The 1,026,370-nt window shown below is 42.0% G+C and overlaps 4 protein-coding genes and 1 long non-coding RNA gene across 37 annotated transcripts; 1 reads left to right on the forward strand and 4 right to left on the reverse strand.

The window, feature by feature from the left end:
* Positions 1 to 9,548: 9,548 nt before the first annotated feature.
* FARP1 (FERM, ARH/RhoGEF and pleckstrin domain protein 1) lies at positions 9,549 to 352,577 on the forward strand. Of its 6 annotated transcripts, none has more exons than XM_073348144.2 (27): positions 9,549 to 10,100; positions 66,440 to 66,635; positions 222,991 to 223,095; positions 231,828 to 231,870; positions 233,187 to 233,265; positions 247,665 to 247,762; positions 259,443 to 259,557; positions 261,326 to 261,473; positions 265,065 to 265,160; positions 266,339 to 266,502; positions 269,398 to 269,466; positions 270,324 to 270,399; positions 271,814 to 272,054; positions 289,462 to 289,652; positions 291,152 to 291,241; positions 293,684 to 293,817; positions 315,263 to 315,344; positions 324,687 to 324,924; positions 328,011 to 328,141; positions 332,050 to 332,118; positions 337,025 to 337,114; positions 338,215 to 338,297; positions 338,655 to 338,767; positions 341,476 to 341,612; positions 343,055 to 343,162; positions 349,659 to 349,810; positions 351,000 to 352,577. In XM_073348144.2, exons 2-27 carry the CDS (start codon positions 66,465 to 66,467, stop codon positions 351,079 to 351,081), a joined length of 3,105 nt encoding a protein of 1,034 aa, XP_073204245.1. In that variant the 5' UTR covers positions 9,549 to 10,100; positions 66,440 to 66,464; the 3' UTR covers positions 351,082 to 352,577. The 6 variants fall into 6 exon arrangements, with proteins under 6 accessions (XP_073204245.1, XP_073204235.1, XP_073204213.1 ...); XM_073348134.2 differs by lacking the exon at positions 341,476 to 341,612 and adding an exon at positions 339,531 to 339,694 and having other exon boundaries at positions 9,551 to 10,100; positions 270,324 to 270,387; positions 289,465 to 289,652; XM_073348112.2 differs by lacking the exon at positions 341,476 to 341,612 and adding an exon at positions 339,531 to 339,694 and having other exon boundaries at positions 9,552 to 10,100; positions 289,465 to 289,652.
* Positions 352,578 to 364,514: 11,937 nt separating this feature from the next.
* STK24 (serine/threonine kinase 24) lies at positions 364,515 to 500,680 on the reverse strand. Of its 6 annotated transcripts, none has more exons than XM_073348324.2 (11): positions 500,351 to 500,680; positions 477,251 to 477,481; positions 419,842 to 419,898; positions 413,598 to 413,706; positions 413,320 to 413,477; positions 392,974 to 393,159; positions 385,642 to 385,787; positions 377,941 to 378,079; positions 377,138 to 377,230; positions 374,824 to 374,960; positions 364,515 to 368,139 (listed from the first exon to the last, which is right to left on the reverse strand). In XM_073348324.2, the coding sequence occupies exons 1-11, from the start codon at positions 500,390 to 500,392 to the stop codon at positions 368,103 to 368,105; spliced, it is 1,335 nt and encodes a 444-aa protein (XP_073204425.1). In that variant the 5' UTR covers positions 500,393 to 500,680; the 3' UTR covers positions 364,515 to 368,102. The 6 variants fall into 6 exon arrangements, with proteins under 6 accessions (XP_073204425.1, XP_073204377.1, XP_073204395.1 ...); XM_073348276.2 differs by lacking the exon at positions 500,351 to 500,680 and adding an exon at positions 480,064 to 481,747; XM_073348294.2 differs by lacking the exon at positions 500,351 to 500,680 and adding an exon at positions 480,064 to 481,746 and having other exon boundaries at positions 377,138 to 377,206.
* An 11,809-nt stretch (positions 500,681 to 512,489) lies between these two features.
* On the reverse strand, positions 512,490 to 540,152 carry SLC15A1 (solute carrier family 15 member 1). The gene is made up of 21 exons (XM_078851132.1): positions 540,078 to 540,152; positions 537,235 to 537,354; positions 535,725 to 535,824; positions 535,331 to 535,437; positions 534,505 to 534,508; positions 533,944 to 534,001; positions 532,203 to 532,285; positions 530,834 to 530,920; positions 529,212 to 529,301; positions 528,513 to 528,557; positions 528,371 to 528,403; positions 528,160 to 528,248; positions 525,709 to 525,790; positions 524,320 to 524,445; positions 520,233 to 520,379; positions 518,283 to 518,332; positions 517,797 to 517,904; positions 517,557 to 517,653; positions 516,924 to 517,070; positions 515,756 to 515,863; positions 512,490 to 513,150 (listed from the first exon to the last, which is right to left on the reverse strand). Coding segments are annotated over exons 1-21 (1,878 nt in total). The 5' UTR covers positions 540,080 to 540,152; the 3' UTR covers positions 512,490 to 512,955.
* A 78,479-nt stretch (positions 540,153 to 618,631) lies between these two features.
* DOCK9 (dedicator of cytokinesis 9) lies at positions 618,632 to 954,133 on the reverse strand. 23 transcript variants are annotated; one of them, XM_073348386.2, is made up of 56 exons: positions 919,135 to 920,214; positions 860,552 to 860,668; positions 834,283 to 834,372; positions 832,528 to 832,610; positions 828,716 to 828,785; positions 823,487 to 823,582; positions 817,966 to 818,100; positions 802,245 to 802,419; positions 800,904 to 800,971; positions 784,323 to 784,397; positions 784,094 to 784,234; positions 783,471 to 783,674; positions 783,170 to 783,292; positions 778,258 to 778,340; positions 777,642 to 777,764; positions 772,759 to 772,838; positions 772,490 to 772,677; positions 772,297 to 772,362; positions 765,856 to 765,948; positions 765,153 to 765,276; positions 764,601 to 764,722; positions 762,184 to 762,270; positions 761,133 to 761,222; positions 755,828 to 755,943; positions 755,591 to 755,660; positions 755,356 to 755,481; positions 755,056 to 755,127; positions 736,996 to 737,142; positions 734,596 to 734,679; positions 733,788 to 733,899; positions 727,003 to 727,181; positions 725,103 to 725,219; positions 723,602 to 723,722; positions 711,846 to 711,979; positions 709,211 to 709,325; positions 707,145 to 707,211; positions 694,947 to 694,994; positions 692,932 to 692,970; positions 692,337 to 692,473; positions 675,044 to 675,159; positions 673,978 to 674,115; positions 673,243 to 673,425; positions 666,513 to 666,626; positions 666,153 to 666,368; positions 662,313 to 662,370; positions 659,514 to 659,620; positions 642,398 to 642,520; positions 638,367 to 638,480; positions 637,621 to 637,656; positions 636,646 to 636,792; positions 633,691 to 633,901; positions 629,110 to 629,300; positions 623,639 to 623,739; positions 623,296 to 623,434; positions 620,639 to 620,681; positions 619,882 to 619,984 (listed from the first exon to the last, which is right to left on the reverse strand). In XM_073348386.2, the coding sequence occupies exons 1-56, from the start codon at positions 919,294 to 919,296 to the stop codon at positions 619,971 to 619,973; spliced, it is 6,330 nt and encodes a 2,109-aa protein (XP_073204487.1). In that variant the 5' UTR covers positions 919,297 to 920,214; the 3' UTR covers positions 619,882 to 619,970. The 23 variants fall into 23 exon arrangements, 22 of the variants coding, with proteins under 22 accessions (XP_073204466.1, XP_073204439.1, XP_073204477.1 ...); XR_012159418.2 differs by having other exon boundaries at positions 619,898 to 619,984; positions 620,357 to 620,681; positions 919,135 to 920,215; XM_073348365.2 differs by lacking the exons at positions 620,639 to 620,681; positions 919,135 to 920,214 and adding an exon at positions 953,822 to 954,132 and having other exon boundaries at positions 618,632 to 619,984.
* LOC140912993 (uncharacterized) lies at positions 936,547 to 939,424 on the reverse strand. The gene is made up of 2 exons (XR_012159435.2): positions 936,894 to 939,424; positions 936,547 to 936,764 (listed from the first exon to the last, which is right to left on the reverse strand). It is a non-coding gene; the product is annotated as an uncharacterized LOC140912993 (long non-coding RNA).
* Positions 954,134 to 1,026,370: the final 72,237 nt, after the last annotated feature.

Below are 1,026,370 nucleotides of genomic sequence, written 5' to 3' on the forward strand. Positions count from 1 at the left end.
CAAAGAAATGTATATTTAACTAGAATGCCTAATTTATAATACATATAGGAAACCATAGTAGATATTCTAACTCATCCTAAAACAAAAAGGTGACCATAATCAGTCATAAGGATTGTTCTGGTCTGTCCCTGCCTTAACATCAGTACAGACGCTGGCAGTCTGTCAGATGCATTTCTACCAATGTCCCAGAGGGTCATTCCTTTCTGCTATTCAAAAAGGGTGGCTGGCAGGATGATCAAATCATACATTAATATCCTGCTCCTACATAGGGAGGGCAGACACCCCATACCGTTGACTCTGGTTCCAGCCTTGAGGCATCCGGTATCAATGGAAGCAAGGCCAGTACTGACAGCGTCAGTGGCATCAGCGTACCAGGCTTCGGCAGACCTACTCTGCCTTTCAGTCCCATTCTCGCCACTGGTCCAAAACTTCGTGAGGCTGGCGTTTACAATGACCCCTCAGTTGGAGCATATCGCCAAAATCTTGGCACGGCACCATGAAGTACCCCTTGCTGGGTTAGTATGGACATGGTTCCTGAGACAGGACAAGGTTCTTTGCTACAAGGCCCTTCCTCTGCATTCCTCAGTTGCAGATGATCTCATGGAGGTGGAGGCACGTGGGTGCTCCAGTACCATCGTTTGCACCAGGACCGATCTTGCCTGTGGCACCAATCTTTTCAGTACCTGTAGTGCTGACTACATTGGGGGTGCCCATTGTGACTTATTCTGGGCTCTGGCTGAGTCAGATTGCCTGTTGGCTCCCTCTGGAGTTGCCCCTCACATGACTCCGAGGTCCCAGGACTCCTCTGCTTCAGAGTTGAGCTCCTTGTTTTCCCACTCCACTTCACCTGAGGAGGTCTGGAGGCCACCAGCGTACCAACACTGCTACCAAAGTTGGCATATGCACTCTGAGGCCGGGATGGAGGTCCCTGGCCTGGTGGCTGGCCCTACTGGCCACCAATGCCTTATCCATACCAGTGGCTACCTTGCTCTCAGTGGGAAGCCCCTTGTTCCTGGAGGTCTCGCTTGTTATCCAAGTCAAGTGCGAGATTGACTGCTCATATAGCATTGGTGGCTGTGGACCAGCCACAAGTCCAGATGCCTGCAGTTCCCCTTCCTGTGGAGTCTCCAGAGTTTCTCTATCCAGAGATGCTGCCTCAACCAACAGCCTTGTCCTCATCCCCAGATGATGCGGTGTTGTCTGCTTCATCCCAGAGGACTTCAAGGTTTATCAAGACCTTTTATATCTGGTGGCCTCATTTCTGGGTATTCAGGCAGAGTTTCTCCTGGAGAATACTCATATACTCATGGACGTATTCTAGCCCTCGGTCCCTGGGAGGGTCGCCCTCCTGATTAATGAGTTGCTCCTTGAGGTACGCTGGCCTTGGTACTGCTGGTGGCCAAGCACTTGAGGAAACGCTATTTTGTGCCAGTACTGGGATATGAAGGGTTTTATTCCCACCCAACCCTCAACTCCCTGGTGGTCACAGTGGTAAATGACAGGGCCCAACAGGGCAGGTTCAAGTCCTCCTCCAAGGACATAGATTGGAAGTGCCTAGACCTTCTAGGCAGAAAGATGTACACATCATCGCTACAGATGAGAATTGTGAACCAGCAAGTCCTGCTTGCATGGGCTGCAGGTATAATAGACCAGGGGAGGCTAAGCCTCCCAAAACCCATGCCATGACCTTGCCCATGCTCCACCCTAAGGCCCTGCTCCTGCATCCTGCTGTGACCCACACTGCTCCTCTTCCCACCGTCACTCCATCTCCCCCAAAGCTGGCATGGGCTCGGGATGGCGTGGGCTGGGGCTCAGGGTTCCTAGGGTGGGCAGCTTGGGTGGGTGGCCCCGAGGGTTGAGGCGGGCAGCCCTGGGGCTTGGGTCAGGGCCCGGAGTGGGTGGCCCCAGGCGGCTTGGGTGGGGCTGGGGCCAGCAAGGGCACCTTGGCTGGCCAACTGGGGTTCCTCTGGCTCCAGCAGGCCCGGCCTTGAGCAGAAGAGGCAGAGCAGGGGTCTAGCCTTCCTGAACGGGGTGGAGAGGGGGGTGTCACGCTGCCCATGCCTGCTGGCCAAATATGACTTCCTGAATTAGTCCACTATGGCCAAATTTGAGGAACAGTTGTCCGAGGCTTCCCAGGATGAGCTTCAGGCATTTGTTGCTGAGAGTTTCTCAGCAACTACTATGAGGGCTTCCTGGCTCCAGAACTCAGGAATTGTGCTGGAGGTCTAGTAAGCCATTGAAGACTTGCTGTTCAGTGGCCAAACCTTGTTTTCAGACAAGACTGAAGAAGCCCTGGTTTCCTTTAAGGACTCGAGGGCTATTTTAAGGTCTCTGGGTGTGTATACTCCACCTATGCAGAAATGCCATTACAGAGTATAGCAACAGCAGCCATACAGGTCACAGCACCCCTTTGTGCAGTCCTTCCCCACCAAGACTACCGTAGGAAGAGGGATAGGTCTCACACCAGAAGAACTCGAGTTCAGGGCCCAGTCGCACTGCACACCTGGTGTTCTTGCAGAATCTTTGGCACCCACTGAGCACCATTTTGACTCATTTGAGAGCACTTTTCCAGTTGTCCTCCTTCCTCTCTGTTCTTTCAGGGACAGGCTGAACCGCTTTTACAATGCCTGGGTCTTGATGTCGTCCAACAGCTGGCTCCTAGATACTGTCAGATTGGGCTATGCCATCCAATTCCTCTCCACGCCCCCTTTCTACTCCCCCTTCCTGTCCCTCTTCACAGATCTCTCTCACGAGACATTTCTTTTCGAGCAGGTCAGCTCTCTGCTTGTGTTGGGAGTGGGGATGGAAATTCTGCAAGAACACCAGGTTTGTGCGTTCTTCTCCTGGTATTTCCTGATATTGAAATCCAAGGGTGGGATGAGGTCCATACTCTTACTTCCGCAGACTCAAGTTCATCAAATATGTGAGCTTCTGCATGGTCACTCTTATCTGCTTTCCTCCTTGTTTTGTCTCAGAATGACTGGACCATGTCTGGACCTTCAAGACACCTACTTCCATGTGGCCATTCTACTGAATCACAGGAAATATCTTTACTTCATGGTAGGAGACTGTCACTTTCAGTACAGTAGAACCTCAAAGATATGAACATCAGAGTTACAGACTGACTGGTCAATTGGACACCATGGGTACCGAAAGTAAGCTACCAGGCAGCAGTGGAGACAAAAACAAACCAGCAAATACTGTACTGTGCCTGTTTTGCATCTTAAAGTTGGCACATGTGAGTTGACTGTCCCTACCCCTTGCCTCTACTTGCCACTGCGCGGGGCAGTCATTTACAGTAGGAGGTGGTGAATGCTGTTTTCCCCTCTCCCTCCCCGCTGGCTGGAACAAGCTTGCAAGTTCAGAGCCTGGGAAAGAAAATTCCCGAGCTGCTACTGAAACCTGGCCTGGAGTGTAATCTGCTGGAGTCGGACTCCGAGCACCTGCCTGCATACTGCACTCTGGAGCAGCAGCTCAGTTTCCTGATTCCTGAAGGTGTAACAGATACTCTAAGGTATCCTGGATGGAAGCCTCTGCTGAATGGGTCCCAAGGGCCAAGGACTATATGGAAAACCTTTTCCACTTAGCCAAGTAGACCATCCTAGTGGAAGGCTTCCTACTGTTAAGTAGGATCTGTTGGACAGCTCTTAATAGTCCTTTCCTGTTGCCACACCCAAAGTTTGTACCCAAGTTGGTCTCTGTTTCATTTGAACCAGGCAGTATATTTACTTTTATTTTTCCCTAAGCTGCATTCCCACCCGGAGGAGCAATGCCTCCATATGCTAAACATTAGATGCTGTCTAGCCTTCTATCTGAACAGGACTGAATAATTTTGTTCCTCACCTCTCCTGTTCATATCTCATACAGACCGCATGAAGGGTCAAGCAGTCTTTGCTTAAACCATCTCTAGTTGGATAACGTCTTGTATCAAGGCTGCATATGAGATAGGGTTGGCTAAGGCTCCTCCGCAGAGACGGCCACATTTGACAACAGCACAGGCTATGCTGGTGGAATTGCTCACTGATATTTCAATACTGGACATTTGTAGGGTAGCCACATGGTCATTCATACATGCATTTACGGACCATTACGCAATCACTGCTTCTTCCAGAGCAGATGCTAATGTTGGAAGAAGGGTCTGCGATCCTTACTCAGGTAGACTTTGAGCTCTGCCTCTAGATAGGTTACTAGTGAGCAGTACCCCTATTTGGAATACACATCTATATGTACTGGAAGAAGAAACGGTTACTTACTGTAATTTATTCTTTAGAGGTGATGCAGATGTGTAGTCTATGATCCACCCTCTATCTCGTGTGTCAGAGCCTTCCTCTGGACGTTTGGTGTGAAGGAATGGAGGGGGATCAGGGGGGCCTGCCTTATATAGCCAGGGAGTGGCTATGGGCACTGCTAGGTAAAAATTTCTGGTGCATGCACACACCTACTTGGAATACATATCTGCATCACGTCTTGAAGGACCACCATTTCTTTGCTGTTAAGCCTTCTCAGTTTATCTAATGGGGTCCCGCAAGGGTCCGGCATGGGGCTGGTACTAGTCAATATTTTCACAATGTCTTGAAGTGGAGAGGATGTTTATAAAATTTCCAGCTGACTCCAAGCTTGGATAGGCTGCAAGCACTGTGGAGGACAGGATTAGAATTCAAAAGAACATTGACAAATGGGAGAATTGGTCAGAAATCAACAAGATGAAATTCCATAAAGACAAAAGCAAAGTATTTTACTTAGGAAGGAAAAATCAAATGTACAACTACACAATAGGAATAACTGGCTAGGAGGTAATACTACTGAAAAAGATCTAGGGGTGATATTGAACCACAAATTAAATGAGTCAACAATGTGATCCAGCTGCAAAAAGGCTAATATCAGTCTGGGGTGTTTTAATGGGGAGGTAATTGTCCTGCTCTACTTGGTACTGGTGAGGCCTCAGCTGGAGTACTATGTCCATTTCTAGGTGCCATACTTTAGAAAAGATGGGGACAAATTGGAGAGAGGAGAGCAACAAAAATTATGAAAACTTGACCTATGAGGAAACGTTAAAAAAATGGGCATGTTTAATCATGAGAAAAGAATATAACAGGAAAGGATTATTAAAACACTGCAGAAGAAGGTTAATAATCTTGAGGAAAGATCAAGGAGAAACAATTGGAGAATTGTGGGCCTCCCCGAAGGGCTGGAAAAAGGGAGGCCCCAAATGGAGTTTCCCAAACACTTCAATCCAAACATGTTGGTTTAGATAAAACACTAAAACAAATGTATTAACTATGGAAAGATAAATTTTAATTAATTACAAGTAATGAGGCATAAAAGTCACAATTGGCTACAAAGAAATAAAAAGTAAAAACACAACTAAGACCTAAATGAATTCAGAGCAAAAGTCTGTCTCATCACACTTTCCAACAATCTTACTTGCTGACTCTTTCAGTCAGGATCTTCCTCCAGTCTAATACCGCTTCCTTTCTTCTTCAGGTGTTGATGCCAGTGGTAGAGAGAAAGGGAGAGATGTTTTGGGGCATCTGCTATGTCCCCTTACAGTCATTTCTCTTGCACAAGACTAATTTCCAGTTGAGGTTCAGGAAACAGTCTGGGTGGACAGGAATCTCAAGTTACTTCTGTCAAAATGTAGATTTTTGTTTTTTGCCCACATCTTCTCTCCTGTTGGAAAGTGCCCACTTAATCAGGTGATGGTCCATTTGATCTTATTGACACCTGGCTGAGGCGTTGGCTAGCTTTTTGGCTCTGGGGAACTGGTTTGTGACTGCCCACCAGAACACGTTGGAACATGTCTCAGTAATATCACACAGTGGAATGTTATAACTTTACATACAATGTTGTCACACATATTTTACTAAGACAATAATCAGCAAATCATAAGTTTTCACATGATACCTCACAAGGCATATTTTCTACAAGTTTCATCATAATCTTCTAAAAGGTACAAATTGTCACATGCTCCTACTTCTCATGAGACCGTATTATTTCAAGATGGGTCCCTGAAGAAGGATGGGGAAAGTAAGGGGAAAAGGGAAGAAAGTGATTTGGATAAAATCTCTCCATTATGCACCCACTTATCTGACATGATGCTTTTTGTACACTGTTTCCCACAATTCTTGATGTCTGGCTGCTCTCCTCTTGCTGCCGCTCATGGAGGTGGATTTGAATTTTGGAATTGCAGGGTCTGGCCACACCATCTCAGCTCTTGCTTGCTTCCAGTTTCTCTGTCTCTGTGGCAGTGTGGGGTCAGCAAGTTTTACAGCTCCTGCCTTCACATCTGCCTGAGGGGATTTTTTCTGGTCAAAATTTAAGGAGGCGTGAGCAGTGATCTCCCTCCAACCTCCATCCTCCTCATGGCCGGTTTTTTAGAAGGGTGTTAGAACTTCCTGGAGCCTAGCTGCAGTGTCTCCCTGCTGGCTCCTCTGCACCTTCCAGGTATGGCAGAGCAGCCTAAAAAGCACTGAATGAAATCTAAACAGTGCTCTAGCTATGTGACAGCTGTCCTAGGCTTGACAGATGGTGAGCTGTACCCAGCTTGCACACAGCCTTCTGTCCCGAACTCTGTTAGATCCTGGGGCTATAATTCAGATAGGTATCACGGGAGCAGCTGGAAGTCTGACATGCGGAAAATGGAGTCTATGGGTGGAACAGTGAGAGGTTCCAAGGACATTTACATCAATGATTTAGAACAGCGGTTCTCAAACTTTAGCAAGCCAAGGACCCCCATTTTGATTTAAAATTTTTCAAGTTCCCTGCTCAGCCCCAGGCCCCCTGCCTCCACTTCCCCAAGGCCCCACCCCAGTGGCATAGCCAGCATGGGATATTTGGGTGGGCTCTGACTTCGGGTGGGCAGGTAATTATGGGGGGCTGGAGGGATGGGGGTGCCTCCATCCCCTGTAGCTGGTCTTGGGGTGAGCAATGGATGGACCCTCTGGCCAGAGGCTCTCTAGGACCCTGGGCATACACCTGGCTCTGGAAGGAGATGCTGCTCTCCAGCACGCATGGCTCCTGGCTTCCTTTCAGGTCCCACTGCCCCACGCCGAGCCCGGGTCCCACAGGTGCCGGGCCTACCTTTTTTTAAGATCTCCTCTATTACCGCTGGCTGCCCTTCTCCCAGTGAAGAATTAGCCACTGGGGCAACCTGGGGCTCAGGAAAAATGGGTGCTCCCATGCCCCCACCCTCTCTGCCCAACGCTCCTGCTGGGGTGTGGAGTGGAAGTGCAGGGGCTTGCTCCACTGCACCCACCCCACCAGCACTCCAGCCTGGGAGTGGGGTCAGGACACAGGAGCTTGCCCTACTCCGCCTGCCTGCTGCTCCAGTCGGGGTGCGGGGGTTTGCCCTGCTCCTCCCACCTGGCCCCAGAAGAAGCACCAGGTGGGTGGAGCAAGCTCCCGCACCCTGACCCCACTCTCTGGAGCAAGCGCTGGGGCCAGAGCAGAGCCAGGGCTGGGCCTGGATGCTAAGTGAGTTGGCCACGGCCCACCCAGGCTATGTCCCTGACCCACCCCCATCCCCACCACTTTTTGCCCCTGCCCCTCCTCTTCCCTGCCTCTTTCCACCCCCTCCCCTGAGCATGCCCCATCCCCGCTCCTCCTCCTTCCTCCAAGCTCCTTCTGCATGCCACTGAACAGCTGTTCTACAGCATGCAGGAGGCACTGGGAGGAAGGAGGAGTTGATCAGTGGGGACGGCGGGCTCAGACATGACTTGTGGACCCTCTGGAGTACCCTCATGGACCCCAGTTTGAGAAATGCTGATTTAGAAGAAAATATAAAATGATCCCTGATAAAAGTTTGCAGATTGCACACAAACTGGAGGAGTAGTAAATAATGAAGAGGACAGGTCAGTGATAAGAGCAATCTAAGGGTGAGATTAATTAACCATTGAAACAATTTACCATAGGTCATGATGGATTCTCCATCATTGACTATTTTTAAATCAAGGTTGGATTTTTCTCTAAAATACATACTCGAGGAATTATTTTGGGAAAGTAAATGACCTGTGGTAGACAAGAGGTCAGACTTCTGACCTTGGAATCTGTAAAATCCACCTCAGGGCCGAGGCCATTTAAATGGATTGTGTTCTCTATATTAAGAACTACTATTTGCAGGCAGGTAGCACATAGCCTTAACATCCCTTTCAACCAGAGATAGGGATCTTTTGTGTATTTACTCCCTTTCTAAAATATGTATAATAATGTACTAACATTCCCCTCACAAGTCAGTAGCTAGACTGGAGGCCTCTTTGGGAGAGCTCTGAATCCCCATTTAAGTGGAGATTATTACTACTTGTTAGGTCTATAGAATTAGTGATCTGTTTAAGTTATTTAATGAGGGAGAAAAAGTAGGTTACTTACCAGCCAATGGAAAATGTCAGTATATTACCCCTACATCCATCCTCTTCTGTTTCTTTGAAGCCTCTGACTAATCTGGACAGGCATTTAGGGAATGATAGAGTGGGGCCATGCCTCTTGATAAATTTGGCATTTATCTGTTCATGCATTGCAGTGTGTGGCCTTCTTTCAGTGTTAAAAGCTAGTGCTTTTAATGGGTTCCTAGATTTGCATGGATCTACTGAAACAATATATTAAGGGAGTCACCAGGAACTGGAGTATCTATTTTGAACAGGCTGTAGGGTTTGCTCTGGAGGATGGTTCCTGGGCCCCACTCCAGGCAATGGGCAACTGTTCTGCCTTATTTCAGAGTAGCAGCCCTGTTACTCTGTATCCGCAAAAAAGAAAAGGAGGACTTGGGGCACCTTAGAGACTAACCAATTTATTTGAGCATGAGCTTTCGTGAGCTACGGCTCACTTCATCGGATGCATACAGTGGAAAATACAGTGGGGAGATTTATATACACAGAGAACATGAAACAATAGGTGTTACTATACACACTGTAAGGAGAGTGAGCAGGTAAGGTGAGCTATTATTCTCTCCCCCCCCCCCCCCGTAGCTCACCTTACCTTAGTCTCTAAGGTGCCCCAAGTGCTCCTTTTCTGTTCTGCCTTAGCAAACCTCAGCCCCTGTTCTGAGCAGATGCGCCTGGATCTCCTACCTAGCACACTAGCCCTTACATATTGGGGCCCCGATTTTTGTAGCTATTCTTGATCAACAATCTGAAAAGGCTGGCAAATGCTCAAACCCGCAGGTGCCTAAATCAATATTCTTCTAAAGGAGCTAAATATTTTCAGAGATGGCTCCGTGACAATCACCCCCCAGAGCCCTCACTCGCGGACCAACCCCTGCCTCCCTTAAAAAGTGCTTTCCTTGCAGGCAGGGGATGGCTTGGAAACCTGCTTTGTTACCCGCCCCAGTCCTTCCATTCACACCGCCTCTCCCGTGTTACCGGCTCTTTGTTACCGCGCCCCGGAGTTAATCCCCATTTAACCCCTTCTCTGCTACCTCCTTCTCCAGGGCGCGGGGGGGAGGGCACAGAGCCAACGCGGGCACGGAGCCGGGAGCCTTCCCCACCCCCTTGGATGCCCGGGGAGGGCTGAGAGGAGACGGACACTTCGGACCCTAGAGCGCCCAGCTGCTCAGGAACCAGCCCGCCAACAACGGGCAGGCGCCGCCGCCCCCTGGGGCGGCAAGAGGCAACTGGCCTCTCCCTGCCGCCGGGCGGCACGAGTCCCCTTCGCCGGGCGCTGCGGGCCCCGGGCTGCCGCGCCAGGGGCGGAGAAGAGCGGCCGTGGCAGGCAGGGCGCGCTGCTGAACGCTGGGGGGGGCTCTCGGCCGCCGCCTCCTCCTCCCCCCTCTCTCCACGTCCCCCTCCGGGAGGGGGCAGGTGTAGGGGAGGGGCGGCGGCGGCAGCAGCAGCGAGCGGCGTCCAGTTCCCGCTCCCCCGGTCTGCAGGAGGCAGCGGGGCTCCGGTCCCTCCCTCTCCCCCGCGCCCAGCCGCCGCCGCCGCCCTCTCAGCGCCGAGCCAGCCAGGCGGACATGGCGCCCCTGCTCCAGCTGCCCCACTGCTGCCCCGCCGCCTCCCCCCCGCGGAGCCTTTAATGGCTCGGACCTCCGGCGGCCGAGCCCGACTCCTCCTGCGCCAGCCAGAGGGAGCCTAGCGAGCGGGAGCCGAGCAGCCCCAGCGCCGCGCACGGTGAGAGCCGCCCGGGGAACAATGGGCTGCGGGGGGGGTGGGGGGAGGTGACTGCACCGAGCGGCCCCGGCGGCGGGCGGGCTGCGCCCCTGCGGGTGTGAGGACCGACCGTAGCCGGGTGGGTGGAAAGAGTCTCCTCGCCCTAGCCGGTGCCTGCAGCGGGGCGCTGGCCGCGGGGGAGAGACGCAGCCCCTGCGATCCGCCGGGGGCCCCGCCGGCGCACAGTTGCTCAGCGCCGGGCTGCGGCCGGAGCAGAAGTTGGTGCCTTTTGGTTGCTCCCCGCTGCGCGGGAAGTTGCTCGTGGGAGGAGGGGGCGGCTGCCCGGGGCTCTGCGTGGCGGCCACCCCCCGTGGCTGCAGCCTCGGGATGCGGGGGCCCTTTGGAGACCCCGCCCCTTGCCCCGGAGCGGGTGCGGAGCTGCTGCTAGCCTGGCGGGATGTGCTCGGGGGTCGGGCTGAGCAGGGGGTGGGACCGACGGGGGCAGAGCCGCGCTCACGTAGACCATTGACCGTGAGAGGGGCGCGTGCAGAGCCCCGCTCCGGGAGCAGCGCGACCCGGGTAGGGAGGCTCCCTGGGGGAGTAAGGCGCTTTGGTGTCTTTATTGAAAGGCCTTCCCACCCCCTTCCCAAATCCTCGGTGTGATAGGCGTCGCCGCCTGTCATGCATCTGCACATCCAGCCATTGATGGCCATGCCTGGGACTGGGGTGTGCGTGTGTGTGTTAAAGCAGGCTTGACATTCACCCAGTATCTAGTGTAGTGTGTTCACCCTCCGGTTCCCCGCTCCCATATGTCTTCTTGAGCAAACGCATAACAGAAGTGCAGGTAATCTCATGTATGGTAAAAGGCAAAATGGTCACCTGCAGATAGCACTAAAATATGTGGTGACTTCAGCGGCCTCCTTTCCCTCTAGCTCTGGGGAATATATATATTTATAGCCAGAAGTTCTGCCAGTTTCAAAATTAGAGATGAAGTTTATTGTTCTGCACTGTTTCTGAACAATGTTAATAGTGCGTTAACTGTCCAAGGAAGGTTTAAGTAAAAGGAGCTCATTTCCATATGAGCAGCGTTTAGTTTCTTATGTTAATAAAAAATTTAGGTTCTTCAAACTGTAATTTGTGAGCAATAGGGTTTAATTTTTATGGTTGTTTTAAAAACAACAACAAAACAAACTTAGGAGCTGTGTAGTACTTGGCTGTTTTATTGCTGAAATAAAATAAATGGAATGTTTAGTGTTTTTCAGTTATGGTCTCTTTACAGACTTGCCTTCAAGTAGATTAGTCCCTAGGGGATGAAAAGATAACTGTTTAGGGAACAGTATCACTCAGCTGTTACATTATTATTTTTATCTCTTAGGTATGCAGAGTTTTTCTCCTTGTATTGCTTCCAATTTATTTTTACAGGAAGCAGTTGATATTGGAGTTAATCCAACCAAAATACAATTCTTAGACTACATCTTTGAAAAAAAAAACCCTAAAAAATATGTTTTAGTAAATCTGTTTGTTCTAATGAAGCTTTCTTCAACATTTCAGTATTCAGATGAGATGTGGAGGATACTTTGTTTTATAATTGGTCAGATTATACAAAATATGTTCAGCTGTGGGCTACATTGGCCATATGACAGAATCTTGAAGTCCTCACCCAAATTGAACTAAGGTGAAGCAGGTTAGTTGTTTGCGCTGACCAAGGTGGAGCATTGCATGCTGGGTTTTGTGGTTTCTGTGGACTGAACCTCATTTCCAGGTGTGGGTATTTGGGGACCAGGCTGTTAGGTAACCTCACTTTCTTCTGTCCCCTTATCAAATAGCAATCTCTTCTCTTGTTCTGAATGAGACCTACTTTACCTATACTCTGTTACTATCTTGTTTAATATTTTTGCCTTGTGTTTATGAATTAAATTCTCAATTATACCTTTACTGCAGGATCAGATAGGAGAATTGCATGATGGGATGTGGAAAATAGCCTTTTTTTAAAAGGGTCTTTTGATAAGTAGCAAAAGGTTTAGTGGAAGTTATTAAAGAACATGTTAAAAGTACGTGATTAATGTCCTAGGAGAGACAGACTGTATCTGAAAGTTTCAGCACTCTGTCCAAATATCTTTTTAGCTCCTGTCTTTCACACTTAAGTTTAGGTCTTTTGACAGAAATAAGAAACTTTTATTATCTAGTATTGTTACAAGTAACACCGAGTATTATTATAATGGAAAGATAGTGACCCACATAAACAACAGGAGTATGTGACTTTAAAACCACAAAAATTGGTAGGGGAATGAGGGATAGCACTATAAACTATTTTTAAATTACTTCATTTCAAGTTTAAAATGTCCCTTTTGAAGTTGACATAAAAGTTACACAATGAATAACGTACCTTTTTAAAACCAGCTACTAGTAACCAAGCTCTTATGACAGTTTGTAATTGATAAATGTCCAAAGAATAGAATACCAATTAGAAATGATAGTGAACAAGATTTTTTCCTTAATGCAATAGTAGGTTTACAAAGATATTAATAAGACAGTTTTAGTGTACCAAGTAAAATTTCCTCCCAACCCTGATGTTAGGTCAGATTAATTTTACTTTACAAATAAAATCATTCTTTCATTTTGGAAATCAAGACAGTTAGCAATTCTATATTATCTTGGGCCTGGCATTATCCAAACACAAATCTTAAGGTCAGAAATAAGTTTTGGTAATATGGTAGATTTAGTTCACTGAAAGGTCAAGGTTTATAGTTTTAAGGGTTTGTGGGTGTTTACTAGATTCTGACATTTAAAGTTTGACTATTGAATTAAGGTTGGGCTGAAGGAGAAGTTCACTTTTCTGGTAGTGAAGAAGCCAATGAGGGACTAATTACTGGTGCTTATAAAGGTCATCAGGCTCAGTCAGCTTTAAATTTGTGCAAAATGTCATTGTTTGGCCCATGGAAATGCAGATGAATTAGTCAGTTAGGTCAGTCTCTTCATTTAATGTGTATGGGGGCAAGGGTCCACTGCATATGGGAATTTAGACCTTGGCTGTAATGAAGTCAAGCTGGTTAAAAGCAGAGGTGCTGGAACAAATTTTATAGTGGGGGTGCTGAAAACGATTGAACAAAACTGTAAACCCTGTATATAATGGAAACCACTTCAAACCATGGTGTTCTGCTGCACCCCCAGCATCTCTAGTTCCAGCATCTGTGATTAAAGGTTATGAAAATGAAAACATGATATGCTTGTTTAGGGAATTTAGGAAGTAAAGTTTAAAACTAAGCATTGTCTGAAACCAGAAATGAAAAGTTGTTTTAATCTTTTAGCCTGAAAAAAGGGCTTTGGGAAGAGAAAAACATCTGTCTTGTGTGATAGCTAGCTAAATAAAGTTAAAGGGCTTGATTTTTTCAGAGGTGCTGCCTCTGCTTTTATTGCCTTCATTTGGAGTTGTGGTTGCTTAAACTTTTGAAAATGACTGTCAGTGAATTCTATAAAATAAAATCAGTGTTGTCTGTAGATAACTATGATATATAGAATGGAATGAACCAAATGAAAATCCTTGAGTTTTGAAATCTAAAACAAATGTATATTTTGGATAGATTTTTGCAGAGTTTGTATTTTCTGATTTATTATATCACTGGTCTTCAGGAATAGTTGCAAGTGAAATGGTGATTATTTAGTACAACTGTGCAAAAATGGGCAGAAACTTTAATGATGAGTTCATTCTCATTTTTCCTCTGCATATTCCGTTGACTTTGCTTTGAGGCCAAAATAAATGTGTGGAGGCTCACTGAAATTACCATAATGACAGAGCACTAAGAGCGAAGACTATGCCCATGTTTCTAATGTCTTGCTTTAATTTTTGAATTGCCCTTTCAGGCTCATGCTCTCACTGGCTGATAACATAGAAGTAAAAAGGAAATGTTGCACAATCCATGTTGAGCTTTTTCAGAATGAACAGATAGTTTGTAATAGACTCCCAATAATAATTCTTCAGTCACAAGGTATTACTGTAAAAATCTTGCAGCAGATTTGTCATATGAGCATTGTCATTAACGAATAAGCCTTGTTGGCATTCAGACTGTTTTAATTTGAGATATTCTTCACAATCTAACAGTGCTAGAAATGATACCATGATTTACAAAACCCAGTCTGTGTACTCTGTGATGTACGAACAGGGGAAGTCATGGCCTTTAGTCAAGGAGTATACATCCTAAATTATGTATGTACCCTGTTCGTTTTGCACAAAGTATAAGTGGAAAAAATTATGTTTAACAGCATTTTAAAACAGAAAACCAGAAAGATAACATGCTGATAATTAACTTAATTCATCCCAAAACATTATATGGAAAACAAACAAATAACAACATGAGTTGGTATGTCAGGGTTTCAATGTAAAATTAAATTAATGGAAAATGCCATCGCTAATGATTTACCTTATTCCATTCTGCGGAGAGTTTAGATCGCAAACAATGTAAGAAAGAAGAGTGATAAGAATATTGAACAGAATTTTCCATAATGCACTGGTCTCCTTTACACTTTCCTTTTAAACAAAAGGAAAATGTGAAGCCTAGGCTCCAATTTGTGTCTTCCCCTCCCCCCCGCACACCCAAAAAAAGTTTATGTGGATGTTGTCAAGAAGGGGAAAAAACGGAAAAGCTCTGGTTTTAGATGGTTCTTCAGTTTTCTATCCCCTTCTCTCTCATATAGTTGCCTTATATCAGTTTGTGCACTGACTTCTTAACTAATTGTTGGGTAGTGGGGTTTGGAAATTGCAAGCATAGACCCCAAACTTGCAAAGTGTAGCATTTTGGTATACAGATAGTTGTGTTTGGAGCTCCAGTGAAACCAGCAGGCTCTGTTCAGGCACTTCAGATTGTCCTCACGTTCCATGATGCAGGGCCTTAGTCGTGGTTCTTTGGTCTTAGTTTGAAGCTTGAAAATAGGATATATAACTTTGTAATTTTGTGGCCTGAAAATTAATCTTGTGATGTCTACAATGAGTGAATCAATAATATTTATAGTAAATATTTTTAATATATAAATAATACATATTAACATAACCACTGGAATGTATACATGTGTTGCTATAACTTTAATCTTCCTGCATTTCTGCAACTCTACAGTTTAATGGCATTCACTTGTGTGTTGTATAAAATTTTTATTGTAAATGTTTTAGTGCTGGGGACATCTTCATGTCCTTTGTGAAATGTCTAGTATAATTTTTAATGCTATGAAAAATAAGTAATACTGGAAAACTGAAAAGAACTAGAAAATGAACATAAAAGGGAGGATCTGAAAAATGTTTATCTGCTAAATAATGGAAGGGGAGCATTAAATATCCTATTTCTTGAACCAAGCAGAGGATATCCTGAAAATGCCTCAACAGCAGCTTTAAGAACAAAGGGACAAAGCAGGTGGGCTGCTAGCCTAATGAAAGAGAATAGTCAAGTGATTCCACTATTTAAAAAAAAAAAAGGCATTGCAAGAGAGCACTACTCGCTGTTCTGCATTTATTAATACATTTGAATTGAGAAATAAATCACAAGCTGAAAAATACCTAAAAGGAATCTATTTGATCAAAACTTAAGAGGTGGTAATGTGGTTATGCAGGAAAGGCTTCAGACCTGTAAGATTTCACTTCCAAATGATTTAGTTTTTCTTTCTAAGAAGAAACTGAACCCAGTACTAACAAAGGCTTGCCAGAAGAGGAAGCCCTACGAAAGGCCTTGTTGACATTAAGGAACTTTGCACCCAGTGCCATTACAGGGGGGCAAACCCCTCACCTAGACCTTCTGCACTGGTACAGCTTAATCTGGTAATGTACCAAAGTAAGCTACACAAGACCATTGTATCCACACTAGGGTTTGTTCTGGTTAAATACAGTGATGTAACTACCTCTGTACTAATTTCCTTACTGGAGACAAGGCCAGTGACAGAAGCCAAACTAAGAAAAGACAATGCATTGTATCAGATTTCAGAGTGGTAGCTGTGTTAGTCTACATCTTTTGCGTAGAGATTGTCCGGTTTGGCCAATGTACAGGGCAGAGGGGCATTGCTGACACATATCACATTGGTAGATGTGCAGGTGAACGAGCCTCTTATGCTGTGGCTGATGTGATTAGGTCCTATGATGGTGTCCTTGAATAGATATGTGGACAGAGTTGGCAACTGGCTTTGTTGCAAGGATAGCTTCCTGGGTTAGTGGTTCTTTTGTGTGGTATGTGGTTGTTGGTGAGTATTTGCTTCAGGTTGGGAGGCTGTCTGTTAGTGAGGACTGGCCTGTCTCCCAGGATCTGTGAGAGTGTGGGAACGTCCCTCAGGATAGGTTGTAGATCCTTGATGATGCGCTGGAGAGGTTTTAGTTGGGGTCTGAAGGTGACGGCTAGTGGCATTTTGTTACTTTCCTTGTTGGGCCTGTCCTGGGGCAGGTAACTTCTGGGTATTCTTCTGGCTCTGTCAATCTGTTTCTTCACTTCAGCAGGTAGGTATTGTAGTTTTAAGAATGCTTGATAGAGATCTTGTAGGTGTTTGTCTCTGTCTGAGGGATTGACTAATCACCTCAGGCACACCGTAAGAGGCTTGTTCACCTGCACATCTACCAATGTGATATATATCATCGTGTGCCAGCAGTGCCCCTCTGCCATGTACATTGGCCAAACCGAACAATCTCTATGCAAAAGAATAAAAGGACACAAATCAGACGTCAAGAATTTTATAACATTCAAAAACCAGTCAGAGAACACTTCATCCTCCCTGGTCACTCAATTTCAGACCTAAAAGTCGCAATTCTCCAACAAAAAAAACCTTCAAAAACAGACTCCAATGAGAAACTGCAGAATTGGAATTAATTTGCAAACTGGACACCATTAAATTAGGCTTGAATAAAGACAGGGAGTGGATGGGTCATTACACACAGTAAAAACTATTTCCCCATGCTAATTTTTCCCCTGCTGTTACTCACACCTTCTTGTCAACTGTTTGAAATGGGCCATCCTGATTATCACTACAAAAGTTTTTTTTTCTGCTGCTGATAATAGCCCACCTTAATTGATTAGTCTCCTTAGTTAGTATGGCAGCACCCATTTTCTCATGTTCTCTCTGTGTGTATATATCTGTCTATCTACTTGCTGTATTTTCCACTACATGCATCCGATGAAGTGGGTTTTAGCCCACAAAAGCTTATGCCCAAATAAATTTGTTAGTACTCCTCATTTTTTAATGCATTGTATGTAATTCCTGCTTTAATTTAGAGAGCATGAATATATACTAAGGCATTAGATAAAATACCCAGAAATGTTTCTGCCTGCAGTGAGGCTCCAGGGGTCAAACAAGTTTTGGAGGAACAACTAGCAGCTGATACTTGATGGTGGTTTTCTGCTTGGAAAAACAAATAAAATAAAGCTATTCCAATCTCTATGAATGCAGAGAAAATATTTGGTGGAGCAGAGTGAGGTTACATCTTACCTAATTGTTTACTAAGGTATGGACTAGCTGTGCATTTCAAACAGTGGATATAAATAGTTTACCAGAATCATATGGGAGGAGTGTGGGTATGAAAAAGAGGTCAGAATCATTCCTCCCTATTCTGCAAGTGAGGCAAAGATGCTTTGTCTTGTTCCTTCAGTTTAGAGCAAAAATGGAGAATTCGGACATGTAACCCCTGGTAAGTGCATGTTACAGGAGCCCTTCTGTGCTGATTCAGCGGGAATATAATATAGTTCATGCTTTTACCCCTGGAGGACCCTGATTCAAACCCCCATGTGTCACCAAGAGAGCAGCCATCACCCGTTCATGTAAAACACTTGAAACCAAACACACAGGGCTTGATCCAGCTCCTTTTGCTGTCGGGGAAAGTCTCCTGTTGCCTGCAGTGGGAGCTGGATCAGTCCCTAAATTCTAGAATTGCCCTTTCTTCTGCTGTAAAGAGTGAGCTATTTGGGACTACACCTCTCTTTAAAGTAATCCCTAGAAAATTTAATGTCAGGAAACTAGAATAGTGACCAAATGGGAAAAAATGAAACGAGTAATTCAAGTGCGCAAAGAAATGGGTGAGATGATTGAACAAACTATTAATGGAAGAAAATATTAGGACTACATTTTCATTCCACTGTCATGTAAAAAAATAGCTGGAAGAGCTGCACACCTCTTGATCTCTAAGCCAGGGACAGTATCTGCAAGAATTTGTCTTGTCTGCTAGGATGTTTTTAGTCTTAGTGTATGACAGTTTCTCTTTCAAGTAAACTTGAAGGATATTCAGAGCTATCATAAGAAATTTATATAGCCGAGGAAACAACGCACATTATATTTCTCTACAGCATGCGCGCGCTCTCTCTCTCTCTCTCTCTCTCAAAAAAAAAGTTCCATACATTTAAATACTGTTGACTCTCAGAAATCAGAATTACAGCTTTAGATGTGGGCCATGAAAAAGAAAATTCTGGGTAGAAAAAAATCTTTTAGGGAAACTAGTGTGATTTTAAATAAATAAATAGATCCATCCCCCAACAACTATGTGCCAGACTCACAATACAGGTGAAGGAGACAGTAAATTTTAAAATACGTGATCTGAATACAATTCTTGCTTATTGAGGGAAGTGTGATTTGCCACCTCTAATGCTGGTGAATTGGAGAAGTTGGAGGAAAAAATAGTCAAAAGAATAGTTCTGTCTTTTTAAAGGTAAAATTAAATTTAGCTTAATGAAATTAATACCTGAAGAATTAATTAGAGTTAGTATAATAAAAAGACACTCAGAGGATACTTGAAAATCTATAAGGACTCCCTGTATTTTCCTACAGGAAAATTCCAGGAAGGAATTAAGAGTTTCTACTTTGTGTTTTCCCTTAGTAGAATATAGAATCATAGAAATGTAGGACTGGAAGAGACTTTGGTAGGTCATCTAATCCAGCCTCCTGCAGTGAGGCAGGGACAAGTATAGCTGAATTAAAGTAAATGTTGTGACAGGTATGGCAACTTTCCTGCAATATCCTGAACAAACCTTAGTGAATTAAATTTAAGTATTTTAGGAGCTTATTGTATTCAAATGCAAATGTTTATGGGTTATTGTGGGATTGTATGTAACTTGTCTAGGAGACATGACTAATGTAAACCTTGGGAAGTGTTATGAGTTTCAAAGGACTATTTGAGACAGTGGGCTGAGATGAGAATGAACTTTTAAAGTGAAGTTGATTTCCCAGGAGATCTCGAGGAACAGAGGTATGTAAATGTGTCTACTCTGGTTATGCAAGAATTCAGCCTTTTGAAGCTTTACCCTGACAGAGGCACCTTTTTTCTGCTGAGGACAGGTTTTTTAAAAAAACATACTGTATAAAGAAGGGACTCAGATTTATGAGTGTTCTTGTTCTGAGCCTAAGGAGTGATGAACTGGTAATCAAAGGAAAATCACCGGAGTAGGGTTTGAAGGACTGCTCACTGGTCAGAGCCCTTGTTGAGGTTGATCTCTGGTAAGCTTATTAGCACATGTGTAGCTTCATTAATTGTTCTTAATATATTTGCTCTGTAATGCTTTTACCTTAAGATTCAATGTGCTTTCTGAGAAAGAGCTGGCTGGTAACTTAAATGTGGCAATTTAATTGTTTACTGTCTTAAAGGGGAAAAGTAAAGCAGGCCTGCTTAGGTGCTATGGTTTTGCTGGGGAATTCACAGTATAGGCAGCCAGCTATGCAGCCTGGAAGCAGTAGTAAGGAGGAAGACGCATATCTCTGCCTAAAGTGGGTGCCCTTGAGGGGGGACTGTAGAGGAGAAATACAGGTGCAGTTGCCTTGAACTATGGTGTGTATCCTAGTTTATTTTTTAATACTTGCTTTCTTGTGCTGTCCCATGCAATGAAATGATTATCTGGCTCTACTTGGAAATTGTTACAGGTAGGGCTGTCAAGCAATTAAAAAATTAATGGCGATTAATTGTGCTGTTGAACAATAATAGAATAACGTTTATTTAAATATTTTTGGATGTTTTCTACATATTCAAATATATTGATTTTAATTACAATACTGAATACAAAGTGGTACAGTGCTCTGTTAATATTTATTTTTGATTATAAATATTTGTACTGTAAAAAAACCAAAAGAAATAGTATTTTTCAATTCCCTCATTACAAGTACTGTAGTGCAATCTTTTTAGCATAAAAGTTGAACTTACAAATGTAGAATTATGTACAAAGAAACCTGCATTCTAAAATAAAACAATGTAAAACTTCAGAGCCTACAACTCCACTCAGTCCTACTTCTTGTACAGCCAATTGCTCGGACAAATGTTTTTTTACATTTGCAGGAGATAATGCTGCCTGCTTCTTGTTTACAGTGTCACCTAAAAGTGACAACTGGCATTCGCATGGCACTGTTGTAGCTGGCGTTGCAAGATATTTACTTGCCAGAGGCGCTAAAGATTCATATGTCCCTTCATGCTTCAACCACCGTTCCAGATGACATACATCCATGCTGAAGATGAGTTCTGCCATTCAAAACCATTCAAAACAGTGCAGACCAATGCATTTGCATTACCATCATCTGAGTCAGATGCCACCAGCAGAAGATTGATTTTTCTTTTTTGGTGGTTCGGGTTCTGTAGTTTCTGCATCGGAATGTTGCTCTTTTAAGACTTTTGAAAGCATTCACCACACCTCACCCCCCTCAGATTTTGGAAGACACTTAAAGCTTGGGTCGAGTGCTGTATCTATCCTTAGAAATCTCCCATTGGTACCTTCTTTGTGTCTTGTCCAATTTGCAGCAGAATTGTTTTTAAAATGAACATGTGCAGGGTCATCATCCGAGACTCATATAACATGAAATATATGGCAGAATGCAGGTAAAACACAGAGCAGGAGACATGCAATTGTCCCCCAAGGAGTTCAGTCACAAATTTAATTAAAGCATTATTTTTTTTAATGAGCATCATCAGCATGGAAGCATGTCCTCTGGAATGGTGGCAGAAGCATGGGGGGGGCGCATACAAATGTTTAGCATATCTAAATATGTAAATACCTTGCAATGCTGACTACAAAAGTGCCATACGAACGCCTGTTCTCACTTTCTGGTGACGTAAATAAGAAGCGGGTAGCATTATCGCCCATAAATATAAACAGACTTGTTTGTTTTAGCCGTTGGGTGAACAGGAAGTCAGACTGAGTGGACTTGTAGGCTCTAAAGTTTTACAGTGTGTTGTTTTTGAGTGCAGTTATGTAACAAAAAAAATCTACATTTGTAAGTTGCACTTTCGCAATAAAGAGATTGCACTATAGTACTTGTATGAAGTGAATTGAAAAATACTGTTTCTTTTGTTGATCATTTTTACAGTGTAAATATTTGTAATAAAAATAATATAAAGTGAGCACTGTATACTTTGTTTCTGTGTTGTAATTGAAATCAGTATATTTGAAAATGTAGAAAAACATCCAAAAATATTTAATAAATTTCAATTGGGATTCTATTGTTTGACAGTGTGATTAAAACTGAGATGAATCACGATTAATATTTTTAATAGTGATTAATTTTTGAGTTAATTGCGTGAGTTACAGGACACAAAATGCATGAGAGTTTGGTTATATGATACTAACTAGAAAAAAGAAACACTCTCAAGTTCTTTCCCCCCCACCCCCCATGTCTTTGGTTTGTGCATGAGAGAAAACATGATGTAATTATTTATAATTAGTGTGTTTTAACTAATGATCAGATTACATCCAAGTGCAAACACATTTGTTGCTGACAAATCCTAGAGTAGCTGTGTTTCTGTAGTAGACTTCAGAGCTAAACTTAATAAGAACCTGTCAGAAAGAAAAGCTAGTTTGGTCACTTTTGAATGAGTTTAAGACAAGTTTCACAACTCTTTCTTTGGTTTTCCTCCAGTAAAGCATGACCCTTTTTCTGTGAGGTTTAAAGCTTTGAGGGCACAATAATAACTCAGATCAGTTGGAAGTAATTGCAACTAGATCATCAGCACATCAGCATAGTTTTTTGTTTAATTTACAGTGTTTATTTAGTCTTTTCATGTTGGGGAAGTTTAATCAAATTCTTTATGCTCTTGAAGACTTGAGAGAGGAATAGCAATAGTTCGGGCTTATTGTTTTGAGGATTATACTTTATTGTATATGTAGTTTTTGGGTTCATGATGGAAACGTCTAAGTACTCTGTGGGTCATTCAGAATATTTCCTCTTTAAAAACAGGTCGTGTGCACAAGGGATCACTTTGCAGCCTGTTGCTTTCAGTACTGCTAAACTGTGTTCTGCATCAGTGTACTAATGCATTAGAAGAAAGGAGTTCTATTTTTAAATTAGTCACATAATGAAAGGGATTTGAAATGAATCCTTTGCTGAATGTTAATTCAGTGGAGCTATTTTGTTGGTGACATATCTGTGGAGTTTTAAAATCTGCAAAATAAACTATGAAGGCTGCTTGTTAATTTTTTTTCACCTAGATTTCTTTAAGCTGTTTTTCTGTTTTAGGTGTACTGAGGACATTACACAGCTCATCCTTGTGGGCTGGATTAATGGTGCCTGATGGCTGTATGTGCCCGAATGGCTGTAATCCTTAACATATAAACCATGTGTGCTGTGGGGGAACTTCATGCTCCTTTCCCTAGGGAATAAGAGTTGACAGTTGCAAATGAAAAACAAAAATGAAATCTTGACCTTTTGAATATTTTGAAACTGTGTGGGGATTACCCAGTATATAATTAGCTTGCAACTAAGGTAACCAGAATCCTTTTGTGTGTTTCTTCACCCTTCGTCCCTCTCCCTACAATTTTGCAGTTTATTTTTTGACTGACTCCCCCACAGCTGACAGGGTTTTTTTGTTTTTTTGGGGGGCTGGGAAGTGGGAAGGGTGTGATATAAGCTAAGGTTCTACTTGCAATAAAAATCAAAGCTTACCTGCACATGGTGAGTGCTTTTGTTTATAGTTCTGGGAGGCAGCCATTATACGTTCTTAATTTTATGATGCTTGATGAGCAAAGGGAAATCTAACAATGTAGTTCTTATTAAAAGATCTAAACTTCAGAAAATATAATTAATCACCATATCTACATAAGTAAAAGGATTTTTATTTTTTTCTTACTAAAGTAATGTGTGAGCCAAGAACTATAAAGAACATGAAATGGTTCAGAGCTTGAGAGTCATTAACAGAGATCAGGAATTCTGTTGATATGACATATTCTGCCCTCATGAGTTTTCATGTCATTAGAATTATTTGATGTTGCCTAACTTGGTTAGTCATGTAATATGTTTTTCTTTCTTGAAGTACAGTAGAGCCTCAGAGTTACAAACACCAGCGTTATGAACTGACCAGTCAAGTACACACCTCGTTTGGAACTGGAAGTATGCAGGCAGCGGCAGAGACCAAAAACAGAAAAACCCTGGAGAAACCAGCATTTTTCTTCCGCATAGTAAAGTTTCAAAGCTGTAATAAGTTAATTTTCAGTTGTAAACTTTTGAAAGAATAACCATGTTTTGTTCAGAGTTACGAACAACCTCCATTCCCAAGGTGTTCGTAACTCTGAGGTACTACTGTGTGTGTGTGCGTGTGGACACACACACACACACACACACACACACACACACACAGTAGTACCTCCTATATATACACACCTTTACCCTGATATAATGCGGTCTGATATAACGCAAATTTGGATATAAAGCGGTAAAGCAGCGCTCCGGGGAGCAGGGCTGCTTTACCTCATTATATCTGAATTCGTGCTACTGCAAGCGGTTCCTCTGCGCCCCCCCCACCCCCTTACTTGCTACACCCCCTAACAGCTGCGTGGGAAGCCTGGGGTGGGGGAGAAGTGGAGCTGCTGCCTGCTTGTGGGAGGAGGCGGAGCAGAAGTGAGCTGGGGCGGGGGGGCTGGAGCAAGTAAAGGCGGAGAGGTGCAGAGGAACTGCTCCCTGCCAAACAGCTGATTGGAGGGAGGGAGGGAGGTAGAAGTGGAGACGCGACGGCACGCTCGTGGGAGGAGGCAGAGAGGAGGTGAGCTGGGGTAGGGAGTGGTTCCTCTACCTACCCCGATATAATGTGGTCTCACTTATAAAATGGCAAGTTTTTTTTTAGTTCCTGAGGACCATGTTATATCGGAGTAGAGGGTGTGTGTGTGTATATGAATGTATTGATTTGGAAACCAGCATACATTTTCTTTCTAATGTTATTGCGGTCTGTGGCACATTTCTTCAGTATCTATCCATAGTACCTACTTTTAACTCTTCTTTTTATTGAAGAGATTAATTTGATGGAAGCAGCTTTCAATTTGTTTACTTTTTGTTGGGTTTTAGTAATTTTATAGCTAAAAGCTTTTGCCATTATAGAAACACGCAGTTGGCTGTCAGTTCGTTTATTTTTAACAAATATTAACACAGGAAGAACCTAACATTTTGATCCTCCAGCTTTCTCACACCTAAGTGGTGAAGGGCTGAAAATCTAGGAGGGAAATCAAGGGTTTGGATGTCTAGGTAAAATTAAATTGCATTTTTTTAACATAATTTAGATGTTGTGTTTGAGCACCAGGTATCAAGCTGTATGTTTGTCCTATGTGTAATTTAGAAGGATATAAGATAGCAAACTCAATATTGCATAGTAATCTCTTTTTTTTTGTTGTTGAAGCTTTTTTCTTTTTACTTATTCTGGAGTACCACGTGGTTAAAAAATCCTGCTATGAACATCACAGAATTCCAGCTTCAAATTATGTATTATATTCCTTGTAGGAAGTATCTTTCAGGATATTACCAAACACTTTTTTGATCATACAGAAGAATTATTCTACCAGATAAGTCTCCTGTCTTCCAATAAAGAGTTGTTGGTGCCCTTGCCTCCTTCTGTCATTCCCTTTGCATTAAAGGGAACCCCTCTGGACTATTTTTCACAGATATTTGAGGCAATGTGTTCTGTTTTAACAGGATAATATTTTAAATATTAATGAGGGTAGCTGGAAGTGTGGAACTGACGGTTATTTAGGGGATTGCCCTCACAAGCATATGACGACTGTTCTGATAGCCAAGGTGAAAGAGACCATATATTGGTCCAACGGCTTGAAAAGCAGTGCAGCAACATATTGTGGAAGGCAAAAGGCATGATGGGGCACTACAGAAGTCATGGCTATCCACTGCAGCTAAAGAAGCCTCCAGTTATAACAACCTTTGTGCCACTGGGCCAAGCTTCAGCAGCCGAGAGAATGGGATTGTCCCAGTGCAACGACTTTCCCATTTTAAAGGAGTACTTGTGGCACCTTAGAGACTAACCAGTTTATTTGAGCATGAGCTACAGCTCACGAAAGCTCACGCTCAAATAAATTGGTTAGTCTCTAAGGTGCCACAAGTACTCCTTTTCTTTTTACGAATACAGACTAACATGGCTGTTACTCTGAAATCTCCCATTTTAATCAACCTCACGCACATGTCATTCATGCACATCTCTCTTCAAAAGTCCTGTATGATGGGGGAGTGGCAAAGTGACAGATGAAGATGATTACTGGCAGTCATAGCCACAAGCCTGCACGCAGGTGTCCTGGGACGTTGGTCACTCATCCCTGACCCAAGGGCAGCAGGGAAGCTTGGCAACACTCCAAGTGATACAGAAGCCCTTTTTAGGACTGCACTGCTCTCCCTTTGTAAAAGAAGGGGATAGAAAAGGTGCCTCAAATGTTGCCTTCCCAAATTAAATCCTGCCAGTTTACCACAGCTGGCAGATCATCCTCAACGCGGTCGGAAACCAAAGATAACGAAAAAAGCCCTAAAGATTGCTGCTTGGAACATCAGGACTATGATGGACAAAAATGATACCTCTCTATTTGAAAGAACAGCTTTCCTTTCAAAAGAGCTAGCTCGGTATGACATTGACATTACAGCACTCAGTGAAACTAGATTGCAGATGAGGCCTTTATTACAGAACTGGTTGGGGGGTTACACCTTCTTTTGGAAGGGAAAAGAACCAAATGAAGATAGAATCCATGGAGTGGGAATTGCCATCAAGACCAAACTCTTGCAGTGTCCTGAAGACTTTCCAGTAGGCATTAACGAAAGACTCATGAAACTCCGGTTACCAATAAATAAGTCTCCATTTGCTACCATCATCAATGCATATGCGCCCACCTTAACAAGCCCTGTTGAAGCTAAGGGTTGGTTCTACTCTGGTCTTGACTCTCTCATCAAGTCAACACCACAAAGTGACAAACTAATCATCCTACGAGATTTCAGTGCAAGAATAGATAAAGATAACAATAACTGGCAAGGTGTCATGGGGGAAAAATGAACGAAAATGGTCTCCTACTCCCAAGCAAGTGTGCAGAACGTAGCCTGCAATTACAAGTATCCTCTTCAGACAGGCAGACAAATATAAAAATATATGGATGCACCCCAGATCCAAACAATGGCATCTAATAGATTACATTATTGTCTGACAGTGTGACATAAGGGATGTCAGGATCATCAGAGCCATGAGCCAGAACGTTGGACGGATCATAGAATGATTAGGTCAATACTAAATCTATACATTGTATCCACTGAAACACCCCAAAACAATCGATGTCCACTGATATTGCTAACCTAAACAATTCATCCTATTGAGACAAGCTACAAAGTGTACTAAAAACCAACCTTGGTGATAACCCTGTCTCATGGGAGGAATTCAGAGACACAGTACAAAAAACTGCAACTGACGTCCTCGGATGGAAGAAAAGTGCTCACTATGACTGGTTTGATGAAAATGATGAGGAAATCACAGTACCCTTGAAGAAAAAAGGGGACTTTCCAAATCTGGCAAGATGATACTCAGTCCACCTCAAAGAGAGAGTCAAACATCTGCAAAGCAAGGCACAAAGACAACTATGTTTAATACAAGATAAATGGTGGGTGAAGGTAGCAGAAGGCGCTCAAATGTTTGCAGAAACAAATGAAACAGAGAAGTTCTTTGATTTCTTGATGCTAGTCTATGGACCTTAAAGGTGGGCACAGGTTCGTTCATGACGGCTGATGGCAGGACAGTCATCAAAGACAAACATAGCATGGAACAGAGATGGGTTGACAATTTCAGCCAGCTACTGAACAGGCCATCCTGAGTTGAAACAAGTGCTATTAATCAGATGCCTCAAAAGCTTATTCAGCACCACCTCTACTCACCACTCTCACTTTAAGAAATAGAAAAGGCAATCAGTATGATGAGCTCAGAAAGTCCTTGGGCACAGATGGAATGCCGGTGGAAATATATAAATCTACATGTCCAAAGGTGGTAACAATACTCCAGAAGATCCTTACTGACATCTGGGACAACAAAGAAATGCCACAGGATTTCAAAGATGCCATAATTATTCCTTTATTTAAAAATAAGGGCAGTAAAATGGTCTGAGATATTCCACAGTAGTTATCTCTCCTATCTGTTGCTGGAAAAATCTTTTGCTCATGTCCTCCTGAACTGACTAATTTCATCTGTCTCAGAAGCCAATCTACCTGAGACTCAGTGTGGATTCAGACCTGGTCGTAGCACTATAGACATGATTTTCAGTAGTAGGCAAATACAAGAAAAGATGTACCTAACAAAACCATGGATCTGTTCAGTGTCTTCATTGATCTGACAAAAGCATTTGATACGGTCAATAGAGCAGGATTATGGATGAGCCGCAGCAAACTTGGATGCCCCACCAAAACTGGTAAAGATCGTTTGTCTATTTCATGAGGGGATGCAAAGTCAGGTACTTTTTAATGGCGAGCTCCCTGACTCCTTTCCCATTTCAAATGGAGTCAAACATGGCTGTGTCCTTGCCTCTGTACTGTTCAATCTCTTCTTCACCCAAGTTCTCAACCATGTTACAAATGGGCTCAACAGAGGCATATACATCAGATACAGACACGAAGGCTCAGTTTTCAATCTTATAAGTCTTAAAGCAAAAACAAAAGTAACAAACCACAGCTAAGAGAAGCACTTTTTGCAGATGGTTGTGCCTTCCAAGCACACCCAGAGGGAGATCTCCAGTGCATTGCAGATCGCTTTGCTTAAGCATCCAAATTGTTTGGCCTCACAATCAGCCTGGACAAAACTGTGGTGTTGCATCAACCATCTTCACCACTCTGTGCCACATCCCCAAGCATCTCCATTAGTGGAATCCAAGTAAAGCAAGTTGATAGTTTTATCTATCTTGGCAGCAACATCTCCAATGATGGATCTCTTGACAAAGAGATCACTAACAGGATACAGAAATCTTCTCAGTCACTAGGAAAGCTAGGCAATAGAGTCCTGAAATCCCACAACATAACCCGCTCAGCAAAAATAAAACTTTACAATGCTTTTGTGTTCACATCTCTCCTCTGTGGCTGTGAGACCTGGACACCGTACAAACAGCATATCAAACAGCTAGAAGCCTTCCATGTGCAGTCTCTGTGCGCCGTTACGGGGCTCTGCTGGCAGGACAAAATTACCAACCTGCAAGTTCTCTAAAAGTCAAATGCCACAAGCAAAGAGGCCATCCTGATAAAAGCCCAACTACGCTGGGTTGGGCACATCATTAGGATGGCTGAACATCAACTCCTCAGAAAAATTTTCTATGGAGAATTGGCATATGGACATCTGAATCAAGGACATCCCAGAAAGTGCGACAGGGATAGCATCAAGAACAGCATACACTTTGGTGCAATAAAACCAGATGATCTTGAGAAGGCTGCGTTAAATAGATCAGCATGGCAACACACAACACTCAAAGCTTTCCAAGTCTTTGAAGAGGACAGAAATAATCAATTGTTAGCAGCAAGGAAAAAGCGTCCTCCTGCTATAGCTACCAAGATGCTCACCAGTGACTGTCTGCCCAATCTGCTTATGAGCATGTGCATCACGCTTTGGACCTCAGTCACTCCAGAATCCACAAAAAGAGAGCGCATGAAAACATCATAGTCATATACATACCATATTAATGAGGGCCTATTATCTTTAATTAGGGCAGAAACTAATGTATTGTGAGGCTGCAGGTTCGTCATGGTGCGCAACACCCTCCCCCCTCCGACTCCCCGGGAAAAAAAACAAACATACCCATAATCTCACTGATGGAAGTAGGAGTCTTGGGCCAGAGAGTACAGTAACTCCTCACTTAAAGTTGTTTTGGTGAATGTTGTTACATTGCTGATCGGTTAGGGAACATGCTCGTTTAAAGTTGTGCAGTGCTCCCTTATAATGTCATTTGGCAGCTGTCTGCTTTGTCCACTGCTTTCAGGAAGAGCAGCCCATTGCAGCTAGCTGGTGGGGGCTTGGAACCAGGGTGGACCGGCAGCCTCTCTGTTCCCCTAAGTTCCCTGTGCAGCAGCAGCTCAGCTGTCCCTCCCCCCGCTGCCATGTGCTGCTCCTGCTCTCTGCCTTGGAGCTGTTCCCTGGAGCCTCCCGCTTGCTGTGTGGAGTGGGGGGAGGGAAAGAGGGGGGCTAATGTCAGGGTGTCCCCCTTCCCTCTGCTCCTGCATCCTGCTTACCACATCTTCCATAGAGCAGGGGGGACACATGACAGGGCTCAGGATGGAGGGAGCTTCCTGGCAGCAGCTGCCATCTCAGCTTGCTGATTAACTTAAAAAGGCAGTGTACTTGGAGTGGGGTCAGCATACTTAAAGGAGCCATGCACATCTCTTTAACAGAGAGAGTGTGTGTGTCTCTGTCTGCCATGCTGTCTCCCCTCCGTCCATTCGTGCTGCCTTGTAGAGTGTGAGGCTACATTAACAACAATGAGTTAACCCTTAAGGGCTCAGCCAACTACTAGTTCATTTAGCAGTAAGGCATCCTCTGGGAAATATCCCACCCTCTGACTTCACCACCTCAACCAAGCTTCACAATCATCATCTCTGTGTACCAGTATTAAATTGTTTGTTTAAAACTTATACTGTGTGTGTGTGTATGCGTATGTGTATATATATAATGTGTTGTGATAGAGCTCTGACCTTGTCTCAGTGGGTCCCATGCTTCCTGGCGGATTACGCTAGCCTCAGAGGCTCACTGTGACCCTCTGCATAGCCCTTCTCCCTCTAGAGGTAAGGGTCACAGCCTACTGAGCCATTTTCATCATAAGCCAGCAAAGAGGCCAGTGAGAGAACTCCTGCAGTCTCTGTTGTCCCTACAGGCTTATTCCAAAACAGTTTAGCCTCCTGTCCTGACAGGGGCCTCTCTTCCCCTCCCAGGAGGTGTTTCTGTAGTGGTGGGTTGGGAGGAACCCGGGTACACACTCCATTCCGGGTTCCGGTCCAAGGACCCTAATGGCAGCAGCTGTTGGCAGATGACCTTTCACTGCCAGAGTTGCTACATTTCCCTGGGCCACTTCTCCACAGCTCTCCTGCTTCTCTCTCTTAATGTCTCCTTTGTCTTTACCTTAGGGCTCCCTTCCAGGGGCTTGAGGGTGTATTCATTACCCAGCCCTTCAGCCGCACTTCCTCTCCTCTGGCTCTCTCCGGACTGACCAGAGTGAGCCCTTTTATAGTATCAGAGGGGCCTTAATTAGAGTCAGGTGTTCACATTAGACTAACGGCTTCAACTGACTCTGCAGGCTAATTGGAGTCATGTCCACCCTAGCCTGGAGCAGCCCCTGCTCTGGTCAGTCAGGGAACAGAAAACTGCTTATCCAGTGACCAGATATCTGCCTTCTACTACTCTGTTTTACCCAACTGGCCTGGGTCCATCACAGTATATAATATAGTCTTTTCTCTGGTGAAAAAAATTTCCCTGGAACCTAACCCCCCCACCCCCCAATTCACATTAATTCTTATGGGGAAATTGGATTTGTTTAACATCATTTTGCTTAAAGTTGCATTTTTCAGGAACATAACTACAACATTAAGCTAGGAGTCACTGTATTGGAATTGGTCATATAAATGGCATTAAGTCATCCTCTGTTTCTAATCCATCCCTCTGCCGAAGCAGGAGTGTTCTCTACAAAATTATGGCTATGTTTGAGCTTCTTTAAAGTGCTCTAAACGATGCAATTGCCATCCCTTCCGTTAGAAAAGTTATTCCATAATGTAGCTCTCATTGTGAAAAAATTGTTCCTAATGTTGTGCCTAAATAAAGTTTCCTTTATTTTATCCAAGCACTCATAAAATACTGTACATCTTCATGCCATTTTAAATTCTACACTCTACTTGGTGCTTACAACAGACTCGACAACAATTTAAAGGATGTATCTCCCCGTCTCCAACCTCCTCACTAACGTGCCTTGGAATTCCTCAAGTCTTTGATACCTTTATTTCCTATTATCCATTTCCAGAACAGTGCAGTAGTTGTGAGTTTTTTGCCAATAGCTCTTTGGGCACTGCCTATGAAAGCTACAGCAGCTACTTCTTGTTCATTGTATTTTTCAGAGGAATTGTGTGTGACTTAATTATTGTTCTCTTTGATTCCCCAGCCTTTTCTTCCCTTGTGGATTTTAATGTTTCCTCCCTTGAAACCATGCTAATTAGACTTTTTTTTTTTATTCTCTAAACTTTGTGGCAGCAGACTCTGCCAGAACAACTGATGCAAAACTGCAGACATAGCCCCACTGCTCTGATAATTCATACCCCCATCAATACACCTTTCAAGATCCATGGGTCTTCCATATGCCTATCAGAACATGTAGTATATCTCATCCAGTGCATCAAATGCTCCGTCAACTACTATGTGGGTGAAACCAGACAATCACTGTGCTCTCAAATGAATGTACACAGAATGTTTTTGGTCTTTTATCATTTTTCTATTCCCAAACACGTTTCGCAAAGCAGTCACTCCACAGCTGACTTCAGTCCTTATTCTCAAAGGAAACCTGCACAAAATCTTCAAAAGATGGGCCTGGGAACTTAAATTCATAACTGCTGGATGCTAACAGCCATGGACTTAACAGAAATGCTGGTTTTATGGCTCATTACAACAGTTTGCAAGACAACCTGCTGCCTGCTAAACCATAAATGCCCATTCCATTTTAAGTGATCTCCTACAGCATATGTGAAACCCTTATGCTTGTATTTAGCTCAGACACTCTGGTTACATTTACAATAAAAGACCTGTGATACCAAGTCTCAGAGCTGGTTCAGTTGACTCGGGCTGCAGGGCTAAAAAGAGCAGTGCAGATGTTCCCACTCAGGGTGGAGCCTCGGCTCTGAGACCTACCCCTCATTGCAGGGTTTCAGAGCTCTAATTCCAACCCAAGCCAGAACACCTGCAGTTTTTTAGCTCTGCAGCCTGAGCCCAAATCATCTGATCCGGGCCAGATGCATCCATGCCAGGGGACTTTTATTGCAGTGTAGACGTACCCTCTTGTTACTTTCTCCAGACCTGAGGAAGAGCTCTGTGCAGCTAGTCTGATAAAAGACATTTCCTCCACTACCTTGTCTCTTCTAAGTCCTTTCATTTTGCCGTAAGTGGAGAAGATCTTAGAAAAGGTTGAATAGTCATGGGTAACTTTGGCATTGTTTTTTTCCCAGCAAGGCAGATTCCCAGTTTCCCATTCTGAGAGTTTGGAACAACTTTTTATCATTCTTATTTATCTACCTTCTCCCAGTGTGCCTGAGTACTTCAGACAGACCAAAGACATGGTTCCTGCCTCCAAAAAACTGTCTACATTTTAAACATAAGATGACAAATTGTATTCCAAACCCTTTGTTATGGAGAGGATAGAGGTGACAAGGATGTGATCATATGGTGCTTTGCAGTGTAAATATCCTCAATTATTCTGCTAGCAAAGTAATTTCATTGTAACTTGTTTATGTGAATGGTGCAGTGAGATAGTATGTGGGGGTGGGTGGATGGTGGTGATACTGGGAGAGCAATACAGCAGTGCACAGATAATCCAGGAAGTTTTTGGAAAGTGTAGGGGACAATTTCCTGGTGCAAGTGCTGGAGGAACCAACTAGGGGTAGAGCTCTTCTTGACCTACTGCTCACAAACGGAGAAGAATTAGTAGGGGAAGCAAAAATGGATGGGAACCTGGGAGGCAGTGACCATGAGATGGTAGAGTTCAGGATCCTGACACAAGGAAGAAAGGAGAGCAGCAGAATACAGACGCTGGACTTCAGAAAACCAGACTTTGACTCCCTCAGGAAACTGATGGGCAGGATCCCCTGGGAGAATAACATGAGGGGGAAAGGAGTCCAGGAGAGCTGGCTGTATTTTAAAGAATCCTTATTAAAGTTGCAGGAACAAACCATCCCGATGTGTAGAAAGAATAGTAAATATGGCAGGCGACCAGCTTGGCTTAACAATGAAATCCTTGCTGATCTTAAACACAAAAAAGAAGCTTACGAGAAGTGGAAGATTGGACAAATGACCAGGGAGTATAAAATATTGCTCAGGCATGCAGGAGTGAAATCAGGAAGACCAAATCACACTTGGAGTTGCAGTTAGCAAGAGATGTTAAGAGTAACAAGAAGGGTTTCTTCAGGTATGTTAGCAACAAGAAGGTGGTCAGGGAAAGTGTGGGCCCTTACTGAATGAGGGAGGCAACCTAGTGACAGAGGATGTGGAAAAAGCTAATGTACTCAATGATTTTTTTTGCCTCTGTCTTCATGAACAAGGTCAGCTCCCAGACTACTGCACTGGGCAGCACAGCATGGGGAGGAGGTGACCAGCCCTCTGTGGAGAAAGAAGTGGTTCGGGACTGTTTAGAAAAGCTGTACGAGCAAAAGTCCATGGGATCGGATGCACTGCATCCAAGGGTGCTAACGGAGTTGGAGGATGTGATTGCAGAGCCATTGGCCATTATCTTTGAAAACTCATGGCTATCGGGGGAGGTCCCGGAAGACTGGAAAAAGGCTAATGTAGTGCCCATCTTTAAAAAAGGGAAGGAGGATTATCCTGGGAACTACAGGCCAGTCATCCTCACCTCGGTCCCTGGAAAAATCATGGAGCAGGTCCTCAAGGAATCCATTCTGAAGCACTTAGAGGAGAGGAAAGTGATCAGGAACAGTCAGCGTGGATTCACCCAGGGCAAGTCATGCCTGACTAATCTAATTGCCTTCTATGACGAGATAACTGGCTCTGTGGATGAGGGGAAAGCAGTGGATGTGGTGTTCCTTGACTTCAGCAAAGCTTTTGATACGGTCTCCCACAGTATTCTTGCCAGCAAGTTAAAGAAGTATGGGCTGGGTGAATGGATTATAAGGTGGATAGAAAGCTGGCTAGATCGTCAGGCCCAATGGGTAGTGATCAATGGCTCAATGTCTAGTTGACAGCCGTTATCAAGCGGAGTGCCCCAAGGGTCGGTCTTGGGGCTGGTTTGTTCAATATCTTCATTAATGATCTGGAGGGTGGTGTGGATTGCAGCCTCCGCAAGTTTGCAGATGACATTAAACTGGGAGGAGTGATAGATACGCTGGAGGGTAGGGATAGGATACAGAGGGACCTAGACAAATTAGAGGATTGGGCCAAAAGAAATCTGATGAGGTTCAACAAGGACAAGTGCAGAGTCCTGCACTTAAGATGGAAGAATCCCATGCACTGCTACAGACTAGGGACCAAATGGCTAGGCAGCAGTTCTGCAGAAAAGGATCTAGGGGTTACAGTGGATGAGAAGCTGGATATGAGTCAACAGTGTGCCCTTGTTTCCAAGAAGGCTAACTGCATTTTGGGGTGTATAAGTGGGGGCATTGCCAGCAGATCGAGGGACATGATCGTTCCCCTCTATTCAGCATTGGTGAGGCCTCATCTGGAGTACTGTGTCCAGTTTTGGGCCCCACACTACAAGAAGGATGTGGAAAAATTGGAAAGCATCCAGCGGAGGGCAACAAAAATGATTAGGGGACTGGAACACATGACTTATGAGGAGATGCTGAGGGAACTGGGATTGTTTAGTCTGCAGAAGAGAAGAATGAGGTGGGATTTGATAGCTCCTTTCACCTACCTGAAGAGGGGTTCCAAAAAGGATGGATCTAGACTGTTCTCAGTGGTAGCAGATGACAGGACAAGGAGTAATGGTCTCAAGTTGCAGTGGGGGAGGTTTAGGTTGGATGTTAGGAAAAACATTTTCACTAGAAGGGTGGTGAAGCACTGGAATGCGTTACCTAGGGAGGTCGTGGAATTTCCTTCCTTTGAGGTTTTCAAGGTCAGGCTTGACAAAGCCCTGTCTGGGATAATTTAGTTGGGGATTGGTCCTGCTTTGAGCAGGGGGTTGAACTAGATGACCTCCTGAGGTCCCTTCCAACCCTGATATTCTTCACCTTGTCATAGAATTCTACAATAAGAATATGGTCAGATAGTTGCAGTGTGCACCTGGTGCTGTTGGTGACTGGAGACGTTCCAGGGGAGTTGGGAGCATGTATAGGCTTCCCTTGGAAGGCTCCTGCAGATCTGGCTGCCCCATGTGGGGTGGGTGGAATACAGCTGTTCTTAGTGCCCAGCGCTGTTGGAGAGATGAGAAAGTGGGGCTGGCAAGCCTCTGCCTTGGTGCAATATGTAGTTTCTTTGTTGTAGTTCCTTGCGGCAACAGTTTACTATGTTAGAATGCATTTACACAGCAAAGAAACTCCATGGCAGTGAGTCTTAGAGTTCAAATCAATTGGCTTGGGCTTCTGGTGCAAGGATAAAAATAGCAGTGTGGATGCTGGGTCTGGAACCTGGGCTCTGAGACGTTCCCCCAGTTGCCAAATTTTGGAGTCCAGGCTCCTGTCTGAGCCTGAATGTCTACACTACTGTTTTTAGCCCTGTAGTGCAAGACCTAGTTAGTTGACCTGTGCTCTGAGACTTGCTGCCGTGTTTTTGTTTCGGTTTTTTTTGCTGCGTAGATGTAACCTTAGGGGCTCTTCCGTATTGTATTACCTACTATTCTTGAGCAAAGCGAACACCAAATTTTATTCCCCTGACTGTTAACAGTTGGTAGAGCTCAGTAAATTATTTCAAGGCTCAAAAAGTAGGGCACACAGACTGGTGTATGTTTAGAATTGACAGGTATTTTCAAATATTCTGGTGTGACCAATTTGTTCTACAATCTAGTTACTATAGAAAACTAGGGCTCATCTACATTTTGCAGAACTCTGATTCAAACCTCTTTAGAATAGTAAGTAAATAAGTAAAACCTTTATAAAATTGCATTAGTTGCCTTGATATAGAATCTTTCATAGATGTCTAAAGAAAGTTTACTTTTTTTCTGGATGAAAATATTCTCTCCTTATATTTTTTGTAAAAATTGCTTTCACACTGCATTTGGAGGGTTACTCCAACATATACTTTATGCTTTTTATTGCTGGATTAATCAGTTGACTGCAAGGATACTTGTTTGCTGTGGGAGTGGAAATATTTTCTTTAGCAGTGTCTCTCTGAAAGGCTCTACCAGTAGGAACAGCACCTTCCCCTGCTTTCAAACTGAATGTTCATATTTATATGTAAAATACTTAAGGTTACTTGAGGAGGGAAAAGCATTTTTAAATGTGTAACTACAGAACTTGAGTACTCTAACCTTTGTGGCCAGGACCAAGGAAAACAGCTTCTTTGTGAAGTGTTCAACACTGTTATCTGGTAAGGTGGTTACATTTTTTTTTTTTTTTTAACATGAACCATGACCATCCTGATCATAAAGCAAAATGCTCACTTACTCTATTTTTCCTTAGAAACAAAGCTGTTTTTGGAGGCGACAGGACAAAAATACTAGCTTTAGATCTTGCTCCTGCAATGTGTGTGGTACCTCCCTTGAGCCTCATTAAAACTGTGTTGGCTTCAGTGCAATGGTGTAGGCAGCAGATTCCACTTGTACAGAGCTCACAGCAGGATTGGGCCCTTGGAAAGCTGTGAACATGTTGTTAGACTAAGAAAACTGGATTACGTGGTCACAGTTTTAAAAGAGAAACTAAAGAAATTGTGTCCCTAAATCTAGACTCTTTGAAATGATATTTTACATAATAGCTGTAAATACTCTTATTATATTTCACTGGGTTTTGGATAAGTATTACAGGACTGAATAATTTTAAAATAATAAAGTGCAATATTAGCTCTTTTCTTGCCAGATTCTGTGAGCAGGTCTTGCCTCATACCGGGCCTCTAATACAAGGGCTTATATCTCAGGCTCTCTTCCTATTACAACTGCATTTATTCAGATTTTAAATTTATGTTGAGCTGTATCCTCCTAGTTAGCAAAAAGTACCTAATTTAGTGTAAAGGTACAATATTCAGTTGCAAAATGTTTTAATTGTGTTACCAACCAATGAATGAACCTTTCTTTAGGTAAAGAACTAAAAAAGTACAAATGCAAACCAAAATTAGAGTTAGAATTTAAATCAAGGTTTCTGCTTGCTGATTTAAATCAATCCACAGTGGTTAACACCCACTTTGTCTAAAATTATATTGCAGATGCTTTTTTTAATACTCTTGAACTTTTCATTATTTTTTAATATACCTGTGAAGATAGCAGCATAAATACACACTGAGCTCTAAAGGTGAGCCAAAGGGAGCACAGTTAAGGTACACTGGAGCAAAGTTTGACTTTGCTTAAAATGTCAAATTGAATATGCTTACAAATGAAGATTTATTTTCCTCTAGAACTTCCTCTGATACTAAAGGAAAAATATATCCAGCCTCTCCAAATGAGGCTACAGTGTGTGACTGAATTCTAAACTGGGCAAACCAATATCTCAGGGTGCCAGATACCTGAGGATCACAGATTTCTCTATGTTCACATCCCCCAGCTCTCTCTGCCAATTTTATTTCTGTAAATTGGTGGAGCATTGAAATGACCAGATTCCTTCCCCCTGCATGTGAATTTGAACTCCTTCCCATTTCATTTAAATTAAATTTGGAGAGAGAGCAGAATAGTGTGCCTGAAGGCATCTCTGATCCTCAAACCCACAGCTCCAGGACAGCAGTTGCTCAGCCTGGCAGTTGTATCCCACATTTTATTTTTTTATTCCTCTCATTACTGTTACAAACTGTGCTTTGTGAGGAAGGGACCCGCTTGAAGGAAAACATTTGTTTAAAACCCTGTTAAGAGTAAAACTTCATTCATATAAGGACCTGCAGAGCCCTTTCTGCTTCTGAGCTTTTTGTTTCCCTTTCCCTTTCGTATGTGACACTGATTAGGCCTAAAATTTAGGCTTCCCTTCCTGTGATATTATGTGCTCTCTTAGTTGTTCTTTCCCATATACTTTACGCCCAGAGCCATAGAGAAATCAAAGATGACAGAGCTTGAATTTTCCTTGTCATACTTGTGTGGACTTGGAGTGGATTTCCAGCATTTGTCAGTCATCCTTGCAATCCAAGGCAGGCTTGTCCCTCAACTACAGACCGAGGAGAAATTTAATCACTGAGACTTTAGTTTCTTGGAAACACCAGGGCTTTGAGATCACAAATTTGGCTACTTTGTACTAATTTCTGCCAGTCAGATTCAATAGCATACAAAGTCTATAGTTTCTTCTATGACTAGAACTGGAAGGTGGCTGTTATGCTGGAGATTGGGTGATTCTCAGCAATCATGTCTTCGATCTATGGGCAGTCACAAGCCTTGCTGAAGCTGGTGGGTGTGATAAGTCTTCCATTCAGGCTAAATGAGGGAGCTATTATATCCCTCTTTTTTGTTTAGTAATAGCTGAAACAATAGAAGCCACTGCCCAAATCACAGGCTGGATTAGATCATCAGCCACTGGGCTGAGGAGTCTTTCCCGGGGATTGAAAGCAAACACAGGAACTGGTTATTATTTAATTCAGTTGTATGTGTCCGTGAGTGAGAAGCAAACAGAAGGCAGCAGAAAAGCCAAAGAGATATCAAGGAAAGCACTGGTAATGTGGCCTTGAGGGAGAGTCAATAAAAGTGTTTTTTGTTTTGTTTTGTTTTGTTTCGGTTTTTTTGTGTGGTTTTTTTTTGTTTTTTATGCAGAGTGCTAGCTTGAAAGTGGGTGGAATTGTGAGCAAAGAAACTTCCTTCTCTTTCATTTCTGCTGTGTTCAGAGAAACAGGACTTTGTGTACATTATTTGTAAATAAACAGGATTGTATCAAAGGAGGAATACATGACTCATAAATATTTCAGAATTAAGATAATTTACAAGGCTCTGAATATTGGCTAAAGGCTTGGGCTAAAATGGGTAACAGTATTATGACATAGTGCTGAGGGAAATGTCACTCCTTGCTGTTACTTTCCAGGAATCCTCCTGTGGACTTGCAAAAAGTGCTGTTACAGTATGCAAACTTTGCATCTTTTTGTAAGCATAATGTGTAATATATTAAAAATCCAACAGATTAGTTATGCATAAAATGGGGCCACATTTATAATGTGACTAAGACCATGCAAATAGGCACATGACTTATCTTAAGAGGTGGCTGCATACATCTGTTCATGTCTCCATGAATCTTAAAAAAAAAAAAAAAAAGAAGAAGAAAAAAAGGCCATTTTCATAACATCTAGATGCTTAGTCTGCCTGTCATTTTAGGAGCTTCACAAGAAGGGGGTCTGTGTGACTTGTAGTGGCATGAAAGGCAGAAGATGCTTAAATGCTGTCAGAAGTGCCTTCCCCAGCTACGCAGCTCCTAAATCCCCCAAGAATGGAGCTCTGCTCTTCTGTGATTTAAAAGCCATTGACAGCTCCTCATTCTCTATCCCATGCTCTCATCTTCTGGGACCAGGGGATAGAGCTGTGCAGTTTATCAAATGACTTCAAATCAGTTAACATTGCTGCATAATTCAGCTGTGCCACCTAAAATAGGGGAGGGGGACCTTTTACTCATTTAGATTTAATGAACCTCTTAGTACAAGTACTCTGAGCAGCATAGAAGTAGATAATTGTATTTGCATTAGACAAAAAGATGATTTAAGGGTTAGTTGTTGTCAGCCAGGAAACAGTTGCAGAGCAAGATCCATGGTTAGATACCCTGTTCAGGTATGATCATCCAATAGGAAATGACACCCTGTCTGCCTCATGGCTTCCAGAAGGAACTGCCCATAGGTAGGCAGAACTAAAGGGAGGCTCACATGAAGGTCCCAGAGAGGTCAGGCTCTAAAAGACAAATTGCAAAGGACTGGGCTGCTAGCTTTCTCACATCTTACTTGTGATTGGGCTGCCAAATTCATGTGTCTCACCTGCCTATATCTTTGAATCACATGTGTCCAGCTGAGCTGTGGGCAGGTGCATGCAGTTTCAAGGACTTCTCACCTAGGTCTGCTGCTTCTCATGGTGCATCCCAGATGCAAAATAGCAGCTGGGAAAAGATGATGGATGGTAATAGGTGAAGGTCCCAGGCTCCTTAGCCCTGCTGTGAGCTTTGTCAGGCTTCCCACCCTCCCCTGCAGCAGTACATCCAGCTGCCTTCCTCAGCTTCCTGTTTGAACTCCACCAAGCAGCCTGTTGTGCTCCAGAACCCACCCATTTACCCATCACTTCCAGATACCCTTCAGCACTGACCCATCTGTCCCAGCTACAGCTGCCAAGTTTTGCACAGCTCCGCGTCCCTACCTTCCCACCGCTGCTTGGGATAGGATGTGTTGACAATAAGCATAGGTTTCCAGGTATAACCAGATTATTTGCAAATATGCAAATTAACTGATTAAATAAATTGTCTAAAATGTCAGGTGCAGAATGGCACAGAACTTGGCACCTGTGTCCAAACAGTACACACACAGATTATCTTTACAGTTACATATACAGCAAAATAAACAAGGTATGCATTAGTAGGCTGTTGGTGCATGGTTTACTGGCACGTAGCAGTTCCAGCTGAGTGGGTGCTTTGCCATGGCTTAGAGCTGTTGGTATATGATTTTAAAAAGAAACGATGTCAAGGTTTTGTACAACATTTTTCACTGTGAACTTTTGCATAGTATGAGAAAATGTGAGGGAAAAACATAACGAGAAGACTTGAATAGAACTACTCATGTGGGTAAAGAAACCTTCATAAGTATTTGCAGAATCAGGCCACAAACAAAACACATTCACTGTCCTGAAAAGTTTAATCTAGATGAAATTAGAATATAAAGGCCAATTAAAATTCAGTGTTTGATTTCATTGAATAATTACAGTATGGAATATTTCTGATTTGTTTTGCATTCCTTGCTCAAATCTATTTTCGACATAACTTAGATGAAAAAAGCGTGGTGTGTTTTCTTAATTCTTCACCTTAGTCGGAAAGATTTCACATACAGACATTGTTCTAGTCTCTGAAGTTCTGGAATACAGTTAGCCTGTTTTCCCCCCGTCCTTGCTCATGTCACGCTGTCCTTAATCATCTCCTCCCTCCCTTCCTTTTTTTCTTTGCCCTCCTTTTGTCTCCCTTATGATGTACTTTTTTCTCTTTTTAACATTTTCTGAACCTTTCGTTGTGTGAGAGGAAATTTGGCCTGTTTGTGTGAGATTTCCACACCCAACTTCATGTAGCGTCTCCCTTTTTCAATGACTTCTGCATCAACTTCCATCTTCCAAATCCGTTCCTGAAGCAGAGAGGTGTTGCTTAGCAATGCCTAGATACTGGTACTGCTTACATGATGTATGTGCTGTAACTATGGTGGGGATAGAGTCTGTTTGTGGTACAAAGGAAAAATCCTCTCTTCTGATCTTTAACACTGTAGCTGAATATATTTCTAATTGTCTTCTTTCTGAATGACAGTTCTATAGACTACTTGGACAATCTTACAGATATGTTTATGCATGTCTATAAGATTGTGTATATAATTTGTGGGTAGTATATAATTACCTTCAACATTTGTTTGGTCTTTAAATATCTATGTATCTAATATAACTAACTGTCCTTGTGCAAAGTTCTTAGAAAGGTATGTTTCTTTCCCTTTCTTCTACATTCCAAATGTAGCTGTTTTGGAAGCAGAGCCTGAGTAGACGTCTGCTACCTGAGCTTTACAGGATCCTCTTTGATCCTAAAGAGCTACATAGACTGACAGCAAATCTATCATAGATTGCAGAGGGTTTAAAATCAGGATGTGTTTGATATCATCAGCAATGTGAGACGGTGAAATGAGTTTCCTTGGACCAAATTCTAAGATGTAAGTATCAATTGTTAGTTTTAAAATATCCCACAAAATGAAATGGAAATTCTCTGCTATTTAATGGAATGTTGTAAATTATCAGCTGTAGACAGATATTTTGAACCTATCCAAATGGCCAAAAATAAGGATTAAAGTATGTTGCTTGAAGGATCAGTCATTAATTTTATTAAGTATGCTTTCCTTAGCTTTGTTCAAAAACAAAGCAGAAAGTATACTCAAGGAAGCAGTGGACGCTAATAGTGTGCTGTGTTTTATCTTGTCTCTTTAAGAAGCTTTAGAAAACAGTCTACAGGTGTATCAAATATATCTTAAAATTTAGTGAATCTTTTAATTAGATTGTGTTTTTTCTAAGTCTGCATATAACATTTAATAGGTTTTATAAATAAATAACCAAAACTCCATATTTTTCTTCAGAGGTGTGATCTTCTAAAGGAGACCGAGAAGCGTTTTTGTGTGTTTTTAAAAGTGCTTTTGGAATTATGGCATCTTTTAATAAATACTCATCACAAATATAGCAAAATGTTAATGAAACATTGCATTCGCTTTGTCCAAGGTTCTGTGTATAACTAAATATTACCAATTGTGTTAGTGGTTTTATGTGTTTGTTTTTAGTGAGACCATACACTTCTTAACATGTACAGATCCATCCCTTTTTAAGAAACCATCTCTATGTTGGGATGCTTGTTAATTTCCATTGAATGTCAAATGGTGGATTATTTTTTTGGTAAGGCAATTGAGAAAATGGTTTCTCTTCAATGCCGGGTACAGCTGGACACCAGTGACCTCCTAGAGTAGACTCGTTCTCTGGCCCTCCTTGAGTGTTGCTTATCAGGGGACATAAATAGATTTGTGCAAATAAAGGATTTTTTTCAATTCACTAGCAATCCCAAAAAGTTAAAAATCATTTTAGGTCAAAAAATGTTTTGTTTTGTTTTTTCATAAAATTTTCTTCATAAAATTGAGGAAAATTTGTAATGAAAAGTTGATTTGAACCAAAGAACAAAATGTTTTATTTTGACTTACAGAATTTTATTTTTGTACACAAACATTTTGGCGAAACATTTCGATGTCTCTGAATCTGCCTTTTTTGGGGGGCGGGGGGCTGTGAAAAATTCTGCCCAAAATATATCATCCAGCTCTAGGCAAAAATCTCTTGCTGGTTTTTAGATCAAGGTCAGTTGATAACTTTGGTCAGCTATTTTGACTATATGTGACTATAGGTGGTGGTTTTGGTAGATATGGGTCACTGATGTGCTAAACAACTTCCAGTGGTAGCAATCATGACTCACTCAATTGGTACACAATTGTACATCACCCTCTACTCTACAAGGAAATAGAAATGACCTTTCTGAGGAATTTATACGATGGTAATGACCCTGGTATAGAGTGCTTTATGTAGTCCAGCAATCAGTAACCTTTGGCTCGCGGCCCACCAGGGTAAGCCTTCCTGACGGGAAGCGGTGCGTTGTACTGGCCGCCGCTTCCCACAGCCTCCATTGGCCTAGAATTGTGAGCCGCTGCCAGTGGGAGCTGTGATCAGCCGAACGTGCAGATGCGGCAGGTAAACAAACTGGCCCGGCCCGCCAGGAGGCTTACCCTGGTGAGCCACGTGCCAAAGGTTGCCGATCACTGATGTAGTCTAATAAAGACAAAAGGAAGGAACTCTTATTTTTCCATCTTTTATAACCTAGGTGGGATCTCCTTTTTGTGTGTGATTGTTTATTGTTGTGGGTTGGTTGTGGGTATTATGAGACTGATTGGTCAAAAAAACTTGTTTTACATTTTGATTTGAATGAGGCAAGATTCAGGGTGATTCCTAATACATCTGGAGAGTGACTTTCACAGTTACAGACTGGTTGCCAAGAAAGCCCTGTCTCCTGCTCTCATGTCTCTTAAACTTGTACTGTTCAAGTGGAATGTAGCTGTGTGATGGTAAAATCTTAGAGTGAGATGGTTCCTTAGGTAGCTTGGGCCAGTCCCATGGAGAGCTTTGCTGATAAGAACCAAAACCTTGAACTTGACTCTCCATTTAATGGGGAAATAACATGCAGAGCACCCCTTAGCAAAACTGTAACTGAATAACGGTGGGTGTTTTCATTCATAGGTGCAGTGCAATGCAAAGATCCAGCTTAGAAGTCACAAATACATTATGGATCACTATGACCAAGTCAAGAACCAGACAGAATGTGGAATCTTTTTGACCTTATCCATCTCCATCTCCTTCACGCACCCCCAAGAGTATCTAATAGCAGACAGGAGTGTGGAAGAACCTGTGATGGGTTGGATCATAGAAAACCTCTTGGGAACTGCTAACTGATGTGCTGAGACTAATTCTAAGTCTCTTTTCCCTGACAGCTTGGGACTTCAGTGCCCTGCCTGGTTTGAGCCAGACATACTAGCCGGTTGCAACCCCAGACCCAGGTCTGAACCATGTCCCCCAAAAGCTGCAGGCTTAACTGAAAATGGCTTAAGAAGTGTTCCTGTCTCCAACACTCAAATGCCCAGCTCCCAATGGGGTCTAAACCCCAAATAAATCCATTTTATCCTGTATAAAGCTTATACAGGGTAAACTCATAAATTGTTTGCCGTCTATAACACTGATAAAGGGAAATGCACAGATGTTTGCCCCCCCCCCCCAGGTATTAATACATACGCTGGGTTAACTAATAAGTAAAAAATTATTTTACTAAATACAAAAAGTAGGATTTAAGAGGTTCCAAGTAATAGCAGACAGAACGAAGTGAATTACCAAGCAAAATAAAACAAAACAGCAAGTCTAAACCTAATACAGTAAGAAGCTGAATACAGATAAAATCTCATCCTCAGAGATGTTCCAATAAGCCTCTTTTACACACTAGCTTCCTTCTAGTCTGGGTCCAGCAGTCACTCACACCCGGTGGTTACTGTCTTTTGTTCCAGTTTCTTTCAGGTATCCTTGGGGGTGGAGAGGCTATCTCTTGAGCCAGCTGAAGACAAAATGGAGGGGTCTCCCAGGGGTTTAAATAGACTTTCTCTTGTGGGTGGGTCTCCCAGGGGTTTAAATAGACTTTCTCCCCCTGTGTAGAATTCCAGCTACAAGATGGAGTTTTGGAGTCACATGGACAAGTCACATGTCCATGCAAGACTCAGAACTTACAGGTAGCAGCCATGGTCCACATGCTACCTTGAACGACCTCAAGTAGACTTCTTATGTGGATTGGAGTCTTCCAAGATCCATTGTCCATTAAGTTTTTTTCTTGATTGGGCACTTAACTTGCAAATTCGTTGCTAAAGAAGCTGCCCAAATGCCTTACTAAGGCTACTTAAAATCAAACCAGTACACAGCCAATATTCATAACTTCGAATGCAAAAATGATACATGCATATAAACAGGATAAATAGATTCAGTAGATCATAACCTTTACAGATATGTTATATGGCATATGTAGCATAAAACATATTCCAGTTATGTCCTATATACATTCATAAGCATGTTTTCATAAAGCCTTATCGGGTGCAACATTCCAAACCCCAGACCAAAAACACCTTGATGATCACAGGGCAGACCTCTTTGAAGGAGGTTGAAAGTATGATAGTGGTATGTTCTTCTAGGACTTTCTGGCCTCTCCAGCTTCATTACAATTTTGCCTGGGTCTGACTTACCTATCTTCTGTCGAGTTCTCCACCCAGGGCATGTTGGGTATTAGTTGTAAAGAAGGCATAGGCTCAGACAGAGAGAGAGAGGCTCTATGTTGTCTCTTGATCTCCCCTAGCACATTGTCATAAATCTTAAATGAGATGAGGGAGAAGATGGACCTTTATGGAACTCCACAGGTGAGAGCTCTGGAGGCAGTAGAGCTGTTGTGCATCACTTCAGTCTGGGTATGGTTTGAGAGAAAAGGAGCTACCCTGGTGTTTTCCTGCTGCCTCTAGGGCAGGATGGCAGCATTTAATGAACAGCATCCATTGTCGCAGAGAGATCCAGCAATGTCAGAATGAACGTATGGTTCTGTCTGTGGCCAGGAGATGATTATCCTTGAGTGCTGTTGGTTGTGCTGACATGTGGAGTCTTTCTTTCCTGTGTGCTGACCTGACTGGGAGAGATGCAGGCTATTGGCAGTAGCTGTGTTGGGTAGTAGACATTTCTCAGTTAGCTTGCTTAGAAAGGGGAGGCTGAACATTGGGAGGCAGTTAATGAGTTATGTTGAGTACTGGATGGACTATTGCTGGCTTTAGGGTGGGTGGTAAATTTTTCTTTTTTCCCCTCTTCAAAAGAGGTGTTGACTGTTTCTGTTAATAGGATCCCCAGATGCTCTTAGATCTCTCTCGCTCGCCAGACAGAAAGGGCATTGATTGGAATCACATGTGGTGGCTTAGATTTCCTGCATTGCTTCCTGTTGAATAAATGAGCCAAAATCTGAGAGAGTGGGGGACGCTATTGTGTTACAGGGCCTTTGTTCAGTGTGAAGTTCCTGGTGTTCTCTGGGTGCATGTCCTTTTCCCAGTGCAGCAGCATGATAGTTTCTCACAGCAAAAGGTGATGGGTTATGGAGTACAGTGGAGGTGGTCTGGGTTGACCAAGCAATTTTCAAACTGGCAAAGTTCTGGGGATGTGATTTAGCGGCTGCTATGAGAAATGAGGAGTAGGCTCTGCTAGCCTCTTTCATGACCAAGGCCTAGACTATTCAGACTTCCTTGTGCTGATTTGCTTGTATGTTTTGTTACTGATGTCAGAGTTTCTTACCTTCCCTCTGCTGCTTTTGCAGTCAGAGAAACATGAGTAACTTTGGGGTGGATGTGGGGGTAGAGGTAGAGAGATGCTTTGGTGCCAGAGTGCCAAGGCATTAGTTAGTGGATGGCTGCAGTGTATCATGATTTCTTTTATTCGTTGGCTTGTTTGTTGATGAGAGAATAATTTGGAATTTGACTTTATCCATTAACTTTTTGTGGGTGAGTTAAGACTGTTTGTTTTTTCTGAAAATGCTAGAGCTCTGAGTCCAGGGTGTAGAAGGTGATGCGGGCTAAGAGGGAGAGAGTAATTCTTCTGTTCTTTTTATTCATAGACAATCTACAGATTTCTTAAATAACATAAGGGAAGACTGCTGCTAAAAAGGCCATTAGGAAAAAAACATATTGTACTAATATGAAATGTTTATGTCAAGAGAGACACACAGTTTGATTATCAGGAGGAATTTGGGTCGGTATTACTGCTGTTTATCGTGTGAAATATGATATTCCAGCACAGTGTGGCTTTTTCCTAATTTCTCTTTACTTATTTAGAGGACTCCATATTGCTACAATTAGATTCTGTGTACTTTTGATTGTTTCTTTTATATGCACTCCTATTTTATCAATAACATCAGTGCTGACACAAATTGATAACTTCTCCTGTTGATAACCAAATTGTACATCTGTTTATACATCTCTTTCCCCCCTTCCACCACCCCAGAAGAAGTAGAGTCAAATATCCACACTATGTCCTTGTGGAAACTAAAGTATTCATGTTCAGGAAGTATAAAATTAAAAATAGCCTCATCATCTGAGCCATTCAAGTTCACATCAGTCAGTTTTCCCCTTGATGTTCTTTAACAAGTCTCAGCCTTTTAATACTTCAGATATAATTACATGCAATAAATAAAATTATACACCAATAACTACATTAAAAGAACATTGGGGTGAAAAGTGAAATGGGAGAATTAAGGTTACCCAGACTACCTTAATTCAGGCCCCTTGTGCGTATGCATTATGGTACAGTCTTTAGTTACTTGATCAGATACAATTTTTTCCTTCTCATTCTCATATTCTTGCATTTTTCAGTGCACGGGATGGCCTAGGCCTTATTTACTGCACACCATTTCAAACCAGGGTGGATAAAAATCAATGATATTTAAAAAAATTTTTTTTAAATTTAAATCAGGTTTATTCCTCAAAAAGCATTTTATCAAAAAAATCTGATCTAAAGATAGATACATTATAGCTCAAAGATATATCCTCATGGAATTGGGATTATAAATTCTATTTCTATAGTATGAGACAATGTCTTCATGTAATGGTTAAGAAAAGTTTTGTAAATGAGTTTCCATAGTTCATAGATTTGGGACCCAATATTATGAATTCCATAGTTCACGGGGCTTCTGTATAGATTATTTAGGTTAATCTTTCTATCTACCCAATGGGACTCTGTGCTAAGTCTAGACGATACCATCAGGAATGCTTAGTTTTGCAGTTCTTAAACTGTAGATTTGTGTCTCCAGAGATCACATGCTTGTTAACAGCAAAAATGTTTTAAATAAATAAATATATAGAGGTGAGAAATAACAGACCTCAACCCTATTGTCCCTCTGCAAATTTGTGTACACAGAGTCAATCCCTTACTTCTCTTTAAAAGTGCAAAGTTTCAAAAAGTTCAGTAAATAGAAGATTGTTGGGGGCAGAATAGATCTGGACAAGGAGGAGAAGTCTGGAGAGAAATGTGAGAAGGGAGGGACAAGAAGTAGAAACAAAAGTGAAACTATTTGAGCAGCATATTCCAGAAGTTTTGAGATCTTTCTGAGTGTAGCCTTCATTGATTTGAGATCTACTATACCATTCTCTCACTAGAAGGGAAAACCTATAATGGCAACAGGCCGTAAAAGAGACCCAGTTTGGGTCTCCTCTATCTCTGAGCTGTGAAGAATATGTATTAAGGTTATAGCAACTGACAAGAATGCACTTTTATGTAAAAATCCATGATTAAATGGAGTCTTCCTGACTAGTGATTTAAATCATGATTTAAATCAAATCCACCCTGATTCAAACCCTTCTCTGAAGATGGAATTATGAATTTCCTTAAGAGCTTTTCTGTGGCACTCACCATTATAGTATCAATGTGCTTCACAAACATTAATTTACTTTCACAAACCCCCTATGAACTATGGGGTTGGTGGTATCCCCATTTTTATAGATGGGGAGCTGAGATACAGAGATTTAAAACGAAAAGTATGTACTGATTTTTGGGTGCCCAATCTGAGATGCGTAGGATGGGATTTGGCAGAGTGCTCGGCATTCTATAGCACTCTGTATATTCAAGCACAGCTCCTGTTGACTTCAGTTGCAGTGGGAGTGCTCAGCACTCCCGCATATTGGACCCCAAGGTCTCTAGTTGTGTATCTTGAAAATGAGGATTCTGCAGTTCGTGACCACCTCTGACAAATTTGGGTTAAGTTACTTGCCTAGCATCACACAGAACTCTGCAGTAGAGGCAGGGATAGAATCTAATTCTCTAAAGCAGCATTCCCCCTGCTTAACTAACTACAAGACCTTCTGTTCTCTTCCTGCAACCTCCTCCCTCATTCACTACTCATTTTCTGACTTCTGCAGCAAATGAGGCAGGGATTCTACAGTCAACAGCTTCCTTAACTACACAACCCTGATTCATCCACCGAGCAGGTTCATCTTGTGTACTGAATGAGGCAGGGGTCCTGTTGGGGGTGGGAGGGAGGATGTATGTGATCATGTAATTAAAGACTATATCATAATGCATATGCACAAGGGGGGGTGAATTAAGGTTGCACGGACAGCCTTAATTCTGGCATTTGCTAACTTTTTGGCTGCTCAACTCTTCAGCCAGAATGTTCTGTTTAACCTAGGGTTTTTTGTGTGTAATTTCAAAGATTCTTAAAAAAGCAAACTTAAAAAAAAAAATAGAGATTTCATCATGTGCCAGCGTATTTTCTCCAACATTGGTCATCAGCAGGATTGGAATTTTTAGTGACACTATAGTAAAGAATATGAAACTATAGTAAAGAACAAAATTGTCAGACACATAGATAAATGTAATTTGTTGGGGAAGAGTCAACATGGTTTTTATAAAGGGAAATCATGCTTCACCAATGTACTAGAATTCTTTGAGGGGGTCAACAAGCATGTGGACAAGAGGGAACCAGTGGATATAGTGTACTTAGATTTTCAGAAAGCCTTTGACAAGGTCCCTCACCAAAGGCTCTTAAAGTAAGCTGTCATGGGATAAGAGGGATGGTCCTCTCATGGATCGGTAACTGGTTGAAAGATAGGAAACAAAGGGTAGGAGTAAATGGTCAGTTTTCAGAATGGAGAGAGATGAATAGTGGTGTCCCCCGGGGTCTGTACTGGGACCAGTACTATTCAACATATTCATAAATTACCTGGAAAAAGGTGTAAATAGTGAGGTGGCAAAATTTGCAGATGATACAAAACTACTCAAGATAGTTAAGTCCCAGGCAGACTGTGAAGAGCTACAAAAGGATCTCACAAAACTAGGTGACTGGGCAACAAAATGGCAGATGAAATTAATTGTTGAAAAATGCAAAGTAATGGACATTGGAAAACATCCCAACTACACATATAAAATGATAGGGTCTAAATTAGCTGTTACCACTCAAGAAAGAGATCTTGGAGTCATTGTGGATAGGTCTCTGAAAACAGCCACTCAGTGTGCAGTGGCAGTCAAAAAAGCAAACAGAATGTTGGGAATCGTTAAGAAAGGGATAGATAAGAAGACAGAAAATATCAAATTGCCTTTCTATAAATTCATGGTACTTGCATATCTTGAATACCGTGTGCAGATGTGGTCGCCCTATCTCAAAACAGATATATTGGAATTGGAAAAGGTTCAAAAAAGTGCAACAAAAATGATCGGGGTATGGAACAGCTTCTATATGAGGAGAGATTAATAAGACGGGAACTTTTCAGCTTGGAAAAGAGACTACTCGGGGGATATGATAGAGGTCTATAAAATCATGACTGGCGTGGAGAAAGTAAGTGTTGTTTACTCCTTCTCATAACACAAGAACTAGGGGTCCCCAAATAAAATTAATAGGCAGCAGGTTTAAAACAAACAAAAGGAAGTATTTCTTCACACAACGGACAGTCAACCTGTGGAACTCCTTGCCAGAGGATGTTGTGAAGGCCAAGACTATAACCGGGTTCAAAAAAGAACTAGATAAGCTCATGGAGCATAGGTCCATCAATGGCTATTAGCCAGGTTGGGCAGGGATGGTGTCCCTAGCCTCTGTTTGCCAGAAGCTGGGACTGGGCAATAGGGGATGGATCACTTGATGATTACTTGTTCTGTTCATTCCCTCTGGGGCACCTGGCATTGGCCACTGTCAGAAGACAGGATACTGGGCTAGATGGATCTTTGGTCTGACCCAGTATGGCTTTTCTTATGTTCAGATCCATCACACAGACATGTGCCACTTGAACTAATAGAGTAACTAATAACAGTAATAGTTTGTCTTCCTCTGTGTGGATCTGCCCTAGAGAGGAATGAAATACATACTTTGCCAGTGGGTTACATGGATATTTGCTGACAGCAGAGGAAAATGAGACCCTTAAATCTTGGGTTCCATTTCAGGGTTTGGCAGGGAGTATATTTTAGTGGGTTGTCTTGGGGCAAACTCACTGCGAGAGCACCTTCTTGTGCTGCGACGTGACATTGCAGGGGTGGTTCTACTCCAGTGCCCCTTGCTGTCTATCATCTGGTGCTGTAGCCATCTGCACCTTCCCTGGCCTGGCCCTTCGTGTTCAGTCTCCATTTCTGGGGTAACAGAAAAGTCTACACAGGTAAAACTCAAAGTCTAATGGCCCTTATGCCAGACCTTCACCCTCCATCTCAGACTCCTCAGTCTCTGCTTCTTTTAGTTGTGAGGCTAGCCCTGTTGCTGGGGATGGTGTCGGAGAGTGGACCCAGGCCTGACTCTGCTCTTCCCTCACCTCTGGGTTCTGGACCAGAGACCCTATGTTAGACAGCTAAGGTTTGCTCCGTACAATCCCTTGCCACCTCTCAAGGGGGTGGATTGACCACAATGACGGGAAAATCCTTTCCACTGCTCTAGCAGTGTCTGCACTAGGCCACTACAGCAGCACAGCTGCAGTAGTGTCTGTAGTGTATTCGCAAAAAGAAAAGGAGGACTTGTGGCACCTTAGAGACTAACCAATTTATTTGAGCATGAGCTTTCGTGAGCTCATGCTCAAATAAATTGGTTAGTCTCTAAGGTGCCACAAGTCCTCCTTTTCTTTTTGCGAATACAGACTAACACGGCTGTTACTCTGAAGCCTGTAGTGTAATCGAGACCAGCCGTTTATGCCAGCTGTTGCTAATTGGCCGTTGGAGGAGTAACTGGTCAATCTGTTAACATTTTCCTGACTGTCTGTGTGGGGGTCTGTACACCCCAACACATGAGCACAGATCCTTTTGTCTGTTTTCCCCTGGCCTTGAGCCCTTCTGCCTTGTCCCCTCCAACCTGACCCTGTAGCAGCCCCAGTCCTGTCTCTTCCCTACCCCTTGATTCTCTTCCGTCCCATTCATCTCACTTACTGAGCTCCACTCCTCAAGCTTCTCATCCCAGTCTCCTTTCCCTCTCCATCTAAGTCCCCACAACTCCCAGTCTTTCCCACTCCTCACACCTGATCCCAGCCTCCTTGTCCTGCCTGTCCCAGTTCTCTTCAGGCACCCCAGCTCCTTGTGAGATCTGTCTCCCCTCCTCTCTGTGCTCTCCCCCTGGTTCCTAGTCCCAGTCTTTCCTCTTCAATTGCCCGTCATAATCCCTTCCCCTCCCTTTCCCAGATCCAGTTTCAACAGGCTCATTGTCACAACGTAATCCTTTCCCTCCTTATCCCCCACACTCCTGGTCTGGTGCTTGTTCCCTCTGCATTTGAGTCAGATGGCTTTCTCCTCCATGTGGGCTTGGTGCCAGTAGTAGGATCATTGGGAACTTAGGAGGGACAAGCTCCCTCCTCTTAGTTTTGATGCTTGTCCAGTAGCGGGTGGGAGCAGCTGTTTCAGGGAAGATCCTTTTCAGATGCCGTTGTCCTGGGCTGGAGCCTGCTCCGTAGCTCTGTGGGGATGCTGCATGCACATTTGGGTCAGCACTAGATGCTGCGAGAGGCTTGAGTGAGGATAGACACTACAGAGAGATTTTAGTTAGCTCTCTAGCTCTTGCACATCTCTGAAAAATCACAGTTCACACATGTTCAGTAGAGGCTCAAAATTTAGCCAACTTTGGCTTAATTTTCATGGGAGCTGCAGAAAGCACATACTTGACACACAGGCTACCCCCATGCCAAATTTCAAGTCTGCTCTAGAACATGGAGCATTTAAAAAAAAAAATCACCAGAATTTAACATGGACAAAATGTATCTTTCCCTCGCCTTGTTCTTGGAAATGTCAGGACAGTTTTAGCTGAAATTTTCCAGAATGTCAGCGCAGACTCCCAGCCTAACTGGTTAAATTTTGGAAAAGTTATAAGCAACTGAAAGCAGAATCGTATATGGGAAGTGTCTGGCAACCCTAATAATAGGCAGTGTTACCAGCACTGCCTATAATATATTTGTCTCTAGCAACAATCTGGAATTTAGATGTGGGAGATGAAGGGAGTTACTGAATCCTTGATGCCTAATGAGAGAAATTTTGAGCAAAGCTACAAAAATATTTTCTGTCATTGAGTGGACTTGGCTAGATTTAGAATATTAATTTTTTCCCCTTCACATTTTGAAATCTTTTGAACTTTCTCACACTGCCTGTATGAGTTTCTCTACAAGTAATAGACACAAAAGTCACAAACTTCTGCTTCAAAGAAGTTAGTTAAGTTGGTTTATTCTTTAATAGGCTTCTAAAGTTATTTAAGAATCAAGAGCCTAGAAATAATTTCAGCATATACTATTCTAAATATTAATTGTTGTTGTATCAGAAAAACTAACACAGGAATGTTACTTGCCAGGGTATTTTACAGTAGCTGAAGTGTATCTTTGATGAAGTATTTTCAATGAAAAACAACTTACAATCTTTAAGGTATTATTCTGTTTGAAGTCATGCACCATGTTCCAATTGTTTAAACATTTATTGGCAGCTTCTACATATTGATCTCTTCAGTTTTTTTTTGTTTTGATAAATCTGATTCTATTGAATTAAAGTGGAAGTGCAAAGCCTGTGTTCAAGTAAAAGCCTTAATAAGTGTGACTTTAGATGCCATTTTAGAAAGACCGATGCCACCCTCATAAGCAAATTAGGGCAATATGGTCTGCATGAAATAACTATAAGGTGGGTGCATAACTGGTTGAAAGACCATTCTCAAGTTTGCTGTCAAACTGGGAAGACTTACCTAGTGGGGTTTTGCAGGGGTCAGTCCTGGGCCCAGTAATAGTCATATTTTTATTAATGACTTGGGTAATGGAATGGACAGTATGTTTATAGAATTTGCAGATGACACCACCCTGGTAGGGCTTGCAAGCACTTTGGAGGACAGGATTAAAATTCAAATTTACTGTGACAAATTGGAATTGGTCTGAAATCAACAAGATTAAATTCAGTAAAGACAAGTGCAAAGTACTAAACGTAAGAAGGAAAAATTAAATGCACAACTACATAATGGGGAATAACTGAAAAGGTGGTGGTACTGATGAAAAGGATACGGGCGTTATAGTAGGTCATATATTTAATTTGTGTTAACAATGTGATGCAATTGTGAAAAAGGCAAATATTTTGGGGTGTATTAATGGGACCACTGTATGTAAGATGGGAGGTAATTGTCAAGCTCTGTTTGGCACTGGTGAGGCCTCAGCTGCTGTACTGTGTCCAATTCTGAGCACCACACTTTAGGAGAGATGTGAACAAATTGGAGAGTCCAAAGGAGAGCAACAAAAATGTTACAAGGTTTAGAAAAACTGACCTATGAGGAGAGGTTTAAAAAAAAAAAAAGTTTGGGTATGTTTAGTCTTGAGAAAAGAGGACGGGAGGTGCAGGGAGGGCGGGGAACAGGAATGTGATATGTCTTCAAAAATGTTAAGATCAGTGATCAGAAGAGAATGGGTTAACACTGACTTGAGCTGCTGCCATTTGCAAAGGGGGCATGGCTTCCATTTTCAATAGAGTGGATTGCAGATGGCTGGGATAGAGAGAGCTGAGGAAGTTGTCCCATGGAATTGTAGGATACTTCCAGCTGACTCCTGGGACCTGAGTCAAGCAGAGCTGCATCTACACCAGTGATTCGCAAACTTTTGTACTGGTGACCCCTTTCACATAGCAAGCCTCTGAGTGCGACCCCCTCTTATGAATTGAAAAGACTTTTTAATATATTTAACACCATTATAAATGCTCGAGGCAAAGCAGGGTTTGGTGTGGAAGCTGACAGCTCGTGACCCCCCTACATAATAACCTCACGACCCCCGGAGGGGTCCTGACACCCAGTTTGAGAACCCCTGATCTACACTGCAAAACAAAGGGGCTCGGACACTGGGTCCCAGCTTAACTCGAGCTCAGTGGCCAAGGACCCTGGGGCATTGCAATTGCAGTGGAGGCGCAAGGGGGGTTAAGCTTGAGCCCAGGCTCGAGTGCAGGCTTACATTGCAGTGTAGACATACTCTAAGAGTAGTTAAGCACTGGAATGTGCTTCCAAGTGAGGTTGTGGAATTCCCGTCATTGGCAGTTTTTAAGAACTGATTGGACAAACACTTGTCAGTGATGGCGTAGATATACTTGGCCTTGCCTCAGTGAAGGAGACTGGACTTGATGACTTCTGAAGGTCCCTTCTAGTCCTGCATTTCTATGATCTGGTAAGCCACTTTGGCATCTTTGTAATGCTTGCAAAAAGGAATGAAAGAAGAAAATAGAACAAGAGAAGGTATGGTTATTCTACTGTTCTCTGTAATAGTGTTGATACCACATATTTATCTATGCTTTTACCTTCTTTGTTCTTCAGGGTAAGAGTAATCGCATCTTTAAGTTTAACAGAATCAATAGTGTGTGTATGGAGAGAAGAACCTCCATTTATGGGACTAGTCAAGTCTACGCTGAAAAAGGCCTATGGGTATAGCTATACCAGAGTCCCGCCAAAGCCTCCTAGTGTAAATGCTGCTTCTGCCAGCAGAAATGTGCTTTTTGCCAGTCTACTATCTTCTACCAGTTCCCAGAACTGTACTGTCAAATAAGCTGTACTTTTTACTGATATAAAGCTTCTAAGCTATGGCTTTTGCTGCCATAAACGTTAAAAAATATCATGCCTCAATTGACATTATTACACTGGCAAAGGTTTCTAGTGTAGACTGGTCTTAGATGGGCTGTAGAGTGCTTATAATTTCCTCAGGTATAAAATGAGGAAAGATCTGTTTACAGCAATATATCCGTATCCCAGCCTCAAATTTTCCCTAGTAGCTATTCACAGAATTATAAAATAGGCACAAACCATTAAATTTCTGGATAAATTGTTGAGTCAAGTCTCAAAAGGAAACACGTCCTCCTTTAGCTTGCATGCTATCTTTTCATGTATTTTAAATTGTTTTACTGTTCTCTGTGCTTCAGTGGGGGGGGGAGGTGTTTATAGACTAAAATTATGTGGATTGCACAAAAGGCAGGAAACTAAAAATAAACTATTCCACAAGCAAATGTGAATTGAACCTCTTGCACAATATAACATTTTGTGTTAATGTATACGGTCTTAATTTCAAGGTCTTTAAAAATATGTAGAGTATGAAATGGGACCAAGTTGTAGTTTTCACAGCAGCTGTGACTTTGAATTTCTTGACTCCTGAGCATTTAAAATCATAAGCTAATGCAGGATTAAAGGTTAGGGTTAAAATTTTTAAAAGCACCTAAATGACTTAAGTGCCTTTATTCTATTTTCAAAAGGAATTTAGGAGCATAAGTCCCATTGATTTTCAATGAGGCAGGTGACTTAGGAACCTAAGTGCTTTTGAAAATTTTACTCTAGGTTTTTTACACTTAATATCTGGATATTTTGGAAAAAAGAGAGATCAAAATAAAGGCATACATGTTTATGAATTTTATTGAATGTGTACTTTCGGATTCAGATAATTACATTTTATGACATGTTGATATACTGGTGTATTTGTGATGCAAGGTGTCTTAAGCTGTTTTCTAAACAGTTATAACTTGGTGATATGTAAAGCAAATTTCTTCAGACAGGGTCAGACAAATCCTTGTTGAGTACTAATGTCAGGTTTGAGGTTTGTTATCTGAGCGTACACAAGGCTTCTGGAAAATGTCTTACTGAAAATTCTTCCTTAAACACTCAATTCTGTTTTGACAGTTTTATCAAACTTTAAAGTCCCCTGTTTTTACATGTAGGGTCTTCAATATATAATGGAAGTTCTTTCTTGGCCAAAAGTATAGCTTTGTATTCTACTATTAAAATATATACTATGTAAATAAAATAATTTTGTGGGAATCTAGTCACAAGCTTTGGGTCAGGGTCTCTGTGCATTATTATCATGGCCTAGACTGACTTCACATTTTTGGTAGGCTTCAGTGATGCTGGCTGACCAGATGCCAGCTCATGCCAAGGCCCCAGGCCTCACTGAACACTGACAAATGCATAGCTGAAAACCAGTCTGGCAAACCTGTGTGTTAGTTTAATTAAGATAGATATTGGAGTTACGAGAACGTATGTGGTGTTTAGACATTATGGAATGTTTGTAAGATGCTGCATGTATTAATCCTATGTATAATAGCTGTGTCCTGTGTTATAAAGTAATGTTTATATGTTTTGCTCTGAAAAGAATCCTCAAAGTAATGAGAAAGCCCTGCAACAGACAGCAGAAAAGGAAAAAAACAAAACAAAACAAACTTTTGTTCCTAACCAGTTCTGTGAACAAGGCAGTCCACACTGTTTATGTACCTAGCCAAACTGAAGGCACTGTATAAACACAGTAGTTTTAATTACTCTTGGAAGGAAAGTTGGTCTCATCTACTGGATACAGTGAAGGTTTACTTGCTCTAATTGCTCAGTCTTGACTCTCCCAATGACTGTTCAGGGCTCATTAGCTTCTGTTTTCCTTTACAGAATATGGACACTTCACAGCAGAGACGAGCTCTAGTCCATATATTCTGCGTCCCTATCACATTTTAGCACAGGGGACGGACTACATGATAAAAATACTTATTTCGATTACATAGATTAGAATTTGACTGAAATATTGGCCTAGACACTCTACACTGAACATAGACCATACACTATTCAATTATGTACACCTTTGTAATCTTCTTGTTTATACACGTCACTAGGCAAGGCACCTGTATTAAGTTTAAAATGCCTTCCTCCCACTCCACCTCCCCTACTCAAATGGAGCAAGTTCTTACAGTACGGTTCACAAAATTTCTACATTGTTGTAGGAGAGGAAAGCTTTTATTTTACTGTGATGTGTACTGGCTGCTTCTTTAATCCCTTTGGGTTTATGTTTCAACAGCCAATCTGAAAACTGGGTTTTAGGGCAAGTTCCAACTTACTGATATCTACATTTTGTTTCCTTGAGATGTATTATGTTCTTGCAGCGCTAATACTCATGCCTCTTTACTCATAATAGGTGCAAAAATGAAAGTTTAACAATGCACTGCAGCTGACAACATAGAATTAAAAAAAACAAAGATGCCTCAAGAAAATAAAAACAGGAGTTTCTTGTGAAACACACACACGCACACAGTGTTCTGCAGGAATGGTTAAATACACTGTAGTATCACTGTTGGAAGTTGTAGTGGTTTGGGACGATTACTTTGGAATGCTTGTAGCATTTTTTTAAAATAAGGGTACAACTGCATCATAGGGGTTATAAGCACATCATACCATTGCAAGAATTATAAAGGATTTATATTACTGCTGAAGTCCTATAGATGATCAAAAAAAGAACTTAAAGCTTCTAGTCTCATTTTTTCAGTCACAGCCCAAGCTAATGATCAACTAGGTGACCAACACTACCCTTGGTTTGTCATGTGAAAAGCGTGAGTGAAAGTGGGTAAAATCTCAAAGAAGGTTTTCAGTTCAATATTAATATGGATCTCTTTTGATGCAATTAGAAGTTCTTTCCAAAACTCCTGTGTGCTCTTTCATGCAGTCACTTTGCATAAATAAAGCTATTGCACCAGCTGGAATGTTCTATGCTCATTCACCCATACAACTCCTTATGTGGAGCCAAGTTACAGAGGGGAGGAAAGGAAAGAAATGAAACCTGGAAGGAAATCAGATTAAGCAGAATTCTGAAAGTATCTGGAAATGGAAAGCCATACCGAGCCCAAAGTACCAAAAATGTAGACATTTCCCATGAGATAAAAACACGCCAAAAGCATACATAAGAATACGCTACAATTATTTACCGCTGCTATACAGCAGTTGGGGAAAAACTCTGAAATAGTCCCGTTCTTAAGAAATAAGTAGCTGGGTTGAATACTGGTACACAATGTCTGAAGCGAGAATATGTGGCTTGTAGTCATTATTAATAAAAAAAATCACAGAACTACAAAATAGAGGCTGATTCTGTGTATATATGACACACTGCAGAAAAGAATGGGCTCCCAATCTTGGCTGGGGGTTCACAGAATCGTAGACTATCAGCCCCTCATGTTTAGTTTGCAGGTGCAAGCCTGTGATGTAACTTCTGCTTCTAGGACAGGGATGGGCAAACTTTTTGGCCCGAGGGCCACATTGGGGTTGCGAAATGGTATGGAGGGCCAGGTAGGGAAGGCTGTGCCTCCCCAAACAACCTGGCCCCCACCCCCTATTCACCCCCTCCCACTTCCTGTCCCCTAACCCTCCCCTCCCCTCCCCAGGACTCCCAAGCCTATCCAACCCCCCCCCACCCGCTCCCTGTCCCCTGACTGCCCCCCGGGGCCTCCTGCCCCTTATCCAACCCCCCCCACACTCCTTACCCTTACCATGCCGCTCAGAGCGGCAGGACAGGCTTATTTTGAAAGCCTGGGAGGTGGGCGGGCGCAAGGTGCGCTGCCCGTGCGGCGGCATTGCTGCTGGGGAGCGCGAACGGTGGGGGAGGGGCCGCGGATGAGCCTCCCCGGCCGGGAGCTCAGGGGCAGGCAGGACAGTCCTGCAGATGTGGCCCGCAGGCCGTAGTTTGCCCACCCCTGTTCTAGGACCACGAAGTTTAACTTTCAAATTCAGTCATTAATTTACATACTACCTATTGAAACCATGCATTTGTTGAAAAAAGCACCAACAAATCCAAAACTCTATTCACAGACCTGGTTAACTTACTTATATATTTGGAAAATATCTAGAACACACAAGATCACCCTTGTCTGATGTTTTTGCTTGTTTGGGGATGGGCAGGTGTGTGTGGGGGAGTCCAAAACAAAAGGCTTTAAAAACAACAAATGGCCTCTATCAACAGCAGGTAACATGGAAAGCTCTAGGTCAAGTAAATTTGTACATAACATGGCAAAAAAAATATGCTAAGGAATATGAATAACACAGACAAGTTCTTCTGAATTCAGGGAAAGTCAAATATCCTTGGAATCAAATGTTTTGTGTAGCTTGCAGAAAGCACAAGAAGCTTTCTGATAAGGGCAAACCTCTTGTTATTGTGTTTGAGGATGTTAATTAATCTCCTCTACGTGTACATGACTGCTGTGCTACTCGTGTGAAATTCACGGAAGCAAAAATGCGTCCGTGTCTGCAAGACATTCCCAGTTGTAGATTGCTCTGAAAAACATACCATGAGGGGATCAAAAAAATCTGCCAGTTTAACACCAATCACACAATCATTTAACATAATTTTAGTTTTAGAGAATTTGAAATACCTTGCAACTTACAGACCAAAATATTAATACTCATGGAGTGCAACACTCGGCAAGTGTCTCAAACACATGCAAAAATCTGTTTATTATTGCACTTGTTGATGGATTCACTGGCAGGCACGTAGCTGAGCAAGAGATAGCAGACTTTAGATTTGTGTAGGATGGGAATCCTTGTACTCTGTGCTAACGTACAGTAGGAGACTTGGAATCTGGGATAGCTTGTGGTAAATTGTAAACGGCTTTAAGACTTGTGGTAATGAAGACAACAGAGCTCAAATTAAAACTGTTTGGCCTGAATTTAGATGTAGTGGTAAATTTAGGATAATAGAATGGTATACAAGGTAAGTATAGACAAGATACTTTGTGCTTGTTGTTCTGGACCACAAAATAGACTATTGCCATAATGAATAGCTTGAGTGTATTTTGAAAGACAAATTTGACTTTGAGATGACTGTGATCTATTTTGGCACTGTGCACTGGATTGCTAATCAAGGCAGAGCATTAAAGATAATGATAAAAATTTATCATTTGAGTATCATCCATTTGAAACGTTGCAAAAATTGAGTCAAGGTATAAGGTAACACAATTGTATTCTGAAGGAGATCAAGGCAGGGTGATTGGGTGAATTCTTTCACCATGGCTGACCTCTGTTTCTTCTTCAAGGAAAGGATCTCTGAAGCTTTGTAAAAGCTAGAATGTGCGGTTCTGGAAATTGTAGCAGTATGAGACTATCTTGGCCTTTATGTCTGAAAAATTATCCTTTGGGGTGACAAATTTGAAGGGTGTCAAGGTTCCTCCCCTACTCTGAACTCTAGGGTACAGATGTGGGGACCTGCATGAAAACCCTCCTAAGCTTATCTTTACCAGCTTAGGTCAAAACTTCCCCAAGGTACAAAATATTCCACCCGTTGTCCTTGGATTGGCCACTACCACCACCAAACTAATACTGGCTACTGGGGAAGAGCTGTTTGGACACGTCTTTCCCCCCAAAATACTTCCCAAAACCTTGCACCCCACTTCCTGGACAAGGTTTGGTAAAAAGCCTCACCAATTTGCCTAGGTGACTACAGACCCAAACCCTTGGATCTGAGAACAATGAAAAAGCATTCAGTTTTCTTACAAGAAGACTTCTAATAAAAAATAGAAGTAAATAGAAATAAAGAAATCCCCCCTGTAAAATCAGGATGGTCGATATCTTACAGGGTAATTAGATTCAAAAACATAGAGAACCCCTCTAGGCAAAACCTTAAGTTACAAAAAAGATACACAGACAGAAATAGTTATTCTATTCAGCACAATTCTTTTCTCAGCCATTTAAAGAAATCCTAATCTAACACATACCTAGCTAGATTACTTACTAAAAGTTCTAAGACTCCATTCCTGGTCTATCCCTGGCAGAAACCAGTATATAGACAGACACACAGACCCTTTGTTTCTCTCCCTCCTCCCAGCTTTTGAAAGTAACTTGTCTCCTCATTGGTCATTTTGGTCAGGTACCAGCGAGGTTACCTTTAGCTTCTTAACCCTTTACAGGTGAGAGGAGCTTTCCCTTGGCCAGGAGGGATTTCAAAGGGGTTTACCCTTCCCTTTATATTTATGACAAAGGGGTAAATGTTTCTGGGTCTTTAGAGATAAAGCTATGGAAAAACTAGGTTTATGTGCTTGAAGCTGTTGCTGTTAAGGGCTTGTTACTCCAGAATCTATATGATTTGGGTTGTGATCTGTCAGAATAGAGTGGCATTTGATTTTATACTAAAGCAGGGAAATAAAGGATAAGACCAAGTGAAAACCAGACGCACTAAAAACAACTTAAAATGACATCCTGGCTCAGTAATCCAAAACAGAATAAACGGAACACTTAGAAATGTGGTTGGCAATAGAAGCATCAACAATATTTCATTGAGAGAATGAGAACAGAGCCTGCAAATTGGGATAACCACGTTTTCTTGTCAGACAACCAAATTTGAAACATTGGGTGACAAAGGATCACACCCACCCCCTTCAAAATATTTCTCCATTAAAAGAATCCTCTTAACTTTCAGTTTCTAAATATTCTGGTAAATCTTATGCTTTTCCCACATTTCTCTTTTAAAAATGCGGTCATGTACTTCATTGCTTTCCACAGTCCTGTCCACCAACCTAATGAAAATCTGCTGGATTTCTGTCAGTGTTGAAATGCAAATTTTTTGTTTTGGAACCTTTTTGTAGTTATAAGCATACATGAGGAGAATTTTTGAATAACACATAATATGGTGCATGTACATTTATTAGTGACCTAGATGTTGATGGTTTGAAGTAGCTCTTTAATTTTTTTTCTGTTTGCCTTTGTTATGATAAAAATTAGGAAACTGACCCTCTTTGATAGGAGCATCTGAAAATTCTCAATTTCTTGATAAGGAACAGTGAAAGACCAGCAGAATCATGGAACTATTTAAAAAAAACAAACAAACAACAAAAAAACTTTAAAACAGAACAGCTGGTCTGCTGTAGACTTCCCTTCACAACTCCTTCTTTCCGAATGTTTTTATTTTTTATTTTAAAAAATGTAAATCCCTCGTCTGGGTATTTTTAGTCTGGATTGTCCTACCTGATGAGTGGTGACTCCAACTCAAGAGATGAATTTTGATTACTTGTATTTTCTCTAGTCTTCACTTCCCAGACAACATAGTTGATTTAGTCACTTCACTTGGCATGGCTTGAACATTTGCCACTCGCTACACTGACTTTTAACCATATGCATTATGTCTGAATTACATCATGGGCTCTTTCATCACTGCTATGCCTATAATCTCCAGTTACATATAAATCTACTATTGCACTTTGTCCTTGAGCAAGCATTTTGTGTGTGTGTCTATGTGTGTTTGGTTTATTAAAATAAATCAGCACAATACTTTTTAGAAATTTCACTTTCTAAGTACAAATAGGTTTAATATCACTTGAGTATGAAAGCAAACAATTAACCAATAAATAATGTACAACACTTACATTCAGAAAAGGTATCTTTCTTTATTTCAAATGGATAATCTGATTTCTTACTGTTGCAGAAATTTTTCATTCTTCTTGTTACTCCTAGTTATACCTTTTTTGCTACTCTAAACAGTTCACTATCTTCTTTAACGTTTACACCATTTCTTTTCTTTTCACCTTTCTTTGTATATCTTTTCTTTGCAAATTTAAACTGGTTTTGTATCTGTCTAAACCACTATAAATTCACATGATTAAACATGGTTTTTAACATCTTTTTGTTCTTAATGTGTGGATGGAAACAAACCGAGGCCCTGGTCCCGTGAACACTTAATCATGCGCTTAATTTAAAGTTAAGCGGGTGGGGAGGTGTGTTCAGGAATAAGGTGACAGTTTGTAACTGGGATAAAATGCATGATTACTAACATACCTAACTGCACCTGTCACTACTGTTATCTTGTCCCCTCCTTTCCCTCAATTTGTTTAGTATTTACCTCTCTTACTAGCCAAATTCTAGACTGTGAGCTCTCTGAGGCAGGGACTGTTTTTGTTGTGTTTGTACAGCACCTACCATAATGGGGCCCTGATCCCAATTAGTAGTACCCAAGGACCCTGAAGTAGAAATAATAAGTATTTAATGCTTTAGCTCTAGGCTTCAGCAACATTAAATAACCAGACAGAAACACTTAGTTTCATAGTGTAGACAGTCCATTTATTTTCCCCCTTGTCCTTTATAGGATAATAGCTCTCTAATCTAGGAATTTATATTGTACTTATTGCTGTGGTGTCAGAGTACCTGTTGTTGAGCAGATTCTCCTGGAGCTATGTTGGCTGCTGTTTTTTACTTTTATTTTCTCCCCGGAATAATTGTTTTTTCCATAAGAACTGTAGTCCTGTTATCTTCATTATGGTGTGTGTGTGTGTGTGTGTGGGTAAAGGATTTAAAATCTACCCTGGTAATAATGGAAGCATCACTTGGGTAGCTTGTACCTTCTATATTTTGCTGTAATGTTGCATTTCCTGTCTCATGGAGACACTTTCAGATCCTCTATTTTTGAGGAACACTCCTGAGTCATAAATAAATTTGAAATGATTTGGCTCATGTTAACATTTGGCTTGCACTTGGTTAAATTATATATTAACATCATCTCCGTACTGACACTTAGCACGGTCTGTCCCTTCTGTGTTCCATTGCACAAGTTCTCAACTTGTTGTACAGACAAAACTGTATATTCCCATAGGAACATCTTCATAGAATCATAGATGATTAGGGTTGGAAGAGACCTCAGGAGGTCATCTAGTCCAACCCCTTGCTCAAAGCAGGACCAACACCAACTAAATCATCTCAGGATCTTCAGGTGTGCTGTCTGAAGTTTTTTTTTTTTTTTTGCTTATATGCCCCTCAGTTGTACCTGTTCAGTTGTAAGGGTGGAATTGTGTTCTCCCATAACCCACTCTTGCGCTGTCCTCCCACCCAGCTTACTTGCCACATTTGCAAGTTGGCACTGCAGTGTCTAATAATGGCATTTTGAAGTTGGATCACCAGGCCACCTTATGCATATGAAAATATCAGTGTGGACAGTTTATTTGGGAAGAGGAAAATCTCCTCTTCACTGCAAATTAAGTGTTTTTAAGTACTTGGAAAAGTGATGTGGCATAAAACAAGTATTCTGCATGAGCAGAACTGTTTTCACTCCACTCATCTGTTCTTACAGAGCTGATGGTATTTTATTTTGATATTCCAATTTCTTCTCAATATTTTGTGGCACTGGTAATATGTTGTGCTAATATATCATTTGTAGTTCCTTTCTGATATTTTTTCCATAAGTTCTCCAGCATTTTGGCTCCAAGTAAAAATCTGGAGAATGATCGGCTCTGTTGCTGCTGCATGTTTGTTCAGCTGTAAAGTTACATTTCCATTCTTCCTGTTTGTGACATGCTTGTTAATGGTCATTGATCAGCATATAAAAGGCATGAGGAATGGAAATGCAATTACCAAGCTAGACAAATAGACATTAGCAGCAGGCTCCATCAGAAACCCAGTTAGATGTCACAAGACAAAGGAAAAGAGTGAAATAAAATTCTAGAATGATGTGAGGTTTGCCAAATAAAATGAATGACCCTTGAATTAAATAAGAAAATTCAAAGTCATGCAAGGTAATGAAAAATCATGCTGTCCCAGATCATCACCGCTCTTGTCCTTGTAGAAAAGGACAGTTTGTATGCTAGAAGTGTGCTGTTGTAGAGTAGTGTGGCAGTTGAATGGAAACTCAAATATCAAGTCTCTTAACATCTAGTTCACTGGGGTTGACCTGCCTTAAATGCAAACAAGAAATTGTAATTTCTGTGGGGGATTATGTGAGCAAGAAGGTACTGGCAACGTGTGTCTTTAAAGTAATGTGGCAAGGTCTTCTCCTTGGTCTTCACTCCTATTCCCAGGATCCTATGAAAGATCAAAACTGACACTTGCTTGGCTATGCCATGGTGATTTTGTTTTTTCAGATCCGTTGCTACTGTTCTAATGCTACAGCAATCTGATTCCCACAGTTCTTGACCACCTTACCCTGGGACAGCACCAACATCCAAATCTTAGAGCAGCTGTTGCTGTCGACAGTCTGGCTCATAAGACCATAGAAATTGCTATAATTGTTTGAAGCTTTGCTTTTTGTGTCTCTCTCTCATATATCCTGCTTCCAGAGTGGGCCTCTAGAAGAGGGTGAAAGTTGTACCTTGTGCAGTGCTGTAATATGGGGTATATGGGATACATTCCTAAAAGTCGTCTTGACCCCTGCAGGTGATTAGCTTATATCCTAAAGCATGAGATTTGAGTATTTTTGTTCCCCTTTGTGTCACTGATTTAGCTTGTAGAGCGTTACATCAAATGTTAATTGTTTTGCAATTCTCCAGTGTAAATGTATGTACTCTAATGCCTTTGATCAGCTATCTTTAGTACTGAGTTTTCTGTTTTCTTTATCCTTCTTCCTCTATCAGACTTAAGAAACGTGTTTTTTGAAACATGGGTGAAACAGAGCAGAGACCAACAGCTGGATCCCGGTTAGGAGCTCAGGAAAATGCTGGGATCAGTACGTTGGAACATGGACAGAAACTTCCTATGACACTTCCAGGAAAACTTATCTCTGTCAAAATCCAGATGCTGGATGATACCCAGGAAGTTTTTGATGTTCCGGTAAGAGTTTGAAAATGAAATGATCATTCAGTGATTTTTAAAAGTATTTTGTGAATTGAATCTCCAAATACTGACTCTGTGGTTCATTGATGGCTAATTGGTTCATGTTGAATTGAAACAATTGCTCCTGTACCACCATTATTTGTATGGCTGTACAGTAGAGTAGCATTAAACAATGTAGCAGATGGCTATCCTTACTCTCATAGTTATGTCTGTTTGAATAGCTTCAAACAGTTCAAAGCAGTCATATTTTAAAATGTTGTGACAGTGGTTTCTTCCACATTCTAAGCTTCTGGTATTTTTCATAAGTGCTGGGTGATAGTGCTGTGTATCTTGCTCTTTGTTCACCTAAACTATAGATCTCTAATGATGATGTTTTATTTCCTATATTCTAGCAGTGGTGACTGCTACAAGTATCAGATTTTTCATGAATTAAATTGCTACTAAAAATAACAATGTAAAAGACATCCTTTTATTGCATTCACATGCAAGGAAAAGGATTTCTCTGGGCATAACTGAAGTTTCCTTTCCATGCATTAATTTTTGTAATTTATCTAAGTGGAAATACAACTGTGTGTGTGTGAGAGAGAGAGAGAGAGAAAAGTGTTCCTAGTTTTGTTTTGAAGACCAACCATCCTTTACATGTGACTCGGAATGACCCAAAAAAAAGTTAACGTAACTCTGTGATCAGTGATATTTAACAGGCCATTGAAGATTTGTGTGCTTATAGCATTTAACAGTGAAATATCTTAAATATTATTTTTGTGGTTAACAAAGCATACCAGAATGTATGTATTTTTTCAGAGGTACCATAGTTCAGTGAGTATGAAGGAAACTTGGGTTCTGTTCTCAACATTCAAAAACCAGTCGGGGAACACTTCAACTCAATGAAGTTCACTCATTGAACTCAATTCACTCAATTTCAGACCTAAAAGTTCACTCAATTTCAGACCTAAAAGTCACAATTCTTCAACAAAAAAACTTCAAAAACAGACTCCAACAAGAAACTGCCGAATTGGAATTAATTTGCAAACTGGACACCATTAAATTAGGCTTGAATAAAGACTGGGAGTGGATGGGTCATTACACAAAGTAAAAAACTATTTCCCCATGCTAATTCTCCCCGCCCCCCGCTACTGTTACTCACACCTTCTTGTCAACTGTTTGAAATGGGCCATCCTGATTATCACTACAAAAGCTTATGCCCAAATACATTTGTTAGTCTCTAGGTGCCACGAGTGCTCCTTGGATTTTTTGCTGATGCAGACTAACACGGCTACCACTCTGAAACCTGAGATGCTATGTGGCCTTGGGCAACTTCCCTAACTTCTCTGGCTCAATTTCCTGTGTATAAAATTGTAATCTATTAATTTAATGAAACATACTGAGATTTCCCTATGAAAAGCGCTATGATATAGTTGTCCCTGATTTAGAGATGTGGGAAATTTGACCAGGAAACTTTCATGATTCACCCAAAGAGAGAGAAATACTGTTGAAAACCACCTACCTTTTTTAGCTTTTGGTGTTTTTGTTCTATTTTAGCTGGTTGCTAAATTAGTTTTTTGAAGTGTTTTAGTTTCAGTTCTTCCTAATTTTGGAATGTTCTCTGACATTAGTATTTATGAACTGATCTGCTAAATAAAGTAAATTACTAATCTTAGGAAATGTGCTGTGTCTAACTCATTATATTGATATTCCCTGTGTACAGTTTAGAAGGTTTATAAAAATCTGACAAGCACAATATAGTAAATATTTTTCAAGTCCCCATCCCAGTCCAAAGGAGATAGTTTGAAATCCTAGGAGCTAGTTAAATGTATGCTTTTCCCCATTAAGTATAGTGCAAGCTTTACCATCATTCTAGAAATTCATTCTTCTTCTGACTGATAGCATCTCTGACATACAGAACAAAGACATGGGTTGTGAGAAATCATACCCCATATTTGTGTTGCACATAAGCATTCGCTAAGAATTATCCTGAGATCAAACTCCTCTCAGAAGACGTTTCAGAGTTGAATGTGGGTAACAGCCTAATGCAATAAGCTATTACAACTCTAGCTTTCCCTCCAGCAATTTTAGAAACCAATATTTTTCCAACTGCTGTATCAGAAGACATGCAGTTAGGAAGCATGACCTGTCTGTGCTCTTTACGCTTCACTGACATTTGGAAGAGCTAGGTCCATGCAACTTTCTGTGCAGATTGCTTCAAAACAGGTGTATTTTGCGGCTTTGATCTTGCAACTGCATCCACTGAGGCAGACCCCTGCACTTGCATGGAGCCTTATTGGCATGCTTGCACAGGGCAGCTAGTGGGATTTGAGATTTTGCAGGCCTTTATTTGTAAGGTCTTTGGAGGAGGTGTCAAAGGTGGTGGTTTTTTTGTTTTTGCCTTTAAAAGAATTTATATACAATTATAGTGCTGTATAATCAACCACAACTCCTCTCTAAACAGTGCTTTCATTCTCCTCCCGTGCTTCAAGAACACATTAATTTTTCAGTCCCATCTACATACATGCCAAATCCTTTTTACTATTTCAGATGGATTTTAGACTCCACTCTACATCATTTATAATATTTACAATACATTTTAACTTAGTAAACAACATTCATTATATGTTTCCTTTCATGATGATAAAAATCTTAATACCTCTCTAGTTTGGGATGTTTGCTCCTGCTGGGAAACCCATTTTCCCATTAAAATTAAAAAGCTTCCCAATTTAACCAAATGATGCAATATGCATTTAAAAGGAAAGTAACTAACAGCATTTTAATAAACTACTTTTTATAAGCATGGAAGCACAGAAAAAGAATGGAGTACATGTACACTTCTGTGTACACACACAGCTTGAAATCCACCGCACTTGCTCTTTAGTGTCAAGTGGGAGAGCCCTCTTGTGAGTGAGAAAGGCCTAAGCCACTAACTTCTACAAAATTTAAGCTTTCATTTTAAAGAGAATTAGGTTCTAGCCTTGTGGTTTGGAGGACATCATTCCAAACTGAACTGAGCATAAATTGATGCAATGTTTAATTCCGGAATCAAAGGATGACAGTTCCAGCAGTGGTGGTGTTCATAGCATTGCCAAGCAACAATAGCAGCAGCAGACTGACAAGATTTTGATCAGTTTCAGTGCTGCTATTCAGAATCATATGGGAAATTGTGAAACTGTCAAGAGTCATGTCCATTTGATGCTGCTGCTATGGAAAGCTGAGGAGCAACAGAGCAGAGCTTGGAGTTATTCATTGGGAGGCTGTGAAAGGAGTAGAATAACTGAGATCTTTTCCTGCTTTTGCAAGGAGGATCTGTGTTCAGGATTCACCCCAGGGCTGAAAGAGTTCCCAATCCACATCTCTCTCCTGAGAGAGACCTCAAGCAAAACAGGGAAACATAAGACATTACTGATGTTTTACGGTAAAAAATGAAAACAAACATGCAGAATTCCTACCTTCCCCAAACACATGCACACTCCCCTTCAACCTCTCTGACTTCCTCTATATACCATAAAAAAGCAAAAAGAATGCAACCTTTATGCCCTCCCCCACACCTCTCTTCAAGCAAATGCTTAAGAAGCAAAATAGTTTAAAGGAAAAACATTAGAGACTCTTTGTTCTTTTAAGGTAAAGGTTAATTTTTCGTCCCTGTGAGAGCAGCTGTAGAATCTATACCAGGCAACCTTAGGCACGCAGCCCAACAGGGTAATCTGCTAGTGGGCCACGAGATATTTTGTTTACATTGAGCGTCTGCAGACACGGCCCCCCGCAGCTTCCAGTGGCTGCGGTTCGTCGATCCTAGCCAATGGGAGATGTGGGAAGCAGCACAGGCCACAGGGACGTGCTGGCCACTGCTTCCCAGAGCTCCCATTGGCCGGAACAGTGAACCGTGGTCACTGGGAGCTGCGGGGGGGGGGGGGCGTGCCTGCGGACGGTCAACGTAAACAAAATGTCTCGTGGCCTGCCAGCGGATTACCCTGATAAGCCGCGTGCCGAAATTTGCCGACCCCTGATCTATACTATTCCTAGCTCTGATTCAAACTGTTGGTTTCTGAACGGTATAAATATTTTGGTTTTGTTTTTTAAATGAAAACCCAGGAGAAAAAAGATCAAATAGTTTACATAGTGGATAGGGATGGGGGGAAGCAGCAGACATGATATATCTGGACATTAGTAAGACTTTTGACATAGTTGCATGTGACATTCTCGTAAGCAAACTAAGGAAATGTGGTCTCGATCAGGTGGGTGCCCAAGTGGTTGAAAAACTGTACTCAGAGTAATTATTAATGGTTTGCTGTCTAACTGGGAGGATGTATATAGTGGGGTCCCACATGGTTCTGTCCCTGGTCCAGTACTATTCAACATTTTTTATTAATGACTTAGATAATGGAATAGAGAATATGCTTATAACATTTGTAGATGATACCAAACTGGGAGGGTTTGCGCTTTGGAAGACAGAATAATAAATCAAAATGACCTTGACAAATTGGAGAATTATTCTGATATCAAAAAAGATGAAATTCAGTAAAGACAGGTGCAAAGTACTACACTTAAGAAGGAAAAATCAAATGCATAACTACAAAATGGGGAATAACTGCCTAGCAGTAGTACAGCAGAAGAAGATTGGGAATTATGGTGGATGACATTAAATATAAGACAACAACATGATGCAGTTGCGAAAATGGCTAATATCGTTTAACAGGAGGGTCGTATGTAAGACAGATGAGGTAGTTGTCCTATTCTGCTTGGCACTGATGAGGCATCAACTGGAGTACTGTGTCCAGTTTTGGATGTCACACTTTAAGACAGATATGGACAAACTGAAGAGAGTCCAGAGAAGAGCAACAAAAATGATTGTGGGTTTTTTTTGTTTTTTTTTGTTTTTAAAGAAAACCTGACCTATGAAGAGGAAATGTTGTTTAAAAATAAATAAAAACGGGGCATGTTTAGTCTTGAGAGAAAAAAGGACTGAGGGAGGATCTGATACATCCTCATATACGTTAAGGGCTGCTGTTAAAGAGGATGGGGATCAGTTATTCTCCATGTCCATTGAAGGTAGAAGAAGAGGTAATCAGGTTACTCTGTAGCAAGGAAGATTTAGGTTAGATATTAACTATCCTTAAAGTTAGAAAGTTTTTCTTAAGTACTGGTGTAAGTTGCTAATGGCGGTTGTAGAATCTCCATCATTAGAGGGGTTTAAAAACCATTTAGAAAAACACCTGCCAGGGATGGTGTTAAGTATACTTGGTCCTGCACAGGAGGATGAACTAGGTCCCTTGCAGCCATATGCTTCTACAATTCTATATACAGTAGAACCTTATTGTTATGAACACCAGAGTTACGAACTGACCGGTCAACCACACCCCTCATTTGGAACTGGAAGTACGCAGTCAGGCACCATTAGATACAAAAACAAAAAGAGCAAATACAGTACAGTACTGTATTAAATGTAAACTACTAAAAAATAAAGGGAAAGTTTTTTTGTTTTTTTTTTCTTAAATTGACAAGGTAAAGAAACTGTTGCTTGTTTCATTTAAATTGGTTAAAATCAGCATTTTTCTTCTGCATAGTAAAGTTTCAAAGTTTTATTAGGTCACTGTTGAGTTATAAACTTTTGAAAGAACAGCTATGTTTTGTTCAGAGTTATGAACATTTCAGATTTACAAACAACTTCCATTCTTCAGGTGTTCGTAACTCTGGGGTTCTTCTGTAGATGCAAATTGCATCTTTGACAAAAGCAAATGCGAATGTATGAAATGGGTTAATATTTGAGATTAAAAAAAAAAGCTGTTCAGAATTCTGAAAAAAACCTTAAATTTTTGAAAATAAAATATAAAGGAGATGTGCAGAAGAATACCTTGCACTCTAATTGCTGTTAACAGTCAATATTCCATTCCAGATAGTTTGAGGGAGTGGTATTTGCTGTCTAAAAATCTCAATAAAACTTGAACAGATAAGGGTGGATCATTAATATGAAGCCAACTTGAGTTACTACTGCAGATAGCTGGCATGGTGGTTTACTTGCAAACACATTTCTGGAAAAAATAGGCACAGTTTCTTTCCAAACAATTTATTGAAATGTTACTGTGATGATCTTTAACAGGTTTTAAAAGGATTTTGGTAGCTTTCTTCTTGTATATTAGGTTGAAGTAAATCAAATACCTGGATTAAAGACATTGGCAACTGACTTTTCCAGAACAATTTCTATTTGTTTTTATTTGGGGAAAATACAAATTAACAGATTAAAGACATTCTCCTCCACACTTAGAACTCGTTTATGATACGAAGCATCTGGGAATCTAGTGGGCATTTGTTATAGTTCTGTTTGCTGATGCTATATTTCTGCACCTTCTTAAAAAAAAAATCAAACTGTTGGCGCAGAAGTGCTAATTTCAGGGAGAGTTGAGGGTGCTAATCACCTCTGAAAATCAGGCCATGAGTTTTCAGTTAATGATTCTCTCTGTTTGTTCACTGCTAGCAGCTGTTAGTCACGAGTTTGCTCTATCGACAGATTGTGTGTGAGCATTACAATAGAATGTGGGAATTTGGGTAATATTTATATGATGCCTGGATGCACCTCAGTTTCCCCTCTGGGCTTTGCATAGCTATGCACTAAGTATAAAGGGAAGAGATGAGCAGCCTGTTCGGAAACCAGTTATTAAAGTCTACACGTGAGCATGGAGGATTCAGAGAGACAGTGGAAACCCCAGACGGCTCAGACATTCACACACTGACTGACCGCCAAGAGGAAGGAGGCTTTCCCCAATCTCTGTGCAGGTAAGAAGACCAAAAACCCAAGTAGGAGAACAAAGTGAACAGATGTCAAGTGTCTGTGTTAAGAGCTGAGCTCACAGAAACTAGCACACAAAAACCTGGAACCAGGGACTCAGAGAGAGGAGGCCAAGATGGCTTCTAAGGAAGCATGCCTCAAGGGAGGTCTGGCTTGCCATTGGCCAATCTAAACTCAATCTCAACCTTTGCCTCTGTCTGCTTACGTAACGATGTTCTCAATCTGTATGCCAGGTGGCAATAAATTGTTACCTTGTTTGAAAAGGCTGCCTAGTGTCATTTCAGATTCTCACTGAGATATTGCGTCCTGAAGGAGTACAGGAGAAATCTCCCGCAGGAGTCTGGCTTGGCTGGATTTGCTGCAGGGAGCCACAGAGAGAGACTGGGATTGCTGGTGCCCAAAGGCCCAGTGTCAGAGTGTTGGAAGTCATAGGCCTGTCCCTAGGGAAGTGTATGGATCCTTGGGGCTTGGCACACTAAGGGGGTCGCACTTAAGGAACTGTTATAGGCTGGGGCAGAGGCCAGATCCAGTGAATCCATGACAGTGAGCAACTGATAGCAATGACTAAGTATAGCACAGGTGGAGGGAGGATAAAAAGTATAAAAATGGGTCCACTTACAGTAGAGAAGAACTAACAATATTTTGTCATTATTCAGTTCTTTTCATCCACAAACCTCAAGTATTTTACAAAAGGTGGTTGGTTAATTATTCCCATTTTACAGAAGGGATAACTAAACTATAAGCTAATATTCCAGCATTCCACTTCTCTTCTGAGCAGAGTAGATATATTGAGTTCCCAAATAATTCAAGGTCCTTGGTCAAATTTTTCCGTACTGAGATTCCTATCGTAGAATTGTGTTCATTAAATGGCCTCCTTTAACCTGGTCTGTTAGAGGAAAATAACACATTTCAAGTCTCCCTCCCTCTCCTTTAGCAAAGAGAGCCAACTCTTCACATTCCCAGCACTCCTAGGATTTGCATTCCCTCTGCTTTTCTAGCTCTTGTAACAGATGTACGTGTGCCTTGTAACAAAATCATACAAGGACCTACGTTACCCTCTTAAACCCAGCCAGGTTCTAAATGCCTTGGGGGAAAGAAATGCTTTTCTTTAACATTTATGGTACATGGTAATTACTTTATCCTACATGTTCAGCTCTCTCATCAGTGTACAGATTATAACTATTAGAGCTTCTCGGTTAATATGAAATTTATTAGACGAAAGCTAAGCAGAAAATATGAAACAATTGTTTTGTGCTTTTTCCATCAGCTTTAATGATTACGTGAATTACACATGCGTCCAGCTTAGGAAATGAACAGCAGGTCAAATGTGAGCTATTCATCAGTCTAAGGCTTTATTCTCTTCTCATGCCTGAAATTATTTGGCCATCACTGTTAAACTATTCCCAATGAAAGTAGGGCATTTAAATATTCACAAATTGTCACAACAGCCTAGCTGGGTCTTCTGGAATTATGAGAAGAGAAACCCTTTTTTTTTTTTAATAACCCTGAAATGCAACAGTTACAATTCCCAACAGAAAATTTTCAGCAAAGGCTCAGTAAGCCCTGATTTTAGTTGAAATAGAATTAGATTATCCTTGTTGAAAAGCAGGAATTTTTAGTCATTTGTTTTACGTATTAATATGCTTTTCAAAATGAAGAAAAACCTGAGTTCCGTAATCTGAGGCGGCAGGCTGTTAAACAGCTAATGATCTTTATCAGAGTATTATCTCAAACAGGTAGCACCAGGAAGCACTGTGTCTCAGAACACAGAAGTAGGAGGAAGATTAGAAAGGGGCAGTGCAATCCCCCCCACCCTGGCTGGTTGGATATCTATATGGAGCATGTAGCCAGATAACTACTACAATAGTGTGACAGTGTGGTGGGAGTACAAGCTCCTATCAGAGCTCCAGCATGTCAAAGCTCACTCCACCATACTCAGGCTTCAGAACAAGAACATAAAGGTTGTTTCCAGAGCAATTTTGGGTTGTGGTTGTATTATGAAGAGCAGTGAGTTAATGGACTGGCCATTCAGTACCCCATGAGAATCAGTAATATTGGTAACAAAATATCTCTCAAGTCGATAACAAAAGAACCCTTATCATGGAGCCTGCAGGTTCCAGCTGCAGTCTCCTTCATCCATTATTACAGACTGAGTAGAAATCCACTCATAGACTGTGCCCTTCACCAAAACAAGACAAAAATTGTGCTACTCATTTATAACTTATTCAAACCAAGTCAACTTTTCCTTTTTCAGTTCATTTATAGTGGAGTACAGTAGCGTTACTGAGAATTTCTCTTTAGCACTATCTGTCCTCAAGTGTCAATTTCCCTCTTGTTCCAAAAATAGTCTAGTGTCCGTTCCTTACCTCGTTCCCGAGCCCATGTCCTACCTTTTCACAACAGGACCTCATTTTCTCCTTTTTTCAATTAGAATATCCAAACAGTCCTTTTTCATCTCCCTTTGCATGTCCAGGGTTAGGTTGTATTGCTTTTTCTTCTATTCCTGGACCTCAGGTTTGTCAGCTGTTCCACCACTGTGAACCTCACCTGCAATGGTTGTGGACATAAGTGACGCTGTACTGGCCATTACAATAACCTGTAAGAAATGATAGAAGTAATAGCTATGGCAGCAGCTCAGCCATACTTTGAACACCAAAAGTAACAGCTTTTGTTCAGTTTCAAATTCTAGTGCTTTCTTGGCATCCCCTTCTATAGCCCCTGCCCTTTCAGCTGCCATTTTTTCCTGGTCAGGGCAGAGGTGTCTGACTTGGTACTGTGCCTGTCACCTTTGCAACTTACTTTTCCCCATGCCCCCACTCCACAACTGCTGTGCCCCTCCCAGCCCATCAGGTTCCATTCCCTGGTACTTTTCTAGTTTTGGCCTTCTACTGAAGAACTGGCTTGGCCCCAGTCTCGGCAGCCATATTTGGCACTGAACAAACAGATCTTGAGATCCTGGCAAGGTATTCAGTATCTCCCATTCCAACTATCAGCTGGAGTTTGCTAGTGGTCTCCTCATACCTCACCAGACGCACTGCATTAAGCCTCTGTGCTATCCAGTAGCCTTTTGGCTGTGCTGAAGAGTTCAGTCCGTCAGGGCCTTGTCTACGCTGCAAAAATAGGAACCCTCTGTTTTGTAGTATAGTAAAGACCTCTCACACAGCAGCAAACTCTACAAATGATATGGACGACTTGCAGTTTACTGAAGGAGGGAGATGCCATCTGCATTAAATCTAGTCAGTTTAAAATTGATAAAAGTAGTATAACCACAACCGTGTTGGAAGGTTCATTACAACAACGTGTTCCCTCTTGTACCATAAAAGCAGCCTTAAAGGGACACTGTCAATGTGCAGAGTTAAATACAAGTCAGAAGCATAATTAAGTTGACAGCTTACTTGTAAGGTGCTGTCTGCATTACAAATGGAACATAGTAAATGGGGTTCTTGACGTGGCTATGATTGGCATGTAGATAAGCAATGGTTAATTTCTCCAGGTGTGCTTTATACAAGCAGTGTCATGTAAAATACCTGTAAGTGTCCCCTAACCTATAAATACAGATTTTTGCAAGACTTGTGCATTGAAATTACTCTTAGAAAAGTTTAATTTTTGAACCAAATATGATATATCAGACACACCGTGTGTAAAAGATAGCTCAATATGAGGACCCCAGCAAAACAATAAACAGCAAAAATAGCCTAAAGAGTTTTTCTTCAGAAAAGAAGCCGTTGACTGATAGAAATTGCACAAATGTGACAGCTACAGTACAAATAGCAAATGTTGGGTTATGATTCAGTGCCAGTTTGCCTTTGGTGGTCTGCTGGCAGATACACATATTAGTACAGTGTGAAATTTTATAATGGAAAAGGGGGCAGCAGCAGGCGCATGTTTTTCCCATTCCTTTCACTGCTGCCTTCCCTTCTAAGTTGATCAGTACCTCAGCCCTCTCTCTCCTGTCTTCCCTCCAGCTGATCGGGCTTTCTCAAGTTCCTCACCCTCTTCCTCCACCCCAGGGACATTGTACTTTTTTTATTGAATTTATTTTTAATAATCTGCTTGAAGAAAAAGTGTGTGTGTGTGAGAGAGTTAGTGTTGGGGGGGAGGGATGAAGAATTTATGACAAATATTGGGTAGTATTCAGTGGGCCGTTCGTCCTGCACAGGATGTTGTTCTGTTCTTAATGCATTTTTCACATGCACTTCGTCATTATTTGGTATAAGTGTTCTGATTTATTCCTCCCCTTCTCCAGCCCCTTTTTAAAATCATATCAGTTTTGTCTTGTCTCTGAATGCACCCATTTTTGTGTCCTACATTCAGAACTTGTATAGATCTTCATAATACTTCTAAAAAGTTATAGAAAGATCTTTGTTTTCTTGCCAGCACATTTTGACAGAACAAAACAGGTTATACCTGAAGCCACTTTAAATTCAGTTAAAATCTCCTTTTCACTCTTAACATTCATAAGACAGGTCCTCAGCTGATGTAAATTAGCATAGCTCCACTGAAGCCAATTTACACCATCAGAGGATCTGACCCAGTATATCCACAGCTAAGTAAATGATGTTCCCATATTCATCTTCAATCCTCTGAAGTCTCAACATGGATTAACAAAAGTGAAAAAATAAAGGATTTAATCAGTGCTGTTTGGGAGAAATAAAAAGGATTATAACTTTGTGTATGTGAAGGCATTATAGTATTACACTGAATCTTAAATAAGAAGAGTTCTCATAAACAGTAAAAGGATGCTCACTTGACCTCTTTTAGTCTAGTGCTGAATTCTCACTATTGCCAAAAAATATGTATAGGAAAATGTTTTAGGTTTTTAGATGTTCCTTAAGGACAAACTTTGGCACTGGAAAGTTAGCAAAGGAAACAGTTTCCTACCAAAGCAACTTAAGAACATTCACTCCCACAAGAAGACTTTGGGAAGCATTAATTGTCAGGATTTGTGGTAAGACCAGTTGGGGTTCTCAGTTTTCCTTGACAGGTTTAGTTGAAGTTCAGAGTTATCAGTTTAAGATGACCTATCACTTTCAAGTCCATGACCTGTAACTCTGAGGTAAAAAGCTTTGGGTTTCTGTTCACTGGCAAGCAACTGTTTGTGCAGCCATATGCCCTCTTTATAAACAGAGGTCAGTCAGCACTGAATTTAAAAATCTGAAGTATTGTAAATCATGAATCAGTTTCAGCATTCTGTATGTAGGGTTCACTAAACCCTGATGTAGATTCATATTTTTATATCCTGTGGAAGAGGAGCTGTATGTATGTGTCTCTGCTAAAGGCCACGGCAGCTGTTAAAAACCAAAATTTAAGTAAGAAAAAACAAACCACATTTTGTCAGACTTACTGGTTATGTCCCAATATGTTTTTTTCTTAGTAATTCTGAAAGCTGCAAAAAGAAACAAGTAAAAGCATTGGTGCTTGAGGAGTGCACCCTTTGTAAAAAGTGAAAGGGATTCATGAGTGAAGCCTTTGTTTAAATAAAATAAATAAATAAATAAACTGCATGGACCCATGCCAGATGTGAAAAAACTAGGCCTTTAAACTTTTGTACCAGGCAGGCTGGACTGTGCCCATTAAAAAGGAGGGAGACAAGATTAAGAGTAGTTAATCTTATTCTGACAGGTTTCAGAGTAGCAGCCGTGTTAGTCTGTATTCGCAAAAAGAAAAGGAGTACTTGTGGCACCTTAGAGACTAACCAATTTATTTGAGCATAAGCTTTCGTGAGCTACAGCTCACTTCATCGGATGCATACCGTGGAAACTGCAGCAGACTTTATATATACACAGAGAATATGAAACAATACCTCCTCCCACCCCACTGTCCTGCTGGTAATAGCTATCACCAGCAGGAGAGTGAATTTGTGTGGGGGGGTGGAGGGTGAGAAAACCTGGAGTTGTGCTGGAAATGGCCCACCTGATGATCACTTTAGATAAGCTATTACCAGCAGGACAGTGGGGTGGGAGGAGGTATTGTTTCATATTCTCTGTGTATATATAAAGTCTGCTGCAGTTTCCACGGTATGCATCCGATGAAGTGAGCTGTAGCTCACGAAAGCTTATGCTCAAATAAATTGGTTAGTCTCTAAGGTGCCACAAGTATTCCTTTTCTTTTTAATCTTATTCTGTTAACATAAACAGAACACAGTCATTGTATTTGCTTTTTATAATCTCTTCCATGAGATAAATAATAACTTTAAACAGGTAAGTGTATTTCAGTGGAAAGGTAAACCTGTGCAGGACATTCCAGATCTGTATCCCTTGCATTTCATTACAAAATAAATTGCATATCTCTGATTTAGCCAACCAGATAATTGTTGATGTGATGGAGAGTTTCGTGGGAGATAATTCAACCATGAAGCTTAGTGGAAAAAACCACGAGCGGGTAGAGGGTAGTATGTTAAAGTTGCTACTTCTAACTCCATTGTTATGCTACTTCATTACTGTATGACTGCTATATACATTTAGCACTGTCAGCATCATGGTATCAAAGTTGAAAGAGAGATGGGCACACTGCAAAGTGAATGACCTCTTGAGGTGAGGGAAATGGGTCAGAAAGTTTGACCTTGCCTCTTAGAAAATATTTTGTATTGCATATTAGTTTAATTACTATTTCTTGCAATCTGTAAAATATTCTAAAAAATAATTTTAAAAAGAAATAAAATGACTGACTGTGGGGAATGTGGAACTTTTGTTAACGTCCCTGACCTGAAAAATAAGGGCTTCCTTCTTTCTTGGTTGACTGTACATATTAAAATATATAATCTTTTGTTTTTCAGAGCTTTTGCTATTGGGATGGATGTGTGAGGGATGAGGAAAACAGAGTTCTTGAGTCCTTCAGTCACCTTTGTAAAATTATACTGGGGAACTTAAAGACTTAAAAATCTTGTATTTTCTCCTTTTCTATTGCTCTATTTTCAAGTAATTCATTAATAGAAATTACCATTTTCCATTTCTCTAGTTCCAGGTAATTCATTAAAAGAAATACAATGAAGTAAAGTTTCATAGAACACAAAGTGAAAGTATAAGTAAAAAATTATATGCTTGTGCTTCGTCAGTGTCTGGAAACCTATACTAAGTGAACTAAACAAAGTATGTATTAGCATGGTGCTCCAATAGCTTGAAAAGGACAAGCTGGTTCACATAAACTGCAAAATATTTTGAATTCTAGTGATAAAAATCTAAATTATAAAATGTAAACAATATTTCAATGAGGAAAAATACTGCAACAGAAGATAATTTCAATTTGGGGTTCTGGTTACTCTGGCTGCACTCATTATTTTCCATAAGATAAATAACTTTCATCTGCCACAGAACTCGTGTTGACTTTTGGCAGTTCACCAAGGGCTTGTCTACATGGGGAATGCATGAGGAGAAGTTCGTGCAAAATACCTAGCTTGTGAATTAAAGTGCAGTAGCTATTCCACACTACCTCTCATAGAATCATAGAAGGTAAGGGTTGGAAGAGACCTCAGGAGGTCTAGTCCAAACCCCTGCTCAAAGCAGGACCAACACCAACTAAATCAGCCAACCCCAACTAAATCATCAGAGGGGATCACTCTGAGAACTATTTCAGTCCCACCTATTTGTGAGGGTCTCCAACAATGAGAACTGAAAAGCAGTCCCAACATCTTCATGGAGGGAGGGAATCAGGGAGAACTGAAACTACAAAAGGAAGAAGAAGAGAAGGAGGAAAGAGAAGGAGCAATGTATAAAACATTCAGCTTGTGAATACCTGGAGGATGGAGGGGTAATCGCTAGCAGCCAACATGGATTTACTATGAACAAATCATAGAATCATAGAATAGCAGAGCTGGAAAGGACCTCTGGAGGTCATCTAGTCCAACCCCCTGCCCAGAGCAGGACCAATCCCCAACTAAATCAAGCCTGACCTTAAAAACTTCTAAGGAAGGGGATTCCACCACCTCCCTAGGTAATGCATTCCAGTGTTTCACCACCCTCCTAGTGAAAAAGTTTTTCCTAATATCCAACCTAAACCTCCCCCACGGCAACTTGAGACCATTACTCCTTGTCCTGTCATCTGCTATCACTGAGAATAGTCTAGATCAGTCCTCTTTGGATCCACCTTTCAGGTAGTTAAAAGCAGCTATCAAATCCCCCCTCATTCTTCTCTTCCGTAGACTAAACAATCCCAGTTCCCTCAGCCTCTCCTCATAAGTCATGTGTTCCAGACTCCTAATCATTTTTGTTGCCCTTCGTGGACTCTCTCTCCAATTTTTCCACATCCTTCTTCTGGTGTGGGGCCCAAAACTGGACACAGTACTCCAGATGAGGCCTCACCAATGTCGACTAGAGGGGAATGATCACGTCCCTCGATCTGCTGGCAATGCCCCTACTTATACAGCCCAAAATGCCATTGGCCTTCTTGGCAACAAGGGCACATTGTTGACTCATATCCAGCTTCTCGTCCACTGTCACCCCTAGGTCCTTCTCTGCAGAACTGCTGCCTAGCCATTCGGTCCCTAGTCTGTAGCGGTGCATTGGATTCTTCTGTCCTAAGTGCAGGACTCTGCACTTGTCCTTGTTGAACCTCATCAGATTTCTTTTGCCCCAGTCCTCCAATTTGTCTAGGTCCCTCTGTATCCTATCCCTACCCTCCAGCGTATCTACCACTCCTCCCAGTTTAGTGTCATCCGCAAACTTGCTGAGGGTGCAATCCACACCATACTCCAGATCATTAATGAAGATATTAAACAAAATCGGCCCCACGACCGACCCTTGGGACACTCCGCTAGTTACCGGCTGCCAACTAGACATGGAGCCATTGATCACTACCCACTGAGCCCGACAATCTAGCCAACTTTCTACCCACCTTTTAGTGCATCCATCCAGCCCATACTTCTTTAACTTGCTGGCAAGAATACTGTGGGAGACCGTGTCAAAAGCTTTGCTAAAGTCAGGGAATAACACGTCCACTGCTTTCCCTTCATCCACAGAGCCAGTTGTCTCGTCGTAGAAGGCAATTAGATTAGTCAGGCATGACTTTCCCTTGGTGAATCCATGCTGACTGTTCCTGATCACTTTCCTCTCCTCTAAGTGCTTCAGAATTGATTCCTTGAGGACCTGCTCCATGATTTTTCCAGGGACTGAGGTGAGGCTGACTGGCCTGTAGTTCCCAGGATCCTCTTCCTTCCCTTTTTTAAAGATTGGCACTACATCAGCCTTTTTTCCAGTCTTCCGGGACTTCCCCTGTTTGCCATGAGTTTTCAAAGATAATGGCCAATGGCTCTGCAATCACATCCGCCAATTCCTTTAGCACTCTTGGATGCAACGCATCCGGCCCCATGGACTTGTGGACGTCCAGTTTTTCTAAATAGTTCCGAACCACTTCTTTCTTTCTTCTTTCTTCACCTCCTCCCCATGCTGTGCTGCCCAGTGCAGTAGTGTGGGAGCTGACCTTGTTCGTGAAGACAGAGGCAAAAAAAGCATTGAATGCATTAGCTTTTTCCACATCCTCTGTCACTAGGTAGCCTCTCTCATTCAGTAAGGGGGCCCACACTTTCCTTGGCTTTCTTCTTGTTGCCAACATACCTGAAGAAACCCTTCTTGTTACTCTTAACATCTCTCGCTAGCTGCAACTCCAGGTGTGATTTAGCCTTCCTGATTTCACTCCTACATGCCCAAGCAATATTTTTATACTGCTCTCTGGTCATTTGTCCAATCTTCCACTTCTTGTAAGCCTCTTTTTTGTGTTGAAGATCAGCAAGGATTTCACTGTTAAGCCAAGCTGGTCGCCTGCCATATTTACTATTCTTTCTACACATCGGGATGGTTTGTCTCTGTAACCACAATAAGGATTCTTTAAAATACAGCCAGCTCTCCTGGACTCCTTTCCCCCTCATGTTATTCTCCCAGGGGATCTTGCCCATCAGCTCCCTGAGGGAGTCAAAGTCTTCTTTTCTGAAGTCCAGAGTCCGTATTCTGCTGCTTTCCTTTCTTCCTTGTGTCAGGATCCTGAACTCGACCATCTCATGGTCACTGCCTCCCAGGTTCCCATCCACTTTAGTTTCCCCCACTAATTCTTCCCGGTTTGTGAGCAGCAGGTGAAGAAGAGCTCCGCCCCTAGTTGGTTCCTCCAGCACCTGCACCAGGAAATTGTCCCCTACATTTTCCAAAAACTTCCTGGATTATCTGTGCACCGCTGTATTGGATGATTGGATCAGGATGATTGAAGTCGCCCATGAGAACCAGGGCGTGCGATCTAGTAGCTTCTGCGAGTTGCCGGAAGAAAGCCTCGTCCACCTCATCCCCCTGGTCTGGTGGTCTATAGCAGACTCCCACCACTACATCACCCTTGTTGCTCACGCTTCTAAACTTAACCCAGAGACTCTCAGGTTTTTCTGCAGTTTCATACTTGAGCTCTCAGCAGTCATACTGCTCCCTTACATACAGTGCAACTCCCCCACCTTTTCTGGCCTCCCTCTCCTTCCTGAACAGTTTATACCCATCCATGATAGTACTCCAGTCATGCGAGTTATCCCACCAAGTCTCTGTTATTCCAATCACATCATAATTCCTTGACTTTGCCAGGACCTCCAGTTCTCCCTGCTCATTTCCCAGGCTTTGTGCATTTGTATATAGGCACTTGAGATAACTCTCCATGTGGACTATCTTATTCTGCACTAAGTATGCCTTTGTGCACTGTAGCTTAATCTATTTTTAACTTACCCCACACAAAGGCACTCATAGTGCAGAGTAAGAGTGTTGAAACAGAACTAGCACAATTAGCTGTTCAACAATAGTGATTCTGCACTAGTGATTCTGGGCTTTTTCCTTGTGTAGACAAGACGTTAGCATCTCCGTGCCTCAGGTCTATAAAACTGGGATAATACCATTTCCTTGCTGCTTGGGAATGTTGTGAGGATAAATATTTAGCGTGTGAAGTGCTCAGATATTAGTCATGGGGGCCATATAGATCTAAAAAAATTTTTTTCACCCATAGATTACTGTGGTGTTATAAAGTAGTATACATGCATTAGTGTTGAACTGCTATCTGTTGCCTTGCCTCACATGGCAGCAATTGAGACTGGTGCAGCTGGGTCTGTCTACTGGTTTGGGTACCTTTTTGTGATGGAGCCTTTTTGCTCTTTCTGAAACTGTTTATTTTGTCTCTGCCTCGCACACGGATGATGCCACGTTCAAAGTTCTTTATAAACAGAATTGTTATTAAAAGCGTATCACAGAAATGGACCGATTAAATTCATGGGGGTGTCGTCACTCTAGTGAATAACATGCCTTCACTTACTGAATGGCTGGCAGAGCAGTAGGTGAAGAAGAGCAATGGCTGCTGAATGGGAGGACAAGACTGCTCTGGTGACAGTTCACCACCCCCTCTCCTATGTTGAATGTGGTGAGGAGGGAAAAGAAAGAAGGGTATGGTCACGGGAGAACAAAAGCTGCCATGAAGCTAATGGAAAGCAAATGGGGAGGGAGATTGTGTAGAGAATGGATCTAGGTTTGTATAAAATCAAAAACTTGCTAGGTTTCTAAAGCCAGAACTTTCTATAGACCCTACAAAATGAGGATATTGTGACCCAAAGGATCTTTTGATGGCCACTGCCAGAAAGTATAGGGGTCTAGGGATTCCCCTGAGTTCACCAAAAGGCTTAGTTTGGGAGAATAATGTAATAAAATCTCATTCCGTGGGCAGGTTACTGGAAAGGTAAGGGAAGTGTCAGTCCCTCAGCAAATCAAATGCTTGTGTGGGAAAACTAGCTGCTCACCACACTGCAAATGTTTGGCCATCAGCCTGCCTTGTACAGAGGTGTGTGTGGTGTGGATGAGGCTCAGTATGCCAACATGTCTAGCAGTAGTGCCCTAGATGGAGACAAATGATGGCTTTGATGTATTGATTTGGCTTTGATGAATAAATGTTTTCATTTCTGCACTTCAAGGCTAACTTTCTTGGGATTACCAAAGATCAATGTCTTTTATTTAAGCAATGCAACCCTGTATTAAAATATAATTAAAGAACTGATGCTTTTTAAACATTTTCTCAAATATATATCTACATAATAGTTCTAGGTTTGTCATGTTTGGTACCATTGTGTTTGTGGGAGAAAGGACTTTTGAGTGGTACGGAAATAGACCTATTTCTGTCAACGTTGTATTATCAAAATTTCCACCAAGCAGAGGACCGGGAGCTGGGGTACAGCGAGTGCCCCTGCCACACTGTAGAGGATGACACCATTGAAATTATGATTTTGTAGATTTTTATGAGTCAGATGACACCTCTGGTACCTTTCTATCATTAACTTGCCAATGGAATTACATGTGCTCCCAGACTAAACATCATGTAAGGTCGCTAATGAAAGACTGTGCCACACTGGTCATTATAACCATTGGGAGATGTATGTATGGAGAAGATGTGAGGAGTTGCGTATATATACTAAAAAATTTGTTCTTTACGTCTGTGGGTTAAGACAGGATACGAAAAGGTAATCCACATACTCCTGGCAGGCAGGGGGCAAGAGACACTTATCTCACTCTGGCTGGTCATGTGCAAATTGAGATTGTATCATTCCCAATGATCCCCCATTTACAGTCTGAGCAAAATGGTTATGAATATTATGGCAGCTGGAGGGGAAAAAACAGCAGGGGTTATCCTGTTTAGGTATAAGACAATGAGATCTGCAACTTTATCTGGGGAGCTGTTGAACCACCAGTTATTCCTTCAGCCCATGAGAATAAGCTGCTAGTAGGCTTGATCTAATGAGAAGGGCTCTTAACCAAATGATGAGAAATGCTGGAGAACTTAGAGTAAGCGATCTTGTAGGAGATAGGGGAATGCCTTGTTAGTTAAGTTTAGTCTCTAGAAAGTGTGTTTTTGTTTTTTTATATGTAGCCATTTGTTTCCATTATTCTTACTCACTTTCACTTGAATCTGTTGTTTGATCATAAACTTATTCTTGTTTTCATTTTATATATATAAAAAATAAATAAATGTTGTGTTCTAAACCGAGTGGTGATCCTGAGTTGAATCTTGCAAGGTAAGGTGCACTATTCCTTTAGGAGTAGTGATTCTGAGAGATCTGTGAATATTCAGTGGAACAGGCGTTGGGCACTGCAGAGGGTGCTCCGAGGACTCAGGGGTTGATGTGTGCCTATTGCTAACCTGTACCAGAGAGAGCAAGGCCTGCGGAGGCCTGGAAGGCAGTGCCTGTGTAACGTGAACAGACCCCGTCGTCATCAGGCAGGATTGAACCTGGACCCTCTGGAGCTAAATGCATAAGCCTCTACTACATAAGCAAAAATCCCCATTGCCCTTAGCTAAGGCTGAAGCAGACTCATTAATCTCTAAGTGGGCTCAGTGCCACTAGAAGGGACAGAACACCACACCCAAAAGGTGTGTGGGTTACACTTGTGTTGTCAGAGGCTGGGGGTTTCAGGGAGCTTGACCCATGGTAGGCACAGATAAGATTCACTCACGATAAGGGCAGGTAGTAGTGAGGTGTGTCACAACGTTGGGTACCTCAGGAAGTGTCCCAGATATGAAAATGCTTTACAAGCATTAGTGAATTTAGAGCATCACAACACTGCTCTGAGCCAGATGAGGAAACTGAGACACAGAAAAGTGGTGGGTTTTTTCCCTAGGGTCATAATTGAAGTCAATGGCAGAGTTGGAAAGGGAATCCAGGGGAATCTGACTCCCATTTCCTGTGTGTTAACCACAATCCCACCCTTCCTCTCCTCACTCCATTGTCTGTCCAGCATTGCTTTTGTCATTTAGCATCACTACTATTCCAAACTATTAGGAAAATGAAAATTGTGGCATTTGCAATACTTAACCATTGGTTCTTGCTCCTATTTACTTGTATTGTTTCTCTGGATTTAGCTTGGACAGGGTCCTTGTGCGGGATTTTCAGAGGCATATCAGAGAGCTAGTTTCCCAACTTCAGTGATATTATAGTGCTTAACTCCTTTCAGTCTCCTTTGGAAATCCCAGTAGTTGTCTTTATATCGGTCTGTAAATGCCCAGCATTGTCTTGGCACTCTACAAATAATAAATAGCTCCTTGATGGAATTATGACCCCATCACTCCCAAATGCCTCTTATTTTTATTTTAACTTTTATGAACCCATCTCTCCAGCCTCTGGGTGTGTTTTTATCAACAAAAATATAAGGTTGCCTATGAAGGGCAACAGCGACACACTATCCGTCAATCTAGTGATTTACTATATACTCTAACTGAGGTATGACACACAGCACTTAGTTGTGATATCAGGGATCCTAGACATTAGTTTGCCACGGAAAAACGCAGAATCTGTAGTTTTTACATGTTGTAAAAAAATAAAAACATATATTAAGTATTAACTAAATTTTACTGAAAGTACCTGTGTCACTTATTCAATGTGCGCAACCTCCCCATCTTCTGAATGATTTTTTGAATGCACTTAAAATTTACATCGCTAAACATCCTTCAATAAACTGTTTCCAGGGTATAGAAGTTACTCAACAGTCTATAGGGATTGGTGTTTTAATGCATCTCAAATTTCACTTCACCCTCCAGACATGAGTAATTAAAATTTCGATATATTTTCACAACTTTAAAAATCATGCCTAAAAACAGTGTTGCTGAGTTTGGCATGGACAAATTTCATGTTGATAATAACATGCTGTTCTGTAATGTATGCAGCAAGGCTGTAGAATATGTTTGAAGGTAGAGAACTGTATAAAACATGGAAAGTGCTAAACATAAAACCGAATGAAAAGAAACAAAAACAAGAGGCTGAAACATCAGGGCCATCAACAATAGTAAAGAAACAATGCACTATGACAGGATCATTCCATTAATTTTATTTTATTGTAATGATTGGTGGCATTGGTAGGCTTCGAACTTGCTTAAACTTTGTAAATATATCAGTAAAACAGTGTGTCCAATGGGGACATATATATTGTGGCTAGGAAAACAAAAGCTCAGCATTTCATTTTAATCACAGGAAAATGTGGATTTGTTTTTTTATTGAAGAATTTTTTTATCATGGAAAACTACGATCCCAGATGATCATGAACAACCAGTGGGACTTCTTCCTCTCTTATACCGTCCTCAAACAAGGGCTTGAGTAAATAGTTGGATCTTGCACTGTGCCCTGATGGTCGTCAAGTTCCATCTCTAGAAGATTAATAAGGAAAGCAGGTTCCAAGGCTGAGGACTAGAGCTGGTTGGGAATTTTTCCACTCAGCATCTTTTTCAGAAAATGCTGATTTGTTGAAAGTGAATATTTTTGTGGAAAAGGGACAGATTTGAAAACTTTTGTTGGCAAGGTTTCTCAGGTGGAATTTCTGGTCAAAATGGGAGAGCATTTATTTTGGAGTGAGTGTCTCTGTCTTCCCTGATGGTGCTGTTTAATTTTTCATTTAATTAAATATTCATTGGGCCAGAGAGAGCATGACTCCATAGCCCAGTGGTTAGGAAGGCGAGAGACCAAGATTCTAATGGAATAGCTCCAACAGGAAAGATTGAGGGAGAACAATCCCAAAATAGCCAATATCCTGGTACTTAAGGCACTCAAGTGGGCTGAGGGAGACCAGGGTTCAAGTCCCTGCTTCAAATCAGGCATTGTGAAATATTAATATCTCAGTCTTCCATATCCCAGGTGCATGTCCACCTGGCCATTGAGTATTTTGGAATGCAGTGGGCCTCATTTTTTTTGGGCCGGGGGGAGGGAATCGAAGAGTCTTGGGTTTGTCCCAGTGTAGAATGGGAAAATGTTTGAAATCTCAAAAATATTTGTGGATGGGAAAACCATTTCCTGTCCAGTTCTGCTGAGGACCTGAGGGTATTATGCTGGGGCTCCATTTGGTGAATATGAGAGAGACACTATGGATTATATGATAAATACTTCTAATTGGCTGAACCAGGGTCGTGTGACCTAAAATAGTTCAGCTCTTTTGTCCTCTTATCTGGCCAGAGGTGTTTAGTTATCAAACTGTGGGCCTAAGTAGGCTCTGACTGAGACAAGCTCATGTGACCCTGTCGGATACTTCCATCATACCTTGGAGTATATGATCTAGGTTCTAGTGACTCATAGAAATGATCAGCTCTCATGAAAAAATAAGTGCAAAAGTGCAACTTGTTATACTGATACGATCAATCTGGACCAAGATTTATAATTAAACCAATACCTAAAATGTGGCCTGCCTGTGTGTTACATGGACCAATCAGAGTGGAGCACTTTACGTAGCAATAAAATTTTGGTCAGGCTGCTCTTCTGATTACTTATCTGCATCTCATGTAATGAGAGAAAATGACTAATCTTTTTTGAGCTAATTCAAATGTATCTTTAAAGAGAAACTGACAACTTAAATCATTGTTTGTTAAACACAGATGTCCTTTCCTGTATTATAACATGTCAGATGAAGAGTAATTACTTGAAAAAGTCCAATATGCTCTTCTCTATTTATGCTGTTTTTGTTTCCTTTTTACATTTCTCTTAAATTCAGACAACGAGGATCACTTAAATCAGCTTCACTCTTGTTTATTGCATATAGTCTTCCATTTTCAGATTCTCAGTGGTTGAGTTGCGAACACTGATGGGGAATGTGTATATTTTAAAAACAAGTTTGAATTTGTTTTAAATGCTTTTTTCCTCATTGAAATTATTTCTACTAGTTATAAACATTTTTACAAAATCTAAAAAGTAGTACTCTCACAAAGTTCACAGGTTTTGCATAACTTTGGTCATATTACTCTTAGTCAAACTGAAATAATCTCAAACAGGATAAAGTTAAGACAAATTATGTGACATTGTTTGAAAACGTAACTTGAAGCTTGCATTAGTACATGCATTCTCCCATTCTACCCTTTCCTTCCTTTTACCAACAAGTCTATCATCTATTCTAGCTAGCCTTCTGCTAGTATGCCATCTTTTCAGAAAGAAGGGAGAATTCTCATAGAATAGAATATCAGGGTTGGAAGGGACTTCAGGAAGTCATCTAGTCCAACCCCATGCTCAAAGCAGGACCAGTCCCCAACTAAATCATCCCAGACAGGGCGTTGTCAAGCCTGATCTTAAAAACTTCAAAGGAAGGAGATTCTACCACCTCCCTAGGTAATGCATTCCAGTGCTTCACTACCCTCCTAGTGAAAAAGTTTTTCCTAATATCCAACCTAAACCTCCCCCACTGCAACTTGAGACCATTACTCCTTGTTCTGTCATCTGCTACCACTGAGAACAGTCTAGATCCATCCTCTTTGGAACCCCCTTTCAGGGAGTTGAAAGTAGCTATCACATGACCCCTCAGAGTTCTTCTCTTCCGCAGACTAAATAATCCCAGTTCCCATAGCCTCTCCTCATAAATCATGTGCTCCAGTTCCCTAATAATTTTTGTTGCCCTCCACTGGACACTTTCCAATTTTTTCACATCCTTCTTGTAGTGTGGGGCCCAAAACTGGACACAGTACTCCAGATGAGGCCTCACCAATGTCGAATAGAGGAGAATGATCATGTCCCTCGATCTGCTGGCAATGCCCCTACGTATAGAGCCCAAAATGCCATTGGCCTTCTTGGCATTCTGTTTGAGGAAGGCCTTATAGAGCTCTGTCTCTTACCCAACAGCAGCCAAATACTTTTTGGAAATATATTAAGCCTCTTGACAGGAGAAGGTAGCCAGCTGGCTGATGTAGCAGGATGTACTTATTTTCCCTCCTGTCCAAAAAGAAGGAACTGGTAAAGAGCCAGCTGAGCGTTTGCTGGGGAAGAGGGAAGACAGTGTCTTATAACATTCTTTTTTTCTTCAGTCTCACTAGGTAAAATACAAAACATTATTCCCGCACATTTCCAGCCTGCACCAACTGAAAAGTGTATAAAGGTTAACGTTAATCTGAATAATCACCTTTCAAAGCTCTGAGACAATTTAAGAATTTGTCTGTCAGACATAAAAACATTGTCAGTATCTGCATCTCTCTTAAAACAACATACACTGTTTTGTTTCACTGTTTAAACTAATGATGTGGTGTTTTTACAAAATCAAGAAATGGTATAATCCTTGAAGTGTCATGTTTATTTAAACATAAAATATCCTCCCAATTTCTTTCAATCATAGGTTTAATATTTCTCTAGCACCTGTTTTTAAACAAAGCACACTCTCAGTAAAGTTTTTGGCCACAAAGGTTTTTTGAGAAATATATATTTCCACCTGCACAAACATTTAAGATGGTAAATGTGTTCAATAACTTAATGAAAGAAAAGTTTGTAATTAAAAAGAAAGTTAATGCTATGCTTTAGAAAGGTGGTTGAGGGCGGGGCGGGGGAGGACAGAGTTAACCTTGGTTTGATTAGTGCTTCCTGAACCCAATGCAGGTAAGCAGTGTTAATGTAGATATTTGTCTGGTATTTCAGCTATTTCACAGATTTTTTTTTTTTCAGAGTAGCAGCCGTGTTCGTCTGTATTTGCAAAAAGAAAAGGAGTACTTGTGGCACCTTAGAGGCTAACACATTTATTTGAGCATAAGCTTTCATGAGCTACAGTTCACTTCATCGGATGTGAGCTGCTGACAGTGAAAAATATTGTATGCATATGTAAATTCCCTTCTATATTCTTTGTGGAACATATGCAAAGTTGTTTTAGAGAAAGTGGTTTGTAGACAAGGAGTTATTTGGTATATCTGATGTCTGACATCAGGAAAGGTGGCAACGAGGGGAGTAGAGGAGGGTGTCTAGTCTGTGTAGCATGGTTAGAAGGTATAGATTAGATGCTGTGTGGTGATTTGCATTACATTATGGAATGGATTCTCCACCCCAGATTTTTCACAAGTGTTGAATGATGAATTAAAATAAATTCAGTTCTATATCTATCTGGGTTTGTGATAACCTAATTATACGCATTTAAAGGTTATTGAAATAAATATGTGACCGCTTAAGTTAAGCATATGATGAATTCAGATAAATAGAGCCATATTTATTTGAATGCATAGTCATACTAAACTTCCATGTGAAAGGCTTTGGTTCAGTTACTGAAGGTGGTTAAATTTCTGTCTGTGTCCGTCACTGAAACAATGCTCTAATCAGGTTAGAGGATGCTGCTGTAAATTGGTCCCTTGACAGCATTGTTTTTGTAATGGGGGCAGGCCTCTTAGGGGTGGGGGAAAGACACTTTTAGGAAAACTACATGTAGCAAACTTTTATATCAAAGTAAAATGAGCGGTATTCTTTGTTTGCTACTAATCAATTAGTCAAATGTATGTATTAAAAATAACTCTTAATAGGTTGTTGTACTTCCACGGTATGCATCCGATGAAGTGAGCTGTAGCTCACGAAAGCTCATGCTCAAATAAATTGGTTAGTCTTTAAGGTGCCACAAGTACTCCTTTTCTTTTTGTCATCTCTAAGTGGATTAGTTAAAATCCTGGCTTAGGTTAAAAATTAAAATGATTTTTGGTCACCTTATCCTCATCCCCATCACATAACTACCATATGCTTTGGCACTGATGTAATAAGGAATTTTCCCAGGGCTAGCAAAAATATTGCAGGTCAGGACTGAGGAGTATAAGCTGTGCTGTGTGGAAGCTTATCTTGGCAGACCTTGTTATTCCTGTCTCCAGTCAGTGCCATTGGTACCCCACTTTCATTAGAACTATAATAGTCTCAGTTTCAATAATAATAATAATAATAATAAAAATAATCCTGATCTGTTCTTTAGTGTACCAAAAGCCATTAGTGCAAATGTAACACAGTTCAATCAAATAGAAAAAATAAGATACATAAGTAAGATAAAAACTTGAAATTAATTTTGGCTTCTTGTAAAATATACTGTATCATCTTTGCTTGCAAACCAATTTCCTTCCAATTACTAGCAGAATTCTGTGGGCAAAGGTTAGCCAATTAGGCCAGAAAACTTGCTGTGTTTTTTTCAGTTATCCAAAACCAAGGAAAAGAGCACAGATCAGGTTTCTCCTAGCCCTTTGAAGAAATTCCAGCCTTTGTTTTCAGACTCTTCCAACTGCTTGAGGCTGCAAAACAAGTATAAAGTATACAGTGTGTGATTTGGAGGAAGGGCTGTGTGTGCATCTGTAAGTGTGTGTGAGAGAGAGCGCATATGCGCAGAGAACATTCAAGATATATTAATGTATTTTATTTTCACAAAAACAAGTAATGCATCATATAGTGCCTGTCTTGTTCTCATATACATCTGTAAACATATCATGATGTTTAAAAGCTTTTGGTTTCAATTCAAAGGAGATGAGTGCATTTTTCTGCAAAAACTGTTTTATAGCCAGGGAACAATTTATAGTTAATGCACGATGAGAAGAAAATTTTGAATAATCCATTATAAAAATTTGAGTTTTGACTATTTTTTCCCAATTACTTGTTTACCTTCCCAATCTCTTTCCAAGAGGGTTAGAATTTGAATTAATAGCTCTTTTTAACAGCCTCTTCAACTGCTGAGAGCTCTTAAATGTATTTCCCTGCCTGTTTTCACTGTTTTCGGACTTTTGAAGTCTCCAGCTGAAAGAGGAAATTAATCTAGAATCCCAAGTCTGTCTGTCATCTTGGGTAGTAACTTTTCCCACAACAGGGCAGCAATGTGAAGCTCAACAGGAATGCAGTGCTTGTTAATTTTAAAATCCTGTCAGCCACATGGGAAAAGCTCAAGAGCATGGCCAGAATCTGTGCCCTAGTCAGTTCTGTAGAGTCTTCCTTTTGAGAGGGGGCAGAAAAAGCTATTGCAGCTCAGAAAATTTTGATTAGTGGGCCCTGCAATTAAAAACTGGTCTATGTGTCTGAGAATGGGGTGGCTCTGTTTTTTGTTTTTGTTTTTAAACACATTTAGATTTGCAGTCGGTAGAAATACATTCATGTATAACATCTGGGTTTGCTCAAATGTCAGCATTTTCTCTCCTGCAGTTTTAGTAGTCTGGATTGTCTGCTTCCAGCTCAGACCACTAAGCAATAAAAATTGTTTATCATATATTGAATTGCCAGGTCAGAAGTCAGTGGACATTTGATTGAAGCCAGGATGATAGCAATGGATAAGTCCTTTAAAAAGTTGAAATCATATGAGAAAACTCAGAGAGAAACTGAAAATAAAATATTATCTCTCTGTCTCTAACAGGGAATATTAAAGTATTTGAAGCAGTGAGGACCTGCACTGATAACCTGGAGAGCCTCTCTGTTTAGTAGATATCAGGGTACCTGATGATCCTGAAACAAGGAAAGAGAAACTTATTCCTTGTCTCTCCCTCCCCCCATCATCACACAATTGATCATAAACAGGCTAGGATTGTTACCTCTAGTATATTGAACGTTTAAATACTATGGATAGATAGACACTATTGTGGGGAGAAGAGTTAAAATGGGTTTTATAAAGAGAAGTCATACCTCATCCATCCACTAGAATTCTTTGAAAGTATCAGCTGGTATGTGGATAAGGGTGTTCCAGTTGATACAGTGTACTTGGATTTTCAGAAAGCCTTTGACAAGGTCACTCACTGAAGGCTCTTAAGGAAACTAAGTAGACATGGGATAACAGGAAATGTTTTCTCATGGATCAGTAACTGGTTAAAAATAGGAAATACAGGATAGGAATAAATGGTCAGTTTTCACAATGGAGGGAGGTAAATAGCAAGGTCCCACAAGCATCTGTACTGGGACCTGTAGTGTTCGATATATCCATTAATGATCTGGAAAAGGGAGTCAACAGTCAAGTGGCAAAGTTTGCAGAAGATAGTTATTCAGGATCATGAAGTCCACAGCTGAGTTACTCCTGACAGAATTTTGCACCACTGCGCTTGCACAGTTCATGTCCCCCTCAGATTTCTTTGTTTCCCCGCAGAAAAATGACTTTCTGATGGGGAAGCAAAGAGAAGCTGCAAAAGCAGTCACCCACCCCTCCCCAGCAGCGCAGGCGTGTTGTCAGGTGCCCAGAGCAGCTGGCGGAGAGGTAAATCACTGGTGGGTAGGTGGGTAGGGCTGGGGATGCCCTGGCCAATGGCTTCTACCCTGCACTGGGCTCAGCTGCTAGTCACACTGGGCTGGGGGAGGATGGGACGACTATTTCCCTTGCAAGGAGTGCCCAGGGCTGGGTCAGACCCACCCCCAGAAATCTCCCCCCTGCTGCAGGAAACTCTCTGCACTCTACCCTCCTGCTTCCTGCCCCATTGCTCCTCAGCCATGGAGGGAGGGGTCACTGTATGGGGAGCTGCTCCCCTGTCTGCCCAACCCCCTAAATCCAGACTCTCCAATATCCTGACTCCCTGCCAAGCTTCACCTCCCCCACCCCGACGAGCCTCATTTTCTCCACCCAGGCACACCCTGATGAGCCACTCTCCACCTGTACATGGACCATGCCAATGAGCCCCTGCACCTGGATTCCCACTCCACGAAGCCCCACTCACCTAGCCCTCCCCCTACCTTGGGGTATTTTTGGGCAGGTCCAGCCCTTGTGTTGTGTCAGGGTCGGGGTCGGGTGAAGCCTCACCACTGAGTCAGTGTCCCTGGAGGGTGATCTCCTCCATGCAGCCAGTGGCCTGTGCTCCCCACTGCCATGCTGGAGCCTCCATATTTATTTGTTTATTGACCAATAAAATTAGCAGAATTTTAAAATGTGTACAACGTTTTTATTTTTTTTTTTGGTGCATTATTTTTGGTGTAGTACTCCTGACGGAATTCTGAGTGTGAAAAGTTACAAAGGGATCTCACTAAACTGGGTGATTGGGCAACAAAAAGGCAGATGAAATTCAACATTAATCAGTGCAAAATAATGCACATTGGAAAAAAAATCCAATCTGTGCGTGTGTATTTACTTACACACACACACACACAAAATGTTGGGTTCTGAATTAGCTGTTACCACTCAAGAAAAGGATCTTGGAGTCGTTGTGCATAGTTCTCTGAAAACTTCAGTTCAATGTACAGCAGTGGTCAAGAAAGCTAACAGCATTAGGAATGGGATAGTAAGTAAGAGAAAATATCACAATGCCACTGTCATAAATATAAGCGGAAGGGTAACCACCTTTCTGTATACAGTGCTATAAAATCCCTCCTGGCCAGAGGCAAAATCCTTTAACCTGTAAAGGGTTAAGAAGCTAAGGTAATCCTGCTGGCACCTGACCCAAAATGGCCAATGAGGGGACAAGGTTCTTTCAGATCTGAAGGGGGCGGGGGGACAAAGGGTTTGGTCTGTCTGTGTGATGCTTTTGCTGGGAACAGATCAGGAATGCAGCCTCACAACTCATGTTAAGTTAGTAAGTAATCCTAGCTAGAAAATGCATTAGATTTCTTTTTGTTTAATGGCTGATAAAATAAGCTGTGCTGGATGGAATGTATATTCCTGTTTTTGTGTCTTTTTGTAACTTAAGGTTTTGCCTAGAGGGATTCTCTATGTTTTGAATCTGATTACCTTGTAAGGTATTTACCATCCTGATTTTACAGAGGTGATTCTTTTACCTTTTCTTTAATTAAAATTCTTCTTTTAAGAACCTGATTGATTTTTCATTGTTCTTAAGATCCAAGGGTTTGGGTCTGTGTTCACCTATGCAAATTGGTGAGGATTTTTATCAAGCCTTCCCCAGGAAAGGGGGTGTAGGGCTTAGGAGGATATTTTGGGGGAAGACGTCTCCAAGTGGGTTCTTTCCCTATTCTTTGTTTAAACGCTTGGTGGTAGCATACGGTTCAAGGACAAGGCAAAGTTTGTACCTTGGGGAAGTTTTTAACCTAAGCTGGTAAGAATAAGCTTAGAGGGTCTTTCGTGCAGATCCCCACGTCTGTACCCTAGAGTTCAGAGTGGGGAAGGAACCTTGACAGCCACTATATAAAGTCATGGTGTGTCTACATCTTGAATACTGTGTTCAGTTCTGACCAGTTCTAGTGGAATTATAAAAGGTTCAGAGAAGGCAACAAAGATGATCAAAGGGCATGGAACTGTTTTTGTAGGAAGAGAGACTAAAAAGATTAAGTCTGTTCATCTTCGAAAAGAGATAATTAAAAGGGGATATGATAGAGCTCTATAAAATTATGAATGGCATGGAAAAAGTGAATAGACAAGTGTTATTTACCGTTTCCCACAATACAAAAACCAGGAGTCACCCAGTGACTTAATAGGCAGCAGGCTTAATACAAATAAGAGGAAGTACTTTTTCATACAATGCACAATTAACCTATAGAACTCATTGTCATGGGATGTTGTGAAGGCCAAAAGCATCAATGGGTTCAAAAAAGAATTTGATAAGTTCATTGAGGATAGGTCCATCAATGACTATTAGCCACTTGGGGTGACCCGAAACCTCTGACTGCCAGAAGCTGGGAGGGGAAGATAGGTGAATCTCTCCAGAATTGCCTTGTTCTGTATACTCCCCCTGAAGCTCTGGTATTGGCCACTGTTGGAGACAGGATATTGGGATAGATGGACCATTAGTCGACCCAGTATGGTCATTCTTCTATATTCCTGTGTATGATGATGTGATGCTTTGGAAATACTTACAGAATTTCACAGTGTAAGTATTGTAATTTTCATATATATCTGTGATAAATGAAGCGGGGAGGGTAGCTTCCTTTTATGGACACCCAGCCAGCCAGTAGCTATAAAATCCCTCTTAGTAGCTGTTCTCTAATTGCTCTACCTGTAAAAGGTTAAAAAGTCTCTCTGCTATGCATAGGTAAAAGGAAGTGAGTGGGCCCTGGCCAAAAGAACCAAGGGGAAGGCTAGAACTTTTTAAAAATTGAAACAAGACTCCTCTTTTCTGTGTGGTGGTTCTCCGGGGAGAGGTAGACAGGACAAAGCTGTAAGAGCTTGGGTCAGGTCTGGAAAAATTATCACCTACAAGTGCTTCTCCTGAGCAATGCAATTATACAACCTAACTCCTGGCAGAGATAGTGCTCCATAAGCAGGGGGGCTTCTTCCACACAGCTACCGCCTCTTGGGGAGGTGGAGTGCCTACGCTGACAAGAGAAGCCCTCCCATTGGCGTAGGTAGTGTCGTCATTGTAGCAGTGAAGTCAGAAGGGACCATCATGATCTAGTCTGACTCACTGCACTATTTAGTGTGTTTTCTTATTGGGCTCAGCTTGCAACCTCCAGCTTCTCCCTAAATCTGCTCCAAATACTTACTTTATTTTTTAACATCATCCTCTATCAGTTTAGCCTAAAACAACAAAAGCCAGGAAAGACAAAGCAGAAACCTTGTCATCAAATGATCTAACAAACCACTTGAACAGCAATACATTTTCACAGCAAGGAGGATTAAGGACTGAGTTTCACTCTACACTCTAGATTTTTTTTTTCCTTTATGTTCTTAATGTTGTATTAGTTTAGGCTTAGGCATTCCATTATTTCATGTTCATAGTGTTCTGGTAACGTAGGTGAAAGAAGAAGAGTCACTCTTCAAAATTCCTGAGGTAACACGAAAATATAATTATGCAATTTACAGATCCCTTTCCCCACAGTAGTCCAGAGAACTCTTAATATAGTCGTACACCCTTTTTATGCTACTGGAGTGGAGGGGGGAAAGTATATGAGGCTTTTCCCCTGTATCTTCTTCCACTACTGCTGCCACTGTTCATCTCCCCTGGTAGTGGTAACAGTGGGAGCGCTATTGTAGAGTAGCTGTTGGTGTGTTAACCACTGTCATCTACTCTTGCCAAGACAGTTATAAAAACATCAATAGTTGTTGGCATCTTGTCTACACTTGTTCTTCCTCCAGTGGAACTGCACCAGTTCTAACACAATGGTGGGACATTGCCTTAAAACTGTCAGAGAAGACTGCTAGATGCAGTCCCAACTGTGAAGGTGTCCTTACAGTCAGGTTTTCAATACCCTTCTTCCAAGTCTGTACTAATTTCTGATAGACCCAAGTGAATGATCTTCTAAAGAACCTGATTTTTGGTTTTGTTTCCAGGACTTGGGGCTATTCCTAACTATTCTCTGCCCAGTTTCCAAGTGTCTCTCCTCTTCCCCAAATGGAACAGACCTAAGAATCTAGGAAAAGTTCAGAATCCCCCATATTAATGCATAGATTGGTAATAAAGGAACAGGACATTTTAAGTGGGGAATGCTCAGATCCTTAGGGCATATATCCAGATTGTAACATAAGATCTGTTGATAGTGAAATTGTTTTTGTTTGTTGGTTTTTGTAGGTACACCAGTGCAGGCCCCTTGTGTGGATATGCTGCACTGAGAAATTGACTAGGGTAAATCTCACTAGAGAGAGCCAAGTTTTGTTACAGGTGCAGTGTGTCTACATTAGTAGTTCTACCAGTGAAACTTCCATAGTTCAGGCACATCTTAAGGACCCTGTTTGTTTTGCCTATTATTACCTAAACATTGCTGTATGTCAAAATGTGAGCTCTCTGTACAAGAAACAATGTTCTGAGGAATTTGGGGCACTCCCCTCTTTTCATACACACATAATTAAGAGGGTTATGATGCTTGTTATGTCTTGTCTTGTCCTGCAAAGTCTTAGTATGCTCCTTTTAACCTCAGACTAGATTGGTTTACTGTGTTCCCTAGTCAATTACTTTCACTTATCCACAGCTCTTTGTATATGTCTGTCAGTGGGTCATGTGTCCTGTGGGTACGTCCATGATTTCAGGCAGATGAACTGCTTTATATTGGCATGGCTGGTGTTACTAGGAGGCACTGTGGCATACAGTCTCCCAAGTTCTTTTTTTTTGGGTGTGTGAGCAAAGCTTCAGTTTTAGGAAGACATACTGAGGTGTCTGTTTTTATTACGCAGGGTTCTGCATAGAGGAAGTGGTCTCTGGAGAAGTTGCTGTGTGACCAGCAGGAGAGTTTGCTCTCTCTTATGCTTTCTGATGGGAGTAATTTCTTGAGGCAGAATTGCTGTTTCGGAGCCAGGCATTGGTGTGGGGTTGAGATGACTGAAAAAAAGAATTGCCTTGTATGTTCTCTGACCACCTGTTTTCCAGGACTGGTGTATATGTATAAATAAAACAAGCGACACCCAGCGTATACCCTTACTCCACATCACTGATTTCTCTCCAGCCGGAAAGCTGACTTGCAAGGTCTCCAACATCTGCTGCTGCTTGGCAGTGGGGCAAAACTGGTGTTGGAACAAAAGTTAAAACTGAAAAGTTGTTCTAAATCCATTACATTATTCTTATTTGCTAAAGGGGCCAAAATTCTCAGAGGGCCCTGGCATTGGAAGGTCTGCTCATATGAGGGAGGAGTTGCAGAGAAGCAAGGCATTTTCAAATCCTCTGCTGTGGGAGAGGATGAGAGGAAGGGGGTTCTCTAAGTCACCAGGAGTGGTGCATGGATACATCGTCTAGGCAGCTTCCATTGGCAGGGCTCTCGTTGAGTCCCCAGTGGAAACAAAAGCTGCTTTCCCTGAAGAGAAGGTCAGGTGCTGGAATGCAGCGCGTCGGGCTGCTGCAGGGAGGTGCCCGCACCTGTGCGTGAGCCTGGGCCGATACATACAAAGAACAAAATCTCAAATATTTCAATTATATTATATATAAATATTATAGTTATCGTTTATGTAAGCAGTGGAATGTTTATAGCCCAAAATAGTTGGGCCGCTTCTGAAGCCTAAAAATGGACTAACACAACAGGTGAGTTGGTATACACCCCTTTCTGAGCCAGAGACTTCTCTTTATCTTGAAGATCGGGTACCCTAATTTGTTTTGTATGAAACAAAACAAAGCTGCCACCAGGAAGAGTCTTTACAAAACTGTCTCTCTTCTCTTCTCACCCCCACCCCCTTCCCTCACTGAGCCGTGAAATCTTTAGGGAGCATGTTTTTACAACAGACCAGAAGCAAGTGAGTAGGAATGAAGATCTTAATTTATGACTTGACATAAGTCATCAAAGCAGATCAGCGTATCCTGTTAGATTTCACATCTTTACACTAGCATCTTTGTTGGAAGAAAACAATGATTGGGGTGACAGCCCAGTTGGTGTTGCTGCAATTATAAACACTGTCAGTCTGGTAACACAGAGCCACATTTGAGACTAGGATGTCAGGATGAAGACTGCTACTTGTATTTCAAACTTTGTTTTTCATTATTTGTGTTATGGTACCATCTAGAAATCCCAAGTGAGATTAGGAGCCAGTTATGCTCGGCATTGTACAAACACCTAGCAAGAGAGAGTCCTTGCCATGAAGAGCTTACAGTCTAAATAGACAAGACAGACAGGGTGGGAGAAAGGAAGTATTTTAATTCTGTGGATGAGAAACTGAGGCATAAGAGATCAAGGAATTTGACCGAGGGTCACCCAAAAAGTCTGTTGCAGAGCTGGGAACTGAACTCCGGTCTCCTGACTCCCAGCCCAGTTCCTTGCCCACAAGATCATGCTCTCTCTAGTCTGAAAAATTATATGAAATCTAAAGTCTAACGCTCATTAGTTAAACATTTTCTTTCACTTGTGAAGCTAGTGCTCTGATATTTAAATCTAACCAAAGACATTTAGAAGAATTGGCATGAATCCTCATTTGGCCCCATGTTACCTGGTGTCAGGTTTTCCCAATGTGACATGCTAATGATGAGACCCTGCAAGACCCTCTGGTATCTTAGGTTTAGATTTAACAAGACTCCAGCAAATAGAACCATATTAGCTTCAGGGCTTATCTCGCTTACTTATTATTTGGGATGTATTTATTAAATTACCACACTCTGCTTCACCATGCTGTTGTTTACTCAAAGCCATGATTTGTAAGACTCTTCCAGGATTTTCATTTAGTGAGACTGTAGAGCAGTGGTTCTCAAGCCGTGCGGGCCGCATTTGTCCCATTTGGCACACAGCTGCACTCCAGCTGTGTGCTAAAGGGCGGTGGGGTCCAGGGCCGGGGCTGCCGGGCGGCAGGGTCTGAGGGTCCAGGACCAGGGCTGCTGCCCAGTCCCACATAGCAATATTTGGGGTTGGAGCTGCCGCCCAGCCCCCACAACAGAGTCCAGGGTCCCTGCTGCCCGACCCCGCCACTGGGGTTCTGCTCCTAGCCCTACACTGTGGAGGGGTCTCTGGGCTGGGGGCACTGGGCACAGTGGTGTGTGTGAAGGCTTGGGGGGGTATTGTAGTTCTCAACCTGCAGCCCAAGTAATACATGTGGGCCACATATGTGTTGCCACAAAGGTTGAGAATTGCGGCTGTAGAGCCATGTAACAATACAGGTGCCCTTTCACTAGAGAAACTGTATGCCAGAAGCCCTAAGTTGAATAGCTCAAGGAGTTCAATGCCAACCATTCCAGATACCCAGCATTATTGACCGGTTATAATAATTAACTCCATTGATTATTTTTGTCACGTTAACCTTGAACCTCTGAATAAGCCAGTGATTGCTGCTGTTTTTAATGCAAGTGACAATAACGTAACTGGCATTGGCAGCTACCATGCCACTTCCATCTCATGCCCCAAAGTACTCTGATTCTTCTGTTTTGCTTTGGTACCCAGTAGGGACAAATTCTTCTTGAAAGGCGTGTACAATGTGGCTGTCACAAAATATTATAGATATTTACAATTATTAAACATTTAGAAGAGAGAGTCCTTTAAAATCCTTACAACTAAGAATATCAGGGTTGGAAGGGACCTCAGGAGGTCATCTAGTCCAACTCCCTGCTCAAAGCAGGACCAATCCCCAATTAAATCATCCCAGCCAGGGCTTTGTCAAGCCTGACCTTAAAAACTTCTAAGGAAGGAGATTCTACCACCTCCCTAGGTAACACATTCCAGTGTTTCACCACCCTCCTAGTGAAATTTTTTTTCCTAATATCCAACCTTACCCTCCCCCACTGCAACTTGAGACCATTACTCCTTGTCCTGTCCTCTTCTACCGCTGAGAATAGTCTAGAACCATCCTCTCTGGAACCACCTCTCAGGTAGTTGAAAGCAGCTATCAAATCAAGAAATACTAAGCAAAAACAGCCCTACAATTGAATAATAAAGGGAATTGCTGTCAATCAGTTTACATGATCAAGTTTATCCAAAGCTAAATGCATTTTAAGCCCCCTCCCTCCCACTAATGATAAATTACTTTTTAGAAGATAGATAAATCAAACAGTAAAAATGATCAATTACTGTCTTTAGAGGTATCTGGAGCGAGGTGTTGCAAATGATTACATTTCAAGAGAAACTGAAATAAATTTTAAACTCAATTATTCCTGTATTTTCAATCTTTGTTTTTTAAGACGTTCACAGAAAATATTTTTGTTAATGCTCTGAGCATTATCTGACTTGTTTGTGATTAAGGGGAGCTCCTCCTGTTATTGACCTGCTTCTTTCTGTAAACTGAAGAAGAAGTGATTAATCTCCAAATGAAATAACTTCAAAACTAAAGTGAGAGAGAAAAATAGCTGTAAACAATAACTTGTTACTAAGTGGATCTTATTCCGTATTCCAATGTCTGCCAAACCAGCAGTTTCCCTCCATGTATGTTTTTTTGAATATCCATCAGTTACATGTATTCCCACTGCTGGCAGTAACATATACATATGTTTTCATTTAGTGTATTATGGGTGTTCTCTAGACAACCAGTCTGTTGAAAAGAAATTAATCCCAGCAGTGAACTAGGATACTGAATTCTCAGCAGTTTATGAATTCATGTTTTTATATTGAATCTATTTGTATCAGGATTGAATTAATTTGAATATGTAACCAGCTGGCTGTGGTTACATGTTTTATTATATATTTCATGTGAAAAGTTAATATTAATACAACATCAGGATCAGAGGGCTCAAAAATCAGGAAATTTAGAATTGGTTGAAAACTCAACCACTACTTTGCCCATCTGTGTTTATGATTTGGAAAAATCATGGAGCAGGTCCTCAAAGAATCAATCCTGAAGCACTTGCATGAGAGGAAAGTGATCAGGAACAGCCAGCATGGATTCACCAAGGGAAGGTCATGCCTGACTAATCTAATCGCCTTTTATGATGAGATTACTGGTTCTGTGGATGAAGGGAAAGCAGTGGATGTATTGTTTCTTGACTTTAGCAAAGCTTTTGACACGGTCTCCCACAGTATTCTTGTCAGCAAGTTAAGGAAGTATGGGCTGGATGAATGCACTATAAGGTGGGTAGAAAGCTGGCTAGATTGTTGGGCTCAACGGGTAGTGATCAATGGCTCCATGTCTAGTTGGCAGCCGGTATCAAGTGGAGTGCCCCAAGGGTCGGTCCTGGGGCCGGTTTTGTTCAATATCTTCATAAATGATCTGGAGGATGGTGTGGATTGCACTCTCAGCAAATTTGCAGATGATACTAAACTGGGAGGAGTGGTAGATACGCTGGAGGGGAGGGATAGGATACAGAAGGACCTAGACAAATTGGAGGATTGGGCCAAAAGAAATCTGATGAGGTTCAATAAGGATAAGTGCAGGGTCCTGCACTTAGGATGGAAGAATCCAATGCACCGCTACAGACTAGGGACCGAATGGCTAGGCAGCAGTTCTGCGGAAAAGGACCTAGGGATGACAGTGGACGAGAAGCTGGATATGAGTCAGCAGTGTGCCCTTGTTGCCAAGAAGGCCAATGGCATTTTGGGATGTATAAGTAGGGGCATAGCGAGCAGATCGAGGGACGTGATCGTTCCCTTCTATTCAACATTGGTGAGGCCTCATCTGGAGTACTGTGTCCAGTTTTGGGCCCCACACTACAAGAAGGATGTGGATAAATTGGAGAGGGTCCAGCGAAGGGCAACAAAAATGATTAGGGGTCTAGAATACATGATTTATGAGGAGAGGCTGAGGGAGCTGGGATTGTTTAGCCTGCAGAAGAGAAGAATGAGGGGGGATTTGATAGCTGCTTTCAACTACCTGAAAGGGGGTTCCAAAGAGGATGGCTCTAGACTGTTCTCAATGGTAGCAGATGACAGAACGAGGAGTAATGGTCTCAAGTTGCAGTGGGGGAGGTTTAGATTGGATATTAGGAAAAACTTTTTCACTAGGAGGGTGGTGAAACACTGGAATGCGTTACCTAGGGAGGTGGTAGAATCTCCTTCCTTAGATAATGACAGGTTTCAGAGTCCTTGCCAGTCCTTGCCTACAGACAGCCCCGCAACCTGAAGCAAATACTCACCAACAACCACATACCACACAACAGAACCACTAACCCAGGAACTTATCCTTGCAACAAAGCCCGTTGCCAATTGTGCCCACATATCTATTCAGGGACACCATCACAGGGCCTAATAACATCAGCCACACTGTCAGAGGCTCGTTCACCTGCACATCCACCAATGTGATATATGCCATCATGTGTCAGCAATGCCCCTCTGCCATTTACATTGGTCAAACTGGACAGTCTCTACGTAAAAGAATAAATGGACACAAATCAGATGTCAAGAATTATAACATTCATAAACCAGTCGGAGAACACTTCAATCTCTCTGGTCATGCAATCACAGACATGAAGGTCGCTATCTTAAAACAAAAAAACTTCAAATCCAGACTCCAGCGAGAAACTGCTGAATTGGAATTCATTTGCAAATTGGATACTGTTAATTTAGGCTTAAATAGAGACTGGGAGTGGCTAAGTCATTATGCAAGGTAGCCTATTTCCCCTTGTTTTTTCCTACCCCCCCCCCCCCCAGATGTTCTGGTTTAACTTGGATTTAAACTTGGAGAGTGGTCAGTTTGGATGAGCTATTACCAGCAGGAGAGTGAGTTTGTGTGTGTATGGGGGTGGGGGGTGTGTGAGAAAACCTGGATTTGTGCTGGAAATGGCCCACCTTGATTATCATGCACATTGTTGGGAGAGTGGTCACTTTGGATGAGCTATTACCAGCAGGATAGTGAGTTTGTGTGTGTGGTTTTTGGGAGGGGGGTGAGGGGGTGAGAGAACCTGGATTTGTGCAGGAAATGGCCCAACTTGATCATCATGCACATTGTGTAAAGAGTTGTCACTTTGGATGGGCTATCACCAGCAGGAGAGTGAATTTGTGTGTGTGGGGGGGTGGAGGGTGAGAAAACCTGGATTTGTGCTGGAAATGGCCCAACCTGATGATCACTTTAGATAAGCTATTACCAGCAGGACAGTGGGGTGGGAGGAGGTATTGTTTCATATTCTCTGTGTGTATATAAAGTCTGCTGCAGTTTCCACGGTATGCATCCGATGAAGTGAGCTGTAGCTCATGAAAGCTCATGCTCAAATAAATTGGTTAGTCTCTAAGGTGCCACAAGTACTCCTTTTCCTTCCTTAGAGGTGTCATAAATATAAAGGGAAGGGTAAACCCCTTTGAAATCCCTCCTGGCCAGGGGAAAGCTCCTCTCACCTGTAAAGGGTTAAGAAGCTAAAGGTAACCTCGCTGGCACCTGACCAAAATGACCAATGAGGAGACAAGATACTTTCAAAAGCTGGGAGGAGGGAGAGAAACAAAGGGTCTGTGTCTGTCTGTAGTCGTCTTGGCCGGGGACAGAACAGGAATGGAGTCTTAGAACTTTTAGTAAGTAATCTAGCTAGGTATGTGTTAGATTATGATTTCTTTAAATGGCTGAGAAAAGAATTGTGCTGAATAGAATAACTATTTCTGTCTGTGTATCTTTTTTGTAACTTAAGGTTTTGCCTAGAGGGGTTCTCTATGTTTTTGAATCTAATTACCCTGTAAGATATCTACCATCCTGATTTTACAGGGGGGATTTCTTTATTTCTATCTACTTCTATGTTTTTATTAAAAGTCTTCTTGTAAAACACTGAATGCTTTTTCATTGTTCTCAGATCCAAGGGTTTGGGTCTGTGGTCACCTATGCAAATTGGTGAGGCTTTTTATCCAACATTTCCCAGGAAAGGGGGGGTGCAAGTGTTGGGAGGATTGTTCATTGTTCTTAAGATCCAAGGGTCTGGGTCTGTAGTCACCTAGGCAAATTGGTGAGGCTTTTTACCAAACCTTGTCCAGGAAGTGGGGTGCAAGGTTTTGGGAAGTATTTTGGGGGGAAGGACGCGTCCAAACAGCTCTTCCCCAGTAACCAGTATTAGTTTGGTGGTGGTAGCGGCCAGTCCAAGGATAACGGGTGTAATATTTTGTACCTTGGAGAAGTTTTGACCTAAGCTGGAAAAGATAAGCTTAGGAGGTTTTTCATGCAGGTCCCCACATCTGTACCCTAGAGTTCAGAGTGGGGGAGGAACCGTGACATGGTGGCACAGTGGTGGGATTAACCTGAAATCATTTTGAGATCCAGTTGAGATTTTTTGAACTAGAAATACAGATTTTAAAAAGGAATTTTTAGGAAGTCCAGAAAGCAGCTTTGAAACTGAAAGCAGCTTGGTTTCTCTCTGCTTTGTGGCCAAGCAGAGACAAAAGGGGATTATCTTGTGAATTGCAGGTTTTCTTTGCCTGGAGGCAGGGTACTTAACTCCTGCAGGGAAATTCACAGTCTTCCAACCCAGAGGGTTTTTTTTTCTTTTCTTCCTAAAAGTAGATAGGGGGTGTGTGCTCTACCCATTTGCCTGGAGACAAAAGTGGCAGGGTTTTTTTTAGGATTTTGATTTTTTTTTTGTTTTACAAGGAGCACAGGTTTGAAAAGAAATTTTTTTTTCTTTGGGCTGGGTAAGCAGGTTTCCAAGTAGTTGGAGGTTTTTTGCTTTAATTTGGGCCCAGAGCAGAGACAAGGGAATTGTCTTTTTCTGTAGGCTGACAATCACTATCAGAGAATAGGTATTCTATTCCAGCACAGCAAAATTTTACAGCCAAGTTTTGTTTGTTTATTTCTAAACCTCGGGTGTAAAGTTAGTTAAAAACAGAGAGGTTAGAATGGCCAAATCCTTGGCTCGACTACAGCTGGAATTAGCCAAATTTCAGGCTGAGGAAAAACAAAGGGAACATGAAAGACAGATAGAACTCATGCGGCTGGAGAAGGAGGTACAGGAGGCTGCCCACAAGAGGGAAATGGAGGCAAGGAAGCATGTGGAGGAGATGGAGAGGATAAAGGCCCAGCAGAATATACCAACAAACCCTAGCAATCCTTCTCCAGGTACCACTTCCCATCCCAGAAAGTTCCCCACCTACAAGGCAGGTGATGATACTGAGGCCTTCTTAGAAAACTTCGAAAGGGCCTGCCTTGGGTACAACATCTCTACTGACCAATACATGGTAGAGCTGAGGCCGCAGCTCAGTGGACCCTTAGCTGAGGTGGCAGCTGAAATGCCTAAAGAACACATGAACAAGTATGAACTGTTTAAATCCAAGGCGAGAGTCAGAATGGGGATAACACCCGAGCAGTCTCGTCGGAGGTTCCGAGCCCTAAGGTGGAAACCAGACATGTCATTTACCCGACATGCCTACCACATTGTGAAACATTGGGATGCCTGGATATCAGGAGCAAGTGTTGAATCTCCAGAAAATTTGCCCTTCCTAATGCAAATGGAACAATTCTTAGAGGGTGTTCCTGAGGAAATAGAAAGATACATCCTAGATGGGAAACCCAAAACTGTAATCGAGGCAGGAGAGATTGGAGCCAGATGGGTGGAGGTGGCAGAGAAGAAGAAAACTGGTCACAGTTGGAGCGGAGACCAGAAGGGACCACCCCAGACCACACCCTATTACCGGGGGCCGCCCAAAGCCCCACCTACCTCCCAAAGAACCCTCCAGACCCCTTATCGTCCCACCACCCCGTTCTCCAGCAACCCACCTCGCCCCGGTGACCCGTCAGCTGGACGATGTTTTAAATGTAACGAGCTGGGGCATGTAAAGGCCAACTGCCCCAAGAACCCCAACAGATTACAGTTCATTGCACCGGAATCACACCAGAGGTCCACAGGCCCAGATACCTCCCAGATACCCTTGGAGCGGAGGGAAACTGTGAGTGTGGGCGGGAAGAAGGTCACCGCGTGGAGGGACACTGGAGCACAAGTGTCAGCTATCCATGCTTCCTTAGTGGACCCCAATTTAATCAACCCAGAGATCCAAGTGACGATTCAACCCTTCAAGTCCAACTCTTTCAATTTGCCTACAGCCAAGTTGCCTGTCCAGTACAAGGGCTGGTCAGGAATGTGGACTTTTGCAGTCTATGATGATTATCCCATCCCCATGCTGTTGGGGGAAGACTTGGCCAATCACGTGAAGCAGGCCAAGAGGGTGGGAACGGTCACCCGCAGCCAGGCTAAACAAGCCGTGGGGCCTAGCTCTGTTCCGGAAACTTCTATCAGGGCCCGGTCAGAGGTGATGGACCCGGACCCCAGGCCAATGTCTGCAACAGCAGTAGTGGATCCAGTCCCAGAGACCCAGACGGAACCAGTCCCAGAACCGGAACCAGCCGAACAACCAACACCAGACCCCGTGTCAGCACTGAATCCAGTACTTGCAACCTCAACACCAGAGGGCCCCACCGAACCTGAACTGGCAGCAGCCGATAACCCTACACAAGAGGCTCAGCCGGAGCCTGAATCCCAACATAGTGCACCAGCGGAGAGCGGTTCACAGTCAACAGAAACAGCTCCATCCCCTATATCGCTTCCAGAGGGACCAAGCCTAGGTCCACAATCCCATGAGGAACTGATGTCTCCAGCATCAAGGGAACAGTTCCAGACCGAACAGGAAGCAGATGAAAGCCTCCAGAGAGCTTGGACGGCGGCACGGAGCAACCCACCGCCTCTCAGCTCTTCGAATCGATCCAGGTTTGTTGTAGAAAGAGGACTTTTATACAAGGAAACTCTTTCTGGTGGACACCAGGAAGACTGGCATCCTCAGAGACAGTTGGTAGTTCCAACTAAATACCGGGCCAAGCTCTTGAGCTTAGCCCATGATCACCCTAGTGGCCATGCTGGGGTGAACAGGACCAAAGACCGTTTGGGGGGATCATTCCACTGGGAGGGAATGGGCAAGGATGTTTCTACCTATGTCCAGTCTTGTGAGGTGTGCCAAAGAGTGGGAAAACCCCAAGACCAGGTCAAAGCCCCTCTCCAGCCACTCCCCATCATTGAAGTTCCATTTCAGCGAATAGCTGTGGATATTCTGGGTCCTTTTCCGAAAAAGACACCAGAGGAAAGCAGTACATACTGACTTTCATGGATTTTGCCACCCGATGGCCGGAAGCAGTAGCTCTAAGCAACACCAGGGCTAAAAGTGTGTGTCAGGTACTAGCAGACATTTTTGCCAGGGTAGGTTGGCCCTCCGACATCCTCACAGATGCAGGGACTAATTTCCTGGCAGGAACTATGAAAAACCTTTGGGAAGCTCATGGGGTAAATCACTTGGTTGCCACTCCTTACCATCATCAAACAAATGGCATGGTGGAGAAGTTTAATGGAACTTTGGGGGCCATGATACGTAAATTCGTAAATGAGCACTCCAATGATTGGGACCTAGTATTGCAGCAGTTGCTCTTTGCCTACAGAGCTGTACCACATCCCAGTTTAGGGTTTTCCCCATTTGAACTTGTATATGGCCGTGAGGTTAAGGGGCCATTGCAGTTGGTGAAGCAGCAATGGGAGGGATTTACACCTTCTCCAGGAACTAACATTCTGGACTTTGTAACCAACCTACAAAACACCCTCCGAACCTCTTTAGCCCTTGCTAGAGAAAACTTACAGGATGCTCAAAAAGAGCAAAAAGCCTGGTATGATAAACATGCCAGAGAGCGTTCCTTCAAAGTAGGAGACCAGGTCATGGTCTTAAAGGCGCTCCAGGCCCATAAAATGGAAGCATCGTGGGAAGGGCCATTCGTGGTCCAGGAGCGCCTGGGAGCTGTTAATTATCTCATAGCATTCCCCACCTCCAACCGAAAGCCTAAGGTGTATCATATTAATTCTCTAAAGCCCTTTTATTCCAGAGAATTAAAGGTTTGTCAGTTTACAGCCCAGGGAGGAGACGACGCTGAGTGGCCTGAAGGTGTCTATTACGAAGGGAAATGTGCTGGTGGTGTGGAAGAGGTGAACCTTTCCATGACCCTTGGGCGTATGCAGCGACAGCAGATCCAGGAGCTGTGCACTAGCTACGCGCCAACGTTCTCAGCCACCCCAGGACTGACTGAACGGGCATACCACTCCATTGACACAGGTAATGCTCACCCAATTAGGGTCCACCCTTACCGGGTGTCTCCTCAAGCTAAAACTGCTATAGAACGGGAGATCCAGGATATGTTACAGATGGGTGTAATCCGCCCCTCTGAAAGTGCATGGGCATCTCCAGTGGTTCTAGTTCCCAAACCAGATGGGGAAATACGTTTTTGCGTGGACTACCGTAAGCTAAATGCTGTAACTCGCCCAGACAACTATCCCATGCCACGCACAGATGAACTATTAGAGAAACTGGGACGGGCCCAGTTCATCTCTACCTTGGACTTAACCAAGGGGTACTGGCAGGTACCGCTAGATGAATCTGCCAAGGAAAGGTCAGCCTTCATCACACATCTCGGGCTGTATGAATTTAATGTACTCCCTTTCGGGCTGCGAAATGCACCCGCCACTTTCCAAAGACTTGTAGATGGTCTCCTAGCGGGATTAGGAGAATATGCAGTCGCCTACCTTGACGATGTGGCCATATTTTCGGATTCCTGGGCAGACCACCTGGAACATCTACAAAAAGTCCTTGAGCGCATAAGGGAGGCAGAACTAACTGTTAAGGCTAAGAAGTGTCAAATAGGCCTAAACAGAGTGACTTACCTTGGACACCAGGTGGGTCAAGGAACTATCAGCCCCCTACAGGCCAAAGTGGATGCTATCCAAAAGTGGCCTGTCCCAAAGTCAAAGAAACAGGTTCAATCCTTCTTAGGCTTGGCCGGTTATTACAGACGATTTGTACCGCACTACAGCCAAATCGCTGCCCCACTGACAGACCTAACCAAAAAGAAACAGCCAAATGCTGTTCAGTGGACCGGAAAGTGTCAGAAGGCCTTTAACAAGCTTAAAGCGACACTCATGTCTGACCCTGTACTAAGGGCCCCAGACTTTGACAAACCGTTCCTAGTAACCACAGATGCATCCGAGCGTGGTGTGGGAGCAGTTTTAATGCAGAAAGGACCTGATCAAGAATTCCACCCTGTAGTGTTTCTCAGCAAAAAACTGTCTGAGAGGGAAAGCAACTGGTCAGTCACTGAAAAAGAATGTTATGCCATTGTCTACGCTCTGGAAAAGCTACGCCCATATGTTTGGGGACGGCGTTTCCACCTGCAAACCGACCATGCTGCACTAAAGTGGCTTCACACCGTCAAAGAAACTAACAAAAAACTTCTTCGGTGGAGTTTAGCTCTCCAAGATTTTGATTTCGACATCCAACACATCTCAGGAGCTTCTAACAAAGTGGCTGATGCACTCTCCCGTGAAAGTTTCCCAGAATCAACTGGTTAAAATCGTCCTTGAGATGTGGAAAATATTGTTAGTCTTTATGTACTTGGTAGTATATTTAGAGATGCATGTGTCTTATTAACTCTGTTTTCCTAGAGCTCCAGGAAGAAATCCCAGCCAGTGTTTCACCCTAGCTGAGATTTGGGGGGCGTGTCATAAATATAAAGGGAAGGGTAAACCCCTTTGAAATCCCTCCTGGCCAGGGGAAAGCTCCTCTCACCTGTAAAGGGTTAAGAAGCTAAAGGTAACCTCGCTGGCACCTGACCAAAATGACCAATGAGGAGACAAGATACTTTCAAAAGCTGGGAGGAGGGAGAGAAACAAAGGGTCTGTGTCTGTCTGTAGTCGTCTTGGCCGGGGACAGAACAGGAATGGAGTCTTAGAACTTTTAGTAAGTAATCTAGCTAGGTATGTGTTAGATTATGATTTCTTTAAATGGCTGAGAAAAGAATTGTGCTGAATAGAATAACTATTTCTGTCTGTGTATCTTTTTTGTAACTTAAGGTTTTGCCTAGAGGGGTTCTCTATGTTTTTGAATCTAATTACCCTGTAAGATATCTACCATCCTGATTTTACAGGGGGGATTTCTTTATTTCTATCTACTTCTATGTTTTTATTAAAAGTCTTCTTGTAAAACACTGAATGCTTTTTCATTGTTCTCAGATCCAAGGGTTTGGGTCTGTGGTCACCTATGCAAATTGGTGAGGCTTTTTATCCAACATTTCCCAGGAAAGGGGGGGTGCAAGTGTTGGGAGGATTGTTCATTGTTCTTAAGATCCAAGGGTCTGGGTCTGTAGTCACCTAGGCAAATTGGTGAGGCTTTTTACCAAACCTTGTCCAGGAAGTGGGGTGCAAGGTTTTGGGAAGTATTTTGGGGGGAAGGACGCGTCCAAACAGCTCTTCCCCAGTAACCAGTATTAGTTTGGTGGTGGTAGCGGCCAGTCCAAGGATAACGGGTGTAATATTTTGTACCTTGGAGAAGTTTTGACCTAAGCTGGTAAAGATAAGCTTAGGAGGTTTTTCATGCAGGTCCCCACATCTGTACCCTAGAGTTCAGAGTGGGGGAGGAACCGTGACAAGAGGTTTTTAAGGTCAGGCTTGACAAAGCCCTGGCTGGGATGATTTAACTGGGAATTGGTCCTGCTTCGAGCAGGGGGTTGGACTAGATGACCTTCAGGGGTCCCTTCCAACCCTGATATTCTATGATTCTATGATTCTATGATTTAAAGTATGGTTTCTTTTGCATCATTAAAATGATCAATTAGTACAAAATATAATAAACTGGGGTAAGAGCCGCATGGGCAGCTGTGGGGAGCCAGCACATAGTTGCTGACCCTCCACCTGCCCTGGGCCGAGCGGGGACAGGGGTTGGGGGCTGCTCTCAGCCCCCCTGAACCCTGGCAGGTGGAGGGTCTGCTGCAGCTCCACAGCTGTACTCCATGCTGGCCTGGCTGGGGGGAGTGGGGTCTTGGGGGGGAAGGGGAGGTGAAGGGGGTGGGATCCACCTAGGTGAAAAGTGGACGAGCCAGGCCCCGCCACTTTCAAAAAGTGGGAGGGCCCTGCCCCTCTCCCCCATTTCCAGCACCAGTGCTCTGAACTGTTTGCCATTCCTTTCTCCAGGAGCATGGAAGCAGACCAATAGTTTCTGCTGCATGCAAGGGGTAAGACTGCCCCTTCCTGGAATTCTCCAGAGGGCTCTGCCTCTGCTTTGAGGATTCTTTTTAAAACTTATTTGCAGTTTTCCTAATTTAGAGCAGGAGGGATTTAAAAAGAAGGGGGAAAAGTCTCTGAAATTCTTTGGCTGTTTCTATCCAAAGGCTTCTCAGAATTAATAGTTTCCCTTTGAGCAGTGATCCTTGGAATCCACTTTGTGTGCATATTAGCCATCCTCTAGATAATAGTTTTAAAGCCAGCCTGACTTTCTCAACTACATTACAGGCCATGTAAGAGAAAAAATTGCTACAGTACTAATAATATATGTATAGTGCTTTGTTTCCAAAGAACTCTATAAACCATGAGTTTAAGTATTGTTGGGTAATTCAGTGTGGTTAGTGTTAGAAAATGTGCATGGCTAGAGAATCTAAAAATAGATTTTTCCCCCCAATATATTGATTTTACACATCCTTTCTAAGAGCGTGTGTATCTATATAAATATAAATATTTGCAATCCATCACATCTGAGGCAATATTTATTTTGTGAAAACAATGTTTCACAGGCCTTTCTGGATTAGAAAGTTCTTTAGAGTTTGAGTCAATTCACAGAAAAGGGGAAAACACTGTATCTCCTATAGAAAAAAAGCAAGCTTAAGCCACTGCTTTGATGTAGAGAAACAAAATGGCTTTTTTCTCTCAAATACTAAAGACATTTAAGACATTAGGAAAAACTGTGTATGGAATTTTGAAAATATCTATTAGTTTAAAAACCTCTGACATCTCACAGAAAACTTTGAAATATACGAAGAGAAATTTATAATGTGGTGTTACTTTCTTCCTTTGTGAATTACTGTATTTATATGGAAGCAGGATTGTTATTTCTTAGGCATTTATCTGCTCCTGTTTATTCCAAATTCATAGTTGACTTCAGTAATGTCCACCGCAACCATTTTTTATGCCACAGCAGATAACATCAAGCAGAGAACAACTACAGTAGAATGTGCAAATTAAAGCTAAAACAATAAAAGAAACTGTTAGTGTAAATATCTCTGTATGAACTGCAGTGAGGGAGAGAAACACAGTTAACAGATAAGGCATGCTTTGATCTGGCCACATCGACTGGTTCAGACCTCCTTCAGGTTGCAGACAATCCCAATCAGGCAATTTTGTGCCTTTAGGACAGATCTACACTAGCTTCTCCCTACCCCTAAAAAATTCCCCAGAGTTGCTAATGCTGCATCAGTAGGAGTGCTAGTATAGACAGGGGACAGACAGTGGCATTTAACTCTTCTCAGAGCAGGGCTAAGCAACATACTGGTAAAAAGCCTAGCAGCCAGCATAGCTGCTAGTGGTGGAATGGAGCCAGTGGAAACAACAGTGGAAAATTTTTGGCAAAAAAGCCTAGTGAACACAAGCAAGGTCTTGGAATTTTCCTGGGTATGTCCTTACTATGTCTGTCCAGCTGGGGTAATAATTAATCCATAATGCTATCTTAAACAAAGTTTTAGTCAATGATACTAAAACTAAGGACTAATGTTAGGGAGAGGTTCCTGAAGAGGGTAAAGGGATAATTGGGTCCAAAGATCTTACTTTGAGATGAAGATAGAAGGCTACCTTCAGCATATCCACTGACCCCACACTCCTAACAAGGCACTGATTGATTGTGCCAAAACCCTGAGTTTGCTAGTGGGATAACTTTAATGATTCTGTGAACTACCGTCTCACTTGCTTACTGCTCTCATTCTTCTCTTGTCACTACCTTCTTGAAACTGCCAAAGCACTCCTGTCCAGTTAAAAGTGACTGTCTTCAAGGGTTTTTATTGCTTTCCTTACTGTAATATCTAAATGCTGTTACTTACCACAAGTCGATGCAGTAGTTAAAAATGTTTCTCAGTAAGTCTTGTTTTCTCAATTTTGTAGTTTCTATGGGAACACCAATAGGATTTGTCTTCACATTTTCTGCATGTGAGAGTGTATGTACGATATACTAAACCACTTCCTGGAAATACAGTACAATGTAGAACATATGCAGAACAAGAATGTCTGTCTTGTTTCAAGCACCTGATTCTTTTCCCAGATTTACAATTTATTTTCGATTTTGGGCTGTTGTGTCAGTGACGTGTTAGACCCTTGAATTCTGGATCAGCTTCTTTCTTAACTGACTTTAATTCAGCCTATTTGCATTTGAAATCTTGCAGATTAAAAATCAAGCCTTCTGCAAAATGCAGCTTGATTTAAAATACACTACAGTAACCAATTATCTGATCCCTGTGACTAAACGTAGGTGTGTTCTTCAGTCCTTTGCATAAATACTGTACACAAACTGGTGGGATGGCACAAACACACTACTGTACCTCACAAACTCCATACTGAGAATCTTTTATACTGCAGAAGTAAAGCTCCGTCAGTCCCCTTAAAACTGTAGACAACTAGTATACAATTATCATTAACAATAAACAATCTTTCTTAGTTTTCATCCTTTTTAGTAAGAGAGAGAGTACTAGTCGAGAGATCCAAATGAGATATTATTTATGTATAAAAATGAAGGAAATACCAGTTTGCCCTGAAGATCAGCTAGGAAATTAGAAAAATATATTTATTTTTTCCTAGCAAATTTGTATACTTTGGAGCTGGTAAAAACTGTGCCTTAATTTAAAAAAAAAAATTCTCTAGGTTGTTCTGGTGAAAATGTACTAATTGTGAGCTGAAATGGCCTATTTCATATTAGTTGAGTATCATTTTGTTTTCTAATCAGCAACTATCAGAGCAAAAAGGGGCTTTCTTAATTTGTTTATTTGTGTTGGATAAAATCTTACTGCAATACACATCTAGAGGAAAATAATTAACTGAGTAGTTGTTAATCTCTTTTGCATAAGAGAGATTTACAACTCCTGTGTTACCAGTTTGATTTCTTTTAAAGGATACTTGATTTGAATGACTTGGAAATGTTGGTTGTGGAAGAAAAAAAAACTAATTGCATTATTGATGGAGTCATTACTACTAGATTTTGAATTTCATAGGAAAAAGTACAACATACCAGTGAAAAGAATAGAATTCTCTACTATGTGAAATGTTGTTTAATCAGATAGATAATTATTATCAGATAGATAATAGATAATATGCTATGCATTTTTTAAAAAATCAGAAGCTTAAAAATAACCAAATAATCTAGCTTATTCATTAGCTCACCTAGCAGTAGTGCATGGAGAGAGAATTCTCATCACCCATATTACTTTCTTCAAAAGAAAGTAATGTGCACACCATGTGATCAACAAAAAACACTGATATTTTTAAAATACAGAATACTATTTCTCTTGCAAATATCTTGGCTGAATACTTTCTAACTCATAGTTTTTTCCATGCATCACCTACTTGAGACATGGAAATGTCAGTCAGCTTATGCAAACGTAATTATCTTCAACTACAAAATATTGCACCTGTCTTTAAAAAAAATGTGTGTTTTCAACCTATCATCTTACCACATTTTTATAGTTTGACATTTGGGGTTTTCTGCTCTTGACAAAACATTACAGCATTTACTGGACTACTTTCTAAATAAAAATTGACAGAATGGTAGCGGTTAACTTTATTTTTATATATAACTAAAAACAGATGTGTGGGAGTTGTTATGACGTGAATTGGTAGCTGACATTCCTTAATGATACTGTCTCTCGGAAACAGCATCTTGAGGATAACATTTCCTAGTAAAATTATATTTATTTTTAAATAACCTTTATTATTTTGCCTACAATAATAATGAAATGTATTCAAGGGATTTTTAAAGACAGTTGCATCTTGAACTAATAAATGATACATGTGGTATGATTAATGGTGTGAAGGAAAAGAGACAGCTAAATTCCCCTCAGGGTGTTTACAGACAATATTAATTGATACTCACGATCTCATACACACAAGCTGAAGAGAGCCAATTACTATTCAGAGGGAAAGTGCAAAGGCTTATGTTTCTCTGGTTTCACCACCAGTAGAGCAAGAGACTAACGCTATTCCTATATGTAGGCTTGCCAGCCATTCACTGAGCACTCTCTGTTAAACACCGTATTGATAATGTCAGCTGCTCAAGAGTGCATTGGATTATTTGTTTTGCTGAGCCTGCCAGCTAGATGCTTTTGAAAGGAGCCTTCTAAACATTCAGCCAGGGGGAGTGACTAGTGCAGGCGTACAGTTCATGTTTTTATGTGTTCTTACAACTGCTCATTGACTAGCAGCTTCAAATAAACCCTTGGAAGAACTGAAAATTGTTAGGCTAAACCATAAATAATCCTGAGTTTACAAGAGTAGTTGGGTCCAATTTAAAAGGGTCAGTTACATGCAGTTTTAATCATTATCAGCCAGTAAAGCACGTTTTTCTCCTCATTCCAGTTTGCACATTAAGAATCTAATCTTATAGGCCAGCTTGAAAAAGTCAAGAGCAATCAAACTAACTTTTAAAAATCTTGTTTTAAAATTAACAACTAAAATGTCAAACATCCGCCCCAGACACTTGGGTAGCATTTCCATTCATTCTGTGCTTGCCCATGTGACAGTTTGAAGCTGAAGATTTTCCTGACTCGTTTTGGAATGAGACAGTGGAGCGCCTGTGCTGTGTTGTTTATTTTTCAAACACTCCTGTCTGCCCTAGTAATATGCTCAGAGCCACTTCATCCATAAAGAACCGGTTCTCTCCTGTGTAACGTGCCTCTAAGAAAATGCACCTTTAAATGTGAGTCAAACAAAGATCTATATTCAGTGACTGATCAGTGTGGCCAGATGTCAGTGGGGCTCTGTGTGTGCGCAAAGTCTTCCTGTATGGATCAGCTTGTGGGATTGGGGTCGAAGAGAGTTCTCTCTATTAACAACATTTGAATGCTCAGATCATATGCAGTGAGAAACATGAAATAAAAATGGAAACTACAATTTGAAGAGAGTGGATTTGTTCACTCTTTTGGCAGGAGTTGTTACAGAAAAAGGCTTTATGAGAACCTATTCTCGCAATTTGATTGACCTAAAATCATGAGTTCTTTTTTCAAAAACAATTCATTTTTCATTGTTTCCTGTAGTCTCCATCAATGCCCTTCTTCAGACTCTAGCAGCAGCCCCCTGTCTCCAGCCTGCAGGAAAGAGGACTTCCCCTGCACTCTTATCTCCATTATCTTTTTCCTTCCTGCACTGTGGTTAGGGGCAAGGCCAGTGCTACAAAGCTCAGAGGAGGGGTAGGTCTACTGTGCTATGTCTGCTTGGGAGGATCTGCTTGCCTTGGGGTTTGTCTACATGGGAAAGTTTTACCAATTATACTGGTGCTGGTTATACAGATATAAAATGCCCCCTATGGGTGGACACCTTGGGAAGGGGTTTAAGCTAAACCAAAAAAGAGACATGATTATACTGGAATAGGAGTGTCCCCATAATGAGTAACTTTTTCAAAGTTCATGTGCGTTTTCCCTATGGGAGAGACTGTGAAACTATTCTTGTTAGTCTCCCTCATTTAAACAATCTCCTTAAACAAATCTCATCTCTTCCTGGCTTGGTTTCCATCATGTCTCTTGAGGGCTACGAGAAAGTTTGGTCTGCACTTCTGCTCATTCTGATTGTTCACTTACAAATATTCTGTCTTTTTTGCATATGCAAGTTTATATGGAAGAGTCACAGGGGCTCAGACTGTGTGGTTCTGAGAGATTTCATCCTGTGGGTTACTTTTGTGTGGTGAGAACAGTATTGTGGATGCTTTGGACAGTAAGAAGATGTGGTCCCTGCCCTAAAGAGCTTTGTTATGGTGTGCACTCACCACCAGAACGCCTTCTTGTGTCAGGATCCAGTGTTTCAGTGATCCTTCCCTTTGCTCCCCCTGGCTCCACAGCCTTCTGCTGCTTTTGTGGCATAGCCCTCTGGCCAAGTCACCCTCTCAATCTACTCCCCTTCTGGGCAAAACAAAATAATTCCAAAATAGGAAAACCTAAACCCTAGTGGCCTCTGTGCCAGGTCCACAGCCCCCATTTGGGACTCGTTCTTGGCCTCTTTCACATTTGGAGCCTGTACTTTCTCTCATGGTCTGGAGCAGAGGATGAGAACCTAGGCCCGTCTATTTTAAGTGGCTAAGACTCTTCCTTCAATTCCTTACCACTTCTCTGGACTACTCCTACCTTTCCGTGCTTGTTGGCATCTTCTAGAGGTCTGTGAATACTGCAGTTTGCTCCTGTGGATTTGTGGCTTCTCATGGCTGATTCCCAGGTACATACCAAGGAGCTTCCTCAAAGCTGCTCCCAGCCTCTCTCAGGCAGTAGCTGGGCTGTATTTCAGATAGCCATCTGGCTCTCTCCTCAAGACAGGAGTTCCCTCCATCCCCACTCCGTAAAGGCAGTCAGTGTCTCCCTCCTTCAAACAGGAGGCTCTCCAATGCTGCTCCAGGGACCTGGGGCTGTGGTTTAGACCACCAGTAAGGTCTCAGCTAGCCTCTCCTTCAACTGGTCCCTTTCTTCCAGTTAGTCCTCTAGCTTAGAGGGTTTGCCAGGCAGCCTTCTCCTGCTAGTGTCTTCCCTGCTATGTGGGAGCAGGCAGCATTTATCCTGGTCCCCTTCCTGATACTCATCCCAACAGGCTAGGGAGCGGGGAGACTTACCCCACCCACTCTGCCAGTTTCCTGGTCCGAAGTCCTTAAAGAGACAATAACAGAATTCCTCTCAAACACCATTTATTCTCAGGACTATTTCCACTCTCAATATCTCCTTGGTCTTTGTATATCAGACCTCCTAAAACAGGGACCTCAAACTCAAATTACCTGGAGGGCTGCATGAAGACTAATACATTGGCCCGAGGGCTGCATCACTGTCGCTGCCCCTGGCCCTGCCCCTACTCCACCCCTTTCATGAGGCCCCACCCCGCCCTACCTCTTCTCACCCCTTCCCCGCCACCATTCCAACCCCTTCCCCAAAGTCCCCACCCAGCTCCGCCCCCTCTCTGCCCCTATTCCAACTCCTTCCCCAAATCCCGGCCTCTTCTCTGCCTCCTCCCCTGAGTCTGCGGCTCCACGCTCCTCTCCCCTCCTAAGTTTCCAGGGAAACCACTAAGTTTCCAGGGAAGCACCTGGAGGAAGGTAGAGGAGTGGGGATGAGGCGTGCTGGGGGGGGGGCGGCGGGGGAGGGGAGCTTGGTGGCTGCAGGAAATAACTGGGGCGGGGGCGCGGGGAGCTTGGCGGGCCGCAGTAAATAGCTCTGCGGGCCACGTGTTTGAGACCCCTGTCCTAAAATCTTAAGGGGCCACACCACTTGATAGGGATGGACTGACCCTAGGCAGCGCTACACTTAAGGGGGCAGATCACCCGTTACAGGCTTATAGTCGAAGACTCTAAAAGTAGACTAAGTACAAAGGGCTGGGGATGAGATGCAATAAAAAGCGAAGGAATTTATTCTGCAGGCATTACTTATGCAAGTTGACTAGTGTCTTGATTTTGATGGGACTACTTGTGGAGAAACTACAGCTTAATTAAAAAATGAACTTAAAATAAAACGGGCTGGAGACATTAGAGGAAGTGATGCCTGCGGTCAAACACTTACAAAATGATAAAGCACCTGGTCTTGAAAATATTTAATTAGAACTGCTAAAGAGTGGAGTAACTCACTGGCTTCATAAAGTTGTCTTAAAAGTTTGGTAAACCGGTCATGTTCGAGAAGATTGGAAAAGGAGCTGTATCATCCCTTTTTTCAAAAAAGGGGAGTGATCAGTTTGCTCAAATTATAGGGGAATTAATGCTGTTCTCAGTCCCAGGGAAGGCGTTTACGATCATACTACTGAACTGACTGTAACACTGTCTCAAACCCAAAATGAGAGACAGTCAGTGTGGTTTCTATACAGGTTAATCTGTGGTCCATGTGGAAGGCTATTGAAAAACGATTACAGAGACAGAAGGAAGTTAACAGCCCTTTTATAGATGTTGCAGCTGCTTTTGACCTCGTGCCTCACTCAGCACTGTAGATACTGCTACACCAGCATGGGGTGCCTGAGGACTTAGTGTACTTCAGGGCTAGGAGCTGTACCGTGGTACATTTAGCGGTGTGAGGGTCAATGGTTGTATTACAAACTGGTTTTCAGTAGAATCAGGGGTATGCCGAGGATGCATTAAATAACTTACGTTATTTAATGTTCTACTATCTTATGACAAAGCTGATTGAGGCGTGAAATATAAAGATTCATCTTTAGAGGATCTTGAGTATGCAGATTATATTGCCTTACTTGGAGAGACTACTGACCAACTACAGCTAATGCTGGGAGAGCTGTGGAAAAACTACAAAATCTGTAGGACTGGATCAGTGGGGATGAAATCAAAGCTGTGCATGCCTCCTATAAAAACAAATGAATGACCTGCCAGTGCTGCAGGTAGATGGCAATGACTTTGATTGGGTGAGTAGTTTTATCGGTCTGTGTAGTCTGTTCACAGCAGGAGTTGCACACATCGGATTGGTCTTGCATCAGTGGCATTTCAGCATCTTCAAGAGCCTCTGTTTGGGTGGTGGGATGTCTGTGTGACAGCTAAGATACGAGTGTTTGACACAGAAGTGATCACAGCCCTGTAGCATGGAGTAGAAACATGGCCATTAAAAAGAGCTGAGGAGAGGAAACTGAACAGTATTCAGTATCAGCAGCTGTGGCCATTCAGCAGAAGAAACATTTTATGGAAGGTTTATAGAGCTGAGGTTGAAGTAAGCAGAGGATGAGGCTGATCACAACTGAGGTTGGAAGATGCAATTTTGAGGGATTTAGGAAGCCTAAATCCTCCCATACTGAGTCTTACTGAAGGAAGAAGACTTGCAAGGGCTCATTCAAGATGGAGTCCATTCTATACACTGCCGTGGCAGCTACGTAAACATATGTTGCCAGCTGCTGCTGCTGCTACCTGTGAAGGAAATTATTATTTAATGAAGAAGGGTAACTGGATTTTTGGGCCCAAAATGATTAAAGAGTGAAGTGTTAGCATGCGGCTTGTTCCATGATATTTTTGGATTAAAAAAAAACAACAGCAAACTTTTTGATCACCTATTTAATGCATGTTGCTGATGTACAAAGTGTCATTGGGTCTCCTAACAAAGACTTTTTTTAAAAGAGGAAGTGGAAGGAGAGGGTGAGACAGCATGGACTGGGTCAGGCAAGTCAGTCAGTCAGCAGTGATAGGCTTAATTGGAGAAGGAATGGAGACCAAAGACACTGAGGCCTTGTCAACGCTACAAAACGGAATCATTGCTGATGGCTGTGTGAAACATTGCTGCAAACAATTTTTGGTTTGGGCCACACTTGCAGCTAAACTGTGTCTGGCACCAGTTCAGTTATGACTGTAAATGACAACAATTCTCAGCAACAATTTAATTTTGTAGCATAGACCAGGCAAGACACCAAGGGTGGCTAATTGAGCATCTTGGGTGGAACCAAAGAAGTTGGGGAGAAGTCAAGTAGCTTGTTTTGCTACTTCTGGTTTTATGGGAGAATTAATCACCTTCCATTGACCAGTAGTTTGTAATTGCTTCATAGACATCGAATACAGGGGCTACTGAAGCTCTTTGCAGTCACTTGGGCCCAGATGACCCCAAACCATATGTGAGTCATAAAAATATCTCTGAGAGTATTAATTAAAAATGCATTCTTTCCTTCCCAGATGCAAATGGCTTTCAATAGGTTTAATTCTTACTGAATTTAAAAAAGAAAAAATATTGTACAGAGAAACACGGCTTATTGTCACAAAGTTTAATTTTTTTCATAAATGTATTTCACACTAACAGACAAAAGCTTTAAACTTTCCATACACTAGTGACAGTAGAAGTGATATTGATAGTACTGCCTATGCACAATAATGGTAAGACACAGCCTAAGAGTATTTCAGAGATAGCAAATGTTCTGACTCCATCAGTTCTGACTGCGTTATAAAAAGACTTGTTAGCCGTGGTGGTATAGCCATGGTGGTCCCAGATGAGAGTGAGATAATTCCTTTCAAGCTCCACTCTTTGACCAACAGAAGTTGGTCAAATAAAAGATATTACCTCACGCACCTTGTTTGTTTCTTTCATAAAAGGGCTGTCTTCCAGATTCTATCACAGTCACTCCTGTTCTCTCTGCATAAATATGAAGACAATCTACTTAATTTAAAAAAAAACAAAAACTTCACACACACCTATAAATGAATTATTTTGGGAGAGAAGCTTCGGAAGACTGAACTCTGGATAAATATTTTGAAAGAACTCAGTTACTCAGCTAAAGGCAATTTACTGTGTTTTTAATGCCTTTGGCTTAATAAGATACTGTATACAGCAGTAGGAAAAAACAGCACAAAGATCTGCTGGAGATCCAGCTGGTGAATGATCTCACACTGAGATTTACATTTGTTTTTGTTTTGTTTTGTTTTTTGCTACTGGCAATGGAAAAAAGACCTGTTTTAAAAAGAGGAATGAAGCTGGCAGCAGGTATTCCATGTATACTGCACTACAACTGTGGATCTTTTATATCAGCAATGTTATAAACCAAAATGTTCTGAAAAATATATGAACTAGGAACTCGTATCACTTGCTATATAACAAAAATCAAAACAAAACCCTGATTATAAACCGTATGCGAAGGCAAATCTGCATGTGTATTCAATGAGTCATCTTTAATGTTGAGTGAGTTTTTTTAAGAGCCTGCAATCTAAATTTTCTCAGTTTCAATTTCTGCAAAATATTGTTCCATGCCATTTTCCTCTCACCCCCAAAATCATTACATTTGGAAAAATTCAGTGTAAAGACTCCTTGAGGCTGCAGTTACAGAGAAAAACAGAGTCACTTGTATGACTTTTTGCCATTTGCAGGGCTCCTGAGGGACTCCAAAAATGTGTTTCCATTATTAAAGATGTTATGAACTGAGCCCTCACAAACACTGGATTGTAACTAGAGCTGAATTTTCAGAGAGGAAAACAAATATGAAGTTTTTTCTCATACTAGCCCTTGGCCAGATTGTTCTCCCAGTGAACTCAATGGGAGCAGCACTGATCCTGCTTTCAGCAAGTTACTACTTTCACCACTTCGTGAAATTCAATTCTAGTTCTAACTTGGCAGACAATGGCTAAGCCTGAGCATATATATTTCTAAAAATCTTTTAGGGGAAAATCAGTTTTTAATATTAAAAACTTTAATAGAAGTGACAAAATCCCCATATTATTATTTCATACCTGCATCCTCTGAGACTAAGATATTAATGCTTAAAGTTTGGAGGGAGTGTGTTTTATATAGCTCTTTGACTGATTCCTCTTTGTCTTCTGCCCAAGGAGCAAGATTGCCCGTATAGGTCTTGTCCACAATAGAAATATGAATAACAACTGCCATATTATAGCAACTGCCAGCAATGATGCAGCTACACTGGGGGCAGAAACAACTTTAATTTAGGCAGGGCTCAAGTATTTTTATCACTACACCTAGGGGTTGGTCATTTGACAAGTCCAAAAATAATTGGTCAGATATTTGAAAGCACTAATTTATTAAAATAGTAACAAAAATTAAATAAAAAAACTTCATGGCCTCCAGTAGGCTTAGCCTTAGATTCTTATGCCTAATTATAATAAACAAGTTACTTAACCAAGTTATTCCAGCTGAGAAAAATGTGAAATACAGTGAAATGAAGTTCTAAAAAATGAAAGAATGGCACCATGATGCAATCAAAAGGTAGGCTGCAGCCTCTATCAGAGCATTTTTTTGCTGGAATGTTTGACAATATTTGACCAGGGTCAGATAATAGGCAGTCAGTTGACAGGCTGTAGCTACATGATGAGAACAGATAGCACTGCCTCCTCTACTAATTTTTCTGCCATGGACACCCATAGACTTGGCTCTTAACTTTATGCAATCATTCTCTCAACATGGCTCTTCGATACAGCAGTAAAACAATTCTGCAGTTACGAATTTGGATATGACCAGTCCCTGTTTATCTCTGAAGGAAACGTCAGATTTCCTTAAAGATACTTATTGGAAGTAAGTTTTAAGGACCTTATATAGATGTCAAGACTGTCAGGCATTCTCCATTTTATTATTGAGACTAGGGAAGCAGAATGAGAAGCAAATGGCTTGATTAATGTGGACCAGTAAAAACACTTTAACTCTGAAATCCTCTTAGCATAAAGTTAACCACATTCTTAACCACTGAGGTTCTAACATGTGGGTTAAGATAGGTTGTGACTTTTAGAAACTAGGTAATTAAACTGTGATAACTAAGAACTTTCCAGTGCCTTACTTATTTTCAAGGGAGCTGAAGGCTGGGTCTTTTCTCAACTCATCCTGAAGAATTAACAAGACACATGGTACATTTTACTGCTCAGTCATGCATTTTATTGAATCCTACCTACTCTTTCATCTGTGTTATGTCTCTCTAGATAGTAAGCTTCTCTGGGCATGGACTTTGTCTGTAAATCATCTGGTAGTTCTGTGACTATATAAATAATCACTATTTTTGACCTATTATGTTGCTGCAGTATTCTCTCGAGATTATTTTAAAAACAACATTTTTAATGCTCAGTTTGGTGTTTACATTAATTTGAACTGAAGATGTTCCCTGGATTTTTGATAGCAGCTATTTTTTTAATAAAGGAAACTGCTTTGTGAAATCTAACAGATAAAGGCTGTGTTTCTCAGATACATAAAAGACACCGAACCTGTCAGTGCCTACATGTGTTACTGAAGAGGGGGGAAAGGTGATGAGAAATAGCAAAGGTTCTTTTCAGACTGGAGTCTGAGTCTAGAGAAACAAGTGGTCTCAATTATTTTTATGTGTAGTATTTATAATAAATTTATAATTTATAGTATGTTCTGAAGAGCTAGAGAATCTTTTAGAAACAGACTACACGTACCTACTGTTATGTTTCCTCCAGTCCCATATATTCATCGTTTGGTTTACTTACTCAATGGGAATCTGAAAGAAAGGAGGGAATTAAGACCAGATACTAGTTGTGAATAGTTACAGAAGTTAAAGATATTTTTCCCCTGATTCTAGCTACTCCAAAATCAACTCAGGTAAGAGATGAAAGACAGTACCTAATAACTCCAATGACCATTTAAAAAATTTTAAACCCATGTTTCTGCATACAGTTGTGCATATGTGCCTAATCAGAGAGTAATTGTTTGGAAAAGTTTGTTTGATAATTGGACAGATTTTTTTTTTAAATATGTGAGTTTCCATAGTAGAGGTTTTTAACTATTCAAAAGGGGGTAAAGTCTGTATGGTCTCTGGAGTTTATAAATTTCTTGATCGATCCAAGGGCTATAACATCAATAAAGGTTAATCAAAAGATTCAAGGACGTTACGAAATGGACAGAGTTTGCAAACTCTGCAAATTAACACTTGTTGCCTGATCTGTTGATTAGGTTATTGATTTAAGTTTGCTCAATTAGCATTCTGTAATTTGGTAGGTTCTTGTCCCAAGATGAGGTCCAGTATTGTCAGAATTACTGCTTTGGGAGCCTCGTGAGGCATAGCAATAATATCAACACCTCAGACTCAGGGAAGACCTTCTGTGACTGTAGCATTTTTATTATTACAATCATTAGTCCAATAAGTAAAACAATCTAAAGAAGTAAAGTGGTGTCATATAATGCTCTCAGAGTGACTGGCAGAGTCACAAGCTCTCTCCTCGGGGAGAGCGCTAAAAGGTTGAAACACATCTTGGTCTGACCCTGACATGCTGATGAAGAATTCCAACAGTTGTACCTGAGTCAAGATGTTTTGTAGGCCTCAGTGTGTCTCATACATATTATTACTCCTGCGGGGAATTCTGTGCTTGTCCCCCACAGATTTCTTTGCTTCCCTGCAGAAAAATGACTTCTGACGGGGGAGCAAAGAGAAGCTGCAAGAGCAGTTACACAGCCCTCTGCAGCAGCACAGGTTGGTTCGGGCGCTTGGAGTAGCCAGTAGAGATGTAAATCACCACCAGGGGTATGTGAAAGGGTGGGCAGGGAGGTGTGTGTGTTTGTGAGAGAGAGAGAGAGAGACACACACACACACACACACACACGCTCTGTCCCTCTTGCTCACTATGCTGCACACTGCATGGAGGGGGCGGGCTTCAGGGTATGTCTGAGGAGGTAGGCATGGTGCAGGCTGTCCCCTGAGGCAGAGCAGAATGTAGCAGCCTGCCTGCTTAGTGTATTGTTCCCATTGTCTTTGTGAATTCCCCCAGGAGCATAAAACAGGTGTAAAAGTTTGAAGGCTCCTTTATATGGCCAGAGCGGTGTAAAAGACAGTATGGGCTTATAAATGCTCATGGCACTTTAGTGATTAGAACTGGTCTACATTTTTGGACTGAAAAAAATTCTTATCAAAATGTGCTCCATGAACTGTTTGCTACTAACCATTCTGGAGATGGTAAGTAACCAATATAAACTGAGTTTGATTTCCCCAGCCCTCACTTGCTCTTCAGTTGCCTATGATGTACCACTGAGCCTATGGCTGCATATATTTGTTGACTAATAACTAGAAATAAAAGTTCAAACCTAGCTACATTACTATTAGGCAAGAGGACTTGAGGATTTCCTCCAATGCTCCCCACTCCCATTCTCCATCCATTGTATTGTAGTTTAATTAAATTACCTAAATAATTGAAACCAGGGTGATTATATTGTGGTATTTTGATAAATAAAATTTGCAGAATTTTAAAATATTGTGTCCAGAATTTTTAATTTTTTGGTGCAGAATTCCCCCAGGAGTAGCATATGTATGCATAGCTCTTCCCTCCTTTACCATATCTTAACGTCTTCATCCTCATCATATTGGGGAACCCTTATCCTACAGGTTAGTACGTTAAGTAGCCAAAGCTCATTAACATGTACATCATTTGAATTACTATGGTTACCTGCGGTTGAGCATCTGCTGACGTTTCCCTCCAAAAATTCTCTAAACTGGTACAAACTGCCTTCTTGCAATTACCTACCAGCAATTTGCAACATTCTGAATATTGCAAAACAATAAACAAAGTCTTATGCCATCTTTTGACTTTATGTGAATGTTAGTTTAAACACTTATGGTAACCTATTGAGCAACTACTACTCAGGCTATAAGGCCTTATATTTACACTAAGTACTTAAGCTATTCCTATATGTTTAGGCCTATAGATCTCTTGCGTTCCTGGTATCAATTCCTTACCTCTTTATCTTATGACTACTGCTGTAATTACTACATAGCTACACACTGTGGTTAAAGGAATTTACAAGTTTCATACATTTCCTGTACCATTTTTAAGCTCCACATCACAAAACACTCTGATTTGAAGAAGTAAATAGAGTTTATAAACTATGAGAGCAAAATAGTTGCTATTGAAGAAACTGAAATGCTTATTACTATGAAGCTTTAAAGATCTGCAGGTACAGATATATAATACTGTGGTTATACACAGACCAGGAAAGGATAAACAGTACTGGTAGTCATTGAAACCTTAAGCAGATTGTTTCTGGCAGGGCATAATTGGAAGAGTTATCTGAAGCATTAGTGTTTTCCGTGATGACGTTGTATCACCACCTGAGAGAGAGAGAAATTGATTATTTGTTATAAAGTTAGTATTGAATAATGCAATTTAGGGTTAAATGGCAATCCTTTGCCATATTTACTAGAGGAATATTTCCAGTCTATATTAAAAGGCACATATCGAGAAGCATAAAATGGTCTTGCTAGCTGTGCTTATCTGAATGAATAGGAGTTGGATCATTGTATAAATTAGTATGTCAGCTGTGATGCAGTTTGTTTTAAAAACTGAGAATATCACCAGTGAAATCTGTTGTGCCTTAATCTCCAAAGCTCATTCTCGGAGGTACCTGCTGTCTGTGGGTTACATGCATGCCTGCAAACAATGACATTGTAGTGCCAGAACATTTCAGTGTATTAATTCTCTCTCCTTTTTTCTGTAGAAAATATGTATGTATTTGTCTAGAAACAAATTCACACAAACATTTCCATTACAAATTGAGGGCCTCCACCTTTGGCCTGAGTTGGTGAATTCTTCTGCACAGAAGGGAATTCGAAAGTCTGTTTGTGGCAGAGCAGAAAATCAAGAAAACACTACTCTTGAATTCCCCTATTTAAAGCAGATTAACTCTTCAATTTTTAAATCCTGACTAAAACCACTGCTCACAAATCCTTAATTCTGCTAGTATAGCCATTAAACTTGAAGGAGGGCTGGATAATTTGTAATGGAAACTTTGACATAGTACACTAGTCAGTTAGAATGCAGAAAATTGGGTCATGTTTTCTAACTAAAGCTGATTGTACATTATCAGTTACATAGTTAATGATGGTTGTAACATGCATAATAACCCTTCAAGCTTTTGACATTAATGTAAAGAAGTATCTGCATTTTTTTTCTATTTCTTATCTTTACTATTTCCTATATATTTAAATGCATTCACTGTATTTTTTGATAAACCACACAATTTATTAAGTGTCAAAAAATTAGTCCACCTGTAGTTGCATACAGATGAATAAACCATCAAAGATCTAATTTTGATTTGTGAGCTTGTAATGCTGAACAAATGAAAATGTGGGTGTATGTTTTGGTTTTGGTTGTGGTGGGGAGGGTAGAAGGGTATCTATTGCTGGCCTGGTAAACATGGAATAAATGAGCCTAGTGGACAGTCTAAAATTTTTACACTTGAGAAATGGTGAATCTTTGTTTTAAAAAATACTTGAACTTTTATTTTAACTCAAAAATTAGCCTCTCAAGTTTTCTTTACCACTGAGGATCCAGGTTTAATCCCCTGCTTTCTTAGGGCAGCGGTTCTGCCCCTACGAAGAATGAATTGTTGAACAGCTTCCCCTCTGGAAGACAGCTACCTCTGAAAGGGCTGTAAGAAAGTCATTCTTTGTAGATTCCAGCAGTCCCCTTTTGGCTGGGAGAGTCCCAGGTTTTCTCTCTGTTACAGAACACTGTTGTCCTGACTAATCTTCAGCAATTGCTGGAAGCTGCCTTTTCCCTAGTTTTCCTCTCCAGGGAACCAATTAGCAGTTCCTCTCCTGGGCCCAGGAGCTGCTGGTTATTTTCTTGGAAGGTGACGGAAATGGAGATTGGCAGGGAAGCTGTGGAGCAGGAAGCCTTGGAAAAGATGGAGGTTGGGAGATGTTGTGCTGGGGCCTTGGGAACTAGGGAAGTGGGGCATGCTCCTTCTCCTTCCCTCCAGAAAAACAACTCCCTGCTGCCTGGCCTGGGGCGCTTTAGTTGTTTTACTGAAGGGAAGGGGGAACAGAGAGTGAGCAGTGTATGGGTATGCCTGGGGGAGGACATATGTATGAGTGTCAGTAGGAGTATGGCCTCTGGCAGCTGTCCTGGTGCTTTGTCCTAATCACAGCAGTACCACCTCTTGCTGCTCTAGGGCACATGCTGGATGCTTTGCTCTCTTGCAGCCAGTAGGCTGCCCATTCACAGTGGAAATGAGAGGCAGACAGCTGCAAGTCCTGGAAGGATGGCTGAGGAAAGCTACCTTTGATGTAGATGAAGAGATCAAAAGGGGTGAGGAAAGAAGAGTGGAAAAATCAATGTGGGTGGGTTTTATGTGCATTCAGGTGAATATTGGGTTACGTTTCTCTGCTTTTTGTTTTTGTTTTACTTTCACCTGGCTAAAAAGAAAACCGAAAATTCCCCAGAATGTTTATACAGCCATTCAGTTGCCAGAGGCCAAGGAGCCTCCGTCTTAGAAAAATTGTTCCTGGCAATGTTTTCCACATACTGACAAATTATGATCTTTGAGGATGTTGGTTGCAGCAAATGGCGTGGAGACTGGGCAGAGAAATAGGATTAATGTGAGGGGAAAGGGCAGACCTGGTGCCTCAATAAGATACATAAAGGGACACACAGGAATCAACCCAACCTCTTTTCTTCCCTGAGAAAAGTATCCATGGATATGAGCCCATGTCAGCGAAATCCAAGCAAATGTAGTTCTAAAAAACAAAAAGTGGCTTTTTCAATATGAGATTTTAAAATGGGATGAAAGTAAGACTGTTTTTAGGTCTTCTGATCTTGCTTGTGTTCTTTTGAAAAACCTTACTTGCTACCAAATATAATAAATTGCACATATAAATACTAGCTTTGTTCAAGTAATTGTTTTACAATTGTTTAATTTAAACTCAGTTTTTTACATGTCTCAAATTACATGTTTACCTGTTTAATTTGTCTTTAGGGAAATGTATTTGCATAAATGCTTGCAACTTATATGTTCATTAATTACATATAAAATTAAATTAATATTTTTCAACAAACAGTTCTTCTATCTTAAAATTTGCATATTTTAGTATAAATAGTAAAAACTGTATAAATACCAGCAAGCAGCAGCTCCATTTCATTTCAGATGTGAGCACAGATTCAGACTGATGAGACACAGACAAAAATAATAATAAATAAAATAAGATTCTTGGCCAAACAAATCACTGAGGATGTATTGGTATTAACCTCACATTTTCTACAAGGCTTAGTGTAGTCGTAGCAGAATATAGAGAGAGTGTGTAAGTATCCGTGGTTAGCACAGTAATGAGCAGAAACAGGGATTATAGGAATGAAGCTTTAACAGTCTTGACTAACATTTCATTCACTAATTAAATCCCCTTCTCAACCTCTCCCAATAGGCTCATGAAGCAAAAGATCCTTTTACATTTAAAGTACTTAGTGAAATTCATTGTGTGGCATTTCTGTGGATACACAACTGCAATATTTATTGGACCAAAATTTATATTGTGAGGCCACAATTTCTTACAGTAAATGTAAAAATCTGAAAGTAAATTCCAGTTGTTTGTTTTCCCTCCATGTATCAAATGTGGATCTCCCTCTCCCCTGTTGGTTTTTTTACCTTTTTTATGATTATTTATTATGGTCTCTGCTCCATAATAGAAGGGCCAGTCGTCATACCCAGGTAATACAAACCAGCAAGTTGTAAAGCTATCAATAGCAGCTACTTACATTTAATGCTATTAATTCAAATCCGCACTTCACAGTACGTTAACATGCATTCAGATTGAAAGAAACATCAGTCTCAACACTGGGAACTTGTCTGACAGATTCATACTATTCATACGTGGCTATGGTATGCATTGCTGTAGGAGGTTGTGGAAGCAAATACTGAAGCTGGATTTTTCTGAGAGCAAGATGAATTTTTTTGATTATTATTAACTATACATGTTGAGAGAAGAATAATCAAATCTCATGTTTCAGGGAATACACTAATCACCCTAAGGCGACCGAGAAGAAATTTATCTTCTCTCAGTCTCCAAGCTCTCTATATATTAGTGCACAACTGTCTGGGAACATTATTGGAGGTGGTTGAGGATTCTGCTTTCTCTAAAGGGTCATGACAGAGCAACGATGCTAGAATGAATTGACTGGTGATAGGACTTGCCATACTGCATCACATCCAACTGTATGTTGTCTCCTCCACAATGCTATACGCAGGCAGTCTGGACACAAAGACTGTTTTGAGATGTAGGTTAGCTAATGTACAGGACAATAGTTCAGACTAGCCTCAATTTTATGAAAAGTAAAATCAGACTGTATAGTTTCTATTATGTCACCTATTATATTTCTTGCTAGGACATTTCACTAGAGGTTTCTAAGTTTTTCTAAAGATTAGCAATAGCAGCAGCATAAATGCAGATCTTGAACTGATGTGTTTGAAGGTGATTCCTTGGTACTGGAGAGGAAAAGGTGGTGGAGGAGGGGGAAATAACAGAACATTGTACAACTAGCAGAGGAAATACTTGCTATTTCTTGGCACTTTCTGCTGGGATGCCATACATTACTAGTTGTGGCTTTTAAAATAATTATGTAATGTGTATAAAACATAGTAGATAAAATAACTGTTCTTTGTTTTGTTAAAAATATTTTTTTGAAAAATTCAGGACCAGCACATTCTGAATATAAAAATAAATATTTGAGGAGAGCAGAATCTCACTCTTTTTTTCCCTTTTATCTATAAGAATTGTTTTGCCAGCTCAAACTGGTCAAATTGTAAAACTGGATGAAATTGAGTATGAAGCAAATCAATGCAAAGTAAAATCAGCTGACTGGATGAAGAGTGGGCAAGATTAGTGATTACTGTTAGTCTGAGCAAGACCAATTATTTGTACCAGCTGGGTGGTCAATCTCTCTTCTTATGTGACATCTTTTATTGTATGTGAAGCTTTGTTTTATTCTTGTATATGTGTTTTCATGCATTTGGTGACCCCGTGGTTGTTTCATCTGTATTTTTTTGTAACTTATTTATGTTTTTTCACCCTTTAGTGCAATTAGATATTGGTAAAATGTGTATCAAACAAATGCTACCACATTTTTTAGAATTGTCAGTGACATAAAAATATTTGGTAGTCTTCTAAAAATTATATTCAAATAATATTCTAACTTCCAAGTTTCTGGAAGCTTTGATCTTGATGCTTATTTTGTGGAGGCTTAGTGATAACCTGAGCAGTCAAAGAATGAGGAAGGAACAAGTGGCAACCACTAGAAATGGGCTTGCATCCTCAGCTGCACTAATAGAAGCTACAGATTTGAACGCAGTGTTGCCACCTGACACTGATGCATGGAACATCGTGCCCAAGGCTGTAGAGATACAAAATCATGACCTGGTTCTAGATGCTGTAAACTGGTAGGTCTGGTGTCACCTGAAGTGTTGTATATTCAAAACGAAGACGCTTCTAGCCACAACTGTGACTAACTAGAGTGCTGGTGGTGATATTGTCAAAGAAAAAACCTTTAGCAATTCACTCTGACATCCAGCATGTTGAAAGTATGAGGCAAAATGTTTCTTATGCCAGATGACAAATGGCTATCTCAAAGGCTAAAATGCACATGAGCTGTATAAATACAGCAGTCAGTGTAGTATGTAACAAGATCATTAGATACTTGGTTAGTGCTGTTTTTGTTGTGCCTACTCAAGAGGATACCTACTGTTCCATTCTATGCATCCAATGAAGTGGGCTGTAGCCCACGAAAGCTTATGCTCTAATAAATTTGTTAGTCTCTAAGGTGCCACAAGTACTCCTGTTCTTCTTTCTACTGTCAAAAGTGTCTCAAGAAGTGATGGACTTCATATGGAGACAGAATATTATGAAAGGAAAAGGACTGCACCCAGCAGACCCTTGGATTCATGAGAAATAATTCTGTTTATACTGGGGTGCTACCCAGGATTATTTTGACCAAAGGACTGGTGGGGACATAGTATACAGCAAATTGGTGTCAGTCAGGAAATGTTCACTAAGTTACATGACAACTTTGTATTGACATTTCTCTTCATCACTGTGAAAAAGAGGAATCTCTTGTCCTAAGAGATTTTGTTAATGTACAGGCCGTCCTTGACTTTACGACGTTCGACTTAGGATGAACGGCACTTCTGACATTTATAAACGGACACCCTGTTTCGACTTTACAACGCTCGATCTGACATGTGAAAATCGAGTTACAACGTTTCTACTTAAGATGCAATTTTCAGGAACCAGTTGTGTTGTAAGTCTGAGGACTGCCTGTATAATAAGCTTTTTGAGGAAAATCAGTTGTTAAAGGCAGAGATGAAAGCGATTTGAATCAAGAATATAAAACCTGCAGTGTCTTTGTCTGAAGCTACCGTATAAAGGCAGATAACTTATTCCTAAAGAGGTGGGGCCCAAATTAAGTGTAGGGGTCAGTCAAATAAATAGAACACGCTGCATGTCTCATATTCTTCCCCTCACCCTGCTGCTCTACCATCCTTCCTAGTTTTATCAGTTTATCAGCTCCTCAGTCACCTTCATGGCTTCTTATGCACAGATCCCTATGCAGAGTACAGTGTGCCATAGTTCATCCACAAGGCCCCTACCCTGTCTACATTTGTTACTCGTAAAACTTCCCATGTGCCATGCTGGATACTTTGAGTTATGCAGTCTATAAATTGCCCTATTGTTCCCCTTCCCCTATCCTCTGTCTATCAGTCTATCCTTAGATTCTGGACTCCTGAGAGCAAGGATTGTCTCATCTTGAATGATTACAAAGAGCTTAGCACGTGGTGCTCCCAAATTATTAACTGTTGTGAGCGATGGTACCTGCCAAATGACTGCAAAAGCACACATCTGAGGCAGCCATGGGGCATAACTGACCTGATCCATTCTCAGTTTAATCAAGCAGACCTGCGGATGCCCCAAATCCAAAGACAAGCTGTTGCTGAAGTCTTGGTCACTCTGCTAGCATCCCTTGCTTGTAAATTTGAATGAACCTGCCAGCTGCAAACCAGATAAATGAGGAAGAGCAGAATGTGCAAAATAAGTTGCATTAACTCCAAGGCGGAGAATGAAATTAGAATAGAGATGCATGTGTTAGAATAAAATACCACTCTATTAAAAAAAAAAAACAACAACAAAACCCTTTTCTCACAAGTCTGATGTGAAATCACACATGAATACAAGAAAACTGTAAAATGATGACACTGATAAATAGTAACATTTCACTTGTTTCTATATCCCTTCAAACTGCCATGGTTCATACAGGAGTCATCATGGCTTCAGGTTGACTACTTATATATTGGTTTCAGAGTAACAGCCATGTTAGTCTGTATTCGCAAAAAGAAAAGGAGTACTTGTGGCACCTTAGAGACTAACCAATTTATTTGAGCATAAGCTTTCGTGAGCTACAGCTCACTTTATTTGAGTATAAGCTTTCGTGAGCTACAGCTCACTTCATCCGATGAAGTGAGCTGTAGCTCACGAAAGCTTATGCTTAAATAAATTGGTTAGTCTCTAAGGTGCCACAAGTCCTCCTTTTCTTTTTACTTATGTATTGGAATGCCTTAGTAGCAACATGCTCTGCAACTCCCAAGAGCTCTCATTTTCACCTTCTTTTTCAGTGTGAGGCCAGCGTTTTGAATGTTCTGTGGTTATTAATTCCCACGTCCTGATAGTTGCTATCTCAGTTCACTATTGAGTCCCTAACTCCCACTCAGAACAAGCTCCCTTACTCATTGGGCAGACTCTGTTGTTGATTGGCCCCTTTCTATCTGACGCTCTTATATACCCTTAGCAAATAATTAATCTCCTTCTCCCATACACAGCCTTCCCAGCCAGCACAATCTTTTCAGTTCACACCATAGTTTAATGGACTGAGCAGTAGGATGAACTCTCACAGTTTATAGCCTATACTTATTGTTCTCTGAAAAGTGTTTCCATTAAAACACTCATTACTGTACATGTCCGGCCTCCTTTTCGGATCAACTCCCTTAGTTTTTACTTTCACTCTCTCACTGAAATGTTTGTTGGCCTCTCAGATCTTGAGGACTCCTCTGTGTGACATACTGCACAAGGATTCCCAGTTGTCTGCACTCTATACATGTTGTACAACAAGCAGCTAAAGAGCGTATTTTACAGTGTGCAGGAATGTGATGTCAGGAAGTCAGAACTGACTTACTTAAAAAAAATAAACCAGGAAACAATTTTTCTTGAAGTGCAACAAAATGAAACTTGCTGGTTATGGGGTCGAAAATCCCACAGTCCTTGCTCAGGCAGAAACTCCCATTGACCTCAGTGACAGTAGAGGCTGTGTAAGGACTACAGGATCCAGTGCAGTTTTAAAGATGGTTACAGGCAGGACTAATTCATTTTAGTCTGAAGCAATTTTAAACATTTTTTTGAAGTAGGTATCTAAGCAATAACGTCTCCTAATCCAGAATTTTCTGTCAGTTAATGACTAGCTGGAGGAGGGGACAGCTTTGGGCAGAGCAGAAGGATCTTAACTCAGCCAGCCAGTAACTATCAGGAAATTTTGACCCAGAGGTGGTCATGGCTATTTTTTTTTTTAATCTCCTAGTGATGAACAGATAAAAATTAAACTTCAGTTTTCTGTTAACAGTACTGTCCTCTTCCCATCAGTGAAAGAAACAAACCTTCTTTCTCTACCTTTCATTACAGATATAAATGTCCATTTAAGTATATATTTAAACAACTGTTTTAGTGGAATATTAATATGTCCTGAAAGGCCTTCCTGTAGCAGGCCTCGGCATGACAGGCACACCTGCTTCAATTTCCCTTTTTGGAGTTCCTCATAAGTTCTCTTGACACAATAGTAACCTCCTTGTGGCTGGTTTATTTTAAGACATTGTGGAAATGGTCCAAAACAGTGGTTCTCAACCAGGGCTACGCTGATGTCAACACATCTTATTTGCCTAGTTTTACAACAGGCTCTAGAGCCCTGCAGCAGGACTGGGATCCCATGGGTCACTCAGGACCCACTGCCAATAACAGCAGGAGAGGGATTGCTAATTCAACAAATAATGCAGGAGAGGGTGGGAGTGGGTATTGCGGGACGGGATGGGAGCAGGATTAAAAAAAAATAGTCTTCCCATGCTGCAAACAACACGAGCATCCCGGCCAGCAGCCGCTGCTCTCCAGCTGCCCAGCTCTGAAGGCAGTGCTGCTGCCAGCAGCAGCGCAGAAGTAAGGATGGTAAGGTATGGTATTGCGTCCCTTACTTCTGCGCTGCTGTTGGCAGCACTGTCTTCAGAGCTGGGTGGCCGGAGAGTTTTTAAGTGAGGTGAAACTTTGGGTATACAAGACATATCAGACTCCTGAAAGGGATACAGTAGTCTGGAAAGGTTGAGAACCACTGATCCACAATAATAGGTCCCAAATACATACAATTCATTTCTCAGCCCAGTAGAAATAGTCATTAAGATCCTCTTGTCCCATGACACCCCACGTAGTACACATCGGCGCTGTTGACCATGCCAGACTCTTTGGCACTCCATCTCTCTTCTTGTACCAGGACAGCCACCTCAGCCCTTCCTGTCATTCCAATATATTTTGTGCCCTGTTATTACCATGTCCCATTGATTATCTTTCTGCCGTGTTTCTGTGATGCCCATTGTATCAATATCCTCATTTAGTAACAGGCACTCAAATTCACTCATCTTGGTATTTAGACTTCGAGCATTTGTATACAAGTACTTAGAAAATCTGTCAATATTTACTTCTCTGCCTTCATGTGATGTAATTGAATGGGATTGTTTTTCTTCAGTTCATACCTGTACTTTATGAACTTCTATCTTCTCCTCTTTACTAGGATATAGATTAACAAAGGAGCTTTTCTTCCAGTGGTTCAAAAATATTTGACTTAAGAATTACCAAACCCCTCTTCCCCCCTCAAAAACACAAAACATTTTGAACATTAATATTTGTGAAAATGAATGGGGGGGGAGCAAAAAGCTCTTCAGCTTACTTAATACATCATTTAAAAAAAAAAAAAGAAAAAAGCAAGCCCACAAAGGCACAAACACAATTTTGTCTCCTTGTGGCTAAAGTCCAAACATCTTTTAGTAAGCCAACTTTCTCTCCCTCCCCAGTGGTTGTAATGAAATTAATAAAATACCTTTTGAGTAGACATTTTGGAGATAATTACACATGTTCTAGATGGAGTTTTAATGGAAAAGTGAGTAAAAATTTCTTCTCTATGTAGTATCTTTGATTTCATGGATACATTCCATGATCAATGAAAGAACAATAAGGGTTGAGAAGCACATGATTCACTCAAGATGTTATGACAGATGCATTCTTATTCTCTGGCCGGATTAGGGTTGCCAACTCTGACTGAAGGTATTCCTGGAGATTCTTCTCCCCCCGCCCCCCCTGACATAATGCCATTTTCTTAAAATATCCTATTAAAATCTCATGGATTGCTTTCAGTTGTCACTGGGAGATCGATGCTGATTCCGGGAGACTCCAGGCCAGTTCTGGAGGGTTGGCAACCCTAGTCCGGATTTCACTGTAGTCTCCTTAGTTAGGATTTTAAAAGACCGAGTCAGTAGAGTGCTTGTCAGTGACAAGACTTTTTAGTTGATACCAAGTCAGGTGGTGATGGTTTTGCTCACCATCTCTCTCAGCCAGATATTTTGGCTTCTGGAAACAAAATGTTGAGCACCACAGGACATTTTATACGTTTTTTTTTTTTTTTCTGCTGGATAACGTGGCCTGTTCTCTCTCCTATGCAAAGTTGATGTGGGCTAATCAGAAAGTAATCCATGCATCTGGTGAAGGTTTGGTATGTCTAATCAGGATACAGGTTCTCTCTCTTCTCATCATCAAGTGAGAAAGTGAAGCCTCCTTTATGTCTTCATGCAACTTTGTTTGGAAAATTCCAGTATCTTTGTGCAAAACATCTTGTCTCAGACCAGTTTGTGAGAGAAGATGGGTTAAATACTGTTTTTTACCAAATCTCTACAACAGGAAAGGCTGGGTCATATGTTGAACACCGGCTGGCAAGTACCATAGTTGTTTTAATTCACAGACCAAATAGAGGAACTTAAAAATATTTACCTTTTCACTTCTGAATATTTATTAATACTGTTCTGTACGTCAGCTGAATATCAAAGTTGTCTTCGACAGGAAAGTCATTCTCCATATAAAATGTCTTATGTCTTCCCAATATTTATTTAATTAATACTTAAAGTCTTACACATTACTCTTGTTGGCTATAATTTATTCTGTAACTTAATTCCTTAACCACCCTCCTACCCTTTCTTAATGTAACTATTATTTAAGAATTTAAAGTCCAATGTACAATTTTCAGAAACTTCTAAGTCCCACTGCTTTTCAAGGACCTATAGGCATCTAAGTCCTTCTGAAAATGGGATTTAGTCTCCCAAGTTACTTAAGTGATTTTAAAAATGTTACCCTCCAGTCTCTCATGTCAGGTATGCTTTTACTTTGACTGTAATACTATTGAAAATACCAATCTTATACTTCCATTCTGAATTCTGTATTTGGAGCTCAGTGTAATGGTTTTAAACTGTTTTTCCCTGCCCTTATGTTTTTCAAGGTAAAATCCTACTACTTTGCATATTATGTTGAGGGAAGAGGAAGAATCTGGGGCAAGATGACTTTGGGGATGGGGACAGTCTGTAACCACGTGTACAGCCTCCTTGGCTTTCTCAGTACAATTGAGGGACAGCTCCTTGATCAGTGAGAGGAGAAAGAGCAAGGGATTAAAGTCAGAGAGAGTGGGTCCAGGGAGGGAGAAAGAAGATTGGGAGCAGGTGAAGGAGCCAGGAATCACAGGCCCAAGGAGCATTAAAGGTGCTGGGAAGCTGAGAGGGAGGAAATTATGACTAGCCTGGCCGAGGAAGCTGGTTCACAAGGCCTGAGACAGTTCCCTTGTACAGTTTGGCAGAAATTCAAAGCTTCTTCCTCCCCCTATTAGTTGGTGTTGCTGCCCCCGGGCTTCCCTTCCAGGGTCCAGTCCACTTCAGGGACCTCTCTACCTCCTGTCACAGGCATGGAGGTGGGTGCAACCAGTGGAAGGCAAATAACAATAACCCAACATTTATTTATTTGTAATCGCATGAATTTTTGGGCCTGATTCATGTTGATTATTTTAACATTTTGGGGTTGGCAGTGCTGGCAGGGTGGCAATCACTACCCTTTTGGAACCCTGATTCAAATGCTCTGTATTGCAGAATGGGAGCATTCCAATGTAGAAAGATATCTGAATGACTGACATGAAGTTGTACTGAGCTGGGCAGGGTGATTTCTCTCTTATTCATAGATTCATAGATATTTAGGTCAGAAGGGACCATTATGATCATCTAGTCTGACCTCCTGCACAACGCAGGCCACCACTCCTACAAAAAAACCTCACACCTATATCTGTGCTATTGAAGTCCTCAAATCGTAGTTTAAAGACTTCAAGGAGCAGAGAATCCTCCAGCAAGTGACCCATGCTACAGAGGAAGGCGAAAAACCTCCAGGGCCTCTTCCAATCTGCCCTGGAGGAAAATTCCTTCCCGACCCCAAATATGGCGATCAGCTAAACCCTGAGCATATGGGCAAGATTCATCAGCCAGATACTACAGAAAATTCTTTCCTGGGTAACTCGGATCTCACCCCATCTAATAGCCCATCACAGGCCATTGGGCCTATTTACCATGAACATTTAATTACCAAAACCATGTTATCCCATCATACCATCTCCTCCATAAATTTATCGAGTTTAATCTTAAAGCCAGATAGATCTTTTGCCCGCACTGCTTCCCTCGGAAGGCTATTCCAAAACTTCACTCCTCTGATGGTTAAAAACCTTCGTCTAATTTCTAGTCTAAATTTCCTAGTGGCCAGTTTATATCCATTTGTTCTTGTGTCCACATTGGTACTGAGCTTAAATAATTCCTCTCCCTTTCCGGTATTTATCCCTCTGATATATTTATAGAGAGCAATCATATCTCCCCTCAACCTTCTTTTAGTTAGGCTAAACAAGCCAAGCTCCCTGAGTCTCCTTTCATGAGACAAGTTTTCCATTCCTCGGATCATCCTAGTAGCCCTTCTCTTAGTCCCTAAAGTAGATGTTGCTATAGCTTTTTTTAGCAAGTGATAGTTATGCCTACCAGAGTTCCTCACTCTACCACCTGTGGAAACATTTGGAAAATTGCAATTTATCTTAGAAGAATTGCTGGCTGTCGTCCTGTACAGCTGAAACTACTTTCACTTGCTTTGGAAGAATTATGCTTTCCATTTCTCTCTTTCACTCCCTCTGCCACACTCATCTGGGCTATATCTACACTAGAGACCTTACAGCGGCACAGCTGTATCTCTGCAGCTGTGTCGCTGCAAGGTCTCCTGTCGGCATAATAAAACCTTCCCCAACAGCTGCGGATGCAGGCTCTGGAGTGGAGCTGGGGATGAGGGGTTTGGGGTGCAGGCTGCCCCGGGATTACAGCGAGGAGAGAGGACTCCCCTCAGCTCTCTCTCCCCTCAGTAGCACCTGGGCTGGGGGGCGCCTCTCCCCGCTGCGGAAGCTCCAGGGTTGGGGCCACAGGATAAGTGCCTCTCCCCCAGCTGTGGCAGGGCCAGGCCTGGGCTGGGTTGGGGCACCTCTTTCCTGTTCCCGAGGAGCCCGAAGCGGCGAACCGTCCCTCACTGGTGGCCTGGAGGAGTGGCAGTGGCTGTGGGCTCCTTTCTGTCTGCTGTCCCCCCCGCCTCCATCACTGGCAGGCCTCCAGTGGCTGCTGCCTCTCAGTGACAGAGGGCAGGGGCAGAGAGAGGAACCATCAGCCGGCCAGAGGAGCGAGTGGAGAAGCCTTGGGCCAGCGGGCCTAGAGGAGTGCAAGGGAGGGGCTGGAGAGGAGAGGAGCCAGCACTGTGGCCGCTGGACCACAGTGCAAGTGAAGTGGAGGGTCAGGCCAGAGGGACCCCTACTGAACATGGGTCCAGAGTCATGGCGCCATTATAAATCTGGTACTGTCCGGTTCGGGCTGGGTTGGGGCCACGAGTGGGGTTCCTCTCTCTGCCACGGCAGATCCGGGGGTTGAGGGGAGGCATCTCTCCCCGCCGCAACCCTGAGTGCCTGCACGGCGCTTAATAGGCTGCTGCACAGCCGCACAGCTTAGAGGGAACTTAGGTTCTCGTCTTACCTGTTCAAGGAAATGCAAGAAGTACATGGTGTTACACTAGCTTCTTTAGTCTTCTTTATCTTACCTGCTTGACCAGGAAATTCCTGGTGCTCCTTCTGTGACTATCAGTCTGGCCTGGCCTGGCCTGGCCCAGCCCAGTGCTGCTCCTACAGCTCTCATATCAAAGTGGTTTATTGCAGCTGATCCTGGCCCCCCAGCACTTCAGGTGCTAAGAGGTACCAATCCTGAGAGTGGTCCATGAGAGACCAGACTGCATGTATACCTCTCCCCTTGCCAGGCAGGGCTCAAGGGTGGGTACAATGTGCGACAGAGACCCAACATGAAGAAAACACAAAAATTATTCATGCAGGAAACTTAACGCTGGGGGATTCCTTCTTTAAGTGTAAATAATTTGTATAACCTCCATTTCTTGGTTCTTTATTTTCAACAGTGAAAATGAAGGGACACCAGCCCTGTTTAGAACAGGGGTAACTTGGGATCAAAATGCGTGATGTCCCACAAAATAAGCGACATTTGAATTACGACCTTACATCTCTGACTGACACTGGCAGCGAAACCTGGCAGTGTCCGTAAAGTGGGGTGGGTATAGGGATTTTTTGGAGGGAACTAGGTCTTGGACTGGGTGTGCTTGTGAGTCTGGAAATGGCCCCTTGTCCCTGAGTCAGATGTCCCCCACCGTCTAGGATGGTGGTTTTCAAACTTTCTGTCCTGATAACCCTTTTCACACAGCAAGCCTCTGAGTGTTCCTCTCTTCCCCTCCCCCCCCGCCCCTTATAAATTAAAAATGGGAGAGGGGGATTTAATTTGATGGGGGCTCGGGGCTGATAGCTCGCAACCCCCATGTAACCACATTGCAACCCCCAGTTTGAGAACCCCTGATCTAGGAAACCTTCCTTCCTTACCTACCCCAGCATGTCTGAGCAGCTTGCCTTACTTCTTGTCACTTCCAACTCTCACCTGGTCTCAACTCTGACCTGGAAATAAGTGGCAGTCATTTTTTTAATTGATAATTTCCGGAATTTTTAGGTTTTGGAACTCTTTTCTGATCAAGTCAGTTAAGATTTTTATGTAAGGCTCTTTATCCTGACATCGGTATTTTTGTTTCAAGAGCTCAAGCTATTGTAGATATTTGTAAGTATACATTTTAAAACAGAGGTTTTTAAACAATTTCTGACTTCTCCAAAGGGGGCAAATTAGCAAAATAAGCAACATGGCAGGTGAGCTTATAAAATGTTCCCTGTACTTCTGATATACTTATATAAGAATATTAATAGCCCTTATCCCAAAGACACTTGGAAAGGTATTTGCTATTGGAAAATGTCTGAATGTAAGAGGTACCCTGAGGAACATTTTTTTATTGGGGGTCTGATAAAAGAGTGAGGAGGAATGCTACAGCAAGGCGAAAGGCAAAATTCATGCAGTGAACGGTCTTCAAGTTTAAGAACAGTCATTAACCCGGTCACCGCAGTACTCTTGTCTGATAGAAAAACATGCAGCCCTATTAAATCCCAGGGAAAAGCAAACAGTGGGCATCATTCTGAATGGTGCTGAGTTCTGGTGGGAGTTGCTGATCCTCAGAAACTCTCAGGATCAGACTCCATGTTTATAAATGCAGACTAAAAGAAAAAGAAAGGGAGCCTGAAAACGTTATAACATCAGTGAGGTAATTTGTAAACAAGGGTGTCATTTTAAACTAAGCAAAAAAGTAGGAGCAGAAAAATGTAATTCCAGGAATTCTAAAATGATTTTTGCAGCACAGGATTGCGGAGTTTATTTGTGATTCTGATCCCGGTGTTTTACATCTTTGAACATGACAGCCAATTGATGGTAGGATATTTTAAACTTACATCTCATTTAAACATTGTGCATTTTCTGAAGTGGTATTGTGATAATGCAGCATTTCCACAATGCTCCCAAACTCTCTATTGACATGCAAAGAGGTGCATGCCCTGACCCTGTCTGGTGCTGTCTCCAGGACTGCCCTGGAGATTCATGGATTCTCAGGATTGAGGCACATTTGGGAACTTCACTGTGTGATGCCTTGTGAGACATCATTAACCATGATCACTCTGGCTGGTGCAATGGTTCTCAGTACATGTGTGTTGGATAATGATCATGAGCATTTCCAATGGTGCTCTGTGTGTATCTTCAAATTTAAATGTATTGCGTATGAAGAAAAAAATATTGTCCAATGTTTTTTCTGGATGCCTGCTGTGATTTCAGAGCTGGGATAGAATTGTTTAGGAATGTCCGAACTTGGCATGCAAGCCCAGTGTGTGTTTTGGTCTTTAAAACTTTGAAATGCCGTGTCCTGTATCCTTGGTTTCTGAACTAAGTCCCCTCACAGCAACCCAATACATAGATGGATGAGCATATATCTGCAGTGTCGCTTTTGCAATGGGAAGCCATATCCTTTTGTCAAGTGCACTGCTAGCGTGAGATAATTTTTTATTGAACAATGGTTTCTAGTGCTGCCAATCTGATAACTTTCTAACCGCCATCCTGATTTACAGAGATCACCATCTATTTAGTGTTTCATGTGCTGTCAATCTTTTGCAAGTTTAAAAACCAAATAATATTTATATATAGAAACAAAGCAGGAGAATAATTTGTTCCTGTTGGATAGATGTCAGTTATGCTACAAAATGTCATGTTTTTCCTGCAATAATTTTCTTTCGTGAACTAGCTGGGGAAGTGCTGTGCAGTTTATCTTGTGCCGAGAGAGTGGCATGTTTACGCTCTTGAGCTCATAGTATCGCCTGGCAGTGCCACATCGGATGAGTTCCTGTCGCCTTTCCCTCTGTATAGTCCCCGAGTCTGCAAATATACATGCACAACTTCATACACTTGAGTAGTCTCTTTGACTGCCCTTTTACTGCATTTTTCTGTTCCCACTTTTGGATTTCAGTAGGGCTATTCACCTGAGTAAAGTTAAGCCCTGCAGAAACAATACATCCATGAACTAGTGAACTAGGGTTCTTTTCTAGCTGCTACACCATCAACACAATTAAGAATCTAAAGCCCCAGTCCTGCAACTGCCTTTGTATGTAGGTGGTCTCCATGTACGAACATGGAGACACTTGCAGGATCAGGGCCGTCATTACTATCGGTGGTGGTGATGCACAAGCCATTAGAGTGTACATTGCCAATATGTAGCCAAAGTTTTATGAGGTGAGTGGAGAAAGGAGCAGGAACTGTATTATAGATCCAGTAACATGGGACTCAAACCATATTTATTGGTAATAATGAAATATTTTAAAATTAATTCCTAACACAGAGGAAATTAAGTTTAAGAACACTAATATTGAAATGGAAATAAGGTACAGACCCAATGTAAATAAACTAAGGCAAGAAAATGACAAGTGAATTCTTCCAGGCTTTCTTAAGTATTATGATATTTCTGCATACCTGTTGGATAAGGATTGCATTGGATAAGGATATGGCCCATGCTGCATAACATCAGACACTGATCTGAGAGTCTTTTGTAATATCAAGGCATGATGTGACAAGTTCAGGACAGAGGGCAGCTTTAACTCACATTCCCCTTATTTTCTTTGTCAGGTTCCATAATGGATAAAATAGTATTTAAATTTTGGTGCTGTGTAATTTTTTTCTATGTTTAAATACAATATAGAAAATGGATGGTACATCTTTGCAATCTAAATCTAATTGATCTCACAACAGTGTGTGAGGTTTTTTTTGTAATTTTGTTTAGTATACTTAAGGAGGTCTGCAGGAGAGATGGATTTACTATCCTGGAGGCTAAGTAGTTTAACTTAATCCTGAATAGACAAACAGATGCTCTCACCAAGGACCTAGCATCTGGGGCTGTCAACATTTATTACTGTGAGGCTCAGATGAGACAAAATTATCATTAGCCCTCACGAAAAGACCACAATATGTTTAGAAAGAAATATGCTCCACAGTACAAACCAAATAAAGAAATAAATTTTGTTTGTGCTTGGGGGGGAGGGTGTGCGCATTTACAACTGGGTGTTTGTGCATGTCTGTATATAAACTCATAGTTTGACTACAGCTTTATGGTGGCATTTTTTTCTGAAACCATTTACATAAATGAGTTAAAGGTACTGGAAAAACATCTTGTAATGAATTGGGGTATGTTGCGTGTAGGGCAGCCAGACACCTGTGTGCCTGCATTCTACTGTAAACAACCAGACCCATGCACAGTAGGCGTAGTTTGTCAGTTTCCGTTATGAGTAGGCAGTGCTTCTTGATCATGTTTTGGAGGGGAAAAGAATAACTGGTTCCAGGATTACTTAAGCTTCTAGGCCAACAGTTTCAAACTTGTGTTCCTCAAATTAGATGCCTAAGTCCAGACTTAGACACCTACAGGGAAATGGCCGGGCCTGCAGTTGAAGTCATCTGGTTCACTTGAGCTTTGTTTTTTTTCACTCTCATTCTCAGCAATGGCTGAAAGATCCAGAGAACTTTGAATGCAGACTGGGAGCCAACATGCCATACATCAGCCCCCCAAATAAAAAGTTTCATGGCAAAATTATATAAGCATTTAAAAATGACCCTTTTTCGTGAAAATGCTTGTGTAACCTTAACTATTGGTGTGTGTCTGCCTAAAATAACAGAAATACATGGGACCCAGCTGCTGAATTGCATATCCCTGGACCCCACAAGCCTCGGGTCAGGGGGGTTAGACTAGATGATCCTTGAAGTCCCATCTAACCTGATGATTCTATTATTCACACTATTATTCCTCTTAAAGATAGAACTTTTTTAAATGTCTTCCTCTCCCTGCAGCTACCTGTATTCTCCCTGTTTAATTCATAGATTTAAGGCCAGAAGGGACCATTGTGATCATCTAGTCTGACTCCCTGTGTAATACAGGCCATAGAACTTCCCCAGAATGATTCCTAGAGCATCCCGGCCCCCCCCCTTTTTTTTTTTTAATATAGTAGGACTTGGACGTTTCCAGATTATCCCAGGCCACATCAAACCAAAAGTAAAGCTCAATGGTCAGCAGAAGGAAAAGAAATCCCCACCCATTTATATGCATATATTTTATACTCTCACTAATGATGACGTGCATTTTCTGTCCCATGCATAGCTACCATCTGATTCAGGCAGTAATAATGGGCATAGTGTGTGTTCATTTGCACCAGCTGAAGGTATGTCTCCATGTTTATAGCAGTCCTTTCCTAAATAAAGAATCTCAAGGTAGCTTACCTCTCCTACCTTTCCAAAATTCTCAGTATGTGAGTATTAGGATTTTAAATCTGATTCTCCAATATTTAAGTCTCGATATGGAAGGCTAAATTGTGCACAAGGGCAGAAAGACAACTCTGTTTACAAGAGTATCCATTCAAACCATCAAACTTCTATCATTAAGTTCAACTGGTTTGACAGATTGGAAAATACATTTTATTACAAGTTCTCCACAAAAGTTGGACATCATCTTCTGAGAGAGAGATTGTGGTATGAGGCTGAGATCACAAGGTTAGTGGGTTTCTGAAATGTATCTCTACACCACCGTGGCTCTTGATTCCCACTACGTTTTAGGTGAAAAAAACTTGTTCTGATGTTTTGCTTCTTCAGACTCCTACAGGGTTTACCTTAGACACTAAATTCTGCCTGGAGAACTAAAACACTGAAAACGGTAAAACACATTCAGAAGAAAGAACTATGTAGGAGCTCTGTTTAGGCATCTTCTAAGAGTCAGCTGGTTCACTACCTTTCTCACATTCAAAAGTACTTTACACCATAGATAGCCTTATTAAAATCAGTGGGCTAGAGATTGTCCCAGGAACACAACCCAAGAGGATAAGTCTACACACCAAGAAAGAAAAACAAAACAACCCACAACCTGTGGTTCGGAGTCTGAGTCCAGATCAGCTGACTTGGGCTCATGGGGCATATGCTACGGGGCTAAAAATAGCAGTATAGACATTCCTACTCCCTGGAGTCTGGACTCTGAAACCCTCCCCACTTCCCCAAGTTTCAGAGCCAGGGCTCCAGCTTGATCCCGAATGTCTACACTACTATTTTTTAGCTTGTAGTGCGAGCCCCGGTCTCTGAGACTTGCTGCTGTGGAGTGGGGTGTGGGGTTTTTTTTGTTTTGTTTTTTGTTCTGTTTTGTTTTTTTCCATATAGACTTATTCATAATGAGCACAGTGTGTTGCTGAACAACCCCAGAAACATCCTGGGGAAGGAATTGTGGCTCAGAGGTTAATAATTTCCTGCTGGCAAATTGCTACTCATCAGTGTCTCTGATGCCAGCTCAATCCCAGGTTCCCCCTGTTACCTCCCCATCTGAATCAAGAGGTGAATAGTTCTCTGTATTCCATGTTTGTGAACCCATATTCTGGGTGGCTTAGAGGGTGGGACTCATTCGCCAGTGTACACACTATTACGTAAATATTCAGCTAGTCAAAAATCTAGCTGAAAGGTACTGCATGTAGCGTAAGATGCTATTAAGTTTCAGTAATCATATCATCATCTGGCCCAATGTTTTATAAAATGTATAATTGTTTACTGTAGATCTAAGACACAATGATATGTGTGTTTCACTTAAACAGCTTATTTGTATGATTTTTGTATTCTGTAATTCACTGTGTAGTGAACTGGAAAGATGTCTTATTCTTTCAAGGCCAGATTCTATTACCATCATACTTAGCTTTATGAGCAGAGTAATTATTACAGAATAAAATCTTTAAATGCGAAGCTGTTCTGAAATAGTTTATTGTGCATTAAATATTCTCGTCAATTTCCCTGTAGACAGAGCTTCATGTCTAGCATTCCCCAGGAACTTAAGGTAAATTCTGCTCTTGTAAAGAAACAGTTTGTAAAACTACCACCATGATGGACACATGCAGTTAATCCAAAAGAGCTTCAGGCATTTGTCCACAGGAATAATTTAAATTATAAATAGCTTCTCCAGAAGAATCTTTTTAGACCTTTTAATTTCTGCAAATAGTAAACAGAGGTTTTGGGGCTGTCTTTCTCATAAACTTTGCAATGATTTACCATGCAGACAAGCAGTTTAGCAATAGGATCTTATAAATTGAAAAATAATCTTACAATAACCCATAGTGTATAATATTACTACAGAAAACTAATCTTCTTTAAAATAATAAAGTGCTATTTAAGCAACTAGATTGGTTAGGGCAGGGGTTCTCAAATTGGGGGTCATGAGGTTATTACATGGGGTGGTTGCGAGCTGTCAGCCTCTACACCAAACACTGCTTCACCTCCAGAATTTATAATAGTGTTAAATATTTTGAAGTGTTTTTAATTTATAAGGGGGAGGTCGCACTCAGAAGCTTGCTGTGTGAAAGGGGTCACCAGTACAAAAGTTTGCGAACCACTGGGTTAGGGTTTTATATGTAGTGGCCATTACAAAGCATCTTTGTAAGTCTGTAACATTATAATTTGGAGTGGTTTATGTTTGTAGCATCTTGTAGGACCAGATTTTTAAAGTAGTATCTTAAATGACACCTGCAAAATCTGCATGTGCAATATGGGTGAAATTGCCGAGGGCCAGCAGGAGGCCTGTGCACCACTTCAGCACCCAAAATGAGACTTAAGAGGTGCATTGGCCTTGTGCCCAGGTGTGAATTTCACCATAAGTACATAAATTTTGAAGTCAGCCAGTTTGGAAGGTATAGCGACAAACTAAAAAGAGGTCTGTACAATAATATCTGTAATGCAAAACAGCAAGTCCAACAGTGTTCCATCTTAACTAATATTAGAGCTAAACAAATAATGCTTCCAGCCCTTGACTAAAGAGAAACTAACATATTATTGATTGGAATCCTTGGTGAGATGGAAAAAGTCTATTAGGTCATCTAGACTATCTCCCTGCCAATGCAGGATTGTAAAATCATATAAATTGAAAATGAATTCTTAATCAGTGAATGCTGCAATGCATCCAACATCAGTGAGATGTGGGCTGGGTTTTGCAGAACTGCATGAAGTTCTGAAGGTTAAATTTGTGCTAATTGCTGTTCATTGCTCTGATCATCCAATGAACTAGCATTGTATTTTATATTTCTAGAAATTAGCGGTTATTGTGAATCTGTTTGGTGACTGGCTGTTAATCATTAAATACTGTATCACAGAAGGATTTGTGAATCTTTAAATGATCAAACTGGTTTTATCTTTAGCACTGTAGGTTTGTCTATGCCTATTTTACGTGGAAAAAGTCAATTTCACTGGCCTAAGGGCTGCAGGGCAACCTGTTACTGCCTGCTGTCTCATGCCGCAAGTTTCTATCTTAATGTTTTTAAGTATGAAAATCTCTAGATAGGTCTTTAAACTGATACAGTATGGAATGGTGTTTATACATGTGCAGTGGGAGGAGGAGTAGCAGTGCCCTTTGTTGCTCAACTTGAAATAGTCTGTTTACTGAGTCAACACAGCGTTAATATAGTTAAAGCAGCTGGTTTCAGAAAAGCTGCTACAGGCTTTATACCTTAGCATTTTAAGATGAATCTCTTCGCAACTAATCAAATGGGTAACATTCTGCATTACAGAATTTTGTGTGTTTGAAAAGACGCATGAAACTTCAGCTGTTGAATTCAGTACTGGCCATCATGTGAATTGCATATTTTCATTATAATATGACTTTGGAAAGTGATTGTCCTAAGCCATGTTCTGATTTATGGTTTGAGCCTTTGTGCTATTGTGATATATTCAAGTTTAAATCCCACTGAGAAATGTTCATAGAACATCACTGGGTTGACAGGTCCTCATCTAGTAGGATTGTTCTAGTGTCCTGTCCTTGGCAGTTCTTCTGAAATATATTTCTCCTATTTCACCTTGGCTTGCCCTTTCCAGGAGCTCAGAGTCAAGCTCTAGGTGGGCTCAGCATAGATGCAACTGCAAAGCATACTGTGATGCAGCAAGCTGAAGTAGAAGTGGTGATTTGAGGTGGCCAGGGGACTTGCAAAAGGAAGCTGTAAGATGTTTGGGGAATTAGGACACATCTGCCTCCATCACAGGTTTTCCCCTTGCCCCTCCAAAACCGTTCATTTTCCAGCTGGGACTGGTCACTTGAGCCCCAATCTCCCAAACCCTCCAGAGTTTGCCAGCACATCCTCAAGTCCTTCCACACCTCAAGTTGACAGAACTCTCCTGCATACTCCTTCCAGCAACAACCTTTAAAAATGCAATTTTGCCCTTTGGAAATCTTGGTCAAATTAGAATTTGGTCAGTTTAGATATCACTAGCTCTTGTTGTTTTGTGGATCCGTATGCTCGCTGTCTGAGAGAGAGGGGAAGGCTTCAAGATAGACACTTAGCAGTAAAACAGCATTGGCAGATGAAGGCTGTAGGCGGTGTTTCTCCCGCCTTCACTCCTCCTTGTGCCCAGCTGCCTCTAACAACACTTCCTTGGCAGCCTTTTTAACATCAAGCTCTCTTTCAGATTTAGCTTTTGTAAAAGTAACTAAAGGTTACAGAGTTGGCAGAATGCTAGACTAATGTTGGCTACAGTGCCTGGGAGCAGATGGAAGCTTTCCTGATCTCTGCTTCTGGCCATTGGTCTCCAGGCACTTCCATGGTTGTTGGACTACTTCCATTTGCAACTTTTAGTTAGAAAACGGTAACTTGGTCACTGATTGCTGTTGTCTCGTGCCTCACCATCCATATGAGGCATGTAGCAATGAATCATTAAAGCATTCCCTGTTGTGAATGCTATAGTGAACTAAGGTTTTGTGAGTACCTAGTCTACATCTGCAGAAATATGAACAAAATCAAAGTTTGCAAACCAAGTAAGACACTAAGATCTATTAAATTAATAGTTTTGATTTGTGCCGCACAGTTTAACCTGTTACTTCATGATTGATTCTAGACAACTTTCCAAAATAGTCAACACAGGATTACGTATGTTTGTTTTTAAATTTTCATTTATATAGTGCCAAGGCTGTATGTTGCATTTTACAGATCTCTAACCTGAGAACTGATAAACAGAAATATTTTCATATAGATTTGGGCAAAGCGTGCTTCATCTTGGGTACTTACACAACAGTTCAAAGGTCTGAGTTAAAGACAAAAAGATTCCTGAAATATAAAGTGATACCTCTGCTTTTATACAATTTATCTGAATTTGTGCACAATGAGGATTTCCGGAGCGAGTACAGTCAAACTTAATCTTCCCTCAAATTAATTTCTACAGATTCAGGGGGTATAAGAAATTAAACCAAACACAATTAAAAATATCCCTTGTTTTTCATTGTTTTCCTCAATTAACACCAGCAAAATACCTGATGTTCTTAGTATGGCTAAGTTTTGAATCATGCAGTGTGCCTTGATTTCATGGACCTTACATGAATGACATAATCCCTTCTACTCCATGTACTTGTGGTAGCTCAGATACCACTGCGTGTGGTAACTGTTGGTACATGGTGGCTTTTTAAAGGTGAGCCATGTATGACAAACTTTAATCATTGTATTCTGTGGTTCTATTGAAAATCATGAATAAAAATTACATCTTGTTCTTGATTCTGTTTGTTATATACTAATAGCTGTGTGCTGTTTCTAGATGTTTGTCGTTATCAGACTTGTACGTTTGACACTTTCTTACAGTTAAGAGTGGAAAGTGTGGAATGGCTTCCTAGGTAGAATTTAATTAGAATTCTGTTTCCTATTCAAGAAGATGTTATACCCCTAATCATTTAGAATCTAGCTGCAAGAGAGACTTCTAAGAAAACAAAGTACTATTGGCCTATGTCTGTATCTAGAAGTGCTTTGAAAGATGCCACTCTTCTTCTGAATACTAGAAAGAATTGGATAATATTGTCCAAACTGTATACAATGAAAGCAGGCAGAGTTTATGAACATGTATGTTCAAGTAACTGTACATGAGATGGAAGAAGTTATGTAAAATGTTTCCAGCAATTGGGGAAACAGCAGCCAAGTTATGCCAGCAAACGGCAGCCATAGGGTCAGGCATTTCACATACTGGAAAGGCACTGGCTATGACCAGGGCTTATTCAACTAGTTGCATGAGTGAACTAAGCCAGCAGGATGTGTCTTTATGATAGTTCACATTTACAGCTGAGAGAACTTGAAGAGCTCATTGAAGACAAATTCTGGAGCATGACTATAACCAACCAATCAAAAAAGTAGCTACAGCAGTGTGAGGCCCAGCCCCTCATTTCTGATAAAGCTTTCCCACCATGACCAGAACAATATTCACAATGTCAGCCACTCTTATACTGCACACTAACAAGCTGCTTACATTAAAAACAACAAGCCCTACTTCAAGCAGAGTTTTGTCTCTGGAAAAGAGAAAAGAGCCAGAGACTCCTTGAAGTCCACAAGGGACTTGACAGTTGTCAGTCTGCTTCACATGGAAGGTGCTTGCTAAGACATCAAAGGAGGGGGTGGCAGTTCAACCCGCGCCCCTCTCTCCTGCAAGCCTATAGGCAAGAGGTAAAGAGAGATCAGTTCCAAACATGGAGCATAATCAGGATACACAGAGTACATGATTCACAATGACAAGTAAGTAATGTTTTAATTTTTGTTCCAGTTTATCACCCATAATCCTCCCTGAATCTATTCTAACTACAAGGGCTAACTTTCTGAACTTACTGATTCACTCAACCCTTTGCCCTCAGGTATCAAACACTGTCCCTGGCTTATGTGACTACAGTATTTGGGAAATCTGTACAATTTATGAATTTTGTATGACAGTATGAATTCTTTCTATGTATCTTTTCCAAGCTGCAAACTCCATTTTGAATATAGAGACTAGTTGCCTTATTTGTTTGCTTTTGCCTCCATGTTGGACTGAAATTCCAAAGGTGGGTGGCAAGGACTGACAAAAGAGAGTCGTTGACATAAGATGTTATAAAAGAGACAAGCTGCTCTATTTGCTCTCTTCAGCTGCCCTTTTATGAGTTTAAAATGCCGGAAGTTGTTGCAGGAACTAGATGAGGTGGTGGGCAGGAGACCTGCCCTAGCTGAATGCAGATGGATTCCCAGGGGAAGGGTGAGCTACAGTGAGGGGAAATGCATGCAGGGTTTATTATTTATCAATGGGTCTGTATAAATCTAGTGCTATTAAAGAGCAATGCTGTGTTCAAGACCTGTCAAAGTCCTGCATGTGTTATGTGGTATACCTGCCATGTGGCCCCTTGAAGAGGTAAACCAGAAGGCTCACACCTTTGGGTAAAATTCTGGGAGAGGGTGTGTGTAAGATAAACAGGGAGTCTGAGGGCTGGGCAGGAACCATAAAGTTGCAGTTCTTGGGAGCAAGTGTTAGAGGGTCTGTGCCATGAGAGTATGCTTAGAGACCCCAGGGCTGGGGCAGTGCCTGGGCTCTGTTCAGATTCCAGAGGCTTATAACACTAGGGGATCCACAGGTTTGAATTTCCCCACACCAATCTGCCAGAAGAGGAAGCTGCCAGAAGTGGAAGCCCGAGTGGTTCTGTGACAGCTTCGGATAGTGGAAAATTATAGGAACAAAAATTGAAGAATCTGCTGACTTTACCACATCTCCACAATTTGAACGTGTATATGTGTACGTGCGGGATATCAGCTTTTATTTAAAAATGCATTTATTTTGTCCTAGTGTGGAGATAGTCATCCCACTGTAAATTAGTGCATATGTTGCCTTAGCCTAGAATTGCTAAAATAAATACCAAAACCACTGTCTCCAACCACATAGTACCTGTGGTATGATGTAAATGTAACAAATCCCAACTATGGGTCACAAATGAGTGCTGATCCCAGTTCCTCACCCCTTTAGCTCACATGTTAAACTGCAATAGGTGTTCACAGTAGAAGGCTATTATCTTCTATATGGACAAGCCACTACAGTTCCAGTGTATGCTTGTCACCCTTTTAACTCAAGTTGTAAAGATCTGTGCTTTAGTGCTGAAGGTCCTGGGTTCTGACCTCACTGATAAAACCTGTTGGAGTGGGTTGTTATAAAGTGGTGCCCACAGACATAGGGATTTAAATTATGTGAATGACAAATGCTCATAATGAGGCTTCCCCTGATATGAGGATGGTGTAAGATGCTGGCTACATTGTTGTTCCTCTAGGACTGATTTCCATAAAGAATAAGAGTCTACCGCTTTTACTAACTAGCAGAGTTACTCCTATAGCTCATGCATAGAGGCCTCAGCTTTTGCTTCTGAAGGTCCTGGGTTCTAACCTTGCTGACAATATGTAGTAGCAGGTTATTACTTAGTCAGCAAGGAGTTAATTAAACGTCTGGTTGGGACTATCTAAACGCTAACGTTCTTTAAGAAGCAGCATTCTAAACAAACACTGGGTTGAGGTTAAGGCACTTTTAAGAAACAGGCTAAAGTTTTCAAAGCTAGGTGTCTTAAGATAGATGCCTAAAATGTGAACTTAGGCACCTTAGTAAGTGTCTTACTATTTTTTAAAAGTAACAAATACCCCTTAAAAGTGGGATTTCATTGGGATTTGTGGGCACTCAGCACTTTTGGAAATAGTCACTTGTCTTTATGCACCTATATATGGAGATAAGAGCCTAAATTTAAGCCCCCAGCTTTGAAATGTTCGTCCTTTGTCTTCATGCTCTTGTCCTCCTGTTCCATATCAGGAGTTCTTTATTATCCAGCTTTCCAGTTTTGAAGATTGAGATTTCTGTGCCAATTCGTTGTTGGAATTTTCCTTTATTTCCCAATCTCTTCTTCCCTGCAGTAATTGCAATGGAAGATGGACATATGTTTCAGTTCTATTTTCCTAAAATCTGCCATACATATTGCTATGGTTACCTTAATCCAGGAATTCCTAGCAGTACCTTTGCAAGGTTTAGGTCTGGTCTACACTACCAGTTTATGTCGGTATGGCTACGTTGCCTATCCGTACCCCTGAGTAATGCAGTTATACCAACCTAACTCCAGTGTAGACAGATCTATGTCAATGAGGAGGAAACCGTCCCGTGGTGTACGTAGCATCTTCATTAAGCGCTACAGCGATGTAAATGTAGACAAACCCTGAGATCATTGCGCACTAGGGTACACAATACTCGGTCCAAATCTTAGCTTGGATCTGGGGTTTGTTTAGTATAAGAATCCCAAATTACTTTTTTTTTTCTTGTGCCCTCTACCCCTCAAGTGTGAGAATATCACATAATGTCCCTTCAGCATAAATGCAACTGTGTGCTTGCTTAATGTAACTTTGATAGTGTTGCTATAAGAAGCAGAGTGAAACCAATGAACACTGCAGAGTGGTCAGTTTTATGTTGTCACCAGATCTGCTAGAAAAGGCCTAAATACAACGCTAATGCCAAAGAGCGCTGGGCTGGAAGGAGAAGGTGAATAGACAGATGTGCTACCAGTAATTCAACGTATTCACAACACACTGCTTCATTTTTAAAAAAATCATGCTCCTCTTATTTTCCTTACAAACAATAGCAGGCAGATACAGCTGATATAATGTTTAAGACAGTGATGCTGTGAAGGGAAAGAGAGCTGTCGGCTCTGCTGAGTTCAATTTACACCTCAGGATTGCAACTGAATTTCAATTTCCAGCTAAATATAAACATGAAGATTCAACTATGTCAGTCCTAAGTCTAAAGTGAATACAAACTCAGCAGTTCACACAGGTGAAACAATAAAGCAGAGCTATCCTACTTTTCTTCCAAAATATGGGCAGGGGGAAAGGGAAGTAATGATAAAACCTGAAAGAAATCTATTGACAGACTTATTGTGTTCTGAGGTTCCCCCCTCCTTCTTTGCCATGCTTCTTTCAAAAGCAAGGCCTCTCTCTCTTTTAGATAAATCTAATTCTGTAGCTCTGATAGCTACAAAAAAAATTCTAACACAAACTTCCCACAGCCTAGAGTGTTAAGAAATGGTATGAAAGAGAATCCCTGCCCCACATGGGCGAAACTGAACCATGATGGATCTCACACTTTGCTGACTCATGGAACTAAACAGAGATTCTGAATGGTTGCTGTACTGGGTTGATTTTTTGTGTGAATGTGCCTACTTGCTTAGGCAGTTTGAGAACCCTATAGAAATTTGGTTTAAGTAACTACAAGAATGTGCAGTATACAGTTATTTATTATTTTTACAGTGGAGAAATGAGTGCTGAACACCTCACAGCACAGGTGAAGCAACATCGTCCTTGCCCTAGAGAGCTTGCAATCTAAATTTATACATTGTGAAATGGGAATGAGGAGGACCAAAAACAAAAAAACACTAGGGTGAGAATGGGGAAAGAAGGACTCAGAGTTGCCCAAAGAACATTACAACTTAGTCAGTAAAGGCATGTGCTTGGCACAGTGATCATTTTATTTTATTAATAAATATAAAAATAAATGTCTTTGACTAATTTTTTGTGGACAGTCTAGTAAAAGTGATTATTGAAGAAGGACTTAAACAAGCAGAGGGTAATGGTCTTGCAGATAAGCTCAGATGTGGCGTTCCATACATAGAGGAAGGTAAGGAAAAAGAAGATACAGGAGCAGTTGTGGGAGAAATGAGCAAATAGGATATTGAGGCTGACAAGAATAGTGGAGCCATATATAGAAGTCCCTAGATAGAGACTACTTACGTTTTACCAATATGGGTTTGAACAGTGAATCATCATAGCTTCTAAAAAAAGGAGTACTTGTGGCAACCTTAGAGGCTAACGAATTTATTTGAGCATAAGCTTTCGTGAGCTATAGCTCACTTCATCGGATGCATTCAGTGGAAAATACAGTGGGGAGATTTTATATACACAGAGAACATGAAACAATGGGTGTTACCATACACACTGTAAGGAGAGTGATCAGGTAAGGTGACCTATTACCAGCAGGAGGTGGGGGGCATGGATAGGATGGTGTTTAAACATAAACATATACCATATGTTTAAACATTATGTTTAAACACCACCCTATCCCGGAAACCTACTGACTGCTGTGCTTACCTACATGCCTCCAGCTTTCATCCAGACCACACCACACGATCCATTGTCTACCGCCAAGCTCTACGATACAACCGCATTTGCTCCAACCCCTCAGACGGAGACAAACACCTACAAGATCTCTATCAAGCGTTCTTACAACTACAATACCCACCTGCTGAAGTGAAGTGAAGAAACAGATTGACAGAGCCAGAAGAGTACCCAGAAGTTACCTACTACAGGTCAGGCCCAACAAAGAAAAGAACAGAATGCCACTCGCCATCACCTTCAGCCCCCAACTAAAACCTCTCCAACGCATCATCAAGGATCTACAACCTATCCTGAAGGATGACCCATCACTCTCACAGATCTTGGGAGACAGGCCAGTCTCACCAGCAACCACACAACAAAACCACTAACCCAGGAACCTATCCTTGCAACAAAGCCTGTTGCGAACTGTGTCCACATATCTATTCAGGGGACACCATCATAGGGCCTAATCACATCAGCCACCCTATCAAAGGCTCTTTCACCTGCACATCTACCAATGTGATATATGCCATCATGTGCCAGCAATGCCCCTCTGCCATGTACATTGGTCAAACCGGACAGTCTCTACATAAAAGAATAAATGGACACAAATCAGACATCAAGAATTATAATATTCAAAAACCAGTCGGAGAACACTTCAATCTCTTTGGTCACTCAATTACAGATCTAAAAGTTGCAATTCTTCAACAAAAAAACTTCAAAAACAGACTCCAACGAGAGACTGCCGAATTGGAATTAATTTGCAAACTGGACACAATTAACTTAGGCTTGAATAAAGACTGGGAGTGGATGTGTTATTATACAAAGTAAAACTATTTCCCCATGTTTATTCTCCCCCCACCCCACGCTGTTCCTCACACGTTCTTGTCAATTGCTGGAAATGGCCCACCTTGATTATCACTATAAAAGGTGTCGTCCCCGTCTCCCGCTCCCCTCCTCCCCCGCTGGTAATAGCTCACCTTACCTGATCACTCTTGTTACAGTGTGTATGGTAACACCCATTGTTTCATGTTCTCAGTGTATATAAATCTCCCCACTGTATTTTCTACTGCATGCATCTGATGAAGTGAGCTGTAGCTCACGAAAGCTTATGCTCAGATAAATTGGTTAGTCTCTAAGGTGCCACGAGTCCTCCTTTTCTTTTTGTGGATACAGACTAACATGGCTGCTACTCTGAAACATAGGTTCTAAATATATGTCAGGTGTCCCCTTGAACTTTCATAAGAATTTCCCCCCACACTCCCCGCCTCACTTTTTAGCCTTGTTTACTGCACTGCTTTAATTTCTCTTTTTAGAGCACCTTTCCTGAGAATGACAGTCCTGTACAAAATTCAGTTTTACTCTTCCTTCTATGATTTCTTTAGTCTCAACATTCTCCTGACTAAGTGTAGCGTATGTTAGATTTCTGTTTGTCCCTTTGGGCCTCATCTTGCAAGGTGCTGTGTGCTATTACTTCCCTTGATTTCAAGGGGGAGTAGAGGGAACAAAGTGTCACTCAGACTCAGTCTATTTACCAGCTTGTGGTGTTGAACACTCAGAGGTGAACTTCTTTTTACAGAATCTCTAGTTACTCAGCTTGTCAAAAGTAGCACCACATCTTGCATGCTGGGCAATAAGCCCTTATTGCGCAAACAGCATTGCAGAGCTTCAATAGAGTAGAAACATTTATTTGGTGTCAAATGTTTGCCTACTTTATATGCAACCTCCATATGATATTAGTCATATCCTCAAATGATCTGGGTTTACTAATTTTTAATGTTCTTAAAAATATATTTGTCAAAACAGTTTAACTCTCAAAATGCTATGAGAAGTGTGTTTAACCCATTGGGCAGCAGAGTTTTGAAAAATTTACTTAGACCCTTTCTAAACAAGAGAACTAAGCCTGCTGGCTATAGATAGGTCTGAATGATGGTGGGGCATAGAGGATGTGCATTTTTCATCTTCTCCCTTCACTAATAGATGTCTGATGAATTTGAAGCTTAATCCCCTCTAGCTGCTGGGGGACAGAAGGAGTATTCTGTCTGTAATTCTTCCTGCACTTTCAGGACATGTATACACTGCATACTGTACCTGTGCTGGGCATCCGCACGTGCAGACTTCTTTGGCTGATTCACCTGCTCCAGAATTTTCACGAGTAAGCAGCCCTTCATGGAATTTTGTGAGGTGCTTGCCCTGATCCTCCAGCACCACACACACGCATGAGGAAGGCTGTGCCAGTCCAGAAGTGGATTGTTACCACCATCTGGAAGCTGGCTGCGCTGGATTACAACAGGTGCATTGCTAACCAGTTTGGTATTAGCAAGTCAACTGCTGGCATTGTAGCTGTGGAGGTTTGTGAAGCAATCAGGACTGGTGTTTACCTAAAGGTAAACAATGGGCATAAACAATGTGCCTTAAATAACTGCTGGTTTTCAGAGATCCCAAACTGCACTGTTACTTTGGGGTGTGCTCATTTATTAGGGTTACTCTTTGGGGGGGTTCTGTAATTCTATCAATGTACTGCTTGTGTCACTTGTGGTTTCATATGGAGTTCTACTTCTCCCTTCTGCAAGTTCCCTCCCAATGGAGCTATCCTGAAGGACCTAGGTTCCCCAGGGCTGGGTTCCTCCAGCCCAAGAATCAGACGTGTATGCACACACATTAACACAACGCATCTGAGCGGACCGGGTCAATCAGCACTCCCAAGCTGACCCTTTATATGTCCCTTGGATTCACAGGCTGGGTTGAACAGCACCTCCAAGCTGCCACCCTCATATGCCACGGGCGCAACCGGAATAGAGTACACCTGAGCAGGCTGGGTTGAGCAGCTCTTCCAAGCTGCCACCCTCATATGTCCCAGGTTCAGCACGTCCCTGTCCCCACTTTCACGTTACAATTGTTCTGGTAGTAACCCAGTTGATGAGCAAACCCCACAGGATTTTTGGGTGTTACAGGGATCTTTAGCTTAGGTAAGAGGAGCATTGCTGCTGAGCAAATGGGGAAGCCAAACACACACACACACAAATAGAGAGAGAGACTGAGAGGGAGGGAGGGAAGCAACCAGCTTAACCATAAAAGTTATTTATTGCCAGGTAATAACCATACAAGGAGAGCCAAACAAACAAAACCGTTACAATATTAAATCTAGTTTAAATTTGATTACAAAAGTCAGGTTTAGAAAACTATAGCTGATCACCCAAGTCAGGGTCCAAAAGGTATACTGAGAGAGAGAGAGAGAGAGAGGTTCTCACCACTCCGTGAAGCTTGAACCGGTCAGGGTTCCTAGGTTGTGGTGATAGCTTAGGGTCGAAAGTTCTGGAGACAGGCAGAGCCCCAGCACAATCAGTCAGGAGAAGATGAAGTCCCAATGGAACTGATACAGATTTTGAATCCATGCATCAGAACACTTACTTGAGCGTGGGTAGGGTTTTTTTTGTAGGGAAACAATGGTTCAAGGGAGAACATTAGACTTGTTTATCGGTAAACTGATGGCTCAAGGGAGTATACCAAAGTTGTTTGTTCAGGCTAGACAATAGGAACTGATCATTTCTGGTAATGGGCGCTGTTCCTTCGAGGGAGCTCACAATGCAATTATGCAGCTTCAGTATTTTGGATACCAATAAAGGATTTATTACTAGAATTGGTCTATAACTACTGAGCTGGGTGTGTGCAGGCATGGGATCATTAACATCTGGAGCAGAGATCCCCCATCATGCAGTGCTTCCCTGCTTTTCTGGTCCCAGAGTTCAGTGTGGTTCTTGCCTTGGAATCTCTGTTCTCCATTCTGTATGCTAATGGGGATGCCTCCCTGTCGCATCTTCGATGCAAATGAGGCTAGAGGAGTTGCCTTAATCCTGTCACACTTGTCCAGAGGGGTTTAGGTGTATGTCTCCCTGCCTTTTCATTGCTTTTTGTAAGTCTTTCTTTTGATCGGCTTTGGTTCAAGCAGAGTCTGGGGGGGGAGGAGGGGGGTTCCTTCGTGAGTCAGACAGGCTGGATACTGCACCCTGGTTCTCCAAGAACACACAGCTGACAGGTAACAGCACTGGGGCCATTGATGGTGCTGATATGCCCATAATTTGTCCTCTATAAGGAGCAAATAAATATGCCAGCGACAAAGGATAGTACTCCATTGTCATGTAGGCCTTGGTTGACCACAGAGACAGGTTCATGGACACCCAATGTGAGATGTACAGGAAAAGTAAATGATGCCAAGGTGCTGGAAGATATGATGTTTGCCTTTTTGGACAAGCGGGAACCTTGTTTCCTCAAAATGACACTGTTATGAACAAAGGCTCTGTGCTCACTGTAATTTGAGGGGTTCCCGTGTTCACGTTCCTGCCAGGGCTCCTGAATCTGTCTCCTGATTGCAGCAAAGGGGACCATGTGTGTCTTCCTACTTTACTTTTCACTCATACTCTGTTTTTGAGTCCTTCCCCTTCTAAGTATCTGTCTGCCATCACTAATGCACATACTTCGCCAAAGAGCATCAGTTTGAAATTGATGTGCTTCTTGACAGTTTCCCTCTTTTCTGCAGGGGTCTGAATAGCAGTAGTGAAACTAACCACAATCTTGTTAATTTCACACTGCAGCCCCTTGGCAAAGCTTTGATCAACATGGGAGGCAGTACAGTTGTCTGTCAGGAAGTCTGCAATGCATTAGTTTACATTTGATTCACATTTTAGACAGCCATCTTTCCAACTAGAAAGTCCAGAAGCTTTATTAAGAATGAAATTTTAGATTCTGCAGAAATCTTTCGTTTAGGCCACTATACTAATCTTGAAAAGCATCACAAATGTCACTGGTCAGTGATTTTTTCATGCACTTCTTGACCGCATATTGTCTGAGGAAAACCTTCACAATATGCAAGAATAAAAACTAAGCAATGCAGACAAAACAGAAAAAAAATCTGTGGCATTAAAGACAATCAGTTCCTCTGAAATTTAGATCACTGGCACTTCACACATTCTAAATGGTTTACTTTGATATTTAACTTCACTAATGTTGTTTAAATGGACTCATTTAGGCAGGGCCTTCATTTAAGTACATTCATAAGATCAATTCACAGTTTGGTCTGATTGTTCTCAGCTAAGTGAATTGCTTACTTTGGTCTTTGTGCAGGCAGAATGTACAGTAATGGATTTGTAACAATTAAATAGACTGCAACTTATTAACACTGTGAAATCTCCAGTACAATAGGTACGCACATCAGCTGAAATAAATTGATACCATTAGATATTGGATCGCTCCATTACTTCAGCAGGTGTTCATAGGGGAGTTGAGGGATCAAGGGTTAGTGATAAGATCTGAATCCACTCATCACTAGGGCACTGGTTTAAATCTGGCCCAAAGTGTTTGTTGATCTATATGGTATGAATTTAAAAAAAAAAAAAAACTATCATCAAAACATGGCACCCTTTTGTTTGCAACATTGGCAGAGAATTCAAAGACTGAGTAGACTTTTGTAGTCTAAATACTTCTTCAGATACTTCAGACAGATGTGGTCCCTCCAGATTAGCAAGGCAGTGTGAGAAAATGTAGTCACTCAAATTGTCATTCAACCCATGGCTGCAAAGCTTTCTTCCATTCTGTAACTATTTAAACATTTCACAAGTGACTTAGGGTTGTACAACCTCAGAACACTATGATTATGACTTGGTTCCAAAGGACAAAGTTGTGAAGATGGCAGTATGAAAACCTTCAAAATTAGATGGGTGCTCTCATCTTGCTTGTAGATAATCGCTCTAATGAGCCAGATTTTGAGCCACACAAATATGCACAAATTAATAGCTGATTTGAGTGCACAGATCCCCAGCTGTAGATGCACACAGCTTAAATGGCTGCTTTTGTGCAGGCCACATCTGCATGGAGATGTGCAGATGCAGATCTATAAATGTGAGCAGATAAATGCTTTCCTTCTTAGGAGCTGAAAATCAGGCCCATTGGCTCTGTTTTGTTTCAGACGTGCACTTCTTCATTCTGTCTGCCAGCTGTGATCATGTGAGTAGACAGGATATTGGAATGTACAAGAATCGTGCTCCCTGGGAGATCACAGTCACAAATGAACCTAGCTCCTTAAATTGTTAGTGAGTGAGTCATGCATTGGAGTGTCTGACAGCCCTTGGTTTTGAAAAACTGACAGGTTTATCTTCACAAACACAGTTTTGCTAGATTTACAAATCTTACAACAGTGTATAATTGTAGAATATTGTTCTGTTATACCTAAGCACAAAAGTTAACGAAGTGGCATACCTAGTGTGGTTCTTATCTGAAAAAAAAATTGTAAAAATGGCACCTTTTCACACAACAGATCTGCTGCCTGTGTATCTTCTGAGACCAACTCTATGCTAGAAAAGTTTTGCTGGTGTAATGATACTGGTAAACCAGTGTATGCCAGCAAAATAAAGGTTTAGCTGGTATAGCGTATACCATTATCTTGAACAAAATAAGCACACCAACAAAAAAACATTTTTGCTGGTGTAACTACATCTACATACAGGCTTCTACCAGTGTCAGCTATGGGTGTGATTTTTTTTTTTAAATGACATTATTAAACCAGCAAAAGTTTAATGGTAAAAATGGCCTCAGTTGTTATCTGCTTACTTACATGATACAAATAAGTTTTTACTTCTCTCAGCCTTGTGCAGCCAACAGAGCTATGAGAAAGTAAGCTGTAGTCTGGTATCAACTAAATTGTTAACTAAACTCTAACTGCAGGGCCAAATTTTGCCTGCATAGGTGTATTCAAGAATTTGCCTTATGAAATGTTGTATGATGATGTGTGAATCAGAAAAATCCCAATTTTTAAATCCCAGGTTGAGTTTGCAGGGCTGGAAGTTTGTTTTTTCTCATCTAACGGCTTTTCACTTGAACGAGCAAACTTGCCTTTGACATCATTGAGAAACAAGAAATGTGGAACCCCACAATGTGACCTTGATACAGTCTCTTTTCAGAGTAGAGCTGTGGTTAAGAATTTCCTTGGTTTTTCAGTTTCATTTAGCCTCATTTTGGGTTAAGCTAAAGAGATGATATAATAAATAATGCTACAGTATTCTTCTTAAGCAATTATTGCTATGGGATAATAGCCAAGTATTGAAGAAAACATGTCCTTAATGAATTAGCCTGTTACCACATGATTTTAAACAGTAAAGGTTTTGTTTTTGATAGATCTTTTTGTTAGGTTTGAAGAGGGTTTGTCAGCCCCATTTTTGTCACAGGGGGCATCAACTTCGGTCGAGCCTCTGAGGGCATAAGGGCCTGTGTGGATCAAATTGTACATTCAGAGCCTCAGTTTGAAATACTGTGTGGTCCTTACACTGCTATCTAATGCAGAGAATTAAACCCAGGGTATCCTTCTTATCTTAGTACTGCTCAGATTATTGATATTTTATTGTCCTAGTGGTGGATCATTTCTTGTTTAGGGTGAAACAATCTCCTCATAGCAAAGCTGCTTCAAATGGTTGAGTTACAAATAAACAGCTGAATTGACCCTTAACTTCCTGGCAATAATAGTCAGGTAGTTTTAAACCCTTTCCTTGCATTATATAGCTTGTTTAACCTTTTCTTTGTCACTCCCCATCTCAGCCACCTTTCTCTAAGCATTCTGATTTGTTTGTTTTGGAAGACTTCATCTTGAGGTTGTCTTTCACTTTGCTCATGTAATTGGTGGTGGTCATTTTTTTCCAGCTCCCGAAATTCTTAGGTGTTTGTTTTATCTGAATTGATAATCTATTGGACACTTTTGATCATAGGCTCTGGTTCTCTGTGATGGAGAATTTGGTCAGTCATTGCCTAAATTTTAGGGTGTGCCTACATGGAGATTTGTCTCTGTAGTGTAGGTCTATACTACGCTAGCTGAGCTACATCGGCATGGCTATGCTGACGTAACCCTATAGTATAGATGCAGCAAGGGGTTTTTCCATCAGGGTAGAAACACCACTTCTCCTAACAGAAGCATTCTTCCATTGACCTAGCTGCATCTACACTGGCAGTTAGATTGGCATGACTACATCAGTCAGTGGTGTGTTTTTTCACACCGCAACCGAGGCAGCTATGTTGACCTAACTTTTTAAGTGTAGACCAAGCCATAATCTGTGGTCAGCTGGGGTGTAAATCTACAGAACACTAGCCTGTCATGCACTAAGTGGCTGTTTCCAACAGCAGTAGATCAAAGCACAGTATGAAATTTTTAATGCATACTAACAGGGTCCACATGATCACTTAGTGCACCCCAGACTACAGTGCTGTAGATTGACTCTCCAGTGTACACTAAGTCTCCACATAACAAGCCCCTGTACTAGTGAGATATTGTCCCATTAGTTGCTGTCATTTTAGGGAATCTGGATTATTTTAAACAGGTTTGCTAGACACTCATTATGAAATAAATTAATGGATTCAGCTACGTAATACTGCTCTCTCCACTGCATGTTTTAGTTTGTAAGTTCACCGATTTAGGAACTCTGTTTTCCTTTATACGTGTACAGACTTTAGCCCATTTTGAGACCTACTGTAATAACATCACTATTACTACATGGAATAAACTGCTTTAGATCTGTTTAACGTTGTTTTGTTTATTTTTACCTTTCTTGATTTAAAGGCAGTTGTGATCAGAAAAGTGCCTGAGTTAAAAATCACAACTTCACATTGAAAAGTGCTCCTTCTTGTCACAGTCCTGTCCATGCCCTTTACTGAGTAAAATAAGTCTACTGCTTCTGTTAGCCAATATATCTGTGAAAGGCCAAACTGGATCCTTCCCATAAGGACCACAGCACCTTGCAGGGTCATTCCCTAAATTGTAATTGCAGACTCTTTTATTATTGGCCATGTCATAGCTGGGGGGGTGGGGTAGGAGAGAATAAAACATCATGACTTTCAGATCTCAGGTTGTCTTTGCAGGGCAGGGAAGCAGAAAAACACTGTTAATTTGTAAACAGCACAAACTAGATATAGATGTAATTGAGGTAATAAATGTAGAACCCCACTATGTTGTTCCTAGAATGGCTTTGAATATAACTGACCTGTATGCATCCACTTTTCAGATGCTATGGTGATGTGAACTCTATCAATTTGGATCTGTTACTTTTTAATCTCTTTTGGAACTTTCTCCTCCTGCTGAGTCTCTACTTTAAAGCAGTGCTTGAGTCCTAAAAACAGAAGTGCCAAAACACACCATTTCGCCTCAGAGGTGCTGACCATGCATACTGCAAGGTAAAGAATGAAACCAATGGCCAAGTACTAGAACACCATTCCCGCTCCCCAAAATAGCTCTGGGATGGCATTCTGGATCTGGAGCATCCTTGCTCGAGTCATGCACTGCTTTAAAGGGGCCTAAGGATCCTCTTGAAAGAACCACTCCTAGACAAATTATGTCGAGGGCTCCAGCCCACATGGTTCTCTTGAGAGGAGAGCAAAGACTGTTGGGGCCATGTGCCTTCCAAATACTGGCTAGTAGGGTTAGGGGAAGCTTAGTCGACCCCTTCCTCTTGTCCCCTGGTGCTGCTGGAAACTGCCGCTAAATATCATATGTAGCTGAATGTCAAGTTCTGTTATCTGTTTTACTTTATCTGATTTATTGTAGCTTCCGACACTGTTAGATCATAAGCTCATATGTACTGTTTAATTGTTTATATTTTCTTTTCAGCTTGGTGCTCAAGTGCTTTGAATTGTATCTTCCAGATAGTTTCATGTGTTTGTATGGCAAGAATTCATCTCCAGTTTATTATTTAGATATAAGCGTTATTTTTAGGTTCCTCTTTTGGCCCTTTGCTTTCTTTTATCTATACCCTGTTAAGGATTTAATAAAAGCATCTGCCTGGATTTCAGTAATATCTCTGTGCAGACTGTCTTCCGATCTTTATATTTTCCAGTCATTCTGAGGCTCTCTTTCTGCATAACTCAAATAGTCTGTTTGACTATCAGAGTGATATGTTAGGCTTTTCTAATGCTGCAAGTAGGCAACAGAAAGGCCATGTGCTTGGGTTCAAGTATACAGATCTTGTCCTTTATAGATAAGCTTCCTGTGCAGTCTAATCTCTGTGTAACAAGGTATCTTGGTACTTGTTTGACTCCTATATCCTATGTTCTTCATATCATTTCAGTTGTAAATGATCTGGATTTCACTGGATTAAAATATGTAACTTTTATTTTACTACAAAACTTTTGCCATGAAAGATGCGGTGCATACCATGGTCATTTCTTGGGATGACTATGCTCTTGGACTGTATATATGGGTTGGTCTTTTGTTTTCTTTTTTAGTTTATCCAGTATTCTGCTGCTTGTTATTTGCTGTAACTCTTATTTTCATGTTACATCACTGTTTATGCCCTGAGGATGTCCCTCCTGGTCCGGCTCATTGACCCACTCTTCTTAACCAGTCTTCTGGGATGTAAATCTGACGCCTTTTGTAGCAGTACAAATCATTTAAAAAAGGAAAAAAGGGAAAACACTTTTTGAATTGCTGATATTTTTACAGGACTGGTTTGTAATGGCAGGGTCAGTTTGATAGATTAACATCAGACAAATGTATCTAGCTGCTAATCTTGGGAATATGTTGAGCTGTTTAGCAGTGTTGTCTCAGTGAATCATAATGGAGCTGAATTCAGAATGTAGGTTTTATGCGATGCCTCTATTTTCATCAGAATTGTTGTGTTCAGAAGTGACAGTTGTCAGAGACTGTGACGAGGGCTGTCAGGCCTAGTGGTTGGAGCAGGAATCAGTAGCAAGGAAAAGGAGCCTAACGTCAGAGCTGGAATCAGAAAGGAGGAATCGGAGCCAAGGGTTAGAGCTGGAGTCAGAGGTCAGATGTCAGAGCTGAAGTTGGAAGCCAGGAATCTGAGCCAATGGTCAGAGCCAGGTATGCTGGAGTAAGGCAGGGCAAAACAGGAAGGCTGGGAACAAGCAGAGGCAGGAGCTAACAGCCATGGGCAAATGCTTTGAGCAGTGGCTGAACAGTTTCTGGGCTTAAGAGCTGTTCTGATGACTGTTCCTGCCAATCAGGCAGCATACTGCAGGCCAGCTGCACTAATTAGGTTGCCTGGAGACCATCTCTGCTGCAGGCCCTGATTCCTGACAATAGTCAGCTTGACTTACAAATATTGGCATTAGGGTCGGTGCCCTGCTTCCCCATTCTTAGTTATCATTACAGGTATAAGAGTAGCAGCCGTGTTAGTCTGTATCCGCAAAAAGAAAAGGAGGACTTGTGGCACCTTAGAGACTAACAAATTTATTTGAGCATAAGCTTTTGTGAGCTTTTGTGAGCTTTTCATCGGATGAAGTGAGCTGTAGCCACAAAAGCTTATGCTCAAATAAATTTGTTAGCCTCTAAGGTGCCACACGTGCTCCTTTTCTTATTACAGGTATAGTTACATATTGTGTGTATGTCAGGATGTCAGAAGTACTGAATCAGTTATTTTTCCTTGCTTCTGAATTCTTGAAAATCCATGCTGAGGACTGCATTAGGAGATAAGGAAATCTCTTTCTTCTTCTTTTACAGTGGATGGATGGGTGTAATTACAAGTTAAGATTCTCCAGCTGTTGTCAATTTTACTATCGGAAAGTTGAAGAAAAATTCCTTTGACTCTAATTCCAAGGAAAGCTAAACACCATTTTGAAGTTGGAGGTTGGAATGGAAGTTTGTATTTGACAGGATTACATGTTTGCCTGCTGGATGTGTCCCCCACATTAGGCTCTGGCAGTATCTGAGTTATCAGGACACCAAGTCAACTGTAAACTGCAACACTGCTAATTACATGGTGCCTTTGGTATGGGTTTATAAATCACTCTCAGAAATCTATTTAACTAGCTGCTGATCCTTAGTTTTGTTTCATGACCTTTGTTCTGGCAGGTTATTAACTGTATGTGAATTTGACGAAACTGTGCCATTGTGGGGAGAAACAAGACAACTTACTTCTGTGAAGCAGTGAGGATTTAACAAAAAGCCCAGCCCACACCTTTTTTTGTGTTTTACTGAATCATTCTCTTTTTGTGCCAGCCTCTCTCTGTCAGAAGATAGTGTAATACAATGAATTGGTCCCTTTGCACTGCAGCCAGCATGAGCATGCAATTTATAGGAGCAAATTAATCTCCTGTTTGTTTTGGATAGATGACAAGTTGAGTCAGTTATGTTACTTTGATACTGGGATATTACTGAGTCCTTTCTATAATGATTAATTTTAGTGAAACATCATTACCATTACCTTTTTTCTCCCCTCCTGAAGACGCTTCCTACACCATCACAGGGCCTAATAACATCAGCCACACTATCAGAGGCTCGTTCACCTGCACATCCACCAATGTGATATATGCCATCATGTGCCAGCAATGCCCCTCTGCCATGTACATTGGTCAAACTGGACAGTCTCTACGTAAAAGAATAAATGGACACAAATCAGATGTCAAGAATTATAACATTCATAAACCAGTCGGAGAACACTTCAATCTCTCTGGTCACGCAATCACAGACATGAAGGTCGCTATCTTAAAACAAAAAAACTTCAAATCCAGACTCCAGCGAGAAACTGCTGAATTGGAATTCATTTGCAAATTGGATACTATTAATTTAGGCTTAAATAGAGACTTGGAGTGGCTAAGTCATTATGCAAGGTAGCCTGTTTCCTCTTGTTTTTTCCTACCCCCCCCCCCCCCCCCAGATGTTCTGGTTTAACTTGGATTTAAACTTGAAGAGTGGTCAGTTTGGATGAGCTATTACCAGCAGGAGAGTGAGTTTGTGTGTGTATGGGGGTGGAGGTGATGTGAGAAAACCTGGATTTGTGCAGGAAATAGCCCAACTTGATTGTCATGCACATTGTGTAAAGAGTTGTCAGTTTGGGTGGGCTATCACCAGCAGGAGAGTGAATTTGTGTGGGGGGGTGGAGGGTGAGAAAACCTGGATTTGTGCTGGAAATGGCCCACCTGATGATCACTTTAGATAAGCTGTTACCAGCAGGACAGTGGGGTGGGAGTAGGTATTGGTTCATATTCTCTGTGTATATATAAAGTCTGCTGCAGTTTCCACGATATGCATCTGATGAAGTGAGCTGTAGCTCACGAAAGCTTATGCTCAAATAAATTGGTTAGTCTCTAAGGTGCCACAAGTCCTCCTTTTCTTTTTCCTACAAATAGTAGCCAACACCTATTCCTTTGTGTAGCACTTAACAGTAGATATCACACCCTATCTCTCACTTCCACTGCAAGACCTAGAAATAATGGAGTGTGTGAATGATAGAATGGCATGTCTTGTTCAACAGTTATAATCAGTGTTGCCTTTAGACCTTCAATTTTTTTTTCTGTCAGCAAGTTTTCCCTAGTTATCTTTTAAATAATCTGTGGAACCTGCTTGCTTAATTTTGTCAGTGAAGCTGGTAAAACAGCATACAGGGCCCTTACAAAATCCTCTGAATATATCATGTCCTTCCTGACATAAAAAGAAGAGAAAAATGTACAAAAATATATAGCCCTTGAGATTACATCTCCCATTATGTCTCCCAGTACTTACAATATAAAGTTTGTGGTATTATTTTATTTTCCAATACTATGTCTTAAAAATGCAAAACTCCTTTACAAACTTCTCCTTTGCTCAGTGAGCTCAAATGAGGTTGCCAGCCAAATAGCCTGAATGCTAACCTAGGGGCAAGTTTATTGCTTCTTTGACATCATGTGAAAGACTTTTCCCTCTCTTACGATGTTGGGATATATACACACTTCCAATGGCTGAAAGCTGAAGCTAGACATACTGAGACTACAAGTAAAGCACATATTTTTAACTGTGTGGGTAATTAACAATTAGAACAACTTACTGAGGAAGGCGGTGGATTCTCTGTCATTTGAGATCTTTAAGATTAGATGTCTTTCCAAAAAAAAATCATGTAGGTCAATCACAAGCTATAGGTTTGAGGCAAGAATCATTTGGTGAAATTCTGTGGCCTGTGTTGTGCAGGAGGTCAGACTAGATGATCATAATGGACCCTTCTGGCCTTAAAATCTATGACTCTATCTTGGGAATTACATCTGTTTACCATGACCACAAATTGTGGTTTCTTTTGTTGGCATGGAAAACTTTGAAGACCAGTTTTGATATGTTGTGGATCATTGTGAATAGCTTTATTCTGCAAATATCTTGTGTGCTTTTTAATCCTCCTAGGAAAGTTACATGATTCCTGAGCCTTTGGTTTTTAAGTTTGAAGGCTAGCTGATGATGATGATGTGTTAGTATTTTTTATAACAATTTTGATAAGCGTGGCAGGTGTTTGTAAAGAAATAGTTGTAGGTCAGCATTTGCTCACCACTCTGACAACATCATAAACTGTAGATTTCCTTTAAATCCAACTTCTCTGTGTACCAAATGAGAGTGGTTATATAGTAGAATGCTTTACTGTGTATTCCGCATTTCAATCTTCGTTATTCAGCAGTATTTTGTAAAGCAATTACTCTGCTATTTGTAGCTGGTTAGTAATACAAAAAAAAGGAACATTTTTTTATATAAGGAAAAAAGACTTGTCAGACAAAAGGTAAAATACATAAGTGATTTAGCATCCTCTTTTTAGAATCATAGAATCATAGAATATCAGGGTTGGAAGGGACCCCAGAAGGTCATCTAGTCCAACCCCCTGCTCAAAGCAGGACCAATTCCCAGTTAAATCATCCCAGCCAGGGCTTTGTCAAGCCTGACCTTAAAAACCTCTAAGGAAGGAGATTCTACCACCTCCCTAGGTAACGCATTCCAGTGTTTCACCACCCTCTTAGTGAAAAAGTTTTTCCTAATATCCAATCTAAACCTCCCCCACTGCAACTTGAGACCATTACTCCTCGTTCTGTCATCTGCTACCATTGAGAACAGTCTAGAGCCATCCTCTTTGGAACCCCCTTTCAGGTAGTTGAAAGCAGCTATCAAATCCCCCCTCATTCTTCTCTTCTGCAGGCTAAACAATCCCAGCTCCCTCAGCCTCTCCTCATAACTCATGTGTTCCAGTCCCCTAATCATTTTTGTTGCCCTTCGCTGGACTCTCTCCAATTTATCCACATCCTTCTTGAAGTGTGGGGCCCAAAACTGGACACAGTACTCCAGATGAGGCCTCACCAATGTCGAATAGAGGGGAACGATCACGTCCCTCGATCTGCTCACTATGCCCCTACTTATACATCCCAAAATGCCCTTGGCCTTCTTGGCAACAAGGGCACACTGCTGACTCATATCCAGCTTCTCGTCCACTGTCACCCCTAGGTCCTTTTCTGCAGAACTGCTGCCTAGCCATTCGGTCCCTAGTCTGTAGCTGTGCATTGGGTTCTTCCGTCCTAAGTGCAGGACCCTGCACTTATCCTTATTGAACCTCATCAGATTCCTTTTGGCCCAATCTTCCAATTGGTCTAGGTCCTTCTGTATCCTATCCCTCCCCTCCAGCGTATCTACCACTCCTCCCAGTTTAGTATCATCCGCAAATTTGCTGAGAGTGCAATCCACACCATCCTCCAGATCATTTATGAAGATATTGAATAAAACCGGCCCCAGGACCGACCCTTGGGGCACTCCACTTGATACCGGCTGCCAACTAGACATGGAGCCATTGATCACTACCCGTTGAGCCCGACAATCTAGCCAGCTTTCTACCCACCTTATAGTGCATTCATCCAGCCCATACTTCCTTAACTTGCTGACAAGAATACTATGGGAGACCGTGTCAAAAGCTTTGCTAAAGTCAAGAAACAATACATCCACTGCTTTCCCTTCATCCATAGAACCAGTAATCTCATCGTAAAAGGCGATTAGATTAGTCAGGCATGACCTTCCCTTGGTGAATCCATGCTGGCTGTTCCTGATCACTTTCCTCTCATGCAAGTGCTTCAGGATTGATTCTTTGAGGACCGGCTCCATGATTTTTCCAGGGACTGAGGTGAGGCTGACTGGCCTGTAGTTCCCAGGATCTTTTCATGTGCTTGCTCTGTCTGTGTACATTCTAATTATTCTTTTTCCTGCATATTTTACAGTGGACTCATAATTAAGGCTACATTTTAGTCACCGGTATTTTTAGTAAAAGGTCATGGGCAGTAAACAAAAATTCATGGCCCGTGACCTGTGCATGACTTTTAGTAAAAGTACCAGTGAATAAAACCTTTGGGGGAGGGCTGCCCAGGGGCCCCATGGGTGCTGGGGGAGGGTGGCCTTGCTTCTTGGGGTGGGGGGATGGCGGCGTGCAGCCTGGGTCGCCTGCTGTGCTGGGAGAGGGGGGTATTTGGCGGGGCCAGTAGACTCCCTACCTACCTTTCTCCACGCCTCCCTCCCTCCCAGCAGCAGCAGAGTTTGGGTGTGGGAGGGGGCAGGGGGTTGGGGCACGGGACAGGGTGAGGCGGTCTCTGGGTGGCACTTACCTGGGGGGCCCCCAGAAGTGGCGACATCCCCCTTGCTCAGCTGCTAGCCAGAGTCTTGGCCAGGCAGCTCTGCATGCTTCCTCTGCCAATAGCACTGGCTTCGCAGCTCCCATTGGCCTCCCATTGGGAGCTGCGGGGATGGTGCCTGCAGGCGGAGGTAATGTGCAGAGCTGCCTGGCCACGCCTCTCCCAGCAGCTGAGTGAGGGGGATGTCGCCTCTTCCGGGGATCCCCCAGGTAAGTGCCACCCAGAGCTCGCCTCACCCTATCCCATGCCCCAAACCCCTGCCCCGTCCCACACCCAAACTTTGCTGCGGGGGTGATGTTGGGTGTCAGGTAGAGTCTACAGAACATGGAATCATAGTGGCAAATTAGTGCCTTCTCCGTGAATACAGAAGCAGAGGTGCGAGCAGCACATTATTGTCCTTTAACCCTCATTCCTTTGTAGGAATTACGAGGTTGCCAGGGGAACCTTAGGTGCCTTGGAACACATGTGAATTGCGTTCTTAATACATCACTTGCTGTAGTCCTATCTGCTCTTCCAGTTTGGACTGAGCACAAAACAAGCCTGCTTCTCTTCTTGGAGTGGGGATAGGTGGACGTACGACTGGATTCATAAAGCATGCACAATAACTAGGCTGCTGCTGTCAGACTCTGCACTTACATTTCTCCCACTTATGGTGCTCAGAATGTTCAGCAGTTTTGGCCTTTCATAGTCCAAATACCAGTGAAGAAACATTTACTATAAAAGACAAGGGCACTCTCTTCCTGAATACAACAGATTGAGCTGGGTATGAGTACAGTACTTCTATTGTTCTGTACTAAAAGCCTTGAAACAACATTTGTGTGTAGGTGTCAGTTTTCTAAGCAGTTTTTTTTTCCCTTTCTTGTTTAAAAAACTGGCAGCGATTCTTTAAAGTTGGCAGTTGTTTGTTTTATATTTTGTATAGGCCTCCAGGCTTTTCTTTGACCCAGCTGTTTAACTTCTTTTCTGTATTGGATCAGGATCAGTGTTTACACAATGAACTAGTGCTATCTGCAGGATTTTGTAATAAAGGGTGAAGGCAGGAACTTAAATATAAGAACTATTGTTGATAAAGTATTTTAAGGGTCAGTGGGTTTTTTTTTTTTTGTGCCTGCATGAAAGCAAGTGACTGATAACATGGCTAGAGTGTAATGTGGACAGGAACTGAAGAACCATGGCGCACAGTGTTGCTATTGCACCTCAGTCATACGCTGCAACTCCAGGGCTGTTTCTGAGCCAAGCTTTCCTGAGTAAGGGCTATTAGGCCTTGGCTCCAGTGTAACTGTGTCACCATTGGCTGTTTATAGATAAATCCCCACTGAGTTCTAGGATGAAACAAACCTCATTTTATTTTGACTGAACCCAGATATGAATTGTAAAATATCCTGAATTTGCCAGATGTACTTAACACACTGTACCACCTAATCCCCTTCCTTCCTTTTCTTTCCCCAGACTACTGACCTACACGTGGCTATGCATTGTGAGAGTATGGGGAGCACGCAGCACCATTTGGGAAACTAACAAAATAAGCTTGAGCAAGAGTGTGCCCCCTCAACATCATATTGCGTGAAATGTTATATCCTCTTTTTGCAAGTGGAAGAGCCTATCTGCAGTAGAATTTACAGCTAACTCTTTACTGGACAGGAAGATGCAAATCAGCCTGCGTCGGAGCACTGTATCAGAAATCCCCGCCTTCCCCAGGCATATGCCACTTTTGCCCTCTCAGGAGCCAGGATGATCTGGACTGAGTTATAGGGAACAGATGAAGAATGCCCTCTCTCTGGTCAAGGAGCCCTGGGGCCCTGAGGGCTGGGGGAGAGAGATGTTGTTGTTGTCGTTGTCAGGCACTTAGTAGCCAAAGGTTATGAAAGATGGAGTCCCCAGGCTGAGTTCAGGTCTACTTATCTGGACTCTGGGAAGTAAAGGCATAAACTGCAGTTAATCCTCCCAAACATCAGGGGTTCAAGCAGGCAGCCTGGTGGAGTCTCTGCCTCCCCCTCTGGCTGCTATTTACCTTTTCTGCTAATTCCCAGCCTGCATGGAACAGCAGGTAGGAAAGACACCAAGACTGCATCAGTGCCCTAGGGGCAGGATAGGCGAGGGGCTTGGGGGAACAGCAATTGAAGAGGGACAGGATTGCATTAGGGACTGCACCAAGGAGAGGACTAGAGGCTGAAGGGGCCAGAGACATAATCTGAATGGGGGAGACTAATGAGGGGCAAGGGCAAAAGGGGAGACTCCCCAACTCCCTCTCCGATTCCAAACAATCCTCACCACCCGAGCTGCTTCAGGCTCCCTTTTGCATCCTGTGAGGGTATGTCCACGCTGCAGTTAGACACCTGTGGCTGGCCCATGCCAGCTGACTCAGGCTAAGGTCTGTTTAATTGCGATGTAGATGTTCAGGCCTAGATTGGACCCTGGGCTCTGGGACCCTGCGAGGTGGAAGCATCCCACAGCTCTGGCCAGCTGTGGGTGTCTAATTGCAGTGTAGACGTACCCTTTACTACTTCTTAAGATCCCACCCACCTTTCCACTTCACTCCAGTAACCCCAAGCGCTCTCACACCCTGCAACCACACCTCCTACAAACTCGCCCGGTTACCCTAACTCCATATGAGCCTTCCCCACCTCTTTTGAGGGGTGCAAGAAATCAGGTCCTCCTTCCCCACAACAGCTCCCCCAGTCTGGTAGAATTCGGTGAGGGCAGTCACACATGGAGCTGCACAAAACTTGGCAGCTACGCCAACACCCTATTTCTCCTTTCTAACATGTCCCATGATCTCCCTTATTTTCCCAACTGCATACATCCATGGAAATGCTCAGACAAAATCCGCTCACACCCCTCACATATATTGTGGGGCTTGAAAAATGTACCAGATGCTTAAGAAGCCAGAGGAATACATTAAGATGTCCCACTGTGCAACAGTAACACACAAGTGAGAAGCCAAGTCCAACCTCTTGAACAAAAGGGAAAGTTACTGGGATTCATTCCAGGGTGCTGTTCCCAGCATTGCCATGATTTTATTATAAATCTAGCAATATTTGGTGATTTTCTTAAAGTCCCAGCTTCTGGAACCATGTCATTACATAAAAATCTGGCCTTCAGTTTTTTAAAAAAGGTAATGTTCCACCACTTATGGTTGCAGAGAAAAGCTTGAAAACATGATCTAAGTGCACCCTAAAGGCTGGAATGCAGATAACAATGAAAAAAAACCAAGCTTTAAAAAACCAAAAAACAATTATTGTTAAGCTAGTCTCATGATTTTTGAATGTTTGAGTTTGGCAACACTGGAGAGTGGATGGTGCTTGAGGGAGGGTGAGAGAAGAGAGATGCTGCAGATGTGAGTATCATGTGAAATGTATAAATTTTGGCAGGTCAATACTGAGAGAGAGATCTTAGAGCAGGGGTGGCCAACCTGAGCCTGAGAAGGAGCCAGAATTTACCAATGTATATTGCCAAAGAGCCACAGTAATATGTCAGCAGCCCCCCATCAGCTTCCCCCACCCCGCTCTCAGCACCTCCCACCCACCGGCAGCCCTATTGATCAGCGCCGCCTCCTCCCTTCCCGATCTCGCACCTCCCGATCTCGTGGCATGCAGGAAGCTCTGGGGCTGGGGGGATGAGCGAGGGCACTGCAGGCTCAGGGGAGGGGGCAGGAAGGGGTGGAGTGCAGGCAGGGCCTGTGGCAGAGCCAGGGTTGAGCAGTGAGCACCCCCCCAGCACACTGGAATGTTGGCGCCCCAGAGTCGGTGCCGATACATGGAGCCGCATATTAACTTCTGAAGAGCCGCATGTGGCTCTGGAGCCACAGGTTGGCCACCCCTGTCTTAGAGGGAGAGGTGGGAAGGACAAAAATTACAGGGATACAGGTACAGAACATAATGGGGGGAGAGAAGGATGTGTGAAGGCCGAAGGAGGGGGGAAAAAGCAGAAACAGAGGCATACAGAAGACGATGCACTATAATTTAGTACAGAAAATAGAAAGCAGAAAATAGTAGAAACCAGGAAAGGAAAGAAGGTATAGCAAAAGCAGGAGAAACACAGTAAATATACATTTTAAAAATAAATAGAAGGTTAACAGTATATTAGTTAAAGATCTCAAACAGTGAATTGAGGTCACTTGGCACCTTGAAGGATCAGGCCTGTTTATTTGTAACTGAATAAACAATGCATATGGCTTCCCCTGCTGCGGTAACCCTTTCTGAATAGTACAGAGTAAGAGACGGAGTTGTAAGGAAAAGCTTTTTACTATCTCTTTCTGCCCCTTCCTACTTATATGCTGTTATGCAGAATGTGGTATAGCCCTTCGGTTGAGTTCCCACATGCTGTTCGTAAAACAGAAGTGTAGATTTTCTAGTTTAGCTGTGGCTGGACTGCTATCATGGAGTAGCCATCAGATAGAAAAATGTAAATGCTTATGGTATACGAAAGACACAATGTACAGTTGTGAGAGAGGGTCTGGAACTTTGTGCCTAACTGATAACTCATAACAACAGAAAGTTTGTGTGTGGAGGCGGTATATTGAGGAAAATGCAGATCTATGTATTTCAAAGGACAACACAGAAACTGGCCAGGGCAGAGATGTGCAGATTTGACAGTGATGTGCAATTTTTAAACTAGGTTGTTATGCCTTTGAAAGGCTGCTATTAAGGGTCTTCATATCCTTAGTGAGGCATGTCTCAGAGAAAACAATGAACTCAAAATGCTATTATATGTAGGTTGCTGTAGGAAATTGGTTTGGAGAATATGGGTGGCTGTCCTAGATCCAGGGCAGTGTGTTGGACATGCAGGCTGACCCAGAAGGACACAAGAAGAAAGATCACTGCAGTATGTTGGCCAGTTGGGGAAGCGGAAAGGCTGACCAAAGTAGTCAGAGAGGAAAGCGCCAGGTTTTTCATTTTTCTTTATCTTTGTAACTAAGCTGAGAAGGTGTTATCTAGCTTAGTTTATAAGAACTGTAAATCTAGATATGTTAAGCAACCTAGTTTTTGTTTTTAATTTTGTTTTCTCTCAGGTTTTTAATAAATCTAGTTTTTGTTAAGATTGCTGTTTTATGGGTAATTTCATGCAGACTTCCCCAGAGAAAAGAGGACCTCATAACTTTTATGGAGAGGTTCAGAAGAGTAAAGAGTGTCTGGAACGTAGAGTCTATTCTCAGGCTTGGTCAAGTAACTTGGACAAAGATGTCCTATCTCAGAGAGTTGTGTTACCATCAGACTGCAACAGGCAAACACAAGGGTGCCTGAAGGACTAACCAGGAGATAAGAGTTGACCGTGGTATTGTTTACAAGAGTTAGATACTTTAAAAGCCAATCTTGAAATAACTCATTTTGGTGTGTATTTTACCTGTTCTTGCAATGGCATGAGAGAGCTGTCTAAGATACATCACTCCTATGTCTATACTATGAGCTTTATTTTTACATTCAGTGATTGATTTTGCTAAAATATTCAGCACCAGTAGGCATTTAGTTTATTGCTAAACAATACACAGGTTTTTTTAACTCGTGTTCTGTTATATTTTTTTCATAAAGTAGATTACAAGTAAATAAGTACATATTCTATAAAGAAATAATTGTTTACTTCTCCTTTCTCCATATGCTAATGGAAGGGAAGATTTCATTGTTTCTAGTATGGCAATCACAAAATTGATATATAGAAGACTAAGGTGTTCACTTTTTAGTTTGCCTTTTGGAACATTGAACAGTTTTAGGAAAAGTTTAGTGTCTAACACACTGAACTGGTAAGAAATGTTCCCAGTAAAATTTGTGTCCCTACTTGCATATTTCTTATTGGCATCTTTGTAACACACACACATCTTCATGAGATATTTAACAGTAATCGTAATTTTATTTTCCTCTTGGTAACTGGGTGAGGAGTAGTAAATTAATCCAATCAATTATGTTAATTTTCTTTGCCATTAGATAGATGAATTAGATATTGATAAAGATCTTAAGTGTGTGATATTTCCTTTGGAGTATGATTCAGCCCTTGGAATGGTAGAAATCCATGGGCAGTTAAAGGAATATAAATATAAACCTTTCAAAAGTGGAGTGTAAAATACTTTTCCCAGAACAAATCACTTGAGGGATCTGGCGAGGCCAAGGGAGCAAGTCATTTGCAGCTTAGAGAAAAATCTCTTGAAATTGTCACTTGGTTGTTGGCAGTTCTATTGCTACAGAGCTGACTGGTACAGATTTAGGGCTCAGTGCCCAAAGAATGGCCCCAAGAGTTGTGAAATGTGGCTCACAGCCAGTCACCTGCCTCCTCTAATTGTAGGATGAAGAGGATAAAGCTGTTCAACACCAGGATTTATTTCTCATGAACAGAAGAATCAATTTATATTAATCTGTCAAGGAAAATTCAGGTACAAGTAAATATTAAGTTGTGTACATTTATGTATGCTACAATTTGAAAACAAGGTGCAGCCCTTGGACTCCTTGGACTGTGTGAGAAGCTGGGAATAATTTATATTTTATTGAGGTATTTTTCACTCCTACTGATGCCTTATCAGTGGCTTTCATTTTTGAAAAAAGAAGGAACTCCACTATGCACACAGGTAGTCTGATAAAAAGTAAAGGAGTACTAGTGGCACCTTAGAGACTAACCAATTTATTTGAGCATAAGCTTTCGTGAGCTACAGCTCACTTCATCGGTAGTCTGATAGTTATTTTGGTTACCCTGCTTTCTCTCACTTCCATAACAAGATCCTCCCCACTCTCCATTGATGCCACAGTATGCAATTATTTCTGTGTATCTTAGATAAGTGGGGAGAGTTGTATTCAGCTTTGGGAATACTGTCTTGAGTGCAGCTGCAGAGCCAGGAGAAAGAACTTGCATACAGTTTGATTGCCCCCACAAAATCTATTGATCTGTTCTTTGTATTGAAATGTATTGAAAGCCACTCCAAGGTTTAGCTGAGGGGCGGAGAGGCTTCCCCCTCCCAGCGCTTTGCCTGGGTTTGGCACACACAGGGCTTGGCTCCTCCTGGCCAGCGCCCTGGGCCAGAGGGTCTTGAGCTTTCCTGGGGTGTCAGCCAAGCCAGAGGCAGTGCTGGGGGAAGGAGGGAGCCTGCTGACCAGGCTGTTGGTGAGCTGAGCACTCCGACCAGGGGCTGGTTCTCTGCAGAGTGTTGGAAGCAGGACGTGTCCCACTGGGGGAGATATGGAGAAGTAGGGGGCTGCGGGGGGCGGGGTGAAGGAGCAAAGCAAGGAGGACAGCGAGACAGGGAGCACATAAAAGGCCGATGGGTGGGCAGCAGAGGCGACACATAACCAGCCACCTGGAGCCTGCCTGCACTCACCAGCCACCGCAGCTTGCAGCGCCCAGCCAGTACTGGCTGGAAATGGGATGGAGGGGCAGGGTCCTGCTGTCTGAGAGCTGGCACGCAGTGGGGCTGCGCTGACAGACCAGCAAGGGGAGTGGCTGGCTCCAGGCTCTGCATTTTTGCCCCACCACCAGCCTTGCACACCTAGCCTCATTGTCAGCCACTGGACTCCCACCTACCCCCTACTCACTGCTGGTGGGCGGGCAGCTGGCGAGCAGGGATCCAGCCAGCAGCAGAACCTGCCAGTATTGATGGGGGGGGTGGGGAAGAGAGAAAATACAGGACAATTTTTTCATTTTTAAGAAAAAGTTGGGACACCTGCAGGAGGACTTAAATACGGGACAGTCCCTTTAAAAATGGGCTATCTGGTAATCCTAAATTAGCTGCTTCAATAGCTTTTCCATCAGTATACCTGCCTCTTCATTGGGGTGTTTGTCGGCATAGTTGTGTCAGTCAGGAGTGTGGTTTTTGCCCCCCATCCTTGACTGATGTAGCTTTGCTGATGTAACTTTTAAGTTGAGACCAAGTCTGAGGCAGAGAGATGTAGATTTACACCTTCTTGTGGCAGGACAGGGTATGGAACTCCTCTCCTGGTGCTCAGACCTGTGCTTTAATCAGAAGACAGTCTTGCACCAAGTCTGTGGTATTTTTCAACAAGCTGGAATAATTCTACATCTATTCCATTTAGTCCTCAACAGAAGCTGCACAGAAATGCAGAATGTACAGATTCAAATGATTTTAAAAAATAAGGATTGATGTTGACTGAAGGCCTTCTGATTTGGACTACTTCCAGTGCCCCAGAGGTTATAAATGGAGAATATAATTCCAGTAGAATGGGAAAGAGAGTCTGGAGGGAGGTTGAGGAAGTGTGTCAAAGGGTCTCAGACTTCCTCAGCTAGTTGCTGCACATGCTAGAAGAGAAAGTGCTGCTCGCTAGTTATAGAGACAGTAGCCATGGGAATGTCAAAGATGTATCGAACTTAGTGGACTGGTATTTTGTTGTAGTTGGCTTTTATTTTACACAATTATGCATATTTTAAAAACTCAATGTACATTTTAAAAAGTTCACAGCATACTAATGTGTTACTGGATGATGTTAGGCTTTTGATAGAAAACAATTCATCCAGATATCAGCATCATCCATCCCCAGGACTGAGGAGTGTTTGCATGCTACTGATTGTGATCACAGACTCACAAACTAAGTATTTTTTAAGAGTTACAGGCAAATAGTACTAAAAAAGTCCTACTTTTTTTTAACTTTAAAGGACAAACAGGATTCTAGACAAATATCAGGTTCTGTGGAATATTTCATTATATTTTAATCTGTCTCCATATCCAGCATAGTTCAAAACTGTTGTACCTTTTAAACTTTATGGTTAATTATAGATTAAGAATTTTTCAAGATGGTTATCTGATTTTTCTCTTCTACTAGTAATACAGTAATTTTGCTTTTCAGATTGGAAAGAATAGACAGGATTATTCGTAAATAAGTTTTCTTCCAGCTGTGCAGTAGGAACCATTATTAGGATTTTTGTTTTGAGGTGTTTTTATGGAAAGGGATTTGAATTCTCATCTATTAGACTGTAGACATAATTACCTAACATAGCTGTAGAGACTTTTTCAGTAGTAGAGTTTGTTATGGAAAAGTTATTTGAGTAATTTATAAACAAAACCCAGGCCCTTGGAGTAATACAGTAAATTCTGTTTTTAAAATATTCCTCCTAGGGTAGTTGTTTATTTAACACTAAAATGTTTACCCATTTTCTGTACACATCCAATTATTGACAGATTCCCAAAGTATGCTGCAGCAATTCTGTACGGTGCTATGAGCAAGGTGATTGTGACGTTTTCGGAAAGCTGGCAGTTGTAGTAGCATTTTCCACACCCAGTTCATACTTAAGAAATAAGCAGTAAGGGTTTTAATGTAAAGGGTTTGTTTTCATGATTTTTATCATAGCTTCCTGAAACAGAGACACAGGCTAGAGGGTCAAAACCTAGGGGTTACAGTGGACAAGAAGCTGAATATGAGTCAACAGCGTGCCCTTGTTGGCAAGAAGGCCAAGGGCATTTTGGGCTGTATAAGTAGGGGCATTGCCAGCAGATTGAGGGACCTGATTGTTCCCCTCTATATGACATTGGTGAGGCCTCATCTGGAGGACTGTGTCCAGTTTTGGGCCCCACACTACAAGAAGGATATGAAAAAATTGGAAAGCGTCCAGCGAAGGGCAACAAAAATGATTAGGGGACTGGAACGCGTGACTTATGAGGAGAGGCTGAGGGAACTGGGATTGTTTAGTCTGCAGAAGAGAAGGATGAGGGGGGATTTGATAGCTGCTTTCAATTACCTGAAAGGGGGTTCCAAAGAGGATGGATCTAGATGTTTCTCAGTGGTATCAGATGACAGAACAAGGGGTAATGGTCTCAAGTTGCAGTGGGGGAGGTTTAGGTTGGATATTAAGAAAAACTTTTTCACTAGGAGGGTGGTGAAGCACTGGAATGCATTAACTAGGGAGGTGGTGGAATCTCCTTCCTTAGAGGTTTTTAAGGTCAGGCTTGACAAAGCCCTGGCTGGGATGATTTAGTTGGGGATTGGTCCTGCTTTGAGGAAGGGATTGGACTAGATGACCTCCTGAGGTCCCTTCCAACCCTGATATTCTATGTTTCTGTGAAAACAGAAATTACACATTTTGCTATTCACAATTACAGACTAACGTGATTCTTTATTCCAAATTCTTTTTTGATTTAGTTTGTTGGGTGCTACACTTAAAGTAGGAACTAAAGGCTCAAGTCATCAGTTAATAAAAGGTAGGGCGTGGAGCATTAGAAGCCTATACAGAATGTGATCTCTTTCAAAAAGAGAAACAGACTTAAACCCACAGGTTATCATTGTTTGGCTGACACATATATTACTTAGAATTTTTTTTCTGTGTCTCTTGATTTACATAGATTTAAGGTTTTCATAACTGACTGAAATATCTTCTCGAGAGCTTTCTGTTGATATGTAGGTTCCTCTGTTTGTTGTCCTGTGTTTTTGTTTATTTAAATTAGACTAAGATTTGCATGAGACACTTTCCTTTGATGCATATTGCAAAAGTTATCTTCTAATTTATCAAACATAACTGATGTGCAAAACTTCAGATATGATGCACCTATATTTTATGAACTAGTAACAACAACAAAAGGCAGTTGAGCCTCTCAATAAGCACAAAAACAAGTGGGAAGGTTTGGTTATTCCTTGAAGCATGTAATTGCACATTAAGTATAATTAGGCTGTGTGAATAATGCAGCGCATATGCAGGGTGTGCGCAAGGAGGGGCACAGTCCACCCAATAATCGGTGGGGGACTCAGAACTCCTCGTACCCCGGGGCTGTGGCAGGGAGAATGAGAGAGCTTCTCTTCGCCGGGACTGGAGGAGTTCCACTCCCTGCTGCTGCCTTGAGGCTGGAGGAGTCTAGGCCCTGCGCCTGGGCCCTGGGTCTGGAAGAGCTCTCTGCCCCCCCTTTTTCCCCTACTATGGTATTTCCTCCCTAACATGCAGTGTGCAAACTCAGCGAGGTCACACACGTATCCCTATAATGTGAAGTTATGGATGCATGTGTGCCTATAGTAACTCCTCGCTTAACATTGTAGTTATGTTCCTGAAAAATGCGACTTTAAGTGAAATGATGTTAAGCGAATCCAATTTCCCCATAAGAATTAATGTAAATGGGGGGGGGGTAGGTTCCAAGGAAATTTTTTTCACCAGACAAAAAGCTATTTTATTTTATATTACATTATATTATATTATATTTACACACACACACACACAGTATAAGTTTTAAACAAACAATTTAATACTGTACACAGCAATGATGATTGTGAAGCTTGGTTGAGGTGGTGAAGTCAGAGGATGGGATATTTCCCAGGTAATGCCTTACTGCTAAATGATGAATTAGCATTCAGCTGATCCCTCAAGGGTTAACAAGTTGTTAATGTAGCCTCACACTCTACAAGGCAACACGAATGGAGGGAGGGGAGACAGCATGGCAGACCGAGACAGACACACACCCTGGGGAGAGAGAGAGAGATGTGCATTGCCCCTTTAAGTACGCTGACCCCATTCTAAGTACATTGCCTTTAAAAAAAAAAATCAGGAAGTTTAGACAGCAGCTGTGGCCAGCAAGCTCTCTCTGTCCTGAGCCCTGTCCTGTACCCACCCTGCTTTATATGGAGAAGGGGTAAGGGGAGGCAGGAGCAGGGGGGAAGGGGACATCCTGACATTAGTCCTCGTCTTCCCCCCTCCCCTGCACAGCAAGTAGGAGGCTCCCAGGAGCTGCTCTAAGGCAGAGGGCAGGAGCAGCACATGGCAGTGGGGGGTGGGACAGCTGAACTGCCGGCAATTGGTAGCCTGCTGGAGGGCTGCCACACAGGGAACTTAAGGGAGCGGGGAGCTGATAAGGGGGCTGCTGGTTCACCCTGGTTCCAAGCCCCCACCAGCCAGCTGCAAGGGGCTGCTCTTCCTACACGCAGTGGACAAAGCAGGCGGCTGCCAAACAACGTTATAAGGAAGTACTGCACAACTTTAAACGACCATGTTTCCTAATTGATCAGCAACTTAACAACGAAACAATGTTAACTGGCACAACTTTAAGTGAGGAGTTACTGTACTTGATTTGCACATGTTCCCCCCATAAGTTTAAGGAGGCCGTGTTGGAGGTTGATTAAAGGTACAGTTCATTGAAATGGTGAATATATTGCGGTTTATTTCTTTGTATATGATGTATGGGCGTGTGTTATGGTTTAATGTGTATAATATGTATATGTTTACTGTGCCCCTCCCAAAGCGGTAAAATTTAAATTCCTGCACATGCCCAGGTGCATACGGCTATCAGCATAGCAAGAGGCAGAATCCTGAAGCTACTTGCTTTTACTGTCAGAGAAAAAGAAGGTTGTAGCTCTCTTTGTGTGATGATGCTGTAGGCTGTATAGAGATTCTTGATTCTATGATATATCATGTCAAAGGTAACATATGGTGTGAAAAGCTGTGCGACTGGAAAATTAGCAGGGCAACACAGAGGGATAAAACCAAGGAGGCCAGAACAGCTGAAGGACAATGTGTCCAGGACAACAGACTAAGGGGAACAGGTCTTGAGCAACCAAACAGCTGTGGCTGAAGTTCATATCTGCTCACAGGTCCAAAAGAATAGTCTGAGTAGTCCCATTGGCTCTAGATAACACGTGTGCCTTTAATTCTTTGTCCAAAGTTGAATTGCAGCTCTCAGAAGTCTATTGAGAACAATACCAGTTAACTTTTAAATTGTGGCTGGTAAAGTTCTTTAAGTGTTATAGCAATATTAGGATTTTAATTAACTAATTAGTTACCAATCCTTATCCTGAATGACAAAAGGGACCAGATTGTTTTTAGGAGTTCTGAGCTGCTTTTTAAAAACTGAGCTGATAACTTGTAAAAACTTGTAAAAGTACTTTTTCTGTTACACTGCTCAAACTCTTCAGTGTTTCAAGAAAATAGCTTGTTTAGGAGAGATTAATACAGTTACTGGTCTAATTCTGTCCATTGATGCACACTGTAAGGCTCCGGTTGACTCCATTATTTGTAATATTTGTTACACTACTCCCCAGAGAGCCCAGTCAGGATAATGGCCCCATTGTGCTAGCCATTGAACAAATGTATATGAAGACAGTCCCTCTCATGAAACATTTATGAAGTTAGCTATGGGAGTTTAATTCAAATGTAGAAGGCAGTGTTTGGCCTATAGTTTGCATGAGATGTGAACAGAAATTATGGGGAACCCCCCCCCCTTTTTTTGTGTGGTTGTTTTTGATTACATTTCTGAGACAGAAGACAGTTTTGAAGAATGAGAAAATTTAGTATGGGCTCCTTCCCATTGGGTTCCTTCCCACTTTACACTGCTTTCCTGTGGGCTGACAATCCCAAAGGTTCAAACATCATGAATCAGGCCTCCTAAAATTGGCTTAAAAATCAAGTGATTTTTTTTTAAAAAAAACAACAACAACAAATGTTTGGTTCTTTTTATTTATCTTCTGGATTTTAAGCCTGTAGAGTTCATGTTTCCAGTTTTTCTTCGCTACCCTAAGAGCTATTCTCTTCCCCCTCCCCCCTTTTAAATTATAGCAGCGATTCTCTCTCTCTCTCTCCAGCATTTGGGTGCTTTAAGAAAAATACCAAAGACTCATGAGAAAATCCTGGGTTTGCACTGATGTGCTCTCTTGGTCCCATTAGTTTGTCTTTAAATGACCCAGCGTTAATCTTGCAACTTTTCTCCATAGTCTGTCCTGCACATTTGTCAATGGCTGAATGGTTGATGTTCATTTTTGAGTGTTTGGTTAACCTTCCCTCCCAAACCTTGCTTTAGTATGTATGTTGGGCTATGCAAATTGACAGTTTTATGAAAACAGACCTTAAGCTTGTCTCTCTTGTAAGCCCGATTCTCAGCTCTTTTCTTACTAACACAAATATTGGTGGTTGGGGGGGGGGTTGTAGTGAGTTTGATTGTTTCCTAAAACTAGCCTATTCTCTGTATCACTGTGTTAAATTATTCAGTAGCACTGATTTGAATTTGAATTTTAAAGTTGATTCATTCAGATGCAACAATGGTCACTAATAATGGTGCAGTCTAGAGGAGATAAAAAGATGAAGTGAGCTGTAGCTCACGAAAGCTTATGCTCAAATAAATTGGTTAGTCTCTAAGGTGCCACAAGTACTCCTTTTCTTTTTGTGATTAATGAGTTAATTGTAAAGAATTAATAGAATTCAGTACACAAAGTGATTTAATGGCAGTGTGGGGAAAAATGCAATGATGACATACTCGTTACATCCTGTTCATGTTACATGCTCATTCTATCTAAATGAATTGCGTGAGGAAAATAAATCTATGTACAGTATAGTTGTTTCTGAAAGTATTGAGATCTGCGACCGATCATTTGGGCTAAGATTATCCAAAATGGAGAAAACAAAATAGTTACAATGTTATACGTGTTATACATGGATTGTAGTTAATATTAGTTGCTTTATTATTATGTACTGTAAATCCTAACCTCATTAGTCTCTGCAGCTGGGGTAACTGATGACGGCAGGAAAGTTACAGTGGAGCCAATGTAAATATTCAGTCAACATCAATTCCTGGATATCCTCTAGGGGTTATCATAACTAATCATTATAGATTATTTTTATCTTGAATCCAACTCCTGCCAGGCTTATTTTAAAAGGTCAATTTTCAAACTTTGGGGTGTTTAAAATTAGGTGCCTACACTTGCATTTTAGAGCCTTAAGTGCCAATCTGTGTGCTGATTGGAAGCCAAAAATCATCACTTCTGTTCCTTAAAATTTTTGTTTAAAGTTTTCTCTTCTTACCTAGGCCTTGCATCTATTTAATACAGAGTGTGACATACAGATACATATGAAGTAATATGCACTCTCTTCTCAATGAGGAGAAAAGCTGAATGATTGGTGTCCATTTTGAAAATCTAAAAGACTGGATGGCCGAGGTTGAAGTAATGGTTTAAGGACCTTCACCTCCATGTCGCAAGTCAAATTTGGGCTAGTTTGGTGGTAATGAAGTCCAATATCTTTGCATGAGTATTTGGTATTCTTGATGAAATGGTATGTTGGTAATCCAGTTCCTAGTGGACAAGTGTCTACATCACAAATGGCAATATCAACAGGATAGAATGGGCATAATGAAGGATTACAATTGCCTATCATGGGTTTTTTTTGGAAGGGCAGAATGAAAAAACAGGTATTATTGCAACTAGTGCAATGCCTGGTTTGACTTCAGTTTCCACTGTTACAATATGACATCTTTCATGAGCATAAAATTCACTTACAAAATTAATTATGGCTTTAGCCACTAATTAGGTGCATTTGGGTTAGATGTGTGTTAGCCATTCAACAATTAGTAATCGAAGATCTGCTGATTTCTTTTGTTGCCAGACTCTTTATCCGGAGTCTGAAAAAGCTTGATGATTTCCCAAGAATAGAGGCAGATTATATAGTTGCTAAATAATGGCTTTTAGGTACAAGAACTGCAGAGTGTTTGTGATTGAGGGCCTTGTTGGGTTGCCATTATCACCTACAGCTTCAGAAGAATCCCCTGCAGGCTATATTAAGGCTGTGTTCGACCTTAGGGTCTTACTGGACCTGAAAAGTGTGAGTAGTTTATTTACTTTTCAGAGACTGCTTCTACCTTGATTGGCTTTAAGAGCTGGTAGTGGCTGAATGTATTCTCAGAGGCCTGAAGGATTTCTTCAGTCTTGTTTTTCTGAGGCAGGAATCTCTCCAGCAAAGGGCTGAGGGCAAAGTGGTGAGTTTAGGAACATTCACAAGAAAATACTATGCATGTTTTGCTGTGTGAGTTTTTGTAAATGATGTTTGCATAGTGTTTAACTCCCTGTATATTTGTATTTTCTTGTCAGTAAATGGACCTTCTCTGAAGAATTGCTTGAACATTTCATTCCCCTTCCTCCACCCCCAGCCTGGAACATTAATATTGCCACAGTATTTTGGTATGTGTGCGTGTCACGAGACCTTACATGGGAAAGAGCCTCTTCTGCTTCTGCTGTTGAGGTTTAGCAGCAATAGTTAGAAAATCTGGCAATCTTCCCTGCACTTTTCCCTCCTATTTAGAACCAATAGTCTCTGAATACATTGATTATCTACCCAACTCCACGCAGCTGGAATTAGTTAAGAGGTTTATTGTAGCCTTTGAGGCAGAGTCTGTTTTTAAAATTGGCCATTTGTGAGATGGGAGGGGGGGAAGGGGAAAGTAGATCTGAACCTGAACATTGTAAATTAGCTCATGTTGCTTTGTCAGAGCTCCAAGTTGGACTTCTGTTCACCTTTTGGGGAGCTGCAGGCCAGTAAGTGGTCACTTCAGGAGTAGAATTCCAAAATTAAAAGCTTTGGGGAAAATATCAGGAATACATACTATGATTCATCCAAGATTTAATTGTCTTTTTACCTTTTAAGTCTTCTCCCCTTAATTGGGTACATAAAGTGTTGTTTCTAAAGCACTTAAACAAAATGCCAGTGAAACAGAAAAAACTTTTCTGAGGCTGAGGAAAATGGACTAATATTTACAGTTTCAGTCCAGTTTTACCATACAAGTTAGATTTTTGCATGTGAGGATTCTTTTCTTGTAGTAGGGAAGGTTGTCTGAACTCTCCATTTTTTTTATTCAGTTTTAAATTGTGTCCATTCCAGTAATAAGGAAACTTCTGTGGCGAGACTCACTACACACAATAAACAAGGATACATAGTTTAAAATAATAACTAAAAAAGCTGTTTCTGATCACATTCTTGGTGGCAGCCATCATACTGAAATTACATCATGACATTAGCCACGTAGAGTTTAGGGGAAGATGTTCAAAGGTGGAGAGGGAAATCAGGTTCCCACATCTAACTGCCCTTTCTGCCTTTCAAAATCTCCCTTGTAATGTAAGATTAGAAACCAGTTTCTCAATCAGAATTTACTTTAAATTCTGTTCAAATGATACCTACTAATGTCAACATTATATGAATCTAGAAACTAATATTTAAAATAGCATCAACTCCCGTAGACTTCAACTTAACCAGGTCAATGTATGTTGAAGTCTATACTGCCTTGTTGATATTAGTATGTTAGAACATGCTTGCTAAAATGTTCCAACGGGCATTCTAACAAAAGGCACCTTTTAAATCCTAGTTAAGACAAGGGCAAAATGACCTTTTGCCTAGTTGACCCTAAACTGGCAAATTGAAAAGCAGCTTTATAGTCTTGCGATCACCAGCACAATCAACACAAAATAGAATTTCTGCTAGACAGTCAGAAGGTGCCAACTCCACAATTCCTTTGTTTGCTTATTAAAACTGAAATGCCTGAGTAGAAAGTGTCATTTCAAGATGAGAAAGACTTCCCCACTGTTTGGCGGAAACTATGATGAAAAAATAATTTAAATACAATAACCTTCCAAATTATTCAGCTTCATCTGATCTAGCAGCCACCATGAGCCACTTTAACCATTATTGTCAGGTGTTGACTAATTTTCGGTGCTTCAGTTTTTTGGGGCCCATCTTGTGCCTGATTGCAAGAGGTGACCAAGACCTGCAATTCTTCTTGTTTAAATAGAGTTGCAGGTCCCTCAGTTAACTGAGGGTAATTTGGAAGGTCATTTTGTGTCTAACACGTTTGTTTGAAATTTTCAGTCAGTCTCTGTATAGACAATGTATTTATTACTGGCATTTTATGCTATCTCATTACCATCCTCAGTGGTTTCACAAGACATTGATCAGAACAGAGACAGGATTGAGTCCTATGGGATTCTGCAGAGGAGAGCTTTCCAGGGCTGGAGTAGTTGGCCCATCATGACCACAGGGATCTATCAGACCAATGCAGCCAGTTTAGAACAATTGGAACAGCCAGAAGCAATTTCTACAAAGAAAACAAAGCTGTCTCTGTTTGCTTAATTTTACTTCACTCTATAACTGACAATAAGCACACTGAACTAAAATGAAACAATTAAAACATATTCTAAACACTTCTGATTTTTTTCCATAGAACGCTTGACTCATAATAATTCTGTGCAAAATGGCTTGAAGGAAATGCATAAAAACAGATTTCATAAGCCACTTAGTAACAATATCAAATGTAAAAGTGCATTTTATGGTTTTTTTTTTTAATCAGAAGACTGTTTACTAAAGTATTTTATTCCTACAAATAGCAGTAGCAGATTTTGCCTTTGGCTGCATATGTTCATTAAAACGCCTATAAATTGTTGCCGCATACTTACCAGCATTATACACCATGGATATTTTCTGTTCTATTACCTTAAGTGGTAAAAGAGAAACAATTGTTTTCCCTATAAGTAGAAAATATTTTTGAAATTAAGTTTCATTTTAATGATGTGGCTATGTAAACATTGGGGAAAAATAAATATTTTATATCAGTTGGCTTTAGTTCCTTTTTTTTGTTTGTTTGTTTCCATTGATAACACCAGCTTTTAATAACTATAGGCCTAGGAAGATTAGCTAGTCAAGTCCATGTTGTTTCATTATTTGATTCCAATTTAAAAAATTTAACCAGCAGCCTGTGAGTAAAATTCAAATGTATTTTTCACAGTTGATTTTCTTCATTGTTCTTGAAGACTGTTCTTGCTGCTAGCAAAGATTGCCTTTGTAGTCACTCAAGTTCCATAAAAACATTGTGAGCTCTTCACTATGGGCCTGACCCTGCAAGCTGTTGTGTTTTTCCTAAGGGGTGCTGGATGCCTTCAGTTCCCCTTGACTTCAGTGGGAGGTAAAGTTACTCAGAACCTTATAGGATTGGGTTTGAAGGGTCAAATCTTGGTCCCATTTCTGTCTGACTAGGATTCGTCTCTAAGCTTCCTAAACCCATCATTTCATTTCTAAAAGATGACAGGAGTCTTTTCATTGATTAAAATACTTCTGCTCAATCCAACATTGTTGAGTCTTTGGTTTCCTTGCATCAAATGTTTTAATGATGTAAAGTTCTTATTAGCCCTTATTCAGTGTGGTGGGGTTTCATGCAGTAGAAACTCCAGGAGACTTTAAGGTCTGACAGAAAATGGTGTTAATAACATTCAATTAATTTCCATATAAATAAAGCAGTGTGCTTATGTTTGTTTAACTAGTTCAGACTTTTAAAACTGTGCTGGCTTGTATAATATTACAAAACCATAAAACACATTGTAGGATTTTACTGTTGTTTACAGTCTGTGCTGTGGCTAAGTTACAGGGACCTGTTCTCTTCATATTACTATAGTTACCCATGCCTAACGTTATCTCATTTACTTCTATTTTGCTGTGCCTGTTTGCGTTCCTGTGAGCTGTGTTAAGGCTGTTGTCATTTAAAAGGACTAAAAATTCACATATTTGTTTTTCCCGTGTGTAAAATATTTTCCCACATGCATGTGATAGTTTGTATGTAGTGAAATTTTAAAACTATAAGAAAGAATAATATTTTGTCAAATCTTTGTAGTCGTTTTAGTATTGATGACAGATGCATTACTTTGTACTTGATAAGTGATCTGTGAAAGGCTAAGGACAAAGATGAAAAATCTGTGCTAATTCTGCTAGGTCTGTCAGCTGCTGGACTACAAAGTAATGGTCACCCAGCTGCTATACCTAGTACAGGATAATTGTTCTAAACTGGCTGCATTGGTCTGATAGATCCCTGTGGGTCATGATGGGCCAACTACTCCAGCCCCGGAAAGCTCTCCTCTGCAGAGTCCCATAGGACTCAATCCTGTCTCTATTCTGATTCAATGTCTTGTGAAACCACTGAGAATGGTAATGAGATAGCATAAAATGCCAGTAATAAATATATAGTTCTATGTGTCTCTATGTGCAGTTTTCCCAGCTAATCCATTGTTCCAAGGAAGATAAGCAACTGAATGAAAGCTGAATGTCTCAAGTTAATCCAGGAAAGAGTGAAGTCTTGTTTATTGGAAGAGGAGGAAGCACTTTGATTGCCTGGCAAATGCCTTTTCCTCAGTTCAGAGCAAGTGCTGCTAATGGTCAAGGTTATGAACAGCCTAGAAATCCTGCTGGGCTCTTTGCTTCTCCTAGACATCCAAATACTTATAGCCAGCAAAATCTCCTTCTTCCATTTCCCGCTTGCTGCAAAGAATATGTAACACACTGCTCTACAGTCTATGTTGACTTCCCATTCAGGACCAGATTCAATTTAAGGATCGGAAACCAGTCCTTTCAAGTGCTGAAGTGACTAGGTGCGTGCTTTCGAACAAAGCCGCTCTCTGTGCTGTTCCATAGCAGTTATGGTCAGTTGGTATTCTCTGCTGATGTAGCCCAAGATTCAACTCTTAGAAGCCAGAGGCAAATGTTTCTTGGAGGCTGTGGCACTCCTTACAGATGGAGGGCGGGATGATCATAGGTTAGCCATGTTAAAGGCCATGCTGCAAAACGTAGATGTTCTATAAATAAAAGATCAGAAGAGTCTAGCAACCTTTTTGTAGAAACCAAATGACGAAGAGCTAAAGCAAGGGAAAGGTGAGTAATTTTGGTCCTCCTTTGAAAAATACAATCAGCACTGGTAAGGGGTGCTTCTGACCTATTTAGATAGATGAAACCATTACTCTAGTCCCCATTACGTTAGTTCCATTAATTTATTTTTCTTTTATCAGTTTTTGATATTTTGTAGCACCTCTGTGAGGCACAGCACTGGCAATGCTATAGAAAAATGATACACAGATAAGTAGTGAGGAGAATGCAAATTAGCCGTATCATGTTGTCAGTTTTTCTAAAGCCTGACTTGGAGAGACTACCTAGCAGTTAAAGGGTAGCTCGGTGTTCATGTGCATTCCATCTTAAGTTCTTCTAAGACTGCCTACAAAAGTATCAATTATGGTAACTTTTGTGTGCTGTTGACATGTATTCGCTAGGAATCAGATTGGAACTATCTGAGCATTTCAGATTGATGCTTATATTGAGCCTTCCCTCACTGCTGACCTACACTGTATTTGAACTGGTCATCTTGTACTGTAAAGTTCTGCGTCCTGTTGTTAAAATGCTCTTTCCTCCCTCTCATCCCTCTCTAAGTGATATGTTTAGTGTAAGTGAAAGCTAATATGAGATGGCTGAGACATGTTTATGCAAAGGAACTGGCTGGTTGCTCTGACTAGATGGTCAAGTCGAAAGATTCCAGAGGATTTGAACTGTCTAGGGTTAGTGAAGTAATGTTAAAATTGATCTCTGCTCATTCCTAGGCTTTGTATATTGTATTAATTGGGTTGTGTTTAATAGATTCATATTGCACCAGACTGTTATTAATGGTCTGTTTTACAATAATTTCTTTGTGAACCTAAGATTTCTTTTGTTCATGGGATTCCGTTTTTTAAGGTGCAATAATATACTCATGCTGACAGGACTGAACTGGCTTACAGTTTGCAATGAGAAATTGCCAAAGCAAAATATATCTGAATAAAAGCTATAAATAATCACTTTTGTTACTGTAACTTTGCACTCCTAGCTTGGTTTTATAGTTAATAATTCCAAGGCTAGTTGAATCTGCATGTGCTACAGGATTGTATTATTACTTATGATGACTTTAGAGTGCCTTATTTATTTTATTTCACCAAAGAGCTGTGTAAAATAGAAAAAATCAGGCTGGCAGAGCAAATAGGTCAGGAACAAAGAAAACCCCAAACTGTTAATGATCATGTGATTGTTCCTTTAGAAATATTTTGTCAAACATTAACTGGCTTTTTTAAAAAAAAAAAAAAGAGAGAGAGAGAGAGGAAAAAAAAACCCTCACAGAAATGCACCCAGGAGGTTTGTTCCTTTAGACACTGGGAGGGAGGGGTGCACAACGATTGGGCTTTCCATCCCTAATTACATAGTGGCTGCCGCAGAGCTGAATTACTCTGTGAGGTCTGAATGGTGCCTTTATATTCCTCTTCAAAAGTTGTGGGCTATGAAATTCAATCTAAAGTATTGTTAATGAGCATTCTGCATCTAAGTTTCAGCTCTTCTGAGGAAACAAGGAGCACAGTGTGCTGCTAAATAGCACTAAGGCCAGGGGTTAGACTCATTCAGTACTTGTGCATTAAGGAGGAAAAATCATATAATTTGTTCAGCAGGTATATGTTCACTTCCTGAATTGTGCTTTGGCAATTTAGTTTTCCAGGGAAAAAAAGCTAATTAAAAAATTAGGTTGCCACATTATATGCTAAACTCCCAATTAGTTTTTGCAAACAAGTGCTCTAGTTTCTTCAGCTATCTTTGCCAAAGGCAGTCTACATGAATCACATAGGCCTTGTCTACACTGGGAAGTTTCTGTTCAGTAAAGCAGCTTTCTGGGCTGTAACTCCCGAGGTGCACACGCTGCCAAGCCACTTAGTGCGCAGAAACTGCACAGTTGCTGTGCTGTAAAGAAGCCACCCTGACGAGAGGCGTAGAGCTTTCTGCGCCAGGGCTACAGTGCCACGGTGCCAGTGTAGACTCCCTGGTCGATAACAGCGCTGCGATTGGTCTCCGGGAGATGTCCCACAGTGCCTGTTCTCACCTCTCTGGTCATCTGTTTGAACTCTACTGCCCTGCCCTCAGGTGACCAAATTGAATTCCTTTGGAATTTTGAAAGTCCCCCTCCTGTTTGCTTGGTGACACGTGCAGTGGTCTCTGCGCATCTTTCCAGGTGACCATGCCTGCTCCACGCACCAGGTGATTCCCGGCTTGGAGCAATGCCAAGCTGCTGGACCTCATCAGCATTTGAGGAGAGGAGGCTGTCCAGTCCCAGCTGCGCTCCAGGCGTAGGAATTATGATACCTACGGACGGATTTTGTAATGCATGACAGAAAGGGACCATGACCGGGACACACTGCAGTACAGGGTCAAAGTGAAGGAGTGCAGAACGCCTAGCACAAGACACAGGAGGTAAACCACTGCTCCGGTGCTGCACCCACAAGTTGCCGGTTGTACAAAGAGCTGGACGCGATACTCGGTGGTGACCCTGCTTCCACTGCGAAGACCACTGTGGATACTTCGGTGGCTTGCGTGCTAGTCGAGAGTGGACCAAGCCAGGAGGAGGAAATCTTGGATGAGGATGTGGAGGGGAAGGAGAAGGAGTATCTAGAGGCAGAGGACAACTCGGAGGTCAGAGATGCATGCAGCCAGGAACTCTTCTCTACCATGGAGGAGGCTAGCCAGTCACAGTTCTCGGAGCTTGGTGAAGTGCAAACAGGAGAGGAGGCCCCTGGTAAGTGGCTTTGATTTTGGGAATCACTGAAGCGAGTTGTTGGGGGCAGGAGGGTTGCAGAAAGCAGGCTTGTGTCTGTATGATGTGTGTACCACCACATGCCTAGTCTGAGCAGTGGAACAGGGTGTTGATTGACTCCCCCGCTTCACGGGAATCTGCCTCAGAGTTCTCCAAGAAACTCTCATGGAGATATTGAGCAATCTGCAGGTTCTTTGGCAGAGCTACTTTGTTTCTTGTCCCATTAAGGGTAACTTTCCCACACCACTCTGCTGTCACTGGGATGGGGGACCATTGCTGTGCACAGGCGAGCCGCAAAAGGGCCAAGGAGGACTCCACAGTCTTGGAGAAGACCCTCGCTTGATTTCCTGCTCATCCTCAGCAGCGAGATATCTTTGATAACGAACACAGCCTGTGGAAAATGTGGGGACAGTAATGATTATAAGGCACCCCCCACCCCACACACACACAGTGCTGGCTCTACCCAAGAGCCATGTGCCCAGTGTATAGTATGGTCCTGAAACACTGATTTCTCCTGCCCCTGCGGTTACTCACCATTTTGGGGTGTCTTATGACTTCTGTGTGCTTGCCTGTGGTCAGCCAGTTAGTGACAGGTATGTGAATAGTGGCTGTCTTTTAAATCACTGAATCAGCGGTCTGTGTGTTGCAAACAATACTGCTTCTGTAAAATGTTGCATTCTGGCTTCACAGATATGACCTTGGGAGCCCAGCCGCCCTCTTTGTTATCGCCGGCTGAACGGCTGCGCAGAATTAGAAAGTGACCATGAAGAACTAAAGAGGACTTTCTGAGTGATGTCATGATGCACTCCACGGCAGAAAAACAAGAATTGAAGGAGTGGCCGGACAGTGAGATGAGGGACCTAAAGGAGAACGCGGCGCGCCAGCACAAAGCCGCAGAGTGGCTCTTAAATGTTATGGAGCACCAAGCGGACAAGCTCCAGGCAGTAATAGCACCGCAAACTGCGTAGCTCTGCGCCCACTTTCCCCTGAAGCTGCTGTCGCAAAACTCTTTCCCCTGCGCCCCACCAGACCCCACCAACACACGCTTATCAACCTCCTGGCTCCAGTCTGTACTCGCTGCATTCCACTCCTTCCCCCTCACAGTCCAGCACTGCGGACTCCCACTACCCTCTGCACTCAACACCCGTCCCTCTGCGGTTTGGCCCTGCTGAAGGACAGTACCCGCTGCACTGTACTCCAAAGGACAAGGTTGCATATGGTACCAGGACATACACAAATCTTTAACCGTCCTGGGAACCCACTTCCCCCTGGAACCCTCCCTCCCTTCCCCCATCCCCTACAGTACTGATGTGTTTTTTTTTGTTTGTCTCTCTCCTTCGGTTGTTGTTTTTTAATCAAATAATTGTTTATTCCATTAATTGAAAGCAAACAGAGCCCTGCAAAGCAACAGGCAGTTTTCTTAAACCTTCACAGTGCATCGTCTGGACCAATCACAATCACCCCCTAGCACTACAAGCGCTGCACTCCTGAGCATAGCAACAAATATTAGTGGATTTCAGCTTCAAATTGCTGCCTCAAGGCATCCCTGATCCTTATGGCCCTGCGCTGCACCCCTCTAATAGCCCTGGTCTCTGGCAGTTCAAATTCAGGCTCCAGGCGCTGAGCCTTAGCGGTACAGCCCCGAGTGAAGCTTTCACCCTTCCCTTCACAAATATTATGGAGCGTACAGCATGCGGCTGTAAGCATAGGAATATTGTCATCGGCCAGATCCAGCCTCCCATATAGGCAGTGCCAGCGTGTGTTTAAACGGCCAAAAGCACACTCAGCAGTCATTCTGCACTTGTTCAGCCAGTTGAACTGCTCCTTGCCTCTGTCAAGGCTCCCTGTGTATGGTTTCATAAGCCACAGCATTAAGGGGTTGGCAGGGTCTCCCAGGATCATAATGGGCATTTCGACTTCCCCTATGGTGATCTGCTCTGGGAAGAAAGTCCCTGCTTGCAGCTTCCTGAACAGGCCAGTGTTCCGAGAGATGCATGAATCATGCACATTTCCAGACCAGCCTGTGTTAATGTCCATGAAATGCCCACAGTGATTCACAAGCACCTGGAGAACCATAGAGAAATACCCACTGCAATTAATGTACTCGGTAGCTAGGTTGTCTGGTGCCAGAAATGGAATATGTGTGCCATCTATCACCCCTCCGCAGTTAGGGAAGCCCATTTGTGCAAAGCCATCCACAGTGTCACGCACGTTGCCCAAAGTCACGGTCTTTCAGAGCAGTATGCGATTACTGGCATGCGGTTGACTTTCCCACTCCGAACTGCTTAGCGACCGAGGAGTAGCCAGCTTCCACAGTGCAATCGCCAAGTGCTTCTCCAACGTCAGGGCAGCTCTCATTCTCGTGTCATTGCACTGCAGGGCTGGGGCGAGCTCAGCACACAGTCCCATGAAAGTGGCTTTCCTCATGCGAAAGTTCTGCAGCCACCGCTTGTCATCCCAGACGTACATGATAATGTGATCCCACCACTCAGTGCTTGTTTCCCAAGCCCAAAAGCGGCATTCCACTGTGGTCAGCACCTCTGTGAATGCCACAAGAAATCTTGTGTCGTAGTTACTACGTGTGGTGAGATCAACATCAAACTCCTTTTGCCTTTGTAGTTTAAAGAATAACTCGACCGCCACTTGTGACGTGTTATTGCGAGCAGCATATTGGTCAACAGTGCGTGATCCATTCCTGCAGACCGAAGACGCAGAGCGTGCAGTACAGTCAAACCGTTGAGAGATGGCTCCAAATGCAGACAGAAGCACAGGGATTACTGGGATGCAAAGCAATGTGTCACGGGGCATTGGTATAGGACCCAGGATGCTCCACGACCCCCTCTGCATTCCCTCAACTCTTAGCGGCAGAAGAGGAAGAGATGCTCTGTGGGATAGCTGCCCAGAGTGCACAGCTCCGAATAACACTGCAACTATGAACATGCTATTGTGCAGGCAGCTGACAGTGTGAACGCACAACAGCGGTTTCCCTTCAGTGCTCTCTGAGCGGCGCTTCCGGTGATGTTACTCTGCCAGTGTAGACATACCCTTAGTGCACAAAGATTGGTTATACTCAGTGTGGGTATACTCAAGGAAGTAACTGTGTAAAAGTAACATTATGTTCCATATTTCTCACTCATTGATTTACATAAGAAATAGTTTCATTTTACAGGTAAAATGCTGCTTTATTATAACTGCCAACCCTGCAATCTCCTTCTGGGATCTAAATTCAAGATGGGTTCTTTCCTTCTCACATATCATCATTCATGATAATGGTTCTGGACTGGAACTTAGCCATCCTGATGGTGCTGTGTGAACTAAAAAACAATCTGCTCACTCTCCTAGCTCTGTATTGGTACTGCTGTGCAACAGGAATAAAGAGCAGTAAAAAAACCCAAAACACCACCTTATTTTTGTTACTAAAGTAGGCAGTAGTTAATAGGGAGCAGATTTGTACCATAAGATGAAATTTTTACAGTAACTTTTTTGATCGTGCCTGTTCTTTAATGTCTCATTGGTCTAGTCCACATTGCAGCTTTTTGGTCTGTTTTAATTAAAATAATCCAGTTTAAAAGTGACTAACACTATCGAGAGGCTTGGACTGGAACCCTAAATCCAGATTTCCCCACCCTTCTAGACTTTGGAATACTTGGTATCTAAATTTTGCAGCTTTAAATAGTCAATTAAAAGGTTTGCATGCATATGCTGCACAGTTCTTAAAAATGTTTTGTAGCTGCATTAAGGAGTTACATCCTACTAGTAGTAAAGATTGCAGTACACATGGAGAATAAACAAGTCCTAAAATGTTTGATGATTGGACTAAAATTGTTCACTGCTCATTTAGATTGAATGGGGACACTGATATACTAATAAATCCTGGGAGATTTCTTTATTTGTCCATTGGAAAGTACGTCTGACCTAGTTCCAAAAGGAATAGTGTGTTTTAGTGTGGTTGATAAAACTGTTTAATTTGAATGCCACTATGCAACTGAAACTGTATTGAAGACACCATTTTCAAAAGGGTAGTAGATAGACTGGCTTCTGCATGTTGTAGTAATGCAGCTTGTAGCAAAATTAGATGTGGATTTACAACCTAAGTTAGACTGCAAAGCCTTGTTTATATTAGGAAACCAACCAGCAACTGAGGTCCCTCAAAAAGATGATGAAAATGGTTTACCTGGTAGTGTAGATGGGGGGCAAACACAGAAGTCTCAGTCATGCTTTCCATAGGTTTCAGAGTAACAGCCGTGTTAGTCTGTATTCGCAAAAAGAAAAGGAGTACTTGTGGCACCTTAGAGACTAACCAATTTATTTGAGCATAAGCTTTCGTGAGCTACAGCTCACTTCATCGGATGCATACTGTGGAAACTGCAGAAGACATTATATACACAGAGACCATGAAACAATACCTCCTCCCACCCCACTCTCCTGACAGAGACCATGAAACAATACCTCCTCCCACCCCACTCTCCTGCTGGTAATAGCTTATTTAAAGTGATCACTCTCCTTACAATGTGTATGATAATCAAGTTGGGCCATTTCCAGCACAAATCCAGGTTTTCTCACCCTCCACTCCCCCACACACAAACTCACTCTCCTGCTGGTAATAGCCCATCCAAAGTGACCACTCTCCTTACAATGTGTATGATAATCAAGGTGGGCCATTTCCAGCACAAATCCAGGTTTTCTCCCCCCCACCCCAAAAAAAACCCACACACGCACACAAACTCACTCTCCTGCTGGTAATAGCTTATCCAAAGTGACCACTCTCCCTACAATGTGCATGATAATCAAGGTGGGCCATTTCCAGCACAAATCCAGGTTTTCTCACCCCCCACCCCACACACACACAAACTCACTCTCCAGCTAGTAATAGCTCATCCAAACTGACCACTCTCCTTACAATGTGTATGATAATCAAGGTGGGCCATTTCCAGCATAAATCCAAGTTTGACCAGAACGTCGGGGGGGGGGGTAGGAAAAAACAAGGGGAAATAGGCTACCTTGCATAATGACTTAGCCACTCCCAGTCTCTATTTAAGCCTAAATTAATAGTATCCAATTTGCAAATGAATTCCAATTCAGCAGTTTCTCGCTGGAGTCTGGATTTGAAGTTATTTTGTTTTAAGATAGCGACCTTCATGTCTGTAATTGCGTGACCAGAGAGATTGAAGTGTTCTCCGACTGGTTTATGAATGTTATAATTCTTGACATCTGATTTTATTCTTTTACGTAGAGACTGTCCAGTTTGACCAATGTACACGGCAGCGTTCCATAGCTTGCTGAAAACATGCATTGATCCAGTCAACTGTCTTTTTATCACTGGTGTAGCGGGACTCGTTACAGATATAAACATTGTCTCCAGCAGCTAGTTTTCCTAGAGTACACGGTGCTTATTACAATTTGAAAATGAACTCTTTCAGCCACATATACAAGTACTAGCATAGATTGGGTCATAGTAGTCACTTTGAACTGAGAAGACCGTTTTAAGAGTGAATTTATTAGATGTGCGTAGTATTCATTTGCAACTGGGGAAAAAAAGTTTAATATTTTTTTTAAAAAATAAAGTTATAATTGGGAGCTAGATATACAAAAAGCTAATACATTAAAGTGAAGATAAAGGTATCATCAGTCTGGGAATATGCAGTCCATGAAACTAATCGTAAATTAGTTTGCGCAGTGCGTCATGCAATAAACCAACATTTTTTTTCACCATTAACAGAGTGTTATACAAAATTGCTGGTATACTTTTACCATCATGACCAAAGAGTAATTTTTTTTAGTGCATAATGCCAATGTTTGCTTCAACATACCACTTTAGCCTGTTCAAAATAATCCCTCTTTAGATTTTTTAAAACTGATTATAGCAGTACCATTTTTGGAAAAAGACTATGCGCAATAAACCATAGGTTTTGGGCATTGGGATTAAGATTTTCAATGTTTATCTAATAGTCAAAGTCCTTATTAGTTAGAGACCTTTTTAAAATTTTACTGCACATCTATACATTACTTTGGGGTTTTGAGGCACTAAAACCACCCATTTATTTATTATGGCCTGAGCAGTTGCTGCACCACAGACAGGAAAGATGATTTTGTTGTTAAGATACTAGACTGGGGCTCAGGAATTGTGTGTTCATTTCCCAACTCTGCGACAGACCTCCCGCATGATCTTGAGCAAGGTGCTTAGGAAATGTTGGAATTGCCATATTGAATCAGATCAGTGGTTCATCAAGTCAGTAGCCTGTCTCTGTGGTAGCCACAACCAGCTGGTTCAGAGAAAGAAATCCTGCCAGTAGACAGTTACAGGATTTTCTGCCCTCAAGTAAAATTTCCTCCTAACCCTCAATAGTTAGAAGTTGGCGTATGCCCCGAAGCTTGAAAGTTCTTCTTCGAGTCATGTCCCTATGGCACAGGACTCTCCTCCATGCTCATTGGCTGCCCCATCTTGGGAGGATGTGGAGGAAGACGAGGAGGACTCCTAGTTGCTCTCCTCAATTTCTGTTAGGGGTTCGACTACATACCCCTTTGGGAATCTGCCCTCACACAGAGAGGACCTTGCGGCTCACCAAGGATGGTGGAACCAACCCTGTATGCCACCCCCGCTCCCTTATGGACCCCTCCAATGCCCATACTGGGACAAATGGGCTGCCTATTGGCAACAATTTCAATAGACCAGTGGTACCACCCCTTAAGGATATGGGGGTTTCACATCCTCCCTCTACCCTTCGATGGCAGGAGGAGATGTTTGAGGAACTGAAGGTTAGGGCAGATGAGGAAGTCACACCCGACTCCCATTTTGTTGTTGTCACTGGATGAGGTGGTTATGCCTCCCTCTTTTTTCATCATCGATGACTTCAGGCAGTTCCAGGATCTCAGAGTAGCTGACACTCTGCAGATCCCTCTGGAGGAGGTCAAGTATCAGCAGGCTAGGCTGCTTCATATTTTGCAGTCAGCAACACCCTCCAGAGTGGCGCTACATATTAATAAGGGTCCTCTGGATCCGGCTAAGATGGTATGGCAGACACTGGCCACTATTTCTCCAACATTCAGAAGAGCAGACAAGACATGCTACGTGCCCCCCTAAGGGCTCTGACTTTTTATTTTCCCATTCCCCACCTAAATCTCTCCTGGTAGATGCTGTGAACGAACAGGGTAGGGAGCACTTTGAGAACAACTTCCTTTGACAAGGACCGAAAGTGATTGGATCCCTTTGGACAAAAAGTCTTACTCATGTGCAACCCTACAGTTTCAGATCACAAACTATCAGGCGGTCACGGCCACATATAAACCTTACTCATTACAACAGGCTCACGGCTTTTTATTGAACAACTGCCGCAGGGAATAATTCCATTCCACGGAATAATTCCAGTCTGTTGTTGCAGAGGGTTAGCTGTTGGCCAGAATGGCTCTCTAAACATCTCTAGATGCTGTGGACACTGCTGCCGGATCCATCTCCACAGCAGTAGTTCTGTGCTGGGTGTCCTGGCTCCAGCTTTTGGGGTTTCTGAGAGAGGTCCTCCCCTTTTGATCATATTCTGTTCTCTGAAACCATGAATTTACTCCCTGCATGTGCTCAAGGACTCCAGGGCTACCTATTCTCTGACGTGGGATGTCATGGACAGTCCCCTTGCACATAAAAAAAACCTCCCTAAACTGGTGGAAGGAGCAACTCCACATCTGTGCGGATGTCCCTGTGATGGGTTAGATTACAGAAACCCCTTTGGGATTGCCACCTCATGTGCCAAGACTACTTCTGCCTCTGCTTTCCCTGCCAGCTTGAGACTCCAGCACCCTGTTTTGCTGAGCCAGACACACCAGTCTGCTCCAACACAGAGCCAGGGTCTGAACCATGTGCCCCAAAGCTGCAGACTTAGCTGAAAGCAAGTTAAGAAGTGTTTCTGCCTTTAACACTTAGATGGCCAACTTCCAATGGAGTCCAAACCCCAAATAAATCCGTAAACCCAGAAATTGTTTGCACTCTATAACACTGATAGAGAGGTATACACAGAGGGTTAGCTGTTGGCCAGAATGGCTCTCAGTATACACAGTATTAATACATACTCTGAGTTAATTAATAAGTAAAAAGTGATTTTATTAAATACAGAAAGTAGGATTCAAGTGATTCCAAGTAGTAACAGACAGAACAAAGTGAATTACCAAGCAACATAAAATAAAACACGCAAGTCTAAGTTTAGTACAGGAATAATACTGAATACAGATAAAATCTCACCCTCAGAGATGTTTTAATAAGTTTTTTTCACAGACTGGACACCTTCCTAGTCTGGGCACAATCCTTTCCCCTGGTACAGCCCTTGTTCCAGCTCAGGTGGTAGCTAGGATTTCTCATGATGTCCACCCCCTTTGTTCTGTTCCACTCACTTATATATCTTTTGCATAAGGCGGGAATGCTTTGTCCCTCTGGGTTCCCACCCCTACTTCTCAATGGAAAAGCACCATGTCAAAGATGGATTTCAGTTCAGGTGACATGATCACATGTCACTGTAAGACTTCATTACCCACTTTCCAACCCACAGGTATACATACAAGTAAAACAGAGCCATCTACAGTCATTTGTCCTGGTTAATGGGAGCCTTTAAAATTCCAAACCACCATTAATGGCCCACACTTTGCATAATTACAATAGGCCCTCAGAGTTATATTTCATATTTTTAGTTTCAGATACAAGAATGATACATTTATACAAACAGGATGACCACACTCAGTAGATTATAAGATTTGTAATGATACCTTACAAGAGACCTTTTGCGTGAAGCATATTTCAGTTGCATTATATTCACACTCATAAGCATGTTTTTATAAAATCATATAGAGTGAATGTCACAGTCCCATTCTATCACCCAACCCTATCACTGACCGACAATATGTCCTGCATGTTTTACATCAGCAAGCAGGGAGAAGCAAGTTCCCCCTCCTTGTGCACCAAAGCCATAAAGCTCTGGAACAGGTGCATAACCAACCACCTCCAGGTTTCAGCAGCCTACCTTTGATGCATCCGGAACACCACTGCCAATATCCTCATCAGATGCTTCTCCCACAACTGTGAATGGGAGCTTGCCACTCAGGCCCTCTAAGACGTTTTCTAGAGATGGGGACAGCCAGAGATCAATCTTTTTGCCATCTCCAAGAACAGAAAGCATCCTCTCTTCTGTTCAAGGGGGAGTCTCAGTCATCATTCCCTGGGGGACGCCTGTCGTCTACCATGGAAGAGGACTCTGTTCTATGCCTTTCCCCTGACACTCCTAATTCTAAGGGTGATGAACAAGATCAGGCAGGACAAGGGCAGAGAGTAATCCTTAGAGTACCTACCCGGCCAAGACAAGCTTGGTACCCTTACTTGCTTCAACTCAGTGTCCAACCGCTGATCAAGCTCCTGACTATTCCCCATCTCCTGTCTCAGGATGAGGGTTTTGCACTTCACCCCAACCTGGCAGTGCTATGCTTCAGAGCTTGGCTCCTGGATGGTTCTGAGGATTATAATATCTTGTTCTGTGGAGGTGCAGCAGGTGTTATTAAACAGTAGAAAAACATCATCCTGCACGACTTAGCTGCAGAAATGGAAGAGATTTGCCCCCTGGTGTGGTCATCGCCGCCTCTGGCCTAACTTGGTTCCCCTGTCCCTCATCCTAGATTACTTGCTGGATCTGAAGACATCCGGGTTATCCATCAGTTCAGTCAAGGTACACCTGGCCACCATAACAAGCGACAGCAACTGCATTTGTGAAGAATGTCCCAGTACCCAAGATATGCAGAGCTGCTACTTGGACTTCAGTCCATACGTTTTCAAAACATTATGCCCTGTTCGGTGCCATCAGATCCAATGCAGCACTTGGCTCTGTATTTCTGGATCCTGTTCTGAAGCTCTGCCCTTTTTGTAGGGACACTGCTCGGAAGTCACCTGAAGTGGAGCACCCATAGGGATGCTACTCAAAGAAGAAGGAAATGTTACTCACCCTGTGTGGTAACTAGTTCTTCAAAAAGTGTCACCATGGCTGCTGGCTACTACCTGCCCTCCTTTCCCTCTGCTTTGGTTGTTTCCTATGGGATGATTGAGTAGAGAAGGAAGTGAGGGTGTTTTGCCTGCACACCCCTATATAGCCTTAATGTCTGTCACAAGGAGGAATAGGGTGCATGGGCAGGCCTAATGGGCACTGCCAGCTAGAAATCTGCAATCAAGTGCTTGAGAGGCACGTATGCACCTGAAGTGGAGTGCCCATAGGGAGACACAACTTGAAGAACTACTCTTACTGCATAGAGTGAGTAACATTTCCTTTATATCCTTACCAAATTTGGTGTGTAGTTTTAAATATCTACTCTTAGAACTCCAAATATTCTCCATTTACATGCATAATCCTTTTTTAAAATTCATTTACGTTCTTTGCCTCAATTCTGTCTTTTCCACAATCTAATTGTCTACCTTAATCTCGCTATATTTCACCTCCCCATTTGTGAAATGAAGGTAATGCAGGCTTTCTGCCACCCTTTGTACGTCTTATCTATTTAGACTGTAAAATGAAATGAGCAGGAACTGCTTTTCACTATTTCTAAGCTCAACTCCTGAAACAAAGGCACTCTGATCTTGGAACCTGTAGGCTCCAAGTAAAAATATTTTTTAATTTATTAGTATTTTGTGCAGTGGGTGCAGGACTAGAAATGTGGAAGCTTGGAAAAATGTAATGTTACTTTTTATGGTAGTAGCAATATTTAGATATAATGAATATTTATGACTATTTTTTAATGGCAGTATTTTTTAGCATATATATCTCATAAAAACTTTGAGAAGTTGCAGTAATTGAAAGGGGGAAATAAAGGCCATACTAATATAAGACATATAAGCATTATAAAGAAATCTTAGTGTCAGATCAGTGTATCTGGAAATGATTCGTTATACCCATTTGAAGTTGTCTGATTTGAAGGATTCAGACCTGAAGGAGTTCAATCTCTCTCATTATCTGTTCTCTCTCTATTTCTCTTCCTCCCAGGCAGTGCAACGTGTAATTCTATGTGAGCTGTATCTGCTTATTCAAATAAAGAACTGTTATTTGGTGACCCCTGGTAAAGAGATATTAAGCAGAACCCACAATTCCAGTAGCTTTATTTTACTGTATCTCTATAGATCTACAGCTATTTGTGGATTTAATATAGATAATTTTTATTAGTTCTGTCTCTGCTTTAAGAAAAAAAATCATGTTTAATCAAACATATCCTAAACAAGCAACTTTACATTAGCTTTATTATATCATCTCTTTCCCCCCCTACATACTATCAAACTGTTCTGGGGAATTATTTAGCAGCAAGTGATCTTCCCTCATTAAGGTTTTTAAACTGAATGTTATGATTGACTATTTCTGGTAAAGTTGAAGATGAAGGTAGGAAGAGAGATTGAAATCTGGGTCAAATGAATCCTTCTGCTTTTGTCTTTTCCTTTGCCTTTTTCGGAAAATATTCATTTTGATACAGACTGGTTTGTTCTAAGCAGAAATCCATGAATAGTGAACATGGTTACAACAGTGAAGCTTTGTAGATTCAAAAAGAGAAAACTATAGGTTTCCATGGAAGCGGACACCAAAAATAAAGTGAAGAGGATGGTTATTAAAACCCCTCTAATTTGTTTTGCACATATAACTGTAAATTCTTGTTTAGTTAAAAATCATGGTAGCTGAGATTAGTCTTCCTTTAAGACTTTTTCTTGCCTTGATCACATATAGCATTGGCCACTGTCACAAGGCAGAATACTGGGCTAGATGGACCTTTGGTCTGACCCAGTTTGGCTGTTTTTCTGTTCTTATGACCTATGATTAAAAAGTTTGACCTTCCTGCTGCTGAATATTGGAGGAGGAGGAGGATGTAAAGTACATCTCAAAGCCTAAAGCACATTTTTTCACACAATATGATGGCAAAATATGTGGTTAAAAGATCAGAAAGGTGTGCAAAAAGATTCTTTGCTTACCTAAAACTATATAACTGCTTTAGAGAGTATGAACACCACCCACTATGAGGAGTAGACAAAAGTACAAATGCATTAGAAACATCAGTGGCACTTTTAAAAATATTGTGCTTATATGTATAGGGGGTGAGGTGGAAAATCTGTCTGCTAAAATCTACCGAATAGTCACAGTGGGCACCCAAAGTGGGAGGAGTGTGGAGATATAGATATTTATTAAAAAAGCAGCTTAAAATGTTAATTATTCCAGTAGGCACCAGTCCAGCTTTTGATAGCATGCAGGTGGACTGTTGCAACTGTACAGAGCTTCATTGAAGTCTCTGAGAGTCCATGAGAGCACGGGGGTCCACCCACATGGTATGAGTAGCGGGATCCAGGCTTTCATCTGCGTTAAAACTGAAGATGGTTTTCAAGAAATGGAATGCATGGGGTAGCCAAAAGTGACACGACTTCCGCTCTTCAGAACTGTGGGTGACAAAGGGTGAGGTACACCTTGTACATGTACACACGAGTATCTGCATATGTGGGCACAGTCACCTGAATGTGTTTCTGCTCCATTGAGGGATATGACTTATGAGCCTCAGAGGGCAGAGACTGCACTATAAGTGCAAAATATAATTCATTCCTACCTAGGGTGACCAGATGTCCTGATTTCATAGGGACAGTCTCGATTTTTGGGTCTTTTTCTTATACAGGCTCCTATTACCACCACCACCCCCCAACCCCCTGTCCCGATTTTTCACACTTGTTGTCTGGTCACCCTATTCCTACCACAGGCTTTTAAACCATCCCAATCCTCCATCTCTCAGTTGGGCTATAACACATTCAGGTGACCATCACTGTGACTTGATGTATTGTGGCTGCCCTTCCTCTTCTGCTGAAAAAATATGCTCTCCCATTTTCCAGTCTTAACTAAAAAAGAAAAAAGTAACAGATCCAGATGAAATAAAGCTATTTTTTACACAGTTTCTTCTCTACTGAACTATCAAGGCCTATACTTTAAGGGTGGGGTTTTCAAAAAGCACTCAGGGTATGTCTATACTGCAGTTAAAAACCTGCAGCTGGCCCATGCCAGCTGACTCAAGCTTTGGCTAAGGGGCTGTTTAATTGTGGGGTCGATGTTTGGGCTTGGCTGGAGTCCGGGCTCTAGAACCCTGAGAGGTGGGAGAGTCCCAGAGCTTGGGCTGCAGCCTGAGCTCAAATGTCTATACCACAATTAAGCAGCCCCTTAGCCCGAGCCCCAGAAGCCCAAGACAGCTGGCACGTGCCAACTGTGGGTTTTTAATTGCAGTGTACACATACCCTCAGCTTCAGTGCAGGTCAGCCCCTGTTGAAGTCAATGTGAAAATTCCCCTTGACTCGGGTGGAGCAGAGTTATGCTAACACTGAGTGCTCTTGAAAATTCAACCCTTCAAGCAGTAAATTGCAAAGTAATTTCCTATTTATTCTAGGAAAGAGAACAGGTAGGAATATGACATTTGTCTTCATAGGTTGCTGTCATTGTTCTCCTCTGAACATAGTTTAAGCTTTCATTTGAAGTGTAGAGTTATGCTTAGGTATTTACATAAAATCCCTATTGTTTAATCTGATCCTTGAGGTTATTTGTTGTACTATTTGCTTATCACAAATACTTGTTTCTTTTCCAATGCAAATAAATATGTAGATATTTTACCACCTCGATAACTGGGAGAGAGTTCATGCTTCAAAGGATGCTGTATTTTAGTGTTGAAACGATATTGCTCACTGTGGTGAAGCTCGCCCCTCTGCAGAGGGTCAGCACAAAGCCTATATACCACTTAAACTCACCGAGTGAGGAGTCCGGGATTTTATCCTGAGAACTTAAATGGGACGTCAGTGATGCACAGACCTTGTGCTGACCCTCTCCAGAGGAGTGAAGTTTACCTATAGTGCTAATAGCATATACCAAACCTCCAAAAAATGTATGCAAGGGAAAGACAATAGTTGGTTTCATTGATTTGACTCAATCTGTTCTCCTACTCTGTCTTCCAGTGGCTTTCTGGCATGGAACACCCCCGATTTCCTGACACTGTTGCCATGTCTCCCAACCCTTTTCTCCCTCAAGCTCTTCCTTAAAGCTGAGTTCTTTTATGAGACCTTTTGATCATCTATCTTCTCTGAGCATTAACAGTTTTAAATACAAAACATGGAGTTAACAGAATGGGTGCTCCCCATTAATTACCTGTTTGTTGCTGCATCCAGTATTATTTCCTTAGTTTATAAGTTGTCTATTTAGATAGTCTTCAGAGATGGGACTTTTTTTACACTTGACTGTAAAGTATCCTCTGCAGCTTGGTACCATGTGTTATCCAGATATTAAATCAAGCCCATTCCCTGGGGGGCAAATCTTGAAATGTCATAGAATCATAGGACTAGAAGGGCACAGTTGCCAACTTTCACACGGTAAATAAGCACCCCAACTTTCACAATAAGCCAAAAATCAAGATGATCCCATTTCAAAAGAAGGCCAAAACAGGCCAATCCCTAAGAACCCCAACACTGTATGTGACTAGATTCCCCCCGGCAAGCAATCTGGGACTGTGGTGGGCCTGCTGTGCACCCCTGACTCTTTTCCGCTTTGCCCCTGCTTGCCAGGAGCTGATCAAAAAAAAAGAAGCAACAAGCTACAAGCCAAAAACTAACAAGTTAACAAGGAACTCACAAGCCACTTAAGCCAAAAACAAGCCCAATTTCTGTGGTTTTTTTCGTGGGTTTGGCATGTCTGCTGGAAGGGACCTCGAAAAGTCCTCTAGTCCAGTCCCCTGCACTAATGGCAGGACTAAGTATTATTATGTCTGCTTCTCTCTCTCTCTCTGTTATGGTGAGTGTGTGATGGGTTTCACTTGGAAAACTGCAAGATTATTTGATTGCTGTCTGTTTACCAAATCCTGCTATTGCACTCAGAAATGCTCTGAAGGCTGCATGAGAGCACATTCATGTGGGTCTGGGTGCAGCTTAGGGTGAAAGTTAACACCCCCTATGCTTTCAGTTCTAAGTGGAAAGTAGCTCTTACCTGTGCTCAAGAGAGCGACTGAATTTCAGTCTTCCAAACATTTCTTAGGAATGTTTAACTGAAGATCAAGATATTCAGTAACCTTAGAAGAATTTGCAGTGCAAAAATCTTTTTGATCAGAGATTAGTTTAGTTTGGTGGGTAAAAATTCCTTAAATAGCAAATTGTTCACTGTATGGAGATAGTTATTGGTAGCTGGGCTATGCTAAAGTGGCTATGCTAAATTGAAATAAAGAATTAAAATCAATTTAATCAATCCCCCTTCCCCCTTTTCCCCCCAAAAAAGGGGAAAAAAAACCTCAGAAGGTACTGGTTTTGTAAACATTACTAAACAGTTTTCTCAACAACTTCCATTCAAGATCATGCCACAGGAATGTTCTGTACAATTACTGCTCAAATAAAGGGAGGGATGATAGATTCATAGAGTTTAACGCCACAAGTTATCATTAGATCATCTAGTCTGATCACTTGTATTACACCCAGTTTCTGCTTTATTGAACGAAATAATTTGTGTTTGACTAAAGCATATCTTCCAGGAAGGCACATCACAGCCCTTGGTAGTTTGTTCCAGGGTTAATCACTTCATGTTGGAACTTCATGCCTAATTTCTAACGTGAATTTGTCTAGTTTCAACTTCCAGCAGTTGGTTCTTGTCATGGCTTTCTCTTAGAAGCCAGTATTTTCTCCCCATGATCAAGTCCCCTCAGTCTTCTTTTTGATAAGCTAAACAGATGAATCTCCTTCAGTCTCTTTCTAAGGCATGGTCACCATCCCCCAAATAATCTTTTGTGGCTTTTTTCTGCACCCAGGTCCATCGGAACAGGAGGGTCAGGGACCTATGACTATGCCCTCTCACTTTTTATCGCCATAAGGGCGGGCGAAAGAGGGGAGGGAGCGGAGAGGAGCGGGCGGGGTCCTGGGAGGAAGCAATGCAGGAGCGGGGCTTCTGGGGAAGGGGTGGTGCGAGGGTGGGGGGAAGGGGCAGCACTAGGGTTGCCAACCTTCTAATCACACAAAACCGAACACCCTGCCCCCTATCAGAGGCCCCACCCCTGCTTGCTCCATCCCCCTCTCTCCGTCACTCATTTTCCTCCACCCTCACTTTCACCGGGCTGGGGTAGTGGGTTGGGGTTCAGCAGGGGGTATAGGCTTTGGGCTGGGGGTGCAGGCTCTGGGGTGGGGCTGAGGATGAGGGGTTTGGGTTGCAGGAAGGGGCTCAGGGCTCGGGCAGCGGATTGGGGTGGGTTCCAGCTGGGGGTGTGGGCTCTGGGGTGGGGCCAGGGGTGAGGGGTGTGGAGTGCAGGATGGGACTCCAGGCTGGGGCAGGGGGTTGGGATGAGGGGTTTGGGATGCAGGAAGGGGATCCGGGGCTGGGTTAGGGTGTGGAGCGATGAGGGCTCCAGCTGGCGATGAGGGGTTTGGGGCTCATGAGGGGGTTTGGGTGCAGGAGCGGGTGAGGGCTCTGGCTGGGGTTGTGGGGTGGGGCTGGGGATGAGGGGTTTGGGGCGCAGGAGGGGACTCCAGGCTGGCTGGGGCGGGAGGTGAGGGTGCAGGGTCCAGGTGGCGCTTACCGCGGCTCTGAGGAAGTGGCTGCCAAGTCCCTGTGGCCTATAGGCACATGGGTGGCCAGGGGCCTCTGCACGGTGCACGCTGCCTTCGCACCCGCAGGCGCCACCCCCCACAGCGCCCATTGGTTCTGGTTCCTGGCCAATAAGAGCTACGGAGCTGATGCTGGGGCGGGAGCAGCGTGTGGAGCCTCCCAGTCCCTGGCTGCCCCCGCGCCTAGGAGCTGCAGAGACCTGGAAGCCACACAGAGCTAGGGCAGGCACGGAGCCTGCCTTAGCCCTGGGCTTAATGTCCCAGTCAGTGATGCCGACTGACGCCACCAGGGTCCCTTTTCGACCGGGCGTTCCAGTCGAAAACCGGACGCCTGGCAACCCTAAGCGGCACGGGGGGGGGGGGGGGCGGGACCACGGTTCAGGCACCAGTGCCCTCCCCCCCTTGCACTTTTAGGAACCTTTCGTTGGTCCTGCGTACATCATCTGTTTGTTCATTGGGAATTCTTTAAAGTTAAACATCTGTTAGAGAATTAAAGCATTTCCCCACTGAAGAAAGTATAAATACCCTTACCCTAAGTAAAAAAAGAGAGAAAAAATATAAGGGTGAATTGTGTAAAATGGAAATAACCAGCAAAGAATGGTGAATGTGCAATGTAATGTAAGTTACTTTGATTCAGTACCTTCATAGCTTGCAGCTAAGTGTGATTATGCATATTAATCGTAATTCAGTGTTCAGTGGGCTGACATTCCCTAAAAATATAAAGCGTCTTTTACAATGTAATTTCACAGAGCTAAAAAAGGCCAATTCAAATTCATTAAGCACTCAGGATGTATAGCTTGAAATGAGTGAGCTTGTTTTCACTGAAGTAAAATTGGAATGTCATGTGAGTGTTGCATAAGAGCCACCAGAAAAAGAGGAATAAGAATTATATGGTCCCATTAAGTGACTGCTATCCAAGTTAGGAATTTTTGTGTGAGAGGAGTTAATGGAGCTGCTGGTCTGTGAGGTTTTTCCTTCTTCCTCTCATACCTTATCCTTGGCGACGTCAACTTCCAGTCTGATGTCCCACTTGACTCCTTAGCCTCTGCTTCCTCCTCCGCATTTGATCTGCAGTGGTGGATCAGTTCTCGCACTCAGCACAATGTCCTCTTGATGTCACCACTAAATATTTTTTCTCTCATCTTCCCACCATAAAGTTCCCTTTCTCTGACCACCCCCTTGACACCCTGCCCTACCGTAACCCCCAGTCCATTAGTGGCTATGACTTCTTTCCTGTTTTTAATCCCTTCCTTCCTCTTCTGTCAGTGACATCACTAACTCCCTCTACTCCACATTTTCTACTACTCTCCATTTCTTCATACCCCCCTTTTCCACCTCAAAGTCTGTCCCACCAACACAACATCTCAGATTCACCCCCTTATCCGATGTTCCTGCATTTCTGAACACCTCACTAGAAAGTCCCAGCAGACATGAATTTCCTCCAATACAAAACTGTTTTCTCGTCCTTCAGTTCTGCCATCTTGCCAGTTAAACAGCCCTACTTCTCCAGTCACGTTGACTTTATGCCCACTGTCTCAGCTGCTAAGGTGACAACTTGGATTCCCTCCCAGCTCCTGTGCCCTCCTCTTCCACATAGGATCTTGCTGACTTTTTCAAAATCCAGCATGACTTGCTCCTTTTCCCATCATGCTCCCCTCCTTCTCCATGTCATGTACAGTGAAGTTTCTGTCCTCTTGGAGTGTCTCCATCTCTGCCTCATGATTTCCCCTTCCTTCCACTCCCTTATTCACCTTTCTCCTTAGCTTCTCACTCTCTTTTCACTCCTGCTTACGATAGAAGCATGCTATGGTGTCCCCTCATCTAATCCCTCCTCCCAGAAGTAAATGACCCATGACCATTTGCCTATACTCAGCTCATTTCTTGCCTCTGCCTCCAAGATCACCAAGTGCACCTTCTTTTACATCTGTTGCCACCTCCATCTCTGTCTGGCTTCTGACCACTTGTTTCCATTGCAAGTGGTCTTACCAAGCCTCCAATTAACATCTTTATGGCAGATCTCAACGATCTACCGCTTCTTCCTCTTTCTTGATCTCAATTGCTTATGGCATGTTAAGCACATTCTCCTTGATATCTTGATTTTCACCACTCCATCCTCTCCTGAGTCTCCTCCTACTTCTCTGGTTGTGTTTTCTTATCCTTTCACAAAGGTTCAGCTGCCAACACTCACAGATCTACTTCTCCCCTCTTGACTTGCCTCCCTCCATCCAGTCCCACACCCTAGTCTGTCTTTGACATCTCCTCAGATTCATCTCACCATTGGCTTAAACTTAACCGGGCTAAACTAAACTCCTTGATTTCCCCCCCCCTTCCCCCTTTCTCTGTGAGTGTTGACAGCACTATTATCTCAGTCATTCAGGCCTGGAACCTAGATACTGTATCATTCTAGCTTCCTCCTTCCCCCTTGTGCCACGTACCTAGTCAGCATTTGAATTTTGCTACTCACTTCTCCAAAGCATTTCTAATATCAGGGCTTCACTCCGTCCACACAGCTAACTCTTGTCCAGGCTGCCATTATAGCTTGTCCTGACTACTTCGGGGCCTCCCTGACACGCACATTATCCTCGTCAAGTCCATTCACAATGCAGCTACTAATAATTCCTTGTCCAACATTATGATCGTATCACCCTCAGTATGAGTTACTCCACTGGGTCCCCCTTCTCCATTCCATAAAATTCAAGCTTCTTGTCCTTCCTTCCAGGCTCTACACAACTCTGCTCCTCAATGCTTTCACTTCTCTTGTCACTCCTCTGCTCTGCCAATGATGCCAACCTTGATAGATCACTTGTCCACTCATTCCCCAAGCATCTTTGTGTTTTCTTCCTCATAACCCCTTACATATGAAATGCTCTCCTGGAAAAACTAGTGTGTAAGGCCAGTACACTGTCCTGTCTGAAATCCCCACCCCCCCACCCCTTGGCATGCTTCTCCTGTGGTGCCAATGGAAAATTTCCCCAGTGATAATGCCTACTTATATACCGGTGGGGCTAGACGATGTCTATTTTATTTATTCATTCATAGATTTTTATCTCATAATTTAAAACAAATAAATGTAAGACTAAAAGTCAATTTGTACTCATAGCTGGTCCATTTGACCACATGTTCCTGTCATGGTCATCTTCATCCTCTCTCCAACTTTGCCTTTTTTTTCTTTCTCTCTTGGCTGCACCAATTTGAGCCTTGTCTTAAGTTAGATTGGAGGCTCGTTTGAACATGGACCATGTCTTTCCTTGTACAGCTCCTGAAACAAGGGGCCTTGATTCTGACTGATGCCTTTTGACACTACCATAATACTTAATTATGCGATAATAACATCAGAAAACAACTGCATTTTTTTATTTATACTCAGATAATCTTTAAGTTGTATAATTCTCGATACCAACAATTTTTCAATTGCAATAAATTGAAATAAAATTAGCTTTTATTTTATTTTAGTGTTGCAATAAAATTAGCTTTTTCTGTTTTTCTGTTTGTTTTCTTACATATTCAAATATATGATGATGTCTGTTTATATTACAGTAGCAACTAGATGCTCCAACTAAGATCAGGGCCTCATTGTGCTAGTCACTGTACAAAAATGGAGTGAGAGATACTCCCTGCTCTGAAGAGCTTACAGTCTAAATAGGCAGAAAGGGAAAGAGACACAGAGAGGTCCAAGAGTGGTCAGTGTCAGAACCAGAAATAGAACCTAGGTCTCCTGACTCCCATTCCAGTGCCCTCTCCACTGGACCATGCTGCCAGAAGATGCCTGCCAGTTTCTGTTCAAAAGAAAACATGCAAGGTAGCATAAGCCATGTGTATAATGCCAGTGAGACTAAGTGATTTTAATGCAAATAGTATCATAAGTGCAGTGTGTTCATTCTTGAATGTTCCCCCCGAATATTACATATTTCTCTGTCAGATCATATATGTTGTGAGCTTAATTACTGCTCTTTGGGTTCCATGCCAAGTAACCTGCTGAATTTTTAGTTTATTGCATTTCGACTGTCATAAGAATATCATTTAGTTTATTGCCTTAGCCTGTCCTAAATTAACATCTATATAGAACTACCCACTTGCTAAGTTCATGTGTTTTTGAATTTTACACCTTTGTTCCCCCTTTGCTATTCTAGGAAGACCAGGACCATAGATGCTGAATCTTGGCAGATTGTAATTTTACACATATAATATCTCCAACTGAATAGATGCCAGGCTTCCTCTTGATTTAGACAGATCAAAATTGAGAAGAGCTTTAGAATAATGTTTTTATTTACAGATACTTGAAAAAGAAACTCTGTATGTTGCATAAGTCACACAATATAGAAAATGCAGAATGACAAGTGCAGTTACTTGGCTTTAGAGCTGTCTAAATGCATATGAGGACAAGTTAGAAATAAATTACATGAAAACTCACAGCTGCTTATAATCATTGTCTGAGGTCAGACACGCATGCTTTGCTGCATCTGTCTCACTCTGTGTGAGCAGTGCAGGGGGCTATGCCTTGTCTTTTTGTGTCTGTCATAAATCCTGACCCTTCCCACAGATGCCTGCTTTCCTAGGATAAATTATTAAAGTTTAGAACATAAGTACTTGGAGGTTTAGGGACATCCAGACCATGGGGTTGCATCCCTTACTATCTTGGCTGATAGTCATTGAATGTCCTATCCTCCATAAATTAATCTAATTCTTTTTTGAGCCCAGTTATTCCTTCACAACATTCCCTGGTAATGAATTCCACAGGTTGTCTGTGCATTGTGTGAAGAAGTATTATCTGATGCTTGTTTTAAACCTGCTGCTTGTTAATTTCATTGGGTGATCCCTACTTCTTGTGATGGGGTATTCAGCACTTCCCTATTCACTTTCTCCACACCATTCATGAGTATATTGACCACTATCATATCCCCCCCCCCCTTTAGTCATCTATTTCTAAGATGAACAGTGTCACGCTTTTTAATCTCTCCTCATACGGAAGCTGTTCCATTTCCGTAAGCATTCTTTGTCAATTGTAATATATCTTTTTTGGAGATGAGGTGACCAGAATTATTCAAGATGTGTGTGTACCTTGGATTTGTTTAGTTTGATTGATCTGATAGTCAGACACACATTGTCACTGGATGTTATAAAAATACTTGTAAATATGCATAATGCAATAGGTCTGAGAAGTCTTGATTCCCGTTCTCTGGTTAGTTAGGTAAAAGCAATGTCCTTGGACGCCTCAATGGGCAGTCATCCATTTTTAATAAACAGCCTTGTGCAAGCTGGACAAACCTTAGATTAATCTGGGGAAAAGGCCCAGGGGCCACAATTTGAACAAAGCCTCCATATTGCATAAGCAATTCTTGTTTTAATAGACATAATTTGGTGTGAGTGTTGAATTTTGGTAACATTCCTACTGTTCCATTGTCTCCAATGATATTTATCTAATTAGAGGTACCTGGAATTTTGTTCATTAAGAGAAGATTGCGTTCTGGCTATGTCTTTATACTACTCTTACGGGGGGTTATTGAGAGGATTTCTGTTTTAGAATGTGTGAATATGTGAATTGAGCGTATTCAGATATAATACTCTAAAGTATGGATGTGACTCACATCTGACCAAATACTCATTGGCTAGAACAAACTTCCTCTTTTCACACCTCTGCTTCCTTCCTCCCCTCTCACCACCACTTTATTTTGGTTGGGATGGGCTTTTGTACAGTTATTACTTGATATGTTACATCATGTTGGCAATGTTATACCAAATGTGCCAAACTTCAGTAACACTTTTTACACTTACTCTTCCTGGTGTATTATCTTGAATGATGTTTGTATGACAATTATTTGTTGTTGATGACAATAAAAAGTGGCTTAATAAAACAATGCAAGGTGATTTTAGCTTTCTGGAGCTGTAAATCAGCTAGAAACCAGTTAGAAGCAATCTGAGTCTCTGTTTAAACAGAAACCTGCTAAATGGGTTTACAAAGAGAGGAATTGGCACTTCTCTTCAGTCTGTGTTCTAAAACCAGCCACTTTTTAAGGATTCTACGTGCATCTTGTGTCTGCAGGTGATAGAGCTTTTGCTTTGGTGATAGCTACGCCTTGTGTACATTAAGGAAATTATTTTAATTTCTCTAGTATAGAATTCACTCCTCCTGGATATCTATTTTATTATTTGTTTTTCGTAACCCACTTTTTGGTAACATTTGATGCATACACAGCTGCAAAGGTGCATCATAATCTTTGCTCTGGATATGGATTAACTGGTGTGTTGATAGTAAATTTTCTATGGTCAACAGTTTTCATCAGTTTATTTAGGTAATGAATGTGCTTTTTGTAGTGACCCAGCCACTCCCAGTCTTTATTCAGGCCTAATTTGATGGTGTCAAGTTTGCATGTTAATTCCAGTTCTACAGTTTCTTGTTGAAGTCTGTTTTTTAAACTTTTTTGTTGAAGAATGGCCACTTTTAAGTCTGTTAATGAGTGTCCAGGGAGATTGAAGTGCTCTCCTACTGGTCACTACAAAAAGTAATTTTCCCTCTGTTGATACTCACACCTCCTTGTCAACTGTTGGGAATAGGCTACATCCACCCTGTTTGAATTGGCCTCGTTAACACTGCCCCCCCCCCACTTGCTAAGGCAATTCCCATCTTTTCATGTGCTGTAATATATATACCTTCCTACTGTATTTTTCACTCCATGCATCTGATGAAGTGGGTTTTAGCCCACTAAAGCTTATGCCCAAATACATTTGTTAATCTCTAAGGTGCCACAAGGGCTCCTCATTGTTTTTGCTGATATAGACTAATATGGCTACCCCTCTGAAACCTGTCACCACACAGGGACTTAGGTTGACTTAATTATGCTGCCCAGTGGTGTGGGTTTTTCATGCCTCTGGCTGCGGTAGTTAAACCAATTTTCTATTTTAGGCCAGTCCTAATTAACATTTGACGTTGGATTTTTACGTTGGAGGGAAAGAGGGATACAATCAAACATCTACGTTGTTTGTAAATAAATTGCCAACTAACCTCATCTACCCTTCAAGCGAATTTTAACTGGCTTATTTCTTATGTCCTGAGGAGAGGGTAGTGCCCTTATGGTTCAGGAATTTAGTGCGTAAGGGATGGTATGGAAACAAAGTATGAATATACCTCTTTTTCTCACCTCTATTTTAAAAAATTTTCTAAAAAAAAAATTAGGAAAATCACAGTTTATTTTTATTTGAATGATAAAAATCTCAAGTACTAGTCAAAGAGATACGGATATTCAAGGCTATAAGGATATTCTTAATCTGTTTAAAACTGATAGAATAATTGTCACCTTCATCTGAGGGATGATCAGGGCATTAGTTAGCTCATGTTTTGTAAATTACTTTGAAAATATAGCTTGTTCTGTATTGCTCAGCATTAACATTTTATTGTTTGCTAATAAAGCTACTCTTGTTAACGAACACTGTGTAACCATTTGTTGTTTCTATTTCCAGCAAAGAGCTCCGGGGAAAGTTTTGTTGGATGCAGTTTGCAACCATCTGAACCTTGTTGAAGGTGATTATTTTGGCCTTGAGTTTCCAGATCATAAAAAGATCATGGTATGTGAATGAGTTTCATTTCTTACTTATTTTCATCTACACATTTTATGTATATTACAGTCCCTCCTTCCCCACCTACCCCACATTCAGAAAACATTTTCAAATGTGGTTTTATTGAAGGTTTCAGTGGGTTTTGCTCGATGGGGATGATACGGAACTCATCTCAAACCCTGTTCTCATTTATATTGAAGATAGGAGTGGTGTTGTAACCATAATAGCTGTTGGTATAGAGACTAAACACCATTTTAATTTTTGATTGGTTTGGATTGTGATAATGGTAAAGTCCTGCCTGGTAGATAGGAAAAAGTCACCAATATTATGACACAGTTCCATAAAAGGCACCTTTTCTATCCAAGGGCAATAAAAACAAGTCACTGTCCTTTGTTTGTTACACTTTGCTGGTTGTCTCTGAAAATACATTACTTGACTGCAACAGGCATTTATCATTATATCATAGAGTGGGGGGGAGAGATTGCGAGAGTGTGTTAATAGATACACATCAGTTTTCATTTTTAAAATTCCATTTTGCTTTAAATCTTAATGTGTCACTGTGGCCTACTGAATTGTGTTCCGGTTAGTTGGATGCTGTGGTCATTGCATTCTTATGTGTACTTTGTTTTGCCCATATGGTGAATTCTGCCCCAATACACTAGACAGCTTAAAGGATATATATACATTGGGGCAGTTATTTTAACTTCCTGCCTGAAGGGAACAAGAGTTCTTAATTTAGGGCAGGAAAGAGGGTTTATTTGTCACTAGAGTAATCTGCTACCATTGTTTTGTGCAATTTTTTTATGCAAAAGAACAGAAATTAATATTACATAGTTCTGGGCTAATAGTTACTGAGAACAAAATAGAAAAGTGAACAGTAATATAAAGTTAATTTTAAAAAGTAATAAATCACAGACCTTACTTTGGATTTACTTGAAACATTAATTTTAACAGGTAATTTCACAATCTTCCATGCGTCCTCAGCTAACATTTTGGTAACTCTTATTGACAGTAGTTTAAAACAATGTATGAACATAGCTGTGCAATAATGTCACAGTGGACAATATAGCCTGTACAGTTATGGAAAAGAAATATTCAGATTTTTCACTTTTGTGTTTGTAAAGTTGCAAACATAAAAGTTATAGTCCTGACAGCATATGTAATTTGGCCTCTTTGTGTATATGCAGTTATTTATATAACTGTGTGGACTGTTTACTTATAAGCCATAATATCTATGTGCAATGTGGATGAGTTGAAGTTGCTTTTGAACCATAACTTTTAATTTCTTGGATTCTGTGGGGGGAAAAGCATTATCCACAATGTAAAATTTTATATCATGCATAACAGAGAATTTGCATTTAATTGCTTTGCTTTTAAAAAAGTGAGTGTATGCACTACATTTACATTTATTTGAATATGGTTCATTGCTTTTTCAAATAGTGTGTAATACAAGATAAAAATAAATGCCTGAGCATTTGTTTGGACATTATCATATGCAGATGAGATCATATATTCAAACACAGATCTACTTACTGCAACGTGTAGAGTTCTAGATCAAAGATACTTGTGTGTTTGTATGCCTGGCAAGCTATAGCATGATATGTTTGTAGAAGGCAAGACTGTCACTTGTCCTAACTTGGTTGCATAGACCAGTGGTCTCCAAATTGGGGTACGCAAGACCATCCCTGGGGGTGCATGGCAGGAGGAGCAGCACCCCTGGACCTTTGATTCTTTGGTGGCACGCCAGCAGCAGCTGGGCTCTCCCCACTCCGTCTTTGGCGGCACGCCGGCGGCAGCTCTTCTTTTTTTTTTTTATTTTTGCTTACCTAGAGCTGGCCCTTGGGGTGCGCGATTCAAAAAGTTTGGAGACCACTGGCATAGACAAGTAAAGATGACATTGCATGGATCACTGCTTCACACATTGGGGTGTGCAGAGCTGCACCTCTCTGTTGAAACACAAGCGCTATTGCTAACTCTTGCAATTTTATCACAAGTCTGATATTTGATGTTTTCCTCAAATCGACAGCTGCTGGGAGCAGATTTACTTGTGAATCTCTGCTTTCATTTAAGAAAAAGTTTCTGTCCCTCAGAGTTGCAGCGAAAAGCTTAAAAACATGAACCCTAAATGCTGTAAAACAGAAGTCAAATAAAAAGAACTCCCAATTTTTTTTTTATTTCCTGCTTTTAAAGCCACACCCATGATTTTAGGGGCCTGACTCCTGAGTTTTGAATGCATGCTGTTGGCAATATTGGTGAAGTCTTGGTTTTGCCCCCATTCCCCAACGTGCCAGTAAGCTGCACCTTGGAAGGTGCTGCAGTAACTCTCTGCTCTCCTATGACAAAGAGAAACTGGGGAAGGAATTGGGACTCTCTGGATACAGAAATCCTGTAATGACACGGCTATGCAACTCCCCTTATGCAGGGCTAGATTGCAACCTAGCTCTAGCCCAAAACAAATTGTGCAGAATTATATGCTACTGGGTAAAATGTGGAAAGCCCAGACTCTTGTGACTTGGTTATTTCTCAGTCAGTCTTTTTTTTCCCTCCAAACTTGGCAAGCACACATTCTTCACTGAGGGATTGTGTACATGCCAAGTTGTAACTTCTGAAACAAAACACTGAGTTATCAGAGTGCCAAAGAATGTTGGAACTAGCTTTTTAACAAGTGAAAAACACCATTTTTCCATCCTTGAGTAACTAATAAATGACCAAATAGATTTTCTTCACACCTTCCACAAAAAAAGTGAGGGGAGTCACCTTTTGAAGTGGAGCAGAAAGAGAAATTTCATCCCACAGGGAAACTTTTGTGAATATATAAGTCCTTGAATAATAGGGCATTAGGACAATAGTGCCTCCAAGGAGTTACCTCAGCTCTGTAATAACTATGAAAATAAATAGTAAGGGAACAATTTTAACAAAACCATTTGACTGTGTGTGTGGTTCCTGAGGCTATGATTCTATAATATGGATATTTTGAGGGTGTCCCTGGCTCTGCCTAATTAAAAACTGCTCAAGGTCCACTTTAATTTGTGTGTTCATATTAAAAATATATTGTGTTGTTGTTTTCCTGAGAGGATCTGCTCTTTGGGGCAAATTTTATGGCTTTTAGATTGTTCCGTACCCCCTTTGAAGTCTGTGCACCATTCCTCCCATAACTCTAGACGTGTATTTATTAACTGAGGGCTGAGATGTTTCTCCCAAAGTCCCTCCATCTCACATTGGTTGTTTGGCCTCTATCTTGTTTTGCTGCCCACTGTAGCCTTCTGCAACACACTGCACCTCTGTCTATGTCCTTTTGACTGAGCGTATGAGTGCAGTTTTCAGGTCTAGACACCCTGTTTTTGTTGACCACCTCCCCTTAGAGGTTGAAAGACTTTACACAGAGCTGGTCTGTGTGAAACACTCATACAATAGTAAAAATATAATTTATTAAGATAGAGAATAATAAGATCAAAATAAATAAAATGACGTGGCATAACATACCACATCTGAGTACTTTGCAAACCCAATGATGTGGGCTCTTCTTGCAGAGAAGAGAGAAAATGCTACATGGCTAGAAAGTAAAATCCTTTCCCTCAGACTTTGAGTAGTGTGTCTGCCTCACACTGCTGTGCAGACAGAACCCCTCATCCAACCGTATCCAAGTGGTTGGTGTTAGAGTTTGTTGCCCTATCATGGGGAAGTCCTCTCAACATTTTCACAGGTGTCTCCTTGAGGAAGAAATTCCCCATTCAGTGTCCCCAGTACCAGGATTATTGTCTCCTAATCACTCCTCTGAGTTTCCCAGCCTTCTGCTCTCCAACTAATGTCAGAAGCACCCATTGCCATGTTTCTTTAGACTAATCTAGGTGATAGTCTTGATTTGCGTTGCCATTGTTCCTTGCAATAGGTGCTGGCTTGTGTTCTCCTGAGGGGTACATCCTGTTTCTATCCCTGCTCCCTACAGAGGCACTCTAAGGAGACTTTTACATTTCTCTTACCAGTTTTCCCTTACCATGGTACACTGAGTTGTCTTTGAGTGTTGGCCCCTATTTCGCTATGGGGTATGCATGTGCAACATGCACCTGAGACTGGAGAGTTGCTTGTAGGCAGCATCCATGGGCCGGTGCCCCTGCTCTCCTTGTGCCCCACACTGAGAATATAAGGGGTGGTGCAGATCGATTGCCCCTCTAGTTCTTTCTTACCGCAATGCCTGCATTGGAATCTTCCAGTGTCTGGGAGCTTCTCCTTTCTCTTCATCCATATATTCAAAGTTACATTATTCTTCCTTGTTGTTAGGGTTTTGATAGGGTTGGCTACTTTTAGAGTCCTCACCCCAGGGAACCTTCCCAGTCTCCCAGTGCAGAATTTGGCTTATGCCCATGATTCTGGGCTTCAAAAAACAGTTTCTTGTCCCCACTCCTTTTCACTGAGTGATGACCACCAGCGCTATCTCTACTGCCTTGGGCAAGTGCACATCTCTGTCAAGAGCAGTGTCAGATGCTCCTCCCCCGCCGAATGCAGCAGGCATGAGAGCTCCAACTTCAAAAACACCCGCTGGAGCAGGTAATGAGATGTCAGGAGTGAGGCCCTGCAGCTGCGCCTGCTCAGTACTCCTGACACCATTATGAGCCAGCTAGGCTGCCTGATGGACCATGCTGTCAGATTGGCTGAGGAAGCCAGCAGTAAGTCAGTCATCTTATGCCCAGAAGCAGCAGTAGCTCACTGGCTGCTCAGTGCACGCCACCACGGACTCCCTGCTTCCCTGTGCTCGTCTGTCTCCAAGCCCTGCTCCTGCTTTGCTCCTCCCCAGCTCCAACCCAGATCCTGCTCTGCACCCAGCCTTGTTCCTGTCCTGATCCAGCCTTGCTCCTGTCTCAGAACCAGCCCTGCTTCTACCTTCCTTGACTCCTGGTAATCTGATTCCAACGCTTGGCTCTGACTCCTGACTTCAGCTCTCTCTTGACCCTGGGTTTTGTCATTCAGACTCTGTCTTGGTTGTGACCATCAGCCCTGGTTCTGACACTGTCGTGACCCTTGGCTCTGGCTTTCAGACTTCAACCACTAGGTCTGACTGCCACTCCGACCACTAGGAATGACCGCCTATGACCCAGTCCGCTGACATGAGACCCCAGTCTGACCAGGCCAGGGAGACCCCACCTGTACATTGGCCAGAGTCGGCAAGGTGCATGCCCACTAGCTCTGTGCCTAACTCCAGAGCCAAGAGTGGCAGAGGGAAGGACCCTCTGGCTGGGCTCCCTCATGAGAGTAAGGAGCATTTTTGCAAACAGAAAAGCTGATCCACTCTTAGACCCTCTTCTAAGAAAAGGCATCCCTCCTCGTCCTCATCCAGGTCAGGTGAGCCTTCAGGCATGGGCCACAAAGACTTAGATCGTTCTAAGTCACATGGGCATAATCAGAAGACACGTAGGTGCAAGACTTTTTCGGTGCCAGCTTTTGAATTGACCTCGACATCGACTGTGATACTATCTAAACCAAAGCACAGAGACCTGAAAGATCAGGGACCACCTGTACTGTCAGAGATCTTCAGAGAAAATCACTGGTAGTACTATCACAGTTCCATAAGGAACCACCACCTACTACCGCTTCAGTGGCATGGAGTGACAGATCACAACCTCCAAAGGTAATGGTCACTTATACCACTCCTGACAATATCTTCATCCTGCCAGACCCACGGTCTCCCTTGTTATCCGGACTGATCCTTGCCAGGAGGATACAGTCTTTCTCTAATGAAGAGTAATACAGCAGGTATCCCCTCAACATCATGGAAAAGGGTTCTACTCAAAGTATTTCTTAGTTCCCAAGAAGAAAGGAGGCTGGAGACCCATTCTTGCCCTGTGTCAACACAACGTTCTTGTTTGCAAACTGAAATTCTGCATGGTTACTTTGGCATCAATAATACCATCCCTAGAAAAAGGCACACAGTTCACAGCTCTTAGTAGATACTTTCATGTGGACATTCATCCCTCTTGCAGACGATTCCTCAGGTTTGTGGTGGGCCCCCACCACTATCGGTACAAAATGCACCAGTGTGGGCATTCACAGAAGTGTTCTGAAAAGTAGCAGCTTCGCTCAGACAAGGTGACACCACCGTCTTCCCATACTTGGACAACTGGCTTCTGACTGGCAGGTGTTGCCTGGAAGTCTCAACATTAAGCTTCTTGCTGCTCCTTTTAGCATCCCTGGAAATCAGTGTAAACATGTAAAAATCTACCTTGTCTCCAACACAGACCATATAATTTATAGAGGTGATATTGGATTCAATCAAGGTGAGAGCCTATCTTCCCAGGGACAGATTTCATGCCATAGGCGCTCTCATAGACCTGGTTACACACAACCCTTGAACATCAGTTCGAGTGTGCCTTGCTCTCCTGGACTGTATTGCGTCATGTATTTATGTAACGCCATTTGCCAGACTCCACCTTCGTTGCCTGTAAGCTTGGCTATAAGCAGTGCATATACCGAGCAAGCATTAGCATGAATACCATAGTAACAATTCCTTCTGAGGTGAGGGCCCCTCTGGCATGGTGGAGAGCCCCTTGATGTTTGTGTGACATCACCCTATTGGCAATATACCTCCCAGGCACCCAGAATTCCCTGGCCTCACTAGTGGCAAAATGCCTGCCGAGTCTGTTGAGTGGGAGTTACCTGATTCTGTAGTAAACACCGTCACTGAGTGGGGAACCCACACTTGGGAAGTGGAAAATAAACTGCTCCAGCGAAAGCCCAAGGTCAGTACTCTAGGACCAATGCAATACTCCTACCTTGGACCAATCACTTTGGTTATGCCTTCCCTCCCATCCTGCTACTACCTCGAGTTCTACAGAAATTCGACTAGACAGGGCACAAGTCATCCTCATTGCTCCCAGCTGGCCCAAAGCCAGATAATTTTGGTTTCCAAGCCTCCTCCAAATGTCATCCTGTCCACCTATCAGCATTCGGACCTGTGTAGATCTCCGGACCCACAAAAGTGACAGGGTCAGGAGTCCCAGACCCCATGCTCTTCAGCTTGTGGCTTGGTATTTGGATTGTCAGCGAGCCTAGAACACTCCCGCTCTGAAGCGATACAGGTCATCGTTAACAGTAACTGGAAGGACTCCACTAGAAAATACTGCCTGTCCAAATGGAGGCAGTTCTCTGTCTCAACCCAGCAAAGCCATATATCCCCAGAGACAGCAGATATTTCACGATTTTGGAATATCTTCTTGCCCTCAAGGTGATGGGCCTCTTCCTTAGCTCTGTGCACTTTCATCTGGCAGCAGTTAGTACGTGTTGTCTGCCAATGGAGAGTTATTTGATCTTTACCTACCTGGTAACAGCCAGGTTTTTGAAGGGCCTGATCAGAACCTTTCTGTCAGTCAAGAAACCAGCACCTGACTGGGATCTTGATTTAGTGCTCTCCATATTCTCTGAGCCACACTTTGAACTGTTAGCTATGTGTTCCATGTCTCACCTGTCAATTAAGTTTGCCTTCCTCATTGCCAGTAGGGTAGGTGAACTTAGAGTGTGAATGGTTGACCCACCGTACACTATATTTGATCAGGATAAAGACTTGCTGTGACTACACCCCAAAATTCATTTCTGAAACTGTTTCAGAATTTCACACAAACCAGTCAATTCACTTACCTGTAATTTTCCCGAAGTCCCATCCCTCTAGTGAGGAGGGGAGACTTCATTCCATCGAGGTGAGATGAGCATTAGCATTTTACTTCAGAGAATCATGTAGACTGTTTGTTATCATAGCATAACACATATGAGGTTAAGCTGTATCCTCTCAGAGAATCTCCATGTGAATCTCTGTCTGTATCCTACTCTATCAGTTAGTATAGCTTCCTCTCCCACATGGGGTAAAGGCTCACTCTACAAGGGCACAGGCAGCCTCAGTAGCATCACTTCAAGAGATGCCTCTGATTTATATTTGCAAGGCATCTACGTGGAGTTCCATCTACACATTCATGAGACATTACTTGGTCCAGAACACCTTTTGCATCCTCACACCCTCCTCCTCTCCGAGTACTGGTTGTCAGTCACCACCAGCAGAATACTCTCCAGGACCAGGACTTAAAGAAGAAAAAGAAGTTTCTTACCATATTGTAACTGGAGTTCTTTGAGGTGTGTGGTCTCTATCTGTATTCCACTACCCATCCTCTTCCCCTCTGGTTCAGCTCGGGATCTGATTTTCAGTAAAGAAGGAACTGGCGAGGCGGTCAGTCCGCCCCACCCCTTATGCACATGAGGAGAGCTGGGGCACAGACATGGGCCAACAGACTCTGCTTGCAAGAATTCTCCAGTGTCTGGCGCAGGAAGCACATGCGTACCCCCAAGGGAATACATATCGGGACCACCCATCTCAAAGAACTCCAGTTACAGTAAGGTAAGGAACTTCCCTTTATTGACTGCCCCTGAGACTGTGACACAGTTTCACTTTAATTTTGTTAAATCTGGGATAAATGAGGGAGAAATATACTCCTTAATCTGTGGAAGATACTGTTTTCCTCTATTTCTGAATGTATATTGTTTCTAACGACGAGGCACGGTGACAGCACATTAGGCATCAAATTCCTTTTGACAAAGAATTAATTATATGGAGGAAGAAAAGCCTTTGTGGATAACTTTGGGAGTGTATGACCATAAGCAGTCTGGAAAAATAATTCATATATGAATAACTTGGTATAACGGAGACTACTACTATGCTAGCAGTAGTTCATTCAGATTTTGTAATGCTTTCTTTTGTTTTTTAGGTATGGCTGGACCTTTTGAAACCTATTATGAAACAGATTAGAAGTAAGTGCTTTCTTTATGTCATTTACTGAATCAGTCCAAAAATACTTGAATTAGATTAGCGGTTCTCAAACTGTCAGTCGGGACCCCAAAGTGGGTCGGGACCCTGTTTTAATAGGATCACATGGGTTGGTTTAGACTTGTTGGGGCCTGGGACTGAAGCCGAAACCTGAGCCCCACCGCCCAAGGGCTTGGGCTTCGTCCATGGGTGACGGGGCTCAAGTTACAGGCCTCCTCCCTGGTAGGCGAGGCTGGAACTTTAACACAGACACACAGACACACAGACACACACACACACAGACACACACACACACACACACACACCCCGGCTGGGGCTGGCTCAGACTTCGGTGCCCCTCCTGGGGTTGTGTAATAATTTTTATTGTCTGAAGAGGGTCTCAGTGCAATGAAGTTTGTGAACCCCTGAATTAGATGAAAGGTGCTCTCTCAATTAGAACATTAACTTTAAAATTTGTTTGGGGTTTTTTTGCCATCAGATGTACACCAATAATATATATTGTGTGCTATTAAGTTGTAGTCATAGTGATATTTTAAAATCAAGCAGTCTAGTAATTAAAATTAATCTTTGGTAGCCAACCAATACTTTTGTTTAATAGCTAATATTTATACATGCACACAATACACCTTTGACCAGTGTTAGAGTTTATTACAATAACGAGGAAAGAATGCAATTTAAATGTTACCAATTTACATTTATATATAGCCTGCTTAAGCTGTTGATGATATCCCTTTGATATTGAGCGTACTGAGTCAATTTCTACTGAACACAATAATAATCATCGTGTTTCTGTATTTAAAGTGTTTTACTTTTGTCATTTCTGGTTTTAAACTAAACTTTGTGTAGAAACACACATGGGCGGTTTATTCCAAAGCCCACTGAAGGAGCCAGACAGTGACAGATTTTAGAAAGTTGTTTCAAGAACTAGACGTAACAACTTTATTTCTAGTGGCATCAAGGTAGGACTTGAGGATGTGGAGACGGAATATATGCTGAAAGAAAGAAAGGGATTAACAGAAAAGGTGGTTTACTTAAGGGTGCAAAATTGTCAGCAATATTCAGGATGGAGGAAAAGAAAGGGGGAAAGAAAGAGAAGGGAGTAGAGAAAAAGACATTAGTGGGAAGGTGTTTAGGCTTCCTTTTATGATCTGTTAAACAAAGGTTATTAACTAATCTGAGGAATATCAAAAATACTAGCAGGAGACACAGACTTAATGCTTATTATTTGAGACTTATTTCTGCATGAGAATGTGCAGACTGTTACAAATGTTTCATGAATTTTCCTTGATCTCTTTGCTAGGACCTAAGCATGTTGTCGTAAAATTTGTGGTGAAATTCTTTCCACCAGATCATGCTCAGCTGCAAGAAGAACTGACAAGGTTAGTGATTCTGTAATTCTGCTTTTTAATTCCTTAATGGATAGCAGTGGGGAGGAAAATGGGAAGCACCAGAAGATGAGGGCAGGGGGTCTATTATCTCTCCTTTCCTCGGGATGTAATTCATTGGAGCATGCTGTGCAAAGAAGCACCAGGGAGATGTGATGCAGGAGCCCACCATTTCTTATGCAATGCAGCAGGAGGTTTCCAGGAGGAGCAGTGGGATAGGGGAACTAGCCAAACTCCCGTACTTTCAGTCCCTAGTGGACCTGAGCAGTGAAGGATCCTGGCCCCCTTGAGAACTCCTCTCCTTGAGACCATAGCCTGACTATCTGGAAGAAGCTGAGGCTGCCAAGTGCAGCAGCTGGACCACACGATCACATAATCCTTTTGAACTCATAAGATTCACAAAAACGGTTTTATGACTGTTGGGGGTGTGTGTGTGGGAAAACTGTGAGGGAGCGGAGCGAGTAGGATGAGATATAAGAGGAAACAAGGGAGAAAACATATATCTACTACGGCTAAATTGTGTACTTAGATATGTGCTTAATTTTTTATTTTCATTAAAGTGGTGATTTAAACTTTATTCAGTTTGTGAAGAAATACACGCTAGCTCAGTTATCCTTCTATCAGAAAAAGAGGAATATTCCTATGTATATGTGTAGAATCATAGTATTATGGAATATCAGGGTTGGAAGGGACCTCAGGAGGTCATCTAGTCCAAACCCCGGCTCAAAGCAGGACCAATCCCCAACTAAATCATCCCAGCCAGGGCTTTGTCAAGCCTGACCTTAAAAACCTCTAAGGAAAGAGATTCCACCTCCTCCCTAGATAACCCATTCCAGTGCTTCACCACCCTCCTAGTGAAAAAGTTTTTTCTAATATCCAACCTAAACCTCCCCCAACTTGAGACCATTACTCCTCTTTCTGCCATCTGGTACCACTGAGAACAGTCTAGATCCATCCTCTTTGGAACTCCCTTTCAGATAGTTGAAAGCAGCTATCAAATCCCCCCTCATTCTTCTCTTCTGCAAGCTAAATAATCCCAGTTCCCTCAGCCTCTCCTCATAAGTCATGTGCTCCAGCCCCCTAATAATTTGTGTTGCCCTTCGCTGGACTCTTTCCAATTTTTCCACATCCTTCTTGTAGTGTGGGGCCCAAAACTGGACACAGTACTCCAGATGAGACCTCACCAATGCCAAATAGACGGGAATGATCACGTCCCTCGATCTGCTGGCAGTGCTTCTACTTATACTGCCCAAAATGCCGTTAGCCTTCCTGGCAACAAGGGCACACTGTTGACTCATGTCCAGCTTCTCGTCCACTGTAACCCCTCAGGCCTTTTCTGCAGAACTGCTGCCTAGCCGCTCGGTCCCTAATCTGTAGCGGTGCATGGGATTCTTCCGTCCTAAGTGCAGGAATCTGCACTTGTCCTTGTTGAACCTCATCAGATTTCTTTTGGCCCAATCTTCTAATTTGTCTAGGTCCTATCCTATCCCTACCCTCCAGCGTATCTACCACTCCTCCCAGTTTAGTGTCATCTGGAAGGTTGCTGAGGGTGTAATCCACGCCATCGTCGAGATCCTTAATGAAGATATTGAACAAAATCGGCCCCAGGACTGACCCTTGGGGCACTCCGCTTGATACTGGCTGTTAACTAGAAATGGAGTCATTCGCTACCTGTTGAGCTTGATGATGTAGCCAGCTTTCTATCCACCTTATAGTCCATTCGTCCAGCCCATACTACTTTAACTTGCTGGCAAGAATACTGTGGGAGACCATATCAAAAGCTTTGCTAAAGCCCAGGAATAACATGTCCACTGTTTTCCCCTCATCCACAGAGCCAGTTATCTCATCATAGAAGGCAATTAGGTTAGTCAGGCATGACTTGCCCTTAGTGAATCCATTACTGACTGTTCCTGATCACTTTCCTCTCCTCTAAGTGCTTCAGAATTGATTCCTTGAGGACCTGCTCCATGATTTTTCCAGGGACTGAGGAGAGGCTGACTGGCCTGTAATTCCCCGAATCCTCCTCCTTCCCTTTTTTAAAGATGGGCACTACATTAGCCTTTTCCCAGTCTTCCGGGACCTCCCCCGATCGCCATGAGTTTTCAAAGATAATGGCCAATGGCTCTGCAATCACATCAGCAAACTCCTTTAGCACCCTCGGATGCAGCGTATCTGGCCCCATGGACTTGTGCTCGTCCAGCTTTTCTATATAGTCCAAACCACTTCTTTCTCCACAGAGGGCTGGTTACCTCCTCCCTATACTGTGCTGCCCAGTGCAGTAGTTTGGGAGCTGACCTTGTTCGTGAAGACAGAGGCAAAAAAAGCATTGAGGGCATTAGCTTTTTCCACATCCTCTGTCACTAAGTTACCTCCCTCATTCAGTAAGGGGCCCACACTTTCCCTGACCACCTTCTTGTTGCTAACATACCTGAAGAACCCCTTCTTGTTACTTTTAACATCCCTTGCTAACTGCAACTCCAAGTGTGATTTGGCCTTCCAGATTTCGCTCCTGCATGCCTGAGTAATATTTTTATACTCCTCCCTGGTCATTTGTCCAATCTTCCACTTCTTGTAAGCTTCTATTTTGTATTTAAGATCAGAAAGGATTTCACTGTTAAGCCAAGCTGGTCACCTGCCATATTTATTATTCTTTCTACACATCAGGATGGTTTGTTCCTGCAACCTTAATAAGGATTCTTTAAAATACAGCCAGCTCTCCTGGACTCCTTTCCCCTTCAAGTTATTCTCCCAGGGGATCCTGCCCATCAGTTCCCTGAGGGAGTCAAAGTCTGGTTTTCTGAAGTCCAGGGTCTGTATTCTGCTGCTCTCCTTTCTTCCTTGTGTCAGGATCCTGAACTCGACCATCTCATGGTCACTGCCTCCCAGGTTCCCATCCACTTTTACTTCCCCTACTAATTCTTCCCATGTTTGTGAGCAGCAGGTCAAGAAGAGCTCTACCCCTAGTTGGTTCCTCCAGCACTTGCACCAGGAAATTGTCCCCTACAGTTTCCAAAAACTTCCTGGATTGTCTGTGCACTTCTGTATTGCTCTCACAGCAGTTATCGGGGTGATTGAAGTCCCCCATGAGAACCAGGGCCTGCAATCTAGTAACTTCTGTTAGTTGCCGGAAGAAAGCCTCGTCCGCCTCATCCCCCGGTCTGGTGGTCTATAGCAGACTCCTACCACGACATCACCCTTGTTGCTCATGCTTCTAAACTTAATCCAGAGACTCTCTCAGCTTTTTCTGCAGTTTCATACCGTAGCTCTGAGCAGTCATACTGCTCTCCTACATACAATGCAACTCCCCCACCTTTTCTGCCCTGCCTGTCCTTTCTGAACAGACATGAGGTTCAGAATGCGGGAGCCAGTCAACATTTTTTGTTGAGAAAGTTTTTAGGCTGAAAAATACAGTTTAATCTAAACCAGAATTTGTCATGGGAACATATTAGGGCTGTCGATTAATCACAGTTAACTCACGCGATTAACTCAAAAAAATTAATCATGATTTAAAAAATTAATCGTGATTAATCGCATTTTTTAATCTCAGTGTTAAACAATAGAATGTCAATTGAGATGTATTCAATATTTTGGATGTTCTTCTACATTTTCATATATATTGTCTTCTGTGTTGTAATTGAAATCAAAGTGTATTTTTTTTATTACAACTATTTGCACTGTAAAAATGATAAACAAAAAAATAGTATTTTTCAGTTCACCTCATACAAGTACTGTAGTGCAGTCTCTTTGTCATGGAAGTGCAACTTACAAATGTAGAATTTTTTTTGTTACATAACTGCACTCAAAACCAAAACAATGTAAAACTTCAGCGCCTACAAGTTCACTCAGTCCTACTTCTTGTTCAGCCCATCGCTAAGACAAACAAGTTTGCTTACATTTACAGGAGAGAATGCTGCCCTCTTCTTATTTACAATGTCACTAGAAAGTGAGAACAGGCATTTGCATGGCACTTTTGTAGCTGGCATTGCAAGGTATTTACGTGCCACATATGCTAACATTCGTATACCCCTTCATGCGTCAGCCACCATTCTCAAGGACATGCTTCCATGCTGATGACACTTGTTAAAAAAAAATGCGTTAATTAAACTTGTGACTGAACTCCTTGGGGGAGAACTGTATGTCTCCTGCTCTGTTTTACCCGATTTTGCCATTTATTTAATATTATAGCAGTCTCACATGCTGACCCAGCACATTATGTTCATTTTAAGAACACTCACTGCAGATTTCACAAAATGCAAAGAAGGTACCAATGTAAGATTTCTAAAGATAGCTACAGCATTCGACCCAAGTTTTAAGAATCTGAAGTGCCTTCCACAATCTAAGAGGAATGAGGTGTGGAGCATGCTTTCAGAAGTCTTAAAAGAGCAACACTACTGTGAGGAAACTACAGAACCCGAACCATCAGAAAAGAAAATCAACCTTCTGCTGGTGGCATCTGACTCAGATAATGAAAATGAACATGCGTTGGTCCGCACTGCTTTGGATTGTTATCGAGCAGAACCTGTCATCAGCATGGACGCAGGTCCTCTGGAATGGTGGTTGAAGCATGAAGGGACATATGAATATGTAGTGCATCTGGCACGTAAGTATCTTGCAACGCTGGCTACAACAGTGCCATGTGAATGCCTGTTCTCACTGTCAGGTGACATTGTAAACAAGAAGCGGACAGCATTATCTCTGGCAAATGTAAACATTTGTCTGAGCGATTGACTGGACAAGAAGTAGGACTGAGGGACTTGCAGGCTCTAAAATTTTACATTGTTTTGTTTTTCAGTGCAGGTTTTTTTGTACATAATTCTACATTTGTAAGTTCAACTTTCATGATAAAGAGCTTGTACTACAGTACTTGAATTAGCTGAATTGCAAAATACTATTTCTTTTGATTTTTTTACAGTGCAAATATAAAGTGAGCAGTGCACACTTTGTATTGTGTTGTAATTGAAATCAATATATTTGAAAATGTAGAAAACATCAACAAATATTTTAATAAATGGTATTTTATTATTATTTAACAGCGTGATTAATCACAATTAAGTTTTTTTAATTGCTTGAGAGCCCTAGAACATATGAATTCTGATGAAAAAATTAATTCTATGGCAAAGGCCATAATGACACGTTTTCTTTCATTTCAGTCAAAAACATTAATTTTTTTTGTTTCAACATTTCTGATTTTTAAATTTTTCAGAATATTTTTGTTCTACAAAATGTTGATATTTCAGCTCTCTGTTCTGATCCAGAACAGAAACTAATTTTGAAATGTTGACATTTCCATGGAATGAAAATCCTGGTTTCCAAAAGGTTTCCTCCTATCTGTGTAATCTCCTTTATAAAATCCATCCCCACCTTGGTGTTCCTCTGCATTTATTCCTGACTTCTTTTATTTTGGTAAGTGAACCATTGAGCAGAAAAAAAATATTAATCCCTTTTCCTGGCCTTGAAATTGAAAAAAACCCAAAGTGTTTATTTGAAAGGCCGGCTAAAAAATATTAGAGGACAGGACTAACTGAAAACTCCTAATATTGTGTGACGAGCAGAGAATTTCCCAGCTCTGAATATATTAAACTGAAAATTCAGTAGCTTAGTATGTGTACTGTAAATAGATTTTAGTTTATCTCTTTCTGCACCTAGAGACATGGTTCTGAATCTTGATTACTTTTTTTTTTTTTTTGTGGTTAATTTTAAATTTGCAGCTAAGAATCTTTTATGTGAATGTTAAAGCATATGTTTGGGACAGTGTCATTGCTGAGAACACATCATGCTGGGGGGGGGGGAAGCACTAATGTGAAGTTTGCATGGCTGTGAGAACACATCATGCTGGGGGGAAAAAAGCACTAATGTGAAGTTTGCATGGCTATGAAAAGACTTGGAATGTCAGACTATGCCTGTATCTTTTAATGGGTTTCATCATTGCTAGAAAAGGAGAGGACCTAGTATTGGTTTTAAAAGGAAATTGATGTAGAGCTAGAATACATCATTTCACTGTCTGCCATGTTTGCACAGTTCTAAAATCTAGGGGCCATAATGACACAATTCTAATTAAGATTAGCTACCATGTGATATACAGTATATTCAGTTAGGTTAGAAAAGCTAATTTGCCATCCTCTCTAGCTGTGTTTCTGTCTGTCTTCTTCCCTTTCTCCCCTGGTAGACTGCTCCAAAAGGTTACCTTCTTGCTGGACCCATTACAATCCAGGCTAAGTAGACAATATTATAGTCCTAGATTTATGGATTATACTGCAGAGTTTGCACTAGGGATTAATCTATTTTGTCGTTTTCCTCTGTGCTGTGTATATAATTTGTGTAATTCTAAGTAGTCTGCAATAATCCAAACCAAACCAGCATGATCATTGTACCAGATTCTGTATCAGTGCTGGTTAACGTCTCATTTTCTACACCCTCACCTGGAGCTATTACTTTGCTTTCTTCTGACAAATACAATATTATCGGTGACTTTTCTCATGATAAAATTCTTCTGCATGATCTGAAGTAAAACTGCTCTGAAATGTCTACATATTAAAATCCGATGACAGCTACTAGATGGCATAATAAGCCGAGGCCAGTTATCTGGTAATTCTGTGTTGATTTTGTGTGGTACTACTGTCCTAGTGGGAACTGGCATCCCCATGCTATCAAAATGCTCACATATATAAGCAAGATTTAAAAAATGAAATAAAACCATACAAAATGACCGTGCTTTCCGAAAGAAGCATCCCAGAGTGTGCTCTTTGGCCCAGATGTGTAATGCACATGTTTGCATGTGTGAAGAGGGGAGAGAAGAGACACTTCAGTAAGAATGTAAACATCTCTAGTTTTATAGCTGTTACGACCCAAAACTGGTCCATGGTTTGTCTTGTGCACAGCTGTGATATATCACAAGTCCAGTGTAATCACTTTCAGCCTACCTCCCTGTCTATTTTAGTTAATCCTTGTTTGCTTTGTAATGTCCTCTGATCATCAGTTTATTAAATAGTGAGTTTTTTAACTGCACTCTCCTGAGAATGTGCAAGGCTATAACCACAAAGCACAAAATGGCACCTGATTTTATTACCGGCTTTGTCTGAGCTAGTTCACAGTAAGTGCCATCCTCCCTAGAACCTTGCAAGCAAAGCATACGATTTGAAATAAACAAAATATGTGGATGCAGCATTAACATGGCATTGTTAAAATCACACACTGCATTATCAAAATATATGCAGTTAATTTGGTGATTCTGTTTCAGAGAAAAGAAAGCTGCTGTCAAGTTGCACACTTCTTCAAGGTACAATAAGTTTTGCCGTTGTGCTTCTATGGAGTGCTCACTCTTAGAGCTTGGTGAAATTTTTCAGAGACCTATGTAATTTGCCAGAAATGCAGTTTTAGTCTGCCCCGAACTACTCACAAATTTGAATAGTTTTGGACAATTTTTTCCCTCCCATCACTTAGATGGAATTCACAAAATGAGTGGTGGTGCCTTCCTTTATTATCTTTAGCTCAGTAGTTAGGGCACACTGTGATGTGAGAAACCTGGATTTAGTGCACCACTCTACTGTATAACCTATATTCTAGTGGTTAGGGCAATTCCCCCATCTGCCTGGTCTGGTGAAGGAATTTGAACATGGATCTCCCACACTGCATGAGTGCCCTGACTGCTGGGCTCTCAGATACTCTGGGGCATGGTTCTCTCAGTCTCTCCTGCTGAAGCTGTTCCATATTGTATAAAATACTTGAATAGTCATTGGGTCACACAGAGAGTGTGAGAGTGACTCTTTAACCTGGTGGCTAGGACACTCCCCTGGGAAGTGGAAGACCCGAATTCAAGTCCCTTATACAAGTATTTAATTATACATAGTAGAACAGCTGCAACAGGAGAGATTGAGAGACCTGCCTCAGAATACTCTATGGCCCAGTTATTAGGGTACTCTCCTGGAAAGTGGGAGATCCAAATTCAAATCTCTTCTCCGCATTAGGCAGAGGGGGAAATTGAATACAGGTGAATGCCTTAACGGCTGGATTACAAGTTATTAGAGGATGGCATCTCTACCTTCTTCTCTTTGGCCATTTTGTGAATCTTACCCTTCATTTCCTTTGATTTTATTTTAAAAATGGCCTGGAAACTAAACATTTAGTTTGACCTAAAATGACTTTTTTTTCTTTCTTCTTTTGATTTGCAAAGTGATTCATCGGTTTCAATTTGAGTCAAACCAAGTTTTTTGCAGTTTTTTGGAAACAATCCAAAAAATCAGTTATTTGTCCAAAAATTGCTTGAAATGCGGAAAATGTGTTTTTATATTTTTCAAATTTAAATTAAGCAAATTCTCTTCATGTTTTTTCTTTAAGTTTAAAAAAATGACTTTCAGGCTGACAAGAAGCATAGTCTTCTAAGGAAAAATCTCTTAGAAAGCTATGGAAAACTGAAATTAAAAACTCACTGGGTTTGTAAAAATGTTTTGTAATTTTAACTAGAATGCTCACTGCAATGTGCTTGTAGAAACAAATGAATTATCATAGCACCTTAAAAACATGAGTTAAAGCTGTCACAGCATGTGTCTCAGCACATTTGTGCTTACTAGGTGTACTGAAGCAGATGTGATAGCAAATTCACTGTTGACTAGGGGTCACCAAATGAAAGTAATAGGCAACAGGTTTAAAACAAACGAAAGGAAGTATTTTTTCACACAACACACAGTCAACCTGTAGAACTCCTTGCCAGAAGATGTAGTGAAGGCCAAGACTATAACACAATTAAAAAAAAACAAAACTAGATAAGTTCATGGAGGACAGGTCCGTTGGATGGACAGGGATGGTGTCCCTAGCCTCTGTTTGCCAGAAACTGGGAATGGGCGACAGGGTGGATCACTTGATAATTACCTGTTCTGTTCATTCCCTCTGAGGTGTCTGGCATTGGCCACTGTCAGAAGACAGGATACTGGGATAGGTAGACCTTTGGTCTGACCTAGTATGTCCGTTCTTATGAAGTCAAATTGCTCTGGGTGTCCCAGTGTATCTTGTTTATCTGCAATTGTCTTGTAGATTGAAAGCTCCTCGGGGCAGACATTGATTTTTACTAGTGTCTTGAACAGTATCGAGTGTGTTGGTGGCACTTAACAGCTGGTGGTGATGATATGAAATCTTCAGAGAACTATTTTGAAACTTATGGAGACAAGAAATAGAGATTTTAAGTGAAATGTTCTTGATCATATTTGCTGTTTGACTAGTGATCAGAGAAGCAAGGAATGTAAATTAAAATGTTTTTTAATTTTTTAAAAAGAAAGTACAAATAATTGCATTATAAAAGATTTAAAAGTATTGATTTTCTAAACATTTTGTGGGGATTTTGATGCAGGAGTCTCTGGTGTTAATACTAGTCCTGTGGCTAACTCTGTATCCCTGTTTGTTGCTTTGAAAATGTGTCCATAAGAATCTGGTTTATACCCACTAAAGCAAAGAGATGCATAATGAAGAAAAAAATCGGCAATATCTGAGCCTGATTCTGCAAGCGTTCTATGTTCAGAACTCTAATGGAAATCTGTGAGCTTTCCATGCCTGGAGGTCTGACAGGATCACATCTGCTAACTGTATTGACTTTTTATCTTATTGTGTGGCAGTATTACACAGTTGCTCTGTTGTGCCTTTGTATGGATGAAATTGTTATATATGCATCCTTCAGAGGAGATCCGTGAGAGGAGGGATTGTCCAGTCAGGGTGTTGTCCTGGGACTTAAGAGACCCTGATTCAGTTCCCTGCTCTGTCAAGGACTTCCTTTGTGACCTTGGGCAAGACACTAAGTCTCTCTGTGCCTCACTTCCCTTTCTGTAAATGGGGATAATAATGCTTCCCTAACTTGCAGAGGTGTTGTGAGGATAACAACATTTAAGATTGCGAGGTGATCAGATACCATAGCTAGATAGAGATGTTTAATCAAGGCCTCACTCCTCATTATCCGGCTAGGAGGGAGGAGGACAGGAGACACTGGATGTGGTTTAAGTAGACCACAACTTTATTCCTAAATGTCAGGGAGTCCCTGGTGGATAAAAGCGCTCAGTGCGGGTAAGTCCATACTCATTTACATATGCATGAGGGGAAGCTGCTGTCAGACCTCCCCCTGCACCCATCCTGGTCCCCAGCCAACCCGCTGCTGGGATCTCACCAACCCCACACTTGAATGAGGATTAAGGGGGCTATAAAAGAGGGGGGTTGGCTTCCTGCCATACTCATCATAGGAGTCGCAAACCCCCCCCCCCGGTTCCTCTCCTTTAAAGGATACGTCCTTTATGCTTTCCCAATCAATTTTATCTGATCACCGTATCCCTTATCTACAGAGTATCTACGCTGGACATCTGCCACAAAGAGCTGCCAGCAATTAGCTTGGCGCCCTCCCCCCGCACACCTAGCTGGGTTCCCAGAAATCTTCTAATGCCCCTTTTAATATCAGCCAAAAACGTGTCAGCTCCCAAGTCTGACAATAGAATCCCATCGTCCCTGAATAATTCTGGTGCCCCATATGCTATGTCTGGATGAGAAATTATTAACCCCCCTATGCAACATATGAATTTGATTACCTCCCTATTCACATACTTCCTAGCCTTGCTGACCTAAGGGGGCTTCACAGTTCCCTGCCACACTCTATGTTGCAACGAGTCTGACCAAATAATTTTTATTCCTGGGAAAAGTTCCAGGATCTGCCCCAAATCCTGCTTAGCTCCAGTCATTATGTCCACCCCTTTACATGTTCCCAGATTATTTTCTCTGAGGTGAACCACATCCTTTTTATTAGCAAACTCCTTCCCCAAATGACCATTGCAACCAAAATGGGGGGGGGGGGAATTCCAGAAATGTTTTATTCTGCACTACCCCTTTTTGTATCCAGGCAGAGGGGCATTGCTGGGCGCACCACCTGCCTGGGTAAAATACCCCAAAACCTGTACCTCCCGAAGCATCCGAGTAGATCTGTAAATCAGCCTTGAACAGCCTTGAACCGCCCTCTACAGACACTCCGTTAAAATGAAACTGTTCCAACATCTCCACGTCCCCAGGTCTGCCTTCGTCTCTCCAGTAAATCTTATAAAATGGTGAGGTCTGGCTATGCCTGTGGTGACCGCTGCAGGCCAGGCACAGTATGCCTGCCCCGAGAAACCACCTGCCAGGCAAAGTGAAGATGCCCAATAATAGATTGTATCTCATGGAGTAGTGTAACCTGGCTGGCTGTTCTGCTTCTCCTAATCAAGCCCCTAGTAGCTCCTAAAGCTTATCCTGCGGGGCGAGTCATATACCCACCAGAGTGTCTAGTTCAATCCCCAGGTAGGTCAGTGTAGCGAATGACCCTCTGTTTTTAACTTCTCTAGGGGTACCCCCAATTTTTTAGGCAGAGCCTGTCCATCAGGCTAATACACTCATCTGAATTCACCTTGCCTACAAACAAAAGTAATGTACTCCTGCTGTAAATCTGCTTCCTGCATCACTGCCCATGGTAGCACTGTACTAAATTTTTCAAATGCCAAACAGGATATTGCACATCCCTTGGGCACAGCTTTCTCAAAATAGAATTGTCTTTTGAAAGAGAAATCCAAAAAGTTCAAGTCAGAAGGTTGCAGCGGTGGAAAATCAGACTTGATATCACACTTGGTCATCAGCGCCCCAGGCCATAAGACCTAACCATGTGCACAGCCTCATCAACAGAGGAATAGCCAACAGAACACAAGACTGGGTCTGTTCCATCATTAATTGAGCTACCCCATGCATATGACAGGTGATGAATTAAGTGATAATCACCCAGAGCTTTCTTTGGCACCAAGCCTAAGGGAGAAACACGCAAGTTCTATATAAGTAGATGATCGAATGGACCTGCCTATTCTCCTTTAATTCTTGCATAATCTTTTTCTTTACAATATAACCCACTCCCACTAAGGACTTAAATTTTTTTGACATTACATGACTTCTTTACCCCATAAAGGGGATACTAAACACTGCAATAAACTCATTCAATAATATGCTCCATCCATCTTATTAGGGTAATCTCAATAGAGCACCTTAACACCTCCAGTTTATCTGGAGGTGGTATTTTTGTCCAACTCCCTATTTTAAGACCCCCCCACACACCCTTTCTCTGTGCTGGGCTCCATATCCTGCTCCTGACCCCAGGGGTCTGTGAGCGGCACAGGACTTGCCTCCCACATTGTTGTGGCAATTGCGGGCTGTATGGGCCCCAAAGTGCATTTCACATGCCTGAATTTGCAGATGCGATGAAAACGACTGCTTTCATTAAATGCCTAGCAGATGTGATTATGAGCCTCAGGCCTCTGGCAGGCTTGCTGCAGAATGAACAGGCCATTGTTAGTGTGGAAACCAGGCCTTCATAGTGTCTTCATATACCACGGTGTATAATGCGGTATGTCCCATCAGATCCCAGTTTGTGTTGCAACGTTCAATCTAAACAGTTCATCATAGTGAAACCAAGCCATGCCCCCAAACGTGTTCTATGCCCGCCTGATTATATGCATCTATTTGAACAATGCTGGGCTTCTGTCTGGATAGGCCTCTGCAGGAACTCCAGCGTAGATCAGGAAGGCGGCTTCCCAATTTTCCCCAGCTCTAACCACCCATGTAGCCCCCTAGCTGGCCCTGGGGCAGCAGTTCTGTCCTGTGAATTCACGTTCCCTATCAGTAAGTGAGTTGCAGGGTGCTTATAAATCACCCCCTCGTAAGGACTCTGCCATGTCTGCCTGTTGCCTGCCTCCCACGCTCAAGCCCATGCTGAGTTTCCATTGTTACCACTTCCAGATCCCCCCCACACACACACACCTGCCCATTGAGGCACCCAGCTCCTGCAACAACTAAAGGTTGGCTTGCAACAGTTGTGTAATGCCATTGGCTTCTGTAGAAGGTGTGTGTAACCCAGACATCCCAGACAAAACTTTAGGACAGCAGATCCCCGCCGTGGCCTATTTGCTAGTTCTGCTGCCTCTCTAAGTTCGGTGGCTGCTGCCTTCTGGTAGGGGAGGTGACCACCTTCTCCTCCTCCACTTAGGTTCCCCTAGAGTAAAAGGAGCAAAGTTCCCTGAACCCCACAGAGGTCCCCCCAACAGACACCCATTGCAGCATTGGATGGAAGGGATTCACTTTCACAACCTTCCCCTACAGCCTCCACCTGGTGCTGGTCACACACCCCCTGGCCAGTCGTGTTGCTGTCCTGTACTGAAATCTGTTCATTCAAATGTCCTGGCTCCGGGTGACCCACTACTAAACCTTGTGGTGCTGTGGACACAACTTTGGAAGCAGCTTCCCAGTCAATTCGCTGTTGGCTCCCCCACCTGGGAATGCCTCTAGTTCACCACTGGGAGTGTTTACTTCCCCAGGCTGCCCAATACTTCCCAATAGAGGGGAATCCATTTGGTAGACTGATAGACTAGCCTGGGATCTGCTCACTCCGGTCCTGGGTTCAACCTCTTGCCCATGTGGTGAGAATCCCAGCCCTGGCTTCACAGGACCCCTCGAGCCCCACTCCATCCCCTCTGAGCTGAGTTTGGACCTCCCTCCCCCATCTGCTCTAACACACCTGCTATGGCCAGCTGCAAGAGGGGTCCCCATCCCTTTCTTACTGGTCTGCCACAGCCCTGAACTGATGAGTTTGAAACACCCTCCCCTTCTCCTTCTCCCACAAAATGCCTGCTTCCAGCCCTGCTGACTGGAAGGGGGAGGCTCCCTCTTCCTCCTCCCCCCCCTTCCCGGTTCTCACCAGTCTACTACCATGTGGTGCCATGACTCTGAGAGAGCAAAGTTTGCTGTGCTGCTGTTCCTGCTGCTCCACCTGGTCCAGGTAAAAGAAGGCTTTTCCTGCACCAATGTAGTCTCCCCTCTCCCACAGCAAGTCACTCTCACACTCAGCCATCTATCTATCCCCTGAATGGGCCACACGCCTTTTCCTACACGCCAGACAGCAGCTGCCACCACTTACTATGCAGTGAGATCATTCTCTGGTAGCTGCCTAATTGGAAGTTCCATTGGCACCTTACAAACAGTAGGAGATAACTCCACTCCAGCGCCTTATCCAGCATTCTTTCTTGACAAAGTAGGCTCCAATGTCTAGGGCTGCTTGTTAAACTGTTGCTGAGCACATAATGGCGACCATGTTTTGTCTATGCTGTCATTTCAGTTCCCGTGCTCATTACTTTGTATAGACATTTAGGCTGTCTTGACTGTGAAAAGCAGCTGCTATGGAAAACTCTAAAGACTAACACGTTATTGTTATGCTTTATTCAGTCTCTAAAACTCAAGAAATTCAGATCACTTGTATAGATTCCAACAGGCAAAAGGTACCTATTGCCAGATTATGAATCATCATGTTACTGCTTTTTTCCTTAGCGCTTTGTATGTGACTTTCTTCACTTTTGTGTTTGCAGGTACCTGTTTGCATTGCAAGTGAAGCAAGACCTGGTAGAAGGCAGGCTAACATGTAATGACACCAGTGCTGCACTCTTAATCTCACACATAGTACAGTGTAAGTTCTGCTTTTTTCCCCTCCTTATAGAAACAGAAACGGGTTGGTGGGCAGGAGATGCTTTGTCAGGCTGTTAATCAGTAGTTGCCTGTGAACATATCTTCAGCATGTTAAACTGTACAGTACAGCATAAAAAGGCTTTACAAAGGCTACATGTTTTGTGTGGCACTGTGTGTGTGTGTGTGTGTATTTATATACATTTTATTATTTCAAGTAAAGAACAGGTGCTCAGAAATATCCTGGGCATTGAATCTGTATTTTGCTGTTTGTTTGCATTTTCAAAGAGCTGTGCTTGACAGCCTGCCAGGACTCTGCAAGGAGCAGTTTCTGCAGAGTGGCAAATGGGTTGAATTCTTCAACTGAATTCCTGTTTTGTTTTATAATTTATATTTAACTTTTTAACATGTCAGTAGAGTATACGATTCCTGGAGAGCTGTGTAGTGTCTAGAACAGAGTAAATAAATATGCTTAGAATGACAGACTAAATCATAGTCCTGATGGAAGTGATAGGAGGAGAAAAAACAATAGCTTTTAACTTGTTTTTATACAGACACATGAGAAAAAAGAATGTTTGTTCAGATCATACTTTCACTCATATCAGCATGTCAAAACTACTTTTGTCCTCCAGATATAAAAAGTAATCACTTAAAAGGGAATTCCTTTTTTTCCATTTCAAGAATTTATGAAAACCCATATCTAGAATAATGTTATAAAAATCGGCTTTGAAGGATATATAGATTGTGCCAGAAATGTTTAGCCATAATAGATCATCACTTTGAATTGCCATTGTAAAATTCAGCACTGCATATTTGTACTCACACACAGCCAAACATAAATAGAATCTTAGTTAACAAAAATTTTCAAAATTCTTTAGAGGTATATCCCTGGTAAAGATGGGTAGATCTCTCTATTCTGTGTTGTAGGTGAGCTGTTTCTTCCCATTATTACTGTTTGGACCGAAAGCATATGCCAACAGCTCTCCATTCACTTTGGCCTCCAACGACCTGTATGACTGAGCAGTAGTGAGAGACGAAATAAATAAAAAGAGCAGCCTCAGTGAAATTCTATATCCCTGGGACCATTTTGAAGCTGAATGTTTTTGCAGCCCAGACTTTAAGGGGAAAAAAATTCAACCTTTAAAAGGAAAAAGCTTTTCATACGTGGTTCCAAAAGGGACTGAGTCTCAACAGAATTGTAACAGAAGCAGCTGGTGAACAAGTACATAACTTTTTATTTTCTCAGCAACTGTGTTTACGCTTCTCAGGAAGCTGGGAGGAGTTTTGTCTGGAAGGTCAGTCCCTGCCTTCTGACTTCAGCCATGAACCAAAGCAGAGTTTACGGCCAGCTCCAGCTCTAACTGAGAGACTGTAAACGTGAAAAGAGAGTTATTCGAATAATTGTCCTTCTGGGTGCTCCACTTCAGATGTGCATGTTCCCCTATGGTGGGATCCCTGTGGTACAACCTTGCACTGTGGTAGCTCTGCGCCCCCTTAACTCTCCAGCCTGGGCTCTCTCTCAATGCTTTGTTAGTGAGAGGCAGAAACCCCCCTCCAGGTGCTGCTGTCACTCAACACAACAGCATGTGGAGCCCCGCACCCAGCGAGATTGCATGAATGCTCCCAAAGCCACTCACGAATCTGACAGAGAAAGACACCAGCCCATTCCCCACAGCTTCCCAGCCTTGTATCCCAGAGCTATACCATCTCGCCCTGGCCAGAAACCTGACCAGTGTAAGTTTACTGTAATGGGTAGGAATGTAGATGTAGAGAGGACATGCACCAGCCTTTGTACCTGGCTTGAGATTTCCCAAGCACTTCAACCAAACCACGCTGTTTTAAGTAAAATATAAAACACACACACACAAATATAAAAAATAAATAAATAAATATAAAATATAAAACTCTACAGAAAGATAGAGTTTAAGTGATTTATAAGTAGCAGGCACTAAAGGTCAGAGATAGTTACCAAAAGAAAAAAGTAAGCATACAGTCTAAATCTTAAACCCTGTTAGACTAGGTTGTATTTGGATCAAGCAATTTTCTCACCCCAATGGATGTTACAGTTCTTAATACACAGATTTACCCCTTTTAAGCCTGCAACCAGTCTCCTCAGTTCAAGTCTTTGTCTTCGCAGCATTCTTGTTGCTTCCAGCATAGATGGGGAAGGAGAAAGGCCAAGGCATGATGCCACTGTCCGCTGTTTTGTATCCTCAGTCCATGTACCTGGAAAACACTAGCTCAGACATTTCCTGGTGGGCTTTGCTGAGTCACAGGGTTGAGCAATCCCCCATTGTGTGATGCTTGGGCAGCCCTGTTACATTACAGTAAATCCCTTGTTTATAACTTCCCTGCTGATTAATGGTTGCTTAACACCCTCCTGAGAGTGGATCACCATCTACCAGTAGAGACTCTCAAACTTACAACATATTTCAGCAACAACCATACAGCAAAATTTCATAACTTCATACACACTGAGCATATACATATTTGGACAGAACAACTGGTTTCATCAGATCATTACCTTTCATATGATAACTTACATGGCACACTTTATATGAAATATATCAAAGCTATATGATGGGTGAATATGAGAGTCCCAGGGGGCTGCTTTGAGGTATAGAGCTCCACAGCTCCTGATCGGAGATTTTGGGTAGCAGTGTCTGCATGGTCTCCTCCTGCATACTCAGTATGCCATTGTGCTCTGATCAGAGGGCATGCAAGGCAGGGCGGACCTGCCACCATTCCAATTCCTTCTCGACTGCTCTGCAGTGTCTGGGATAGCTTACCCCTAGTCCTAGCTACCTTCCGTGCATTATTCTTAAGTTTTTCATCTTTATTATCTTTTTTTTTTTTTTTTTAAATTTTTAACTTTCCTTCCACAATTTTCATGTGGATTTTTTGGGGGAGGAGGCTCCTCCCTTCTTTTTGTGGTCCCCCACCCATAGGGCCTCTCTGTTGGTTGTAGCCTTCTGTTCCTTTCTTCTTGATGGGTACGCCCCAAGCCCTGAGTTTTAAATCCTGTCATACCTGTAGAAAGTCTTTTCCCTTCACCAGTGGTCATTCAAGCAGTCTCTGCTGTCTGGGGAGACACATCCCTTCAAGGTTTCAAGCTCTGCATAGGATTTGGGAGTAGATCCAGGAAGCTGAGCGAAGACAGACTTAAGCTGCTCCTCATAGAGACCCTCCCACAACTTGACTCCCCATGATGATGCCCTGCTAGAGCCAGTGAAAACAGTATGACAGTCACCAGCCGTTGTCCCATGCACTTTCAAAAGAGCAGACAAGAAATATTAGGTATCCTCCAAGGGTGCAGAATAACTATTCACCCATCTTGTCTCAAATTCCTTAATGGTTGATGCTGTAAATAAAGAAAACAATCAGCACCATTCCAGACCCAAACTACACAATGAAGAGCATAAATGGCTGGACCTTTTGGGGCCTAAAAGTTACTCTCTGTCTGCTTAGGATTCAGGGAAGCAAATTACCACACCCTGAGTACTAAATACAACTACACAAACTACAGTAAATTCACTCATTTTATTGAATATCTCCTACAAGAACAAAGAGGCCAGTTCCATGCACTCCTCACTGAAGGACAACTAGTGGCCATGGCCTCATTACAGGAATCTTTAGACGGAGCGACACAGCATCCTATTCTATGGCAACAGTCATAATAATGTGCCGTGTGTCCTGGTTTTAGTCCTCTGGTATCCCAAGGGAGATCCAGAACACATTGGAGAATTTTCCTTTTGAGGGCCCCAAACTCTTCAGCAGCAACCTGGATGAATCCTTCCACTCCTTAAGTCTCCAGAATGACTCTGCAATCCTTCGAAATCTACACTCCTGCAACCAAAAAAGATTACAGCAGATCACAAACCGCCCAAAGGTCCATCCCCCACCTCCCCCCAGTCCAGTTTCAAACATATAACAAAGCTGGAAAACTGTCTAAGAAAAGGCCAAAGTTTCAAATGAAAAGACCATCAACCTCCATCTCTCAGGTCACCTGGCCACCAGTCTCCACCAGGTGACCATTTGGATATATTGACGAGAACCACGATCACTCTGCCATCTGGATCTTGCACTGTACCACTCCTCTATTTCCCACTTCCCACCTTATGGGGGATTATCGTTTGCATTTCAAACATTCAATGGAACAAATCACATGGGACATCAGAAAAAAGAACAGGAGTACTTATGGCAAACTAACAGACTCCAACGAGAGACTGCTGAATTGGAATTAATTTGCAAACTGGATACAATTAACTTAGGCTTGAATAAAGACTGGGAGTGCATGTGTCATTACACAAAGTAAAACTATTTCCCCATGTTTATTCCCCCCTCTCCCCACTGTTCCTCACACGTTCTTGTCAACTGCTGGAAATGGCCCACCTTGATTATCACTACAAAAGGTTTTTTCCCTCCTGCTGGTAATAGCTCACCTTACCTGATCACTCTTGTTACAGTGTGTATGGTAACACCCATTGTTTCATGTTCTCTGTGTATATAAATCTCCCCACTGTATTTTCCACTGCATGCATCTGATGAAGTGAGCTGTAGCTCACGAAAGTTTATGCTCAAATAAATTTGTTAGTCTCTAAGGTGCCACAAGTACTCCTTTTCTTTTTGCAGATACAGACTAACATGGCTGCTACTCTGAAATTGGACATCAGAGTACACCATTCACTTCAGCTCTATCCCTCCCCACCACCCACCCTCCCTGTCCCTCTATAGGGCCCATTTCACCAACGTCTCCGAAGACAGGAAGTGAAATCCTTTCTAGAACTGGGGGTGGTTGAATCAATTCCCTCTCCATACATAGGGAGAGTATTCTACTCCAGATACATCCTCATTCCCAAGAAGAAAGGGAAATGGAGACTGATATTGAACACATTTATTCAGACTCAGACACTGCAGATGGTAACCTTAGCAGCAATTATACCGTCTCTAAATCCAGAGGATGTGTTAGAGGCCCTCATCCTCCAGGATGAGTACTTTGTAATGCATCCCTCTCACAAACACTTTCTGGACCAGGAACATTATCAATATCAGGTACTTACATTCGACCTCTTGATTACCCCGAGAGTCTTCACAAAGGTTCTTCCAGTGGTGGCTGCCCAGCTAAGAGAATTGAGAGTGGTGGTCTTTTCCTACCTATACAACTTGGCTCCTCAAAGGCCAATCCTACGACGAGGTACAGTCAGCAGTCAGAAAGGTTCTAGTTCTGTTCAACACACTGGAACTAAGACTCAACACACAAAAGCCCTTTGATACCCACCCAGTGTATCAAGTTTATAGGAGTCACCCTGGACTCCTGAACACTCAGGGCCTACTTACCATTAGATTGATTCATCACCTGGCTTCAGTTACGTCCTCAAACATCAGCAAAAACGTACCTGCACTTGTTGGGTCACATGGCAGGCTGCATATTCATGACGCCTCATGCCAGATTATGTTCCTGATGCCTTCAGGACTGTCTGTATGCGCAAAAAGCACAGCCTAAACAAACGAGTATCCATTCCCCAAAAAGTCATCAAGCCTTTTGATTGGCGGAAGGATCCCTGCTAGACTTGTGTGGGAGGTTCTTTTCATTCATCCATCCATCCTCAAAACCTTGAAAACCTTACAGTACAGGGCAAGTGGACCCCTCAGGAATCTGCCTTTCACATCCTTCTTCTTGAGCTTAAAGCAGTTTGGTATGCATGCAACCCATTTTCTACCCATAATCAAAGATTATCCAGTCAGGGTCATGATGGATGACAGAACAACAATGTATTACATCAACTGCCAATGAGGAGCAAGATCCCTATCCTTGTGCACAGAAGAAGTAAAACTTGGAAACTGGTGCATAGCCAACCAGATCAACATCTCAGCCGCATACGTACCTTGTCTACAGAACACCATAGCCAACAAGAAATTTTTGCCAAGAGCACAAGTGGGAACTGAGCAATCTGACCCTATAGGAGATATTCTTCACTGGGAGCTTCCCAGAGTTAGACTTCTTTGGAACATCATTCAACAAGATGTTTCACAAGATCTACTCAAAGGGAGGACATGGCTGCAATTGCCTAGGAGATGCTTTCCTTAGTTCATGACCACGATCCCCACTGTATGCATATTCCGCCCATCCCCTCACACTGTTGCTTCCCAAAGTCCTAAAAATGATAAAACGCAGGCAAAGTGAAAATCATCCTGATAGTGACATCCTGGCCTGAACAGGTATGGTTCCCAGATCTGATTCACCTATCACTTTTTCAGTAACGGAGATATCCAGACTTGCTGACTAAAGAATCAGGGAAAACTATTTGCCCCAATCTTTCCACACTACCTTTCAAGGCCTGGCTCCTGGATGATTGTTGAGCATAGAAATGGATTGCTCATTTGAAGTGCAGAATATGTTGTTGAACAGTAGGAAACCATCCACAAGGAAGATCTTCATAAATGGAAACCACTCCAGTTCAGGTGCATCCAGCATGGTTTGTCTCCCTCTGATTCCCACTAAACACACATTTTAGACTACCTGTTAAGTTTAAAGACCTTGGTTTGTCACTGAGTCCATCCAGGTCACCTGTTGCAGCCTCCAACTTACCTGTTGTGTGTTCTCTGTTTTTGCATATCCTACAACCTCTAGATTCATTGAAGGACTGGCCAACATTTTTCCACAATTTGGCCTACTCCGGTTTGGGACCTTAATCTTATCTCAGTGCACTGATGAGACCATCCTTCAAGCCCTTAGCAGAGTGCTCTCTCCTGCACTAATCTTTGAAATCCTCTTTTCACAGAGCTATTATGTCAGCTAGAAGAGTAAGGAAATTCTTAGCCCTTACAGCAGATTGACCTTACACCGTTTTTTATTGGGACGAAGTGGGACATCCTCGTTTTCTCCCCAATATCTCCTCAGACTTCCACATTAATCAGGACATACAATTACCCATCTTCTAAACTGCACAACTATAGATAAAATGCTAGTCCACACACTTTGGATGTCAGGAGGTCACTAGCTTTCCATCTAGAAAGAACTAGACCCTTCAGAGCCTCTTCTAGACTTTTTGTCTCCTTTGCAGACAGAATGAAGGGACCCCCTATTTCTGCCCAAAGACTACCGAAATGGGTCTTAGGATGTATTTTATCCTACTGTGAACTCTCTTATATGCATCCTTCCACCAGGGTGACTGCCCATTCCATCATAACCCTAGTCTGCCTCTATTGCTTTGCTCAAGAATGTCCTCTCAAAGACATTTGTAAATTTGCCACCTGATCATCTGTTCACACCTTTTCCCAGCACTACATCATAGGGTATGCTTCCAGATCTGATGCAGCCTTTTGGATGTCTGTTGTCCAATCTGTACTAGATAGAACTCATCAGCACCCACCCTCTCAGTTTGGGCACTGCTCAGGAGTTAGGTGAAGTGGAGCTCCCATAAGGACAATTACTCAAAGAAAGAGAGGTTGGTTACTTGTAAAGTAACTTGAGTTCATCGACATACTTTCTTCCTATGGGTGTTCTATTACCCATTCTCCTTCCCCTCTACTTCAAAGATCTGTCATTAGGCTGGATTTTGCAGTGGAGCGGGAACTCTTTTAAAGCCCTCACCGGAAATAGAAAAGAATTGATTGTAGAGTTAGGATATAAACAAGGAAAGATAAGTTGTGCAGCCTATAACCAGAAGACTAAGTAGGATAGAATGATCCATAGGATTAAAGCCATGCTAAGAGCAAGTTGAACGAGATGAGAGATCTGTCATCACAGGCAAGGAGTAAAATATTTACTCTTTTAGCCTGTTCATCATTAAAAAGAGATTTGCTAAGGGACAGAAAAACCTAAATTGATTGAGCCTTAGTGAACTGTTCCTCTTTCCCACCAGACTAAGACTGTGGTGTATGCAACAGAGTTTTTTAATTGCTAGAAGAAGCCGGTTCTTTTTTTTCACTGAAAAAGTCTTAAATAACATTTGATTAGGACTTCTCTGCAGATGAAGGTCTGGGTGTTGATTAAACTAGATGGGATTTTCCATATTGTTTTATATATATAAAATTATAATTTTAATTGTGCTTGTGGGATTTTTTTTATTATTATATGTGACGAATACCTGAAAGGTGTATGTATTTCCTTTTAAAAACAAATTTTCTGCTTGTTTTTTTTTTTAACTGAGAAATATCAGAAATGTGAACTCTGGTTACATTGATTTTGGTGGATGTCTTATATTGGAGACAAGGTGGTCAGAGAATGTATATTGTTCATTTCTCCACCTACATTGGAGGGTTTGTGGTGTTGAATCTGTACCAAAGATTTCTTTTCTTTTTTTTTCAAAATGTTAAGTAGTCATTGCAGTGAAATAGTTATGAACAAAAATAAGACAAAGTTTTAAACAGTTTTTAAACTAAAAATCCCTTTTCTCAGTTGTACCAGTTTCACTCCTTTGCCTCTGATAATGTTATTTAACTAGATCTTTAATAATTATAGAGTCTCCTAGTCTAGACAGAACCTACATTTCTGACAAGTTGAACATTTTAAAAATGTCTTTTATGCTAAAAATGTGTAGGTTCCTGTATAATATTAGGAAGTTGTGCTCTGAAAGAGGCTCAGTCACTGAGGGAATGAGATTCCAGAACCCTTTGTATTATCTTAAACTGGCAGAGTTTGATGTGAATGGGATTTATTTCTCTTTCCCTAGTCCTGGATCTGTCTATTATGTTTAGAATTAACACATAAGAGTCTGATTTATGAACCCCTAAACTGTGTTTAATATTATACTTGCATGTTATTTCTAATGGACTAGAGTTTAATATTGTCTGTTCCCATCTACAAGTGACCAAAATCCTGTATAATTATCTCACCTCCCCAGTGTAATAGTAGAGTTTCCAAATTTGTTGTGCTAGCAAGCCCTCCTAGGACCACATGTGACTATAGTTCTCACTGAAGATATCTTGTATCTCCTAAAATGTTTTCTGTGAGAATTGGCCCTGATAGTTCCTATAATGGGATCTCATCTGCTTTGCTCAATATTGTATTTAAATGGTCTCTGACATTTATTTATTGGCTAAAAAATTATTCGATGTATTTTTCCGAATAAATATAAAATCAGCAGCTGCTGACAGCAATGATATAAGAGCGGAAAGAGCAGGGAGGCAAGAGGTGAAGAATGGCGTTGTATCATCATGCTGTGTGCATCCGCCTCTGCATAACGGGTCTTTGCATGATGGGTTTCTGTTTCCAGGAATCCCTGCCAAAGATGTACCTATCACAGAGGATCTTCACTGATGTTACAGCCTGCTCTTAATACAAAATCCTATTTTGAGAGCAGCAAATGGGTTATATTAAAATTAACATATATCTTACAAAACAGATTATTTCATATGAAAGATGCTACATAAAATATCTCAGAACACAATAGAAAGTGTGTTAGAACAGAGAATGCTGCATATGCTTTAGTACTTGGATTCATGCAGAAAGGAAAAATGGGAGCTAAAAGGATGGAGCAGATAAAAAGAGAAGAGCTGAAACGTAAAAGCAATTAGAGATACTAGAAGTACTACTTCAGGCTAGTTACAGCAAGGAGAGAAAGGAACCATGTGCTAATGTGGTAAGAGAAGAGTGAGGTGTAGTTAAAAATCAACCTTTGGCTAAAACGATCAGGAAGGTACTAAAAGAGGGAATGGCTCAGAGGGAAAGTGAGGTCCAGAAAGTGCAGCCCTATCCATAGAGAAACACTAGAAAGGAGTCTTAGATGGAAATAGGAGACTGGGGAGGGAAGGGGGAAAAGTAGGTGGATATGAGGTCAGAGTGAACCGGTCCTGGTGAGTTTTGGAAGCCCCAGAGGGTGATTTGAAATGGATTTGGGGGTGGTAGATGCAGTGCAAGTGGCAGAAGTCATATGGCTGTAGGGAGAGAATAGTCTGGCTGCAATACGTTTGGCCTCTTGAAGTTTAAAGAATGTAGGGCTTTAGGAAAGCCCTACAAAAGGGAATTTTAAGCACTTGCATGGGTGATAAGTAAAATGTGAATGATATTTTCAGAAGAGCCTGGGTCAACTAATGTCAAATTTTCATGATGTTATGGAGATAGTGATAGGCAGTCTTCTTTCTTCCTTAAACATCTTTCCTTTCCTTTTAAATTCAAAGTCAAGGATGACTTTCAAGATTTATGACCTTGGGGACAAAATAGAAACCTGAGCTGTGAGCTACACTTCAAATGTTGATCGGCATAGCTGCATAACTTCTGCTGAGCACTGTAGTTACGCTGACATTAAGTGCTGGTATAGACACAAATAGGTCAACAGAAGATACTTCCATCACCCTAGCTATCGCTCCTCAGGGAGGCGGATTACTGGATGACAGTGACGGGGGAATTCCTTCCCTTGCAATAGGAACTGGAAGCGCCTGCGTTATGGTGCTCCGGCAACAGAGCTGGTGCACTGTAGCTGCACAGCTGTGGCACCCATAGTTCCGATGTGGCCTCCGTGAAAGGGAACAATGGACTTTCTGTGCAGGAGGATTCTCCTTTTTAAAGTATTCAGCAGTGGGAAGAGGTAGAGTATCGAGGAGCTGATGGCACGGCTGGCATGATCTTCTAACGTATCATCTGTTAATTCTTTTCAGAGGTGGAAGTCATAGAATTTATGTCTGCATATGATCCCTGGATTTTAATTTAGTCTCTTTACAAGGAACCGAGTTAGGTATAAAAGATTAATAAAGCTATACAGCTTGGATATTGGGGTGTCTTGATCTTTCACAGAGGGGTGGACAAAGATCAGTAAGAGCCTTCATTCATTGTACTGTTCCTAGGACCCTGGGGTAATAATGGGAAGAGGGGATATCATTTTACAAAGGAACTGATAGCAGAAACAGGTAAATAAGGTATGATAGAGTAGCAGGCAACATGCTATTAAATATTCTGATTCCCATATGTAGCTTGCCAAAAATAAGCAACTTCCCACTAATGTGGCAGAGCTGAAAAGTAGGTTACATAGCGAACTGTTGTATGCTTGTACTTACAGAACTTCAGCAGTTGGGGGCAACTTCAGTCTGAGAAATGATTTATTATTAAACTCTGTTCACAGAAACAAAATATAACAATAAGCCAGAGAAAAATGAAAAATACTGGATGTTTTGAAGTACTGCAAAATACGAAACAGACAAATGCTTCATAAATCTCTGGGTTGCAACATATGTATGTATTTAAAAACAAAGAAACCACCCCAAAAATGTGTCTGTCTTCGAATTTGGCATAATTGCATAAAACTTTGGGAGTGGAGTTCAGGGAAAGAAATGAACATTTGTTGTTGTGTTGAGTGCCACAATGACCTTGACAGAAGCTGATCTGCTCCAGTGAAATGTTCATCAGCAAATGGAAGCCCCTCCACCAATCCTTACCACACACCCAAATCAATACATCTTTGAAATTATTTCATTTGTTTTTTTAAAATCTATGTATAGGGTTGTGGGGAATGGGAGAACCCTTACTCTTGGGCTACTTCTCATTGTTTCAGTTACCTATAAAGACAATAAGGAATATGTGGAACATACAATAATGAAAATGAGTTATGAAACCATGTTGCAGATTTGGACAAACATACTTTTATTACTCTGTCTTTTGGGTTGTCTGAATAATAATACTTTTATTACTCTGTCTTTCGGCTTGTCTGAATTAAAAACAGGGTTTTGATTTTTCTGTCTCTCTCTAGCTGAGATTGGGGATTTTGATGAAACCATAGACCGTGAACACTTAGTGAAGAACAAGTATATACCTCAACAAGAAACATTAGAAGACAAAATCATGGAATTTCACCGCAATCATATGTAAGTCCCAGCTTTTGTTCTTATTAACTTTCCTTTTTTTCCTTCAATGTAATTCTAACTGTGAACATATATTGAGCTTTAGCTATAAAAGATTTTCAGGCCTATGAGTTAGTTACTTTTTGCCCTTTCGTGTCAATGTACAAGATGTTTAAAGAGCATTGGTTGATTTTGATTTTCTTTCTAGCATTCAATTATTTTGTCAGCCTGTTTCACACACAAGAATTGTCATTGAATATATCTTTCACTTCCATAGATGGGTGTCAAAGGGCTCAAAAAATAAATTTCAGGGGAAGCTTGTGAGCCGGGGGGAATCTGAGAGGTCCTCTGAATAGAAATGGGAGATTAGGTATCATATAACCTGAAGAAGCAATGCGTCTTAGAAGGGAGTTAAGAGATTGAGGATCAGTTAGGAGCAGAATGGCTGGAATTTCTGCTTCTAAGAACCATTCAGAACTCAAGCCATTGCATTTTGAATTAAGTGAGGTTTGGGGTTTATCGTTCGTGGGTTTTGTAACAACAATTATGTTAATCAGGACTGTATGATTTAATATGAAGAATTTAACATTTATGGTGCCCAAAATGTATGTTCACTGCCCTCAATGTCTTTCATCTTATTCCTTTGCACATTTCCTTTCTCCTACCCAATTATATAGTAGGCAATATTCATATAATCTTTTACTTTCATGAGCCCAGTAAGCCATATAATTTACTGTTCTGTTGGAATAATGTATATAAAATTCTGTTCGAGTTAGTGGTTGAAGATACACGCAATCAACCAGCAAAAATTCTTTGTGTACATGACTGTTTTTGTGTCCTCCCACACTATTATAATTTGGGAGCTAGAATTCTTCATTGAAAGAGCATCTATATTTGTGCTTTTAAGGTGGTATGCCCATGGTAGGGGACCTCTTACTTCATCAGCGGGGAACATGTGATTAAAATGAAAACACGTTAACTGAAATATGTTCTTTTATTTTAGAAAATATAGCAATGCCATAATTGCTAAAACGCTGATGCCCAGAACTCTGCTTCCCTGCTTAATTATATTTTAAGTGAAAACTGGTCACATATCTCTCTGCTTCTAAGGGAGGCTCTTTCAAGTTCTAGTTCTAGCTCTACAGTGCAGACTTCTGTCAGCATACCTTTGTCAGTTAAGGGTATGAATAGCTTTGCCAGCAGTAGCCCCTAGTGTAGAGGCAGCTATACAGACTAAGCTGTGCTTTTACTAGTATAGCTTGTTTCATTCAGGAGGGGTGGTTTCACTATAACAGTACAAAGCACACAGCTAGGAATGCTTTGCTGTCGCAGTATACTGGTGTAGATACACGGGTAAGGAGCTCCTAGTGGAGACATGGGCTCTGTTTGAGATAGACATTACATTTGTAAGTGGCTGTGATTTTGGGTATCTCAGTTTCTGAGTGTCTAACTAGAGACACCATAAATAGGCCTGATTTTCAGAAGATGGATGCTCAACACTTTTGAAAAGATCAGGCTTCTTTGAGGTATCGCAAGTTAGGCCCCAAAAATTTGAGGCATCCAGAATCACTATTTGCTTTTAAAAATCTTGGTCTTTGAGAACAGAGCTATTGTTCTAGCTGCTAGAGATTGGGTGACTTGGAGTGGCCGTATGGATATTATCTAATTAACAGGAACCAGTTTCCATGATGAAATGTCTTTTTGCTCCTTAAAGAAGTAATTTGATTCCAGTTTAATAGATGTGGAGAATTCAAGTCTCTTGGCTTTTCGTTTTTCATTTTTGTTTCTAAAGTGGACAGACACCAGCAGAATCAGATTTCCAGCTACTAGAGATTGCCCGTCGGTTGGAAATGTATGGAATCCGGTTGCATCCAGCAAAGGACAGGGAAGGGACGAAGATCAACCTGGCAGTTGCCAACACAGGCATTCTAGTTTTTCAGGTTAGAGCTGCTCTGATCATGGCTTTAATCTTTAAAACAGACTGTTCTTTTAGCAAAAGCAATTATTATAACAGTGGTGCAGCCTGTGTGTGAAATGTGTCTAGTTTGGTTTACAGCCACCCTCTCGGAAGATTAAGGCTAGCAGGCACCCAGAACCACCAAAATTTCAGGATGCTCCCAGAGTCACTTGCAATGTTGGCCTTAGACCTTTGTAACTGCATAAGGTCCCACACTTCTATGGTCCCCTTACTACCTGCACACACCTACCCTAGCAGCTAGATCTCCACCCCCTGTTTCCAGCCCATAGCCCTGTCTGTTTCCAGCACCAGCTATTGAAGAGACTGACTTCCCTAACTACTCTCCTCCGATCCATGGTCAGAAAGTTACATGTTGACTACAGCTCCTCATTACCCTGATGCACATTGAGGTGGGTCACCTGAGGCCACAGGGCATGATCAATTAGGTCAAGATTTGGTTATGGGCATTTTGAGTAAAAGTCATGGGCAAGTCACGGGCAATAAACAAAAATACATGGCCCGTGACCTGTCCATGACTTTTACTATGAATGCCCCTGACTAAATCTTAGCTGCTCTGGGGGGCCTTAGGGGACCACTGCTTTGGGAGGCCCCAGAGGCCAACAGTTGGCTCCTGCTCCGGCGGTGGGTGCTGCCAAGCAGCTGCTGGTGCGGCTGGCCCCGGGGCCACCCCAGTAGCAGCCACTGTGGCCAGGACCAGCTGCTGTGGTGGCCCTGGGGTCAGCCACACCTGCAGCTCCAGCTGCAGACGTCCCGGAGGTCCCAGAAAGTCACGGAATCCATGACTTCTGTGACAGACTCGCAGCCTTAATCATAAACAGGGAAAGAGGGTCTCAGGCAGGCATGAATTAGCAGGTTTTGGGAGTAGTGAGTATGTGGAGGTGGGGGAGTGGGTGTTAGGAGGTGTGGGGAGTGGGTCAGGAAGAGGTGGGAGAGAACTAGATGGGGCCTTTCCATAGAGTTCCTTGTGTGGGCTTTGCAAAATCTAGGTTAATCCCTAGTTGCTTCTCCCAGTCAGGGCCTTGCAGCAATCTCTTCATTCTACCTTTGCCCAGTCCAGCAAGCCTCTTCCTCCTGTCTCCTTCCCCCCAGCTTCATAGGCCTATCTGACAACCTGACATTCTGGCCCAAAACATCTGACCCTATCTCTGCATCAAAATTGAGGGTTAAAAAATTGAGTAAAATATGTTTTAAAACTTGGGTTACTGCAATTATTAAAATAACTATTCCTTTTAAAAGCAAAACAAAAACCTCAATTTTTGAAAGAAACTCAAAAGTTTCAAGCCTTTTTTTCAAAATAAAGAAATCGATCTTCTAGACCTTTTAAAAAAAAAAATCTCTGAGCCAGCAGTTCCAATGGGGAGACTTTAAGAATAATAAAAAACAAATCCCACCACAAAACTGCACACGTGTCCAAATAGAAAATGTCAGTAAACTCACAACTTGATCACTTGATCAACAATTGAAGGAATGCCTAAGAACAGTGGCTCTCAGCCTTTCCAGACTACTGTACCCCTTTCAGGAGTCTCATTTGTCTTGCGTACCCCAAGTTCCACCTCACTTAAAAACTACTTCCTTACAAAATCACACATAAAAATACAGAAGTGTCACAACACACTATTACTGGAAAATTGCGTATTTTCTCATTTTTACCGTATAATTATAAATCAATTGAAATATAAATATTGTACTTACATATCAGTGTATAGTATATAGAGCAGTATAAACAATACATTGTCTGTATGAAATTTTAGTTTGTACTGACTTCACTAGTACTTTTTACATAGCCTGTTGTAAAACTAGGCAAATATCTAGATGAGTTGATGTACCCCTGGAAGACCTCTGTGTACCCCCAGGAGTACGCATACTCCTGGTTGAGAACCACTGCCTAAGAACATTGAAAGCTGCTAAAAAAGAACATAGACTAAGTAGTTACACATGTGAGCAGCCACATCCACTATATACAAATTTTCCTTAGCCTTGTTTTAAAGCGGTAGGAAGCATTACAAATTAAGGCCCTAATCCTTCAACTAGATGTCTGTGGGAGGATCCCTGCACCTCAGCAAAACATCACTCACTTCACGAGGTCTCTGCATGTGTAGGGGTCCATCTAAGTAGATCCAGTTAAAAGTTCTGGGGGCATGGGCCTGATCCTGGAAAGACATTGAATACAACTGCCATTGACTGTAGCACTTTTTAGTGATCTTGTGTATGACCTCAGTGGGACTCCCCATGATAGGAAGCACTACTCTCAATATTGAGCATTTGCAGGATCAATCCCTAAGGCTCTGAATCGTGCAAAAAAATGTTTCTGTGCAGACTCTTACCCATTTCAGTCAACCCAGACCCACTGTAATCCGTTAGATTCCTTGGCACAAGAGTTCATGCAGTTAGTTCCCTTTGCAGGACTGGCCCTAAATTTCTCCTTTATTGATGTAGGTGAGCAAAATAAACTATAATGATTTTAAAATAAAAAAAGGAAAATAAAGGTTCATTCACAAATCACATAAATGCTGACTGCAAATGTTTATTTTTACTAGAATTTTTTTTAGAACCCATCTGCTGTGCTGTTGAATTTCCTAGCGGAGATGATTGACATTAATATAACTTTGTTAGACAGCAGGCTGATCTAACAAACAGCATCAGGCTTGTATATTTGTCCGATGTGGCAGATACAAAGCAATGTGGTTCTGTACATTTAGGAATCCAGTAGAAACTGCTTTTATAACCATAAGAAACTCTTAAGCAGGTTTATAAGGATATTAGTAATTAAGTTTTTATGACTAAGTTGAAATAGTTAATACTTTAAATCTTCCTCTAATTTTAGCATAGGTTAATTAGAAAATAATGTTCTGCTCAAATGGTGCAATCTGATTGTGAACATACACAAAGCCTTGCGTAGCATGACTCATAGCTCCTGACATATTGCTCCTGAGCACTGTTAAAAGACATTTTTTTGGCTCATCAGATAAACACCATCAAGTAATTTATATATTTTCCTTTTACTTGTATGAGTATATGTTAAAGATTAATACTGCTACTGCTTACTTCTGCATTTTTGTTCCAGATATTTAAAGGGATGCTGATTTTACTGATCAGATAAAAATAGAGTTTGGAAGTTTCTGTAGTGTGTGAGGAATGGAATAGTTTTTAAAATTCTCTGATAACTTATACAGTAAAACATTTAATAAGATCGTACTGTAACATCATCTGGGCAGACTGGGTCGACCTGGGGACACTGATCCTCGCTGGGGTATGTAGGTACTACTGCAATATAAGGCACCCAATCCTGTAATCATTTATGCATGTTCTTAACTCTAAGTACTTGGGTTCAGTGGAATTACTCATGTTCTTAAATTGAGAATGTGTGTAAGTGTTTATGGATTTGGAGCCTAAACAATTAGTAATAGCACCATTACAAGCAAATACATTTTAAACGGTGATTATGCAAAAGTACTTTTGATATCTGTCAAATTTACCTTACAGATGCATGCTTGGAATACTTAAACTCTTCATTTAATCTATAACATGACTTCACTTGGTTTGTCATCTTTAGGGTCACACCAAGATTAATGCCTTCAACTGGGCTAAGGTTCGAAAGCTGAGCTTCAAGAGGAAGCGTTTTCTTATCAAGCTACGGCCTGATGTGAATGTAAGTCCTTGATATTCTTCAAAGAAATTTGAGGATAGAGGTTCTCTGGTAAATTCCTAGAGGGAGACAAAATAGATGTTTGAGTGGCCTGGCTTGTAATCAACGGTATTTTTTTTAATTGGTCATTTACACTTATCTCTGGGGCTAGTGCCTTGATTACGTTTTCTTTCGTGTCCATCTTAAAATTGACATCCACGTTGGGCAGATTCAACGGAGAAGCTAAGAACCGAACGTCCATGAAAGATATCAAGTATTTCCATGGCTGTGGCTCCACGTACTAAAATGTTTGTCTCGATGCCATGCTGAGTAGGTGAGGCTTCCTGTTAAAGCTGGTGAACTCTGTGTAGTGCACGCTCTTAATAATTAACCTCAGATCGATGAGATAGTGATGTTTAACTATGGGAATACGCACCTTTGCTGTGGTGTGCAGTTGTGATCTTCAGTTTCCTAAGATGGAGTGCTTTTGCCATGGTACTGGGAATGGTCAGCAGATCTCCATTCCCAAGCTGTGTTTCTGATTGATGGGACTCTTAGTTCCGAGAGATATCCTGTCACGTATATTGTAATAGTGCACAAAACAAATGTTCTGAGGCTGGTATCAAATCAAATGAAAAGATTTAAAGCAGGAGTAGGGAAGCAGAAATGATTAAATGCTTCTCAGGAAAGGGAAAGGACCCGTTAAGCTAGTTGAAGGGCTTCCCGCAAGACATGCCTTTTAAAATGGCAGTTCAGAAAAGTTACTGTAGTTTATATTTGTATGTCTTGTTCAGGCACTGTGCTTCAAAGAAATATGGATGCTGCTGCCATTCAGTAAAATCCATTTGTTCTTTCCTGGCTGGATGTCACAGGATGGTAAAGTGTCAGCGGGTGGAAATATAAACTAGAATGAGGAGAAAGCACAAGTTATTCTGATTTAGTATACTGCATTCTTAAAATAATTTGAGGAGCCTTGTAATAGGTCTGTTACATGAGACAACAGGAAAAACTGTGGGGAATTGCTCTTTGTTAGTCCTGCTAAGAGTATATAGGAGGTTGTTGCGATGAATGAGAGGGCTCCTTGGGCCAGGAGACCAGTGAGTCAGGAGAGAGAATTTGTAGCATAGCATCAGTGTATATGTCCAGTGTCTTGCTCTCTCATTTGCTCACTCATGTGTAAATAATGCTATTACATCTTTTAGAATTCATTCCAGGACACCTTGGAATTCCTGATGGCCAGTCGGGATTTTTGCAAATCTTTCTGGAAGATCTGTGTAGAACACCATGCCTTTTTCAGGCTTTTTGAGGAGCCCAAGCCAAAGCCTAAACCTGTTCTTTTTACTAGAGGTTCATCATTTAGGTTCAGGTAAGACCTATTTTCCCCTTTCTGTCTCCTGCTATTGTTCCTCTCCGCTATTAAAATCACATTGTCCTTACTTTAATCCTAGATCTTTAATGTTTTTTCTTTGGCGTTGCAAACTGTTGCTTTATGATTGCTAACCCACCTGTTCAACCAGAGTAACAACCATAGTAATGCATGGGAAGCTGTGGAATAAAAGTCTAAATTCCCCTTACAGTAGGTGATGGAAAGTTGCTCCTAAAGGGCTAAGTTCCTTGTAAGCTGCGTGGCTATGCAGCAGCCTATTTAGCACCACGCAGTGCTCAGGGAACCCGCCCTGCCGCGGCCAGGGGAGGGGCACACTGTAGGTGCCAACTTCCCCTGTAGCTGGGGGGTGCATGACCCCCCCGCCCCAGGCCTCCAAGTCCCTGCCCCGCCTCTTCTCTCTCCCGCTCCACCCTCTTCCCGCCTCTTCCCTACTCGTCCCCCTCCCTGCACCCCAACCCTCTGCCTCAGCCCTGAGCCCTCTCCCACACTCCGAACGCCTCGGCCCCAACCCCACCACATGAATTTTGCTATGTGCACCAATATGGAGGTGACGTGTCACGCACCACCTCCATATTGGTGCACTTAACAAAATTCATTCTGTACATTTGTGGGAAAAATTAGATGCAGGGGTTTTCAAACTGGGGGTCGGGATCCCTCAGGGGGTCGTGAGGTTATTATGTGGGGGGTCGCGAGCTGTCAGCCTCCACCCCAAACCCTGCTTTGCCTTCAGCATTTGTAATGGTGTTAAATATATAAAAAAGTGTTTTTAATTTATTAGGGAGGTCGCACTCAAAGGCTTGCTATGTGAAAGGGGTCACCAGTACAAAAGTTTGAGAACCACTGAATTAGAGGGAACGCTGCTAAAGGGTATGGTGAAAAGAAGTCAATAGTGTCCATTGCACTTGTTCCACCCCAACCCCCACAATCCATCTGTGCACCAGACAGGCCCGCTAGTGCTACCTCCTGTGATTTGTCAACAGTGCCCTTCATGCTCCCAGGGAGAGAGTTCTGCTCTGCAGATCACAAGAGGAGTGGATTTTCCTTGCTTGGCCCTCCTGCAGTCTGACAATTGCACCCACGTGCTATTTAAATGCAGTGTTTCTTCTGCATGCTTGACCCTTCATGCCTGTAAGGAGGCTAACAGAGACCGAAATTCACCCTCAGACCAGGTCTAAACGTAAAACTTTGCTGGTGTAGTAATTTTTTTAAAATAATTTTTATACCAGCAAAAGCCCTCGCATAAATGTAGCTATACCGGCATAAAAGTCCTTTTACCAGTATAGCTTATTTCATTCAGGGAACTGGTATAAGCTATACTGGCAAAACCTCTTTTTTTGCAGGTATAAGTTGCATCTACACTAGGAGGGTTTGCTAATATAGCTATATATCTGTATGGCTGTACTGGCAAACCTTTTTTAGTGCACACGAGGCCTCGGTGTACAAAAATGCTGATGTGTCACTGCTGCTTATGTACACTGCTGGCTAGACTCTTCGCAGCATCTCCCGTGTAAAGCTGTTTGAATCCTATCGGGCCTGATTTTCCACTAACTGCATCTTGTTAGGTCATTTACACCTGTGCAAAGTGAGTTCAAAATACTACCAAATCAGAGACACCAGTGGACTCATAGAGGTAGGTAGTCATGTTGATATGTCTCTCCTGTCTCTGCCAACTTTCCTTTCTGGGTCTGAAAATTAAAGTAGGTGACATGGAAGGACCTGGAGGTCTTGGTGTGGGAGACAGAAACTGCAGTCTAAATTGTTGGATTTAATTACTGCTATAGTAAATGGAAAAAATTGTAGACATTCTCAACATACTAAATTAAACATGCACATAGTTTGGAGTGGAGCCATGTGCTGATTTCATGTCTCTCACTGTGATCTCTGCTGAGTTCAGTCTAGGAAAAGTGTTGATCTTCATTGTTGCAGTAGGCCTTGCTGTAGTTTGGCCAATTGACAGCTCGAACAAGTATGGAGATTTTTGTTCCTCACTGGACATTCTCCAGGGTGTAGGATATGCATTTCTAACTGAGTGTAAATCCTATTGCTTTCTTTTTCTTCTGGTATTCATGTCCATACACTGTATCAATATTTGGCATTGGCTCCCTTTTTATGGAATATATAAGAGCAAGGCTTGAAATCCATGTAAGGCTGAATCTGCAGAAAATGTTTGTACCTATAGTTAAATGTCTTTAAGATCAACAGTTGAATCCTGAAATGTATTTCCACTATCCTTCATACAGTACCAATGTTTACTGACACCAGTTAATAGAGGTAAGACTGAAATTTAACTTGCAGAAATGATTCAGATACATTTTTTCATAGGAGGAGAGTTGAAATCTCTCTTTCTTGCCTTTATCTTTGGTGACTTCCCAGTAACATAATTCAGCATAAAGGAGGCACAGTTGAATTTAGGCAGTGGTAAAATGGTCTGTAGTTTATCTAGCTAAAACTATTTTCATGGCAAAAAAATGCAAGTGACATTTTATCCATGGATGTACAATGAGATCCATTGCATTCTTATTGTGAAATGTGAGTTAATGCTTCTAGTAGAAATAATTGTGTTGTGGTTTACTATGAGTTCATGGGATACAGTATCTAAAACTGCACACCGGCATGCCTGGCTGCTTAGGTGCACCTCTAAGGTTGGTAGTGGGTGATGAAATGAGAATATGGACCGCATGAATCGGTTATCACTGACTATATGGTTAAATCAAACTCCCTGCAGACCAATGTGCATTTATGATACAAAAGATGGTTCACAACTTTATGCCATAGAAATGAAAAGTTACATAGTAAATCTGCTCTGATTATTTGTATTAAACATTAACAAATGTAATACCTTAGACTGGTGGCTTAAGTGTGGTTTTGTTACAGTGGCCGGACTCAGAAGCAGGTTCTTGACTACGTTAAAGAAGGAGGACACAAGAAAGTGCAATTTGAAAGGTGAGAGAAGGATTACTGAGCTGGTCTAATTTTTCTAATGCTATTGAATTTGGGACCATTAGAGCTTACCAGTTAATTATACTGCTGGGCCCTGACTCTGGCCTATGCAAAGTCCCCTTTATGTTGGTTCAGCAAACCGTCATTGGCATAATGGTCCCTAGGGGTCGGTTACCATCAGGCATAAGTTAGTGCCACCCTGAGATTTCTGTAAATTAAACTAGGGGCCACCCCAGCCTCCAGCCAGCCCTGTGAAACTTGATCAAATTGCTGCGGTTGTTATGGGCTTGTAACTCAATTAATAGGCTGGATACTTTTCAGCATTGCATATCCCACTGACAGATAACTTCCCCTCAGACTCAGTGAATATCAGGCCCTTTAGTGTGGGATGTGATTAATCTGCATAAATAGAAAAGGATTCAATTTTTTTAATAATAACGTACTCCTGAGGATTAAGGGGATAAGTAGCTTTAATTGGCCCAACTAACCAGTGGTTGTTAATTGAAAGCTGTCAGGGGAAGGCTTCTAACTTGGCAGTGCCAATTCTCTTTGAATTATTCTGAGTCCTGGTGAGTTTAAAGTCACTGCTGAAATGTACAATGAACCTGGCAACAGTTTGTGTTATGACTCATGTTCTGGTGATGGAAGATTTCTGCTTCAGTGGCCTACATTCTCTTTTATGGTGTTTATATAAAACATTCTCCATTTAAATTTTACTAAAAGAAAGAATGTGAATCTGTTTCAAGGCAAACATTTATAAAGCTGCCGTTTGGTGCCTTTGTTTCTTAAGGAAGTGACTGCTGCTGATTATTTATGAAAACATGTATATGGCTTTAACTTCTTAATGTGATTTCTCTCAGGAAACACAGCAAGATTCGTTCCATCAGGAGTCTGACTACACAACCTTCAGAACAGCATTCAGAGGTGCCAAAACAAGTCAGTAATGTTGATGAAACCCAGTCTGATTTGCTTTAAGCATTTCCTGTTGAATTACTAATTAGAGGAGTTTAATTTAAAACTACATGGGCATTCTTTTTCTTATATCTAACCTATTTTAAAGATTCAAATACCCTGGTACAGTGATTCCAAATCACTGGTAGGTCTATCCATTCTAATACTTCAGGATTTTGTAACTCGGGATCTGGAATTCCCACTCCTTATCATGGCTGGTCCATTATGTGTCTCTGGTGCCCATTTGCCATTCAGTTCTGAGCACATTAACCTACAATACAGCAAGACTAAAAGGTCTGCAGAGCATGTGTTTGAAGCAGCCTTATCCCCACGGTGGGTTAAAATGCACAGAAAGGATGGGAAGGCGCAAGTAGTAGGGACTACCTGGCACAGTCGAGCTCTCAGCCTGGTGAACTGATGCCATTGCCAAAAATGTGAAGAACCCTTCTCAGGTTCCGAGATTTCTGCTCCTGGTTGCCCCGAGTGAAGGAATGAGTTTTTTCCAGAGGTCAGTGATAGCAGAATTTCATTTGTCCTTGACAAGAAGTTCTGTTGTGTTGACCTGAGAGGAATTTCAGTTAAGAATTCATACGTTATTATCTTTGGTAGATCGCAAGCATTAGTTTTGTTTCTATTAACAGTAAATGGCTGCTGTTCAAAGCAGAAGTGGCAGGTGCAAGCTGCCTGGTTAATATATTTAAAGTGGCCCGCAAACTTCTACCTGCGCAACCTTTGGCTTGCCTTAGCAATTTGTATTGGTTGCCTATAGAATCATACCATCATTGCAAGCTGTTCTAATGAACTCAGGAAAGGTACAATTTGTAGTCCATTCAAAAGATACCTTAATATTTTTAACACCAAATTAGACAGAGGGAGCAAAGCACTGGATGTGTACTGCCTGGAATGAAGACAGTCCTTTGACTAGTGGTAGGGACTGCTCCACCAGCTGAATGTGGGGTTGCCCACAAACCTACTCTGGGAGTTTTGTTCTTGTATGCAATTGGGCTGCACTGAATTTAACATTTTTGATATTCATCTCCTTTGCCAGTCTGGCTTCTTTAAGTAGTGCAGGTATGCTGGTGTTTGTATAATGCTGGTTATTGCCCACATGTGTTGTATCATCATAAATTGCAATAATCTATAAAACTTTTTGCCCATTTATTTCCTTTTTCTCCAATGCTTAGCTCATGTTCTTTCCTGATCCATCATCTACTCTTCATGCTTGGAGGCTTCCATGTTTTTTAAAGTATGAGTTACCAGCTCTGTTGTCAGGAGAGTCCTACATGGGACCTATAAGTTACAGGGCATGATTCTGGTGCTTTTATTGTGAGCAGGCACTGAGATTTTTCCTTCTTAATGATCTCCCCTCTTTTTTTCTCTTCTGTCTTTCTCTTTCCAGAGCTGTAGCTTTACATTTGCAGATGATGCAGATTCCCCAGTGGTGCAGAGCTGCCGGCAAGGGAAGGAACTGAAAGCTTCAGCGGAAGATGTTGGACAGCGCAGGAGCCCTTCCCTGAAGAAGAGCCCTAAGGAAGGTGGAAAGGTGGATGGAGCGGCGATGGTGACAATGGAGGAAGAGGAGGAGGTCGTTAAGGACAGGACACAGCAGACTAGATCTCAGTCACAACAACCAAGCACAGGTCCAGCATCCAGGGCTGCTCGTGGCAGCAGCACCTCAATTCCTTTTATTGACTGCAGTGATGTAGATAGCGAGTATGACCTTCTCAGAGGACAAATAACCTGGTCACATTCCCAAACAAATGACAATTATGAGGGTGATTTGACCAGTGGTGCCTATATTCTCTGTAGAGATGAAAATCGTAATAGAACTAGATATAGGGATTCCTCAGCCTCTATAAAGATTTCCCAACATGACACTGAAGAGTCTATTGATGATAACCCAGCTAATATGTCCTTCTATGTTGGTGGGAGCCCCAGAATGCCAAGGCACAGCTCACTGGTTGACGAACTGTTTAGGGGCCCTGACAGCCGTAGTCCGTTGGCCACTCCACTGCCACCCAGTAGCAAAGGGTCAAGTCCTAACATGAGTTTGAATAGAACTGGCTCTCAGAGCTATGTCTCAGAGAATGGCTATGAGTGCAGGGCTAGGAGTGATGAGGAAGATATTCATGCCTGTAGCTGCCCTGGGTATGGCATATGTTCTCCGGGTTTGCAAAGGCCTCGTTTGCAAAAAATGCAAAATGCCCGTAACAAGTCAGAAACCGACCCATTTATCCTGAGTCAGGTGTCCTCAATGCCAGGTCAGGAATACAGATCAGAGAGACATTGTAAAGGGGGGCTTGTTAAAACGGTTCCTTTAGAAGGCAAAATGATGGCAAATGGGGTGTCAGGTACTGGACAGTCAAAGCAGAGTCCAGTCATGCAGTCTTTCTATGCCAGTGGCATGGTGGATCATATGGCTGCCATCCAAATGATGGAGGGCTCCACCAGCAGTGGAACAGAGTCCAGTGATTCAGACTCAGAAATAGTCAACCCATTTACTCACCCTCTTGTGTTTGGAAATCCCATAGTGCTGAGCTCCTCTCCTATACCTAGGAATAAATACTCCTTTGGCAGCCTTCAGCTAGATGAAGAGGTAGAGGAAGATGTGTCTGTTGGTCTTGGTGATGAAGATAGTGTGCATGTCTTTAGCTGCTAGGAACCTGAGCCTGAGTTCCAGTTTTAGACTGAGACCATTTATATGGTGGTTACTTGTGAGAATGATCTGGTCTTCTGGGGGCTGATGACAAGTATTTTGTACAAATGCACTAAGCGTGCTGTTTAGAAGGAGGGAGGATATGCAAGAGGTGTAGTAATAAGAATAGGTTGCAATGGAAGCCTAACAAAAATGTTGTATCTTCTCGGAAGGGTGGAAGGAGAAGAACCATTATTAATTTGGTTATCTTTGTGGTATGTTATAATTAGATAGAAAGTATACACTTGACTGTTCTTTATATAAAGTCACATGTAGGGTAGGTATGGTGGTTTCTGTGACAATTGAGTGCTTATTTTGGAAAAATATAAATGAAATCACAGTAGGCGCATTGTGCTCTTTTATACGAGTCAAATGATTTTTTTTCTCCCATATAAGGAGAGCTGCTCTTCAGTGCCTCGTAGGGTTAGGGGTGACATTTAATTTACAGTCAAATGCAGGAAACTTGATATTCAGGATCAAGTCTTAGTGAAACCTTGAACAAGGTTAACAAATCCTTTTTATAGCAAGAATTACATCGTTTGGCTGATCTTCTAACACATGTTAATTGCTGAGGTAAGGGTACAAATTATCCATGTACAGGAACTGTTGCAGCTTTGGCTTTTTATTTAGTGGGTTATACAGTTTGTCATATCTGGAGACATAGATTCTAGAATTCCTTCTCCTCCTCACCCTGAAAGACAGAGGAAGAGACTAAAGATGTGATTTAAGTGAAGAATCTTGATGAAAGTGGCACTGATTAAGAGTAGCATGGATTGCCTTTTCTGAAAGGCAGCAACCACGTCCTTCACAAGCATGTTACAAAGCATGTTTGCAGTACTGTTGTTTGCATTTTTCCTTTCCTTTATTTTATCAGCATCATGATACATAGCAATATCAAGGTTTTTTTTTCCATGAGTAGGAAACAAACGTTCATCTGAGCAAGATCTAGTTATTTTGTGGTAGCTTAATTATTTGTAATACTGCCAATATATGGTAATGGCTCTTATCAATTTTTTTATTGTGTGTTAGGGACCAAGACATTTTATCTTCATGGAGCCAGCCTCCCCACCCCCAGACTGACTGCCTTCAAATGTGTTGTACTGTACATAGAATAGCGTCATTTGTTGTGTGCACAGAGAGGGGATAAGTCTGTGAAAACTTTTGTTTCACAGATTAAAACATTTTAGATCTTAAGTATCTATCCAAAAACAATAAATCAGTAGCTCTTACATAACTAAGAAAATTTTAAGACGACGTACTATACAGCAGCTAGCCTGAGATAACTACTCTCATGAGACAGGATATGCTCTTCACCCTACCAATAGCCTTACTTTTATCATTAAATGTTCTTGGTGGAGGGAGGGAAATAAATAAATTTAGTCTGGCAGAAGTTTCAGCTGAACTGTGCGAGTCACAAACATTTATGTCCCCACTTGAATAGTGATGAGACAAGGGTTTTTTTAATCTAGGCAGTCAATTTCAGAATCTTGTTTTCAATTTTTATAAAACAAGGAAAACAGGGAAAGGTTTTATAATTTTTCTAATGCCTTGATCAAAACATATTTTAACAAGTGTTTAATATGAGTGAAGGATATTTTAATACCAATTTACCGTAGTTTAGAAATATATTTCACCTTTTATTTCAGTAGCCTGTAGCCTTGTGTAAATAAGGAGTTTTATTCTGTCCCGGTTCCTTAGTTTATTGGTTCCTCTTTTTTTAGTAATGGGTGCCCCTCAGCTGTAGACATAAGTGAAGTTGAAGCACTTCTTTAGGAAGTGGTGTCATAATGGCCGGTGGCCTGGAGTGATGGTTCCTGTGGCTGTGTGGTTGAAGATTTGAATCTAGAAACTGCAGACTGATAATGCTGAGGGAAAAGCTTGCTTGTATATCGTCCTTAAAGAAAGTTGTCCTTTTTTGGACTTAGAATAGCTGTAACTTGACTGCCTTCAACTTTTGTGTATTTAAGATGTTATATAGGTAAATGAAGTCCATTGTGTAGAAAATTGTCGGTGTGGATCTTGTGTGCATATGAGTTTCTTGTTGGCATTTGTACTGCTTTGTACTATGCAGTAGAGTAATGGCAAATTGGACATGCATTAGTTGCTTTGGTAGCCTTATGTCTAAAGATCAAGTAATGAACTCCCAAGATGAAAAGGAGGACTTGTGGCACCTTAGAGACTAGCCATTTTATTTGAGCATAAGCTTTCATGAGCTACGGCTCACTTCATCGGATGCATTCCGTGGAAAATACAGAAGATGTTTTTATACACACAGACCATGAAAAAATGGGTGTTTATCACTACAAAAGGTTTTCTCTCCCCCCACCCCACTCTTCCATATTTATAAAAAGTTACTAGATTTCATGTTGTTTGGAGATAAGCAAAAATCAGATCTTACAGGGTAATGTTTACACATATGCTATTTTCTGTCGTCACAAATACAACCTTAATGACCACTTTTACTATCTTGACATTTCTACAAAGAAAATGGTTATGTTATTTTACACCATAGTTGTGAAAGTAGCTCTAGTAGCCTGGAAATATTGACAGCTTAAGAGATAGGTTAGTAGCTAAATGAAATGTATCTGGATTTTTTTCTTCACCTTTTCCTTTTAAGATTGTTCCAAACAACATGGAGTTCAAAATTTCTCTTCAACCGTTTCCTTTTATCTGACAGTACTATATGTATTTAGTTTTTTTTAAATATACACTAAGAATTACTTCAGTTTGCAGAAGTAGCTTTAATTAATTCCATAGGCAATCGTTTAATTTAAACTGAATCACTCCGGTAGTTGTCTATATGGCCCCTGCAATGCCATTTAACAACATTAGACAAGCATTGAATTAAAACCTGTGTATGGGTCAGATTTTTCCCTCAAACACACTACTTGTATCTGGGGACTTGCCAGGAATTTAAACAGAGCTGTCCCAGCGAATAATATCGTATAAAACCAGGGGCCCATCACAATTTAGCTGTGGGTGGTTTCTGTGGGACCAATGCAAAAGGGTACTGGGGAAAAAGAACAGTAGGTTGTGAGGGGGAAAGAGGCTGAAGATTGCAAGTCAACTGGTATAAACTCTTGTTCTTTACCCAAAATGCCAAAGTTAAGAAAGACAATGGTCAGTATCAATCATGTGAGATGCTGATTAATCTGCAAGTCAGCTGTGGACTCTGTGAGTCTACCTCTGGCCTAATGCTGTTGTACATGTTGTTTGTAGTCACAGTAAATGGTTTAATACTTCTCAGCTTTTTCAGTGGGTTCTGGAATGTCACCCATCTAAATTACTCATGGTACCATAATACTTACAGTTCACACTTCTATACCTTTCATCTTTATTCATAATAATTAATTAAGCGTCAGGACACCCCCGTGAATATTAGATGGGGAAACTGAAGCACAGAGAGACGTTAGTGATTTATCCAGTGAGTCATTGTGAATAGAGGGACTAAGAGACAGTGGCAGAGTTAGGAATAGAATGGAGTTCTGTCTACTAGTCTGTTTCTCTAAGGACTTGACCACACATAGCCATTCACTAACTATTTATTGGGAAAAGATTTCTCCATTTCTCCTATATACTGGATACTGTTGGGGATATTTTTTCCTTAGTTTCTTTGGAAATCAGCATTTAGTAAAACTTAGTTTACCTGGAAGACCTGGGTATCATTGAATAAGTTTGGCTCATTTCATTAAAACAAATTGATGTAGGAGCCATGACTTTGCTTAGGATAACATTGAGCTTTGGATAACTGCAGGGACCGTGAGACTGTCTTCACTGGAGCCCGCAGTGCTATTTCCAGCTTGGGTACATGTACCCACAGTAGGTGTGATGGCACTTGGACTAAAAACAGCAGTGTAACTGTGACGGTGTAGGCGGTGGGATGTACTAGCCACCTGCATGAGCACATCTGAGACCCTAGGTATGGGGCAGCTAGTCCATCTCATCATCCCTGTAGTCATGGTTACACTGCTTTTTTTAGCACACTAACTGGATCAGAGCTTGCACTGGTATATCTCCTCAAGCTGAACTTGCACCTCCAGCTCCAGCGTAGACATACCCTGAGAGCTGGATAGTCAGGCTGCACTGAATTTGATTTAAACTGGTCCACATTCTGCACCTAACAAATACGTATTCCTCATAAACGGCAGAGTGGCCCATTTTCTCAGGATGATCTCCTGAAATGAAATTGTACTATCCAATTTCACCCCTGTGTGAACTGATATGGCTGCTTCTGCTGCAGCTCATCCATTGTATTGTTCATATGCGCCTAAAGCTTATTGTCACATTCAACATTATGATGTACATCAAATATAAATTGCAAAGGAAATTCATCAAATCCCTAATTGTACTTCATACATATGAAAAATGTGAACATACAACTGACTAAAACGATTTCTGTTTGCTTGTGTTTTATGCTTACTTTATGTGAGCTGGGATCAAATGGAAAATTGACTCATGATAACCATTATGAGAAGTAACGTTTCCGTAATTCAGAAAATTCAGCCAAACTTATAAATTTTCTAAAAGCTTAGAGATGATATGAAATTAAGGCAGTAAATTATTATAACACTTTCTTTTGGAACATTGTCGCGTTTGCCAGAACAGATCATAACTGTTAGAAACAAACAAAAAGTGGAAACGTATTTGTCAGTTAGTTCACTAAATGTGACTCATGATTTGATGTGACTGCTCCAGGGCCATTTATCATGAACATCCATGTTTCTTTGCCCAGATGTTTGGGGAGCAACTTTCATTTGTGCAAACAATCATATTTGTGCTGGAGGAGCAATAGTAGTCATGCTGCAAGTGCTTGTTTGGTCTCTCCATTTATACAAGGTATAAACAGTTTCGTCTCTACATTTATGCAAGGTAATAACAAAATGTTTTTTAAGTACATCAGAAGCAGGAAGCCTGCTAAACAACCGGTGGAGCCCCTGGACGATTGAGATACAAAAGGAGCACTTAAAGACGATAAAGTAATCACAGAGAAACTAAATGAATTCTTTGCTTTAGTCTTCACGGCTGAGGATGATAGGGAGATTCCCAAACCTGAGCCATCTTTTGTAGGTGACAAATCTGAAGAATTGTCACAGATTGAAGTGTCAGTTGAGTGTCAAGTGTCACTAGAGGAGGTTTTGGAATTAATTGAGAAACTTAACAGTAACAAGTCACCAGGACCAGATGGCATTCATCCAAGGGTTCTGAAAGAACTCAGATGTTAAATTGTGGAACTGTTAACAATGGTTTGTAACCTGTCCTTTAAATCAGCTGACTGGAAGATAGCTAATGTAATGCCAATATTTAAGAAGGGCTCTAGAGGTGATCCTGGCAATTACAGACCGGTAAGTCTAACGTCAGTACTGGGCAAATTAGTTGAAACAATAGTAAACAATAAAATTGTCAGACACGTAGAAGAGCGTAAATTGTTGCGCAAAAGTCAACCTGGTTTCTGTAAAGGGAGATCACGTCTTACTAATCTATTAGAGTTCTTTGAGGGGGTCAACAAACGTGAACAAGGGAGATCTAGTGGACATAGTGTACTTAGGTTCCAGAAAGACTTTGACAAGGTCCCTCACCAAAGGCTCTTATGTAAATTAAGTTGTCATGGGATAAGAGGGAAGATCCTTTCATGGATTGAGAACTGGTTAAAAGACAGGGAACAAAGGGTAGGAATAAATGGTAAATTTTCAGAATGGAGAGGGGTAACTAATGGTGTTCCCCAAGGGTCAGTCCTAGGACTAATCCTCTTCAGCTTATTCATAAATGATCTGGAGAAAGGGGTAAACAGTGAGGTGGCAAAGTTTGCAGACGATACTAAACTGCTCAAGATAGTTAAGACCAAAGCATACTGTGAAGAACTTCAAAAAGATCTCACAAAACTAAGTGATTGGGCAACAAAATGGCAAATGAAATTTAATGTGGATAAATGTAAAGTAATGCACATTGGAAAGAAATAACCCCAACTATACATACAATATGTTGGGGGCTAATTTAGCTACAACTAATCAGGAGAAAGATCTTGGAGTCGTCGTGGATAGTTCTCTGAAGATGTCCACGCAGTGTGCAGCAACCGTCAAAAAAGTAAATGGGATGTTAGGAATAATTTAAAAAGGGATAGAGAATAAGACGGAGAATATCTTATTGCCCTTACATAAATCCATGGTATGCGCACATCTTGAATACTGTGTACAGATGTGGTCCCATCATCTCAAAAAAGATATACTGGCATTAGAAAAGGTTCAGAAAAGGGCAACTAAAATTATTAGGGTTTTGGAACGGGTCCCTTATGAGGAGAGATTAAAGAGGACAGGACTTTTCAGCTTGGAAAAGAGGAGACTGAGGGGGGATATGATAGAGGTATATAAAATCATGAGTGGTATGGAGACAGTGAATAAGGAAAAGTTATTTACTTGTTCCATAATATAAGAACTATGGCCACCAAATGAAATTAATCAGTAGCAGGTTTAAAACAAATAAAAGGAAGTTCTTCACTCAGTGCACAGTCAACCTGAGGAGGTTGTGACGGCTATGACTATAACAGGGTTTAAAAGAAAACTGGATAAATTCATAGAGGTTATGTCCATTAATGGCTGTTAGCCAGGATGGGTAAGGAACGGTGTCCCTAGCCTCTGTTTGTGAGAGGGTGTAGATGGATGGCAGGAGAGAGATCACTTGATCATTACCTGTTAGGTTCACTCCCTCTGGGGCACCTGGCATTGGCCACTGTGGGTAGACAGGATACTGGGCTGGATGGACCTTTGGTCTGAACCAGTATGGCCATTCTTATGTTCTTACATGCATTTATTTGGTGGGAAAGTGACAAGAGAAAATTTAATGTAAAATCTGCTAAACATCTGTAAAATCTGATTTCTGTCTCTTCCTCTCCCTCAATTTTAAATTTAGGGGTCCCTATATATAGTTAAATATAAAGTTATTTCTTGGTCAAAAGAGGATGGGAAAAATATTTTCAACATTAACATTTTCTAGCCCTGTTGACTTCCAATTTGTGTCTCTGTAAAGTGTTTCCCACTGTCTCCCTGAGAGATTCAACCATCCCAATGATTCTTCAGGCAGTTCTCTTGTGTATAAAGGATAGGACATGGAATCAGGGAATAGACTATAAAATGTGACTTAGGCAACCAGGATTCTGAATATCAGATATTCAGTGGAGAGCTCACTAACAGTTCATAGAAACCCATAGGCCCAAATCTTGTTGAGCAGTTAAGAATTATTGCAAATTGTGACCCTTTAAAAGACCATTCTTCAACAGAAAAAGGGGTAAAATCTGACTAATAAATTGTTTTCAACAAGTAATAATAATACTAATAATACCTAGCTCTTACATAGCCCTTTCCATCATTAGCAAGACCAACCAGCTATTTTAAAAGCCATGATTGAACAACTCTGGGGCATCGTAGTGATATCCAAAAATGATTTCACAACAAAGTAAATTTTATTCTTAATGAAGAAAATCAGTTACTATTTCCATTGTTCCTTGGATTCTCTGCTCATATGTAGTAATCATAATGGATGATACTTACCCCTGTATAGTGGACCAGGCCAAGGCCTATGTACTAGACTAGTCCCACTTAAACCAGTAAGATTGTAGTTACTGGTTGAAATGAGGAATGAATGTGAGGGAAGAAGGTTCTGTGCTCAAATGTACATAAATTAAAGGTGCCCAGTGTTACTTCTAGTTTTCCAATGTGCTCCTCTTTTCAAAGAATGTAATTTCTTTATGCACCTTCTGTTCCCCTTAATGCATTTCTCTCCCAGGCTCTAAGAGTCTGGAAAAGTCCCTGAGGTGTGTGCGATTTTGTACATTGTAGAGCCTCACCTGACAAAAAAGAAAAAGTTTGTAAAATACCCTTCTCTAATTAAAAGTAGTTACAATAAAAAATTGTTGGTGCATAAGTAATGGAAGAACATGGCCCTTCTCTATTGGTTTTGCTTACTTGAGGATGTTAAGGATAAGATTATGTCACGAAGTCATGGAAGTCACAGATTCCGTAACTTTCAGAGACCTCCGTGATCATTTCCACTTCAGCCCTGTGTGGTGGGGCCAAAGCTCTCAGTCACTTGGGGGCAGAGCTGTCAGCCTCTGCTGGTGGGGGGTGCTGGGCACACCCCTCCCGGCATGGGGGCTCTGGATCTCTTCCTCTGCTTGGGCTTCAGTCAGGGCGTCCCCTCCCCCCACCATTATTTTTAGCAAAGGTCACAGGCGTTCGTGAGTTTTTGTTTATTGCCCGCAACCTGTCTGTGACTTTTACTAAAAATGACCATGACAAAATCCTAACCTTAATGATAGTAGTGTTTTGGATTTCTCATTGCAAATGGCTTAAGGCATTGCAGCTCCTGGAGCCGGCAGTGAAGTAGACAACTCTGGATTTTCTCACAAATAGGTACGGGACTGAAATCATTCCTGGAGTTAGTAACTCCATTGACTTTAATGAAGTTACTTCAGGTAAGAATTTTGCCTAAGCTGTCTTTTATCGGGAAGGGAAGGAAATACTGATTGGGAATTTAAACCAGTGAAATGTTGTCTACACTATTTCAATAAAGTATGTGCTTCTAAAGTCGATGAAATATACCTAGAGGCAGGCAAACATTTGTTGACTAATCTATAACAGACACTGGGTCTGCTGTACACTCCATGAACCATGAACAAAGACATCTGCAATCTCCTTTCCTACAGCAGGGCTATATTATGCCATTGATACTGTTTTTACAAGTGGAATTTCTGCTTAAAAATCAAAGGCATGATATACATTGAGTTTCGCTTAGGTTAATTATAAAGCAATTCTTAGGAGTGTTTTTTTTAATTCCCTATCCTATTCCTGTGTTTTCGTCTGTAAACCATGTGGGATTAAGTATGTGTGTGGGGGTGGTTTAATTTCTTTTATTAAAAGCAGTCAGCACTTTCTTTTACATTTTATGAAGTTTGAGAAGCCCTTTGGGCCTAGCTGAGCTGGGTGTTCATGGGTGTGATTTCAACAAGTACAAATGTAAATAAGGTGGTTGTTATTACACTAAAAGAAGAAAAACATAGGTGCATAAAAATATGACATTATAGTACTTCAAAAATGGTGGTTTTGCTCTAGAGGAGATTAGATTTAAAAAAAACATACTTGATTCCCCAAGAACAGTAAAAATATCAAAGCTCACACTAACAAAAGCTAGCTCTATAACTAGTAATATTCAAGCTGTCATTGATCGAACATGAAGAGATGATGGCACATGAATACTTTCACAAGACAAAAGCTTTCTGGTTTGTTAAACCAGGTTAGCAGTTTCCTTTCAAATGAGAGCAATTGTCATTTTGCCTGTGATAATTTATGAAGAGATCAAAGGTAGGTCTGTCTTAGTGCCGTGAATGTTAGCGCTGAAAGCCTGTTGCTTTTCCAGTAAGCACTTGAAATCTTTGATTAGCTGAATTCCTTATTTTTTTACCTTTCCTGCTGAGAAATTGACTTGAACCACTAACAAAAATTCACAAGCTTGACAGTATTTCATTCATCCAACCCTTTCCTGATTTCTATATGTATCTTTTCAAATAAAAGTCTTAATAGACAAAATTAACGTTTTTTTAATCAAAAATTGCTGGGGACTTCATTCTCATTTTTGTCATTTGTTTAATAACGTTTAAAGAGAAACATTTTTTGTTTCATTCTATGCACTGTTTTGTCAGCATGTACCTCTCTGGGGGGAAAAGCCTTTTCAATGTTCTGTCTTTATCCTCAAAGCATGATGTATCTTCTGTTCCTTGCATTGTTTGGAGCACTATCTCAATGTCCTTTTACTGCAGAAATACCTATTTGTACTGGGAATACCTATTTCCTCTTTTACAGTGATCCTGTTCTCTTAGAACACTCTTCATTTCACAATTGGACAATGCAAGATCTCTGGGTTGTGAGATTTCAAGAATAGAAACCACACCACGTTAGAGAACAGAAAAGGGGCGGGGGGGAGTGACCTTCACTGTGAGTACTTGGGCCCTGTTGAGCACACAACTGGTGTGCCCTACATTTTCTAACGAAGGCTGCACTTAGAATGATCAAATCAATATGCAATTGCTTTTAAGCAGGATCACTGCAGTCTTGAGGAGATGTCTTGTTGAAATGGACAGTATCTGTGGCATGAGCTTATATGGGGTGGATGCACTAGAATGTGTAGGTAGCTATTTATTAGTATTGTTTCATATGCATATTTTTAAAACTAATCTTTTTATATGTAAGTGTAAGGAGGAAATTTTATACAAACTGTTCTATTGCTGTCTTTTATGCAAAAATGGAAAGATAAAAGTTAGGAAAGAGGAATGTCTCATGACTTTGTATTTCTCCAGTTTGTAATGTTTGTTCTTTGTTTGTAAGATTTGAGAATACCCTGATGTAGGCCAACAGCAGCAGTTACTGTCTGATTTCACACTCACCACTGTCTAATACTACGGTATACCAATAAAGCATGGACTTGTACCAACTGGAGGGATTACTGGCTGCTAAACCAGTACCAAGCTCGATGACTATATAAGCATGTCAAGCCAAACTCATTTAACTGTGTATGCATGGTATTAATTTTTTTTTTGGTTTGTTTTTTGTTTTTGTTACCTCTGCCAAAGGCTTTTACTCATTCTAACTGGTTCTTGCTGTAAAACTGTCACTGGTTTAACTGTTCCGTCCAGCTGTTGGCTGGAGCTTTCTCCTGATATGAGATAACTTGTTTTTTGATTTGATGCACTATTCTTCCAAATCATTCACTACCAGTGCTGCCGTGGGCATACATTTTGCAGCTGTTACATAGAAGCAAAATTTTCTTCCCATCTCCTTCATTTTTCAAAGCAAGGCAGGTTATGAGCTATGTATGACATCATTTTTCTTTCTAAAATCTTTTGGTTTTGTCCTTCTCCAAATTCGTTGCTATTAGGTTCAGGGTTGTTTGCAGATGAGCCTCTGATTAATGCATAGCTGCGTTCTCAAGACCTTTATTCTAAGGAACTGTGTCCAAGTGAGAAACTTTATTTAAAAGCTCTATTAATCAGAATAGAAAGGTAAGCCCAATAAAGTGCCAATCATATTGCTGTTGATCCTGCTTTCATTGAAGTCAATAGGAGTTTTGCTATTTGTCTTAATGAGAGCAGAATGGGCCCTTCATCCAAAGTCTTTATAATTCACCAGCAGTAACATAACTTGTTTAGCTGCTACAGTTAGAACAGTTAGTTTTAGCCATATTTAATGCCATTCCAATTTAAAGCACTGCTGTTGTTATAAAAGTGAATATGCAAAACGGATACATTTTAATCTATCTGTTCCCTACGTGTTATCTGTTATTTTACTGACGAAGTTTCAGAGTAGCAGCCGTGTTAGTCTGTATTCGCAAAAAGAAAAGGAGGACTTGTGGCACCTTAGAGACTAACAAATTCATTTGAGCATAAGCTTTCGTGAGCTACAGCTCACTTCATCGGATGCATACAATGAAGTGAGCTGTAGCTCACGAAAGCTTATGCTCAAATAAATTTGTTAGTCTCTAAGGTGCCACAAGTCCTCCTTTTCTTTTTACTGACCAAAGAGTTTTACTACGGTTAGCAGTGCAGAGCCAATACGGCTATGGAAGAGTGAGCTGGATTTCATTCTGCCTTTATAGCAGTGACAGCATTGTCAGATAAATTCTGATCAGAGAATCTTCATTACTGGCAATGATGTAAGGGACGGAGAGAACACAGCTTGGTTTTCAGCTTCCAGGTTGTATCCACACCTAGAATTTAGGAAACACCCCCACCCCCACCTCCTGGAAAAACTCCAGTGGGTTTTAGATCAGGCCATAGGAGAGAATAAATATGGAATCCCACATTGTCACATGTGTTGTGACAGTCATTTTTCTGACTGGAATGCATTTTATGTAATTAAAGTATAAACCTTATAATGTAACTTTGATCACTATTTATGAGGGGGTGGGTGAGTCTGAGTGTTGGAGCTTTTCCAAAGTTTATCTAGTAATGCTCTGAATTTAAATCCCTTTCAGTAGAAAACATTTCCACTGGTCTTTCCATATTTTACATCTTTACATCATATATTTTTACATCTTCTGTATTGTACAGAGGAGGAGCACAAACCAGATTCCAGTCCAGTGCTGCTATTCTCTGCTACGCAAACAGAAAACATTTAGTGGCTGAGAGTTGCATTTGCATTTGTAACTGAAGTCGATACAGAACTCTATATGGCATTAGCTTGTTGTTTGCCAATTTTGGGAGGTGGGGGAAGAATGGCTTCAAGATGTGTTAAATCCCATCTGCCTCTCTCACAACTGTCTAACATGGACTGAAATACTTTGCACTGTTCTTTCAAGGTTAGGGTGAAATATCTTGCTACAGATTTAAATCTCTAGGATCAGATTTGTAGGCAGCTGTTATGCAGACATGAAAGGGCAGACAGGCACAGAAGTCTTCTACACCACCTCCCAGCCATTGTGCCCACACACGGACCAGGCACAGTTATAATCCCTAGTAGTAGGACTGAGACTTTCATCCTTAAAAGTTCACACGAGGGAGAGTGTTCCTAAATATTTATCATATGTCCCTGCTCAGGAATATTTGTAGGGTTTTTTTTTTAATTAATTATACCTGGTCTCATGAAAAGGATACTGAGAGCCCTGACTGTAGCCAAGTACTACTGTATGCAGCCTTTCCCACTCCTGCAGCTGTAATGTAGTCCAGCTCCGACCTGTCATATCATACCCCTGCTATACTAGCAATGGGCCTCTCCTAAGAGGAGAGTAACAGATAGTTGCGTATGTTCTGAAGTGGTCATGCAGCATATCCACAAAGTTCTTGATTGTGACCAGTGGCTTCATTTTGCTTTGTGTGTGGAAGATGTATTTTAACCTGGGTTGTTTAAGGTATGTGTAAAGGTATTAACTCATTATGCCACCTTGTCCTTATGTTTCATGAGACTTTAAAGTCCTAGTATCCTCTCATTGCTTATTCACATTCCCTTTCAGTTGATATTTATTTTCATTCTGAAATCCTGTCTCCCACCCCAGCATTTGTCAGATATCTCAGACTAAGCTGGCTCAATGCAACTAAGAAAGCGACCCAGATGTACTTGGCATTGACTGGCTATTCTGACATACAATGAAAATTCTGAAAGGAAACGAGCATTATCATTAGTTGCTGGAATGGTTAACCCTACATTGAGCCACTACCTTGCTTAGGCCCGGATTCCAGAAATAATTTAAGCACTTGCTGAATTCTTCACTTTCCAGAGCAGCAATTAAATACATGCTTAAGTGCTACCCAGAACAGGGATGCTTTACTGAACTGGGGCCTTATTGACTGCTAGTAATGTTAAGTGTGCCCTAAATAACACAGGAATGTTCTTGATTAACCTAATGCACCTCCTCTTGGATGACTGACCCTATAGTTCTATATATGCGATGAATGAGCCCAAGCCCGGTCTAAGTAAACAAAAATGCACCAAATTATGAACAAACTGGCAAAATTAATAGTAACCTTTTGGCTTTAGCGATACAAACCAGCATCACCTGATCTCTGACAATTGATATAAAGTGGCGAAGAGAGAACTACATTTTCATTAATCAAAGAACCTCAATGGATGTGATATGAGCAATTTTTGTACTATTTAAATAACGTTGGTCCTATCTCTTCTGCTCTTGTTTACTTGCTTTGTAGTCAATGAATAAAGTATATCTGGATTTACCCTTGTATGGTAAGAGTTCAGAGGAGATGCTGAGAGAAGACCCAAGACTAATGTAGGGTACTTACACCTGACCACCATGAAAAGATAAAGAGAAGGACCCACATGCATAATTGCATTTAACATAGGCCCTCATTTACAAAGAACAAATTTCTAAAAGCTCATCTTGCAAATATTGAGAAGTATGCTGCCCAGAGCACCAACAACCTGAGTAGGGAAGACCTTCATTTTCATTTCTTCCTGGCCTGTTTGCTTTTTCACAGTAGAGCAAGTCAATTACTTATTTTGACAAAAGCAAAATCCAGTCCATAATTCTTGAGTTTAGACTATATTTGTAGTAATCAAGACCTGTTAATGCATCACTTAGTGTTTGGGCCACTTTCATGAAATAACCACTCCCTTGGGCCTAGTTTTAACTTGTAGTTATCATTCAACATCTAAAATGGGAAACCATTAGCATAAATATGCTCCAGTCTGTGGGAGGTAGTGTTTGGATTTGAATTTGGTCATCATTAATGTACCTTTAATTCTCCGTGAATGAGAATGTAGTATTTTACTTTTCTGCAAAATACCAAATGGAATGGTGACTAAAATAAATAGTACTTTTTCTGCAAATCTTTCACTGATGGAGCAGCTGCTAAATGTTGTGCTCCATGAGGAAACTAATAACAATGATACTTCTAACAAGCTATGAGCACCCACATTGTAAGCTGGGAAGCATTTTAAGTTAATTCCTTCATCTGGTATTTTACAGTTCAAACCACATCAGTCAAATTGAGTTTGACATAGATTTGTCCCTCTATTAATGTTAGGGCCTCAGTTATGTCTCACAAGAGGTGGTGTTCAATTTTTATCATGTTTGAACACCTGAGGCTTTCTCACAGAGGCGCAAATGATCTATTTACTGTTGTGTGGCAGGCACAGTGCCAGAATTTCTCTGTTTTCTCACGTTAGAAGAGATATCACTATGTCTTTTATAAAGTGTAGTACAGTACTTTAAACCTACAACCTCACTACTAATCTGTTTCACTATATGATCAATTCCATTTCCTTTGAAAACATTGTATACAGTTGTGTACTAGTGTCAATAAAATTGACAGTTGTGTAACAACCTATGGCGTTTCAGATTTCACTGAGCAATGATTTAGTGTGGAACTGTGGGTAAATTCTTTCTTGCTAGTTACAGTAATATAAAAACTTTATTTCAGGCAAATATTCTTTTGTCTTTGTTTTATAATAGGGTACATAATTGTCATAAATCTCTAAACATATAACATTGTACAGTAAGATGAATATGCACACTTCTGGGATGCAAAAAGAAAGTATGGTGTAGCAATAAACCTGAAGCCTTTCATGAAATGTTTTGCACTCAACCTACTGGCCTAATTATACGTACTGATGCCATTATTCATTGGAGTGTCTGAGTTGTGTTGTAGTAACAGGGGAACTAATAGTTAAATAATATACTCCAGAAAAGTGCTCATGGTGAAAAGCCCTTGACCTTAAATATATGGATATGCAGACATTTGCATTTACTTTAATTCTGGTCAATGTAGCTATGGGAATCGATAGCTTGTTAGTTTCTCTGTTGAAGTTTTTAAGGTATGAAGCCCAAACAAAACAATATGGGCTGTAAACATTTCATGGCTTGGAAGATCTAACATAGCTTTTAACAGGTTTGACTTTTCATAGCAAGTCTTTAGCTTAATTGGGAAGATGCTGAGGTTTTTTTGGCAAGCTGTTTCATTTGCAGAGTCAGTAATCTGGTTGCCTTCCAAGAGACAAAACACTAATTTCAATACTAGTATATCTCAACCTACAGAAGTATAATTAACTCATAATTTTTTTACTATATGAAATATAATGGGGCTTTATGGCTGTGATCAACTAAAATTGTCGTACTTTGTGTGTTAAAAATAATACCTTCTTGTGTAAATGTAATGCTAGGATTTCCATCCCAAACAATCAGAGGAGCTTGGAATGACCCTACAAGGTATAATAAAATATATACTTCTGCTCTGTGTAGAAATGGGAAGATAGTAGTTTTCTCCCTCCATTTTAGATGTGATTGACAGTAGTACAATGTTGCCATAGAAAGTCCTAGTTTTTTCCTAGACTCCCTCTAGATATACTTCTTCTAATATCTTTCCTACAGCTTCCTGTGAGGTACTTTAGATCATTTGCATTTTGGAGTTATGTTGTAGGAGGAAAAACAGGAGTCATAAGTTGGCTTATTTATTATTATGTTCTTTGTGTTCTAAACTAATTGTAAAACTGAGAACATTCATCTGTTCTACACATTCTCTTTCATAGAGTAGGATGCTGTGGTGAAGAGCTCATCATGAATTTGATGTTTAATATTAACATATGCAAGTGAATTATTTGTACCTGTATCTTTAGTTTTATAATGGCTGTAATTCTTCCAGTTTCATCAACTTAGTGAGCATGGGGCCAGATCTTCGGCTGATATAAATGGTTGCAGCTCCAATGACTTCAGTGACAGTAACGTCCATTTACACGAGCTAAGGATCTGGGATCTTGTGCCTTTTAGCGTAATTTCCACGCTGTGGTTTAAGATTCTTACCATTTTTAGCTGTCTGGAGATGCCCCGTACTAACAACAATTTTTATTGTATCATTTCTTTAGCAGGTTCTCTGACTGGTAGCCCTCACCTTTCAGAGCTCTCAATCAATTCTCAAGGAGCACCAGTGGTGGCAAATATGTCATTATCTCCAAACTTGAGCCCTGATGCCAAGCAGTCTTCTCCACTGATCAGCCCATTGCTGAATGACCCGTCGTATATCAGGACTGATGATGAAGAAGAGGTCAGGAGAAAGGTATTGCGGTTGACTTCACCCTGTTCTCCCCTGGATGTTTCGATTGCTTGAAACGTGGTATATGGCTGACATCTCTAGATCCCTGACACTCTCCCATCCCCTCTTCATTTGTTACAAGAGAAGTAAAGATCTTGATTACAGTGAGGAGACAGGGGGCATCACCTCCACAATGTTCTCCACCCCCCACTTCTCCTACAGCTATAGGAGCACCTCTGGTTTTAGCCAGGAGCAGTTCTGAGCAGTTGCTGTTTCTTCCTTGCTGCAGCTGCATAGCAGCTCCCCTGCTGGCTGCATGCTGCATTGCAAGGTGGTGGTATGTCATGATTCATATTACCCTAGCACCTAGGAGCCCTAGTCATGGGTAGCGTAACGGGTGGCTCTATTGCTGACTGAACTGTGAGAGTCTCAGGAAGAGCAAGATAGGGGCTTGGCTGGCCCTACTTGAGCCTAGGGGATTGTCTAGGAAAAGACTACTTCTACACTCAGCTACACAGGGCACTGGAGGAGACATTGAGAACCAACACCAATCAACATCTTCCTGATTCTGTGCCCAGCCCCAGTTAGAGCAGCCTTGTGACTGCTCTCTCTTATGCTAGCTGGCAAAGGTTCCCTTGGAGTGGTACGCCAGCTAGGGATAGCCCAAGCTTTGTGTATGCCAGCCAATGTCCATCACTGCCTCTGACATGTCATCTACACCAACAGCAGGAGAGAGGGAAGCATATTAACAAGGGATTTGTTGATGTTTTTCTTTCCCTTTGTATCAACCGAGAAGCACAAAGGGAGCAGAATAGGGCAGAGAATCTGCCTGAAAGTACCGATTGTGTCTCCTTGACCATTTTGAAAGAAGATGTTGGATCTTCAAGCTGTAAAGGGTGGTCACTGCTGCTCTAACCTAAATGTCTCCCTAGTGTAAGATTGATACTGCTAGATTTGCCCTTTATGAAATAGGGAAGAGATTTTTCTGAAGTTCGAAGTCTATATCTTGCCCTTTCTCTCCCAGCCCTTTTGATCCTCTACCTGCTCCACCCCTTTGGAAAAACCAGTTTGGGCATTTTGGAGAGTATTGTGCAGTGAATGTTTATCATGTGAAGAGATGTGTATTGAAGAGTGAACACAGATTATATGATGAATAGATCACTGTTTGTTCATTAAGGTATTTGTTATGTTTGATTCTAACTGTTAACTGTCTACAAAAGTCGTCATCTCAGCTTCAAATACATCCTGTTCCAGGAATGTGGAAGAAGTTGAGAGGAATACTAGAAATAACTGCAAATAACCATGGCAGTAAGAAATCTTTTCCAAACTCCTAGACAGCTATTGTTTGCAAGGATGTTCTTAAGGCATTTTCCACAGGGAAGTTCCAGCAAGCAGTCATAATAAGCACAAGCAACGCTCGCTAGTTTGTAATTGTCCTAGTGATTGTTGCCTAGAATCTCTTTTCCACTGGAGACTCTGCCCCCTAAAGCAGATCAAAACTTCTTATTTTTTGCAATTTACAGAGATTTCCAACTGACAAAGCTTACTTCATTGCTAAAGAAGTATCGACCACAGAGCGAACTTACCTGAAGGACCTTGAAGTCATCACATCGGTATGTTTACTTTAGTATTACTCATGAAATATATGCTGCTGGAGTCAGCTGTGGTATTTTATCTGCCCCATTTATCCCTTAGCTGTTCTACGATAGTCTTATTTTCTATCCCCTATGCCAGGCACAAGTTCCAGTGAGGACAGAATTTCAGATTTACAAAAAAAGCAGAGGGTAGACATTTACAGTAGGGTTTGTCTGTAACATGTACAGTGACAACTTTCTAGAAACTGAAAACATGCTCGGACCCTGTGGCTTTAATTGGAAGTTCACAGATAATATTTGTAATGGAGTCCCCTGAAACAGTTGTAGCTCACCAAGAAAGTTGTATTTATTTTTTTAACTGGTTTTATTGCCTCCTGTTCAGTCTAAGAAAAGTTTTAACATTAATTTCATTGTGAGTTTTTCATGAATAGGGCAAGCAAGGCTTGCCCTTAAATAATGTTCTTTATGGACCTATAGGGGGACTGTAAAAAAAAAAAAAAAGAAAAGAAAAAAAAGCCTTTAATGTACAGTGGCACCAATTATCTGTCCTACCTGAACTGTGTGCAGTACCGGAACAGAGTGTGGACCTGGGCCTGTATTGTGGACCTGGGCCAGTTTAAACTGGTACAGTTTTCAAGGCTGTTCTAATTTACAGCCAGTTGCAACAGGCCCCTAGGAGCCACTGAAGGTCTATCAAAAATAGCTAAAGCACAGTAGGTACTGGGATCATCAAGCAGGGTAGGCCAGCTTTATGCCTTCCATGGAACCCCTCTTACATTGCTACACTGACAGCCACTTTACCATCACAGGACAAAGGGGTAATGGGGCAAAGCAGAATTAACCCCAGTGGATCTAAGATCCCATTATAAATTTAAACGGCAGGGCTTGATCCTGACCTACTTATACTTCTGCTTGTACCAGCATAGATCTTGAACTTCTGGACTTCCACTTTTGCAAGGCACACAACAATTCCCTTCCATGTATCTCAGTACAGGATCAAGTATTTATTGTGCCACACCCCTGTGAAATCAAAGGGTTTTCAAGTACTATCCATGCTACATTTGCAATGTACGGTTATATGTACAGGGCCAGATTTTAAAAAGTGGTCTCTAACTTTGAGTTAGACCTTTGAGTGACCACCTTCATCTATCTAGAGCAGGGGCGGGCAAACTTTTTGGCCTGAGGGCCACATTGGGTTTCCAAAATTATATGGAGGGCTGGTTAGGGGAGGCTGTGTCTTATCTGACCCCCCTGACGGCTCCCCCGGGACTCCTGCTGCATCCAACTCCCCGTCTCCTGGCGGCCCCCCCAGGACTCGAACCCCATCCACCATTCCCTGTCCTCTGACTGCCCCCTGCTGCCCCATCCAACCCCCCGTCTCATTCCTGGCTTGCCCCCCGGGTTCCCTGCCCCATCCAACCCCCCCTTCTCCCTGTCCCCTGACTACCCCCAGAACCCCTGCCTCATCCAACCCCCCCTTCTTCCTGACTGCCCCCCTGTTCCCCGCCCTCTGACCTCCCCGACCCCTATCCACACCCCTGCCCCTGACCAACACCACCCCAACTCCCCTGCCCCCTTACCACACTGCCTGGAGCACTGGTGGCTGGCGGCGTTACAGCCGCGCCACCCAGAGCACCGGGTCAGGCCGTGGCTCTGCAACTGTGCTGCCTGGCCGCCCACAGTGAGCTGAGGCTACAGAGAAGGGGGGACAGTGGGGGAGGGGCTGGGGGCGAGCCTCCCAGGCCAGGAGCTCAGGGGCCTGGCAGGAGGGTCCCGCGGGCTGGAGTTTGCCCATCTCTGATCTAGGGCCTGAACATCAGAGGTGCTGAGCTGGATTTGGCTTCCATTGACTTTGGACCGATAAGTAATCAGAACCCCAGAAAATCAGACTACAGTCGAACCTTCAAAGTCAGAGGCCAAATTTTAAAAATCAGTGAACCCGGTTATGAGAGCCACTTGCAGTAGCTACTTTCACATTTTAATAATTAGTTTAAGTGGTTGGAATTAAGTTTCCCACTTCAGTACAATGAAGTAAATGAATCTACAGTAGCTGAATTACCTGCTAAATTAATTCTGCAATGCAGGTTACTTTTCTGTATTTATCTTGGGACATCACATTTCAAGACAAATATATAAAGGAAGTCGAATTGTGACCTCAGATCCAGTATTACTGCAGTAAATTTATTCTGTATATCTCTTGAATTAGTAGATTAACTGTAAGAAAATAAATAACTCCTTTCACTACTGATGTTGCTACATTTATAGGGCCCAATTCAGAAGCATGTGCTTAAGTCTCATCAACTTCAATGGGATTTAAGTATTTTCTTAAATGTTGTCCTAAATCTGAGCCATACTGTAGTTTAGAGGCCAGCCAGGGTTGTAGGTAACTGCACAAAGATAGAGTAAATGACAGGCCCTGCCCCCAGCCTTCCCCTTTATCACTTTGTTCTTTCCTTCCAGTGGTTTCAGAGCACAGTGAGTAAAGATGACTATATGCCAGAAACGCTGAAGAATCTCCTCTTCTCCAACTTTGAACCTTTGCACAAATTTCACACCAGTTTTCTGAAGGAAATTGAGCAGAGACTTGCTCTGTGGTAAGAATGTTATTCATTACTATTACATCTCACAGTTAAGTATTTCCACATTCCACTTTGGTAAATTTTTGATCCATATGGGTTGACTGTCATGATTCATTTGGGTGGATCACAAATGTTGGCTCTTAATAGAATGTGTAAAGAAAATCTGCTTTGTGTTAATTCAATTGATGAGACAAACTAGTAGTTTCCTATCAGGTGAGATACTTTTCTATTCCTATAGTAACTCTGGAGGATGTCAAATACCAGCTACTAAATGTATACACTTTTACATCAGCAAATCCAGAGAACTTGCATCCAAGAGTTTTAAAAGAGTTGGTGTAGGTGTTCTCTGGACAACTGATGTGGATTTTCAATAAATCTTAGAACACCGGGCAAGATCCAGAAGCCTGGAAGAAGGCTAATGCTGTGCCAATATTTAAAAAGGGTAAACAGGATGATGTGGGAATTATAGGCCTGTCAGTCTGACTGATTCTGGGCAAGATAATGGAACAGCTGATGTGGGACTCAGTTCATAAGGAATTAAAGGAGGGTAATGTAATTAATACCAGTCAACATGAGTTTATGTAAAATAGATTGTGTCAAACTAACTTGGTATCTTTTTTTTAAATGAGATTCCAAGTTTAGTTGATAACAGTAATAGAAATCTTTACATCAATGCTATAAGGTATTTGATTTGATGTGGCACACGTTTTGATTAAAAAGCTAGAAAGTATAAAATTAATATCACACACATTAAATGGATTAAAAACTGGCTAACTGATAAGTCTTAAAATATAATTGTAAATGGAATCCTCGTTGAGTGGGTATGTTTCCAATGAGGTCCTGCAGGGATTAGTTCTTGGCTCTATGCTATTTAACATTTTTATAAATGACCTGGAAGAGAACATAAAATCCTCACTAATAAAGTTGTAAGATGACGCACAAAATGGGGGAGTGGTAAATTAATGAAGTGAACACGACACTGATACAGAGCAATCTGGATTGCTTTGTAAGCGGGACACAGGCAAACAATATGTGTTTTAATATGGCTAAATGTAAATGTATAGATCTAGGACAGCAGTCCCCAAACTTTTGAGAGTCGTGCCTCTCCCTACCTGTCTGTGCTTCCCCTCCCCCTCCGCTCCGGGGGTGGGAGCGACAAGGGGGGGCATGGCAACAGGGGCAAGGGGACCACAGCTGGATCTGGAATCCCTTCCTCCCTCGGGCCTCTCTGTCCCCAGAGAGATATCACCTCAGAGGAACTCACCACTGGAAGGAGTTTATCACCCGTCCCATACTCAGAATACATCTCCCCACCGATGGCACCCCCACTGGGACCAGAATCAGGCTTCTCTCCGTTGAGAGAGTCTGAACCACCTGATGAACCTTTCTTCCCCTACCCTACATGTCCACCAGGAGACCTGCACCGCTTTGGGATCAACCTCCACATCATCTGTCTTGGAGGTGCTGGTACCCCATGCTGTGAGGGCCCCCACAACCACCTATAATCCTTCCTTCTGGCTGTATTGGGGGTCTTGGGACCTGTGCTCTCGTGCAGAGTTGATCTGATATGCCAGGGAGTCACCACTTGTCTCCCCTCTAAGGGGATGCTCAGATCTGCCCCTGGATCTGCCAGAGGAGGAGGAGGAACATTACTCTCCAGATCCAGTGGTTCTGCTGGAACCAGCAAGACTCCAGTTGTCCTGCCCGGATGAAGCAGTGACTCCTAACTCTCCTCCATCCCTACCTTCCACTCTCCCTCTCCCCCTTCTTCCCCCTGATTACTTTAGGCAGTTCCAGGGGGACTGGATAGCTTCAGATTCCTCTCTCGAGGAGATCCAGGACTCCTAGCACAAACGTTTAGACATCCTGTATGCATCTGGACCCAGCAGAATAGCTCTCCGCATTAATGAAGCCACCCCTGCCATCTGTGCTCCTACCTGCAAAAGGACAGAGAAGCTCTATTACATGCCAGCCAGAGGAGAGGCATTTCTGTGTTCGCACAATGCCATAGATGTAAAAGGGATGTTACGGGCAATTAAGACGTGACCCACAGAGTTTACAACAAAATGACACAAGACTTTGGTGGGTACGAGGCAGAGAAGTAGGGTGTTGGCAAAAGACAATGGTAAGGAAAGCCAGTTTTTCAAGAGTGTGGTTTAGGCCAGCTAGCTTGGATGGCTTCTAATAATGTCATGGTTGTGGTTTTGATCTGCTCACTGGTTGTGTTCTGGGAGGAAAGATTGTAGTTTGAGACACCTTGGACCTACTTTTCAGAAGTGCTGAGCATTCACAATGGAATTAATGGGAGCTGTGAGATCTGGGGCACGGGGGAGGGATAGCTCAGTGGTTTGAGCATTGGCCTGCTAAACCCAGGGTTGTGAGTTCAATCCTTGAGGGGGCCATTTGGGATCTGGGGCAAAAATTGGGGATTGGTCCTGCTTTGAGCAGGGGTTTGGACTAGATGACCTCCTGAGGTCTCTTCCAACCCTGATATTCTATGATTCTACCGCTAATGGCTCCAGGTAGATATCCAAAAATGGGGGTACCTAAAATCAAAGGGCACTTTTGAAAATGTTGGCCTTAGTTATTCATTCTGCAGTCACCCCTGCAGGTGTTAAGAGTTTTGTCAGCCTACACTTACTATATTTTCTTCTGAAGATAGCATGAAGCTCAGCAAAATTTTCCTCACCTGAATGTAGCCTTGTCTTTTTACTTCCATGTACACACCTAACCCCTGAATCGAGACAGACAGTTGCTGCAGTTTCTCCTCTATGGACTTGATAGCTCTCCCATCACTGTAGGTACTCTACCTCCCTGAGAGGCAGTAGCTAGGTCAACAGGCAAATTCTCCCATCTACATAGCTCTGTCTACACCAGGAGGCAGGTTGGTTTAACTGCATCACTCAGCGGGTGTGGATTTTTCACACCCCTGAATAATGTAGTTATAGCAAACTAATTTTCTAGTCTAGGCCTATGTCAACTTCTTTAATTTCTGTCTCTAATAATATGTAGGAATGGTGGAACAGTTTCACTGAGGCATGAGACATGAACAAGCTTCATTCTCCAAGGGCTTTGTTACAGGAAAAGAGGGTCTTTGAATAAAAAGGTCTGCACTACATGGAGTTTCTAGAACTGTTTGTGGGATCAATATGGGATTTTATATTTCGTTGTGGTGCTTTTTGTGTTTCACAGCTCACCAGTGTGATGGGGAATGAATGAAATGGGGGGAGGGATAGCTCAGTGGTTTGAGCATTGGCCTGCTAAACCCAGGGTTGTGAGTTCAATCCTTGAGGGGGCCATTTAGGGATCTGGGGCAAAAATTGGGGATTGGTCCTTCTTTGAGCAGGGGGTTGGACTAGATGATCTCCTGAGGTCCCTTTGAACCCTGATATTCTATGATTCTATGAAAGGATGTTGGCAGTTTTTGTTCCCCATTGTCATCTGAATACTAGTCTGGAGAGAGGACCTACATTGGGCTGAAGGAGTAAAGATGTAGAGTGTGGTGTTGGAATTACATACTTCATTTTAAAGCACAGCTAGCTCCCTCCATTGATACGGACTTCTCTGTGTGAATTTTATGTGAGGACCAGAATTTAGTTTTTTCAATGCTGTTCTCTTTTTATTGCTTTGAAACAGAGCTAGCTACTTGGCTGTTACATATAGTATAGGATCTTGGGCTTTTTAAACTCGGAGATAAATGTAATTAGCTCTACTTAGAGATATTTTTTGTTTGTCTTTGGAAATGTTCTTGTGTTTTGGAAGCTCTTTTGCCCAGACAAGCTGATGCATTGCCATAGTGATATGAAGGGTTGTAAACCATCAGTTGAAATGGTTGCTATATCTGCCTGGATTTTTGATTTACAAAGAGAGAGCCCCAAAACTATTATGGTTTGGCTCAAAGAGGCCCTAACTGTGAACCTTTTTAAAATATACTGGGTTGTTGCAGCTGTGTGGGTGCCCGGATGTGGGAGAGACAAGGTGGGTGAGATCATATCTTTTATTGGACAGATTTCTGTTGTTCGAAGAGACAAGCTTTCAAGCTTACACAGAGCTCTTCTTCAGGTCTGGGAAATGTGTCACAGCTAAATATAAGGGGAAACAGATTGTTTAACATAAGTAGTTAACACAGTAGTATTTTATCACTTTCCTGTGTGAGTTCATTTGAGTGCACAGTGATTGTCTGGTTTCACCCACATAATAGTTGTTGGGGCATTTAGTGCACTGGATAAGGTTCACCACACGTTGTGATAGTAATCTTTAGGACCCATGGATGTTGAAAGATGTGTGGGGGAGGAGGAGGGATTGATCACTGTAGCAGCGGAGACGTGTATATAAGTCTGGTACTGCTTTGAATTGGTGGATCCTGCTCTGTGGGGAGCTTGCTTCTGATGATGAGGTTGGGGGTGTTGTTTGAAGGCCAGAAGAGGGAGTTCAGGATTTATTTCTTTCAGGATGTGGTCCCTGTCGAGTATGGGTTTGTAATTGTTTAATGATACCCCATATGGGTTCCAGTGCCGGGTAGCAGGTGACAACTAGGGGTATATGGTCGGAGAAGGTTTTATTTCCGTATTAAAGCAGGTTCTCTCAAGGTATTTGGGTGGCCTGTTCCATGATGCATTATGCTTCTCTGGTGGAGTGTCCTTGCTGGTGAAGGCGGCTTTAAGTGTGCTAAGGTGTATATCCAGGACTTGCTCCTCAGAGTATATTCTGTGGTATCTGAGTGCCTGGGTGTACATAACTGATTTCTTCAGGTGTTTGGGGTGGTTACTAGATCTGTGAAGGTAAGTGTGGTGATCTGTGGGTTTCTTGTATATAGTTGTCTGTAGAGTTCCTTTATTGAAGCTGATCATGGTATCCAGGAAGGTGATGCTAGTGTGGGTGTTTTAGAGAGCGTTTAATAGGTGGTGGTTGCTGAACTTGTGGTGGAAATCTGTGAGGGAGTTTAGGTCGTCAGTCCAGAGGATGAAAATATTATCGACGTATCTCAGGTATATTATTGGTTTTGTGGTGCATTTTGTCAGAATTTCTTCCTCAAGGTGGCCCAGAAGAGGCTGGAATACTGGGAGCCATCCTGGTGGCCATAGCTGTGCCCATGGTTTGGACAAAGTGTGTGTTGTTGAATGTAAAATTGTTATGGGTGAGCATGAAATGAATGATTTTGGCCATGTGTTTGGGGAGGAATTCTGAGTGTTGTCCATTGTTTTGTGGATATTTGAGGTGGGCTGTGATTGTGAGGGATGTTCGTGTACAGGGAGGTGACATCTATGGCAGCAGAATGGTGTTCTGAAGGAGGCTGTTAATGTTGCAGAGTTTGTGGAGGTAGTCACTTGTGTCCTGCAGGAAGCTGACCCTTTGTGTGGCGAGAGGTTTGAGGAGGGTTTCTAGGAGTCCCAATATTCCTTCCGTAAGAGTGCTGAGGCCAGCTATGATGGTCTGCCTGGGTTCCCTTGTTTGTGTACCTTGGGAAGCATGTAGAAGGTTCCTGGGGTGAGTTCATGGGGGATGAGGTTGTAGAGTTTCTCTTAGAATTGTTTGGGAAAGGATTTGCTGATATCTTTAAATTTCATGTAGGGTCTTTAATGCATCCCATCAATCCCCAGCCAGTGGAGCAATTTCCAATTTTTAAGGTCTCACATAGTATTCAATTTACCTTAGAATGAGGAAGGGCCATCTGAACCCTGCTGAGATCCACAAAGTCTGATACTGACACTGTTTCGACAATTCTCCAGCTCTAGTAAGTTTAGTGCTCATGCTAGCTAGTGGATCTCGAGTAATTTTTTCAACTCCTGTCATCTTCTATTTCCTTCTCAGTGCCTCATGTGAACCCGCCCTCTAGATGCTGAACTCTGAGAGGTTTTTGCTAACTACTGAGAATACATTTCTGAGCCACATCTGATAGTACTGAGAGAACAAACTGCAGACTCTAAAGTGCGTTAGAACTGGAAGCCAAATTTCTAGCTTCTCTGTGAAAAGATTAGTCTTCCTGTTTTTATTAAAAGTATCTAAAGCTATTTCTCTCTAGTATGTGTGTCAAGTCCGGAAGGCTACAAGATTTAGGATGTCTGTAAAGTATTTGTGTGGCATTAAACCCTAAATGCAGAAATAATTACTCTTGCTCATTCAGCTGCCAGTATCCTAACAGAATGCACAGTCAGCCTGTGGAACTCATTGCCATAGGATGTTGTGAAGGCTGATAGTACAACTGGATTAAAAAAAGAATTAGCCCTGGTCTACACTACGGGGGCGGGCGGTGGGGAGTCGATGTGAGGTACGCAACTTTAGCTATATATATTTAGAGAATAGCGTAGCTGAAGTCGACGTACCTAGATGGACTTACTGTGGCGTCTTCACAGCAGTGAGTCAACTGCTGCCACCCCCTGTCGACTCTGCTTGCATCTCTCACGGCTCTGGAGTTCCGGAGTCAACGGGAGAGCGCTTGGGGATCGATTTATCTCATCTAGACTAGACGTGGTAAATTTACCCCCAATATGCCAATCGCTACCCACTGATCCGGCGGGTAGTGTAGACCTAGGCTTAGATAATTTCATGGAGGATAGGTCCATCAGTGGCTAATAGTGAAGATGGTCAGGGGTACAACCAATGCTCTGGGTATCCCTAATCCTCTGACTGCTAGAAACTGGGACTGGATGACAGAAAATGGACCACTTGATAAATTGCCCTGTTCTGTTCACTTCCTCTGTAGCATCTAGCACCAGCCACTGTTGGAAGAGGGGATATTGGGCTAGATGGACCATTAATTAGTCTGACCCAGTATAGCCATTTTTATGTTTTTCTTGTTGTCCTCTGCAGTCATCGTCTACATTTTATACAAGTCTGTAAGCTAACAAGGGAAAGGTGCATATTTATGGATTGCACCAACCCTCCACTGTCAGAACTTATGAAAGCTAATTTTGAAACTACTTATACAAAACACTGGGAGAGGCATGAGAAGATGAGCTAAATGTCCCAATCTCTTGCTTGAGAGGGCGTACTGTGACCAGAATGAATAGTCAATTTAATATTTTACATAAACCGCAAAGGAAAACCAATCTTACTTTCAAATATGAGACTACTAACTAAATTCAGCTGGCTCTTCTCCTACTTGTATGTGACGGATGAAAGTCCCCAAGTTACAATACGTTTCCTCTCAAAAAAATAGAGCACGCACAAGTCTTCCTGATCTTCACATTATCCGTCAGCGCCACTGAAATGGAGATGGCTTTTCTGCAGTGTCTGAAACAGACCCAGTACGTTGTAATGCAGATTGCAGTTCTCTTTGCTGTGGCAAATATAGCATCACAACAGGCTGTGGGTAAAATTTTCCAGAGCAAAACCATAAAAAATGGTTATGAACTTTGGAGCATAAGTCTCATCAAAAGTCTCTGGGACTTAGGTTCCTGTGGGCTAAGTACACAAAGGGGACTAAAACTCTGTTGCAACACCTATGTTTAGGCACCCTGCTGCCCAGTAGAATCCACAACCCCAAGTTAGATTCCCAGGCTCCCCATACAATGCATGGAGAGAGTTAACTGCCTAATAATGGGATCCAGAAAAGCCAACAAGCTGAGCAGGAAGCTGCCAAGCTAACCAGTAGGAAATGCTGAGGAGAAGGTGGGGGGTCTTAGACCCTAAAAGGGATTTAGGTGCCTAAGGCTGGGCCAGAGGGAGGTGCCTATCTCCACTTTAGATTCTCAGCTGTGAACCTGCTCCTGAAGTCAGGGCCCCTAAATCCTTGCTCAAAAAAAATGGCGGCAGTGCCCCCCGTAACCCTTGGCCCAGTAGCTAGTTAGAGCATTCACCCAGTGTGTGGAACAGTTGGGATTAGTTCCCCCATCTGTGGAGCTGGGACTGGAACTTGTGACTCCCTCGCTGTAGACAAGTGCCCAAAGCAAGATGGGGGGGGGGCGCCTCTTTCAAACTCTCTTGTGAGGAAGATGGTCCGTTGTATGTAAGTAATTAAACAGTCATTGAAACAGGCACTTGAACTCCCAGGGAGTGCCCTAACCACTGGGCTATCGAGTCCTTCTCACGGTCTCTGTATATTTACATAAAGTGGAACAGCTTCAGCCACCACCACCAACACAATTTTGTGTGAGGCCTGATCCGGTAGGTGAAAGAGGCAGGGCAACACCTAATTTGAGGATCCCAACAGAGTTTAGGCATGAGCTAGACACCCTGGTGTCAGGACGTAGGTGGGAGTGTGCGTGCCTAGTGGCAGAAATTTAGGCATCATGGGACTTTATCAGCAGACATTTAGGTGCCTATAGGGTTAGGTGAGTTTTGAGGATCTAAATTTTGGATTTAGGTGCCTAAGGAAGAGTTAGGCACCTAAATCTCTTTGTGGATCTAGCCCGAAATGCCTAACTCAAAGTCCCAGTGACTTTCAGAGAGACTTGGTTCCAAAGTGCCTAAATCACTTTTGAAAATAGGACATATGCTACTAAGGCAGCTAGGCACTTTTGAAAAGGTCACTCTTTGTCTTAAATAATTGCACTGGTTTGACTAAATCGATTTAAAAATCAGTCTTATTAAACCTTAATGTAAAGGTTTCTTTACCCTTTAACCCTTGCTTAAAATGGTTTTGCTTAAGGATTGTCTGTGTACAGAAATTGTACTGATTTAACTAAGTCTGTTTCAAAATGGGTCTAGTGACAACAGTGCCGCCCCACTGCATGGGCAATCTTACCTCGGCCTAAGAGCGGCTTGTGCAAATTTAGCTTCATTCAGTTATCACAAGAGGCCCCGTGGCCTTGGAGCAGCCAGAGATAGAAAATGCTGGTATAAAGTTGGTGGTAGCAGTGTAGTTGCTGCTGCTTTCCCCCCCCCCCCCCAACAGCATAAGGGCAAAAGTGTTGCTGGGAAGGTGAGGAGGCTCTGCCATGTCCAGTCCTCCACAGGAGTAAGTTAGCCTCTGCTGGAGAACCGAGTGGCTCAGCATCAGAGAGTTACAACTGCTATCCTATTACACCCACATCCCCACTCGCACAAAATGGAGGATCAAGCCTTCTCATCCATTAGATTATATTAGGTAATAGTATAGTAACCCTGCTCTGGGACTAGCCCCTGCTGCAGCATAGAGAGAGAGAGCTCAGGAGAGGGCAGTTTGAGCTGGGGTGGGGGCTTGCAAACCGCCCGAAGGGGACAGCGGGAAAAGCTGTGAGAGAAAGAGGGAAGGATGCGGAGCTAGCAGATGACCTGGAGATGAGGGGATAAAATAGACCAACAGGAGACTAAAAGTAGGGCACTGGGAAATGCGAAGGGGGAAAGAAGGAAAATAGGAAGTTTCAGGTCAGGAGAAGCAGGAAGAAAACAGACGTGGGTATGCGAACAGTCAGTATTAGTAGAGGGAATAAAATCCACAGACATACTGGACAGAGAGTACCAAAGGAAAAAAACTGAAAGGAAATATAATTGCTGAAAAAGTGTATTGATCAAACAGCTGTGTTAGATGAAAACAGATCCTGAAAACAGTGAACGCAAAGCCCACCCACAAAGGACATGATGTAAATGACCAGACAGAATGACTGTCTGAACATCTGTTGAGGGAATACAGTTCAAAGGTGCGTAATGGACAAGTGAGGGCTCATGAACTGAAGAAACCCCACTTGCAGATAAACTTGGGGAAAAGAGGCACAGCCACAAGGCCATTGAATACAATGAGCACTTCAAACCAAAGAACATCAAAGAACAGGACAGCAGGAATGGAGCTGGACTTACAGCCAAAGAGAGGAAAAGTTGTTTTTTCTCTCAAGTGACACAGAGTGTTTGAGTAATCTCTTTTGTTCTTGTTAATAACAATGCCTTTGGTATTAACTGCACAGAGTGAGGAAGAGTAGTGTGTACAAACTCACAAAGGTTAATGTGTTGGTAACCTATAGTTTATTATTATAAAGGTAAGTACTTGGTAAAGTTGTATATTATTTATGCTTCTGGTACAATTTTTGGGGTTTCCCTTATAAAGTTCTAAAAATTTAAAATTCTCCGTTTTGTCTTGGTTTGCCTCTGTCTTGCCTCAACATTAGCAGAGCCGAGCCAGGTCACTGTAAAAGCATGGTAATATTTTCAGTTTTACTTTCTATCTTCTTCTTTTATGCACTCTAAGATCTTGTTTGTATGGAATGGACCAGCTGTATATTCAATCTGGTCCAGGTTTCTCACTCACAGGGCTGACTAGGGCTTGGCTTGCACCTCTTAAACCATGGCAGTTGTTGGTGGGGTGTGTCTGGCTGATTTAGTGGTGGCATTGTTGTCCTCTGAAAGATGTACTGTGTAATCTGTCTTGCCTTGGGAGAATAACTGCAATAGAGGTTAAGGAAGAGGAGGGGTTGACGAGAGGAGTCATGAGACAGCCTTTGGTCTAACAGCATGAGCAGGCTCTTTGTCATCATGTTTCCAAATTGTTTTGTTTTTATCTAATCTATGTTTTTAGTCTGCTGGGGTTTTTGTGTTCTGTTTAGAAGGCATAGTTTTGACTGGGAACCTTTATGAAATACGACACTTGAATAAGGAATCAGCTGAGAGCTTATATAGAGGCAGGTCTTGCTAGTCTTCATTTATGGTTTTCTGGGAAGCTAACTAGACCAGGTGGAGGTATTATCCCCAAGCCCATAATATTTTTTAGGTCAGTCTTGGGTGACTTTATTGCAAGCAAGGTCACTAACACAATGCTAATTGGTTTCAGAGTGGTAGCCGTGTTAGTCTGTATCAGCAAAAATAAAAAACTAGGAGTACTTGTGGCACCTTAGAGACTAACAAATTTATTTGGGCTAAAACCCACTGAATCAGATGCATGCAGTGGAAAATACAATAGGGAGATATATATACACAGAGAACATGGAAAAAATGCATGTTGCCATACCAATTGTAATTAAACTATCAATTAAGGTGGGCTATTATCAGCAGGAGAAAAAAAACTTTTGTCGTGATAATCAGAATGGCCCTGATTTCAAACAGTTGACAAGAAGGTGTGAGTAACAGTAGGGGGAAAATTAGCATGGGGAAATAGTTTTTACTTTTTCCCAGAGCTGTGACTGAATTTTAAGTTGCCTTTTAGGGAATGTGTGTTAATATTATTCCTGATTTATTTTCATCATCAAATTTCCATCATCAAATTTCCATTTCCTATAAGAGTATTCCCTGGCAGTTTGAGACAGTATGTTCTTGCTACAGAACATACTCTGTCTCTGAAGTAGTGTGGGTTGAGGAAAAATAGAGGAGCTCTGTTCAAAGACCCAAAATAGCTGCTTTCAGAGTCTCTGTATATAGAGCAAACTGGTTGTTTTTAGCATCATATAATATAATGTTAAAAATTGAATTGCTTATCAATAGAAATAAGCCAGTCTCCTCCTCCAGTCTTAAAATCTTCACAATGACACAGTACTCAGTGTTGTTCAGAATGAAATTTAAGAATATTTTCTGATGTGAAAGAAGTAGAAGAATGCTGCATAAATTTCCTTCCTTATGTTCCTGCTGGTGAAGTTTCTTGTGACCATCAAGCTGCTACACATAGTAACTGAACAGCCAGAACCAGTAGAATCTGTCTGGATACACATGGTCTTCTCTTTATTAAAAATGTTGTGTCTGGTGAGATGGGAGGTTGATCTTGCTGTGTTTGGAGACCTCATTTCTCCACATGCTGTGCACATATATCATTCCCCAGAATAAGTGTACCTTAAGTAAGTCACTTAAGGGCTGAATGTTTGGAGGATGTTTCTGGAAATTCAGATTCCTTGTCCAGGTTCTTCATTGAACATCTGGTCTTTAAGGCTGAGATGTTCAAAGCTACTTGCAGAATTTGGATGCTCGGCTCCCTATGATAATTGGAAGGCATCCAAATCCCACAGGCATCTTTGCAAATCTCAGCCTAATTGAATGGAGCCAAAATGTTCACAGGGGGAAAAGAGGGAAAAGACCAACCGGGAAAAGACAGACCCTATGCTAGTTGCTCCTTATGGCTGTCATGAACACCCTTACAGATTATGCCATAATTATAGTACTCATGGCACCAGGTTATTCCCATTATTTTCTGCTAGTGCCTAGAACATGCTGGGTGCTGCCCAGAGGCACAGAAAATACCCAGAGCTGAAAAGCTGAGAGCCAAAGACGGACAAAACAAAGGGAAGAGGAAGAGGTGCAGAATGAGTAAAGGGGATCACATGGTCATTGGCTAGAGTAATATAATGTTAACCACACAATTAATATTTTTTTGAATTGTCCCCTGGCCAGCTGCAGGGTTCTTTGAGCTCTTTTTTGCTACTACAGCAGTTGTACAAGGGCCGCAGTAGATGGGAGAATCCCTCCCATGGTGGGAGTTTTGCCTGCTTTATATTATATCTCCAATAAATATATCACCTTTTATTATAGGCCTCCGTCCTGCCCGCAGTACAGTCTTTGTCTTACAGCACCGGGTGTATATGGGGTACCAGCTACTGCCTATTATATAGAATTAAAAGAGTCAGAATTCACCTCCTGATGAAGACTCTTAATACCCAGGCCCTGAGTTGAGAACTCTATATCCTGTCATTGGCAGATCAATTCCGTGTTCAAACAGTGATCCGTGAAAACAAAGAGCAAACAGAACTATTTTGCTACTGACACACAACAAATGAGCCTCTTTTTCGCTCAGCAAACGATGAGATATTCAGAGCACAGCACAGGGAGGACTCTATTGTCTGTTTCTGTCTCTCATGCTGTGAAAGAAATAAGACAGCACAAGGGGTTATTTTTATTCTCTCTGCATTGTTTCTTTGGGTGGAGGGGAGAAAGGTTTACCATGGAGAAATCTTTCACTTTGTACACACTTCTTCCTGAGCGCATTTCCCTCCAGAGTAATTTGTTTATCCTGTTGACCCCGTAGCTGTTTCCATCAGACTTTTCTCCAGACTGGAGCAGCACCCAAAACTCATTTCCCTGAGATCAGACAAACACAGGAAACATTCTCTAAGATGTTTCATTTATTGTTATAATTATTTTATGTATTACTGGCGTGCCTTGAAGCCTCAGTCATGGCCCAGGACCCCATTGTGCACTGTGTGGATGGATTTAAGGTGTGTTGAGCTCTGAGGCGTCTGCTCAGTGCTTCTTGTATCCACAGATTGGTGGGTCTGTGTTTAGTCTGTCACTCTTTGTAGAGGTCTTGGGAGGACTCCAAACCCTGGAGTCTCCAGGGGAACTTCCCTGTTGCTCATCTGATCCGGCATGTGGGACAGAGAGGGCACCAAATCCTGGGAGCCTGTGGAAGGGAATTGGCAGGGAAAGGGAGCAGGCAGCATAGTAACCCATAAGTGAATGCTCTGGAGAGAGCAGGGAGAGCTAGTCAGGCAGTCAGGTGCTCTAAGGATCAGTAACCTCCTGACTCCATAGCAGCTTTTAAGACTTGACCAGAGCCAGTAAGGAGCTGGCTTCCATTGCCATCTCCTTCCCCTTTTCCTTCCTTGTGCGAGCAGCAGTGCTGCATCCTCCCCAAGATCTGTGTCTCCCTGGGTGGAGAAGGAGGCAAGAAGTCCCCCATAAAGAGCCACCGTAGCAGTAGGAAGGGAGAAGGGGGAAGCTTTGCTAAGGATGCCTGGTTTTGTTGGACATATTTCTGGAGGTTTCATCACTTGACATGATCTTTAATTAAAAATAAATCTTTAATTCCTGGCAACCCCAGCGTGATGCTGAGTTGGAGCTTCTCCATGTGTTCCTTTCTCTATGGGTCTTCCTGAGCCTTGAGGTTTGAAGGCTCAGACTTTCCTCGCTGAAACAGTGTTTATTGGAAGCGCTACAGGGCTCGCCTTGTGAGGTTTCTTGGAGCCTCTTTACCCTCATGTGGGTGTTACTGAAGGAGTGGGTGCCATGGTCCTTTAAAATAAACAAACAAATACTATTTGGAGGCTAGGTTATTAATACTTTTTCAAACCCATTGTTCTAAATACAACATTGCTTTCAGACCACTTAATAAAGTCAGAGAAAAGCAGCATCCTTAAGGAATTCCACTAGGTTGCTTCAGAGAAAAACACAAGCAAATCCCACTGTACCATGACACCTACTCAGTCAGCTCCCCACATTAAACAGGACAGGACAGATCCTCAACCCCTACTCTATCCTTCCTCCTACATGGACAGACAGGTGCTGTAACAGTGACTGGAGATTTCACTTGCACAGGGGAATTTCTGATCAGCTCTATGCCACCTGCTCTCACTGCTCTCCTCCCCTGGCACAGTGGCATTGCTGAGAGTATATCGGGACAGAAGGGAATGAGCCTGGCTTTGCTGTGCTCTGGTATTCTGGGATGGCTGAATGGAACTGTTCCAGGGGTCGTGACTTAGATAAGATTGCTCTAACTTGCACTAGGGGCCAAACGGATTTTCTGCTGGACTGAGAATCAGTAAAGGGATTGGGTAGAAGGCTGGCAGATCTGGCCCTTGAATCTCAAATTACTAAAATTTATGGTAATTAAATGCCCCCAAACTTGGTTATCCCAGAGTGAAGGTTCTCTGATGGTGCCACATGCCTTTCTGGAATGTCAAGTTCAGCTGTGCGCAAACCTTGGAAAATCAAAAAATACAACATTAAGGGATGTGCCACTCCCACAACACAACCTTAACTAGTCCCATGGATCTGGCAATAGCCACTGGAATGGTTCAGTAAGGGGGTGCCAGGGTAAGAAGACATAAAGAATGACTACGAATGTGCCATTGTTTGTGTGGTGTTGCGTTCCATAGATTTGAACTGCAGCATGTATTTGCCTGCACTCTGACTGCCTGTACTGTGTTAGGTGTAGCTGTACTGAGCGGGGGAAGGAGTAGTTGGAGCAGGTTACTGTGATCTGAAGAGAGGTGCATGTGTACTTCAAAAGATCAAGTATGCCTCATTTCAGCACTGAATTCTGTAGGTTGTATCAGTACTAGGCACGGGGTATGGCTTGTGTTGTGTACTGTCAGCATTCCCGATGGTAGACTCCAGGGCTCAGTGAGAATATAAGAACTGCCATACTGAGTCAGACCAAAGGTCCATCTAGTCCAGTATCCTGTCTTCCAACAGTGGCCAATGCCAGATGCTTCAGAGGGAATGAACAGAACAGGTAATCATCAAGTGATTCATCCCCTGTCACCCATTCCCAGCTTCCGGCAAACATAGGCTAGGGATACCATCCCTACCCATCCTGGCTAATAGCCATTGACGAACCAATTCTCCATGAACATATCTAGTTCTTTTTTGAACCCTGTTATAGTCTTGGCCTTCACAACATCCTTTGGCAAGGAGTTCCACAGGTTGACTGTGCATTGTGTGAAAAAATATTTCCTTTTGTTTGTTTTAAAACTGCTGCCTATTAATTGCATTCGGTGACCCCTACTGAGGAGTAACTGAAAGTAGTGGCTAAGACAGAATCCTCATGGCAAGGGGAAGGGGTTGTTACATTTAGCAAGGTAGTTGTTCTTTGTGTGGGGTAGGCTCAGTGTTTGAGTGTAGGCCAGGTGTAGGTAGCTCCTATTTGTTATACCTGATGTAAACACACGTTTTGCCTTAGCAAAGAGAAAGTTTCAGACTCTGTCCTACAGTGTGTGTGTGTGCTCTGTTCCCAAAGTGTTCTGTTGCTTTTGTGAGGGTACACTGCTAGTGTGTGTGTAATTAGCACATTGGGGTATTGCTCATTTAGGGCAGAGTTCAGGGGAGGAGGGCAGTGCTTTACCTTAAATCTGTATTTCCTGGCTTTCAGAGCTTTGTAGCTTAGCTAACTTTCTGGAAGTGCATAAGGCACCATTGGGCAACTGAACTCTGCATTAATGAAGATTTGGGGCATTTAATTTTCTTGGGTTTTTAAAAATTAATTTTCTCGGCATCCCCCATCTACCACAACCCAGCTCTCCCCCTCCAGTGCCTCGGGCTCCTTGGCAATGATCACGCCAGCCACAGGATGCACTGGCTGCATGCTAGTGCCTTCAGTGCCCCTGCCTCTCTCACCTCCTTACACATCTAGAAAAACCTGGTTTTCCCTCTTCTCCAGGGGAGAAGCAGGCATTGTCGGGGGTCACAGGGTGAGGAACTGGGGAGAGGATGCAGGGACTAGAATGGAGTCAGTGGGGTCATGTTTTGAAGGGGAGGGCAATCGTAGGTGGCATGGATGGTTGGGTGTTCGGGGGGGAAAAGAGCTGAAGCCCCACCAGCATCCCACACTGCACAGCTCTGACCCTCTCCTTCCTGTCCCATTCTGCCCTGCACTGCTTCAACACTTCCCCACACATTCCCCCTTACTGCTTCAACTCCCCATGCTCCCCTCCACTGTTCCAACACTGCACTGACTCCTCCCACATTCCCTCCTGGGAATGCCATTGCTCTGATCACCCCCAGGCTCCCTGCTGCTCCAAGCCCCAACACATGCATGCACACACCGCTCTGAGCCCCCCGCATTCATACCAACTCCACTTTCCTCCTTGGCACTCCATGCTCCTTGTAAGCTTGAGGAGGTGGGAAGGTGATGGAGTTGTGAGGAGTGCAAGGACCAGCTAGAGACAGAAGGGGCAGGAGAATGAAGCTGCAGAGTCCCTACCCCAGATCTGGGCTTCGTGTATTGGGAAGAGGTTCTACACATCCATCTGCAGCACAGGAGGCTCAGAGAGGTGTGAAGGGGTCCATTTATCTCAATTAGATGTTCTCAGATGAATGAGAGCATCCCATGGAGATGAATACAGTGTGAAACAATAGCTCTGAAAGGTGTGAACTGCTCCATTTTTCTGAGGGTGTTCTCATCCCCTCTGCTCCAGTTTCAGCACTTGTGGGCTTGTGCCATGCACTGGCCTTCCATAGCTCCTCACCCTACTCTCAGCACTATGTGCTTGGTGCATGCTTCAAGCAAACCTGTTCCCAGCTTCCAAGTATGTCTTATGGTACCAAGCCAAATGCTTTACAGAAGTCTAAATATATTACATCAATGCTATTACCTTTATCAGCCAAACTTGTAATCTCACCAAAAAAGTTATCAAGTTAGTTTGACAGGATCTGTTTTCCATAAACTCGTGTTGATTGGCATTAATTATATTACCTTTAACTCTTTATTAATTAAGTTCCATATCAGCCACTTCAGTAATTTGCTCAAGGTTGATTTCAGGCTCACAGGACTGTAATTACCTAAGTTGTCCTGCTAACCCTTTTAAAATATTGGTACACCATTCACTTTCTTCCAGGCCTCTGGAACTTTCCCAGCATTCCAAGCTTTATTGAAAATCAAAATTAATTGTCCAGAGAGCACCTCAGCCAGCTCTTTTAAAACTCTTGGATTCAAGTTATCTGGACGTGCTCATTTTAAAAGTGCCTAGCTTTAGTAGCAGCAGCTAAATATCTTCCCAACTTACTGTTGGAATGGCAAGGCTTTCATCATTATCATTGCGATATGACTACATCATCTGGCTTTTTCCAAAATATAGAACAGAAATATTTATTGAACATTTCTGCCTTATCTGTATTATTGACAATTCTTCCATTTCCATCTAATAATAGGGCAATACTACTGTTAGGATTCTTTTTGTTCCTTAATATACTTAAGGACAATAAGAAGTTTGTTTTGTTTTTTTAACTCTACTAACCTTAGATTTCCCCTTGTGTCCTTGTAATTTGTACATTGGTTCAATTGCTTCAACTACTGCAGGAGAATTTCCTGTGTGTTTAATAACTTAACAGACAAAATCCAGCACTTGAGCTCCATCAAACAATAGCTTTTTTTATACTTTTAAAAATAATCAAACAGTTTCATAATGGCAAAGAAATTTTAAATTTTGCATTTACAGACTATTTCTAATGAGAGAAGCTTTTTAGTACTCGGAGGAAGCCTTTTAAGACAGTAGCTTTAGGAATATCAGGGCATATAAGCAAGGTTCAATGTCATTCCTTCTCTGTTACAAAAAAACCCCTAAAACTAACTAAAAAAGGTGTTTTTAGCAGTTGAGAGGTCAGCTTCTTTCTGCCAGGCTCATATCTCATGTTGATACTGTGGTACAAATATCTAAACAGGCAGATAAAGCTATCTGGTGTAGGTATTTATAAGGCCCGTATTGTCTTTGTGGCTAAGTGGTTGTATGGTATCAGGTTTCAAGATCTAAAAGAGTGGTTTCAATAAAGTTGTGAATAATATGTTGCAGTTACTTCTATTTTGTAGAAATGTTATTGTTTGGAGGAGTCACACACTGTTAGAATCTTGATATTAGAGAACCACAAATGATTGTGTGGTGGGGATTTGTTTTTGTTTTTAAATCTTTAATTGCCTGACTGTTCAGAAATTCATTTTTGCGGTGGAAGATTTAACATCTGTGTGGGAGGAAGTTGCAAGCAAAGAGGATGGACAAGGGCTTAGGGACTGGCTGTTGAGCTATCCTATCTGCCTGCTTTGTAAGGCTTCACAACAGTCTAGGTTTTTTGTCCATTTTAGTGGGATGCCAGCTACTATTGAGATTATCATCATCTCTGTTGGCTTATCATCATCTCTTATTGAGCTATTGCAATGGGTTCAGTCCTTCGTCACGCTGCCAGCCTCTTTGGGAGAGAAATGCATCTTTTATGGACTACCTGTCCTACTAATCCCCCACCTTCCCTGCCACACTGAGTCAGTTCTCATGAGCTACACAGAAGGATTTGAAAACCACCAGGCTGTTGAGAGGAGCTTTGGGCAACTGTGGTGGTGAAGTGTAGAAAGGAAGTACTCCAGCTACAGGATTTGGGTTGTTTCAGGTGACTGAATAATGGAGCATTGGCAGAGTGCACTGGCTGTAATGGGGTAGGGATAAACTTTTAGGCTGCAAGGAGCTAACGTGTTTAGTGAAGTATTTCACCAAGGGCCCGATCCAAAGCCCAGGAAGTCAATGGGAGCCCTTACATAGATGTGGTCAAGCCTCCTATAGCTAGTGGTCAGTACATAAAGAAATCTTCCAGGGCAGATTTCAGCCAGACTAAGCATAGAATCAACTCCAGCAAAGCAATTCTCTCATCAGAATAATTCTGTAAAATTGTAGTTAATATCTATCTTGGCAATAAGCCAACAAGGTACCAAGCTGCTGATGTTCATTTAATTGAATTAAATGCAGGAACATGAAAAGGATTTTAAACAATGACAAAAAATTAGGGAGGAGAATAATGGTTATAAAGCAAGAGTTCTTCTGTTGATAGTCACCCAGCACCCACGTCACTGCTGGCAGTAATTTTCTTCTTTTGTTTTGGACATTTCTGAGAATTTTGTGTAAGTGTAAAAGCGTAGAACGTCCAAGCAAGCTTGCTGAGCGTTGCCTGCAAATTTAGTGCATGTCCCCTTTGACTAAGGCTTCAGTGAGAGAAAAATTTTAATCATAACTTGAGGAGAAATTTCAGCAGGGGAAATTGTTGGATGAAAAATAGAGTCAGGAAGGAGAACTATGTACTTAGGGAGGAGGGGAGGAGGAAGGGACTTGCTAGTGTAAAGCTCAGTAGAGAAGCAAGCTTGTATTTCTTTCCCTCCTCAGGTCATGTGGAAACTTTAATATTCTGATGGTCATATGCACCTCTATTATCTTTTGCAGAAGACCCCAATCTCCCAGATATTTCTGACAGAATGAAAGACAAGCTGATTATTTAAACTACAGCTTTTGCCAACCTGGCAGAGCTAATTAGAAGTCATGGTTACACAAGACTAACATCCTATTTCTCACCCCAGTGTAACTTCTGATTTCAAAGAACTTAAACTATCTTGTCATGAACTGCTGAAATAAGCATGTTCGCTTGAAGCTACTGCAGGGGGGAATTAATACAATAGAAAATAATTAAAGACAGCATATGAAACCACTCAATGGTGTTCAGTGCCACTTGAGACGAACTTGAAGCAATTTAACATAACCCTGTATAGCTATTTGTCGTCTGTGGGGTAGATTGAAGGATATTACTGTTCTGCATTATGTGCTGCACCCTCCATATTTTTCAGTAAGAGAAGAATGCACAAAAGACTATCCAGCGTAGCCATTAACCACAAATGCATACATCTTTACAAAATAATATCTCCCGAATATTTTTACATTCGATTATAATAGAGGGATTATGAAAAACCCATTTTCTCTCTCTATTCTATGGGTATCCTTTAGCTACACATACATCTTCAGTAATTCACTGATTGTAGAATATGTCTGACAACGCTCCGTTTGTTAAGGAATGCAAAGATTTATGATTTTGTCTTCCATTTATTCATACTTCAGTGTAAATAGAATTTTCCTAAAGTAAAAATCTAGATGTGTTTGAATGAGATGAATAACTACAGGTGAATGAAAATCGAGAAATGTGTTTAGTTTTAAAGCAGAGATCTGAACATTTCCTCGAGTTAAATTTGATCTCATCATTGTTATTTTAGATCTCAGATGTCTGTCTTTTTGGTCTGTGCAGCTCCTTCAGTAGAATTGTACAGGTTCACCTCAGGGATGAATTCGACATTCCCCCACCCCCCAACCTCACACTTGGTAGTTTAACAAAATTTAAAAATCTGAGGCCATTGAGTGAGAATATGCTAACAATTGAAGCTGCACTGAGGAAGACTTTGTTCCTTCTTCATTTTTTTTTAAGTAAGCTGTCAGTCTATTCTTCCCTCATCCCCCTAGTGGTTGTTCCTGTCTGTTTTGAAATGCTCAGACCAGTTCAATTCAATGACCATTAGAATCTTAAATTCATTAATTTCCTTCACTGTTCTTTGGGGTGATGTATTTTTATGATTTTGGGAAATTGAATGTGTAGCGCCTTTAATTCTGCCCCCCCCCCCCCCCCCCCGTCAGCCCCATATCTCTCTCACACACATTTAGAAACAAATAATCCTTTGTCACCAGGAGTTACGGTTATCCCAAACTGAGTGTCCACTGCAACATGCATTAGCACTGGCTAAAGGAAGTCTAGGCTGATTGGGGCAGTGGTTGCATTATTTTTAAATATGAAAAAGGAGAGACTTGACAGGAATATTCCCTGTGAATATGTGACACTTCTGTAATGAATCTGGATGCCGGGCAACCTTGAGGGCTGCTTCCCCTTCCAACAGTAGAAGGGTTCTTAGAACATACACATCAGCAGTCCCTGCTGGGGATACAATTCTTGGTTTTTAACAAAAAAATTTCTTCTTCCTCCTCTTTACAATCAATGCCCAATGAACTGCAATGGCATTTTAAAGTCTTCCCTATTTGTCCTCCTGCCCCCCAACTTTCCCTATTTATAGCTTTAAAAATGTTGGCAATTTTCCTTAAAAGCCTAATGGTTTTTTTTGGTTCATGCCCTCTCTGATGTTATTAGTACAAGCCAATTTAGATGAAGAATGTACTCTACATGGGAATTAACAGTACATTAAGAAGCTTCTTCAAGGGTTTTTGAGCTAGAGAATATAGAATTTTAGGATTTTGAAAGAAATAAGTTATTGAGTTTCTTGGTGCTCTACAAGTGATTATGCTGTTATATTGCATGACTGAAGTTTTGATATTTCTGTTGCTGACAGGGAAGGCCGCTCCAATGCTCACATTAAAGGAGATTACCAAAGAATTGGTGATGTTATGCTAAAGAACATTCAGAGTATGAAGGTAGGAATGATCCTAGAATGCTAAGCTTTGGTATGGGTCAGAATCAACGTGCTTTTCATGTAAATATTGTGCTGCCATTTGTGCTGCTTTTGACTATTGTGTGAGCTTTTCTTTAAAAGGTTTAATTGAATGAATTATTAGGCAATTTATTGAGTGTTGCAAGCCCTTTGATTTTTTAGTGATCAAAAAATCCTTAGGAGCATTACACACAAAATCAGGAGAAGATTTTCAAACACAGTAAACTTTCAGATGAGGAGACAAAATGAGATCCCGTTTTATGTGCGCAAATAGAGATGAGAGCACAGAATAGGTAATTGTGCCTGCAAGTAAGACACTTGCAGAAGCAACAGCTATACAGTGGTATATACCGACTAGACACATATTTGCAAACCTAACTTTTTGGGAAGCTGGTCCTAGATATTCTTCCCCCTACCCCCCTTTTTTTTTTCCTTTTGAAGCTTTGTTTGTGCTTCTACAATTCTAGATTGGCTGTGATACTTTTAATAAATGACAGCGTAGGTAACATTGTTTTTTGAAAACCAAAACAAAAAGGTCAATACAAGTCTCTGTTTTCTATAGTAGGCCACAGGAACATTTTGCATACCATTTTTATACAGTGCACGTCTACAGTAGCATTGTGGAAGTAGCATACTACTGATCGGTGCAATAAAAGAATACAGAGTTACATAAAAGCCTCTAAAGACACCAGAGAGGCCATTACAATCTAGGCCAGTAACACATGTTTATATTATTAACAACACATGTGGGTCCAGTTCTGATAATTGCATATCATTTTCTCTTTAAAAAATTGCTTTAGAGTTATCTATGTAACCTTAGCTATCCACCCTAAGCACTGTAATAGCAGAATGCCTGACAAAAGAGCTATGTGCAGTGTTGTTGTAGCCCTGTCGGTCCCAGGATATGAGAGAGACAAGGTGGGTGAGGTAATATCCTCTATTGGACCTACTTCTCGAAAGCTTGTTTCTCTCAGCAACAGAAGTCGGGCCAATAAAAGAGATTCTCTCTCCTACCTTTGACAAAAGAGAGTCACACAGGGCCTTTCATCCAAGGATCTTGAAGTGTTTTTACAGATATTAGCTAGCTCTTCCTGCTCATTAATCCCCTTTCTGATGCACTTGCTAGCCGCAGTACCAGACTTCAATTCCACAGCAGAGAGAAGGGCTAAGTCCCCATTGCCAAGTAGGTGGAGGTGATCACAATTCAGGGCAGCTGGACCTCTGTCTACCCATAGTGATACAGCAAGGGCACCCATTCTCAGGCTTCCAGCTCCCCAGCTGTTGCCTTTCTTGCATGGAAACCTACATGTCTCTCCCTTCCGAGCGGGGTATCCACAGGCTGCACAGTCCCCTGCCTTCACCGTGTTATTCCCAGCAGAGACAGGTTCCCTAAGCACACGAGCTTGCTTTCCCTTCAGGGACAGTTAATATCCACAGTTGTAAGTTACCACGCAGCTCTTTTTATGCAAGCCTATTTTATTCTTAAGGTAAAAGCAGTACAGAGAGAACACATTAAAAACAATGAAAGAATCTACACACATCCTAAGAAGCTTGCCAGCGATCAGTGCAACCCTAACATGGGCTCTGATTTACGCATCCTTCCAGGCCCCACCTAAGGGTTTCCTTGTGGTTTCAAGCTCATCACAGCTTCAGCTCAGAGGAAGCACACAGTCTTATGAGATCTCAGTAGGCCCAGTCTTTTCAACCCTTCCCTAAGGATTGGGGTCCTCCACCAGGGGTCCAATCTGTTTGCCGGGTCAGAAGAAAGGCCCCGAGCCTGTTTAAAACGAGGCTATTGATCCAAGTGTGATGGGTTGGATCACAGGAACCCCCTTGGGGCTGCCAACTGATGTGCCAAAACTACTTCTGTCCCTGCTTTGCCTGCCAGCTTGAGACTCCAGCACCCTGTCTCGTTGAGCCAGACACGCTAGTCTGCTCCAGCACAGAACCAGGGTCTGAACCACATGCCCCAAAGCTGCAGACTTAGCTGAATGCAATTTAAGAAATGTTCCTGTCTTTAACCCTCAGATGCCCAACTCCCAATGGGGTCCAAACCCCAAATAAATCCATTTTACCATGTATAAAGCTTATACAGGGTAAACTCATAAATTGTTCACCATCTATAACAGTAATAGGGAGAGATGCACAGCTGTTCCCCCCCCCCCAGGATTATTAATTAACCCAGAGTATATATTAAGTAAAAAGTAATTTTATTAAATACAGAAAGTAGGATTTAAGTGGTTCCAAGTAGTAACAGACAGAACAAAGTGAATTACCAAGCAAAATAAAATAAAACACGCAAGTCTAAGCCTAGTACAGTAATAAAACTGAATAAAGATAAAATCTCACCCTCAGAGATGTTTCAATAAGTTTCTTTCACAGACTCGACGCCTTCCTAGTCTGGGCACAATCCTTTCCCCGATACAGCCCTTGTTCTGGCTCAGGTGGTAGCTAGGGGATTTCTCATGGTGGCCGCCCTCTTTGTTCTGTTCCACCCACTCATATATCTTTTGCATAAGGCGGGAATCCTTTGTCCCTCTGGGTTCCCACCCCTCTTCTCAATGGAAAAGCACCAAGTTAAAGATGAATTCTAGTTCAAGTGACATGATCACATGTCACTGTAAGACTTTATTACCCTCTTTCCAGCCCACAGGTATACAGGAAGACTTACAAGTAAACAGAGCCATTTACAGGTAATTGTCCTGGTTAATGGGAGCCATCAAGATTCCAAACCACCATTAATGGCCCACCCTTTGCATAACTATAATAGGACCTCAGAGCCATATTTCATATTTCTAGTTTGAGATACAAGAGTGATACATTTATACAAATAGGATGATCACACTCAGTAGATCATAAGCTTTGTAATGATTCCTTACAAGAGACCCTTTGCATGAAGCATATTCCAGTTACATCATATTAACGCTCATTAGCATATTTTTATAAAATCCTATAGAGTGCAACGTCACACCCTCCTCCTGAACTCACTGCCAGAGGCTTGGACATTGATCATGGTGGAGGCAGTTTACCTAAAATTCGTTTTTGGGCTCCCCTCTGGGGCAGACACTCCTGTGTCCCCCAAAAGAGAAAGAGACCCTGATCCAGCTGTGGGCTTACAGCTACCAGCTATGACAGACCTTTCACTGGCCAGCAAAATCCCTCCCCCTTTCACTCAGGTTGGGCTTGCTTCCAGCTATAGAGTCCTTGGGGTTTGTTCCCACCGCAACAGTCACCAGGACCCCCACTTCCAGCTTCAGGATACATGTCTCTATGCACCTCTTCCACTCCATTACAGCCAGTTTGTGCTTCTGGGTCTCAATTTGCTTTGTCTTTTAAGTCCAGGGTTTGCTGGTGGCCTGCCTTTTCTTTTCCCAGGGCAGCCTTTTCCCGGGCAAATTGTACATCAGTTTCCATTGGTCTTTCCTTTAGACCGTCACTCGATGAGCTGGGATACCACAAAGAACCCCCTTCTGCCGGAACAGGCCCCCCTCCACTCCTGTCAGCTTCAGCACAGACACAGAGGTTGGGCCACACCTGTCTGCAGTTCACTGAAACTGAGATGCACTGAGCTCAGGGGATTCTTAGTTAACAGAGACTTTCCCAGTGCCCAGTGTTCGGCCTTTCTGGGCAATTTGCAACTTGTGTAGTTCTAGCTTCTTCTGATCTTCACTCTTTCTTACTTTGCTTCCTTTTCTGTCCCTATTTCCCTTACCCGAAATAAGCAAACAGAAAATAACAAACCAGTAACCACTTTTTTTGTTTTCCAGCCACCATACTTAACTCACTTAAAATCACTACTAGTATCTCAAAGCAATCAGCTGTGCACAGATCCTGCTCGACTACGCCATGGGGATAGGTTGGATCACAGAAACCCCCTTGGGACTGCCAACTGATGTGCCAAAACTACTTCTGTCCCTGCTTTCCATGCCAGCTTGGGACTCCAGCACCTTGTCTTGCTGAGCCAGACATGCCAGTCTGCTCCAACACAGACCCACGTGCCCCAAAGCTGCAGACTTAGCTGAAAGCAACTTAAGAAATGTTCCTGTCTTTAACCTTCAGATACCCAACTCCCAATGGGGTCCAAACCTTAAATAAATCCATTTTACCCTGTAAAGCTTATCCAGGGTAAACTCATAAATTGTCCGCCCTCTATAACACTGATAGAAAGAGATATGCACAGCTGTTGCCTCCCCCCCAGGTATTAATACATACTCTGGGTTAATTAATAAGTAAAAAGTAATTTTATTAAATACAGAAAGTAGGATTTAAGTGATTTCAAGTAGTAACAAAGTGAATTACCAAGCAAAATAAAACATGCAAGTCTATGTCTAATACAGTAAGAAACTGAATACAGATAAAAACCTCACCCTTAGAGAAGTTCCAGTAAGCTTCCTTTTACAGACTACTCACCTTCTAGTCTGGGTTTAGCAATCACTCTCACCCCCTGTAGTTACTGTCCTTTGTTCCAGTTTCTTTCAGGTACCCTTGGGGGTCAAGAGGCTATCTCTTGAGCCAGCTGAAGACAAAATGGAGGGGTCTCCCAGGGGTTTAAATAGACTTCACTTTTGTGGGTGGAGACCCCCTTCTCTCCTATGCAAAGTCCAGCTCCAGGATGGAGTTTTGGAGTCACATGGGCAAGTCACACATCCATGCATGGCTCGGAACTTACATGTGGCAGCCTTGGTTCACATGCTTCCTTGAACGTCCTCAGGTAGATTTCTTATGTGGATTGGAGCATTCCAAGATTCATTGTCCTTTAAGTGTTTCTTGATTGGGTACCTAATTTGCACATTCCTTTCTCAGGGAACTGACCAAAAGCTCTACTAAGGCTACTTAGACATCAAGCCAGTACACAGCCAATATTCATAACTTCGAATACAAAAATGATACATACATACAAATAGGATTAATAGATTTAGTAGATCATAACCTTTACATAGATATGTTACATGGCATATGTAGCATAAAACATATTCCAATTATGTCATATATATATTCATAAGCATATTTCCATAAAGCCTTATGGGGGCACCGTCACACCAAGAATCTTTTTTTTGTCTGTTGGTCCCCAGAGATTTCTAGTTTGTGTGCACATTTCCAGGGGGTGGCTTCAAAGAGCTGATAACTGAGGAATTACATTAGCAACCCCCTCCTCCTAGAGGAATTGCACACCGTTCTGTAATAACACATGCATCATTGCTTTTTTAATACAATGGACCTCAAAGGTATTAGACCTAGTACAATGAGATTTAACTTAATTCAGTACAATTTATCTTTAATGCCATAAGGTTTGTCCAGGATATTGTCAGTCAGTCACCATGGTATTCTAATTTTAGGGACAGATAAGCTGTGACACAAAGGGTGAGTGCCATGCTAAGGATCACACAGCAAATTAGTGACAAAGCTAAAAATAGAAATTGGGAATTCTGATTCACAATCCACTGCTGTAGCTAATAGGCCACTTTGTCACTGACAGACCTGCCATCATAACCTTTCCTCAATAAACCTACCACTGACTGCTTCATTCACCCAGACACATTCTGATACCTGGAAAAACCATCATGTGCACTTTCTAACACCAGTCCCTTATTCCCAGTAAGTATAATCATTTTCCTAAAGAGCTGTTGATCTCTAACAGTAAACTTATATTTAGAGACTACTCTGCTTATGTGTCAGGTGCCTTTAATCTCATGTTGTTTAGTCTTTGGTGCCCTACGATCCTTCTTTGACATAGCCCTGGAGAAAGACTGCAGCCTCCAGAGAAAAGAATCAAAACCCAGTTTGGATCAAAGAAGTCAGAATAGGAGACAGAAAAGAAAAATCAGTTAATCTTCACACTTAGCACGGGACCTATTAAAAGACCTGTAAATTGACCCTGTCAACTTAGTTAACATGGAGAAGAAGTTAAAAGTAATAAATAACTACCTGGCAGCCTCCATAGTAGCCAAGGAGGGTCCCTTTTAGTTCAGCTTCTCTGCCTGTCAGAATGTCCATGAAATGAACGTGTAGTGTGCCAAGAAACCACTAAACTAGCCTGTACTGTAAAGCTGTTGCAAAATCACGAGAAGGGGATTTGACTGGAGAGGAGTCAAACACCACATTAGATTTAGACTAAGCCACCCTGCCTTTTGAAGTCAGATCAATATACAGAAGTCCAATTTCTTCTCATTTTCTGCGACAGCAGATTTATTCATTTAGAGACTTCTCTGGCTCCATCAAATGAGCTTCATCAATAAAATCAATCATCAAACTACAACAGAACTCCCTTCTTTAATTTTAATAAAATCCCCATTAAAAAAGTAGGTTGGAAACTTGGCCAGTCAGATGGACCTTATGCTGCAACCTGACTGAAGCGGCTACAACTCCACTATCATAAGGCAGTCCTGCCTGAAGCACCCTCCTGCAGCAGATCGCAGCATGGCAGCTAGTCTGCCTCAGATTCCCATCTCAGGTGACCCAATAACTTCATGTTTTCTGGTCTCCATACAATCCTTCCTTGGGTCTGGTTCCTTACAACAATATAGTCCGAGTAGTCCATTTCTCACCTGAGGGCAAGCAGTCACTAAAACTCAAGACATCTTGTCTCTTGATGCCCCACATACCAGATGCTGGTGCCTTCGACCACATCTAGACTCTCAGTCCTTTCCTGTCCTTGTACTGGGACAGCCACCTGAGCCCTTCCAGTTGCAACCCCACTCTTCCCAGCAGGAACCCCCACAGCCTCTGCTGGAAGCATGTTTGCCAGGGGAGCATCCCTCACTCTCACAGTTCCTCTGGGTACCAGTCTCCAGCCCTGGAGAGGTCAGTAGGTAAGCTCCTGCGCTACTCCCCTGTCTTCAGCCCTCCCTGGCCCTTGGGTCCACCTGTCTGGCTTTGAGCTAGCAGCAGTTCCCTCTGCTGCTGTTTCTCCTGCCTTCAGCCCCCTCCAGACCTGGCTCTCTGGCTTAGGGACGTCAGCAAGCAAATCTGTCTTGGTGGTCTCCTGCCCTCTGTTTCCTTCCAGGACTCCTCCAATCCCCTCGTCTCTGGCAGCTCTCACCTGCCCTTCTGCTCTGACTCACTGGGACTGCCTGACCTGTTTTAGCCCCCAAATGCTGCCCAATTATCTTTATTGTGTGTGAGCACTATTTTTAGTGTGAGCACTTGTTCTGGCACAGAGGATCTGGACCTTTTTAATTCACAGGCGCCAGCCACGCTGTGATACCCACCCAGTATGCATGTAAATTACATCCACTCCCCTTCACTTCACACCACTTTACATCAAGAACATAAGAACAGCCATACTGGGTAAGAGTAAACGTCCATCTAGCCCAGTATCCTGTCCTCCAAACAGAGGCTAGAGCCACCATCCCTGCCCAACCTGGCTAATAGCCATTGAGGGACCTATCCTCCGTGAACTTTTCTAGTACTTTTTTGAACCCTCTTATAATCTTAGCCGGCACAACATCCTCTGGCAAGGAGTTCCACAGGTTGACTGTGCGTCGTGTAAAGAAATACTTCCTTTTATTTGTTTTAAACCTGCTGCCTATTAATTTCATTTAGTGACCCCTATTTCTTGTGTTATGAGGAGTAAATAACACTTCCTTATTTACTTTCTCCACACTTGTCATGATTTTATAGACCTCAATCATATCCTCCCTTAGTAGTCTCTTTTCCAAGCTGAAAAATCCCAGTTTTATTAATCTCTCCTCATACAGAAGCCATTCCATTCCCCTAATCATTTTTGTTGCACTTTTCTGAACCTTTTCCAATTCCAGTATATCTTTTTTGAGATGGGGTGACCACATCTGCACGCAGTATTCAAGATGTGGGTGTACCATGGATTTATATAGAGGCAATATGATATTTTCTGTTTTATTATCCATCCCTTCCTTAATGATTCCCGACATTATGTTCACTTTTTCGACTGCTGCTGCACACGGAGTGGATGTTTTCAGAGAACTGTGCACAATGACTCCCAAGATCTCTTTCTTGAGTGGTAACAGCTAATTTAGGCCCCATCATTTTATATGTATAGTTGGGATTATGTTTTCCAATGTGCATTACTTTGCATTTGTCAGCATTGAATTTCATCTGCCATTTTCAGAGTGGTAGCCGTGTTAGTCTGTATCAGCAAAAAGAACAAGAAGTACTTGTAGCACCTTAGAGACTAACAAATTTATTTGAGCATAAGCTTTCGTGGGCTCTAAGGGGCCACATCTACCATTTTGTTGCCCAGTCACCCAGTTTTGTGAGATCCTTCTGTAGCTCTTCACAGTCTGCCTGGGACTTAACTATCTTGAGTAGTTTTGTATCATCTTCAAATTTTGCCACCTCACTGTTTACTCCTTTTTCCAGATCATTTATGAATATGTTAAGTAGGACTGGTCCCAAGACAGACCTTTGGGGGACACCACTATTTACTTCTCTCCATTCTGAAAACTGGCCGTTTATTCCTACCCTTTGTTTCCTATCTTTTAACCAGTTACCAGTCCATGAGAGGACCTTCTCTCTTCTCCCATGGTAGCTTAGTTTGCTTAAGAGACTTTGGTGTGAGACCTCGTCAAAGGCGTTCTGAAAAATCTAAGTACACTATATCCACTGAATCCCCCTTGTCCACATGCTTGTTGAGCCCCTCAAAGAAGTCACCTCTGAAGTTGCCCACCTAGCGTTACGTAGATGAGATGATAACCTAGGGGCAGAAAGTATGAAGTGCTGTAATGCAGGTGTTTTGCTATGGAATGCACCTGTGTTTGTGTGTATGTGTTCAGAGTTTTCCAGGAGTTGTAGCTGCTTTTTAATAATAAATAAATGAACAAATGGCATTCCAATTGGTTACAGATAGGATCATCAAAGGGGCCTAAGGAATTGGGAAAGTCAGTGCCAGTTGGATGTTTAATTACCTTAGTCCTCTTTGGAGAGCCCAATCTACATTTGTTTCCTAACTCCATGCTGTTGTTCGTCCCCAAGATACATGCAAAGCATGAGCTAAGTACAGTGTAATATCTTTAACTTTGAATTCCTTGGCTGCTGCTAGACTGTCTGCCTCAATTAGTTTTGTTTTGTTTGTTTTACAGGGGATGCAGAGAAGGTCAGGGGAAGGGAAGAATTGGCAGAAAAGATTAAATTAATTCTGGACAGAGTGGGATTTTCCATCTTATTTATTTTGTAGGTTAATGACAGAATGTTAGTGTTGCACAGAGCAAATGACTGTGTTGCAAAAAAACTGCAGCAACATTAGCTAGATTTTATAGAGGAACATATTTGGATCAAATGACTTGGAATCCCATATGTGCAGTGCGTTTGCTAATGTCTCTGCCTCTTTTCTTTTCTCTTTGTTTTTAAGCAACTGACAGTTCATCTGCGGAAACACAATGAAGTTTTGATGGAGTTGGAAAATGGGATCAAGAACTCTCGCAAGCTGGAGACCTTGTGCAGGGACTTTGAGTTACAGAAAGTCTGCTACCTGCCCCTCAATACCTTCCTACTCCGGCCTTTGCACCGGCTCATGCACTATAAGCAGATAATGGAAAGGCTCTGCAAACACTACCCACCAAACCATGTGGACTTCAGAGACTCCAGAGGTGAATGGGGAGGAATAATCTAATTCTAGAAGCAGCGGACTAGAACACAGTCTCCTGATAGCTAGTTCCCCATTCTAACCACTAGGCATGCTGTAGTATAAATAATATTGCATCCAAAAAACTACATTAAAAGAGTGTTCAGCTTGCAGAGTCAAGCACTCAAAAGTCAGGAAATGTCAGAATTAAGGCTGTGATCATCTAGTCTGAGCTCCTGTATAATACAGGCCAGAGAACTTCCCCAGAATGATTCCTGGAGCATATTTTCTAGAAAGATATCCAGTCTTGATTTAAAAATGGTCAGTGATGGAGAATCCACAATAACCTTTGCCTCTTGCCCAGCTTTTGCCTCTTGTTCATGACGACTTGATTCCTGGCTCCTTTTTCTCCTTGGCCCTTACATATGATTTTTCAGGGGATTTGTGCTCCTAAATAAGTTGGCTGCTTTTCAAAAATCCCACCCTAAATCTTTGTCCTCATTGTAGAGCAGAAATCCCTTGCTGTAAAACTGACTCCCCCATTTTAGAGTAGACCTATAAATATTTGAGGATGGTTGAAGCCGTGTGCCTGGTTACATTTTCAATTAAACCATTAATTACTGGATATTGGAGTCCTTGGAGAGAACATAGTAGTAGAGATAATAATAATAAAGCACAACCGGACCAGATTCACCTTTTGTGGGCCCAGCGCCAAACACATTTGTGAGCCTCCATGTAGTCGTTATGGGCCCATACCAAGTGTGGGCCTGGCGCAACGACGCCCATAGTATACCTGGTACTGCTGGGATGGGGATGAAAACCTTTATTCAAAAACAAAATAATATATTTGAAGCCACACTTGATTGAGACTTCCACTCAGCCCATAGAGAACAAATTGGGCTAGCATCAATATACCCAGAATATTCTTGAATTTGGAGTATTTGTGTGGGAGGGGGTTGTTTGTTAGCTTTGTCTTTTTTGTTTAAACACTCAGGGCCTGCTGGGGGCCCTGAACACAAGTGCTTAATTAGCCGGGATGTAACAGTCAGTGTAGTTGTACCTGCATCTCCCCACCATCACCTCCTCCTCCACCCAAAGTTAGGTTTCGTAAACACATTTTTCGAAAGCTGGATTTTCTACTTTGGTACAATGTTTACAAAACTTTTTAGAAAGTTAGTTTTCTTTAACCTATTTCTCCCTTTGTCTCACCACCCCTCATGACTTGAAGTGAAACAGTAAAGTTACTGCGGGGAGCATGGGGAGGAAGATTGCTGATGTCCATCTTTTGCAGGGAGAAAGGGCCACTGAGACACACACACACTCTTTACCACCAAGGCTACCACAATCCACCTCAAGCCCCTACCTCAGCCTTCACACCTGGACTCTCCCCCGTCCCTCCTACTGCCCCCCCCCACATCCACAATTAACCCCCACCTTCACACAAAGGGCTCTCCTCAATCTCCCTGCTCCTGCCAATCCCCCCACTTTCACCCCAGGGCTGTCACCTCCCTCCCTTCTTCCCTTCTCCCCCCTCCCCTACCCAAAGCCAACCCCCACCTTCAACCCAGACTCTCCCCTCCCACTGCCCCTCCACACCAACCCCCACCTTAACACCCTGCTTCTCCTACCCCACCCCCATACTCCTACCTCACCACCAGCTCCCCCCCACATCACACCCAGACTCGCCCCGCAATCCACCTTTCCCCCCAAACCGCGCTACACCTCCTCCCCTCCCTGGAGTGCGGGGGGAAATTTCTGGGCATTCCCACTGGCAGGGGGCATGGCAGCCACCCCCACTGTCATCACCCCCGCCTCAGCCCCAGGGGCCACAGACAACCAGCCTCCCCTGTGCCAGCCCGATGGCGGTAGAGGTCCAAGGGCCCAAGCCTAAAGCCTCGTTGTGCAAACTACAACTCCCACCCCACATTGGCGGACTAGGGCTAGGGCTAGAGATGGATTAACCCTTCGTGGGGCAGCAGGTAGTCGTTATGGGCCCCTTCCAAGTGTGGGCATAGTCCCACGGGCGCTATTGTAAACTCGGTACTGAGCACAACGATAGTTCTGCACTTTAAGCCACTGATCAGATGATTTCTATCATTGCTGGAGGTATGGCAAGGACGGGTCCTTGATTTACAAACAGTCTGTGGTAATAGAAATGAAAACATGCAACCATTTCATCAGATTTCTAAATATGGGGGCGATCCCATGTGCTGTGATGGGTAGGGAGATGCATTTAATGAGCTGTGTCGGAGATATTTAGACTGATGAGAGAGATGGGAGCTGAAATGGATTAGAAAAGGGCCTACTATTAATCTATTGATAATGCAGAAACCATAATGATTTAACAAATGTTTTCAATGAGAGGAAACATGGCGAGACTGTCTCCATCAGCAGTAATGACACTTCAGTGCTGACAGTGCAATAGAGTCCTTGGGAGCAGCCTCTGACAAGAGTAAGTTTTGTTCAGGGAGATCATATCATCTCCTTGAAAATCCACCTTCTGGGCCGCCACCCAAAAGACATGCTGCGGGAGAAAGTAGTTTAAAAGTATTTTAAGAGAGAATCGGGGCTGTGAATCCCATTAAAAGAACATACACGAAGGCAACCCAGGCCTCTCTCTTGGCTGTCTTTGGGGTTTTGGTTCCCTGCAACTGTTAGCATGTTTGAAGCCTTGCCGAGGTGTGAATTCTAGCTAGCTCTCTGCACTTCCCTTGAAGTCTCATAGTTGTGGAGCCCTCAGGTACTATTTTAAAAAGTTCATTCTCTTATCAGCGCCATGAGTTGATTCTCCTTGAAAACCAATCGCTCTGAGAGTTACTGTAAAAAAGACAGGTCTAAAGTGTCGAATGCCCATGGAAAGCTTAGGTAAAAGCAGGCTTCTGTCTGTGGTGATTGCCTCTACCTTTATTTCAGTGCTGCCACCCTCAGTAAAAGAAGCTCGTGAATCTGTGTATGCAGCTTGAAGCCAGTTAGAGTAAATACTAGAAAAAGAGAATTATAACAGTCTTGTTGGGAGGGTGCTGTGCGTGAGCCACAGATGGAATAAATATTATGTACCTGCTTGCAAGTCTGATACGAGCATTGAAAAGATCCTTGTTTTTATTTACCTAGCTGCTCTGGCTGAGATTTCTGAAATGGTGGCTCAGCTCCATGGTAGTATGATAAAGATGGAGAACTTCCAGAAGCTGCATGAACTCAAGAAAGATTTGATAGGCATTGATAATCTGGCAATCCCAGGAAGGGTAAGTGACAGAGTTTCACTCAAGAGCAAGAGCTCTGGCTCTGAAATGATCAGCCAAATAGCTTTGGAACATGAGGTCTGGTTTTGAAGTCTGTTGGATTCTTTTAAATCACAGTTTATAAAATTTCTCTGCCCCATCCCCTTGGCCAGGTAAGTTATGTTTAAATCATGTTAGCCTGGGCCATTTTAACACGGCTTTAATGTGGCCATGCTATCAGTTTGTAGCAGTGTAGATGCGGCCATGATATATCTAAAGCTACTGGAGTTTGGTCAAGCTAACCCTAATAGTCACAGTATGCAGTTTCGCCTAGCACTGACCCTCTTTCCTTCACTAAAGACTGTGAATCAAATGTAAACACAATAATGTCAGAGCAAACTATTGATTATAAAAGGAGAGGGAAACAATCCTCTTTATTATGTCTCTCTTCTGCTTTGTTCTTCTGGGCTTTATTTTGTATACAATTTTGGATTGTTATAGGAAATTTTGAGCATCACATGGAACAGAGGCAGTAATATTATAGTTAGGTCCTACCAAATTCACGGCCATGAAAAACGCATCATGGACCGTGAAATCTGATCTCCCCTGTGAAATCTGGCTATTGCAGGGGAGACCAGATTTTACAGAGTTGGGCGGCCGCAGAACGGTGGCTGCAGGCCGGGATCCCAGCTCTGAAGGAAGTGGCAATACCAGCAGCAGTGCAGAAGTCAGGTGGCCTGGTATGGTGGTGGGGACAGGGCTAGCATTATAGCTGGGGGAGTGGGCGACCACCCAGGACCCCGTGGTCAGGGGGGTGCCGTGGTCTCTCACACACCCCCCACAGCCTGCACAAGGTCCCTTTAACCCCCAAGTCCTGTGCTCCTGCTGCTAGTCCTGGAGGCGCTAAGGAGGGACAGGACTTCCCCTTCCTCCGCACGAACCACTCCAAGGCCAGGTCAGACCCATCTCCAGGAACCTCCCCCGGCTGCAGGAAGCTCCATGGCTGCTGGCTAGGAGTCCAGCTTTCAAGGCAGCACTGCCCTCAACAGCAGCACAGAAGTGCGTGTGGCACAGTATGGTATGGCCACCCTTCCGTGCTGCTGCTGGGGTGACGCTGCCTTCAGAGCTGGGTGTCTGGCCAGCAGCTGCCCTCTGGCTTCCCAGCTCTGAAGGCGGCAGCAGCACTGAAGTAAGGGTGGCAATACCATGATCCTCCTACAAGAGCCTGGTGAGCCGAGGCCCGGCACAACCCCATTTTGGGTTGGGACCCTCATGGTTACAATACCATGATATCTACGATTTTTAAAATCCAGTGACCCTAAGGGACTATAAGTAAGGCTATGTTTTAGTCCTGGGTGTTTTTGGTAAAAGTCATGGACAGGTCATGGGCAGTAAACAAAAGTTCAGCAACTACTGCAGAAGTCCCGGAGATCCCGGAAAGTCCCAGAGTCCGTAACTTCTATGACCTCCGTGACAGACTTGCAGCCTTACCTATAAGACATTTGTGCTGGAGGAACTCATCTCTTCCATACTGGCAAGCATTGAAACAAGGAATCAGTATATCACTTTAGCTTTGGGGATAGTTGTCTCTGTAGTCCACATATAACAGGATAAGATAATTTTTGAGTCCTTGTTTTATACAGGCTTTTCTAAATAAATATTTTCAGTGATGTTACAAATGGGAATTTCTCTCCTTTATTTCAGGTTAATTCTCTTCCTCTCTGTTTTTTACTGGCTCTAGTCTATTCAGATTCTTGTGCCCATCACTGTGATTTCTGAGCATAGTTAACATGTCTATCTTTGCCTGCCTGTTTGTGTCTGTCTATGGTATCTATGTACTGTACTGCATCACTAAAAAGGTCATTTTTGATGGTTGTCATCTGCCAGGCCATTTTTCTTCCACAGTCATGACTGAGGGAAAGCTTGCACAAAGGGCTGTTTTGTGTCCTAAATGTGGTAAGGCATGTGGCAGCCTGGCAGTGTGGAATCCCACAGCTAAACACCCTCCACCAAGACAGTCCTATCGCTAGCCCATGAGAGTTTCCACCTGGGGACCAGCAGGTGTAATGTCTCTGATGAGTCTGCTGCTGAGGTGGGGTGCTGAAGAAAGGTAGCTCTAAGCTAGCTAGGTTCTAGCCATTTAAGACTTTAAAGACTAAGACAAGGACTTCGAGGTGCAATCGGTTGGAGAGCCAGTGTAGAGCACTGGTGTGCTGTGCTCTTCCTGGTCTTTCTTACCTGCAAGATGGACGGCTGAATGTTTAAGCAGCTGTCGTGTCCGTATGGCTTTCGTAGGCCACGTTAAATAGTGTTTCAGAGTAGCAGCCGTGTTAGTCTGTATCCGCAAAAAGAAAAGGAGGATTTGTGGCACCTTAGAGACTAACCAATTTATTTGAGCATGAGCTTTCGTGAGCTACAGCTCACTTCATCGGATGCATACTGTGGAAACTGCAGAAGACATTATATACACAGAGACCATGAAACAATACCTCCTCCCACCCCACTCTCCAGCTGGTAATAGCTTATCTAAAGTGATCACTCTCCTTACAATGTGTCTGATAATCAAGGTGGGCCATTTCCAGCGCTGAAAGTGGCAGTGTGGACACGACCTCAGTCTCCGCACTAGAAAGCGAAGGCTGAAGAACATTACCACCACCTGTGGCTGTGTGCTGTTGCCTGTGGGATGGTTGTATTGTACTTCTCATTCACCTGACTTGTGGGTCACAGGTCCTAGTTTGGCGGTGGCAAAGCACACATTCGAGATAATGGCTCCAATCCTAGGCTGTGTCTGAGCAGCCTTTAGGGAAGGGGGACAAAGGTGACTTTACCCTTGGGCCATTCTGCAACAGTGCCTATGGTAAAATAAAACATTCTCAGGACTGTTCTACTTTTAGATTGCTCTTTTGAGGCAGGAACTGTCTCTTCTTAGTGATTGTACAGCACCAACTGCAATGGTGCCCAGATAGGTTGTGGCCATTAGGCAGCATCACAATATAAATGTTTAATAATAATAATAATTAATAATATTCTGGGCTGACTGCCAAAAGTCCCCAAGCTAGGTATACAAGCAAGAGCAACTCTGTGTAAACTGGAGTGTTCCCCTGGGGAGGGGAATCTTCCACGAGCTAGTTTATTGGTGCTTTACAGACTGTCCTGCTGCTTTTTGTGTCCTTTGCTTGTACACAAGTGTCATGGGTGTTGGCCTCTGAAAGTCCATACAGAACCCATTAGGAACTGCCTGAAACAGGCTAGAGAGAGTGACTGGAAATGAAAGCTTTTGATTTGCTTTATGTGGAAAAGGGAATTATTTCATAGTTCAAAACAGCGAATGATGCAACTCACTATAATCCCAGAAAACCTGGCTCTCTGATAGTTTGGTTCCACTGAGAGAGAGCTCTCTCTTCCTGAGCTTACAGGCTTTAAAATAGTCTGATCTAAGTGAATGTGCTGTATTGCATGACATGAGCTGCACGGCTTGTCTAGGAGAATTCATGTTGCCAGACAAATCTCCCTCTTCTCCCATTGTTGTAATGGATTCCTTTAGATGATTTGATTTTGTGCTTACAGCAAGAGCCACGTCAGCTATACACCACATTATTCATGATATTTCAAGGAGGAGGGAAGCCAGATGCTGGTGAATAAACATAGACCTTTTTATTTTAATCAGCTGTTTGATTTGTAATAATCTATTAACTCAAAGCTGATGGAAGAGGGAGGTGTTTGAAGCAATCAATGTCAGGAAGTGGAAGGGCAGCTCTGAATAGGAAGAGACTACCTTGTAAATAAGATTTGAATTGTAAGTATTTGAAGTGTGTGTGAAAACAGCCTTAATAACTATACGATCAAGTACTGACACTAAGTACTTACAGACTTTCGACAAGATATTGAAAAGGGATACTTGACATGCTTGTTTTATGTCTGTTTTCCTACAGGAGTTCATTAGACTGGGCAGTCTTAGTAAGTTGTCTGGAAAGGGTTTACAGCAGCGGATGTTTTTTCTGGTAAGTGATGAGAACAGTTTGTATTGAACATAATGAAGTACAACTGTGTGTAAAAAAAATTAAATAAATCAATAAAAAAACTTTGAGAGTTTCATCAGGGAAGGAGTTAGACTTGAATTGTGAAAGAAATTACACATTTTAAAATAGTCTGATCTAAATGAACACAGTATCTCACCTGACGCAGCCAGAGCTGTTTATCAAGAATTCATATTGCCAGACATTCCTAGCCCTTCCATTATTGTCATTGAGTCCTAGAAAAATGAAACTATTTATTTTGACTTACAGTACTTATAAAATAATGCCTATTCTGGGCTATCTGTGCCTGTTCTTCACGTCCAAACCAGAAAGAGAGTTACCCTTGGTGAGACCAAGGAAAACTCACCATAACCCTCTGTCAGCTTCAGCAAATCCCCCTTTCAAGAGACGGGACTCTCCAGGCTCTCTCCAGGTGACATATCTAACTCCCCATCAAGTTATTGGACCTGCCCATGTCTGGAGCTGCATTTTGAGATTATAGCACTGGTAGAGATTAGCCCCTCTCACCATCACATCCAGGGTTTTCAGATGGTGACCAGCTGGTGCCCTGTTGTAGATCTGAGAGGGAACCAGCTGGGCTCCCATCTCCTATCTAACTGAGTAGATTTACTCCCCCTACTCCAGATTAGGGTCTTCAGGAAACAATTGCCCCAATCCTGCTGCTACTCTCCTGTTCATGTACTGGGGCTCAGATGTCCCAGAGTGTGCACTGGGCCAGTGGCCCTTCCTAATGGCCCCATGTGCAATGGGGCATCTCAACTTGAGAATTGTAAAGAATCAGTGCAGTGGCACAATGAGGGATGCTTTTTTGTCCTGCTGCTTAAGAGGAGCGGTTGCAGAGAGTGGCAGACCTCTTCAGTGCACTGGATATTACAGGACATTCTGCATTTTGTTAAATCAGGCTGAGGGAGACAGACCCACCGATATTGCTGTAGTCTAGGGCAAAAATGCATTGAGCTGGGAAGCCATTGGACCATTAGTTTAAATGTCACCTCTACTGACTTCTGTTTCTATTTTCTTACACTTCACAGCCCTTTAAAGGTTGGGGTCTGAGGCTTTGATCAGTAAAGACCCTCCCATTGTACAAATAAGTAGAGAGGTTACACAAGGTCATCTCAGGCAGAGTTGGTAATAAAACCCAGATCTCTAGCATGGCAGACCCAGGTGTTGTCCACTCATCCACGCTGCCTTTCAGATTGAATGTGCCAAATAAATATGTTTTATCTATCCTGTCTTTAGCCAATGCACCACATTCTCCCTACAGAGCCTGGATAAAATCCAGGAGTAGGGTGACCAGACAGCAAGTGTGAAAAATCGGGACAGGGGGTCAGGGGTAATAGGAGCTTATATAAGAAAAAGACCCAAAAATCGGGACATCTGGTCACCCTATCCAGGAACCCTAATCTCCAATATTCTACTCATGTCTAGCAAATAGTTTTCAGAGTAGCAGCCATGTCCCACCCAGCAATATTGTTAATCTATCCAACTATACTCTTGGCCCAGCAGAAGAATCTGTCCTATCTCGGGGCCTCTCCTTCTGCCCCTCCACCCCCACGAACATGATACAGTTCTGTGGTGACCCAGAATCCTATTTTCAACGTCTCCGACTCAAGGAATATTTCCAACACACCTCTGAACAACATACTAACCCACAGAGACCTTCCTACCAAGACTACAAAAAGAAGGATTCTGGGTGGACTCCTCCTGAAGGTCGAAACAACAGACTGGACTTCTACATAGAGTGCTTCCGCCGACGTGCACGGGCTGAAATTGTGGAAAAGCAGCATCACTTGCCCCATAACCTCAGTCGTGCAGAACACAATGCCATCCACAGCCTCAGAAACAACTCTGACATCATAATAAAAAAGGCTGACAAAGGAGGTGCTGTCGTCATCATAAATAGGTTGGAATATGAACAAGAGGCTGCTAGGCAGCTCTCCAACACCACTTTCTGCAAGGCATTACCCTCTGATCCCACTGAGGGTTAGCAAAAGAAACTACAGCATTTGCTCAAGAAACTCCCTGAAAAAGCACAAGAACAAATCCACACAGACACACCCCTGGAACACCGACCTGAGGCATTCTATCTGCTACCCAAAATCCATAAACCTGGAAATCCTGGACACCTCATCATCTCAGGCATTGGCACCCTGACAGCAGGATTGTCTGGCTATGTAGACTCCCTCCTCAGGCCCTACGCTACCAGCACTCCCAGCTATCTTTGAGACACCACTGACTTCCTGAAGAAACTACAATCCATCGGTGATCTTCCTGAAAACACCATCCTGGCCACTATGGATGTAGAAGCCCTCTACACCAACATTCCACACAAAGATGGACTACAAGCCGTCAAGAACACTATCCCCGATAAATGTCACGGCAAACCTGGTGGCTGAACTTTGTGACTTTGTCCTCACCCATAAGTATTTCACGTTTGGGGACAATGTATACCTTCAAATCAGCGGCACTGCTATGGGTACCCGCATGGCCCCACAGTATGCCAACACTTTTATGGCTGACTTAGAACAACGCTTCCTCAGCTCTCGTCCCCTAATGCTCCTACTCTACTTGCGCTACACTGATGACACCTTCATCATCTGGACCCATGGAAAAGAAGCCCTTGAGGAATTCCACCATAATTTCAACAATTTCCATCCCACCATCAACCTCAGCCTGGACCAGTCCACACAAGAGATCCACTTCCTGGATACTACGGTGCTAATAAGCGATGGTCACATAAACACCACCCTATACCGGAAACCTACTGACCACTATTCCTACCTACATGCCTCCAGCTTTCACCCTGACCACACCACACGATCCATTGTCTACAGCCAAGCTCTACGATACAACCGCATTTGCTCCAACCCCTCAGACAGAGACAAACACCTACAAGATCTCTATCAAGCGTTCTTACAACTACAATACCCACCTGCTGAAGTGAAGAAACAGATTGACAGAGCCAGAAGATTACCCAGAAGTCACCTACTACAGGACAGGCCCAACAAAGAAAAGAACAGAACGCCACTCGCCATCACCTTCAGCCCCCAACTAAAACCTCTCCAACGCATCATCAAGGATCTACAACCTATCCTGAAGCGACGACCCATCACTCTCACAGATCTTGGGAGACAGGCCAGTACTTGCTTACAGACAGCCCCCCAAACTGAAGCAAATACTTACCAGCAACCACACAACAGAACCACTAACCCAGGAACCTATCCTTGCAACAAAGCCCGTTGCCAACTGTGTCCACATATCTATTAAGGGGACACCATCATAGGGCCTAATCACATCAGCCACACTATCAAAGACTCTTTCACCTGCACATCTACCAATGTGATATATGCCATCATGTGCCAGCAATGCCCCCACAATGCTGCCATGTACATTGGTCAAACTGGACAGTCTCTATGTAAAAGAATAAATGGACACAAATCAGATGTCAAGAATTATAACGTTCAAAAACCAGTTGGAGAACACTTCAATTTCTCTGGTCCCTTGATTACAGACCTAAAAGTGACAATACTTCAACAAAAAAACTTCAAAAACAGACTCCAACGAGAGACTGCCGAATTGAAATTAATTTGCAAACTGGATACAATTAACTTAGGCTTGAATAAAGACTGGGAGTGGATGGGTCATTACACACAGTAAAACTATTTCCCCATGTTTACCCCCCCCCACACACACACACACACTGTTCCTCAGACGTTCTTGTCAACTGCTGGAAATGGGCCACCTTGATTATCACTACAAAAGGTTCCCACCCACCCCCACCCCCGCTCTCCTGCTGGTAATAGCTCACCTTAAGTGATCACTCTCATTTCAGTGTGTATGGTAACACCCATTGTTTCATGTTCTCTTTGTATGTAAATCTCCCCACTGTATTTTCCACTGAATGCATCCGATGAAGTGAGCTGTAGCTCACGAAAGCTTATGCTCAAATAAATTTGTTAGTCTCTAAGGTGCCACAAGTCCTCCTTGTCTTTTAGCAAATAGTTGTGTAACCTATTGGCAAAGTGTGTGCAAGACTCCCTCTAGTGGCCGATCCACCTGGAGGATAGCAATTATTGCTATAGCTAAGTGGCAGAGGTGTGTGTGTGTTGGGGGGATGGGGAAGGTCTAAAAGTCCAGGGTTCAATGTCAGAGATCTTTATGGGTGAATATGATAAAATTTGATTTTTCAGTTTTCTTTTTAAAAAACTGGTTTAGTTAAATGAGAAGATATTCTTTTAAACAAATTTTGTAGTTAAAATCTATCAATTATATTTTGGCATGTAACAGTGTTCATTTGTCACACATTTTGACGTGGTGTCCCATATGCGCAGTCTTTAAGATTAGGAGGTCTGGTGGGCAGGCTGCTCTTGAATATACAGAATAATGGCCAATCAGATGTCTTCAGAAGGATAGCTCTCTTCTGGGGCTGACATGCTCATCCTTCCTAGCAAGGGGCTGACTGGTAAGCCTGCTCCTTCATAAATCAAGGTAAAAGTGTTCAGGAAGCAGACTATCCACCATAAACCCTCCGATGCACAGGAACCAACAAAAACTATTTCTAACCTCGGTGCATTGGTTCATGAGCATTTTGAGGGCTGAGATCCCAAAGTGCACTGACCCCAGAAGAGAACTACAAGTAAGCGAGGAACTGGGCGAAGTGTCCTGGCACCAGTTGCAGAATGAGATTGGGGATGATCCTGGGAGTATTGTGTGGAAGCTGATATTTTCATTTAGATGATAGTCACCCAAATATTAGGGCCCTCATACAAACATCATTCCAGTACTTGACGCCCATTGTTACTGTTTGACCTTTGCTCAATAGTTTAACATACTACTGCTAATCTAAATCGTGTTCATTCTTGCTTTTTAGTTTAATGATGTTTTGTTGTACACAAGTAGAGGCTTGACAGCATCAAATCAATTTAAAGTCCATGGACAGCTCCCACTGTATGGCATGACAGTAAGTACAGCACTCCCATGGGAATTCAGTGGCTCGGGGCTTTAATGGTATATGTAGCGTGTCACTTGTTTGACTCCTACCCCAGGGTGGGGGAGACTGTTACCTCCATCTGGTGGCTGCTTTGTGGTTTATTTGAAATGTGTTGGTTGTCTCCATCAAGTTCTCAGTGGGTGCACCACAAAAGCCATCATCCTGCTTAGCAGTCTCAGCAGAGGCAAATCTGGGCCTGAATGGCTATCTCAGTCCTAGAGATACTCTCCGGTTTAAGGTTGAAGTACATTGGCAGCAGGTGATGCAGCTGCTCTTGTGTCTCTACTGCTTAGCAGAGTGATGAGTCACTGCAGTGTGGCCATAAAAAGACTGTCACTACAAACTGAGTAGGACACCAAGTTGATGCACCCACGTGGCTAGTAGCCTAAGATAAAGGGTCAGGGTTGTACTGTGCCTTGCAGGCACTTTCCTTTATTGCAAGAGATGCAGAAATGCACCTTAACTGCACTGGACTTCGAGGCTGCATGATGCCTCCTGGAGCTCCCCAGCTTGCAAGAGGTATGACTGGTATGTCACTCTTTAGGGCTCACCCTCTCTCTCCTTCAGCCTTGAATGCTGCTAGATTAGCACAGTCCTGTGCTTGTGCTCAGCTCTTGCTTGTGTCCTCCATTTCTTATACCTTTTCCTGTCCAGCAGCCTCACACACCCACACTGGGACAAAGCACAGGTTAGCCATTAATGTATTGTCAGTAGCATCTCGTCGTGTTATATTGGGAAGCTGGCAGAAAAATCCCAAACAACATACTGTAGTTGTTCTTCCTATTATTTTCATCATCACTTTGTTTAGTGTGTTCTTTGTAAAGGTACTTGAGGCCTATGTACAGTACTCTCAGCTGTTAGTCTTTGAGAGATTTTTTTAAAAAATTTCCTCTCCCTTTTTGGGGTTGCTTTAATTCCTTAAGTTGCTATTTTTTTTCTCCGTTTCCATGTTTGTGAATCTCTGCTATATTTTCTGTCTCTCCCCTCCCACTGTTCCAATCCATAAAATGTGTACTTCCTACAATCTGTGACTAATGCAATCTTACGGTATGTGAACCTTTGTCTCCTAGATAGAGGAAAGTGAAGAGGAATGGGGGGTTCCTCACTGTCTTACACTACGAGGTCAACATCAGTCCATCATTGTTGCTGCAAGGTAATTCATTGGAAATGCATGTCCGCAAGCCTTTCACACAGTTGTGCAGGAAGTACAGAGCAGATGGATAGAATTTTATTTTAATTTGCTCTTAAAATCATTCTGCACAAAAATGCTTTCTGCTGCATGAGTAATAGACTTGCTAAAAATGTGAGTAAAACAGAATCATGAATTTGAATATTGTGTGGCAACTCTGATTGTTTTATCCAAACTAAACTTAGAATCAGAAGAAACAGCCTAGTTAGACAAATGTAGACATGAGAACCTAGATTGGGTACCAAACTCAAATTGTGATTAGCTTTTAAAGTGCCTCTTAGCCCGGCTTAAAGCGAATGAAACCTGGATCTCTGTTCGTAGTACCCGTGCTGAAATGGACAAGTGGACTGAGGACATACAGATGGCGATAGATCTGGCAGAGAAGAGCAGTGGTCCCACCCCTGAATTACTGGCTAGTAGTCCACCTGACAATAGTAAGTAGTGTATGAAGAGGAGCTTTTTACCCAAAACTCACTAAAATTCAATGATAATGGAGAAGAAAACATGCCTTGAAATACAGTGCTGCTGTATCATTACCTCAGTGTTGTCATAGAATCATAGAATCTCAGGGTTGGAAGGGACCTCAGAAGGTCATCTAGTCCAATCCCCAATTTTTGCCCCAGATCCCTAAACAGCCCCCTCAGGGATTGAACTCACAACTCTGGGTTTAGCAGGCCAGTGCTCAAACCACTGAGCTATCCCTCCCCCCCAAGTTTTGAAATCTGTTATGAAATCTGCTGGCTGAAGGTGAAAGTAGGCTAATACCTTAGAATTAGGTTCAGGTTCCAGTTTAATGCTTTTTATTGAAGTTACCACTATTTCTGTTCCTTTTGTTTTAATTCAAATGTATAGCAGTGAAACTTAGCTGCATTAAGATAAGTGACTGTAAAACTGTTCTTGAGCATCGTGACTTCAGGACATGTTGTACAGCAGTGCCGGTCTTAGGGAAGTTCTGTTTCAGAACATTAATACAAGCAGGGTTAGAGCCAAAGTAAAATACCTTAGTGAGTGTTGGATGTGTTAGCCTTTTAAACAAAGTTGCCCCTTTTAAGCTTGTTATTTATAGAAGACTGTTGACTAAAATATGTTGATGGAATTGTGAAAATTTAAACCTCTTAGCGCACTGGACCTTCATGTTTAATAATTTTTCCAATCATGTATGTTGCAAGAAAGATGCTTTTTCCCTGAATTTCATAGAATCTCCTGATGAAACTACTGTAGACCAGGAATCAGAGGACGATCTCAGTGCAAGCCGCACCTCACTTGAACGTCAGTCACCACACCGTGGCAACACTACGGTGCACGTCTGCTGGCACAGAAATACCAGCGTTTCAATGATCGACTTTAGTATTGCTGTGGAGGTATCTGCCTCAGAACAATCTGAACTGCAGCTCCAGAGAATGTCTCTTCAGTGACCATCTTCTTTTTACTCTAGACATCGGCCGCCTCTCATTAAATTCAACACCCCTTTATTTGCTTTTTGGAGTTTCAACACAACTACACTAGTGATCCCCTTCTCACAGTCAGATAACAATAGTTTGGCAAAAATGTAAAATTGGATGATTTATTTAGCAATCTCTTAAAATCAATTTGATTCTAATTTCAGAAAAATAACCTGCATTTTTAAATGCTAACTTGATTTTGAAAGTCTTAACTTTCAGATCACACCAAAGAAAACTCCCTTTGAATATTTTTCTTTGCTAATATCTATTGATGACTTACTAGTGCTGAAAGGACATTGTCTCTGGCCTCTGCAGCCTTGTTTTTTGGTTTTCTATACTAACTTACTTTCTTTACTTTAGCCATCTTTCTCTAGGACCTTAATATGCTCACGGCTTATTTTTCTCTGCCTTATTTTTTATTTGCACTTTCCACATCACAGTAAAAACAATGTGATTTTATTTTGATCACAGTTAAACCAATTTCATACAAAATGTTAGGAATCGTGGGAATACTACCTAGAAAGGCCTCAGGTCTTCAAAATATTACACTTAATTACTTTTGTAGAATAGCTGAAATCTAAAAAAGTTCTTTTTCGAGTTTTAAATGTATTTTAAGAAGTTCATGAGTAATTGAAAGAGGATGTAAGAAATTTTGTTTATGGGTTCTGCTTAGGTGTTCCCTCATAACTCTCACTCCAAAACAGAGCAGAGAATGTAAGTTAGATAGGAAAGTAAAGACCAGAGGGAGTCCTAAATGCTATTATCTACCTACAGACCTCTTGGAAATTACGTTGATGCTCAAAGAAAACAGGGAAAACTTAATAGATTGTAAATTGGTTTAGCTTCTTGAAGGCAACGCTAGAACTCCCTTTTCATTGGAAAATGCCTCTAGCTTGCTCTACCTATGGTGAACTGTGGGCCAAGGACTATGCATACACTTTAACTGCAGTGTCTTCTTAAGCCATACTCTTCAATTTACAAGAATAGAGTTACAGCTAATGTAAAAACTTTCAAAAACTAAATGGGGCTAATGTTCACATTATTCATTTCTAGCTGTATTTTGAAACAGAGGGCCTGAAATGCCAGACATTTGACTTGGTACTATTTCCCTTGTACTAGAAAACCTCCCCAGGAGGTAACTAACCCATCTACCTACAAAAAAAAAAGAAAAAGAAAAAGAAAATTCACAAGAGCTTGATTTTGTCCCCTAGGCTTGTTTTCCTAGGATATCAGTATAGTATGTACTAACTAGATGATCTATCAGGCAGTACACAGCATGCAGCTGAATGTGGGGCAAGCCAAGACACCTAATGTTTAACACTTGCATGGTAACTTCCATGCATTTGTTATTATCACATTAGTGTATAAATGTGGCCATTTCTCAAAGCCAATTTAATAACATTTTATTTTATTTTTCTTAACAATTTTAATGGTAAAATATTTAGTTATGTTTTGAGGCCTAACTCACCACTGTACTACTTTTTCCTTCCCACGCTTAAAAAGTTACTAGCAAACAATGGAGACTAAACAATCTAGAGGCACATGTCATCGTGTATACATACATCTTCAGTTGCACAGCTGTTCCCATCCTTGGCAGGTTACCATTCATGCTCACATCACTCAGTGGATGGCTTTCACTTAAGCATTATCGTTTATTCTCTTTCTATGTTTCTCCCTCCTTTCTGTCTTTCTTGTGGTAGAAGATCCTCTAACTGTCAGTGACTGTTCTTCCCTACCTGCTGGACTGATCAGTGATCAGCGGCCTGTTTCCATTTCATATGTCTGCTGGTACCGAATGCAAAGCCTGTCCTTTTATGATATCATCCAGAGTAATGAGGTAACAAAAAAATTAAGGAATACAATTGTGTGTCATTTAGGTCAAACACACCGCAATTCAATTTTAAAACTGAAAAGAGAGAGGCGAGGAGGATTTAAAACAAGGTTTTAAAAAGAAAATTAAATGTAAACCCAGTGCAGGAAAGGGGGTGGGGGAATGCTTTAACATCTTTCCTGGTGAAATGTGTTTTACCTGCTGATTGTTTTTTCTGCTAGTAGCAGTTAATCAGGGCTAGTAGAATTAAATAGTCATTGCTGCAAATTCAGGGGTTAATTGACAGTATTATGTAGTAAGGACCGTGCAATACTTAACATTATACAGCTGTACAACTAGGGGCACAGTGTTGTTGAATAGCAGATTGACGCTTATTTTGCAGGCAGAGAATTGCTCAGCTGGTCCACTAGTACCACATCTGCATTGTAAGGGTATTGCACAATCAGCTCCCAGGCTGCTAAGTCCTTCCTGGGTGCTGTAGTAGCTTTGTTCTATGTTTAAAAAGAGCAGGTAGCAGTACAGCATGCAGAAGTCTTGTAGGAGCCACAGAGCTGTGGAAGAGAGCACTGATTGTACACGTATCTGTGGAGAATGGGTGGACAGAAATAACAGGACAAAAGATAGAAAAAAAAACATGGCAGTAGAAACGCTGCCTCTTGTTAATTATAAAAAAGGAAGCAGTATCTGAAAGAACCACCATTCGGGCACTGTGAAGTGGAGGAGGACTATGGGAGGCTGAGTCACCTAAGCAAAGGACATGGGATCACATTAAAAAGAAGACCAAGGAAATTTGTTCAATTTTTCATTATTAAAAAATCTAATTGCTTCTACTACCACCTCGGGCCCAGGGAGAGAATGGAACATGCAGGCTGAATGAGGTGTGGTACATTAGGCTCCTAAAAACAAACTGACAAAGGCCAAGAATTTTTTTTAAAAGTTATAGTAGTTTAAGACCTGTGCAAAAGAGGTAAAATATGATTTAAAATTTAATTGGTTTTGGTTATATTTCATAGCTTATGTTTAGCTAGTTTAAGAAAAATTTAAATAGCTATTAATAACTGTACATACGGGGCTTAATGCATTAGTGAAGAAAACTGCCCACTAACTGGCCTCTAAAAGAATACTAACTAGTGCACTAGTTTATAAGTAATTAAAAACTTAATTGAAATTATCGTATTAAGCTATCACATCCAACAAAAGGGTTTCTGCATCTAACAAGGTAACAGCAGATCATTTTTCGTACAAAAAATAAATGATAGACAAGCCTCATTTAAAGAATGAGAGGGATTTCTGATTCTGAAAGTTTAATACCAAGTTTAATGACCAATAGGAATAAAATATTAATTTAAATAGAGAAGTAAACATTCTTTACATGAGGTTTGGCTACTTTCCATCATTGTTTATTATTTGGTTGTGCGTGTCTATTTTACTACTTTCTTCCATTTCAGAATCAGCTCTCTGGAAACCTGTTAAGAAAATTCAAGAACAGCAATGGGTGGCAGAAGCTCTGGGTGGTATTCACCAACTTTTGTATGTTCTTCTACAAATCGCACCAGGTAAACAAATTGCACAGGTTTGAAAGGCTTATGTGTTTTAGAGTATAAATACCAATATAAGAATTTAGCAAAAATTCTGTTCTGTGGCAACAGGAAGGAAAAAACTGACATTGTCAGGAGCATTATAGGCAGGGCTGGTAGCATTGCCTATTATTAAAGTTGCCTGACTATATTATTAGTATATAGTTTACGGTACTCTCCCCACTCATTTGACAAGTTGAGGAAAAATGATGTTAGATATTACTACTCATGGTTTAGTGTATGGCCTTCTCATGACACTTCTGCGAACACGCATTGATACAGTTTCATAGGTATATGTCCTTGTGGTTTACAGGCAAATTAAAAAGTTACAGGTCCCAATCCCAAGAAGCTTAAAATCTAAGTTGTACATAGCAATGAATGCCAATTAACTAAGGTAAGGGGATTAGACATAGGCATCTAGGGAAGAGGACAAGTATCAGGGGGTAGCCGTGTTAGTCTGTATCCACAAAAACAACAAGGAGTCCGGTGGCACCTTAAAGACTAACAGATTTATTTGAGCATAAGCTTTTGTGAGTAAAAACGCCCTCCTTGTTGTTTTTTTAGGGAAGAGAACAGAAACCAATCATGAAATAAAACTGTTACTTACCTTACAATAACTGGTTCTTCAAGATGTTTTGTCTACATGGATCCCACTCTAGGTATGCACGTGCCCCAGGTGCACAAAAGGTGACTTTTGGACAGCAGTGTCTGTTAGGGTTGCCCGATCACCGTGCATGTCCTCATGCTTCTCATCTGAAGGTATAAAGGGGCAAAGCAGCCCCAACTGTCATTCAGTTGCTTCACCAATACAAAATCCCCAACGCCAGAGGACTCCACTTTAGTGGGGGAGGACAGATTGTGGGATCCCAGTAGACAAAACATCTTGAAGTACACATTTACTGTACGGAAAGTAACCACTTTTTTTGAGTATTTGTCCACACAGATCCCATACTAGGTGAACAGCAAGCAATGGGCTCTGCAAGGTGATGGGTACTGGAGTCCTATTTAAATAAGGACTGTAAGACTGGCCTGCATCTGATTTAGAGGCCGATTCTAGAGAATAATGGCTTGTAAAGGTATGTATGGAGCTCCAGCTAGTAGCTCTACCAGATCTCAGGTACAGAGATGCCTGGGAGGTTACTTGGGCTCTAGTGGAGTATGCCTTGATTTGAGAAGGTGGCATTAACTTACTGAGTTCATAATAAATTCTAATGCCGTCCAACACCTATTTTGAGAGTCTCTGTGTTGAAACAGCCTATCCTCTGGATCTGTTACCAAAAGATACAAGTAGTCTTGGTGATTTGAAGTAGGTGTTTTGTCCTACTGAAGTAATATGAGATAGCCCTTAATACATCCAAAGTGTGGAGTTTAGCTTCTGCAGGAGAAGAATGGGGTCTTGGAAAGAACATTGGTTACATGAATAAAATTATTTTTATTTGGAATCCCATGACTGCTTTAGGCAGAAATGTCAGGTGAGGACAAAAAGTAACTATTATCCTTGTTTGAGTGATGGCTCCTATGTGTATTCCACTTGAGGTGCACATGTGGGGGGGTATGCACCTGAGACCAGAAAACTTATCATGTCCATTGGTCTGTGCCTACATCTTGCACCATCTTGTGCTCTGAACCAAGGGCATAAGGGCAGAGGAGACTGACTGACTGCCTCTACAGTTACTTTCTACTACTTGTTGTCTGAGAAGGAAAATCTCTAGTGTCTGCTTCTTTAGCTAGCATTCTTTGTTTTATTAATATAAATAGTCCTCCTGTTCTGAGAACAGTTTGATTAATTTTAGTGTGAGGGTTAGTTTTTAGTGGTGTGAGTTAGTAATCCCCTCCAGGATTCAAGATCTCTGCATGGTTTCCCCTCGACTTTCCTGGTCAGTGATGACCTTAACATTTATGTATTGCCTGAGGAAAGCTTACGTCCCCTCCAAGCATAGTATCTGCCAATCCTTCCCTCTTGGAACCCATCAATCCTGTGAGTTCAGATTTCGAATGTTCCTGATGGATCATTTGATGCTGCTGCAGTCCAACCCTGGCCCATCTGGCAGAGATACTGAGAAGTGCTTCTTTGCGCATGGTTGTCTCGGGCTGCAGGACCACTGGGACGAAGTTAAGGACTCTGGCAGTAAACAAGGCAGACAAGGACACTCTCACAAGGACAAATGTGGGAAATGCCTCTTGTCTGAGGATCTCTCCCTGACCCATTCTAAGTTGGTTGAGATTCTGCATCCCATTACAGGTGCGTCAGGAGCTCAGAAGGAACATGTTACTGGTTCCTCAGCATTAAGAGAGCCCTGGAACTGTCAACAGCAGAACTAGCAGGACCATTCTTTGCACCAGAGAAGGAAAGGATCAAGTGGGTGCCTTCTATTTCATTGGTACTGACTCGTGTAGCGGAGGAATCATCGGTAATAAGAACCAATGTCCACTCTATATTAGAACTGCCAATAACAGAAGCCCTATTGTCCCACTAGCTACAGGGGTCAGATATTAAGTTCCTCTGGAATAGTATATTTATGCAGGCCTGGAATCAATCTGGACCTAGCAAGAGAGGTTCTGATACCAGTAGTTCAACACTCACCAGTACCATCCACCACTGGTATCAACAGTGCTGTCCATTGATACAGAGGCCTTGTAGTCCTTGGATGAATCTGAGATCAGTTGGAATGCTTTGCTGAGCTTATCGTCCTCACTGGATGAGATGGTCACACCATCACCACTGGATGATTATAAACTGTTCCAGGACATCCTAAGGAGAACTGCAGATATGCTCCAGATCTCCCTGGAAGAAGTACAGGGTACCTCATAAGTTACTGGACATTCTCCAGAATGCAGATCCTAGTAAGATGGCATTACCAGTGAGGCTTTAGTACTGGCCACTCGTCACCTACATTCCCACTATAAAAAGAATGGAGAAGAAATATGTTGTACTATATACAGGTGTTTAATAATTGTTCTTCAATCCCGCTCTGAATTCTTTGGTGTAGGCTGTCACTGAAAGGGACAAGCAACACCAACCCAGATCTACACCCATGGATAAAGAGACCAAACGCAAAGAATGTCGCTTCTGCAAGTTTACAATTCTGTATAGAAAACTATCAGGCTTTAATGACAAACTATGATTTTGTTAATTATAATTAAGTTCTCTGAATTTGTCAACAAGCTGCGTAAGGAACACAGGCTGCAGTTCCAAGCAATCATTGAGGAAGATAAATTGATAGTCAGATCTGCCCTTCAGGCTGCGGTAGATCCAATGGACACAGCTTCCCACCTGATGGCAACATCTAGTCATGAGATGGGCTTTGTGTATCCAATCCTCTAGATTCCCCAAGAAAGTCTAATCAACCATGGAGGATCTTCCCTTCAAGGAAATTAACCTGTTCAAAGAGACAGCAGGTGAATTATTACATACCCTCAAAGGCTCAAGAGCAATGTGTGCTGTCTGGGTATTTGTACCCTGGAACCATGGAGAAAATATCCTAAGACTGTCTTGCCATCAACAATGCTCTTCTCCTCAACCTTTCTACCATCTGAAGGCTTATGACCCCTTTCTAGAAAGCATGAAAGACTATAGCACAGCACCATATAACGTCAGACAGATGGGTACTGGCAATCATGGCCACTGAACACACAATAGAGTTCCTGCCAATTCCCACTCCCAAGCCCCCTTTTCATGGACTCCTTTCATGAGAGTTTACTCAGGCCGCTATAATGTTGGTACCACACCAGCACAGTGAAAAGGGTTTTTATTCAAGATATTTCCTTATCCCCAAGAAGAAAGGAGGCTGGAGGCCTACACTAGATTTCAGACAGCTGAATATCTTCATCCACCTTCCGAGATTCCAAATGATCACCCTGGTCTCTGTAATCCCCTCACTGGACAAAGAGCTATTTAAACTAAAGGACAAAGTTGATGCAAGAACAAATGGGTATAAACTTTAGATCTGTGTATCAACACACAACAGAGACAGCATAAACAAGGAGATTCCCATCCCAAAGGAGATTATGTCTTCATTAGATTGGCGCAAACAACTGGATTAGATATGCACAGGACTTCCATTCTCTGCATCTCTTCCTTTGAAGATTCTGATCATGGATGCTTCCATGCAGAGGTGGGGAGCAAACCAGGATCTACTGGAAAACTGTGGAAAGTAGTCACTTCTTGTAATCCCTTCATATCAATGTGCTGGAAATCCAAAATATTTGACTGGCATGCAGAGCATTCTTACCTCTCTTTGGGGGGCTTGCCATGTAAGTGCTTACAGACAATACTATGCAAATGCATTACCTCGACAGGCAAGGATGTTACCCAGAGTTTTGCTGAACCCAAAACTCTTGGTAACTTTACTCTTTGTGAGGCAGTGGCAGGAAATAAATAAATGGGGACACAGCCATGTGGCCGATAGGTCATGCAAGCAGGCAAACAAAAGTTCTTTCACTCAAACCGCCTACTTTATTTAGTCTCCAGCACTTACACACATTCTGCTTAGGAATTTATCATGGAAAGTACGTCAAGCTGTTCTCAATAAAGAATGTTATAAACAGGTGCGACACCAGACAGAGAGATTGAATTAGTCCAAACAGAAGTGGCCTATTGAAATGTCAAGGACTGGGGTGAGCTCATACTTGGTAAACAAGAAAATGTGGAAACAAGGTTACCTATGTCAGGTTTGGTCTTACAGAAATGGATTTAATTGATGGACAAAATAATGAGGGGATGGGCTTTTCCATTCATCGTGCCCCTTTTGGCATCTTAAAGATAGAGACTTTGTGGGGAGAAGGGCAGAAAGAGCAGATAGAGGCTACTGAAGCAAGCTTCACCATCATGGCTGCCACCCCTGCCATCTCTTGGGCCCCCACGATTTTCTCATGTTGATCCTGAGAGATGTCCTGACCAGACCAGGCCAGGGAGAGGGATCCAGATGACATCACCAGTTCCAGCTGTATCTCAGCACCATCTAGGATGAAACAGAATTGGACTCAGCAGCAGCAAGAACTCATCTCAGCTTTCTTCTTCTTTTACTCAAAAGGACATCTTTGATAGCATGTGGGAGAGACTGTCAATTAAGGGAGATTTTCCTTCTAAAACTCCCTCCAGCAAAAAGGGATTTTTGTTGCTTTACATTTCAAATGTTTTAACTGTTCCTTCTTTTCTGTATCTTTAATAAACTGTTAAAAGATGTTTTTTAATGGTGTATTTGCTATGGTACTAAGCAGCATACCAAACCCTGGACCTTATTTAACACTGTTTAATGTTGGACAGTGGCTGGGTTATATGAACACCTTTGACCCATCTAAATTCAGTCCATACATTAATTAATAAATGCAAGCTTTGGCAGAGTGGTACTCAAGTCAATATTTCAATAAGACTCTTCTTTCTTACCTCCAAGCAAGGATACCGCTTGCTAGTCACCAAAAGTGGAATCAGTGTGGAACCCATTTGAATTCTAGTTTTTCAAAATGTTGTATATACAGACTCCATGACCTGCTCTCTGGCTCTGCTACTCGCCATCCTGAAACTTTGGATTTTTACTATGAAAGGAATTGAGAGATAGTTGAGACCATCCTGCCCCTTAAATGCTCAGTTACAGGGGGTTGTGATGGCTCCCAGGGCATGTCCCCAGTTGACACTATTTAATCTTGTGCACCAAGTGTAGCAGCTGTGTGGACAGCACAAGAAGAATCAGTTAGTATAGTGCAGTGACTCAGAACCAAGGTAAATTTCCTAAAGCAATTTAAGCTTTATGCTAAAAAACTATTAACTACACCAGGAACAATAAGAAATCTCTGTAGCCACGGGGTAGCAAAGGAGTGAGGAAGTTCCATCTGGAAATGAGAGGTGATTAGGGATGTTCTACCCTTTATGCCCTTGGGACTCCAGGACATGTGTGGCCCTTAAAGCCAAAGAACTCTTATCTAGTGCATAAGCTCTTAGAGTGGACTCCATGTAGCCAAATACTCAAAGACGAAGTGCTTGTTACAGCCTGTAGCTACCTTTGCAGGTGACAGTTCAATAGGATTTTTACAGCTAGAAAGTAGCTTTTAAAGGATGCAAGGAAGATCGATGATGGGTGCTCTCTTTAGAAACAGCTAAAGCACCCTATGCTAAACACCTTTTTGTTGGGATGAGGCTATTTGAGCATAATAAATCTTTTGCAGAAAAATAAAAATCACAGCTTTACAAAATGCATAGGGCCCTCTCATTTAAGATGGGTTGCATGTAGCAAGAAGAGGGGGATTAGGTTTAGCACTGTAAACTAGTGAGTGAATGTTAATTTTGACATTACACAGTATAGATTTGTTCTCATGAAATACAGCATCAATTAAAGCCACATCTGTGCAACATGACCTGTTGATCAAACAAATATTTTTCTATATAAGTGTGGGAAATATTTAAATGTGTTTCTATATTTGAAGTTTTGCGGTGCAAAGTGCACTAGATGTCACAGCATTTTTCATCTTTTGTTTCTAGGACAATCATCCTTTAGCCAGCCTTCCTCTCCTGGGGTATTCACTTACCATTCCTTCTGAATCTGAGAACATTCACAAAGATTATGTTTTCAAGTTACATTTCAAATCCCATGTGTACTACTTCCGGGCTGAAAGTGAATACACATTTGAAAGGTATGTCAGTTTTCTGCTAAGTGGTGAGTTTGTGCCAGGTCATTCCAATGATGTTAGGTCAAATGCAAGCAAAGTGAACTGTTGCAAGAGTCAATACAGCCAACTCATTCATCATAGTTAGAAAATTATACTACTTTATCAAATTGAATATGCTGTTGCAAAGTAAGGTACCAGGAGACAGCAAATGGAGGCTAGTTCTCTGAGCTGCCATACATTTTTTGAGCAAAAGCTCTTATTCACCAAACTGTGTTATATACCAGAAATAAAAGTAAAGTTAGTTCACTTAAAAACTATCTGGCTGAATGTGCAGCACCAACACAGGCAGAGTAATGTGCATCAGTACATTTTATTTATGGAGTATAAAACAGATGAGAAAACAGGTGTCCACCTAACTAGCATTCAGTACTTGTGCAATATATATGCTGCCTTCACCCCAGATGTCTCTCTTGTTTTATACTTAGTTTGTAAATGCTTTGGGGCAGGGATCATTTTGTTATTGTTTGTACAGTGGGGTTCTGGTCCATGACTCCTAGGTGCTATGATAATACAAATAATGTTAGTTGCTTCACTTGCTATACCCATCTGTCTCTGTGTATATGTTACACAGTTTTGCACACCCCACAATTCCAAATCACCAGAAGAGAGACAGGGTGTAAATAGGCCAGAAAACTGGTACTAACCCCAACTCTCCACTGAATTTGCTTTCACCAAGAATAAGCTTGTTTTGGCTAAAGCAAAGATGTTATGTGTAAGATGATGATAAAGTTTGGAAGTGCCTCATTTAAAGTATTATATTGTTAATATGAATTTTTTATGTCTGTTGGGCTGAACATGTTACGGTGTTAAACAATTTAAGGGATTTTTTGTAATACCTGAGAATTATACCAACTGAAGTCAAATATCAACCAAACATCTAGTTTTTTTCTATAGAAAGTATCTTTTCCCTAGAATACTGCTTTAAATTAACCTGACTCAATTGGTGATGGGACTCTTACAAGAACTGTCCTACCTTCGTTTCAGAAGGAGAGCATGCATTGAAACCAGTTCACTACTGTAAACTGGGAAGAGCATCCTGTGACCCCTGAAAATAAGAATGTGCAGTGTAATGGACAGTATAGTGTAGTTTAACAGCGTATGTTTTCAGAAAGCCTTCCTCGGCTATTTACCTCATTTTATCTTCCCCCCACAGATGGATGGAAGTGATCCGAAGTGCCACCAGCTCTGCCTCACGCACCCGTGTTCTAAGTCATAAAGAGTCTCATGTGTATTGATGGCTAAACACGCACCAAGCTGACCATTCTAGCAGTTGCTGCTTTTCTAGAAGACATTTGAATATATTTTCTTCCTTAAAATTTAGTACAACTGTTTAAAAGCAAAAACAGCACCACAAGTGGTTTTGCAGCAACTTTGATTGCCTCAGCAAAGCTGTGTAAATCTTTCACACCTTCCAAATAGTTAACCATCATCCTGATGGCAGCAATTAGTTTCATGTCCTGTATTTTTTGTCATTGTGTCTGCTGTTTTTTAGCTTGTGCCAGTATTAAAATATTGTCCTTATTCGAGTGCCAAATGCCAAAAGACATTTCCTTGCCTCAAAGATTGCACCTGAAAAACAGTACAAACTAATTTGTAACTTCACAATCTCTTTTCATAAACTTTTTTTAACATGAATATCTGTAGACTGCTGGATTTTCACAGTATACAATACAAAGATACACAGTAAGCAGTCTAACAGCAGTGAGGTAATTTTCAGATTTAATTTTTCAGTCTTTCTACATACTATTCAAGGAATTACTAATTTTCTATCTTGAACAGTTTACAGCTCACCAATCCCATTTCATTTTGGGGTTACATATTCATATAGTATAAATGAACTATAGGATTTATCTTGCCTTTTTCTGGGTGCAAGTTGACCAAAATTGTGCGTCTGTTAGTTTTGAACAGGGAATACTACTTGCAAGATTAATAGTTTTAAAAATGATCAGTGCAATATTATTTGGGCTATTAATGTACTGTGAATGGTGTGTACAAGGAGAAATTAAAGGCTACTGTGGTGTTTTGCTGTTTGTTTTACAAACTTGACAAAACCTGTATGCTGCAAGAACCACACCTATTTGTGACTGAGTAAATTGAAGTGGTTTTGGTAATTAAAGTGGACTCAAACACTATAAACGGATGGTACTACTTTTCCAAGCTTTCATGATACCTGCATCTGAGTGCAACTGTGTTTCATTTTTAACAGAAGATCTGTAGTGAGCTACAAACTTTTTTGAAGCTCTAGTCCCTCTAGAGTGGTACTAATAGCTCAACAGATTATTGCTTTGTTAATATATAGATAGTGAAAGCTATACACATCCGCTGAGATATTTACTCCATTTGGCATAATTATCTATATATTTTATCTAAGAGCATGTTTGGATCATCCATTGGTCCAATCAGAATTTCAAGAATTTGTTAGTGATCAGTCAGTTTTCTTTGTTGTTTATATTAGAAACACAGGTTCAACCTACTAAACACACAGCTCTGTCCCAGTTAAGGGCTCCTTTCGGGGAACACTGCATGAAGCCAGAAGGGCTTGGATCAATATGGGAACCATAAAGAAAGGAGCTGGGGATTATTCTACCACCATTTTTTTTTATTGTGTAGCTACTGGATTTGTTAATCACTTGTCCTTACACTATGTATAAAATGGTTAAGTATTGCTCACAACAAAAGGGAATAAAATACCTCACAACACAATCAAGCATACTGCAATTTCAAGGCAAAACTTTGTCATTTGTCTTTTTTTCCCTAAAAATGTCAGTGAATTTTTAGTGCTCCCAAGAAGTACCAAATTGCTTCAGGTTAATGCTGAAAAGTTATTTAGATTTAATTTGTACACCTATGCCAACATTTTCAAAAATAAGAGACTTACATTCTAAATCCTTATTATATACATGGCTGGGTCCTCTTGAAAATCCCACCCAAGTGACTATAGTCCTACATCAGGGCTAGCAGTTTGAAGTGTGGTTGAATAATTTCAGCTTTCCTGATTTATATCAGAAGGCAGTGTTAGCTGCAAATATAGCACAAGCTAGCTGTTCATCAGTTTTGTGTGTGGTGTTCTCACTGCCAGGATGTTATAGGCCCAGGAGTTGTCTTTGTTGGCATAAATTTCTTAGGAAACTAGAGATTTTTTCTATTTGTTAGCAGACATATACATAAAGAAATAAGTACAAATAATCTTTACTTTCTATTTTATAATCTTACATTTCTAAGGAGCTAGCAATATGTAAATAAAATCGTGATTTAAAGTTTATTTTAACTACCCTGAAAAAAGTTTAGTGATTACTAAACACTCACAAAGTGAGCATTCAAGCAGTTACCTGTGCTTTTCCTTTGAGACCATACCTTTCTTAACATGCTCTGTATGTTGAACAGCTCAAAACTTTATCTTACTGTAGGGGATAATATCAAATTATTGTACAGACTGAATACCAAAAATATTACAGTAGGTATGTTTACAGCTAAAGGTTGTTGTTTTGTGAACTATATTTAGTTATAAACATTTTAAAAAGGTTGATTTAGATAAGGGAGAACAACTAAGCCACAGAGAAACTAAATGGAAAACTTTGGAAGTCTGGACTTTGGAGAACCCATAGTACTGACTCTCTGTTAGAGATTTAGACAAAGTGAAGAATACTCACCAACGCTAGGGAATCTGTAAAGAAGGTGCATTGCAATGTCCCAGAATTTATTTGAAATGTGAATATGGGTGTGTAGAGATAGGAAACAGAGAATAAATAACCAAACATAGGCTTGCGAATAATCAACAGCAGGTTTGAAAAATCCAAACAACATTTTAACACAGATTAGCAAACGGCAAACAGTATTGCTTGGACAAGTTAGGTAAGGGGTGAGAGATTCTAGGAAATCTTTATCAACTAGTACTGATACTTTTAAAACTACAATAGTTAGGATATAGGAAGGAAGGTTTAGTACCTTTACTTCAAGAGACCAGAGCTCAAATCCACCCCTAAGATTGCTGTAAACGATTTCCAGAGTGTGTCTAGGACATTTTTTATATATATATATATATATATATACACACACACACACACTATACTGTAGATAGAACAAGTGTGCGCTGTCAGCCACCTAATTTTCTACTTTCCAGTGGTCATTTTTCCCCTTCAAAGAGAAGATGTATGTGTGTTGAACCACTTTGCTGACCGAGTTTAATTGTAAGCAGCTTTTTATCTCAGTTTCATGAGCTCTACTGATTATACAGTCAATAAAATAATAGCTAGCTTACTCTTAAAGATACTTTTTTTTTAAATCAAATGCAGTTTTGATAATTTATTGTGGGAAAGGGCAAAATGCTTCAAATTCTACCTTTCATTTAATTTGTTTTCAAATTTAAAAATTCACCCACCACAGCTTCTTTAGGCAAATGTACAAACAATATTTAATACTGCTAAAAAGTAAACTAGACACCCTACATCCAGAATACAGCATGAACCTACTAACATTAGGCAAAGACTAAAAAGATTAGCTTTTCATAGTGCCCTGAAAGTTAAATTCAGGCTGGCTTAGAAGGAAGCAAATTACAAACTCAAGGCCTCGTTACTGAAAAAACGACGGTAGTAGCTGCCAGCCATTCAGATTTAGGGACATCACACATGGCTATCCATTATAAAATGGCGAGAGAAGGGGTTTCTCACATTTCTAGGGTTCAAACTTTGTCAAGATTTAAAGCTCAATATTGTATATGCTATCTGCCGTACATCTTCACACTTCTGTTTTCCAAACTAGTTTTTTTTAATCTCGCACATCTGATCTCTTATCAGCATGTGACACTTCTAATTTTCACTGTGTTCTCAGTATTTTTTTCCATTCTTTTAATGGTGCCAAGTATTTTATTTACAACTGCTGGGCACTGAGTAAAAAACTTATCAAACCAATCCACAAACCTAAGAGATCTGATTTGTTTAAAGAGTTCCTTCTCATGTGACACATTGCCCAGTGTCTTAGGGCCTTCTGAGGTAGCTCAGTCCCTTAGTTGAGTCAATAAATTGGCAACTCATATTCAGAGTATTAAAGTTATTTAATTACTATACACTAAGGGGCAGATCTCAAAGTACATCATAGCTACACCACAATTTACACCAGCTGCAGATATGACTGTAGGTTTTAGTACTGATCTCTAGGGCACCCCCATCTATCCTTTATAATAATTAAATATTTTTTCTTACGCTTTGCTTCCTTTATAATAATTAAATATTTTTTCTTACCCTTTGCTTCCTATGTCTTAACTAGTTTTAAAATCCAGAACAGGACTTTACATCCTATCCCACAGTTACCAAATTTCATTCATAGCTTTGTGAATGGGAGATGCACAAACCTTTTGGCTATCTAAGCATCCCATATTCATCAGTTTTATTTTATTCACTATTCTCTTAATGGCTAATAAAATGAAGAGGCACACTTACTGTTACAATAGCCATGGTAGATTGTCCGTCATGTAATAGTTAAGAACAAGCAGTCAGTGCTAGAATTTTAAAGCACCTATTGGAGAAGTATTTTGGCATTGAAGATTTAGGGAGAGATTTTCAAAGGCACAAATGGCAGTTAAGACCCTAACTCTATAACTTTCAGTATCACCAACCAACATTCAAGAATATATACAACAGAACTTACATTTTGGAGGCCAAAGCCTGCAGTTCCTCCCTCAGCTGAAAATAGAGCATTTTTAGCTGAGTTGTAGAGTACAGCATTTTGCCCCTTATTAGTAACTCAGCTACCTAGTTTGGTAGTTTGTTCTGAGCTCTTAAACAAATGTCATCCCAGTTTTATTACAATTTACATTTCTTAAATCAGTCTATGGCTTATGCCTCATTTTCTCTACCTAGGAAGAGTAAGCCCAGGGCAGAATTTTTTTTCATCAACCTCTGAGGAGAAGATCAACATATAGCACTATTGCTGATGCCAGCAGAGATCTGGCTAAATACTGATGCAGCTTCCCAGTATTTAACCTCCCCATCCAACCACTTCCCCATATTTTTTCCTTTTAAGTTTCCCTGCAGTGGTACAGAACAGAAGTTTAAAATGAGTGTTCTTACCTGTCAATATGATTTCTGCATCGACACATTAAAGCTTTTTCAAATAACCAGTCAAACAGGAATTGTCAACTACAAGAATAAAGAATTTTTGGCAACAGTTTTCCAGCTGTCGGTTCACCCAGAAAATACTATGAAATAAAAGCTAATAAAACAGGATTGACATTAAAGATGTCATACTATTATAACATGAATTTATCTTACACACAGTTAAATAATTTATCAACAGCATACTCAGTTGCATACCAGAATACTATCCACACAAGCCTAGGCGCCAGCAGACATGCCTCTTCACCAAAGACATACGCTCAACCACTTCAAGTGCTGGATGATGCCACTGTAATGACTCGGGTAGTTATTGAGATAGCTGTCACAAGTATTAATCGATTTGTGGTGGCAGGAAACAAGACAGGGAACAGAAGGATGTGACTCTATAGAGCTACAGCAAACCTATAAATTATAGGCAAGTTGTGGTGTGTAGCATTCCTTTCCACCCCTGGTTCAACTCAGATATCATAACTTAAAAATACAGACCATTTACCAGACAGGCCATGATTCTTTCAGCATTCCAAAAATTGTGGGCCAGGCTGTCCAAGATAATTCTAGTACGTTGGTATAGACAACAAAACCACACCATTCCCTTTTTCAAGCAATGGATGGAACTTTTCAAATTGGTGAACTAAAGAGGCAGTTTCACTTAACAGCCATTTGGCATTAAGGAAAGATTAATAACCATTTTTTCCGTAGCTGCTGTTCTTTTAGATGTGTTGCACATGCCCATTCCACTGTAGGTACGTGCGTGCCCCGAGCACAATCACCAAAAATTCCCCCCTTGGTCCTACCTATTGGGGCAGCTTGGGCGTCTTTTGGTGCCATGTGCTCATCACACCAGTACAAAGGGCCCAGCCAACCCTGTCCCTCCTCGGTTCCTTCTTTCTAGCCAACTCCAATGTAGAGGGAGTAGGAAGCTGGGCTGTGGAATGGACATGTGCAACACATCTAGAACAACAACAATTACGGAAAGGTTAGTAACTTTTTTTTCTTCAAATGCTTGCACATGTCCATTCCACTATAGGTGACTCCCAAGCAGTTACACAGGAGGTGGGATCTGAGTTCATGGACACGCTGACTGTAAAACAGCTTGGCCAAAACTGGTATCGTTCCCTTATCTGTTGAATAATGGTGTAATGGGCAGTAAATGTATGCACTGACAACTAGGTCACAAATGTGCTGAATAGGTACCTGTGATATGCCGCTGATGCTTGCACCCTTGTGAAGAGGGTGATCAGGATAGCTGGTGGGGGAACACCCACCACCTCAAAACACGTGTGAATGCACAGTGTAATACAAGACCAAATTCTCTGAGCAGGGATGAGGAGACTATTCTTCTGTCAGCTACCGCTATGAAGAGTTGGGTGGATTTACAGAATGGTTTGGTCCTGTCTCCATAGCATGCAAGGGCACATCTGATGTCCAGCGTTTGAAGACATTGCTCCTGCCTATTTGCATGAGGCTTTGTGTCAAAAACAGGTAGGAAGATTGCCTGATTGCTATAGACCTGGGAAACCACCTTCAGGAAAAAGCTAGAGTGGGGAGGTAGCTGCACTTTATCCTTAAAGAAGAGAGTGTATGGCGGTTCCGATATGAAGGCATGGATCTCCAAGACCCTTCTGGCCAAAGAAATGGCCACTAAGAAAGCCACCTTCCAGGAGAGGAATGACAAGAGGCCCGTTGCCAATGGCTCAGATGGGGAACCCATAAGATTTGATAAGATCAGGTTTAGGTCTCATGGAGGGACGGGTTCTTGAATGTGGGAGTATAGTCTTTCCAGGCTCCTTGAGGAAATGGATAGACATCTTGTGGAAAAAATGGACCAGTTATCCATCCAAGGGTGGAATATCGAAATCACTGCCAGGTGAACCTTAATTGAGGAGATTACTAACCTTGGCTGTTTCAGGCATAACAAATACTCATGAATGTCCTGCAGAGATGACTGCGTGGGCGAGACTTAGGGTTGCCAAGTTTGGTTGGACGAATTCCTGGAGATTTCATCACATGACAGTCTTTAACTAAACTATTAATCTTTAATTCCTGGACACTCCAGGACGGTTGGCAACCTAGCAAGCCTCCATGGTGGGAAGCCCATATGGAGAACCATTTCCATGATAGAAGGCTTCCTGCTACCTAATAGGACGTGTCCAAACAAGCCAGCTCTCTGGAATTTACCCATGGAGCTTCCAGACTGTCAGGTGGAAGGAGCTGAGGTTTGGGTGAAGCAGTCAACTGTGATCCTCAGAGATCAGGTCTAGATGTAGAGGGAGCTGAAATGTAGCCACCACTGTAAGGCCTAGCACAGTGACAAGCCAAGCAGGGGCTATTAGAATTACTCAGGCCTGGTCCTGCTTGATTTTCAGCAGAACCTTCTGCGCCAGAAGGATAAGAGAGAAAGTGTAGTACAGGTGACCTGTCCACGAGAGTAAGAAGGTGTCCATGAGCACACTGTGGCTGCGGCCTTGCAAGGAGCAAAACTACTGACACCACCTGTTGTGCCAGGTTGCAAACAGGCCTATCTAGGGAGTCCCCAACTGCTGGAGAACATCTCTCATTATGTCCGAGCGAAGGGACCACTCATGACTGGGGAAAGACAGGCTGAGGTGATTGGCCAGCTCATTCTGCACTCCCGGAAGGTGAGAAGCCTCGAGGTGGATTGAGTGGGCAATGAAGAAGCTGAATTGCTTCCTCACACAAAGGGAAAGAGTGAGTCCCTCACTGCCTGTGCAGGTAAAACATGGCTACCATGTTGTCCATGAGAACCAACATGCTCTTGCCCGTAACGTGAAGTAGGAATGCCTGACAAGCCAGATGAACTGCCCTGAGCTCTCCGATTTTGATGTGTAGTCATAGGCGCTTTTATTTTTCCTGGTGGGTGTTCCGCCCCTACTCCACCCCCTCCCTCGAGGCACCACCCTCACTCCACCTCTTCCTGCCCCACCTCTCCCCCAACGCCCCATGCCAGCTGCTGAATAGCAGCCCCGCTGAACAGCTGTGGCTGGTGGGTGTGACTACCCCCACTATTTTTTCCCATGGGTGCTTGAGCCCTGGAGGACCCATTGAGTTGGTGCCTATGCCTGATTCTCTCCTCACTTGTAGCAGTGTAAATCAGGAGCAACCCCAATGAAATCAGTAGCTCCAAACTCCTCCCTGGACTCAGCTGATACCAGTTCCTTGAACTTGAGCATCGAGTTCCAGGAGTTGAAGCTATACCTGCTCAAAATTGCCTGCTGATTGGCAGTGCTGAGTTGCAGCCCTCCATCAAGTACACTTTACACCCAAACAAGTCCATGTGCTTGGCATCCTTGGACTTAGGCGCTGGGGTTTGTTGCCCCTGCCTCTCCTTCTCATTCACTGCTGCGGGTGTGTGAAGAAATGTTCATACCCCTTCCACGGATGAAGTATTTCCTTTCAATGCCTTTGGCGGTGGGAGGGATGGAGGCCGGGGTCTGCCAGAAGGTCTTGGCATTGGCCTGTATGGCCTTGATGAGGGGCAGAGCCACCCTCGAAGGACCTTCCAGGGCCAAGATGTCAACCATCAGGTCCTCCAACTCCTCCACCACCTCAGCCTGCAGACCCATGTTGTGCACCACCCTCTGGAGGTCCTAGTGGGCACGGTTGTCTTTGTGGGGTGGTCCAGAAACAGAGGTTCCTGCAAATGTCCTCGTCCAGGGAGGAGGACGAGGAGGCTAATGGGAGAACAGGGTCCTCTTGCCCCTCTTGCTCTCCAGGGACCTCCCATCCTGTCTCGCTGTCTGGACCATGTAGATGCGGATCAGGTTCAGAAACTGGAGTTGGTTCCATGGTGGGGGAAGGGGGCGAGGGCACAGCACCTCGTCAGTACACCAAGGGGTAGGGTAACTGGTGGAAGCCTCAGGCACTCGTGGTTCTGAGGTGGCCCATCGGGAACCTTTAGATTGGGTGCTATGCTTGGTGGTATGCCCATGGGGTACAAGATGGACACTGCACAGGTCCCTGCCACTGTGCAAGCCATGACCCTGCCCACACCTCAGACTGTCTGCGGCCTGACTGGTGCCATCCCCGCTCGGAGTATCTAGAGCTTGTCTCCAAGTCCGGAGATTGGGATTGGGACCGTGATGGCCAGGGAGGTGCTGAGTGGAGCTGAACCGACGCCGAGCTGGGGAGTGGTGCTGCAATACCGGAGAGCAGTGCCATGATCTGGACCTTCATGGGGTCGCTGAATGGTACCGGCGCCTGGAGTGGGACCTCCTATGCGATGGGGATTGACACACGGATTGGCGTCGGGAGCACTGCCACAAGTCTGAGCGGTGCCAGGACTCCGAGCAGTGCTGAAGGACAGAGCATCGCTCGTTTCCCTCGACATGGTGCCACTCAATGTGGTACTGGAGGTTTGGCTCAAAGGGTGGGTGACCTCGGCGCTGTCATGGCAAGGTATCCCTTGTGGCCTCAATGGTAATTCCATCTCCTTGATTACCTGGGCTGGGGGGTCCAATGGTATTGGACTCGACAGTCCCCCTTGTGGGGCCGAAGTCAACGGTGCCATCTCGGCACTGGGTGCTCCTCTCAAGGACGCTCCCCCTTGGCCAGCTCCCCCTTGCCAGCTTGGCAAGCTGCTCCTCCCTTGCTTCCACTGCTGCTTATGCACCAGGGAGTGGGAGCGGTGCCGGGTCGATCCTGCTGGTTTCGGTGCCAGGGAGTGGCGGTGTCGTGGGTCTCTGCCAGACTCCTTTCACAGTGCCGCTTCCACCACTGTCGCCAGAGTGCTGCACACCGATGAACTCTGCACCGGGTCTTGCCATACCACTGGAAGCTGTGGTCTAAGTGCCACCTCCATAAGGAGCTGCTTGAGGTAAAAGTCTTGCTCCTTTTTAGTTCTGGTGTGAAACCCTTTACAAATCCTGCACTTGTCTGCTTGGTGAGCCTCCTCCAGACACTTTAAACAAGCATTGTGGGGGTTACCCGTTGGCATGGGCTTGCTGCAGGACTTGCAGGGCTTGAACCCTTGGGACTTGGGCATGTAAGCCTTCCCAAGGAAACCGGTCGGGATAGAGGGTAAACCTCCCAGCCCAACAGCTAACTAAGAACTAACAAATATGTACAGAGAACAAACAAAGAAACAAAGCTAGGGAAACACGGTAGAACTTGCAAAGCAAGACACCACAATTCCAATGACCGTCACTGGCAGTGAGAAGGAACTGAGGAGGCACCAGGTCAGCAGGGTCATATATTGACCTCCATGAAGGCACCACTCCAGGGGGCTCCACAGCCGACCTGACAGGTGCTGCTCGGGGAAAAACTTTCCAATGACTGTGCATGTGGTGCGCACACACCTAATTGGAATCTAAATGAGCAATCACTCGAAGAAGAACTTTAATTGCTTAAGGTAGCCCGTTCAACTGATGTAGGTCTAAAATAGGTCAGACACCACCCTTCGCTTTCGGGGTTAGGAAATAACTGAGTAAAACCCCTTCCCAGTTAAATCCTGTGGAACCTCTTCCATGGCTCCCATGCGGAGGGGAAAAAATGCATCTCTTGGACCAGAAGTTGCTGCTATGGGGTCCCTGAGGAGGGATGGAGAGCTGTGGGGGGTAGGAATAAATATAAAGGAATATCTAATTTCCACTGTGCTCTGCACCCAACGGTCCATGGTGATATGGGACCATGCACTGGTGAACTGGGACATGCAATCCACAGATAAAGGGGAAACAGGATCTGGCATCACAGCAGCTGGTACAACGTCCTCTAACATCCCATTAAAATTTCTGCTTAGAGCTCCTTGTGTGTCTGGGCAGGGCAGACATTATCAACGAGGTAGAAGGCGGTGGGGAGTTGTGTCTAAAACCCCTGCGGGTCTTGATGGGATGGGGGGGCGGAGTATCAGGAGGACTGTAGTGCTTCCATGAAGTCACTGGGGTATGCAATCCCAGGACTTAAGTTTCGCCCTGGAGTCCTTCAGACCATGGAGCATCGTTGGTCTACTCTGAAAAGAGCAAAGCTCCCTCGAAGGGGAGGTCCTGAAGGGTCTGCTGGACCTCATGTAGGAGACCGAACTGGAGCCATGAACTCCTACACTTGGCCACTGCGGAAGTCATGGACCTGGCCACCAAATCAGCCATATCCAGGGCAGTTTGCAAGGAAGGCCTGGCTATGGGCTTCCCCTCATCACCAATGAGAACTCTTGCCTGACCTCTTGGGAAAACATGTCCTTGAACTTCAACATGCGACCTGGAATCAAACACCAACTGGGAGCTACATGCTCCCTCCCATCCACTGGCACTGATGCCAAGAGCAGGTCCCTGATGACAGCAAACACCTCCAGCATGGACAACATCGCAATGGCACTCGTGCCTCGCTGTCCTTTCACCGCCGATGGTTTGTCTCATACCAGATTCAACATTGCCTGTGTCAAGGCCACAGTCAATGGTGCCGACTGTGATGCCAAGGCAGGAGTGACCTGACCTAGGTCGCACTCCGCTTTGCTCACCATGCCTTGCCTTCTTCAGAGTCATGGAATGTCCCCTCTCAGCCAGCTGCTTCCTGTGCTTCCTCGGCACCAGAGAATGCGAACGGTGCTGGGACTTCCAGACGGTGGGAGGAGCGCTCCTCACCAACATCAGGATGCTTGGTGGTGAGTCCAACTGGCTCAGCTTGTTGGAAAGTGTCAGCGCCACCATTAGAAGGAACTTTACCTGGCCTCCAGGTCCTCCTTCGTACAGGGTTTAAATTCATGGCAGATCTGACGACAATCCCTGAGGTGAGCATCACCCAAGCACTTTAGGCAACTAGAATGCAGGTCACTCAGAGGCATAGCCTTGTTGCAGGAGGCACAGGGCTTGAAGCCTGGTGACAGAGGCATACCTTCGCACTGGAACGGATGAAGCTCCTCTAATGGAAAAACAACTATACTAACTAATTAAGACAAAAACTAAACTATATACAATAATGAAGAAAAAAAGAAAAAATATACAAAGTCCACTGAGAAAAGCTTGGCACAGCAAGGAGAGCAGTTCCAGTGACCGTCACGGGCAGTAAGGAGGAACTGAGGGACTGCAGGGTCAGCTGGGCATTTTATACTAGCGCTATGACCACAGGGCACCAGAGAGTGCCCAAGCCACCCCAAATGGTACCACTCAGGGAAAATTTTCCAGAGACTGTGCTCGGGGCGCGCACAAACCTACAGTGGAATGGACATGCACAAGCTCCCAAAAAGAAAGCAAAGCTTCTCTCTCTGGCTTCTGACTATGGAATCAAAAATGGTAAGATATATCTTATGTCCTCATACAAACAAACACACAAAAAATGACGACTAGCCACTGACTCTACATGAGTCTACCAAAAGGGCAATCACCTTCCAAAGTTAAAATAAGGACAATACCCCACAATTACAGGTCGGGGGCAGGAACACCTGATAGAAATTACAAATATATCAGAATACCAAGCCAATCCCTTATCAACCTTTTCCTGTAGGAAACGTTAACCATTCAATTGAAAGCAGCCTCCACCCATAGGTCCTGTACCAGAAAACCAATTTCCCTGTGATACATGTTACCTAGGGTATGTCTACATTGCAATTAGACACCCCCGGGCCCGAAAGTCTACACCACAATTAAACAGCTCTTTGCCTGAGCCCCACAAGCCCAGGTCAGCTGGCATGGGCCAACAACGTGTGTCTAATAGCAGTGTAAACACACCCCCAAGGGCTTGTCTAGATTAGGAAAATTTCACCAATGTAACTACATACCACTGCAATCCCCCAATATAAACAATCCACACTGGTGCAAAAGAGGGCTTGCAAGATGGTAGCTTTTTAGAGGAGGAGTTATACAGGTGGAGAGTATGTACATTAGGGGTTTTCATCAGCATAACTACATCAATGTAGTCAAATATCACTAGAGCCTGGGCTACTCCCAAACTTGCAGTGGTTTCTAACTAAAGGTGTGATGAAGTACCAAATTTACCTACGAGAACTGATGCAACTCTGCATTTGGACACTTGCATCAGTTGCCCCAAGGACAAGCTAAACTGATGCAAGACAGATTAAAATTAATGAATGAATGTTTACACACAGCTGCAACGGTTTATCTAAAACAATGCAATATCACATCTTCTGTTAAATTGGTGCGGCTTGTGTAGACAAGTCCTAAAATTCTCCATCTCATTAGACCAGCTGTAAGATTATTGAATTTTATAAAGTGAAATTTATCATCATGCCATTACTGAAAGAGCTGCAATGTTATCTGTTTAGATGAAGCTGCAGTTTAATATATTCAGACTTCTTGCATGAGAAAACATCTATAATCCTCTCAAAATTAAAAAATCCATTTTTAAATGTTCTGTTTAACATTACTTAAGACTGTTCACACCAGACCCAAAGATTTTCCCTAACAGGGGATCTAGAATATCTTCTTACTGACCACACAGATGTCATAACTGCATTACATTTCTCCTTCTTTATATCTATGTCACATAGTTTACAAGGTGTTCAATACCTTGCAGAACAACAGAAGTGAAGTTTCGGTACAGTAGGTATAAACAGTCAGCAGTGTTATAGAAAACAAAATGTACACATTAGATTCTGTTTAGAGAACGATTTAATGCACGCTTAAAGAAGGGCAGAAACCCAATCACATGATAGAACTACTATATATGCCCAGTGCAACTGCTAGCACTTCAAATTTTATGCAGTCTGAAGAACTAGGCTCGCAGACTTTCTGCTACATTTTAAGATGTCCCCAAGTACACACACACAAATTACAAAAATAATTTAATTTCTGTGATCTTTATTGACCCTTGCATTATACCTATGCATATGAACACTTCCTGATGATCTCCCACTTTATTGCCGTATCGGTAGCTGAAATACATTAGCTATGTTTCTTTAAGACAGGAAATATAAAACTGTTACAAACTGACATCAGTACTATGTGTACACACACACACACACACAGTGCTATATAAAAGATCAAGAACTGATCCAGACACTTCACAAGTGTAACTCAAGGACCATTTACAAACTGTTGGAGCTTTCAAGAGGCAATGGCACTTGATTACATTGTGAGAAACAGAAGAATTATTTCATTATTTTACCAGAGGCATGGTGCAATGAATTGTTAGTAATGCCACCAGGCTCTACTAAACAGTGTTTATCAACTATGGTAGTGCAACTGCAAGGGAAATTAAGGTTAACTAAAAAACCCACCTTTCCATTTTAAAAGAATTTTTCTGGTTAACTTTTTTTTTTAACGGTTTATTTAGTGCCAAAGTCTCGCAACCTCTTACAAGTGAAGAGCCCACTGAGTTCAACATCTGCATGACTAGCGTAATACTTGTTAGTAAGGTAAATTTGGACTGAGTCTTCACTGTACTCAAGAGAAATGTTGAAATAGCTGCATTACCGGCACCAGAAAAACTTAGGTTAAGTGCAATATTATAATGTCAAGTTCTTATCAAAAGACATTTTCTCAAAAGAATATTAAAATTTTCTTAAGTATCTTGCCTCAGACACTGCTTACCTCATACTTATGTCAGAGACATACTGGACTCAAATGAAAAAAAAGTTTTCTATTACTGGTACAGATTTATTTCTGAAACTAACATTTTTCTCTAGCAAATGATTGTCATTTTACATTCAAGACAAAATGTTGATCTTTGCAGTGAATCATGGTATCTGAAGATTCATCTGCATTTACATATATATTATATATAAAAATACTCACATCTAAACCATAAATTAACAATTTTTTTCTTTTAAATCTTATGCTTTTGGCCAATGGCCTTCTGTGTTTCTGTTTAGTTATTTAATCAAAGGTTGCCTTCACCAATCATCATCCGTTACAATTATCCTCAATAAGTCTCAAATTGGGTAGTTTTTCATAACAAAATAAAAGGACAGGAGAGTGATTACACCTTCCGAACACCAGACAATTTTCTGACTAACTTCTGCTTCAGAAATTTCCAAGTTAAACCCCATATTGTCTTGTAAATCTGACTTGCCTACTAAATTTTAAAAGTGTGTTCTTTCCCAACTAGCTCATTTCAATTTTAAGTCATTCTTATAGTAATAGATGACACTGGGAAGGTGTCAGTAGTTCCATTTAAACTTCAATTTATTTCAGATGATTTCTATATGCCACCCACAACACTACCACTACATAATCTCAAATGGTAGAACTGACTCTCTGTTGATTTCTGTGTTGAAAAGGGTAAATTCCTCATTTCACTGCATCAAGATTCAAATGCACATTTCCAGTGCATTAAACTATGTCTTCATAGCTTTAAGAGCACACAAAATAGTACATAATCATTAAAATGATAATTACGCTGAGAGGGTTGAAAAACTGCACTTTACTTCTTTAAATAGGAACCACATCATTTAACAATTTATCTTAGAGAGCATCAGACTTTCCCTGGCAAAATAATGCTATAGGCTGGCAGGTATAGCGTATCTAAGTTATTCATTTATTTCATTCACTGCCAAGAGTCATTTGTTTTCTAGTTCTAAAATAATGTGAGAACAGATAACTAGAGAACTGGCAATTACATCGCATCAAAAATACATACCTGATGTGTAATTATCAATTTGTGGACTGAAACAAGACAAAATCCTCCCTCTCCTGCCTTCCAAGGAAACAAATTACTTATTTCTGCCCTTGGTAAAGCAAACTATACTAAACTGTATAGTAAATACGATGAAGAGCTGTCACTTCACAAAATACGTACAACTACCATTTCCAAGGAGACTGATTTCAGAATAGCAGCCGTGTTAGTCTGTATTCACAAAAAGAAAAGGAGGACTTGTGGCACCTTAGAGACTAACATTTATTTGAGCATAAGCTTTTGTGAGCTACAGCTCACTTCATCGGATGCAACACTGAAAATAAATAACTTTAAAAAGTTATTCAGAAGTGACCACAGCAGTGCTGGAGATTTTCATTTCAGCTGATCAAAATTCATGTACTTTTTTGTTATAGAAAGTATGGGATACTGACATCAGTATTACAGGATTGGGCCCAAAATACTGCATGCAGTAACTCCCATCAGTTTCAATAGGAGATGCATAGACTTAAGGACTGCAGGATTGGGCCTTTCTATATATTGATAAATTCAATTTTTTTCTTTTACTCCCCAAGACAATTTCATTTTATAATTAAAAACAGCAGCCATCTCTGACACATTTTCCACTCTCTGAAAGCCAAGGTTGTAAGATATTTCAATATTTCAAAATATATGTAGGTTATAAAATTTATTTATGTAAGCATTCAGATATGTTTAGATGTAAAAGATATTTAGATTTCACTATAAGCTTCAACAAATATATATTACTAAACCTGGACAATACATATGATTCAGAATCTGCATGGGCACAATTTAAAACTGAAATGTAAACATGAAAAAATTCTGTAAGGAAAAAATAAAAAATGTAAAGCTTTATAGGAGACAAGCTGTGTTAAATTTAAATAAACCAAAAGTAGTACCATAATCAGAAAGCCAGCTTCAGAGTGTAAAAAAAGAGAGGGATGTAGGACAAATGAGGAAATTTGGATACGCTGAGGTACAAATAGGAGGTTTCCATAATAGGGCATTTACTATCTTTCCATGGTGAACCCTTCAAATACAAAATCAAACCAAAATCACTTGTCACATAATTGAAATTTTACATGTAATAAAGGCAACGCAATACTCAGTTATGGCCTGTCAAATATTTACCTCACTAACATTATCTACAGAAGATTTGGCTGTTTTGTACACCTTATACAGGTTTAAAGGGTTTCAGTACAAAAATGACACAATATACAAATCTGTATACCAATCAAACAGAACATTTTTCTATTTCCCAAAGGAGTTATCTTAAAGCAAAATACCTGAGATTTCACAATATCTTCAGTGTCCTTATCACACACGTAAATATACATTGCAGATTTCATAAAAAGACACTTCTCCCTTAAATATGTGCATTATGGTTAAAAAAAACTATAGCTTTAAGGAGCTGAAAAACAACACCCCATCTGAGAGACTTCATTTTTGCTGTTGCACATTCAGGAATGTCCTTTCACTGAAGAGCACTCCATTTATTGAGCGGTAGATCAACATTAGAGAGCACTTTCCTCAGTGCAGACACAACAGGGTGGCCTGTTGATTTTGAAAAACTCAAAATCAATAGTTCAGTGAGATGAAGTACTTCCTCCAGTTAGTGAATATCTGGAGAAGAAAAGAAATGGTTATTTTTGGTCACTTTCAAACTCTTGTTACAGAACAAATAATGATTAAAAAGTCATTAAATTGTGCTGTAAGTAGGAACTTGAAGCTTTGTTCCTTTCCGAATCATACTTAGCATAACTGAAACACTGACTAAAAAAATAACCAAGCTACAGACCTGAATATCATATAAATAAGACATTGCAAGTGCATAACTATGGTTTTGTTCACCAGAATGGCATGGCTCTGTTCAACAGAATGACAACAATCAATCCTCAAATGTCTTTTAGTGGGTACACATTCATTTAATAAATCCTGTGTGTTTTCATTCAAAACCCATACTTTGGGAAACTTGGTATCTCAGCCACCTCAAAGTGTTCTGGGGCAGGAAAACGTTTTTGAACTAAACCTGCTTCCCCCTCCCACCAAAAGAAAAAATAGCTTTCCCATTCCAAAGCTATTAATTTTGGGGGGTGGGGGCGGAAGAAGAAAAGTTAAATACATTAATGACAGGTTTCAGAGTAGCAGCTGTGTTAGTCTGTATCCATAAAGAGAAAAGGAGTACTTGTGGCACCTTAGAGACTAACAAATTTATTAGAGCATAAGCTTTCATGACCTACAGCTCACTTCATCGAATGCATACAGTGGAAAATACAGTGGGGAGATTTTATATACACAGAGAACATGAAACAATGGGTGTTACCATACACACTGAAATGAGAGTGATCAAGAAAGGTGAGCTACTACCAGCAGGAGAGAGGGTTAGGGGGGGAACCTTCTGTAGTGATAATCAAGGTGGGCCATTTCCAGCACTTTACAAGAACAGTAGGAGGGGAAATAAACAAGGGGAAATAGTTGTACTTTGTGTAATGACACATCCACTCCCAGTCTTTATTCAAGCCTAAGTTAATTATATCCAGTTTGCAAATTAATTCCAATTCAGCAGTCTCTCGCTGGAGTCTGTTTTTGAAGTTTTTTGTTGAAGAATTGCCACTTTTAGGTCTGTAATCGAGTGACCAAAGAGATTGACGTATTCTCCGACTGGTTTTTGAATGTTATAATTCTTGACGTCTGATTTGTGTCCATTGATTCTTTTACGTAGAGACTGTACAGCATGTACAGGGCAGAGGGGCATTGCTGGCACATAATGGCATATATCACATTGGTAGATGTGCAGGTGAACGAGCCTCTGATAGCGTGGCTGATGTGATTAGGCCCTATGATGATGTCATAAGTATTCCTTTTCTTAATACATTAAGTTTCACTAAATTTTAAAGAATATTAGAGACCAGAATATGCTCTTTCTAATCACTACACCAGAACCCATGTTTAAGAATTTCTACTGTTCCTCGGTGCTCACCACAACTCTCTAGGGCAAGGTATTGTACTTTATAAAATCTTGTTAATGGCAAGAATTATTGAGATCACCAGTGAAAAGATAATTTTAGACATTAAAATGTGTAAAGAAAAGAACTTGATACTATAAAAGATGTGATCAAATGGCAACAGTATTTAATATGGAAAGTATACTGAAGTGTGCACAAATAAATGATATTTCACCTTCATAGCTGTGTTCGAGAGGAATATCTGAAATTAGTAACTTGGATGTGAAAAGCACCTGTGGGTTATAGTGGATCACAAACTGAACATTAATCAACAAATACAATGCATTTGCAAAAAATGCTAGTATCGTTCTGGGGCGTATTAACTAACAGGAGTGCAATACATAAGACATGGAAGGTTATTGTCCCACTCTACTCAGAACTGGTGACACCTCAGCTGGAGTACCCTGTCCAGTTTTGAGCACCATACTTTGTCAATATCTTTCTTACACTGGAAAGCTCAGGGGAGAGCAACAAAAATTATCAAAGGTTTAGAAAACCTGGTTTCTAAGGACTATTATACAGTGACCAATTCTTCTCCATGTCCACTGAAGGTAGGACAAGAAGTAATTGTCTTAAACTGCAGCAGGGAACATTTAGATTAGATAACAGTAAAATCTTTCTAGCTATAAGGATAGTTAAGCACTAGAATACGCTTCCAAAGGGAGGTTGTGGGATCCCTGTCACAGGGAGGTTTTAAGAACAGATTAGACAAACACCTGTCAGAGATTGTCTAGGCATATTTGATCCTACCTCAGCATGGGGAGCTGGACTAAATGACCTCTCAAGGTCCTTTGCAGTCCTACATTTCTATGATTAGCTAAAACTGACAAAAAAGATGAATATGCCTGAAAAATCCTGTTATTCAAATGCAAAGATGTTTTTCTGATGGGAGTCTAGTTTTAAAGTCTTGAAATAATTTTTTGTAAAGACTTTTTGGTCAACCTCTCAGGCTCACTCAGCTTCAAACTGGTAAGAGAGCATGGATAGCAGATTATCCTACACAGAGGGGGCTAAAAATTATGCTAAGGTTCTGATAAAGCTTTTCAACTTCTCTTATGACAGCAGGGGCACACAAGTGGTCAACTTAATGAAAATTACTTTAAAATGTATGGCATTAAAAATTGAAAATGTATTTAAAAGAAAGAAGAACTGGTTTTATGTTTTATGAATATAAGTTATTTTAAACTACAAAATCATTGTGTTAATTACAATATCATTAAATGAGTAATAATACAATGAATTTCTTTGAAGTAATTTACACAGCACCATAAAATTAAATAGCAATGTACAAATGCAGGTAAAGACAGTCCCTAATCCAAAGAGTTTACAATCACAGTAAGATAAGAAAAAAGACAAGACCCTGAACAACAGATAAAGTATTATTAAGTAAAGTAAGATAAAGCAAGTATTATTGATGAGGAGAGAGATTGCCTGAGGGTGTGAGTTTAACTGAGGGATTCAGATGAGGAGTTAGAGGGTTGGTTAAGGGATATGTATTAAATAGGGCTGTCGATTAATCACTTACGAGATTAACTAAAAAATTTAATTGTAATTAATCGCTGTTTTAATCGGACTGTTAAACAATAGAATACCAATTGAAATTTATTGAATATTTTGGATGTTTTTCTACATTTTCAAATATTTTGATTTCTATTACAAGAATACAAAGTGTATAGTGCTCACTTTATATTTGATTACAAATATTTGCACTGTAAAAATGATAAACAAAAGAAACTATTTTTCAGTTCACCTCACACAAGTACTCTAGTGCAATCTCTTTATCGTGAAAGCGCAATTTACAACTGTAGAATTTTTTTTGTTATATAATTGTACTCCAAAACAAAACAAGCTAAAACTTTAGAGCCTACAAGTCCACTCAGTCCTACTTCTTGTTTAGCCAATCGCTAACACGAAAAAGTTTGTTTACATTTACAGGAGATAATGCTGCCCACTTCTTAATTACAATGTCACCTGAAAGTGAGAACAGGCGTTCGCATGACACTGTTGTAAGATATTTACATGCCAGATGAGCTAAAGATTCATATGCCTATTAATGCTTCGGCAACCATTCCAGAGGAAATGCTTCCATGCTGATGACGCTCATTTAAAAAATAATGCATTAATTAAATTTATGACTGAACTCCTTGGGGGAGAATTGTATGCCTCCTGCTCTGTTTTACCCGCATTCTGCCATATATTTCATATTATAGCAGTCTCGGATGATGACTCAGCACATGTTGTTCATTTTAAGAACACTTCCATTGCAAATCTGACAAAATGCGAAGAAGGTACCAGCGTGAAATTTCTAAAGATAGCTACAGCACTTGGTCCAAGATTTAAGAATTTGAAGTGCCTTCCAAAATCTGAGAAGGATGAGGTGTGGAGCATGCTTTCAGAAGTCTTAAAAGAGCAACACTCAGATGCGAAAACTACAGAACCCGTACAACCAAAAAAGAAAATCAACCTTCTGCTAGTGGCATCTGACTCAGATGATGAAAATGAACATGAGTCGGTACACACTGCTTTTGACAGTTAAAGAGCAGAACCCGTCATCAGCATGGACGCATGTCCTCTGGAATGATGGCTGAAGCATGAAGGGACATGAATCTTTACTGTATCTGGCATGCAGATATCTTGCAACGCCGGCTACAACAGTGCCATGCAAATGCCTGTTCTCTCTTTCAGGTGACATTGTAAACAAGAAGCGGGCAGCATTATCTTCTGCAAATGTAAACAAACTTGTCTGTCTGAGGGACTGGCTAAACAAGAAGTAGGACTGATTGGATTTGTAAGCTCTAAAGTTTTACATAGTATTATTTTTGAACGCAGGTTTTTTTGTACATAATTCTACATTTTGTAGTTCAACTTTCATGATAAAGAGATTGCACTACAGTACTTGTATTAGGTGAACTGAAAAATACTATTTTTTTTACAGTGCAAATATTTATAATCAAAAATAAATATTAACAGAGCACTGTACCACTTTGTATTCAGTATTGTAATTAAAATCAATATATTTGAAAATGTAGAAAACATCCAAAAATATTTAAATCAAAGGTATGCTATTATTGTTTAACAGTGCAATTAACTGCAATTATTTTTTTTATTCACGATTAATTTTTTTAATCGCTTGACAGCCCTAGTATTATATATTAATTCTTTATACTTGTTTCTTACAATTATAGACCAACCTATTAGAATTCAAATTCTTCCTGTACGGAAATTTGGCTTATGTCAATACAGCACAAAAACTGATTAACTGATATACATATTTAGCTGTGAAATATATATTTTTCCAGAGGTTTTTATAAACAGCATTTCCTACTGTTTGAAATATTCTGACAGAGGATTGGTTTCTGTATGGCTCATCTGCTGCTGCATTGCACAGGCATAAGAGATCATGCTCAGCAACATCATTTGTCCTTAACAGCCATTTAATATGGCTTTTTTTTTTAAGGTGTTTTTGTTCTCTCTCTAGACAAGTTTCCTACTAATAAACTTGAACTGCATGAAACAGATTTACACTGGACTTTATAAAGCAATTTCATATTTTACCTAATTTGTGGTTGTTTTTAATTTTACTAGTAAATATACAGTGGTTGGTCCTACAGAAACTCTCTGCAACAACATGTATAATTCATCCCGTTACAGCCATGGATGTTCAGTTACTATCAATATATTTGGGGATTTCTGTAAAATACTCAAAACTTAATTTTAGTTTAAGTGGCCTTTTTAAAATTATGTAGAACTTTATTTAGAAAGAAATAATCAATTTCAATATACAAATTTAAATTCAGCCATACTTCCTCAAACCATGCTTCACATCTAGAAATATTAACTATTTCTTCATTAAACTCCACTTAAGATGGAACCCAAGATACATTGCCAAAACAGATGTGTATTATAACTGTAGGTTACAGGCATTGGGATTATTTTTAAAAAAAGTATATTATTATACAAACACAGTAAGGGCTCAATTGCATACCCTTAATCACAAGTGGTCTTTAATGAGATTGCTTACACAAGTAAGGACTATTTACATGAGCACCCAGGTCCTAAATACAAGAGTATCTACATTAAGGCAGAAGAATTGAAAAAAAATGAGGCAAAAAATATGGAGATCCAAAAATCAAGAGAACCATAGTTATTCATATCCACAGCTTTCTTCTTTTATGTTAAGATGGAAGACTTTTTGAAAATTTGTTGATATGCTTATACAATCTCTGTAATGCAAGACTGTTCCAGCAACAGTTTGAGGACAATAAACCTTGACACACTGTCTTAACCTCAATGAGCATTTTCCATGTGATGAAAGGGGAAAAATTTTATTAGGGTAAACATATTGGAAAATGCTAATGAACATTATTGTGCACTCTGCATAGTATTTTTTTAAATTGCTTTCAACTATTATCCTGGGTTTTTTTAAATATTGGCGAAGTGCACACAATTCATTAGACCACTTTGAAATGTATTTCTTTTGGGCACTAGTTATTTTAGCACCTAAAGAGATTTAGTTTGAACTTTTCCAAAATTTCACTTTTGGACAGAGCTCAAAAGTGGAAAGCGAATGTTTCACAAGTTCACAACCAGAAAAGAAGAGGGTTTTAAAATGCAAACAGTTTTTTCCTTTAACTACAGTGGGTACAAACAACACTTTCTATTTTATTTTCATGTAATATTTAATACACCCCCAACACACATTTTCATTGACCTAGAATCTTGAAATATGGAACCCGCATTCATTGTAGGCTAATGACTAAAGGAAATTTCCAAATTTAATATTTGATCTCTTCCTTTTCTACCAGGAGAGATCAGAGGTTAATAGTCATGAATGTAAACTATTCAAGTACTCTTTTTAAAATACATATATACACACACACACACACAGCCCACTAATCAATCTCTCATGGGACTATATCCCACATTACAAATCTCTGAGCAGTTTCGTATACCGACCATTTAAAAAGAAAAAGTTAATTTTTATGTAACTCATGGTAGTGCTCTTTTTCTGGTTTGGCTTTGCAGACAATACATTCAACATACAGTATGCAGTGTGTGTAATATAATGAAGTATATGTAATGAAGACAGGAAAAAGAAATTTAAGTTCCTGATAGGCTGAGAATTTGTTCTATTAAACAGTTAAATTTTCATAAACTAAGTAAAAGCACATCAGAAAATATTTTATCTTTATAAATACAGAAATATCGGTTTGTACTTGTATTTTACAAAATACTTGGCAAATATTAAAGAAAGTCTTGCAATTTTATGTAAGTCATAATGCAAAAGTATTTTTATTGTTACCTCTGAAGCCTCTGTACAAGCTGCGACACCATGGTATCTGAAATGCCTGGACAAGCCTCCTCAGCTAAATAAATAGCTTCTCTCAGTTCTTCTATGGACCCCATGTTGTCACCATATACCTGACTTTTCTCTTTCAACTAAAAAAATGACAAAACTACATTAACAATGTAATTAACAGACAAATTTGAACATGTAATGTGTGTTAATTTCTATGTTTCCACAGAACTAGAATCCTGAGAATTAGTACATTCATTTTTTTAAAAAAATTATCATAAAAAGTCTACCTGTAGAAACACACTATTTGTAATTCGAGATTTTTATCACAGGTCACTAACCGAGCAGTCTAAGCCTTCACAAAAATAAGGCGGTCATGTGGGATGTGAAACCCCGAAACCAAGGATCATCTGAGGTCAGCAGCAATTCTATTTTACTATTTTAGAAGGGTGCTGTTGCGTACAAAGTAAGATTCAGTCACTGCCCTGAATTATTTACTGCTACTAATTTTGTACTACACTTTGTACTTTCATAGCATCTTCCATGTGAGGATTTCACAGCACTTTAAAATGTTAGTTCACTGAGTGTCTGTTACACAATAACTTTGAACATTGCAGCTGACCAATTCTAAAATTTCAGTGAATGTTCTAGGTCTCAAGGGACAGAATCCTATTTATTTTGGTGCAAATCAGAACACTGGAAAAAGCCTAAGTCAGAGGAAAATCAGGTCCCCCACACTCTCTGATGCTGTAGGAATGGAATCTGCTGCTGCCTACACATGAGAAGCAGCAGCTTAACTTGCTGCATTGGGAGTGTCTGTAGCTTGGATTCTAATGGAAATCAGAGAATCTTACAGGCAGAGTGTATAAGGGGGTAAATGGGGATAAGAGTGGACTAGCAGGGAACACGTGAGGGAGAAGTGGAAGCAGGAGGGACGAGAGAGATGGGGCAGTGATGATAGGGGGAAGCAGGGCCCCAGAGGGGAGTGACGAAGTGGACTTGCTCTTAGGGGGAAGAGAGGATAGCTAAGCAGAGACCCACAAGGAAATCAAGGGGTGAGGAGTGGTGATGATGGGGGAAGCAGGGAGCCACATGTGTGGCTGTGATAGCAGGAAACCAGAATAGGGGGCGTGGAAATTGGGGAGGGGGAAAAAGCAGGGCCCCAGAGGGAGAGTAGAAATGGGATGGGGAAACTGCAGTTCTGGGAAAGAGGGGACACACACACTGCCCCTGCCATGAGAGGAATGGGATAAAACACAGTCCATAACATGGCAGGGGGAGGAGAGATGGGAACAGACAGAACCCCTGGCATGAGAGATGAGGTGAGGGGAGCAGCAGGAAGCCCCTGATATAGAGGGGCATAGGAAGGTGGCACACAGGGAACTTCTGGTGGGGAATAGAAGAATGGAATGGTGTGTGCAATTCACTCAGCGTACATAAGCATCCAACCCCCTAATAACCCAACACCCCCATGAGGAAGGAAAATGCTATTCACCATTTTACAGACAAGGAGGCTATGTCGACTTTCCACTGAGTCTGAATAATCTCTGGTGCAGAGACCACTCTTCTGGGTAAGTATCTGCTTACTGTGTTCAATATGCTTTCTATGTGGCATGGAAGCCTTCCAGGAGCCTCCTCAAGAACAGGGCTCCTTTGATTAGGAAAATACTTTTGGTGCTCTCCGTTTTTTCCACCCACAAGGGAAGCACAGTTGTAAAGACTGAAACATGGTAGGGTAGGAAAGGACTACTTAAATACAATTCTATAGGTATTTTTTAAGTAATTTACTCTACATCATGTCTGTATTCCCCTTCATTTGTAAATATACTTATAAAAAAATTAAAGAACCATTCCACCGAATATCTGCATAAAATAGTTTGTTAGATTCCAGTACAAGTTCAGCATTTATACTTCAAGGCTTTGAAACTTTTAAACTCTCTTAGCCTAGTCCACCAAGCAGAAGCTGGGGAGAAGTGAGGAGCTGAATGCAGATTCGACAAAAAAACCAATAATAGGAAAAACTGGTGTACGGCAGTCCAAGCAGCAACACACACCTCCCCTCTTTATTTAATTGTCTCCCAGCTTTATTTTCTCTCCTCATTCTCTTCCATTAGTGTACGTGATGTGGTTGTGCTACACAAATGAGCATTGCTGTAAACAAACTAGGAAAGAAACAGATGAGACACAAAACCAGAATGCTACTGCTGGACCATAAGGAGAGTTAACCTACCAGTTACAGTATCCTTGGATATGCCATTCCCCAAAGAGACATATATAAATAAAGATATCAGAAATAACTAAGTTTTCAGAGGCAGCTTACCTCCACAAATAAAGGAGATATAATTGCAGATAAACACTGAGACAAAGGACGCCTGGGGGTATCTTTTTCCTTTAAGAGAAAAATGAGTGACATCTGTAATAGAGTGAGTGCGATTAACATTTACATTGTAGCTTCAAAATAACCCTAACTGAGCCTGAGCTATTTGATTTCTGAAGATGCATCCTCTTTGTTTTCTGTATTTGTTTCATAAAAAACTAGTTCTGATACACTACATATAAATATAAAAATGAATATGTAAACATGCACACATATGAACTAATTCATGTAGTACATTACGTTTTAATACCATCTATCAAAGTATGTGTAAAGTGATTACATTATGTGTGGGTGTGAATTCAATATGAAGAATCATTAAAGATTAGGTTTTTGTATGACAAAAGTGCATTACAAAACAATACTTCTTGAAGAATGTACGGTGAAACTTACTAAAAATGTGAAGGGTCTGATCCCACTCCCTATGTCTTGACACATGCAGGTACAAAATGCTAAGTCAACCATAATAAAACATTTAAAAACAACATCACACATATTTACAAAAAATCAAACTGTAAGAGTGAAAAAGTATTACAGGATGAAATCATGTTGATAAGAGAGCCGTTCAATACAAGCAACAACTGTAATCTACATAATTTAAAAGACTTTTTGCAGATTTTTTAAACTGTCAAAGGAGTATCTTAAGTGAAACAAAATTTGAAAAAATGTTGGATGACTGAACTAGATTAGGTATGTTTACATGTATATCTGGCTAGTATTGCTTTTAGCATTAAACATTAATACAGTACCTTGTTACTTTCTTGTTCCTCTGGCTGGGCTCCTCCATTCTCTACATTCTTGGGGTCTTTTTCTCTGATTGTAAAGATCCAGTCCCCTGAATCACGGCCACCTGTGGCCTGGCCATCGGTTTCACTTTTAAAAAAAATACTAACACGTTTCAGAATTTTTCCTTTCCTACATTAGTAATATTAATTTAATAATGCCAAAATAAGCTTAAAACCTTCACATTTGAGAGTGAATTTAGAACACTATGCTTCTCAGGCCAGTGAAAACAAGGCATGTGATAAGAATGATTAGGTTGGGTCTTAAGTAAAGATTTTGTTTAAATATTGAACAAAGGTGTTTTTCTGTATATTAAATAAAGATTAAGGAGAAAGACAAACGTTCATTTACTACCTCCGACAATGGTTTCCCAAACTGTATGACACTAATGATATTCCTTTTCAGAAGTATGACAGATGCCAGCAGAGGGCTCCAAATTACTGGAAAGTTGGCAAAAGTTTTTGGAAAGTTTGAACACATAATTCTGTCAGTGCTCATTTAGCATTGTAGTAGGCTATGCAGAGAACCCAGACAAGAACAAAGTCAACGTCTAATGTATTTGTATTTCTTTATTTAAATTTAAAATAATAAATATACCTCTCCAAAAGTCTAGATGTCCTAACATAGTTATACAATCAATAAAATTCAACCTCAGCTGCATTAAAATCATCAGTTCCACAGTAACTTAGCCAACCACCAAGCAAATGCTCCCTTTAAGTGCACAGCAATCTGGTACGGCTGCGCATCTCAGGTGGCTGCGAGTGCAGCCAGTACCCATGCTGCCTGCCAGCCCCTCTTGCTGGAACTCATGGTGAGTCCTCTCTGCACTGCGGAAAGCCTGGGGCCAGCAGGAAGGGTAAAGAGCTTAGCGGGGTGCTGGGGGAGAGGCAGACACTCTCAGCAGGTAGGAGAGTGTGGCCCTCATAGGGTCTTGCTCTGCCTATTGGCCTCAGCACTCCTTCCGGAGCCCTTCCTTCCAGAAGCTCCTCTCTGCAGCACAGGAAGCCTGAGAACAGGGAGGGTAAGGAGTGGAGTGGGAGGGAGCCCAGTCAGCCAGTATAGGGTCCCACTCCACCTGCCAGGTCCTCCTGCTGCAACACTTGGCAGCTCCTCTCAGCCCAGCAGGGAGCTATAGTGCAGGGAGAGGGGACCTGTGCAGTTGCTGCTGATGGGGTAGGGGTGCCCAGTCCGAACCCTCCTACATGCTCCAGGCTGTGAAGGCAACTCCCTCCCGGGGGAGGGAGAGGAGAGATGAGAAGTGGGGTTGGGTCTGGGGCAGAGAGGGAGGGGAGCAAGGCTCAAGCAACAGAGATGGGTAACGAATGGTTGTGGGGAGGCAGAGAACTAGGGGAGTTCCACCAGTCCTGCAATTGGGAGCCAGGAGTTAGAATCCTGCACAGGTGATATCTTTAGGGAATTCTAAGATACTTAATTGGTGCCACAAGAAAAAGTATTGATTTCAATAGTTTGGCTGTGGCATGGTCATAAGTCATGTTACTCATTACAGCACAGGAATGTAAGCTACATTTAAAATAACTTGGTGTGATCTTAAACCTCTTCAACCCAATATTTAACAGAATGGAAGATGCCGTGACTAATTACAAACTGACTGGGCAATTTAAATGAATAGATTGGCAAGTCAAAGGTCTATGTAAACATGATAAAAATATGATATGCACAACTCAATACAAAAAAAATCTAGAGGGAATGTTGCTCCTGCCTCTTACTCATCTGGGAAACACATCCTCAGCCTTTTCTAAAATCCTTCTCAAAACAGACATCTTTTGCGGCATGCCCTCAAAGTTGCCAAATTAGGCAAGTTTTGGACCAAGGCAGGGAGCAAGTTCCAGAGCCTCAAAGCCCTCCCATAGAAAACCTTTCCACCCGCTCTCTCATAATGAGGGGATCTAGCTTGAGTGCTCCTGCTGATTACAGTTGTGGCAATACAGCACGGGAAGAGAGGCACTCTCTTATTTAGGGCTTTATAGTTTATAAACACCTTAAACTCCACCCAGACACCAATGGGCAGACGGTACAGATCCTGAAGCAGTGTTAGATGCTCCCAATACAATGCTCAGCTCAATAAGCAAGTTGCTGCATTCTGCACTCGCTTCAGTCGCCAAATATTTTAAGGTGTCACTCCCTCCCACCACACACTGAAGTAGTCTAATCTCAAATTGACAAAATCATGGATAATATTGGTAAGGTCCACATCTAAGTGAAAAGATCACTATCTCATAGCCAGAGATAGATGGTAAAATGCTGATGGGGTTACTGTTGTAATATGATCATCGAGCAGCAGCTGGGGATCTAAAAATCACCCATAAGTTGCAAACACTAGTAACTAAGTAATTAATGGCAGACAAACACCTTCAATCGAAGGGGCTGATACCTTTGAAATCTCCTATCACTGCTTCTCCCAACCCATCACCACCACCTCAGTCTTCTGTGGGTAGAGCTTCAGCCAGCTCACTCTCCTCCATGCCCCAATCTCAACTCTGGCTAAGGTGTTGCACTGCAACACTGGAGTCAGATGAGATGGAGACATACAGATGGGTGTCATTAGCATAATGAAAAACACCATACCCCATGCCTCCTTAGGGCCCCATATACATGTTGAAAAGGAGGGTGACAGAAGGAACCCCTCAGCACTGCAAACTTCAGAACTGTTCAGTAAAAGGAGCAACTCAACTACTCAATGAGAGGACTCACAGATGAAAAAACCGAAAGCCCTTGAAGACCTGCCCCATCAACTCTCACCAGGGTTCATCCTTCTGATCAGCTGACAGATCAAAGGCAGCTGACAGATCTAATACCACCAGCATGGACACTTAGTCTTCAACCATATGATTAGTTCTGTATCTGTGCCACATCCAGGTCTATACCCAGATTGGCATAGATCAAGAAGATCAAAGGCATCTATATACTGAGAGAGTTGTCTCACGACAAGTTTTTACACAATCTTATCTTAGAAAGGAAGATATGATACTGGTCAACAATTAGCAAGACTGTCAGCATCAAAAGGTGCCTTCTTAAGCCAAGGCCAAACTATTACTTCCTTCAAAGCAATGGGCAGCCTATCCTCTCTAAGAGAGGTATTGGCAATCTGCATAAGCAAGGCAGCCAGTACTTCCCCACCGACCTCCACCAGCCAGGAAGGGCAGCAAGGGCATGGATCCAAAGCACAGGTTGAGGAAACAAGTTCTCTCAACACCTCCAGTACCTCAGGGAGCATCCCTATCTGGAACTGTAACAGAGAAGACAATGTCTTTGTTCTCTCAAGACCTTGCTCTCCTACCACGGAAGCAGACAGCCCACCCAAATCTGATCAATCTTGCCCACAAAATAAAACAGGGTTACTTAACCTACAGTAAATGTAGTTCTTTGGGGCGTTGTAGACAGTGTGGATCCTACTCTAGATATACAAGCATCCCATGCGCACAAAACTGGATTTTTTTAACTAGCAGAGTCTGGCAGGGCTATGCCTGTGCCCTGTGCATCCTCATGCTCTTTTGTGAGGATATAAAGGAGGGAACGGCCCTGCCCCTTCCTCAGTTCCCTTGCACTTTGACGCCTGTGATAGCTGGGAAAAGTTAAGGGATCCACAAGGACAACAACAACTCAAAGAACTGATGTTACCACAGAGAAACTAACAACTGTATTTTCTTCTTTGAGTACTTATCAGTATGGGTCCCAACCTAGAAGACTGATAACCAGTATCCTCTTTGCAGATAGGAGAGGAGTCACAGCTGTATCAGTCAAAGAGTGACTGGAGCACAGCCTTTCTGAGGTTAGCATCGGCTCTTATCACTACATCAAGTGCATAGTGCTTTTACAAAGGTCAGTGGTTTACTCCAAATAGCTGCCTTAAAGCCCTTAACAATGGTACGTTTCTGAAGCAGGCCAAGGATGTCACCCAGTCAAGTGTGCTCTCACACTGAAGGAAGGGTCATATCAGCCATGTGGTAGCAAGTGGAGAAACAAAGAGTGATCCACTTTGACAATCTTTAAGAAGAAATTGCCTTATCTTTACATCTACCCAATAGAGCAATAAAGAGGTGGGAAGAGAGCCTGAAAGGTTTTGTCCTGTTCAGTCCTGGAGACATCGAGAGAATGCAATTTTTTTCCTCCAAAGGAGTGTAATTTTGAGAAGACCAATAAGGGGACTGATTAGTTCAAATGTAACTCTGACACTCTGCTGCCATAGGACTGGACAGAATGCTCAGGTGAAGGGGTTAGAGGGCTGATGTCCACTATTATAGCAAGGACGCTTCTTAGGTTAGTAGTTCAGACACCTATGGCAAGAGAGTGTCCATTGCCTCTGCTGGTGTTGCTGCTGTGGATGATCCTTTTTTGATACGTTGGAGGTGTGTATAAACAATTGTAACACACTGTTTTCTCACTAAATAGCGCTCAACTATCGAACAGTGGGTCTTCTATGATGGACTGTACTTCACAGAGAATGACTGAAGCCTGGAGCAATGAGGCCCTTCTCATGGTCATGGCTGTGGTCATGGTTCTGGGCTGGCTGCATATCAGGAGCATGCACAGCAGCCTATAGGGATGTTTTCACCACTAGCTGTCCCTCCTGCAGAATGCCCTTGATATCCTCTGTAGCTTCGTAGGGACCTTTACAACTAGTATCAAGACTCTGTGTCATGTGAGAAAACCATACTTCACTAACATGGCCTGAAAATTAGCTACCCTCAGGTGAACAGTAGGCAACAAGTACAATTTCTTCCCAAAGAGATCCAGTTGTTTTGAATCTTTCTACTTGGGAGTTCTCTCGGTTGAGAAGGACTTCTCCTGTACTACTGAAATCAGTATTGATCCAGGATTAGGACAGGTAATAAAAATTCTCTAATCCTGATGGGGACATATGGGTAGTGTGTCTCTGTCCATTCTGCTGTTAGAAGTGCAGTGGTCAGCATCTGCCATAGTGCCTAAAAGGGGTCCAGAACCCCATCATTTCTCAGAAAGGCAATGCGTGCTGGGCTCATTGCAGAAAAAAACCTCAAAAAGTGATTTCTCTGCAATGACAGAGATTTCAGTCTCCAGTGTGTCTACTATCTGCAAAGAGGTATTAAAAGGCCTTAAAATCATCTGGTGCTGGCGCCGGGGCCAAGGCCATTGCCTCCTCCTAGACTTCTTTAGGAGGTGAAGTGGAGCACTGGTGGGTCTGCACCTCGGATCCCTGCTCCTCCTGACAGTCATATGTCTGGGGTCTCACCAATGATGTGGCAGAGGGTGATCTTCTCCTCTTCCTCTTTGGGGGTTGCACAGTTCTTTAGAGCTTTAGCCTGTTTTCCACAAGTAGTCCCAAAAGGGCCACAGTGGCAACCCAAAAGGGCCACAGAGGGGATAGCCAGTATTCGAACTGAAGTTTACCCCTGGAGGAGAGGGGCTAGATCAAAGGCTACTGTGGGCCACACCAGCAAGTGGATGAACTAGAGACAGCCGATTCCCCCGGAAGAGGGGAGAAAGCAGAGTAGGGCACAGCTAGAGGGCCGTGCCCAGAAGAGGACACCGCCGTCCAGGGAGTGACGCAGGTCTTAGAGGTAGAACAGAAATGATGGCGGTGAGACACCACTAGAGGAAGGCGCACCAGCAACCAAGAGCTAATTCCCAGCACGGCCACCAGGAGGAGCCAAGGTGGTGAGTTCCACCCCATCACTGCCCATGAGGAAATTAATAATTTTGTCTTCAGAATAGGGTTTGAATAGTATGCAGTAAATGAGACATGGAATCACACATTGAACAATTAGAAAAAAACACGATATTGAACAGGTCAGAGAACCACAAACACAGTTACATGTGGGACAGAGAAGACTGTCCATGACCATTACGAGATATTGTATCCTTGCTTTGCACTGTTCATGTTTTTCAAATAATGTGTTAATACACATTGCTTTAAAGCTGTTAGTGACATGACAAATATGCTGCCACCTTACTCTGTCGTGGGCTGTTGCTTTCCAGTTGCTGTGGTTAACCTGACATGCTTTTAAGTTTGATTTCATTGTGTCTTTATATTGTTTGTACTGGCCACCATGAGAAAGGAGTTTGTAGCTGACCATAAAATATATTCTCAAGTATTCTCAAGTCAGCAGACCAGTCAGTTGAACTTTCATGAGCATGCTCTGAATGCCAGATAGCCAATGATTAAGAACTTTGATATTGAGAATCCTGTCCAACCATTTGACCATGCAGACAGACTGAAGACATTTTGAGACATTTACATTTACACTGAACAAGGCACGAGAAAGCATACAGTATCAGAAAATCCTGCACTCGCAGAGAGATTGACTAAATAATTTCACTTTAATATTTTTATTGTCTTTATAAAAACTTGAATACAAAATACAATTAGCTTTTTCAATACAAATTATTTGTTTAGGAGTACCCATCAAATGGCAGAATTTCTCAATTCAAATTACCTGTTACCTATTATCTTCTCCTTTCCATCAATCACAAAAAGGAGGAAGGCACTAGTAGTACTTTATTCTGTTCAGGTTCTTATACTACGTTCATCATAGCAACACCTGAACATCTTCACAGCAGTACTTGTAGAGAGTTTATTCTCCATGAGTTCCCCTCTAACATCTACTCATGGCTTCAGTGGATGTACCTACAGTGCCACCAGGAGCAACTATTAATACCCTCTGTTCAGGAGCCGAGCCAACCCAACTTTCTCCACTTCTCCCTAGGGAAAGGATGTCCCACCAAAAGACATATTTTCTGAAGGAATTTCTAAAAGTTAAGACACCAGAAAATGATCCTCCTCCTTCTCTTTCTATGTCGCAGAGTGAAGAAAGCAGATTTCCCTTCACCATCATGACCTTAAGTATATCAATTCCTATAGACCTAATGACCCTGTTGCCAATATTTGGAAGCCTTAATTGTGAATGTCCATACTTTAAAACTGAGCATCCATCCAAATCAGGTCTGGGGAAGTGCAAACCATGTCCCAAAGATCCCTAACAAATCATTCAGCAAAACCAAGAAAGATCAGACTTGATATTCCTGCTATTTCTAAGATAAGAAATAAGCAGAACAACACCTCCCCCCATCCCCGCTTTTTTAAATCTACTTTTAGGACCTCTTTAGACAAGAACATCAAAGAAGTAGAAGAGAGCAAACCCTCATTTTTTCTCCTTTACAAGTCCCATTTATCTCTAAACTTCTTGGTTAATTCTTGATTTTTAAAACATCAGGAATGTACTTGCACATTCTTTAGCTTTCAGTTGCTGATACGCACTCTCAGTCTTAACTTCAGGTTAACAGAACTGGTTTAATTTAGTCATGAACATAATTTATTTGTTATACTTTCTAGCATGACAGAAAAGAGTGTGTGCTGAGCACTGTATGACTGAAACTAACAGTTTGAGATGCCACAGCAGATGGAGCAAACTGCAGCATAAAATATTACAAAACACACCCTCCCTCAACAAAAAAATTATATATTTTATAATTAGTCTTCTTTCACCTTTCTGGGCTTGAAAGCCCTCAAAATATTTCAATTAAGTTTTTAACTTCACATGCCTGGTGAGCCCAACATTTTTTAAATAAAGAACATCAGCTAACTAGACAAGATGATACACAACTGCTTAAGAAAATTCTCCTCCTCTATTCCTGTGTTTACAATTATGTTATAGATTCAACAAACTTACGCATCCGATTCTTCAGAGCTGGAGTCATCATGACTCTGTTCAGACTTCCACCTCTTGTGCCTATCAATGAGCTCTGCCAGGTAGGATGTTTTCTTTGCATTTCGTATTATGAATTTGTGTTTCAAGAGCTCCTTTGCTGTCGGTCTCTTAAAAATAAAAATTAATTGTAAGCTACAGTCTAACTTGTTTCTCTATATTTGAAACAGTTGAGATGACTCACATATCGTGATTTGAAAAACAAAAGAGGAAAACTCATGACAAATAATATAAACAGAAACTTTGATGGCTTAAAACTAAACACAGAAACAAAGAAATGTAGGGCAGGACGGGACCTAGAGAGGTTATCTAGTCCAGTCCAGCACCAACCATACCTACAACCATTCCTGACAGGAGTTTGTCTAATCTGTTCTTCAAAACTTGCAATGACAGGTTGAAGCTTATTTCAGTGCTTAATTATTCTCTAAAGTTAGAAAGTTTTTTCTAATATCTAACCTATACCTCCTTTACAAGCTGATTATTTCTTGTCCGACCTTCACAACAATTGATCACCAGCAGTGCAAGTAGGCCGCTACACCGTACCAGCAACCTATTTATAGCCGGTATGGCATACCAGAAAGACAAAGCAGCAGCCCAGCCGGAGGAGAGAGCTGGGAGTTCTGCTCCTTTCCCTGCTGGGAGGAGCAGAGGGGAAAGGAGCAGAATGCCGGCAGCTCCTCCGGCTGCTGCCCCCCCACCTCCAACCTCGCTCCCGCCCCAGCCCTATCTCTGGCAGGGCTGCTGCTGTAGTATGAGGAAAGATGGAGATGCAGCTCCGTGCCTGGAAGAGCAGGGGGTGGGGCTGGGAGTTCTGCTCCTTTCCCTGCTGCCCCTCCCAGCAGGGAAAGGAGCAGAACTCCAAGCCCCTCTGCCCCCTGCCCCTGCCCTTCCAGGCATGGAGCTGTGTCTCTGTCTGTGTACAACAACAGCAGCCCCACCGGAGGAGAGAGGCTGGGGGAGAGGGGCTGGGAGTTCTGCTCCTCCGGTGGCTGTACTGCCCCCACCCCCCAGCCTCATTCCCCAGCCCTATCTCCAGCGTAGCTGGAGGAGGACAAAGCTCCCCTGCTCCAGGTAACATGGGATGGATGTGAGGAGGGGACAGGAAGAGCGTAGGGGGCCCGGACTGGGCGGTTAGGAGTCACATGGCGGGTCACTTGGGAAGGTCATGTGCCCCCCCCCGGACCAGTAAGACATGGATTTTACTTGCACCACTGTTGATCACTGTCCTCTTTATAATAGCCCTTAACATATTTGAAGGCTTATCAGGTCCCCCATCAGTCTTCTTTTCTCAAGACTAAACATGCCCTGCTTAACCATTCATCATAGGTCAGGTTTTCTAAAACTTTTAACATTTTTGTTGTGCTCCAATTTGTTCATATCTTTCTTAAGGTGTGGCACCCAAAATTGGATGCAATAATCCACCTGAGGCCTCACCAATGCAGAGTAGAGTGGGATAAGTGCCTCCTAAGTCTTACATAAGACACACTGTTAATACACCCCAGAATGACATTAGCCTTTTTTGCAACTGCATCACATTGTTGATTTATATTCTATTTATAACCACTATAATCCCAGAATGCTTCTCTGCAGTATTACTGCCTAGCTAGTATTACTGCCAACCTATTCTGCAGTTGCGTATTTGATTCAAATCCTATCTAGTTTATAAAGCTTAGATTGTGTTTTTGTTTTATTTCTTAGGTAATCTGCTTTGCTCTGTACATTTGCTACTTATAATCACTTAAAATCTATCTTAACTACAAAGGTAGTTAATACATTTGTTTTATTTTTTTTTTTACCTAAGCTAGTGTGTTTTGCTAGAAGTGTTTGAGGAACCTGCTTAGGAAAAAAACTGCTGCACTGTCCTCTCCACATTGAGGGAGGGATGGACAGGTAATAAACTTATATTGGTCAGACTTTTGACCAGGGCAAGATGGTACAGCTCTGGAATCCTAGGCTGTAGAGCTGGAGGACAGTTGGCTGGAGCCTCTCTATTGTTAGTTCATGAATGGTTGAGGAGAAGCATTCATATAACTGCAGCTGGGTGTGTCCCTGCCTGTGTAAATGTGTGTGTGAGTGCAGGACCAGGAGCGGTCTGCAGCTTCTCACAGCCTCACAGTGTGAGAGGGGATCCAGATTGGTATGTCAGAAGGCTCAGCAGTACTCCAGTTCCAGGTTGCACCACAGGGAAGTCCATCATACCTATTTTTCTGACATTGAAGCCTGAGGCAGTCTACTCTGTCTCTTCTCAGAGACAGGAGGCTGATTTGATCCCAGATCCAAGAACCAAGGCTCCTACGGCCTCCTCAACAAGAAAAGGCTCTGAGAGCCTCTGCTTTTTATGAACATATGATTTGTGAAGGTCCCAATAACAGAGCAGCACTCTGGTGAATGGGATTTCACAAGGCAGAACAAATAGATGTATAATTAACTGCTGACACATAGCAGACACACACTAATTAAATCCTCCATTCTTATCTTGATTTTTAGTAGCTGGATTAGCTGCATTAATGGTACCCCTCCATGCACATTTATTGGTTCCTTCCATCAGCTCAGCAACAACATGAGGTGGAACCACCACCATCTTGTTTATCTGGTGTTCTGTTGGGGAACTGATCAACCTGAGCCAAGTTGAAACACTCACAGATGAAGTCTGAAAAACAGCATCACATATGTGGATGCCAACCTATGGCCCAGTAGCACCAGACACATCTGCATCATCATAGTCAAGTTTGATTTTATCCCGAACACTAGCGATTGCATTGACAGAAATCTGAGAAGGCTAGGCTCTCTCTGAACCAGAGTCAATTAGGACTTCTATGAACTCTATCGTCTGTGATGGGATAAGACTATTTTTCATAGTTCATGAGAAGACCCTGCTGCTAGAACAGGTAAAGTGCATATTCTAGACTTGCTGCCAACTTCTGCTGGGTTCTGTCACATATTAGTCAATTGTCCAGGCGGGGGTAGATGTGTAAGAAGGGTGTCTTCTGCCTTAGTTGGGACTGATATATGTAAGCCTTCTTTTAGGAGTTCATAAATTCCCAGGGACTTTAAGGTAACCCTTGAGGGAAAGGCGTGCTTCATCAGTTCTCTGGCTGAAGAGGACAAATTTCCTCAAAAGACAAGTCCTCTGTCATGACCTTTATGCCATGTGGTAATCCCAGTGCCCACAGCCTTGAGACCCATCTCATACTAATGGCCTTTGCCATCAACCTTGCAGCCATACAGGAACCAGAGTCATCAGCACCAAACTATTGCTGCCAAGGTAATCTGTGCCAGGACTGTTGATGTGGGGGCTGTCAATCCAACTGGGGACTTTGTCAATGTTGAGGTGGCCGGCATCTACATTGTTGGTGCCGACTCTGCCAGTGCTTTCTTCACCATTCCACTGTCCGATCCCACAGTGTGATGAATGCTCAAGGGAGTGCTGGCTGATGCTAATTGATGCTGGTTCTAACAGTCGCTTCTGGGTCCAAAGTGACCTGCATGAACTGCTCAAATAAATGCATCTTGTGCATAGCATCCCTGGACTTACCGTGCAGGTCCTGGTCCACTTGCACACAAAGCACTTATCTAAGATGTGGCTCTCTCCTAGGCAGAAAAGGCACTGACTGTGTCATCCTTAATGGAGATCAGTCCATTGCAGGACATGCAGAGTTTGAACCAAATACATTTCTTCCTCAAATAGGTTGAAAAATCCTGGATTAAGGTCTCCGAAGACTAATCGGTCAGTCACTCGCTGGGTTCCATCTCACTGTCACAGGGCAGTAAGAGAGAACTGGGAAGAACCATGGCCATTCCACTGTTTATGCCCTTGCACGGGAGTATAGGTGATACAGGGTGTACACACAGACACCGCAATTCAAAAAAATCCAATCTCAAGCATTTGAAGAGCGTATGCTCCTACAATGGGATCTACACCGACAACAACAACATCTGACTGACATGTCTACACTGACATATTACAAGAAGAACACTCATTCTCATCCAGTGAAATTGGGGTAACGTCTGTAGGGCTCGGAGATGCCTGGAAGAAAGTGTTGGGGTAAGTCAAAGATGAAGAATGAGGAAATAAGATAACAGATTTTAACAGACCTACTGGATCAACAGGGAACCACACAGCTTTGCACTATGACAATTCAAGAAACATCAAAGTTAATACTGTCTATGAGAAAGAAAACTCATTGAGACTGTTAATACACCTGTATCACAAAGACACTAAGTAGTAACCTTTAACACATTCTAGAGGAAACAGAGTACAAATTCCCTGTCTTTCCACAAAGCCAAAGGGCTGAAGAAACAATATGAACACAAAGCAAAGGGGCTTTAGGGGAAGAAACAGGCAACCCAAGAAATCACTACGAGTATTGGAGAACCTACCAGGAAGAAGGCAAAGTAACTAAACAGGATACACAGTACTATCCTAAACAAAGCCAAAGGACTGGCTAAGAGCTGAAGCCTGCCAAGATATCAGTTCTGACTCAAAGCTCCTTTCCTGAGGCACTGGCTATTGGTCTGTTTTTGTGAGTTATGGTAATTCCCCCCTTTTCACAGACTGGACGCATAGACTTAACTAGATCAGATTTTCTCCAATATAATTTGCTCTGCACTGAGAGTTGACTATTCTAAACTTAAAAATAACATTCAAATACAGTCCCAAATTTGAAAGTGAGCATACATATGTAAAAAAAATTTGGCCAGTAGTTTCCTAAATCATTTTATAATGATGACCGTTTAAACAAGTATTTTCTTAACACTAAACTTCTGTTTTGTCCTACATGGACCATTAGGAGGACAAGTTAGTGACTCCATTGTTGAAGATAAACATTGGGGACTCTTCAGTACATATTTGGTCAGGGGGCTCCCTAGACAAACACCCCTTTCTCCACACACAAATGACCTCGGCCCGCGCCACTTCCCGCAGCCCCCATTGGCCGGGCACAGCGAACCGCGGCCAGTGGAAGCTGCGATCGGCCGAACTTGTGGACTCAGCAGGTAAACAAACCGGCCCGGCCTGCCAGGGGCTTTCCCTGCACAAGCAGCGGAACAAGTCTGGGAAACACTGAACTACAGAATGATAGATTTTAAGTGATTATAAGTGATAGTAAACAGATCAAAGCAGATTACCTAGCAAATAATCAGAACGCAAGATAAGTCTAAGATATTAGATCAGTGGTTCCCAAACTTGTTCCGTCGCTTGTGCAGGGAAAGCCCCTGGCGGGCCGGGCCAGTTTTGCTGCTCCAGGCCAAGGGGGGCTGAGGGAAGTGGCGCGGGCCGAGGGACGTACTGGCTACCGCTTCCCGCAGCCCCCCATTGGCCGGGCACAGTGAACTGCATCCAGTGGGAGCTGCGATCGGCCGAACCTGCAGACGCGGGAGGTAAACAAACCAGCCAGGCCCACCAGGGGCTTCCCCTGAACAAGCGGCAGAACAAGTTTGGGAACCACTGTATTAGATAGATGGGGTTTGAATTAGCAATATCTCACCCTGACTGATGATACAAGCAGGCTTGCAGATTCTTAAGACACAACCTGCATCTGCCTTGCAGCCCCTCCCCCATTCCAAGTCCTTTGTCTTCCACAGCTTCTTTCAGGTGTTGAGTTGTGGGGCAGTGAAGACAAATCATGTCGTCACTCTCCATCTTATATAGTTTCTCCATATGGTGGGAACCCTTTGTTCCAAGCTAAATTCCCAGCCCAGTCTGTGGAAAAATAGAGGTACCAAAATGGAGATTAGTATCATGTGATCTGGTCACATGCCCTTGCGTGCTCCCGAGTCAGAGCAGCCATTGTCCATAGGCTGTCTGCAGCATTTCCAGGAAGGCTCACCAGGTGGGGGATAAGCTTCTCCTAAAGCCTATTGTTTCCCTTAATGGCCCATTACCTTGAATAGGCCCTTCACAATCAGTTGTCTAGACTGGAAGCATCTTGCCTGGTGACTGTCATCCAGTTGTAACCACATTTGAAATACAGATACATAGTCACTACTCATAACTTCAGATACAAAAAATGATACGTGAACACAAGTAGGATAATCATATTCAGCAAATCATAACCTTTTCATAGACGCCTCACATGCAATATTTTGTACAAGATGCCTCAAAATTATGTCATAATCATATCACAATTATACCACTATGATGAATATGGGGTGCAATGTCACACAGACAACACTGAGAGGTAGAGCACCATGTCAGTTTCAAGTCAGTTTTACCAAGTGTTTTAAAATTGAAATTTGGCATGCCAACATTTGTGTGTATTTGGGGGTTGTGGTGTTTTGTTTTGGTAATCCTAACCTTGTTCTAATGTATATGTAAAGCCGCATTCTAAATTTTGGGAATTAAGCTCTCATGTTCTGAGAGGGCATGAACAGCACCGGGCAGCCTTCTGTGTGCAAATTTTACACTGTGCGCAATATAAATCTGCTTGCAACTAAATTATTGCGATGTCACACATTGAACATGATTTCACTCTCTGGGCTTGTTTAAATGAATAGTGTGCAGCAATCTGACTTGTAAATCTACAGCACATTAGCATACTAGGCACTAATTGTTCATGTGGACTCTCCTGTGCACATGAAAACTTCCCTAGTATATTCTAATTTACTCCCATTTACTGTACGGTAGCAAGGTCCATATGGACAGTTAGTGTGTGGCACATTAGTACACTGTCAATGTACACTCAAGCCTGAACATATAAAAAGAAACACTCAAAGCATTGCAGGGAACAGAGATCTCAGCAATTGTGTGCGTTCAGGTGATATCACCACCGAGCACATGAGAAACTAAGAACTTGCCACATAAGCTTTTCAGTTCACTTTTAAAGAAACAGCACTGTAGTATGTAGTAAAAAAAGATTATGAAAAAATGTTAGAAGTACTGTACTTCGAGGCTTTCAATCTAATTTATCTAAAAGTTTTCTTCACGGTGAAAGTCCTTTTTAGTACACATGGACAAAAAAAACCCTGTACATAACAGTTATATTATAACAGTTATATTCCCAATTTAGGCCTTTTTGGAAGAATTCTATGTACTAAGCTCCACAATTCATACACATTTTTAATTAAAAAAATCTTTGTTGTTTTAGCTAGCAGTCAGTCATCACTATAAAATGAAATTCAGCTTTAAATAAAAATGAATTTCCTTTTAAATGTTGTCCTGACTCCCCATGAAGTAGATTTCTATTCTAAAATCTCTTGGTGTAAAAAGCTCCTTACAAGGAATTCATGCAAAACACTTAGATTCTTTACTACATGTTGATAGTTGTATGAAAAACAGAATATATTTGTAAAACTCACGAAGCTTGGCTCCTTGTTCAAGCAGGCCTCAACAAACTCTTTGAGGGGTTTACTGTAGTTTTCTTCCAGTGTTGGTGGATTGTTCTTTGGAATGAGGAACAAAACCTTCATCGGATGCAACGCTGAATGCGGTGGCTTTCCTTTTGCAAGTTCTATGGCTGTTATGCCTAATGACCAGATGTCTGCCTGTAACACAAACAATATTTATAGATATATGGGAGGCCAAGGGGAGCATGTGAGGAAGAAAGAAACAGCTGATTTTACAACTTTCTTGCAAATTACTGCTTTCAAGAGTATGTTTTATTTTTGTCAAGAACCACTGGTTACCTTGTACCCACTTCCCCTATTCTGTGTCTCCTAGAAAAATGTAGTAGTTTGAACAAAACACAGAATTAACTCATCTTATGCTTCATTTACTGAATGAAAATACTATCTTGTTAAAAAAGACTGGAGTCTGAACCTCTTCCCTGGAACTCTGGGCATCTACTCTTCATATAAAATATACTCATTAGTCTCTTTTATTCAACAGCCTACTGCATCCCAAGTTTTAAGTATGGGACACAATAATTGAATAAAGTTTCTAGAAAAAGCCAAGACTACTTTCACATGGGTCAATATGATTTTTGGAACAGCGCCCTTAAGGAAGCAATACACATATGATAGTTACACCTGACTGACTAAGTACCATATCTGATTTGCATTTTATGTTATAATTAATAAAACACCACTTTCAAATCATGTTTATTTAATTAATTTAAACTCCTATCCAAACCTGAGGCCATATACAAGGATTTAAAACAGCAACAATAAAAATCCTAATACAACTAAGATACAAAGATCTTCAGCCAAGCTGCAATACAATATAGCCCATGTAATAATGTAAAAAGTTATAACCTTATATGTCCACAATCATCATCACATAAAACCCATAACATAACCACACAAAAAGCCTACTATAGGAAATAAAACCCCAAAACTATTTATCCCAAATCCCTCACCCACCACTTCCTGCAAAATCCTGGAAGAACAAATATGCCTTGTAGCATCTTCTGAAGATTACCAGATCCAGGCTCTGAGAGATCAAAGAGAAGTACGAGAACGGAGATCCAGAGCTGAGGATTCCTTACTGTTGCTGCTAAAACATGCTGCTACGACCCCAACCCCCCTTTTAAATCAGAGGACTGTATGCTCAGATATCTCTGCTGACAGCACAGCTTCACCCAGAGAAGCAATATTTATGATTTTAAGGGCCCCAAAAATTAGGACTCTGTAAGTCAAAATGCTTTAAATTCCATCCAGAAACTAATCTGAACACCATGCAAGTCTCAGAGCACAAGGATAATATGCTCTCCACATGCAGCACACTTAATATGCAGCTTTCCTAAATTTCAGATAGACATTAAAGTGCGGTCATGGTGTGAAAAGTGACCAACTATAAAAAGGAAGTGTAGGCTTCCATGCTGTAGGGGACTGACCTCAATATTGATGCAGAAATATATTAATAAATTATAGATAGACCATAGGTGAGGCAATATCTTTTATTGGACTATCTTCTAGTGGTGAGAGAGACAAGATCTTAGCTTACCGAGAACTCTTCTTCAGAGAGACATCTCACCAACCTTGTCTCTCTAATATCTCTAATAACATGGCTACAACAAACAGTGCATTAATAAATCAAACTTGTTGGGACTTTACTGAATAGTAAAATATAGCTACCAGTAGTTATAGCCAGGATGCTTGAAAATATAACAATATCAGACTATGTACCTTATAAAATGCTCAAGCTGACCAAAGGAATTGCAGGAGCTTCTGCTTTCTGTCACCCTGGAGACCAGCAAATGTCAGGAAAATAGCCCTCCTTAGCCATAAAACCATGCTTATACACCTAAGAGTGACTTATCTAGACCAAGACACCTTCCCTCTTATATAAAAACACCAGTTTGGTAGAAATGTAATCCTTACTTCAAGCAAACAAACCATGTATAACATTCATGATTTAGGAACACACCTGATTGTGAAAAAGAATGTAGGATTGTGTTATCAGAGCAAAAAGTGGCTTTTTTTGCCCTCCCAAGAAAAACTTCTAGGTAAACCTAGGCAAAAAATTCTAGAAACGTCCTCATTAAAGTGAATATTATAATTACTCTAAAAACTTCATTCAGAAAAGCTTCCTGGAAAAATGTGGAAGCTGGAAGTATGTTAAACCTTTATTTCTTAAATGTTGAAATGGCAAATAGTTTTGAATTACATATTCGTGTTTTAAACTAAATGTAAAGTGTCCAGTGTAATTTCCTAATATGATTGTTATGTACACGATAAAAAGGCTTTATGTACAAACACGGAATCTAACTATGTGTTTCATTCCTCTCTAGGGCAGATCCACACAGAGGAGGACAATCTACCACTGCTATTAATTACTCTATGAGTTCAAGTGGCAGATATCTATGTGATGGATCTGAACATAAGAATGGCCATACTGGGTCAGACCAAAGGTCCATCCAGCCCAGTATCCTGTCTACCGACAGTGGCCAATGCCAGGTGCCCCTGAGGGAGTGAACCTAACAGGTAATTATCAAGTGATCTCTCTCCTGCATTCCATCTCCACTCTCTGACAAACAGAGGCTAGGGACACCATTCCTTACCCATGCTGGCTAATAGCCACTAATGGACTTAACCTCCATGAATGTATCCAGTTCTCTTTTAAACCCTGTTATAGTCCTAGCCTTCACAACCTCCTCAGGCAAGGAGTTCCACAGCTCGACTGTGCCCTGAATGAAGAACTTCCTTTTTTTTGTTTTAAACCTGCTACCCTTTAATTTCATTTGGTGGCCCCTAGTTCTTATATTATGGGAACAAGTAAATAACTTTTCCTTATTCACTTTCTCCACACCACTCATGATTTTATATACCTCTATCATATCCCCCTTTAGTCTCCTCTTTTCCAAGCTGAAAAGTCCTAGCCTCTTTAATCTCTACTCATATGGGACCCATTCCAAACCCTTAATCATTTTAGTTGCCCTTCTCTGAACTTTTTCTAATGCCAGTATATCTTTTTTTGAGATGAGGGGACCACGTCTGTATCAAGATGTGGGCATACCATGGATTTATATAAAAGGGCAATAAGATATTCTCCGTCTTATTCTCTATCCCTTTTTCTAATGATTCCTAACATCCCGTTTGCTCTTTTGACTGTTGCTGCACACTGCATGCATGTCTTCAGAGAACTATCCATGATGACTCCAAGATCTTTCTCCTGATTAGTTGTAGCTAAATTAGCCCCCAACATATTGTATGTATAGTTGGGGTTATTTTTTTCATTGTGCATTACTTTACATTTATCCACATTAAATTTCATTTGCCATTTTGTTGCCCAATCACTTAGTTTCGTGAGATCTTTTTGAAGTTCTTCTCAATCTGCTTTGGTCTTAACTATCTTGAGCAATTTAGTTTCATCTGCAAACTTTGCCACCTCACTGTTTACCCCTTTCTCCAGATCATTTATGAATAAGTTGAATAGGATTGGTCCTAGGACTGACCCTTGGGGAACACCACTAGTTACCCCTCTCCATTCTGAAAATTTACCATTTATTCCTACCCTTTGTTCCCTGTCTTTTAACCAGTTCTCAAGATCAGTGAAAGGATCTTTCCTCTTATCCCATGACAAATTATTTTACGTAAGAGCCTTTGGTGAGGGACCTTGTCAAAGGCTTTCTGGAAATCTAAGTACACTATGTCCACTGGATCCCCCTTGTCTACATGTCTGTTGACCCCCTCAAAGAACTCTAATAGATTAGTAAGACATGATCTCCCTTTCCAGAAACTATGTTGACTTTTGCGCATCAATTTATGCTCTTCTATGTGTCTGACAATTTTATTCTTCACTACTGTTTCAACTAATTTGCCCGGTACTGACATTAGACTTACCGGTCTGTAATTGCCAGGATCACCTCTAGAGCCCTTCTTAAATATTGGCATTACATTAGCTATCTTCTAGTCATTGGGTACAGTAGCTGATTTAAAGGACAGGTTACAAACCATAGTTAATAGTTCTGCAATTTCACATTTGAGTTCTTTCAGAACTCTTGGGTGAATGTCATCTGGTCCCGGTGACTTATTAGTGTTAAGTTTCTCGATTAATTCTAAAATCTCCTCTAGGGACACTTCAATCTGTGACAATTCCTCAGATTTGTCACCTACAAAAGATGGCTCAGGTTTGGGAATCTCCCTAACATCCTCCGCCATGAAGACTGAAGCAAAGAATTCATTTCGTTTCTCTGCGATGACTTTATCATCTTTAAGTACTCCTTTTGTATCTCGATCGTCCGGGGCACTGCTGGTTGTTTAGCAGGCTTCCTGCTTCTGATGTACTTAAAAACCATTTTGTTATTACCTTTTGAGTTTTTGGCTAACTGTTCTTCAACTCCTTTTTGGCTTTTCTTATTATATTTTTACATTTAATTTGGCAGTGTTTATGCTCCTTTCTATTTACCTCACTAGGATTTGACTTCCACTTTTTAAAAGATGCCTTTTTCATCTCTCACTGCTTCTTTTATATGGTTGTTAAGCCACGGTGGCTCTTTTTTAGTTCTTTTAATTTGGGGTATACATTTAAGTTGAGCCTCTATTATGGTGTCTTTGAAAAGTGTTCATGCAGCTTGCAAGGATTTCACTGTAGTCACTAAAAGAAAAGGAGGACTTGTGGCACCTTAGAGACTAACCAATTTATTTGAGCATGAGCTTTCGTGAGCTACAGCTCACTTCATCAGATGTTTACCGTGGAAACTGCAGCAGACTTTATATACACACAGAAATCATGAAACAATACCTCCTCCCACCCCACTGTCCTGCTGGTAATAGCTTATCTAAAGTGATCAACAGATCCTTTGATCTAGTTGATCAACAGATCACTTTAGATAAGCTATTACCAGCAGGACAGTGGGGTGGGAGGAGGTATTGTTTCATGATTTCTGTGTGTATATAAAGTCTGCTGCAGTTTCCACGGTAAACATCTGATGAAGTGAGCTGTAGCTCACGAAAGCTCATGCTCAAATAAATTGGTTAGTCTCTAAGGTGCCACAAGTCCTCCTTTTCTTTTTGCGAATACAGACTAACACGGCTGTTCCTCTGAAAACTGTAGTCACTGTACCTTTTAATTTCTGTTTAACTAACCACCTCATTTTTGCATAGTTCCCCTTTCTGAAATTAAATGCCACAGTGTTGGGCTGTTGAGGTGTTCTTCCCTCCACAGGAATGTTAAATGTTAATATATTGTGGTCACTATTTCCAAGCAGTCCTGTTATAGTTACCTCTTAGACCAGATCCTGCCCTCCACTCAGGACTAGATCGAGAGTTGCCTCTCCTCTTGTAGGTTCCTGTACCAGCTGCTCCAAGAAGCAGTCATTTAAAGTATCGAGAAATTTTGTCTCTGCATTTCATCCTGAGGTGATATGTACCCAGTCAATATGGGGATAATTGAAATCCCCCACTATTATTGAGTTCTTTATTTTGATAGCCTCTCTAATCTCCCTTAGCATTTCATCGTCACTAATCACTATCCTGGTCAGGTGGTCAGTAATAGATCCCTACTGTTATTTTCTTATTAGAACATGGAATTACTATCCATAGAGATTCTATGGAGCATGTGGATTCATTTAAGGTTTTTATCTAGCTCAGCATCTTGTCTTCTGACAGTGGACAATGCCAGGTGCTCCAGGGGGAATGAACAGAACAGGTAATCATCAAGTGATCCATCCTGTTGCTCATTCCCAGCTTCTGGCAAACAGAGGCTAGGGACACCATTCCTGCCCATCCTGGCTAATTGCCATTGATAGACCTATCCTCCATGAATTTATCTAATTCTTTTTGAACCCTGTTTGAAGCACATCCTCTGGAATGGTGGTCAAAGCATAAAGGGGCCTGCAAATGTTTAGCATATCTGGAACATTAATACCTTCCAACGCCATCTACAACAGTGCTATGAAAAAGCCTGTTCTCACTTTCAGGTGACATTATAAGTAAGAAGCGGGCAGCATTATCTCCTGTAAATGTAAACAAACTTTTTCATGTTAGCAATTGGCCAAACAAGAAGTAGGACTGAGTGGACTTGTAGGCTCTAAAGTTTTACATTGTTTTGTTTTTGAGTGCAGTTATGTAAAAAAAATTTCTACGTTTGTAAATTGCACTTTCGCGATAAAGAGATTGCACTACAGTCCTTGCATGAGGTGAACTGAAAAATACTATTTCTTTTGCTGTTTTTTGCAGTGCAAATATTTGTAATAAAAAATAATACAATGTGAGCACTGTACACTTTGTATTCTGTGTTGTAATTGAAATCAATATATTTGAAAATGTAAACACTCAAAAATATTTAAATAAATGGTATTCTATTATTGTTTAACAGTGCAATTAAAACTAAGAATCATCATGATTCTTTTTACTTGTGATTAATTTTTTTAATCACTGGCAGCCCTAATTTGTTTTCACGTAGATTATGAGGTACATGATGCAAATAATTAATCATGAGCATTGGACACCAACTTTTAAAACATACACAATTATTACCCACATACACAATTATAGATTTATTTGCAAATGGATTAATGGCATAATGTCTGTGTTTTTGTTATTCTTAAATATATATTTTGTGGCTGCAAGGTATTTTTAGTGCATTTATATTTAATTTTTTAAGCAGGCTTTATCATTTTTTATTTTGATACCCATGCTTTTCTTGTTACCCATGCTCTGTGGTTCATGGGCTTTATTACTGTTTGATTACCATTAAGACCCCAGGCCAAAATGGGGGAAACCCATTTTATTTTTATTTTTGACATCAGCAAGACAAAAATAATGATTTTCCCAGATTTTTTTTTAAAGGTAAAATTTACCATTTTTTACCAGGATTGCGAATTTTTTTTTAGTCTGGACGGAATTTTTAAAAATAATGATCCTAATTTTTAATAGGAATATTCAACTCATACCATATTGTATTATGTCCTTTACCATATTAATAATATACATTTGTATTAGCATGCATGCTAGGGCCAAGGAAACATTACCCTGAAGGGCACCAACAGCCTGCAAGAGGCAGAGGTGGTCCTTTTTTGGGAACTGCCACCCTATCCTGTCTGGAATTTAGCTTTTTTAAAGATACCCTCAGGGGCGTTGCTAAATTTTTAGGTGCTGCCACTCTGCATTTATTTTATCTGAACTATTAGGAACCCCTACCCCATGCCAACTGCTTTTAATATGTCCCTTTTTGCCTGGCCTTTGCAGAGTTTGGGCACATTATGAAGATTAAATTAATTTTTTTAGCCCGTACGTAATGGCTGGGGACAACTTTTTGCAGTGAGGTTTTATTGTTGAGACGTTTGCTACAATAACCTTTTTAGAGTGTGGGTTGATTATTAATTACTCTTTTACATTGCTTTGAACTACATATGCCCTGAGCAAATTGATAACAGGTGGTTTTAGAATTTATATTTTTATACCTTTTATTTTGTGTTATTTTGGGCTGCAAGTTAATAATTATTTTATTAAGGCATTATTTAATTAAACTTTTTTTATTATGAATTTTTTCAGAACCTGGGGCCTTTAAAGTGTAGGGCAAGGAACTTTCCATTCCCCCTTTTGTTGTTACTACTTGTAGTTTTGCCTCCCTCAGACCTTTTTGACCAGCGTTTGGGGTTGAAAGCGATTGTTTCAGCCTAAAATGAACTGGCTTTCCCCCTGGAACTGTCTGCTTAGGGATTTCACTCCACAAGTGAATGCACTTGGGCTTACTACAATTAAACAACAGCCTGTCAGTTCCCCCCCAGCAACAACTGAACCCACCTGCATAGCCTCCAATTCCAAATCTGCTCCCCCACTAGCCTCTAGTGCATACATGAGGATGGTGCTGTTGCCACTGAAGTGGTAGGGATTCTCATAGTCGCCAGCATAGACCATTTGTAACTCAAACCATGATACATAGCCAGTTCTTATTCATTCCCATGTGTAGCGGGGTGGCTACTCCGCTCCTAAAATAGAAGGGGTTAAAAGCAGCCCTGGAGAGGGCTGAGGCTGGGGGTGGCTGATTGGGGAAGCAGCCGCAGCTGGGCCACGCCCCAATCAGGCCCCAGCTGGCCTGTATAAAAAGGCTGTGAGCCAGAGGCCTAAGGAGTCTTTCTCCAAGCTGGGAGAGAGCAGGGCCTGCCTGACATGGTACTGATGGTGGTGCAGTGTTGGGCGGGGATATAAAGGGAAGGGTAAACCCCTTTAAAATCCCTCCTGGCCAAAGAAAAAAATCCTCTCACCTGTAAAGGGTTAAGAAGCTAAAGGTAACCTCACTGGTACCTGACCAAAATGACCAATGAGGAGACAAGATACTTTCAAAAGTTGGGAGGAGGGAGAGAAACAAAGGGTCTGGTCTGTCTGTCTATATGCTGCTTTGTCGGGGATAGACCAGGAATGGAGTCTTAGAACTTTTAGTAAGTAATCTAGCTAGGTATGCGTTAAGATTATGATTTCTTTAAATGGCTGAGAAAAGAATTGTGCTGAATAGAATAACTATTTCTGTCTGTGTATCTTTTTATAACTTAACATTTTGCCTAGAGGGGTTCTCTATGTTTTGAATCTAATTACCCTGTAAGGTATCTACCATCCTGATTTTACAGGGGGGATTTCTTTATTTCTATTTTTATTAAAAGTCTCTTTGTAAGAAAACTGAATGCTTTTCCATTGTTCTCAGATCCAAGGGTTTGGGTCTGTGGTCACCTATGCAAATTGGTGAGGCTTTTTATCCAACATTTCCCAGGAAAGGGGGGGTGCAAGTGTTGGGAGGGTTGTTCATTGTTCTTAAGATCCAAGGGTCTGGGTCTATAGTCACCTAGGCAAATTGGTGAGGCTTTTTACTAAACCTTGTCCAGGAAGTGGGGTGCAAGGTTTTGGGAAGTATTTTGGGGGGAAAGACGTTTCCAAACAGCTCTTCCCCAGTAACCAGTATTTGTTTGGTGGTGGTAGCGGCCAATCCAAGGACAAAGGGTGGAATATTTTGTACCTTGGGGAAGTTTTGACCTAAGCTGCTAAAGATAAGCTTAGGAGGGTTTTCATGCAGGTCCCCACATCTGTACCCTAGCATTCAGAGTGGGGAAGGAACCTTGACAAGGTGAATCCCCTATTTTACCTTACTGGAAAGTTAGGAGGCATATGCCACAAGGCGGAGCACTGTAGCATGGTTCTCTCTTAGTACAGCTTCCATCCCCCTCTCAGTAGTTGCCAGTTGCAGCACAAATGGCTGTCCCACCCAGGGATATGCTAAATCTGGAACCTGAACCAAGGCCTGTTTTAACTGGACCATGGCTTCCTGCTGTAGAGGGCCCCAGTTTCATTGTATCCCCCTTTTTAATAATTTATGCAGCATGGTTGCCTTTTTTAAAAAAAGTCCTTGTTAATTTCTCCCAACATTTTATTCATACCCAGAAAGGATTTAAGAGCAATTACATTTGTGGGAGTCTGGAGTTTAAGAATCAGCTCCACTCTTTGTTGGTCAGGGGAATGCCTCTTCTTTCCCAGAGTTACTCCAAGTTAATTTACTTGGTGGGAGCACAATTGGGCTTTTGGGGGGCTTACAAAAAATTCAAAAAGTTTAAAGTTTGGGGTTGAATATAACACCTTGTTCAATACCTTTAGATTTTTTTCCTCGTGTAAGTGCAACCAGGATATTATTTACACAGGAAATTACACTATCCTTTTTAGGCATTCCATTCTACATCTTGATTACATGGACATGACAAATAATAGGGGCACTCTTCCAGTCCATGGGGACACTGGCAAAACACAACTTGAAAGGTAAAAGCAAATATGTAATAGCTGCTCTGATGTAAAGGGATAGCAAAGAAAGCATTGGCCAAATCCAAAACTGAAAACCACTGGGCCCCTCCTACAATGGAGGTCATCACCTCCTGATGCTTAGCCACTACAAAGGCCATTGGTAGTATCACCCGATTAAGGGGGCGGAAATCAACTACCAGCCTCCAAGTTCTGCCATCACTTTTAAGGACCAGCCAAAAGACAACATCATTGGGGCTTGACTGTTCCACTAAAATCTTGTGGAGGTGGATTACCAGGAGCACTGGGAGAGCTCTCGCCCAGCACTCACGTGCGATGACACTCACACTTCGGAGTGCTCCCGTGACAGCGCTTTGAAGTTTCCAGTGTAGCCATGCTCTTATTTTTCCTTTGGCTTGTACCTTAGGAGACATTTTTAAAATTTCCACCACCAGGTATTAGGGGCTCTGACTCAACTCTTGAAGCCTGTCTCCTTTCTCTTTCCTTTCTTCCCCTTTGGCCCTCGCCTTCCTTTAGAGTCTTCTTTGGGAGGGCTATTGCTTTCATGGGGTTGCTTTATGCAGAGCCACAGCTCCCCTTATGGCCATGAAAATAAATGGCAATCTTTGGACCTGATTTTTTTGTTGTTGTTAATTTACTACTTTTTTAACAACTATTTTTAAGGCAGTAACTAGAATCAGTAGCAGAGTTAACATTCCTATTGCTTAGCAATCACATTTTCAAGGACAATAAAATACTTCCAGTTGTGGCATTAACCCTTAACTTATAAAACAAAACACACAAACGCAAAAGGAAAAAGCAGTGGCTAGGGTAGGGGAGAGTGAATGGGGGGTGGGTTCATGGAGAAAGAAAAAGCGGAAGAGGGAGGTAGGGTTATGGAGAAAGAAGAAGCGGAAGGGGGAGGGACAGTTGTGGAGAAAGAAGAAGCCGGGGGTGTGTGTGTGTGTGTAAAGAATGACTTAGGAACGAAGAGAAACCTAAGCCAGGAAAAACTTTAAAATATAGCTGTCAAGGTTCCTTCCCTACTCTGAACTCTAGGGTACAGATGTGGGGACCTGCATGAAAACCTCCTAAGCTTACTTTTACCAGCTTAGGTTAAAACTTCCCCAAGGTACAAACTATTTTACCTTTTGCCCTTGGACTTACGCTGCCACCACCAAATGTTTAACCGGTTACTGGAAAGAGTTGTTTGGAGAAGTCTTTCCCCCCAAAATCCTCACCAAAACCTTTCACCCCCCTTTCTGGGGAAGATTTGATAAAAATCCTCACCAATTTGCATAGGTGACCACAGACCCCAAACCCTTGGATCTTAAGAACAATGAAAAAGCATTCACTTTCTTAAAAGAAGAATTTTAATAGAAGAAAAAGTAAAAAGAATCACCTCTGTAAAATCAGGATGGTAAATACCTTACAGGGTAATTAGATTCAAAACATAAGGTTTTACCTAGAGGGGTTCTCTAAGTTACAAAAAGACAAAAAAACAGGAATATCCATTCCATTCAGCACAGCTTATTTTCTCAGCCGTTTAAAGAAATCATAATCTAACACATATCTAGCTAGATTACTTACTAAGTTCTAAGACTCCATTCCTGTTCTGTCCCTAGCAAAAGTATCACTCAGACAGACCCAGACCCTTTGTTTCTCCCCCTCCAGCTTTGAAAGTATCTGGTCTCCTCATTGGTCATTTTGGTCAGGTGCCAGCGAGGTTATCTTAGCTTCTTAACCCTTTACAGGTGAAAGGGTTTTTCCTCTGGCCAGGTGGGATTTTAAAGGTGTTTACCGTTCCCTTTATATTTATGACAACAGGAAACAACAAAAAGTGGGGCTCCGTGAGCCAAAGCATCTGGGAACGTGTATCCTTACCCCTATCCTGGATCCGAGAGGAGATTGGCTGTTGCCACCACATCTGCCAGAGTTGAGACCAGGGGTGCCAGCTATCCTTGCAGGCCATCCCAAGTCCGTGTTGTGGTTTAACAGGCTAACTGATTTCCCTGCTGCCCTGACCTGCTCAGGGGAGAAGGACCTGATCTGTACCCATTCTTCCCCTCCTTGGTTTATTATAGAAGCTATGGGCAGGGGCTTCTGCAACTCTTCCAGTGTTTCAAGCAAAGGACCAAATGGGGACTGCTCAGAAGGACCCAAGGGAAAAGGAAGCTCTTGGGGATCATCCCTCTCATAATCATAATAGAAAGCATACAAGTCAGGGTCCTTCTCACACCCATCCTCAGACTGTTCGTATATAGGTTTGTTTGTCAGCCTGGGATAGAATTTTGGGTTTGACCTTTGATACTCTTATATCCTTACTAATATGTGTGAACAAAGACACTGTGTGCGTTGCTTCTGTCTGGCCAGATGGGTTTGCTAGCATAATGGGAAGAGGTAAGGAATTGAGCAGTTAAAGTGTTACAGGGCATGGTGGCAATGTAATATATGAGCACACTTTTAAGATTGCCTCAAGCCCTATCTCAAGGCAAGGCCAAACAACCAGTAGTGAGGGGCAAAGGGGAATTGGGGGGGGGGGGGAATAAAACACTAAAAGACCAAAGAAATGCCTGTCCCAAGCACAACCTCACCCCTCCCTTGGGATACAAAAGAGGTGGGAAGAAGACCCCAAACCCACAACCCCACAAAACGGAACATGACTATAAATTATAAGGGGTGGGACTGTAGGCATGCATTTCAGGTATATTTGGGCCTGCTAAGAAGGAGGAGGTGGGAATGGGGACACAGGCAAGGCTCTGTGGTGTCAGAACTGGGAAGGGGGACCTGGGGTAAACGCTCAGCAGCGTCAGAGCGGGGAACAGAACACAGGGGAACAGACTCTGCCCGTGTGTAAAGCTAAGGACATGCTTGCTTGGAACCCCAATAAACATTGCATTGCCTGCACTTTGGACTTCTAGTCTTCTGCTTTCTGTCTGCGTTACAAGGACCATGGGAGGGGACGAAAGGAAAGCCCCCTAACACAAACTACGACTTCTCTAACCACTGCCACTATTCACTTCTGCTCTCCCAACATGGGTTTGAGAGCACAACTTTGTCTTTTACATTCCCATGATCTGCCTGGGTCTTATCCTGGGATTCCTTCAGTAAGGCTCTAACCCGGCTTCTATCAGTCTGCTTTTTTAATCCAAATACCCCCTGCTCCAATCTGTCACTCTCTCATTGTCACACACCTGCATCTACACTGCTACTATATTTGCTGTCTGAGTCAGGTTTGTTGCCCGGAGGATGTCTAACTCACTACTTTCTTTTCTATCTCAATTTTATTTTTCTTAAAGGCAGAAGTAGAAGAGTTAAACTGATTTATCTCTTTCTCTGCTACCATGGTTACCATCTGCTTACAGAGCTACAGGAACGCCCTGGGTACAGTGAAGACTCCAGGCTTCCAAAGACCATTATCATGCTCATATATATCATCAGCTTGATAATAGTGACCGTAATATAGTTAAATTTAATATCCCTGTGGCAGGAAAAACACCACAGTGGCCCAACACTCTAGCATTTAATTTCAGAAAGGGGAACGATACAAAAATGAGGTTAGTTAAACAGAAATTAAAGGGTACAGTGCCAAAAGTGAAATCTCTGCAAGCTGCATGGAAACTTTTTAAAGACACCATAATAGAGGCTTAACTTAAATGCATACCCCAAATTAAAAAACATAGTAAGAGAAGCAAAAAAGAGCCACCGTGGCTAAACAACAAAGTAAAAGAAGCAGTGAGAGGCAAAAAGGCATCCTTTAAAAAGTGGAAGTTAAATCCTACTGAGAAGAATAGAAAGGAGCATAAGCACCGGCAAATGAAGTGTAAAAATACCATTAGGAAGGCCAAAAAAGAATTTGAAGAACAATTAGCCAAAGACTCAAAAAGTAATCAGAAGCAGGAAGCCTGCTAAACAACCAGTGGGGCTACTGGATGATCGAGGTGCTAAAGGAGCACTCAAGGACAATAAGGCCATTGCGAAGAAACTAAATGAATTCTTTGCATAGGTCTTCAAAGCTGAGGATGTGAGGGAGATTCCCAAACCTGAGCCATTCTTTTTAGGTGACAGATCTGAGGAACTGTCCCAGATTGTTCCAAAACCTCCTCTAATGATACCTCAGATTGATAAATTAAACAGCAATAAATCACCAGGATCAGATGGTATTCACCCAAGAGGTCTGAAGACACTCAAATGCGAAATTGCAAAACTACTAACTGTAGTCTGTAACCTAACATTTAAATAAGCTTCTGTACCAGATGACTGGAGGATAGCTAATGTGACGCCAATTTTTAAAAAGGACTCCAGAGGTGATACTGGCAATTACAGGCGTGTAAGCCTGACTTCAGTACCAGGCAAATTGATTGAAACTATAATAAAGAATAATATTGTCAGACATATAGATGAACATAATTTGTTGAGGAAGAGTCAACATGGTTTTAGTAAAGGGAAATCATGCCTTACCAATCCACTAGAATTCTTTGAGGGGGTCAACAAGCATGTGGACCAAAGGGATCCAGTGGATATAGTGTACTTAGATTTTGAGAGAGCCTTTGACAAGGTCCCTCACAAAAGGCTCTTACGCAAAGTAAGCTGCCACGGGATAAGAGGGAAGGTTCTCTCATGGATTAGTAACTGGTTAAAAGATAGGCAACAAAGGGTAGGTATAAATGATCAGTTTTCAGCATGGAGAGAAGTAAATAGTGGTGTCCCCCAGGGGTCTGTCTTGGGACCAGTCCTATTCAGCATATTCATAAAGGATCTGGGAAAAGGGGGAAACTGTGAAATGGCAAAATTTGCAGATAATACAAAATTACTAAAGATAGTTAAGACCCAGGCAGACTGTGAAGAGTTACAAAAGGATCTCTCAAACCTGGGTGACTGGGCAATGAAATGGCCGATGAAATATAATGTTGTTAATTGAAAAGTAATGCACATTGGAAAGCATACTCTCAACTATACTTATAAAATGATGGGGTCTAAATAAGCTGTTACCACTCAAGAAAGAGATCTTCTAGTCATTGTGGATAGTTCTCTGAAAATATCCACTCAATGTGCAATGGCAGTCAAAAAAGTGAACAGAATGCTGGGAATAATGAAGAAAGGGATAGATAATAGGACAGAAAATATCATGTTGCCTCTATATAAATCCTTGGTACACCCACATCTTGAATACGGTGTGCAGATGTGCTCGCCCCATCTCAAAAAAGATATATTGGAATTGGAAAAGGTTCAGAAAAGGGCAACAAAAATGATTGGGGAAGGGAACAGCTTCCATATGAGGAGAGATTAATAAGACTGGGACTTTTCCAAGACTGGGCTTGGAAAAGAGACTGCTAAGGGGAGATATGATTGAGGGCTATAAAATCATGACTGGTGTAGAGAATAGATAAGGAAGTGTTGTTTACTTCTCATAATACAAGAACTAGGGGTCACCAAATGAAAATTAATAGGCAGCAGGTTTAAAACAAATAAAAGGAAGTATTTCTTCACACAATGCACAGTCAACCTGTGGAACTCCTTGCCAGAGGATGTTGTGAAGGCCAAGGCCAAGACCATAACAGGGTTAAAAAAAGAACTAGATATGTTCATGGAGGATAGGTCCATCAATGGCTATTAGCCAGGATGGGCAGGAATGGTGTCCCTAGCCTCTGTTTGCCAGAAGCCGGGAATGAGCAACGGGATGGATCATTTGATGATTACCTGTTCTGTTTATTCCCTCTGGGGCACCTTGCACTGGCCACTGTCGGAAGACAGGATACTGCGCTAAATGGACCTTTGGTCTGACCCAATAGGGCCGTTCTTATGTTCTTATCAGTCAAGCTGTTTCCCAAAACCATGCCCAATGGTTCTTTCTTTCCAGATGTTCCCTTTCCTTCTGACATAATTTCTCACTCGACCAGGTCACCAGCCTCAACCCTGAGTCCCAGTAACGAAATTTATAAGTAAATTGACTTGTGGACTAGGACATGGGGAAATTACAGGCTTCTACCCTGCCACGCCATCCTCCCTTCTTGCACAGCAAATCGTTTATACCAGTTGTCCTCGCCTCTCCACGTCTCCTGGCAACTGGCTCACTAAATCTGTTACCATGCGGTGTTAGGAACAAATCAATGGGGACATAGCTCCTGTGTCTGATAAATGATTGGTATAAACAAGAGTGCTTTTACCTAAAACTACTTTTTAATGGGGTTTCAAGCAGACACACACACACAGACACTGTCGAAGTAAGTTCAGTGCATCCCAAACATTTATATTTACCCAAAGTTTGAAATGGTTTTGAGGAATCAGCAACCAGTCTTCTGTCCAGGGGCCCTCCTTCTGTCCAGTTGCTGAGGAGTTTAGGTGCCAGAATCTTACTGAAAGAAAAGCTTTCTCTGACTGCTCCAAAGTTTATTATTTGCCTAATTTTTTATAGTTAACTTAAGCAAAGCACATAACTCATAGTGACTCTTAGTGGGTCACCAATTTTCCTAATTTTAGCGAACTACTAATTTTTTATTAAAACATTTTTAGTTATAACAACAATAAAACTTATATATTAGGGACACTTAACCAAGGTTGACTGTCCAAACATTCCTTTTATTTTTATGGTATATTAATTTTTTTGTTTAATGTATTTCATTCTAATTAGCAAAACTCCAAACAAGGAGCTTTTAACCTTGCCTTTCAGAACCTAAAATTATCTCTAGCTATGTAGTATTTGGTTTTCAGCTAGCAATAGCTAAACACAGAAAAATGATTAACTGCAGTAATATCGCATTCTGGGATACATACAGTAATGTCAAATTCTGAGGTTACACATTGACCTGGATAGGAAAGCCTGACAGGCTAGGTGGACAGTCCGTAGCTCCCTGATGTTGATATATAGAGACTGGTCCTTTGAGAACCATAAACTCTGAGTTTGGAGGGGACCCAGATGAGCCTCCCACTCCAGGGCAGATGCATCCATCACCAATATCAGCAAAGGTTTAGGGCGAACAAAGGGAATGCCTGCACATACACTGACTGGGTCTGTCCACCAATCTAGAGAATACTTAAGAGGGCACATTCAGGACTGAGTTCACATGGTGACAACTTGGCAAAAAAACCAGAAGACAGTCAACTTTAAAGATTCCTCAGATGCATTCTCGCATACCTATGAATATGCAAAAAGCCATACGCCCCCAGAGCCTAATGCAGTTTTGAGCTCTTGTGACTGGGTGAGCCTTGAGATCTGCGACAAGAGATCAAATTGTTTGGAACTTTGTGTCTAGAAGGAAAGCTCTTGAATAGAATCCAGTACTGCTCCTATAAAATCTGTCTTCTAAACTGGACAAAAGAGAGATTTCTATAAATTGATCAGTAGACCCAGAGCTTCAAACGTTGACTGGATGAGAGAGACACTGAACAATAACTGAGTCCTTGACCAGCTTCTTACACTAGCCAGTCATCCAGATAAAGATAAACTTGAACTCAGCCTCCTCAAGAAAGCAGCGATCACTGTCATACGGTGAAAACCCGAGAAGTTGCTGACAGGCCAAAGGGCAGCATGGTGAAGGGCTAATGAGAGTGCTTCACTACAAATCTGAGATACATTCTGTGACCTTGATAAATTGCCACACGAAAATAGACATCTTTTAAGTTGAGGGCAGCATTCCAACCTCCAGGATCCAAAGAGGGAATAATGGAAACCAGGGTGATCATGCAAAACTTTTATCTTTGTGAGATATCTGTTCAGCTGGCACAGATCTAAAATTGGTCAAGACCTCCCTTTGCTTTTGGGATTAGGAAATAATAATAATAAACCTCTTCCCTCTTGAGACAGTGCAGAATGTCCTCTATGGTTCCTACACAAAGGAGAGAATGAAGCTCCTGGGGGAGAAGTTCCTTGTGAGAGTGGTCCCTGAAGAGGAACAGGCAGGGAAGGGCAGAAACAAACTGGAGGGTATATCCCACTTCCACAGTGCTTAAGACCCATCGGTCTGAAGTAATCCAGGACTATGCACTGAGGAAGTGGGAAAGATGGCTTACAAACATGAGGGAGACGGAATCTAGCATCCTGGAAAGTGGGGTGATGTCCTCAACCAAGTTATCAAAATATCTGTTTAGCACCACCTGGCTGTTTAGATGGAGCAGGCGTTGATGCAGATGCAGAAGGAGGAAGTGGTTTATTATAACCTCTACTTTTCTTTCTTTGCAGGTCCTAACAAGGAGCAGGGGCAGAGTAACAGTGGGTCTGCTGCAGGTAAAAATGTTTCCTAGACAGGGCTGGAATATACAACCCCAAAGACTTTAAAGTTGCCCTACAATCCTTCACCCATGGAGCTTGGAGTCTGTTTCCACCAAAAAAATGAATACTCTACAAAAGGCAGGTCTTGTATTGTTTGTTGGACCTCTTGTGCAAGCCCCAGGGCCTGCAGCCAAGAGCTCTTGTGCATGGAAACTGCAGAGGCCATGATGATCCTAGGAGCTGAATCTGCTGCATCTAGTCTAGCCTAGAGGGAAGTTCTCGCTCCAGATTTCCACTCATCATATAAAGAGGAGAACTCTACTCTAGCATCCTCCAGCAATATGTCCCTAAACTTTAACATGGACTTGCAAACATTATAATCATAACATCCCAAAAGAGCCTGTTGGCTGGCAATTCTGAGTTGTAACCCCACATTAGAATAAACTTTTCTACCAAATAAATCTAGCTTCTCAGATCTTTGATTTGGGGGTTCGCCCTGGAACTCCCTTTCATTCGCTGCTAACAGCAAAGGAGGGCGTGAGATGCCTCCTAAGGAAACTGCCTCATCAGGAAAAGAAGAGGATGAAGCCAGCCTAGGCTGAGGCTATTCCTCCTCTGCTAGCTGTCAAGCAGGGCCCTCCTGAACCATCTTTTCCTGCTCAGAAATGGGCCTGGTACCAGGGTCAGGAACAGGTGGTACCTAGAAAGTAGACTTCCCATGCTTCTCTGAGGTCACAGAGCAGGAACACCTCATGTATGACCTAGAAATCAGGGGGGATCCTCATGGGTTCCAACAGGGCCACTGGACCAATAGCAGAGGCAGCTCTACCGATTTTGCTGCCCCAAGCAGTCACCACCGAATTGCCACTGCCACAACAGCGGCAGAAGTGCCACCGAATTGCTGCTTCCCCCGCCCCCACAAACGCAGTGGAGGTGCCGCCCAAAAGCTGCCGCAGCGGGAAGAGCGGTGGAGCTGCCGCCAAACTGCCACTGAGGGACACGGACTGCCACCCCGTTCTGAATGCCGCCCCAAGCACTGGCCTGGAAAGCTGGTGCCTGGAGCTGGCCCTGACCAGTAGGAAGACCCAGTGACTCCCTGACCACATGCCTGATCCTCTTCCAGCTGGAGGATTTCAAAGAAACCTAGGGAAGTAACACCTAAGTGGGGAGTAGTGTGACTGGCTCCAAGGCTGGGAAATGTAAGAGCCAATCTTCAAATCAGAGGAGTACAAACCACCTTCTGCTGATCAACGGGGAGCTGCTCCTGATGGTGCCAGAAACCAATGCCCAGTCAGTGAAGAGTGGAGAGCAGCCAACGCTGCAGGCATCCCATTCAACAGTACCAACGGGCGTGAAGTTTGAGACACTGGAGATTGTTGCAGTACCAACTACTGCACCAACAATACTGGTGACCCTCTGGGATCATCCCATTCAACTGTACCTGGGGCGTGATCTCCTGCAGTGCCAGGGACACCATCACAGATAGGCTCCGCAGATCTCTGCCACAAACACCTCTGATGCGGTGGATGCCAAGATGGTCTCGGGACACTGTGGTACTGTGGTCAAGTCCAGGTGCCTCTTCAGGACCTGGACTTGACATTATTTGCCTCAGGGCTGGAGTCAACATTGGTGATTTTGGAGCTACCAGAGAAGAGTGCTTGGATTTTGGCTGCACTCTACTCTCATCCCTCTGCTTAGAGAATTTTGATGCCAGAGACCTTCCTCTCCCAGTTGTCTGTTTAGAGGTCTTACGCCTCTTTTTAGATACTGGAGAGGGTGAGCAGTGCCAGGAAGGGTAAATGAAAATAAAGGAGTATATTTGCACAGATAAAATGTATATCTGTATTTGGCACAACATTTATTAGACTAGTTTTCAAGACCACTGCCTTATATCCAAAGTCTGTTTCCCAATATGGTAAAGAAATACATAGTTCAACACATGTTACATTTGCTTTATGTAGAAGGTCTGGAGTGTGATCAGCACTTTCTACAGACATCTGTCTACACAGAATTTTCAAATCTGTGTCCGAATAGTGTGGTAACTCAAAAGCACAGCTGAAATCAGTTTAAATGCAACTATGTATTATAACCTGAAAAAAAATGTTTACAATTAAGTTAAAGTCACTGGAGTAGTTCTGAGGGAAAAAAGGAAAAATAAAAGACTAAGTGCATGAGCAACAGCAGTAATACAGGAAGTGGCTCAGGTGAGCCTCAGACTGCAACCATGTAATTCACAGCCTGCACAAAGCATTTAGTTTATCTAATAAATAAAATTGGAAGAGAAGGGGCTCTGGGTAATTCCCTAGAAATAGAAAAGTCTATTCTAATCTTACCTTTGAGTCATATGCTGACTGTTTTATTACTTCAGGTGCCATCCAGAATGGAGTTCCCACAAAAGTATTTCTCTTTATCTGTGTATCTGTTAGTTGTCCTGCTACTCCGAAGTCTGCTAATTTTACCTCTCCTTGTTCAGATAGCAAAACATTGGCAGCTAGCAAAGAAAAAAAGGCAGTTTAAAAGTTTACATTTTTGATGTTTCAAAGGTTTTCCTTATCTCTACTGTTTGAACATTTAACCAAAACTATTTTAAAAAAATGATTAAATAACTTACCCTTAATATCTCTATGGATTTTCTTTTCTGAATGCAAGTAATCGAGTCCTTTAAGTATCTCTCTTAATATTGTAGCAATCTGGATTTCATCGAGACAGCCAGGCTCTAACTAGGAGAAACACGCAAAAAATATTTGTAAATACCTGTAAACTACAAATGAGATGACACAGAAACAGTAGGAAAAAATAAACAGTAGGAAAAAATGCCATATGTGCTTGTGAATAAGTAAAAGTAGTTAACAATGTTTTATGTTTTATTGCTTTTGATGCTAATTTTCTCTCTCCTTCATTCATAGTGTAATCACCTGCTCCTTCTTCTCTCCCTCTCCTTCTCCCCCTGCCCCTGTTGTGCATAAATCTGCTCACCCAGGGGAAAGAGTTACCTGCATTCTAATAAATTGAGATGTTCAAGTGTTCAATTCCTAGTCACAACAGCAGGTGGCAATTTTCAAGTTTTGCTACTTCCTTTTTGCTGTCCAACCCCCACTACCGGACCAAATATGGGTGTATGGCATGAGGATTTAACAGGGATAAGAAATAGAGGACAGCCTGGCAACACAGAGCTGACTAGGAGGTAAGGTATGAGAGCAATGAAAATGAGATCAGCAGAGCACTAGGTGAGCAGCAGGGCAAACTGGGGCCAAGCTGGTAAGGAAGAGCGTGTCCATCGAGCCCAAACTACCTGGGGATCCAAGCCAGAGTGGGAGACCTAGACACAAGAGGAAACCAGGCTTGGCAGGAGATTTGACCACACTGGAGACAGCCTGGTGCCTTATTATACATCAGAGTGAGAAAAGGGAAGGGAAGAGGGGACAAAAATTTAGGACAGTATGGTGGTGGTGACCAGGAAGATATTTGTCATTCAGGCTGTCAGTCTACTTCCCATCTTAAAAATAGGGATGTAAAAGTTTAACCAGCTAACTGATGAGCCCAGTCTTATTGGTTTCAGTTAATGACTAAAACTCATCTGCCCCCCATGCTTGGGGTCCTGGCTGCTGGCCCCACACCTGGGATCCTGGTGGCCGGGATCCCACACCCAGGGTAGGAACCCAGGTGCGGGGAGGCAGCGGAGCCCCATGTAAAACGTGGGAGTCCTCCCCCACACACCACCCCTAGTTCCCCGCCTTTGTGAACTCCTTAATGGTTAACCATTTAACCGATAGAATTTTAATCGGTTAAATGGTTACTATTTTTAAACCCTAATTACATCCCCACTTAAAAAAACAAAAACAAAAAAATCCCAAATGAAATTAGAAATTTGGAATGATTTCATATGTTCATTGTAAAACAAATAAAAAACCTTAAAACGCACAAAAACCGTGTATGTGAGAGGATTCTTTTCCCCCCTTTTACACTTTCAGTGGTCTACAGACACAGTATTACCTTATAGCATGCATGCAGTGGGTTTTTCAAGTCATATATAAAACAACAAATAGTAAGTGTAAATGAAAGAAGAGCTACCCATTGCTCCCTTATGCAACCTCCCCTCAAATTTTTCACTGATACATTTTGCTTTCATCTACATTATTTGCAGTTAGTAAAAAACCAACATTTTTGTGGCAAAATATCACTGCCCAACTGCCATAATATAAAGGGAAGGGTCACCACCTTTCTATATACAATGCTATAAAATCCCTCCTGGCCAGAGGCAAAATCCTTTCACCTGTAAAGGGTTAAGAAGCTAAGGTAACCTCGCTGGCACCTGACCCAAAATGACCAATGAGGGAACAAGTTACTTTCAAATCTGGAGCAGGGGGAAAGTTTTTGTCTGTCTGTGTGATACCTTTGCCGGGAACAGATCAAGGATGCAAACCTTCCAACTCCTGTAAAGTTAGTAAGTAATCTAGCTAGAAAATGAGTTAGATTTTCTTTTGTTTAATGGCTTGTAAAATTTGCTGTGCTGGAGGGAATGTGTATTTCTGGTTTTGTGTCTTTTTGTAACTTAAGGTTTTGCCTAGAGGGATTCTCTACGTTTTGAATCAGATTACCCTGTAAAGTATTTACCATCCTGATTTTACAGAGGTGATTCTTTTACTTTTTCTTCTATTAAAATTCTTCTTTTAAGAAAGTGAACGCTTTTTCATTGTTCTTAAGATCCAAGGGTTTGGGTCTGTGTTCATCTGTACCAATTGGTGAGGATATTATTATCAAGCCTTCCCCGGGAAAGGGGGTATAGGGCTTGGGGGGATATTTTGGGGGAAGACATCTCCAAGTGGGCTCTTTCCCTGTTCTTTTTTTAAATCACTTGGTGGTGGCAGCATACTGTTCAAGGACAAGGCAAAGTTTGTACCTTGGGGAAGTTTTTAACCTAAGCTGGTAAGAATAAGCTTAGAGGGTCTTTCATGCAGGTCCCCACATCTGTACCCTACAGTTCAGAGTGGGGAAGGAATCTTGACACCAACCAGCTCTAATATTTCTAAACTGCATTTTTAAAATATCCATATTTGTAGCAGTAAACATGCAACAACCTGCAGTTTTCAGAAAGCTTTGCTTTCCCTGTTGAATGTTCAAGTAAAATGCCAAATTGGGTCTATCAATATCAAGAACAAAATTTCGCTAAGTTCAAAGAATTCATAGAAACATATGGCTAGAGGGGACCTCTTGAGGTCATCTATACCATCCTCCCCTATGCTGAGGCAAGGGATACCTAAACCATCCCTGACAGGTATTCTTCCAACCTACAACCTTGCTTGGCAACTTATTCCAATACTTAATTATCCTTATACTTAGAAAGTTGTTTCTAGTATCTAAGCTAAACTTCCCTTGCTGCAGATTAAGTTGATTACTTCTTGTCCTACCTTCAGTGGACATGGAAAACTAATTTGTACTCATGAATGAGATAGATGTATTGAATTAATGAAACTTGAAATGCTAATAAAAATAAGGCTAAAGTCAAAAATGTATTTTATTCATTTGTCAATTGCAGTTTACTTTTAAGTATTTATGATACCTTTAAATGCACTACTAAATGTACTTTAGTATATATTACATAATTACATTTGAGTAATACAAGATATCATAACAGCATCAGATATTACAATTTTAGAAAATAAGACTGGGCATACTGGGTCAGACCAATGGTCCATTTAGCCCAGTATCCTGTCTTCCGACAGTGGCCAACGCCAGGTGTTTCAAAGGGAATGAACAGAACAGGCAATCATCGAGTGATCCATCCAGGCGTCCACAGCTTCTGGCAAACAAAGGCTAGGGACACTCAGGGCATGGTGTTGCGTCCCTGCCCATCCCAGTTAATAGCTATTGATGGACCTATCCTCCATGAATTTACCTACTTCTTTTTTTAACCTTGTTATAATTTTGGCCTTCACAACATCCTGTGGCAGCAAGTTCCAAAGACTGAGTGTGTCTTATTGAAGAAGTACTTCCTTTTGTTTGTTTTAAATCCACTGCCTATTAATTTCATTGGGTGACCCATAGCTCTTGTTTTATGTGAAGGAGTAGATAACATTTCCTTATTCACTTTCTCTATACCAGTCAAGATCTTATAGATCCCCTATCATATCTCCCTTAATCGTCTCTTTTCCAAGGTGAACAGTCCCAGTCTTTTTAACCTCTCCTCATATGGAGGCTGTTCCATACTCCTAATCATTTTATTGCCCTTTTCTGTACCTTTTCCAATTCCAATATATCTTTTTTTGAGAGAGGGCAATCAGATCTGAATGTAGTATTCAAGATGTGGGCATACTTTGCATTGATATAGAGGCATTATGATATTGTTTGTTTTATGATCTATCCCTTTAGTAATTGTTCCTAACATTGTTAGCTTTTTTGACTGCTGCTGCACAGTGAACAGATGTTTTCAGAGAACTATCCACAATGACTCCAAGATCTCTGTCTTAAGTGATAACAGCTAATTTAGAAACTATCATTTTGCCTTTATAGCTGGGATTAGGGTTTCTAATGTTCATTACTTTGCATTTATCAATATTGAATTTCATCTGCTACTTTGTTGCCCAGTCAGCCAGTTTTGGGAGATCCCTTTGTAACTCTTCACAGTCAGCTTTGGACTTAACTTTCATGGAGGAAAGGACCATCAATGTCTATTAGCGAGAATGGGCACAGATGGTGTCCCTAGCCTCTGTTTGCCAGAAGCTGGGAATGGGGGACAGGGGATGGATCACTTGATGATGAAAACACTGTTTTGTTCATTCCCTCTGGGGCACCTGGCATTGTCCACTGTCGGAAGACAGGATACTGGGCTAGATGGACCTTTGGTCTGACCCACTATGGTTGTTCTTATGTTCTTGAGTAATTTAGTATTGTCTGCAAACTTTACCACCTCACTGCCTAACGCCTTTTCCAGATTTTTATGAACAGCACTGGTCCCAGTACAGATCCCTGGAGGACCAAGCTATTTACCTCTCTCTGCTGTGAAAACTGACCATTTATTCCTACCCTGTTTCCTATCTTTTAAACAGTTACTTATCCATGAGAGAACCTTTCCTCTTATTCCATGACTGCCTACTTTGCTTAAGAGCCTTTGGTGAGGGACCTTGTCAAAGGCTTTCTGAAAGTCCAAGTACACTAAATCCACTGGATCACCCTTGTGCACATGTTCGTTGACCACGTCAAGGAATCATAGAAGATTTGGGTCGGAAGAGACCTCAGGAGGTCATCTGGTCCAATCCCCTGCTGAAAGCAGGACCAACACCAACTAAAGCATCCCAGCCAGGGCTTTGTCAAGATGGGCCTTAAAAATCTCCACCACCTCCCTAGACAACCCATTCCAGTGCTTCACCACCCTCCTAGTGAAATAGCGTTTCCTAATATCCAACCTAGACTTCCCCCACAGCAACCTGAGACCATTGCTCCTTGTTCTGAGAACAGCCGAACTCCATTCGCTTTGGACCTCCCCCCTTCAGGCAGTTGAAAGCTGCTATCAAATCCCCTCTCACTTTTCTCTTCTGCAGACTAAATAAGCCCAGTTCCCTCAGCCTCTCCTTGTAAGTCATGTACCCCAGCCCCCTAATCATTTTTGTTGCCCTCCGCTGGACTCTCTCCAATTTGTCCACATCCTTTCTGTAGTGAGGGCCCGAAAACTGTACGCAATACTCCAGATGTGGCCTCACCAGTGCCCAATAGAGGGGAATAATCACTTCCCTCGATCTGCTGGCAATGTTCCTACTAATGCAGCCCGATATGCCATTAGCCTTCTTGGCAACAAGGGCACGCTGTTGACTCATATCCAGCTTCTCGTCCACTGTAATCCCCAGGTCCTTTTCTGCAGAACTGCCGCTTAGCCAGTCGGTCCCCAGCCTGTAGGAGTGCATGGGATTCTTCCGTCCCAAGTGCAGGACTTTGCACTTGTCCTTGCTGAACCTCATCAGATTTCTTTTAGCTCAATCCTCCAATTTGTCTAGGTCACTCTGGACTCTATCCCTACCCTCCAGCATATCTACCTCTGCCCCCAGTTTAGTGTCACGAACTTGCTAACAGTGCAATCCACCCCAACATCCAGCTCATTAAGGCATCATTAAGGAATTCTAATAGATTGCTGAAGCATGATTTCCCTTTACAAAAGCCAGGTTGTGATTCTTTGCTGCAGGGAGAACCAATTTTTGTATGGACTAGATAAAAAGCATGTCGTTCTGTGAAGTGTTTTATAGCAAGGTTCTATTGTATTTAATCACAGAAAATATACACATCTAACACCCACAATGCAAGATTGTTTCAAAGGACATATCTACCAACACTGCAAGGGAAGAGGGAAATTACATCACTACGTCCATTCAATGAGACTACAGACAGGGTGCTTTGTTTTTTAAAAAATGTGTACACTAAGAAACAAATGTACGAGTACCATGAAGAGCCAGCAGACAGTAACAACCTTCAGTCATTAATATTCTAGGGTTGGCTGAAGGTCAGAGTTTTGAGATGAAAGTTTTCATATCTCATTACTAACATCCTGAGTTACCTAGCCTTTTTGCACATGAGGTCATTTCATGGAAAATGTATTTTAATTCATATATGAACACAAACATTTTCTTCTAACTACTGGGAATTAATGCATGAAAACAGGGCTTTTGTTTCTTAATACATCTGGTTATGCTGCTTTATTTCTCTACTGAAGCAATAATCCTGTGTTTGACAGCACAACTGCTATAGCAATAATGATGTCCCACTAGGATTTCAGGTGAATTATAAACAGCAGAAATATTCAAGAAATGCATTAATGAAATTTTAACTAAGTTTACTAAATTAATGTAGTTCATAACTAGTTTACTTACTAGATCAAGAGCAGAGCCTCCACCAAGGTATTCCATTATTATCCATAATTTTGTATCCTGCAAAAACAGAACAGATTAAATTAGTAGCTTCACACTTTAGTTTCTTTCATGATTTGCTTCACACATTTTGCTGCAAAATGAATTCTGTAGCATTATTACAGTAAAGATGTAATGGCACAGAATTTCACTCAACTATAATCTGTCATGGCAGAAAAATACTGCCTCTGCTCCACATTTTTATTTATTTGATGATAACATACACTGACTTCATTCCATTTTATTCATTTTTTTCCATCTTAGATTTTACATCCTTATTTCCATACACTGTCTTGTCCTATATCTTCTAGGAACATAGGAACTACCATATCTGAATAGACTAGTGGTCCACATGAAATAGTCAGGTATTATGTTTCCATAACAGCCAAACACAGATGGATCAGAGGAAGGTGTAGACACCTTAACATTGCTACAGTATACCACTCAGGGGAGTAGGAGATTTCTCTCTAATGCAAGCTAATGAAAACCATCTGGAGCAGTAGGGAAGCCCTAGCTAGTTGAACTACACATATAAAGAAGAGTATTACAAGTGTCTAATCCAGTGTTTCTCAACCTGAAAAGTAGGGGGCACAGGACAGAAGAGAGGACTTGTGAACAATGAAAATAAAACAATACAAATATGCTCCAGAGGCTTGAGACAAAGTAGCTTATGGTTTCCCAAGAGTCATGTACTGTCCCTCCCTGCTCTTATAACAGCCCTTAACGTAGTTCATTGCAGAAGTAGCTAATATTCTTTGACCCCCCCAAAAAAGTAGTTAACACCAATTAAAGATGCCCAGTGGTATATTGTGCCTTCCCAGAAGAAGTTACTCACCTGGTGCAATAATGATGGTTCTTCGACATGTGTGTCCCTATGGGTAAGGGGTTCTCAAACTGAGGGTTGGGACTCCTCAGGGAGTCGCAAGGTTATTACATGGGGCAGGGAGGTGTCGTGAGCTGTCAGCCTCCACCCCAAACCCCACTTTGCCTCCAGCATTTATAATGGTGTTACATATATTTAAAAAGTGTTTTTAATGTATAAGGGGCGGGGGTCGCATTCAGAGGCTTGCTGTGTAAAAGGGGTCACCAGTACAAAAGTCTGAGAACCCCTGCTATGAGTGCTCCACTGTAGGTGCACTTGCATCCCTGCACTGCTGATTGGAGAAAAGTGCCAGCACAGCCTAATCCCCCTGAGGTCCTTCTCCACCGCAGTCATTGACAAGAACTCTGAAGCAGAGGGCAAGAGGGTGGGTTATGTGTCACCCATAGGGACACACATCTCAAAGAACCATCGTTATTGCACAAAGTGAGTAACTTCTTCTTTGAGTAGCGTCCCTATGGATACCTCACTGTAGGTGACTCCTGAGCAGTATCCCTACCAGAGGGCTGGGGCTTCGGGGTCGGGTCAGTTACAGATAACAATACTGTGGAGCCAAAAATGGCATTGGAGGCAGAGTCCCCAGTGATTGCATAATGTTCTGCAAAGGTGTGGATTGACATCCATGTTGCCGCTCTACAGATTTCTGAGATAGGGACATTCTAGAAGAAGGCGACTGATAAGGAGTTCGGCCTCGTGGACAGCGTGCAAATACTATCTGGTGGGGTAATGTTAAAGATCTGATATCATCTAAGGCAGTTTGAGACCTATTTGGAGAGTCTCTGGGCTATACTGCTTAGTCCTTAGATCTGTCTGCAATAGAGAGGAAAAGTTTAGGGGATTTCCTGAAAGCCTTCATCCTATGCAGGTAAAAGGCTAGGGCTCTCCTGACATCTATTGTGTACAATATAGCTTCCCTGCAGTCATGGTGAGGCTTGGGGTAGAAAATTGGAAGATGAACCAGTTGGTTCATGTGAAACGGGGAGGTTACCTTAGTGATTAATTTTGGTTGTGGCCAGAGTATAACCTTGTCCCAAAAGAATACTGGGGGGATGGGGGGGATGTGCGGGATGTGCCATCAGAGCTGCTATTTCTCCTAATCTCCTAGCTGAAGTGATTGCTGTCAGGAAATCTATTTTCATTGAAAGGTATGTAAGCGAGCAAATGGCCATAGGTTTGAAGGGAGGTATAGTCAGGCCTTTCAATACCAGGTTTAGGTCCCACATGGGAGTAGGATGTCGGGGTTGTGGGAAAAGGTTTACTATACCCATAAGGAATTGTTTACTGGTTGGCACTGAATATTAGCACTGAATATTCCTCTACTTGACGGTGAAAGGCTGCTATAGCTGTTAGGTGGACCGTGCGGGAACAGAGATAGTACTGAATTTTTTAGAGTTAGTACATAGTCTGGGATCTTTGGAAGAGTCAGGGGTGTCAGAGAGATATGTTGGGAGATACGCCATTTTCGAAACCTGGACCATTTACGTAGGTAAGTCCAGCATGTTGAGGACCTTCTACTATGTAATAATACCTCCTGTACCTCCTTTGAGCAGGAGCTCGTGTGTTCAACCATGAAGGAGCCAGGCTTTGAGGCAAAGAATCCTGAGGTTGGGATATAGGGTGCGTCCTTGGTTCTTCGAGAGGAAGTAAGAAGTGGATTGGAGAGAAATTGGTGGGCACGCCATGAGTTGTGACAGGTAAGGATACCAAGTCTGTCTTGGCCAAGTAGAAGCAATCAGCTCCTTCTCTTTTTATTATTAATAGGACTTTTGACAGTAGGAGAAATGGAGGAAAAGCATAGAGAAGGTCCCTGCCCCAGAGGAGGAGGAGAGAATCACCCATGGAGTGCTGTCCCATGATCGGGGTCAAAAGCATGGACATTTCTCGCTCAAGCAAGTGGCAAACATGTCTGTGGTCGGTGTCCCTCACTGCCTGAATAGGTTATGAAGTACCGCTGAGTTTATCTCCTACTTGTGGTCGAGTGGGAATTTCCCAATGAGACTGTCCATTATCAAGTTCTGAGTGCCTGGAAGGTAAGTGGCTGATAGTATGACATCCTGGGAGATACACCAGTTCCACAGTCTCATTGCCTCAGCATAGAAAGAGGGATGATCTGCCTCCCCCTTGCCGATTTACATAGTACATACATGCTATGTTTTCTGTTAGGACTCTCGTGTGTGATCCCTTGATCAGTCAGAGGAAATGGGCACTAGCATCTCTGAGCGCCCTTAGTTTGAGGAGGATGATGTGGAGGGATATCTCCATGGATGACCACCTGGCCTTTTGCTGTGAAGTCATTTAGATGCATGTCCCATTCTATGAGGGATGTGTCAGTGATTAGAAGCAATGACAGGGAGATTTGTGAAAAGGGGAAACCCTTGAAAACATTTGCTGGGTCTTTCCACACGTCTAAGGACTTTTTGATCCTGGTGGGGTAGTGACAGACATTTGTCTAGCCTATCTGTTTGGCCTGTACACTGAACTGAACCAAAACTGGAAGCATCGCATGTGAAGCGTCACATGTGGTATTACCACTGTGGCAGCTGCCATATGACCCAAGAGTTGCAGGCAGTGCCTGGCTCATATTTGTGGGCTGTCTATATGAGTGAGGCCAAAGAGAGGAATCTGGGTTGAGGTACATAAGAACAGAAGAATGGACCTACTGGGTTGGACCAAAGGTCCATCTAGCCCAGTATCCTGTCTTCCGACAGTGGCCAGTGCAAGGTGCCCCAGAGGGAATAAACAAAACAGTGTTTTCATCATCAAGTGATCCATCCCGTCGCCCATTCCCAGCTTCTGGCAAACAGAGGCTAGGGACACCATTCCTGCCCATCCTGGCTAATAGCCATTGATGGACCTATCCTCCATGAACATATCTAGTTCTTTTTTTAACCCTGTTATGGTCTTGGCCTTGGCCTTCACAACATCCTCTGGCAAGGAGTTCCACAGGTTGACTGTGCATTGTGTGAAGAAATATTTCCTTTTATTTGTTTTAAACCTGCTGCCTATTAATTTTCACTTGGTGACCCCTAGTTCTTGTATTATGAGAAGTAAACACCACTTCCTTATTTATTCTCTACACCAGTCATGATTTTATAGCCCTCAATCATATCTCCCCTTAGCAGTCTCTTTTCCAAGCCCAGTCTTGGAAAAGTCCCAGTCTTATTAATCTCTCCTCATATGGAAGCCGTTCCCTTCTCCTAATCATTTTTGTTGCCCTTTTCTGAACCTTTTCCAATTCCAATATATCTTTTTTGAGATGGGGCGAGCACATCTGCACACAGTATTCAAAATAAGGTTGTACCAAGGATTTATATAGAGGCAACATGATATTTTCTGTCCTATTATCTATCCCTTTCTTCATTATTCCCAGCATTCTGTTCACTTTTTTGACTACCATTGCACATTGAGTGGATATTTTCAGAGAACTATCCACAATGACTAGAAGATCTCTTTCTTGAGTGGTAACAGCTTATTTAGACCCCATCATTTTATAAGTATAGTTAGGATTATGCTTTCCAAGGTGCATTACTTTGCAATTAACATTATATTTCATCGGCCATTTTATTGCCCAGTCACCCAGGTTTGAGAGATCCTTTTGTAACTCTTCACAGTCTGCTTGGGTCTTAACTATCTTTAGTAATTTTGTATTATCTGCAAATTTTGCCATTTCACAGTTTCCCCCTTTTCCCAGATTCTTTATGAATATGCTGAATAGGACTGGTCCCAAGACAGACCCCTGGGGGACACCATTATTTACTTCTCTCCATGCTGAAAACTGATCATTTATACCTACCCTTTGTTGCCTATCTTTTAACCAGTTACTAATCCATGAGAGAACCTTCCCTCTTATCCCGTGGCAGCTTACTTTGCGTAAGAGCCTTTTGTGAGGGACCCTGTCAAAGGCTTTTTCAAAATCTAAGTATAGTATATCCACTGGATCGCCTTGATCCACATGCTTGTTGAACCACTCAAAGAATTCTAGTAGATTGGTGAGGCATAATTTCCCTTTACTAAAACCATGTTGACTCTACCTCAACGAATTATCTGACAATACTGTTCTTTATTATAGTTTCAACCAGTTTGCCCAGTACTTAAGTCAGGCTTACAAGCCTGTAATTGCCGGGATTACTTCTGGAGCCCTTTTTAAAAATTGGCGTCACAGTAGCTATCCTCCAGTCATCTGGTACAGAAGCTGAGTTAGAAGAGCTTTGGCCTGGAAGGACTCGAGGCTGGCGTCTAGGAATTCCAGGCGCTGCACTGGAGTGAGGGTTGATTTCTGGGTGTTGATCTGTAAGCCCAATTCTGTGATTAAGTCTATTGCAGATCTGGTGACTCGGCGAACCTATTGGAAGGACCAGGCTCTGAGAAGGCAGTCAGTAGGGGAAATCATGGTCCCTTGGGAGAGCAGGTGCACAGTCAGTACTAAAGAGAATCTTGGAGAATACTCTCTGAACAGATGATAGCCTGAAGATGAGTACTCTATACTGGTATGGGGTTTTGTCCTAGGGTAATCTGAGGAATTGTCTGTGGGATGGTAGGATTGAGATATGGAAGTAGGCATCTTGAAGGTTGTCATAAAAATAAAGGGAAGGGTAAACACTTAAATCCCTCCTGGCCAGAGGAAAAATCCTTTCTCCTGTAAAGGGTTAAGAAGCTAAGGTAACCTCGCTGGCACCTGACCAAAATGACCAATGAGGAGACAAGATACTTTCAAAGCTGGATGAGGGGGAAGCAAAGGATTCCCTCTGTCTGTGTGTTGCTTTTGCCAGGAACAGAGCAGGAATGCCAGTCAGAACTCCTGTAAAAAGTCAGTAAGCAATCTAGTTAGATATGCGTTAGATTCTGTTTTGTTTAAATGAATGATAAAATAAGTTGTGCTGAATGGAATGTATATTCCTGTTTTTGTGTCCTTTTGTAACTTAAGGTTTAGCCTAGAGGGATTCTCTATTGTTTGAATCTGATTACCCTGTAAGGTATTTACCATCCTGATTTTACAGAGGTGATTCTTTTACTTTTTCTTTAATTAAAATTCTTCTTTTCAGAAAGTGAATGCTTTTTCATTGTTCTTAAGATCGAAGGGTTTGGGCCTGTGTTCACCTATGCAAATTGGTGAGGATTTTTATCAAGCCTTCTCCAGGAAAGGGGGTGTCGGGCTTGGGGGGATTTTGGGGGGAAAGACGTTTCCAAGTGGGCTCTTTCCCTGTTATATTTGTTAGACGTTTGGTGGTGGCAGCAATACAATCCAGGGACAAAAGGTAAAATAGATTGTACCTTGGGGAAGTTTTAACCTAAGCTGGTAAAATAAGCTTAGGGGGGTTTTCATGCAGCTCCCCACATCTGTACCCTAGAGTTCAGAGTGGGGAAGAAACCTTGACAAAGGTTGAGGGCTGAAAACCAGTCTCCCTGTACCAATGCTGGAATAATTGTTGCTAGAATGACCATCTTGGATTTTTGAGCTTTGACAAACTTTTTGAGTGCTCTGAGGTCCAGTATGGATCTCCAACCTACCTATCTCTTGGGTATTCAGAAATAACAACCTTTGCCTCATAGATGTTGAGGTACTGGTTCTATGGTTCCTAACCGGAGTAGACTATCTCTCGTCTTAGTAAAGTCATGAGAAGAGTTCCTGAAGAAGGATGCTGTGGAGGGGACAGGGAGGTAAAATGGATGGAGTACCCATTGCAAACAATCTCCAAGACCCATCAGTCTGATGTTATGCATTCTCAGATGCTGGGGAACATTGCCAGATGGTAGCCAAATGGGAAGGAAGCACTGGTCAGCTGTAAGAGTTGGCGGGAGTGGTCTATCGTCACCTCAACCATCAAAATTGGAAGTCGACAGTTGGGAAGACTGCAGGCCAGATGGTTTATGACTAGAGAACTTGGTTTCCTTTCTCTGTGGCTGGTAGTAACATTGAGTCGAATACTGGGAGGTGCATGGTTTGTGCTGTGGACGAAATTTCCTCTTTTGTCCTGACATGTAGATGACCAATGAACGGACAGAGAGAGGCATCTGTCTTCTCGTGAAGAGCTTAGGGTCTTCAAAGGGAAGGTCTTCAACGGTCGACTACACCTCCTTAGGGAATCCCAACAGGTGTAGCCGACACACACACTGCCTCACCACCACAGTGGAGATGGATCAGGACACTGTGTCAAGGGCAGACTGTAGCACTGTCTTTGCCAACAGTTTTCCCTTCTGGATGATGGCTTTGAATTGGTTGTGATGTGACTCAAGCAGCTGATCAATAAAGTTAAGTTTTGAATAGGTGACAGTCACATTTCGCCATCAGGGCTTGGTAATTGGCAATTTGAAACTGTAGCATGGCCGAGGAATAGGCTTTCCTTCCAAAGAGGTTGAAACACTTCCAATCCCTGTCGGGGGGGAATGGATCTCATTTTGTGTGACGGCCATGAGAGTTCACAGCATCCATCACGATGGAGTTGGGTGGAGGGCGGGAGAAGAGGAATTCCATCTCCCTAGCTGGGACATAATATTTTTTAATCAGCCCTTTTGGAAGTAGGTGCCACCAATTTTGGGGTCTGCCATATAGTTTTTGTGGGGTCCAGGAGAGCCTCATTAATAGGGAGGGCTATTTTAGAGGATGAGGTGTGTAGTATGTCAATGAGCTTCTGATGGGAGTCACATTACAGCTACCATTAGAAGAAGTCAGTATCTGCAACTCTCTTTGCCAGCTCCTGGAAAAGCTGGACATCATCGGTCAAGGACGGTGGGAGAGGCATGAGAGCCTTGTCTGGGGAGGAGGAGGATATGTTGGTCCTCAGCACCTCTTCTTCAATGCCGCCCTCCTGTTCCTCCACGATCTCTTCTGGAAGTTCCGAGGCTCTAGATGCTATGGCAGAGGGGGAGCATCTTGAGGGTTCATAGGTGAGGCTAGAAGCCCAAGAGGCGTGGGTGTGCTATGCAGGCCAAGGATCCCAGTATGGCCACTAGGATGGTGGTGCCTATAGTTGGCCATACCATGCTGGTGGTGGGGCTGTCTGAAGGTATTCTATGGGGCCTTCCTGGTAATGAGCATGTCAAAGTTCCTTCCCTACTCTGAACTCTAGGGTACAGATGTGGGGACCTGCATGAAAAACTCCTAAGCTTACTTTTACCAGCTTAGGTTAAAACTTCCCCAAGGTACAAACTATTTTACCCTTTGCCCTTGGACTTCCACTGCCACCACCAAACGTTTATCTGGGTTTATTTATTAGGAAAGCGTTGTTTGGAAATGTCTTTCCCCCAAAAATCCTCCCAACCCTCGCACCCCACTTCCTGGGGAAGGTTTGGTAAAAAATCCTCACCAATTTGCATAGGTGACCACAGACCCAAACCCTTGGATCTTAAGAACAATGAAAAAGCATTCACTTTCTGAAAAGAAGGATTTTAATAGAAGTAAAAAGTAAAAAAGAATCACCTCTGTAAAATCAGGGTGGTAACTACCTTACAGGGTAAACAGATTCAAAACATAGAGAATCCCTCTAGGCAAAACCTTAAGTTACAAAAAGACACACAGACAGGAATATCCATTCTATTCAGCCCAACTTAATTTCTCAGCCATTTAAAAAAATCATAATCTAACGCATATCTAGCTAGATTACTTACTAAATTCTAAGACTCCATTCCTGTTCTGTCTCCGGCAAAAGCATCACACAGACAGACTCTTTGTTTTTCCCTCCCTCCAGCTTTTAAAAGTATCTTGTCTCCTCATTGGTCATTTTGGTCAGGTGTCAGCGAGGTTATCCTAGCTTCTTAACCTTTTACAGGTGAGAAGATTTTTCCTCTGGCCAGGAGGGATTTTTAAAGCTAGCATAAGAAGACTCCAGTGCTAAGGGAAGACTCTATGTCGAGATCCCATTACCAAGAAGAGAAGACTCCAGTACGTCAGATACATGGATGTGTCTCAAGTGCCGGAATTCCAATGGTACCAATTGACTCAGTGCCACTGGCAGTACCAAGCGGGTTGGAGATCTTGCCCTCACCCACTGCTCCAGTGCTGCATGGGGATCGGTGACTGTGCTGATGGTACAGCGCATATTGGCAGCATCTTCTTAGTGGAGTACTGCCTCTTGTCTTTGTCCTCTGGTGCTGCTGACTCAGTGCCTGTGCCTATTGGTTCCTTATGCATGTCAACAGTACCTGCCAATCCAGATCTTTATGAGCCATGGGTACCGGACTGGGACTGTCTTGGTTCCAACAGTACCAAGGATACAGAGCGTGCCAGAGATCATTTACAGCTGGCTCAGGGCTCACTGTGGAAACTTTCTGCTCTCTTTTTTAATGACTTGTGAGAGGGGTCAGCAACTGTTTTCTTTGACTCAGTCCCTGGATGATGAGAGCTGTGGAAAAGACTCACTTCTGCCAGGTGACTCTCAGTATGGGTCCGTGAAGGGGTGGAGGGCTGCCTCCATGAAGATAATCTTCTGTCTCAACTCCCTGTCCTTTCGAGAACTGGGTCTGAGCTGCTGGCAAAGACTATACTACTGTGGAACATGGCCTTCCCTGAGGTAGCGTATGCACTTGGAGTGCTTGTCTGCTACAGGATGACCTCTTTGCAAGAGAGGTACTTCTTGAAGCCCTGTGAACTGGGCATACCCTATTAGGGGAAGGGTCTCCAAAAAGCAGGGGGTGGGGGATAAAGTTGGTGTTTTTTGTTGGATGTTTATTCAGGAAGAAAGCAGCAGCAGAAGGTACAATTAAGAATGGGGAGACTAACTACAGAAAAGTAAAAGGTAATGGTCATGAAGGGATTGCTAATAGCTTTGTCTCTAGCCGGGGCGGTTGAGAAGGATCTGAGGGGGTTAGCCCGTGTGCATTGCCTAGCCTCATGGTAGGGAACAAGGAGAAACAGCGCATGTGTTGGCCTAATGGACACTGCTACCAACGTTCTCTGATCAGCAGTGCAGGTACTCAAGCATACCTACAGTGAAGCACCCATAAGGACACTACTCAAAGACGTATGTCAAGTTAAGCATAAAAACTTCTGAAAATCAAGAAATGAAGAGTTAAGATACATGTCCACACAACTGTAATTCTGTCCCATGGAGCTGACCATAGCCACTGGGAATTATTGGCATGCACTCCACCTGCATTCACTGCATACGTGTAGCTGTATTGAGTGCTGGAGGAATTGGCTGGAGCAGCTTAGAAGAGCTGTGATTGCAATATGAGGCCATCTGGGGGGTCTGTGCTCCTTCAAAAGGGGTATTAGCCCCTCTCCCTGACCCATGTGTGTGACCAGAGGAAAAAGATCCATGTGTATGTTGGGAGACCTAGTATGCCTTACATTGTGCAGCTCTAAGGAGTAGCAGGGCACAGGGGTCTTCCTGCCATGAGGACTGTCAGCAATGCTGTTCTATGCTATATAGGTTTACATACCACGCTTATTGTAGAATGTGAGCGCCTGCCAGTAGTGCTGCATTGAGCAAAGTGACTACACAACTGCTATGTGTGTTCTCTCGTCCTCTCTCCCGAGGGAGATGTGTGTTTAGTGGAGTGTCTTGTTTCTGTAGGGTTTTTGGGATTTTTTGTTTGTTTGTTAAATATACCTGTGTTTTTTATTAGAGAAGGCAAGTTCAAAGAAATGTGCCTTGCAGTTAGAATGGAAACTTTTTGATATTCCTTAGAGTGAGTTCATTCCAGTCTCTGACCATTCTCAGAGGAGCATCTGTCTTCTGCACAGATGAGCTTTACTTTTATTATTGAGCGTTCCATTTTGCCAGACAAGTGAAGTTGTCTGCCAAGGTCTCCATTCCGGACCTTTAGACCATCTTGCACTTAGGAGGAAGATGAGAGTGGTCGGTGTCTTTAATTAAAGTGGAAGTATAGCATTAGATGGCATCATGTGCATAAGAATAGAGGGATGTAAAAGACCATGTAATATGTAGCAGATATGATGTCCCTTCTGTGCAGTAGATTAAGTGTTTGACAGTAGGGCAGACATAGGTAGCTCCTGTCCAGTACAGTGCAAAGACAGTGTACATGTCATGGGTGTACTGGGGCCTCACTCAAAGAAGGGAGAGGTTAGGTTCCATGGAGTGTATTTCATGGTTTTCACAAATTTGAGTTTTGCTGAACCTGACATTCTAGAAGGGCACCACTGGGCAACCCTAACTCTGTGTGAAGGTTATGTTTTTTGTCAGTGAATTTCCTCAATTTTTTTAAACAGAAAGAAATGTTGCTGGTAGGAGTTCAGGGTCTTTCAGGCAGTTGTAATTATCATGTAGGTTTGCAGCTGAGTTGTTACTGTGGCCAGGTAATGATGATAATACATTACTCTTACACAGCACTTCTCATCAGTACATCTCAAAGTGCTTTAGTAAAGAGGGAAATGTTGTCATCCCCATGGTACAGATGGGAAAACTGAGGCACAGAGAAGAAGAGAAGTGACCTGATCAAGGTTATCCAGCTGACTTGTGGCATAGCTGAGAATAGATGCCAGGTTTTATGAATCCCAGTGCACTGTTCTCTCCACTAGGCCACACATTTGCAATGAGATTCCTAAATCCTCCCCTCATCTCTACCCTACACACTTTGTTATTGTGGCATGGGAATGATGGTTATGCTTTGAAATGTTTGGAATATGTAATTACTAAGACAGCCAGTGAAATTAATCTCAGACATGATCTATGCCCCCAAAATTTTAGTTTTGTGACATGGTAGTTTACTTTAAGCATATGGTATGCCTCTCCCCCTCCACCTTTCTCCCTCACCACCCCCCACAACAGAACTCCTGCCACCATTTCAAGATTGCCTTCCCCTTCCAGTCCCATTAAGCCATTAGCACTTAGAAGCCAGGCACGGACAAAAAAATAGAATCTGTGAACTGAAGGAAAGTCTATTTGGGGGTGGGGAGAAGAGTCTATATTTCATGGAACTTCTTGATTCAAGAGACCCAAAATTTGGATTACTAATCCTATCCCATGTCCCGATGAGAGAGAGCAAACTCCAGCAAAATCTGAATAAGCATGAAGATTTTAGGGTACTTAAAAGAATTGTCCTTTAAAACAGAAAAATCTTCATTTTAATTGTAGTGATTTGGAAAGTTGCTCTACACATTCATCTTCAGCATAGGAAGCTATGAGAGATATGAAGTGGCCCATTCATCTCATAGTGATGTTCTCATATCAATGAGAACACCTCCCTGGAGGTGAATGCAGCCTGAAACAATAGCTCTGAGAGGGGTGAACAGATCCAATCATCTCACTGGATGTCCTCCACCGTGCTTGAGAATCTCTGAGATGCATCAAGCATGTCTGTTCTCAGCTCTTCACCCTAATCTCAGTAATGTGTTCTTGCTACATACTCCCAGCATGCCTGTCTTCAGCTCCCATCCAGAAGGATAAACGCTTTTTACAATAATGATGGCTCACCTGCAGCGTAGGGAGAGGGATTTTGACATCCACCGACGGACAAATCCTGACATGCACAGGGATCAGGGAAAGGATTCGGACCCCCAAAAAGTCAAACTCCCCTCTCCCCATATCCCAGATGCAGCGCAGGGAGAGGGGCGCAGCCTCCCCCAGACTCGGGTACATACACACACATAAGGGGAATCACAGAACTGGAAGGCACGTCGAGAGATTTTCCAGTCAAGTCCCTTGCAATTTATTCCACTGCTTAACTACGTTAACAGTAAGGAAGTTTTTCCTAATGTCCAACCTAAACCTACCTTGCTGCAATTTAAGCTCATTGCTTTTTGTCCTATCCTTTGCAGTTAAGAACAATTTTTCTCCCTCCTCCTTGTAACAACCTTTTATGTACTTGAAAAATTGTTATATCCCGTCAGTCTTCTGTTTTCCAGACTAAACAAACCCAATTTTATCAATCTTCCCTCATAGGTCATGCCTTCTAGACTTTTTTGGCTGACTTAGAACAACGCTTCCTTAACAACGCTTCCGTCCTCTATGCTCCTACTCTACTTGCGCTACATTGATGACATCATCATCTGGACCCATGGAAAAGAAGCCCTTGAGGAATTCCACCATGGTTTCAACAATTTCCATCCCACCATCAACCTCAGCCTGGACCAGTCCACACAAGAGATCCACTTCCTGGACACTATGGTGCTAATAAGCGATGGTCACATAAACACCACCCTATACTGGAAACCTACTGACCGCTATGCCTACCTACATGCCTCCAGCTCTCATCCAGACCACACCACATGATCCATTGTCTACAGCGAAGCTCTACAATACAACCGCATTTGCTCCAACCCCTCAGACAGAGACAAACACCTTCAAGATCTCTATCAAGCGTTCTTACAACCCATCTTGATTATCACTACAAAAGGTTTCCCCCACCCCGCTCTCCTGCTGGTAATAGCTCACTTTACCTGATCACTCTTGTTACAGTGTGTATGGTAACACCCATTGTTTCATGTTCTCTGTGTATATAAATCTCCCCACTGTATTTTCCACTGCATGCATCCAATGAAGTGAGCTGTAGATCACAAAAGTTTATGCTCAAATAAATTTGTTAGTCTCTAAGGTGCCACAAGTACTTCTTTTCTTTTTGCGAATACAGACTAACACGGCTGCTACTCTGAAAGCTAATAATTTTTGTTGCTCTTCTCTGGACTTTCGCCAATTTGTCCACATCTTTCCTGAAAAGTGGCCCCCAGAACTGGACACAAGACTCCAGTTGAGACCTAATCAGCATGGAGTAGAGCAAAAGAATTATTTCTTGTGTCTTGCTTACAACAATCCTGCTAATACAATCCAAAACTATGTTTGCTTTTTTTTTTTTTTTTTTGGCAACAGTTACACTGTTGACTCATATTTAGTTTGTGATCCACTAAGATCCCCATGTCCCTTTCCTTCCTAGTCAGTCATCTCCTATTTTGTATGTCTGCAACTAGATTGTTCCTTCCTAAAATTTGTCCTTACTGAATTTCATCCTATTTATTTCAGACCATTTCTCTAGTTTGTCCAGATCATTTTATAATTTAAACCTGGTTGTCTTTATTTAATTGATGACCCTCATGTGTACAGTTTAAACTGTTTGTCCAATGTGCATGACATTTCTCTACAATGAATTTCATCTCCAGCTTGTTGACAAAACCACTCCATGATATTTGATCCTAGAAGAGTCATTCACAATCCTCCCTAGTCTCTAACCTAAACAACTGTATTAGAAAATTTTACCTCATTATTTAAAACACACCCCCAACAGAAGCACTATTCTATATCTCGTCCAGCAGAAGGTAGCTTATGATTTATGTTAGAACCACAAACCTATTTTATACCTTCAGTGCATTTAGTTCATGAAAAAGGTATTTTTAAGCTATGCTAACGTCACCATTCTTTTTCAGGTTTTGATACCATGCTGAAACTCTTTCAGTTCTGTGCATCAATCAACAAATACTCAGAAAAGCTCTGGAGTAAAAATGTAAAGATATATCCTTCACAAATTGAACACTGCCATGTAAGATGGCAAGGAAAGAATTACAAAAATGCACCCTAAATGAAAAAAAGACTTATTTGAGACCTTAATAACTCATAGGCAAAACAGCAAGTATACGTGAGTCCATAGCAGTAGAACTGTAGGCAGATTCAACACCCTGTCAAAAAGTTATACAGCAAAATCTCTAATCTTTTATATTTTTCTAAAAAATTAAGTTTCTATACTTTATGTTTGTTGTCACAGTTATAGGATTAACTACACACTTCCCCTTTTTGGTCTCTCTGAATGCATACTGTGAGTTATTGGACCTTGCACCTTTACTATCTTTAGGTGGAATTTCACAATTCTAGCCCTGGACCCAGTCTAAGTGTGCAATAGTACCATGTATCCACAGTTCTTACCCTGCAAGTTCACCTGAATTCCAGAGCTTGCATTTTTATTAAGGAGTCTGACCACTGGTATGGCGATAAGACAAAGTATTGTTTATTTTAGCAGCAGAACAAAGGTTTTTAGAGAAAAAAGGATTCTAAAAATAGCAAACAGTCTATGGGCATGTCTATCTTACCTAAAGTCCCACCATCGTTTACTGGTGACTAGTCAGCCCTAACTCCTCTAGATACCCCAGATGGGTCATGTGTCTCAGTCTGGCTCCCCTGAATAAGTACAAACTCTCTCTTAGGAGAAAGAGTCCCTTTTAATTCTACTACCATTTTTTTGTTCTTTTGTGTTCTCAGGCTTTGACCCTTCCTGGTCCAAACCAGTTTTGCAAGTTGGCAGGAGGCAGAAATAAAATAATCAAAACTAATAGTTTTATTATTGTCCCTTAACTCTTAAAGTGTTTGCTGAGAAGTGGCTTACCCTGAACCTTTCATTTCCTTTCTACCTGCTTTTCCAAACAGCCTATTGAACCAAACCAAAATATTCACAAAGTAAACATCTCAATAACCAAGTCAACATGCAGTATTCATAATTTGATACACAGCAACTCTAAATCCATCACAGTTGTGAAAAAAAGTGATGTCTTCTTGAACCTGCAAACCTGAACAATAACTGACACGGGCATGAACTTCCCCAGTTCATCTTGACTGTGTGCTACCTGTGAAACTTAATGACAACTTAAGTGTCAGTAAATAACTATTCCATTGTGGATTATTTCAGCAGAGACATCCAGATAATATGCTTACCCCGGCTAAAAGTAATGAGGCCCGTGGGTGTATGTCTACACAGCATTTTGGAGTGAGCCTCCCAGCCTGGGCTGACAGTCTTGGGTTGGTGGGTCTCATGCTAGCGCTCTAAAAATAACTGTATAGACATCACTTTGAAGTTGTAGCATATTCTGGAGCTTGGTCTCTGAAGCCTACGGAAGGGGGTGAGCTGGAACTTCAAAGCACTGTCTATACTGCCTCTGCATCATGTGGTGTGGGTCACTTGCCAGGATTATCTGGGTATGTATCATTTAATCATTTATCTGGCATTACAGAGGCCTTGAGCACTGGTGCACCTTGGTCCCTCTTCTTCACAATTGTCTAGTCTCCTATAGGTCTCATTTACTTTGATCTCATTTTCATAGTTAGGTTCAGTGTGCAGATGGCTGGGTAGTGTTGGTGGCCTGTGATATACAAGAGGCCAAACTAGATGATTTAGTGGTCCTTTCTGGCCTTAAACTCCATGACTATGTCACTTTGCAAAAGCACAAAGCAGCCAGAGCCAAAGGGTCAATTAAGATGGGTTTACCATTATGTTTTGTATCATCAGAGCAACATGAAATAACTGGAGGGTACATCCCAGTTTCCTGTCCTTCCTGCATGCCCCACATTGTCCTGCGCTAGAGTGGATAAAAAATTATGTTATTAAATCAGATTTACATTAAATTTATTTTTCCTTTTTAAAACAGACCTATTACATATAAATTTTGAAATTATGGCAACCTATATTAAGGTCTAAACTTACTATAATTAAAATAATACAATAAAAAAGTAATACTCAAGCAGTATATTTTTGCTGCTGAAGTTTTAAAGAAAGTGAAACAACTGAACTGGTGGAAATGACTGGCTAAGCACCTGGAATGGGAAGTTACTTACCAGGTATTATAATTAGAATTCTTCGAGATGTATTGTTTATATGCATGTTCCATTGCTGGCGGTGCATGTGCCTCACGAGCTTGAGATTGGCATCTTTTTGATCAACAATATCCATATGGCATGTATGCACCCCTCAGTCCTCATGCTCTGCAGCAAGGGCATATAAGCGCAAAGCACACTCGCCGCTACTCGGTTCCTCCTCACCGCAGACTCCCCAGCATAGGGACTTCTAGGTAGAGGGGACGGGGGGGGTGTGAGTTGTGGAATATGAATAAGGACAACACATCTTGAAGAACTCATTACTGTACCCGGTAAGTAACTTCCCATTTTCCTTCAAGCGCTCATCAATATGCACATTCCATTGCTGGCAATTCCCAAGCAGTGATTTTGTTAAGGAGGTGGGATCTCAGAGTAGTTACCTAAGCAGTGAATGAAGAAACACTTTACCAAATGCGGCATTAGACCAGGAGGCCTCAGACAGGGCATAGCATCTCATGAATGTGCATAACAATGCCCAAGTAGCTGCTTTACAAGTATCTGACGTTGACAGATTTCGCAGTGATGCTGTTGATGCAACCTAGGCTCTAGTGGAGCGAGCCCTCATTGTGGATGGTGGATCTATCTTGTCCACCTAGTAGCATGTTTTGATACAGTCGTAAATCCAGTTTGATAAGTCTCTGAGATGAAAATGCAGACCCTTTCGACCTTTCTGCAATGGCGGTGAGCTGCCTTGGTGATTTTCCAAAGGGTTTTGTTCTAAATAGTAAACCAGGGCCTTCTGTTGGCTAGCGTGTGCAACGTTGCCTCAGACTTGGATGGATAAGTCTTTAGAAGAATACCAGTAGATGTATTTGCTGATTCAGGTAGAATTCTGTCGCTATTTTGGAGAAGTTTAGGGTGTGTTCTCCTGGATACTTGTCTGTGATGGTCACGGTGTACAGCAGGTCAGCCATCAGTGCCTGAAGCTCCCTTATTCTTCTGGCAGAACTTATTGCAATTAAAAGTTCCATTTTTATGGAAAGGTGTAGCAGGCAAAAAAAGGAAATAGGTTCAAAGTGTGCCATGTAGCTCTGTCTTGTTAATTCTTGTCTGCTGCTTATTACAACTTCTCTAACTGGAGAGGAATAGGCCTGCTCTATCGACAACAACCATCCAGTCACCATGCTTGAGAGAAAGGGACCCCCCAGGTTTGGGTGTAGGACTGTCTCTAGTTCTGAGACAGCAGGTCTGGGAGCAGAGGTAAGGTTTTGAGTTGTCCCTTCTTCTCTCTGTGTGTGTAAAAGAATTCCAATGCTTAGTAGAGGATGCCAAACCATGCATCTGCCAAAGGATTTTTGTCAGGGTCCATTATAGCCTCATTGACCAGGAGAGCTTTTTATTCCTGCTGAAGAGGCCTGAAGTATGTCCACTAACTTGTGTGTCTGGTCCTGTACCTCACTGATGGGGATTTGGAGGGCCTCCGCTATCCTTTTAAATAGATCTTGGACATCCTTTTAGTCATCCAATTGTGGAGTTGTTGTTGGCATGACAGCTTGATTAGGGGACAAGGAGGATAGAGTCATGGGGACCAGGTGGTCACCTTCTGGTGTTTGTTCTTCATTTCTTCCTTCTCTACCTATGGTTGGAGTGGAAGCAGGAGGGATCTTGGGAGGTCTGTGAAGTTGCGCCAGCTGTAGTCAAAAACAAGAGAGACTGGTTCCAGATGCATCTGCAAATCCATCTCTGTCAAGTACTTGTATGATGCAAAAAAATGAGGTAATGCAGATAGGTGGGCTGGATCCAGATTTTCTTGTGGTGGTATCACAATCTTCATTAAAGGAAGGGCCCTTAGTGCTCTGCCCTGGATGGCTTGGCTCCAGTGTCAGCACTGAGGCTACTGAAGTAGACAGCACCAGGATCAGTGCCAAGCAATTTCTCAAAGGCATGATTTTCAGTGCCAGGTGAATAAGCTCTGGCACAAGTCTGAGCTTCAGTGGGGACCATTCTGAGCCACAAAGCCTCATAGGATATGCAGTGCTATGGAGAGGTTTTCCTCTTAGAGGAAAGCTTACTAAATAATCTACCACGGGGCCCCTGGCTCCTTGTGGTCTACCCAAGAATGATGTAGTCTTTGTGGTTGTGGTTTGGGCAGCCACCACAGGGGCTCCTGAAGGCAGAGAGCCAGCATTTCTGCTTTTGGGCTCCAAATCCCTGCAGAGGTTCTTGAACCTGGTTAAGAAGTGGGGCCTCATACACCTAGTCATCAGGAAAACCTGAAGGCAAGGCTCCCTGTCCTTCCTGACACGAGAACTGATGAACTTAAAAATTGCATCTTTGCTGTGAATATGTGATTCTCCCAGATAGCAGAGGCACTCAGTGTCCATCTGAGGCTTGGATAGCTCCCTTGCATATGGGGCAACATTTGAATCCAAGAGAACCAAACAGTGTCACACCAGCAATGAGTAAAAGGAACTAACAATTGCAACAGGCAATCAGATAACTTATCTACTGTTAACTAAATTATTAAAGCAATTAACTAGTTGAAAAATTTATAATTTTCTAACAATTAAAAAAATGTAAAAATTAAGAATCTGAATGCATGTAGGTTAACCTATATTCTTGCGTAAATAAATGTGTGTATAGTGTGTCCTCCTGGTTAGCAAGAAGTAGCACCAAATTTTACTAACCATTGAGGTTCAATTTAAGAAAATAACTTACATTTGTGCTTGCTAGTTAAACAAGATTAAAACTGTTTATTTAATTTGAGGTTTCCAACTTGCTGATTTAAATCATGACTCAAATAGTTTATTTAAAATCAATCGCTCCAGCTCTGCTCACACATTCATAGCACAGATTCCCCTTCCCTTCTACATCGCTCCACATTTTCCTTCATAATATCCATACCCAAATTTCGGTCCCTTTTGTACCTCATATTGCTTTGTACTCTCATCCATTTAGTCTTTTTTCCTTCTCTTTCTTGGTGCAATGTGTTGTTTTTGAAAAGAAATATTTATTATTTATGGTATTTTCATAACTGAAATTTTATCTGCCAGGAGACTATGAAGAACTAAACCTCCTTCAGAGAAAAAAATAGTTACCCACCTTTTTGTAACCATTGTTCTTCGAGATATGTTGTTCATGTCCATTCCATTGTAGGAGGGAGCAGGAAGCCAAGGGCTCGAAGGAGCCCCCCACCCCATGAGCCTTGACAGCACAAGGTTCAGGTCCCAAGGGGGAACCGGGTCCCAGATATGTGAGTAAAGGTGCTCCAGACCATTCAGGAACTGCACCATCATGGGATGGGTGAAGAACGACCTGCCTTGAAATGGAGGGTGCAATGCCGAAATGGCCACCATGTGTACTTTGATCAAAGATAGTGACAGGCCCTGGAGCTTAAGGTGATGCAAATAGTCCAGGATGTCTTGCAGTGGGGCCTCTTCTGGACGAATGTAATGATCCAACAAGCGAACCACTTCCACTTTGCCATGTAGATAGCCCTGGTGGACAGTTTCCTGCTGCCCAGGAGGACCCGCTGGACACGAGAGGAACACTGCCGCTTGTCCTGATTTAGCCAAGCAGTAGCCAGGCTGTCAAGTGTAGCGCCACCAAGTTCAGATGCAGCAGATTGCCGTGGTTCTGTGATAGCAGATCTGACCAAAGAGGCAGCTGCCGAAAGACTCAGCAGCATGCCGAACCAGTGTTGACAAGGCCATGAGGATAACCATCGCTTTGTCTTGCTTCACCTTTAGCAGGAATTTGTGGATTAACAGCACCAGCGGGAAGGCGCACGTCAGTGCTCCCGACCACGGGATCAGGAAGGCATCCGACAGGGAGCCTTGTTCCCTATTCTGCAGAGAACAGAACACATGGAACTTTCTGTTCTGCCTGGAGACAAACAGGTCCACCTGGTGAGTTCCCCAGCTGCGGAAGATTAGGCTGACCACCTCCAGATGGAGGGACCATTCGTGGCGAAATGAGACAGTCCTGCTGAGGCGATCTGCCAGGACGTTCTTAGTTCCGGGCAAGTGGGCAGCTACCAGATGAATGGCCATACACAAAAGTCCCAGAGTTTGAGCGCTTCCTGACAAAGGGCTGAAGACCTGGCACCGCCCTGCCTGTTGATTTAATACATCACAGCTGTATTGTTCATCAGGACCTGCACCACCTTCCCTTTCAGGTGGGGCAAGAAAGCCTGAGCTCTGAGCTCCCTGACATTGATATGAAGGGCTAAATCATTTTGTAGCCAGCAGCCCTGGGTATGAAGCTCGCCCAGATCGGCTCTCCAGCCCAGATCAGACACATCCGAGTCCAGGATGAGCAACGGAGACGGGGTCGCAAAGGGAATCCTTGCAGCACTGACTTGAGATCCTGCCACCAGTCCAGAGACAAGAGGACGTGACTTGGCACCGTGACCACTCAGTCCAGAGAGTGCCTGCTGGGGATGTAGACCAAGGCCAGTCACTCTTGCAGAGGTCTCAGATGAAGGCAGGCATGGCTGGCCGCATATGTGCATATGGCTACGTGGCCGATGAGTCGAAGGTATGCATGGGCTGTGGTGAGCTGGTGGCTCTTTATGTGGGAGATCAAGTCTGTCATGGCCTGTAAGCACATTTCCGGAAGGAAGGTCCTGGCTCGCATGGAATCGAGAATGGCTCAGATGAACTCTATGCACTGGACTGGTGTTAATGTGGACTTTTTTGTGTTCATTAACAGACCCACATCGCTGCAGGTGGAATGCATCAGATCGAAGGTCCTTTGCACCTGCTCCGGAGACCTGCCCTTGATGAGCCAGTCATCGAGTTACGGAAAGATCTGGACCCCTCCTCAATGCCTCAGATAAGCCGCTACCAGCACCACGCATTTCGTGAACACCCTGAGGGCCAAGGACAAGCCAAAGGGTAGCGCCATGAACTGGAAGTGGGGCCCAGGCACTATGAAATGCAGGAAACGCCTGTGTCCCATGAATATGGAGACATGAAAGCAAGGGTCCTGTAAGTAGAGCGCGGCGTACCAGTCCTCTGGATCCAGGGAAGGGATGATGGAGGCCAGGAAGACCATGCAGAACTTGTACTTCTTGAGACTTGCTGAGACCACTCAGGTCCAGAATGGGTCTAAGGCCACCTTTGGCCTTTGGGATTAGAAAGTAGTGGGAGCATAATCCTCTTCCTTCCAGGTCCAGAGGAACCTCCTCCACAGCCCCCTAAACCCTGGAGCTTCTCTACCTTCTGAAAGAGGAGTTGCTTGTGAGAAGGTTCTCTGAAGAGAGAGAGGTAGGTGGGGGTGGGAGGCAGGGGCAGCCAAAAATTGCAGGGTATAGCCCTGAGCCACTTCGTCCAGGATCCAGCGATCCGACGTAACCCATGACCAGGCAGAGCAGTAGGGGAAAAGGTATTTGAGGAACAGGCGGGAAGCATCTGGGCAGTTGGTTGGTGCATTGTTCCTGAGCGCAACCTCCAAATGAGGACTTCTGGTCCCCCTGGTGTTTCACAGGAGATCAGGAGGACGAAGGGCAGCAGCAGCTAAACCCAATGTTCCTTTACCTTGCAGGCCCTTGTCAAGACACCCACTCTCGAGGTGGCGGAGGAAGTCGGAACGGCTGTCTCGATGCCTGAGAAGTGTGCATTCCCAGACAGCGGAGGGTCGCCTGCTTGTCTTTTAGGCCACGCAGTCACGCATCTATTTGGTCAGAAAAAAGGCTGATACCGTCAAACTGGAGGTCCTGAATAGAGGCCTGCATCTATTGGGACAGTCTAGCAGTCTGGAGCCAAGAACGGTGTCGCATGATCCACCACTGAGGCTACCACCGAGGCAACTGAATGAACCGCGTCCCAGGCCATTTAGAGGGAACACCAAGCCACCACGGTACCCTCCTCCACCAGAGTTGTGAACTCCTGGGCAGTCCCCTGAGACATGGAGTCCTTTAACTTGTGGGACACATTCCTCAAGTTCAAGTTATAGCGACCTAAGAGGTCCTGGTGGTTCGCCACCTGAAACTGGAGGCTGGCCATAGAATAAATCTTGCGACCAAACAAATCCAGCCTCTTGGCCTCCTTATTCTTCAGGGTGGAACTGGTGGGCCTGTTTATCCCTCTTGTTGGTGGCCGATACAACCAACGATCCCGGTGGTGGGTGGATGTATAAGTACTCAAACCCTTTTGCAGAAACAAAGTACTACTTTTCTGCCCTCTTGGAAGTGGGCAGGATGAAGGACGTGGTTTGCCAGATGGTCTTAGCAAAGCTAAGAACACCCCCATGCACTGGGAGCGTGACGCAGACTGGGGTGGACGCTGAGAGCACATTAGACCATGTGTCTGTCTGCTCCTCCATCTCCTCTGCCTGGAGGCCCAAGTTCAATGCCACCCTGTGGAGCAGTGCCTGCTACTTCCTGAAATCATCCAGTGGGCTAGTCCTCGAAGGGCCTGCCATTGCCTCGTCCGGAGAGGAGGAGGAGGATTGGACCACCGGAGGAGGTCTAGCGGTGTCCTTACCTGCCAGGGAGGGCGACCTCGGGGGGGGTGGGGGGGAGGGAAGGGTACCATTTCCTCACTCACAACGGCTACCAGAGCATCCTGCACCAAACCTGGTGCTGTCTGTGCCATGGGTGCTGACTTCGGCCTGTCCGATGCAGCAACCAAGGACTGGCAGGAGTGGGGCATCATCATGATGGCAACACCCCAGGCATTTCAATAAGGCCTTTGGGTCGGCCACTGGCCCTGCTACAAGGCCAGCACCAATGCCGCGGACGTGCCCTCCGGAGCCCAATCATGTTGCTGCCTGGGCGAGGGGCTGAACTCTGCCTCCGCGCCAGAAAAGTCATCACCCTCCAGTGAGCAAGGCGGGGCTGTCAAGGCTTGGGTCTGGCAGCTCACCGTCACGGCCAGTGACCAGTGCCAGGAGTGGTCCGACCAGTGTCTGGAGTAGGGAGAGCAGCACCACATCAGGGAGCAACCTCAAGGTCTCAGTGATGGTGACCAATGGCGTGCCAGGGAGATAGTCTACGTGTGGGTGAGCCCCAGCACAAAGAAGGGTATTGGCAGTGCGGTTCCAATGACTTGTAGAGGCAAGCTAGAGACCTGGGCCGATGCGAGACCAAGAATCTGGCAACCTAGGACTCTGCCTTGGCTCTGGAGACCGGTGCGCTTGCTTGTCTTGTGTGAGGCCTTGCTGGCAGGCTTGCCCTCATGGAGAGCCATAGCCAGTTCCATTGCCACACGGGTGCCGACTACGGCGGGGGCACTCTTAACTCACCAGACACCGGGAGCGGAGACAGCGTCGACTGCACCATCGGCTTGGGCCCTCTACCACTCCCTAGAGTTGGTGGTGGGTCCTTTTGGTGGGGGAGGGGTGGAGGAACTCCCTGGGGCTGAGCGCTTTTGTGGCTCTGGAGTGGGTGTAAGGTCCAAACAAAGTCCTTTGCCCAGAGTCTCCTGGTCAGGCTTGCTCGGTGGCATCTTCTTTGTTTTCTTCTTCAGCACCAGCAATGGGGATCAGTGCTGGGAAGAGCCCGGTGCCAGCGGTGCGCTACACACCAAAGCGCTGGGTGCTGTCACGGGCCGTGGCAGCTCCAAACCTGGGCATAGGACAGCCTGCATCAGGAGGGCCCTGAAAAGTATGTCATGCTCTCTCTGTGTCTGAGGACAAAAGCTCTTACAGATCCGACAGCGCTCCTTTATGTGGGATTCCCCAAGGCAGCTTAGACAACTATTGTGGGGGTCACTAACAAGCATAGGCTTGTTACACATAGAGCAAGGCTTAAAACCCAGAGACTGGGGCACGCCTGCCTGGGGCAAAGTCCCCACCAGGACACAGTCTAACTAAACAAACAACAGCTACTTAACAACTGGCTAACAAATGATTAAACTATTTACAGCTAAAAGCACAAAGCTGAGATAGGAGACAAAACCACTGACCGCTTGCGAAGCAAGGGACAGAGGCGCTCCAACTGACCACCACAGGCAGCAAGAAGGAACTGAGAGGGTGTAGGGTGGGCGTCGCCTGATATACTGTGTTATGAGCGTGAAACTCTAGAGGGCGCCATAGCCAGCCCTACGGATACTGCTAAGGCAAAAGTCTCCGACAACTGTGCATGTGAGCATGCGCACACCTACAATGGAATGGACATAAGCAACCACCTGAAGAAGAAAGAATTCCCCTCTTTCAAAATGGCTACCATTTCCCTAGTTCTCAATGAGCTAGAGGTCACATACTGCCCTCAGTTAAAATGTCCTCTTTCAAAATGGCCATCACCTCCCATTCTTCCCAATAAAAATGAAATCAAGTTACACTTACAGAACATGGAAGCCCCATATGCTGTCAGGAGGCAGAGAGAGGGTATCCTGTGGCCTCAGTCACACTGAAAAAAATGGGAGATAGTGGCCATTTGGAAAAGGCCATCTTAACTAAGGACAGCTCCCATTTGCCAAGATAAAGCAGTCTACCGAGGAACAAACGGAGCCTAGATATTAATGACCCTGCCAGGTACACAGTTTTGAAGTGAGAAGATGGTGCTTCAATGCTGAAGACCTTGTTTCTTGTCTCTAGTTTGGTTGCTTACGTATGTTTATAGAAACACATTGTTGGTTCAAATAAAAACTAATCATTTCTGGATCCAATGCTAGAACACTAACAGGGCAAAATGATCATCATACAACAGCAATCGGCCGATATGCCATTTTAAAACCTCTACAATTGACAATCCCTGGGCTGAGAGATTATTTAGGGGTACCCCAGGTCCTTCAGACTGGTATCTATGGCAAGAGATATCAGTCGCAAATTAGCCAGGGAGATATCAGGATAGGTTGTTTGATCCCTCCCACCATCTGAATTACTCCTTGTGACTGGTGGGATTTGACAAAGCATAGAATTGTGGATCCCAGGATCCACAAGTGAAGGCAATGGAGTACCACTCATGGAACTAGTTTGATTTCCAAGGACATCAGCCCCAGAAGGTGGAGGACATTCAGTGCTGCCAGATTAAGAAAAGATCCAGAGAGCTGTGACTTTGGACCTTATTTCTCCTTGTAATCTTGATTTTGGCAAGCCTTCCTTTCCACTATGCTGAAGAGGGCTTTCCAACAGGGAAAAGCATTGGAAGTGGCATGGGTCAGACGTCTCTTTTCTAAGTTTATCATGAATCATATATAGGAGAGGAATAAATAACATCTGAGAGATTGCATCATGAGGGTCTGACATCATGACCCCCTGGATCTTCCCAGTCCAAAGGAAAAGTGCTGCGGCCATGAACATGTTTAGAATCTTAGAAATGTAGGGCTGGAAGAGACCTCAAGAAGTCATCAAGTCCAGCCCCCTGAGCTGAGGCAGGACCAAGTAAACCTGTATCATCCTTCATAGGAGTTTGTCTAACGTGTTCTTGAAAACCTCCAGTGACACGGATTCCACAACCTCCCTTGGAAGTCTATTCCAGTGCATAACTAACCTTACAGTTTAAAAGGTTTTCCTAATACCTAACCTAAATCTCCCTTGCTGCAGAGTAAGCCCAATACTACTTCTCCTACCTTCAGTGGACATAAGAGAACAACTAATCACAGTCCTCTTTATAACAGTCCTTAACATATTTAGGTCCTCCCTCAAGCTTTTTTTCTCAAGACTAAACATGTCTGGTTTTTTAACCTTTCCTCACAGGTCAGGTTTTCTTAACTTTTTATCGTTTTTGTTGCTTTCCATTGGACTTTACATCTTTCTTAAAGCATAGGACCTGAAACTGGTCACAATATTTCAGCTGAAGTCTCACCAGTGCCGAGTACAGTGGGACAATTACCTCCTGTGCCTTACATACAACACTCTTGTTAATACCCTCTCCCCACTCCCTCAGAATATTAGCCTTTTTCGCAATTGCACCACATTGCTGGCTTATACTCAATTTGTGCTCCACTATAACCCCAGATCCTTTTCAGTAGTACTACTGCCTTACCCAGTTATTCCCCACTATGTACTCGTGGTTAATATTCTTGCTACTGAGCCTTTCTGCATGACATATTTGCACACAGCATGTGTCCCAGAAGCTTCAATTGGGTTTTCATTTGCATTACCGGTTGCTCATTAAGTCTTTGTTGTGGCAGGTATGCCTTTTGGCACTTTGGAATCTAACATTATTCCTGTGAATTTGCCGCTTTGTGTGGGAATCAGTGTGGAATTGTCCTTCTTGACAATGACATCCAGAGAGGCAGAGGTCTTTGGTACAGAGTCTTTGACCTGTTGTGCAGAAGAAATTCATGTCAGCCACTCATCCAAATATGGGTACACCTAGACTCCTTGTCTCTTTAGGTGAGCTGCAACCACAGCGAGGACCTTGATAAAGACTCCTGCCAGACTGAAGACTCTACTGACAGTGTGATATTCCTATCATAAATTGCAGGAAGTTTTTGTGTGGCAGGAATATCAGGATGTGGAAGTAGGCACCCTGGCTGAGAGCCATGAACCAGTCTACAGGACCAGATGAGAGGATGGAGGAGGCTAAGATGACTACCCAAAACTTGGAATGTCAAATGAAGGCACTCATTCTTATCTTATCTAGTATGCGTCACCACATACTCTTCTTCGAGATCAAGGTGTGAGTGGGAGTAAAAGCCTTTCACTCTGAATTCTTGACTTCGGTACCAGTCCCAATGATAAAGTTTGCCAACGTTAAGAAGTGTTTCAGCACTTACAATGGGTTCCTTCATGCCAATAAAGCACTCTGTTATCTTGGGCACCATGATACTCAGTGCCAAAAAGCTCAGCATAAGTTTCCTCAGTGCCAGAGTGGTCTGCACTGAGTCTTTCAGTACTATCGCAAGGTCAGCCACTTGAATGGTACTGGGTGCAGTACAGTGCATACTTAAGAAAGTGACTGTCTGTGCCCCTTATGTGCGAGGCTTAGAAGATGATCTCTGTCTCCTAGAGAAGAAGCAGATTTACGCCTTTCTTGGTATGAGTCTCCTTTTGGCCCGTGCTCTGCATCAAAGTGGAAGTCACCGAGGAGCAAAGCTTGTAAGCGTCCCTCAAGCTTAGGGCAGCAGATAGCATTGCAGCTCATAGGAACAACTAGAGGAGTGAGACTGTCTAGGAGGAGGTGGTCTCATAGCTGGCTTGACTGAGTCAGACAGCGTTTCCATAGAAGTCTCCATTAGATGTTCAGTCTACCTTCTCTGAATGTTAATGTGCAGTAGTCAAGCATAAGCTCTTACTTATGCACAGAAGGTATCTAGCATGACAATCGTTTATAGATATTGCTGAGTCACAGGAAGAGCAGATCCTGAATCCTGGAGCTTTGCCTTCAGCCATTTTGGCTTCCTGAACAGGACGATGGTGGCAAAACCCTATCAGTGCCCTATTTCCACAGGGAATGTCTAGGGTTTTTTTTTTTTAAACCAACAGGTATGCTACCTAACTAACAACTGTAGTTAATAAATTAGAACTGTAGCTAATAAATCTCTTTCAGGTTGAAGAGACAGAGACACTGAAGAGTTCTGTCCCACAGCCCTGGGCATTAAGAAAGAACCTGATAGGTGGCTGAGGATGCCCTATCCCTTATATACTCTGCTAAGGTGGTAACAAGAGTTTCCAGGTCAAAGGCACAACCATAACAGACACTGCTGTTCAAAAGGAATCTGATCTTATGTGCAAGAGGCGCATGTGTATCAGGAGTGGAATCTGTATGGACACCTGAAGAACCACCTCCAAATCTCTGTGATTATCTTAGCCAAGCTCTTGGGAGGGGAAACTTCCTATCCTTCTGAGTCCGTTCAGGGAAGCGTCTTAAGTCCCATCCTTCTGTGAATTCTTTTCTCGAAGTCTTCACTTTAGGTACTGTATAGCTTGTCAAGGATTTATTAAGCTTTATCTATTTTTAGGGTTTTGTTCTGCAATCCATTACCATAGTATCTAAGGACCTGCCACGTAAAATAAACTGGTAACCCACATCCTTAGTGGACTTCTTGGAGTCTCTGGCTCTTTTGCCTTTTTTAGGATATAAATAACTCTGCCTGGGATAAGTGAGCTTTGTTTTGTTTTAAAAGGGGACAGTTGATATTTGTGAAGGTCATTCTGGATGTGGTAGAAAAACTTTTTATAAAAAGAATGATTTTGCAGCATTTCCTAAAAGGTGAGCACACACTTTATTCAGGATTAGAGATATCGGTTAGATTAATGATCTCATGTCAGAAGAGGTTGAGAGGCAACAGCTAGGCCTTCAGGAGCAAGACGGCCAGCTTTATGAGCAGACAGGGCTATGGACTCCTATATCTCTTGAACCACTAAAGATAAATCCTCCTCTAGAAAGTGTTCCCTACTGCTTGACAACTCATCCAACACCTTTTGGCAACCAAACATCCAAGTTTTAGAGCAGAGCCTGAGAGAAATACCTTCTGTGCCTCATGTGGAGGTGACGGAGAATTAGGACATTGAGAAATGTAGTGTCCTCAGCCCAGAAAACTGATGTGCAGCCTTAAGATTTGCGGAGTGCAGAAAGAGTTGAACCAAGAGAGGATGCCAAGAAACCTATACTAAGAATAGTCGATTCTTTTCAGAGTGAAGCATGAGCAGGAATCTAATCATTCCAAAATGGAGTAATTGGTACCCAATTAAAAATAAGGTTAAGACAGTTGACCCAGGCTCTGACACTCTCTGCCATGGATTTTTCTTTTTGCCATGTAGATGTTTCCTTAAAGGCTCCAGGAGCAAAGGATATTACTTTTACAGTGCTCCAACACAATTACTCTATGAAGCAATGAACAAGATTTACCAGTAATTGGAGTTGTCCAAATACTATGCCTTCAGAAATCTACAAACTTGGAGTAATGCAACCCTTCTCCCCTGCTTTTATTTTCCCTGCTTTGTATCTCAGCATATTCCAAGACCTTACTGTAATCTTGCACAGAATATCTTCCCATCAGCCTTTTAGGAGCATGGGGAAAGAGACCAGGGTTCTGAAATCCTCATTTTTAGTTCTGTTCTTGCTGAGTTACTGGGAAAGAAATATTCATAAAAGCCTAGACAAAAGTTTTCAGCTACACACACAAATCAGAAGGAAAGCAGAGAAAATGCCTCTCTCTGCCCTTCCCTTACCATCATCCCACATAAACAGATCAACTCAATAGTACAGAAAAACATCTATGATCCACCTGTACATAATCCTTCCCAGGCAACATATTCAGGAACAGAGTAAAACTGACATGGTTTACACCAGCATCAATCTGCTGCTCCTGCTCCTTTTGGCATGTTCAGAAAACTCTGTGGAGAGAAACAGAAGTCCTAATACAATCGTCTGCAAAACTGTCTCATAAGATTTCTGTGTTTTAAATCCAGGTAAGAATCAAGTTCAGATCTACATATCTTCTACATTAAGAAGGTAGAATTCCACAAGAAAATTAACTGGATGGTAATAAGAAGATGAAAATAACAATACTATTTTGCAATTACTCTATATTGCACTTCTCACCCTAAAGGATCCAAAATGCTATATAAACATGACAAGCTTCAACTTCTGATAATTAAGTAGTATGCCCATTTTACATATGGGAAAACCAAGCAAAAAAGGTTAAGTGAGTTGCCCAAGGCCACAAAGGATGTTAGTGCCAGATGTATAACTTGAGAGTTCTGATTGCCAACTATGTGCTCTAAACACACTCCCTTCAACAAATGCACAACTAATTCCATATTAATAAAAAGCCCTGACTCATCCCCAAAGATAACCATACTGAAAGATTTGACATAAAAAAACACTTCCTCCCATTTATGGAAGGATATGTGGTCTTGTTCCTAGTTTGTTTCATATAATGCTCTCTGGAATAAGAACAAGAAAAGCAAGACCTATAATATCCGACCTTTCTTGTGAATCATCTTAATGCAGACTTCATCTCTGGAATTAAGACTGGGATCACAATTTATTCTTCTTAGCTAACTATCTCTTCACCACAAAGTCTATGCCCTCTAAAGGGAAGAACAGCAACGGCAACTTAAAAAGGTAAAGTCTGCTGCTACTAAGAACTTATCCAGGGAGCAATTATTATTCTGGAGGTGTAAACAGCAGCACTGGACCAAGATGCAAGTATTTCTCAAGACTGTGCCTTAGACAAGCAACATGTTCCTTCAGGGACACATTTCCCCTTAAGAGAATAAAACGCAGTGCATGCTGCTTCTGGGAGATTCAGTTGTAGAACAACTCTTTCTAGCAATCTAGCTTGTACACAAAGAATTAAATGGAAGGATTTGGTATCTGGGAGTCCTCCAGAGATCCTTTACAGATCCTTTATTTCATATATTGAGGGGGATGCTTATTGTTTTTTTCTCCCAATTTGATCCCAAAAGGACATGAATTCAGAGACGCTCAAGTATTGAGACAGATCCAAAACATGAAAACAAAAAAGGGGTAGGGGGGACAGGAAATAACTGACTTTTGTACAAACCACAGGAAGTATAAAGTTTCCTTTCCTCTATTTGAGAGCACATTATGAGCTGAATGAACCAGGGCTGTTGATAGTGACGTTTATTTCCATGAACCTAAATGGGGCTAGAACCAGCTGATGAGGCCTTCAAAAATTTTCAAAAGATCTGAGCAAATATTTTCATAGATGAGCCATGAACAGAAATCTGTGGGAGATGGTAAAGCTGTACTGAAGAATATTACCAAGTTGAGGTGCAGGACTGATGAGAAGTATTTGGCTCAGGAGCATTTCTGAGATGCTTACCTCCTTTGAAGTCTGTTGGCATCAGGATGAATGTTAGCTGTCCTCGGGCTGCCATCCCTTTGAGGGGAGGGAGATACAGACGAGCCCAAAGGTTCTCTTCTAAACACAAATCCTTACTCGAAGCTGGCCAAAAGGTCCCTGCAATCAAAGAAATCATTGTGGTTTTGCACGTGGCACATTTAGGTCCTTTTGTCAAGGTTTGTCAGCCTTCTAACATGTTCAGCCACAAAGAGAAAAAGAAAAATCATCTGTTGTGCAGCCAAGGCAGAACAGAGACTAGGGAAAGAGAAGGGAAAGTGGGCATTCTTAGACACTGCTGTAACCCATGTAAACATAGGCTAAAAGATCTTCCCTTTAGAGGGCATAGATCATAGAGGCTTAGGGCATACACACCTAAGCAGAACATCCTTGGTGAACGACATCTGTAAGCAAATTTTCCTTTGGAAATGTATAATCAGCTAACATTTAGACCATCTCTGCTTGAACCTTTTAAATTTCCATACACACTTACTGGTCAATGAGTCCTACAGTCTAACCTAACCATAGCAGTTAAGCTAGAATAATCAAAATTCATTTAACAAAACTACATTCAATTAGCTTCAGCAACTACAGTAGTAGTATATCATTAATCCAGTTCTAACAACATTACTTGAAAAATCACTTGCTAGAAAGCATATAATGCAAAAATAATCAAAATTCTCTCCCAAAAATTTGACACAGTGACTAGTCCACAATCCAACAACTCTCCAAAAATCAGGTTAAAATTAATTTCCTTAGAGAATTTCACCTCTCGGGGGAACTGTGCTCCTACAAAAGTAGAGTATAATAAACTTCATAAACTAGCTTTATCATAAATTATCATTTTATTTGCTGAAAAGACTTTTTCAGCCTATATAATCATCCTTTGACAAATGCTCGTGGTAAGATTAATCCTTTTCACCACAGACAATTGCCTGTACCTGCAAACTTTACTCATGCAAGCACCTCCAGTGAAGTTGACTGAAATACATGTATAGTACTTTCCAGAGTTGGCCCACCATCTAAAAAACTTTATAAACAACTAAGAAGAGGTTCCCATAACCTTCCCCCCACCATCACCTCCGCCCCTGGTCTCCTTTCAGACTGACATCTGCTCTCTCTCTCTGATCTCTCTTCCTGGCAATACACCAAAAATGTAAACACAACATGGGAAATGTACTCAATATATTTTTACATGCACAAACATATGTTCTTACTCTTCTATATCCACTCACAGAATAACTCCATAAGCTTTTCCATGTCCCAGGTCTGCAATCAGTCTGTCATCCTGACTTGTGTTTTCCCTTTACTCATTGCGTTCAGGTTGTTCTAAACCCCATTGCTTCTTTTACATTTCCACAATCAGCCTTTACTTTCCAAAACCTTTGTCCATATCCTGATAGTCTCCTGCTTTGATTACTGTAATCATCTTCTTTGGCCTTATCATCCAACTGGCTCTTTAGCCCCAAAACATTGCCAAATTCATCTGCTTTGCCCACAACTCTCGTCAGATGACTCTTCCTTTTATAAAATCCCAAAGGAACTTCTTTTCTTTTGTAGATTAATATTTTATTGTTGTCTTTTCAATTAATCAATTTATGAAGTAGCAACACTTACAAATTGTACAGTCATTCCTCAATACACAGTATAATGGCCGTCAAAAACACACCATCATGTATTATTATTTTACACATGTAAAGATTAGTATTTTTCCCCCATCCTGCTCCTACAATTACCTTCTCTCAGATCAGTTTTAGCTGGTAGAATTCACTTGAAGACCCAAACCAAATATATTAATATGTTAATCCTGCAATGCACTCACAAAGTTAGCTGACTGATTTCGGCTACCTACTGATGAAACTGTAGCATTAAAACATGTGATGTAATAAAACAGATAGGCTTACCGAATCTCCAATTCCATGGTATCGATAACCAAGGAAAGAAATCACTTAATTATTTGTAACAAACTTTGAAGTATATTATGATTCTCCTTCAGTGGCAGGGCAATAGTAGATAGCATGCTTAATGCTTTACTTCAAGTATGAAGGTTTGTGATTTTGAGCTGAAAGTCCCCATGCTGACAGTGCATGGGAGTGAAGGGTCATCATTACATCTATTTCCCTTATAATAAAGCACATTACAGGCAGCACTGTTTTCTGTGGGGATACTGGATTTCCTACATCCCAGAAACAGGAATTATGTACATAACTCCTAAATTCAGATGAAATTTTGACATCACTCATGATAAATTTAGGCTGTGGGCACAAACTTTCTCTTTGTAAAACACTGTAGGAGGAGGGTCAGCAACTAAAGCTCCCTCATAGTTGAAAGTAATAGCTACCAGGAGGACTACCTTCATTTGGAGATGAGAGAGAGAATACACATAGCCATAGGCTCAAGGAGGGTGGGGGGGGACACCATTAAAGCTAAAAGAACTAAATTTGAATCCCACATTGGGGTGGGATCTTTCTCAGGTGGGAAGTGTCTATCTAATCCTTTCAGGACTCTAATTGTCATAGGGTTGGGAAACAGACTTTCCCTCCTCATGAGGATGGGATACAGAGATAGCTGCCAAATGAAATCTCAGAGAACCAATAGAGTCTTTTACGCTTAGGTGAAGCAGATAATCCAGAACGAATGGTAGCCTGTAAAGGTCTCAGAGGTTCCTTTCTGCTGGGGCCACAAAGAGAACCTCTTCCACCAGGTATACTCACCTCAAGAGAGGGAAGGCTTTCAGCTATTTAAGAGAACATTCTGGAGTCCAAAGAAACAGTCAGTTTCCTGGGGAGTTAACCACTAAGCATCCAAGGACTCAGATGTAGGCTGAGAGGTCTGTGATGCAACACCTAGCCATGGTCCTGTGAAAGTATGTTCAAGACCTGAGTGAGACACATGGGATCTTGAATCAAAAGACTCAAAAGATCTAAGAATCAATGCTGTCAAGGCCAGGCTGGCACTAACAAAATAAAAATAGTGTGATCCTGCCTGAGTTTGCACAAAACCCATGAAACAAAGGGGATGGGGGGAAAAGCAAATAGAAGTTTCCCCTTCCAGGACAGTATAAGGAAAGTGTATGACAAAGACCCCAGGCTCTGACCTGCTCTTGAACAGAACAGATTACACTTCCTCTTCGGTCAGGTTAAGAGGTTTATTTCCCACATTCCTCAAGTCTGGAAAATGGACTTTGCTACATAAGATCTGAGCAACCATTTGTGATCTCTGTTGAATGTTTTGCTAAGATGGCCTGCCGTACAGTTCTGAACTCCCTGGAAAGTGAGATGCCTGGAGTGTAATGGCATTCTTGATGTAGAAAGTCCAAAAGCTTATTGCCTCCTGGCAAAAGGGGCCTGATCTGGCACCTCCTTCTTGTTCAAATAGAACACAGCAGCAGTGTTGTCTGTGAGTACTTGTTCTGTACACTCCCTGATGTGGGGAAGAAACACCTGACAGGCCAGACAGATAGCTCAGTGCTCTCAAACATTATGTGGAGAGAGTGAGAGATCCTCATCTGACAACATACCTTGAGCTTGGAGATCCCCTAAATGAGATCCTCATCTGAGACATGAAGGGCAAAGTTGGGGAAAAGGGAACTCGGGATGTAAAAGGTTAACTGGTAAGCATAGTCTTACAGGTTATTCCCCGCACCGGCCGAAGTGGGCTCAGCCTGGCTGGAGCAGGCCCATCCATGTTGGCCAGATGGGCCCAAACCACTTAAATGGTTAACAGTTTTAAACGACATTTTTAATCGTTTAAATTGTTAACTTTTAAAAAGGTATTTACATCCTTAAAGGGAACCCCCTTTCATACATTGGCAGAGTCCATCCACTAATCTGGGGATGTCAGAACACTTGCAGGTACGTGAGCAAGTATGTCTACCAGATAAGAGGGTTGATAGACCGACCTCAATCACCTCTGCATGACTGAGGTGCAGTCTGGCATGCTGAGTCATGTATGTACAAGCTGCAATGTGACCTAGAAGTCTCAGGCAATTCCTCACTATTGTATGAAGATACATCTTGAAGTCTTGCACAAGAGCAATATCACCTGAAACCTGGTCTGAGGTAAAAAAAAGTCTCACTCTTACAGAGACAAAAACTGCCCCTATGAACTGATTCTCTACAGAGGGAGAAGAACTGACTTGTTCTTATTAATCAATAGGCTCAGTGGAAAAAAAGGACAGGATCTTTCTGACAGCTACCTCCACTGTCTGGATTGACCTAGAATCAACCAACCATCCAGAAATGGGTATACCTGGACACCCACTTTCCTGAGATGTGCTGCAACCTCTGCCATTCACTTTCTGAAGACTTGAGAGGCTGAGGAAGACCAAAAGGGAGGGCTGTAAATTAATGATTTTCTGGTACCCTGAACTTTAAAAATCTCCTGTGTCTCTAGTGAACAACCACAGGGAAATAAGCATCCTTTAAGTCAAGGGCAGCTGTCATGCTGTCTCGTATGTGGCTGCAGCTGAGAGAGCAAAACTCAGATCAGACTGTCATAAAATAGGGCAGACACCGAAAACTGGTGGTATTTTTCTATAATTAGATTTCACCAAGCCAGTAACAGAAGTGCACTCATGGATTATTATACTAGACTCACAATGGAGTCACAGACTGTCCCTTTAGTTCTCCAGCCCCTTTTTATCACCCAGACAAACTGGACTTTATGATGAAAGGTTATTAAAACCAAAAATCATCACACATCAGGTTCTTCCAGCCCCAAAGGGTCAGTCACGTACCCCAGGTCAAGATATATTCCAGATCTTAGCGAAGACAACACTGACAGCCAATTTCTTTAGTAAACTAACTAAAGATTTATTAGCTAAGAAAATGATGATTGTGAAGCTTGGCTGAGGTGGTGAAGTCAGAGGGTGGAAGAGAGTAGGATATTTCCCAGGGAATACCTTATTGCTAAATGATGAACTAGAACTTGGCTGAGCCCTTAAGGGTTAACATGTTGTTAATGTAGCCTAACACTCCACAAGGCAGCACGAATGGAGGGGGGGGGGGAGACAGCATGGTAGAGAGAGATAGAGACACACAACGTGTTTGTGTGTGAGAGAGAGAGAGACACGCATTGCCCCTTTAAGTATGCTGACCCCACTAAATACATTGCCTTTTTAAGTAGATCAGCAAGTGAGACAGCAACTGCTGCCACTGGATCACCCTGTCCACGTTTGTTGACTCACTCAAAGAACAGACTGGTCAGTATAATTTCCCTAAATCTGGGTTGACTCTCCCCCAACATATTGTGTTCATCTATGTGTCTGATAATTCTGTTCTTTACTATAGTTTCAATGAATTTGCCTGCTGCTGAAGTTAAGCTCACCAGCATGTAATTGCCAGCACCTCCTCTGGAGCCTTTTTAAAAAATGGTGTTACATTAGCTGTTCTCCAGTCATCTGGTACAAAAGTTAATTTAAGCCATAGGTTACATCCACGGTTAGTACTTCTACAATTTCATAACTGAATTCCTTCAGAACGTTTGGATGAATACCATCTCATTCTAGTAACTTGTTACTGTTTATCAATTTGTTCCAAAACCTCCTCTACTGACACCTCAACATGGGACAGTTCCTCAGATCTGTCACTTTAAAAGAATGGCTTAGGTGTGGGAATCTCCCTCACAATCTCTGCAGTGAAGACTAATGCAAAGAATTCATTTGCTTCTCCACAATGGTCTTGTCTTCCTTGAGTACTCTGTTAGCACCCTGATTGTCCAGTGGCCCCATTGATCGTTTGGCATGCTTCCCACGTCTGATGTACTTAATGTTTTTGCTGTTAGTTTTTGTGTCTTTTGCGAGTTGCTCTTCACATTTTTTTTTGGCCTGCCTAATCATACTTTTACACTCGACTTGTTGTATTTATGCTCCTTCCTGTTTTCCTAGTTTCTCAGAAGACTTCAGAAATCTCAGAGACCCAGAAGTAAATGGCAGCATCAGCCTGACCAGCAAATAGTTGGTGAAACATTGCTTTTGAAGAAATCCAAGGTATTTGTTTTCTTTTTATTGTAACTAAGTTAAGCTAACTGGATAAGGCACTCATGAGAAGTATAAATTTAGATAGGTTATGCAAACTTTTAGCTTTTCTTCAGTTTCCTCTGTATTTTCAATAAATCATGTTTTGAAGATGATTGACTACTGGCTGAATAATTTCATCACTACTTCCTCGGGGAGACAAAAACTCTGTAAATCTTTCAGAAGAGGTAGTGAGGGAAAAGGAGTGTCTGGAGCCAACCCCCCATTTGATGTCTAAATATAAGAGGGATGCAGACAGATGTCCTCTCCCATTTAAATGTTCCACAAAGGGCTGTAGGCAAGCATGCACACAAGCAAAGAAACCTAAGGACTACAAAGGATACAAAAAGTGGAGGGTAACTGGTCTCTGAGATAACCAGGGACCACTCAATCTTAAGGTAAGTACCAAGGCCTCAAAGCAGATTCTTTACTGGATGAAGAAACTGGTGGACACCAGCATGATGTGCTCTTGCCTTTTTGTATTATTTATAAGGCCAGACACTGCATACTAGATCAGCTGAAGGTTCCAGCTGGCCTTTAGATAGTTTCAAGTAAGTCAAATTTCAGTAGTTAACATTATTCACAGAATTTTAAGGCCACAGGGTACCATTATGATCACCCAATCCATTCTCCTACATAACATAGGCCATAGAATTTCAGTAATTCCTTCTCCAAGCCCATATTTCTGGTTGAGCTACAGCATATTTTAAGAAGTAATCCAACCTTGATTTTAAAACGTTAAATGACCCAAACCTTAGGTAAGCAATTCCAATAGCTAATTACTCTGACTCAAAATTTATACCTAATTTCTAACCTAAATTTAGCTTCTGCTTCCAGCCATTTGATATTGTTATACCTTTGTCCAGTAGATTTCAGAGCCCTCTACTACCAGAAATCTTATTCCCAGATTGATCCTTTTAGAAGGATCAATCACCTAATAACCTTCTCTTGGATAAACTAAATAGAATGAGCTTCTTAAATCTATGGTAAACCAGGTTTTCCAGTCCTCAAAATTGTTCTTGTTCTGAACTCTTTCCAATTTTTCCAACATCCTTTGGGAAGTGTGGACACCATTATTGGATACAGTATTCCACTAATGGTCTCACTAATGCTACCTACAACAGTAACACCACCTTCCTACTTCTGTTCAATATTCCCTTGCCTCCACATACACAGCTCGTATTAGCGCATTGTAGCCCGTAAGGCTAGCCTGCCAGCTTGCTATATTATAATAATCTGTTTTTCTTTATTGGTTTGATATTATTTTGGTTTATATTTCAGTAAATATTATTTCATTATATTTGGTTGTAATGCAAGGACCCTAGAGGCTGTATCCTGTATAATTAGCTGGAGCAAGTTAGCCTACGTGTGTGTAGCCTTTGGCATAGATAAATGGCCTACTGGTTACCCTTTTGACTTTGGGGAACTAAACAGAGAACTGAATGTGCTTACCATAATTCTGGGATGTACTGGTAACCACAAGGTACACTGCAAGAACATGGAAGTAATGGTTTGGGCCAAAGGTAACAGTTTTGAGAATGAGACTTGTTATTAATATGTATGAACATGTTATTAATATGTAAGAATGTTAGTCTATAGAATAAGTGTACCCTAAGATTTATCTGGGTGAGGAAATAAGATTTGGGCATGGAAAATTGGGCACTGACATGAATATTCAGAATAGTGCCAAGACCCTATAAGAGGTCAAACCACCATGTGGAAGGATTCCTTCTCTTAGCTATCTTTCTTTAAGTTCTCTTTTGGTTAAGCTACGAGCTCCCCTTATGCAATATAGCTTAGCTACTCAACACTCGAACCTGATCTCTACCATCCTGGGATTGAGGAACCAGGACCATCGAATTTACTGGGCATGCCAGAGACTAAACTGGTCCTCTGTCTCCCACTACCAGGTCCCCAAGAAAGGGTGTGAGTATACTAGTTTAAGTGAATCTTGTAAAAGGGATGTTACCACCAGGAACTATAGAACTGGACTACTACTTTGTCACTTTGTGGTTTGCAGCTTTGATTACTCTCGTTTTATTGTAACAAAAATATTAAAATTTTGGTTCAGTCCTCAGTGTGAATGTCCTTGCCGCACACCCCGAGAGTCCAGACAAAGCACTGATCTGTCTACATTCCCTAATTCTGTAGCCTAATTTTGGGACAAGAACTTAAGTATCAGCCCTATAAAATCAGGTTAACACAGTTAGCTACAGCACCACTTCAGGAGCTCACATTCAGTTTTTTATCCATCACGATCCCTAAATTCCTTTCAGCATCAATGCTTTCCAAAATTCAGTTCCCCATAAGTGTGACCTACATTCTTTATTCCGAGATTTATGATCTTGCATTTGGCTATACTAAAACACATTGTTCAAATAAGTCCAGATCATTCTAAGGTTACTAAGCTTCTGTAACTGTTGTTCTTTGAGATGTGCCGCACATAACCATTCCACTCTAGGTGTGTGCATGCCTTGAGCGCAGTTGTTGGAAATTTTTCCCTCAGTGGTACCCGTTGGGGAAGCTGGAGCCCCCTCTGGTGCCACATGCTCATAGCATCGCTCCCCCTCAGGTTTTCCTTTCTGGGAAACTCTGATGTACAGGGCAGGAGGGCGGGTGGTAGAATGGACATCTGCAGCACATCTCGAAGAACAGTTACTGAAAGTTAGTAACCATTTTTTCTTCTTCAAGTGATTGCACATTTGTATTCCACTCTGGTGACTCCCAAGCAGTTGAATAGGTAGAGGGATCGGAGTTCACGGACACATGGATTGCAGGAGAGCTCAACCAAATTTGGCATCATCTCTAGACTGCTGAGGATGGTGTAATGGGAGGAGAACATGTGCACCGATGACCAGGTCTGCACTATGAATGCTGCTGAGGATGCTTGTGACCTTGTGGAATGAGCTGTCAGATATCTGGAGGCGGATTCCCCAGTCAATTGTAACAAGTATGAATGCATGATGCAATCAGAACGAAATTGTCTGCAGAGATTGAGAGGTCCTTCATCTTGTCTGCTACCACTACTAACAGTTAAGTGGACTTTCTGAATGGTTTAGTCTGTTCTATGTAGAATGCCAGGGCTCATCTAACATTCAGTGACAGATGGCGCTGTTCCTCCATATTTGCATGTGGCTTTGGGTAAAAGAAAGGAAGACAGATAGTCATAAGAACTTAAGAATGGCCATACTGGGTCAGATGAAAGGACCATCCAGACCAGTATCCTGTCTACCGACAGTGGCCAATTCTAGATGCCCCAGAGGGAGTGAACTTAACAGGTAATGATCTAGTGATCTCTCATCCATCTCCACTCTCTGACAAACAGAGGCTAGGGACACCATTTCTTACCCATCCTGGCTAATAGCCATTAATGGACTTAACCTCCATGAATGTATCCAGTTCTCTTTTAAATCCTGTTATAGTTCTCGCCTTCACAACCTCCTCAGACAAGGAGTTCCACAGGTTGACTGTGCGCTGAGTGAAGAAGAACTTCCTTTTATTTGTTTTAAACCTGACTGATTGTTATGAAATTGTGAGACAACTTTCGGTCAGAAATGGGTGAGGATATAACTGTACCTTGTCTTTAAAGAAGACTGTGTTTGGAGGCTCTGATGTTTGGACATAGAGCTCCGAAACGCTTCTGGCTGAGGTGATGGCCACTAAGAAAACTACTTTCCAGGAGAGGTACAATAAGTAGTCAATGGTTTGTCTATGGTTCAAACTGAGTTCCCAGGAGCTTTAATAAAACCAAATTCAGGTCCCTGGGAAGAACAGACTTTCTTATTTGAAGGTATAACCTCTCTAGCCCCTTCAGAAATCAGATGGACATGTCATGTGAAAACATGGATCGGTTATTCACCTGGAGGTGGAAAGCCGATACTGTTGCAAGGTGAACCTTGACAGAGAAAATAGCTAAACTGTGCTGCTTCAGGTGTAACAGATACTCGAGTATTTCCTGTAAGGATAACTATATGGGTAAGATCCCACGTTAGGATGCCCAGACTAAAAACCACTTCCACTTTGAAAGGTAAGTAGCCCTGGTGGAGGGCTTCCTACTACCTAGTAGGACCTGACAAACTTCCACTAAGCAAGCCTGTTCTCTGCTGTTTAGCCATGAAGCTCCCAGGCTGTTGGGTGAAGGGAGCTCAGGTTCAGGTGGAACAGTTGACCATGGTCCTGAAAGATCATGGCCGGGTGTAATGGAAGCTGAACTAGAGTCACCACTGAGAGGCCTAGCAGAGTGGTGAACCAATGTTGGCGGGGCCATACTGAGATTATTAGGATGACCCAGTCCCATTCTATCTTTAGAAGTACTCTGTTTATGAGTGGGATGGGGGCTGGCGGGGAGCGCAGTAAAGATGTGCCAGCCACGATAGCAGAAAGACATCTATGAGAGACCCCGGACTGTGGCCTCGCACTGAGCAGAATTGGTGACACTTTCTGTTGTACTAGGCCGCAAATGTCTATCTGGGAAGTCTCCCATTGCTGAAAGACATCCCTCGCCACATCTGGACAAAGGGACCACTTTGTGGTGACTAGAGAAAGTCCTGCTTAGGCAACCTGCCAGCCCATTTTGCGCTTCCAGAAGGTAAGAGGCCTATACGTTGATTGAGCGGGCTATACAAAATTCACATAATTGAATCACTTCCTGACATAGGCAGGAAGAGGTTCCTCCTCCTTCCCTGTTGAGCGAGAACATGGCAACAGTGCTGTCTGTAAGGACAAACAATATGCACTATGCAGCAGGAAGGCCTGACAAGCTAGGTGAATTGCTCTGAGTTCTCTGACATTCATGTGGAGAGAAAGTTCCTCTGAAGACCAAAGTTCTTGAGTTCTCAGGGGCCCCAGGTGAGCTCCCCACCCCTGCCCCCAGCACTGATGTATCTGAAACCAGGATCATTGACATTTGGGGCTGTATAAAAGGAACCCCCATACAAATATTGAGTAGGTCCACGCACCAATTGAGGGAGACAAGAATCTGAGGGGGCACCGGGAGTACTGAGTCCAGATGGTGGTGGTTTGGTGACTACACTGAGGCCAGACTTGCATACATGCACAAAGCCATGTGGCCTAAAAGCCTCAGATAAGTTCTGGCTGTTGTGATTGGATGGCCTTAGAGGTGTGTTATTAGGGACAAGATTGTCTGAAAATGACCCTCTGGGAGGTAGGCTCTGGCTTGAGTGGAGCTGAACACCGTTCCGATAAACTCTATCCTCTGTACTCAGGGTAGATTTCTCCACTTTTATCAGGAGGTCTAGGGCCTTGAATGTTGACTGGATCAGCCGAACACTGGATGCTACTTGAGCCCTTGATTAGCCAGTCATCCAGATAAGGGTAGACTTGCACCCCTAATCCCCTCAGGAAAGCTGACACTACCACCATACATTTTGTAAACACCCTCAAAGCTGCAGATAGGCTGAATAGGAGTACGATGAATTGGTAGTGTGCATGGTTCACTACAAATCTGAGGAGCTGTCTGTGACCTTGGTATACCAATATATGAAAATAGGTGTCTCTTAAATCAAGGGCAGAACATCAGTCCCCAGGATCCAAGGAGGGGATAATGGATGCCAGGGTACCTTGCAGAACTTTAATTTCTTGAGGTAGCTGTCAAGATGGCACACGTCTAGAATTGGTCTGAGACCTGCCTTGGCTTTTGGGATTAGGAAATAACAGAAGTAGAACCCCTTCTCTCTTAAATTCTGCAGAACCTCTTCCATGGCTCCCACCCGAAGGAGGGATTGAAGCTCCTCAGCCAGAAGTTCTCTGTGAGAGGAGTTCCTGAAAAGAGACAGGGAGGCAAGGTGGGAAGGGATAGAAGCAAACTGCAGGGTATATCCCACTGCCACCATGCTGAAAACACCCAAGGGTCCATGATGATATGGGACCACTCTCTGATAAGGTAGGAGAGGCGGTTGGTAAACAAAGGAGAAACAGGGTCTGGCATCATAGGAACTGGTATGACATCCTCAAGTGTCCCATCAAAAGGCCTGCTTCGAACCCCCTGAATGTCTTGGTAGAGCAATCATTGACATTAAGGTAGAAGGGGTGGGGAGGCCTACATCTAAAACCCCTGCTCCTCTTCATCTGTGGTTCCTGACAGACACGTCAGGCAGAGAACCGAACAGGCTGTTGGGGCCTGTAGTGCTTCCTTGAAGTTGCTGGTGTGTATAATCCAAGGGCCTTAGACATCACTGTGACAGGGTCCCCAGGGTGCAACCTGGACAGTGGGACTGCTGAGCCCTCTGAACCCACCAATCCTTGGGTTGCCTCTCACCCTGTGATAATGAGGTCAAGATACAAACGTCTGATAGGCACTGCACTTATACAGACATCCACAGGCAGGGACACACCCAACTGATTTACATGAATGATTTCCCAGTCACTCATGAAAAAGGCTCCATGTTTGTCACAGAGATCACGGATTCCATGACTTCTGCTGTGGCTGGTGCACCTGGCCTGGGAGCCACCCGAGCAGCTCAGGTACCGACATTTATATTTTCTTCCAACCTGCTGGAAGAATCTTTGCTGTGATGTGGGGATCAGGCAGTCTCCACTGATCAAGCAGTCTCCATTGCATAATTGCTCTCTCTAAGAAATCTCTGGGATGGCCATTGGGAGAGCAGAAGTCTCTTTAATGGGCCATCAGCACATGTCTGGCTGGTCCTTTGTTGCAACTGAAAGGTTGGCTGTGTGCATCTCCCAATCTCATAACGTATTTCAGTAACACACACAGCAAGTCTTTATAACTTCACAAACAATGATAGCACATATAATCCAACAGGATATTAATGGTGAACACATCTAGACTTTTAAAATGATACTTCACAATATGCACTTTGTACAACACATATCAGAATCATATCACCATGGCGAATATGGGGGGTTCCATAGTGCTACTTTGAGGTAGTGTGTGTCACAATCGCCATGGAATCTTTTAATCCATGAAGCTTCGCATTGGTTTGTTCTGCAAAGAGCAAAGCTCCTTTGAAAGGTAGGTCCTGTAGGGTTTTGCTGGACTGAAGTCATGAACTCCTGCGCATGGCCACTGCAGAAGCCATGAACCTGGCCACCAAGTCAGCTGCATCCAAAGAAGCTTGCAACAAGGCCCTCACAACTGATTTTCCCTCGTCCACCAGCAAGGAGAACTCCTGTCTGGCTTCTTGAGTGAGGAAGTCGTTGAACTTCTGCATGGAGTCCCACATGTTGAAATCATATCTGTGCAGCAGCACCTGCTGGTTTGCAGTCCTGAGCTATTACACCCCAGTACAATAAACTTTCCTACTGAACAAATCCAACTTCTTGGAGTCCTTTGCTTTTGATGAACCTGCCACTGTTGCCAAATTTCATGCAGTAAATAAGCACCCCGACTTTCACAATAAGCCAAAAAAAAGCCAACCCTTAAGAACTATCAAGTGGAGTGCCCCAAGGGTCAGTCCTGGGGCCGGTTTTGTTCAATATCTTCATAAATGATCTGGAGGATGGTGTGGATTGCACCCTCAGCAAGTTTGCAGATGACACTAAACTGGGAGGAGAGGTAGATACGCTGGAGGGTAAGGATAGGATACAGAGGGACCTAGACAAATTGGAGGATTGGGCCAAAAGAAATCTGATGAGGTTCAACAAGGACAAGTGCAGAGTCCTGCACTTAGGACGGAAGAATCCAATGCACCGCAACAGACTAGGGACCGAATGGCTCGGCAGCAGTTCTGCAGAAAAGAACCTAGGGGTTACAGACGAGAAGCTGGATATGAGTGAACAATGTGCCCTTGTTGCCAAGAAGGCCAATGGCATTTTGAGATGTATAAGTAGGGGCATTGCCAGCAGATCGAGGGACGTGATCGTTCCCCTCTATTTGACATTGGTGAGGCCTCATCTGGAGCACTGTGTCCAGTTTTCGGCCCCACACTACAAGAAGGATGTAGAAAAATTGGAAAGAATCCAATGGAGGGCAACAAAAATGCTTAGGGGACTGGAACACATGACTTATGAGGAGAGGCTGAGGGAACTGGGGATGTTTAGTCTGCGGAAGAGAAGAATGAGGGGGGATTTGATAGCTGCTTTCAACTACCTGAAAGGGGGTTCCAAAGAGGATGGATCTAGACTGATCTCAGTGGTACCAGATGACAGAACAAGGAGTAATGGTCTCAAGTTGCAGTGGGGGAGATTTAGGTTGGATATTAGGAAAAACTTTCACTAGGAGGGTGGTGAAACACTGGAATGCGTTACCTAGGGAGGTGGTGGAATCTCCTTCCTTAGAAGTTTTTAAGGTCAGGCTTGACAAAGCCCTGGCTGGGATGATTTAGTTGGTGTTGGTCCTGCTTTGAGCAGGGGGTTGGACTAGATGACCTCTTGAGGTCCCTTCCAACCCTGATATTCTATGATTCTATGAACCTCAACACTCTATGTGACTAGATCCCCACGACGTGCAGTCTGAGACTATGGTCAGTCCGCTGTGTACCGACTCTCACCCCTGCTTGCCCCCCCTTGCCCCTGCTTGCCAGGAGCCAATCAAAAAAAAAAAAAAAAAGAAGCCACAAGCAACAACAGGCAACAAACTAAAAGCCAAAAACTAGCCAACAACCAACCCACAAGCCAATTAAGCCAAAAACAAGCCCAATTTCTGCATTTTTTCACAGGTTTGGCATGTCTGGAACCTGCTTCTCTTTTGCTGGCAGCAGATATTAGCAGAAATCCTGGGAAGAGGGGGAAATGAGTGTACAGCTCATAACCCCACACACGAATAAAGTACTTTCACTCAGACCTCTTTGACATGGGGGAGAGGGATGTGGGGGGCGGTCACAAGGCTTTAACAGGGTCCATAATGGCTTCATTGAGAGGCAGGGCTACATTTGCTGAGCTGCAGCAGCTAAAGTATCAACCAAGCTATAGGAGACTCTTTTACTACCTCCGTCTGTATGCCCAGATTTAAGGCCACTCTTTTCAACAGTTCTTAGTGTGCCTTATAGTAATCCGGGGAGGCAACATGCCCACTCCTGAAACAGACTCGGGGTGAGGCTGCACCAGCTGAAGACACTCTTCCTCCCTTTCTGCCTCAGCAGGTTCCCACTGAGCTGGCTCCTATAGTTCTGTGCCAGGGTCAGTACCAGAGTGAAGACTGGTTATAGCCCAATGGCACGTTGGTGCCCTTCATTCCAAGGCCACCAAATAGGAGCACCTAGAGTAAGCTCCTGAAACTGATGGAAACCCCCAAGGGGTTCCAAAAGGGCCACTGGACAAGCATAGGTCCCCAGCGGTGACCAGACCATGCACTAGATGGTACCCCTGTGCCAGGTCTATAGAAGGGTAGGAGCATCTTGGAGACAACTTCTCAAACAAGAGGAGTAAGACTCGACCTCTGACTCCAAGGATGAGTCCAGAGACCACAGAGGTACAGTTCGCACCAGCACCAGAAACCAGTGCTATCATGAAAATGTCTGCACCAAGGCCATCATAGCCAGTTTCCCTTTTGAAGGTACCGAACGATAACCTGAGGCAACAGGTGATACCAGTACCAACAGCGCTAGATGGTCTCTGGCCACAGCAAACACCTCTGGTGTGTTTGGCACCAAGATAGTATTGGTATCACACTGTATTGCAGATGAAGACAGCTCATCCAGTACCGGAGTCAACAGTGCCTGTGTAGGTCCAGGAGTCAACAATGCTGACTTCTGCAGTAGAGTAAGAGGAGTGGCCTGTCTTAGGTCAGCTCTACTCTGATCCCCAACCTGGCCATCTTCGGTGCCAGGGATCGACTCCTCTCTTCTCACTGTTTCTTGTGCCTTTTCCTAGGTGAACAGTGGCCAGATGGTGAACAGTGCCCAGATTCCGGCATGGTAAGAGGAGCACTCCTTACCAATGCTGAGGCATTCTGAGCTGAGTCAGACTGATCTAGCTCAGATGGAGGTATCAGTGCCACCTCCATGAGAAAAAACTTTAGTCTGGCTTAAAGTCTCTGCAAATCTGGCAGCGATCCCCCAAGTGAGCTTCTCCCAGTCAGCCTGAGTGTAGGTCACTGAGGAGCTTACACTTGTTGCAGGAAGCACAAGGTTTGAAGGGACAAAAACTCCGCTAACTCACTAAATTACAAAATTTCTCTAAAACTACTTACAACTAACTATTCAGGGTCGGGCCAGATGGCTATACGAGAGTAACAGAAGGCAGATATATTAGCCCCAAGCTAAGTAGGTCCCTTTTCCCTGGGTAAGGTAACAGGGAAGGTTCCAGAACAATCAGGAACCTTATGGAGACAATTAAGACAGGCTGATTAGAACACCTGCAGCAAATCAAGAAGCTGCTAGAATCAATTAAGGCAGGCTCATCAGGGCACCTGGGTTTTAAAAAGGAGCTCACTACAGTTTGTGGTGTGCGTGTGAGGAGCTGGGAGCAAGAGGCACTAGGAGCTGAGAGTGAGAACGCAGACTGTTGGAGGACTGAGGTGTACAAGCATATCAGACACCAGGAGGAAGGTCCTATGATGAGGATAAAGAAGGTGTTGGGAGGCGGCCATGGGGAAGTAGTCCAGGGAATTGTAGCTGTCGCACAGCTGTTCTAGGAGGCACTCTAGACAGCTGCATTCCACAGGGCCCTGGGCTGGAACCCGGAGTAGAGGGCGGGCCCGGGTTCCCCCCAAATCCTCCCAACTCCTGGTCAGACACAGGAAGAGTCGACCTGGACTGTGGGTTCAGAAAAACGGCCAAGCTGAGGGCTGCCGTGAAGCTCCAAGGCAAGCAAATCCACCAATAAGCACAAGACCCACCAAGGTAGAGCAGGAACTTTGTCACAACTGGTGTTGGAAGTGGGATCTGGTGTCCACAGCGCGGCGGAAGAAAGAGGGTGTGGGGGGGGGGAGGGAAGAGGGTTTTTTTATTTTTTTTCCACCACAACAGAGGAGGTAGTGCGATCACTGATACAAGCCACAGCTGCCCAGCAGGAGGCTATTCATGTCCAGGCAGCCGCCCATAAGGAGGCAGTGTGGCTGCAGCAAGAGACTAATCGCCTGCTGATGGACCAGGCTGCTCAAGACCGGGCTATGTTGCGGGAACTGGTAAACCAGGTAAAGGCCCTTACAGAGCTGAACTGCGGCCATGATGGGACGCAGATCATGCGGGCCAGCAACTGGCCACAGAAAATGACGCAGGAAGATGATGTAGAAGCATACCTTCTGGCCTTTGAGAGGACAGCCCTGCGGGAGGCTTGACCCCGAGAACAGTGGTCTGGCATCCTCACTCCATTCCTGTGTGGGGAGGCCCAGAAGGCCTACTATGATTTGCCTGAAGAGGCTGCGGCAGACTACCCCCAGCTGAAAGCAGAGATCCTGGCCAGATCTGGGGTAATGACCGCAGCGCGGGCCCAGCGATATCATGAGTGGAGGTACCAGGAAAACAAAACCTCGCGGGGTCCAATTATATGACCTCATCCATCTCGCACAAAAGTGGTTATGAACTGAGTGAGTCCCGGAGTCCGGAGGAGATACTAGAGGTTCTGGTCATCGACCGGTACATGAGAGGACTACCACCAGACCTTCGCGCCTGGGTAAGCCAGAACGAACCCTCCACCTACGACGAGGTTGTCGCGCTTGTAGAAAGGCGAAGGATGGCAAGGGAGCTGACCTGACCAGTTAAGGAAGAAGCACCCTGGGTTAAACTAGCAGCACCAAGCCCTGGAGCTCGGGTGACTGGGACACCAGAACCTAGGTGGAAAAAGAGACGGGCTGAAGGCCCGCCAGTAGCCACCAAGAGTCAGAGCACTGAGGGGGAAGAGGATTGTGATGTTAGACTACCCAAACCAAGAGACCGGGGAATGCCTAGGGCTCATACAGATGTTATGCCTCCGGGGAGTGGGGACACATAACTGCACAGTGTCCCAATTGGAGAAAGGAGGAAGCCCTGAAAGTAGTGAGGCATCCACAGTAGACTGTCAACCCCCAACCTTCTCTGAAATATCCCCAGATTTGTTCTCCACTCCCAGACAGCGTAGAAAGATGAAAAGGGAAAGATGGGCAGCTAAGGCCTTGGGAACCCGAATACTGGCCCAAAGCCAGAGGGTCACTCTCGTAGGTAGGCGGACCCGAGCAGCTGAAAAGGAGGCCACCAAGGAGGGAGAAGCACCTGAGTCTGACCCACACCCTAACGCCTCTGAACCAGTAGAGGCAACAGAGACTGGCCCCCTAGATCTTGGGCAGATTAGCCGCAGGAGAGGAAATTTTGGACGGGACTAGGCTGAAGACCCCAGTTAGGACAACATTAGGAAGGAGGTGACCAAAATAGATGGGGTCCCAGTGGAAGGGAAAACCCACGGACCAGGACCCTACTTCATAATGAAGAAGAATCTCTTATACCAGGTTGCACCAGTACAGGGACAGAAGGTACAGCAGATCCTAGTACCTCAAAAGCACCAGAATGCTGTATTAAATCTGGCCCATAGTCATCTTTTTGGGGGACATTTGGGGGTAGAGAAGACCCTGGCACGGGTCCTGCGACGATTCTTCTGGCCCGGAGTATATGAAGAAGTGCAGAGGTACTGTGCGTCCTGCCCGGAGTGTCAGCTGCACAGTTCCCATCCCCACTTGAGGGCACCTTTAGTACCCCTTCCCATCATAGAGGTCCCCTTCGAGTGAATAGCCATGGATCTAGTGGGACCCCCGGAGAAGACAGCCCGGGGCCACCAATATATACTTGTCATTCTGGATTATGCTACTCGATTATGCTACCCCCTGCGGAACACAGCCTCTAAAACAATAGCTAAAGAGTTGGTGGGGATCTTTGCCCGAGTGGGGCTACCAAAGGAGATATTAACAGACCAAGGTACCCCATTTATGTCGAAGCTAATGAAGGACCTCTGTACACTGCTCCATATACATACCCTGAGAACTTCAGTCTATCATCCACAGACCAATGGGCTGGTAGAAAGGTTTAACCGAACCCTCAAGGCAATGATAAGGAAAGTGGTAATTCGAGACGGGAAGGATTGGGACACCCTACCTTACTACCCTACCCTACTACCCTACCTTATGTTTGTAATCCGGGAGGTACCTCAGGCCTCAACTGGGTTTTCCCCCCTTTGAATTATTATATGGACGCCACCCCTGTGGCATACAAGATATTACAAAAGAAATCTGGGAAGACGAACCCAATGAGGGGAGAAATATAATTGACCATGTGTTGCAGATGCGAGAACGGATAGCCCGGGTCACCCCTATTGTATGGGAACATTTGGAAAAGGCGCAGGAGGCCCAGCGAACCCATTACAATCGCCAGGCAAAAGTCCGACAGTTCCAACCAGGGGATCGGGTGATTGTGTTGCTACCCACGGCAGAAAGCAAGCTTTTGGCCCAATGGCAGGGGCCCTATGAGGTGGTTGAAACCGTGGGGGAAGTAACCTACAAGGTACGGCAGCCAAGACGCCGGAAACAAGAACAAATTTATCCCATTAACCTCTTAAAGCCTTGGCACCAACGAGAGGCGTGTGTAGTGGCCCAAGAGACCCCGATCCAAGTAAGTAGTATGCAGGAGCAGATCAGGATATCCACTGATCTGACACCAAACCAGAAGAAGGAGGTAACTGAGATGATCAACCGATACCAGGACGTGTTTTCAACCAAACCAGGCCGGACCAGCGAAGCATATCACCACATCATCACAGACCCTGGGGCAAAGGTAACTTTAAGGCGTTATCGGGTCCCAGCACCAAAAAGGGAGGAGATCAAGGCAGAGGTAAAAAGGATGTTAGAGCTGGGAGTCATCGAAGAGTCCCACAGTCAGTGGTCAAGCCTGATCGTGTTGGTGCCCAAATCCAATGGCACCACTAGGTTTTGTAATGACTTTCGCCAGCTGAGTGAGATATCCAAATTCGATGCATACCCCATAACCCGTATCGATGAGTTAGTTGACCGCCTGGGCAATGCACGATTTTTGACCACCCTTGATTTTAACAAAGGGATACTGGCAGATTCCCTTTGCCAAAGATGCGAAAGAAAAGACGGCATTCTCTACACCAGAGGGTCTGTTTCAATATACTGTTCTTCCTTTTGGACTGCATGGGGCACCTGCCACCTTCCAGCATCTTATGGACAAGCTCCTATGGCCCCATACCAGTTATGCAGCGACATACCTGGATGATGTAATTATTCACATCCCCGACTGGGAAACCCACTTAGGAAAGGTGGAAGCCGTTCTAGACACACTAAGACAGGCTGGCCTCACAGCCAACCCAGCCAAGTGTGCTATAGGGCTAGCCGAGGCTAAGTACCTTGGCTACACTGTAGGAAGGGGCATGGTCAAGCCACAACTAAACAAAACTAGAGACTATCCAAAATTGGCCCCAGCCGAATCGGAAAAAGCCTCCTTTCCTGGTCTTCCGGGGGGCTTCCGCGTCGGGTGGATGCAGCGGAGCTCGAGCCTTCCGCTTGCCTCGCTTCCCCTGGACTAGGGTCCAGCCCTCCATAGCATCATCTGGGGGCTGGTTAGCAGGGGTCGTGTCGGGGGGCGGAGGCGACGGTTTAGGGGTTCGGGGAGGTAGCGGTGGGGCAACATGAGGGGCGGGGGCTTCTCCTTGGGGAGGGCCCTCTCTTGTACCCGATAATATCCTTACCACACCCTCCTCCATGGGCTCTATTGGGTTGGTACTAGCAAGGGTGGAAACCCCTTGCTCGCCCGGGCATTGTAGGGAAGGTATCTCTTGGGCCCGGACGGGAGCAGCGATGGGTCGAGTAGGAGGAGGGTTGGTTTCTGGTACTGGGCAGCCAGGGGCGTCGGCAGCGACGGGACCGATGTCCTGCCGGGTCTTGGGGGTTTCGGGTGCCCCTCCCCCCCGAGCCAAAGGGCAGTCTCTGCGGACATGCCCCGCTGAACGGCAGAGGTAGCACCGGGCCTCTCCGGTAGAATAAAAGACCCGATAGCGGGCTCCCTCGTAGGGGACTAGAAAGGACCCCTCGAGCGCCTCTCCGTCACGCGCCCCTGCCGGTGGTAGAAGCTGCACTTGCCGGCGGAACGAAAAAATGTGACGGAGGGTGGGGTCCTTGCAGCCCAACGGGAGAGGGCTGATGACAGAAACAAGTTTCCCCAGGGTGGAAAGAGCGGGTAACAGGGCAGCACTGGGTAAGAAGGGAGGAACGGAGGTAAGGACGAGGCGAACGCCCAGGTCTTCTAACGGTTCTAGGGGGACAAACACCCCCCCCCACCGTCAGGCCCCTCTCCACCGCCTCCTGGGCGGCATCCTCCGAGGCTAAGAAGAAAACAACCTTCCCATACATCTTGGAGGCCGCCACAATAGCCGTGGGTCCTACCACCTTCGCCAACGCCTGCACGTATGTCTCCAAGTGGGGCGAGGCGGGCACCAGGAGGCAACGGACGCCGTGCTTCCTGGTCAAGGCGGGGAAAGGGCCTCGGCCGCTGGTGATGGTGGCGGAGGCAGGGGGGGGCGAGATGACGAGGCGGCAGGCAGGGGGGAGCCCGCTGCCGCCCGGGCATACATCCTGGGGGCCGGGGGAGGGACAATCGCAGAGCTGGTGGAGGGAAACGCTGGGAGGGGTGCCACGGTTGATGACGAGGCCGCAGCGGTGGGGGCAGCCCCTGCCATGGAGGGCTCAGTGGTTTTAGCGGGGCCCTTTCCTTTCCACCCGCCCTGGCCCTTCCGGCGAACCGGGGGGGGTTTCCTAGAATCTGGGGGGGTGGTGGGTGCAGCAGCAATCACCCTGGTGCCTCCTGCTACCGGTGCCCCAGCAGGGGGGGTGGCAAGTACCTTAACAATAGTAGTAGGGGGGGGACCTTGGGGGTCGGGCAGGGGTGGTGGTGGGGAAGGGACAACTAATTTTATTGAAGCAGTCTCGCCCCTCTCGTTCCCCGCCATTGTGAGCAGGGAGAGACAGGGAGACACCGGAAGGAGGAGGGGGGAGGGGAGAAGGCGGAATAGCCCCTCCTTCTGCTGGCTGCGGACGGGAAGGGAAAAAATGCCGAGGGGGGGGACTGGGAGGAGGGGGGGGAACAAAATCGGGGTCCAGTAATAGGGGCAAATTGTGGGATAAGCAATCCGGGGGGGGGGGGTGCAGACCCACACACGTTTGTCCAAAGAGTCTCGGTTGGTCGGTTGTTAGGTCCGGTCCGGAAGGCAAAGTTCAAAGCAAACAGCTGGATCCGAAGGGAGATGGCAGGTTGCCAGCAGGGACAGACTGCGGGGGGGCCGTGACAGTTGTAATAACGATGGGGGGGTAGGGGCACCGATGGATCGGGGGTGGGGGTCTCCACGCCACACCCCCTGTGCCGCCACAAACGCAAGTAATCACAGTCAAACTCCCCCCCACGAGAGTATAATTCAGAAAGTTACTCAATCTTACGGCCTTCGTCACGATGATTTATATTATTTCTTCTGTCTGCTGAAATCTTCGTCTCCGGCTGTGTTGGCTGTGTTCCAAGGCCTCCGGCATGTTAAGAATGTTGTAAGGTCCGAGCTGCTGGCAAAATGGCTGGGTCTGGGGGTTTCCACTCCCCCCTCCGGACAGCAAAATCGGCAATCTTCCCCCCCCTCCTCCGGGGGCTCAGCTGAGGCAAATAGCTGCGCCCGAAAGCAGGCGTGGGGGGGGTTGGCTGGCGAAGGACGTAGACGGAAAAAAAACTCAAAAAATAAAATAAAAAAACAAAAAAGCGTCTGGCCCGGTCGGGGGGGGACTAAGGCAGGTGCAAAAAGTAAGAAAAATCCGGGCCAGGGGGCTTTAGGAAAGAACAGAAAGCAGATAGCTGAGGAGCAAGCAAAAGACGTTCCGTTTCCTAACAGGGAAGGTTCCAGAACAATCAGGAACCTTATGGAGACAATTAAGACAGGCTGATTAGAACACCTGCAGCAAATCAAGAAGCTGCTAGAATCAATTAAGGCAAGCTAATCAGAGCACCTGGGTTTTAAAAAGGAGCTCACTTCAGTTTGTGGTGTGCGTGTGAGGAGCAAGAGGCACTAGGAGCTGAGAGTGAGAACGCAGACTGTTGGACTGAGGCGTACAAGCATCATCACACACCAGGAGGAAGGTCCTATGGTGAGGATAAAGGAGGTGTTGGGAGGAGGCCATGGGGAAGTAGTTCAGGGAGTTGTAGCTGTCGCACAGCTGTTCCAGGAGGCACTCTAGACAGCTGCATTCCACAGGGCCCTGGGCTGGAACCCAGAGTAGAGGGTTCCCCCCAAATCCTCCCAACACCTGGTCAGACACAGGAGGAGTCGACCTGGACTGTGGGTTCAGAAAAATGGCCAAGCTGAGGGCTGCCGTGAAACTCCAAGGCGAGCAAATCCGCCAATAAGCGCAAGACCCACCAAAGTAGAGCAGGAACTTTGTCACAGCAGAAACATGCAAAACAGAAAAACATTGACAGGGCTTGCCAAAGCAAGGATAGCAGTTCCAGCAACCGTCACATGCTAATGTGTGTGTTATTTACCACTCCACTAATTCTTGTGTCATCTACAAACTTTATCAATGATTTTACATTTTCTTTCACATTAATGCACTGAACAGCATTGGGGGGAAAAAACAGATGCCTGTGGAACTCTACTAGAAAAATCCCAGTTAGATGATTCTCCATTTACAACTACTTTGAGATCTCTCAGCCAGTTTTTAATGCCTTTAATATGTGCTACAATTATTTTTTAATCATGAATCAAGAACATTGTATAATACTAAATCATATCTCTTACAGAAGTCCAAATATATATGAAAAAGTCATAAGGGAATGGATAACACTTAATAGGAGACTATGTATGCAAAAGGAGCCTAAGAACAAAAGTAATTTCTGGTCACTGACGCTATTGGGGTGCCTAAGAAAATGGACTGTAAAGCAGTGAAATGCACCTTGACGGACAGAGGGGCACTCAGGAAACCCCAGAGCATCAGAGCTCCCACCTCAAACAGTCAGCACCAGCTGCACCCAAGGGCTAAGGGGTCAAGTCAGAAAATTCCAGAATTCCCAATAAGAACCATCCAGGGTTCTACGGCTAGAAGCCTCCTCTTTCATTTACGCTGGGAACTGCAGCAGCTGCCAATATCTTTATAAACTCCTGATGTGATCATAACTCATTCAATTCTGAAACCTAAACTAATTCCCACCCCCCGCCTTATTTATTGTATTGCCACTGATTCTTGACCCTCCACCCGCTTCATCCCAAGCCTGTCCTGCCATAGCAACCCTTCAGCTGGTCAACTTAATTATTCATGTCCATTATACTAATTGCCCTTGTCTCCTTTTACCCACCTTCCTTCTCTTATACCAACAGCCACATCCCCCTGCTCACCATTCTTCTGCCCCACTTCGACCAATGAGTGCTGACCAAATGTATTCCCATTGCACTCTTTCCCTATACACACACACACACACTCACAAGATGTACCCCAATCATGCCCCTGTATTTTGTCTGTAAATTGCATCCCAGTCATCTGTTTTAGATTGTAAACTCTTCAAGGTAGGGATGGTGTCTACTACAATATAAGGCATAACACCTTCATCTGAAAGAGTAGTTAGAGATCTTTTTTTCCTACCAGCATTGTTTCAGCCTTATATTTTCTGACTGCCTCATGAAGTTGTGCGTTCTCAAGGAGAGCATCACCTTATTGTCATCCTCACTGGGAGGAACTACATTCATGTCAAGACAATATGACCATGTGTATTCAGATCTGTTAAATAAAACCAGTTTAATGCTTGCAGTCCTCCATAAGAAGCACATTCACCACTGGTCCTGCAGGAGAAATGAACTTTATGGGAATTTGGAACATTTCCTTTGTGAATAAGGATAAGGAAAAGATTGATTTCTCCTTAAAGAGGGAAGAAGGGCTCAGAATTCTGTGAGTTAATCCCCGAGAGGAGAAATTCCTATCTTGCCCTTTCTGAAGGCGCTGTTTCACATATCCACCAACACTTAGGAGATTTCAAGAGGGGAGTGGAGAAAGACTAAAAGCGGACCCCAATTCATTTTGTTTGGCCATATGCCTTCACAGCCTTCCAGCGGCTTTTTAGACTTACTCTATACCTAAATTTGCATCAGGTCAGTGGTGGGGAATCAGGTCCAAAACCATGCATGCTGCCGTGTGGTTCAATTTCGGTGATTGGCTTTTTCTCAAGTTGCCCTAGACAACAAGACCCAGGCCACAGGAATCACACAGTGGACTGTTCTAGTGGGAATGGTCATGTATCTTCTGGATCCTAAGAGCAAATCTGTTCTCAGTATGCAAGCAACTGAAGATCCCAGAAATCCTGATTGGTTAATAAGGAGTTGGGGTTTTTTTTGTTTCTGTTTTTGTTTTTAAGGACATTCATAGCCTCAGAAATGAAGTAGAAAATTCCTAGAATGGCAAAAGTGGACAAAAATTTTTATTTAGGATATTTTCTGCCCTTTGATTAGCTTCTAAGCCATTTTTCAAGAGAAAAATGAAAGCTTTAAGCTCCTGCATGCACTCTCAGTGAAAAAAAGAAAATTGAGTAACATAAATGGGATAAAGTCAGAGAAAAATAGCACCAAAAAGTATCAAGCATAGTTGTGCTACCTTCTATGTGAAAGCATAAGAGAAACCTCAAACATGAAGCTTTCTTAAGAGAAGAAATACCTTTTTGTCTTTGGCATTATTAAAACTCATCTCAGCTGATTTACTGTCAAGAAGCGGATTATTTCAAAGAAAATAAATGAAAGCCAAGAGGTGATCAGTAAAGCTTGTAATTTCAGATGAAGCACCAACCAAAACCCATACAGGATATATCAGTCTTCATTTCAGGCTACTCTGCTAAATACCTTCTGCAAATAAGTTACAGGTTAAATTAATTTTTTGAGCCATTCAGGTCAAAAACAGGACCAAGTATAAACAAATCTCAGTTTTAAAAAAACAGACTACTACAAATCAAGGCCTGACATTAACCTGGATACAAAGCAGGTACTGAGTTATTTCTAATGGTTTTATGCAATTTTATTACATTTTCAATGCATTCTAAAATTGAACAATAATTGAAGAGTGAGAATATTCTAAGTTTAGACTGATCTAAATATACTACTACTTGACCTCAATGTCCCCAAAGACAAGTCTGTTACTTAAACAAATTTGATTTCTTCCTGCCTTTGAGTAAAGTGGCAAAACAGACACATAACACTATTTTATTCTTAAGCTGGGTCTTGAAGCAGACTCTTCACAAACTATAAACAGTTCACGCTGTTTTTAGGGTTAAAAGAAAATATTTCCCTTTCTATTGAAAACTATTATGCTATTCTACTGATGTCCTTGTCCATAAAAATTTGCTGGCTGAACTAAACCTTTCACTGTAAAACACAAAAACAAGCATCATCTTACCTTTAAATAGGAGCCATAATATTTGGTTACATAAGGACTGTCACACTGACTCAGCACTGTGATTTCTTGTTGGATGTCCTCTATTTCATCTTCCGCCTCTTCGAGATCAATAATTTTTATAGCAACCACTTTCTGAGTCCGATTGTCAATTCCTTTAAAAACCTCACCAAAAGAGCCCTTGCCAATTTTCTCCAATTTTGTAAATAGTTCTTCTGGATCTGCTTTTAGATTCTGTTAAATTTACAAAAAGAAAAAGATATTCAATACTTGCAGTGTTACAAACAAAAATGTTAATGCTTCTAAAGACAAAGATTAGTGACTTTCCACAACTCATTAGATCCTATGGAATCTTTTATGTATAATGCTACTCTCCCGCCTCTAGAACTTATCTGTCTTTTCTGCATGCTTTATTTTTCTGTTTTTCCACAATTTACCGCTGTGCTCTCAACCTGTTGCTCCTCCAGTTCAGATGCAATTTGTGTTCCATTCTTTACCGGATACAAAGGTATCTTTGAATTACTGATTTTTTAGCAGATTTTTTAATGCAACCCAATTGCTACTCAGTACCTGTCAGCCTTCCTCCAAATTCTAATTTAAATGGTTACCCAAAACCTTGTCAGTTTTCTGTACCAGCAATCTAGTTTAACTTAGTCAAGTCCATCCCTTTTGAGGAAAAGTAGGGCTTATACAAAAAGTTCAATACTGCCTAATAAGTATAAGCTCCTCTTTTTTAATACTATCTGCTCATCCAAGCTGTCATTCAGGGTGGATAAAAATCAACGATTTTTTTTTAATTAAACCTTTTTTTTTTAATTTAAATTGAATTTTTTAAAATTAAATACAGCTTTTAAAATTTGAAATTGACAACCTATGTTAAGGTCTACACTTATTATAATCTATTAAAATACTTTGTATTAAATACAACAAGTAATATTAAACAATACACATCTGCTGACAAGTTTTAAATAAAGTCAAACCACTGAACTCATGAATGTCACTAGCTAAGCACCTGGAATCAGTCTGTTAAATGCTAAACGAGTTTTTGACAATAGATAGCCTCTTCATGCATTTTCTTCATGCATGCAGTTTCTTCAACTAGTTCACTTCAGTAACTAGTTCATCCAAAATTAAGAAACCAATTGGGAGCTGAAAAAGCTGAAAAACTCGTTTTCCTCCTCCAATATATGAATAAAAACTAGGTGTGAGAGGATGAGATCTACTAGTTCTAAAATCTTGAAGGACAATTTGACCAGAAACAATCAACCAGTTCAATTCACTGTAGATAATGCTTCCTTTATTTAATATATCATTTAGTTTTAAATGCAAAACATGTTTTGATAAACTTACTTTTTGTTTATTATGTATCCAAAACATTTAAAGTAATTTTATTCAACTAAAAAAAATTTGAAAATGTGTTTTTGTGCATTTTAATTGAATTCCAATCTCCATCCAAATGCAATTTGATACAAATCACATCTAGTTAAATAAGAAAATGCATCATTCACCATTTTGTAACATAATAAAAAGTAAAAATCTGAATAACTGTAAGTTAAACTTTATAATTGCTTAAATAAATGGGGAAGATATAGTGCATCCTCCTGGTTAGTGACAAGCAACACCAAATTCAATGTAAAAACTATATTTAGTTTCAAAGCAACATGTTTTAATGGTAATCAACCAATGAGAATCACTCTCTCTTAGGACAATAACTAAAGTACAAATGCAAAACATGATTAAAACTGATTATTTAAACCAAGGTTTCCTACTTGCTGATTTAAATTATTAAAATTGGTAATTTAAAATTGCTTTACTTTAAATTAATCCACCATGCTTTCAATTTGGTCATGCATGTGGAAATGAAAGCATTTCAAAGCATATTAACAGGTCTATTTTTTTCCCTAATAACTAGGGCCCTACCAAATTCACAGATATTAAAAATCCATCAGACCATGAAATTTGGTCTCCCCCTTATGAAATCTGTTTTTTTGTGTACTTTTACCCTACACTATACAGACGTCAAAGGGGAGACCAGAGTTTCTCAAATTCAGGGTCCTGACCCAAAAGGGAGTTGCAAGGGGGTCACAATGTTATCTTAGAGGGGGTCGCATTATTACCACCCTTACTACTGCCCTGCCTTCAGAGCTTGATGGCCAGACAGCAGCGGCTGTTGGCCAGGCACCCTGCTCAGAAGGCGGTGCCCTGCTAGCAGCAGTTCAGAAGTATATACTATGCCACCCTTCTGTGCTGCTGCCTTCAGAGCTGGGTAGCTGGAGAATGGCAGCTGCTGACTGAGGGCATAGCTCAATATCATACCATGCCAACCTTACTTCTGCACTGCTGCTGGGGCTCCTGGCAGCAACCACTGGTCTCCAGCTGCCCAGCTCAGAAGGCAGCCACTGCCAGCGGCAGCGCAGCAGGAAGGGTAGCAGTGCCGCAACACCCCCCACACACACACACACACACACAATAACCTTGCAACCCTCCCTCAACTCCTTTTTGGGATCAGAAACCCCTACAATTACAACACTGTAAAATTTTAGACTTAAATAGCCAAAATCATGACATTTACAATTTTTAAAATCCTATGACCGTGAAATTGACCAAAATGGACCGTGAATTTGGTAGGGCCCTACTAATAACCTAAGACTTCAAGTATGAACTATGGTCAAATGTAATCAGCAAGCATGTTTTCTTCGCTACCTCTAGTCTTTGTACAAACACAGGCATTTCATTCATTAGTAGCATTGTCAAAGCTTTCCTAGTCATCATTTTATTGTTCACCAGCCACCAAAGGCTATCTGCAATCTATTCACCTTGACTTGGTTGAATTTCAGTTCAGCTCTCCACAAGCAGCTTTGATCTTCACTACATTCCTCACAGAGCTGTGTATATACATATTTTCTTGGCAGCAGCACTGACACATATTTAGACACAATATGAAACCAGTTCATGCAGATCTGTCATAAAGAAGCCTCAAGCCTTCAAATTCAATATATCGTTTCTCTTTACTTTGAAGTGATCGTTTCAACAGCATCAGCAACAATTATTTCCAAGAAAGATTTTGCAGAGCAAAGTTTTGTGGCCTTTCTCCCCCCTACAGTCTGCAACAGTTTTGCTTTCAATTATATGCAGGAAGGACTTATTTCCTGCAGCAGGTGGGAAACTTAAATTTAAGACAGAAGCAGGATGCAGAGAATAAACTGTGGTCAACTGTACTCAGTTGCATCTAGTCTTACTATCATTTTTTAAAAAGCAGATGTTAACTACAAATGACATTTCAAATATTTCGATCTATTATCTAGGGCTGCCATCTCTTCACAAATAAAAAACGCCATCTTATAAAATTTTCAAGGTGAATGGGGATATCGTCCAACTACAAATTTTAAGATGACAGCTACAATACTCTATTAAATATGTTCCATGGAAAATATGTTCCATGGAAAATAAGACCTTGTGAATTCCAGATTAATTTCTGGAAGTTTTTACAACAAAAGGGATGCAACTTTCACTTACAGTACTATAAATTCACCTTAATTGGGGTAACTACACTCTTGGGATGTGTCCTGGTGAACACAATTCGCCTAATGATAGCAGTGACTGCTGCATTTTAAGGATTATATTAGCAAAATATTTGCTTAATGAAGATGCATTTAGCCAGTGCCAAGGAGTTAAATATTATTTCACCAGGTGTAAAATGAGTTACATGGGGGGAGGGATAGCTCAGTGGTTTGAGCATTGGCCTGCTAAACCCAGGGTTGTGAGTTCAATCCTTGAGGGGGCCATTTGGGATCTGGGGCAAAAATTGGGGATTGGTCCTGCTTTGAGCAGGGAGTTGGACTAGATGACCTCCTGAGGTCCCTTCCAACCCTGAGATTCTATGATTCTATGAGTTTCAATTATTTAATTCAGAAATTTACAAATTCTAAAAAGAAAAGCAGGGAATCATTTTTATTCAGTACAGTTCTAACATATACACACACCCTGTCCTCCCCATTTTCTGTCTTTCGTACAAACTTAGACTATTATTATTCAATTAAGAAATATGCTACTGATTCTTTTTCAAAAACTCAATCCAAGCCAGTTAAACAAAAATTGAGACAATGTTACTACTAAAAGACCTGTTTAATTTGCACTAGATTTTTGTGGCAGATCTTTAAGTCACAACCAAAAGAAAAACTACTGAACTAAAATGTAGCAGAGAACAGTTGTGGGATATCAACAATACCCATTACAGACACTGTCGATATTTATACAGATATAGATGTATACATACATACGCACAATTGTATCTGTGATAAATTGCATTTGTCATTCACTTTGATCACTTTGCTTCATTCTGACTATAAGTAACATTCCAAAGGCGACTGTGACCAAATGCACCCCGTACTCAAGCCCCTCACCAGTGGTGGGCAACCTGCAGCCCATCAGGGTAATCCACTGGCAGGCTGCCAGTTTTTTTACATTTGCACGGCCACTGGCAGCTCCCACTGGCCCTGGTTCACCATTCCTGGCCAATGGGAGCTGCGGAAAGCGGCGCAGGCCACAGGGACATGCTGGCCGCCACTTCCCACAGCTTCCATTGGCCAGGAAGGGCGAACTGTGGGCACTGAGAGCTGCCGGCAGCCGTGCAAAAGTAAACAAACTGTCTGGCAGACCGCCAGCAGATTACCCTGATGGGCTGTGTGCAGCCCGCAGGCTGCCCACCACTACTCTACACCCTATTGAAATAATCTTTGTATAAAATATATGCTTTGTGAGGTACTATTTGAAAACAACACAGTGATTATTAATATTCTTGTATAATGTATGTACATTAAGAGTTATGAACATACGATGAGATGATGACTAAAATGTGTTTACCAGACAAGTTTGGGGAAGGGGTAAAACCTATTTCTCAAAGACAAAGGACAAGCCGGCACTTCTAGCCAGGTGTCATCAAAGTTGACTAGCAATCACCTGTCAAGTGACCAGTCTTTGTTAAAGAAGGGGGGCAGGAATAGATCAATCTGCATTTTAGCAAACAACAGCATGGAACCTCTTTCATGACGAGACTCTGTCTCTGTCCTTACAGCTGGAATGAACTTTATATAGGGGTAACCCTCAGGAAAATGCATTTCAAAGGGTGACAGACTATAAAAGTGAGGGGCAAAAACACCTCAAGCTATCTCTTTCTCTTTCCTAAGATGACAAAGGAACCAGCCTTTTGACTTAGGAGGGAGATCCTGACCTGAGAATTTGTTACCAATGTTGCTGGGAACCTGTGATACGAATTTTATCTTGAACCAAGTCAAGCTTGTTAAGTTTAGCTACTAAAAAACATTTTATCTTTATTTCCCTTGTAACCATTTCTGACTTCAATACCTTATACTTAGGATGTAAATATCATTTTAAGGAGTACTCGTTTAAACTAGTAAAATTACATTGGTTAACCAGTTAACCGAATCAGGCCTTACAATGCGTAGAATGGCACCTCTCCCCTGCCCCGGACAGATGGGAAAGGGCAGCTGAGCTTATATAGGGGTAACAACAGGCCTAGCCAGGAGACCTTGGGCAGTTAAGGGGGCCCAGCACCCCCCTCGCATTCTCAGTACCCTCGAATAGGGAGAGGGGCCCCAGGCACATGATGCAGCCTCCGCAGCCGCTCTGTGCCACTCCAGCAGCAGCTTCCCTTCCTTTCAATTATCAGCTGAAGCCACAGCACGGACCAGCGCACCTTCCACCTCTGCAGCCAAACCCCTTCCAGTGGTACAGGGGTAGGCCAGGAACTACTTAACGCCCTCCCCCCATGAGGCCCACAGTCCCTGCCCTTCCCTCTGCCTAAACGCACTCCCCCTGCCTGGCTAGCCACCCCTCACGAAGCCCCTGGACCTGTGGTTTGTTCTTCCTGCTTCCCTGTACTGCCAGGCATTTCTTGGTCTAGCAAGCAGTATCCTTCCACCAGCGTAATCACCCATGGGTCCGTGTAAGTATTTCCCCTCAGGTCAGCAGGGCTGGAGGGACTGTTTTTACCAACAAAGGGGTATACAGAACCCTCCCCACTGCTGGGGCAAAGACCCCGCTGGGCTAGAGCGTTAATATCAACCCAGCCCCTTTAACAGGGGGCTGGGCTCCCAGTGACCTCTCGTGATGCCCGTCCCTTCCTGGTTGCCAGGAGAACCTGTTTGAGACCCATGCACAGGCCCTGGCCCCCAGCAAGGACTTCTATCAGCTGATCATCAGCCGGAAGAAGGTGGATGAATGAGGGAGGGTTAACAGTAAGATTAATACTTATCGGTTAATTGTTTAATATTTTACATCCCTAACTTGTATTTAACTGTAAAGAGATTTTAATTGAATAAACTTGTTTTATTTTTAATCTAAACTAACCCAGTGTAGCATTTAAACTGAATTGTTTGAGAACTCCAGTTAAAGTAGCAAACTCTTGAATATTGACCCTTCACAGGGGCAAAGGACCTTTCATGTCTAAACTGTCCAAGAAAGGGCTGGACAGTGCAGAACACATATTTTGGAGGAAATTCAGGACTGGGAGTGTGTTGGGGTCATCCCGCAAGCAGTAACCCAGACTGGTGGAGGCCAGAGTATGACTGGAGTATTGCTGACAGGATTCTGGGGTCAGAGTTTCTGGACCAGGGCTGCAACTACACAGAGACACTCAGGATGTGACCTGCATGCTCTTAGGCTGTTTGTGAGCAGCCTTGGTAGGGAGCTACAGCAGCAAAGCATTCTGAGGCACCCAAGATTGCAGGGCAGGCAGTGACACAACCCCTCACTAGTCTGGATTGCACCCCGGAACGTGCCAGTAGGAGCACTTAGGCACGTTGCCAGCCAGTGGATTCCACAGCCGTAAATTAAGAGCCCACGTTTCTTAGAATATTGCACAGGGAGAGCTAGGTGCCTAACAATGGGATCCATAAAAGCCAGCATGCTGAATAAAGAGACACCTAAATTAGCCAGTAGGAAATGCCAAGGAAAAAGGTGTGGCCTAAGACCCACCCATCAAAGGGACTGAGACTGTAAACCTTGTCTCCTGAAGTTAGGCACCTAAGCCCTTTCTTATACAAAACACAGGAAGATAAGGAGGCACCACCTCCCCTTATAACTTTTAGCCCAGTGGTTAGAGAACTCACTGAGGATGAGACACACCCAGGTTCAAATCCCACCTCTGCCTGATGGGAGGAAGGGATCTGAACATGGGTCTCCCCATTGCTTGGAGAGTGCTCTAATGGGCTATCGTGTATTCTGGGGCAGGTCTCACTCTCTCCTGATGAAGCTGTTCTACTGTGTATAAATAATTAAATATTCGTTGGAACTTGGGTCTCCCACCTCCCAGATGAGGGCCCTAATGACTGGAATGTAATCACTCAGTCTCTGGCCCAGTGAATATTTAGTTACACACACACACACACACAATGGAACAATTTCAACAGGAGAGATTAAGAGACCTACCACAGAATACCTCAAAGCTCAGTGGATAGGGCACTCCCTGGGAATGGGGAGACCCAAACTGAAATCCCTTCTCCTTATCAGGCAGAGTAGGGAATTGAACTCAGATCTACTACATACCAGGTGATTGCTCCAGTCACTGGGCTAAAAGTTATAAGTGGGGTACCAGCATCAATTTCTCATCCTCCTTTTAAGCATGCGCTGAGAATGCCTACCAGACCAGGTACCACAGGCTATGCCTAATTTGAGGATCCCATTGGGGATTAGGCATGAGAATGGCTAGAGTGAGAAAGCTAGGATATACTCTCTGGCAGATTTTTAGACACCTAGAGAACTTTAACAGCAGAAACCTAGGTGCCTAGAGTTAGGCAGCACCTGAGCAGAGGGTTTTAAAGGATGTCAATGGCACCTAGAAGTTGGACTTAGGCATGTATATCCTTTTATGGACCTAGCCCAAGTTTTTAAACAGCTTTAAACTTGTCACAAAAGTTTTCTTCCCCCTAGTGTGTAAGTTCCGCTCCTTTCTTCCTCCAAGGAAGTTACAAAGGTCTGAGGCCCAGAATAGGCAACATTTAGCATCACCCTGCGGGGAGGTTCCCAGATACTCAGTGGGACCCTACTTCCAGCCCTGGAAGTTCCTACAAAGCCATGTCTTAAAGGCACAACTGTTTAAATACAGAAAGCTATAACTGAAAGTAAAAGTAAGCTGAACTGATAGAGAATAGTCTGTTTTTCAGAAATGTTAAGCACCAACAAATCCAACTGAAGTTAACGGAACTACACAGTTTCAGCATCAAACCATAAACCACCTGGGTTTTTCAGACAAAAGATACAAAACAGTCCCATTAAAATGTTTTAAAATTCTAAAACATTTGTTACAGAAAAGCTATTTTACATGTGACATATACAAAATACAGTGGCATAGTATAAAAGCCTTATTGAATGACCCATCTACACACCACTTGTGAGTAATACAGTCATCTCAGATTCAAGCTGATATAACTTTTATAGCATCTCATCATGCATTCTCTCTCCACCCTCTATTATATTGTGGCATTTTTTTTTAATTAAACTACTGGAAGTGAAAAACCTGTTCAGTCATCAAGTGTGTGATTAAAAAAAACCTGACACCACCAGTATGCTACAAAGCAGATACCAGAATATTTTAGATGCATGACAGCAAAAGAAAGAAAAGTACATAGGTGCTGTCATAAATATAAAGGGAAGGGTAAACCCCTTTGAAATCCCTCCTGGCCAGGGGAAAGCTCCTCTCACCTGTAAAGGGTTAAGAAGCTAAAGGTAACCTCGCTGGCACCTGACCAAAATGACCAATGAGGAGACAAGATACTTTCAAAAGCTGGGAGGAGGGAGAGAAACAAAGGGTTTGTGGGTCTGTCTGTAGTCGTCTTGGCCGGGGACAGAACAGGAATGGAGTCTTAGAACTTTTAGTAAGTAATCTAGCTAGGTATGTGTTAGATTATGATTTCTTTAAATGGCTGAGAAAAGAATTGTGCTGAATAGAATAACTATTTCTGTCTGTGTATCTTTTTTGTAACTTAAGGTTTTGCCTAGAGGGGTTCTCTATGTTTTTGAATCTAATTACCCTGTAAGATATATACCATCCTGATTTTACAGGGGGGATTTCTTTATTTCTATTTACTTCTATTTTTTATTAAAAGTCTTCTTGTAAAACACTGAATGCTTTTTCATTGTTCTCAGATCCAAGGGTTTGGGTTTGTGGTCACCTATGCAAATTGGTGAGGCTTTTTACCAAACCTTGTCCAGGAAGTGGGGTGCAAGGTTTTGGGAAGTATTTTGGGGGGAAGGACGCGTCCAAACAGCTCTTCCCCAGTAACCAGTATTAGTTTGGTGGTGGTAGCGGCCTGTCCAAGGTGTAATATTTTGTACCTTGGGGAAGTTTTGACCTAAGCTGGTAAAGATAAGCTTAGGAGGTTTTTCATGCAGGTCCCCACATCTGTACCCTAGAGTTCAGAGTGGGGGAGGAACCTTGACATGGTGGCACAGTGGTGGGATTAACCTGAAATCATTTTGAGATCCAGTTGAGATTTTTTGAACTAGAAATACAGATTTTAAAAAGGAATTTTTAGGAAGTCCAGAAGGCAGCTTTGAAACTGAAAGCAGCTTGGTTTCTCTCTGCTTTGTGGCCAAGCAGAGACAAAAGGGGATTATCTTGTGAATTGCAGGTTTCATTTGCCTGGAGGCAGGGTACTTAACTCCTGCAGGGAAATTCACAGTCTTCCAACCCAGAGGTTTGTTTTTTTTTTTCTTTTCTTCCTAAAAGTAAATAGGGGGTGTGTGCTCTACCCATTTGCCTGGAGACAAAAGTGGCAGGGTTTTTTTTAGGATTTTGATTTTTTTTTTTTGTTTTACAAGGAGCACAGGTTTGAAAAGAAATTTTTTTTTTCTTTGGGCTGGGTAAGCAGGTTCCCAAGTAGTTCGAGGTTTTTTGCTTTAATTTGGGCCCAGAGCAGAGACAAGGGAATTGTCTTTTTCTGTAGGCTGACAATCACTATCAGAGAATAGGTATTCTATTCCAGCACAGCAAAAAATTACAGCCAAGTTTTGTTTGTTTATTTCTAAACCTCGGGTGTAAAGTTAGTTAAAAACAGAGAGGTTAGAATGGCCAAATCCTCGGCTCGACTACAGCTGGAATTAGCCAAATTTCAGGCTGAGGAAAAACAAAGGGAACATGAAAGACAGATAGAACTCATGCGGCTGGAGAAGGAGGTACAGGAGGCTGCCCACAAGAGGGAAATGGAGGCGAGGAAGCATGTGGAGGAGATGGAGAGAATAAAGGCCCAGCAGAACATACCAACAAACCCTAACAATCCTTCTCCAGGTACCACTTCCCATCCCAGAAAGTTCCCCACCTACAAGGCAGGTGATGATACCGAGGCCTTCTTAGAAAACTTCGAAAGGGCCTGCCTTGGGTACAACATCTCTACTGACCAATACATGGTAGAGCTGAGGCCGCAGCTCAGTGGACCCTTAGCTGAGGTGGCAGCTGAAATGCCTAGAGAACACATGAACAAGTATGAACTGTTTAAATCCAAGGCGAGAGTCAGAATGGGGATAACACCCGAGCAGTCTCGTCGGAGGTTCCGAGCCCTAAGGTGGAAACCAGACATGTCATTTACCCGACATGCCTACCACATTGTGAAACATTGGGATGCCTGGATATCAGGAGCAAGTGTTGAATCTCCAGTAAATTTGCCCTTCCTAATGCAAATGGAACAATTCTTAGAGGGTGTTCCTGAGGAAATAGAAAGATACATCCTAGATGGGAAACCCAAAACTGTAATCGAGGCAGGAGAGATTGGAGCCAGATGGGTGGAGGTGGCAGAGAAGAAGAAAACTGGTCGCAGTTGGAGCGGAGACCAGAAGGGACCACCCCAGACCACACCCTATTACCGGGGGCCGCCCAAAGCCCCGCCTACCTCCCAAAGAACCCTCCAGACCCCTTATCGTCCCACCACCCCGTTCTCCAGCAACCCTCCTCGTCCCAGTGACCCGTCAGCTGGACGATGTTTTAAGTGTAACGAGCTGGGGCATGTAAAGGCCAACTGCCCCAAGAACCCCAACAGATTACAGTTCATTGCACCGGAATCACACCAGAGGTCCACAGGCCCAGATACCTCCCAGATACCCTTGGAGCGGAGGGAAACTTTGAGTGTGGGCGGGAAGAAGGTCACCGCGTGGAGGGACACCGGAGCACAAGTGTCAGCTATCCATGCTTCCTTAGTGGACCCCAATTTAATCAACCCAGAGATCCAAGTGACGATTCAACCCTTCAAGTCCAACTCTTTCAATTTGCCTACAGCCAAGTTGCCTGTCCAGTACAAGGGCTGGTCAGGAATGTGGACTTTTGCAGTCTATGATGATTATCCCATCCCCATGCTGTTGGGGGAAGACTTGGCCAATCATGTGAAGCAGGCCAAGAGGGTGGGAATGGTCACCCGCAACCAGGCTAAACAAGCCGTGAGGCCTAGCTCTGTTCCGGAAACTTCTATCAGGACCCAGTCAGAGGTGATGGACCTGGACCCCAGGCCAATGTCTGCAACAGCAGTAGTGGATCCAGTCCCAGAAACCCAGACGGAACCAGTCCCAGAACCGGAACCAGCCGAACAACCAACACCAGACCCCGTGTCAGCACTGAATCCAGTACTTGCAACCTCAACACCAGAGGGCCCCACCGAACCTGAACTGGCAGCAGCCGATAACCCTACACAAGAGGCTCAGCCGGAGCCTGAATCCCAACATAGTACACCAGCGGAGAGCGGTTCACAGTCAACAGAAACAGCTCCATCCCCTATATCGCTTCCAGAGGGACCAAGCCTAGGTCCACAATCCCATGAGGAACTGATGTCTCCAGCATCAAGGGAACAGTTCCAGACCGAACAAGAAGCAGATGAAAGCCTCCAGAGAGCTTGGACGGCGGCACGGAGCAACCCACCGCCTCTCAGCTCTTCTAATCGATCCAGGTTTGTTGTAGAAAGAGGACTTTTATACAAGGAAACTCTTTCTGGGGGACACCAGGAAGACTGGCATCCTCAGAGACAGTTGGTAGTTCCAACTAAATACCGGGCCAAGCTCTTGAGCTTAGCCCATGATCACCCTAGTGGCCATGCTGGGGTGAACAGGACCAAAGACCGTTTGGGGGGGTCATTCCACTGGGAGGGAATGGGCAAGGATGTTTCTACCTATGTCCAGTCTTGTGAGGTGTGCCAAAGAGTGGGAAAACCCCAAGACCAGGTCAAAGCTCCTCTCCAGCCACTCCCCATCATTGAAGTTCCATTTCAGCGAGTAGCTGTGGATATTCTGGGTCCTTTTCCGAAAAAGACACCCAGAGGAAAGCAGTACATACTGACTTTCATGGATTTTGCCACCCGATGGCCGGAAGCAGTAGCTCTAAGCAACACCAGGGCTAAAAGGGTGTGCCAGGCACTAGCAGACATTTTTGCCAGGGTAGGTTGGCCCTCCGACATCCTCACAGATGCAGGGACTAATTTCCTGGCAGGAACTATGAAAAACCTTTGGGAAGCTCATGGGGTAAATCACTTGGTTGCCACTCCTTACCATCATCAAACAAATGGCATGGTGGAGAAGTTTAATGGAACTTTGGGGGCCATGATACGTAAATTCGTAAATGAGCACTCCAATGATTGGGACCTAGTATTGCAGCAGTTGCTCTTTGCCTACAGAGCTGTACCACATCCCAGTTTAGGGTTTTCCCCATTTGAACTTGTATATGGCCGTGAGGTTAAGGGGCCATTGCAGTTGGTGAAGCAGCAATGGGAGGGATTTACACCTTCTCCAGGAACTAACATTCTGGACTTTGTAACCAACCTACAAAACACCCTCCGAACCTCTTTAGCCCTTGCTAGAGAAAACTTACAGGATGCTCAAAAAGAGCAAAAAGCCTGGTATGATAAACATGCCAGAGAGCGTTCCTTCAAAGTAGGAGACCAGGTCATGGTCTTAAAGGCGCTCCAGGCCCATAAAATGGAAGCATCGTGGGAAGGGCCATTCGTGGTCCAGGAGCGCCTGGGAGCTGTTAATTATCTCATAGCATTCCCCACCTCCAACCGAAAGCCTAAGGTGTATCATATTAATTCTCTAAAGCCCTTTTATTCCAGAGAATTAAAGGTTTGTCAGTTTACAGCCCAGGGAGGAGACGACGCTGAGTGGCCTGAAGGTGTCTATTATGAAGGGAAATGTGCTGGTGGTGTGGAAGAGGTGAACCTCTCCATGACCCTTGGGCGTATGCAGCGACAGCAGATCCAGGAGCTGTGCACTAGCTACGCGCCAACGTTCTCAGCCACCCCAGGACTGACTGAACGGGCATACCACTCCATTGACACAGGTAATGCTCACCCAATTAGGGTCCAACCTTACCGGGTGTCTCCTCAAGCTAAAACTGCTATAGAACGGGAGATCCAGGATATGTTACAGATGGGTGTAATCCGCCCCTCTGAAAGTGCATGGGCATCTCCAGTGGTTCTAGTTCCCAAACCAGATGGGGAAATACGTTTTTGCGTGGACTACCGTAAGCTAAATGCTGTAACTCGCCCAGACAACTATCCCATGCCACGCACAGATGAACTATTAGAGAAACTGGGAAGGGCCCAGTTCATCTCTACCTTGGACTTAACCAAGGGGTACTGGCAGGTACCGCTAGATGAATCTGCCAAGGAAAGGTCAGCCTTCATCACACATCTCGGGCTGTATGAATTTAATGTACTCCCTTTCGGGCTGCGAAATGCACCCGCCACTTTCCAAAGACTTGTAGATGGTCTCCTAGCGGGATTAGGAGAATATGCAGTCGCCTACCTTGACAATGTGGCCATATTTTCGGATTCCTGGGCAGACCACCTGGAACATCTACAAAAAGTCCTTGAGCGCATAAGGGAGGCAGGACTAACTGTTAAGGCTAAGAAGTGTCAAATAGGCCTAAACAGAGTGACTTACCTTGGACACCAGGTGGGTCAAGGAACTATCAGCCCCCTACAGGCCAAAGTGGATGCTATCCAAAAGTGGCCTGTCCCAAAGTCAAAGAAACAGGTTCAATCCTTCTTAGGCTTGGCCAGTTATTACAGACGATTTGTACCGCACTACAGCCAAATCGCTGCCCCACTGACAGACCTAACCAAAAAGAAACAGCCAAATGCTGTTCAGTGGACCGGAAGGTGTCAGAAGGCCTTTAACAAGCTTAAAGCGACACTCATGTCTGACCCTGTACTAAGGGCCCCAGACTTTGACAAACCGTTCCTAGTAACCACAGATGCATCCGAGCGTGGTGTGGGAGCAGTTTTAATGCAGAAAGGACCTGATCAAGAATTCCACCCTGTAGTGTTTCTCAGCAAAAAACTGTCTGAGAGGGAAAGCAACTGGTCAGTCACTGAAAAAGAATGTTATGCCATTGTCTACGCTCTGGAAAAGCTACGCCCATATGTTTGGGGACGGCGTTTCCACCTGCAAACCGACCATGCTGCACTAAAGTGGCTTCACACCGTCAAAGAAACTAACAGAAAACTTCTTCGGTGGAGTTTAGCTCTCCAAGATTTTGATTTCGACATCCAACACATCTCAGGAGCTTCTAACAAAGTGGCTGATGCACTCTCCCGTGAAAGTTTCCCAGAATCAACTGGTTAAAATCGTCCTTGAGATGTGGAAAATATTGTTAGTCTTTATGTACTTGGTAGTATATTTAGAGATGCATGTGTCTTATTAACTCTGTTTTCCTAGAGCTCCAGGAAGAAATCCCAGCCAGTGTTTCACCCTAGCTGAGATTTGGGGGGCGTGTCATAAATATAAAGGGAAGGGTAAACCCCTTTGAAATCCCTCCTGGCCAGGGGAAAGCTCCTCTCACCTGTAAAGGGTTAAGAAGCTAAAGGTAACCTCGCTGGCACCTGACCAAAATGACCAATGAGGAGACAAGATACTTTCAAAAGCTGGGAGGAGGGAGAGAAACAAAGGGTTTGTGGGTCTGTCTGTAGTCGTCTTGGCCGGGGACAGAACAGGAATGGAGTCTTAGAACTTTTAGTAAGTAATCTAGCTAGGTATGTGTTAGATTATGATTTCTTTAAATGGCTGAGAAAAGAATTGTGCTGAATAGAATAACTATTTCTGTCTGTGTATCTTTTTTGTAACTTAAGGTTTTGCCTAGAGGGGTTCTCTATGTTTTTGAATCTAATTACCCTGTAAGATATATACCATCCTGATTTTACAGGGGGGATTTCTTTATTTCTATTTACTTCTATTTTTTATTAAAAGTCTTCTTGTAAAACACTGAATGCTTTTTCATTGTTCTCAGATCCAAGGGTTTGGGTTTGTGGTCACCTATGCAAATTGGTGAGGCTTTTTACCAAACCTTGTCCAGGAAGTGGGGTGCAAGGTTTTGGGAAGTATTTTGGGGGGAAGGACGCGTCCAAACAGCTCTTCCCCAGTAACCAGTATTAGTTTGGTGGTGGTAGCGGCCTGTCCAAGGTGTAATATTTTGTACCTTGGGGAAGTTTTGACCTAAGCTGGTAAAGATAAGCTTAGGAGGTTTTTCATGCAGGTCCCCACATCTGTACCCTAGAGTTCAGAGTGGGGGAGGAACCTTGACAGGTGCCCTCAAGAATTTTAAAATGCTGCTGTAATAATCTGCTTCCATTTTATTTTTAAAGAGATTATTTACTAATGCTGTGTATTGACCTATACTAATCTACATTTCAGAATTTAGTCACTCTTTCTATACATTCCAGTTCACTGGAAGGCTGAATAGTAAGAAAAGCCACTGTTTCAGAGGTGTTGCACCCTCATTGTAGCATTACTGTGGAAGGAAAAAAAACTCGCCGTAGTTGTCAGAAAATACTTCTCTCCCAAAATGTGAAGGGATGAAACTACGCTTCCTGTATCTTCACATCCTGTGTCCTACCTGTCACTTTTAACAAAGAAATTGGGTCATTTGCCTCCTAGCATCCACATGGTTTTCCTGCTATAACAGCCTCATTTTTAATATAATCACCTACAGCAAGCTCATGTTAAACATCTGGGCTGCAAAAACACCAAAGTGTTATACCAGCAGTGATCTGGACCATTTTTTATTATAATGTCTCTCATATCTATTTTTGTTCACTAAGAGGAAGAGACTAATTTATTCTGTAGTTGAGTTGAATACCTTTGATAAACAAAATATGTATCTTACAGTGAAAACAATCACTTTCCATAATCTCACGTTCTTAAGACCTTCTTTTGTTGATTTTATATATAATAAGGATGTAAATACCATTAAAAATATGTCATTTAAATGGTTAACTGTTTAAGAGGCTGGGGCCCATCTGGCCAGCGCAGCTCGGCCCACTTCGGCTGACGTTGGGGTTAATGGTTAAGGCAGTTAACAGGTAAGACTATGCTTCTACATCCCTAATATATAACCTACTAAATTCATTTTTTCTTTTAAAAACTATTGACTAGAGAAAAGTAAGGATCCATGCTGAAACTATACTACAAAAAGAACCGTGACACTACATTATTCTCCCCCTTTGTGGTTTCTGAATTTAATTTCATATATTCAATCCTCTCTGGGAACCTATTCCATTCCGATTCTATGCAGCTAAGAGAAAATAAAAAAAAAAAAAATTCATTCTGAAATGTTTCTAATCCTTTACATTAATTTCTCCAGAGATTTCCCTATAGATATCTTCACTGCTTCCTCTCCTAGCCTCTCCACCACTTTGTGAATTTCCACTTGAAGTAAAGAAGATTAAACTTTCAACTACATTACCCCCATCTGAGACATGTTTTCTCTGTCTAATTTTCCTCTTTTCATGTATAAACAATATTCACCAATCACAAATGCAATTACATCTGATTTTAGAGCTATGTTCCCCATGAAAAATATTATCTGAATTCAAACTTCAAAATTTATCTAACCCTGAAATAAACCAATGTTTAAAATTTACTTATTTTACTGGCGTCATCTTACCTGGTGGACTTGTCCATTTTCTTATTATTTCATCCATTTTTGAGGCTGCAAAGACCCTTCCACTTCACACAGGCAGTCTCACATAGGCCTTAACCTTACACATACGACCAGAAAATTTGACTCCAGAGTGCCACCTCAGAAAAATAGGAGCAGTCCTGCTACAAGCCAGATTGTTGTAATTCACTTGTAGGACATGCATAGACGCTACATACAGCTGAGTCACTAGCTTTTTTCCTTTGTTTTTCCACTCTTCAAAAACGAAGGTGATTACAGGTAGCATCTATCCCCAAAGATTATGTTGTTTCTTGGTCATAACATCTTGGAAATTCACCATCCAGATACCAAGAGTACTTATGAGTACACTGGATGAGGATCCCAGCAAAAGTCAATCTTTTGCGCATCCTTATCTCATAGGAAGGTCTGCCTGCCTCTGATTTTGGGTCTACAGACACAACCTCAGGCTACAGATCCTCCATCTAGCACCCCTTCTGATAGCTGAGTCCCTGTGGTCCAACTACCTAGTCTCTATCACTAGTGCTGGCTATCAGAGGCTCCCCATTAGCTTAAGGACAGGTTTCAGAGTAGCAGCCATGTTCGTCTGTATCCACAAAAAGAAAAGGAGGACTTGTGACACCTTAGAGACTAACAAACTTATTTGAGCATGAGCTTTCATGAGCTACAGCTCCGACGAAGTGAGCTGTAGCTCACGAAAGCTTATGCTCAAATAATTTTGTTAGTCTCTAAGCTGTCACAAGTCCTCCTTTTCCATTAGCTTAAGCACACCCTTTTCCAGAGCTCAAATCTGGTTTATCATTTACCTTTTCAAGGACACATGATAATTTAAGTATATAACACAAAGGGTTAGCAAGGTTTTGTTTGATGGTTGTGGTTTTTTTGGTATATGTTTGTTTTATACACAATTACACTTTAAATAACAAGGTATATACAAATCTAGACAAAACAATATAACACCTATACACCATCTCTGGAGCGTTCTTTGGGATTTGAGTCAGTGGCTTATGACCAGGACACTTCCTCTCCCCTACCCTCTTATGTATGGCTTCTCCTCTAGTCTCTTATCATCCTCTCTGACACCATCAGTATGCTACAAAGCAGAGACCAGAATATTTTAGATGCATGACAGCAATGTCATTTAAACGGTTAACTGTTTAAGAGGCTGAGGCCCATCTGGCCGGTGCAGCTCGGCCCACAGTAATATGTTTACTTTTAAGTGCAGTCTGATATTGTCTGCTTCTGTAATGCTATGTACAGATATCTTGCACATAAATAATCAATCAGTAAGAGAAAGCCCAACTCCCTGAGACAATCTGTAAATTCTGAAAAGAGAAAGAAACTGAATACTAACAAAAACATCACTTAATCTGATACCTTTTGAGGTGCGTGTGGGAAGGGATGGGGGAAGGAAAACCAAAAAATTCCACCTGCATTATCCTTGTTTAGACTCCCTTACAGTAATATTAATCGCGATTAATTGCACAATTAAAAAGATTAACCACGATTAATTGCACAGTTATACAATAATAGAATACCATTTGTTTAAATATTTTTGGATGTTCTCCTACATTTTCAAATATATTGATTTCAACTACAAAGTGTACACTGCTCACTTTATATTATTTTTTACTACAAATATTTGCACAGTAAAAATGATAAAGACAGTATTTTTCAGTTCTCATACAAGTACTGTAGTGCAACCTCTTTATCGTGAAAGTGCAATTTAAAAATGTAGATTTTTTTTGTCACATAACCGCACTCAAAAACAAAACAATGCAAAAAGCTTTAGTGCCTACAAGTCCATTTAGTCAATTGGCATTCTATTATTTAACAATACGATTAAAACTGCAACTAATCACGACTTTTTTGAGTTAATCACATGAGTTAACTGCAATTAATTGATAGCCCTAATTAATAGTATTTTATTGTAGAAATTAAACTGAAATTGCTAGCTTCCACTCATCTGAAGGCTTGAGTTAGATCTAGCCTAGCGGCTCTCAACCTTTCCAGACTATTGTAGGAGTTTGATTTGTCTTGCGTACCCCCAAGTTTCAACTCACTTAAAAACTACTTGCTTACAAAAATCAGACATAAAAATACAAACAGCGTCACAGCATAATATTACTGAAAAATTGCTTACTTTCTCACTTTTACCATATAATTATAAAATAAATCAATTGGAATATAAATATTGTACTTACATTTCAGTGGATAGTATATACACCAGCATAAGCAAGTCATTTTCTGTATGAAATTTTAGTCTGTACTGACATTATTACTGCTTTTAACATAGCCTGTTGTAAAGCTAGGCAAATATCTAGATGAGTCGATGTACCGTCTGAAAGACCTCTGAGTACCAGCAAGGGTACACGTACCCCTGGTTAAGAACCACTGATCTAGACTACAGTTCCAGGGATAAAACACTGAGGAAATTTAATTTGTAGGCCACGAGAGACTTTCCACTGACCAGCCTTGCTGAATTCCACAGGCTTTAAGTGAGTGAAAAGCTTTCCTGAAGTAGAAAGATAAAGGTCATGTGTAAAGAAGGGGGAGGGCCCACAAAGAAGCACACTGCTGATTAAATTTGGGGGTGAGCCTTAATTTGAATGAGTCACATCCTCACATTCCATCTAAACTACATTAAAATAAAGGAATATCAGGCTGTTAAGAAAGAGATCCTATGGTAATAGTACCAACCATCCCCAGATTAAAAAAAAACAGATCTTAAGATGTTTAAAGAAAACTTTGCTTGCCAGAGAGAATGCTGTCAATCACTTATCAACAGTTGTGGATGTGAAATCTCTACTTCTTTATCATTTTACCTTTATGGTCCCTACCTCTCTATTGTTTATCTGTATGTCTGTCTGGTTCTCTGACTGTTTCTGTCTGTTACATAAACAATTTTGGTAGGTGTAAATCAACTAGGGTGGTGGGGTATGATTGGGTAAAGAATTGTTTCACCATATGTTAGTATTCGTCAAAGAATTATTTTGTAATACTTTAGTAAAATGACTCGTGATGGTACAGGTAAGCAGGACTCAAGTTTCACTATATAAACTGGGGTCCAAAATGAAATTCTCTGGAACCAACTCTAGGACACAGCCCCAAGATCAGAGCTGCCAGGCCTCAACACCCTGCCAATCACACCATGCAGAAACTGGAGTCCCCAGATGATCTGATCCTGACAGGCCATTCGGAAAAGTTCATCTGCCTTATTGGGAGTGGTGAGCATTGTATGCTTAGCATGTGTATTCTGTTTTGGCATTCAATTAAGTGAGCTGTAACTCACGAAAGCTTATGCTCAAATAAATTTGTTAGTCTCTAAGTTGCCACAAGTACTCCTTTTCTTTTTGTTAATAAATAGAGGTTAAGTGTATTACTGTGTAAGGCTTTCACTAGTAAAGTAAAAAGCTGTGTAAAGCTTTCACTAGTAAAGTAAAATATAGGACAGAGGCCAAATGGTTTGTCTGTCTCTTCTCCCACCTACGCTGAAGGCAACGAGAATGCTGCAGCTGAGAAGACTGGTTCCCAGGCTAACAGGGAAAGCCTGCGTATAAAAGACCACATCCAACCTGCAGTATCCAGTGGGGTGAGAAAAACTGCTTAGTCCAGATATTCCTTAGTCTAATAAGGTTAAGGATTTAGCCTGCGTGCTTTTTTTTTTTTTTTTTTTTTTTTTGGTAACAGCTATGTCTTTTTGCCTATTACTTAAAACCTATATTTGTAATCAATAAACTTATTTTAATGTTTATGCTTACCAGTGAGTTTGACTGAAGTGATTGGTAAATTTGCTCAGGTTACAAAGGCTGGTGTATATCCACCTTCTATTGATGAAGTGGTGAACCAATTAATAAGCTTGCATTGCTCAAGAAGGGGTCTTGAGTAGTACAAGACGGTATATTCCTGAGGTACAAGGCTGGGAGCTGGGGGGATTTGGATAGTGCTTTGCTCTATTTGATTTGTGAGTGGCTCTGGGAGCATTCATGTAATCTAGCTGTGTATGGGGCTCTACATGTGCTTATTCTGAGTGATTTTAGCACCTGGAGGGGTTTGCTTCTTGTCACCAGTAAGGCATTGTGAGAGAGAACACAGAGTAGTAAATTAAGGGGACACAGCAGTCCCACAGTCCCAGGTTGGGAGATCCCATCACACGGAGTTACTTATTTTCACCTTAGAAAGTATCAATTTAAAATTTTAAAAAGCAGAAAAGCAGGCCCTCTTTATATAAGTCTATATAGCATAGAAAAGCAAAAGGCCACACACAATTCTTTTTTAAAATCACTTGCAAGTGACCTTTAACTATAGCATTCACTATTGCAATAATGTAACAAATGAGGCTTTAAAAATGTACCATCAGAAGCAATTAAAGTTCCATGAAGCCATATAGCCTCTTTGTATATATTCTGTATTATATTTCATATAGTATAGCTTTTCCCTATAGGGACCTGATTCTGCAAAGCAGCAGCATAATTTTACCCTTGGCTTTCAATTAAAGCAAACATATATATGCACGTTAAGTGTTTGCAAGATTAGGGACAAGGTATTCATATGGCCACCATAGTATTTGAGCACCTACACAGCTTAAAGTGTTCAGTGTGTTTAAATTACAATTCCTGCAAGAAACGCAATGAAATATGTCTTTTCTGAATTCAGATTCATCCATAACAGTTAAATAGTATTTAAAATTTTATTTCCTTGTTTTAAACAATCCCCAGACATACTGAACACCTAAGAATATTCTTCTGAAAAATAAAGGGTGATTTCAAGGGTATCAGCAGGAGATGGATGACTTGGCAGAATACATGAAAGTCAGGAGCCCTCCCGGGCACAAGGATAACTGGACTGAGTGCACACAATCTAAAAGAAAAAAAAACAAAACAAAAACACTGTGCATGTGTAGTACATGCCATGCTTAATTATTTCTTAACTCTTTCCCATCCATCTTCCCTCTACACTTTTGTAAGTACATCTTCCTCTAAAGATATACGAATTAAGTTTTCAATTAAAACCTCCAAGCTATGCTAGCCCAGAAAAACATGAATTAGTGTATTTGATCAATGGAAAACTAACCAGAAATAAATTCACTTTTAAGCCAAAACCAAATATAAAAAATTTTAACTCCAAAAGGTAATTTGAGAAAGTTACAGAACAAAAATGGAGGAAAAGGGGCTCAAAGTGGCATCTCATGAAGTAGCATGCAAGGTTTAATAAGATACACGGGGACTAGTATAGCAATAGACAAATACTGACAGTTTTAAGATTTCTCTGCAAGTGGCTGGTTATTTTATTTGGTCTAATAAAGATAAAGTAGACAGGGGTGCCTATCCCAGGGATCAGGAGCCCTTGACAATTATTCAGAAACAAGTCACAATATAAATGTAAACCCAACAGCAAATTCCACAACATACCAGCTCTAACTAAGCAACTGACAGGAAAGAACAAAAATCCCGAACACCCTGGCCAAACATCAGCCCTCCAGCAGCCCCCGCCTGCCACAGACCCTCCTACAGAGATGGGCGAGACAGCACGCCCGGAAGGGCGACGCTCTTCATTGCAGGGAGGGTTTGTGTTTCCAAACTCAGCCGAGCAGCAGGCCGCGGAAGGCGGCTGAGAAGCGCCGGGAAGATGCGGGCTCCGGGCTGGAACGCAGCGCCACTGAACCCCGCGCCCGCCCCCTCCATTCCGGCGAGAAAGGGAGCGAGCCGCACGGTCCCGGCACCTCGGGCTTTATTCTGCCAAGCGCAGCTTGTTTCCAAATGATCAGCCCCCGCCGGCGCCCCGGCTCCTCTCCGCTCCGGGAACTAACGGGGCAGTGCCAGAGCGAAGCTGCGTTTCCCGACAACGCCACGACCACCCTGGCGACTCGCCCCCCAAACGCCCTGCAGCCGCTGCTCGCACCCCATCTCCCCACCCCCACCCCGCCCAGCCAAAAACCAACCCCAGCAGCAGCAGCACATAGGGGAGGGAGCGGGGTTTGGGCCCAAGCGGCGGATCCCCGCAGGCGGCCTCTCGCCCCCATCCCTGAGGTCTCCGGGTGCGTTTCCGTGCCGGCCCCCAGGCTGCGCAGCTCCCCCGCAGGGACGTGGACCCGCACCCCCCAGGCACCACCGTTCATGCCGCCACCCCCCGCCCAGGCGGGGCTAGATCCTCACCGGCATCTCCCGCAGGCCCGGCTGCACCGGGGAGTGAGCCATGGCGGCGGCGGCAGCAGCGATGCGCGCCGCGCGCGGGGGTCGGCTGGTCTCAGGCGGCTCCAGAGACGGGAATCCGTCCCTGGCCCCCTCCCCGCGCGGCTGGCGGCGGTTCCGGAGCGTCGGCGCGCCGGGGCTCCCTGGCGCTACTTCCCCCGCCCCTCGCAGCTCAGGTCCAGTCACGAACGCAGCGTCGAGCCCGACCTCCTCCGAGCGCACAGAGCGGCGGTTACTGGTCTCGCGCTGGGCGGGGGGGGGGGAGCACTGCTAGCGTAACGCAAACCACCTCGGGCGCGGGGCAACTGCCACTCTGTGCGCGCGCGCGCTCGCCTCGCCCCGCCCCGCCCCCTCCTGGTATCTGCCGGCGGTGGCACGCGGCACTTCCCGGGCCTCGCGCCCCACTGCTGGTGACTGGTCTGTACCGTTGACGCGCCCGGGATTAAGCTCACTGGGATCGGGCCCGCTCAGACCCCTCCCCCTCCAGCTGAGTGGGGCGAATCGCCGCGGGAGCGGTTGCGCCCTGGGGGTGTCTCTGGGTAGGCGTGCCGGGGACGTGCCCCGGGGGAGCAGTGTCCGAGGGGCGGAGAGCTTTGCAGGGGGGCAGCGCCCTGTGTCTGTCTGCGGGTAACTGTGTGCCTAGCAGGCATCGGAGAGGAAGGGCGTAGTGTTCCTTTGCCTTGTCAAGAGCATTGTCCTAGGGCTGGAGCCTAGTTTGCGTAAAAAGACACACACATCCAGGGGAAAGAGGGCTCCAGGTTAATTCTCCTTCCTTCTAACCCCCCTCCGCCAGAGGAGCTGAAGACTTACCACTATATAATGAAATGCCTAGCTGCCACACGGTTATCCTGCCTTTAACCCCATAAATATCTATTGTCATCAGCTCCAGTGTGCTTAAATGACATCAAATTTGTTGCCTTCTGTGCTAAAACTACATGCTACTGCTGCTTGACCTACTGGAAACAGCTGCCTCTTTTATCTGATATACCCTGGTGATGTGCCTTTGATTTAGCTCACTGGGCTTGGGCTCTCTTTGTAAACTGCTGACTAGCAGGTGAGATAACTGCTAATTAAACATTTGAGTAGATCTTATTCTAGCCTACTAGACAGCAGTGGTGCATATGCATGTTCCTCTGTTACCAGCATTCAATGTTTTTCCTTAACACCAGTCATTTGTTATAATCTCACCCATTCAGTGCAGATCATGCACAGAGAGGACCTGATTCTCCTCTCACACCAGCATAAGGCTGGGTCTAAACTTAAAAGTTAGGTTGACATAGCTCTTGGTCAGGAGTGTGAAAAAGCACACCTCAGGTGTAGGCATACCTACACTGATGGAAGAATGTTTCCATAGATGTAGCTACCATTGCTCAGGGAGATGGTGTTTCTGTGCCAACGGAAAACCTTTCAGTGGGTGTAGGCTGCATCTATACTATGGTGTTATGTCAGCATAGCTATGACAACACAGTTATGCTGGTATATTCTGTAGTATGGGCATACGACAAATCATGAGTAAACTATCCTAATGCGTAGGAAAGATAGGAAGCGTGGTGAGAGACCACTATGATTTAACCAGGAGATCTTCAACATCCTGAAACTCAAAAAAGAGTCATTGAGAAAGAGGAAACTAGGTCAAATTAGAAATGATTAATATAAAAAAACAACACAAATATGTAGGGACAAAATTAGAAAGGTCAAGACACAAAATAAGATTAAATTAGCTAGGGACATAAAGGGTAACAAGAAAATATTTTACAAATACATTAGAAGCTTGAGGAAAACCAAGGACAGGGTAGGTCTATTACTCAGTGAGGAGTAATACCAGGCTGGGAGGGGTTGCAAGTGCTTTGGAGGACAGGATTAGAATTCAAAATTATCTTGACAAACTGGAGAAATGGTCTGAAATAAATAGAATGAAATTCACTAAGAACAAATGCAAAGTACTGCACTTAGGAAGGAATAATCAGCTGCACAGATACAAAATGATAAATGACTGCCTTGGAAGGAGTACTTGGAAGGAGAAAGAGGGTTATAGTGGATCACAAACTAAATATGAGTCAACAGTGTAATGCTGTTGCAACAAAAAAAGAAAAGCAAACATCCTTCTGGGTTGTATTAGCAGGAGTCTTGTAAGCAAGACACAAGAAGTAATTCTTCCACTCTACTCAACACTGATAAGGCCTCAACTGGAGTAATGTGTCCAATTCTGGACACCACGCTTCAGGAAAGATATGGACAAACTGGAGAAAGTTCAGAGGAGAGCAACAAAAACAATTAAAGGTCTAGAAAACGACTTACTAGGAAAGATTAAAAATATTGGGTTTGTTTAAACCAGAGAAGAGAAAACTGAGGAGGGGGATGTCATAGTCTTCAGGTACATCAAAGGTTGTTATAAAGAGGAGACTGATAAAATGTTCTCCTTAACACTGAGGACAAGAGAAGAAGTAATGAGAGTAAGAAGAGAGATTGAGGTTAGACATTAGGAAATACTTCCTAACTGTAAGGATAGTTAAGCACTGGAATAAATTACTTAGGGAGGTTTGTGGAATCTCTGTCATTGAAGGTTTTTGAGAACAAGTTAGACAAACACCTGTCAGGGATGGTCTAGATAAAACTTAGTCATGCCTCAGTGCAGGGGACTGGATTAGATGACCTATTGACGTCCGTGGCAGTCCAACAGCATTTCTATGATGTCAGTGGAATTGTACTGGTATAAACAAAAAGAATCAGACTCAAAATCTATAAAACTAAAATAAAGAAACTGTCATGACTTTATTGTTCAAGATGGCTATAAGAAACCCTTGAAATTTCTGTTATATCCTTTTCCTGCTTCCCCTTACTCTGGTACTTTTCCATCAAAGTTTGGGGTGAATTGTAAAGCAGGATCAGACCCTTTGTATATTATAGCAATGGTCCAATAGTTATGGTTGAGAAGGCACTTACAACAACTTACAACTTTTCAAAAGGAAAATTTTAGGTGAAATTTCTTGCATTTGTTCTCTGGCTAAAGGTGAATTTCTCGGTAAGTTAGAAGGAAATCTGGTTAGCTGTTTTTGAGTTCTTGGAACATGCGGGCAAATGGTGTGTTTCAGACATTAAGAAAATTATTCAGGTTCTTTTTTGGTCTTGGTTAAATGGAAAACAGCTGAATAGTTTTCTATAAGTGCATAATATCAGAAAAAAACCTCACTTGCACTCATGAGTTTTAAGGCTGATTATATGATCTAGTAGTTAGTTATACGTGAAATTGGAAACTGCCATCAGTTAATAGTTTATCTTCGAGGTTAGTTATTGTTATATAGTTGTGTCTCAGCCTGAAAGAAGGATGGTTGAGACTAAGGAGTCAGACCTACATAAACGTGCAAACTTTCATAACAAAACTCAAATGAAGAACTGTGATTAGTGGACTTCCTATTATCTATTGAAGTTAATTTATATTCCAAGACAAAAAATAACTTTGTTAAAGTGAAGTTAAGGCTATCCATGCCTGCCAGTAACTAAAAGAATATTATAATTCTTCAAAAATAAACATAAACATTAGAAAGTAATTAAATTATAAGTTAGAAGCATAAGGTTGACTTTTTCCTTAACCAACTGCATGGAAAGGCAAAGTGAAGGTACCCTAAACAACTTTAATTCCATCCCATATCTCCTTTACACCATTCATCTTCAACATTGACCACAATTTGAGACCCATGCCCCGGCTATGCTGTACTATATTCACCATTCTAATTTATGCATCATCACCCACTATATATGTGCCACCAACATGATCACAACCGTCCTCCAGTAGGACATTTCTGGTTCAGGATGGCTGTAAGGATGAATACCTGTGTATTCAGAAATCAGAGATAGGATGGCAGAAAGGTCTGAAGCACTGCACTGATGTGGGGGCTGTCATTCAGGACTCCTAGATGCACAGGAATGGATTCTAATGATATGGACTGTGTTCTCTTTATATACTAATTTTGTAATTCTATTTTTAAAGCACGTTTGTTTAGCAAGACTCATTCTTTATAAACCCTTGCTATGGTACTTACAATTTCTGTTCCTGTGACCATCTATCATATTGTACTGAGGGAAAGCTGCACAGATCCCAACTAGTTACAAGACCAATCCTGCCTAGTCTGAGAATAGACCATTTTTCCTTCCTGTAAAATGGAATTTTTCCAATCAAGTCAGTCTCTAATGCCTTTCCTTTGGGATTATTCTAATGCTATCCATAGAATTACATCTATTTTCTTCTGTCCTCTTTCTGAAATGTAGTTCTCCTTGGAAACAGACTCTCTGTGTTATAGTTTGCACTTTCAGTTAAAAGTTGTTCTCTTCAATTAAGCTTATGTAGACTTAATTTCCTTCATCTTTTTCACTCTAGCCAAATGTTGTTTCTCATCTCTCAGCTTATAACCATACTTTATCAACTATTCATGGCTAAGCAAGCATCCACAAACCTCAGGACTACCTCAGTTGGCTTCTTCAATTACAATGATTGCTTGTGCATTTCCAAATTATGACATAAAAAACAAGCCATCTAGTTAGAGACTGACCTTGTCTATTGGAGAAACACAATTTACCGGTAAAAAAGTTTGTTATCCTTTACATCTCATTAATATTGGCTGAAAAAAAATGATTAGATTTTGTGTGTCCCTCCTAAAGAAAATGTACAGTATGTTGGTATGTTTATATACAATATGCATTCTATATATATCTAATTTCCTTCAATGGTATATTTTCAAGTAAAATTACAGTTTCATTGACATCCTTACAAACTAAAGAAAGTTCACTAATAACAGCACTGAGAATTATAATGGATGAGCACTGGGATCTAACAGGAAATGGAACAAAAAGCCATTATATGGTATGCCTATTATTAATAATGTGCACAATCTAAGTGCCTGGAAGTATTTTAGTATTCCAGGTAGACAATTAAAATTGGATGGGGACCTAGAACTCATTAAGAAACATGAGACTGATTATGCTGCTTAGCATCTTTTCCCCAAATAGTTTGATTTTATTAAATCTTGTTTCTTATTTAAAACAAAAAAACACACAAAAAGAATGATATATATTTTTCATATTTCATTTTTATAATGAGGACACCAATTCTTTTCTCAAATTGATAAATATGTCCATCACAGGATAGCACAATTCACAGACTATGTATCCGTTAAGGTTGACCCAGTGATACTGATGAGCTGCAGTAGCTTAAAACTGTGTCCCATGACAATACGTTTTACCACAGGTCTAAAATATTTGCCTGCTGGCTGTATTATGGCCCATGTGAAGTAAGCTGAATAGAGGCTTGCCCTACAATGACTGGATAACAAAACTGTGGCAAGTATTGGTCAAGTGAAAGTTACAAATTAAATTGGTTTGCATAATGAACTGCACTGTTTAGTAATATTTAGCACTATACTCACCTGGTAATTCATTTGTAAGTTTAAATAGTTATACCTCTCAGTCATTGCTCTGAGTCCCTCTGGGTCAGTAGTAACAACTGAAAGATATTACCATCTGCTGGCTTTTTGATGTTCTATGTGAAATGGGTTGGTAGCTTCAATGTAGTTCTCATCACACAGTCCACCTTCACAACTGGCACTACTAAGTACCCTCAGTCTGAGCAGGGAGACCAAAGACTGATTGTAAACTCACCTACCTGCCTTTATGTATGCCTTTATGTTGTTGTAGCCATGTCAGTTCCAGGATATTAGCGAGACAAGTGGGTGAGGTAAGATCTTTTATGGGACCAACTTCTGTTGGTGAAAGAGACAAGCTTTCAAGCTTACACAGAATTCTTCTTCAGGTCTCGGAAAAATAATAGAATAAAATAAAAATAATAATTAATAATATTTTTCCAGACCTGAAGAAGAGCGCCGTGTAAGCTCAAAAGCTTGTCTCTCTACCTTCCTTTACACCTGCACAATTGAGAGATACCACAGCAGAGCAGTGTAGGAATGCCTGTACTGTTGGAATTAAACCTTTTCCGTAGCTAAACAGTGGGCTTCAGTCTTTAGTGCCAGCAATCTGCAAAATTTCCATCTCCAGGAGTTCAAAAATCATGAGTCAGAACCATGAGATTGACCTAAAACTTGATAAAAAGAGAAAAGGAGTACTTGTGGCACCTTAGAGACTAACCAATTTATTTGAGCATAAGCTTTCGTGAGCTACAGCTCACTTCATCAGATGCATCTGATGAAGTGAGCTGTAGCTCACGAAAGCTTATGCTCAAATAAATTGGTTAGTCTCTAAGGTGCCACAAGTACTCCTTTTCTTTTTGCAAATACAGACTAACACGGCTGTTACTCTGAAACCGATAAAAAGAGAATAAATTATGGTTTTTGATTTGTGTTCAGCTTTGTGAACTCCCCCCAGCTACCCCGACAATGCACATGTGACAATTACAGGTTGAAAATTCAACCTAGAATGCATACCAAATATGAACACACAAAAATGCAGGCCCTGTGTAACTGCTCCCTATCTCCTCTCCCTCCCATTTCTCTGCTCCCCACTGGCAGGTCACCCAGCAAGTTCCTTCAGCCGCCAGTCCCACTCTATCCTAGCAGGCTCCAGCAGCTTCACATTTTCCCAGTCTCTTAGTCCCCATACCAGGCTCCTGTAGCCCTTGCTCATTCTCAAAAAACTCCTGCAACTTCCCACTCCTATGGTCCCTAATCCCTTAGTAGTCTCCAGTAGCTGCCCTGTCTCGAGACTACAGGGCAGTGGGCTTCTCTGGGCTCTTGTCTTAACCTCCACACTTCCCACACAGATGGAGGATGCCTGCTGCTGAGCTTTGGAAGGTGGGTAGCTTTGCTACTAGTGCCTGTGCTAAGGCTCTGCCATGCAGAGACGGAGGGACCGGGTACGCTGCCTGCCCACTCTAATGGCCAAAGGTGGAAACTGCAGCAGAGGAAAAATGTTCGTGTGGTCAGTGGATTAGTCGAAGATCTGGGAGACCTGAGCGAACTTGTTATAGATAGTGAGTAATATCAGTTAGAAAATTTATCAAACAGCATGTTAGACCTGCGGTGAAATGTAGCCTCAGAACTGCATACACATTTTAGAAGTAAAACAAAAGGGATTTTTTTTAAATCTTCCAGGACCAGAGTTCAAGTTTCTTCTTTATGTGGAATTAAATTTACAAGAATTAAAGTAATCTAGTCCTCATTGTTCCAGAGAAATAAAAAAAACAACAACTTACCAGATAAGGCAAAAGTGGGGAGAGATCTAAACAAGGAGGTACAATACAGTCAGTTAAGGCATTCAAGGAAGCGCAAAAGCAGGAAAAACATAGAATAAATATAAGCAGACAGCTGGAAATCTAGGTTCCTTTTTCATCTCTTGGGCATTTACTTGCCTCTAATTGTGAAAGGAATGATCAGAATCAGAAATAGATATTGATCACTGTAACTGTTGAGTTTTCAAGCACCATTTCCCTCTCATAGTCTTACAAACATGTTTTCTCTTTTTGTTTGACTACGGAGGCTCCCTTTTTTTTTTTCTATTTTCTTCTTTTTCTTTTTTTCCAAGAAGAGAGCTGACACTCCTGTCCAGAATTTGCTGAGGGATCGCTCTGTGTCATTCTTTCAGTATGGAATACAGTATTGTGATGGCACTTCAGAAAATGTACTGACATTGCTGCATTGTGTGGAACATCTGCCCTTTTCTTTCTAATATAGATCTGACTGTGGTCATTCCAACTGAAAACTGACAAAGGCACGATTATTGTAAACTTATTCCTGTAGTGACTGGGATCCCTTTGAAATTGATCCAGGGACTGTCGTATGTAGAATATGGCTGTTTATGCGCTTTTGTATGTAGGGTGAAGGGAAACAAAAACACTCATTCTCCATGGGCTGTCCTGGTTGCAGAAAAAATTGTGGATTCAATTCAACATCTCATTGAAGTAATCCTTTATCTGCGCCCAAGGTGTTTGGCTGTGCCTATTCCTATTGCCCTCCAAGCCAGCTGTTCTTTAAGGCCCTTCACAACTTTGCCCCTCCTTACTTGTCTGCTCTTATATCTTGTGTCCTTTCCCTGCTTCACCAGTGATGACAGATTTGACCCCTTGCTAGTCTCCTTCTCAAACAAATTATTTTCATTCTATCCCTTATGCATGCAACATTCTCACAAAACTAGTCAATAAAGCCACAGCCCTCTCCCCATTTAAATCCCTCCCCAAGACTTACTTCTACCATGATGGCTACAGGAAATTGCCAGATGATAATGACTAGGTAGATGCCAGTGGGGATTGCTTATATTTATTTATAAAACATTTTAAAACACATGTATATGATTTGGAACATCAAGTTAAGCACATAGCTATCTCCAGGGAATGGGCTGTACACACATTTGCACACATAATGCCAGGCATGAGTGTTTGTACAGCATCCTGAGCCTGGTGATTAGAATATTCACCAAGGATGTGGGAGACACAGTTCCCATGTTCCAGTGATGATGTAATTATTTATTTACAGTGCAGCAATTTCAACAGGAGAGACTGAGGGAGCACTGCATCAGAATATCCCATAGTCCAGTGATTAGAGTACACACCTGAGAGGTGGCAGATCCCTCTTCAAATCCCTTCTCCTGCTCAGGCACAGGGAGGACTTGAATGTGGGGTCTCCCACATCTCAGATGAGTACCCTACCCACTGCACTAAAAGTTATAAGGGAGGTTCTCCTCCTCCTCCACACACCCGGTTGGCATCTTCCACTAGCTAGCTTAGACAGATCCCTGCCTAGCATGATTTTGTGAATCATATTCCAAAGTGCTGGTCTCTCCCCATGCATTGCATAGGGAAACTAAGCGCCTAACTCAGGGTTTGTGAATTCCAGTGATTTTCTAGTCACCTAAACGTTAGGTGCTGTGACACTCAGCATTGCAATGCCTAACTCCTTTTGTGCATCCTTGCCTCTGTGACTGTCTTCAAGACTTGTTGGGATCTGTTTGCGTTTGATGGCTTGGCCTCGTTTTTTGCATTTCTTTTTTGGCTCGGCTTTTATTTTTGATGACAGATTGGCCTGTTCTTTCATGGCCACTGGAGGCAGTTCTCTGTTTTGTCATCATTACCCTATCCTGTGTAAGAGGGCCAGTGATACGATAAGCACCATACAAATAAAAGCAAACCTCTGATTTTTATAATAGACAAGTTGCGCTAGTTAATGGTGTTAAATGAGGACATTGCAATTACATGCAGTGGATATATAGTATTCCTTCTAGAGATGATTTAACCTTTTATTAGTTCAAAACCCTAATGAGGCCTACAGAATAATAAAACCTCAAAGCAGTATGTTGATGTCAGACACAGCAGGAGGATTGACAAGAATACCTAGTAGCAAGGACTTTGTATAAGACACTTTAATGTTGAGCGTAAACTTCTAAATGTTCCAGTGGAGTCTGGGATTCTCATTTAAACAAGCTAGATGATTTCAGAATAATATATGTGACAAAGTTCCTGCTCTACCTTGGTGGGTCTTGCGCTTATTGGCGGATTTGCTTGCCTTGGAGCTTCACGGCAGCCCTCAGCTTGGCCGTTTTTCTGAATTCACAGTCCAGGTCAACTCCTCCTGTGTCTGACCAGGAGTTGGGAAGATTTGGGGGGAACCCTCTACTCCGGGTTCCAGCCCAGGGCCCTGTGGAATGCAGCTGTCTAGAGTGCCTCCTGGAACAGCTGTGCGACAGCTACAACTCCCTGAGCTACTTCCCCATGGCCTCCTCCCAATACCTTCTTTATCCTCACCACAGGACCTTCCTCCTGGTGTCTGATAATGCTTGTACACCTCGGTGCTCCAACAGTCCACGTTCTCACTCTCAGCTCCTAGTGCTTCTTGCTCCCAGCTCCTCACATGCACACCACAAAATGAAGTGAGCTCTCTTTTAAAACCCAGGTGCTCTGATTAGTCTACCTTAATTGATTCTAGCAGCTTCTTGATTTGCTGCAGGTGTTCTAATCAGCCTGTCTTAATTGTCTCCATAAGGTTCCTGATTGTTCTGGAACCTTCCCTGTTATCTTACCAGGGAAAAGGGACCTACTTAGCCTGGGCCTAATATATCTGCCTTCTATTACTCTCCTATAGCCATCTGGTGCAACCCTGTCACATATAGCAGAACTTTGTGTTGTGTAATATATAACATTAGCAGCATGTGGAAATATAAATTCGTACATCAAGATTAAAATCAATCTGCACGTACACAGTTTTCATTTCTAATCAAAGTTACAGTAGATTTTTATAATCAGCCTTGCACTTATGACAAACTTCAATGTATCATATTGTCACTTGATTAATATGCGCATATCCTGTCTTCAATAAAAAATATATATGAAGCCTAATATCCCTCCAAGTAGACTGGTGGTCTAAGTAGCATTATATTCTACAAGACAAGTCAACTTCAGAAATCGTTCTTGCACTCTAATCTGGGGTAACAGGGACTGAGCAGTCAATCCCTGTGGAGGCAGAGTCACGGTATAGTGACTCATCTGGATGTTTAGGCAGCAATACTGATTAGATCCAAAGCCTCGTATTCAGATCTCTTTTATCAGCTAGAGCAGGAGTGGCCAACCTGGGGCTCTGGAGCCGCATGGGGCTCTTCATAGGTTAATATGCGGCTTCTGGCATAGGCGATTACTCTGAGGCTGGAGCTACAGATGCTAACTTTCCAGTGTGCTGTGGGGTGCTCTCTGCTCAACCCCCTGCTCTGCCCCAGGTCCTGCCACCACTCCACCCCTTACCCAAGGCCCCTGGCCCTTCCCCCAAGCCTGCCATACCTTCACTCCTCCCTCCTCCTCACCAGAGCCTCCTGCACACTGCAAAACAACTGGGGAGAGAGGGAGAGGCACTGATTGGTGGGGCTGCCGGTGGGCAGGTGGCACTCGGGGCTGGATGGGGGTAGCGGATGGGAGGCTGCTGACATACTACTGTGGCTCTTCGGCAATGTACATTGGTAAATTCTGGCTCCTTCTCAGGCTCAGGTTGGCCACTCCGGAGCTAGAGAATCATTATGACATGAGTTTGCGGGGAAGGTAGAACAGGAAAAAAGAAGTGTTTTTTTGGTTTTTATTCTGTTTTTATTGTAAATTATTAGGATATATATAGCTGATGCACCACCAGTGAAAACATTTGTGTGAGATACTCAGCAATACTTCAAATTAAGTTACTGTAGTGTAGTAAATGTTGTGTGGCTGATGTAAATTCTAATTGCATTGTTTGTCATAGTTGTGTGCGTTACTATTTTCAAGCTATTTGAAAATTTCCTGCTAATAACTGTTGTATAAGTCAACTCATCTCTAATTTAAATAAGGAAGTGAATTTGGATTACTTAATGTTTTCACAGAAGAATAGGGTTAAAATGTACACGATTCTCACTGAATTAAATGTATTTATGGAAAAGAAAAATATGCTGCAATTTTTCTATGTTTTAGATGGGATTTGCATAGATCTTTGAGATCAGATAATGAGGCAAGTTTCTGTTACCTTCTTGAACATTCTGCTGTACTGTAAGACTCTTCCTGTCCCCACTCCCACCCTGAGCATGACAACTTTTGCCAATGGGCCTTGCAATATTATATTTTATTTTCTAAGAAAGTTAAAAATAAATTATCTGCCTCAGAACCAAATAACCAAGAAGCTCACTCATTAGTCCTCTGGGCAATTTGCAAACATTACAAAAAATGCTGAATCTTCACATATTCTCTGAAGATTTATCCCTCTAATCCTATTTGAATGCTTCCCCATATATTTACCTCCATGCCAATTAGAGTGGCATATGATGTACCTGTGTATAGTTATCTGTATATACCTTTTCCTACCTATTACTTAAAAAAGTTGACAGTTTGCAAATAAGTGCTATATTTGTTAAGGACAACACGTTGGGCAGAAGATGTTTCCTCATTGGGAACAATTTGCTTCTGTTTGTAAATTTAGTGGGCAAAAGAAAGGCTGGCAGAGGAGCCTGTCGTAACGTCTTGACAAATCCACTCCAAGTAAGGTAGGGTCTAAAGTTCTTCCTTAGCATGAAACACTATTTTCAACTCCTTTTCCCTGTCAAAGAAACATCTCAAACTACAATATTTTGTTACTATGTGAGTTTTATTTTAGATGCTGCTGCTCATTCAGAGTTCTGTTCGCTTTTGTCTTCATCTTGGTGGCCACCTGAGTCTAAAATATTTGGTTAAAGTTACCAGCAGTTAAATGTATTTGCCTTTTCACAATATAAAATTACAAGACGATATAAAAATAATACATCTTTTCATCACAGGAACTCTTCAACACTGTCATGTGCAATTTCAGTATTTTAATGCTTTGAGATTTAAGCTTCAGGTTCATTTTTAAAGTGCAAATTCTGCTGGGAGCAAATTTCCAGAGTTTTCTTAGAGTATCATGTTCTGTACAAAAGATTAAGCTCTTGATTTTGCTCCTCAGGAGGGTCTGCATTTTACATGAGCAATGCTCTTTCCCCCCTTCCTATGAGAGAGCCCATCCAATGGTTGATAAGGATACTCCAGTTTCTCTTACTGTGGCTGTAGTTAATGGGATGCCACAAATTTACATCATTCAGCTCTGAATTCATCTTTACAGCTCACACTGAGAGATAGGCCCAGTTCCATTTTCACAAATGCTTTTCTCGTTTTCCATTTTCTTCTTTTCATCCTCATCAAGTTGGACTTCAGTCTCAACTGGATCCACATAGGTGTAAAAATAAGCCATTATGGAAAATATAATGCAAACTGCCATCAGTAAAGCAGCAAACAACACGTATTCTGCCCACTGTAAAGAAACAAATGTTAACATTATTTATCTATAGGCATTTCTATGGTTAATAATGATATTTTATTGTAAACAAGCAGACATTCCTGAATTGGTTCAAAAGATAGTTAGATAGATTAGATAAAATCATTATCTATCTATCTTCACACACACACGCACACACAAAGAATTATGATGTGGTTTTAGAAGGGACTAGGTACCCAAATTAATGCACTTTGGACTTTTGAGATATGTCCAGCTATCTCATGTACATCTAAAAATAAACCAAAGTTTAAAGTCTGGGCATGCTGAGAAGGCTCTGCAGTCTGTTCCAGGTGATGCTGTGGAGTTATTGATTGACTGCTGATGAATCTCTATACATTTCTCTTTGTCTAGAAGGACTGGGACCATGATATTTACCCTAGTGCAATGGTTTTCAACCTCTTTTCATTTGCAGACCCTTAAAAATTATGAATGGAGGTGCGGACCCCTTTGGAAATCTTAGACATAGTCTGTGGACCCCCAGGGTCCGTGGACCATGGGTTGAAAACTACTGCCCTATTGGGAGCTAAATAGGCATTATCCTATTCCCACTGAAGTCTATGGCAAAGCTTCTACTGATTGCAGTGAGTGCAACTTGAACCCTCACATTCACTCAACCTTTCTGTTCTGTGTTTGTACAGCACCTAGCACAATAGGACACTGGTCATGACTAAGTCTCCTAGGCACTACAGTCATACAAATATATAACAAATTAATTAAATAAATAAGTACTCAAGAGGGGAAAACCTTAATTAATCATGTTTTGTTTTCGTGCTGCTCAGCCTAGCAGGGGTCAGGAATGTCATAAAAGCCCACTTCTAAGAAGGGGGTCATTTTCCCTCCCTGAACTGAAGCCTTCTCATTAAAGAGTGGCACTGATACTTTCTGAAGGGATCCTGCCTAATCCTGTTTGGCCAGAAGAACAGTGACTCTGATGCCAGGTGCCGAAGGTAGAGGTTTTTAAATAATGGGAGGGCACTCTGCGGACCTCACCTGTGGATAGGAGAGGAACCCTGGTGGGTAGAAATTAAAAACATGTTTTTCATGGGCTGCCCTTTTATTCTCCCATTAGCCCAGCTGTGCTTCTACCATTTGCTGGAGTAGTCTCCCCCTCCTCCTGGTCACTGTAGTAATTTCTCTGTTAGGGACCTGCACTGAGGATGGAAGAATCCCATGCACTGCTACAGGCTGGGGACCGACTGGCTAAGAGGCAATTCTACAGAAAAGGACCTGGGGATTACAGTGGATGAGAAGCTGGATATGAGTCAGCAGTGTGTCCTTGTTGCCAAGAAGGCTAACAGCATATTGGGCTGCATTAACAGGAGCATTGCCAGCATATCGAGGGAAGTGATTATTCCCCTCTATTCGGCACTGGTGAGGCAATATCTGGAGTATTGCGTCCAGTTTTGGGCCCCCCCACTACAGAAAGGATGTGGACAAATTGGAGAGAGTCCAGCGGAGGGCAACGAAAATGATTAGGGAGCTGGGTTTATTTAGTCTGCAGAAGAGAAGAGTGAGGGGGGATTTGATAGCAGCCTTCAACTACCTGAAGGGGGAGTTCCAAAGACGATGGAGCTAGGCTGTTCTCAGTGGTGGCAGATGACAGAACAAGAAGCAATCGTCTCAAGTTGCAGTAGGGGAGGTCTAGGTTCGATATTAGGAAAAACTATTTCACTAGGAGGGTGGTCAAGCACTGGAAGTGGTTACCTAGGGAGGTGGTGGAATCTCCATCCTTAGAGGTTTTTAGGCCCGGCTTGACAAAACCCTAGCTGGGATGATTTAGCTGGTGTTGGTCCTGCTTTGAGCAGGGCGTTGGACTAGATGACCTCCTGAGGTCTCTTTCAACCCTAATCTTCTATGATTTGCAACTTTCAAAAGGGCTGAACTAGCCTCTTTCATGAACAGTGCAGAAATTAGGAGTAGAAAAAGCTTGGGGGACACAGCTGGCAGGAACTCCTAATAAGATTTTTTTTTCAAGAAGAGTTGTTTTAAAATGAATCTTGGAAGAACTAGAGAGTTCCAGCAGAATCTTAAGAAGGTGCTCCAAACTCCAAGCCACCAACCGTCTCTGTCTCATATAAAGTAGTAAGGAAAGCGACTATTCATAGTATGTGACCCAGGATATGGAACTCAGAACTGCACCTTAATATTGCACCCAGAAAACCTGGTCATTGTATACTGTATAGTATACACATCAGACTTTATCTAAATAGGTCACAGCAGCTTGTGTGATAATGTTAGTTACCCAATTATCTTAGTGTTCTTCATATGGTCTAGTGGGGCCTTTACGTCTGAACTGAGGTCACTCAATTGTAAATGGTAATTCTGCCTGGCTGACTGTGGGTTTCAATGACTCTCCTCCAGCTAGTGGTTTGTTTTTAAAAAAAAAAAAAAATCACATGCTCTTGTCTTGTTATAACTACAAATTCACCATAGTAACGAAGTGATGCAAAAAGAAGTTTATGAGGCTTATCTATGATTGTTCTCCCCGTACCATAGCTGTATAGTATACTGATACTGAACTGATATAGTAAGCAATAAGAATACAGTATACCAGTACAGTTTTGTGCTAACGTCTATTTACCTGCTCACTGAGTTTTGATGCCCCAGCCACAATAAGAACGATGATGTTACCAATAGCTACAGTCAGCAGCCAGCCTGCCTGAAGCACCGATTTCATGTTGGAAGGTGCCTACAGAAACAAGATATTTAATTGAATTGCTTTGCATTTTAACACATCTTATAAAAGTAGATTATGTAGGTTCATGTTCGATCTTTAAAGTTTAGCTGATTCCTAACATTAACCTCAAATGCTGTTGTTTTTTTATTTAAAGAATTGTGGGAAGGGCAGGGAAAGATTGTGGAAGCAGTAAATTTCCAGTATTGCTTACAATACAGCACATATTGTGTACAATGAGTGATTAACAAGCATATTTTACATATGACTCAAACTCACTGGGTACAAAATTGTTGCTGAAATCAGAGTTCACAATAACAAATCAAATCAGGTACTTATAAGGTACCCATCACAACAGTATATGAGCACAACATGTTATAGTACGTATACTATTCATCAGAATGAAAGGAAATGGACATTAAAAAAAGCACTCATGGGTAATATGTGAGACAAATTGGAGTGTCTTAAAAATAAGGGGAGAGAAATTATGTAAGGTGATACAAAGAGGTACACAATTAAACTGATGCAAAAAGCTCTTATTTCAGTTTAAATCAAATTTGTTTTGATTTAGCTTAAATTGACGAGGGACACTTTGAAGCTAAAACAAAATAAACCACTCTGAAATAAGAGTGTCCACACAGGAGTTTAAAAAGCAATTTAAATTAAACCAGCACAACATGTATAGACAAGGTCTCAGTATCTATTCATTCTGTTTTTAGCTTTTCCCCACCCAGAGTTGGCTCCATAACAAGAAGCAGTACACCCCTGGTGCTAAGAGTTTCCATTGGCAGGCACTTCGTATGGTGGAGTGACCTGAAGACTAGTAGTCAGATCATCAGCTACTGTAAATCAAATAGGTCTGATGAAATCAACACAGAAGTCATTGAAAAATGCCAGTTTACACTAACAAAAAATCTGGCAACTGTTTTAATTCACATAGATGGCGGTGTTGATTTTTTTTTTTTTAATGATAGTCTAACTGTTTTTCTGTTTGCTTGGTAAGACCATTACATTCATCAGTAAAAGGTAAAGACACATCTCAGGAATACTAATGTAATTGGCAGAAATCTCCTACCTGAGAATAGGAAAATGCCAGTCCAGTGACAGAGAAGACTACTTCACCACATGTCATAATGAAGTACTGAGGGAGCTGCCAAGCCATGTGAACTGTATTGGGTTGGATATCTTCAACATATTTGAGTGCTAGTGTGTTGTTGTTACACTGAAATTATAATAATGAAAATGGTACATTAGAAAATAATAATGAAAATGCTGCATGTTTTCTAAAGATAAAAATATGCTATGAGATTTTCATCAGGGAGTAACCCTCCCAGCTATGTTAAAATAAATCAACAGTGCATAGAGAATTTTAAATTAGTGATAATTTTGTGACTGAATCCATATTAAGACCTTTAAGCCCTGGGTATCTGACCAGGCTCCAGGTTTTTAAGTCTGTTAGGCAGAAACTAGAACCCCTACATGATTCACCATATGCATTTTGATTCAGAATGCAACCCATTACATCCATTATTATTTTTATAGTTTATTAAAACTACATTAAGATAAAATGTTCTAATATATGAGATAAGTCCATGTAGTTATTTTATATTTCATCAATAGCAAGTAGGTAATTTGTTCAATAGGAAAAATTAAAAAGTAGTGTAACACAAAAGTTATTCTGCATCTTCTAGCAGCATTGACAACTTACCTCTTGAATTACAATAGTGTATGCACTGCCATATCCAAATGATATTGACTGATTTTTGCAAGTCAGTGAATTGTCTGCAAAAACAACAATCTCTTTTCTGAAAAACAAAGAAGTTAATCTAGATAACTCTGGAATTAATTATACTTACATAATAATACTATGAATTCCATGTACTTTTTCGGAGGACAAAGAATATTTTTTTCCTGGAAGTCTTTGGACTAAGGTAAAGAAAATACTTACACGCCTCTTGTAAATGATGTATAATTGGTGGCAGAAAAATTCTTCACATCTCCAAGATGAGTACCGCCCATTGTGATGTTGATGGTTGAAGCCAAATTGTTTATAAATCTTTACAAAACAAAAAGACTTGCTTATAAAACAAGACAACATAAGCAAAACTTACACAAAGCTAACATTCTTTACATTATATATTGGCAATGCAACAGATATTTGAAATCATTTTATTCCCCCATCTCATTTGAATAGATTTTGATAATTTTTAAATGACATTTTCTCTTCTCTTTAAAAATGCGTAGCTAATGCAAGAAGCAAAACAGAATCCATCTCCCTCTCCAGATGAATCAATAAGCTAAAACCTGTTTTTTTCAGTAACAAATGAAAATTCAGGTTGAAGATGCACAGGAAGCAGAAACAAGATATTGACTATAAAGATACCATATTAACACTCAGCTGAAGTGAAGTAAAGCAAATGTTTATTAACAATACCTGATTTGATTTTTTCCATCTTCTGACTTTGATGTAAGGCCATCAAGCAGCTGGTGGAAAAGACAATTATCATGAATAAAATATTTGTGTTGGTATCTTTGACATGCTATGATGTGCACTATTATGTACCAATATCCACGGTCTCTTACTTCAGAATAAGCCTCCAACGGTAGATCCATACGCAGTTAGGCCAGTGTCTAACTACTACTTTTGGTGCCTAAACAGGCAAGTTAAATCCTCATAACCTCAGCTGCCATCTAACTCTGGAAGCAACTAAATTTCCACTGGTAAAGTCCCCATGGCACCTAACTTTCTGCTGGTGGGCACGTGCTAAGACACCTTAATCTTAATGTTCAGCTCACACCTCAGCCCCAATAGGATCCCCCACATATCTCACCTGTGGGGCCTGATCTGGTAGGCATTCTCTGAGGTTGTCCACCAGGTTGGACCCCAAGCAAAACAGAAGAGGAGGTGATTCCAGTGCTTCCCTTACACTTAATAAAGCAGGATATGGGAGAGACCCAGGTTCAAATCCCCACTATGCCTGAGTTGGAGCAAGGATTGAACACAGGACTCCCACCCCACTGGGCTATACAATATTTTGGGGTGGGCTTTTCTCCTGTTGAAGCCATTCCACTTTGTCTGAAATACTTGAATATTAATTGGACCAGAGAGAGAGAGAGAGAGAGAGAGAGTGACAATGACTCTCTAGGGCACTCACTTATGAGACCTTGGTTCCAATCGCTGCTCCAATGGCTAAGTATTTCATAAAAAGTGGAAAAGCTTCAAGAAAAGAGTATAGTCTATAGCTCAGTGGTTGGGGCACTCACATGGAACATATGAGAGTTACGTTCAGTTCCCTGCTCCAGCTCAAGCAGAGAGGGAGAATTGAACCCCGGGCTTCAACATTCTGGATGAGTGGTCTAACTACTGGGTTTAAAGGTGGCACTACTGACTCCTAATTTTTATTTATTTATTTTGTGAAAAAGGACTGGCTTAAGCACTTAAATCGAGGAGATGGTTCATGGCTGTGAATCCCTAGCAGAGGATGCCTCCTGCTAGTCCAGAGATGGGCACCTACCTCTGGCATTTCCTATTGACTAGCTTGGGCAACCCACCCAGCCACTCCAATCAGCTTGCATACTTTTGTGAACCCCTTTCTTGGGTCTTACTTTCCCTATGCACTGGATAGGGACATGTGCTGCTTAATTCAGGGCTGTGGATTCCATGAGGTGGCAGGGCACCTCAGTGCTAGGTGCTGTAACATGGAGGCCTGGTCAACACTGAAAATTTAGATCAACATAGCTATGTCACTCAGGAGTGTGAAAAATTCACATCCCTGCCTGCCGTAGCTATGCCGATCTAACCCCCCGGGTAGATGTGAGCAAGTCAACAGAAGAATGTTTCTATCAACCTCGCTACCACTGCTCAAGGAGGTAGATTATCTACACCAGTGGAAAAACCCATGCCATCACTGTAGGAAGCATCTAAACTACGGTGTTACAGCAGCATAGCTACAGCATCGTAGCTGTGCTGCAATAGCACCCATAGTGTGGACCTGGCCTAAATATAAGTCCCTTTTGCAGACCTGCCCCCAAGTCTCATATTTAGAGTTTTGTTAATACATGTGATTGTTGTGAAGCATGAAACTAAGACCATCCATTTAAAATGATTTATGTTTATCTAGAAATGTTTAAACTATATATTAAATGACATGTTTCCTTGCTGCTTACACATTGATATAACATAAGGTATAGGTATACAACAATACATATCATCTTCCCACCTCTCTCTCTGTGGTTCCCCCTAGTTCCATAGTACTTTTTCTCCCGGAAAGGAGGAGTCACACAGAGCTGGCCTTTTCAACTTCACTTGAAATTAAACACTCTCCATTTAAGCAGATTGGAAGCTAAGAGATTGGTATACTAACTAGGAATTAAACAAGCTTACCAATTCAGTTTGGATGCCACCTGTATTTTTTAGTAAGAGAGTATGACGTTCTTTTCCCGGAAAATTAAGAGGCTGATTTAAGGTTTGATTTCCATAGGCTATATTCATTCTTGTTAAGCTAGTAGTGTCAAATGTCATATAGTTTGTCTATAAAAAAAAAGAAAGAACATTTGCCATGTATATTCACATAACTGTGACTCTGTCTATGCATTTATCAGGATCCTGCTGATTCAAGAGTTCTGAAATTTATTAGGTATGTTGCACATGGTCTCTGGTACTTCATACATGTCTCATAAATCCCACTTCAGATTTTTGTTCAGTTTTCTGCATCTAAAAACCACTGTAATCATTTTGTCCATAATTTCTTTCTTCACACAGACCTCTCCACCCCCACACAATCCCATTTTCGGTTGAGACCCCCACATTTACAATATTATAACATTTCAGATTTAAATATCTGAAGCCATTAAATTTATGATTTTTAAAATCCAATGACAATGAATTGATCAAAATGGATTGTGAATTTGGTAGGGCCCTACTCATAGAGTGTGGGAAAGGTAGTATCTCTGCATTGCTAAACCTCCATGAGAACTGGTATTGGTTAACATCCTTGTTGAAAGTCTCAGCAGACAATCCAAAGACTGAATGGTATGGAGGTTGCACTATCCTTGAATGCTTCCTCCAGAACAAGGTTGAGGCACATTGGCACTGGAAAATCCTACATTGCCTCTGTTAGTGCTGTACCTGTACCATGGTTAAACAGAGGACTTCACTCCTCTGTATCAATTTAACATCTGGTGGGAGCAACAAATTTACTTAGAAATAGAGAGAAAATTATCAGCACTTCCACGTACTGCTGTGAATGAAATTCTTGGTACTCTGAAGTCGTGTGAAGGAAGAAATGAACCAAGTATGTGAATTCCTATACTGGGGGGGCTAGTGTCGGGGATATTGTGCTGCTGCCTTCAGAGCTGGGCAGCCAGAAGGTAGCTGCTGGCATGGCACCCAGCTCTGAAGGCAGCACCACCTCCAACAGTAGAGCAAAAGGAAGGATGGCAATACCATACCATGCCACACGCATGGTGGTTCCCAGAAATGAGTCTGACCCAGCCTTGGGAGTGGCCCATGCAGAGGAAGAAGAAGTCCTGTCTTTCCCTAGCCCCTCCAGGACTAGCAGCAGGAGCCCAGTGCTTAGAAATTAAAGTATCCTTGTGCAGGCTTTGTGTGTGTGTGTGGGGGGGAGAGGTTGACCATGGCACCCCCCAACCATGGGGTCCTACACAATAGCTCACTCGCCCACCTTTAAGGCCAGCCCTGGCCCCCCCAAAGTGACAACCCACCCATACCATGCCACCTCACTTCTGCACTGCTTCTGGCATCGCTGCTTCCTTCAGAGCTAGGCTCCTGGCCAGCAGCCACTGCTCTCCAGCCGCCCAACTCTGTGAAATGTGGTCTCCCCTGCAATAGCTAGATTTCACAGGGGAGACCAAATTTCATGGCCTGTGACATGTTTTTCATGGCTGTGATTTTGATAGGGCCCTAACTATGAGTATGTAAAGTACAATGGGCCCTGACTTCAGTTAAAGTCTCACAGTGCTACTGTAATATAAATTAATAATAGTAATTCATATGGATATTTGTCAGCTAGAACTGTACTGAGAGGACAAACTAATTTCACAAAGACCAACCATTAGCCATCAGATGGTAATAACTTTTATTCACCACAGACTTATCCTGAACTGGATTTGAACTGACACTCTACAGGTAGAAGATTCTCCATCCCACTGCTAAACCCTAAAATCACCCAGTCCCTCCAGAAGTATTATTTCATAGATATCACTTCTATATAAGTGAAAAAATGACCTAAGTTAGGGATGTGGAGTGTGTTCCCCTTTTTGCAGGAAAGAAATAGAATGTTTGATGACAAGAGCAAGATGGCCTGAAAACATAAACTAAATTCTGATAACTCTCACCAGCTTCTCATGCTAATAAACTTTTTTGGTCATCTGTTTAGCAGGAAAGCAGAGCTAATAGCAGATGATATCAAAAGGCTGAGGTGTTTAGTATCTATTTGGCTTCAGTCGTCACTAAAAAAGTTAATGGTGACCAGATATTTAACACAATTAATGTTACCATCAGGGAAGGAATACAAGTCAAAATAGGGAAAGAATATTTAGATAAGTTAGAGGTATTCAAGTCACCAGGGCCTGATGAAATTCAGCCTAAGGTACTTAAGGAACTAGCTGAAGCAATTTCAGAACCATTAGCCAGTATCTTGGAGAACTCATGGAGGATGATGGGTGAGGTCCCAGAGGACTGGAGAAGGCAAAATATAGTATCTATCATTAAAAAGGGGACCAGGGCTGCATGGAGGTTTTTGGGAGCCCAGGGCAAAATCTGAAACTGAGGCCCCCACCCTTCCAAAAAATTTGCAGCCACAGAAATCATTAAACCAACAGTGCAAAAACACTGAAGGGAGGCCAGTGTGGGAAGGGGAGTTGGAGAGCAAGCCTGTCCTGCACTCACTCTGTAGCAGCAGCTCCTGTCTCATGGGGCTGGGCTCAGCTCCCTGCATCAAGCATTGCAATCTGAAGCATGGCACTGCAGCACCACTCAAGTTTGGCCCAGCCAACCCCCTGTCATGAGGGAGGAGTGGCTAGGCATAAACTGAGTGGCACTGTGACCCAGTGCACCAAGTTGCAAAACCACTTGGTTTGGGGGGCCCCTCTCCAACAGAGGGCTTAGGGCAAACTGGTTCTTTTGCCTGCCCCCACATGGGCGGCCCGTAAGGGAAACAAAGAAAACACAGGGAATTATAGACCAGTCAGCCTAACGTCAATACTTGGAAAGATACTGGGACAAATTATTAAAAATCAATTTGTAACCAACTAGAGGATAATAGGGTAATAAGTAATAGCCAATATAGATTTGTCAAAACCAAATCATCTCAAACCAACTGAATTTCCTTATTTGACAGGTTTACTGGTCTAGTAGATAGGTGAGAAGCAGTAGATGTGATATATCTTCATTTCAGTGAGGCTTCTGACATGGTCCCATATGATATTCTCATAAGCAAGCTAGGAAAATGTGGTTTAGATGAAATTACTATAAGGTGGCTTCAAAACTGCTACAAAGACCACACTCAAGAGTAGTTATCAATGTTTTGCTGTCAAACTAGGAAGGTGTAGCTAGTGGGTAAGAAAGCTGTTGTCAAATTGGAGAGTCCAGATGACACAACAAAAATTATTAAAGGTTTAGAAAAGCTGACCTATGAGGAAAGGGCATGTTTGAGCAAAAAAAGACTGAGTGGGGCCCTGAGAACAGTTTTCAAATATGTTAAAGGGTATTATAAAGAGGACAGTAATCAGTTGTTCTCCATGTCCACTGAAGGTAAGACAAAAAGTAATCACCTTAATCTGCAGCAGGGGAGATTTAAGCTAAATATTAGGAAAAACTTTGTAACTATAAGGATAGTTAAGCATTGGAATAGGCTTCCAAGGGAGGTTGAGGAATTCCCATCATTGGTGGTTTTTAAGAACAGGTTGGACAAGGGATGGTCTAGGTTTACTTGGTCCTACCTCAGAGCACGGGGATTCACTAGATGTCCTCTCAGGGTCCCTACTAGCTCTACATTTCTTGGATTCTATATTAAGATATTGTGCCAATATAATATTCCAATGCATTTTACTATGGTAAAGTCTGCAACTTTTCATGTGCTACCTATTGATGGAAGAAAGACTTCCCTATCAGATAAATATATAATTTAGAGATTAGAGTACAAGTGATGATTAATCACTAGAGCTGACCAATTTTTTTTCTAATGAAAAGGGGGTTTATTGTTGTTTTTCATGAAATATTGTCAACTTTGTAGAAATGTTTGTCTTTTTTACAAAATGATTAGTGAGTTTTTTCTCCAACATATTTATTAAAAAGTTATTAAAAACATTGTTGAAATGGTTATCAATTTTTTCATTTATTAAAATGCAGGTTTTCAGTAAACAAAACATATTTAAAAAAAAAACTTGTGAAAAATTTAGAAAATAAGTTTCAATTTTTTTTACCAACTCTAATCATTACTCTTTCTTACCGCCATCAGAGATTCCACAGACACATTTTCAACTCCGGAGCCAAAGTCAACTTTTGCAACATCAGTGCCTAAATTTATTACTTTGATTTGGGATTGCCCTTCTTTAGGAAAATCTGGAAGAGTTTTCTTGATGAAAAAGAGTGAAATAAATTAAACAGTAAGTAATATAATATAATGTATAATCACAATGACCTTGGTACTTATGAAGAAAATTAACATCTGCACGACAAATACCTGTGATTAACACATATGGTGACATGTTTCTGTATGCTTCCTCACCCTTTATACTAGAAAGCCTAAGAAAAGGAACTCCTTTTTCTCAGCAAGACTTCTACAACCCCATACACCTACTAACCATTTTCCTTCTGTGGTTTGCTGTAAACATCAGGACCCTTCGGGACTCAGGGTACAGGCATCAAGGGCTCCTAGGCTTTCTCACAGTCTACAACAGACCATATTTCTGAATTCGCTTTCATCCTATCTTCTGTCCCATTTACAACAGGTGGTGACTAACCAGGGTGTAGCCAAAAGTGGGACCCTCCAGCAGGAAGGTATCTGACCCTCTGTGTTCTGGCCAAAGAGAGAAACCAGGCTCCATTTTCACTTCCCACTTATTCTGACAAGAAGAAGCCACCATATTAGTGGATAAAATGGCCGCTGTACCTGTGTGCATTGAGATTTGGTAGCCATATTTATTTTAATTTCTTTCCCACAAGTACTACCCTACCTAGCTTTTAATGTTATCATCTTTTCAATTGTCTGCATATATCACCATAAAAAAAAGCTCTTTGATCTTTTTAAAAAATTTCTATAGGTAGCTAATCATTTTGGGTGAAATTCATAAAGCAAGATGGAACTATACTATTTACACCAGCTGAAGATCTAGCCCTTTAATCTTATCTTTAACAAGCAGTGTTGAAAGTAAAACTCATTCTATTCCAATGGATTCACACATTAAATCAACAGCGTTTCACTCTTAATTTGTGACATCACATAGCTCTGGGGTTGTGTCACACTTACCCTCCACTCAAAACAAATCAAAAAGGTCAGATATGCAAAAGAATTCCTGAACAAACCAAACAATTAAGTCTTCTGATTTTAAGCTCTGAACTTCAATTAAAAACCCATAACAAAGACAGATATGAATATGCTGTTGAGGAACTCGTTTAGCTTATTAATTTTATCATAGATCACATTACATTCCATAACACATATATACCAATACGTGCCCTTCCCTCTATTTTTTATAAAAACATTCTTGGTTAATTCATATAGAAAGAAATTATTAATTGCTATGGTTTGGACCATTTGCACTCTCACCAAAATCTGCATAGTAATTAAAAAGCTAAATAGCAATATCATCATTTGGTTGTGTTTGGCTTAACTTACATCAATTTGAACTTGTACCAGTGCAGCAGCAACAAAAGCTAGAGATGCAAGAAACATACCAACTGTAATCTTCCTTAGGGGCCTAGTATAGCAACAAAAAACATGAATTTTAGGAGTAGTTTTAATCCAAAAACTCAGCTGTGATTTTCTATTTCATTATGGAGAACATTAAGATAACCATTGTTAGTATATTATTACCCTGTGAGTACTGATATGGTTACAGAAGATACCCTGTTATGCCTTACATATCTCAGTGTTAGTTCCCAGTTACCCTTTAGGGAAATCTAGACCCCTTGAAATTACATCACTAGTCTGTTTAATAATCTGTTGCTCAAGATCTATATGGCTCATTTCTATGATTAGCCATCATCTGAACAATTATTAGGTTTGCACAGTTGACCTAAAAAGTCTGATTTACTCAGAAAGGGAACTTAACACATTTAAGTCTGCAAAGAATAAAAAGAGCTACAGAAGTGCATAGTTATGGCCTGTACAAAAGGAAGATTACTTATTATGCATATACTACTATGTTAAAATCTGAAAAGTACTGAACTAAAAAAAAATTTGGAGAGATATGGTTTTTAGGTCTAATGACATTTTAAGCAATGATTACATTTAGTACCATGGCAATAAAAGTCAGTTTAGGGCAAACTATTTATTTATGGCATCAAACTATGGCTGTGGAGGGCCCATGTATGAAGGAGCCAAGTAACATTTTCATTCCCAGTAAAGAATATAAAATGTTCTGTCTCTCTAATGTAATCAAAATCTTAGTGGGAAGAGGATGGGAGGGCCAGCAGGTTTGCAATAGGGGAGTTTCACATTCCCACAACAATTTTCATAAATGGATAAAAGCTAACTACAATAAATGGATCAGAAAAGAACAGTACACAGTCAGGAAATTTGATTTTTAAATTTCTTTTACTATTGCTTTATTTGATACTAAATTTATCAATAATTCCCCTACATCAGTTGTGACTGTTTGTTGGGCACACTACAGTTGTAGTACTAGAAACATGGATTGTAGACTTATATAAACTCAATGAGGAAAGCAAGAGAATCAGAGAAAGAACTCAGGAATATACTGTAAATACCAAAAAGAGGGAACTTTAATTTGAAACCCTGTAAAAATTAATTAATTAATTAATGAATCCCAGTAACAAAATTCATGTAGCTTCTTTATAATGGATCACCCCTCCCTAAGACTCAGTTATGAGAGAGCATCTGGCTGAATTCTAGCCTAACTTTATGTCTTCGTGCCACTGAGTCTTAACCTAGAATGACTCCTAAAAATGGAAGACCCATTTTATAGTGTATAGAATTATCTAGACTTGGGGGGAAAGTTCTTTTTTCAATTGAGTTAACTCAAATCAAGCTAACTTAACACACTTAAAAACCCTATTAAGCCAGCTTGATTGAGCTAACTCAGCTGAAAAAAGTACCCTTTTCCCTTAGTTGTTTCAGCCAATGAACCTTTTCCATCTTTCCAAACTGCATTCCTATCCATGCTGTATTGCTAGTAACAGATCGTGCTACATGAAGATATAAATAGCAGCATTCACAACTAGAGCTGATGAGGAAATGGTTTTTCTCTTCCATTAATATTTTTGAGAGTTCAAAATTTTTACCTGTCTTGATTCCGGACAAAAAGTTAAAATCTCAAAAATCCTCGTGAACCAAAAAAACAAATTTTTACCATTTTGGATCAATCAAACTGTTTTGTTTTGATTGATTTTGCCCTTTTTTGCAACTTTTTTTCAGTCTAAATAGTTTAAATTTTGAAAGAAGTAGTCATTTTGAACCATAAAAATGAAATTTTTAATTTTGACACTCTTTTGCCAAACTTTTTTTCTTAACATTTACTTGAGTCAGGAAATTTATTGGACCTGACCCTACTTTGCTAACAGTTTAGTTTTCACTGAATTGTCATTTTTTACAAAAAAGTGATTAATCGAAAAATTCCTGGCCAGCTCTACTCACAACGTAAAGTGCAGTCTAAGATCTACCAGAAAGTATATCTGGCTTCTTCCACTTCTGAGGCAAAAAGATACTCGCACAAGATAGGAGTAACTATGTGTCTATTTTTATAATACAAAATAGAAAGAAAGAATGAAGAAAGGAAGAAACCAGGATGAAATCCTGGTTCTCTTGAAGTCAGTTTGATTTATGGCATTGACTTCAAAGGGGGCAGGATTTCATCTCCACTCTGTCGTTTGCCCCCCTGCAGCTGGGTTCTCCTTCTCTTTGTTCTTGGAGCTTTATATATGATTGCAACTAAGTGGTTCAGAAACATAAAATACTTTTTATATTAACTCATTATTAATAGTTCTACACCTTGGATTTCCTTATCTTAGTGAAAGCTTGCTCTGTCACAATATTATCAACACAGCACTTTAAGATAAATCATTAAAATACACTGAAAGATTAAATCAGGCATATGAATTAACTTACGTGAAATTGATGTGGCATTTTTTAATTAAAGGATAAACCACAGTGTCTACAACTGGGACCATAATAACAATCAGAATCGGGTTCACGGTCTGTTGGATGTAAAAATCCAGAAAAAGAAGTTAAGCACTTTTCAAAGTCTTTTTTTAAATAGTGATTTAAAAAAAAGTCTTTGGGGAGTATTTAAAAATATCACAAATGTAGTTTAGTGTACCTGCATCTGGTCTGGCTGGATCTGAATAGCTCCCTAAGGAAAAGAAAAGGTAAATATATTTTAACATTAGAAGACTAACAAAATGCATAAGAACAAATTAAATGTGAAAAAATCTTTAAAAATTTAAGATAAAGTAACCTACAAAGTTTCCATCCATTGTTGTGGCTTGTAATGTCCATCTTGATCCCTTAATAAAGCAAAATCATAATGAAATTCTACAATAAAGCAGTCTGCTGTAGTTACTTCTGAATTTTTTTAGAAAGGGAAGAATAGAGAGGGTGGGGAATCAATAATAAAGTAAGACAAAAACTTTTCTTAAGATTACTTCCTTACTATTCTCTGTCAATCTTTGATAAAGGTGTGATCCTGAACTACTAAAGGAAAATGTTGGACTTGCAATGGGGTCTTTGGAGAGCAGCTTTATGGCTGTCTTCCACAGTGTCTGCACTCAGAGAATCCTCCTCCAGACAGAACTGGGGCTTTTAGAGGCCTTTTATGCTGCTCTGGTCTTTTTTACCCAGCATATAAGAGCTGGAACCGAGATGAGGATTTTATCTTTAATATTTTTGCTGACATTGTGTCAACTTAGATTTATTTTGTAATATATATGTTTGAAATATTAATTGATCATACAGGTAAAACTTTACAAGAAGCAGTTAGTGTATAATAGAAGAGATAAATAAAATAACTTAATAGGTACAGTATATGAATAACTGTGAAATTCATAAGTACCATTTTTCATTACCACCAATTTAAATTCTGCCCACTGATTTCATAACGTAATGACTGAATATAATTGTACATGTACTTACAAAAAAATTACATTTTTTTTCTACCTTACCTGCTGATCAAAGAGTGCCCAGAACATGGGGAGAGGAATATACAGGAAAAGCACCTTCAAGACCATCTTAATTTGTGTAATAAGTCGTTTCTATAGTGCAGAACAGTAAATAAAAAAGTTGCTAAAAATAGGTAAATTCAACTAAACCACAAGTTTTATATATATATATATATATATACTAAGACTATTACTATTATTCATATTTTACTCATACTATTGCTATTCATATAATATTTTAATTCATATTAGAAATAAAGGTCCTGATCATGCAAGACTTAAACACTTGCTAAACTTTACAGATTGTAGAGTAGTGCTTTAGACTTCAATGGAATTATTTACAGTCCTTTAAAGTTAAGCACGTGTGTAAGTCTTTGCACTACTGGGGCCTAAATTAAAGTGAAGGGAATAAACGGACAAAACGTGTGCAGGTGTGTGTGTGAAGAAAGGACAAGGGGGTTATGTAAATAAAGTCCACTGTTACTCAGTAAGGTCTCTACATATATGTGATGGTTACATTGAACTAGACTTTGTTTTTGTTAGTTTGTATTATTTATCTGATTTCTGATAGGTGATGTTGCAGAAACAAATTTTTAAGAGGGATTTGAACGATGAGGTGGTTCTGAGGAGCGTTTTCAATGAATGGGGGCTATGTATAAGATGTCATGTAGGCAGGAATCAGAGAAGAAACAGAAGGAAGGTTGAGATTTGTGTCACCATTGAAAAATCATCAGGGAGTGTGGGATGCCACCTAAAAGGAGACATAGATTGGGGCTGAATAGCTGTAGGGCTTTAAAAGCCATGACAAGGAGTTTGAACTCAGTATGGATTACCAGTGAAGGGATGCCATATTATAATAAAGGCCCTGTGCAAAGCAACACATTACTGCATTGGTTACACTTGATTCATATTTTCAAGCTTATTTTCACAAGCATGAGGGCTAGGAACCTCAGTTTGTGTGAATTGTTATAGGTCATTGGTTTTGAGGAGCCTATGACAATTTCACCAACTGAGAATTTGCCCCTATTATATTTTTTTAATGTAAGCTTAGATTCACACAATTCTGCAGCTTGGAGTGGATTCACGGACAAATTTCATGACCATGGAGTCCACTGGGCATTGACTACAATCCTCATTAGTGTAATGTGCATTGTTCACATGTGTTATCATATATATTGTGTGTTTTCATTCAAAGTGTATTTTGAAGCTGGATCGTTTATATTAAGGCCATAAAATCTACATTGGAGATAAAATACTTGGTATCATATTGAAACTGCTACCAGGTAATTTTAAGTATTTGTTCTGAGAGAAATATAATTATGTTCAGCCCACTAGAGTTTCCTCAGTGCAGTATGTGATCATGCACAGAGCCCTGATACCTGGAGGACAATCTGAAGTTACATTAAGCCATGATGGTAACCATCCTGTCTTGTTAGAGCAGTAAGATCTAGCTAGAGCACTAGCTTCTGATTACTGTAGACAGACACAGCATTAGCTCCCCTTGTATTTGGTATGGGGTTGCGTAACTAGTGAACAAGGCAGATGGAACAAAAAAGAAAAAAGGGAGGAAGGCATTATCTATCTATCCATGCACATGTGCTCGTGTACACACAAATGATACTTACATCATACTTTTCACTAGCCCAGTCCAGCCAGTGTTCTCTTGTGGGGAATTGTTTGCTGCGATGCTGAAACCTGTTTTTGACAGCAAACTGTGAAAAGAACATTAATAAATTTGTATTAATTACACTGAATACCATTTAAACATGACGCAACAAATATTTGTAACTATAAGGTTAAAGTGACTTATTATAATAAGAGAAACTTTCTTTCAGAGCAATTTATATTCTTCAATTTATTTTTAATTTATTTTTATTATTATTAAAAGGTGAATGTTTCTATGAAACTGTTTTAAACACTTGAAGGAAGTGTTCTGCTATATGTCTCATATGTTGTGGATTCAGTAAAACAGTCCCAATATCAGAAGAAACCAAGCAGTTCAGAAAAATAGGTATTGCCTCTTAACGCTGGGTGCTGCTGACAATTCTCTGAGGCCTTGTCTACACAGGTTTTTGCAGAGTACACTTTCAGTGTTTAATAAAATAAGAAGATAGTTTCAGTTTTACACAGCAATTCTTCAGAATGGAATTACACTTTAAGGATAAATTTTGTTTACATGAAACATTAATATGTATTTTCTAATGAATTCCTCATGCCAACAAAAAATATTACGTAGCTGTGCTAGAGTTATACTGGCAGACCTGTATGTGGGGAGCGCAGGACTGGAATAACAGGGGAGTACTACAGATCAGGATTGAGGGAACCTGCATTAAGCCCCACTGAAGTCTCTGCCACAGCTGGGCCCTGATCTTGCTTGAGGCCTCAAGGAATCATGATAATACAACTAAGTAATTACATAATAGTAACTAACATTTACTGAAATTAAGAGACCTTAGCAGCTGGATTGTTTAAAAGTGGATGATTTGAAATCAAGTCAACACAGGATAATTTAAGGTGTGTGTGTGTGTTAGGCTCAATTAAGAAAAACAAATAGAAATCAGAGTGAATATCAAAAACTCAGAATCTTCTTTTACACCAAAAGATCAGATTAATTGTGACAGAAATAATTGCAACATTATGGTGGAATTTTACTCCTGACTGAAATGGAATAAACAGTTTGCAAATTACAAAGTTTATAAGGAGTACTTGTGGCACCTTAGAGACTAACCAATTTATTTGAGCATGAGCTTTCGTGAGCTACAGCTCACTTGGATGAAGTGAGCTGTAGCTCACGAAAGCTCATGCTCAAATAAATTGGTTAGTCTCTAAGGTGCCACAAGTACTCCTTTTCTTTTTGCAAAGACAGACTAACGCAGCTGTTACTCTGAAACCTACAAAGTTTATGAATGTCATAAAAATTATCAATAGGTAATAAAGACCAACTCCATTTGAAAAGTCCAGCCACGCTTTTCCAGGTAGTCTGGCATTACTTACTCCAATGCATTTGGAAACCTGGAGCATTATATTGCCTTGAGGATGAGCTTTCTTGTACATTTTGCTTCCAAGTATGAACACTACTACAATGAGTAAACAGAAAAGCATTTCAGGATTGACTGAAACTAGAGGAAAATACTTTAGTATACAAAATATAATGACAAAGAGGTTAAAACAAACCAAGCCTGAGTGGGAAACAGCATTTTAAAGAGCAATAAAACAGTTATTAACATATTTTTTCAATTAATTTTTAATCAATCTAATATACTTTATCAGATTTGTAAACAGATTCTTATGCAGTCCTTATTCAGGCAAATATATGTTGTCTTCAATGGATAGGAAGTTTGCCTGAGTAAGGACAAAAACAAAACAAAACACATAGGGGCCTTAGGTCTGGGTCTGCTGTATTTTACTAATACAACCTCTAATTAAAGATGTAATTTTGGAAGAGCAAGTGTATTGGATAGTGCAGCTATTTTATCCTCTATGGAACTCTGAAAGGCTTCTTATAACAAAATAATTCCTTGGTCTTTGGACTGCAATGCTCATTGAGCAGTGCAGCTGGTAAAATGCAGTGTTTTTTCACAATCAAGTAAATGGTTAGATACAGAAGGACAATGCAATATTTCACCAGTGCATCTGCAATTACTGATTAATATATTTCTATTCTATTTCTATTCTGTGCTCATCTTAATTTTGGATATTTGATGAAAGCTTTGAAAAACCTCCCTTATTTAAAGCTTTCACATTTATTTACTGCCCATGAATGCTCCTGATAGTACCACATAAACTAAAGCAAACTGTGTCATGCAGAACATTTAGGGTTTATTTGAGGTTTTGTCATGAACACAGATAAGGGGCAGTATGTTCTTGTGCTGCCTCTGGAGCTGCTCTCATGGAAGTTCCCCCGCTGCTCCAGGGAGGGAGTAAACTGCACCAGGTCTATAGTAGGAACAGGGCAGGCTCCCTGAGATGCTGGCACAGCAATGTACATTGTGGGGGGTGGAAACAAGGGTCTGTCCACTCCCATCCACGTGCATGAAGAGGGATGTAATAGATCTGTGGATCTTGCTTCTCCTCTGGTGCAATCACCCACGATGTGGGTAGCTGGTGCAGGGGCACATGGGGACACATCTTGCACTCCCTTAAGGTCTGGCACTGCCACGCAGGCCAGGCCACAATTTGACCCTTAATAGTAAAACTATTTTTATTAGACAATTTCTCCTTAATTGTCAGATTTTGATTTGACTGCTATTTCCAGAGCAAAGGTACCAAGCCTAACCCTTCATTTGTGCCTCTAATATGAGATCTCTCTTACCCCCAATCAGGTTTTGGGATGTTGTGAGGGAGTCAGGACTAGTAACCTGAGGAGATGTACTCCATCAATTTTCTACTTTAATATTTCTGCCATAGTTTGAACCTTGTCCATAACGCTATGTAACCCCTGATCAGTGGTACATAAATGTATATTTATACTTTCCCTTTCTAGACTGCAGCAGCACACCCAAGCAATTACAACACATGGAGCTCTCTACCGTGCATATATATTTCTCTGTATGATGTTAATCTGCAGTAATGCAAATGTTACCTCAGGAACTTTGGATTATAAAGAATAAGGCAGCCTCCCCCTTTAACTCCACATTTCTAAGCAAATAGTTTTATTTGCCCTTCTCGTATAAAAAGTGGCCAATATAATAAAGATAATTTATGCAGTAAATAAAATGGAAAACATGCAACATACTCAATGAAACAGCCATGAGTGCAGCAGGCACTCCAAAGGCTAGTGGGTAACACTTTTGCTTGGTGTGAATTCCACATTCTTCACCTGAAGGAAATAAAACAGTGTTAGGAGTTTTGTATACTAGTGTCAGCTAACATTGAAGCTATAAAATTTACCTATGAGTATAGCCTGCTAGCAACTAATCTGTCTTGCTCTGACAGTTTAGTCAGCTTTCTAGTCAAACCATTATATAAAGTCCTATCTTTCTTCCTTTGGTTGACTCTTCCTGTTCAAACCGCAGAAGGCATTTTCAATGGTATATCAGCAAAGAAGGGTCTCATATATTTTTTCATATGCTCATCTGCCATCTATCCTAGGAAGGATAGCAAATTGTGTTAACTAATAATAAAATGACAGCAACGAACTGGAACAGAATACCAGAAATCAAAAGGTCCAAGTCTGAGCTACACTTATTTGGGATCATTTGTACAATTCACTTATGGCTTTGCCATTCTTGAGAAAGCAGCCATTCCAAAGTCATGACAATAAAACCTATAATCCATCATACAGCAAAACACATACTCCACTTACATATGTATGCGTGTGCATGTCTGAATAGTCACTACACTATATAATCAGAGTTAAACATAGGAAGGAAGGACAGAAAAACAAGTATATTTAATCATGTACAGTTTATTAAGGAATGAACCCAGATACTGGTAATTTAGAATTTGCTTTATATTTAGCAGGATGTCACTTCCATTAAAAAAAAATCACAGAGACCTTCATAATTAGAACACATAAAAACTTCCATTTTGATATTAGTAAAATTTTGACTTAATTTGTTGTATATTTTAAGTGTGTATGTGTCTATATATTATGTATGTGTGCATCTTTTGTAATACCCTTAAGCCTCTGAATAAAAAGCTCCCTTTCTTCTTTCCTTTCCCTCCCCCCCACAAAAGAGAAATCTAATGATACTCTTTTCCTCTCCTTTTTTTGTGATTTTAGTGGTGATTTAAAAGATGCTGTGTTAAATATCACTGTAGAACAAAGCCTTCTTTGAGCTACAAAAGAGTCACAGTGCTGGCTTCCCCACCTTCCTATCAGGTGTGAAAGTAGTGCAGTCTCCATGGTCATTCAACTTTTAGCCTCTCTGAGACTGCAAAGAAAGATGCCAATTAGCATCAACTATGACAGTGAGGTTTTACGATACTGACATTTCTACATGAGAAATAAGCTGAAACTATAAACATGTCTCATAAGCCATCAGATGGTAATGACTTCTGGGTGGACTCAAAGTAATTGCCTAAAACTAAAATACCTTTATCCAGTACTAATCCAATAAGTGAGCCAGCCCCGCTGCCTTATTCTTTTTGCTCTGCTGTTTAACCAGTTTGTAGACAACATCAGTGCAAGTTTACCTCTGAGAACTGGAGTGATTATAGTAGAGAGGAGACTTCCAGCATTAACAGACAAATAAAATAGAGAGAAGAATTTACTTCTTTGTTTTTCCTGCAGTGAGAGTAAGAAAATAAATTTTAAAAGAACTATTTAGAACGTGATTAGTCAGTATTATGTTGATCAGACTCTGCTGGCCTAAATTACAATGTAGGATTGGAGTCAGCTCAATAATTAGTACTGATGACACAGTGTATGTATTTGTAGAGAACACAGTAGTAGTATCTAGCTCTTCTTTTGGACACCCAAGTACCAGAGCAATGGGCACCATCTGAAGATGTATATTTATTATTATTAAAAAATGAAATATGAGTCCAACTATGTTTGAAAAATATTGTTACCTGTTCCTCTTCAAACTGATCTCCACCAAATGCTGATACACAGGGCTTGATTCCACCAGTACCAAAGGCAATTAAGATCAGACCAATCATAGACAGACCACTGGGGAAGGGGGAAAATGTCACTCGGTTTACTTTAGTATAGGTAAAGGAACATCACACAAGGAGAAATGCCCATGCTTGCTAATAGCAAGAGCATTAAACAAAGAAATTCTTAACTGTGTCCTAACATTCAAAAATGTCATTGACCAGTTTCTGGTCTATATATGCCACTGGGTTGGCTTGAAGGAAATGTAATGGGCTGGAAGAATTACCCCAGTGCAGGAACAGCATAGTGCTGAGTTAAGCAGCCCTACACTGCCCCGATTAGATGCACCAACTTGGAGGGCATGCTGGGGCCAGGGACACAAGGTGGTGCATTAGCGATGGAGGTACAATTGTAGCACTAAGCACTATGGGGATTCTGGACTTCAGAGAGCCTATAGGCAGCTCACCCAAAGCTGCAGTAAGTTAAAGCAGCTCTTGGGGCTGAGCTACGTTATACCGGGGCCATTTCAGGCCCTGCAGCAGCCCAGAATGCAGGCAGTAGAAAGGTGGCATAAAACCATCTTTTCCCCTGCTCATCCTGGCCTGTGCTTTCTGTGCTGGAAGTGCAGGATAGTCTCTAGCACATGATATTCTGCTGTGCCAGAAAGCAAAGATAAAGTAATGAACTTTAGCTTGTTCTTAAGATATTCTTTCTTGGCTCATTTATCTGGGAGAAATACTCTATTTTATTCAGGAGTCTGATATACTTTCCTTGGAAATCAAGATATAGTTTTATGAAGCAAAGTGAATGGTGTCGTATGTTGCATAATATATTTCTAGATGTTAAAATTCCAGCTCCAAAATCAGATGAAAGTAAAATAGGATATTTTATTAACTACACAGTTTCAGAGAATCTATTTTGCACAGACCTTGTGCAGTGATGAAAATCTGTAGTCTGACTAGCAAAACTCACAAAATGTATAGTTCATATTCAAAATAGAGTTAGTCTGTCTTTGTAGTCATTCTCTTACAGAGTTCAGATTTAAAATAACATTTGAATGAAAGAGGTTTGCCTTGAGGTAAATGACTGCCTCACTTAAATTAAGTGAAATCAGTATGGTTTGAATTTTGCACATATACTGTGAAACTTTTCAGGTGCATAAAAATAAAAGGGAGAAACTGTTTAAGTAGTTAACTTCATAGGTTCTCTTCTCTAAAACTGTGCAATCTTGGGGAAATTGATTGTGTAAATTCAAGCTGCTCTAGGGCAGGTTTTTAAGCAGCAGATCAATATAAATTTCAGTGGTCTTTGCCACATTATAGGGGTCATATAACAACATGGATATGACAGCTTCCTTATAAAAGTAGCAGTAAATAAGGAGAAGCTGATCATTAGACAATTTAAGTAACAAGTACAGTAAATTAAAGAACTAAATTATTCCATCATGCATTAATCTGGAAGACAGAAATGTGTAATGCAACTTACATGTGTAATGGAATGTTATCAGGAATTCCATCCCTGTTATAGTCTGTCAAGTCATTTATGGAACTTACTGCCATGACCGTCTGTCCAATGGTATAAACAATGGACAGGGAGACAATGGTCCTGTTGTAAAGGAAGAAGACAGAAAATATGTTTTTTTAGCTGCACAGCTAACTCAGATTTCTTTCTAGTTCACAAGAATGTTTCAGGCAGAAAGATAATTGGTTAGAATAAACAGGATGAATAAATCCACCATGAAATAGCTATGAGAATCTTATCACAAGATACTGTAAATATATCAAAACATTTCCTGAATAATAAACAATTTATCCCATACCAGTTATACTTTTGATACTTTATTTTAAAAGTAATCTCCTCTTAAGCAAAATAAATAATTTAATTATATTCCTTAATTAAATTAAAGTAAGGTAATGAGACAAAATATATTAGAAAAAAGGTGTGTATTCACGCATGTTATTTAACATCTACATATTGTGATTGCACCATCTGCCAGTGCTTCAGTGATTTCCTCTTTAATAACCAAGTGAGGAAAAAAAGTAATATTGTGAAATTTAAATGGAATATATTGTGAAATTTAAATTGTATATGCATTCTACCTACAATATTCAACCTATGCTCTGGGTGCATAACTATTTATAGTTTTCTAATTTTCTTCATTGAAACTGAAGTGGGAAAATAATGAAAACTACACATAATGAGAATAGCCCATTAGCTGGTTCGCTTAGATTAAAGTGTATTCATCTATGAAAGACTAAAATATAAGACTAGCATCAGGATCGTAGTGCTGACTGCTAGCACCAAACATGACTTTCTCTGTTGCCATTGCATTGGGCAACTGAGTGTGCATATTGTAGTGTGATCGAGAAACTCATAACTTTAAACTTATGTCCATTCTTGTTTCACAAAGCCCTTAAACATGTTCTTTACTTTAACTTCAATGGGACTTAAACATGTGATTAAAGTTAATCATGTGATTAAATGTTTTGCTGAATGTTTTCTTAGTACAAATCCACAGACATCTACATTTGTCTCTAATCTCTGTCAGTTATAATAATTTTAGGTATTAGTCTTAACGACAATGGGAAAAACATTTCAGATAGGAGCGAGACTTTGTCTGAGCTGACAGTGAGAAAATCTTGTTGCTGTTCTTTATTTGGGAGGTTCAGATACTACAGTGATGAGGACCATATAAGCAATAGAGAGACAATTTATGCCAGGGGTGGCCAAGCTTACTTACCCTCTGAGCTGCACATGACACTCTTCAGAAGTTTGAGAGCTGGGGCACACCTGCTGGGGTTCAGGGCTTCAGCCCCACTCCTGCTGAAGTCTGAGCCCCAGCAGACATACCCCACAGGGCTGAAGCCCTGAGACCCCCACCCCTTCCTGTTGGGCAGAAACCCCGACCCTAGCACCCCACTTCAAGGTAGAGGTCCTGAGCTCCCCCCACCCCTGAATCTGGTAGGTGGAGAATGGGAGGGTACCTCGGAGGCTCCACGAGCTGCATTTTAACTGTAAAAGAGCCGCATACCACTCACAAGCCATGGTTTGGCCACTCCTGATTAATGCAATTGGTTCTGTATAATTTACTTGTATGTACAGCACATTTCAAAAATGCTATGTATCCTCTTCCACAGACTAGAGCTCCCTGTCCAACAAAGTATGGAGGAAGTCTCTGAGGGTACTCCCACACAGAGATAGTGTACAGGTACAGTGGATGGGTTACTTGAGGATTGACCCACCATGATATTAATGCTATAATTATTAGTACTTTGGCTAACCTCCACACAGTCCTGTCTGTTAACCTTCCTCATGAATTTTACAGTGTAGTTTTTTGCTTTAAAATGACACAAAAGCATATTTTAGAAGTAAATCAAAAGTTTTATATTATTGCCACTTGCCAAGACTCAAGTTCCAGGTTCCAACGGAGTAATCCAATTGAACTCATAGTAAGCCTTTGCAAGATCAGGGATTTAAACAGTGTGCTACTTTAGACCTCTAAGTCAAACATTTAGGTGCAACGGGCAATCACAACCTCCTGCTTGGCTGCCACATAACCCTGTAGATGCCTATGTTTCCCCCATTAAAGTCTTCAAAGAGCTACATTTCAGTGGCTGGGCATGCACACAGCTGACTAAATCTTGATACCAACCAGAAGATTGGTGCCTAACTAACTCCTAAGCTTCAGTGGGACCAGAAACTATGCATTGCTGGACTATCTTGCCTTCAGGGCCTGATCAGGTAGGCATGCGCAAAGCACACCTAAACCCCCACAAAAGACAAAGACAACAGAGATGCCCTCACCCCTTATAACCTTTAGTTTAGTGGTTAGCACACCCACCCAGGACTTTGGAAACCCAGGTTCAAATCTAACCTCTGCCTGAGGCAGAGAGAGAATTTGAATGTGGATTTTCCATTCCAAGGTGAATGTCCTAACCACTGGGCTATGTAGTAGTCTGGGGCAGATCTCTCCTGTTGAAGCTGTTCTACTGTGTATAAATAATTAAATATTCAGCAAAGGAATTAGAACTTGGGTCTCCCACTTCCCTGGTGAGTGCCCTACCTGAATCATTCTCACACTCTCTCTGTCCCAGTGAACATTTCTGTCAGTGACTCAAGCTTTTCCTCACTTCCAGTTCTGAGTGAAACCTACTAAAACTTGAAGCCTCTCTACAAATCTGAATTCACGAACACCAGCTCCTGACAGAGTATTCTTGAATCCCGAGGGTGGTTTAAAACACTCTTTCCCTAAAGCAACAGTTGGAATGTCATTGTTTTTTTCAGTCATGCCTTCATTTGATTGTTTTTCTTTTTAAATAAGCACTCACATGAACTTTCCCAGCCAGGAGTCAGCAATGATTGCTCCAAGGATTGGAGTCAAATAGCACAGAGCAACAAATGAGTGGTAGATGGCTGTAGATAGGTTATCATCCCAGTGGAGAAAAAATTTGAAGTACAGAACAAGCACAGCTAGAAGGGGGAACAAAACAATCTGTTAGGGAGGTGATAATCAGTAACTGAAACCAAAAGTGGGTGAAGATTGAAAAGGAAGTTACCTCGCATTCCATAGTAGGAGAATCTTTCACAGAACTCATTGATGACAATGAAGAAGATGCTGAGTGGAAAACCAAGGCAACTTGGCTGAAGGGGAACAATGGTACAATGTGAATTCCAACAAAGCCATGAAATGTATAAAGAGGATAATTATCTGGCCACAATCCATAATTCTAGCCCGAGTTAGTACAAATGTTACCAGTTACAGGTCAGTTATCGCATACCAGTGTAGTTAGATCTATTGACTGCAATGGAGCTAGGCAAAACTGTAATTGAATAAAAACTTCATATATTGCATATTTGGGGTGCTAGGCTTCTAATGTCTACAGTAGTTCTGACTAGTATCCCAAAATATGCAAAACATTGTTATTATTCAATTACAGTTTTATATTAAAATCTAGTGACATTTTTAGAGCTCTCTTTTCAGGTGCAAATGATGAACCTTTAGTGTTGGACTAAAGCAAATCTTCCAGAAAGACAACCAGTCTTGATATGAAATCATCAAGAAGAGAAAGAGAATCCTCCACTTCCCTTGGTAGTTTGTTCCAGTGGTTAAACACCCTCACTGTTAAAACATTTGTGCCTGATTTCTGATTTGAATTTGTCTGGTTTTAACTTCCAGATATTGGTTCTTGTGTGCCTTTTCCCACTAGATTAAAGAGCTCTGTAGAACCCAGTATTTCCATCCAGTGAAGGTAAAGTTTAGGCATGCAAATACATGAGTATATTACTGTGAGTATTTGCATGCTGGATCTTTTAAGCCGTAAGAGTTGATGATTCATGAATTATTGAGTTGCATGCTGAGTACTAAGGTGAGAGCAACAGAGTACAAAATTAGGCAAATACAACCAATATATGTGCACAGATCTTTAAAAACCTTTTGTTTGCTAAAATGCTCTGCATAATGGTTAACGTTTTTGAGCCAATAATCATTATTGTTTTATCTGCCCTGAAACTGGAACCTGTAAGCTCTTTTATACACAAACTGAAATGCTATCTAGTATATTTTCACTGTGACTTTGACAAGTACCTCTGTGCCATCACCTAAAATGTTGTTTTGTACCTCTACAGGATAATAGAGTAGTATGAATCATAACAGATACATCTACATCTCAGCAGCAACAGCATACTAGCTTCACAAACTACTGGGCCATATCTTAACTCTGGCCTTCTCAGTGTCAGTACAGTCCCACAAATATAGTACAGATCTAAAATATGGGCTAACTGAAAAAAATATACAAGATCTGGATTTTTAGCTATAAATATAGGAATTTTTCTATCTACCAAATTAAGAGAAAAGGATTCCAATGGGGAATGGAAAACAGATGGATAACAAAAGGTGTTTGAATCCAAACCTATAGGAACAGGAGACAGTATATTCCATGCAAGGCCAAAACACAACCTAAAGCATCCCACATGGAACCTAAAGGCTAATGTGACGGGCACTTTGAAAATGTCTCAATAGAATGCATCTTGTCCTCTTGCCATAACTACAGGGCAAGGATAAAACTGATCAGCGGCAGGTTTTTATTGCTGGTGACAATGAACATGCAATTTCTCTTAATCTATCTAGGAGTTTTAATGTAGATGCAGATAGGATGACTGTTTAATTTTGATAACATGATTTACATGTATGAATGATGGTCAGGTACCAACCAGTTTTCAGTACAGTCCTTTGTGTCTCAAAATGTGGGCATCTCTGCTATAAATCATAATTTATCAGAGCAGTACAGCTTTTGTTACTGAACACTACAAGGTAACTACAGTACCTTGAAAATAGAAAAGCTGAAACAGTGTCACAAATTATATTTTAAAATGAGTTTTCTGTGGAGAAACAAGAAAAGGAACAGGAGAATGCTCTAGGCCTTTCATATTTATGCCATGACTATTCATAGCTTACTGTCTATGGGCCTGATCCTGCAAGATGCAGGGTGCTATTAGTTCTGCAGCTTACAGAATGAAATCTTAAGAAAATCTTCATTTGATTTCAATGGAGCTATGTTAATTTACACCTATTGAGGATCAGGTCCTTAGACTTCAGTCAATTCTGTGATTAATACCTTGCTTTTTAAAAATCTTGGAAAGCTTTAGTGTGTACAATAAGAAATTACCTAACTTCTGAGAAGAATTTCATAAACTACAACTTGTTTTGGATATTTCATAGTTCAGACTTCTTAAACTGGGACAATACAGTCTTGTGGGGCTAGCTAGTATAGGGATCACAGGAAATCTTGATACTAAGCCATATAACCCTTGTGGCAAAAGATCAAGTACAGAAGGATCTTTGAATACAGATTAACATAATTGTGTATGTCAGCTACAGTTAGTTAAAGTGAAAAAGATTATCAAATAGTGGCTTTAAAAAGCAATCAATATTAATATGCAGGCTAAATATAAGAGATAATTTAGTTTGAGGTTTAAAAAATCAATTGTTCCAGAGGTCAAGTTTTTCTGGAATTAATTGCTGTTGAAAAGTGGCATTTTGATATTGTTTGATATCATGTTATGAGATTTCAGTAATTTTTATATTTAGACTATTGCAATAATGTTAATAATTCAGATCCAATTCAGTGCAAAGAAAAACAGCCGAAAAAGGTCCAATTGAAAGAAGTTGTACAATGGAAATCCTGCCTGCAGTTAGTGAATTGAGAAGCTTTGGTCAATAGTGGAACTTCTAAACATAGCTCAAATGAAATTCCCACCAATTTGCTCAATTATTAAGGAAGCTAGATATGGAAAGACTTATTGAGTCCACCACATTGGAAGTATAAACTAGTGTCTTTTATCTACCATATTAAAGTGATACTACATTTAAATCCACGGCATTCACAAAAACACAACTCAGTATGATGGTCAGTATCTTGTCAACTGTTATGAATTACATCTGCTGCAGTGATGGGTATGTTCTGAGACATTTTGTAACACTGATCTTGAGTTCAGAGCTGGTTACACTTGCATGGTAATGAGACATTCTTCCAAGAGACTACACTGATGGAAGATACAGTAATGGTAGTCCATGCGCTGGGAGTGAGAAACCTTGTGCTTCATGGAAATAAGTATTCCTGTAAAGATTACAACTGAGAGAGAAATAATAAAAAATGATAAAACACACGGATGGGAAAGAATACATTCAAACTTACTCTAGGCAATTTGTTTTTTATTTTACAGTTTCTTGACAAACTTTGTTGTATTACATTGCATAAAATCTTCAACAAATGAGCAAACAGACCACCCCTTCTACAGACATACCAGAGCAGTCAGATGAACAAAGGTCTTCCTAATATGTAAAGCTCTTGTCCTGCTTAACTACATCACATAACTATGTGTCAGTAGCTACACTTTTTGTAGTGAACGTATTTGCTGTGTTTACATTCTGCTTCATTTTTATTTCAGGATTTTCTCTTTATTTTTTATCCTTGGCCACAAAACTTGACTTTTTTGATAACTGAATTGGATATTGAGATTTAAAGGAAATTGCAATTAGATATTGTTGGGAGCTTCAGAAAGAAAAAAAGTGAGCTCTGATCTCAGTAGAATGGAATCAGGAGTAGCGATAAATGTCTGCACACTCTGTCTGGCCCGGGGAGGTTTGGATACTCTTTTTCAAGCAGTGCTGAAAGGAAGCGGATTTAGGTCAGTTTGAGCATGAGAAAAGCCAAATCCATAAGGTGTGTTAGACTTGGTTACAAACTGCATGAAGTATATAAATACATATGTCTTTTTTTCACACGCTGATAAATAAAACTTTGTCTCACTGAAACATTCTCACTTTAACTGAAACAAATGTGACACAGTGTCAGGTGCTAGGACTCTTCACAGACCACCCTGCTCTTCTTAGCTCACATTTAGGTGTATGCAATGGCTGGGAGTCAAGGTCTGACCTAATACCCACTGAAGTAAGTCAAAAGACTCCCATTGACCTCAATGGACATTGGATCAGGCTCTAAGGCAGTGAGTCAGATTCTCTGCTGATGTAAATGGGTACAACTCAATTGACTTCCGTTGGGGTTATATCCATTCACATCAGCAGAGATTTTGTCTCAGCATGTCTATGTACTATGTTAGGAACAATGGGAATGTTACTTGAATACAACAATCAAACACTTTTCAGAGTTAAAAAAATAAATACTAACCCCATGTTTTCTTTCCATCTTATTTTTCGCTATTAAAAAAAAGAGAGAAACAAATTTATGTAAACTAGGAAATCACATTTCTTACCAAGACAATGGAAAACATAATAATCTTATCTAAATAATAAACACAATACTCTTATTAAGAAATAATCTTAATTAATTTAAACTGTAAATAATTCACTATAAACTTGGTAGTATTCATTAGCCATAAGCATTTTTACAGATAAAATGTATGTACAGGGTAAGTAAACTTTCAGACCTCTATATGTGGCTTTTTATACTCTGAAACACTTGTTTCAAAATTAAATGAAATTGTTTTTGTATTGTGTATCTATAGTAGAGCAATTAAAGTCCCATACCATAATTAGTAAACTCTAAGATATTTAGGTTATGTATCAATTAAAAGGCATTAACTATATACAAAAACTTGAACAAGGAAGGGTTTTGAAAATATAAGTGCAGGCAGTAAACTGAATAAGAAATTTTAAAAAAATAGAAAACAAAAATATTAAGCAAAGTTTGAGTACATACTAAAGCAACCTCCCTATTAAATAGAAACTATAGAGACACAAATTTATTGTTTACTATTCGTAGAAAGTCTCATTGTAAAAATTAGCTCTGAATAATATTTGCCATGCTGCAGTCTGTATGCTTAGGTGTTTTAATGTATCTACATAGGAAAATATCCATAATATTTGAATTTACTTCAGATCATCCTAGTGTTTGAAGTTTGGTTGCCTTTTATTTATCTGTTTAATAGAGAAAAGTGAAATACTTCTGTAATTGGCACAGATTCATATTTGGCATCATTGTTTGGATACTTAGTCCAGTGCAAAGGAATATGAAATTGAAAACAAGTTCTAAAAAGAAAATTATGATATTTTGTACAGACTGAAAAAAAAATTTAAAATATGCTTTCAGCCAGCAGGGAACAAATACTAATATTTCAGTTTACTAGTAAGATGAGGAGAGCTAAGAAATACACAAGAATGTAGGAGTCCCAAGATTCATACATAGCTCAAATGGAAAACAGTCATGAACAACACAAGACAGCATCACACATACAGTAAAGCTTGTTCAGACCATAAAATCATCACTAATCCAGGAAGAAAAGGAGGACTTGTGGCACCTTAGAGACTAACCAATTTATTAGAGCATAAGCTTTCGTGAGCTACAGCTCACTTCCTCAGATGCATATCGTGGAAACTGCAGCAGGCTTTATATATACACAGAGAATATGAAACAATACCTATTCCCACCCCACTGTCCTGCTGGTAATAGCTTATCTAAAGTGATTTCCAGCACAAATCCAGGTTTTCTCACCCTCCACCCCCCCACACAAATTCACTCTCCTGCTGGTGATAGCCCATCCAAAGTGACAACTCTTTACACAATGTGCATGACAATCAAGCTGGGCTATTTCCTGCACAAATCCAGGTTCTCACATCCCCCCCACCCCCATACACACACAAACTCACTCTCCTGCTGGTAATAGCTCATCCAAACTGACCACTCTTCAAGTTAAAATCCAAGTTAAACCAGAACATCTGGGGGGGGGGGGGGGGTAGGAAAAAACAAGAGGAAACAGGCTACCTTGCATAATGACTTAGCCACTCCAAGTCTCTATTTAAGCCTAAATTAATAGTATCCAATTTGCAAATGAATTCCAATTCAGCAGTTTCTCGCTGGAGTCTGGATTTGAAGTTTTTTTGTTTTAAGATAGCGACCTTCATGTCTGTGATCGCGTTACCAGAGAGATCACACTTCAATCTCTCTGGTCACGCGATCACAGACATGAAGGTCGCTATCTTAAAACAAAAAAACTTCAAATCCAGACTCCAGCGAGAAACTGCTGAATTGGAATTCATTTGCAAATTGGATACTATTAATTTAGGCTTAAATAGAGACTTGGAGTGACTAAGTCATTATGCAAGGTAGCCTGTTTCCTCTTGTTTTTTCCTACCCCCCCCCCGGTTTAACTTGGATTTTAACTTGAAGAGTGGTCAGTTTGGATGAGCTATTACCAGCAGGAGAGTGAGTTTGTGTGTGTATGGGGGTGGGGGGATGTGAGAACCTGGATTTGTGCAGGAAATAGCCCAGCTTGATTGTCATGCACATTGTGTAAAGAGTTGTCACTTTGGATGGGCTATCACCAGCAGGAGAGTGAATTTGTGTGTGGGGGTGGAGGGTGAGAAAACCTGGATTTGTGCTGGAAATCACTTTAGATAAGCTATTACCAGCAGGACAGTGGGGTGGGAATAGGTATTGTTTCATATTCTCTGTGTATATATAAAGCCTGCTGCAGTTTCCACGATATGCATCTGAGGAAGTGAGCTGTAGCTCACGAAAGCTTATGCTCTAATAAATTGGTTAGTCTCTAAGGTGCCACAAGTCCTCCTTTTCTTTTTGCGAATACAGACTAACACGGCTGTTACTCTGAAACCTGACACTAATCCAGGTAACACCAAACTATCAAACAGCCCCAAAGTAGTGTTCTGCTTCAAATTAAGCTCTGGGTGTGCTACCTTTATAGCTTGCTTTACAGACAGGGCAAAAGTAAGAAGTAGAGACAAGATAAAGGCAAATGCCATTCAGCTTGATTCTGTAGTTCACAGTGCTTGACCCTGCAAGATACTGAGCACTACAGCCTGATTCAGCAAAACACTTAAGCATGTTCCTAACTTTAAACATGTGAGCAGTCTCACTGAAATCAGTGGGAAATGTTTAAATTCTTTGCTGGACTGGACTCCTTGGTGCTCAGGGCCCAGAGTGGTTTCACTACCTCTGCAGGCCTCTGAAGCATGTTTTGCCAAAGTAAGTTTTGCTGACAGACATCATGCCATCTCTGATAAAGAAATGTTCATGTGAAAATGTAATGGACGTCAGCATTTCGTACGTTAAAGTTCAGTATCTTGAAGATAAAGCTCAAGTTCAGCAGTAATGTGTACTTTGAAATCCTGGTTTGCAAAGTAAACAAAACGATAACAGATTGCCATTATGAAAAGAAACGCTATTTCTGCTTACTTTAGTAGCATCTAGTTCATAGTTCACCATGTGTGCATACACATGTACACAGCGTACTGAGAACAACTGCGCTGGATACTTAAGCCCCTTCCTTTCAGTTCAAAATCAATTTTTACTGAAAAATTCCCAGGTTTTATAAAAAGTATTCATTTTTTTAATTTTCACTCAACTTTTATATCATTCAAATATATAAAAATAACTCGTTTTATTAGGAAAATAAAATACACTGCATGAGATATATGTATTGTGATAATACATTAGTCTGTGTGTATATGCAAAGCTGCCTATTGAAGTAAGGCTATATATTAGTCTAGAACAGTGGTTCTCAACTTATTTACCATTGTGGGCCGCATATGCAGCTCTCTCTGTGTTATGTGGGCCTCATCCACACAATATATATACTACCTACATGGCCCTGAGGATATCACATGGGCCGTAGCTGTGTGCTGATTGGGCCACAAGTGGCCTATGAGCTGTAGGTTGAGAACTGCTGGTCTAGAACAGCAGTTCTCAGACTGTGGGTCGGGACCCCAATGTGGGTCGGGACCCCCTTTGAATGGGGTTACCAGGGCTGGCTTAGACTTGCTGGGGCTCAGGGCCAAAGCCTGAGTCCCACTGCCCAGGGCAGAAGCAAAAGCCTGAGGGCTTCAACCCTTGGCAGCAGGGCTCAGGTTGCAGGCCCCCTACCTGGGGCTGAAGTCCTTGATCTTCAGTTTTGGCCCCCCTGCCCAGAGTGGTGGGGCTTGGCCTTTGGCCTCACTATGTGGGGCTTGGGTGGGCTCAGGCTTTCCTGGGGTCATGAAGTAATTTTTGTTGTCAGAAGGGGGCAGCGGTGCAATGAACTTTGAGAACCCCTGGTTTAGAAGATACACAGAATAAACAAACAGCCACACAAGCTCCGAAGTGCGTGTGCATCTGAATGTACTGAGGAATCTCACGCCTAGCACGTACACATTTCAAGCTGTTAGCAGATAACAATTTAAAGATTTGACACAGTAAAATGGGAAGAAAATGAAAATCTATATGAGAATACATTTCAGAACACAAGGAATATCTGAAAGTTTAAAAAAAAAAACAGGAGAAAAGGATGAAGTTGAGTGTATGCGCTGCAAATGGTGTATCCCAATTATTAAATGTAAATATTTATAGGCTAATAGTTTTAAGTCTACAACAGTAAACTGTTTATTTCAAATGAAAAGTTTTATTTGGGGATTGGAGATATACTGTATTCTTAGGTTTCAGAGTAGCAGCGTGGTAGTCTGTATCCGCAAAAAGAAAAGGAGTACTTGTGGCACCTTAGAGACTAACAAATTTATTTGAGCATAAGCTTTCGTGAGCATTCAGTGGAAAATACAGTGGGGAGATTTATATACACAGAGAACATGAAACAATGGGTGTTACCATGCACACTGTAAGGAGAGTGATCAGGTAAGGTGAGCTATTACCAGCAGGAGAGGGGCGGGGTGGGGGGCGGAACCTTTTGTAGTGATAATCAAGGTGGGCCATTTCCAGGAGTTGACAAGAATGTCTGAGGAACAGCAGGGCGGGGGCAGGGGGGGATGGAATAAACATGGGGAAATAGTTTTAACTTTGTGTAATGACCCATCCACTCCCAGTCTTTATTCAAGCCTAAGTTAATTGTATCCAGTTTGCAAATTAATTCCAATTCAGCAGTCTCTCATTGGAGTCTGTTTTTGAAATTTTTTTGTTGAAGAATTGCCACTTTTAGGTCTGCAATTGAGTGACCAGAGAGATTGAAGTGTTCTCAGAGTGGTTTTTGAATGTTACAATTCTTGACATCTGATTTGTGTCCATTTGTGTCTTATTTGTGTCCAACTCTTGTCCCCTAATGCCCCTACTCTACTTGCGCTACATTGGATACAATTAACTTAGGCTTGAATAAAGACCTAGAATCCTATTTTCGACGTCTCCGTCTCAAGGAATATTTCCAAAATACCTCTGAACAACATACTAATCCACAGAGGTCTCCCTGCCAACACTACAGAAAGAGGGATTCTAGATGGACTCCTCCTGAAGGTCGAAACAGCAGACTGGACTTCTACATAGAGTGCTTCCGCCGACGTGCACGGGCTGAAATTGTGGAAAAGCAGCATCACTTGCCCCATAACCTCAGCCATGCGGAACGCAATGCCATCCACAGCCTCAGAAACAACTCTGACATCATAATCAAAAAGGCTGACAAAGGAGGTGCTGTTGTCATCATGAATAGGTCGGAATATGAACAAGAGGCTGCTCGGCAGCTCTCCAACACGAGTTTCTACAAGCCATTACCCTATGATCCCACTGAGAGTTACCAAAAGCAACTACAGCATTTGCTCAAGAAACTTCCTGAAAAAGCACAAGATCAAATCCGCACAGACACACCCCTGGAACCCCGACCTGGGATATTCTATCTACTACCCAAGATCCATAAACCTGGAAATCCTGGGCGCCCCATCATCTCAGGCATTGGCACCCTGACAGCAGGATTGTCTGGCTATGTAGACTCCCTCCTCAGGCCCTACGCTACCAGCACTCCCAGCTACCTTCGAGACACCACTGACTTCCTGAGGAAACTTCAATCCATCGGTGATCTTCCTGATAACACCATCCTGGCTACTATGGATGTAGAAGCCCTCTACACCAACATTCCACACAAAGATGGACTACAAGCCGTCAAGAACACTATCCCCGATAATGTCACGGCTAACCTGGTGGCTGAACTTTGTGACTTTGTCCTTACCCATAACTATTTCACATTTGGGGACAATGTATACCTTCAGATCAGCGGCACTGCTATGGGTACCCGCATGGCCCCACAGTATGCCAACATTTTTATGGCTGATTTAGAACAACGCTTCCTCAGCTCTCGTCCCCTAAAGCCCCTACTCTACTTGCGCTATATTGATGACATCTTCATCATCTGGACCCATGGAAAAGAAGCCCTTGAGGAATTCCACCATGATTTCAACAATTTCCATCCCACCACCAACCTCAGCCTGGTCCAGTCCACACAAGAGATCCACTTCCTGGACACTACAGTGCTAATAAACAATGGCCACATAAACACCACCCTATACCGTAAACCTACTGACCGCTATTCCTACCTGCATGCCTCCAGCTTTCACCCTGACCACACCACACGATCCATCGTCTACAGCCAAGCTCTGCGATACAACCGCATTTGCTCCAACCCCTCAGACAGAGACAAACACCTACAAGATCTCTGTCAAGCTTTCTTACAACTACAATACCCACCTGCAGAAGTAAAGAAACAGATTGATAGAGCCAGAAGAGTTCCCAGAAGTTACCTACTACAGGACAGGCCTAACAAAGAAAATAACAGAACGCCACTAGCCGTCACCTTCAGCCCCCAACTAAAACCCCTCCAACGCATTATTAAGGATCTACAACCTATCCTAAAGGATGACCCAACACTCTCACAAGTCTTGGGAGACAGGCCAGTCCTTGCCTACAGACAGCCCCGCAACCTGAAGCAAATACTCACCAACAACCACATACACAACAGAACCACTAACCCAGGAACTTATCCTTGCAACAAAGCCCGTTGCCAATTGTGCCCACATATCTATTCAGGGGACACCATCACAGGGCCTAATAACATCAGCCACACTATCAGAGGCTCGTTCACCTGCACATCCACCAATGTGATCTATGCCATCATGTGCCAGCAATGCCCCTCTGCCATGTACATTGGTCAAACTGGACAGTCTCTACGTAAAAGAATAAATGGACACAAATCAGATGTCAAGAATTATAACATTCATAAACCAGTCGGAGAACACTTCAATCTCTCTGGTCACGCAATCACAGACATGAAGGTCGCTATCTTAAAACAAAAAAACTTCAAATCCAGACTCCAGCGAGAAACTGCTGAATTGGAATTCATTTGCAAATTGGATACTATTAATTTAGGCTTAAATAGAGACTGGGAGTGGCTAAGTCATTATGCAAGGTAGCCTGTTTCCTCTTGTTTTTTCCTACCCCCCCCCCCCCCGATGCTCTGGTTTAACTTGGATTTAAACCTGGAGAATGGTCAGTTTAGATGAGCTATTACCAGCAGGAGAGTGAGTTTGTGTGTGTATGGGGGCGGGGGGGATGTGAGAAAACCTTGATCTATGCAGGAAATAGCCCGACTTGATTATGTTAAGAGTTGTCACTTTGGATGGGCTAGCACCAGCAGGAGAGTGAATTTGTGTGGGGGGGTGGAGGGTGAGAAAACCTGGATTTGTGCTGGAAATGGCCCACCTGTTGATCACTTTAGATAAGCTATTACCAGCAGGACAGTGGGGTGGGAGGAGGTATTGTTTCATGATTTCTGTGTGTATATAAAGTCTGCTGCAGTTTCCACGGTAAACATCTGATGAAGTGAGCTGTAGCTCACGAAAGCTCATGCTCAAATAAATTGGTTAGTCTCTAAGGTGCCACAAGTACTCCTTTTCTTTTTGCGAATACAGACTAACACGGCTGTTCCTCTGAAACCTGTCATTATGCAAGGCACTGCATTTAGCCGTATGGAGTGGAAATCTATCAACTGCATGAAGAAACTTGTGCAGATACAGACAGACATCATCTTCCTTTCCAAATGCAAACAGATGGACATCGTACCAAAAGGACTGAAGGTCAAAAATCCATTACAATCTACATACCACACAGACTATGCTGACAGCTTGTGCCTCACGCTCTCAAAGAAACTGCGGAATCACCTGATCAAGATCCTCTACAGCAAACAGGGAAAGATTAAGAATGAGCTCTCAAAAATGGATACTCTCATAAAGAACCAACCTTCCACACAAACTTCCTCGTGGCTGGATTTTACTAAAACTAGACAAGCCATTTACAACGCACACTTTGCTTCTCTACAAAAGAAAAAAGACACTAAACTTTCTAAACTACTACATGCTACAAGGGGCCACAGCAATGGTTCCCTCACCCCACCTAGCAATATTGTTAACCTATCCAACTATACTCTCAGCCCAGCAGAAGCAGCTGTTCTATCTCGGGGCCTCTCCTTCTGCCCCTCCACCCCCACGAACATGATACAGTTCTGTGGTGACCTAGAATCCTATTTTCGACGTCTCCGTCTCAAGGAATATTTCCAAAATACCTCTGAACAACATACTAATCCACAGAGGTCTCCCTGCCAACACTACAGAAAGAGGGATTCTAGATGGACTCCTCCTGAAGGTCGAAACAGCAGACTGGACTTCTACATAGAGTGCTTCCGCCGACGTGCACGGGCTGAAATTGTGGAAAAGCAGCATCACTTGCCCCATAACCTCAGCCATGCGGAACGCAATGCCATCCACAGCCTCAGAAACAACTCTGACATCATAATCAAAAAGGCTGACAAAGGAGGTGCTGTTGTCATCATGAATAGGTCGGAATATGAACAAGAGGCTGCTCGGCAGCTCTCCAACACGAGTTTCTACAAGCCATTACCCTATGATCCCACTGAGAGTTACCAAAAGCAACTACAGCATTTGCTCAAGAAACTTCCTGAAAAAGCACAAGATCAAATCCGCACAGACACACCCCTGGAACCCCGACCTGGGATATTCTATCTACTACCCAAGATCCATAAACCTGGAAATCCTGGGCGCCCCATCATCTCAGGCATTGGCACCCTGACAGCAGGATTGTCTGGCTATGTAGACTCCCTCCTCAGGCCCTACGCTACCAGCACTCCCAGCTACCTTCGAGACACCACTGACTTCCTGAGGAAACTTCAATCCATCGGTGATCTTCCTGATAACACCATCCTGGCTACTATGGATGTAGAAGCCCTCTACACCAACATTCCACACAAAGATGGACTACAAGCCGTCAAGAACACTATCCCCGATAATGTCACGGCTAACCTGGTGGCTGAACTTTGTGACTTTGTCCTTACCCATAACTATTTCACATTTGGGGACAATGTATACCTTCAGATCAGCGGCACTGCTATGGGTACCCGCATGGCCCCACAGTATGCCAACATTTTTATGGCTGATTTAGAACAACGCTTCCTCAGCTCTCGTCCCCTAAAGCCCCTACTCTACTTGCGCTATATTGATGACATCTTCATCATCTGGACCCATGGAAAAGAAGCCCTTGAGGAATTCCACCATGATTTCAACAATTTCCATCCCACCACCAACCTCAGCCTGGTCCAGTCCACACAAGAGATCCACTTCCTGGACACTACAGTGCTAATAAACAATGGCCACATAAACACCACCCTATACCGTAAACCTACTGACCGCTATTCCTACCTGCATGCCTCCAGCTTTCACCCTGACCACACCACACGATCCATCGTCTACAGCCAAGCTCTGCGATACAACCGCATTTGCTCCAACCCCTCAGACAGAGACAAACACCTACAAGATCTCTGTCAAGCTTTCTTACAACTACAATACCCACCTGCAGAAGTAAAGAAACAGATTGATAGAGCCAGAAGAGTTCCCAGAAGTTACCTACTACAGGACAGGCCTAACAAAGAAAATAACAGAACGCCACTAGCCGTCACCTTCAGCCCCCAACTAAAACCCCTCCAACGCATTATTAAGGATCTACAACCTATCCTAAAGGATGACCCAACACTCTCACAAGTCTTGGGAGACAGGCCAGTCCTTGCCTACAGACAGCCCCGCAACCTGAAGCAAATACTCACCAACAACCACATACACAACAGAACCACTAACCCAGGAACTTATCCTTGCAACAAAGCCCGTTGCCAATTGTGCCCACATATCTATTCAGGGGACACCATCACAGGGCCTAATAACATCAGCCACACTATCAGAGGCTCGTTCACCTGCACATCCACCAATGTGATCTATGCCATCATGTGCCAGCAATGCCCCTCTGCCATGTACATTGGTCAAACTGGACAGTCTCTACGTAAAAGAATAAATGGACACAAATCAGATGTCAAGAATTATAACATTCATAAACCAGTCGGAGAACACTTCAATCTCTCTGGTCACGCAATCACAGACATGAAGGTCGCTATCTTAAAACAAAAAAACTTCAAATCCAGACTCCAGCGAGAAACTGCTGAATTGGAATTCATTTGCAAATTGGATACTATTAATTTAGGCTTAAATAGAGACTGGGAGTGGCTAAGTCATTATGCAAGGTAGCCTGTTTCCTCTTGTTTTTTCCTACCCCCCCCCCCCCCGATGCTCTGGTTTAACTTGGATTTAAACCTGGAGAATGGTCAGTTTAGATGAGCTATTACCAGCAGGAGAGTGAGTTTGTGTGTGTATGGGGGCGGGGGGGATGTGAGAAAACCTTGATCTATGCAGGAAATAGCCCGACTTGATTATGTTAAGAGTTGTCACTTTGGATGGGCTAGCACCAGCAGGAGAGTGAATTTGTGTGGGGGGGTGGAGGGTGAGAAAACCTGGATTTGTGCTGGAAATGGCCCACCTGTTGATCACTTTAGATAAGCTATTACCAGCAGGACAGTGGGGTGGGAGGAGGTATTGTTTCATGATTTCTGTGTGTATATAAAGTCTGCTGCAGTTTCCACGGTAAACATCTGATGAAGTGAGCTGTAGCTCACGAAAGCTCATGCTCAAATAAATTGGTTAGTCTCTAAGGTGCCACAAGTACTCCTTTTCTTTCTCCTTACAGTGTGTATGGTAACACCCATTGTTTCATGTTCTCTGTGTATATAAATCTCCCCACTGTATTTTCCACTGAATGCATCCGATGAAGTGAGCTGTAGCTCACAAAAGCTTATGCTCAAATAAATTTGTTAGTCTCTAAGGTGCCACAAGTATTCCTTTTCTTTTTACTGTATTCTTAAACTCAGAGGTGGCATTGTGTTTTGAAATCTGTTTTAGTTCTGCAGCAAACCACATTGATGAACAGAATTCAAAGCATTAATCTACTAAATACTTCCCCCTCCCCATCTTTCCGTCCAACAAAATAAAGCCTGATATTTACCCAGAAAAATTATTAATAGTTTTTTGCACTGAATTTTCACCTGTTTTTATTGTTATGTTAAATACTGTTATTGTTAAATACTGATAAATTCCTGGGGAAAATTAAATAAAATAAAACCTGAAAACAAAGAGCCCTATGGACACTCTCTAAATGTTAGCATAGATTGCACAATGTACTAACACGTATATTTTCAAGGGGTTTTTTTTGTAAGATTTAATCTATTTTGACAAATAGAATAATTATGCTACACAGATAAAATGAATGTGGAAAGTAAGGAAAATCAACACATGAAAATCATGGATATATTTTTTCTTTATAAAAATAAATAAGTATAAACTATACCAAAAGCTGTTTTAATGATACTTTCAGGATACATACCCTTACTTGCTATATCTGAAATTAACAAAAATGTCGCTTATGCAATTCAAACAGAGAGAAACATAAGTGGATATCAAGGTATCCATGCTAAAGATTACGTCTGTCCATAATATTATCCCTGAATATTTTTACATGTTGATGTTTCCAGAACACCTGCAGCATTGTGTTATTTGCTATACCATATCTCCAGCAATTATTATTCTTTTAAACATATGTATTTATGTTTGTGATATTTTGACCTAAATTGGAAGAAAAAAGAACAATAAAAGAAGTGTAGCTCTTTGAATTCTACAGGCACTGAAAGGAGGCCTTAGCTTTCAAATTCAAAAGCATAAAAGGTAAAATAATTCTAGTATATAACCAGTGGATGCAAGGTGGGGATGGAGCACAGGACCAGTAATTCACTCTCCAAGGCCTTTTTGTCTGCTGACCACTCTGCTGGAGACAGCATAAGGCTGCTGAGTCTTCTCTGTGACTACTGCTATGGAACCATACGGGGATTCCCGTCTTTATAGATTCTAGGTAGCTGCAAGCCTGAAAGGCTACCATCCTTGCATCCCCTGTGGAGTCCCTAAGCCTTCTTATTTGAGGGAAGGCTCTTAGGAAAACTCCATGAGATAAACTGGCAGAATTTCCTGGGCCATGGGGGTACCTCTGGAAATCAGTCAACACTAATGTTTATGGCTCTGACTTACTTCTTGACCATTTCTAAACTAAGTCTCAGGGATTCACTCTCCTTCACCAGGGAAGCTAATCAAGTTCTTGAATACACCAGAGCAAAGATTTTCAAAATGAGAGCCTAACGTTCTGCTACTAAGTCCATATTTAGGCACCTAAATAATTGGCCTGATTTTCCAAAGTGTTGAGCAGCACCCAGCAGTCCCATTGACTTCAATGGCAGCTCAGCACTTTAAAAAAGATCACTTTATGTGTTGGTGGCATCAGTTTTTGTTTTATGGAGCCCTCACTGTCCTTGACTTTAAAAATGTTTACTTTAACTTGTTTTTAAGACTAACTTCCATTAAACTGACTGTGTATCCATCTTTTCCAGAACTGTCTGTTGGGGACATGAATGACAGTTCATCTGGCACAGAGTATTACTTTCAGGGTGAGGGATTCTCTGGCTTTTGGTGTGAAGAAGTTCATTAACTATTTAAAATTTTCCCCTCATTGGGCATTTTTTCAGTAAGGTCAGACCCAAAGAGGCCAGAAAGTATTTCCAGTTTGTATCATCATCCTTGATTTTGTCTTGTAAAATATGCTAAAGGAATGTATTATTTTAATGGCAATGTGGCTATAATTTTTTCCCACATTTTCTGCAGAATGAACTGCATGACTAACTTATTTTCACTGCAACGGAATATTTCCCAAAGAGCAATCTATACTACTTTCACCTCATCATTGCCAAAATATTTTTTAACATATTAGACAAATAATACCTGTTTAAAGCAAAAAGACATGAAATATCTTTAATCTTCTAGTTAAGCACTGAATCTGTCTGAATTGGTTATTTACAGATGGGTTAATCCTTTGAGAAAAGCACACCATCCAAGCATCTGCTTGGAGTATCCATTTAACATTCAATACCATTCAATACCAGGCTGGTGGAAAGCATGAAAATTCCAACTCCCATTAGCATTAATGTGACTATTGTACTCTGGCTAAATGAGACCAATCCCAAGAAAAAGTTAGGTCCTGCTTTAGAAATGTGCAAAGTTTCTAGAATCTCTGGGCCAATGATTAAAAACTCAAATCAGAAACAGATGTCATGTCCCTACACTCTTACGGTAACTCTTAAACATATCTAGGGCCAAGACAAATTCTTAGTGAAAATATATCAAGGAAGAAAGGAAGGTATTTGGAGCAAAGTAATCACACGATCCCAAATTTGAAATGGGCAGCTCTTCTCAGAAGAAAATCTTTGAAATTACTGAAAATTTAAATGTATTTGATTTAGATGAGGTGACAATAATTTCCCCCCCCCTAAAGTATTAATCAATTTAGATAGGGAAAAGTAGGTTTTTGTTGACTATGAAACACCTATTGGATACACAACTGCTAGGGCAGAGGACCCTGATTTGAATTTTTTTTTCTGTAAATAAAAAACTGCTAGTACAACATTACGATTGCACTGATTACATAAAAGTCAAAGAAAGTTAAGGTTTTTAAACAAATATTAACTCAGGCACATAGCACATCCCACAGCAAATGTTTTGTGGTACAGCATACTAATTTAGCAAGAAAAACAGAAATAGTACCACATAAATATAAGGTGGGAGTTAGCAGTGCTGTGTGAACCTTTTTGAAATTTGGACTATAAAACTTAATGTAATCTCGTTTTTTTAATTTAAATTTCCTAGTTTTGTAGCCAAGGAGAAATTGTGTTCAGTTTGTGTTCACCTGATTTCTATAACAGAGATGAATATGGTTTGTCTACAAAATTATGGGTAATTTTCATATTGTAGACAAAAGAGCACACCTTCAATTGTTCCAATAATACATGTGCAAGGTAGACTTGATGCCCTCACTCAGCAGGGCTGGGGGCCAAAAGGCATAATGACTACTCCTTTCCCTACTAGGGTCAGAAAGGTGAGGTGATCAGATTAATGACTTGCTTCCTAGGAACTGCTCCCCAATCCTTTATTTAAATTTCCTGGAGTCTGGAGGCCCAAATGCATTTTGAGTTGCAAAACCTGGAAGCCTGAGAAATCTGAACTGAATGTGTGATCTAATGACCACACAAACACAACATTGGGGTCAGGGGTTGGGGGTGGGTGGGCGGTATATGGGTGCAGGAGCTTTCAGGTTAAGAGACAGCAGATAAATAACTTTTTATGAAAAAACACTTACTGCTTGAATTATACATGCAAACACAGTGCTCTTCTTCTAAAGGAAACTACCTCTAGGCTTAATGAGATTTCCCACTGTGAAAGCTCAGTACTTAATTTTCAAACTTTGTTAATTTTTTCCCCAAATCTAATAAAGTGCCCATTTAGCACTATTTACATGTCAAGATTCAACATTCATGTGTCTTTACATTTATATGTGTTTTTTATATGAAACGGGTTTTTTGCTTGCTTGTTTTTTAAAGCTCACCTAAACAATGCCTGAAAATATTTTGCTCAAATTGTCTTTAGAAAACTACCTTTAGTCAAGATCAGACAAAGAAAGTTCATCTGAAAAGGTGAAGTTTTCAGAAAGTTATGAGCATGTGAAAGAAGGGGCTTATGGCAAAGGAACCTGCAATCTTCAGTATTGTGTCTATAGCTTTCAATGCTAAGTAAATGGTAAATAATAATAATAATCATCAGAATTACAATTAGATCAGTTTAATATTACTGGTTTAGGAGTGCTTATTCTTTAGTCAAATTTCAATATAATTTGTACATTTGGGGTATTTGAACTTCATGTTTCTCTGAAGACCCTTTTCTTTTGGGAAATCTTTTTCAGATCCAGATGCAGCTAATAGGTGACTGGGTCAAGGTGAATAATATTTCTCTTTTTTGGCGATTAATTCTAATTTAGCCAGACAATAGGTAATTTTAATTAAGAACAAAAATGGGATTTTTCATCCTAATACCTATCTAAGGATTGCTATAGCAGTTGTTGATGTATATTATTGTAAGGAATTATCTAAATTATGTAAAAATTAATAAAACGGTGTCCTTTCATTTTCCCTATTGGCACCAAACTTTGTAATACATTAACATGCAAAATCATCAACCATTCTGAAATTACTACCATATTACACTACCTAAACACAATCGGTTGCATTAAAGAGCCACAGCCCTAACACATAAATCTTGGGGAGGGGAAGGATTGGTCAGATTCCAGATTATTTTAGTAGTTTTGTACAAGTAACACACCCAATTGTAGATGATGCACCGGGGATGCTCTGGCCTCGGTCGTAAAAGCAAAAAGAAATCATCAGTATATTTCCCCAGAAAATTTCCCTCTCTGATTTGCACAGTATAGGTTGGCTGAGATTTTTAATTAACTTCTTTATTCAATTTCTTTGCCACTTATTTAATTTTGTTATGATTTTTTCCCTGCTGATTGTGTTGTATTAGTTCTGAAAGGGACTGGTCAAGGTATGAAAGCTTAGCCACTATATTAAGAGGAGCAGCTACTCTTGCATTGAGACAACGTCCCCAGTTTCGGCGAGCTCCACTCCACCCCCACCACCCACCCTACAGAGCTCCCTCTAGGCCCTTCAGTGGGAGGCCGGTGCCCCGGAGTACCAAGCAGCGCTGGCTGGGTTTCCTCCACAGCTTTCCGCACGCCCAGCCTCAGGAGCTTCCAGCGGACCAAACAAAGTAGGGGAGAGCGATGAAGCAAGGAGCCTTCTTGCAAAAGCTGACTGTGCCCCAGTCCCGCCACAAGCACTGAGCGAACAGCGGCCCCAAGGGATTTCCTCTTTAGTCAAATTTCAGTCTGCCTTTCCCTGGCTGCAGCCAGGCACACACGCGCCCTATTATTACTCACTGCCATGAGGGCAGGGGACCGGACTGGGTGACCTCTTGAGGTCCCTTCCAGTCCTATGACTCTACCCAGCCTTGCGCTTATGTAAAGCCCTGGGCCCTCCTGCATCGCCCGCAGGAATCCGAAGGCGGGCACCTTGGAGTTGCATCACTGGTGGCCCTGTGACCCGAAAGACCTGGCGTGGGCAGGACCGAGAGCAGCAGGCCAGGCTGCTCCATCCCCACCCGGCTGGAATAACTAGCGCCTGGCCTGGGCTCTCGCCCGCTTTCCTCAGTGGGTGTCCGAGCACCACCCCGCCTCCCTGCTGGCTGCCGGAAAGCAGCAGGTGAAGCAAAGGCTAGGGCGGTACCTTGCCAGGGCGCGCTCTGGTTCCCTGAGCAGCCCGGCCACAGCTGTGTTACAGCAGCTCACGTGCGGCTCCCAGGGGCACCCCGCCACGCGCTGTGGGGGCCGGCACTGGAGTCACAAAGTGGGGTCACACAAGAATAAACTGCTTGAGCAGTCGGACGCTGCTGGCGGAGAACAAGCCCAGGGAGGAGGAGGAAGAGCAACTAGACGCTACAGATCCCCAAGCAGAAACCTGATCCCCCAAGAGCAGCGCTCTATCGCCCCTGCGCCTCCCCAGCCCGGCACCCCCGCTCCAAGAGCAGCGCTCTATCGCCCCTGCGCCTCCCCAACCCGGCACCCCCGCTCCAAGAGCAGCGCTCTATCGCCCCTGCGCCTCCCCAGCCCGGCACCCCCGCTCCAAGAGCAGCGCTCTATCGCCCCTGCGCCTCCCCAGCCCGGCACCCCCGCTCCAAGAGCAGCGCTCTATCGCCCCTGCGCCTCCCCAACCCGGCACCCCCGCTCCAAGAGCAGCGCTCTATCGCCCCTGCGCCTCCCCAGCCCGGCACCCCCGCTCCAAGAGCAGCGCTCTATCGCCCCTGCGCCTCCCCAGCCCGGCACCCCCGCTCCAAGAGCAGCGCTCTATCGCCCCTGCGCCTCCCCAGCCCGGCACCCCCGCTCCAAGAGCAGCGCTCTATCGCCCCTGCGCCTCCCCAGCCCGGCACCCCCGCTCCAAGAGCAGCGCTCTATCGCCCCTGCGCCTCCCCAACCCGGCACCCCCGCTCCAAGAGCAGCGCTCTATCGCCCCTGCGCCTCCCCAGCCCGGCACCCCCGCTCCAAGAGCAGCGCTCTATCGCCCCTGCGCCTCCCCAGCCCGGCACCCCCGCTCCAAGAGCAGCGCTCTATCGCCCCTGCGCCTCCCCAACCCGGCACCCCCAAGAGCAGAGACCTGCAACGGCCACTAACCTGCAGAATGCCTCCCAAAGCCCCCACTCCAGTCCGTAGGGGCTACACCAAGGACGACTTTGGCTCTTTCTCCCCTATAACCCTCCATCCTAATTCCCCGCAGAGCCTTCAGCCCACCTGCCCCAGCAACCTTCCTCGTCTCCCAGTTCTGTGGAGCTCCCGCCCCCACCACCTACCCATTGGGGCTCCCGCGCTGCTGCGGCTGCTCTCCTGACTGGGAAAGTCCTGTGCGGTATGGGAAGGAGGCGACGGCGAGGGCTTTTCTTTAAAAGTGTTCTCCTTGGCCGGACGCCAAGCCCTACCCAAGGACCTGGGCAGGAGCGGCAGAGGTACAAGCAGTGTCTCTCCACAGCAGCGAGCCAGGCGGGAGGAGTCGCTCTGAGCCTCAGGGCCGGGGGCAGGACTCTGCACCAGACCAGTGTGGAAACGCTGAGGGAAGAGTAAAGCTTTGAGAGTGTCCCTTATTCTGTCCCTTCAGCTGAAGGGAAATGGGAAGCACAGAAGACTGGAGCAGACATTAGGGCCTTCTTAAGGTTAGGTTAAGCGAATATTTTTAAGGGTAGAGAATGACCCCCAGGGTTGGGAGTGGGGGAAAGACCCTTAGAGGAAGAGGAGGAATGAAAAGAAGCCCTAGCAGTAATGAGAGAGATGGGGGGACATGGATACACAAATCAAGGGGCAATGTGAGAGACTACAGAGAGGGAATGGGGGGGGATAGAAAGCTGGGTGTGGGGAATGGGGAGAAATAATGGATAGGAGGGAGAAATGGATAGAGCAGTGGAAAGGTTGAACTGTTGGTGCAGTTGAGGGGTTGGAGAAATATTGCCACAGAACAAGAAGAAAGGAAGAGAGATGAGGCGGGTGTATGTGAAAAGGGAACCAGATAGAGATGGAGAGACTGATAAAGGAAGAGGGACTAACAGTGAAGTGAGGGATTCAAAAGTGAAAAAATAATCATGTGAGAGAAAGAGAAGGAGGGAGGAAGCAGAATTACAAAACATCATTTGAGTGAGACAAAGTGGGTGAGGTAATATACTGGACCAATTTCCGCTGGTGGAAGAGACAAACTTTCTAGCTACACAGAGCTCTTCAGGTCTGGAAAAAGTCAGACCTATTTCTATATGTAAAGAATGGCTCTGTGTAGCTTGAATGCTGGTCTCTTCCACCAACAGAGGTTGGTCCAATAAAAGATATTACCTCACCCACCTTGTCTCTCTCATATCCTGGGACCAACATAGCTACAATAACATTGCAAGCAAAATAAAATCTTGAAGAAACATGAGAGAGGAACAATTTTAGGGTGGCAGATAAAAACTCTCTAAACCTTTTTTATGGTACAAACCAAAAATTTGTCTGAGTGAAAATGTAGACACTGAAAAAAATTGGCAAGAAAATAAGAAAAAAGGGGAGAGTTGGCAGACAAAAGGAAGTACAAACATGGGAGCCTGTAAGTAGTCATTCTTTTTAATTTATGGGAAGTTTGATGTCAAATGTACGTATGTACATGCACAACACACATACACGCATGCACACACACACACATTCAACGACATACATTTCTTTGTACTAGGCTTGTTGACTGATCACTGGGACTCTGTTGGGGCTCAGTCCTGGTTAGAAAATGCAAACAGTTCCTGCGCCAACAACCTGGTCAGTTTTGAAATTGGAACTAGAAAATATAAAATGTGTATTTGAGTAGATTATGCTTTAGTTTGACAACAGAGACACATTCACTTCTGAATATTCTTTTGGTTAGTCTTATCTTTTAAAAAGTTATTGCTCTACCTGCTTTTGATTTTGTCCTTTTGACTTAGCTAACTTTTAATTAGCGTAACTCAATCTGAAAGTGCTGAGACAGTTGGTCACAATCTTTCTATCTTTCTCTTCCAGCATCTATGTTCACTTTTTAAAGCTTAAACCATGACATTTGAATAGTGAAATATGAAAACTAACGGCCAGTCTGCAATAACCTTAATTCCACAGAATAGTACCACAACTATACTTCACAAGTAGCACTTTTTACTTCAATGGAGTTACTTGTGGTGTAAGGTACTACTAAAAATAGTAAGGGTATCACAATCTGGCCATAGTTAGAGACCTCAGGCTAGGAAGGTAGAGATATGTTCTTTTTGTCCTAGTATTAATTTATCCTGGGTAAACTGGCACCAGAGATTGATGATGATGTTTTTTGTTTTGTTTTGTTTTTCCCAACCTTCTCCTCTTTCCCAAGTGTTAACTATTTCACTTCTGTACTGTTTCCTCTGATATTAGGCATATATGGCCAAGATTGGTTGCCTCAATTTAGGGGTACCCAATACGAGACATTTGAAACAGGCTTGATTTTCAGAAAATACTGATCACACAACCTCTGAAAATCAGGCCTCTTTAAGGTGTCTCAGTATGGCCACCCAAAAACTGAGGTATCCAAAGTAGTAGTCACTTTTGAAAATCATGGCCATTTAAAAAAAATAACCCTTTTCTCAGCTGAAAAATGAATAGTGTCAATTAAGAATATAAGTACTTCTTCACACAATGCAATGTGGATCACATTGAAAGGGAATGTTGTGAAGGCCAAAACTATACCAGGGCTAAAAAACGAATTAGGTAAGTTCATGGACGATAGGTCCATCAATGGCTATTAACCAAGATAGTCAGGGACACAACCCCATGCTCTGGGTGTCCCTAGCCTCTGACCTCCAGAAGCTGGGAGTGGACAACAGGGGATATGATTGCCTGTTTTGTTCATTCCCTCTGAAGCACCTGGCCTGGCCATTGTCAGAAGACAGGATACTGGGCTATTGGTCAGACCCAATAAGACTGGTCTTATGTTGTGCAAAAAAACATTAACTCACTTGCAACTACTTTAGTTTCCTGGCACTCAAAAATAGCTATGGAGTTTGCATTGAGCTAATGTCTTTGAGTATTGAGCTGAAGAATAATGAAAACATGTTTGTGGCTGCTGATGCTTGTGGTCTGTAATGATGACATATCTATAGATACAATTTTTGTGGTTGTGAGTTACTGCTGCTTCTATAGCCTCGTCTATAAACTGCTAGTTAGTTTTAAGGGAAGCAAATCAACGTAATTCTGTGGGAATGTTGAGATTAGTATAGAAATATATGATATCCTGATGTGCACTGCAAAGCCAAATACAACTGATGTATAGACATGGCCCTAGAAGATAAGGATATTTCAAAAAATAACCATGTGCTTAAGTTGCTAGCAAGAGCTAAGCCACTGAACAGTAGTGCTAGCATCGGGAGCAGGCTGGGGAAGCAGCATATGACTACCCTGGCCCTTAAATTCTGAAGGTGTTTAGAAGGATTACAGAAACAGAACCACTGAGAGATTATGTTGTGCTAGATTTTCATGAAGGAGGAGGCAACTGCCATTTGAGGCTAGGAAGGCCTGCATGGTGGGGCTGCACCCTAGTGGGGTTTATGGACTCTGCATGACACACACACCTTCCCCTCATGCAGAATGGATTTAATAATTCTTATTTGACTTTTGAACAAGTTGTTTGTTTCTTGCGAGCTGTTCAGTCAAAGGCAACTTGCCAAGAGCCTAAAGGCTACTCCCAATTAGCATAAAGTAAGGAGACTGCAGTCATTTTTAATATGGTGATTCAGCCTGTGATGATTACACGTCTCAAGCCACTTGGATCAACAGAGTATTTGTATGTTGCAAGCTGCAATAACTACAGAACGCACCTCGGTATTACAATGAGTGCTACTGTGAGCTACAGTATAGAGCTACAATGTACAGGCCCACCCTTGATTTAATTCAACTGGTTCTGATGGATTGCTCCATGTGTTTGTGTGGAGGTAACCTACTTGAAATGAAACTCTGAACTCTGTCATAATGTTAATTGTCCACATGGTCATTTGAATGACCTAAGCAATCAGTCTAGGGCTCTTACAAACCCATTTTATAAAACTTTGCAGATTAAGACTCAAAGAATGAATGCATAGTGATGGGACGTTTATATCATGCACCCCTGGAAAAAGCATTCAAAAATAAAAACCCAAACTAATTTAATATAGTCCTGAGAATTTGAGCAGTACATGGCTCCTTCAACATCTAAAGCAGCCAGAACGCACGAGCACTTCAATTGACACAGCTTCATGCAACATGTGGACTGAAAACAAAATATATAGGACTTCTTTCTAACATGGCCTTGTTGACTAAGCCAGCAAAACAAGCAACCAACTAAGTGAGATGCCCAAGCCTCTAAAGGCTCAACCACATACAGAAATAATTTATCATGTACCATTTCTGAGAAATTAAAGAAAAAATAGCATGCAATCAGGAATGCAATTTCTCTCCAGCCATTAGATATGGCCACTTACTCTTCCATGTGAACAAGGGTGAGTAATAATTGTTGCTATTTTCTATCAGGCTCTAAGCGCACTAGAATAGGAAGTACGGAACCCCAGGTTCATCTGCTTAGATACAATTTATGGAAAAGCAAAGAAATCAATAGCTCCTCAGATATTTGTTTCTGAAAGTGCTAGGTAACTATGGAAAATGAAAGTGGGAGTTGGGTGAAATCAATTTTTGGTTAATAATTTAAGAGTATTGGGCTGCTGTTCATGATATCTTTGAACACCGAGAACTCCCTTTTTCATGGGATCCTTACAGCTGTAGGATTTATACAGACAATGGATCAAATTGTGCTCTCAGTTACGCTGGTGTAGCTGTGGAGTAATTCTATTGACATCTGTGGAGCTAAGTTAATTTGTATTTATGTCAGTTTCAGTGAGAGCAGAATACGGTCTAAAAGGATTTACATTTCCCACTTCGGCTCCTTTAACACAGTCGAAGAGGTGTACTGTGTACCAATACTGTTAAAAGTAGTTTTCAATTAAAAAAAATTGCGGAAGCAACTTTACTTTGTCCTGCCTTGACCCTGACACCAAGAAAAGCAGGGCATTTTCAAGGTTGTGAGTAGGGTGTCATTTGCTATAAGGTGTGTGTCGGAGGAGGAAGTTGCTCTCCCTACCCCTGAATTTTCATAGCTGTTTGCCTGCTGGCACTACAGTGTCTTCCCTAGGCCTGTGGGGCAGCCTGGGCTGTGCCAGGACTCCTACTCGTTGTGTGGACAGGATCACTCCCTTGGTCCCACAAGCCAGACATGAAGCAGCAGTGGTGGCCTGGGATGGAGTGAATTGAGCCAGGCCCCAATCCCTACCAGGGGGCCGACCATCGGTTAGACACCCCCCTTCCTGGCCCATCACTTCTCCGTACCCCTAGCTGGCATGCCAACTCCCTGCCTCCCTCCAGAATGGGACCAACCTCTTAACCACCCCACCCCCCAAGCAGCCACGGACTCAGTGGGGAGGTGCTATCACATCTTTGGCCTCCTCACCCCTCAGATTTTTCTGAAATGACTCCCCAGGTTGGGAGAGGACTTTTGAATGCTAGCACCAAAGAGAAGCAGAATCCCATGGAACTCAGAACCAACATGAGATTGGAAAGATTTGATGTAATTACTTTGGACAACATTAGGTTTCAAGATTGAAGTATGAATTACTCTTTGTGGTTACAAACTGTTAGAAGGTACAGTATGTGATTTTTGTAAAAGACTCTGTAGGTTTTAGTTACAAGTTAGTTCTCTCTAAAATGATATCCTGGCACAAACAGCATGTTCAGCTGCAGGGTGGAAATTTTCACTGATGGGTTACTTCAGTTTGTCATTAAATTAGGTGCCATAAAATATCACTCAGTTTTAACATTTATTAAAGTCAGTAAGATTGTTCTCTGTTTTCATGTCTCATCACAGGAAGGGACTTTAACATTTCAGAGAGGAGGGGGTTAATCTGTAAAGTGTTTTTTTTTAATATGCTAATTATTGTTCAAGAACTGACTCATTTTAAGGTGGACCAAGTCAGTCCCAGTATAAATCCAAGAGTATTACAGGAAATGAGGATAGTAATGTTAGTGATGTTTTCACTTATAATTTTAGAATATGTTCCATTTTTTTTAAAAGATTCTGTAGTTTTATGACTTAGCATTTTAGATTAAAAACTGACAATAATAAGCACAGAGAAAACACCAGGTCTGTAGATGTCAAGGCAAGGAGTGGGGTAAATTGGTACGGTGCACTTGCAGGGTCTGATGTAAGTTCTGAGAACAAACAGAGGTAGGGGAATGCTTGTGGTTTCCTGGATTCTTTTCTAATTTTTATCTTTGTAAGCAATAGCTGGTTTGACAAATCACTATTGCTGTGCTGTAAGAGAAAGGATATTTGTTTAAATAGCTGATTTGGACAGTGAGCTAATCCCATTATAGGCAGTGATGATGGATATCTATACAAGTATTTCTATGGCCCCCATCACTGCAATAACTGAACAGCCTCCACCCCCAAGCATTTATGGATTTATCCTCACAAGTGTTATTGTCACCATTTTACAGATAGGAAACAGCAGAAGAGAGAAATTAAGTGATTTGTCCAACAAAGCCTTACACATAATGGACACCCTTTCTAGTACAACTGATGCATTCAGCAAAGAGTGGGAACATTATTTTACTACAACTAGAAAAGAAGATACAATGGACTCTTCTATGGTCATCCACTACCATAAAATTAGTTTGCATTTTGTTCTTTGCAAGACATACACAAGGTTACCAGAGCCAGTGGGAGTTAGCTTGCATAGTTATTAAAAAGGGCGCTATTGCAGCAAATAGCATAAAATAGCAAAGTGGAATCTGCCTTGAGCTTTATTTAATGCAATACAGACTAGCCGTAGCAGCCAAGTTTTGTGTAGCCCCATGTGTGTCACTTTATGTAAATTGTTAAGAATTGTTAAGAAGCTCATTTGCATAGCTTCAACTAAGTTATATATAACCATATGGTAACAGGGTGTACTGGCTCTTTAAGCCAAGGCTCCATGGTCAACAGGAGCATTGGAGTTGTGTATGAACTGTGGGGTTGCGATGATGGACATTGTGTTTAGGACACTGAGGACTACTTTGAATTACTTTGGGCTACTGATCCAGTTTCAGGGGAGGGCTGATGATTACCCTGAGAAAAACTATAGGCCACTTCTGTAGGCCCCGATGAGATAGCGACATGGAAACACCTCTGGCCACAAGAGGGAGCCAGGCGAATGTGTCCTCACTACACATACACTCCGTCTTTAAAAAATATTGTGTGGATATAGTGTTTGTGCAGGCCTGGTGAACGAAACCATTGCTTTTATTCACAGGGCAGCAACAGGGCAAGCTTCCCATACATACTTTCATGCCAGTGTTCCTCAACCTTGATATGGAGGGAATTTCTTCTAACGGGCCATTTGGTCTCTAAGGCTCATGATGTTCCTGGCCTCTCTGGTAAAGTCTTCCAATTAGCACAAAGTGTGGTGGTGCATTTGTGGGAGCTAGAGCTAAGACCCACTCATTTCATATAGAGGTCAACTAACATTCATTAGATGGGATTTTTAATTCCTGTTGACTTAATCTGGATTCATATGGGTGACCTACAGCTGACAGGCCCTGTAGAACATTAGCAATGTTGTCCTAAGGAACCCAATAAGTACTAATGTTACACCCTGGAGAATGAGACTCACTTTCTGGAAAGTCACTTTTATTAATCAAATTCTGACCTTTTTTGAACTTGCACAGGTAGAGTCCTCTTGTCTCTGGTGTAATGAGCAAAGTCTCCCTCATACCTCTCAGTCTCCTTCAGACAAACCCAATAATAAATATCATAGCCTGTTCTTAAAAAGGACAGCTATCAGTAACCAAAATGAAAATACTTCAAGTATAACAATAAAACATATTTAAAATACAATGTTTTGCAATATAAAATCATTTTAACAGTTATGCAATTAAAAAAATTAATTATGATTAATCGAATGATTAAAAAAATTAATTGCACAAATAATCACGCTGTTAATAATAGAATACCATTTATTAAATATTTTTGGATGTTTTCCACATTTTCAAACATATTTATTTCAATTTCAACACAGAATACAAAGTATACAGTGCTCACTTTATATTTATATTTTATTATAAATATTGGCACTGTAAAAATAAAAGAAATAGTATTTTTCAATTCACATAATACAAGTACTGTAGTGCAATCTCTTTATCATGAAAGTTGAACTTAGAAATGTAGAATTGTGCACAAAAACAACCCTGTATTCAAAAATAAAACAATGTCAAACTTTAGAGCCTACAAGTCCACTCAGGCCTACTTCTTGTTCAGCCAGTTGCTCAGACAAAAAAGTTTGTTTAGATGTGCAGGAGACAATGTTGCCCGCTTCTTGTTTACAATGTCACCTGAAAGTGAGAACAGGCATTCTCATGGCACTGTTGTAGCCATTTACATGCCAGATGTGCTAAAGATTCATATGTCCCTTTGTACTTCAACCACCATTCCAGAGGATGTGTCCATGCTGATGACGGATTCTGCTCGATAACGATCCAAAGCAGTGCAGTCCAACATGTTCATTTTTATTATCTGAGTCAGATGTCACCAGCAGAAGGTTGATTTTTTTTTTTGGTGGTTTGGGTTCTGTAGTTTCTGTATTGGACTGTTGCGCTGCTAGTGTTCTACAGAGCCTGTCAGCTGTAGGTCACTCATATGAAAGTGTTCTTAAAATGAACAACATGCTGCATCATCATCCGAGACTCCTATAACATGAAATATATGGCAGAATGAGGGTAAAACACAGAGCAAGAGACATACAATTGTTCAGGCGTTCAGTTACGAATTTAATTAATGCATTATTTTTTTAACAAGTGTCATCAACATGGAAGCATGTCCTCTGGAAAGGTGGCCAAAGCTTGAAGCGACATACAAATGTTTAGCATAGCTGGTATGTAAATATCCTGCAATGCCGGCTACAAAAGTGCCAGGCGAACGCCTGTTCTCACTTTCAGGTGATATTGTAATTAAGAAGTGGGCAGCGTTATTTCCCGTGAATGTAAACAAACTTGTTGTCTTAGCAATTGGCTGAACAAGAAGTAGGATTGAGTGGACTTGTAGGCACTAAAGTTTTACTTTTCTTGTTTTTGAGTGTCGTTATGTAACAAAAAAAATCTACATTTGTAAATTGCACTTTCACAATAAAGAGATTACACAACAGTACTTGTATGAGGTGAATTGAAAAATACTATTTCTTTTATCATTTTTACAGTGCAAATATTTGTAATAAAAATAATATAAAGTGAGCACTGTATACTTTGCATTCTGTGTTGTAATTGAAATCAATATATTTGAAAATGTAGAAAAACATCCAAAAATATTTAATACATTTCAATTGGTATTTTATTGTTTAACAGTGCGATTAAAACTGTGATTAATCATGGTTAATTTTTTTAAATCGTGATTAATTTTTTTGAGTTAATCACATGAGTTAACTGCAATTAATCAACAGCCTTAACAATTATCCCAGGGACCTCATATTAACATATATGGGTTTGAATTCTCAACCTTCATATTCACAGCACAAACCTCTTCAATTGCAGCTATAAGAGTGAAGATGGGGGAAGATATGTTGTTAGCCTCTATGAGGACGATTGCATAAACGGAGAAAACACATACACTACCACTGAATTACACAACTATTTGTGAATTAGCACTAGAATGTAGGGTACCAGGATTCCAGTGTTCTCTCCATAACCCTGGGAACAGAGTATGGTAGTGGCTTGAGACAAAATTGCCAAGTGTAACGACACTTATGTCTGGGTCATCTGCAGGGGCTGAACCTGGGATCTCTGGCTCTAAAATGGGTGAATCATAATTATATCTCCCCTAAGGGATTCTTAATAGTTGTGATGTATAGCAAAACATTAAGAGTTGTCAGGAGAAGAGCTGGAATTAGAAGTCATGGGCTCTTGTCTCATAGCTCATCACACCTTTCCCTGGATTAAAGGGTATTGTGTGAACAAGTCTGTTTTCCTCCTTTCTCCCAGACTTCTCTGATTGTGCAGGAACGTATGAATATCACATGAAATGTGTGCCACCCATCAAGTCTGACTAGCATGCTTATAATGGAAATTGATGGTTTATATGCTCCAATAAATAAATGAATTGTTAAAGAATGTGAGGCACTGGCAAATAAATTAGGGAAATAGTTGTGGTGTGCACGTATAATGCCACCAAGCACTAGAACTTTAACTTGTGTGAGGCAGCATAGCTCTTTTGCCTTCAGCAGAGCTACATTACTTCACACAGCTGCGAATCTGGCCACAAGTATCTTCTTGGAGTTTCTCTTTAAGAAACAAAGGCACAAAGCAGACCATTTCAATTTCAACAGCACTGAATCTGAAAAAGAAATGGAAATGTATTTTCAAATGAGCCAGGAAGTTTTCTCTCAGAATTTTCATCATGGTGTTATTGCAAACAACTTAGACTAATATGGTACCAGCCCTGAACCTTGGTATGGAGGTTAGGGAGTATATACCCCAAACCTCTCTGGTATGTAAGCACTTCAGTTCACTGGAGGTACATTGGAGGTTCCCCAAAAAGGCATTGCTTGAATGAATGTCACATATTTGATTTTTCATGTGGTTCATATTGTTATTCTGTCATTGCCTCAAAAATTGTCATCCTTTATAAAGGATCCTACTAGGGTACTTCTTCCTGACAAAAATGCAAAATTGTAAGGCACCTTGCTATGTAGATTCTTGACTTAGAAATGTGGTGGCTGTTTGTGTGGATTAAGATTATTGAAAACATTGTCACAAGTGCAGTATAAAATGAAAAATCTAAAAACTCCTAAATTATTCACTCCTTTAGTCATGTATATATTTTTAATGCATTCTGCACAATTCTTTACACACCCACAATGGTAAACAATGAAGACTGCAACTGTAATATTACTTAGAAATATGAAGTGACATTTGTTTCTCAGGGATCCCATAAAAAGGAACAACATAAAGCAAGGTAAGCCACTGTTTATAGTTTATAAACAAGCAGCAATAGGCTAAATTAATCGGACACACTCAACTTAAAAAAATCCAAAAATGTTTCACCTACTTTTCTTTACAAGTATCACCCAAGATCACCAAAACTGAAATGTTAGAGATTCGCCCCTTCCCCCCAGTTTGTTTATTTGATTTGAACTTGTTTTATGTATGATCATTTTCACTTCAATGGTACTTTATTAGCATGATAAGATATAAGGCTTGCCAATGGGGAAAAAGACAGATCCATGCAGGTCTCTGTCAGAGATAGGTGAAATCTGCCAGAGATGAGACTCCAGACTATGTGGTTTTATCCTGTATCCATTTTTCATTCCTGATTTAGTAGCAGATTGGTGTGTAGCTTGCTGCTATCTTTGCTAGCTCTTGTTTTTCTCCTATAATTAGGCAGTTTTTCTGCATCAGTTTTTCATGAAAAACATTTTATAATTTCTGATAATATGAGGAAATTCTCACATTCCCTTGTATTTTGGACACTGGAGTAGAAACTGTTTCTCTTTCTCAGCCTCTTCTCTGTCAGAGTGATTTTACAGTCATTTTGTCACTGACTTTGGACTGTAGTTTGTGCATCCCCTTTTTCACCTCTTGGCTTCAGTCACAGGTTTTGTATTTAGTGAGAGTCTGGCTTTGTTTTCACAGTTAGATAGGCTGCTAGTGTGAAAGTTTTGTTCTAGGGATCTGTAGCAAATATAAATTGTTGCTGTTTTTTATTTGTCCCCCCAGTGGTTCAAAGATGGGTGTTTTAGGTGTCAATTTACAATCTTGGGCATGTTTTGGTTTTGGATATAGTTCTCTGTTATTTACAGTTGTTGAATCCAGAGAATGGATTTAATTTTTGATCCTCAAGGTCAGTCCATCGGACTTAGAGGCCAACCACCAACTAGATGTCAGGATGTTGTATGCAGGGACATGACGAGGCTGGGCTTCATGGAGGAACAAGCAATGGGCAGGAATGAATTGCAACTCTGCATATGCTCCCCATGTCTACAAAGATGTTTTGGGATACAGAGAGAGAGAGTTTTTTTGCAATGGAGGGAGTGTTTGCTATTTTGGCTGAGATGGAATTAGAAATTGAATGGATTTTTCTGTCTGTTGGTTAGTAGTGGGAATCAATCCACTTCTGATCTGTAACCATTGTTGCTGGAGAGCCTATTGGGTAACCCCCTTTCCCCCCACTCATTTTACTTTCAGATAGCGGAATGGGTTGGATTATACTGTCAAATAGTTTTACAGGAGGGTAGTATTTATCTAGTAGTTTGCTTATGGTATATGGTGTAATGCCCCACAGTGCATTATCTTGTAATATTTTTATATCCAGACTGAAGTTCCATGATGTATTTGTTATGAGACTCAGGTATGCATAATCTAGGGCATGTTCAGTTTTCATATTACTGTAATAACAGTTTAAAAGACAAAATATACTAATTTCCCCCTGTTTGGGTGAGCCTTTCACCTAGCAACAGGGAAAGAACCAGGGCAGGTATAAGTGTCCGAAGCAACTTATGTTAACTCATATTGTGAAAACGACTAGATTTCAACTTGATGAATTAGGATATTCAGAAGAGTATTCTCAGGGCAAAAACAATAAGACAGTGGAATTCAGACTGAACCCATGGGAGAAGCTGTGAGCTAATCTATGTCTGATGGAATTCATCTGGCTTTCTGGGCACCTAAACTGCCCCTGGCTCAAAGGTACTCTGATTCTGAATAGCAATGTATTCTGCCATTGGTACTTTTATTCATTCAGCGCAGCAATAGCATATTCATTGTCAATTTAAGATTACATTGTTAGTGAAATCCAAATCTCCTCTCTCTTCATCCAATCAGTGTTATTGTGCACAGAAACCCTGGTACTGTTCCCTGAAAGGAACAGATGTACCGAGGAGCCATAGAACACAGGAATAACTGTTGGGAGACCAGGGGGAGGGTTCAGATCTGGAGTCTGGAGCCCTGGACTGGGACCTGCATTTGGGTTAACCTCTCTTCCCCTCTATAGCAGTCGGATGAGGAACAGAAGACCCAACAGCTCCCTCAGTATGTTGAGGGTCAGCAGTAGATTAAGAAGGAATAGGGGGCTATCTGATGGCTTAGGTCCAGTGAACCTTAGGGAGATTATTAGTATTTCTATTATCGTAGTGCCTAGGAGCTCTAGTCATGGACTATGCTAAATATGCAGAAATGTCAGCATCAACATGGGTAGGGACTTTAATGTGTGCTGTAGGTTCTAGGTTAACAGCTGACCAAAGGTATTAAGAAAAGATTCCTTGTGATTCAGCCACTCTTCTTTCCTGTCCAATCATTCCTCGTCCCCTACATTCTGAAAATGACACCAGACTTGAACTTTCATTTGTCTGCTTACCTCACCAATGTTTTCAAGCAGATGCTGATTCTGTCTCTGTTTGTTGTTCTGTTATCTCTTCTCATAAGAGTAAAAAAATGAAAAGTCCATACCTGTGTTTTATTAACTTGAGGATGGGCTGGGTGCCATCTTTACATTTAAACATTGTAGGGAAAAATGCATACACAGACTTAACCTGAGGTTCCTTTCCCTTCATCTGTGCTCGGCTGACAGGGCTGGCTAGACTGCAGCAGAGTCTCAAACAGCATAGCTGGACCTCTGGTGCTGCATCTTTCCCCTCCTCCTCCTCTTCATCCTTGCTGTTCACAGCAGGGATCTCTGTCTCAGGCTCCTTTGAGGTATCCATGGTGGTCTGTGGGGTCTCCAGCATGCAGCTGCTCCTTGTAAAAGCAGCAGGTCCGTGACTCAGCATCAGATCAGTTGTTGCCTTCCATGGCCTTCTGATATGCCTGCTGAAGTTCCTTCACTTTCAAGCAGCCCTGCTGCTGATCCCCATCATGCCCTTTTGCCTGCATTCTCTGTGCAATCTTTTCATCGACGCCCACATTTCTCTGCCTGGTCTGTAGCTGTGCCTGCACAACCTCTTCTCCCCACAGGCCCAAGAGATCCAATACCTCCAGTCTGCTCCAGGCAGGAGCATGTTTAGTGCGTGAGGCCAGCATGGTTAGCTGGGCAGTTGCATACAAGGGAGAACTGCTAGGTGTGCTTGCCAAGGGGGCAATCCGGAAAAGGCATTTTAAAAATATTCAGGGATTTTTTTACGGGGAGGTGGCTTCCAGTATCCAGGACCTCTGGGCAGTTTTGTTGACAACTGTGACCAGAGCTGTCACTGTTGAGCATTGTGGGACAGCTGCTGGAGGGTTGTTAAGGTTGACATAAGTCACGTGGTGTCTAGTCACGCAAGGCATCGACCTCAGTAGGACGACCAGGACTCAATGCTGTTTGGGGAGGTAGTCTTACTGCATCATCTTAACAGGGCACTTACATCAGCTAGAGACAAATTTGAGTGTAGACACATGCACAGATAGGTTGACGCAAGATGACTTATGTCGACCTACCTTTGTAGCATAGACCAGGCCCAGCATCTGGTTGGGAATGCTAATTGGATGGTTAGGCTTTCCTGCAGATGTCTGTGTCCAAACAGTGAAACACTAAATAGCTGTGACCTCATCAGTGAAACTCTAAAATAATGCCTTCATCTATTTACTATGTTAAATGAAGGTGTGTGGAGAAAAAAGGGAGGATAAAGATAAAAAGGCACTATGGGTATGGGGTTAAGAGAGGCATTCTGAGGAGGAGACAGAGAAAGGAGAAAATGACAATTTTACATTGTCTTCTCCCCTCAAAGTACAAGTGAAAAGCTAGTGAGTGCTGGTTCAATGTGCCAAATATAGATTTCATAAAATACAGTCAATCAAATTGGCTAGTAACGGGTGTTGAAAAAGACAGCTGGGCTCCTGGGAATAGGATAGAAAGGGATGCAAACAGTCCAAGGTACATAAAAAAAAAAGAGAGAGAGACAGTAAAATACTAATATATATAACATAGTAAACGTAAGAGAGTACTTATAATACTTTTCCCTATGATTTTATCATTTTTAATAGGAAGTACTTTTCCTAATGGAAGGAAGCACTACAGAAACCTCCCAAATGTTTTTAAATGAAATGTAAAATTAATTAGTTATGTTCTAATACCAATGAACTACAGTAGGTTGTATTAAATAGGCTATTACTGCAATTCTCTGGTGGTTGCAGGCACTCAGTCTTTGGCCTCATACCACACATTGTATTCAAGAAATGCACTGATACCCTACGAATGTGCATTCTTTTGTCTTATTATTGTAACAGGCTAGGTATGAACTGGGACTCTAGACACCTGGTTCTGACATTGGTTTGCTATCTAACCTTGTGTAAATCAAGCTGTTAGGCTATGAGTTTCCCAATATGCAAAATAAGGACAATCACATTTTATCTACCTCATAGGAATGTTATGAATCTTAACTCAAGTATTAAGGCCAATCACTGACAGAGTGGGACAGAACTAAAGAATTCCTGGCTCATAGCCTTGTACTTGTCCTTTTAGAACATGGGGGCTCCAGTATCTTATTCTAAAGGACATTTTTATACTTTTAAAAAATAAATTACTTCAAATGCATATAGGTTACTGAAAAGTTCAAAAGAAATATGTAATTATATGACTTTGCTTGAACTGTCCAATGATACCAATGGTGAGTTGGTAATGCAGAGAGCGACTGCCCTCCAGATTCTTCAGTCTGTAGTACTTTTTGCACTCCAGTGACACTAGTGATCATTAGTGACCTATTTTCTCTTCTTTTTTAGTGGAGATGGAAAAAAAAACAGGTCAGATTAAAACAAAAAAAAATTGAGACCCCCCCACAGCTAGTATTTTTGCTTATATCTCAATTCAAATCTTTTTTTTTTTTTTTTTTTTTTTTTTTAGTTTTGACCATATTCTTTTAGCTTTGGTTTTATTTTCTTCATGTTCACTTGCCTCTCTCTCATTCTGGACCTGAATCTGCATGGTGCTGAGCATCCTTAACTGCCACTGAAGTCAATGAGAGTTGGGGGTACTCACTACCTTGCAAAATTTGACTATCTGGTTGGTACAAGATGCACCAAATCTCCATCTCAATGGCTATTCTCTTCAATATTTTCATCCCAACTTTTCCCTCATGAGACACCTAGTTGACAGACCTGATGATGTCAGGTAAACATTTGAACTTTTGGGTGCGTCCTACCTTTTGAGGGTCACTCTGAGTTCTCTTTAAACAAGGTGCTATTATATTAGTCCAACTATTACCTCTGTGCAATACATTGAAACTGGTTTACTGGGCACTGCACCAAACTCCTTAAGTAAGTATTTTCTGAACTTATGTAACCAGTGTTGCAAGATGAATCATGTTGTTATAAGCAGGACAGCACACATTCAGGTGTAACTTTTGGACCTGCTTTTTGTATTTTGATCAATGTAACTCTCTAAATGTGATCACCTAAAAGAATTGTCTCAAACTGAGTCAATTTTAAGTAGAAACATTGAGATATTCTGATTTGTATTCACATAATTATTTTGTGCCATGGCAGGTAGTGCTGTGTTGGTTAACTGAATTATATATTTCCCACTTAAAATAATGAATGCACACGATGCAAAAATAATTATGATGTTATAAGATGTTTAGCACATTTATTAAAGGGAAAATACGAGTTTGGATGCTTTAATGGAGAAGGAGATGGGGAAATTGCTATGCAAAATGCTATTCACAATCTAACATAACATCAAGAAGACAAAACAGAAATAATAGAGGGAATCTTGTAGCTTGACTTCAGGTCATCTGATTTGGATGCTGAGAGTATTTCAGTGTCCAGAGATGTATTCCTTAGTTTGGAAAACCTACCATTAGATATTCAAGAGCCTGTGACTGCTAGAAGTCGATATTGGCCACGTTGACAGTTTGGGGGCAGATGTCCACTTCTGAAATTGATTATACATAATATCACCGTTCACTCAAAGGATTGTGTTCTTACGATAAAATAAAAAAATACTTTTTTCCATTTCCTAGAACCTGTACTATACACTTTCTTTTGACTGTAAATGAAGATTTTAGCAGAAATAACTTAAAGAAATTAGTTGTTGATAAATGAAATCACCATACACTGTGAAAGAATGAGCTCTAGGCCCTTCTTATGAAATTGCTGGAAAGAAAACTTCATGATTTATTTAGATAGGTCATTTTGGTTGTTTAACCAAACGCTCAGCTGGTTTAGTGCACTGCAATCCCATGCCATTCCTTTTGCAGGACATTTTGGGGATAGGACCTGCAATTCTCTTGCTTTTAATTAAAGAAGCAGCATGTTACATGCATGCCTGATTTGGCCCTCCTTAATAGTCTTTACCTCCAGTTCAGGTTATCTTAAATTAAAACAAAGACAGGGCTGGGTCCAGAGTTTTTGCCACTCCAAGTGGCAAAAAAAAACCCAAAAAACTTGCTGCCGAACAGGGAGACGGAATCCTGTTTGCCAAACACAGAAGCGGAGTGATGGTGCGACTGAAGAAGAGTTGTGGCCCCACCACCGAATTGCCGCCCCTTTACATTTGCCGCCCCATGCACCTGCTTGGTTCGCTGGTGCCTGGAGCTGGCCCTGAATAAAGATTATAGAAATTTCAGCGCTAATATAATAAAACACGGCTAAATAATACCAGTGCCTTATCTAGGTTAAAAACAAAATTGTTGTGGCTCACAGTTGCGTCATTGACCCAGCATCTGTTTTAAAGGCAGAAGTTAAGGACTCAGAGAAATGGTGTAAAAGGGGAAACATTCTCTTTTAGTAGTATTGGAATTAGTACTGGAATAAGACAGAAAAATATAAAGGCACAGTCAACAGTTCTAGATGCTAAGCCTTCTGGAGTGGACATACCGTGGTTATTATTACTACATCTATCCAGTGCAAAGAAACTTTCGTTAAGAAAATGGAAAAAAAGTCGGTGCTAATGATTAATGACTTGTCAGAGACACCGTGGTAGTCACAAAAAACCCAGTCTTCAAGCTACATATAAAAATGAGCTGGAGATACCCTGACATTCACTGGTGTGGCAAAGTGTTCGGAGGACACTCGATTTGTGTCAGATTCTGCACTAATGAATATTATGAAACTATAATAATGGGATTAGTAAAGACCTTTGGCCAGTGGATGAGGACATTACACTTTTGGAAAGTACTTTCCAGTAAGACATCAAATAGGAAAAATATTTCCTCTTAATTCAGCATTTAAATATATAAAGGGGCACTAGAAAATTTTATGACACGAAGGTGCCTTACCAGCCTAATTATTCTATTCTGTATAGGTCCTTATACCACCCTCATTACTGAAGTATCTGAGCACCTTGTGGTAGTGTATTAAGGGATGTAACTAACATCTGTGATTCATTCTCTTTCTTTTTAACATAAGAATGGCCACACTAGGTCAACTCATTGCTCCATCTAGCCCAATAGCCTGGCTTCTGACAGTGGCCAGAGCCAGATGCTTCAGAGGGAATGAACAGAACAGGGCAGTTATTGAGTGATCCATCCCCTGTCATTCAGTTCCAACTTCTGGCAGTCAGAGGTTTAGAGACACCCAGAGCTTGCGTTTGAATCCTGATCATCTTGACTAATAGCCACTGATGGACTAATTTTCCATGAACTTGTCTAATTCTTTTTTGAACCCAGTTATACTTCTGGCCTTCACAGCATCCCCTGGCAATGAGTTCCAGAAGTTGACTGTGCCTTGTGTGAAGAAGTACTTTGCTATGTTTGTTTTAAACCTGTTGCCTATTAATTTCATTGGGTGACCGCTAGTTTGTGTGTTATGTTATGGGGTAGACAACACTTCCACGTTCATGTTCATGGTACCATTCATGATTTATAGCCCGCGATCATAGCTCTCCAGGGAAGATTTGTGTGAAAAGTATAATGTTTTGTTTTAGTGATTTTATTTTTAAGATATAAATGTACCTGTGCTATTGTTTGTTTATATTAGCAAAGGCAGGGAAAAGAAATGGGCCTTGCACTCGTAGTAGAAAGAGGTGAGGTTTGTGATGAGTCCTGGGGGTGTTTGCTCAGCCCAGCCCCCAAGAAAGCTCTGTTTCCTGCACAGATAAGCTTTACCCTTCTGGTAGAACGTTCCATTGTGCCAGAGTGGCTTTGTTGATTGATCACAGTCCTCATCCTGGATCTGTAGGTGGCCTTTTAGATGTACTTGGTCCAAGCAATTGTGTGCCTTGATACTAAAGCCTTGAACTTGATATGATATTTTGTGGGAAGCCAGTGTAGAGAGTGGCTTGGGGTATTCATGGTGGCATGTGTTATTGAGGGTCACTGCAACATTCCATTATAGATAGAATTTCCTAAGGTGTGAAGGCTTCATGCACAGATGTGTGGTTCAGACAGGAGGAGATGAAGGCATGTATAACTGAGGCCAGATCATTGTCTGTCAAGATGGGATGGTCTTTTAGTCAACCAGCGATGGTACAAGTGTCACTTATCAATGCTGCTATTATGAAAGGAAACTATAGAATTTAATGGGGATGAAACCAGTGGAGGGCTATTAAAATGCATTCCAATAATGAGGGAAGGATGGTGTTAGGATTAAGGGACTAGGGTGGAATTCAGGAGATGTGGGTTCCATTCCTGGCTATGCCACAGGTTTCTTATGAGACTTTGGGTACAATCACTTAATCTCTCTATGCTTCTATTCACCATCTGTAAAATGGGATCCATACTACTACCTACCCCACAGGGATGTTGGGAGAATAAATTCATTTATGGTTGGGAAGAGCTCAGATATTATGGAGAGAGGGGCCACTTAAGTACATAGACAAGTTCAAAGTCCCTATTTTCATTGATGGGATGGGATCCAGCTGTGTGTCTCATACACAGTATATGTATTGAAGCATGGTAGATTTTTAAAGACCATTACTCATTGCCTTTATTACAACATTCATAATTACAGCCAGATTAATTTGTTTTTTAATTGAAGAGTTGGTGAATGTTCTGAAGTATGAATCTGGAAAAAAAAATCAAAGATAAAATGTAATGATTCTAAAGTACATGCTGCAAACCTTATCTCCTCTAAGCTATTATCTGGAGGTCAGGCTCAGAGCGATTTACCAAATCAAATTATGTTTAGCAAAAACAAGGCTGTAAACTAATAACAATTCTCTTCAATTAATAACTGGAAACATTATTTCTTCATGACTGGGGCCTTCCAACATATCTCCTCTCACAAGTTATAGTTTAAAAGGGTATTATCCATACTGTCTGTCAGGCCAAGCTCCTGCAGACCTAAAGCCCAGAATGAAAAAATGATAGCTTATTTACAGGGCAAAATAGGATCTGTTATACTACCTCCAACCTTATCCTTAAGTCATTTGTATAATGGGCTTCCTTATCCTTCAGTGGTCTTTTAATTGCATGTTGTGAGAGCAGTTACAATAAGGTGCTTTCCTCCTTCAATACATTATTGTTCCTTTATCTATACATAGTGGACACAGAGTGAGAGCGAACAATCTCTTTAGTCTTTAACTCGTTGCTTCTTGAGCTATGTCTACACTACTGCAGTAAGTTGACCTACGCTATGCAACTCCAGCTACATGAATAACATAGCTGGAGTCGATGTACCTTACGTCAAGTTACCGTGGGATCTACACCACGTGGGGTCGACGGGAGAAAATCTCCTGTTGACTTACCTTACTCTTCTTGATGGGGGTAGAGTACAGGGGTCAACTGGAGAGTGATCTGCTGTCGATTTGGCGGTCTTTACTAGACCCACGAAATCTACTGCCGGTGGATTGATTTCAGAGCATCAATCCCTACCGTAATGTAGACCTGCCCTTGGACACACCTCCTTTGAGAATTGTTACTGCTAGCTAGATAATCTTCACTAGTTCTCAGAGAAAGGTACTTACAATAAACTGGATCTTTGAGTAATTAGAGGGCAGTCTCTACCATGTACTCTTTTCTTCAGCATCTTTACTGGATCTTAATCTTTACTGATTAAGATGAAGATATTGAAAGCTGGCTGAGGCCATGGCTCCTTATAAATCCTCAGTTCCTAGCCTTCCTCTCCAGGGCAGGACAGGTCATATGTGCAGCCACAAAAGTCAATGCTTTCTAGAGCGTAGTGATTTGATGCCAAAGGCACAGAGGCATCCCAAAAATGTGGCTACAAACTACAGTTAGGGGTACACACTCTTTATTTCTGCCCTTTAGTGAAAGAGGGGATGGCTGCCTGGTCTTTTGGTTTCGCAAACTTTTCCTTGTTCAAGGCCTGTTCTACACCTAAAACATAGGTCGAGCTAGCTACCATTTTTCACATCTCTGAGCGACATAGTTAAGCTGACCTAAGCCCCGGTGTAGACACAGCTAGCTCGATGGATGAATTCTTCTGTTGACTGGCTACTGCCTCTTGAGTGGAGTGGATTAACTACAGGGACCAAAAAATCCTTCTGTCATTGTAGCAAGGGTTTATGCTACAGTGCTTGAGCTGTGTAGTTGCAATGCTGCTCAAATGCTTGTGGTATAGACATACCCTCAGTCTCTAGCAGCTCTGGATCAGAAGGGTCTTTGATATCTAGATCTGAACTTGAATTTTGGAAAGGACTAATATTGGGATGTACTGGGTGGCAAGTAGGATCCATGAAAGGACTTAGACGTTGCAGTGCACAGATGGAGTATTTTGTACTTAATTCTTGTTCTTAAGGCTATTAAAGGTTTCCAGTTTGTCTAAAATGGGACTTTGTTTCTAAATACCTTGTATTTACAATTTAATTATAAATGTTTATGTCAACAGTCCAGTGTGTGTTTTAAGGTGGACACAGGCATTTTCCATAAAATATGGACATTGGAACATTTTACTCATTGTACAGTATCTTCCGTATATGAAGCATTGCATAAACCAGTGGCACATGCAGACTTAAGTATGTTATTACGTACGGTGCGAACCAGTGACAGGGCCAAAATTGAGTGAGTGGTGTTGCAGCCTGGTGCATGGGGGGTGGCTCTGCTTTGGCCCCCTGGCTCCCTCATCATGACCAACGCTCCCTCCCCCTCAAGACAACACTCCCAATGACTCAGTTTCCCTATTTGTAAAATATGATTAACACCTACCTTAAAGAGATGTTTTTATACTTTATTACATTTGTAAAGTGCCTTGAGATTATAAGGCTCTGTGCAAATGTAAAGAATTTAATATTTCTTTATGCTGTTTGCAAGATACTGTATAATGCCACTACCTTAAATCGTACAATACCTACATATTTAATTTAGCATATCCTGTTCGTTTTGTTTATTTTTTTGGTCACAGTGTAATGGTCTTACAGTGATCAGTTTATGTTTATATACAGTTTTTCATCCCAAGAGATCTCCAAATGCTCCACGGGTGCACATAAACAAACAATACACAGGAATTTATGTAGGCACAGCATAATTGCCCAGGTTATTTTTTCCCCAATACATGTTTAATTTGGTTTGTAACACAATGATATATGTGCCATAGGTTACTCTACCATGTGTTGCTGTTTTACTTGGGCAAGAGTTCAGAAAATGGGTTTCATGCAAATCTACGTATGCTAAATTATTTCTTTTTCATTGCTTACAAAAAAATCCTATGTCGCTTTTAGTGGATTGCAATGGAATTAAACGTGTTTGAACAATGACTTCTTTCAAAGCATTTCAAGAGCCAAACAGCGTAATTTATTCCAGATTTTTAGTAACATATGCTTATAAATGCATCTCTTAGAGGAAAAAAGTTCTCACTATGCTACTCAACCCATTCAAAAAACTAGAAAGAAGGATAATTTGCATAACTAGAAGTAGGTCAGGTCTGTCCCTCCAATCTACATGAGTTCCACGGGAAATCACTCTTATACATTATTATGATGCAAGACTTAAATTCAGAATTGTCTGTTTTAGTAACAGCGTTAAACTGAGATATGCTTTGATTGCCAAACAGTTCAGTATTTCTACCATTTCAGTAATTGTTCACATTCCCTTTGAACAATTCATATTTGTCAGGATTTCATTTTTAACAAAGTCTTCTTTCTACAGCAATACCAGTTTTCTTCTTCTGCTAGCGTGTGACAACTAACTCCATCCAGACAGCAAACTCCTATCTACATTCTTACTTTGTGCAATATAGGAATGCTGGTTTCATCATAGTAGTTTTATAGCAGGTGTGACAAAGCTCCGGCCTTGCCTCCATGGGTCCGGCGTTTCCTGGCGGATTTCGCTAGCCTCAGAGGCTAACTGTGACCCTCCATGTAACCCTTCTTTCTCTCGAGACAAGGGTCACAGTCTACTGAGCCATTTTCATCATAAGCCAGCGAGGGAGGTGAGGAGAAGTTATCCTTCCTTGCATAGTCTCTGTTGTCTCCCAGTCTCAGTGATTAATCAGGGGGCCAAAGTGCGGGGGGGGGGGGGGGGAGAGGAGAAGCCTGGGCCCACCCTCTACTCCGGGCTCCAGCCTAGGGGCCCTAATAGTATCAGCTATGGTAGCTGACCTTTTAGAAACATGTACAATTCCCTGGGCTACTTCCCTCACAGCAGCCCTCACTTCCTCAAGCTCCACTTCATGCTTACCTCAGGGCCTCCTTCTTTGTGCCTGATATGGTGTGTACTACTCAGCCCCTCCCACAGCGCAACTTCCTTCCACAGCTCCTGACATGCACACCCACCTGACTGGGAGGCTTTTAACTAGTTTCAGCCAGCCCCTGATTGGCTTCAGGTGTCCTAATCAACCTAGCCTTCTTCCTGCCTTCTGGAAAGTTCTTAATTGGCCCCAGGTGTCTTAACTGACCTGAAAAAAGAAAAGGAGTACTAGTGGCACCTTAGAGACTAACCAATTTATTTGAGCATAAGCTTTCGTGAGCTACAGCTCACTTCATCAGATGCATGAATACAGACAAAGACAGCTACTATTCTGAAACCTGTTAATTGACCTGGAGCAGCTTCCATTTCACTTAAGCTGGTATCAGGGATTTGTTTAGCCTGGAGCTAATATATCTATCTCCCACTACTTTTCTATAGCCATCTGGCCTTGCCCCGTCACACAGGGTTGTACTTTGTGGCCTCTCATTTGATAAATTAGGTTATATATTAATTGCTTTTTTCTAAGTACAGTAGAACATTTGTTTTATGACCACAGATCTTATGAATGGATATATAAATTATTTTTATCCCTTGAACAAGGTATCCATGTATGTATTTGAGCAGCGAGCAGAGGTTATGCGCACTCAGAGCAAGACTGTAATAGGCATATCGTATACGTTTGTTACCATGTAACGTACACTACCACTGAACAATTAATAAATTAACTTACGTACCATAATTACTGTAAATTTTGAGACGTTCAATTTTATGAACTCCTCAATCCCAAATTAGTTCATAAAATAGGGGCTCTACTGCAGAATCTCTTCAGCTTGTTTGGCATGTTCTAATTCACATGTAGCTATTTTAGGGTGTCTCTCTCTCTCTCTCTCTGTAAGAGGAAACTACCCATATTTATATTGTAAATTATTCCTGCTCATGTTCAAAGAGTTTAACCTTATTTACCTTTTTATAATAAAATCTATATAAGTGTCCAAACAAGCGTTAGAACATTTTGCCACTCTGCCTGGTTCCAATCTGCCTTTGGCATTCCTCTCCTGCTGGGCGTGTTAGCCATCTCATGACTCCTGGGTGTGGTTGGCAGCTCCAGTTCAGCTGGGTGGTGGGACTCGGTCCTGCTGTGGCTGCTGCTTCCTTTCTTCCCTCTCTACATAATGAAGACAGTTAGGATGGCTCCTTCTTGTTGCTAGCTGCTTTTACAGTCAGCTCTTCACAGGACACAAGCAAGTAGTACACGGACCACAATCTGAGAATCAGCGACAAAGTGGGTCTTTCCCACCTCTCACTGCTATGGTCCCCCAGGGCTGCTGAAATGGGAGTGGTTGATGAATCTAGATATTAATCTCTAATCAAACATGGAAATAGAATGAAATATAAAGCCATGTACTAAACTTCAGTTTTGATCTACAGCTAATTCCATCTCAGTCTCTGATCTTGCCTAATCTTGTCAGCTAAACTGGATTCGAGCCCAGACAATACTTCCATGAGAAAACCATCATGAAAACCGAGGAAATGATGCATAAACTGGAGCTGGTGATTCAGTATGCTGCATTCTCATTTCAGTATCAGTTAAGAACCAACGTCCAACTGCAGTACGAAGGGCATTTGTGCCATTGGAAGTACTTTGTTTTAGATGAGATGTAGCTATTGTGACTGTACTGTAGATGTGTGAGAAGGTGGGCAGCAACACTCTGCACACATGGATTCTGCAAAGCTGAGGAAATCACAGGCAAGAGTGTGGGAAATAGTCCAGGGGAGAGGAGATGAATGTATGGATAAATATTTTAGTGTTTAACATATAGGCTTAAACAGAGTGCAGAAGTGGTGATAGATTTGTAGAAATAGGAGATACGAAAGGAGAATGATGGTCCAGAGTCAAAGATGACACTAAAGTTATAGAGAATGAAGGCAAATAGGATTTCTGAGGTGATGTATACTATGTGATTAGTGCACTATAGATAAACTACAGATAAATGTGGAAGATATGGAGTTGTGTTTAAGGATGCTCCTTGTCTTACCCAAGTAAAGTCCTGAGATTATCTAAGAGAAGTTGTGGCAAAGCCATATGTTTACCTGTGTAAGAAAGGCAGAGTGGGTGGACAGGAAGGAATCAAATGTTAAAATGCTGTTGAAAGATACACCACACTTGAGTATCTTCAGCATAAAAGTGAGGCATGGTGAAAGGTAGAGATAAGAGTTAATTCCAGTGGCATGGCTAACTTCCAACTTCAATAATTACAGTCTTCATTGCTACAGTCCAACAACGGTTTCAATTAGCTATCCTATTCTTTACTTCCTCCCTTAATTGTTGTGCAATGTTGCTGTGCATTGTTAAACTATTGCCACACTATTGCTCCCTTTTGTATCAGGATGAAGTGAGTTTGTATGTGTTATACAGTATACATTTCAATTATGATACTATGTCTCTATTATCTTAATTTTTTGGGTAGTGATTGGATCATCCTTTCTAGTGGTTAGATACATTACTGCAGAAAACTTCTCTCAACTGTAATAGAGAAAGGGAGGGATACTAAATTAATTATAAAAAATGTTTTCAGTCACATTTACATCAGTGCCTTATGTGGTGACTACATTCCCAAAATTATGACTTATCGCTAATTATAAGCACCAGTGGACTTGAACCCAGGAACTACAGGTCTACCAGGCAAGCAACTGCATTATGCTGCCATCCAACTGCATCTTTAACCTAGCTGCTTCCTGCCACCCAACAATTTGCAGAGGGTGTACATCATGGAACGTTCCACCATCAGTGATCTGACTGACAGTGGACTTAGCGATCCCCGATTGGCTCCTTGAGCCTATATCAGTCCATGCGAAGTACAAGGAAGTGTCCAGACAACAATGTGGATTCCTAGCTAGCTGCCATGATCACCCTGCTTCTGTGCCTCTAAAATCCTGGTATTGACCTTGGCTCCAGTTTGGATATTGAGTCCAGGTCAACTCCTGGAATCCCAGCACTGACCCTGATACCTGATATTGACCCTCGGCCCGATTCCTGACTTCAGCTCTGGCTCTGACCTTTGGTTTGAGTCTTGACTCTGCCACCAGCTCTGACCCCTGGCTTTGGTTCCTGGCTCCCACGCTACTGCCATGAGGCCTGCCTACCTTCACCCTGGATCCTGACAGCTAATTAAGAATTACCCAGGAATCAAGACTTTTCAGAAGAGAAAAGACAAAGACCTGAGAAAATAGAAACGTAAATCCCCATGGTAGAATTTCTTCAGCCTTTCACAAGAGCATGTAAAGAGCACCAGCAAGTCAGGAAGCCTGTTAGCCACACTGTTAGCTGAAGAGAAACTAACCTTTTCCTTTTCTCTAATCTACTTTGAATGAATGACCTGAAATATAGATATTAAATATTAAGATACTATATGATTTTGCCAGCTATAGTAGTGTCATGGGGTGCACCACTCACCACTTGACTGGGGCCTCCTCCTGGTCACTCTGGGGATTAGCTCTCCAGGGTGACACCCCTGTCTGCAGTTGCACACTGTCACTCTGTCTCTTTCTCTCTGGTCTGAAGCCCCTCTCTTGGTCCAGGAACCACAGCATCCTCTTTGTGACGCAGCCCTCCCGCTAGGTCTCACAACGTTCCCCCACTTCCGGGGTATAGTCTTCCAAAGTCTCTGTCACTCCCATAGTGATCCAGGCAGTCTTCCCTTTCACTGCACTGCCAGTCTATGCCACACCCTGGTGGGTGGTAGGGGAAACCTGGGTCTGCCCACTACTACAGGTTCCAGTCCAGGGACCCTCCAGCCAGCAGTTCTGGGCTTTCCTCTCCCAGCCCTCACTGCTCCTTCCCTGGACTGCTTCCTACCACTTTTGGTTCCCCTCCTTGCTCTGGGTGTACCAGCTCCAAACCCTCCTCCCTCTTCCAAGGGAGTGACTGCCCTTTCCCAGCAACAGCCCCCGTCTATTGCCAGCTTTCTGGTTGTATAGGCCCCGCCTCTTCCTGCCCAGCTGAAGCTGCTTGCTGGTGCAGCCTCTGGAGTTAATAGACCTACTTGGCCATCTTCACCCTTTCCAGTTCTGTTTGGGGTGGACACTGAATACAGGGAACTAAACTGAATACACTATTTTGGCAGATAAGTTTTAAGGAAAGTTACTAAACATTGATACAGCTTTATGCCAGATGTAAATATTAATGAAAGTGTTTGCCTTTGGGGGACTTCCGTTAGGAAGGAAGGGGTTGTGTTCATATTGATTTCTTTTAAATTAGAATGACATTAAGAAGTAAGGATAGTATTTGTAATCAAGCATGTTTGTTACCACAAGTTACTGAAATACAGCTATGGTGGAAGAGGCAATAATGAAAGTGATTGAAACCAAATAATGTGTTATAAGGACACTTGATCACACAGTAAAATAATCAGAAATGTAATGGTTTGATCAATAAGGCACTGGCATACCTCATCTATACATACAATGGTCCTACAATTATTTTTAAAATCAGGAGAACAGAAATGAAAGATTTATACAGCTGTTCTTGCCTGCTTGAGAACAACAGTGACTATGTTACTGCATAGTGGACGGTTAAAAAAAGTATAAAGAGCATCACAGAATGTGGATAGACTTTGTATAAACTATGTATACTTAAACTGGATATTTAAGCAGTCAGCAAAGTGCTAATGGAAAAACTGGAACTCGGGCAAGCATAGCCATGTGAAGTTTGCTGGGGAAAAACTTGTGGGAAGTAGGTTTGCTGACTGGAGCTAAGTCTCAGCAGGTATTCAATGTATGACCCAAGATGGCTGTACAAATGGCTATGGCCTAACTTTGGTTACATAAACTGGTTAGGCACAAGACGTTTTGTACAAAGAGACTGGAAATCTCCAGACCCAGTTGCAAGAATCCAGAAGTGATGTTTCATTGTCTGACAGGATGATGAGAGGTGACAACTATCATTTTGGTTAGACATTTAAAATCTGTGTCAGAAATATGGGTCACCATTTAATTGGTGCATGTCAGCTTCTGTGAATAGTGGAACCAACTTGTAACACCCACAAGAAATGGGATAAAATGGCCGGACTCCTTCAAAACATCTGACATCTGGAGGGGAGATGACTGAGACCCGTGGCCAGCTACCTGGGAAGCCTTCTTATGATATCAAGTACCTATCTTGGCTAGGTACCTTTAACTGAATATTTCTCTTTCCCAGCTGTTGAGGTTGCTCACTAGCACATCTATACAGTCATGACTGTCATCTGCTTCATCTGTGTTTGCAATGTCAGCTACTGATGTGAACAGTAACTTGCTGAAAGCTGATGGCTGAGCAAAGATATGGGGATAAGTAACAGAGACTGTGTCTCGGGTGATGACCCAAATCAGTCAATTAACTATTTCTTGAAATGAGGTACCTAATTAGTAAGGAAGGGTACATGCGTATATACGTATGTTGAAGATTATCAGCATTACAGAGTATGCCCTTGTTTTTGTAACAGATTCCTATCAAGATTGTTGTGAAGTAAGTTTTGAAGCTGAACAAGTTACTATTATTAATTCAGATTGTGAAACATTGTACATGTGTCTACCCTAGGCAATGAGTTCATACTGCCTTGCAAGTTCTAGATTAATTGATTCTTAGAATTTAAGACTGGAACAAATCAGCTAATCATCTAGTCTGACCTCCTATATATCACTGGTCATTAAAGGTCACGTAGCTACCCTGTATTGAACCCAGTAACTTGTGTTTGAGTAAATCATATCTTCCATAAAGGCATCCAGGCATTGATATGAGAACATCAAGAGATGGAGAATCTACCACTCTTCCTTTTGTCCTTTGTTCTAATGGTTAATCACCTTTGCTGTTAAAAAATTGTGCCTACTTTCTAATTTGAATTTGTCTAGCTTCAGCTACCATCATTGGTTCTTGTTATGCCTTTCTCTGCTAGGAAAGAAAAAATCCATAGCCAGCATGACTAAAGACAATAAGGAGGAGCTTTTTGGGAACAAAAAAATCCTAGCAGTGATATAGGCCCATTGCTAGATGGAGATGGCAAAATGTTTAATAATGATACAGAAAAGGCAGAAGTGTTCCACAAATATTTCTCTTCTGTATTTAGAAAGAAGCAGGATGAAGTACTTGTATCACGTGAAGACGATGAACTACTTTCCAGTCCATTATAAACTCTGAAGAATGTTAAACATCATAATCTATTAGGGATGCACATTTTTCAAATAGGCAAGCTGAATACCTTGCACCCAGAAGTCATAAAAGAGTTGGTTGAAAAGATCTCTGGCCCATTGATGTTAACTTTTAATATATTTTGGAATACTGGGGAAATTCCAGAAGACCGTAAAAGTGACAATGTTGTACCAGTATTCAAAAAGGAAAACGGGATGATCCAGGTGACAATCGGCTGGTTACCCTGACGTCAGTTCTGGGCAAAATAATGGAAAGCTGATATGGGATTCAACTGATAAGAGAATTTAAGGGTAGGAATATAATTAATGCCAGTCAACATGGTTTTGTGGTTTTGATTTCGTTCTTTAATGCAGGTTTGGTTGCTAAAGGTAACTGCGTATTGATTTCTGTTAATGGTGGCTAATAAAACTCTATAAAATGAAATAAATATAACTCTTGAGTCCTTTTCTTAGTTAAGCAATCAATATCCAAAAAGCTCTAAGAAAGGTGGCATGGGTAATCAGTTGAGCAGTTTTCCCAAACAAAGCCTTATTTTATGCGCTACCTTTGTTACCATTATGTATGTGTTCTTTAGCATTTCTTATCCATGTTTCCTTTATAATTCAAGCAATTAATGATGTGGTAACTATGATGCTGTTAAAATTGAGCTGAGCCAGATATTGCAGGCAGGTTCTGGGCAATTATTTTCCCTGCCTCAACCTCCAATTTTTCCAATGAGTCTAAATCCTGATTTATAAAGTTACCTACTTGTCAATTACCAGCCACCCCTCTTGTTTGAAGACTGACAGCTGTTTTAGAGCGCGTGGAAAGAATAGGTGTCCACCAAGGGCTAGAGTGAGATTACAAAAATTGTTTTCAACTTTCATTTGAAATCAGTGTCTTGATGTGAAAATCTAGTTTATTAACCCTCACCATCACTTAATATTGTGCAATGAGATGTTTCAGTAACTGGAAGGGATAGCAAATTCAGGACTTAAGTGGGTATTAAAGAGGTCATAAATGAATATCTCTTTAAGTCCCAACAAACCTTCCAATAAGGTAAATAATCTTATTCATAATTCTAATTTGTTCAGTCTCTAGATTTGTGATTGCAGATATATAGCTTTTTACGAACTCAGGTACCACAGTGATGAACAAGGAGATAGCAGATACAAGGAGAATAATTTGAATGCATCCTTTCCTCTTTTATTTAGGTTCCTAAATATAGATTTAGGTGTCTAACTTCAATGGGAGTGGAATGTCAATGAAACATGAGCGTATGCATGAGAGAGAGAGAGAGAGATAAAAGCTTCACAGGAACAGAATAATGTTAAAAAAAATCATACATTAGTACTTATTCAGATGCGGTGATGCAGTCTCAACACTACCACATATGAGGGCTTTCTGTCATTCTGGAAGATGAAGTGCTGTGGGGCGTATATCAGACAGTTCAGCATGGAAGGAGAAGACAGGTTGAACGGAAGCTGTATATGAGTCAACAGTGTGCCCTTATTGCCAAGAAGGCTAACGGCATTTTGGGCTGAATAAGTAGGAGTATTGCCAGCAGATCGAGGGACGTGATCATTCCCGTCTATTTGGCATTGGTGAGGCCTCATCTGGAGTACTGTGTCCAGTTTTGGGCCCCACACTACAAGAAGGATATGGAAAAATTGGAAAGCGTCCAGCAAAGGGCAACAAAAATGATTAGGGGGCTGGAGCACATGATTTATGAGGAGAGGCTGAGGGGACTGGGATTATTTAGTCTGCAGAAGAGAAGAATGAGGTGGGATTTGATAGCTGCTTTCAACTACCTGAAAGGGGGTTCCAAAGAGGATGGATCTAGACTGTTCTCAGTGGTACCAGATGACAGAATGAGGAGTAATGGTCTCAAGTTGCAGTGGGGGAGGTTTAGGTTGGATATTAGGAAAAACTTTTTCACTAGGAGGGTGGTGAAGCACTCGAATGGGTTACCTAGGGAGGTGGTGGAATCTCCTTCCTTAGAGGTTTTTAAAGTCAGGCTTGACAAAGCCTTGGCTGGGATGGTTTAGTTGGGGATTGGTCCTGCTTTGAGCAGGGATTGGACTAGATGACCTCCTGAAGTCCCTTCTAACCCTGATATTCTATAATTCTATGAAGAGTCTTTTAAATGTAAGAAATGTTGGTTAAACGTATAATGAGCTTTCAATGAACCAGGGGAGGAAAGAGAGGCGACAGAAATGCCCCCGTCTGTGCTATTCATGTAGGCCTAAATTTAGCAGGGCTGCAAATTTATGCAGTCTTTACCCTCCCCATACCCACGTGACCTTTGGGAAATAAACTGCAAGGAGGAGCCAGTGAGAGACTGAAGCTGGCACAGCAGCTGCAGAAGCAGTTCAGGAATCCTGAAGGACACTGATGATGTCAGACTGTTTTCTGCAGTTTTCACTCTGAATATTCTCTCTTCCAGGATGTTTACTTCAATTCTCTGCCTCCTCTCTTCCTTTGTTGTTCCAGCTAGCTAATCCCCTCCTAGCATAACCTCACTGAAAAGATTTAAATGACAAAACAGAGTCACATAATTAACATGACATTTGCCACCATCACATTGTTCACTCTGCTTGTATGTCTACCCCTTTCCCTTACTGTTTGTCTCTCTTGTCTGTTTTGAGTGTAAGCTCTTTGGGGCAGGGGTTGTTTCTTATTTGATGTTTGCACAGTGCCTCGCCCAGTGGGGCCCTGGGTTTGGTTGGCCACTAGGTAGGTACTACCATAATAAATATGACAAGAGAGAAAGCAAGAATGATCATTAGAAACAGTGATTCAAAAAGAGAAGCCCAATGTTTTTATGTTATTTTTGAAAAGCTGAGAAAAGTGACCAAAATACAGTAGTTACGTATTAGGAGGAGGAAGAAAAGTGGATAAGAGGTTAATATTTCTGAAGTTTCCTATACATTCCCATCAAGAAAAAAAAGAAAGTGCAACCCCTCAAGGCCACAATTGCACACTTAAAGACAATACAAAAGACTCACTGAGAAAAACTCAAATCTTTAGAACTGAAAAGTATTTAACAACAAATTAAACAAAAAATTAGACTGACAATAGAACAGATATACAAACACAAACTATCATGAACTTTGGAATAAAGCAAGTAGACTGCTAAGCACCGAGACTGGGGACGACACTGTCCTTCAGAACCACCCCGCATTTTTTCTATCCAAAATAGAATAAAATAATCAGCAAAGCAGAATGAATAAATAACTATCTCTTCACTACTATCAAAACTTTTTCAGTGAGCAGGAGGAACAGTCTGAAATTTCCTGCAACAGCCAAAGTGACTGATCTTACGAACATCAAGCAATAGCTTTTATAAAATACGGGAATCAGAGAGGTCATTAAATCTGTTAGAACACGCAAAACCCTTACACTTGATGGGTATAGGGCAGATTTATACAATACAAATACTAATTTCAGGACAACTCTGGAATAGCCTTCCAAGGGGAGTAGTGAGGGCACAAAAACTAACTGTTTTGTTTCATGACTGAGCTTGATATGTTTTCGGAGGGGATGGTCTGATGAGACTGCTTATAATGGCATATGGCCCATCTGCGACTGCTATTAGCAAATATTTCCAGTGTGTCATAAACATACAGCTAAGGGTAGCATAAAATCCCTCCTTTAACCTGTAAAGGGTTAAGAAGCTCAAATAACCTGGTTGGCACCTGACCAAAAGGACCAATAAGGGGAGAAGATACTTTCAAATCTGTGGGGGAAGGTTTTCGGGTTTTTTTCTTTGTGTTCTCTCTGGGTCAGCAAGGAACCAGGGCAGGGAAAATACATCTCCTAAAGCCATATCTGAACTAACCATCTAAGATTACAAATTGTAAGTAATAGGAAGGAAATGCGTTAGATTTTCTTTTGTTTTAGCTTTGAATTTTCCCTGTGCTAAGAGGGAGGTTTATCCCTGTTTTTTGTAACTTTGAAGTTTTGCCTAGAGGGGAATCCTCTATGTTTTAAATCTTATTACCCTGTAAAATTACCTTCCATCCTGATTTTACAGAGATGTTTCTTTTACTTTTTTTTCTTTATAATAAAGTTATATTTTTTAAGAATCTGATTGGTTTTTAGTGTCCTAAAAACCCAAGGGTCTGGTCTGTGCTCACCTTGGTTACCTATCTGATTGGTAGATTATTCTCAAGCCTCCCCAGAAAAGGGGGTGAAGGGGCATGGGGGAATATTTGGGGGAAGCAGGAACTCCAAGTAGTCCTTTTCCTGAACTTCTGTCTAACTCACTTGGTGGTGGCAGCAGTACCCATCCAAGGACAAGGAAGGATTTGTGCCTTGGGGAAGTTTTTAACCTAAGCTAGTAGAAATAAGCTTAGGTGGTCTTTCATGTGGGTCCCCACACCTGTACCCTAGAGTTCAGAGTGGTGAGGGAACCCTGACACAGTGGTTGGAGTTGAGTCACTATGTGGGGAGGGCTCTGAGTTACTACAGAGATTCTTTCCCAGGTGTCTGGCTGATGGGTCTCACTCGCATGCTCAGGGTCTAACTGAATTTTCCCCCAGGTCAGATTGGTGGTGACCCCCCCTTTTTTTTTCTGCCTTCCTTTGCAATGTGGGTCACAGGTCAGTTCCTAGTTTGAAATACAGTAAATGGTGGATTCTCTATAATTTAAAGTCTTTAAATCAAAACTTGAGGACTTCAGTAACTCAACCAGAGGTAATGGGTTTATTACAGAGGGGTGGGGGAGGTTCTGTGGCCTGTGATGTGCAGGAGGTCAGATGATCATGATAGTCTCTTCTGGCTTTAAAGTCTATGATTACTATTATGATATTACCAGGAGATGGCAGGGACTTAAAAACTGTGTTTCATTGTCGGGAGTTGGCTGGGTGCCCCGGGCTGGCAGAACTGCCTAATGGCAATACTCTGGGGTGTAATGCCTACTGGCGAGAGTTGAAAGGCTGTGTCGCCCAGCAGCTATAGCATAGGTAGTGTCTCCTAGCAGTGAGAGTCCATGGGGCCACTTTGCCTAGCGACACTATCGGGGTAGTGTCACCTAGTGGCGAGTGTGGGGAGGGTAGGGGAATCCGGGGCTGCCCTACACCACCGGGTTTTGACCCAGGGCCCTTCAAAACAGGGTACCTTAACAGGATTTAAGTCCCAGTACCTCTAAGTGCGTTCCCTTGGTCGCTTCCTACCCTTGCCCCCGTCCCTCTGGCATCATCTCTGGAGTTGGACGAGCTAGGAGGCTCGACTATGGTGGCTTGGAGTTCCAATGGCTTCCCAGAAGGAGGATGCTGCACAAAACCATTCTCCTTAGTCAGCCCAGACTGAGCTGAGCTGCTCCCTTTTGAATGCTCCCTCCACTTGGAGCATGCCCCAGAGGGGCGAGGCCTTTTGGGCCAAGAACTAGTCTTTAACCCTTGCTTCACCAGTGCGGGGTTGATATACCCCGTCACACACACAAAGATCTCTTTCCTTTAAGTCAGATTGTAGAATGCTCAGGAAGGTAATTGCTAATCTTCTAACTATAATACATCTGTAAAACAAGATTCACATAACCTAGGAAGTATTCTTAATATATTCACCTGCACCACAAACTCTGTAGATGTCCTTCCTGCCCTATCACTGATAAAGACGTTCAAGGTGAAATGGACACATCTGTTTGCAGTGCTTTAATAAGTGGGATGAAAAAATTAGTTCATCAAATGTATTAAAGTCCTTTCCTTTATGTTCAGGGAACTCGTTTCAATTAATTAACTTTTCAGGTCCACAGGGTACTTGAGAAAGGGTGTCCCTTATCCTTAAAATACATGTTACAGACACAATCAAAACACTAGTTCTTATGATAAAAAGTAATTAATATTTACAAGTCACAAATATAGAGGGGAAAAATTAATAAAACTCTCTATAAAGAGGACATTGTATTAAACATCACAAAACTAAAAACCTGCTTACTTTTACCCTAATATAGAAATTCAGTGCGATTTCTGGCTAAAAAGTAAAAAAAAATACAAGACAAATCAATGATAAGATGACACTCATCCTCAGGAATGTAGATCATGAGTAGGAAGGATTTCTGACTGCTGAATAATAGTATGCACAATATAATGACCCTGAATGAAAAAAACACCTCAATTATTTTAACAATTTTTTTTTAAATGACCAATTCTATAACTAACCTGAGCAGGTAGAGTACTGTTGGAGACCCCAGGTCATGACCACTAGTTAAGTCGAGGGGATGGAAGGCCATAAGGGTTGAGGAAGTCCCGGCCAATAGTTCTGGAGGTCTCTACTCTCTTGGTCGCGTGGCCCCATTGATTTTTCCATACCCTCCGCAGTTATCTGCCCGTCATAAAAAAAATGCTATTCCTCTTAATTGCACCTGTAGGTCAAAAATAACCTTATTCTCAAAAAGTAAGGCAGCAGCTCTGGCCTTTTCCTTAGTTGGTGTCCCTGGGCTTGTGGTACATAATTATCACGCAGTAAAGCACGTTGCCTGCACGGTGGCAAAAGCCATTAATTTAACCTCAACCGTCCTGGCCCAGCTCTCACATAAGTTAAAAAAAGCACATCAGGGTATGCTACAAAACAAGCTAGCTGTAAACTATTTGCTTCTACGCCATAGTCACCTATGCCAAAAGTTTGCAGGCATGTGTTGCTTTAATATAACAGATGCAGGGCCATCCATAAAAGCTAATATACAACGCCTAAAGCAGCTAATAAAAAGCATTCATCAGCAAACTAAAAAAAATTGGCTAGGCTCTTTATTTTTTGGTTGGGGCCTTTCCCCGTGGCTAAATAAGTTGTTTAGCCTATTTAAGTTTTTTTCCCCTGTATTAATCATGTTATGTTTACTGTGTTATATATAATCCTGTATAAAAACGCTTATTTTGCATAGTTTTAAAAATTTTAATTTTATGCATAGCCCGCTAATAAATAAATAAAAATAAAAAAACTCAAGCAATAAAAATAAGTATTCTCAAAAAAAAAATTGTTAAAAACCCCAGGGCATGGCCACTAGTTAAGTCAAAAAAAAATAAAAGGCCATAAGGGTTAAAAAGTCTCCCTGCTAAAGGCCTAAGGGCTTCTTCTTAACCCCCCTTAATAAAATTCAGGCCTGGCTGGTTTAAATAAACTCTTTTGCTCTTAAAACAATGTTGCAGCTGCAAATAATGCCTTATAGTGTAAGGTTTGCTAACGCCAAACTAAAAATAATAAAAAATAGTTACAAGGCCAGACAAAATGTGCTAATTGTTTAAATTGCTAAAAATGCTTATTAAAAGTTACAAAAAATAAACATTGTTGTAACCCATATAAAAAAACAAAAATATTTGTGCAAAATTTTAATTAGCTAATATGTAGTGCAATAGCATTAAAAATATAAAAGTATATATAATAACCTGCTCTAATGTGCAAAATTTAAAATTCTATTCTCCCTGTACCTTGTTTGCAGCTGCAAATAAACTTTTCTGCTTCTCCACCCTGTTGTGATTATTGAGTAAAGCACACCAAGTAACAAACCTCTGCTGTTTTTTTTGCCTCACAGCGCTGGGTGCCGGCAACAGTAAGAACAATTAAAATCAATACCATACTAAGATTCCTGTTCATTTTCTATTCCATATCCAAGATAAACCCAGCAGCCTTATTAACTTCTTTGGTTCATTTGAAGAGAAAAAAAGAGAAGAATCAAGGTTCTGCAGTATGTGAAAGGTGCAGAGGGATTAGCCCTCCCAAACTTCACCAGATGTCCTACAGTACCACTTAGTAGTTTAAACCTGAATACTATCCCCAAAACACATTCAAGCTGCCCTTCAACAACACAACTGAAATAAATACTCTATAAATACCACACACAATAGAATATAAATCCAGACTAATATACAGGACAAATCTCACCTATTTGGAAACACAGGCAGAAAAAGAAAATGGACACCAAAACTACCGTTCCATTAAATAAACGTTTTTGATTTCCTATACTTTGCTTCAGACTTTTCCAATAAAACAATAACTAGTCTAGATTAACCACTTAATATTTTCCACTTAAAATTATCAGGCAATTTACTCAATAAATTCTACCTTCAAAAGTGGGGTTACCTCTGCCTGTAACATTATGCTATCCCCAGACCAGGACAGACTGGCCAGATGTACAACAGCCCATGATATCCAGGTCTGAAAATCAATTGTACAAAAACAGGAAGGACAAATTGTTATTCTCTATGCAACTCAGTGGCAGTGAAATACTCAAGATATAGCACCTGTGAGGAGGAAAAACAAAAAGCAAACCCCCCCCCAAAAAAAAATAGAAGCAAAATTTTAGGGTACACGAAAAGAGAACTCCTGGGCAGATGTACTAAAAAAATGTACATCACCAACTCAATCATAGAGAAAACACCAGTGGAAACCAATCACATGCTTCTTCTATACCTTGATAATCATGCTAGATAAGTATGTAGTAAAGTAAGTTGTCTCACAGACTTTCTGGCACTGCCCATACATATATCAAACATTTTGGTCATAAAAAAACACAACAGCCAGCATTTTCTGATCCTCCAACTCTAAAAAACATGGAATCTTTTTAAAGACACCATAATGGAGGGTCAATTTAAATGTATACCCCAAATTAAACAACATAGTAAGAGGACCAAAAAAATGCCACTATGGCTAAACAGAAAAATTAAAACAAGCCGTTAGAACAGTGTTTCCCAAACTTGTTCCACCACTTGTGCAGGGAAAGCCCCAGTGGGCTGGGCTGGTTTGCTTACCTACTGCGTCCACAGGTTCAGCTGATCGTGGCACCCAGGGGCCGTGGTTCACTGCTCCAGGCCAATGGAAGCTGCTGGAAGTGGCGCGGGCCGAGGGAACCAGTGTGTTAGAGGCAAAAAGGCATCCTTTAAAAAGTGGAAGTTAAATAAATCCGACTGAGGAAAACAGAAAGGAGCATAAACTCTGGCAAATATAATTAGGAAGGCCAAAAAAGAATTTGAAGAACAGCTAGTCAAAGACTCAAAAAGTAACAGCAAAAATATTTTTAAGTACATCAGAAGCAGGAAGTGTGCTAAACCACCGGTGGGGCAACTGGACGATTGAGATGCTAAAGGAGCACTCAAGGAAGATATGGCCACTTTGGAGAAACTAAATGAATTCTTTGCATCGGCAGATTAGATGACAAATCTGAGGAACTGTCTCAGACTGAGGTATCACTAGAGGAGGTTTTGGAACAAACTGATAAACTAAACAGTAATAAGTCACCAGGACCAGATGGTATTCACTCAAGAGTTCTGAGGGAACTCAAATGTGAAATTGCAGAACTACTAACTGTGGTATGTAACCCATCATTTAAATCAGCTTCTGTACCAAATGACTGGAGGATAGCTAATGTGATGCCAATTTTTAACAAGGCTCCAGAGGCTATCATAGTAATTACAAGCTAGTAAACCTAACTTCCGTACCAGGCAAATTGGTTGAAACTATAGTAAAGAACAGAATTATCAGACACATAGATAAACACAACTTGTTGGGGAAGAGTCAACATGGTTTTTATAAAGGGAAATCATGCCCCATCAATCTAGTAGAATTCTTTAAGGGAGTCAACAAAAATATGGACAAGGTTAATCCAATGGACAAAGTGTACTTAGATTTTTCAGAAAGCCTTTAACAAGGTCCCTCACCAAAGGTTCTTAAGCAAAGTAATCTGTCTGGGATAAGAGGGAAGGTGCTCTCATGGATCAGTATCTGATTAAAACATAGGAAACAAAGGATGGGAATAAATGGTCAGTTTTCAGAATGGAGAGCGGTAAATAGTGGTGTCCTGCAGTGCAGTTCAACATATTCATAAATGATCTGGAAAAGGGATGAACAGTGAAGTGGCAAAATCTGCAGATGATACAAAACTACCCGAATTAGTTAAGTCCAAAACAGACTGCGAAGAGTTACAAAGGTATCTCACAAAACTGGATGACTGGGCAACAAAATGGCAGATGAAATTCAGTGTTGATAAATGCAAAGAAATGTACATTGCAAAACATAACCCCAACTGTACATATAAAATAATGGGGTCTAAATTAGCTGTTACCACTCAAGAAAGAGATCTTGGAGCCACTGTAGATAGTTCTTAATGTGCAGTGCCAGTCAAAAAATAGAACAGAATGCTGGGAATCATTAGGAAAGAGATAGATAAGACAGAAAATATCATATTGCCTCCATATAAATCGATGGTACACCCACATCTTGAATACTTCATGCAACTGTGGTTGCCACATCTCAAAACAGATATATTGGAATTGAAAAGGTACAGAAAAGGGCAACAAAAATGACTAGGGGTATGGGACAGCTTCCATATGAGGAGAGATTATTAAGACTGGGACTTTTCAGCTTGGAAAAGAGATGACTAAGGGGGGATATAATAGATGTCTATAAAATCATGACAGTATGGAGAAAGTAAATAAAGAATTATTATTTACCTCTTCTCATAACACAAGAACTAGGGCTCAGCAAATGAAATTAATAGGTAGCAGGTTTAAAACAAACAAAAGGAAGTATTTCTTCACACAATGCTCAGTCAACCTGTGGAACTCTTTGCCAGAGAATGTTGTGAAGGCCAAGACTATAACAGGGTTCAAAACAGAACTAGATAAATTCATGGAGGATAGGTCCATCACTGGCTATTAGCCAGGATAGGTAGGGATGCAAAAGCATGCTTTGAAGTATCCCTAGTCTCTGTTTGCCAGAAGCTGGGAATGTGAGAGAGGGGATGGATCACTTGGTGATTACCTATTTTGTTCATTCCCTCTGGGGCACCTGACATTGGCCAGTGTCGGGAGACAGGATACTGGGCTGGATGGACCATTGATCTGACCCAGTATAGCCTTTCTTGTGTTCTTATTCAAATGGTATTTTTAAGGAAGAGTAATAGCAGAGAAAATCATCACAGCACTGATGCATAAGGAGAAATCAAGCAATTACTATTTAATATGGCCAAATAAAATACAAGAAACACAGAACTTAGAACGGATCACAACTCAGGTGAGGTAGACAGACAGATGTGTGGAGCACTGGCCTGTAGCTAATAAATATCTATATTCTTATCTGTGTAGAATACTACACAAGTATGTTATTTTCCTCTTACCTATGTACTTACCTGTAACTATTCCTGTAAAACAAGCAATTAAAAAAAGATTATTATATTTGACAAGCAATCTGTATACATTAAAGATCTTCTTTGCACCTCTTTCTGTGTCACTGTCATCCTAATCTATGCAACCTATCTGAAGATCTGTCCAATCCATGTAGTTCATTACCTGGAAAAATACATACTGTAATAATTATTATTTATTTGTACTGAGAGAGCACCCACAGAGTACTATGTACTATGAATACAAAACATTGTCCCCACCCTATAGACTTTACAGTGTCGGAGTGTTAATGTATAGTTCCTGTTGAGACTTCTGGGACAAACGGAGCTGTAATAAACATACTTCTTGCAAGCTGTTCTCTTGTAACGGAAATAGAACTGGGTCAGACTAGAAATATCTGTGCTGCCTCTGGATCAGACAAGTGTGACCAGGTTAGAAAAACTGTTTGCCTTATGGTAATTGTTGGCCAATGAAGATGTTGAGATTAACTGATAGTAAATCATAACAAGATGGTACCAAATCTGGGACCCGTTCAAGCAAAAGTGATGAACAGACAGAGATTAAAAAAACTGTGACTTGTCTGAGAAAAATTAAGTGGACAAACAGCTATTTTCAATACCGTGGGGTCGGTCAGTTACTAGTACACGCAACCATAAAACTTCATTTCAAAGTTAGAAGTGAAGTGACTCCAACACATCACAGAAAAACTTGTATTCCTTGGTGTTATTTTTTAAGGTTTCCGGAAATGACCATGTTTTTTGTTTGTTTCCAAAAATGTGGTAATTTTTTTAGATATTAATCAAGACTCCATAAAATAAATATAATAAACGTAATTTTTATCCTGTTACAACTGTGTTGTGTGAGAGAACATGACACACAACCCTTTCAAAACTGGCTAATTCCTAGGTGGATAACACCAGGGAAATAGCTGTTTTGCAAGAGCGGGTTGGCGGTACTAGTATAGGATACTCATTATGATTTCCTGAAATAGAAATATAGGGCAGAGGTTGCGACTCTTGGCTGCATGAATAATTGCCACTTTATGCAAACCCCACAGTCTGGCAACCTGTGTACCTCAAAGGACCTGCTAATGGTTTTCAGCTCTAGCAGGGGGGCACATGGATTGGCAGAAATGTCTGAAAGGCAGATGAAAATTGGGGCAGGTTTAAGTATGGAGAACCAGCAGCATTCAATGGATGGGGCTTGGGAGAGAAGGACGTGGCCTGAAGGATGATAAGGATGGGGAGGATCCCATTTTTCTTGGGAGAGAGCTTCAAGAAAACTGAGAAGACTGAGGAGGAGACTGAGAAACTGGCAACTAATATATTCTTTTTCAGTGCCTTAGTGTATTAAATGAGAAACCTACATTCTATGATATATAAAATAAGCTTCCAACCACGGGCGGAGAAACTGAAGATGTCAGAATGTAATCAAGAGGTAACGCCCAACAACAATATAGTCTAAGCATGTCTAAGTATGAAACAAACACAAAAGGGTGTGTTCCTGTCCTTAATTGTGTCAATGAAACTGTCAACAAAAAGAGATCTGGAGCCATAGTTAAGAGATTAACACATATTCCAGTCATGACTGCTGCTAAAGAAGCCTGCTTAAATTGTGTGCTTCACTATTTCTCACATATCTACTTTCAGCAGTTAAGTAAATCTGCTAGACACGATAAAACGAAATAATTTACTTACCCATAGTTCTTTTTCTCTGACATTACATTTTCTTAGACAATGTCTTAGCTGTTACATGAAACAAAATCATATTACTGCCGCATTAAGATTGGGAAATCAAGCCCACAAAATTCAGGAAATTCCAAAAGTTTAAATTTCTATTAGAGCCTTTTCTGAAAATACTTTTGAATTTCGGGAGGGAGGGTGTCTGGATTTAAATCCATGGAACCCAACCCACTTCTACAATTTTGGTTCCAGGTCATATGCAAAACTAGCAGGCGTGTGCTATCCAGTTGTTGTTATTATGGTTACAAGCAGGGCTGGTAGCACTGCCTATTACTAAGGTTGCTGACACTTCCCAGGTGTTTATAAACTTTTCCAAACTTTAACCATTGAGGCTGAAATTTTCCGTGCTGGATGTCTGCCTCAGGCTGATTATTATTATTATTATTTTTAATTTCAGCCACAACAATCCAGACATTTCTGAGATTGAGGCTAGGGAAAACAATGTTTTTCAGTGTTAAAAAAAACTCAGGTGAAACTTGTCTTTAGAAACCGCTAATGCTCCCAAGCTTTGGAGGAGGGACTTGAAATTTGGTAAGGTGTGGCCTTTTGGGTCAAGGATGTAGCTTTTACTGTCCCCAGGATAATGTGCTCAAATCTGACCACGTTATAAACCTTTGAAAAAAATAACAGTTTGCACACGCTCAGTAGAGTAACTGCTAAAAATCTTTGAAGTTTTATGTCCTCAGTGACCATGCTCAAGCCTTTAGCAACTCCTATGTGTGACCAGACTCTGTATGCACCATCCCCTCACAGCTCCTACATGTGACCAGACAGCACAAGTGCCATCCCCACAGAGTGACTAGGCATACTCCAGCCCAGGGCTACAGAGGAATTTCCCTGTCATGGCTGCTCCAGGCTTGGGTGGATCCCACCGCCAGAACTAAGAGCAGGGAGCCTTGTCTCCCCCGGGCTGTGAATAACCTCTCTACCGGCACCCACGCAGCCTGGAGAAGGAAGCCGCCAGATTCAAATGCAAAGGGGACTCAAACTGGACCTAGGGCATTGCAGAGGAGGTCCAAGGGAGTAGATTGGGAAAAGGAGCCTGGGGAGCAAAGACTGGGACTGGCTAGGCAAGGAGACTCGGCACTGGGGAGGGAAATGTAGCGGAAGACGGGGAGACAGCAGGTGTGTGTGGCAGGGGGAACTGAGACTGAGGAATCAGGTAGGGGGGACTGGGAATGAGTGAGGTGGGTGGGGAAGAGGTCGAGGGAGGGGAGACAGTTCTGACAAGGAGTGGAGGTGTGGGGGTTGAACTGGGAATAACTAGGAAAGGAGATTGTGACAAGGAAATGGGGGAGGCAAGGACATTGAGACTGAATGAGAGAAGCCTAGAGAGGGAGACTGGGAGCCAGTGGGCTGGGGAACGTGGGTGGTAGTGGTGACAGATTGAGGAGTGAAGGTGGGAACTGGGACTGTCTGGGCAAGGAGACTGGGGACAAAGAGTCGGGGTGGGGGAGACTGAGATTGGCTGGGAGTGGAGAAGAGTGGGACTGGGAGTGAGGAGCAGTGAGGGTGGGATGTACTGGGTAAGGAGAATGGGACTAGCGCCAGACGCCCGAGGAGAGGAGACTGGACTAACTGGGTGAGAATGGGATTGAGATGAGCAGCCAGTGGTGGGGTAGGGAAAAGACGGGGACAGGCACAGGTTGGAGGGGATGGGGCACAAGGGGTCAGACTTGTGGAGCATGGGCAGAAGAGTCTGTGCCCACTAGAGAACACTCCCACCATTCTTCTTCTGTCAGCAACTATCTGGGAAACACACAGGCAAGTGCCCCTTCCTCCATCAGTGCTGGTCTTCATAGAATAACCACCTAATACTGCTGTCAATTACTCAATTAAGTCAGTGACAGAGCACTGTGTGGTGGATCTAAAGATTCCAACCCTGCTGATGAACCATGTCAATATGATGCCACATGATGGAATTTCTGTTTTTTTCTGATTGATTTTTTTAAAACCTAGGAGATTACACACAAAAAAAACTATATTAAAAGATCATTAAGGTTATAAAGTTGAACACTCAAAAGTTAGGAACTCTAGTGAGCTGTAGCTCACGAAAGCTTATGCTCAAATAAATTGGTTAGTCTCTAAGGTGCCACAAATACTCCTTTTCTTTTTGCGGATACAGACTAACACGGCTGCTACTCTGAAACCTGTCAAAATGGGAGCTGGGTTTGACTACATTAAGTACCATACAATGATAAATACTCTGGAAAATTAGGTCCTCAGTATCTCAAATTGGGCTTCCAAAATTAGACAATACAGACAATTTGACCTTATTCTATGCCTCAGTGCTCCATCTGTGAGACAGAAAGAATACCACCCTCTCCTTCCACAGGAGTGTTGGGAAAATAAATTCATTAATGTTTGTGAAGCACTCATATACACTCATTGAACAGTATGGAGAAAATATGAGCACTTTCAATTCTGTGAACTGAATGAGGCAGGAATCTTGTGGAAACAACAGCATGTGATCATGTAATTAAAAACTGTATTATAATGGATATGTACAAGGGGGCTGAATTAAGGTTACACAGGCAAGCTTCTTTCTGGCATTTTCTAACCTCTGAGTGCTTGACTTTGCAACCTTAGTAACATTCTTCTAATATAGTGTCATATGTATAATTAAACTAGCCCATCAGGGATCCCATTGTGCAAGGCATATAGGAACATATAGGTAAATGACAGTTCTTACCCCAAAGAACTTAACAATATAAAAGATAAGGTGTAACAGTAGATCAGACAAATAAGCAAGCTGGGGGGAAATGGGTAAAAAAGCAAACTAAAAACCATGATATGAACAATCTGGTCTGGAGCAGTAATCACAACTCACCAGCTGTCTGTTACCAGATTGCAGTTTACTGTATACATTACATAAAAAACACTGGGAGCTTTTCCCTGTTATAATAGGCAGCATGGGAGAAAGTATGAACATGGTTGTTGGTAAAAGTGAGAACTGAGCACTCAAAGCTGGCATCATCCACAGAATGAAAGCATGAGGAGACCTTTCCATAGGTCTTAGAGTTGAAAAGTAAGACAGTCTTAAAATGGGAAGGGCTTTGAAAGTAAGAACTAGAAATTTGCGTACAATGCAGTGGAAGAACTTAAGTCAGTGAAGGAACTTAAAGAGGGGAGTGACAGAGTGACAAGTCCAGAAGAAGATTTTACCAGTAGCATTTTTACTTGAGGGGATCAGAGATTGCAGGCATTGAAGAGGAGGAGGAGATCATGGTAGGCAAGCTGTAAGATGACCAGGCCATGGATAAGAGTTTTGGCAGGGTAGACAGGCAAGAAAGGTTAGGTTCGGAAGACATTGTCCAGGAAGAAGCAACAAAACTGGATGAGTGGATCAAAACAAAATCCAATGGCTGGAAGTTGAGGTTAGACAAATCCAGACTAAGCATAAATTTTTTTTTTTAAACCGTGAGGATGATTAACCATTGGAACCGTTTACCAAGGGGTTGTGGTAAATTCTCCATCGCTGGACATTTTCAAATCAAGATTGGATGCTTTTCTAAAACATATGATTCTACTTCAAACATAAATAATTCAGGGAAATCCTACAGGCTGTGTTATAAAGGAGGTCAGATTAGGTCAGCAGTTCTCAAACTGCATTGTACCGTGACCTCCTTCTGACAATAAAAATTACTACATGACCCCAGAAGTGGGGACTGAAGTCTGTGTTTGCTGCCCTGGATTGGGGGGCCCAAAGCCCAAGCCCTACAGCCCCTGGTTTGGGGGCCAAAGCCTAAGCCCAAGGTCTTCAGCCCCGGGCAGGGAGCATGTAACCTGAGCCCTGCTGACCAGGGCTGAAGCCCTTGGAGCTTCAGCTTCATCCCCAGATGGTGGGGCTCAGGCATCAGCCCTGGGCCCCAGCAAGTCTAACACCAGTCCTGGCGACCCCATTAAAATGGGGTTGCGACCCACTTTGGGGGTCGCGACCCACAGTTTGAGAACCCCTGCACTAGATCACAGTGCTCCCTTCAGGCCTTATAATCTATGAAAAGAGAGGGCAGACGCCAAGGTTAAAGGCTTGAGTGACAGGGAGGATGGTGATGTTGTCCACTGAGATAGAGGCAGGGAGAGAGGCGGGGACTTGCAGGAAAAGATCAAGTAAGTTTTGGTTAAGTAAAGTTTTAGCTTGTGACTCATCAAGGTAGGCAAAAGGTTGTTACAAGGAGGAGGGAGAAAAATTGTTCCCCTTAACCTCTGAGGATAGGACAAGAAGCAATGGGCTTAAATTGCAGCAAGGGCAGTTTAGGTTAGACATTAGGAAAAACTTCCTTACTGTCAGGTTGATTAAGCACTGGAATAAACTGCCTATGGAGGCTGTGGAATCTCCATCATTGGAGATTTTTAAGAGCAGGTTAGACAAACACCTGTCAGGGATGGTCTAGATAATACTTAGTCCTGCCATGAGTGCAGAGGACTGGACTAGATGACCTCTCAAGGTCCTTTCCAGTCCTACGATGTTATGATTTTATGATTCACTAAGATATTTCAGACAGATTCTGGTTTGTGTGGAGAGAGAGGTTCTGGTAGATTTGTGAGATACCTGCCTAAATATGATAACCAAAGCCACGTTTATGGATAAGATTATCAGAGATGAGGTGGGAGCTAAGGATGGAGCCCTGTGGTACCCAAAATGAAAGAGTGTGAAGACCAAATGAGACACTGAAGGAGCAGGAAGGACCTGAGAGGCAAGGAGAGTACTAGGAAAGGGCAGTGTCATGAAAGCCCCGGGAGGACAAGTTTCAAGAATAGTGTGGTGAAGCATGTCAAGGACATTGAGGATGCGGTAGAGGACCTGATGTTTGGCAAAGAGGTCATTAGAGGCTTTAATGAGAGCGGTTTGGTGAAGTGTGGAAGTCAGGTTGAAGATGGAACTGGAGGTGAAGAACTCCAAACAACAGTTGCAGCTGGTGGACTTCATCAGTTTGGAGATGAATGGAAGAAGTGAAATGGGACAATAGTTTGAGTAGGTGATGGGATCAAGGCTGGATTTTTTTAAGATCAAGTCTGGATGCAACAACAAAAAATACATTTTACATCCTCAATTCAAGAATACTGGACAGATTTCACAAAACAAGCTAAATATTAAGTTTTTAGCTGCAAAATTTTCTTTGATGAGTTAAAAGCAAAGTTTCAATTACAACATCAGAAAACTAAAAGCTAGTACCAAGCCTGGAAAGTTTCAGCTATAAAGAACTTCCTTTTTAGAACATTTATTTTTTCTATTATATTCCAATTTAATTTTTAAAGACACTTATCCAGTTCCCTAAGCATTTTTTGCAATACTTAAAATACATAAACAGAGGACAAATTTAAGTATATGCTGAGAAAGTTATCCTTTTTAATTTGCTGTAAACTTGAAATTGTAGAATTGCATAATGACCTAAAAACAAGACTATGGCCAAGATATTCTAAAGTGACTAGCAAAATTGGGTGCCTTATTGAATGTTTGACTTAAAACATCTTAAAGGACCCTGATTTTTGGAAGGTGGATGAACAGCACATTCTGAAAAGCCAAACTATTTTTAACTCCCAAGTACCCAAAAAATGAGGCACCCAAAATCATGTTACTTGAAAATATTGCCCTATAAGATTATAATCCAAATACACTTATCCTACAATCAAGTTACTTCAGCCTCAGACCACATGACTCATCATCCTCTGTGAAGAGTTCTCAGGGTTCACTCCCCACTCTGAACTCTAGGGTACAGATGTGGGGACCCAAATGAAAGATCCTTAAGCTTACTTCTACCAGCTTAGGTTAAAACTTCCCCAAGGCACAAATTCTTTGCCCTTGAACGGTACACTGCCACCACCAAGTGATTTAACGAAGAATCAGGGAAAGGACCACTTGGAGTTCCTATTTCCCCAAATACACCCCCTTTCCTGGGGAAGCTTGAGAATAGTATCCTAACCAATTGGTTACAAAGTGATCACAGACCCAAACCCCTGGGTCTTAGGACAATAGAGAAATCAGTCAGGTTCTTAAAAGAAGGATTTTATTTTAAAAAAAGGTAAAAATCACCTCTGTAAAATCAGGATGGAAAATAACTTTACAGGGTAACAAAAGATTCAAAAACACAGCAGAACTTCCTCTAGGCTTAGTTTAAAAGTTACAAAAAACAGGAATAAACCTCCCTCCAACAAAGGAAAAATTCACAAGCAAAACAAAAGATAATCTAACACGTCTTGCCTGGCTTTTACTTACAATTTTTTTAATATGAGAGACTTTTAGGATGGTTTATAGGAGAAGGAGTTTTCTGACTGATGCTTCTCTGCTTCCCAAGAGAACACACACACAGAAGCCTTCCCCTCCCTCCCCCAAGATTTGAAAGTATCTTCTTTCCCCATTGGTCCTTTTGGTCAGGTGCCAACCAGGTTATTTGAGCTTCTTAAAACCTTACAGGTAAGGAGGAATTCTAGGCTACCCTTAGCTGTATGGTTATGACAAGAGTGAAAGAAGGGAATTAGCACAGAAACTGTATCTCAGCCATAACTAGTGTTTTCCTCTCATGAAAGCCATAACAACAGAGCAATACCTACATTTCAAAATTAAGCATAAGCTATGGAAACTGACTGGTATATTCTTGGAATGAGAGAAGGGGCATATCAAGGTTCTTTCCCCACTCTGAACTCTAGGGTACAGATGTGGGGACTTGCATGAAAGACCCCCCCTAAACTTATTCTTACCAGCTTAGGTTAAAAACTTCCTCAAGGTACAAACTTTGCCTTGTCCTTGAACCGTACGCTGCCACCACCAAGCATGTTAAACAAAGAACAGGGAAGGAGCCCACTTGGAGACGTCTTCCCCCCAAAATATCCCCCCAAGCCCTACACCCCCTTTCCTGGGGAAGGCTTGATAAAAATCCTCACCAATTTGCATAGCTGAACACAGACCCAAACCCTTGGATCTTAAGCACAATGAAAAAGCAATCAGGTTCTGAAAAGAAGAATTTTAATTAAAGAGAAAGTAAAAGAATCACTTCTGTAAAATCAGGATGGTAAATACCTTACAGGGTAATCAGATTCAAAACACAGAGAATCCCTCTAGGCAAAACCTTAAGTTACAAAAAGACACAAAAACAGGAACATACATTCCATTCAGCACAGCTATTTTACCAGCCATTAAACAAAAGGAAATCTAACGCATTTCTAGCTAGATTACTTACTAACTTAAGGAGTTATGAAGAGCATTCCTGATCTGTTCCCGGCAAAAGCATCACACAGACAGACCGACCCTTTGTTCCCCCCTCAGCTCTAGTTTTGAAAGTATCTGGTCTCCTCATTGGTCATTTTGGTCAGGCGCCAGCGAGGTTCTCTTAGCTTCTTAACCCTTTACAGGTGAAAGGGTTTTGCCTCTGGCCAGGAGGGATTTTATAGTTCTGTACATAGAAAGGTGGTTACCCTTCCCTTTATATTTATGACAGGGCATGATACAGTTTCCATTCAAATTCTAAGCCAAATTTTCAAGCACCCTACTCAGTGCAGATGACTTTCTGATATTTTGGAGCTAGATGTGGCATGCCAGCTTTGTACTCTGCAGACACCATTAGGCATTACTGCAGCAAGCATGAATTTAAATTTCTCTTAGTATGGTATATACGCTTAAGGCCACTCAATATCATAAGGCAACTAACCCAAAGTTATTTGAAACTCTCTGGACTACGCATTTTAATATATAAATTATATGTAATGAGCTATTAGATTAAAAATGGTCTTACCTATAAACTTTCCTTTGAAGTAGCATGTCTGACCACCCTATAACATGTGGGTGGCTCCTCTTCTTCATCAGCAGAGTTGGAGGCAGTTAGAGCCAACTCCCAGCCGGTGACACCAGACCCACAACCATATGCTTCTTAAAACAGCTTATGTGAATAGCTGTAAAAAAATAGATTCTAGAACATCCAGTTAGCAATCCAGACATTAATTCCTCTGGTAATGATCAGCTTTTGATAGTTTCAGCTTAACTATATACATTTCATTCTCAAAACCTAGGCTTTACACGCTGCTTCCATGGTTGTTCTGTTAATCCTGACCTTCTCTCAGAGAAAAGAATTCAGAGGTAAAGACCAGAGTATTCTTTCTGTCTTCCTCTCAAAGGTACATCTAGCAAACCTAAGCACAGGGCATATAGCTAGCCAGTTAGTAAAGGAAAGGAAAATATCAAAGCTCCCATGATTTAATTTGATTACATGCATTTCTGAAGTGCCTATTATCTTAATACCTAGAAACTATCACACGATGTTAGAAGTACAAGCCCCTCAAATAAAAGGAACAAAGCTTTCAGCCCCTCCACCCGAGTGATATTTTCCTTCTTTGGTTATCAATTTACCATAGAGTAAGACTGGTAGTAAACACTACTACTACTACTGAGCCTGATATATTGAATTTATAATGTTTGGAAGATGTATGGACTGAAGCCTGGCAGCTTCAAGAACATGGATCTGGTTTTTAGTTGTTTTTTTACAGCTGTGTGTCTAAAGGTATGTCTGTACTTATGGTGGCATGTAGACCACAGATGCTGCATGCCCAGCTAGCACGGGTATAAATAGTGCAGACAGTGAGGCCCCGCTTAGTCGAGTAGAGTGCCCTATACTCCTAAACTACCAGAGTATATATATATCCTACACTGCTCTCCACCTGCTGAAGAAGTGCCTCCCATGTTTACACTGTTATTTTTAGCAGCGTAGAGTCCTGTTGATTCCCTGCTGTTAGAGCCTTTCCCCACTGCAGTGAAAGACTCCGACAGAGCTTGTTCATGGAGTCTTTCCCCACTGCCTCCCTCCCGTCAGAGCCTTTTGCTGCTGACTGCAGCTACACACCACAGTGATGTGTGGACACAGTCTGCTTTTACTGTGGCACGTAGCTACATGTGTAGTGCCTGTATCTACATGCCACCCTAAGTGTGGACAGTGCATAAAGAGCAAGAATGTTAACCCCTTCAGATTTGTGATCTTTACGTTTTAGAAATAAGGGCCTGAATATTTAGAAATAAAGAGCCAGAACAGGTTTTCATTACTGTGAATTGCAGCATAGCACTTTCTAGCCTTCTCTCTCAAGCCAACGGGAGTAGGATGCACATTTCTGCTATTAGCTGTTGGAAGAAGCGAAGACTTTTCCTCATGAGTGGTGAGACTTCGTCAGCCCCAAACAGTTGATGGCCAAACATTCTGTTTCAGGGCCTCTGACCAGATTGATAGCTCAACTCTCCCTCCTTTTCAATTCAAGGCTTTTAAAGTCAATTCAGGACAGTAGCAAGCAGTCCTCCTGTTACCACGCTTCTTTCCTGGTGGAAAAATTTTGAGTTTTAAAAACAGAAATATACAACCCAAGGAATCTTTCCAAGAACAGGACCCACCCCCCAAGTTGGTTTGCTCCTCCCTCCCCCAGCATGGTAGATTCTGTCAAATGGAGCAAGTAAATGTGAGAAGGTTCTCCATCTGTGAAATGGCCCATCTCAGGAGCCACAGAAAGGTAATTCTCCAAGCACTGAATGGTGAGTTGGAGCTTTCACATCCTTCCCCACCAGGCAAAACTCACCCAAACACTTCCACAAGGGCAGGGCAGTTTTCCGCAATACTTGGGACCCAGCAAGCATGGCAATCTTCTCTAAATCCTAGCAGTGTAAATTCAAGTATTTCCCAACCTCCTTTGGACCCATCCAACTTTAGGGGGGAAAGCTCCACTCTCTTCTCGGGTACCTCAGTGACTAAGAGTCAGTATACTCTCCAACTCCTCAGAGGACCTGGGCTCCCTGAGGGCTGACTTCCTGCATTTCCTCTTCAATTGCGTGGTGGACAGTGAGGGAAATAGGAGCTTGAAGCCCTCTTTGAATACTACAACAGAAGTGGGAGAACTAAGTAGGAAGACTGATTGTTCCGCTGATAGGGATAGGAATCAACCACCAAACTGGCCCAAAAAAAGGCCTAAAAATCTAAAAAGTCTAGAAAGCATAAGAGAGAGGAAAAGAGGCATTCCAAAGCCTCCTCTTCTTCCATTAGCCATGGCATCGCAGTGAGACTGAACAAGTAGTACTAATTCTTAGGACAAAAAGCACTCAGATTGTGTTGCGATCTCTTATCACTGCTGACACAGAGCAAGAGGGATACCTGGAAGGTGGAAGAGCGAACCTTGTGATAGTGTTGCAGAGCATGTACTAGTATCCAGAATCACCTCCCCTGTCTTCCATTGAGTGCATGAATTCAATGGAGAAAAAAACAGGTCTTGACATGGAACTTCCTGGATTCAAATGTATCAAGAGGGACACTTCAGGGAGCAGATGATCTTCTCTTGGCACCTCCTGTCTTAGCCACTTGCATAGAAATGAGCCACGTCAAAGGCTGAGACCCCAGGTCTGGGGGATGTGCCAACATTTGACACAATTCATAGCTTTGCTTGTGATGATGCATGGAAATTTGGTTGGGAGATCGCCTTAATGGCCTTACGAGGAGGAACCCAGATCCGTGCTGATGTGGGCTGCACTGGCACTAAGCAGTCTTGGCTGACTGCAATTTTAGTCATGAGAGTTTATAGAGCCTTGATTACTTCCATAACTCAAAATCCAAAGAAAAGCAAAGCCCTGAAATACCACAACTCAGCCATAATAGTTTGCTTCTGCAGCTTATGGCTTGTTGAATAGTCTGCTCCATAAGAAGTAAAGCACCACAGCTCGTTTGCAGTGACATTCCCTAAGGGATGCTGCACACCTCAATGATTTGGAGGTTTTTGGTATATGATTTTTTCCTATATATGCGAGTTGAATGTGGAGAGGCACCATGTAAAGGAAGTGCACTATTTTTATTATATATGAAAAAAAATTAGTTCAGTGTATTTAAAACATACTGGAAAATGAATTTTATGACCGTTTGTGAGCTGCATTCTAAAGGATGCTTCACATAAGAACACAAAAATGGCCTTACTGGGTCAGGCCAAGGGTCCATCTAGCCCAGTATCCTGTCTTCCGACAGTGGCCAGTGCCAGGTGCCCCAAAGGGAATGAACAGTACAGGTAATCATCAAGTGATCCATCCCCTGTCGCTCTGACAGAGGCTAGGGACACCATTCCTGCCCATCCTGGCTAATAGCCATTGATTGAAGTATCCTCCATGAATTTATCTAGTTCTTTTTTAACCCTGTTATAGTCTTGGCCTTCACAACATCCTCTGGCAAGGAGTTCCACAGGTTGACTGTGCATTGTGTGAAGAAAAACTTCCTTTTATTTGTTTTAAACCTGCTGCCTATTAATTTTGTTTGGTGACCCCTAGTTCTTGTGTTAAGAGAAGTAGTAAACGCCACTTCCTTATCTACTTTCTCTACACCAGTCATGATTTTATATATCTCAATCGTATCTCCCCTTAGCCATCTCTTTTCCAAGCTGAAAAGTCCCAGTCTTATTAATCTCTCCTCCTACGGAAGCCATTCCATACCCCTAATAATTTTTGTTGCCCTTTTCTGAACCTCTTCCAATTCCAATATATCTTTTTTGAGACGGGGTGACTACATCTGCACACAGTATTCAAGTTGTGGGCATATCATGGATTTATATAGAGGCAACATGATATTTTCAGTCCTATTATGTATCCCTTTCTTAATTATTCCCAGCATTCTGTTTGCTTTTTTGACTGCTGCTGCACAGTGAGTGGATGTTTTCAGATAACTATACACAATGACTCCAAGATCTCTTTCTTAAGTGATAACAGCTAATTTAGACCCCATCATTTTATATGTATAGTTGGGATTATGTTTTTCAATGTGCATTACTTTGCATTTATCAACATTATATTTCATCTGCCATTTTGTTGCCCAGTCACCCAGTTTTGAGAGATCGTTTTGTAGCTCTTCACTTTCTGCTGGGTTTTAACTCTCTTTAGTATTTTTGTATCATCTTCATATTTTGCCATCTCACTGTTTACCCCTTTTTCCAGATCATTTATGAACATGTTGAATAGGACTGGTCCCAGAACAGACCCCTGGGGGACCCCACTATTTACTTCTCTCCATTCTGAAAACTGACCATTTATACCTACCCTTTGTTTCCTATCTTTTAACCAGTTACCAATCTATAAGGGCACCATCCCTCTTATCCCGTGGCAGCTTATTTTGCATAAGAGCCTTTGGTGAGGGACCTTGTCAAAGGCTTTATGAAAATCTAAGTACACTATATCCACTGGATTTCTTTGGTCCACATGCTCATTGACACCCTCAAAGAATTCTAGTAGATTCGTGAGGCATGATTTTCCTTTACTAAAATCATATTGACTCCTCCTCAACAAATTATGTTCATCTATATGTCTAACAATAGTGTTCTTTATTATAGTTTCAACCAGTTTGTCTGGTACTGAAGTCAGGCTTACACGCCTGTAATTGCCAGGATCGCCTCTGGAGCCCTTTTAGAAAATTGGCGTCACATTAGCTATCCTCCATTCATCTGGTACAGAAGCTGATTTAAATAATAGGTTACATACCACAGTTAGTAGTTCTGCAATTTCACATTTGAGTTCCCTCAGAACTTTTGAGTGAATACCATCTGGTCCTGGTGACTTATTGCTGTTTAATTTATCGATTTGTTCCAAAACCTCCTCTAATGATACCTCAATCTGTGACAGTTCCTCAGATCTGTCACCTAAAAAGTATGGCTCAGATTTGGGAATCTCCCTCACATCCTCAGCAGTGAAGACCGATGCAAAGAATTCATTTAGTTTCTCCGCAATGGCCTTATTGTCCTTGAGTGCTCCTTTAGCACCTCGATCGTCCAGTGGCCCCACTGGTTGTTTCGCAGACTTCCTGCTTCTGATGTACTTAAAATTTTCTTTGCTATTACTTTTTGAGTCTTTGGCTTTTTCCTAAAGCTTTATTATCAATAAAGTTAATACATTGTAAGAGAGAATTTCAAAAGGTGATTGGGAGTACTAACTTTCAGAACATTTCTCTAGGCACATCAGAGAAATCCATTTGTCTTTTAAAGACAAACAAAAATATGGATACCATGGCTGCTCTCAGATACTTCAGCCTCTAACAATATAGCTTCTGAAAATACTGTTATGCTTGACTAAGGCTGTAGCTCTCCTGTCAACCAAGTGAAAAGCTAAATCACTTTGGTAGCCTGTTGATTCTAATAAAGATTTTTATCATATCTAGTATAGATGTAATAAAAAAAATCAAAGAACCAGTAGAAGTAAAACCAGGAAATATATCTATTTCAAATATGAATCTCTCTCACACCTTTCAGGATTTTATAATTGCCAAGCAACTAATTTGCCTGTTTTGTTCCTCTTTCTGACTGTAGAGTACATTTTATAAGTTATATTCCTTCTTAACTCTTGGACATCTTTAATAGGTGCCTATTCAAGTTCTAGTTTTACAATATTTTTTATAACATGTAATTGTAAGATGGTCAAACTTTAGGAATGCCCTCAGTTGGGTATTAGAAAAGAATGAGAGAGAAAGCTGAGAATTAAATTACTTGTAAAGCTCATCGAACCTAAAAGGACACACACAGGTTCTTTCACAGTGAGAGCTTGGGGGAAAAAAAAGAAAAAAGAAAAAAAGACCAAGTTAAAGGATTTTAATGTATCTTTGCCCTATTGTTTTGTACTCAAGTCTCTCTTTTTTTTTTTTAAAAAAAAGATACACTAACAATGTAAACGGTTTCTTCCCCAGTGTAATGTAGATTGTACAAACAAAAGTTAAAAGGTCTAATTTACTTTTCAGTGTTTATGCTCCTTCCTTTCTTTTTTATAGTCTAGCCATCTTGGCCAGTGAGACTAATTCATTTAATTTTTGCTTACAATCAAAATTTAATTAACTTTTTAGTTTTCATATATTGGGAGGTTGCTGCATTGTTTGAATTATAAATCCTGCAGGTAATATTATTCTTTTTTCAATGAAATTCATTGAAACATTTTCACTGATAGACTTCCTAAACAATTTTTTTTGAAGAGACATTTTCCCAACATGTAAAATGAGTTTTGAGGGTAGCTACACATATCTATAGTAAGGGGTGTTCCCATGTCCACACATGACTGATACAAAGACGGAGGACTCATAAGAAAGAAGACTGTCTCGCTACAGCCTCAAGTATTCACTAGCTACTACTTTTCCCTTTTTAAAGTAAAACAAGCCCCCCTCCCTTTTTTTGTAGCAAATCCGTAACTTTCAACGATATATTTGAAGCAGTGCTATTCAGAATTTCACCTAAATCCCGTGAGAGCCAATACTCAATATGTATTAGTGATATAAGCAAAAAATGATGTGTCTTCAAATACCATTGGCAAACAGCAATAGATGTTCACCCCCTACTAATGAAAATGTCAGCACATCCATGCTATAAGGATGAGAAAAATTTCTGAAGTATTGCTTGATGAAAAAAATGTTGGGGGGGCGGGGGGCTAATGCCACTGGTTATTAAGGGCAGCGTAAGTTATTACTCCAAGAATTTTTTTGGTGGATTCATGAAAGGACACTGCTTCAGTGCGCAGAATTTCTAGGGAGGCAATAAACTAACAATAATGAACTTGTAGGAGTATACCACAGGTAATAACTTCACTGTAGAGAAATAATTCATAGAACTCCATGTTGTATTTATTTGTCATATTTTAATTGTAATAATCTGATTTTGTATGAGTGAATGTTTTGAGTTCTTGCTCCTTAATGTATAAGCTGTAAAATAACAGAATCCAGAACACATTGTAGAGAAATTAGCTACTTATTTTTTTTTTTTTTTAATACAGATGTAGTATAGACTGTTTAATTACAGCAGGACAGTGCTTCCAGTTAAATAAAATTTAAAACCTTTATTTCCCCAAATATAAAATTACTAAATTAGTGTCTTGAAAGAACAATAATATGGTAAAAGCTTTAAATCACACCACCATTTAACAGAAAATGATCACCTATTATGTATTCCATTGCTTTGGCAAAAGGGATGATTTTTTTCAAAACAGTGTATAAACCTAACATAGCAAAGATTGTATACATCTTCATATTGCACTTATCTATATACAGGAATAAACAAACTGTATATAGCATATACTTGGAATGAGCACAAATATGTCACAATTAAATTTAAAGCAGAAGGCTTGAGAGCTGCTATGGCTATTTAAAAATTGTTTAGAAATGTAATACGTTTATGTACAGAATCTATGGACTGTATTAACAAACAATATGTACAAATCAGTTTACCACTACTTATATTTTAGTGTAACTTGGTGCTTGGTGTTCATTAATACAGACCTTTGGTTGTACTTAATTTTTCCATTTGCTTTAAACTCATATACTTTCAATATGACAACAAGGTATAAAAAGGAGCACAACAATTTGTCAATGGTACAAAACTACTAGTGTCAGTTCCATTAAATTAAAAAAAAAATTAGTGTATCTATCTAGTCCCAAAATAGTTCTTGAACTTAAAATCAATCTGTATGTGCCATACATAAAAAGAACATCTGAATACTATGTATCTGCAAACGTACGTTCTACAACACCTTTTTGTAATGTGCCACTCATTTTAATAATACTTTCTAAGGAAAAAGAGAAATTAATTATCATAAAAGTTCCCAACACAGACCTCTGCAAAGACATTATGAAAACTTTTAATATTGCCAGCAAAATGTAAAAATATATGTTCACCTTTCTATTTATTTTAGAAGTCTACCACCATTATTGTTTATTCCCACCTGTCCTGAAATATAGTGTGCTCAGTGTTTTAGTGTGCTAATTTACATGGCTTGCAGGTGTCCAATATTTAGCTTTAAAGTCATCCTGAGTTTGCAAATAATAAAGCAAATCCATGCATATACGAAGAAAAATTACTTTCCTTTACAAAACACTTATGCAACTGAAGAAGAACTGGGAATCCCATGAACTGCTGTGCTTGTTGGAGTTCCACTTATGGCATTGAAAATGTGTAGTGAATTAGACATAACACTGGTCTTTTCTTCAACAGGAACAATCTTAAGTGAAAAATAAACAGAGCTATAACTTCACCCAAAAACTGATCACAGATACACAAAATCACTTATAAAATAATTCAATAAGCTCAATAAAACAGTGGGGTATTATCAAAATGTACAATTTATCTAGTCTATTTTTAATATTGTCTTCAACGGCATACAATTTTCTCTTTTGTGGTGGTTAACATTATTCCCAGGGACCAATTCTAGTACTGCACTGGGTGCTAAACCTTGCTACAACATCAGATGATACACCTTCCTAATTAAATTATTACACTTTTCTTGCTGGCTGAGTCTCAAACAGCTCCCCTTTCACAAGTTAACAATAGAAATAACTCCTGATGGAAGAAGGAAGCAATCATTAAATCTCACCTAGTTAGGAAAAATGTAGACAAACAGGAGAGTGGGCATTATAAAAACGAAAGTCCATTTATAGACCATTCACTTCTCAGCCAAAACCAAAAAAGTTTACTCTTGACTGTTGTCAGAGAAAGAATTATGGGCAATTTAAACGATAAATATAAAAAATGCTAATACAAAGATTTTGTTAATCATTCAAAACCCTTGCTGTGCTTTGCCACTAGGAGTACTCTTCCACCATTCTCCCTCTGAAACTAGATTCCCTTCTTCCCAAATGGCTGTTTATTTCCATACCAGGAGTGTGGAACAGCATATTCCTCAGGATGGTGCCTATGGACTGACAAAAAAAGGGATCTTACACAGTGAGAAATAGCCACTCTGACTCCACAATATACTTTGGATGTGGGAAAAAGATTAAAGGGACCCAAAGTCTGTTCCTAACTTTGGTCAGTTTTGTGCCATGAAACAAAGTGTTCATCCTGTGTTACAGTGGTAAAAGGAATTACACAAAACTAGACAGAGACCCTGAAATCAGAAACAAAAAATATTACCATTCCATCTGATCATGTTTGCGAACAGCACAGGAGAGAAAGAGATAAGTCTGTTAAGATTCATTTGTATATAAAAAAACCATTGATATAACATTTAAAGTTTCTTGCAATCGTTTAATCACTACACTAATTAGTTAGGGCAGTTGATATTAATTAGCTTTTTCATTGCCTGTAGAACAAAAATTAAACTGCCGAAATATTCCATGAATTTCTGAACTATAGAAATCAGGTACAGTCATATAAAATCTACATTTTTAACCAATTCAAAATTAATTCCAGATAAAAGGTTTCCCGTGAATTATAATTTTTAATGAAAATTTAAATTCTTACACTGTAATTTTATTTCTCAGTTCTGACCTTCAAATGTTGAAATTTAATTTAAAACTTGTAAAGTGACTCATTTCATTTTTGATTACCATTTAACTGAATTAGAACATTTTCTAATGTATCGTATCTGTATAATAAGAACATACTGGCATATTATGACAGTAGTGCGCATTACTGCAGTCTTACAGTAGATCATGTATCAGGTTTTACAATTAAAAAAAAAAGAAAAAGTATGTAAGGGAATCAATTGTGTCCTCATGCCCCAGGCCTGTTCCTCAAACATCTATTCCTAATGTCCTGCACTCATTTCAAATCAATTTTTTCATATTTCTGCTTAACGTCTCGATAATCCCTCCTCCCTCTCATGTTGTTAAAATGCTACTATCTTTCTAGACTTTTAACTGCAGTTTTATTTTAGATTCTTCAATCTCCTCCATCCTCTTGACCACATCAAGTTCTCATTATATCCTATTATTTCTTCCTATGTAATATTAACATACAGCCTTTCCCTCCTTATTGCCATTGTTAAAGAATTTGTGCACGTCTTTGCCATTTTCCCTCTTATTACTGCAATGCTCTTTTCTGTGGCCTCCCGCTGCTCACATATACCTCCTTTATCTTATTCAAAATATGCTGCTGCTCAGTCAACACCAGTCATTACAGCCATATTATCCCTATTTTTGAACTCCTCCACTGGATTCCTGCCTTTTACCACATCAGGTTCAAATATTATTAGTCAAACTGTCCCATTTTTTCATCCACCAAGCACAATATCATTTCTTCTAAACCCACTTCTTACAAGGATCTTTCCTATATAGTCTTCGTCATCTGCAGTGTTATCCCAAGTCTTTTCTGCCTTCAACTATACGCTCTTTGCAGCCGGGAAAAATTTTCACTCTAGATCTGGTGAAAGGTCATATACATTTATGCCAATTTGTAAATACTATTTTTATATCTGATTAAGAGAGCGTGCACATATGCAATTTTTTGTAGAATAAATGTGTTTTCTATGCCCACATTATGCTCTGTGACACTGCAAGTCATGTGTATAGTAAAAAAGAGAAAGAGAACTATGGAGAAGATGTGTGTGAGAACAGTCTTATATAGCACTTGCTATACTCCAAGCTTCACGATAACATTTATGACGTTAACTAAAGACAATTAAGAAATAAAATTTTACAAGGTGATACACTGATGTAACTTGCAGTTCTATGCATTTAAAATCCCACTTCTCTACAAGAACAAGAACTCAATGAATCTTATTAAATGGCATTCACTCTACAGAGCAGAAAACCCTTTGTAGGGAGAGATGACATTGTGAACAAGACTGTAAGGTGCCAATCATAAAATGAAATGAGTACAAAATGATTTATGGACAGATAAATTCTATAATTAATATACCTAAGAAAATCATAGTTCACACTTACACAAAATATTTACTGCATATAACATTGTCAGAATGAATGTTAGTTCAGAAGAAAATTTTATATTTAAGTATTATACATAATTATACTCTGTATGCTTAGGTTTCTTGAAGAAAAAAAATCTTACTATTTAAGCATTTTTTATTGTAAAGAAATTTTGGCTGAAGTCAACAAAAAATTCCTCTCTCAGCATTAAAAACTCAAGTCTTAAGCCACCTCCTCTCTATTAAATTATTACTCTGTGACAATTAAAATGGGATCATTTCAGTAAACCTTATGTAGGGTAATGACCACTTACAGTAACTTTTGTACTTAGCTCCATGTAGCCTATTCACTGTCAGTCAATTTTAAAAGATAATTTGAGTTTTTGTTGTATCCTTGTTGATTATTAATGATTTTTTAAAAAAAAATTATTTGCATTTGCAGTAAATGTGTGAGAGCATTTACAAATATGATAAATTATTGACAAAATTAGAGAAAACCATGTTTTGACCACAGGACACTAGGAGAGTTCCGATGCAAGAGAAGAACACTGAAAACAAAATTATTGAATATTTTTCCTGTAGGTAACTAATTGTGCATATTATAATAGCATGGTCAACTATATCCTGGATGGTATTAAATATAATATTTAGGATTCAGTACATACTTGTTCATGCATTATTTCAGAAAGTTCTTTTGCCATTTCTCTGTAGTTAGCCTTCATTTCTTCTTGATATTCTAACTGATCTTCCTTTATAAGTCGTTCATTTATACCCAATGCTAGACCACAAGCCTCAACAAATTGTCTGAAGTTGTATAAAAAATAGAAAAGAAAAAAAAGACATTACATTTATGCAAAATCCAGGAGAAACGTCAAATGCTACTTGTTAATTTTAGAATACCTTGTTAGCGTGGCAAGGACATTGGTAACGTTAAAGTAAATGACTAAAACAAAACCTGCTTAAAACCTGTCTTTAAAAAGTTATTCCGTGTACATTCAGACAGTTTACCTGAAAACTTCCTTCAGTAATTTCACTTTATTGTCTGGATACTTTTTGGTATTTGTGTCATCTAAGAAAGCTCTTGCATATGCTAATGGACCAGCATTAACCTAAAACAAGAAAAAAGAATTTGAAATAAAGTTGATTTGCTATATTACCATATTGTTCCAACTAAAGCATTTATATATATTTATACATACACACATATATAGTGAAATAAGTTGGTTGGCTAGGTTGGTTTGTTCTTCTTAAGTGAATTTATTGTTTGTTGCAAGTACTGAACAGATCAAATAGGAAGCAAAACTCCCCTGTTTATTAAACAGGTACAACACATCAATATATTTCCCCATGCTGCCACCTCAATGTGATGCATCCTGACTTAGAAGGACCATTTGAAGGGTGGCAGCAAAATACAATCTCTGGTAAGACTGCCAACAAATAGGAAATTTGTCTTCCTTACTATGGTAGGCAGATAGCGAGCTCACACTGATCTGCTTATTTATCTCCATTATTAAAAAACAACCTAAACTATCTAAAATTGTGCACACAGCTTCCCTCTGCAAAAACGGTTACCCCATTCACTCTCTCCACTTTACCCACCTGCTGAGCCTCATCTTAAAGCCTAAAATTGTAAACTCTTTGGGGAAGGCCTGTACAGTTCAAGACGTGGCTAGCACTTCCAGACAGTAATATAATATAAATAAATATACAGTAACAATAAATCTCTTTTCTTAGAGACAGCATGCTTGACAGTCCTTTACCAATGAATGGATCCTTCACATGCTAGAATTGAGTCAATGAGAACTGAGAGACACCAGGGACTCTCAAAGACTGGTCACATAGCTTCACTAAAAATATGAAAAATGCTAGAGCAATAGTTAAGCTCACAGGATCAGGTAGTCCAGATTGGGAAGTCAAGAAATAAGACCTGGGATAGGAGATCACCACCACTGGGGAGAGAGATTGGTGACCTCTGCTATAGCTCCACTAGGCCTGAGTACCACAATCTTCTTGGCTAATTTGGGGAGTGGTGATGATATTATTTCTTCTACTAGTTCAGACAGTAGGAAGAATAGTTCAGAAAAGCAGGTGGTAAGAGGGTTATGGGCTTGTACATAAACCCATTAGGCCATCTATGAGCCATATTCTCTTCCCAAGATCGCTGATCTGCTTCTTCAGGGCACAAATACCTAGTTACAACAGACTGGATGTAAACAACATTTCTGGGGATGGCCTACCTTCCGGGATATCAGTTGAACACTTCCTGATTCAGATACCATTTTGAATTTATCTGCCAACAGTTTGGTTCAGATGAATAGTGCCTGCCCTGGTCATTGTACTGTCTGGTTGAACCAGCGCATGCTACTATCGCAGGTGGATTAGCAGAAGCTAGCTGATTAGATGAAGCTAGCCTCATCATTTCTATCCCTACAAATTTGATGCTTTGGAGACTCTTTGACCTTGGCCATGTTCCCTGCTTATTGCAGTCTTTCAGGGGTACTTCCTATCCTAAAATCTGTCATCTGTGGTCAGGATTTTGTGTCCGAATCCTACTGTCTTGTGGGCTTCTATTTCCACTACCAGATGAGGACACTTCATGTTGGGAATGGTTTTCAACCTTTATTATTTATTAGTAAATATTTATAACACCACATAAAGGCCCCATTGGATGGGTGCTGTACAAATATGGATAAGAGATAATCCCCACTCTGGAGACCTTACATTCTAAAAGAATACCCCATCCTTCATGAGACAGGCTCTGTTGCTTTTAGGAGCTGCAGTATCTTTTTGCATTGCGTGGCATTTCTCACCCTCTCTCAAGGCTGGATGAAGTATAAAAGGAAGGGGAGGAATCATAGAATCATAGAATATCAGGGTTGGAAGGGACTTCAGGAGGGCATCTAGTCCAACCCCCTGCTCAAAGCAGGACCAATCCCCAATTAAATCATCCCAGCCAGGGCTTTGTCAAGCCTGACCTTAAAAACGTCTAAGGAAGGAAATTCTACCACCTCCCTAGGTAACGCATTCCAGTGTTTCACCACCCTCCTAGTGAAAAAGTTTTTCCTAATATCCAACCTAAACCTCCCCCACTGCAACTCGAGACCATTACTCCTTGTCCTGTCCTCTTCTACCACTGAGAATAGTCTAGAACCATCCTCTCTGGAACCACCTCTCAGGTAGTTGAAAGCAGCTATCAAATCCCCACTCATTCTTCTCTTCTGCAGACTAAACAATCCCAGTTCTCTCAGCCTCTCCTCATAACTCATGTGTTCCAGACCCCTAATCATTTTTGTTGCCCGTCGCTGGACTCTCTTCAATTTATCCACATCCTTCTTGTAGTGTGGGGCCCAAAACTGGACACAGTACTCCAGGTGAGGCCTCACCAATGTCCAGTAGAGGGGGACGAATAGAGGAGAATGGAACTTCAGACAGTATGAGTTATTGGGGTCTCCCAGACCCCTGCCTAAGGCTGACCAAAATCGTGTGTCTAAGAAGTGAAGTATCCATAATCGTAGACTTATTTCTGGGCAGAGGCACGCTCATTTGCAGTCTCACTAATGACTTGGACTGGAAGGAGGGTCTGGATCGACTTTTTGATCCAGGTTTCTTCATGATGCTCTGTTACCAGGAATCACTCTCTTTAATCTTTGTTGTGAGTAGGAATGAAAGGAAGTTCTGCCCTCACAGGGGAAGGAAACTCTTTGGCTTGTCTGTATTATTGTTTATTACCATTTCAAGCTTTTCCCTCAAATGAGAGTCTGCCAGAAAATTCTGAGGCACAGAGAATTTGCTTAGAGTAATTATCCTCTATCCAGAGTTGGAGCCAAAGTTGGTGTTCAGCTACAGAGTTTGTGGCTATGGCCCTCGCTGCCAGCCTCACAGAGTCCATGGATATGTCCATTCTGAAACAGCCAACGATTATTTTCTTTAGCAATGAAACTCATTGCGGTTTTGGGGGTGAGGCCTTTGACACCATGTCCCTTGCGAAAAGTAGTTGCCAGAGTAGTTCTGATGATTAATAACAAAGCTTTAAAGTCACTTCTCAGGGTGGCTCAGGTGTGAGGCTTTAGGAAAGAATTAAACTTTTGCAAGAATTCTCACATTCTTAGCCACAGATGCATTAATCTTAGGGAGAACGTGTTCTTGCCTAAAGAATTCTTCAAAGAAGGGTGTATGGAGATGGAAAATTCTGTCTTATTTGTTGACGGAAGATACCTGCTTTTGGACTTTGCTTGCTCATCCTCTCTTTCTGGATGAATACTGATGGTGTCCACCACCTTCTTCTCCAAGGCCCCAAACACACCTGGGAGAAAAGACTCTCTCCTGCTCGTATGGCTTGAGGTTATCATGATCTAAAGCTGAGAGTTCCTCTTCTTTAGAGGATAAGCTAAAGTTCAGGATTCTTAGCTTTTTCTTCTTTTCTGGCCTTTTATACATTTTTAGGTTTCTATTTTTTTTTTTGAGGGAGGGCTTTTGTCACTGTCTAGGGATCAAAACCATTTTCTAGACGGTGTGCCCTTTTGAGTCTTAAATGGTTGCCAAGCTGCTCTTGGGGAAGTTTTTGAGAAGGGGCCCCTGTGTACTATCTTTCAGTTCTTGTAGGGAAAGGACCCAATGGTTTCTTGCTACGTAGACAACTCATTTCACACAAGCCAAACAGCTGTCACAAGACAATTTTGTTCACTGTTATTAATTACTTTGATTAGAGTCATGCCTCATATTCAATACTTCCAACAACTCCAAGTTCTTCAGCTATTCATTCTATTTATCTCTATGCTTATTTGATTTTGTAAAACATAGTGAGTGCATCATGAAATGAGCTGTACTGCATATTGTCCCTGTACAAGGTAATTGTTGATGGACTCATCTTTGCTGAAGCTTAAATTTTTTAAACTGTGAGGACATAGCTACTTTTTCTATGGTAGTGTTTGAAAGCTACTTCATCATCGTCATTGCTCGCCACGTAGAAAAAGAGATGGTCACACTGAACAGATCACCAGTCTTAGTTTTTTAAGTAAAAATTTGTAATTTAGTTCATTTTGAAGCCCCTGATAATTTTTCCCTTTAGTTTTTTGCATATAGAATCTCTGATACCACCCTCAGGTAGTTTCCTATGTCAACAACAGAGGGGAAGGCTAGCAGTGACTGCACTGCGATCCACAGAGACTACCGCTACTTCCAATGGCATCTTGTGTATGTGTGTGTTGCACACTGGTTGGAGGCATCTTTTTTAACATTGTTTTACAACCTATCACAATTCTGAAATGGTCACATAATTATAAATAAAACAAAGAAATAAAAGGTTTAATAGCTAACGGAAAACCCATTTTAGAGATGGGCTGTCACCCTCAATAGCGATGATGGTACAAATGAGTGGCTTTGATACAGAGTGCGTGTGTGTGTATAACTCATGCACACAAAAGCTACATTAAAAGCACCTCATTTAGGTTGTAAAGACAAGCACTCAAAAGTCAGAAAGTGCTAGATTTATGGTTGTCCGGGCAACCTTAATTCTGCCCCTCTGTGCATCCACTGTGTCCACTAAATGAGGCTGAGGTCCTATGTCATAGAACAGCATGCCTGGGAAGTGCTAACCAACCTATATACTGCTTGCTACCAGCTCCCCCGATATAATCTCTCTCACACACACAATTTTTTCTCTTATAAATATTCTCTCAACCCATGTTCTATTTTTTTAAACTTTATGTTCATTATCTGCTCCAATTTTCACTCTTTTCCCCTCCCTGTTCTGACACTTTTTGGGGTTCTTTTTTCAAAAAGCATCCGACTGCAATTCAAACCTAACAACGATTAAGTCTGAACAGAACATTTAAACTCAACATGAGAGTAGGTTTGAAATCAAGCAAAATAAATTAATTCATCCCTGTTATTTGAGAAGCTAGTGTTATATTCCTTTTCCAGCCTCTCACCCTGGAACCAAAAGGAACTAAGACCTGGTCTACACTAGAGGGGGGCATCGATCTAAGTTACGCAACTTCAGCTATGTGAATAACATAGCTGAAGTCGATGTACTTAGATCTACTTATCGCAGTGTCTTCACTGTGGTAGGTTGACTGCTGACGCTCCTCCGTTGACTCCGCCTGCGCCTCTCGCTCTGGTGGAGAACCAGAGTCGACGGGAGAGCGCTTGGCAGTCAATTTATCGTGTCTTCACTAGACGCGATAAATCAGCCCCTGCTGGATCTATCGCTCCATATGTAAGTGTATACATGACCTGAGACAGTCATACAAGTCAGTCACATAGCTCTGAGTCCTTTGTTTAATTGTCAAAAGCTGTTACGGTTTGTTATGAAAAATAATCTAGGACAATGAATGATACATATCATTTCTTACATGAAACATTCAATAATTTCACATAAAAATAGACACTTTGTAAAGATAAAAATGCTGAAAGTTCATTTATCATATTTCGTTGGGGAAAGCAATACATGAGATCTGGTGCACAGGTAGGTATCTTACCTGAACACTGACACTTCCCTGTAGCTTTAGCTGCAGTTTGATCATATCTACTTCAGTTGAAGAACAAAGCTGCCTGAGCTCTGCAACCTTCTTACTCATTTCATCAATGGCTACTTCAATTGGGTTTAGATCTGTATGGTGCTGATACATTACAGGAATGCGCTTTTTCACATAGGGGAAACAATGTATAGCTAGAATAAAAACAGATTAAGTAATCTATTTCTGATTATATTAAGCTAATTTTAAACAGTTTATATGTTGGTAGAGTTTTACAAAATTCTTCAAAAAAGTTTATTAAGCTAGTGATGCTTTTTATTGCTACAACCATACAGCAAACGATCTCTTGTTACATGATACACAAAAATGCTGTCAAATTCGTAAAGTAAACAAACTGAAAAACACCACAAACATTTATTTTCCAATATCTTTCAGTTATACTAGCCTTCAGTATTGCTTGGCAATAGTATAAAAAAAGTTCAGAGTTTCCTTTTGAAGCATTTTAGTTAATAAATAAATATATTCCAAATAAGACTATTAAAACATTTTGGGTTGGATTTTCAGAAGTGCCTAGATCGGGGTGGGCAAACTATGGACTGGGGGCTGCATCCGGCTCTCCAGACGTTTTAATCCAGCCCTCGACCTCCAGCCGGGGAGCGGGGTTGGGGGCTTGCCCCGCTCTGCACGGCTTCCAGAAGCAGTGGCATGTCCCCCCTCCGGCTCCTACGCATAGGGGCAGCCAAGGGGCTCCGCACACTGCCCCTGCAGCTCCCATTGGCCACGCCTGGCTGCATCTCTGCATAGGAGCTGGAGGGGGAAACTTGCTGCTGCATCTGGGAGTGCTTGAGATAAGTGCCACCCAGAGCCTGCACCCCGACCTCCTCCTGCACTTCAACACCCTCATGGCCCCTGAACCCCTTGGTCCCAGCCCTGAGCACCCTCCTGCACCCCAAACCCCTCATCCACAGCTGCACCCAAAGCCAGAGCCCTCACCCCCTTCTGCACCTCAACCCCCAATTTTGTGAGCATTCATGGCCCGCCATACAATTTCCATACCCAGATGTGGCCCTCCGGCTAAAAAGTTTGCTCACCCTTGCCTAGATTAATGTGATTCTGTTACTACTGAAATCAAGTGTTAGCCAACTCTGAATTTCCTTGTTTTTGTGGATTATCAAATTCTTAACATTTCTTAAATCAGCCTTTTCCAAACTTTTCAGAGCTGTCCCCCACCCTCTTTTCAGGAAAATGAAGGCAATCACTCCCTCCCTTCCTGCCCTTCAACTCCACCATATGGTGCTGAATATTTACACATTCCAGCGGATGCACCTCATACTTCAGGACCAAACTTTATTAAATGACCAAAGTCTACAACATAGTAACCTATGAATGACAAGTAAATATGTAGTAGTACTTTTTAAAAGTACTGTTTGTTCTAATCCTAATGGAAACTGTATGTATGAGTCAGTATGTAAAATAATCAGGCTGTGATGTTGACATAAGTGAACTAATTTATTGCAGCTCAGAAGCAATAAAGAAATCATGTGCTTAAATTGAACTTCTTTTACAAAGGAAGTTCATAATTGTTTTTTTAAATTAGATACTTTAATTGCTTTAGAGAATTATAAAAATGTAATAATTTGTAACTATACAATAAGATGCCACTTTCCACCAAAGAATGTGTTACAAAACAGGATTATAAATTAAACTCATTAAACTTCTTAGCCAAACTTAATTATAATTTTCCTTTAAATGACAGACTTTCCTAGTGGAAAATTAATACTACTATACCATAACCAATTTCAGGTACTGCTCTGGAGAATGAAATCCCTCAGGATAGTGGTGTACCAATATGTGTATTATTTTTTAAAACTGTGTATTCAATAGATGTACCCACTGTAGCTATGATACAAGGTTATAATATTTGCTAACTAATAACTGTCAAGGACTTGAGTCATAGTAGTGTTGTGTAACATTTCCTTGTAATTTTCCTCATAATTCAAAGGGGGCAGGGAGAATGTGAACCAAGTTCTGTTTACCACTGTGTTAGTTAATGTGGTATAACACAATACATTTTCCAGTATAGACAAGTCTCAAAGTAGTCCTCAAGTTAAAACAGGGAAGACCAGATATGTGATTTCTGGCTTTACTAAGATAAAAACTGAGTAGGAAAAAAGGCACAAATTCAATTAAAAAAAATGCTTTGGAGGGCTCACCTTCGAAGAGTCAGCGTAAGTTTTCCAGGTCAAAGGTCTTTGAGTCAGCCTTCCTGGCACTCTTAGCTTCGACACCAACGTTTCTGGCCTACCAAATGTCAGAGATGACGAGGAGCCCCTTGATGTTGACCCTGTGGACTCAGCACTGGCCTTAGCCATGAGAGTGGTGCTGAGGAGCCCTTTGATTGTGGCCTTTCCATGCTTCTCAAGGTCTGACAAATGGCATTAACCACCTCTTCTAACAGCTGGAGTTTGAGGCAACCTTCCTACTCCCTTTGAATTCATGGTGATAGCAATGGCCTGTATATTTAATCTGCACAGTAACCCTCATCGAGGCAACATAATAGTCATCAGTAACAGTATTGCATCTTTTGATTTGATTTGAAAGCTTAAAGATGGTGTTTTTATTGGGATCAGCCATGGTACCAACTGGAGATGGAGACTCGGAAAAAAGAAGAATTAAGACCCAAATCCTGTGAGCTAACCATGGTGTATAATCAACATAGAAACGGAGAATGAAGGATTATGTAAATGGGATCCAACACCAGTAGGGTCACAATGCTGCAGAACTAAAACAATCTAACTAAAAAGCTAAAAGCAAAAAAACCATAATAGGATAGAGTAAGGGTACTGACAGATGAAAGCATCGAGGACACTGGTAGATTCTTACTTGCTGCTCCTTTGGGCGTTAACTAGAACAAAACAACAGTTGGGAAAGACTTCCCCTTTATATCTTCCAGCTTAAGATGTGGCAGTAAGAGGGTTCAGGCAGACCCACTGGAATGCTAACAGTGGACATTGTGCAAGCACACAGGCAACCCTAGGAGGAGAATCAGTTCTCAAGCTACACAAGTGTAGTTACGAGAACTGGCTGGGAAAAGAATGTAAAAATATTGAAATTTTGGGATTTTTTTTTTTAATCCTGAATCAGGATGAAAATCCAAAACTTTCAATTTTCTCATGGAACTGCAAGCCCACAATAATTTGTTAATCCAAAATGAAATATGCTCCCTGGTGTCCAATGGAGCTTCAAGTCCTGGAAGCGTGGGCAGCCGGAGATCTGGGAACCCAGGCTGCCAAGGAGGCAGGTAGGAGACCAGGCAAGTTTCTGATGGAACCTACCTGGTTTCTGTCAAAAGTTTCAAAGAAATTGATATGTTCGTGTAGAATGTCTTGATTTCAGAGAACTGGAATTTTCCAAGGGAAAAATGTTCCATTGGAAAGATCTCCAGACTGCTCAAGCAGCAAGTCTAACCCTAAGCAATATTTTTGGATGGGAAATGAAAAATACTTAAAAAACAACATAGGATTTTTAGGCAAGTGGACTGAAAATACCCAAACTGTAAAACAACAAGGACATTTGGGTTAATGCTCCTACTTTAGATCAAAGCCTAGCAAGAAGTTTAATTACTATAAATGGTCAGGTTTACATTTTATCCAAAAGATAATACTTAACACTTCACACTTCTATAGTACCTTCCATATAAAGAACACAAAGTATTTTGAAGGCACTAGTGAATTAAGGCACTTACATCTACACCCATAAGAGATAGAGAAGTTTATTATGTTCATTTTAAAGATAACAATGGGAAAGTTAAGACAAACTAATGAATGACTCACCCAAGATCATACTGAAAGTTCATGACAGAACAAACCAACTGAACTCAATCCTAAACCACAGCCAGATTATCAGCTCTTCCAGTAACAGATATCTCTGACAATATCTTGAGGCACTAATTAAGTACCAATCCAAGAAGGAAGATTGACATCTGCTGAATCACAATCATGGATTCTTACAGCACTTTTCCACTGAGGTGTCTTATCCAAGATCACAGCCCTAACTGATATGGGGATAACTCTTAGCCCTAGTTTCCATATTCTTATTATTTATTGCATTATAACTAAGGGTGCACAAAAAAAAAAAAAAAGGATCAAGGAATCCCTTTATCCAAAACAAAAATATTAATTTGAAAGTAAAGGCTATGTGTGATCCTATTCTTATGTCTCTTCCTCCACATTCTCTAATCAGCAGTTATCGGAGTGCAAAGGGATCACATGACAAAACGTACTGCCATAGGATCAGTACTCTTACAGAAACGTTAAGAGGACTTCCTTGTTACATTTAAAAATCACGACGTGTATGTATAGTTTTAAAAAAGAAAAGTTTGGCCTCCACCTAATCTTTGGGTTTATTTTGCTTTCGTAGCTACCATCAACAGTCTTGCATACTAATCCTTGAAATGAATTTGGATTCTCCTGACAAAACACAAGAGGTTATTCACTCATAGAATTCCAAACACCAAGAGCTAAATATGAAGACATAATACAAAAAAGTAGTCCTCTTTAAAAAGAGAAATCCATCATACAATACCTGTCAAAATAGTTCGTCGTTTACACTGTTCTTCCACTCCTCCTTGTCTTTTACCAGATTGAGTAAAAGGCATTTCAAACATAAAACGACGAATATTGTGCGTTCTTTCAAACTCTGTTTTTCTCTCTTGCAATTCCTTTTCTTCAAAATATGGGACTACATGTGTAACTTGTATGTATGCATATTTTGAGTCCAAATCCTTGGGATTCACCTTTAAAAAAATAGAAAAATATTTAAATTGCAACTATTTAAAGTTGATTTTTTAATTTGAAATTGCATAGGTTTTGGAAAGTAAATTTGGCTCTAGTTCTGCAGGTAAATCCAGATGTGAAACCCCTCAGCTCCACTGATTTCAAAACTGAAGTTATTTCATTAACTTAAAAGTTACAGGTTAACTTTTATTAACTTTTATTAACTTAAAAGTTACAGGCAGCTATAGTATAACATTAGTATATTTGTCTAGTGACACAATTTTCTATATTTTTAGAGTACAGGACTGCAGATAAAAGACACATACCCAGAGCAGTGTCAACATAGCAAATTATATTAAATTCCATTAAGACGCTACATTAATAGAAGATTAAGTTTGCACAATTTGTTAGTCTCTAAGGTGCCACAACTACTCCTCGTTCTTTTTGCACAATTGAGCACTCAAAAGTGAGGAAACAAATACTGGTGCTTTGTCTCTCTACAGCTGGTTCAAGGATAACCTGGAAGTCAAAAATTATTATTGTTATATAGTTACTAGTTAAAAATATTCTTTATAGCATACCATCTCAGAGAAAAATATTATCAAAAGCAAAAAAACAAGTCAAAAGATCACACAGAAAAATTAAACTTAAAACAAAACACCTCAGAAATGTCACCAGAACATGACAAATCAACTCAGTAAACCACTAGAAGTATTAATGCTACAAACATTCAAACAAAGTCATTGGGTGAAATCCTGAAACTGAAAAGAATGGGAGTTTTGTTTGTTTGTTTAACACTTTAATGGGGTCAGGATTTCACTTTGTGATTAAGGCACTGGGTTGGGAATTGGGAGACATGGGTTTAAATTATTGCCTCTGCCTGTATGACTCTGAATATATAATTTTATCTATTTGTGCCTCAACTTGCTATCTATAAAGTGGCGATAATTATACTTCCACACCTCACAGGGGAATTGTTATGATAAACTCATTCATGTCTGTGAGGCACTTCAATACTATGATGATAGGGACCATAAACCCCAGATACTTCTGACTGTCAATTTTTGTATAGTATTGTTGCTCTTTTTCCTGAAAAGAGGAGGCATGTGCAGGGAGATAATATTAAAGAAAATATGTACCTAACTCCTATACAGTGCTTTTTATCTACACAACTCAATAGTACTTTCCTCTTTTATCATGTGCTATATTTCAATTTTAGATATGGAAAATGAGGCACAGAAAAGTGAAGAGACCTGTCCAAGGTCACCTAATAGGCCAATGGCAGAACTGGGACTAGAACTCAAGTTTCCTAAGGTCCCAGTCCAGTGCCCTACCCCTCTCAGACACACGGTTGTATTCTTTCTTGAAGAAAAGTCTGCAGTGTTTTCAGACCCCTTCCCTGGAACCTATGGGTAACCGTTTGCTTACTGAGTATGAGACAAAGACAGACACTTCCCTGAAAACTTTGACTAGACTGAATGATGGAGGCAAAACCTGAGAATAGTCCATAGCTATGAATAGGATAGAGTACAACCTATTTTCCTCAAACACACCAATTTTAACTAGTTGTAAGAGAAATCCTCATTAGGTTTAAAACATTTATATCTAAGCACATTGGAACGGTTGCGAAGAACTGAGGGTACAGCATAGGTCTGTGAAGTTTGGTCCTAGCTTGAGTTTTTATTCCCAGTAAGGTTCCAGTGTGAGTGGGGACAGCTTCTCCCTCACCGCTGCCTTGTTAGGCTGACAAGTGTTGAATGAATCTTGTGACCTTCTTACCAGACAGACAGAGAAGCAGGAGAGGCAAGAAGTGGTGATTTAGGAGGGAACTGCTGCTGGCTCTGGAGTTTGGTGGTGGGTGAAAATTAGCTGCTGGTCAAGAGTTCTGGACTAGATGTTGAGGGGAATGAGTTGGGACCTAGAATGGCCTCTTATGCACGAGGTGCCCTTTTCAATTGGAAGGTTGCTGTAGCTCTGTTCTGCCTGATCTTCTGTGCTGTGTGCACCATCTTGGGAACCCTCAACCATGAGAGAGAATATCTCCTATTGAGTGACAACGCAGGCAAAGGGCTAATTTGAGAGGCCAATCATATGGGAGAGATTTGTGGGCAAATTATCTATTTTTATCCCCCAAAATACTCAGCTAGGCTTACCAAAGGGAGTTCTAGCTCTAATGTACACTAGACTTTGGACACAGAGATTTCTATCTAGGTACTACTATTGCCCCATCTGTGTCTGAGAACCTGAAAACCCATCTGTGCCACATAGTGTCTGAGAACCTGTGAAAGCGTTTCACAAAAGGGTGGTCTGTATCTCTCACTGCAACGGTATCAATTTGGACTCTACCCCAAGCTGCAGAAGTGGGAAAAACCCTCTGTGAGCATAACTGAGCATGCATAGGAAGGAGAAGGATCTATGGTACACTGTGTGGGCAGCAAGTAGTCAAATGACCTAAAGCTAAGAAGCCAGATTTAAAAGTTACTCAATTTTGTCTTAACAGAAAAGCCTTACATTGCTATGTGACACAAAAGCCAGGAAATTCAAAATTAAGGCATACTTTACGAGAGCCATCATGCCCCTTACCCTCTCCAGCCAACACTTTATTCAGATAGGCAGCATGTGTACACACATAATGAGGATAGGATAGTGATGATTCAAACTCAGACTCTTGATTTTGTAGAGATTCATGAAATGAAATTATGAGATTTTGGGATAAACTTGTTTTAAATAACATATCCTGCTTTACAAATAAACGTAGTCTTACTCTGCCAGAATCCTGGATCATTCTGACGTTTTCTGATCCGAATTTGTCAGAGTAGAGCTTATGTAGTCTCTGGGAAATCTCTGAAAGTGGTGTGAGTTTAGGCTCTTTATAAATATACTCCTTTCCATCTTCATCCTCGAAGAATCCCTGTAAGAAACAAACAATAATTAGAATCCTTAAAGAACAACAGCCAATTGTTACAACATACAGAGTGGTTTATGCTTTTCAAGGCAAACTTAAATGTTCAATGCACGGTTCAAGCAAAAGTAAAAATATCTATCAAAATAAATCCAAGTTAAAAAGGTCCCCTATGAGAAAAAAAGTGAATTATCTACTATAGAATGAGTGCACAGATAATGAAAGCACACAAAATTACAAACTTATGAAAGGATTGTTGTAATTATTTGATGTGCTAACATTAAAAGTTTTGAGATCAAAACTGATTTTTCATATTCTTCCAAAATGAATTGTTTTCATCCCTGTTTCACTTGCCAAAAGATCTATTTCCTTGCCAAAAGGGACTATTTGACTCTCCATTGAATGCTTCAGTAAGAATTTACAAAAAAAGATTGAAAAACAGTTTTACAGCGGTTTTACATACTGGATTGTATAGTACAATGAAATAAAACCACACCTACTCTCTCATTTAAAAATCTTTACATTATATTGAACATAAATATTTGTGTGTTTGCACTAGTTAAACTATCTGTTTTTAAATCTTGGCTGAATCAAATATAGAAGTGCATGGAAGGTGAAACAGGTGACTGCTTTAAGGCAAAAAGCCAAGTTTGAGTTAATGTTTTAAATCAGAATATAAATATTTCTGTCATAAGATGGAACGGACAAAAAGTGAAAGAAACAGAACATACCATGTATAAACACAGGCTACACTGAAAAAAATACCCACATCAAACTAAGCTGAAATGCAGTAATTTTTACTGCATTGCTTGCTTTGTAAGCAGCTACTGTAATTACCTCCACATCTCTTTCACTGTCTGTAAACTGGTATTGCTATAAAGTTATAAAAGACAACAACAGAATAAATTGAAGGTTATACTGCTCAAGGTAGTTTACAATCTCCCCCATTCCCTAAACAGCCTGCCAGCTATCCAAATGAAATCAGTTAACTAAAAATTGGGTTACACATACACAAAAATGTACACAATATTTGGCTACTGTGGCATATTTTACTTATACAAAGACAGTGTAGATATATTACAGGATGTAAAGCTGTCAAATGCACACAGTCAGCCAGAACTTTTGATTTTGTTTTTTGAAGCATGCAGTGCTGATGTATTGGAAATCGGTGATTTGTTTCTGTAAATGGCACTGAATGTTATTTTTGGAATTACAACAGCTAGAATGCATACAGATCTGAAAAGCAAACTTGCAAACCACACTGCAGCACCGAAAATGGTGCTCAAAAAATTGCTAAGAATTATTATTATGGAGAACTTACCGCTGCCTTAAGATAGTAACAAAAAGAAAGAAAAAGAAAAAGCAGAAAGTTTACTGAGGAAGATAAGGAGGAATTACATGGGATATGACAAATGTATTAAACCAGACAATCATTACTACCAGAACAAATCTATCATGCTTTTTATTTTGCAGTATCAATATAGAAATCAAAGGAAGACTGTGAATCAGGGTATGTTGCAAAATCTTTAATAGTTTTTTGACTGTATTTTATCGTTTGAAAAGTGATATTAAATAATGCTTACCTGTCCAAAGAATGCAACTCTGAAATAAGTGCCAAGTAGTCTCTTCCCTGTATGCATAACTTCTGTTACTTTGCTGTATGCCCGATGAAGTGTGTCATATAGATGTGCTAGTCTCTAAAAAACACCACAGAATTTTGGAATGGCAGTGCTTAGAAGCAACGCTTTCTATTTATTTTAAACATAAAGCACTGTGTTAAGGAGAAAAAGCTCTTTTAGTCACTAACGTCAACATTCTAAGAGAAAATGTATTAACAATAACAAACACCACTACCACCACTTAGAACCTATAGCAGCGGAGTTAAAACACTAAGGGCTTGGCTACACTTACATTTTATAGGTTTCAGAGTAGCAGCCGTGTTAGTCTGTATTCGCAAAAAGAAAAGGAGTACTTGTGGCACCTTAGAGACTAACCAATTTATTTGAGCATGAGCTTTCGTGAGCTACAGCTCACTTCATCGGATGCATACCGTGGAAACTACAGAAGACATTATATACATAGAGACCATGAAACAATACCTCCTCCCACCCCAATCTCCTGCTTGTAATAGCTTATCTAAAGTGATCATCAAGTTGGGCCATTTCCAGCACAAATCCACATTTTCTCCCCCCCCCCCCAACTCACTCTCCTGCTGGTGATAGCCCATCCAAAGTGACCACTCTCTTTAAAATGTGTATGATAATCAAGCTGGGCCATTTCCAGCACAAATCCACGTTTTCTCACCCCCCCCCCCCCAACTCACTCTCCTGCTGGTGATAGCCCATCCAAAGTGACCACTCTCTTTAAAATGTGTATGATAATCAAGCTGGGCCATTTCCAGCACAAATCCAGGTTTTCTCACCCCCCCACCCCCCTCCAAAAACCACACACACAAACTCACTCTCCTGCTAGTAATAGCTCATCCAAAGCAACCACTCTCCCTACAATGTGCATGATAATCAAGGTGGGCCACTTCCAGCACAAATACAGGTTTTCTCACCCCCCCACCCCCATACACACACACAAACTCACTCTCCTGCTGGCAATAGCTCATCCAAACTGACCACTCTCCTTACAATGTGCATGATAATCAAGGTGGGCCATTTCCAGCATAAATCCAAGTTTAACCAGAATGTCGGGGGGGGGTGGGGAAGGAGAAAAAAACAAGGGGAAATAGGCTACCTTGCATAATGACTTAGCCACTCCCAGTCTCTATTTAAGCCTAAATTAATAGTATCCAATTTGCAAATGAATTCCAATTCAGCAGTTTCTCGCTGGAGTCTGGATTTGAAGTTTTTTTGTTGTAAGATAGCGACCTTCATGTCTGTGATGGTCTCTGCATATATAATGTCTTCTGTAGTTTCCACAGTATGCATCCGATGAAGTGAGCTGTAGCTCACGAAAGCTCATGCTCAAATAAATTGGTTAGTCTCTAAGGTGCCACAAGTCCTCCTTTTCTTTTTACATTTTATAGCGCTCTAACTTGCTGGCTCAGGGATGTGAAAAATCACCCCCCTGAACACAGCAAGTCAGAGAGCTTTAAAGCGCTAGTGTAAACAGGCTCTGAGTGCTAGGAGCCGCACTCCCAGCACTCAGAGCTAATCCCCTCGTGGAGGTGGAATACCAGGAGCGCTGGGAGACCTCTGTCCCAGCGCTCGCGCACAACCACACTCGCACTTCAAAGCGCTGCTATAGGAGTGCTCACGCGACAGCGCTTTAAAGTTTCCAGTGTAGCCATGCCCTAAGGGCTAGACTGTAATGTTCCTTCTAGTCCTCACTAAAAGACAATGCAGAGAAGGAATCCTTCTCTGCTACCCTCTGGTGAAGAGGAGTGAGTGAGTGAGTGAGAGTGTGAGAGAGAATCAACTACTACCATTGTAGTAGCAGATTACTAACCTCCATATGCTGGCTCAGTTGTTTTGGCTGGCACATTGGGGGATGACATAGCCAATACTTAATATAAAAATGGCCATACTGGATCAGACCAATGATCCATTTAGCCCAGTATCCTGTCCTCCAACAGTGGACAGTGCCAGATGCTTCAAAGGGAATGAACAGAACCAGGAAATTATCACCCTGTCATCATCACCCCCGTCATTCAGTCCCAGCTTCTGGCTTAGGGACACCCAGGGTATGTCTACACTGCATTAAAAACCCATGACTAGCAAATGCTAGTGGACTCGGGCTAAGGGGCTGTTTAATTTCGGTGTAGATGTCTGGGCTCTGGAATCCTCCCCTTGCTCAGGGACCCACAGTCAGGGCTTCAGCCCAAGCCTGAATGTCTTCACTACAATAACCCCTTTGCCCACACCCCTTAGCCTGAGTCAGGTAGCATGGATCAGTCACAGGTTTTTAACTGCAGTGTAGATATACCCCCAGAGCATGGGGTTGTGTCCATGACCATCTTGGCTAATAGTCATTGATTGACCTATCGTCCATGAAGTTACCTAATTCTTTTTTGAACTCAGTTTATACTTTTGGCCTTCACAACATCCCCTGGCAAGAGTTTCACAGCTTGACTGTGCGTTGTGTAAAGAAGTACATCCTTATTTTAGTTTTAAACTTGTTGTCTATTAATTTCATTGGGTAACCCTGACTCATGTGTTATGTGAAAGGGTAAATAAAATTTCCCTATTAACTTTCTCCCCACCATTCATGATTTTATAGACCTCTATCATATGCTCCCTTAGTCATCTCTTTTCTAAGATGAACAAGCATTTTTAATCTCTCCTCAGATGGAAGCTGTTCTGTACTCCTGATAGTTTTTGTTGCCTTTCTCTCAACCTTTTCCAATTCTAATATACCTTTTTTGAGATGGGACAACCTGCACTGCACACAGCTCCAAATCATTTATGAATATGTTGAACAGCACCGGTTCCAGTACAGATCCTGAAGGGACTCTACCATTTACCCTCTCTCCATTATGAACACCACCATTTATTCCTACACTGTTTCCTATCTTTTAACCAGATTCTGATCCATGAGATGACCTTCCCTCTTATTCGATGACTGTTTAATTTGCTTAAGAGTTTTTGGTGTGGGACCTTGTCAAAGGCTTTCTGAAAGTTCAAGTACACGATATCCACTGGATCACCCTTGAACATATGTTTACTGACACCATGTTGACTCTTCCCCAGCATATCATGTTTCTCTGTATGTCTGATAATTTTATCCTTTACTATAGTTTCAACCAATTTGCCTGGTACTGAAGTTAGGCTTACTGGCCCATAGTTGCCAGGAATGTCACTGGAGCCTCTTTTTTAAAATATCACCCATTCCCCTACCCACCTGCTGACAAGAGAAGGTAGGGAAGGAACGAAGGAGGCTGTTCAGACACATAACTCCCCCCTACATCTCTGTGTTAGTGTATAACTGTGGCCATGATCAGGCCCAAACTGACTAGCCAATGATCGTGCATCCAGTGACTACAGTTCATCCCTCAGTATTATCCATATTGCATTTTCAATACTATTTAATATTACAGTAATGTAATATCAAATGACTACTGAATAAAGTTTATGAAAAACAATCCTGAAAGTAATAATACTAAATCCTAAGAGGCATTAAGCACCTGGAACTTCAATTGACTTAAATGGTAGTTAAAGATGCTCAGAACTTCTTTGGAGTTGGAATTGTATTTGCCACTGGTTTTCAGTTGGATTAAAAAAAATTCTGAAAATAACTTCATTACATTAACTCTTTATTATTATATGCAGGATTATGTATCACCTGCATGTAAGATTGTTTTATGAAAAGCTATCTGTTTTTGCGTACTGATTTTTAATTGGATGCACAGTATAAATTCCAATGATGAAAGGCAAATACAAAACCATTTAGTTCTTCAAGGTGTACATGAAGCAGGACCTGTGCAAGTGAAATACCAAACTTTTTTGGTTATAAATTAAACATGCCACTTTAAATTTGAACAAATATTTCAAATAAAATTGTTCTGATACTGTATTGTTCAGAGATATTTGATACATCATACTGATATAGATTCAAAAGGCTAGACTGTTTTCACAGACAAATTTTAAAACAGAAGCCTATCAAATACCTCAAAATCCCTCCGTTTTTCATAAATGGGAATTATAAGTTTGTAGATGTCAGCAATCAGTTCATATCGTTCAGCCTTCCAGAGTCCATCTGCACATTGCTCTAACAATTCCATTAGCACATCCTAAAGTTACAAAAAAGTAAAATTTAGTTGTTTTGCACTGTTTTGTTGTGTCTACATTAAAAGAAAACACAAGGAAAATGGCAGTTTGCTGAAAAACAGATTCCCAAAACAAAAATATGTAAAGGCATTGTGTTTTAAGGCAGAGTATTGGTTTAGAAAAATCCAACACAGTAACAAAAACACACACACAGTTTTGGATGTGAACATACATACTTTGCATTTACTTTATATAACATATTGTTTTTGAGAATATCATGAACTTCAAAGACAACTCAACGTGAGTACACCTAACAAAGGAACGTGCTTGCCTTATAAGGCTTTTGTTCTGGGAATGTTTATATGCAGTCAAGCAAATAAGTTTTATAATCACTTTTCAGAAGCCTTATTATAAAACAAACTTTCTGTTTCTGAGGTGCTTTTTTATGTTCGGTTTGTGAAAACCATTACTAATAAAAAGCCAACTGGATACAACACTTAAATTTTATCGTTTATATTTAGTTTCTACAAGAACTACCCAATTAATTACATTTTCAGTACAATTACCTGCATTACACTAATAGGTATTCATAAATGTGTACTTATTAATGTACATTCTGTGAACTTGAATCTGATATACCATGTCTGAGATGAAGAGGTAAATGACAAGAGCAGGAAAGTTTAAGAAACTGAGAAATATGAGGAAGCAGAAATATGTTGGGCATAACATTCCTGGCTTTCTTTCTTTCTTTTTTTTTTTTAAATTATCTTTCTTGTTGCAAGAAGATTAGTTAAGGCAAATAGTTTATGCACTTAATTATGGTACCATTTTGTACAAGGTAAGTTTTTCTGTTCTATGTACCACTATAACTCTTAATAGTCCAGCACAACATAGAATAGATATTTCATTCAAAAAAACCCACTATGGATTACTTGTCATTAGAGTGTTCATTTTCCATATATTTTTAATGGAATGTTATTACATTAAAAATCATAAGTAAACTTGAACTACAGTAACTCCTCACTTAACATTGTAGTTATGCTCCTGAAAAATGCGACTAAGTGAAACGATGCAAAGCGAATCCAATTTCCCCATAAGAATTAATGTAAATAAGGAGGGTTAGGTTCCAAGGAAATTTTTTTTTTGCCAGACAAAAGGCATTATATACATTTTAAACTATTTTAAACAAGCAATTTAATACAGGCATATGTTTTAAACAGAGGAGGTGCCCCTGCCTTACCCCACACAGGCACAGTCCATTGGCACTGGAGGACAATGAGGCAGGCAAGGAGGCTGAAGGTGCTGTAGTCTAGGACAAGCACGTTGTGCAGCAGTGGCAGCTTCTCCTACTCTGCAAGCACCAGGGGCGGGCTGGGGGGGGGGAGCTCAACCCTCAGCCCGCCCACTTCCCCCCTTCCCCCATGCCCGCATCCTTGACCCGCCTCTTCTCCCCGCCCTTTACTTTGCATGCTGCGTCCTCGCTCATCCCCGCTCCCTCCCCTGCCACCTGAATGTGGCAAAACAGCTGACTGCCCCGGGCAAGAGGGAGGCGCGCTGAGTCCTTGCTCCTCCCCCCTCCCTCCTGCCCGGGGCAATCAGCTGGCTTGCCACGTTCAGGAGTCAGGGGGAGCCTACGCACCAAGTCCTCGCTCTTCCCCCCTCCCTCCTTCCTCCAAAACGCCGCAAGCCAGCTGATTGCAGTGGGCAGAAGGCGGGGGAAGGAGCTGATCCGTGGGGTCTGCCAGCGGGCTGGAGGCACTGTGGGGGTTGGAGGGGGGGCACGTAGGAAGGCTGCCAGCTGTGGAGAAAGCAGGCAGCCAAACAACGTAAGAGTGGAGCATTGCACAACTTTAAACGAGTATGTTCCCTAATTGATCAGCAATGTAACAACGAAACAACATTAACCGGGATGACTTTAAGTGAGGAGTCACTGTATCAAACGAATTCTATCAACTGGAGAACTACACGTACATTTGCAATAATACAGTGAAGAGAAATTGGACAGAGTGTGGAGAAAAGCTAGAATGATAAAGGGTTTGCAGGAAATGGACTCTGAGGCTAGATTAAGGAAATGTATTGTGTGAAAAATATAGGCTGTAGTGATTTATGACGCGGGTATAAAAGTTAATTCAGGACTTCTACAATGACAAAAGGGAAATTGTTCCTATAAATTTGCAATGACTGTATTAGAATTCCAAAGAGAAATAAGAAAAAAATCAGTTTAAATATTACAATAATGAACCAAGTTTATTTCAGGATTGGAGGAATAGGATCGGGTCCTACTGAAAGGTGAACTGTCAGGCTGGAGGGAGGTTACCAGTGGAGTTCCTCAAGGATCGGTTGGGACCAATCTTATTTAATCTTTTTATTACTGACCTCGGCACAAAAAGTGGGAGTGTGCTAATAAAGTCTGCGGATCATACAAAGCTGGGAGGTATTGCCAATTTAGAGAAGGACAGGGATATCCTACAGGAGGATCTGGATGACCTTGTAAACTGGAGTAATAGTAATAGGATGAAATTTAATAGTGAGAAATGTAAGGTCATGCATTTAGGGATTAATAACAAGAATTTTAGTTATAAGCTAGGGATGCATCAATTAGAAGTAACAGAGGAGGAAAAGGACCTTGGGGTATTGGTTGATCATAGGATGACTATGAGCTGCCAATGTGATATGTGAAAAAAGCTAATGCGGTCTTGGGATGCATCAGGACAGGTATTTCCAGTAGGGATAAGGAGGTTTTAGTACAGTTATACAAGGCACTGGTGAGACCTCACCTTGAATACTGTGTGCAGTTCTGGTCTCCCATGTTTAAGAAGGATGAATTCAAACTGGAACAGGTACAGAGAAGGGCTATTAGGGATGGTCCGAGGAATGGAAAACTTGTCTTATGAAAGGAGACTCAGGGAGCTTGGCTTGTTTAGCCTAACTAAAAGAAGGTTGAGGGGAGATATGATTGCTCTCTATAAATAATCAGAGGGATAAATGCCGGAAGAGAGAGGAATTATTTAAGCTCAGTACCAATGTGGACACAAGAACAAATGGATATAAACTGGCCACCAGGACTATTTAGACTAGAAATTAGACGAAGGTTTCTAACCATCAGAGGAGTGAAGTTTTGGAATAGGCACTGCTTCCCTTGGAAGGCTATCTGGCTTTAAGATTAAACTCAATAAGTTTATGGAGGAGATGGTATGATGGGATAATATGGTTTTGGTAATTAAATATTCATGGTAAATAGGCCCAATGGCCTGTGATGGGATATTAGATGGGGTGGGATCTGAGTTACCCAGGAAAAAATTTTCTGTAGTATCTGGCTGATGAATCTTGCACACATGCTCAGAGTTTAGCTGATCGCCATATTTGGGGTCGGGAAGGAATTTTCCTCCAGGGCAGATTGGAAGAGGCCCTGGAGGTTTTTTGCCTTCCTCTGTAGCATGGGGCACGGGTCATTTGCTGGAGGATTCTCTGCTCCTTGAAGTCTCTAAACTACGATTTGAGGACTTCAGATATAGCACAGATATAGGTGAGGTTTTTTTGCAGGAGTGGTGGGTGAAATTCTGTGGCCTGCATCGTGCAGGAGGTCAGACTAGATGATCATAATGGTCCCTTCTGACCTAAATATCTATGAATAAGTAAAATATTTTATGTGGCCATATTAGAAATTACATTTGTTTCATATGAATTAACAGAGTTACAGACACCAGCAGATTTAACCAAGTATACAAAATTGTTACATAAGTAAAATGTTAACATAATATTAGCCTTGTATACAAGCTTTATTTGTTAGCACAAAATTATGGCCAAAGTATTTTATTTCAGTAAGTGGTATTTACATGAACTATTTTTCATTCTAAGCAGTTTCAATAGTTGCGGTAAGATTTGGCAATCATTTAAAATTTTTCTTTCATTTGCTTTGTTTGGGTCACCATTTAATGTTTAGAAATACTGTGTCTATAGTTTGCATGCATTTCAATACATTAAAGAGAAACTAGTTTCATAATATGGTAACTTTTTTGACTATATATTCTTTCTCTCATCCTGTTTTGCTTTTCCATTCCATTGGTCATCTGTAGACTACTAGACTAGTGGACTATAAAATTTAAAAAGGGAGAGACGAAATTTTAAAATGGTGAATGTATTCGCCTCTCCTCACCCAGTTCTGATGTATTTGTTATTCCAAATTAGGCTATATATATGTATATATATATATATATCTTTTTTTAAAGAAATTATATATAGAATGCATTGTTGGGCCTGACACAGGTCACTGTAGGGCATAAAATCATCTTTGCTCTCTTCTTCTCTCTAGCTGTGCCTTCTGTGCTCTGCCTTGTTGGAGGAAGAACACAGAATTACCTAAGGCATTTAACAGGGGCATGATCAGGACCATAATCTTTAATTTTCTATCTGTAGACATCAGGATACGTGATTGTGCAAGAGCTGATTTACAACTTTAGCACTTTAACTGTGTTGCTAGATGTAGCGTACTCTTTCTTCTACCGTGTACTGAGGTATGTAATGCCATATTCATGAAGTTCAAGTGCTGCATTTTTTGTGGACAGCATGGTGGGGCTGCAGTGTTTATTCCTCTTATAATGTGGCTTAAAGTACACTGTACAATGGTAACCACACTTTTTTATCTTCCACTTATTTTTATATGACTTGACACTATGAACTTGTATATTGCTATTTAACTACTTTAATTCTAGGAAATCAGAAGTACTTATCCCTTCAGTCACATGATGGAATAACAGACATTCATTATTATTGATGAGTTCATTACTTGTGATCTAGCTGTGCTTTTGGTGATGGGGAAGGGGACACTGTTTTTAGATGCTCTAGAGGTGAAACAGAAACATTTGATTATTTCCCCTCCTTAAAATGAAATTGTAGGTTACACCGTTCAAGATATTTGTAAAGGCTTATCACCTGACTACTGCTACATTTATGCTAGACTGGTCTAATTTTTCCTCAATTAAGTATGTTAAGATGCTCCTCCCCATCTCTCCTTTACATGTACACTTAGGTACTTTATAACCCCCTCAGTTCTATCATTTTGTGATAATCTTGTGAACTATAGACCTTGTTAAAGGTTTATTTATTTATGTCCGAGAGATGAAACGGGCAAAACCACATTCAAATATGACTGATAAAGAATAGCCTTATGCCATAAGTTCAGTTATCTCTCAATGTTGCTTGTTTCCATGCTTCTTGTTTGTGCTTCCGAGATAAAAGAAAGTATTAGAGTTCATATTAATACATACATTAAAATCACTAAACCATAGAATTTACTGTTATCCTCAAATTCTAACTTCATTTTTACAATCATATTTGTTGGATTTCTATTGCTTGTCAGATGCTCAAAACTAAACAAGCATCGCTACTATACAGTATGTTATATTTACCTGTGAAAAATATAACTATCAGAGACTGCTTACAGTACAAGAGCACTGATTTTTTTAAACATGCCACCACAAAGTCACACTAGGCAAAGAAACTCTGGTCTTAACCTGTAATTTTTCTTCTCTGAAACAGTACGTTAATCTTGGACATATGGGTGGATCTGCTCTCCAACAGGGAACTTGAAGGCAGTACTGATGACTTCCAGCAGGAGGCACTAAAACTCACCCACCAACTGCTCCTCAAAACAATTTACTTGACTAATTACAGGTGAGACCCTACCAATTTCACAGCTGTGAAAAACGTGTCACGGACTGTGAAATAAGCCCTTCCTTGTGAACTCTGATCTCCCCCTTGCTGCTGGACTGGGGAGTGACAGGACTTGTCCTTCCCTTGCATGGCAGCTCTAGGGGGTGGGGATGGGAGATCAGACCCACCTCTGAGTGCCTCCCGCTTCTGCAGGAAGCTACAGTGCTGGGCAGCAGCCCTGAAGGTTTCTGCAGCTGGAGGAGGCTTATTGATGTGGGTCCGAACTCCCCCTGCTGCCAGAAAAGGGACCCCCACGGTTACAAAACCGTTAAATTTCAGATGTAAACATCTGAAAAGGTGAAACTGACCAATTTAAAAATCCTCTGGCTGTGAAATTGATCAATATGGACTGTGAATTTGGTTGGGATAAGTAACACCATAAGGAGCTGGTTAAAAACAACCAATTCCTTTTGATAATACAAACCTCTCAGTGCTTTCATTTAACTGCATTATTTTCTTCTCAGAACCTTACTATTTCAGAGAATGGAAATTTTGGTACATGCTCATTTTCTTTCTGTGAAGATCTCCACTAGTTCTTCACGTCTGTGTTGTCTCTGTCTGTCATAAATATAAAGGGAAGGGTAAACCCCTTAAAATCCCTCCTGGCCAGGGGAAAGCTCCTCTCACCTGTAAAGGGTTAAGAAGCTAAAGGTAACCTCGCTGGCACCTGACCAAAATGACCAATGAGGAGACAAGATACTTTCAAAAGCTGGGAGGAGGGAGAGAAACAAAGGGTCTGGGTCTGTCTGTAGTCGTCTTGGCCGGGGACAGAACAGGAATGGAGTCTTAGAACTTTTAGTAAGTAATCTAGCTAGGTATGTGTTAGATTATGATTTCTTTAAATGGCTGAGAAAAGAATTGTGCTGAATAGAATAACTATTTCTGTCTGTGTATCTTTTTTGTAACTTAAGGTTTTGCCTAGAGGGGTTCTCTATGTTTTTGAATCTAATTACCCTGTAAGATATCTACCATCCTGATTTTACAGGGGGGATTTCTTTATTTCTATCTACTTCTATTTTTTATTAAAAGTCTTCTTGTAAAACACTGAATGCTTTTTCATTGTTCTCAGATCCAAGGGTTTGGGTCTGTGGTCACCTATGCAAATTGGTGAGGCTTTTTATCCAACATTTCCCAGGAAAGGGGGGGTGCAAGTGTTGGGAGGATTGTTCATTGTTCTTAAGATCCAAGGGTCTGGGTCTGTAGTCACCTAGGCAAATTGGTGAGGCTTTTTACCAAACCTTGTCCAGGAAGTGGGGTGCAAGGTTTTGGGAAGTATTTTGGGGGGAAGGACGCGTCCAAACAGCTCTTCCCCAGTAACCAGTATTAGTTTGGTGGTGGTAGCGGCCAGTCCAAGGATAACGGGGGTAATATTTTGTACCTTGGGGAAGTTTTGACCTAAGCTGGTAAAGATAAGCTTAGGAGGTTTTTCATGCAGGTCCCCACATCTGTACCCTAGAGTTCAGAGTGGGGGAGGAACCGTGACACTGTCTACAGTGGATCCAGAGGCAGCTGAAAATGTTGCTTAGAAAGTACCAAACTCATTCCTGCTGCCATCTGAATGAGTACTTCCAAAATGATATAATAAACTTCTTTAGATGAATTTCAGCATAAACCTTCCTTCTTTAAATCTTCAACTATGACTTCAATTCCTCCCTGTCTACATAAGGTTTCCAATATGCACTAAGATCAAAACAAACGTACTTTTATTTTTTTTTCATTTTGGGAAGGACTAGCAGAGATGTTAATCACAGAAAGGAAATTTTCAACAGATATCAAATTTTTCCATTCTATTTTGATAACACCTTCACTTGTCCATTGAGACTAGGAAGTTAGTGTTCAGATTCTTAAAGAGGGGAAAAAAGGCAAGAAGAGAGAGAGAGAAAATCCCCCTCTCTAATAATACTTCCTGTGTAGATGCTGTAGAGATATCTTAGTTGAAGATTATAATTTAGAGATGCTGTCATAAATATAAAGGGAAGGGTAAACCCCTTAAAATCCCTCCTGGCCAGAGGAAAAATCCTCTCACCTGTAAAGGGTTAAGAAGCTAAAGGTAACCTCGCTGGCACCTGACCAAAATGACCAATGAGGAGACAAGATACTTTCAAAAGCTGGGAGGAGGGAGAGAAACAAAGGGTCTGTGTGTCTGTCGGTATGCTGCTTTTGCCGGGGATAGAACAGGAATGGAGTCTTAAAACTTTTAGTAAGTAATCTAGCTAGGTATGTGTTAGATTATGATTTCTTTAAATGGCTGAGAAAAGAACTGTGCTGAATAGAATGACTATTTCTGTCTGTGTGTCTTTTTTGTAACTTAAGGTTTTGCCTAGAGGGATTCTCTATGTTTTGAATCTAATTACCCTGTAAGGTATCTACCATCCTGATTTTACAGAGGTGATTCCTTTACTTCTATTTCTATTAAAAGTCTTCTTGTAAGAAAACTGAATGCTTTTTCATTGTTCTCTAATTCAAGGGTTTGGGTCTGTGGTCACCTATGCAAATTGGTGAGGATTTTTACCAAACCTTTCCCAGGAAGTGGGGTGCAAGGGTTGGGAGGATTTTGGGGGGAAAGACATGTCCAAACTACGTTTCCCAGTAAACCCAGTTAGAGTTTGGTGGTGGCAGTGGATATTCCAAGGACAAAGGATAAAATTAATTTGTACCTTGGGGAAGTTTTAACCTAAGCTGGTAAAAGTAAGCTTAGGAGGTTTTCATGCAGGTCCCCACATCTGTACCCTAGAGTTCAGAGTGGGGGAGGAACCTTGACAGATGCTCCCTCAAAAGGGACAATATTATGAACATAGGAATTTGGAGATTTTCCCTGGAGGCGGGGGTTGGGAACACTGTGCAGCAGTTCACCAGAGATGTTCTCCAGTTTGTTTTATTGAAGTTTTATTCCTCTCTCATTCACTGGTTTGTTATTTAATGAACCCCAAGATCGTTACAGATGCTTGCGCAAAAGAATGAAAAATCTAACTTTCAGTGTTTTACAAAGATAAACAGCAATATGTACCTTGCTGCTTTGTAGTTTTTTTTCCCTGAAGAGAAGTTCTCTCTGCCCAAGATGCACCTAGAGATCTGCTATGTGCTCTGGAATGGAATGTTGGCTAGAGAATTAACATTTGTTTCCCCTGAGGCAGCACTGTACCGATATCCATCCAGAGAATATTTAGATTGACCTGGTATCTCCAGAGGTGAAATGAAAACATTTTGAATTTCTTGTAGAAAAGTTTGTTTTAAATGGATATTCCTGGTTGTGCTAAAGTGTTTGCACCTTATGCTTAGAATGCAGACAGAGGGAAGGCAGGATAATTTCCTGTGATGAGAAACACAAATTTATCTTTGTAAGGAATGACAAAGGGGCTTATATAATACAATCTCATTATTATAAATTGTGCAGTAGAGTTCTTGCATTTAGAGATACGCACGCTCTGAAATCCTCCCTGGTGAGTCCGACGACAGAGACTCCAAGTGCGGAGACCACGGCGGTGCCGAGTGGGATGGTGCAAGGGAACAGTGCCGCAGGGATGGTGAGTGGTGCTTTATCATCACAGGCTTGCCTCTGGATGGTGCCATGCCTTGAGGTGCCGGAAGTCTGTCCTGCCTGGCGGGGGACTGCTGTGCCATGATGGCAATCGGGTCCCTGGTCACCTCAAATGTATCCGGGGTGGAAGGGAGCTCCAACTCCTTCATCTGACACTCTCTAGCAGGAGAGTGCAACTGTTCTGAATTCGAAAGACCCCTCTGCAGGCCCACAGTCAATGGTGTCGTTTCCTGCAAGAGAGGTGCTGAGTGCCCCTGCACGGGACCCACACCGCTAGCGCTGTCAGTCTCGGCTGCTCTCACCGTGGGCAAGTGCTGTCTATCAGTCTTCTTGTGCTGCTTATGTGGCACCAGTGAATGCGAGTGGTGCCATGTTACCACCATGGGTTTTGGCACTGGGGAGTGACAGTGCCGAGGGACTCTATGCATATTGTCCTTCGGTGCTGTAGCTTCTCTAACGGAGACCGGAGTGCTCCACACAAAGGTGTCGGTGCCAAGTCCTGCTGGCCTGGGGCCAGCTCGGGACAGAGGGCTGCCTCCATGAGGAGCTGCTTGAGCCTGAAGTCCCTTTCCTTTTTCGTTCTCGGGCAGAACCCTTGGCAGATCTTTCAGCCATCCGTTTGATGTGCCTCCGCCAGACACTTTAGGCAGGCGTCATGGGGCTTGCCCCGTGGCATGGGCTTGTGGAAGGTTCCACATGGTTTAAAGCCTTGGGATTGAGGCATGGCTGCGAACCCCAAGAGGGGAAGGAACTGGGGTGGGGGGAACCCCCAACTCCAACTACTAACTACTGTAACAAACACTAACTATTTAACTATTTACAGGCTGACAAAACAGAGATATTAAGGGAAACACTTGCCGAAGCAAGAGAGACACTCAGCTCCAATGACCATCACTGGCAGTAAGAAGGAACTCAAGAGGCGGCAGGTCAGAAGGAACATATACACACCGCCATAAAGGTGAGTTGGCTCCAGAGGGTTCCACAGCTGACCGGACGGACACCACTGGGGAAAAACCTTCTGACGACTGTACACGTGGTGCACACACATCTATGTGGAATCGACATGAGCAAGCACTGGAAGAAGCACAGATACTTCCTTGAGTGGGATCTCTTAGCTCTGTGCCACCTGTTTAAACAGTTCTTGGAACTGCTTAAAATCATCATCAGCAGTGGGAGGTGGGGGCATTTTGGCTTCATCTCGTGACGATGAGGAATTATGTGCTTTTGATGTTGTGTCCTGCTCTGTGCCCTCCCTCCCTCTTGTCCTGTTTCATGTTGGACTTCAGAAGTATCTGGTATGGAGAATGGTGGTGGTTATCTTATCCTACTTCTATGTGGGGTGGGAGGTTGGTTATAAGGTGCCCTGTAGGCTGCCCCTGAGTCCCAGTGTGACCATTGCATGGGGAAGGGCATGGGTGGGCATATCCATGGCTGTCCATACCAAGGCTGCATATCTTGTCCATATTGGACCATTGATCGCACAGGTCCCAAAGATGATCTGGTTTCAATTGGTGAAGAGTGGTGTGAGAGGACGACACCCTCTTTGTGCTCATCGTCCTTGTTGCTAGAGAATGGTGGGGCGTTGGGTGAGGCTGATTGTTCAGGTGCTGTATGCTCCAGGGGGCCATCGGTGCCGAGGAGTGGAGAGACTGGTATGGAGAACACCAGGATGTGTCTATGGTTTAGTAAATAGTGTGGTGCTGGCGGTTTTGTGCCATTGCTAACAGTGCCAGTGCTTTTGATGGTACTGTGGGTGGTGCTGAGGCTTTGTAACTTGACTTGGTTGGTGCTGGTGGTGCCATCTTTGCCCTCTCTGCTGGTGCCGATGAAACTGTCGGCGTGGGTAGTGGTTGCATAGCCACCTGTGACAGCTTTGGTGCTGTTTCTTTCACTGGTGGTGTTGGTGCTGCAGAAGAGATGGTAGGTTTAGACGTGCTTCTAGACTCCTTGTCTTTACTATAGGACTCGACAGAGGTCCCTGTGCCTTGAAGGTGCATACCCCTGGAGCGGTTGGCACCGAAGACAGAAACCTGGCAGGAAACAGTTTCTTTTTTGTTGGCTCTCTCTGTCGTGAGGTTGTAGCTCTTTTCCTCAAGCTTTTTGAGGAATGAGCCTTGTCTTTCGCTGAGGTTGAGAAACCCAGGGATCGCCCTGTAGAAAGGGTCTGTTGTCCGGGGTCTGAGGCCAGGCAGAGAGATTTCTCCATAAGTATGGACTTCAGGTGTAGGTCTTGATTCCACCTGGTTTTGGTCTTCAAGTTGCTACAGTGAGTGCACTTTTGGGGAATATGCAACTCACCAAGGCAGCGGATGCAGAGGGAATGTCCGTCTGAGATGGGCATAGTGTTTCAGCACAAGCCACATCTTTTGAAACCTGGAGAACCAGGCATAGTTGAGTGCGGTTTTAAATAATATTTTTTTTTGTAAATAACTAAGACTAATACTAACTATATACTGAAACAAACTATTTCTAACTATGTTTTCTAGATCTGACCCTGGCTGACGGGACCCCACTATGGAGCTCCACTTTTGGGTGAGCACGGTTGAGGTTGGGGCACGGGCGCTCTAGATGAGGCGCCAATGGCACCACAAGACAGCCACTGTGCATGCATAATCCAGATGGACACTAATGCTGAAATTCTCTGCTCTACGTTGCAGGTATGCACCCACTCCTGAAGTGGAGCACCCCGAGGGACATCACTCGGAGAAGAATATATATATATTGAGAGAGAGAGAGAGACAGACTCAGACCTGAAGGATATAAGAGAGTAGTAGAAGGCAGGTACATCAGCCTCAGAAGGAGCAGGTCCCTGTTCCCTGGATAGCCAAACAAAGGCTACTCCAGGCCAATCAAGACATCTGATGCCAATTAACCAGTTAAGGTTGTTAGGCTAATGCCAGCACCTGACCCCAATTAACTGGCAAAGGGTCAGTTAAGGCCATTAGGCTAATGGAGACAGCTGGAACCAATCAAGGTCTCACTCATACTGCCCAAAAGCTCTCCTTTCCAGTTCCCTTGAGAGTGCCTAGGTGAAAGGAGCCGGAGGAGAGGAAGCACTGCTGTATCCTGAGGTAAGGGTGAAGCTAGGAAAAGGGGACCATGGTGAAGTGGCCCAGGGAATCAAAGCAGCTTCAGTGGTGAAGGGAAATCAGCCAACAGCTGCTACCATTAGGGTCCTTGGGCTGGAACCCAGAGTAGAGGGTGGGCCTGGGTTCTCCCCCCGTCCCCCCCCCCGTGCACCCATGCTCTACAGAAATCCCCTTGAGAGGGGAAGCAGGCCTCGGTCCAGTCAGGAGGCCGAACTGTGCCTACTGAGCGCTATGGAGTGACAAAGACTGTGGGATATTTCCCGTTCCCATTTCTGGCCTGTGATGAAAGTAACTCAATAGGCTGTGACTCTTGCCGCTACACTGTGAAAAGAAGATCACACTGGGGCCTTAGTGAGTTTCTGAGGCCACTGAATCTGCCCGGAAGTGTGGGACCCACCAATACACACACATACACACATATAAAAATAATAATTCTCCGTGGGTATTCCTTCCATGTATTGGAGTGTGAATTGCTCACAGTGACTAACATGATATCCTTCTGATTCTCCAGGGAGATTTGGTGGTACATTTCATTTTCCCTGCACTGCACATTGACCATATTACACTGTAGATCTGTTAAAAAAGTCTACACAATTGACTTATTTTAAAAAAAAAACAGATTTGATTTTTTTTTTGGAAAATTCCCATAAGTAGGCCTGTAATGGGGGAAAAAGCCCAAGCAGTTTCCGATTGTTACAATTAAACATCTAGGACATTATAAATGGTGGTCAGTTTTGAAATATTCCTTGAACACATACTAGTCATTTTCTCTTACACTAATGGTTCTCAACCTTTTTGGGCTGAGGACCCATTTGTAAATCTTAATGGCCTGTCGCAAACCAGTAAATAACTTTAGTGCAAAAAAGTTTGGCTTACTAAATATTTCTTAACCACGATACCTAATAAACACATTAACATAATAAGTACTATATAAGTACATCATGTGTACAATAGTGGCAGATCCTGTGGCTCCTGTTCCATGGGGCTGGCTGGACTCGTTCCCTGCTCTGGGTGTTGCAACCTCTGGGCCATTCAGGTTTTAGGAGCGGCCTTGTCAAATCTGGGTAAGCAGCAATGCGATCTGGCACCTGGGGTCACAGTGCTACTCACAAAAGTTTGGCCCAGCCATCCCCCTGTCATCATGCCGGAGGGGTGACTAGGCCAATCCTGAGCAGTGCTGTGATCCTGTGTACCAGGTCACAATGACTGGATTGGGGTGCTGAGCCCAGCCAGCCCTGCAGGACTGGAGTTGCAGGAGCTGCTGCTGTGGGGTGAGCGTGGGGAGGCAAATAAGCCCTTGTGGAATGTGCCGGGGCTGGAAGGTTGGCCAACTTGTAGCAGGTGCAGGAGGTGATCCACAATGAGATCCTCTGCGATGAAACCGGAAGACCTTTTATATGGTTTACCACCGCCACAAACAGCTGGTTCAATTTTTGGAACAACTTTGTGTGCTCTATGTAAAAGGTGAGCGCCCGAACGTCCAGTGAGTCGAGTCTTTGCTCCCGGCTGCTCGCATGAGGTTTAGGGTAAAAACAGGCAGGAAAATATTCTGGTTGGAGTGAAACTGGGACACAACCTTCGGAAGGAAAGCAGGGTGAAGTCTAAACTGTACCTTGTCGTTAAAGAAAACCATGTAGGGAGGGTGTCATAGTTCCTTCCCCACTCTGAACTCTAGAGTACAGATGTGGGGACCCGCATGAAAGACCCTCTAAGTTTATTCTTACCAGTTTAGGTTAAAAGCTGCCACCACTAAAGTGTTACACAAAGAACAGGGGAAGTGCCCACTTGGAAAGGTCTCCCCCCAAAAATATCCCCCCAAGCACTACACCCCCTTTCCTGGGGAAGGCTGGATAAAAATCCTCACCAATTTGCATAGGTGAACACAGATCCAAACTGTTGGATCTTAAGAACAATGAAAAAAACAATCAGGTTCATAAAAGAAGAATTTTAATAGAAGTAAAAAGAATCACCTCTGTAAAATCAGGATGGTAAATACCTTACAGGGTAATCAGATTCAAAACAGAGAATCCCTCTAGGCAAAACCTTAAGTTACAAAAAGACACAAAAACAGGAATATACATTCCATTCAGCACAACTTAGTTTATCCGCCATTTAAACAAAACAGAATCTAATGCATATCTAACTAGATTGCTTACTAACTCTTTACAGGAGTTCTGACCTGCATTCCTGCTCTGGTCCCGGCAAAAGCATCACACAGACAGAGATGCCTTAGTTTCCGCCCCCCCGCAGATTTGAAAGTAACTTGTCTCCTCATTGGTCATTTTGGTCAGGTGTCAGCGAGGTTATCCTAGCTTCTTAACCCTTTACAGATGAAAGGGTTTTGTCTCTGGCCAGGAGGGATTTTATAGTTCTGTATACAGAAAGGTGATTACCCCTCCCTTTGTATTTATGACAGAGGGTCAGAGGTGAGGACCTTAAGTTCTGAAACACTCCTTGCCGAAGTAATGGAGACTAGAAAGGCAACCTTCCATGAGGCCCCATCAGTTTGGAGAGAAACAGGTTGAGATCCCACGCAGGGATCGGCTGCCGAACCTGTGGATACAGATGCTCCAGACGTCTGAAGAAGTGGCCAACCCTGCGGTTGGCGAAAACGGAGTGCCCGATCACTCCTGGGTGCAATGCAGAGATATCTGCCAAGTGCACCTCGATGAAAGAAGCTGCCAGACCTTGCTGCTTAAGGTGTAACAGGTACTCCAAGATGAAAGGAATAGAGGCCTGCAATGACGGAGTATGGCCCTGGGAGCACCAGACTGCAAACCTTTTCCACTTGGCCAGATAGTGGACCAAGTTGAGGGCTTCCTACCAAGCAGGACCTACCTAACCGACTGCGAGCACATGAGCTCCGTGGGGTTTAACCATGAAGCTTCCAGGCCAAGAGGCGAAGAGACTGAAGGTCTGGGTGACGAAGGCGACCATGGTCCTAGGTGATCAGGTCCGGAAGTAGGGGCAACGCGATAGGGGTGCCCACTGAAAGTTTCAGGAGCGTGATGTACCGGTGCCACCATTATGACCATCACTTTGTCCCTCTGGATTTTGAGCAGGATCTTGTGCACAAGCAGAAATGGCGGGAACGCGTACAACAGATGATCTGACTGGGGAGGAGAAATGCGTTCGCAATAGAGCCTTGGCTCTGGTTCTGAAAGGAGCAGATCTACAGGCACTTCCTGTTGCCCTGAGTGGCGAAGAGGTCAATGTGGGGAGTTCCCCACCTCTGGAAAACAGTGCCAGCTCCCGAATTTTTGGTTCCAGGAGCTCCCCCACAGGATGCCCCTCAGTGGTGGCTTCCAGGGCACAAGCCCTCGATGCAGGGGTTGGTCCCTGTCCTGCTTTGGAACTGGGGAGTGAGACCAGTGCCTTGCAGTCTCCACTGGCTTCGGTGCCAGGGAGCACCAGTGCTGAGGGTCTCTGTGCCCAGAGTCTTTCCTCAGCACCACTTCTCTTATGGAGGCCGGAGTGCTCTGCACAGAGGCGAAAGTCCCACTCCTTTTTAGCTCTGGGGTAAAATTCTCTGCAAATCTTGCATCAAGTGTCTGGGGGAGATGCACCAGACTGACCGGTACACCTCCCCCAGACACTTGATGCAAGAGTCGTGGGGGTTGCCCACTGGCATGGGCTTGTGGCAGGACTTGAATCCTTGGGATAGAGGCATGCCCCGAGTCCCAAGGGGAAGCAGGAAAGTCTGAGTGGGAAAGACCCCTCCTCCCCCATGCCTACTAACTAACTAGCTACCTAACTATAGCTAAACTATCAAAACTGTGAGAGACTCTAAACTATATAGAATGAGCATGGAAGAACTAGGGGAACACTTGCCAAAGCAAGCCATCACAGTTCTAATGAGTGTCATGGGTGGTAAGAAGGAAATGAGGAGGCACTGGGTCGGCAGGGTCATATACTGAGCGCCACTCCAGGGGGCTCCACAGCCGACCCAATGGGTGCTGCTATGAAAAAACTTTCCAACAACTGTGCACATGGCATGCGCACACCTAACTGGAATCCACATGAGCAATCACTTGAAGAAGTTTTGATACTTCTGGGTTCCTAAAGTCAGAAGATCTTGGGAGTGTAGGCTTTGTAATCCTCCAAAGATGGCCTTAATAAGCACTGCTCAAATGGGACAAAGTGGTTATACTCCTACTTTATCAATCTTTTATGAATTGGCAGAAGTGAAAATATACAGATGGTAAATCAATCTATACCTTCACCCCAATTCAAACACATGGTATAAGTTAAATAACGTAATCAGATTACTAGTAGACATTACATAAATCTAAATCTACATCTTTGTTGGTGAAGTGGTCAAAATCTTTACTATGGTTAGTTCTGGATAGTATATAAAACAATCATCTTGTAGTTTGTCAGTTAGCATATTTTTTTTACCCCATGTAACAGTCTTTTTTACTTGTTTTTATGTACTTAGTTACTCTCTTTAGGTTACCTTTTTTTTTTCTTTGAGGATTTTGAACTACTGAAATGCTGCTGTTATTTTTCCAGAAATGTATACCCAGTTATTTAAAGGCTGGTCAGCTCAGTTAATCCATTTTATAATTAACTCCAAGAGTGAAATAGACAAATTTGAAAAATCATAAGATTAACACTGTAAAAGCAACAATTGTTTACGAGAGTTGATTTTAATAAATATGAATTTTGTTTACTCACTTCATTGAAGTGAACATCTTGCATCCCAACATCCTCCATCATTGAAGCCTCTTCATCTATATTTGGTGTGATTATTCTGAAAGTGGTACAGCCTTGCTTAAACATTCCTATTATTGAAAAAGAAAAATATACACATTAAATTCATTGCTATCCAAATATTTTTGTCCTTTCATTAGGATTACGTTAAGTCACGGTGCACCAGTTTTGACGGGACAGAAAATCCATGCTAATGTATCTGAATGCACCTACTACCAAAATGATAAAATAAAATTTGCAATGTGCTCAATGAATTATTTAAACCAACACATATCTTTAATATTTACTTTGGACATTGGAAGTAGTAAAAATTTCAGCAATATTTCTATTCTCTTTCCTCCAAAAAACCAAGGTGGTCAGGACCAATGTATTAATGGATAATATTCATTTATGACTGAAGATGGAAAAGGATTTATTGTTCTCTTGTAGCACTTAGTTTCCTAGATTACAGAGAAATATTCTGTGCTAAAACAAAGTGAAAAACGTCATTAAACTTTATGCAGTCAGAAATTACACAAACATAAGGTTTTGAAAAAAATTGTTTCAAGAGGTAAGTTGGTAGCATTGTGTACTTCTGCTGCAAAAAGCTAATGAGCACCATAAATCGCTTTTATGGACACCCAGCCAGCCAGTAGCTATAAAATACCTCGTAGTAGCTCTTCTCTAATTGCTCTACCTGTAAAAGGTTAAAAAATCTCACTGCTATGCAAAGGTAAAAGGAAGTGAGTGGGCACCTGGCCAAAAGAGCCAATGGGAAGGCTAGAACTTTTAAAAATTGAAACAAGACTCTTCTTTTGTTGATCTGTTGTTGTTCTTGGGGAGAGGAAGATAGGGAGCAGTTATGCTGTGAGAGGCTTGGGACAGGTATGAAAAATCATCAGTATCATACCTAGAAACTACTCATCTAAAACCCCAGATATGTAAGTAGATCAGGAAATATCTAGGAAGACACGATTAGGTTTATCCCTTTTATTTCTTTATGGCTTGTGGGTTGCTCTGTGCTAACCCCAGGCACTTTTGTTTGGCTTGTAACCTTTAAGCTGGACCGAAAGAGAGCTATTCTTGATGCTTAATCCTTGTAGGTTTGTTGTTTTTTTTTTTTTAAATCTAGCAAAAGCCTAAGTTCCCAAATGTATTTTCTTCTTTTTTTATTAATAAAATTTACCTTTTTTAAGAACAGAACTGGATTTTTGTGTCTTAAGAGGTTTGTGCACATGTTGTTTAATTAGCTGGTGGCAACAGCTGATTTCCCTCACCCCCCTTCTTTCTCAGCTCTTCCTCAGAGGATGTATGAGAAAGGGCTTGAGGGTACCCTACAGGAAGGAATTCCCAAATGCATCTTTCTGGATTCTCAAAGGGGTTTTGCACTTGGGTGGCGGCAACATTTACCAATCCAAGGTCAGAGAAAAGCTGTAACCTTGGGAGTTCAATACAAGCCTGGAGTGGCCAGTATTAATTTTTAGAGTCCTTGCGGGCCCCCAGCTTCTGCACTCGAAGTGTCAGAGTGGGGAATCAGCCTTGACAAGCTCTGATAAAGATGTCATTCAGGAAGGGATAGAATTGGATACCGTGCAATCTGAGTCTCGCTATGATTACCTCCAGCATCATTATAAAGACTCTGAAGACCAAGCACAGGCCAAATGGGAGCATCTGATACTGATGCTTCCTGCTGTAAGCAAATCTTAGAAATCTGCGGTAGCACAGTTTGAGAGGAATATGGAGGTATTCACCAGATCCACTGAAATAAGAAAATCCCCGTGGAACAAGGATGACACTACAGAGGCCAGGGACTATCAATCCAACACTTCAATTTTTTCATCCATTTGTTGAGCCTTTTGAGGCTAAGAATGGCTTAAATTCGCCTCATGCACTTCAGAACAATGAAGATGACGGAGAAGAACCTTGAGAATTTTTCTTCTGAGGAATACCCTCTAATAGTCTCATATCTAAAAGATGAGATATCTTGTTCTGGATCAGATTGCACTTTGCAGGGTTGTTAGAGATAGGGAGCTGGATGAAGAACAGATAGGGTAGAGCCTGTCACTTGAGGGAGTATCTCTGATTCACCTTGTCCTTGATCCACTTGCCTATGGTTGATGTAACCCATTCCTCCAGGAAACAGGAAATTCTGCCCCCTGTTTTTTCATAGGAATGTTACAAATGTATCAGGACACCACTGGCTGGGAACTTTGGAGTCTTTCCAGTTATAAATGGTCTTTTCCTTTAGATGGAAAGCAGGAAAAAACTTGAGTGAGCAAAAACCTTTTTCCTTCAGACAGCTGCTGGTACACAATCTCTAGACTAGTCTTTGAGCACTTCTAAAATTAAGTGGCTCACATAATAAATCTTCAAGGAAGTGTCCCAAAAAACCTAAGGGAGATATACTTGCATTTATTTTGGCCTCTTTTTTGTTTGGTGAATAAGAATGCTTACTGTTCTTTGCATGTTTAGAAAAGGACTAACTTCAGCAGTTAGGCTGAATGGGAATGGGAGTTGAGGCAGTAGCCATGGAGACTTCTTTTCTGAAAGCTTTGCTTAGATAGTTTACTAGCTTAAAACCCAATTTCTGCCCTTAAATACAGAGATGCAACTTTGACTTCCTTGAGAGGCATATACATGTACCTAACAGCGGATTTTTCCCCCTTAGTGAGCAATAACCCACCCAACCTGTCTCTCAGACAAATCAATGTTTTTTGTTAATCTCAAACTATAACGGATATAAAAAAATTATTGAAGTAATCATGGAGGAGTTTAAATTCATACCTTTGCGTGTCAGATATTCTGCCACCAGCGCCGCTACATGGACATAGCACATTGCTGCCTAAAGCATAATAGAAATAGTAAAAATGTTACAAATGGTAATTATAATGGAACTTCTAACACAAATAAACTTACATATACAGAAAACATACACATTTTTAAAAGCTCAAGCAGGCCCTAGTTTTAAAAGCAAGGCAGAAGATACAAGTCCTAATCCTAATTGATTAGGCAATGGGTCTGGTTCACAACAAACCTGAGAAATCTTCTGTGGCCCAAAATATGGAGATGTGAAAATAGATGTCTTAAATTGAGGGTGGTGCACCAATCACCTGGATCCAAGAAGGGAATAATAGAGGCTAGGGAGACCATGCGGGACTTCAATTTCTTGAGATAAGTGTAAGGAAACGCAGGTCTAGGATGGGTCTGAGACCTCCTTTGGCCTTCGGGATTAGGAAATAATGGGAGTAGAACCCTTTTCCTCTCAAGCTCTGAGGTATCTCCTGCATGGCCCCTATCTGGAAGAGGGCTTGCACCTCCTGGGCTAAAACCTGTGAGAAGGGTCCCTGAAAAGGAATGGGGAAGGGAAGGATGGAAATAAACTGGAGAGTGTAATCTTCCTCCACCATAGTTAGTGTCCAGCCGTCCGAGGTGATGAGGGACCATACCAGGCTGAAGCCAGAGAGACGGTCTGAAAACAAAAGTGGGGCAGGATCTGGTACAAGAACTGGTATAACTCCCTTGGGCACCTCATCAAAAGTTTTGTTTGGAGCCTCCCGAGTATCTGTGAGGGCCCGGTAGTGAGGCTGAAGCAGGTAGGGGCAGTTGTCTGCATTTATAACCCGTTTTGCTTCTTAAACAGCTCCTGATGTGAGAAGCAAACTGGTTGTTGAGGCCTGAAGTGTTTTCTCAAAGATGCCGGAGCACAGAGACCCAGGGATTTGAGAATGGCTCTAGAATCCTTCAGGCCGCAAACCTTCGCATCTGTTTGTTCGGAGAGGAGAGAAGTGCCTTCAAACGGAAGATCCTGCATGGACTGTGGAACCTCTGTTGGCAGACCTGAGGACTGGAGTCAAGAGCATCTACGTATGACCACTGCAGAAGCCATGGATTTAGCAACCATATCTGCCGGGATGCCTGTACTGAACCTGTAGGGAGACCCTAGTCACAGACTTTCCTTCCTTCACCAGCGTGGAAAACTTCTGTCTTGACTTCTGGGGAAGAGAGCCCTTGAACTTCATCACTGATTCTCAAACATTAAAATCACATCTCCCCAGCAACACCTGCTGGTTGGAGATGCAGAGCTGTAGACCCTCTGCATAATAATCTTTTCTGCCAAAAAGGTCTACTCTCTTCGCATCCTTTGCTTTGGGGGTCGCTCCTTGCTGATACTGTCTGTCCCCCCTATTGGCCACCAAGAGCACCAGGGACCCTGGAGGGAGGAGGAAGTACTCATAGCCTGGAGTGGGAACAAAGTACTTCTTTTTGGTCCTTTTTGTCGTAGGAGGTAGGAAGTATGGGGCTTGCCACAGGGCTTTCATTTCCCATAATGGCCTCATTGGGAAGGTGGGCCACCTTTGAGGGGCCCACAGCAGTCAAGATATTGACCAGGTTGTGGGAGGATTTTTTGACTACCTCCACTTCCAGCCCCAAATTCAAAACCATACTTTTCAACAGCTCCTGGTGAGTTGTGAAGTTGTCGTGAGGGGGGATACATGCACCCCAGACACTGCCTCATCCAGGGAGGAGGAGGAAGAAGCCTGCACCAGCAGGGGGTCCTCTTCCTCTCCTTCTGCACCAACCAGGTCCCATAGATCTAGGTTTTGAGGCTCGGTACCAGAATCCAGGTCGGGCGCTGGCCATAGGGACAGGGGAGCTCTTCTTTCCGAGATTATGGAGTACAGTAGCTGGAAGAGAGCCCTGGCATCAGGGGAAACACCCAGAGATTCCAAAATGGCCACTGCATCTGCACAGACCAGTGCCCACTGTGCCAAGTACTTGGCAGTACCCCTGTGCCCAGATTCGCCAACTGATAGGGCTGCCCAGGTGGAAACGGGAAATGGTTCCTCGAGTGGGAACATGGCTCTGCTTCTGAGTCCTATGACAAACTTTCCTCCGAAGATCATGGAGGAGTGGTACCCACTGGTGCTTGGGAATGGTGCTGAGGTGGGAAGACCTGCATCAAGGCAAGCAGGGACCTAGATGGCACTGAGGAGGCTGGTACCAAATGGGAGCCCAGGGCTGCATGCTCCCTTCTACTCCCAGGCGCTGATATTTGTACTGTCAGCAACAAAGCGGTACCAACAGCGCCAGCAGATTCTTGGCCACAACTGGGGTAGACAGCATTGTGATCCTGCTGGTGCTGCATTGCCCCTCCAGTGCCAAAGAATGGTCAGGGACTGGACTTAACAGAGACTTCCTATGAGGTGGAGTCGACACTGCTGCCCATGGAGCAGTGGCAGAGGAGTGGCCAGACTCAGGTCGCATTCCACTGTGCTCCCCATGTTTGATTCTCTTCACAGTTGGGGAACATCCCCTCTTGGCCACTTGCATCTTATGCTTTTTCTTCGGCACTGGTGAAGAAGAATGGTGCTGAGACACTCTCACGGCAGGAGGTGCACTCCACACTGAAGTAGAGGTACTGGGTGCTGAGTTGGACTGGCTTGGCTCCGATGAGGGATGGACTGCTGCCTCCATCAGGAGGGACTTCAGCCTGGCCTCTCTTTCCTTCTTTGTATGGGGCCTGAAGTCCTGACAGATCTGGCAGGGGTTCCTGATATGAGTTCTCTCCCAGGCACTTCCGCACTCCAGCTGTCTGGTCACTCACAGGCCTGGGTTTGCTGCAGGAGGCACAGGGCTTGAAATCTGGGGACCAAGGCATGCCCCGGCACTGGGGGCAGATGAAACTCTGCCAATAGGGTGAGAAAATGTCAACTAACTATATACAACTAAACTACAACAGTCCAAACTGAGAAAATAAAGAACTGGGATAGAGAAACAAAGGAAAAGGACTAAAGTAAGACCACTGAATAAGGTTTGCCAAAGCAGGAGCCGCTGTTCCAGTGACCGTCATGAGCGGTAAGAAGGAAGTGAGAGGGTGTGGAGCTGGCCAGGCCCCTTATACCAGCACATGAGCACAAGGCACCAGGTGGCACTGGAGCCAGCCTGATGGATACCACTGAGGGAAAAAATCTCTGACGACTGGGCATACAGTGCACGCACACCTAACATGGAATAGACATGAGCGAGCATTCAAAGATCATTTTGTGTCACTGAGAACAAACATCCAGAAAGAGCTGAGACACATTCTACCTGCTGATTAGATATCTTCATTTACATTGATCAAAGCATATCTAATTGTTTTTTCCTAACATACTAGAAATACATATTTTCACAACAGAATGGTAGTATCACATAGCATTTTGTTGTGAAAAAAATCAATAACATTTATTTTAAATACATAAATTTTCTGCAAACACTCAATTAGAATTATTCAAGCTGGCAGTGTGCAACTAATTTGGAAACAAAACCTTAAATAGCAGCTGTTGGATGGCTTCAATTACATTAAGGCTGTAAGCTACTGATAAGTGAGGGGAATTTCTAACTAGAGGGCATGCCTCCTGTAGCTCATGCAGAACATCCCTGCCTTAATATTACATCATGCTATGACAGTTTTACATATGTATTACATAGACAGTCAGAGACCATGGTAACTTATTAATTTTTATGGGCAGCATGGAAAGCTATGAGAACTATTAACACAACCGTTATCTAGCATGGGAAATGCTGAGGGAAAAACAAGCACATTGATTAAGCAGCTAAAATATTTTGCTTTTCATCTGCTACCTCTGAAAGATCCCCATTTTTAACATGAATTCTTGCCATGCTGTCTAGCCACGTCTTCCTGAGTTCAGGTGTGCTGGCATAAGACTTTGCCAAACTGTACTGGAGATCCACAAGCATTTCTGGATCATTCTCATGCTCCTTCATTTGAGCTGTAGCCATTAAGACTGTACGAATCCGCTTTGTCAAATCCTTTACGTCAGAAGAGAATGTAGTATGCTAAAATAAATTTTAAAAAAGTTTAAGAATTGTGTATTTTTTATTCCTTTCATAATCCAACCGATAGAATATTAGACTTTAAGGAACTATTTTCAAACAAACTCTCTGGAAGCCTTTATGCAGTATGAAAAAGTCAGTACTAACCTTAATAAGTCTGTCATTGTTGGCACAGTTGTTAATTATGGAAAGAGATTGCTGAAATCTAGTTCCTCCAATTCCAACAACATCAGCGATCAGCTGACTTACTGAAATAACCACCTTGACAAGAAAAAAAAAATCTAGTAAATGTATGTTTACATCCTGCAAGTATTCCTAAAAGATTTTTAGTTCAGAAGGTAGGTATGTGTTCTTTTTAATTGACAATTTTTTCTAATATGATAACTTAACAGTAAAATGTCAAAAGCTTACAATTAAATGACAAATAGACAATTTGAACTTACTGCAAACGTGTCTTCTCATAAAGGAAAGCTACTTACTGTATCGTAACTGCAGTTCTTCGAGATATGTGGTCCCTATCTGTATTCTACTCCGGGTATGCATGTGTTCCATGAGCCAGGAGTTGGAGAATTCTTGCAAGCAGTTTTTGCTGGATGGCACCTAACTCCCTGGTCTCCAAACCGAGGGTATAAGGGGCAGGGTGGATCAACTGCCTTTCCAGTTCCTTCTCTATTTTGAATCCAGATGTGATCCAAAGCAGAGGGGAAGGAGGGTGGCTAGTGGGATACAGATAGAGACCACATGTTTCAAAGAACTCGTTACAATAAGGTAAGCAACTTTTCTTTCTTCAAGTGTTGGTCCTGTGTGTATTCTACTGTTGCTGACTGACAAGCAGTACTCAGAGGAAGAGAGTGCAAAGATGCAGGTGGTACACTGCTTGTAGAACCACTGTCCTAAAGAAAGTGTCAGAGGAGTCTTAGATCAAGGTGTAATATCTTGTCAATGTGTGGATGGAACTCCACGAAGCTGCCCTGCAAATCTCAAGGAGGGGCACTTCCTGAAGCAATGCTACGGAGTCTGTTTGTGCCCTCAGAGTGAGTCCTTGCCCATGTGAGGGAGGAAGTTGTTAACTGATAACAGAGTAGCATACAGCCAGAGATCCACATAGAGATTTTCTGAGAGGATACAGCTTGTCCTCAAACTCATTCTGCTATGGCAATTAACAGTCCAGGTGACTTTCTGATCAGTTTCATTCTAAGCAGATAAAATGCCAGTCGTCACATATTGAGGGAATAAAGTCTTCTCTCCTTGCTATAGGCATAGGGGTTCGGGAAGAACACAGGTTAGTGCATTGACTGGTTTACATGAATTTCTAAACAATCCTAGGAGTGAATTTTGGGTGTAGCCAGAGTGAGACTTTGTCCTCATGGAATACTGTGTTTGGTGGATTGGCCAACAGGGTCCCAAGTTCACCTATCTTTCTGGCCATAGTGATGTCAGTCAGGAAGGTGACCTTCACTGACATGTGAGATATGGAACATGTAGTCAGTGGTTCAAAGGGTGACTTAGGAGGTGCCCGGTGAGTGAACAAGAAGTCTGCTCCTTTAGTCGGAACAAAATATTGCTTTCCTGCCCTCTTGGGGATAGGGGCACAGGTAAGCAGAGTGTGCCATATAGCTTTTGTCCATTCTAGTATGCCTTCATTTACCTGGAGTGTAATCTGACTGGATCCTGTAGGCTGTAGGATATCCAGACCCTTATGTTGAAAATCCTGGACCTCCTTTAAGGAGATTTGGAGCGCTTCTGCTACTCTCCTAACAGGTCTTGAGATTGTCTATGACTGTTTGGGGGAAACAGTGAGGCTGGAGCAACCACTTCATTTGGTGAGGAGGATGACACCCCTGTCAGTACCAGTGGTACCAGCTGATCTTGTTAGTCTTTCTCCTCCTTCCATGGGCTCAAGGGAAAGTTCTGGTTGACTCCTTGGAGAAGAGGGGTGGTAAAATTCCCTGTTGGATTGCACAGATTCCAGGTACCATGGACCCCAATAAAGCCAGTATGAGGGGTCAAAAGTCCCCCTCTCTCTCAGCATTGGGTACACCAGTCCCGAGGAGGAGTCCCTGTTAGTTTGGCCAAGGCTGGTTCAAGGAGGCTCTCAATCTTCTGTCTGGGCTGATCTCTTTAGGTGGAGGTGAAGCTGGTTCCCCCAGTACATCCAACTCTCCAGACAATGAAAAGGTTGGATCCGGCTCCATCGATGATGCTGTTGGGGAAACCATGACTAGTGGATGGGATAGGAGAGAGACTTCTTCCAGCATCACTGATTCCCACTGGTGGTAGAATCTCCCTGGTTAGGACTGATCCTGATAACAAGGGAGTCTGAGAGGATGAAAATATCTTCCGAAGTGGTATAACTCATTGGTCCCTTTGGAGGTTGTCTCGTGTCACTCTGTACCATCAGAGTAGGTGTACAGGGCAGTTCCTTATGGGGCTGTGATGGTACCGTCGATGAATGAGTTTCTGACAGTACCAGTTTTTGACAGTACCAGTGGTTCCCGGTCTTTCAGGTCCCAGTGTTTTGTTTGAGTTGGTACCCACAGTCAGTGTCAAAGTTGATACGGAGGCTGATACTGAATGAATCTTTCTTGTACGTGCCTTCTGATCATGCCCAGGAGGGGGCCTAAATCCTTGTGGCCTGGGTCTGAAGGCTCACCAACTTGGGCGGGGCTGGGGAGGAATCTTTCCTCTTAAAAGGTATAGGAAGGGATCTGCTTTTATGTTTGTGCCCTTTACTCTCATGAGAGGTCCCAATGAATGACCTTTCCCTTGCTTCTGTCTGCTCTGGAGTCTGACACAGTGCTAGTGGGTGTGCTCCTTGATGACCCTGGCTGATATAGAAAAGGGTCTCCCAAGTTTGGGTCTGACTGAGGCCTCATTGTGCACTCTGTAAGGTGCTTCCAAAGCCAAAATTCTTGCATCTGCCGTGTTCAGCTGGGGAAAGAGTGGCAGAAAGAGTCTGCACTTAGTGGAAACATGAGTTTCTCTGAAGCAGTGGTTGTTCCAGACTGAAAAGAAGCAGGGGCAAGAGAGAGTTTTTGAAGCCTGGTATCCTGGTCATAATCTAAGTCCTATGCTGGGAGACCAGGAGTTTAGCTAGGGTAGGGATTTTAAGACTACCTAACGGGGGAACTCTAAAAAATAACAATAAAAACTAAGAACAATATGTAATTTTGAATAATTACAGGAAGCAGAGAAAAGATCAGTTTTGGGCACTGGCGGATTCCAACTCAGGCCATGTGGCAGTAAGAAGAAACTGGAGAGGGCGTTGCTGCAGAGCATATGAGTAAGGGGGCAGATGTGGAGCAGCAGACGCTGCTTGTAAGAATTCTCTGGACTCAGGTACATGGAGCGCATGCGTCCCCACAGTAGAATACATATAGTGACCTGCATTCAAAGAGCAACAGTAGAATCCTCTGGTCTGGAAACAGACCCACATAGGTCACAGAAGCAGCAGAAACTCTCAGTGCCTTAGTCCCAACCTACATAAGCCCCAGAACTGTATCACAGTCCCCGTCTGCTGCTTCTCTGCCACCCCACACAGATTCTGCAAGCAGCTCTGCTTTGCTGATACCTTTGGGTGTTGGTGGCAGCCCTCCTTCCTTCCATCTTATAATCCAACAGTCAGCCTCGAGACAGAGGATTCTACTGTATATAAGTGTGATGTTGTCTGATTAAAATATGACCATGTAGATCATTGTTGCTACCCATATTATATAATTGCAACAAATCTTGTACAAAGTGTGTCAAGTAAGGTGTCTATGGAAATGTTTTGACTTGCTGAATATGATTATGCTATTTGTATGCACGTATCATTTTTGTATCTAAAGTTATGAATATTAACTATATACCTGTATTTCAAATGTTTGCTCATGTGGTAACATCCACAAGGTAGTTAGCCTGCATACCTTGAAGAAACTATTCAAGTTAAATGGCTCATCGAGAAACACTTAACTCACAATGGACCATAGGAGACGCCTATCTACACTGAATGGACTTTCCTGTGATGGCCTCTACTATGATCAAGCAAAATCATGCATGGACATGTGACTTGCCCATGTGATTCAAAACTCCATCTTGTTACCTGTAATGTTCCACAGAGAGAACAATGGGAAGAAGCTTTAAAAGGCCCTGGAAACATTTCCCTTTTGCCTCTTTCCTGCTCGAACCTCTGGACTATGGACTTACACTAATGGGAGCATTCTAACCAAGGGACTGATGACCTTTCAATGATTTGGAAGCAACCAGAGACTAGACTTAAGCCTGCAGTTTATTCCACCACTGCTACAAGAACCAAGAACTTTGCAATTATTGTATGTATTTGATTCCTTTAGCCAATTTTAACTCTCACCTTTCTTTCTTTCTTTCTTTCTTTCTTTCTTTCTTTCTTTCTCTCTTTTTATAAATAAACCTTTAGATTTTAGATACTAAAGGATTGGCAACAGCATGATTATTGGGTAAGATTTGAGTTATATATTGACCTAGGTATGTGGTTGGTCCTTTGGGATCAGAAGAACCCTTTCGTTTGATGAAATTGGTTTTAAATAACCACTCATTTTTAAGTCTAGTGTCTGGGTGCTGAATCCAGGACTGGAATGCCTAAGGAGACTGCTTTTCTGACTTCTTGTTAGCCAGCGTGGTAAAACAGAAGTTTACTTTTTTTGATGATTTGGTATATCTTTTTTCCCCAGTTTTGGGGTGTGTCTCCTCTATTTCTCAGCAGTTTGTCCTGAATTTGGTATTCTCAGTTGTGATCCACGGAGGCATGGTTACAACAGTTTGTTATAAACCCTTTGCAGAGTTTAGTTAACCCAGCAATTTACATACCAGGTATAAAACAAAACATTTGCTACCCAGAAATAAAGTACATAAATAGAAGACATAAATAAAGAAATAAATGACATGACATTTTCTAGCAACAACAATCAGACAGCCTAGTGTTTTACTGCTATTTTACTACAGTAAACAGATTTGCACTACTACCTTTACATCAAATTATTTGGTTGTAAGCTGGAACTTTTCTGCAAGATTTTTGCCTCACGAAGGTGATAGAAGAATTGTGTGACATGCATACACTATATTCACATGAGATGAACCTGTATGTTAATAACTGCAACAATCCCAGAACTTAGGTCACCCAAGCAGAGAAGCGGGTTCTTTTAATATTGTTTCAAAGCTCTTAGTTTGGAGGACTGATGGGGAAGAGAAGAGAAAAAGAAGGGGAGACCTAGGAAGATGACAGGTTGATTATGCTTAGGGCCTGTCAGCCTTCAGATATAAATTAATCAGACAGTTATTTTAACATTGTGACACTGCAGCCTATATTCTTCATAGCTGTATGATTATAATGTAATTATGATACATTTTGAACAAGATGGGTCATGTGAGGTGAGGTCACTGGAAAAGTTATGATTTGCTAAATATGATTATCCTATTTGTGTGCATGTATCATTTTTGTAACTGAAGTTATAAATATTGACTATGTATCTGTATTCCAAATGTGCTTACTGCGAGTAACATCCACAGCTAGCCTTTCAGGTACAACAATGAAGAAGCTAGACAGGGCAGAAGGCCCATCAGCAAAGACAATGGACTACCAAAGGGCTCAGCCTTCCTGTAAACGTCCCAGTTGGCCTGTAAGTAATGGCCGCTATGACTCAGCAAGGGCACCTGACCAGACCACATGATACTGAACTCCATTTTGGGTACCTGTATTTTTCCACAAACTGGGCTGGGAACTGAATTTGGAACAAAGGGTTCCAGCCATGTGGTAAAGCTATATAAGGTGGAGTATGACACCATCTGGGGGCCTCATTCCCCACATAAGAGAACTCCCAGAAACACCTGAAGAACAAAGACTGAACTGGGGAAAGTGTGCTCCCAGGCTAAAGGGATTTCTAGCCAGTGTATGGAAACCTGGTGGACTGCTTGTATCACCAGCAAGGGTGAGAAATTGCTAATTCGTATCCAATCTATCTAGTATTTTAGGCTAAGTTTGACGTTTTGTTTATTTGCTAGGTAATCTGCTTTGATCTGTTTGTATCACTTAAAATCTATCTTTTTGCAGTTAATAAACTTGTTTTTTGCTTTACCTAAACCAGTATGCCTTTGAGTGAAGTGTCTGGAGAAAAAAAATCTCAGCTTGGTTAAAACAAACTTTTTGCATATTCCTCTCCACATCGAGGGAGGGGCAAACTAAGTAATAAATCCATACTGGTCAGAGTTTTGACCAGGGCAAGATGGTATAGCTCTGGGGACTTAGTCTGGGGAGCTGGGGATTATCTTGGCTGTAGCCTCTCTATTGTTGGTTCATGCAGTGGCTGTAACTGCAGCTGTGTGTCCCCCTGCCTGTGTGAATGCTGGTGGCAGTGTAGGACTGGGAGTAGTCTACAACTAGCTTGTCACAGCAGCACAGTGTGAGAGGGAGCCCAGGTTGGTGAATCAAAGGGCTTGGTGGTACACCAGTTCCAGGTAGCACCTCAGGGTGACAACCCGTCACAAATATGATCTTTTAAAGCTGTTTTAGCAATTAGAAAAAAAACATATAGAGCTGCTTTACCACTAATATCTCTTCTTGCCTGGCCTACTTAACTCCTTCTCCTCCCCCCAACCCCCATAATGGTATAAACAACTCAATATTAGTTCAGAAACAGTTCACCATATTAATTAGTAATGCACATAATTTATATTTCATAGTTTTTCAACTGCCCTCCCAGACAGATATAGTCAATTGTGGGTCAGTTTTAAAAATATACGATACAACCCAAAGATTTTACACATGAAAAGAGAATACAGCTTATTATACAACGATTTTTAAGCTTAGAAGAGCAATAGATCTTAAAGTCATGAAAGCCAATGATAAGTAAATAATTATACTAACTTGCAGATGTGTCCTTACAAAAGACTTCTTCCCCGTGTAATCAAAGTTATTTCTCATTAAGAAATACAGCAGTTGTGAAGCTTCAGTACGAATTGAGCTCAGTTTGGAATTACAGCATTTCAAAATTTCATAACACAATGCAGCACACATGTCAGCTCTACCTTCATAAAATGCAGAAGGAAACTGAGGAAAGAATGAATCGGAGAAAAATCATGTCAAGGCTAACATCAGTAAATTAAACAAATGTTAAGAGAAAACAATTCCAACATCCCGAGGACGGTGCAGCCATCAAACAATAAATTATAGATTCATAAAGAAAAAAATGCTAGTCACATTTCATGACTTTCTGATAGAAGTCAGTGGATAAAAGGAATGCAGAAAAAATAATATATGGATTTTTAGTCAAGTATGATATAGTGTCATAAAATGGTACTTGAAAAAGTATTTCAAATTGATTGGATATTAACAGTTACATAAAATAAAAGTAGCAACCAGAGCCATAACAAAAGATAAACAGTAAAACAAATGTACTGCATTCATTCTAGGGCAAAACGGTGCGTAAGATCAGTTGTGGAATCATGATCTGCAATGCTACAGTTTTTTTTCTTTTAAATCCAATTTCAATTTGAGAAATAAGATATTATATTACTTGAATAACTGGATACAAATCACTGTGGTAACTATAAAAAAAGACAAATAATTGAAGATTAACATTTTTATTTTAGAAAGACTTACCTTAAAAATTAGTGCCCTTAAAGCAGTGAAGACAGTTTTCAGTGCTGTTTCAGACTGGTTTTTTCGAAGGAAGCAGAGGTACACATCAAAAACCTTTTTCATCAGTGGATTATGTCCATGATCTGTCAGTAGCTGGTTCTTAAAATTGATATGGACAATTTAGTGTTTTCTTTAAATATTTATGCTCTATCAAGAATGCATATAAATTGTGCAAAAAAAAAAAATCTTAGCTTCAGCTACGTCTCAAAGATGCTATTCAGAAAACTTTCACATATAGTACTACTGAAGCATATTAAAAACTACAAGCAAATCTAAACAGTTAATATTCCAACACCTTTAGTAATCTTAATCTGTAGCCAAAGTGATGGACCCATGACAGAATTATAACATGATAGTACGCATATGTTACTGGGGTCTTAAATACTTAATTAGTAACTCAGATATGAAGAGGGTGGGCACAAAAACATGACAGAAACCAAGCAACCAAAACTAATAAGGCCTTTAGTGCAGTGTTTCTTTATCAGTCCCATAAAACCCTTAAAGGACAGCTATGTCAAAAGGCGAACTAGACAGTGGGCTTTCTGCAATGGGTTTGGAGAGGGAAAAGGTGGGGGAGGAAGAAAAGGACCCTATGGAGTACCCTGCTTACTCTTGCCCTCAGAGGGTGTAAAAATAAACTAAGAACATGCATCATTTAAACGGATCTGGTTACTAGCAATTTTCTATTTTTGAGTTTAAAACATTTAAGGTCCAGTTCCATAGTCCATCAGGCAAAACTCATGCTGACTTCAGTGGAAGTTACTAGAGACAAATTGCAGGATTGAGTGACAACTGGTTGAGTTCAAAGCATACTGTTAATACTAGCAAATGAGACTTTATTAAACAGTAAAGGTTATTAGCTATTGTATGGCATGATTATGAATTACCTGCCTTGTGCAGTTTTAATACAGATGATGTGAGTAGTATAGCTCAATATAAGAACTCTTTTTTTAGTAATTTTCTAGAGAATAATTATTTAAAATGCCAAAAATCAAATTATCTATCAAAACTTGTGTTAAGGACAAACCTTAAACGTCATTGTGAATAAAGATAAAGTATCCAGAGTGGTAAGGGAAACTTCAGTGGCAATGTTTGCTTCAAGTAAGGACTGGTGAAGAACATCTGCATCTGAATGGCCATAGCCTGTAGAAATTTCAAATGAAGTGCTGCTTTATGATACATAATTAAACAAAAATTATTTTAAAACTAATGCTGCTAAATCATGTAGCCAAAAATTATAAAAGATTTTCTGCATTAGAGGAAGTTTAAGAAGAATAAGAACTTTGAAAGATGTTTACATTAAACAGTTGAGTAATATTTTATACATAGTTTTTTTCACACTTTTCCAACCATGAGACAATTATATATGTGTACAATACTTGGTATTCAAATAATTTAATTAAGATAACAACACAGTGAAGTGTAAAGGTAAAGTCTTAAAATAGCAGCATTAAACATATTTAAAATAATGGATTTAAATAATTGGTAATACTATGTTAATATATTCAAAAACAAAAAGTACATGGATAGATGGAATTAAGGTGGAGAACAAATATCAGTAATTTAGGGTAAAACTAAGAATATTGCAATTATCCCAAACCCAAGAATTACAAACCCTGAAAATTCAGAGTTAAGGTTAAATGTAAAAGAAATACAAACATGTTGAAGCATCAAAATGCAGAACAGGGCATCCAATAACCCCTACTGTGCCCTGTTGTGACACCATGCAATAACCATATTTTTATGATTCCGGATATGATTTTGTCACAATAAAATTATGACTAACTGTGGGAAAAAAATAATTTCACGCTATAGTCAGGGTAACCTTGTAGCCCTGCTGCTACACAATAACAATTTGTTAGTTCACTTTGTTCTAGTCCTCTTTGAAATAGGACTAAATTAACACGAACTGTTAATGTGTGGCATCTGGGTCCTTGTAAACAGCAAAATTTCAGGGTTACTGTGACATAATCTTATCCTTATGATAAACACAATTTAATGCTTGTGTCTCAGATTAACTGATTTTTAAAAGGCACATTAGATTCCAACCTCACCCACTGGTGTCACTGTAGGGAAGGATTTATGGTTGTTTGGGTCTCCTACCTGTTTTAACTTTCAGGGTCAGATTCACATGCATGTTCTGGCTGCGTTTAGCCAATATGAAGCAGCCAGAGCATACTGACCTGTTAAACTAGATTTACAGATGCTTTGCATCATAAAAGCAGCAGAAAGCAGAGTATACACTTGTTTGTCCTTCCCACCTTCCCTCAAAATTTATTTGGATTCAGAGAAAGTGCTGTAATTTTAAGAAAGATATATTACATTCTGCAGACATAAAGAAGTTGAATTTCAATTTTATGTGCAAACTCAACTGAACCTCAACTATGGGGGCTACACAGTAACCAGATTTTAAAATATGTCAAAGCTAAACTGGCTGTTGACAGTTACACTGGTTTTTCCATATTGCAATATACCTATGTAAAATCTGATTAAATCCAATGAGGGTAATAATGAGTAACACTGCTGTGACAGGTCAGGGTTTCATTCTGCCCACACATTGTTAGATTGTGAACCACAGAGGTGGTTCACTACTCTGGGTGGGCAACTCCTATCAGGTCTGACAAATTCACTACCCCAACACAGTTGCTGTCACAGTGTTTATGTATAAAGAATGTTGTGTGAGGTATCAAATGAAAGCTGGTGACACACTGGTCAACATCATTTTGAAATGCATGCATTAATGATATATGAGGAATTATGGACATTGATTGGTTAAAGACTTTTAAGCATAGTATCAAACACAAGGAGAAACAGGTTTTCTTCTAGACAGGAGGGAAGGTAATTATCTCATCACCTCTAATGTAAATCAAGCATTGTAAAAGCCAAAATACAATGGGAGTTGCATTTGCATGTAAGTGAACAGGAAAAGCCAGGTTGACTGAGGGATGTGAAATCAGTATGGGAGGACACCAGAGACTAAAACCACAGGGGGTAATCTTGTCTCAGGGCTCAAAACCATGAGTTTTGGGAAAATATAAAGAGAAGCAAAAAGACAATTTATTATCATTTCACTGAGGAACACGGGGGTGGGGGGGGGAGGGGGGGAGGGGAGTGATTCGTGACTGTTATTGATCCTGGTTTTGACTGAAAACCAGTAAGGTGGGTGAAGTCTCATCTTTTATTGGATTAACATCTGTTGGAGAGAGAGACAAGGACCTGAAAAAGAGCACTGCGTAAGCTCAAATACGCCATTCTCACCAACAGAAGATGGTCCAATAAAAGATATTACCTCACCCACCTTGTCTCTGTAATATCCTGGGATCAACACATGCACAAAAACAATGCATGCTATTTTTATAGTAAAACAATGTAATATCATACAATTTTTTCTTCAGTCTTAGGAGGAATACATCATAACGGACCTCCCTCCAGTGGGTCTCATACGGTTTAAAAGAGAGCTCTTTTTTTGTTTCTCCTTATCAGTAAGGTGGAAGGGAAATACCATTAGGTTCTGATCCAACATGGCACTTAAGCACATGCTTGTAGTTAAATATGTTTCTACATACTTTGCTGAATTGTGGCCATACTCCTAAAAATCCTGGGTACTAATCCTACTAACAAAACATAGTGGGGGTTCATTGTATGTGCACTGCCTAAATTTATAGAGAGTATTTTCATAATATCCCTTTAAATTTAGGCTTTTGCAAGGAATATCCTTGGCATGGGTTTTTTTTTGTTTTAAAGAAAAATTGATAAACTCTATAATCTGGAATTACTGGCTACATACACTGGAGTGTCTTTCCCACACATCTTCAATCTTGTAATTTAGTCCATGCATATCTCATTCCCTGCAAACAGGACAAAACTGTACATTCATTATGCAGCTGAGCTAGCCACACATGCACAGACTCAGTGCTCCACTCTTTTTTTTTTTTAAATGTAAGATATTCAAAATGGATTAGTTTTAAATACTTCAGTTCTAAAATGAAATAGTTTCCCTTTGGAGAGAGATAATAGATTCCTCTTTATGTTGTCACTTCCTCTGAAACACAAATATATAAAAACCTGTTACTTACCTTACAGTAACTGGTGCTCTTTGTGATGTGTTGTCTGTATCCCCAGCATTGTAATCTTTTGACCAGCAGTGCCCACTGGCTCATGCCTGTGCCCTACCTGCCTTTGTCTCTCCAATTGTGAGGGCATAAAAGAGGCAGAGTGGGGCCAACTACCTCAATTCCTTTGTAATTGGTATCTGTGTCATTATGGACTCCAATTTGGGACTTCCACAGTTGGGAAGGAGGGCAGGTCATGGAATACATTTAGAGAACACATCTTCAACAGCACCCCAGTTACTATATGATAAGTAATCATTTTTATTTCTTCTAACGATTGTCTATATACATTCTACTCTTGGTGACTCCCAGTTACCTCATGCCAGGAGGTGGATATTGGAGTCTTAGTGAAACAGTGATTGAAAAAAATGGTTTACCAAAGCAAGCACCCACTCTAGAAGCCTCCACTATAGCACAGCATTTTGTGAAAATATGAATTGAACCCCAGATGGCAGTTCTACAAATTTCAGAAATAGGTCTATTTCTGTAAGAAGCCACAGATGTAGCCTGAGCTGTAGTAGAATGAGCTTTTATCTGAATGGGGAATCCAGTTTAGCTATTTGATAGCAATCTGATATATACTGTAATCCATTTGGATACTCTGTGGGAAAAAAACGCTTTCCCTTTTTTTTTTTTTTGGCATAAGCAATAAGCATTCTCAAAGAGACTCTAAATGATTTAGTTCTGTCTAAATAAAAAGACAATGGCTCTTCAAACACCTAAAGTGTGTAGTTTTCTTGTAGAATTATTGGTATGGGGCCTGGGAAAGAAAACAGGTAAATGAATGGTTTGATTAATATGAAAATCAGAAACTACTTTCGGGAGAAATCTAGATGAGGTCTTCTAAGGGATCTCTATGAAATATGGTGGATCAGGCATTAAGACTTGAATTTCTCCCATCCTAGGAGCAGAAGTAATGGCAATAAACAAACATGTGACTAATGCTTCACATGGAGGGCCCATCAGAGCTGTTAATACCACATTAAGGTCCCATGACAGAGAGACCTCTGTCCTAATTGGAAGGAAAAACATGTACTTAACCCTTTAAAAATCTAGAAACTCTATGGTGTGAAAATACTGGGTGATTTTGGATTTCTGGATGATAGATGTAACTTCTTGGTGAACTTTTATAAAACTAATGGAAGTTCAATTGATTTTGGTGAAAGCATGTAATGCAAAAATGAAAGGATGTTAAAAAAGATGAGACATGGTGTTGCTGTATCCAAGAGGCAAATCTTTTTCATTTGGCATTATATGTAGATCTCGTAGAGTCCTTTCCACTATTAAAATATTTTGGACTTCCCTGAAGCAAGACTTTTCTTCATCAATTAAACAGCAAGCATCCAAGCAAGGTGCAGAGATTCTAGTTCTGGGTAAAGTATGTTCCTTTTTACTTGAGTGATAAGATAAGTTAAAGGAGGCAATGATATTGGAATCCAAACCAATAGTTTCTGCAGGTCTTTGAACCAAAAGTCTGAGCCATGCTGGTGCAATTACTATCAATGACGTTGCATCCTGCTTGAGTTTTCTGAATCCGTACATAAAGCTGTGGGACCATGATATTAAGAAGGCATCCAACAGAGTCCTGAGACTCTGATCTCCTCCCGAAAACAAGATGCTACATTTCCTTTCTGCTTCAGCATCTCCCACAATTCTAGGCTATTCCCCTCCTGTCTTAAGTTTCTGGACGTGGTTCAAACTGAAGTATAGCCTGTGCCAGCCATGCCCCATTCTCCTGTTTGCCAGATGATTCATTCCAAAGCTGTGAAAAACTCTTGGAAAATGATTAGTAACAATTTCAGAGATAACTAATTAACTATGTACAATAGGCCACGGCCTACATGATAACTATCCAAATAAAATGCTGATCCTTGCCTGTGAAACATCCAAGGTGGGTAGAACTGTGGGAGATGCTGCTAGCAGAAAGGAAATTATCAGGTAAGAAATTTTCCATTCTGCAGCCCAGCATCTCCCACAATTATGGTTTGTATGGGAAGTAGGAAGCCATGAATAGGAGAAGGAAGAGATAGAAAAGTGAAAAAAAGAAACAAGGGGGACACCCCTCCCTCACTACCCTTTTTTTAACTGCTCAAATGGCCAGCTTATGTCCAGACCACTGCCTGTAGTACCTGCCTGCCAAAGGAGGCCTCTGCAGAGAAAGGAAGTCCAGCTTATAGTGTCTCACAGAGGCATTAGTTAATGAAAATGTGGCTACTCTGTAGTTCTGTGCACAGGAAGCACTCACCCTTTTAGCCCGTGAGGTTGCCATGGATCTTGTAGAATGCCCCTTGATTGCTTCTGCTTGTACACCTCAGCAATGCACAGTCTGATTAATCTAGTAAGGAGCAGCTTGGATATGCTAAAGCCTTTGGCAACTCAAGATGAAAGGAAATGAGCAGGAAGCCAGATCTTGTGAATTCTGCACGCTTGACATAGGTCTTGAGTGCTCTTCTGACTTCTAGTGTGTTACTGCTTCTTGGTCAGATGCTGTGGCCATAGGTGGAATGAAAGAAGTCATAGTCTCAAAGAGATGGGTGGCTATGGCTTTCAAATACCAGTGGTAGGTTCCACTTAGGGAAAGTTGGTCTGACTGCTGGTCTGGTCAGTCTGATTGCTCTGAGAAATCTGGATACCTGATGGTTCTGCCAAGGAATCGCAAGATCCTGTAAGTACCACACTACTTAGGGCTGATATCTGGCTTGCTATGGTGCTGGGCTGAAGGCCCTTATTCGCACCTTCTGGAAGGAAGTCCGGGGGGGGGGCGGATGGGGGGGGCGGCGCAGAATTCCCAGAATCTGCACTGTGCTTTTGGAACCGTGAACTGAACTTGGTCCACATGGAGTACATTTTTTAGTGTGGAAATTCTCTTAGATGACAGCAAAGTCCTGATCACTTTGGAAAATAGGCCGAGTGAGGCTAACTCTAACAATAGCCAGGCTGTCAGTTGAAGATGATGTAGCTCTGGGTGGAGGAACAGGTCTTGGAACAAAGATGTCTGGTCTCTTCAGAAGCCGCAACAATTATTCTAGCTTCAATTCTATCAGAACAGGTCAACATCAAGGAGCCCAAACATTTGCGAGATCAGAGTGAAGACTTTCTGCTTTAGTCGACTTTGCATCTTCTGAGCCAGTTTGTCTTTATGTTCAGCTCTCCTTTTGTGTGTATCACCTTTCGGAAAGGGAGAGTCTTGTCTGCCCATTCCATTGTCTCCATCGCTTCTGCACATAGAGCTACACTCCTCGTTCCCCCTTGGTTGTTTATGTATGCAACCATGGCTGCCTGGTTGGATCAAGACATGATTGCCCTCAAGGAAGACCTGGCATTCAGTGGAGGTAGTTTGACAGCTGAGAGCTCCAAAGGCTTCATGCTGTGTTTCCTTTCCCTGGAGCTTCAGATATCCTACATTGTTCTGGATCCCAGAAGTGATCCTTATCCTTTCAAACTCGTGTCTGTTGTGAGAACCTGCTGGCCTGGAAAGAATATGGAAAGACCTCTGTGGACATTCTCTAGGACTGTCCAACATCTTAGGGGATCCAGCACCCGGTTGGGAACAAGTACCTGGTCTTGTATTCGCTCCAGGGAACGGTCCCATATTTTCAGAAGAAAGGCTTGGAGATGCCTGATAGAAGACCTTATCCATGGGGAGACTCATGTAGGCCCAATGGCTAGACACACTGAGCCATGGCTGGTCTCATGCATTTGTCCAGCATGGATATCAAATCCTGGTTCTTGTGGAATCCGTCTAGTGATGGGTAGATCTCACCAAAGTGTCTATTTCCAATCCCAGGTGAATTATGTTTGTTTACAGAACTTTTCCTGGTGAGAGAGCTTTTCCTGGTGTTATTGCAAAGCCATGCTCTCAAAAGTGATCCAAAGTCTGGGTTGTGGCACTGTATGTTGTGGCTTGTGAGCTATGCTTTGCTGCGACTATAGTCAACTAGTTAAGGCTCTGGTAAAGAAGGTGGATAAGAAGGAATAGTCTTTGTCATACTAAAGATTTTATTGCTTTGTAGTAAAATTCATCTAGGTCTCCTTGGAAGCTTCTGCTCCAAATGTTTTCTCCCTGCCAGGTTAACAGTCCCTTCTTGGATACCATTGGGTGTTGCCAGCACCCACTAGATTGCTTTGCTGGCTTTGACAGAGAGCAGAGGACTTTCTGAAGTCTCAGCTACTAATTTCCCTAATGTTTCCCCCAATAACTTCTCAACTGTAAGTTTGGATGCACAAGATATCTATTTAGGATGACTGAAGACTATTCATGGATGTAACATGACATCCTTGTAGCCACCAAGTTGGAATCCATTGCTCGTCACATATTACAACAAGAGGTTTGACCAAGACAGGACCCAAGATGTCTCACTCCGAACAAAAATCACATAGCCAGAAGATGAACCACTAGTTTACCACAAAGTAGGCTTTTTACTAAATATATGAAAAACTTTTGGTCTGAACAGCTGCAAGCTGAGGCTTTGAAATTGTCGTGTTATCACTCTTATGTTCTATGTGGTCTTCGAAGGAAGTCCCCTTCTGAAGTTGTGACTATGCCTTTCACTGGTGGAGCTCCTGCTGTACCAACCTTAGACTCCCAAAATTTATGACATTTCTTTATACAAACATTTTAGTTTAGCATTTGGTTTATTTAGGTATCCTCATTTTGATCCTACGTTGTCCTCAAAGGAGGAATCAACAGGAAAACATGTATCATAATAATGCTTGAAAGGAAAGGTATTTTTATTAATATTAAGAAGTTCCTTGAGGGCCACTGACTGGCATCCTCTCCTGGAAAATTTCTATAGGTTTTTTTTTTTTTAAAAAAGAAAAAACAAAACATGTGGTAGTTTTTCCTCTGGCTATTTACAGCAGAGAGGTAGTACACTATTCATCCTGGTCTGGGAACCATACATCAGAGGAAGAGTACTGGTGCACATACCTCGATTGTGAAAACAGCTTGTTAGCTGTTCCTTGGAGCCTGAAATGCTGCCTCTGCTTGCTCCCCGAGACTGGCTAGTAAGTAACTACTGGAGGAGGAACCGAGCACCACAACTGGAGCTTTCTGAACATGGGAATGGACTTCGCACTTATCTTTTGGTGCAGCTTCATGGGGAGTGGAATCTTCCAATGCCCCTGTTCTGCCTGAAATGCTCAAAGCTTTAATGTAGAGCCAGCCTGTAGAGCAGGGGAGGGGTGGAGAGAGAGAACCTTTTCCAATCTTTCAGAGTCTGATCCCCTTTTCCTAGGAGAGCAAGGGTTTATGGCTGATGATTACTATTATTATTTGGCGTATGCAATCCAGTAAAGCCAAACCACAGAGTTCTTATCAAGGATGTTCAAGGCAGGAAGACCTCCAGAAAGCTGAGTCATTTTGCAGTCCTCAACAACGTGTGTCATGGTATATGGCTGCCCACATTGACATAGTGGACTGTTTCTATTACAAATTTAATATCCAACACGAAACTGGTTCAGAAGGCTCCACGGCCTTTGTGGTAAATGAAACCTGGGTTGATGCTGACTGGAGTCCGAAGCAAGGTAATTATTTTTCACATTCTCTGAGAACCATGAAGTTTGCCATGTGTCCTCTATCATATATCCCTCACCCGATAAACTTATTCACAACAGGCAATGACCATGTGGTGGATTAAACAAGTCTTTAATTAATGGGAGATGTGGCATATTACACAATTTTCTCACAAGCTTTGCTATGCTTTCCTCTCTATGAACACTGGGGGAAGCAATATTGCGGAGAACCAGTCACCATGGTAGAGGAGTAGATAAAAGTATATGGCTGATGATCAGAAGGCACAATTTCCATTCTGCTGCTTCCTGAAGTCTGAGCCCCTTTTCCTGGCAGAGCTAGGGATTCTTGGGCTGATAGTCGAACAGGCAATTTCCATTAGACTGCAGCCTGAGGCAGGGCTGCACAGCAAGGACGAACAGGCTTCTCTGCATGCCCACACAAGCTGCAGGACGTGGGAGGGGTGGTGAGCATAGTATAGAACATTGTGATGGACCCTCTGTGTATGAGATAAACTCCAGCAAATATTCCCTCAGAGGGAGAAGGCAAAGGAGAAGGGGTTTAACTCCTAATTTTCACCCCACTTGTTTATTAACAATAATAATCACTGCCTTCTGAAGGACACACTTGCTTTTGTCATTTTAGGAACCGGAGACTCTGGGTTTTGCACGACTTACCCCAGAGTATCATGAGAATCACCTGATTCATGGTGTGAGGAAGGGAAGCTGTGTAGCAGTCCTGCTTCTTTCCCCAGATCCTAAAACCCACTGTAGGACTTTTTGGGGGACCAGCAGCCCAGAAAGTATCTTATCTTTATGATCTTTTGTTGCCCCAGGACTTACCTCCTAGGTCAGCTGGATGAAATCCTCTTTGTCCTCAGAGCCTCTCCCTGTTCTACTCGGTCTCTCCTGGTCAGATTTTTCTGTGGTGAAGTCGCAGCTACTTGGGAGGGGTTGGGGCCCCAACATGCTTAGCCAACTCAGAGCTCCGGGCCCTGGCAGAGATAGGGTAGGCTAGCTGGGTACAGGCAATGCATTTTTTATGTTTTTCCAAGCCTGAGAAAACTGCCTCATATACAAAGCACCTTTTGGATTTTGCTGGTGCTTGTATGGCTCTTCTGCCACGTCTGAAAGGTGGAAGGGGACACTGCAGCAGAGGCTTCAAGCAGCTGGGACCACTACGCTGCTCAGATCTGGGACCAGGAAGAGGTGAGAAGGCTTGATAAATATAAATACTTTAACTGCTTGAAAAGAGGCTAAAAGTAAAAAAATCCAAAAGAAAAGGATAGGTGTGAAACAAACCGCCACTTTGCTGCTGTGAAGGCAGAAGATCTGGCCGCAAGCAGAAGAAGGGGGTGTCACTAGCACAGGCTATGCTGCAACTCTGAACAGCTCCGGAAACTGAGGATGGGAAGGGAATAGCCCATATGTATAAGAATTGTACAACATGCTGGGCTGCAGAAAGGACATACTGAGGAATCATCACCAATGTGTCTATATGATGGCTTTTTAGCATGAAAATGGACTTCAGACAGCCTTACATACAGTGAAGATGAAGTCTGGCATGAGGACTGATGAATATACATGATGGCATGTGTCCCAGAACTCAAACATTATCTTCCTGATATCTGAGGATTGTTCAGTAATTAATTATGATGTGTCATTGTCTCCAATCTGGACTCATGTAAATAAGCTGATGCTGTGTGGAGTCCGGCAGAGCATCTATATATTCCATCTTTGATAATGGGATCAGTTGAGATTTTTTCTGGTTTTATTCTAAGCCCCAGATTGGTGAGTAGCTGGAGAGTATAATGAATGTTCTCTCAGACTTGATGAGAGGAATCCTGAATCAGCCAATTATCATGGTAAGAATAAACTTAAATATTTTGCTTTCTTAGAAATGCTGCAACAACCCCTAGTTATTTTGTAAATATTCTTGGGGCTGTTGACAATCCAAATGAATTCTATACTGAAAATGTTGAGATCCCACTATAAAACTCAAGTATTTCCTGTGGGGGCTGGGGGTAAATGGAAATACATATCCTGCAGGTAGAGAGCTGTGAACCAATCTTGTGCATCTAGGGAAGAAATTATTCAGACTACAGTTACTGTGCTGAATTTTAATCTTCAAATGAATGTATTGAGTCTTCTGAGATTCAGAATAGCCCTCTAATCTTTTTTTCTTTTTTGGGAATTAGAAAGAAATGAGGATAAAAGCCCTTTCTCCTGAACTGGGAAGGAACCTCTTCTATGTCTCTGAAAGACAACAGAGAATGAATTTGTTATGGAATCTTCTTGTGAAAGGGGTTGGGGATGGTGGGTAGGGATAGTCTGGAACTAAACAGAGTAATCAGTCAAGATAATTTCAAGGACCGATTGGGTCTACTGAAATATTGTTCCAGGCTTCCCAAAAATAAATGTACTCCAAAATGGGTAAGGGAAGGAAAAAATACTCATAACAACGGTTGGTTCGGAGCTCTTGACATGACCATCAGACTTGCTGCCTGTTGGCTGGCAACAGTTACGAAGAAGCAGACAGAGGAAACACTGTTTCTTCTTAGCAAGGTCAGAAGATTTGCGTTAGGCGTACTGAAAGGGTTCAGACAGCTGCCTTCAGTGAGACTGTGTGTTTTTTTTCCATCTGAGAAGGCAGACTCCCAACAATCTTAAAGTTTGTATTAGAGTCTTATAGGGTATGTAACATGTCATTGTTTTAAAGCTTAATAGCTCTGACTCCTTCACGGGTAAATCCTCATAGTGTTCTGAATTTCATGCAGGACACCGGCAGATTGTAGCCAAGACACTCACCTCATTGTTACATCACTAGACACACTGCTGTGTCTGCTGTGTATTGCAGCTTGTAATGTGGTTCTGAAAACTAACTGTCCCCCATTAATCAGAGATTGCAGTTATTTTCTGGACTCCTGTGGTACCACATCAAGGACTTCAGAGACCCTATTCCAGCAGAAGTCATCATATTTTGCAAGAAGAGCTTGATAATTTGAAATTCTAATTTGAAGACTAGCTGAGGAATAGCTCTTCCTTCCTAGTAAGTCCAGCTGCTTAAACTCCTTTTCCTTTGGTGTAAACATATGGTTTAGTTTAGTATGTTCATGAGCTGCTGTGATTAGAAGAGAACCTAGTGCAGGATCCACAGAGAAGTAGTCAAACCCTGATAATGGGGCCTGGTATCTCGTCTCTTTCTTTTATGATATAGCAGGTATAGTGGCCAGTGTTTGCCACAAGAGCTGAGCTGGTTCCAGGAGTGTGTAGTTGACTGGCACTGCCAGTCTTTCTGATAGCAGTGTGTAATACGTCTAGAAGCTTGAGAGAGTTTCACTTATCACTTCCACCTGGATATCTAGAGTCCCTACTAACTCTTCAGAGGCTCCTGAGATGTCTTGTAGTTATCTGGTGGTGATGATGAAGACAGTCAGACAGACAAAGATGATGACAATACAGCAGGAGCGATGAGACTGTCCTTCCTCAGAAGTGTGGATTTGCTGTTCACTGAGAAACTTAAGGCCGGTGTTATGCATGAGATGTAGACGACTTAGCTGTAGAAGGTGATTTGTTCTAGAATGTGTAAACGTAAACTGAAGACAGCACGAAGCCCAATATGGCCATGAATATGGACGAGATACAAACTGTGTAGGAGACCAAGAAGGTGATACCAGGATGAGTGTGTATCTCTGTGTTCCCTATGCTCACGATAATGAGCTTGAGCCCTAGTGTCTCTATTAGATGAAAAGTAGGCTGGAGAACGTGATGGGGAACCCTCTCTAATCCCATTTGAGGAAGATGAGGAAAAAGTAGTCCTCTCACATAGGGGGAGCTGACTTGATAGGAATCCACATGTTGGGATACCATTAAAAGCAACTAAATAGAGGCTTAAAATTGAGAGACTCCTCAAAATGCAACACAAGAAAATTTCTAATAACGTTTTTGGTAATGTTTCACAAACAAAACTGGTCTTTGAAGGAAAAAGGCCTTTGAAAATGCATGTTTAAAGAAAATAAACATTGACAGAAACGGGTCATCATTTTTCCAAAACTTCCCTCGAACCCCACAAAATAGATTAAGAGGGTATGTTGATATACACATACTGAATATAATATTAAAATATAAAAATGAAGGACTGCTAAATGGTAAGATTAAAAGCTTTGATAGCTATATTTTAATGATTTATACCTAAGGATAGTGAATGAGTTTAGATGAGATAACATGTAGACCAAGACCTTGCTGGCATAAGTGTTATTTTGCCAATTCTTCTTTTACACAGAATTGCTGATCTGCTTAAAGTGATGTTATTTCTGACAGAACAAAAATAAAATGTTATGCTGGAAGTTTTGAAGTCAAAACACAGAAACAAGAAGCAGCCTTTTACTGGGAAAACCCAGGGACAGTGTACAAAACAACATAGAACCTGCATAGACAGCAAAGAAATACACAAGTTGGATAAACTGAAGCTTGCGCATGAGTAATATATGGGTTACATAAAAAACCAAATGTGTGATGTGTTAAAAGCTGATTGGAGAAAGGTTAAGTAGTCTGGAATTTGGAAATGTATAGAAGACCTAAGTGAACAAGGCCCAAATTGGAGAAACACTGGACCAGAAGCCGAAGGGACGGGACTGAAGGACCACACCAGAAAAATCAGAGGAGATGAAGACCACCATTGAAGGCAGAAGAGCTCCTTTACCTATTTTATCTCATCTGCTATTATTGTCTAGAATAAATATATATTCAGATCCTATAAGTGACAATAATTCTGTCTGAAATTGTATAATAAAGGCAAAAATTGAGTAAGCCTAAATTGGGTGGACTTGTGACACAGTTTCCCAGTACATCCCCCAACACCAGAATCCCTTAACACACTTGAAGAATCTCTCTATATTGATCCGTTAGTGATAAAAGGATTTTAACTGACTGTGCTAGCAAAGGAAATTAAGGGAAATCTGAGACAAGCAAATCCCCTAGCACCATAAATGTTGGTGCCTCTGTGGTTGGCATTGAAGGCTCCAGATCACAAGTCTTCAGTGCTGAATGATGAGGTACAGAAAATGTTAGTACCAACAAGGGTGGTGTTGAGACTGCCTGCAGTATGAACAGTGCTGAGATTCTTAACGCTTGCCTTGTTCGCGGCAAGCTGGTGTGTGAAGAGGATTAGACCAAAACGCACTAACTGCTAATGCACATTAGCAAGGTCCACATGGTTAGTTAGTTCACAACAGGCTGGTATGGGTTCGATTCACACACCTGTTTTCCACAAACTGTTTCTGTAGACAAGCCCTTAGTGATAGTACTGTAGTCTCCGTATGGCTGCTTACAGGAAGCTGCTCTTTCAACAGTACCAAATCATGTGTACTGGACAATTTTAGGGCAACAGAGGGATCATATTTATGGTTAAGCTACCCTTAGTGGTAACTTTCTGAGGAACGCCCCACAATGCCCCCAACGCCCCCACAACTGCCCCACAACTGGCAAGGGGGATACAAAAATATCCTGATTCTCCTAAGAATATCAAGTGAGGTCTTAAATGAAAGTTGGGGTCACACTGGTCATTAATATTGTTGTGAAATTTTTATATATATACACAATAGGAGTTACGTATGTATGTGTGCTAAAAATATGTTCCTAAAATCTGTATTAAGGCAGAGTTGACAAAAAGGTTTCTGCCAGACTAAGGCTGTTTATTCACCCATCCCCCTTGGTCCACATGTAAATTAAACATTGTAAGTTAACATAATGGAGAGGCATTTACAAACAAAGTTGGGAGGGGATGTGAAGTCAGCAGGAAGGCAGCATACCAGAGAATATACTACAGGAGGTCATCCTGACTCTGAGGTACAAACAATGAATTTTGAGGAATATAAAAGACACCCCTTTATCCCGCACCTGGGAAATAATCCAGCAGTGCAATTATGCTCATGAAAATGGGATCTCAACCAGGCTTCTTTGAAACGCTGCAAAGAACATTTGGGTGAGAAACTTATTTAGATTGGAGGTAAGCCTGCTAAGTTTAGTCACTAGGAATAGTGTTATGATTTTGTGTTATATGTAACCCTTCTGTTTCCATTATCCTAACTCACTACCTCTTAAATCTTGATCTTTGATAAGAAACATATGATTGTTTCCACTATAAATATATCTCAGTGCTGTGGTATTATATAAGGAATTGATCCAGAGCTGAACCAACCAAACTGTGTGTACAGTAGACTTGGTATTTCTGTGGATGTTCAGTGGATAAGGGGCTGGACATTACAGGGGAATGCTTTGAACGGGCTCAGGGACTGGGATAACTTCCATGGCAAAGTAAGGGCTAGGATAGCCCTGAGGAGATTGTTTGGGTGGCTAAAAGACTAAAGGTGTCAGGGAGCTGACACCAAGTTAACCACAAGCAAGTCTCCCTCTTGCTAGATGTAAGGAGGGTAAAAAGATGACTCTCAGTCCTGGCTGCCCATCAGAATAAGTCCAGTCAGATGATTTCAGAACAGGAGAATTTGCTGAAGGAATACAAGAGGCAAGCACCATATTCAGAGAAGCTTCTGGGGCACTTTTAGAGGAAGAAGATTGTTCCAAAGGAGACCAATCTAGAGAACCTGGATCTCAGGTTGGTGTCAGATTTATATAACAAAGAATAGTTTCAGCCTAGCCTCTCTTACTCTTTGAGTTTGTTTTAAAACAAGCAACAAACAGAATATTTGCTACCAATACGTTCCATGCCTAAGCAAACAAACGTTTATTATGGCCATCATTAAATGATATGGTTGAAGAAATTTCTGGTCAGTCATGAAGACTGAAGACCCAGTACCGGGTAATAGTGAAAAATATATAGAAGTTACCCAAATGAAACCTAACCTACAAAACTCATCCTAAACTAAATCCTACTACAAATACTGACTATATACAAAATCTACAATGGAAAAAAATAGATAAAGTAAGGACACCGCTAATTATTCTCTTTCTCAGACTAGGCTGTGGTTAGAAGGAGTGGCGATGGTTGGCCTCGCTCCACCCCTTTTATGCCCTCGGGAGGGCAAACAGGGTGCAGGTATGGGCCAACGGGTATCGTTGTTCAAAAGATTCCAATTTCTGGGGCACATATGCACCAAGAGAGGAATATATATAAACAATAACTTGTTGAGCTTTTAAATTTTTCTCATCTCTTGCTAATAAATCTCTTCTATTGCACTGGAAATGACTGAAAGATGGAAATCCACCAGCTAAAGATGGTTCAAGGGTAGGGTAACACATTTATGTTATTGTCTACAATACAGAACTAGCTTTCTCAAGTTCTCACAGGGATTACATGAGTAAATACTGCAGGATTGGATCAACTGGTGTCTTACATTAATGGCAATAAGCTAGGAGTTTTTGTGCACATGTAAGGGGCAGTTAGACAAGCTATGGGAAACAGATGTGCAAGAACAGTTTACGTATAGTTAATTTGCATAGATTGTATAGTTTTACTGTACGCAATTCTGTCAAGTCAAAACACTGCATGAATAAATGCTATAATTTGTTAAGTTAGCTGACCAATTTCTTTGGTGCTTGAAACTGTAGGAAATTGAAAAATGACATGTCAAAAATATTCTGCATCTTGTTTCAGAGTAACAGCCCTGTTAGTCTGTATTCGCAAAAAGAAAAGGAGTACTTGTGGCACCTTAGAGACTAACCAATTTATTTGAGTATGAGCTTCCATGAGCTACAGCTCACTTCATCGGATGCATACTGTGGAAACTGCAGAAGGCATTATATACACAGAGACCATGAAACAATACCTCCTTACCAGCAGGAGAGTGGGGTGGGAGGAGGTATTGTTTCATGGTCTCTGTGTATATAATGTCTTCTGCAGTTTCCACAGTATGCATCCGATGAAGTGAGCTGTAGCTCACGAAAGCTCATGCTCAAATAAATTGGTTAGTCTCTAAGGTGCCACAAGTACTCCTTTTCTTTCTGCATCTTGTATAATTTGAAATTTAAAAGCAGCATATTTAAAAAGGCAATATACAAAATTGTTTTCAATTAAAGCAGCCTTACACAAACTGACTTCAACCTCATTAAGTCTTACCATTGTCTACAGAAATTCCAAGCACACTTGATATCTTTCTTACACTGAAAACACAGAAAAAGTCACTTCATTATTGGGAGATTTTCACATCCACACAAACTAAATCATGGACTTTACATTCCTCATAGAAATTCTAAAATTTATATTTTCATCAGGAGATGTCAGAACATGGAGACATGATCAACTAAGTGCAGATTATAACATGTAAACTATACTTTTTATAATGGGTCATAAGTGGGTGAAAATAGAACTTTTAATAAAATCAACCCATATAGTTCAAAAGTAAGATATAAACCCTTTTCAAATGAGCACCACAAAATTTAAGTGTTTGTAATTTGAATCAATCCCAGAATTAAATGATTTAGAATATTTCATAACTAATACATTTGCAAAGTACCACTTTAAAATATGTAATGCTATAGTTAACCATGTTCCACATTATGTCATCACTTAGCATTGATTGCTCTACCAGAAAGTGGGAACAGACCAGTAAACTAATTCCACTTAATTGTTTTATCTAGAACAATAATAAAGTCCATGAAGTGCTCTGGTGTGGGTCTGGGACCTGCCTCTGGTGTGGTAGTGGATGAGGATGATAACTGTTATGGTGTAATGAAACTTACTGTGGTTAAAAGTGAGAGAGTTATCCAGGCTGCTCAGTTGCTGCAATCTGGCATGCATCATTCCTGTTCTGTTACGGGAAACAGGCAATGTCTGAGATTTTCGATCATGAACTATGGGTCCCAACCCCTCCTGGTTCCTGCAAGATGGGTGAAATGGGATAGAAGCAAAAGTTAGACATATCAAACTGCAGCAAGACAGGGAGAGTTAGTTAAGCAGTTACAGCACAAAAAGTACTAACGAATGAATGGCAATGCAGCCCATTTGTTGTTTTATGTTTAGCTAAAACAAAAATAGGCATTTTTAAAAAGGATCACATCAAATTCTTAATTAGAAAACCTAATGTGTGAAAATAAAAACACACAAACTGTATCTCTTGAAATAATTAATTTACTTCAAAGCTTTTAGCAATGTTAATCTTAGATTATAGCTCATTTAAATGATGTTTTGACAACAGTCAGAACTGAAAAATGCACTAGTTTCTTTTGATTATGTAAGTTTTGGGGAAAAGTTAGAAAGAGGTGTAGTGGTAAAACAGGAAAGCCCACATGCAATAAGAGCAGGAATTAATTTTAGGCACTAACACCTGTATCTTACCCAGGCAGGAAGGGAGAAGAGCCATACACTTTGTTAAAACTTGTCAGCAATCAAGTGAAGAAAACAGAAAAGTGATTTGTGTTAGCAATCAGTACAAACTTCCTATTGTGTACCACCACCAGAGCTGATGAGAAATGAAAACCAGTGCTGGAATTACACCTCTCCCTGTTCCCTTAAATAAGAGTTCTCTCTCATTTGGTGTTATTCTGTGCAGTACATGCATTTACTGTGATACAACATGCTATGGTGTGACATCAATTTTACAGATTTAAAGGCTATATTTGTTTGTGAAACTGCAATAAACCCATAGACCACCAGAGACTTATATGATTGTAATAGTTTGATGTTTGTTAACATGCAGAACAGATCAAGTGATAATTCAATATGACAAAAGTGCAGAACAGTCTTCTCTGCTATGTCAAAATGTTATTTTTATACAGCAGTTACTTTTAAGACTGAAGACTGTGAAGTATGTTAAAGCGCAAAGCAGTATAATCACAGCTAAAGACACAATCTAAATTGAGAAACAGCTATTGATCCATTTTATCACAGATTTTTTTCTGAGCGTGTAAAAAATTTTTTTGGGGGGGTAGGGAGAAAGAGACATTGACAAACCTCTTGCAAGTCCCCAAAATAGCATTCATGTCATAGGGTGGATGGGTATTTTCATATTTAAATTAGGATGAAAGTTTATTATTTTTCTTTTTGTAAGAAAAAAATTCCCATATCATTAAGTTTGAAAAAGTTCAGTTTAAAGTCATTGTGATTTGTGGTATATTCTGATTGAACTCTTTGGTATTTCTATTTCCAATGTTAACTGCTAATGTAGTAGTCTGCATTTAGCTACTGACATTGGGAAATATAGATGCTAACACCGTTAGTGTAATCCTGATTCCACTAAAATCAATGGCAAAATTCCCATTGACTTAAATATGGCAGGATTTCACCCCACAAGTTTAATGATATCACAGTGGCTCCAACACCATGGTGGTGGAGGCAGTGTGAAGCTTGAACAGATTAGGTTAACTAACTTACTTCTTTAATACAAGAACAAGTACTCTATACTTTGTATGAGATTTATGAAAATGTGGAAGAAATACTGAAGTATACTATACAGTTTCTGGGATAAATTCAGACCTCAGATACATGCATTCAACTCCTATTGACTTCCCACTGATTAACAGGCTTCAGTGTGAGTGTCACACATGCACGTGCTGCTAGAACGTAGCTCTATAAACTGAAAAATCTAAATCTAGAAAACAGAAAAAAAATTGCAAAATGGCAGCTTACGAGACACATTACAATAATCAGTCTTCAGAGGGGTAGCCGTGTTAGTCTGGATCTGTAAAAGTGGCAGAGTCCTGGGGCACCTTATAGACTAACAGACGTATTGAAGCATGAGCTTTCGTGGGTGCATACCCACTTCGTTGGATCATGCATCCGACGAAGTGGGTATTCACCCACGAAAGCTCATGCTCCAATACGTCTGTTAGTCTATAAGGTGCCACAGGACTCTTTGCCGCTTTTACAATAATCAATGTGCTTACAGATCTATGCCATTCTCAGTCTTTGAAATGTACAATATTATAATTTAAATTAGTAAAAATACTACATAGTAGTGCTTCCAAGAGAATTCATCTACGACAGTTTCAATGCTTGTCATTATTCAAAATGTGTAATCACAGACCAATATTAGCTATCTTATGAGCATTTTAAGAGATAAACCTATTCTTCAAAAATATCCCCCTCAAAAGTAAATACTGATTAAATTAATTTCTTATAAGCATATTTTGTGTATATTTCTAATATTCTTTAATAGCAACAATATTTTCAGATAGCACCCAAAAAGGTGTTGTGCATCCAATTACTCACCTTCAAATTGGTAGGCATCACTGCATAATAATTCCTCCATTCTTGTGCATTAACTTTTTAACAAGAACTCAGCGGATATTGGACATACTACTATTTTAATTCTCTCATAGCGTAACACCATAAATTTAAATTCTACACAGTACCTGGCTATGTATCGTTTTCCCATGTACTGGAACTGATGCAAGCACACTCTGCAGAGAACATATTAGGAATCATTGTAACAACATTTAAAAACTGTTTAAATAAATGTTTACTGCAACTATCTATTATGTCTGCTTGTCAGTCCCGCTAAGCTCTTTCTTCACAGGCACGTCAGGAAAAACATCCATTTTAATTGTTCCCATCCTTAAAGTAGAGAGCCCTGCAACCTAACTTGAACCTGATGGGACCCAATTACAAGTGCTGGGCTCAGGTCAGGTCGCCTTTGTTAACCTTCTCCTGACTGTGGGGTTGACATGGTGACAGCTGCATGCCTCACAGGTGTTAGCCACCTCGTTGCACTGAGTGTGCCATGAAGTGAGTGTGCCGAGGAGTCGCAATTCTCTCACTCTGCAGTACACAGAGAGCAGCAGGGGGTGGCAGAGGCAAGAGTGGGGTACGGAGCATGCCTAGATCCTTTCACCCGGAATCAAAGCAAAGAGCTCAATATCTTGGCTGATCCAAGTTAGAATTTCTAAAAATGACAAATGGGAAGCGTCAAGGATTGAAAACAAAAATCAAAGAAGAAAATTATATTCATTGCCATTTCTAAAACATGGTATCCTAAATAAACTTTATTATTTAATATTTATATGGTAGTAGTGTCTAGCTGTACCTATCATAAGCAGGGCCCCATTGTATGAGGTGATGTGTATACACAAGAGGCAAAATTACAGTCCCTTCCCCAGTGAGCTTACAGTCTAAGACAGGGGTGGGCAAACTACCGCCCGGGGGCCACATCCAGCCCTTCAGACGTTTTAATCTGTCCCTCGAGTTCCCACAGGGGAGCGGGATCCTGGGCTTTCCCGGCTCTGGCGCTCCAGCTTGGGGCTTGCCCCACTCTGCACATGCTGTGGGTCCATGCGGCTCACGGAAGCAGCGGCATGTCCTCCCTCCAGCTCCTATGGTTAGGGGCAGCCAGGGGGCTCTGCACACTGCCCCCGCCCCAAGTGCCACCCCTTCAGCTCCCATTGGCTGGGAACCATGGCCAATGGGAACCATAGGAGCTGCAGGGGCAGCACTGAGCGGGCTGGCTGCACCTCCGTATAAGAGCCAGAGGGGGGACATGCCGCTGCTTCCGGGAGCTGTTTTAAGTGCTGCCTGGAGCCTGCACCCCTCATCCCCTCCGACACCCCAACCCCCTGCCCCAGCCCTGATCCCCCTCCCACCCTCTGAACCCCTTGGTCCCAGCCCGAAGCACCCTCCTGCACCCTCAACCCCCCATCCCAGAACCTGTACCCCCAGCCAGAGCCCTCACCCCACCCACCGCACCCTAACTTCCTGCTCCAGCCCAGAGGCACCTCCTGCATCCTGAACTCCTCATTTCTGGCCCCACCCTGAAGTTCTTACCCCCTCCCGCACCCCAACCCCCAATTTCGTGAGCATTCATGGCCCACCATACAATTGCCATACCCAGATGTGGCCCTCGGGCCAAAAAGTTTGCCCACCCTGGTCTAAGGGCTAGTCTACACTACCACACTACATAGGCGCAGCTGCGCTGCTGTAGCGCATCTGGTGAAGATGAGAAGTGAAAGCTATGTCAGCTATGGTGAAGCTATGTCGTGTCTGGTGAAGATGAGGGGCGAAAGCTATGTCAACAAGCGGTAGAAGCTAAGGCAATGGGAGAGCAGGACATTGCGTTAAATTGATGTAATTTGTGTCGCTCGGGGGTGGCTTTTTCACACCCGAGTGACACGAGTTACATCGACTTAAGTGGTAGTGTAGACAAGCCTTGAGAAAAATGACTTTCTAAGGACACAGCAAAAGTGATAACTAAATATATACAATTTTATATATAATTTTATTTTTAAATTGTTACTAAAAGCTAAAATAAACCTCAACAATCCCTATCTGCTCCACCACTTAGCCATCATTAATTGCCTCATTTTTTAAAGATGCTGTGGCAATGGTGGGTCTTGAAAAGGGAAGCTGCTTTTCAGGTTTGATTATAGCTAGTGATATCTACATATCTTAAACGGCTTGGATTTTTTGTTCAAATGAGCATCTTGGTATTAAGATGTACATAGGCTTTCTTGAAGATTTTAAATACTTCTTTGTTTTAGGTCAAGCAAGAAATACTGTGAGAACAGCCTATATTTGGGGATGCTCCTGCTTTGGATTGAAACAAGAATATACAGATACATGCGAAAAAATTGTGCAAAGGAGAATTTATATAAAACCTTTTTCAAACCTCAAGAAAATGGTTCACTTTCAAAGCTATAGTCTCTGTCTCTCTCAAGACTATTTTAATTTGCTCTTCAGAAAAGTGCAAATCTGCACTGAAAGCTGGTTTGCAGGTTTACTAGTAAGGGCAAAAGACATCAGAAAGATGCTACCAGCAATGTGGGAAAAACTGCAAGGAATCAGCCAGACTCCAGTTAGTAGGAACAGTTACAGAAGCAGCCAAACCAGGAATCGCTACGTTGGGTGAGAGATGGTAAAACGGGGCCCAACTGGAGTCACCACTCCGCGCAGTAGCCATTGGACCCAGAAGCATGCAGGGGAGACCTCCCCCCGAGTCTGTGGAAACTAGGACCCAGGTGGTGCCACTCTTTCACCCATATGGCCTTGGCGGGAAATTGCAGGGCAGAACCAGCTAGAAACTCTCGCTGATAGGAGCCAAAACAGGGACCTTAGGACATCCTGAAGGGGGTTCCAAAGAGGATGGAGCTCGGCTGTTCTCAGTGGTGGCAGATGACAGAACAAGAAGCAATGGTCTCAAGTTGCTGTGGGAGAGGTCTAGGTTAGAAACACTATTTCACTAGGAGGGTGGTGAATCACTGGAATGGGCTACCTAAGGAGATGGTGGACTCTCCATCCTTAGAGGTTTTTAAGGCCCAGCTTGACAAAGCCCTGGCTGGGGTGATTTAGTTGGTGTTGGTCCTGCTTTGAGCAGGGGGTTGGACTAGATGACCTCTGAAGTCTCATCCAACCCTAATATTCTATGATTTACAGAAGTTTCTAAAGTTCAGACTGGGCTTTCTCTGTCCTGTGCTGATTGGCTGTTTGCCCTAATCCTTTCTCTCACAGTCTCTTCACCTCAGCTTTATTCCATATCTGCTCTTACTTTTTTCTTTCTTGTCCTCCTCACAACTTGAAGCTTTCATGTCCTCTTTCCCTTCACTTTTCTTACCATTTAATTCATCGCCTCCTAACTCTTTCTCTCAAAAAAAATAAATCCTGGACTATGACATTTGCCATCATCACATTGTTCACTCTGCTTGTGAGTCATAGCCTTTTTCACAGCTCTGTGCCTGTCTTGTCTGTTTGGATGTACAATTTTGGGGCAGGAACTATCTATGACTCTATATTTGTAAATGGACTAGTATAATGAAGTCTCATTCTTGGTGTAGGGTCCTTAGGCACTACTGTAATAAACAGGATAAACATCATCATCAGGTAGGTGCAATTAGCAATGGGGGAGGTGGGCCCAGCGTGTGCCATGTTCCCCCACCAGTTCAAGGGGAGTATGAAACCATCCCCAACGTTAAGCATATTAATACCCTGAAACATGGCTCGAGAACTTTGTTCCTTCTCCTAATTGCTTCCTTTATACTATAGTTGGGATGGAGAATGGAACCTCTTTTGATAATGTGGCAACTGAGATCAGAATCATAGAATATCGTTAAATATCAGGGTTGGAAGTGACCTCAGGAGGTCATCTAGTCCAACCCCCTGCTCAAAGCAGGACCAATCCCCAACTAAATCACCCCAGACAGGCCTTTGTCAAGCCTGACCTTAAAAACTTCTAAGGAAGGAGATTCTACCACCTCCCTAGGTAACGCATTCCAGTGTTTCACCACCCTCCTAGTGAAAAAGTTTTTCCTAATATCCAACCTAAATCTCCCCCACTGCAACTTGAGACCATTACTCCCTGTTCTGTTACCAGCTACCACTGAGAACAATCTAGATCCATCCTCTTTGGAACCCCCTTTCAGGTAGCTGAAAGCAGCTATCAAATCCCCCCTCATTCTTCTCGTCCGCAGACTAAACAATCCCAGTTCCCTCAGCCTCTCCTCATAAGTCATGTGTTCCAGTCCCCTAAGCATTTTTGTTGCACTCCGCTGGACGTTTTCCAACTTTTCCACATCCTTCTTGTAGTGTGGGGCCCAAAACTGGACACAGTACTCCAGATGAGGCCTCACAAATGTCAAATAGAGGGGAACGATCACGTCCCTCAATCTGCTGGCAATGCTCCTACTTATACAGCCCAAAATGCCTTTAGCCTTCTTGGCAACAAGGGCACACTGTTGACTCATATCCAGCTTCTCGTCCACTGTAACCCCTAGGTCCTTTTCTGCAGAACTGCTGCTGAGCCATTCGGTCCCTAGTCTGTAGCGGTGCATGGGGTTCTTCCGTCCTAAGTGCAGGATTCTGCACTTGTCCTTGTTGAACCTCATCAGATTTCTTTTGGCCCAATCCTCCAATTTGTCTAGGGCCCTCTGTATCCTCTCCCTACCCTCCAGCGTATCTACCTCTCCTCCCAGTTTAGTGTCATCTGCAAACTTGCTGAGGGTGCAATCCACACCATCCTCCAGATCATTTATGAAGATACTGAACAAAACCGGCCCCAGGACTGACCCTTGGGGCACTCCACTTGATACCGGCTGCCAACTAGATATGGAGCCATTGATCACTACCCACTGAGCCCGACAATTTAGCCAACTTTCTATCCACCTTATAGTCCATTCATCCAGCCCATACTTCTTTAACTTGCTGGCAAGAATACTGTGGGAGACCGTGTCAAAAGCTTTGCTAAAGTCAAGGAACACCACGTCCACTGCTTTCCCCTCATCCACAGAGCCAGTTATCTCGTCGTAGAAGGCAATTAGATTAGTCAGGCATGACTTGCCCTTGGTGAATCCATGCTGACTGTTCCTGATCACTTTCCTCTCCTCTAAGTGCTTCAGAATTGATTCCTTGAGGACCTGCTCCATGATTTTCCAGGGACTGAGGTGAGGCTGACTGGCCTGTAGTTCCCAGGATCCTCCTCCTCCCCTTTTTTAAAGATGGGCACTACATTAGCCTTTTTCCAGTCGTCCGGGACTTCCCCCAATCGCCATGAGTTTTCAAAGATAATGGCCAATGGCTCTGCAATCACATCCGCCAACTCCTTTAGCACTCTCGGATGCAGCACATCCAGTCCCATGGACTTGTGCTCGTCCAGCTTTTCTAAATAGTCCTGAACCACTTCTTTCTCCACAGAGGGCTGGTCACCTCCTCCGCATGCTGTGCTGCTCAGTGCAGTAGTCTGGGAGCTGACCTTGTTCATGAAGACAGAGGCAAAAAAAAGCATTGAGTACGTTAGCTTTTTCCACATCCTCTGTCACTAGGTTGCCTCCATCATTCAGTAAGGGGCCCACACTTTCCTTGATTTTCTTCTTGTTGCTAACATACCTGAAGAAACCTTCTTGTTATTCTTAACATCTCTTGCTAGCTGCAACTCCAGGTGTGATTTGGCCTTCCTGATTTCACTCCTGCATCCTCGAGCAATATTTTTTATACTCTTCCCTGGTCATTTGTCCAATCTTCCACTTCTTGTAAGCTTCTTTTTTGTGTTCAAGATCAGCAAGGATTTCACAGTTAAGCCAAGCTGGTCACCTGCCATACTTACTATTCTTTCTACACATCGGGATGGTTTGTCCCTGTAACCTCAATAAAGATTCTTTAAAATACAGCCAGCTCTCCTGGACTCCTTTCCCCCTCATGTTATTCTCCCAGGGGATCCTGCCCATCAGTTCCCTGAGGGAGTCAAAAGTCTGCTTTTCTGAAGTCCAGGGTCTGTATTCTGCTGCTCTCCTTTCTTCCCTGTGTCAGGATCCTGAACTCAACCATCTCATGGTCACTGCCTCCCAGGTTCCCATCCACTTTAGCTTCCCCTACTAATTCTTCCTGGTTTGTGAGCATAAGCACTTAATCCTTAGCTTTACATGAAGTGGCTGCTGGTACAGCACTTCAGTGAAAGGCCTTCAACTGCAGAACACAGTTTCTCTGCTGGTCTAACAGCCAACATCTGTTAACCTTCAGAACCTGATTGCCAAGCTCACCTATTTGATCAGGCTTGTGTCTGTGGGTATTTCCTAAAATTTGAGATCACTCTTTGTGGAAGGAAGGGAGGGTTGCTCGACTCCTAGTATTAACATTATTCCAAAGATAGGGAAGTTACTCAGCTTGTTGTAACTAGAGTTCTTCAAGATGTGTAGACCCTATCTGTATTCCACTGTGGGTACGCATGCACTGTATGGGTCCAGAATTGTAAAATTCTTGCATGCAGTAGTCGTTGGTCCACACTTGCGCACCTGCTCTCTTAGTGCTTCAAACTGAAATTATAAGGGGTGGCATGGACCAGCTACCTCCAGCTCCTTTTGTACAGAAAACAATCCATAGCAGAGGGGAAGGAGAGCAGGTAGTAGAATGCGGATAGGGACAACATATCTCTAAGAACTCCAGTTACAATGAGGTATGCAACTTCCCTTTCTTATTCGAGTACTGGTCCCGATGTACATTCCATTGTGGGTTACTGATAAGCATTACTCATAGAGAAGGAGGGTGTGAGGAGGATGCAGAATGTATTGCTGCCCCAAAGAATGTGTCAGTTGAGGAGTCTTGGACCAGAGCATAATGTTTCGTGAATGCGTGGCTAAAACTCGACATGGCTGCTCAGCAAATGTCAAGTGGGGGAACCTGTTGAAGTGATGACACTGAGGCTGCTTGCACCCTTGTAAAGTCAACCCTTATTCCGTGTGATGAAGAAAGCTGAGCCACCTGATAACAGAGTAGGATACAGCCAGAGAACCAACAGAGATACTCAGAGGATATAGCTTGACCTCAGTGTATAGTCTAGGTGACTTTCTGATTGGTTTCTTTCTCTGCAGGTTAAATGGCAATTCTTGTTGCACATTGAGGGAATGAATTTTCCCCTCCTTGCTAGAGGTATGGGGCTTCCGAAAGAACACAGGTGAGTGAACTGACTGGTTTATGTGAAAGTCTAAAATATCTTAAGAATGAATTTTGGGTGTAGTTGTAGCAAGACTTTGTCCTTATGGAATACTGTGTATGGTGAATCAACCATTAGGGCCTCAAGCTAATCTACCCTTCTGGCCAAGGTGACAGGAATAAGAAATATGACTTATATAGACAGATGAGACATGAGCACACAGCTAGTGATTGAAAGGGAGGCTAGGTGAGGATCAAAAGTATTACGTTAAGGTCCCAGTGCGGGCCTGGATTCCTTACTGGCAGAAATAAAAATCGAGTAGCCATCTGATGATGGTGACATGTTGATTGTTACCAAGTGGACCTGCAGCGTATTAAGGGAGATATCTGCCATCTTGAGACCAAGAAGATAGTCTAAAATAGTGGGGATACTCATTGTTTCTGAAGATATAAGCCATTTCTGGGCCCAGATAGAGAAATGTTTCTACTTGGCTGGGTAGCATTTCATGGTGAAATCCTTTCGGCTTTTAAGAGCAAGAGCACAGTAGGCCTGATGCTCATCCAACTATCATGCCATGAGATTAAGTGCCTTGGGAATGGGTTGCCCAACACTCTCCTAGATCAAGAGATTCGGAAAGGACTGGATGTTGATAGGTGGGTGGGATGACATTCGTAGAGGACTCGGAAACCAGAATTGCCTACCTCATTTGGGGGCAAAAAGGATGACTCATGACTTGTCAAATTCTCCGTAGTACCTGAAGTAGTAGTGGGATAAGAGCGAAGGCATAGCTCAGGTGATCTGACCAAGCTAGTAGGAGAGCATCGCCTCTGGAATGCTTTCCTTGAGCTCCCCAAAGCAGCAAATGTTGCATTTCCTGTTTGTCTGGGAGACGAACAGGTCCCAAGTGGGGATTCCCCACCAAGTAAAAATTGTTGTGCACTACTGAATCGTATAATTCCCACCTACGATCGAAATGCCTGCTAAGGCTGTCTGCCAATGAGTTCTGGATTCCTGGAAAGTACAGAGCTAAAAGGAAGATGTCTGACATGAATACATGGTGAAACTGGATGAATGGTAGAAAGGCTTTGCAAACTTCTCATTCTGCCTGAAGATTTTAGAAGATTGATGTGTATTCTGGCTTCTTGTGATGTCCAAGTGCCCTGGGTCATGTGACTGTTCAGGTGGGCTCCCCAGATTATTAGGAAGACATCCATAATGATGGTCTTGTTGGGTGCGCGGGAGAGAAAGGAAACATGAACACATACTCGTTCGGGATCTTTCCACCATGTTAGTGAGGATCTCACTCTGGTGGGAATTGTTATGTTATTCATACTGTTTGCTTGGTGTATATACCATTCAAAGCCAAGCCCACATAAGCACATGAAATCATGTGTCCCGAGATAGAGGCAAATCCACACTGACATTCAAGGGTTGCACATAACCTGGTCTATCAGGTTGCTGAGGGCTGGGAGATAAACCCTTGCCCTGACTGAATCTAGGGTCACTCCTCTGAATTCTATATTCTGTGTTGGGGTCAGGATTGACTTTTCTAAGTTCACACAGACTCCTAGGGATGATAGGAGCTGAAGCATCAATGAGGTTGATGTGAAGCTTCTTGGCAATAAGAAGCCAATCATCTAGATAAGGGAAGATGGTGAAACTGCTCTGCATGCTGCTACTAGAACCACTTTGGTGGACCCTACATGGGGTTGCTAGGATGAGTTGGAGAACCCTTTATTGAAAGTGGTCAGTGCCCACCACAAACTTGCAGAATCTCTGAGGGCAGGATGAATGTCCATGTGAAAGTAAGCATCTCTCATATTTAGAGCTGTGAACCATGTGTCCTTTTCCAGGGACTGTATTATTGATGTCAATGTAATCATATGGAAATATGTTTGCAAATAAAGACACTGAGTTGACGGAGATTGAGAATGAATTACCACCCTCCCTTTTTTTGGTACCAGGAAATATGTCAAATAGAACCCCTTTCCTTCATGTTGAAGAGTTTCACTACCTGTTGGAGGAGGGAATCCTACCTCCTGATGGAGGATCCTCATGAGAATGATCTATGAAAAAGAAGTGGGAAGGGGTTTTTGGAGGGGATAGGGAGATAAAACTCTTTTATGTAGCTGGAATGATGATATCCAACAATCATGTGTCCATTACTACAGTGGTTCTCAACCTTTTCTCATCTGCAGACCCTTTTGGAAATCTCGAATGGAGGTGTGGACCCCTATGGAAATCTATTGTCTGTATTTATAGTTGAATTCTATTTAGACAGTTTTCAGTTTATGTCTTTCGCACACCCCTTTGACACAGTCCACAGTCCACCAGGGGTCTGTGAACCACATATTGAGACCACCACGTTACTACACTCCAGTTGTGGAGTAAGAGTAATAGGGAGGCCACCAAAATATATGTGGGGGTTGGTTGGGGAGGCATCACCAGTGATTCACAAATCCTGAGCAGTCCCATCAAAATTATCTTTTAGCCAGTGGGTGAAGTTGAGATGATGCTGATGCTGGAGGTGCAGGGTATCATGATTTTTGTACCCTCTGTATCTTACGAGGTGGTTCATATGACTTTGACGATAGAACTGGTGAATCATAGACTTGGTTTGCAGGGATGTTTGTGGTATTTCCCCTTTGGGGCAGGTATATATAGTCCCAAGGAATGGAGGGTTACCCTGGAGTCCTTTTAAAAGTGCAAGGACTCATCAGTCTTTTAGTAAACTTCCTTTTCTGCGTGGTCAGAAGGAAGTTCTGATAGCTCCCTTGGAGGGAGGCATGGAAAGATTCTCTACTGGATCACACTGAACCTGTGTAGTGTGCATATAGGTCCCAGCATAGTAAGTAAGGGGGATCAAAGGAGGGTTGTGGAAGTCCCCAACGCATGGTGTACCACTGGTCCTGAGGAAGGTATCTTAGTGGAGGTTGGTTCCAGGAGGCTCTCGAGCTGTTGTCTGGACTGGTGCCCTTGGAGGAGGTGATGACAGTTCCTCTGGTGATTTTAATTCTCCCAATGATGAAAAAGCTGGACCCGGTTCCATTGGTGGTACCGACAGTCCCACTAGAGGAAAGCGGCAGCTGGTAGATGGGACTGGGGGAAAGACTTCTCCCACAGCCCATATCCATTTGTGGAGTCATGATCTCTCTGGTGAAGGAAGGTCCTGATAGCAGAGAAGACTGAAGAAGAGAGAACAAAAATGTCCTTTGCTCTTCCTGGAGTATGTGGGATACTGTCTGCCCATACCATTGGAGCCAATGCAGGGAGGTTCTGTCCTGATGACATATGGGGTACTGGTGGTACTGTCTGTGGTTGAGGATCCCAACGGGTACTCTTTTTCAGGTTTCTGTTTTTTGGCTTAGGTAATATTGCTAGCGCTGGTGACTCCAGTGGGGGGCTGGTACCAACAGAGACCGTCTCTAAAGATCCTTTTAGTCATGGCTCTTAGGCTTAGAATGTTCTGAGTCCATGGGGGCTGGGAACAAAGACTTAGTCAACCTGGACAGGGTCAGATCTGTCCTCTTCGATGTAGACTTAAATGGGGATCAGCTCTTATGTGTGGGAGAGTTCCCTGCCTTTCCAAAGAGATCCTGACGGAGGGTGTGTGAATGTGGATTCCCTCCCTCCTAAGTCACACCTTGTAGTAGGAGGGGTGCTCCTCACTGATTCATGATGCTATATGGGCAGGGGTCCCTTGGGTTGGGTCTGACTGGGCCTTCAATAGCCTTCTCCATGATGTGCTTTTTAAGCCAGAATTTCCATGCCTGACAGGTGAGGCTAGGGAGAAGCAACAAATACTGCACCTGGCAGAGATGTGTACTTCCTGGAAGCAGTCTAGGCAGAATTGGTGGTTGTCACTCATTGAGAAGGAGTGTGGACAGCAGAGACTGTTTTCAAAGCTCAGTGCTCTGGGCACAGTCCCATACCTGTATTGGGGTATGGGATGGTGAGGGAGCTTTGGGATGAGGAATCTAACATACTTCACTGTAAACTATTAAAAACTATTTGCAAATCTATTCTAAAACAAAAACCTTTTAAATATTTGCAGGTTGAAGGCTAAGAGAAGCAGCTGCACTGGAGGTGCTGATTCAAGCCATGCGATAAGAAGAATGAACTGGAGAGGTGATTGGTTCACCCCACACCTTACACTCTCAGTTTGAAACATGAGGAGAACAGGAGCAGACCTATGGACACTGCTTGCCAGAATTCTCTCACTCTGGGCACACGAAGTGCATGCGTATCCACAACAGAATACACATAGGCACCAGCACTTGAAGAAGTATATATTTAATTGAAGATGAAAATTCATGCACAGAGCACATTTTGTAACACACATTTTGATCAGTGCATTTATAACATTAAAATGTCTGGTTATCACTGTGTCAATGGCCCTGTTCAGGCTGTGGGAGTGACGAAGAACAATCCGGATTGGAGCACGGCAGGAAAGCCTTTTAGAAAGGCTATTGCACTGCTCCCCCCAAAGCTTCTGCTCTCCACCTGGTCTTCTCCCCACCACAGCATTCAGAGCAGCTCTTGGAAGCAAGTGGAAATAAAGATGGACACTTGTTTTCCTGTTCAGGAGAGGCCATCTGATTTCTTCTCTTTCCCTTCTTGTGATGTGGAAGAGAACAGGGCAAAATTGGGAAGCCAACCTATCTTCATTCAGAAATAAAGTACCTCTAAGTACCTTTCCCAGACAGGAGGAAGAGCTCTGTGTAGCTTGAAAGCTTGTCTCTCTCACCAACAGAAGTTGGTCCAATAAAAAAAGGTTACCTCATCCACCTTCTTTCTCTACTCTCCTGGGACTGACATGGCTACAACACCACTGCACTCAGGAAAAAAAGCCAGTAACAGGCATCTTTTCTGATTTGTAACTGCATCTTTACTTTTAACGGTTCTGGCTCCAACTGGGACACAGAAGAGGTGGTGACTCCAAAGGGAGTATTAGCAGCATTTTAAGTGCCCCAGCCTATTTAAGGACTTCACCAAGTGCCAAAGGTGGTAAGCTTCTGCCTTAACGCCCCGAAATTAGTGTGGAACTAGCAATATTCTGTAACGTTGCATGTAAAATTAAGTATGGGGATTCTAAATTTTGATTGATGGTGTAATTCTTTGAATTAGTATGAAACATCTAAATCTACACACAGTTCAACAAGCAAATTCAAATATACAATTTTTATTGAAACCTAAGCAAACTCACTCTGTGATTGTGAAAAAATCCATAAGTTCAGATGTTGAAGCCTTGTTCCAATATGTAAACAAAGCATCTAGAAAATGAAGGATTTAAAAAATAAAGTAGTTAACAACAATACTAATAAGAATGTTTTGCGCCATTGGCTCTCAACTTTGAGGTTATGATAATTCATGAAGGCCAGAAAAGGGTTTTCTGGGAGCAGACAATTGTCACAATTTTCTATAGAATTTAAAATTTCCTTTGAACCCCATCTTGTGATTTCAAAGATAGTCTTTTGAATGAATATTGCTGCATTAAATGTTTATTGAATATATAGCATACTATTGAATTAATTTGTACAGGAGTAGTTATTATATATGTGTAAAATAAAGTATGCAGACAATAGTTTATTGTGCAATTCTAAGAAAAATAGAAGACCTCTGAATAATTGAAAAAAATATGCATTTGCAGGTTTCCTATAAAGTGTTTTACACTATGTAGTTTACTTAAATATATATTTATATTTCAAAATATATAAGTCAGAGTTTAAGGCCAGAGGAAATCACTAAAAGAATATTTTTGTTTTGTTTTATTTTTTGCAATTACTGCATGTAAAATTATATTCAAATAATTATATGAAGTATTGCATGTAAAGCATGTAATAAATATTAAACATATCATTAACATTTCTAGTCTCATCCCTGACATTGCGATAAGTGAGGCTATACAATGTATGAAACTTTCAAATCACAGTGTACACATTTTTACCATTACATAAATCAAATGTGAAATTAATATCCAAGTATGTGCTGAAAGTAAGTACCTACCTTTGCTATATTTGGCAGAGAGAACTGATAAAAATTAAATTTGCATACTACAGTTCTCCGTCCTTTTGACTTAATCAAACGAAAGAAATCTGAGACGTATGGTCATAGAGGAAACCATGTGGGAAGTTTTGGAGTTGCAGGCAGAAAAATGTTCTGCACCCTTGTTTTAGGTCTCTCAGATTTTAAAGAGAGCGCCCATTTATATTATAAACTATACTTCAGCCACCTGTTATGCATTTCTTAATGTTGAGTCACTATTTTAAAACTCTGAATTAACGTTAGTTTTACATAATCTTTGAAAGTTACATGGTGACTCTGATTTCTGATAAGTGTACTGGCCAGCTCATTAATATTTTACATTATAAATATATTTAAAGTTTCTATTGTTCCAAAATACTTTCACGGAGAGCTCAACCAAATTGTTTGGACAAATACTTTATTAGCCAAAAAAATGCAGTTTTGGGTTCACCTAAACTATTTGCAAATTCAGGGCAAATAGTTACAACTGAAATGTAACCTCCCCCCTCCAAAAGAAAGCTCCATTTTGTTTTAAAATTTAACTAGATTTATTTAAAACAAACAAACAAATGGGTAAAAAATACCTGAAGAGAAAAACAAAAATATTTGACCTGAAACAAATTTTTTTTCCTTCAGATTTTTCAGTTTGGCCACTGACCTGAAAAATCAACTATTCACTCAGCTCTACTGAGATAGCCACATCACGGAAATATCTGATTGCCTCAAACTTTAATGGATTTACCCTCAGAATATGCCTGTGAAGTAGGGAAGTACGATTATTCCCATTTTACAGATAGCAACCGAGGCATAAAGAAACTAAGTGACTTGCCCAAGGTCACACAGGAAATCTATGGCACAGTAGGGAACTGAACTCAGGTCTCGCAAGTCCTATTTTAGAGCTCCAAAAACTGGACCATTCTTCCTCTCCAATACCCAATAAAAAGTCATACATTGAAGTATGCAGTGACAAATATTTGTTTACTGAGACCTTCAACTAACTATATACTATTGAAGGGAATAATTAATACTTGCGAACTACAAGTTTTCAAGTGGGACAAGTTTTCAAGTGGGACTTAATTTTATCATTCAAGTACAACAAGAAGAAATGTAAAACCATCAACTCACACATGAAAGGCCTAACAAGATATCACAGCCATTATTGAAAATAGTTTGAAAGACTGTAGATCTATAAATCAAACCCTCCATCTCGTAAACTTACAAAATTAAATAGAATCACTGTTTACCTACCATCAGACATGCTTTTTAAAATATGAAGGAAACACATGAGCAGACTTTTGATTTCTGTTTGGTCGAATTTGTCACTTCGAACTACAGAACTTCCGAAAGTGCCACAGTGCTGGTTCTGAGAATAAATAGGAGTACATTTGAGTGAAATATTTTCTTAAACCGTTAAAAACTTAATATTGAATTGCCTTGTTAACTCTTATGAAAAGAGGGGGATCTCAGACTGGAGTAATTAGCTGGATAAGAGCTGACACGGGAGCAGCCTCAGTTAGTCAGAGCACTTGTCCCATGAAGAGAGCCTTCAGAAAGCTCAGTTGCTCTCTGAAGACTTTGTATAAACGTCTCTTAGATGGAGCACCTTTAATGAGTGCTACTCAACACAGGCAGCAGAAATGCTGACCCACGACAGACACTGTTTCAGCATGTAAGTCATGTGTACCCTAAACTCTTGGGAATCTGCCATCAGAGAATCCAAAATAGAGCTGTGGAAAGCAAAATTACTGAGCTGGATATGTATCTGAGACCAAATTAAATATCCAACAGGCATGGAATAAATTAAAATAACTAAAGTGGAACTGAATGTGGAACTAGATACTGTATAATGCTAACTATGGGGAAAACAAAGATTCTGACATCACTGCTGAAGCAGTAGAAAAGGAACTGGGATGAAGCTGAGGTCATGGCTCCATGTAACCGTAATCTGAATCCAGGAAGCATGCATATAAAATTAGCAGTCACTGGTTTTCTAGCAAGCTCAGATTCGATGCTGCAGGAACATACACCTCCTGGAAGCAGGGATCTTTATAGGCAATTTTCAATGGAGAATAAAAAATTGCTCTGGCTTTTTATTAATGAAATCCTTATACAAGTGGTGAAAAATTCAAAGATGCCAAGTGATCTACTGAAAAGAAAGTTAGAAAATCAGTGGATAATTGATAGGACTAAATATTATTCTGGGGAAACATTAACAGCAGCCACATCAAGCAAAACACCGAAATAACCTGAACTGGTAGACTAGGCGGGGATTTTCAAAGGAGTTTAAGAGTCAGGTACCCAAATCCCATTGAAATTCAATGTTTGCCACTTAACTCCCCTAAATTCCTTTGAAAATTCCAGTCCAAAAACCAACTAATTAGCAGAACACTGCAAATTAAGACATTAACAAACATTAACTAAATGTTGGGTGACAGTTTTGCCATTTAGCAGCAGAATACACCTACAGAACATGTTTTCAGTTAAGGAATTTTCTTACTTACTCCAAATATATATTTTCCCCTCAGTCATATATCTTGGAAAAAAGGAAAACAAAATAATGTTTAGACTACTTAAAATAGGCACACCATAGGCTAAGGCCCCCATCCTGCCAACACTTATACCCATGCTTAAATTTAAGCATGTGAGTAGCTCCATTGACTTCAGTGGGTTTACTTGTGTGTTTAAACTGAAGCACATGCATATGCATTTGCAAGATTGGGACCTACGTGCCATTTTAATGAAACTTTTTAGTTGTTTTGGTATTTGATCCATCATATTTACAGCAGGTATAAAATGCTACAAAGCTGTGGCAAAACTCTACTGACCACACTCTTCACCCAGAGTCTTAACTATATCAAGTACAAAAACCAAAATACTACTTGTAACTGAAGAGAGAGCGCAAAATGCAACATTTTCTCTGGTAAAGCTGGAATTGTCAGAAGTGAAAAGTCCACTGTAACACGGCTGTTCTTTGCTAAGTGGCAATTTTCTTCTTCATCTTCACTAAAGCGCATAGCATGAGCAGAATGCCTCCTGCGAAGTTTCTCCCTCTGCCACACAAAGGTGGGTTAGGGTCAAGTGGAAAAAAAGTTAACATATGTTGTGAAACGCACAACAAGGTCTAAAAAAATTAAGTGTTAACATCAGCTAAAATCAGACATGAATGAATACCTCACAGTTACGGCAGCTTTTTGATTTGTAATTGGCTTAAAGTAAAATGATTTAAAACACTCAGATCAATCTAGCAGTGTCCTCCACTTGGCATAGGTGGGAGTCTTAACAATTTAATTATATCTGTTCTAAACAGATTTAGTTAAATGGTGCACAAATGGTATGAAGATTAGCCCTTACTCACTTTTGAAAATCCCACTCTAGGTGATTTGGGATCATTCCTACTGAAAATCAGTGGGACTTTTACTCCTATGTCGCTTACGTACTTTTGAAAATCCCACCCTAAATTTTCTGTTCTGCTTTATTGAATGCAAAACTTAAGATGTTTCTTTTAGTAGATCAGAGTGCCCTTATCCAGCACAGAAAACAGTAATAACTATTTTCTAAAAATGTTTCTTTTAATAAAAACATCTGTTCACATATTCTATAAATTATTTTGATGATGTATGCAGTGCAAGATAGCTAGTCCACATGGTAACTACTTTTTATTTTGCAATTAACAATTTCATGTATCGTAACACTGTCAAATGATGTTATTTCATGTTTTTATCAGTGCTGACATTCAGAATGCAATTCAACTCCTAAGGGAGTTAGTGCAAGACGACTTCTATTGACTCCAATGGGAGCTGGACTGATTTCTTACTATGTAGTAGACGGTTTCCTAATGACATTGAATTACATTTGTTAACGTGAAGACTTAATTATTTTTTACCTTGTCAAGAGAATTGTTCTTGTCACTGTGTCTTTCTGGGAAGCTGTTTCCGGAATCTGTACTTATAAGAGACCCTCTTGAGTCAGCATGTCTTACACAATTAACATTTGGAGTCGATGAGGTATATGGGGAAGCTAAATAAAAACATGAAAGACACACATATGAGAGAGAAAATACTATAGAGATTACTAATGGAGGACTATTTTCAAAGTTCAGTGCAAATTTTTAAAAAGTTAAGTCTGTCTTCTTTCAGTAAAGTTGATAAAATCTTAATTGCAATGCATTTAAAAAAGAGCCTTGTCGCTAAAAGCTGCATAGTGTAATCAAGCTCTAGAGGTGTGCATACCCATGTGTCTGAGCCTGGAATCATTTAGCCAGCAGCATCTGTTAGAGGCTGCACATTTGGCCTGCATACCCTCCTGCCCCGCAGCCCATGGGCATAAAGGATGGAGTACCGCAAATGCCACTCAGTTCCTTCACCAATACTGAAATCCAGAAGGAGGACTCTATGCCAGTGGGGAAGAAGAGCCATAGTGCAGTCCATGTGGACAAAGGCATCTTAAAGAACTGCAGCTACTGTGAGGTAAGTAATCTCTTTCTTCTTTGAGCATTTCTCCACACAGACTATCTAAATGATGACTGCAAGACAGCCCTGCCAAACTGAGCATCTGGTCGAGAAGCTGTGTTAGTAAAATGTATAAGTAGAATGCCATGTAGGTGCTCTACAGAGTTCCAAGACAGGAGCACCTCTAACACATCCTGAGAGATGTTGCTTGATCCCTGCGGAGTGCACCCTAATTGAAAAGGGAACGGGAAACTTTTTCACAGTATAAGAAACCTAAACACAGAAATTTTGGATGTGATCTAAGCATAAAACTCTGTCCTTATAGACAACCACATACGGAGACCCAGCCATCAAAACTTGTGGGCTTGTCTTCATGTACAGCACTACAGGGGTGTAGCTGCGCTGCTGTTGCTCTTAAGTGAAGATGCTCCTGTGCCAATGGGAAAGCTAAGTTAATCCACCTCTCCAAAAGGGAGGAGCTATGTCAACGGGAGATGCTCCCCTGTGGACATAGCGCTGTCTACATGGGGGGTTAGCCCAGTATACCGATGTCACTCAGGGGGCATGGATTTTTCACACCCCTCAGTGATGCAGTTATACTGACATAGATGTGTAGTGTAGAGCTGGTCTGCAACTCCATCAGAATACATGCTGAAGTGACAGCCACTAAAAATTCTGCCTTAATAGAAAAGTGTTACAAAGAACATGTTAAAGGTTGGAAAGAAGGCTCCATTAAAGACATTAATACCATATTCAAGCACAAGAAAGGAAAGGAATCTAACCAGGGTTAACAAATGAACCAGCCCCTTTAAGGGCTTGGAAATTGTAGAGTTAATAGTTGAGAAAAAAACAAAAACAAAAAAACCCCTGAATAGCCACTTAACCGAGCAATAAAAAAACCTATAAACAGCTGCTGAATGCACTTTAACAGAACTGAGAAACCACAACGTTTCAAGGATAATAGATTGTCTAAAATAGTTGAGACAGAAGAGTTCTCTGACTAGATCATACTGAAAAATGCCTCCACTTACATATAGATATATACACACACACCTGTCTTGTAGAGGCTTTCCTAACAGGAATGAAGACTTGAATAGCCAGTGAGCAGTACTTCTCAAGCAGAGTCAGCCAGCTAGCCTCCATGCTGTCAAGTGCAGAGTTTTTGGGTCTGAGTCCAGCACCAGTCTCTGATTTTAAGAAAGGATATTTGGAAAGATGGGGAACCAAAGACGGACAAACTGAAAGGTGAATTATATTGGGAAACCAAAACTGATGGGCCCAAGTCGGAGCTTGTCCTGAGCCTTACCCTGACAAACTTTTCTGAGAATTAACAGGATGAGGAGAAAAAAAGGCAAAACATGCTGTATGATCCCACAGAATCAGATCTGCATCTGCAAAAGACTTTGGACTCATTCCTCCTATTGAGCAATGTATGGAATATTTCTTATCATATGTAGCAAATATGTCCATTGAGGGAACTTCCCAATCCTGAAACATTGGATTCAAAATGGAGTCTTTTAGCTCCCATTCATTGCAGATGGAGTCTTTCCTGCTCAGATCATCTGTCCTAAATTGTCCTGTACGCCTGGGTAGACGAAATGCCAACAGGTTGATATGATGACTACACCATTCCACAAGAGAATTGATTACCAATAGAGGCGAAGATCTTGCAACCGTCAAATGTTTATATAATTCATTGCTGTCTTATTATCTGTTAGGATCTGAACAGTGGTGTTCTGGAGCATGGACAGACACGCTTTGCAAGGTAGAAGAATGGCTCTCAACTCCAATATGTTTAACTGCAATTCCTCCTGGGACCATAGGCTGTGGGCCTGAAATTTGCCTAGGTGTAAACTCCATCATTGCTTGGATGTATCCTTGAGAGTAGTCTGATGGAGAAGCTGAAAGAAAAAACTCACTGGGACACACAAAGGTGAGTCCATCCACCAATGAAGAGATGCCAGCACCTTTGGAAGTATCACTACAAGAAGGCATAGTTTGTATCTGACTGGGTGATAAACTGGTCTTCATAGAATCATAGAATATCAGGGTTGGAAGGGACCCCTGAAGGTCATCTAGTCCAACCCCCTGCTCAAAGCAGGACCAATTCCCAGTTAAATCATCCCAGCCAGGGCTTTGTCAAGCCTGACCTTAAAAACCTCTAAGGAAGGAGATTCTACCACCTCCCTAGGTAACGCATTCCAGTGTTTCACCACCCTCTTAGTGAAAAAGTTTTTCCTAATATCCAATCTAAACCTTCCCCACTGCAACTTGAGACCATTACTCCTCGTTCTGTCATCTGCTACCATTGAGAACAGTCTAGAGCCATCCTCTTTGGAACCCCCTTTCAGGTAGTTGAAAGCAGCTATCAAATCCCCCCTCATTCTTCTCTTCTGCAGGCTAAACAATCCCAGCTCCCTCAGCCTCTCCTCATAACTCATGTGTTCCAGTCCCCTAATCATTTTTGTTGCCCTTCGCTGGACTCTCTCCAATTTATCCACATCCTTCTTGAAGTGTGGGGCCCAAAACTGGACACAGTACTCCAGATGAGGCCTCACCAATGTCGAATAGAGGGGAACGATCACGTCCCTCGATCTGCTCGCTATGCCCCTACTTATACATCCCAAAATGCCATTGGCCTTCTTGGCAACAAGGGCACACTGCTGACTCATATCCAGCTTCTCGTCCACTGTCACCCCTAGGTCCTTTTCCGCAGAACTGCTGCCTAGCCATTCGGTCCCTAGTCTGTAGCTGTGCATTGGGTTCTTCCGTCTTAACCACCCCTGAAGGGGGCAAAGGTGCAGTCTTGCATACAAAGTCACAACATCAACACTTCTGGGAGAAGGAATCAGAGCAGATCTGTATTAGATTTCTTTTGTCAAACTGAGATGTTGATAAAGCTAAAATTTATAATAAATATCTTCCAAGCTGAATACAAATGTTCTCAGGGGCAGCAAACTTTGATAGTCTGGGAACAAGTGAACAGAGAGATTTTTCAATCCCTGAGTTAAATTAGAAAAAGTATTGTTAAACCACATAAAGGATATCTGTAAGAACAGCCACTTCAGGAAGACCAAGTTTATACTAGATTGTGGGGAATCTTGAGGTATGATGTTACTGAGGGAAGTATCAAGAACAGATGCCCTGCCTCCGGACCCCCACCCCTGCACCCAAACCACCCCACTACTGAGCTCCATGCACTCAAATCCTTACCCTTACGAGCCTCACTCCCCTGCACCACCCTGAGCCCCCACATCAAGACCCCCATGCTACTGACCCCCAATTATCTGCACCCAGACCCCCAAGGGGGCTCCAGATGCAGAGCTTGAGGGTCAATGGGGTGGGGTTTGGTGGGGATGTCTGAGTATAGGAAGTCTGGATGCATGGGGGTTGGGCAGATGGGGAAGCAGTTCCCTGTATAGTGACCCCTTCCCGCCGCAGCTGAGGAGCAATGGGGACAGAAAGCAGGGGAGGATGCTGAGCTTCCTGCAGCTGGGGGAGGTTTCTGGGGGTGGGTGTGACACAGCCCTAGCCACTCCTTGCAGGCGAAGAGGAAGTCCTGTCCTCTCCTGCCTCCAGCCCAGCTGGGACAAGCAGCTGATCCTGGCTCAGGGTAGGAGCTATTGGCTGGGGTCTACCTTTCCGCCAGCTGGTGCATGACTGCTCTTGCAGCTTCCCTTTGCTTCCCTGTCAGAAAGTCATTTTTCTGCGGGGAAGCAAAGAAATCTACGGGGACATGAATTACAGTGGCGCAGAATTCCCTCAGTAGTAAATATTAGAGGCTCAACATCAAGCTATCCTGATGCAGAGGAAAGATAAGAAGTGCCACAAGAGGCTGAAGTGACTGTTGAAGAACTTTTTTTAGCTACCTAAAACTCAAAAGGGATACATAAAAGGAAATCGAAGGAGGGACATGTCATCACAGAGGTATACATGGGAATAGCAGCAGTATGTAGGGACAAAATCAGGAAAGCCAAGGCAAAGAATGAGTTATAGCTGGCAAAAGATGTTAGAGACAACAGGAAGGGGTTCTTCAAATGTGTCAAACTAAAAAGAAAGATCAAGGACAGTGCGGGTCTGCTGCTCATTGGAGAGAGTGGGCTGGTAACAGAAGATGATAGGAAGGTAGAGCTGCTCAATGCCTACTTTGCTTCAGTCTTCTCACAAAAAATAATATGTGACCAAAGGACTACTGAAGTTACCATAGGCAATAAAGGGGAAGGGATGCAGATCGCGATACGTAAAGAACACGTGAGAAATCTTCTGACTAATTTAAATGAATTCAAATCAATGGGATTGGATGCTACTCATCCAACAGTACTGAAGGAATTAGCTGAAGAAATCTCAGAGCCACTGAGATATTTACAAACTCATGGATGACAGGAGAAGTCCGAGAGGTCTGGAGACCTAATGTAGTGCCCATCTTTTAAAAGGGGGAAAAGGAGAAGCCAGGGAACTACAGACCAGTGACCCTGACTTTGATACCTGGGAAGCTACTACTCAATGTATAAAACATTAAATTTGCAAATACCTGGAAGATGAAGGAGTAATCACTAGCAGCCAGCATGGATTTACCAAGAATAAATAATTCCAAATCAGCTTGATTTCCTTCTTTGATAGGGTATCTCATTTGGTGGATAGGGGAATTGTGGTGGGCATAATATAACCTGGACTTCAGCAAGGCTTTTGACACAGTCCCACATAACATTCTGAAAAGCAAGCTGGAGAAATGTGGGCAGAACTACCATTAAGTCGATACATAATTGGTTAAACAACCACAAACAAAGAGTAGCTATTAATGGAATGAGGTCAGATTGGAGGGAGATCTCAAGTGGGGTTCCACAGGGATCTGTTCTGGGTCTGGTGTTATTTCACTTCTTTATTAATGACCTGGATGTAGGTGTAGAGAGCATACTGATCAAGTCTGCAGATGACACAAAACTAGGGGGATTGCCAATACTTTGGAGGATAGACCTAAAATTCAGAGGGATCTTGATAAATTGGAGAACTGGGATATAGACAACAACATGAAATTCAAGACAAATGTAAAGTGGTACGCTTAGGGAAGAAAAACCAAAGGAACAAATACAGAATGAGGGGAAACTGGCTTGGCAGCAGCACTGCTGAGATAGATCTGGGAGTTGTGATGGATCACAACCTCAACATGAGCCAGCAATGTGATGCTGTTGCAAGAAAAGCAACTGCAATTTTAGGTTGCATTAAGAGAGGCATAGCATGCAAGTCACAGGAGGTGATAGTACCACTTTACTTGGAGCTGGTTAGGCCTGAGCTGGAATACTGAGTCCAGTTGTGGTCAACGACATATAGAAAGGATGTAGAGAAACTGGAAAGGATACAGAGGCGAACAACAAAGACAATCAAAGGGATGGAATGCAAGCCATATGAGCAAAGACTGAAGGAACTGGGTATGTTAAGTTTGGAAAAGAGGAGATTAAGGGGGGATATGAGAGCAGTCTTCAGATATTTGAAAGGCTGCCATAAAAAAGATGGATAAAAGTTGTTCTCTTCTGCCACAGAGGGCAAGGCAAGAGACAATGGGTTCAAACTGCAGCATAGCAGATTTAAATTTAATTTCTGGAAAAAATTCCTAACTGTAAGAACAGCAGGACAATGGAACAAACTCCCTCGGGAGGTTGTGGGAGCTTTTTCACTGAAAACTTCAAAGGAGGCTGTATAGCCATCTGTCTTGGATGGTTTAGACACAATAAATCCTGCATCCTGGCAGTGGGTTAGACTAGATGACCCTTGAGGTCCCTTTTAACCCTGTGATTCTATGATTCCCAAAATAATCTGAAACTAGCTGTGGGGAGCCAGGAAATACACCTATGGCACATAAAATGGGAAAACAATTGTGGAAGCAAACAAGTAGTAATTCATCTAAATGACTATCTTCTATCATTATCTCCTGAAAGTGGGGATTTGGCACCCATCCCCAGGAAGGGACAAGACTCAGCGCTGCTTCCTCTTTTCTCCTCAGCAGCATAAAAAAAGAGGCAGGCAAAACCTGATGGTTTAGGTGCCAAAAATTCCAAGTCCATTTAGGCAGAACTCACGCTCCCCACAGCTATCTGGCAGGTTTCAGGGTAGCAGCTGTGCTAGTCTGTATTTGCAAAAAGAAAAGAAGGACTTGTGGCACCTTAGAGACTAACAAATTTATTTGAGCATAAGCTTTCGTGAGCTACGGCTCACTTCATCGGATGCATTCAGTGGAAAATACAGTGGGGAGATTTATATACACAGAAAACGTGAAACAATGGGTGTTACCATACACACTGTAATGACAGTGATCAGGTAAGGTGAGCTATTACCAGCAGGAGAGCAGGGGAAGGGGGGAGACGACCTTTTGTAGTGATAATCAAGGTTGGCCATTTCCAGCAGTTGACAAGAACGTCTGAGGAACAGCGGGGGCGGGGGGCAGGAATAAACATAGGGAAATAGTTTTACTTTGTTTAATGACCCATCCACTCCCAGTCTTTATTCAAGCCTTCCACACAAACTTCCTCGTGGCTGGACTTTACAAAAACTAGACAAGCCATTTACAACACACACTTTGCTTCTCTACAGAAGAAAAAGGACACTAAACTATCTAAACTACTACATGCCACAAGGGGCCACAACAGTGGTTCTCTTAACCCACCCAGCAATATTGTTAATCTATCCAACTATACTCTTAGCTCAGCAGAAGAATCTGACCTATCTCGGGGCTGCTCCTTCTGCCCCTCCACACCCATGAACGTGATACAGTTCTGTGGTGACCTAGAATCCTATTTTCGATGTCTCCGACTCAAGGAATATTTCCAACACACCTCTGAACAACATACTAACCCACAGAGACCTTCCTACCAAGACCACAAAAAGAAGGATTCTGGGTGGACTCCTCCTGAAGGTCGAAACAACAGACTGGACTTCTACATAGAGTGCTTCTGCCAACGTGCACGGGCTGAAATTGTGGAAAAGCAGCATCACTTGCCCCATAACCTCAGCTGTCGGGAACACAATGCCATCCACAGCCTCAGAAACAACTCTGACATCATAATCTAAAAGGCTGACAAAGGAGGTGCTGTCGTCATCATGAATAGGTTGGAAAATGAACAAGAGGCTGCTAGGCAGCTCTCCAACACCACTTTCTACAAGCCATTACCCTCTGATCCCACTGAGGGTTACCAAAAGAAACTACATCATCTGCTCAAGAAACTCCCTGAAAAAGCACAAGAACAAATCCGCACAGACACACCCCTGGAACCCTGACCTGGGGTATTCTATCTGCTACCCAAGATCCATAAACCTGGAAATCCTGGATGCCCCATCATCTCAGGCATTGGCACACTGACAGCAGGATTGTCTGGCTATGTAGACTCCCTCCTCAGGCCCTACGCTACCAGCACTCCCAGCTGTCTTCAATACACCACTGACTTCCTGAGGAAACTACAATCCATCGGTGATCTTCCTGAAAACACCATCCTGGCCACTATGGATGTAGAAGCCCTCTACATCAACATTCCACACAAAGATGGACTACAAGCCATCAGGAACACTATCCCCGATAATGTCACGGCTAACCTGGTGGCTGAACTTTGTGACTTTGTCCTCACCCATAACTATTTCACATTTGGGGACAATGTATACCTTCAAATCAGCGGCACTGCTATGGGTACCCGCATGGCCCCACAGTATGCCAACATTTTTATGGCTGACATAGAACAACGCTTCCTCAGCTCTCGTCCCCTAATGCCCCTACTCTACTTGCGCTACATTGATGACATCTTCATCATCTGGACCCACAGAAAAGAAGCCATTGAGGAATTCCACCATGATTTCAACAATTTCCATCCCACCATCAACCTCAGCCTGGACCATTCCACACAAGAGATCCACTTCCTGGACACTATGGTGCTAATAAGCGATGGTCACATAACCACCACCCTATACCGGAAATCTACTGACCGCTACGCCTACCTACATGCCTCCAGCTTTCATTCAGACCACACCACACGATCCATGTCTACAGCCAAGCTCTACAATACAACTGCATTTGCTCCAACCCCTCAGACAGAGACAAGCACCTACAAGATCTCTATTAAGCATTCTTACAACTACAATACCCACCTGCTGAAGTGAAGAAACAGATTGACAGAGTCAGGTGAGTACCCAGAAGTCACCTACTACAGGACAGGCCCAACAAAGAAAAGAACAGAACGCCACTAGCCATCACCTTCAGCCCCCAACTAAAACCTCTCCAACGCATCATCAAGGATCTACAACATATCCTGAAGGATGACCCATCACTCTCACAGATCTTGGGAGACAGGCCAGTCCTTGCTTACAGACAGCCCCCAAATCTGAAGCAAATACTCACCAGCAACCACGCACCACACAACAGAACCACGAACCCAGGAACCTATCCTTGCAACAAAGCCCGTTGCCAACTGTGTCCACATATCTATTCAGGGGAAGCCATCATAGGGCCTAATCACATCAGCCACCCTATCAGAGGCTCGTTCACCTGCACATCTACCAATGTGATATATGCCATCATGTGCCAGCAATGCCCCTCTGCCATGTACACTGGCCAAACTGGACAGTCTCTACGTAAAAGAATCAATGGACAAATCAGACATCAAGAATTATAAGATTCAAAAACCAGTCGGAGAACACTTCAATCTCTTTGGTCACTCGATTACAGACCTAAAAGTGGCAATTCTTCAACAAAAAAATCTTCAAAAACAGACTCCAATGAGAGACTGCTGAATTGGAATTAATTTGCAAACTGGATACAATTAACTTAGTCTTGAATAAAGACTGGGAGTGGATGGGTCATTACACAAAGTAAAACTATTTCCCCATGTTTATTCCCCCCCCCGCTGTTCCTCAGACATTCTTGTGATTATCAAAGTGGACCATTTCCAGCAGTTGACTACAAAATGCACTACCCACCCCCCCAGCTCTTCTGCTGGTAATAGCTCACCTTACCTGATCACTCTCCATACAGTGTGTATGGTAACACCCATTGTTTCATGTTCTCTGTGTATATAAATCTCCCCACTGTATTTTCCACTGAATGCATCCGATGAAGTGAGCCGTAGTCCACGAAAGCTTATGCTCAAATAAACTGGTTACTCTCTAAGGTGCCACAAGTCCTCCTTTTCTTTTCACAGCTATCTGGCAGTCTCTTATGAAGCGTAGCAGCAGCAATTTAAGTTTAGAGTCTTCATACTGAACAAGAGGTGGACAAAATCAAAGATGTGCCTGAACGTACTTCTATAAATTAGGGCTGTCCATTAATCGCAGTTAAGTCATGCGATTAATCGCAGTTTTAATTGCGCTGTTAAACAATAGAATACCAGTTGAAAGTTATTAGATATTTATGGGTGTTTTTCTACATTTTCAAATATATTGATTTAAATTACAACACGGAATACAAAGTGTATAGTGCTCACTTTATATTATTTTTTCTTGCAAATATTTGCACTGTAAAAATGATAAAAGAAATAGTTTTTTCAGTTCACCTCACGCAATTTCTTTTTTGTGGAAGTGCAATTTACAAATGTAGATTTTTTTTGTTATACAACTGCACTCAAAAACAAAACAATGCAAAACTTTAGAGCCTACAAGTCCACTCAGTCCTACTTCTTGTTTAATAATTGCTAAGACAAACAAGTTTATTTATATATATGGGAGATAATGCTTCCCACTTCTTATTTATATCACCATAAAGTGAGAACAGGCGTTCACATGGGACTTTTGTACCTGGCATTGCAAGGTATTTACCTGCCAGATATGCTAAACATTTGTATGCCCCTTCATGTTTCGGACACAATTCCAGAGGACATGCTTCCATGCTGATGACACTCGTTAAAAAAATAATGCTTTAATTAAATTTGTTATTGAACCCCTTAGGGGAGAATTGTATATCTCCGGCTCTGTTTTACCCACATTCTGCCATATATTTCATGTTATAGTAGTCACGGATGACGACTCATCAGGCTGTTAATTTTAAGAACACTTTCGCTGAAGATTTGACAAAAGGCAAAGAAGGTACTACTGTGAGATTTCTAAAGATAGCTACAGGACTCCAAGGTTTAAGAATCTGAAAAGCCTTCCAAAATCTGAGAGGGATGAGGTGTGAAGTATGCTTTCAGACATCTTAAAAGATCAACACTCCAATAAAGAAACTACAAAACTCGAACCACCACTGCTGGTGGCATCTGACTCAGATGATGAAAATGAACATGCATCGGTCTACAGTGCTTGGATGGTTATTGAGCTGAACCTGTCATCAGCATGGACATGTCCTCTGATATAGTGGGTGAAGCATGAAGGGACATATGAATCTTCAGCACATTGGGCATGTAAATATCTTGCGATGCTGGCTGCAACAGTGCCATGCGAATTTCTGTTCTCACTTTCAGGTGATATTGTGAACAACAAGCAGACAGCATTATTTCCTGCAAATGTAAACAAGCTTGTTTGTCTGAGCGACTGGCTGAACAAGAAATAGGACTGAGTAGACTAATAGGCTCTAAAGTTTTACATTGTTTTATGTTTGAATGCAGTTATTTTTTGTACATAATTCTACATTTGTAAGTTCAGCTTTCATCATAAAGAGACTGCACTACAGTACTTGATTAGATGAACTGAAAAATACTTTTTTTACAGTGCAAATATTTGTAATAAAAAATAAATATAAACTGAACACTGTACACTTTGTATTCTGTGTTGTAACTGAAATCAATATATTTGAAAATGTAGAAAAACATCCAAAAATATTGAATACATTTCACTTGGTATTCTATTGCTTAATAGTGCGATTAATCATGATTCATTTTTTTAATCGCTTGACAGCCCTACTATAAATATAAATAAGTTACACTGAATTGGCGGAGATATGGCTATACCAGAATGGATCTATATTCATATACTTTTGCCTGCCCTCCAGACTCAGAAACCCCACATAGGACAACTGGCGGAAGTGATGTCCTTTACATTCTTACTTTCATGACTGGCAGTTTATCTGTGTTTCATCCAAGAAAGGAGCTCTCACTTACTTGACTGGAATGATTAAACCTTTTCATAGTATATGTTTTCAAAATGTGATGACACTAAGACTTAAAGTTTATTTTAGTAAAGAAAGAAGAGAAAACTAGTCAGAATTTTTTAAAAAAAGTATTACCAATGCCAGAGATAACACCAAACAGATCTTTGTGGAGGTTGTTATCCGAAGTGTTTCCTGATTTTTGTGGTGTTACTAAAGGATTTGCAGCTGGCATACTAAGTGGTTCATCTTTTACACTCTGTTCAGAAAATAAAAACAAATTATTATAATGTACATTTTGTGACATTCCAAAATTAGTGTGTGCGCACATTACATCTCTCTCTCCCTGTCCCGCAGGAATGTGATATCAGATGTTTTTAAAAGTCAAGGGTGACAAAGTATATGCCACAGCACACTGAAACAAACATGGGATACTGAACGTTACCTCTAACATGTCAATATGTTTACTTCAATACTGCACACAGTTGGGTATATACTTTTTAGAATGACTTTATTTAGACTTGCCTTACTTTTGTTTACAACATCCAGAAATTTCTCCTTCTCCTGAAAATGTATTGTGAACGTCTCTTTTTTGTTTCACTTGGTAATTTTTATGTCATTGACTGAATTAGGTAATAAAAGAGTCCATCGACATGGGCTGTCTGCTGAGTACCAACAAAGACTCCTGTCTTTGTCTTCATTTTAACAACTACAGCCCCAGTCCTCCTAATATTTATGTATGTGATTAACTTTATGTATTTGAGTAGCACCATTGACTTCAAGCATGTTAACGCTAGCGGGATCAGGGTCTATAATAGCAAAAATGCAAGCTGTTGATGTAGTTAGCAGGACAGCTCAAACACTAATGCCCAATTTCTGAATAAAAAAGTAGAGAAGCAAATTTTTTTTGTTGTAAATACTTTTTTTGAAAAGGAAAATGTCTATATGATCATGATTTGGGGTCATTTTCATGATTTCCATGCCTTCTGTGAAATCGTCATTTACATAGGGCCCTAATCATAATGCATATGCAAAAGAGAGCCTAATTAAGCTAGCAAAGACAACCATAATTCTGGCATTATCTAATTTCTAAGTTTGACTTTGTAACCTTAATGTTCTTTTCACCTTTTTTTGTGTGCAGCTGTAAATAGGCAATTGATTTTTTTTAAAAAAAGAAATGAACATATATACATACTAAACCCAACGCTGCATTTCCCGTGCACCTAAAATTCTAATAAACTTTTATGGAAATTTGGAGTGAGCAAAATACAGGAACATGACCACTGTGGTCTACAAAGAGCAAACAAATCAATACCATTTCTTTGTCCTTCTGACATAAATGAGGTGGTGACATGGCTTGAGGTCTCTTCTGCTCTGGCTATCCCTGGTGGCATAACAGTCGCTACGGGGCCATTACAAGCTTATTTTAGATAGAGCAGCCATAAGGCTGGTCTAATTTATGCTCAGGACTGAGCTAGCTTGCTACAGACCCCAGGATATATGAAATACAATGGTGATTTAAGTGCACCTTGTTTGGACCCAAGGATCTAGTCCATAGCATTCAGCTTGCCATATGCACATTATTGAATATATTCTGCTAAAAATAACTCAATGTCAAATAATAAAGAGGCTCACTTACGCTGCTGGAAGGATTAACAGGAAAAGGTGACACGTCCTTGACATTAATTCGCTGGACATTTTCTAGCAGCAGTCCAAACACTGGCAGATACAAAGTGGCTATTCTTGCTTGATGGCTCTGAACAAAGATTCATGGTTCTTGTTAAATAATGAAACCAGTGATTTAAAAAACTAACAAAACAACCCATCAATGCGAATGTTTCTTCTACTGTTCTTCCCCTAACTATAGAACCCAATATTCAGCATTAGGGAAGATATGCTAAATCAGGGTCTAGGATAGAGGTCCCCAAACTGTGGGGCACACAGACAAGGGGGGCATGGAGGAACTTCCAGGGGTCATTGCAGGGCCCGGGCCAGTCCCCACAGAGGGCAAGGAAGGAGTGCCACCCAGCTCTGCTCCAGTCCCACCCCCAGCCATGTTCCTGGCTCCTGGCCCTGGGCTTGGCCCCGTCCTCAACCTTAGTGCACTCCAATCCGGATCCCGACCCTGTCTCCAGCCTTGGCTGCTGCTCCATTCCTCACCTGGGGCCAAGGCTGGGGCCGGGGCTGGGAGCAGAGCCGCTCCTGGCCTCAGGCCTGGCTGCCAGCCCCCACCGCTACAGCTCTGCTCCTGTCCCTGCCCACAGCCGTGGCCCTGCTCCCATCCCCAGCCCCCTGTCTACATCCCTCCCCGACCCCCTGAGCCATGGCCCCGCCCCAGCCCTGGCTCTGGGGTGGTGTGCACAGGGGTAAGGGAAGGCACAACCCTCAAAAGTTTGGGGACTGCTGGTCTAGAACATGTATTCATTAGCATACAGATATACAATGGTGACCACTAAGTATTTATTATTCAACAATGAATACTGCAACTAAAATTTATAGGTCAAGGAATTTGTTCTTTACTATTTCAACATGCCACTGGAGAACAAAATGATACGTGCTTGAAACTAAATACACAGGAAGGGTCAAAATTAAAATGATGCAAATTTAAGAAGTCCATCAGAACTGCAATTACAAAATCATGGATGCTTCACCCAGTGGCAGATTAATGATTTTGCTGCCCCTAGGCCCAGAAATAATTGCCCCCACCCAGCAGCTCCCTCACCCCAGCTCACCTCCACTCCGCCTCTACCTCCTCCCCTAAGCATGCCACCAGGTCCTGCTTCTCCCTGCTCCTTGCCAGTGCTTGTGCACGAAACAGCTTCGTGAAGGAGGGGGGAAGAAAGGGGGGAAACGCGGCGCACTCAGGAGAGGAGGCGGGGCTGGGGTGGGGATTGGGGAAGGGGACCAATAGGGGCAGGGAGGGGTGGAGTTGGGGTGGGGACGGAGGGAGTGAACCAGCACCTGGGGAAGCAGTCTCCGGCTGCTATTATAAATTTGCCGCCTCTGCAAATTTGTCGGCCTAGGCGTTAATATGCCGCTGGCTTCACCACAACACAAGGCCCTCCAAATTTAGAAAACACCAGGAAACTCCAAAGTCATCCAATGTTTACTACAACTGGCAATTCCACTTTATGTTAACTAGTTGTCCTTCTAATAGATCATGGAAGGACTAGCCAAAATTAGTTGAATATTAATAATGGCTAATAGTAATTACAAATAAATAAGTTAAAAAGCAATTTTGAGCAAATAAGAAAATCTGACTACATCTGTCTACATTGTAATTTGCTTAAAGGTAATGTGCAGTTATTTTAATAAGTATATTTTTACCATAATTAAAAAATGAAAACACAAATCAGTTTTCAGAACCCAATGTTTGTATCAATATCTATCAGCTATATACTAACTATATCACTGTAGATACACTTATTTTCTGTTGATACTTCATTTGCAAATTAACAGTATTTTCCCAACCATAAAACCTGAAAATGTATATACCTAAACTTTTTAATTTCCTAATTGTTGAAGTGTAGTAATCTTACCCTGGAAGCATATCTGTCATCAAAAGAATGCTTTATCATCAAATTCTTGAGCACACTAATTGCAATCTGCCGGATGTCTCTGAATTCTTGTAATGCATTTCCCACCTCCCGCAGGAGCAGTCCCACTAAGAAGTGATTCTTGCAAAATTCATCTGTTAATGAATAGTCGAGCTGGAGGTCTGAAAGTAGAGTATAAGCTGTAGTTTAGGAGGATGCAATTAATTTGCCAATGAACATAAGCATGGACTTCCCCTTTTTTCATGCTTAGTTGCAAAAACAGTTTAGACGTGGCTTGTTCAAAAACCCACTTTGCCTCAAAACTGTGTGGCTTTGTCAGGCAGACATCTGTCATATATACTATGTGTTCGTTCAACATGTAGGTATTAGACAGTTAGTGAAATACAAAACTACCATAGCTTTAAGTATAATTTTATGAAAACTAGTAACAATGAACATTAAGAGTAAAAAACGGTTACCTCCCTTCTCATAACTGTTTTTCTTCAAGATGTGTTGCTCATGTCCGTTCCAAGTAGGTGTGTGCATGCCGCATGCACAGTTGTCGGTACCTGTCAGGTTGGCTATGGAGCCTCCTGCAGTCATGCCTTCATGGTGGCGTATATATGCCCCTGACGACACGCAACAGCCTCAGTTCCTTCTTACCAGAGTACTCCAACAGAGGGGTAGGTGGGTGAGTCTTGGATAGATCTACTAAAGGCCTCCTTGCACTGCTGATATTTGACAAGCGAAACTTCAGCTTGTCATTAATCAAGTTTAATGACATTAATCAACCGTTCTGACCTTCCAGCTTGCCATGTTCGCCCTGCACCACAACTTCCAGTTCAGAGCCATGGTCAGCTCTATCATCTAACCCGGTGCTGACCTCCCTGCTGGCCTGGGTGCTGCAGGGTGGTATGCAGTCCCTGGGTGGTAAAGCAGCCCGACCCTCCAAGGCGACGGACCAGGAACATCTGGAGATAGACCACTGGGCCTGATGGTACACCTCTGCAGACCAGAAGGGTCATTGTGCTGGAACCTGCCACTGCACTGGCCAAGGCATCATGGCAAGGATCTGTCCCACATCCTGCCTATGACGGTGCCGCTCTGACCAGTGCCGGCTGTGTCTGGAGATGTAGGACTCCACTTCTGAGTCCGAAGACAGACTCCAAACATGGAAACCACAGAGGTACCGAGGAGAAGGTGACCGGTCCTGCCACATGGCCGGTTTGCCTCTAGATGGCACTGCACTACAATGCGGTGACGGAGGTTTTAGAACCGGTGCTCCCTCTCTTCTGGCAGGGGACTGTGGTACCATCAAGGCTATCAGGTCCCTGGCTGCCTCAAAGGTGTATGGAGTGGAGGGAAGGTCCAGTTGCGCCACATGGCATTACCTGACAGGGGACTCCACGGGCACCAGACCCCTCTGTGGGGTTTAAGTCACTGGTGCTGCCCCTTGCAGCGCATGTGCTGAGTGCCCCAGCATGCGACACACTTCACTAGTGCTTTCATGCCCAGACCATCTTGTTCCGGGCGAGCACCCCTGTCCGTCTTCTTGTGCCTCTTGCCAGGCACCGGCAAGTGGGAGTGTGCTGGGCTAGCAGAGTGAGCTTCGTTGCTGGAGAATAGCAGTGCCGAGGGGTATTGGGTACAGAATCTTTCCTTTGCACCATAGTCTCTCTAAGTGAGGCCAGCGCACTCTGCACTGAAGTTCTGGGTGCTGGATACAAGTGGCCTGGGGCCGGCTGGGGATGAAGAGCTGCTTTCATGAGCAGTTGCTTCAGTCTGAAGTCCCTCTCCTTTTTGGTCCTAGGGTGAAAACCTCTGCAGATCCTGCAGCGATCCGTCTGATGGGTTTCGCCTAGGCACTTTAAACAGGAATCGTGTGGATTGCCTTTTGGCATGGGTTTGTGGCAGGACCCACACAGCTTCAAATTTTGGGTCCAAGGCATGCCCTGGTCCTGGGGAAGGGAATCGAGGTGGGGGCGGGGGGAGAACCCCCAACAAAAACTTACTAACTAATCTAAAGTACTACACAAACACTGACTCTAATCCAACTATTTACAGAAATTGAACAAGAGAGTCCACTGGGGGAAGGGCTTGCGGAGGCTAAAGAACGTACGTAGCTCCAGCAACCATCATGGGCAGTAAGAAGGGACTGCAGAGGCAGTAGGTCAGCAGGGTCCTATATACACCACCATGAAGGCGCGACTCCAGGGGTCTCCACGGCCAATTTAACGGCTCCCGCTAGGGGAGAAGCCTTCCGATGACTGTGCACATGGCGTGTACACACCTACTTGGAATGGACATGAGCAACACATTCAAAGAAGAAAGTATTTTAAGTTAATTCACCTGGGCAAAAATTTCTGACCTTGAACAGCTAAAATTAGACTCCTAAACCAGTATTTAGGTACCGATATACAGAGGTGCTGAGCACCAACTTTCTTCAACAGCAATTTTAGATACTGAACAGCTCTGAATAATGAGAGTGCTTAAGTGTCTAACCCCATTCCCATAACTGGATCCGTGTGAGTGAGCTCTTGTGCCTACATGGACCCACTTTCAGGACTGGGTCTTAAATATAGATTATGGGATCTAATTTTAGACTTTCGTGTTTTAAAAATTTGTGCCTGAGTGAACTGCATATTTCACACCAGGGATTTATTAGGCATACTAATAAAGGAGTTACTGCTAAGGATATATAGTTTATTTACTGATATTTTTCAAGGAAATCAAAATACTTCAGAAATTTTTTAGCAGATATTGAAAACACTTATGAATGAAACAATGAAGTAAGGAAATGGTATCAAGTAGGCAAATAAAAGTCTTCTAAATTAAACAACTTTTTCTTCTCAGTTTCTCAACATGAATATAAATAATTACTAAGCATATTTGAAAAAGGATTCAGTTAACATATGGTATATTATAATATATATGCATTATATTATTCTCTGAAATTTTTAACATCTATGAAATAGAAGTTTAAGAATAATTTACATAAGTATCTTTGCACATTAAGTATTGTGTTTTAAAGATGTAGCTGCATATAAAGTAATGATTGGTTTAAAACAAAAACTCCCACCATAATAATAAAAACACTGTATTTGTACTTACTTACATAAAATACCTCTAGCAATAGGTGGAATGAAAATTAAAATCTATGCTATACTGAGGTATAAAGAAACACCAAATAAAGTCAAGCAATGCTTAAAATTTAAAAGTGCATTTTTCAAATGAGAATAAAATAATCCTATAGCTATCTAATTTATGCAATGAGTGCAGAAAGAGCTTCTCTAAGATGTGATATGTTTTGAAAGCACATCAATTTATCAGGTTTTACCTCATTAATCTCCTCCAAGATTTCTCAGGTTCACTGTTATTGTTCTGCATCTAGTCTCTTTATAAACCCTGCACAATGCTTAATATTTGTCTTTTTCCTAACTGATATTTTTGCCATTTAGTTAACTATGATAACTATCACCCTGTTTTACTTTAAGAATTAATATGGACCAGTAATATCTGTTTAATCAGCAGAGAGGTACGGTTAGACCTGCAAGCCAGCCACTGGGGAAGCAGAACAAAACAGGCAGGCACTTTAGGGAACAGAGCATTCCCCTAATGTAGGGAATCAACAGGTCTGGTACTGTACCCAAGCTGCAAAAAGCTGAAGACACATTGTAATGGATCTTTGGACCTTAGCATGATGAAGAATTAAGAGAAAACCATTGCAGGCAGAACTTCATCAAAGCTGGGAGCCCTGTAAGAAGGCTGCTGCCCCAATTTTTTAATATGACGTTCTTAAAGAGAGCCTACTTCACTTCTCTTGCAGCCCCAGCTGAATCATAGGAACAAAAAAGGTATGACTGGTGCCCTGTTCTATACAGGAAATGGGAACTCCCAGCTCCACCCCTCTGCATTCCTCAACATAAGGAAAAGGACAAAACTAGGGTCATACTCCCCACATAGAACAGAGCACTAGCAAGCATGTTTACTCATTTCTGTAGCTGCTTGGGTCTATAAAAGCACAACGTTTTGGTAAATTCTCCTCAGGGATGCCATTAAAGAGGAGAGGAGCAAAACTAAAAGGACAGATCTATTACAGGCCTCCTTGCACTGCTGATGTCAAGGTTCCTCCCCCACTCTGAACTCTAGGGTACAGATGTGGGGACCTGCATGAAAACCTCCTAAGCTTACTTTTACCAGCTTAGGTTAAAACTTCCCCAAGGTACAAATTAATTTTATCCTTTGTCCTTGGAATAGCCACTGCCACCACCAAACAAACTGGGTTTACTGGGAAACGCAGTTTGGACATGTCTTTCCCCCCAAAATCCTCCCAACCCTTGCACCCCACTTCCTGGGAAAGGTTTGCTAAAAATCCTCACCAATTTGCATAGGTGACCACAGACCCAAACCCTTGGATCTGAGAACAATGAAAAAACATTCAGTTTTCTTACAAGAAGGCTTTTAATAGAAATAGAAGTAAAGGAATCACCCTCGTAAAATCAGGATGGTAGATACCTTACAGGGTAATTAGATTCAAAACATAGAGAATCCCTCTAGGCAAAACCTTAAGTTACAAAAAAGACACACAGACAGAAACAGTCATTCTATTCAGCACAATTCTTTTCTCAACCATTTAAAGAAATCATAATCTAACACATACCTAGCTAGATTACTTACTAAAAAGTTCTAAGACTCCATTCCTGGTCTATCCCCGGCAAAAGCAGCATATAGACAGACACAGACCCTTTGTTTCTCTCCCTCCTCCCAGCTTTTGAAAGTATCTTGTCTCCTCATTGGTCATTTTGGTCAGGTGCCAGCGAGGTTACCTTTAGCTTCTTAACCCTTTACAGGTGAGAGGATTTTTCCTCTGGCCAGGAGGGATTTTAAAGGGGTTTACCCTTCCCTTTATATTTATGACAGCTGATATTTGACATCTGCTGTCTGTCTTTTAGTGCCTTTTTACTTCTGCAACTTCAGCAGAACTATGTAAGCAACAGCCTAGAACTCTCTCGCAGCAGCAGCATTTTATCCAATGAGTGTTGTCGTCCAAGACATTCCTGAGGACAAGGCAAGTGTAGGACATGGAGCTCCCTGTGGCCCACAAGGAGCATGACATCACCTGCAGTTACCTCACTCTGAATCCCAAATCTTAAATCACCCTGAAGTGCTTCCCATTAGCAAAATTATGTTTTATCAAGCCAATAAGGTATGATACTGTACATTGGCTGCAAAAAAGTTAATCTGTCAAGGATCCATGCATTAGATAGGGCTTCTTAGTAGCTAAGGAGCTTGATGCACTATTTAAATAGTCTTAAACTGTTCTGGTTACTTCTGACAGCACCTCTTTCTTCATGTGATCCTTGATGACAGTTTAGAACATTTGAGTTACTCAAGTTAAGTCTGTTTTTATACACACAACTGGATGGACATTATTATTAAGTACACATCTTTTCTCTTTTACAAATCAGGGGAAATGATGAGATATTTATTGCAAAACAAAGTACAAATGTGAAGAAAGTGAAAAATTTTATAGAAGAGGCTCACTTAAAGTTCATTCCAGTTTTATAGGTACTACTGGTATCCCCTCTTAAGGGGATAGTTCTACTGGTATCCCCTCTTAAGTATCGCTAATATAACTAGAACCAGTAACGTGTTAAGGCCTCGGTTCTACAACTGGATAAGAGCGGGTGAACCACTGTGTCTGCACAGAGCCTACTGTCTTCAATGGGGATCCACTCATACAGATGCAGTGTAAGGATTGGGGCTTAAAACTAGAATGTGGTATGTCCAGTGTATATACAATAATAGTTCTTCATTAGAATGAGGAATGTTGTAAAGCAGCAAAGGACTTTTAAGGTAGCTAATCTAAGGTATTCACATCAAACGGTACACTCATGCATTTTTATTTCCTATTAGACCTACTGTTTTTCAAATCATCACTACGTTTGAAGTTCTAAATTCTTCTTGGTGAGCTGGTTTACTACAAATCCAAGTTAATAATGTAATCTAGTAGTGTCTCCATGAGCCACAAATGGAATAATTGCAGATTACTTATTTTGGCACAAAGCTGTATTGCTTTTAAATTAGAAAAGTAAGAAATAGAAAAAAGTAAAGAAGAGAAAACATCCCACCCCACACCCACTGACAGGAGTGTCATAGGACTCCACAGTTGGCAAAAGAAAATCTGTATTCATAAAATGGAAACAAATAGGAACACACAAAAAAAATAAGCTATACATAATTAATATCTTATTGTTATTAAGCAAAGTAGGAAATATTAGAGGGAAAATCAAAGATATACCTCTGGCACAGTGTCTTTGGCTAATGCTGTATTATATTACCTAGATACTTTCAGTGCAATGCTTCACTAACAAACTACTACTTTGGGATTTAATAGAAAAAAGAATTACAACATAAGGCTTCCATTTAAAAATTTCACAACTCCCAAGTTTCAGAGTAACAGCCGTGTTAGTCTGTAGCCGCAAAAAGAAAAGGAGCACCTTAGAGACGAACAAATTTATTTGAGCATAAGCTTTCATGAGCTACAGCTTACTTCATCAGATGCATGATCACTTCATCGGGCATGCATCCGATGAAGTGAGCTGTAGCTCACGAAAGCTTATGCTCAAATAAAATGTGTTAAATCTAAGGTGCCACAAGTACTCCTGTTTTTTTTTTTTTTTACAACTTCCAAGAAATACTAATGGTGTCTTTAGGTAACATTTTCTTTCAAATAGACTGTCCTTCCTAAAGTTTTAACATTTATATAGTTAAAAATGTGGATTTACCTTGATATCTCTGAATTCTGCCTTTTCCAAATGGCATAGGTAGATTCAAAGGGATGTAGTGTTCATGGTTACACACCACTCGAAGAAATTCAAATTTGAATTCAAAAAGGGTCTGCAAAAATGTATCAGATGTAAATTACACAATTTAATAATTTAGTAATTTTCTGGTAGCATAGCTAAAAAGGAAACAGATTTCTTAACACTAGTGATTTCTTTCTCCTTTACAAATCTACAATCCTAGGGACTACATGGGTCATCATGCCATGCAGACCCAGGAGAGCTTTTTAGTGCAATACAGCATTTGAAAGCCAGATCTAATTCTGTGTTACATTTTCTACTTTTATCAAGTCTATGTTGTGTGGCATGCAAGATTTGAGAGTTGTTTGAGAGTTGCTTGATTGCATGGCACATGCAATTAGAAGGGTTGTCGATTTGTAGGAACATCTTAGACATCAGAGGGCTCGCTTTCAATTATTGTCAGTTTGTTCCTTGAGACTTTCATGGTCTTGCACAAAGTGCTCATTGATGTTGTTTCATCCATTTTCCAACTAGGGATGCTAAAGAATTGTACCAGTTCACACTCTTCCTCTTTGAAGAGGACACAAGCAGTCTCAATGTTCCAAGAGGCAAAAATGCCAAAGGTGTCTTGAAGGCAAAAAGTAACACAGCGATTGCACAGGAATGGGAGACTAATCTGAAAAATGCCTGAATATAACTGAAGAGCATTCTGGGATCTCAACACATAATTTGCTACATAGGTGTACCAAAAAGAGAAACACATTTTAAAGTTATTAAAGGAGTGGAGTACCTTTGGATCCCCTGGAGCAAAGCTGCTGATGTAGTTATTGATTTGCTTGAACACGAAACCCCGATCCATAAAAGTGAAACATCTCTGAAAAAGATAAAATATAAACCATGCTAAAGCACTTCCAGATGCAGTGTTCACTAAATTAGGTATCCATCTTTTAAAAGTTTATCTTCCAAGAATATTTTTAACATATAATTTGAATATAAATGCTATTAAAAGCAAGAATTGTACAGTAGAAAGCTACTTCATTTTAAAAGGAAAATATGACAAAGAGACCTAACTTGGCTTCCATTTTATAGAGCAACCGTTGATACTCAAAAAAAGCAAAAACGCAATCAGTCCAGGTTTTGAAACGTGGCCCATAGAGTAGAGGTAGGAAAAGCTTTTAATTACAGAATTACCCTTTTCACTCTAAAATGTGTAAAACTGTTACTTAAACAAACTAAATCTTTTTTTTTTTTTGACAGTAATGAATCAAAAGCTCTATGAATAGGGACCAATGTCTTCATCTATGTTTGTGTAGTGCCTAGAATGGGGCCCAATCTTGACTGGGGCTGTAGCTGCGACTAATACAAATAATACATAATTTAGATGATCCCGGGTTAATAGGTCATCACCATTAACAGTAAAGCTATTAACAAAAAGCAAAACACCAAATTTTCAAAGAGATGATTTGGTGTTGCATCCCTAAAACTGACAATATGCCTAATTGGGCACACCAATTGTGCTTACATACATGTTAATATTTTCAACAGGAGAAATGTGAGTGACAAAACTATAATTCACCTAAATGAGAACATGAAAATAAGCAGGCAGGGTCTGGGATATGATAATTTGTTTAGTCATGCATGTGCATATTTCAACATCATTAGGTGTGCAACTGGGCACCTGAATTGTAGGCAGGTAAATTAAATAAATTATATAAAATCTCTATGTACTTATTTGGTCCACATCACTATAGTATGTGAGGGCCTCTGTTCTCACCTCCTCCAAACCCAAACACGAGGTTATGTCTGATTTTGAAGTCCCTTTGAAAAGGATTCAAAAACATTTAAAATTTCTTTTCCAAAGTTAAAAAAATAATAAAATAAATAAAAGGACCACAAATGAGATTCTAACCAATTGTTACAAAACACATAACAGAACAATGATAAAACAGACACAATGGAAGTTTTTGAATATAATAAAATCATGCTTAAACAAGTTAGGATTCAAACAACAGAGGAAGAAAGGCCTTTTGAATCAGACACAAGTGAATTCCATGCAGCCAAGGACAAACAATCTAACCAGATAAAAGGGTAGGTGTATAGAGCTTTATGGAAGCTCATCCACACTTTTTTAGTGCTCACAGTTTTAAAGTAACAAATCTTAGTTACAACACTGATGCATATTCCCATAAAATTAATGGAACACTGTTCTTATTGAAATAACCCCAAATTGAAATAAATTGTGAGTAAGAAAGGGACTCCGAAGAAAACAAAGGCTCTTTTCAAATAAACAAGATATTGACCTCAGCATCATTAGTTTTCTCTGCCTTTTTTGTTTTGTTTTTTGTTAGAGCTTACTCATTGAATAAAAGAAGAAGAGCTATTGGGATCCTGACTACATAGTGCAAACGCAGGTGCATTATTCACAGTGCATAAAGTTAAGCTTATGCTTAAATCTTTGTAGGATTGGGGAAATAATTGGATGGCACAACCATGAAGGAATAAAAATTGCAATAAGCAAGGAAGTATGCAATTGCTAGCACAAAAATAAAACCTGCATTTTTTATAATATATTCTATACCCTGTTTTGCTTAGACAATCTTATTTCTAATTGCAATGAGTACTTAACCTGTTCTTTTATACATCTCTGTTTGCACATACAAAAGCATGCTTAAAATGCCTGTGACAGAGTGCAAAGTGAACAAAGCCTGCTCTCTGGTCACTTAGATGTTAATTAGTCCCCCCTGAGAAAGCTGATGGAGGGAGGGTAAACAGACAACCAGGCTGGCCAGATGGATGGAATAAGAAGCAAATTAGCCCATTAGTCCAAAGCTGATAGCGAGAGAGGGGATTAGGACTAGTTGAACTCAGTTACATGGAGGCCTCAAGGGAGGGAGATCTGTTCCCCTCAGGTTCTGGGGAGAGTGTCAAAAAGGCACAGTAGTAAATAGATGGTTGCATGGGGATTGTTGTGGAAATGGTGGATGGAACTTGAAATAAAAGGGTTCGGAGAAGGCATATCCACTGGAGTTCATGCAGTTTCTGAGAGGAAGAAGGTGGGAGAAGAGCCATGCCCCATTACAATGTCTTATACATACATGCTGCTGTGTGAGACCTTGCTAAGTGAAAATCCAAGAAAACTAAAATTACTGCAAATAATAAGCCTAGAGCCTATATTATTGTGGGTACCTACCTTTATAAAGACAGCAAGACTATGATTTGCATTTTTTGAAGCCTCTGGATTGTCTCTGTACTTCTGAGTGATGTGTGGCATTAGCATATTAACAAATGTTTCTACAGCATGATGAAAAGAAGCAGGAAATCTCTGGTTTCGTAACAACTGGAAGAATAATTTAAAATACACATTTAGAATTTTAAATTTCCGAAGTAACCTTGCATATGGCAGACAATGATTTGCTATAGGTAAAGCTATTTCTCAAGTTCATTTAGGAAAGGAGAAAAGGGAGAAAACAACAGCTAAAATTAAAATTATGAAATACCCTAGTTCTGATGAAAAAATAATAGTTATGAAAAATTCAGAAGCTTTTTGCAAACTTTTCTGGACTTTGACAAAGGCCAATTTTGGTTGAGAAAAGTTTTGAATGAAGTATTTTAACCAGCTCTAGTTTCCATCTGCAGAATTATTTAGAATCCAATGTAGAAAGCAATTTTCTTTTAAGATGACAAAGTATGTACATGTAAGTACGGAACTTGAAAGCATTAGGTGTTTCATCATAGAAGCATATTGAAATAGCTTTCATGGCAATACCTAAGACAGATTTCCAATTTTAAAAGGCATAGTTAAGGGCAGAAATCTAGAAATCAGTTATTCTAATTCTTACTTAAGGTACCTAGCTACACATACTTTAGTTACCTAGTCATTCCCAATAACTCCCTTGACCAAATACATATGTTGCTGTTTTATCAGCTATTTGTCTCAGGTGAAAATGTGGCTATTGTGAAAAAATATCCTCCAATATTCTACCATTTTTTCCTATCATCCTTTTCAACTCAGGCCTCCCCCTTTTGGCTCATCTGTACCTAAGGTATCATCACTGATCATGCACTCTCCTCCCACATGTTCTATAGCTGTATACCTGGGTTATATAATCTCCAAAGTATTTCTCCTTTAATACACTATTTTGACTTTACCTCTGATGAAATTCTCACCTATGCCTTCATTTTCTCTTGCGTTGATGTTTGCAATGCCCTGCTCTTTGGCTACCTCAGGTCTCAGCTCTTCAAACTACAGTGCACAAAAAATTTTGTTTATGGCTTTTTTCATTCTGGGATCCAGTTCAAAATTGCCTTCCTTGCCTTTAAATAGCTTTCCAACCTACCTAACAGATGTTCTCTCTAGAGCCCTCTTTTTAACCAACGTCCTCTTTATAATAAGCGTCTTTTTATCTCTGTTTCCTACAATCCTGCCCCTAGTACAAAACCTTTCTCTGAAGCTTCCTGCCATGAGAACATAACACAAGAATGGCCATACTGCGTCAGACCAATGGTTCATCCAGTCCAATATCCTGTCTTCCAACAATGGCCAGTGCCAGATGCTTCAGAGTTGATGAACAGAAAAGGACAGTTATCCAGTCACACCTTCTGACAGTCAGATGTTTAGGAACACTCAGAGCATGGGGTTGCGTCCCTGACCATCTTGGTTAATAGCCATTAATGGACCTATTCTCCACAAACATTTCTAGTTTTTCTTTGAACCCAGTTATACTTTTGGCCTTCACAAGGAGTTCCACAGGTTGACTGTACATTGTGTGAATAAGTACTTCCTGATGGTTGTTTTAAAACTGCCTATTAATTTTATTGAGTGAACCCTGGTTCTTGTGTTATGTGAAGGAGTAAATATTCACTTTCTCCACACCTTTCATTATTTTATAGACCTCTATTCTATTCCTCCTTAGACATCTCTTTTCTACGCTGAATAGTTCCACTCTTTTCAATCCCTGCTCAGATGGAAGTTGCTCTATACACCTAATAATTTTTGTTGCCCTTCTCTGTACCTTTTCCACTTCTAATCTATCTTTTTTGAGATGTGGCGAGCAGAACTGCATGCAGTATTCAAGGTGTGGATATACCATAGATTTATATACTGAAATTGCCTTCTTGTATCAGTCCACAACTCAGACTTTAATTTCTTTAAACATTGAGTCTTAAACACAGATCCTTGTCTGTTGTCTTAGCATTTTAGACTCATAGAATCTTAGGACCAGAGGGGACCTAAAGAGGTCATCTAGTCCAGTCACCTGCACTCAAGGCAGGACTAAGTATTATCTAGACCATCCCTGACAAGTGTTTGTCTAACCTGCTCTTAAAAATCTCCAATGATGGAGATTCCACCACCTCTCTGGGCAGTTTATTCCAGTGTTTAACCAACCTGACAGGAAGTTTTTCCTAATGTCCAACCTAAACCTCCCTTGCTGCAATTTAAGCCCATTGCGTCTTGTCCTATCCTCAGAAGTTAAGGAGAACATTTTTTTCCCCTTCTCCATGTCACAACCTTTTAAGTACTTGAAAACTATTATGTCCCCTCTGTCTTCTCTTCTCCAGACCAAACAAAGCCAATTTTTTCAATCTTCCCTCATAGGTCATGTAGACCTTTAATCATTTTTGTTGCTCTTCTCTGGACTTCCTCCAAATTGTCCACATCTTTCCTGAAATGTGGCACCCAGAACTGGACACAAGACTCGAGCTCAGGCCTAACCAGCACAGAGTAGAGCATAAGAACTACTTTGTGTGTCTTGCTCACAACACTCCGGCTAATACATTCCATCAGGCCCAGCAACTGGGGGGAGGGAGGGAAGCAAAGGGGGCAATTGCCCAGGGGCCTGGGCAATTTAAAATGGCCTGGGGGCCCCGGCCACTGCTGCCAGCGGTAGCGCAGCAGGGCTAAGGCAGGCTTCCTGCCCTCCCTCACTCTGCACTGCTCCCGGAAGTGGCCGGCACGCCCCTGAGGCCCCTGGGGAGGGGGTCTCCGTGCACTGCCCCCGCCCCAACTCCACAGCTCCCATTGGCTGGGAACTGTAGCCAACGGGAGCTGAGGGAGCGGTGCCTGTTGGCAGTAGCACACGGAGACCCCTTGGGCCCCCCGCCTAGGATCTGCTGCCAGAGGAGTGTGCCAGTTGTTTTCGGGAGCTGCCCAAGGTAAACCCCGACCCCCTGATCCCTACTGCACCCCTGCCCCAGCCTAGAGCCTGCACCATGCACCTAAGCTCCCTCCTAAAGCCTGCACCCCTTACCCCCTCCCGCACCCAAGCTCCCTCCCACACCCAAACTCCCTCCCAGAACTTGCCCCTCTCCCCTTCCCACATCCAAACTCCCTCCCAGAGCCCGATCTTGCACCCACTCCCAAACTCCCTCCCAGATTCCAACCCCCCGCCCACTCTCAAACTACCTCCCAGACCGTGCACCCCCTCCTGCACAGAGCCTGCACCCCCTCCCACACTCCAACCCCCTGCCCCAGCCTGGTGAAAGTGAGTGAGGGTGAGAGAGAGACGGACGGAAGGGAGATAGAGTGAGCAGGGGCAGGGCCTCGGAGAAGGGGAGGGACAGAGGGCTTCCTGGGAAAGGGCAGGGCAAGGGTCTTTGGGTTTGCGTGATTAGACAGATGGCAACCCTACCAGGTGGGCATGTGGAAGCACAGCCAGCAGCTCGCTGGGCACTAGCCAGCGCAGACACAGCACAGACCAAATGTCAGGTGGACTGTTCTGCCCTGGGGCCCGGAATTGCTGTCAGCAGGCCTGCATCCCAGAATTATGTTTGCTTTTTTTGCAGCAGTGTTACACTGTTGACTTATATTTAGCTTGTAATCCAGTATGACCCCGTGTTACACTGTTGACTCATTCAGCTTTTGATCCACTATGATTCCCTTTCTGCAGTACTCCCTCTTAGGCAGTCATTTCCCATTTTGTATGTGTGCAACTGATTGTTCCTTCGAAGTGGAGTATTTTGCATTTGTCCTTCTTGAATTTCATCCTATTTACTTCAGACCATTTCTCCAGATCATTTTGAATTTGAATCCTATCCTCCAAAGCACTTCAATTTCCTCCCCCCACAGCTTGGTATCATCTGCAAACTTTATAAGTTTACTCTCTATGCCTTATCTAAATCATTGATGCTAAATCTTAATTTGTCTTCCTCTATCATTGGCCTTATCACTAGCTACTTTAATATAACCATATACCATCATTATACTTTTGTTTTCTGTAATTTATACATTACATACACAAAGTGTTTGTATCATAATATTATCAAGTTACATGTACTGTACTTGGGCAGCAGCTAATTACTGTCCAGGACCCCGATCGTCCAGGGTGGCAGTGGAGCCTAACAGTTAAACGTGTAGCTGGTAAAATATTAATAGTTTAAAGGTTTACTGTTTTTAAAAGTTATTTACATCCTTAGCCCATGCCTGACAGAAGTGGGACAAATGGTCTGCAAATAAGGGGGAATAAGTGTCGAATCTGAATGTTCCGTCTCTGAGGGTGGTCTTAGTGCTGCCTCCATGAAGATGGACTTCAGCCTAGTGTCCCAATCTTTTTTGGTCCGGGGCTTGAAGTCCCTGAAGATCTTGCAGCATTCCTGAATGTGAGCTTCCCCCAGGCACTTATAGCAGCTGGAATGGGGGTCGTTCAGAGGCATAGCCTTGTTACAAGGAGGCGCAAGGCTTGAAACCCAGTGACCAAAGCATGCCCCAGCACTGGGGGAGGAGAAGAAACTAACTCTAACTACTAATAAAACTTAACTATGTAAACCAACTACATACAATAATAGAGAAATAAAGTCCACTGAGAGAAGTACTTGCAAAGCAAGGAAAGAGTAGTTCCAGGGACAGTCAAGGGCGGTAAGAAGGAACTGAGGGAGTGTGGGGTCAGTGCGGCCCTTTATACCGGTGCTACGAGCGTGCAACACCAGAGGGTGCAGAGCTGACCCGATGGACACCACTGAGGGAAAAATTTCAAGTAGCTATGCTCAGAGCAAGCAAACACATACATTGGAATGGACATGTACAATCACACGAAGAAGAATATGGTGTTATGCACTTTAAAGGATATTGATTGTATTATTTTTACTGTATTTACACGTTGACCGGGTAAGACCTTCAGTGTCAGAACATAAAATCTGTAATGCTTTTCTCCTTTATATCTGACCACAGCCTCAATCCCCAAGTTATAAAATTAACTTCTTGGTAAAGGTGAATATCCAGATAAGAGTTCAAACTAGACCAAGACAGAAATTCTTGCAATTTCTAGGGTCAGATGTAGGCTTTAAATGGGAAAATGGAGACCTAAAACACTTACGGCTGGTCTACACTGGGAACTTATGTGGGTATTGCTACATCTCTCAGAGGCGTGAAAAATCCACACTCGACAGATGTAGCTATACCAACCTAACCCCTGGTGTAGACAGCGGTAGGTCAACAAAAGAATTTTTCGGTTGATCTCGTTACCGCCTTTCAGAGAGGTGGATTACATACACTGATGGCAGCATAGGTAGCGTCTACACTGAAGTGCTACAACAGTGCAGTAGCAGCACTGCAGCTGTGCCCCTGAAGCAGTTTAAGTGTAGACATACCCTTAGATATGATTGATCTTCATTTTCTGAAGAATTAAGTCAAAAGTAACCATGACAATATCTGAAATATGAACAACTAGGCAACTTTCCTGATGTCCCTCTAATTTTAAAAGTATGTTTTCATCATGCCTTAAGGTAGTCAGTTCCTTTCCCCTTTTTGTTTATGCTTATTACTTTAAAAAACCTGGACCGTTCAAATTCACATATTTCTTCAGGAAGACAGGAGATGAAAATTTGATTGTCTGTAAAGAGAGCATATCTTCTGACAAACAAACAGATTCCAGTTTTCTATTACAATGTGTGGGCTGGTATGTTGGTGCAACAGCCCCTCCTCTGGCTAGGCAGAGCATTGCACCAGAGTTCACTCAGTCTGGCAGGGCTGTCAGTCAGTTCCTCGTGCCCAGGGGGTCTGAAAATCCTCCTCCATTCTTAAGTTTCTCAGGTTGTTTGTGGGGGAACCCAGACCTGCCCATTCCAGTGGGCTCCAGCTCAGAGCCCTTAAACTAGAGAGGCAGAATCAGGACTCAACAACTCCAGCCGTGCCCTGAGCAACTTCCTACCTACTCTGGTTTCCGTAGGCTTTTCAGCCTGTTGGTCCAGCCATCCCTTCTCAAGTTGCGGTCTCTGAGTGGCTGGCAGGAGTTCCCTTATCCAGCCTGCTTGCTGCTCTGGCAGCACCCCTGCTTCCCAGCTCTTTTATTCTCCCAGCTGCTGTGAGGCTGACAATCAACAACTGGCCAGCAGTACCTGCATTAATCCCCTGGCTGTTGGGCCAGTATGGGGTATATATACCTTACCCTGAGGGAATTGTGCCAAAAATTAAAAATTCTGCACACAATATTTTAAAATTCTGCAAAATTCTGCATATTTTATTTGTCAATAAATAAATGTGGCTCCAGCATGGCAATGGAGAGCACAGGCCACTGGCTGCACTGAGGTGGGAGATCATCCTGAAGCCCCCACTTCCCCTAGTACAGGGACTTGGCAGTGAGGCTGCACCTGACCCTGACACAGTGCAAGGGCTGGGCCTGCCCCGGAAACACCCCGGGGCCCTGTCCCTCTCTGCCAGGTGCACCAGGTGTGGTAGGCAGGCTCAGCCCAGCAGCATCCAAGTGTGGAGGGGCTTAGTCACCCCCCTTCCCGCATTTCCCCCACCCCCGCTTATCCAGCCCCACCGCAGGAAGTCACTGTTCCACAGAAAATAGGAAGGCTCCCAGAACACAGAAGGGCAGCACCACTGGCAAGAGGACCCAGGAAGCTGCGTTCAGCTGCAGAGTCAGCAGAGCCCAAGATGAGAGGCAGCAGAGCCCAAGATGAGAGGCAGCCTCCGAGTTGGGCAGCTCTGCATTTGTAGAAATGAGGAGGGAGGGGGCAGTGGCACATAATCTTGTGTGCCCCCTCCATGCCTCGCCTTTGTTTGGGGAGCAATCCCTCCCAAAACTGCACTCATGGTCCCCCCCCCACCCCGAGGCTTCCCTGCTGTTTTCTGCAGGGAAAAGCAAGAAATCGTGGGGGTGGGGGGGTGTTTTCTGCTGCAGGCGAGCAGTCCTGCAGAATCCCCCCAGGAGTACAGTCAATGACACGCACAAACGCCCAGTCCCCCTTCCCCGTCTCTGAGGTTGCTCCAGGCATGTTGAAACAGACCCGCTGCCTGGGCAGAGGCGCGTGTCCCCCAACCAATTTTTTTTTTACATTTTTCTGTGTGGAGGGGGCACAGGAAAATGAGGGCCATATGAATTTTGCGCCCCCACATCAGCATAGAATCCCCCTAGGAGTAATACCCGAGGACACAATGTATTACATGGTTTTCTCTTGAGACAGGTCTCCTATGGACACTGTCCTAGTCATAGTACATAAGGCACCCAATGTGGATCCATAAAGAAAAGCAAGCCATTCCCTTCCATACCATTCCCTCTGTTGCTGCTTAGGTACCATAGGTTATAGATGTACACAGAAAACATCACCAATTATTGGGGGGGTATCAAAAGAGTCTGGTTTTATTTAGCAGTAAAACTAACATTTTATCCCCTGCTAGAGGAAGTTTCAATATGCTTGGATAATTCAACCCCAACATTTGGAGGCAAACCAATAATGTAACAGAAAAGGGTGTTCTATTCTTACCCACAATAACACTTTAAAGACATATGAGGAATAGCTGTAAAAAGCTGACTTTCAAACATATCTATTTTGGGAATACTACAAATCAATCAATTTTTACCAATTTCATAATGTAATCTATGTTTGTTAAAACAAAAAAAAAAATTAGGCAATATGCCAGAACTGAATCAAAGAAAGCCACAGTTAAAAAAAAAAAAAAAAAAATGTCCAGAGGCACTTAAAACAAATGGAACTAGCATTTAAGGATCTTACTTATCATACAACAGAGAAACAAAATTAGACAAGTATAAAATGTATATCTCAAAGTACATCTCAAATAGGATATATGTCTATACTAAAGACCTTACAGTGGCACAGCTGTACCGCTGCAGCTGCACTGCTGTAAGGTCTCCCATGCTGGCATAATTAAACCACTCCCCAGTGAGCAACAGCATCTATGTCAGCAGGAGAGCATAAGAAACAACGTTTGACATAATGCTGTCCACACCGTCACTTCTATCAGTGAAATTTATGTCGGTCAAGAGTGTGTTTTTACTGACAAAAGTGCTACTGTAGACACAGCTTATTTGTTTTAACCAGAATTGTTTATATTGGGCACACCAACCAACAGATCCCAATGAATCACAAAACCATGGCTTCTTACAAGCCTCACTGGTAGCAAAATGTCTGGTGCTAAAACACCTACAGCTTCCAGGACAGAAAATTGGTACAGTGAATTTAATGATATTGCAGCTGTGTATAGCATGTAAGAGAGGGAAAAGGCCAAACCTGCCCCCCGCAAAAAAAACACACCTGTTTGCATTTTTCTTTTCTCTCTCTCTGAGTCCTTTAAAAACATAACTAGTTGGGCTCTTCAGGGGACAGACTGTGTTTTTTGCATAACAAGATCCTGATCCTGCCTGTTTTGCCTCTGGTCTCTGTCATAGAAGACAGTTACCTTTTCCATAACTGGTGTTCTTCGAGATGTGTTCTTCATATCTATTCCACAACAGGTGTGCGTGCTCGCCACGTGCACCAGTGCCAGAAGTTTTTCCCCTACCAGTACCCATGGGGGGAGCGCCCTCTGCAACCCCTGGAGTGACGCCTGCCTGGCGCAGTATAAGGGGAGCTCCGCGCTTCCCCCACCCTCAGTTCCTTCTTGCCAGACAACTCTGACAGAGGGGAAGGAGGGTGGGATGTGGAATAACACATCTCGAAGAACACCAGTTATGGAAAAGGTAACTGTCTTTTCTTCTTCGAGTGATTGCTCATGTGTATTCCACAATAGGTGATTCCAAGCTCTATCGGTTGGAGGTGGGTAGGAGTTCACAAGTTCCCAGGACGGAGGAGAGCCCTGCCGAACCCAGCATAATCCCTGGTTTGGCGGACAATCGCATAGTGCAAGGTGAACATGTGAACCGAAGACCACGTGGCGGCCCTACATATGTCCTGGATGGGGACGTGGGCCATGAAGGCATGGAGGACACCTGTCAGCTCATAGCAGGAGTGGAATCATGAAGTGATCCAATTGGAAAGCTGCTGAGTGGAAATCGGCTGGCCCCTCGCATGCTCAGCCAAGGTGACGAACAGTTGCAAGGACTTTCTGAACGGTTTGGTCCGCTCAAGGTAGAAAGCCAGAGTCCGCCGCACACTGAGCATGTGGAGATGGTGCTCCTCACTGGACGCGTGAGGCTTTGGGAAGAGGACCGGGAGAAAAATGTCCTGACCCATGTGGTAGACGGAGACCACCTTCAGGACGAATGTGTGGTGTGGGCGGAGCTGGACCATGTCCTTATGAAAGACCGTGTATGGAGGCTCGGAGGTCAGGGCCCTGAGCTCCGAGCCGCCATGGCCAACGCGATTGCAACCAGGAAAGCCACCTTCCACGAGAGGTGAGACCAGGAGCACGTGGCCAGTGGTTCAAACGGGAACCCCATGAGATGAGCCAACACCAGGTTTAGGTCCCACTGCAGGACCGGGGGTCTAGAATACAGAAAAAGATGGTCCAACCCCTTAAGGAACCAGCCAGTCATAACATGGGAAAATACCATGTGCCCTTGCACCGGAGGATGGAAGGCCGATATGGCTGCCAGGTGCACCTTGACTGACGAGGGCGCCAGGCCCTGGGCCCTCAGGTGGAAGAGGTAATCAAGGATAAGCTGGATCAGGGCCACCACCAGGGAGACCTGATCCGCCGCCCATCTAGAGAACCGGGACCACTTCACCAAATAAGCACAGCAAGTGGAGGGCCATCGACTTTCGAGTAGGACGTGCTGAACCTGTTCTGAGCACGTCCTTTCCTCTCCGCCTAACCACTGAGCCGTGAGGTGAAGCGTGAGGTGAAGCGCCACTAGGTTGGGATGGAGGAGGCGGCCCTGGTCCTGAGAGAGCAGGTCTGGGCGGAGGGGCAACAGCCATGGTGGAGCTACCGCCAGGCCCATGATGGCCCCATACCAACGCTGCCTGGGCCAAGCCGGGGCAATCAGGAGGATCCGGGCCCTATCTGTCTTCCAATCTGTCCAGGACCCTGCTGATTAGAGGGAACGGGGAAAGGCGTAGAGAAGCCGGCCTGACCAGGACAGGAAAAAGGCATCAGAGATAGGGCCCCTCCTTAAGGCCCCCCCCCCCGGAGCAGAACCAGGGGCATCACCACTTCTGTCAATTCACGAATAGGTCCACCTGGGGAGTTCCCCACCTTTGGAAGATCCGGTGGGCCACTTCCGGGTGGAGGGACCACTCGTGTTGCGAGGAAAAGTCCCTGCTCAAGCGATCCAACCTCTCGTTCCGGGCGCCCAGAAGGTGGAAGGCCTTCAGGTGGATGTCGTGGGCTATACAGAAGTCCCACAACCTGAGGGCTTTGTGGCAGAGGGCAAAGGATCGGGCCCCGCCTTACCTGTTGATATAGAACATCGAGGCCACGTTGTCTGTGAGGACCCTGACTACCTTGCCTTCCAGGTGAGAGTGGAAGGCCAGGCATGCCAGACCCACCGCCCTCAGCTCCCTGACATTTATATGTAGGTTCAAGTCTTGAGCCGACCACAGGCCTTGGGTCTGAAAGTTCCCCACATGGAGCCCCCAACCCAGGTCCGACGCATCGGACACCAGCTCCAATGATGGGGCCCTGTCCCTAAAAAAGGAGGCATGTTGTTTGGGGCGGACCACCACCGAAGGGAGGTGATCACAGAGTCCAGCATGGTGCGGACCTTGTCCATCCTGTCCGTGGCCTGGGAGAACTTTGAGGCCAACCAGAGCTGGAGGGGCCTCATCCTGAGTCTGGCGTAACGGACCACATATGTGCAAGCCGACATGTGGCCTAAGAGTTGCAGGCAAACCCTGGCTGTTGTCACCGGGAACCTTGTGACTGAGTCGATGAGACCTTTCAGAGTCTCGACTCTGTCTGGGAGGAGAGAGGCGCTGGCCGACACTGCATCCAGGAGTGCCCCGATAAACTCTATACGTTGGACCGGGACGAATGTGGACTTACTTGGTGTTCTTTACCAACAGGCCCAAGGCGGTGCACGTGGACAGGAGGAGTGCCATGTGATCCCTCACCTGCAACCGGGAGGTGCCCTTGACAAGCCAATCGTCCAGACAGGGAAATATCTGGACCCCCCTGTCATCTGAGGTAGGCTGCTATCACCGACATGCATTTTGTAAACATCCTGGAGGCAATGGACAGACCAAACGGGAGGACCGTGAATTGGTAATGATTCTGTCCCACCACAAAATGGAGGAAGCTCCTGTGCCCCTCGAATACGTGGACGTGGAAGTACACGTCCTGTAGATCAAGGGCAGCGTACCAGTCCCCTGGATCTAGGGAGGAGATGATGGAGGCCAGGGAGACCATGCGGAACTTGAGTTTCACCATGTACCGGTTCAGACCTCGCAGTTCCCGGATGGACCTGAGCCCCGCTTTGGCCTTCGGGATAAGGCAATAACAGGTGTAATACCCCTTGCCTATGAACTCCTCAGGCACCACCTCTATCGTTCCTAGTCCTAGGAGCCACCCCACCTTCTGCTCAAGCAGCATTTCATGTGCGGGGTCCCCCAAGAGGGACGGGGGTGGTTGGGGGGGAGGAAGTAAACTGGAGGATGTAACTCCGGGAGATGGTGTTGAGGACCCATCGGTCCAAGGTTCACCGTGACCATTCTGGGAGGAAAGCACACAACCAGTTGGAGAAGGGGAGCTTTATTGGGGGTGGATCCCTGGTGAGGACTGGCAGTGTGCCCCCAAGCCTCCCGTCAAAAATGCCTTTTCTCCGCCTGCTTGCCCTTGGAGGACCCAGGCTGCAGGGTAGGCCGAGACTGCCTCTGAGGGCGTCTCTTATAGTCTCGCTGCTTCTTATGGACGGCCTCATACTTCAGGAGGGCAGCCTGGGCAGGAGTCTGCTGCAGCTTGAACTTAGGTTTTGCCGGAGCCGGGACAGAGGCCCAGAGTCTGGAGAGTCGTGCAAAAGTCTTTCATGCCATGCAGGCTTGTATCCGTTTCCTCCGCAAACATAGCCTTCCCGTCAAACCGGAGATCCTGCATGGAAAACTACGCCCCGCTGGACAGCCCAGAGAGCAGGAGCCATGACGCCCGTCTCATGGACACTGCGGAGGCCACTGATCGTGTGGCCATGGCCACAGCATCTGAGGCTGCCTGCAGGGATGCCCTAGCGGCTGCTACCCCTTCCTCCACTAGCGCCCTGAACTCCTTCCTATTGCACTCCTGGAGGGAGTCCTCAAACTTGGGCAGGGAGCCCCACAGACTGAATTCATACCGGCCCAGAAGAGCCTGATGGTTTGCCACTCGTAACTGGAAGCTCGAAGACTAATAAATTTTCCTTCTGAAAGAGTCCAGTCTCCAAGAGTCTTTGTTCTTTGGGGTTGGGGCTGGTTGACCTTGCTGTTCCCTGTAGTTGACCAACTCGACCACCAGGGAGTTGGGCGCCAGGTGGGTCTACAGGTACTCATGCCCTTCAGTGAGTACAAAGTACTTGTGTTCCGCCTTTTTAGAGATGGGGGCCAACGAGGGTGGTGTTTGCCACAGGGCATTTGAAATCTAAGCCACCCCTACATGGAGAGGCAGGGCCACCATACCCGGTGCCGATGAGGACAACACGTTAAACAGGAAGTCTAAGGGCTCCTCCATCTCCTCTGCTTGGAGGTGGAGGCTTGCTGCCACCCTCTTTAAGAGTTCTTGGTGGGCCCTGAAGTCCTCCTGCGGGCGGGGCAAGGAGGCCAGTACAGTGCTCTGGGTGTCGGCCAGCACCAGAGGGTCCACCACCTGGTCTGACTCTGGGCACGGTGCTGAGGATGTACGTCCCACCGACTCCTTTCTCGGGGGTCTGGAGAGGGAGGCTGATGGTGCTTCCGACGCCCCGGCCACCGAGCAAGCTCCCACTGCGGGCTGCGCCAGAGGCCACGGCGCCCACTGGTACCATTGGACTGGCCACGATGCTCAGTGCCACTGTACCTGCTGTGGCACTGGTGGGGCCAGCTGTTCGGGTTGGCTGGCCTGGCCCATTGAAGAACAGCTACGAACGGAGACCGGGTTGGCATAAGATCTGCTGCTATCTCTGGACTGGGAGGAGTGGCGGTGCCGGGATCTATGAAGGCGATCTTGACGAGGAGGACCGGTACAGACAGTAACAGCTGCTCTGCAAATGTCCTCGACGGGCGGACCTGCGACGGTGATCGATGCCTGGGGCTGTGGTGCCTTGGTGAAGACTTGGAGCAGGAATCCGAGCGGGAATGGCGTTGACGACCGTGCTGTGACCGACTGCAGTACCCTCTCCGAGACAAGGACCGTTGGAGAGGCCCGCAATGGTCCCGTCGATATTCGGTCCTTGAGGACGAGCGGTGCCGAGAGTCCTGGCCTGACAGAACCCAGCCAGACAGTCTGGTCGGTGTTGAGGGCGATGCACATGGACTCTGCCCTGAGCGGTCGCTGAGTGGTGAACGGTATCGGGAACGTTCCCTCGACCGAGACTGGGCTGGAGGCAACTGCGGCGATCCCAACAGCGGCTTGCCTCCAGAGCGTGGGGCTGACATTGGCGGCGCTCCGGGCACCGGCATGGATGTTACATCCTGGGCCGGCTGGAGGGCTTCAGGCGTAGATGGCATCCGGACATCCAGAGAGGCCTGTTCCGAAGGGGCTGGGCTACTCCGCTCAACGTGAGTCGGAGGCCTGGGGCCCAGTGGGGATCGAGGACTGCCCGACATCGGCCTATCCTCTGTCCCAGACTTCCCTCGGTGCCGCTGAGAAGAGGGAGTCTTCCTGGCCCTCTTGGTGTAACCTGTGGATGTGGAGCGGTGCCGACTGGTCGATGGCACTGGAGAGTCGCCGTGTACCGACGCCGCGGTGCCAGGTACTGGTTTGGAGTGGTGAGACAAAGTCAGGATCAGCACCGACTCCATCAGGATGGCATGGAGCCTGATGTCCCTTTCTCTTTTGGTCCGAGACTTAAACGACTTGCAAATCTTGCACCTTTCGCTGATATGGGTTTCTCCCGAACAGTGCAAACAGTCTGTGTGCAGGTCACTTCTTGGCACAGAATGCCTAGAAGAGCCACATGACTTAAACCCCGGGAAGCGGGGCATGTCCCGGCCTGGGCTCACTGACTAACTAAACAGCTAACTAGCTACAGGTACCAACACTGAATGAACTAACAGTTCTGGGGACGAGCTACAACAAAGCTGGAGCAGAGCAGTTCTGATGCACCTTCACTGGCGGCAAGAGGGAACTGAGGGTGGGGGAGGCGCGCAGCTCCCCTTATACCGCGCCAGGAAGGCACTTCCCCCTACAGGTACTGCTAGGGGAAAAACTTCCAGCACCAGTGCACATGGCGAGCACACACACCTATTGTGGAATACACATGAGCAATCACTCAAAGAAGAATATACACATGCAACAATATAATAAGGAATGGTGATGTGTATAGGTGAGTCTAGTCGCTCAAAGACTGTTTAGACTGATATAATTGCTATGATAATTTTCTGGCTCTGTATGGTACTTTTCTGTCTGATGTGCTATGTTCCGCTATGTGTCATCTTTCCCTCTTTTCTTATGGTTTGTTTCTCTTTTTCTCAGAGTTTTCTTACAACAAAGCAACGAGCAAAAGTAAAACATTACTCTCTCTCCCGTACCCACTTCTATATTTTTTCTTACTGTGGCGGAGTGCCAGCTCTGCCACAGTTAAGGACAAGACCAGCTTTCTGTGTAAAGCTTGACTGTTTTAAAGTGCTATATAATCCACATGGTTACTTGGATTGCCTTCAAATTTGGTGTGCCGCATGACGGTGTGGGGTTCAGTTACTGAACCAAATGTGGAGCCATTTGATCAAGAGATTTCCAAGATGCAGCCCCTGGACAAAAACAGCTTTTCTAAAGGTTGAAATATTTTTGCAACTTTTTTTGTGCACAGATAAGAGGTCAAACTATGGCTCAGATCATTGCATCGGAGTCTCAAATGCTCGAGAGGTACCCCAACAAAGTGCATGCCACCTACTAGCCCTATGGAGGAAATCAAATTACAATGTTATTAGCCAAGGAGTTTGGTTTTCCTGTTAGGCGGGCACTGAGCAGTTTTAAGGCTCACATGCTAAATGGATTACACGGTGCATGTGCAGAGATAGCGGTTAATGGGGTTGAAAGCTAGCTATGACTCTCAGGACCTGAATAGCTCAAGGGGGAATGTTACAGTCATTGAACCTGAGCAACATCCAGGCGAGGCAGAAATCTGAAGTTTAAAAAAGGAGACATGTTGCTCAAATCTGCTTCTGTCAAAGGGTGTTTCCTCTTTGGGGGAAATATAATCTGAGTACAGCAGAATATTCAGTAGCCAATGAAACTATTTTAAAAACAAAATAATTTATATATGTACATTCTCACTGGGATGAGAGGGTGATTAACGGTGGAACAATAGGTGACAATAGGGGGAGAAGGGTTTGGGGTGCAGCAAAGGGAGGGGTGATTATGAGTAGGGAGGGGGTCAGGTGATGGCAATGGGTGGGAGCTTGGTGAAGCAGGAGGAGAGGATGGATACTGGGAAAGGGGACATGGGGGTGAGTGACAGGAGGTGAATAGGAGCAGGGGCTCCTGTCATCCCCACATTGTCCCCTCCTGTGTCCCAGAATTTTGTTGGGAGGTGGGTGCTGCCCATCTACTGTGGTCTGACCCCCCTGTAATACCCCTATCTCCCTCTTGTGTGAAAGGTTCTGTGGTGTCCCTTGCCCTTCAGGGGTTACCTGAGTCCCTCTCCCTATTCTACCATGCGAGCTGGGACTTGGGGGTGCTTGCCCTTTCCCTGTCCCTCATGTGAACCAGGATCTGGAAAAGCCCTTCCCACTGGGTGGAGAGATGAGAATATGCATCCTGGGATCATGAGCCAAAAACATGTTTCTGACACGGGGTAAGGAGTTGAGAATGGACATGCCTGATGGATCTCACAGACTATCCAGCACCGGACAGGGAAGGGGAACAACTACTGATATGAATAGAGGAGTTGACACATCTCAGAGCTATTGTTCTGAGATGTATTAATCTTCATAGGGTGTTCTCATTCAGCTGAGACCATCACATTCACACCTCTCAAAATCTCCTCTACTTGCAGGGATTACCTTTTGCTGCAGACCCCCATGTAGCTAAGCATTTGATGATGATTAATTTCATAAATAGTATAGCAGAGCTCTGTTGAAGTTAAGACTGAGAAAATGTTTTCTGTTTAAAGAACGATTTTTCTAAGTGTTCTACCATCCAAATGCGTACCTGGATTGTCTTGATAGTTACTGTGTCACTATGGGGCCATGGGGTATGGTTAAGTTTTTAAAATTTAGCGTAATTTGAGTAAGAGGTACCTGAGATACCGCCCCCATGCCTTCCTTCCAAAACAAAAGCTTTTCTTCAAAGTTCACAGATTCTACCTTTTTGTATGTATTTTGTATGTGTGTGCACAAGTGTGTTGTGCATCTGGCTTATAAAATATAAATTGCTTAATTGGACTGGTAGGGGAGGGTGAGCTGTCTGGCTGGGAGAGTACATGTTGTGGGGAATAGTGAGGGAGGGAGGGAGGCATAACAGTCACCAATCACAAGCTTAAATTTACTGTAACCACCATGTAATACAACTGTCACGCTCTCGGGACCCAGACCATGTCTAAGATTTCTCTCAGCAGCTTATTAGCAACTACACACTTCAAACATTTCAAAGCACATCCATTATCCCCATTCTACTGAAACAAAGTGTACAGGGGAGAGGACTCATACAGCAGTATGAGGACTCATACATATATTATCCCCATTCTACTGCAACAAAGTGTACTTGGGACTCATACAGCAAATGTGTGACCTAGCAGGTAGGACAGTGGACTGGGACTTAGAAAACCTGGGTTCTGTTCCCAGTTCTGCCACTAGCCTGCTAGAGGACTTTGGCCAAGTCACTTCAGCTCTTTGTGCCTCACTATCTCCATGTGTACAAAGGGAATAATGACGTTTCTCTCCTTGAGATCTACTGATGAAAATCACTTTGTAAGAACTAGGTATTATTAACATTATTTGCTCATAAGAGTGTCTGAAGTGCACATCTATAGGACCATTAAAAACTACCAACAGCATTTTTCTCTTTTTGTTTTCTCAAAACCAGAAAATTAAATGGTAAAAAAACTTAGTTAATCCATAGTTAAGTTTGCCTGGCGATAGCTTGTGCCCTTCCAGAACACAGAGTTCAGAAAAACTCAAACTTGTGAAAACTAGGAAATATAGAGTTAAGGTATGCATCCACAGAACGCTAACTCTGCCCTCTTTGAGTGATGCCCCAATACACCTATTACACACACACACACTCTCTCTGCCTTTGCCCTGTACAAGAACAAGAGGCATTTACACTTCTACAGTTAAGCCTGCTCCACAGAAAGAACACACCTGCTAAATTTTACAAGTCTCTTCAATCCCTTTTACAACACCTTTACCCTTATGTACACAATGACATCTAAGACTATACTTTCACTTATACCTCATTAGTGTGGTCTGAATTTAATCTCCCACCTGATTTCTACACAATGCAATGCTGAAAGGAAGCATACTAGATCTCTCACAGTAGCATGCACCTTTCCTTTGATCACACACACACACACACACAGGGGTCGGGAGAGGGCCTCACACACATCCCCAGAGAGACACGGTCCCCTCATTTGTCTCGTATCACAATTACAACTCTTCCAAGCTGCTCTATCTTATTTCTCTACCATTCACTACAGCTACACCTAACACAGTGAATACAGCTGGAGTATATGCAAATAATCATCAGTGGCTCTTACCTGCTTCAGGGAGGCAGAGTTAAGGTTGCACAGATGTGTACCTTTAACACTATTTCCTGGTTTTAACAAGTTTGAGTTTTGTTGAACGCAGTGTTCTGGAAGTGCACAAACTATTGCCAGGAAACCTTAACTCTGGGTTAACAAAGTTTTAAGTCATTTAATTTAACTCTAGTTAGTGTTCTTATATACAGCAAAAACATGTAATAAAAACTGATGAAGGGGGAGGCTGTGCTATAAAAGGCTCTTAATGATCTAAATATAAGTCTACATACCTTTATTTTAGTGTTTTCTATCAAATGCTGAGCCATTGATTTTATCAGAACTTCAAAGAAAAACCACGAATACTGAAAAGAAAACGAAATTATTGCGTTATATAAAACTGCAAAACTAGTCTAAAATTTCCAAAATTAAATTAGTCTTTTTGCAGCCAATGACAACCTGGATGCAATTAACTATTTACAACATCTGCTAGGAAAGAGATGACATATTGTTTCTTAACGGTTCAGTTCTGAGGATTAGGCTCTACTTTATTAGAAACAAGAAGGAAAAAGGAAAAGTTTTTTGACAAATACCTTAAGCAGCTTGTTGCTTGTAAGAAAGTCAGCAGATGGTTTAAGAATTGTTGTCATGGATTTGGTCAGTTCTTCATGTACAGTCTTATAATCAGAAGCAATATAAGGCTCAGCTTTATAAGCATACTTGCCGGAAAAAGGAAACAGAATGTAACATGTGGAATTTTAAATAAATGCAACTATTTTTAATGTGATTAGTTTTAAAGAAGCAAACAAATTGCTTTATTTTGTATACCTTGACATATGACCTCAAGTAGATATCCAATCCTTCTTCGTGGCACTGTGCAACAATATGGATAATAACCCTAAAAAAAGATAGAAATGAACAATAAACATTATGTTCTGCTGTAACAAAAATGTTTACTTTGATTACAGATCAGTTCATTTCTGCAACTTACTACCACATGGAGAAATCTCACATGGGCACAAACCATTAATCATTTAAACACACTGGACCACTTAAATTCTTTACCTTGTCACATTGACTGTAACTTCCTCTTGAGTAGTTCTAGTGAGAACTCTAAACAATTGGTTTAGAATTGTAGGCAGGAAAGCTATCATCACATGGCTCTCCATAGCATGAAGACTCTAAGAGAAAGAAATAGAGTAGTAATATTACTTCCTTGTAGTCAAGCCATTTAACATTATTTTCAAAACTCCTCTACAATCTACTTGGAGAACTACGTTCTTAGAAAAAGAACTTTCCCCTTCAAAGAAAGGGGGAAAAGGAGGATCTGGGAAATTATAAGGCTTTTTGAAAATCTAAATACACTATATTCACCCTCTTGTCCACATGCTTGTTGACCCCCTCAAAGAATTCCAATGTTGACTATTCCCCAACAAATTATGTTCATCTATGCAACTGACAATTTTGATCTTTACTATAGTTCAACCAGCTTGCCTGGTACTGAAGTCAGACTTACCGGCCTGTAATTGCCGGAGTCACCTCTGGAGCCCTTTTTAAAACTTGGCGTCACATTAACTACCCTCCAGCCATTTGGTACAGAAACTGATTTAAATGATAGGTTACAGACTAGTTAGTAGTCTTGCAATTTCACATTGGAGTTCCTTCAGAATTCTCGGGTGAATACCATCTGGTCCTGGTGCCTTATTACTGTTTAGTTTATCAATTTGTTTCAAAACCTCCTCTAATGACACCTCAATCTGGAACAGGTCCTCAGATTTGTCACCTAAAAAGAATGGCTCAGGTTTGGGAATCTCCCTCACATCCTCAATCGTGAAGACCGATGTAAAGAATTCATTTAGTTTCTCCGCCATGGTCTTACCCTTGAGTGCTCCTTTGGCATCTCGACTGTCCAGTGGCCCCACTGGTTATTTAGCAGGCTTCCTGCTTCTGATACACAAACATTTTTTTACTATTACTTTTTGAGTCTTTGGCTAGCTGTTCTTCAAATCCTTTTTTGGCCTTCCTAACTATATTTTGATACTTCATTTGCCAGAGTTTGGGCTCCTTTCTGTTTTTCTCACTAGGATTTAACTTCCACTTTTTAAAGGGTGCCTTTTTGCCTCTCACTGCTTCTTTTACTTTGTTGTTTAGCTATGGTGGCTCTTTTTTGGTTCTGTTACTATGTTTTTTAATTTGGGGTACACATTTAAGTTGAGCCTCTATTATGGTGTCTTTAAAAAGTTTCCATGCAGCTTTGCAAGGATTTTACTTTTGGTGCTGTACCTTTTAATTTCTGTTTAACTAACCTCCTCATTTTTGTGTCGTTCCCCTTTCTGAAATTAAATGCTACAGTGTTGGGCCACTGTGTCTTTTCCCTGCTACAGGGATGTTCAATTTAATTATATTATGGTCACTATTACCAAGCGGTTCAGCTATATTCACCTCTCGGATCTGATCTTGTGCTCTACTTAGGAGTAAATCAAGAACTGCCTCTCCTCTTGTGGGTTCCAGAACTAGCTGCTCCAAGAAGCAGTCATTTAAGGTGTCAAGAAATTTTATCTCTGCATCCCGTCCTGAGGTGGTATGTACCTCAATCTGGGGTAGTTGAAATCCCCCATTATTATTGAATTTTATATTTTAATAGTCTCTAATCTCCTTGAGCATTTCACAGTCACTATCACCATCCTGGTCAGATGGTCGTAATATATCCCTACGGCTATATTCTTACTATTCAAAGAGATTCTATGATACAGTTTGGTTCATTTAAGATTTTTACTTCATTTGATTCTATGCTTTCTTTCATATATAGTGCAATTCCCCCACCAGCACGACCTGTTCTGTCCTTCTGATATATTTTGTATATCTTATTGTGTCCCGTTGATTATCCTCATTCCACCAAGTTTCTGTGATGCCTAATATATCAGTATCCTCATTTAATACAAGGCACTCTAGTTCACGCATCTTATTATTTAGACTTCTAACATTGGTATATAAGCACTTTAAAAGCTGGTCACTTTTTAGCTGTTTCCCATTACATGATGTAATTGAATAAGACTTTTTTTCATTTGACTGTTTCTCATCAGATACCACCTGTATTTCATCTTCCATACTGAAAACTGACTATTTATTCTGACAATTAAAACTGACGATTCTCCTCCTTACTAGGACTTAGAGCAGGGGTTGGCAACCTTTGGCATGCGGTGCATCAGGGTAATCTGTTGGGGGCCACAAGACATTGTGTTTACATTGACCACCTGCAGGCATGGCCCCCCGCAGCTCCCAGTGGCCTCAGTTCGCCGTTCCTGGACAATGGGAGCTGTGGGATGCCGCGGGCTGCAGGGTCGTGCTGGCCGCCACTTCCCACAGCTCCCATTGGCCAGGAACGGTGAACCGTGTGGGGCCGTGCCTGTGGACAGTCAATATTAGCAAAATCTCTCGTGGCCCACCAGCCGATTACCTTGTATAGACTCCCCCTTTCCCAATTTCTAATAAATCTAAACCCCTCCCCCATATACCATCCTCTCATCCACACGAGACCCCGCAGTTCAGCCTGTCTAACTGGCCCTGTGAGTGGAACTGGAAGGATTTTAGGGAATGATACCATGAAGGTCCTGAACTTCAATCTCTTACCTAGCAGCCTACGTTTGACCTCCAGGACCTCTCTCCTCTCCTTCCCTATGTCATTGGTACCTACATGTACCACGACCACCAGCTCCTCTCTTGCACTACACATAAGTCTACCTAGATGTCTGGAGAGATCTGCAACCTCCGCACCAGGCAGGCAAGTCACCATGCGGTTCTCCTGGTCATCGTAAACCCAGCTATCTATGTTTCTAATGACTGAATCGCCCATAACTATTACCTGTCTCTTCCTAATAAGTTCCCTCCCCCGGAGAGGTATCCTCAGTGCAAGAGGATACCACATCATCATCTGGAAGCAGGGTCCCAACTATGGGATCGTTTCCCTCTGCTCCGGGTGGGTGTTCTCCTCACCTGAGGCTTTCATCCTCCTCAGCAGCACAGAGGCTGTCAGACTGGGGATGGGACCGTCCTACTGTGTCCCAGAAAGTCTCATCTATGTACCTCTGTCTCCCTTAGCTCCTCCAGTTCAGCTACCCTGGTCTCAAAAGCCCGTACTCGGTCTCTGAAGGCCAGGAGCTCCTTGTACTGAATGCACACATATGCCACCTGCCCATAGGGCAGGTAATCATGAATGTTGCATTGGGTGCAATAAACTATGATAAAGTGCACTAGGGAACCTTTAGTGCACACCAGCAGGGTCTGCATGGACCAGTCAATGCAGTGATACTCAGACCTCAGTGGTTCAGGAGCCAAATTAGCAATCAACATTACCCAAAAGAGCCACAGTAGTGTGAGTTCATTGTTTCATTTACTATAGTGCTATATATTTATATTTAAATAGTATGACAAGAAAAATCTATATAATTTTCACAGCAAAATGACTGACCAAGTATTATTTTATCAACTACAATTGGTTAATAACATGGTAAAAGCATACTGATAGGGTAATAACTTAGACTGATTAGTAATTACATCACACCGAGTTTTAATAACATGTGCTGCAAAGAACCACAGGAGACACATTAAAGAGCCTCTTGCGGCTTAAGAGCCACAGTCTGAGTATCATTGAGTTAATACATTCACGTTACTGGGATTCAGAAATCACATCCCTGTAGTCCGCATTACTGCTCCACGTAGACAAGCCTTTAGATGCAAGAAACTCTGGTTTCCCCCCCCCCCCCCCGCCAGTGTTTACTGGATAAACATCCATTTCATTTATTTTGTATCGGGAGGTTTTATTGGTGGTTATTGATTAAAATTGAAAATTGGAAGCTCTATATATTAAATATAATAATACTGCTGTGTATTTATTTGGCACTTGACATTTGATGATTTCAAAATAATGTCAGGAAAGAAGGATGGTTTTGTGGTTAATGCACTACACTGGGACACAGAAGAGCTGGCTTCAATTCTCAGCTTTTCCAGACTTTCTGCTTGACCTTGGGCAAGTCACATCATCTCTGTGTCTCAGCTCCATATTTAAAATGAAGATAATACTGTGTCCTTTTTTCCACCCTTTCTATGCCTTGCTTATTTAGACTGTAAATTCTTTAAAACAGGGATAATGTCTTACTGTGTGTATGCACAGTGCCCAGGCACAATGAAGACCTAATCTCAGTTGCAGCTTTGAGACAGTAAAGTAATAGATGATAAGTACCTTACAAACATCCATTAATTTAGCCTTACTACATTCCTGTGATGCAGACAGTCATCCTCTGTGAGGCACAAGGAGATTAAGTTTCAGAATGGTAGTCGTGTTAGTCTGTATCAGCAAAAAGAACAAGGAGTACTTGTGGCACCTTAAAGACTAACACATTTATTTGAGCATAAGCTTTCGTGGGCTAAAACCTACCTCATCGGATGCATGCAGTGGAAAATACAGTAGGAAGATATATAAAACCCAACCCCCCCCCCAGAACATGAAAAAATAGGTGTTGCCATACACACTATAATGAGAGTGATCAATTAAGGTGAATACCTTATAATTGATCACTCTCATTATAGTGTGTATGGCACCACCCATCTTTTCATGTTCTGTGTGTGTGGCGGTGTATATATCTTCCTACTGTATTTTCCACTGCATACATCCGATGAAGTGGGTTTTAGCCCACGAAAGCTTATGCTCAAATAAATTTGTTAGTCTCTAAGGTGCCACAAGTACTCCTCATTCTTTTTAAGGAGATTAAGGTGACTTGTACAAGTCACACAGAAAATTGATGGAAAAGCCAGGAATAGTACTAGGTCTCTGGACTCCAAGTTCTGTGCCTTAACCACAATATTATTTTTCTGGTCTCCAAAGGCAACATGTTGAAGTTGATGTTTTGTTAACCTTAATATAGTTTTGTTTTGTTTTGTTAGTTATGTTTTGTTAACCTTAATCACATTGGCCAAGATGCAGATATATAAAGTTTGGTCCCTAAATCCGTATTTCAGCCTCTTAAAAAGTGGCTTGATTTTCTGAGGGGCTAACTACCCATAATTAAGTCAACAAGAGCTGCATGTACTTATGAAAATAAATAGATTTAGGTGCCTGGCCTTCAGCAGCTATTTTAAAATTCTGGCCAATTTGGCTAAATTAACATTCCTGTGGGAACCTTACTTTTTTGTTCAAGCTATATCAATCTTGAGAGAAGGTAGTTGAGATGACTGGGGGCTAAACCTAGCCAAACTCCATCATTATTGCATACTGATTTGCAGCCCCACCCTCAATTGATATGACCACAGTCCTTTCCCCCTCTCCCCCACTTCCCAATTTTATTAAATCTGTTACATCACTGCTGTTTTGTACCTTAAGATACTTTACAAGATCAGTTCCTAAGGCCTGGGCTCCAGACTCCGTTTTCTGACAGTACTCAAAAAAATTGTGTAAGTGCTGGTCCTACCAAAAACAAGAGAACCAAAGTTAATCAGCAATAACTGAAGTTTAATTCCATAATCAAAAGAGGAACAAAGCAATGCACTTCCAAATGCCAATATAAAATAGGTGTATAACAAACAGCCAAAAACTTCAACCACATTAAATGGATCCATTACTGAAAAATCATTTCACAAAAATAGCATGTATATTTCCTTAAAAATAATTTACATGGAGAAAAACGTTACTACAATTACCCTGATTAACAGTAATAAACATGTATTGTCTAAGTCCTGTATTTGATTCTATCAGTACAGAACCCAAAATACTAATCCAAAATATAGTAATCTGTAGATACAACTATATGTGAAGACAGCCACATCCAGCAGTGCAAAACTAACTACGGTTTTGTTTTTAAATTTTAAGTAAATGTTTTTAGTACTTGTCAAAGATGCCAAGTGAGTAGCTGAGACTAAAATCATATTTATCTTCAGATCAATACAGTAAAGGTATTGTCCATGCAGCTTTCTCACACTGACACGCTTTAAATCTCGAGCTGACCTAAAAACCACTTTTAGCTGTCAGAGGGAAGATCACTCTTCATGACCATTCAATCCTTTAGCTCTCTACTTACACTGACAACAAGCATGTCAGTTAACACTGTAATGGTTTTAATGTGAATAACTGGAATTGGATTGAGACTGGCACTTTTCACTTTGGTTAAAAATGGGGCTGGACTCAAATGTGAACCGATGACTTAGACAAAAGGCTTTGTATTTGATAATCATTTTAAAATTCGCTGCAGCATACAGTACGTTTTATATATTAACTAGGGGGGAGCTTTTCAGAGGCACAAAAAGGGAGTTGGCAGCCTTCTGTGTGTTTCTTTTGTATCTTTTGTGTGTTTGAAAATCTCCTTTATATATTGTATTCATGCTACAAAGACACCTTAATCATAAAATATTTGTCCTGGTTTTAAACTTACCTGTGTGTATACAGTAGAAACTAGATGCGTAGAAATTTTTAACAATGGTTTGCCTCCATCTACCCATTTAATTTCAGGACCAGAATGCTGTTTGCGCACAAAGAGGAAAAATAATATATTATGTCAGCATACTAACCCAAAACAACAGGATAGTGGTTTGCATACCATATAGGTGCACATTTCAGACTGTCCTCAAAACTGTAAACTTGTACATATAAAGTAAAATTGTGCAATGAATAAATCTCATTAATAATAAATAATTGAAAGGCAATGCCACTAAAATCATTATGAAGTATGTATGTAGTTACTCAATTAGAAATGGTTCTTTTTAAAGACAAACTGTCCCATTGTATTGGCATCACATGAAAAACTTGCAGGTGGATGAACTTTATGGGTTAAATAGGCTAACTAACAGTGGATTTTTCTTGTAAGATATGGGTTTTCTGACTCTCCTTTAAGTGTAGGGGAAATCTTCTGGACTACAGGAAATCCTCATTTGACTGGCTGTTCTTGAGAAGGACAGTCAATCAGAGCTGCTGCTTGCACTAATATAAACTGGTGTCTTCGAATGTGTGGCAGTCAGTGTTCCCTTTCCCTCTCATTTGGGAATATCAGAGCAGTACTCAGCTCTCTAAAGTGAGATCCTGTTGGGGATCTGTTGATTCCTGCTTACCCTGCGCATAGGTGCTAGAACTAGGCATGCTAGGAATGCTGCCACATCCCCTGGCTTGAAGTGGTTTCCATCATATAAAGGATTTACAGTTTGGTTCAATGGCTCTCAGCACCCCCACTATACAAACTGTTCTAGTATCCCTGACCTGCATCTAGACGTTCTAGTCCTCCGGATGCTAAGACTTGGGAGGAGAGGGTGAAGAGCTAAGTGCTTCCCTAAAATTAAGGGGAGGGTGGGACAGACATGGCTGGATTATGAAAAGCAAAGAGATGGGGGGGAAGTTAGAGAGTGAAAAGGTGGTGGTGCGGAGGACTGGACACAGAGAAGGTAGAGAAGCAACTCTCCCAATTAATTCCCTCTTCTAAGTTGAGTTCTGGCCTCCCCCCGCTTGCCTCATTCCCCCTTCAATTAATTTCCCTTTTACTTTCTGCATATCTCCCCCGACCCTTCTACATTGGCATCTTTTTATGACTTTATGTAAAGTTATAATCTACAGATTTTGTTTTGCCAATGCTGGCAGGTAGGATTTTAGCAGCTCCAAGATTCAGTTTGTGGAACAAGGGCTTTTCTTGGGTGAGAGGTTTATTGAAAGAGAAGTGCATGGATAAGGTGACATTCTAATAAAAGTTAAGAAAAGAACTTCAGATGAATTTGCAAAGCCTTCTTGTGTATTTAAATTTAATTTAAAGTATGTCACGCTATAATTGGGAAGTTTTTCATTGGATGAGATGAAGTGGCCAGACCTTGGAATTAGTATGCATGGACCATCAGTTAGGCACACTCTTCCCTGAATAAAATCTTGGCCAACAAATCATCAACTTAAGGACGCACATATATTCCCAGTTCATGTGTGTGTGGAGCAACGGCAACTGAACATTTGCATCACTTGCTGAACAAACACCAATATTAAAGAGTGTCTTGGTCTGTCTATTCTAGATTATAAAACTCCAAGAGAATATCTTGGGTGCAACTGAAATACTCTTGAAATGCTTACTACCTTTCCTAATATTATTCTGCTACACAAATGCATATTCCTAGCAAACACGCAGCCACTAAAGAGGCTCTAAATAAAAAGCCTCAAACTATGGTCATAATAAAAATTATGATAGTTTATTTTTAAGTTATATATACTACAGATAACTAAGCAAATGGCAACAATTCTACCACTGGATTTTGAAACAAATGGAGGACCTTTCAGTGTATCAAGAGAGAAAGAACAGATTTGGTATATAGGGAATATTCCTTATACCAGGAGCAGGAATCAGTACAGAACAACTGCTTGCACAAATGTTGTTTTTTAAATTTTTGTTATTAGTCTATTTTTCTCTGCACAGACAACATCCAGTTTTTCACTATTACAAAAAAAACCGCGATCACAATATTTAAAAGCTTCTCAGACATAACACACAAGGGATAATAGAAAAAAACACTCGATTACATAAAAATCTATATGGGTGCAGGTTGACTCAAGTCCTTGTGAAGCAAAATGACAGGATTTGCTCATATGATTTCTCTAATTTATTTATTTTAGGACTCCACATCAGTTACATCTCCTCTGCAATACATTCTATGTCACACAATCTGTATCTTGGAAGAGTCATAAAACAAATGTTTTAACTGGAAAATGGCTACTTAAAATTCTTACAAAGCTTAGAACTGAGCATAAGCCCATTTTATTTCTTGTATTCTCTTTTGTGAAACACAAAGAAACAAATATACCTATACACCTATCTAGGTACTGTACCTTGCCAATCCCAAGTTCCTGATAGCTAAGATAGCCTGATGGAAGATTAGCTGACACAGGAATGTGCTGCTCATTTGTCACTACTCTCCCATCTTTTAATAGTGGAAGCCAAGAATAGCCAACTACAAGAAATAAAATGGAATTAATATTTTACATATATTACGTATTTTTTAATTAAAGGCCTATATGAGAGCTTCAGTGGCCTCCTCTCTATGTATAACATATACATGGTTACATGATTTCTGGTTTACAAAGACCCAACTTGTTGAACAGACTATAAACAAAGCTAAAAATGTTAAAAAAGAAACAATATATTGTTACCTTCAGGTAAAAAATTGTAACATTTTAATTTGCTTGACACTAAAATTCATAGTTCTTAAAACAAATTGAAATTAAAGATAAATATTTCAAGTGGCAAATCTATTTTTCCACTATAATTAATATTTCAGAATTACCTCCATCAATGCAACAAGTATCCAGTATACCAGCTAAATCTACTTTTTGAAATCTGCTAAACCATTCTTAAAAGTAAAAAGGGTCAACAAGCCAAACCTTGTGTTTCAATTACATCTTTCTTCTTGGTACTGCCTTTGCTTGAATTATCACAGCTGACATGGTAGAATGTGAAAAACAAATGATGTTTTCCATGTAGCTGTGTGGGCAATTCTATTTTAATCTGAAAGGCAGATAAACATCAGCTTCAGTGATTTTTGTGAAGAAAAAGTATTCAGACATGCAGAGGCACATCATACTAGTTAATGAACAACAAGCATGCATTTGTCCACTCTGACCTGAGAACAACACTTGGTTTCAATTAGATTTGAAGAAAGATTTAAGAATGCAGTCATACAATGTGTAGGTTTTACATTAATTATGTAGAAGTAATAGTTTGAAAGATAATGATAGGGTCTGATTTTAATGTTTTTGCAAAGCCAGCATGAAAATAAATAAATCAAGGGACAAAAAAGTTTAGTTTAATTTTCATAATGTAAAAGTGAATGAAGCAATAAGCATAATTAATAATACTACAGACAACACTGTATTTTCAATTACAATTAGAGCTTTAGTTCAATTTAAATTAAATAAAAAATTATAAAGAAACTTCTGAAGTTGAGAAATTAAATACATAATACACTTTACCCCTCCCCCCAAGTGGGCACACTGTCTCCACATTAGTCTGTTTTGCAATCTGTGAAACTTGTAAAAATACATACTGAAAGCCAGTAAAAGTGAAGTCTCAATTAGAATTGCTTACCTCATCATAAAACTCTGGGTTTTGATGGTGATGTAAAACATTGGCAAATGCATTTCTTGTAAACACTGGTCCACCTGGTCTACCATAGACACACTAAGAATCAGGAGAAGGGAAAAAACGGTCCTTTGTCATTCTTAGCTTATATTCCTCCTTGCTGTCAAGAGTATAAAGTATTTTATTTTTTCTTACATATCTCCTTTAAAAATAATGTTTTGCAATGCAATTTTTTTATAGCTCATGACACATTTTAATCAAGTTTTAGCCTCTTTTTACTATTGGGAAATACAATGGATACTGAGCTAAAACTCAAAGCGTTAAAAAAATTAATCTTGCATTAATATTCTTTGGATTGTGGGTTGTGGACAAGTGCACTGTATTAAAATAAGCTTGAACAACTATATTAAAATTGAATATTTTAAAAACAAATTGGAGAAATTTAAAACATGAAGAATGGAAAGCAAAGAAATGTTCATTTGCTCAAAGATTAGGCTCAGCTAAAAAGAGACCACTTTACCAGTAACTGCTGTTCTTCAAGAGTAACTCTGTGCATTCACAGTTATGGGATTTGGTATCCCTTGTTGATGGGCAGATGAAAGGCCAGAGAAAGAAAGTATTGTTTTTTCCCTGTTCTGACTGGTAATGTGCTGAGATAGCAGCCAGGTGCACTTTTTAGAGAGACTAATGAGAGTTCCTGAACTTGAGATGTATACTGCTCTTGTGTAGTATAGCTAGCATTTTGTGTTTTCCCTCAAGAGACTGAATGTCCCCAGTTCCTGAGTATGGAGGTGGCTAATTAATTATTGAACCAGCCAATTTTGCAGCGGTGTCATATGTAGGCAGGCATATATATAGTGTGTCACATGTCATAATTGCCATGACACCCATTAGCTTAAGGAATAACTTTGCACGTTGATTCAGGTAGGCTCTTTAGGCTGGTGCTTTCTGGATGCCGAGGAATCTCTCCTCTCCTTTGCTTGGACTAAATCCACCACTGTCCAATAAACATGATTCCTTGAAAAGGAGATAGAGTAGACTTTTCCCAGTTTAACTGCAGGCCTTTGGTGCTGAACGGACTGCACATTTTAAATATGATTCTGGCATTTTCTATTGTGATTTGTCTCTTATTAGAGAGGGAGAATGGCTGGCCCAGTAGTAAGTATCCTAGCCTGAGACTTGGAGACCTGGATTCAATTATCATTTTCACCACAGACTTCTTGTGTGACCTTGGGCAAGTCACTTAGTCTCTGCCTCAGTTCCGTATCTTTAAAATGGGGATAATACTCTTTCCCTACCTCAGGGGGACATTATGAGGATAAATAATTATAAGATTGTGAGGTGCCTAAATAGTACAGTAATGGAGGCCACAATGTACCTAGTCATATAGATAAAGACATGTGTCCCCTGGCATCTTAAGTGGGCAGCTACCACAGTCAGGCACATTGTAAAGACCTTTAGAGCTATGTACAAGCTGAAAAAGGAGTATCGTGAATTGAAATGTTTGTTTCCAATGCTGAAACTCAGGTATCTGAAGTGCTTTTTTCTGATGGTCATGTGTAAATAAGCATCCATCAAGTGAGACTCAGATACCCAGTTTCCTTGAGAGGAGGGAATGGTTGGATCCCAGGGAAAGCATTTTAAACGGAGAGGTCTTGATATATCCGTTCAGGTTTCTGACATTCAGACACAGTCTGAGACCATTTACTGTCTTAGGCTTTGTCTACACTATATAGTTTTGTTAGCAAAAGGCAGCTTTTGCCGACAAAACAGTGGAATTGTACACACTACCATGCTCCTCCTGCCAAAAAAACTCTCCTGTTTTGCCAACAAAATAAAATGACCTCAACTAGAGGCATAGAGCTTTTTGCAGAAAAGTTAGATTGACAAAGTGTCAGTGTAAACACTGTTCCTCGAAACTGGCCTCCAGGAGGTATCCTACACAACGCCCACCATGACCAGATCTGTTTTGAACTCTGCTGCCCTGCATCCAGCTACACAGGCATGCACCCCTCCCCTTTCAAAGCTCCAGGAAGTGTTGAAATTCCTCAGCATGCAGAGCTCACACAGCTACTGCCCAGCTGAGCATGCAGCTCTGGGCAGCAAGCACACTCCTGCCTGGACTACGGGGGAGGGAGTGGGAAAACTCAGAGTGAATCATGGAATCAGAACATTAACACAGGATCCTGCTCTCCCAGGCACTAGGACTGCAGTGGCAGACAGGGCATGCTGCTGCTGGGGGGCGGGAGGTGGGAGACTCATGCTGTACTGTACAGAGCCTGTGAGGGAGATGGAGGTTGATGTCAACGTATCCCCCTCCCCCGCCACTGTACTGGTCTTTGCTGAGCTGGGATGGGGTGGACGGGGACAACAGCTGCCTGTGCACCAGCTTCTGCCTCGGGATTGGTTGCTTCCAGCTACTGTCTGAACTTAGAGACAGCATGCAGACACACTCACTCTTCCCCAACACACACACTTACCCAACAATCACTCTCTCTCTCACACACACACACACACACGCTGCCGTCTCCCCACACTTCTGTGGGCTTCTCGTGTTAGTGCTCAGCAATGTCAGTTTGGTCATCTTACCAAGCGCTAACTTTAAAACGTGATTTAAAATGTGTTACTTTTTAGACACACGGAGCAATCATTACAAGGGTCACAGCACAGTGCAAACAATGACAGGCTACAGCACGCTACAGCAACACACATTACTGTGGCTCAGTGTTAGTATGTTCCTTCAAGGCATCCCTCAGCCAAATAGCCCCAGAGCTCCTCTTATAGACTTGTGTTCACAACACACAGCACAATACTGAACAGCAGTGCAGGATCCATGCTTTCTAACAGAGATGACTGGGTTGCAGGTTACCAGGGCAGTTGAAAAGCAGCTGGCAATCCATTAGGACGCCCATGGAACGATGGGATTAAGAAACCATCATCATGTGATGCTGTACCTGCCCCATGAGGCATTGTAGACACTTCTCAAAGCACCCTGCAGCCATTTGCACAGTGGGATTGCTACTCAGCGCACTGCTCTGTGTGTCAATGCAAGAGCTGCTATTGTGGATGTTCTCCACCAACACAAAGAGTATAGTGTGGACATGCAACAGCGGTTTAATTACAGAGGTGGCTGTATGCCAGCGTAACTTGCGTTGACAAAACTCTGTAGTGTACACAAGGACTCTGGAACCAGGAAATACCCAGAATAGAAGCCCTTCCCCTGATGTTCACAGAAGGACTTCCTCTATGGCTCCTTTTGAGAAGAGGGAGTCTACTTCATCCCACAGGACTTCCTTTTGAGAAGTGTCCCTGAAGAGGTTCAGGGAAGGTAAGCTGGTAGAAAACTGGATGGTGTATCTGTCGTGAATGTTCTCTAAAACCCAGTAATTGCAAGTAGTCATGCACAAGGCACTGTTAAAATAGGACAGACAGAACTCAAAAGGAGGGGATGGAAGGAAGAGGACTCGAAGACTAAGGGTACGTCTTCACTACCTGCTGGATCGGCGGACAGTGATCAATCTCTCGGGGATCGATTTATCGCATCTCATCTAGACACGATAAATCGATCCCCAAATCAATGCCTGTACTCCACCTCGGCAGGAGGAGTAAGCGGAGTCGACGAGGGAGCTGCCACTGTCGACTCGCCGCTGTGAGGATGGCCAGGTAAATCAAACTAAGATACTTCAGCTTCGCGAATAGCACAGCTGAAGTTGCATATCTTAGTTTGAATCCCCACCCCCCCCTCCAGTGTAGCCCAGGCCTAACTCTGCTCTCACCTGCAACATTAAATCTGCTTTTTGGTGAGAGAGAAGGTGGACTGTAAAGAGACCATTGCTTTTTTTGTTTCTGTTTCCTTTAAAAGGGGGGTCAAGTTTGAGGCTCAGGGAGGGGAAGCTCTGGGATGTGGCCACTCCCTGACTTTGATATCTGAAGGAGGGATATGCTGGTGGTTTCCTAAGAGGAACAAGGGTTGAATGAGGCCAAGGGACCAAGCTCTAGCCCTGGCAACTTTCATCCTTTTGAATAATTAATCTACTTTTTTGCGAAAAAGGCCTTGCCCTTCAACCAGAAGGTCCTTGATCTTACTCTGTGCCTCCAAAGTGATCCCCAATGAATGTATCCAGGAATACCTATGTAGGGAAGTTCCTGCCCCAGGGCTCTGAAACAGGCATTGAGTTGTCATAGGCTGTCCTATCAGTGCATCAACACTATGCGACCCTCTGTGACCAGATCTCGCTGCTTGCTTTTACTTCTCTTGTAGAGCTTCCAACATGCAGTTAATGGCAACCTGGAGGGCATAATGGTACTTGGCCACCACACTTGGAAACTTTCATGCAAAGAGAACCTGACTAGTAGGTCTTACATCCAAAGGCATCCCAGCCTGCTACCCTCTCTGTTGGTAGAAATGGAATGGGAGGTTCAAAACTAAAACAACTAGGGAGTTTGGGGTTGGGTGACTTTTCAAGAAATGGAAACATCAGTTGCAACAGGATACATCTTGTGTATTTTCCTGTAGACTGCCAGAGAAGACTGGAGGTATAAGCCCTGGGTAAGAGACATTAACTTGCATTCAGACTTGGATGATATAAAAAAGGGGATGAGGAGACTCTGCCACTGTTGTCTCTGTATGTAGCTGGACACTATTTCCCTTCCTCCTGAGATACTCCTGGAACTGTTTGTAGTCCATCAGGTGGAGCTATAGCAGAGGAGTCAATACAATCACAAGGAGAGTTGTAGCATTGTTTGTGTCCCCAATAAGGGATATTCCACCATCTAGGGGACCTCATCAAGTGGGTCCAAATCAACCTGCACATCAGCCACTGGTGAGGGGCACGTCAGGTGGAGGCAGGAGAGAGTGTTGGTGCGAGATCAGCTTCCTCAGTTCTGAGATTGGTGCAGAAGGCTGTGACAATGTTGTGAACACGAATGGCAGGACTGATGGGGCATCTCCCACAGCACAAGGTTCAGATAGCTTGGGTATTTCAGATTCAGTAAGGACCTGACTACACTCTTGAATATAATCTCATATTATTAACTGGAGAGGACCTTGTATAAAGTTCCCTCCAAAGACCTGGTATCTGTGGGAAGGCTGCAGGGGCCAAACCCCTTGGAGTCTCCCAGGTGCTGAGATCAGCATGCCTCTCAAATCCACCCCAAATGGCACTAAGGGTGTCCCTGTACCAATCCTGTAGTGAGGTGACCCTATGGGGAGGTGGTACCAGACAAGATGAGAAGAAATATGCAGTTATGTAGTTATTACTTGGACTGCAGCCTACTGCTGAAGCATGTAGACAGGGAAAAGGTCCTAGGGATTTCCAGTGAAGTGAACCCTTCTGAGATCCACAGTGACTACATCTGCACTGGCAGCTCTGGTACCAAGAGCTATTGATGCTGCTGCTCCAGCACAGTCACCATAGAAAGGACCTGCCCTGGGGAGCTGATCAGGAGGAAAGAATGTGCTTCTTTTTCTCTTCCCTCACATCTCTTCAGTGCCAGAATGATGCTTCTTTTCCTTACTTTTCAAGTAGGATTCTCTGGAGATAGTATTTGTGTTGGGCCCTGAAGAGAGGGTCTGTGTTGGAGATATTTTAAGAACCACATTTTAAGGCCTAAATTTTAAAAAGGAACTAATGGTTTTGGGTGCCTCAATTTCTTGATGCTCAACTTTTAGCCACCTTGATTTTCAGATGACAGGTGCTCTACACTTTCTGAAAATCAGGTCTCCTAAGAGCATCTTAAGTTGGGCCCTCAAAAACAGACACCCAAATTCATTAGTCAGTTTTGAAAATTTAGGTCTAAAGAATTTCTGGAATTGTACATAGCTGCTCTCCCATTTTATTTAACAACAGAAACAATGTTTTATTATTACAGTTTATTGTACATCAAAATATGTACTGCTAAATTATTTAAAATATAGAGTGAAATCTCCATCAAGAAAGCCTATTGTTAGTGAGAAGCAGTTAAGGCACGATATAATTTTTTCCTCTTTATGGAACTGTAGCAATCATTCACTTTTAGCCCTGCCTAACACCACAAAACCAGTATTAGGCTCTCTCAGGCAACTTTCTCCCCATTCCACTGTGGCAGTCAGTCAGTCAGGAAGTCAAATGCACTTGAGTCAGTCAGTGTTCTAAAGCTTTCCCTCGAGTAGAAGCAAATCACCCCACACCACAACAGGCTTCTTCTGTGGAAGCTTCATTCGGGTGAGGATAGAAATAAAAAGACCAGTGGGAATATTTTCACCAAGACTGGCCAATAGCAGGGGTTAGTGGCTCTGCTCATTATCTTTCAGAGATGAGCAAGTCATCTCCAGGATAATCCAACTGCCACAGAGAAGGAAGAACAAAGATCCCAACTCTAATCCTTGTGTAGGCCCATAATGGGTTACCTCTAAACCAGTAAACCTTAATGTTTTTCTTCAATTAGATATCAAAATCTCAGACAAACCTTTAAAGGCAGAGAATCTTCTTCATCCGAATCTTTGAACTCAATGCACACTGCAATATTTCTAGCCTAAAACAATATATATAAAAAAAATTATTCAGAACCATCATCATAGAAACAGAATATATATTTGGTCATTAATATCTGAATAGAGCTGCAGCGCACAACAAGAGTTCAGTATTTTCCTTACACTCACCTTTGCAAATGACTTTTGACTGTCATATTTCAAGTGCTTTGGATAAACATAAAGATGATTGTTGTAGATGGTGAAAGGCTGAGAATGTTTTGGAATACAGGGAACAAATTCTTCTACTTCAAACGTTACTACTGTCTTGGTACTGTTTTCAAACTGTTTCATGGGAATGTATGATGAGTTAACATAATCTGAAAATATATTAAAAACAATAAAAAAATGTGAAGTAAAAAAGCTTATTCAACTATTTAATAATGCTTATCAATACTTACTAGAAAAATCTGGAGAAACATTATCAATTGTTATGTCTAGATTTCCTAGAATAACTGGCAGCTTGGCCAACTTTTCAGGTCTGTAAAGAGAAACAACAAAAAAGTCAGGTCAGTTGCCAAAATCTATCAGAAATACAGAAGGAAAAAGAGGCAGTAGAGAGGAAAAAAAAAACAAAAAAACAACAACAGAAAATGCAATGTTAAAGAGAGCTTGAAGAATCTGACTTAACCAAACCAAACAAAAATAAAAATGCTGACACATCATGGAAATATTCAACATTCAGTTTAGGCCAACTCCAATTAACACATAACAGACATACCTATAGAAAAATAGTTGCTTTTTTAAAAGTATCAGTATGGTTTGCTTCTTTTTCTTGCCTGGAATAATACTTCTGTTCCCCAAATCACAATTAAGCAGAATCTCAATGCTTTCTAGGTTCTGAATTTTGTGAAATAAGTGAACAAAAAAATATGTGGAGCAGAATTTACTTGAGAGCTCTTATTTGAGGAGTGTAATTTGGTTTTATTTATATTAAATAAAAAAAAAGTCATTAACGCAGAATTAAGATTGCCTGGTGGTGGATCAAGCCCCTCCAGAATGTGGTGACTACATTTAAACCACTGGAAAAGCAGAAATACAAAGTTAAGGTCCATGCTACTTCCCCCAATGCAACTTCAACTCTGCCTTCTTTGAGCAATGCCCCAACATTCCAACACGTATACATACCTACATTCTACCCTTTGAGATGCTACAGAACACTTTGACAACAGAGTATACAAGTACTGCACAACAGAGCTGAATACCTTGTTACATTTGACCTAAACACAAGTTTTGCCTTATCAGACAGAAGGTGTTCTGCTGTTGTGCATCCATAATTGTTGTTCAAGATGTGTTGCTTGTGTCGATTCCATTCTAGGTGCGCGCGCGCCCACATGCACAGTCGTCTGAGACTTTTGCCTTAGTGGTATCCTTAGGGTCTGCTGTGGTACCACCTTGAGTCCCGCACTCATGCGTCAGGATATTAGGTGCTGCCGACCCTACGCCCTCTCAGTTCCTTCTTGCTGGCAACTCCAGCAGAGGGGCAGGAGGGAGGGTAATGAAATGGACAGGAGCAACACATCTCGAAGACCAGTTACGAAAGATAAGTAACTTTTTTCTCTTCAAGTGCTTCTCATATTGATTCCATTCTAGGCGGCTCACAAGCAGTATCCTCGAAGATGGGATCGGAGTTCACAGTCTTGCGGCTTGCAACACTGCTCTACTAAAACCAGCATCGTCCCAGGCCTGCTTGATAAGCACGTAATGGGATGTGAACATGTGGATGGACAACCAGGTGGCTGCCTTACAGATGTCCTGGATAGGCACTTGGGATAGGAAAGCTGTGTAAGAGGTTGAACAGGTGGTCATGATCACTGGAGGTGGCACCCTTGCCTGATTGTAGCAGCAGTGAATGCTGGTAGTGATCCAATAAGAAATTATTTGAGCTGACACTAGACGACCCTTCATCCTGTTGGTCACCACGACAAACAATTGCATCGACTTGCGGATGACTTGGTCCTTTCAATGTAGAAGGCTGGCGCCCTCCTGATGTCCGGGGAATGCAACCTATGCTCCTCCTCCGATTTATGTGGCTTTAAAACAAAAAACAGGTAATGTGCTGGCTGTATGAAACTGTGAGACCACCCTGGGCCGGTGTGTGGCTGCAGCTGGACCTTGTCTTTGTAAAAGACCGTGTAGGGTGGTTCCAAGGTAAGCACCCTAATCTCAGAGACCCCTGCGGGCATATGTTATTGCAACCAAAAACGCAACCTTCCAGGAAAGGAGAAGGAGAACAGGAAGCCAGAGGCTTAAAGCGGGAGGGCCCGTGAGCCGTGACAGTACAAGATTCAGGTCCCGTGGAGGGACGGGATCCCTGACATTGGTGTGGATTGCACCCTCAGCAAGTTTGCAGATGACACTAAACTGGGAGGAGTGTTAGATATGCTGGAGGGTAGGGAGAGGATACAGAGGGACCTAGACAAATTAGAGGATTGGGCCAAAAGAAATCTGATGAGGTTCAACAAGGACAAGTGCAGAGTCCTGCACTTAGGATGGAAGAATCCCATGCACTGCTGCAGACTAGGGACCAAATGTCTAGGCAGCAGTTCTGCAGAAAAGGACCTAGGGGTTACAATGGATGAGAAGATGGATATGAGTCAACAGTGTGCCCTTGTTGCCAAGAAGGCTGTATAAGTAGGAGCATTGCCAGCAGATCGAGAGACATGATCATTCCCCTCTATTCGGCATTGGTGAGGTCTCATCTGGAGTACGGTGTCCAGTTTTGGGCCCCACACTACAAGAAGGATGTGGAAAAATTGGAAAGAGTCCAGCGAAGAGCAATACAAATGATTAAGGGGCTGGAGCACATGACTTATGAGGAGAGGTTGAGGGAACTGGGATTGTTTAGTCTGTGGAAGAGAGGAATGAGGGGGGATTTGATAGCTGCTTTCAACTACCTGAAAGGGGGTTCCAAAGAGGATGAATTTAGACTGTTCTCAGTGGTAGCAGATGGCAGAACAAGGAGTAATGGTCTCAAGTTGCAGTGGGGGAGATTTAGGTTGGATATTAGGAAAAACTTTTTCACTCGGAGGGTGGTGAAACACTGGAATGCGTTACCTAGGGAGGTGGTAGAATCTCCTTCCTTAGAAGTTTTTAAGGTCAGGCTTGACAAAGCCCTGGCTGGGATGATTTAGTTGGGGATTGGTCCTGATTTGAGCAGGGGGTTGGACTAGATGACCTCCTGAGGTCCCTTCCAACCCTGATAGTCTATGATTCTATGACATACGGGTAAAGACACTCAAGGTCTTTGAGGAACCTGGCAGTCATGTCCTGGGCGAAAACCAACCTACCCTTGAGCAGCAGATGGAAGGCCGAGATGGCAGACATCTGGACTTTGATAGTTGAAAGGGCCAGGCCTTGGAGCTTGAGATGCAAAAGGTAGTCCAGGATTAACTGCAGCAAGGCCCACTCGGGCTGAATGCCTTTATCCGAGGTCCAACAAGCGAACTGCTTCCATGTGGCCAGGAAGGTCACTCTGATGGAGGACTTTCTGCTGCCCAACAGGACCTGTTGGATACCCACCAAGCACTCCTGCACCTCTGCATTTAACCACACAGCAACCAAGCCGTCCGGGGGAGAGAGGGGGGTACATCAGAGCCTCCGACCACAGGAACAGGAAAGCGTCCAACAGGGAGCCTCTGTTGAACCCCCGAAAGGAGCAGAAAACATGGCATTTCCTGTTCTATCTGGATGTGAACAGATCCACACGGGCAGTACCGCATCTCTGGAAGATGATGCTGACCACCTCTGGGTGGAGAGACCACTCGTGATGAGATGAGACTGTCCTGGTGAGGCGATCTGCCAAGGTGTTCCTGGCCCCAGGGGAGGTATGTGGCTATGAGATGGATGTTGTGTTGCACACAAGTCCCATAGCCTGAGGGCTTCTTAGCAAATGCCAGGCAACCTGACTCCACCTGGCAGGATGTAGCCCAAAGATATTATGTCGAACACTCAACAGTCCGATGTCAGCCGTGACCAGGCTGACTAGAAGGAGTGCAGGTGATTGAGAAAAGAGCAGGTGGGGTGGATCCTGGGAAGTGACTGGGGCGCCATCCTCAGGCACATCAGCAAAATGCCTGTTTCTGGCTTCCTTGGCCTCTGGAAGAACCAAGCTGGGCAGAGGAATGGGAATATGAAGGGTGTTGCCGCTTAAACCCTTTGTCTCTGTCCTCCTTCCTGTAGCAGCTGGATCGGGGGACACCCCAGGACCTCAATGGAGGCGGAGGATGGAATGGCTTTCTAGCCTGCTGAGGGGTGGGTAGGCCCAAGGACCGGAGGGTGGCATGGTAGTCTTTAACGCCATGGAACCGCACATCAGTCAGCTCTGAGAAGAGCCCTGCTCCCTCAAATGGGAGGTCTTGAAGGGTAGTTTGCATCTTCTGGGACAGCCCACAGGACTGTAATCAGGAGCTGCACCTCATGACCACCACCACAGAGGCGACTACCCTGGCCACAGAGTCCACAGTGTCCCAGGCCATCTGGAGGGCACCTCTCGCCACTGCTTTGCCCTCTTCCAATAAAGTGTCAAACTCCTGGGCTCGGTCCAGTGGGAGGCCCTCCTTGAACTTGCTGATGGAGTCCCACAGGTTGAAGTTGTACCTGCCTAGCAAGGCCTGATGGTTAGAAACCTGAATTTTCTGCAGGCTGCCTGTCGAATAAATTTTCCTGCCAAATAAGTGCAGCCTCTTGACGTATTTATTTTTTGGTGTGCCACTCACCTGTCTCTTCCTGTCCCTTTCGTAGATGACGGACATAACCAGGGACCCCACTGGCAGATGGGTATGCAGGTATTCAAATCCCTTTGCTGGAACATAGTACTTCTTTTCTGCCTTCTTGAGGCAGGCAGAATGGAAGAGGGGTCTGCCACAAAGACTCATCAAGAAGTAGGACTGAGTGGACTTCTACATAATTCTACATTTGTAAATTCAATTTTCATGGTAAAGAGACTGCACTACAGTACTTGTATTAGGTGAATTGAAAAACACTTTTTGTTTTTTTACAGTGCAAATACTTGTAATCAAAAAATAAATATAAGCTGAGCACTGTACACTTTGTATTCTGTGTTGTAACGGAAATCAACATATTTGAAAATGTAGAAAACATCCAAAAATATTTAAATAAATGGTATTCTATTATTATTTAACCGCATGATTAATTGCGATTAATTTTTTTAATCGCTTGACAACTCTAATTTAAATGTATCATAAGAAAGGAATAGTTCTTTAGTTTATGTTAATAATGAAATATATTAAACTTTTGTAATATTAAGAAGTTATATACTCACTTCCTGAAATCTGCTAGCAACTTAAGCATGTCTTCATTTGAAAGTTTATTACTGTCTTGTCTGTAGAGAGCAGAAAATCTTGCATTTTTGTCCAGGGTTCCCGATGCATCTTTAAACAATGTTCTGAAAGTCAAAATCTCTCTTTAAATTTTGGTAGCAAGAGGATAAAGTAAAGCAACTATTTACACTGTGTCACATTCTACGTGAAGGATTTAATATTCTTAAAATTGTACCCAGGTGAGTTTTACCATATTCACAGCTAATATTTTAATAAGCAGAACAAGGACAATTTACTCTTTAGAAAAGCAAGAAAAAAAATCTTGGAGTGAAAAAAGTTGGTAAAATTAAATTATTTGTATGGTTAGGAGTTACAATCATCTACAATACCCATCCCACCATAAAACAGAAACCTAAGTCTTGTTTGCCAAAAATCTATGACTGGGATAAAATGACTAGAGCTTAGAAAGGGCCATTCTAAAATAAGCAAGAAAAAACGGATCCCACAAATAGGAAGTTGAATTTTGACAAATGAGACTTACACTGCTATTTTGTAGGAAACCATGTTAAACAATCAGCTAGAAAAATGTAATGGAATGACGAGAATTGCATCCCTTACCTAGCTGCCCAGGCAAATGGCATTCTATATTGTCCCAGTCTCTGACATGCCTGCTTAGCATTCTTCAACACTTTCTGTGCAACCTGCAAATGATAACATATATGAAGTTTAAAGTTCCTAAAATGCAATGTACTCCATAAGATGAGGAGTTGAAGGTAAATAATAAATAAATAAATACAGTCTATGCTCAGACCAAGTAGAAAACAATTCTTAAAAGATTTTAACTTTTATCAGTATTAGTAAATTCATGACAAGTGGTAACAAAAAAAAAATTAAAACAAATTCTTTAATAGATCCTCAAGGTACTGTATTAGCAGGACTTGCCATTCTCTGTGATTCCACAGGTGAAAAGGATCACCTAATCTACTGCCTCTTTGAAGGCACGTTTCATTCTGTAAAAAAACAGTACCACTTCAGGCCCACGTGATCTTTGCCTTCACTCTCCATCCCTTGTACTGACTGCATCTCTGTAGTACCTTTAATAGTACCTTCTAATGGATACGCTACAGAGATGAAGTCAAAGGTCTAGATGAAGAAGGCAGAGTATAAGTGGGCCTGTAGTTCACTTCAGACTGGAGAAGAGGTCTTCGGGCTATGCCTCTCCCCTTCCACCTCTTACTTACAGAGAACAAATATTTCTTCTGCTCTCTCACTGTCAAAATACTCAGCAGTATGTTTTGTCTGATTCTGTAGCAAGGCAACTTATTTTGTGATTTCAATACCTTTTTTCTTTTAGAGCTATATTGTTGACATCTCTGCAGCATCTGCCATACAGAGAAAGGAGTTTTTTTGTTATTGTTTGTTAATTTGTAAGTGTCCAAATGTTTATAATCATCACTAGACTGCAAGAAAATGACAAGTGAAACAGAATGAAATAGCATTTTATGCAAAGCAGAAATGGGTCTTAAGATCCCACCAAATTCTATAACGCCTTGAGCCTAACATACTAAATGTGGACATATTGACTAGATGGATATGCATTGGTTTCATGTGGTGTATGTCCCTACACATAAAAAGTTGACAGAATGTTAGATTTGCAAAGTCAAGCTCTCAAAAGTTAGATGATGACAGCAGAATTAACACTGCCTGTGCAATTTAATTTGGCCTTTCCCCCCCCAAATAGAAGTCTCACCCATGATTACATACGAAGGCTGTGTCAGAACCAGGAACAGAACCTAACTCTACTGCATCCCAGTCCAGTTTCTTTTAGAAACCCTCGCTCCTATATTTATTTTCCATTCTATGTGTTGAAAAATATTATAATTTATATTATAGTAGTCCCTAGGAATCTCAGGCATGGACCAGAACCACACTGTGCTAAACATTATAAAAACAAAGACAGACCCTGCCCCAGAGAGCGTATAAGACAAGATGCAACACATGGAAAGAGACAGATCAATGGGGAAGTACAAGGAAACAATAAGAAAATATTGGGCAGCATGACAGACAGTGTTCTCACCACACCAGCAGACAAGTTTTTTGAAAGCCTCAAGGCAAAGGAGAATTTTAACGAGGGTTTGGAAGGAGGGAAGGACTCCAGAGGCAGGAAGCTGCCAAGCCTTTCCCCACAACAGAGGAAGGCTCCAGCAGTGGAAAAGCTGCTGGAGCCTTTCCCTGCTGCCTCCCACCACCTGTGCCTTTTCCCCACAGTAGGGAAGGGTGCCAGCAGTGGAGAGCTGCCAGAGCCTTTCTCCTTTGAATCTCCTCTGACTTTCCCCACTGCTGGAGTGGCAGGGGGAGGTGCCAGAGCCTTCCGCTTCTGCCAAAGTCCTTACCTGCAGAAGGGAAGGGTTCCAGCAACAGGGGGAGCTTCAGGAAAAATCTCAAACTGGTGGGCATTCTAACATCTCAGGCTCCATCTAGAATAGCTCTGCCAATAAACAAGGCTATCTTAGAACCTACTAAGGTCCTGGGGCACAATGGTTCTCAACTGGGGGTACGCAAAAGTCTTCCACAGGGTTTATCAACTTAGATATTTGCTTAGGTGTTTTTTTGTTTGTTTGTTTTTCTACACAAAAGGCTACATATAAAGCACTAGCAAAGTCACTACAAACAAACGTGCAGCTAAGGAGTCAGATGGGTCATCTTCATGCAAGCTGAAAAGTTACTGAAGAGGGATGTGGGTAATTCTGATGAGTGGAGAGAAAGTGAGCCAGGAGCTGAAATCAGAAAGGAAGGCTGATGGGAAGGAGTTGAATGGATGGTAGATGACATCAAAGAGGACACAAGAGTCAGATGTAGGGCTTTTCAAAAGAGGAGAAACAGCAGAAAGGGGAGATGGAGGGTGGGAAGCAGCAGGAACAGGAGAGGAAAAGCCCAACATTCCCACAGCAGTCTGGATCCAAGGCAGGGAGTGAGAGAGAAGGAGAGGCCTTCATAAGGGAGGCTTGCTAGAGAGGCAGCATCAGACAACAAGAACCAGGTCTCTGTGACAGCCAGGAGTTGGAGGAAGAAATATATGAAGATGTCTGGGATGATTAGATTGTTTTTAGAGATGGAGTGGGCAAATGACTGAGGCAGGGATCCTGTAAAATAAATAGCATGAGACCACATAATTCAAGCTTATATTATTATGAACACACACAAGGAGCAAGGTAAAATTAAAGTTGCACAGTTAACTTTAATTATGGAATTTCCTAATTCCTGAGTGTTTGACTTGGAACCATAGCTTTCTTTTAACTGAGTTCTGAGAGTGCAATTTCCTAGATTGTTTGTTTGTTTAATGAAGACAACAAATCCTACCACATGGCCCTCACATGGATCATCAGCAAGGCTGGAACCCAGTATCTTTAGATGTGTAGCACTACCACTTGAACTAAAGTAGTGGCTGGTAGAAGTAGTAGGCTGCTATCTTCTGTGAATCAGTAACTAGAGAGGGTTACAACATACACTCTGCCAGTGGATTATAAAGCTATTTGCTAGACAGCAAAGGAATGTTGACTGAGGCATTCTGAGTTCTAGTGGTTAAACACAGATCAGTCAAGCAAATAGATTGGCAACATTCATTGTGACAGGCAGTGTACCTTGGATGAGCCTTGCATACCTCATATTAGAGACAGCTCTTTTCCCAGCTCTGCCACTGTGACCTTATGCAACTTCTCAGTTACCCCATCCGTAAAGTACGGGCAATTACAATTGTATCTTAGGAGACTGGCAACCATGAGGCCTTCATCAATAATAATTCTATGCACTTTATAACCCTTAACATTAGTTGGGAAGAACTGAGACAAGAACTAATGATTTTGCTCCAGCCCAACACACCTTCTCCTAGACCAAAGAGTGTCCAGGTTCTGTTTTCCCTGTCAGGAGCATTAACTCTGTGGGGCGTGGAAGCATGGTCAATGAAGCTGATGTGTAGGAAGGTCCGTGGGAGATGGAATAATTGATTTTGTTTCACTCTGCTAAAAAAATTTAACCTGAGGCAGAGAGCAAGAATAGAAAAATTTCAGCCCAAACAGTTAAACTTGGATAGTGTTACATAAGCAATTGAAAACGGGGTTATAATATAAAAACACATAATAGGCAACCCTATCAAGTGTTGCTACCAATTCCATCTATAATAAAGGACAACATGGTTCTTGCTCTAGTGCTGGGTACCAAATCAAGAGAAAGAATACTGCAGGCCAAATTAAGTCTACTTTATGGCAGAGGGCCTTGTAAATAAAGGCCACCAAAAATAAGTCTGATTTTTTTTAAGTCCTTCTTTAACTATTAGTCAGAATATGCTTTAGAAATTATTTTGAAGATTGATTTTTTTTTTTTATTTTGGGGAAGATGTATGGTCTGTGTTATACTGAAGGTCAGACTAGATAACTGCAATGGTCCCTTTTCTGGACTTGGAATCTGTGAATCAACGGCTTCTTAGATTATAAAGCTGCCTGTTACTAATGACAAAGATTAAATGCTGCTTACAAAACACAGATAATTTAGTTTGATATATGCTAAGATGGACTGAAACATATAACGCTCATTAAGGTGAATGCAAGAACCTTTATATTAACTGGTAACAGGGTTCATTATTTGTCTGTTGAATACTATACTCTGCAGCTTCCATCTTATATTTTGCACTGTGGAAAATAGGAAAAATAATTCAACAGTAGCTGACTGGAGCTGTAACAGATTATGTTTGTGTCTTACAGCCTTCGGGCCTGTGACAAAGTACCAGACATTTATTTTTTCAGTATTTCAGTTGAAACTCTTCTTTTATTATTGAATTTCTGACAAGCAATAGCAACTGAAAAGACAAATAGCAAAAATAGCTTCTTAAATGGCGCATTTCAGAAGACAAACGTGTGAATGCATACTATTGTCTGCAAGATGGAATCTAATTGGACAAAACATGTTTAACATTTAAATATATAGAGGATTTAAGCCAGTATAGTGATTCTAAAATGGAATAACCAAAAAATGTAAATAAGTCACACTGCAGCAAAGAATTTGACTAGGTACACAAAAAGTTAAACATAAGGGAACAGATTTGTTCATGTGTATGTAAAAACACATTTAGGCTTGTGAAACCCTGGAGTTTTGCCTATACTTCCGAAAGTCTGTCCTATCCTATATATTCCAAATGCTCAAAAAAATCAAACTTTTATTTTTGAAGTTGTAGGACTATTATTGTGTAAAATCACTTTAAAGACCATGGAAAAAAGACTACAAAAAGCACTGTATACAACCAAATTTTTACAGTATACAAGCTAATCTCCACATTTTAAAAGCAATATGAAAAATTTTATCTATGACACTTTAATTAAAGCCATCCGACAGCTAAATAAGAAACTGTGCCATACAAAATTCATCTAAAAGGTTTGGGCATCCAAAAAGTGGAAAATAACTGAGTTTTTTAGTTATAACACCACAGAGTAATTTTGTCTAAGCATTTTATCAACATCATTTTTAAGAGATACAGTACCTTAGAAGAATCTGAACTTTTCATATATGGCTCAGCACAATGTGTAACACTTCCCTGTAGTACTTTTTCTATTCTTGCCACAAGAAATATATCAGGATGTGGACACGTAACGGAGAATATTACCTAAAAAATAAATAAATAAATATATATACACACATACATACATACACACACACACACGTATTATATATTTACAGTTTCCTTTTTTTTAAATCTACATCCAGTGGAAAAGCTATTTGAAATCTGTCAGATAACCCATTCCTCTTGTTCTGAATCAGAACTTTATATTGTTTCTCCTTACCTGTTTAGGATATTGCAAGATAGACTCATGGATAATATCTTGAGCCCTGTGTAAGTAATCACCACTGGCATTCATCAGTTGCTGTGTCGCATTAGATATCATGTGCCTCACCGAGACATGGTTCAAATCGACATGGAAATCTGCTGAAATCTTCCGATTGTTTTTAATATCAAACAATGACAATGTGACAAAAAAAGGTTCTACCTAGACATTAAAAAGTGTGAAAAAGGTTATCACCAGCATCCCCAAAAGATTATCTGCAAATACAGGTGTGTATTGACATGCAAATGCAAAGGAAATAGGTCTACTGTACTGCTGTACATTAGTTACAAAGAAGAGCTAGCATTCTTTGACTATTATATCCATTATGTAAAATACAGTGAAGAAATAAAACACTTTCATTAACAGCATGAAAGAAGCAGCTACAAAAGTTTTACAAAGAATTCATGCTTTCCTTCATTTTAATGGATTAATGAGCAGCAGCAGCAAAAAAAAAAAGTTACTTCTTCCTAACGGTATCAGATTTATTGGTCTGAAGTGCATTGCCAACTAATGCCAATATTAAGAGGTTAACTACTATATATCTGATACATAAAGGCAAAGTATTTACATAAAGAATTTACATTTGTTGTTGGTCCTTCTTCATTTTCAGCAACACAGCTTTGCAGATTGAAAGATAAGTCATTACACTTCACTAGAATCTTTTTCCCAAATTTCTCTTCAAATGGCTTCACTTCTGGTTCAATACCCGAAAAGTCAAGTTTCTTTAAAAGGAAACAAAAATGAAAACTGTTTCTCGTTTTACAAGGTACAACATAAACACATTTATTATTTTATTTTAAAATGTCAAACCTGTGCATCTGGATCCAAGACAAAAAGTTTAACTCTGCTTTCACTTTTGAATTTCATTTCTGCATCTCTGGTACTCTGCGAAAAATAAGAAAGTCACAGTTTTATATTTATTATTTAAACATTATGATCAAATGAAAGTAATTAAACTTTGTTAATATTCTACAATTTTTGTTGTAACCCATTTAGTTTTAATCCATGTGGTGTTTTCCCCATTAAACTGAGCTTTAAAGTTTACTGTAGAATGTTTAAAGCAGATATGTTAAAGTGTGAACTTGTGGTCACTTATGATCCTCCAGCCCTCCTAATACAGCACAGTACATATGTCACAAAGGAAGAAGCTTCGTAAATTTGATGCCTTGTATAAGTTTTGACAAATATTATTGGTGCTATGTAGCTCTCATATAGTACTTTTCATTCTTAAATCACTTTAGCAAAGGTGCTTTACACAAACAAAAAATTATCTTTGTATGTAGGTTAAAGTTCAGAACTATACTGAGGCCACTAGATCACTCAGGAAGCCACAGGTTAGCTATGTTAGGAATCACAATCACAGCAAATTCGTAAACCTCCAACTGCCAAAGAAGTGGTTTTCCTGTGGGTGGCAGGAAAAACAAGAACACCTATAGATGACTGTGTATAGCTGAGTACTGACATCACTCCTTTCAGTGTCTCAACACTTGTATGGGATTTACAGGTTCCTACTCATCAGTCCCAAAACTAGAACAAGTCAGAATAAAATAGCGTGGGACGAACTGTGATACATTTAGTTTACCTTCCTTGTAAGACAGTTCATTTAAATAGATATTCTACCATTTTTTAAAGTCAGTTGGCGAACAGGCACCTCAGGTAGTGGGCAAGTGGCTGCAAATAGCAGCCAAATTACCTTTGCAGTACAGCTAGTACTTCACAATTGTAGCCATCTGAAAAGGGACATGTAATCTTAACCGAGGTTGAAATTTTTTTTTTTTTTTTTTTAGTACAGACTACATTTTAAGAGAGATTGTTTTGGGCACCACATCTCAACCTCCTATTCATGACTACACAGACTACCTCCACTCCCACCTGCAATCCCATTATATCCCTCTGACAACTGTAACTGTTGCTTAAATTAATTTTGCATATAATTTTATATTGTGGTAGCCTCCATGAGACTGGGGCCCCATTACTAAGCACTATACAAATACGGAAAAATGACACTCCCTATCCCAAAGAGCTTATAATCTTAAAAAGAGAGAGATGTCATCACTAAGTCACGAATCTGTGACTTCCAGAGACCTCTGACATTTTCGCTTCAGCCCCAGGATGGCGGGGCAAGAGCTGTCAGCTGGTGGGGTCCCCCTACAACTCCCAATTGCTTCAGGTGGCGGGAACCCTCTCCCCATCAGCCCCAAGCTGACGCCCCACCACCAAGGAGACCGCATAGCTCGCAGCTGCTACTGTGGGAGGCGGACCCCTCTTCCCCTCCCCTCGCAGTCCCAGCCATCACTGTGGAAGGCAGACTCCCCCCTCCCCCTCCCCCCACACACAGCCCACAGCCTCAGATGTTGAGAGGAACCCACTGCTCCCAACTGCCACCGTGGGTGGCACGGGGACCTTACAGCTCCCAGCCGCCACAGCTCCAAGCTGCTGCCAGCTGCAGGGAGGACTCCTCGCTCTCAGCCACTGTGGGTGGGGGGGACCCTGAAGCCCGCAGCAGAGGGTACCCTGGACCCTCCTCTCTCCCCATTTTCTCACAGTTATGTTTTAATAAAAGTCAGGGGCAGGTCACGGTCTCCCATGCATTTTCGGTTATTGCTTGTGACCTGTCCATGACTTTTACTAAAAAATAACCATGACAAAATCTTAGCCTTAATCATAACCTAGTGACAGAGGATGTGGAAAAAGCTAGTGTACTCAATGCTTTTTTTGCCTCTGTCTTCACGAACAAGGTCAGCTCCCAGACTACCGCCCTGGGCAGAACAGTATGGGGAGGAGGTAACCAGCCCTCTGTGGAGAAAGAAGTGGTTCTGGACTATTCAGAAAAGCTGGATGTGCACAAGTCCATGGGCCCAGATGCGCTGTATCCGAGAGTGCTACAGGAGTTGGCGGATGCGATTGCAGAGCCATTGGCCATTATCTTTGAAAACTCATGGCTATCGGGGGAGGTCCCGGACGACTGGAAACAGGCTAATGTAGTGCCCATCTTTAAAAAAGGGAAGAAGGAGGATGTGGGGAATTACAGGCCAGTCAGCCTCACCCCAGTCTCTGGAAAAAATCATGGAGCAGGTCCTCAAAGAATCAATTCTGAAGCACTTAGAGGAGAGGAAAGTGTTCAGAAACAGTCAGCCTGAATTCACCAAGGGCAAGTCATGCCTGACTAATCTAATTGCCTTCTATGACGAGATAACTGGCTCTGTGGATGAGGGGAAAGCAATGGACGTGTTATTCCTTGACTTTATCAAAGGTTTTGACACGGTCTCCCACAGTATTCTTGCCAGCAAGTTAAAGAAGTAGGGGCTGAATGAATGGACTATAAGGTGGACAGAAAGCTGGCTAGATCGTCAGGCTCAATGGGTAGCGATCAATGGCTCCATGTTTGTTGGCAGCCAGTATCAAGCGGAGTGCCCCAAGGGTCAGTCCTGGGGCCGCTTTTGTTCAATATCTTCATTAATGATCTGGAGGATGGCATGGACTGCACCCTCAGCAAGTTTGCAGATGACACTAAACTGGGAGGAGTGGTAGATATGCTGGAGGGTAGGGAGAGGATACAGAGGGACCTAGACAAATTAGAGGATTGGGCCAAAAGAAATCTGATGAGGTTCAACAAGGACAAGTGCAGAGTCCTGCACTTAGGACAGAAGAATCCCATGCACCGCTACAGACTAGGGACCAAATAGCTAGGCAGCAATTCTGCTGAAAAGGGCCTTGGGGTGACAGTGGACGAGAAGCTGGATATGAGTCAACAGTGTGCCCTTGTTGCCAAGAAGGCTAAGGCATTTTGGGCTGTATAAGTAGGGGCATTGCCAGCAGATCGAGGGACGTGATCGTTCCCCTCTATTTGGCATTGCTGAGGCCTCATCTGGAGTACTGTGTCCTGTTTTGGGCCCCACACTATAAGAAGGATGTGGAAAAATTGGAAAGTGTCCAGCGGAGGGCAACACAAATGATTAGGGGGCTGGAGCGAATGATTTGATAGCTGCTTTCAACTACCTGAAAGGGGGTTCCAAAGAGGATGGATCTAGACTGTTCTCAGTGGTACCAGATGACAGAACAAGGAGTAATGGTCTCAAGCTGCAGTGGGGAGGGTTTAGGTTGGATATTAGGAAAAACTTTTTCACTTGGAGGGTGGTGAAACACTGGAATGCGTTACCTAGGAAAGTGGTGGAATCTCTTTCCTTTGAGGTTTTTAAGCTCAGGCTTGACAAAGCCCTGTCTGGGATGATTTAGTTGGGGATTGGTCCTACTTTGAGCAGGGGGTTGGACCAGATGACCTCCTGAGGTCCCTTCCAACCCTGATATTCTATGATAACAGATGGTGAGAATCAAGAGTGTCTCAACGGGGAATGGGAGAGATAGGGTAACAAAAATTCAATGTGCACAATTCTTAGCCAATCAGTAGCTGTAATCATAACTCAATACCTGCCTAGCCCTTGTCAGATGAATTTCCTGTACGCATTACAGAAGAGGTGAGATCTGAGGAAGGACATGGACGATAAGTTGATATCTTTGTGGCTTGTAACTATGAGCTTTTTTCTCTCTGTATTACAGGTGCCACAGGAGAAAGTGAGAAGGTACTTAAGAGAGAAGCAGACAATCAAGGCTCATATAACTAGCAAAGTAAAGGCAGGTGCCAACCTTTCATTAAGACAGGGAGGATAGGAAGCACAGAGCTAAACTGTGAAGGGTTTTAAAAGTTATAATAAAACTGATGTGTCCAATGCACTGGAAGAGCAGGAGCCAATGCAGAGAACTAAAGACGAGGGTGATCTAGTCAGAGAAATGTCTGTAGAACAAACATTTTGAATGGGCTTAAGGAGTCAAAACCGAAGCCGCTGAGGCCAAAGAAAGATACTGCAGTAGTTAAGGCTTGATATGATCATGGCTTGGACAAAACTTTTGGCAGAGAAAGCAGAGAGGAAAAGTCAAATCATTGAATCATTGCACAAGAACAAAAGGTACAACTTAGATACAACCTGGATATGGGATCAAGGAGTCAAAAATGAAGCCATGGCTCCCTCCTCTCTATTGTTTCCAACATTTTCAAGGCCCGTCATGACCTAACCCCTACCTACGTATCATTTCTTACACTATATTGAAAGATCAATTCCTGCCTCCAACACCCATTTGTTGCATTTTCAAACAAGCACCTTCATGCATTCTTCTATGCTGCCCCCGACACCTGAAAAAAGCTCCCCATAAACATCTCCAAAAGTAACCCATTATCCTCCTTCATAACATAACATTCCTTTAAAAAAATGGTTGCCTACCTCTCGTAACATGTTGCTCATGTTCATTCCATTCTAGGTGTGTGTGCTTGCCACATATACCGGTGCTGGAAGTTTTTCCCCCAGTGTATCCGTAGGGCTGGCCATTGCGGCCTCTGGAATGGAGCATGTATGCACCGGTATAAGGAGCACCACTGCTGATGCGCCACCCCCTCCCCCAACTTCCTTCTTGCCGCCGAGAATGCCTGCGCTCTTGTGGCATTAGCTGTTACTATCGGCGGAGATGAAACCTTCGCCTGTTCGTAGCAGCCACGGAGGCTGGCAGTGATCCAGGAAGAAATTCTCTGGGATGACACCGGGATCACTTTCATCCTGTCAGCCACCACCATTAAAAGCCTAGACGATCGACGCAGGGGCTTGGTTCGCTCAAGGTAGAAAGCTAAGGCCCGTCTGACATTGAGAGTATGCAGGCACTTCTCCTTGTTTGAGTTTTGCTGTTCTGGAAAGAACACTGTCAGGAAGATATCCTGGTTGACGTGGAAGTGCAACACCACCTTTGGTCTGAAGGCCAGTGGCGCAGCTGGACCTTGTCCTTGTAGAAAACCATGTAAGGGAATTCTGAGGGTATAGCCCTGATCTCTGAGACCTGTCTTGCCAAGGTGATTGCCACAAGGAAGGTGACCTTCCACAATAGGAGTAGAAGTGAGCAGGATGCCAAGGGCTCAAAAGGAGGGCTGCTGAGCCTAGACAGGACTAGATTGAGATCCCATTGGGGGGCTGGGTCCCGGATCTGTGGAAAGAGTCTTTCCAGTCCCTTGAGGAATCTGATTGTCAGAAGAAGCAGGTATTCCAGGATGGATTGCAAAGATGACTGCGTTGAGAGATTCAGACATCCAGCAAGTGAAGTGCTTCCACTTAGCCAGGTAAGTAGCTCTAGTGCAAGGTGTTCTGCTTTCCAAAATAACCTGTTGGACTTGTCTGGAGAAAGCTGGTTCCTCGAGGCTTAGCCATGTAGCATTCATGCTATCAGATGCAGACAGGTGAGATTCTTATACTGACACATATGTGTGCCACTCTAGAGGGCGCTATGGCTGGCCCTATGGATACCAATGCAGGAAAAACTTCTGGCACCAGTGCATGTGGTGAGCACACACACCAAACATGGAATGGACATGAGAAGAACTTTTCTTTGTCAGGATGCCTACAAAAAAACTTGGTAACAGCTAAAATGCTGGTGTTCTGAGACCACAGCGTATCATGTTGACAAATATTGTCTCACTGTTTTCTTGTATTCTCCTGTTTGTATGTATCCATTTGTTGTCTCTTGCCTTATACTTAGATTGTAAGTTCTTTGGGGTAAGGACTGTTTTTTCATTATGTGTTTGTACAGAGCCTAGCACAATGGGGTCCTGGTCCATGACTGAGGCTCCGAGGCACTACAATACAAATAACAGCGCTGTTATAGGCTTACATGAAATGGAGGATTCTGATGCTTTCCCTACTGATAGGCAAAGGAGAACTAAGGAAGAGCTCTGAGGGAAAGATCAAGAACTCAGTTCTGAGATTAAGTTTCAGTAGATAGTTTGGCATACAACAGAGATATCAAAGACAGTCCACAATGTTATATTTGATGAAGGGAGACAGGTCCAGAATAGACAAGTAGATTTGAGAGTCCATCATAAAGATGGTGGTCAAAACCATGTTTGCAAATCAGATTACCCACACAAAAAAAGGGTTTAGAGGGAGAAGAGGAAAAGGAGCTGAGGATGGAACCCAAGGAATCCACACCAAAAGAGGAAGAGGAAATGATGACTGAAGGGTTAAAATCCATTGCTGATGTAATAACCTGGTATATGGATTTGTGTACAGGCCCAAAGTCCAGAGTTTGGTCATGAGGTCAGAGGCCTAGCAAATAGTGATTAGCTAAGAGAAAGCAGAATAACCAAAGATAACCTTGTTTTTGTTAAGATATGTCTGGTCAGCAAAACGCCAGATGTTGGGGGCAATAATTGTATCTTATTCAAAGTTGCAAATAGAACAAAGAAGCCCTGTTTCTGTTGTGTTAGTTTCTTCCATAGGGAGATGTTCTTCCCACATATCCAACCTTGAGTTTATGAAAGGTTGGAACATATCAGTATAAGATATGGCCTCTTCCCACCTCCCTTTCCCAGGAACCAATGCCTGCCTTAAAACACAAATAAGCAACTTGAAAGACAATCTTTATTGCCATATACTTTCACTGTTTCTTTGCTTTTACCCCTAGATATGTATCTGTTGGAAAATCAAAGGAGCTACTTCATTCCTATGGACCCCAAATTGAATTAAACATGTATTCTATACTAATATATTTATTAAAGTACTAATTAAATGCTAAATGTTAATTTGTTAACACTGAGACCATGGGCGGAGACATTATGTAACCTTTTGACCATTGGCTACTGTGGTATCATGCCTTGCAACTAAACCTATTCGGGGGTGTGGGACTGCCTACCCCCTCACTTTCCCCACCCATGGAAAATCCATATATATTCCATTGTAATCTATTGACAGTGTCTCTGAGTCTAATAAGCAAGGTGACACTCCATCAGCACTGTACGTAATAAACTCCTATGCTTGACAGCTACACAGTGTGGATTTATGTCCTTCAATGAGCCAAAAAATCAGATTCTGAAGGAGTGATCCAAGAGGTAGGAGGGAAACCAGAACAAAACCCAGGCATGAAAATTTCAAGTGGAGAAGTATGGTCAACTGTGTCAAAAGCAGCCAAATAGGCCAAGAAGGGTGGATTGATTTAAATCAAACCAATTTAAATCACAGACTTTAATCATGATTTAAATAAGCAAGCAGAAACCTTGATTTAAATAATCAATTTTAATCATGCTTTGCATTTGTACTGTAGTTATTTTCTTGGCTATCAATGATTGGTAATGATTAAAACAAGCTGGTTTACAGCTAAAATATAGCCTTACATTTGTTGCTTTTATTTCCCACGAACCAGGGGGATACAGTATATCTTTACCCATTTATTTGAGCAACTATATACGTTTACATTTACTCATATTATTAATTTTATTATGTTAGAAAATGATGAATGATGCATTTCTTATTTATTATTATTAATTTTTTACTTGTGATTTCTGCCAAGCTTTATTTGGATGGAAATGCTAATTCAATTAAAAATGCACAAACACAGCATTTCTATTTTTTTAATTAAATAAAAGCTACCTTAATTGTGCTGGCTACATGAGAAAAAAGTTTATAGGAAAGTTTTCAGTGCAAAACATGTTTTGATAAACTAACTGATTTATTAAACAGAGGAAGCATTATCTGTAGTTAATTAAAGAAACTGGTTGTTTGTGGTCACCATGTCCTTCAGAATTCTAGATCTGGTAGATCTCAACCTTTCACACCTAGTTTGTATTGATAGATTGTAAAAGGAAAGCAAGCTTACCTACTATTTCAACTCCAAATTGGTTTATTAACTTTGAATGAACTAGTCATTGAAGTGAACTACTTGAATACCCTGAAATAAAGAAAACAGTCTCTGCATCTGCAGAAGAGGCTACTGCTGTCAAAAGCTGGTTTAACAGTTTGACTTTCTTTAAACATTGGCAAACATATACTGTTTAATATTTTTATATTTAAAAGATTAATAGACCTTAAACTCTTAATTTCAAATTTAGTTTTAAATAGTTTTTTTAATAAATTTGCATTTAATTTAAATTTAATTTAAAAAATCATCAATTTTATCCACCCTGAGGCCAATGAAGATGGAGTTAACAGTATTGAAATTTGGCCAGAAAGTGTTCATTACAAACCTTGACAAAACCTTCTTAATTCCTTTCTGGAGACGAAAGGAAACAAACAAACAAAAAAGGTGACAGTGTCTACTTTGGCTCCCCATTTTATCCCTCTTTGTTCTGTTTTTCTCAGTTGGAATGCAGTGAACAGACAGTTCCATGAAAACAGCCACCTATCTGCAGACCAGCACCAAATATTCTGTAGACTGTAGCTTCGGAACCTCTTTTCTATTCCCACTGTAATAGGCTCTTGTGGTAAAAATCTTGAGAAAAATAATCAGAAGAAAAGCGACCAATCCTATTTATCTTTCTCTACTTCATGCTCTTAATACTCAGGGAAAGGCTGTACAAACAAACTTAAATTGTTAGGCAGAACCCTTCCACATATAAAATAACATTGCTGGGGTTTTTTTCTATAGAAAAGAAAAAATAAAGGATCAGAGAAACATTTTAAAAAGAAATGCAGAGAACAAGGAAAGAGTATCAGATGGAGAAAAAAATGAAAAGGGGAAAGAGAAACATACTGAGCAGAAATTAGAATGGTGGTTATCATTGGCATTCCACATATTTTGCCTACTGGGAGAAATAACATATAACACCAAAAATTAGGAATAAGCACAAAAGTATATATTTTGGGAGGAAGTCCAATGGTTAGGGCACTAGTTTGGGACTTGGGAGACCCGAGTGCTATTTCCTGCTCTGTCATAAACCTTCCAGTGTGGCTTTCAGCAAATTATTTAGCCTCTGTGTCTGTTTTCCCATCAGTAAAATGGGAAGAGTACTTAAATTAGTATTTAATAGTGATTTAAGCTTTTAAATTCTATTCATCTTGACCAGGAGGAATCAACTCTAAGAGGTATGCTAACGTCTAGATAGGTACAGTCCAGGTGTTCTAATGTGCAAGTGTTGAGGCACACAACCTTTGTTACAAAAATATGGTGAACCTAACATTTTAAAGTTTATGCAGCTTGGCACACAACTCCAAGAGACGCATATTTGCATTTCAGAATATTGTACATTATCATTATTTTTGTATCAAAACTCAATCTTCCTGTCCATCACATCCTGTTTAGCAATATTTCAATTACAAAGAAAAAGACAATGACAGGAAGCAGGAGACTTGGTGCTATACTAGTCTTATTAGGATCCAAAAAGCAGCTAAAGAAAGCCCAAATGTTTTACATGATGCCCCTTGATGTCTTCCTTTAGAGGGATGATAGCGAGATCAATATATCAGATACATTGGCAGCAGAGGGACACCACTAGATAACTTGATACAGATGGAGAACAGAAGACAAAGACCCCCAGAGGAGCTGACTGCACAGAAGTAATCCAAACAAAACACAGCGAGTGCCCTAACAAACTCAAGAATTTTGTACTGTTTTATTTCTCAGTAGGAAAAATCTAGATGCTAGAAAGAAAATAGAGCAAATTTTACAGGGTATCATTTAAGTAGCAAGAAAGAACTAAACTAGGACAGAATGAGTGAGATATTTTCTGGAAAAAATATTTTGAGAGAAACAACACAAAGTAGACTGGATGCATGGAACAACAAACCATCACTGCCCAAAAAAACAGTAAAGACAACATTCCAGAAAAAAACCTAAAACAAATATATAGACTAAGAAATCAAAACAACTCCCATCAAAAGTTCATGGAAATAGGAAGTAGCATTTTCAGCACTAAAATTAGGTTTAGTGAGCAGGTGCAAAACAAACATGAATAAAAACAAAATCCCAAAGTCATCTAGAGAGCTAAACATTCCTCTTTAAGATTTTATATTCTAAAGAAAGAAAAAATATTTATTGTACCATCAAAATGTCAAGTTTTATATTCATTTTCTAAATTGTCTTTCATAGACTAACTACTTATTTCCTTTGATTCTATAGAACTACGTAAAGGAAAATTCTGTATTTGAAAGTTGATTGCAAATGAGAATACAATTTCATTTTCAGTATCTTAAAAAAACGCAACTGAACTAATTATAGATATATTAGATTTATTTACTAGAACAATTATAAATTTATTTTCTCCTATTATTGGCCATGCTTTACAATAGTTTTACCTCAGACTTTGCATGTATAAGGTAACTTTCTGTAAAATGATTCTCAACTTAACTCTACAAAAGTGAGGCAGACAAATGAAGGCAGCAAGACTGGTTTTGAGCACTATCCTGCTAATTTATTCTGACTGAATTCAGAAATGTAGTCCAATATCACTTGAGTGTTTTAGTAACGTAAGAATTTTTTTTTAAAGTGAATACTAATAAAGCTAACACTGATGAATTTACTATCTAATACCCACACAAAAATGCTATTGATTTATAATGAATTCCTTCATTAATTAACACTATTGCCTTACATATTAAAACATGGAACGTGAATAGGGAAAGCTCAAAGTTGAGGCTCATCAGAGCAATGTCCAGGTTAAGGATGCAAATTGTTGGCATCTCTAACATGGTATGGTCATCTGCTTCAAATGCCTACCAACTTCCCTGTATGAATCATCTTCAACTCTGATCCAATGAAAGCAAGATGAAAAGACATGCCTCCCACCCCCAGTCAGTCACCTGTCCCTCACAGGCATCCTACCCTGTAACGCACCAAATTTGGGTCTGTCCAGACCATCATGGAGGAACATGATGCATTCAGTGGCCGCCACACTATCCAACAGATAGCACGAGAACAACTACCAGCCTTATATAAACTACATGCACAGCACTAGGTTAACTGGCTTTAGCATACACATGCTTCAGAACTTATTTGAACGTATTAAAATGTTAAAGAGATAAATGTGCCTGCATATAAATCTTAAGCCAGGAGCTATTTTGCTTCCACAAGCAGAAAATGAAGGAACTCAACAGTGCCTACTACCCTGAGAGCGGCTAAGTTTTGAGAGCCCCGAGCTATCTGGCTGCTTCCATCAGCTCTGTGGAACTGGGAGTTAGAATCAATCATAGAATATCAGGGTTGGAAGGGACCTCAGGAGATCATCTAGTTCAACCCCCTGCTCAAAGCAGGACCAATCCCCATTTTTTTGCCCCATCCCTAAATGGCCCCCTCAAGGATTGAACTCACAACCCGGGGTTTAGCAGGCCAATGCTCAAACCACTGAGCTATCCCTCCCCCCAGTTAGAAAGCCATCATTTACCTTTACTGATGTCAAACATTTTTTTTTAAAAAAAACTTTATAGTTCAGCTATTTAAGCACACCAGCATGCACTATTTATACACTTAACTGCATAAAACTTTACATAAAAAAGTACTTGCTTGGTTAGGCTATTAGCAAATTAACTTCTATCACCACAATATACTTTAGAAGATCCCCCCACACGCTTATTTCACTACCCTGCAGAGTTTTTAACTCTTCAGAGACAAGAGACTTGTGGAATTAGGAACTTCACAAGACGATAAGCGCTAAGGGAGGCAGCCTCCATGACAGATAGAAAGAGTTATGAAAAACAGCAATAGCTAATGAATATTTTTTAATTTTTCAAAATCAGCTTATACTAGAGATGCCAACATTTACAAATGAAGAAATTTTCAATTGAGTTTCTAACTCAACTCAATTACAGACTTTGAACTGTGCCTCTGTAGGCTTGGCCAGTCAATTGGCTGGTCAAATAATGTCAATAACTGGTCAAATAACCACCTATTATTGGATTAAGGTCAAATCCTGTCATATATTCCAGAAAGAATGCCCTGATACAGGTGGCGGCCTACCTTTTTGATTGAATCATGGTGCCATTTGTTAGCAAACCTATTAAATGTCTTTATCGCTCACTTTACTACATGGTAATGCCATCTGTTGGGAAAGATGAATATCTTAACTGACTGGAATCTTCTAGAACAAACATATGTATTTATGTATGTGTATCTTTATTTGCATATCATGCCATCAATATACCTGGGAGTTTACAAAGCACATTAAACAAGTTAAAAGACAGGGTCTCTGCCCCAGACAGCTTACAGTCTAAACCGACTAAACAAACATACAGAAATTAACTCAGAAGGGAATGCGGTTCAGTCATTAAACCTCCGCCCGCATTAAAAAGAAAAGGGAAAGAGACATTAACCTTCTTGAAGTGTTGGCTTGCTGCCTAACTAGCGTAAATGCACTTAAAAATTACTTTTTTTACAGCGCTATTTGTGTGTTTTATTTAATTATTTTTTTCTTTTCTTTTGTTCAATCTTGAATAACATTCACATTTAAATGCTAACCTAACATTGTTAAAAATTGTAATAAGTATTCTTTCATGTTTTATAACTTCATTTCACTATGTTTTACATCTTTCTAAGTTAAAATAACTCAGTTGTTTTTTGTAATTAGGCATAAGTATTGTTGTAAAGATTGAGGCCTAATAGGCCTATTTTAATTGTTAGCCTAACTGGTGAAAAGTGGATAAAGATTCATGAATTGTTAAAATGATCTGTTACATAAAACGGTTTAAGAAAAGATATGAGAAGACAGAAAGCCTGACCTAATTTAAACAGTAAGGGTCAACTGATACCACGCAAGGACTGTATCAACATTATGACTGGTAAACAAGAGGAGCAGAAATCAATGAACCAAAATTCGTGTGTTGGAAATTAGACCTAACTGTGGACAAAAAATGAGAGAGGATGGAACTATTCCACCTATCACCTTTTGGGGGCCCTTAGGGAAAAAAAGACTGGAGGAGAAAAATTTTTTTTTACTATCTCCGTGGCTATGGGAAAAAAAAACTGTTGGTGTGACACCAGACCTTGATACTCCTGTGGGGAAGCTTGACTTTCATTACTACACAAGTGAGGAAACCAGCCCGATACACGTGAGATCCAGCTCTCTTTTCCCGTCCCACATGTGCTCCTTTCTGCCCTGCCTCTGCCCCCCTCATCTTACTCCTGTCCTCCCTCTCTTGGCTTTTCACTTGATCTTGAACTGTACTGCGTGGCACCAGCACAATGAGACAAGACTGCCTATCCTGCTCTGCTCAGTCTGTAAAGGACCAGTAAACAAGAGCGACCTGACTAATCACAAGATGTCACTGACCAAGGACATGAGCTGGGGTCTAGAGAAACAGCTGTCATGGCCAACCTGCCAGCCCAAAGCATCTGTCCATGACTGACCAACCATCCTATATTCTGAGAAGACCAACGAAAGGTGTATTTCCCTCATATTTACTATCCTATCTTTTCTCTCCCTACTGTGTCTGTTTTGTCTAAAGCAGGAAAGTGATTATCATTCCTAACTTGGGCCTGGGAAAGGTAATCAGCGTGTCACAGCTAAATACAAGGTGGAACAGATTGTTAAACATAAAGGGTGAACACATATTTCAAGTGACCATTCAAGGTGAACTGGGAAGTTAACACCTCTTCAGTCATAGGTTAAAGGTGGGTTAGTGGTTACAGATTGTCATAATGAGCCATAAATCCAGTGTCTTTACTGAGTCCATGATTTTTACTGCTTAACAAAGAACCTGACACAGTACTAACGTGGGGATCTAGAAGAATTCTTTCACCAACTCTGCCTCAAAGAACTTTCTCATAACAAAGATACCACCACAACTGCCACATCCTCACTGACAATCAGAAGAAAAAAAGAATCATCTGACTGCACATGCCACAGTGGACAAAACCACATACTTGATCATTACATTGATTGCTTCAGGAAAAAAAATTGCCTGAAATCCTTAACAAACATAACATCCATCACAATCTCTCTAACATTGAGAGGACTGCCATACAGTCACTGAAATCCAACCACCCAATAACGATTACATCAGCAGACAAAGTGGGTGCCATGGTGGTCCTTGGCCATGATGACTACATCAGCAAGGCCAACTGACAACTCTCCAACACCACCGACTATAAAGAACTCAAAGACGACCCCACACCCAAGAATTTAAGTATATCATCAAATCCTTCCTGAAACAACCCCAAGAGAAACTCTACAACTTCATCCCCCATGAAACCACCCCAATGACCTTCTACATGCTTCCCAATATACATAGACAAGGGAACTCAGGCAGATCCATCAGATCTGACCATGGCATGCTAACTGATGGAATGTCGGGACTGCTAGAAATCATCCTCAAACCACTCACTACACAAAGGACCAGTTTCCTCCAGAACACACCCGACTTCCTCCAGAAACTCCACAGCATTAATAACTTCCCTCAGAATACCATGCTTGCCACCATGGATGTCAATGACCTCCCTACACACTAACATCCCTCATGACAGCATTGCAGCCCACCTCAAATATCCACAATACAATGGAAAAACACAGTTAGCCACCCCAAACATGTTGCCAAATTCATCCATTTCTCCTCACCCGTAACAACTTTACCTTCCACAAAAACACTTTGTCCAAACCATGGGAACAAAAGTGGGTACTAGTATGGCTCCCCAATATGCCAGCCTCTTGACGGGTGACCTCAAGGAAGAATTTCTGGACAAATGCACTACAAAACCAATTATATACCTGAGATACAGTGATATAATTTTTGTCCTCTGTACAGATAACCTAAACTCCCTCACAGATTTCCACCACAACTTTAACCATCACCATGCATCCATCAAACTCTCTCTAGAACACTCCCACGCTAGCATCAACTTCCGGGACACCATGATCAGCTTCAACAATGGAACTCTACAGACAACTATATACAAGAAACCCCCGGATCACTGCACCCAATTTCACAGATCCAGTAACCACCCCAAACTTACCAAGCAATTTCTTGTCCACAACCAGGCACTCAGATGATATAAAATATGCTCCGAGGAGAAGGTCCAGGTTATACATCTTAATATATTTAAAATCATCTTCACCAAACAAGGACACTCCCCCAGAGAAGTGGATTGCATCATGGAAGGGGCCACACAAATGCCCCGAGAGAACCTGCCTCAATACCTGGGAGGAGGACGTCCAACCAGACATCCCTGGTTCTCATCTTCCACCACACAATGACACCCATACAGGGTTTCATTAAACAATTACAATCCATACTTGATGGGGATCACATCCTAAAGAAAATATTTCCTGAACCCCCTCTTCTGGCCTTCAAATAACCTCTCAACCTCTCCAAGCTCATCATCAGAAGCAAGCTCCCCATAGTCCAGGACCCACCAACTCAAAGAGACACCAGACCCTGCCATGAACAAATGCAAAACTTGCCAACATATCTCCACTGCTATGATGATCAGTACCTCCCACAACAGTCCTTTCAAGATCCATGCATCCTACATATGACTCACATGTGGTGTACCTCTTCCAGTGCATCAAATGCCCCAATAGCAACAATGTGGGTGAAACCAGACAATCAGTAAGGTCAGGCTTGACAAAGCCCTGGCTGGGATGATTTAGTTGGGGATTGGTCCTGCCTTGAGCAGGGGGTTGGACTAAATGACCTCCTGAGGTCCCTTCCAACCCTGATATTCTATGAATCATGACTCTCTCAAATGAACTCACACATAAAAATGATAAAAGACAAACTCCATATCACCCACGGGTGAACATTTCCACAAAACAATCACCCATATCTGACCTCTCAGTCCTCATCCTCAAAGGAAATCTTCACAACCCCTTCAAAAGATGAGCCTGGGAGCTTAAATTCATAACTTCGTAGGCACTAAAAATCATGGACTCAAAGACACTAGATTGATGGTTTATTATAACAAACCATAATCCACTAACGCTCCTTTGTCCTGCAATTTCAGAGGTACTAACTGCCCATTTCACCTTAAATAGTCTCTTACAACATGTTACCTCTTTATGCTAAACAATCTGTATTGTATCTTAGCTGTAACCTTGTATTTTAGTTGTGTCTCCTTCACCAACAGAAGTTGGTCCAATAAAAGATATTACTTCACCTACCAGGCCTTTCTCCAATAGTCAATCAATTTCAGTTTCAAAGCTCTTTGCGTGATTTTGATTCTTTTCCTTTTGTGTGTTTCAATCAATAAATTTCTAACCTCTGGCATTAATTTTATAGTGGGTTTGCCCTGGTATTAAACAGGTTGAGATCTCTGTATACCAAACTTGAACTTTGTTTAATGGTGTTTAATATTGGACAGTGACTGGTCACATTAACACCTTTAATTCATTGGGTCCATATACTTCATCTAAATTAACACAATAGTATCTATCTAAAGCTTAGGCTACTGGAGACAATAAAACCTCACTTTTTTATTATTCTAATAAATAAGTGCTTTAAAATATTTGACCATTTTTCACATTATTTGACAATATCTGACCATTCAACTGACCAATTATTTCTGGACCAAAAGCCCAACCTTGTGCCTCCAAAATTACTAAAATGAGGTTTCACTTATTTCATTGCAATCACTGATACAAGCTTTAAAGGAATACACTACCTTGGCAATTTCAGGAAAGTAGCTATCTAAACTGGATAATGAGCTTTCCATTTTGCTCTGTTCATCATCTGCAATTACAAAATAGAAAATTTTAAAATTAAACAGCCATTAATAACTTCAGGAAAATGCTTCATTTCCAACAACTAGCTTATGACTGTGATTACTACTTCATCTACAATAATAAACGTTGATATCAATAAAAATAAAGAGCAGACAACTGTGTGCCATTGCTCACTTTCTCATTTTGATCCAGTGACTTTTGTGTACTTTCCTGTTTGTTGGAGGATGTAAAGTAATTGTTGCAATTCCATAAGTGAGTAGTTTGTACTTTCTTTTCCCACACGGACACCAAATCCTTTACCTAACAATACACACGGGGTTCAAGCCTGATTAAAGGAAGGGCTTGCCTACATGGGAAAGTTGCACCAGTATAACTTTCTTTTTTTCTTTTTTTTTTCCAGCAGAAACTGTTTGTGTCCATAGATAAGTTGCCTTATATGTTCATCTTGCTACCTAAATCATAAAAGTCAGACTCCTTTCCAATTGACTTAACTATTTTGGAGGGAGATATATCAATGTAAGGTCCATGTGGAGGCACTGTCATCCTGATATAACTACACCAATTCAGTTACTCCTCCCACTGCTATCCCACACTGCACCAGTTCACACCTGAAGCAACCTGTCTAGTTACTTGCGCACACTCCACTGTTCCTGGGTCAACTGGACTGGATAGGCCCCCTCCCATGGGCTTAAATGCTGCTTGAAGAGGCCAAAAAATTCTATTTGCGACTCACATTCCTTGCAAATGTATCATCACAACTACACTCAGGCCTCCATGCATAAATGGCATGGTCTACTGGGAACCAACTGAATTATATGATATAGCAGAAGGGATCATGGGAGTTTAACCTTAAGTACCAAAATCCTCTGAAAATTACCAAGAATGCATAGAGCCTAGCAATAGCCCTTGGCACCCTGCGTTACCCACACAGAGTGTAATGCACTTAAATACAGGGCTGTGCTGTGAGGATACAATATGTTACAAATGCAGTAGCTTAAACAAGTTCATGCACAGCAGTGCATTATTGATTTAGTTATACCATTTTAATTAAATCAATATAAACTATACTGGTGCAACTTTCTCATGTAAACAAGGCTAAAATGGCAAAACTCTCGTTAATTTCAAGAGGGCAGGATCAGGCCCGTGATCTCCAGCATTACAGGAAGTGGAAATGATGACAGCACTAGCTGCTAAGCATGACAAATCCTTACTTTAGGATTTTACCTACATCAATGTTGCCCAAATAAATTTATTTATTATATAATAACAATATTACTTACCTTCATGCGATTCTCCATTTCTTTTTTCTTGCATTGCAGCTTCAAAGTTTAGTTGGAGAATTTTGTTTAAAGTAGTTATCCATTCCTCCATTTCCAGTTCACAGTCTGCAGCGAGAAGGTAACTACTCTTGTCTTGCATCTTGAGTTCAAAAGCAAAACGTTTCACTTTGTTGTTCTACAATAAAATAAAAAGACCTTTCCATATTAGCCAAGTTTTTCCACCTCCCCTCTTCCTATAAACCAGGGGAGGAAACTGTCTTGCATGATGTTTTCTGCGGTTCACCTGTGATTAAAAATATATATACACACATGTATACACACACTGCAACACAAGTGTAATTTTTTTTAAGTTACAATGCTTCCTTTTTTCTGCTGCTTCATCTTTGGAAAGATTTTTATAGTGTAGTGATGGTCTAAACCAGTGGTGGACAACCTGCAGCCCACAAAGGTAATCCAATGGTGGGCCGCCAGACAGTTTGTTTACATTGGCACAGCCGCCTGCAGCTCACAGTGGCTGCGGTTTGTCGTTCCCGGCCAATAGGAGCTGGGGAAGCAGAGTGGGCCGCAGGAACGTGCTGGCTGCTGCTTCCCACAGCTCCCATTGGCCAGAAACGGCGAACCATGGCCACTGGGAGCTGCATAACTAAATGCAAGTGTAAAACTGTCTGGTGGCCCGCCAGCAGATTACCCTGATAGGTGGCATGCGGCCCATGGGCTGCAGGTTGCCCACCACTCATCTAAACACCGAAAGCAACTTAATTTACCTATGCTTTTGTTCCCTACCATCACCCTATTGGCGATTACATACTAAAAGCAAATAGGTAGCACTAAAAATCTCAGTCTACAGGTATTTATTTAAATTGTGTGAATGTCTAAGTAATAAAATTCTTATGTAAAAGTTCCCACCTGTACAAGTGTCCTTAGATCAAAGCTCAGAAGCGTGAAACCACCTCGCTAACATTTTAGGTATCAGAGCCCTTGACACACTAGCAAGTTAAGACGGACAGGAGTGATCTGTTACAGTCGTAAGTCTACTTTTTGAGTGCTCTCTTTTGGCTGTAACGTTCCACAAGCAACGTGTTGGGGAATTAGTCCTGCTTCCTCACTTCCCCACTCAATACAGCCTGTTCTGTAACTATAGCCAAGACTTCATATACTCTGTGGCCAGCTTCACCTGCATTCTGAAAAACAGCTTTGGATTCTCTGATGCAGCCAATTGGAAATTCTGTGGCTGCTTAATTTTAATTAGGTGCCTCTCCTTCTTTAAGCAGTGTCCCTGTAAGTGCTCCACTTCAGGATGTGTGCACGTCCATGCACTCTTGATTTAGAGTATTGAGGCCCCAGTGAGATATCAACACTGCTTGGATAGAATGTGCTTGTTGAGGGTATAGATAGTTCCTAGGTCAGGCTTGAAGACATCAGACATGTAGTCTCGCTAAGGGTATCACAAATGTAGGGGCTGCCATATGGCCCACGAGTTGCAAACAAGCCTGTGTTGTGGTTTGCAGGCTGTGGTGCATTGTTGAAATGAGGCTGGACATTTGGCAACCTACCATGTGTAAGTATTCTCCAGAAGTGGAGAAGTCCAGAGTGGTCCCGATGACGTCTAGCTGTTGAGTGGGTGTGAGTACAGACTTTTTTGCATTGAGCCAGAGGCCCAAGGAGTCAAACAAGGACGGGGCCTTGGTAGTTGCTATCTGTACCTTGAGAAATTAGCCACCTTTCAGGAGCCAATTGACCAGGTATGGAAATTTGATTATTCCCAACTGGAGAAGATGGGCTGTGATAGCCAAGATAACTTCAGTGAAGACCCTTCGGAGGGGGGGTGGGAGGGTGGAAAGGCCGAAGGGTAATATGCAATAATGGTAGTGTTCCCTGCTGTCATAAACATACAGCTAAGGGTATCATAAAATCCCTCCTTACCTGTAAAGGGTTAAGAAGCTCAGGTAACCTGGTTGGCACCTGACTAAAAGGACCAATAAGGGGAGAAGATACTTTCAAATCTGTGGGGGAAGGTTTTTGCTTTGTTCTTTTTGTTGGTTCTTTCCAGGTCAGCGAGGAATCAGGACAGGGAAAATATATCTCCCAAAGCCTTACTTGAACTAAGCATCTAGATTACAAAAATTGTAAGTAAAGCAAGGAAATGCATTAATTTATCTTTAGTTTTAGCTTGTGAATTTTCCCTGTGCTAGAGGAAAGTTTATCCCTGGTTTTTTGTAACTTAAGTTTTGCCTGGAGGGAAATCCTCTGTGTTTTGAATCTGATTGTCTGTAAAATCAGGATGGAAGATATTTTTACAGGAGGTGCTTCTTTTACTTTTTTTTTCTTCTTTATAATAAAGTTCTGTTTTTTAAGAATCTGATTGGGTTTTTAGTGTCCTACGAACCCAAGGGTCTGGTTTGTGCTCACCTTGTTTATTTTCAAGCCTCCCAGGAAAGGGGGTGTAGGCTTGGGGGGATATTTTGTGGGAATAGGAACTCCAAGTGGTCCTTTCCCTGATTCTTTGTCTAAATCATTTGGTGGTGGCAGCATACCTCAGTCCAAGGACAAATAGAGATTTGTGCCTTAGGGAAGTTTTTAGCCTACGCTGGTAGAAATAAGCTTAGGGCGTCTTTCATGCGGGTCCCCACATCTGTACCCTAGAATTCAGAGTGGGGAGGGAATCCTGACACCTGCCCACTAGGAAAAACAAGAAATACCTGAGTGAGGGGCGCATGGATATATGAAAACAAGCATCCTGAAAGTCAAGGGAGACAAACTAATCTCCTGGATCCAGCAATGGAATTATCACTGCTACAGTTACCATTTTGAACCACTGAGAGTGGAACAAGGTTTTTTAAGTGCTGAGGTCCAAAATTGGTCTCCAGCCTCAGCTTTTCTTGGGGATCAGAAAGTAAAAGAAGAATAGAACCCTCTCTTGAAGAAGTCTAGTGGAAGAGCTTTGATTACCCCTACTATTAGAAGAGATTGTACCTCCTGCCACTAGAAACCCTCATTAGAAGGGTCCCTGAAGAGGGATGGTGAACAGGGTTGGGGGAAGGAAGGAGCTAAACTGGATGAAATCAGCTACAGGATCTATCTGTCTGAGGTGATTAGCTACACAGAAGGCAGAAAACGTGAGAGGCAATCCCCATAATGGTGGAGGGAGGAATAGCGCAGTGTAGAATCTGGAGAGGGAGACAGTTAGGACCCTTGACCAACAGGTCAAAATGGTCGTTTTGAAGACATTGCCAACTTGAAAGTGATTGTAGAAGAAGGTCCTTTCCTAGCGAATATGGACTTTTCTTGGATGTTCAGCTGGTCTCGCTGGCTGGTAGTGGACTGGGCAAGACCACTGAGCCATCTGCCATCTACTGTACATTCTCTTTGTCACAGATGTATAGCTCCTCAGAGATTGTAGTGTTGCTCAGTAGTCTTCAAGTGTATGATGGAGCCTGTCTGTGGCATCACTGACTACGATTCCTTAAAAGGGAGATCCTTTTGGTGTTTTGTGCCTTTTGGGGGAGGCCAGAGGACTGCAGCCAAGAAGCTTGATGCATTACTACTGCCATAGCCATAGGACATACAACTGTACTGGCAGCATCAAGTGAGAATTGGAGAGATGCTTTGGCAATTGTCTGGCCTTCCATTATGAGAGCTTGAAATTGTTCCATCTCGTCCTGTGCTAGGTGTTCAATAAAAGGTTAAAACTTTAGATAATTTGTAAAATCATATTTTGCAACCAGGACTTGGTAATAGTCTACTCTGAACTGTAAAGAGGCAGAGGAGTAGCTTTTGTGCCCAAGAAGCGCCAGCTATTTCAGTTCCTTTTCAGATGGTGTCAATTGGGACCAATGTTGCATGTTTCATTTGTTGATGACCTCTATAACCAAGGAGTTAGGTTAGGAGAAAAAAATGCTCTTAGCCACTGGGTGGAATATAGTATTTTTTGTCAGCCCAGTCATATGTAGGCGACATGGTAGCTGGAGTTTGCCATACTCTATGCGATAAGACCATTAGAGCATCACTGATGGGTATGGCAAATTTTGCCCATAGGAGATGTATGGAGAATGTCCAACAGGGAATGTTGGGGTTCTTATAGCTCCTCTAATGGAATTTGTAAAGTTTCTGCTATTCATAGTATAAGGCTTAAAAGGCCTTGAAATCATCAGCGTAAGATGGTGGGGAAAACATAAGAGGCTCATCTGGCGAGGAAGAGAATTGTGGGAATGTAGGGTTTCTTTTTCCCCAGCTGGCTCTTGCTCTTCTGTAAGTTCCTCCTGTGGAGCAGGGTCCGAGGAGGCAGGTGTTGCTTTTGGCATGTCCTCTTATGAACCCTGTAGAGCTGGTTACAATATGTGAACCATGAGTTCCAATAAGCCCAATCAGGTGGGGCATAAGGGAACAGGGCTGGAATCCAGGGTTACCCTTCCCAGGTTTGCTGGGTGTATCTCCAGCAGGGGGTTTCTTCCTCAGGATGCACCTCAAGGAAGGGAGTCACCGTTGTACATTATAGGTCCAGAGGTAAGTTGATACCAGGGCAGTATCTCTTGGTATCTCCAAGCCAGCGGTTCCCAAACTTGTTCCGCCACTTGTTCAGGGAAAGTCCCTGCTGGGCCGGGGCGGTTTGTTTACCTGCCGCATCTGCAGGTTCGTCCGATCGCGGCTCCCAGTGGCCGCGGTTTGCTGCTCCAGGCCAATGGGAGCTGCTGGAAGCGGCGTGGACCGAGTCAACACAGCTCCAGGTCCCTCCTGTCAGCAAGCGATGGAGGGTGAGTATGGGAAGCCAAATAGGGTCCACACATCTTAAAGAACCTTCAGTTACAGTAAGTAACCGCCTCCTCTTCTTCAAGTGATAGTCTCTATATGGATTCCAGTCGTGGGAGAGTAGCTCACAAGAAGTCACAGTCTGTAGGATAGTATGTCCAACTGCCACAGGGGCGATGGTATAGTGAGTAGAAAAGGCATGGACGGAGGACCACATGGCCGCCCTACAAATGTCCTGCCACGCAACGCTCACAAGGAAGGCTGAAGTGGAAGCATGTGCCCGCCTGGACTGGGCCGTGACTCCCAGAGGAGAGGGGGGAAAAACGTGAGAGAGAATACAGTATTTCTCAATACAATGGGAGATCCTTTTGGAGGTGTTGCGAGCTGGGGACGCGGCCCTGGCAGCGCTCTGCGATGGTGAGGAAGAGCTGGGGTGCAGCATGGAAGGCGTGGGTGCTTTGGAGATAAAAGGTCGGTGCCCGACAGACATTAAGGAAGTGTAATGTGCGTGCCCTGGGAAAGGCGTGCGGTTTAGCGTAGAAGACCAGTAGGTGTATATACTGGTTGAGGTGGAACAGGGAGCCACCCTGGGTAGAAATTTGGGGTGAAGGCACAGGGAGACCTTGTCCTTGCAGAAGACAGTAAAGGGTGGGTCAGCCATCATGACCGCCAGCTCGCTAACTCATCGTGCTGAGGTAATCACCACCAAAAGCATTACTTTCATGGAGAAATGGGTGAGAAAACAGGTCGTCAGGGCTCCAAATGGTGGCTCAGTGAGGGCGGAGAGGATGAGATTAAGGTCCCAAAAGGGGGAAGGCTTCCATTTGTATGGGAGAGTGTTGAGAAGGCTGCGAAGGAATCAGGCAATAGAGTCAGATGAGCGAAGATAGAAAGCCCATCCACAGAGGGAAGGCAGGCACTGAGTGCCACCAGGTGAATGCAGACAGAGGAGTGGGAGAGGCCAGACTGTCAAAGGTGAAAGAGGTAGTCCAGAAGGATGGGAATGGAGACGGAGTCCAGAGAGTAAAGGTGGCGATGTGCCCAGGTGCTGAAGCGTCACCATTTAGCTTGGTAGCAGGCTCTAGTTGACGGCCATCTGCTGTGAATGAGGATGTTGTGCACGGCGGCGAAGCACACCCTGTCTACAAGCAAGCCCCATCCAAATACCAGGCTGTGGAGTGGGGTGCTGCAGGTGGCCGTGCACCTGTGTGAAGAGATTCGTGAGGCAGGGAAGGGGGATGAAGAGGAAGCGAAGAGATGGAGGAGATTGGTGAACCAATATTGGTGAGGCCAGGAGGGAGCTATGAGAATTACTGCCATGTGATTTCACCACACCTTGCGTAGGACTTGCAGGAGAAGGAGAATGGGCGGGAAGGTATAAGTTGTCCCCAAATCTGAAATGGTTGTGGGTGAGGACAAAGTCACAAAGCTCAGCCACCAGGTGTGCCGTGGTCTCCTCAGGGATACTGTTCCTGACAGCTTGTAGTCCATCCTTGTGTGGAATATTGGTGTAAAGAGCTTTTACATCCATGGTGGCGAGGTTGGTGTTTTCAGGAAGATCACCAATGCATTGTAATTTCCTCAGGAAGTCGGTGGTGTCTCGAAGATAGCTAGGAGTGCTCGTAGCGTAGGGTCTGAGGAGAGAGTCCAAATAGCCAGATAATCCTGCTGTAAGAGTGCCAATGCCTGAGATGATGGGACATCCAGGATTTCCAGGTTTATAGAATACCCCTGGTCAGGGCTTGAATAGGGACTGTGAGTGGTTGGCTCACTACTGAAGCAATTTTTCCCTCTCTTGGTATTGACACCTCATCAGTTATTGGGAGTGGACCACATCCACCCTGACTGAATTGGCCTTGTCAACGCTGGTTCTCCACTTGTAAGGTAACTCCCTTCTCTTCATGTGCCAGTACATTTATGCCTATATCTGTAATTTTCACTCTATGCAGCTGAAGAAGTAGGTTTTTTACCCACAAAAGTTTATGCTCAAATAAATCTGCTAGTCTTTAATGTTCCACCGGACTCCTCGCTGTTTTTGTGGATACAGACAAACACGGCTACCGCTCTGATACTTGGCACCACCAGGTGAGGGAAGCCAGGATGGAGGCGGGGATCAGGATTGGCTTGCACAAGCGGTCCAACTGTAGGTTGCAGCCTTACCAGAGCCACAGCCGGAGGCAGCACATATGAGGGTGGGTACATGGTATGACTGAGGTGAAGACCGCCACATGGCCAAGAAGGGAGAGGAACTACCAGATGCGTGTACATGAACGGTGATGTAGTAGCATAATGAGCAGAGTGAGGGAAGTGAATTGGCCCAATGGGAGAAAGGCGCAAGCCATTACTGAGCCCCTATGAAGGTGAGTGTACAGGCAGGGTCGAGAACCAACTTGTCCTCATTGATGCAGATCCCCAGGCTAGTGAGAAGGACGCAGAGGATCTGGATAAGCGGCAAGGAGGCAGTTGAGAGACGGTGCAACAAGGTGCCAGTTGTCCAGCTAAGTGAATATGGAATGGCCTAGACGGCACATTTAGGCCACAATGACTGCAAAGACCTTTATGAAGACATGGAAAGGGTGGCAATCCCAAAAGGGAGGACCCAAAACTGATAGTGGAAGCAACCCAATGTGAAGCGGAGGAACTTACGATGAGTGGGGTGGATGTCTATATGAAAATACACATCTTCCATAACGAGAGCTGCAAGCCACGCTCCATGGGGAAGGGATGGGATAACAAGGGGGAGTGTGACCATCCAGAAGCAGAACTTGCATATGAATTTGTTCAATGACCGGAGATCCTGAATGGGGCGGTGGCCACTCCCCACCCTCCCCACTCCTCTGCGCGTACACACACACACACACACACACACACCTTCTATTGGACAAGGAAATAAGAAAAGTAGAAACCACGGCCATGGTACCAGCACAGGATGTGTTCTATGGCACTCTTCTGGAGAAGGGTATCCACTTCCTCTCAGAGGAGACTGCACTGGGAAGGATCCCCAGGGTTCCATGGGGCGGGTGACAAGGAGGAAAGGAGAACTCTATCAGGTACCCCTGGTGAAAAACGTCCAGCACACAGCGTTCGGTGGCGATCTTTCCTCAGTGGTGGGAAAACAGGGCAAGACAGTCCCCAAAAACGATCTGAGGAGCCAGGGAAGGGGCTGAGAGGGGTTCGCAGATCTCGGGGAAAGAGTCCAAAAGACTGCATGGATGGATGCTGTTGGAAGGTGGAGGTGGCAGAGGCAGAATAGTGAGGTCGCTGTGTGTGCAGACAGTGGAGAGACAGCTCTTGCAGGCATTGAGGGTAGGGCTGGTCTCGGGACGAGGCGGCTCTGGTAGGTGCAGCAATGTCCTGGGGTTTGTTGTAGACGGGAGGAGGAGTAGTGCGAGTAGGGGCTGGCTGGTGATTTGGCAGCGGCAGTACACTGCAGTCTTGGTAAGAATACCAAGTGCGCCAGTAGGGCCAGGCATATGGGTCACTGGGCATCAACAGCCCCTCAGGGTTAATGGAACCATGCCTTGGGGGAAGGGCCATACGCTGGCAGGTAGGGCTGGTTCTGGGGGTCCAGGCTACAGGAGCGTGCAGGAGAGAATGGGGAGTCTGGCTCAGGAGACCACTCAGAACTGGAGGACGGGTCCGGCAGAGGCCAGGCCATCGGTGCTGCCAGCACAAGACAAAGCAGAACAGGGCAGTCCTGGAGCAGGAGAGGTTCAGCCACCGGCAATACCAGCGGTGAGAGATGATGCAGAGCAAGATGCTGCCAGAGAAGGAAAGACTCATCCGAAGGAGATGGAAGCCTCAAGGTGACTGGAGACCCAGAGCGCTGAGGGGAGCCCATGCATAGCAGCATGAGATTGGCCATAAGTATCACAGGGAACAAGCGTCCCAGCATGGGCGGGACTGGGCATGAAAGTCTGGATGGTCATGAAGGTGTTGACAGTGCCAGAGATGAAGGCGGCAAACTCGGTACCAATACTGGAGACAGTGCTGGCAGGTCTTGGACTTTTCTCTATATGAGATTTCTTAGGAGAAGGAGCAGCTGAGTCAACACGCAACTTCTCACCTGACCTGGCACCGCTTGGGATGGCAACACTGTATTTAGAGATGATCCCCGTCAGGGAGCCGCCCTTATGCCTGTGTGTTTCTTATGTGCATGGTGGGGTTTTGGCAGTTGTGTCAATACCGCTGGAAGGGCCCACGGAGGCACTCACCATCAGTGACAGGCATCACTCTGGCAGATCTGTCAGTGCCAGATCCGATTAAGTCTCCTCCACCAGGCCTTTGCGGAGGCGAAGTTCCCTAGCTTCCCGAGTTTGAGGTAGGAATGAGCAGCAGATGGAGAACTGGCACCAGCGTGGGCTTCACCAAGACAACAGAGAAAGCATTGGTGCTTGTCACTCACAGAGAAGGAGCACGAGCACATAGCATACCTTTTGAAGCCGGCTTGCCAGAGCATAGTCCCCAGGACGGGGGAGTGTCCCGCAAGGGGAAAAAAATCCAGCAGGGGAGATCTAAATGACTAAAAACTGTTAGACAACTATATACAACTAGAAAAACTATTTACAGAAGGAACGGACAAGAGCTCTCTTAGCAAGCTATGAGCACCGAGGAACAGGGGTTCTGATTCTAGCCATGCAGGAGAAGCGTTGACCCCCACAGACTCAAAGGACACATCACACGGCTGATGCATGTAACACGTGCCGGTCAACAGACACTACTACAAGCAGTTCCAGCTCTGGCACATGGCACGCATACACACCCACATTTGGAATCCACATAAAAAAGATCTAAGTTATATATTGACTGGGCTAAGTAGGATTAGAAGGACCCTATATTTGTTGGAATTGGTTTATTGGGATTATAAGGACCCTATATTTGACAAAATTGGTTTTCAGTAACCACTCATCATAAAGTCTAGTGTCTGAGTGGTGAGCCAAGAGTTAGAATGCCTAAGGAGACTACATTTTTGGCTTCTTGTTAACCAGTGTGGTGAGACAAGTTCCCTTTTTGTTACTGGCTTGGTTATAATCTAATAATAGAGTAACCACCAGTTTGTGATGAGTCTGACCGATTTCTCAGGTGTCTGTCCTGAATTTGGTAGTCTTAGCAGTGACCTACTGAGGCATAGTGACCCCAAATGTAATTGTACCTTCAGAACTTCAAGATCCAGACCTTTATTACTTCTATTTTACAAGCTCAAATCAGTGTGGTACCTAGAAATTAAGTTCTGGTCTTTTCTTGTCGTACCTTACTGTCAGTAATTAAGATTTTGCAATCCAAAATCTCAAGTGCCTTCAGTTACATCTACCCAATTGTACGGTCTTCAGAGATGCAGCACAAGTGTGACTGATGGCAGAATCTGCTTAATTAACAGTTATGTTAATATATCAGCCACAACAAAATTCACTTAACTTTCTCATAGCTGTGCTAGCTCTAAAAAGTTAACAGTAAAAACTTCATTTCTGTTATGAAAGTAAATAGATACAACCCCAGATAAACGGAGGCAGCAGCTCTTGTTGACTAACATGCTACCATTTTTTAAAAAGTCACTTTCTCGACAATGACCACAGTTTATGGCCAAATCCTATCCTATCCTGAGCTTTGCAGGTCACCAGGATATGAGTGAAGGAGAATAAAAATATATAAGTAGCTTTTTCTTCCCTCTTTACCAAGGATGGGGGAAGGATGCTGGGGTTCAGAGCCAGTACAAATACACAGCGCCTCCCTACAGATGACCCCTTCCCTCCTGCAAGATGCCCTAGAATATGCCACATTTCTGGATGTGTTCTTTTGGTCTGTTTTGTGCCAAGCACTGGGAGAGGAGGGGAAGAGACAGAGTGAAACAATTTGGGAGGCACTCAGAGGGGATCTTTGTAATGATTTCAGACTCCTCTCAGTGGTTTTTAATCAGAGGGAATGACCTGGGCCTTAGTTTGCAGGGCATTAACCTAAGAGACTAAAAACAACTGACTCATTTGGGTTAGATTATTTGTATGTTTATTTAAGTGGTTAAACTGCATATATTATATGGGCCTACAGTCCATTTACTGCACAATTCACTGATCAACGTTATATATGTACTAAAGGAATATTTCATCTCTATTCACAACATTTTTATACAGTAAATTGAAAAAACATTGCAGCATGGGCTCACCAAGGTTTTTCTCATTAATTCAACATAAGGTTAAAGCAGTTGAAATGTGCTCCTTACAAACTTCATAAATAAAGCAAACTTGGTTTTGATTATTTTAAGTTTGTTGGGTGTGCAACTCAACATTTTTAAAATTTGTGTTTTGGTTGCACCCCAAAGGCCATATTCAGGATTGGGGGTCCACTGTGGAAAGCACTGTACAAACACACAGAAGGATCCAGTCCTTGCTACAAAGAATATCTGATTTGAAACAAGTACTTTGTGCCCCTATACTACAAAGACTCGGGCATGTGTTTAACTTTACACGCTGAGTATTCCTATTAATTTCAATGGGACTACTCACAGTGCATTAAGTTAAACATACAAAGGCATCTTTGCAGGATTTGGGGCCTTAATAGATATGTTCTTTGAGTTATGGACTGTCTTTTCAGTATATGAGCATACAGTTCCTTTTGAACTGAGGCCATGTTCCCCAATTGGGCCTCTAGACAATACTGCAATACAAATACTAAAATACAAGAAGTGCATACAGCAAATTATTGTGGGCAACAAGGGAGATAGGACAAGATTAATGGTAATAAAACCGTGCATCTACACAGGGTCACTGTGCACAACCTCATGGTCCAAAATAATACGAAAGGTTTTTTTCCTCCAGCTGCCAAAACTGCTTTTTAACTGAGCTATTATTAATTGGTTGATTTCTTCCTGGCTTCTCAGCAAAAGTGAGTTTTGATGAGAGATTTCATGTTTTTGATATTTTACTGATCGTTTGGAGCAGAAATTAGTGGTCTTTAAATCCAAAGTGCCAAGACAAATTAACATGGATGAATGGCTTGTGCAATTTAATTGATTATGAGGTTGTATGAGTCAAAAGTGCAAATCTTAAACTGATGAATATATATTTTACTCCCAGTAGCAAGACAATAGTTAAAGTTGTGTCAGAATTTTCTATTTTACAGAGTCTGTACCTCTGTTTCACCTTCTTACAGGACCCTTTTTTGTAAACATGCCATGGGGAATTTCCAAATTTCAGCCACTAATTATTATTTATGTCATTGTCTCCATGTGTGTTTTGTCTGAAGGCTGTTTTCAGGAAATTTGGGGAAACTGGAACACCAGAAAAGCCTGATTTTGCCTCCCTCCCACACACACACTATGCACAATTACTGTCTTCTGCTGCTTCCTGAGCGGCAATACTGAGACGTCACAGATTATCAGTCACGCACTCACTCCAGTTCACTGGCATTCTGGGAAGTGTCACTAGGGCCCAGGTTGTCATGGCAACAGCTGACTGTGATAACTGATTTACATCAGACGACACTAACATTATTACAAAGAAAGGTCACAGTAGAACTGACATAAAAGCACATTGTGTTTTCAGAACCTCCCACTGTACTCCTTTAGTTTGTACTGTAGTAAATTACATGATTTCTTTTAAAAGGGTGATTGTTTGCTACTTTCCTCAAAAAGGGTTACATGAAAATAAGATAAAATTACAGCTCCTTTTCATATATATTATTTATATGCTTCTTACAAACTGGGGGCTATATCTTTAATATTTACATTAAAAAACCAGGAAATTATAAAAGTGAGTCCCTATTCAGTCTTGTTACATAATTTAAAATAAGTATTATTTAGAATTTGCAGTAAAAATCATATTTTGTTTATGAATATAGTTTACTTTCAAAACATTGGTCAGCATGACATAGTGGTAAAATAAGGAGCATCACAAAGACCGTGACGATAAAACATACACTGAAGACAAAAAATTTGCAAGTGCCTTATTAAACAGTACATATAGAAAATATTTTCAATTTAAAAACTAAGAACATTCACAAATAAATGTTGTTTAACATTAATTAAATTTGCTTTTATTAATAAACTAAACCATAAAAATCAGGAAATTAAAAGGTTACAAGAAACACTTGTTAAGAAATGCCAGAATGAATGTTGCCATGCAACTTTAATTCAGCCGCCTTGTGAGTATGCATTATGGTAATTTTTAAATACATTATCTTTTTTTAAATACACACAAGACCCCTGGTTCATTCAGCATACAGGATGGATCTACTCTGAGGATCAATTGGAACTTTGGAGTGAAGGAGTATGTTGTCTGTAGGACCCCTGGCCTTTTTTGCTGCAGAAGCTGGAAGGTTTGTAGTGAATGAGGCAGGAGACTGCAGAAAGAGAAAGGACAGCCTCATGGTTAGGGCAGTTAAATGCTGCTCTGGAGACTTGGATTTTATCCCAGCTTCTGCTATCGAGTTCTTATGTGATGCTGGGCAAATCACTTACACCAAACTTTTCATAGATAATCACTTCTGCGTGTAATTAAAAACTATATCAGAATGCATACACACAAGGTGGAAAATTAAGGTTGCATGGGCAACGTTCATTCTGGCATTTCCTAACTTCAGAGTGCTCATCTTTGCATATTTTTAATCCTTAACTTTGTATTTCCTAATTTATTATTTAGTTTATTGCTGAGAGCAACCTTAACTAAGTCTTTTGTTTGTGAGACAAGGTGGATGAGGTAATATCTTTTATTGGACCAACTTCTGTTGGTGAAAGAGACAAGCTTTCAAGCTTACACAGGGCTCTTCTTCAGGTCCGGGAAAAGTATTCAGAGTGTCACAGCTAAATACAAGGTGGAACACACTGTTAAATATACGGGGTTAACACATGTTGCAAGAGACCACTCAAAGTGAAGTGGGCTGTTAACATCTCTGCAGTCATAGATTAAAGGTGGACTAATGGGTTGCAGACCATTACAATGAGCCATAAAATCCAGTGTCTTTACTGAGTTTATGATTTTTAGTGTCTATAAAAGTTTTTTCCCCCCTTATGCTAGTATAACTTATAAAAAGAGTACAGGCTCACAACCTTAGGTGCAACAGGGAAATGGGGACATAAAGGCAGTAAGAATATGAGAGTACCCTCTGGACAAAAGTGCGTAAGCACTCCACAAGGAACTCCTATCCACAAGGCTCCTGAACTACAGAGATGAGACCCTGGGACAGGATTTCAAGGGAAGATACTTTAGAATGGGCAAAAGTAGAGGCTCCTCAGTCATTCACAAAACACACAGTGAGGACTTTTGTTGGAAAAGTTCAGGCGGGAGAAGAGGCAGAGGAGAATAATTTGCTGCAGGTCAAATTTCAGCTTAGTTTGATTTTATGTTGGTTTCTAATGGTCAAAAACTTTATAATGGTAAATACTAACAAACTTGACTAAAGCAGGAAGAAAAACTCTGCTCTCATATTTATGAGCTATTTCTGTCCTTTGGAATTTGAAGATTAGGATGCTGAGATTTAAAAAAAAAAAAAAAAAACTAACTGGGGGGGCAGGACAATGCACTCAGATTTCAGTTTAAGTCACTGGAGCCAAAGAGTGAGGAATGACAGAGTTTGGTTGAGAGGGAGGACTGACTGACAATACTGTCACTTGGTGGGCAACCTTTCCTTCCCTATATTGTGTCTGCTCTTTGCCACTTCCCTCTGCACAACATACATTCATAGTGAAAAATTCAAGCCCATCTGTTCCTAGTGGACCCATGTGCCTCGTCCCCGCCAGCTGCTTCCTACCGAGTCTTAGTGCTCCACCATGCTATGAATGATGGAATATTCTAGACTGCACCCCGTCATCTATATCACAGTACCATAAGGAGAATCAGCGAAAGGGACTTCTTGTTTATGGGGACAGTATGTGCTTCAGGCCCAGCACTGGCACAACTGAGCTAGCATTTAACATCATCTCAGTCAGGGGTGACAAAGATATAGGGAAGGGCAGGGAAAGAGTGAATAAGAGGTACATGGCAGACAGACTTCTGGTCACGATGCCCTTTTATTGCTCTTTTCTGTGTTCTATTTAAATTTGAACCAAACTACAGTTTCAGTGGGTTTAGCCAGGACTAACTTTCTAAACCAAGATAATATCGGTAAAATCACATCATCTTATCAACTTGATGCATAAGTAATTGTGTTACAAATACAAGGCTTTTACAGCCAAGTTTACATTATCGATTTATTCAAATATTTTTGTGCTATTTAGAAAATAATTTTGGGTGGAACTTTTTAAGCCTCTACACAAGTTTATGCAAGGAAGAAAAGAAATACATATACAAAATAATTTATAGATGTATTCTTTCCACAAAGGTTACTATGTCCAGATTCAGGAATTAATGCTAAGAGCCGAAAAACCCAGTTGTCTCCAGGTCTGCTCTAACAAAACAGATACATACTGTACTATAAACATATAACACAACTCCATGAAACCAATCCTCTGGCTCTTGCTACGAGCAAAACTTTTGGGCCAAAGAGTTGTATCTTTTGCTTCAAACATTTATTTTTAAAAAGTAAAAAGGTCAAGTGAAAACATCTGGAAGGGTGGCTGTGAATATGATGCCACTCCCACAACTAAAATCCCACACAAGAAGCTATGCAAAATATTTTACAGCCCATGTAACTACACAAAATGTAACAGAACTTAATTTTATGCTTTCATTAATTCATCATGCTTTCTTCATTTATTTGTCTTGCTACTTGCCTCCATGTGTTTCTTATAAACACACAACATAAATCAGTGACTTTGTCCATTTTCAGAAACAACCACTTTGAAATTTAAAACACAACCTACAAAATCCAACTACTTTTCTTCCTAACATGTAGCGCACCTGCCTGTTTATGTGACTATTTAAAAAGCATGCAGTATGTGTTTAATTATATCCCACGATAATTATGTAGATTTTGAAAAATTCTGGTCTAATAAATTCATCATCTACACGCACAATATATAAAAAACAGCCAGTACAATTATATTTACCTGAACCACCCCCATACAAGAATCCAAAAATATTGATCCTTTTGGCTCTTTAGATATTTTCTCATCTTTGTAGAAATTGAGATTATATGATCCATCACCAAGTTGGATTAAGTGGAAAAATCTTCTCTTAAATGACTAGTTTAAAAAAAAAAAAAGCATTGTTAACAGCAGTACTATTAATTCCATATTTCAAAATCCATACAGTAACTCCCTCACTTAACATCCTAGCTATGTTCTAGAAAAATACAACTTTAAGCAAAACGATGTTAAGCAAATCCAATTTCCCCATAAGAATTAATGTAAATAGGTGGGGTGGCTAGGTTCCAGGGAAATTTTTTTCACCAGACAAAAGACATTATATATACATATACAGTATAAGTTTTAAATAATTTTAAACAAACAATGTAATACTGTACTCACCAATAATGATTATGAAGCTTGGTTGAGGCAGGGGTATAGTGGGGGAGCAAAGTGGGGGCTTGCTCCATTCCACCCACCCGGAATGCCAACTGGGAAGCAGGGTCACTGCCTGCTCCCCAGCAGGAGCCCCAGGCAGACGGAACAGGGCACGCCCCCACACCACCACCACCCTCCCTGACAGGAGCCCCGGACAGGTAGAATGGGGAAAGCTCCTGTGCCCCAACGCAGAAGCCCTGGGCGGGCGGAATGGGGCAAGCCCCACACCCCTATCCCGCTCCCTGGCAGGAGCACCGGGCAGAATAGGGCAAGCCCTTGAGCCCCCAATCCACTCCTCGGCTGGAACACTTCATGGGCAGAGCAGGACAAGCCCCCACGTCCTGACCCAGTCCCTGCCAGGAGCACCAGGCGGGCGGAGGAGCTGGAGCTAAAGAACATTGTAAGGCAGGGGTCAGCAACCTTTGGCACACAGCCCATCAGGATAATCCGCTGGCGGGCCGCGACACATTTTGTTTATGTTGACTGTCCGCAGGCACAGCCCCTCCCCCAGCTCCCACTGGCCGTAGTTCACCATTCCCCGCCAATGGAAGCTGCGGGAAGTGGGGGGGGGGGGCCCGCAGGGACATGCTGGCCGCTGCTGCCCACAGCTCCCATTGGCTGGGAACAGTGAACTGCGGCCACTGGGAGCTGACAGTCAACGTAAACAAAAAGTCTTGCAGCCCCCAGGGGATTACCCTGATGGGCTGCATGCCGAAGGTTGCTGACCCCTGTTATATGGGAACATTGCAGGACTTTAAAGGAGTATGTTCTCTAATAGGTCAGCGTCCTAATAGCGAAACAATGTTAACTGGGAGGACATAAGTGGGGAGTTATTGTACTTGCTTTAATAATGTAATACGCCATCAGTGCACACAGCTTAAAAACAGAACTTTTTTCTGTTTAACCTAATACACACACACACACAAATAAAATTACATCCATTTAATTTTCCAACGGGGAAAGTTTCATTATACTGATAAAACAGGGATGGGAGTGAGCAATTTATGAATCATATCATGATATTGGCTGTAAGTTTAAAGTCAGCCCCACCACTTAAAAACTAAACATGTATAAAACATACATTATACAAATAATAATATGAATGGCAATGGATTTTAAGGTTATACTCTGAAGTTACTATAGAAAGTGCATCATAGAGTTCCACGTGGGCACCAATGATACTGCCAAGAATGACCTTGAGCGGATCACTGCGGACTATGTGGCTCTAGGAAGAAGGATAAAGGAGTTGGAGGCGCAAGTGGTGTTCTCGTCCATCCTCCCCGTGGAAGGAAAAGGCCTAGGTAGGGAGCGTCGAATCGTGGAAGTCAACGAATGGCTACGCAGGTGGTGTCGGAGAGAAGGCTTTGGTTTCTTTGACCATGGGATGGTGTTCCATGAAGGAGGAGTGCTGGGCAGAGACGGGCTCCATCTTACGAAGAGAGGGAAGAGCATCTTTGCCAGCAGGCTGGCTAACCTAGTGAGGAGGGCTTTAAACTAGGTTCACCGGGGGAAGGAGACCAAAGCCCTGAGGTAAGTGGGAAAGCGGGATACCAGGAGGAAGCACAGGCAGGAATGTCTGTGAGGGGAGGGCTCCTGCCTCATACTGGCAATGAGGGGCGATCAACAGGTTATCTCAAGTGCTTATATACAAATGCACAAAGCCTTGGAAACAAGCAGGGAGAACTGGAGGTCCTGGTGATGTCAAGGAACTATGACGTGATCGGAATAACAGAGACTTGGTGGGATAACTCACATGACTGGAGTACTGTCATGGATGGTTATAAACTGTTCAGGAAGGACAGGCAGGGCAGAAAAGGTGGGGGAGTAGCACTGTATGTAAGGGAGCAGTATGACTGCTCAGAGCTCCGGTACGAAACTGCAGAAAAACCTGAGTGTCTCTGGATTAAGTTTAGAAGTGTGTGCAACAAGAGTGATGTAGTGGTGGGAGTCTGCTATAGACCACCGGACCAGGGGGATGAGGTGGATGAGGCTTTCTTCCGGCAGCTCACGGAAGCTACTAGATCGCATGCCCTGATTCTCATGGGTGACTTTAATTTTCCTGATATCTGCTGGGAGAGCAATACAGCGGTGCATAGACAATCCAGGAAGTTTTTGGAAAGCGTAGGGGACAATTTCCTGGCGCAAGTGCTAGAGGAGCCAACTAGGGGGGGCGCTTTTCTTGACCTGCTGCTCACAAACCGGGTAGAATTAGTGGGGGAAGCAAAAGTGGATGGGAATCTGGGAGGCAGTGACCATGAGTTGGTTGAGTTCAGGATCCTGACGCAGGGAAGAAAGGTAAGCAGCAGGATACGGACCCTGGACTTCAGGAAAGCAGACTTCGACTCCCTCAGGGAACGGATGGCCAGGATCCCCTGGGGGACTAACTTGAAGGGGAAAGGAGTCCAGGAGAGCTGGCTGTATTTCAAGGAATCCCTGTTGAGGTTACAGGGACAAACCATCCCGATGAGTCGAAAGAATAGTAAATATGGCAGGCGACCAGCTTGGCTTAATGGTGAAATCCTAGCGGATCTTAAACATAAAAAAGAAGCTTACAAGAAGTGGAAGGTTGGACATATGACCAGGGAAGAGTATAAAAATATTGCTCGGGCATGTAGGAATGTTATCAGGAGGGCCAAATCGCACCTGGAGCTGCAGCTAGCCAGAGATGTCAAGAGTAACAAGAAGGGTTTCTTCAGGTATGTTGGCAACAAGAAGAAAGCCAAGGAATGTGTGGGCCCCTTACTGAATGAGAGAGGCAACCTAGTGACAGAGGATGTGGAAAAAGCTAATGTACTCAATGCTTTTTTTGCCTCTGTTTTCACTAACAAGGTCAGCTCCCAGACTGCTGCGCTGGGCATCACAAAATGCGGAAGAGATGGCCAGCCCTCTGTGGAGATAGAGGCGGTTAGGGACTATTTAGAAAAGCTGGACGTGCACAAGTCCATGGGGCCGGACGAGTTGCATCCAAGAGTGCTGAAGGAATTGGCGGCTGTGATTGTAGAGCCACTGGCCATTATCTTTGAAAACTCGTGGCGAACCGGGGAAGTCCCGGATGACTGGAAAAAGGCTAATGTAGTGCCAATCTTTAAAAAAGGGAAGAAGGAGGATCCTGGGAACTACAGGCCAGTCAGCCTCACCTCAGTCCCTGGAAAAATCATGGAGCAGGTCCTCAAAGAATCAATCCTGAAGCACTTGCATGAGAGGAAAGTGATCAGGAACAGCCAGCATGGATTCACCAAGGGAAGGTCATGCCTGACTAATCTAATCGCCTTTTATGATGAGATTACTGGTTCTGTGGATGAAGGGAAAGCAGTGGATGTATGGTTTCTTGACTTTAGCAAAGCTTTTGACACGGTCTCCCATAGTATTCTTGTCAGCAAGTTAAGGAAGTATGGGCTGGATGAATGCACTATAAGGTGGGTAGAAAGCTGGCTAGATTGTCGGGCTCAACGGGTAGTGATCAATGGCTCCATGTCTAGTTGGCAGCCGGTATCAAGTGGAGTGCCCCAAGGGTCGGTCCTGGGGCCGGTTTTATTCAATATCTTCATAAATGATCTGGAGGATGGTGTGGATTGCACTCTCAGCAAATTTGCGGATGATACTAAACTGGGAGGAGTGGTAGATACGCTGGAGGGGAGGGATAGGATACAGAAGGACCTAGACCAATTGGAAGATTGGGCCAAAAGGCATCTGATGAGGTTCAATAAGGATAAGTGCAGGGTCCTGCACTTAGGACGGAAGAACCCAATGCACAGCTACAGACTAGGGACCGAATGGCTAGGCAGCAGTTCTGCGGAAAAGGACCTAGGGGTGACAGTGGACGAGAAGCTGGATATGAGTCAGCAGTGTGCCCTTGTTGCCAAGAAGGCCAATGGCATTTTGGGATGTATAAGTAGGGGCATAGCGAGCAGATCGAGGGACGTGATCGTTCCCCTCTATTCGACATTGGTGAGGCCTCATCTGGAGTACTGTGTCCAGTTTTGGGCCCCACACTTCAAGAAGGATGTGGATAAATTGGAGAGAGTCCAGCGAAGGGCAACAAAAATGATTAGGGGACTGGAACACATGAGTTATGAGGAGAGGCTGAGGGAGCTGGGATTGTTTAGCCTGCAGAAGAGAAGAATGAGGGGGGATTTGATAGCTGCTTTCAACTACCTGAAAGGGGGTTCCAAAGAGGATGGCTCTAGACTGTTCTCAATGGTAGCAGATGACAGAACGAGGAGTAATGGTCTCAAGTTGCAGTGGGGGAGGTTTAGATTGGATATTAGGAAAAACTTTTTCACTAAGAGGGTGGTGAAACACTGGAATGCGTTACCTAGGGAGGTGGTAGAATCTCCTTCCTTAGAGGTTTTTAAGGTCAGGCTTGACAAAGCCCTGGCTGGGATGATTTAACTGGGAATTGGTCCTGCTTTGAGCAGGGCGTTGGACTAGATGACCTTCTGGGGTCCCTTCCAACCCTGATATTCTATGATTCTATGTTTCTCTCAATGGAACTGTAAAATGCGCAAATTTTGTATAAATGAAATGTTTCACAAATTATGTTAGCTGCCAGTCCTGCATGGGATCAGAAAGTCAAGTTGATTATCCATTTCTCTCAATTACGCCAGTAAGATTTTATAACCAGATCTTAGTTAACTCTCCATATATCTGTATGGCGGTACTGTGGTCCTAATAAAAGCAATTAGAAATTATCTAATGTTAAAAATAAAGCAAGCAAAACAGACTCAACATACAAAAGGGAGGTGATCAGAATAAGAAGGTTCCATATTACGTGGTCACTTTTCTGATCACAATTACACCTTTCAGTACAGTTCTAATCTGAAAGTGACTGTAAAAACAACACCTACTTTCTTAAGAGACCTGGTCTGAGAGTGTGTGTCTTCAGGAGTCTTCTCTGTTTAATTTTATATTTTGCTACTATAAGGTAAGCAGAAGCTTCTCCTTCTTAACCCTATGTTCTTTTTAACAAAAGCAAAGTATACATATCTACTTTTCAGAGAAGAATCACACTGAAATATTAAATATCTATAAACAGTCATCTTTTAGTGTGGCACAGTAAACTTACCCTCATAGTTACACTGATTGCACTATTCATATTGCCTTTGTACAGCCATCCTTGTTTGGTTATCCCACCCTTCTGAGATCCTAGAGATGCTGCATCCTAAAACAAAATTGCACAAACTGAAACTGCTTTCCATCAACAATTGTTGTGATAGATTATTGTAACATTTTATGAACTTTCATATACTTTTTACAATTGAACTTACAATTAGGTAGTCGAATTATCATAACAATCTTCAAAACTCTATTTTAGGATTTTATACTGTTGCTCATTACCATTGTATCTAAGCACCTTTCACATAAAATCCGTTAGCAACAGTTAAGTCCTCACTGCATTTCATGAATCCTCTGTTTTCCATTTTCAGGGTATAGAACAAGGGTGGGCAAACTACAGCCTGTGGGCCAGATCTGGCCTCTCAGGCTTTGGATCCGGTCTGTGGGATTGCCACCCTGTGGCGCTGCGGCCTGACGCTGCTCCCAGAAGTGGCTGGCACCACATCCCTGCAGCTCCGTCCGCTGCCCTCGCCTCCAGGCACTGCCCCCCACACCTCCCATTGACCAGGAACGGGAAACCGCAGCCAATGAGAGATTCAGGGGAGGTACCCATAGGCAAGGGCAGTGCATGGAGCCCTCTACCCCTCCCCCCCTGGAATTGGTGCCAGCCACTTTCAGCAGTGGTGCGGCCTGGCCCCGGTGTGTGCCGCTGCCACCCCGGGGGCCAGTCCAGGTAAGCGGCACTGGGCCGAAGCCCAAACCCCTCCTGCACCCCTCACCCCAACCCCCTGCTGCACTCTGCACCCCCTCCCGGACTCCACACCCCTCTCCGCACCCCTGGCCTGAGCCCCCTCCTGCACCCCAACCCCCTTCCCTGAGCCCCCTCATGTACCCCACACCCCTCCTCTGCCCCAACTCCTTGCTCTGAGTCCCCTCCTGCACCCCAACCCCCTGTCCCAGCCCTGCATGCAATTTCCCCACCCAGATGTGGCCCTTGGGACAAAAAGTTTGCCCACCCCTATATAGAAAGTCTGCTTGGGTAGGGATTTTTTTTTAATTTTAGTTTCAGGTCCAATTTTGTTGTTGTTTTGGGAGGAGGGAGTGTATGTCAGTGTTGTGAATGTCATTCTTGTTATGGTGGAAAGGTTTTTGTCAAAGAGGAAGAAGGTTTTGCAGCATTTCCTAAATATGGTCAAACCACGGACTCATTTACTTCCTCTGGAAATTCATGTCATAGGTGGATCCCCTCCACCAAGAACGATTTGTCCCCAGGTTTCACACACTTTGGAACAATGCATATCAAAGTCCAGGACAGAGGAGCATAGGATTTAAGGATTCATTGATGAAAATACAGTTGTAAATGTAAATAGGTCTTGATCCATTAATTGCTTGGAAGATTATGCCCAGGACTTAAACGAATACCAGAAGAAGACTTGAAGCCTGTGGAGCCACAGGAGCATGAGCCTGATTTGTTTTCACAGTAGCCCAAACCAGGGAGGATGTATGTGAGAATGCCTAGCAAATTCTTCAGATATACAAAGCTTTAGAGACTGCAAACTTGAGTGTCCCAGATTATGTCAATTGTCCCGGTGTAACATGAGAGATGAGGTACTTCAGATAAACAGAACCCAAGCTATCAAGGGCTTTTGGGTTTAAAACCAAACCTTTAATTGCACCCAAAAATTAATTTTAAAACAGAACATTCTAAGGAGCACAAATGTAACAAGCCCCATACAAGAAGCACTGTTAAATAAGTCACTACTAGCTGAAGCTTGAGTGGTCTTCAAGCGTAGCACCACATGTCAAGCTGAGGTAACCATTCTGTTAGGACAAAAGAATGAATGAATGAGGACTAGAAGGGGTAGTTTCAGCCCTCTAGAGAAGCACAGAGAGGAGGGAAATAGTCTCTAACACATGTGGATATCAAGAAGTAACAAACCAGTTATCAAGTGGGCATGGGATGGAAGTTTGTATATCTACAGGGGACTGTTTCAAATTAACATTGTTTAGTACCACAGACTAAAACAGAAGAACAACAATTCTTTTAAAAGCTCCATTAATGTGCATATTCATTCTGGCTAGCAGCACCCTATACATGTGTGCTAGGAGCCAGAAAAATGTGCAGAGGGCTGCACAATTAAATCTTAAATCTATATATTCATAAATGCCAGTCAACATGGTTTTAGGGTGGTGGCAGTCCAGCAGTCCCCCACAGGACTACTATTATTTCTGAGTAGGCCTCAATTCTTTCCTTGTCTCACTAAGGAGCTTGCTTGCTCCTGGTCAGGCCCCTAGTCCCAGTCACCCCTAGCCTGTTGGGCCATAGGAGACCTACCATCAAATGTTAACATTCACTAGCCCGACTCAAAATCTCGCAAATCCCTGCCCACTGCTTTGAAAAGTACTCTGGTATCTCAGCACTAGTATGTTATAAATACCTCAGTAAGTCATCTGAGGAACACTGTTTCCAACTACAAGCTCCCTCTTTTCTCTGGCACAAATTAAAAGAGAAGGGGTATCTAAGGGCTTGCCTACATTTGAAAGGATACAGCAGTGTAGCTGCATCATTGTAGCACAGTGGTTCTCAAACTTTTGTACTGTTGACCCCTTTCATGTAGCAAGCCTCTGAGTGTGACTCCCCCTTCTAAATTAAAAACACTTTAAAATATTTAACACATTATAAATGCTGGAGGCAAAGCAGGGTTTGGAGTGGAGGCTGACAGCTCACGACCCCCCATGTAATAACCTCACGACCCCCGGAGAAGTCCTGACTCCCAGTTTGAGAACCCCTGCTGTAGCACTTCAGGGTAGATACTACCTATGCCAGCCGGAGGGATTCTCCCATCAGCAGAGGTAATCCACCTCCCCGAGATTCAGAATTTTTCCATCAACCTAGCACTGTCTACACCAGGGGTTAGGTCAGTTTAACTATGGCACTCAGGGGTGTGGATTTTTCACACCCTCAGCAACATAGCTGGGTTGACCTAACTTTTCAGTGCAGACCAGGCCTAAATTCTGACTTAACACAACTTTGTTTTTCTAGTTCCAGGCCTCTGTTGACCTGAGTTTGCCAATTCTGCTGAACTGTGTAATGTTTTTGTGGTAGAAACTGAATTAGTGTGTGTTCACCTATTCCACCACTTGAAAATAAGGAAGTTTGAACTCAAGTCTCCCGAGGTGAAAAGCTAATGCACTTTTATACTGCTCCATCTGTTAATTCAAAGGAAGGCACAGTCCCTGGCCAACAGCACAGTGCTTTTGCATTGAAAATTCGCTTCCTGTTTCCTACAGATTATAGGCTCATTTCCCCGTTCGCATTGTTGTTGCATGCTAGGTTTATGTTTTCAATGATTTTTCCACAATAAGATCCAAACCCTACTTCTGAACAGATTATTGTTCAAACAATCACCTACACCCTAGCTTCATTCCTCACTCTCAGGCTGATTTTAAAATTCACCTACATCAAACAGCATTTGCTATCTGCTGACCCAATAGCTTGAATTATCCAAATCCTTTTATTAGTACATGTGCATTTCTTTTCAATTTGATATCACTGTTCCTTATTTGCTCTTCATTAATTTTTTCCATTATCTGCAAACTTAATAACTTTGTTTTCTACATGCTGTGTGTCTAAAAATCATTTTACAAAGGAACTTTTTTTACCCACAAAAACACCTATCTTACAGTCCAAAAGAAGAAAAACCTTTTGCTCTATTTGGTCAGTTTTATCCATGAAGTTGTGTATTGTTTGGCACTTTTTTTAAGTGTCCAATGAAATCATTTTTTCTGGATTTCTTTTCCTATTATTATTGTTTGCAGAGGCATTTATGTATAAACAGACATCTTCTAGAGCGATTGCCATTCAAAATTTTATTACACTGCAGTATTTGAGTTGTGGTATTTTTCCTACACCTGTTTAACTTTATTCGGAAATACTGTAACTATTGTAGCAAAGTTGATTTTTTCTTATTCACACTCAGGCTCCTTTGCCACCTGATTCATTTAATGGTATCTAAACAGCTTTTGTGGTGATGAACTGTGATATCAGAAATGCTAGACTTCAGAAATAATAATATTTAGGTCTTATCTCACCTCAAAGAACTCTAGAAATATTATTCCCATTTTACAGATGGGGAAACTTGGGCACAGACAAGTGAAGTGACTTGCTCTAGGTCACCAAGCACATCAGTCCCAAAGCAGGAATGGAACTCAAATCTTCTGACTTCTCATTCAGTGTCCTATCGACCGAACCACTAGGCTTGGATTATTGCACCACTGAGTCAATCAAGGACTAGTTCTATTTTACACACAATTAATTAATGATTATGAGTATTTTGAAGATTAAAAAGCACTATGTAAGTCATGAGCATTACTATCAGCAGTACTTATCTGATAAGAAATACAAAATTGAGTTAGCTTACTTGAAGGCTTTCGCAGTGCTAGAAGGGAGTTGAAATATTTATGAGATAAGAAGGCACCAGCCTCAACATTCAATCCCTTTGTTCTAAAATATAGCACGATAAAAACTATGTAATGTATACCGTCAACAGAAAGAGGTTTTTTGCTGAAAAACATATTTTGAAGTTCGAAACCTTCTTTAAACCAGTTGGCACTACTGAAATCACTGTTCTCAGGAAGCAGAGGATTGGAAGGAAAATAATTAAAAAGGTTTCAGCCATTTTTGATTAGTTCCTGCTTTCTCTAACATTCTCAGAACCGGTCTACATACAGACTTACACCAAAGTAACTAAATATTTTTAATGTTTTCTTTTTTGGTTATTCAGGTGCAAGTGTGTGTGTGTGTACACGTATGTACACGGACTTTCTTATTTTGGAATAAAACTGTTCTAATCCCACTTTGCTTCAGTTGTAAGTTACACTGAAAGGGAACATTTATTTCAAAACAAGTGTCCACACAGACTTGCATGAAAGCAAATTTTGTTATTTTGGTGCAAGTTTGTGTGTAAACCAGTCCTCACCAATTATAATCCCCTCACCTCCAACACAAACCCATTCTCTCAATCAGAATTTCTCCTCCATGCATATGACAGACATTGGGAACACAAGACTGGTTAAAAACCAGCATCCAGTGCACTTATATATTTCCCACTTTCAAACCTTTTTTAAAGTCTAAAATGACTAATTAAACCTCTATTTTTACTTGATATAAACATTTAAAAGACTATTTCTAATGAAATAATCTTACAGAATAGAAAGAAATAGATTATTATCTGCTCACCTCATCTTTATCTGCTTCTTCATCAACTTCATATACATGAACTGGAAGTTTCTCTGATTTGGTCCCTTTGCTAAAGAAAGAAAACTTAATACTCAGATATTTTGTGATCACTTATATGATCATTCAGTAGCCAACCTTTTACAATTATTCTGAAAGGAAAATATAAATCTCACTATTAATAGGCATTAATATGTGTTCCTTGGTGGAACAGAATTCACCTAAGCCATTTTCCACAGTTGCATCTTCTGCCCAGGCTTCTTATTGGCTTGAGGAGAGCTACCTTAGACTGAGTAAGTGCTCTCCTGCTGCTGCACCATAATTTTCCCTTCTATTCCCCTCTGGACTGGGAACAGGATTTAGGACAAGCAGTCAAATCCTTAACTTTGAGATACTGTATTTGCATTTAATTTCTGAACGTATGTTATACTGATTAATCATTGGGTTTTTAGTTTGGGTCAATCAAGAACCACATTTGAGTCTCCACAAGTTCCACTATGTTGTGTTGCAACTTTGAGGGCAGTCATAGTCTTTAGTGGGTGGAGGTAGAGTATATTTAGTCATTTGTTAGGGTCAGGACTGCAGGTGGGGAGGAGCATATTGTGACAGATATCACGCAGTACTTTTAGGGACCATATTGTATTAAGTTTATGAATGTTTATGTACCATTGTGGGCCAGGGACTGTATACAACTCAATAAGGGGAGGGTTACTACAGCTCCTCAGGTAAAATCAGTGGGGGGTGATTACTACAGTCCCCAAGATTGTGAAGAGCGCTAGGGAAGTACCAGTCCCCAGGGTGATTTGCATATACTGGTTTAAAGCAATGCCAGAGGAGAGGCAAGAGACAGAGTGAACTTCAGTTATAAAGACTGAGTTTAAACAGACTCAGATTTAGGCAGACTGGCTTTTGGGTGCATCACAATGAAGGGTCCGGGAGTAACTGCTGCCAAAAACTCCAGTCTGGAGAGAAAGGACACAGGTCCTTGCCCAGAGAGGGGTGAAGACTAAAGGCTTGAAACCTGAACAGCATTCCGAGAACAATGGGGGGGGGGTATCAAAGGTGCAGTTACCCCCAAACTGGCACATATTTTCCAGAATAGTGAGATTCCATGTATAACTGGGACTAAGACTGCTGGAGACTGCCTAAGTCTGTTTTAGTGACAGCTCGAACCCTCTCTGAGGCCGTAGAACAGTTTGGTCCAAACCACATGTCCAAGGTTTGGTGGGTCGCATGGTTTCTCTAGCTGGGCAGAAGTTTTGACCTGGGGATCTGCCAATCAGGAGAACAGAAGGATGGCCAGGCCAAGCAGCTCCAGTCACCCTTTGCTGCCAAGATTCAATTCATTCTCATTTTTCATTTATTTATTTAATAAAAAAAGAATATAATGTTGTAGCCATTGCACCATAAATTATCCTGGGTTTGAGTTGCCTTTTGGGAATCCCCAAGGGAACCAGGCAAGAAACATTCACCAATTTTCATACAGAAGCATTTAATTTATTCATCCTTTTTAAATTATCTGTCATTTGACAATTCAGTTTGTTACAGTAAAAATAAAAGTCCTGAACACAGATTTAAAAGGTTGGAGGCCTTCAAACAGAAATTATTAATCAACATTAGAGATTAAAAAGACCAAATATTGTGAAGGTGATTATACTGATCACATTTAATTAACCTGAGATCAAATATTTGGAAATGTAATTAAAACAACATCTCAAAAAAGACAATGCTAGAAGGAAAAGTTACGGGAAGAGAACTAATAAAAGGCAGCAGAAAAGCTACCTAGGTACATGAAGGAGTGGCTGAAGCCATACGAGTAGGAAAAAAACCATGATGAATAAAGTGAATTTGCAGGACAAACAGGACCTAGAGTTGGGGAGGAGAAGGATAATTCAGATACAATATCATTTGTCCAAAGGCATTAATTTTCAAATTATTTCCTAAATTAAAAAAGGACACAGAATTCCTAGCTCAATTCTGAATTAAGCTCTTTTCTTCTTAAAAAAATTACATAAAAAAAAGGTTAACCCTCGCATTTGCAAAGAAAACATTCAAGCCAATGTAGTACTTAGTGAAACACTTAGTAGACCCTTCTTACTAACAAATCAAAAAGCATCTGCTAGCAAACTGAATCCCTTTATTCACCACAACATGTTAACTCTAAGGTCTAAGAGCAAAATTTTAACTGTAAAAATATTCAGCAATTTCACTGATAATTTTAGAGGGAACATTCAGCTTACATGCTTTTGCCCTGTTTTCATCTGCAGCAATAAATAGTAGGACAGAATTGGGATAGGGAAAAGGTGGCAGTTGGTTGATGTCAAGGGTTGCAGAGGTAGAAGAACTAGCAGTTCAAGCCACACAAAATATAAAAATAAAACTTTCAAGCCACATCCACCGGTGCCCAAATATGAAAAGAAGGAAGATCCTTTCACCAATGCCAACAGTAACCCTTGGGTGACAAAAACCTGAATCACCTCCTGTATCTTCCCATTTGTTAAAAGCTTCCCTCTGAAAACTTCTGCAGCTTAGTTGTGGTGTTGTCAATACAAAAAAATTGTGTGACATGCTGAAAATATTGGGTCAGCAAAAAAAGTATGTAACAAAAGAAATACTGTACAAGTTGTATTATTCATTTTCATAGTTAATTCAATAAAAAAACCTCCATTTTCATCTACTTGGAGACATGTTTCTCAAATAATTCAGCACCGGACCACTTCAGAAAAGGAAATACTTGCTGCAGAATTTAGGTCCAGTAGTTGAAATATATATCTCACTAATGGCCTTGTCATAATTCTTCTTCTCCTCTTCTTCCTTCTTCTTTACTTTCCTTACACTGCATTTCTTTTGCTGGCTTTTTATTCCTTTCATGGAATATCAGGGTTGGAAGGGACCTCAGGAGGTCATCTAGTACAACCCCCTGCTCAAAGCAGGACCTATCCCCAGTTTTTGCCCCAGATCCCTAAATGGCCCCCTCAAGATTGAACTCACAACCCTGGGTTTAGCAGGCCAATGCTCAAACCACTGAGCTATAGCTGACATAGGCACATGACCTCATCAGTTACCTGCTTTTAAATGGTTCAGGACCCGTGAGGCATGCAACATCTGTGAGCCTCTCCACTTGCAATTTCAGGAAGAGGACTGATCTCTTTACTTTAAACCTCCATCCTAGAAAATGTGTGTGTCCACCACAAAGATGGAAAGAGACAAAATCCTAGTTTCAGAAAAGCAATGCCTGTCTTTCATTAATACTCCTTTCCATGCAGACTCCAAACATCTTTTGTCTGTGTTTTTAAATGCTATGTATTCTTACAATGCTCTACAAACATAAAAAAATTGCATTCATTCTCTGTTAAGAGTGTGTGAGAGAGAGGGAGAGAGAGAAATATAAAGGTTCTGTGCCAAACGTGTGAAAAGTTGTTGAAGCTGCCATCAATGCTGAAAAGAATGTATATTGGCACAGTAGCGTAAAACAACTCACACCATATTTTAATGATCAGTTTTATGTTTACATTATCAGTAATCCAAGTTCTTCTTCTTCTTGTCCCACAATTGCCAAGGCAGCTTTATTATGATCATTTTCCAGATAACATTTCAACAGCTTTTTATATCTTCAAAAGGCTAAAAAAAATTAACCAATATGAATTCCACCCTGAAAACCTCAGGGTACAGTACAGAGTATTAACACTGGTAGGCTAGATCTGAGGTTCTATATTACATGAAATGACCTTTTTATGACCCATTCTGTCATAAAAATATGTATAAAGTTTTTCTGCAACTACAAAATCTGTAACAGTATCAGATAATTTACTCACTTTGGAAGCTGTCGAAACTCTCCTGAGTAGTCTTCATATTTATAATTAACAACATGCCAGTCTGAGTTGTAGGTTTTGATGCACTATTTCAATGGAAACAAATGCCACAATACATCAAATTAAGTAAGTTTAGCTCAAAGCATTCCTTAAATACATGTAACGGCTCTCTTACATTACAGTTGTTTGTGAACTATTATAGTTACCTGGAAAGCACTGCAAGTTCAAATGCATTATAAATGTTTATTCTGTGAATGTCACATTTTGTTTCTTTTGTTAAACATTAAATTTATCTTACCAGTATGGTGAATGTTCAGATTCAGAAGCTGAACAAACAAAAGTGTGTTTATGTCAAATGAACTAGTTGCTGGAAACAAATGCTAAAAACATAAGGAACTTATAAATTCAGAAAATAATAGACTAGTCATCTGAAATAAAAACATCACCTCCAAGTTCCTGAGAAGCAAAGAAGCTAAACGTAGGTGGAAACAACATGATAAAACATCTTTAGTATATTTAGCCTAAAAATACAGATGTACTATCAAAATAGCAGGATCAACTCAGTACTTTCTATCCTGGAAGAACTAAAATCTATGTTATGATTGTAAGTACTCAATTTTATATTTTTAACCCAAACTAAAAGAAGGTTTTGAATCTAAACTGCATGCTTGCAGCTGTTGAAAAGCAATTATGTCATTCTGTTCTGGACCAGATCACAGGAAGTATCATTTTACTCCACCCATGTTGCTGTAACTAACCGACAAATTTATCTTGGTTTTAGCAGAAGTAGCATAAAAAACATTCAAGTATCTTGCAAGAGACAGTATTATATAATACTTGAAGTTTTTAGACATCATATGAACACACACACACTCACGCAAATGTACTCCATATTTCCAATGCAGTTGTATACATTGTTTGTAAAATACAAAGTCGACATTTACTAGGCAATAACTCTTTAAAGTGTGTTTAATTAGATGTTTCATTAAAATTCATGATTTAACTCATGCACACCAGCCCCCGCCACCAAATATACTCTACTGTGACATACTCCATACATAAGCCTCATTTGCAAAGAACAGAAGATATAAATAACTGACAGAACCAAAATATTCAGACCGTAGGGACAAAACACAAAGGTTTGAGAGGGCTTGTCTGTGCCCTGAACTTGTTCCTAAAACAGTATAATTACCACCAATTTTACTACGATATAAATACTTGAAAACTGGCCTTGCCAGCGGCGAATAAAGTTTCTTCTGGTCAATAGGTGGAAGTCGTCAGCAACAAAGTGAAATTAACCAGTCTCTGGTCAGCTCCATAGTTCCTTCCCAATGTTATTCTGAAGCAGCGACACTGACCGGAATCCTGCCAATTTCACTTTGCTGTGGATGGGAAAACTGTGAGGAGCTACACAGCGGTGAAACAGAAGGGAGGAAGGGAAAAGCCCCCAACAACCCAAAAGAGCCAAGAGAGGAGACAGGGTGAGAAGTTTCAGACTCCTATTAGCCATACCTGATACGAAAGATTGCTCCCATGTAAGATGCTAAGACATCACCCCTCATTTCCAGCAGCTAAGAGAGGGATCACAGAGTTTCTGCCTTTAAACCTATCTGGGGACCCCTGTCTTTTTTAAGAACTAGATGCCAATAAGTATTGGGTAAATTTTTTCAGCCCTATTGAAATTTAATCTGCAGAAGCAAGTAGACAACTTAACTAGTTACATGCGCGCGCGCACACACACAAAAATATAAATGGTACCTCAGTTACAAACAAGGTTTGAGCTTCCTTTTCTGCGTTTTCAGGAACAGTAGAGCATATATATCGACCCTGACGTTTCAATAATGCTGTCTGTTAATGACAAAAAATAGACTGAGAACTTCAATCAAATAAAAGACAAGTAAAATGTAATGAAATCCAGTCCCTGTCGCTCTGAATTATATTGACAAAACGAATTGAAGCACAAAAGATAAAATTCCCTGAACAATAAAGCACCTTTTATACCAACATACCTAAAATGTGCTGAAGCACTGAAATTGCTAATAATGTTGATATTTAAAGTATTATCTCTGGGAATCTGACTTAGTACCCATTAAGATGAACGAGGCACTTAATGCCTTAGTCATTTTTGGGGGTTCTGCAAATGTAGATACACATTTACACAATTTTTTTTTTAGGATCTCTCAGTAACCATAACCAGACAGTATTTTTTTGTTTTTTTTTAAATGAAAGCTTAGATTCTGGAGAACAAAAAAGCAGCATGTATCTCAAGCTGACCTCTGGTCTCAAATCCTGATTTTAATTCTGAAGTTGAATCCAACCAGCCACAGCACCTCTTACCAAAAAAAGAAGAGCAAAGAATCCGTAGAGGAATAATATGACAGAGAGAACTGTCTTAAAACCTATAATGAAGAGAAATATTTGATTTTTTTTAAACATTAACATTAACTAACTAAATAAGTGTAAAGAATCAGAAGAGTAGCCGTGTTAGTCTGGATCTGTAAATAAGTGTGGCTAGGAAGTGACTGATACTGTAATTGTTTAATGTACAATATAATTTGCACCCTGAACATGGACTGCACTTCTTGTGTTTGTGGTTTTACTAGATATGTTTGTTTTGGTTTTAAAAGAAACTGAGAATAATATAAGCAAATGCAAAGCCCATTGAAATTGTCCCATTTATTTCTGTGGGCTTTGGATCAGTCCCACAGTTCCCGAAGAATAGTAGAGTATGAGACAGATTTGAGTGATTTTAAAGAGAGGTTAAATCTACTGTGTTAATGGTACAGATGGACTGATACAACAACTATTACAACCAAAATTTGGCCTTTACCAAAAAAAAGAGAAGGGTTTACAAAACTACCTAAAACACTTTCTATTTTGGGGATGGGTGGGGGGGGAATATATGTATTTTATACTCACATGGAACTACTGGACTCACATAACAATGGCCACACTGGGTCAGACCAATGGTCTACCTAGTCCAGTATTCTGTCTTCCGACAGTAGCTGATGTCAGATGTTTCAGAGGGAATTAACAGAACATGGCAATTATCAAGTGATCCATTCCCTGGCATCCAAATCCCAGCTTCTGGTACTCAGAGACTTAGCGACACCCAGAGTATGCGGTTGCATCCCTGACCATCTTGGATAATAGCCACTGATGGACGTATTCCCTATGAACTTACCTAATTTTTTTAAGCCGGTTATACTTTTGGCTTCACAACATCCCCTGGCAATGAGTTCCCGGGGTTGACTGGTATGATGAAGTATTCCTTATGTTGTTTAAAATCTGCTGCCTATTAATTTCATTGGGTGACCCCTGGTTCATGTGTTATGTGAAGGGGTAAACACTTCCTTTTTGACCTCCACACCATTCATGATTTTATAGACCTCCACTGTAACGCCCTCCTTTGTCATTTTGTTTCTGAGCTGACCAGTCCGAGTCTTAATTTCTCCTCATATGAAAGCTGTTCCATACCCTAAATGATTTTTGTTGCCTATGTACTTTTTCAAATTCTAATACATTGTATATTGTTTTAGATACACCTCTACCCCGATATAACGCGGTCCTTGGGAGCCAAAAAAATCTTACCACGTTATAGGTGAAACCACGTTATATTGAACTTGCTTTGGCCTCAAGCATTTCCATTAATAGTCAGCAAATCATTTTTGTTAGAACTAACACGGTGTATGCAGTAAATAAATCTGTTCTACAATAGTTAAATTGTATCTCCTTTAATTACAACAATAAGCTTTTATAAGCTTACTTAAAAGATGCAGCATATTAACAACACAGGTACTAAACACTGCTAAATGCAACCATGTGGGCTGGGTTTCATCATACATAAATCGTTTGGTCTGTATGTAATGCTTAGGAAAATGCAAAATTCACATAAAATATCAAAACGCTTTTAATTACACATCCTTACAGATTGTTGTAAAAAAGGATTTTGGTATTTTAGCAAATAGGAGCATGGGCCACTTTGTCACTTAGCCAACTATGTTATATGTAGATTGTTAAGTAATATGAACTGTTAACTATTAAATAGTTTGAAAACATTTTGGAGATGGGAGTTTTTACTTATAGAGAAGGTTAAAATGAAGCTAAAAAAGGTAAAGTAATCAGGTTTTAGAGACATTGATAAAATGGTAAATACCTTTTTTTGGTGTACAAGATGCTTTCTTATTTAAGATGCACCCCTTAAAATTTTTCTAATTTAAAAAAAAACAAAAACTTGTTATCCTTTGTTACTTCATGCTAATGAGAGCCTTCTTCTTTGCCAGGTCAATTATGGATTTTAACTGCAGTATTTGCAGACTATCCACATCCTGGCTTTTTAGCCACCTAAGACCAATCTCTAACCCTACAACCACATCAGAAGCTTTGGGCGGTGGCTCCGAGGGTTCTTCATCACTATCTTCAGGGTTAGACACATTTTCTGAGGCACCAAGTGGTTGAGGGACAACATTATGAATTATATCTATATCTCTAAGTCGTTCATAGGTTGGACACATAGCATCCACCTCCATCCACTCTTGAACATCAGCTATCCCACTTTGAGCCATAAGTTCCCTGTAAACTCATTCTGCCCCTATGGCCTCTTCTTCCGTAAAAGCTTCAAAGTTGTTCTCATCTTTGTCTTCTTCCTCATCTTGGTTGTCGTTGCTTTCAGTGACAAAAGCACTTTTGAGACCATGATACCAACATTTCTCTGTCACTGACGGAGTGATTCCTAGCCAGGCTGTCTTGCCTAAGTCAAATACATCCAACAAATTCAATTTCTTGATTACATCTGTTATGCTACTGTTGTCCTCAACAATTTTCTTTACTAAGGCTTTACGATAGTTCATTTTAAATGTGGCTATAATGCCTTAACCAAGGGGCTGTACTTTGGACATTGTGTTCTTAGGAAGGTAGCTCACCTTTATCTTCCCGTCTTTGCTCGTTAAGGACTCAACTGAGGGGTTGGCGGACAGTACAGTTGTCAAGTGGGAGCAATGCCTTTGGCTCCAGGTTTTGTCTGCACAGGTGGCTCCGGACAGCTGGTACAAAATATTTATTAAACCATTCCTCGAAAATATCCGAGGTCATCCAGGCATTTTTTGAATGGAGATGAATGAAAGCAAATCCATGTTCTTATGGTGGAAAGCCCTAGGTGACCTGGATTTGCCTATGCACAGAGGTTTAACTTTATGTGAACCAGTTTTATTCACGCAGAAAAGTATTGTTACTCTCTCTTTTACCACCTTAAAACCTTCATCAGCCTTTTGTTTTTCGGTCCTAGAAGCAAGTGTTCTATCCGGCAGCATACGGTAAAGTAAGCCAGTTTCATCAGTGTTATAGATTTGCTCCGGAGCATAGCCACCCTCGATGATGATCCCTTGTAACTCTAGCGGGTATCCATTGCAAGCTTTTATATCTGTGGAGCACGTCTCTCCTGAAATTGTGACTTGCCAAATGCCATGATGCTTTTTAAAAGGATTAAGCCATCCACTGCTAGCTTTAAATACGTTACCTTGATGTGCAGAAGCATCCTCGCCCGAGTGTCTAAAAATCGAGATCTTTCTTCAATTTCTCCTCTTGCTTCCTTATAAAGTCACCGGAAATTGGTGTGCCATCAGAGTGTTCTTGGGTAAACCACGTAAATGCTGCTCTATCTAGTTGGTTATTCTGGGTAGTTTTTAGGTGCTTCCTTTCCAGGTCTTCTCACTTTCATCCAGTTCAATGAGCATTGATCGTAATTTTTCCTCATCTTTGATCCACCCTCTTAATGTTGATTCCCCTACTCCTAGTTCTTTTGAGACCTTTGCTTGGCTCATTCCTCATTTCAGTCTGTCCGAAGCTTCCAATTTTTCTTTGACTGTCCATGCCTTTTGTTTCCGTGGCTGTGAACTACTTGCCATCACATCAAAGGTATTTTAATATTAATGCTAACAATTTTTTTTAATTGTTTAGAAAATGTCAATGCAGAATTACAATGTTTCCAAAATACAACCAGTGAGACAACTTAAGCTTAGTCTATACTGCACACAATTTAGAAACAAGATTAAAATAGGCGGGAGAGAGGAGAACGCCTAATGGGACCATGGGCAGGCAACATACGTTTTACCCCGCCTTCTCATTGTTGCACATTCATTCCACCACTTTGATATATGCACATTTGTACAGACAATGTACTGCATGTATGTAATTTGCTGCAAGCCACATTTTAAGAGCTGAGGCGCCGACCACGGATGGATTTGTAACAACTTTAAACTGGCAAGGCGGCAGCAGGTTAGTCAACGACAAAGTTAGACTGAACTCTCCTTTTTGATCAATTAGTCATGGTTATAAATACAAAGGCCGTTTAATTATAACGGCCATTGAAAATTAGCTACCACCTCGCACACGGTTTTGTTGTCCACAAAACAAACTTAAACTTTCAACAGTTTTAAACTATCAACGGATTTAAACTGTCAATATTATAACTTTAATTAAGACTTGCAGACAAGACTGTTTTTATGCAATGAAGATCGGAGTGAAAGTTTAAAAATATTGTAAATGCGGTCAGCTTTGTGTTTTGACTTTCGATCCAAAGCAGGCTGGTAAAAACATACATACTGAATATGTACACGGTAATCATTAAATGTATAAAACAGGATTAAACAGAATAAAAGTACTGTATGTTGTAGACGAGACAGAAAACCATTTTTGCTTTACCGCGTTGTATCCGAATTCCTGTTATATCGGATCGCATTATACCAGGGTAGAGGTGTTTCGGGGATATGATATGATGTATAAGCTCCACACTGGGGAACAAAGGGTTAAACAGGAAACTCTGGGCCCAAAAGGCCCCACCAAGCCGCACCTGCTGGATATGCGCACAATGGAAGCAAAGCTCAAAAGGCAGCGGCCCAGATCAGTCATCACAGACAGAGCAAGGGAGCAGTCCTACGCTGTTAGCTCCTGCAGACAGGCTGCAGGAGCTCCACTCTGCCTGGAGCTGACCCCACTTTGGCAGACAGATGCCAAAGGCCCCCATAGAGACCGGAAGAGTAGGCTGAAACTGATGGGGAAGAGCCTCCAGATATCTACCAAAGAGAACCCCCACACTTGGTGAATCCATAAGAAGACTCTGTTGTAACTTTGGAGGGGAAGAGGCTGTGGTAGGAAATGACCCAGGGAGCAGGTTTGGCAGGTGTCCACCTCAGGCTGAATATCTAACTGCCAGGCACAGGATCCTGGGTCAGAAACCAGTAGAGCATGGTGGATCTGGGTTCCCCTACCACCAGCCCCACAGACTCTCACCACTGGGTGGCGCTGCTGGGCACAGACACTGAACCCCTCAACAGGTGACCAGAACTGCATGCAGTATTCAAGCTGTGGGAATACCATGGATTTACATAGTGCCATTAAGATATTTTCTGTCTTATCCCTTTCCTAATGGTTCCTAACATTACTAGTTTTTTTGTCTGCCACTGCACATTGAGATGTTTTCAGAGAACTATCTACGATGACTCCAAGATCTTTCTTGAGTAGTAACAGCAAATTGAGATCCCATCATTTTGTCGGTATCGTTGGAATTATATTTCTCAGGGTGTATCATTTTGCACTGACCAACACTGAACTTCATCTGCTATTTTCTTGTCCAGTCACCCAATTTTGGAAGATCCTTTTGTAATTCTTTACAGTCAGTTTTGGACTTAACTATCCTGAGTAATATTGTATCATCTGAAAACTTTGCCATCTTGCTGTTAGCCCCTTTTTCCAAATCATTTATATGTTGAACAACATTGGTCCCACTACAGATCTTCGGGGGACCCCACTATTCATCTCTTTCCACTGTAAAAACTGACCATTTATTCCTACTCTTTGTTTCCCATCTTTTAACCAGTTACTGATGCATCAGAGGACCTTCCCTTTTATCCCATGACTCTTTTCTTTGTTTAGGAGTCTTTGGTGAGGGACCTTGTCCAAGGCTTCCTGGAAGTCCGAGTATATTATATGCTTTAGATCACCCTTGTCCACGTTTGTTGACACCCTCAAAGAAGTCTAACAGATTGGTGAGGTATGATTTCCCTTTACAAAAACCATGAGGAGTCTTGCCCAACATATCGTGTTCATCTCTATCTGATCATTCTGTTCTTTACTATAGTTTCAACCAATTTGCCTGATACTGAAGTTCAATTAACCAGCCTAAAATTACCAGCCTAAAATTGCCAGCATTGTCTCTGGAACCTCTTTTAAAAATTGGCTTTACATTAGCTATCCACCAGCCATTTGGTACAGAGGCTGATTTAAGCAATAGTTTACATACCACAGTTAGTAGTTCTGCAATTTGAGTTCTTCAGAATATTCTCAATATATGGTATTAGTGACTTCTTACTCTTCAATTTATCAATTTGTTCCAAAACCTCCTCTACTAATACCTCAATCTGTCACCTTAATCCTCAGATCTGTCACCTTAAAAAGAATGTCTCAGGTGTGGGAATCTCCCTCACATCCTCTGCAGTGAAGACGACACAAAGAATTAATTCACTGCCTTCAAACAGTAAATACTATCAAGGAAATTAAAAGTATACAAAATAAAAGGAGTACTTGTGGCACCTTAGAGACTAACCAATTTATTTGAGCATAAGCTTTCGTGAGCTACAGCTCACTTCATCGGATGCATACTGTGGAAAGTGTGGAAGATCTTTTTATACACACAAAGCATGAAAAAATACCTCCTCCCACCCCACTCTCCTGCATTATATGCCATCATGTGCCAGCAATGCCCCTCTGCCATGTACATTGGTCAAACTGGACAGTCTCTACGTAAAAGAATAAATGGACACAAATCAGATGTCAAGAATTATAACATTCATAAACCAGTCGGAGAACACTTCAATCTCTCTGGTCACGCGATTACAGACATGAAAGTTGCTATATTAAAACAAAAAAACTTCAAATCCAGACTCCAGCGAGAAACTGTTGAATTGGAATTCATTTGCAAATTGGATACAATTAACTTAGGCTTGAATAGAGACTGGGAGTGGCTAAGTCATTATGTAAGGTAACCTATTTCCCCTTGTTTTTTCCTACCCCCTCCCCCAGATGTTCTCGTTAAACCCTGGATTTGTGCTGGAAATGGCCCAACTTGATTATCATACACATTGTAAGGAGAGTGATCACTTTAGATAAGCTATTACCAGCAGGAGAGTGGGGTGGGAGGAGGTATTTTTTCATGCTTTGTGTGTATAAAAAGATCTTCTACACTTTCCACAGTATGCATCCGATGAAGTGAGCTGTAGCTCACGAAAGCTTATGCTCAAATAAATTGGTTAGTCTCTAAGGTGCCACAAGTACTCCTTTTCTTTTTGCGAATACAGACTAACACGGCTGTTACTCTGAAACCTAAAAGTATACAATCACATCACAAGAGGCAAATAGAAGGTGAACTCTGAAAAATTGATGCGGTTTTCTATTGAACACCAATGAACTCAAATATTTCTTATATACCAGTTTTAAATAAATACAACTGGTATTTAAATAAATACAACTGGTATTTAAGAGTTGGCTCCTGGTGGCAGCTATCCTAGGGAGGAGGGGGGGAGAACACTGATGTACTTTTGCAATATGAGATCTAACACTTAAAAATCCATCCAGCTTTCATATTGGTGAATGAAATTAAATGTTTAAAAACATAAGAAAACAGTATTAAAGTACAATACAAATGTATTCAGTCTGATTTTGAGTTCCCTGACATCTTTTATTTTAAATATCACTTGTAAACATGTCAACCACAACCACCAGGCAGCACAAATATGGCAATTAAAACTAATTTTCATGGTGCAGAATTTATTTATTTTATTCATATCTTTTGGACTGCTGGACTGAGCAAAATGGGTGCAATTTTTCCTCAAAAAATCTAACTTTAAAATGGAATAATTTTTTAACCCCCATTTTACGCATATGGAGATCCACAATTTAGAGGTTGGAAAGCTATAAAAATTGGCGCCAAACCACATACAGCAGTTACAAGTGCTTTTATATGTCTGCAGTTATGCTGTAATCTGTTTGAAACTACTTGGAAAACGTCCGTACATCAAAGATTTGAAACATAGGCAGTATAAAACAAAATTATTCGCTAAATCCGGTAATTTTACTTAATCTTTAATAACTCTAAAAATTTTTATAAGGTACGTAAGTGTTTTGTAAGAGACTCAGCACCACTTTAGAGTACGGATTAAATCTAGCAAAAGGTGATTTCCTTCCTGCCAAAGAAAAGACTCACCACATGTCAAGTAGCAAGAGTAATCTCAAGTTTTGGCAGCTTGGACTCACTAACATGTCTTGGTATGCACACACAAAAAGTGATGTGATAAGAGACTAACTAGGTGGGATAAGTAAGGACAGAAGGAATTGTCTATGGCACCGAAGACTAGGGCAAGTTTAAGTGTCATGGTATGGGAAAGGGGCAAACTCATGAAAGGATTTTAAAAAATGGATTGTGGAAGGCCACACGCAGCCAGACGCATGGAAATTTTAGTTGTGACTTTCTGCACGAGAGAGATGTTGTTTCCAGGGAGACCAGAGAAGAGGAAGCTGCAGTGAACACCACAAGATAATCAGGATACAGAAAAGTTTATTGTCCTGCATATACCTTAAGGCTAAAAGGGACCAATATGATAATCTATTTTGACCTCCTGCATGGCACAGCCTTTACAATTTCACCTAGTAATTCTTGCAAAGGGAATCATTCTTCCCTACTGCATAAATGAATATCAAACACAGTAACTTGTAGCTCCACTAGTGCATCTCTTTTAGAAAGATATCCAAAACTCAATACAAAAAGTCCAGTGACTATTAATTTACCACTTCTCTTGGTAAGTAGTTCCAATAGTTGATCAAATTAATTGTTAAAAGTACGATCTTCCTTCCAATTTAACTAACTTACAGACCATTATCACATCATTTGTTAGCCTTCTCTTTGATAAACTAAGGCGATTGAGCCCATTAAGTTTCACCATAAGACTTTTTTCCAGACCTCTAACCATTTTTGTAGTTCCAGTTCTTCAACATACTTTTTAAAGTGTGGATAATGCAACCAGACACAATATTCCATAGAGGTCTCACCAATGCCATATTACTTCTGTTTATCACCTCCACCCTATCTTGCAAATGTTGTGGAGGAAGAAACAGAAAGATCTGGATTTGGCCTGTACACAAGGGTAGAATGAGAGGAAGAGTCAAAAATGACCTTCCCAAGTCACAAGTGTGCGTCACAAAGGCTAACGTAGTGCCCATCTTTAAAAAAGGGAAGGAGGAGGATCCTGGGAACTACAGACCAGTCAGCCTCACCCCAGCCCCTGGAAAAATCATGGAGCAGGTCCTCAGGGAATCAATTCTGAAGCACTTAGAGGAGAGGAAAGTGATCAGGAACAGTCAGCATGGATTCACCAAGGGAAAGTCATGCCTGACTAAACTAATTCCCTTCTAAGACTAAACAACTGACTCTGTGGATGAGGGGAAAGCAATGGACGTGTTATTCCTTGACTTTAGTAAAGCTTTTGATATGGTCTCCCACAGTATTCTTGCCAGCTAGTTACAGTAGTATGGGCTAGATGAATGGACTATAAAGTGGACAGAAAGCTGGCTAGATCATCAGGCTCAACGGGTAGTGATCAATGGCTCCATGTCTAGTTGGCAGCCGGTATCAAGCGGAGTGCTCCAAGGGTCGGTCCTTGGGCCGGTTTTGTTCAATATCTTCATAAATGATCTGGAGGATGGTGTGGATTGCACCCTCAGCAAGTTTGCAGATGACACTAAACTGGGAGGAGCGGTAGATACGCTGGAGGGTCGGGATAGGATACAAAGGGACCTACACAGATTAGAGGATTGGGCCAAAAGAAATCTGATGAGGTTCAACAAAGACAAGTGCAGAGTCCTGAACTTAGGACGGAAGAATCCCATGCACCGCTACAGACTAGGGACCGAAATGGCTAGGCAGCAGTTCTGCAGAAAAGGACCTAGGGGTTACAGTGAACAAGAAGCTTGATACGAGTCAACAGTATGCCCTTGTTGCCAAGAAGGCTAACAGCTTTTTGGGCTGTATATGTAGGAGCACTGCCAGCAGATCAAAGGGACGTGATCATTCCCCTCTATTCAGCATTGGTGAGGCCTCATCTGGAGTACTGTGTCCAGTTTTGGGCCCCACACTACAAGAAGGATGTGGAAAAATTGGAAAGCGTCCAGCAGAGAGCAACAAAAATTATTAGGGGGCTGGAGCACATGATTTATGAGGAGAGGCTGAGGTAACTGGGATTATTTAGTCTGCAGAAGAGAAGAATGAGGGTGATTTGATAGCTGCTTTCAACTACCTGAAAGGGGGTTCCAAAGAGGATGGATCTAGACTGTTCTCAGTGGTAGCAGGTGACAGAACAAGGAGTAATGGTCTCAAGTTGCAGTGGGGGAGGTTTAGGTTGGATATTAGGAAAAACTTTTTCACTAGGAGGGTGATGAAGCACTAGAATGGGTTACCTAGGGAAGCGATGGAATCTCCTTCCTTAGAGGTTTTGAAGGTCAGGCTTGACAAAGCCCTGACTGGGATGATTTAATTGGTGTTGGTCCTGCTTTGAGCAGGGGGTTGGACTGGATGACCTCCTGAGGTCCCTTACAGCCCTGATATTCTATGATTCCGTGACAGCATTATCATCAATAATGCCAAAAGCAGTAAGAAGAGAGGGTTTTGATGAAAAATCGAGCTTGATTTTTTCCCCCCGACGTTTATCTGAAATTTTAAGAGATGTTAGAGAGACAGGCAGAGATGTGGAATTAGGTGGACGGGATCAATCAGGAATGAAGAGATAATTAGTCATCCACATAATAAGGCTGTGGATTAATCAGTTAACTCATGCGATTAACTCAAAAAATTAATTGCGTTTAATCACAATTTTAATCATAGAATCATAGAATCTCAGGGTTGGAAGGGACCTCTGGAGGTCATCTAGTCCAACCCCCTGCTCAAAAGCAGGACACATCCCCAATTAAATCATCCCAGCCAGGGCTTTGTCAAGCCTGACCTTAAAAACTTCTAAGGAAGGAGATTCCACCACCTCCCTAGGCAACGCATTCCAGTGTTTCACCACCCTCCTAGTGAAAAAGTTTTTCCTAATATCCAACCTAAACCTCCCCCACTACAACTTGAGACCATTACTCCTTGTCCTGTCCTCTTCCACCACTGAGAATAGTCTAGAACCATCCTCTCTGGAACTACCTCTCAGGTAGTTGAAAGCAGCTATCAAATCCCCCCTCATTCTTCTCTTCTACAGACTAAACAATCCCAGTTCCCTCAGCCTCTCCTTATAAGTCGTGTGTTCCAGACCCCTAATCGTTTTTGTTGCCCTTCGCTGGACTCTCTCCAATTTATCCACATCCTTCTTGTAGTGTGGGGCCCAAAACTGGACACAGTACTCCAGATGAGGCCTCACCAATGTCGAATAGAGGGGAACGATCACGTCCCTCGATCTGCTCGCTATGCCCCTACTTATACATCCCAAAATGCCATTGGCCTTCTTGGCAACAAGGGCACACTGCTGACTCATATCCAGCTTCTCGTCCACTGTCACCCCTAGGTCCTTTTCCGCAGAACTGCTGCCTAGCCATTCGGCCCCTAGTCTGTAGCTGTGCATTGGGTTCTTCCGTCCTAAGTGCAGGACCCTGCACTTATCCTTATTGAACCTCATCAGATTTCTTTTGGCCCAATCCTCCAATTTGTCTAGGTCCCTCTGTATCCTATCCCTGCCCTCCAGCGTATCTACCACTCCTCCCAGTTTAGTATCATCCGCAAATTTGCTGAGAGTGCAATCCACACCATCCTCCAGATCATTTATGAAGATATTGAACAAAACCGGCCCCAGGACCGACCCTTGGGGCACTCCACTTGACACTGGCTGCCAACTAGACATGGAGCCACTGATCACTACCAGCACTGTTAAATGATAGAATACCCAACTGAAATTTATTAAATATTTTGGATGTTTTTCTACATTTTCAAATATACGGTTTTCAGTTACAATACAGAATACAAAGTGTAGAGTACTCACTTTATATTACTTTTAATACAAATATTTGCACTGTAAAAATGATAAAAGATACAATATATTCCAGTTCACTTCTTACAAGTACCGTAGTACAATCTCTTTATCATGAAAGCGCAACTTACAAATGTAGATTTTTCTTTTTTGTTTCAACTCCACTCAAAAACAAAACAATGTAAAACTTTAGAGCCTACAAGTCCACTCAGTCTACTTCTTGTGCAGCCAATTGCTAAGACAAACACGTATGTTTGCATTTATGGGAGATAATGCTGCCCGCTTCTTATTTACAATGTCACCTGAAAGTGAGAACAGATGTTCACATGGCACTTTTGTAGCCAGCATTGCAAGGTATTTACGTGCCAGATATGCTAAAAATGTGCATGCCCTTCATGCTTTGGCCATCATTCCAGAGGACATGCTTCCATGATGATGGAAAAAAATAACGTGTTAATTAAATTTGTGACTGAACTCCTTGGGGGAGAACTGTATGTCTCCTGCTCTGTTTTACCCACATTCTGCCATATATTTCATGTTATAGCAGTCTCGGATAATGACCCAGCATGTTGTTCATTTTAAGAACATTTTCACTGCAGATTTCACAAAATGCAAAGAAGGTACCAATATGAGATTTCTAAAGATAGCTACAGCACTTGATCCAAGATTTAAGAATCTGAAGTGCCTTCCAAAATCTGAGCGGGACAGGGTGTGGAGCATACTTTCAGAGGTCTTAAAGGAGCAACACTACTATGCGGAAACTACAGAACCCAAACAACCAAAAAAGAAAATCAACCTTCTGCTGGTGACATCTGACTCAGATGATGAAAATAAACATGTGTTGGTCTGCATTGCTTTGGATCGTTATCGAGCAGATTCCATCATCAGCATAGATGCATGTCTTCTGGAATTGTGGTTGAAGCATGAAGGGACATATGAGTCTTTAGTACATCTGGCACATAAATATCTTGCAACACTGGCTCCAACAGTGCCATGAGAATGCCTGTTATCACTTTCAGGTGACATTGTAAACATGAAGCAGGCAGCATTATCTCCTGCAAATGTAAACAAACTTGTCTGTCTGAGCCATTGGCTGAACAAGAAATAGGACTGAGGGGACTTGTAGGCTCTAAAGTTTTATTTTTGAATGCAGTTTTTTTTGTATATAACTCTACATTTCTAAGTTCACCTTTCATGATGAAGAGATTGTACTACAGTACTTGTACCAAGTGAATTGAAAAATACTATTTTTTATTTTTACTGTGTAAATATTTATAGTAAAAAATAAATACAAAGTGAGCACTTTACACTTAATCTGTGTTGTAATTGAAATCAATATATTTGAAAATGTAGAAAACATCTAAAAATATTTATATAAATGGTATTCTATTATTGTTTAACAGCACGATTAATAGCAATTAGTTTTTTTAATTGTGTGATTGTGATTGATTTTTTAATTACTGACAGCCCCACAACATAACGATAATAACTGAAACCATATGACTAGAAAAGGCCAGCCATGCTGGAATGTAAAGAGAGAAAAAAGAGGCAGGAAACGACAGAGTGAAGGGGAGAGAAAAGATGGCTTGGTAGGTCAGATTGCGATGAAGATTTTCTTTGAGGCTGGAGAAACACAGACCATGTTTATACCTTAAAAGTGGAGTAGAGTCCCTGGAAGAACCAGAGGAAAGCAAGAGGTTAAGAAGGAGGAAAAGGGAGGGGGTGAAAACAGCAGAAGCTACCACCTGCCCAGGTAGTCTTGTATATTAGCATGCAGCAGGAACAGCAGCATCTCCTGCCTGAAGCTGAATAAGCTGCAACTTCAAAGAGCAGCAACAAAAGGAGGGGGAGAGAAGATGACCTGTAACCTACCCCCCTAGGCCATTGGGAGCAGAGCAAAAGCACCAAAGGACTTCTGAATAAATGGAAATACGGAGGAGGTTTAAGAACAACTGGCTGGAAGACAGTGAAGCCATCCACCACACTGAGCTGCTTCCCACTTTTCCCATAGGAAGATTTAACAGCTTCTGGGTTTCTTCTGCTCTCTTTCTGATAACTCTTTGGTCAACAGATAGGATGAAATCCTCTCTCTAATTTGTTCTACTTGGGGGAAGATAGCCAGTCTGCTTTCAGAAAGATACAAGAGCTAAAAGGGTTCCCTTCGGGCAGTAGGCTGATGTCAGGTGTAGAGCAGAGGCAACCTCCATAGCAGTAACTGAAGTCTTTTCAGGGAGACAAGATGGTGGCAGCTCAGCAGGCTAAGTATCTTCTTGTCAGAAGTCAGCCTCCATCAGTGAGTTTCTCCATCCGTCCAGCACTGCACTGCATTTATTTGAGGGAGTGTGTGTGTGTCAGGATATTTTTCCCTTGCCCTCTTCAACTGCCTGTTGCCACACACGGTCTCTACTCCACTTTCACGTGGCCAAAATTCTTTGAACTATTGCTACTTGAAATATCTAGGCAGGAGTTGAGTGTTCCAACTCCAGAAAAAACAGAAAATTTATTAGTGATGGGGAGGAAACTAGCTATATTACCACTGTGCTTATAAACTGACAAAGACTGGACATTTACACATAGTGCCTTATTTTTAGAAAAAGCAAGGGTCAGCTTATAAAAAGAAATTTAGCAATGCTTCATCTCTGCTATTTTAATATTACCCATCTGTTAAAGCAATGGAAGAAAATATAAAATGTTGCCTTATATTTTCTACTCCAAAAGCAGGAAGCTGTGGGGTTTTTTTCCCCATGAATCTAATGCTTATGAAGGATGATACACTGACAGTTCCAGATCCTGAATGCTTCTACATAGTACTAGTTTGTGCCCTTGGCATATTCACATGTGCAGAAGATGATGTGGAGGGGCTGTGCTGCAGCCAGAGTTCCCAGGAGGACTTTTGACTGAGTGATGCAGAATTCACCATAGGGGCTCCCAGGTAACACATACAAACACACCATTTTTCAAAAGCATATGGATGCTCTTTGCTGTGTATCCAGCCAGTTATGCTGACTGGCATCAAGAAGAGCAGGGACTGGAGTGTTGTGGCTTGTGCTTACCTCCTTGCAGACAGTTAGTTCTCAGGGGAACTAAGAGAGAGCAGGGCCAAGCATTATTTAGTCCACAATGGGTGGGGAAGGGCTGTGCAAACTTTCCAATGGCAGCCCAACAGATTAGTAGTTCAGCTTCATTTGCTTTAAAAACTTGGCTTTTCTACTGAAATTGTAATAGAATTACAGGAATGGTTGTGGTGTGGACACTAAACATAGATTAGGCACATTTCACACAGGCCATTATACAGAAATATGGTAAGAAAGACTTTCAGACGCTACTAAGATGAAGAAAATTCAAAATGCTGACTGGAAGTGAACAGCTTTGTATTTCTTTAAAAGTTCCCAATTGCTAAATCGAGAATTAGAAAGCTATAACACACAAATATCCTATTAATTACTCTAATGGAAATAAGAATGAGCCAATTAAGCAAACCTTCTAATGATGGGGGTCAGACTGGAATATATTAAAGTGAATTAAATTCATACTGATCTTATAAATTATTAGAAATAGAATATTGTACAAATCACTAAAATAGCTTTTAAACTCTATTTAGCCAAGAGAATCAGTTAGACATAACAGAGCAGCCCGAAAGAATAACTTTACAACAGTAAATGTCTTAGCACAGACCAATTTCCACCTGTAAATACTGTAGATATTCTGACCAATTAAATGAAACAGGTGTGTCTATTAACCAATGTTTCAAATTAATTAACAGCATTACCTCAAAACATTTGTGCTATCATCCCATTTAAGCATGTCTATATGGGGGGGGGGGGGTAGGGAAGGGGAGACAAGCTCCACTTGCACAAAATACAATTGTTAAGTTTGCGACTAATGAAACCAGCAGCATAACATTGTACTGTACTGTTCTGTTTTGTTTAAAGGTACTGAGGTCTTCACAATGTCAAACTGCTAAGGGCATACACTAATTAGAAGAGAGTCCAGACGTTGTTTCAAGTGGCCAAAGGGCCACAACTTTATTAAAATCACATATAAACTTTCTTCCAAATTCTTTATGATTAGCATAGCTTGGCTTCCTTTTCAATTCAGTAACTTTTAGATTGTACTCTGTAAAAGGAAAACACTTGACTAAAAATAAAAACTGAATACTATATGAGAGGAAATGGTTTGAACAGTCTTATACAAGGGTCAGAATTTCCATCTCTAAAGAGACTGTTACAAAATGCATATAGAGGTATTTCTGGAACATCACCAATGTACTCCTAACTATCTTTGAGACACTACTGACTTTCTGAGGAAACTACAATACACTGATGATCTTCCAGAAAACACCATCCTGGCCACCATGGATGTAGAAGCTCTTTACACCAATATTCCACATGAGGATGGACTACAAGCGGTCAAGAACAGTATGCCTGATGAGGCCACAGCACACCTGTTGGCTGAGCTGTGTGACTTTGTCCTCACCCACAACCATTTCAGATTTGGGGACAACTTATACCTTCAAGTCAGCGGCACTGCTATGGGTACCCGCATTGCCCCACAGTATGCCAACATTTTTATGACTGACTTAGAACAAAGCTTCCTCATCTCTCGTCCCCTAGCGCCCCTCCTCTACTTGCGCTACATTGATGACATCTTCATCATATGGATCCATGGGAAAGAGGCCCTTGAAGAATTCCACCTGGATTTCAACAATTTCCACCCCAACATCAACCTCAGCCTGGACCAGTCCACACAAGAGATCCACTTTCCGGACACTACAGTGCAAATAAGTGATGGTCATATAACCACCACTCTATACCAGAAACCTACTGACTGCTATACTTACTTACATGCCTCCAACTTCCATCCAGGACACGTTACACGATCCATTGTCTGCAGCCAAGCCCTAAGATACAACTGAATTTGCTCCAATCCCTCAGACTGACACCTACAAGATCTTTATCAAGCATTCTTAAAACAACAATACCCACCTGGAGAAGTGAGAAAACAGAGTGACAGAGCAAGACAGGTACCCAGAAATCACTTACTACAGGGCAGGCCCAACAAGGAAAATAGCAAAACAACACTGGCCATCACATACAGCCCCCAGCTAAAACCTCTCCGGCACATCATCAACGATCTACAACCTATTCTGGAAAATGATCCCTCACTCTCACAGACCTTGGGAGGCAGGCCAGTCCTCGCTTACAGACAGCCCCCCAACCTGAAGCAAATACTCACCAGCAACTACATACCACACCACAGAAACACTAAACCAGAAACCAATCCCTGTAACAGACCTCATTGCCTACTCTGTCCACATATCTACTCTAGCGACACCATCAAAGGACCCAACCACATCAGCCATACCATCAGGGACTCGTTCACCTGCACATCTACTAATGTGATATATGCCATCATGTGCTAGCAATGCCCCTGTGCCATGTACATTGGCCAAATTGGACAGTCTCTATGTAAAAGAATAAATGGACACAAATTGGACATCAGGAATGGTAACATAGAAAAGCCAGTAGAACACTTCAATCTTCCTGGACATTCTATAACAGATTTAAAAGTAGCCATACTTGAACAAAAAAACTTCAGAAACAGACTTCAAAGAGAAACTGCAGAACTAAAATTCATTTGCAAATTTAACACCATTAATTTGGGGCCGGCTCACTGCAAAAGGGAAGAAGGACGATCCTGGGAACTACAGGCCGGTCAGCCTCACCTCAGTCCCCGGAAAAATCATGGAGCATGTCCTCAAGGAATCAATTCTGAAGCACTTAGAGGAGAGGAAAGTGATCAGAAACAGTCAGCATGGATTCACCAAGGGAAAGTCATGCCTGACAAATCTAACTGCCTTCTATGATGAGATAACTGGTTCTGTGGATGAAGGGAAAGCAGTGGACGTGTTATTCCTCGACTTTAGCAAAGCTTTTGACACGGTCTCCCACAGTATTCTTGTCAGCAAGTTAAAGAAGTATGGGCTGGATGGATGCACTACAAGGTGGGTAGAAAGCTGGCTAGATTGTCGGGCTCAATGGGTAGTGATAAATGGCTCCATGTCTAGTTGGCAGCCGGTATCTAGCGGAGTGCCCCAAGGGTCGGTCTTGTGGCCGGTTTTGTTCAATATCTTCATTAATGATCTGGAGGATGGTGTGGATTGCACCCTCAGCAACTTTGCGGATGACACTAAACTGGGAGGAGTGGCAGATATGCTGGAGGGTAGGGAGAGGATACAGAGGGACCTAGACAAATTGGAGGATTGGGCCAAAAGAAATCTGATGAGGTTCAACAAGGACAAGTGCAGAGTCCTGCACTTAGGACGGAAGAATCCAATGAACCGCTACAGACTAGGGACCGAATGGCTCGGCAGCAGTTCTGCAGAGAAGGACCTAGGGGTGACAGTGGACGAGAAGCTAGATATGAGTCAACAGTGTGCCCTTGTTGCCAACAAGGCCAATGGCATTTTGGGGTGTAGGGGCATTGCCAGCAGATCGAGGGACATGATCGTTCACCTCTATTCGACGTTGCTGAGGCCTCATCTGGAGTACTGTGTCCAGTTTTGGGCCCCAAACTACAAGGGGGATGTAGAAAAATTGGAGACAGTCCAGCAAAGGGCAACAAAAATTATTAGGGGACTGGAACACATGACTTATGAGGAGAGGCTGAGGGAACTGGGATTGTTTAGTCTACGGAAGAGAAGAATGAGGGGGGATTTGATAGCTGCTTTCAACTACCTGAAAGGTGGATCCAAAGAGGATGGATCTAGACTATTCTCAGTGATAGCAGATGACAGGACAAGGAGTAATGGTCTCAAGTTGCAGTGGGGGAGGTTTAGGTTGGATATTAGGAAAAACTTTTTCCCTACGAGGGTGGTGAAACACTGGAATGCGTTACCTAGGGAGGTGGTGGAATCCCCTTCCTCAGAAGTTTTTAAGGTCAGGCTTGACAAAGCCCAGGCTGGGATGATTTAGTTGGGATTGGTCCTGCTCTGGGCAGGGGGTTGGACTAGATGGCCTCCAGAGGTCCCTTCCAACTCTGTTATTCTACGATTCTATGAAAAGCAACTTTGCCTCTCATGGAATTGACACCTCCTCACCAGTTATTGGGAGTGAACTACATCCACCCTGACTGTATTGGCCCTGTCAACACTGGTTCTTCACTTGTGAGGTAACTCCCTTCTCTTCATGTGTCAGTATAATAATGCCTGCATCTGTAATTTTCACTCCATACATCTGAAGTGAGTTTTACCCACGAAAGCTTATGCCCAAATAAATCCGTTTGTCTTTAAGGTGCCATCTGACTCCTCGTTTTTGTGGATACAGACTAACACAGCTCTCTTAACTGCATTGCCTCAGGAACGGGACCTGAGCATCTTTTGACAGCTCATTGTGTAGCTGCCACCAAATAACACAAACAAGATGGTAAAATACATTAGAAACAGGATGGAGAAAATGGAAAAATATACCACCATTAGTTAAATCAATGTGGCCTCATCTAGAATACAGTGTATGGTACCAGGCACTGCATCTCAAGAAGGAGGGTTCAAGAAGGGGAGAAATGATTAAGGACTGGGGGAATAAATCAGTGAAGAAACTGAAAAGAAATAGGTTTAATTTAGAAAGACAAATAAGAGAGGACATGATAAAAATACATAAAATAATGAATGGTATAGAGAAGACAGATCAGGAGCTTCTGTTCTCCCTGTCTCATAACACAACAGCAAAGGGACTTTCAATGACATTGAAATGTGGCAAATACAAAACCGATCGAAGGAAATTATTTTAATTTACCTTTACACAATACATAAGCTACTGAATTCACTGCTTGGTATGTTGTTGAGGCCAAGAATTTAACTAGATTCAAGAAGGGATTGGACATTTATGCAGATAAGAATATTTAGAGAGTTACCGTTGTTAATGCTAATACATTTTGGAAGAGATGAAATCTCATGCTTCCAAGTACAGGCCAAACTCCACAACAAGGCACTGGGAGATTTCTTACACCTTCCTTTGAAGAACCTGATACTGGCCACTGTCAGACACAGAACAGTGGTCTAGATCAGAGGTTCTCCAACTGTGGTGCCTGGACCCTGGAGAATACTCACATGTAAGCTGAGGTGGTGGCCTTGGGGAGAATAGGGTGTAGATGGGAAGGGGCAGTGGGGTGAGAAGAGGGGGTGGGGGGAATTTGGGACATGCAGGGCTGTGGCAGCCAGAGAAAGAGGCGACTTTCCCCAGCTCCAGGGCTGTGGCTGCTGCAGCAGGGGAGAGAGAGCACAGCCATTGCATTAGAAAGGTAAGACTACTGATATTAAAGTGTTGTGTGCTTTTATCTGTAGAACAAAAAAACGTTAATTAAGTTTTTTTTATATAGCACTTTTATCCAAAGCATTTTACAATAGTTAGCTAATGGTACAGACAACATTTGGAAAGATCATTAAGTGGACTACAAAGACCCTCAGCAATTTTCAAGTAGTCCATGGAAAAAAAAGTTTGAGAACCACTGGTCTAGATGAATCATGTGTCTGATCCAGTGTGGCAGATCTTCTGTTCCCATTTTCCCTATTCCATTTCTCAGTTTAAAAGGCTCTTTTGCTAACACACAGCACTGCCAGATCTAGCATGAAGTACTACTGGATATTGTAGGGGGAGTCAAAGAAGTGCTCAGCTACTACGCTAATTGACAGGTGCTGTGTAAGAAGACACAGATGGTCTAAGATTTTCTTCATATGGTGGTCTGATGTAACTGACACCTGAGGGTGTCTACACCACAGCTGGGAGTCAGCCTCCTAGGCCAGATAGACAGACTTGCACTAGCTCAGCTCAAGTTGAGCACTCAAAATAGCAGTATGGATATTTCAGAGTAGCAGCCGTGTTCGTCTGTATCCGCAAAAAGAAAAGGAATACTTGTGGCACCTTAGAGACTAACAAATTTATTTGAGCATGAGCTTTCGTGAGCTACAGCTCACTTCATCAGATCCAATGAAGTGAGCTGTAGCTCACGAAAGCTTATGCTCAAATAAATTTGTCAGTCTCTAAGGTGCCACAAGTACTCCTTTTCTTAGTATGGATATTGTGGCACTGCTTGCAGCTCAGGCTAACGACCCAAGTTCAGACACAGGAGATCGAGTGGGTTCAAGTTGGGGTGGCTAGCCCAAGCTACTGCATGTGCCACAATGTGCATACAGCTATTTTTAGCATGCTAGCTAAAGCCAAGCTAGCACAAATCTGTCTTTCTGGGCTTGGAGGTTTGCTCCCAGATGCAGTGTAGACACACCCTTTAGCAGTTTTCTGATGGGATTTGACCCTGGAATCCTAAGGAAAGGAGAGACCCTAAGACCTGACTGTCACTTTGTTCTCAAAAGGAAGACTAAAGAGGTCATGTTTCTCAAATAGCAGATTGGATACTCTGGCCTAAATTTCTTAGGCTGGGCCAAGAGGTCTGAAATCAAGAGTGTAAGAAAGACAAAACTGTTCTAACTGACCTAACCACAACTCTCAAAGAATGCTTGGAGAAATGCTCTTAAAATTGGTTTGGCTTCTCTATACTGCTCCTTAGGGAGGTGGTCCAAGAAGGACATTCCTACTCCAGGAATAGAATTTACTTGAACATTTGCCTCCTCACGGTTAGCAATCTGAATGGTTAGAACAACATAAAAATATGCCTTGCAATGAAGGAAACCCAATCTTTTTGGTCCTTCTGAAGCTGTCACATAGGAAGAACTGCTAATTTTGGTCTTTTTTAATGTAGAAGAGTGTGCAGGCACCAGTGCAGGCCAGATGAAAAATCTGAATTCCTGCTTTAGCACATGGTATTAGTATGGTTAAGCGTCATGATGGCAGCAGTCTAGAATTTGGAAAGAAGTGCATCATTCACAGCCAAAGTGATCTTTTTTAGGATTTTCCTGATTTAGCGTTTTTGGTCCTGTGAAGAGATATAGTTGAGCAAACTTTAATGTTTTGTGTGATATTGTATAGAATACTAGAGCTAATGAAACAGAAAAAAAGGTAGAGCAGCTGCATACTGCAAATGAACAGAGCAACGGTTCTGAAGCCAACTACTTACAAAAGTAGAGGTAGAAGTATGGGTGTTTGGGACTACTGTCCCTTACATAACTTGCACCAAACACTTAGCTGTCTGAGCATGCATGAGGCCCCCCAACAATCACGGCTTTCAAAATAGCCTGCAGCTCACTGAACCAGAGGGACATGCTTCCCAGAATGGGCATCTGTAGAGAACTCTTAGTGGAGAAGCATGGATTTGTTCCCGTATTACTCTTGGGAATAAAGCGGCATATGACAGAAGATACTAGAAAAGCACACATGGGTCCAATAATTTTCAGTGAACCTCCAGATAAGCTATTAAATAGGCTACAGAATAAATGGGGAAAAAATGTCGAAAGTTAGTAGAATATAGAACTATTGGCGCTCTCAGATAAATAGTAATGATTGCCAAATTTGACTGTAGAAAATAGGTTTATTTTCACCTACTTGGTTGGCAGTTCTGTTCCCTAAATGTAATACAATAGTTTCATATGGAGAGAGAACAGTATCCCACAGCTGGTGACGATATACACTGTAAAAGCTTCTTATAAAAAAACCCAAATTCCTCTCAACAGAACCACCATAAATCCACACATAGGACAAAAAACTTTAGACTGCAGGAGGGTAATACTGGTGGAGGACCTTTGGAAGTCACCATTACAGACCAGTTTAACTTCAGTACACAGAAAAAGATATTGGAGCAAATAATTAAGCAATCAATTTGCTAACACCTAGAAGACAAGGTGATAAGTAACCGTCAGCATGGATTTGTCAAGAACAAATCGTGTCAAACCAACCTAATAGCTTTATTTGGCAGGATAACAAGCCTTGTGGATAGGCGGCAGCAGTAAATGTGGTACTGTATATCTTGACGTTAGTAAGGCTTTTGATACTGTGGGCTATCTACACTAGCACTTTACAGTACTGCAACTTTCTCCAACAGGGGTGTTAAAAAAAACACCCCTGAGCGCTGCAAGTTTCAGAGCTGTAAAGTGCCACTGTAGACAATGCACCACCACTGGGAGACGCGCTCCTAGTGCTGGTAGCCATTCCCCTAGCTGAGGTGGGTTTTTTTAGAGTGCTGGGAGAACTCTCTCTTAGCCCTATGCCGCAACTACACAAACCATGTTAAAGCGCTGCCATGGCAGCACTTTAACATTGCCAGTGAAGAGATGCCTTGTCACACATGACCATCTCATAAACAAACTAGGGAAATGCAACCTAGATGGAGCTTGTCAAGGTTCCTTCCCCACTCTGAACTCTAGGATACAGATGTGGGGACCTGCATGAAAACCTCCTAAGCTTACTTTTACCAGCTTAGGTTAAAACTTCCCCAAGGTACAAACTATTTTACCTTTTGCCCTTGGACTTCCACTGCCACCACCAAACATCTAACCAGGTTTATTTTTGAGAAAGCGTTGTTTGGAAACGTCTTTCCCCCCAAAATCCTCACCAAAACTTAGCACCCCCCTTCCTGGGGAAGGTTTGATAAAAATCCTCACCAATTTGCATAGGTGAACACAGACGCAAACCCTTGGATCTTAAGAACAATGAAAAAAGCATTCAGTTTCTTACAAGAAGAATTTTAATAGAAGAAACAGTAAAAAGAATCACCTCTGTAAAGTCAGGATGGTAAATACCTTACAGGGTAATTAGATTTAAAACAGAGAATCCCCCTAGGCAAAATCTTAAGTTACAAAAAGACACAAAAACAGGAATATACATTCCATTCAGCACAGTTTATTTTCTCAGCCATTTAAAGAAATCATAATCTAATGCATATCTAGCTAGATTACTTACTAAATTCTAAGACTAGACTAGACTAGTCTAAGACATTCCTGTTCTGTTCCTGGCAAAAGCATCACACAGACAGACCCAGACCCTTTGTTTCTCCCCCCTCCAGTTTTGAAAGTATCTTGTCTCCTCATTGGTCATTTTGGTCAGGTGCCAGCGAGGTTATCCTAGCTTCTTAACCCTTTACAGGTGAAAGGGTTTTTCCTCTGGCCAGGAGGGATTTTAAAGGTGTTTACCCTTCCCTTTATATTTATGGCAGAGCTACTATCAGGTGGATGCATAACTGGTATGAAAACCATTCCCTGAGAATAGTTATCAGTGGTTCACTGTTAAGCTGGAAGAGCATATCAAGTAGGGTCCCACAGGGATCAGTTCTGGGTCCAGTTGTGTTCAATATCTTCATCAGATTTAAATAATGGCATAGAGAGTACACAAAGTTTGTGGACAATATCAAGCTGGGAGGGGTTGCAAGTGCTTTGGAAGATAGGATTCAAATTCAAAATGATCTGGACAAACTGGAGAAATGGTCTGAAGAAAATAGGATGAAATTCAGTAAGGACAAATGCAAAGTACTCTACTTAGGAAGGAACAATCAGTTGCACACATACAAAATGGAAAATGACGGCCTAGGAAGGAATACTGCAGAAAGGGATCTGGATGTCATAGTGGATCACCAGGTAAATCTCCATCAAGAGTGTAACTGTTGCAAAAAAAGCAAACATCATTCTGGGATGTATGAGCAGGAGTGTTGTAAGCAAGACACAAGAAGTAATTCTTCTGCTCTACTTCACACTGATTAGGCCTCACCTAGAGTATTGTGTCCAATTCTGTGTGTCACATTTCAGGAAAGGTGTGGACAAATTGAAGAAAGTCCAGAGAAGAGCGATAAAAATGATTAAAGGGCTAGAAAACTTGACCTATGAGGGAAGACTGAAAAAATGGGGTTTGTTTAGTCTGGAAAAGAGAAGCCAGAGGGGACAAAAACACATTTTAAGTACATAAAAGGTTGTTACAAGGAGGAGGGAGAAAAAAATTTCTCTTTAACCTCTGAGGAAAGGACAAGAAACAATGGACTTAAATTGCAGCAAGGGCAGTTTAGGTTGAACATTAGGAAAAATTTCCTGCCAGGTTGGTTAAGCACTAGAACTTACCAGGGAGGCTGTGGAATCTCTGTCATTGGAGGTTTTTAAGACCAGGTTAGACAAACACCTATTGGGAATGGTCTAGATAATATTTAGTCCTGCCATGAGTGCAGGGGACTGGACTTGATGACCTCTTGAGGTCCCTTCCAGTCCTATGATTGTACTCTTTTTCTCTAGTTATGTATATGGTTTTACTTTTAAAAAACATTTATTGGCTACTATGCTCTCTACACAAAACTTATGACATCTAAAGAAAAAAAATTAGAGAGATAAAACATTCATATATAGGTCTCTGTAGTGCCTCTCTCTGCTCAATGGTAACTTACTCCTTTTGCAAAAGAGAATCTCCATGTATTGTATACAGTGTTGCCAATTTTCCTGACTACATCACAAAAGCCACAACATTTGGTGTTTTTTCTTAAAAGCCTGAGCCTCTGGAGCCTTGTGATTAGATGAGAATCTCAACTTTCATTAAAAAAGAAAATTTGTATCTTTCATTGTTATGGAGAAAAGCTTGAAAATGTGACCCAACTGTACCTAAGGAGTAAAAAACCAGACAGCAAATAACAAACAAATTTTATTTAAGTTATGTTTTTTAAACTAGTCATGATATTTTGGGTCCAATAGACAGCACCTAATCTAGCAGGTACATAAAAAAACTAAAGGTATCTAGGAAGTTTTAAAAAGCAATAAGGGCTGCCACTGTCTGACCAGCTGCCTCTCAAGTGGAAAGCAAGATGGCTGTGTTGAGGGAGTGGAACCTCCTGTATCTGAAAGAATGGTGGAGTTGTGTCAGTACTTCATCAGTCTGCACTAGAAAAATTAGGCAAAATAAAGACCAAAAAAAAAGACGCATGAATATCCAGCTGATAGAAAGATCCTTAGTTTTAGAAATGTAATACTGTACTTAATGGTTTTCCATTCATCTACTACAGTGTCATGTCTGTAACGTTACTAACAAAATTTAGTGAAATTGAAGTTAAATAATTACCTGAAAGTCATCATAGGGGAAAAGTAGCATCTCACGTAACGCATCATTTAAAATTTGTGTTTTCTTCTGAACAATGACATTTTCGTAGTCTATTGGCTCAATTAGCTTTGGTTTTGCCTAGAAAATGAATAGAAAAGATACTCTTAAATATACTGTGAAAAAATTACAATTCTGTAGTCATTTATCTGTATAAAATTGCTGTATAAAAAGCTACTTGACACAACTGACTTCAGATATCACAAATTTGCAGCATTCAAAAATAGGAATTTTAAAAAAAATCACACTACACAATACAGTTGAACTATAATGACTAACAATTATACATAAATAAGCTGATTTGTGTAAGAGGTAAGACACAAAAAGTGTCTGGAAAAGGGAGGACAGAGTGAAGACTATGGCAATACACATTGTGGCAATACTCATTTAGGGTATGTTTTCACTGAAGAGTTAGCCTGGACTCTTACCCAGATGTTGCCCTTAACCTGGCTACCAATCACACACAAAAACCTCTGACCTGGGTTTAGTGGTGCTTTAAACCTGTTCTAGGTGGCATCCCTGGTTGGTATAGACTTGAAACCGGGTTGTGCTTTAACCTGGGCTGGTAAACCACCTGCTTTGCAATGCAGATGCAGGCTAATCAACATGGGTGCTGATACTCCTTCAATGCCATCCCACAATTTCGCCGGACCATATTTTCTTTCACTCTACCTACTCCCCTCTTCTGCACTGGAAGACTTCTTCCAGTTTATATACAGCAGTTTGGCATTTAAACCCTACACTGCATGTGACCTGCTACATTTCTACTGAAATTTCAGAGTACTTGAACAGTGATGCAATCTGAGAAGTCATCCTCTCAATGCAATGTTAGCTAGCCAGATGCAGACACCAGGGTTCTGGTGTGCCTCTGGATGAGGTAAGCTAAGACCTAAAATTTGAACACATTTATCTGAAATCAGACAATCAGCCAAACCTTGGGTGGATTACTTAATGAGTCTGCTAACTAAGAACACTTCCACATAAGTCCCAGAAACAACAACAACAAAGTTCTCCAACAATACATTGCATAAAATTCATAGAGTAACCCAGTTCAGGACATTGCAAAGAGACCTGGGATATCCCTCCAGAAGTCCTAGCATCTCACATGGGTAAGTACAGCACCAGTATGGACACAGCCACACATCTGGCACAAATAGGGGTTTGCAGCAGGGATGTGCAACCCAGACTAGGTTAACCCAGGCACCAATCACCCAGGTTAACTCTGCAGTGAAGACATTGCCTTAGAATCACATGCAACTTCAAGGGGACACACGCAGTTTTTGCCAAATCCACAGGTTTGATTACAGCTACAGCCACTCTGCCTAGTAATATTATAGTACGCCTGTTACAGAGAATCTATCTTGAGGATTTGGTTTGGTTTTTAAAGAAAGTTAGTATTCAATGTGACCATTAAGTGTTTATAATTAAAGTCTTGTCCACATGGAGAGATTGAACAGCACAGCTATAGCAAAATATTTACTCTGCTATAGATATGTTCACATAACACATATCCCCACCCCAATTAGACACTATACTGGAATAAACTAATTTTTATTCCAGAATGGAGCATTCACACAAGGAAGTTACACCAGTATAGCTAGCTATAGCAATTCCAGTCAATTTCCCAGTGTAGACACCCTAATTTTTAATAAGTTTAACTTGGTGCTTTGGGTCAAATGTAGGGTTTTAGAATAATCACGAAGATTAGGCTCCAATCAGAGCACTTCCACATCTGATTCCTACTTGGAAAAGTCTGAGTAGTATTAAAACACATGATAATTAATACTTGATTAATTACTCGGGGGGAGGGATAGCTCAGTGGCTTGAGCACTGGCCTGCCAAACCCAGGATTGTGAGTTCAATCCTTGAGAGCGCCATTTAGGGATCTGGGGCAAAAATTGGGGATTGGTCCTGCTTTGAGCAGGGGGCTGGATTAGATGACCTCCTGAGGTCCCTTCCAACCCTGATATTCTAGGATTAATATGAAATCTGTAAATTAGCATCTCTGTTGATGCTAAGTTATTCCAGTTTGTCATGCTGAAATGTGAAGCACACTGTTTTCATTTTGAAAAGTCTTGTGTGCAATCAGATAACCTAGAAAATGTTGAATGTAACTTCAAATTCTGCAGAACAATGTTAAATTTGGATTGAGATTTAAGATTTCCTTGCATCAGTTAAACTGAAATACCACAGTAATATAACATACAAATAATGGAGACAGTGACAATTACAAAAGTTTTTTCTGTGGACAGCACTTTAATTTGCTAATACTTACTACATGTGCTCAGTAATTTACTCCTTGATTAGACCAACTTAGGTCAATAGAACTAATCTGGAAGTAAATTTCTACTCAACATCAGTACAGATGGCAGAATCTGGCCCTTGCTGAAAAATTAGCTGCATGAAATAGGAATCGCCTATTTCTCTAATTTTTTTTCTTCGTCTAATAACCATTTAAAATCCTATATCCTACTATTTACAATACTAAACCTATGAAGTGATTATTGCTGATCATCAAGGTGCGTAAAGGTAGTACGTTGTTTTTTCTTTCAAGAATGAAGCAGATTAGTCAAATTTTGATAATAAATCTCTGTACTTGGAAGGCTATATCCAGGAAAGGTTACTAGCGTTCACATGCTTAGATTATAAATTACTCAGAAGTTACTTCAGATAGTCTAATATCTACCACATGGTAACATTCCCAGTAAGTAAATATTAGAATATTGGAGGGAGTTCAAAAGGCAACAAAATGATAAATTTGGAAAATAAGACTCATCAGGAGAGATTACATGAATTGGGTATGCTTAGTCAACAGAAAAAGAAAAAGCAATTGTTTACAAATATGTTGGAACAATGATATAACAAATGAGAATTAACTTTTCCTTTCTATTTGTACAGCACAGTATGCTTAGTTCAACAAGACCAGAACAATAATAAAGGAATGCACATGCAATGTACAAGGGAGAGTTTAGTTTAAAAATTACGGTAAACATTTTAACATACGATAAAGCAACATATATATAAATGTTATTTAAAGTCAAATATTTAAAGTTAGGAAATAGGAAATTTACAGTGACCTGTAGAATCTAATTTTGACACCTTGTGCAGACACTAAATAAGACAGGGGTCACCAAGGAAGTAAGGGGACTATGAGTGCGTAACTGAAGACAGTTTCATTTGCAAATGCACAAGAGAGATAGAATTAAGGTTGCATGACCAACCTTAAGTTTCACATTTCTAAGCTTTCAGTATTTGACTTTGCAACTAAAATAATGTTCTTTAAATGTAATGCAATTTCCTAGGTGTGTTTTATTTGTTGTTAAGGAAAACAAGTAAAAACAACATACATACCCCATCATGCATGGTTCAGGGTTCAAACCTGTCTGATCTTCACCACCACAACACATTTGATTGCTACCACTGAGCTACAAGACTAACTATGCTAGTTAGCAGGAAGAGAGCTGTTATTCCAGAATGCAAAACTATGCTCTTAAGTGTTCCCAGCCTCTGTTTGCCAGAAGATGGGAATAGGCATCAGGTGATGGATTACTTGATGATTACCTGTTCGGTTCACTCCCTCTGAAGCACCTCACATTGGCCACAGTTGGAAGTCAGGATACTGGGCTAGGTGGACCACTGGTCTGACCTAGTATGGCCGTTATGTTCTTATACAGTATAAATGGGGACAGACTGCTGGATCCTGATGCTGCATCCACTTGGCTCGCTCTCCGACTTCCTACCCAAAACTGGGGGAGCTTTCCTGCCCTGTATTGTGCCCCCATGGGGTGGGGGTAAGCGCTAGATTAGATGAGGTGCCCAGTTTTGGCTTCTTCCTTGCACAAGCAAGAGAATGGAACAAACCATTTTAAAAAATTTTGCTATCAGCAAAAACTGAATGAAATTTCAAGGTATGAAGAAAAACAAATCACTTCTCTAGCCACTGGATTTCTCCTGCTTATATCAAAACTTGCTGCAAAACAATAAACGTGCAAGAACGTCCCAAAGAAAAGGAAGCAAGACTCTTATTATGGAAAGTGTTGGGGAAACTAAATATAGGGGTCATAACCAGGTCCCCTATAACAAGAATATTTTAGCAATGGGAGAAGTTAACAGAACAGTACAATTACTTCCACTAGAGATATTCGAGAATGGACTATACATTCATCTCTTACAGATTACTTAGAGGTAATAAAATTAACTGTCATAACTAAGCGGCTTGACTATATTAGTCAGCTTTTCCCCTTCATGTTCCAATTATTTCATTAATACTTCTACATAAAAATGTTAGAGGAAAAAACAATTTATTGCTATTTTTTTATTCTAAATACACAGCCTTGTTAGGAAAGGATGAGAACATTGCAATTGGGACTGGATGCTGTTTCCCTGGCAGCTGATGTTCCTCTTCATTTTTTTCCTCCTGCCTCTCAAGTAGATGTGGCTGAACCAACCGGCTCAATGGAGGTGGCTTGATTTGTCTCTTTGGGAAGGGTGATCTAGCCCTTGTGACAGTCAATTAAGCAGGTTTCCTGGAGTACACCCCAGGGGATCAATAAGGCTGTGGCTGGTATGGGGTAGGATTAATGCGGTAGAGGGCACATGGGCAGTACCAGGTAGGGTGGTCCCATTGAAGCTCAAACCTCTTTCTACTATGCCTCAGACTCTTCCCTTAAAACCCCTCCATGATTCCTAGTGAGCTAACCAGAAAAAGGACGGATCACAAGTGAGAGAGAGTTTTCTCCTCTTGCTGGACAGAGCAGAAATATACATCCTCTAACGGAGGTGCAGTCCTATCACATGTACCCTTTGTATAAAGGAGGTAAATACAGAGTAAATAACCTTGCGTACCAGTGACTCCAATGCTGGTGGTTTGGCAATCATCTCTCTTCATTTTTGTAGTAGAAGTGACTCAGGGCTGAGCCCTCCAATAAGTCACTCGGGCACCATATAAAAGGTTTTAGTGACAAGAAACCAAGTGCCAAAGCAGTGGGTATGATGGAGGTAGTCCATACAGAAGTGGAAAGTACCAACACTACAATATCAGAACACTGAGCTCTGTGGTTCCAGGTACCAAGGCACTTGGTGCCAGGGCTGATACAGAGAGATCTGTACCAAGGGCTGATTTAGAGGATACCATATGTGCTGCCTTAGATGTCAGTACCGGGATACCAGAATTGGCCTTCAGGCTTATGAGCCTTACAGGTATTAGCCCAAGATGAGTCATATAGCTGATGACCCTTCAGTGTCTTGCCAGATGCAGAAAAAGGTGACTTGCACCTGGGCACATCTTTGGAGTGGTGCTCTTTTCAGCCCTTCAGATATCAATGCCCACACAGTAGCAGAAAACTGGGACCTCTGAGTGGATGTGGGCCAGGAGTTCAGAGAAGAATCCCAGCTCTCTGGGACAGTGACTGGGAGACACTGAACCAATGTCTGAGGTGGCTTGCATAGACATCTCTAGAAGGAAAACTTTCAGCCTCACTTCCATCCCACTCTGGGTACGCTTGGAGAAATAGAAGGATTATTTCCTTCTCCAAGGAAAAGTGGGCACCAGGATTGAAAGAAAACCATGAAATATTTATTGCACATATTTACTTCACAAAGTTTTTACCATTCTCAGAAATATACATATTTTGAATATGTATTGACATTAATGAAGACAAACTTTTTTTTTGGTTAAAGCATGTATGCTATTTGGGCACGGTGGTGCACGCCTATAATCCCAGCTACTTGGGAGGCTGAGGCTGGCGGATGGCTCAGGGGTTCTGGGCTATGGTGCGCTATGCCGATCGGGTGTCCAGTGCCACTGACAGCCTGGTCAGAGGGTGGCTGAAGGACTGGCTAGAACAACATGAATGATGTGTTGTGAATGGCGCTCTCTCTGTGAGGGCTGATGGACCAATCAACCAAGGCAATGTGTGCTAACTTACAGGCTTCCATAATAACTTCTACTGTAAGGGTGTATCTACACTCAGAAACACTTGCGCTAGTTCACACTGAGCTAGCCATACTAAACACAAACCTGCCTAGAGCCTGGGAGTACATTCTTGCTGCTTGCCCATGCTGCTGTGACTACACTACTGTTTTTAGAATGCTAGCTCAGTGACAACTACTGCAAGTATGCCTACTCAAGCTGGGAATCACAGCCCCAGATCCAAATATAGACATAGTCTAAGTCTTTTAAATACTTTGCACGAGCAGGGGAGGTTTAGAACCTTGTACCAAAAAAACAAGATGAGATACCAAAACGTTAATTAAAACAAATGCATCAAACTAAGAAAGCCACAAAATCATGATTTGTGGTTGAAACGGTCATACTTCACCTTCTTGAGCTACACTATCACTGACAATTTAAACCAAGTTTGAATGTTCAGACTTCAAATAAACTAACCTACACCCACAGTAAAACAGAAAATATGAAAGTGACTGTTTTCTAAAAACAGTGTTCAATGCTTTCCAAAGCAACACAATTTTAAAAGGTTACATTAAAAACCAAAAGAGGGAAACTATATCCAGAATCTTTGAATCTGTTTGCATATGCACTGTTTTATGGGAGATAATTTAGCTATTATGCTAACACACAGTATGGGTAGCACTGTGTTTTATAAGCACAGAAAAAGGGTAGTTTCCCACACACCTATTTTCTTCAATGAGGCCTGCTTTTCTTTCCATCGCCCCCTTCTTGACCCTGTCTGCCCTACATTTAATCTTCTCCTTCACTTTTTGCAGAAGGCCTATAAACACTAGTCCCCCAATCAAAATATGAAAAAAAGTTTTAGTATATTTAAAGTAAAAAATGTTAGACCAAAAAAATGTCTCTAATAAGATATGTGATGAAATCTTTTGCTTGCTGTGCCTTTCTGTTATGGACTACAGATAGGGTGTGGTATTTACTTAGTTGAGATAATTACTAACCATGTACTTCTGCCCAGAAGAATTGCTCATGTTTCTCCCTTTTTGGTCTTGTGCCTCCAGCATGAAATATGAAGGAAAAACTTCTAGCTCTTAAGACATTTTGCGCTCTCAGGCAGCTATAGGGTCTCCTTCTTTGTGAACATTAGCATTGTTCACTATTATACTTTTTAGTTCAGGATATCCCTGGAGCTACTTGCACTACAAAAATGAAAATCTTGTATTGATTGTATCTTTATAGATGAGGGAATCTCTTGCCTTGTAATTCAGATTTCCTGAAGATACATAAGATTTACATCACCCACCCCAATCTCTCCTCTGAGACTGGAGGACTAACTGATGACGTGAGGTGTTCTGTGCACACACTACAAAGAGCTATTTCTCTACTGCAGTTGTTCTGGAATTTACTTTTTGTTGTTGTTGTCTGCATTAACAAAAAAGGAGAAGGAAATGAGACTTTAATTTAGTATGTAATATGTTTGGGGCTAACAAAACATTCTAGTCTCCTTAGGCGTCTGAGGTTACAATATGCTAAGATGGACAGTGCCCTTGAACCAGCCTATAGGCAAAACAAAAATAAAAATAAAATAAAATAAAAATATACAATTATAAAAATCTTAAAAGCAAGAAGAGTTTTCCTGCATGGCTTGCACTTGAGAATCTTCGACCAATTTAAGCTCTTCAGGGCAGAGATCTTGGGTGAAATCCTGACCCAGCTGAAGTCAACGGGAGTTTTGGCACTGACATAATGGAACCAGGAAAACCACCTCTTGTCTTCACATTTGTCAGTAATGCACATAAACCATAAAACTACAGTGTTTTTCTTTATCTGACTTTTACTGAACTGTCATTCATCCCTCTTTTAAAAGCTATTTGCTAGATTCAGAGATGCCACCTTCCTTACCCCTTGGTTCCTCTTATGGGGAGAATGTGCCTCCATAAAAGGAAAAACGTTCAGATGAAAGGTGGTGAGCCACGGTCCACCATTTTATGGTAAACCAATTTTAATTAGCTTCATTTATTTTTCAATGAGAAAAGAGCCACTGAATAGCATTCAAGAGTGGTAAGAAAGTTTATTTATTGTGAAATACTTATGTGGCTTGTTAGGTATCTAAGTTTTTCGATACCCACTTATTTACTTTTACTACTGTATTTTCAGTGTGAAAGTTGATCTGAGATTGGGAGAAGGAGTTAGGAAGGTAAGAGGCAGCCATACTTAAAAATAACTATCACTGAAGGCTGGTTATTAGAATTATTCAGAAAAATTTTCCTCTTTAAATATGTACACATATAAATAGGCTAAACTATCAGAATCAGATACAAAATTTCCAAATTGAGAAATTATTGTATTCCTAGTTTGTAATGAATTAAATAGAAATGTAACAAAGTTTTCAATTTAACCTGCAACAAGTTGCAAACCCTCCACTCCCTCCCAAAAACAGAAGCTGTAAGACCAAAAGGTACCACTGTCAAGATAAAAGCCTGGAGAGTGTGCACAGCTCCTGAAATAAGTTTTCTGTTTAAAAAAAAAAGTTAACTTTAGAAAGAATCCTGAAGAAAAGTTGCATATGTTGTTGTAAAAGAAATTGGTTACACTTAAGTACGATTTTGATTACTATTGCTATTCACTTTTTTTTAGTTTTGGCTAATTTAGCGCCTTGTTACTTCCTGTACATTAACTTCTGTAGATTTGATTTGATACTGCGTATATTTGAGCAAAAATAGGTTTCCCTTAGCAATACCCCAAACAAGTTTTAAATGTAAATCTTTTTAAAATAATTTGATTTATTGATCACATCCTGTATTCTCCCATAACCATACCTAAAAGAAGTGCTTACTATACTACTGCTATATGCAATCCAGACGTAAACCATCAACAGAATGGACAGGAAGCAATACAAGAGTATTTCATTATACTTTTGAAAAAAATACCAGTTAGAGTTATTTTGTCAATTTATTTCAATTTAAACTAAAAACCAGAATCCCTAGGTATACTGTTTATCTAAGAGCTAGTCCACACTGAAAGCACTAAAGCAGTGTTTGAATTTTTAGACTCAGTTCTGAATGAACAGTCAGATTACAAAACATTATGCTTTTATTAAATACAAATGGATGTTTAGTAGATTGCCAGTGCTCAGTTAACAAGGGAATGGTGACCTCTCAGATCTCAAACATTTTGATAAAATAGATTTAAGATATCCTGCACTACTGTCACACGTATCTGAATGTGGATAAACTTCTGCTTCCAATACGTCTTATCTTCTTCCCTTCAAATACAAAAACAATATCCTGTTAAATCCCAACTTCTCTTGTCAGTGTAAAGGCTGTTAAAAGCAGGGGGATTGGACTTGGGCAATATCCCTTTAACAGATCAATACTAAAAGAGAGGGTATTGTAAGGATATTACTACATCCCTCAGGTGCATTTTGAAACACAAGGCAGAGAGACAGCCTCTAAGAATTACAATCTCTCAGAAAGACAAGGTGAGAGCTTGTCTCTCTCACTAACAGAAGTTGGCCCAATAAAATACATTTCCTCACCCACCTTCTCTCTCTCTAATATCCTGAGACTGTCACAGCTACAGCACTGCGTACAATCTCCCAGAAATACCACAGTCTGATTCTTTTTTTATGTTAAAGAACAGTCATTACATTGGGTATCTTGATCTGAGCTATGTTTTTTGGTCAGATTTTTAGGGAAATAAGCGATCATAATTAAAAGAAGCAAAACATGTAAAACAAAATCAAGAGTCACTTGAATTGTCTACATGTAACTAACGATATGCAAATTCTCCACCATATTCACTGTACTGATTGTATGTATTATCCACATCCCCTACCTTTCTTCTGTTTGTGTTTTTAAATTTGTAAGCCTATGAGGGCAGGGAATTTTTCCTGTGTTTGTACAGCACCCAGCACTGTGGGTTTTCAATCCTGATTGGGGATTTTGGATACTATCAATATTTACTATTAATACCCAAAACATACCAATACTTTCCCATGGGCTGTATCATGCCTTTAGTTTTTAAGCATAAAAGCCAAAAGGTATGACATGATATGATATTTTTAGTGGACACAAGAACAATGCCCACACTAATGCCACTTCAAAATTGGAGTCACCATATCAGAGCATTCTTTTGTAAACTCATCCAGGCCTTATAAGTAAGGCCTCGTCAAAAATCAGTCCATTTTGGTCAATTTTACAGTCATAGGATTTAAAAAAATCATAAATTTCATGATTTCAGCTATTTAAATCTGAAATCTCACAGTGTTGTAAATTTGCGGGGTCCTAAACCATAAAAGGAGTTGTGGGGGGTTACAAGGTTATTGTAGGAGGGGCTGTAGTACTGCTACCCTTACTTCTGCACAGCTGCTGGCGGCAGCACTGCCTTCAGGGCTGGGCAGCTAGAGGCTGCTGGCCATGAGCCCAGCTCTGAAGGCAGAGCCGCCGCCAGCATCAACACAGAAGTAAGGATGGCATGGTAGGGTACTGCCACCCTTACTTCTGTGCTGCTGCCTGCAGAGCTGGTCCCTCAGTCAGCAGCTGCCACTCTCTGGCCACCCAGCTCTGAAGGCAGCAGTGCAGAAGTAAGTGTGGCATGTTATGGTACTGCCACCCTTACTTCTGTGCTGCTGTTGGCGGGGCACTGCCTTCTGAACTGGGCACCTGGCCAACAGCTGCCGCTCTCCAGCTGCCTAGATCTGAAGGCAGTTCGGAAGTAAGGGTGGCAATACCACAATCCCGCTAAAATAATCTTGCAACCCCGCCCCTGCAACTCCCTTTTGGGTCAGGACCCCACTTTGAGAAACACTGGTCTCCCCTGTGAAATCTGTAGCACAGGGCAAAAGCACACAAAAGACCACATTTCACAGGGGAGACCAGTTTTCACAGTCTGACACGCATTTTTCATGGCCGTGAATTGGTAGGGCCCTACTTATAAGAGGTCTTTTCCCTGAGAAAGTGAAAGATCTCAGGACTTTGGGGGAATTAAAACTGACCACGGAAAAAGAATTTCTGGAGGAATTAAAAGGGGCAGAGCTCCTCTACTAGAGGCCATAAGACTTCTGAACTGTACCGAGAAGTCTGGCTGGGTACTGTACTGATCTTAGTACAAAAAGTAAGAGTGAAGTCAGAGTGAGTTATAGAATAAGAAATCTATCATTTTAAATATATATTTTTCTACTATAGTTTTAGATTTTGCTGTTTCCCTTTTTCCTTGTTCTAAGAAAAAGCTCTGCCACTCTAAGACAACATCTCTTTAGAAGAATCCAGCACTTTCACAGGCTATTGCAACTTATCCAAACAGCAGCAATTGTTGCCATTTAACATAAAAAATACGTTTGCGCCTCCTCAGATATTTGCTTGGTGTGCATGGGATGGGCAGTGACATTGGACTGCGTGTACGTGAGTTGTGTGTGAGGGGGAGAGATGAGTATATGAATAAATTCTGCACCCAGAATAAAATGGTGCAATCAGTACCACTGCTGAAGACCATATAGGGAACCACCCAACCTGAATCCAGGTAGGATTTAGAAAGGAAAATGGCTGTTGGGGACAGCTTTAGGGAGAAGGTAAGAGAAGGGATAGGTGTGTGAGGGGCGTTAAACTAATAACAAAAGGGGAGAATTAAAAAGACATGAGCACTCCAGCACAAAATCAGTATGTTGAGAAGAAAATTAATAAAGGAACCAAACAACATGAAGAGGACAAATTCTTTAATTGCCTATACACCAGTGGTAGCAGCCTGGGTAACAAACAAGAGGAACTGGAATTGTTCATTTATCAGCACAAATTCAAAATGTAGCTGGTATTACTGAAACCTGGTGAGATGATTCACAAGATTGGAATGTTAAAAATCAATTGTTACAACCTATTTAGGACAGGTCTAGTGGAAAAAAGCAGAAGGAGAGTAGCATTCTATGCTAAAAATGCCATTACGTGTTTCTGAGTAATTGAACTCAGAAGAAAATGATCTTGAATGCTTATGGATCAATGTCCTAACAGATAAAGCACAACATGGGGTATTAGTTGGTGTCTGCTACAGACCACCAAATCTCACTGGTGAACAGGATGACCAGCTCCATAAAGTGTAGGAAAAAGCTGCATGATCATGGAGGAGTTCAATTTGAGTAACACATGCTGGAGGTCTCTTGCTGCTTGTACTAAAACATCCTTGGCATTTTTAAATATTATAAACAACAATTCCCTAACTGAAAGAGTGTCACAACCAGAGGGGAATTCTACATTAGACCCGGTCTTGACAGACAAAGAAACTGATCACAGAACTCGAAATTAATTGTAACTTAGGTACAAGTCATCATGCCTTGATCACATTTATAATGTGCAAACAGAATGATGACCAAACCAGCCATATAGATAGATAGATGTACACACACACACACACACACACACACACACTTGGTGCTTTAAAAGGACCAATTTCACAAAACTGAAAACAATTATGACCTAAATCAGGTGGGAGGAAGAATTTCATCAGAAAAAAAGTGAATAACCAGGAATTTAAGAAAAAAGAAAAGGAGGACTTGTGGCACCTTAGAGACTAACCAATTTATTAGAGCATAAGCTTTCGTGAGCTACAGCTCACTTCTTCAGATGCACACGGCTGTTACTCTGAAACCAGGAATTTAAGAACATTTTACTAGATGCCCAATAAGCCACAATCAAAGAAGAAGGTTTAATTAAAAAAAACTAACCTGGATTAGAGGGAAGTGAAAGCAGTTATAATCTATATTATATTTAAAATTTTAACAAATGAAAGAAAGGGGAAATTGATAGTAATGAATATAAAAGTCAGAAGCTGGGATTTGTAGAAAACTGGTAAGAGAAGCAAAGAGACAGAAGGAAAAGCGTAGGGTCAGCAGAGTTAAAAACAGTAATGAATTTTTAAAATATATTAGGAACAAAAAGATTCCTGTAAATGGCATTGGTCCATTACTAAATGGAAATGGTAGAATTATTATTAATTATAAAAAGGCAGCAGTGTGCAATAAATATTTCTGTTCTGTATTTAGCAAAAACAGATGCTGTAGTCTCATCAGGATGATAACACTCTTTCCATCCCACTAGTATCTCAGGAAGAGATTAAACAGCAGCTACTAAAGAAAGTCATATTTAAAATCAGCAGATCCAGATAACTTGCATCCAAGAGTTTTAAGAGAGCTGGCTGAGAAGCTTGCTGAACCATTAATGTTGATTTTCATTAAGTCCTGGAATACTGAGGAAGTTCCAGAAGACTGGAAGAAAGCTCATGTTGTGCCAGTATTTTAAAAGGGTAAACGAGATGACCTGGGTTATTACAGGCCTGTCAGTCTGATGCCAATCCTGAGCAAGATAATGGAACAGCTAATATAGGACCTACTTAATGCCAATCAACATGGAACAATCAACATCTATTTATGGAAAATAGAACCTGTCTAATTTGTTGTTGGGTTTTTTAAAATGAGATTACAAGTTTGGTTGATAAAAAGGTAATATTGTTGATGTAACAGACTTCTGTAAGGCATTTGACTTGGTGCCACATTACATTTAGATTAAACTCTAGGATGCTGAAATCAAGATGGCACACATTACTTGGATTAAATGCTGGCTGCCTGATAGGCTTCAAAATGTAACTGTAAACAGGGAATCATCATCAGGTGGATGTGTTTCCAGTGGAGTCCAATAGGGCTCAACTGTTGGCCCTACTCTAATTAACATTTTTATAGCGACCTAGAAGAAAACAAAATCATCACTGATGAAGTTGCAAATGACACAAAAATGGGGGAGTGGTAAATAATGAGGAGGACATGCCACTGATACAAGTAAATGCATATATCTAGGAACAAAGAATGTAGGTCATTACATACAGGATGGAGGACACTATTGGGGAAAGCAGTGACTCTAAAAAAGATCTGGGGGTCCTGGTGGATGATCAGCTGAACATGAGCTCCCAGTGCACCACCGGTGGCTCATGTGATTCTTGGATGAATAAATAGGGGAATCAAGTCGTAGTACAGAGATTATTTGACCTCTATATTAGGCATTGGTGTGACCATGGTTGAAATACTGTGTCCAGTTCTGGTGTTCACAATTCAAGATGGATCTTGAAAAACAGGAGTAGGTTCAGAGAAACGAGTCTTAGCTTCCTTATTTAGAACTGAGTCTTTTGTTCTATTCTGCACAAACATTGTTTTAATACCCTCCCAAAACATTCATGGGAAAAGAAAAAAAAAGCATAATATCCCCTGTGAACTATAGCTGTATCAACACAGCTTGCACCAGCTGAGTGCTATCCTGACAGAAAGAAGCACACTTTTGTTTTGTTAACTATATATATATATAGAGAGAGAGAGAGAGAGAGAGAGAGAGAGAGAGAGAGAGTGCTTGCTAAATAAAACAAAAAACCCAGTTCTAAATAAGGAAGCTAAACATTCCAAAGGGGGGCAAGAAAGCCACACAAAAACATTAGCTCACATTGCTAAGATAAAAGATCTGGACCAAAATTAGAATATACCCCGCATAAATAAGTTTAAATAATGGCTTCCCTGAATAAAAAAATGATTTAGAGAAGTGGGCTTCTCTTGCATTATATTTTCTTACTAGCAGACACTACCTATAGGCACAGATTAGACTTCCAAGGATATATAAAATGGAATTCTCCTAATGAAAAGACATTACAAGAAAGGTTCTTATACATGGGCAAAAAAAATAAAAGTTTTTCAACTTGGTGTTTAAACCAGTTAGGTTGCTTTTTTTAGGTGACTTTGTTTTCAGAGGGGTTGAATACTCACCAGGGCCGGCTCTAGGTATTTTGCCGCCCCAAGCAAAAAACTGTTTGGCTGCCCCCCACCCCAGTCCTGAGCTCCCTCCCGCACCCCCTGTTGCCCCAACCCTGGGCTCCTCCACACCAGTGCTGACTCCGCCCGCTCCCCCCTCGCCTCCAGCCGGTCTGGCACTGGCAGGGTCGGCAGGTAAGCAGTGGGGCTCCCGGGCAGCGCCTCAGCTCAGGGTCCCTCCAGCTGGGGCTTCCACCTCCAGGACCGTCCGGGACCTGGGAGGGCAGAGCCGGGGGGACTACCCCGGCAGGGGGCTGAGGAGCCAGGGCAGGGCAGCCCCAGAGGGAGCGGAGCCCCGGAGAGCTGAATGTGGGCCCCACACAGCAGTGCCCTGGGCACAGGTCCCCTCTATGGGCCTGCTGCTGCTCCTGGCAGCCCTGCCGCAGCCCCTGGGCAGCTCGGGCTGCTTCGCCCAGCCCCAGCTGCGGCGCTGGGGGGCAGCTGCCGTCCAGCACCAGCAGGCAGCTCCTTGCACCCTGCGGGGAGGCCCCCAGATCAAATATCCCAGTCCTTTTGAAAAAAAAAAAAAAAAAAAAACCCACAGGATTGCCCAATTGCTACCCCTGAAAATGTGCTTCCCCAAGCACGTGCTTGGCTTGCTGCTGCCTAGAGCCAGCCCTGATACCCACAGTTCCTACAGGTGTGAAAGCAAATGAAATTAAGACCACTTATTTAGGTTCTCCAATTGTGGATTTTGTCACCCAAATTTGAAAACTTTGGCCAGGCATTTTAAAAATTATTTGCTAATAAGCCACACAATTAACACATCATGGATCTAATTTGCCAGTACCAATTGAGCAGTGGCTCTCAACCTTTCCAGACTACTCTACCCCTTTCAGGAGTCTGATTTGTCTTCCATACCCCAAATTTCACCTGACTTAAAAACTACTTGCTTACAAAATCAGACATAAAAATACAGAAGTGTCAAAGCACACTTACTGAAAAATTGCTTGCTTTCTCATTTTTACCATATTATTAAAAAAATCAATTGGAATATAAATATTGTACTTACATTTCAGTGTATAGTGTATAGAGCAATATATACTGACTTTGTTGGTGCTTTTTACGTAACCTGTTGTAAAACTAGGCGAATATCTAGATGAGTTCATGTACCCCATGGAAGACCTCAGTTGAGCACTCATTTTTAATAACCAAGTATAAATGTATTGTTTACTAGCTTAACAATCCCCTTGAATAATATCTGAAAAGGTTAATTGTTTTAGCTGAAGTGTGTTGGAAGATTTCTTGCAGCTCAATTGCAAAAATACTATGCTTTCTTATGTATTATAAAAATTCCAGCAGAAGCACACAACCCACACAACAATACAGAATAAACTCCTTTCTGAAATTCCTCCCTCAGAAAATACACCAACTATTCACTTTTCCTCACTGAGGATCATTTAGCAAGTAAGATTTTAAAAATCCTCTATTCTACACAGGTTGAAAAGTAACCTTAAACTAAGGATACCTGAATATACTAGACTAATCTCAAAAATAATTTAATTAAGACAAATCCTGATGTCTGTTTATATATACACACACAATATTTAAGGAACAATTCAGAAAAATCTCTAAAATTTAAGAACACACTGCCAACTAAAAATACATTTACTGTAGTGTACTGCTTATATATTTCACAAATTAAGTTCGCACCTCTTTAAAGAGGTGTATGACAACTTTAGACCAACTAAATACAAGACAGTTAGGAAGTAATAAGCCAGGAAACAAAAACAAAAATAATGAATATTTTGCCAAAGGAGTCTCATGGAAACCAAAGCTGCATATATAAAACAAATACTCGTGTGCTCATTAAAAAGAATCAAAGAGAACCGATCTGAAAATGCATATATCAGCAGCAGCAAAAAGTGAACGTTGAAATCTGACTCACTAGTGGAACCTAGTTTCAGAGTAGCAGCCGTGTTAGTCTGTATCCGCAAAAAGAAAAGGAGTACTTGTGATACATTAAAGACTGACAAATTTATTTGAGCATAAGCTTTCGCGAGCTACAGCTCACTTCATCGGATGCAACCTAGAAGCTTCCCAGAAAGAATGAGAACTAAGAACAGTTGGGGAACATATCTCTTATCTACACAATTCTTACCAGCACTTCTACTGGACTGTCCACTTCTACTTCACATGGAGCTGCATCCTTGTATTGTTGGGGAGACTCGATAACAAGCTCTTTTTTAACACTTCTAGTGTTTGCTCTTGCCTGCATTCTTAGCAAGAACTCAGAAAATCTGAGAAAGTCTGGTTTTTAGCATCAAAATAAACAGCATGCCAGCAATTCAGAGAAAACAAAAGCTTCTTCCAAGCAGAAGCTGCAGAAAGTACCAACTAGTTTAACTTCTATGCTGCAGTTTGCAAAGTCTGTCATGAGGGAATGCATGACAAACGAAGCCCAGCCTCTAAAGGGTGTACCCTTCCACAGGAAAAAAAAGGTGGATCCATTTCAATGCCACTGGAACACACACCAAAAATGGTGCAATACAGAATGTTCCTTACTATGATAACTGTGCATAATACTCACAAAATAATAAACACCTACAGTATTTAAGAAAAATATTTAAGATTATATGTTTTTGTTCTACAATACATACTTTCACTGCAGTTTGGAACTCTTCAGAAAGGCAGAATTCGAAGTATTATTCTTCCCAGATTATTCTTCTGCTCCATCTTTTGAGATTTTCATTAACGCCCAGCAGCTAATTGAGTATTAGAGGCAATGCTATTCCAGTCAGCAGGGGCATTTCTACATAATACGGATACCATTTTTTCATTCTAATGTTTCTTAAACCAAGATTTAAGATGGTTTTCCTAATTTCACGATGTCCTCTCTATAAAACCTCAAATACTCTTCAAAAATGATAATCAGGTTGCAAAGCCTGCTTTCTATTTTTGCTTTAAATTCCAAGCGTGCTGGTAGTCCTCTCTCTTCCTTCTATACCATTACTCTCATCCCACAATTCAGGCCTAATTACCAAAATTCATCATCATAATTGGGAATGAAAGATAGTTTTCTTCCTCTTCCTTCATCACCTTTCAGACATCCAACCCTACAAAAAACTATTGCTTCCCTTGATTCCCTGCCACTGTCAACTCCTTTTCTCCTTTGAAACCTTCCCAAATCTCTGAGATCTATCATTGTCAAGCCTCTTTTAATAAAGCACCTTCTTCTCAACTCTGGCACTCCCACCCCATCTTTCAACTCTCTCAGTGAAGCATCTGGAAAAAGGCAGTCTCATCTCTCCAACCATGTTTTACACAATATTATTCACTCACTCTCATTTTGCCTATAGCACAGAAATGGCAGTTTTATGTAGTGAATGTTCTTTCTGCTGAAGAGTAGTTAATTCCTTTTATTTCAGTTGTGCCTTCAACACTGAAGTTCACTTCATTCTTCTGCACCACATTCCAGATCCATACAAATTTCTCTCTCTAGGTCTTCTTCTACACCAAGGTCCCTCCTCTAAGCAGTTCCAAAAGGATCGTCATCTTAGCACTCCACTCTTCCTCTCATCTTTACCACCAAAACTGAAAACTTAGGTTACTAGCTCCACCTGTAATACTAAACACTTTTCATTGTAAGTTCCAGTTTTCAGTTGCTTATTAAACTTTCCCAAACTTTAGCCATTCTGGCTGAAGTTTTCCAAGCATAGTTTCTGCCTCAGGCTGCAATTTTTTAGGACATTTTCTGCAAAAATGGTTTGGCCATTTCCAAAAACGATTAAGGAAAAATGTGGTTTTCCCATATTAAAAGCAAAGTCAACCATTAAGTTGAAAAGCTTTAACATCTCCAGGGTTTGGAGCAGTGTCTTGAAATTCAGCAAGGGGGTTGATTTTGTGTCGGGCATTCCCCACCCCCTTCTCCCCGCTTCCTGTGAAAAACCAGCCAGTCAGCCAAATTATAAGCCTTTGAAAATGTCAGCTAAATTCTTAGAAGATTCCAACTGTAGTGGGCATTCTCCAGCCCAGGGCAGATGAACTTTCCGTCAATTGCTCTTCCTGCCTGCGGCAAGCCACTGTGGCACCAGACACTAGAACTGAGATGATCTAGTGATTGTACAACCAGACTGAAAACTTTTCCACTGAGCTGTGAAACACTTCCTCATGGACTCCTTTCTACTATTGTTAAGGACAGTCTGAACCATTTCTGAATATGCGGCCTCTAGGTTCAATGCCCATCCAAAAATCATGCTTTCAGATGGAGAGAAGTTGGACTGGGATGCTTGACGCGGCATCTCTCCTTCATCAGTCGGTCTAGGATGGATGGTCTGTAAGCTGAAGTATCAGTGTGTTGACAACTGGAGGCGGCTTGGGAACCAGAAATGTCTGGGCCATCTGGAAGCAATCAGAATGACCACTACGCCATCCTGCTTGATCTTTCTCAGAACCCAAAATAAGAGGGCAATGGGGAGAAAGGCATATATCATTTGACCTGACCAGTGAACCAGAAGGGCATCTCTTGAAATTATAGTTTAAGGCCAGCCGGGACCACTAGATCATCTAAGTCAGACCTCCTGTATATCACAGGCCACTAACACCACCCAGCACCTCTACACTAAACCCAACAACTGAAACTAGACCAAAATATTACAGTCCACAGGAGACTAGACCATTATGTATCACTAGCAGAGACTAGGCAGGACCATGGTACAATAAAGTGCAAGGCTCTTCAATTGCAAGGAAGTTGTATACCCACATAATCCTGGCAAGTGTCCTATACCCACACACTGTAGAGGAAGATGAAAAAAACCCAAGGTCACAGCCAATCTGACCTGAAGGAAAATGGTTTCCCAATCTCACATATGGTGATCAGTTAGATGCTGAGCATATAAACAATAACCAGCCAGCACAACACCTGAAAGAGAATGCTCGGTGCCACTTCAGAGCACTAGCCCTCTCTGTCCAAAGTCCCACCTCCACCCATAGTCATCCCTGAATCTTCAGAAGAAGATTTAAAATAAATAAATAAAAATCAGAACACACTTGTAGCCTATAGGACTAACTTGCTTGCTTGCATGTATATTATTTATATATAGTTTAAGTATTTGATGTATTGTAATAATTTTTAATATAAATCTATATACCTAAGTTTGGCTGTAATGCAAGGGATGTACAGGCCAAAAACCCTTATGTTAAGCTAAGACAAAGTTAGCATATCTATATTAAGATCTTTTACCCAGAAAGTAAAGTTGACCTATATCTTGTTACCTAAATAGATAAGCACCCACACATATGTCTAAGACCTTTCATCTAGATCAAAAGACCATGAAGAATAGCACAGGGAGTTTTTCAATTTCGTACCCACAGACTTAACAGGCACACCACAAGGAAACTTATGTGCATATATAAGTCATCAATACGCACAAACATACTAGCCCAGGGGTCTCAAACTCAAATCACAGAATCATAGAATATCAGGGTTGGAAGGGACCTCAGGAGGTCATCTAGTCCAACCCCCTGCTCAAAGCAGGACCAATCCCCAACTAAATCATCCCAGACAGGGTTTTGTCAAGCCTGACCTTAAAAACCTCAAAGGAAGGAGATTCCACCACCTTCCTAGGTAACGCATTCCAGTGTTTCACCACCCTCCTAGGGAAAAAGTTTTTCCTAATATCCAACCTAAACCTCCCCCACTGCAACTTGAGACCATTACTCCTTGTTCTGTCATCAGCTACCACTGAGAACAGTCTAGATCCACGAGGGCCACATGAGGACTACTGCATTGGCCTGAGGGCCGCATCACTGACACCCCCCTCTTGCTGCCCCCACCCCTGCCCCTACTCCACCCCTTCCACGGGGCCCTGCCCCTGCCCCGCCTCTTCCCACCCCTTCCCCGCTCCCAGGGGGTGTAGGAGGGGTGAGGGGTGTGGCAGGAGCTCCGGGCAGGGAGTTGGTGCAGGAGGAGTGTGGGATGTGGCAAGGGACCGGCAGGGAGTTGGGGTGCAAGAGGAGTTCAGGGTACGCGCTCGCTGCCTGCCTGCCCTGGCTCCGCGCCGCTCCAGGAAGCAGCCGGAATCGTGTCCCTGGGGGAGGGGGGCACAGGGCTCCGTCTTCTGCTCTTGCTGCTCCTCCAGGTACCTCCCCTGAAGCACCCATTGGCTGCAGTTTCCTGTTCCCAGCCAATGGAGCTATGAGGGGTGATGTCTGGAAGCGAGTGCAACACATGGAGACCTCTGCCCCCTGGGGTCGCAGGGACATGGTTCTGGACGCTTCAGGGAGTGGCACAGGGCTCGCGGTAGGCAAAGGGGCGGGGGAGGGGCGTGCGTGCGGGGAGCTTGGTGGGCTGCACGAAAGAACCCCGCCGGCTGTGTGTTTGAGACCCTTGTACTAGCCTGTGGAGTAAGCATACCCTAACATTCTGTGGGTGAGGAATGAAATTTGGGCATAGGAGGAAGGATTTCCGGCACTTGTGCCCTATAAAAGAGGTGAGCCACCTCGCTAGACTACTCCATTCTCATTTACTCTATCTTTCTTACTTTCACTCACTCTTTCTATTTTATTTTATCTATTCTATCTATCTACTATGACTACTACTATTGGTAGGCTATTCTTGTGTTCTTAAACTAAGTTTCACGGGGAACTAGACTAAGCTTCGTTTCCCTAAGTTTTATTCTTAGTTTATTAGGTTTTGATTTTAAGTTCAAGTTAGTCAAGTAAACCCTAAGTTCGCTTTAATAGCTCTTAGCATTAGTTTCTTCTAAGCACTGCATCCCTCACTCAAGAATTGAGAAACCTGAACTGCAAGGCTGGTCCTGTGTCTTTTACCACCAGGTTATCAGGAAGGGTGTGAGTATATTAAAGCTTTGTTGTATATAATACTAAATCATCATATGTATCTTTTGAATAGCAGTAATGCAACTGTAACTTTGTAACTCTGGGTATTTTACCATTTATTTACTATTACTGATTTAAAGAAAAGTCTTTAAGGCTACATCTAAGTGTGAGCTTCCTGTCATACCCCCGAGGGTCCTTTGTAAATTCTGTGGAGCCTGATTCGGGACAAGAACTTTTATCTTCTGATCAAACAGACTGGGGAGCCTAAACCCATACTAATTAATATTATTAAATAAAATTAAATTAGAAATTACAGAAATTAAATTAATATGATTAGCACACCCTAAATCAGGCTACACACTAGGGGGCTAAAATTTCTTTCCGGATGCCTCCAGGTGGCTGGCTGTAACCCTGAAGCACGAGCGTTTAGGAACATAAGAAAGTTGAGCCCCAAGGCTGCTGAGTCCTGTCCCTTATCACAAGCAACCCCATTATATAATCAAACAGATAAATTTATGCAGCTCTCTCTCAAAACTAATTTAGTTGTTTACTCCCACAACTCCTACTGGGAGCTGATCCAGAACCTCACCCTTTGATGGTTAGAAACCTTTAATTTCCAGCTTGAATTTGTTTATGGCCAGTTTACACCCATTTGTTCTTGTGCCAATATTGTCCTTGAGCTTAAACAGCTCACCCTCCTTGGTATTTAACACCTCTCCCCAATGTGTTTATAGGTAGCAATCATATCCTCTCTCAGTCTTCTTTTTGCTGGACTAAACAAGCCAAACTCTACCAGTCCTCATCAGATAGGCCCTTCATTCCCCAGATCATCCTAGTAGCTCTTCTCTGCACCAGTTCCAGTTTGAATTCATCTTTCTTGAATAAGGGTTATCAGAGCTGTACACAGTATTCCAAATGAGATCTTGCCAATGTCTTGTACAATGGCAGTAATACTTCTCTATCTCTACTAGAAATGCCTCAATTGATACATCCTAGGATCACAATTGTCTTTTTCACAGATGCATCACAATGGTAGCTTACGGTCAACTCCTCTGGAGTCTTCTCCTTGCACCCCCCTGGAGCAGTAGATTTAGCATTTTCTGTTCTCATGCGATGCAAAAAGGTCCCAGGAAGGAGGAACATTATGTTTGCTCCACTACTGTTTCTATCTCTTCTGTGGCAGTTCATACCCCTTTGGGTAGAAGGGATGAGGTGCTGGTTGAGGCCTGTATGACTGAGATCTGTGTTATCTTCTCCTCAGTGCTAGGGTGCAGATCCCCGATGAGCAAAGTATTGCCCTTGGGTCCTTTAATGAATGCACTGATTCATCTATCCTCTCATTGAACAGATAAGACCCTTCAAATGGCAAATGCTCCACTGTGGATTGAACCTCCCTGAGGAATCCTGAGGAATGAAACCATGACACTGGATGCACAACAACAGCTGTCACTATCAAATGGGAGGCTGTGTCTGCTGTAACAACCAGGGCTTGTAAGAATGACCTAGCTTTCAGTTTACCTTCTTCAAATCAAAGCCTGGAACTGTGCTACTGTAGGAGTTTGTGAATTCCACAAGCTTGGAATTGTTAATGAAACTGTATTTAGACATTAGCACTTGGCTATCCGGAACTTCAGGCTGGTTAAAATCAACAACTTCCCATCCAACAAATCCAAACATTTAGCATCTCGGGCACATGGAATGCATGCATAGCCATAATGGAGTACATATAGGGACCATTACTCGAAGAAGAAACCATTGCTACAATGGGCATAAATTGGCAGGATTTTGAGTCACTCTCTTTGATGATATTAAGGCCAGAAAGGACCATTAACTAGAGTCTGACCTCAGGTACAACACAGACCACAGAATTACACCGTTACCCCTGTATTGAACCCTATAACTTGTGTTTTACATCCAGACTTCAAGAGACGAAGAATCCAGTACTTACCTTGTCACAGATTAGGAGGGTTCCAGTGGTTAATACCCCTCACTATTAAAAATGTGCCTTATTTCCAATTTGAATATGTACTCTCATGGATCAGTAACTGGTTAAAATATAGGAAATGAAGGATTGGAATATATAGTCCCCGTTCACATGAAGAGAAGTAAACAGCAGGGTCTCCTAAGGCTCTGTACTGGAAACAGCACTGTAACATTCATAAATGATCTGGAAAAAGGGGTTTACAGTGAGGTGGCAAAGTCTGCAGATGATCCATAATTACTCCAGAAAGTTAATTCCAAAGCTGACTGAAGAATTACAAAGGGATCTCCCAAAACAGGGTGACTGAGCAAGAAAATGGCAGATGAAATGCAATGTTGATAAATGCCAAGTAATGCACCTTGAGAAACATAATCCCAACTATACATACAAAATTATGGCATCTAAAGGAGCTGTTACCACTCAAGAAAGAGATCTGGAAATCATCGTGAATAGTGCAGGAGGCAGTCAAAAATGCTAACAATGTTACGAATCTGTAGGAAAGGGATAGATAAAACAGAAAATAATACCACTGTATAAATCCATTGTACTCCCACAGCTTGAATATTGCATGCAGTTCTGGTTGCCCCATTTCTAAAAAGATATATTATAATTGGAAACAATACAGAGAAGGGCAACAAAAATTATTAAAAGTATGGACTATGTCATCTCAGGAGAGATTAAAAAGACTGGGGCTGTTCATCTTGGAAAAGATCAGACTGAGAGGAGATACCACAGAGGTCTATAAAAATCATGAATTAATTGTTATTTACCCCTTCACATAACACATAAACCGGGGTCACCCAATGAAATGAACAGGCAGCAGATTTAAAACAACGTAAGGAAGTACGTTCTCATACAACACAGTCAACCTGTGGAACTCATTGCCAGGGAATGTTATGAAGCCAAAAGAATAATTAGATTTAAAAAAAAAATTAGGTAAATTCATGGAGGAGATGTCCATTAATGGACATTAGCCAAGATGGTCAGGGACACAACCCCAAGCTCTGGTTGTCCCTAAACCTCTGACTGCCAGAATCTCAGACTGGATGACGTGATGGAACACTCAAGAAATTGCCCTGTTCCGTTTACTTCCTCTGAAGCATCTGGCACTGGCCACTAACGGAAGACAAGATACTGGGCCCCGCATAGCCATTCTTATGTTGCTATCTTAAACAAAGGAAGTATCTGTAGTTAGTGAACTTAACTGATGTTTTCTGGTCACCATGATAGTCAAGATTTTAGAAATAATAGATCACATCCTCTCAGACCTAGTTTATAAATATAAACTGGAAAAGGATAACAAGGTTTCCTACTTCTGCAACTTCCAGTTGGCTTCTTAACTTTGAATGAGCTAGTAACTGAGCTGAACTAGTAAAATCAACTGAAATGAAGAAAATAGTCTCTGTGCATCTGCAGAAGAGGCTACTACTGTCAAAAGCTGGTTCAGCACTTGAACTAACTTTGGTTCCAGGTGCCCAGCTAATGACATCCACCTGTTCAGTGGTTTGATTCTCTTTAAAACTTGGAAGCAAAATATTAAGCAATACATATACTTCTTTAATTTAAATCATTTTAATAGACATAATTAGTTTAGGCCTTAACGTAGGTTGTCAATTTCAATTTTAAATACATATTTTAAATAACCCTTTTTAAAATTAAAGAAATCCAAGTTTTTTATTTTATTTTTTTTTAAATCATGGATTTTTATCCACCCTGAATGGTGGAGCTCAGAGTCTCTCCCCGTGCAAGAGGGACTACGGCAGAAGTATTACATCTCCTGTTGGAACAGCAGCAGCAAGTCAGAGCAGAAGAGCAGCAGCAGCTACAGTTTGTGGCTCTGCAACAGTAGACCAGGACAGACCCAGGACAGACCCAGGACAGACCCAGGCTGCCCTCATTTGTCTGCTGCAGAGCCATCAGCTAGTGGCACAGCAGCAGGGACAGACAGTACAACTCACTGCTAAACAGCACTAGCAGGAAGCCCACCCCTGTCAGCAACAGGAACTAGAGAGGAATCAGTAGTTCCTAGAGCACATCCTGTTCATGACCAAGCAATGATTCCCCTAGGCACAGGAAGGATATATTGATAGTCTACTTGTGAGAAACCTGGACAAAGAAAGTTAGAATGACAGAGGTGTTAGTACTAGGGTGGTCTGGTAGTGAGGCAGGGGAACTCAAGTGGGACCAGAAAGGGGACACACTTAGGTGGTTTGCCAGGCAACTGCAGACCTGGAAGCTTGCTCTTAGGAAGTACAAATGCTGAAAGGCAGGCAGCAGAATGAACAGAGTGTTTCCGGTGGGGAACTTAAGGGTCTACTTTTTTAAGAACTACAACTTTGAGGAAATGAGTCACCCTAGGACAGCTGATGTTCGTAGCTGTAGGAAAACCCTGAAGACAAAAGGAAAATAATTCCCCAGGAAGTAAGGAGACTTCAGCAGGTCCATATACATAGGCTAGTGCAGACATGCTCACAAGCAGTCTTCAGTACTGGATTATCCTGTTAACTGTTCATGAACCTAATAGACTGCTGGAGCTGAAAACAAAAATAGCCCACTGGCAGTAAGCTAGACTTGGAAATAAAGTAGCACTCCCTGGCTGTGATAGTCTTAAAGGAGCTAATGAGCCATATCAGCATAGCTAACAAGAGCTAGGATAGAGTCATCATCCAGCTCTATAATCTGCATGCCCAGATTTGAAAGAAAGTTACGAGATCACAGGTTATGACAGTGGTGCAAGATAACATGAGGTGATACTTTTAAGAGTGGAAAAATGAGAAGTAGCAGTGCTTGTTGCTGGAGAAGGAGCCAGCTAAACTCTGTGCTGAAACTGAAATGCAGGCACAGAAACTTGATTTGAGAAAAGGGGCCCAGTGAAAGAGTGAGCTACAGGTACAGCCACAGCTGAAGCCAGAGCCATTAGCTTCATGACTGAACTTTGAAAATGACAAAGTCATCGACCTATAAGTAGGGTCCTACCAAATTCATGGCCGTGAAAAATGCTTCACACACTGAAACCTAGTCTCCACCGTGAAATCTGACTGTTGTAGGGAGGCTGCGGTATTGCCACCCTTACTTCTGCGCTGCCTTCAGAGCTGGGTGGGTGAGATAGTGGTGGCTGCTGGCAGGGCACCCAGCTCTGAAGACAGCACCATTGCGAGCAACAGCACAGAAGTGAGGGTGGCATGATATGGGGAGAAGGGTTGTCGCTTTTTGAGGGGGAGCAGGGCTGGCCTTATGAGTGGGTGACATTAGCGACAGGCCAAGGCTCTATGGTCATGGGATGCTGTGGTCACCCCCACAGGCAGACCACGGCCGATTTAAACCCCAAAAGCTAGGGAGGTGCCCCGGCTGTGGGCTCCTACCATGCACCAGGTTCCAGCTACTAGTGCCAGCCAGCCTGTGGAGGGATGGGACTTCCTCTTCTCCTGCACGAGCTGCTCCCGGGGCCGGGTGAGACCCACCTCTGCCAAAGGCGCAGAAGTAACAGTGGCAATACCATACCATACCCACTTCTGTGTTGTTGATGGCAGCAGCACTGCCTTCGGAGCTGGGCTCCCGGCCAGCAGCCGCTGTTCTCCGGCCGCCCAGCTCTGAAGGCAGCACCACCACCAGCAGCAGCGCAGAAGTAGGGGTAGCAGCACCACCCCCTAACAGTAGCCTTGTGATTCCTTCACAACTCCCTTTCGGGTCAGGACCTCCATGGTTACAACACATGAAATTTCAGATTTAAATATCTGAAACCAAGAAATTTACCGAAGTGAACCATAAATTTAGTAGGGACCTATCTATAAGTAAGACAAAGGAACTGGAGCAGAAAAGAGCAGAGAAGAATCTCTCTGCTTAGTATGCAGAAGAGTGGGACCATGCTGAAGCAAAAGCATGAGAGCATAAGATACAGATCCTTCCCCTGACAAGGGACATGAAGGGGCAATTGAAACAGAAGGTGGATGTGGAGAGGCTCTACACTGGTTGAGATTAACCACAAGCATCAAGGAAGAAGCACAGTTGTAAGCATGGGCAGAGAATACCACGTAGCAAAGGAACCTGCCCAGTGAAAACTATTGAAATGTACTGTAAGATTGGACACAGAAGCATTTGAGATCAGCACAAACAAAGCACCAGACGCTGTAGTCAAGAGAGTGCTTCTTACTGCTTCCAGACTTACCAATACAGCACTGAAAGGGATGGCTATGAGGGCCTAAACTCCTTGGCCAATAAGCATTAAGAGGAAATTGATGCTTCAAAGCAAGCTAGGCAGAAGGCCCTGCAAGAAAGTGATGAATTAGTTGAAGTAAAGCAAGGATTAGAATTCACATATCTATGCTGGAAGGACTTCACGTCCAGATACACTAACTTCAGGACATACATCAGGAAAGCGACCAGCTACTTTGAGACCAGCCAGCTAAAAGAAGAGCTGGAGGAATGGTGCCAGAAAAGTAGACTTTCTGGAGCAAGAAGCAGTGAACCAGATAGAGCCTGCCTGGGGATGCCTAAGTCTTTTTTTTTTTTTTTTTGGGGGGGGGGGGGGAGGAGGGGGAAGAGGGAGGACGAGGAGCATGTGAGACTGGCCCTTTAAGGGAGCTGGATGTGCCTTGTCAGGTGACGAGATTAGAAATCCATGGATCATGAGACAGTTGTATGACAGGATTAGTGCAAAAAGAAACCTGTCTCAGTCACTCAGCACTACATCTGCCCATTGAGATAAGTAACAGCAATTAATTATGGATGCTCCATGTTCTCCTCTTCTACTACATATGAAGTGTCAGAGTTTAATCTGATCATGCTAATTCTTAAAGCCCTCGAGAGTACAGGCAATGGTTACACTGAAAGTTGCCGTGAACTTTGTTCTTTGGCTGAGCAGACAACTGTATTTTTGTTACAGTGGCCCCCAACCTGTGGACCTTGTTTTTCCCTGGGCATTCATCTCAATTTACCCTTCCCAACTTTTAAACAAACTAATATTTTTCCCCCAAAAGGACTTGTATAATGAAAGTTCCTTGGGATAGGGACAGTATTTCTTTGTATCCTATACTAGTACAGCACTAAGCAGAGTGACAATACTTCATGTTCATTAAAATCTGTGAGGAGCTTTGTCTTTTTTCTCCCTCCAGAGACTACTGAATATTTCAAGCATGGAGAGGGTTTGTCCTGTTCCTCCCACCACCACCCCGAACATCCACACCAACGACCATCTTCCCTTGGCCAGACTCCTTACTGTTGTGAGCAGATATTGAGAAGTCTCTGTTACTCTACCATTTCCCCATTCTCATATTCTACCTAGAGAATAAATCCAGTGCCTACCAGTAAACCTGCTTATAGATTTACCAAGGAGACATGCATTGGTTATCTATAGTCTCAGTCAGGGACAACATTGCATCAATTTACATTCAGTTCACATTTGGAAGAGTATCTCCACAACCATAAAAAGCTAAAAAAATATATATTTTAAAAGGCACAAGTTTAAATTCTGCAGAATAGATGCTTAACTTCCCATATTGACGTGGAAGAGCTTACCATTCACCTTGATTTTTCAAGATGGTGTATAATTGGTTATTATGCAATGTTAAACAATCACAGCTGTCCAATAATGATTTCAAGGGATAATGGTAATATTCTGTTTATAAAATCTCTTGGGATCCAAAGTGGCCAAGTGATCAATAAAACAGTCCTTTTAATTTCTTTAAAAGTTTATGAAGTCTTTCACACTAATTTTTATTACTGGCTCCAAGCTATGCAGCATTTCCACAAGCCCAGCTTTTGAGGTAATGGATTTATTTGCACTTAAGTGAAAATGGTCATTTTGTATCAGGTCACATTAAAAAGGGACTTTCCCAAGTATTGTTAATCACTGAAATATTTTTCTTCCTTTCAGGATAACATTTCAATGAAGATCAACAGATGATGTGTTCTTTCCTATCCTGTTATCCAAATCTCTCATTCAAGTACTCACACACTTCCTACAAATTTAAGAGATTGCCAAGGGAAAGAGAGCTAGGACACATTTCCAGTGAACACACATTTGTTCTTTTTCCCATTTGCTCACCATTCAAACAAAATGCTGACTCAAAGGAGACAGGTTCTCTCTCAGATGCAAATCAATGAGGGAAGAATCTGAGGGACTTCATAATCTCAAATCTCCCATTACAGATTTGAGAGGCCTAAAGGGGCCAGAAATTCTCCCTGTGTTTTAACGTCCACATAATTAAGCCACTCAGTGCCACGTAGGTCATGTCTACACGTACAGCGCTACAGCTGCGCTGCTGCAACTCATGTAGTGAAGACGCCTTATGCCGATGGAAGAGAGCTCTCCCATCAACATAAAAAACCACCTCTGCAAGCGGCAGAAACAATGCCAGTGGGAAAAGCTCCCCCGCTGACATAGCACTGTGCACATGAGCGCTTATGCCGGTGTAATTTATGTCGCTCAGGGTCGCTTATTCATACCCCCGAGCGTCAATTATGCCAGCATAAACTATAATGTAGACCAGTGGTGGGCAACCTGCAGCACGTGGGCACAGGTTGCCCACCACTGGTGTAGACACAGCCACAGTGAAAAGCTCTCCTGACCCTCAGGGAATATGGGCAAAGGAAAAACATCTGAGTCCAGAACACAGAATTACGGCTACTGGAGGCAGAGGACTCGTTACTGATTCTTATAAAGCAAAGAAGGAAGGGAATCCCTACCTAGGCTCTGGAGGGAGCAGAACTCCTGGCACTTCCTCTTCGGCCCGGTGGCATACTCAGGGAATTCCCCACCTTTGGAAGAGTACCTGGACGCCCTCCGGGTGGAGGGACCATTCCCAGTGAGAGAAGAAAGACCTGCTGAGGCAAACTGCCAGCACATTCCAGATGCCAGGGAGATACAATGCATCGACGTAGATGTCATCCTGGATGCAAAAGTCCCACAACTGGAACACTTCCTGACAGAGAGCAGACAAGCAGATTCCCCTGTTGATGTAGAATATCGGGGCCATGTTGTCCATGACTATCCATATCACTCAACCAGAAAGATGTGTCAGGAAGACTTTGCAGGCTAGGCTGATTGCTCTGAGTTCCCTGATGTTTATGATATTAGCTCCTCTGGAGACCACGGTCCTTGGGTCTGTAGCTCGCAGACATACACTCCCCAGCCGAGGTCGGAGACATCCAATATTAGAGATACCAAGGGTCAAGGGCTCTCAATTGGCACTCCTTCCAGGACCACCCTCAAGTTGATTCCCCCCCACACACACCAGCGGAAATTCTGGGCCACGACCCGTCTCTCCTCTCCCGCCCCCCCAACACCTGCAGCGCCCCCTACCCCTCAAGTTTTAGACAGGGGTATATAGTAAAAGTCATGGACAACTCACGGGCTGTGAATTTTTGTTTACCGTCCATGACTTACTAAAAATACCATTGACTAAAACGTAGCCTTAGTTATAACTAACAAGTTATAATATGCTATACAGACAAACACTCCCTATGTATAACTGATATTCTAGTATATATTGCATGAGCAGCGAGCATGTGGACAAAGGACAGGTCCCAGAGTATTTTAGATTCATCACAAAAGGAGTACAAAGGAAGGAGACAATCCAGTGGAAAAACTGTCAGAGGGGTTGATTTTTTTATTATTTTTTTTTAATTAAAGATTTTCTGTATCAGTTAATTTTTCATCAAACAGCCATGAAAAATTCAAACAGCGTAGGGTTTTTTTTCCCATTCAATGAGATTTTTACAAAATAAAGAATTTAAAGCTCTTGTTAAACAGATCTCTAACACAACCTTACGTAGAGTGTAGCTATTGATACACAGTGGGAAGTTGGAAGAATCTGCATTATTCCGTTATTAAAACCATTAGGGACAAAAATGTCTGACAGGGTGCAACATTTCTTAAAGGACTCATTTTGTTTTTAACTCATTTAAAAACTCAAAATTCCACACACAAAGACTGGAATTCTAGGAGCATACACTATATTATTCCACCATCACTATCAAGCCACAACCCCTAAAATTAGAATGTAGAATGGTGTAAGACTTAAGTCACTCAGAAACATACCTTCTGTAACTGGAAATGTGAGCCTGGTTTGAACATGGAAGCACTCAATGCAAAGGAACCATACAGGTTTGGATGAAATACTCTAAGTCAAGACTGATGTTGAGAGCCACTCTGGTAGAACAAAATGGGGAACTACTTCAAAATTACAAGGTGGGTTATGGGTACACTGATTCCCTCACTGATTCCTTCTATATGGGAAAATTTTAATAGAAATATTCACCATGGTTTTTTAGTCAAAAGCAGTGAATGGGAGCAGTTAATAGGAGAGTTTCAGAGGAAGTATTGGAGAGGGAGCGAGTGATGCTTTTTTTCCATGCATTATGGAGCAGGTCCTCAAGGAATCAATTCTGAAGCACTTAGAGGAGAGGAAAGTGATCAGGAACAGTCAGCATGGATTCGCCAAGGGGAAGTCATACCTGACTAATCTAATTGCCTTCTATGACGAGATACCTGGTTCTGTGGATGAAGGGAAAGCAATGGACGTATTGTTCCTTGACTTTAGCAAAGCTTTTGATATGGTCTCCCACAGTATTCTTGCCAGCAAGTTAAAGAAGTATGGGCTAGATGAATGGACTATAAGGTGGATAGAAAGTTGGCTAGATTGTCGGGCTCAACGGGTAGTGATCAATGGCTCCATGTCTAGTTGGCAGCCGGTATCTAGCGGAGTGCCCCAAGGGTCGGTCCTGGGGCCAGTTTTGTTCAATATCTTCATAAATGATCTGGAGGATGGTGTAGATTGCACCCTCAGCTAGTTTGCAGATGACACTAAACTGGGAGGAGAGGTAGATATGCTGGAGGGTAGGGATAGGATACAGAGGGCCCTAGACAAATTGGAGGATTGGGCCAAAAGAAATCTCATGAGGTTCAACAAGGACAAGTGCAGAGTCCTGCACTTAGGACGGACGAATCCAATGCACCGCTACAGACTAGGGACCGAATGGCTCGCCAGCAGTTCTGCAGAAAAGGACCTAGGGGTTAGTGGATGAGAAGCTGGATGAGTCAACAGTGTGCCCTTGTTGCCAAGAAGACCAATGGCATTTTGGGATGTATAAGTAGGGGCACTGCCAGCAGATCGAGGGACCTGATCGTTCCCCTCTATTCGACATTGGTGAGGCCTCATCTGGAGTACTGTGTCCAGTTTTGGGCCCCACACTACAAGAAGGACATGGAAAAATTGGAAAATGTCCAGCAGAGGGCAACAAAAATGATTAGGGGTCTGGAACACATGACTTATGAGGAGAGGCTGTTTAGTCTGCAGAAGAGAAAAATGAGGGGGGGGATTTGATAGGTGCTTTCAACTACCTGAAAGGGGGTTCCAAAGAGGATGGATCTAGACTGTTCTCAGTGGTAGCTGATGACAGAACGAGGAGTAATGGTCTCAAGTTGCAGTGGGGAAGGTTTAGGTTGGATATTAGGAAAAACTTTTTCCCTACGAGGGTGGTGAAACACTGGAATGCGTTACCTAGGGAGGTGGTGGAATCTCCTTCCTTAGAAGTTTTTAAGGTCAGGCTTGACAAAGCCCTGGCTGGGATGATTTAGCTGGGGATTGGACTAGATGACCTCCTGAGGTCCCTTCCTACCCTGATATTCTATGAGTCTATGATTCATACACAGGAAGTCCCTTCTGGCTTCAGGCAGGAAAGAAAAGTGGTGGCTATACTGAAAAGAAAAGAGAAAAAAAAAAGATTCTTGTATCGTAAGGGCAAGTACAGATGCTTCAGACTATCAGAGAAACTGAGGAGTTCCTAAAGTATGAACGGTCATGAGCAGGCACTCCCCCCATAGCTGCACTCCCCGACCCTAAGGAGCCAGAAGGACCTGCTGGATGCTTCCTGGGAGTTGCCCCAGGTAAGCATCTCCGGGACGCCCTACCTCGCCCTGCCAGCAGATGCCTCTGGCTCTTAGGGGTGGGCACCCACTACGGTGGCCCATGAGACCCTCCTGCCCGGTTCTGGGGGCAGTCAGGGGACAGGGGAGGGAGCTGAATGGGGCAGAGGTCCGGGGGGGGCGGCATCAAGGAACGAGGGGGGGGTTGGATGGGGCAGGAGTCCCAGGGGCAGGGGTGGGCAACGACCCTCACATGGGGAAAGGAGGAAACCCGTTATTAAGATTTTGGCAGCTCATCACTGGATACCAAGATATATTTTGACTGGTGCACACTGAGGAAGTGTCTAGCCTTAAAAAATGGAGGCCAAGGCAGAGAAATATACATAGAAGGGCCAAGAGGCTCTTTACGGTCTACTGTTTTTTCCACATCTGGGCTGCTGTCCCTCTCACCATTCCATTGCCATCTGCTGGGGGACAGACTGGGGCATAGAAATGGTGGTGATGCGTGGCCATCTGCAACAGCAGCTGGGAACAGTAACATGCACATTAGCACATACTGAACCACAGCAGCATCTAAGAACTACAACTCAATACTCTCCCAATCTTTTAGATGTAACAAGAAATTCCTATCCTGCTATGATATCTTCCCAAAGTGCATGAGTGGGAATATATAGCCATAGCTTGTCTAAGGCAGCTACAGGCTTCCTAAGCATTGTTTCCCAATACTCAGTGCATTCTTGCCTAAACAGTGTATCCTCGGGCGGGGGGGTGGTTTTCTCAATACCTTTTACTATTTGGTTCTCTCTTTGATAAATTTAAAACGCCACAGCAGTGCAGCTGCACCACTAGAGCGCTTCAGTGAAGACACTGCCTACACTGACAGGAGGAATTCTATCGAAGTAGGTGCTGCAACTCCCCAGGAGGCAGCCGTCTCAAACACAGGTCAGCGGTCTCAAACACACGGCCCGCGGAGTTATTTCTGCGGCCGGCTAATCTCCTCCCCCCCCCCCAAGAGTTATTTCACCAAGCTCCCCTCATCCCCTCCCCCCTCCTGCCCCCTCCCCCCACAGCATGCCATGTCTCCGCTCCTCTGCCTACCTCCAGGTGCTTCCCACCGCCAAACAACTGTTTGGCAGCGCTTAGCGCTTTCCAGGAGGGAGGGGGGAGGAGCAGGGAGCCACGCACTCAGGGAAGGAGGCGGAGAAGAGGCGGGGTCGAGGCAGGGATTTGGGGAAGTGGTTGGAATAGGGGCAGGGAGGAGGCAGAGTTGCGGTGGGGACTTTGGGGAAGGCGTTGGAATGGGGGAGGGGAAGGGGTGGAGTGGGGGCAGAGCCGGGGGAAGGGCTAGGGGCTTTAACAGAAGTAATTCTAGAAGTAAGTGTGTATTTTGTCTTTTGAGTGAGGTTCATTACTGTTTTTATTTTATAAAAACCGCTCGGAAATGACTTAGTCGAAAAAAGAACACTTATGGAAGAAAAGAGTTTTCCAAGACAAATGGGAGAATTTATATATTTTCCACAGAGATAAAAAGATAAAATTCAATGCCTTATTTGTCAAACGATTGCTGTTCCCAAGAAGCATACCGTGCGTCAGCACTACGACACGATGCACCTTGAAAAATATGATGTATTCATTGGAAAAATGCGAGAGGAAAAAGTTCAGCAACTTAAAGCAGCTTTTGCCAAGCAAAGAAATCTCTTTTCGGAGATTAACAAATCTAAGCAAAGATTCAGTAAGAGCAAGTTTTGTGATAAGTGAAATGATAGCTAAATCATTGCGACCTCTATTTGTAAAAGAATGTCTTGTGAAGGCCAGTGAAATTTTATGTGCTGATAGGAAGAAAGTTTTTGAAGGCATAAGCTTGTCTGCCAGTACAGTTGCCTGCACGATAACTGATTTAGCAGATAATGTGCAAAAACAATGGATTCAAATGGCAAAAGACTTCAGAGCATTTTCAATTGCTCTTGACGAGAGTACAGATGTATCAGATACCACACAGTGTGCAGTATTCATTAGAGGCGTGGATTACAATTTGAATATAACTGAAGAATTGCTAGACTTAATGCCACTGACAGGTACCACAACGGGACGTGACATATTTCAAGGACTAGAAGAGTGCATTGAAAAAGCTGCAATGCCACGGAACAAACTTGTATCTTTGGCTACGGACCGTGCGTCATCAATGTGCTCTAAAAACGTTGGAGTGGTCGGATTATTGAAGACCAAACTGAACAGCCCCAATATACCAGGAATTAGCTTCACCAGTATACACTGCATTTTGCACCACGAAGCCCTTTGTAAACTTTTACTACACATTAAGGAACTTATAGATGTTGTTAAAACCATTAATTTTATATGTGCACAAGGGCTGAATCACAGACAGTTCACATCTTTTCTAGCAAGTATGCAAATACAGGGAACTTCTGTATCACACTCAAGGCTGAGTAGTGGAAATGTTTTGAAGCTTTTTTTGCACTTAGAGAGGAGATAGATTCTTCCATGAAAATGAAAAACAAGGAGGTTCCACAGCTTGATGATTCCACTTTTATCTGCAACCTTGCTTTTCTAACAGACGTAACTGATCACCTGAATGCACTGAACGTGAAGCTTCAGGGTAGAAAACAGGCCATAACACACATGTATGACAGTGTTAAGTCATTCAAAGTCAAGCTTACTTTGCGGGGGAAACAGCTGACTGCTGGCAATTTGGTCCATTTCTCGACTCTGAATTCCTTAGGAAAAGCTGAACCCAAATCCTTGAAAGAACATGCAGCTATCATTTCTAACTTACACAAATGGTTTGATGTGCAGTTTAAAGATTCCAAGGCACTTAAACCACATTTTCAACTTTTTTCCACACCATTTTCTGTGGAAATTGACAATGTTGCAGAGGAAATGCAGATGGAGTTAGTGGAGCTTCAGTGTGATACCATTTTGAAGCAAAAGTATACAGATGTTGGAATACCAGAATTCTACCGGTTTCTTTCACAAGAAAGATTTCCCATGTTATTCTCTACTTCCAAAAGGGTAATGGCAATGTTTGGAAGTTCATATATGTGTGAACAGTTTTTCTCTTCCATGAAGATTAACAAATTTGTGCTAAGGTCACGACTCACTGATGAACATTTGAAAGCAACACTGAGGTTTGATATCCTGAGATGAAACCAAATATTGATGCTCTGCAAAACGCTGCCAGCTAAGTGGCCAAAAATTAAATGATATCAAAATTAGCACTGACTTTTTGTATTACAGTTTTAAAAGGGTTAATACACTGACTTAATAGCATACTATATTACTCTTCATTTTTTACTATACTTTTGCATCATTGTATGAAAAGGTTTCAGTGATGTGGCCCTTGGGCCAATGTACTAGTCCTCATGTGGCCCTCGTGGTGATTTGAGTTTGAGATCCCTGAGCTAGGTCAACAGGAGAATTCTAGCATTGTCTACAGGAGGGATTAGGCTGATTTAACTGCTTCACTCTTGTGTGTGGATTCTTTACACCCCTGAGCAATGCAGTTATACCAATCTAATTTCCTAGTGCAGACCAGACCTAACACAGGACTGCTAGCCTTCCTCCCCTAAGACTTGGAATTGTTCTTCAGAAAAAGCTCAGCAGAGATGTCTGGTTGAGTATGCCTCCCTCTGTGGAGGTAGAAAAAACTAGAGGCAACATCAGGAAACGGAGCATTCTCCTGATGCCAGCAAAACTGCCAACAGACTGAAATACCCATTGTAACGTACCAGCACATTGATGAAAAATGGAGTCAATTTTGTCAAATATATACAGATGGGTCCAAAAAAGGAAAAACAGGAAGAGACGGGATGGCATATTGTATACCAAAACTGGAAATTAGTACACCTAACGGAATATCTGACTATGTAGCTGTCATGACAACAGAACTAGTAGCAATAGTCTGCAAGGAGTGACTTGGGCTGCATCAGACCCACCCCCAGAAACCTCCCCCAGCTGCAGGAAGCTCAGAATCCTCCCCTGCTTCCTGCCCGGAGTGACTTGGGCTGCATCAGACCCACCCCCAGAAACCTCCCCCAGCTGCAGGAAGCTCAGAATCCTCCCCTGCTTCCTGCCCCCATTACTCCACAGCTGTGGGGTGAGGGGTCACTGTATGGGGAGCTGCTCCCCCATCCACCCAACCCCCATGCATCCAGACCTCCCATACCCAGACACCCCTGCCAAGCCTCACCCCATACACCCAGAGCCCTCCTAGCCCTCCATACGTGAACCCCACCGCACTGAACATCAACCCCTGCTTCCGGACCCCAACCCCTACATCCAGACCATACCCCACTGAGCTCCCTGCACTCAAACCCTCACCCTGATGAGCCCCATTCCCCAGATCCCCAACATCCAGACCCTCCACCACTGACCCCCCCACCCAGCTCCAGCACCCAGAGCCCCCTGCTGAGACTCACATCCTGACCCCTCTGCTGAGCCCCAACCACTTTCACCTGGAAGCCACTGAAGAGTCCCATTGCCCCTGCCCCTGGAACCCTACATCCCAATGAGCCTCGGTGCACCCAGATCCCTCCACACGTAGACCCCGCACTGAGCTGCCTGTACCCAGATTGTCCCACACAGAATCCTCTCAGCCCACACCTGGATCCCCCCACGCTGAGCCCCTCCACACTTGGATCCTGCCTGGTTGAGCCTGCCCACCCCACATCTGGTGCATTTGGCACAGAGGGGCAGGGCCTCAGAATGTTTCTGGGGCAGGCCCAGGCCTTGTGCTGTGTCAGGATTGGGTGCAGCCTCACCACTGAGTCTGTGTCCCCAGGGGGGAAGGTGAGGAGGCTGCAGGGTGATCTCCTACCTTCATGCAGACAATGGATGTGCTCCCCGCTGCCATGCTGCAGCCTCTGCATTTATTTATTGAGAAATAAAACTGGCAGCATTTTTCCAACTTTTAAAATATTGTGCACAGAATTTTTCATTTTTTGGTGTAGAGTGCCCTCCGGAGTAATATTGGGATAACAGGAAACAAAATGGCGGACAAAGCAGCTAAAAGTGCAATAAGACATGGAAGGACTAATGTAGAAATACCCTGAGTAAACAGGAATTCAAAAGCAAAAAAATTGGATTGATCAAAAAACCATCATCTTTTTTCAACTGTCCCCTAGAGTTGAGGATTATGGCCATTGGGGCTTAAACAAAAAAAATTTTGGAATAAATAGACATCCTGTAAGGTGGAAGAAACAACGGATCATCTTTTATGGGTCTGTAAGGGCTTTGATGAAGAAAAGGAAAAGCTTTTTGAGGCATTTGAACATCTTAAGGTAAAAAAAATTTACATGTATTTAGTAAAAACATTGGAAAAACGGAGCATTATTAAAAAGGTGCTGTTACATTACCTGAAAGACACAGGGCAGAGAGAGAGGATATAAATTGTTAAGTACTGAGGAATTATAGCTGGTGGCAGCTATAGACTATTCAGTCAAGCCTGCTTCACAATAATATACACCTCCTTCCAAAAGTTCTAGATATGTTAGCCAAACATAAGGCAAGCTATTACCTGCTATCATTAGATTTCCTATCCTGGTGGATAAACAACATGCTTCACACTACAAGGACAAACGTAATGTATCTTAAATGTATCTCCAACCTTGGGAATGCTCAGTCACCCAGTCAAAGTTCCATTGCTAATAGGAGCTGCTGGATATTTAGTATTTTTAAATAGCTGATTTTCATATTTAAAAAAAAAAATCAAGTGCTTTGAGGACTTCAAGAAAAAAAAGCAACTGAAACAAGAAAATTCAGCTACACTCTTTGAAGAAACAATTTTTACTCTGTATTTTATCTGCCTAGAAAGCGTGCAAGCATTCTGGTGCTATGACTTCTCAAAGAGATGGAGAAATCCTAAATTACTTAGTTCTTTAAAAGTCACAAAAATATTTAACAATTCCATCTGAAGTCTGAAAGCACTCAATCAGCATTCATTATGCAACACCTACCTCAATGTACTTTTGAGTTGGGGAAACTGAGGTAGGGATGTGAAGTGACTTATAATTATCACAAAATGAGTCATTGACAGAGTCAGAAATACAATCTAAACAAATGGCTTGCCTTTATTTATGAGTTAATATGAAGTGTAGTTCAAGAGTTAACATTACACTTAGCTATAGAAAAGCGCTATCCTGAGCACAAATGTTGGGTAGGTAAGCATAAATCACAGGTCACATTAGAACTCAATATGGTTAAAGCCTAAAAGGACTGCAGTGTTTGGAGCAAAGGAATCTATGACAGTAACATAATACTGGGAACAGATAACTTTCTGCTTCCATGGTTTATGAGGTTCTGCAAAAACCAGATTTCTTAAATTCTCAATCTCCAAATATAATCAGAAGTATTCAGGGTTTAATCTTTCAAAAAAGAATACAAAAAAAGCAATTACCAATTTTATAAATTAAGACTGTAGAGAGGATACCAACTACAACTTTTAGAAAAAGGTACAGATGGCTTTTAGATTACAGTCATTACTGATTGCTTGAATGTTTGGGCACCACCCAACTCTTTGTATAAACAAGCATCTGCACAAACGGTCAAAATTTCCACTGGTTTAAAACATACCAGCCTCCAGGGATTAAGATCTAGACAATAGCATCAATTTTCTGTTACCGAAGTCAGCACTATCTAAAAGATAGTTGAGATTTTGGGGTAAAATACACACTATTTCACACCTTATTTAATGTACATAAAAGCTCTGGATTTTAAACAGCATCACATTAACTACAAACAAGCCAAAATACTCTATTTTTTGTCACAGGGTGAGAAGTAAAGACCTGTCAAAGATTAAATATTGATTAAGAGATACCAAAGACCACACGTAAATGTTCTCTTATGAAGGTGAAGCAATTGGTAGGGGATGTGGAATGCCAAGGTTAGAAGTGATTTTAAATTACTCAACATGAAGGGCTGTCAAGGAGGGGCCTGCAACATTGGAATGAAATTAAGTGCCCTGGTTTAGAGTGATTATCAGAGGCCAGACTGATCTTAATGTAATGCCTTTGATATCTAGAAAAGAGCTGAGAACTATACTCCATGAGCCAGTAAAGGCTATTGTGATCATTAGGGCCCTACCAAATTCACGGCCATGAAAAACACGTCACAGACTGTGAAATCTTGTCTTGTGTGTGCTTTTATCCTATACTGTACAGATTTCATCGGGGAAACCAGTGTTTCTCAATTTGGCGGTACTGACCCAAAAGGGAATTGCAAGGGGGTAGCAAGGTTATTTTAGGAGGATTGCAGTATTGCTCGGTGCCCCGCCATCAGTAATGCATACCATGCCACCCTGACATCTGCGCTGCTGCCTTTAGAGCTGGGCAGCCGCAAAGTGGCAGCTGCTGACTGAGGGTCCAGCTCGGCAGGCAGCAGCGCAGAAGTAAGGACTGCAATACCCTACCATGCCAGCCTAACTTCTGCGCTGCTGTTGGTGGCAGCTCTGCCTTCAGAGCTGGGCTCCTGGCTAGAAGCTGCTACTCTTCAGCTGCCCAGCTCTGAAGGCAGAGACGCCAGCAGCAGCAGTGCAGAAGTAAGGGTAGCAGTACCGCAACCCCCCTACAATAACCTGGCGACACGCACACCCCAAAAAACCCCTTTCTGGGTCAGGATCCCTCCAATTACAAATACCATAAGATTTCAGATTTAAATAGCTGAAATCATGAAATGTATGATTTTTTAAATTTGGTAGGGCCCTAGTGATCGTTAAACTGTCTCCGCATAGCTTGTCAGGCAGGGCCTTTGCCGCCAGAGGGAATGATAGAAAGGTATACAAGAGCTCCTTGCTAATGCGATCTTTTCTTGTTGCCATGAACTGAAGACTGATAAGCTTTTTGGTACAGATAATTGAAAGATCAGCTTCTAGAGTCCTCCACTGGAGGAAACCCTGGTCCATCACTCTCTGCTACAGAAACTATTCATAAGGATCCATTGTTACTTAACTTTCGCGTCTGCAGTAACACTCTCCTTCTGCCAGGTATGTGGCAAATAGGAACATTGTGAGACAGAGCCTGCACCAGCAGGGCTTCCAGACACAAAGAGTACTTCCTTGCTCATTTATGCAAAGCACAGCAGCCTTGCCTGTTTGAATCAGGATCACCACAATACTGACACCTCCACCTACCCAAATACCCTCCCAATCCCAACACACGCACAGACTCAAAACCCAAAATGAACAAGTCAACCAACTGGCAAAAAAAAACCCCATACATGAAGCACCTTTTTTTAACTCTGAAAAGAAAGATAAGCCAGAGACTCCATGAAGTCCAGTAAGAACTTTGCTACTGACTTTATGTAGAAGGCATTGACAGTGTTATACTGCAGCCCATTATCACAGTAAGATAGGATATCGTGTCTCTAAAAAACCTTAGCACATACAGGACTGCCCTTGTCAGAATATTTATATGCAACTGTTCTTGAGCATCTGTTTCACATGTGGGCATTCCAAAGCCACAACGGAACTGAAGTTATTACCAACCTACTATTTTGCAGTTAGATAGAGTCACGATGAAGAAAGGAAACGTTTTTCTTATCCTTTTAAAGTCCACACTGAACACTAACAAATTAAGAGTTTGATTTGGGGATTCCACCTTCATTCCATAAGAAAATTCTCAACTCCCTATTGCTATATTTACACAGTTGTCTTTCCTCAGATATTCTGCTAATTATGATCTCACTTCGATGTATTATGTATCCTAATTAACTATACACCAACCTTATGATTTTTTTCTGATAGGGACTAAGAAGTTGCCTCATTCGACAGCAACTTTTATGATAAAGCAGTCAGAGGTGCTGGAAGGAGGTGTGCTGCCACATCACCTGGCTTAAAGTTGTTTCCATCGTATACAGGGTTTACAGTTTGGTTCAATGGCTCTCAGCACACACCACCACATACAAATTGTTCCAGCACTCTCGAACACATTAATCAGTCTTTGCAAAAGATGCAAACATCCTCATCACAAACTATTCCAACTTACAAATCACTGTAACTGGAAACTGAGTTTCGCTAACGGTACTCTGTGTACAACAATAAATACAGTTTAGTGTTTGCAAGCATTCCACACAATAAGGATACATAATGAATTAACTGGCCATTCTGAATCTGAAAAATGTAATTATATTTTTCTATTATGTGTTAGCCTTCTCTCCAACAAATGAGCTTACAGCTCCATGTTTTATATTTTAAAAATATTTCTTTACAACTTGACCACTGAACTGATTGAAGAACAAAAGTAGTGCCTGGTAAACAACCTTCTTCACAGCTGTGTTAAAAGTTAGGAAGGAAACCATAGCAATTTTATTTAAATTTACAAAAACAGATTATTTTCCTGTGTAAATAAAAGCAGACAATAGTTCAAGAATGTTTAGCTGCACCTTTGCTTCTATTTTACACTGCCTCCTTTTGTTTTCACAGTACGGAAATACAGAGCAGTTTAAACTAAATTATACCATTACTTGAGGATGCAGCTGCCAAACAGGAATCTGTTTCATCAAGATTGACTGCGATTTTTATATACGTAAGATGTAATCAGAATTTTAAGGTCACCAGTTTACTAGGCATAATGAATTTGTAAACATTAATATGAACAATAAAAACTTCAGAGTTAAAATGTTAACACTATTTACAGTGTAATTTTTTTTTTTTACTCTTACTGAAGTGTCTACTTAGGTCAGTCATAGCCAAAATCCTTCATTTAAAACCCAAATGGCTGCTCAGCAGCTTCTTTTACATTGAATTAAAATTAACCCAGTGGCATTCAAATAAAGAGTTTCTCTTCTGTTCCCCAAAAGAGTGGAGGAAAAAATATCAGCATGATAGTTTTAAAACAGTGTTAGTTTTAAAAAGAGAAGTATTTATGAAAAATGTATTGTACTGAACTATAGCTGTATAATATTAGTTTTATGATTTTTTTCAAGTTTTTTAGTTTATCCTCTTCTCCATTTTCAGTTTATACACAGTTTCCATAAAAATGAATGCTTCTCCTTTGATTAAAATATTGACATTTTAAAAATATGACATGAACAGATTATGTCAGGAAACCCCCTTTGACCAATTAACATAAATCATAGCTTAGCAGCTAAAAAACATATTTCTAATCTGTATGGTCTCCCACCACTCTTCCCAGTTTCTCTGACTAGTCAGGTTGGGACAAAAACTTTAGTCAAGGAGATATTTTTTTAGCAAAAGAAAAAGATCAGCTAAAATGTGCAATAACTACCTGCCAAACATAGCTATATCAATCAAGTTGTTTTGTAGATCCAAAGTTAAATTTTAAAAAGGGAGATGCCAACAAAGTGCATTTGATTTACTGAGCTTAAAGTGAAGGGTGGGATTTCAAAACATGCCTATGCAATTTAGTAATATTCAATGAGGCCTGTGTTCCTAAAATCACTTAACTCTTAAAAAAAAAAATTCCATCTAAATTGAGTTATATTCTCTTACTGGGTAGTTTATTGTTACTCCATTTAGCCTTTGATTAAGCATATTAAAACAGCAGAAAATTAACTACTATGCTATATCAAAGCCAGGAAAGGAATTATGAAATCACTTGATTTAGAAAGCCTTAAAACATATCCCCAAACAAAATAACTTTTACCTTACAAGTTAAGGTTACTCATATGTATTTCCTAGAACACCCTTGCTAAAAATTCAGGCAATTGCCAGTTAAGGAAAGATTCACACCACACCAACCTCAGCTCACATATCCTACTATCCTAACAAAATATCCCAAAACTCAGTCTCTTCATCTTTACAAACACATCACAATAAGCACTGGCGGTTGAAGGGCTCCCCATAGCACTGCTGCCTAGTGCAATAAGGAGCACTTAATGCACTTTGTGCCCTAGGAGCACTTTCCACACCACTTACTTGGAGCAGATACTCTGGCTCCCCTGGTACACCAAACACCAATACCTTGGCGAGGAGACACTGGGCTCTCCTGACTAAACTAAATCCCTCATGCAACCAGGCTCTCTACCCAACAGACAAGTATTCTCCTATTCTCAACCCTTCACATGGATGTCTTCTTTCCACTCCCAAAAGACTTGCTCACCATGCATGCCCACCCACATCTGATTCCTTGATGAATAACAGTACACCATGGAGGATGGGGACTAGGAGGGATGTAGATAACATGAGAATCTCATATGGGGACTTTGAGGAAGGATGGGCAACTTTGAAGAGCAGAAGAATGACAGTATTATTGGAGTAAGGACCATCATGAGGCACAGGAATGCTGATAACTAAACTTTTTCACCCTGACCCAGATCATGGGGCTGGGTCTAGGAAGAAGGTCATTAACTATTATTACACAGCCAGTGTTAATATCACCAACTTCCATGGCTATAATTACATCCATTATTTTTTCTTCATTGAGATGTATTAGAATAAACTACAATTAATTAAAAAGAAAAGAAGCATTTGTGGCATTTTAGAGACTAACAAATTAACTAAATTGGTTAGTCTCTAAGGTGCCACAAGTACCCCTTTTCTTTTTGCGAATACAGATTAACACGGTAGCTACTCTGAAACCTGTTACAATGAATCAGAAAGAACACCACGAGATTTTTAAGAGCAGGTTAGACAAATACCTTTTACGGATTGTCTAGCTAATAAATAGTCCTGCCATGAGTAGACTGGACTTTGAGATGTCATAAGTGCATATGCGTGCAAGACCGGACTTTCTTTGCACACTAGTCTCTGAAGAGTCCCCCCACACACACACACCCCTTGTGCCTCCTCATGCTCCCATATGATGGCATAAAGAGTAGGATGGCCATGACCCTCCTCCAGTTCCCCTGCAATTCAAAGCCCATGTTAGCAGAGAACTCCAAAAAGTAGGGATGTAGGGAGAGTCTACACTGACTACAACATCTACAAGAACCACAGTCACATCAGGGTAAGTAACATTCTCTGACTATGCCACTGTAGGTCACCAGCAAAACAACATGCTACCTGGGTGGTAAGAGTCAGGAGTTCCAGCCATATCAAACAACTGTAGCATTGCCCTCCCAAACTCACTCTCTCCTGGCTGCCATGTCAAAGTCAGAATGTTTAACGGGAATCAGTAGAGTCGCTCCACAGCCTTACACATCTGAGATTGGAATGTTCCTGTGGCAGGCAGTAGATGCAGCCTTTACCCTGGTGGAGTATGTCAATGTTTGGAGGATGAGGCTTGCCAGGCAGATGATAGCAGGTGTGCCAGTAACAGCCATAAAGAAGCGAGGAGACAATTAAAAAGCCTTGGCCCTATTAAGGTAATGTTGCACAGCACTGGAGACATGCAGCGTGTGCAGTTTCCTCATTCCAAACATGAAGTGAAGCTGAAGGAAGAAAACTGGCAAGGTTATCAATTGGCTCAAGTGCAAGTCTCAACGGACCTTCAGGTGGAACTTAGGGTGTAATCTTAAAACCACCTTGTCCCTATAGCTGAACTGCCTCATGCATCCTTCAGTGAGAGCTTAGACCTCAGTGACTCCAAGCTGAAGTGATGGCCACCAAAAAGACCATCTTGACGATAAGGTGATGTACTTAGCATTTGGTCCGTGGTTCAGAGAAGACTGAGATGCAAGAGGACAAAGTTGAGATCCCACAAGGGAGTCAGGTCTGTAACCAAAGGGTAAGTATGAAAGAGGCCTGTAAGGAATTTTGATACTAATGGATATGAGAAGATTGAGTGTGATGATACCAGGCAATGACATGCCAATATTGCTGCAAGGTGGTCTTAAGAGTAAAGGCCAGTTCAGCACATTGTCAAGAATCTTCAGTATCAATGCCTCTACTAGATCTATTGTTTTGGCCTACTGATCAGGGTGGATAAATATCAATGATTTGGGGGTGAGGGGGGGTGGGAAAGAATAGGTTTTTTTTCCCCTCAAAAAACATTTTATCAAAAAAATCCCATCTAAACATAGTTTTAATTAAGATACGTTATAGCTCAAAGATATCTCATCATGGAATAGGGATTATAAATTCTAATTCTATGGTATGAGACAATAGATTCCTGTAATGTTGAAGAAAAGTTTTGTAAATGAGTTCCAATAGTTCATGGATTAGGGACCCAATCTTATGAGGTTCCACAGACTTCTGTATAGATTATTTAGGTTAATCTTTCTATCTACCCAATGGGACTCAGTGCTCAGTCTAGAAGATACCATCAGAGATGCTTAGTTTTGCAGTTCTCAAACTGTGGATTTGTGTTTCCAGAGGTAACATGCCTGTTAACAGCAAAAAATGTTTTTAAAATAAAATAAATAGAGGTGAAAAATAACAGACCTCAACTCTATTGTCCCTCTACAAATTTGTGTACACAGAGTCAATCCCTTACCTCTCTAAAAGTGCAAAGTTTCAAAAAGTTCAATGAATAGAAGATTGTTGGGGACGAAATAGATCTGGACAAGAAGTCTAGAGACAAATGTGAGAAACAAGGGATATATGCTTGTTTTGTTAAATTATAGGTTTGCTGTTGAAAAAAATCCAGAATACATAACGTTGTTGTTTTAGTTAAATAAAACAATTTCAATGTCTGTCTGGTGATGTTCTCTTCCTAATACAGCATGGCAAGAAAAGCCTCCAAATATTACTGATTAACCTGTTGAATTGGAGATCACCTCCCAATGACTTCATGAATATCTGTTTCAGTTATCTTTGGTAAATGAAATAACCAATCATTCATTTTCTGATATAGCTGTAAAAATAATCTGAAAAGTTTCCAAAATAAATCCCTGTTTAAAAATGTATAGTGTGTACCTTCTAAAAATGAAACCTATATCTATCTCTGAGTTGTGAAGAATATGTATGAAGGTTATAACAACCAACAAGAATGCACTTTTATGTAGAAACCCATGATTAAATCCAGTCTTCCTGACTAGTGATTTAAATCAAATCCACCCTGCTGCTGCTGCTGCTATGTAAAAAAAAAATTCCATTTGGACGAGAAAGTCTTTCTGGTGGAAGATGTCTTGCTGTGGATAACAATTTTCTGAATCTAATAGGGCAGTCTATTGATAGCACTCAACCAGCTAACATCCAAGCCATAAGGCATAACATCGGATTTTGGTTCTAGAATATTATGGGATGACTCAGCAGACCGGGAGGTGTAGAGGAGACTGTATGGACCTCATTAGCAGGCCTGGTAGCCAAAGCTGTCATGGCTAGTAAGAAGCTATCAGGATGACCACAGTTCTATCCTGTTTGATCTTGCATACTATTCTGGGGATCAATGACATCTGAGAACACCAAAGGAAAGAAGCATCTGGTAATGAGCCCGGACTCACACCACCTGTTAAGCAGAACATGCATTTGGTGTAATCTATCACAGCAGTCCCCCAATGACACAATATTAGCTCTGTGACAGACCATTTCAATGACCATTCATTACTGGTCACAGCATGCCTACTTAAGAGGTCTTCAATGTCACTGCTGGACACTGGTAGGTGTAAAGACATCTCGCTTCCTGACAAAGAGGATGATCAAGTGTCTTCGTTTTTCTTTCTATTCTGCATCAATAACATTTGGATGTCAATGCTAATAAAAAAATAGGAAGGAGCACAAACTCTGGCAAGTAAAATTTAAAAGTATAATTAAGCAGGCCAACGAAGAATCTGAAGTAACTTGCTAAATATGCAAGAACCAACAGTAAAATAGTTTTCATCAGAAGCAGGAAGTCTGCCCAACAGGCACTGGGAGCCACTAGATGACAAAAGTATTAAAACAGCACTCAAGGAAGGCCAGGCCATTGCAGAGGAGCTAAATGAATTCTTTTGCATCAGTCTTCACTGCAGAGGATGTGGGGAGACACTCCACATCACAGCTATTTTTTCTAGGCAAAAAAACTGAAGTAGTGTCCCAAACTGATGTGTCAATAGAAGTTTTAGAACAAACTGATAAACTATATGGTATTAATGTCAAGGTCCCAATGGTATTCACCCAAGAGTTATGAAGGAACTCAAATGTGTAACTGCAGAACTACTAACAGTAGCATAAAGAAAAGGAGTACTTGTGACACCTTAGAGACTAACGAATTTATTTGAGCGTAAATTTTCGTGAGCTACAGCTCACTTCATCGATATAGAAAGAACAGAGTTATCAGACACATATATAAACACGATTTGTTGGAGACGTGTCAAACCAGCTTTTCTAGAGGGAAGTCATGCTGCACCAACCTATTAGAATTATTTAAGAAAATCAGCAAGCACATGTATAAGGGTGATCCAGTTGACACAGTGTACTTGGATTTTCAGAAAGCATTTCACATGGTCCCTCACCAAAGGCTCTTAAAGGAATCTAAGTAGCCACAGGATAAGAGGGAAGGTCCTTTCGTGAATCAGTAATCAGTTGAAAGATAGGAAATGAAGAGTAGGATAAATAGTCAGTTTTTACAATGAAGAGGTGGACAACAGAGTTCCCCAAGGATCCATATTGAGACCTGTCCTGTTCCACATATTTATTATTTAGAAAAGGAGATGAAACAATGAAATGGCAAAGTTTGCAGATGATACACTATCATTCAAGATAGTTAAGTCCAAAGGAATTACAGAGAGATCTCATAAAAGTGAGTGACTGGGTGATAAAACAGCAGATAAAATTCAATGCTTATAAGTGCAGAATGATGCACTCTGGAATCCTCATTATACATTGTGACGTTACACCCCATATTCTTTATGGAAATATGCTTATGATATGGATTTGGCATAACAGATGTATTTTACACAAGATGGGTCTTCAAAAGGTAGTCATTGGAAAGGTTACTGACCATGTAACAATTACAACTGTGTGTATATTTGGGAGACACCCACCAGACAACAGACTAGCTGCATTGATGGGCCATTAGGAAGAAGCAATAAGACTTTAAAGATACTAACCTCTCTCCTTCCTGAGAGGCGTTCTGGAACATAGCTGTGACACTACTTAGTCAGGTGGTCCTGCCATCTGGTACTAAACACTATCTTGGACTTCTAGTAATTTTCCACTAAACCGAAGGGGAGGTCAAGACGGGGAAAACGAAAGATTCCTGCCTTATGTACATCTTTTTTTAAGGCTGGGGAGTAAGGCAAACGGGACTCTCCTCTGTTGCTTTCCTGCCCAAGAAAGAAACTGCTGAAAGTACCTGAAGAGACAAAGAAACTGAGAGGTGGGAAAGGCAAGGGCTGAGTCCAGACTAAGACAGGAATCTAGTATGTAAAGAGAAATAACTGGAACTCTTAGTTACAGAAACTCGGCAACTTGCCTGAAACAACATTAAGGGTGAGAAATTACTTCTTGAAACCAGTCTCAAAGATCTTAAGCTTAGTATGCATGTACTGTTTTATTTGTTTGGTAATCTGCTTTGTTCTGTTTGCTATCCCTTATAATCACTTCAAACCTATCTTTTATAGTTAATAAACTTATTTCTTGTCTATAATATAACCCAGCTTGTGCAATTCATATGGTGGGTGGGGGGAAGAAGTTGTGCATCTCTCTGTCTCCACATTGAGGGAGAGGGCAAATTTTTATGAGCTGGCACAGTGCAGATCTTTCTATACAGTGCAAGACAATATTATCTGGGGTTTCTCTCTCCACAGTGGCTGCGCATGTGAATGCTGGGTAAATCCTCTTACACAGATCTGACTGCAGTCTGTGTCTGCACCTGGGTGTGGTCTTGCCTGGGTGTGTGCTGGAAAGGCGCCCCTCCTCGCTGCGGCAGCTCCAGGGCTGGAGCCGCAGGATAGGCGCCTCTCCCCTGGCAGGTTCGGGCCTAGCTGGGCCTGGGTAAGGGTGCCCCGGCTGCGGCTGGGTCCGGGCCGCCCTGGCCAGGTTTGGGCCAGGGTAGGGGTACCCCTCCCTCGGCCATTCCCCGGGCAGGTTCCTTGAGCTCCTGCACAGTGTTAATAAGGCTGCTGCGCAGCCGCACAGCTTACACGGAACTTAGGTAGACATTCTCGAAATAAAAATTGTAATATTATTCAAGAAGAAAGTGTCCACACAGGAAGTCATTCCAGAATAGCTACAGCTGATTGGCATAGCTATAGTGGAATAAGCCAATCAATTTCTCCCATGTAGACAAGCCCTTAGTCCTTCTGACATCCCAGTGTATTCAGATTTGCGAGGGACTCACAAGTATTTCTGTCACTAGACTATGCAGAAGATGACATTCACCAATATCTAAAGCTTATAATACTGTTGAGTTAACAGGTTATATTAATGCATTTGGAATTAGTTGAGAATTTTACTTTGTGTAAGAATTAGGTTGGCAAATTTTTTTGATTGTTTTTAGTAGATACCTGATCCTGCTTTTGAAAAGTTAGGATTATCTAATTCACCACATTCAGGGCCTAGGCATGCAGCCTTTCCGAATCCATGCAATGACATGACCCATGTTCCCTCTCACGTCTAGGAAATCCCGCATTCAAAAATTAAGTCACAATTTTCATATTAAAAATATTTTTCTACTGCAGACTGAACTAATTGAAACATTCTCGAATACTGATTAACCAAGTCCTTTAGAGGACCAAGTCATAGTATACAAGCTACATTAAAGATCTTTAAAATCTGACAACTGATCTCAATGCTTTCATTACTAAGCAGCAATTTTAAAGATTAAGTATTGATCAGAACTGAAAAAGACTGAAACTAGCATAGCAGCACAGAAAGCAGTTCAAGGACACTGAAAATTACAGGTGTCACATTGCTTCCTGCAGTTTTCATTCTGAATATTTTTTTCCAGTGCTGATTGGCTGTTTGCTCCAACATAACCTGCCCACTCTTCTCCACCTCCCACCCTCCTTTATCTTTCTATTTACCTAATCCTCTCCTAATATAACCCCACTAAAAGGATTTAAATTAGAGCTGTCGATTATCGCAGTTAACTCACACGATTAACTCAAAAAAATTAATTGTGATTAATAGCAGTTTTAATTGCACTGTTAAGCAGTAGAATCACCAACTGAAATTTAAATATTTTGGATGTTTTTCTACATTTTCATATATATTGTATTCTATGTTGTAATTGAAATCAGTGTACATTATTTTTATTACAAATATTTGCACTGTAAAAATGATAAAATAGTATTTTTCAATTCACCTCATACAAGTACTGTAGTGCAATCTGTCGTGAAAGTGCAATTTAAAAATATATAGTATTTTTGTTACATAACTGCACTCAAAAACAAAACAAGGTAAAACATCAGAGCCCACGAGTCCACTCAGTCCTACTTCTTGTTCTTCCAATTGCTAAGACAAACAAGCTTGTTTACATTTACAGGAGATAATGCTGCCCTCTTATTTACAACGTCACCTGAAAGTGAGAATAGGCATTCGCATGGCACTTTTGTAGTGGGAACTACAAGGTATTAAAGTGCCAGATATGCTAGACATGCGTATGCCCCCTCATCCTTCAGCCACCATTCCAGAGGACATGCTTCCATGCTGATGACACTCGTTAAAAAAAAAAAAAGTTTAAATTTGTGACTGAACTCCTTCGGGGAGAACTGTATATCCCCTGCTCTGTTTTACCCGCATTCCGCCATATATTTCATGTTATAGCAGTCTTGGATGATGACCCAGCACATATTGTTCATTTTAAGAACACTTTCACTGCAGATTTCACAAAATGCAAAGAAGGTACCAATGACGAGATTTCTAACGATAGCTACAGCACTTAACCCAAGGTTTAAGAATCTGAAGTGCGTTCCAAAATCTGAGAGGGACGAGGTGTGGAGCATGCTTTCAAAAGTCTTAAAAGAGCAACACTTTGATGCGGAAACTATGGAACCCGAACCACCAAAAAAGAAAATCAACCTTCTTCTGGTGGCATCTGACTCACATAATGAAAATGAACATGCATCGGTCCACAGTGCTTTGGATTGTTATCAAGCAGAACCCATCATCAGCATGGATGCATGTCCCCTGGAATGTCAGTTGAAGCATGAAGGGACATGTGAATCTTTAGCGCATCTGGCATGTAAATACCTTGTGACGCTGGCTATAACAGTGCCATGAAAACGCCTGTTCTCACTTTCAGGTGACCGTGTAAACAAGCAGCTGGAAGCATTATCTCTTGCAAATGTAAACAAACTTGTTTTTCTGAGCGATTGGCTGAATAAGAAGTAGGACTGAGTGGACTTGCAGGCTCTAAAATTTTATACTTATTTTTGAATGCTTTTTTTGTACATAATTCTACATCTGTAAGTCCAACTTTCATGATAAATAGATTGCACTACAGTACTTGTATTAGGTGAATTTAAAAATACTATTTTTTTGGTTTTTACACACTGAAAATACTTGTAACCAAAAATAAAGTGAGCATTGTACATTTTGTATTCTGTGTTGTAATTGAAATCAATATATTCGAAAATATAGAAAGCATCCAAAACTATTTAAATAAATGTTATTCTATTATTAACAGTGTGATTAATCACGCTTTTTTTTATTGCTTGACGGTTCTAATTTAAATGAAACAAAAAAAATAGAATATGAGATTTGCTGCCATCGCATTGTTCACTCTGCTTCTATTCTATCCCTTTCCCCTACTATTTGTCTGTTTTATCTATTTAGATAGTAAAGTCTTTAGGCAGGGACAGTTTTATTCCCTAACACAATGACATCATATCAGATGGCCCTATGCATTACCGTAATAAAATACTGTTTTTGAAGAATTTTCCTTGCCTAGAGAATCTGGCATTGTTACAATAAAAACAGTGGAATTTAAATCAGAAATGCCAAATAAAAGATAGAGATCATTTTGTTTTCAAGGAACAGCAGCCCAGGTACAGAAAAGCACTGAGACTCAAGGTTTTTCCTGTACTTGGATGGGATCTGAGGGAAAGAAAACCGCATAGACAAGCCCATAGTTAGTAACAATACCAATACAGAAGAACTTCAAGAAATAACTGGCTATTAAGGAGGAATTCTGGAATATAGTCTAAGACTTTCCAAGTATAGATGACAGCATGGAAACAAAAATAAATCAAAGAGTGGAGGGAGACAAAGGGAGTAATTGGGTTAAGCAAAACAAAGACCGAAAAGTGGAGAAAGGTGAGATGAAATGAAAGATATGTAGGCAATGGATACATAAGAAGAACTCTGAAGGCAAAGAATTGAGTAAAATTTAATACTTCCTCTTTGGGTTCTTGAAAATATAAAAAAATGGTTTGTTTCTGTAAAGCTTAATATGAATTAAAATTAAAATTAGTGCTTAATATTTAGTAAATGACCTTTTCATTGAATGAACGGCATATGGAAAAAGGCAGGAAAACCCAATATGATGAAAATCGACACTGATCTTTAATATTTTTGGGGTTAAATTTAAAATCCCCCGGGCTAAATTATTTTTATCCATTTGGGCATGAGGCCCTACTGAGTTCTTCCTGCAGATCCTGAGCCTGGAGACAAGACCCCAGGGGAAAGTGGTATGCTGAAAATACTCTTGGCCCAAAGGGAAGAACAAGTATATTGATATGAAGGTTGATGGCAACGTGCAGAGACACACTAAATCTACTAAATTTCCATCCTATCTCCAGATTACCTTAATTTTTTTTAGGCAATGGAAGAGCAGAGCCATTTCTGATTTAATACTAGGTGGAGACCTCCTGACTTCTTCAGCACCATAGATAGTAGAAAAGAGACTCCTGCAGAGTGCACCTGGTCCAAGACTTTTAGTTACTCCCTCGCCATTTCACTGATATCCAACTATGCAAACAGATTTCTCCCAAGAACCACTTCCTAAAGACTATCCATTAATGGAAGTTTTTAAATACTGTTCATTGAAGGGAATCAAAGCCCTTAGTGCTTGTTCTTGCACTGGAGAGGGACCTCCTGGAATCCACTGTTGTCACTGTGACAAAACTATATCTCAGTTAGAAGTACCTGATCTGCCTTGAAATAACTAGAGACAAGGAAGGGAAAGAAAAACTGCTGCAGGAGGGAGCAACGCTTGGTGGCAGTTGTCTATCAACAGCTAAATGACAGAGCTAGCTAAGCCAGAGCCAAGAAGAAACTGTTTAAATTCCAGACCAGGGTTCTTTGCAGAAAATTTTATTTCAATTATTTACTCTAGAAATTAATGGGTTGCTCTCTCAAGAATACTATAGACTACCCAGTCTCCTAAACAACGAAAATGGGATGGTTTGCATTTCAAACACAAATCCTAGCAGACAACTTACTCTTGAGAAAACATCATCCACCCATCCGTTCTGCTGCAAGGCGAGTAAAGGGAAAAGATGATACTGTAAAGTGATGCCTTGCTAATCCCTTGTGGTCCTGCCTATCTCCTCCGTGATAGGAACCCAGTAGCCCAGGGGTGGGCAAACTTTTTGGCCCGAGGGCCACATTTAGGTATGGAAATTGTATGGCGGGCCATGAATGCTCACATAATTGGGGGTTGAGGTGCAGGAGGGGGTGAATGCTCAGGCTGGGGTTGTGGGCTCTGGGGTGAGGCTGGGGGTGCAGGAGGGTGCTCCATGCTGGGACCAAGGGGTTTGGAGGGCAGGAGGGGGTCAGGGGTGCAGGCTCCAGGTGGCACTTATCTCAAGCACCTCCCAGAAGCAGCGGCATGTCCTCCCTCTGGCTCCGATGCGGAGGCACAGCCAGGCGTGGCCAATGGGAGCTGCGGGGGCAGGAGCAGCGTTTAGGAGCCCTATGTTTAGGAGCTGGAGGGGAGGACATGCCACTGCTTCTGGGAGCCGTGAAGAGCGGGGCAAGCCCCCGACCCCACTCCCCGGCTGGAGGTCAAGGGCTGGATTAAAACATCTGGAGGGCAGGATGCAGCCCCCAAGCTGTAGTTTACCCACCCCTGCAGTAGCCTTTCCCTTCCAAGCACAGCTTTTAAACATGATTCTTGAGGGGTGGAAAGTCAAATTCTTCTCCCAAAAGTCATCTGCATTTAGAGAAAATGGTACAAATTTTCATTCAATGTGTGATTGAGAGATCCTAGAATTTAAAATTTAACTATTTCTTCTTGCATGAGTTTTTTAAACTAAATTATCTTTGTTGCAGAGTGAGCTGCACCTCTGTCCCCTTCCTGTTCTGAGTGCACTCCTCAGGTGTCAAGCTTCATGCCTTAACCTCTCCTAGGGCAGAATTATTCATTTTTCCCTGCTTTTAAACCAGACACTTGGCTATTGTATTCTGTATATCAACCATGCTGCTTAACAAGCAGGTCCAACTAGGTTAAGCACCTGCTGTTCTTCCCTTCTGTGACCAGAGGTATATACAGTGACCAGACAACCTTCCCAAAAAAAAAAAAAAAAAACACACCACACACTCACAAACCACAATTATTTTGTTTATTTCCCAAAAATTAGAAGAAAGCATAAAATGATGAGAATTTTAAAACGAGAGACTCTACACGCATTTCTCATACCTGAGGTTTGGCATCACCTGATGATCTAAACTAGCTAAGCTTCTTCAGACCGCCAGGTGGGTGAGTGGGTGTTAGTCTGGTTTTCCGGAACAGCTCTCCTAACAGCTACCTCCCTGCTCAGGGGTGTCCTGTTTAGCCAGACAAAGGTCCTTTGTTCTTTTCAGTTCCTGGGCTTTTACCCTTCTGCACCAAATCAACAAAGACAGCTCAGCAGAAGATCAGCACAGGGCCAGCCTTCGGGATGGGCGACCATCCAGGGTGCTCTGGTCGGGGGGGTGGCGCCATGCGGCAGCGCAGTGGCGAGCACTGCTGGTGTAGTGTCAGGAACTGCTCCTGGCTGGCAGGGGAGCACCACATTGGAGGCCGCCCAAATTTTTCCCTGCTTCCTTCCAATGCAGGAACATTGGGGGGTAGGGGGGTGGCGGTGATGCACAGATACTGCTCCCCACCCCTCTCCCCCAAACGTTCCTTTATGTCCCCCTAGTGGCCAGTGAAGGGGGGAGCAAGGAGCAAAACCAGGGCTCCCTGCATCCAAGTCACTTTCCCCACCTGGGCTGTGCAGTGAGGTGAGCATCAGGAGCTGCTGCTCTCCTGCCCTCCCCTTACACAGCTCAGGTGGAGAAAGCGACTTGGCTGCAGGGAGCCCTGGTGTTGCTCCTCGCTTCCTCCCCTCACAGCTTCCTACAGGTGTGCAGAGGAGCAGTGTTCTGGGTGGGAGCAAGCAGCAATGCCAGCTTCTCCATGCATCCAACTCAGTTTCCCCATGGGGGCACAGGAGGGGGGTACAGAGGTTAGGGGCACAGGGGGCACAGTGCAAAGGTTAGGGTCAATGGGGGGGGCGCCATGCCCACATAAGACAGAGGCACCAAAATATAAGTTCGTCTAGGGCACCATTTTACCTAAGATCGCCCTGCAAGCCAGACACCTCAAAGACAATTGCTCTCCCACTGTTTCATACACCTGAAGTGTTTACCATGGAGTCATTTAACTTGTGCCACTATTTCCTTTCTGCTGGTTAAATTAAACCAATCTATTCATACAGTTAATATCCCAATAACTAGGTCAATATACAGTATTCAAAGATTAGAGCAGCTCCATGTCTGTCACATAAATATCACCATAATTGCAACAGGCAGGCAGGCAAATTTTGTGCCTAATCTGACCCATTTATATGCCAATTTTGTAAGGCTGAACTAAACCAATATCAACTGAACCCTGGGGCAATAGCAGCTGGAACAAAAAATTACTAAATAAAGCAAAGGAGTAAGTGACAATGTAAATGCAATATAACAAATTTTCACTCTAAGTTATGAAATGTCATCCCTGCCTTAAATTTTTCCTATTTCTCTGCACACTCACATATTTGGATTTATATAACTAATCTGAGTTAACTGCAGCTTAAGGATTTGTTTTTATGGCTTATTTTATTTTGTACTGTTAATACTGATTTTAATGCAAGACAAACTGATTTTTTCCAAGTCAAAAAATAAAATTTTTTAATAGTGTTGAATTACTTGTGGAATGAGACCAATGGTTCAAAAATGGCCGACAGTGAGGATCTGATTGAGGTTGTTTAAGGAAGCCATTCTTTTTATGTCAGCTTTTACTTACTTACACGGACACACAGACACACACACACTTTCAAAATATACAACGTAACTACTGAAGGTAGAGGATACCTTGAGTAATTTAGAAAATGTATTTGAGGAGAATGGTCAAAATTTTCAGCATCTACTCCTATACTCAGAAAGCCCCTATTCCCTGCATCAGATTAAGTCTTTTGTTATAGTCAGAACATAGGGAGAAAAAAAAAGGGCCAAGGTGAGTATTACAAAAATTAAGACTTTTAAAAAAAAAAATCAAGCATACCGTTGAATTAATTTCTATAATGCCCTGATGAAATTATGAGCTCTCTGTAACTGCAACTAGTCTCAACCTAAACACCTAAACAGACACTATAGATTCTCAAACACAAACTTGTATTCATAAATAGCCCTTTAAATCTACCCTCAACACACACACACACACCCCTCCAGCTCTTTTATGCAGCTTGTCAGCAACAGAGAAGCTAATATGAGCAGTGCATACAGCATTTAAAATAACCTTACAAATCTACCAAAATCACTTTGCAAATTGGTCAGCAACCGGTGCCCACTTCCACCCCCTTGGGCCCAGACACAATACATCTGACGCATATGTGCGTCACCAGTCTGGGGAGCATGAAGAAGATACGCAGGAAACCGGTTTTGAGGTGGGACTATGAGACAACACCTAGAGAGCCTCAAAAAAACAGAAGACATTTAGAAAGCAATTAGCTCTCCCATAAAGATTTTTCTTCTAGCATACTCTCCTACCCCTTTCACCAGTTTAGTTTACTATAGTAGTGTACTTCCTAAAAAACCCACCCATAGTAAGTTCATTTGAAAAATGAAAAATTTAAACCTGCATTGGGGTTTAACATACCAATAGTCCTAAGGTTTCTTTTTTTTTCCCAAATATTATAGTAATCTGTCTTGGTCATTTCAAGTAAGATAAGTACCTTATAAGATCTAACAACAGCAAATTGCAGACTATGGGAACATGTAAACCCTCTATCATGAGTCAAAGCTTCTTCAAAGCTATATCAGTACAAATCTATAAAACATTTAAGCTTTTGTATCTAGGCTTGTATGCACACATGTGCAACGCATGACACATTCCAGCAAGTGCATTGTCTACAATATTAAATTCATTTTATACAACAGATATTACATACACATTATCATGTGGATTTTTAATTTCACTCACTAATTGAAAACTATGTTAAACAAGTCAGTATTTACCAGGGATGCATGAATCAGTAGTCCTGAATCCTCGTTGGTCAAACTGTGTGCTGTATATTCAAGGACATTATTTTCCCCTTGATGTTTGCAAATATAAGCACAGTTTCTTTCAAAAACTGTGCAAATGCCTTTAAACAGAACCACACTAGTAGTGCAACCCATTCCAAATGTGTTGAATTTGCATTTCTAGCAACCCTGGCTCCATTTGCAGAATGTCTTCCTTTGCTCCACAGGAACAATTATCCTTTGCATCATCTTCAGGTCCAGGATCAAGTACCTCACTAAAATAAAAGCCACCAGCTTCTATAATGCAATCTTGTTTAGTTAAACAGGAGGCTGCCAAAAATCCAGCCTTATAAAATAGGAAGGTGATGGAAAAATAAAATGACAGTTCAGCTGCAAAACTCTCTCTAATAGGATGCTTTCACCATATGCTATTACTGTAGGATACAGCTGAAAAAGTATTCCATACAGTTAAAAAATAGCTTCTGATTCCTGTTTTTCAAAGATCTGCAGAACATATCCAAGATAAAAAGAAATTGCGAAGATAGTGCTGCAGTTTCTGCTGCTAGCCACAAAGAACCTTTATCTGCTGCAAGAAAGAACTCTCCCAGAATGCTTAGCACAGAGTTTGTACTAGCAAACGCTTCTTTACTTGACCTAAATATGCTTTCTGTTGTTTAATACGGCCCTTCAAAACTGATGAGGAGGAAAAAAAAGTCAAATGAGGAAAATCATCAGACTACAGCTGCTATGGAAACACGCTACTTGTTACTGTATAAACCTATTTCGAACAAGCCTATGCCTGAACTGATAATAGCTAGCTGATAGCTATCCACAAGGGAACAGAAGATTGACACAGAAGTCTTTTCACCTCCCTCCTCCTTCGTATGAGAAACTGTCAGTAAGTTCCAAGGTTGCTCAAACAATTTGTATAGTGGGAGTGCAGAGAGCCTTTGAACCAAACTGTAAATTGTATCTGATGGAAACCACTTCAAGCCAGGGGATGTTGCCACACGCCTAGCTCCTGCACCTATGATAAGTTCCAGTCTACTAGAAAATGACTGTTTAGTTCTCAATGGCTAACAGTCAATAATCATGCAAAAAAAAAAAAAAAACGAACGTGGCCAAATGATTACCCAGTTCAGATTAACATCCACTTCTGGAACAAAAATATAGTATGAAATTTTAAATACGTACACAAAATCCTTGGTTACATAATGTATTATATCCACGTATAGAGTCCTAACACAATCCATCGTAACAGTCAACACTCCCATTCCACAACCTGTTTTGGTGTCTTTATGAATGATAATGTGAAAATGCCTTTAATGATTATGAAAATCAGAAAAGTTGTTCTTTTGTACGTCACCTGTTATGTAATTTTCACAAGTTGAAAATGCAGACTCGTGTATTAGAAATCAAGACAAAACACATTGAAATGTGGAGTGACAATCTCAAAATTACTGTATGTCAGAATCAAGCTTATTTTATGTTAGTCTGTGAAATGAGAGCAAACGTTTTTAATTTTGAATTAAAAGCTATGGATTTTATCCTGAAACTGGAGGAAATCTTGTAGTTTGAACAGGTGAATAAGGGACTGTTTGAGGCTTTTAGCATCAGGAAAGCATGGTAGTTGGTTCTCATTTTTAGTATCTCACAGGTTGCTGAGGCTTTTGTTAACACCTGTGGGATGGGGTTAAGAAGGGGGGAGGGAGGTACACCAAGAAATTCATCTTTTTCCCGCCCTTTGTAGAGGCAGTTTAAGGGGACTAAATTCTTATTCTACATCTCAGCAACTAATGGTTCCCACTGCACCCAAACCAAATATCCAAAAGTTACTGACACATTAGTTCGATGTTTCTGCTAAAAATTGATCCATAGTGAAATAGTTAACATTGCTATGTAAAGCTATTTTTCAAGTTTTCCAGCAAGTGACTCAGGCTCTGCTGAGGCCATGTCACCTGACAGATATAAAAAAAATGTCCAGAGAATTTTCCAGCCATGAAGCACTTCAGAGGCAGACAAGCATCATCCCCATTTTATAGATGAGCAAACTAAGGAACAGCTCTAAACCATGGTTGCTGGAGTCAATCTGAGACTGGTAATTATTAACTGTAGAGATGGAAATCTATCTTCAGGGAAATATGCCAGGGTTGATTTTCAGTGGATCAGAGCTCCTGAGAATTCTATCATCTATGACAAAATTAGACAATTTCTTGTAGTTCATTAGAAGACGAAGTTAGATTCATAGCTAGAGAACATACTTCAGGGCTGTAGAGACGTCCTGATGGCATTTGCCTCTGATTAGCCAATTATCTAGGTATAGACCGACCTAGATTCCTGCAGAAGACCTGCTGCCACTATGGCTAGGAATTTTGTGAAGACTGCTCTGGAGAGAGGAACGGTAAGGCCTTGTACTGACTGAGTGGGCCCCACTGCAAATCACAGGTACATTCTGTGGGCCAAATGGATGGCAAATGTGGAAGTACACATCCTGCAATTCAAGAACCACACACTAATTTTGAGATTGAAGAAATGGCATAATTAAATCTAGTGTTATCATCCTGAACCTGAGACTGTGTATATATTTGTTTAATTTCAGCTATAGGATAGGATGAAGACCCATCCTTTTCTCTTCAGGATAAAGAAATATTGGGGAGCTGAAACTTCTTTCCCTATTCTCTAGAGATGCTTTCTCTATGGCTCCTATGCAGAGCACTGAAGCCACTTATTTTAGTTGGCTCTCATGAGAAGGGCCCCTGAAGAGGGGCAGGAAATAGTTGAGGTAGACATGGTTAACAACTTTTAGCTCACATGGGTCAGTTATTGCAGATCAAGCCCAGTGTAAAGGTGCAAGGCAACAGCCAAAAATAGGGATTGGTTCTTGAGAGGTTTTGGTATGCTCTCGATGCTCACGTCAAAATGTGCTGCCTAGAAATAGGTGTCAAGGAAGACAATCTCCTCTTCCTGGAGTGTCTGGGGTTCTTCCTCTGTGAATAGTTAGAAGGTCTACTTGGAGAGTAGGAAGATGCCCTGTCTGTCTGCATTTGGTACCTGAAGGGCTTGTGGTTCAAACCTTGTGTATATACACACACACACACACTCATTAGCCATAATGTAGTACTGGAATCCTTGAGGAAATGTAGAGAGTTATCTGTGGGCTCACTGAAGATTTCTGTTCCCTCAAAGGGCAAATCCTCAACGGTGAACTGCACCTCCTTAGGGAGGTCTGAGGCTTGCAACCACTAAGCCCTGTACATGAACACCGCACTGGCCATAGACCTAGTAGCTGCATCCAATGCATCCATGACTGCTTGGAAGAACATCTTCACTAGTAGTTGGTTCCCCAAGACATCCTCTCTCACCTCTTACGGGAAATAAGATATAAAGGGGATACACTGGAACACAATATATTTAGGACCTGATAGTTGGTGATCTGAAGCTGTAGTGACATCAATGAATATGATCCCCCCCCCCCACCAAAACTAGTCCAATTTCTTAGAATCTTTCTTCTTGGAACTACTCTTTGCATGCTTGGATTTTTCATGCATGTCTGAGATTGTGTCTGGTGTGTTATCACCATAAAACATTTTTGAATCCTTTTTGTGGCTCCTGATAAAACCTCAATGCCTGAAAGCAGAGAAGTGAAGAAGCTCGGGTATGCCATAAGGTCTTAGCTAGGTCCAGGATGCAGCTGGTGGATAGAGCAATCTCAGCAGATACAGTCAAATATAAAACGACAGCTTGTGGGCTTTTTTATCTATCACCAACATTTCAGCTGTCCTGCACCATTACTAAGACCAAAACCACAGCTTTGTCTGGAGTAGACAATGATAGGTCCCTGGGAGGGGAAGGTGAATGCTCGAGGGATCTGCTGATAATCCTCTCTCGAGTATTTGTTCTCTCTCCTCATGGTGGTATGACCAGAGATGCAGATGAAGAGCAGGATCTTACCCACTTTCTAGGAAAAAAAGAAAATTTGACTCCTTGAAGCACAGGCCAGAGGTTCCCCAATAAGCCCACGATGGCCATGGCAGCATATTATACTTGTATGGCTGGTTCAACAAAAATTTCCCAGGCCACTGTCATGCCTGTAACATGTGTGTGGACCCTGTGGATACCTCTCCTGACCCTAGAGGAGAAGGCTCCCTACTGGATGTGGGTGAAGGTATCTGCCTAGGTGACTGATAGGGAGTCAATGTAGCTGAAGGGCAATACTGACCTCTGATGACACCTCAGTAGTGGGAGGTCAGGAATATGTTCAACTGGAGACTGAAGGTTTTTGGTGCCAAGGAAGTAGCCTGGGGACAAGGTAGATGCCTCTAGTAAGGAGTCAGCCAGTACACTCAATGATTCTAAGGACTGTGCTGATGTATAGGCTGCCACCAGGATTGATGACTATGTCAGGTGGTATTTCTTCAGCACCAAATTGAAGGCTGAACCTGCATAACTAGCCTTTGTAACAGGAGGAGATATACTGGGTTCTTCCCTGGAGGGCTGATGACCAAGACTCTCTTTGAGGGAGAACAAGGACTGATGCCAGGACTCATGTCTGTCCCTGTGGTTGGTCCTGTCTTATTTTATGGTAGTGGTCTTCAGTGCCAGAATGTGTTAGTAGTGGTGTAAACTCTGACAAGATTTTTCTTGATACCTATTTGTCACTACTAATCTTATGGATGACATGCCAGCTAGCATGGGGCACTGCCAGATGAGGATTTAACAAGTATCGGGTCCATCTTTGAGGTGGAACTTCTCTTCTCCTAGTCAGAAGCTAGCCAGATGGTTTGCTCTAGGAGGCAGAGTTTGCAACAGGCATCCCTGGATTTCAGAGTCTTCATGGAGAAAGAGCTGCACATTTATCTTTTAAATCATGACTCACGCCGAGGCAGAATAAGCAACAATTGTAGCCATCTTTCGGAAGAATTAAGCCACCACAAGATGTACGTGGCTTGAAGTCCCAAGGCTTGGAGTTTGCCATTACTGGGGGAGTGACAAAGCACCAAAAATAAACAAATGGGTGTTAATGTTCAATGACCAGGTTGGAAAGACATATCTGAAAGGATAAGAAGGTTCAAAATCTAACTTGGATAAGTCAAATCTAAGGAACACCAAGTGGTAGCAGTTTACTGTGACTAGTTCTGTCAGACTGCCACAGGTAGTAAGAGGGAACCAAGGGACAGTTGAGGCTACTTTGCAAGATACAGGTATGGCTCAACTGACTCTTTTATTCAAAAGATTCCAATCTCATGTGCATAAGGCCCACCTGCATTGAGAATGGGATCCACGCTGCCATACTCCAAGAAGTAAAAATACCAACTGACCACACAAGTGATCTTAAATATCAGAACTTATGGCTTAAAGTCATTAGCCATTAAAATTTCAGAAAATTCCATCTTTTCATATCAAGTCCTAGTCAATATAGGAGTAAAACTGATTCACAGTTTTATTGCATTTTCGTTCACTGATACCATATCAGGAATTCCCTCTGCATAACTACCTGTCAGTAAATCATGCACCAGCAGCTAAGGGTCAACTGCAGGCTCTACACTATAATGGAGTTTAAAAATAACAGTGGCATCCGATAGCACTTGAAGTATGTGTCCATAGCCAGCCTAACTCTAAAACATATTTTTCACATATTAAATGACAAGCACAAAAATGTAACATTGTCTTGAGAACGTTACTTTTATTTCAGAGTATAGTATTTCAGTCCTTAAGTATGCACAGTGCACTCCATCTAGTGGTTAAGCTACATCCATTTTTTAAGTTTTGTCCTAGCTTTCAGATGTTTATTGCAGGCTATTCACAGCAAGACAGAATTATTAGAACAGTGAGTAACCTATTAGATTATAATATAAAATCTACAGAATAAATGTGACAATTATAAGACAACAATTCAATCACGGTGCTCTACAGAGAGGCCACAGGAACAAGTCTTGAGTGAGTTATCTTAGCCATCAGAATTCCCATGCATAAGTTAACCCCAACATTCTTTTACTGAAAATGGACATCATAAACTGGAAAAGGAAGTCCATTGTTACCCCAGCACAACAACTGACTGGCAATTTTTGCTGACTCCCTCAGATAAACTATCCAAGCATAGTGCTCAGTAAGGGCTGTTAACTAATATTTTAAAGAAGCCACAGAGTAAAACCCTAAAATTGTACCAATACTACTTATATTTCTCCCAAACATCGAGTTTTTTTTTTTGAGTAATTAAGGTTGCTCAAAATAGTTCATCATTTACCTAAAAACCTGAAAATAAACAGAATAGATTCCTGATGTCATTTGTACACACAATATCTCACTCCTACCTAGCCATAAATACCCAATGTTGCATGAAGGTCCAGTCACACCTACTTATCAAATGTAACAGCAGATGTGCAGGTATAATTAAAACCCCAGTGTCCTATTACACTGTGTCTCAACCTTTCCAGACTACTGTACCCCTTTCAAGAGACTGACTTATCTTGCATACCCCAAGTTTCACCTCACTTAAAAACTAGTTGCTTACAAAAATCAGACAAAAATACAAAAGTGTCACAGCACACTATTTGTGAAAAATTGCTTACTTTCTAATTTTTACCATATAGCTATAAAACAAATCAATTGGAATATAAATATTATACTTACATTTCAACGTATAGTATATACAGCACTATAAACAAGTCATTGTCTTTATGAAATTTTAGTTTGCACTGACTTTGCTTTTTATGTAGCCTGTTGCGAGTTGATGTAGCCCCTGGAAGATCTCCGTGTACTCCCAGGGGTACTTATTCCTGGCTGAGAACCAACTGTTCTATTGTGGGAATAATACTGCATGGAATAAATTCTATGAACTGAAAGATATGTGATTGTCTAGAGGAAAAGGCATAGATAAGTCATTATAACAGGTTGGTTTTGTGAGATTCTTATAATCCCTGGAGCAAACCTCAATCTGTTTAAAGTTCATATGTGCGTGTGGAATTTGCAGTGGTCTTATCTAATTACCTAAAAAGGAAGACTACAATGTCTAGTTGATACCAGTGCAAACAACAAGAAATATGAATGAAATCTGTGTTGGTAGTTAGGCTTTTTTCTGTTGCATTTGAAGGAGCAGATGTTACAGAACTGCATAAGCTGGGTGGGGTATTTTTACCTTTTAACCGTTTTCTAAAAGAGATTTTCATGGCTAATATTCTTGGGTTTTTTTTAAAAAAGAGTTTAGGTGTTATATGTTATTGTGAGGTGGACAGGAAAGAGGAAGTTACTCACCTTGTGCAGTAACGAGGGTTCTTCAAAATGTGGGAACCCATGTCACTCCACCCCTGCACCATAGATGGGAGATTTTTGGTAGCAGAGCTCAGTCGAGGAGCCTGTGCACAGCAGTCGTCTCACGGTGCTGTTCATGCCTCATCTAGCGTGTGCACGACCTGACACTTCCTTCTCTACTGCAGAGCTCAATTAGTGAGCTCCAAAGTAGAGGGGAGAAAGGTGGGTAGTGGAGCACCCACAGGGACATACATCTTGAAGAACCCTCATTACTACACAAGGTGAGTAACTTCCTCCTCTTCTAGTAGCATCCCTGTGAGTGCTCCACTTCACGTGACAGTAGAACAGTGCTCCACTGTGGATGGAAGGGGCTTCAGATTTGCATATGTTGTTGCAGAGAACACTGTAAGGCCTAATATAGCATCTGACATAGAACATTGAGTGATGGCAGAGTGTTTTGCAAAGGTATGCTCAGAGGCCCAGGTGGCAGTCTTGCATATGTCTGTCAGAGGGATATTGTTCAGGAAGGCTATAGACATAGCTAAGGAAGGCATGGAGTGAGACTGGATCCCTTGTGGGGGCTCCTTGTTATGCAGTCGATAGCAAAGTTGGATACACATTGAGATCTATTTAGATAGTCTCTGGGTTGATACTGCACATCTTTTGGAGCATTCTGTTGTGGAAATAAACAGTCTTGGAGATTTCCAGAAGGATTTGGTTCTAAGTAAAATGCTATGACTCGCCTGACGTCGAGCATATGTAGGATGGCCTCTTGAGAGTCCCCATGTGGTTCTGGGTAAAACATGGCAAGCTGTATGGGTTGTTTTTTTATGAAAGGACATCCATATTTTAGGCAGCATTTTTGGGTGTGGTTGCAATGTGACCATGTCTTTAGCGAAGATGGTGTAAGGCGGCTTGGCCATCACTGCCCCAACCTCGCTGACTTGTCTGGCTAAAGAGATCGCAACTAAGAACACAACTTTCAGATGTGTGACAGATGAAGTGAGCAGGTCACTAAAGTTTCAAAACGGGCTCTGGTGAGGCATTCAAGTACAAGGTTTAAGTCTCATGGTGGTGTAGGTTGTTGGACTTCCAGGTAAATGATCTGTATACCACTGAGGAAGCGTTCGGTGATCAGGTGTGCAAAGACTGAAGTTCCATCCAACTGACAATGAAAGGCTGCGATAGCTGCTAGGTGTACTTTGATTGAGCTCATAGATAAGCCCGATTCTTTCAGTTCCAGTATGATCAGGAGAGACGCCATGACTGCAGTTAAGTGTTTTTGTTGGCACCATAATCTCTTCCATTTTTGGAGGTAAGTAGTGGAAGTGGTGGATCTCCTACTATTTAATAAAACATTTCACTCTTTTTGAGCAGGCTAATTTGTCGTGTTGGAACCATGCAAGACCCATGCTCGGAGGTGAAGTGTCTCCCAATTTGGTTGGAGAGTCCAGCCTTTGTTCTGTGAGAGGAGATCTGCCCACAAAGGAAGAGTTCATGGAGTGCATACTGCCAAGCGCAGAAGGTAAGGGAACCAAGTCTGTCTGGACCAGGTTGGAACAATCAATATGACATGGGCCCTGTTGGTTCGTATCTTGCAAATGACTCACAGTATTAGAGGTATCAGTGGGAATGCGTACATGAGTGCTGAGTCCCATTTGATGAGGAAGGCACCCCTATTCACTGGGATGCTAGTCCCGCCCTGGAGCAGAGAAGAGGGCACACTTGTAGTTTGTTGCTGACACAAACAAGTCTACAGATGGAAAGCTCCACTTCTAAAATATCGATTGGAGGACACTGTTGTAGATCTCCCATTTGTGTTCCTGGAAGAAATGTCTGCTTATTGTGGCCACCGTTGTGTTCTGGCACCCCATGAGATAAGATGCCGAGATGGTTCAAAAAAAATAAATAAATAAGTAGAGCAGCAGTCCTGCTCCCTTCCAATCTCAAATGCAGAAGATGCTTTACCCCAGAAACCAACACCTTGAGTTTATCCAAAGACGAGAGGCAACGGACAAGAGAAACCTAGGATGCCTAGTATTGTACAGGTTCACGAAGGGAAGCCCAGTCAACTTCCTGGAGAAACTGATGGAACAGCTTCTGCCCAGTGTGGTACTGGAATCCTTCTGATTCCTCATCCTCTGTGACCTCCACCTCCATACAGACAACACAAAGATACAAAAGTACTCGATCTCATGACTGACACTGAAGCCACAGGATTCTCCTAGGCCGTATCTGGATCCATACATACAGACAGACATGCTGGTCCTACTTTCAGCCAAGGAGTGAACGCTGGAGATAGACCACTCTTCTAGTCTTGCCACTACCTCAAAACAGGCAGAGATCAGAGCCTACAAAGCTGGTCTACCCACAAGATCCCTTGAACTCTCTACTTCAATCCTAGGAGAATAAGATATCCAAATACAAGGCCAAAGTGCCAATGAGTTAGCACAAGAGGACAAACCACCAGTCTACCACCATCAACAACTTGGCCCCAAGCCACACATTCCTCCCACACAAAACAAGATGATCATCATAGTTCACAAATTAACTTCATAGGTCAAAAGAACACCAGTGAGTGGTGAAGAAAAATACTGAACCCATTGCCAGCAGCACTATAACTCTTAGGGGGCCATGCTACTGCAGTAAACGAGGCAAAAACAAGCCTACTACTCTGGAACTCTCAGTAGAAGCAGTCAGCAGAGCTATTCGGCACTGTGAACTAGCTAATCACTCAGACTGCATAGTCCAAACAACAGATGCAAGTATCAACAGCTGTGAATAGGACATGATCTTATCAAAAGTATACTAACAACTGAAAACAAAACTCTGAAGAGAAAATTCCACCTCTGACTAGATTGTATTATAAACCCCACAACCTCTGAGTTTTTCCCTCACACATCTTAAAAGCTCAAAAGCCCTGGAGGGGTAGGGAGGAGGAGAATACATCCACAACTTCTGAAGCTAAGCCATACCCCTGATGGCTAGTGAAAGCCAGCCAAAAAACCAATTATGCTCAGTAGTAATGGAAATAATCAATGCCTCCTTCAGAAAAGCGTACCTACCGAGCTCTGAAAAATACAACAGTTTTCGAAATCTTCACGAAGGATTGAGTGAAGCTGAGTACCATCCCAGGAGGAATAACCAAACCCACCACCACTCAACATCCTAAATGCCTTGCAATCAGGATTCAGACAAGAGCAAAGCACAAAGAGCTCAAGTGGCATCGAAAATGTGACCTTACAGCCATTTCTACAGTCATAGCAATGGATCTCAATGCAGCTTTCGATACAACATGGTGTTTGTCATCAGTAGATCTCAAAGCTCTTTAGTGTATTTATCCTCACAACACCCCTGTGAGATATAATCCCCATTTTTACAGATGAGGAACCGAGGCACAGAAAGGCTAAGTGACTTCAAGATCACTGAAAAGTCTATGGTTGAGAACATAATTGAACCTAAGTCTCATGCATTCTAAGCCAGTGCCCTAATCACTGCGTGGACCATCCTTCCTTTCCACAGACACAAGGTATCAATAATATGACATGGGAATACTACATTCATTCCTCCAGTTGAACTTGGTGATGGGTAACTGCTCCTCCTCTCCAAAAGCCCACACTTGCAGGGTTCATTACTATTCCCTCTAATTATTAGTGGCCTGGGGGAATCCCCAACCTCTATTTGATGCATCCGTGATTAATGTCCTTGTTGGGAAGGGGTTTGAGAACATTACCCTTCCTTATACACTGTTGGGTTATAAACCACCATTTAGTCCTGCAAGGACATGAAATGACACCCAGATCTTCCTGTCCATCAGGTGTCTTGCTGGGCAGTAGACTGACTTGAGTAAGAGTTGTAGGACACAAGGAACTATGGCAAGTGGTGTCTTGTATGTGCATACCAACGTATTTTGCAACACTCCAATGCAGGTCCACACCATCATAGCTAGTTTTCTCTCAAGCTGTTGTGATAGCAGGCACATGGTTTCCTCAGGCAGATACACATTCTCCAACCTGAAAACAAAGCTCCTATGAATTCTATCCTCTGATGGGATAAAAGAGTTTTTCCATAGTTAACTAGGAGACCCAGCCAGATAAGCAGAGAGAGCTATCCTAGGCTCATCACCATCTCTTGCTGGGATCTGCCCCGATCAGCCAATCATCCAGGTGAAGGTAAATGTAGATGCGCCATCTTCACAGGTGGACATTTTGTAAAGGCTCTTGATTCTGTAGGAAGTCCAAATGGCAGTATCTTTTACTGGTACTGATTCGGCCCCACCGTAAATCTCAAGTACATCTTGTTGGTTGGGCAGATGACTATGTAGAAACACACATCCTGCACGTTCAGAGCCATGAACCAATGTTGAGCCTGCAGAGATGGAATGACAAAAGCAATTCATGTATTTGCCCAGTCTTCTCAGATCTAAGATAAGATGAAGACCTTCTTCTAAAAGAAGAAATATCTGAAGTAGAAGCCTCTTCTCCTGCACTCCTGAGGTATCTCCTTGCCAAAGCAACAAAACTAATTTTTTTTATAGGCTGCCTTGAGAAAAGTATCTGAAAAGAAATCAGTAGGGGAATAAGGTGAGCAAGTGAATAGGTAACAATATATGATGGTGTCCAACACCTTCCGTCTGATGTGACAGTGGACCAAGGCAGAAAGGCAGCTCCTTAAGGTGATGACAGGCTTTAGATGGGAGCCCCATAACAGCCTGCCACTCATCAAACCTGCTGTCTTTATGAGAGTGCTGAGTGTGCAATGGAGATTAATGATGGGAGTTCTCCTGGTTCTGAAATGACCTACATGGATTATTCCAGCAGAAGTAACTTGAGTTTAGCATCCCTGGATTTGGGGGTCCTTGAGGACAATGCCCAGCACACCAAGTAACTGATATGGCACCCCCAGAGAGAAGATGCATCAGATGTGTCCCTCAGTGAGTCCATCACAATACAAGCAGGGTTTGAGTCCACCATGAGGCACGGCAGTTGGCACAGAGCACCTTGCCTCACTGTACAGAGGTGGTGTACAGGGAATTACTGGAGGTTTTTTCTTTTCATATCAAAATTCAAGAAAGTAGCAAGGTGAAGATGAAATTTTTTCAAAGAATTAGTGAAAAAAAGGAATGACTTTGCAGTTTTAAGAAAGTGCTGAGTCAGACACTCACTGAGTTCCATCTCTTGCCACAGGCAACATGAAGAAATACAGAGGAATGTGACTGCTACACACTTTATGCCCTTACCCAGGAGCATGTTCAGCCCTGACAGACACAGCTACTCAAAAAATCCAATCTCACATGCATGAGGTGCATGCACACCTACAGTCAGATACACATCTACACTGACATGATTCAAAGAAATACGGTTCCACTGTTGATAAAGACAGTATATTGACTAGTTTCAGAGTAGCAGCCGTGTTAGTCTGTATTCGCAAAAAGAAAAGGAGTACTTGTGGCACCTTAGAGACTAACCAATTTATTTGAGCATGAGCTTTCGTGAGTTACAGCTCACTTCATCGGATGCATGCCGTGGAAACTGCAGCAGACATTATATACACACAGAGATCATGAAACAATACCTCCCCCCACCCCACTGTCCTGCTGGTAATAGCTTATCTAAAGTGATCATTAAGTTGGGCCATTTCCAGCACAAATCCAGGCTCTCTCACACACCCCCTTTTTTTTTTTAAACTTTGATTTAAACTTGGAGAGTGGTCAGTTTGGATGAGCTATTGCCAGCAGGAGAGTGAGTTTGTGTATGTGTGTGTGTCCCCAGGGAAAAAAAAAGGGGGGGGGGTGAGAGAGCCTGGATTTGTGCTGGACATGGCCCACCTTGATTACCATGCACATTGTAGGGAGAGTGGTCACTTTGGATGAGCTATTACCAGCAGGAGAATGAGTTTGTGTGTGTGGTTTTTGGAGGGGGGTGAGGGGGTGAGAGAACCTGGATTTGTGCAGGAAATGGCCCACCTTGATTATCATGCACATTGTGAAGAGAGTTGTCACTTTGGATGGGCTATTACCAGCAGGAGAGTGAGTTTGTGTGTGTGGGGGGGTGGAGGGTGAGAAAACCTGGATTTGTGCTGGAAATGGCCCAACTTGATGATCACTTTAGATAAGCTATTACCAGCAGGACAGTGGGGTGGGAGGAGGTATTGTTTCATGATCTCTGTGTGTATATAATGTCTGCTGCAGTTTCTACGGTATGCATCCGATGAAGTGAGCTGTAGCTCACGAAAGCTCATGCTCAAATAAATTGGTTAGTCTCTAAGGTGCCACAAGTACTCCTTTTCATTTTGAGTATATTGACTAGTAACACATGATCTTGCAATGAGACCCTATGAGCTAGCTTCAGAATGGTCCTGTTTCAATAAAATTGCACATATCGCATATATTTAGTTACATACATTTTCAGATTAGTCCAATATTAAGTAAAAACTATTAAAGTTGATGTTGGCACCTTAATGTTGGAAACAACAAATTCCATTAACTTAAAAACATCTCTTGCAAATGATGTTATCTACACTTTCTTGCAGAATGTATTAAACAGCAAAATAAGGCAGAGAGCTTCACATACATAAAAACCAACCTCAACTACTTAATCTGTCATCTAAAAGCCAAAAGGTAGAAACAGATGAGAACTTTAAAGATGGCTCCATCTACAGCTTAATTGCTAAACTGGACATAATCCAAGCAACTGGAAAATAGCTGATACATAAGTAAAACGGATGGGAACAGACCACCTAACTGATAATGTTTGGATTTACCTGTAATCTCCAAAGATTAACAATTTATCTTCAAGAAAATTGACTGAGGACATGTTCTTCAATCTTATGGTCAAAAGTTTGTGTGTAAAAGGCAGAATGCCAATTAAGATGGAGACTAAACTCTTTGGGTGTTATGATGAATGCTGGAATGGAAGCCATAGATAATGTTGGTTTGATGGCAAGACCTTTGAAGTACACACATGGTTTACAAAAGCAACTTTCATACATGTTTGAATGAAATTTAGATAATGCCTATGTAGTGTATTTTGAAAGGCAAACCACTGGATATTTTAACTAGTGCTTTGGTTGATAGCTTGAAATGTCTTTCATGGTGTGCTTTAATATACATTTCTGAGCTTGTATATTCCTATTCTTTGTCTTGAAGAGCAAACTGTCTAACTAGAATTTGCTTTCATTTACTAGTACTAGTTGTAAATTAGAATTGCACCTAGTGGTCCTAATCTGGATTGGGGCTCCTTTCTCTTGGGCCCTCAACCAATACAGAAAAGGAGAATCTCGGTCCTGAAAAGCTTACTGTTTAAAGATACAAACAGAAGAAGGGTAGAGAACATGCATAAATATACAAATTAGCATAGTAAAAGAATTGGCACAGCTTTGTTAGTCATGTGTACTTAGTTTTATTTTTGTTTGGAGTTTTTTTTGTTGTTGCTGTTGTTTTAACCTTTCTTAGTTGGGATTAGAGGAAGGGAGGGAGTACAGAAGTAATAAACATAGGTTGTCACACATCTAGCCATAATTAACAGGGTGGGTTTTGTAGGCATCATAGAGGTTAGCCTTAGGGAAATATCTGAAGAAAGATAAAGCAGTGGCTATTTGGATTTTAATCAGGAAGATTTTCTCATGCATAATGGGCAACATTGCCACATTTAAGGGCAAAGCTGAATAGTGGACATTAAAGGCTGGAAATGCTGGTAGAGCAACAAAGGCAGGGGTCAACATCGTAATAGGTACTAGATTAGCTAAATTATGAAAAGGCCTCAAAAAGGTAAAGACATTAAACTTGTATTTGATGTACACATGAAGGTAGATTCAATGGAAAGACTCAGAGGGGGCTGATGTGGTCTAAGGCCATGTCTACACTAAAAACTTTAGGCAATGCAAACTATATTAGCATACAGCCACTAAACTTAGTATATCACTCAAGCGTGTGCATACCTGGCTGTTTGTGTTGATGCTGCATGTACTCATTAGCAGTGCTTGTCTCAATGCAAAGCACAATACTCCAAAGGGAAGTATCCTATGTGCCACACGCCAACCACTGGCACAGTGCCTTTTGGAAAATTTTTATGACGTGTAATGTGGTACAAAGGAGTTGTGCAGGGCTGGGGAGCTAGGGGTCAAGTTCCCAGCATGCAACTTTCTCCATCCCATAATGTTATCCATACCCCATAATTTACATCCTTTTTTAAATTCCACCAATCTATGTGGCACTTTTCACTGTTCCCCATCTCTAATACAAGCATGGGACCTGCACAGCTCTGCACTATTCTCATGAATGCTGCACATACAGGACACATGATCCTCTGGAGGAAGAACTGAAACAACGGGGGATGTGATTATTTTTTCGAGGACAGGTTGCTAATAAACAAAGCAAAAAACAGTCCAAGATTGTTGGTGGAGTTCACAGAGCAGACACAGACATGCAACACCACTTCTCGGCCCAAGAAATAAGCACTGACTGGCGGGATCAGATCATAACGCAGGTTTAGGATGACAAGCAGTGGCTGCAGAATGGATGCAAAAAGCAACATTCCTGGGTTCTGTGCTGAGCTTGGCCCAGCCCTCCAGCATAGGAACATCAGAACAAGAGCTGCACTGACTGTGGAGAAGTGAGTGGAGATTGCACTATGGAAGCTTGAAACATCAGATTACTACTGGTCAGTGGGAAATCATTTTGGAGTTGTAAAATCCACAGTTGGGGCTGTTATCATGCAAGTGTGTAGAGCCATTAATCGTCTCCGACTATGCAGGATTGAGATTCTTAGCTATGTGCAGGACACAGTGGATGGATTTGCAGCAGGGGGGTCCTTGAACTGCAGTGGGCCGATAGACGGCACATATATCCCTAGTTGGGCACCAGCCCACGCTGCCAGAGTACATCAATAGAAATGGCTAATTTTCTATGGTTACATAAGCGTTAGGGGATCACCACGGAGATTTCACCAATTTCAGCATGGAATGGCCTGGGAAGATGTATGATGCTCACACCTCTAAGAACACTGGACTGTTCAGAAAGCTGCAAGCAGGGACATTCTTTCCCAACCAGTGGATTACCATTGGCAATAATGAAATGCCAGTAGTAATCCTGGGGGACCCAACCCTACCCTACCCCCATGGCTCAAAGCCACACAGCCACCTTGACAGCACCAAGAAAATATTCAACTGCTGACTCAGCAGATGCAAAATGACCACTGAACATACTTTCAGTAGACTGAAGGTGTGTTGACTCTGTTTACTCACAAAATGGGATCTCAGTGAGAAAAATACCCCAATGGTTATAGCTGCCTGTTGCACCCTGCATAATATCTGTGAGGCAAAGGAGGAAAGTTGTCACTGAGGTGGAGGGAGGTAGTAGAGTGGCTGAGTTTGAACAACCAGATAAAAGGACCATCACAAACTCAACATGGAGCCATGCAGTTGCAGGATGCTTTGGAAGAGCACTTTAATGGCCAGACACATTAACGTGCTGGACTGTACTCTGGCCCTGAAGGTTTAGGAGCTATAAGGAACTGTGTAGTGTTTGGTGTATATTTATAATTATTACTGTCTCTTTCACTAAATCTATGAATTATATGGTGCTTGCCGTACAATTACACATATTACTGGTTGTTTTGATGAACCTATGATTTCTATGGTGCTGTATACTTACAAGAACTTGGTGCTTTGAGTATTGCTATGCATTCTGCAGTATGTGTGGTAAATTAATAAAGATGAGTTTATTTTCAAAAAATAAATTTATTGAGTGAAAAAACAGTGCAAACACAATGTGCAAATACAAACTAACAAATTAATGGAACAGAACCTTTAAAATTAGAAAGGCAGCGAACATTTCTTTCTATCTCAGTGCACAAATGCAGTCCATTTTGACTACACATACATTGACCTGTGAGATGAATACTTGGCATATGTGAATGTGTCATTGTCCTTACTGTCCCGCATTATGGAGTGACGGGGTAGGGATGCAACTCATGATGTCACATAGAATGTCAGGGGTGTAGAGAGCTGCCACTATGGAGTTCTCCAGAAACTGCAAAGGGTGGCCAGAGTCCATGATTATTGGACCTGCAAGTCAACTACAGTCTGCAGCATTTGTGTTTGCTGCCCAAGAAGCCCCATTATGCCCTGGTGCATCTCTTTCTCCTTTTCCTGCTGGGATTCCTGGGTCTCTCTCCATTTTCTCCTGTCCTCTCAGTCCCTCTCCATGCTGGCTGCCACATTGGCCAGCCAGGCCCTTTTTTCACAGTCCAATGTAACACTGGCTTGTATGGTGTCGCTGAACCTATCTTCCCTAGACCTCTTCTCTCTCTTCCTCATCAGGGTCAGGTGTTTTGCAATTGAAGAGGGAGCACCCCTCAAGGCCGCAACAGCAGCAGCTACAGATAAAACAGACAAATTTATCATTGGATTTACAGTCACAATGGAAAGGGAAAGATCGGTTGCAAAATTTCCTTCCCTTATTCCAATAAAAATTTGTAATGAGACATGCTTATTGTACACTTCACCTTTGGAGTGCCTCTGCCCAGCACCACTTTCCAGTCCCAGCTACAGTGAGTATGGTCTGATGGGGGTGGGAAGGCAGGAAGAAGAAAGGCATTAAGATTATCGTTTACATAAAACAGAGTTTTGGTCTCTGTTTTCGTGAGTACGAGTATAAGGCAATAGCACTGAATATTGGCACTATTTTCAACTGGCGGTGGCAACTTTAGCTGATCTAACTCCTGAGGGTAACAAAGGCACAGAGAGCACAGCTGCTGCTGGCCTCCGGAAGTTGCTCAGGCCTGTATGCCACAAGCCTGTTTACTGCAATGGTGCCAGCCAAACTCCTGATGGAGTGACATGATAAAGTGTCCTGCCACACAGGAAGAAATAAGGCAGCCATCCCTCAAAGCCTTTGGGAGAGGACTGCACACTATCTTCCTGGAAGTTTCATCAAGAGCTCTCAGAAAGATAGAAGGTACATCTCCATATACATAAACAATATGCTCCATATGGCCCTTTACCATTTAACTCAACAGTAAAATGAAAAGCACATACCAACTCTACTTCCATTTGTTGTACCACCACCTCTTCTCATACAAGTAAAACAGTGAAAAGCCAATACCTGTGTCTTGTCAATTTGGGGGATGGGTGAATCCCATCTTTATAATTAAACATAAGGAAAATGTATGCACATACTCACCGCAAGTTTCTTCCCCTTCATTGGGCTCATCTGTGCTCGGCTGGTGGGACTGGTTAGACTGCAGTAGAGTCTCAAACAGGTCCCAGCATAGCTGGGCTATCCCCCACTGTGTCACCCCCTCCTGCTTGCTGTTTATGGCAGGGGTCGCTGTCTCAGCCTCCTACGAGGTATTTATGGTAGTCTGTAGGATGCTGGCAGGGTCTCATATGTATGACATGTAGTTTGTTGTAAAAGTGGCAGTTCTACAGTTCACCATCAGATAGTTGGTTGGCCTCCCTGGATTTGTGGTACATCTGCTTCAGTTCCTTTGCTTTTATGTGGCACTGGTGCTGATCCTTGTCATACCCCTTTCACCGGTATCCCCCTTACAATCTTCTCACAGATGTCCATTTCTATGTCTGTGCCCCCACAGGCCCAGGAGATTCAATACCTCCTGTCTACACCAGGCAGGAGCATATCTAAGTGTGGAGCCAGGATAGACAGCTGGGCAGTTGCACACAAGAGACAGCTGCTAGGTGTGTTCACTGAGGAGGGCAATCAGAAAAAGGTTTTTAAAAAATACACCAGGTGTTTTCAGTTGGTGTCGCTTCCAATCTCTGACTCCTGAGCAGCAGAGTTCACAACTGTGACCAGAGCAGTCACTGTCAGGCATTGAGACAAAGCTGCCAGAGTATTGTTACAATTGACATAGGTCATGCAGCTTCGCCCTGTATCGACTTCATTCAGGGAGGTGGTTTTACTGTGTTTACCTTAATGGGGCCTTTACAGCAAGAGACAAATTTTAGTGTGTACACATGTACAGCTGACGCAAGGCAATTTATGTCAACCTAAATTTGTAGCCTGGTCTACATTACAATGAGAGGCTGCTTGTGGAGAGGTGGGGGGTGTCACCTGACAGAAGTGGCCCAAATTCCATTTAAGGATTGGATCTTCTTGAACTGGTCTTTCATTGGCTGACAATAAGACAACTGATTAAGAAGAGTAGGATGCAGGAGCTGCTTAAAAAAAAAAACACACACCCCATCAAGTGATCAGTTCCTTTGTTCTACCTCCTCCCAGTCCAGACTGGGAAAACTAGTTCCTATGGGCTGCAGCCAGACTTTTCTTCTAGGAACTGACTCACTTGAATGAAGACTATCAAGCCATCAGCCTTGATGGCACTCCTATTAACCTCTCTGCTGGATATACGGATTTCTGCCACCATCTCCTAGATGTCCCAGCCCACGATGGAGGCTACAGTGGAAAAGTGAAGTGTTACCATACAGGTAACTATCAAAATGACATTTACAAAACAGGAGGAACTTTGCAGATTGATATAGACATACTAATCAATCACAGAAGTTATACTACTATCTACACTAGAAGGGTTTACAGGAGGGGTGGGCAAACTTTTTGGCCCAAGGGCCACATCTGGGTATGGAAATTGTATGACGGGCCATGAATGCTCACTAAATTGAGGGTTGGGGTGCAAGAGGGGATGAGAGCTCCAATTGGGGGTGCAGGCTCTGGGCTGGGGCCAGAAATGAGGAGTTCAGGGTGCAGGAGGGGGCTCCAGGCTGGGGCAGGAGGTTGGGGTACGGGGAGGGGATGAGGGCTCCGGCTGGGGCTGTGGGTGCAGGAGGGTGCTCTGGGCTAGGACCAAGGGGTTCAGAGGGCAGGAGGCGATCAGGGCTGGGGCAGGGGGGAGTCAGGGGTGCAGGCTCCGAGTGGCGCTTACTTCAAGCGGCTGCCAGAAGCAGTGGCATGTCCCCCCTCCGGCTCCTACATAGAGGCGTGGCCAGGCAGCTCTGTGCACTGCCCTGTCCACAGACGCCGCCCCTGCAGCTCCCATTGGCCATGGTTCCCAGCCAATGGGAGCTGCGGGAGCAGCATGCGGAGCCCCTTAGCTGCCCCTACACGTAGGAGCTGGAGGGGGGACATGCCACTGCTTCTAGGAGCCACACAGAGTGGGGCAAGTCCCCGACCCTGCTCCCTGGCTAGAGTGCAGCAGCGGGGCAAACCCCCAACTCTGCTCCCTGACAGGAGCTCGAGAGTTGGATTAAGATGTCTGGAGGGCCAGATGTGTCCCCCGGGCCATAGTTTGCCCACCCCTGGTTTAGATGTACAGCTATACTAGCAAGTCTTTCTTAGTGCAGACCTGGCCTCAGTGTTAGTGGCAAGGAAGGAGACGGGAACTGAGCTAGCGAGTAATGGCTGGAAAGAGTGCATATAATAGTTTACGCTTATAAGACCACATGAACACAAAAGCTGCTGTCTCCAACTACAACAGCTAGAAATTGCAGATACCTGCAATCAGATGTGCTTGAGGCAGTTTAATGTTTATTTACTTTGTTTTGCATTTCAATACAATACATACCCTGTTGGAACTAAGAACATGGTGGGATAGATATATTTTTTTCATTTCTAATAGGTCTTATATTGCTTGCTGTTGGTATTTGACAGTCAACTTAAATTACAGATATTGACACAAAAGGTATTGATAGTCTCCAAAACAGATCTCCAAAACAAAGCCTAAACACTGAAAATTAAAACCCTTTTCTTAAAATCTTTAAGTAAAAAAAGCCTCCCACCCCCAGCAGTTCAGAAGCAGCATTTTCATTCTATGGCAATTATCTCAGGGATACATGTAACAGCTCCATTGTATTTTAGTTCCAGGAAGTGATTATGCTCAATAGAATACAAGGCTTGCATCTGTCCTTCTAAAAGGCCCTAAAGGAGGGAGGCGGAAGCTCAGCTACCCGTGCCTCATTTATGAAACTATTACATACCTTTCAATCAAACTCCAATAATACCTTAATGTGTTGGGCTATCTCCTCCTTAGCACCTGCATGCAGACTTTTGCACCAGGACTCTGATCATGTGGCTTGTCCCATGTGGGCAGACCCCTGCACAAGTCCCATTGCTTTCCTGTTTCTGACTGGAACTTTGAGGGGAATGGAACACTCAAAGCTCCTGTGAGACAGTTGCTGTGAAGGAAAAGTGAAGGAAGGCAGAAACTTGCCTGCCCAACTGAGCTGCAGCAGCCCTACTACTGGCAGGCACTTAACCCACCCGCAAGCCTGCTAAGGAGTACAGCAACAGGCCAGTTCTCCGCGACTCTTTAGTAGACCCACAGCTACAGAAAGCTCTGGCCAGCTTAAATAGCTCACAAGTCAGTGAGTCTGGGGGGGGCGGGGAGGAAAGAGATTCTGGAGGTCTAGCCAGCCAGAGATACCATTAAAATTTAGAACACTGATTGAATAAATATATGCTTTACTCAGACTTTCCCAAACCCCCATGCTCATACTGCTTAACAAAAAACTTTACTCATGAACAATGGGAACCAGGCGTCAATTCACGTTTAACAGGTTAGTGTAGTGAAGTAAATTCATCAAAATAATGAATAACTGGAATTGGGGCACAACAGGGATGAGCAGCAGTGCTACGTGAAAGGAACTTCAGCAGACATACCAGAAGACAAGGGAGGCAAACAAATCTGGGGACTGCCCATCAGACCAGCCACTTCTACAACACACTTCAAGTGACACTTGATATGGACCCCACCAGCACCCCACATACAACTGTGGACACTTTGCTAGAGCCTGAGGCAGATATTGCTGCAGCCCTCAGCAAGAAGGAAGGACGTGATGCAGAGGGGGACACAAACCACAAGGCAAGCTAAGAGCTCTTTAAAACTCTGCTGGTGTCAAGCCAGCTCCTCCAGGCAAGCACAGATGAGCCCACTGGTGAAAAGGAAGGGAGCTCATATAAGAGTGTGTGTTATTCCTTATTTTTTAACTTTTTGTTGCCCAAAACCTCATCTCCCCTTCCTTCCCCTGCCCTTCTTTCCCATTTAATAGTGGTTCCCATGCAATCTGTGCATTTAAGAGAACAAATGCATTGATTTTTGATTGAATTTGTTTTAATACTTTACAAGTAAAGTAAGCAAAGAAGTTAGTATAGCAATCCAAATTATACAGTGTCTTATGCTCCGAGGTAGAGGTGGCATCTAGTTCTCCGTTCCTGTTGGCTTGTTTGGCTAGGCACAGGGCCCATGCAGTGTACTTTGTCTAAATAGCAGTGTCCCTTTTACCCTCGAGAGATCTTGATGAAATTTTCATTAAGATACTTCGCAATCCTCTCCTGAACATTTCTAGCGACGGCAGCCTTGTTTTCTCCCCCTCCCCACACAATAGGAGACTTTCCCATCCCATTGTGCAATGATCTCTGCTGGTACCATTTCCATAAACAGACTAGCAGCATACAGGCCCAGGCAGCTTCAAGACAGAGTACCAGCTGGGTTCCCTCTGCCTGACACCATCAGGAGTGAGATATCGGTCAGATAACCACTTACTGCAAAAATATTGGCAATATTCACCACACTTGCCTAAGCTCATACCCAAGGCCGCCCAACATCTAAACTTCACATGCCACAGACCACCACCACCCCTGCCAGACCATAGTCCCCATGGCTTGAGCTCTGCAGAGTGCTATAATGAGGTGCTCCAAAGCTTAAATGACAACAATTAGCACTTTACAGATATTACAGGAATAATATAAGGAGTTTTGAGACTTATCTTTCCTTTTCTGTTGTGACTGTAAATCTAATGGCGTATCTCTGTTTTAATCAGCAGCCTTTAGTGTGACAGCCTTGAGGTGCCCCTCTACATCTGCCAAATATGTGACTCTGATCAGGTGGAGAAATAAGTAGACCATGAACATGTTCTGAAAAATCTTCCAGTCCTCTTCAGGTACTGGCCATGAACACAGGCTTGGAAGACCAGGTGTCTATGACCATGGAGAAGGACCACAACTGGAGACAGTAGCTGCTTCAGGAGAGGCACAGGGATGAGTGCAGCAGGAAATGCACCAGATCATCTTGGGTTTGTTCATGCCACAAACTCAGATGCTGCAAAGCACTGACCTACATACCTAAAAACCCCAGTCACAATAGCCTTTCCAATCCAGGGAAAATTCCATGGTCACTGCTACCTATGGCCCCACAACAAGTAGCAGTATGGTTTCAACTGTCACCTCTACCACTCAACACCCAAGGAAAACAAGGAGAACCACAGACATGTGAAAACCACAAGATCAGCCACAATGCACTACATGTTTTGTAACATGACTGAAGGGCTGTTATATGTTCTTAAATACATAAAAAGAAATGTTTCTTGCTTACTTGGGTTTTTTAAGTATGGGTTGCCCTATCACAATGCAGCTAAAATGCTTTTAGCTTCAATATTTGCACTTGAACTTTGTTTCCTGTACACAATAAAGTTCTACTTTTGGAAACTCAAGCGTTCATTTATTAATTTACATCAAGCATAACTGTCACATTACAGAATTCAAAATGGGAGTCAGTAATCCACCCATAACAATGAAGTGTTCCCGGTGGATCCATTAGCATTTACATAACCATGGAAAAGTATCACCTTCTGTTCACATACTTACTGGGAAGCTGGGATAGTGCCAGTACAGGGTATGCTTTCTATTGCCCCACCGCCGTTTGGAAACCCCTTGCTGCACATCTATCCACTACTTCCTGCACATTGCCAAGAGAGTCAGTCCTGTGCAGCAGGATACACACAACAGCCTTGCTTACTTGGATGACAATGACCCCCACCATGGACTTCCCAACTCCAAACTGATTGCCCACTGACCAACAGCAATCCAGCATTGCAAGCTTCCAGAGTGTTATCACCACACTTCTCCACACTCAATGCAGCTCTCGTCCTTGTATCCCTATGCTGCAGCAAGTTTGGCACGCAGATCTAGGAATGTGGCTGTCACATTACATAATCTTATCAGAAGCATATTTTCATATGGAATGTGACATAACTGAGATGTACTTTATGCAAGATGGCTCACGTACAATATCATTGGAAAAGTCATGATTTACTGAATGTAATTATCCAGTTTGTATGCCTGTATCATTTCTGTATCTAAAGTTAGGAATATTAACTATGTATCTGTGTTTCAAATGTGTTACTTTGCGTGTCACCCCAACCAGCGCTTCAGGTACAACAATGGAAAAGCCAGACAGGGCTAATGGGCCAATAGCAGAGACAATGGACTGTGAAAGAGCTTAGTCTTCCTGTGGACGCTGGAGACAGCTTATGAGCAATGACTGCCACAGCCATGCAGAGGGGTGGGTCCGAGTCACCTGGTACTGCATACCCCTCCTCCTCCCCCTTTTGGAATGCCAGTGGTTTTCCTCTGGAAGACAAAGGGTTCCTGCCTTACACAAGAGCTATACAAGGCAGGGGAGTATCATCATCACAGTTCTCCTCTGCCTGCCGGCCCAAAGAGATGCTGAAAAACACCTGGAAGAAAGAACTGAATGGGGGGTGGGGGAGGCGGAGAGAAGGATTGAGCCCAAGCTGGAAGAGCATCTAGCTTGTGAGTAATAATACCCGAGGTCTCAAGAGGAAAACCAGTGCAGCTGCCTTTCAAGACCTTCTGTAATCTGCCTGCAACAATATCTAGGGTGAGAAAAACTATTTGTAACCAATTTCTTTAGTGAAACTAGCTTAGTTCGCATGTTTGGTTTCGTTTGCTTAGTAATCTGCTTTGTTCTGTTTGCTACTGCTTTTACCACTTAATTTGCCTTTTGTAGTTAATAAAATTTGGTTTATAATATAACCTAGTGTCTGTAATTTCTAAGTAAGGGGCGAGAAGTTGTGCATACCTCCCTCCACATTGAGGGAGGAGATGAATTTCATAAAACCTTTGGGTTTGTACCCTTTAAAAGGAGTAAGCACCAGAGTGCTGAAACAAGTCCCTTAAGCCAAGTCTTCCCAGATCTGAGCTGCAGCTGGGTGTGGCCCTGTCTGTGAGCTTGGCTGGAAGAGGCTTGTGAGCCTAACCCAGCAAGGCCAGTTAAAGAGGGCCCATGCTGGCAGAACAGGTATACTCAGTGGTATCTTAGCACATCAGGTGGCTTCCTAAGTGGCACAGCCTATCACAGGGGCCTTTTCACATCCAAAAGTTCTGCAACCACAGCTTGTCATCCCAAACCTACATTACAATGCAATCCGACGATCAGTGCTTGTTTTTCAGCCCAAAAGCAGCAAATAATAATGGGGAGCTACCACCTGAATGACAGCAGCAGCCAGATGTATTTATGTGCTACCTATCAGCAACCTGTCATGGTGGTTGAGTAACTCCGCTTCCTCACATATCCAATTATAGTAGTACTCAATGAAGTTCTGCAAATACAAGAGAACTGCACATCTTATATTAGCAACAGTCATGAGAATTGCATGGAGCTCTGTTGGGTCCATACTTCTGCCTGAGAGATGGCAGAGGCTGTAAAGTGGCATATGGGACTGTCAGTTTTAAAAAATGGTGCGCAAATAATGGGATGGAACAAGCATTATGGATGGAGACGGACATTGTGGGAACCAGAACCAAAAATCCTTCAGCAAATTACTGCAAAATGTCCCACATGGCACTACACCGGACAACGGTACAGGGCACATCAGCATACCTACCCATGGCACTCCACGTTTTCCATCAGTGTAACCACTAGTGGCGTGTACGGGCAACTCCAACACAAGTAGCCAAGTATGCACGCACACAAGAGATACAGAAGTTGGTGGATGTATGGTATCGTAACTTATGTCAATCAAGCTCTGTAGTGTAGACACAGCCTGTCATTTGGTTCTTCACTACTATAATAAAGTATTAAGTAACTCAGTTTAGACAATCAGAAGAATTTTTGTATTGTGACCATTATGAAAAGTTGAGTTTAAAACTAAATTAAGAAAATATAAAAGAGGTCTCATTTATTTAGCTTTCGAAAGGTCAACCAGTGACATCCATCTGCAAAAAGTTAAGTTGGAAACTGAGTTAAATGGGCACAAACTAGAAAAGGGCTGTTTTATTGACCAAGTATCTGAAATTTACTGAGGCTATAAGCGTACTATAGTGAAAAATATAGCAATTCCATGTTAGATGTCTTCTTTCACACTCAACCCCGGACCCTCAACTTCATGTTGTTTTAAACATTGACCACATTCTCAGAAGGAGCAAATATATTCCATTTACAAACAATTAAGTCCCCTAATTCAGCACAGAACATTTTATCAGCAGAACGTAAAGGATGTTTCATTAATCCACCACACTTGTGACCAATTAATTTTACAGTGCATTTGAAAGGTAAGGGCGAAAGCTTGAAAAACCTTAATTGCAAGAGGCAGGTGGACGTTTTACCTCCTAATCAAACATGTAAAAGCAATTTCTGAAGAATTTAAGATCCCCATTTTAGTGGAAAACCTTTGAAATCTATTATGAACATTATGCTAATACAGGGATGAAGCATGCTGAAAACAGAAGGACAGAGTAAAAGTTCATTTAATATCAAAATAGTATCACTATTTTTATATTTAATTTGATAAACTATACTTTTGAATTTACCTCCAGCTGCAGAATTTCCAAACTGATACACTAGAATACTGCAGAAAGTAGAAGGCTTTCCTCTAGAATTAGGTCCAGCTAGCCACAAAAGCACCAAGGCCCTAGATCATAAAGCCATCACTAAATTACTATGTAGTATATAAGAAACAACCATACTGGGTCAGACCAATGGTCCATACAGCCCAGTATCCTGTCTCTGACAGTGGCCAGATGCTTCAGAGGGAATGAACAGTACAGATTAATTTTGAGCAGTCCTTCCTTTGTCCAGTCCCAGCTTCTGGCAGACAGAGATTCAGGGACACCCAGAACATGAGTTTGTGTCCCTGTTCGTCTTGGCTAATAGCCCTGATGGACCTATCCTCCACGAACTTATCTAGTTTTTTGAACCAGGTTATACTTTTCGTCTTCACAGCATGCTCTGGCAAGGAGTTCCACAGGTTGATTGTGCCTTCTGTGAAGTATTTCCTTATGTTACTTTTAAAACTACTGCCTATTAATTTCAGTGGGTGAATTCCAGTTCTTGCTTTATGTGAAGAAATAAATAATACTTCCTTATTCACCTTCTTCATAAGATTCACAATTTAATAGACCTCTATCATATCCAACCTTAGTCATCTTTTTTCTAAGCTGGACAGTCCCAGTCTTAAGATCTCCTCAGACAGAAGCTATTCCATAATCTTAATTTTTATTGCCCTTCTCTGCACCTTTTCTAATTCTATGTTTTTTGAGATGGAGCAACCAGAACTGCATGCAGTATTCAAGGTGTGGGAGTACCATGGATTTATATAGTTGCGTTATGATATTTTCCATTTTATTATCTATCCCTTTCCTATTGGTTCCTAACATTGATGACTGCCACTGTATATTGAATAGATGTTTTCAGAAAACTAACGACCACATCATTTTTTGGAGTGGTCAGAACTAATTTAGAACCCATTATTTTGCATATATAGTTAGGATTATTTTTTATAATATGCATTCCTAACCACTTGGCAACACTGAGTTTCATCTACCATTTTGTTACCCAGTTACCCAGCTTTGTGAGATCCATTACTGACTCACTGCAGTCAGCTTTGGACTTAAAATTATCTTGAGTAACTTTGTAATGTCTGCAAACTTCACCACCTCACTGTTCACCCCCTTTTCCAGATCATTTATCAATAGGGCTCCACGTCTATCACGGAAGTCACAGATTCCGTGACTTTCCGCCACCTCTGTGACTTCTGCAGGGGACAGTGTGGTTGACCCGAGGGCCACCCAAGCAGCTGGCACCACAGCCCTGGCCAGAGCAGCTGCTGCACCACGGCCGGCAGCCCCTGGCCACGGTCCGCTTCTATTCGACCCACCACCTATTCAATTTATCAATTTGTTCCAAAACCTCCTCTACTGACATCTTAATCTGGAATAATTAACTCCGATTTCTCATGTAAAAAGAATGTCTCAGGTGGGAGATGGGAAGGGGGCCTTGCCCATATCCTCTGCAGTGAAGACCGATGCAACAAATTCATTTAGTTTCTCTGCAAAAGCCATGTCATCCTTAAGAGCTCCTTCAGCACTTTGATCACCAAGTCACCTCACTGCCTACTGGCAAGCTTCCTGCTTCTGAGGTACTTAAAAAAATATTTGTGTTAGTTTTTGTGTCCTTTGCTAGTTCTTCAAATTCTTTCTTGGCCTGCCTTATTATACTTATACACTTGACTTGCCAGAGTTTGTGCTCCTTTCTGTTTTCCTCTCTAGGATGTCAGTTTTTTTAAAGGATGCCTTTCTGCCTCTAACTGCTTCTTTTACTCCGCTGTTTAGCCATGGTGGCATTTTTTGGTCCTCTTACTGTTGTGTTTTTTTCTAATTTAGGGTATACATTTAGTTTGAGCCTCTATTATGGTGCTTTTAAATAATCTCCATGCAGTTTACAGGCATTTCACCCTTGTAACTGTTCCTTTTAATTTCTATTTAACTAGCTTCCTCATTTTTGTGTAGTACCCCTTTTTGAAGTTAAATGTTACTGTGGTGGGTTTCTTTGGCATTTTTCCCCCTATAAGAATGTTAATGTAATCACATTATAGTCTTTATTACTGAGCAGTTCAACTATGCTCACCTCTTGGACCAGATCCTGTGTTCCATTTAGGATTAAATCAAGAATTGCCTCTCCCCTTGTGGAATCCAGGACAAGATACTCCAAGAAGCAGTCATTTAACATGTCTTAAAAAAAAATTTTTTTCTTCAATCACCACCTGAGGTGACTATACCCAGTCAATAGGAGGATAGTTGAAATCATCCATTACTACTGCATTTTTCTATGTTTGTTTCTCTCTAATCTCCCTGAGCATTTCACAATCACTGTCACCATCCTGGTCAGGTTGTCAGTATTCCTGCTGCTATTTCTATCCATATTCTATGGTATAGTTTGATTTGTTTGAGATTTTTCCTTTATTTCACTCTACGCTTTTCTTAACATATAGAAACATTCCCCCACCAGTGCAACCTACTCAATAATTCGTACACATTTCGAACATTGCAAATGTTTATTTATGACACCTTATATGCAAAGTGAAAAGTTTTACCCACTCATTAAGGATGCACCAGCTTCTAAAAAATCTGGACTCATTCTTCCATGGCTTCTTCCAGGAAATTCCAAATTCACTCCCTTTTTAAGGTTCACATGCAGATTCTCCAAGGGATAATAAGGTTTTGATGCCTAAAGGGCTGTATGCTATTTCACATTATACAGATTAGGCCAATTATATACTTCCTTCAGCAGATAGCTTTAAGTTTCATGCTGCCTTTCTAAATATGCTAGAAAGTTTCAATGGGGAGGAGAGGGCAGAATCCAGATTGGAGTGGATACAATATGGAATTGCAGGAGAGGATCTTGGGACAAAAGTTTCATACCATTAACTCGATGAGCCTGAATGTAAAGAGAAGAAAGCAGATGGAGAGTAGCTGGAAAGCCAGGTGGCAGAGTTAGAAGGACAAAAACTGGGTTGGAGGAGTCAGGCAGAAGGTGGTCAAATGACAGGTAGAGGGATTAAAGGATAGCAGGCAAAAAAAATTGGTGACAGAAAAATGGATCATGGTAGATACAGTCAGTCACTGAAAAAACGCATGAACAGAGCACAATATCCACCAATCTCCTCTCTTCAAAAGTTGAAGGTGGATGTGGAATTCAATGAATGAAAAAATAATGCTGCTTGACAAGGCACATGTCAGAACAAAAGGAGAAAAAGAACTAATTTGTAAATGCAGGAAAGTCCCATGATCACAGGCCTTTCCCCAGAGTTGTTAAACAGCCTGGGTACAAGAATAGAAGAATCAGATGCTCCAATTAATCATAGTGAAGGATTAGCAGGATGGCCTTCACAATGGTAAAGAGGAAGAAAAGAATAAAGAGAAAGGAGTGATTTACAGAAGAATCAAAACAAGAAGAGTGGAAGAGGAAATTTATTCTATAAATTAACCGGGTGGGGAAAAGTCACAAACATACTACGTATGGTAAAGTTTGTTTTCTTTTAATTCAAAAGCTATTACACCAACTCACCATCAAAAAAATTCCTCGTTATACCATCAGTATAGCAATATGCAAAAAGCACTGGCTACAGTCAGACTGAGCTGGTATGACATCATATATTTGCTGACCCTAAAAGTTACTGCAGAATACAAGCTCTTTTTAAAAGTTTTAGTCCTTCTGGTTGCAAAGAAGTCTTCAGAACCTGTACTAACGTAGTGCTATCTTCTCATATATTTAAACTTTCTGAAAAAGTAGCTCCGAGACAGATTAACTTCTTCCATTCATTTCAACACCAACAATTATGACTAACTGTGGTATGTAATCTATCATTTAAATCAGCTTCCGTACCAGATGACTGGAGGATAGCTAATGTGATACCAATTTTTTAAAAAGGCTCCAGCGGCGATCCAGGCAATTATAGGCTGGTAAGCCTAACTTCAGTGCCAGCCAGACTTGTTGAAATTATAGTAAAGAATAGAATTATCAGACACAGATGAACATGATTTGTTGGGGAAGTGTCATCATGGCTTTTGTCAAGGGAAATCATGCCTCACCAATCTACTAGAATTCTTTGAGGGGGGTCAACAAGCATAAGGACAAGGGGGAACCTATGAACACAGTGTACTTAGATTTTCAGAAAGCCGTTGACAAGGTCCCTCACCAAGGGCACTAAAACAAAGTAAGCTGCCATGGGATAAGAGGGATGGATCAGTAACTGGTTAAAAGATAGGAAACAAAGGATAGGAATAAATGGTCAGTTTTCAGAATGGAGAGGTAAATAGTGGTGTTCCCTAAAGGTCTGTACTGGGACCAGTACTATTCAACATATTCACAAATGCTCTGGAAAAAGAGGTAAACAGTTAGGTGGCAAAATTTGCCAAGGATAGTTAAGTCCCAAGAAGACCGCGAAGAGTTACAAAGGGATCTCAAAAACCGGGTGACTAGGCAACAAAACAGCAGATGAAATTCAATGTTGATAAATACAAAGTAATACACATTGGAAAATACAATCCCAAATATACATATAAAATGATGGGATCTAAATTAGCTGTTACCACTAAAGAAAGATCTTGGAGTCACTGTGGCTAGTTCTCTGAAAACATCCACTTAAAGTGCAGTGGCCATCAAAAAAGCTAACAGAACATTTGGAATCATTAAGAAAGGCTAAGATCAGAAGACAGAAAATATCATATCACCTCTATATAAATCCATCTCTATATATGCCAACATCTTGAATACTGTGTGCAAATGTGGACACCTCATCTAAAAAAAAGATATACTGGAATTGGAAAAGGTTCAAAAAAGGGCACAAAAGTTATTAGGGGTATGGAATGGCTTCCATATGAGGAAAGATTAATAAGACTGGGACTTTTCAAGTTGGAAAAGAGATAATTAAGGGGGATATGATAGAGGTCTATAAAATTATGACGGATGTGGCGTAAGTAAATAAGGAAGTGTTATTTACTCCTTCTCATAACAGAGGAAGTAGTGGTCACCAAATGAAATTAATAGGCAACAGGTTTAAAAACAAACAAAAAAGTATTTTTTCACACAATGCACAGTCAACCTGTGCAACTCTGCCAGAAGATGTTGTGAAAGCCAAGACTATAACAGGGTTCAAAAAAGAACTAGATAAATTCATGGAGGATAGGTCCATCAATGGCTATTAGCCATGATGGGCAGGGTCAGTGTCAGAAGCTGGGAGATAGGTGGTGGATCACTCAATGATTACCTGTTCTGTTCATTCCCTCTGGGGCACCTGGCTGGCCACTGTTGGCAGACAGGATACTGGGCTAGATGGATCTTTGGTCTGACCCGTATGGCCGTTCTTATGTTCTTAAGATAAAATTCAACATCAACTATTTTTCTGCTGATCCTTTCAGCACCATCAGCAATGCTGGGATTGTAGGAACGACTATCTCTGCACTATTCAGTCCTTACTGCCCTCGTGTTTACTAGAAAAAGATATTTTTAACGCGTTACCTTATATCTTATTACTCCAAGTAGTCCCATTGGAGTCAGTGGAACTACTCAAAGGCGGAACTGCTAACCAACGATTAAGGGGGTTCAATAGTTTGTTACCCTGGTAGTTACAAAAAATAGGAGGTAATTTGTAGAATGAGTAGATGGGTATTATGATGCTTTTTCAATTGTAGATACAGGAACACTTTACAATGATAGGTAAGCATTACTGTCCCCATTTTAAAGCTGGAGGAAAGGAGAAAGAGAGATTAAGTGACTAAGGCTATGTCTACACCGTGCATCTTACAACGGCATGGCTGTGCAACTGCACCATTTTAAGATGTGATGTGTAACTGCTCTTTATTGCCATGGGGCCACATCTTTGTCACCAGGAGTACTGTCCACACCGGTGCTTTTCATCATTAAAACCTTTGTCGTTAAAGGGGGTGTTTTTTCACACCCCTGAGCAACAAAAAGTTTTAACGACAAAAGTGCCATCGTAGACATGGCCTTAGGGCACGGGTGGGCAAACTTTTTGGCCCTAGGGCCACATCGGCTACAGAAATTGTATGGCAGGCAAGGTAGGGAAAGCTGGGCAAGGCTATGCCTCCCCAAACAGCAAGGAGTGGCCTGGCCCACGCCCCCATTCCAACCCCCCCAGAACTCCCACTCCCATCCAACGCCCCCTGCTCCCACCCGGGCATCCTGCATCCTATCCAAACACCCCTGCTCTCTTCCCCCTGACCATCCCGCCGGGACCCCTGCCCCATCCAATCTCCCCTGTTCCCCACCCCCGGGACCCTTGCCCCATCCAATCTCCCCTGTTCCCCACCCCCTGACCGCCCCCCTGCGGCCCCCCCACCCCCATCCAACCCTCCCTGCTCTCCCCGCCCCACATTACCTGTGGGGTTGTGGAAAGGGGGGCTCAGTCCTTTCCCTGTGCGTTTCCCCTGCTCGTTTCGCTGCTCTTCCTGGCAGTCGGGCAGGGCTCGCTCCCTATCTGGGCTTGGCTGCTGGCCAACATGCTGGAGATGGAGGGGGGCCCTGGTTTGCTCTGCCCCTGACCCTGGCAGCAGGGCCCAGGCCCCTTGACCACCCCCCACCCGCCCCGGAACTCCCCCTGACCGCGCCACCCTGGAAAACCAGGTCTGGCCGCACTCTAGCCATGCCATCCGCCTGGAGCTGCAGCTATGCTGCCCAGGTACTGGGGGAACTGTGACTGCGAAGGAGGCAGGGGAGCAGAAGGGGAGGGGCCAGGGCCTAGCCTCCGCCCTGCTCACCATGCTGCTGGGGAGTTGGGCTGGCTCCTCTGCAAGCCTGTCCTGACCCCACTCCCTGGCAGGAGCTCAGGGGCCAGAGTCCCGAGGGCCATAGTTTGCCCCCCTCTGCCTTAGGGTATGTCTACACTTACAGCACTGTGGTGGTACAGCTACACCAGTGCAGCAATGCCACTGTAGTGTTCAGTGAAGAAACCGGGAGAGCTTCTCCCATCACATAGGTACTCCATCTCCCCCAGAGGCGGTAGTTATGTGGACATGGGAAGCCCTCCTGTTAACAGAGCACTACCTACACTGGGGCTCAAACTGGTGTAACTGCACTGCTCAGGGGTGTGGATTTTCCACACCCCTGATCGATGTAGTTATAGTGACATAAACCTGTAGCGCAGACCAGGACTTCGTGAGGGTTCAGTGACAGAAACACAGCCTAGCTTTGCTCCCTTCCAGTCAGAGTCCACAGAGTAGTTACTGAATCCTCACAAGACCCTGTTTGATTACAACCCCGCCGCGAATACGTCTGGGTTTAATTCCGGGGTTAGGACGATTTCAGAAAAGAGATGAGGAGGAACGACCCAGCATACGCGTTACCGTGGTGAGGAGGGCACGGCAAAGTGCCACCGCACCTCCTTTTGTACCTCTTCTTCAGACACACCCACAGACTTCCACGCCACGCACACGCGCGGTGACTGGATGGAAGTTTGCGGCCGCACCGAGGAGCGCGGCGGCGGCGACTCCCAGCGCTGTGCCGGCGGAGAGCCCCGCCGCGCCCGCGGACTGCGGCCCCCGCCCACGCAGGGAGCCTCCCAGGCTGGCTCTCCGCCACACCGGCACCTCAGCCCGGGCCAGAGCCGCAGGCCAGCAGGAGGCGCGCGCCCCGCCGCGAGCCAAGGGCAAGCCCCGCGCCGCGCCAGCCCGGCGGCTCCCTCCCGCCGCGGGCGTCGGAGCCCTGTCGATGCGGGGAGCTCGGCGGCAGCATCGGGCCCCGGTGCCCGGCGGGGGGGGCTCCCTGGTGGCGGGGGATGCGCCCCAGCCCCCTGTGCGGGGACAGACGGGCGCTGTCCCCACAGGCCCCGCACCCCGCAGCCGCCCAACCGGCCGGGCTCTTACCACGAACACGGAGCCCCGCACCGCCTCGGAGACGCTCTGCCGCAGCTCGGCCGCCGTGCCCGGCTTGCTAAGCGCCCGCGTGAACTTCCGAGTCTCCGGGGGGACCTGCGCCTGCGACATGGCCGCCGCCGCCGCTGCTGCTGCTACCGCCGCCGCCGCCTCGCCTCGCTCCCGGCCCCTCACTCCGCGGCCCCCATGGCCCGGCCGTGGACGGCGAGCCAGTGTCGCAGCTGGCGCCGGCCCGAGCGGCTCTGCCCTCTCAGGTGGCCCCTCCCTCACTCAGCCCATGCTCCCAGCGCGCGCCCCGCTCCCACCCCAAACACTGAGTCACACGAGGGGGGAGGGCCTAGGGTGCAACCGCGGTCGCTGATTGGCGGAGCCGAGACGGCGAAGGGGTGGGGCCACCCATCATGCCCCGCCCACACCTGTTCCCCGGATCCGCGTCGGATTGGTCGCCCCGCGACCTGCCCGGCGGCTGCCCTCGCGCACCCCGCCCCCGCGTCGGTCTCCCCTGGGAGCCGCGGCCAACATCGGGGCGGGGCCGGCGTGAGCCGGAAATTCCCGCTTGGCGCTGAGCGCGTCGTCACGGCCTCCCCTCGCCCAGGGCGGGTCCGCAGCGTCCTGTGCGGGCTGGCGCGGCGCCCGCTGGCGGGGATCGGGGTCGGGGTCGGGGTCGGTGGTGGGGGGCCGGCCCCTGGGCGCGCAGGCTTTGGCGCGCCGGTCCGTGCCCCTTCAGAAACAGCGTTTCACAACCCTCCTCCTCGGCCCCTGTCTCCCGTCGGTGCAGGGCCTGTTCCTGCCCCGAGCTCTGCCTTGTGTCCGGGGCCCTCGCCCAGGCACACAGCAGCTTTGACCTTCCAAATTCCCTGTCCTTGCTCAAAGGGGTGTCACTTATTAGATGAACCCCACAGTTACACGCCGCGTGGTCCTGCTCATTTTATGGTTGAGAATTATTTACATCAGACTATAAGGAGCCATGAAGATGTAGTGATAGAAATCTCTACACCAAAAGAATAAATTGCCCCTCTGTAATTTTCCTACAGGTAGGGAGTCGTACATCCCTCATTTGGGGCCTTGGTCAGATCAGGGAGCCTGCATCTGCACCTTGGCAGGTTGAGAAGTATGCCTAAGCCTGGAGTGGACCTGTCCTTGGTGCAGTTGATAGCATCAGCTATTTTATGTCCACCACTGCAAAGGGAGATGCTACCCACATCCTAGCTGCAGTTGGGTTTACAGGAGATGCCAGCTGCAGCACTGTGTTATCTACAGCCAGCTGCAGTGCCTTGCTTCTTTAATGTTGTTTTGTGAATTGCATTTTGATATTTAAATATGTGCTTTTAATTTTTATCAATGTAAATATTTAACCTAGGAAGATATTTTTAAAAGTTATTCAAAATAGGACTACAGCAATTAAGTTTCATAGCAGATTTGAAAAAAATCAGTCTCTTTTGTTCATTATCTAGCACCAATATTTATACACATACACTGGAAAAAAATAATGAAGTTTAATCAATGTTTTTGCTTTGCCTCTCTGTAAAGCTTGAGTCACACTGATAGAAAGTTTAGCTAAGTAAACTTACATATCTTTATGTTTGCAGGACTGAGGCTTTAGTGCCCAACCCTACAAGCTGGTATAGGTAAAGTCATTTTTTCAGGTGAGTTGTCCCATTGAATTTCCACTGAGGGACTATTCTCATATGACTAGTCCTATTAAACTCAATGGAATTAGTCATGTGAATAAAGTTACTTTTGTGAGTAAGTGCTTAGAGGATCAAAGACTCTTACTAAAGCATCTTTCCCACAAACGGCAAAAACTTTTTACAGAGTTAAATCATTTACACTTCCCACATGAAAAGAACAATTCAGTGGTGTAGCCAAGGGAGACAAAAATATTAATCTGAGATTTGAAAACAAGTCTGTAAAGTCTTTGGGTCACAGAGCATTTTTTTGTACAGCACATAATGCATGCGATCCTTGTTCTTCATTGGGGCCTTTGGGCACCACAAACATACAGCTACTGATTCAGTGTCTCTGAGGCAGAAATATGCAGGAATGCAGCAAAGGTTAAGGGATAAAGACAGTACAAATACACAAACATAATTCATCCTCAAAGTAAAGGATCTTGGCCCAGATCCATAAAGAGACTTGGAGATTGGATATCTAGAAAGTTAGCAGGAAAGCAACGGGATCCCTAAGCCCTTTAGCACCCATCAGCCTTTAACCAGGGGCTGGGAATACTCAGGAAAACCAGGAGTTTAAAAAGCTCACTCCTAAACGACCAGAGGAGCTAACAAACAGGAGCACTAACTGGAGTTTTGTGAGGGAGTTCTCCAGGTGAAGGAGGAGCGATTACATGGCTCTTGGGGTAAGTTCGTTGTCTGTAGTGTGTTTGTGTTGTGCTTGCTGCTTGACTGAAATATGCTGTTTGGTCTGTTTGTTTGGGGACCATGCACTGAGCCTAGCAGTCTCCTAGGCAAGGCGGAAAGCTTCTTAATGAGGCTTTCATCCCTAAGCCCTTTACCCATCAACCCTTAACCAAGGGGCAGGCTACTGCGGGTGGGTTAGGTGCACTTAATGTTCTTTAAACTTCTTTATCCTTAAGGCCAAAAACACCCCGATAAAATTAAAACATCAACAAAGGAACACGCTACAGGAGTGAACAGGGATGTCCAGCAACAGAATGGGGACTATCCAGTTTATTGTACTCAATGCAGCATCTATGATTACCTGCTCCATGGGGCAGGTAGTGTATATGTGCATTTGGTGCAAGGGGCGTGTCCAAAATGCTGCATCCTCACAGAGTTAGAGTTCTAAATTTGGATGGCAGGGAAGCACCTATCTCTTCTTGCAATCCACAGTTGGGAACGCCTCTGCTGGAGTCAGTTTAGGAATCTAATCTGCTTTGTGCAGGAAACACCAGAGAAGGAAGTGATGCAAGTGCCACCAACCTTATAGCTTTCAGTCCACAGGTAAGTACTTTTATGTGGGAGTCCCAGATTTGATTCTCTCTCTTTGCTTGCTGCGGAGACAGGATTTAAAGAGGTGTCTCCCACCTGTTAGGTGACTGTCCTCATGAATGGGCTATACCATAGGTGCTGACTTCCCCTCTGCCTCATAGGTGCTCCACACACACACACCCCCACGCCCTGGCCCCACCCCTGCACCACCCTCACCCTGCCCCAATTCCATCCCCTTCCCCCAAGTCCCTGCCTCTTTACCGCCTCCTCCCCCGAGCATGCCGTGTCCCCACTCCTCCCCCTCCCTCCCTGAAAGTCCTAAGCACCGCCGAACAGCTGTTAGGCGGCGGGCAGGAAGTGCTGGAAGGGGGAGGAGCAGGGACACGGTGCACTTGGGGGAAGAGAAGGCAAGTAGGGGGCGGGAGGAGCTTGGCTGCTGGTGGGTGTGGAGCATCCACTAATTTTTCCCGTGGATGCTCCAGCCCCGCAGCACCCACGGAGTCAGCGCCTGTGGGCTATAGGATACTCTGATGCATGTATGTGTGTGTTGGGGAGCCCTCCACCTCTCCTGTAGAAGCTGTTCGACTTTGGATTAAAAAATTAAATAGTAATTGGGTCAGAGTGAGTGAGAAATATTTTTGTCTTGTGGTTAGGGCATCCATCTGGAAAGCAGGAGACTTAGGGTCCGGTCCCCCTGCTCCAGTGACTCCAATTTAGCAAAAGTGGAACAGCTTCAAATTGAGAGACTGCTATAGCACCACATCAGAATATTGCATAGCTCAGTGGTTTAGGGCACCGTCCTGAAAGGTAGGATTTGACCAGGGTATGTCCCTTCTCCTCATCAGGCAGAGGGGTACATTGAACTTGGATCTCCCACACCCCAGCTGAGCTAAAAGTTATGAGGTTGACAGCCCCATTTTCTCTTTTGGATACATTTTTGAATGGTGTCTGAACCAGTTAGGTGTGTTCAAACCATGTGTACTAGATCAATCCCACATGTGGGATATATGCTTTTCTGCCTATCTTCCCTGGTTTATAAATTGGGCTGGGCTCAGGCGGAAGATAAGCATCTGAATACCTAAAGTGAGGCAGCAGTATGCAAGCCCAAGCGGCTGAAAGTGAGGCACAAAGGGAGCTTTTACTCTGAAAAAGTAGGCACTGAGTGAGTTTAGGCACCTACAGGATTAGGCAGCAGATGAACAGGGATTTTGTGGATCACAGTGGCACCTAAAACTGGGTTTAAGCACCTACAAGTATCTTGGTGGATCTAGTCTTTTCTGTGTTCCTTGGCATCTTGAGATTTATTCATGCCCTGTGTACAAATGCTCGAAGCCTGGGCAACAAACAAGAGAAGTTAGAAATGCTAATTCATTAAAAGAAATTGGCCAACATAGGTATTAGTGAAATATGGTGGGAGGATTCACATAATTGGAATGTTAAAATCACTGGCTACACTGGCTACTTTAGAGTACTTCCCCCACTGCTCCTCGGAGGTTCCTGTTAACTGCTGGAAATGGCCCACCTTGATCATCACTCCAAAAGGTTTTCTCCTCCCCGCTCTCCTGCTGGTAATAGCTCATCTTAAGTGATCACTCTCTTTACAGTGTGTATGATAACACCCATTTTTTCATGTTCTGTGTGTATATAAATCTCCTCTCTGTATTTTCCACTGAATGCATCCGATGAAGTGAGCTGTAGCTCACGAAAGTTTATGCTCAAATAAATTGGTTAGTCTCTAAGGTGCCACTAGTACTCCTTTTCTTTCTTTAGAGTACTTGACAGTTCAGCCCTGTTCCAGCTGACAAATCACAACATGGAGTACCAGTGAGAGTGCAAGGGATCACAACCTAATTATATTTGTTATATGTAAACAGAATAAGGGCCCAACGAGCAGTCTGTATACTTGGTACTTTAATAGGGTCAGTTTCCCAAAGCTGAAAACAGGTATAAACAAAATAGATTTTTATTTAAAAATTTCCTCCCAATGTGAATGATAATGAGGAGTTGTTTAAGAAAAGCTTACCAGGTGACCCCTCTCCTCCAAAATCACAATTCCACAATCAAAAAAGATAACTTTGACAGTTAAAAATCAGTCCTAGTTAAAAAGGGAAGTGAAAGCAAATATGTAAAGCAAATGGGAAAAGGAGGAAATTGATAGCAATCATTATAAATTTAGTTGTCATGAAATACCTTTAGCTTCCCTTATCAATTGTCTGTATCAGTGAAAATTCTAATGAAGATCCCACAAGGATTGGTTCTTGACCCAATGTTATTAAGCATCTTTATCAATGAAGAAAATATAGAATCATTGCTGATAAAAAATTTAAGATGACACAAAAATTGGAGTAGTAAATATAAGAACAAATCAGTTCTACAGAGCAATCTGGAGTTCATAGTAAACTGAGCTCACTTAAACAATGTTTTTTAAGCTCAATGAAATGTCATTCATCTAAAAACAAACAATATAGATCTCATTTATAGCATGGGTCACTGTATTTTGGAAAGCGATGACTCACAAGGACGAGGGATCATGGTGCGATTCTTGAATGTATAAGCAGGGGAATATTGAGTAGAAATAGTGTAGGGTTATTGCTACTATATATGACATTAGTGAGACCATTAATGGAATACAGTGTCCACTTCTGATCTCCATACTTTAGAAATAGTGATGACAAAATGGAAAGGGTTTAAAAAAAGAGCTACAAGAACCATTCAGGGTCTGGAAAACCTGCCTTACAGTGACAGACTGAAGATGATCAACCTATTTAGTTTAACAAAGAAAAGGTTAAGAGGTAACTTGATCATGGTCTATAAACACTTATCGAAGAGAAGATTTCTAATACTAGCAAGCAAAGGCATAACAAGATCAAGTGGCTGAAAGCTGAAGATAGACAAATTCTGACTAGAAATAAGGCACACATTTGTTAATGTGAGGGAAGCTAACACTAACAGTTGGAATAATTTACATAAGGATATAGTAGATTCTCTATCACTTGATGTCTTTCAATGAAGATTGGATATCTTTCTAAAATATGTGCTGTAGCTCAACCAGAAGTGATGGGCTGGATGAAGGAATCACTTACAGTAAAACCAGGGTTACAAACACCTCGGGAATGGAGGTTGTTCCTAACTCTGATATGTTTGTAGCTCTGAACAAAAAGTTATGTTTGTTCTTTCAAAAATTTACAACTGAACGTTGACTTAATACAGCTTTGAAACTTTACTATGCAGATTGCAGAAGAAAAATACTGTTTTCCCTTTATTTTTTTAGTAGTTTATGTTTAGCAGTACTGTATTGCATTTTTTGTTTTGGTTTTTGCCTCTGCTGCTGTCTATCATGTACTTCGGGTTCCAAATGAGGTGTGTGGTTGGCTGGTCAGTTCATAACTCTGGTGTTTGTAACTCTGAGGTTCTACTGTCGTAAAATTGTAAGGTCTGTGTTATGCAGGAAGCCAGACTAGATTATCATAGTAGTCCTTTCTGGCCTTTAAAAAAAAAAATCTATAAATCTACGAAAAAGGAAAAGGCTGTCAAACCAATAGTCACCAAAGCTTAAAAATGGACAGAGATATGGTCAATGCTAGATCAGTGGAAGAGTAAGGAGGCAACCATTAGGGATGCATGAGGTCCATGATACAGTCTGTAGATTTTAAAAATCAATGGGCAATTTTGAATTGGATATTCAAATGAACGGTCATGTTTGAGGGTGGAAGTGATGTGGTGGCACTTCTTTGCATAGGTGAGGTGGTATGGGAATTTATCATGCAACTAGATATGTGCAGACAAACAACTGAAGTCAGTGGGGCTCCACATGGGCACAGGGGTCTGCTTGCAGAAAGCATGTTATGGAGCTCGACGGTAGTCTTGAAAGCAGTGTTTTTTTTTTAAAAATTTTCGCCACCCAGTTGAAGAAAATTATTGATGCCCGCAACCCAACGGAGCTGGGGATGAGGGGTTTGGGAGGGACTCAGGGCCGGGGTGGAGGATTGGGGTGCAGTGGTAAAGGGTGCAGGGTGGGGCCGGGAATGAGGGGTTCAGAGTGTGGGAGGGGGCTTTGGGCTGGGACAGGGGGCTGGGGATGAGGGAGGGGGTCAGGGCTCTGGGCTGGGGGGTGCAGGCTCTGGTGTGGGGCCAGGGATGAGGGATTTGGGGTGCAGGAAAGGGCTCCAGATTTGGGGGGGCTCAGGGCTGGGGCAGGAGACTGGGATGTGGGGTTGGGGCTTGGCCTTACCTCGGGCAGCTTCTGGTCAATGGCGCAGCAGGGGTGCTAAGGCAGGCTTCCATTACTTCCTGGCACCGTGATCCACGCTGCACCGCAAAAGTGGCCAGCAGCAGGTCTGACTTCTAAACAGAGGCACGCAAGCTTCTCACCCACAGGCACTGCCCCCTCCCAGCTGCCATTGGCTGGTTCCTGGCCAATGGGAGTGCGGAACCGTTGCTCAGGACAAGGGCAGTGCACAGAGCCCTATGGCCCCCCCCCCCACCTAGGAGCCGGACCTGCTGCTGGCCGCTTCCAGGGCACAGTGTGGTGTCAAAACATGTAGGGACTAGCATGCCTTAGCCAGGCAGCATCGCTGATAGGACTTTTAACGGCCTGGTCGGTGGTGCTGACCAGCGCTGTTGTGACCCAGTGCCTTACATTCTGCGACCCAGTATTGGGTCGCAACCCACAGTTTGAAAACCACTGCTTTAGAGGGTTCAGAGTAACAGCCGTGTTAGTCTGTATTCGCTATTACCAGCAGGAGAGTGAGTTTGTGTGTGTATGGGGGTGGGGGGGATGTGAGAAAACCTGGATTTGTGCAGGAAATAGCCCAACTTGATTGTCATGCACATTGTGTAAAGAGTTGTCACTTTGGATGGGCTATCACCAGCAGGAGAGTGAATTTGTGTGGGGAGGTGGAGGGTGAGAAAACCTGAATTTGTGCTGGAAATGGCCCACCTGACGATCACTTTAGATAAGCTATTACCAGCAGGACAGTGGGGTGGGAGGAGGTATTGTTTCATATTCTCTGTGTATATATAAAGTCTGCTGCAGTTTCCATGATATGCATCTGATGAAGTGAGCTGTAGCTCACGAAAGCTTATGCTCTAGTAAATTGGTTAGTCTCTAAGGTGCCACAAGTACTCCTTTTCTTTTTGCTTTAGAGGGATGATTCTCGACAAACATATTCTGAACCTGCAATATTTTTGCAGAATTTATAGGCATCAGTTTAACTATGACAAAATCTTACTACAATCACTGCTTCAGAGGCTTGTGTGTGTGTGTGCACGCACCTCAAGGCTGGAGCAAAAATATCTCCATTTAAACAGCTCACTGAGACAGATGTATGATGTACTTTTCATAGTAAAATGTACTATTGCCTTCAATAATGTGCTAGAGTAGGTTCACAGGAGCCCCTTGTTAAAATTCTCCTATCAACAGAAAGATTTCTCTGCCTCTTACTGAGGTGCCTCCTCTCTAGCTACTACTAATCTATCCTTCTCAAAAATACCATTTTTTACAAGAGGCTCTTAAAAATGTTTCTCAGTAGCAATTGTTTTTATATTGGAATGCACCAGAGTTTTATATATCATCATATATATGTTGATAAATTGATTACATAATCACGGATACAGTCTGGGGCACTCTAGTGACAAAAAATTACTCTTCAGAAATATATATGAATTTCCAGCAAAAAATATCCCGACCTATAAGCTCTTCCCATCTCCCTAATTCAAATGGTTGAAGCTGAACAGACACCATGATATATACTATCAATATATTTAGTACATTTATAAATAAATATTTCCACCAAGTAAATGTAATACAAGGTTCTTTGTGGTGGTGTCTCCTTTCTTGATTATATTTGTGTGTGTGAGGCGTTGTTTTATTTGTTTGTTTGATTTTGTTTTTGAAAATAGAGGAGACCAAGATTCCTCAGTCACTTACTCTTAACTTTGTGAGAATTCACAACCCTGGGAAGCATGTTGAGGGGTGGGAGGAATTAATGCAAGTCACTAATTAAAATACTGGCAGCACATCATTGTCTTTCATACACCTTTCATACACACACACACACCCCTCTCTACTTCACAAAATGTCACTGGTTTCAGTGGAACTTTATTTTTTTAAATCTTATATTGTCATTCTGCTAATAGAATTTTAAGGACTGATTAAATACAGTACATGTAATTTGTTAATAATCTTACTACACATCCAGATACAATTCTAAATGTTATTTTTTTAACATAGTTCATAATATTCAGTGCAAGTATGCTAATATTTATATAAACAAAACGCTTCTATAATGATCTAGTTTCCACTGATGCACTGGATCTATACAGCTCCCCCTCCCCCCAAGTGCAGAGGTGTTAACTCTCATGTCCTGATCAAATTCCATCTGGATAATTATAGTCCCTCTATGTAAATAAATTCCAAGTATAATTTAGTGCAATACACTATAGTTCATTTCCTGTCTTTCCACTAGTTCATAAGAGAATTATGGGACTTTTTTAGAATAAGTTTAATTCTAGCATCATGGCTCAAATTCATATTTACTTCCTACCTACATTCCTCCTACAATGTTAGAGTACAAACCCGCTCTCCTATATATAAAAGCAGAGCCATTAACTTCTGTAGGGTTATTCATGTAAGGTGAGCAGGATTTGTCCCATAGACCTTTTCTGGTTTAACTAACAGCATGATTTTAAACTGGTTTAGTTAAACTAGTGCAAACCTTGTATGGATGCTCTTAAATTATTTTAAATCAATTATTTATGAATTTTGTTTCACTCAATTCATTTTAAACCTGCCCCATATAATTGGAGTTAAACAAAATCAGTATAAACTAGGTGTGACACTGCACCCCATATTCTTCATAGTGATATTATAATAGGACTGACATAATCATAATATATTTTATGCAAGATAAGTCATGTGAGGTGTCATTGGAAAGGTTATGATCCTCTGAATATGATTATCTTATTTGTATACATGTATAAATTTTGTATATGAAGTTAGTAATATTGACTATGTATCTGTGTTACAAACGTGTTTATACCTGGGGAACACCCGCTAGATAAGATGCTTTAATTTTGAAAAGCTGGGTGGGGAAGGGCCATTGGAGAAAACAACAGGTATTAGAAGAAGCTTATCTCCCACCTGGGGGCCTTCTTGAGGATGCTGCAGACCGCCTCTGAATAATGGCTATTGTGACACTACAGGGACATGTGACCAGGTCACCTGGTGCTGGACTCCATCTTAGGATATCAGTGTTTTTCTACTGGCTGGCATGGGAACCAAGCTTTGAAACAAAGGGTTCCCGCCCTATGCAAAAGCTATAAAGGCAGGGGAGTGACATCATATGGGTTCTTCACTGACTCCCCCCCAAAAAAGACTTCTGAAAACACCTGAGGAACAAAGACTGAACTGGGGGGGAAGTGCTGGACCCAGGCTACAGGGATTTTTAGCCTGTGACTGGAACACCTTGGGATTCCAAGCTGTAAGCAAGTGCATGTTGCCCCTAAAGAATCTGCAGCCTGCTTGTATCATTACTTAGGGTGAGGATCTGCTATTCATATCCAATCTCTTTAGTATATTAAGCTTAGATTGAATTTTTATTTGCTAGTTAATCTGCTTTGATCTGTTTGCTATCCCTTATAATCAATTAAAATCTATCTTTTGTAGTTAATAAACTTGGTTTTGCTTTGTCTAAAACCAGTGTGTGGGAGTCATAACTCCTGGCAAAAAGCTGTTGTATACTGCTCTCCACATCTGGGGGGGAATTTCATGAGCTTATGCTGTAAAATTTCCTGTGCAGCACAAGCTGGTATAATTTTGTGCTTACACTCCAAAGGGGGTGCATGCCTGAGTAGCGGGGAAGTTCCCTAGCTGGAGCCTTCCCATGCAGTGCTGATCACAGCATCTGCATGTAACTGCAGCTAAGTGTGTCCCAACCTGCATGTCTGCTGGTGAAAGTGTAGGCTTGTCACAGCAATACAGTGTAAAGGGAGCCCAGGCTGTGGGAGGAGGGCTCAGTGGCACCCTGGGGAGAACCCATCACACTAGGTTTAAATTGAATTAAGGGTATCCACACAAAGTTTTCTACCAGTTTAAATTAATCAGATTTTAAACCAATTTAAAGTTCAACTTTATCTCTGATTCATCTGAATGCTGTCAGAGAGCATTCCAGCTAACAAACAGAGGACCCCAAACCCTGAGGAATTTATGAAGAGACTCTAAGAGACTGTCAGACTACTACACCTCAGCTATCACTTGGACTACAAACTCTGACCCAACTGTAATGTATTTTATCTGCTTTAACCTTTTAATAACTCATTTCTGTTTCTTAGCCAATAAATCCTTAATTTTAGTTTACCAAAGGAATTGGCTATAGCATTGTTTTTGGGAAGATCCTGAACACCTGGTGACCTGGGGGTATGACCGATCCCTTGGGATTGGAAAAACCTAATATGTGGTGAATTTTGGTTCTAATAACCTTTCATCATAAAGTCCAGTTTGTCTGGGAGGTAAAGAGAAGCTAGAGAGCATAATGGGACTGTCTGTGACTCCATGGTAAAACTAATATAGTGATCCAGGAGAACACTTTTGTTACTGGCTTGGCGAAATCTAATGATAGAATATACCACCAGTCTAGGTGTCTGCCTGGTTTCTGACAGTCTCACAGGAGTTTGGCACTCTTAGCTGTGAGATACGCCAGGCACCATGACAGATGTGACCCCAGATGATGGAATAAGAATATTTTAATACTTTAATGTCCCACCAATGCAGTGCAGGCAATGTATGACGTAAAGCAAAGATGGGCAGGTCATGTAGTCCGCAGGCACGACAATAGGTGGACAACCCACATCTGTGACTGGCTCCCCAGAGACCACAAGCGATCGCTGGGCAGACCGAAAATGCGCTGGGCTGCTCCCATAACAAAACTCTGGCCAAAAATGGAAAAAACGTGCTCTCAACAAAATAGAGTGGTGTGGCGTCTATTTGCGTTCGTGGAGGGATGGACAAGGACAAGCTGGACAAAGGTGAATCTTCCAGCTACCAGACTTGTCACTGGAAGATATTACTCCTTCCTCCCGGATAGTCACAAACCACTAGCACAATTCTTGTAATACTAATATTTATAGGTTTGGGGTTCCCCCCTTGGAAGTCTTTTCACAAAATAAAAAAACAGTTGTCTAGTATCATCTTGTCAGGACCAAAACAGTTCCAAATGTCTATTTTAGGCACTACCTGGCAGGATCTCTACATGCAGAAGTTTAATACATTTTATATTATCCAATTCACCCTCTTTATTAGGTAGAGTAGGGTTGTCAAGGGATTACAAAAATTAATCATATTGTAAAACAATAGAATACCATCTAAATATTTTTTTATATTTTCTACATTTTAAAATATATTGATTTCAATTACAACGGTGTACAGTGCTCAATTTTTAATTACAACTAGTTGCTGTACAAACTTTTTTCAATTCACCTCATACAAGTACTGTAGTGTAATCCTTTATCATGAAAGTTGAACTTACAAATGTAGAATTATGTACAAAAAAAACTGTATTCAAAACTAAAACAAACAAACAATGTAAAACTTTAAGGCCTACTAGTCCACTCAGTCCTACTTCTTGTTCAGCCAATCACTCAGACAAACAAGTTTGTTTACATTTGCAGGAGATAATGCTGCCCGCTTCTTGTTTACAATGTCATCTGAAAGTGAGAACAGGCGTTGGCATGGCGTTGTTGCCAGCGTTGCAAGATATTGATGTGCCAGATGCACTAAAGATTCATATGTCCCTTCATGCTTCAACCACCATTCCAGAGAACATGCATCCATCCTGATGACAGGTTCTGCTCAATAATGATCCAAAGCAGTACACACCAATGCCTGTTCGCTTTCGTCATTTGAATTAGATGCCACCAGCAGAAGGTTGATTTTTCTTTTTTGGTGGTTTGGGTTCTGTAGTTTCCTCATCTGAGTGTTGCTCTTTTAAGACTTCTACAAGCATGGTCCACACCTTCTCCCTCTCAGATTTTGGAAGGCAGTTCAGATTCTTAAACCTTGGGTTGAGTGGATCAAGTGCTGTAGCTATCTTTAGAAATCTCACATTGGTACCCTCTTTACGTTTCGTGAAATCTCTAGTGAAAGTGTTCTTAAAACAACAACATGTGCTGGGTCATCATCCGAGACTCTGCTATGTATTTCATATTATAGCAGAATGTGAGTAAAACAGAGCAGGAGACGTACAATTCTTCCGCAAGGAGTTCAGTCACAAATTTAATTAACACATTACTTTTTAACAAGTGTCATCAGCATAGAAACATGTCTTCTGGCATGGTGGCTGAAGCATTAAAGGGCATATAAATGTTTAGCATATCTGGCATGTAAATATCTTGCAATGCTGGCTACAAAAGTGCCATGCGAGTGCTTGTTCTCACTTTCAGGTTACATTGCAAATAAGAAGTGGGCAGCATTATCTCCTGTAAATATAAACAAACTTGTTTGTCTTCTTGGTTGGCTGAATAAGAAGTAGGACTGAGTGGACTTGTCGGCTCTAAAGTTTTACATTGTTTTGTTTTTGAGTGCAGTTATGTAACAAAAAAAAACTTCATTTGTAAGCTGCACTTTCATGGTAAAGAGATTGTACTATGGTACTTGTAGGAGATTAATTTTAAAATTATTTTATTACAAATATTTGCACTGTAAAAATGATACTATAAAGTGAGCACTGTACACTTTGTATTCGGTGTTGTAATTTAAATCAATATATTTGAAAATGTAGAAAAACATCCAAAAATAAATTTAAATTGGTATTCTATTGGTTAACAGTGAGATTAAAACTGCAATTAATTGCAATTAATTTTTTTGAATTAATCGCATGAGTTAACTGCGATTAATCGACAGCCCTAATGTAGAGCTTTATTATCCTTATATTATAATTACTCATATTATCTTTATTTGCTTTAACAATCATACCTTCTTTCCCTACCTTTTTCTTTTGTCTGTTACTTTCCCTTTGTATGATTTTGGCCTTTCTCCTCTAAAGACTTAACGTATGTGCTTAACTTTCCATAAGAGAGTAGTCCCACAGACTTGAAGGGATCTACTCATGTGTGTAAAGTTAAGTACACACGTAAGACTTGCTGGTTTGGAATCTTATTTAGGTTCTACATTCCTCAGGAGAGGGAAAGTATTGTTTAAAAAAAATCTCTGTAAAGTGTCCATTCCAATGGGTATGCTGCTGTGTACATTTTATTAATAAAATATTAATTCATGGTTATTAATCCTTGTATCTACTTCCAAAAAGATTGTAGAAAAATCCTCTACTCTTTTACCTTTTTTAATTAAGTTCTTACAAAAAGAGTCGAGACTTTTTGTGCTAAGTCCTTGTTTTTAAATATATGGCCAGATCCTCAGCAGCTCAAAGCAGCTGGAAAGCTGCCCTAAAGATACCAGTGAAGATTCTCCTGATGGGGGAATCTTTGAGTGGTACAGAGATGGTGTACTTGACTTTAAATCACCTGCTGTCCCCACCTCCATGTAAGAGGCAGCACATCCAGTGGCGAGATGGAGTACATGGCACTTTGCCTACTTCCCAGCTGATACACAGGTCTCTATTGGACCACCATAGGTAATGGAATTGAGAGCAGCCTTTAGGATTACAAATCCATCACAGCCTATTTTTTATTATACACTTATAATTTACAGCTACCACCTTCTTTCATCGGAGGTAGCTAACTCTTTGACATGATAACTTCACAAAGTCTCCCCCAGTTTCACAGGCATTTTGTATATAGTTTCAGGGGCTTGGACTAGAAAAAAAGTGACAGTATGTGTGAAAATAAGACAGGACAAATCAGCACGCTACTGAGATGTAATAATCTGGCAATGTTTACACTGTATATGTATCCAGACGATCGTGAATCTCGGTTCCATGGCAGAATACCTGATTCAGCACAGATATTTGCTGGCAAGGAAGAACCAAATTTCTCACATACAGATTCTAGATATGTTTCTCCACAAGAAAGAAGAACATGCTTTGACCGTCATACACTATGTGTTTGTACAATGCCTACCACAAATGGGCTCTGACTTAGTTGAGGACCTGTTACCACAAGTAAATGTTTAATATTAATAAACTTCTACTACTATGTAATGTACTGATACATACTTACTATGATTCCCTCCATTCCACTTCAGCTGGTTGTCATTAGTACTACTTATCTAATTGAGATGGTCATACTCAGAAAAATCTACTGGGTATAAAATAATGTATAAAGTATGCTTTTGATATACCTCTATTGTTCATCCTGGTTGCTAGTTTGCTTTAATTTCTGTTTTAGGTTTTGACTACTGTTTTATCCTCTTGCTATTATTTTCTGGATTCCATATTTAAAAACTATTTTTGAAATGTTTTAAAGGACCACTGTCTACTTTTAATTGACTGTATGCCAGTCCCCCCCAAAAAAAATTCTCCCCAGAAAAAAAAAATTTTTACACTTCTTTTAAAGCATTTGTATGTCTGTAAATTAGCAATGCTTTAACAGCCAACTAGAGCCTAGATCCTGCAAACCTTCCTAACAATAACAGTATTCACACAAGTAACCCCACTGAAATCACTAGAAAACCCACATGAGTAAGAGCTGCAAAAGTGACTCTTGTTTAGGGCCAAATCATGGCCTGGCATAATGCATAGTAGTGCAATTGGGGAAGCATTTTCCCCCTGCCCCCTCATTCATGTTGGGAGAGAATGAAAGTAGGCAGAGCATTGGTTCTGCCACCCCCATGCACCCAGCAAAATAGCTATGCCAGCAGCTGCCACCACTGAGCTGGGTCTATACCTGACTCAGTTGACTCCCTTCCTGAAGCAGTGGAAAGACCTGGGGGGAGACTGACTCCCTGTATCATAAATCTTCCTCCACAGCCGCTTCAGAGAAAGCACAAAAACATACTGCCCTATATACTGGACAGAAGGTAATGTCACAATCTAGTGCTTAGTTATTAAGATTAAATAAATTACTGTTAAAAACTCTAAAGCATATTACAGTGTAGAGTAATTCATTCTACCACATATCTGAATCATGAATGCTGAAAAGAAAACAAGTATTTAATAGATATAAAGGCATCTGTAGAATTATTCAAAGATACACTGCTATAAAAATAGCAGTGGTAAGCAGAGGCAAACACCACTGTCCTTTCAATATAAGTTAGAAATTCATAAAGAGAAAGTTAAAATATACATGACTTTACTGAAGGAATTGAGTAAAAGAGAAGTCCATCATCTTTCTTAAAAAATAAAGGTGAAAATTTCAAAACTAGTAGAAGCCCATACAAAAGCTCTCTGCTTACGTAATGCAATTCAATCTTTCTTAAAAAAATCCATCCCTGTAATCAAAATTATATGAAGGAACCAAAAGCCTTTCAAATCTGGTGTTCTTATAATGAAAAGTTGCCATCACTAGAATAGTCATTTTTTCTGAGCAGTTTATGTCAGATGATAATATTTACACCTGATTTCCAACATTTTACCACTATGTGCTGTATAGCATATTGTGATTAAAAATTAGACACCCCCCCACAAAAAAGTTATCCACACTAGTAGTCCACTAATAAAAACAACTTAGGGTCCAGATCACTAAGTATAGAAAACTTGACAATTTGCTTCCTTAAAAACTTCCTAAAATATCTGAACCAAGGAATAAACACACCATGGAGTATACATACCTACACACATTGCTGTAATTTATGTTAAATAAGGGCAAGGTAAAAGAAATGTGCCTTGAATTTAAAGCAGACAGTGATGAAGTTTGTGATGGTGCAGGAGGAGTTCATTTCCACAGTATCAGAACAGCCCCCAAGAAAGCTCTGTCTACTGCACAGATAAGCTTTATCCTTACTGTATAAAATTCCATTTTGATAGAGAAATGAAGTTGTTGACTACAGTCTTCATCCCAGAGCTTTATTCTTAGGTTCAATCCACAACCAAGCACAGCTACAACTATTTTCCAAACTGACAATTACTTTGAACTCTGGATAATTGTGATGAGGTGTGAATAGCCTCCGGTGATTCACCACTCTGGGCATTTAATAAGTGTCCCTAGATGGGGCAAAAGAGGGAGATTTGGTTGAGGAGTGAACAATTAACAAGGTGGCTCCACTTATCAGCTGAGGACAGCTAAAAGAAAAACAGGAATAGGAAGAGGAAGTGGCCTAGCCTAGCTGTGTAGGCTGAGAGCTGGGGCTTAGAGCTCAGTAGCTGAACAGAATTGGGAATACAGACTGAGAGAGAAAGGTTGGAAGTTGTGTTGGAAAATGAGGGAGAAGGAATAAGGAGTGGCTTCAGATTAGGAAGAAGGGAAAAATAGAAATATCTGAAGAAGAGGGAGCAGACGGGGATGGAAAAAAGAGTAAAGAAAAGGATTGACGTCTTATAACTAACAAACAAAGGCATGCATCTGATGAAGTGGGCTTTAGCCCGTGAAAGCTTATGCTCAAATACATTTCTTAGTCTCTAAGGTGCCACAAGTACTCCTCGTTCTTTTTATTTAAAGGTCTGGTGCTACCTGATAGGGTTAATATAGGATATTAACTCTTCTGGGTTAAGCCATATATCCTGGGCCCTGTGAGATATTATAAGTATCAAAGATTTGGGCATGTCACAGCTGTCTGTAAGGGGGAAATGAGTTGTGGTAAAAGTGGAGAACACTCATGAGAATGGTATGGAAAAAACAAAACTAAAATGCAGCAATTGTGGAGTTAAGTACAGTGCAACATATAAAGGGTATGTGGCAACAGAATGAGGTAGGGAGATACAGACAATTGAAACTATCCATAAGGTATCCTATGTAGAAGCTATCAAAAGATATTCAGTGGAATGTGGAGGAGGAAAATGATAGTGAAGGAGGAGATAGTTATATAACAACATGTAGATCAAGGCAGGAAAGATAAAATAAGGGGAATAGATGAAGATGTACCACTTGTAAGCAAAGAGAAATGTATAGCATTTATGATAGAAGTGATTAATTGCACTTTACACATAGGGAAGAAGACTGAAAATAAAAATTGCACCCAGGCAATATTTTTCTAGACTGTATTCATGCAATTTTAAATGAAGGTAGTAAAGCAGTTTAAACAACATGGTTCTAATATTTTTTGCTGGAACATGCATTGTTTAATAACACATGGTCAGGAATTAAAGAAAACTGTTTTTGAGATGGAAAACAAACCTGTTGTGATAGGTGTACAAGAAACATGGTTAGTGAGAAAGCTTATGTTTAGACTCCCAGGATGTGATGCAATCAGACATGACAGAGAAATAAGAGGAGGGGGAGTGTGTATGTATGTTTATATATACACACACACACACACACACACACAAACTCTTAGTTACGTTAACAGAAATGTACAGAACTTAACTTCTGAGTACAATATTGCTGAGATTCCTGTACAGAATAACAACACCTTTATATGAATCTATAATGTTTATAATCCATGTAAAAATACTAGACAGTCTAGAAGAGTTAGTTAAGGCCCCTGTATTATTTGTGGGGCTGTTAATAGCCATAAAGAATCATGGGGAAGCAGGAAAACTGATTAAAATGGCAAATGCCTGGAACAGTTCATTGCCCATGCAAAACCTGATATTGCTCAATACCGGAACTCCTACTAGGTTTAATGTGGAGGATAGAACCTTTTCATGTTTAGATCTGGGAATTGCAACAAGCAATATAGCAAGTAAATGCAGCTGGGAAATCGATTAATTACTTCCCTATGCTAACTATATATCAAAGCCAATGTAATGTAATATTACAATATTGTAATATTGAAAATATTGATGGAATTCCTACCTGGAGCCTTAGAAAAGCAAATTGGGAACTCTTTCAGAGTAAGTGTGCAGAGTATCTAAGTACCAATAGTATAAGTGATAATCTAGAGCAATTTCATGATTGAAAGGGAGTTGTAGCAGCAACCAACTTAGTAGTTTTATGTAAGATATCAAATTGCCTCAAACTCAAAAATCCAGTTCACTGATTAAATGAAGACCGTAAAGCATCAATTAAAGAATGAAATAATGCATACAAACAAGCAAAATGTATAATGAACAGCAAGGACTTAATTAACTATAAAAGATGTAAAGCAGGGGATCAAAGAATTATTCAAAAAGGCAAAGAAACAGAGTTGGAGAAAGTATTGTGGGAAAATGAACAAAGTTTCTAGATATATAACAAGTTAAAATAATGGAATACAGAAAAAGACGGGCTGTGCAACACATGCAATGTCCACAAAACAGTTTGAGCATCTGCTGTGGCAATGCAAGGAGAATTACACAGAAAAAATATTTATGAATACCTGAGATGCCTCAGGGTGAAAAAATATCGTCTGAAAGGACTGATAAGAATACCGGAAAAGTGGGGTGGCATTAAAAAAGCATTACTTCACTTTTCTAAGGATAGAAGACTGGGTGAGAGATTATACGTTTTTGCTTACGCAAAAAACTGTGGTAGATGGCGGTCACAGACTCATATGCTGAGACTGCTGTGCCATAAAACGACAGGAAAAGAAAGAGAGAGAAAGGGCCAGAGAAGCCCAGGATCTAAGGGAGGTGAGATGTCTCATTTTGTGTCTAGGGATAACATAAGAATCTCAAGCTATGGGGAACTTGTTCAATTATATTTACACTATAAAATAAAGCAGTTGTTGAACTTGTCACGAGTTCTGTGTGAGACCAATCTGATTGCCTTCTATGATGAGATAACTAGCTCTGTGGATATGGGGAAAGTGGTGGATGTGATATATCTTGACTTTAGCCATAATTTTGATACGGTCTCCCACAGTATTCTTGCCAGCAAGTTAAAAAAGTATGGATTAGATGAATGGACTATAAGGTGGATAGAAAGCTGGCTAGATTGCCGGGCTCAACGGGTAGTGATCAATGGCTCAGTGTCTAGTTGGCAGCCGGTATCAAGCAGAGTGCCCTGGGGTCAGTCCTGGGGCCAGTTTTGTTCAACATCTTCATTAATGATCTGGAGGATAGGATGGATTGCACCCTCAGCAAGTTTGCGGATGACACTAAACTTGGGGGGAGAGGTAGATATGCTGGAGGGTAGGGATAGGGTCCAGAGTGACCTAGACAAATTGGAGGATTGGGCCAAAAGAAATCTGATGAGGTTCAACAAGGACAAGTGCAGAGTCCTGCACTTAGGACAGAAGAATCCCATGCACAGCTACAGGCTGGGGACCAACTGACTAAGCTGCAGTTCTGCAGTCAACAGTGTGCCCTTTTTGCCAAGAAGGCTAACGACATATTGGGCTGCATTAGTAGGAGCATTGCCAACAGATCAAGGGAAGTGATTATTTCTCTCTATTCGGCACTGGTGAGGCCACATCCAGAGTATTGCATCCAGTTTTGGGCCCCCCCGCTGCAGAAAGAATGTGGATAAATTGGAGGGAGTCCAGCAGAAGACAGCGAAAATTATTAGGGGTTGTGGCACATGAGTTATGAGGAGAGGCTGAGGTAACTGGGCTTATTTAGTCTGCAGAAGAGAAGAGTGAGGGGGGATTTGATAGCAGCCTGCAACTACCTGAAGGAGGGTTCCAAAGAAGATGGAACTACGCTGTTCTCAGTGGTGGCAGATGACAGAACAAGGAGCAATGGTCTCAAGTTGCATTGGGGGAAGTCTAGGTTGGATATTAGGAAAAGCTATTTCACTAGGAGGGTGGTGAAGCACTGTAATGGGTTACCAAGGGAGGTGGTGGAATCTCCATCCTTAGAGGTTTTTAAGGCCTGGCTTTACAAAGCCCTGGCTGAGATGATTTAGTTGGGGTTGGTCCTGCTTTGAGTAGGGGGTTGGACTAGATGACCTCCTGAGGTCTCTTCCAACCCTAATCTTATATGATTCTATGAACTGTTTGCAGAGAGAAATTCAGAATGAGGGAACCACACCCTCTGACGATAATGTTCCATATTTTAAAGGTGCTGTAGCCAGACAGAGCACCAGATTCTCTCTGATATACTCCAGCTGCTTTGTGCCACTGCAGTGATGCAAAGAAGCTGTAATAAATCAGCCATAAACCTCACATTTATGGCTACACTGTGTACCACTGAATCTGGCACAGGGCTTGATTCTTCACTACTTTGCTCCTTATGTAGTCACTTGCTCCTGGGCAAATTGAGTGTAAAATGCAATCAAATCTAAATGTTATTACTTTTACATCCACTCTGTATTTATCTTCACTGGTGCAGTAGAGAATCAAGCCCGCAGTCCTTAAAGTTCCATTAACCACAGGTCATGTTCAAACAACTGCACAATAGCTCTCTTGCTAGCTCAGCCAACATTCCAATCATGTTATTTTTCTCTCACAAAGTCTTATTAAATCTTAACCTCAGTAATAGCATCTGCTGAGTTTGTGAAATCACCACTGATCTATGTTGGGATACAACACGTCTTGCATTTTTTTTCCTAGCTTTGTTACTTCTTGGTTCTTATTAAAGGATATTTCCATTTCTCTTTCTTTAGACCTTATTTACATATCCAGACTTATTATGTTGTAAGTTTACTTTGCTTGATATTATTTTTTATCTTCTAAATTGTCATAATCTTTTCCAACAGGTTTCTATATCTTAATTCTGATCTAATCCACCCATAAAATTTACTTTTCTTCTCCTCCTTTAGCTGTCTCTTGCTCAAACTACTTCAGCCTTATTTCTTAGAGCAAACACTGCTTTTATTATTCTTATCATAGATGCTTTCCTGCTTACATTCTTCTTCAGATTACTGACCTAAAGAAGTAACCTGCTTATAAAGTCACTTAGCAGCGAAAGGAACACAAAAAATTACATCTTTAACCTGGTTTTAAAAAGGAATGTATCTTTTAATAGACTTAAAGAAGGGAGTCCTAGGGTATGTCTACACTACGGAATAAGGTCGAATTTATAGAAGTCGGTTTTTTAGAAATCGGTTTTATATATTTGAGTGTGTGTGTCCCCACAGAAAATGCTCTAAGTGCATTAAGTGCATTAACTCAGCGGAGTGCTTCCACAGTACCGAGGCTAGAGTCGACTTCCAGAGCGTTGCACTGTGGGTAGCTATCCCACAGTTCCCGCAGTCTCCGCTGCCCATTGGAATTCTGGGTTGAGATCCCAATGCCTGATGGGGCTAAAACATTGTCGCGGGTGGTTCTGGGTACATATCGTCAGGCCCCCGTTCCCTCCCTCCCTCCCTGAAAGCAAGGGCAGACAATCGTTTTGCGCCTTTTTTCCTGAGTTACCTGTGCAGACGCCATACCACGGCAAGCATGGAGCCCGCTCAGGTAACTGTCACCCTATGTCTCCTGGGTGCTGGCAGACGCGGTACGGCATTGCTACACAGTAGCAGCAACCCCTTGCCTTGTGGTAGCAGACGGTACAGTACGACTGGTAGCCGTCATCGTCATGTCCGAGGTGCTCCTGGCCACGTCGGCTGGGAGCGCCTGGGCAGACATGGGCGCAGGGACTAAATTTGGAGTGACTTGACCAGGTCATTCTCTTTAGTCCTGCGGTCAGTCCTATTGAACCGTCTTATGGTGAGTGGGCAGGTGATACGGACTGCTAGCAGTCGTACTGTACCATCTTCTGCCGAGCAGCCATGAGATGTGGATGGCATGCAGTCCTTCTGCACCGTCTGCTGCCAGCCAAAGATGTAAAAAATAGATGGAGTGGATCAAAACAAGAAATAGACCAGATTTGTTTTGTACTCATTTGCTTCCCCCCCTCTCCTGTCTAGGGGACTCATTCTTCTAGATCACACTGCAGTCACTCACAGAGAAGGTGCAGCGAGGTAAATCTAGCCGTGTATCAATCAGAGGCCAGGCTAACCTTCTTGTTCCAATAAGGACAATAACTTAGGTGCACCATTTCTTATTGGAACCCTCCGTGAAGTCCTGCCTGAAATACTCCTTGATGTAAAGCCACCCCCTTTGTTGATTTTAGCTCCCTGAAGCCAACCCTGTAAGCCATGTCGTCAGTCGCCCCTCCCTCTGTCAGAGCAACGGCAGACAATCGTTCCGCGCCTTTTTTCTGTGCGGACGCCATACCAAGGCAAGCATGGAGGCCGCTCAGCTCACTTTGGCAATTAGGAGCACATTAAACACCACACGCATTATCCAGCAGTATATGCAGCACCAGAATCTGGCAAAGCGATACCGGGCGAGGAGGCGACGTCAGCGCGGTCACGTGAGTGATCAGCACATGGACACAGATTTCTCTGAAAGCATGGGCCCTGACAATGCATGCATCATGGTGCTAATGGGGCAGGTTCATGCTGTGGAACGCCGATTCTGGGCTCGGGAAACAAGCACAGACTGGTGGGACCGCATAGTGTTGCAGGTCTGGGACGATTCCCAGTGGCTGTGAAACTTTCGCATGCGTAAGGGCACTTTCATGGAACTTTGTGACTTGCTTTCCCCTGCCCTGAGGCACATGAATACCAAGATGAGAGCAGCCCTCACAGTTGAGAAGCGAGTGGCGATAGCCCTGTGGAAGCTTGCAACGCCAGACAGCTACCAGTCAGTTGGGAATCAATTTGGAGTGGGCAAATCTACTGTGGGGGCTGCTGTGATGCAAGTAGCCCACGCAATCAAAGATCTGCTGATATCAAAGGTAGTGACCCTGGGAAATGTGCAGGTCATAGTGGATGGCTTTGCTGCAATGGGATTCCCTGACTGTGGTGGGGCTATAGACGGAACCCATATCCCTATCTTGGCACCGGAGCATCAAGCCGCCGAGTACATAAACCGCAAGGGGTACTTTTCGATAGTGCTGCAAGCTCTGGTGGATCACAAGGGACGTTTCACCAACATCAACGTGGGATGGCCGGGAAAGGTACATGACGCTCGCATCTTCAGGAACTCTGGTCTGTTTCAAAAGCTGCAGGAAGGGACTTTATTCCCAGACCAGAAAATAACTGTTGGGGATGTTGAAATGCCTATATGTATCCTTGGGGACCCAGCCTACCCCTTAATGCCATGGCTCATGAAGCCGTACACAGGCAGCCTGGACAGTAGTCAGGAGCTGTTCAACTACAGGCTGAGCAAGTGCAGAATGGTGGTAGAATGTGCATTTGGACGTTTAAAGGCGCGCTGGCGCAGTTTACTGACTCGCTTAGACCTCAGCGAAACCAATATTCCCACTGTTATTACTGCTTGCTGTGTGCTCCACAATATCTGTGAGAGTAAGGGGGAGACGTTTATGGCGGGGTGGGAGGTTGAGGCAAATCGCCTGGCTGCTGGTTACGCGCAGCCAGACACCAGGGCGGTTAGAAGAGCACAGGAGGGCGCGGTACACATCAGAGAAGCTTTGAAAACCAGTTTCATGACTGGCCAGGCTACGGTGTGAAAGTTCTGTTTGTTTCTCCTTGATGAAACCTCCCGCCCCTTGGTTCACTCTACTTCCCTATAAGCTAACCACCCATCCCTCCTCCCTTCAATCACCGCTTGCAGAGGCAATAAAGTCATTGTTGCTTCACATTCATGCATTCTTTATTCATCACACAAATAGGGGGATGACTACCAAATTAGCCCAGGAGGGGTGGTGGAGGAGGGAAGGAAAATGCCACACAGCACTTTAAGCACAACACTTTAAAAGTTTACAACTTTAAAATTTATTGAATGACAGCCTTCTTTTTTTTGGGCAATCCTCTGTGGTGGAGTGGCTGGTTGGCCGGAGGCCCCCCCACCGCGTTCTTGGGCGTCTGGGTGTGGAGGCTATGGAACTTGGGGAGGAGGGCGGTTGGTTACAGAGGGGCAGCAGTGGCAGTCTGTGCTCCAGCTGCCTTTGCTGCAGCTCAACCATACACTGGAGCATACTGGTTTGGTCCTGCAGCAGCCTCAGCATTGAATCCTGCCTCCTCTCATCACACTGCCGCCACATTTGAGCTTCAGCCCTGTCTTCAGCCCGCCACTTACTCTCTTCAGCCCGCCACTTACTCTCTTCAGCCCGCCACCTCTCCTCCCGGTCATTTTGTGCTTTCCTGCACTCTGACATTATTTGCCTCCACGCATTCGTCTGTGCTCTGTCAGTGTGGGAGGACAGCATGAGCTCGGAGAACATTTCATCGCGAGTGCGTTTTTTTTTCTTTCTAAGCTTCACTAGCCTCTGGGAAGGAGAAGATCCTGTGATCATTGAAACACATGCAGCTGGTGGAGAAAAAAAAAGGGACAGCGGTATTTAAAAAGACACATTTTATAAAACAGTGGCTACACTCTTTCAGGGTAAACTTTGCTGTTAACATTACATACATAGCACATGTGCTTTCATTACAAGATCGCATTTTGCCTCCTCCCACCGCGTGACTACCCTCTCAACCTTCCCCCCGCCCTGTGGCTAACAGCGGGGAACATTTCTGTTTAGCCACAGGCAAACAGCCCAGCAGGAATGGGCTCCTCTGAGTGTCCCCTGAAGAAAAGCACTCTATTTCAACCAGGTGACCATGAATTATATCTCACTCTCCTGAGGATAACACAGAGAGATAAAGAACGGATGTTGTTTGAATGCCAGCAAACATACACTGCAATGCTTTGTTCTACAATGATTCCCGAGTACGTGTTACTGGCCTGGAGTGGTAAAGTGTCCTACCATGAAGGACGCAATAAGGCTGCCCTCCCCAGAAACCTTTTGCAAAGGCTTTAGGACTACATCTAGGAGAACCGCAAATGCCAGGGCAAAGTAATCCTTTCACATGCTTGCTTTTAAACCATGTATAGTATTTTAAAAGGTACACTCACCAGAGGTCCCTTCTCCGCCTGCTGGGTCCAGGAGGCAGCCTTGGGTGGGTTCGGGGGGTACTGGCTCCAGGTCCAGGGTGAGAAACAGTTCCTGGCTGTCGGGAAAACCGGTTTCTCCGCTTGCTTGCTGTGAGCTATCTACAACCTCCTCCTCATCATCATCTTCTTCGTCCCCAAAACCTGCTTCCATATTGCCTCCATCTCCATTGAAGGAGTCAAACAACACGGCTGGGGTAGTGGTGGCTGAACCCCCTAAAATGGCATGCAGCTCATCATAGAAGCGGCATGTTTGGGGCTCTGACCCAGAGCGGCTGTTTGCCTCTCTGGTTTTCTGGTAGGCTTGCCTCAGCTCCTTCAGTTTCACGTGGCACTGCTTCGGGTCCCTGTTATGGCCTCTGTCCTTCATGCCCTGGGAGATTTTGACAAAGGTTTTGGCATTTCGAAAACTGGAACGGAGTTCTGATAGCACGGATTCCTCTCCCCATACAGCGATCAGATCCCGTAACTCCCGTTCGGTCCATGCTGGAGCTCTTTTGCGATTCTGGGACTCCATCATGGTCACCTGCAGCTTGCCACGCTGGCCAAACAGGAAATGAGATTTAAAAGTTCGCGGTTCTTTTCCTGTCTACCTGGCCAGTGCGTCTGAGTTGAGAGTGCTGTGCAGAGCGGTCATAATGGAGCACTCTGGGATAGCTCCCGGAGGCCAATACCATCGAATTGTGTCCACAGTACCCCAAATTCGAGCCGCCAACGTCGATTTAAGCGCTAATCCACTTGTCAGGGGTGGAGTAAGGAAATCGATTTTAAGAGCCCTTTAAGTCGAAATAAAGGGCTTCATTGTGTGGACGGGTGCAGGTTTACATCGATTTAACGCTGCTAAATTCGACCTAAAGTCCTAGTGTAGACCAGGGCCTACAATCAGTGAGGCATGGTAGAAAATGCAGTGTAAAACTACACTAGAGTACCTATTTAACACCTTGTCTGGTTCTTGTTTAACAATACTTAGGGGCTAGGAAAGAACAAATAAATCACATAAATATCAAGGATCTTAACAGAAAAATAAGCAAAATATTTAAGCTCATCTAATAGTGGCTTTAAACATAAATGGAGCAGCCTCAAGGAAATTCTGACTTCTAGTTAACAGTTCTCCTGCAGTAGTTTGAATCTAATAGTTTCCTGGCAACTCATAAACACGGAAACACATTCAACTTACTGAAAGTCAAGATTTACAAGACAAACATTTCACTTTCCTAAATACTAAAATGAACCTGAAGTCTGGATCTAGTCCAATTTTTCAAGTCTATTGCACTTGGTTTTAAAATCATAGAGCTGCAGCGAACCAAGGTGAATGAGCATAGGATTTATGACTGCAGGCTTTCAAAAAAGCAAATTCATCAAACAGTAACAAAGTATAATTATATAAGTCTGACATAGTTAGGGCCAACCCTTGCATTTTTTGCCAGGACTTTGAAAAATTACTGATTCCTGTTCCATTCTACTCTTGCCTCCAATAAATTAACCAACTCTTCTCCACCGTGCTCACATCCCATTTGCACTAAGAACGAACAACACAATTTCCATTTGTTTAAATAAATAGGACAACCAGGCATCCCGGAAAACCTGAGAATGCACTCTTTTGGGGGCTCGTCCTGGTTTTACATAGAACTGTTTTATTGTCTGTTTTGCAGGCATCACTGGCTTTCAAATGAGAGCTCTTCTAAGGGTATGTGTAGACAGCCCATGGAAGCAAGTGTCACAGCCTAGGTCAACAGAGTTGGGCTGCTAGCGCTCTAAAAATAGCTGTATAGACAGCACTTTGAAGTTGTGTCTTGTGCTGAAGCTGAAGGATGTGGGTGGACTTCAGAGCCTGAACTCCAGACTGAGACACAACTTTGAAGTGCGGATTGCATAGCTATTTTTAGAGCACTAGCATGAGCCCTGCTAGCCTAACTCTGTTGACCTGGGCCGGGAATCTTGCTTCTGCGTGCTGTATAGACCTACCCAAAGTGTCTAAGTCACTTTTGAAAATGGGACTTAACCATTTTCAGTCACATAGGCCTTGCAATGCTGAGCAGAGAAACACCAAGATATCTTTAAAAATCTGGGCTGTACCTCTGTTGACAGAAAGAAGATAGATGATCTTTAGTTCCGATCATAAGCACCAAAATTCAATGTACTGATTTCTACTTAGGGACAAATGCCACATTCCTTGCAATCCTCTTTCCACCAAACTCCTCTTGAGTCCAGTGGGAATTTGGGGTTTATAAATAACACAGAATCATGTCCTCAGTGTTTACTTTATTTTATTTACATAGGTTTCTAGAGAAGAAAATAGTAATATGAGATAATGCTTTCATTTTGTAAAGATGCTGATGTAAATTATTATTCAGTTGATGATTTGATTGACAAAATATATTATTATTATTATATTTCAGTTCAACATGTTAACAATGCAAATTGGGATGAAATAATCCCCATTTCCAATTTTACACATGTCAGAGTTACTGTTAATAATGATATGTCATTAAAATACTGTCATTTTGGAAGAATGTAGGGTCTGGACCTGTAAGGTGCTGAGCACCCACAATTCCAGTTGAAAGCAATGGAAGATAAGGATGCTCAGAATACTCCGGAGAAGCTCAACACCTCACAGGATTAGGCATTTTGGAATAGAATTGTAAGAAACTTAATTCTACATGATTTTAAATTGTTTTGACTTTTTATTTTGGACAGCACACAATGATAGAACATTTTTAGATTAGAATATAGTAATGACTATGAGCTACATTTTTACACAAAGTAATGGATTCTGAGGTTGAAGTTCTTCCCCTTCCCACACAAACCTGTAATCAGACTTTGTATAGGGAACTCCATACTGACTGGAGGGAAGGAATTCTACCTTCAACTATGAGGCAGACCTCATTGTGCTACAACACAGACCATCAGCAATTGCTATGTTAAGCTTATGGTTTGGAAAAGCTGTTGCTTCATCTGTAAAATCAAGTAGAATTGGACCTTGCAAAGGGAATTAAAACCAATAGTAAAAGGTTCTATAGCCATATAAATAAAAAGAAAACAAAGAAAGAAGAAGTGGGACTGCTAAACACTGAGGATGGAGTGGAGGTCAAGGATAATCTAGGCATGGCCCAATATCTAAACAAATACTTTGCCTCAGTTTTTAATAAGACTGAAGAGGATCTTAGGGATAATGATAGCATGACAAATGGGAATGAGGATATGGAGGTAGATATTACCATATCTGAGGTAGAAGAGAAACTCAAACAGCTTAATGGGACTAAATCCGGGGGCCCAGATAATCTTTATCCAAGAACATTAAAGGAATTGGCACATGAAATTGCAAGCCCATTAGCAAGAATTTTTAATGAATCTGTAAATTCAGGGGTTGTACCGTATGATTGGAGAATTGCTAACATAGTCCCTATTTTTAAGAAAGGGAAAAAAAGTGATCTGGGTAACTATAGGCCTGTTAGTTTGACATCTGTAGTATGCCAGGTCTTGGAAAAAATTTTGAAGGAGAAGGTGGTTAAGGACATTGAAGTCAATGGTAAATGGGACAAAATACAACATGGTTTTACAAAAGGTAGATCGTGCCAAACCAACATGATCTCCTTCTTTGAGAAAGTAACAGATTTTTTAGACAAAGGAAATGCAGTGGATCTAATTTACCTAGATTTCAGTAAGGCGTTTGATACCATGCCACATAGGGAATTATTAGTTAAATTGGATAAGATGGGGATCAATAGGAAAATTGAAAGGTGGATAAGGACTTGGTTAAAGGCGAGACTACAACGGGTCCTACTGAAAGGTGAACTGTCAGGCTGGAGGGAAGTTACTAGTGGAGTTCCTCAAGGAACGGTTTTGGGACCAATCTTATTTAATCTTTTTATTACTGACCTCAGCACAAAAAGTGGGAGTGTGCTAATAAAGTTTGCAGATGATACAAAGCTGGGAGGTATTGCCAATTTAGAGAAGGACAGGGATATCCTACAGGAGGATCTGGATGACCTTGTAAACTGGAGTAATAGTAATAGGATGAAATTTAATAGTGAGAAGTGTAAGGTCATGCATTTAGGGATTAATAACAAGAATTTTAGTTATAAGCTGGGGACACATCAATTAGAAATAACGGAGGAGGAGAAGGATCTTGGAGTATTGGTTGATCATAGGATGACTATGAGCCGCCAATGTGATATGGCCGTGAAAAAAGCTAATGCGGTCTTGGGATGCATCAGGAGAGGTGTTTCCAGAAGGGATAAGGAGGTTTTAGTACCGTTATACAAGGCATTTGTGAGACCTCACCTGGAATACTGTGTGCAGTTCTGGTCTCCCATGTTTAAGAAGGATGAATTCAAACTGGAACAGGTACAGAGAAGGGCTACTAGGATGATCCGAGGAATGGAAAACTTGTCTTATGAAAGGAGACTCAAGGAGCTTGGCTTGTTTAGCCTAACTAAAAGAAGGTTGAGGGGAGATATGATTGTTCTCTATAAATATATTAGAGGGATAAATACCGGAGAGGGAGAGGAATTATTTAAGCTCAGTGCCAATGTGGACACAAGAACAAATGGTTATAAACTGGCCACCAGGAAATTTAGACTAGAAATTAGACAAAGGTTTCTAACCATCAGAGGAGTGAAGTTTTGGAATAGCCTTCCAAGGGAAGCAGTGGGGGCAAAAGATCTATCTGGCTTTAAGATTAAACTCGATAAGTTTATGGAGGAGATGGTATGATGGGATAACATGGTTTTGGTAATTAAATATGCATGGTAAATAGGTCCAATGGCCTGTGATGTGATATTAGATGGGGTGGGATCTGAGTTACCCAGGAAAGAATTTTCTGTAATATCTGGCTGAAGAATCCAGAATCCAGAATCCAAGAATCCAACCCTGATATTCTATGATTCTATGATCGCCATATTTGGGGTCAGGAAGGAATTTTCCTCCAGGGCAGACTGGAAGAGGCCCTGGAGGTTTTTCGCCTTTCTCTGTAGCATGGGGCACGGGTCACTTGCTGGAGGATTCTCTGCTCCTTGAAGTCTTTAAACCACGATTTGAGGACTTCAATAGCACAGACATAGGTGAGAGGTTTTTTGCAGGAGTGGTGGGTGAAATTCTGTGGCCTGCGTTGTGCAGGAGGTCAGACTAGATGATCATAATGGTCCCTTCTCACCTAAATATCTATGAATCTATGAATCTGTGTTCTCCCTACACATGAGGTATGGGTCATTGAATCCAGGATTCCCACACTCACCCATCTGCTTTAGATACATCACAATCTTCCTTTCCATGACAGCCTTATTTGGAGCTGGCATGGAATATCCCACTGTGGTGTGCAGGCAATTGGACCTCCCTCTGCATGACTATCCTGCCCATGTCTATCCTCATGCAGCACAACTGTAAGTGGTATGGATTGTCTGGATGGTCTCATTCAAGCTTCTAGGCTGGAGTGAATTTCACCCTAAATAAGCACTAATTAAGGTAGGCAGAGTATACGTTTTAAAACAAATATCAAAGATGAGTCATGGAAAATGCTGCTTGAAATGTAAAACTCATTTGTGATATTTTCCCCAACCCCTCTCTTGTCCTACATCAAGTTCTTCTCTTACCATCCCCAAATGCAGGCTAAGGCAGGACAAAAGTTCAGCATTGGGTTTTTGCAAAATGCATTGGTGGCATCTGTTTATTCAGTATAATGAAAATTAATTTTAAAACACCTGACACTCTTGCTCCTGTGACACAGGAATCCATGATCTACACTCAATACAAAGTTAAAACATAGTGTATATTTATATGTATGCAAAATGAGTTCTCATTCTAGTTTCCAATGGATGGGTGCCCACAGAACAAAAATACTTAAATTCCCTATAACTGGCTCCCTGGAAATTTTAGAAAGATGAAGGACTGCTTGCTCATGGAGACTGAACTATACTCTTTCCACAATACATGTTTTTTCCCCAGCCATTGAGGAAGTATGTTGGTCAGTGCAGTGTGCCTATGCTGTACCCTTTCTGTGGATAAACAGAGGATTTAGATCTGAACTTTTCTTGAGTAGTAATTTCCCTTGGCACTTAAAAATGTATTTAAAAATATGGCAGTGACTTCCACTGTTATGTGCACATTAAATGAAGACAAGGAAACTCAAAAGAACTCTTATATTTTCCCACATAGCATTCAGAAAAATAGTTTCTCTGCAGTTTTTGCTCTTTGGGATACAATATGTATTTTTAGACTAATTCCTCATGCTTTCATTTAGGAAAAAAATGTAATGTGAACTACATATGGTGAGTAATGTGCATTAATAAAATTCCCTGGAATTTTAATAGATTTTGCAGCAGTTCAGTCATATTAGGCTTTCAAGTGTAATACACATATTTAAATTAGAATCACAGTGACATATCAGATTATTTAATATAGCTGAGGCTTTTGGCAGATAATCCATCCAGAAAAGTATCTTAGAATGATAGATCCCAGTTTCTAACAGGTTCTCGTTGTAATCAAATTATTTAAGACTCTGTAGGTTATTTTAAGGGTATTTTTTAAGTAAACTACTTTATACGAATTGGAAAGCATGTAAAAGATACTCAAAATCCCTAAAAAAGTAGATTATTAAAATATATAAAATATTGTACAATATCCCGACACATTTAGCAAATTCAGCATATTTTACTATAAAAGTGTTTTAGGGCCAGATTCTGTCAACCTTACTTACAATGAGTAGTATCCTTATTCCCTGAATAATTCCACTGATATCAATGGGACTCAGTGAGCAATAAAGCCCTAATCTTGCAGACAAGTGTACATGCTTAATTTTAAGCATGAGTAGACAGAGTTCAGTAGGAATATTCTTGTGCTGTAAGTTAAGCATGTGTACAAGGACTAGGGGCTAATAAGGGTGGCAGAATCTGATCCGTAGAAAATGTACATTGGTGTATCAGAAATAGTAGGTTCTAAAATCCTCTATAACTACATGACAAATGGACACAAATATTTTTTTATTTATACATTTATTGTTCTAAATGTTTATAATTTTGTAAAAGGAATCTGGAAGGTAGATCTAACTATAGTGGATGTTGATTCAAAATCTGAGGGAAATCCTGTTAGAAGTACGACTCTAGAAAGTTGTACTAGACTTATACTTAGGTATATACTTTATGTGAACATAAGTTCCTTCAAGCTGACAACCTTTGTCAGCACATTTAAATCTGGTTCTAATGCTCATCTTCTAACGTCGCCACTCCCAACAACCTTCATCATTTTTGGCTGCATCACATTGGATGCCAATAGTATAGTGATGGGTTTCAGAGTAACAGCCATGTTAGTCTGTATTCGCAAAAAGAAAAGGCGTACTTGTGGCACCTTAGAGACTAACAAATTTATTTGAGCATAAGCTTTCGTGAGCTACAGCTCACTTCATCACTAAAGCTTATGCTCAAATAAATCTGTTAGTCTCTAAGGTGCCACAAGTACTCCTTTTCTTTTTGCGAATAGTACAGTGGTTACTTCTTATACATTCAATCACTATTAGAGCTGCTATCATCCTGGCAGCTCAATTACTTACATGGTTTGTCTAACTTATTTCCTTTTCTCAGTTATCATCAAAGATGAACATGCATCTTGACCCTTCCAGATAGGGTTATTGCAGTGTACTACAAAGGAGACTATACTTGAAACATGGCTAGTCAGAAGCATGAATGATATGTCATCTGATAATGGTGTTGGCCATAGGGAGCACATTACACAGTGCTTCAAAGACTTCTCTGGCTTCCTGTTTGCTCTGGTTGCCCTTCAAGGTGTTGAGCGGGATCTTTAAAGCCCTGTTGGTGTGGATCCTAGCTATCTGCAATACCACTTCACTCCCTTTATCCTGACCTGACAGTTGAGATAACCTCACCTGCTTCAGCTGACAGGTGCTTAGATATCATGGTGGTGACTAGTAAAATATTAAAACTAAATAGTTCACCTAGGGACTAGTGGCAGGCCCCTGACTTTGCAATTCACCAGTTGGTCTAACAGTATCCAATGACATGACATAGACTAAGGAAAATAATTGTTTTCATATTAGCTAATATGCTCTAATTAACATGAATTTAAATGTGACTTTACACCTGGTATAGAGAGGCAAGTTGCATTTAAAAATGTTAGCTGGTTGTAGACAACCCTAGGGCAGACCACGACCAGTTAACACATGATGGGAAAAGAACAGATATTTGCACTATAGTAACTATGGTTCTTCAAGCTATATTGCGTATACAGATTCCAATCTTGGCGTGCATTCACCCAGCACCCATGAGATCTAATTGTTTTTGGCCAGCTGTGTCTTAGGGTCAGTGCCTTCACCCTAAGTGTCCTCATGCCTCCCCACCTAGGGGCATAAAAAGTGGAGCAGGCCTAACTGTACTTCAGTTCCTTCACCAATACAGAATCCCATAGGAGTAGGACTCTGCAGTAGTGGGGAAAGAGGGCAAGTTGTGGAATCTGTGTGGACAAGAGATCTCAAGAGATCTCTCAGTTACTTTAGGGTAAGTAATCATTCTTCTTCATATGATTGTCCAAACAGATTCTGCTGTTGGTGACTAAACAAGCAGTTACTTAATTGCTTGGAGGGGGTAATAGGAATCCTCTTTAAATAATCACTGCAGAACAGGCCTAAAAAAAACTGGCATCTAACTTGAAAGCCTCTACTAAGGAATACATGTGTGGATCCAACCCCACATAGCTGCTTTACAGATTTCAGGGACATTCTTCAAACAGGCAGCAGAGGTTGCCTGAGCCCTAGTACAACTAGGTGGATCTAACCTGGCTAACTCATAACATGTCCTCCTACAGCTGGAGATGCATTTGGACAACATCTGTGAGGATACAGGTTGCCTCTTAACTCTAATGGAGAAGGCCACAGATAGTCTGGGCACGTTTCAGAATATTTGTCCTGTCTAAATAAAAAGACATTGTGTATGAAGCATTGCTTCCCCTGGGGTAGAGTGAGATGTAGGAAAGAAAACCAGGACGTGAATGGATTGGTTTAGATGGAACTCTGAGACAAGCTTGGGTAGATACTGGGGATGAAGTCAAAGAGTAACCCTGTCCTTATGAACCACTGTACATGGAGGACCTCTCATGAGGGCCTGAATCTCCCCTGCTCTCCTAGCTAATACAAAGACCATCAGAAAAAGTCTTCTTTGTCAGATGCTATAGAGAGCAGGTTGCTAAGGGTTAAAAGGGGGGGGGACCCCAGGAACCCTGCTAATACTATATATATTAAGGTTCCAAGAAGGAGGAAGTTCCCCACTGAGAACAAAATGCACGTCAAAGTTTAGGGGCAAGTTGCAACTGTTTTCTCTCCTAGTCTCTCCAATGGGCACTCCTTTTCAAGTGACAGGCCTCAGCCTGCACTCTTGCTGAGCATTAGGAACTCTGTGGTTTAGCCACTTTAGACTGGATCATCAGGCTACACCACCCTCTGTTCCCATACTCATGCCCTGTACCCTGGTTACAGGGCAAGTGATGCCTTATATCCTCTTGTAGTCCCTCACAATTGCACTGCTTGGGTAACAGGTTTCATTACCTTCACCTCTCTCTTGGTAGAACACAAAATGCCTATAATAACCAGCCAGGCTGAGGAAACCCTCCACCTGCTTCCTGGTTGCAGGGGTCGGGCAATCTGTCAGTGCCTGGACTTTATTCACAAGGGGGTATAGTTGGCCCTGCCCCACAGTGTACCTGCAGTATGTCACTTGTCTTTGCCCCAGGTGGCATTTGGCTGGGTTTGCCCTAAGTCCTGCCTTCTTAAGGGCTTTGAACAACTACGGTGATGTGACGTAGGTGGTCCTCACAGCTGCTGCTATAGAAGTCATCAATGTAGGCAGCTGCATACTGATCGTGAGGTTGAAGTAGCTGGTCCATTAATCGCTGAAAGGTTGCGGCTGCTTTGCATAGGCCAAAGGGCATTGTCATTAATTGATAGAGGCCAAGGGTGTCAGGAAGGCCATCTTCTCCCAGGAACCCCTTGTCAGAGGGATTTGCCAGTAACCTTTCATTAAGTCCAGTATGGAGATATATCTGTCTTTTCCCAGTCTCTCTAATAGCTCATCTACCTGGGGCATAGGGTAGGCATCAGAGCGGGATATCATGTTGACTGTGATGTCCCAGGTCTTGAAACCAGGTCTGGGAGTCCCCAGACAGCTGTCACATGCAGGCCTCCATCCAATGTCTGCTGAAACCTGATGGGCTGAGAAATTAGTAGGACTATAGCCTCAGCCAAGGCACTATCCATGGGAGTCCTGATTGGAGGATTGTCCAGCTCCAGTGATTGGTCCAACTACACTATTTAAACCAGAAAGAGGCACAGGAAATTTGTCTGAGCAACTAGGTGATTTTCTGTTGTGGCTGCATTGGATCCTGCTTGTGCCTGCCTCCTGCACCTGATTGGAGGATTGCCTGGCTCCACTGATTAGTCCAACTACAGACGCTCCCCGGGTTACGCAAACCTGATTTACGCAAATCCGCACATACAGAAAAAGTTCTGTAAGCTAGAAATAGGAAGGTTTGAGGGTTTTTTGCGTAATGGTCAGAGATACGTTTCTGACTTACGCAAAATTTGAGTTACACAAGGTGTTCCAGAATGGAACGCTTGCATAAGTCGGGGAGCATCTATAGGCTGACTACAAGGCCAGACTACCTACATCCCGGTCCATAACACTGACCTTTCTGAAGTCTATACAGAACTGTGTTGTATGATCAGCTTTTGGCACTAATACAATGGGGTTCCTCCATTCACTGCAGGACTCCTTGATGATCCCTACTGTAGAATAGCAGCATGGAGTTCCTTGCAGACTATAGCCCACATGTTCCTCGGCAGGGGCCAATGATTCATGTGCACCTTCTATCCAGGGGTCATCACAATGTGGTGGTGGACTAGGTGTGTCCTACCTGGGAGGGCCAAGAACATTGCAATGAAGTCCTGCATCAACTGCAACAGTTCGAGCTTGCTGTGCCAGGCTCAGCTCTGGCCCCATTAGCGCAGGTGCTGGGTCCAATGTCTTTTCCCTTCCCAACTTTCATGTGCACAGCACTGAGTAGTCCAGGTGGAGAAGTCTCTGGCAGAACTTGTGGGGCACCAATAGCTCACACCATACCTCTTGGGTTTGTGGGGGGAGGTCCTCTGGTTACCCTCTAGAGTCGCCCATTCCAGAACTTGAAGTGGGGCCACTGATTTGACCATTGGACTTTGCCCTCCTCTCTGTCGGGGATGGTCACCTGCTCCCAGGCCCGTCTCAGAGTCTGGTCTTCTAACTGTTATTGTACAAAGTCCTCATTTTCAGTGAACCAACTGAGGCTGAGGTATTCCTGGGCTAGTATATTGTTGGGTTGGCATCCCTGGCTTGCCTGAGGCACCCTCCTCCAAGCCTTCTGCTTTATTCTGAGCCCTAAGCCCCCTAATTTTTTGGTCAGGGTTGTTCTCAACCAGGGGCCCTTTGTTCCACTGCTGCAGGAGTTCCCCAAACCATTGTCAGTCCTTCCCAGTATAGGGTAGGCCAGAGTGGCTTGCAAAGCTGACCTGGCAAGTCTCTGAGTGGCCTCCCACTTCCAGCTGCACTTTTGTCATTGGGTAGGTTTACATGTCCCTGTGGATATACTTGGAGATAGATCGGGCCCTAGTCGTGTTGGGGGACTCTACCAAGCTGGTCTGTATGATGGTCTGGCTACACCCAGAGTCCAGTAAACCCATCACTCTAGTCCATTGACTTGTACTGACAGGAGCATCTTGGCTAGGCTCAGTTTCCAGGCTCTGGTGCCTGACATCCATGCCCGCTTGTAGCTGCAGTCCATGCACTCCTGCCTAAAACGCCCCTCTTGGCCACACTTGAGGCAATTGCCTTTTGATGTCACTGGTGGCAGACCGGCCTCCAGGGCTCTCAGATGGGACATATCCCCCACTTCAGCGACCTAGGTCTCCCCTCTATTCCACCTTGTTGGTTAGGTCTGCTGCTGTGGACAGTGCTGCCTCCCTGCGATACGGCCAGTTTAGCTGCCCTTGGTCTCCTCTCCTAGCCTCGCCATTGCCCGGGGTCAGCATTTTGGGTCCTTAGGGCCCCTGACCTCAGCCGGACCTTTGACAGCTGCATAATTTTCCATCAAGGTATGATTTCTGCCAGAGTCAAAGGTGCTTTACCCTTCCTTCCCACCAGCTGGGAGAATTTGGGTGAACTGCTCTAACACTACAGCTTCTGCCACCTGTACTCTGGTCTGCTTTTTTTTGGTTCAACCAGCTGCAACACTGTTCCTTCAAGTGTTGGGCCACCACATGGGGCCAGCCTCCGAGAGGGTCTCTCTCTTTAAGGAATCTTTGGCAGAACATCTCACGGTTGATATCCAGGTACTCCAGGATGGTGGCCTTTACCTTGGTGTACTCTAATGCTTCTGAGAGGTCCAGGCCCTGATAGGCTGCTTGTGCCGGGCCTGTCAAATATGGGGCTATAAGGGTGTCCCAATGTTGTGGTGGCCACCTGCTTAAAAGTGACCAGGAAGGCTTCTGGGTTGCCCCTGGGGCCCATTTTCTTAAGCCTGATGGGTAACCCAGTTGGCAGGGTGTCCTGTGAGGGCCCAAACATCCCAGCATTAGATTCCTCTGGCAGCTGCAACAGTGTAGCCACTTGCTGGACCAGGCATTCCTACTGTGCCTGATGTTGGGTCTCCAGCTCCTGAAGTAGCTGTTGCTACTGCTGCAGCAGCTTGGCGGCTGGCTGTTGTTGCTGAGCTATGCTGCTGTAATATCTGGCCCTGTTGTTGCTGAACTAACGGTTGTTGCTGATTCTCCAGCATCCATTTCAGCAGCTTTTCAGTTTCCAATGGTGAGGTCTGGAGGGCCAGGGATGAATGGCAGGCACGGAGCACCCTCCCACAGGACCCTCTTAAGGAAAGCTTGAGAGGCAGGTGGCAAGGCTGCCCTTGCCTCCTGGAGTATACAATGGGGGATGCGAGGAGTGGAGAGCCCCAGGTGCTGGCCAAGCACCAAGGGGTCCACTCAGTCCCTTTGGTTGTAGTACAGGAGGTCTCCGATCCTGGTGGTACCTGCCAAGACCAACCTCTGGTGCACCCAGGGAGACTCTGCCACCTGCACCCCGAGATGGGGATTGTGTAGCAGGTGCTCCACAAGGAGGTTCTCCCCCTTGGCAGGTGCTGTGGATGTGGTCGCTGAGACCAGTTTCCAGGTCCTTAGGAGGTCCTGGTAGAAGACTGTCAGCTCAGAGACATCTTGCAGGAGACCCCTTGGATGGAGGTAGAAGAGCTGCTGGTCATATTGGAGCCCCCAGAGCTGGTGGAGGATGGCATGTGCCAGCGTGCTCCTTGTTGAACTACCTCCACCATAAAGGAGTCTCTGCAGGGCCTGGAAGCAGAAGACATGGACCTGACTGTGGCAGAGATGCATGGCACCTATTTAGTTTGTGCACCCACCCACATCTAAAGGTCCCTCACCCAGCCTAAGGGGATGAGATGATGAACCCAGAGTTCACGTAAGTTTGGGGGACAACAAATGAAAAACAGGAATGTAAGTGAAAGTCACAGGGTCAAAAGCAGAAAGCCAGAGGGGCACACCAACCAGAGAACCCCGGACAGCGCCCACTGCTCCTCAAAGGCATCCAGGGAGCCAGTGGATGCTGCCCAGAAGAACTCTGCCTGGCAACATGACTTCAGGGAGGAACATAAAGAGGCTCCACAGTTGCAGAGCACCTTTTGGTTCAACATCCTTCTCCAGTTTTGATGGACAGCACCTTGGCTATCACCAGGAGGAGGTTGACAAGTAGGACTTGCGATGAGGTCACAGATGAGGTGTGCGAATATAAGGAGATGCAGGGAGAAGTGCAGCCAGAACCTGAGCGGAAAGTTCTGGAGGGGCTGAAAACGGGCTGCAACCTGGCGCACTCAAGGTAGATGTGTGCCAGTGTTGGGGAAGAATCTTTAGTTATGGTTTCTCTGTTGGCCATATTGGTTTTTAACTTATTGTTGGTCTCCATATTGGGAGACCTTCTTCATGCCCGTGCCTGGGGCCTTTGCTAAAAAGTGCGGGAAAAAGGGAAGGTCACCTGACTACAGGGGTGAAAGTAATTTAAAGGACTTACTGGTACGCCGGAGTCCTGAGCAGGGAGCGTGGCCTCAACTGTAAGGGGCGTGGCCTCAACCAGAAGAGACGGGGCCTTTAAATACCTGGGCCCTTTAAATCAAGATTTAAACACCCAGGGACTCCGGCTGTGGCTGGGAGCCCCGGGGCCTTTAAATCACCTGCAGAGCTACCAGCTGCAGAGGTGGCTGGGAGCTCCAGGGCTCAGGGGCAATTTAAAGGGCCCAGGGCTCCAGCCACCACTACCGCAGCTGAGCTCCAGCCCCTTTAAATCACCAACAGAGCCCTGCCGCCGCTACCCCAGTGCTCCGGCAGCAGGGCTCCGACAACACTTTAGAGGGCCTGGGGCTCCCCGCGGTGGCCAGAGCCCTGGGCCCTTTAAATCACCGCTGGAGCCCTTCCGCTGCTACCCCAGGGCTTCGGCAGCGGGGCTTGGGAGGCAATTTAAAGGGCCTGGGGCTCCGGCCGCTGCAGGCAAATAGTGGTGATTCTTACTTGAGTCATCACAGTGACTATCAAAATTAGATGACACAATTTGCAGGCTTACTTGATGTACTTTTCTGACACCATTAAGCCCTGAAGCTTAATTCCTTTTCCTTGCACAAATGTAATCTCTGATCTCTAGCATCAGTAATAAACTCTTTTAATAGCTTCCTGTTCTTAAGGTAGATGGTGGGGATCTGTGGGCTTGGAGCTCTGGTTCTCCATGGACTTCCACAATCCAAGGAATTTAGAGGCTATGCTCTCAGCATCCTCCACAACTCCCCAAGGGAAGCGTGACGGTGTCTATCACCTCTTCTCTGTCCCCTGCAGGACATTATGTTGCTCTTACACCCACCTGGTCAAGGAAAACCTACTCAGACTGGACTGCCAACAAGTCTTTGTTCGCCAGATGCCCAGAAGGGCCAGGAGGAGACACTGACCCACTGGGAGCCAGCAGGCTAAATAAGGCTTGCCTACTTCTCCATAGGGACATCGTGGGGGGAGACTGGGACAGGAGAGCTTCACCTCACCTCAGTACTAGCCCAGAATTCCAGGGCCAGGTCAGGGCCTTCCCTTCAGGCACCACAATGAAGTGCTTGCCTTTGAGTTTTGTTTGCTTGTTTAAAGACACAGACAACCAGATTTTAAGTTTTGATATCTTTAGTTAACTGTTGAGAGACTGACACTGAGATTAGAGCATGGGCCACCTTTTGCCAAGCAGGTAGCCACAACTTGTGGGGTCAGGCAGAGAATGCTTTGCCCCTCAAGGAGTGCTATGGAGCAGCCCCATCTGTGACAACTTGGTACCAGAAGTGGGATCAATTTTTCCCTTTCTGTAAAGAGGAACCATGGAGGAGGCTGTATGACTCCTGTTTCAGCAGCAGCAGGACCAGGCAGTGGCATAGCCACTTTCCCCGGAAGCACAACAGGAGGAGGGCCACGCAGCAGCAGCAAGTTGTGCTCCTCAAGCTACTACTGCAGCAACAGTGGTTCCCGGAGGTGATGTTCAAGCAGATCACTGGTCACATCAACTCCGAAGTGACGCCCTTGGCACCAGGTATAGCTCTTCTCAAATTGGGACTTGCGGGATGATCCTCAGGCATACCTCATTATGTTGAGCAGATGACCCTTGCTGCTCAATTGGAGAAGACTACCTGGGACGCATGACTAGTTCCTTTTCTGTCCAGGGAAGCTCTGATGGCTCACTGGGCCTTAGATTGTGAAGACACAAAGGACTATCCTCAACCAAGTAAGAGTATTACCAGAGACTTATGAAGATCCGATGAAGTTCCGATGAAGTGAGCTGTAGCTCACAAAAGCTTATGCTCAAATAAATTAGTTAGTCTCTAAGGTGCCACAAGTACTCCTTTTCTTTTTGCGAATACAGACTAACACGGCTGTTACTCTGAAACCAGAGACTTACTGGCCCCAGTTCCACACAGACTTTTTTTTGTCATATCGGGCATGACCCCAGGCCATGACCCCTGGCTGTTGCCCACCAACTGAAGGAGTGGGCCATCTGCTGGCTTCAGCCAGTGTCCTGCTCTCTAGCCAAAACTGTAGAGACTGTTGTTCTAACAGTATTAAGAGATTTTGCCAGTCACCATTCAAACGTGGGTATGCTCATACAACCCCAGCACATTCACAGCTGCCATCCATCTCACCGAGGATATTATGTTTGCAGGTTGGCCTGGCTAGCGTGAGCGATGTACGCCTAGTGAAGTCTGGCCTCAACCTCCCACAGAATCTATTTGGGGTACCAGGATGTCTCTGAGAAGTCCTATAATGAGGGGTGACTCCAGATGGCACCCCACCACACCACCGCAAGAGTAGTCAGAGGGGGAGAGTGCGGAGCGGTGCCTGGGAGCTTCCTCTAATCAAATGGTCATTTGTCTCCACTGTGGAAAGCCGGGGGATGTCAGCCACTTGTGACCCCTTGTGGAGTGCAATCTCATGGAGTGTGGCTTCGCAGAGTGCTGGGGCCTCTTTGGCAGAACCGATGAGAACTGTCTCTTGCTGAGCATTTGTAGTTTCAGTTGTCCTCAGAGACCGAACAGTGTTGGGGCTAATGGACTCTGGGTGCTTCCAAAGCCTAGTTTGGGAAATCCTACTAGATCCTGGGGAGAGTTATGGGAGTCTGAACACTCTTCTGTGGCGCAATAATACAGCTAAATTCCCACAGATATTAACAAGTGTTTGGGGGTTGTATTTTTTTTAGCCAGATCTTACAGTTCTTATTAAGTTAAAACACCGAGTGAACTGCAGGATTGAGCCTCATACTGGTGTATTGGAAAAAGGGCGTCTTATAGTTCAAAGGTACAGAGTTTATAAAATCTTGCACCGTGTTCTGATTTCAAATGTGAATTGAAATTCTCAATTTCAAACTCTTCAGCTGCTGTATATGAATGCAGCTTCATTGAAGTCAATGGAACTACACCCATTTACATCAATGGAGGATCTGGCCCATTATCTTTGTGTATAATGTACCACTATGCTAGCATTTCAAATAAGTTATAGACATGGAAATAGTACTTAAATTAAACTATTTAAAGCGAGGTTCCACTCTGAAGAGTAACTATGTAAAAATGGTGTCATCTTATTCAGCAAATCTTCTTGTCATAACTGTTTTATCTAATGACAAAAATAAGTCTTTACTGTTTTTAACTCCTGTTAGCAGTGTTGAGTCTGCAATGCTAAAAGAGTGAGCTGGATTCTATTCCTTCTTGTACATCAACAAAACTATTTGCTAAATTCCAATCTGATGTACCTGTGCCAATTTCCCAAAGCACTGAAGACACTGGTGTTGCAGAAGTGTCATTTAGGGTATAACTGGACATCAGTGGGGATGCCGAGATGTAACCAAGGGCTTAATTTGGCTTGTAGAATCTCTGTTACTGTTGATAACATATGAGAAAAGCTCAAATTGAGATTGTAGTGCAGGTAGTTAGAAAAAAAACCTGCAAACTGAGCACATTTGATCTTGGAAGTAGTAAATCATGGAAGTAGTAAACGTGGAACCTCAGAATGCCATTTTTAGAGTCATTTTGCAGAGGAGAATCATACTTTCAAGGGAAGGAGAGACAGAAACAAGAACTCAGATCTTACACAACCAGCAGCAGTAAAGATATCCTTGGGAGCAGCAGCTGTGGATAAAAGGGCTGGCCTGAATTAACTTTATTGGTAGTGGTGGGTGGCCTGAACTAATTGTACTGAGTGGGAGGAAGGCAGGCTGGCCTGATTTAACTGCACTGAGGAGGAGTGGGATTCACTGTATTGGGGACATTCATGGCAGGGGCTACTTCTCCCCCTGGTATTCCAAGAATCCCAGGTAGTGACTCTGATCAAAGCAATTTGGGCAAGTTGCTGACCAAAGCTGTCCTCAGGTTACAAAGCTTTCAAGTGGGGACCACCAATACACTAAAGAATATTGGTTTTCTTACTGATACCACCCATCCACCAAGAGACTTTGGGGAAGTAATTACTTGAATGCTGTAAGCACATTTTTATTTTTGATTACACCTGTCCCATGTACTGTAATATTCACAAGCACCTACTTATTCAAAGCACTGTCATTCATTAATTAATTTATCCTTACAACACCCTTGTTTGGTACGTAAGTGTTCTTATCCTCTGCTGAAGCAGTGGTGTAATGACTTGCCTATAGCCACACAATGAGTCTTTGGTGGAGCTAGGATTACCACAGCCAACTTCCTCGCTCTCAACTCTGTGCACCTTCCTGAAGAGGGGCTTGCCTTCCAAACATGTAATTATATATATGTCACCTTTTAATTGTTTCACTATCTTTATTTATGAACTTATTCTCTCTCTCTCTCTCTCTCTCTTAACCCAGTGGTACCTTTCATTGCGACATCACCTGTTTGTGCTTTACAAGGGAGCTCAAGGGGGAACTTTTTATCTGCATGTTCATGAAGTCTGCTCAAGAAAAGTGTTAACTAAGCTCTTATGCAACCTAGAAGATGAAATAATGAACAATATTAGTGAAGGTGCGTTTGTACACATGGACAGGGACAATGAAATAACACACATGAGCTGTACATAAATATAGCTATAACTTAGGATATGAATTATTAAGGGAGAGGAAATTATAGTTGTCTGTTTATACTCACCCAGGAGGATAGCTTGCTTAAACAAAACATGCTCTGACATAATTGTAAGAAACTTGGACATTTAATAAATGAAGTACTTTTATATAAAAGGTTAAGAGGAAGTTAGATCTGTACTTGGTTTTTGGAGGCAGACGGCCAGATTCTCAATTGGTGCAGCTCTGATTAACTTAATGAAGATATGCTGACTTAAACCATCTGAGGATCTGACTCTGAATTTTTCCTATAGACATATCATTATGAAGATAATATTTACAGGCTGAGAGAAAATACATGGGTCTAAAGCAAATTTGCTTAACTATCATGAAGGCAGTTAGGAAGCAGAGAAAAGAAATAGTTACCTATGTAACCGAAGTTTGTTTTTCATTTCAGGCATCTAATTTATTTTCTGTCTTCTCTCTTGTAAACTTCTAATAAATACAAATTTTTGGTTTTATCCAACCTGAATTGAATATTGTGTGTCTGGCCTGATTAACTTAATTGCTGATGCTCTTGAAAGGATCTTGTTTCTGTCCTCTCTGGGGATGCTGGGGAAAGGACAAATACTAGCCTGGATATTACTTGTGGACATAGAGAAGGTGGTGGGTCTTTTTTTGCCTAGAACAGTGCCAAAGAAGGACCTGTGGGCACAGCTGGGAGAATAAGAGGGCTAACCTATCTGAAAGTACAGAGCACAATTGCATAACACTGTTTGGATTCATTTCAGCTATCAGCTCACAGCCGGTCTCTCACCTGTCCTAAACTCCACTTAGTTACAACCACAATATTGGCTGGCTGATTCCTAAGGTTAACTACAGTCCCAAGAAGATCAATAAAACACAGAAAGACTGATTTCTTTTCTATTGTCCTGCACCTTATATAGACAATTTGTACCATTGCAAAGTAAGTGTAAAATCATAGGCGTAGTTTGACTGTTATATGGGGGGGAGGGGCAAAGCATGGGCACACCCATGCACACATGTGCACGCTGAAGCAAGTTTCCTTGGCTCGCTGGCTCTTTCCCCTTGCCTGGAGTGGTACCTGGGCTGCCGGTGCTGGCGGGGATGGGATGATTTAATGGGGGAGCGGCTGGTGCTGGCGGCCACTCCAGCACCAACTGCTGCAGCCACTTAGGGGATGCCGCATGAAGGGCTTCTGCTTTCCCTCACCCATTGCCCTGTCCCCGTCTCTTCACCCTGCCCTGTCCCACTGTCTCTTTCTCCAGCCCCCATTGCCCTACCCCGCAGCCACTCACTCAGGAAATAGGTGGGCACAGGGACCCAGGAGGTGGCATCCAGCTGCCAAGGCAGTGACCCGGAGCGCAGGGGAAAAGCTGCTCTGTGCTGGGGTGGGAAAGGAGGCACAGCGTGGGAAGGACAGAGCACCCCTCCCCCCCAGGCAGGCCGAGCAGATCAAGCTCTTCAGGGCAGCTCGGCACACGCAGAAAGGGGGGTGGGGGAGCACGTGACCACGTGTGATACCCCTCCACACACTGTGCCTGAACCCCCCCGCCAAACTACGACTATGTGTAAAATGCTACTAAATCGGAACAGTAGTGTTTTTACTCCCATGTCTGCACTTACTTTGCTGGTCTACGTGACGGCAGCAGGTAAAGGACAGTGGAGTCTGGCTCAACTCAGTATATTGCCAACATCAAGTGCACAAAAATCATGAGTCAGGCTCCCCAGAATAATGAGATGGCTTAAAAATCATGATTTTTTGCATGAACCATTTTGGGGGATCAGGGCTAGATATTTTACTCTTTTTAAAAATGAAAGAGATACTCATGCAATCTCTCAATGCCAGCAGCTGGGGTTTTAAGGAAGACACCAAACATCATGAGTCCTGCAATAAAACTGCAAGAGTTTGCAACACTGCAATACAGCCGAACTACATTTTCACCATTAAGAACGAGGGGGAGTACTTGTGGCACCTTAGAGACTAAAACATTTATTTGTGCATAAACTTTCGTGGGCTAAAACCCACTGCATCTGATGAAGTGGGTTTTAGCCCACGAAAGCTTATGCCCAGATAAATGTGTTAGTCTCTAAGGTGCCACAAGTACTCCTGGTTCTTTTTGCTGATACAGACTAACACAGCCAGCACTCTGAAACCTTTCTCACCATTAAGTCTCTCCAACTGAGGACTGAGGCAGACAGGAAAAGCAGGGAAGGGAAACATGCACTGCTCTGACACTGCCTGTCTGGACCTGTTCTGTGGATGAAGGACTTCTTTCTCTAGAGCTGTTAATCTTTGAGCAATTAATTCTTTAAGTATTTTGGGCCTGATTCTAACTCTCACTAGTGTTAGAGGAGAATCAAGCCTTTTAATTTAACATTACACCAGTAAAAACTGTTAGTTTATCTGAGTCCTCTGAAATCTGACTTTTCATTCTGTAGTGCACAGTCCAACTGGGCTTGATTCCATTAATTTTTCTCTTGCTCACCCAGTACCATAGCCATGCCTGCTTCCTCTTTTAAGTGCATCGCATTCAAGACATGACAATTGTACAACTGCACCCTTCCTATATCTCTTTCCTCATCTCCTCCTATACTCTTCCCAACGTGATTCCCTACATTCCACCAGGTCTTCTCTCATGACTACTCCCTTTGTCTCTTTTCCTATTCTTGACCCTGCCTTCTTTAATTGCATGACTGTATACTTGGAACAAGCACAGCCTCCTACCTAATGTTCACTAAGCATCCTCCCTCTCCTCTTTCAAAAAACTGCTGTGGAACCATCTGTTCCATGAATCATTCTGGCTACAATGACGGCATCCCATCTGTTTGTTCTGCACTATACGAGCTTTGGCTTTTGGACAGTAATGTCCTGTTCCAAAGCTCACAGAAGTCAATGGTAATCTCTCTACTGACTTCAATGGGCTTTGGTTCAGGCCTTGAGATCTTAGGGGTAGCAATGCCATTATTTGTCTGACACTTTTCCGATTTACAGTGTGATGTACTGATAGATCTACAATGCCGCATAAAAATGTCCAACCAGGCAGAAATTAAGCATTTTTATTTCTCAAATAGGTTTACTCCAATGATGACTTACCTTATACCTCAATGCCTCCTCTGCTTAATAACTTAATTCCCTTAACATTTTCCCCAAATTGTATGGACAAATTTGGTCCTTTTCAGGGCACACTCCTTACCTGTCTCCTTTTTGGACTTAAGGTGACAAAAGCTTATCTGCAAATGGGTGAAATAACTATTCTTTGTGTAACATCTGATTGTGGTGTAGTAAACCAGGGCAGTTTGCCTTTTGCCCAACAACTTAAGTCTATATTGCCAGCAAGACACTGATAAAAATGTATCCAGCCTAAAAGGTGAATTTTCTCTGTATATCAAGAAATTAATAGTCTCTTACTAGCCTCTGGTGGATAATTAAATTAATCAATTTCTTACATGAACTTGTCCAAGTCATTCGTTTTTGTAATCGCTATACACACCATTGTGGAAAGACTAACTGCATTTAAATCTTTTAGCAAAACCATAAGGAAATAAATGGAAATATTTTCTCTCTTGTAAATTGTCACATTTAAAATTAATCAAAATATGACATAACCCTCATGGCAAATCCAAAGGGACATAGCATCCTTGCAGATCAAATGCCACCCAGATTGATCACTAGTGAGGACCTTTTCCATCATTGGCCATCTTATTGTGCCACCGAAGCTTTTGTTGACCACTTGATTACCGGCTATGCAGTGACATTCCTTGGTAAACACACTTCATAATTTGTCCATCTTCCATCCTAATATGTCCTTGTCCTTATCAAGAAAGCATCTGAAACCAAACCAGTGCAGATGGTGGAGATTGCTGGGTTTGGCTACAACTAACCTAATTTTTTGTCTTGTCCAACCACTTAATATGGAGCAGCTGATGAAGACTATGACAATAAAAAACTTCAATCTGCCACTCTTCCTCAGACTTCATATTTCACTGCCGTATACAGTAGTGTAGACATGTGTGGCTGTTCCTCCTCCGTAGGTCTCGCAGGGAGGCCACTCCCCCTTGCTCTCTGGCCTCTGGCAAGACCAGGTTTACTGGGGGATTAGCAATCTCAGAGGGCCTGGCTCTCTAAGCAGGGTCAGGCAGCAAGTAATCCAGGGCTCTGGCCTCAGGCAGGACAGAGCAACAAGCTCAGGCCCTCAGGTGAGGCAGAGCACCAAGCAGTCTAAACGCTCAAGCCCTCAGGCAGGGTGAAGCGCCAAACAGTCTGACATCTTAGCTCTGGCAGACGGCAGACAAACACAGGCCTTTTGTCCTAAAGTGGGGAGGCTGCCACCCCAGGCGTGGGGTTGGTAGCAGGGGGTAGGGGGACTCAGGCCCACCCTACTCCACTGAGTCCCAGACCAGGGCCCTAACAGTGGCGGAGTGTTCTGCCACTTCATCAGCGGGGATCCAACCAAAACACGCTGACCTGGATTCAGGCAACAACCCAACCAGACTATAGTCTAGTGTCCCTGGGATACTTCCTACGACCCCTTCATTTGGTACCTCGACTCCATGAGTGTCCTCTGTCTCTCCGGGGTAGATAGCCAACGGCAGTCCCAGCAGCTCCACAGAGCCCTGGTTGGCCAGTGACTCTGGCAACTCCTCAGCCCTACAGGGATCCTCTTCAGGCTCCAGCCCCAGCAGCAAGCGATAGATGACTGTCTCCTCCAGTAGCTCCAGTCCAACTAAGATGCAGGGCCTGCCTTTTATACTTCCTGTCCCACCGCTCTGCTTCCGGTGGGGCGGGCGTGGGTGTCCTGGCTCTGCCCACCAGGGAGCGGGCAGGGGATCCTCCCCTCAGGTTCTGAGGGAGGCTACTCCCCCTTGCTACACCCCTCCCCCCTCAAGTTCAGCGCCCAATCATTGGGACTAGTCAGGTCTCCTTCCACCAAAAGGTTGGAGGACAAGGTGCTGATTGGCAGGGCTGCTGATGGGTGGGAGGCACTGAGAGCAGGGAGGGTGGGGGCTGCTGACATATTACTGTGGCTCTTTGGCAATGTACATTGGTAAATTCTGGCTCCTTCTCAGGCTCAGGTTGGCCACCCCTGGTCTAGAGGTTCAGGCCCTCAAGCAGGGCAGAGCACCAGTCTAGAGGCTCAGGCGGGGGTGGGCGGGGATTCCACCCCGTCAATCTCAGAGGAAGGCCATGCCCCCTTGCTACAGTTGGTATAACTGTGGTTCTTCAGATCTGCAGCTTTGTAGCAACTTTGATGTCACAACATCCCCACAAAGGCTGCTGAAGGGCCCAAAACATGTCAGCAGATGCTGCTATACAAGCATCCAAATCTTTTGAGCAATCTCCAGGACTGTCTATGATGCTTCCCAAGTATTTAAGCAGGTGGCAACTGTTAATGTCCTGTCTGGACATATTAATACGGAGCTGGTCATAATCTGGAGCTGGAGGCTATTTGATGGTAATGGCCAGGGACTTAATTGTACTTGGATTAATAATCAGCCTAACGTATGCTGCACTTCTTGTCTTGCGTCAGCAGCAGCAATTCACCAAACTGAGCCAACAAGACAATGACATGGGAATATTCGAGATCTTGAAGCAGAATGGTGTTCAGCTCAACACCACCGACAGTTGACTGCTCAAGCTTATCCATCAACCAATCAATGAAGATATTGAAGAAAGGTGGTGACATAGTGCGTGCAGCCTTGCCGCTAACTGTGGGGATAGGAAACCATGTTCTGTATTTGCCATTGACTCAAACATGGCTTTCTGTTCCATTATAGAGCGCTTCTGTCAATGACAGTATCTTCCTAGGGATGCCATGTCACCTCATCAGATTCCACAGACTTGCTTGTTGCACTGTATCAAAGGCCAGATGAAAGTCTATAAAAAGTTCTGTGAGCAGCTTATTAAATTCAGTCATCTAATCAATATATGTCTACTACTGCAATGGATACATACATAGAAAGACATATAATATTAACTCTATATTTACAGTTAACTCTGCTACAATATGGATTTACTAGCTGGATTCTCAATATGGATTTACAAGGTGAACAAATGCCACAATATATTGCCAATAAGTACAGATGAGCTTATTGACCTTGCTGCAGCAACTAGAATATTTTCTCCTTCATTTACTTGAAAGCATACTAGTTTAATATATTATAGACATAAAAGAAAACTAGTATGAGCATCAAATGAACTAGGGACGATGTCTATATGCACACACAAAAATGTGAATGCAACCTTAAGGATGCACTGTTGAAATAAAAGTCAGGAAACACAAAAATTAAAGACCAATAACTTTCATTCTGCTACACTGAAAGTTCTGTGTTCTGTTATATATATGCATGGCACTGAGTAATCCATGCTATACAAATTAAATTCTGTGGTAAGACCTCTGACTGATGTGATGCATCAGTGCAAAGGAGTTGTATTGAATTTTATACACTTGTTTGAATACTAATAAAAACCCTCTACATTTATATTTTTTTCTATGCATTTCAGTCTGCTGTCTAACTTCCCATTTGCTTTAGGATTACATGGTAGAGCCTTTCCTGGTGTCTGTGTCCCTTAATTCACTCACCTGTCTACTGCAAATTGGTGGGAAGTCAGCCACAGGTAGGGGCAGGAGGTAGAAGACTCAACAATCATTAGTCAAGAGGATTGAGATAGTCTGCAGGGGGCATATAGACAAATCTTGTGTAAGTTTGTTCCAGGCTGATTATTTTTTACTTTGAAGATTATGCCAGCCTGAAGTTTCAGCAGTCCTGGTCTAGCTGCCTGGGAAACTCCTTCTCATGGCTCAGCTGTTAAACTTGTTTGCCCATGAGTACAGCCACTGAAAACAGCTGAAATTCCCCCTTGTGTTGGGGAGAGAGGCAGCAAGCCCAAAATGGTAGTTTGCTGCATGAAAATCAAGAAAATTACCATCACTCACAATAAATAAATAAACTCTGTGGCTTGGATTATGATGATTGCTGCAGCAACTGGCCCAAGAAAGGGAAATTCTGTGAATGATTTTGTAACCACAGAATTTACAAAGCCATGTATATATTGAAAACAATTAGTAATATATTAAGCTATAGGTTGAACAAGAAAAACAGGAATAGAAAATACTACATATATTCAATATAACGAAATGAATGTCTTAGGATTCTTAACTTTTGTATTTCCTGATTTTTATTTTTTTTAAACTGCGCAACATTCATCATAAAAATGTAGGCTGAAAAGAACTTCAGGAGGTCATCTAGATTACTTACACCATCCCTGGCAGGTGTTTATCTAATCTATTGTTAAAAACCTCTAGAACAGTGGTCACTACCCGGTCGATTGTGATCGACTGGTCGATCCTAGAGGATCTCCCAGTCGATCGTGATCTCCGGTGGTGCAGTGTGGCTGCTGTTAAGGCAGGCTCCCTGCCTATCCCGGCCCCATGCTGCTTCCGGAACTGGCCAGCACAGCCCCGGGGGCGGGAGGCAGGAGTCTCCTTCCGCACATTGCTCCTGCCTGCAAGCATCGCCCCTGCAGCTCCCATTGGCCGGGAGAGCTGCGGGGTCACTGCTTACAGAGAGGGGCAGCGCACTGAGCCATGTGCCTCCCGCCCCCCCAGGGGCTGCAGGGGCATGTTGGCCCCTTCCAGGAGTGGTGTGGGGCCTGCCTTAGCCTCATGCCCACCGCCAACCAGGAGCCACTGGAGGTAAGTGTTGTCAGGTGGGATCCCACACCCCAACCCCCAGCCCTGAGTCCCCTCCTGGAGCCAGCTTTCCATACCCCCTCCTGAACCCCGAATCCCCTCCTGCACCCCGAACCCCATCCTGAGCCCCATCCCAGAGTGAGCACCCCAACGCCCATCCTGCACCCCAACCCCCAGCCCTGAGCCCCCTCTCAGAGCCAGCACCCCATATCCTCTCCTGTACATCCTCCTGCACCCCAACTGTCTGCCCCAGCCCTGAGCCCCCTCCCAGAGCCAGCACCCCAGACTCCCTCCTACACCCCAACCTCCTGTCCCAGCCCTGACCCCCCTCCCAGAGCCAGCACCCTGTGCCCCCTCCTGTACTTAACACTCTGCCCCAGCCTGGAGCCCCCTCCTGCACCCAAACTCCCTCCTAGAGCTTGCACCCCTCACCCCCTCTTGCACCACAACCCCCTGCCCCAGGCTCAGTGCAGTGCCCCCTCCCACACTGCAAACCTCTTGGCCCCACCCAAAGCCCACACCCCCTCCCGAACCCCAACCCCCTACCCCGGCCTGGTGAAAGTGAGTGAGGGTGGGGGAGAGTGAGCGACGGAGAGAGGGGGGATGGAGTGAGCAGGGCGGGGCTTTGGGGAAGGGGTGTGGCCTCGGGGAAGGGGCAGGGTAGATCCTGGGTTGCCTTAAGATTCAAAAAGCAATCTTGGGTGTAAAAAGGTTGGAGACCACTGCTCTAGAGACAGGGATTCCGCAACCTGTCTAGGTACCTGTTCCAGTGCTTAACTATCCTTATAGTTAGAAAGTTTTCCTAATATCTAATCTAAATCTCCCTTGCTGCAGATTAAGCCCATTACTTCTCGTCCTGCCTTCAGTGGACATGGAGAACAGTCTATCACCATCCTCTTTATAACAGCTTTAAACATATTTGAAGACTGATTTCAGGTTACCTCTGAGTCATCTTTTCTCAAGACTAAACATGCCCATTTTTAAAAAAAACTTTTCCTCATAGCTCAGGTTTTCTAAACCTTTTACCACTTTTGTTGCACTACTTTGGACTCCCTCCAATTTGTCTACCACTTTCTTAAGTGTGGCACCCAAAACTAGACACAATACTGTAGCTGAGGCCCCACCAGTGCTGAGTAGATTGGAACAATTGCCTTGTGTGTCTTACAGATGACCTTCCTGTTAATATATTCCACAATTATATTGGCCTTTTTTCACAACTGCATTACAATGTTGGCTCATAGTCAACCCATTATCTGCTACAACCCCCAAATCCTTTCTAGAAGAACTGCTGCCTAGTCATTTACTACGCACATTGTATTTGTGCATTTGATTTGTTTCCCTATGTGTAGTACTTTACACTTGTCTTTATTGATTTTAATCTAGGAGTTTTCAGATCAACTTCCCAATTTATCAAGGCCATTTTGAATTCTATTCATGTTTTCCAACGTGCTTGCAACCCCTCCCAGGGTCATCAGCAAAGGTTATTTAGGTGTACTTTTCACTCCATTATCCAAGTCCAAATATTGAAAATACTGAATAATACTGGACCCAGGATCCCACTAGATACATCCTCCCAGTTTGACAGTGAACTACTCTGAGTATAGTTGTTCACTCAGTTGGGCACCCATCTTCTAGTAATTTCATCTGGACCTCATTTCCCTAGTTTATTTATGAGAATGTCACATAGGAGTGTCAAAAGCTTTACTAAAATCAAGATGTGTTATGTTTAGTGCTTGATGGATGTTTTAGGATTCTTAACTTTTTCATTTCCTGATTTTTTTTTAAACTAAGCAACGTTAATCATGAAAATTTAGAGCTGAAAGGGACCTCAGGAGGTCATCTAGCATATCTATGCCATCCCTATTCTTTATCTAACCTATTCTTTAAAACCTCCAGTGACAGGGATTCCACAACCTCCCTTGGTAACTGTTCCAGTGCCTAACTATCCTTATAGCTAGAAAGTTTTTCCTAATATCTAACCTAAATCTCCCTTGCTGCAGATTATGCCCATTACTTCTCTTAAGCCCCCATCCAGTAGGTCAGTAACCCTGTCAGAGAAGGAAATTAGGTTGGTTTGACATGATTTGTTCTTGACAAATCCATGCTGGCTATTACTTTATCACTGTATTATCCTCCAATATGTTAATGCATTAACATAATTTTTTGCATTTAATTTCCTTAGGTCTTTTAAAATGTTTTAGAGAAAATAGAAATCACATGAATGTTCACTTCCTGGAGACATACGTACCTCTCTTGTAAATGCCATAGGAGTGTCTTTATTAAGCACATACTCCATGAAACGTACCATTTATCCATGAGCTTTTCCAGGGGACTGTCAGATTTAAAAAAATTATATTAAAACAAATTTTTACTTATGGATTCAATCATGTCATGAGATATATGCCTCCAGTGCAATGCTGAATGACCTCAGTGTCCACTGAAGATAATGGAAATGACAACCAGTCAGTGGTCTCGGTAAATTTAATGATCAAATATCCATGTGAGAGTTACAGACAGAAGGAAAAAAAAAAGTTACCTCCCACTGCGTCATCCTTGAAATGACAAGAAAAACCACTTTAAGCTAATAGTAATGGCTGCCTAAGCCGTATAACATTTTGGATCTATTGGAACTATGACTATGTTACAACCCAAAAGTATCATGCTGTTGAGGCACAAAGGGGTAATAATCATACATTTTCTTTGATCAGGAGACCGAACATATAGGTAGGTTTGTCTCTGTGTGCAGACGAGGGGAGAATGAGAACTGTAACCCCGATTTCCAAGAAAGAACTACAGCTGAATAGCTTTATACGACTACTAATAGCTGAAAGCCTGTACTGTCGCAAGGGTGTGACAGTTGGGCCATGTAACCCATGATCTGTGCACTCTCCTTTATACAACCAATGAAATTATCCCATGCAAATTAGCTGTGGATGATTGGTTGAGTTACCTTTGATATCACAATGGTCTAGGACTGTTGGTATGGCATAGATAAATGCCATACTGTAGCTGTTCACTTCGTAGGTGTACTTTCTAAAGTCAAAATGGTTGAGAACTGTGGTGTTTAGATGTTGCTCGTAATTATCAGAATTGGGAGCACTGCCTGTTGGAAGTCTGAAAGGACAGGAAACAGGAATGGGGGGGAGGAGTTGAGAGGCTGGGAGAAAGCTACAGAGGGTGCAGCAGCAGCTTGGTAAAGAGGTTTCCACTTTGAAAATAAAGTCCTGTTGAAGCTTGTTACTACCTTGCCTGGTTGATACAACAAGAACTTAAAAATCAGATGGTAACAGACCACAGTCCCAGAGATAATTGAAAATGGTGATACTCTAAACAAAAAGATTTCTCAACCATGTTTGTAGCTGTTTTCATTGCTTCACACTGACTGTAGAGGCATTCTAGGCTACATAGTGATAATCCTGGAGTCTTCTTATATCGATGAAGGGGGAGAAGAACCACAGATAACTTTCCATGAAAGCACATTCTGTATACAGTTAGCTATTAGAACAAACAAACAAAAAACCTACAGAATACAGGAAGAAGATATCAAAAATCTAGCAAGCATAAATGTAATTTTTAAAACACACCACACACTAAACTGTACAAATTATTTGTATGCCTCAATTTTCTAACAGCTGTCACTGGTAATTTGACACCTGGTACTTTGACACCTATGTTAGATCATGAGAGTACCTAATTTCCTAATAGCTGTCACTGGTAATTTGACACCTATGCTAGATCATGAAGGTACCAATGGGAATAAATTCAGTTTGATAGACTGCTAGTCTCTGATCCCTAATGAGAAGATGGAGTTGTTCTCTTCATACCTAAAAAGTACAGATTAGAAAAGGATGGTATGTCAGTGGTTCTCAACCAGGGGTACACGTACCCATTGGGGTACACAGAGGTCTTTCAGAGGGTACATCAATTCATTTAGATATTTGCCTAGTTTTACAACAGGCTACATAAAAAGCACTAGTGAAGTCAGTACAAACTAAAATTTCATACAATGACTTATTTATATTGCTCTACGTACTACACACTGAAATGTACAGTAAGTACAATATTTACATTCCAATTGATTTGTTCTATAATTATATGGTAAAAATGAGAACATAAGCAAGTTTTCAGTAATAGTGTGCTGTGACACTTCTGTATTTTTGTGTGCCTTTTTGAGTACTGCACTAAGCAAGTAGTTTTTAAGTAAGTTTTGGGGTATGCAAGACAAATCAGACTCCTGAAAGAGATACAGTAGTCTGGGCATCATACAGTGGTCTAATGATTAAAAAATATTGGTCCACTATGGCAATGTACATATTGACAATCTTCTGGATCATTTCGCACACATATTAAGTGAAGAGGAAGATGAGAGTGCTCTTCGTCAGTAGTTGCCTCTAAAAGTACACTGAAATTCCATCAGATCCACAACAAAAGATATTGTACATACAGCTTTATCAAAGTTTTTAACTCTATTGCCACTTGTCTTTCAGAACATATCGCTTTTGGTGGAAATATTGCTCTCCTTGTTCTGTAGAACTGCAGTGGCAGAATGTGGGTATTCCCCAACAAACTTTAAACCAAGCCAGGCGACCAGCTTGGCTTAACAGTGAAATCCTTGCTGATCTTAAACACAAAAAAGAAGCTTACAAGAAGTGGAAGATTGGACAAATGACCAGGGAATAGTATAAAAATATTGCTTGGGCATGCAGGAGTGAAATCAGGAAGGCCAAATCACACCTGGAGTTGCAGCTAGCAAGAGATGTTAAGAGTAACAAGAAGGGTTTCTTCAGCTATGTTAGCAACAAGAAGAAAGTCAAGGAAAGTGTGGGCCCCTTATTGAATGAAGGAGGCAACCTAGTGACAGAGGAAGTGGAAAAAGCTAATGTACTCAATGCTTTTTTTGCCTCTGTCTTCACGAACAAGGTCAGCTCCCAGACTACTGCATTGGGCAGCACAGCATGGGGAGGAGGTGACCAGCCCTCTGTGGAGAAAGAAGTGGTTCGGAACTACTTAGAAAAGCTGGACGAGCACAAGTCCATGGAGCCGGATGCGCTGCATCTGAGAGTGCTAAAGGAGTTGGCGGATGTGATTGCAGAGCCATTGGCCATTATCTTTGAAAACTCATGGCGATCGGGGGAAGTCCCGGACGACTGGAAAAAGGCTAATGTAGTGCCCATCTTTTAAAAAGGGAAGGAGGAGGATCCTGGGAACTAAAGGGCAGTCAGCCTCACCTCAGTCCCTGGAAAAATCATGGAGCAGGTCCTCAAGGAATCAATTCTGAAGCACTTAGAGGAGAGGAAAGTGATCAGGAACAGTCACCAAGGGCGAGTCATACCTGACTAATCTAATTGCCTTCTATGACGAGATAACTGGCTCTGTGGATGAGGGGAAAGCAGTGGACGTGTTGTTCCTTGACTTTAGCAAAGCTTTTGACATGGTCTCCCACAGTATTCTTGCCAGCAAGTTAAAGAAGTATGGGCTGGATGAATGGACTATAAGGTGGATAGAAAGCTGGCTAGATTGTCGGGCTCAACAGGTAGTCATCAATGGCTCCATGTCTAGTTGGCAGCTGGTATCAAGTGGAGTGCCCCAAGGGTCGGTCCTTGGGCCGCTTTTGTTCAATATCTTCATAAATGATCTGGAGGATGGTGTAGATTGCACCCTCAGTAAGTTTGCAGATGACACTACACTGGGAGGAGTGGTAGATACGCTGGAGGGTAGGGAGAGGATACAGAGGGCCGTAGACAAATTAGAGGATTGGGCCAAAAGAAATCTGATGAGGTTCAACAAGGACAAGTGCAGAATCCTGCACTTAGGACGGAAGAATCCCATGCACCGCTACAGACTAGGGACCGAATGGCTTGGCAGCAGTTCTGCGGAAAAGGACCTAGGGGTTACAGTGGATGAGAAGCTGGATATGAGTCAACAGTGTGCCCTTGTTGCCAAGAAGGCCAATGGTATTTTGGGATGTGTAAGTAGGGGCATTGCCAACAGATCGAGGGACGTGATTGTTCCCCTCTATTTGACATTGGTGAGGCCTCATCTGGAGTACTGTGTCCAGTTTTGGGCCCCACACTACAAGAAGGATGTGGAAAAATTGGAAAGAGTCCAGCGGAGGGCAACAAAAATGATTAGGGGACTGGAACACATGACTTATGAGGAGAGGCTGAGGGAACTGGGATTGTTTAGTCTGCAGAAGAGAAGAATGAGGGGGGATTTGATAGCTGCTTTCAACTACCTGAAAGGGGGTTCCAAAGAGGATGGATCTAGACTGTTCTCAGTGCTACCAGATGACAGAACAAGGAGTAATGGTCTCAAGTTGCAGTGGGGGAGGTTTAGGTTGGATATTAGGAAAAACTTTTTCACTAGGAGGGTGGTGAAACACTGGAATGCGTTACCTAGGGAGGTGGTAGAATCTCCTTCCTTAGAAGTTTTTAAGGTCAGGCTTGACAAAGCCCTGGCTGGGATGATTTAGTTGGGGATTGGTCCTGCTTTGAGCAGGGGGTTGGACTAGATGACCTCCTGAGGTCCCTTCCAACCCTGATATTCTATGATTCTATAAGCCCACATACACGTATGCAGAAAATCACACTTCATGACTTAATGTAGATATTAGTGAATGGCCCAAGCGTAGATGCTTTCGAGCTCTACCATGCTATTTGCTATTGGATGGAAGGAGAAATAGGAATAAAATATTAAAACAAACCAAAACATAGACTGTAAACTTTGAGCGATATTTGAATTTTTCATGGTGATATGATGTAAAATGAATTGATACAGAAACAATAATAAGAGCTGAAAAATCTTCCCTTTTGGCAATTTTTTTCACTGAATTGCCTCACTCTAATTACAGGTTTCAGAGTAGCAGCCGTGTTAGTCTGTATTCGCAAAAAGAAAAGGAGTACTTGTGGCACCTTAGAGACTAACCAATTTATTTGAGCATAAGCTTTCGTGAGCTACATCGTGAGGTGCATCCGATGAAGTGAGCTGTAGCTCACGAAAGCTTATGCTCAAATAAATTGGTTAGTCTCTAAGGTGCCACAAGTACTCCAATTACAGCCCTTTTGCAAGAAACTTAAAACACCTGGGAACATGTCCTTTGGCCATAATGTTGTTCCCTATGCTTTGATTCCTAGTATATCAGTTATACATTTGGAGTGTCTATAAAGTATTTTATAACTTTTTAGCCATAATGAAACACTTTTAAAAACAGGTGTTGAACTTAAAAATGATGATAAATTTGTTACTTATGGTGCAAAAAACCAAAATACACATCTCACATTTCAGTCAATTGTCACTTCAAGCTGAACCCACCAATTTTAATTTGATGACAAATCTGTGAAGTGGGAAAGTATCACTCACTTCTGGGGGAGGTGGAGAGAGAGAGAGAGAGAGAGAGAAAGCTCTCCCAGAGCTTGGAAGAACAGACTTCAAGTCTGACGTGTTCTAAGTGCTATTTAAATTCCCATGCAATTCACTACCCTTATTATTGACTACAGCCATGAACCCCAAACATAGGAGACAGGCAGGGAAGAGGAAATGAACATTCCCCCACCCCCCTTTTTAAATAAAGTAGCAGAGACTCTATTAAACCACACTGAAGACACAAAATCCAAATCTCTAACGTGACAAACCCCAATGTTTTCCACTGCTCCACACACTAATCACTATGGGCATGTTGACAACTACAAAGTTAAGTCAGCATAATTGAAATCAACATCCAGCTGCTGCTGCAGTAATTACGTCAGTCACGCGTGTCCACACCATGCTCATTGTGTTGGTGGAGTGCATCCTCACTAGCAGCGCTTGCATCAATGCACCGTGGGTAGCTATCTCATAGTGCAGCTCGCCTCAGGGGGTTTTGGGAAGGGTTTGCAATGCCTCATGGGACCAAAACATTGTTGCAGCGGTAAATGGGAACATGGCTTTGACCTCTCATGAAGCAGTTTTCTCCCTCACTCCCTCCACTGATTTCAACGGCAAACAGCCCATACTTTTTCACGCCTTTTTTCAAAAGGCTGGCTTAGCCATGTGTATGCCAAAGCCCAAGAAGCATTGACCCTGCTCAGCTGTGCACTTTTGTTGTGAGCATTACAAACACTTCATGCCTTATCCTGCAGTATTTCCAAAGCTGAGACAGGAGCCGCCACATGGAACATTGCAATGGCCTTCAAGCAGCCCAGCTGCAAGCCATACAACGAAACAATTCCCGGTTGCTGCTGGCAGTCATGCAGCAACTGAACATGGTGAAGTGCCGTTTCTGACCCCGAGAAACAAGCACAGACTGGTGGGATTGCATCGTTATGCAGCTATGGGATGATAAGCAGTGGCTGCAGAACTGTCGAATGCGGAAGACCACTTTCCAGGAACTGTGTGCAGAGCTTTCCCCAGCCCTGAAGCAGAGCAACACTAAAATGGGACCTGCTCTGACAATGGAGAAGCGAGTGACAATCACGTGTGGAAGCTTGCAATGCCAGACTACCATCAGTCAGTGGGGAATCATTTTGGAGTTGGTAAATCCACCACAGAAGCTGTTGTGATCAAAGTGAGGAGTTCCATTAAATGACTTCTGCTAAGAAGGGTAGTGATTCTGGGCAATGTGCAGGACATAGTAGATGGTTTTGCCATGATGGGGTTCCCTAACTGCAGCGGGATGATAGATGACATGCATATCCCTATCTTGGCACAAAACCACTTTGTCAAAGAGTACATAAATTGAAAGGGATACTTTTCAATGGTGTTGCAAGCGCTGGTGGATCACCCCGGGTGCTTCACTGACATGAATGTGGGATGGTTGAGAAAGGTGCATGATGTGTGCACATTTAAGAACACAGGTCTGTTCAGAAAGCTGCAAGCAGGGACTTTCTTTTCCAATTGCAAAATAACCACTGATGACACTGAAATGCCAATAGTGATCCTGGGAGACCCCTTGCATCCATGGCTCATGGAGCTGTATACCAGACACCTGGACAGTAGTAAAGAGTTTCCAACAATAGGCTGAGCAAGTACAGAATGGTGGTGGAATGTGCCTTTGGATGTTTAAAGGGTCACTGGCGCAGTCTGCTTACTAGGTTTGACCTCAGTGAAACCAATATCTGCATTGTTATCAGTGCCTGCTGTGTGCTCCATAATATCTTTGAGGCAAAGGAAGAGAGGTATCCACTGGGGTGGGGCGTGGAGGCGGATAAGTTATCTGCTTATTTTGAGCAGCCAGATACCAAGGCAATAAGAAGAATCTGGTGAGAAGCACTGCGTCTTCGGGAGGCTTTGAAAACCCCTTTCATTAATGACCTGCAGTAATGTGTGCTGCTTATCTGAATTGTGTCTTCCCATAGCATCCCACCATTGCATCAGTTTCCCTGTCCCGCCCCTAACCCCCTTAACTCCCCATGCTAGGAATAAATAAATTCTCAAAACATTAACATTTATTGCACAAACATAAAGAAACTGAAAGATAAATAAAGATAATAAAAAATGTAACCTTGGACAAATGGTGTGATAAAACTGAGAGGGGAGAAACCAAGTTAGCTTGTCTGTAAAAGCACAGTAGTCTTGCTCATCCAAGGTCATCTAATGGCTGCTTTCTGTTCTTAATTTCCTCCCCTGGTGATGAGTGGAAGGGATACTGCACTTCCTCCCCCGCCTCCTGGAACGTTTTGGGAGGGAGATTACAGTGATGTTTGCAGTCATTCTGCAGGGGCTGCAGAGGGAGTCTAGCCTCAAGCTGTTTCTCCCGAAGCTCAGACACCTCAACATGTCTGGTTGCTCCTTCATAATTGGCAGCATCTCATCCTGCATGCCACACTCATGCTCCTAGGCTGCTCTCCATGTCCATGTCCAGTTTTATAGACAGTGAAATCCTCCAAGCTTTTTTGCTCCATGTCCGCTGTCCCAAAGGTGTTTATTATCTCATTGAACATGTCATCACATATTCGGTTTGTCTGTCTTCTAACCTGGGAAAGTCTCTCCGCCAGTGTGTAGGATGAGTTGAAGGCCAAGATTTCCACTGTAAGGCATGCAAAGCACAAGGCAACCACAGTTGCTATTTAAAAATCACTCCCTTTATTCCATTGAAGTGCAAGCCAGAACATAATCAGAATCCCTAGCTATTCAATGAACCAGTTTGCTCTTCCAGCCATGGCCCAGTGGCATGGGCGACAGGACTTGTGCTGCAACTTGTGGCAGCCTGTGTTGAGAGCACAGGTAGACAGGTGGACAATGCTCCCTCCCCTTAGCAACAAGGATGGTGTATGGAGACCAGAGACCAGCGCTGAGGCTCCCAAAGTGCGGTCTTTGTCCAAGGTGGCTCCATGGGGTGTGTGTTGCAGGTGCAGGAGAATGAAGGACCCCTGACTTCCCTTAACACTGCTGGTCGTAGTTGCCCTGGACTTGCAGATTCTTAGGTCAGTGCCGATACCTGCCACTCAAGCTACCACCACATTAGAGAAACCATGGTTGAGGGACCCAGAACACAGCATGGGTGGGGGATCAAATGCTCTATTGTTTGCGGTACAAGCACTTGTAGTGAAAACTACCACTATTTTCCCTAGGTGACCCTATGTGATATCAGTCTCCTGTATCTGGGTACAGACCTGGTCCTTATGCAGCTATGCTGTGTGCTGCAATGATGCCAGCAGAATTAATACTGGAGTAGCATGGGAAATTGTCCTACCATGGTGGAAGAAATAAGGCTACTCTCCCCAGAAACGTTCTGCAAAGTATTGCAGAGTACCTCCATGAAAGTTTCCTGGAGATCTCCATGGAGGATTCCTGGGCCATCCCTGTGCACATGAACAGTCTTTTCCAGGGGACACCCTCTGCATAGCTGGAGTGGCCACTGGTAATCAGATAATCACTGCACCTCACTTTTTCTTCATATTAACAATAAAATATAAGAACATGTAACCCCTAGAGTTTGACTGGAATTTCATACTCACCTGAGTGCCTTCCACAGCATCAGACTCAGCCATGATGCTGTCCTGCAACTGGCTGGACTGCTCCGAGGTTAAAAATAGCTCCTAGCTCTTGGGGAGAATGGATTCCCTGACTCGCCTGTCTCCCATTCTCCTCCTTCAAAACCTCCTTCTTGTTGTTGCCTGAGGTGGTCTGGGACTCCGACTCCGGTGAGGTAGCCATGCCGCGTGGTGGGGGTCACCGCTGAGAACTGCATGCAGCTCATTGTAGAAGTGGCATATCTGTGGTGCAGAACCAGAATGACCGTTCACCACCCTTGCTTTCTGGTATGCCTGCTGAAGTTCTTTGATTCTCATGCAGCACTACTGCGTGTCCTTTTCCCCCATGCCCCAAGTGATCTTCTATTATATGTCAACATTTCTCCAGCTGGCTTGGAGCTTTGCCTGAACAGACTCTTCTTCCCACAGACCAATAAGATCTTCCTGTGAACTCCAGGCTGGAGTGTGTTTGGGGTGTTGAATTGCCATGATGAGCTGGGCTGGCGAGCTCTCCACGCTGATCAACAAGAAATGGAAATTCAAAAGTTCCTGGGGCTTTAACAGGGGAGGGACTGTTTCCTGTACACCTGGCTGCTGTAGAGCGGAGTTGAAAAGGATCACAAGAGCAGTCACAGTGGAGCATTGTGGGACACCTCCTGGAGGCCAATTCAGTTGGCTTAACCAATGCCGCGTCTACACTGCTTCTCTGTCGACCCATCAACATCGAATTAAGTGTTATGGCTCTTGTGGAGGTTATAGGCCTGGAATTTAACTCATCCCCACACTAAACTAGCCTTGACCAGCCTTGGGTGAAACTCAGCGATTTCACCATTGAAATTAAGAAAAAAATGCTCTGTTCCTGCTAAGGCACCCTCACCTCAGGAATGCCCCTAACAAGATATAACACCCAGGGTTGTAAAGTAGAGACACCCAGGCACTGGAAAGTTTTAGGGAGGTTACAGAGGGACCCAACAAATGGTAGAATAGATAAGCTTTGACCAGCAAATTTAGGTTGACCATCTGCACAAATAATAAGGTCATAAATAAGTTCCAATTTGGGCATGAAAGATAAAGTGTAAAAAACTTAGGCAGGAAGGAGGATACATAGGTGCCAGTGTGTAATTGGTTAAATTTTTTGTTATTTAGGGGGACAGAATAATCTGATAGTTTTAGTGCATTTGAAGGAGGTAGCTAGTTTTATCCATATAACATGGGTAAGTGAAAAATAATACTCTTTGGGAACCATCTCCGGACTGCAGTTCAACATCAAGCTGCTAGAATTCTCACTCCTCTGTACGAGCACAATGTGTGGAGCCTGACTGGCTATCAGGTGAAATGTGTCTGTATATTGGGAGTGGTGAGCATAATAGATTTGCTTGACATATATATTCTGTATGTGTTGCTCATAAATAGATGTTTAAAGCACAGTTGTGTAAGGCTCTTTCCCTGGGAAAAGGTCCCGCAGAGTTCTGAGCACTGTGGGCAGGGGTGGGTACTTAAAATTGACCAGGTTTCTTCCTGAGCCTTGTGGGTAAGGGTAGTTGTCTTACACTCTGAGCCCTCAGAAGAGGGTGCCTAAATTAACCTGGTCATGCCTTCAGCCCTTGGTAGGGTACAGGCAGAGTGCCGTAGATTCTGCGGGTAACAAGATGGAGTAATTAAGTCAACGTAACAATTGAGTTATGTCGGCGGAATGGACTTGGTATTGTGGACACATATATTATTAGGTCAACGTAAGGCAGCTTCTGTCGACCTAAGTTTGTAGTGTAGACAAGCCCTATAAAACCACCTTCCTCTTCCACAGCCAGGAATAGTATTCAGCATTCCTGTCACCAATATTCTACTACTGACTAGTAAACAGTTTTTAACAGTGAGTTACACGTATGTGTCAAGTCCTTCTCCAGTGGCTGGTCTACAAAGGACCTAGCAAATACTTCTACACCTCAAAAATAATAAGGATCTAAGCTAAGGATCTGAAGGTCAAAGGCTTCAGATCCTGCTGCTGATCTGTGTGGGAAGATGGTATAGTTGAATATGATTCGTATGGTGAGAAGATCACTTTGAAAAAAAACTCTGAGAAATCTGTGAAACACCAAAATACACATTTCAGTCATTGTCACACATTTTGCTTGTTTAAGCCACTGTTCAGTGTGTGTTGTGTTCCCCTTTGTGCCCAGTACACAGAGGATACATATAAGTCTGTGCTAGCTCTCTGCTTGAGACCCAGATTCTTTAGCACAAGCTAAAATGATTTTTAGCTTTGGAAATCGTAGTTTCAATCCCTGGTGCTGGCCATCACACTTGCAGGTGCCCCACATTGGCATGTTGAGAAATGTACTTTATATTGAGAGATTTGGGGCACACAGGAAGGGGCAGCGCATTGGCAAAGCTGCTGGTGTAAAGCAGGCAAGCTTTAGCTGCTCCTGGCTGTATCCAATTTCTGGAAGTCCATAAGAGACTACAGAGTGTTTCAGGAAGTGAGTGATGTTCCCTCCAACTGAGAGGTTATGTTGTCATTGCTAAACTTGGAGGATTGTTCTTGGTGCTCTTGTTTTAAATGGTGATAAAATGTTATAGACACACTGAGAATTTACTGAGGCAGGCCAACATTTCATTTCATAGTCAGGATCGGCTGTAGTAGTTTCTCTCTCTGATTCCCAGGGAGGCACAGCTCCCTTTCTCCCTGACTCTGAGGAGTTATCCACTGAGCTACCCCAACGCTTTATAAAAAAAAAAAAATTAGGAAATTAACAAACAAAAGCCATGTTTAGTGACAGTAAAGGTTGTAGCAGGGCACACCAACTCTATGCAGAACTTTACAAGCACAAACATAAGAATTTAAGGGGAAGACTTGTGCATACTTTTCTCCTTTCATGTTTCCCACAACACTATCAAAAACACCTGCCAATGCTCCATAAGGCTTTCTTTCATCTCCAACAGATACTTAAAAGCAATATCTACCCCAACTTTATCAAACTTGCACTCTAATGCAAAACCTAAACACTGACCTCCTCCCTGGTAAGGCAAAATAATGCCCCAAATGCCTGGAATGTGTGTCAGTCAGATGTGCTGATCTGTTGAGATAGCTGACATAAACCACATGAGATCACTGTTAGGATTTTGCATTAGAGTTTTAGTTCGAACACCAAGTTGAGAACCTTTGCTTCAGACAATCACAGGAGCAATAATATTTCCATTCAATTTCTGTGAGAGAATGATACCACAACTCAGACATGGAGACAACTATATTTCCTTGCTGGGCTCCACAATTGTCCACAATTGTGGACAAGTGATCCGAATTTTTGTCCTCTGCTTGACTCCCACCCAGTGAACATCCATGTAGAGAGCCTGCCTTTCATCTTTTTCCCTAATTTCCTAAAACTTCTGGCAGCAAGCTCAGTTACCATGGATTTCTGCCCTGTAGTTGTACAATACATCCTTTCTCCGTCACACCTTTTCCAACTGGGAATGAGTGTTTGAAACCATAGTGGGAGATGATCATGCTTTTTGAAGCATTAGCTCTGGCATGGATTTCTTCTCAGAAATCTGCTGTTCTTGGAGGGAATCAGAGGATTCGAGACAGCTGCTCACAGCATTCACCTGCACAAATGTTCCCCCACCTCCACACATGCGCAGAGCTCCAATCATATGGTGTTAGCACAGAGACTTTTATTTTTTTTAATCCTCTGTGATGTACAGCAGGGATAGCTGAACTGGCCCTTAGAGCTTAGATGTTTTAGTATTTACACTTGGTTCAAAAACATTGCATATGTAAGGGAAAAACAAGCTAGAAAATGTTCAGCTAGCCATGTTAGAAGGGTTAACAATATACTTTCTAATTACATTTTTTGGGGATACGGTAATTTAAATGTTTATTCTGAATCTACCAAATTGTTCACACTAGCTAAATATAATACGTAAATGATTAAATTTAAACTGACACATGGGCAGTGACAAACCCCTTTAAGCTTGTACTGAGTGGCTTAGCAGATAAGTACTAGCTTTCCTGTTCTGGGATCAATTCCAAGAGAAGTGTTAAGTCCAATAATTTCAGCCATCTAATTTAATTCCAAAGTGGACAATACTTTACATTTAAATAATGTAGAATATCTGCTTAATTCATATGTGATCATACAACACCACAAAACTCAAGAGAGAAAGATTATCTAGCTAGGCTTTTTAATAGTCTCCCATCACCAGGGTATCTACATGCAAAGTCTAAATTACCACTATGGCTTGGTCTACAATTGAAAATTTTACCTGTATAACTACGTTGGTTAGGGATATATGGGTGTTTTTTTTTATTTTATTTTTTTACTGAAACGGACCAGTATAGTTACTTCCTTTCCCATATGGGAATAGCTATGCTGGTACAAACCAATGAGGAGTCCGGTGGCACCTTAAAGACTAACAGATTTATTTGGGCATAAGCTTTTGTGGGTAAAAAACCCCACTTCTTCAGATGCATGGAGTGAAAATTACAGATGCAGGCATAAATATACTGACACATGAAGAGAAGGGAGTTACCTTACAAGTGGAGAATCAGTGTTAATAAGGCCAGTTCAGTCAGGGTGGATGTGGTCCACTCCCAATAGTTGATGAGGAGGTGTCAATACCAAGAGAGGGAAAATTGCTTTTGTAGTGAGCCAACCACTCCCAGTCCCTATTCAAGCCCACATTAATGATGCTAAGTTTGCAAACGCATTGTAGCTCTGCAGTTTCTCTTTGAAGTCTCTTTTTGAATTTTTTCTGTTGAAGGATGGCTACTTTTAAATCTGTTATTGAATGTCCAGGGAGATTGAAGTGTTCTCCTACTGGCTTTTGTATGTTACCATTCCTGATGTCTGATTTGTGTCCATTTATTCTTTTATGTATGTCCAGTCTCCAGTTTGGCCAATGAAACTGGCAGAGGGGCACTGCTGGCACATGATGGCATATATCACATTAGTAGATGTGTAGGTGAATGAGCCCCTGATGGTTTGGCTCATGTGGTTGTGTCCTCTGATGGTATCCCTAGAGTAGATATGGGGACAGAGTAGGCAACGGGGTTTGTTACAGGGATTGGTTTCTGGGTTAGTGTTTCTGTGGAGTGGTATGTAGTTGCTGGTGAGTATTTGCTTCAGGGTGAGGGGGCTGTCTGTAAGTGAGGACTGGCCTGCTTCCCAAGGTCTGTGAGAGTGAGGGATCATTTTCCAGGATAGGTTGTAGATCGTTGATGTTGTGCTGGAGAGGTTTTAGTTGGGGGCTATACGTCATGGTCGGTGGTGTTCTGTTATTTTCCTTGTTGGGCCTGTCCTGTAGTAGGGAACTTCGGACCAAATTCAGTTGTATCTTAGGGCTTGGCTGTAGACAACGGATCATGTGATGTGTCCTGGATGGAAGCTGGAGGCATGTAGGTAAGTATACCGGTCAGTAGGTTTCCGGTATAGGGAGGTGTTTATGTGTCCATCACTTATTTGCACTATAGTGTCCAGGAAGTGGATCTCTTGTGTGGACTGGTCCAGGCTGAGGTTGATGGTGGGGTGGAAATTGTTGAAATCCAGGAGGAATTCTTCAAGGGCCTCCTTCCCGTGGGTCCATATGACGAAGATGTCATCAATGTAGCGCAAGTAGAGGAGGGACGCTAGGGGACGAGAGATGAGGAAGCTTTGTTCTAAGTCAGCCATAAAAATGTTGGCATTTTGTGGGGCCATGCTGTTACCCATAGCAGTGCCACTGACTTGAAGGTGTAAGTTGTCCCCAGATCTGAAATGGTTGTGAGTGAGGATAAAGTCACAAAGCTCAGCCACCAGGTGTGCCATGGCCTCATCAGCGATACTGTTCCTGACAGCTCTGTAGTCTATCCTCACGTGGAATATTGGTGTAAAGAGCTTCTATATCCATGGTGGCCAGGATGGTGTTTTCAGGAAGATCACCAATGCATTGTAATTTTCTCAGGAAGTCGGTGGTGTCTCGAAGATAGCTAGGTAGCGTAGGATCTGAGGAGAGACTTCAAAACAGACTTCAAAGAGAAACTGCGGAGTTAAAATTCATTTGCAGATTTAACCCCATTAATTTGGGCTTGAATAGGGACTTGGAGTGACTGGCTCACTACAAAAGTAATTTTCCCTCTCTTGGTATTGACACGTCCTCATCAATTATTGGGAGTGGACCACATCCATCCTGACTGAATTGGCCTTATTAACACTGGTTCTCCACTTGTAAGGTAACTCCCTTCTCTTCATGTGTCAGTATATTTATGCCTGCATCTGTAATTTTCACTCCATGCATCTGAAGAAGTGGGGCTTTTTACCCACAAAAGCTTATGCCCAAATAAATCTGTTAGTCTTTAAGGTGCCACTGGACTCCTTATTGTTTTTGTGGATACCGACTAACACGGCTACCCCTCTGATACTTTATACCAATATAACTCTGGCCACACTAGGAGGACTACTAGTGGCACCTTAGAGACTAACCAATTTATTTGAGGTGCCACTAGTACTCCTTTTCTTTTTGCGAATACAGACTAACAAGGCTGCTACTCTGAAACTAGGAGGAATGTGCTGCTTTAACTATATAAGTATAGCCCTCAAAAGATAGTCCTCTTCCAGTTTCAGGTGAAATAATTTAGTATCCACTATATTTCTCTAAGGAAACTTCCACAGAGTTATTTTACACCATATATGTGTGTAGTTTTCTCTTGAGCAAAATGTGCTTCTTATATCTACTGATCTAAAGCCAAAAAAAGGATGGCATAATAATTCAGAAATAAAAGGTTTTTCATACAAGTGTGCTATAACATATTTTAAAGATTCAGTAATATGTTTACAGAATTACACAACAACCTTAAATAATGGCAAATGGGTCAAAAGGCAACTTGTGACACCTGGGGGAGTCTCTAGCTTTTAAGGCGGCAATATTGACCACTGTGGAGGAGTTTGGTATATTATGTGCCAGCACCATTACTAATGCTATTTCACTTTGCTTGTAGATTATAATAAATAAGGCCCCAATCAGCAAATCACTTAAGTACTTGCTTACGTCCATTCCTGTTCAACAAAACACAGGCTTAAATCCTTCAGAGACGTAATTGTATTGATTTCCATCCAACTCCTGAACTGAATGTTAAGAATCATTTGCCACACATCAAAATTGTCTCGTGAAAGAAAAGTTTCTCTCCACATGCCTACCTTGCAGGAGCAACAGTCTAGGGGAACCTTCAAAACTGAGCCTGAAGTCTCTGTTATCAGAACTGTAAGCCCCAAATTGGAGTTTCTCTTGTCTCTCCATACTGCAACTCCTTACAGAGAAATAAAAACAGATGTTTTTATTTAGTGCAGCAATGTAGTATTCTCTACCCCATTCCATACAGGTATTGCGAAGATTTCAGGCTATAATCTCATTTTCATTAAGGCCATTTTACAATATTTTGGCAGCATAAGATGCACAGTCTTTAACTTTTTATAGAGTCTTCCCATGACTGCTTTCAAACTTTAGTTATTTACATCTAGTTCAGTATCTTATAGGAAAATTTAAGAAATGTATCTAATATTATGGTCTAAATTTCTAAATTTGGTAGTATTTGAAAATATATTATCTTGAAACATTTTAAGTTTTTGATTAGTGGGTATTTTGTGCTGTACCAGATGAGATCCATTCTCAGTGCTGTATAGTGACATGCTAATTTAACACACAGGTTTCCATTTTTATTGCACACACAAACCCACACTTTCTTGCTCCCTTTCTACCATCTCCATCAGTCGGATACATATGTGTACATTGATCACAGCATAAGTCTTGTTCTCAGACCTCTAAGGATATATCTACACTCTACACCCATGGCTGACCCAGGCCAGCTGACTCAAGCTCGCAGGGCTCAGGCTAAGGGAATGTTTAATTGCAGTGTAGACTTCCCAGCTCAGGCTGGAGCCCAGGTTTTAGGACTATGCGAGGTGGGAGGGGCTCACAGCTCAGGCTGCAGCTCAAGCCTGGAAGTCTACACTGCAATGAACTGCCGGTTTTTATTTGCAGAGTAGACATATCCTAACTTACTCTCCAGCCTCTGAAAATTGCAATATGGTGGACTGTAACCAGTAGAAAAGTCTGATAGAAGTCTGATACAATAACTTCTTTATGTTAAATAATTACCTAGGGCCATTCTAACACGAGTAGTATTTCCACAACCACTTGGCAACTTCATTCAAACTTGGTGTCATAAAAATATCAGCTTTTTGGTGATACCAAGTCTGAATGAAATTGGTTACAAAAGTCTGCAGTGTTGTAATTGCCTCAGCTTCAAATGAGACAATTACAAATGTTAATTTTAACTGTATTATTTTAATAAGATTCATCTTGAGAATGACAGAATTAAAGAAAATATTTTCTTGTAGAATGTGCATCAAGGATGAAGCATTATAATGGAAAGCCCAAACCCATATATTAATAATCTGGTCCTTTATGGGTGCAGTGAAATAATCTCAAAATTTCAAAAATCTATTTTTTTCTGTATTTTTTCAGGTCTGTGAGACTAATCTGCATAATTCTCAGGCAGACGTAAAGGTTAAGTAATTCTTCATGAACCCTCCTGTTTCATGTACCATGTGCTGGGTAATGACAAGAAAAAGTTCCATGCTTGTAAAAGGAAACTGGCTCTATATTAAGAAAACTATTTGCAGAGATGCTGCAACCACAGCTAATGTTTCAGCCATGTGCATACAGAATGAAGTCCTGGTACCTCCTCCAAACTTTTTTGTTCTGCACCTTGTACTCCTCCTCCCAAGCTCCATGCAGGTTGCTACAATTTTTATATTGCAAATCAGAAGAACTGAAAAAAATAGTTGAAACAGCAATTAATTCAGTTTAGGGCTATATTTAGTCTGCTTTGGGGATCAAAAAGAATCCCCTGTACCAAAGATACTAAGCTGTAAAAATACAATTCTGCTGAAATCAAACAATTTCTTAGATATACTTCTTCTTAGTTCCAGTACATTCAGCAACAAAACAAATAAGGACAACAGCATTTTCCAGTTTATTTAGCAAACAACTTCACCAGATTATTTGTGTCCATTAAGGAAGTAACAGATCTGGCTTGGTGTGTCAGCCTCTATCAACAACAACAAATTTCTACTTATGCCTGTATTATCATCTTTGTCCTCTCATTTTTCAAAGCTAACTATGAAACACTTTTTCTCACTTACTTACCATACTATGAAAAGGCTATCAAGGCTGATAGGCGAAATATTTGACTTATCTGTTGATTACAATGGGAAGCATGAACACCAGAACATAACTCAGTGTGTTTGATGACAGGGAACAGGACTTTTGTACAATTCTACTTTGCTGTCAGCAAACTAAAACAGGGAAGATATCTGGGCATACCGCAAAAAGTCCAGCATTCAAATGTGCATGCACATGTTTGCAATTACAGACAACTATCCACTGTTTATTTATTGAAGTGATAAAGCAAGTAGTTTTATTCAGTATTTTCTATTTATTATAGGCATTTGAATGGGGAACTGATTTTTAAAAATCAAATTT

This window comes from Lepidochelys kempii, chromosome 1 (assembly GCF_965140285.1).
Source record: "Lepidochelys kempii isolate rLepKem1 chromosome 1, rLepKem1.hap1, whole genome shotgun sequence".
NCBI lineage: Eukaryota > Metazoa > Chordata > Testudines > Cheloniidae > Lepidochelys > Lepidochelys kempii.

What these genes read in the sequence shown, in the direction of transcription:
- DOCK9 (XM_073348338.2), bottom strand. Translation starts at nt 919,296, where the DNA reads ATGGGTTGCACTACTAGTGTGGTTCTGTTTAAAGGCATTTGCACAGTT. An exon ending in AAGATTCTCTGCCTTTAAAG is followed by an intron (nt 765,949 to 772,296) that starts GTTTGTCTGAGA and finishes CCTGATTCTTAG; the next exon opens with TGTGTCTATGGTAGACCAGG. An exon ending in TATTCACAATGACGTTTAAG is followed by an intron (nt 674,116 to 675,043) that starts GTTTGTCCTTAA and finishes ATCAATTTTAAG; the next exon opens with AACCAGCTACTGACAGATCA.
- SLC15A1 (XM_078851132.1), bottom strand. An exon ending in ACTCATGGCTGTTTCATTGA is followed by an intron (nt 532,286 to 533,943) that starts GTATGTTGCATG and finishes TACTCATTGTAG; the next exon opens with TAGTGTTCATACTTGGAAGC. An exon ending in AGGTTTCCAAATGCATTGGA is followed by an intron (nt 530,921 to 532,202) that starts GTAAGTAATGCC and finishes TTCTTTTCACAG; the next exon opens with TTTGCTGTCAAAAACAGGTT.
- FARP1 (XM_073348104.2), top strand. Translation starts at nt 66,465, where the DNA reads ATGGGTGAAACAGAGCAGAGACCAACAGCTGGATCCCGGTTAGGAGCT. An exon ending in GGTTCATCATTTAGGTTCAG is followed by an intron (nt 266,503 to 269,397) that starts GTAAGACCTATT and finishes GTTTTGTTACAG; the next exon opens with TGGCCGGACTCAGAAGCAGG. An exon ending in AGCAGCGGATGTTTTTTCTG is followed by an intron (nt 332,119 to 337,024) that starts GTAAGTGATGAG and finishes CTTGCTTTTTAG; the next exon opens with TTTAATGATGTTTTGTTGTA.
- STK24 (XM_073348276.2), bottom strand. Translation starts at nt 480,201, where the DNA reads ATGAACTGGTTTCATATTGTGTCTAAATATGTGTCAGTGCTGCTGCCA. An exon ending in AGTCAGCATATGACTCAAAG is followed by an intron (nt 393,160 to 413,319) that starts GTAAGATTAGAA and finishes TTTGTGTTACAG; the next exon opens with GCAGACATCTGGTCATTAGG. An exon ending in AGGAACAAGAAAGTAACAAG is followed by an intron (nt 377,231 to 377,940) that starts GTACTGTATTAA and finishes ACTCTATTACAG; the next exon opens with ATGTCACTCATTTTTCTCTT.